Here is a 944403-nt window from a genome sequence, read left to right as displayed (position 1 = left end):
CTGCCATTGGGTCAAAATTCTGGACCTCCCTCCCTGTGGGTGTAGCTACATCTCATGAATTGCAGAGATTCAAGATGGCACCTTGAGGGCAATTCGGATGGGCAATAAATGCTGGCATAGCCAGCAATGCCAACATCCCATCAATGAATTAACAAGTAAAAACAGACAATACTTAAATCGTAATGTTCAGTGCTGAGCTGATGGGTGCTAAAGTATCTTGGCCTTACAGCACAATGCCCAGTAGATTTTCCAATGGAAAGCATCTGCTGGCCAGTGGGTGAGCTGTAGGAGATGTCGAGCACATTTAAATGGATGGAAAGAAGTTCAGTAAAGGTTGAGGAATGGGATGGGCAATTGATACGGTGGAGGAGGAGTCTACATACAGACAATCACTTCAGAAAGACACCTTTGCAGGCTCCAACTCCTCGCTAAGTTGGCCTGTGAACAATTTTGCAACAGTTTCTCTGAGCGGGTTCAATTTAAAATAGCAATCAGCATCTGATGGCCCACTAGAACCCAGTGGGCAATCTTTAAAAACAAACCCTGCTGGTTTCCAGCAGATGCCTCTCACATTTGCTCAGAAGAGCAGGTTGGAGTGGAAAACAGTGAGAAGGGAACCCAATCTCAGCAGTTAAGTCTCACTGATTGTAAACACCTGAGAATTTTCCAGCCAGTGAGATATTCCAGTTCCGCCAAAGCGGACCCAAGCCTTGGGCCCCCCAGTGGCAGGACAGGCGAGCCATGTGCATTGCCAATGTCAAGCCGTCTCTGCTATGGGAAATCTGCCATGGGAACCTGGAAAATTTCTGCCTCAGTTTGGGTAGGCAAGGCTGAAAATGTCCCTTTTTATTCTCAACTTTTTTAGAAAGCTAGTGAAGTAATTTCAAAAATGCATATTTAGCTTTAGAATGCCAAGACACACAGGTGAAACTGTGGAGCAGCTGTTGATTTTGAAAAAAGTAATACATTTTCTATTTATGGAGCACTGACGTATGTATCTTGAGAAATGTGGAAAATGTAGGAAAACACACTCTCTGGCTCCAGTCTGAGATAATTTAAAAAATGAAGACACCGTTAAATAATTATGACAACAAGACCACAAATATATATTAAAAAATTGATCAGTGGTCTATATTCCATGAGCCGTACAAATTTAACTTGGATTAGTCCTGGTGAATTGTAGGTTTTGGACAAGGTCGTTGATAAACCAAAGTTGTTCTCGTTTCCTTTGCTGTTTCATATCTTTTTCTAACTTCTTTTGGACTATTCAAGATTTGCTTCATATTTTGTGTTGTGTTTTTTTCACCCCCTTTCTGTAGAGTGTTTTGAATTCTTCCTTTCCATTAACCACCATTTGTAAGTTTTACAAATTCAGAACTTATTTCCATCTGTAATCCTGTCCATTGCTTTTGTTTGTTGATGAATTATTTTTGAGCTATTGTATTTTGGAAAAGTGGAACTCATTTTTGTAAATGCTGTAACTTAGTGAAAAGGCAGATGGAAGTGTCAATGTCTTTTTATGTTACCATTACCTTCTAATAAAATTCTGTAACTGCTAGATAATTACAACAATACAAACTTCATTTTCAGTGCTATGTAGGGTTTTTTTTGCAGCAAGACTTTTTTTTTCCATCAAAACTATAATTATTTTAAATCGTGGACTTGGCTTCATTTTTAATTTACATTGATGAACTTGTTCCATACCAACAAGTGATCAGCAAAACTGCTTTATCGTATTCCATTTTCAAAGGATGGAAACATGGGCCAAGTTTGCCAGCAGTGAGGGGTGCAACGGGTTTCCCCGTTGACAGTGGCGCCACCAGGAGATCCTGCCACCAGCCAATAGCGAGCTGGCTCCACCACCACGAAACTTGTGGCGGGTTGCATGAATTTGATTTGATTTTGATTTATTATTGTCACACATATACTGACATCTAATGAAAAGTATTGTTTCTTGTGCCCTACACAGACATAGCATGCCGTTCATAGAGAAGGAAATGAGAGTGCAGAATGTAGAGTTACAGTTATAGCTAGGGTGTAGAGAAAGATCAACTTAATGCAAGGTAGGACCATTCTAAAGTCTGACGGCGCAGGGAAGAAGCTGTTTTTGAGTCGGTTGGTACGTGACCTCAAACTTCTGTATCCTTTTCCCCACAGAAGAAGGTGGAAGAGAGAAGGTCTGGGGTGCGTGGGGTCCTTAATTAAGCTGGCTGCTTTTGCCAAGGCAGCAGTAAGTGTAGACAGAATCAATGGATGGGAGGCTGGTTTGCGTGATGGATTGGGATAATCCTGCCCATTGGAGTTTTCTGTGTGAGGATAGTAATTTATGGATAATGTCAATTCAGAATGTTTTGTTTTGGTTTCTTTCAAAGGGTGGAATTCAATGCCTGCAGGATTTTACCGACCTGCTGAAGTCAATAGAGATTTGAACTGCCTGCCTTAATCTAAAGACTTGCTCCCAAAGCAATGGGGCTGTGAAAGTTCCAGTCATAGAGGCATAGAATGATGCAGCACAGAAGGAAACCATGTTTATGTTGACTCTTTGAAACTTGTAACATGAATAAAGCATAAGTTGCATGTGCAATTCATCTCTTTACTCAACACCCTTAGTTTTTATTTTGTTTTTGATCATCTTATCTAAGGAAAAATATACCAGCCTTGGAGGCAGTTCAGTGAAGGTTAGCTGGTTTGATCTCGGGGCCAGAATTTTCTGGATGTTCATGCTGGCAGGATTTTCTGATTCCACTGGCAGTGCATCTCAGTAAGAAGTCTCAACACCAGATTAAAGTCCAACCAATTTACTTAATGGTAAACTCACAAGCTTTCAGGGTTATGCCCCTTCAGGGTTATGCACCAGGCTTACCTGGTGTTGTGAGACTTATTACTGTGTTTACCCCAGTCCAATGCCGGCATCGCCACATCATGAGTACATCCCAGTTCATGGATGAGCCGGTTGGCGTGGGATGGCTTCAGTGGGAATCCCTATTGATAGTAGCCGGACAAGAGAATCCTGCCACTAGCAAATGGTGCAGTGGAGAAACACAAGGCTGGGAGACTGGAGAATTCTGCCCTGGATATGGAGGGATTTCAATAGGATGGGCCTGTATGCACTGGAGTTTAGAATGAGAGGCAACCTTATTTAGACATATAGGATCCTCAGGGAGACTTGACTACATGGATGCTGAGACATTGAGTGGTACTTTATAACCGCATTTGGGTGCGACACAGTTGTAAAGTGGGATGTAAAGCAATTGGTGCTGATTTTCATGACTGGCGCTATTTATGACACGGATTTCCAGCAAGGCCAGCCTCTCACCAGAAATGGGTAATTAAATAGGATAGGATAAATAAATAGAAATAGGACCCTGTATGTGTAAATAAGGTAGCCTCTCATTCTTCTAAACTCCAGTGCATACAGGCCCATCCTATTAAAATCCCCCCCATATCCAGGGCAGAATTCTCCGGTCTCCCAGCCTTGTGTTTCTCGACTATTTTACATATGATTAGCGAGCCCAGCGCCCAATTGTATGGATTCACCTGCCTTTATGCCCTTGCTGGAAGAGATTCTTGCCAGCGAGGAATAGACATGCTCCTCACAAACAGGTAGCAGTCATATTAGCCTCGCCAGTGGAGCCAGAGGCCAATATAAGGCCCCGCGGGGAGGGTGGGGGTGCTCTTTGGGAACTGCCAGGCTGGCACCTGGGCAATGCCCAGTGGGCTGTGGCAGGGTGGGGCCAGCACCAGGGGGTGGGGATGGTGGGGGGTGGGCTAATGGGGCAGCGGGGCCTTGATTGCTGAGGAGGGGAAGGAAGGGTCCATAATTGCTGGGGGAGGGAAGGAAGGAGTCTGCGATCAGTCTGGACAGCAGAGGCTGCATCTCGGGCCATAGGCCCCCATGATTGCGGGAGGGGGACTTGAGGCAGCCATTCTTGCGTCTACCTAAACAGGCAGGTATGGGCCTTTGAATTCATCTGATGGGCGGCACTCCCTCGGGACTTACTGAATAGGAGCCTTGGCCTAAATTAAATGCTCAATTCCTTCCGATGCTTCTTGAAGGTGAAATTCAACTCGGATCGATGCACAAAGTGATTATGGGTGGATAATTTGTGCATTATGTGCCCTGCTCATCTGTTTCTCCCTGCGTCTGACACCCCCACAGCCACCTCACCAACCAGCCGAACATTCATATGTTTGGATCCAGTGTTTCGAAATGATTTCCCACTATCCCATTCTCAAACATGTAATGAAATGAGCGTCACAAATCTTACAAGGAATTGGACTCATGAAGTGATGCAGGATGATGAGTTTTCCAAGTTCCAGCAGGAATATTGCAGATACATCACTGATCCATAACTAAGTCTTTTACACCAAGGAGCAAAATAATTGACCAAGATTTCACATGCTGGTCTATGTAGCAGCAATTTTGTTTTCAGGAGATGTACGTGATGCTGACAAACATGATGCGCTTAACAAAATATCTGCAAAATGTCAGCAGATTAGTTAACTGTAAAGTTCTATTTATAGAGTAGGGTGATAAGATCATTTGCTGACAGTTAAACACACACCTTACAAGAATTTTTAAATGGGTTTACTTGATGCTGGCATCATGCACTACTGATGCTGAATATATGCAAACTTCTGAGAGACAATTCCAGCGAAATAGTGAATTCTCAATTGACATTTACAAAACCTCATGAAGTACATTCCCTTGGGCTGCTTGTTTTTTGTGGAGTGATTGCCATATTTGGATTAAATTCCTGTCTGCTCTATTTTGAGAGATCTGAGAACTTTTAAGAGACATGCAGACCATTCTCTTGGCTCTGAAGAACGAAGTGTTCTGTGTTGCCCTTGACTACGAGGCATGAATGGAATGTTGATGCATATTTTATAGTATTAAGATCTCATCAAATGTTTCACAGCTCCTAAGGGGTCACATTTCTCCTTCACAACTTCCCCTCTCCTGAAGAAGCTGCATTTTCCCAGGTGTTTCGCAGACTTTATTATTGATGTTCAATGCATCAAATTGTTTCTGTTTGAACTGTGTCAATTCATTGCTTTTTTTTTTAAACATGTGCGTTCGGAAGTTGCATAGAAACATTGTCAAGGTAAAACAAATTGAGCTTTACCATGGGAGCAGTGAAACAAGACTGATATAGATGACAATTCCCATGCATCCATGGGCTGCAATTCAGCTCGTGCCAGGAATGGTCTAAAATGGGCAACATGCCAGGAATATATGCTCAAAGTCAACAGCAAATTGGGTCTTGGTTTCCTTTCCATTAAACCAACTAGCTGCAAGAAGGCTTGGGTAACTGACCTAGCTCCAATGTCAAGACAACTTTGATGACGCTATGCTCTTAACTTTTCCAAATGCACACTACTGGTTGCTGAAATGATGACTGCCACAGACACACCCAAAGTATCTTGGAAATACATAGCAGGTGAAGTATTTCAAGGCAAGGCTGCCAGCCATTGAGAGAGATTTATTGAGAGTTACAAAAAGCGGCATCAACAAAGTCTTCAACAAAGGAATCAGGCCGAAGGCTGCTCTCTTTCCCTCCCTCTCTTTTGGAAGAAGGATGCCAACTGGTTCCAGAAGCCTACCAAAATCTCGTAATAATTGCAAAATCTTCTACATCTGATCGCATCCAAGAAACCAACTAACCTAAACTGGCGGCAACATTTAATGCCCACAGTTCAAGGGCAATCAAAGGACATGTAACTGTATCTTCTTTAACTTTTTAAATTGAACTTTAACTCACCTTTTTTCTGTCACCTATGTATGTGCGTGCGTCCGAATCATTGCACAAGGTCCGAAGGCTTAATGTCGTATTTTTATTATTTTTCTTGGCTTGAGTTGTTACCCAAGAAAACCTTTTCAGATTGGCTTCTTATTGTTCACAGCTTAACTAATTAAATCCATTCCGATTCGGAAGAGGCACATCCTCAAGATAAAGAAACTTAAACCTTGGTAGTGACCAATTGAGGAGGTAGAATAGAGGGGAACCAGTTCACCCTTTCTCACCTGACAGAAGAGTTGGGAATGCAGAAAGTAATTTGTCTCCTGGAAAGCAATTTAAAAACTGCAAGTGGTTTTCTTTCGTCTGTACGTCCACATTTGATAATGTTTTCACTGAAGAGGACCCCATGCACCTTGGACATTCTCCTTTCCACCTCCTTCCATTGGGGAAAAGATACAAAAGTCTGAGATCATGTACCAACCAACTTGAACAGCTTCTTCCCTGCTGCCATCAGACTTTTGAATGGACCTACCTTGCAGTAAGTTGATTTTCCTCTGCATCCTCGCTATGAATGTAACAGTGCATTCTGCACTCTCTTTTTTCCTTCTCTATGAACGGTATGCTTTGTCTGTTTAGCCCGCAAGAGACAATACTTTTCACTGTATACTAATACATGACAATACTAAATCAAATCAAAATGAAGAAGATGCGATAACTGACAAGAAGTTAAGGGCACTGTCCTTGGAAGAATTAAAAGATTAGCTGGATACGTGGAGGTGGAGTTCTGCCTGAAAGCAGAAACACAGACATGTTAAATGAGTGTTGAAAGAGCTAGGGGTGAGATCTTGAATGAGATAAAGTAGCAGCAGGGAAATTAAGATTGAAACTGGAATGTGAGGAAAGGGAAAAAGAGGCATGGGAATGTAAGGTGGAGAGGGAATTCCAGAAAGGAATGGGATTTGAATGAAAACTGTTTGAGCCAAGGAGAAAGAATCCCACCATGCTCACTGATAACATGCTCAATGAGGAAACTCACCCGAGATCAGACATGGGTGCTGAGGTATTCAAGTCTGTCCATTTGATCTCTAAGTTTGCTTATGAAAAGATGGACGACTCCTCCTCCTCCATCTCTTTTGAAAGGCTGAGTGGCCAGCCCAACATGGATCCCTGCTGTTGCAGTGTAAGCTGATAGGAAATACTGAGGAGGTTTCCTCCCTGTTGCCTGAGGAAAATGCAACAAGCTATGAGGCAGCAAAAAGCTCTGTTTTTAGTGCATACCAGTTGATGCTGGAGGTACACTATCAGAAATTCTGTGCCCTCAGGAAACAACCTGATCAGATGCACCAGGAATTAGAATGGCTCATTTTTGACCAGTGGGTACGGGCTTCCTATGAAAACCTTGGTGAAATAAATCAAGAGTTCAAACTCTCCACACCCTTCCCTATAGGAACTCATTTACAGGAACATGCAGTAATGGGGAGGTGTTTTGCCTGTTTATTTTTGAAAATATGATTCCCAACTGACTGGAAATATTGTAGTTCGAACTGAGACAGACGAGAACTGCTTAAAAAAATGTAAGGCTGCATTCCAAAGTGAAGGTGAAAAGTAGACAAATCACCCTCTGGGAAATGTAAAAAGAGACAGCTCCTGTAATCCAGGCACCCATCAAAATTTGTAGCTGTCAAAGATAGGGACATTCAAAATAGCAAGTACTGGATCTTGAAACAATGTTTGTTACAGACAGGCGCATCCAAAATCTTTCAGAAAACCACAAATGGGCAACATATTTCAAGGCAAAGCTGCCAGCCCTATGAGAGAGATTGCAATTGATAAAGGCAATGTCAAGAAAGTCTTCAGCAGAGGAAACAAGCTGAGGGCAACTCCATCATAAACCTCCCAGCAAAGTGAGATCTCATAAAAATTGCATCGTCTTCTGCATCTGACCACATTCAAGAAACCAGTAAACCTGAATCCACCACAGCATTTAAAATCCGTGCCTCAAAGATAATCCAACATACCACCATATAAACATACAAAGAAGGAACAGAAGGAGGTCATTCAGCCATTTAAGGATCTTGTATATTTTAATCAAGTCACCCCCTGCTCTTCCAAATTGCAGTGGATACGAGCCTAACCTGTCCAACCTTTCCTCATTGGACAACCTGCCCATTCCTGGTATTAGTTTGCTGAACTATTTCCAACACATTTACATCCTTCCTTAAATAAGGTGACAAATATTGTACACATCAGAGGACACTTAACTGTACATTATGTTATTGCTTTCTCATTGGTCTATTCTTCATATTTCTGATAAGTGTGTGTATATGTGGGTATGTGCGTGTGCATGTGTGTGTGTGTATATGAGCTGAATGCTCAATGTTGCACTTTTGTCATGTTTTTCAGGTTTAGTGGTTTATAAATTTGCCCCTTCTTTGACTCAAGAAAATCTTGTTGATTGGCTCCTTATTGTCCACAGCTTAGCTGGTTAAACATATTCGGATTTGGAAGAGGCACATCCTCATGAAAAATAAAACTTTAATCTTTGCTGTGACCAATTGAGAAGGAGAGGTTGTTGAACAGACGGGAGCCTGTTCACCCCTTCTCACCTGGTCATGATGCTGGCCCACAACACCTTTTACATGGATGGTTTGATGACAAAGGAAAAAGGTGGCCCACACCTCACAGTTCTTTCAGTTATTCACAGACTCCTCAAAGTACTTGTATTGCCTCATCCTTTCACTCAGGGCAGCATGGTGGCATAGTGGTTAGCACTGCTGCCTCATCCGGGGCAGGGACCTGGGTTCGATTCCCAGCTTGGGTCACTGTGTGGAGTTTGCACATTCTCTCTGTGCCTGCCCAGTGGGTCTCTGCTGGGTGCTCCAGCTTCCTACAACAGTCCAAAGATGTGCCGGTTAGGTGGCTTGGCCATGATAAATTGCCCCTTAGTGTCAGGGGGACTCGCTGGGGCAAATGCATGGGGTTGTGGAGATAGGGCCTGGGTGGGATTGTGTTCATGCAGACTCGATGGGCTGAATGGCCTCCTTCTGATTCATTATGGAATGTTAGCCATTCTATCAAAGACCCCTTCCGGTATATGTTAATAGAACTTGTTATTATGGCACGAATGTTACTTACCACTGGTCAGCCCTAGCACTTGATGCCTTATCATGCCATTGGGACATTTCCACAATTAATTAGGGTTAACCCTAACCCAGATACATATTTTTAAGATAGTTCATTATGAGAGTAAAAGATTAAGTTCCTCCACACACACAATAACAAATGAGATGGAAAGCCATTAAATTTTATTGAAGGCTAAACTTGAAATCATGGTTAAGGCATCCTAACAGAGAGAAGATTGTCCAGAAAGAATCGGCATTTCACAAAGACAGATGTACAGATAAAGATACCACCATTTGGCAAAAAAAGATGAATGCTTAAGGAGGCCAGAATTTTATGTTGTTGGGGAATAGGTACACGTCCTATCTGGAAGCATGCAGAATCACACAAGGTATCCACGTGCGTCCCAACATCATCATGCCCTTGTGTGGTATTTCAGTCGATGTACGCCAGCTGGATGTACGCCCTCTGAGAATCAAGAAGCTAATTTAAATTAATGAAGCAGCAACTGACCTGGATTTCGGGTTGGTGGGCAGGCCACTGAGTAAAATGGCATTTATATTTTAGCTACAACATTCCATCCCAGAATGGGATGACAGTCAGAGCTCAAATACAATCTAGGGACTGAGGTCCGTGTAGGATTGGGCTGACGAGGCACTGGTGGCATAGTTTTCCCACTGATACGTTTTCTTTGATAGCTCCCTCAGGCAGATCTGCAACGGTTGTTCCTCTGAGGGAGCACATTTGAACTGCCAGCCCGCGCTCTCCAGTTTCTTGGTGCCCACTGTCTTTGGCAGCCTTTCACAGCGCATTTCACATGGGATGGCTGTTAATTGGCCATCCAGCGTAATATCACGTTAATAACTTGGGACAGGGCGGGTTTTACATTCACTCCCGTCTATGCCAACTTCAGATGTGGCCTGAATGGAGAATTCAGGCCCTAGAAATTGACCTTTATCATACTGGGATAGAAATGTTTTGCTGCAATTGTGCAGGGTGTTGGTGAGGCCACACCTGGGGCATTGTGTACAGTTTTGGTGTCCTTATCTGAGGAAGGATGTCCTTGCTATAGATGGAGTAGAGTGAAAGTTTACCAGGCTGATTCCTGGAATGACAAGTCTGACATATGAGGAGAGACAAAGTTAGTTTGGATTATATTCATTGGAATTTAGTGGAATTTATATCTCATAGAAACTTATAAAATTCTAACAGGGTTGATCCAGAAAGAATGTTCCCAAGGGTGGGGGAGCCCAGAACTAGAGGTCATTGTTTGAGGATAAGAGGTAAACATTTTCAAACTGAGGTGGGGAAAAATTTCTTCACCCAGAGGGCAGTGATTGTGTGGAATTCACAACCACAGAGCATAGTTGAGGCCATAACATTGTCTGATTTCAAGAAGAAACTAGATATAGCTCCAGGGACTAAAGGGATCAACAGATATGAGGGGGAAGAAGGGATCAGGATATTGAATTCGATGATCAACCATGATCAAAATGAATGGCAGAGCAGGCTGAAAGGGCCAAATGGCCTTCTCCTGCTTCTAGTTTCTATGTTTTTATATTAGCATACAAGTTTTTTTGTACTTGCATGACATGTCTCTTTCTTGTCATTGAATGTGTTCATCTATTCAAAATTAAAAGGTTCATTCCTCTGTTGAAATGGTGGGAAGGAGATGTTTCAGTGATTTTACTCCAATGCTGCAAGCAGGCTCAATGGCTTGCTTCTCAGCCACAGTGACTCTGTGGGCAGGATCCTGTGCCCTCTCCTGTGATAAGCTTGGCAGAGGTATTTTAACAGGTGGGAGGCTGGTGGGTGGAGACCCTTCCATTTTTCTGCCTCCACCCTGATTAAAACTATGGTGGGAAGGCCTCTCAATGGCCTATCCACACTGTCTCTTCACCCCACCCCAAACCCCTCTCGCCCCCTCCCCACCAACTCCCCACCAATTGAGGCCCTTTAGGTGGGCAGCTAAGGTCCACTTATTGGCCTCAGCCCACTCCCACCACCGCTGGTATTAAACCCAGGATGGGCACAGTGTTTGCTATGAAGGAAACAAAGCAAGTAAACCATGGCGGGTTTATTTATTCATTTGGATGTGGGTGCTGCTGGATAGGCCAGCATTTATTGCTCATCCCTAATTGTTTGCAAGCTTCCAGCATGGCGACTGGAGGAAAGTTTTCTTGTTCAAAGGCACTCTGTTTCTGATTGATGCACCCAGCATTGTGCCTCATGGCAGTGAAAGCCATGCCCTTGCTGCCCAACCTCCTCCTCTTCCCTCATAGCCCCCACCCTGCAACCCTGTTTCCTGCCATCACCCACCTGGATCTCGGTTCTTCTTTTATCTGACCGCAACCACTGGCGCTCTTGGCAGGCAGGACTTCTACCCTGGGATTCTCTAATCCAGTGGGAAAACCTGCCGCTGGACTGTTCAGTGTCTGTGTGGCACAGGATGTGGCTGAGGCCCCTGTCATCTTCACAAGATTCCACTCTGTGGTCAGAAAATTACTAACTCGCCCGCCATGGGAATTGCAACAGGTGAAAAACAAACCATGGAAAAGTCTGTTGACCTTGGGTAGGATTTTATGGTTTTGGGACGATCAAGGCCATAAAATCCTGCCCTATGTCGCTTATGCTTTTCGCAGTAACTTCATTGCAGTATTAATTTACTTAGAATCATACAGTGCAGAAGGAGGCCATTCGGTCCATCAGGTCTACACCAACCACAATCCCAGGCCCTATCCCCATACATTCACCCCAAGTCCCCCTCACGCTAATGGGCAATTTATCATCGCCAAACAACCTAAATCGCACACCTTTGGACTGTGGGAGGAAACCAGAACACCCAGAGGAGATAAACGCAGACACAGGGAGAATGTCTGCCTGGAGTTTGCACAGTGACCCAAGCTGGGAATTGAACCCGGGTCCCTGGCGCTCTGAGGCAGCAGTGCTAACCACTGTGCCATGATGCTGCCCCAGCTTGTGATTGATAAATAAGTCAATGAATTAAAAAGGGACAGGAATAGGCCATTCAGCTCATCAAGCTTTTCCACCACTAAATTAGATCATGACTGAATCAGGTCTCATTTCCCCAACTTGATATCTCTTAAATTCATAACAATGAAATCTCTTGATTTCAATTTCCATCAACCTAGCCCTCACAATGTTTTGAAGGAAGAGATTTCCACTTCCCTTCATGCAAGGTAATTTAAAGCCAGCAAAGAGACTCTCTTCTGACAAATTAAACTGTTTATTGTAAAATATTAGTATTGCATGAAGACTAATATTCTCCACCTAGTACACCACAAAGTAAAGACCTTTTTAAAATCATCTGAGTCCTGCAGCTTAAAAAAAAATGAATAAAATAGTCACTGTCCTACTTTATACTTGGGGTGACACACTGGTTAGCATTGCTGCCTCACAGCGCTAGGGGCTTGGGTTCAATTCCCAGCTTAGGTTACTGTCTGTGCAGAGTCTGCACCTTCTCCCCTGGCTGCGTGGGTTTAAGAACATAAGAACATAAGAACATAAGAAATAGGAGCAGGAGTAGGCCATCTAGCCCTTCGAGCCTGCCCCGCCATTCAATAAGATCATGGCTGATCTGTCGTGGCTCAGTTCCACTTTCCCGCCCTCTCCCCATAACCCTTAATCCCCTCTCTTATCAAGAACCCATCAACCTGCTTCTTAAAAATATTTAGCGAGGCAGCCTCCACCACTTCAACGGGCAGAGAATTCCAGAGATTCACCACCCTTTGAGTGAAGAAGTTCCTCCTCAACTCCGTTCTAAACCGCCTCCCCTTTATCTTGAGGCTGTGCCCCCTAGTCCTACTGTCTTTTTTGAGCGGGAAGAGTCTCTCCACCTCTATCCTATCCATCCCATTCATCATCTTATACGTCTCAATGAGATCTCCCCTCATTCTTCTAAACTCTAACGAGTACAAGCCTAGTTTATTCAGCCTCTCCTCATAGCTCAATCCCCTCAACTCCGGTATCAGCCTAGTAAACCTCCTCTGCACTCCCTCCAGGGCCAAAATATCCTTGCGCAGGTGCGGCGCCCAAAACTGCACACAGTACTCCAGCTGCGGCCTCACCAATGCCCTATACAGCTGCAGCAAGACCTCCCTACTTTTATATTCAATCCCCCTCGCTATGAAGGCCAGCATCCCATTCGCCTTCCTGACCACCTGCTGCACCTGCCAGCTGGGTTTTTGCGACTCATGCACAAGGACCCCGAGGTCCCTCTGCACCGTCGCCTGCTGCAGTTTCCTCCGGGTTTCCTCCGGGTGCTCCAGTTTCCTACCACAGTCTGAGAGACATACTGGTTAGATGCAGAGGCCGTGCTAAATTCTCCCTCAGTGTACCCGAACAGGTGCCGGGGTGTGGCGAGTTGGGTATTTTCACAGTAACTTCATTGCAGTGTTAACGTGAGCCTTCTTGTGGCACTAATAAATAAACTTTAAAACTTAAACTCGAATCAATCGAAGATTGGTCTTTCATCAGGACTTGAAAACTGCATGCCGAACAAAGTAAAGCAGACCCAATATCAGCCGCAGTATCCTGGTACCATAATGTTTTGGAACAGGATGGCAGTGTCATGTGTCAGTGGAAATGTGAGCTCTTTGCCCCAAGGTTAACCTTCGTAGTTTCTTGTAATGTACTGCAGCCATCGTATGATACAACTGAGAAGGAGTCCATTCGGCCCCTTGTGCCTGCTGCAGCTCTTTCATAGAGCTTTCCAATCGGTGCCACACCACCTGCTCTTTCTCTACATTCCTGCAGCTTTTTCCCCTTCCAATATCTGTCTCCACATTTCCAGCTGCTCAGCCAGTGAATTCAAAAATTGCAACAGAGCCATCTACTGGAGAAATGCGAAGGGTGAGTGTTACACACTCTGCACAAGTGACAATACTGATAAGAAAGAACAAGCTGAGTTATACTGGCTGTTGGAACAGGGATTTTCTGTCCTTTTTTTTTGGCGTACAAAATCTTGCAAGAGGTTAAAATCACATTTAAGTGATGTAGCACGGTGCAATCGCACCCCCCCCAACACTGCTCCATCCCTTCAGCAGTAATAGGAAACTCAAGAACATTATAATAATGTTTAAGTTTATTTATTAATGTCACAAGTAGGCTTACGTTAACACTGCAATGAAGTCACTATGAAAATCCTCTAGTCGCCACACTCCAGCACCTGATTGGGTACACTGAGGGAGAATTTAGCATGGCCGATGCACCCTAACCAGCACATCTTTCGGACTGTGGGAGGAAACCGGAGCGTCCGGAGGAAGCCCACGCAGACACAGGGAGAACGTGCTGACTCCGCACAGACTGTGACCCAAGCTGGGAATTGAACCCAGGTCCCTAGTGCTGTGAAGCAGCAGTGCTAACCACTGTGACACCACCTCAGGCCTCTATGCATGAATCAGCCCCCACATAAGAAAGTCCATTCACGTCGGTGTGAGGGCAGTTCAGCATGAATTACAACTAGTCTGCCATGGCATGCACCTGGTGAGCAGAAATCCCAGAGGAGTTCAGATTCGTGGGTGGCATGGTAGCACAGTGGTCAGCACTGCTGCTTCACAGCTCCAGGGACCTGGGTTCAATTCCCAGCTCAGGCCATTGTCTGTGTGGAGTTTGCACATTCTCCTCGTGTCTGCGTGGGTTTCCTCCCACAGTCCAAAGATGTGTGGGTTAGGTTGATTGGCCATGCTAAAGTTGCCCCTTAGTGTCCTGAGATGGGTAGGTTAGAGGGATTAATGGGTAAGTGTGTAGGGATATGGGGATAGGGCCTGGGTGGGATTGTGATCGGTGCAGACTCGGTGGGCTGAAGGGCCTCTTCCTGCACTGTAGGGTTCTATAATTCTTCTATGATAAGTGGAGTGCTGAAAGTAAGAAGGCAAATGGTATTTTGGCTTTCATAGCAAAAGAATTTGAGTATAGGAATAGGGATGTTTTACTGCAATTGTATAGGACATTGTTGAGGCCACATCTGGAGTACTGTGTACAGTTTTGGTGTCCTTATCTGAAGAGGGATTTCCTTGTTGTAGAGGGAGTACAGCAAAGGTTTACCAGGCTGAATTCTGGTTTGGCAGATCTGTCATATGAGGAGATTGGTTAGGATTGTATTTGTTAGAGTTCAGAAGAGTGAGAGGGGATCTCATAGAAACATCTAAAATTCTAACAGGATTAGGCAGGGTAGATTCAAAAAGAATATTCCTGATAGTGGGGGCTTACAGAATTAGGGGTCATAGTTTGAGAATGGGGAGGGTAAACCTTTTAGGGTTGAAGTGAAGAGAAATTTCTTCACCCGGTGATGTGGAGATGCTGCTGTTGGACTGGGGTAGGCACAGTAAGCATTCTCATAATACCAGGTTAAAGTCCAACAGGTTTATTTGATAGCACAAGCTTTTAGTAAGCTCTGGTGAAGGGGTTGATGAACGAGCAGCACTCTGAAAGCTCGTACTCCCAAATAAACTGCTGGACTTTAACCTGGTGTTGTGAGACTTCTTACTGTTTGGAATTCAACTCTGCAAAAAGTAGTTGAGGCCAAAACACTGTGTGATTTCAAGAAGAAAGTAGATATAGTTCTTGGGGTTAAAGAGATCGAGGGAAAAGGGGGAAAGTGGGATCAGGGTTTTGAATTTGACAATCAGCCATGATCATAATGAATGGCAGAGCGGGCTCGAAAGGCTAAATGGCCTACTGCTTTTATTTTTTATGTGTATATATTTCTATGTATGTACATATGTGCAGAAGTGATAAATGTCATGCACTTTTTTTTCTGGCAAATCTTGACATTCTCTTAGTCCATTTTGAAAAATGCAATGACTGATGTATAAAAGCATGAACTGCTAAAGAATTGGTGATATACAAGAATGCAGAATGGGCAGGTTGTCATGTTGGAAAGGGTCATCATGACTTTGTTCGCTGTGTTATATTTCATGTCATCCACTTGCCTGATTAAAAGCAAAAGGCTGCAGTTTGTAACAGCTAACAATGATGAACTCACAAGTTCAAAAGGACCCAATTGTCACTCACATGCTGAAGGTGAACGCGTTGACAAGCATAGGCAGCAATCCAAGAAAATCAGTAACCTTACCCTTCAATCTGCTACAGCAGTGAAAGCAGAATGACAAATGCCTATGCTTTGTGAGGTTGAATGTATCTAAAAGACACAGAGCTGAAATTCAGATAACTGCTCTCCAGTTGTTGGGGGCGATTCTCCCAAAAAAAATTCCAACTGTCGAATTTGCGTGTAAACTGGATTAAATCACACCGGATATTTTCAGTAGGGTTTTCAAATTGAATCTCCCACACTCTGTGCACTGCAAAGTGCCTCAGTGTGAATCATGTGAAAAATCTGGAGTATTCCCGCTAGAGAGGCCAGCAGCATAGCACTGAGTGGGCCACTGCCCGTGTGCTGATCTATCAGCACCAAGATTGGCGTATGTGCCATAGCCCTGCACTGCCGGCCTCCTGGCCACTGGCCAGCTCAACCGCTGGTCAGCCCTGCGACCCACGCATCACTGCCTCACTGGCTCTCCCACGGCCTGATTGCTGGCCCGCTGGATGTCATGATGTGGAGATGCCGGTGTCCAGGTCTTGACCCACCCGCCGCCACCCTCCCTCCCCAATGGCAGTCTCAATCTCCTGACTCTCCCCCACACTCCCACCACCACTGACAGCCATGATCACCCCTCTACCCCCCCCCCCCACTCTCCTTCCCATTTCCAGCTCCAATCGCCAGCCTCCCTCCCTCTGTTTCTGCCTTGTCCAGAGTGGTGGCGGGAACATATCCCCCCCAACCAATCTCCCCACCCTCAGAGACCCCACCTCCTTGGCACTGCCCGATGCCCAGTGGGCAGTGCCAAGATGCTCCTGAGCATTGGCACTTTTCCCCTTGGGCAGTGCCAGGGGGCCAGGCTGGCACTGCCAAGCTAGCAATGCCCAAGGAACATCCACCTCCACTTGCCCCTAACCCTCTGGGGGTGGGGGGAGGGGGGGGTGGCTCGATGGTCCTCCTTCACTGCAGTGGGGTCAGGCTGCCAGCTTCCCGCAAGTAGGAACTGTTGTAAACCCTGCTGGAGTGAAATAATCCTGGTAATGGGGCATGAGGCTAGCAGACCCGGAGATTTTCCAGACCTGCTAAAGAAATGCAAATTTTGTTACAATGATCATTTAAATAAATTATACAGCTCCATGTCGATTTTTAGTGTGGAGCTTATGGCACCAGAACTCTGGCAGCTGGAGACTAGTGAAGGCTGTGGTGCCCAGCAGCTAAACAGCCTTCACTTGAGTCTCTGGCCCATAGCGCTGCTAAAGCAGCACAGTGGCCTGGGAGAAACACCCCTATTGTTTCCACAGATTTGTATTCATTACTTAATCATAGAACCCCTACAGTCAGACAGAGGCCATTCGGCCCACCATGCCTGCACCGGCAACAATCCCACCCAGGCCTTATCCCTATAACCCCATGTATTCACCCTAACTAATCTTCCTGACACAAAGGGGCAATTTAGCATGGCCAATCCACCTAACCTGTACATCTTTGGGCTGTGGGAGGAAACCGGAGCACGTGGAGGAAACCCACGCAGACATAGAGAGAATATGCGAACTCCACACAGACAGTGGGGTTCCTGGCGAGTGAGGCAACAGCGCTAATCACTGTGCCACTGTGCTGCCCAAAACAACACTTGAGATATGTCTGCTCTATATTAATTTACTGTCCCCTTAAATGCTCGGCATCCCCAGGGGACTAATATTGAATTCCAGACTTTTATTAATTTAATGGATTTGAACCCACGTCACCAGAACGTTCTCCTGTCTCTCTGGTTTACTAATGTAGTGACATTGCCACTAGGTCAGCGTCTCCCCTGTGTATAGGGAAAATTGTACAGAGTGAATGACTGGAGTATTGATGGTGGGTTCATTCTCATGTTATTCATCAGCAGTAGCAAATGGTTTTTTGATTACAGCATTGTGCAGGAATAAATTTTTAAAAATTGAGGTTTTTATGGAGGCAGGCTTTTTATAGGATCTGTGATAGCTTTCTCTTACTTGCTAGTTTCTTCTGTGGAACACTCTCTTCTTTAGAATACAGTAGATTCATCATTTCGTTATTTCAGCCACGTTCAGGTTAAGTTCCATTATTGTGTCGGCACGGTGGCACAGTGGTTAGCACTGCTGCCTCACAGTACCAGGGACCTAGATTTGATTCCCTGTGTCTGTGTGGATTTCCTTCCCATTTTCCTCCCACAGTCCAAAAGACGTGCTGGTTAGCTGCATTGGCCAATTCTCCCTGCGTGTACCCAAACAGGTGTATGGTGACTAGGGGATTTTCAAAGTAACTTCATTGCAATATTAATATTAGCCTACTTGTGACACTAATAAATACACTTTAAAGTTTAAAGAAGCAAAATGAGAGAAAAAAAAGCAATAAACTATAAGGAAACCAAGATAATGGGACAAAAACTGGAGAAACTCAGCAGGTCTGGCAACATCTGTGGAGAGAGAACAGAGCCAATGTTTTGTCTCGATGACCCTTCATCAGAGCTGAATGCAATGAAAAATATCTGCATCCACATCTTGCCTGGTCATGTCGCTGACAGGTTCCCTGGGTCGGATGTCAACCTGACTGACAGACTTGGCTTCCAGTCAGGTTGGGAAAGCTGGATAAGAGGCTGTAGGAGAAGAGAGTTCTAATGCCTGTCCTGGAAGGAGGGCCCAATCCCTGACTCCGGCGATATGGGCTGCGGTGGAGCTCGGGAGCCTGGAGGTGCAGTGGGAGGTCGGAGTAAGGGTAAAGCAGTTGGAGATTGGGTGCCTGAGGGGCTGAACACCGAAGAGCTGAGGGATCAGGACTTGTGGGAGGTTGGCAGAAGGAACAATTGGAGACCGAGAAGTGGGAGAAAGGTCAGAGGCCTGGGGCAGGAGGGAAGGGAGATAGATGCCTACATCTCAGAGGTCTGAGTGATAACTGATGGCCTCTGTGGTGGTGGAATTGTGGAGATTGGAGGCCCCTGAGTGGGGTGAGATTGAGGTCATAAGAGGGTTAAGGTCTGGATCAGGATATCTGCTCGTTGAGAATAGATGAGGCAGATAAGCTGGCATCCAGCAACTCGATGGAAAGGCATTTGACTCCTGGATCCTGCAGCAGCTACACCGACTGGTCATTCATAATTAAACTAGAAATGGTGGAGAAAAATGAAGCGTATTGTAATATTCAAATTATCAACCCAGTAATTGGGTGCAGATTAGCTGCCCACCTTTCCATCCCACCGTCATTAAAACCCAAAGTGGGTCAGGGTTCAGATTTTTAACAATTAACTGTATCCCAAATCCACTGACATTTCTGGAGTTAAATCTTCTTCTAGTGTCCCAGTTGTAAGTTCTGCAAAGTTTATTTAATCAGCCAGTTAAGCCTGGATTCACAGCAACATCAGCCTTCCTGATTTGCCTGAGTTATCTCTTTTAGGACAGTACATTTTGTACAGCATTACTCACCGATTTAAAATGCCTGGTGGCTTGTAATCTGTCCTCCCTTTACAAAGGATCGCATTTCGCTAATGTTGAAAATCAGCCAGCGACCTGTTGAAACCCTGTGGTACACAGCGTCCAATCTAATATAGAAGCCCGATTTACAATCCTTAGAACTGGCAAAATGGCCAGTTGCGGAGACTCGATGGGCTGGAGATTTGTTTCCTCTGGTGGGGGAGACTGGAACTTAAGGGACACAATTTAGGAATAAAAGGTCTCTATTTCAGTATGAAGATGAGTCATAGAGGTTTACAGCATGGAAATAGGCCCTTTTGCCTAACTTGTACATGCTGCCTTTTTTTTCTACCATTAAGCTAACCCCAATTGCCCTCATTGGGCTCAAATCCCTCTATACCCATCTTACCTATGTAACTGTCTAAATGCTTTTTAAAATACAAAATTGTACCCACCTCTCCTACTGGCTTCGGCAGCTTGTTCCAGACACTCGCCATCCTCCGTGTGCAAAAACAAGGAGATGTTTTTTTCCCTCAGAGGGTGATTAGTCTGTGGAATTTTCTTCCTCAGACAGCAGTGGAGATTAGGGTCCAGTTTATTAAAGGCTGAGTTGGATAGGTGTTTAATCAACAGGAGAGTCAAGGGTTATGGAGGTAAGACAGACAAGGAGAGTTGAGACCACAATCAGATCAGCCATGAACTTATGTAATGGGAGAGCAAGTGAGAACCGTCAGATGGTCTACCTGTGATCCTAAGTCATATTTTCCTATGTTCGTGTGTGTAAAGGTTCAGATTTTGAGAGAGAGTCTTGTGTTAACACTTCAGATGCTTCATTTGAAACCTTGTATTCATAGAATAGTAGATTCATAGAATCCCTACAGTACAGAAGGAGGCCATTCAGCCCATTGAGTCTGTACTGATCACAGTCCAACCCAGGCCCTATTCCCATAACCCTCATTTACCCTGCTAATCCCCCGATATTGAATCAATTTTAGCATGGCCAATCAATCTATCTCACGCATCCTTGGACCGTGGGAAGAAACAGGAGCACCTGGAGGAAACCCACGCAGATACCAGGAGAAAGTGCAAACTCCACAGAGACAGTGACCCGAGGCTGGAATTGAACCTAGGTCCCCAGTGCTGTGAGACAGCTGTGCTAACCACTGCGCTGCTCAAAATCTAATTTAGTCTCTACCTGCTGCTGGAATGAGATTTGAACCCACATCCCCAGAGCATGATCCTGGGTCTCTTGATTACTCGTAGGGTGACATTACCGCTTTGCTATCATCTCCCCCCTATACCTTAGCTTGTATTTTTAGTTGAGTCATATGTTGGGTAAAACGTGTCCTCCTGCTGTTTCTGAGTAATAGAATTGATAAGAAATCTTTAGCACTGGATTGATTAATGTAGTACACCACTATATGGAATTGCCTATCATAATCAACCGGATGCAGCAAGTGGCAGGTTGTCAAAGTTGATAGTTATAATTGAATTCCACTATATTTGCATTTATACAATAGAAACAAATGGCTTTGAGATGTAATAACCTGGAAAGATAGACAGATGTACTGTAATGAAATACCGCTCATCCATCAATCAGGACAATGTTCCGCAAATTTAACTGATTAATGCAGCAGCATTGAATTAGATTGCCCACCTTCTGCCCCTGTTGAAGTAAAGAGAGTGTCTAAACAAGAGAGCATCAAAAATTATAACATTTCACAGAAATTCCACAAATTTACTGAAATATTCTACAAGAGCGGGGGAGGATGAGAGGCAGCTTAATAGAGGTTTATAAGATGATGAGGTGGATAGATTGAGGGGACGTGCAGAGACTATTTCCTCGGGTGGGTGTGGCTGTTACTAGGGGGCATAACTTTAAGGTTCGTGGTGGGAGATATAGGAGGGATGTCCGAGGTAGATCCTTCACTCAGAGTTGTTGTGGTGTGGAATGCACTGCCTGCTGTGATAGTGGAGTCGGGCACTTGAGGAACTTTCAAGCAGTTATTGTATAAGCACATGGAGCACTCCAGAATGATAGGGAGTGGGATAGCTTGATCTTGGGTTCAGACATAGCTTGGCAAACATTGAGGGCCAAAGGGCCTGTACTGTGCTGTACTGTTCTATGTTCTATTTTTTCCAGTCTCCAGCTTGAGTACTACCACATGGGGGAGCTATTGGCACTAACAGCCACTGCTTTAAATCTCTTTACATTTGCATGCCCCTATTTTCTGTGCAATCACAGTTACAGAGTGTTGTCATATATCCCCAGGGCGTCATCGGATTTTGCACCCATGGTGGTTTACAGTGGTTCAAGAAGGCAGCTCATATCACCGTCTCAAGGAGTAAAATTCCGGCCTAACCACCGGCTCCCACATCTCCTGAATCAATAGAAATAAAGTGTCCAGACTCCTGAAACTGATGTTGGTTTCACAACTTACTTTATATTCACTATACTTAAACAAATGTACTTTTGCTGACCAGGGTCACACTGCCAACATGAATGACATTTATCCATTCTGCAAGTAGGAAGAGTGATTTGATTTGATGTATTATTGTCACATGTATTGGAAGACAGTGAAAAGTATCATTTTTTTTGTGCACTATACAGACAAAACACACCATCTATCAGGTCCGTTCATTCCTTTGAACAGAGGAGGAGACAGCACTATGTACGATTTTTAAAATGAATTTCTTTTATTGAACAAAACTTAAAATTAACATTACAGAAGTGAAAAGAAACAGCAAGCTTCAAGTCAGTCCCTGTACTGTACTGGACAGGATCTTGAAAACAAACTAAACACTGGAAACACAATTACTAACTATATTTTAATTCTTATCTTATTATTGTGAGTGTCCTTTGTAATCTGTCTCTGTCTAGTGAAAACAAGTCTTGCAGCTGTTGTTATCAAAACTTATTTTGCTTACTGTGTACTCTTCGGAATGCTGTCAATTTTCAGCTAACCCAGCATGCCTTCTAAGTTTTAAAATGTGGTCAAGTGTTAGATAATCCCTACGGTCCAGCATTTAAATGTAATTGCATAGGCGGAAATATCATAAAATGAAGTCTTTGCACGGATGAAGTTTCTGCATAGACTGAAGTAAGCAGGGCTAAACATACATAGTATCTCTCATCATTCATAGAGTCATGATGTGGAGATGCCGGCGTTGGACTGGGGTAAATACAGGAAGAAGTCTCACACAACACCAGGTTAAAGTCCAACAGGTTTATTTGGTAGCAAAAGACATTAGCTTGTGGAGCGCTGCCCCTTTGTCAGGTAAGTGGGAGTTCTGTTCACAAACAGGGCATATAAAGACTCCAACTCAAGTTAGAAAATAATGGTTGGAATGTGAGTCTTTACAGGTAGTCAAGTCTTAAAAGTTACAGACAATGTGAGTGGAGGGCGGGTTAAGCGCAGGTTAAAGAGATGTGTATTGTCTCCAGACAAGACAGTTAGTGAGATTTTGCAAGCCCAGGCGAGTCGTCGGGGATTGCAGATAATGTGACATGAACCCAAGATCCCGATTGAGGCCGTCTACAGATAGTGTGACATGAACCCAAAATCCTGGAAACAACACACATCTCTTTAACCTGTGCTTAACCCTCTCTCCACTTATATTGTCTGTACCTTTTAAGACTTGATTACCGACTCGCATTCTAACCAGTATTTTGTAAATGGAGTTTGTGTCTTTATATGCCCTGTTTGTGAACAGAACACATACTCACCTGACGAAGGAGGAGCGCTTCGAAAGATGGTGGTTTTTGCTACCAAATAAACCTGTTGGATTTTAACCTGGTGTCATAGCCATAGAACATTACAGCATAGAAACAGGCTTTTTGACCCTTCTTGGCAGTGCTGAACCATTTTTCTGCAGAGTCCCATTGACCTGCATCTGGGTCATATCCCTCCACACCCCTCTCATCCATGTACCTGTCCAAGTTTTTCTTAAATTAAATGTTGTGAGACTTCTTACTCCATTCATAGAGTACACAGGGAAGATGGAAAGGAGAAGGTGCCGAATATAGTGTTGGTGGGTGGGGGAGGGATAAGGAATGGTTGAGGGGGTGGTAGTGAGGAGGATCACAGGTGACAGGGGGTAATTAATATTGTCAACGGGCAACTAATTTTCAGTTTATGTTGAAAATGGACCTTTTTTTTACCCATCCCAGGGCTGTCGACTTTTAGTATCAGGATTCAGTGTTAGTAGTCAACATTCCTTGCAGTATCACCACAAGTAAAAGCACATAAGCTCGGAAACTCCTCTGCCATTTCACTGTATGAGCATTTACCATGTTTGGATGAAACATGAGGCTGCAGCTGGAGTACTGTGTGCAGTTTTGTTCGCTGCACTTACGCAAGGATATTTTGGCCTTGGAGGGAGTGCAGAGGAGGTTTACTAAGCTGATACCGGAGTTGAGGGGGTTGAGCTATGAGGAGAGGCTGAATAAACTAGGCTTGTACTCGTTAGAGTTTAGAAGAATGAGGGGAGATCTCATTGAGACATATAAGATGAAGAATGGGATGGATAGGATAGAGGTGGAGAGACTCTTCCCGCTCAGAAAGGACAGTAGGACTAGGGGGCACAGCCTCAAGATAAAGAGGGGGCGGTTTAGAACGGAGTTGAGGAGGAACTTCTTCACTCAAAGGGCCGTGAATCTCTGGAATTCTCTGCCCGTTGAAGTGGTGGAGGCTGCCTCGCTAAATATTTTTAAGACGCGGGTTGATGGGTTTTTGATAAGCGAGGGGATTAAGGGTTATGGGGAGAGGGCGGGAATGTGGAACTGAGCCACGACAGATCAGCCATGATCTTATTGAATGGCGGGGCAGGCTCGAGGGGCTAGATGGCCTACTCCTGCTCCTATTTCTTATGTTCTTATGTTCTTATGCTCGCCTTTTAGCTTGATGGAGCTATTAAGCCATTCATTTTGTATGCAGAGACATTGAATGGAAATGCAGTCAGTGTTTATATGGCAGTTCCATAGCTATAGTCTCAGCTGAAACATACTTCCTTTTCAGCCTGTGGTACGGAACACTGCTTCAAAGTAGCGTTTAATCAGTGGAAGAAATTATCATTTGCATCCACAAAGCGTCACCACAGATGCTGTGTCAGACCTGCTGAGATTTCCCAGCATTTTCTGTTGTCGGACCAATGTTTGAACGTTCTTCCTACACCAATTTGGCTAAGCAGTGATGATATTTGATGTTCCCCAAACATTGCAGCCTGGATTTTGTGGTAGTAATGATGGCCAAACCATCAACATTTGTCGCATTACTCTGATGAAACTGACGGCAGCTTCAGGGGTCTTTCATTGCCATTCATTCAGGAATTGCGGGTGCTGCTGGTTAGGCCAGCACTTATTCCTTGAGGATGTGGTGGTGAGCTGCCTTCTTGAACTGCTGCAGTCCTTGTGGTGTAGGTGCGCCCATTGTGCTATTAGGGAGGGAGTTCCGGGATCTTGACCCAGTGATAGTGAAGGAACAGCACTATATTTCCGAGTGAGGACGGTGTGTGGTTTGGAGGGGAACTTCCAAGTTGTGATGTTTTCATATGACTGCTGCCCTTGTCCTTCGAGATGGTAGCAGGCATTTGTTCAAGAGATATTTTCTGGAATTCTCAGACCTCACCCACAGCTGGGTTTTTCTGACCCCGTTGCGGTGAATGGAGATTGAACTGAGCACCAAAATTCTCTGTTCCTATTGGCAAGAGCGATGGGATTGTGAGACCAAAGAATTCTGGCCACTGTCGAAGGAACCGTGTGAGTTCCTGTAGTGCATCTTTTAGATGATGCACACTGTCTGTCACTATCACTGTTGGATGAAGTGCATGTTTATTGAAGGTGTAGCCATCAAGTGTGCTGCTTTGTCCTGCATGATGTCAAGCTTCTTGAGTGTTGTTGGAGCTGCACCCACCCAGGCAAATGGAGAAAATTCCATTACACTTCTAACTTATGTCTTGTATATGGTGAGCAAGCTTTGGGGAGTCAGGAGGTGAGTTACTTATCACAGGATTCCTAATCTCTGACCTGCTGTTGTTGCTACAGTATTTATACCACCAATCTAGTTCAGTTTCTAGTTAATAGTAGAATCACCACCCCACCCCGTGACACACACACACACACACACACACACACACACACACACACACACACACACACACACACACACACACACACACACACACACACACACGTGCGCGCGTACATGATGGTGAGATCATCTCTTACTGGAGATGGTCATTGTCTGGTACTTGTGTAATGCAAATGTTACTTCCCATTTGTCAGCCCAAACCTGGATATTGTCCAGGTCTTGCTACATTTGAACATGAACTGCTTCAGTATCTGATGCATCAAGAATAGTATTGAGCCTTGTGCAGTGCCGATGAACATCGCCATTTCTGACCTTATGATAGGAGGAAGGTCATTGATGAAACAACTGAAGATTGTTGTGCCTAAGACCTTGAGGAACTCCTGCAGTGATGTCCTGGAGCTGAGATAAATGTTGTTTTGATTTCAAGGGCAGTTACTCTCACCTTACCTCTGGAGTTCAGCATTTTTGTCCGTGGTGTCAAAATACTCTTCTCTGGAACTGAAGACTGCGAACTTCCCCTGATCCCCTTTTGTTTTTCCATTTCCTTGGTTTGTCCCATACAATCCCATCCACCTCCCCCACAGGGTATTCTGTCCCATGTTTTACACTTTTGCTTCCATTGAACACTGACCTTTGCTGTCCTTCTAATGCATTCTGCAATCATTCCCTTATGCCACTATTAGCACTTCTTCAATCCTTAATCCCACCATTAATACCCACTTTGTCTAGTGTTATGACATCTCCATCAATCTCTCATTAGCTCTGACCTATCCCTGACCTATTTTGCCCAACCACCTCTGCACCCTTTCTAGTTATACAATGCATTTCTTTTCTATCTCTCTTCAGTTCCGAACAAGAGTCATAAAGACTCTTATGTCAGTGCAAAGATGTGCGGGTTAGGTTGATTGGCCATGCTAAATCACCCCTTAGCGTCCCAGGAAGCATAGGTTAGAGGGATTAGTGGGGTAAGTATGTGGGGTGATGGGGATAGGGCTTAGGTGGGATTATTGTCAGGACAGACTTGATGGGCCAAATGGCCTCCTTCTGCACAGTAGGGTGCCTATGATTCAAAATGTCATCTTTCTCATAGATGCTGCTGAGTTTGTCTCATTCTTTCTGTTTTTATGCATAGTACATGATACATTTAAAAAACACAACATTATTGAGAAAACATTTGAAACTTTTATCAGAAAAAGAAGATTAGAAAGTCTGCATACCTTTTAGCATGTCAAAACTGTGAAAAGTACAGGGATAATAATGACCAATTTGACATGCATGTTCATGTCACACATCTGTCAAAACCTGTAATAATGCAAAGTGACATTTCAGGAGATGTAGAGATTGCTCTCTCAATGCTGAACAGGTGCAATGTCTGCAGAGCACAATAAACACTGAAGTGCTAGGATTTCCTGCCAACTTTCTCCAATAATCATGCAGAGGACTCTTTTGGATGGTCAGGACAAGGAAAATCAAAAGCACTTAAGGTTTATAAGTAGCAGCACCAGTAAAGAGGCAGGTACACTCAAAACCATCAGCAGACAAACAACCCTGTTTATTGTTCTACAATCAATGGACCACGATTTCTATCTGAACACATTCAGATGATTTGTGGTAGGATTTTGATGTTATTTATGCTTACCACAAATCAAGATTCACTGTAATTTAACAGTTTTCTCCCTGTATTTGATTTTGTATCACTTTATGGCAGCAGTATCACATGACTTGGAGATGCTGACATTGGACTGGGATAAGTATGGTAAGAAGTCTCACAACACCAGGTTAAAGTCCAAAAGGTTTATTTGGTAGCACAAGCTTTTGGAGTCTTGCTTCTTCAGTTGGGTGAAGGATTGGGTTCACAAACAGGGCATATATAGATACAAACTAAATTTACAAGATAATGGTTAGATTGCGAGTCTTTACAGGTAATCAAGTCTTAAAGGTACAGACAATGTGAGTGGAGATAGCATTAAGCACAGGTTAAAGAGATGTGTATTGTCTCCAGCCAGGACAATTAGTGAGATTTTGCAAGCCCAGGCAAGTCGTGGGGGTTACAGATAGTGTGATATGAACCCAAGATCCAGTTGAGGCTGTCCTCATGTGCAGAACTCCAAAGCTCAAGGCTTTGTCAAAGCTTTGACAAAGGGTCATCTGGACTCGAAACGTCAGCTCTTTTCTCTCCTTACAGATGCTGCCAGACCTGCTGAGATTTTCTAGCATTTTCTCTTTTAGTTTCAGATTCCAGCATCCACAGTCATTTGTTTTTATCCAGGTTCAATTCCAGGCTTGGGTCATTCTGTGTGGAGTTTGCATGTTCTCCCAATGTCAGTGTGTGTTTCCCCAGGGTGTTCCAGTTTCCTCCCGCAGTTCAAAAGATGTGCTGGTCGGGTGCATTAGCCATGCTAAATTCTCCCTCGGTGTACCCAAACAGGTGCTGGAATGTGGCATCTCGGGGGTTTTCACAGTAACTTTATTACAGTGTTAACATAAGTCTACTTGTAACACTAATAAATAAAACTTTAAAAAGTGCATAAGGACACTGAGACTTAAAGGGGTGATTCTGCAATATGCATTCCTGCTAAGCAAGCCTCTGAGCTGGCAACCTCCACTTGCAAATTACCATCTAGATATGAGCCTATGTGTGACCCTAACCTATGAATTCCAAACAGTAATCCATGGTTAATTTTATAAATGATGTGCAGATGCTATCGTTGGACTGGGGTGGGCAGAGTAAGAAGTCTCACAGTACCAGGTTAAAGTCCAACAGGTTTATTTGGAATCACGAGCTTTTGGAGTGCTGTTCCTTCATCACTCAGTCTCTTCATTCACCTGATGAAGGAGCAGAGCTCCGAAACCTTGTGATTCCAAATACATCTGTTGGACTTTAACCTGGTGTTGTGAGACTTCTTACTAATTTTACAAATTCACAAAGAATGGAGGGGAGTTCTTTTTCTCTCCCTTTGTAACGCAGTTTGTTTGCCTAAGGTACATTTTGTTGGCAGTTGACCTTCTTGGAGAGGGGTGGGTGGAGGGGGAGGGGGTGGCGGTGGTGGATAGGTGTTCTTTGTGTTTGTTTATAAGTGTGTTCATTATTTATTTCCACGTGGGCGCACAGAAGAAACATTTCCCTGTAACGTCCAAGTGGACCAGAGGTGTAGCAGTAGGTAGAACTCAAAGCCTGTGGAGTAAACCTTGCCACTATAAACAATGGAGATGAGGATGAGGATGTCTCAATGGGGAAAAATAGCAGCAAAATCAATTAAAACTCAGATGTGTTCACTTCAACACTTCTGTGCAATGGTTTCCAGCAGCGCTGGAGGAAACAAAAGCATGTTTTTTTTAAAAATAAAGGTCGATTATTGAAGAAGGGAGTTGCTGCCACAGAGTAACTCTGTTCTCCCAGGGTCGGAACTATTATGCCAGGCAGTGGTTTGGGTGGAGGAGATATGTTGTCGGACAGGAAGCGGTCGGTGCCTGTTTAGCTGTTACTCCGGCTGCCGGTGTGTTTGTATCCCGGGAGGGGACGGAAGTGGTGCTGAAGCAGCGGGGAGGGTTTGCAGAGTCTGCGGGGCTGCGCTCATTCACTCACTGAGCAGCATCTTGTGTTGACCTGGAGTTAGTGAGAGGAGGAAACTGGCCCCTTAAACAACTGCGTTTCCCACCCAGCTGCTCCCATTTCATATTGCAGGTTGGCCTGGCCTTGTACAATATAGTTACCCCCCTGTGTGAACCTGTACCGGTGGAGTTTAATTCCATTGCTTTGTATAAGGGGGAAAAAAAAACCCTAACACTAAATATGGCAACAAATAAGGTTATGAATAAGTTTATTTTAAGTTAATTTATTTATTTGTGTCACAAGTAGGATCGCATTAACACTGTAAGTGAAGTCGCTGTGAAAATCTGCTAGTCGCCACAGTCTGGTGCCTGTTCGGGAACGTTGAGGGAAAATTTAGCACCCAACCAGCATACCTTTCGGACTGTGGGAGGAAACCAGAGGAGGAAACCCATGCAAACACGGGGAGAACGTGCAGACTCCACACAGGCGATGACCCAAGCTGGGAATTGAACCCGGGTCCCTGGCGCCGTAAGGCATCAGTGCTGACCACTGTGTCACCCAGATCCGTCGGGAGTAATGATCGCTTTTTAAATTACTTTGTTTTGGAAGTACTGTGGATGAATTTTTTTGAATTGGACTGCTTCAGATTCATTGAGGGTGTGGAGAGTCTGCAGAAGGATCTAGATAGGCTGGGCGAATGGGCCAGGAACTGGCAAATGGAATTTAATGTTGGCAAGTGCGAGGTGGTCCACTTTGGTAGGAATAATGGTAGGAAGGATTATTACTTACGTGGAGAAAAACTGCAGCAGGCGACAGTGCAGAGGGACCTCGGGGTCCTTGTGCATGAGTCACAAAAACCCAGCCTGCAGGTACAGCAGGTGGTCAGGAAGGCTAATGGGATGCTGGCCTTCATAGCGAGGGGGATTGAATATAAAAGTAGGGAGGTCTTGCTGCGGCTGTATAGGGCATTGGTGAGACCGCAGCTGGAGTACTGTGTGCAGTTTTGGGTGCCGTACTTACGCAAGGATATTTTGGCCTTGGAGGGAGTGCAGAGGAGGTTTACTAGGCTGATGCCGGAGTTGGAAGGGGTTGAGCTATGAGGAGTGGCTGAATAAACTAGGCTTGTACTCGTTAGAGTTTAGAAGAACGAGGGGAGATCTCATTGAGACGTATAAGATGATGAATGGGATGGATAGGATAGAGGTGGAGAGGCTCTTCCCGCTCAGAAAGGACAGTAGGATTAGGGGGCACAGCCTCAAGATAAAGGGGGGGCAGTTTAGAACGGAGTTGAGGAGGAACTTCTTCACTCAAAGGGTGGTGAATCTCTGGAATTCTCTGCCCGTTGAGGTGGTGGAGGCTGCCTCGCTAAATATTTTTAAGACGCGGGTTGATGGGTTTTTGATAAGAGAGGGGATTAAGGGTTATGGGGAGAGGGCGGGAATGTGGAACTGAGCCACAACAGATCAGCCATGATCTTATTGAATGGCGGGGCAGGCTCGAAGGGCCAGATGGCCTACTCCTGCTCCTTGTTCTTATGTTCTTATTAGATTTGTTTCTCCCCGTTATTTGAATGATGTGAGGGATTTTAAAAAATGTATTAAAATGAAACTTTCTTCAGCTTCAGCGTTAATTAAGACTGTGGACTTCCCTTGCCCAGATTATGCTGACAAATTATGACAAATTCTGAATGTCCAGCCTGTTTGTTGGACATGTCCTGGCTGCCTGAGCCACAGCAATCTGGCTGATAAGAACTCGGGCAATGTAGCTGATTGTTTTTTTTTGTTCATTTCTTAACTCCCTCTGTTTTATTCGCTTTGAATTGGTTTGAATCTCTTTGAATTTCAGATGACGAGTTTTTGAAGTGCTTCTTTTAGCACCGTTGCTGCATCGTGGATTAAATTGTAAATCGGTGCAGCAAGGTCAGCTGCAAGGTATCATCTGCTCGGCAAAACCGACTGTGACCAATGGAGCTCCACAAAGGCAACAAAATTGGATGCTTTTGTGGTTTGGGTTTTAGGAATTGTCTTCATTAGTGTGAAACTTCCTGCCCTTCACAGACAGATGCAATGATTAGAGGAATAAGTATGCAAGTGACAACAGTCCTTTCAAGTTGCTTGATCACATAAGTAATCTCAGCAAGTTGATAAGCTTCTGTTTGAATTATGTTGCCATTAGAGAGTAATTCTCAATATGTAACTTTTGGCCAAAGTGTGAGGTTTGATTTGAGGGCTAAGTTATTTGCATATCCGAACAAAAATACCTGCCTTACTTTATTGATGGATGATTTTTGCTCAAGCGTAGAGGAATTGATTGTGATATTTTAGTAATCTGACAAGCCCCATCACATGTAAAGATACTCAGAATGTTGTCCTTTGAAGCCATTAATGTGAATAATGTCTTACAGTCACACTTTGCATTTATAAAGTTATTCTCACATATCTTGTGCTTCATGAGGCAGTAAGATGGATGCCAAAGCAGGAATTTGAAGATGGGTAGGAAATGGTCTAATCAAAGAACATTGTTGCAGCGCTAAGCTTTTAGGGGTTGCTTTAAAGCCAAAGGGAGGGAGCCATTGACAATGATTTAGGAAGAGAATTTCAGCAGCAATAGAAGAAATGTCAGACTGGAAAAAGAAATCAGCCTGTGATAGTACCTCGGAGAGAGTGGGGGGTGGGGACAAACAGTCATCCAATTGGAGGAACAAATGATGCGGGCAAGGATCTTGAATCAGTGCACATTTTCCAAGCAGATAGGAGAAAAGCCGTTAAATGATTTGACGATGTGGCATAAAGAGCTATTAACTAGAGAGAGGCAGTGGATCTGGAGAGGATAGGTATGAATAAAGGTTTCAGCAGCAGTGGGGGGGTAGGATTGCTGTAAAGGAAGGAAGGAATTGTGAAGATAGAAAATTTACCTCAAAATAAGGCCAATGTAAAGTAGCAATAACTTAAGTTGTAACTGTAACGATCAGTATTAAATGCTCTGAGTGCTGGTGTTATTATGCCATGTAACCATAGTCTGTGTAAAATCCTCTTGGAAAATTAGGTACATATGTTGGTTATTAATGCAACATCAAACTGAATTTTTCTCTCTTGCTCTTTGGAACACAGGGGCATGGCAACGGTGGAAATGGATCAAGAACTAGCCAAAAAGCTGTTCTTTGAAGGAGGCACTCTTGTCATAATTGGTGTCCCTGAAGGCACTGAATTTGGCATTGATTATAACTGTTGGCAAGTAGGCCCCAAATTTAAAGGAGTGAAGATGATCCCACCAGGAATCCACTTTATGCATTGCAGCGCTGTGAATAGCAACAGGCTAACGGGGCCACGCACGGGTTGTTTCTTTCATGTTAAGCAGAGGGACATTCTTGTGAAGCGATGGGACAAGAAGGAAGAAGAAATAGTTCTAGTTGAGGTCTCGGAAGAAGAGAGAGAGCGGATAAGAGAGAATCTGACTGATCTGGACAAATGTTTGGGGCCATATCCATACGATACAATGAAAAGATGGGTCTCGTTGACCAATCTCATTACAGACCCCTTGATTCAGAGGCTGCAACCTGAAAGTGGGAAAATCTGTGCATTTTCTGAAGTGCAGCCAGAGCTTGCGATGCCCCACACAAAGGACCGAGCAGAACAGAACCTATTGCCCTATGACACACTATGCAAGAGCTATGAAGAAGGTTTGGCCAGGCTGCCCAAGATGAAGGTTAAGGCTGGCACAGAGATCAGGTTCACAACCATCCCAAAACAGAAATATCCAAACGGGGCATCTCCAGCTGAAATTACTAAATATAGTATGGACTTTAGCTATGCTCTGGATACTGTAATAAACCAGCGGTACCCTTCAAACCCAAATGATATATTAGGTTAGTATGTTATAAATTGTGTGAGCTGTTTGTAAAGATGCTGTGATTTGCAATTGAAAGTAATGTGAAGTCTGAAAAGATTTTAAAATAGTCTTTGTTGAGGTGGACCTGGTACTGTCCTGGGAACAATGGGTTAACTGGTCTCTTTCCATGCTCTATGATTCTACATTGAAGATATTCCAACATAAAACATACTCAGTAAAATGGCAGAAAGGTAGATCTTTTGTCTTCTGGGGCTTGGGTATAAATCAAGTCTGGACTGAGAGAATGAATGAATCAAATCTCTTCTCTGTGCCTGCTGCAGGGATCTGCAACCTGTGCAGGCAGGTTCAACTATGGTGTTCAAGAGGGACTGGATTATTTGAAATTAAAGAATATGCAGAGCTGGGGTAAGAAGGCAGGAGAGCAGTTTAAAGTTTATTTATTAGTGTCACAAGTAAGCTTACATGAAGACTTCAATGAAGTTACTGTGAAATCCCCTAGTTGCCACACCCTGGTGCCTATTTGGTTTCACTGAGGGTGAATTTAGCATGGCCAAGGCACCCAACCAGCACGTCTTTCGGACTGTGTAAGGAAACCTATGCAGACACGGAGAGAACTTGCAGATTCTGCACAGATAGTGACCCAACCTGGGAATTGAACCCAGGTCCCTGGCACTGTGAGGCAGCAATGCTGACCACTGTGCCCCCATGCCGCCCCACTCTGAGTAGCACTTGGTGAATTGCTCTTTCGGAGAAAGCAGCACAGACTGTTCAAACATCCGCCTCCTAACACCATCCTATGTTTCCAAACGTTATTTATTTGTTTCTCATGCTATCAACTTTCATTTTATTCACGTGCAGGTGAATTGCAGTTTTCTTTTGTCTGTTTCCTAATTGGAAATGTCTACGATGCATTTGAGCACTGGAAAGATCTCCTTCGTCTCCTCTGTCACTCTGAGGAGGCTGTGACCAAACGAAAGGATCTCTATTCTGCTCTCATCTCAATCCTCTATCATCAACTTAATGAAATTCCTGCAGACTTTTTTGTGGATATTGTCTCCAAGGATAACTTCCTAACAACAACATTGCAGGTAATTTTTCTGAGTCATATTATACGAAGTACAACACTATTAAAACATTAAAATGCACGTTGGAAGTGCTTGCTTTTTAGTTTTAAGGGGTGTGTGCATTTTGACCAAAAATCACAGTCTGTAAAGCAGAATTATTGGGCGTTAAATTGTGAATATATCTGTGTTGTCAAACTTATCCAGTAGTCTATTGGACAAATCATGAAGTATTTGCCTGTTGTTCACGTTTGTGTTCTGTAAATACAAATCCTGTGACAGTGCATCAGTGGTGTTTTAATCTACTTGCAGTAAGGAAATCAATTACACTTTCAAGACTCAGTGGTTCACTTCCACATCTGTATCTAGGTATTTTTTATTTATACATCACAGTGCTGCTTGAGCCATTGTATGTATGTATAAGCAGACCTCCTTCCCTTCGAGCAAAAGTGGCAGTGAATCCATCACTATCTTCTTGTGTCCTGCTTCTTGAACCCAGCATGAAACCTTATCCGGAAATTTATCTTTTTGTTTGGACTGATTGAAGAGGCCAGTGAAAACAGTAGTTGTAGGAGCAGCTCTGAAGTTCAATTACTAATGTAAGCTAAGTAATAAAGAACTGTCCTCTAATTGCATTGTCAAATGAAATATTTAACCTTACTGCTGATTGATTACCATTTGCTATTACCTCCATCACTCAAGGTAGATGGAGGACGAATGATTTTGTCCATTCATTAGTCTGTTCATCTGTAAACAATCTATCTCAAAAAATAATAGATGAATTTCCATCACAGTTGGCAGACCGATAGGCATGGAAGAACTGATCAGTTTTTGATGAAGATGAGTCGGTATCCTAGAATACTTTGTTAGGATCCATTAACATTAGATGATGAAGTGAATTGACTTCTTGTTAACGATATTGTGGTTTGTTTTTGCTGATTGCTTTAAAATGTCATGGATTGTGCCAGCTGCTACGGTGGAATTTGCCACAGCTGTCAGCATTTGAGCAGAGTTTTCAGAACAGCTTGTTGGATGTGGATTGGCTTGAAGTCTCCTCAGCAGGATGGCAGCTCTTCGTAAACATACTTTTTTCAGCCGTGTATCAACCAAGAAGGGAAAAGCCTCAAGGACGAGCTGCATAATGATAGTATTGGGTGGCGTGGTGGCACAATAGTTAGCACTGCTGCCTCACAGCATCAGGGGACCTGGGTTTGATTCCCACCTTGGGTCACTGCCTATGTGGAGTCTGCACATTTTCCCCACATCTGCGTGGGTTTCCTCTGGGCGCTCTGGTTTCCTCCCGCAGTCCGAAAGACGTGCTTGCTAAGTGCATTGGCCGTGCTAAATTCTCCCTCAGTGTACCCGAACAGGCGCTGGAGTGTGCGACTGGGGGATTTTCACAGTAACTTCATTGCAGTGTTAATGTAAGCTTACCTGTGACACTGATAAATAAACTTTAAACTGAAAACTTTAAACTATGTGGTGATGGTATGCACCCTGCTCAGTGCCCTCTTTACTAGTGCACTCCGTATTTGGCAGAGTAGATTGCTCACTTTTGGAGCTGAAGGCCAGATATTACTGACTGCTGTGGTAGTGTTGCTTGTTTGTTCATGTTGTAAGCATTTCAGGCTGATGCTAGACCTTTTTATAATAGAAGATGCCTCTCTTGATCAGTTTTTATGACTATTATGGCCAGTACAAGGGTGTCTTTTCCAGTCCAGACGAACAGGTCCATCTGGAGTTGACAGGCTGTTGCTTTTCATGTTTCTGAAGTTGCCACTTCAAATCATCAGTATGTTGATTTACATAGACTAACACCATTATACATTCTTCATCGCCAAGGCAAATATCGAGACCTGCTGAGTTTGTCCAGATTTTATTTATTTCAGAATTCCAGCATTCCGCAGCATTTTGCTTTTATTTGATGCTAAATCGTTTGAGATTGGACTTGAGGGTGTCACTGTATTTCCATCCCATCCTGTCCTGATCTGTCTGACTGCACAGGTTCCATTTTGGCAATCTGGAAATTCCCATGGCAGTCAGCATGGTTGTGCTTTTCGCAGCCTGGCCTCAATGTTGTGGACTCATTGCACTCGAGGATCTTAGTTGGTAATTGTGGCCTGCCGCTTGATACATATAATTAACTTACGGGGTTGGAACTCTGTCTTAAGCAATTGCTGAATGTCACTATAATAACATGCCCAGTCCTCTGATCCACGTAGAACAGTAGCAACATCAACTGTCTTGTACACTTTAAACTTTTAGTTTGATCATTTGCTGATTCCAGACATGCTTTTTCTGAGCAGGCGTTCCTGATACCACTTTATCTTTGAATGCATCATCTGATACCACGTCACATAGATGGGTGAATATTGCAGTAATTCAAGCTTTACATCGGCTGCAATGAAACTAACTTGTTTTACAAGTTTCTAATCTGCAGTAAATATGATTTCAAGCTATAATTCAATGTGCTGTGAACCGGAAATATTGTTGGACTTCTTTTAACCGAAATATTTTAAGTACCAAATATTTAATTTTCAATGGATTTGTTCTGTAATCTAAGCTTCAGTTTTTGTTAGCTATTTCGTGTTCCATTATGCTGATTAGTTTATGTTTACATGCTTAAATTGGTGTGAACAAATTACCAAAAGCTTTGTCATTTCATTTTAAATGCTGCTATTGTACGTTTCAAAAGAGCTTCTTATTCGGTGCAGTGGTGTGTGTTAAGTTGCTTTCACAGATGAATTTCTACATATTGATTTATTGTTGGAACATCATGGCATTAGCTGCTGAAGAAATAGTCTATCGATTAGCAAGAGCAAATCTGACTTGTCACAGGGATAGACCATAATCCTTTTGCAACCTAATACCAGGATCAAGTGCTTCGACTGGCTGGTAGTGGAACTAAGAGAACCAGAAAAGACTCTTGCTTATCTGGCTCTGTTTTCATAGCCGTGTCTATAGCAGTGCTTTCATACTTAAGGATTAAATAAAGAATTAACGTGGAAATGTAATTTGATTGTTGTAAGAAAGGGCTTCAAATAAAAGTCTGTAATTACAATGGAGGCAGTGTTAGCTGCTGATCGAACAATGCCAGATTAATCTTAACCTTATATTAAGTTGATCTTTCTCTGCACCCTGGCAATGACTGTAACACTATATTCTGCACTCTTTCTCCCCTATGTTCTCAGTGAACAATATGCTTTGTATTGCGCGCAAGAAACAATACTTTCACTGTATATTGATACGTGACAATAATAAATCAAAAATATTTATGTTCCATAAGCTATTGTGCATCTTCTGTTGTAGAAATTATATGTTATTGCACAATTTCAGTCTGTCCCTTTTCTGACACGCATCAGATATTACACTCAAATTTGTGTCATAATTCAAAAAAAAATTTGTTGATAAACTCTCTAGGGAATTCTGCAGTCTGAAATTGTGATGTTTTCTGTTGAAGCCATTTTCATTGGCTTGCATTTGCACCAAACGGATGCAAAATACCTTGTGTTAAAACTATATAATTTTCAAAGATAAAAAATCTAACATGGTACAGATTTGTAACCATATTTCAGTAATATTCCATGCAATTTTCTTCAAAATTGTACCTTCTGACCTAGGGCCACAAAGAAGACCTTAACGGGCAGCATGGTGGTACAGTGGTTAGCACTGCTACCTCACAGCAGTTTGATTCCCACCTTGGGACATTATGTGGAGTTTTCACATTCTCTGTGTGTCTGCATGGATTTCCTCTGGGTGCTCCGGTTTCCACCCAGTTTAAAGATGTGCGGATTAGGTGGATTGGCCATGCTAAATTGCCCCTTAGTGTGAGGGGGACTAGCTAGGGTAAATGCATGGGGATAGGGAGATAGGGCCTGGATGGGATTGTGATCGGTGCAGACCTGATGGGCTGATTGGCCTCCTTTCACACTGTAGGATTCTATATGTACACATCAAAACAGAAACTGAATTCCCCCAAGTATGTCTTAATGGATTCAGTTGGAGACAGTTCCTCCCCCTCATAAATCTATGCTGTCTTTCTCTTAGTGTTTCATTATTTCTTCCATTAAAATATTTTCCTAAATATTTTACCTGAACTGGAATCAGAGTTAGGGATCTAGTTTTCCCTGCTTATCTACGTACCTCTCTTTTTATACATTGGTTGCTGTTTTTTCTTAGTAATATCCGCTCTTGCATATGAAGGATTAACATAGACTTTCAACCAACCTTCATTAATTTTTTTTCTTACTCTGATCTATTTTTGGCACCATTCTCAGATTACGAGTACACGCTGACCGATTTACAAAATTAATATGGTCAGAATGTACTGGTTAAACACTATTTTGAACCATGCAAACATGCTATAAATGAAACTATATGCTTAACACAGTTATGTTTAAACAGTTGTGATTTTCAAACAGCGCTAGTGTTTTGCAGCTGAATTTTGTGATACAGAAATAAGGATTTAAAGTTATCCACATTGCATTAACCATTTTGGGTATTCCGCTTTGTATAAAGCTTCATTTGTGTTTTTCTTTCTTTCCTGTAACCCTTTCTCTCCCTCCCTTTTGCTCTGGTTCTGATAAATTTCTCATGAAATTTCCCAGGGTCAGTGAATGAACCTTATTTGCAAGTTGGTGACTTAAGTTTGGAGAGACTTTAGAAATGCATTTTAGCACCTCCTGTTGGTTAGAATATGCAACTACAAATATTAGAAGACATGTTTTCATAGCGTTGCCATTCCAAATGTTCAGATAGGCAGTTTACTATATTTATTAGTCACAAGTAGGCTTATATTATCTCTGCAGACACTGGGGGCACGTGCAGACTCCGCATAGACACTGACCCAAGCCAGAGAATTGAACCCGGGTCCCTGGAGCTGTGAGGCAGCAGTGCTAACCACTGTGCCACCATGCCGCCTAGTTGGATACCATTATTGACTGAGAAGCATCTCAAAACATAATGTTAACACATAAGATGTTTTAATCTATTAGTTTTTTTAGCTGTTTAGCTGTTGAGTTGTTGGGATCTGGAACACTACCTGATGAGGTGGTGGAAGCTGATTTCCATAAGTAATTTTTAAAGGGTGCTAGATTGGCATTTGAGTATGAGGGTCTTTTTTGGGACCAAGCGGAACTGCCCTTTTAAGGAACCATCACAGGCATGATGGACTGACTGGCTGCCTTCTGTTCTCTTAGATTTCTGTTTGCAATATTCTGAATCTGACCAGATCTATTTCTTCATCCTATATTAACCCAGCATGTTTGAAGTGAGGGCAGCAGTGGATAGACGTGAATGAGTTGAAGTTGATTTGAGTCACACATTTGAGTTATTTGGGGTTGTGGAAAGAGCTTCACCACTCAGCATTACCACTTGAGGGGGAGTACAACTTTGTGGTTGGATAAAGTATTTCCTCTGTACTGTTTTAGGGAAAGTTTGTTAATAAGAAGTGTAAAAGCCTAAAGATTCCGAGATTAAAAATGTTTGCCATGATCCTGCTAATTAGGCTTTGAACTTTATTTTTGAAAACAAACTTAGATTTTGAATTATTCCTCTATTGTATTTCTTCCTCTGTATTGTGTGTCTTAAGTTTGTTTGTTTTTTTGTGTTAAACACTAGGAGTTCTTCTCTTACGCCTGTGGCCCAGGGGTGGACAAAGCTCTGCAGAAGCGGGTGGAAAAATTTAAAGCTCATTTAACCAAAAAGTTCAAGTGGGATTTTGATGAAGAACCTGACGATTGTGCCCCTGTGATGGTCGAGTTACCTGAAGGAGTGACACTGGACTGATTTAATCAATTAAAGGAACTGATTGATTTGTGAGCTTGTAAAACCTTTTCAGCTGTTTGGTAAATGCCTAACTTTTGTGTATAACAACTTATAAACTGCATAAGAAAAGGCAGCAAGCTGGCTTACGTTTTAAATTTAATTGTAAAATCTTTACAGTTCTGTATCGCCAGTATAAATTTGATGGGTTGATTTTTTTTTGGACAATTCTTTTAGCAAGTTGGCATCAATATTCTTCAGTATTCTAACTATCTTAAAAAGCATGGAGTACTTGCTGCTCAAATGAAATATAATGTTCAAAAGCTGCACCTCATACTTTTGTAAATCACTTTTCCTTAATCGGTTAATTTTAATTTTTTAGGTTCCATTTTATCTGTAAGAATGTTACATTCAGTACCATTCATCAAGCCTACGAGTTTTTTTATTGTTGATTCCAGTTTATAAGTTAACATAAATTTGCATTTTTTTGTTCATCAACGGAACCTAAAGCTGTGTTTTTTTTTCTCAGCATTATTCAAAATGTTTGTAGAGGCTAAGCAACAGCAGTAGAAAGACCTCTCCACAAATATCTGTTTATTAAATTGTTATGATAATTATTTTTGCAAGTATTAGTTTTCAATAATTGGTGCATTCAGTAGAATCATAGTCTCCCTACAGTTCAAAAGGAGACCGTTCAGCCCATCAAGTCTGCACCCCGAGCACAATCCCACCCAGGCCCTATCCCCGTAGCCCTACATATTTACACTGCTAATCTCTCTGACGCTAACGGGCAAGCCACCTAGCCCTGCATATCTTTGAACTGTGGGAGGAAACAGAGCATTGGGAGGAAACCTACACTGACACGGAGAGAATGTGCAGCTTCTGCACAGACAGTGATCTAAGCTGGGAATTGAACTCAGGTCCCTGACACTGCGAGGCAGCAGTGCCATCCACTATTCCACCATGCCGGTAGATATGTTGCGGCACATGTTACTGAGCAGAATGTTTGCAAGCTTCTTCAGACTGAGATCTGTTGATTGTAACCACTTTATTCAGTTGAGCTGTCATCTGTGTGTCTTGTCTTGCATTTCATATTGGTCATATGCATATCTATTTGTTCCATTTCTGATCCAGTTGGTGGTTTGTACTCCCCGTAATCAACTTGTGCGGCTAAATTTAACTGTGTTCAAGGTGTTTCTTCAACTTGAACATCTCTAAAAGTACTCTTGTATGGGCACTTGCATAAACTCGTTGATAGTATTGGAGAGTTCAACTTTCTTCTTGGAGTTGCAGAGATACAGGAGAGCAGATATATCCCTGCTGTTACCTGAATTCAGAATAAAGCAAATTAGTTTTCAGCTCTTCAATGTGTGGAACAGATTTGCATTATCTCTTTTCCATTACAGTTATTATTGAAGGGGACAAGAGATGCTTGTGAATAGGGATTATATGAAAAACTTTTCTGAATTTATGCAATGGCCTAGTTAATGTAACTGGTGGAAAATCATTAGGAATGTGACAACATCTTGATAGAGTCTCCAGCGAATATTGTCATTTACTCGACAAGTAGGCGTCCCATCAGGAGTCATCACTCATCTGTCAGTTCTTGGAAGGATGTGTCTTAATGTGTAAAACTTGGCAGATTTATCTTTGTGACAGCTGCAGATGCCTTCTTAATGTAATAGGCAACAGAATAGGGAACCAGCTCCTTCAGACTGCTTGTAAGCTTTTCATTGGGTCCTGCTACAGGGATGCAAGTCTGTGGCAACATCACCATAGCTTTATGTATCAACATTTGGTGATTGTAATCTTGGTCTTCCATGGGTTTCCATTTGACACAGCATGTCTTTGATAGACAGTCCAAACCGAATAAGTACTCATGCAGAAAAAGAATGAGCTTTGTCACTGAGCAGTGACAACTTATTGAATCGTCAGGGCTTAGTATTCATTGTGCTTTTTTTGTGAGAAGGTTGTCGCAAATTGCTGCAGATCGGGTTTCAGGTCAACAAATAGTTTCAATGAGTAAGTTGGTGAGTTTTTTTATTCATTTTGTGAGCATTGCTGGCTGGGCCATCATCTATTGCCCATTCCTTGACTGCCCTCCATTTTAGAAAGCATTTTGTGAGTTAGCCACATTGCGGTGGCTCTGGAGTCCCATGTAGGCCAGGCCAGGTATGGATGGTAGATTTCCTTCCCTAAAGGACGTTAGTGAACCAGATGGGTTTTTACAACTGCCAACAATGGTTTCATGGTCATCAGTAGATTTGTTTTAATTCCAAATTTTATTGAATTCAAATTTCACCATCTGCCATGGTGGGATTTGAATCCTGGCTCCCAAATCTAGCCCTGGGTGTCCGGATTTCTAGTCCAATCACATTACCACTGTGCTACCATCTCCCCAGAATGATTCCTTAATTTTTCTTTTTTGAGGGAAAGCATCATAAAGATTCCTTTATATTTTAGCCCAGGAATCTCAGAATAATTCCTTGCACTCTGCTGAGATGTAGTGCAGCTTCAGAAAAGGTAGCACAGAAGCTTTTCATTTGGGTCTGATGGCGCGAGTGAATCATCATGTCTCTGCTTTTGTAAGTTGCAGTCATTGCTGTCTGAGAAAGATGATGGAAATGAGCATAAACATACAGGAAAAGCGTAAACAAGGAGGGCAAGAAAGAGAACTGCATTTCCATTGTGTTTTATTCTACTTGTCTTATTAAAATATTCCCTTGTTTATATTACAACATTTAAACTCAGTAGATGACAATTCCCATTGATTTTTTTTTCCCCAGACCTTTCTGTTACATGTTGCTTCAGCGAATCTTGCATTCAATGAAAGTAAAAGCTTTACATCTTGCATCTATTTTCTACCTTTCATCCTCTTTCTGGATACTATACCCAACCTCACCTCTTAATTTCCTTTCCCATCTGTGTTTATGATTCAAAAGACCACACTTTCATTGCTTTCTTCATTGTTTACCAACTCCTCCCCCCACCCCCCCAAAAAAAAATCAGTTGTAGCTATTTCAGGAGCTTATTTTGAAAAACAAATCTCTTGCCTCATGGTAGAATTGGCAAGCTTCAGGAGGCCCTGGATCCATAATACTATTTCAGAATAATTTACTGGTATCTTCCATCTCGGGTGATTGTCTTGCTTTCCAGAATCCACTAAACACCTAATTAAAGAATTTCAAGGATCAGTTTCCACGACCACCTCTGTGAAATTCTATGGTCCCTCATTCTCGGGATAAAACAAAACTTCCAGATGTGCAAATTCACTCCCAGCTTCCTCAGTTACAGATGTGTTGCCTAGTTTCAACAGCCACCATTACCTGTGAGGTCTTGTCTTGTCATCCAAGTCTTCAATCTTAGAGATCTCAATCAGATCCTCCCTCTGTTCTTCCAGCAAGTGCAACCCCAAAGCCTAACTGCTATTTAACACAGAGGTACACAAAATCTTGATTATCTTAATCACAGTAGTACTTAACAATAGTACTAAATATTCAAAACCTTCAAACTTCAAGAAGAACATGTTAAGAACCTACAATTGACTTGAGGTGGTATTGACAGACCTGCTAGTTGTTTGAATTTGTGCTCTCCAATATTTTATTGGAAGTGCTAACCAAATTGTAATGAGTTCATACAGCAAAAGCTTGTATTTATACTGCACCTTTGACGTAACAAAATGTGCAAAGGTGTTTCAAGGGTTTTATGAAGCAAAATATGTAACTGAGCTACCTAGATGGATATGAGGGTAGGTGGAGAGACTTAGGGAGTGAATTCCAGAGCTTAGGGGCCCACCATTGGTGAAAGGATTAAAACTGGCCTGCTCCAGTGCCAGAATTAGAGGAGAGTGGAGAACGAAGGGTTGTGAGATTGAAGGAGACCACACAGCTAAAGGAGAGATGAGGTAATCGAGGGTTTTGAAAAGCAAAGATGAGAATTTGGCAGTTAAGGCGTTGCTTAACTATAAGCCAATGCAGGTCTGCAAGCAAAAGGGTGAAAGGCAAATAGGACTTAGTGCAAGTTAGCACGTGACAGCAGGGTTTTGGGTGATGTCAATTTGTGGAGGATAGAATGTAGGAGACCAGCCTGGAGCGCGTTAGAGTCGTGAAGCCCAGAAGTAGCGAAGGCATTGCTGAGGGGAACAGCAGCAGATGACCTCAGGCAGGTGCAGATTTGGCGATATTATGGAGGTAGAAACAGACACCCTTAATGATTGGAAGCTCATCCTGGGATCATATTGACACTGAGGTTGAGAACAGTCTGGTGCGTTGTCAGAAGTTGCCAGGGTGGAGAAATTGAGATGATGGCTAGGGAATGGAGTTTGTGATGGGCAGCATAGCTTATCATCTTATGGAAATTTTTGGTCATCTAAGGTGGATGTTGAACAAGCTGTCTGATGACACAGAGACAGTGAAGGGGCCAAGAGGCCGTACAAGAGCGGAGGCAGACATCTTGGATAAGTATATTGGCCTACCGTACGTTTAATATTAGATGATTTAATTTTAAGGGGAGTTAGTTAGCTCAGTTGGCTACATGCTAGCATATTGTTGAGAAATACAGTGGCGATACAGTGCAGTGTGTCCTCTATTCTGGCTGAGATAAACTTGGGAGTAGCCTGTTTGCCCTTCTCCTGAGAATGGAAGGCAATGGCAAACCACTGCTGACAACAGCTGCAAAGTAAAGCACTCAAAATGACAGTGAGCCACAGACCTGCCATCGGGCATGGAATGGAATAATTTCAAGGTGATGATGAGTGTGTAAGATGTATTCTGCTAGTTTAATCTGAAACGCTGGATGTCATACAATCCTGAATCATTCTCCCGCATCCTAGCTCCAACATTGGCACATGTTTTCAAATCAGCAGACATGGCCATGGTAAAGCAAAGTTAAATTATAGTTAGTTTGAAGAGAAAAGAGGTGAACTGTAAATAAATTTTGCAGTTTGAGTATGAAAATGCTTTCCAAACACAGATGAGGAAAATGAGCAGCTGATCCTTCTAGAGCTTGTTCCAAAATGATGGAGTGCTGACATTTGTTCAAACTCTCACACTTGGCAAAAATGGGCATGTGATCTGGAAAAGGGCGCTAATCCATCTTCACTAACATACTGATCTAGGATTTGTGCATCTGTTCGGTTTTAGAGATGTTTTAATTTTCTTCTGGTTGAAAGCTGTGAATGTTTAAGCCCCAATTTTTCACATTCACTAACACCCCTGCAAATTTGTGTACTTGATGACGAAATAATTTTTTCTTCAGTTTGCACCAATTGGGATTCACTGGTTTAAAATTTTACTGTGTATCTGATGTGTCTGACAATATCCCAATAGCTAGTCTGAGTTTGCCATAATGCTATATTTTAAACATTGACTTGTAGGGGTCATACGTTTTAAACTAGTCTGACAGTCAGGCAATCAAGTAAAAGGACTGAACTCCAGATGTCAGGCAATTCAAAACTTTTTTTGCTAATTTGCTGAAGACATTAAAGAATTGTATAACAGTTGCTTTAATGAGATGAATGTAGGGCTTGCATTGAAGGTAGGCCCTTAAAAAAGTTTCAGGTGCTGCCGCTTAAAAAGTTACGAATGGACTATGAAAATATTCTCGTGAAATGCTTTCACGTGTAACACAATTACAATGCTGCCTATACAATTACTTTGCGTATTCTAGTTTAAGCTTTAGGAACTTGAAATTTTGAATTGGATACAATACTTTGAGAAACTAACCAGTTTGGAGACTGCATTACCTCAAAAATAATGGGGCCCCATCATGCAACATTATTGAATCATAAAAACCCTGCAATGCAGAAAGAACCACCTGGCCCATCGAGTCTGCACCGACCACAATCCCCACCCAGGCCCTATCCCCATATCCCAACACATTTACCCACTAATCCCTCGAATCTACACCTCTCAGGCCGCTAAGGGGCAATTTTAGCATAGCCAATCAACCTAACCTGCACATCTTTAGACTGTGGGAGGAAACCCACGCAGACACGAGGAGAATGTGCAAACTCCACACAGACAGTGACCCAAGCCGGGAATCAAACCCAGGTCCGTGGAGCTGCGAAGCAGCAGTGCTAACCACTGTGCTACCGTGCAGCCCAAAGTCTGTCTAAGGCTCAATACCGGCACGAGATGGGTTCTTGATAAGAGAGGGGATTAAGGGTTATGGGGAGAGGGCGGGAAAGTGGAACTGAGCCACGACAGATCAGCCATGATCTTATTGAATGGCGGGGCAGGCTCGAAGGGCTAGATGGCCTACTCCTGCTCCTATTTCTTATGTTCTTATGAGACCGATAAGTCAACAAGTACTGTAAGGGAAAGTTGAAAAGAACTTTGAAGGGTGAGTTTAAGGCCTGTGGAATATTAATTCAATCACGACTATTATGAGAGCATCTGCGCTGATCATTTATAATTTACTAACTTGAAATTAGCTTTTCAGAACAAAAATGAAGAATTCAACATTATAGATCATTTTCTCTCTCTCCATTTTGGACACTCCATTTCCTAGCCACTGACTCCGTCCCTCTCTTTAACTAGTGCCTGAGGCTAAGCCAGATTGTGTGCATCATTGGTGTTTTTTTGATTCTATGACAAGAGTCTGACCACAACCACATCATCACTGAGACCACCTATCTCCATACTAACACTGTCCAACTCAGTCCATCTGCTGCTACAGGCCTCACTGCATGCCTCTGTTACCTCTAGACTTGACCATTCCAGTATATTCTTGACTGGCCTCCAATCCTCAGAGATCATCCAAAATTTTGCTGCTGCCCATCTCCTGTTGTGTCCAGGTTTGTTCACCCATCACCCCTGTGCTCACTGATATGCCATGGTAACCAGTTGAGCGACACTTTGGTTCTCATCTTCGTTTTCAAATCCCGAAAGTAAAATACTGATGAATATATGCCAATTAGTTTGAATTTGTGTGCTCATTGTACAGTCAGGAAATGGGCAGGCGCACACACACACACACACACACTCTGAAAGTCCTGGATTCAACCTGATCCCGGTGGAAGGAAAATAAGAACAATAACAGATGTGATTCCCTACAGTGAAGAAGGAGAAAACTGGCAAATCAAGCTCATCCCAATACCAGCATGGCTCAAAAGAGAACAGGAAATAAACCTGAAGCATGTTTTTCTTTTGTTTGAAGTTGAGTGGATTGAACCCAAATGGTGTTGAATGGGGATGGAAGAGCAATAAGAGAAGTTTAATGTACTTGAGGAAAGCTTTGTGCAACAGCAGAACGTTGTTGTGAACATGTCCTTAGTACATTCCATTCGGTGTGAGTAAAATTTTTCAGTATAATGGGCAAAAGATTGTGAAGATTATGAGTTGGCAGTTCTCATAGTGGCAGTCAAATTGTTGATGCACCACCATGTTGCACAAAGCTGTGTCGCCGGTGTGCTAAATCATAAAATCTTCCCTGTGAATGAGAGTTATACGTTCTTATGTTGGACATATATTGAGAAGTTGTATTTATTCTGTTAAGAGAGGTGCATTGTAAAAATGCAGTCTAATTATTATGGAAATTGGGTTATTGCTGGATGGATTTCTTTTGAGATGAATGTCAACCACACTGTATTACTATGTAAATTTCCCACTCAGGATATGAGAAAGCGAAAGGGACATTTTATTCCTTCCTCTTGTCTACTGCAGGTGGGCAAACCAAATTCTGACATACGATGGTTCAGCTATCGGATTCTGTAGAATCTATATAAAGTAAGAGTTGCAAGATATCTAGGTTGTCTGTTCATGCACAGTTAAATTGGAAATACGGAAGTTGCTGTTACAGTTTCCTATTCCTCCACAGGGTGCACTGTGAGATTCTGCAGATGGAAATTTTTACAAATCACTTGAATTATTGGGAAATTACACTTTTAATGCTCTAATCTTATTTTGAAACTTCTCTGAAAGATGTATATCTTTGTGAAATGAAATGTACCTGATTTATAATTGTGTAATTGGTTCTAATTACTGATGATGAACAACCTCTCTGGCCCTGAAAAACTAATTTTTATATTTGTGAAATGCCAGATTTCTCCATAATCATCCCCTCTGCTTCTCATGGCTCTCCAGATCCTTCCTCTTCACTATTTCTTATCTCTCTGGTTCCTCCTCACTTTCTGTGCTATGACATCACTCTTCACTATTTCTTCTCTCCTTCATTGCTGAGATTCTCCTTTCCCTCTTTCCTCTTTCTCCTTCTCTTTCACTCCTCATCTCCCCTTGCAAATCTACCCCATCCTCTCAACCCCGCAATCATGTTAAAGCTACTAACCTCCTTTCCATTCCCCATATTGGTTCTATTATCTTTCCATGCTATAACACAGAATTAACTTAAAAGTACCTTTGGTTTTGACTTCCTGTTTTTTATATTCTTTCATGGGATGTGGGCATCACTAGCAATGCCAACATTTTGTTGCCCATTCCTAATTTCCCTGATGGTGCCATAGAATACACACAGTGCAAAGGGAGGCCATCCGGCCTATTGACTCTGCACCAACTCTCTGAAAGTCGACCTTACTTTGGCCCACAGCCCCCCTCCCACTCCCATCCCCGTAACCTCGCACACAAACTATTAATCCACCTAATCTACACATTTTTGGACACTAAGGGGCAAATTAGCATGGCCAATCCACCTAATCTGCACATCTTTCAACTTTGGGAGGAAACTGGTACACCCAGAGGAAACTCTGCGAGAGCATGGAAAGAGACCTAGATGGTCACCCAAGATCAGAATTAAACCCAGGTCCTTGGTGCTGTGACGCAACAGTGCCAACCACAATGCTGCCCCTAAGGTGATAAGGTGGTGGTTAGCTGAATTTGAACTGCTGCAGTCCATCTGCTGAAGGCACATCTACAGGATAGCATAGAACTTCCAGGATTTTGATTCAGCAGTAGAAACAAGAGCTATCAGGATGGTGTATAGGTTGGAGTTCTTCCTGTCTGTTGCCCTCACCCTTTTTAGTGACAGAGGTTGTGGGTTTAGAATGTTGTTGACAAAGGAGCCTCGGAGAATTGCTACAGTGCATCCTGTAAGTGGTATGCACTGCATTTATGATGGAGTGAGCAGTTGTTTGTGGATAGGATGTCTTTTGCTTATTCAGGGAATTACTGTGTGTGACACGGCCCCTTTAAGAAGACATTTACGTGATCATTCCGTGACATCACCGGGGAAGCCGCAGCCTGCTGTCAGCGGTGGATTAGAAGCTGTACAGCGCACATCTAAAATAATCCTGCCTGCTGTTTGTTTTTAATTAAAACTTGTGTGGACCTCCTGAATGAAACTGATCTCTGTGTTCCCCAGCCACAGACTACTCAACAATGCCAATCAACTGGGCTATTTTGTTCCAGCTGGTGTTGAGCTTTTTGAGTGTTGTTGGAGCTTTACTTATCTGGGCAAATGAAGAGTTTTCCATCACCCTTTTGACTTGTGCTTTGTGTCATGTGAATTAGGCATTTTTTTAAAAAAAACATGCAGCTTACAGCTTCAGTGATGTCATTGGGGGGTGGAGCTAACCTGTCGCCCTGAGGTGATAGGGCTTTCAGTTTCTATTGTGGCAGCCAGGCAATAGTGGTTTCTTTTCCTTAAGGCTTTCAGTTTTGTTTTGGGAAGCAGTTTAGCAGCAAGCTAAGAAGCAGTTTCTTTCTCTCCCTGTTTGTTTCCTCTTTGTTTGGTTTTGCCTTTAAGAAGCTGTATTTTGGGAAACAGATTTAACTACAATCTTTTCTGAGTTTCTTCTTCACAAGGGATTTTCAGCATTCGATCCAGGAGGTTGGATTCCTGTAACAAGTGGGCATTAACCTATGCTGTACTGTGTTTATTTGGAGGGTTTTGTGTATTAGATGCTGGCTTTGTTTGGAACATGTGATGTGGAGATGCTGGCGTTAGACTGGGGTGGTCAAGTAAGTAGTCTTACAACACCAGGTTAAAGTCCAACAGGTTTATTTGGTAGCACAAGCTTTTGGAGCACTGCCTCTTCATCAGGTGAATCCCATCAGGTTGACTCACCTGATGAAGGGTCAGCGCTCCAAAAGCTTGTGCTACCGAATAAACCTATTGGACTTCAGTGTGGTGCTGTGAGACTCCTTGTTTGGAACACGTTAGAGATATTTCCTGAAGAGTTATTTATTATTGTGGTTGTTGTGTTTCTTGTTTGTAATTGTTAAAAGTTCTTGCTAATTGTCTTACTATACATGTCAACAATATTCTTAATTCAACTTTGTTTGTGATAGAAGTTCTTCGTGGGTCAGTTGAGACACATCTGAAGTGAAGCCTCTCATGTTCATCCTAGCCAGATTCAACGTAAAACATTACAAGTCAGATGAACTTCATAGAACACCTTGAAGTATCCAACCTGACTTGTAACACTTGTAGATGGTGAACAGGAATAGAAAGTCAGGAGGTGAGTTACTCCTCTCAGAATTTTTAACCTCTGACCTGCTCTTATGGCCATTGTATCTATATGGCTGGTCCAGTTCAGTCTCCGGTTAATGGGAAATCTCAGGATGTTGATACTGAGGGAATTCAGTGGTGGTTAATGCCATTGTATGTCAAGCCATGGTGATTAGATTCTCTATTGTTGGAGATTGTTATTTTTGGCATCTGTCTGGCGCAAGTGTTACTTGCCACTTACCAGCACAAGTGTGAATGTTGTCCAGGTCTTGCTGAATATGGGCACACACTGCTTCAGTATCTGCTCAGTTGCAAATGGAGCTGCACATTGTGCAACTGTCAGCCAACATCCCCACTTCTGATCTTGGAAAGGAGGGAAGGTCACTGTTGAAGCATTTTCTGATGGTTGGGCTAAGTGCACTAACTTAAGGAACCACTGTCGCAATGACCTGAGACTGAGATGATTGGCCTCCAACAACTGTGACCATTTTCCTTTGTACTACTTCAACCAATGGAAAGGTCTGCTGATTCCATTGACTTCAATTTTGCTGGGATCCCTTGGTGCCGCATTTGGTCAAATGCTGCACTGATGTCAAGGACAGTCACCTCTTGAGTTCAGCTCTTTTATCCAAGGCTGTAAGGAGGTGAGGAGGCTGAGTGACCCTGGCAGAACCCAAGCTAAGCATCGATGAACCGTGTGTTGCCATGTAAGAGGCTCTAGATAATTTTGTCAAACTCATCTCCCATTGCTTTGCTGGTGATCAAGAGGGGGCTGATGGAGTTGGTAATTGGCTGGATTAGATAATTGCTGTTTGTTGTGGACAACTGGACAATCTTCCATATTGTCAGGTAACTGCCTTTGTTGATTAGGGATGTGATCAGTTCTGGAGCACAAATCTTCAATACTATTGCACGGTTGTTGTCAGGGCCTATAGCCTTTTCAGTATGCAGAGCCTTCAGCCATTTTTGGATATAACATGGATTGAATCATAGTGACTGAAGACTGGCATCTGTGATCCTGGGGATCTCAGGAGGAGCCTGAGGTAGATTACCCATTCAGCATTTCTGGTTAAGGATGGCTGTAAATGTATCAGGCTTGCTTTTTGCACTATTGTGTTAGGAGCTGTGGGAACAGTTTTGGAAAAATTGGTCAATGTATGTCCAAAGCAAGGACAAGGAACTGAAGAATCCATAGACGTGATGTCTGTAAAAAAAAGTTAGAGGGCCACCCATCCAGAAGCTAATGGAAGGGTCCCCATAAACTTTGGAGAAAGCTGAAACACTGGAGAAGGAAAGTAAAGGTCAGAAGACTGAGGCATTTGCCTCTGGAAAAGTAAATGAACCTTCAATATTGTTAGAAAGCAAAAAGTAAAAGTGAGTTCATGTTATGTGTGTTTGTGAGCCACAGTGTTAGACTTTGTTTAGTTCTTATCTTCAGGAAAGTCTGTTTCCTTATTTGTTTAAAAGCATGAAATTGTCTGGCCTAATTCTGTCAGTTAATTATTGGATATTTGGATTTCTCCTTTAAACATTAACAGTCCCTAACAGGATTGTAACAATCTGCATTTTTTTTTGCCTGTTTTAAGGCCACATTTGTAATGGTAACTGCAGCATAAACTTGCCATACTATAATTGCAAATGGAGGTGACGCAGCCACACCACTGATGAGAAGGTATAATTACAGTGATACCGTGGCAGTTTTCAATTACAAATGTGGGCATAGAATTTATAATGGAAATAAACGCATTTTAGCATGAATGACCTTATAAAATAGATATTAATGCAGGTGACACTGATAAGCCAGTATTTATGGTCTGTTCTGAATTATTCCAAGGGCATGCAGTTGATGGAACATAAGAAATGCTATTGAACCATTCTGTTTATACTTGCATGCCTTGGCCTAATTATTCTTCATCCCTTAAACTCATTTAACCTGAAGGCCACGCTTTCTCCCTTGTGAGAGTGACTAGTCAGTTATTAACTGTGTGCACTTTCTGTCTACAAAATCTTACTTTCTGTTGTTATATTTTTGCTTTTTTTTCTACGTTTCAAAAACACTCATTTGTAATGCTGCAGGTCTAATCTTGTCCCCGTGGTGGCGCTGTAGCCACTCTATTTTCTAGCTCTCATCCCCTCAACCTGTACTGCAGAAAAATCCCTACGCTCCATTCATCGTGTTGCTTCTTGTCTCCCAAATTGGCATAAATGATGCTATTCATCTTTAACTAATATATAATCAAAGCATTATATACACTGTAGGGCAGAAGGTGAGATTTAAAAATTGGGACTGAATGACGATCTGCACACCATGGCCCAAATATCTTCTGCTGGTGAGCCCTATTTCCCTGCTCACTACAACTGGTCTTGACATCTTGTGCGCAACTTCATAAACAGCAACTTAACATACTAAATGTCTCGTGCATTCTTTGTGTTCGATGAACGCTGCCTTTATTTTTTGCAATACTTCAGCCACCGCATTTCACCGAATCCACTGGCTCAGAGAGGCATTGAGTCATTGTGGTTCGATAGAAGGCTATTCAGCCCATTAAATCCATGCTGGCTTTTTATAGAGTAATCAGGTCAGTCCCATTTCCCTCTTCTATCCTGGTAATGCTGCACAATTATCTCCCTCAAGCGGCCATTCACTTCCTTTTCAAATCATTAATCATTTCTGGTACTACCACCCTCCTAGGCAGCAAATGCCAGGTCATTACCATTCTCTGCTTTTAAAAAAAAATCTGCCAAACATCCCCCCCTGCAATTTGAATCTCTTGCCCAAAACCTGTGTCTTTTAGTACCGTATTGCTAATGGGAACAGGTTTACTTTGCGTACCTGATCTAAACGTGTCATCATCTTGCATAGCTCTATTAAATAGGTAGTATAGTGGCACTATGATTAGCATTGCTGTCTCACAGCGCCAGGAACTAGGATTCAATTCCAGCCTTAGGTCAGTGTCTGTGCAGAGCTTGCACGTTCTCCGTGCGTCTGTGCGGGTTTCTTCCACAGTCCAAAAGATGTGCTGATTAGGTGCATTGGCCCTGTTACATTCTCCCTCAGTGTACCTGAACAGGTGCCAGAGTGTGGTGGCTAGGGGATTATCACAGTAGCTTCATTGCAATGTTAATGGTAAGCTTATTTATGACAATAATAAATAAACTTAAACTTGAATCAATCTTTTATGCTCCAAGAAGAATAACCTCGAGTTTCATCTTGTAATTAAAATTCATCATCCTTGGAACTATTTAAGAAAAAATAATTTGCAGAATGTGGGTGTTGCTGTCTGGGTCAGCATTTATTGCCCATCCCTAATTGCCCTTGAACTGATTGGCTTGCTAGGGCATTTTGGGGTCCATCACATTGCAGTGCTGTGGATGTAAGGTCAGGTGTAGGCCAGATCCAGATAAGGATGTGCAGATTTCTCCCCAGAGGAGAACCAGATGGGTTTTCTTTTTATTGTCACCATTAGACTGTCAATTCCAGATTTTTATTCAATCCAAATTCCATTATCCACCCTGGAGCCCAGAGCATCATTCTGGGTCTTTGGGTTACTTGTCCAATGACAACCACCACCTCACAATTACACCTCTCAAGAAAGTGCTGAAGGCACAGCTACTGCAAATGGCTTTGAACAATCTGCTTGAAGGCCCCTCTTGAGGCAGTAAGGTGAGGCGGCGAAGGAACCTGCTGCCATCCAAGATGTGGCAGGCAGCAGGAGTGTCCACTGTGTCAGGCCACATCATTGAAACGGTAGCCTCTTCCTGGGAGTGCCACGGCCTCTCTTTGGCTGGCATCAAGAAGATGCTGTTGACTGCTGGCTACGATATGCCATGGATCAACTTGCGGGTAAACCAGGCAGTGCTGAACCTGATTAGCAGCGGATCCCTGCTGCAGACAGCAGGTACCAGGGCCTGGGGTTCTCTAGGGTTCATTTAGGATCAACCAGCAGCACTTGGAGAGTCACAGCCACCTAACCACCACACTGGCTCCTAACCTCAAGCCCAGTGGGGGTGCTGGCAGCGGTGAAGAGCAGCCATGAGGCTCTAGTGCCAAGACGAAGAGGAGCCTGGCCTGGATGAAGAAGAAACCAGGAGGAGGAAGCCGGAGGAAGGGAGCCGATGGCAGGCAGGTGGAGGAAGGGAGCCAATGGCAGGCAGATGGACGAAAGGCACCAAAGCAGCCAGCGTCTGGAGGTTGGGCAGGCGGCTCTGGAAGGCAGACAAGGAGCTGGTGCCAGGGAGTGATGTAGCCACCGGGCAGGGAGTTGACGTTGAGGCGGCAGCAACTGAGAGAGAAACATAGGGAACAACTGGGCGGCAAAGGGGCAAAATATTGAAGGATGAAAACTAAACACTAAAGAAAACCCCAGTACACACTTCAGAACTGTCATTAAAAATATATTTTTCTCTCCCTATCCCTTCTGTCAAAATGCATCATCTCTGTATGAAATTCCATCTGCCACTTATTTGTCCATTCTGCTAGCCTATCTGTTTTATTGCAATCGATTTGTATCATCCTCAGTGTCTGCCAAATCTTCAAATTTAATAACATTGGCAACATTTAAAATGTTTTATTCCAAATGTCTATTTCAAAAAAAGTGGTCCTGACATTGAACTTTGGGGATCACTATCTACTGTAATTGAGTCTGAAACAACCATTTACCACAACGCACTGTTTTCTGTCCTTAAACCAATCTTTATCGAAGCTGACACTGACCCTCCGATTCCATGCACCCCAATTTTGTTAATCAGTTTTTAATGTGAAGTTTGGATGCTTAAAATCCAAATGGATAACATTTATTGTATTCCCTTCATCAAACTTAGATACTTTATCAAGAAATTCATTTATGACATTGGTCATCATATTACATAATGACATTAGCCAAGAATGATCTGTCTTTTACAAAACCACATTGGTTTCTCCTTAATTAATTCTAACTTCTCCAAGTGCATGTGGTCTCCTTTCCTGACTATTGTTTCCAAAATCTTACCCACTACTGATGTTAAAATAAGCAGCCTGGAGTTACCAGGAATGTCCCTCCATCCTTTCATTAATCAAGGTGTCACAATTTCCACTCTTCAATACCCTGTATCCTCCCCCAATAACAATGCAAAAATGGAAGGTAATGACAAGCCTTTCAACTATCACCACTCCCACTTCCTGAGCTGCAAGCCATCCAGACTTGGTGACTTATCCACTCGCAGCACAGCCAGCCTTTTCATGATATCCTGCAATTTTTCTGCCATCTCTACTTCAACTGATATTTATCAACATGTTCTTCCTCAATAAACACTGATACAAAATATTCATTCGCCTGAATCTTTAGGATGGCAGTGGCCCAACCCTTGCCACTCAAAGTCAGTGAGTAACATGTCCCCCGTCGACTCTGACAAGCCCGCTACTATTTCAAGCTCTAACAACTGTTGATTGGCAAGAATCGGGGCTTACGTTTTCATTTGGACAGAAGACCTTCCTTGGAGAACTTCTGGTTGATCAGGTTGGTTAGTATCTCAGTCGTCCCTCCAGCACTGGGGAGGTTTGGGTGGGTGAATTACGAAGGGGGGGGGCATTTGGAGTCCAGGCATTAGGCTAGAACTGGTGAGGTGGAGAAGAAGGGCCTTGAGTGTCACTGACATGGTCAGGATTTTATCTCCTCCCCAGTTGCCCTTGAGATGGTGGTAATGGGTCACCTTCTTGAACTGCTGCAGTCCATCTGGTATAGTTTAGTTTTTTAGCTTATTTATTAATGTCACAAGTAGGCTTACATTAGCACTGCAATAAAGTTACTGTGAAAATTTTCACATTAATCCCCTCGTCGCCACACTCTGACACCTGTTTGGGTATGCTAAGGGAGAATTTAGCATGGCCAATGCATCTAACCAGCGCATCTTTCGGACTGTGGAATGAAACGTGGAGTTTGTATGGTCCCCCGGAACTTTAGCTGAGTTTTTGGATTGATAGTCAAGCGATAATGCTACCAGGCCATCTTCTCTCCATTTTCTCAACCAAGATTATGACATTGACAAATAGTTTAATTCTTTTAGACAAAATAGGGAAATTTTCTACTAACTCATCTTTTTGAGCAGAAATGCAATATTGTTCAATGATGTTAAAGGTGGTTACAGACTTGAGTGGTGGTGTGTCATGTGCAATATTGAGAGGAACCCTGATCAACTGATAAAACAATTTTAGAAAAACATTTCTTCCCTTTACTTAAGTTCATTTTTTTTCTCATTTCTGTTCATTTTAAATATATATATTATTTGCTTAAACATTATAAGTGGATGAAATTGGAAAATCAGTGAGGGAAAGGGAATTTATTATACCTGTGTCTTTACTAATATTCACCTCTTTGCTACAATAATTTCTCCAAGTCTTCAAATCAGAATTCACTGTTTAAAGAAGAAAGATATGGAAAATGTGAAAGATAACAATTCATTGTAGCAGTTTGAATTTTAAATGGGGCTAAGACTGAGTTTAAACATGTCACCAGACAGAGACTGCTATATTTAGATGCATCGTTTCCGTTTATCACTCCTGTTACAGCGTCATCAAGCATATTAGATTTATTTTTCTGAGGGTTATGCACCTCGTTCATTAAACTTAATATCTGGTGACCCTGTGAATCATAGAATTCCTACAGTGCAGAAGGAGGCTATTTGGTTCATTGGGCCTGCACCAACAACAGTCCTACCTAGGCCCTTTTCCCTTAACCTCTTATATTTACCCTGCTTGACCATTTGACACTAAGAGGCAATTTAGCATGGCCAATCAACCTAACCTACACATCTTTGGACAGTGGAAAGGAACCAGGACGAAACCCATGCAGACACGGCGGGAACATGCAAAATCCCCACAGACAGTGACTCAAGGCCCGAAATGAACCCGAGTCTCTGGCACTGTGAGGCAGCAGTGCTAACCACTGTGCCACCATGCAATCATCATGGAGATTACTCCAAGGTCTGGAAAGTGGTTTAATCTCTAGGTATGTACTCGAGAGCTTCCACATTGGGTGAACTGTATGAGCCCCCTGAAAAATGAAGGATTACCCAAGAAAGTCAGATTCTCGAGTCATATAATTAAGAATATATTAGAATAGTAACTTGTATGTATCCATTCATTTTGCGTTCATCCATCTATCCGCCTCTGTGTTATACACAAACATTCACAATCAATGCTGAAAGTGAAGGGATGTTGATACTGAGGCATCCTACACTGGCAAGATTACAAAGATCAGTAGCACTGTGATTTCTGTAGCCTTGAGGTGCTATTGAATATGCGTAGGCATGTATGTGCTGACTTCAGATAGACTTTGAGGATAATTGGCTTCCGATTGCGGGATCAAATATAAGCCGTTATTAATTTGTTATTGAGACCAATGTCATATGGCGAGAATAAGAAGTTAATCTTGAAGACAAAATTAATTGTATTATAAATCAGGGCAGACAAAATACAGATTTGCTGGTATTAACTTGCTGTGGAAGGATATGCAAGTAGTGTGAAGCTTTTCAAGGAATTACTGATGCTTGAACACAGCACGTTGTTAACCCCATGCTGGTTGGATTTTTGTTTATGTAGAAAATGTTATTGATTTGCAGCAGTAATCAACTATGTGCAAGCATAATACATTTTAATTCCTTTTGTCTTCCAAGTATTAAGCAAATGAAGTATTATGCTTATAATTCAAAAACAACATGTGGATAGAACCAGACTATTCTTTACAATGCCCTGTAGCAAAATTCCCTTCACAGCCTATATTGAGATCATTAGTATTCTAGTACCCTTGATTTCAGTGAACACATTTGTATTGCACGTGTTGCTATTACCATCATGTCAAGAATCAAGATTAGAAAGCACTCTTTCCTACACCCTCCTACGTATAATAAACCCCTGAAGTAGCTTGTTGACTCAACTTTAGATGGTACTTTTGAAGAGTAAATGGATCACTAATTGATTAGAAACGGAATCAAGATTTATAGGTTTATTTTCACAGGGAGGTTGGGGGATGAAATCATTTACCTGGAAGCAAGGAATTTTGAGATGATGTGCAAGGAAGTGCTAACAGGATAATCACACATGGAGTTGACATAATAGCATTTTAATACTTTTCGTTCTTATTTAATATTGTTATAATTCAGGTCAGAAACTCCCAAAGTGTTTTATGAAGTCTGCCTGGATCATAAGTTTGAATTTGACTAGGGTGAGCATGAGATATTTCACTTCAATGGTTTGGTATAGTTCAAGTGACCCACTAAGGAGCTTTTATCAAACAAAGTTTATGTAAGTACACAGTTAACACATATAGAAAGAAAATTAGCAGTGACTTTTACTAATTACAAGCAAGAAAAAGATCATGATATTGTATAACCCTTAATGAATATAAGAAATGTCCCTATCAAACCAATCCCATAAACAAAACCCTTTCCACAGGTTTAACACAGTAAAGACTAATGCTCACGTGATTCTGGAATTTAGTCCTTTGGTTGAATGCTGCAGTTGATGAATGGGATGGATAGGATAGAGGTGGAGAGACTCTTCCCGCTCAAAAAAGACAGTAGGACTAGGGGGCACAGCCTCAAGATAAAAGGGGGGCGGTTTAGAACGGAGTTGAGGAGGAACTTCTTCACTCAAAGGGTGGTGAATCTCTGGAATTCTCTGCCCGTTGAAGTGGTGGAGGCTGCCTCGCTAAATATTGTTAAGACGCGGGTTGCTGGGTTTTTGATAAGAGAGGGGATTAAGGGTTATGGGGAGAAAGCGGGAAAGTGGAACTGAGCAGCGACAGATCAGCCATGATCTTATTGAATGGCGGGGCAGTCTCGAAGGGCTAGATGGCCTACTCCTGCTCCTATTTCTTATGTTCTTATGTTCCCTTGAGGCACACACTGATAAGCTTGGAGTCAGAACAGCTTCCCAAAATTCCAGGGAGAATCCAATCAAGCCACCCACAACAGTAGATTTTCTACTCAGTCACCCATTTTACCATCCTTCTTTCTCACTTCTATTTTTCTACTTCATTCCAACTCTCCTTCTTGCCCCCTCCCTTTTCCTCCCCCCAGGCAGACCCTTAACCATCTGTACATCTGTATCTCTGATCACTTAATGGACACTTTTAGCAACTTCTCAGCCTTCTGTACACTCGTTTACATTCCTATTGTCCCACCCTCCCACCCCACTGCAACCCCGCCCTCCCCACGCCTATAGCAAAAATCTCTTAGCTCTGATGAAGGATCATCTAGACGAGAAATGTTGGTTCTAGTCTCTCTCCACAAATGCTGTCAGACCTGCTGAGATTTTCTGTCTTTTGTGAGAAAGTATAAACTATTTGACTAAGCTAAACTAATTTAAAAAAAAGTTAATCAATGTTAAGATGAAAAATAAAGCCATTCAGCTATAGTGTACTTCACTCTCTCACTCTCGAGGAAACCGGACAAAGATGGGATTCTTTAGCCACGTTCGCCCCAAAACCAGAAAATCCCACCGGAGGTCAATGGCATGATTCCCAGCCCACCTGCTCCCTGATACAATTCCCATGGTTGGTGGAACGGGAAAATCCCACCCCAAAGTCCCTTGGGCCAGACTACCACTTTGCCCGCCACAGAATCAGAGTGGGTGAGGGTTCGACAACAGAAATCTCCTTTGACTTCAGGCGAGGATTTCCAGCCTTGCCTGAGTGACCCTGTAAAATCCCACCCTTGGAATTTCAGACAAGGCCTTTATTATGAACTATTGTACAAGCTGTCCCCACTGCTCCCACCAGTGGCATAGCAGTGAAAACAGGAAACATAAACACGGATACTAAAAGTTTCTATCTGCGTATAAAGAGGAAGAGGCTAGCTAAAGAAAATGTTGGCCCTTTAGAGGACAATACTGTTGAGTATTAATGGGGAACACAGATGGTGGAGGCACTAAAACAATACTCTGCTTTAGTCTTCATTGTAGAGAATAATGAAAATTTGCAAAAAGCTATCATTAATGCAGACGAGCTTAGTGCAATGATCATCACCAGGGAGAAGATATTGAATAAACTAACGAGATTAAAGGCAGAGTAGTTCCAGGACCTACTGGTCTACACCCTGATGAATTAAAGGAGGTAGTAGCAGAGATAATGAACGCATTGGTTGGGATATTTAAAAATTCCTTGGACTCTGGTGAGGTCCCGGTGAATTGGAAACACACTAATGTGATGCCCTTATTCAAAAAGGGAGAGAGGCAAAAAGTAGGAGACTGTAGGCTGGTTAGCTTGACTTCTGTGGTGGGGAAGTTGCTGGAGTCAATCATTCAGGAAGAGACGAATGAACATTTGGAAAGACAAACCTCAATCCATCATTGTCAGCATGGTTTTATGAAGGGTGAGTCATGTTTGACAAACTTACTTGAGTTCTTTGAGGACGTAACCAGTAAGGTGGATATTGGGAAACCTGTAGATGTGGCCTATCTGGACTTCCAGAATGTGTTTGGCAAGATGCCGCATAAAATACTGATCCTGAAGGTGAGATCGGAGGGGATTGGGAGTAGAATACTGGATTGGATTGGATTGAGGATTGGCCGATTAACAAAAAGGAGAGAATTAGGATAAATGGGTCCTTCTCTGGCGAAATGTAACAAGCAGGGTGCCACGGGGGTCAGTCTTTGGACTTCAACTATTTGCAATCGATACAAATGACCTGCAAACAGGGACAGAGTGTAACATAGCAAAGTTTGGGGATAATACTAAAATATGTGGAAAAGCAGGCAATGAAGAGGGTATTAAGATGTTATAGTTGGGTATAGATAGGCGAGGAGAATGGGCCAAAATTTGGCAGATGGAGTTTAATGTGGATAAGTGTGAGATTGTCCATTTTGGCAGAAAAAAATAGGCAAATTATTACCTAAATGGAAAGCAGATTCAAAATGCATCCAGGCAGAGGGACCTGGGTGTCTATGTTCATGAATCACAAAGTCGGTATGCAGGTGCAGCATGTAATAATAAAGGTAAATGCATAGAGTCTGGAATATAAAAGTAGAGAAGTGTTGTTGCAATTGTGTAGGGTGTTGGAAAGACCACATCTGGAGTATTATGTCCAGTTTTGGTCTCCTTATTTGAGGAAGGATGTGGTGGCATTGGAGGCAGTTCAGAGGAGGTTCTCTAGATTGATTTCAGGGACAATAGGGTTAACGAATGAGGAGAAATTAAACAGTTTGGGTTTGTATTCACTGGAGTTTAGAAGGATGAGAGGGGATCTGATCAAGGTGTATAAAATTTTAAAAGGGATTGATAAAGTAAACGTAGACCAAATATTCCCCCCTATGGGGCAATCTAGAGCAAGAGGTCACAGGTATAGGTTGAGAGATGATAGATTTAAAACTGAGGTGAGGAAGAACTACTACTTGCAGAGGGTGGTGAATTTGTGAGGATCATTGCCCCATAGCATGGAGGAGTCAGACTATTGTATGGTTTCAAGAAGGGGATAGATATAGTTCTGATTTTAAAAAAATGGATAAGGAGATATGGGGAACAGGTGGAGAGGTAGATTTGCGACCAGGGAGAGATCAGCCATGATTGATTGAATGGCGGAGTTGGCTCGAATGGCTGGATTTGCCTGTTTCTGCTCATAATTTCTATGTTCCTATGTAACCTGATACAAGAATTATATTGACAGTTATAGTTAAGATCTAGTTACAAGAATTTAGATTAGCATATACCAGTTAGAAATGTACATTTGCACAGAAGTTATCTATATCCACTCGCAACTAACAATTGGGATTGCATAATGTATAATGTAAGGGTATAGTTGTCCAATTAGAACTTGTGCATATCTGCTTAATTATAATATCACCAAGCACATATTTCTTTCTATTTATTGATCACCTTCCAGATGCAATTATGATCGACATATTTCCAACCAGTGGTATATCAACCCCTCATGTCTTCCCATGTTCATTATCCCTTGTTAGAACAGATACTAACAAGCTGTAACTGTGCAGAACTCAATGGAGGCCTTGTGTGTATGCTGTGTGACTGAGGCCTTCCTTGTAACTAGGAGTTTTATGGTCCTTGACGCTTAACTGGATCTGATTTAATCATGACCTATGGTTTTCTTATAGCTTTCCCTGTGTGACTGAGTTTAGCAGCTTGCAGTTTTTGTGATTTTTTTTAACCTCGTGTGACCATTAACTCTTTCAACGAAGAAGTGTGATAAGTTCAGTTTGAAGTAGGTTTTATTCCATTATACCACTGGTCATTACAGAGGCCGAATCTATTTCACCACTGTCCCAGACTTCTATTCCACAGGATGAACTAACAGGTAAAGGGGAAGAGAAGCCATTACGTTGTAAAGAGAAAGGCTGCAAAGGTTAAAAATAAACTCTTTGACATTAATTGAGAATTGATGTGTACATGGTTGAGATTTAATAAAATCGATTGCAGCTATTAAGCCTATCACTGATGGCCCTTGTTGAGGCTGTGGCTATGAGTTACTTTAGCAATTAATGCTTTTCTCCAAGCTCATTTTACTCTGGGAAAAAAATCACAGGCATATCACATCCCTTTATATTGGGGAGGTAAAATATGAATGTGCACAGGCTGTTTGATTCTAGAGGTGCAGACAAATAGGAAGCTTCTAAATTTCATTCAATTTGTCATGGGATCCAGGTGTCATCCATCATGCCTTTGCAGAAATATAGATCTCATCCATCATTGGAGATTTATTAGTTATAGTTTTACAATTTGCCTTGTTGAGGTTTGAAGAGATAATGCAGTACCATTGCTACTACATCTGATCTATGCAGTATGGTCTGGTGCTGCCTTGCAACTGTGCTGTAGCCAAAGTGTGTATCTGGAAGCAGCTGTACAGCTACAAAAGGTCGTGAATGTAGCCCAATCCATCACACAAACCAGCCTCCCATCCATTGACTCTGTCTACACTTCCCGCTGCCTCGGCAAAACAGTCAGCGTAACGAAGGACCCCACATACCCTGGATATTCTCTCTTCTACCTTCTTCCGTCGGGAAAAAGATACAAAAGTCTGAGGTCATGTACCAACTGACTCGAGAACAGTTTCTTCCCTGCTGCTGTCAGACTTTTGAATGGACCTATCTTGCATTAAGTTGATCTTTCTCTACACCATGGCTATGACTGTAACACTATATTCTGCACTCTCTCGTTTCCTTCTCTATGGACGGTATGCTTTGTATAGCGTGTGAGAAACAATAGCTTGTCACATGTATTAGCACACAGTGAAATCATAAATCAAATCAGATCGATTGGCACTGTGTTTGGCAAATGATATTTAACTTAGAAAAGTAATGTTACACACGTGGCTACATCCAATGCTAAGTAAATGTTCACCTTTTAGGGATGAGAGTTGAAGCCAGTGGTGAACACGGATACTGTAGTGCATCATTCCCAAAAGATTACAATCACTACAAGGGGGGTGGTAGGTTGCTTTCACAGGACAACTCAATTCAAAACAACACACACTATTTTCTCTTTGTATGAGATCTTGGTTTAGATTTGGACTTAATTTAGATTATTTTATCCTGTTTTGGTCCCTTCACATGGTAGAAGATATTGGAACTTTTTAAAAAAAAGACACCGAGGAAGACCACAAGAGCATTTAAAATGCCTCAGCTATCCAGGTAGGCTTGAGAGCTGGATTGTGTACTTAAGAAAAGAGTAGATTTGGATACTTGGATCACATTTTAAAGAAAAATCAAGGGACTCTGTATTTACATGAACAACTTAGTTCAGTAATTTGGGTTTTGGGTGAACAGTGGTCAGGTTTACAACACACCGAATGTTAGAATTAGATTGATTCTAAGTGGTTCTTCTTGTCCCAGAGAATAGTAGATCTTAGTATGGGTTGTGAAGTACAGAATGAAGTGAATGTGCAGAAGGCACAAAAGGCGGATGCAAACAGTTTACAGAGAGATATTGATAGGTTATGTAAGTGAGCAAAAGTTGGCAAATGGAGTATAATGTAGGAAAACTGAAGTTGTTCAGTTTAGAAGGGAGAATGAAAGAACAGAGTATTATTTAAATTGAGAAAAATTGCAGAAAGCTGCAACATGAAGGGACTTGGGGGCACAATGCACAGAAAGTTAGCACACATTTGTAGCAGGTAATTGGGAAGGCTAATGAAATGTTGGCCCTTATTTCAGGGGGTTGGAGTATAAGAGTAGGGAAGTCTTGCTGCAACTGTACTGATACTGGTAAAACTACACCTGGAGTACTGTGAACAATTTAAGGAAATATTATTTCACTGGAGGCAGTTCAAAGAAGGTTCATTAGGATGGTCCCTGATTTGGAGAGACTATCTTCTGAGGAAAGTTTAAACAGGTTGGGACCCTACTCATCAGAATTTAGAAGAATGAGAGGTGATCTCATTTAAGTACATAAGATTCTTAAGAGGCTTGACAGGGCAAATGCTGAGAGGGTGTTTCCCCTCATGGGAGGGTCTAGGACCAGACCGAGATGAGAAGGAATTTCTTCTCTCAGAGTAAAGCTGCGGGGCAGAGTCCTTGTGCACATTTCAGGCTGAGATAGATTTTTGATGAAGAAAAAAACCAAATGTTATGAGGAAAGGGCAGAAAAGTGGATGGAAGATCAGCCATGATACTATTGAATGGTGGAGCAGGCTCAAGGAGTCAAATGACTTACTTCTGTTCTTATTTCTTATGATCTTCTGATCAGCAGTGAATGCAGATTTGCAGTGCAACTTCAGGATAGAGCTGGAGCTGTTTCTGGTTGGGGAGTTGGTCACTTTTGTACAAGAGATAGGTAACCCAAAAGACAAGGTTGATGTGGTCTCTCAGACTAGTTATCATCACCGCATAGATAGATTTTTTTCAGGTAGTTGAATGGGTTTTATTTACTTTTCTGGTTCTCTAGATTACACACCAACAAATGGGTACAGAATATCTATATTATGAAGCATGAGGCACCATGGTTGCATGAGACAGGCTAATAATTTTATTCATCCTTTCTTGTTCAACAGACTCATACTTTTCTATCAACTAAAGAAGGAAGAGATCCATGTTTCTATGGCGAGGAAAAAGCATTTGTTGACTATCTCATTAAAACACATTGGAATAGAATAAGTCCCTTTTGTTATGCCACCAATCACATAAACATACGCCTGAGCACATCATACTGCATTAAATGCTACCTAGGATTGGCAATGTTAGGTCTGGAAAAATAGATGAGACCAGATGAACAGCATTTGTTGGGTCTTAATTATTGGTTGATGGGTGGGCAATCATTTAATGTCAGTCTGCTTTCTTTTATAGACTGATAGTTTGACAGGAACAGACCTTAAATTAAAAGTACAGTTGAAAAGAGAGACTAATAGTCATTGATTATTTTTAGAAATCTATGAGGTATAAATTTTTGGCACCTTGTTTTGGTTATAAAGTGGGTATATCCAAATATGAAGGTCTGAAGCCTTCCTGGCATTGGGTAGGTCGACCCTTTGCCTTCCTATTTAATCTACATATTAACATGGATTTTACTGTACTAGTAATGGTATGGCTATCAGCACTCTGTTTGTACAGGTTAAACTTATAGAAACTACTGTTATTCTCACATGTTGAGTTGAATGTGAAAATCTGTAAGTTACTATCTGTAATGTCTTGTTCCGCTGTAGACTGCAATGTTTTAGGGTGGGATTTTCTGGCCACATTCGCCCCAAAACTGGAAAGTCCCGCCCAGGTTCAACCGACGTTTCTATGATTTGCCCCTCGCCTACTACAATTCCCACGGTGGATGGAATGGAAAAGATTTGTCCCTTAGCTTTTGATGATGGAATTTGCAGAGAGATCTCTATAATGTTATGAATTTAGATTAATTACCCATTATTCTTCCAAGAAAGAAAAATGAAAATCTTGGGATATGTTCAGTCAGGAATAATTTTTAGTTTTTAACAATGCAATTAATACCTGAAGTACCTCTTTGGCACTGAAAGAATAATTTTCCAAGTATGGAATCGCATTCTCTTAGAAAAAAATTAAGCTGCATTTTTGCTAAAAATATGTTTTCTGTTTTCCTTATTCTTGTCTCCCCCTTGATCCCATGGGAGCATCATAATCCCTATTTCACTTCCTTTATAATGATTGAAATGTCATTTATATATTCCGTTCTTTTATTTCTTGCTTTGTATTCTGCATGTCTCAGTGAAGACTCATCAGTCTGATTAGTTGAACAGCTTCCTGATGCTTGACTTACTCACAAGCACCACACATCTTCTGGCCTTCACATTTGATTGGATGCCTGAAAGCTAGAAATCTCCGCTGACAAGCCCATAAAAAGTCTCCAGGAAATTGTGTTACAGATAGAGAGAGGGAAACTGAACTTTTTTCTCTCTCAGTTAAGCAGAAATGTTTTTGAGCTATATTTAGAGTGGATCACGGCGCGATTCCCCAAACCCTCACTTTGTGTGATCTAAGTTAAAAATAACGTGCAGCAAACCCATATTATGAATAACGCAAGTTAGGCGATTCACATTCATACCTAGTGGGCAGGGGAGGTGGGGGGGAGTGCAGTGTTTAAAACTTCAGACCCATATACAGTATGGGGCAATAGAAAAGATGATATGCAACAATGGGCAACAACTGTGGGCAGCATGGCAGCACAGTGGTTAGCACTGCTGCCTCACAGCGCCAGAGACCCAGGTTCAATTCTGGCCTTGGGTCACCGTCTGTGTGGAGCTTGCACATCCTCTGGGTACTCTGGTTTCCTCCCACACTCTAAAGATGTGCAGGTTAAGTGGATTGGCCAATTGCCCCTAGTATCTGGGTATTAGTGGGTAAATATGTGGAATTATGGGAATTGGGTCTGGATGGGATTGTGATCGGTGCAGAATCGATGGGCCGAATGGCTTCCTTCTGCAATGTAGAGGTTCTATTAACAATAAAAGATTCATAAGAACATAAGAACATAAGAAATAGGAGCAGGAGTAGGCCATCTAGCCCTTCAAGCCTGCCCCGCCATTTAATAAGATCATGGCTGATCTGTTGTGGCTCAGTTCCACCTTCCCGCCCTCTCCCCATAACCCTTAATCCCCTCTCTTATCAAAAACCCATCAACCCGCGTCTTAAAAATATTTAGCGAGGCAGCCTCCACCACTTCAACGGGCAGAGAATTCCAGAGATTTACCACCCTTTGAGTGAAGAAGTTCCTCCTCAACTCTGTTCTAAACCGCCCCCCCTTTATCTTGAGGCTGTGTCCCCTAGTCCTACTGTCTTTTTTGAGCGGGAAGAGTCTCTCCACCTCTATCCTATCCATCCCATTCATCATCTTATACGTCTCAATGAGATCTCCCCTCATTCTTCTAAACTCTAACGAGTACAAGCCTAGTTTATTCAGCCTCTCCTCATAGCTCAACCCCCTCAATTCCGGTATCAGCCTAGTAAACCTCCTCTGCACTCCCTCCAAGGCCAAAATATCTTTGCGCAGGTGCAGCACCCAAAACTGCACGCAGTACTCCAGCTGCGGCCTCACCAATGCCCAATACAGCTGCAGCAAGACCTCCCTACTTTTATATTCAATCCCCCTCGCTATGAAGGCCAGCATCCAATTAGCCTTCCTGACCACCTGCTGCACCTGCAAGCTGGGTTTTTGCGACTCATGCACAAGGACCCCGAGGTCCCTCTGCACCGTTGCCTGCTGCAGCTTTTTGCCACGTAAGTAATAGTCCTTCCTACCATTCTTCCTACCAAAGTGGACGACCTCACACTTGCCAACATTAAATTCCAATGAAGGGATTTTTTTCTTCATGCTGAAGATCAGTCTAGACAGGTTTCTGGTGGAGACAGGAACACAAGTGTCCTTCAAAGGAATGATGCACAATGGTGTTTCTGTACTCAGACTGCTTGTCAGGCAATGATCAGAGACTTTTATAATCAAGCAGACTTCGAGGAGTTGTGAGATGGTGGCCAACTGTTTGGTTCACTGGGAGATCCACTGGAGTTCTTTCTGGTTGATGTTACACCAGCAAACTGAGCTGTGAGGCTAGAAAGGTGGTATTAAAATGGTCCAGAAGGCTAGAAACATGAGGCCATGTGATGTGACCCATTAATGAGTTAATTTCAGCCTTGCAAATAGTTTCTGTGTTTCTGGTCAAAATCCATTGTTGCCTCTAGCAGTGGAATGGTGGCTGTTAATATTTCTTTAGGTATAAGTGTCTTTGCCTTTGTCATCATCAACTGGATGGAATCAGTTCATCTGTTAGTCCCCTGGTTTCGTGATTACAATGTGGCCTTACAATAGGGTGTAAGATTCCAAAAGAGTACAACTCTTTTGTTTTATAATTTCTGTTGGCAGTTCCCAGAATATTGCGAACTTGTGAGTCGTGTGAGCTGCAGCAGTAGAAGTGCATTTTAAAAATAGCAAAATAGAACCAAGTTTTGATACAACATGTTTTGATTTATTTCATGTCTCATTAACATAACAAGTACGTGAGGTGAATGGCAACATCTGTTCTTTTGCTGCTCTCCGCAAAATCCAGGCCGATGCTTCCATTCACTACTTGTGTCAAACAATCCATTCAAACACTGATCGCAAAAGGATATTTGCAAATGTGATCACCTTTCATCCCTGTTTCTAGAGATAAGGCTCTTCCATTCTGTAGCAGAGCCTGAAATGAAGTAGCTTAGTTACAGATTTATCTCTCCCTAATGGATCTCACTTGTTGTAAATCTGTACGGTTGGACTTTTACTTGCTCCTTTTCACCAGTGTACGTTGAAATGGTCCCAAATGAAATAAATAACCCTCGCAGAGCTCTTAAGATGCTGCATAACATTCACATGCAACAAAGTATTCTCAACGCAATCATTCTTGTTATGTAGGTTAACATAGCAGGCACTCTGAGAGCAGTACTGTCCCATAAACAATATTGAAAAGTGTGATCACTTAATCTATTTTTAATGGTGTTAGCTAATGGAGGGATTTTGCTTTGGCCACTGGGAGATCACTCTGTTCTTTAGATAATGCCTTGAGATCTTTAAAGTTAACCTGAACATACTTTAATGTCTCACCTGAAGGAGAAATCGTGAACAATCCAGCCACCACAATCATAGTTGATTGACTGAAACGCCCATCAGTTCTTTCATTCAGATCTCTGATTACTTAAAAAAAACAATTATTCTTATTGTCCCAAGAGCTTTCAGAGAAAAGTGGGTCAGTAAAGGATATTTTAACCACCTGTGAGACAAAGTCATGGCGGCATAGTGATTATCACTGTTGCCTCACAGCACGAGGGACCCAAATTCAATTCCAGCCTTGGGTGACTGTGTGGAGTTTGCACATTCTCCCTGTGTCTGCATGGGTTTCGTCCAGGTGTTCCAGTTTCCTCCCACACTCCAAAGATGTGCAGATTAGGTTGATTGGCCATGTTAAATTGTCCCTGAGTGTCTGAAGGATTGGCAGGGTAAATATGTGGGGTTATAGGAAATAGGCCCTGAGTGGGATTGTTGTTGGTGCAGGCTCAATCGGCCAAATGACCTCCTGCACTGTTGGGATTCTATGATTCTCTGATATGCTGCAAATGAATTACCACCGTTACCCTGCCTCACAAGTGGATTAGCAGCCAGATTGCAGAAATAGGGTGGCATGGTGGCACAGTGGTTAGCACTGCTGCCTCACAGCGCCAGTGATCAGAGTTCAATTCCGGCTTTGGGTCACTGTGTGGAGTTTGCATGTTCTAGAACATAGAACATAGAACATAGAACATTACAGCGCAGAACAGGCCCTTCGGCCCACGATGTTGCGCCGACCAGTTACAAAAACAATGACCCACTAGCCTATACCAATCCCATTTCGTCCATAAACCTATCCAGAGATCTCTTAAACGCCCCCAAACTAGACGCATTTACAACTGCAGCAGGCAGGGCATTCCAATCCCTCACCACCCGCTGGGTAAAGAACCTACCCCTGACATCCGTCCTGTAGCTACCCCCCCTTAATTTAAAGCCATGCCCCCTCGTGCTAGCTTTCTCCATCCGAGGAAAAAGGCTATCACTATCCACCCTATCTAAACCTCTAATCATCTTATATGTTTCAATAAGATCCCCTCTTAGCCGCCTTCTTTCCAACGAAAACAACCCTAGATCCCTCAGTCTCTCCTCATAGGACCTCCCCTCCATACCAGGCAACATCCTAGTAAACCTCCTCTGCACCCTCTCCAACGCCTCCACATCCTTCTTGTAATGCGGGGACCAGAACTGCACACAGTACTCCAAGTGCGGCCGCACTAGAGTAGTGTACAGTTGCAACATTACACTGCGACTCCTAAATTCAATCCCCCTACCAATAAACGCCAAGACACCGTACGCCTTCTTGACAACCTTATCTACTTGATTCCCAACTTTCAGGGATCTATGTACACACACACCTAGATCCCTCTGTTCATCCACACTATTCAAAGTCCTCCCGTTAGCCCTATACTCGACACATCTGTTGCTCCTACCAAAGTGAATTACCTCACACTTCTCCGCATTAAATTCCATCCGCCACCTCTCGGCCCAGCTCTGCAACCTATCTAAGTCTCCCTGCAGACTATGACACCCTTCCTCACAATCTACCACACCTCCAATTTTGGTGTCATCAGCAAATTTACTAATCCACCCAACTATACCCTCATCCAGATCATTAATAAAAATTACAAACAACAGTGGCCCCAAAACAGATCCCTGAGGCACACCACTCGTAACTGCACTCCATGATGAATATTTACCATCCACCACCACCCTCTGTCTCCTATCTGATAGCCAATTCCTGATCCAACTTCCTAGATTACCCACAATCCCATACATCTGCATTTTCTGCAGAAGCCTACCATGGTGAACCTTATCGAACGCCTTACTAAAATCCATGTATACCACGTCAACTGCCTTACCCCCATCCACCTCTTTGGTCACCTTCTCAAAAAACTCAATAAGGTTAGTAAGGCACGACCTACCCGCTACAAAACCATGCTGACTATTTCTAATCAATTCATTACACTCCAAATAACTATAAATCCTATCCCTAATAATTTTTTCTAAAACCTTGCCCACAACAGAAGTAAGACTCACTGGTCTATAATTCCCGGCAAAGTCTCTGTTCCCCTTCTTAAACAATGGGACAACATTCGCTATCCTCCAATCCTCCGGGACTACACCAGAGACCAATGACGACCTGAAGATCTGAGCCAGAGGCTCTGCAATCACCTCTCTAGCCTCCCAGAGAATCCTAGGGTAGATCCCATCCGGACCAGGGGACTTATCTATTTTCAGCCCCTCAAGAATTTCCAGCACATCCTCTTTATCAACCGTAATACTGTCTATTTTACACCCCTGCAACCCAATGTCCTCCTCAGCTATATTCATGTCCCCCTGCGTGAACACCGAAGAGAAATATTGGTTCAATACTTCTCCAATCTCCTCCGGTTCCACACACAACTTCCCCCTGCTGTCTGTAACTGGCCCTAATCTTGCCCTGACCAACCTTCTGTTCTTGACATACCTATAGAACGCCTTAGGATTCTCCTTAATCCTATCAGCCAAAGTCTTCTCATGTCCTCTTTTAGCCCTTCTCAACTCACTCTTCAACTCCCTCCTAGCCAATCTAAAGCTTTCTAGTGCACTATCTGAGCCCTCCAATCTCATCCGAACATAAGCCTCCTTTTTCTTTTTAACCATCGACTCAACTCTTTTAGTGCACCACGGTTCCCTAGATCTACCAAATCCACCATGCCTGACAGGGACATACCTATCAAGGACTCGCAGTAGCTGCTCCTTGAAAAAACTCCACATTTCAGACGTTCCCAGTCCCTGTAATCCCCTAATCCAATCCATGCTTCCTAATTCACTCCTGATAGCCTCATAATCGCCCTTACCCCAGCTAAAATTGCTGACCCGAGGTTCATGCCTATCTCTTCCCATCACTAAGGTGAACGTAACCGAATTGTGGTCACTATCACCAAAATGCACACCAACTTCCAAGTCTAGCACCTGGTCTGGCTCATTTCCCAGCACCAAATCCAATATAGCCTCACCTCTAGTTGGCCTGTCTACATACTGAGACAAAAAACCTTCCTGCACGCTTTGTACAAACACTGACCCCTCTAGCGAGCTAGAACTATAGCAACTCCAATCAATATTCGTAAAGTTAAAGTCCCCCATAACAATTACCCTATTACTTTCACTCCTAACCAGGATTGTCTCCGCAATCCTTTCCTCAACCTCTCTAGAACTTTTAGGAGGTCTATAAAAGACTCCCAACAGGGTGACCTCTCCTCGTGTTTGTGTCAGTTTCCTCCGGTGTTCCGGTTTAGATCACATAGAATCCCTGCAGTGCAGAAAGAGGCCATTCAGCCCATCGAGTCTGCACCGACCACAAACCCACCCTAACACTACATATTTAATCTCTAATCCTCTTGACACTGGGGTCAATTTAGCACAGCCAATCCACCTAAGCTGCATATCTTTGGACTGTGGAAGGAAACACATGCAAACACAGGGAGAATGTGCAAACTCCACACAGACAGTGACCCAAGGCTGGAATTGAATCTGGGTCCCTGGTGCTGTGAAGCAGCAGTACTAACCACACTGCCGCCCATTTCCTCCCAGGTTGGATGGATTGGCCATGCTAAATTGCCCCTTAGTGTCAGGAGGATTGGCAGGGTAAATTTGTGGGGTTATAGGGATAGGGCCTGGATGGGATTGTTGTTGGTGCAGGTTCGATGGGCAGAATGGCTTCCTTCTGCACTGCAGTGATTCTGTGATATGTTGCAAATGAATGGCCGCCTTTATCCTGCCTCACAAGTGGAATAACAGCCACATTGCACGGATAACTAATAACATAATCACTGCTATCTTTACATAGGCTGTATTAAAATGTTCCACGGAATTTGCAAATAGATGCTGATCAGTAAGTACAAATTAGGGGCTGTTATGATGGCTATGGGGAGGATCAACAGATTACCCTGTGGGCCTCGTTGAATAAGCGGTCCCTTAGTAAGGGAATGGAGGCGCATCCAATAGGGAAAACTAGCTAACTCCATTCAAGTCAGCCGTGATAGACTCGGGACCAATCTGTACTGTGTAGCCATTGCACGCCATTCAGATCTCACTATACATAAAAGGGCGAGTGGTGACGGAAGACTGGCCTCAGTAAGATTATCACAGCGGCAAACTTAACATCATGGTTGCACAGTTAATCTTTCATGGGTCTTTTTAAAAGCAGGTACAAAGTATCGAATAGTTGCAATGGTTTATGAAAGGAATTCCAGAGATCCTGGAGTGGCTGAAAGCATGGGGTCTGATGTTGAAGTGGAGGGAGCAGTATACAGGTAGGATTATAGACAGGGACATCTGGGTGCTATAGATTCTAGATAATTGTGTTGTTCCAATCAGCTTGTGGACAGCACAGTGGCACAGCGCCTGTGTGGAGGTTGCACGTTCTCCCCATGTCTGCATGTGTTTCCTCCAAGTGCTCCAGTTTTCTCCCACAGTCCAAAGATTTAAAAGTTTATTTATTAGTGTCACAAGTAGGCCCACATTAATACTGCAATGAAGCCATTGTGAAAATCCCCTAGTCACCACACTCTGGTACTGAGAGAGAATTCAGCATGGTCAATGCACGTGAACAGCACATCTTTTGGACTGTGGGAGGAAACCGGAGCATCTGGAGGAAACCCACACTGACATGGGGAGAATGTGCAGACTCTGCTCAGACTGTGACCCAAGCTGGGAATCGAAGCTGGGTCCTTGGCGTTGTGAGGCAGCAGTGTGCCACAGTGCCATAGTGTGTCTGTACCACAGTGCTGTCCTATGCAGGTTAGGCTGATTGGCCATGCTAAACTGCCCCTTAGTGTCCCAAGGCCCATTTGCTCAGAGAAACACCTTCACACACCCAGATTCTACATGTATACCATCTGCTGTTTGCCAGTTAGATCTATGAGGTGGGATTTTATGACCTTGCTCAACTGGAGACAGGAAAATCCTGCCTGAGGTCAATGGACTTTCCCATTGTCTGTCCCTCGCCCACTCCAATTCCTGTGGCGGGTGGGGTGGTAGAATTCTGATGATGATGTCTGAATCCTACCTTAGAGTGTGAACTCAGCTAGTTTATTCCTCTCCACTCTAGGGACATTGATCAATTGTGGAAGCTCTACTGCTTGCTTGAAAGGTTTTAGTGCTTTAGTATTTTGTGTGGGCGATGATGGTATAGTGATAATGTCACCTGACTGGCCATCCAGAGCCCGAGATCAAAGCTCCTGAGGTGAGGGTTCAAATCCCACCAAAACAGATGGCAAAATTTACATTCAATAAATTAATTTTAAAAAATGGCATTGAAAGGAAATCTCAAGCAATGGTTAGCACTGCTGCCTCGCAGCACCGGAGACCTGGGTTCAATTCCCAGCTTGGATCACTGTCTGTGTGGAGTTTGCACGTTCTCCCCGTGTCTGAATGGGTTTCCTCCGGGTGCTTCAGTTTCCTCCCACAGGCCAAAGGTGTGCTGGTTAGGTGGATTAGCTATACTAAATTGCCCCTTAGTGTCAGTGGGACTAGCTAGGGTAAATGCATGGGGTTATGGGGATAGGACCTGGGTGGGATTGTGGTTGATGCAGACTCGATGGGCTGAACAGCCCACTTCTGCACTGTAGGATTCTATGATTCTAAAACTACTGTTGATTTGTAAAAACCCATCTCATTCACTCCTGCCCTGTAGGGTGAGGAATCTGCCTTGTGGGTGATTGCAGGCGTACCAGTGATGTGGCTGCCTCTGAAATGGATGAAAATCTCCAAAGTTCAAGGGCAATTGGAAATAAAAGAAGCAAAAGAATACTTACAACTCCCTCATCCACTGTTACTGCACAATAACTGTTAAATATTTATACCCAAATCTCAAAAGTCTCAAAAGATTCTGCGAAGTTCAAAGGCAAATTAGTTTTGCAAAAGCAAAATATCGAACACTTCGACGGGCTTTTAAGATTTTGCGGGATTCAGACCTCCTGGGGCTCAGTTTCAAACAGAAGATAGTACTTGAGCAGGAATGTGTGCTTGAGGGAGGGGCTGAAAGGCATTGGGCCGGAGGAAATAGCTGCTGAATAGCCAAACAGACTAGCAAGGTCCCAGGTTTGACTCCAGTTTGTGCTGAATCATAAGATCTTGTGGAATAAACTAACAGGGGAATACCCTAGATCATTACTATTGACTTCTATGATAAACCTTTCCTTGGTGAACTTTAAAATGATTTTTTCCCAGTTAATCATCCCTCCTCTAAAATCAGCAGAAGATTCTAATCAACCTTCTTTAATCTGTGTTTCCCTGCCATATTCCTAACATCCTCAATAAAAAATATAAGTCTTTCTTTCTCTCTTCCTCTCCGTCAGGTTCAAACTTTCCATGTCTCTTTCAGATGATTGCATTTGTCTCCCTCCGTAAAGGATGTGACCTTATTTCTCATGTTTGCTTTTTAAGTTAGCTCTAGCACCGTGGTAACACTGTTGTACCTGAGTCAGTGGATTTTGAGTTCCAGTACAGCTATAGAGATTTGAGCTCAAAATTCAAGTTAGCCCTGCAGTGCGGCACTGAGGGAGGGGAGTGCTGCACTATTGTACAACTGCATCATCTTTTGGATGAAATGAAAACCCCCCTTAGGTGCATGTAAAAGGACTAGTGAACTTGTGCATGACCAGTCAGCCGGATGAGGTTCAGCCAGAGTGAGGGTATTGGAAATTTGAAAGAGCGGAGATTAGGTGCTGAGAGGAAAGGACCTTCTGGAGGAGTGGAGAGGTGGACCTCGGGGGAGACTCAAAGTAGAAAGAAAGCGAACCGTGACACCACAGCTAGCAGGTAAGTGATTGGCTGGTGACTGGTGAGTCATTTTTCTTTTCTTTCTAAATCATAGAATCCCTACAGTACAGAAACAGGCCATTCGAGTCCGCACCGACCACAATTCCACCCAGGCCCTACCCCCGTATCCCTACATATTTACCTACTGATCCCTCTAACCTACGCATCTCAGGACACTGAGGGCAATTTCTTAGAATGGCCAATCAACCTAACCTGCACATCTTTGGACTGTGGGAGGAAACTGGAGCACTCGGAGGTAACTCACGCAGACACGAGGAGAATGTGCAAACTCCACACAGACAGTGACCCAAGCCGGGAATCGAACCCAGGTCTCTGGAGCTGTGAAGCAGCAGTGCTAACCACAGTGCTATGGTGTACTTTAATGATTCTATGATTTTCCTTTCTCTCAGTTGTTTTTCTCTTGGCATTGTAGTTGTTGTTGTTGAGTTAACTTAAGGGTTAAGTTAACTAGACATTGGTAAGGAGTGACTTGTGCTAGCAGGATTGGCCAGTGGTGTGGAAGACAAAGAAAATGGATAAGAACACAAAAATGTGACTAAGGAAAGTCAATTTTATGCACAAAATATCTTTACTAAATAGGGAATATAAAATTCAACAAGCACTATCTTTAACGATGTTAAGACTGAAACATTTGACTAAAATAACTAGGATGAAGAAGTCTTGTTTCAAAAAAAAGTTTTGCTAGTGAGACAAATGTTATTTAACCTTAAATGCAACTTAATATCACTGTCCCAGATATGACGTCTCCATGGTTACTTGTTCACCACATTGTGTATGCAGCTTTTTGTTAAACTTGCGTTGATGCTGATGATGAATCAATTCCTGTTAATTGATTATTGCAAATTAACTCCAATACAAAACATGTTTGCATAATGTGCAATTTTAAGGATCATGATTTTATTCAGCTTTAACATAGAAACAGCACCATGGCATAGAATCTACAGTGCAGAAGGAGTCATTTGGCCCATCAAGCCTGCACTGACAACAATCACACCCCGGTTCCATTCCCATAACCTCACATATTTGCCCTCCTAGTCTCTCTGACACCCAGTGGCAATTTATCATGGCCAATCATCCCAACTCACACATCTTTTGAGTGTGGGAGGAAACCGGAGCATCTGGAGGAAACCCATGCAGACACAGGGAAAACATGCAAACTCCACACAGACAGTGACTTGACTCCAGAATCGAACCTGGATCCCTGGAACTGTGAGGCAGCATTTTGACACCGTGCCACCCAGAAAATATGTTTTCTGATTGCTCTTCCTGGAGCCTGTGATGGACTTAGATAGCCTGTTCGTCACCGTCTCAGAGCAGAATATTTACTAAATTAGACCAGCAACAATGTTCTCACTAAGTGTTCATAATAAACTAGAGTTTTATTCTTGACAAGAGAATGAGGTAGTAGAGGTAAGTTGCTCAAAGTTGTTCAAGTGTTTAGTGGCTCTGAGTCCACAGTACGGAACTCAGTTCTAATTTCTGATTAGTTTGCTCAAAAACAGATAAAGCTGCTTTTTTGCCCCAGTGTTTGATGTTCACAGAATATAGTGCTGTGATGAAATGGGCTTTGCGTCAAAGGATGTTGTACTTGTTACAGTTTTTAAAGGAAAGTATCTGTGGATTACACACACGGCAAGGTGACAGATGCCTAGAATGAAAACCATATGTAATTGGATGGGTCCCATCTGGAAGCCTTCAGTGACTAGATTCTAAAGTACTATTTCTGAAAAAGAATTTCTAATTCATTGGTTTGAACTTCGTGTACATTTGCAGGATATGATTCCTTCTGAAATGTTGACAAGAAAGAACCAACGGAGAAAGGAACTGTGATGAAGGAACAATTAGTCGACCTGATGTTTTATGTCTGTGTCAAGGCACAACAAAACATTTTCCATTCTGAATTTCATAAACTCAACCTATTTTTCTCTCAGTATAACCGTCAGAACATGCTATGGTATGACACATTTTAGAAGGCTAGCTTCATTTATTAATTATTGTTCATCATCATCTCAGAGCAGAATATTTACTAAATCAGATCAGCACAATGTTCTCACTAAGTGCTCATAATAAACTAGAGTTTTATTCTTGACAAGAGAATGAGGTGGTAGAGGTAAGTTGTTCGAGTTTATAGTGGCTCTGAGTCCACAGCACAGAACTCAATTCTAATTTCTGATTAGTTTGCTCAAAAAGAGATAAAGCTGCTTCTTTACTAAAACACTTGGCTAGATTGTATTCTCCAAAAGCACTGAAAAGGGATCTTTTTGACCTCGAATGCATAGATCGATATCTTTGGATTCAATTACATTTGTCTCTTCTCCTCTCTCAGAGGAACATGCATTTTGTGCTGTGACTCTAGAAGGGTTATTAAGGCAAGGCTGGAATTAATGTGGCTAATAAATTATATATCTTACAGAGCCAGTGCACTTTCCATGTTATCCAATGCGTTTTTAGCGACGTTAGTGACATTCTGTTCTTTTGATTTACCTTGCGTCCTTTGTCAACTCAACAATTTGATTGAAGAGCTTATATATGTGACTTAGTTATAACTTGCTAACTCTTTTATTGCTGGAAAAAAAAGTTATATGAGTTGACAAGTTCTGCTGCTGTAGAAGATTGAATGTATGGCAGGATTTCAGAATGTGTTTGCTGGTATTGACACTGCCACATGCCAAATGAACAAATTATACGTATTTTTTCAGAACTTCATGTTCCTTTTGATTATTTATAGTAATAACAGTACTTCCTCAGTGCTGCTTCTGATCCTAATGGAATGTACGTGTTTCCTCTGAATATAAACAACAATATTGGCCCGGGAATTGCCACAGCAGGGCAATAACGGTATTGTTGTTAGTTAGACTTGGCCATTTAATTGTGATTATATATCATGTCGCAATTCCTGGAGGTGTGAAATGGAAATGATGTTGCACGCACTGAGCCTTTCTCGAAGTTGACCAACAAAAAGGCTCTTCAGTTTTTGTGTTGTTATAATCATATAAACAGTAATTGCTCATAACTGCATGTGTAAACACATTGTGGGTTCACTTATTTAGATTAGCCATGTTAGAGTACTTATACATGGAGAGAAACCTTGAAGACATCAGCCCCAGAGGTGTGTGTGTGTGTGTGTGTGTGTGTGTGTGTGTGTGTGTGTGTGTGTGTGTGTGTGTGTGTGCTCAAAGGCGAAAGTGAAACTAGGACTGGATCGCATGATACACTTCCCTTCAAGTGATGCCATACTGGTATACCTGAAATACATATTACAAAAGTCAGGTAACATAAAATAGGAAAGATGTACCCTCAATTCAGTCAGGAGTGTTATAGAGAGAAGAGAGATGAAATGTGTGAATGTTTTGTCACTTTCACTCACTCATGGGATGTGGATGTCAAGGTCAACATTTATTGCCCAAATCAAGTTGCCCTTCAGAATGTGGTGAACCATTGCAGTTTGTGATGATGCTGTGCTATTCTGATATATTTTGTGTGTAAGGTAGGGTTACTTTAAGAGTTCTGTTACAAGTGTCCAGTAGACATGCACCAGAAGCTGAGAATGCAGGCTAATAACTGATTTGAGCTGTTGTTTTGTAGAGTTAATGGACTTTATTTTAAAGTTCTCCTAGGATTTTAGACTAGGTATGCAGAGTCATGTGAGTTTTGATTGGGTTGATTGACGGGGTAGAGCCCTGTGATTAATGGGAGGAGGTAAGCTTATAGGACAGCCCAGTTTCATTTTCATTTTTAAATACAAGTGGTTGCTGCCTGGACTTGCTAGAAGAAACAGGTATTTCCCTCTTTTTTTCCCTCTCTCTCTCTCCAGAAGTATTCAGAATGTTCTAGGACTGTTAACCTAAATCATATTAAATATGCCAGTGTTTTGCTAACTAACTATAAAGAGGTGTTTAAGCCTATAAGGGAAATTTTGCTTGATTGGAACTCAGTGATGGACTAACAGTTTAAGAATTGAATCTTATCATGTTTAAGTATTGTTCAATTGTTAAAAATTAGGCTAATACATTTGTTATAGTTCAACTATGTTGTTAAATAAAATTTGTTTTGATAAAAGCTCCCTGACTTGTCAGTAGAACTGTGGCTGGAGTCAAACATCCTATCCTCACATTAATGCCAAAATAGAAAAATCGTTGGGTCTAGTCTTGGCTTTACAATATATGTAGGGGTTTCTGATCTGTACCCTAACAAGCCTACCTTATGAGGATACTCCCACAGTGTTATTTGGGAAAGAATTTAGGGTTTTGACACAGTGTCAATAAAAGAACTGTGCTATATTTCTGAGTTAAGATGGAACTGTAGTTGGTCAGATTGTATTTGGTCTGCTATTTGATGACAGGACATACCTGGGCAACTTTCCACATTGCCAGGTACATGCCAGTGTTGTAGCTGTACTGGCTCAGAACATGACTGAATCTGGCACAAAAGTCTTTAGTACTATTGCTGGAACGTTGTCTGGGAAGTTAGCCTTTCATGTGCCCAGTGCCTTCAGCCATTTCTTTATCATGTGGAATGAATTGAATTGGCTAAATAGTGGCAGTTATGATGCTTTGGACCTCAGAGCAAAGATGGATTGTTCATTAAGCCTGCAGTGGTTCAAGAAGTGGATGTGCCGGCGTTGGACTGGGGTAAACACAGTAAAAAGTCTGACAACACCTGGTTTTAGTCCAACTGATTTATTTGATAGTAAACGTGCAAGCTTTCGGGTTAGTCCCTTCGTCAGGTGCATGGAGAGTTCTGGCCTGACGAAGGGACTAACCCGAAAGCTTGTGCGTTTACTGTCAAATAAATCGGTTGGACTAAAACCAGGTGTTGTCAGACTTTTTGCTGTGGTTCAAGAAGGCAGCTCACCACTCCAGCTTCTCAAGGGAAATTAGGGATGGGCAATAAATGCTGGCTTTGACAATGATACCCCCATCCTATGAAAGAATTAAAAGAAAATTTCTGTTGAAAATGGCTTCAACCATGTCCTTTGCACTGATGTGCTGGTTGCCCCCAGCATTGAGGATGAAGATACACGTGGAGCCTCCTCCTCATGTTAGTGGTTTAATTGTTCACTACCATTCACAACTGGATGTGGAACACTGCATTGCTCAGATCTGATTTGTTGGCTGTGGGATCACTTAACTCTAGCTAGCACATGCTGTTTACACTGCTGGCCATGAAACTAGACCTTTGTTGTTGCTTCACCAGGTTGGTACCTCATTTCTAAGTATTTCTGGTGCTGTTCCTGGCTTGCCTACAGTGTACATTGAACCAGGGTTGATCCCCAGCCTGGTGGTGACGGGAGAATGGGGGAAATGCTTGCCCATGAAGTTATAGATTGTGTCTGAGCACAATTCTGCTGCTGCTGATGGCCCTCAGTGCCGAATGGGTGCCCAGATGTGAATTATTACATCTGTTTGAAATCTACCTCATTTAGCATGGTGGTAGTGCCACACAACATGATGGCATGATGAAGGACACCCCCCGCCCCTCCTCAAACCCCCCCCAATGTGAAGACAGACAGGATTTTGTAGCCACAAGTGGTCATTTCTATTGATACTGTTATGGACAGATGCATGTCCAACAGATGGACTGGTGAAGACAAGATAAAGTAAGTTTTCCCTTCTTATTGGTTCCCTTAGCATTTTCTTCAGAGCTAATCTCGCAGCAATGCCCTTTAGAATTTGGACAGCTTGGTCATTAAGCCATTCTTGACAATGGACTATGAAGCCCTCCAACCAGTGTACATTATGTCCTCTTGCCATCCCTAGTACTTCTTCCAACTGGTGTCCGATGTGGAAGAGTGTTGATTCATCAGCTGATGGAGGGTGATACGTAGCAATAACCAAGAGGTTTCCCTGCCCACGTTTGTCTTGATGACACGTGGGATTTTATGGGTCCTGGAGTCAATGTTGACGATTCTCAACTTCCTCTCAATTGCACACTGGTGAGTCAGTTCTGTCAGGGGGAGCAGACAGAACCAGGGATGGTGAGGTGATGATGGGGGTATCTGGGAGATTGGCTGTAAGGTATAACTCTGTGAATATGAATGTATCAGGCTGTTGCGTGACTGGTTTGTGAGACTAGAATCTCTCTTTGATAGTTAAAAATCTGTCTGAAGCCAGACCTAATTAAATATGTGTGAACCTTAATTGGCACTAAGACAGACTCTTATGTTATTTTCGGCAAGACCTAACTTTATGTGGCATGTTTGGTTTGAAAAGAACTGCAGCTTCATGCTGTTCAGTGCATGTTGTTGTGATGCCATTTTCTGTGAGGTTGATGGTGAATTGATGACCCATGAAGCAGTGTCTCTTGCACAGCATGTCTGTGTTTAAATGTGCAACTGTCTTGCACCTGAAATTGTTCTGCCATTCATGCAGTAATGGAAAACACTACTAAACTTATCATTATACTGGCAGCAAGTTCTAGCCCTAAAATCTGTCCAGTTGCTCTCCTGATTTCTAATTGTACATGTCTGTTGTCTAGGTTTATGACTTGGCAAGAAGACCCGACAGTGCAGAAAGAGGCCATTGGGCCCATTGGATTTGTACCTATCCTCCAAAAGACCCAACACACCCAGGCCCTCCCCTCTGCCCTACAGCCCTGCGATTTACCGTGGCTAATCCATCTAACCTAAGCATCTTTAGGCACTAAGTGGGAAATTACCATGCCCAATCCACCTGAACATCTGAGCATCTTTGGACTGTAGGATGCAACTTGATTTGCATTTCATTTTGCAAATGTAGCTATTTCCTGTGTGTAGGAGCTGATAAAACAAAAAGCTGGTATGAACCTTCACAATTTACTTTTATATCCTGTCTAACACACTGGATTGAATTCATAAATTTATTTTTAATGGCGGGGGGACGGTGATTTCGATGTATCCAATTATTCTCTGTGAATCTTGAATAACATGTTAATGCAACAAGTGAGGGTTCCTTGAGCATTTTTTTAACTCATCCATTTTCTGTGTTTGGCACAGTGAAATGGAAGTGGTCTTGGAAAGCGGAGGAAGTTTCATAACTGTTAGGAAAACAAAGGCAGTCTTAAGGGATTTATATTTGTACGGGTAGATATTTGATTCTGGACTCAGGACACACATGAAATAATAATTATTTTCCCTGGGCTCTTTATCCTATAAATCTTTCTTTTCTCTATCTCTCTTTTACCCTTTGATTGTACAGGGAGCTATGTGTCGACCCCCACCCCACCTCCTGCACTTTCAGTGTGTGCAAATAAGCTAACCCTTTGAGTGCATCTACTATAAGTTTGCTATGGAGATATTAATAGAAAATTGTATCACATCAATGCTCATAAAGGGCAAAGCAAATCATAGAATCATAGAAACCCTAAATGCAGAGAGAGGCCATCTGGCCCATCGAGTCTGCACCCACACAATCCCACCCAGGCCCTACCCTCATATCCCTAAACATTTACCCACTAATCCCTCTAACCTATGCAAGTCAGGACACTCAGCAATTTTAACATGGCCAATCAACCTAAGCTGCACATCCTTGGATTGTAGGATGAAACCGGAGCACCTGGAGGAAACCAACACAGACACAAAGAGAATGTGCAAACTCCACACAGACAATGCCCAAGCCAGGAATCGAACTCAGGTCATTGGAGCTGTGTTACCGTGCTCCCCAGTTTATTTACTAGTCACAAATCAAAACACTTTTCTGTTTATGGATAGATGGTGAGAGGAGGGACCAGAGCTGTTTAAATTACTTGTCCATAACACACCATTAAAATCGCCCACCATATAGATTTTCCTCTCTTCTGTAGCCATGGTATTGACATGCTCAGTACGTTGATAAGGTGACTTGCATAATGTTGTTGATGGGGGTTTTGGTGGTATTTTGAAGTTTGAGGAAAGTGGCTGTTATTCTCCTGTTGGTCATTTGTCTGTCCCAGTGCAAAGTGGATGTCACCAGTACCTTGGGCGCTGTGCAGCTCCCATGAAGGCTGGACTGAGACGTTTCACTGGCAGTAGAATTGTGAGTGGGGTTGAAAACTGTGGAACTATTAAGAGACAGCCCCACTCCTGAGTTGATGACAAGAGATGGTCATTGATAACGCAATTTAAAATTGTTGAGCTAAGATGCTGCGCTGAGAAAGCTTGGCAATATCTTGGGACTGTGACGATTGGCCTTCTGCAGCCAGAATAATTGGTGATATATTGGCTATGACTGCAGCCACTGGATGATTTGCTTCTTGCCTCTTCATTATCCACAAATTGGAAAATATGGTGATATACACAATCAACTAAGTTAAAGGCAGTTACTTTAGCCTTCTTGGGTGGCATGGTGGTTAGCACTATTGCCTCATAGTGCCAGAGACCTGGGTTCAATTCCCAGTCTGGGTCACTATGTGTGGAGTCTGCACGTTCTCCCTGTGCCTGCGTGGCTTTCCTTATGTGCTTCGGTTTCCTCCCACAGTACAAATGACATGCTGGTTAGATGAATCGTCATGCTAAATTCTTCCTCAGTGTATCCAAACAGACACCAGAGTATGGCGACTGGGGTATTTTCACAGTAACTTCATTGCCGCATTAATGTAAGCCTACTTGTGACACTGACAAATAAACTTTAAAACTCCCTTTCACTTGGTTCTGCCCATGTTTGGATCAAAGCTGAGGAGAACCAAATGTTTCTGCTTAAATTCAAAGTGAATAAAGTAAGAAGTAAAGTTTATTTATTAGTCACAAGTAAGGCTTACATTAACACTGCAGTGAAGTACTGCAAAATTCCCCTAATCTCACACTTAGGCACCTGTTCAGGTCAATGCATCTAACCAACATGTCTTTCAGACTGTGGGAGGAAACCAGAGCACCCGGAGGAAACTCACGTAGACACAGAGAATGTGCAGACTCCACACAAGCCAGGAATCGAACCCGGGTCCCTGGCGCTGTGAGGCAGCACTGCTAACCACTGTGTCACTGTGCCGCCCAATGTTGATTATTATTTATCTGGGGGACTTGAGCTTTGCTGGCTTGGCCAGCATTTATCGCCCATCCCTAGTCGCCCAAGAGTAGTGGAGAGTCAACCATATTGCTGTGGCTCTGGTGTCACATGTAAGCCAGACCAGGTAAGGGCTGCAGGTTTCCTTCCCAAAAGGACATTAGAACATAGAACATAGAACACTACAGCACAAACAGGCCCTTCGGCCCACAAGTTGCGCCGACCACATCACCTACCAACCTACAGACCTATCTATAACCCTCAATCTCATTAAACCCCATATACTCATCCAGAAGTCTTTTAAAAGACCCCAGCGAGTTCGCCTCCACCACCACTGACGGCAGCCGATTCCATTCACTCACCACCCTCTGAGTGAAAAACTTACCCCTAACATCACTTCTGAACCTCCCTCCCCGCACCTTAAATCTGTGTCCTCTCGTAGCGACCATTTCAAACCGGGGAAATAGCCTCTGAGAGTCCACCCTATCTATTCCTCTCAACATTTTGTAAACTTCTATCAGGTCGCCTCTCAACCTTCGTCTCTCCAGGGAAAAGAGTCCCAGCTCCCTCAACCTAACTTCATAAGGCATGCCTCCCAGTCCAGGCAACATCCTTGTAAATCTCCTCTGCACCCTTTCAATAGCTTCTACATCTTTCCTATAGTGAGGCGACCAGAACTGCGCACAATACTCCAAATGAGGCCTGACAAGGGTCTTATAAAGTTCCAGCATTACCTCCCGACTCCTAAACTCAATCCCTCGATTAATGAAGGCCAGTACACCATACGCCTTCTTGACCACCTCCTCCACCTGCGAGGCCGATTTAAGAGTCCTGTGGACCCGGACCCCAAGATCCTTCTGCTCCTCAACACTACTCAGACTTCTGCCCTTAATAGTGTACTCGTTCATCCCGTTGGTTCTGCCAAAATGGACGACAACACATTTATCCGCGTTGAAGTCCATCTGCCACTTCTCCGCCCAGTCCTGCATCCTATCTATGTCCTGCTGCAACTTTTGCCATCCTTCCAGATCATCCACAACACCACCGACCTTCGTGTCATCAGCGAACTTACTTACCCATCCCTCCACTTCCTCATCCAGGTCATTTATGAAAATGACAAACAACAAGGGTCCCAGAACAGATCCTTGAGGCACTCCGCTGGTGACTGACCTCCATTCAGAAAAAGCCCCATCCACAACCACTCTCTGCCTTCTGCAGGCAAGCCAGTTCTGGATCCACAAGGCCAAAGGCCCTTGGATCCCATGCCCTCTCACCTTCTCAAGAAGTCTTGCATGGGGGACCTTATCAAACGCCTTGCTGAAGTCCATGTACACTACGTCCACGGCACTTCCTTCGTCAATGTGTTCAGTCACATTATCGAAGAACTCAACTAGGCTTGTAAGGCACGACCTGCCCTTGACAAATCCATGCTGACTATTCCTGATCATGTCAAACCTCTCCAAATGTTCGTAAATCTTGTCCCTCAGAAGCCTCTCCATCAGCTTACCAACCACTGAGGTCAGACTCACCGGTCGGTAATTTCCCGGGCTATCTCTGTTCCCTTTCTTAAAAATAGGAACTACATCCGCAATCCTCCAATCCTCTGGAACCTCTCCCGTCTCCATTGACGACGCAAAGATCATCGCCAGGGGCTCTGCAATCTCTTCCCTCGCCTCCCACAGTATCCTGGGGTACATCCCATCTGGTCCCGGCGACTTATCTACCTTGATAGAATTCAAAAGTTCCAACACATCCTCCTCCTTAATATTCACGTACTCAATCCTTTCCATCTGCTGCAAATCCATAACAAAATCTCCCAGATCGGCTTCCACCGTGAATACTGAGGCGAAGTACTCGTTAAGCACCTCCGCCATTTCTTCTGGTTCCACACAAACCTTTCCCCCCTCACCTTTTATCGGTCCTATCCCTTCTCTTCTTATCCTTTTACCTTTCACATATTTATAGAAGGCCTTGGGATTCTCCTTAATCTTACTCGCCAAGGTCTTCTCATGACCCCTTCTGGCTCTCCTAATTTCCCTTTTAAGTTCCCTCCTACAGTCCTTATACTCCTCAAGATCTTTAACATCTCCTAATTCCCTGAACCTCTTGTACACCTTCCTTTTCTTCCTGACTAGGTTCAACACATCCTTTGTGCACCACGGTTCCCTCGACCCACCAAACCCCCCTCGTCTCATCGGAACGTTGTCATTCAGAGCTCTAGACACACATTCCTTGAATATCTGCCACCTTCCTTCGGTACTTTTCCCTAAGAACGCCTCCTTCCAGTTTATTTGTCCAAGTAACTTCCTGACTTCTTCGTATCTCCCCTTACCCCAGACAAACGCCTTCCTAGCCTGCCTGATCCTATCTCGTTCCAACGCAATTGTGAAGGAGATAGAATTATGGTCACCATATCCAAGATGCTCTCCTACCGAAAGATCCATCACCTGCCCTGGTTCATTCGCCAGTACCAGGTCAAGTACAGCCTCTCCCCTCGTAGGCTTGTCCACATACTGCGTCAGGAAACCCTCCTGAACACACCTAACAAACTCCTCCCCATCTATACCCCTTACCCTAGGGATATTCCAGTCGATGTTTGGGAAATTGAAGTCTCCCATCACGACAACTCTGTTATTAAAACATCTCTCCAGAATCTGTTTCCCTATTTGCACTTCAACTTCCCTGTCACTATTGGGCGGCCTATAGATTACACCCAGCAAAGTTTTTGACCCTTTGCTGTTCCTAACTTCCACCCACAGAGATTCTGTAGACAATCCCTCCACGACATCCTCTTTCTCTGTAGCCATGACACTATCCCTGATCAACAGTGCCACGCCACCACCCCTTCTGCCACCCTCCCTGTCCTTCCTGAAGCACCTGAAGCCTGGCACCTGAAGTACCCAGTCCTGTCCCTGAGACATCCAAGTCTCCGTAATGGCCACCACATCACAATCCCAAACAGCTATCCACGCCCTAAGCTCATCTACCTTATTCACTATACTCCTTGCATTAAAATATATACACTTCAGCCCCTCAGTCTGGGCATTTCCCATCTCCACCACCTGTCTAACCTCCCTCGCATACTGCCTGCGGTCCTCCCCTACCTGGGAGCGAACCTCCTCCGTCCCAGTTTCCCCAACACAGTTCCCTCCCCCCATCCTTTCTAGTTTAAAGTCCCCCCGGTAGCCTTAGCCAGTCTTCCCGCCAAGATACTAGTCCCCCTGGTATTTAAGTGCCACCCGTCCCTACTATAGAGGTCCCACCTACCCCTAAAGAGGTCCCAGTGATCTAGGACTAAAGAGGTCCCAGTGATCTAGGATGGGTTTTTCCCAACAATCAACAATGGGGGTTGATGAGCACGTTACCTGCGAGTAGTGTAACCTGATGTTGCCATTGAAGATCTCTCAGAATGTCCCACACATTCAATGAGTTACTTTTTGGATTGCAGATACAATTGCTTAGTCAGCATGTGTGGCAATCATTTAATGCACAGCAAAATACTGAAGCAATTTTAAAACAGAGGTGAGGCCCTGATTGGATTAACATCAACCTCTGCTCTTTTTAACTACTGTAAATGTTATATTTGAATGAATGTAAGCAAGCATTAAGTTTCGTACACAATGTGACATAACTGCCAGAAGGTGCAATGGTATGTGTACTGTCACCATAAATATAATGAATTATTTTCACAGCAGGCAGTCAAAATTGAGTACGTTATTGATTCTGACTTGCCCCAGCCCCACAGCAATCAAGAAAATGCACAATGTACAATGACCTCATGGTACCTCAGAAAGCTAACATTTATTTTGAATAAATCACTTCATCCAACCCTTTTAAAGTATTAGTTGGAACCACTGACCTGATTGAACATTTATAACACCTTCCAGCTACTTTTAAATGTGTTTCTAATCCTTTCCTTTCCAACCTTTTTTATTGTTTTCACTATTTATTGAGCAAACATATGGGAGAAATAAAAGATTTCATTTGTGTAATTAATGAGAATTCAATGCCATGAACATATATACTTAGCTCAGTTCAGTCCAGAAATGGCACTTGGGGTCCTGTAAATGGGCCTGCCGCCAAACTTGGAGCCACTCTGACTGTCCCGTGGTAGGCCCAGGAAATAACAGCGGCGCTATCAACTTGTCCGTAGGCCATTCAGAAACTAACCCTATTTATGTGGAACCTCTTACCGTCTTCCTAAGAAAAATTGCCAATTAGAGATTAATTGAGGGCTGTTCTTGTGCTTGTACCTTACAGAAACTGTATTGAAACAGCCAACATTTACATTATCAGGATTCCTTTAGTGCCAGGAAAAGGAACTTTAATACCATCTGACTGATGTCAATTCATATTTGCATTGAGGGAGGAAAAGGGCAACATGTTTCTCCCACGCATCACTGATGTGTGTAACATTTCAAGATTTCGCAGGTTATTATGATTAGTATATGCATGTCTTTACTTAAAACCGATAACAAGTTAATGAAGTGTTGGAACTTTCTCAGTTGATAGTATTGCAGTAATTTAAGCTGTTTTTAGTGTCATAAGATTGTCTGGCCCTGATAAAAGAGCTATTTATCCCCAATGGAATGAGATTTAAAAAAAAATCCTGATAAAGATGATGGTCATTGGCATCTGGAATTTGTTTTTTAAACAATCAATCAATATCCTGATTTGATTTGGTTTGATTTATTATTGTCACATGTATTGGTATACAGTGAAAAGTATTGTTTCTTGCATGCTATACAAAGCATACCATTCATAGAGAAGGAAAGGAGAGGGTGCAGAATGTAGTGTTACAGTCATAGCTAGGGTGTAGAGAAAGATCAACTTAATGCGAGGTACGTCCATTCAAAAGTCTGATGGCAGCAGGGAAGAAGCTGTTCTCGAGTTGGTTGGTACGTGACCTCAGATTTTTCCCGATGGAAGAAATTGGAAGAGAGAATGTCCGGGGTGCATGGAGTCCTTAATTATGCTGGTGCTTTGCCGAGGCAACAGGAAGTGTAGACAGAATCAATGGGTGGGAGGTTGGTTCGCGTGATGGATTGGGCTGTATTCATGACCATTTGCAGTTTATTCTCCAGTAGAATATTATTCTCTAATAGAATATTCTCTTGCAAGACTTCCTCCCACAATTTTCCCTTCATACAACTTTTGCTCCCGGGGGATGTTGCAGGTTGGAAGATAGTTCTTGGTTATGCAACAGAATGACATTTTTCACAATTTTGAAACTGTCACAGATTATTAAAAACTTGCCAGTCTTAATTCCATCAGTAATATCAATGGCTCATTGAAGTTTACGAATGCACAATTCACAGCTGCAAATGCAATTTATGTAATTCTTATTGTGCTTTTGACAGATTTTGAAAGTTCAGCCTTGTTCCTATTCTTCCATTGTCAAGGTGTGATTGATGATTGAATAAGTAATTACTAGTTACAAAAACAAAATGAATTTTTGAAACTTCTTGTGTTAAGTGCAAGGAATAGCTTTATCCATATAGTCTATTATCCATTGACTGTTGCAATAAATTTAAGAGATATTTAAGTACATAAATTTCAGTATATTATTAAGTTACATCAAATCCTCTGCAAAGTGTTTCCCAGCTGTGCGCTGCTTTGCTACAAAGATCTTCAGCTTATAAAGATACAGTTTTATCTCCATTATAAGATCCATTACTTCTCTTCCCTGCAATACATTCTTTGAAAGGTGATTTAATCGTAGTACTAAGAAATCTCTCATCACCAGGTTAAAGTCCAACAGGCTTATTTGGAATCACGAGCTTTTGAAGCGCTGATGAAGAAGAGTGCTCCAAAAGCTTGTGATTCCAAATAAACCTATTGGTCTTTAACCTGGTGTTGTGAGACTTCTTGCTGTCCCCACCCCAGTCCATCTCCATTAATCTTACCCGATTTGTTTTTCAAATCATGTAAATTTCATCAAGTTATGCAGTTCTATGTTTAAAGTTTGCGTATTCATGTCACAAGTAGGCTTACATTAACATTGCAATGAAGTTACTGTCAAAATCCCCTCGTCCCTACACTCCGTTGCATGTTTGGGTACACTGAGGAAGAATTTAGCACGGTCAGTGCACCTAACCAGCATGTCTTCCGGACTGTGGGAGGAAACCGGAGAGAACCCGCACAGACACAGGGAGAACGTGCAGACTCCACACACAGACAGTGACTCGAGCGGGAATTGAACTCAGGCCCCTGGCACTTTGAAGCAGCAGTGCTGATCACTGTGCCACTCCTGTGCATGATAAAATGAAGAATGCTAGCTTTGTATTTTAGTGTTTTTTTCAGTCCTTTTGTGTTTCAGTTATATTTTAGCTTTTCAGACCAGTAAATGAGCCTGAACTCTCTGTGTCATAGATACATTTTTGAGGAAGGCATTGTCATGGTGTATGATGATATGATATGTGCCTGCGTGGATTATGATATAAAAGTGCTCGGTGGAGCAAGCAACATTGGACCAGAGACTGGCACGGCCCATGGTGTGATGTATGCCATCATGAGGTAAGAGACTCTCAGAGAACAGTCTAGAAACAATACTCTGTCAGTGGCTATTGCTATGCATGACCATACCTTGGAACTGTAAATAGTTAAAGCCTACCAATAATGGTGTTTATGTTCGAACACACAAATCTCCAGATCTCATCAATGCTATATGACCACAGCAACACAACGTACCGATATTATGACATGCTGTAATTGCACTAGTTGCTGCTGATATGCTGTTGCAGTATTAGAGAGAGGATGGCAGGTTGGTTAGCATTGCTGCCTCACAGAACCAGGAACCCTGGTTCGATTCCAGCCATGGGTGACTGTTTGTGTGGAGTTTGCACATTTTCCCCATGTCTGTGTGAATAGGTGCTCTGGTTTCCTCCCACAGTCCAAAAATGTACAGGTTAGGTGTCCCTTAGTATCCCAAGGTGTGTAGGTTAGGAGGATCAGTGGGCTAATATATAGGGACTAGGTGGGATGCACTATCGGAGAGTTGGTGCAAGCTTAATGGGCTGAATAGCCTCCCTTAACATTGTAGGATTCTATGATTCTAGAGTCTAGTTTCATTGGGAGTAATGGAGGGGGTTTTTAGTCAATACAGATAGTTGAAAAGTTCATAACAGGGTGATATATATCTCCATGTGTAAACCATTATTAGCTGCATTGGTGCCGATGACCTGGTTAGGGTTGGCACAGTGCTTAGCACTACTGCTTCACAGCACCAGGGACCCAGGTTCAATCCCTGACTGTGTGGAGTCTGCACATTCTGCACGTGTCTGCATGGGTTTCCTTTGGGTGCTGTGGTTTCCTCCCACAGCCTTAAAGACATGCTGGTCAGGTGAATTGACCATGCTAAATTCTCGTTCAGTGTACCCAAGCAGGTGCTGGTATGTGGCGACTAGGGGATTTTCACAGTAACTCCACTGCAGTGTTAATGTAAGCCTACTTGTGACACTAGATAAATACATTTTAAACTATAGATACAAGTGTGCCTATGACCTGGTAATTACTAGTGCAGGATTTCCCATTTCCACCATATTACAGCCTAATGGGCCATGGGTCTTTATTGAGAAAGTGATGGTAAGGAATCTCGTGGGGAGACAATGCAGAACTGCCAGTTCCAAGAATGGAAATTTTATGGCTCAGTGGGTAGCACCACTGCTCTGATCTGGAAATTCCAGATTTAGGTCCCATTCCAGGACTTGTCAGTGAGGGAAGGGGCATTCATGATATGTTTCAAACAGGTTGATAATCAGCCTGCCTCTGACATGGGGCAGGGAGTGGAAATAAGTGAAGGCATGAAAGTGTTCCACAAGCAAACTCCTTGAGTTGAGTGTGTTCAGAAAGGTGGCAGGAGGGTGTGGTGGAGGAAATGTCATGATTATGCAATATAATTTGAAACATTAATGAGGATGAAAGAGAATGAAGATTAAAAGTCTTCAGTAATTCTCCAAAGATAATTCTTCACAGCGCTGGAGCTGAAGTACCCTTTCTTATTTAAAGCATGTGTTCTTCTTATATTGTAATTGCCACATTTAATAAATTGTGTTTGTGTTTTCAATTATAAAGCCACTCTTTAGGGAATGCCACATAAGCTATTATAAACTGTATATTATTTGTGATCAGTTGTATACTTCTCTTAGACAGCTCCTCGGGAGCAAGATGATTTGCTGGCACTCCAGTTCAACGGATTCTGAGATGACTGGTAAGTCCTATGCCATGTTCAGGGCAGGTGGTGCTAAAAGCATGGAACTGAAGAGATGTTAGGAGGGTTGTGTCCTCCCTTTGGTACCTCAACTTCATCTCTACCTGCTTTCAACAAAATGTCTCAAGGTATTTGGCACTTTCTGGAATAAACTTTCTCCATTTTGGCTGGTCACAAACCAGGGATGCTTGGACATCTTTAAACCATTCATCCTTGGAGGCTTTTGTCACTTCCAAGTGCTTTAGAAGCCTAGTTTCAAGCCAACTAATAACATATCCTGGCCAGCAGTGCTGGTTTTGACTGATTAGTTCCTTGATGCTGGGAATATTGGTTTAAGAACATAAGAACATAAGGAGTGGGGAGGGGGTTCAAACAACAGGAAACTCCATGCAAGACTTCCCCCATGCAAGACTTATTGAGAAAGTGAAGGGGCATGGGATCCAAGGGGACGTTGCTTTGTGGATCCAGAACTGGCTTGCCCGCAGAAGGCAGAGAATGGTTCTGGATGGGTCTTTTTCTGCATGAAGATCAGTCAACAGTGGAGGGCCCCAGGGATCTGTTCTGGGACCCTTGCTGTTTGTGATTTTTATAAATGAGGAAGTGGAGGGATGGATTGGTAAGTTTGCCGATGGCATGAAGATTGGAGGTGTTGTGGATAGTTTGGAGGGATGTCAGAAGTTGCAGCGAGACATAGATAGGATGCAAGATTGGGCGGAGAAGTGGCAGATCAACTTCAACCTGGATGAATGTGTTGTGATCCATTTTGGCAGGTCAAATGGGATGAAGGAATATTATATTAAGGGTAAGACTCTTAGCAGTGTGGAAGATCAGAAGGATCTTGGAGTCCGGGTTCGTAGGCCTCTCAAATCGGCTTCGCAGATAGAGGATGTGGTTAAGAAGGCATATAGTGTACTGGCCTTCATAAATTGAGGAATTGAGTTTAGGAGTCGGGAGATAATGCTGCCGCTTTATAAGACCCTGATCAGACTCCACTTGGAGTGCTGTTCTCAGTTCTGGTCACCTCATTACAGGGGTGCGGAAGCCATTGAAAGGATGCAGAGGAGATTTACAAGGATATTGCCTGGATTGGGTGGCCTGTCTTATGAGGATAGGTTGAGAGAGCTCGGTCTTTTCTCCTTGGAGAGACGAAGGATGAGAGGTGACCTGATAGAGGTATATAAGATGTTGAGAGGTATTGATCGGGTGGACTCTCAGAGGCTTTTTCCCAGGCATGAAATGGCTGCCACAAGAGGACACAGGGTTAAGGGGCTGGGGAGTAGGTACAGAGGAGATGTCAGGGTAAGTTTTTCACTCAGAGGGCAGTGGGTGAGTGGAATTGGCTGCCGTCGGTGGTAGTGGAGGTAAATTCGATAGGGTCTTTTAAGAGACTTCTGGATGAGTACACGGGATTTAATAGGATTGAGGGTTATAGGTAAGCCTAGTAGGTAGAGATATGATTGGCGCAACTTGTGGGCCGAAGAGCCTGTATGTGCCATAGTTTTGTTATGATTCTATAAAACTTTGTTGACAGCAGTGGGACTGGAAGATCCTGCCACTGGCTAATGGCAGGCTTCTCTACCACTGCAAAACACGCCAATGCGGAGGGTGGAAAATCCCCCCTAATGTCTTTGCAGTGAGACCAGTGACAGAAAAGTGATAAAAACAGAAGGTGCTGATTAAACTCAGAAGATCTGGCAGCATCTGTGGAGAGACAAGCAGAGTTAACATTTTGAATGCATATGACCCTTCTACAGAGCTTCCATATAAAGTGATGTTCACATCAATTCAATACTTTCTAAAGAGTTTTGTCTGCGAGAATTTCAATAGTGTACCTTATGGAGGAGCAGGGAATCACTGACACTAACTCCTGGATTTCCACATTTAATATCAGTTTCACAGCCCCAGTGATGGCAAACACTGAAAATCTAGGCCATTATATTACTGGACCTCATATAACATTTTTCAGAGTTCATGTCCTATGGAGATGGCAGTCAAGTGAGTTGTTGAGAAGGTGCTGTGACATTAACGCTTCAGTAGAAATTGAGCAATAGCAATCCATCATAAAATCAAGCCAAGGGCTGAAGGAAGAGAGTAAATACTCAATGTGGGGAGGACACCAATCAAAGAATCAGCAAGAATTTTCAAGGTAAAATGTATTAATGTTCAAATAGTTTACTAATTCATAAATAGTGATGAAATGTAAGGATAACATATAAAATGTTTTGGGGTAAATGAAACAATTGTGGCTGCTTGATAGAAATGCACCATGTGGTTCCGTTATGACTCAGGACAGTATGATACCAATCTTAATTTCATGTTATTTCTGTGACACTATCTCCTGTGATAGATGGGCAATAGCTCATTCCTTCATATTCACCCTTGGGAATGCTTCAAGATAACGTTTGTCCTTCTCTTCCTGAGACCTTGCTGGGAATGGAGAGAATGATTTGGTGATTTACCTTGCAATTCTTAACATTTTGATGTGGGAAAGAATCTGATTTTCTCTCACTTGTTTCCCAAGCAAATCTAATGAGTTAAGGAAACAAATTCTTGAAACACATGAAGATCTGGTGCTTGCGGGAATTATTTTACTCTGTGTTCTTTGCTTATTGATAATCTTTGGAAGGGTTTATAAATCCTTTCCATCTGCTGTGTTTCATAAGTTTGTCTCTAAATCCCAGTTTCAAAATTTGTAAAGTTGTCATTTTTATGCTGCTCATTTTAGCGTAAGTGAATGTTCCAGCTGATTATATTTGCAAAATCATTGTGGCTTGCCCTTCAGAAATGGCTGCAATAGAGTAACTGAGTTTGCATATCAATCATATATGAATTCCCTACAGGAATAGAGAAAAGAAGCTTCTCCTATTCATCGGCAATATATTCCTGCAAGCAACAGGATTGGTTTTAATGTCTGCGTCAGTTAGTAAACCAATCACAGATTCAAGGATAGCTCCATGACTTGGAAGAGGATATATTGCACAAGCATTTTTCTTTCAAGACTTACCGATGATGTTTCATCAAATAACTGGTTTCCCACAGCACTATTACCGACAAGTGTCTAGCAAAGGCCTTTAGTATTGAATATTGCAAGACTTTGAACGTTGGAAGTCACTTGTTGTAAACAATGTTCTAGAACTATGTAACCCTAAATAATTTGTGTTCTAATTGTTCCAGTCTTTAAATTTAAGGTAAGTTTATTTATTAGTGTCTGACATTGATATCCCCTAGTCGACACACTTTGGCGCCTGTTCGAGTGCACTGAGGAAGAATTTAACATGGCCAGTGTACCTAACCGGCACGCCTTTCGGACTGTGGGAGGAAACTGGAGGACCCAGAGGAAACACACACAGACAATGGGAGAACGTGCATACTCCACATAGACAATGAACCGAGGCTGGAATCGAACCCAGATCTCTGGTGCAGTGAGGCAGCGGTGCTAACACTGTGCCACCAGGTTGCCCAATTTGGAATAATTCTTGAAGGAACGTCTAGACCTCATTTCTTATATGTTTACATGTCTGGCAAATACAGATTAAGGTACAAATACATCTTCAATTGCATCCAGTCCAATTCATTCCAGTTTATTATATTACCTCATGACATCAGACTAGTGCAGCATTTCATTGCTGGTGTGAAACATTTAATTAGAATGTCCCAGCAATAGCAAATTGTTCATTTTAATACATTTGTCTCAGTAAGAAAAACGTAATTAATTTTAAAATATTTTGCCCAATGGGAATGGTTAAATATGTGTTTCACTGTTATCTAAGTAGTGGCTTTTGCATTTTGTGCTTGTCATGCCTGATGAAGCTTAGTTTAATAGAAGTAGCAATGCTGCAGGCACCTCAACATAATATTTCTCTCAGTGATTTAGGTACTATTTGCCTGCACAGTTGACAGGCTTCTTCCATAACCATTAGTGACGCAGGAAGGTGGAAGACACATGCAGGTACATCCGAAATTATAGCAGCTAACCTGCCCTGATGAAAGTCAGAGTGTGGTACAGTGTGAGATGTAATTCCCTGCACAGCAAGTAAGTGAACATTGAATGATTGAAATCATTTGTGACATGATTGCACACGAGGAGATTTTCGCCATATGAAAAGGTGCGCCTGAGTGGTCCAGCAGCCTAAACAATTCAGTGCTCAATCCTTAATCAGATGGTACAAAGTCTGAGTGAGCAGGCTTATTCAATCACTTCACAGATAACTAAATACAGCTGTGAAGGTGCTGATGACCCTGCCGTTGCAAATCCCTCACCTACCAATGAAAGCAGTTGTGCACTTACCAATGGGTAAGGAAAAATAAGTGACTGTTTTGTTATTGGAGAGTGAAGAGAATTGAAAAATGGTATGTGCTATCATGGAGTAATTTTTGAATTGCTCTCTGTTGTTCACTCATTAGCACCTTTCAATCCTCTGAGTCCCTTGGATGAGAAATATTCTTCAGCTAAAAATGTTGGAAAGCTCGGCAGGACAAAAAGCGTCTGTACAGACAGAAACAGAGTTAAGGGCCAGAATTTTACGGCACTGGCATTGGAGCAGGCGAGGCTCGCAGAGCAGAATTCTCCGTTGGCCTGGGGCAGGATTTTACAAACCTTGCTCGAGCAGGGTCGCAGAATACTGGCAAATGTTTCAAGTCCGGTATGACTCTTCTTCAGCTAAAATGGCATTGTGTGTGACATAACTATGGTGGCAGTCTATTAGACATGTTTGACAAGTAGACTAAAAATACGATTAGGCAATTAGTAAGCAGAGTAATAGTGAAACACAGTTACCCTGTGCCCAGTTGAAGTGTTGAAGGCAGCAGATGAATTTTGTGCAACCTGTTCATGTCAATGATTGTGCCATGCAACCCAATGTTAAATGTATTGCAGACTGGCTGCTCACTCAGCAGGGTGCATAAGATATTTCAGATAACTGAAAAAATGCTGCAGTCTATTGCAACTTGTAGACACACAGTGTATGAACTCCAAGGTGCCCCAAAACATAGGTATCTTCGGAGAATATGAACCAATGCACTCTTTGTGGGACTGCAGTATGCAACACCTTTTACCCCTGGTCCCTGATGGTACGGGAGAGGACTCTGAAACAGCGAGACGTCCACTGGGGGTAGGCGAGGGCAACAGTTAGTGAAAGTATGCAACAGCAACTCATATGGGAAACCCCTCCACGCTGTGCTGAAGAGCACAGAGGGCATTTCCACGAGATGGTTCAGGTCAGAATAGAAGACAATAAGATATAGGACCATTCAATTAGATGATAGCTGATCTAATAATCCTCAATTCCCCTTGCCCACCTTTTCTCCATAACTCTTCATTCCTTTAATAAGACCATAAGTGGGTTCTGGGGCTCAGGCTTTCGAGAGACAGTTCAGACCTTGGGAGCAAAGAGCATAGGTGTGCACATGGCTAGAACAATGTATAACTAGCATCCAATTCTCAAAGACAGCTAACCTCTTAAGGGGAGATGCATTCAGGCTGCAGTAACTGTTAATGAAAGTCTTTGTTGTCACAATTTTCCCCGACTGCACGCTTCAGGCACAGGCACGCCTATCCTACCGCCCTTATAATCATACTGCTTTGCATGGGCTTTGCCAGAACTGGCTTGACGGTGATTTTTGGGTGTCTATGACACTAGTACAAAGGGGTCAAATTTTGTGGCAGTGATCTATTTCTGAAATCAAAAATTTGGAGGATTCACAAAAGAGTAAACAAAATGTGTTTTACTTTTTAACATGTTTCCCAGTAGAATAGATGAACTTAAGCGTGTTTAGGTAATGTAAGTGGGGTGGGGCGAAAGAGAGAGGGACATAACATGGAGAAGAAGATAGTGGAAGAGCAGATTGAAGTGTTTTTAATTTTAATTTTACAGGGCTCACATGACAGCAATTGTTATTTCAGGCACTTACATAGATTTATTGCTGTAATATTTTGTTCCTCTCACCACGTTTTTGCTGAAGCTTAGTCATTGGATACAAATTTATCTGAAGCTGATTGAATTCTAAGGCTAAAATTGCTAGTTTAATTGCTAAATCTGTGGCCAATCTCAAGACTGCAATTGATATAATTCTGAAATTGATTTCTTCTATTTGTGCAAATTAAATCATATGCTTGATATATTAGTGTAATATTACATAATTTTGTTCATAAGATTGTGTGGTTCTTAATCTATGATATTTAATCCAAGAATTAAATGGATCCCAGTCATTGAGGGAAATTATGTAGGACAACCCAAGAGCTAAATTAGGCAGCACATACTAAAACAATGCCTACTAAAATTCTCAATCATTATGTCTACACCTATAGTGTCACCTTTCCTGACTGTAGCATGAACACTGGAATAGGTTCCAAGCAATCAGAAGAAGGGGGAATCTTTGAAGTAAATACACCCGAACAGCAGTGAACTGCAAAGAAAAACGATCTGTCAGAACAATTGTTTTGCCACTGGTACACATCATTGAATTTAAACAGCACTCAATAACTTTCTCGAGACTGAGGGGGAAATTTTCCCATCCTGCCCGCTGTGGGAATCATCATGGGTGGGGGACAGACTGTGCAAAGTGGTTAGCACTGCTGCCTTGCAGTGCCAGAGACCCAGGTTCAATTCCACCACAAGTGACTGTCTGTGTGGAGTTTGCACATTCTCCCCATGTCTGCGTGGGTTTCCTCCGGATGCTCTGGTTTCCTCCCACAGTCCAAAGGTGTGTGGGTCAGGTTGATTGGTCATGGGAAATTACTTCATTCTGGTCTTGGGGGCGAGCTTGGCCAAATATCCCGCCCTAATGTCTCTGGAACAGGCGCGTATGTTAACCACTGAAAATGGATTTTCTTTCAAAAATGGAAGGAATAAAATTTTGAAAAGGACACAATCGAACCTGATGAGTACAGTTCATCCAGCGAGATGACAGAGAAGCATCAGAAAAGGATGGTATGGTAACAATGCTAAAGGCTTAAGATAAGAGAAGGATAAGGGGGGGATAGTTTGCTTTCGTTGTCACATAAGATGTCAGTTGTGAATTTGAAAGGAGGTATTTGGTACTGTGGCAGGAAGGGGAATCCTGACCGGAGTCATCCAGAAGTGGAGTTCTGGGAGAAGAACATGGGACGTAATGACACTTCCAAGGGCTGGAATCTTACCACCGTTCATGCCAGCAGGATTTTCCCAACCTGTCACAGTGAACGGAGATTTGGCTGGCTGCCAATTTCTCCAACTTTGCTTCAATGGGAGTGTGGTAGGTAAGATTGGGCCCAAGGACTTTGGAAGATGAAAGGAAGTTGGATCCACTGGAAGCAGTTTGTGAGAAGATTTTTTTTTAAAGAAATGAGTGATGGCGAAGAGGGAGCACCATCAACAATATCAATTGGAAAGAAGCCCAGAGGGTGGGGGGATGGGGAGCAGGGTGGTCAACAGTGGGAATAGGACTGAGAGAGAAGGAAGTGGGTCATGTAGACAAGATGAGCATCAGGGTGATTAGAGTAAAATTGGAGAAAGATGAGTTCCAGGCTGGCGATGGGAGAGAATTTTGGAAGAAGTTTGGTCAGGTTGGGCTAGTGGAAGAGAACATGGAAAATAGGATCAGGAGTAAACAGTTGCAGAGGCAGCTGATTTGATATTTCTGATCTTAGTAACAACAAAGTCCTCACATTTAATGTTGGAGGTGAGTATGAAGGAAACAAATGAGTGAGGAGTGTGACTACTCGAGTGAAATAGAATCGTTGAAAGGATACCAACTGCAGGCAGCCATGAGGCCAGCAATACAAGTGCAGCAAGGTGGCATATAAACTGACATAAGGGCACAGAAATTGGCCTAAAAGCAAGGTATGTTGGGATTACTTCAGTCCAAACATACAGAGACTAGTCTACCTGGAGAGAAGCTCATTGCAAGATTCAAGCTCTGACAATGGAAAACCAGAGATGCACCAGAACACATAAGCACGTGTAAAAGGGAAGTTATTACATTTCCTGACAACCACAAGATATATGAGGCAGACATGCATCAGTGAAACAACAGACTTGATGCATATTAGAAGCTGAAACTGGGCGAGAGTGAGAGAGGATGCCCCACATTGCTTGTTCTTGTGGCTCTAACCTCTTCCTCTGCTTGTTTGTCGTATCTGTTTGTTACCTTTCCCAATGCCTCTGCGCTCACTCTTCCTCACAATGTTCCCTGTTAACTTTGTTTTTAACATTTCTGTGTTTTTCTTCCCTAATCCCGATTTTCACTTTCCTCCACGGGGTCTGTAAATCCTTTTATTCCAGCTATCGCTGCCCACAACACACTATCTCAGAACAGTTGACTGGTGCGTTACTTGAATTAGCTGCTATCCCAGTCTCAAGATGACTGAAGATGGAACTATTACGCCGGAGAGGTAACAAAAAAAAACCTGACTCTATGGCAGTGATAACGTGATAAAGGAAAGGAACCTACACTGCAATAGTGAGTTTTCCAACAAAGAATGGATGTGTTCCAATTAAGAACTAGGTCTGGAAGTTGAGGCAAATATCTGAGTGATCAACTATGAACCACTAAGCAACAAATCAAATAATTTTAGAATACTTACAGTGCAGAAGGAGGCCATATGGCTCATTGAGTCTACGCCAACAACAATCCGACATAGGCCCTATTCCTGAAACCACACGTATTTACCCCACTAATCCTCCTGACACTAAGGGGTGTAATGACTTTAATCAGACAATTGAGGTGGGTTTGTTAGAATATGAACTTCCTGATTAAGGGCCAAATTGGTGGGTCAATCAGGGAGCCTCTTGCTTTGTATTTAACCAGGCGTATCAGTTCCTCTGGGGCTCCACCAACTGAAAGCACTCTGTGTGCTATTGTCACATGTGTAAATAAAGGAAATTTGGTGAAGGGACTTCTGCCTGTGAGGCAGAATTGACCTTATTACAAGGGCCAGTTAGCAAAGCCAATCCACCTTACCTGCACATCTCTGGCGTGTGATAGGAAACCTGAGCATCGGGAGGAAATCCACGCAGACATGGTGAGAACGTACAAACTCCACACAGAAACCTAAAGCCAGAATTGCACCCAGAACCTTGGAATTAGGAGACAGCAATGCTAACCACTGTGCCATTGTGCCACCCTTAAACAATACTGAAAAGATAAATTGTAGCTACATCAAACTTCAACTAAACATTGGGAACATCCTATGACCAGAGCATGTGGACTTTAAACCAATCTTGGCTAAAATTATAATTGTACTCAAAAACATGAAGTCATAGAATCGTACAATGCAGAAGGAAGCCATTCGGCCCATCAAGTAGGCACCAATCACAATCCCACCCAGCCCCTATCCCCATAACCCTATGCATTTGCTCGTCTTCCTGACACGAAGGGGCAAGTTAGCATGGCCAATCCACATAACCCACACATCTTTGGACTGTGGGAGGAAACTGGAGCACCCGCAGACACGGGGAGAACGTGCAGACTCCACACAGACAGTGAGTCAAGCCAGGGAACTGAATCCAGGTCACTGGCGATGTGAGGCAGCAGTGCTAACCACTGTACCACCTGCAATATTGACAGTTGTCTATGCACTGCTGATTATTCACCTTTCATTAAAAAATCAGTCACACTTGCATTTGAAGAAAAGATGTTAGCAACCGTTTTGGGCATGTCCTCACTTTTTACAGACAGTGGGTAGGGTTCGTTAGTGTTGTTTTAAACAAAAAGAGGCTTTTCTGTGATCTATGAATCAATGCTTAAAACACCTGCAGGTTTGCTCGGAGTCATTATCTAAAACGCTTGAAGATTTGCCATTCATGCTTTCTGGAACAGTCTTGAATTAAAATCTCCTCACTTGGAATTTTACCAACTCTATGTCTTTGTCCCAGAAATAATATTGCCACTTCATCGAGCTCTTTTATTCCTTAACTACTCTATTCTGTAGAGGTTTGGACAAATAAAATTTGATGGTTCATCTCCCTTCAAACCTGGGGGGAAATTGCACCATGAGCAAACCAGGTGCCACTTATCTAATATCGGAGTTAATCTGCATTCGCAACTTGGCGCTGCTGACATTTCCCACAAGCACTTTGGAGTTCTGTCTCTGTGAACAGAGATTAGTTCTTTTCCAAAAAGAGAGAGAAAAAAAGCGCTCATCATAAGCATGTGAATCACAGGGGATGCGGTTAAACTGTAAACCGGTCCCTTGAAAGAAAATTAGACTTTGAGAAGGTACCAACTCAGATGAACGAAAGTAATGACTAAAATGTACCTTGTCCTTGGTGGGCCTTATTAACATATAACAGCCTCGTGACAAATGTATATGGACGGGGTCAATGTCTGGTCAGGAATCTTACTGGTAACAGATGGTTACTCTTCCATGGAATTTGGAGACAACTTCATTAAGAGCCCAGGTGTAATGTGTTTGGTCATTTCAGTGAATAGAAGTCTAAAGACCAGAGCCAAGGCTTGTTGACAATTAACTCACCCTGAGGAAATGTTCTAATCAGTTAATCTCAATTAGTCAAAAGGCAATTATTCCAAAATTAATGAATTTGGTAAAGTTGGACAAAGAAAGAGAGGATTCTACTTTAGTTTTTATTTGGTTTATAGAATACCTGAGTGTGTTTTAATAAGTGCTCTTTTGTTGTTCTGATTTGATTTATTATTGTCACGTGTATTAGTGTACAGTGAAAAGTATTGTTTCTTGCCTGCTATACAGACAAAGCATAATATTCATTGAAAAGGAAAGGAGAGGGCGCAGAATATGGTGTTAGTCCAGTTGCTATGTATGTATCAAATAGCTTTAATAATTAACTTATTTTTGAACAATATTTTCCAAATGTTGGAAAGCTGTGAACCATTTAGCATAGAGATTTAGGAGCATGTACAAAAACTGCTTTTTGAAAAGTTAATTGACACATTCACTAAGTAATTAAAAGGGTCAATAAAATGTTAATCTTCACTTCATGGGAGGCTGAAATACAAAGGGGTGGTAAGTAGCACAGTGGTTAGCACTGCTGCCTCACAGCACCAAGGACCAGGGTTCGATTCCCAGCTTGGGTCACTGTGTGGAGTTTGCATGTTCTCCCTATGTCTGCATTGGTTTCCTCTGGTTTCCTCCCAAAGATGCGTGGGTTAGGTGGATTGGACCATGCTAAATTGCGTCTTATTGTAGAAGGGACTAGGTAGGGGTAAAGGCATGGGCTTATGGGGATAGGGCTTAGGGTGGGATTGTCGTCAGTGCAGGCTTGATGGGCCAAATGGCCTCCTTCTGCACTGTGGGGATTCTATGATTCTAGGTACAGAGCTCTGGGTTAGCCCACACCTGGAATGCTGCTTTCAGCTCTGTGCACCGCACTATGGGAAGCATACTTTGACATTGGGATTGCCACAGTGCAGATTCACAAGTCATGAGGGTTGAAAAGGTTCAATTGACGACATGTTGCGTACAGCAGGCATGGATTCCTTTGATCAAAAGGTGACTTAATTGAATTTTTTTCAGAGATGATTAAAGGATTTGATAGGATACGTTCCCTCTGGTGGAGAAGACCAGAGCAAATTAGAACTAGGATATTTAGGGGTAATGTCAGGAAGCACTTGCCACACCAAGTGTAGTAGAAATCTGGAACACTCCCCCATCCCAAAAGCTTGTTGAAATTAAGTCAATTAGAAGTTTAAAAACTGAGATAGATAGAAGTTTCTGCCTTAAGGGGAGTGGAAATGAATGGATAAATGGAGTTAAGATACAGATCAGTTATAACCTAACTAAATAGTAGATCATACTCAAGGGGCTGAATGGCCTAATTCTGTTTCTATGTTCTACGTTCCTAGGAGGATACTATGATTCTCTGTATCTAATTAATGCCCTGCTGTTGTAATCTTGAATTAAACTACTGTGCACCGCTCTAATAATTAGGTTGATAGTGATATTTTGCTTGTAATGGTCATTTTTTAAAAATGTGAATGTGTTTCCTATCATTTCAGACTGAAATTAAACAATAATTATATACAGCCGTTCAGTACTGCCAATAGCATTAGGTTCCAAACTACAGTCAGATAGCAGTAAGTTTGCCGATGGAAAGCTCAAAAACCATGTTGGATCATATTGGACTAGTTCAAAACCTTTTGAACCCATTTATTATTTTTAATGTGGAGGCAATGGCCTAGTGATACTATTGCTTGACTACTAATACAGAAACTCAACTAATTTTCTGGGGACCCGGGTTCGAATCCCACCATGGCAGGTAGTGGAATTCGAATTCAATAAAAAATATCTGGAATTAAGAATGTACTGATGACCATGAATCCATTGTCCATTGTCGGAAAAACCCATCTGTTTCACTAATGACCTTTGGGGAAGGAAATCTTCCTTACCTGGTCTGGCCTACATGTGACTCCAGAACCACAGCAATGTGGTTGACTTCTCAACTGCCCTTGGGCAACTAGGGATGGGCAATAAATGTTGGCCAGCCAGCGACGCCCATGCCCCATGAATGAATTAAAAAATTGCATCGTCCCAATTATCCGGTAACATCAGTTTGACCTGTTTCCATATGCAAAACACGTAATGTCTGTGGCTAATTGGTACACTGTCAGGTTGATTAGGGAATGTTTACATAATTAAAGCGACAGAATTGACAGTTAAACAAGGGAACATCAATATTCATTATAGTAGACGGGAAAAGTGAAATTTGTTCTAAATATGTAATTGCATCTGATCAGTTCTTGATAACTTTGAAGGGTTAACTGATGTCTCAAGGAAAGGTAACCTGCGTTTTTCTGTCATTGCGTAGAATCTTTGCATTTTAATCCAATAGGTTATGTGTTGATTTGAAGAAAGCTAAATTTGCTTCTCCATATTGCCTCATTGTCAGGATTCTGTAATTTCTTTATCATTTTTGGTTTGAATTAATGTTCTAATGGTTCCAAATGCACACATGGAAAGTGCATATATATTCTCCCTTTTTAATACAGCACCCATCAGATAATGGAGTGAGTAAAAAGAATGAACTTCAACCAATGGTAGAACTTTCTGGGTGAGAATATATGAGGATACGTGAACTCTTGGGAAATGATGAATAGATACATTAGCTTGATGACAGATGGCAAATGCTAACAGCATTACCATCCTGCAAATGAACTACGACAAGACACTGAATAAATGTCAACATCATCAATCAAAGGAGCTGATAACTAATATGCCAATAAACAAGCTATCCACTTTTATGAAGTTGTCGTCATGCCTTTATGGACCTTGTATATTTTGCAAGGGGACAGATCACCCCCACATTATTGGATAACTGGCACTGTTAAATAAAATCATAAAAGATTTCCAACAGATTGAACATAGCCTTTGAGCTGCTCTGCTTAGGTCTAACTGTCAACAAACTTATGGACTCTACAAATGCGATGAGGAATTAGAAGCATAGAATCTCTACAGATCTCATTGAGACATATAAGATGATGAATGGGATGGATAGGATAGAGGTGGAGAGGCTCTTCTCACTCAGAAAGGACAGTAGGACTAGAGGGCACAGCCTCAAGATAAAGGGGGGGCAGTTTAGAACAGAGTTGAGGAGGAACTTCTTCACTCAAAGGGTGGTGAATCTCTGGAATTCTCTGCCCGTTGAAGTGGTGGAGGCTGCCTCGCTAAATATATTTAAGACGCGGGTTGATAGGTTTTTGATATGCAAGGGGATTAAGGGTTATGGGGAGAGGGCGGGAAAGTGGAACTGAGACAGATCAGCCATGATCTTATTGAATGGCGGGGCAGGCTCAAGGGGCTAGATGGCCTACTCCTGCTCCTATTTCTTATGTTCTTATGTACAGAAAGAGGCCATCTGGCCCATCAAGTCTGCACCAACCACAATCCCAGTCAGACCCTATTCCCATAAATCTCATTTACCCTGCTAATTCTCCTGACATTACGGTCAATCTAGCATAGCCAATCAACCTATCGCATGCACCTTTGGACTGTGGGAGGAAACAGAGCACCTGGAGGAAACCCACACAGGTTGCGAGCCAAGGCCAGAATTGAACCCGGGTCCCTGGAGCTGCGAGGCAGCAGCGCGAACTACTGTGCCATTGTGCCGCCCCAAGAAGTCAAAGTGATAATTTAATGTTTAACTATTATCATTTAGGTAAATATGTACACCATTACTGTCTGTTTTGCAGGCAGAAAAATGATGCTAAATATGAAGGAGCGATAATTGAATGTAATTTACCTCATAGAAATCAGAACAATTTATCATTTTGCAATGAAACCAATTTTTGAATTCAGTTTATTTGTTTTTTAACAAGCAACATGAACAAAGCCTCCACCAAAAACTACAACAACACTTACAAAATTTCTAAATGAAATTAGAAGAGGAGTGAAATGGCAATTGATAACATGTCAAAAGGGTGGCACAGTGGTATTATCACTGGGCTGGTAATCCAGAGATCCAGGGTAATGCTTGGGGAACAAGCTTTAAATCCCACCACAACAGATGGTGGAATTACAATCCAATAAAAATCTGGAATTAAACTCGGAATTAGAAGCCTGCTGTCCATATGTCTCTAGATCCACAGCAATGTAGTTGACCTTAAACTGCAACACTGAAATGACCTAGCAAGATGCTTAGTTGTATCAAAACATGAAGAACAAATAAAACCAGACAGACCACCCAATCCTTCTTACAAACATCTGGGGGCTTGTGCCAGTATTGGGAGAGCTGGCTTATCAAGGTAGTATTTGACCATTTGTGGCATTATGGAGCCAATGGGAATCAGAGGGAAAACTCCCCACTGCTTGGATTCATACCTGGCTCAAAAGAAGATGTTTGTTGTAGTTCAAGGTCAATCATCTCAGCTCCAGGATATCACTGCAAATTAGTGTTAGCTGCTTCATCAATATCCTTTCTTCAATCATAAGGTCTGAAGTGAGGATGTTCACTGATGATTGCACAATTTTCAGCACCATTCATGATGCCTTGGATATTGTCCAAGAGCAACAAGTGTTGCATAATATCCAGTCTTGGGCTGACAAGTGGCAATTAACATTGGCATCACACAAGTGCCAGACAATACCCATCTCCAACAAGAGAGAATCGAACCATTACTCCTTGACATTCAATGGTATTAAGATTGCTGAATCCCCCACTATTAACACCTTTGAAGTTACTAGTGATCAGAAACTGAACTGGACTAGCCATATAAAACATTGTGGCTACAACAGCAGGTCAGAAGCTAAGAATCATGTGTGAGTAACTTACTTCCTGACTTCCCAAAGCCTGTCTACCATCTGCAAGGCACATGTCAGGAGTGTGATAGAATACTCTCCACTTGCCTGGTGAGTGCAGCTTCAACAACACTCCTGATACATAAGAACATAAGAACATAAGAAATAGGAGCAGGAGTAGGCCATCCAGCCCTTCGAGCCTGCCCCGCCATTCAATAAGATCATGGCTGATCTGTCGCTGCTCAGTTCCACTTTCCTGCCCTCTCCCCATAACCCTTAATCCCCTCTCCTATCAAAAACCCATCAACCCGCGTCTTAAAAATATTTAGCGAGGCAGCCTCCACCACTTCAACGGGCAGAGAATTCCAGAGATTCACCACCCTTTGAGTGAAGAAGTTCCTCCTCAACTCCGTTCTAAACCGCCCCCCTTTTATCTTGAGGCTGTGCCCCCTAGTCCTACTGTCCTTTCTGAGCGGGAAGAGTCTCTCCACCTCTATCCTATCCATCCCATTCATCATCTTATACGTCTCAATGAGATCTCCTCTCATTCTTCTAAACTCTAACGAGTACAAGCCCAGTTTATTCAGCCTCTCCTCATAGCTCAACCCCCTCAACTCCGGTATCAGCTTAGTAAACCTCCTCTGCACTCCCTCCAAGGCCAAAATATCTTTGCGCAGGTGCGGCGCCCAAAAATGCACACAGTATTCCCTGCAGGACAAAGCAGCCCGCTTGATTGGTAACCATCCACAAACATTCACTCCCTCCAATACCAACACACAGTGGCAGCAGTATATACCATCTACAAGATGCACTGCAGGAACTTACCAAGGCTCTTCAGACAGTAGCTCCTAAACAAACATATAATCTAGAAGGACAAGGGCAGTAGTCATTTGCGAATGCCACCATTTCGAATTGCAGATCATCCACCGTCCTGATTTAGAGTCATAGCAATTTACAACATGGAAACAGGGCCTTCGGCCCAACTTGCCCACGCTGCCTTTCTTTTTTAAAGCTAATCCCAATTGCCTACATTTGGCCCATATCCCTCTATACTCATCGCACCCATGTAACTATCTAACTGCTTTTTAAAAGACAAAATTGTACCCACCTCTATTACTACCTCTGGCAGCTTTTTCCCCACACTCACCACCCTCTGTGTGAAAAAATTGCCCCTCTGGACACTTTTGTTTCTCTCCCCTCTCACCTTAAACCTTTGCCCTCTAGTTTTAGACTCCCCTACCTTTGAGAAAATATATTGACTATCTAGCTGACCTGTGCTCCTCATTATCGCTATAAGGTCACCCCCCATCCTCCTACGCTCCAGAGAAAAAAGTCTCAGTTTATCCAGCCTCTCCTTATAACTCAATCCATCAAGTCCTTATTAGCATCCTAATAAATCTTTTCTGCACTCTTTCTAGTTTAATAATATCCTTTCTAAAATAGGGTGACCAGAATTGCACACAGTATTCCAAGTGTGGCCTTACCAATGTCTTGTACAACTTCAACAAGACGTCCCAACACCTGCATTCAATGTTCTGACCAATGAAACCAAGCATGCTGAATGCCTTCTTCACCATTCTGTCCACCTGTGACTCCACTTTCAAGGAGCGATGAGCATGTACCCCTAGATCTCTTTGTTCTGTAACTCTCTCCAGTGCCCTACCATTAACTGAGTAAGTCCTGCCCTGGTTCAATCCAAAATGCATCACCTTGCATTTGTCTAAATTAAACTCCATCTGCCATTTGTCAGCCCACTGGCCCAATTGATCAACATCCCATTTCAGTTGGAGATAACTTTCTTCACTGTCCACTATGCCACCAATCTTACTGTCATCTGCAAACTTACTAACCATGCTTCCTATATTCTCATCCAAATCATTAATATAAATGACAAATAACAGTGGACTCATCACTGATCCCTGAAGCACACCACTGGGAATATATCACTGCTTCTTCACTGTCACTGGATCGAAATCCTTGAACTCCCTCACTAACAGCACTGTGGGTGTACCTACAGAACAAGAATGCAGCGGTTCAAGAAGGCAGCTCACCACCACTCTTTCAAAGGAAATTAGGGATGGGGCAATAAATAAATGTTGGCCTAGCCAGAGGTGCCCACATCCTGTAAATGAGTTTTAAATAAGTAACAAGGGCACCATTTGCAAATCCCACCCTTTCTCACTATCCTGAGAGGCACTGCATTGCAGTGGCAATTCGATTTTCATTCGCAATTCGTAGGGGGGAGCTATACAATAAATGGCAGAACCATCAGGAGTATAGACACACAGAGGGACCTGGGCGTGCAAATCCACAGATCCTTAAAGGTGGCAGCACAGGCGGAGAGGGTGGTGAAGAAGGCATATGGCATGCTTGCCTTTATTGGACGGGGCATAGAGTATAAAAGTTGGCATATGGTGTTGCAGCTATATAGAATGTTGGTTAGGCCACATTTGGAATACCATGTCCAGTTCTGGTCGCCACAGTACCAGAAGGAGGCTTTGGAGAGAGTACAGAAAAGATTTACCAGGATGTTGCCTGGTATGGAGGGTCTTAGCTATGAGGAGAGATTAGGTAAACTGGGGTTGTTCTTCCTGGAAAGACGGAGGATGAGGTGCGACCTAATAGAGGTGTATAAAATTATGAAGGGCATAGATAGGGTGAAGAGTGGGAAGCTTTTTCCCAGGTTGGAGGTAACGAACACAAGTGGTCACAAGTTCAAGGTGAGGGGGGCAAGGTTCAGCACAGATGTCAGGGGGAGGTATTTTGCACAGAAGGTGGTGGGGGCCTGGAATGCACTGCCAAGCAAGGTGGTTAAGGTGGACACACTGGGATTGTTTAAGACTTATCTAGATAGCCACATGAACAGACTGGGAATGGAGGGATACAAACGAATGGTCTAGTTGGGCGCATGAGCGGCACAGCCTTGGCAGGCCGAAGGGCCTGTTCCTGTGCTGTATTGTTCTTTGTTCTTTGTAATTCACTGGCAGCTCTTGTTTAAGACACAAGGCTTAATAGTGGAGTACCTTGCCTTGTATAAATTGAGATTTTGTGCCCTGCATTCAGAATCCCCAGATTTCTAGGCCACAGGGTTTTTGTAATTGTAAAAATATGACTAAATGCTTCAAATGGAAAAAGTTGTTAAAACATTAGGCACAGTCATTACAAGTGTAAGCTTTCTGGTTGCCATTAACATTAAAAACTGGATCGTCCGTGTTTACAGCTTTCAGCACACTGATTTTGAACATAGAATGAACATGGAATCCCTACAGTGCAGAAACAGACCTTATGATTGAAGAAAGAATATTGATGAAGCTGCTGATGTTCACTTGCAGTGATATCCTTTCGGCTCATTGAGTCTGCACCGATTCTCCAACAGGGCATCTTTCCCAGACCCTGTCCCCCTAACCTCAAGTATTTACCCTGTTAATCCCCCTAACCTACACATGTTTGAACACTAAGGAGCAATTTAGCATGGCCAATCCACCTACTCTATACATCTTTGGACTGTGGGAGGAAACCAGAATATCCGGAGGAAACCCACGCAGGCACAAGGAGAATGTGCAAACTCCACACAGACAATTACAAAAGGCTGGAATTGAACTGCATCCTTGGTACTGTGAAGCAGCATTGCTAAGCACTGTGCCGATTTTAATAATTAATACACGGATTTAACAATGGTTGAATGCTTTAATGTCCACTTGGTGATTATTTACAATTAAGTAACAGATTGGATTAATTTGTATACAGTTGCACCAGTAACATAAATTCAACAGTTGATTGTGATAAGTTGTCCATTTTCTCTTACAGTGGCCACTTTGAGCAACCTTAATTAACTTTCGGTGTGTAGTGGAGCCTATAATTGAGAGAAGGCAAAATTTATGTTTGTGGAAACCCATTTCCTTTCGGAAATCAAGCTAGTTATTATCTCCTGAATCTTGCTCATGATGGTGCTAACTTCTTCTTTCAGCCGAGTTTGACATAGACTTGAATTATTGGGAAGTGCAGCTTGCAGCATCTTGATTATTGTAATTCTTTTCCACTCCACTGCTGCTGATTATATCAGAGAAGTAAATGTTAAGTCTGGTGACTCAGTTCGGTCAGGCCTTTAAACATGTTCAGTTCTGAACTTGACAAGAGGGCAGATATTCATAAAATATGTGTCCCTGAGAAGAAACATCACCTGAGAGCATCAAGCAGAGACACTATATCGGGCAGCATGGGGGCATAGTGGTTAGCACTGCTGCCTCACAGCACCAGGGACCTGGGTTCAATTCTCGGCTTGGATCACTGACTACGTGGAGTCTGCACATTTTCCCAGTGTCTGCGTGGGTTTCCCTTGGGTGCTCTGGTTTCCTCCCACATTCGGAAAGATGTGCTGGTTAGGTGTGTTGGTCATGCTAAATTCTCCTTCAGTGTACCTGAACAGGCACCAGAGTATGGCGACAGGGGGATTTTCACAGTAACTTCATTGCAGTATTAATGTAAGCCTACTTGTGACACTAATAAATAAACCTATATCGGATTTCACTGCCAAAATTTCAAACCCTACTCTGAGTAATTGCAATTTACATTTTCTGATTTGATCCGATGTATTTGCCAAGGGAAAAAGCGAAAGGGCAAGAAGCACTGCTGTCTCGCAGTCAATCAAAATGGAAAATTCCTTCCTTCCCATGGCTAAAAAAGCAATCCAGACTCAATCCAATAGATCAGTAAGAGGAAATTGAGAGACTGGTGAATCGGATGATAGATGATATAACTGAGTCCAGTCACAGGCCATGAGCATCCCCATTTATCCTAATAAAGTTAAACCATGGCAACTGCAAGATTTGCATTCATCATGGGAAAATGAATCAAGAGAAACACGTATTTATTATCGACAATGGTCCATTCTCATTTTGGGCAGCTAACACTGGGAATGATATTTTCAATTATTCTTTGCTTCCTATTAATATGGGAGAATTTAATACTTGAAAATTTCCACGACACTTGTACTCCGACCATGAACATGAATATGTTGATTGAGCAATAGAATATTTTAATATAAAAACCAAAGTATAAAACACAGAAGTGATGAGTATTTAAAGAATTTGAACTCAGCTGTTATGCATTTTTTCACTTACAATCATTTGTATCAGAAATGATCAGGAAAAACAAACTCCAGCATAATTTTTGATATTGTGTTAGATTTATGGCGTAAGATTTTTTTTATTCATAAGAACATAAGAACATAAGAAATAGGAGCAGGAGTAGGCCATCTAGCCCTTCGAGCCTGCCCCGCCATTCAATAAGATCATGGCTGATCTGTCGTGGCTCAGTTCCACTTTCCCGCCCTCTCCCCATAACCCTCAATCCCTTCTCTTATCATTCATGGGACATGGTCATCGCTGACTGGTCAGCATTTATTGCCCATCCTTTGTTGCCCAAGGGCAGTTGAGAATCAACCACATGTAGGCTAGATCAGGTAAGGACGGCAGATTTCCTTCTTTAAAGGATATTATTGAACCAGATGTGTTTCTCTGACAACAAACAATGGTTTCATGGTTGTCAGTAGATTCTTAATTCTAGATATTTTTTCCTTATTGAATTCAAATTCCACCATCTACTATGGTGGGATTTGAACCTGGATCCCCAGAATGTTAACTGAGTTTCTGGATTAATAGTCTAGCGATAATACTAATAGGCCATCACCTCCCCTTTTAGGGTATGCACAGTAGGAAATCTCACAAGGCCAGATTAAAGTCCAAGAGGTTTATTTGATAGCATGAGCTTTCGGAGCACTGCCCTTTGTCAGGTGAGTGGCACTTGGCTCTCCTGATGAAGGAGCAGCGCTCTGAAAGACGGTGCTACCAAATAAATCTGTTGGACTTTAAGCTGGCGTTGTGGGACTTCTTGCTGTGCCTACCCCAGTCCAACGCCGGCATCTCCACATCATGGTTTTGTCATACCAGAGATCATTTGAACATACTCAGTTTTTTGGGCAAACAGGAATATTATACTCAAAAAGCCATGATGTAGAGATGCCGGTGTTGGACTGGGGTAAACACAATAAGAAGTCTTTTGTTGTGGGGGGGTGGGGTGCTTCTTGGCCACGTTTACTGATTTTTCCAGATCCTTTTCCAACTGAGTTTGAATCTTTAAACTGCTATGATGGGATTTGAACCTATGGTTCTCTAATTACTGGTCCAGTCACATCATCTCTGGACTTTTGGATCCAGTTTGAACCTATGACCTTCTCTAAGAATAAACGTGCTAAAAATCTAAACTAAGCTGTTCAAGCTTTAGAAGAATATGTTATCTATTAATTAGATTGGTTTTGCCTGAATAAAAATGATTTGATTTTCTGCTAATCTGTTTGTGCATGGTTTTCCTTTAATTTCCCTGTAAAACATTGCATCGCTGAAACTATGTAAAGCGCATTTCTGTTTCCAGTCTCCTGTATTTGTATCTATTGTGGCCGGCAATTTTCCATGTACAAATCATTTCCTTCATGTATTTGTTTGGAGTTTACCAGAATGATTTAAAATGCAAAAAATTGTTTTCATTCTAACACACAGTGAGATACTGGTTGTTGTTGAATAAGGTGATTAATTACTTTGCACTTGACATTTGAAATTCGACACAAACTGATATTTCATAATCGTGTATCATTTGAAAGTTTCTGCAACAAATTAATTGGACAGAAATAGATAAATACCACGTGTCATCTTGGCTCAGCTGATAACATAGAATCATATCACAGAATCCCTACGGTGCAGAAGGAAGCCTTTTTGCCCATCGAGCCTGCACTTAGAACAATCCCACTCAGGCCCTATCCCCGTAACCCCACACATATGCCCTGCTAATTCTCCTGACACTAAGGGGAAATTTAAGCATGGACAAACCACCTAACCTGCACATCCTTGGGCTGTGGGAGGAAACCCACATGGGCACGGGGAGAATGTGCAAACTTCACATAGGCAGTCACCCAAGGCCGGAATTGAACCCAGGTCCCTGACTCTGTGAGGCAGCAATGCTAACCACTGTGCCACAATGCCATCCATATGTTGTAGATTTAAGCTTCAGCTTCATGTGGACTGACCAGAATGCAGTCATGGAGGGGTGCTGCATTGTTGTAAGTGTTGTTTTCCAAATGCAATGTTAAAGTAACGTTTGCACGTTGAGGTGGGACCCAGTTGTGTGTAAATCTCCAGCTACATTTGCCTTCACGAAGAATTGCCTACAGTTCCAAAGTGATTCACTGCTCATGAAGTACTTTAGAAAATGATAATGCTATACAAGTTCTTCCTTAATCACTGGATGAACTAAAATAAATACTTAAACCATAATTAGAAGCCTAAGTATGATTATACCTTAGCCATGAACAACTGGCCGTCTCAACATGCATTTCAAGCATGTAACCAATATCAAAGTACCCATGCTACTAAATTATTTCAACGCAGTTGATGTGATTCTGAAAATTCACTTAAACAAATTGAGAAATAGAGAAACATTTCAGTTAAAAATCTGAAAGGAGTAAGGGATCTGAAACATTCAGCATTCAGGAGGTGTCAGACAACTTGTCCAGAATTTAATGTAGGCAGTGGGGATGGGGGTTCTTTCTCTTCGGCTTGAGAGCCAAAAATAGCCCCACACCACCTCTTTTCATAAAGGCCTACCCAGGAAGTAAAACTACGTAGCAGCTCAGAATCACAAACCCCGGGGCTAAAAGACTTGCCCATAGAGAGCTGCCAGCAAATCCGAGAATAGCAACTCTTCTTGCTCTACAGCACTCCCAGGGAGATAGTGGCTGCTGCTGGTAATGCACCCACCTAAAGTCCAGAATCTCTGCTAGAGGACGCAGGCCACAGACGAGAAGCAGATCACAAAGCGAGATATTGGGAGGCAGCAAGGGCATAGGGGTAGCTCTCACTGGGAACTCTCTTCCTGAAAGGTCCCTCAATCAGTCACTGGGTGCCTTCAAAAGAGGGACTCTCTTGGAAGTCCGCAAGCAATCTTAATAGATTTTGCTTTCCTGCTTTCCCTATGGCGAGTTCCATGGCCATTGCCAGTGATGGATGATGCTCATAAGTGTGCAATAACTGTCCACTTAAGGGCCTCAACTGGTGGAGGGCTGGGAAGACTGTCCATGAACTTTGCTGCCCTGGGCTTAATCACGGGCAGAGATGGGAATGTTCAATACCCATCCTGGAGGCAAAACGGTGGCACAGTGGTTAGCACTGCTACCTCACAGTGCCAGGGATCTGGGTTCAATTCCCAGCTTGGGTCACTGTCTGTGTGGAGTTTACACATTCTCCCCCGTATCTACATGGGCATCCTCCGGGTGCTCTGGTTTCCTCCCTCAATCAGGGAGGTGCTGGTTAGGTGCACTGGCCATGCTAAATTCTCCCTCAGTGTACACGAACAGACGCTGGAGTGTGGCGACTAGGGGATTCTCACAGTACTCCATTGCAGTGTTAACGTAAGACTCCTTGTGACTAATAAATAAACTTTAAATGCTGCCTGCCACAAAACTCACAACTGGGGAGGGAATTAAGTACTTCCCTTATCTTAGTGAGCTGTTTGAATAATGCATTTTTCCTTCTATTATTGGACCCAAAGTAGATCAAATTATTCTTCTCATTCCTGTTTGTTGAACTTTGTTGAATGCAACTTTGGGAACTATGGCGGCTTTTACTGAATATTTGTGACTCCACTGTTGAGCAATTAATTATATGTGAAATCCTTTTTGGTATTCCTGAGGTGCACACAGCACTATAACAGTATATCCTTTCTTTTTTACTTCCTCATTTCCCATCTTTGTAAAAAAAAAACCTGTCTCCATCTTTTTAGTAAATCTGGTTATGCCTGAGCTGATCAAAGATTGCAACATTATTGGAAAGTTTACAATGAGAGGAAGAACTGTTGAGATGCCTTCACTTTGAAAGAACTTTCAAATGCATTGAAGATATTGTGGCATGGCTACTCCGTATGAAAACTGTCCTAGCAGATTTGTCTGAGCAACTATAAAGTAGAAACTGAGTGCTGGACCACAATGATTGTCCCAACAATGACTTTGAAGAGTTTGTATTTTCGCCAACAAGGAAACAATCTGGCACTGTGCAATATACTTAAATTTAAAGAAATGAGGATTGAATTACCATTATATTGAACTCAAATACACTGGAACTTGATCATCCCCTGATGGTTGACTACCTTTCTTTTACAAATAGGCTATTTATTGCTTTAATCGTGGTAGTACAGAACTTGAGTATTGCTCGAAAAAAGAAACATGCTTTCAAAGTTTTCCATTTTGCACTCATCAGGACAGACACAAGAACGCCAAATTTCAAAGGCAGCGATCGCTAATACTGCATGAATAAAGGGTGCTGGTTGGTTGGAAATTGACTCTGGTTTAGGGTGAGAAAGAAGAGGTATAAAACGGTTCAGAGGAGTAATTTTTTCCAACAGAGGGTGGTGAATGTCTGGAACAAGCTGCCAGAGGTAGTAGTAGAGGCGAGTACAATTTTGTCTTTTAAAAAGCATTTTGACTGTGACATAGGTAAAGATGGGGAATAGTGGGATATGGACCAAATGCCAGCAATTGGGACTAGCTTAGGGGTTTAAATAAAAGAGCGGCATGGACAAGTTGGGACAAAGAGCCTGTTTCCATGTTGTAAACCTCTTTGACTATGATTGGTGGAGGTGTTACATGGAGAATGCACCAGGGAACCATTGTTCTCCCAAACTCTTGCTTAATTCAATAAAGAAGGAATGCATGGACATTTTCCATTTACCTGCAGAGGGTAGGTTCCCATCTATGAATATATTTAGCTTCTAGCAAGAATATAAGAGCCACATTGCGAACTCGACTGACACTCCTAACTGGTTGTTACTATAATTCTTAACAACTCCAGAACGTTCATCAATGCTGACCAACCACAGAGTAAGAAGTCTCACAATACCAGATTAAAGTCCAATAGGTTTATTTGGAATCACGAGCTTTCGGAGTGCTGCTTCCTCATCGGGTGAGTGAAGGAGCAGCGCTCTGAAAGCTCGTGAATCCAAATAAACCTGTTGGACTTCAATCTGGTGTTGTGAGACTTCTTACTGTGCCCACCCCAGTCCAACACTGGCACCTCCACATCATAATCACAGAGTCACATCTAAAGTTCAACACTATGGCCGGAACTCTACCACCTCACGCGCCAGGGAATCAGAGCAAGCGAGGGTCCGACAACGGAAATCTCCATCGATCTTGCGATCACGCAAGTGAGGCCATAAAATCTCACCCTATGTTCTGAGTGTTAAAACATGGACAGATCAGTTCTCTGTCTATTGTGAACAGCTGAAGGGACTTGCTGTTTGATACAATCTACCACGATCAGTGAAATTGTTTGATGTTGAATGGCCAATATAATTCATCAATTTATTGCCGATAAATTAGATTGCTAAGCAGGAATATTCACTGAGCTTTGATTTTAATAACTCAAATAACAAAGATTGTTAAATCACAATATGTTGCCCAGCAATAGACTCAGAAAGCGAACAACCGACCACATTAGGTTTACAGTGTCTCAACTGTTTAATCAAGCAGCAGGCACGAAGGTCAGACGCCATAGTGGTATAAAATTTGCATGATTTTGACTAAAACAAAGATCATGGCCAGGATTTTCCGGTTGTTCATGACCCGCAGCTGCAAGCGTAGGTGAAGAATTTGGCTCCCAGTCAAATCTCCATTCACTGAAGTGGGATGGGAGAATCCCAGTGTCGAGAACGGCCAAAAAATTCCAGCCCTCATTTTTGATGCGTTTGTGTTGGATGTGTAAGTGACATGAAGGGAAATGATCGGTGGCTTCCACTCCAAGTATTTCCGAAAGGGTCAAATCCTGAAGGAAACCATAAGGAGCGAGGTCTTTCTGCCCCGCTGCACTGTTCGAGTAGCGTAGCGGGGTGGGAAATTTCAGCGGGAGGCTAAAAACGAGAATCGCATCTGGCGTCTAGCCGGTCGCGATCCTCCCAGGCTATTTTTATTGGCGCAGTCAGTCTCGCGCCCTTCCCGGGGTTGACAGATCAGGGCACATGACTAGCAGGCTACAGCTAGCTTCCCCGGCGAGCTTAGGTGCAAAACTCCTGCCTACCAAAACAATTGTTAAAGAGTGAAACACACCGGTTTTCAGGCTTTTCTGACACTCCGGCTGGAACCTGACCACCGTTCACGCCGGCAGGATTTTCCCATCCCCCCCTCAGTGAACGAAGACTTGGCTGGCCCCCAGATTCTCCAACTTCACTGAAACAAGAGATGGAGTGAACTGCAGGTAAGATCACCCCTTTAGAGTTTTGGAGGGAAAATTCCACACAAGGTATTGGTCACTGGCTATTAGTTATTAATTCAATCCTATGTAATAGTATCCATTTGGAATCCTGAATATTCTTTGTTGGTCTAGATAATCTCAATCTCAGCATGCTTTCTTCCCCATAAACTACAACTGCTTCTTATTCTTTCAGATCACTAATATGATTTGCGTACACAGTCCGACTTCCTCACAGCACTGCGGCTGTACCTGGACGAGATGGATGGCAGCAGTTCAATTAAGCAGCACTTTATCAAGGGCAAATAGGGATAAGCAATTAAATGCTGGCCTTGCCAGTGGTGCCCAAATCCCATGGCTGAATAAAGAAAACAGTTCCAAGCCATAAGTAGATTGGAGCACGTACAAAGCTCATCCAGCTTGCAATAAATCTACTCCACCCAGGTGATAGAATGATCAGAATGATATAGTGATCGGCTCGGTGGCACAATGGTTAGCACTGCTACCTCACAGTGCCAGGGGCTCAGGTTCGATTCTCAGCTTGGGTCACTGTCTCTGTGGAGCTTGTACGTTCTCCCCGTGTCTGCGTGGGTATCCTCTGGGTGCTCCGTTTTCCTCCCACAATCCAAAGATGTGCGGGTTAGGTTAATTGGCTGTGCTAAATTGACCCTAGTTTCGGGGGAGAAGCAGGATAAATATGTGGGATTACAGGGATAGAGTGGGATTGTTATAGGTGCAGGCTCAATGGGCCGAATTGCCTTGTTCTGTACTATAGGGATTCTATGAATGATAACAGTACAGAACAAGGCCATTTGGTTCATTATGCCAGGTTCTATTCAAATAATTCCATTCTTCTTCTTTTTCTTCGTAGACCTTTTCATTTTTCCAAAGATCTGAGCCAAAATATTGTGCAGATAAAAAGAAAGCTTTGACTATTGAGAATTAATTTAAATTTATAAGTTAGCAGAGCTATAACTATAATCTACTGTTCTGGCTCATTAGTTCACACATCAGGAAATATAGCAGTACTGATCTTAACACTGTGCCAAATTCACAAGTTAAAATATTGTTTTTCACAGTAACATTTACAAATGTATGTCCCTGTAGCAATTCATAAAATATAAGAACCATCACTTCTGGCCTAACCAATATGACACTGAATCATTTCCACCAGAGCCACATAGCTCATAAATGGAGAGGGAGTATTTTGGAGGTGACAGGGTTTTTGGCTGGAGAACTGGTGCAAGAGCCCAAATGTCTCTTCAGGGGAAACCCACCAAATTATGAGTCAATCAGGCAACTAACAGACCACTCGTAGGCCTTCTACAGCATCAGGACTACAGGGGCAGGAGGTCCCACCCACTGGGAGCTGCCAGCCAATCAGAGGCCTGCTACATCACACAGGAAGTTGCAGCTGCTGCTGGAGTGACACCTAATGGAGGCCCAAGATTATGGAGTGACTCAAACCAGAGTAAATGATGCTAGGAAGGGATTTGAAGGTTGGGTGTTGTGGGGGGCACCAAGTGCAAGGAGATGGCTCTTGATGAGCCCATACCCTTCCTGATGCTGGGTTTCACTGTCAGGCATTGAGTACCTTATAATGAAGAACCATTGGAGCAGCAGTTGGCCATTCAGCCCTTTGAGCCTGCTCCACCATTCGTTGTGATCATGGCTGATCATCCAACTCAGTAACCTGTTCCCGCTTTCCCCTATATCCATTGATCCCTTTAGCCCAAGAGCTATCTCCACCTCCTTTATAAAAACTAACAATGATTTGGCCTCAGCAGCTTTCTATGGTAAAGAATCCCACAGGCTCACCACTCTCTGAGTGAAGAAATATCTCTTCATCTCAGTCCTAAATAGTAAGAAGTCTCAGAACACCAGCTTAAAGTCCAACAGGTGTATTTGGTGTCATGAGCTTTCAAAGTGCTGCTCCTTCATCAGGTGAGTCACATTTATTTGAATCCAACTTTTTGTCATGTATTCCATGGTCTAGATCTTGCTGGTGTGGAGCTCTCTCGCAGTGTCAATATTGTTTTGCTTTTATACCTCTATCCTTCAGCTCAGAGACTGGAAATTACTGGGATAATGGCATTTGGCCCCTTCTAGAACCTTGAATAGTGGAACCAGCACAATACCACCTCATCCATGAGAGTTAAGGATTTGAGGAAGAATGATTAAGACAGAAGGTGAATTAGACAGTTAACATGGACATGGAGTGAACTGAAGAGAGGGAAAGAAGGATTGGATTAAAAACAAAGTGGAAAGGAAATATTGGAGAAGATTTGAAATTCATGCAGAAATGAGACCAATTAGTTTAAATTGTTGCCTTTCTGAATTGGGAAAAAATAATTGGCATAAATTAACAATCATCATGTAATTAAAATGGCACTTGTGCTCTTAAGCACCAGCCCTAACTTTCTGGACAATTAATGTGCAAGCAGTAACTGCTTCAAAATAATGGGCAAGTTAAGTTCACTAAAACTACAGGAAACAAACGATGAGGCAGTGTAAATCAACCTGCAGTTTCTGGACATTTATAACTCCCACCATAGCTCAAGCCCCTAAATTTGCTGGCTAATTTGTGCATTGATAGAATTGTGAGTGATAAACATAACTTTATTTTCATAGTATAATTTGGCCAATTCTACTTAAAAGATCTGCAAGTTTTCTTTTCATTCAAAAAATAAAGAAAATTGCAGCACAAGAACAGGCCCTTTGGTCCTCCAAGCCTGTACTGACCATGTTGCCCGACTTAACTAAAACCCCCTACCCTTCCAGGGACCATATCCCTCTATTCCCATCCTAGTCATGTATTTGTCAAGACACCCCTTAAGTAACCATCATATCCACTTCCACTGTCTCTCTCAGCAGCGAGTTCCAGGCACCCATTCATTGCCTCTTAAATGCCAGCACATTCAAGGTCTTTTTTTGTTGCCTTTTCTCATAGCTGAATTAACTGCAGCATAATAATTAGCACTGCTGCCTCAGGGCCAGAGACCCAGGTTCGATTCCTGTCTTGGGTCATTGAGTGTGTTCCCTCCGGGTGCTCCGGTTTCTTCCCAAAGTCTGAAAGACGTGCTAGTTAAGTGTATTGGCCATGCTAAATTCTCCCTCAGTGTACCTGAACAGGCACTGGAGCGTGGCAACTAGGGGATTTTCACAGTAACTTCATTTCACTGTTAATGTAAGCCTACTTGTGATGAATAAATAAACTTCAACATTAGGAATCCACCTTGTGAGCTTTCTCTGAACCACTTTCAAGGCTCAGGCGATCCCTTGGTTCTCTGATAAACCAGAATTAATGTTGCCTGACCAGCGCATAACATGGCTTCAGGAAAATGGCTTAAGATTTCACTCTCAAACCTGAAGTCTGCTCTACTATCTCAGCCACACAGGGAAAATCAGAATGTGAAGCATGTCACTGTCCAGCAGCAACTACCCTCTTCCTCCACCACTGATCTTTATGTTGGTTGGGGTAGACTAAAGTTTGGGGAGATTACAGCTTTCTGTTTTGAAGATCTTTCATATTGGTGCTTCTAGCATATGCAAGCAGTCATTGCCTCCTCAGCTTTTATTTTCTGTTCTTAATGGCTGAAGAATCAACACGCTGAATTTGCACAATTTCTCTCTCATTTCCCAGTGTGTATTGGGAGCTTCAAAGTGAAAAATCTCCACATTCATTGCCAAGTGTCACCTCTCACTGACAATAAATCTTGTATGAATGCAGCTCCACTTTGGTGTTGATAGTATTATTTTCTAGCATGTTTTAAACATGGGTTAATTTTCTGCTTTCCACTTTCCCCCCAAAAGCCTATTTTTGTCATCATAAAAGTTACAGCTGAGCCTGGGAAGTGAGGGAACACACTGGCAGCTGTCAGTTTGCCCCGCATCTCCTCGCAGATCTGGAAGCAAGTCGCCTGGCTGGCTTCTCAATTATAGAATGCTGTCGAGCTCAGGGAGGCAAAATAAATTGAGAGTAAAACGGGTAAAAGCAATTAAAAGTTCCAGTGTGGCCTTTAGTAGAGTTGCGGGGAGATTTATTTCCTGGTGCAGGATTTTATCAGCCACACGAAGCATAGTCTGGCCCGTTAATGTTGCAGACTGTATTTAAGAAAGTGATAATTTGGGGACGTTCATACCTGGAGCACATTATTTCAGCAAAATTTATACATTTTCCACATGATTTATCTTGCCATTTGCTTTTGTGTGTATTGCAGTTGGTAAAAATGAATAGTTTTATTGTGCTGCCTCAGGGAATTCAGCAGCTACCAAGATGTAAAATTAGTGCTGCCCAATTAACTCAGTATAAATGCATGCCTGTCTTTACCTTTTATGCCTCAATCTACAAAAGTCTGTTCCAGTTACCAATTAGTACTACGTAGTTTACCTGCAGTAGGCTTCCTTAGGGTGAAGCATTTTGGTTAAGTTATCGCCGGTGCTAACATTCATAATTGCGACATTTTGTAATCCAATAATCAAGCTATTAAATGATGCAGTCATTGGGGGTAATGAGGTACATGCAATTCAATCCTCATAACTGGGACTGTTTTTCTATCTCGATCCAATACTTCAGCATTGACAACAACATAATTTATTGTAGTGCGATGTGATTGCCATTTGGACATTAACCTTTGGTGAATTTTAATTGTATAAAATGACTTGTGCTAAATTAGATGTAAAATATTAATGAGGCAGCCCATTCTACAGATTTGCAGCTGCAATAATCAATTTGGTTAAATCATTTAAAAATAGTATTATATATTTAAGTTCCACTTCAAATCACAAAAGACAAAGCATAATTCAAAGTTGTTGCTGTGTGAAATCCAGAATACATCATGCGAATGCTTAATATTTACCTAGACCTTGGAAATACATTGATTCATTGAATACAGAATGGATGTTGATTGTATATTAGTTGTGTTTAATTGTATGCAGGTGGTGAGCATTCACTGTGGATTCACTTAAACCCCTATAAACATACATGCAATGAAAATATAAGCTTTCGACTAAGACCCGGCATCAAATCAACCCAAGATGGTCTCCAGTGCCTCACCTCGTCAGCTTGGATCTTGTTTGTCTCCCTTGTGGGGACCTTGAGTTGGATTTTGAATTTGTTTCTTGGAGCAAGCAAGGAATAAATTTGAGTTTGCCCGATCCGTTTTGAGTAATGACTTTGTTACGTAAAGGATGGAGTAAAACATTTTTAAAATTGGAACATAGGTAAGCTATTCAGACCTTTGCATTTGCTCTGCCATACAATGAGATCACCAACTGATCTGACTGTGACCCTAATTCCACTTTCGTACCTGTTACCTTTAACTTCCCTGTATATCAAAGATCTGTGCACTGCAGAGATCCAAGTCAGGAATCTCATTAAAAACTCGGTGGGGGGAGGGGACTATTCACGCCAGAGTATGACAGTTCTGGAAGTCTGTGCATGCGCAGTTGTCCTGATCTATCAGGCTCCCCGATTGCTGGCCAGCCCGGAACAGCCGCAGTGCTGTCCCTCCAGCACCCCCCATGGCCCGATCACGGCCCCAAGCAACAATTCCTGGGCCAGCCTTGATCCCGCTCGGTCACTCCCAGAGCACCTAATGTACAGCAGACCACCCCATTTGCTGCCCTCCCTCCATTCCAGAACGATCCCCATGCAGAATGGCAGCGGAACCTCCCCTCCCTCACTGATCATCCCTAGGTCCTGCCCACAATAGACCCCACCCCCTTGGCACTGCCTGATGCCCGGAGTACTTCATTCTGGCGGGGTCTGCCACTAGTTCCCTGACTGTGGGGAGTTAGTCTGAACCCAGCGAAATGAAGCACTCCTGGTGGGGTGGGAGATAAACCAGGTCCTGAAAGGTCCAGGTAACGAGCTAATAAACGTATTTCAAATACACGCATAAAAAATTTAAACCTGCCTTCCCACCGGTTTCCAGAGTGGTCAGACTGGCGACTGTTTGCTCTCTTTAGGAGATGCTCTTGCATTCCCGGCGCAAAAGCAAATCCCTGTTCAAGACCGAGAAGCGCATCTCCCACTGTGACCCGACAGAAAAGTTGCAGGTTCCATTGGGACAATCACGGCCATCATTTCAGCAGCTACCTGATGAAATCATTCAATAAGATCTCCTTTCACTCTTCTAAACTCCAATGAACATAGGTCCAATCTGCTCAACCTTTCATCACAAGACAATCCCTTCATTTCAAGAATTAACCTGGTGAACCCTGTCAGAACTACCTTTATTAAAATACACCCCCTCCTTTATACAATACCACCAAAACTTTATATAGTTAAGAGTTTGCTGAATAATATTGTAGAAGTTTTTAAGTTGGTCTAGACATTCTAATTGAGTTTAATACTAGTCCGGAGTTATACTGCTGCTGATATAGACTCAAAAGTGATCTGAAATGTGTGAAATTCTAAATAACTTGTCTCTGGTGCACTTCAATGTCGTATCAGGGTCAAGTTTTGTTGGCGTTTCTTCTGTTGATTCATACATGAAGCTACCTTGATTTGATGCATTAAGAGATCACATTATCTTTATTTGAATTGCAGGATGTTAATGAAGCTGGATTCTAGCCAAGCTTTGCCTGAACGTTTTGATGCTAGTCTCTAATTAAAATGTACTGGAAATGGCAAAATCTAATTTAAGTCACACAACTTGCTGAGACGATAGTGCTGGAAACAAAATGATTAGAGTCAAGTTTTAGGAGTTTTAATTATAATGCAAAAAAAGGTTCTGCAATCAACAATTTGTTTTTCTCCTGTTGTTCTGTGTGCAAATTCAAAGCAAGAAAATAAATTCAGTATTCTAATACTGCTGTAAGACAAAAGCATTGAAAATAGGAGCAGGGACAGGCCATTCAGCCCTTCAAGCCTGTTACACCAATCATTATGACCATTGCTGATCATACAACTGTTCCCGCTTTCCTCCCCATATCCTTTGATCACTTTAGTCCCAAGCAATATGTCTAACTCCATCTTGAAAACACACAGGGCAGGATTTTCTGATCGTGCTTGCCCCCAAGACCAGAAAATCCCACCTGAGGTCAACGGACCTTTGCATGATCTGGCCCCACCAACTTCAATTCTGTGGTGGACAGGACAGGAAAATTCCATCCGCAATGTTTTGGCTTCCTGTGGTAGAGTATTCCACAGGCTAACCACTCTTTGGGTGAAGAAATTTCTGTTTATCTCCGTCTCCCTATTCCATATCCTCAGACTATGACCCCTGGTTCTGGACTCCCACAGAGAACAACCTTCCTACATCCTTCCTATCTAGTCCTATTACAATTTTATAGGTTTCTATGAGATCCCTCTCATTATTCTAACGGAAGATTCTCACAGAAACAGATGTCACAGTAAAGTGCATTCACACATTATAATACCAATATGTTTCTGAACCTTAAAAGATCCTGAGTTGTTGAATGAAAAGTCATCATGAGAAACGTGCTTAAATCATAGCAAGGTCATTCAAAGTATTATGGATAAAGTAGACATGGACTGGATGCTTCTGCTGGTGGGGCATTCTAGGATGAGAGGTCATAGCCTTAGGATAAGGGGCAGCAAATTTAAAACAGAGCTGAGGAGAAACTATTTCTCCCAGAGGATAGTGAATCTGTGGAATTCTCTACCCAGAGTGCGGGGACAGTGAGTAAATTTAAGGAGGAGTTGGATGGATTTTTAATTGGTAATGGGTTGAGAGGTTATGGGGAGAAGGCAGGAAAATGGGGATGAGGAGCCATGACTGAATGGCGGAGCAGATTCGATGGGCCAAATGGACTAATCCTGCTCTTATATCTTATGAACTTATAAAGTAGTAGCATTATACTAATATCATATTTGATTATTCCCTTAAAAGAGGCAGTTAATACCAGAGCAAGTATTAGAAACATCTATCTTTTTTTTGTCATTTGGAACTAAACTCCTGCATTCTGCCTTAACTTTATTTGTGTTTTATATTTATATAGCAAATGAGGTGTTCTGTGAAGGCTAAGGATTATGGACTGGAAGATAATTATGGCAAGGTCTCATTTTCAGAAGGTTTATTTGCTGATATCATTTTCACCATTCAGATGTGTTGATTGAGTGCAAAATAAAGTTTTATTTTGCAAATGCAAAAAAATTTGTGAAGAAACGTCTTGTGTTGAATTTTAGGGAAGGCTTGTTGTTGATGATTTTTGTGCTATAATTCTACTATCCGAGACAAATGATCGGGTCAGAAGCAAAAAATGTTCATTCTGACCGTGAATAGAAGCAATTATTTGAAGTGATAGAATTCTAACATTTGCATGACTAGAATATTTTTACCAAATTTTTAGAATCTTTTTTTTTCAAGTGGGTTGTAAGCCATCTTGTTCTGCGTATTTCAGTGAAGTGCCACTTGTGGAAAACATTTTTGCATTAAGGACTATATAAATATTTATGAATTTTAAATTCAGACCCAAAACCGCTGCAAATTACGACGGCAGGGATATTCCGAACCTTCTGCACCCTTCCCACCTCATCCCCAAGGTGGGCCTTCTGGCAGCGAGCCATGAAGAAAAAGCCTTGGACTTCGGCAGGACTGGAAAATCCCACTGCTGGCCAATGGCGGTCCACCTCTACCACTGGAAAACCTGCCATGGTGAGTGTTGGGTGAAGGGGAAGTGTTATAAATTACGTCAGAGAATTTACCCATAGAAAATAAGTTGGTTTGCTTAGGATTGTAGAATTGTACAGCAATTTGAGAAGGCCATTCAGCCCATCATGCCTGTGCCAGCCTTTTGAAAAGGCTTCGAATTAGTCCCATTCCCTTGTTCCTACCCCATATCCTAAAACCTTTCACCTTTTGTTCAGTACTGATGTATATAATGGAAATACAATATTTATGTCACCTAGGTTGATTATGTTATCGTGTTTGTATATAGTAAACCAAAGCAAGCAGTGTTCGTCTTTGTTGCATACTCGTCGGAAGAGGACTGCCCTAATGTGTATGCCATACTCAAGGACCACTTTTGAAATGGAATTACATTTAAAGCATCTTTCTGTTTTAGCTAATTGAAGCTGCATACGAAGGTTTTACTCTGCGGTAAATAAGTATTTGTATAAAAATATTCAGTGGAGTACAAGCTCATTTTCAGATTTTTTTTGTCCTTGTGGAGGGCACATTTATCAGATGAGAACTGAAATGAGATAGCATTACTGCAATTTATTTTAGTAAAAGCAGATGTGTAAAAGGATCAGATTCAAGAATTGACAGATTACACTTAGGGCGAGTACAGCCTGAAACACCCGCCCTAAGACTGGAAAATCCCACTCAAGTTCAACGGAACTTTGTTTATTCCTGCCTGGCCTGCTATAACTCCTGTGGAAAAGAGGAAAATTCCACCCTAATAGTGCAATGATCCAGTATTGTCTCTTTGGTGGTAGTGGCATTTTCATAATAGTATGTATTTAGCACTGTCAAGTTGTACTGCATCACATGCACCTTCCATCTGTACATGCGTCAGACACCTAAAGATTGCTCAGCAGACTTCAGATTATAACTTAAAATTGGCCTCAAAATTTCTAGCAATGCAAGATGTGTGCTATACTGCACTATTTTTTAATTCATTCGTGGGACATGGTCTTCACTGGTTGGCTATCATTTATTGCCCATCCCTAGTTGCCCGAGGGCAGTTGAGAGTCAACTGCACTGCTGTGACTCTGGAGTCGCACGTAGGCCACTCCAAGTAAGGATGGCAGATTTCCTTCCCTAAAGGGCATTGGCGAACCATGTGGGTTTTTCCTGACAATTGACAATGGTTTCATGGTCATCAGTAGATTCTTAATTCCAGATTTTTTAAAATTGAATTTAAATTCCACCATCTGCCCTGGTAGGATTTGAACCTGGCTCCCCTGAGCTTCTAGATTAATAGTCTAGCGATAATACCACTAGGCTGTTACCTCCTCCATTTTGGAGATAATAAAGTGATATGGGTGAATGAAATAGATTACAGATTGTTAAGTGGTGCTTGATTTGATTTGTTAATAACAATTGTTACTTTTTGATAGCACTGATATATTAACTTAAATCCACCAAATGAGTATTGTTTACTTAACCATGTTTAAACCCTTAAAATTTTGGCTCATCCTTTCTCTTTGACTGCATTTACTGCCGGTTTTCTCTCCTCTTTCTGTCTCAAATATATTTTGACTGCTTCTTATGTAATGTTCACAGCCAAAACTCACTCTTGGTTATCTTGCTCAAGTAGCTGTCTTCCTGCACATGTACAGAGATATTATGTTGACAAGCTGTTTAATCGTAAGGACATTAAAAACTAACCTCAATCTCATTCTTACCTGTTGTGCAAAAACGTGCACTCCATTCAGATATTGTTGGAAAGCCAGGGCTAACATCCTCCATCATGCTTGGACCAGCTGAGCATTTACATTGCTCTAGCTGTGAATAACTAAGTTAATATAGAACACAAACCTGGGACCTGCTTGAACTATCTATCCAGTAATTTGTGTATTAACTAAATGAATAAGCATACAAAGCACGCTGTGTTCTCAGAACCACATCAGATTGTATTGGGAAGAATGCAGTTAGTGATTTCAAGCTGTCTCCAAAGTGGGGGAGGTGATGGCCTAGTGGTATTATCGCTAGACCATTAATCCAGAAACTCAGGGGATCAGAGTTCGAATCCTGCCAGGGCAGATGGTGGAATTTAAATTCAAATGTAAAAAAAACTGGAATTAAGAATGTGCTGCTGACCATGAAACCATTGTCAGAAAAGCCCTTCTGGTTCACTAATGCCCTTTAGGGAAGGAAATCTGCTATCTTTACTTGGTCTGGCCTACATGCGACTTCAGAGCCACAGCAGTGTGGTTGACTTTCAACTGCCCTCAGGTAACTAGGGATGGGCAATAAATGATGGCCAGCCAGTGAAACCCATGTCCCACAAATGAATTTAAAAAAAAAGTGCAGTATAGCACACATCTTGCATTGCTAGAAATTATGAGGCCACTTTAAAGATGAATAATTTGACGAATCTGTATTTGGTCCTCTAAAAATCTAAATGTGACCAGCTAACAAAGCTTTTCAACAAAAGTCACTAAGGTATGCTATTGTTCTTGTAATAAAATGGATTTTATTCAATTACAAATATGCCACATTTAGTTTTCAGGCCACGTATAATTTTAAAAATTCTTTCACATGATGTGGACATTGCTGGCTAGGCCAGCATTTGTTGTTCGTTCCGAATTACCCTCGAGAAGGTGGCAGTGAGCTGCCTTCTTGAACTGCTGCAGTCCATTTGCTGCAGGTACATCCATGGTGCTGTTTGGAAGTGAGTTCCAGCGTTTGACCCAGCGTCAGTGAAGGAATGGTGATGTAGTTCCAAGTCCAGATGGTGTGCAGCTTGGAAGGGAACCCGTAACGGGTGATGTTTCCATGTATCTGTCCCATGTGAAAAGCATGTTCAATACAAGAACTGGAAAAACCAGATAGAACTCCAATCCTGTTATTGCATTCTGATTACAATATTCATCTTGCTACCACTCCATTTTCACATGCAAATAGGGAGGTCAAGAAATTAAAGGTTATTAACTTAGTGTTGGTTTTCTGTCCATTCTATATTACAAAGTAAAAAAATACATCACACATTAGCGAGACATCTTTCTTCGTTTAACCAAGTTATTTTCACCTCTGGGGGAAAAAAAAATTCCCTTTAACATAACCTGACTAAATTCACAGCCTTCTGCTTTTTTAAAAAATAGCCTGACCACACTGTTGTTGGTTTATAGTCAAAATGGCTAATCACCCCTCCCAATCTAAAAGCAGAGTTCAGCAACCTAACTTGGCAAAAGTTCTTGTTGCATTGAAATGAAAATGGGATGCAGCGAAGGTTTACCAGGCTGATTATGGGGATGGCAGGACTGATGTATGGGGAGAGATTGACTAGGTTAGGATTGTTCTTGCTGGAGTTCAGACGAATGAGGGGGGAATCTCATGGAGAATTATAAAATTCTAACTAGACTAGACAGGGTAGATGCAGGGAGGATGTTCCCAATGGTGGGGGAGTCCAGAACCAGAGGTCACATTCTGAGGATTTGGGATAGACCATTTAGGACAGAGGTGAGGAGACTTTTTTTAAAGAGTGGTGAGCCTGTAGAATTCATTACCACGGGAAGTAGTTGATGCCAAAATGTTGAATGTACTTAAGAGGCGGCTAGATATAGCACTTGGGGGGTGAATGGGATCAAAGGTTATGGGGAGAAAGCAGGATTAGGCTATTGAGTTGGACGATCAGCCATAATTGTGATGAATGACGCAACAGGTTCGAAGGGCCAAATGGCCTCCTCCTGCTCCTGTCTTCTATGGTTGGTGCAGTAGCAAATAACTGGTAACAAGAAGTGATAATGATCACTCGAATGTCAAACTGTCTGTCGCTGCATACAGTGTACTGAATCAGGTATCACATCTTAATTTACACCTTGCAGCCCTGCTAACTACAGATTTAACCTATAAAGAGCTACCTTTGGCCCGATTGAACTATCTTTAGCATATATTACACTAAAGTCTCCATCAAGCAACTTTAACAGAAAACATGATGGGGAGCAGCCGTGCCTTAATCGAGCTTGCAAAAAAATGTAAGATTGTTTGACAAGAAACAATTCAAGAAAAAAGTACAGAAATGACCTTGGCAATGAAATAGTTTGCCTTAAGAACTACGCCTGCTTTAGCCCTGCAAGTCATCCTTATTCCTTTTGTTGCTAAGTACTGTAAGGTAGTTACCCAATCCTGTGTGTCTTAGAGCAGAAATCTATGAATAAGCTACAAACCCTGACAAACTGAACACTGAGGCGAACCAATCAAAGGAAAACAGAGGAAAATGTATTTGATGACAATATTCTGTTGCTATGACAACAATCGATTTCCGTGCTCTCATTAAAGTGCATTTGCTTCAGGTGAAACATTTTAAAATAAGGATAAATTGCATACGACTGCAGATATTGAAAACATGAAGGAAAGATCTGAAACACAGAATTTGTTTTCTCTGCAGACACTGACAGACAAACTTAAACCTTGGGCCTTATCTTTCTTCAGAAGAGTTCTGATGAAAATATTGTACATCAGTTGAAAAACAATTGTATGGTTCATTATGCACGTATATTGCCTTTATATTGCAATAGACATGGCACTGTAGTGTTAAGCTCACTGGTCTAATATTCTAGAGGTCTGGGCTAATGCCCTGGGGACATGGGTTCAAATCCCACCATGGCAACTGGTGGAACTTAAATTCATTTAATTTAAAAACAATCTGGACTTGAAAGCTGGGGCACGATTTTCTGGCCACACTTGCCCCAATCTCAGGTCACTGTCTGTGTGGAGTTTGCACATTCTCCCCATGTCTGCATGGGTTTCCTCTGGGTCCTCCAGTTTCCTCCCACAGTCCAAAAATGTGCGGAATAGGTGTATTAGCCATGGCAAGTTGTCCTTTAGTGTCGGGGGATTAGTGGGGTGAAGACGTGGGGTTACAGCAATTGAGCCTGGGTGGATTGTTGTCAGTGCAGGTTTGATGGACTGAATGGCCTCCTTCTGCACTGTGGGGATTCTATAGACGTCAACGGGCATTTGCATGGTCCATCCCCCTGCTCCCTATGATTCCCGTGGCAGGCGGGATGAGAAAATTCCACCCTCCTAGTCTCAGTACAAATCCAGCTTGTTCATTCATATCCTTGAGGGAAGGAAATCTGCCACTGTAACCCGGTCTGGCCTATTGTGAGCCCTTTGTCACACAGCAGTCTGGTTGCCTCTGAAATGGCCTAGTAAGTCACTCAGTTCAAGGGCAATTAGGTATGGGCAACAAATGCAGGTCTTGCCAGTGATACCCACATCCCATGGAACAGTAAGTAAATAAAAAGTTGGGATACATACAGCAAATTTCCTCATCAATTAGAAGAAAACCAAAGTGCGAAACGGTCCAACCCACTTTATCCCCATGTCATCATGGATGCTGAAAGAAACATATTTAAATAATTTAGATGTGGAAATGGCTCTTGGACACGATTTTTAAATTTTCTGCTGGTCAATGTGATCAATTTTCACTACCTGTTCAAGCTCCATGCAGACTGCTAAGTTGATATCGGATAATTGCCCTGTGGTATAAAGCGAGTACCTGATGTTATACTGCCTAATCAGCTGACCAGCATTTTATATATAAGGTAATCTTATACATTTATGAGTCACCTTAGGCAGATTTTGCACGCGTGCAGATTGTTAATAAATCTGTAACGAGTGGGATCATTAGTATATTTTTAAAAGGTTCAAAAATCCTGGAAAAGGCATGCCTAACATTAAAAAAAATCATTAGGGGATGATTGAATATTATTAATGGCCTTTGAGTACTGTGGATAATCTGCTATCTTTCCTGGCACACAGCAGGATGTTATGAATATATTGAGCAGATTTAAATCTGTATGTTACCAGGTTTCTAGACATTCTGTTTGTACATGAAGTGAAAAATAGCTTCAGGAAGCTCGAGTAATGGTAAGTGGTGTTTTCTCCAATTTTCAAAGCTACGGTATCTATAAAAAGTTTGAGCATCTGTCACACTTCAGATATGAGACATGAAAAAATATCAAAAATATATTAATGAAAAGGAATGGTGGCACAGTGATAATTGTACTGTACTGGTGACAGAGAGGCCTTGGACTGATGCTTCAGAGAAATTCCACTATGGCAGCTGGGGGTGGGGGGAGGAATTTAAATTATATCAATCACTAAGGCTGGAATAAAATCAGTAATAATGATCATAAATATACCAGAGTTTCAGAATGACCAGTCTGGTTCACTGATGGTACAATGGCACAGTGGTTAGCTTCACAATACTAGGGACCCAGGTCCAATTCCCAGCTTGGGTCACTGTCAGTGTGGACATTCTCCTTGTGCCTATGTGGGTTTCCTCCGAGCGCTCCGGTTTCCTCCCACAGTCCAAAGATGTGCAGATTAGGTGAATTGGTCATGCTAAATTCTCCCTCAGTGTAACCAAATAGGCACCGGAGTGTGGTGACTAAGTGATTTTCGCAGTAGTTTCATTGCAGTATGAATGTAAGTCTACTTGTGACTAATAAATAAACTTTAATGTCCTTTAAGGGAGTAAATCCACTGTACCTTTCCAATCTTCCCAGCTAAACTACAATAATGTGGTTGACTCTTACCTGCCTTCTGAAGTGACCTATTCAGCCACTCACTGTTATCAAACCACTGCAGAGAGGTCAAATAAGAATGAAACCAGGTGGACCACCCAACATCAACCTAGACATTGGAAACAACACTCTGCTCAGTTGATTCTTCAGACTGCTCCTAGAATCAGAGAAACCCTACAGTGCGGAGGGAGGCCATTTGGCCCATCGAGCATGCACCAACAACTATCCGTACATATTTACCGTGCTAATCCTCACCGACAGGCTTGTGTCAAAATTGGGAGAGCTGTCCCACAGACCAGTCAAATGACAATCTGATGTAATCATAATAACGGAATCATAGCTTATAGCCCACATCGCACACTCTTCCATCATCATTCCTGGGTATGTCTTGTTCTGCCACGGGACACACCCGACAGAAGGTTGTGGCACAAAGGTCAGGAGTAGCCCTGAGAGTCCTCAACATTGACTCTGGATCCCATGAATTCTCATATTGGTCAAATATTGATGAGGAAACTTCCTGCTGATTACTACCTGCCCCCCTTCCTCAGCCAATGAACCAGTATTCCTCCACGTTGAACAGCACTTAGATAAAGCACGGATGGAGTAACTTGTAATATAATCTGGGTGGGGAAACTTCAGTGTCCGTGTCTGAGTGGCTCAGGTAGCATGACTGCTGACCCAACTGCATGGATACTGAAGGAAATATCTGCTAGACTGAGCCCGCAGCAGATGGTGAAGGGAAGCAACAAGAAGGAAGAATTTACTTGACTATATCCTAATCAATCTATCTACCGCAGAATAGTACTGATAGGAGTGACCATTACACAGTCTTCATGGAGACAAAGTTCTGCCTTTAAACTTTGGAGTTTCTCTACCATGTTGTGGGGCACCAACACCATATTAAATGGAATAGATTCAGAACTAATTGAGCAGCTCCAAACTAGGCTTCGTTGACAGCACCTTCCAAACCTGTGACCTCTACTGCCATGAAGGACAAAGGCAGCAGGGGCATGGGAACACCACCACCCTTTGCAAATTTCCCTCCAAGTCACTCACCATCATGTCATGGAAGTTATATCACAGTTCCTCGACTATCACTGGGTCAAAATCCTGGAATGCCCTTCTGAAAAGAACCATAAGCATACATGGCCTGCAATGGTTCAAGGAGACATCTCACTACTTCTCCAGTGACAGGCAACAGAATGTTGGCCCAGCCAGTGATGCCCACATCCCCAGACCAAATGACAAAAAATGAAACAAAGCAAGAGATTTTGGCCATGTATTCTGACTCGGAGGTAAAATTTGCAAATAGCTTCATAACTGCAAGCCCTACAGCAATTAATTTCTAATTGGCTTTGGGTTGTGTTTACTTGAGCAATTAACATTGTTATTTACAGAGCTTGGGCATCATCTAATTCTGTCCTGATCAAGCTGTGTTGTCTGACTTGCCTTGAGAAATAAAAAGAAGATCTGGTCCTTTTTTTCTGAAACTTTTAACGGAAAAAAACTTGAGATTGACTGAACATCTGCCTGAATTGGCCAGATCTGGTGTCCATTAAGTAAAATACTCAGTTCTGATCTGCTTTATATATATGCATGCATGGTTCCTGCTCTGACAAAGACCGCAAGAAACTACAAAGGGTTGTGAACATAGCCCAATCCATCATGGAAACCAGTCGCCCGTCTATTGACTCTGTCTAGACTTCCCGCTGCCTCGGAAAAGCAGCCAGTGTAATCAAGGACCCCACGCACCCTGAACATACTCTCTTCTGCCTTCTTCCATCGGGAAAAAAGATACAAAAGTCTGAGGTCACGTACCAACAGACTCAAGAACAGCTTCTTCCCTGCTACCATCGGATTTTTGAATGGATCTACCTTTTATATTAAGCTGATCTTTCTCTACACCCTAGCTATGACTGCAACACTACATACTCTGTACCCTCTCCTTTCCTTCTCTTCTATGTAGTCTGCGAGCAGTATGCTATGTACAGCACGTGAGAAGCAATACATTTGATCCCAATACATGTGACAATAATAAATCAAATGTCAAAGGTCAAGAGCGTGGCAGATTATGGTGAAGGAAGACTCCAGGTGAAAGCTAAATTTCCCTTGCCCAGTAGAATTGAGCTGATTAGGGTCAGATTCAGGGATCAAGAAGTTACACAGATAGACGTATTGCCTACTCTCCCCGGCTGCACATTTCTGCCAATCACTCCTCCTTCTGAATTGCGGATTCACTGAGCATAATGATGTGCAATGTGCTGATATTTCCTCTGGCATGCTCCAATTCTCTCTTTAATGTTTCAGCAGCTGCTTGAAATTCTAATTTAGAGACAGATTGGAAAATGCTTTTTTAAATTTTGGGCTGTGTTTGAAGTATCTTCTCCGATGTTCTTCCCTCCCTGAGTGATGCACTAAGGCAGACTTTAGTCTGTTTCCATAGCTAGTTACTCCCAGAACAGGTCGCTGATCTGTCACCGAGGGTTTATAGCTTGAGGGGTGCTGCTCCATATCAAGCTTGACTGACCAGGAGACTCTCCCACTCTTACTGCCAACCATTGTTATGTGGCAAGAATTTGCAGATTGACACTCGACCTGTTTGGGCGTACCATGGACGCAGTGTTTGGAATGTGAATGTTTAATTGTATTCCTGGTGTTTAAAAATAAGCATTCACCATTGGAAGATTATTTATTGTGGATTGTTTGTTCTGGATCAGTCATGACAGAAGCAGCGGACTCAGTGGGGGCAAAATATTAAAGAGTACGCAAAAATTGATGTGCAGTTGATGGAGCTTGCCTGCATCAAGGGTCGAAGGATTTGGGTCAGATTCAGGGTTTGGGTTTTATTTAAAAGCTGTTGGCACCATCCTGTTACCTGGCAAGTGCTGCAGCCTGCTTCTTCTGGGAAGGCATAAACTTGGCTTGCTTCCACAGTGAACCAGCTGCTGGTTGGGTCTAGGGGAAAGAGGGAAGCAATCTCAGGATTGGCTGTGAACGAGCATGGGTTCACACTCCTGCTTGTTCCTCATAATTACAATGAGACTCACCCAACCTGCAATGGCTGGGATATACATAGGTGAGTCGCCACTGAGGTCTTCCTCCCGATTCACTTTTTCTTTATTAGTACATGGGATGTGGGCGTCATTGGATGGGCCAGCAATTGTTGACCATCCCTGAGGGCATTTGAGAGCCAACTGCATTGCTGTGGATCTGGAGTCATATCTAGGTCAAAGTAGGTAAGGACAACAGATTTCCTTCTCTGAAGGACATTCATGAATTGGTTATTTTTTACAATGGTTTCATGATCATCTTTAGACTTTTAATTCCTGATTTTTTTTTAAATTAAATTCAGATTTCTCCATCTGCCGTGATGGGATTCGAACCCCGGTCCCCAGAGCATTAATTAGCCTGGGTTACTGGCTTCCTAGTCCAGCGACAATGCACCACATCGCTGCCTCCCCCATCTTCAGCAGAGCTAAGCCCATGATTGGCCTGTTACAAGTGCTACATGCCAAATTGGCTTGTTTCTCTCTAATCCCTATATTTTCTGTTCTTATTTACAGCATCCACAGTATTTGCCCCCAGTCTCTGGTTTACTGGCTGCCCTTGCCACCTCTGCCAGATCCCGTTCACTTGAACTTCTGACTCAACTTACGCTAAAACCATTTGGGAGTCCCATTTCTGTGGCAATGCTTGGCGGGTTAAGAGCTTGTGTGGTTTAATATTATCAGGGCTTTCACTGTCAGTGAAGGTTTTTCCTGCCAATTTACAAATATCTATGGATAGTGAAAGGGAATGGTTGATTACACCCTTCGCTGAAGACAGTGCAGAGTGATGTGGAGATATATATCTCAGCTCTCCTGGTGAGATCATTACTTTACTGAAGGGGTACCAATACCACTATACAGAAATGTTTCGCAAGATTTCTGCAAAGCTTTAAAGAAAATATGATGAGTAAAGTGTGCTCCTCAAGGGTGAACCACTGTATCTAACAAGTACTCAATGAAATATCTTGGCAGTCACTTGGCTGAGGGCTACTGGAAATACATTCCAATCACAGGATTTTATACTTCAAGCAGTGCAATGTGAAATAAAGTATAGTGGGAAGATCAAAAGGAATCAGAACTGGGTAAGCTAACTGTGGTCACCAGTCATGTCATGGAACATTTACTAAGCAATAATGGTGGAGCTTGTTCTGCTGACTTTAGGTCTGTGTAGAAATAATTTCTGAGCCACGTGTTGCAAAGGTATATGCAGTCAATGCACAACGTACAATTTGCATTGTCAATGGTAGTTACGTTGCCCATGCACAATTTATTTTTCTTTGCAACTAGCACAGTTATCATGGATAACTGTACGCACAGTGATTAGCACTACTGCCTCACATACCAGGGTCCCGGGTTCAACTCCAGCCTCGGGTCGCTATCTATGTGGAGTTTGCACATTCTCCGTGTATCTGTGTGGGTTTCCTTCAGGTGCTCCGGTTTTCTCCCACACACCAAAGATGTGCGGGTTAGATTGATTGGCCATGCTAAATTGACTGTTAGTGTCAGGGGGATTTTCAGGGTATATACTTGGGCTTACGGGAATAGGACTTGACTTGGGTGGGATTGTGGTTGGTGCAGACTCGATGGACCAAGTGGCCTCCTTCTGCACTGTAGGGATTCTATATATGAAAGGAGTGACTGGTGTATTAGTTACCATTGCTACGTTTTGCTTGTTTTCCGACTGAGAAGCAACGGGAGTATCACATGTTGTACAATATCACTAAATTACTACTTTTCACAAAATGTGAAAGGACCTTGCTGTCCACAATTAGATTATTATTCCCCCTTATCTGTGCCCTGCAGCTTCAGGCCCACTAACTCCACCTGTAGGGATATCTGCTTCTGGACTGGTGCTTTTAACCACTGATAAGGGTTGGGGGTAGTGTTATGAAGGAAGTGGTGCAGCTCTGGCTTGTCCCACAATGCTGTTACTGACATCTCAGATTTACAATTACAGCTGAGTGGCTAATATTGCAATGCTGTCTCGACCGATCCCTGCCAACAAAGTGGCTGAATGTAGTCTTGTGCGGGAATGAAGCTGAGGATCACACGTACTAGCTGCTAGCCTCCAGGTGCAATTCCTTCCTCCAGGTTTATTGTGTCAACTAGTAAGTTTTGAAGATTTACAGTTTTTTTTAAAGCCAAAAGAATGTGTCTGTTTATGTGATTGCTTATCCTTAAGTGCGAGATCCTTCAAAACATTTCCAAAATAGCTTGTCAGAAGCCTTTTTACGAGCTACTGATGTACTGTTGCCCATTCTTCTCCCTGGCAAGTTTCTGTTATCGAACTGCAAATATGGGTGAGGTGTTACTAAATTATCATTTGGCTGACTAGGAGAGTTTCAATGTAACTTCAGTGCAACATTAATGTTAGCCTACCTGTGAGAATGATAAATAAACTTCTAAAACCACTGTCATTGTGTGCACAGCCATATTCCAATTGAGTACATCCAATTTGGGAAAGGATTTCCTTTCATTGGGTACCAAAACCTGATACTGAAGTAAGCTCCTCATTGGTGTGTACTTTGTATTGCATCTGTGCTAAAGGGTATTGAATGCATCGGATGCTAGATGTCAAACGGCGGAACATTTGGTCTGGTTCTGTGAACACTGTACAGGGGAGGTGGTGGTGTAGTGGCATTGTCGCTGGACTAGTGATCCAAAGTTCCAGGGTAATGCTCTGGGGACCCGGGTTCAAATCTCACCATAGCAAATGATGAAATTTGAATTCAAGAAAAATCTGGAATTAGAAGTCTAATGATGACCATGAAACCATTGCAGATTGTCAGGGGAAAAAAAACCATCTGGTTCACTGATGCCTTCAGGGAAGGAAATCTGTCGTTTTTACTGCTCTGGCCGATTTGTGACCCCAGAGCCAAAGCAATATGGTTGCCTTTTAAATGCCCTCGGGGATGGGCAATAAATGCTGGTGAAATAAAAGCCAGTGATGGCCACTTCCCACAAACAAACAAGTATAAAAAAATGCAAAGATAATTATTCTGCAACACCATTTGAAAAATGGCTGCAAGGCTTGCCAAACAACTCAATCTCTTGTGTGAATAGTGTAAACCATCCTCATTTACAAACATGCAATCCATATTGTAAAACGCAGTAAGGCAAAATTACACAGAGTGACTGGCAGTGTGTGCATTTGAAATTTATCACCTCACCATTTGAACAGATGTTTGAGCCTATTTAAGGCTATTTATAAATGACACTCATCAAGTAGAAGCAGCAAATGTTGATGGTGATATATTCAGCATCAGTTCTGGTTTACATTCTGTTTTCCTGCATTGCTTTATTTCAGTACATCTCATCTAAGAAATAAATCTGCATTTCACCCCATACTCGCGATGAGTGTTTTCCACGTACTTGCAACCTTGTTGGACTCGTTTGCAGACAAACATTTTGAAGTGGTTGGATGAGTGGCTGACAGCCTAAAGGGGCAGCATGGTGGCACAGTGGTTAGCACTGCTGCCTCACAACGCTAGAGATCCAGGTTCAATTCCTGGCTTGGGTCAATGTCTGTGTGGAATTTGCACATTCTCTCTGTGTCAGTGTGGGTTTCCTTCAGGTGCTCCGGTTTCCTCCCAAAGGTGTGTGGGTTAGGTTGATTGGTCATGCTAAATTGCCTCTTTAGTGTCAGGAGGACAAGTTAGGGTAAATGCATGAGATTGAGGACAGGCCTGGCTGGGATTGTGGTCGGTGCAGATTCAATGGGCCAAATGGCCACCTCCTGCACTGTAGGATTCGATGATTTTAATCCTTTCCTAGGGTGCATAAATGCCTGGCTGGCAAACATTTATTGCCCATTCCTAGTTGCCCTTGGATGGCAGCTGAGGGTCTGGAGCCACATGTAGGCCAGACCAGGTAAGGATGGCAGATTTCCTTCCCCAGAGGACATTCGTGAACTAGATGGGTTTTTCCGACAATCAACAATGATTTTATGGTCATCAGGAGATTCTTAATTGCAGATAATTTTTATTAATTTCAAATTCCACCATCTGCTATGGTGCTATTCGAACAAAGTTCCCCAGAACATTGGCTGAGTTTCTGGATTAATAGTCTAGTGATAATACCATTAGGCCATCGCCTCCCCTTCTGGTGGAATGACGAGCTCCACATGCATTAATATGTGAGAGATATTGTGCATAACATTATTGTAAAGAAAAGAAGATATAGGGTGAAATTTTTCCAGCAGCGTCCCCTAATCCTCTTTCAGAAGCTGTCACTGGAGGCTGCGGAGAGAGTCGTGACCGACACCCAGGTCAGTGTGCACCATGGAGTGGGGAGCCACAAAACATTGATTCTTATAACCTCAGTTGAAATCTGCCTAGATACATGTTCCTCCCTTGCACCATGTGTCTCCTTTGGGGTAGTCTCCTGTAAGTGAGGCTGGATCATCAGGAGTCATCCTCCCGCCCCCATGGCCCTGCTGAGACCCCCGTCAACACCCCGGAGGAAAGCTCCAAGGAATCTTCGGAGGACAGCACTGTGGCACCGTGATTAGCACTACTGCCTATTGCGCCAGGGCCCGGGTTCAGTTCTGGCCTTGGGTAACTAATCTATGTGCACTTTGCACATTCTTTCTGTGTCTGCTTGGGTTTCCTCTGGATGTTCGGGAGGAAATACTATATTCTGCATCCTCTCCTTTCCTTCTCCCCTAAGTACTCTATGAATGGTATGCTTTGTCTGGATGACACACAAGAAATAACACTTTTCACTGTATACCAATACATGTGACCATAATAAATCAAATCAAATACTTAAATTAATCTCACTCCTGTCCATAACAAGATAAAAGCGCTGGTGTCAATTGAAACACCTTTACTCATTGCCAGCACATACCCAATGGGATGAATGGCATGCTGTGATGAGTCATAGACATTAATGGCTTCCATCCCTTCACAATAAACATGAATAGTCTAGATTCGCAATGCTATTTATAACGTGCAAATGATTATCAAAATCTGTTTGAATAATTTCATTGGAAAAGAAGTCTATGATCCATAAAACAGACATGTTTAGTCTTTCCATACCTTTTGAAAATATTATCCTTGCATACATATATTAATAACACTAAATTAACAATAACGATTTCACTAATCCATTAAGTTCATTTAATTGCATGTAATATGTATAGTGGCATTGCGGTATTACTGCTGGACTCGAGATCCAGGGTTCAAATCCCACCGTAGCAGATGGTGAAATTTGAACTGAATAATAATCAGGAATTAAAAAAAGATAGTGGTGACCATGAAACAATCGTTGATTGTCGTAAAAATCCATCTGGTTCACTAATGTCCTTTGGTAAAGGAAATCTGCCATCCTTACCCGGTCTGGTCTACATGTGACTCCAGAGCCACAGCAATGTGGTTGACTCTTAAATGCCCTCTAGGATGGGCAATAAGTGCTGGTCCAGACAGCGATGCCCACATCCCATGAATGAATTAAAAACAAAAGTTGTCACAATCTGTTTGAGCAAATTCAGTGAGTTTGTAGATTTGTGGTGAAAGAACAATGGAATAATTGAATTGCTTTTTCAAAGCGCAGCAACAGGCATAATGGACCAACTGGCCACCTCTGAATGTGGCTCATCTTTTCGTAGAATCCCTGCAGTGCAGGAGGAGACCATTTGGCCCATTCAGTCTGCACCAACCACAATCCCACTCAGACCCTATCCCCATAATCCCACTTATCTATCCTGCTAGTCTCCCTGACTCAAAGGAAGAATTTGCCACGGCCAGTCAACTTAATGCACGCATCTTTGGAATGAGAGGACACCAGAACAACCAGGAGAATCCCACACAGACACAGAGAGAATGTTTGTGTGGAATTTCCACAACGACCCAAGACTGGAATTGAACCTGGGCCCCTGGCACTGGAAGGCAGCAGTGCTAACCACTGTGCCACCATGCCGCCACATTTTCTTTTAGATCTCAGACAATCACTAAACACGTTTTTAAGAATTCGACAATAATTGAGAGTAGTGTTATTTGTGCAATGTGGGTAAATGTCATGTTTTTCTGATTCTTCCTGGACTGTCAATTGTAACTGTGCTTTCCCTGACTTGGAACATATTTTTAAATATTAATCTTTGATAGCAGTGTACCAGAAAGCAGACATTCCTGGCTTGAGAAATCGTAGAGAAAATGTTGATTCGTTAGCACTGAAACTACATACAGATTTGTTGGATTCGTGAAGTTGTTATGCATTTCATTTTGTTGAAATTGTTATATTTACATGTGATATAGATAACCACCAGGTCCATTTCAGTTACTTAGTGAAGAAGTGTTGTCATAATCCAACAAGAAGCCTCATTTCATTTTTCACTGCTTCCAGTTGTGCAGTCTACACAATGCAGCTCCTCATTCTCAGCATTACTATTCTGGCATTGATAGTGGAATTATATTAGAAATATGCCAACCTGGCTACTGGATACAGAATTCTTCCTGAAGGAACTGTAGAAATCCCATAGAATGAATTTTCCATATGAATTGGGGCTTAACTGATGGAATTGATTGAATTTTCAGAGACGGCTAAATTCATACTTTATTCTTGGTATCGCATAGAGGCTAAGTCGAGTAATAATAAATCAGTAGGGTGCACAAGAAAGGATGTAAGTGACTGAGAAATCTGTGTAGAGTTGCAATTTCAGTGCAGGTGAGGTATATAAAAATTGGCGATGCATGTAAATGAAGATATGTTTTTCATTTAAACTGAACAATCTCACCAAATAAAACAAAGCAAAATAATGTGGATGCCAGAGATTGGAAATAAAACAGGAAATGCTTAAATACTGATTCCCTTTCTCCACAGATATTGCTGGGTTTGCCAAGGGATTTCATTTCTTTTTGTTCCCATTACGTTGAAACAAAAACAATGTTGTTGGCTCGCCATGCTGGAGGCGGGGAAAATAGCCACAGTGGTGATCGGGGAGGGAGGAGGTGATGTCCAGAGCAGCATGGGGTGAGGGGGGGAGGTCGGTGGATTGGGTGGGGGTGTGAGGCCAGGTGCGTTGGTTGGGTGGGGTGGGGGGGTGTTGGTGAAACATCATCCACAGTATACTGGGAGATCGTGGCGCCTGCGTAATATCATCCTTAGAGCTCAGCAGCCACCTTCTTAGGCAAGCTGAGTCTCACACCCCCCTTCCCGCCCTCATTGGCGAGATTCACGTTACAGTTTCTGTATCACAGAGAGTGCCGTAAATTCCCATTACTTACCTCGCTAAGAAAACTGGCAAGAAAACTTATCACTTTCTCACCCGTTCAACACTTGGGGCATGGCCGTTCACGCCATGCCCCCATCTCGCTGTAGTGAAGTCGGAGAATTTGGGGGCCAGCCAAATCTCCGTTCACTGCATCAAGATGGGAAAATCCAGCAGGTGTGAATGGACGTAATATTCCAACAACTTATTTTTTTTTTGAGAAAGTTCTGCCCAATGAACCATAACTATCAAATAATATGCACCAGAACCTCCATTATTCAGTTTGCTTCTTTCTGTTTAAATATTGTATGCCTGGCTTTGTATGCACACAGTAACCTACAGGCAAAGTATTTTGCTTATAACTTTTAAGGTGTGTATTTGCCCAAACGATGCATTCAGCTGCTTGCCACTGATATTGAAACATAGAAACTAGAAGCAGGAGTAGGCCATTTGGCCCTTCTAGCCTGTTCATGTTGATCATGGCTGATCATCAAATTCAATATCCTGATTCCCTTTTTCCCCCCGAATCCCTTGATCCCTTTAAGCCATGTAGAGCTATATTTAATTTCTTCTTGAAATCAAACAACTTTTTAGCCTCAACTACATTCTGGTAGTGAATTCCAGACATTCACCACTTTCTGGATGAAGAAATTACTCCTCATCTCAGTCCTAAAAAGTTTACCCCTTATCCTCAAATTATGATGTCCAGTTCAGGACTCCTCATCTTTGAGAGCATTCTTTCTGAATCTACCCTGTCTAACCCTGTCAGAATTTTATAAGTTTCCATGAGATCCCCTGACCTCGAAGAAGATTGCCCACAATGGTTGAGTGAACTCTGGGCATGGTTTTCCCCCTTTCCAGATGGCTTTAAATCTGGCACCAAGTCAAGGGATGCCTTGGCATGCAGCAGCACTGACATCAGCAACTAAGTCAGCAGCCTCTCTTGAACATGTTGACATGTTCCGACATCAAATCCAGAAATGAAAATCACTATCCTTTTAAGTTTTTTTAATTTAAAATGTCAGCAGATTGGTGATGATTGGATTAAGATAGAAGCTAAAACAAAGTTTATTTTAAAAATTCATTCATGGGACATGGGCATCTCTGGCTGGCCAACATTTATTGCCTATCCCTAGTTGTCCTTGGAGAGTAGTTGAGAATCAACCACATTGCTGTGGCTCTAGAGGCCAAGTAAGAACAACAGATTTCCTTCCCTAAAGGCCATTAGTGACCCAGATAGGATTTTTCCCGACAATTGGCAATGGTTTCATGATCATCAGAAGCTTCTTAATTACAGATTTTTTTAAAATTGAATTTAAATTCCACCTTCTGCTGTGGCTGGATTTGAGCCCGGATCCCTGGAACATTAGCTGAATTTCTGGATTTGTAGTCTAGTGATAATACCACTAGGCCACCCCTTAAACTTTATTGAAATATATTGAAAAATATGTTGATGTTTGGTGTCACGTTGAAGAAATCTGACATTCCACAAATGTAGAGTTATCTGCTTCAGGCTAGTGGGATTGGCTGGCAGTAATTATGAGCGTGGTAGACCACCAAAAGCCCTGTTACACCTCATTCAAAAAGATGGAATTTTTCAAACATTTTTTTACAGTGGGACTATGAACACAAGAATGAAAGTTCTTGTGAATTCACAAGATTTCCCATTGATTGTAGTTTGATGGGTGGGGAGAGGGGAGGGGCAGGAGGATGAGCATCCTCTAGAGAAGCTTAGAATCATGGGCAGCAACTTTCCAATCTCTGCATTGTTCTGCGCAGGTATGGACTCCAGATGGTGCTGATAGTACCAATGGAGTAATGACCACATATGCTGGCAGTTTGACCATTATTGCTGTGAAATAAGAGTGTTGGTCTAATTATGCAACCAGATGCTATGGGTATATGTTTGCTTATAAAAAGAGATGATCAAGTTTTGATTTACTATCATTGGCAAATCAATTTCAGTAGTTAATCTTTCACATGGCAGAGCTGAATATTCATTACTTTAATAATTAATATTGGAATTGCGTGCATGATGTTGAGAGAAAAGTAAAGCACTACGTTCCGCGAACAGTACATTGTGATTTGAAGTGCCATAAATCTAGACCTACCAATAGGATTTTGATGGCTATCGGGCTAGTGGTAACCAGGCCACTATACTTTCCACAGGATATAAAACAATATGCATTATTAATAAAATAAATGGACACTCTTTGAAAACAGGCTCAAGGTTTCAAACTGTTCATAATTATAATGGTTGCACTTACACTCACTGTCAGAGCCAGGAGAAAGACTTCAAAAGAATTTTGCAATCCAACTGTTTTTGCAGAACAAACCTACTGTATTTAATATCAAAGAGTAGTGACAATGTGATAACTTATGTATTCTCTTCATGACAGTGTGTTCTAGTTTATCCCAATATAACCTGACTATTGTATGGTTCTGAAAATGCACAACATCAACTCATTATATCTGTGGCTGACTCACTAAGTGGTGAGCTGGAGAAGCATTGCAGAAACACAGCCGGTTGATTTTCACGTCTCCAGGTCAGGAAACAGCCCTGCAAACATTTATACTTTATTTGTTGATTCTCTCCCAAATGCCACTTTCACTCGTATCATCAGCAAGGATCCACCTCCATGATTTTCAATCTCTCCTTCCAATGTCAGGGAGCCAGCACTGCACCCATACTGACAGAAAACAGGAAGAATCAAAGTGAAACAGTGCTCAGGTGGCCTGCAAAAAGACTGTAATCCAAAAGAGGGGGTCCAATTGGGCAGGACAGGCCAAAACAAATAATGAGTTCCTAAAACCAGGAAGTTGGACTGAAATGGTTTCCAGGAGGAAGTTCAGTTTGAGGGAAAAGGATAGGAATCTGATACAGATCTTGTGAAGTAAAGATAAAAGTAAAGAACAGATAAATAAAATTAAAGTGAGAAAGCTGCAGGGAATAGACTTGGTGCAAAGTTGGTTGGAGAGAAGACTGAAGAACCAATAAGGCAGCCTAAGATTGATAACTCCATGCTGTGGGCTGCAAAGCCAAAAGGTACTTTTTGGAGCATGACTGAGTAGCTCACAGTGTGGATGGAAGGTGAAGTTTGAATGTATGTGGAGATCCAGGGGAAAGGAACATTGGAAGGAGAGATTGAAAACCTGGAGGTGGATCCTTGATGAAGACATCTGAATGAGAGCATTATTTTGGAGAGAATTCCAAGACAGGTTCTTCAAGTGTGGAGATTAGAAACCTCCATGAGGATGACAGAGTTTCAGTCAAATCAGTTGACTCATAGTGTAACATATGTCTGCAGGGGGTGGGTTGGGGAGAGCAGAAGTGGTGTTGGTGTGAAATCCATAGACTCTGTTGGTTGCATCTGTAACATGAAGTGTGATGTGTCCAACCATAGTTTGCCTTTTAGTTTACATGTACCACAAAGTTATTTTGAATATTAGAGTTTAAGTTAGTAAATTGTGTTGCCTTTACAAAATTGTATGTACCTTTGTGTAGGGGTGAAGGAGTAGTGTAATTTGACTTGTTTAATTGATTGTATTGAAATCATTCCAACCTTTTTTGTCCAGTTGAATATAATTCATTTTCCTTATTTCATAGAATCCTACAGTGCAGAAGGAAGCCATTCAGCCTATCAAATCTGTGCCAACCACAATCCCACCCAGACCCTATTCCCATAACACCATGCATTTAGCCTAGCTCATCCCCCTGACACTAAGGAGTAATTTCGCAAGGCCAATCCACCTAATCCACACACGTTTTGACTGTAGGAGGAAACCAGAGCACTCAGAGGAAACCCACACAGACACAAGGAGAATGTGCAAACTCCACGCAGACAGTGACCCAAGTCGGGAGTTGAACCCCAGGTCCCTGGCGCTGTGATACAGCAGTGCTAACCACTGTGTCACCTTGCCGTTTTGTGTTAAAAGTACACTCGCAGACACCTGTGAATGTGCTCAGTAACTGCCCTCCATGGATTGTGACAAAGAACTTAGGGTCCATCAAGTTCCCACTCTGGGATCATCTGGCTTGTCCAGTAGTAACATCAACTGGGATCGTAACATGGTTACTTAAACATAGCGCCCTTGGTTGACTAGCATGTGTGAAACCATAAACCAAAAAAAAAGACAATTCCTTCAAGAGGGGAAGGAGAAAAAATTTGGTAAGAAAAATAATGGACTTATTGAGAACTGTGTTTACGTGGATTTGAGGATATATTGAGTTTTTGCCTGAGCTACGTACTTCTCGAATGCGTAGATATCAGTGTTAAAGCATTTGTTTTCTCACATAATTAGGAGGTACCAGCCACTGTAAGGTTGAGGTAGATGAAATTTGTGGAGAAAGGCTTGCGGTAGAAATATTAATCTCTCACAGAAATGTTAAAATACCTTCAAAGCCAAACATATTACAAATGTGACTCTGGGCAAATCACCTGCGCTGAATGGAAATTCTTTAAACTTCAATATATGTGCGCATGAGTTTGCGAGGTAAAGCCAGAATAACATTTAAGATTTATCAGATTGAATGGTTAAGTCCATGCTTAAAATCAATTTTTTTTCTCATTGAAATTGTCTGCTGCAGGCCGGAGCCATAAAGATCTTATAATTTGTATCAAAAAGTAAATTAGTTGTCCAAAATGAACAGCTTAAACCATTTCACTATTGGAAATGGAGAGATTATTTTCATTCAGCCTTGTGGGAACTGAAAATGAAGTGAATGACATTTCACCAAAATAAGACATGACTAATAATATTCATGTTCAGCATTTGGAAGCATTTGAACTTTGCATTTGGAACACCAATTGCCAAATACAAGTTTTGAGAACTGGGCATGTAGGAAGGGTGAGTAAAGAAGTCTTCTGACCATCAGGGATTGCAATCATTCCCATTCTAAGGGACTCTTCTCCCTTGTCTGGTGAATAACCTAGGAAGGTAGATTACCTCCTCACCGAAACCTTAAAGATGTTTCTGATGGAACAGAAATGTCGGTAAAAATACAAAGGATTTATCCGAACGTGTCCAGGAGAAGCACCTGCTGTAAAAATTATATTGAAGCAGTGGCAATGACCTGAAATTATTGAAATCACAATTGAGTAAAATGCTTAATCGAAAGAGGAAGTGCTATTTCTTGAATCTCAATTCAGCTTCATTGGAACAGTACAGGAGGCTGAGACAAGAGATTTCGGATCATATTTGTAGACTCAACAAAGGTGTTCTGCAGAACAATCACCTCATCTGTGTTGGTCTCTCCTATGCAGAAGAGACTGCATCATGAGCTGTGAATACAATGTATAAATTAATGTGGACGGAAGTGATTTGTGTGCTAGAAAAGAGGGAAGGGAGAAAGCAAATTTTCAGGTGTTAGATCTTTTGCACCAGCAGAGGAAGGTGCCAAGAAAAGGGGTGAGAGCATGTTGGGGGTAGTGGAAGAGTAGACCATCGCGCTGTGGGGGGAACAGGTCCTTAAGCATGTTGAAGGGTGGATGAGGGGCTAAAGTGCTTGGTGGTGTCAACTGCTAGAGGTGTTGGAAATGGAGGAAGATGACCCATTGACTGTGGAGGTTAGTTGGGGTGGATGTTGAGAACAAGTGGGGTCCTTTCATAGAGAGTGAGAAGAGATGGGGACAGATGTATGGGAAATGGAGAAGACACAGTCAAGGGCCATGTCTAACATGACAGAGGGAAATTCTGAATTGATGGAAAATAAAGACATATTGGAATCTTTGGTGTGGAAGGTGGTATCATCCAGAGATGAAACAGGGAATCTGCGAGAATGAAATAAATCAGTTATAGGATGTAGGGTGAAAGAAAGTATAATGAAGGTAGTTGCGTCTCATGGAGATATCGGCTGGAACTTTCCATGGGTTCCCCAGCAGCGTGGGGTGGAGTCATTGGGACATCCCATTGACAGCGATGGGACCAGAAGATTCCACCATCAGTCAATGGTGGCCACCTCCTGCTGCAAGAAACACACCAAAGGCAGATCAGGGAATCCTGCTCACTGTTTAATAATCTATTGGCAAGAATAGAGTTAGACAAGTTAAAGTGTCAGAGAGGACAATGTGAATTGAAGGCAGGATAGAAATTGAAAACAAAGTTGATTAAATTTTCCAGTTGAGAATAAAGGAACTGGCAGTAATCAATAGGCCAGCAAAAACAGTGAGAGAAAGAACATGAATAGAAGTGGAACAAATAATGCTCCATGTTTCCCACAAGACGGCAGCAATAACTAGGACCCATCGGGATTTCCATAGCAATATATTTTATTTGAAGGGAATGAGTGGAAACAAAGGAGAAATTGTTAAATGTGAGAACATGCAGCCAGGTGGAGGAGGTTGGGAATGAGAAGAGGCAGGTTGGATCTCCAATCGATGTAGATGCAGAGGGCTGACAGGCTATGTTGAAGTTGGACTGACGTACAGAGAAAGTTAACATCCATAAAAAGCAATGGTAATGCCTTTGAATGCCAAAGGGTGATGGTTAGATTCTCCCTCTTGTTGGAGATAGTCAGTCATTGCTTGGCACTTGTGTAATGCCATGCCAAGACACTGGAACTGCTAAAGTAAAAAGAGACTGAACAAGGGAAGAAAGGAAAAGTTGAGACAGGAAGAAATAACTCTAAATCTTAAAGTCTGCAGCAAATGATCTACTCAGCTGTCCTATTTTGGATCGTGGGAAGTGGGCTGCGGCGGATTGTGCTCCAATTGAGTCTCTTGCTGTTTCATTCCAGAACTGCCCCACTCACCTGATGAAGGAGCAGCGTTCGTGATACAAAATGAATCTGTTGGACTTTAACCTGGTGTTGTGAGACTTTTACTGTGCCCACCCCAGTCCAACACTGACATCTCGCATCATGGCTATTCCAGAGTTGAATCAGCTGACTCATGTTGGACAAAGAATCCTACTTTAAATCCATGCTGGCTATTGCTTATGGTCCTTCTGGTTTACGGATGAGCATTTTGACCAACCTACAAAAGCTTCTCCACGTCAAATGTTGAGCTAACCAGCCCAATGATTGTTAAGCTTCTAAAAGAATGCCTTACGTGAAATGTCAATCCGCCGCAGTGCTCACCTTTCACAATGAGAATGAAAGCGCTGTGTTGCAGATGTGTTGGAAATGTAAATGTCACCTTAGATTTCAGTGAAGAAAATAGGGGAAGGGAAAGAACTTGCCATAAATTGCTAAGGATGTGAAGTGTGAATCAATTTTACAGTTGTCATTTAGGAAATAACAACGAGGAGCATTAGAACGAGATGTTGGTTGCTTTTTCCAAACATCTAACACATTAAGAGGACTGAGACAAAAGTACAGCTTTGCAGAAGTAAGGCATTCATTCAAATTTCATTTATGTTCCTGAGCATTTAGGAGTGATAAGCTCCATGGAATTAAGTCACCATTGAAATGCTTAATGCTTCAACACAAAATAGCAATGACATTAGCTGTGTTCTTTATCATTGGGAAACTCACTTTATAGCTTTACTGAGGAATATGCTATGGGGTATGATTAAGAATAGTCATCATCTTCAAGTTTGTACACATTTTGATTTGTGGTAATGATTCAGCTTCATGATTGCTAAATTCTCAGTCCTAATTTTTATTTTGATATTTATAAAGTGCTTTATCAATGACCTTCCAATTCCCATGAAGTCAGAAGTGGAGATGTTTGCTGCTGATTGCACAATATTCAGGATCATTTGTGATTCCTCAGACCCTGAAGCAATCCATACCCAAATGCAGCAAGACCTAACGATATCCAGGCTTGAGTTGACAAGTGGCAAATAACATTCATATCACACAAGTGCCAGGCAATGACCAGCTCCAACAAAAGAGATTCTAACCATCACCCTTTAGCATTCAATGGCATTACATCACTGAATTGTCCCACTATCAATAATTTGGGGAGTTACCATTGACCAGAAACTGCACTGGGCTAGCCATATAAATATTGTGACTACAAAAACTGGTCAGAGGCGAGGAATGCTGCAGGGAGTAACTCCCCAAAGCCTGCCCACAGTCTGCAAGGCACAACTTAAGAGTGTGATGGAATGGTCTCCATTGCCTGGATGAGTAAAATTCCAACATCACTCAAGAAGCTCAACAACATCCCGGACAAAGCAACCCATTTGACTGGCACCCTATCCACAAATATCCACTCCCTCCTGCACCACAGCTCAGTAGAAGCTGTGTGTACCATCTATAAGATCCCCTGCAGGAAGCTCATCAAGGATCCTTCAACGCCTTAGAAACCACCTTCTACAACCGCTACCATCTGGAAGGACAAAGGCAGCAGACGCATGGGAATATTACCACCTGAAAGTTCCCCTCCAAGCCACTCACCATCCTGAATAGGGAATATATTGCCATCTCTTCACTGTTGCTGGGCCTGAATCCTGGCTGCCTCCCTAACAGCACTGTGGATGTACCTACACATCTCATAGTCTGCAGAAGTTCAAAAAGGCAGCTCACTACAAACTTCTCAATGGTAATTAGGGGTGGACAATAAATGCTGCTCTAGCCAGCAATGTCCATTTCCATTGAATGAATGGTAATATGCTAAAAGTTTATGTATTTTTAATCAGAATGTCCCTGACTCCTGCAAACAGCAAAGATCAAGGTTTTTTTTTATCTACAAAGGATAACAATTGCAAAGTTCTTGCAATATAATAAATATGGAAAATAATGGAAGTACATATCAGGTCTATTGATGTTTGAAAATAGAGGAACATGATAATGGAGTGTGTGTAGGCACTGCGTTCATTCTGAAATGCTGATTTGTCTTCCTTTTCAGATGCATGCAGTCATTGTTGTTTTCTTATCAGCAATTTATGTCCAGAGTTTAATGTTCAACATCTTGTTGTTGTACCACATTACTTGCATTAATGCAATGTATTAGAACATAAGAAATAGGAGCAGGGAAATATTTATATGATCCTTGAACCTTCACTCAATACCATTATCGCCAGTTTTTGATTAGATTTATTATTGTCACGCGTATTAGTATTAGTGAGAAGTAGTGTTTTCAGTGCGCTGTACAGACAAAGCATACTATTCATAGCGAAGGAAAGGAGAGAGTGCAGTCATATCTAGGGTGTAGAGAAAGATCAACTTAATGCGAGATAAGTCCATTCAAAAGTCTGACGGCAGCAGGGAAGAAACTGTTCTTGAGTCAGTGGGTATGTGATTTCAGACTTTTGTATCTTCTTCCTGATGGAAGAAGGTGGAAAAGATTATGTCCAGGGAGTCCTTAATTGGCTGCTTCGCTGAGGCAGCGGTAAGTGTAGACAGTCAATGGATGGGAGGCTGGTGGTTTGAATGATGGATTGGACTACACTTATGATCTTTTGTGGTTTCTTGTGGTCTTCCCACAGGCTGCCAATAACTCTTCATTCCCTAAGATTTCAAAACTCTTTCTCGCTCAGTTTTCAACATATTTGACGATGGAGTGGAGCATTCCCAGCATTCTGGAGTCGAGAATCCCAAAGATACACAATTATGAGTGAAGAAGCTTTTCCTCATCTCAATTCAAAATAACTGACCTAAATAATCTTTATCCTGAAACTGTGCTCCCATTTGCTAGACTCCCCAGCCAAGGGAAAACAACCTCTGTAACTCCCCTCTCAAACCATTTCAAAATCCTGCTGGGTTCACTTCACAATGTTCTAAACTGCAGAGAGTCCAGGACCAATTTACTCAGCCTCTCATCGTAGGACAACCCTCAGTTCCAACAAACCATTCTAATGAACCTTTGCTGTACTGCCTTCAAGGTAACCTTATCCTTCCTTAGAAATGGAAATCAAAACTGCGCACAGCACTCTGGTTGTGGTCTCACCAAGACTCTGAGGAGTATTAATTGGCTGGTGGCAGGACTTCTGCCCCTAGCATGAGAGGAAGCCCTGCCTGGGAGATCTGCCAGTCAATTTGATTGACCACAGCTCTGTAATCCTAGCAGCCAACCAGGAGAGGTGGCCATTGCTGGGATTACAAATGCTCCCACTAGTTTAAAGTTTATTTATGATTGTTTCAAGCGGGCTTATATTAACACTGCAATGAAGTTACTGTGAAAAATCCACTAGCCACCACATTCCGGTGCCTGCTCGGATACACTGAGGGAGAATTTAGCATTGCTAATGCACCTAACCAGCATGTATTTCAGAGTGTGGGAGGAAACTGGAGCACCCGAGGAAACCCACAAAGACATGAAGAGAGCATGCAGACTCCGATAGACAGTGACCCAAGCTGGGAATTGAACCCGGGTCCCTGGCACTGTGAGACAGCAGTGCTGACCATTGTGCCACCAAAGGCCACAAGCCAAGATAAATCTTTTACCTTCCAAACAATCTTTTGCTTCTGTGGCACACACAAATAATTTATACCTCTGATGGGGATAATAACCCTTTTCCTGGACTTACTGGTTCTTCAAGGAACCTAGTGTTTAAGAAGTTACTTTTAACTTTGTTCTGGGAAAACAACATGAATAATTGAAATCTCCTCAGTTTTCACTCCAATTTGGGAGTATTTTCTAAGATGAGGTGAGCCAAACTGACTCCTCCACAAAAAATCAAAGTAGCCATTATAATCCAAGATGTAAATACCTTTAATCAAAAATCTTTGCAACCCAATAATATTTCCCCTTTCAATGCTAATTGCCCCAGTTCTGTTCGAATTCACTTATCTCAGGTTTGTTTACCAGTCTCTCAATCCAAGGTTTTTCCTATTTATCTTACAGTCACTTCAACCACCAACCTAAAAGTTATATTCTTAAAAAAAATGATTAGTGAAATTCAATTTAAACAAAGCCTATTATTTGGTGTTGTGAATATATTTAAGCATCATGTTTTGAATTTGAGTACATTGCTTTCAACATAAAATGGTATTAAATTATATTATAAACACCTTTTCTAGAGAATCATTGACTATGAGATCACTAATTATGTCTGCCTGTTGACACAATACTAGACCTAAAACAGGTTTGTCCCTGACTGGTTCCACAGCGTGCTGCTCTAGGAGGCTGTTGTGAAGGCAGCATTCTTCAAAGTTATTCTTTCAACTGCATTTGTTAATTTGATTTGTATAGTCTATATAAAGATTGAAGTCCCCCATGAATATTACATTGTAGCTTGTAACAGAGGCAATGATTTCTTCCTTAATGCTGTGTCTCTACAGTATGGATGTACTTTTTCATACAACCTGTCATGTGTTTTGTGATAGCGGCCTGCCATTGGCTGGTGGTGGGATCTTCTGGTCCCACCATTGTCAATGGGATTTCCCACTGTATCTCTCACCACTGGGGCGTGTCGGGGCTCATTGTTGGTGGGACCAGAAGTTCCTGCTAGTTTAAACAGCTGCAAAATTCCAGCTAATAATTGCAATGAAGGGCCCTATAAACTACTCCTACCAGTGTTTCCTGATGCTTCTTATTCTTAATTTTATTCAGACTGATTGTATTTCTTAACATTCAAAGCAAAGATCCTTTCTTACCGCTATCTAAACAGGAACGTTTATCCTCAGGATTATCCTTCCTTCATTTCTATTCAGCAGTTCCTTTTTGAAATGTGGTGTACCCAGGAATATGCTTTTGCCAACCTTGGTTATCCTGTAACAATGGCAATCAGATTTAAATTATTTAAACCATAGAAACCCCTATAGTGCAGAAGGAGGCCATTTGGCTATCCAGTTTGCACTGACAACAATCCCATCCAGGCCCTGTTCTCTTAACTCCACATATTAACCCCACTAATCCCTCTAACTAACGCATCCTGGGACACTAAGGGGCGATTTAGCATGACCTAACCTGCACATCTTTTGACGGTGGGAGGAAACTGGAACATCTGGAGGAAACTGGAACAGCCAGAGGAAATCCATGCAGAAGTGGAGAGAATGTGCAAACTCCACACAGACAGTGAACAGTGACCCAAGCCAGGAATTGAACCCAGGTCCCTGGAGCTGTGAGGCAGCAGTGCTAACCACTGCGCTGCCCATCTATTTGTACTGTCAGTTTATCTATATTCTACATGCAATCAAATAAAGAGCCTTTTCATTTCATTTTAATCAAGTTTTCCTTGTAAGGACCTTATTCACTGATGCAGAGTTACTGCTTAAACTTTGTGTCTCTTACTGTCCAATTCTATTTGTCTCTATGTATTGTTCTATAACCTTGACTTTTCACTTTACATTTCTAAATATCCCTTCACTTGGCCTCTACCAATACTTTTTTAGTTTCAAGCACTATCCACAGCCCTAGTTAAACAAGTTAACAGCACTTTGATTCCAGCTCAGTTTAAAGGAATCCATCCCAACAGAAGAGCATCCTCATTCCTCTGTACTGGCATGAGGATTCCATGAATCCAAGGCTGTTGTTCCCCACACTGCTCTTTGAACCATTCATAATATCCTCTCAGTGCAGAAGGGGACCATTCGGCCCATCCAGTCTGCACTGACTGTAAGGAGCACCTTATCCAGGCCCCATTCCCCTAATCCCACATATTTGCCCCACTAATCCCCCTAACCTACACACCTTCAGACACTAATGGGCAATTTAGCATGGCCAATCCACTTAACTTGCACATCTTTGGACTGTGGGAGGAAACTGGAGCCCCCACCCCCTCCCCCCACAGACAGAACCCATGCATATATGAGAAGAATGTGTAAACTCAACACAGTCAATCACCCAATGCAGGAATTGAACCTGGATCCCTGGTGCTGCGAGGCAGCAGTGTTAACCACTGTGCTGCCCTATTCCTTTAATTGTCTAACTCCTTGCTTGACCCAGTGGCAACCAGTGTGTGGATTAGATGACCTTTCAAGGTTCTGCATTTTAATATGGACCATAACTCCTCAAGCTTCCTCAGCAGAACACCATTCCTAGTTCTACCTATGTTGTTGGTTCCTATATAGACCATGACAACAAGCTCTTTCCTCAAGTTCATCTCCAACTGTGAGAAGATGTCCTGAACCCTGGCACCAGGCAGACATCAAGCCATCGGAGCTGTGACCTCGGCTGCAGAGAACAGTATCTACTCTCCCTGATTACTGTTTTAAATGCTTTCATCACTTCAAGGGTGGAGAACATTTTGTAAGAATGTTTTTAAAAGACGCTGTCCTTTAAAGAGTTCATAGAATCAAAGAATCCCGGCAGTACAAGAAGTGGCCATTTGGCCCATCAGGTCTCCACTGACAACAGTCCCACCCAGACCCTACCCACTTAATCCCACGTATTTACCCTGCTAATCTCCTTGACGCTAAGGGGCAATTTAGCATGGCCAATCCACCTGATCGGCATGTCTTTGGACTGTGGGAGGAAACTGAAGCACCCAGAGGAAACCCACACAGACATGGGGAGAAAAGATTCATAAAGAAGATATCAGTTCCTGAAGTCTAAAGCAAATAGTGGATGGGAGTTGCTCCAAAGTCAATATGTGTCCTGAAATTGACCAAGCTTTTCTCAAAGTCTGCCTGAAAAATGAATGCAGTCATCATCAATCATTTCTCAGATCAGTGCTGAGAAACCACTTGTATAACTTGAGCTCCGTTCCAGGAAGTACCCTATTATCCTTTTCCCTTCAACTTTTACCGAATCATAGAATCTCTGCAGTGCAGAAGGGGGACATGTAGTCCATTGAATCTGTACTGACCACAATCCCATCTAGGCCTATCCTCATAACCCCATGCATTGATCCTAGATAGTTCCCCTGACACTAAGGGGCAATTTATCATAGCCACCTTTGGACTGTGGAAGGAAACTGGTGTGCCCGGAGGAAACTCACGCAGACACAGGGAGAATGTGCAAACTCCAGACAGACGCAGTCACCCATGTCTGGAATTGAACCCAGATCCGTGAAGTTGTGAGGCAGCAGTGCTAACCACTGCGCCACCATGCCGCCCCTATGTGGCAAAATTCCTCTTATTTATTTATTTATTGGTATATTTGTGTGCAAGTTAGGTTATTTAGGATGTGTAATTATTATACTTTCAGATTTCATACTGTACATTAATATGCTTTATCTTTCTACTTGGCAAGTCTGGTTTTATAGTAAACTGTTGCTTATTGAAAAAAACTTAGGCACTGAGTGATGACTCTGAGATTGATAGGTGAAGCACATATTTGGCCGCATAACTAGCTAGAAAACCATTTAAATATATGTTGTGACCTGTGGAGTAATGGACTTAGAGACAGACAGTGCACTCCTCCTATTTCAATCGTAACACCACACTGACCCCAATCATTTTCACATTCCTTTTCACTTCTCCGTTTGATTGGATTCCTGCATCAAGTTGCTATGTTCTGTTTGCAGTCTTTGTTCTAATCCAGACAGTCAGGCCGGAATTCTCCCATCTTGCCCGGCAGTGGAATTTTAAGGGGTGGGTTGCAGAGAATGTGAAACGCCGTTGACAGTTGGGTGGGAATTTCCAGCTATTAGACCAGCGCGGCTGGAGAATTCCACCCTTGGTCAAAATCAAGATCAGCTAACCTGTTTGACTCTGTCACATCGTCCCATCCTTATTAGAGTCATGGAGGTTTACAGCATGGAAACAGGCCCTTCAGCCCAACTTATCCATGCCACCCCTTTTTCTTAAACCCCTAAGCTAGTCCCAATTGCCCATGTTTGGACCATATCCCTCTATACTCATCTTACCCATGTAACTGTCTAAATGCTTTTTAAAAGACAAAATTGTACTCACCTCTACTACTGCCTCTGGCAGCTTGTTCCAAACATTCACCACGTTCTGTGTGAAAAAATTGCGCCTTTGGACCCTTTTATATCTCTCCCCTCTCACTTTAAACCTATGCCCTCTAATTTTGGGAAAAGATATTGACTAGCTAGCTGATCTATGCCCCTTATTATTTTATAGACCTGTATAAGATAATTCCCAAGCCTCCTATGCTTCAGAGAAAGAAGTCCCAGTCTGTCTAGCCTCTCCTTATAACTCAAACTTATTGATTGAATCTGAAGTGTTACTTAACCTAAGCAGTTCAACTGACCTATAGAAGGAAGAGTCCAGGTAACTCTCTCCTTCATTGATTCCCTGCAATGACTTCAACTCAGCCTCGAGCTCAGCAACTTTGAACCAAAAACCGCAGACACTTATTGCAGATAGGGTTTCCAGGATTGCAACATTCTCCACAAACTCCCACATTCCAGTCCAAATAAATATATTTCAGAAGGGCTAATAGAAAGACTTATTTGTATAACAAGAATATCCAGCTGTTTGGCATTACGTTTGAAAATCTATATTCTTCATAACACATGAGTGACAGGTCATTCCTGGCAAACTTCACTTATTGGGTTAGTAACATATAGGTCCCAAATTTACCTAATTACAAAGAAATATTGAGCCTATTAAATAACAAAATTAAGCAGATGGAAAAAAAATCAGAAAAGTGTTGTCAGTTACACATGGGTGCTTGACTGAACTGCAAATGAAACACAAAGCTTCCCAATCTTGTACGATCTTCTATCTCTGAATTCATTAGCAGCCTGAGCTGGTTATAGGCAATGCACTGTTACACGGCACTGAATAATCTGATAGAGGCTGCCTTTTGATATCAGAGTTATTAATTGCAGACTTATTTCAAAGATACCAGAACACAAACGAGGATGGCATTAAGCTACTCCTTTCCCCGTCGCTCATCAATATCGAATGTGAAAAACACACTCTTGTCTTCCTCGATTTGTGCAGATTGAAGAAGGATAACAATTACATGGTTTTATTTGCTAATTGGCCTTCCCTCAAGGTCACAGCAAGTTTTCAAATTCTTTGGTTCAGCAAATTTACTTTATCTAATAAATCGTAGCCAGATTATATTCTTCAGGCATCTTTACTAGTTACGCTTTGCATTCGCATGGCTGAGAAGCAAATAGAGCTGCAGATGGGCATCTGATGATGCAGATTAACAATACTAGAAGCCAGACATTTTTCTGCCACTTATTCCGATTGTTGCTTGTCTTCTGTGGGCAAAAGGACCAAGATGAAGGGGGGAGAGCCAGATCAAGAGGCCTGTTCTTTAAATACTGCCTCATTATTCTCAGGGTTTTCTAATTAAGGCATGGCCGGCCCTGTATCTGTAGAAGGTGTAGACGCATTGGAACCATGTATCTGGAGTTTCAATACCTGGAAATTTGCAGCTTAATGTTTCGTCCTTAGGCAGTTACAGGTTTCCATGGTTGTCTGGATTATAGAACATGTCTCTCTCTCTTCACACTCCCTTTAGTGTGACCTGTTTGTTTCTCACCTTGGAATGTGGCCTTGATTTTTTTTTTAAACAGCTTGCTCTACCTCAGTTCAAATTGAAAATTTCAGTCTGTTGAAGGATCATGGGGTGAGATTCTCTGACTTCCCAGCCGCGTGTATCCTGCTGGCAGGGAATTCCTGCTGATGTCACCTCACACCAGCGGGAAACCCACAGGTGGGGGTGTGCTGCTGGTGGATATTTTGGCCCTGGAGGGAGTGCAGAGGAGGTTTACTAGGCTGATACCGGAGTTGAGGGGATTGAGCTATGAGGAGAGGCTGAATAAACTAGGCTTGTACTCGTTAGAGTTTAGAAGAATGAGGGGAGATCTCATTGAGACGTATAAGATGATGAATGGGATGGATAGGATAGAGGTGGAGAGACTCTTCCCGCTCAAAAAAGACAGTAGGACTAGGGGGCACAGCCTCAAGATAAAGGGGAGGCGGTTTAGAACGGAGTTGAGGAGGAACTTCTTCACTCAAAGGGTGGTGAATCTCTGGAATTCTCTGCCCGTTGAAGTGGTGGAGGCTGCCTCGCTAAATATTTTTAAGAAGCGGGTTGATGGGTTCTTGATAAGAGAGGGGATTAAGGGTTATGGGGAGAGGGCGGGAAAGTGGAACTGAGCCACAACAGATCAGCCATGATCTTATTGAATGGCGGGGCAGGCTCGAAGGGCTAGATGGCCTACTCCTGCTCCTATTTCTTATGTTCTTATGTTCTTATGACTGGGGAATCCCGCTGGCATGAACAGCCAGACAATCCTGGCCCAAATTTACAAAAATAAAGGAACATAACCTTGTGACACCAGACATGGGATAAATGAATCTTCCAATAACTTTGAAGAGGTAATGAAGTCATTTGGCATGTATAAGAACTAATAACATTTTGGAGCAAGCAAAATTTAACAAGAGTCCCAATTTTAACAGCGGTCCACCAGTGCTGGTGATCTCAATTGCCCTCGTACTTTGCAGAGGCAGTTGTTCCAGCTCTTTAGCAAGCAGCAGAAAATAGTCTTTGCTGATTAGAACAGCCAAACCTTCAGAAGAGCATCAAGATACTTAAGACATAAGATACAGAGGAGAAGGAGCAGCAGCAAAAGGTGCAGCCTGAACTTCAGAGTCAATTAATTGCTGTCACAGAACCAGGAAAACATTTGGCAATTAAGTTGGAGCTTCAAGCTCACACACACAATACTGAGGTTGATCCTGGAACAGCAGAGAAGCGACCACCAATTCACTAAGACAAAGCACAAGAAGGCACAAATACACATAGACTCATGGAACCCCCTACAGTGCAGAAGGAGGTCATTTGGCCCATCGAGTCTGCACCGACCAGCTCCTATCCCCATAACACCACATATTTGTCCTGTTAATCCCTTTAAACAACACATTCTAAGACAATAAGGGGCAATTTAGCATGGCCAATGCACCTAACCCCCACATCTTTGGACTGTGGGAGGAAACCCACGCGGACACGGGGAAAACGGGCAAACTCCACACAGTGACTCACGCCGGGAATTGAACCCAGAGCTTTGGCGCTGTGAGTGCTAACTACTGTGACACTGTACCACCCCATGAAGAAACAGAGCATAGCTTTAGATGCCAAACTGCAGACTGAGATCAAAAATTACAGAAATTGGGAAAGAAAAAGAGAGAGAGGACTCAAGCAGTTGATCCCAAATTCTAGACTTGAATTCAAAACCTTGCAGCATTTGACTGAACTAAAAAACACATAGGTGTTACTAACAATGTAAATTTTTAAAAAAATCTATGTTATGAAATAGCTGGGTACACTATGTCTCTAACTTTCATAAACAACTGGCAGCTGTGACCATGTTTATTATAACTTTGCTTGCCTTGTACTTTCAAAGAATGTGTCTAAAACTCAGAATTCCAAGCTGAGTTTCATAATGTGCCAAGTTAGCGCAAGTTAGCTTTAAAGCATAGAATAATTAGTTACATAGGCAGAAATACCTTTAAAATGAAATCATTTAACTAATGCGAACCATACAGAGGATCCCACAAAGAACATATAAAAATAAGGGGGGGGTAATATAAGTCCCAGGAAGAACCTGGCAGACCCTACCAAAAAAGAAAACCTGAATTCTTTCAATGACTGAACAGAGCGAACATTCTGTCTGGATAGAGAGTGATAAGCCCATGGTATCCGACCAAGGAAGACAGATTGTCGATAAAGGAAAATGCAACATGAAGGATTGCAAGAAATGAACCAGTTGACACTCGAGTATTTGAAACACCAAGTGCTGTGCTGTTAATCACAGACCAACAATATCAGTTGAAGGCAGGAGAGACCACCACACCTCCAAACTTAACTGAATCAAACCTATTGGGTTCATAAAGGCTCCAGACCATCTGAACTTGTAAAGTCAGTGACTTGGGGTGGGATGGGAGAAAGGGTAGCATATAAATATTATTGTAAATACGCTCAGATAAAGGTTTGTGGGATTATGGTGTTCAGTACTTTAAGTGTTAATGAAGTACCAGGAGAAACAGTCCCACGCACATTATAACATAGAGAGTCACATAGCAATAGTATAGTGGTGAATCTGGTAGAAGTTGGCATGAAGGTAGCACCTCATCAGAACTATATCCTGTATATATGTATGTATCAATGTGTCATTAATAAACATTTAGGGGATGATTCACTCATCCCACTGGAACTCAAAGGAATGCCACTTTGCGCACTCCCAGCTGGGCGTCATGGCCTCTGCGAGTCTCCAGCAAGTGGATTTTCAGCACTGTTTGCGCCGCACCAGAAATCAGCAGAGAGCTGCATAAATTATGGTAATCTTCATCACTCTATATTTAAATATCATTAGCAGGCCTGGGCTGAAATCTCCGCACCTGCTTGCATCTCCCCCCCCACCCCTCCGTCAAAATGGTTCACTCCAATAGTGATCTGGTAGACTGACCCTGCTGGATTGGCCCTTCAGAGGGTTGGGCCTGCGAGGTGCCTCCCTGTGCATTGTCAGTCTGGTAGTGCCAGCTTGGGTCTTGGCACTGCCCAAGGGGCAAAGTGTCAATTCCCAGGGGGACACCTTGGCATATGTATAAAATGCTTTATGGTTTTCCTTAATTCTGTTTGCAAAGGACTTTTCATGACCTTATTAGCCTCCTAACTCCTTCCTTAAGTTCCTTCCTATGTTCTTTATATTCTTCAAGGGCTTCATGTGTCCTAAGCCTTTTAGACCTTGTGAATGCTTCCTTTTTCTATTTGATAAGGCTCATAATATCCCTCGTTATCAAGGGTTCCTGATACTTGCCACAACTATCCTTCATCCTCACAGGTACATGCCGGTTCTGAATTCTAATCAACTGTCATTTGAAAAACTCCCATATGCCGGATGTTGATTTACCCTCAAACAGCCTCCCCCAATCTACATTCTCCAGATCTTGCCTAATGTTGTTGTAGTTAGTCTTCCCCCAATTTAACTTCTTCACCCGAGGACTGCTCTTGTCCTTATCAACAAGTACCTTAAAACTTGGAATTATGATCACTATTCCTGAAATGCTCTCCTGCTGAAACTTTGATCACCTGGCCATGCTCATTCACCAATACCAAGTCTAATATGACTCCTTGCTGAGTTGGGCTATTTACCTACTGTTCCAAGAAACCCTGCTGGAATCCCCATCCAAGCCCCGAGCAGTAAGTGAGTTCCAGTTAATATAGGGAAAGTTTAAACTCACCCACCAGAACAACCCTGTTGTTTTTGCATCTTTCCAAAATCTGTCTGCATATCTGCTCCTCTATCTCCCTTTGGCTGTTGGGAGGCCTGTAATTAATCCCCAGCATTGTGACTGCACCCTTCCTATTCTTGAGCTCCATCCATATTGCCTCGATGCCTGAACCCTCCGAGGTGTCCTCCCTCAGTACAGTAATATTCTCCTTAACCAGTAATGCAACTCCCCCACCCCTTTTACATCCCCCTCTATCCTGCCTGAAACATCTAAATGTATCGAAAAATCTAATGTAGTTAAAGGTGGAATCACAGAAAGTATCCTCGTATGATTCTACGCTTCTTTTACAGGATGTGCTGTTGAAGACCCCCCTCCCCCAGGTTACAATCAATGACTGAGCCAACATGAACTTGCCTGTTTACTCTATTAAACTCACTCTAACAATCTTTGAAAAGTTACACTTGTTAAGTGAGGTGTAACCCAATTTTTAACAACATTCAAAGTTCATAATTACTGCTAAAAACCATTCTGTCCCTGAGAATCTAATTTTATGTCTGTGCAGTGTTAAAATTCTGCATTTATGATAAAATTCAGATAATTTTAAAACAATTTTATTTTAAGTTTGTCAAGGTGTTGCAACTGTGATATTCCAACTTTTACATTGATTCAATGCCTGTTCCGCAATTACTTCACTTTGCTCTCTGTAAAATGTAATTAAAATTGAAGAATCTTTGATATATTTTACTTCCTGGTTTGCTGTCTGTGAGACTATTTTACTATGATTGGCTGCTTCCCCTGCATGATGATAATATTCTTGCTTGCTGTCTGGAGATCCTTGTGACTTAGCTCCAGAATCAAACTAATATCAGGAAAGGGGAAATCCATGCCACAGAGATCTGTGAGCAGCTTTGTGCAAAGTCAGCAACAAACTCCATTGATGCACCAATGACCTGGATTTTACATGATGTGGAGGTGCCAGTGTTGGACTGGGGTGGGCACAGTAAGAAGCCTTACAACTCCAGGTTAAAGTCCAACAGATTTATTTGGAATCACAAGCTTTCAGAGTGCTGGTCCTTCCTCAGGTGAGTAGAGATTTGGGTCCACAAACACAGCATATGTAGACAGAGACGCAATTGCAAGATAATGGTTGGAATGCATGCCTTCACAGGTAATCAAATCTTTATAAGTATAGACAATGTGAGTGGAGAGAGGGATAATCACAGGTTAAAGAGATGCAAAATATCTGAAGTCAGGACAGTTAGTAGGATTTTGCAAGCCCAGGCCAAATGATAGGCCTTACATATAATGTGACATGAACCCAAGATCCCAATTGAGGCCATCTTCATGCGTGTGGAACTTGGCTTTCAGTTTCTGCTTGGTGATTCTGCGTTGTCGTGTGTCTTGAAGGCCACTTTGGAGAACACTTACCCGAAGATCAGAGGTGAATGCCCTTAACTGCTGAAGTGTTCCCCAACAGGAAGGGAACACTCCTGCCTGGTGATTTTTGCACAGTGTCCATTCATCTGTTGTTGTAGTTTCTGCATGGTCTCCCCAATGTACCATGCCTCGGCAGATCTTTCCCTGCAGCATATGAGTCAGACAACGTTTGCCGAGTCACATGAGTATGTACCATCTACCAGGTGGATGGTGTTCTCATGTGAGATGATGGCATCCGTGTCAATGATCTGACACATCATGGAGAGGTTGCTGTGGCAGGGTTGTGTGATGTTGTGGTCACTGCTCTCCTGAAGGCTGGGTAGTTTGCTGTGAACAATGATCTGTTTGAGGTTGTGTGGTTGTTTGAAGGCAAGTAGGGGGGGGTATGGGGATGGCCAAGCAGAAACCAATTGCCAAGTTCCGCATGCATGAGGGTGGCCTCAACCAGGATCTTGGGTTCATCACGCTACATGTAACCACCACCATTTGGCCTGGGCTTGCAAAGTCCTGGCTTGAGACAATTCACACCTCTTTAATATGGGATTGTCCCTCTCTCCACTCACACTGTCTGTACCTGTAAAGATTTGATTACCTGTAAAGACTCACATTCTAACCATTATCTTGCAATTGAGTCTCTGTCTATATATGCCGCGTTTGTGGTCCCAACTCTCTCTTCACCTGAAGAAGGAGCAACGCTCTGAACGCTTGTGATTCCAAATAAACCTGTTGTGAGTCCTCCTGGATTTTACAGGCATTCATTTAAAGGATTGTTTTTTGATTAAGTGTGAAATAAATTGAACCACATCAATCTCTTGCAATGTCAATTTCAATATTGTGAATATCCAAAATGCATTGAGCTATTGATGCACAAGGATTCCTTTATTAACTCTGATTGTACTTGCAGGTGAATAACCCAGAAACATAAGGGTTGGCACAACAGTGAACTGAGTTTCAAAGAAAGGTTAAAGTATTATGAAAAGAAACAATTGCTGAGCAAAACTAAAGAAATGGCGCAGCAATAAATTGTTAATTTAAACACGAGTACTTCATAAAAATGAGGGTCAGTGTATGTGTGTGGGTCAGGCTCAGGGTGCTCCCTCATTCACTATGAGTGGGTATGTAAGAGAGTAACCTCAGATTGGGTGTAATGCAGACACACACTCACTCATTCATACACACTTGGTAGAATGTTCCCATCCTGCCCATCACAGGAATCGTAGCAGGCACGGACAGACCATGCAAAGGCCCGCTGACCTCGGCCGGGATTTTCCAGTCTAGGGTTGAGCATGGCTGGAAAATCCTGCACACGCACGTATGCACACATGCACGCCGCAGTTGGAATACTGTGTGCAGTTCTGGTCACCTCACTATAGAAAGGATGTGATTGCACAGGAGGGGGTACAGAGGAGATTCAGAAGATGTTGCCGGAGATGGAGAATTTAAGCAATGTGGAGAAACAGGACAGGCTTGGATTGCATTCTTTGGGGCAGAGAAGGCTAAGGGGGGACATGATTGAGGTATATAAAATTATGAGGAGTTTGGATAGAGTGAATCGGAAGGAGCTGCTCCTCTTTGTTGAGGGATCAATCACGAGGGGATAGAGATTTAAGGTGAGGGACCGGAGATTCAGAGGGGATTTGAGAAAAAGATTTTTCAGTCAGTGGGTGGTGAGAATCTGGAGTGCACTGTCTCGGAATGTGTGGAGGCTAGAAATTTTACACCTTTTAAAAATATCTCTAGAGAATGTCAATATATCAAAGGAGGAAGTGTTAAGTATCCTAAATTGCATTAAGGTAGACAAGTCCCCAGGGCCCGATTTGATCTATCTGAGGTTAATGTGGGAGGCAAGGGAAGAACTAGCTGGGGCTTTAATAGATATCTTCACATCACCTTTGACCACAGGCAAGGTTCCAGAGAACTGGAGAATAGTCGATGTTTTTCCCTTGTTTAAGAAAGGAAGCAGGGATAATCCAGGAAATTATTGGCTGGTGAGCCTGACTTCAGTGATGGGGAAGCTTTTGAAGATGACACTGAGGACAGCATATATGCACATTTGGAAGAAAATGGACCAGTTAGCGACAGGCAGCATGGTTCTGTAGGGGGAAGGTCATATTTCACAAGCTTGATTGAGTTTTTTGGAAAGGTGACAAAGATAATTGATGAGTGAAAGGCTGTGAATACAGTTTACATGGGTTTTAGTAAGGCATTTGACAAGGTTCCATACAGCAGACTGGTACAAAAACTAAAATCACATGGGATTCGGGGTGGGCTGGTTTGATGGATACGTAACTGGCTTGGATAAGAAGACAGAAAGTAGTAGTGGAAGGTTGTATTTCAGAATGGAGATCAATGTAGCTAGTTATATTCCACAGGAATCAATGCTGGGACCTTTGTTGTTTGTCATATATGTAAATGATCTGGAAGAAAATGTGGGTGGTCTGATTAGTAAGTTTGAGGATTACATGAAAATTAAGGAACTACTGATAGTGTTGGGGATCGTCAGAGGATACAACAGGATATTGATAGATTGGAGACTTGAGCGCAGAAATGGCAGATGGAGTTTAATCTGGACAAATGTGAGGTGATGTATTTTGAAGGATCAAATTTAGGTGTGAATTAAACTGTAAATGGCAGAACCCTTAGGAACATTAACATACGGAAGGATCTGGGCATGCAGATCTATAATTCCCTAAAAGTGACAACATAGGAGGCCAAGGTGATTAAGAAAGCATATGGTATGCATCCTTTTAACAGCCAGGGCATTGAGTACAACAGTTGGGAAATCATGTTGCAGCTACATAAGACATTGGTTAGGCTCCATTTGGAGAATTGCATGCTTCAAGTTTTGGACAGTGTGCAAAGGAGGTTCACCAGGATGTTGCCTGGTCTCGGGAATGTTGGCTAATGAGATGTTGAATAAACTAGGAATATTTTTACTAAAAGATGGAGGCTGAGGGGAGATAGACGTCTACAAAATTAAGACAGACGTAACCAGGATGCATAGTCAAAGGCCTTTTCCAAAGGTGGAAGTGTCAATTACCAGGGGACACAGGTTCAAGGTGAGAGCGGGAAAGTTTAAGGGAGATGTGTGGGTGCCTCGATCACACTGCCAGAGGAGATGGTGGGAGCAGGCACATTAGCGACATTTAAGAGGCAGTGGGATGGGTACATGAATAGGGAGGAATTAGAGGGTATGGTCTGAGTAAAGGCAGAAGGTTTTTTTGGGCATCATGATTGGCACAGGCGTATGAGCACTTGAAATGTCATAACATTCAAGGGTATAGAACAAGTGTTGGGAAATGGGATTAGCACGACTTTCATGGTGGTTATTGTTGATGCAGAGTCAATGGGCCAAAGGATCTTTTCAGCTCTGTATGTCTGTATGACTGTCTGACCCACACATGCACTTTGCCTCAGAATGCCAAGGATCCTGATCCAATTCTGGCCGTGGGTGACTATCTGTGTGGAAGTTTACACATTCTTCCCGTGTCTGCATGGGTTTCCTCCGGCTGCTCCAGTTTCCTCCCAGAGTCCTAAGACGTGTGGGTTAGGTTGATTGGCCATGCTAAAACCACCCTTAGTGTCAGGGGGATTAGTAGGCTATATAAATGAGGTTATGGGGATAGGGCTTGGGTGGGATTATGTTGGTGCAGGCTCGATGGGTCGAATAGCCTCCATCTGTACTGTAGGGATTCTAGAATGATGTGGATGTGCTGGATCTTGGGTTCACGTCGCACTATCTGTAACCCCCGTGACTTGCCTGGGTTTGCAAAACCTCACTCACTGTGCTGTCTGGAGACAATACACGTCTCTTTAACCTGTGATCAGTGCTCCTTCCACACACATTGTCGGCCACTTTAAGACTTGAACAGCAGGTTAGGTGTAAAGATTCGCATTCTAATCAGTAATCTCTAAACTGTCTGTGCTTTATATGCTCTGTCCGAGGCCAGAACTCTCCATTCACCTGACGAAGAGGGAGTCCCCTCGAAAGCTTGTGAGTTTACTATCAAATAAATCGGTTGGACTAAAACCTGGTGTTGTCAGACTTTTGACTGGGATTCTAGAATGACAGAGTTGACATGTTAGATTAACATTCAAAATAATGCCTTTACCCCAAGTTGGATGAAGTAGAAAACGCAATAGTATGAATCTGTGTAGCTTTTAACACAAGTCCGTGAAACAGGGAAGAAGCTATGTAAAAATAGAGAGATTGATAGATGTATGGCTAATGAGATGTATAAAACAGCTTTCTGTTCTGAGCCTGAAGGTGGCAGTCCCTTCTTTTCCTCTTATGCAAAGCTTTCTTCACATCCTGTTCGAACTGTCTCTCCGCACAGACTTCCAGCCGTGACTTTGAACTTTCACATTACAAATTAACTATCCCGCTTTCTTCAGGCAGACGTTGCATGAAAATGAACTAGAACAATAAAGCCAGCTTTATCGAGAATAATAAGATCACTTCCTGTGCACCATGGACCAATCACAAACAACGCTACCAGATCTGTATTCAACCCCGTGCTTCTGTGGGCGCTGCACATCACAGTGCGGCATGTGATAATGCCAGCTCTCCAGTCACGCTAATACTCCTGCATTTTGATAACTCATCCTTTTTGTAGCGACACTTTGTCGCGTTTTGAAATAAAAATTGGCAAACTGAAAAGTTTACCAAACCCCTTCTCCCCACAATGTGATACAAACGTAAACTACAGTTGACACAATTTTGTAGCTTAGTGTCCAGCACTGTTTAGTAAGGACCGGGACATATGCAGGTATAAATTCGATATCAGCAATTCAAGGAAGGTCTTCAGAGGGAATAATGAAAGGATGTTCAGAGGCACCTCACCAAAGTAACAGCAGATGGCCACGAACCCCTCTGTGGAAAAGCAGACATGCTGTCCAGAGTTACCACATGTGTTAATGATTAATTTACTGTATACTAAATCTCACAGCTAGAGGTGAGAAGGAATCAAATCTCTGGATGGCTTGTAACTGTAAAAGTAAAAATATTGTAATTACTTTTTTTTTATTTCCTGCACTGTGGGAAACTCTTATTTAGTATTAATTTTCATGCAGATGATCGGAAGCGTGTGTAATACGCTGACTTCATTAGTGAGAGCTGAATTCAGCCCTCGCTCCGACAGATGGGATGAGTCTCCACTCCAATTTGTGTCATTTGTCCCATTTGAGATGTGTTTTGGCAGTCTTAGTCCAGTCCCCTGTGGGCAAGAGTCTACAGCAGAATAAGGCATTTGGAATCCATGATTGCACAAAACTTCTTCCGGTGCAATGAATTATCAGCAAGAGTTTAACAAGAGGAGCAGCTATAAAAATAATGAAAAGTACTCAGGCTTAATTACGCCAGCTTTTAGTGGGATTGGTTGATTTGATAAATGCCAACATGTTAAGCTTAATTTGAGTTAGGCTTTATGAAAGATGAGCTGGATGGAAGAGGTAGATTTAAGCAGGTTACATGGCTTGGTCTGTGACTGTAGCAGAGTGGATATAAGCATCAAATGATCAAATACAGCAAGTGTTGACTTTGAAGAATGTTTTCCTCACAGAGTGGCATAAATTTTAAGCAAAAGCAGTTACTGTTGACTTATTTAAAGTAATTACTGTAGCTGGGAGAGAAAGGGATAATTTTATTAAGAGGTGGGGCTTTGAAGAGTCTTATAGTCTGTGTTTTACTGCCAGCAGAAACCGTCTAGGTGATCACAAATTCTAATAAGGGGTGATGGGATACATCCTCAAATAAATTTAACTTCATTCTGCTTCTAGATATCAAGGCTGGAATTTTACTGCCCCCACCCCCCGCCCCCCCCCCTTCCGGGAATTGGAGTGGAGCATGGGAAGGCCCATTGAACCTCGGGCTGGATTTTTGCAGTTTCAGGAACAGCAACACCGTAAAATCCCACCCCAAGTGTAGGCAACACCAACGCTTTGTTGGTTGAGTGCCTGATGTAAAAGGGAGACAAGTCAAGTGGGCTTTCAGGGATAGATTAATTGAGTTCTGAGAGACTTGTGCCTTCCATGGCAGCTTGTTGCTGACGTCTGCTTTTTCCTGGAATAAGGTCTCCATCCTAGCGGACCAGGTGGATGTGCATAGCCATGTATTTGACAATGTGCCTGTCTCTGGATGGCAACCCTCTCCTCACCCTGTCCAACTCCCTACAAGTCTACTTCTTGTATATTGATTGTATTTATTTATATGCAGGTGGGCACTAATTGGGAGTCAGTCATTCTTCTTATTAAGAGGAACAGACTGAAACAGGTTATTTTTGGATTAGGAGGTGCATTTCTTAAGGCATAGCTCTGTGAATATATGATTGAAGTAGTGTGTAAAGTTTGGCCCCAGTTCTATCCTTGGCCACCTAGCTATCTGGAGTTTAATAGTCCCTGCCTCTGCCTGACATTATGTGCACTCCACGCCTGCAAGCAGAGAAGGCACGGAGTTATGAGTGTTAAAGATGGCTTGGCTGAATAGGAGGGAAGGTCAGCTTTTGTGAAAGGTTGTGTGAGACATTGGTACAACGGAGCAATAGGATGAGGGTGAGTGCTGGCTGCTCAGATGGTGACATGAGAGAACATGAGGTTTTGCGCCTAACATTGCAGTGGCACTCACTCACCACCCCCCTGCCCAGGTCAGATCCATTTGGTACATCATCGCCAAGTTCAGGGGACTACATTTTAGCTCCTGACTTCCTTGGCCACTTCAGTGGGCAGGATGTTGCACCGCCATTTGCAATAGGCAGCAATGGAATGGCGGGGGGCAAAATATCACAGAGGCCAAGAAAAGGGGGTTTACAACTGTGAGATTTCCCACAGCGAATGTACCCAGTCTCGTCCATTGACATGATGCAGCTCCCACCAAGAAAGGGGGAAACCCATTTGCAGTCATTAATACATCATTAGCGGACAGTCCTGCTGTAACCTACCCTGACACTTAATAATTTGCTCCCAGCTTCAGGACATCAAGCCAGCAGGTTTTACAACAGCTTTTTCAAAACAGGACCCTGGCGACCTCGCTTCTGGAGGGGAGTTCAGAGGTAAGCGACCATGGAATTCAGGCAGAGCGTCCGTGGAGATATCTCATGAGAGCAGGCAGGTACAAATAGGGTGCAAAAAAATGAGGTTTAATACATTGACTAAGGTGCTTACATCCTTACATTTGTGCTAGTATGTATAATTCCCCAATAACACCAATGCCCACTATCTGTAGCTGCATCCCTTCAATTAGAAATAATTAATAATTTGATAGATCCAGAGTGTGATCTCACCTGCCATCCCTTGTTGCCAGGAAACTCAGAATTGGGATGCTAATATCCTGGCATTAGTTATACCCCATTCCAGTGTTTCCAGCCTTTTAGTCGTCTCGCCGTTTTGCCAGGGAGTAAATAAAATTCCACCTATTATTTCCCCTTTACTTGGCTAGAACTGAACTGTTACCTTTCAATACCCTCCCAGCACTTACCATTTACTTATCACAACCTTGCTGCTCACATTTGAGGAAGTTACACCTTGGTTCCTGCTTGTTCTGTGATGAAATCATAGAAATAGAAATCATAGGACCCTACACTGCAGAAAGAGGCCCTTTGGCCCATCGAGTCTGCACCGAACACAATCCCACCCAGGCCCTACCCCCATATCCCTACATATTATACCCACTAATCCCGCTAACCTATGCATCCCTGGATAGTAAGGGGCAATTTCTTAGCATAGCCAACCAACCTAACCCGCACATCTTTGGACTGTGGGAGGAAACCAGAGTACCTGGAGGAAACCCACGCAGACACAAGGAGAATGTGCAAAGTCCACGCAGACAGTCACCTGAGCCGGTAATTGAAACAGCAGTGCTAACCACTGTGCTACCGTGAAGAACCAAATTCTGTCAAAGGAGACAGTCTCCTTTGGCCCTATTTGGCTGCCTCTCTGGTTGTAGGGCCTTGAGTTGTCCCTCAACATCTGGAAACAGGTGGCTGCTGTACTTGCCTGCCTGCTTCACCATGATGTGAGAAGACAGCTCCCCATGGAGCCCATTTACCCTCCCGAGACTGTTCCTAAGGAAACCTGAGAGAGCAGATGAGTCATCTGGCTAAGTCGTGGACAGGAAATCCGACACAGCTGCTGGTATCTGAGCCTTCAGCTGTCCTCTGGGTCACTGTGACCTGGTTCTCGTGGTTGGTGGTCAAGCGCAATAATCAGCCTTAAGACTCCAAGTATTTCTGTTCATCCTCCAGTCACTGCAGTCCATGAAGATCCAGTTGCATTTCTGACCTTGTTCCCTGTTCTGAAGGTGCAGAAAGAGTACTTTCTGACCTGATCTTTCCACACAATTTTACTTTAACGAGAGGACCACCAACCTCCTTAAAGGTAATATAAATGGAGACTCTGATGTAGGTTAAGGCCACCATCATTGCTTTTTCCAAATTATCCTTGCTCCCTTCGGTCCAAGTGGCACAGATGTGAAAGGGTATGTGGGCAACTGGTGTACAATCCTTCCCCAGATCTGGCTGGACCACTTAAAATATTAGCAGGTCCAGTGTAAACTTCTTTCAAAGCTTTGCTGCCCGTAACTCAGAATTCCCTACTGTTCAGAAGGAGGCCATTCTGCCCATTGAGCTGGCACTCTCAACAATCCCACCCAGGCCTAATCCCACATATTTACCCTGATAATCCCCCTCACGCTAAGGGGCAATTTAGCACAGCCAATCCACCTAGCTCACACACCTTTGGAATGTGGGAGGAAACTGGAGCACCCAGAGGAAACCCACACAGACACTGAGAGAATGTGCAAACTCCACACAGACTGTCACCTGAGGCCGGAATTGAACTCTGGTGTTGTGAGGCAGCAGTGCTAAACACTGTGCCACCGTAAGTCTCATTCCCCTTCCACCTCTGCGCTTGCTAGCTGATATTGGCTCCCAGTCAACCACTGCCTTGTTTTTAAGATTCTCATCCTTGTCTTCAAATCCCTCGCTCCTCACTTCCACTGAAATCTCCAGCAGCCCCATTGGTGGGAATCTACCATCTCGCTCGAACGAGACTGGAAATTCCTGCCTGAGGTCAACGGATATTTCTGTTATCCGCCCCTCACCTGCTTCGATTCTGTGGTGAGCAAAGTGGCAGAATTCTGGTGTATATGTCTGTGCTCCCCTAATTCTGGCCTCTTGTGCCCGCCTTCCCAAATTAAATCACATCGCCACCAGTACCCTTGCCTATGTTGCTGATATACATTGTGAAACGTCAACATTCTCTCTCAAGACAGAATTCTTAAACAAAAACACTGTTGAAAGCATTGTTGGTAAGGTTATTGTGTGAACGCTTAATATGCTCATATCAAAATCCTCACTCACTTATTAAATAAATGGACGTAGCCATGCATTCATTTCAAAATATTATAGAAGAAGGGAAAAAAATATATAGATGACTCTAATAAGATTGCTGACAATTGCTATCTCTGCAGAGGAGGAATTACTCAGTGAAACAGTGTAACAAACTGCACCAAGGGGGAGCGAAATAGATTATGAAGGATGGAGATAGATAGATAAATAGATTTGATTTTATCTGGAGATTGGAAAGTTGCTTTGATTTTTAGCTCATCAAAGCTGGCGAGTAAATTGCCTCAGGCCAGCTGACAAGTGGCATTTTCTAGCTGCGATCCTGCCCCAATTAAAATTTCCTGGGCTGCTGCTGTTTCTTTGTAGTTGTAGTCCGCTATCCTGAATTTCAACAGGAAATTGCGGTCCATATTTGTACCACCACATCTGACAGGAGATCCAAGGATATGGCCGCCCTTGGAGATTTACAAAACCTTCTGCTTTTGACTTCTACCATCATCAATGATGCGCCCACCGATGGATTTGAACAAAATAAAAACAAATGTCAAAGTCCCAGAAAATAACTAATTCATCTTAAATTATCTATCTACAGGAAGAGACCCTGTAGAGCCTTTGTCATTTAATTGCGCTGGCACAGAGTAGGCTTTTAAAAGGTATATATTCTTAAAATCTTTTGGTTTCTTCTTTACACAAAAGGTATTTCTATTCTTAAAATTGGAAGGATGTGCAGGGTAGGTGAATTGGCCATGCTAAATTGGCCCTTAGTGTCAGGGAAATTAGGAGTGCAAATACGTGGGGTAAGAGGAATAGAATCTGGGTAGGGTTGTTGTCAGTGCAGGCTTGATGGGCCAAATGGCCTCTTTCTGCACTGTAGGGATTCTGTGATTCTATAGAATTGAAATGAGTGTGCGCCAATTCTGCCAGTTTGTAAGCTGAGATGCACCGTACAAGTTTTCTTCAGTCTCTTTGGGTTGTCACTTTTACCAAGCTTTTGGGAACAGTATGCAATATTATTGCTTAGATTTTTGACACATCATTTCCATGGCTAAATTTTATGGGCCACCAAAAGGTGGGAAAACAGACATGTGGGTCTGTACATTAGGGGACTAGGACTCAAACCCCACCCTGGGTGGAGCTTGTCTGGGCAATCTTGCCCAGAAGAAAGGCATGTTTGTTTAGTACCACTGAGCTTGTGGTCTTTATTAGTCTTCCACATCAGACCTCACACATCTTAGAGAGCAGCCCATCAGCGGTATGCCCATCTCGGGTCCACCTTGCCCCACTCCCTGCACTGTTTTGCAGGTTACCAAGGTAATGTTGGGTGAGTCGTCCACTCATGGCCCAATTGAGGCCCTTAACTTGGTTATTTTTTCCATAATTAAGGGCCCCATCCCACCACCACCCTGATATAAAGGGCAGCAGGAGAAAACATTGCTCAACGTGTGGTTTAAGAGGCAAATCCCAGGAAATTCTTAGAAGCAAGCAGTATGAGCCAAAGGCAGCCTGCATGCTGCAGTAAATGTATACCCAGTGGGACAGCAAAAATCTTTTTTAAAAGCCTTTTATAATTGCCTTTTTAAAGTAGCATTGCAATGAACTATAACGTGCCTATTTGTAACAAAGCAACATGCATAAATGTATTTCAGGTTTATCCATAACAATTGTGTGACTGCTTTTATAGTATTGTTCCCAGTTTCCATTTAGCTTCATGCTTAGCAAAATGCTAACATGCTGATCAATTCTTCCTTACAGATCCATTCACCAGCAGAAACATATTGCCTCTGTATAGCTCATTTACTATAAAAATCCCAATGCACTTTATTGTGGCGTGGTGGCATAATGGTTAGCACTGCTGCCTCACAGTGCCAGGGGACTTGGGTTTGGTGCTTGGCTTGGGTCATTGTTTGCACAGGGTCTGCACATTCTCCCCTTGTCTACGAGGGTTTCCTGCAGGTGCCCTGGTTTCCTCCCACAGTCTGAAAGACATGCTGGTTAGGTGCATTGGCCATGCTAAATTCTCCGAACAGCTGTGGTGACTCGGGGATTTTCACAGTAGCTTCATGGATTTTCACAGTAGCGTCATTGCAGTGTTAATGTAAGGCGATGTGTGACTAATAGGCAAACTTTACTTTACTTTAAACAAGTAAGAGAAATAGAACTAAATATTTGTGACCTATTTTAACGTAACTCATTTTCAACACTAAGTAAATTCTTTTTGTGAAAAACTCCGTTTGCTTAAAGAAATGCAATGCTCTCTCTATCCCCTCTATTCCTGAAGGAATTACGTGGCCCTGGAAATTTAAATTTACTATAAGAACAGTTTGCAATGAATTCCTTGGATCAGATTCTTGAATTTCAGAGCATTTAAAGAATACACAAAAGTATAGGTTAGTGAGATACCCGTTTCAATAATTAACATATAATTTAAGTGTTAAGATTTGAAATGGATATAATTAAAATGTTACAAGACTGAAAACAGTCATTAATTTTATGCTGTACAAATCTAATTGCCCTTTATAGTGTTTTTCTTTCCATTGCTTAATAGGCAAAAGCTTGGATTTTAACAGGAGTCAAATTGCCTTACTCCTGGAAAATATTAAATGGTGTATTAAATTTCAAAATTATTAGCAATAATTTTGCCACGTAACTGATATTTACTGTAATCCCCTAAAATATACTGAACCATACCTGGTGCTAACTGTGTGGACTTTCAGTATGGACTGTCACAAAGATGTGAGTTACATCTACCAATTGGAAGATTATTACAGTCCCCAACAACATTGTGTTTTTTCTTTCATTCAGTTGGCATAATTAAACAAATCTAAATGGGTTTAGATCTAATTTGAGCTATTATTATGATTTTTTTTGTGAATAAATAGAAGCCAGAAAATCCTACAATGCAGAAGGAGATTATTCAGCCCATTGAGTTTGCACTGACCGCAATCCCACCCAGACCTTGTCCCCATAACCCCATGCATTTATCCTAGCTAGTCCCCCTGCAAACAATGACCCAAGCTAGTCCCCCTGACACAAAGAGGACATTTAGCATAGCCAAACCACCTGATCCACACTGCACATCTTTGGACTGTGGAAGGAAACCGGAGAACCCAGAAGAAACGCACGCAGTGACCCAAGCCAGGAATCAAACCTGGGTGCTGACTACTGTGCCGCCTCTAAATAAGGTGGTTTCATTGTCATGTCTCACCAAGGACAATCTCAAATGATAAAATGTCATCATATTTCAAGCGTTGACTCAATTCCAGCACACCTGCATCTGAATCAATTGATCGTGTGTTTAGGACTTGGATACATGGGGGTGGGGGAGGCGGGGTGGGGATCTTTCCCATCCCATCTGCCACGGGAATTGTAGCAGGCGGGGGGAGTGGACAATTCAAAGATCTGTTTATCCTAGGCAGGATTTTCCGGTTTTGGGTTGAGGCATTGCCGGAAACTCCTGCCTCTTTCCTTGCCTGATACTTCAACAAAGTACTGAAAGAGTGTTGTGTTTCTATCTGTCTTAGAAATTTCACACTCCTTGGTAATATAAACAAGATGCAACATGACACTGTTATTGTCTTAACATCACATAATTTCATATATATATATATACAAATATAATATATATTATAACTGTTATGGTATTGGAGTCACATCTCTGAAGTTGTAAGTACACATTCCACCTTGGCCAATATTGAAATTGAACTTAATCTTCACTTCACTTTCACTTAACCACTTGCACCTATTCAGGGTTACGTGGAGTCAGAGCCTACCCCAATAGACACTAGGCAATCGGCAGGATAGACCCAGGATGGAATGCCAGTCCATCATAGGCACACACTTACACTAATACACACAGACAAACTGAGGGGCAATTTAGAATGGCTAATTTAACTAACCTGTGTTTCTTTGGATGAAGGAAAACCGGAACACCCAGCAAAAACCCAAGCAGTCACGGGGAGAACATACAAATTCCACACCGATTGACATCCGAGACCAAAATTGAACCAGGGTTCCTGGAGCTGTGAGGTAGCAGTGTTAATCACTGTGCCACCATGCCGCCCAAATTTAATTAATCTGGTAATTTGTGGGCTAGCCTGAAAAAATGACTCTGATTAAGAGACAAATGTTGTTAATGCATTTCATGGAAAAGAATCTGTCACCTGTAGCAATTCTGCTCTATACTTTTAAGACCTTCTGAAGTGGCCTAGCAAGCAAGAAACAAAATCAAATCATGAGAAACAAATCTATTGCTATCTTTTCAGGTGACCTTGCAAGCACTATCCACATCCAGGAAACAAATTTTCTAAAATACATTGTCACGAACAAACAAAGTGTTTGTTTTTAAGCCATTCTTTTGCAAAGATCTCCCATAAGAGAGCATATTATGTTGTTATATATTTGAATGCTTGATAAAGTATGGTGGATGACCCAGACAGGAGCTTCCAACTACATGTTCACATGCTCATGGTGCAAAGAGCACCACCCTTTGCCAGCACCTCAATAATATTGCCCAATTCCATGTCTGCCTCAGCTCATCTACTCTTGGATCTCTCATCTATGCCTTTGTTACATCCAGACTTGACTTTTAAACTTAAAAGTGCAATGGTTTGTGTTATTTATATTACTATTCATTGTGAAATCACTAAGGCAGATAAAAACAAAATGTGCTTTCAGTACTTTACTGGAGTATCAGGTCAGAATATATGTGTTGAAGTCCTAAACCCGTGACCAGTTCATTCAGAATCATATGCGCTGCAATTAAGTCAAGATAACACTTGAAGTGTGATGGGTGGGATCCTACCAGTAGAAGGTAGAAGTGACTATGATACAATTGAATTTTACATATGGTTTGGAGGAGAGAGAATAGGTCCAAGACTATTATTTTAAACTAAATTAAGGACAATTGTGAGATTGTCTCATCGGCAAATTTAGCAATCATACCTTTGGTCCCTTCATCCAAATCATTTATATAAACTGTAAAATATTGAAGCTCTGGCACTGATCGCTGTGGCATACTCCTCATTACACTTGCCAAATGGAAAAACATGATTTCTTTTCCTCTTTGCTTCCTGTTTAGCTCGCCAACGTTCTTTTAGCTCACCTCCACCTTCTCCAGGCCAATTAGGGACGGACAACAAGTGCAAGCATTTTGGGATGTGGTAAAGCTCTATTCAAATGCCAGTTTGCTCTCCATGCCCTCTGCCATCAACTTCTTAGTGTTAGCTGTGAGGAAATCAAGTCTAGAGTCACCCATGGCCTCTTTATTTATCTCACAGAGATACATTGGCATTGGCACTGGAACAACTCATCTGTTTCCCTGTAAGGCAAATTTGTTACTTGAAGTAGAGAGATCAAAGAATGAGAATTAAAAATAGATGGCGTTCTGTACTTAAAAAAAACTGTTTGATGGTAATCACATTCTATGCACTACTGGATGAATGCATGTAGCTCAGATTAAAAGATGGCCCCAACCTTCACTGGAGCTTGAAGTTCAACCTTTTATTCCTCAGTTGCAGAATTTTACCTTTCTCTTTTCACAGTAACCAGCATGGTGCTTAACTGCCTGGAGTACTGGGAAATAAAACAAGCACCAGAAAAACATCTTACTGAAAAGGGGCGTACAATGTTTGCTAACCTATTTGGTTAGCATGAGTCCCTGGTTGTCAGGAATGCCATCCCTTTAATGGATTTAGTTAAGCAATGCCTTTAAAGAGACGCTCACTTCAGGGAACCAGGGTAATCAGGAAGCTTCTGAATGCATGAGGTAAACTGCTTAAAAAGAAATAACAAAGAGTGCTTCTGTGTAAGCAAATTTGTGAAAAACAACCTCAGCAATTCTGCTTTTCTTAGTTTTGACATTTAAAAAATTCAACCCTTTGTCCCACGAGATTCGATGACAAAATCAACCAAATTAGGTTAAGAGTTTAGGAGCATTGTCAACATCATCTAAGGGGGAAAGGTGGTGGGGCCCCTTCACAAAATGATTGTGTTTCTCACCTAAGACTTCTAAGTATCAGTGATTAATGTTTTCTTAGATCATCCTTCTGACAGTCCCAGCTTACTGATGCCGTACACAGTTCATGAATATGCATGAGGGCCCTAAAGGTAGATGTGAAGTGGAGGCAGTGATTCATGTCCTTCTTGACGCACACATTTAACAGTCCAATGCAGCAAAGAAATGAGCATCTCTCCAGAGTATTTTCATACTAACAGATTAAACTCCGATAGAAAGAATTTTTCTTTTGTCTTACATGAATGATAAGCACAGCAAAATGAAGAATTGTGCCACGTACAGTGATTGTAGTGATCCTTCCTCCGTCAGACAATAACATAACTGATGAGAAAGCAGAAATGAACAAGCATTTATGGGGCGGGATGACGGTGGGGGAGGATACTGATTTAGTGATGCAAATCAACAGCGTACCAAAAATCTTGAAGGTAATTTAGATCTTGTCAGCTTTTTATTTCCCAGGCGGACAATTGTTAGAATCATCACATGCGATGCTATAAAATAAGCTCACTCTCAAATAGCACATATAAATATTACTTGCAGGGAAATTCTGTCTTATCTTCATCCCTTTCCTTCATGAAACTGTTGTTGCACAAACGTGACTAATTTTATTATGTTTCCCCAAATCCTCAAAGTGGTTAATTAATGTTTTTCTTATTGTTTTTCTTGAAGAACATGGTCAAGGAATTGTTTCAATTACTAGCTTTTAACTGTAGAAATATAGAAACTTGTCTGAAACAGACATCATAAATTTGAAAGGGTTTTTAAAATCTGGGCAGCTGTTGGTTTTAGCTGATTGTTGGATCAATTCAGAGTTCAGATGGTGTAAATGACAGGGTTTGAATGGTTTGTGAATGTCAACAGAATGCCCAAGTTAATCACACCAACAATGATAGGTTAGGATTCACAACAGCCATACCTCACTCCAGCTCAGATTATGTACGTTTAGGGACAAGGTTTTGTCACACCAGTGGCGATGGGCTGGGTGATGGTTGGGGCAGCAAAATGCCAGTCGATAGCTTTCAGTGGCAAGTAAGATGTATTTACACCGCCAGCGAATATTCCCAGAGATACTGGCTGGAAGTGGGGAGACCGGGCTTTAAGGCAGTGGTAGGCAGTTGTGCTGTTAAACTGGCAAATTGTTTTATTATTTCATGGGATGTGGGTGTCACACGCTAAGCCAGCATTTGCTACCCCTCCTTAATTGCCCTTGAGAATGTGGTGGTGAGCCACCCACTTGCAATCCATGTGGTGTAGGTACACCCTTAATGCTGTTAGGGATAGTGTTCCAGAATTTTGACCCAAAGATACTGAGGGAACAGTGATATATTTCCATGTCAGGGTGGTGTGTGGGTTGGAGGGGAACTGACAGTTGTTGGTGTTCCCATGCATCTGCTGCCCTTGTACTTAGGGGTGGTAGAAATTGAAAGTTTGGAAGATGCTGCTGAAGGAGCCTTGGTGAACTGCTGCTATGTGTCTTGTAAGTGGTGTTGCAGCTGTGCATTGGTAATGGGGGGAATGAATCTTTGTAGTGGATGGAATGCCAATTAAGTGGACTCTTTGTCCTGGAGAGGGGAACCGGTGGATGTGGTGTTTTTAGATTTCCAAAAGGCGTTTGATAAGGTGCCTCATAAAAGTTTGCTACAGATTGCTACAGGTTGTTAGGGTGCACGGAGTTGGGGGTAAGGTGTTAGCATGGATAGAGGATTGGCTGTCTAATACGAAGCAGAGAGTTGGTATCAATGGGTGCTATTCTGATTGGCGGTTGGTGACTAGTGGAGTGCCCCAGGGATCGGTGCTGGGGCCACAGCTATTTACCATTTATATAGATGATCTGGAGGAGGGGGCTGAGTGTAGAGTGATGAAATTTTGCTGATGACACAAAGATGAGTGGAAAAGCAAATTGCGTGGAGGGTGTGGAAAGTCTGCAGAGGGATCTGGATAGGCTGAGCGACTGGGTGAGGACCTGGCAGATGGAGTATAATGTTGGCAAGTGTGAGGTTATCCACTTTGGCAGAAATAATAGTAGGAGGGATTATTACTTAAAAGGCGAAAAGCTGCAGCATGCTACAGTGCAGAGGGACCTGGGGGTCCTTGTGCACGAGTCGCAAAAACCCAGTCTGCAGGTGCAGCAGGTGATCAAGAAGGCGAATGGAGTGTTGGCCTTTATAGTGAGGGGGATAGAATATAAAAGTAGAGAGATCTTGCTGCAACTATACAGGGTACTGGTGAGGCCGCAGCTGGAGTACTGTGTGCGGTTTTGGTTGCCGCACTTGAGGAAGGATATATTGGCCTTGGAGGGAGTGCAGAGGAGGTTCACTAGGCTGATAGCGGAGATAAGGGGGTTGGACTATGAAGAGAGACTAAATAGGGTCTATACTCGTTGGAGTTTCGAAGAATGAGGAGGGATTTTATAGAGACGTATAAGATAATGAAGGGGATGGATAGGGTAGAGGTAGAGAGATTCTTCCCATTTAGAAAGGATAGCAGGACTAGAGGGCACAGCCTCAAGATAAGCGGTGGTTGCGGGGGGGCGGTGCGCAGTTTAGATCGGAGTTGAGGAGGAACTTCTTCACTCAAAGGGTGGTGAATCTCTGGAATTCTTTGCCTGTTGAAGTGGTGGAGGCTACCTCGCTAAATATATTTAAGTTATGGGTAGATAGGTTTTTGATAGACAGGGGAATTAAGGGTTATGGAGAGAGAGTGGGAAAGTGGAACTGATCCACTTCAGCTCAGCCATGATCTTACTGAATGGTGAGGCAGGCTCGAAGGGCTAGATGGCCTACTCCTGCTCCTATTTCTTATGTTCTTATGGATGATATCAAGCTTCTTTAGTGTTGTTAGAGCTGCATTCAGGGAGAATATTCCAATACATTCCAGACTTGTGCCTTGTAGATGTTGGACAGGCTTTGGGGAGTTTGGAGGTGAGTTACTCTCAACAGAATTCCCTGACTCTGAATTGATCTTACAGCCACAGTATTTATAAGACTGGTCAAATTCAGTTTCTGGTCAGTGGTAACTCCCAGGCAGAGGGATGCAATGATGGTAATGCCAGTGAATGACAATGATTAACAATGATTTTACAATGGATTCACAATTTTGCAAGGGGCTTGCAAAAGCAAGGGAGGCCTGGTGGCACAGTGGTTAGCACTGCTGTCTCACAGTATCAGAGACCAGGATTCAATTCCAACCTTGGGTCACTGTCTGTATGAATTTTGCATGTTCTCCCTGTGTCTGTGTGGGTATCCTCCAGATACTCTGGTTTCTTCCGACACGCCAAAGATGTGCAGCTTAGGTGGATTTGTCACATTATATTGCCCCTGAGTATCGGGGGGATTAGTGAGGTAAATATGTGGGGTTCTGGGGATAGGGCCTAGGTGGGAGTATTGTTGGCTCAGGTATAGGTTTGATGGGCCAAATGGCCTCTTTCTGCAGTGTAGGGATTCTATTATTCTAAGAACTTCAGGGACCCACCATCTATCAGCAGGTGGATGCTGACCAGAAGGTCAGCCTTTTCTGTAGTTGGTAGCCATTGCGAGAGGTAGAGTGGCATTATAGAGAAGGTGAGAGAGAGAGAGAAAACCATGGCAGCGCAATATCTGGAGGTTGGTTGAAGTTGGAGAGTACAGCAGAGAGATTCGGACTGAGGGCCCTCTCTAACTCCCAAATTATGTTTGCAGAGTAACAGGGGTGAGAGGTTTTGAGAAGTAACTATTGGCAATTTACAATGGATCTCATTCAATCGTGGGATTTGAAACTTCTACTTCTTCACCTTCAGGGATGGATAATGGGTGCCTTAGGCCACCCACTGAAGAGACAACCCTCTCTACCTGTGCTGATCGCCAGCACAGATATAAAGGAGACATAGGGTGACTGTCCGACAGCAAGTTGAGCAAACTCTGAGCATACCAAAGGGTTTCTGAGAGTACAGTTCTGATGGCTTAATAGATCTGATGGAGGCCTATGTCCCATGAAGTGTCTCACACTTGGTGATGGTCTGCTATGCTCCACACAATCTGATGCTGCAAAGTGATGTAACTTTGGACAATGAGGCAATCACACAGAGTGATGTTTCTTCTGACAATGAAGATTTGGAAGGGGCTGCTGATTCGGCAGACCACAATGATAGGCACCCAAGGGACCTCTGGCAAAGCACAATGGAATACATACAAGATAGGCTCACTGATCCAGCCATGTTTCTCATCAGCTTTCCTTGGATGCCCATGTAGGTAAATAAATCTTCCACACTTGCTTGGCCTCTGTCCATCTTCCAGGCACACCAGCTTTAAGGCTTCCCTCACTATGTACTCCTGTGCTTGCCTTTTCAGTTGTTTGCCTGCTGATTTTTAAATATTGCATCTGCCTGACATGACTGGGTACTTACACCTCGCTATATCGCCCAGCAACTAGCTCCCACCCTTTCTGATCTTCCTGATTAGATGGTCCTGACAATGTTACTGTTTCACTTCTGCTGTCACTCGCACAACCATGTCACCCGCTTTACATCCCAAGGTTGGGTTTCTCGGTCATTGCTAGGAAAATCTTCCACTTGGTATTCTTCAATGTTTTAATCTTCAATTTTTATCCTTTCCTTTTTTTTGCCCACTCAATCTTGCCACCTGGCCTCACCTCACAGTGAGTAGAGCGAAAACAGCTGATTTTAACTCAGGGCAGGAAATGGCTGCAGGGAACAGAGTGAGTGGATGTCCCTTGACATTGCCAGCATGAGACCCAGTTGATTCTAACTCCCAGGCCTCATTTCTTACATGGCCATGTCGGAACACAGGCAGCCTGTGTATTTTCATGGAACAATGTCCAGGTTAGGGCCTATCTGAGGTGTGAGTGCACTTTATATAATGAAGTTGCTCTCTGCTTTGGGTTCCTGGTCAAGTTGTGCTGGATAGAATTCCTCTACTGATAATGAGTTGTGCTTTTGATAAGAACAGGAAAATGGAATTCGAGTTGGTGGCCCTGATTGATGAGTTAGTACATGTGTGTTGGGCTGAATAGCCTCCCTCTCTGCTTCAATTTCAATTGGTCTGTAAGAGGGAGAGGACATTTGAAATAAAAGCAAAAATCCCCAGAGAACATTTTACTGAACAAAGTGTGGTTTACATAATATGAACGATTCATTTTGATTTGATTTGATTTATTATTGTCATATATACAGTACCGTTCATAGAACAGGAAATGAGGAATGCAGAATGTAATCTTCCAGTCATAACTAGGGTGTAGAGAAAGATCAATTTAATGCGAGGTAGGTCCATTCAAAAGTCTGACAGCAGCAGGAAAGAAACTGTTCTTGAGTCAGTTGGTACAAGATCTCAGACTTTCGGATCTTTTTCCCGACGGAAGAAGGTGGTAGAAAGAATGTCCAGGGTGCATGAGGGTCCTTAAATATGCTGTCTGCTTTGCCGAGGCAGCGGGACGGAGTCAATGGATGGGAGGTTGGTTTGATTGATGGATTGGGCTACATTCATGACCTTTTGTAGCTCCTTGCAGAAAATTTGTATTTTAATGCTGAGCAAGTAACATTTGTGAGACAAGAGACAACTAAAAGTTGCCTGGATCATTCAAAGAAGAATACTGAGTTTGTTTACAAGACCATCACTGCAAATTCATAGAAGAACGCCTTATAATTGATGGCCAGGATTTTCTTTTATATGTGTATCTTTTATTATCTATTATTTTCGAGCTATGTTTATGGTGTTCAATTATACAAACTTGAATGCTTTGTGATGTGATAGAATACATTTCCTTTTCAAACCTCCAAGTCTCAATTAATCATAGCTGCAACTCAAGTGTTTGGTTCTGCTACCTGCAGCCTCTAACTATCAGAATTCAATAGCAACTCAAACAATTTCAAGTGTCACACTTCTTAAATCATGTTGCATTTCACGCTGGTGCTGATTTTCTTTAAAACTAAACAATGCTTTGCCAAATTTCCCAAGAGATAAAATCTGATTTTCTTTTTATATGTATTGTTCCCAACCAGTAAAAAATAAGACAGCCTCACTAACAGCTTTGGGATTTCCCATTATGGAAATCTGGTAGATGTGTAGTATGTTTTCTTCCCCTGCTCTGCCCTCTCTATTTCTATCCTTTCTTTCTCTCTCAATCTGCCTCATCTGGTGGCACAGTGGTTAGCACTGCTGCCTCACAGTGCCGGGGACCAGGGTTCGATTCCTGGCTCGAGTCACTGTCTATATAGAGTCTGCATGTTCTCCCCATGTCTGTGTGGGTTTCCTCCGGGTGCTCCAGCTCCTCCCACAGACTGAAAGATGTGCTGGTTAGATGTATTGGCAATGCTGAATTTCCCTTCAGTGTAGCTGAACATAGGGGTTCTCACAGTAACTTCATTGCAGGGTTAATGTAAGCCTCCTTGTGACACTAATAAATAAATCTTTACTTTTCAAACCTCCCTCAAAGTGTTTGTTCCTCTCCTTTGTTTATCCGCATAAATTTTTCTGCCTGGTTTTTCTTTCTGTTCTCTACTTTCTGTGTGTACGCCCTGTTTTAAATTGCTTATTTTCAGTTGATTTCTGTTTTAATGTTGTAAAACAGGTAAGTAAATGCTACATAATACCTATAATTAGCTGTAGCTTGGGGAAGACCACAGAAAATCTTTGTTTACTGCCGTGGAAAGATTGCGTTGTGATTTCTCTACATCTGTTGATCCATGCCATCGTAATTGTGATCTGAAGTGTGAAAACAAAACCTTTCAAATGAAAATGGGACAATAGAACAATTGTTCAAATTCAAACATGCTTGCCATTAGTCAGAACATGTCAAAGATCCGACGGAAAACGGCAGCTCCATATGCAAAATATGTAACTACGTGCAAGCTTCAAAGAGGAATGAGTCGCTCAGATGTTTAGTTGTACACGGACAGTTAATTCGCTTTAGTGAATGCTCCCAAAGGGTGAGAATTTACTAAATATAGGAACAATTCTGCAAGTCAGTGCCCTCAGTGGCAAGGCAGCGCATCTTGGGAGATAGTGGGTTTGGAAGCCTTGACTGTCCATCCGTTAAAATGAACGGAGAGGAAATCACAAACCACATACCCACAATATCCTGAAATGTACATCCCGCAGTGCCATTCCCCATTGGAGGCGTTAGATCGTGAAATCATCCTTAAATTTACAAAGAGCACGCGAACTGCTATTGTCACAAGACATTATAGGAAATCACCATGCCTTTACTGATCAATTTATTTAATCATCTCAGTACTAACCGTTACAATAAAAAAAACCTTATCATTTAGAAGACATTTCCAATGTCAGTGTCCTGACCACGGTGCCGAGTGAAAAGTGCTGTATTATTTTTGCACATCTTCCTTGCGTTTCATGCATTGAGTTTGCAGATAGATGGAGCTGAAAGACAAGTACACAGGGAAATGACTCAATACCATCGATTTAACTTGGCCCAGAGCTCCTGATTCAATCCTCCCCTTAGACTAAAAATCCGAAGCAGAGATGCAAATTCTCCTGCAGCAACAGCGATGCATTTTTCTCCTTTCATGTGAAGCCACTTTTGAGATTTCCCCCTGTGTATATATAGATTCGTGGAGCGCACAGCCAAAGTGAGCAGTATATCAGAAATCATTGTCTACATTTGAGACCGAGTTAGACAGGTGGTAGCTGAAACAAAGAGGAACACATAGGAGCGTGGTAAACAGATATGGGAACAGAATGGACACTTGTGATTGAGGTTCATGTGGAGAGGAAAAACACGAGGATCAGCTGGTGTTGTCTTGTAATTACTATCAAATATGAGGAGCTCTATAGCATGTAAAGTGTGAGTGTAATTCTCACAATTAAAGAGGGTCACATTCAACATGCACATAAAACCTAGTAATTCTTACGTACAGCGAGATCCATCTCTAGAGGTGAATTCAGGCAGCAGCTGATAAGATAATTGAATTTACGGATCAATATATTAGAAAGTAGCAGCGTCTGATATGGACAGCGGATCCCCAGTGTATACTGCAGCATTGAGCGGCATTGCAGCAGGTAATTAAGAAAGCAAAAGGAAATTTTATTCTTCATTGCTAAAGGGATGGAGTTTAAGAACAGCAAAGTTATGTTGCAGCAGTATAAGGTGCTGGTGAGGCCACGCCTGGAGTACTGTGTACAGGCCTCCTTACTTCAGAAAGAATATACTGGAGGGGGTGCAGGAGAAATTCACTAGGTTGATTCTGGAGTTGACAGGGTTGGTTTATGAGGAGAAACTTGAGTAAACTGGGACTATGCACTATGGAATTTAGAAGAGTGAGGGGGGATCTTATAGAAACATATAAAATTATGAAAGGAGTAGATAAGAGAGAAGCAGGAAGTTTATTTCCACTGGCGGGTGAAACCAGAATTAGGGGGCATAGCCTTAAAATAAGGGGGAGCAGATTTAGGACTGAGTTGAGGAGGAACTTCTTCACCCAAAGGGTTGTGAATCTGTGGAATTCCCTGCCCAGTGAATCAGTTGAGGCTACCTCATTGAATGTTTTTAAGGCAACGATAGATGGATTTTTGAACAGTAAAGGAATTAAGAGTTATGGTGAGTGGGTGGATAAGTGGTGCTAAGTCCACGAAAACATCAGCTGTGATCTTATTGAATGGTGAAGCAGGATTGAGGTGTCAAATGGCCTACTCCTGCTTATGATTCTTATGTTCTTATTTATGATTAACTGGCCAGTCTCTCCCCTCTGCTGATCTGCTCAAGGTGCTTGTGTTTATATTTTACTTTTTTTGTTGTTTTGCACATTGATTGCTCTCAGTCTCAATCATTTCCATTCTGAATGGAACACCATTCAACTGCTTAATATGCTGGTGAGCATGCAGTAGCAATGCTCAGCAGAGCAATCATCAAATGATCCTCAGGATCCTTCACAGCTGACTAGTTGGGGCCAGTAAAATAAAATTAGATTCTCATTAGTAATGCCATTACCCATTCACATGCTAGAATGAGCAAATTAATTGCTACAACTGCACAAATACTCTCTCCACCGTGGGGGAGCTTCTGTTGAAACAATCGCCACAAATGTACTGTTACAATATCTGAGCAGGGAACATGAGAGTTGGGAGAAAGATGAATTCTTTCAAAGGTCCTCCCTTCCACTTATCCACAGTAGCTTCAGTGAAAATGCTAGGGAAACACTGGCAAAGCTTGGCATTCAAGTAGCTTTTCTGAGGTTCCTGCAGCTCTTCCAGGAGAAAGAAGAATAAGGAACAGGCTGCAATGGATTTTCTTCAAACTGTGATGTGGAAAAGTGCTTCCACTATTACTTTTATATAATGGGAAAAGATTATAATAGGGTATATTTCTGGTTATCGGCTCAATGGAAAATGGAGAACTGGAAAAAGCCACGAAGAATCCCAACCTCCCTTTCATGCCAAGTATTTTACCCAGGCCTTCTCGCCACCTAATCACTGTAAGCCCATACATTTACCATGGCTAATACATCTAACCTGCACATCTTGGAACACTAAAGGGCAATTTGGCATGTCCAATCCACTTAACCTGCACATCTTTGGAGTGTGGGAGGAAACCAGAGCAGCCAGAGGAAACCAGGCAAACACAGGGAGAATGTGCAAACTCCTCACAATCCCCCAAGGCTGGAATTGAACCCAGGTCCTTGGAGCTGTGAGGCAGCAGTGTTAACCATTGTGCCACCATGCCACCCTGCCAGCTGTGCGATTGTTTTAATTTACAGGCAGCCGACAATTCCTGAAATCTAAGTGGTCGGTTCTTCCAAATTGGAGATGCCTTTTCTGGGATACAGAAAGGCGATATATGTTTAAATAAAGGATCCTGAAATTTTCAAAGTAATTAGTTTGATTAAGAAACAGTATTCTCCCATTTTGAGATGGGGATGGGATTTTCTGGTCACACTCGCCCCAGTGCTGGAAAATCCCACCTGAAGTCAACGGACATTTGCAATGGTCTGTGTCCCACCTGCTACGATTCCCACTCTCGGGCTGGGATTTTCTGATCTTGTTCACCCCCATCACCATTGCCAGTGAGAATAAAGGATTCGGCACTCGGCCAAAACTCCATTCACTGCAGCGGAGCCAGAGAATTCCAATCATGGGCGAGGTCAGAGAATCCCAGCCTAAACATCCTGAAGGGGGCAGGAACGTGGAGTCTGGGATTGGACATCCCAGTCCAATGCCGGCACTAATCCACGTTATTGAAAATATATATTATGCGCTTATTCATTTTTCTAAATTTAATCATTTAAATATTGCTGAAAAAGTCATTTTATCAACATTTTCCATCTTGCACTCATGAGATGAAAAGCTTCGACAAAATATATTTTTTTTCAGCAATGCTTAAGTAGTACTACCAAACAACTATTAATATTTTAAACTTATAACATGCTCTGACATAACACTCCCACTGTCAGACGGGAAGGAACTTGCAAAGGCATTGGATAAATTACTGTTGAAAAGCAATTCCCAGACTGTGATTTTTATTTTATCATTGCAGACATAGCACTGAGAACTAATAGCAAGGCTGGAATAGAAAATATTAGGTGTTTGGGACCAACACATCTGAAATGTGTGGCGGGTCTATTAATAGCATCAGACAATGAGTTGCACATGTTGATCAGTTGAAGGCACAATGGGTATAAAGCAAACAGTTTGTTTACTCAGCAGATTTACTCATGCACAATATCAAACTGTCTGTCTTACAGAGCCAATTTAAAAAGAGGCTGCAGGAATGATAGCAAACAAAAAAACTCATTACTGAAACTACTGCAACACCTCCCAATAAAAGCAGGATTAACTCTTCAGAATGCAGAGTGATTACATTATCCAAATTTGAAGAGTGGTGATCATCAATGGGTGCCACTCTACTCTGTTTTTGCACAGTGCTGGAGCTCCGCACTCCTGGCTAGGACCTCCAAACCAGGCCTCTGCAGAAATGTGGAGCATATCTGTTCTCGGAGTACTTCGTAGTGTAAGGCTGTCAGGGGAAGCCAAGCCACATCCTCATTTTACAGCATTCAGTAATACACTAGAAAGCTCTGGGATACTTAAACAGCTTTTAAATAGGGCTGTGAGGAAGTGAGGTCAGGCAAGTCGGAGGGTGAGTGGGGGTTGAGGTCAGGGAGGAGTCAGGGTTGAATGCTCAGGGGATGTATGATGGCACAGTGGGTAGCACTGCTACCACACAGCGCCAGGGACCCAGGTTCGATTCCAGCCTCGGGTCACTGTCTGTGTGGAGTTTGGACGTTCTCCCCGTGTCCGCGTGGATTTCCTCCAGTTGTTCCGGTTTCCTCCCACACTCCAAAGATGTGCGGGTTAGGTGGATTGGCCACGCTGAATTGTCCCTTAGTGTCGAGGGGGGACTAGCAGGGCAACTATGTGGGGTTACGGAATCGGGCCTGGGTGGGATTGTGGTCGGTGCAGGCTCGATGGGACAAGTTTTCTTTCAGTACTGTAGGGATGCTATGATGTCACAACTTCATCTTCGTCCTGACTGTGAATAGCCGTGTCATTAAATGCAACCTTAAAATATGTGAGCAGAAATAATTTTGGGAAGTCGGGGGGAGAGAGGGGGCTGGTCAGTGGAGTGTTCCGAGGGGGGTAGTATACTCTTCCAAGAGTTAGACATGGTTTTTTCCCAGTCCAAGTCTGACTCTAACTCAGAGTTCTGGCTGGAATGTTACGGCTGTTCACATCAGCGGGATTTTTCCTCCTGCTGCAGTGAACGGAGGTTTGGCTAGGCGCCAGATTCTCCGACTTCTCTGAAGTGGGAGCGTGGCATGAACGACTGATAAGATTGTGCCCAGAGACTTTTTTTTTGGATGATGCCAGGGAAGAGGGGAATTACCCATCAGAAGTTAAACTTCTCAGGCAATTCCCACAGCATTCTTGTGTTGTGCCCTCCAAGGCATCCCATAATGCATCTTCTGGGGTACAACTGGTCTCCAACCATCCAGAGACCAGAAGTTCTGCACCATTCTTTCTTCAGCATAATGTAACAAGAGGGAGAATATTGACAATATTAATCACGTGACTAAAATCAATCCTTGTTGCTGGCAGCAGTGTGGTATCCAAGCATGATTCCTGGGGGAAATTATCCAATCATTCCCATTCTGGAATATGCATAGTCATGTCACTAAATGTAGCCTGAAAATATGTGAGAATAATCTCGGGTAAGAAACTCAGAAATGTGGCAGTGCTGAAGTTCATTCGAGTGTGATGCTAGTCCAGAGGGGTAGTTCCCTTGTTGAGGATGAGGGCTGGGATTTTCAGTTGGGTTCAGGAGAATGCACAGGTGTGATTTGAAAATTGCTATCCCAGAGGATAACATTGAATCAGGCTTCCTCCATAATGTGGCACAATTTTCGAAGGAAGGATGGAAAGAGGGAAGAGGGAATCGGCTCATGTCCAATTAACAGCCCATTACGCTCTTCAAAGAACTCGATAATGGGCTGGGCTGGAGGAAATAAGAAGGTAATTTTCCAAGTTCAGATCACCAAATCCGAATATTTAGTGTGCAGCTGTTGGGTTCAAAGGAGGTGGAAGTTAAAATTTTCTTCTGACGTGGAAAGGTTTTGGGAGCTGGGGCCTTTTGCACCAGATCGTAGAGTCATAGAATCCCTACAGTGCAGAAGGAGGTTATTTGGCCCATCGAATCTGCATTGACCACAATCAACCCCCACTGCGCGCCCCCCCCACCCCCGCCACCGGGCCCTATTCCCGTAACCCCACATAATTACTCTGCTAATCCTCTGACACTCGGGGCAATTTAGCATGGCCAGTCAACTGAATTTTTGAACTGTGGGAGGAAACCAGAGCACCCAGAGGAAACCCACGCAGAGACGGGGAGAAGGTGCAGACTCCATGCAGACAGTGACCCGAGGCTGGAAAGGAACTTGGGTCCAATGTGTTGTGAGGCTGCAGTGCTAACCACTGTGCCGCCCCATGTACATTGTCTCCCATTTGACCTTTTACCCACTTCTTTGCACAGCGAGGCTGCTCATCCTCGGAGGTGTTGCCTGCTCTCTTCTGAAAGACAGTGACGTATCCTGCCATGGCTGCCATCTGCCCCAAGCTGCTCATTCAGCAGGCAACCCCTTCCTCCTGGTTATGCCTGGCACCGCTAATTGGATACTGAGCATATGGCCAGCTCAGTGAGACCATTTACATTTAAAGGTAGCATTGCAGCCCAGAAATGATTCCTGAACCTGATTTGAAAAATCAAACCTACTGTCTTTCAGATGAAAGGATCGAGGGAGACACAATGTGGTTTGAATCAACAGAGGCTTCATTGCCAATAAGAATAATACTTACAACAAGATCAGACTGGAGTACAATGTGACTGCTGTATTCAACTCCCTGGCTCCAACTGCAAATCCCCCCTCGACCCACAGCCCTGCCGATCTTGCCATGACAATCCAGAGGGTCTGGACTGATCATGTGGCCCTGGGGAAATGCCGCCTCCACAGCCCCTTAAAAGGCCACATTGCTACAAAGGTAGATGTAAACATTTCCTTGGCACTATTCGAAAAGAGTACAATGCTCGCTCACATCCTGGCCAACAATCCTCTTTCACCCAGGACCATCAAGTGAAGTGATCTGGTTATTCATTCGTTTGCTGTTTATGGGATCTTGCAATGCTATAATTTTATTTGCAAATGTCATTGAAAATAGTTGAAATGATCAATAAAGTGTATTAACTAACAGTGCAGAATTGATGGGCCAATAAAGTGTATACACTTATAAAGTTTATAAAAATGATGAGCTACAGGTTCTGGCTTGTTCGAAGCAATGGGAGGCTTCCTATGCCATTGGTAGCTGAGCACTTTGATAGAAAATCAGGATGGCTGCGCAGTTTTTAATGTTTGCCTTAAAGAAATGAAACCTGTTCATAGTGCTTCATGAATAATCAAAAGGGAAACATTAAATATGAAAGGTCAGTTTAAAATTGGTTCTCTTGTGTTATATTTTGCCAGGTTTTGCTTCTGAAAAATGATGGATTAACAGTTTTCTAATTTTACATATTTTTAGATTACCGCATCATTAACATCATTTTGAAATGTCCACGACGGTGCAGGGGGACCTCGGGGTCCTTGTGCATGAGTCGCAAAAACCCAGCTTGCAGGTGCAGCAGGTGGTCAGGAAGGCGAATGGGATGCTGGCCTTCATCGCGAGGGGGATTGAATATAAAAGTAGGGAGGTCTTGCTGCGGCTGTATAGGGCATTGGTGAGGCCGCAGCTGGAGTACTGTGTGCAGTTTTGGGCGCCGTACTTACACAAGGATATTTTGGCCTTGGAGGGAGTGCAGAGGAGGTTTACTAGGCTGATGCCAGAGTTGAGGGGGTTGAGCTATGAGGAGAGGCTGAATAAATTAGGCTTGTACTCGTTAGAGTTTAGAAGAATGAGGGGAGATCTCATTGAGACATATAAGATGATGAATGGGATGGATAGGATAGAGGTGGAGAGACTCTTCCCGCTCAGAAAGGATAGTAGGACTAGGGGGCACAGCCTCAAGATAAAGGGGGGCGGTTTAGAACGGAGTTGAGGAGGAACTTCTTCACTCAAAGGGTGGTGAATCTCTGGAATTCTCTGCCCGTTGAAGTGGTGGAGGCTACCTCACTAAATATTTTTAAGACGCGGGTTGATGGGTTTTTGATAAGCGAGGGGATTAAGGGTTATGGGGAGAGGGCGGGAATGTGGAGCTGAGCCAAGACAGATCAGCCATGATCTTATTGAATGGCGGGGCAGGCTCGAAGGGCTAGTTGGCCTACTCCTGCTCCTATTTCTTATGTTCTTATGATATTACATTTAATGTTCGGTATTAGACAAACAACAGGAACTTGCACTGCTGTTATGCCTGCTACAGATCAAAGATGTGTGGGTTAGGTTGATTGGCCATGCTAAATTGACCTTGGTTTTCAGAGGGAATAGCAAGGTAAATATGTGGGGTTATGGAGATGGGGTGGGATTGTTGTCAGTGCTGGCTTGATGGGCCAAAAGACCTCCTTCTGTACTGTAGGGATTCTATGGACACAGAAATGCAGTGCTTCAGGTGAGGTTATGTACTGAGGTGATGAGCCAAAGAATGTCATATTAGTAGCAGGGATGTTCAATTGAAGATGATTGGACCGAGGACACTGCCCTGAAGAACTTCTGAAGCGATCCCTGAAGCTGAGATGATTACTCTGTAACAACCATCTTCCTTTCTGCTTGGTACGACTCTGACCAGCAGAGTGCTTTCTCCCTGATTCCCACTGACTCCAGCTTTACTGGGGCTCTTCATTGCCACACGCGGTTAAATGTTGCCTTGATGTCAAGGGCAGTCACTCTCACCTCACTTTTGAAGTTCAGCTGTTTTGCCTGTGCTTGAACCCAAGGCTGTAGTGAGGTCAAAAGCTGAGTGGCCCTGGCAGAATCCAAAGTCAGCATCAGTGAGCAGGTCATTGCTAAGCAAGTGCCGCTTGATAGCACTGTTGATGACCCCTTCCACCACTATACTGGTCATCGAGAGCAGACTGCTGGAGCAGTAATTAGCAGGAGTGGATCTGTCCTGCTTTTTGTGTACAGGACATAAACAGGCAATGTTCCCCTTTGCTGGCTGGATGCGTTATCCTGTATTGGATCAGCTTGGCAAGATGTGTGCCAAGTTCTAGCATACAAGTCTTCAAGAGTATTGCCAGAATATTGTCAGTGCCTTTAGCCTTTGCAGTAACCAGTGCTTTCAACCATGTTTGGTATTATGTGGAGCAAATCAAATTGGCTAAAACAAGTGGTTGCGATGCCTGGGGACTGTCAGAGGGGGCTGAGATGGATCATCCACTCAGCACTTCTGGCTGAAGATTGTTGCAAATGTTTTAGCCATATCTTTTGCACTGAGGTGCTGGGATCCCCCATCTGTGAGGATGGGGGCATCTTGGGCATAGCAGGACGGGTGGAAGTTGGAGAAGTCAAGAATTATAGATACAAGTGGCTAATTTAATTCTGAGGCATTGGTGGATGTAGGGCAGCAAGGACAGGAATGACGAATCCACAGGACCTGGTGCAGAATAGAATAGAACTGCAGAGTGTTGGATGAGCAAAAGGTATGGATGATGAAGAATGGCCAGGTGGAGTCTAAAGACCTGGATAAGTTTATTAACAGGAGCTGGGCTGAGGTGGGGACAGACTATGTGATATCACAGAACTGATATAAAGCAGTCTTTTCAATGGGGGAGAAAAGGATTGGAAGTTTGTGTTATGGTCAAAATGGATGCCCAGGCTGCAAACAGTTTGACTTAGTCCAAAATGGTGCCAGAGCAAGGGATTAAATCAAAAGAAAGGTCATAGAGTTTCTGATAGGGCTGCAGAAGATGGCTCCAGTCCCTCCAGATTTTAAATGGGGCTGGATGTCAGAGATGCAGTCTAATGAAAAGGAGCAATGGAGGAATCAAGTCAAGTTATGGAGGGGTAGAGTTAGCTGAGCATATTTTTGAGAGCTAATTCTGTGCTTTTGGATGACGTCTCCAAACACAGCATGCAGATAAGGGAATGGAGAGGGCCAAGGGTTAATTCTAGAGTCCCCCAGTGATCTATACAGGGGTGGGAACAGAAGCCATTGCCGGAAATGCTCTGTCTGTGATTCCATTGGTAAGAATGGAAGCAACTAAATTCAATAGAGGATGGAAAAGACACATTGTGGGAGCAGAGTGCAGTTGGCTGAATGATGTGTGGCCAACTGAAGAAGAAAGAGAAGGAACAAAATGCCATCATGGAGGTTGCCATTTGTGATGTTGTTTATGATGATTTGTGGTATGGCAGGGTGGAAACCTGATTGGGGAACTTTTGAAAGAAAGCTGGGGGAAAGATAAGCATGGATTTGGGAAACAAAAACATGTCCAGCGACTTTAGAAATGAAGGAGATGTTTGAGAAGGGTGGTGAGATAGAAGGTGAGATTATTAGAGAACGGATTGATGATGCACTTTAGGCAGAGAAAAGCACCATACCTGAGGAAAGGAACCATTTGCATTATCATCTAGCTTGTGGGCCAGGATGGTAAATTGAGTGAACAGCAAATTAATGGTAACCAAGGAGGAAAGGGACTAGAAACTAAAAAGAAAGGAACATAGAAGGTAGGAGCAGGAGGAGGCCATTCATTACTATCATGGCTGATCATCCAACTCAATAGCTGATTCCTGCTTTCTCCCCATAACCTTTGATCCCATTCGCCCCACAAAGAAGAGTCACAACATGCTCATGTGGGATTCTTTTCTCAACCTTGGTGTCAAAGATTCATTTATTTTCCCATGTTAAAGATAAGAAAATTGATTTTTTTTCAGTGGATATCTCTCGCCATTCTCACTGCAGAAGATGCTAACACTCCTTTGGTATAAAACTGTTCTTGTTCAATTGTGGAGTTTCTTAAATTATACATCACAGATAAATTACAGTTTCTGTAACTAGAGACCTGAAATAATATAATGCCAAAGAGTTGCAGCTATTGTTTTTTTTCCCAGGTGATTGCTCTTGTATCCTTGGCTTGGTTTTATTTTTCTGTGACTGTATTGTGTAAGCTCTCTGCAACTCTGTGCTCGGATTAATTTGAACGGTTTTGCATGAGATTCAGCGATTAAACCAAAAGGAAAAAAGTGCCGAGGCAAACTCAGCAGCTTTGGCAGCAAAAAGAAGTCGAGTTAGTGTTTCAAACCTGCAGTATTCTTCTTTGGAGCTGATTCAGGGTTGTTAAACTTGCTCATTCATAGCTGATGGGTGCACCTTCTAAACCAAAGACTTTGGTGTGAAGAATTTGTTGAAAATATGTATGATGCAAGATTGCAAGAAATGTGCTGGGCAAAAATAGGCCACTTGGCCCACCTGGTAAAGATTTATGTTCTATACCAGCTTCCTTTCACCCCTTCCAGCTGGCCTTTTGATTTATTTCTCCCTCCTGTGTTTATCTAGCTTCTGCTTGAGTGTATTTATTATATTCACCTGAGCTGCTAGTGTACTAGTGAGTTCCACTCTCATAGTTAAAACTTTTGGAATTATTAGTGCTTACCATGACATCTTTGAATTCCTTTACTGTTTTATTAATTTGTTTTTGTTTTTCATGCGCTTTGCTACTTGGCAATTAGATGCAGTGAAAGATGACAGATGATCCAATTGTGATCATTGAATAGAACCATAGAATCCCCACAGTGCAGAAGAGGCCATGCAGCCCATCGAATCTGCACTGCTCTCTGACAGAATTTACAGGATTTTGCTGCCTCGCTGGAGCGAGACCGGAAATTCCGTCTGAGGTCAACGAATACTTCCAATGTTTGCTCCTCGCCTGCTCCGATTCTATCGCAGCATACTGGCACAGTGGTTAGCAATGCTGTCTCACAGCACCAGGATCCCGGGTGTGATTTCTGGCTTGAGTCACCATCAGTGTGAAGTTTGCACGTTCTCCCTGCGTCTGCCTGGGTTTCCTCCCGGTGCTCTGGTTTCCTCCCACAATCTGAAAGATGTGCTGCTTAGTGAATTGTCCCGAACAGGCAACGGAGTGTGGCAACCGGAGGAATTTCACAGTAACTTCATTGCAATGTTAATGTCAGCCTTACTAGTGACTGATAATCATTAACTTTAAAATTCCAGCCAGTATCTTACCTCTTTCTCTCTCTTTTGCCAATATCCCTTAATACCCACCTTTCCCTTGGCTAATCTATCTAACCTAGGGGGCAATTTAGCATGGCCAATCTACCTAACTTACACATCTGTGGACATGCTTTTTAACGCTGTGTTGCATTAATAGTAATGCGGGTTTTTTTGCGAATCCTGAGCTTACTGTCAAGGAAATTCAGATCTGATTTGTTTTGAAAACTCCTGCTACAATTTTACCAAAAATTGTGTTCTCTTTACCTAAACATGAATATTTTACTTTGCTTACTCAGCACTACACTTAAAGCTTTGAGGTTCCAACTTTAATACACCATTTGTCACATTTGTATGGAGTCAAATGGATGTTCACTTGTCCTAGAAATAAAAGGTTTGTTCAGGCTGGTTACATAATTGTATAATAATGAAGATATGTTTGCCATAAATAATTTCATTGCACCAGGAACTAGCTGATTTATCACTAATTTTTCAAATAGAAAATAATCAATTGTTGCCATGACAGTACACAATTCAGTGTAACTTGAAATGTGTTGCATCACTTGCTTTAAATTGTCAGCCTGAAACCGAGTATCCTCTGTTTCTGAACTGAATGAGAGTGGGATTTGTACATTTCTGTTGGGGTCTGGAGTAAGCTGACAAAGTAACAGGATACTAGGGAGGAGGGTGATTTCCCTGGACAATATTTTTACATCATTGGTTGCTACATCCCCTAATGTGGATAGAGTCCATTGCCAGTATGCGGCATGGTGGCACAGTGGTTAGCACTGCTGCCTCACAGTGCCAGGGATCCATTTCGATTCTTGGCTTGTGTCACTGTCTGTGTTGCATGTTCTTCCTGTGTCTGCGTGGGTTTCCTCCGGGTGCTCCGGTTTCCTCCCACAGTCCAAAAGATGTGCTGGTTAGGTGCACTGGCCATGCTAAATTTTCTTTCAGTGTACCCGAACAGGCGCCAGAGTATGCTGACTGGGGGGATTTTCACAATAACTTCATTGCAGTGTTAATGCAAAACTACATGTGACATTAATAAATAAAATTAAAGGAACCTAAAAGCCATGAATGTGGTACACAGTTCCATTGCTACATCCAATGATCACACTCGAAGCACCACCCTACGTGATTCCACAAAAAAGAAAGACAGGACCCATACTCGGGCAATGCCCCAGTGTGGTCACGGGACAGATGTGAAAGGTCCAAAGTGTATTGCACCTATCCTGGCCTCAGGATGCTGGTATTTTATGGGCCAGATTGTGTTCTGATTTGATCTGCACTGCAGACCTGATTACAGACAGGGGTTTGTCCCTGGAAATGAAGGTGGAAATGAAAAGTGGCTGCAGGTGTGGTTATGAACATCAGAGTTTGCTGATACAGACCTGAAGCACAGAGACTCATAGAAGGTTCTGCAGGCCATACTGCACCTGGGAAGCATTTGGGTGACATGGGGAACCTGAAGTGGGGGGGCTGGGAATGTGAACATCACAGAATTGTTACAGCGCAGGAGGCCATTTGGCCAATTGTGGCTGCACCAACTTTCCAAATGAGCATCATGACATAATGCCAGTCCTCCATACCCCTGCTGATTACTTCTATTCCAGTAGTCACCTAATGTGCTCTTGGACCCTTCAACTGAACCTGCCAATGCCACACTTCCAGGCAGCGCATTCAAGACCCCAGACATTTGCTGTGTGGAAAAAGTCCATGGAACATGAATCCGATGGAGCTCTTGTTCTGTATCTGTGTAGGTGCAGAAGTTCAGCCTGTCTGTAAAGACCTGAAGATCTGCAGTAATATAAAATAACAGGTCTTCACTCCTATTTATAAAAGCAAAATATTGCCAATTCTGAAACCAATTCTTCAGGTTCAAACACAGGAAATAGCAGGGGAGCAAAAATAGAAAATGCTGGAAAATCTCAGCAGGTCTGACAACACAGATACAGAACAAGAGCTCCATCAGATTCATGTTCCATGGACTTTTTCACACGGCAAATATCTGGGGTTTCAAATGCACTGCCTGGAACTGTGGCGTTGGCAAGTTCAGTTGAAGGGTCCAGGCGCACATTAGATGATTACTGGAATAGAATCTGGATGACCCTTCGTCAGACTCGAAACGTTGTCTCTATTCTCTCCCCATAGATGTTGAGATTTTCCAGCATTTTCTGATTTTGCATCACTCCTACTTGCTGTGCTTTGAACTTGAGGAATAAGTACTCCCCAGGCACACGCACTAAGAACATCAGTCACTGTACAATTTTCTGACTGGCAACACTCGGATAAATATTCATTTCTGGGCAGCTGAGGGGTGGTGCATTCCAGTTCTTTGCTCCTGCAGTGAGTGAACAGACCACAGCCATTTGAAACCTAGGCTTGTTTTATTGAGAACCGGTCAAATAGTATCCCAGTGTAACTCACTGGATTCAGAAGCTGCCCGGCCATTCATAGGTTCTGAGGGGCATTTTGGGGCTCCATCATTTAGAACTGCATTCGAATGATTAGGACGTGATTGAATGGTCCTCAAATGAGGAAGGAAATTGGACCCAGATAATTTTCTGATACCTACTAATCAGAAACAAATCACACCCACACTTAAGCATTTGAAATTCTTCTATAACGAGCTGTAATGCAATTCCATTTAGTGATGAAGAAGTGTTTCTTCTTTAGTTACTGAATGTTCCAGTTAATCATAGCCCTCAGTTCTGATATCCAAATTAAAAATAAACTGAATGTTGTGTGCATTGTCTTCGTATGATTTAAGTTTTGGAAGTTCCCTGCCATGTAACAAACGGATCCTCATCTAATTGGTCTCTCGAGTAGACCGACAGGAAGACTGCTGTGGTTCTTGAGGCTGACATGAATTTGACTTGCCGGCAATCACTTCCAGAACAGAACGTTCAAATCAAAATATTTCAAATGTCCACCCAGATTTTTCTGGCATCTTAAGGGCCTAGCAAAGTGACCATGGGTGGCATGGTTAGCACAGCTGCCTCACAATGCCAGGGACCTAGCTTTCATTCCTGGCTTGGGTCATTGTCTTTGTGGAGTCTGTATATTTTCCACGTGTCTGTGTGGGTTTCCCCCAGGTGCTCAGGTTTTCTCCCATAGTCCGAAAGATTTGCTGGTTAGGTGCATTGACCGTGCTAAATTCTCCCTCGTACCCAAATCGGCGCCTAAGTGTGGCAACTAGGGATTTTCACAGTAACATCATTGCGGTGTTAATATAAGCCTACTTGTGACACGAACAAATAAACTTAAAAAGGAATGGTGGGTAATTATTGAACTACTTAAAGTTTTTTTTTCATTTCGTTGCAAATAAATTTGTGTATTAGCATCTTTCAGTGGAAATGGGGTTTTTACAAAGAGGCACATTCAGGTTCAGTTTGATCTGATTCAAATCAAAGCCATAAAAAGAAATATTTGCAATTATGCAGTTCCTTTCATGAACTCAGGATGTCCCAAAGCACCTTTCAGAAAATGAAATACTTTTGAAATGTAGTCGCTGTTGTCACAGAGTAAATGTGGCAGCCAATTTGTGCACAGCAAGGCTACACAAACAGCAGTGTGATAATTCTCCCTGTTTTATTTTTGAGGTTGATTGAGGGATAAATATTGGCCAGTACAACAGGGAGAGCTCCCCTGATCTTCTTTGAAATAGCTTTATGGGTTTGCTCAAGAACAGAAAGAAGTCTCACGACACTAGGTTAAAGTCCAACCAGTTTATTTGATAGTAAACACACCTGATGAAGGAACAGCATTTCTGAAAGCTTGTGTGGGTTTACTATCAAATAAACTGGTTGGATTTTAACCTGGTGTCATGAGACTTCTTACTGTGTTTACCCCAGTCCAACGCCGGCATCTCCATATCATGACTATGCCCAAGAAAGCAGGCAGCTCATCTGAAAGACTGCATTTCCAACAGTGCACCTCTTCCTCAGAGTTGCATTGGAGTTTCATCCTTAGGTACATGGTGCTCATGTCTCTGGAAAGGGAATTCAGCCCATGAATGTCTTATTCCACATGAGTCCTGGCACATGAACATAAGAGGAGCAGGACTACATTCCTTTCAGCTGGCTCCACCATTTCAGTGGATCATCGCTACCCAGCTTCACGTTCCCATCCTATCCTCCTATCCCTTGATGCCCAAAACTGTTTCAGTCTCAATTTTGAAAATATGCAGTAATTAAGCATACATAGCCCATTGGCATAGAAAATTCTAAAGATTCACCACCCTCTGAGTGAATAAATTTCTTCTCATCTCAGTCTGAAATGGAAAATCTTTTATCTGTAGATCTAAGCTCTCCAGTCAGGGGAGACAGCCTCTCAGCATCTGCCGAGCTCTCTAAGAATTTTCTATGTTTCAACAGAATCACCTCTTGCGCTCCTAACTGTCACAGTATATAGGCTCATTCTCTCCTCCCAGGACACTCTTTTCATCTCAGGAATCAATCTAATGAACCTCCGTAAAGCCACCTCGAAGACAAGCTTGTCCTTTCTTGGGAGACCAGAACTATACATAATACTCAGCGGTATTCAGGGAGACATAAATGTAGCTGTGGAGAACACTGGGTTACAGGGTTGTAAACTGGATAGTGTTGCAGTTGATAAGGAGGATGTGCTAGATACTCTTGAGGGTTTGAAAATAGATAAGCCCCCTGGGCCGGACGGGAATTACCCTAGGATTCTCTGGGACGCAAGAGAGGCGATTGCAGAGCCTCTGGCTCTGATCTTCAGGTTGTCGTTGGTCACAGGTATAGTGCCAGAGGATTGGAGGATAGCGAATGTTGTCCCATTGTTTAAGAAGGGGAACAGAGACTTCCCCGGGAATTATAGACCAGTGAGTCTTACTTCTGTTGTGGGCAAAGTTTTAGAAAAAATTATTAGGGATAGGATTTATAGTTATTTAGAGAGTAATGAATTGATTGGAGATAGTCAGCACGGTTTTGTGAAGGGTAGGTTGTGCCTTACTAACCTTATTGAGTTTTTTGAGAAAGTGACCAAAGAGGTGGATGGGGGTAAGGCAGTTGACGTGGTATATATGGACTTTAATAAGGCGTTTGATAAGGTTCACCATGGAAGGCTTCTGCAGAAAATGCAGATGTATGGGATTGGGGGTGATTTAGTTAATTGGATCAGGAATTGGCTAGCAGATAGGAGACAGAGGGTGGTGGTTGTTGGAAAGTATTCGTCATGGAATTCGGTTACAAGTGGTGTGCCTCAGGGATCTGTTTTGGGGCCACTGCTGTTTGTAATTTTTATAAATGATCTGGATGAGGGTATAGTTGGGTGGATCAGTAAATTTGCTGATGACACCAAAGTCGGAGGAGTGGTAGATAGTGAAGAGGGATGTCATAGTTTACAGAGAGACTTGGACAAGTTGCAGAGCTGGGCCGAGAGGTGGCAGATGGAGTTTAATGCGGAAAAGTGTGAGGTAATTCACTTTGGCAGGAATAACAGATGTGTAGAGTATAGGGCTAACGGTAGGACTCTGAATAGTGTTGATGAACAGAGGGATCTAGGTGTATGTGTACATAGATCCCTGAAAGTTGGGAATCAAGTAGATAAGGTAGTTAGGAAGGCATACGGTGTCTTGGCGTTTATTGGTAGGGGGATTGAATTTAGGAGCTGCAACGTCATGTTGCAACTGTACAAAACTCTGGTGCGTCCGCACTTGGAGTATTGTGTGCAGTTCTGGTCCCCACATTATAGGAAGGATGTGGAGGCATTGGAGAGGGTGCAGAGGAGGTTTACCAGGATGTTGCCTGGTATGGAGGGAAGGCCCTATGAGGAGAGACTGAGGGATTTGGGGTTGTTTTCATTAGAAAGAAGGCAGCTAAGAGGGGACCTTATTGAAACATATAAGATGATTAGAGGTTTAGATAGGGTGGACAGTGATAGCCTTTTTCCTCGGATGGAGAAAGCTAGCACGAGGGGGCATAGCTTTAAATTAAGGGGTGGTAGTTATAGGACAGATGTCAGAGGTAGGTTCTTTACCCAGAGGGTGGTGAGGGATTGGAATGCCCTGCCTGCTGCAGTTGTAGATGCGCCTAGTTTGGGGGCGTTTAAGAGATCCATGGATAGGTTTGTGGATGGAAAGGGATTGGTTTAGGTTAGAGGGTCATTGCTTTTTTAATTGGTCGGCGCAACATCGTTGGCCGAAGGGCCTGTTCTGCGCTGTAATGTTCTATGTGCGGTCTCACCTCAAGACTTATGTAATCACAGTAAGACTTCCTTAATGTTATACTCCAAGCAAGAAGACAATGCTAATTGCTAAAATCACTTGTATTTAATACAGAAATGAAGTGGAAAAGTATATTTTTGTTGTTTTAACAGTACATGACTTTGATGAAGTCCATTATTGTACAATATTGGAGTTACAGTTCCAAGTCACTAATTTTAATTTACTTTGTTCACTACTTTTTGACAATGGAAGTTAATATTTTTCATGAAGTCATTGAATATTACTGAATAGAAGGAGAATATTTGGCCCATTGAGTCTGTCCCAGCTCTTGCAAAGAGCAATCAACTTTGGCTATTTTCCCATGTTTCTCTTGCCAACTATTGTGGTGTCTGTTTCACCAATAATTTCCAGCATCATTTGCACATGAAGCAAAATGTATTTGTGTTATCATAAGCAACTTAGTGCATAGCTATCTCCGTGTAGATACCACAATTTGTGACACTAGTTAATGGATTGGCACAGTTTAGTCCAAAGAAATCAAATAAGTCATGATAAAGCTGGCTATTTTGTTCACGTCTTCACCACAGTGACATTTAGATTTGCTACCCACCAAAAATTATCAAGGTAACAGCACAGGCAACTTTATAATTTTGGAGGTTGGAAGAACCATAAGCAGTTTGCTGAACATTGCACAATATCGATAATGCTGAATGTGGAAAATTAAGTAGCGGCCAGCTGCAAATTTGAAGTAAAATTAATCCCCCCCAAAATGCATCTTGGAAAGCTTTTCACTGAGTTTGGCTTTTGATCCCCTCCCCCCAATAAAAAGCAAAACAGATTCAGATGAGTGCATTTTGGAACTAATTACTAATTCAAAACTTCAGGTAGAATAGTCTTGCTGTGTAATCAACATTGTGGTAGCAAGTTTGCAAAAATCAAGCTGGAAAACCAGGCACAAAAGGCAGCCCAAGTGCACAGCTATTAAATTCAAAGACAAAAAGAAGAGACTTATAGTAAATAATGGTTGGCACTGCTTCCTCACAGTGCCAGGGACCCTATTTCAATTTCCACCTTGGGTGCAGAGTCTGCACGTTCTCCCCATGTCTGTGTGGGTTTCCTCCGGATTCCTCCACAGTCCAAAAGATGTGCTGGTTAGATGCATTAGCCGTGTCACATTCTCTGTCAGTGTATCCGAACAGGCGCCAGAATGTGGTGACCAGGAGATTTTCACAATAACTCCATTACATTAACAGCATTAATGTTAGCCCAGCAGTGACACTAATAAGTAAACTGTAAAAGCTTTATAGACTTTAAACAGAAAGGCTGCAAAATGCTACATTTTAAATCCATTTCATAGGATATACATAGGATAACTGGTATCGGAGGGGGAGCATCCACCACCCAAGAATCCCTGGCACTGTGAGGAAGCAGTGCCAACCATTATTTACTGTAAGTCTCTTCTTTTTGTCTTTGAATTTAATAGCTGTGCACTTGGGCTGCATTTTGTGTTTGGTTTTCCAACTTGATTTTTGTCTTTGCAAACTTGCTACCACAATGTTGATTACACAGCAAGACGATTCTACCTGAAGTTTTGAATTAGTAATTAGTTCCAAAATGCATCACTCATCTGAATCTTTTACTTTTTATTGAGGGGAGGGGATCAAAAGCCAAACTCAACGAAAAAGTTTCCAAGATGCATTTTGGGGGGATTAGTTTTACTTCAAATTTGATTTCTCATCTTAAAAAAGAGTAGAAGAAATTATCATTTCACAAGAAATGTCATGCCTCATAAATCTACCAGTACCATGTAGGTAGATAAATAAATGAGCTGCTGAGAGCTGTCTCATAAATATCATTTACTTAAAGGCATTTCATTATGAAATGTGTGAGGCTTCAAAGCAGATTAGGCTCTTTGGATTACTAGTTAATTAAATAGGTTAATTGAAAGCAGCTTCAGCAAAAGCTAATGTTAACTAGAAGAAGCTCTGGGGCAACAACTGACTAAACCAGAATTTAATTTATTTTCTTTTTTTAGAAAAAAATAACTTTGGGTGGAAAATTATTTGGTTTTTTAAAATAGTTAGGAATATAATATCAATGCAAGAAGATCATTTCACCCAGACTGGGATCCTAGAGTAAAAATGAATAGGCCTCAGGTACGGTTAGATTTATATAATCATCCACACCACGGAATACTGAATATATGGAGTCAACCACTAGTAAAAGCAATTTGTACTGAATTCATTAATCCATTTAATATCTATCTGCTGTAAGAAAAGGATTAAGAAATACAAGGATAGACCTGGAGGACTGAACTTTTTAACCATTCATCCTCAAGATAGAATCCCTGCAGTGTAGAAGGAGGCCATTCGGCCCATTGAGTCTGCACCAATCACAATCCCACTCCACATATTTAGCCTGCTAATCCCTTGACACTAAGGGACAAGTTAGCATGGCCAGTCCATCTCACCTGCACATCTTTGGACTGTGGGAGGAAATCGGAGTACCTGGAAGAAACCCACGCAGACACGGGGAGAATGTACAAACCTTCTCACAGACAGTGACCTGGGGGTGAAATTGAGCCTGGGTCCCTGGCACTGCAAGGCAGCAGTGCCAATGTGGACTTCTGTGAGGTTGCTATTTATTCTCATGCCGAGTTGCCTTAAGAGGTTGGTGGAAGACCACTTTTATGAACTGTTGCTGGTAGACCACCACCATGAAATGTAGCTGAGTGACTTGTTGGGACTATGCAGGGGGTAGATCAGAGCCAACAGCATATTGAACTGGGATGACATAGCCTCCAGACCTACTAAATACAACTTCTCTCCTTCCTTAAAGAACACCGATGAACCAATTGGATTTTGGAGGGCAATTTGACAGCATCATAGTCACTTCTACTGACAACAGCTTTTAAAATAAAAATCAGATTTATTTTTAAAAACTGAACTCAAATTCCCAAAATATCATTTTGGACTCTGAGCCCACATTATGAATCATGAATTCAGGCCTGGCTACTTTTTGAAGTTTTACTACCTGAGTTTGACTTGACTGTGATTTGATAGAAATAGACTTGTAACTTGCAAGACTAAATGGGTTGAAATCACCTTGAACATAAAATTGAAGTATCTCTATTTTCCCTTTAATTAAGGACTTTTTTTTTACCCCAGTTGGTGATACCGCTGGACAGGAAGATTCCAGGATGGAACCCTGGCTCAAAAGATCACAACTTTTACTTTTTGTTAGAAAACATGGAGAAACAGAGTCACAGGGCTACCAATTAGCTTTTTACTAAAAAATCCTGACATGTACTAAACATTAAAAATTTGATTATAATACAATGTTCCTCTATACCCCACCCCCACCCCTTAGGTTCACAAATGTATACAGTTTTCAAAGGTGACACCCCACTCTGAAACCAAATGGCTGATGCCACTCAAACAATCTACTGGAGATTTATTCTCAAATTCCTCCTAGATGATTTTCATATGAACGTTTCAAAACTCCATTTTCAAAAAGTGCCTTAGAATCTCCTTTCAAATAATGTTTTCCAATAGCAAATTGTCAAGGTCTAATCTGACTTCATAATGTGGAGTTTCTGATCTTGTGCTTTAATACGTTGCGACCTGAACTGGACGTAGATCCCTGTTCCTTCACCTTGACAACATCAAACTGAATCTCTTCACCTTTCAACAGTCCCTTCTCAAATGAGCTGCAGCAGTTTGAAAAGAAAGCTCACCACTAACTAGAAATAGGGCAAATTGTGTTGGCCAATAAATGCTAACCTTGCCAGAGAGGTCCATATCCTAGGAATTAATAAAGAAAAAGAAACATCTGGTGAATTCTTGTTGTGTTGACAGTTAACTGTAATTTGTTACCTATTTCCATTAACCCTTTTACTTTTGCTCTCCCATGTACCTAGCCAGCAGTATTCATTCATTTGATTTCAAAATTTCCAGGAAGCTAATTTTCGTCAACTTTATATAGATACAATCTCTGTGATGTTATGAGAAGCGTTTGCTTTAATTGTCTTTTTTGAAAAAATCAGCAGGTAATAAATGCTGGAAATTGGATATTTACCATCTGATAAATATATCCTTGAAATTCTGTCAAAATAGTAGGACTATTCTCCACGATGTCCCAAATAGAAAAAAATGTTGAATGCTATCCTCAGTTGGACTACCTGAAGGAGGTGTTACCCATGGTGAAGAAAGGAATATTGGAGCATGAGTCACGCAGAGCTGTTGATCATTCCAAGTTGCCTTTTATAGAGTTATATTTCTGGAGAGAGAGAGAGAGAGAGGCAGGTCTGCAATTCTTTGTAAACAAACTGAAAACCCTTATAATTTATGTGGATTTATTCTGATTGAGTGTTACATGTTAGTCCTGCTACACTGTCCATCTATTGTCTTTCCTTACCAGCTCATTTAAAAATCTCTCCCCCTCCCTACTCACTTGCTTTGTACATGATTCCATGTGTATGTATGCCTACTATCCCCAATACATTTAGTCAGGCAAATCAGGTTTCATTGATGTATTTATGAGTCATATATTGTTCTTGGTCTGTCTCTTGCTGATGGAATGACCTTTTGGATCAGAGTGTGCGTGCATGTAGAAGGTTTTTTCACACTGCTTCACTGTTGCTTGTCATCTAACCGTTTCCTAGTAACCTTTATAACTTCAGTTGTTTCTATGTTTGGTGCTCTGAATCTTAAAGAAACGCAGTGGATAACAATTTTCAATGAATGCTTTTACGGAGGTTTGGGATCTGTAGCCAGAAGGATAGTTCATAAATCCCAGGAGGTGATAATGCATCTGTACAAGGCTTTAATATGATCACATGTGGGGCACTGTGAACAATTTGATCATCTTAAAACATCAAGGACATCCAGCCACTACTAGCTGTGCAGAAAAGGGCAATCAAACTGAGCTGTAGTTTAAGGTGCTTCAGAATTGAGAGGTGGTTAAAGAGCTTGGCATTGTGTAAGGAGTAGGAATTTTTGGCGATCATGACATGAAAAGATAAATTTGAAACCCAGTGATGTTTTTATTGTTATTAGTTGGTTTCCTGTTGATGGGAACAAGTAATATTGGAAGTTCGTTCATAGTTGGATTGGTTTTAAGCATTTCCATTTGTCAAACTGTCATTTTGTGCTGTTTTTGAACGTGCCAGCAGTACAAGCCTACCTGAGCTGTCTCCAGTACCATATTAAAGATTTGCTGGATCCATCACGAAAGGCCCCTGTGAAACCACTTTGTACCAATTATATGTTCTTTTCAATTTTAAGTCTACAAGTGTTGTTTTCCTTTCATTACTGTAGCCACTGTTGTCAATTTAACACTTAGCATCCCACTGCGCTATGGACACAGTGGTTAGCCCTGCTGCCTCACAGTGCCAGACACCCTGGGTTTGATCCCTGACTTGGGTCGCTGTCTGGGTAGAGTTTGCACATTTTCCCCACGTCGGCGTGGGTTTCCTCCAGTGGCTCCGGTTTCCTCCCACGGTCCAAAGATGTACGGGTTAGGTGCATTGGCTGTGCTAAATTGCCCCTTAGTGTCAAGGAGACTAGTGAGAGTAAATGCATGGGGTTATGGGGATAGGGCATGGGTGGGATTGTGGTTGCTGCAGAATTGACGGGCTGAATGGCCTCCTACACTGTAGAATTCTGCGTCTATATATCGCAGATTATGTAAATGAACATGCATTTTGTATAGGTGGACTGGATACACTGTTTTATTTAATCTAATGGGGTGTATCTTAACAAGTGAAAATGGGTCAAATGTTAATATCTTAAAAATCTGAAATGCAATTTTGCCCTGGATTTACAGGGGGCAGCACACCTGACAACTCAAAGGAGGTGAGGACAGCTTTGGAGAGAAACACATGTACAAAACTGCGTATGGGTCAGGAGCAATGGAAATGTTTCCCCTATCAAGTTAACTGCCATCTGATGTCTCCCCAGTTTAAAGATTCCAAGGATTGGGATCCCCTTTCAGCTGCGCCACCCCTCACTAGTCTCTGAATAGAACCTCCTGTGTAACCCCGTCTTGAGATCAACCCCTTACCTAGAGTCACCACCACCTCCAGAGCTGTGAATTAGATCTACGCACTCCTACAGATACTCTTGGGGCATGTCCCGGAATCTTCCCCATCTAACTGAAAACCGGCCTATTGATCGGACTAACTTCAGATACAGTTAAAATTCTACAGCATGCATAGAAATTCAAATTCCAATCTGTATATCCGCCTATGTACCTCCCAAAAGACCATAAAATAGAAGAGCAGAAATAGGCCATGTCACAGAATACTACAATGCAAAAGAGGCCCTTCGGCCTATCGAGTCTGCACCGACTCATGAAATGCTTTGACTGCCCACCTTATCCCACTTGCATGCTGTGGAATTTTAACTATATCTGAAGTTAGTCCGATCAATAGGCCGGTTTTCAGTTAGGTGGGGAAGATTCTGGAACATGCCGCAAGAGTATGTTGTAGGAGTGGGTAGCGCTAATTCACAGCTCTGGAGTTAGAGTGACTCCAGGTAAGGGGTCGATCGCACTTGGCCCATAGCCTTGAATGTTATGGTGTGCTAAATACTCATCCAGGTACTTTTTAAAGGATGTGAAGCTTCCCATTTTCATCACCCTCCCAGGCAGTGCCTTCCAGACCATCACAACCCGCTGAGTAAAAACATTTTTCCTAAAATCTCCCCTAAACCTCCCATCCCCTTGTAACTGACCCTCCAACTAAGGGGAACAGCTGCTCCTTATCCACTCTGTCCCTGCCCCTCATAATCTTGAATGTCTCAATCAGGTCGCCCCCCCGCTCCCCCCTCGGTCTTTTTTGCTCCAACAAAAACAACCTAAGCCTATCCAACCTCGCTTCATAACTTAAATGTTCCATCCCAGGCAGCATCCTGGTGAATCTCCTCTGCACCCCCTCCAGTGTGTTCACGTCCTTCCTATAATGTGGCGACCAGAATTGCGCACAGTTTTCCAGCTGTGGCCTCGCCAAATTTCTGTACAGCTCCGTCATGACCTCACTGCTTTTGTAATCTATAACCCGATTGATAAAGGCGAGTGTGCCATATGCCTTTTTTACCACATTATTAACCTGCCTTTCCACCTTCCACCTCCATGTGGCCCAATGAGTCTGCTCTGCCATTCAATGAGATCATAACTGATCCGATGTGATAATTCTCAAATCACTTTCTTGCCTTATCCCCATAATCCTTGATCCCCTGATTAAAAACCTGACTCACCTGTTAATATCCAGGTTATTGCGTCTGAATTGTGTCACAGAGCTCGTTGATTCACATTGAGTCATAGAGGTTTACAGCATGGAACCAGGCTCTTCAGCCCAACTTATCCATGCCACCCTTTTATTTAAACCCCTAAGCTAGTCCCAATTGCTCGCATTTGGCTCATATCCCTCTATATGCATCTTATCCATGTAACTGTCTAAATGCTTTTTAAAAGACAAAATTGTATCAGCCTCTACCTCTACCTCTGGCAGCTTGTTCCAGAAACTCACCATCCTCTGTGTAAATAAAAAATTGCTCTTCCAATTTTAGACTTCCCTACCTTTGGGAAAAGATATCAACTGTCTAGCTGATCTATATATGTGTATATATATTATACATATATTACTTTATAGATCTCTATAAGATCACCCCTCAGCCTTCTACGCTTCAGAGAAAAAAGTCCCAGTCAATCCAGCCTCTCCTTATAACGCAAACCATGAAGTGCCAGTAGCATCCTGGTAAATCTTATCTGCACTCTTTTTCTAGTTTAAGGATATCCTTTCTATAATAGGGTGACCAGAACTGTACTCAGTATTCCAAGTGTGGCCTTAACAATGTCTTGTACAACTTCAATACGATGTCCCAACTCCTATAGTCAATGTTCTGACCAATGAAATCAAGGACGCTGAATGCCTTCTTCACCATTTAATGGTTTAAATGGGAAAATACAGGAGAAAAGTATTTCAGCCAGATCTTCAACATGACCAACTTGACCCCCCCCTCCCCCATGATATCTTGGTGACTTTGAGCACCATTAATTGACCATCCTCAGCATACTTTTGCAATCTGTCTTCAAATCCCTACACCTGAGGCTCTTCCTACCTATCTAGCTTCCTCTGTTACTATACTGAAATCCTCTAGCTCCAGTCTATTGTTTTTTGAGTCACCTGGCTGAACTCTTTTTTTCCTGATTTGGACTGATTCCCAATTCTAAAGCATCTTTGGGCATTTATATAATTTAGAGGAACTCCTATATTTTCCCACTTCAATTATTAAAGTAAATTATATAAAGCAGTTATTGTTTTTTCAGCTACTGTGTAAGTACTCGATAGTTGCCTTGGATGTCAGTTTTATGGACACTTTTGTAAGATTGTATCAATTTGCCATTATGATATTGTCTTGAGGGCTGACTGAATGCTCACCATCAGCAGGGGGTTCGCCCATCGGTCTAAAGGCACGAACATGGTATGTAGGTGAAGTTACCCACTGGCAGCATTTGTTGAAAACTTGGTCTATATGTAACTGGCAGGTTCCATGTTGGTTTGACACTGAAGGATGGCACAGTGGCTAACAATGCTGCTTCACAATGCCAGGGACCTGGGTTCAATCCCCGACTTGGGTCACTGTCTCTGTGGAGTTTGCATGTTCTTCCTCCGTATGCGTGGATTTCCCCGAGGTGCTCCGGTTTCCTCCCACAGTCCAAAAGATGTCTAGGTTAGGTGAGTTGGCTATGCTAAATTCTCCCTCGGTGTACCCGAACAGGTGCTGGAATGTGACGAGTCGGGGATTTTCACTGTAACTTCATTGCAATGAGAATGTAAGCCTACTTGTGACTAATAAATAAACTTTAACTTTATGATGCGTCTGGCTCTTTTGTCTAGTTGTGGGCATAGATCAGGCTCCACTGGTAATCTTTTAGCATCCTATTTCCTGTCAGTTTAGGGATGAGATGGAAGTTCATCCATGCCTGTGTGACAAAAGGGACTTCCTTCTCTGACCGTGGCCATCCCTGGGCCATGGAGTCACAGGTCCCAACCAGGCTGCTATAGAGAGGCCAGTTTCATGAAGTTAGCAGCCTCCCCATTGAGTGGGTGTGCAGAGGAGGTGCAGAGGACTTGTGGTGATGCCCTCCATTGGCACAATAATCACCTGAACAATTGAAACTGCGATATGTTGTGGGAGCTGCTGGCTCCAGTTTGATATCTTTGGAAACAGAATTGAGAGCTTGTGATAGGAATTGTGTGGGACGCTGGATCCTAATTGGTAACTTTTGTTACAGTCTGCACTTGAGCAAATCAGCATGCCTAAATTAACTGTAGGCGTTTAACTTAATCGCCTCTTGGTGCTTCACAGAAGCGTGGTGAAAAAGATGGATGCTCAGCCAAAGGAGGCGATTTTAGGAGGAGTTACTAAATACTTGGTCAAAGAGGTGAGACTTTAAGATGGGGCATGAAAAAGAAGAAGGAGGAGCAGTCCATGAGTCAAGAGAGGGGTTTCCGGGGTGCATAGCTTTTGCATGGTGGAAGGCTCACATATTATACATTAATTATAATTTGTTCACACAGTGAAGATGCTGGGCAAATTTGATTGGTTCGCCCTGCCTATCATTGCACAGAGCAAGCTGGTAAAATTGCACAAGAGCTGAGAAATGAGGATCACGCCCCAATTTCTCAGCTCCCGTTATCTTGCCAGAATCGGATTTGTGGCACAGAGAGCCTTTGACCCATTTCTGGTGAGAGGCTGAATAAGTTACTTAAATATATTTAAATGATTATTTGTATGTGTTTATTGAGCCTGGCGCTCAATCGTCCAGGCTCACTTGCCTTTTAACTTTTAGTTTATTAGTGTCACAAGTAGGCTTATATTAACGCTGCAATGAAGTTGTTGTGAAAATCCCTTAGCCGCCACACTCCGACTCCTGTTCGGGACACTGAGGGAGAATTTATCATGGCCAATGTACCTAACCAGCGCGCCTTTTGAACTGTGGGGGAAAACCGGAGCACCTGGAAGAAGCCCACACAGACACGGGGAGACTGTGCAGACTCTGCACAGACAATGACCCAACTCGGGAATCAAACCTGAATCCCTGGTGCTATGAGGCAGCAGTGCTAACCACTGTGTCACTGTGCCTTCATGGCCTCGCCGGGAGAGGTTCTGTCCAGTGAGGAAAACACCTGTTCCCTGTGAATGGGGAACAGTCATGCTGCCCTAGACATTAAAACTGGAGGCCATGGCACTGCAAGCCTGATATCTTGGCACTGCCCACTTGGCAGTGCTGTGGGCAAAGCCTGAAGGGGATGGAACCTATGGGGGTTGGGGACTGAAGGGAATATGCGGTGGAGCTTAGGGGCATGGAGCCTGGAGGGGTTGGGATACACGGAGGCAGGATGTGGTAAGAGTGGAACCTGGAGGATTTGGGAGAGAGTGGGGGCCGCTGCGCACTCTGCATTACATCAGTGGGGACAGAAGAAAGCCCACTGCTGTTCTGCCTGTGATCGGTGGTGGTGGTGGTGGGGGGCGGGGGGGGGGGGGGGGGGGTGGTCCTGCTACCACTTTGCAGCTATGATTGGTGGGACAAGGGAGGTGGGGGCCTCTTGCCACCCTGCCTTGGATCAGTGGAGGATGGGAGTGGGGGCACAATCAGTCTAGTGGCAAGGATGGGAAGGGCTACCTTTTCAGACAGTGTGGGGCTTGTGATTAGGTGTGATCCCTTGCAATTGTCAGGGGGAGAGTGTTTGGTTCAGACTGGCTCTCATAGCAGAGGCCTGATAGCGCTCTTTGTCTCTGTCAGGCCTCTGCTGTTGGAGTTGTTCATGTGCAGACACACAGGTCTGCAGATGAACAATAGCTCCCTCTGCTGCTTGTTGGTGAATTAAGCCCTTACCCCGCTGCCTGTAGTAGCTAGAAACAGTCTAGCCCATTTTTTCATGCATGATATATGTGCAAGATTGGGAGTAAAAACTCACCCAAAAAAAACTATTTTCACACTAGCTGAAGATTTAGAATTTTTCTCATTTAAATTCCACTCAATGTCCCTCCTGAGTCTCTCCTCTTCTAAACTAGTAGATGTCTAAATGCTCTAAATCACATGTTTACTGGGCGTAGATTTGTCCAAGATAGTTTGGAAGAGATCTTACACTAAGGCCAGCAGCTATCTCTAACTTGGTACAAGTGACACTCTAATCTTCCCAATGTGGACAGAGAACATTGTTTAGAGGGTCCATGCAGCTACGTGGTGGATGCAAGGCTTCCACTTTTCACCTGATGCTATCTGCAAAAGGCTTGACTGATTTTGGTGATCAGACCACATCTAAGTAAAATTGTGGAGTTACCATTATTAATCAAACCCTTTAATTAGTTTGTTGGTTGGCAGGAGTCTAGGATGTTCTGTGAGGTTGAGCTAGCAGAGAGAATTGAATGACAGAAGGCGATAATCTTGAGAAATGGAACTTGATTTGTGTGAAAGGAACTCCCTTGCAGAAAAGACACTTACCATCATGTTGCCAAGAGGTAATTTTACCATGTTAGCAGGGAGATAGCAATCTTCTCCAATATCTAACAAGACAGGTAGTTTGTTGTGTTTGCTGCATTGAAAGTAATTTGGCAGAAAGGATCAATGGAATGAAATTCACACATGTAGGTGACCTGTTCTGGCAAAAGTATGGTCCATATGATGAATATGAAAACTTTACATGATATATTACCATTCAGGGTGAGAGATGCCTTATCATGGGGGATTTTCATCCTGTTGTAATTCCGCATTCATCAGATGAAAGGAACAAATCTCTTCCAGCAAGCTGCCCTCAGAAAATAAGATATTGTGAATCTCAATATTGTGTATGGTGTCTTCTGAATGGGCCATATTTTGTTTTGAGACTAGAAAACTGGTGTGCTGTTTAAATTCCTCCCAAGGATGGATCTATTTCTGCAGTATTTTGCATTCTGACTCCCAGGACTGACCCTTCCAACCAATTTACAATGGACAGAACAAATATAACATTGTATCTTCCTCCAGGTATGAGAACTGAAGGGTGTACAATTTGCAAATATTAGTAGAAGTAAAGTGTACTTTTGATGTCTGCTCAGTGACCAATATTGTGCGCTGGTATCTTTAAAGAATTCCTAACCACACCTAGACTAACAAATAACATTGGCATTGCTTTGTGATAGCAATAGAGTTTTTTTGCCCATTCAAATTGCAAAGCAAAGCTCCTCCAGAAGGAATTTCCCTCATCTTAATGGATTCAGGCAAACACTTCAAACATGTATATTTTTAATTACACGTAATATGCCCTTTCAATGCATTTAGCATAGCAACAGAACTACATCAAGGAAAGACTTGGGTGGATGAAAAAGCTACCTATTAGAGTGCAACAAAAATCAGTTAAGTGGAATCAGTACATTCTATTAGACCCTTATTTCCTTAGGAATGCCTTCTGCATTTTAAAAGTTAAACTGAGAATCACCCAGATATGAAATATTCTTTTTAATTTGATGCAAGAACAAACCTTGCCATTTGATCAAAATGCACTCAACTAAAACATATTCACTATGCATGATAGGTAAGCATAGCACACTTGACTAGTTAAAATTAATTAAAAACAAGAGTTTTATTGATTATTATTGAAATCGACTGATGTACAGGCCACTGATACACATAAATATTCAAACTGCACAGGTTAATACTTGGGAGAAAATAAACACTGATAAACAATGATCTGAATAACAACAGGGAAGACCAAAATATGTTTCGGGCTTTCATAATAATTTCAGATAATATCTTTGTAATTTGATTTAAATATCTTTCTCTGAAGGTTTATTTTTTAAATGTCACATATCTGTTCAAGCGACCAATTGGACGCATAATGGGTGGATAGAGATCCTTGCAAAAATGTATGTGCATATGCCCAGTTTTTCCGAACAACTCTTTTTTTTTCCCATTCATTCTGGAAATTGGCTTCTCCCTAGTGTTGTATTGACAGATGCCTGCATGCATTTTGGCGCCATTGCCTGGGAGTGATGTACAAGTGTTATTTGAATCCCTTTTGTTGATTTGTGGCCCTTTCCAACTGTATGGGGTCAGGCTTGTAGGCTTCAAGCAAGAAGCGTGTCTGTGCTAGTCCATTAATTTACTCAAAACGGTTTGGTACATATCATTTTAACATTTTTTTTAAAAAAAAGAATCCTGAAAGTGATGATTCTTGTTGATTCATTTTATCTCTGGCAAAAGAGTTACTGACTCATCACTCCTTAATTACTGCTTGCCATTCAAATTTATGCACCATAGCTATCACCCGTCCTTTCAAAGATTCAGCACAGACCAACAGCATCAAAAAGATAATGTTTCATATGGATTACTGGGGACTGCGGACATGGGGACTTGCTGCTGACAACACTGAAGCATTTGCTGCATAAGGAACAAGAATCTTTACAGTAACTCCATTGCAATGTTAATGTAAGCCTGCTTGTGACACTAGTAAAACAAAATGCAGTTCAAATGCTGTTTACTTTTCCTGGGAAATGGTGTTTTTGTTTATCCATCTATCTGCTCCAGCAGAGCAGAAGATGAGCAAATCCCACAGTGTCAGTAACTTTCAGAAGGTTTCTCTGTATAGTTGTCCCAAGTAGGCTGTTGGATCAGAAGTGTACAAGGCCATTGGGTGGAGGGGAGGTGGCCAGAGAGAGAGAACGCTGTTGTGTGTGTGGGAAAATGTGAATCCCAGTGAGGGAGCGGATCCATGCCTGGTGTTAACAGCAGCCGGCTTTCCTTCTCTCAGTGCTGCATGTATCATTGTGCCCTCAAGAGGTTCTCATTGCCGCAGCATCACTAGCAGCCTCCAGCAGGCTGTGGTGCTTGCAAGAATGTGCTTCCTAACACCGAGCACCACGGAGCTAACAGTTACTTTAATAGAATAATTTTAGAAAATATATATATATATTCAGAATAGGAAAAGCCGCCTTTTGCTTTTGGTCAACCAGATATCAAGGATTAAATGAGCAGGAAATTGGGCCTCATCAGTGATTCATCTTCTCAGAGGTGGTGAGTGCTTATTTTTTCATCCAACTCAATACCGATGATTTTAAAGATCCAAGTGTCGCCGTGTGTTCTTGCAAATACCAGAGCAATGTCCAACTTTTACCATTTAGCCGGATGATCATTCTGCCACGTACAGTTATGCAGCATTCCTGTCTGTGAATCAAATGTTTCATCAGACCAGAATATTCAGCTTCGGAACAAAGACTGGTCCTTAAAGTAATCTGGCTGGCCATTTGTTGACACTTACGCATCAGCAATCCTAATTTTCCGATGGGTCCGGTTTTAAGAGGAAGCTTTGCTGGCCACTTAGTAATGATGAATTAGACATTTCATACGACGTGGTTGTTCTTCGAGGTGATAGCAAAATACTGACGCAAGGAGTAACTATGGCCAGCCAGATATCATAGAATCCCTACAGTGCAGAAGGAGGCTATTCAGCCCATCGAGCCTGCACCCACAGCCATCCCACTCAGCCCCTACCCCTGTAATCCCACACCTTTACCTTGCTAATCCACCTGACACGAAGGGGAAATTTAGCAAGGCCAATCCACTTAACCTGCACATCATAGGAATTAGGAGCGAGAGTAGTCAATTAAGCCCCTCAATATGATCATGGCTGATCTCCATCTCCTCCTAATTCCACTTCCCTGCCTTTTCCCCACAGCCCTTTATCCCGCTTCTGATCAAATATTTATCCATCTCTCTGTTGAATCCATTGATTCTGAATCCACTGCACTCTGGGGCAGTGAGTTCCATAGATTCATCATCTTTTGGATGTCTCTCAACGAAGTTGTAATACATTTAATCATAAGAATGCTGAGATGCTCTGTTTTAAATTGCAGCAGTTCAGAAGCGCCTCTTTTCGTTTATTATGTTTGAATTGGCGAGTCATCCCCCCCCCCAAAAAAAATATAGCGCATCAAATTGCAACTTCTCCTCATGCTCAGAAGTGCGTTCTGAAAGGGGTCTCCTGATAAACATTGTGTACCTGCTGCCGTTGGGCATGGACTCCTGATCCGTGTTTTCCATCGCCACTGACAACCAATCACAGATTTGCATTAGTTTCTTCAGCGGAAAGGTTTTTTTTTAAAACCATCCATTTGTGGATCTACATGTTTTAAGGTTATTGGTTGTTTTATTTCCTAGTCTCTACACGAGTGTAGAAAGGAACAAAATGACCCTTTTGCAAAGACTAAGTTTTTTTTTAACAATAAACGTACGTTTAAATAGATTGTCAGCTATTAAAGATGCGGAGAGGGGGACTTTAAATTTTCGCCACAGAGATTATTGCTTATAAATATTTGAGCTAATGTTAGATCATTTTCATATCCAGGTGTTTGCGTTTGATGGCCAGATGAAACACTGAGCACACAAACGGCTTAACAATTTATCTGTTCGATAAACAACCATCTATTTCAACACTTGCCATGACATTTTAAAAGTTGAACCTATTTCTAATCTTACAGACTGTTGGGGGAAATCATGTTGAGAACCATAACAAACGACACCTGATATTGATTTGTTGTGAACTATAGCTGTCAGAATAAGTCTCATTCAATCATTTAGCCAGATATTTAAATCGACTATAAAGGTAAGTGCGATTTAATTTGGAGGGGAGGGGGGAAATAAAAGGATGAGGCAATGATCTGTTCGCATTCTGAACAACTGGAGTATTTGTTCCGAGTAGTGTTGCGGTCTCTCACAGCCAAATCTGATCGTTCCCTTGACAAGATAACCAAAGACCATTCCCTCGTTTGAAATGTTTTTCATGCACTATCTACATAAACTGGGTTTAATTAACCTTTGAAGATAATTTGTCAGTAATTAACCTACAGTGACATCCCTGCCATTTGATATCTCACAAAATAGGTGAGAAAAAAATTAATAAAAGTAAGATCGTCTGATCTCAGAGCAATTGTACAATTCTCCGCTCTATAATTAGCCGGCAACATTGCTGGAAAAACGGAAGCATGAATGGTAACATGCTCCCTTCCTATCCGTGAAGCAGCCTCATTTATTCGGTTGCATTTCGCTTCCATCCTGGGTCTATTCAGCCCCCTTAACCTAATGGCGAGGAAATTGACTTATTGTTGATAAACACCACCCCGAATTATAGAACAAAATGTTCTGACTTCCACCACCCACAAAAACAAACATAAACCGATACAAGAACAAATCATTGGTGCGAATGTGCGTTCAGTCGGAATCCCCCCCTCTACCCGATTTTCAAAGCATGCTTTCTGTTCCCCCGTGTGGAAAAAGGCTGCTGTCCTGGACTGAACGGTGCTGACACCAGGAAGCTAAAGAGCGATGGAAAGGGTAACCCACAGAACTTCCAGCCTTTTTTTAAAAGAAAATCTGTCACACTGTTGCCACTGCTCTGCAGCTATCACACCCATCGTCTCCTGAATTTTAAGGTGCTTGGGCTTTGCAGTTGGAACACAGTTGCTGTCAGCAGTCTGACTTTCCCTGACGGATGTGGCGATTTCACAGATGTACATCCATCCTCCTGGGTGGATTGTTGTGGCAAATGAAGACTTGAGCACCTCAAGGTCTCTGGACAAACGTCAATAACTGATTACGTCCCGGAAATTGCTATTGAATCCACATTTTAAAAAAAGAATTAAGTTAAACATGAGAATAAGTTTTTAAAAATTGGCATCAAAACCACCAAGCTTTAATATTTTGAACCAGTGATTGCATTGTTCAGCAGTAGCTTGGAATAATAATTGTGGTTTGTTTATTGGACAGAACATTGACTTGTTTTATTTGTTTTAAGTAGTTAATACATTACGAACCAGCGATAGTAATTGTTTACTTGAATAGATGAACATCCCGTTTTTAATGGATCTCAGCTAGCATACTCTGGTGTAAACCAAGCATTGTGCTTTTAGCTTTAAACATAATCATGCAGCCCAGTACAGATCTCATCACAGGATTTCCATCTGAATATCATACTGTTTGTATTGCCGCGGTTTTGCTCTCGTAATCTCATCTCCGTCTTCCTCCTTCAATGACCCCATAACTTCAAAATAAAAAGGTAAATGCAGTATTACTGACAGTACATTGTGTTGATAATATACTTTGCTTCAACTGCATCTTTTAAAATTTTTGTATTGTTAAACGGAAGAATTCTGGAAAAAAACAAGCCTTGACAATTGAATGCAGGAAATAAAATTTAAGTCTCCGAAAAGGCAGTAAATATCAAATATAATGTTCCTTGCATACAAAGGGACATTTTGGCTTGGACCCATTTAAATTACCGTGAAACGGGATGACAAGACATAGGAACACTGGGAGTGTGGCTGTTTTGTGACAGATAATGATGGTTACATTTTGCCAGTCACTCAAAGAACCGCGCGTGATGCTCGTGCAGTAAATAATCTCTGAGGTAATTTGACAATCCCTATTTACATAGGGATGAGCATTTGAATTCAGAGGTAAGTGAATCAGATTTGGGTCAGAACTCTTCTTTGCTCCGGCCACTTCAGGCTCATTTGGAAAATAATGGATCTATTCTCATTCAGATTGTTAATCTGTTTGATGGTTACAATTCCTTCAGCAAAAGAGGGAGGACAGTCGTATGAACACATTTTTATCTTAGCTTCTAGCATTTATGTAGTTGCCTTCTAGGAGTGAAACAATTGGGTCATCTACTTTTTAAAATCCATGCTGGCTGTAAGTGGTTCAGTTAAAGTCAGATTTTAAGTTGTGTTTTTTCAATGCAAATGATGTTGTTTATTTAGATAGCCTAAAGCTTCAGACATTAAAAGTGAAGAGTGAATTTGTTTTACACTATTTCTATATGTGTACCAGACTGGAATACACATCCTTTTGGGGTTCACACTTTTGTTTTAATGTCAGAGCGCAAAGTGCAGGAGGAGGCCATTTAGCCCATTGAGCCTGCAGCGACAATTCCACACAGGCTCTATCCCCATAACCCCAAGTACTTAGCCTGCTGATTCCCCCAGACACTAAGAGGTGACTTACCATGGCCTATCAGTCTAATTCATATATCTTTGGACTGTGGAAGCACCCGGAGGAAACCCTTGCAGACATGGGGAGAACATACAAACTCCTACACAGACAGTCACCCGAGACCAGAACTGAACCTGTGTCCCTCATGCTGTGAGGCCGCAGTGCTAACCACTGTGCCACCATGTCGCCCCAAATTCTGATAATTAGGATGAAGCAAATCTGTCCTTTTTTTTTCCCAGGGAAAGCTTCACATCCTCAGTTAACGCCACCGGAAAAGTGGAAATGATTCCCTGCTTTAGGTGGGTACATTGGCTTTTTTCACCATGGCATGATGGCCAGTGTGATGCAAAATGGTACATCATGCGATGCCTTTCCTGTTACCAACAGCAGCAAGCAGGGCTGTGTATTGACTCCAGCTCTGTTTGCTATATAATTCTCAGCAGGCACCAGTACATTTTCAAATATCTTGATGCAGGACTACACATTCAATTCCAGATGGATAACAACCTCTTTAACTTGCAAAGGCTCAATGCATGCACGAAGGTTTCTGAACAGTTACTGAACAAACTCTTGTTTGTGGATAACTTCACTCTAGAGTGTTTTCAGCAGCTTGTTGATAGCTTGCCTGAGCCTCAGAGCACTTTGACAAATCTGACCTTGTATCAACCCATCCCCGTCCACATATTCTAAGACACCAGCCCCATTCCCCCAAGTCAATATTGACAACACAACCCTCCAGTTAGTACAGAAGTTTTGCTACTCTAGGGGTATCCTCTCCAACAGCACTACGCCAGATGACATAATCAACCATTGCTTGGTAAAAACAGGTTCAGCATTTGGCAAGCTGACTCACTGACTCAGAGTGTTGCATTAATCTCAGAACAAAGAGCAGTTTCTACCAGGCAGTGAGTCATAGAATCCCTACAGTGCAGAAGAGGCCATTTGGTCCATCAAGCCTGCACCAACCACAATCCTACCCAGACCCTATTCCTGTAACTCCACATGTTGACCCTGCTAGTCCCCTTGAAACTAAGGGCCAATTTTCCACGGCCAATCAACCTAACCCACGCATCTTTGGAGTTGTGAGAGGAAACCGGAGCACCCAGAGGGAACCCACGCAGACACGGGGAGAACATGCAAACCCCACACAGACCAGTCATCCGAGGCCGCAATAATCACTTCTATGTGGGTGCAAGCTGTGGACCACCTACCGGCATCACCATAAAACAACTAGAAACACTCCATCCTCACAGTCTGAGATCTATTTGCAATATCAGGTGACATGAAAAAATATCCAATGCCAGCATTCTTGCAAAGTGTTCCGCACCTGGCATCCAACTGGGTCAGTCACGTAGTTCACATGGAGGATGCCTGCATTCCAAAGGCAGTGCTCAACAGCCAGCTGAGCGCTAGAACCGCCACCACAGGATGCCCAAAACTTAGATAGAAAGCCAACCTAGACCCTTACGTGGAAAAACAACCTCGGAAGGACCCAAGAGGAGAAGTTTCTGTCCTTTGAAGAGAACGTAGTAAAATGCCTTTCGTACAACCGAGCACAGCACAGAGCCCATGCCTGTCTCCATCCCTCCAACAACTTCATGTGCCGTATTTGCAATCGGTTATTCAAATTGAAACTTGAGACAGCAGCAGCCGAGATTATAAAGCGATGTTCTACTTTACTTGCTGAACATGAAGCCACAGTAGAATTCATTATCACAAGTAGAGATTTCAAATGAGCTCCTTTTACTTCACTCATTTGGAACATGCAATAATAGGCTTTTGCAAATGTTTACTTTTGAGCACAGTGTAATCAATGGAACTATTAATACCTGCTGATGTATTGTACTTTCTTGTATCTCGATGGAATATATTTTATATATATATGTAGTTATGTATTCAGCAGTACGCTCGAGTATTTCTGAAAAGAGATATGTAGCCAAAGCTCTTGAACTCATCAGAGACAGTCCTTCTTTTCCTTTGTCAAACCTCTTACTTTTGTTATCAGCAACTCTAGAGATTATGTGAAATTTCCCAAGGCCCTGTCAGTGGGTTCAGTGATGGGGGGAGAATTTGGCAGACGTCCAAAACTTGGTTTCATGATGGTATAAATTTCCTGTGGGACCTTCCGCTGGTGCCCACCACAGTAGATTGGGCAACCCGCAAGAGGCCAGTGAGAAACGGATATACATCCTGCCAATGGGTTGCAGATGAAGGCCTGACTGGAATCTTACACTCGCGTCACGCTAGCAGAAAAACAAGCTGGCCCAGAACACATCTGCAACATCATGGCATGGGAAGGCAGGACTCACCTGAACAATGCCTGGGCTGCCTCTGGAGTTTGGAATGGAGACCACCAGCAATCCTGAATCCCAGAACACCACAGCCATGGTGGGGACAACAACTACACGTGGACCTTCCAGCTTCAGTGTCACAGAGAAGACCAGCCTCAGAGTGTTCCTGGAAATCCATCTTTTCCCTCCAATGATGGATCACCAATGTTGGGTGTATTTTCAATATGGCACCCAGATATAAAGGCAGAACCCATGCCATCATTTCTGCCCTGCCACAGAATATGGAACTAAATTCCAGGTGCATATCAAATGCGGTCAGGGCCTAAGGATATGGTGGGATTTCCCACAGTGGGAAACATTCCCATTCCTGGCCTCACCATGGGACTTAGTCACAGATGAGAGAATTCCGCCCAAAATTCCTTATCCCTTTGCCATCTGAATTATTTATCCTGACTCTTTCCTAACCATCAGCCAGCTTTCTTTCTGTACAACATTTCCTCTTATGGTGCATGTCTGAGGTTATCTAATAAACCTCTTGTCTGATACCTTAGCACAGGCCCCCTGAAATCCCGTATACACCATTTGCAGTCTATTTATTTATCCAATCAGTCATTTCTATTAGAAAGCTAGTGGGGGCAATTCTCCCAAAAGAATTCTGAGTGTTGAACTTGCGTAAAAACTGGAATAAATCACGCTGGTTTCTTCAGCGGGATTTTCAAAATGAAACTCCCGTACGCTGTTCGCTGCAGAGTCTTGAGCCAAGACACATCATGACTTGAACAGATTCTTGTCAATTATGTTTTTTCCTTGAAGTTTTTAGTAATTCTGTTTCAAATATGGATTCTAACACTTTCTTCACAATTGACTTCTGACTAACTGGTCCTTTTGTCACTCACTTTATCCTTTCGTGCTTTTGAACAAGGTTGTTTCATTAACTTCTCACCATTCCTATGGCACCATTTCCATAGTTAAGGAGTCACAGCTATCTCCTCTCTCTCTTTTCTCCTGGACTGCATCCCATGAGGGCCCAGTGGCCTCTGTACCTGGAATTTTACTATTGCTCTTAGAATCATTTCTTTTTCTACTGTCAGTTCTAATGAGGGTTCAATGTCTACCTCAGTGCAACTTTAATGTTAATTCCATCATTTATATAAATGAATGCATGACATTTATTTACTCTCACCAGTATGCATTCTTCTGTAAAATTTTGATTTCTTCCTTCCTGTTCAGCCTTGACGCTTCTGAAGTACTTTTATAATTTTAAATCCTATATGTTTATATAAAAGCTTCTATTTAATTTTGTATTATCTGTTAGTCTGTATTTAAATTCCTTTCAGTCCTTCTGATCTCCCCTTTCACTTTTCACTACATTTTCTATAATCTTGTAAAAAAAAATCTTCGAACTTTTCCTCATGATAATCTTTAGTATTGTTGCTCCATCTTCACAATACCCTCTTTAAACCTTCACATTAACTTTAATTGAGTTTGCTACGGAACTTTTATACTTAAATACACCCATTTTTTTGCCTTGAGGATTACGATCTACTGCCTGGTTATAAATTTGAAGATTTCCCACTGCTGCCCAGTTGACTTTTTCTGTAAGAAGTCTCACCTACACCAGGTTAAAGCCTGACAGGTTTATTTGGAATCATGAGCTTTTGGAGTGCTGCTCCTTCATTGGGTGAGTGGTGCTCCTTCATCAGCCCATTCACCTGAGGAAGGAGCAGTGCTCCGAAAGTCCGTGATTCCAAATAAACCTGTTGGACTTTAACCTGATATTGTGAGACTTCTTATTGTGCCCACTCCAATCCAACACCGCCATCTCCATATCATACCTTATTTCTGAACTTTACTGCCTGCTTCAGTTGGGTCAGATCCTCTTTTTTTATCTCTCTGCACTTTGTTGTGGATGCTATTTTGCAAGTATTCTCCAATTTTCACATCAGTTATTTCCACTAACTTCCCTGAACTAAATAAAGAAATGGTTTCCTCTCTTTGATGAACAAGAAATGTGCAGATTGAGAAAGTTGGGTCTTTCTAAAAAGTGTTCCTATTTCAATGACAAGTATTGCTTTTATTCCAGTCAACAACTAGGCAGATGAGTGTAGGTATTAATAGAGAAGGAGGTGCTAGAAGTCTTAAAGTGCAGCAAGATAGGTAAATCCCTGGGACCTGATGAATTCTATCTCAGGACATTGAGGGAGACTAGGGAGGAAATTGTGGATCCCCCAACAGAGATATTTGAATCAACAGCCACAGGTGAGGTGCCTGAAGATTGGAGGGTGGCAAACATTGTGCCTTTGTTTGAGAAGGGCTGCAGGGAAAAGCCTGGGAACTACAGGCGGGTGAGCCTAATGCCTGTATTGGGAAAGTTGACCTTTAGCCTTTCATGCTGAAGCATCTCTGTATCCTCCTCACAGCTCACCCTCCCACCTAACTTTATATCATCTGCCATGCCATATTTGCCACTGGGTATTAATGCTTCTGACATTTTTTAAGATGTTTGGTACATTCACATGCACTCAATCCATTTTTTTTAAGAACATTGACTTTCTTTCCTGGTTTTCTTATTTAATTTGGTGAGATTGTATACGTGTGTACAACAGTGCTTTGCTTTCTCCCTACCTCCTAGCCTGTTTGAAATCTTTCTCCTCTGATAACATTTTCTACAATATTTATTTCAGATAAGCCTTCTGCTTCTAATCCAATAGCTTTATAAACTGGTCTAATTGTTGAGTCGCAACTACAGTTTTTTCAGCTATCTTTAATCAGATGAAATCATTCATATTGAATTAATAAGAATTTTCTTACACCCACATCCACACAGAGGGTAACATTATACTTTTCTTTGACCTCTCACAGAAATGAATGTTTGAATACATTTAGATTAACCTGGGTAAATTCTCAGTATACATCTGGTCCAAATCCACAGAGGAGTAAGAAGACTGAATCCCCCTCGGTTGGACAGAGTAGTAAACTCTGTCTTTGTGGCCCTTACATCTGAAACAGGGAGGAGGGTAGGAAGCTCTCTTTCCTCCATGCATAAACCACACTGCCCACTGTCTGTAAGGCCTGCATCAGTGAAGGTTAATGCCATTCGCTTCAAAGATTGCTAATTAATTGCTAATTAGACTCTCATATTTTGAGTGGGAGGAATGTTACGGGGGATGGACTTTTAGTTCAGGAAGATGCTGAGTTACTGCCACATCATAGGACAGGAGGAAGCTGAGTTGTTTCTGATTTCAGCTAAAATGGGGAAGGAGAGTTGTGAAAGGTTTTTGCACAGTGGACAGGGAAGGTGTGTGTGTGTGTGTGTGTGTGTGTGTGTGTGTGTGTGTGTGTGTGTGTGTGTGTGTGTTGGGGGGGGGGAGGTGGTGGTCAGGTGGAGTGGAAGAGGGGGGATCATGAATGGCAGAGGAGATGGTGGCCTTGCTATATTCTACTGAGGGACAGCTGGGGGAGTAGATAGTGCATTGACCTCAGAAATATTGCTCAACACACACTTTGAATAGATCCGAGGCACAGTATTATTGGTAACCCCCTTTGTGAGAATCCTGTACCCTTGCAGATGAGACAGTTGCCCCAGGCTGAGGAGAAGGTTTTTTTTTGCTGTAAGGGTGCATTGATATGGAACATATCTCCTGACTCTCATTGTGAATAGTTCCATGATGCGATATTATTGGTAACCTGCTTTGTGAGAATCCTGTACTTTTGCAGATGAGACTCTGGCTGAGGAGGATTGTTTGCTTCACAGATGGTACAGTGTTCTATAGTGGAATATTCCATACTGATATAGGTGGCCTATGGTAGAATGAATTCTCCACATTGGTTCTGAGGCATGATCATTTTTCTGTGGTTTGCTTCCATATTTCCAGGGATTCACTAAATGGGAGTTCAGTTGGAGAAGTGGACCTTTTCCACGGCCTTTTATCCATTTCTTTACCTTTGTGCTTCGTTTTCACAGATACTTGACAATTTAGAATCATAGAACCCTACAGTGCAGGGAGAGGCCCTTCGGCTCATCGGGTCTGCACCGACCACAATCCCACCCAGGCCCTACCCCCATTTCCCTACATATTTTACCAACTAATCCCTCTAACCTAAGCATCCTAGTACACTAAGGGGCAATTTCTTAGCATGTCCAATCAACCTAACCCGCACATCTTTGTGGGAGGAAACCGGAGCACCCGGAGAAAACCCACGCAGACACAAGGAGAATGTGCAAACTTCACACAGGCAGTGACCCGAGTCGGGAATCGAACCCAGGCCTCTGGAGCTGTGAAGCTGCAATGCTAACCACTGTGCTACTGTGCTGTGTACCGTTAGTACACATGGTTTTACTTTTTAGAAACATAAAACATTACATCACAGTGCAGGCCCTTCGGCCCTCAGTGTTGTGCCAAGCTATGTCCAATTCCAAGATCAAGCTATCCCCTCCCTATAATTTTGGAGTGCTCCATGTGCCTATCCAATAACCGCTTGAAAGTTCATAAAGTATCCGACTCCAACAGCTCCAGCAACTTTGCCTTGTGCAGCTTGCTTCCTTTTCATCAAGCTTCTTAATATTTTGCTGTCATTGTGTATAATACTTGTAATTAAGGAATGCTCTCTTTGTGACATTAAATGAATGCTTTACTTCATTTTATCAATCCCACATAGGTGAAGCACAAATCCTGATTTGTTTTGCTATTCTGACACTTTGTTTTATTTCGAGACACATGTCTTGGATGTTTCCTTGATCTGCTTGCGTTGGAATTCATGGGGATGAGTTAAGGGATTATCCCAATCTATGGTAAGTGGGTGGGTGGAGGGAAGGGGGTTGTGGATCGATCTGCATGCAGGAGGAAATGTTTCCTGACTGCTCCTGTGAATGGTTTCATGGCACAGTATTATTGGCAACTCCTTGCAGGGGAAACATTAACCGTAAGGCTGAGGGCGAAGATAGTAATATACTCACTGTGGCGTTACATTTACAGCATAACCACAGTCATTTGGAATCTTTGGAATGTTCTCCCTTTTTTAGACTGTCACAGATTTCAGTATACAGAATAGCTGAGCTGTAATTATTTTATGAGGCACTGCAAGGTGCAATATCAATGCAGGGTCTTAGTTTATTTGATCTTAAAGTGATGACCAATGATTATGCAGTGTACTGTTTTCCTTTTTTAAAGTGGACAACTGTGTTCATAGCAGGGTGGGATGGGGAGAGGCATGTAGGCCACCTGTGCAGAAGGAAGGAAAGTGGCATGTTCCCACCATTGTTGAGGGAAGTAAAAGGGTGCACCTCTGCTGTTTGAGTGTGATTAGTTAGATTCATCACACTTGTTACTTTGATATGGGTTCCGTGAAAGCTCAGCATCACTATTTCCAGCCCATGGCTCCTGTACTTTCCTTTAAAGAGGCCAGGTGCTATCAGATCCTCTGGACTGGATGGTGGCAAGTAGATTCTACGATACGTCAGACAGTTATCTTACTGACTCATGTAGATGAACTTCATAAGGATTAGTTCCTGAAAGAAAATAGTGGCCCAGGCAGTAAGTGCCTGCATGTCATCGTTGTGAGCATGTGGACCATCACAGTTGAGCCCAGGCCTAGCTTACCTACTGCTTCCAGACAGATACACTATCCAACAAGCATTACTGCACAGTTAGCAGCAACCTTGGTGGATTTTCCTCTTTCTTAACACACAGATGCTGTGGTCAACACATCCTCCCCAGCAAGACTCTGTTACTTTGCTGGATGCTCTTCTGACTTGAATGGTTTAATTCTGCACTGGACAAATTCTATTTGAACAACCAGTAATTTGATTGTGGGGACTTGTTCTATGTTAGTAACAATTGATACATCTATATTATCAGAGTGTCCAGGAATTAATTTTCATTGAATCCCAGTTATTCTACAGCGTCTTGCCAATGTTGTCCAAATTCCAAGAAAACCAGACTTAAATCCTATCATTGGGATGTCTAGGATTGAGCAAGTACTCAATTTAGGGAAAAAATGCATGCCAGTAAAAAATCCAGCAGTTATTCTGCTGGATTTTTTTACTGACATGCTTTTTTTCCCTATCCCAATGATAGGTTTTATCATTGGGATAGGGAAAAAAAGCATGTCAGTAAAAAAATCCAGCAGAATAACTGCTGGATTTTTTACTGGCATGCATTTTTTCCCTAAATTGAGTACTTGCTCAATCCTAGACATCCCAATGATAGGATTTAAGTCTGGTTTTCTTGGAATTTGGACAACATTGGCAAGACACTATTTATTGCCTAGCTTTAATTGTCTATAGGATGCTCAGTCAACCATGTAGTATGGGATACGACTCGCATGTAAACCAGATAAGGCAATTCCTTTCCTGAGGAGCATTAGTGAGACAGTTGCCCGTTTGTGATAAACTACCACCTTTCTTTGTTACTTTTTGAAGTTGGCCCATGATGACCAGATTTACGGAATTCAGTTTCACAGTTAGTCACAGTGAAATTTGACCTCTCAAACACATCACTAGTCCATTGCCATAATCATCAAGAAGCCACTCACCAGTAATCAGATCCCCGAGAGTCTATTCCATCGGTGAAATAAATTCATAGCCATGGAGTTGTGGCAACTTAACAGCATGCCTTAATTTTCAGCAGCCTTGAATTTAGTTTCATAAATCTCTCAATATTTTGCACCTCCAAATGTAGAGTTCAAGGACCCTTAAACACATGTTTATCACAAGTAAACATATTTATTTTGGAATTACATGCGCCCGGCCATAAATTTTATTTGATCTCACCTGAGGGCACTTAATCATAGTTTGACAGCTGTAGTGCATTACTCAAGTGGTCAATCCTTCCATACAATCTGAAAATCCAGCCTTAAATGTCAACCGCTGAGCTCTTGGCTAATGGTCAAAGCCCTTAATAATTTTAATGGCCCCATACCCTATCCAAAGTCATTGAAACCCATTCCATAAGGAAAAGGCAGCTCCACCCTGTACTGAGAAAATCCCTGTGCTGAGAAAACTTGATGCAGTCCAAGATTCAAACATATACATTTCTAATCAGAGTGGCTTACTGCCCCAACTGCATTGCCTTAATTAATCTGCTGGCTTGTCTGGTGAACAGACACGCTGCCATGCATGTGCTTATTCAATCCCTTTCGTGACTCCTGTTCACATAATTTCTCTGTATTTCTATGTTCAAATTCATTCATTGCATCAAATCAACTACTTGATTTTTTTTTCAGAAGAAGTTGTGGAAATCCAGCATCAAATTGAACAGGAAAAAGATTTGATTCTTACAGTTAAATATTTACAAAATCAATATGAAAGCAATGTGTTACACAGTACACTGGGAAGAATTGGGATTTAATTGTGAAGAGTGGTGTGTTACCGAAGTTTTTCATCTTGTACTCATCAGGACAAACTCAAGGTCACCAAATTTGAAACAATCACAACAATTTCTGGAGAGAAGGGTGCTGATTGGTTGGCAAGCCAACCCTGGCTGAGGTGCTGCCATGGAGAATGGAGCAGGGAAATATAAGCTCTCAAGCTCCTGGGTAACTGAAACAAAATGCACAAGGCTGGAACATATTCCTGTGTTTGCAGGGGCCCATGCTTAGCATGCCTTTGGCTCCATGTTACTTCTTCATGTGTTCCAGATTGGAGGAGAATGAGTAGGGTAAAAGGGCAGGATATTCGCTGGATTTTATAAGCCCTTTTGCTTTCAAACCTGCCAGTAGAGTATAAAATATCATCTGCAAACTTCTTAATCATATCCCCTACATTCAAGGCCAAATCATTGATAGGTACCACAAAGGAGCATGGATCCAGTAATGAGCCTTGTGGAATCCCATTGGAAAGCACATTTCAGTCACAGAATTGATCATCAGTTTTTGCTTTCCACCTCTGTGTGAATTTTGGATGCCACTTTCCCTTGAATCTGATAGATTTTTAGTTTCATACCCAGTCTGCCATGTGGGAACATATCAAAGACCTCCCAAAGACCATATAAGATACAGCAAATGCACTACCCTCATTGACCCTCCTTGTTACCTCGTCAAGAAATTCAATCACGTTAATTGAGCCTGAACTACTTCTAACCAATTGTTGCTGTCTTTGATTAATTTTGACTAACTGGTAAACTCAGTTTCTTCCTTCCCTATCTTTCTTTCTTGAGCAATAGCTTCCACCAGTCATTTGACAACTTGCCTGTAGCCAAGGGGATTGGAAAATGATAGTTTGAGGCCTCTACTATTTCTTCCCTTAACAGCTGAGGATACATTGATCCAAGCTTGGGATTTATCCATTTGCAAAGATGTTAAACCACTTAACACTGTCTCTTCATGTTAATTTCATCTAATATTTCACACTCCTCCTCTCTGATTCCAGTATCTGTATTGTCCCTCTCATTTGCAGGAACAGATGCAGAATATTATTTTAAGAATGACCATGCTATGCCCCTGCACACACTGGATACCCTTATGGTTCTGAACATGTCCTACTCTTTCTGTACTTATCCTCTTGCTCTCAATATTTACTTAAAACGTTTTTGGAATTTCCTTGAATCTGCTTGCCAATATTTTTTGTTGACCTTTTCTTTGTACTGTGGATGGTGGCACAGTGGGTAGCACAGCTGCCTCACAGTACCAGGGACCCAGGTTTGATTCCTGGCTTGGGCCACTGTCTGTGTGGAGTTTGTACATTCTCCCCGTGCCTGCGTGGGTTTCTTCCAGGTCATCCGTTTTCCTCCCACAGTCCAAAGATGTGCAGGTTAGGTGGATTGGCCGTGCTAAATTGTCCATTAGTGACAGGGGCATTAGCAGTGTCAATATATGGGGTTACAGAGATAGGGCCTGGGTGGGATTGTTGTCAGTGCAGGCTTGATGGGCCGAAAGGCCTCCTTCAGCACTGCAGGGATTGTATGATTCTTAATTTCCTTTTACCCCCGGTCCTCCAGGTTTTCTGCAGTTCTGAGCCCTCATTATCTTTCATAAGCTTTCTTTTTTAAAATTCGTTCCTTGACATGCAGGGAGCTCTTGATTCCTTGGTTCCATCAATTTCCTTTAGAGGAACAGACTTGCTCTGAGCCCTCATCATCTCTTTTAGATTGCTGCCCTTTGCTGTGGCACTGATTTACCTTCAAGTTGTTGTTTCCAGCCCACACCAGCTAAATTAGATCTCAGCTTAGTAAATTTAGCTTCTCCCCCACTGAGAACTATTATTCCTGATTTTTTTTTTGTCCTTTTCCAATATACCCTGAAACTGACTGAATTGTAATCACTTCAATTAAACAGCTCCCCAACTGTATCCCATTCACCTACGAGCTTCATTCCCTACAACTAAGTCCAATGCTTCCCCCTCTCTTGTTGATTTTCAGAAGGCGTTTGACAAGGTACCTCACAAGAGGTTATTGCAGAAGGTAAGGGGGCATGGAGTTGGGGGTAGGGTGTTAGCGTGGATAGTGGATTGGTTGTCAAATAGGAGGCAGAGAGTGGGAATTAATGGGTGCTATTCGGATTGGCGGTTGGTGACTAGTGGAGTGCCCCAGGGGTTGGTGCTGGGGCCTCAGCTATTTACCATTTATATAGATGATCTGGAGGAGGGAACCAAGTGTATGGTGTCGAAATTTGCTGATGACACCAAGATTGGTGGAACGGCAAATTGCGCGGAGAGTGTGGAGAGTCTGCAGAAGGATCTAGATAGGCTGGGCGAATGGGCCAGGAACTGGCAAATGGAATTTAATGTTGGCAAGTGCGAGGTGGTCCACTTTGGTAGGAATAATGGTAGGAAGGACTATTACTTACGTGGCGAAAAACTGCAGCAGGCGACGGTGCAGAGGGACCTCGGGGTCCTTGTGCATGAGTCGCAAAAACCCAGCCTGCAGGTGCAGCAGGTGGCCAGGAAGGCTAATGGGATGCTGGCCTTCATAGCGAGGGGGATTGAATATAAAAGTAGGGAGGTCTTGCTGCAGCTGTATAGGGCATTGGTGAGGCCACAGCTGGAGTACTGTGCGCAGTTTTGGTTGCCGCATTTACGCAAGGATATTTTGGCCTTGGACAGAGTGCAGAGGAGGTTTACTAGGCTGATACCGGAGTTGAGGGGGTTGAGCTATGAGGAGAGGCTGAATAAACTAGGCTTGTACTCGTTAGAGTTCAGAAGAATGAGGGGAGATCTCATTGAGACATATAAGGTGATGAATGGGATGGATAGGAGAGAGGTGGAGAGGCTCTTCCCGCTCAGAAAGGACAGTAGGACTAGGGGGCACAGCCTCAAGATAAAGGGGGGGGCAGTTTAGAACGGAGTTGAGGAGGAACTTCTTCACTCAAAGGGTGGTGAATCTCTGGAATTCTCTGCCCGTTGAGGTGGTGGAGGCTGCCTCGCTAAATATTTTTAAGATGCGGTTTGATGGGTTTTTGATAAGCGAGGGGATTAAGGGTTATGGGGAGAGGGCGGGAATGTGGAACTGAGCCACAACAGATCAGCCATGATCTTATTGAATGGCGGGGCAGGCTCGAAGGGCTAGATGGCCTACTCCTGCTCCTATTTCTTATGTTCTTATGTTGGGTTTACTAAGTACTGGTAAAAAAAATTTCTCCTCAATGTATTTCAAGAATTGTGATAGCTCTGTGCCTTTCCAATTCAATCCCAATTAATAGTAGAGTAGACGAAATTCCTTCATCATTATTGCCCTTTTGGTTTTGAAATTCAGAAATTTTGCTTCCATATTTACTCTTCTATCTCCCTCTCATTAGCATCATACCCATTCTTTCACATTATGCATCTGTCTTCAAATCCAATGTTAACCTAGTGGACCTTTAAAAAGGTTGTAAGCCCCTATATAAATAGCACCTTGTCCAACTTCCATCCTGGAGCACGGAGCCGAGACCTATGCCCAAAATCATTCATTCTCATAATATGCTATATTTTGCATCGCTATCAGCAACATTGTTCAAGTCCAACTTTACTGACAACTGCAATACAATTCTCATATATCACATGACAGTACTCATTCACCACTGTCCCTGCTGTGGTTATATATATATACTGACCATCTGTGATCTCTCCGATAGCCAATCTCCAGTCTCAGCAGCAAGTGTTTACCAAAGATGAAATGATTACAATGCCTGGTTGAAAATCAAAGAGAGTTGCTTGGGATGTGTAAACCTAAACGTGAGTAGGAGGTCAACTGTAACTTGGATGGCTGCATGTCCACCTCAGACCCAGACACATTAGGTACCAGACTTTTACCTGGAATGGTCTTGTTGGGACATATATCGGTATAAGCAGGGAGGGCCAGACATAGGAGTTCTAAGCCTCACCCCTCAGTTGGAAACAATGTAGCACTGGGGCAACAATGTAGCAATGTGGGGCAACAATACTGCAGAAGCAAAAACTACTCATTGAAAATTATAAATTATAACGCTTCTTATGGAGAATTCTAAAAATAAGAACGGTGTTAGTGTAGAGATTTTTTTTATTCGTTCGAGGGGCATGGGCATCACTGGCTGGCCAGCATTTATTGCCCATCCCTAGTTGCCCTTGAACTGAGTGGCTTGCCAGGCCATTTCAGAGAGCAGTTGAGGGTCAACCATATTGCTGTGGCTCTGGAGTAATGTGTAGACCAGACCAGGTAAGGTTGGCCAATTTCCTTCCCTAAAGGAAATTAGTGAACCAGATGGGTTTTTTTTTTCCAACAACTTATAATGGTTTCATGGTCACCAGTAGGTTCTTAATTTCAGATATTTTTTAATGAATTCAAATTCCACCATCTGCCGTGATGGGATGCGAATGCAGGTACCCAGAATATTACCTGAGTTGCTGGATCAGTAGTCTAGTGATAATACCACTAGGCCATCGCCTAAGTGATGTATTTTGAATCTAATCTTCTGAGATTTACTTACTTGTGATATGTCACTCTTGTCAGATGTGCGTGCAAATGTCATTTTTCAGCTGGTGTTCTGCAACAAAGTTTTAATATTTCCTGCCCACCTGGCCTATCCCTTTAAAGCCACTGCTGAAATATTCCTCGAGGAGAGATGCTTTAAACAGACAAATGCAAAGAATGGGACATACATGTGAACTGGGCTCAATCAAGGCAATTGTGAAATCTTTAGGGCTACCATTTAAATTCTGTAAAATTAAAGAATGTTGGTCCTGGCAATCGGTGGCTATTCCAATAGCCTTTTGCTGTAACTTGGATGGCTACATGTCCACCTCAGACCCAGACACATTGGGTACCAGACTTTTACCTGGAATGGTCTTGTTGAGACAAACATCGGTATAAGCAGGGAGGGCCAGACATAGGAATTCTAAACCTCACTCCTCAGTTGGAAACAATGTAGCATTGGCTCAAGTACACAAGGCTTCACCAGGCATATCTGAACGCAATTGTTGAGAGTGGGACCCACCTGAAGAGGTCAGGGTCTGGATCTATGAAGATGAGGAAGACTTTTTCAAATTAAGCTTTTAACGTGGTTATGTAAAACATTGGTTTGGTCACATTTGGAAATACTGTGTCCAATTCTGGTTGCCATACTACCAGAAGGATGTGGAGACTTTGGAGGGAGTACAGAATAGGTTTACCAGGATGTTACCTGGTATGGAGCGTATTAGCTCTGAAGAGAGATTGAATAAACTGGGATTGTTCTCCCTGGAAAGACGGGGGCTGAGGGGAGACCTGATAGAAGTTTATAAAATATTGAGGGGCATCGATAAGGTGAACAGTTGGTATCTTTTTCCCAGGGTAGAAATAACAATTACAAGGAGGCACAAGTTCAAGGTCAGGGGGGAAAGGTCCAGTAGAGATATGCGGGGGAAATTTTTTACATAGAGGGTGGTAGATCCTGGAATGCACTACCAAGTGAAGTGTTTGAAGCAGACATGTTAGCAACATTTAAGACTTACCTATATTGACACATGAACAGGCAGGGTATAGAGGGATACAGGCAGTTGGTCTCGATAGGACAATGTGATCGGTGCAGACTTGGTGGGCCGAAGGGCCTGTTTCTGTGCTGTACTGTTCTTTGTTCTTTCAAATTCAGTTGCTTTCTAGATGTGAAAGTGGTTCTCCTTCTTCTCCAGCACATTCCTGGACTTTACGTTGAACTGCTGAAAGATGTTGACTTCCTCATGTTGTCACCCTCATTGGCACTGACAACTGATTTTCCAAATGACTTGATATACTGAATATACTTCAGATGATCCTTTGTATCTGCCTCAACTCAAAGGAAGCAAGTATCTGTGCCATTGTCTTTTCATTTTATTTCCTGTGGTCAAAATATTGTCTCTCAATGCTGCAATCATGAATGGAAGAGAAGGAAGGACGATGAGGAGACTCAGGGGACAGAGCAGGTGAATGTGTGCAGGATGCACAAATTGGAAAATCTGTGAATTAGAAAATCATATCCTTCGTGCAAATTCCTAGATGATTTGAGGGTTCAAATCGAACAACCGTTGTTGCACTGTGTGGGACCTAGCACAACACTTCTAATATATAAATTTTGTCGCGTAAGTAAGCAGAGACAGGAAAAATAACTATCTGGGGTTAAGACAAGTTATCTTCAGATTGCATTATTATGGTACGTTAGCCAGAAAGCAGCTGTAAACGTCTGCAAATCCAATAGCATTTCCAAGATTAATTTCCTGTGCATTCATTATGCTTGATGTCAGATTCTAAAAATGTTAGGGACATTATTAACTATTAGCCATTATGGAATAAACAATTAGCTGTAATTTTCTGTTAATGTAGGACTTTGGGGTAAGAATTATATTTTAATGCATAATGGCCAAAACGATCTTCCAATCATTTAGCGTGATAAAAAGCATAGAACATTGAAAAGAAATTAGGGCAAGATGCAATTAAAATGATGTTGAGCAAATGAATACCTGATGACAGAGCCAGTTAAATTATTCTGACTCCAAAGTAGCTTTCAGAACATCGAAGCTAACGCATTTGTCGAAAGAACTTAGGACTTTTTAAATAATAGACATGTTAATTGTTAATGCTTCACTAATCAGTCTGTGTGGCCCAGGAAAGGAACAGTTTAAACTTTGGTGTTTCATACCTGCAAATAGTTAATTGTTGTTGAAGATTTTTAAAATGTTACATTTTGGCCTGTTAAAATTTCCTTTCTCTCTTTTGTTTCTTTCTCTAAATCCAATCCTTTTTTCCAAACTTTTTTTTATCTTCCTTCCTGAACCTGAGGTGGCTCAAACTCGCCCTCGTCCTCCTCGGTAATGACTGTAAAATAATTCTAGCAGAAACTTCTTCCTGAGAATGACGTGAAATTCTCATAATCTGTGGTAATTTTATCTCAGTAAGCCCATTTGTGTGCGTTAAATAGGATATCCATTTCGCTTTTATCCCAGGCTGAATGTGCAGAAATCAATTTTATTCTCATTCTGCAGGCTTAAAATATAAATGGCCTTATAAGTAAGGTTTTCTTTTGTAATTATTTCCTAATTTTTTTTTCCCTATTCAATGTTCAAGGAGAGATTTTTTTGGAGCTTAAGGTACTGTAGATCTAACCAGCATCCACAGAGAAAAATTACCCTTTTCGTCAAATGATGATCTCTAAGCTACATTAAAATACAACCAGCATTCTTTTCATTGGTATCTCTGAATGGGACCCTTTTGTCTAACCAGGTTTAAATTAGATGCTCGTTTAAGACCATTCAGTTTTCAAATGCCTGTCCAAATGCTCTCTCTTGTATCAGTCTATTCTTTCCCATTAAACTGTGAATGTTTCCACAGGGAGGAAGCAATCCAGAAGAACTGAATTTATGTAACATAGGCACTGGGACTTAGAAAACAAATAAATGCCATGGCAACATACCTTGGCTATGAGAAACGGAATCTTTTATTACCAGATTTGTTTTTTCAGAAGATCGTTCTTATTAATTATTTATCATCTTTTTAATTTTTTTGTTTAGTTTTACTTATTTCAATGTACTGTCTTAGTATTTAGATTATTGTGCCTTTTTTTTGAAGATCACTGCTTGGCACAGTGGTTAACACTGTTGCCTCACAGAGCTAGGGACCCGGGTACAATTCCTGGCTTGGGTCAGTATCTGTGAGAAGTCTGCATGTTCTCCCCATATCTGCGTGGGTTTTGTCTGGGTGCTCCGGTTTCCTCCCACAGTCCAAGAGGCGTGCTGGTTAGGTTCATTGGCCATGCTAAATTCTCCCTCAGGGTAACCGAGCAGGTGCCAGAGAGTGGCGACAAGGAGATTTGCACAGGAACTTCATTGCAGTGTTAATGTAAGCTACTAGTGACACTAATAAGTAAACTTTAAAACCATATAATGGTGTATTAGGCAGAAAAGGTGGTGGCAAATTGTGTAGTGCTGCTGAAAATAGGATATATTATAATGAATCGCTTATTTCAAAATCTCAGAACAGCTTTAATGTTTTCAACAGTCCAGCCTGACGATAACTATAGGTGCATGTTTGATCTATGATGGGCATGTGATGGGTCTGTCGTTTGAAGTGATTTTAGTGGGTTATGAAGCCTGGAATAAGGAGATCTTACTGATATATATTCAGCTTCCAACAGGTTGGTGATGGTTAAATGACCGTCTATCACAGTTTTATCTATGACTGATACTTTGTTCTATGCAGGCATGATCATTTGGACCTAATTAAAAAGCTTTCTCAGAGAAAATTACTTGGAACTATTTTGAGCATCTTTCTTTATCTACCAATTGTAATGTTACAAAAACCCTCAACAAACATAATGTTCTTATCAGGAAATTAGCTTAATGTTGCGTTTTGCTCATTAATTATTAATACTAAATTCCCCAGATTTTATTGAACTTTACACTGAGCTGTATCTGGATTTTGTCTATATTTGATTAACAAGATACCTAGAGGTGTGAAATGTTATTAAATCCTCTGTTTCCTCTTCCACCTCATGAAATTTGCAGAAGTCTAAGGTCAGTGTTGAGGCAAAGGTTAATTACAGTGAGAATAATGTAGGCGGCAGCACCTTGTCACATTGTAAAGGCTGGTAATATGGGGATGCGGACTAACAATCCAGAAAATATGAGTTTATGTCTCACGTTGGCAATTTCAGAATTAGAATTTATTTTGTAAAAGTGAACAAAAAGTTTAAAAGCAAATTACTGCGGATGCTAGAATCTGAAACCAAAAAAGAAAAATGCTGGAAAATCTCAGCAGCATCTGTAAGGAGAAAAGAGCTGACGTTCTGAGTCCAGTTGACCCTTTGTCGAAGCTGTTTACTTTGTAATGAGGACCGTAAAGCTGTCAAACTGGTGTAAAAACAGATCTGGTTCACTAATGTTCTTCAGCAAAGGAAACCTATCACTCTTGTACCTTCTGGCCTATCTTAAAATAAAGTTTATTTATTAATCACAAGTAGGGCTTACACTAACACTGCAGTGAAGTTACTGTGAAATTCCCCTAGTCACTACAATCTGACACCTGTTTGGGTCAATGCACCTAACCAGCACGTCTTTCAGAATGTGGGAGGAAACTGGAGCACCTGGAAGAAACCCATGCAGATATGGGGAGAATGTGCAAACTCCACACAGACAGTGATCCAAGCCAGGAATCAAACCTGGGTCCCTGGCGCTGTGAAGCAGCAGTGCTAACCACGGTGCTACTGTGACTCCAGTCCCATATCAACATGTTTGACTCTTAACTGCTGTCTGAAATGCCTTAGTAAGCCATTTGCGACAAAAAGCAAAATACTGCGGATGCTGGAAATCTGAAATAAAAACAGAAATTTCTGGAAAAACTCACCAGGTCTGGTGGGGTCCGTGGAGAGAGAAACAGAGTTAATGTTTCAAGTCTACATAACTCATCTTCAGAGCTCTGAAACGTTAACTTTGCTTCCCTGACCACAGAAGTTGCCAAACTTGCTGAGATGTTACAGCATGTTCTGTTTCTATTATAGCAAGCTACTCAATTAGCCTACCATCATAATCGTAGAGCAGCTAGGGATGTGCAGTAGATGCCAGTCTTGCTTATGACACCTACATCCTAAAAATACATTTAACAATGTATCTTAAAGTGAGATTGTCTTCATGAAAATGTCTTGTTTTTTTAAGGGAGAGAAGAAAATTCTATGTCACTTTTGATATGATAGCATTAACAAGTAAAGAGGGCACTATACTTCCTCCACACTGAGTTACCTCAGTTTTATTGCAATTGCACAGCTTTTACTTGAAGCTGCTGCCTGCCTGGTGAATGATCTGTGACTATAAATACAAAAGGAATCTTTGTACAATGAGCTTTCATCTCCCTGAGAAGCCTTTAGACCAATCCACAGCTAATAACTTGCTCTGAAAACTCTGCTCACATTTAACTGATCTGACAAATTCTTTCACAGCAGCAGAGATGAGCCACAACCTTCTAAATAAATCAACAGCATCCTCGATGAAACAACTCGCAATGTTCTTAAAAACAAGTCAAGCCATCCTATTCCCAATCGTAACAAGTGCTTTAAAAAGTTCTAGGACCCAGATCTGAATCTTTGTCAAGTACTAATCAGTTCTTTGCTAACCCTACCTGTGTACCAGATCTTATTAAATTCCTTCTGCTGGTTGACATGTAGAATCATAGAATCCCTACAGTGTAGAAGGAGGCCATTGAGCCTGTACCAACCACATCCCACCTAGGCCCTATTCTCGCAACTCCACACCTTTATCCTGCTAATTCCCTGACACTAGAGTCAATTTAACATGGACAATCAAACTAACCCACACATCTTTGGACAGAATTGGGCAGCACTGTCTGATTTGCTTTTTCAATGTGTCTGCTCAAGTGGGAAAAGTGGAGTGTAGCCCTCCTGCAGCGCTGCTGAATACTTCCGCCATATCTTTTGACATTTCGAAAAAACAAGTTGAAGAAGGGAAAGGGTTAATGAATTTTGTACCTAGAATATATCACAAACATAATCCTTCATCATGGCTGATCTTCCCAGGCTTATTGCTCCTGGTGTTAATGTAAATTACTTGTTCATGTCTTTCATTCTTTAACTCTCAAAGAGAAATGGTCAGATGTGAATATACAGACAGATGGTCAGGTGTGAATGTTATTTTGCAGACATTACAAGCCTTGCCTGTTTATGTTGATCACACAAGTAACTTCAAAGATAGAGGTGCTGAAGCAGTTGCAGGCGTTGTAATTGAAGAAGGAAGATCAAAGATTTTGACCGGAATTGGAAGTTTACGTCATACTTGTTACTAAGACTCATGATGTATAAATACCCACTTGTATTTCTGTTCCATGAGAAGTCTGGCATTCCATTCTGAGGAACCAGTTCTCCCAAAGCTCTGGAGTAAAAGCCAGAGCTTTGAAATAAAAGCCGCTGTATTTTGACTCACTAACAATCTCAGATATTTTACCTATAACAAACTGAAGGGGCGGGTCTTATCACATCAAGTTGATGATGCCTGCCCCGCCACCAACTCTTGAAAGGTTGGGGTGCCAACTATATCGGGCATTCCGATTGAATAAAAATAAAAGAAGGAACACCTCATGAAATATCCCTCTTCATCCCACCCCCTCCCCCGATGAAGCTCCCACTGTCTTTGCCAACAGTACCCTTCTGACCATGGAAACCCCTAATAATGCCACCCCCCAATCACTGGAATGTCCCTGGCACTGCCAACAGGCAGTGCCAGGGTACTGCCTGGGAATGACTATCCCCCTTCCCCACCCCTCCAGACTTGTGCCCTCATGCTAACATGAACGGAGAAGTGGGGGGGGGGGGTGTGGGGGTGGTGGACAATCTTATCTGTATTGTAAATTAGAATGTAAATGGAGATCCCAAATTTTAAGGTTAAGTTCCCCGTTATGTCATTGGCAATCAAGCGGGGAAACCTAGCTGGTCTCAAAGCTGTTTTGGGCCTCTGGCCAATTCTCTATCTCCTCTGCCAGCCCTCTCTCCTATAAATGGGGGCAGAAAGTTCCCCCTCTCAACCCCCAACACTATCTTCAGACTAACAAACATGGGCAAAAACATTACTTCTATCCACCTTCTGTGGCAGAGGTTAAAGTGGTCTGTTCATTCATTTTGCCAAGGATTATGTAACTATCCCTGATTCTTTTTCAAGCAAGTATAAAAAGATTTTATCAAACACCTTCTGCATGAAGTCAGTGCTCCTTTAAAACTTTTTCTGTGCTAGTCACCACCCAGCAAGTGCTGATACGATCCCTGGGGCTCCCTGTTCTAATTTCTGAAGGATATTTTTACCAGCTACCCAGATGAAAACAGTGCTATCTTTGCAGCAGAGTACTTTAATTAGTGAACAGCCACAAAAATAACACGGTAGTCCACAAATATAAGGCAATTTAGAAATTTGATGACAATAAACAATCATTGGATCAACAACATGCTGGTAAGGTTGCTTGATGGTGGTGAATTGCCCCTTAGTAGCAGGGGGATTAACAAGGTAAATATGTGGGGTTACAGGGCTAGGGCCTGGGTGGGATTGTTGTCGGGTGCAGTCTTGATGGATCAAATAGCCTCCTTTGGACTGTAGGGATTCTATGACTTCATGAGAAAGCCCTGAGAAATTTGTGGTTCCAAAACTAAATTCCTCAGGAGCGTAATAAACAACGGCAGATTCTGTCTGACTGTGATGAAGATAAATGCTCCCTTCTCATCCTATCTGCAGCCGTCGACAGAGTCACTGCAGCCTCATCTGCCAGCACCTCTCCATTCCTCCAGCATTGTCACGCTCACCTGGTTCCATTCTTATTTATCAATTCATTGCCATGGAAACATCTGCAATGGTTTCTCTTCTTGCTCTTTAATAGCTAGCTCCGGTATCCACCAAAGATCTATAGTTGGCCCCCTCCTGTTTCCCATTCACGTGCAGTCCCTCAGCGAAATCATCCGGAAACACCGCGGGTGGAATTTTTCCGTCCCTTCCGCCACGGGAATCATAGCGGGTGGGGGGTGCGGACCACGCAAAGGTTTGTTGACCGTGGGCGGGATTTTCCGGTTTTGGGGCAAGCATGGCCGGAAAATCCCGCCCAACCTCTCTTTCCACATGTATGCTGATGACACTCAGCATGCCATCTTTCACAAACCCTTCACTCTCTCAAAGTTGTTTGTCAGACATTCAGTGCAGGGTGAGCAGAAATTGCCTCTAACGAAACAAAGCAGTGGACAGAGAATAGAGCCAGCGTTCTGAGTCTAGATGACACTTCATCAGAACTGGAACTTTGTTCAGTTTTGGCGAAGGGTCACCCAGACTCAAAACGTTGGCTCTATTCTCTCCCCACGGATGCTGTCAGACTTGCTGAGATGTTCCAGCATTTTCTGTTTTTGTTTGAGATTCTGGCACCTGCAGTAGTTTGCTTTTGTTTAAGATTCCATTCCCGAGACATCACTCAATTGCTCCCTCTGCTAATCCATTCTGCAGCCATAAAAACATAGAAAATAGGATCAGGAGTAGGCCATTCAGCCCTTTGAACCTACTCTATCACGCATCATGATAGTGGCTGATCATCCAATTCAATAGCCTGATCCCAACTTCCCCCCCATGTCCTTTAATCCCTTCTACCCCAAGGGCTATATCTAACTCCTTCTTGAAAATATACAATGTTTTGTTCTCAACTCCTTTCTATGATAGCAAATTCCACAGGCTAACTACTCTGGGTGAAGAAATTTTATCCTCATCTCCTAAAAGGTTTACCCCAGATTATGACCCCTGGTTCAAGACCCTCCACCATTAGGAACATTCTTCCTGCATCTACCCTGTCTAGTCCTTCATAAGAACATAAGAAATAGGAGCAGGAGTAGGCCATCTAGCCCTGCGAGCCTGCCCTGCCATTCAACAAGATCATGGCTGATCTGAAGTGGATCAGTTCCACTTTCCCGCTTTCTCCCCATAACCCTTAATTCCCTTGTCTATCAGAAATCTATCTACCCGTGACTTAAATATATTCAGCGAGGTAGCCTCCACCACTTCAATGGGCAGAGAATTCCAGAGATTCACCACCCTTTGAGTGAAGAAGTTCCTCCTCAACTCTGATCTAAACTGCCCCCCTGCCCCAAATATAAGTCCTATATATAAATAATTAGTCCTGTTAGAATTTTGTAAGTTTCTATGAGAATCCCCCTCGTTCTTCTGAACTCTAGCGAATATAATCCTAACTGACTCAACCTCTTCTTGGATGTCAGTCCCACCATCACAGGCGGTAAATTTTCACTGCAGTCCCTCTATAGCAAGAACATCTGTCCTCAGATAAGGAGACCAAAATGGCTCACAATACTCCAGGTGTGCCCTCACCAAGGCCTTGTATAAGTGCCAGATGTGAAGTAAGAAACCAGACCCAATATTTTACTGAATGCAGCATTATATAAGTTTGCTTCCTTCCTAACTAACACACGTGTCCTAAAAGTCTATATTCACTCCCTCTAAGTTTCAGTCATTCACCGCAGAGGGAACCGGTGAGGGGGAAAGGGGGGAGCAGGGGAAGACCATCTTGTAAGCCTTCTCATGGGCCTGCCAAGATGGCTATTAATAGGCCCAATTGGTGAAGGTCAAGGGGGTGTCATCTGACCTGCCCGTCAACCACTGCATGTCCATTGGCAGGCTTCAGGTGTTCCGTCACTAGTGGGCTCCATGGGAGCTGGGGTGCATTATCATTCCCAGGAATTATATTTTGGTTTAGTTAGTTATGTTTCCTTTTGCTGTTTTATCCTAGTTACGGTACCCCACCAGGACTGTCAACCCTCTGTAATTGGTTTAATTTATGAATGTTTGTTTCTCAAGAGTCTCTCTTTATGTGTGCTCAAGGTCCTTAATCAATCTATGCTCTTCATCTGATCCTTAACCGTAATAATACAATCAACATAACATTAACAGATTTTTAAAATCAAAATGTAGTAACACTTGAACAGTATTCCAAAACAAATCACAGAAGGTATTTTGAGATTCCTCCCATAGAACTATTGATAAGGATATACGCACCAGACCATTTAAACTAAGCTCTTTGTATGGACTGCCCACGTCAGGGAAATCATTACTGTGCAACTTAATTGATCAATTAAGATCATACGGAGTATCACAGTGATCATCACGTGATTATGTTCACAGAGTTCTTTGCTGATTGGGCTTTTGGGTGTGCTGTTTGTGACCACTGATCATAATTTTAAACATGCCTCTAAACTCATCATTAGCAAATCCTGGCACCCCCCCCCCCCCACCCCCATTCAGAAATTCAGCCAGAAGTTTAGTTGCTGCTCCCATTCCAGTCGCTATCCAGTTTTCCATTCAGCTTCATCAACAATCACCCTTTTGTTTTGACCATGTATTACTGTAAAAAGACTGAATCAATTTACCAAGTCGATAAAAGGTCTCGCACCTTTTAAATCCATGGTTACTTCACTGAAGTCTCATGCCAGTAGAAGACCTGGCAGCATCCTCCCATATTCGTTACATGTTTTGACTAACCTCTTTGAGCTTTTTCTGTGCAACATCACACAAATCTGCATCCTTTAGGAGGACGTTTAATCTGTAACAAGGGTAAGCAAATTGTCTGTCTAACTTGAAGCCAACTTGCTTCCTCTTAATTTTTTATCATTTGATAGCACTGTCACATTCTGATTTGAAATGTCCGGTGTTGTTAACCAGATGCAATAAAATGCTATTTGACTAAACTAGGGCAGCACAGTGGTTAACACTGCTGCCTCACAGCACCGGGGACCTGGGTTCAATTCCAGCTTTAGGTCATTGTCTGTGTGGAGTTTGCACGTTCTCTCTATGTTTGTGTGAGTTTCCTCTGGGTGCGCCGGTTTCCTCCCACACTCCAAAGATATGTGGGTTAGGTTGATTGGCCATGCTAAATTGACCCTAGCAACAGGAGATTACCAGGGTAAATATGCGGGGTTACAGGAATAAGGTGCTGGTGGCATTGTGGTCGGTGCAGTCTCAATGGGCTGAATGGCCTCTTTCTGCACTGTAGGGATTCTATTCTATGCTATGATTCTAAACTGTGATTTACTGACTTCCCAATTGCTTTATTATGTTCCGTGTCCAGTTTCATTTGTGTTTCTCCCTTGGAAGACTTTGTCAACAACATGCATATCTTACTATGGACTATTGGCCAGAGTTTCTGGCCCTTCCTGCTGGCAGGATCGTCTGATCCCACCAAAGGCCACCCCCATCCTTTTTGACACTGCAGAATGTCACTGCTGGAAATAACTGCTTTTCCAGAATTTTTTTAAAGCAACAGACAAATCAAAAGCCAGTTAAGAACAGGGGTCTATCCATATATGACACCCTAGTACAATGCAACAATTGCAATGAGAGCAGTGAATGAAGAATCTCCAGGTTGAATTTCTGTAATCTTTTGTTCAGTCTGTTAAAGTCCATGATATAATTACTCCATGGACTGTCTGTCTGTCTTTCACAATCGAACAAAGTCTGACCATGCCATGTAGACATTTAATATATCATCGTTCTTGTAAATTTTTTCCATGAAGCCTAATACAACATCCAAAGCTTCATCAGTATCCAGCTACTGGGCGTCCAGCTCAAAATATTTTGCTTCTGACTGTACTTTTGTTAGGAAGTGCAATGCCAAAGTCATACCTTGCTTGCTGTTCAGTAAGGACAAAAGCGTCTGGAAACAATGGAAGCACCTAGGGCCGTGATTTCTCTCCCTGAACCTGTTCTCGTCTCTCTATCTCTTGTTCCCCCTTTACGTTAAACCTTAAAAACCTATCTCTTTGATCAACATTTTGATTATTTGCCTAATTATCTCTTTGTGCGACTCTGTTAAATTTTGGTTCTACAACGTGCCTATGAAGCACCTTGGAACCAATGGTGCCTGCCAATTATAGTTTTCAAATTGTGCAATTATTGCATTGTTGTTTTTTAACTGATTTCATGATTGTAAAACATTAGCTGGTAACACATTGCCTTTCAACAAGACCGACATCCTGCATCTTGTGTGAGAGAAAGGGGGAGCTATTGAGTTGGATGATCAGCCGTGATCATGATGAATGGTGGAGCAGGCTCCAAGGGCCGAATGGCCTCCTGCTGCTCCTATTTTCTATGTTTCTACTTCTGTGTTTCTCATAATACTCAGAAGTGCACTTATTTGTCATTTTCTTTATTTATTCATGGGAATGGGCATCACTGGCTGGCCACAGTTTATTGCTCATTCCTAGTTGCCCTTGACTTTGTTGTGATTGATGCAACTGAGTGGTTTGCTAGGCCATTTCAGAGGGCATACCTGTACGTACCTGATAGTTTTAGGTTATGTTGGTCAACTCTGGCCGGAGCTGATAATGGAACTCCGATAATATTGGCAATTTATCGTTAATATAATACACTCTAAAAAGTATGTAGTTGACAGTTTCAGAAATATTTCACACCCATCTAACAAAGGCAGGGTTAGGCAATTTAAACTATTTCATAATTCTGAAATAGAAGGCAGTTTAAACACCTGGGCATTGACAGCTTAATAGGCTGTGCATAATTCTTCCTTTTATTATGTAACAAATGTTAAACCATTGCCAGAGTGAGCATGCTTGCCAAACTGTTTTATTCTGCGGTGTTTCTCGGTGGAATAGATCTGATTAAATGCCAGAGCGTTGTAACTGAACAATATATTTCCAGAGGAAAATCTACGAGGGCTTTCATTGATGCATGTTTTATTTTTCAGTTCAGCATAAGATTCAAGGTTAAAATATGGCACAGCGTTCAATGTTCTAATTCAGTATGCTTGTATAAATGTGAAATGTTACACACTTTGTTGCAATCAGGTTTAAAACCATAGAATCATTGAATCCCTACAGTGCAGAAGGAAGCCATTCAGCCCGTCGAATCTGCACCGACTCTCCAGAAGAGCATCTTACTCAGCCCCAACCCATCCCGTCCCTGTACCCCCACACATTTACCATTGCTAATCCACCTAACCTACACATCTTGGGATTTGAAGAGGCAATTTAGCATGGCCAACCCACCTAACCTGCACACCTTGGGACACAAAGGGGCAATTTAGCTTGGCCAAGCCGCCTAACCTCCACATCTTTGAATTTTGAAAGATAATTGGAGCACCCGAAGGAAACCCACACAGACATGAGGAAATTGTGTGAACTCCGCACAGTCACATCAGTTGATAAAGGAGCAGCACTCCAAAAACACGTGATTCCAAATAAACCTTTTGGGCTTTAACCTGGTGATGTGAAACATCTTACTGTGCCCACCCCAGTCCAACACCAGCATCTTCACATCATGGCTATCATCTTCTTCAAAGGACAGCCTGAATTGCAGACAGCCACACTTTAGCAGCAAAACAATATGTTATGTGTAACGTTATATCATTCTTTTCTCTTTAGAAACAACTTTGCCTGGAATTTTAGTAATAAATGCATTGCATAGAATTTACAGCGCAGGAATAGGCCATTTCACCCAACTGTTATATGCTGAAATTTATGTTTCACACAAGCTGCCTTTCCCTCTACTTCATAATACCCCCATCAGCATATCATTCTACTTCTCCCCCAAGTATCTACCTCATTCCTGAATAATACAATACCGCTTAACCATTCTATCGATGGTAAGTTGAATATAGTCACCACTCTCAGGATGAAGAACACTTTTTCTTAAATTCCATAATGGATTCATTATTGATCGTCTTATGTTTATGGACCCTGTTTTGGACACCCCCCACATAACTGGAAATGTTTTTTTCTGGTTTATTCTATTGGACTCTTTCTTTCTTCATCTTTAAGCCCTCTATCAAGTCACACATCAGCCTTCTCTTTTCTGGAGAAAATAGCCCCAATGTGTTTGGTAATTCTTGATGGTTGCTGCTTCTGGGTTTTGCTCATCTCGTCTTCATATTACAGGGAAGACATAAGTGCTCTGGAGATATTGCAGAGGAGGTTGACAATAATGTTGCCGGGCTAGAAAAGTATAGCTATGGGGAGAGATGGGATAGAATGGGTTATTTTCCTTGGACAAAGAAGGCTGAGGGATAAGTTGATAGAAGTGTACAAAATTATGAGGGGAAGAGATAGAGTGGAAGGATCAATTTGTTTCCCTTGGTGGAGAATTCTAGAACCAGGGGACATAGATTCAAGAAAGATGGTAGTAGGTGTAGGAGGGACATGAGGAAGAACTTTCTTGTGCAAAGTTTGATGGGTATCTGGATTTCGCTGCCTGAGTTGGTGGTGAAAGCGGAGACCCTAAACCCTTTTAACACATACCTGGATTCGCATCTCACGTGTTGTAAACTAGAAGGCTATGGGCTGGGTGCAGGAAGGTGGATTAGAAAGGGCACTTGGGTGTCCTCAGGCTGGTATGGGCAAGGTGGGCTGAATGGCCACCTTGTGTGCTGTAATTTTTCTATGGTTCTAAAACAGAGAGCAATGACAAGATTTTTTTTAAAAAATCCACATGTAAATACATTGTATTTTCCTTGGGTATTCTTCTGATCTCCTGCAGTAACTTCAATGAAAAGCCAAGAGAAAGGTTATAGACGGTTGCACGTGCCATTCCTCTGGCATTTCTACCAATCTTTCACTCAAGCTATGGCAATTGAGAAGGTAATCTCTGCAGGAATTCTAACCTCCACATCCGCCATCTTATTGTGCACAACTGATCACAATCAAAACAAGTCTTTAAAAAAATTGCTTTTGCAGTGATACCACACACCAGTCACTAAACAGCCTTATATCTGTGATAGTTTTAGTGGAAATGTGCACTCAATTCCTGATTGATTGTCATGAGTCTCCAAAGGTGAGATGAATCATTCATGAAAATTACATTATAGTTGGCATTTTAAATGTGTCCTTTTCTCAGGCAGCTCTGCAAATCATCCACATCATCTATTACTGAATTATCAGATGAAAGAACCACAAACAAACGCAATGGAGGTTAATTTGCATGTAGTTCACCCAGTGCTGTGACTCTTCTGAGACGAATGCTGATTGAAGTTTTCATAAATACACAAATTATAGCTGGCACGATAAGTATAACCTCCTGCTATTGTGCCAAAATATACCCAGTCCTGAGGAGCTCAAGGAGCCCACTTTCCATCCTTTTAGTTCAAGTCTTTTCCCCAGCATAGGCTGTCAGAGGCTTGGATTCACCAACTGTGTTTTCAATGGAATTTCCTTCAAAGAAAGTTTCACACAACCCTAGAACCAACGAAACGTTACAGCATAGAAAGAGGCCATTCAACCCATCTTCTTTGTGCTAGCCTGAAGTCTTGGAGCTTGAATCTCTATGTCATCCTACAAATGGTCTTGGAGGTTTAGCTTAGCAGGGGAGTGTAACTATGTCATATACCCTAGACCAACAGAGCAGTCCTTTTCTAGGGGGCTGGGGGGGGGGGGGTCATTCTCTGCGACCAAGCGCTGAGCTTTGGGAGGGACGCACATGGAGCTGTGAGGGAAGGGGGACACCCGCCTAGCTAGCCAGATCAGCCAAATCAACCCTAGTGATCAATGGGGTGTCAGATGTCGCAGCCAGATCGCCCTCAGACCCATGTGCCAACCTGAGGATATCCAAATGTGCTTTCTAATCCCAACTTCTCACACCCAGCATACATAGGGTGACATTGTGGCACAGTGGTTAGCGCTGCTGCTTCACAGTGCCAGGAACCTGGCTTCAATTCTGGCCTCGGATGACTGCCTGATGCAGTTTGCACATTCTCCCCATGTCTGAGTGGGTTTCCTCCGGATGCTCCAGTTTCCTCACGCAGTCCAACGACGTGTGGGTTAGCTTGACTGACCATGCTAAATTACTCTTAGTGGTGGGGGGACTAGCAGGGTAAATATGTAGGATTATGGAATAGGACCTGGGTAGGATTGTTGTCAGGGCAGACTTAGTGGGCTGAATGGCCTCCTTCTGCACTGTAGGGATCTATGATTCATAGCTGTGTAACTTACAGCACTTAAGGTGCAGATCCAAGTATTTTTTAAAAGAGGCTAAGGTCTTTGCCTCTACCACCAACTCGGACAGTGAATTCCAGACTACAGTCTGTGTTTAAGAAAAGAGTTCTTCCTCATCTTCCCTCTACGCATTTTGCCACATATCTTGAACCTATGTCCCCCCTGCTCTGGAACTGTCTGCCAAGGAAGCAGTTAGCTCCTGTCCACTCTAACCCTTCCCCTCATAATTTTGTATACCACAATCAAGTCACCCTCAGGTTTAGTCTAGCAGGGGAGTGTAGCTACATCATATACCCTAGACCAGCAGAGTGGTCCTGTTCTAGGGAGGGGTCATCCTCTGTTCCAAGGAAAATAACCCAGCCTGTCCAGTGTCTCATAGAATCCCTACAATGCAGAAAGAGGCCATTTGGCCCATCATGTCTCTGACAGAACATCTTACCCAAGCCTTATCCCTGTAACCCCATGCATTTACATCGCTAATCCCCCTAACCTACATATCTTCGGACTACAAAGAGTAATTTATTAACCTAACTGCCTATCTTTGGCAGAAAGAACTGGGAGTAACTCTGAGATTGTGATATTTGGGATCCTGCATTTTAATTTATCTCCAAATTTCCCTTAGGTCCCTTCGGTAAGGTAGTTGGTACCAACATGTACCACGACCAATGGCTGTTCACCTTCCCTCCCAGAATGCCTTGCAACACTCCTGGAGCCTGGCACCAGGGAGGCAACATACTGTCCTTGAGTACATATATACAGCCACAGAAGCATCAGTCTGTGCCACTAACTGTTGAATCCTGTATCACTGGAGGCCCACTAGTCCTGGTCCCTCTGAGCAGCAGAGCCACACCTATGGTGCCTTGAACTTGGCTGTGACTGCTTTCCTCTTAGAGGGGGATAATGTAACTAATTTAACACTCTCTCTTCAAAATGGTTAAAATACACTTTGGGGTACTGTGAACCATTTTTGACTCCAGCATATTAAAAGGGCAAAGAAGCACTGAAGTAGATGTAAAATGGATTATTATAATGATAGCAGAACTGAGAGGTTATACTGATGGATAAATATATTGGGGCTCTTTTCTCTAGAAAAGAGAAATCTGAAGATTGACCTGATTATGATGAAAGATTGTGAAAGGTTTGACAGGGGAGATGTAGGGAAGATGTTTCAATTTCTGGGCAAATTAGAATAAGGAGATTTAAATATAAGATTGTCATTCATAAATCCAAGGAGCTCTGGAGAAACTTCTTTAAAAAATCAATGATGAGTATGTGCAAGTTTCTACCAGAAAGCATTTTAATGCTGCCAACTTTTGGAAAATGTACAACTTTGTAATGACACCTGCTGTGCTAATGTCTGCTACTTTCAATGAATCACTGCTGACATGTGGTCAAAATTTTCCAGCTGTTCACGACCCCCGCCACCGCCAGTGAGGTTGGAGAATTAGGTGCTCAGCCAAATCTCCATTCACTGCAGCGGGACTGGAGAATCCCGCTGGCATGATCTGTCAGAGAATTCCATCTATTGAATTTCACAGAATAGAATCCCCACAGTACATAAGGAGGCCATTCCACCCATCGAGCCTGCACCAACCACAATCCCACCCAGGCCCTATATTTACCCTGCTAATCCCCCGGACACTAAGGGACAATTTAGCACAGGCAATCAACCTAACAGCCACACCTTTGGACTGTGAGAGAAAACTGGAGCACCCGGAGGAAACCCTTGCAGACACGGGGAGAACGCGAAAACTCCACACAGATAATGAACCGAAGACGGAATTGAATCCGGGGCCCTGGTGCTGTGAGGCAGCAGTGCTAACCACTGTGCTACCCCAATTTGTCCCCAGTTCCCGATCCTGTGATTGGGGTGAAGTGATGGAACCCTGAGGAACTTTAGGAGGAGGTGTCCTACTCCGAGAGACCCGTCAAAGTATGAGCTGGTAGTGCAACTTGCGAGACAGTTGAATAGGGGAATCTTCAAGTGGTGTCTGTAACTGGAATAATCTGCTGTCACACAATCAGTCACTAATTCCTCAGATTTGCTGAGTTCCATTGATGAGTTTCACTGAATTTATTATACGTTACAGATAAGGTGTTATCTATTTTCTCTCCTTGCTCCATGTAGTAATGTTCAGATGGCAGCAGCTGATCGCAGGCTCCTTGCTTTACAGATGCAGATATATAACACGGATGAAAAGTCATTGATCAACCAAAAACATGGAAAAATTTCAATAATCTGTCTCTCAAATGCTCACAGAAGAAAATGCCATTGCTCTTCAATCTTATATTGGAATATTAATAGATGTTTGCATCATTTAAAGCACACGAATGGTACCCTCTGTTAAGGGAATAGCCACGCAGGTGAGTAGAAGAAAAATATCTCCCAAGATAATTGTGAAGACTCAGCTAATATATGTAGACACGTTTGTAGAGATGATGGCAAGCTCTCTGAGGGATAACTCTGTGACCAATGGATTACAGAAAAAAGAACAAATGTTAAATGAATTACCTTCCATGTATCAGACGACAAACAGTACTAAAGTGTGACTGATAACCTTGGCTGATGGGTCCCTTTCCTCACCTTTCCTCATATCGGAAATGGAATTTTGTCCTTCGTTGCTAGAGAGATGGAGTTTAAAAACAGGACGGTTTAGGTGCAGCTGTATAAGATACTGGTGAGGCCACACCTGGAGTATTGTGTACAGTTTTACAAAGAACAAAGAAAATTATAGTACAGGAGCAGTCCCTTCGGCTCTCCAAGCCTGCACTGACCATGCTGCCCATGTGCACTAAAACCCCCTACCCTTCCGGGGACCATACCCCTCTATTCCCATCCTATTCATGTATTTGTCAAGACACTTCTTAAAAGTCACTACCATATCTGCTTCTACTACCTCCCCTACCCAGCGGGTTCCAGGCACCAACCCTCTGTAAGAAAACTTGCCCTGTACATCTCCTTTAAACCTTGTCCCTCGCATCTTAAGCCTATGCCCCCTAGTAATTGAATCTTTCACCCTGGCAAAAAGCTTCTGACTATCTACTCTGTCCATGCCCCTCATAATCTTGCAGACTTCTATCAAGTCACCCCTCACCCTCCATCCACCCTCTCCTCACTTCTTCAGGTCACTTTATTTGAGAAAGGACATACTGGCACTGCAGAGGAGATTCACAAGTTTAATTATGAGTTGAGAGGGTTGGATTATCAGGAGAGGTTGACTAGACTGGGACTATACTCATTGGAATTCAGAAGAGTGAGGAAGGGATCTTATAGAAACATGCAAGATTATGAAGGGAATAGATAAGACAGAAGCAGAGAAGTTGTTTCCACTGGCAGGTGAAACCCGAACTAGGAGGAGCAGATTTAGGACTGAGTGCAGGAGGAACTTCTTCACGACAAATAAGGTTGTGAATCTGTGGAATTCCCTGCCCAGTAAGGCAGTTGAGGCTACCTCATTGAATGCTTTTAAGGCAAAAATGGATGGATTTTTGAACAGTAAAGGAATTAAGGGTTATGGTGAGTGGGTGGGTAAGTGGAATCCACGACAAGATCAGCCATGATCTTATTGAATGGCAAAGCAAGCTTGAGGGGCCAGATGACCTACTCCTCCTCCTAGTTCTTATAATCTGTTGGTTACAGAATGCAGTGCACACTTAAACTGGAGTGATATTGGGGAGACTTTTTGATGTTTCCTGTTTGACAGATGTTCCCCTGAAATGGTAGGTTTTGAATTGCTGTCACATTCCTGTCAGTAGGGATAGCTATTCCTAAGAGTAGACCATTGGGTAGCCAGAGTATCTGGCTAAACCCAGAAGTAGTCCCTTTTATGTAAGCAATTCTGCTCTTCAGTAAAGAGTTGTGAGTATAACAGCCGCTGTACAGAGGACTTCATTTAAAACCCAACTAGCAGAGCCTGTTGCTGCGCTCTTTCAACAGGCAATCCAAACTGAAAAGGAGCCGGGAGATAAGCTTCTGTTTATTTGCGTGGGGCCAGGAAATAGGAAACAACCTTGGGTGCCACTGAATTGGGGCCGCCCCACTCCAAGAATGTACTCCCCACCTCCCATACCTCCTTCAGAACTCAGAGGGCAATATGATCAGCCAGTATTACAGAGTCTTGTCCCAGGGCACATGCTTTCCACCTACAGTCTATCTGCCTTCAGTTAATCACATGCGTCCCTCAAAATAGAGCAGCAGTCTGACAGATGAATCTACCTCTGAGTCTGCACCTCCCCCCCCAACTATCCCCGCTAGATGTTAATTTAGAGAACTAACATCAAAAGTATCTCAGTTAAGTGTTACTACTTTCCCAAAAACTCAGTGGGGTCCCATATGGGCTTATAAAATGTAGTTTCATTTTGACCTAGAGTTATGCTGCAAACAGATATTGGAGCAGGCTCGAAGGGCTAAATGGCTCCTCCTACTCCTATTTTCTATGTCACTTAGCTAAATACAGTGGGGTTCAGAGATGTGAGGGTTAGGTGGATTGTCCATGTTAAGTTGCCGCTTGGTGTCAGGGGGACTAGCAGGGTAAATGCATGAGGTTATCAAGAAAGGACCTGGGTGGGTCAGAGCAAATTTGATGGGCCAAATGGCTTCCTTCTGCACTGTAGGGATTCTATGGCTCAGATCTGACAAGCACCTTATGATGCCACTTTTCGTTTCAATCTGTAGATAATTTGTGAATTCTTGCAAAATGTATCGAGATCCATTGTCGCTAATGAGTTATTCAGGGTAATCTTGCAAAAATCACACCAAGTCTTTCTATTGCACTCTCAGAGGATGTAGTCTTCACAATGGTGACTTTGGGCCATTTTGAGTGCATGTCTACCATAATAAAAAGCAGTTATCCTTCCAGCTTAATCTATATGAACTCTTTGCCATGACTGTTCTGGCCAATAAGAAGTCTGACAACACCAGGTTTAAGTCCAACCGATTTATCTTCGTCAGGTGAGGGAAACCTCGAAAGCTTGAGAGTTTACTATCAAATAAATCGGTTGGACTTAAACCTGGTGTTGTCAGACTTCTTACTGTGTTTATCCCTGTCCAACGGCAGCATCTCCACATGTCTTCTGGCCAGTCCCATGGCGCTCGTGGTGGTAGGTTTCGAACTTTTGCACAGGGTGAACACATACCTGCTCCCCAATTTTGCTATCAAGCCCTGGCTGTCAGAAATAGCTTCTGGCTGTCTCCTTCATCCCTAACACTCCAGAGTGATCCAGATATCCAATAAAAGATTTGAAAATTTCACATTTATCCTTCCATACTCGTAAGCTGTAATCTTCAGGTGGCTAGAGTGTAGCATTTAAATTTTGAAGATGTCTTTCATTCTTCCAGTAACTAAAATATTATCTAAGTAGCGTGGACTCCTTTTAGCCTGCTTAGAATTTGACCCATAGCACATTGGAACCACACAGATGTGGATGTAATGTTAAATGAAAACCTTTTATATTTGAATAGCCCCATATATCATAATTTTCAAATACTGTTGTGAATCTGGATCCACATTTTAACTGGAGGTAAGCCCTCCTGAAGTCAACTTCAGCCAACACAGCGAATAATTCATCAATTAAAGGCAGAGATTACTGCTTTGCAGAGAGATGTGTACTGAACCATCTCTCTTCATCACGGGTACTATCGACGTGGCCCAATCTACAGGATGGTCTCTGTATGGTCCCCCACCCAGACAGGCAAGGAACCCCTGTAGACCCGACTGGAGCACAAGTACCCTGATTGGGTGTGCACTTGCAGGCACATCACCGGCACTGTCCTTGTGTACGTTAGCGAACTGGATGCCAACCAAATACCTTGGAACTTGATTTTTCATGGAACTTGAAATTTATTTATTTAGAATGTTGATATTTTGTCGAATTTTACTTAGACCTTTCTGCAAGTCATTCCATCTCTTTATCTAAAATAGTTGTTTTAATCAAAATGTCTTTTTAATTAGTAACTCATTTGGGAAAGTAATGCAGTACTAGTGAAGGAGTTGATGCACTTCAGTGACCAATTTGAAGTTTAAATCACAGCTGAGGGAACATGCAAACAGGCTGCTGCATTTGGAACTGAGAAGTACCCAGTCTGCCTCAAATTACCCTGGAAAAGCAATTTGTTTGAACAAATGGGGTTAAGCAGCAGCATGCTGCTGCTATGTAGTGGCTGCATAAGTGGTATTTTCTGTTTACAAGATGTTGCCGTTAGTTCAAAAACATTTTGTCTACCACACCATTGTGCATTGTCCTGTTTGAATTTCAGTGCTGGAGCAATGCCAGGTACGTAGGCTGTATGTCCCAGCAATTTCTAATCAAATTAAGCAACATGTTCCCTTGGTTATTCACAGTAGACAGAGTACAGATTGTGCTTGTAAAACCCCCAAAAATGTCTTGGGTAGATGTGATTCCCTGATTAGGCAGCACTTGCTGAACTATCCTGAGTGTGCCAATAACTACACTAACAACCAATTTAAGGTCAGTCAAGCTTATAACATGGCTCGTTTACGTTTGTTGGAAGTGACATACCTTGCAATGCAGGAACAGATTTTCTACAAACAAAAGGAGTCTGTTCAAGCCCTGTACCTTTTTTGAATTATCCAGGGGCTTGGGGAGCCTATAGTTCACCATTATTTTCTCTATGTTAATGCCTCAGGCAATCAGAATCACCTAGCCAACGAATCAGCACATCTTTTTCTCCTATAATATAAATTGTTATGGTTGTTTTAAATTTGGTATTCTTGTGTTTGTCCCAAAATGTACCAGACCAAAAGCTTTGGCAATGCACCACTCTTCTCAGCAATTTTCAAGTTCTGTCCTACCAAGTGACAAAATGTGTTAAGAAAATGGCCAAGTTGTTACAGTATGTTCTGATGTTACTGTAATCAATTTGTCTGTGTTGGAGTTGAGCGCATTCAACAACTCCTCACATTATTAAATAGGAAGTATTTATGTCAGCACTAAGGGCATATGCTGCTTTCCCAAATGGATACTGTCTTCAAGGTGAGTATTATTGTCTGACCAACTTTATGCAGTGTCATTGGTATACATTTCTTTCCCTGGGAATTAATGGTTGCAATTTAACCTCGTCTTGCCTTCAAAATTGTAAGAGATGTCAGTTATATTCTACAATAAAGGGAAAGCATATTTCTGTTCACCCCTTGGTTGGGAAAAAAAGATGCAAATAAGATCTGTTAGAGCTAACTTTTGATTGTAAGTCAAAACATAATGTGATTGTCTAACACACTCTAGCCTGTGTTTTTGTGTGCTGATCATTGTGCACAGTTGCTGACTTGATTTTATCCTTTTCTTACAGGAGATTGAATTGTGCAAGATCGTTCAAGAATCTTCCCAAAACAATCTGCTTTGTGTGCATTTTTGAGTGAAGTAAGTGGATTTTTAAAATCTGTACGTGCTCAGTTGCTTCAAAATGTTGTATGATTATCTAACTTCTGCTATCATGCAGCACACACTTTTAGGTTAATTTTGCGAAAAGAATTCCATCAGAAGATTACATCTAAAACATTTCTTCACATAACTTCACATACAACGAGTTAACCTGAAGTGGAATGACGATATTTTGTAGGCTAATGCCACAACCATAAAAAACACATTCTATGTGCAATGATGAAATTGACCAGCTAACCGAGAGAAATGGTGTCCCGGAAAATACTTTAGTATGGGACTATTCTTTGAATAATACGATAAAAACTTAAACTTCAACTTGAAAAACAGAACCAGACTTTTGATTTAAATCTCATCCGAAGCACACCACCTCCAGCAACTTTGCTATCTTTCAGCATGCACTTGAGCATAGAATCATAAAACAGAATCCCTACAGTGCAGAAAGAGACCATTCGGCCCATCGAGTATGCACCGACCACAATCCCACCCAGGCTCTGTCTCTATAACCTCACACGTTTAATCTGCTAATCTCTCTGACACTAAGGGACAATTTAGCATGGCCAATTAACCTAACCCGCACATCTTTGGACTGTGGGAGGAAACTGGAGCACCCGGAGGATATGGGGACAATGTACGAACTCCACACAGACCTTGATCCAAGCTAGGAATCGAACCTGGGTCCCTGGCGCTGTGAGGCAGCAATGCTAACCATTGTGCCACTATGTCGTCCTAGCATCTGCCAAGATTGTGTGCTGAGATCTATAGTTTGGGGTTGGATGCACACACACTCAGAAATTAAAACATAACCAACTATGACTCTGAACACACAAAATCTGAACAGATGAGTGTGTTGTGTTGAATAATTGATGGTGCGTGCTGCCTTGTTTGTCCTTTATGACTCAGGAGACCATGGGTTTAATTTACTGAACGTATCCCAAATGTCGCTAAATATGTGTTTTTAGCATTGAGTTTGCATCATGTAACTGCCAGAAAGCAACATTCTGAGGTTAAAATTGCATCCTATATAATTACATCTTAATATTTTTCATGGCTTGTAATCCTCTAATTCATACATGCATGTGAACGATAGCAAATGGTCTGTACAAGTAAATGGGAGTGAGCAATGGTACACAATCTATTGCAGAGTCCATGACATTTAAAGCACACTGGGCTATTATTAAATCAATGAATATGTTCATTTACCTGTAATTTGAAACCCCAGTACAATAAGGCACCCTGAATAGAGGTAATGATGATACAAAATCAGCTGTGCTGCTTCAGAAAATAAGTGGCAAGTAACCCTCTTTTCAATTAAATCTCAAGCAATTTGAAGCTTTCTGCCATTATTACTTTAAATTACCAGTTGAGTCCCTGCATCTAACATTCAGATGGGTATAAATTCCTGGTGTGATCCATGCAACTGAAGTGCGTATCCATAGCAAATCCACACTGCGCAATGTTCAGAAAAAGACTAACAATTTTCCTGTCAATAAGTGAAAATTTGACCTGTTAAATATATAATAACAATCATCGGTGGGTGATTTTCAGTTGGGTTCATAGTTTTGCAAGGCATATGTATGTGTGCACTTCAACTTTTGAAATGCTATTTTTCAGTAGAATAGAATCCCTACAATGCAGAAGGAGGCCGTTCAGCCCATTTAATCTGCACTGACCACAATACCATCCAGGCCCTATTTCCGTAACTCCACATATTTAATCTGCTAATCCCCCTGACACTAGGGTCGACTTAGCATGGCCAATCAACCTAACCCGCACATCTTTAGACTCTGGGAGGAAATTGGAGCACCTGGAGGAAACCCATTCAGACACGGGGAGAATGTGCAAATCCACACTGACACTGATCTGAGGCCGGGAATTGAACCCAGGTCCATTGCACTGTGAGGCAGTAGTGCCAACCACTGTGCCACCATGCCGCCGATTAAAATTGGCTTTGATCATTGTTCCTTTAAATGGGTCAGCATCAAAATGCAAATCATTGTTAACAGTCCGTGAACATAAATTGCATTCGTATATTCCAATATTTCGCTTTCTGCTATCTCCTGTTGCGCAGATAAGACACTTTTAAGTCTTAAGCAGCCACACAATATTCTGCAAATATAGAAGTGTTGTTTATAATCATTTTTTCCTGACGTTACAGGAACTCAAAATTATATTCGACCTCAGAATGAGGGAAAATCACATCAAAGCAATACTTTTGTGTAGCAGATTGTCACATTTCAATTTGTTCCTTGTATACCAGGTCTTGATACATATATATAGATATAATGAAATATGTTTATTTTCAGCACTCTAACATAATCAGATTGCATTCTAGAATAAATTGCTTTACATTATAGACACAGTGTTTGTGCTGCTGTCAACTTTAATCAAACATGATGCCATTTTGGATCAAATTGAATATCACATTGCCGATGTGTTATTTTTGCCTGTTGGGCATCATTAATGAATTTACTCACTTATTCAGAATGAAATGCTGATTTATCCAATAACATTAGAAAATATTGCAACAGGGAGAAAAAAGTCAACCAATTTATTTGAGAATTATTGGCCCAGGAGCTGGGCATCTCATGGCTTGTCCCTTTTTAGACCTTTTTCCTTGTCCTTCAACTCAAAGGTGGTTTTTGCCCTGTTAGCAGGTGGAAATTTGACTTGCTAAATTGGGAAGGCAGTAGCCTAGCGATATTATCACTGAACTAGTAATTCAGAAACCCAGGGTAATGCTATGGGGATAAAAGCAAAATACTGGGATGCAGCTCTGACAAAGGGTCATCTAGAATTGAATTGTTGCCTCTATTCTCTCCCCATAGATGCTGTCAGACCTGCTGAGATTTTCCGGCATTTTCTGTTGCTATTAATGCTCTGGAGACCCAGGTTCAAATCTCTCCATGGCAGATGGTGAAATCTGAAGTCAAATTAAAAACAACCAGGAATTAGAAGTCTAATAATGACCATGATACCATTGTTCATTATTGTAAAAACCCATCTGGTTCACTAATGTCCTTTCGGGAAGGAAATTTGCCAACCTTACTTGCTCTACCCTAAATGTGATTCCAGATCCACAGCAATGTGGTTGACTCTTAAATGCCCTCAGGGATGGGCAACTAAGAACAAAGAAAACTACAGCACAGGAACAGGCTCTTTGGCTCTCCGAGCCTATACCGACCATGCTGCCCGACTAAACTAAAACCCTCTACCCTTCCGGGGTCAAAGCTTCTGTTCCCATCCTATTCATGTATTTGTCAAGACACTCCTTAAAAGTCACAACTGTATCTGCTTCCACTACCTCCCCTGGCAGCAAGTTCCAAGCAGCAACCACCCTCTGTATAAAAAAAAATCTGCCTCATACATCTCCTTTAAACTTTGCCACTTGCATCTTAAACCTGTGCCGTCTAGTAATTGACGCTTCCACCCTGGGATGAAGTTTCCGACTGTCCACTCTGTTCGTGCCTCTTGTAATCTTGTAGACTTCAATCGGGTCACCCCTCAACTTCTGTAGTTCCAGTGAGAAATGAATGACGGCCTAGCCAATATTGCCCACATCCCATGAACAATAAAAGAAATAACATGTATAACAACAATCATCTTTGGGTAACCACAATGTTGCCTGTGCAACCTTTGTGATTGATGGGACCAACAATGAGTTTTGAGGATTGAAAAAAAACAAGAGGACCCAGCTGAATTCATGTCAGAACGTCTACTGAAATAGCAAGGGAAAGAAATGTTTGATTCGAAGAGGAAGTAAGAACAAGGAATATAAATTAAAATTGGAATTTTTTAAATCTCTAAGGAAGTATTTACCACCCATAGTAATGAGACTGAAGTGTTTAAATTGCTCCCTTCCCGGTGAACTGCTCCCTTGATTGGCATTGCATGAACAGTTATTATGTTGTTGAAAAGGTGCTTATGTTGTTAAGTACAAGCCTAACTTTCAGTGGTAAGTTTAATTCTGCTTTGATGTGGGAATTCAGAGAGTGCTTTAATGCAAATGGGCTGGTTGAGTGCGAGCTACTGCTTTTGAGAGACATATGGAAAGTGTGGCAAGTCACAATTTGCATGGTATCTCTTCCTCACCATAGGCTGTGGGATGATTTATGCACCAGTGACGGCGAGTGTTATTCATTGTTTTATTTGTAAATTCTGGGTAATTGTTTCTGTGGTCAGGGAAGATTCATAAATGAACAATTGAATGAAGTTCGATGAAATTGTTTTGCTGCCTAATTTTACGAAGTTCTGGGTCAATGCTCTGAGGGCAAGCGAAAATGTAAGACTATCGCTGAATGCTGAAGTGACAAGAGGCTATTCTGGTTACAGTGACGCAACTTCACGAGAAGGATATTTGCATTCTAAAGGGAACGCTGATGATTTTTCCTCTGAACAGCTCTTAACTTTTCATTACCTCAAGCAAGTCTGAGATTTAAAGTTTTTTTTTAAGTTTATTTATTAGTGCCACAAGTAGGCTTACATTAACACTGCAATGAAGTTACTGTGAAAAATCCCCTCGTTGAGCACTCTGGCACCTGTTCAGGTACGCTGAGGGAGAATTTAGCACAACCAATGCATCTAACCCACACATCTTTCGGACTGTGGGAGGAAATCCACATAGACACAGGAGAACGTGCAAAAACTCCACACAGACAGTGACCCAAGCTGGGAATTGAATGCGGGTCCCTGGTGCTGTGAGGCAGCAGTGCTAACCTCTGTGCCACCGTGCTGCCCCTGCACAGCTCAATTTCTCTCCTGAAACCTTACTCAAATCCCTAACCAAATCACAAGGAAATGTTTGCCACATGATACATTTCACTTCAATTCTCTGCTTTTTACCATTCTTGTTTCTACTTCCTCTGTCATTCGCTCTTATGCTACTTCTCATGCACAATCTGCTGCTCTCTTCTACATTCTCCCACTTTTTTTTTGCTTTTTGTTGCCTCTTGTGCCCTGTCTCACTTATGGATGGAATTTATTCCAGGACATGACAGTCTCACCCACTGGCTAGAAAGCCAGTGAGAGACTCACCATATTAAGTGACAGCCAGGCACTTAATTGGCCAACAGCAAGGACCCCATGGACAGAAATCCACCACACCCCCCCCAACCCCCGAATCCTCCCAAAGTGCTGCTGACCAATCCAAGGCTGGCATCTGTTCATTGCTGAGACTGCCACCAGGGGAGTGGTGACAGCGATTAGCAGTTCACCCACCAGAGGAATCAACAAGGGACCAAGGTACAAGTGAGTACAGATGAGAAAGGGATCAAGGAATGGGGACACTAATTCTCTACTCTAGTGTATCAATTAGTAGCAGGGCAGGAAGGACGTCCACCGGCCTCATCTATGATCAGGGCATAGACGAGAAGGAAGCCAGGTCCCCACCCAACAACCTCTCGCCCTATTAAATGCTCCCTCATGCCTTCCACTTGTGTCAGCAAAGACCACACTTCTGTGTACTGTTCTGTGCGTGCTTTCCCCCTCATGCGCTGTCTTCTGTGACCCTCTCACTCTCACATGTACCATCCTTCTCTTTATGTTCTCTTGTGCTTGCTCTCTTTCGCATGCTCTTCCCTTCCCTCTCTCCCGCCCTCTCATTCTAACATGCTTATCCCTTTTGTGCAATTTATCACATTGCTCTTAATTGGCTCAGTCGATTAAAGAAAATGGAAGAAAGCATCAGTTGGATGTGGAGCTGACGAAGGTGTTGGATTGTATCTCCTTCAGTTCATGTCTGCCTTCAGTTTGCTCCCATTGCCTTTCACACATCTCACAAAGGAAAACTGGGAGCAGGGAATGGCAGACTGACAATCTATTACCACCAGTTTTCTGACCATGTGGTAAAAGTTAAAAACTACCCCTTTATATTAAAGGTTCAAAATGGAATCTAAGCTTGACATGACTAACCAGTTAGTATTTACTTTGATGGCTATAGCTTTATTCCTCAACATTATCATGTGTTCTGTTGCCCAAAACCCAAGACTGATTTAAATTGGCGGTACTCACTTTAACTCCAATGTAACGTTAAAATTACTGGCAACGCAATCATACATTTGAACTTGATAAAACAACATTGATATGATTTCAGATACATATCGATACAATTTCAATTATTTTATTAGAAAAATATAAAGAATAAATATTTAACACATTGTAATGACCTCAACGAAGCCCATGAGGTTGGCACATTGGTTAGCACTGCTGCTTCACAGCACCAGGTACCGTGGTTCAATTCCGACTTTGGGTAACTGTCTATGTGGAGTTTGCACGCTCACCTTGTGTCTGTGTGGGTTTCCTCCAGGATCTCCAGTTTTCTCCCACAGTCCAAAGATGTGAGGGTTAGATTGATTAGCCATGCTAAATTGCTCCCTAATGTCAGGGGGACTAGTAGGACAAATACGTGGGGTTACTGGGATAGAGCTTGGGCGGAACTGTTGTCAGTGCAAGCTTCCACTGATGGCAAAAACAGGAAGGACGATTCTCTGAATGGTGCAGTTTAGGAAAAGGGGAAGTACAATATAACCTGGGTGTCATGGTGGAACAGTCGCTGAATGGCCTCTTTCTGCATTGAAGGCATTCTGTGATTCTATGAGTATGAGCTCCCTATTTGAGGTAATGATTGCTTTCCCAATCAGGGAGTCTCACCTATAGATATATATAGAGCAGTGTCAGGGCTACTGACATTCCTGATTTTGTCTTTGTACCTAAAGCTCTCTCTCTAGGAGTGGAATAGAGTTTGTAAATAAAGGGAATCTGTTGAAGAGATACCAGCCTCTGAGGAGTTATTTCACACAGACAAAATTAAATGTTGGGTACTATTTGGGGTGGCACGGTGGCATTGTGGTTAGCATTGCCTGTGCCAGATTTGATCCCCAGCTTGGGTCACTATCTGAGTGGAGTTTGCACATTCTCCTTATGTCTCGTGGGTTTCCTCCGGACGCTCCAGTTTTCTCCCACAGTGCAAAGATGTGCAGATTAAGTTGATTTGGCCTTAGTGTCAGGGGGATTAGGAAGGTAAATATATGGGCTTGCGGAGATAGGGTCCTGGTGGGATTGTTGTCGGTTCAGGCTCGATGGGCCAAATGGCCACCTCCTGCACTGAGGATTCTACAAAAAATTTACAACTATGTTATTCACGGATATCCAAAATTCTGATCAACGCCATGGGACAAATTATCGTTCTGTCTTAAAGTGCTTCTGTACATTGCCATGGAACCCGAACATGTAACACAGCTATATGTACATTCAGAGGATGAGGAAATTGGGTGTGTGTGTGTTGATACAGTAGCTGCTACTGCTAATGAATTTTTATTGGAGCATTAGTTAAAATTGAATTATGGAGGCACAAATCCACAGTGTGAAAGGCCATGTTGTTGCAGATGTGACATCTGCTGAAGCTCAAATGTTCTCCTGATTGCTGACTAGCTGATGTTTGAGATATATAATTAGAGTCGGCTGGTCCAGAAACTGAATGCGTGCAGAAACTCCACAATCCTGTGACCGTACCTCTTTAAAAATAAAGTAGGGATAAAATCTTACAGGTTTTGGGCAGCTGAATGGAACTGTGTTCAAAATATTGCTCTCTCGATCCTCGTAGTGCTTTTATATGTTTATTTTTATTTCTGACTGCATCCGGCATCATAATGATTTGAATATATTCGGAGGCAGCCAATCATAATAAATGTCACGGCTGAGACTGTGCAATCTTCTGTAACCTGGAAAAACAAAGCAGGAAAACACTGACAAAGCTGATGGCTGGAGATTTGCTGTTAACATTAGATCCAAATATCTGTATATGGTCCATTTCAAAAATCCTGTTGAATTCATATAGAAACCCTACAATGCAGAAAGAGACCATTCAGCCCATCGAGTCTGCATTGACCAAAATCCCACTCAGACCCTATCCCCATAACCCCAAACATTTATTCTAGCCAGTACTCCTGACACCAAGGTTCAATTTAGCATGGCCAATCCACCTAACCCGCACATCTTTGGACTGTGGGAAGAAACCGGAGCACCCGAAGGAAACCCATGCAGTCACGGGGAGAATGTGCAAACTCCACACAGAAGCGACTCAAGCCGGGAATCGAACCCGGGTCCCCCAGTGCTGTGAGGCAGCAGTGCTAACCACTGTGCCGCCCCAAGTTCTTCTCTACAAAACCTACATTTGTCAACTTGATAGGTATTTAGGGCTTAACTGAGCTAATTATTCATTCTCGATGTGTTAACTTGAGGAAATAATGGCCTGAATTTTTTGGAGATGTTGGCGTTGGACTGGGATAAACACAGCAAGAAGTCTCACAACACCAGGTTAAAGTCCAACATGTTAATTTGGTAGCACAAGCCACTAGCTTTCGGAGGGCTGCTCCTAAAAAAAATGTGCAGGTTAGGTTGATTGGCCATGCTAAATTGCCCTTTATTGTCGGGGGGATTAGAAGGGTAAATATGTGGGCTTTTGGCGATAGGGTCCTGGTGGGATTGTTGTCAGTTCAGGTGTGATGGGCCGAATGTCCTCCTCCTGCACTAGGGACACTATGAAAAATTACAGCTACGTTATTCTCGGATATCCAAAATTCTGTGCAATGCCATTGGACAAATGGAGATTAGCTGTTAACCATTGCACCCAGCGCTCCGAAAACTAATGACTTGTGCTATCAAATAAACCTGTTGGACATTAACCTGGTGTTGTGAGACTTCTCACTGGATTTTTTTTTGGACAGTCAGCATTCGTCTCCTGCCTTTTGGACAGGGATACTATCCTTGCCGATTCCAAAATGAGTGTCGATCACCAGCAGGGACTTCCATCCGCACTTGGAAGGAAGTCCTGCTGTGGAGAGCTGCTGCCCAGTTGGGCCAACATCTCTCCAGCTCATCCAGACACAGCACTGCAGTGGTCAGAAGAGGTATTGCAGTGCTGTGACAGACACTAAGTGCAGGGAGCCAGTGTGAATGTAAGTGGCAGTGATTGTGTGGAGGGGAAGGTACTCAATGCTTTTGGGGGGGGGGGACATGGGTGGTTTGGGTATGGGGAATGGGTCACGAAGGGGGTGATTAGGTGTTTGGAAACAGGCCGGGTGAGGGAGGTCCAAGGTTTCTGGTCCGTGAAGGTGCTTCTGATGGAGGCTGCCCATTCTGTCACTACACCCCACTACACCCCACCCCCCCCCTCCCCCCCACCACCACCTCCCTATTTTCCCACCCGAGATCGAGGGTGGGAACTATTTTTATTTGTCACCCTGAGCTATCCGGTGTGCACCAGCCTGAAAATCGAGGCTGGGCGGGAAAAGGCCCTAATGTGGCAATCGAGTGGATCTTGGGGAGGTGGGGTCAGATGAGTTGAAAGGATGGAGTTAGGATGGGTTGGGGTGGGCTCTGTGGTCAGTTAGTGGGTCAGAAAGGTAGTTAGAGGAGGATAGTTGGAGGATACCGTCCAGGAGATGGTCATTATCTGGAGAGCGACAGGGTGATCAGGAGGATGGTTGGGGGGGTGGGGAGGGGGGCAAAGGCATCTGTCGTTTAGTTACCCAGGAGTTAAAAGTTCTTTTCATCCTTCTAACCTCTCCTTTGTTACTATTCTGCTCGGACAGTTGGAATCTCCAATTTGAACTGGATGCTTTCCAATGCAGGATAATTGCTCATCAGAAGTTTGGGATTCCTGGGTGTAGTCCTTGCGTTGGAATCTCTGGAGGTCCCACAGTACATGTTGTGGAATAGCCCCCGGGGATCAGCCTTGCTTGCCCCTGGATATTGGAAGTTCTGAGCCATGGGATAAATGATGAATGTGTGGTTTGTAAAGTGTATACTGTCCACTGTTGTATTGAAATTAATGGTTTCAGTTTGCACATGTCTAACCCACCTCTCCCCACTCCCTCCTACCTATCCCAGTAAAACTTAAAAGCAAAATGCAGTGAGAAGGATAGGTGACAATTTTTCTATGCACATAATTCTTACAGATCTTCAGCTATAAAATGTATGGACGTTTCTTTAAGAGATAAATAATGCTTGGCGTCATAGACCATTTAGTCTGAACCCCTGAAGAGTTCAACCACTTTAATATCACAGATTTTCTTCAAGATTGACTGCATCTGCTACTAAATTGGTCCTATAAAAGTTTGTTATTTTATAGATATTGGCTAGTCTCCAGTGACACTTGTTTTAAGTCATCTGGGGCCTGGAGCATGGCTGTGTGGTCTAATTGCTAAGATGGGGTTGACCTTTAAGGCCAGTGTTGAGATGTTGCCTCTGTCAATATGGTGTATCTCAGCCAACCTGAGGGCGACTAAAGGCTAATAACTGGGCTGTTCCTGTAGATTGGAAGTTGCTTCTAAATGCCAGATCCCTGCACTTGAGAAGAAGTCTGGGTGTAACTGGATGAGAAACGAAAGGGAGGGAATCCTGCTTCATCATTTAAAAGCATTCTACGAAGCTGGTTTTAAATTTGTAACAAAGAGTCATTCTGAAGTATGACATCTTGATTTGCGATGGACTAAATGACCTATTTATCTCTGGAGATTTATATGGTGAGTCGAGATCAGGTGCTGCCTTCAGGGCAGAGAAAGATTAAACAGGAGTAGAAGGAAGAAGGGACATGGACAGAAAAGACAAGGAAGGAGGGAATGAGAAAGGGAGAAGAGTAAACAATTGTAAAGGGGTAGGCAGATGGAATGTAAAGGTTTAAAAGGCATTTTATTAGGGAGATCTTGATAAAGAGTTTTAGTGCTGTTATGGTTCAGGTCAGAAACTCCAAAGTGTTTTACGAAGCCCATCTGGATCATAAGTTTTGCACTTTGAACCTGGCAACGATAACGTCCACCTCGGGTATGATTCAAATAACCCACTAGAGAGCTTTTATCAAATAAAGTTTATTTAAGAATATAGTTCATATGTATGGAAAGAAAGTTAGCAATAACTTTTATTAATCACAAACAAAAACAAAACAACCACAATAATCTGTAACCCTTAACAAATCTGTCTAAAGTGACCCAATCAAAACCAAAACCTTTCATAGGCAAAACCCTTTAAACAAGTTCAACACAGCAAAGTCTAATGTTCACGTGATACTGGAATTGTGCCCTTTGGATGAATTCTGCAGTTCTCTTGATAGACTTTGAACAGTTTGAAGTCATAACAGCTTCCCAGAACAGCAGAGAGAGATTCTGGTCAAGCCACCAACAGCAGGTTTTCTACTCCAGGAAGGCCAGACCTTGTTTTTCAGAGAACCAGCAGCATTTCCAAAGATAACAAGGTGGGAAGAGACAGAGAGAGAGAAACATTTTCAGCTTGCTGTACCTTTGAAAAACGAACCCCTGCAGCACAGAACTGAAAATGTAAGAGTTCCTATTACTTGACCTGCAATCATTCTTCATTAACATCCCTGTTAAAAATAAACAAACCCCCATTTAAGCAGCAATAAAATGACTCTTGTGGACCGCCTGGCAACAATGACATCAGCTAAGGCTCTGAGCTACAGACAAAATTATCTTTTAAAAAACTCTTAAAGGTATACTAACGTCACAATGGGATGGTTGGAACCATATGACAGTAGGGAAATGGGGGTTGGAATGGTGGGCCACTGGAAAATGAAGTGGAGAGTTTCTTTTTCATTACTTAACAGGATAAAAACGGATAGCGAGAGTTTTTATAAATATATAAAAAGGAAGAGGCTGGCTAGGGTGAATGTTGGTCCTTTAGAGGATGAGAAAGGGGACCTAGTGGTAGGGGATGGGGATATGGCTAAGGTATTGAATAACTTTTTTGTTTCTGTCTTCACGGAGGAGGACGTGAATAATTTGCCGGGTGTTAGCGATGGAAAGGTGGTAGGACTGGAGGGTCTTAATAACATTACTGTTACTAGAGAGGCGGTGCTCGACAGACTGGAGGGGCTGATTGTGGACAAGTCCCCAGGACCGGATGGAATGCATCCGAGGGTTCTGAAAGAAATGGCGGAGGTGATAGTGGATGCCTTGGTGGTTATTTTCCAGACATCGCTGGATTCCGGGGAAGTGCCGGATGATTGGAAAACGGCTAATGTTACGCTGTTGTTTAAGAAGGGTGCCAGGCAAAAGGCGGGGAATTATAGGCCGGTTAGCTTAACGTCTGTGGTAGGTAAAATGTTAGAATCCGTCATTAAGGAGGAAATTGTGAGGCACCTTGAAGGGAATTGCTTGATAGAGCAGACGCAGCACGGTTTCATTAAAGGGAAGTCGTGTCTGACAGATTTACTGGAGTTCTATGAGGATGTGTCTAGGGTGGTGGATAGAGGAGAGCCGGTGGATGTGGTCTTTCTAGATTTTCAGAAGGCGTTTGACAAAGTACCTCACAAGAGGTTATTGCAAAAGGTCGAGGGACATGGAGTTGGGGGTAGGGTGTTAGCGTGGATAGAGGATTGGTTGTCAAATAGGAGGCAGAGAGTGGGGGTCAACGGGTGCTATTCGGATTGGTGGATGGTGACTAGTGGAGTGCCCCAGGGGTCGGTGCTGGGGCCTCAGCTTTTTACCATTTATATAGATGATCTGGAGGAGGGAACCGAGTGTAGGGTGTCGAAATTTGCTGATGACACCAAGATTGGGGGAACGGCAAATTGTGCGGAGGGTGTGGAGAGTCTGCAGAAGGATCTAGATAGGCTGGGCGAATGGGCCAGGAAATGGCAAATGGAATTTAATGTTGGCAAGTGTGAGGTGGTCCACTTTGGTAGGAAGAATGGTAGGAAGGACTATTACTTACGTGGCGAAAAACTGCAGCAGGCGACGGTGCAGAGGGACCTCAGGGTCCTTGTGCATGAGTCGCAAAAGGTGCAGCAGGTGGCCAGGAAGGCTAATGGGATGCTGGCCTTCATAGCGAGGGGGATTGAATATAAAAGTAGGGAGGTCTTGCTGCAGCTGTATAGGGCATTGGTGAGGCCGCAGCTGGAGTACTGTGTGCAGTTTTGGGCGCCGCACCTGCGCAAAGATATTTTGGCCTTGGAGGGAGTGCAGAGGAGGTTTACTAGGCTGATACCGGAGTTGAGGGGGTTGAGCTATGAGGAGAGGCTGAATAAACTGGGCTTGTACTCGTTAGAGTTCAGAAGAATGAGGGGAGATCTCATTGAGACGTATAAGATGATGAATGGGATGGATAGGATAGAGGTGGAGAGACTCTTCCCGCTCAAAAAAGACAGTAGGACTAGGGGGCACAGCCTCAAGATAAAAGGGGGGCGGTTTAGAACGGAGTTGAGGAGGAACTTCTTCACTCAAAGGGTGGTGAATCTCTGGAATTCTCTGCCCGTTGAAGTGGTGGAGGCTGCCTCGCTAAATATTTTTAAGACGCGGGTTGATGGGTTTTTGATAAGCGAGGGGATTAAGGGTTATGGGGAGAGGGCGGGAACGTGGAACTGAGCAGCGACAGATCAGCCATGATCTTATTGAATGGCGGGGCAGGCTCGAAGGGCTAGATGGCCTACTCCTGCTCCTATTTCTTATGTTCTTATGTTAGGACAGAACATGGGGAAATAAATAATGATGTCTTGAGGACTGTACGTATAACAGAGAACATGGTACAGGATGTCCTAAAGTGCATCAAAGTAGATAAATCCCCGGAACCTGATGAAGTGTATCCCAGGATGTTGTGGGAGACTAGGAAGGAAATTGTGGGTCCCTTAACAGAGATATTGGAATCATCAACTCAAGCACAGATGAAATGTCTGAAGGTTGGAAGGTGGCAAATGTTGTGCCATTGTTTAAGAGGGCTCCAAGAAAAAGCCTGGGAACTAACGGCCAGTGAGCCTCACATCTGCAGTGAGTAAGTTATTAGAGGGTATTCTAAAGGACAGGATCTACAGTGATTTAGAGAGGCAGGGACTGATTAGGGATAGTCAGCATAGCTTTGTGAGTGGAAAATCATGTCTGACTAATTTGATTGAGTTTTTTGAAGGGGTAACCAAGAAGGTAGATGAAGTAGTGCGGTTGATGTTGTCTACATGGACTTTAGCAAGGCATCACATGGTAGGTAGGTTGTTGCACAAGATTAAATCTCACGGGATCCAGGGTGAAGTAGTCAAATACATACAAAATTGGCTCGATGACAGAAGACAGAGGGTGGTTGTAGAGGGTTGTTTTTCAAACTGGAGGTCTGTGACCAGCAGTGTGCCTCAGGGATTGGAGTTCGCTCGACTGTTATTTATCATTCATATTAATGATTTGGATGAGTATTTAGGAGACATGGTTAGTAAGTTTGCAGATGATACCAAAATTGGTGGCGTAGTGGACAGTGAAGGAGGTTATCTCGGATTGCAACGGGATCTTGATCAATTGGGCCAGTGAGCTGACGAATGGCAAATGGAGTTTAATTTAGGTAAATGCAAGGTAATATATTTTGATAGATTGAACCAGGGCAGGATTTACTCAGTTAATGGTAGGGCGTTGGGGAAGAGTTACAGAACAAAGAGATCTAGATGTTCATAACTCATTGAAAGTGGAGTCACAGGTGAACAGGATGGTGAAGAAGACATTCAGCATAAGAACATAAGAAATAGGAGCAGGAGTAGGCCATCTAGCCCTTCAAGCCTGCCCTGCCATTCAATAAGATCATGGCTATTCTGTCGTGGCTCAGTTCCACATTCCCGCCCTCTCCCCATAACCCTTAATCCCCTCGCTTATCAAAAACCCATCAACCCGCTTCTTAAAAATATTTAGCGAGGCAGCCTCCACCACTTCAACGGGCAGAGAATTCCAGAGATTCACCACCCTTTGAGTGAAGAAGTTGCTCCTCAACTCCGTTCTAAACCGCCCCCCCTTTATCTTGAGGCTGTGCCCCCTAGTCCTACTGTCCTTTCTGAGTGGGAAGAGTCTCTCCACCTCTATCCTATCCATCCCATTCATCATCTTATACGTCTCAATGAGATCTCCCCTCATTCTTCTAAACTCTAACGAGTACAAGCCTAGTTTATTCAGCCTCTCCTCATAGCTCAACCCCCTCAACTCCGGCATCAGCCTAGTAAACCTCCTCTGCACTCCCTCCAAGGCCAAAATATCCTTGCATAAGTGCGGCGACCAAAACTGCACGCAGTACTCCAGCTGCGGCCTCACCAATGCCCTATACAGCTGCAGCAAGACCTCCCTACTTTTATATTCAATCCCCCTCGCTAAGAAGGCCAGCATCCCATTAGCCTTCCTGACTACCCGCTGCACCTGCATGCTGGGTTTTTGCGACTCATGCACAAGGACCCCGAGGTCCCTCTGCACCGTCGCCTGCTGCAGTTTTTCGCCACATAAGTAATAGTCCTTCCTACCATTATTCCTACCAAAGTGGACCACCTCGCACTTGCCAACATTAAATTCCATTTGCATGCTTGGTTTCATTGATCAGAACATTGAATATAGCAGTTGGGACGTCTTGTTGAAGTTGTACAAGACATTGGTAAGTTCACATTTGGAATATTGTGTCTAACTCTGTTCACCCTATTTTGGAAAGGATATTATTAAACTACAGAGAATGCAGAAAAGATTTACTAGGACGCTACCAGGACTTGATGGTTTGAGTTATAAAGGGATAAACTGGGACTTTTTTTTCTGGAGCGTAGAAGGCGTAGTGGTGATTTTATCAAAGTCTACAAAATGATGAGGGGCACAGATCAGCTAGATAATCAATATTTTTTCCCAAAGGTAGGGGAGCCTCAAAAAGAGGGCATAGGTTTAAGGAGAGAGAGGAGAGATACAAAAGTGTCCAGAAGGGCAATTTTTTGACACAGAGGGTGGCCAATTTCTGGAACAAACTGCCAGAGGTAGTAATAGAGGCGGGTAAAATTTTGTCTTTTAAGAAGCATTTAGACAGTTGGATGCTATCGAGGGATATGGGCCAAGTATGGGCAACTGGGACTAGCTTAGTTGTTTAAAAAAAAGGGCGGCATGGACAAGTTGGGCCAAAGAGCCTGTTACCATGCTGTAAACCTCTATTACTCTGCAGAAACTTTATTTTTCAATGATAAATTGTTTTTGTCCAGTTCAGAGGAATTGCCAATCTGTACAGTGCAGACATCCTTTGCACATTAGAGAGGCAGGGAAGATATATACAATGCAGAGATATTGTGGACTGGAATTTACAGAGGCATCATCAGGACTGAAAGCAGGGACAAAATGAGACCCATTTAGCCAGCAGGTCTATTGAGGACAGTGACCTCCCCAGAGGTGTGCAGGTCAGTTATAGGTCCGACAGCCTGAACAGCATCAGCAGCCTCAGGGTCTGGCTGAGCAAATTAGAAGCTGCAGAAATTTGGCTGTGAATGGGCAATTAAAGGTGAGACAATTGGGGTTTTGAAAGTTCATTTTGTAAGTGAATTGGGGTTATTTTGTCTGCAAGAGCAGACACAGAACAAGGTATAGGGAGTCCATATGAATGTGTAGCCTGGTTTCGAGATTGATGTAAGCCAATGATCAGAAATTACCTTATGTGACTGACACGGTGGGACTAGCATGGAAATAAGATGGCAAAGTCAAGGCGGTGGTCGTAATTAAGAGGTGGAGAGTTTACATGAGGGAGGATAAGGGGTCAGTGAATGGAGAGGAGAGAGGGAGAGAGTATGATTTGAGATGGAGGCTGAAATTGCCAAGCGTGAGAAGTTGTTCTGTGCAGCGGCTGCAGGAGGAAAGCAGTGAAGATAACTTATTGAGGAAGTTTTTATCAGACTGTTTTTGGGTGGGTGGAAGGAAATGAGGATTTTAAATTAGAGATGAGATGTATGGAACAAAATGAGATGCTGAAAGGAGGAGAAAGGATCAGAAGAATAAAGAGTCAGGTCAAACTGTAATTTAGTGATAAAAGCTACATCACCACCGTAACAGTCTGGGCCAGCAAATAGTGGAAAGTACATCCAAGCAGGGAGGCTTCATTTAGGGGAAAAATATCATTATTCCTCAACTTCGTTTCGGAATTTAATGTTGGCAAGTGCGAGGTGGTCCACTTTGGCAGGAATAATGGTAGGAAGGACTGTTACTTACGGGGTGAAAAACTGCAGCAGGCGACGGTGAAGAGGGACCTCGGGGTCCTTGTGCATGAGTTGCAAAAACCCAGCCTGCAGGTGCAGCAGGTGGTCAGGAAGGCGAATGGGATGCTGGCCTTCATAGCGAAGGGGATTGAATATAAAAGTAGGGAGGTCTTGCTGCGGCTGTATAGGGCATTGGTGAGGCCGCAGCTGGAGTAGTGTGTGCAGTTTTGGTCGCTGTACTTACGCAAGGATATTTTGGCCTTGGAGGGAGTGCAGAGGAGGTTTACTAGGCTGATACCGGAGTTGAGGGGGTTGAGCTATGAGGAGAGGCTGAATAAACTAGGCTTGTACTCGTTAGAGTTTAGAAGAATGAGGGGAGATCTCATTGAGACATATAAGATGATGAATGGGATGGATAGGATAGAGGTGGAGAGGCTCTTCCCGCTCAGAAAGGACAGTCGGACTAGGGGGCACAGCCTCAAGATAAAGGGGGGGCGGTTTAGAACAGAGTTGAGGAGGAAATTCTTCACTCAAAGGGTGGTGAATCTCTGGAATTCTCTGCCCATTGAGGTGGTGGAGGCTGCCTCGCTAAATATTTTTAAGACACGGGTTGATGGATTTTTGGTAAGCGAGGGGATTAAGGGTTATGGGGAGAGGGCGGGAATGTGGAACTGAGCCACGACAGATCAGCCATGATCTTATTGAATGGCGGGGCAGGCTTGAAGGGCTGGATGGCCTACTCCTGCTCCTATTTCTTATGTTCTTATGTTCTTCAGAGCAAAGCCGAGAGGTAGGTTTTTGAAGAGTATCAGAGATACGTTAATGGAGATATTTTTGTGGCAATGAACTGTCAAGAGATATAATAATGTACTTGGCATTTGCTCAATGAACCAAGTTCTTTGATTTGATTTATTATTGAAGCATACCATACATAGAGAAGGAAAGGCGAGAGCGCAGAACATAATGTTGCTGTCGTAGCTGGGGTGTAGAGAAAGATCAACTTAATACGAGGTAGGTCCATTCAAAAATCTGATGGCAGCAGGAAGGAAGCTGTTCTTGAGTCAGTTGGTAAGTGACCTCAGACTTTTGCATCTGCCCAGTCGTGCTACACCAATTGTAGAAAGATTGTAGCAAAATAGGTGATCACCATAAATCCCAGAAGCCCGCAGAGTTTTGGGAGTTTGTTTCTAGCCAAGAACTGACTGAAGCTGAAAAAACAGCGTGACCAGTGGCTGACACAGACACAGTCCCTCAGCTACAGCATTCAGCGTAAGTTACAGCTTGCTGACTGACCTGCACGAGCTTTTCATCAGATCAACTGGCTGTATACTGAAAATAAGAATATAAATTCCTCGCGTTCAAGTGTAAGAGCTTGACTGTGTATTTTTTCTTCCCCCAGGGAAAATTACATATGCATTTACAGATCTCAGCAAACCCATTTTGAGCATTGTCACAAGAACCATTTTGCACGTTGCTTTTGAAATTCAGGGCACGGCTGCTTTGGACTGGGCACGTAGACGGAGCTCAGTTCTCTGAGCAAGTGCCGAGAGCAGCACGACAGATCTTGGTGGCTGTTGGAGTGCTGTTTGCTCTCAGTGGCGCATAGCTTCAGGCTGTTTGGAGCTGCTCCAACAGAAGCATGCCAATCATTTTTATTTGTGGGTTAAAATATAACTTGGGGAAAGGGAAAGCCAACTTTGCACAGAAATCCAGTGGTCTGATTATTTTGTTAAAGGCAACATTCTGTGGATTAGGTAAATGGAGGGGTAGATTTTCAACTTGCCATCCAAATGTAAAACTAGTGTTGTGACTCCACCAAGTGTTAAAGGAATCATTTGATTTTCATTTTCATTGATTCGAATGAAAATTAAAGTGAAGTGATATTGTCAATGGGCAATGCCTAAAGTATCATGTTGAAAAGCTGCCTTGACAGGTTAAGAGGTTTACCTATCTGCCAATCAAAAATTGTATGAAATAATGGTCAGAAATTTACAGCACACCCCCTCCCCCTTCCCTGAGTAAGAAGTTTTTAAATAATTTTATTTATTAGTGTCACAAATGGTCTAACATTTACACTGCAATGAAGTTACTGTGAAAATCCCCTAGTCGCCACACTCTATTGCATGTTCGAAGGAGAATTCAGCATGGTCAATGCATCTAACCAGCAAGTCTTTGGACTGTAAAGTTTATTTATTAGTCACAAGTAAGGCTTACGTTAACACTGTAGAATTCCCCCAGTCACCACAGTCTGGCACCTGTTCGGGTCAATGCACCTAACCAGCATATCTTCAGATTGTGGGAAGAAACTGGACAAAACCCACATGGACATGGGGAGAAAATGCAGACTTCGCACAGACCGCGACCCAAGTTGAGAATTGAACCTGGGTCCCTGGCGCTGTGAGGCAGCAGTGCTAACCACTGTGCCACCCAACGAGACAATGCAGACTCAATGGGCTGAATGACCCCCTTCTGCACTGTGGGGATTCTGTAGAGGAGAGGGAGGCAAAACCAGGTTCCATTCAGTTGGAGGGTTTACAGACCAAGGTCAGCACACCTCAATATAGTGGGAAACCAGTGTTGGAGAAGACTCAGGTTGAGCTGTGATGTTATGACAGATATTTGACACATGATGCAGCAGCAACTGGAGCCACAATACATTGAACCTCCCTGTCACTGCCATTGGATGTGAAAATAACCATCACACTGAACTTCTAGCCTCATGCTCTTTCCAAGGATCAACAGGAGGCCTGGCTGCTATTTCCCAGTCAGCAGCACACAGACTTAAGGAAGTGACTAATGCCCTGTTTTAGTGTGTGCAAGATTCCTGGGAAGTTGCCACGACGGTTTCAGAAAGAATTTTGCAGCTCCCCAGTCTATTTATCCAGCCACACAGATCTGGGGATGGCTCCTTGGCTAATGAGCCCCTTTGGAACCCACAGTCTGAGGCAGAGTTGATCTACAACAGCAGCCATGAGGAGCCTTATCAATGAGATGAGATGCCTTGGTCTCTAAGATGGAGTTTCCAAATGCTCCAACAAGGGTTTCAAGAATAGTGTTTGTATGCTTCAAGCTGCACAACGTTGTTCAGCAAAGGGGCCTCCACAGTGAGGCCCCGGGGCAGAGCTCCAACCTCTGAGGAGGAAAAGGAATCACATGTACATTCAGGCCATTCCAAAACAGATTTGGGTAATGAGCTGGTCAATGGGAAAGCATGATGTGGATATGCCAGCGTTGGACTGGGGTAAACACTGAGAAGTTTCACAGCACCAGGTTAAAGTCCAATAAGTTTATTTGATAGTAAACCCACTAGCTTTTGGGGTTTGCCCCTTCGTCAGGTGAGTGGAGTGTTCTGGTCACAAACAGAGCGTATAAAGGCACAAACTCAGTTTGCAGAATATTGATTAGAATGCGAGTCTACATTAGCTGTAAAGACTCGCATTCTAATCAGTAATCTGTAAACTGTATGTGCCTTTATATGCTCTGTTTGAGACCAGAAATCTCCACTCACCTGAAGAAGGGGAAAACCCCAAAAGCTAGTGGGTTTACTGTCAAATAAACTGGTTGGACTTTAACCTAGTGTTGTGAGACTTCTGACAATGAGAAAGCAGCAGGGAGACTTGGACATGCTTCCAGGGCTGATACTGTGCTGGATGGGTCTTTGCCAGATGGGACATTTTTCAGAATAGATTTTTTTTAAGATTCTTCAAAATAACAACTGCAATCAGACAGTCCCTGGAGAAATTCCTTCACAAAAAGATCCTTCTAACATGACATCACGGTCTCTGAAGGGACTGCCCATCCCTCACGAGGGAGTGAATCAACATCAATGGGTCACAGTCAAACTGCAGCCACCCTCTCCATCATAAACACGGTCGACAGCGTCTTTCAAACACACAGAATAATAATTTCCTTTCAATCCGGCCCTCTCACATGAATTCCATTGTCCATGAATGAGGCACCAATTCAACCATCAAGCCATTCCCACAATGCAAATAATGGCATACCTTGGACAGGATTTTATGGTTTCTGGGGCCAGCGAAGCCATAAAACGCCATCTGTACACTCCTTTCTGTATGGGGTTTGATGTTGCACTACAGATACAGATATCTCACTCATGATGATTAGACAGCTGCGCTGTAAGAGGTCATTGAGATAACTTGTTACATCCATTCCCAGCATTGATCCTGGTTAAGAACTGGGTGCCATGTGGATCGGTCCTGGCGTGCATATCCCAATGCAAACCACGTCCTGTGACACTGGAAATGACAGTGCAACCACTGCGGTGATGACAATAGACAACCTGTATTAACTGGACAATACATGACCTAATGAGCTGTGCTGCCCCCACCAAGGTCAAGGTGGAGCACTGAATCTCCAGAACCCAATGCTCATGCTTCAGACATACTTGCTGACCAGCATCTGGTCATGGAGTCAGTTCATTAAACCTCCTTTAAAGTCACATTTAGATAGGAACCGAAAGATACAACGTGCATCTTAGTGCTTGACCTTTGACCTCCGGGCTCTACTGTGATAATGTGGATGTGCCGGCGTTGGACTGGGGTAAACACAGTAAAAAGTCTGACAACACCAGGTTTTCGTCCAACCGATTTATTTGATAGTAAACGCACAATCAAATGTACTATCAAATAAATCGGTTGGACTAAAACCTGGTGTTGTCAGACTTTTTACTCTACTGTGATAGAACAGAGCAGGAGGAAACTCTCAAATGCCTCACTAATTGGGTCAGCTCAACATGCCACCCTCAATATTTTTGTCATTTTAATATTTTATCATTCTTTACACACACACACACGCAGACTCCTACGAAGTGCCCCTTCCTTCCCTTCTTGCCTCGGAAGAGCTGGAGGCAGGCTGCTCACTTATCTGTGTCAAGGGTAATGTGGAGCATGGTGGCGGGCCTTGGCATGCAAGCTCCTACTAGAGATCTCCCACAGACTGCGGTCTCTGTATCTCCGCATGGGCAGCCTTGCTCACTGGCACATATGGAGATGGTGGAGCCGGAAACTTTGTGGAAAATGATGGTGCTGAGGAACTCTCAACCTTATCAGAGACTCTTACAGGTTGACCTTCAGATAGGGTGGATGGCACTGGCTGTTTTTGCTGAGCATCTTGCAATCCAGCAACCACTGAGCCAACAGTGTGACTATCCTGTCTGAGGGGGCACAGCTCCTTACGTATTGCATGGATGTCAGTGCTCATACTCTGAGCAGACTGACCCAGGCTGCTGATGGAGGCTTGCACCCTTTTCGGGCTGAGAAGCTGCTCTTGCATCCATTCTGAGTGTTGCTGCATGTGTGTCTCTCCATGGGTTTGGCCAATCTCTCCTGGTCACAGCTCGTGCAGTTGAGCCCTGGGCATAATGTGGAGTCCATGATGGCAATGGACTCCACCATACACACACCAAGAACTCCCAGTGCCTCAGGGACTCTGCCACACATCTGCTCCTGTTTGGACGAGTACCATGCCTCTAAAGGTGACTCCTGGAGCTCCAACTCGTGCCCAGCCAAGTGTCATTGTGACTTTCCACCCTCCTCTGAGCGGGGGCGCTCTGCACAGATGTTTCTGGTTGACAATTCCTCCAGAACACCAATTCCTGCTGTGCCTCTATCTGAATCGGTGGGGTGTGGCCCAGTGTGATGTGTCACTGTGTTCTCAGACAGCATTTCCTCTGCTTGATGTCCAAGGGATGATGTGGACTGGGAATGAGAGCCAGCAGAGCTGGGACTGTGAGATGTTTACATACAGCCCTTCTCATAGTGAATGCACTCTCCAATGCACACCATTGCCTTAACCTTGGCCATGCTGTCTACGTGACTCAACCTCCTCAAGCCAGTGTCCCATTACGCTGAGCAAAATGACAGCATGGCCTCCACCATTACCACCATGAACCAAGGCAATCTCAACACCTCCTTTAACACCCTCTACTGGAGATTTACCATCAACAACAGACATCAGCCCTGGCACCTTGCCGATCTCTGTGGCCACCTGCTACCTGGGGCATATTGTCTTCAGGCAGGCCTTCCCACCCCAGGATGGGCAACCTATTTTATGTTCTTTGCCCTTTAGATCCGCAACCACAACATAATTGTTTAATCGTCCTCACATACAGTGCATGCAGAGATATTGCTCTTCAATACGTCTGCGCATCATACTGCCTATTCACATCTGTTTTGTGTGCGATTAAATGAGCCGCTTGTACATTCCTCTGCTTCAACATTTGAGGTTTATATTTGCTAGATCTCACAATTTATCTGCACTTTGTTGATGTAACCGTTCTTTAGACTGCTGTGTCTGCGTGCTGAGATATTCACCTTGCCAGAACGCAAAAGGTCCCTGAATGTTTTTGGCATGGATCCATGATCTCCTATGTTTGTCGCTAGCGTTCACTGCTGCCACAACCTGAACCCACACCACCTTGGGTGGGGCTTGTGATGACCAGATGGGTAGACGATGCATCTTTGTCTTTGCATTTCCTCTACCAGGACCTCTGGGTTCCAGTCAGAAACATTTGGGGGAGCTGGCCTCATCCCTTCAGACACGGCCGATCTATGCAACATTCTATGAATAAATTAATGAATGAGGTAAGTAGTATGTAAGGTATGTATGAAGGGTCATGAGCAACTCAAACACGTGGCTCCAGTTCACTTCTGCATGCTTGTGTGCACTAACCATTTCCATCATCCTATCTATTAATACCCTTTAATGATGTAGTTGCGAGATTGGTTCTGACGTTCGCTTGGTGTTGCTATCACTCCGAGGTAATATGTTGTGCTCAGGGACAACTGACAGGCTTATTCCATTTTATTAAGATTGTTATGCTGTTCACTGTATAAACGTGCGAGGCTAGGTCAAGCATCCACAGTATGGGAGCATCCAGAGAGATGAGTGGCAATCGGCCAAGTGGATGGGGTAATGAGCATAGCAATGTTGTTCGTTCATCCACTAAGTATATAGCTAGCTTAGTAAATCACCAAGTTATTTAAAGCAAGTAGAGATGGTAAACCAATACTATCTTCTTGGCTGTGCCTTGAGAATCCACTCAGTGGGTTAGTTCAGAGCACATTTGATTCGGAAATATCAATGACAGTTCTCCCATTGGGAATACCCATGATGGGCATCCAGTTTAGGATAATTTAATAGTTGGACATTTATAGCTTTGATAGTATCTCCCAAACTGTAAATGCATTTGGGAGATACAATATATTCATGATGTAAAACTCTGATTGACATCTCCAAGAGGCACATTTTATATACGGCTGAGTCACCTGACGCATGCCTGGCCTGTCTCTGACTCATCACCACTTCCAGGCTCATCCGCATGGAGTCCAATTCCAACCCTTTAAACCCAACAGAAAATCAGACCTGCAGATGGCAATTTTTAAAACTTGGGTCTGCAGAACCAGCTACTCTCCCATCTCTGTGCAACCGACCATAGGTCAAAAATCTGGGCCTATGTCAAAATGAAGTGGTGGCTTTTCTGAACAGAGGAAATGTAAGCGGCCTTCATGAAAGCCAGCTTGGTCTGCCCAAATCTAGCTTGTCTTCCAGTGTAAAGAATCATAGAATCCTACAGTGCAGAAGGAGGCCATTCGGCCCATCAAGTCTGCACTGACCACAATCACACCCAGGCTCTATCCCCATAACTTCATGCGTTAACCCTAACTAGTCCCCCTGACACTAAGGGGCAATTTAGCATGGCCAATCCACCTAACCTGCACATCTTTGGAGTGTGGGAAGAAACTGGAGCATCCAGAGGAAACCCACGTGGACAAAGGGAGAATGTGCAAACTCCACACAGACAGTCAACCGAGAATGGAATTGAACCTGGGTCCCTGGTGCTAACCACTGTGCCACCGTGCCACCCTAGGCTCGTTTGTGACCAAGTGTTGTGGACTGGTACATTCCAAGTTACAGGGCTATGTGCCGGGCAATTTAAGTTTGGGGCAACAAAGTTCAATGAAGGAAGGCCAAGTAGTGACCCCTCGTGCCCCAGTATACTGAGGGGAGAACTCGAAACTGTGTAAAACATCTTAGGCTCTGTGCATCAGGCATTGTCATGGAATGTAATTACATACAGTATTGTAACTATAACCTGTAATGGCAAGTGTAATGAGGTGCCTCATGTACTGTATTGAAAGAAACTGATCTATTTTGCATTTTGTGTTGGCAAATCTCCAGTGTTACGTAATGTACATTTACAAGTCCTGTGAAATAAATTATGTTTTTGTGGTTAAAAAATCAAGCTGTTTAATGGTGCAGGGCAGTTGTATTTATGATGTTACTATGACATTGTGTGGGAATAAGTATAGGGTGGAATTCAATAAAAATTACAAGATCTCAAATGAAAAGAATAAAATCAAAAGCCTGTACTTTCAACTCATTTCACCTTAGTATGAGTTCTTTCAGGAAAAGAATGGTCACGAATAAAGACTTTAATGCAATCATCTTGCAATTGTTACGGAAGTATTTTAATTAAATAACAAAATCATCAGGGCGGCATGGTGGCACAGTGGTTAGCACTGCTGCCTCACAATGCCAGGGTGCCAGGTTTGATTCCGGCCTCAGGCCACTGTCTGTGTGGAGTTGCATTTTCTCCCCGTGTCTGCGTGGGTTTCCTCCGGGTGCTCTGGTTTCCTCCCACAGTCCAAAGATGTGCGGGTTAGGTTGGTTGGCCAGGGTAAAATGACCCTAGTGTCAGGGGGAAATATGTGGGGTTATGGGAATAGGATCTGGGGAGGGTTGTGGTTGGTACAGACTTGATGAGCCAAATGGTCTCCTTCTGTACTGTAGGGATTCTATGATCATTACCTCCTCTCTAACCATGTCTCTACTTTTGCTGCTGAACTATTGTGTGCTCCAATCAGTCGGACACCACTTGATTGAATGCAAAGGCTTGAGAGTCTTCGTGTTTTAACAAAGAAATCAGTTATCCATGAGAAGCCATAGTGAAACACTATCCATTTATGGAGCAACAAGCCAGCTTAATTTAGATAACAATTAGCCTAGTGAGCACAAACAACACTTGTTCCTACATTGGTAGAATATCTAATTGCACAGCACTGATGAAAACTAATTCCTCTTCCCTTACAGTTTTCTACAAATGCCCTTTTGGGACATTAATTTTGCCATCTTTGACCTAATGCCTGCCTTCAGCTGAGATTTTAAGGTGAGGCTGTATTTGCCTATTGAAGGGGCCCCAAAGCATTCCATGGTGCAGTTTGTTGAAGAGCAGGGGATTTTCCAGATGTCCTGCTGCTGCTGTTCTTCCAGCTAACAAAGCTAAAAACAGAATAACTAATCTTAGAAACATACAAAACAGGAGTAGAGCTTTTGATTCTTCAAGCCTGATTCACCATTCAATTAATCATGGCTAAACCTCTATCTCAACACCATTTTCCCATTCTCTTCTCTTGACACCATTTGTGTCTAAAAATCTGACTATTTCTTTCTTAAATATATTCAGTGACTTGGGTTTCACAGTCTTCGGAGGTAGAGAATTCCATAGGTTCACCACCCTCTGAGCGAAGAAATTTCTTTCCTATTCCACCCCTGATCTTCGTGCATCTAATCTGCCTGGTGCTCGGGTCCAGGATATCTCATCTGGGCTGCAGAGGAACTTGGAGTGGGAGGGTAAGAATCCAGTTGTCATGGTCCATGTAAGTGCCAACGACATCAGTAGAACAGGAACAAAGGTTCTGCTAAGGAAAATGAAATTCTAGGAGCTAAATTAAAAAGCAGAACCAACAAGGTGGTAATCTCTGGATTACTACCTGAGCCACGAGCGAATTGGCGCAGGTTCAATAAGACGAAGGAGGTAAATGCATGGCTCAAAGATTGGTGTGGGAGGAATGGGTTTGAATTCATGGGACATTGGCACCAGTATTGGGGAAGAGGGGACCTGTTCAGATGGGATGGTCTTCGTCTGAATCGTGCTGGGACCAGAGTCCTGGCAAATCGTATAATTAAGGCTGTAGGTAGGGCTTTAAACTAAAAGTGGGGGGGAGGGTTCAGTGGTATGGGGAATTACAAAATCAAAGGTAAAGGAAAGAGTACGAGTGCAGGTTAATGATGAGGACGTTCAACTAGTTAAAAGAATCAAGGGCTCAGGAGAGGTTAGTAACGTTTCCAGACCATGTAATAGGACAGAGAGTATAGAAGGTGGCAGGGATGACAAGCACAAGAAGGATGGTGGTCAACGCAGTGCAGGGAGATGATCTGGGGAAGGATAACCGGTTTGCAACAGGTAGGGACAGAGCGTGCAATCAAAAGAATGCACTAACAAATCGGGTCCAGATAAAGGCCAGCATAAAGACACTTTGTTTTGAATGCTACGTGCATTCAGGTAAAGAGAATGAGCTGATGGCACAAATCAGTACAAATAGGTATGATCTAGTAGCCATTACGGAAACACAGTTGCAGGGTGACCGGGACTGGGAACTGAATATCGAGGGGTATCCGACATTTCGGAAGGATAGACGGGAAGGAAAAGGAGGCGGGGTAGCTCTGTTAGTTAAGGACAACATCAGGGCAGTAGTGAGAGACGATACAGGCTCTAAGGAGCAAAATGTGGAATTGATGTGGGTGGAGATAAGGAATAGTAAGGGGAGAAAGTCACTGGTGGGCATGGTCTATAGGCCCCCAAATAATAACTTCGAGATGGGGCGGGCTATAAACAAGCAAATGATGGATGCAAAAATGAAACAGCAATAATCATGGGGGATTTTAACCTGCATATTGATTGGTTGACTCAAGTCGGACGTGGTGGACTTGAGGAAGAGTTCTTAGAATGCTGTTGAGATAGGTTCTGTAACATACTGTTCGAGGAAACTATGAGGGAGCGAGCTATCTTGGATCTGGTCCTGTGTAATGAGACAGGTAAAATTAAAGATCTTCTTGTGAGGGAACCTCTTGGAATGAATGATCGCAATATGGTTGAATTTTTAATACACATGGAGGGTGAGAAAGTAGGTTCTCAAAACAGAGTACTCTGCTTGAACAGGAGGGAGTACGATAGGATGAGGCCAGAATTGGCTAATGTAAAGGAATTGGCTAATGTAATTGGCTAATGCAGACTAGTTGGTAGGATAGCTGAGGAACAGTGGAGGATTTTTAAGGAGATTTTTCTCAGTACTCAGCAAAAATATATTCCGGTCATAAAGAAGGAATATAAGAAAAGGGATAACCAGCCATGGATAACTAAGGAAATAAAGCAGAGTATTAAATTAAAAACCAATGCGTACAGAGTGGCCAAAACTAGTGGGAATTAAAAGATTGGGAAAGCTTTAAAAAACAACAAAGAACTACTAAGAAAGCGATAAAGAAAGGAAAGATAGATTATGAAACTAAACTAGCACAAAATATAAAAACTGATAGTAAAAGTTTTTACAAATATATAAAAAGGAAAAGAGTGGCGAAAGTAAATGTTGGACCCTTAGAAGACGAGAAGGGGGATTTAATAATGGGAAAGGAGGAAATGGCCGAGACCTTAAACAAGTTTTTTGTGTCGGTCTTCACGGTAGAGGACGCAAATAGCTTACCAAAAATTGACAGTTGTGGGACTGTAGTGGGTGAGGACCTTAAAACGATTACTATTACTAAAGAGGTCGTGCTTGGTAGGCTAAGGGGACTAAAGGTAGACAAGTCCCTGGGCCCAGATAGAATGCATCCCAGGGTACTAAAAGAAACGGTAGAAGTAATAGCAGATGCGTTAGTTGCAATTTATCAAAATTCGCTGGACTCTGGAGAGATGCCAGCTGATTTGAAAACAGCTGATGTGACGCCACTGTTTAAAAAAGGTAGACAAAAGGCGGGTAACTATAAGCTGGTTAGCTTAATGTCCGTAGGTGGAAAATGCTGGAATCCATCATTAAAGAAGAAATAGCAGGACACCTGGAAAAGAGTGGCTCAATCAAGCAGATGCAGCATGGATTCATGAAGGGAAAGTTGTGTTTGACGAATTTACTGGATTTTTATGAAGATGTAATGAGTGCAGTTGACAGAGGGGAACCGGTGGATGTGGTGTTTTTAGATTTCCAGAAGGCATTCAATAAGGTGCCTCACAAAAGGTTGCTGCAAAAGATTAAGGTACATGGAGTTGGGGGTAAAGTGTTAGCATGGGTTAAGGATTGGCTATCTAACAGGAAGCAGAGAGTTGGAATTAATGGGTGCTTTTCCAATTAGCAGTTGGTGACTAGTAGTGTGCCACAGGATCGGTGCTGGGGCCTCAACTGTTTACCATATACATAGATGATCTGGAGGAGGGGACCGAGTGTAGGATAACAAAGTTTACGGATGACACAAAGATAAGTGGGAAAGCGAATTGCGCGGAGGGTACGGAAAGTCTGCAGAGAGATTTGGATAGGCTAAGTGAGTGGGCGAGGATCTGACAGATGGAGTATAATGTTGGCAAGTGTGAGGTTATCCACTTTGGAAGGAATGACAGTAAAATGGACTATTATTTAAATCGTGAAAAATTACAACATGCTACTGTGCAGAGGGACCTGGGGGTCCTTGTGCATGAATCGCAAAAACTTAGTTTGCAGGTGCAGAAGGTGATCAAGAAGGCAAATGGAACGTTGGCATTTATCGCAAGGGGGATGGAGTAAAAAAGCAGTGAAGTCTTGCTGCAATCGTACAAGGTACTGGTGAGGCCGCAACTAGAGCGCTGTATGCAATTTTGGTCCTCTTATTTGCAAAAGGAATAATTGGCCTTGGAGGGAGTGCAGAGAAGGCTCACCAGGTTGATACCGGAGATGAGGGGGTTAGCTTATGAGGAGATATTGAGTAGATTGGGCCTGTACTCATTGGAGTTTAGAAGGCTGAGGGGAGATCTTGTAGACACATATGATAGTAAAGGGGCTAGACAGGGTAGAGCCAGAGAGATTATTTCCACTTAGAAAGGAAACAAGAACTAGAGGGCACAGCCTCAAAATAAGGGGGAGTCAACTTAGAGCAGAGTTGAGGAGGAACCTCTTCTCTCAGAGGGTAGTGAATCTTTGGAATTCTCTGCCCATTGAAGCAGTGGAGGCTACTTCATTAAATGTGTTTAATGAAGTCACAGGTAGATAGATTTCTGATCAATAAGGGAACTAAGGGTTATGGGGAGCAGGCAGTTAAGCGGAACTGAACCAGTATCAGATCAGCCATGATCTTATTGAATGGCGGGGCAGGCTCGAGGGGCTAGATGGCCTACTCCTGCTCCTATTTCTTATGTTCTTATGCATTTTGAATATTACTTTAATAGGCAGTTACATACCTTCATAACAATAATTGCACTTTTTAAGCTATTGATTGTTAAATGTGTTTCCTCAGAAGGAACGCTACAAATGCAGACAATAAAAATGTAACAAAATTATTCCAACTTATAAATCAGAGGAAGAGTTCAATAAAGAAGCTTCATTACTTCAAACTTGGGGCCTCACCCTGGGCCACTTTAAGCTCCCCCGCAATTCCCGAAAGGTTCTTATTTATAGTGAGTCAGCTGGTCAGCTGACCATCACATCATACTGTAATCGGTTCTATAGTTTACTGGGTCAGCTGACCCTTGCATCTTGTTACCATTGGTCACATTACATCCAAATCAAAGTTGTCACCAGTTACATTCTAACAAAGTGAAGCATTTTGGAATATTTAAGGAATTTGATATTGTGCCATAAAAACGAGAATTGATCCTTCGAATCTTGTGATGCAGTTCACCAATCACAGTTGGGTCATTTTCATTGTGCAGTCACTTGGTTAGGAACTGTGTACACATTGAGGCAAAGCAATTGTGGTGTGTAGCAATGTCAAAGGGGAGATATAACTGAGTGCCCTAAATCTTTGAAGAGGGAGGTTTCCTCGAGGAGGCCATCATACACTGGTTTGTAGTGGCATTAGATGCAGAGTATTAACTTCACTGCGGTTATGAGGCAGTGGGTTTTAATGAAAATTCTTTACCGTGTAGCAAATGTGGAAATAACATCCTTGTGCTGTCAAGTTTCTGATGATTTGACGCTGGAATTTAAAAGTTTTCCACCAAGCAATGATTTTTCCACACACTTTGTTTCAAGAAAGTGTATTTCATGATCACATTACAAGTCTGATTATTGTAGAAATATGTAGGAATAGTTATCCATAACTAATAAACAGTTCCTATCACAGTGTTGAACAATGTTAGAAAATAATTATGTGCTGCAAGTGTTTGGCTTATTTTGTAGGGAGAATGTTCTTTTAATTCTAAATTCTAAACATGCATTATAAAGTAGTCTGTACAACGAACTGATGACCTCATGTCCTGTGATATGCAAGATTGTAAACTGTAATGTGAATCGTGCAAAAGCAGCCTGTGGGAAACACAAAAACACAGCATGTTAAGATAAAATAATGAGGAGAGGATAATGCTGCTGCACTGTATTGTTTAAAAATAAACAGTTTTCTTCAAAATGTTATATCTATTCACACAACCCCTGTTGCTAGGAGATGCGCTGCCATAGTTCTTAATCCATGCGGCATGCAACACTGGAAGTATTTATTCTACTTGCCCATCCTGTCTTCCTGCTGACCTTCAACATATCACAGCCTTCAACAAATATTCTGCACAGTTTGTCTTCAAAGACAGAATAACCACCATTGATATGATGAAGGCTGCAGCGAAAGGTTGCTAGCAATTCTTCAGGTAGAGAAGAATTTGTGTTTGAACAAATGGTAATGTTCTGTCATTTAGCAAACCACGCAGCATGTTTGGAAAAGGGAATTGGCGTGCGTGGAATTGTTGCCTGAATTACATGTTTTCTCGATTTGTTCCTGCAGTATTTGGATGTTAATTACAGACTGGATTATTGCCCATTCCTATTGAGGCCGATCTGTAGGGTTTCTATATTCTGTCTCTTGTCTCTGTGGTTCTGCCACTCTGTCGCCGTGGTGCTGTTTTTCTCTGTGGCATTCCGTGCGATTGCAGTTGCACAATCTCGGCTTCCCTGCTGCTATGACTTCAATTGAGCCTTTTGTCATTCTTCTCCCTGTGTCAAAAACTAGTCTTCCATCTTTTGCATTGAAATGCGATCAATCTACTGATAAAGATGTAGATGAGTTAATGTACCCCCATCCTCTGACATCAAATCAATATCTGACATTTGCTTCCAGCCTCACTCCTATTTCAAAAGTAACTAAAACGTTACACTTCGCATGAGCAGCAAGTGAAAAATTCCCAGATATATGCCTTTTGTATTTATAGTAATCACCCATATTGTTGTAAATGTTCAGAGCCAGTCTGTTCAAAACAAATACATGAAGTTGTCCAAGATTTCTACAGTTTTTTAAGTCCCAGTACAGACCAAACGCTCAGTATGTTATAGATTGCTAAATACTTGCAGCACTTATATAGAAAATCATAGAATCATAGAAAAACTACAGCACAAACAGGCCCTTCGGCCCACAAGTTGCGCCAATCATATCTCTACCTACTAGGCTTACCTATAACGCTCAATCCTATTAAGTCCCATGTACTCATCCAGAAGTCTCTCAAAAGACCCTATCGAATCTGCCTCTACCTTCACCGATGGCAGCCGATTCCACTCACCCACCAATCAAGGCTAGTTTGTTGCGCACGATTACTAATGCATCTGGTCGCATTCTTAGTAGGGAAAATGGGAAGATTTGGGAGAGGTGTCACATTGTCTGCTGGGCTCAAGAAGAGGATTGTCAGTTAAGGAAGTGCTTTGACACTGGTGGATTCATTACATTGATCTAGGCTCCTTTTGGATGTGGGCATCAAAGACATTGTCAAAGAAATGTTATCTAAACATTACCAGCAGAAAGCAGCCCTGCACTTCTTGATGCTCTCCTCACATACAGAAATTACATGAAACTGTGACAAACTTATGGCAACGCAAACATATCAATGATGCAGCTCAATAATAGATCTCTCTCGAGCATAACTTAAAAAAAAATTAAAAACAAGAATTTTTCAGGACAAGAAAAGGTTAGATCTGCCTTTTAATTATTGCTCAATATTTACATAAGAACATAGGACTTTTGGAGCAGTACACCTGTGAGTACCATATAATCTATAACATAATCGACATTCTATTTTGTATAACGGCTCAAGGCTGGGTAGAAATAGTCTACAATCTCGTGCCTTTACACTGTATACTTTTTTTACCTTTTCAAAAAAAGGACCTAATTACCCCTTAAATAGAAACAGAGACACATAGAAGATAGGGGCAGGAGGAGGAGGCCATTTGGTCCTTCGCGCCTGCTCTGCCACTCGTTAAGATTATGGCTGATCATCCAACTCAATAGCTTAATCCTGCTTTTTCCCCATAACCTTTGATCCCATTTGCCCAAAGTGCTATATACTGCCACCTCTTGCATGCATTCAATGTTTTGGCATCAACTACTTCCTGTGGTGATGAATTCCACAGCCTCACCACTTTTTGAGTGAAGAAGTGTCTCTGCATCTCCGTCCTAAATGGTCGACCCTGAATCCTCAGACTGTGACCCCTGGCTCTGGACTCCCCCACCATCGGAAACATCCTCCCTACACCTATCCTGTCTAGACCTGTTAGAATTTTATAAGTCTCTGTGAGATCCCCCCTCATTCATCTGAACTCCAGCGAAAATGTATGTATCTTCTTCACTTCAATCACCTTAACATATTCCATGAGTGAGTGTTTAATAAGGTTTCTATCTTACTATATTTATACATCCATCCCTAATTATTTTAGATCATCCAGTAATTTTCATAATGTGCACAAATGATCCCAATTATGAATGGAATTGGCAATAATTATAGCAATTACGTGACAATAATTATGATATTTTTGAATAGAAATTGCTTCCGTTTGAAAAATGTTGAAGTTTCAAAAGTGGTACCTGCTTGAGGGAGCAGCAAAAACTGGCTTTTCTGCAAAACTCAGTGTGTAAATTGTTATAAATGGAAGTGTACAGTTGATTTTGAAGTACAATTGTCTCAGCTGTGGTGCCATTCAGTGATTGCTGAATTTGGAAGGAATGTCAAGTGTATTGAGTGACATCACAGCAAATGGTGTGACAACAGTTGGAAGCAAGGACAGTTCTGTCAATGGCGTGATGTTGATTGACACTTCAGCCAGTAAAGACTTCCAAAACGACCAAGCTATTAAGCAAAGGCAAAGCACCAAGATAATTGACACACAATTCCAAACAGCAAACAAATTAGAGTGTAAGTAATTTCACCTCATTTGATTAAATTTGAATAAAGAAGTACGGAGAATTAAAAGCAAAGTTAGGCTGAAATTTTTGACACAAAACATGTTTTGGCAGCGCGTAATCTTATAGGCAAGAACATTAAAGTTTTCCAGGGAATTGTTTTGCGATCTTAAGGTTAAGTTTATTTATTATTGTCACAAGTAGACGTGCATTAACACTGCAATAAAATCACTGAAATTCCCCTAATCACCACACTCCGGCACCTGTGCGGGTACACTGAGGGAGAATTTAGCATGGCTAATGCACTTAACCAGACTCCGCACACACAGTGACCCAAGGTGGGAATCGAGCCCAGGTCTCTGGCACTGTGGGGCAGCAGTGCAGCCCCCTCATTGGACTTGCTATCTTATAATTTGCTAAACATCAAACATCAGCCTGAAAGCAGACCTCAAATTTTCTATAAAAATGAACATTATTCGCAATTTTAAAATAGAATGTTTCTATATTGTTTGCTGTAGACTTTATTTTAGTGAGAATTTGTATTCTGCTCAGCCATGAGAATATCTCTAAGTCAGTTTGAACTCTTCCCCATTATTTTGGTCTAACTGTGTACAAAAATAACAAGAGAGATTGTAACTCATTCAAAACCCATCCTTTTGCAGAGGCAAAATCTGGTATCTTCTGGCTGCAAATCTGACTTTGGTCTCACATTTTTGTGCAAGATAAAGGAACAAGTGAGGAACAAGGTGTTGCATTAATTAAGAGTTGCAGCAACTTTGTGTCATGGTTTAAGGGAGGGGTGTTAGAGAACATACCCTTAAAAAAAAGTATTTGGTCAATATATGGAGATCAAATACAATGGGAAGATCTAAAACATGAGGATGTTGCAAGCATTCATACTCTGGCACCTATTTGGGTACACTGGCCATGCCAAATTCTGCCCAAATGCATCTAACCAGCATTAGACGATGGTAGCCATGATGTGGAGATGCTAACGTTGGACTGTGGTGAGAACAGTAAGAAGTCTCACAACACCATGTTAAAGTCAACAGGTTTATTTGGAAACATGAGCTTTCAGAGTGCTGCTCTTTCGTCAGGTAACCTGTTGGACTTTAACCTGATGTTCTGAGACATCTTATAGCATTCAGACTGTGGGAGGAAACCAGAGCACCTGGAGGAAACCCACACAGACAAGGAGAGAACATGCAGACTCTGCACAGATGGTGACCGAAGCCATGAATTGAACCCAGGTCCCTGGCACCATGAGGCAGCATTGCTAACCATTGTGCCACCTTGCAGCTGCACAATACTATGGGTTAGATAGACAGTGCCATAGTGGTAATGTCACTGGACTAGTAATCCAGAGATTCATGCTAATACTGTGGGGAACTAATGGAATTTCAACCTGGAATTAAAAGTTTGTTTAATGGTGACCTGAATATTATTGTTGTAAAAACTCATTTGGTTCACTAATGCCTGGCTTGGCCTACCTGTGACTCCAGATGTGTATGGGACTCTGGATTACTAGGTCTGACTCCAGATCCACACAATGTGGTTGAGTTTAAGTGCCTTCTGAAATGGCCCCGCAGCCGCTCAATTCCAGGGCAATCTGCGATGGGCAATACATTCTGGTTCAGCCAGTGAAGCTCACATCTCACAAGTGAATTTTTAAAAAAACTCCAATTATGATACTTTTCCCATTCCACTATTCTTTCCTCTATTTGGAAAAAATCCTGCAGGGCCATTCTTAAATGCTCAACGTTTGTTAAGGGAGCAAGTCCTGGTTTTGCCCAGATGGAGGAAAAATTTGATCTGTAAAGCATAGGATGTTGCACTTCACACTTTCAAATGTGGCTGATGCAACAGAGGATCACTCACTCACAGCTCCATCAGTGTGTGCTGCTTCACTGCACTAGAAAGTAGGGCAGTGTCAATTGGGAAACAACAGAGTCAAAGAAAATGCCCATTTGAGTCAGTCGATTGAAGGCACGGTGGTACAGTGGTTAGCACTGCTGCCTCACAGCGCCAGAGACCCAGGTTCAATTCCGGCCTTGGATTGCTGTCTGTGTGGAGTTTGCACGTTCTCCCCGTGTCTGCGTGGGTTTCCCCCAGGTGCTCCGGTTTCCTCCCAGTTTCCAAAGATGCATGGGTTAGGTGGATTAGCCATGCTAAATGGCCCCTTAGTGTCGGGGTATTAGCAGGATAAATACGTGGGGTTATGGCGATAGAGCCTAGGTGGGCTTGTGGTCAGTGTCGACTTGATGGGCCGAACGGTCTCTTTCTGCACTGTCAGGGTTCTATGAAGTTATGATTCTATGATTACCAGGTGATTCCAAGTTCAGATTTGACCCAGAGTTAAGAGAAATGGAAGGAGGTACTCAGACAGGAAGAGTAAGAAGCCAATTGGCTTGAAAGTTGTATGTAGTAAGGAAGGAGAATTAAGTTGTCCGTTTCATTATTTCTTCTCAAATGATGATATTTTTGTTAAAAACATCCGGTGCTGGAGAAACAACCTTTTGAACATACAGGGTGGGATTTTACAGCCACACTCGCCCTGAGACTGGAAAGTCCTGCCCAAGGTCAATGGATGATGATTTCCTCCCCCCACTCTCTCCTGTCCAATCCCAGTGGCAGGTGGGACAGGAAAATTCCACCTGTAAATTCCTCTGGCAGTATTAGTTATATATGTTTTGGTTGCGATTACAGTAAATGCAACTCAATTTATTAAATTTTTGGGCAATTTAGTCATATTGTATTCTGAGAAGTTATGTACATGTATCATTTTACATTTTAATGTAAAAATTGTTTTTTTTTGTCAGTGTGGAGAGAATGTAAATTTTGTTATACTGCCCTCTCTGCTGCCCTCTCTGTTCGGGAGGTGTAAATAAAGTTAATTCAATGCTAGAGGTCTGCAGCTGAGCATTTGTTAGCCTTAGTGCAAAATAACAACATGTACGTTCCAAAATGTTAATATTCAGTTGAGACCAAATGGATGCTACGAAATTTGTTTATTGAAGTTGGCCTACTGGAATATGAACTCCCTGATTAAGGAGTGAATTGATGCACCACTTAGGGAGCCTTTTCCTTGTGTTTAACCAGGAGTGTCAGTTCCTCTGGCACACCCGAAGGTAGACTGCTGACTGATAGCACTCTGTGTACTGCTGTTAGAATTATAACGAAAGGGATTTTGGTGAAGGGACTTCTTCCTCCAAAGACTAATTACAAACAATCATGGAGTGTTTTAACTTCTGTTATGCATCACTTTCCTTTCTATTAACCACTGAATGAAGGCACTGAAAATTAACCCAATGGAAAAACAATTTTATAACGGATTAAGATTATCATTAGCGGACAAGTGAAGCTGTTCAGTTTGCTCCGTGGACTAAATTTATTCTGTAAACAAGTGAGCGGTGGTAATGGAATGTATTACACTTTAACTGTCTGAAGGTGGGCAATCTCTTCCACTTATGTGCATGCCTATTAAGTATCGATAAGGTAAATTTGAGTGCAAGAGTTTTTTTTATTTTGAAGGTTATAGTTTGTAGCCCAATCGCACAAGAATTGGAACACAAAAAGGCCACTTAACCCAGCCAAAAGAGAAGTAAATGCTGACAATCAGAAAGGAAATAGATATTCGAAAAATACACAGCAGTTAAGTAAGTATCCAGGAATGGAAGGGTGGGTTAACATTACAGTGCATGTTTGTGGCCATTCAGCTTGTTGTAATTGAAGTCTACCTCTTGGACCTTTGCTGACCATAAACATTTCTATCTTTGGCCCTTTAATGAATTTTGTTTCATTCTGGCCTTTCCATACTTGTGGAATGTAGCCGGTTTCTTAAAAATTTTATGAGTTCTATATTCACTCTCATCGGTTCTTTATTGACGCTGTAGAGGGCTCAGATGCTCACAATGTTTTAGGTCTTGATGTAAGGCAATTGCCCTGAATCAAATATTCCATATGAAAAAGATAAATTAGTTTTGACTTTGTTTTAAACAATAGGCCTCAGTGTAGTCCCCCACTGGAAAGTGGTTGTATATATTGCTAGGAATTGCCAGAGAAGTGTATCGGCAAAGAGATTTGGCTGTCCATGTACACAACCATTAAAAGCTAGCAGAGGGCAGATGTATAAACTTGAACAGCTCGGTGGCAGAGTGGTTAGCACGCCTGCCTCACAGCGCCGGGGACCCAGGTTCAATTCCAGCCTCAGGTGACTGTCTGTGTGGTGGCTGCACGTTCTCCCCATGTCTGCGTGGGTCTCCTCCGGGTGCTCCGGTTTCCTCCCACAGTCCAAAGATACGCAGGTTAGGTTGATTGGCCATGCTAAATTGCCCTTTCATGTTGGGGAGACTAGCAGGTTAAATAAGTGGGGTTCCAGGGATAGGGCCTGATTGGGATTGTGGTCGGTGCAGGCTCGATTGTCCAAATGGCCTCCTTCTGCGCTGTTGGAGTCTATGATTTTCAAGTGTAGAATGTGTGGAAGTGTTAGTATTGTTGTTTGTTTGTTTGCATAGGTTATTGAGAGTACACAGGATACAGATCTAAGGTTACTATCAGGTCAGCTTTGATTCTATCAAATGGCGGAGCAGGCTCAAAGGGCTAAATGGCCTACTCCTGCTCCTTGTTCGTACTTTGTACCACAGGGTTATCTAACTGAGATATCTAAAACGAAAGGAGATTGATAAAGAGAAACTATTTCCTGTCGCAGGAGCATTAAAACAACATTGAAGTTAAAACCAGGCTATAGAGGAACAAAATTGGGAAACACATCATCGCACAGATGGTGGTAGAAACTTGTTCTCTCTCTTTCCCTGCCTCCTCAATTATTATAGTTTCTGAGTCAATGGAAGCTTTCAAGTCTAAGATGGAATTCATTTTATTAGGTCTGCCACAACAACTCATAGCGAGAGGATTTGAGTATCGGTAAAAGGATGTCTTGCTACAATTGTACAATGCATTGATGAGGCCACAAGTGGAGTATTGTGTGCAATTTTCTGAGGGAGGATGTCCTTGCTATAGAAGGGAGTACATTGAAGGTTTATCAGGCTGATTCCTGGGATGGCAGGCCCACCTTAAGTAGAGAGACTAAGTCAGTTAGGATTATATTCAATGGAATTTAGAAGAGTGGGACGGGATCTCATAGAAACTTATAAAATTCTAACAGGGTTAGACAGGGTAGATTCAGAAAGAATGTTCCCAGTGATGGGGGAATCCAGAACAAGGGGTTATGGTTTGAGGATAAGGGGTAAGCCTTTTAGAGCTGAGGCGAGGAGAAATTTCTTACCCAGAGGGGAAGGGTGGAATTCACTATCACAGAAAATGGTTGAGACCAAAACTTTGTCTGATTTCATGAAGAAATTAGATATAGTTCGAGGAACTAAAGGGATCAAGAGATATGGGGGGCAGGCGGGATGAGGATATTGAATTCGATCAACCATGAACATAACGAATGGTGGAGCAGGCTCGAAAAGGCTGAATGGCCTACTCCTACTTCTAATTTCTGTGCTTCTAAAGTTAAAGTGTATTTATTAGTCACAAGTAAGGCTCACATTTTAACACTGCAACAAAGTTACTGTGAAATTCCCCTAGTCGCCACACTCCAGCGCCTGTTCGGATACACTGAGGGGGAATTTAGCGTGGCCAATGCACCTAACCAGCATGTCTTTCAGACTGTTGGGGGAAACCGGAGCACCAGGAGGAAACCCACACAGACATGGGGAGAATGTACAAAGGCAGTGACCCAAGCCTGGAATCAAACCCAAATCCCTGATGCTGTGAGGCAGTAGTGCTAACCACTGTGCTACTGTGCCACACTACTTGAATAAACCTACTTGAATAAAAGATAACTCAAGAAGTTGAATGATTTACTTCTACTTCTGAGTTGTTCCACAGTAGTGGAAGGCCAATTGTGCAATTACGGGGGAAATGCCATTATATCTTGCGGAGGCTTAAATAATAAAGCACAAAAAAGGATCATTTTTACAATAATGTGAGCATTGACAGCTTGAGCGATGTCATCCTTTCTGAAAAAAGGCAACAACACTTGCTTTTAAAGGCTTTTTATCAAAATATACAGACCCAAATTTTGCAGTCAGTGACAGTTGAACAGCATTGTCATTCATGCTGCTTCTCATTGCCCACAGACTTTTCATAGCCTTTTGAACAGCAAGTTATGGTCTTCAGGTATCTGCAGCAGTGCGACATCTTCTATAGGAGTCTAAGACCTTTAAAATCCAGACAAGAAACTTTGTGGGGGCAATCTTACCTTTTTACCCTGCTAGTCCATGGGTGGAGCAAACCGGTAAGATCGCGTAAGAGGCTGGGGGCTGCAGGGAGTGAGGGGGGTGGGGGGGGGTACGATCAGCCAGAGAGGCCAACAATCACGAGGAGGGGGAGGTTTGACAATATCCTTGGGAGAAGGTGACTGACAGATCTCCTTGTAATATTGCACAGAACAGAGAGATCTGTGCATGTGCGATTGCACCCTCTAGTGTGAGCAGTTGGCTTTCTGTAGAGGAAACAATCCCCCTACTGGCAGGAAACGGATTGTGCATCAATTTTTGTACAAATTAGCTGAAGATGGCATTTTCAAATTTGACCAAAAATCGGATCTGAAACTCTCTAGTTTTCACACTCATTGCGGCACTCAGAATTGTTTTGGTAAGATAGCGCCCTGTATCTTTTCAACCAATCAAATTAAAGACTCTTTGCTGAGCCTAAAGCTCAGTCTAAACCAGGAAGTGTAAGGTAGGATATTTAATTCAGTGTAAAACCATGTAAAAAAGGAGAGAGAAAGTAATAAAGGGTTAAGAGAAATAAAAGTGGCAAAATTTTAGAAGTATAATTTTGTAAAAGGAGCCCCAAGTAGTGAAAATCTGAAAGAATGAGACTTTACATTTCTTTCAAAAGGCAATTTCCAGTGCCAAAAAGGTTATGTGGTTATTATTCAGACTTATTTGCACAATAGAAATTCTCTTAAGTTTGAATAGATAGACCCTAACCTTTAATGACACACTTAGTGGGTATCCATATCTATATGGACCTTCACATCTTGACTTCAATTTCAATGCAAAACCTATCTGTGAGGTAGTGGTAGAACAGGGTAATTTGGACAGCAACTTCTTAATTTTTCTTTTTTAATTGCATATGTTTCTTTTATTTGTGGGATATGGGCATCGCTGGTTGGCCAGCTTTCATTACCTATCCCTAGTTGCCCTTGAACTGACTTGCTTGCTAGGCCATTTCAGAGTCAACCACATTACTGTGGGCCTGGAGTCACATGTAGGCCAGACCAGGTGGTCATGTTGTGGAGTTAGACCAGGTGGGACAGCAGACTTCCTCCCCTAAAGGACATTAGTGAATTAGATGGGTATTTTCTGGCAATGGTTTTGTGGTGATCAGTACATTCTTAATTCCAGAATCCTCTTATTGAATTCAAATTCCACCACCTATTGTGGTGGGATTTGAACCCAGGTCCCCAGAACATTAGCTGAGTTTCTGGATTAATAGTCTAGCGATAATACCACTAGGCCATCGCCTCCCCTGTGTAGGTATCAGAGGTTGCTGTCTGATTTACTCCACACTGACATTGAGCTATTAGCCATAATTATTTTCCAGAAAGGGAGCCCCTCTTTTATCAAAAAGAGGAAAGATGTTTCTCTTTATAATTAGCAACTCGGCTAAGGATATAGTATTCTCGGACGTTGCATTTCAAAGTTGTATGTTAGCATGCAATTAATTGTAGAGAGATCAAGTTCTTTATTGTTCAGATTAATTTTGAACCCTACATTCTTCATAGTCCATGAAGAACAATGGACAACTCCCACTATACCACAGTCCCTTTATGAAGTAGACAAATGACTTCATTTGATTTAAAGATGAAAGCACTGTGGAAGTTATTTTTCCCTTTGGATAATATCACTGTTATTAGGAATTCCGGTCATTATTAATTCTGCCCAAGTCTAGTTGCAAATTTCAATCCTGTCAGTAAATGTGACTTCCTTGGAATCAGTAGTCAGTTGGGAAGATTGTTTTGGTGACATTGCCTTTCCTTTGATTTGATTTATTATTGTCATATGTATTGGGATATTGTGAAAAGTACTGATACCCAGTCAGAGAGCACACGGTCACATTCATGGGATAACTTGCCTTTACGACTATAGATCCACCATTCCCAGTGTCACTTCTATCTGAGATAATTCATCACAGTGACCTCCTGGCCTACAATAAAAACGCCTACAAAATCCTTTCCATTAACTTCTTTAACTGAACATATTAAATGATTCACCCTCGTGCATTCCCGTAATGCCTGTCTTGCAGATGTCTTTGCCTGTTTTATTTCCCCTATGCAGTGCTGTCTGAGTGGCTTGGGCATGGCTGCTGGAAAGCTGTTAGCTTTCATTGGAGAACACTGAAGGTGGCCGTGCAGTACAACTTTAAGCAACACCGGGCTTTGACGATCGGAGTTTGGACTACAGCACCTGGACTTGGGGGGGGCAGCAGTCTTGAATGACCGACTTGAGGGACAAAAGAAGGGGCACTGGTGGAATAGCAGTGGTGGGAGCACAGATGCAGACAACTTGGGATTTGGTGACCATGGCACCACTGCCATGCCATGGAATTGTTGGTCTGTTGTGAGAAGACCCCCTTGTGTGCTGAGATCCATATGCATAATTCAAAAGTATGAGCCTATGTGATAGCATACTTGAATTTCATAACTGCCATTTCAATTCCAAGGACGTTTGGAGTGAAGAAGTGGGAGAGAGAGGGAGGGTTGTAACAGAAGCATTCTATTGTCCCTTTGCAGCTTATACTTCATGGCAGATATCACGATGAGGGTGAGATGGGGGTTAGAAGGGGTATACGGCAATAGCATACAGTCTTCCTGTATGACCTTGACAGCCAATGCTATGAACTTTGTCACAGCCTGATCCATGAGGTGCCTGACTATTGGGCTGAGGGGATGAAGGTGTGCCTGACTCTTGCCATTTCTCCCTTTAAGTGCAGGTAGTCTTATCCTGCTGGGGCATAGGTTAAGTATCATTGATTGTTCTGCATTGTGTTTGGGTGATGTGACAGCTGAATCCTGAAGGCTCATGGGGGCAGTGTGGGGTGGGTCTGAGACTGGCATTTGTGGAAGGTGTGTAAGGTGAGGTGGAGTATCTGAGTGTCAGGCTCGAGTCCCACACTTTTGAAATTGTTTGATATTTGAGTGATGGGAACCTGGTGTTTTAGGCAATGTTAGAGATGGGTGAGTATAAGATGTCCTGCGAAGTGCATTCACTGACCTTTACCACGCATGTGAGATCACTAAATGTCTCCCAGTACTGCTGCAGGTGCCTGGAGGGGGACTTTTGGAGTTGACTTCCATGGATGCCCAATCCCATTTTCTTCTAAACGTTAGCTTTAATGGCTGCTCCCTTCCCCATCCTGGTCACCTCCATAACAAAAGCCTACAGCACTGCATCTGTGAACCTGGTTCCCGCTTTCAATGGTTATGGTCTATTTGCTTCTCTCTAACTGCAGCATTGACAGTCAGCAGCATCCAGCTTTCAGTCAATGCAGCTTTTGCTTAAAAAGGATAGACTGACTTTTAAGAATTGGAAGTTAGCTGGAAAAGTATTGTTAGGTCCTGTGTTCTGCATGGAGTTAGCCAGCAGAGCAGCTCACACTGGGCTACATACAGAAGTCATAGAAAATCAGAGGGAACACAGAGATTGCATGCTGCCTGCCTAATCAGGCATGGGCAGATTGCTTTTGAAAAAGGGTGCCCTAGGTGGCACGGTGACGCAATGATTAGCACTGCTGCCTCACAGTGTCAGGGACCCGGGTTCAATTCTAGCCTCAGTTCACTGTTTGTTTGGTGTTTGCACATTCTCCTCGTGTCTGCGTGGGTTTCCTCCGGGAGCTGCAGTTTCCTCCCAGAGTCCAAAGATGTGCAGGTCAGGTTGATTGGCCATGATAAATTGATTCTAGTGTCAGGGGGATTAGCAGGGTGAATATGTAGGGTTACAGGAATAGGGCCTGGGTGGGATTGTGGTTGGTCAAACACAATGGGCTGAATGGCCTTCCTCTGCGCTGTAGGGATGCTATGAAATCTAAGGCTCTTCGCAATGATGTAACTGTCACGGTGTTATGGTGGGTTAGCATTGCTGCCTCACAGCGCCAGGGACCTGGGTGCGAGTCCACCCTCGGATAGATTGTCTGTGTGGAGTTTGCACATTCTCCTCGTGTCTGTGTGGGTTTCCTCTGGTTTCCTCCCACACTCCAAAGATGTGCACGTTAAGTGGATTGACCATGATAAATTGCCCTTTAGTGTCAGGGTGTTTAGCAGGATAAATATGTGAGGTGATGGGGATAGGGCCTGGCTGGAATTGTTGTCAGTGCGGGCTCAATAGGCCAAATGCTTCCTTCTGCACTGTAGAGATTCTAACATACTATGTATTATGTGGTACAATAAACCTATCCTTTAGAAAACAATAAATTCACCAATAATAATTATCTTTCTCCTTGTTTGGAAAGGGATTAATTATATCACCAACCTTTTCTCATATTCTTCATGCGTTGTTGTTTATCGTTAGCTAAATTCAATTAAGTTTGTCAATATAGTTCTTTAGTAGTTCCTGTCTTGTTAGTCTTAATTTTAATTTGAACTTTCTTAAATGGACCTAACTTTTTGCTGTGATTGTTAGGTCTTCTATTGAAGTTTGCATTTCGGAATGTCTCACTTCACCCAGTAGTTTTTTTTTTCTATGTAACATGTTAACTTTGCAGCAATCCAAGAAATTAAACCCATACAATTGTGAGACAATCAACGTGGATCAATGTTTTGATGAGGCTGGTGGCAATTGCCAGGCTGAATAAATCCCAAAGGGAAACTTGATCAAGCTATCACAACAAGTTGTGTTTTATTGTGAGAAAGTATGTGTACTCAAGTTGGGAGTAAAACTTTCAGTACCACTTTTAGAGATTTCAAATATTAAACTAAAACATTTATTAACAAAGGAAAATGAAACTTAAGCACACCACATTACATTTATAGAATTAAAATTAATCTTACAAACCTTCTTCAAAGGATTTCTACTTAGTTTGATTTGCAAATAAACTACCCTTTTCAGGCGACATTCTCCCTTTATTTTCTTTTTAAAAAAATCCAATAATGTTACTAGAAGGCACCAGCTGTTGGCTTAGTTGAGGTAGTTCACAGGTCTTCTCCTTCCCTCTCGTTTGACAACGGAAATCCAAGGCTTGTAACAAAACCTTGCTTTCTGTAACAAGCAGACATTGGCAGGGGTGGCTAGAAGCAGCTTACTGACAGGCCTAATACTGAACAACACACTCATCAGCATATCAAGTAGCCTTTCTTCCTATGTAGTTTTCAACCCTTCCTTAAAATATGTTTCTTTCTTTCGTCTTTAAATCTATTGTTGTTAATTTTGTTTGGAAGCTACCTTGCCCAGAGTATAAAAATATTTATCTGTTTTTATAGCCACTACTTTCAGGAGAAATAAACATAATGGGTGGGATTTTAGAGCCTTGCTCGTCCCAAAACCATAAAATCCCGCCTGAGGTCAAACGGACCTTTCCATTGTCCGCCCCTCACCTGCTCCGATTCCTGTGGGTTTAATATTTTGGATTGCTGCAAAGTCGACATGTTACATAGAGAAAAAAACTACTGGGTGAATTGAGACAGTAAAATTCCGGCCTATATCTTTATTCATTTATGATCTTTGTCAGTTGTAAATCTCTTTTCATTTCTCTTTGACATTTACTGCTAAACATCCAAATCTTCACTTATTTCTTAATGCAAATTTCTATTCCATGTTGTTTACTTGTATCCCGTCCTAACTTTGCTCATCTCCACTTCAAATGCCTGTACTTCCACGGTGTCCTTTTGATGTTTAAACCTGCAATCTGACTGCCTGCAGTTTAAGTAAATTAGTCACACACGCAAACGTCTGCACAGCCCCCATCAGTCTGCTTCACAGTATCCCACAGTAATATCGGAAAAGTAATGGTACTTTCATCAGTGTGAAATCTACTCACAAAATTAAATTCATTCAGAATATCCAGAATTGTCAATGATAATTTCAGCAGGGGATCCATCAATTTTCAGAGTTTGCTCAGGTTTACCAGTGATATAAGATGTGAATCACGGCTCACCTTAGTACAAAATGCATGTTCAATTTTCCAGTGGCCGGAAAATGGCATTGAGTTGATTTGAAACAGTAAGACGTCTCACAACACCAAGTGCCATGGGAGCATAGTGGTTAGCACTGCTGCCTCACAGTGCCAGGGGCCCAGGTTCGATTCCCAGGTTGGGTTACTGTCTGTGCAAAGTCTGCACGTTCTCCCCGTGTCTGTACGGGTTTCCTACAGGTGGTCCAGTTTCCTCCTACAGTCTGAAAGATATGCTGATTAGGGTGCATTGGCCATGCTGAATTCTCCCTCAGTGTAGCTGAACAGGCACCGGAGTGTGGCAACTCGGGGATTTTCACAGCAACTTCATTGCAGTGTTAATAAAGCCTGATGAAGGAGCAGCGCTCCAAAAGCTCATAATTCCAAATAAGCCTGTTGGACTTTAACCTGGTGTTGCAAGACTTCTTACTGTGCCCACCCCAGTCCAATGTTGCCATCTACACATCATGATTTGAAACAGAACAATTGTACCATCACTTACCTTGCTTGTCAGTACGAATACAAAGAATCTGGCAGGGTGAGAAAGAGATGAGGTGGTGAAGTGGAGTCTGTTGCGTCCAGACAGAACGACTCTGAAAGCATGGTAATGCTCACCAACTTTGAAATTAGCAGCAGCCCATACTTAGAAATGTGCCATCTAGCACAATTTTGAAGAATTCAGTGCTGTTCGTATCTGTGACCATGAAGCAGAGAAATCTGAAGGAATATTAATAAAGGGCATGGATTGGAACGTTTTTCTCAATCTCCATATAAACCGTGTTCACGCCAATCTGTACTCTGTACATTTTTGGGTTGGATCTCCACACGTATGCCAAGAAAGTGTGTATTGTGAAATTAAGAGGAAAGTGCTGAACCACTTTAAATCTGCCTGATATAATTTCACACCTTGTTGAACAAAGCCCAGTTCCCAGCAACACTGCCAGATTCTTTTGCAGCAAAGCTTGATGGCGTGCCAGTTGTTCAATCGGAAAGGCATGCTACCTTACCCTGCAGTAAAACAATCCGTAAAACAAATCAAATGCTCATCTTCTAGGTAAATATTTGGAATTCAGAAGCGGAATTTCTTTCGGCCCTGGGGAACAGGTTGTGAGGGCATAGAATTCAGAGTGAAGGCAGGGTTGGAGAACCTGTTGCCTTCCCCATACATTCTCATCCATTCCAGGGCTGCATGGAAAGGTTGAGGTTGGCCACTCTGTCCATTCACCAGTTGATGCCTCCGCAGTGCCTCATTCTGCCTTTACTTCTGGGCACAGGGGGTCGGCCATTCCTGAATGGACACCCCCTGGTCTTCAGAGGGCATCTCCAACAGCAAGGGCCAGATCCTTGGAAAGATTCTATACCCCATCCACCACTAGCCAGCCCCCCACTCCTTCCCCACCCCCGCCATCCTCAACATTAAGGTCCTCACACAGCCCCTCCCCCACCCGCAGCAACAATTGTGCTCATCAACCTTCAAGCCCCAGCCCCACCCCATCTCCCCCTTGCAGGATCAGCCGTGACTGACTTCAGAGGGCCCAGCTAGCTTATCTGGGTTCTGGAGCCTCCTCCGTTGCTTTGACAAAGGATCACCTGGACTCGAAATGTCAGTTCTTTTCCCTCCTTCCAGACGCTGCCATACCTGCTGAGATTTTCCAGCATTTTCTCTTTTGGGTTGCTCCTCCACTGTTGGTGGTCTTGGCCGGCTGCCATACCAGCAACAGCCACCGCTTCAAGTGGCACTGCTGGGACAGAAGAGCTTCTGGACCTTTGATTGGCTGACAGTACTCTGCACCTCGATCTTCATCCTTAAATGGACGGAAACTCTGAAGTCGTGTTTTTTATTGCTTGACAGCCTTGCAATTATTATGTCAGGGCTCTGGAAATTAGCTGCGGTAGGATTGCCCCCAGCTTTCCGATTAGTGGACTAGGCCATCATCACCTGCAATTAAATTCAGCCCCAACACTATCTAAGCCTTGATGTTCTCGTTAAAATACCCTGTGGTCAGGCCCGAGTTGATTTTGAGAACTCATTTTTTGCGTTAATTCTGAATGAAGGTTTTCTGCTGCAGTTTCTATGTTTGAACAAAGAAGGATAGGGTGGGATTTTACAGCTCTGCCAACGTAAAAATTGGCCCTAAGTCTGTAAGATATGTTGCTTTCCACACTCCTGTAAGACCTCTGGCCTGGATCCCGTCCTTTTGAAAATGTGTGCTTCTGACTTCTCCCTGTCAATTTATCCCAATCCAAGTTCACATTTCCTTCTTCTCATAGAAATGCGATTGTGTTTCTTGTGTCTCTAAAAATGTGACCCATTTTACCCTTAAAACCACTTCCTCACATCTATATTCTTTAAAGTCATGGAAACTGCTGCTTGCTTTCAAACAGTTTGCCATTGTGAATCCACTGTGTGATTTTCAGCGCAGTTGTTTCACTTGTGTCTTCATTTCTTGAAGATCCAGTTCAACGTCATCATGAATCTTTTTTTTCATCCATTCGTGAGACATGGGTGTCTCTGGTTGGCCAACATTTATTGCCCTTCCCTAGTCACCCTTGTTCAGAGGGTAATTGATAATTAGCCACATTGCTGTGGCTCTGGAGTCACATGTAGGCCAGACCGGGTAAGGACGGCAGATTTCTTTCCCTAAAGGACATTAGTGAACCAAATAGGTTTTTTTGACAATCAACGATGGTTTCATGGTCATCAGTTGATTCCTAATTCCAGATACCAAAAGCAAGATGCTGAAAAATCTCAGCAGGGTCTGGTAGCATCTGTAAAGAGAAGAGTTGATATTTCGAATACAGATGACCCAGACTCTTTTCTGTCCTTACAGATGCTGCCAGACCTGCTGAAATTTTCCAGCTTTCTTGCTTTTAGTTTCAGATTTCAACATCCACAGTAATTTGCTTTTCCTTTAATTCAATAAATTATTTTTATTGATTTCGTATTCCACCATCTGACATGGCAGGATTTGAACCCAGGTCCCCAGAACATCAGCTGAGTTTCTGGATTAGTGGTTTAGCAATAATACCACTCGGCTGCCGCCTCCCCAGCACTAGGCCACCACTCGAACCATCTGTTGGTAAGATGAGTATCTGCAAAAACTTTTGAACTTCCCATCACACGGTCACTCACAGGAGTTAGGTCCATGAATATGCAATTTATTGTCAGACCGCTTTCAGTGCTGTAGCTAATGGCTTACTCTGTGACGCAGCTGCCAATGATGCAGAGCCTTTCTCAGTTCCTGTCCTCTCTCGCTTGGTTTCCTTTTCTGTTTCAGTGACCTCTCATCATCAAAACACACCGATTCTTTTACTAATTGCATTTTAAAATTCATGACTGTCTTTTAGATTGGAATCTCTCAGTGAGTAGAACAGTGCAACCATTGAATTATGATGCCTTGCTTTCCTTTGTACCTTCAAACAGGGCAGTGAAAATATTGTTTTAATATTAACATTAATTCAAAGATGTGAGCCCTGAAATTCACACTGTGGGATTATTGCTTACAAGTGACTAATGCCTTTCACCAATTATGCTGCCTATCTCTATTGAGCAGCACTTTAAGCAGATGTTTTATCAGCTGCTTCCTTCTCCTCTCAGCTTCCACCTTGCAGAACCATGTTTCACTGATCAGTTTTTATTTTTCTCAATTTAATCCTGAAGCTTCAGTCTTGCGCAGCGTTAAGTGACTGGCGAGCAATGTTATTGAATGGCTGCTCAGTGCTGATCATCAGTTTATACAACTTATCAGTAAAGTCTAAATCTATCAGCTTCAGCCTCAGAGAACCACGGGATGAAGCTAATAGCTTTGTCCTGATCGGCCATAAAAACCGATCCTCGCACTCAGCAATTGTTCAATAATGCTGCTCGTTTTCATTCTCTTTAAAGACAGGATTCTGTCTTTAACATTTATTTATTAGTGTCACAAGTCGGCTTACATTATCATTGCAATGAAGTTGCTCTGGCACCTGTTTGGGTACACTGAGGGAAAATTTAGCATGGCTGGTGCACCTAACCAGCACGTCTTTCAGACTGTGGGAGGAAATCAGAGCACCCAGAGGGAAACATACACTGGCACAGGGAGAACTCCGCACAGACAGTGACCCAAGCCGGGAATTGAACCCAGGTCCCTGGCGTTGTGGGGCAGCAGTGCTAACCACTGTGCTGCCCCTCTCTTGCCTATCTTCCTGCTGGAGGGAGGGAGGTACTGTCAAAGTAGCCTTGATGTTTTGAAAGAAATATTGGCTAACATTAAATGTACAGGTGATTTCAAATTGAACTTGTGAAATGCTTTTCAATGTATTAATTCTATTGAATAGTATATGATAGTGGAATCAACTCATTGATTCGTGTGTTAGAAAAAACAGTTGCAGTGGGGTGGCACTGCTGCCTCACAGCGTCAGGGACCTGGTTTGGGTCAGTGTCTGTGTAGAGCCTGCACATTCTCCCCATATCTGTGTGGGTTTCCTCTGGGTGCTCCAGTTTCCTCCCACAGTCCAAAAGACATACTGGTTAGGTGCACTAACTGTGCTAAATTCTCCCTTAGTGTACCCGAATAGATGCCAGCGTGTGGCGACCAGGGTATTTTTACAGTAGCTTCATTGCAGTATTAATGTAAGCCTACTTGTGACACTAATAAAAATTAATTTAAAATTTAACTTTAAGACATACTGAAATCTGACTGCATGATTTTTTTGGAGAGGTGATGACAGCAAATTTAACGAGAGAAACAGACAATACTTAAAGGGAGTGAACTGTTAATAGTTTCGACAATGAAAATATTCTGAGGATATTTAATTGTAGAGTTTGTTATTCTTCCCCTTCAAGAACAAAGGGAACCAGAACTAAAACATTACTGTAACAGCGAGGGAAAATAAATGGTTTTCCTTCTAGCACTGATCTTGGGAGTAGCATGTGTCTGGGAATGGTGAGGAACTTGAGGAGAACCCTGAGAAAATAATCACTGACATTGGCAATGAGAAATATGCCTAAGGTATAGTCAGGAACGTCAACGGTGGGGCGGGGGGAGGGGGGGGGGGGGTTCCCAAAATGACGTCTAAAAGTCTCAGGTCATCTGCCCACATGGATGTGACAGTGGTTCATGTGGACAAGTAATGTTTAGATTAACAATGGTATATCTCAATGTCATCTGATGTTGCCATCACTTTCTGTAAACCAAAAAATATGTACATAAAATGTATTCCATAACACTGTCAGCTCAAATTGGTTGAACTAAATTTGAAAAGGTAACTTTTTTAGTTATGCAATCCTACAGACACATCATCCGATCAAGCTTGTGATTGTGAAATGTAATGCTACATTGCAATGGCAATACTAAAACCCTCCAAATATTGCTCCTAGTTTGACAATTTGTAGAATACGAGGCTCTCTTCACTCACTAAATTGCAGCAAGTCTATATGCCCATTGCACCTTTCTTAGTCTTTTAAAGTGGATTTTGTGCTACACAAGTAGCCTTAATAAATGAATTGGCAGATTGCTCCTCAATGTTGATCAAAATAATTCTCACAATACTTTAGAAGACCGAGAACAAATCTAAAACATTATTGCAATCTGCGTTTGTGTTTTACTGGCTTCTAGGCTAAAACTATAAATCAACTTTGGGCTAACATGGACTTAAGATGCCTTCTAAATCTCTTACCACCACTTCCATCGTATCTGTTTTCTGATTGTCTGTGCATTCTTCAAAAGTTGCCATGTTTGTAGGGTTCAAGCTTCATGTGTAATGTATAACCCTGCTATTGAAGTGCATCAGTATCCACTCAAATTGTAAATAGCTATTAGGTTAAATTATTAATATGAGTGTTTGAGATGTGAGATTGGAAAGTGCTTGTGAGTCTTTGGCTGTGGGTCAGAAGCAACATAGCCTGAAAGTGACTGGATACCCTGCTGTTGAAAGGCTGTTTTGGCTCTGTAACAAGGTTTTAAAGTACTTCCATTGAATGTGTAGCACATGGATTAGGTGCTAGGTTACTGCTTATGAAATAAGACCTCCAGATTTTTGCAGAATGACACTAGAAGGAATTAATCTGTCAACGGATGTTTTTAGCTTCTCATATGTAAATTGATGAGGACTTCATTCTAAAATCATCTTCTGGAGTTACCACTTTGGCCATGCTAAATTGTCCTGGGATGTGTAGGTTAGAAAGATTAGTGGCGTAAATATGTGCGGTTACGGGGTAGAGTCGAGGTGAGATTGTTGTTGGTGCAGACTCAATGGGTCTAAAGGCCTCCTTCTGCACTGTAGGGATTCTATGATTCCATGATTCTAAATGGAAAATCGATTGAATTCAGATGATCGTCAAACGGAGTAAATAAGTAATATTTTGTGGCAATGTATACTGGTGGGAGTTGAATGTAGAGTGAGATTCAGATCAGAACATTGAAATATACAACACGAGAGGTGTCTGATGAAAATTTTCATCTCTATTCCATCAGCTTTGGGTATACTTTCATTGTGCCAAGGATTTAAAGTTACAGCACACCATTGTTGAAGAATGTGATCAACTGAAATATTTTCTTTGTATCAATTTCAGGACAGTCCAGTGTATTTTATTTTTGTACCACTAGCCTCTGCTCTTCTTTCGAAGATTTCTGCCAATCACGCACTCAGAACTCAGAAATCCAAACAGTGCTCATTGCCACAATGCACAAAACATATACTAGTTTTTTAAAAATAAAGTTAAAGTTTATTTATTAGTCATGAGTTGGCTTACATTACATTGCAATGAAGGTACTGTGAAAATCCCCTAGTTGCCACAATCCTGCGCCTGTTTGGGTTCACTGAGGGAGAATTTTGCATGGCCAATGCATCTAACCAGCACGTCTTTGGGCTGTGGGAGGAAATGGGAGCACCCAGAGGAAACGCACGCAGATATAGGGAGAACATGCAACTCCACACACAATGACTTAAGCCAGGAATTGAACCCAGGTCCCTGGCACTGTGAGGCAGCAGTGCTACTTGAAACCGTGTGTAGAATTTTAACATGACTGTGTGGATAGGATCAGGTGGCAAGGTGAGGAGTGGTGATGCTCATGAGTTAAAAAATGAAAGGAGGCCAGGAAGCTGGCTTCTGAGTTCTAATCAGAAGAGACAAGGCAGTGGACAGATGTATAATTGGACGTACAGTGCAAGTTTTCCTATTCTTGCAGCGTGGCTGAGTGTTTAACCAACATTTGGAGTTCTCATTTTTCAAATTCTTCCTTGCATTCACATTCTGACAATCGGAGAAAGGTTAAGGCTGCACACAGCAACTGAAATCAGTGAAGAAAATTGGACAACTATAGGTGTCCTGACCTTTGAATTTGGTGTCAAAGTGAACATATATGACTGTGATACAAAGCACATTCTAAATAGTTGAAGATAAGTTTGGGGCCAAGTTGCAGGGAAGGTAGATTGTAGAACAAGAAGATTATTTGTCAACTAAATTAAATACCTAAAATGCTGAAGCAAAAACCATGCCAGCACTTTAGAACCATAGAATCTCTACAGTGCAGAAACAGGCCATTTGGCTCATCAAGTCTGGACCAACTCTCTGGAGGACCATCCCACCCAGGTTCTGTCCGCCACCCTATCCCCGTAACCCTGTGCATTTACCATGGCTGATTCACCAAACCTACACATCTTTGGACACCAAGGGGCAATTTAGCATGGCCAATCCACCTAATTTGCACATCTTTGGACTGTGAGAGGAAACTTGAATATCCAGAAGAAACCCATGTAGACACGGGAGAACATGCAAAGATCACACAGACAGTCACCCAAAGATAGAGTGATTTTATTTAAAGTGCTTTCGTTGGCTGAGAAGTGATTTGGGATGCCCTGAGCAAAGGAAAGACTTTCTTTGATCTCTAACTGCCAACTGTTTGTCATTCAAACTCACATGTCTTCCATGCTATCACTGACCTTTTCTTTTTCCCACGGTCCCTACTTTCACTTACTTAAATCCTAGTATATCTCTATATATGAACATATATGAATTCGGAGCTGGAGTAGCTTCAGCCCCATGAGCCTGCTCCTCCATTCAGTCAGATCATGGTTCATCTGATTGCAATCTTAACTCCATATTCCAGTCTATCCCTTGTTATGGTTCAGGTCAGAAACCTCACAATGTTTTATGGAAGCTGCCTGGATCATAAGTTTTGCACTTTGAATTTGGTTCGCATAAGCATGATATGGTTCATCTTGGGTAAGAATTAAATAACCCACTCAGGAGCTTTTATCAAATAAAGTTTATTTAAGAATATAGTTAACATGTAGGGAAAGAAAATTAAAAATAACTTTTGAAAATTACAAACAAAAATAAAACAACCATAATAATGTATAACCCTTAACAAATATATCTTAAGATGTTCCAATCAAACCAAAAACTTCCATACACAAAACCCTTCAAACAAGTTCAACACAGTAAAGTCTAATGCTCACGTGATACTGGAATTGAGTCCTTTGGATGAATTCTGCGGTTCTCTTGATAGACTCAGAGCAGCTTCCCAGAATGCCAGGGACAGCAGATTTTCTACACCAGAAAGGCAAGACCTTGTTTTCAGGTAAACAGTAGAATTTCCAAATCAAACAGGGAGAGAGAGAGAAAAACACTTCTCTTCTGCTTGCTGTCCCTTCTAAAAACTCAAACCTGGAGCTCTAAACTGAAAATTCCTGTCAACTGACCTGTAATCATTCTTTCTCCTGACAATGCAGAGTCATAAATATCCCAGTTCAAATAAACAAACACCCATTTAAGTAGCAATAAAAGACATCTCCAGGCAAGCCAGCAACCATGATATTAGATAAGGCTGTGAGCATGAATTTTTAAAAAAATCTCTTAAAGGTACACTAATGTCATACCCTGATAATTTTTCACCCCATTCCCATTAATAACCTGTCAAATTTATGCCTTAAAATGTTCAGAGACTCTGCTTCTGTCTCCTTTTAAGGAAGAAAGTTACAAAGACGCACCACCCATGAAGAGAGGAAATTTATCCTCATCTCTGTCCTAAATGGGTGACCCCTTATTTTTAAACAGTGAACCCCAATTCTAGACTCTCACATAAAAATAAACATCCTTTCCATATCCACCCTGGCAGAACCCCTCAATCAAGTTGTCTCTTATTCTTCTAAATGTCATCTGATATGAACGAAACTATAAGACAACTGCCCTTTCCAGGTATTAGACTAATACACCTTCTCTGCACTGCTTCCAACGTATTTACATCCTTCCTTAAATAAGGGGACCAATACTTTACATAGCGTGAGCACAGTGGCACAACGGTTAGCACTGCTGCCTCACAGCACCAGGGACCTGAGTTCAATTTCTGACTTGGGTCACTGTCTGTGTGGAGTTTGCATGTTCTCCCTGTGTCTGCGTGGGTTTCCTCTAGGTGCTCTGTTTCCTCCCACATTCTGAAAGATGTACTGGTTAGGTGCATTGACCCGAACAGGCTCTGGTGTGTGACGACTAGGGGAATTTCATGGTAACTTCATTCCAGTGTTCATGTAAGCCTTACTTGTGGCTAATAAATAAACTTTACAACTTTAACTTTTACTTCAGATGTGGTCTCATCAAAGCTTTGTATAACTGAAGTATAGCTTTTCTACTTTTGTGTTCAATTACCCTCACAATAAATGATTGCACTCTATTAGCTTTCCAAATTACTTGTTGTACATGTAAATTAGTCTTTTTGCCCTTCATGCACTGGGACACCCAGATCCCTCTGCATCTTAGTGCTCCTTCTTAAATATTCCTGCCAAAAGGGGTCCATTTCACATTTTCTCACATTATACTCCATTTGCCAGGTCTTTGCCCACTCACTTTATCTATATCCCTTTGTAACTTCCTTATGCCCTTACTTTACTTAGTTTCCCACCGACCTTTGTATCAACAGCAAATTTATCAACAATGCTTTCTGTCCCTTCATCCAAGTCATTTATGTGAATTGTAAAAGTTGAGGCCCCAGCACTGATCCTTATGGCACACCACTCGTTACATCTTGCCAACCTCAGAATGACTCAGTAATGCCTATTTTCTCTTTCCTGTAAGTGAGCCAAACTTTTATCCAAGTTAAAATATGACCGCCTACGCCATGAGCTTTTCTGCAATAGTCTTTGATGTGACACCTTATCAAATGCCCTCAGGAAATTCTCTCTAACGTTTCTGAATTCTGATGAAAGGCTATCGACCGGAAATGTCGGACAGAATTTTCTCATTTTTCTGCAGAGAGGCGCAGTGGGTGGAGAAAAATGGGGTGGAAGCTGCCAGTCCCAAAGCCACTCAGCGGAAAAAAAAGACAAGAGGCAGGGTCTCATGATGGCACGCTGGCGGGGGAGGCTCTGAATGAACAACTTAGGTTTTTAAAAAGATTGGGATGCCTCTTTTAAAGGGCGTTCTGATCCTAAAAAAAAGAATCACACATCTCTTCCCCAGAACATTACCCCTCCATCCACAAAACCACCCCTCCACATCACCACCATCACCCTGCCTCAGATACTCTCTCCCTCCCCATGGGATGAAGCACATTAAGATGTGTAAAGTAAGGAAATCCTTACACATTGCTGCCGGTTGAAAGATCGCAAACATATCGCTCATGTATTGGACATATGCACTTAATGGGAGACTAGGGCTCACTGCATCAAAAATGCATCTTTTGTGGAAACGAATAAAATAGCTTGTGAGTGTTGGATGTGGAGGGGATTCTAGGGCCATGCCATCCGTTTGGGTATACATGGTGTCATTAAAGCTTGACTGTATGAGTTGTTAAGTTCATAAGTACCTGGGTAGAGGACATCCCAGCAATCCTGCAGGACAATGGCTATCCTGATCAGATCAGTGTTAACTGTGTTGCGCACAAACTCACAAACAGGGTAAAGGTCACCACTTTCAGAGCTGAAAAGTGCTCGGTCTACCTTGGATCACCTGGAGAGGCAAAGTGTCTCAAAAATTTCAACACTAGGTTAAGCAAACCATTTCACGCTGCTGCTGTGCAGCTGAGTGGCATTTTCCACTAACAGGACGTTGCTGTTATCCCCCAGCATTTTAATCAATGTTGTATCTGAATTTCAGCTCTGCTGCAATGCCAGGTCCCCAGGTTGGCTGATTGACAACAGCGTATCCCTTTGTTGTCCAGAATAGGTGACTTGTCTCTGTTTTCAGCAATATTCCAGTTCTGTAATGCCAATCGACTGCTTAAATGCAAGTTTCTTTTGTTTTTGTCTTTTTAATTGCAATGACCCAAATTTGACCAAGCTTGGATTCTGCAGAGTCTGTCGCTTCCCTATCTGCTCAAAGCATTTTCTCCATTGTCCCATAATCATGTTAATTGGCTCAAGTAACCAGAGCCAGGATAAAGTCTGTTTTTTTCATCTTTATTTTATTGTTTGAATTTGCACTGGAAAGGAATAAAGTATTTTCTGTCTGTCTATCTGTCTGCCTGTCTGTCTGTCCCTCTATCTGTCTCTATCTAGCTATCTGTCTATCTATCTATCTGTCTGTCTGTTGTCTTTCTGTCTGTCTGTCTATCTATCTGGCTGTCTGTCTGTTGTCTGTCTGTCTGTCTGTCTATCTCTTTGTCTATCCATCTGTTGCTTTATACATCCATCTATCTCTTTATACACCCATCTATGTCTTTATTTCTCACACATTTGTATCAAGTGCAGACCTGCATACGGCAGGGAAGCCATTGGTGAGTTGAAACCCCGTTTGCAGTTGAAGCCGGCTTTGCTGTGGCTTTTGAACTCAGACATGGCATTAGCATTCCTGTCCATGTTTCTCTGCCAACCCCAGCATGCAGATTTAATGATGACCCACACACTGCCAATGAAAGCTCTCCATTTAAAGGGACCCCAGACGGTGTCAGAATGACTGAAAGAACGTTTGCTTCTGAAACAACTTGAAGGCAAGATGTTGGAAGGTAGACAATGGAATGCTAGCCACCCCAGTTCTCATCGTCTTCCCTGGGTGTCACACTGGAGGTGATGAAAGCTTTGTGTCCAGCCCCTCTGTCCCTGAAGTGGCCGATGGTTGTGGAGAAGGCAGCTGCTGTTGCTGCTCCTTGTGCTGTTGGTGCTGCAGCTTTTAAGTGTGGCTGCTGTTGCATGAGTCCAGGGGACTGTTACAAGACTTGCTCCCATGCTACAATGCAGACTGGCAGTAAGCTTGACATTGACCCTCAAATGTCCTGAATTCAGCCTCTCAGCTTCTCATTGGGATGGGCTGTAAGCCTTGCAATGTCACCTTTCAAAAGCTTCCCAGCATGTTGATTTCATTGCGCTGTTATGTTCTAATTTTGTCGATCCTGGCAAGTTGTTCAGGAAAACCTGGGTAATGGCCGCTAAAGCTGGAATAAATCCGGAGATGATTGCCTTTTTGCATATTCCTTCAACTGACAGCTGCAAGTGTGATCCCCGTGTGCTTGCAAACAAGTCTGGATTAAGCACAGAGCTGGCTAGGAACATGTCAGGTTCCCAGTGCAATGCCACTTTTTCAGGGCTTCATTCCCATGCCAGCACCTGAACCTGTCTTCTCTCAGTTGTTAAAATTCTGATGTATCTCAGCCATCTAATGCGCATAAGATTTAAACTATATCCGTGAGGTGGGAGAGAATATTAAGTTTATTTATTATTGTCACAAGCAGGCTTACATTAAAACTGCAATGAAGTTACTATGAAAATCCCCTAGTTGCCACACTGTTGCCTGTTTGGGTACACTGAGGGGGAATTCAGCATGGCCAAAACAACTAACCAGCGCATCTTTGGACTATGGGAGGAAACCAGAGCATTTGGAGGAAACCCACACAGATACTGGGAAAACATGCAGACTTCACACAGTGACCGAAGCAGGAACAGAAAGTGGGCCCCTGGCGTTATAAGGCAGCAGTGCTAATCACTGTGCTACCCTATACCTGATCAGCAAAGACCTGAATGGGATTGCTGTTGATGCAGGCTCGATGGTCCTTCTGTACTGTAGGGATATTATGATTCGATGATCTTTGTTGATTCCACATCAATTTCCATTTGTCCTAGTTTGCTTTTCTTGCGAGTCAGCTGGAGAAAGTTTCTATGCTGTTTAACGTAAAGGTATCCACACTTGACGACTTGAGTGGGTTGGGAAGTGTTTTGGTATTCACATTAACTGAGCATTTGGATGCAATTTTTTTTTAACTTTGTGGATATGTGAATATTTAAGCTTTTCAAACTGAAGGAAAAATTGAAACATGCAACTTGATCAGTGAATATTTGGAAGTTCTCCTTTATTATAGTTGAAAACCTTGAAGGTTACATTGTCTGATTTTCAAACAATGATACTTATAGCAAGAGGCAGATTATGTTCATTGTAATTTTGCAAGAGAAACTGTATTGCATTTGGAATATGGTGTGCAGTCGCCACATTGACAGAAGGACTTAGATACTTTGTAGAGGGTACCAATAAGGTCGACCAGGACGTTGCCAGGTGCAGATGGTTTTATGAGAAGAGGTTGGATGAGCGCAGATTGTTTTCACCGGACAGACAAAGACTGAGGGGATGACCCGATAGAGGTCTACAAAATTATGAGAGGCATTGATAGGATGGATAGTCAGAGGCTTTTTCCCAGAGTGGAAGAACTGACTACAAGAGGGCATAAGTTTAAGGTGAGAAGTGGTAAATTTTGGGGAGACATGCGGGGAAAGTTTATCACACAGAGGGTGGTGGGTGCCTGGAAGGTGGTGGTGAAAGCAGGCATGTTAGTAACGTTCAAGGCGTATCTTGATAGACAGATAAACGGGAAGCAAACAGAGGGATAGACACGTATAGATACAGGCTTGGTGGGCCTGCTCCTCTGCTGTATTGTTCTTTGTTCATATACTTAGGGAGAAAAAAACGTTATATTGCTCGATTAATCTGTGTTTTTATTTCCAAAGTCTATTCTATGAGTCACACTTCTGATGTGGTTTTATCATCTTGAAGTGAAATGAAATAATGGATCCACTTGATTGGTGCAGTTTTGAACTTCTGCCAAAGTGGAAACCATTACAATAGGATGTACTGACACAGAGTCCTGCTAGCAGCAATGTAGGTCAGAATATTGAAACTATTTGGTGCCAGCACCATTTTTGCATTATCATCTTGGATCATTACAACAGTGCAGAAGGAAGCCACTTGGCCTCCGCCAACCACAATCCCACCCAAGCCCTATCTCCATAACACCATACATTTACCCTAGCTAGTCCCCTCTGACAGTAAGGGGCAATTTATCACAATCAATCCACCTAACCCGCACATCTTTGGATTGTGGGAGAATACCGGAGCGCCTGGAGGAAGCCCACACAGACACAGGGAGAATGTGCAAACTGCACACAGACAGTGACCCAAACCAGGAATCAAACCCAGGTTCCCGGCACTGTGAGGCAGCAGTGCTAACCACGGCACCACATGTGTTTGTTGTTAGCAAAGCTAAGAATGGAGGTTTGTTACTGAGACTCTGGTGTCCTTTTATCAACCAGAGTTTAAGATAAATATTCTGTGAGTTAAGCAGCCAGGGACTGCATACAGCATGATTCTAATGGCCTATTTCTTTATACTGAACAACAGACTCCCGAGATGACAGTGATGTATCGGTAATGAGGCACACTTTTAGATACGTGTATTCAAATGATAATTTTCAAAGCAGTGTTACCATTCAGTTTAGTTAGCTTGATATTTTTAATCGTTGACAAACCAATCACAGGAACCTTGAAGTCACCTTGAAGTTCTAGCATTATAGGGCCTTTGTATTTTTATTAAATACTGTTGTTCAGAATTTTTCAAATCAACATTTCCAAGAAGTTCTATTCAGACTGTCAAAAGAGATTGATTGCAATGAGGCTACTTGGCACAATTTTAGAATTTTTACTGAGCTGTGCTTCTTGAATGAAAATGGACCTGTATCATCCTGTTTTTCCCTAGTCGATGGTGCTTGCACTTAATAAAAGAATTGGAATTCCATTGCCTTACACATTCAGTTATCACTTGTCAAGACTGACTCATGCATGAGTGTGGAACATGCTTTGATTAGTTTCAATTTGAAAGAACATATAACATCTAGATTATGCAGGAGCTGTATGGCATTTTTATATCTCTGAGCATTTGAAAGCAGAGAATCAAGCTTGAATTTAGAAATCTACGGTTATTTCCTGTATTTTACAAGCCTAACAAAGTACAAATCCATGGAATGAACATATATGCCGGAAACCACTGACCTCACTTGCTGCTGAGATTCTCTGGTCCCACTGCAGTGAATGAAGTCTTGGCTGAGCGCCAAATTCTCCGTTCTGGCCGACAGTGGTGACGGGTTGTACGAGATCAGAGAATCCCGCCCACACTCTTTCCTTTGGCTGATCTGAAAATAAACATATACAAATATCGATTGAATTCTTAAATAATTTGGATATTTCAGCCAATCACAATTTCTTGTAAGAAGATAATAGTTCTCTTGAACTAATTTTAGTCATTAAAAAAACAACAGGTGAAAAACCAGCTACCACAAAATCTTTCCAAAAAACAGATGTCAAGTTGAGTGGTCATCTTTTAAATCTAGCTCACAAAATTCTTTTTAAAAAATCTATGACACAATAAAAGTCGACAATTGTGAAACAAAGTCAGCAGCAAGCTACCCAATAAATTTATCAATCTCATCCATCAATACCTCAGACAGAATTTCTCAGCACAATTCCCCTCTCTGAGTTGATGTTGATTTTTGACTTTGATTTATTCTTGTCACATGTATTAACATACAGTGAAAAGTATTGTTTCTTGTGCGCTATGCAGACAAAGCATACCATTCATAGAGAAGGAAATGAGAGAGTGCAGAATGTAGTGTTACAGTCATAGCTAGGGTGTGGAGAAAGATCAACTTAGTGCAAGGTAAGTCCACTCAAAAGCCTGACAGCAGCAGGGAAGAAGCTGTTCTTGAGTTGATTGGTACGTGGCCTCAGACTTTTGTATCTTTCCCCAACAGTCAACTCTCTCAAGGGTCTGGGGGAATTGTGGCATAGTGGTGGTATCACAAGGTAAGCCATATATCCAGAGTACTGCTCTAGGAACACAGGTTCAAATTCCACCAGAGCAGCTGGTGAAATTTAAACTCCATTGTTAAGTCTGGGATTAGAAAGCTAGTCTTTGTAATAGTGATGGTAATGGTTGTAAAAGCTCATCTGATTCACTCACGTCTTTTAGGGAAGGAAATCTGCAGTCCTTGCCTGGTTTGACCTCCATGTCACTCCAGGCCCACAGCAATGTGGTTGACTCTCAAATGACCTAGAAAGCCACTTAGCTGTATCAATCCTACAAAACGAAATGAAACTGGTTCACCTGACATTGATCTAAACACCTGAAATGACAAAGGAAATCCCAGACCTATTGACCCTGCAATGTCCTCTTTGCTAACATCTGGGGACTTGTACCAAAATTGGGAGGGTGGCCTCACAAACTTATTAATCAACAGCTTGACATAGTCATACTCACAAAATCATACCTTTCAGATAATGACACAGACACCATTATTACTATCCATGGGCATGTTCTGTTCCATGGCAGAAGTCCATGGCAGCAAGTCGTATCCAGTCAAGAGGGATTTGCACTGGGAGTTCTCAACATCGACTCTGGACCCCGTGAAATTACACGGGCAAGGAAATCTCCTGCTGATTACCACCTATCAGCTCCCTTCAGCTGCTGAATCAGCTCCATGTTGAACACCACTTAGACAAAGCACTGAGGATGGCAAGGGAACAAAAGATACTCTTGGTGGGAAACTTCAGTGACCATCATCAGGAGTGGCTTGGTAACATCAGTACTGACAGAGCTGCCCAAGTCCGAAAGGACAGAGCTGCGAGACTGGGTATGTGGCAGATGGAGAAGGAAACCAACAAGAGGTAAAAACCTACTTGGCTTTGCCTCACCAATCTCCCCATGGCAGATGCATTTGACCCTAACAGTGTCAGTGTCAGTGACTACTACACAGTCCTTGCAGAAACAAAGTCCAACCTTCATATTGAGAATACCCTCCATGTGGCACTACCATCATGCTAAATGGGACAGATTCCAAACAGATCAACTCAAAACTGGGCACTCGTGAGGCACTTTGGGCCACCTGCAGCAGCAGAATTGTATACAATCACAATCGGTAACCTCATGGCCCAGCATATCCCCCACTCTATCATTAGCATCAAGTGGCGAAGGGATCAACCCTGGTTCAATCAAGAATGCAGGAGAGCATGCCAGGAGCAGCACCAGGCATAACTAAAAATGCCTGGTGAAGCTGCAAGACTGGACTACTTGCATGCCAAATAGCAAAAACAACATGCGGTGGACAGAACTAAGTAATCCCATAAGCAACAGATCTAACAAGTCTGAGCGTTGCATACCTTTCACATCCAGTCATGAATGGTGGTGGACAATTGAACAACTAATTGGAGAAAGATTTTCCACAAGTATCCTTATCATTATTGATGGGGGAGTCCAGCAAATCAGTGCAAAAGTCAAAGGTAAATCATTTGCAACCATCTTCAGCCAGAAGTTTTCTGTCTTGGCCTCCTTCTAAAGACCCTAACATCACAGATGCTGGTCTTCAACCAATACGATTCACTGAAAGTGATGTCCAGAAATGGTAGAAGACGTTGGATGCGCCAAAGACCTGACAATGTTCCACAATCAAAATTCTGGCCTTGTGCTCCAGAATTTGCTGCATCCCTCGCCAAGCTGTTCCAGTTACAACACTGGCATCTACCCAGCAATGTGGAAAACTATCCAGGTATGTCCTGTCCACAAAAAGTAGGACAAATCCAACCCAACCAATATCCATCACCCGCCACATCAGTCTCCTCTCAATCATCAGCATAGTAATGGAAGGGGTTGTCAACAGTTTTGTCAAGCGATACTTACTCAGCAACTTGGGGGAGGTGATGGCCTTGTGGTATTATTGCTAGACTATTAATCCAGAAACTCAGCTAATGTTCTGGGGGAACATGGTGGAATTTGAATTCAATTTTAAAAATCTGGAATTAAGAATCTACTGATGACCATGAAACCATTTTTGATTGTTGGAAAAACCCATCTGGTTCACTTATGTCCCTTAGGGAAGGAAATCTGCCGTCCTTATCCAGTCTGGCCTACAAGTGAGTACAGACCCTCCAAAGGGCAATTAGGGATGGACAATAAATGCTGGGCAGCCAGCAAAACCCATGTCCCACGATTGAATTAAAAAAAAATCTGCTCCCCGATGGTCAGCTTCAGTTCTACAAAGCCACTCAGCTCTTGACCTCATTAAAGCCTTAGACCAAACATGGACAAAAGAGGTGAACTTGGATGAAAGATATGGTTGCAAAATTTTGTGAAGACTCAAAGAAAGGCAGGAAAGTAATTTGTGCACAGGAGATAAGGAAAAGGTAAAGGGACATAGACAGGTTAAGTGAGTGGCCAAAGATCTAGCAAATTTAGTATAATGTGCGAAAATGTGAAATTGTCCATTTTGGCAGGAAGAATTAAGGAGAGAAGTACATTATCTAAATGGTGAGAGATTGCAGAGCTCTGAGTTGCAGAGGTATCTGGGTGGAGCGATTGGACAAACATGGTTTGTACTCTAATAGAAGTTTACCAAATTATGAGAAGCACGGATAGAATGGATAGTCAGAGCCTTTTTTCCCCAAGGTAGAAATATCAATTCCCAGGGGACATAGGTTTACGGTGAAAGGGGGAAAGTTTAAAGGAGATGTGAGAAGCAAGATTTTTACAGAGCGTGATAAGTACCTGGAATACTTTGCCTGAGGAGATGATAGAAGCAGATACAATAACAACATTTAAGAGGCATCTTGACACATACACAAATAGGCAGGGAATGGAGGGATATGAACCACATAGAAGCAAAATGTCTTTAGCTTAGATAAGCGTCAGGTGTCAGCGCAGTCTTAGTAGGCTAAAGGGCCTGTTCCTATTCTGTACTGTTTTTTGTTTTTTTTGTTCTTTGTCCCAGTGCATGAACCACAAAGGATAGTATGCAGGTACAGCATTTAATTAGGAAAACTAACTGTATGTTACCATTTATTATGAGGGGAATTGATCACTGAACTGCTTCAGTTGTACAGAGTACAGTATTGGTCTCCTTATGAAAGGAAGGGTGTATACGCACGAGAAGCAGCTCAGTGAAGGTTTACTGGACTAATACCTGGAATGCAGGAGGTCCACCTTCTTCGATAGTCAGTCAGTGATCTTGGATATCTTTTCAGTATGGCACCTGGACATCAGTTCCATCCTTTATTCCAGCGGGTTGAACCAGATCATTAATAACCTCAGCATCCTCCTTAGTCCTGTGATGAGGTTCTAACCTCTGTACAGGACTTTTTCACCCCACTGCGCTGGTCAAGTAGCGTGTTGGGGCGGGAAATTTGAGTGGGTTTGTCCCTGATTTCTTGCCTCTCGTGATATTGCCAACCCTGTTCTGTTGGCGAAATCAATCTCACGCTCGGGAAGGGCTCAAGGCTGATTTCAGTATTAATGACAAGCTTTGCTTTGCATGTCATTATTGAGCCCGGCACGCAATAGTCCGACCTCATTTACCTTTCCTACCTCACCAGTGGTGGTCCTCACCGGTGAGGGTCACAGATGGTTCCCACAACGGGGACCAGGTACGATGGCCTCACTGGTGGGACTGGAAGTCATTTAAGCCTCCCGGGTGGTTGGGGGCAGGGTCAGTCTGGCAGTGCCAACCTGGCATCCTGGCAATGCCAGCCTGCTCCCCCAACCGCCAACATTGTTTGGCATGTTTTAAGCAATTTAGATCCTAACCTCTGTTGTTTCTTCTGCAAACCCCGCCTTCGATCAGCTCCACTGGGCCCCTGAAGATTGCCTTTAGAATCCATGCCTGTGACTACGTTTCTGGCCACCCCTTCAGTCACCTTCTTAATTGGCTCAGGATTGATGTTCATCCGTATATGCTCCTGTGAAACATCCTGGGGCATTTTTGTTCCACTAAAGGTCTTTCATAAGCGCAAGAAGCTGCTCCTTTTGCATTTTAGGTACAAACTCTTGTTGGGTTGCTCTCTAAATTTCGCCTTTCCAAAACCCCCGGTCCAGCGACCATCTAATGTTTAAGATATAAACTTATATAAAATCAGGCGTTTAACCAGGCCAGATGGAGTCCTCAAAGGATCTGTAAAAGCCTGAAGAAAAACGATGATTCAGTAATTATGGCGTGCTCAACCCAGTGCCTAATTGGCACGATGCACAACACAAACCAGCATTAAATTGACAGTTTTATTCAGAGTGAACACAAGATGGCTGGTGTGGGAAATGGAAAATGTCACATTAGTGCTTTGGGGGTTCTTTTGTGAGGATGCAGCTGAGACACGGATTGGGGCAGAGAAATCTTAGTATGTAACAGGACAAATGTGTGTCCTGGAGTGTTTGAGGTCAACATTGGGTAGTAGAAAAACACTTACCGCAACTAACATCCTTCATCATGATTTTGGGAACAAGAAGAGTTTTAAGAGTTACGTCTCTTAATAAAGCGAAGCAGTTTTACTGCAGCGTGCATTTCAAACACTGTATCCTGGATTGAAGCGATGTGTCACACTGTCAAACATTAGTTGATCAGAAAAATGCATTCAGAAGTGGTTAGTCCTGTTGCCTCACAGTGCCAGGGACCCAGGTTCGATTCCTGACTTGGGGCACTGTTTGTGCGAAGTTTACATGTTCTCCCTGTGTCTGCAAGGGCCCCCTCGGAGTCCTCTGGTTTCCTCCCACAGTCTGAAAGACATGCCAATTAGGTGCATTAACCTGAACAGGCGCCAGAGTGTGGTGACTTGGGGAATTTCATAGTAGCTTCATTGTAGTGTTAATGTAAGCCTTACTTGTGACTAATAAATAAATAAACTTTAAGCATATAGGATAAAAACAGAAAATGCTGGAAATACTCAGCAGGTCAGGCAGCATCTGCTTAATTGAAGATTTCCAGCTGACATTGTATTTTGCTTTTGTATTAGTTTCAGAAAGAAAGTAGCCTGAGTCTGCAGTTCAGTCCCTTGTGGGTTGGCAGTGTCACTGTGGAGACAGGATAGTTTGTATGAATTCCATGGAGGGTTCAGATTTTCAAATTGCTTAAGCAAGAGTAATTCTCAAGCAGTCATGGATGTTTTATTGTTCAAGCTAATTGTAGTTCTTGCCCTGGAAATTTAGACCAAATGAGGACATCTGTTCATGCCACAGTTGGTCACTCACGTGTCTTGCGAAAAATTTGATACATTTGCAAAAGAACTGGCAAATCATTTTCCTACATCATTAATCACTGTTTCTTGAAGTGATCCTTTCTATTATATTGGCAAATATTTTTCTTATTCATTTGTGGGACATAATAAAATCTCTACAGTGCAGAAGGAGGCCATTCGGCCCATCAAGTCTGCACCAAGCGCAATCCCACCCAAGCCCTATCCCCATGTATTTACCCTAGCTAAACCCCTGACACTAAGGGGCAATTTAGCATGGCCAGTCTACCTAACCATCACATCTTTGGGACATGGGCATTGCTGGCTGGGCCAGCAGTCATTGCCCAGCCTTAGTTACTCTTGGAGGGCAATTGAGGGTCAACCACATTGCCGTGCCTCTGGAGGCACATGTAGGCTAGACTGGGTAAGGACGGCAGATTTATTTCCCTAACGGACATTAGTGAACCAGATGGGTTTTACTGACAATTGGCAAAGGTTTCATGGTCACCAGTAGATTCTTAATTCCAGATTTTTAAAATTGAATTCAAATTCTACCAGTACAACAATGATACAGTTTTAATCTCAAATTCTCATAAAATTATTTGCAGTTTTATTAGTGTTACATACAGTTTTATGATATTAGTTCTCAAATGAGAATTTTACCGTCATTATTGTTCTATGCCAGAGAACATTGTGGGGAGATTCAAACCCGGGTCCCCAAAACATTCAGCTCTGACAAAGGGCTCTATTCTCTCTTCGCAGATGCTGTCAGACCTGCTGTGATTTTTCTAGCATTTTTTGCTTTTGCTTCAGATTCCCGCATCTGCAGTATTTTACTTTTATCCCAGAACATTAGTTGAGTTTCTGGATTAATAGTCTGGCGATAATACTGCTTCCCCACTTTGCTGAATTCTGCACAACTGCATGCTGTCAATTCTATTGTCCAAATTCATTTAACACAGAACCTTGACAACTAACTGAGGGAATCAGGTTTGGATTTGACGTCAGGATTCAATGAAAATAAAAATCATGTTCTCGTTCTCTATATCAGCCTCCTGTCCTACTTTCTGCATGTTCGGTGAACAGGAGGTTGCCCTTGTGGTCATAGAATCGTAGAAACCCTACAGTGCAGAAAGAGGCCATCTAGCCCATTGAGTCTGTACCGACCACAATCCCACCCAGGCCCTAATCCCACATCCCTACATATTTTTGCCTGCTAATCCCTCTAACCTATGCATCTCAGGACACCTAAGGGGCAATTTTTTAGCATAGCCAATCACCCTCACCCACACATCTTTGGACTGTGGGACGAAACCGGAGCACCCAGAGGAAACCCACGCAGATACGGGAGAATGTGCAAACTCCACACAGACAGTGACCCAAGCCAGGAATCGAATCCAGGTCTGTCGAGCAGCAGTGCTACCGTGCTGCCCCATGGTTGCCAATGTTGCCATCCTCTTGCACCTTTCCTTCTCCGGCAACACATTCAGGTTACCTTCATTAAAAGGTGAAATTGTAACTGAGGTTGTAAATATCATCAGTTTTCACTGAAACGTAGCGCAACACATTCAAGAAAAATGGAATTCACCCTTTTAGATGCAGCAACCATTGCTGGACTTGGATGGATTATCGCTTCATCAACTGGTCATGCATTACTTGCGCCCACCAGAAATAGTGTATAAATCATCATCTTAACTATCAAGTTCTACAAATTCAAGCCCAATAGGTGACCTTTCAATTATAGCATTTCTACAGTGCAGAAAGAGGCCATTAGGCCCATTGTGTCTACACTGACTCTCCAAAAGAGCATCTTAGCTATTCGGGGTAACCCCACACAATTACCCCAATCGCCCTAACCTACACATCTAGGGAATTTAAAGGGCAATTTAGCACAGCCAATCCATCTAATCTGGGCATCTTTGGACTGTGAGGGGAAACTGGAGCACCCAGAGGACATACACACTGACACAGGAAAATGCACAAATTTCACACAGTCACCCAAGGCTGGAATCGAACCTGTGTCCCAGGCACTGTGAGGCAGCAGTGCTAGCCACTGAGCCACTGTGCCACCCAAGTGTGTGGGTCCTTTCCAGGGTGTATCCAGTTTTGCTTTTAAAATCAGGAATCGAGGCTAAAGTAGCAAGTGGCTGAATTTTGATTTGATTTATTATTGTTACATGTATTGTTGAAAAGTATTGTTTCTTGTGAGCTATCCCGACAAAGCATACTGTTCATAGAGTACATAGGGGAGAAGGAAAGCAGAGTTTGCAGAATACATTATTACAGTCATAGCTAGTGACAGGGCATGGATCTGTCATTATCATTTTAATATTGCTCTATTTCTATTACTTGGTGTCTTTTTGGCAAATATGACCTTGAAAATCTGTAGTGGTGCTCCCTTGGCATTAAATCCAGACTTGGGTGCATCATTGCTCTTCTGCCATCAGCACCACAGATACTTGTGGAGTCGAATGGAAAAACACCAAGGATTGAAGAGGGCGAGACGCATTGGAAACACTTGCAGAAACTGGTCACCCTGGGTGTGCGCTGAATTTTCCCCACCCAAAAACGGGGGAGGGGGATGATGCACTTGAAAAAATAATTTAAAAAAATTATTATTCTCCTCCCACCCTCCACCTTCATCCCAAATTGGAATTGCAGGTTTAAGCTGGGTCCATGTGGTGCAGCAGATGTACCATTTTTACATCATTTTCTAATAGCAGTCTGGGACACTGGGATACCTGACTTAAGGAGCCTCTTCACCTCTTCCCATTGATGGTGTCCAAAGGACCAGCAGAGATTCTTCTCCCACAAAATCATCTTTCAAAATGCTGTTTGAAGTCTAGTTCTTGGCCAAATTTACTGTTGTTAAGGTAGACTATCATTGGACACTGGCCAAGGATTTTGGAGCCTACGCCTGCTTGGTTGCTGAGGTTGTCCTCTTCTTCCCATCCTCTAGGAAGGATCATCTCACTGTAGCCCCTCAGATCCCTCAGCAGGGACTCCTGTTAGTATGGAGTGGGTGGGTGGCAGCTTCCCAGATCCTCTCTCCGTTCTTATGGTAGCTGCAGCATCAGGAATCCGTATGCTGGTGAGCTTCTCCCACTCTTTGTATTGGCCCCTTTAATCAGAAATCCTCCCTTTGACAAAATGGGTACATCATGCTGCCCGCCCTCTCATAATTGGTTGGGGATTGTGGACGTGGGGCAACGGTTGGGAGGGAGGTGTTTACTCTGACTCTCTGAATGAGCATCTTACCCAGGCCCTCTGTTCTATTCTATCCCCTTAATCCTGCATGTTTACCACGGCAATCCTACTAATCTACACATCTTGCAACATTAAAGCGCAACTTAGCATGGCCAACCCACCTAATCCGCAAAGCTTTGGACTGTGGTAGGAAACCAGTGCACCCAGAAGAAACCCACACAGACATGGGGAGAATGTGCAAATTACACACAGTCAACCAAGGCCAGAATTGAACCCAGGTCCCTGGTGCTTTGAGGCAGCAGTGCTAACAACCTTGCCAACTTGCTGCCCTTTACAAATTTGCATGTCATCTTTATGCAGGGATCATTGCTAATCCCTGCATTGTTCCAATTTTAGTGTCAATGCTGCCAAAGCGAGTTACACAAATAAATAATGCAAATAAATAATCCTGACAATTAAAGCATGTACCATGATCTTTGACAAGACACAAGTGGTTTATATTTCATTGTAATTAAAAGTTACAAATTCACATATTTATGGTAAAATTATTACACTTATCTGTATAAGAGTGGCTCATTCATTACCAATATAAATAGGTTTGGAGTGTTGAATTTTGTGAAAGATTATTGAGATCATTCAGAGAGTTATCAAATTCTTTTACCATATCCTGCAGGTTGAAGATTCTGGCTGCCATTACATGGTTCAGCTTTCTATCCAGTTATTGGGAAGCTTCTCTCTCCCAACTTACAATATTCTTCCTGAGGGTCTCAGACTGTTCCTGAATGTTTTATTTTCTCCTTCTTGTCTCCAAAGCCATTTGTCATTTTAACGGTTTGAACATCCACAATGTCAGTTCTGCCACAAGACTTGGGTTCCTTTCTGAGCCTCACTTTCTGTGCTAATTTGATTCCATTAATTTTGTACTTCAGTCACACCTAATGTTTTGCCCAATGTGTAATACTTCACGTTTGGCTGTATTAAATTTCATTTGCCATCTGTCTTCTCATTTGTGGAGCTGCCACCCTAGGAATTTATTATCAAGCCATTTATTTATAGCCAAAGCTTTTACATGTATTGGAGAGGGATTTGGAGCATTTAGGATAGTGTCTTCCTTGCAATGAGATTAGGGAGCACATTATTAAAAATGAATTCAACAAAGAAATGGAAGAGGAGCCAGACAGGCTTCAGAGCAAAAGCCATCTTCTCATCCAAACTTGTGTGCACATTTGTAATATTATTTGAGCAGGAAGCAATGTCAAACATTACCAGGTTGTACCATGGACAGATAGATAGCCCTTTGAAGAATGGGGATTTCACTACGCTCGGGGGTTATTTTTGTCATGGCAGAAGTTTCATAATGGATATTAGTTGCCACTAAATGAATTGCACATCTCATTTCAAGGTTGAGGGGGTCGAACTCCAACTTGTAATCAATGATTTACAGTGAAAAGGCATTTACGTTATTGCTATCAATGAAACTGCTCATTGCCAGCCATGTGTACATTTATTTTTCCACCCATTACACAGCATGGGATCAATGTATACCTTCAAAGCCAGATGAATTTATAAAGTTGACAGTGATTTTGCTTCCACCGCAACATTTGTATTCTATTTGCATCCTACATTAGGTGTTACTGGAGTGTTACTGCTGTTTTGATAGCTCATTAGTCAATCAGTGGTGGGAAGAGATGTGTTTTTTGATCATTTGTTGTAAAGGAGAGACTTGTTGCCTCAAAACCACAGCTGCCTAAGTGAATTTTGCTCTAATGAGTTTCCCATTAGATGCCTTCATAAATGCCTCTCCCTGTCATATTTCCTCTGTAATAAGTCAACAGGAGATTCACTCCTGAAAGGAAGAACTGATTTTGCCAGCCTCACTTGCTCTACCGTGCTACAGATGGGCCTTTTATCCATGAGTGGAAGTTGTCCGAAAAAGGTGGTCAAGTTCAAAGGTCAGGAATGAGATCCACACTTAGAAAGGAAGAGTTTAAATTCCTGGCCAGGAAGTTGGCAGGCCCATGATCTACTTGTCTGCGAGGCTTTCAGGGAGGGAAAGCCAACAATAAACAGCTGAACCTCAGTGAAAACACACAGGGTACTCACCTGCGTGAAACAGATGTGAAGAAGCAACTAGGCAGCTGTTGACAAGTAAAAAATGGGCAGAATGCTTTTGACACTCAGTTCATTTGTTGTGAGGACAGGGAACGGACAGTGGGTCTCATGAAAAGGAGAGAGCCCAGTGTTAAGTATAGTAATTGAGAATTTAATTGTGTTCAGGTAGCAGGCATCACTCGAGTTCTGGTAGATAGCAGACTAAAACTGTAGTTGTTGGGTTAAGAGATGTATGTTTGTAATGTCTATTTCTGCAAATAAAAACTTATAAAAGCATGTAAGTCTTAGGCTCCAGTTCTGTCCTGAGCAGGTTCCAATTCTACCAATAGCTAACTGGTCAGTAACAGTTACAATCCAAAAATGAAAGAATTTAACCACAGCCCCTGAATCTTACCATTAAGAGTATGCTGCCTTTCCTTATTACTCCCACCCATATCACTCACTGATAGCTGCCACCTGTCTGCCCACTCTGCAAAGTTCCCAGTTTTCTGGAAGCCTGTTTGTCTTTTTTCGCAGGTTTCCAAGCTCCCTACTTTGCATCCTTTAACTTATGAGAATTGTTTTCGCTACACCCAAGTCCAAATCATCCATTTTTACCAAGAACAAAAGTGGGCTGGCACAGATCTCTGGTATACCGTTTCCATATCTTCTCCAGTTAATCTGAACAATGTCCATTTAATCTAACTTTGTTCCTGACCATTAACTAATTTTCTACTGCTACCTTTCCTTTTATGCCTCTTATGAGAGACCTTATTGATCACCTTCTCCAATTATATGTAAGTTTTGCATTATTTTTATTCCTTCGACTGGTATCATAACCTTTGAATTTTTAGAGATGTAGCGACAAATTTGTGCCTCAACAAAATATATCAAACATGGTCTTTCTTTAATAAGTTGTTTGCAGCTGGATTTATTAACTCACGTTTTAATTTTTCATTAATTTTGAATCATAGAAATCTTAGAATCATAAAAACAGAAGGTGGCCATTTGGCCCATCGATTCTGCACTGACTATGATCCCACCCAGATCCTATCCCATAACCCCACTTATAAGAACATAAGAAATTGAAGCAGGAGTAGGCCATCTAGCCCCTCGAGCCCGCACCCTGCTAATCCCCTGACACAAAGAGGCAATTTAGCATGACCAGTTAACCTAACCCACACATCTTTGGACTGAGAGAGGAAATCGGAGCACCAAGAGGAAACCCATGCAGACACAGGGAGAATGTGCAAACTCCACACAGACAGTGACCTGACGTAGGAATTGAACCCGAGTCCCTGGCAATGTAAGACAGCAGTGCTAACCACTGTGCCACCATGCTGCCTACTGTGCCACCATGCTGCCAACCTTTGGTTCGGAAGGGACTTACAAGAGTTTGCACACATACCTTTATTAGGTGAAGGTGGAGAGACTTTGATGTCAATCTGTCAAGATAACATTCTTTTCCAAATAAAATGGAATGCAGCAAATTGCTGAAAATATTTTTGCTGAATGGTTTTGAAGAAGATTGCGAGGGGCTAGTATTTCTCATTCATCGCTGCTCCCAATTTGGTTTGGAGCTGTTATAATGGGTGTTATCGGAGCAGAATTGCTGCACTTACAAAAGTAAACTGCACATATTCCCTAACCTGTGAAGCTAGTTCCCTGTGGTTTCCTGCCCTAAAGGAACCTCATACCCTCTAAGATCCTGACAGTCCCAGATCATAACTATGCATTGCACTGCTCTGGATGTAATATTAAAGTTTAAGTTTATTTATTAGTCACAGGTGGTGAAGAAGGTATTCGGTATGCTTGGTTTCATTGGTCAGAACATTGACTAAGGAGTTGGGACGTCTTGTTGAAGTTGTACAAGACAGCAGTAAGGTCACACTTGGAATACTGTGTACAGTTCTGGTCATCCTATTACAGAAAGGATATTATTAAACTAGAAAGAAAGCGAAAAAGATTTACTAGGGTGTTACCAGGACTTGATGGTTTGAGTTATAAGAAGAGACTGGATAGACTGGAATTTTTTTGCTCTGGAGCGTAGAAGGCAGAGGGGTGATCTTATAGAGGTCTAAAATCATGAGGGCCTTAGATCAGCGAGATAGTCAATATATCTTCCCAAAGGTAGGGGAGTCTAGAACTAGAGGGCATAGTTTAAGGTGAGAGGGGAGAGATACAAAGTATCCAGAGGGGCAAGTTTTTCACACAGAGGGTGGTGAGTGTCTCGAACAAGCTGCCAGAGGTAGTAGTAGAGACGAGTACAATTTTGCCTTTTAAAAAACATTTAGACAGTTACATGGGTAAGATGAATGTAGAGGGATATGGGCCAAATATAGGCAATTGAGTCTAGCTTAGGGATTTAAAAGAAAAGAAAGGTGGCATGAACAAGTTGGGTTGAAGGACCTGCTTCCATGCTGTAAACTTTTATGACTCTAAGTAGGCTTACATTCACACTGTAATGTGAAAACCACCTCGTTGCCACACTTCAGTGCCTATTCGGTTACACTGAGGGAGAATTTAGATGGCCAATGCACATAACCAGCACATCTTTGGACTGTGGGAGGAAACCAGAGCACCCAGAGGAAACCCAAGCAGACACAGGGAGAATGTGCAAACTCCACACGGACAGTGACCCAAGCCGGGAATCGAATCCAGGTCAACCACTGTGCCACTACAAGCTGCGGCCTCTGAATTAATTTATAAGTAGCGAAAGCTTTGAGCAATGACAGCAGCCAGTGACCTGATCGTTTAAAACTGCTCAGCCCGTCACAGCAGTGAACGTGATCCCAGTCTGTTTACCCACAATCTGTAACCTGGTCCAGCACTCGCTTTCAGTTCCATTTCACCCATTCTGGCTCCTGTCAGTTGATCTTTTTTGCTCCTTCTCCAGCATCTTTCAAAATGTGTGTCACATTCCAGATAAAAATGCTTGTTAATGTCCCAAACTCCAAGCTGCATAATCCATAAACAGGGTGTCCTTCTGAAATAGGCCCTTCATAATTGATTAACAGATTAATGCAGTGTAGGTATTGATGACGAAAATCACCATCAGAAAGTCAAAACCACTGGCTACTTTAAACCTTCGCTTTGAATTTGTTCTGGCTATTATAAATTCATATGGACAGTTAAGCTCAATCAGCCTCCATTCACATGTGAACAGGAACAATAATATGCAATTTGTCACAAGACAGCATTAATTTAAATATCTGTTAGTCAATTTTGGCAGTAATGTATGTCTAAAATGAGTCCAGTGATGAGATGCAGGCAATGGCACAGCTGTTGAATGACTGTTTTTATTACAGGAGCTATACTCCTATATATTACGCTTAAATTCCAGATGAGAAGTGCTCAACATTGAATAGCGAAAGAGATCATTTCACGTTGGACAGATCAGGGAATCTTAAAATTGATAGGATCCCAGCTTCAGATAATACCTGTTCAAGGCTGATTAAGGAGGTGGGACAGGCACTTTGTGCGCCCTATGCTAGTCCCTTCAGTATTTCAGTGGCGTCTGGATACTTCCTTTGACTGGAAGCTAGCTTATGTAGTTCCTATTTTCAGAAAAGGGGATAAATCAGAATTAAAGAACTGCAGGGTTATCGACCTGGCATTCATTACTGGGAAGACAGGAGAATGGATCATTAGAAATGATCGCTGAGAAATGGGATGGGGCCATTCGAAACACACAACTGGGCTGCTGCTGCAAAAAAATACATGTCTGTCACATTTTTGAGTAAGTCATTAGTGATGAGAGAGAGCCAGTCGACATTAGCTGCTTAAACTTGCAGAACTTGATAAAGTATCTCGCACTAGGGTAACTTCATAAAATAAAATTTTGTGGTATCAGTAAAAATTTGAAATATTTCATATATCTCCAGTCCCACAGCTAAAGAGTTATCGTTAATGGATATACTTCAGCCTAGAGGTATGGTACTCATAATTTTTTCCATATACTGGTCCTTGGCCTCCCATTCTTCATGGACCAGAGTTTTTTGCCCATCAAGTGAGCGCACTTGGCGAACCCGGATGCGGCTGTGAAACGTGTTCCTGGCTGCGATCAGCCCTCGGACCACAATGTCGCACTGACCGGCCAATTAACTGCCATCCAGCATGAAACATGCTCTGTGAAAGGCTGAGTAACTGCCAGAGAGGGAGGGAAGAGAGCTGGTATTGAGAATAGGGAGAGTGCGAGCTGGTATTTCCAATGCGCTGCTTCACGGCACAGCCACTGTGGAGCTGTCTCAGGGAGCTACTGACCCATAAAATATACAAATGGGTGTTAAAACTATGCCGTGAGTATCCAGGCAGCACAATAATACACAGAGCTCAGAGCCCAGGCCCATTTGTTAATTTTATTTGAGCCCTGACTTTTATCCTGTCCTGGATCTAGATTGTAGCTTAAATGTAAAGGCCACTTGGCCAATCAGCCCACCCACCAACAGTAAAGGCAGGCAGGCCGCATAACATCTTGGTCAATTGCTGCTTAATTAATTTCAATTGTCTTCTTGCTTATTGGCAGGCGTGCTTCCTACTCACACATATCCCCACTGACTAAAATATTGCCCGAGGGTGCAATGATGTCGGAATGTGCGTCCAAAGATGTGCTGGTTAGGTGCATTAGCCATCTAAGTTCTCCGTCAGTGTAACCAATGCGCATTCGCATGCGATATTACAGACTCCTGGGTTGGGTGCATGCCCGAACTTTATACTTAAGATTCTGGCCATGGTCTTTATTAATGACCCGGACAATGGTCTTGGGAGTATGCAAGTAAGTTTGCAGGTGACACCAAAGTCTGTACAAGGTTAATTCAAATGGTAAGACCCTCCCACCCCAAAAAAAATTTAAGTGCATTGGAGCGTGCACCACATTATTAAATGGCATTAATTGAGCTAAATGTCATGTCAGTCAGGCCAACGAAGAATACACTTAGATTATAAAAGAGGCCAAGAGGGAAAAATATAGAATCATTGAATCTCTACAGTGCAGAAAGAGGCCATGCAACCCATCAAGTCTTGTTGTATTTCCAATGAGCTGATTCAATGCACAAGTCACTGAAGGTTCATGACCAATGTGGTGAAATGGTAGCTAAATCTAACAAGGCCTTGTGTCATCTTAAACCATTCAATATGTACCAAAGGACACTACTTCACATTGAATGGCTCACTCATCAGATCCTGCCTAGAGTACTGTGCCCAGTTTTGGTTGCCACGCTTGGTGGGTGATGTAATGACCATAAATAAATTCCTGAGGAGAGCCACATAAAACATTCCTAGTTTCTGTGTCAGCAATGGCTCAGCTGGAAGCAAACTTGCCTCCAAATCACAAGGTTCTTGGTTCACCTCCTGCTCCAGGATGTAAGATAAAGGTCAAGGCAGTACTGGGTCTCACTTCCAGAGGTGCTGTCTCTTGGATGAGAGATTAAACTGAGGCCACATCTGCTTGCTCAAACTTAAAAATCTCAAGGTACTATTTTGAAGAGCAAGGGAATTATCCCCAGTGCCGTGACCAATATTTATCCCTCAATGTTCATGATAGAATATAGATTATTTAGTCATTCGCACATTGCTGTTTGTAGGAGCTTGATTATTATTTGCCACATTTTCCCACTTTACAACACTTCAAATGTATTTCATTGGCGGTAAAGTGTTTTGGGATAGTCATGAAAAGTTCTTTGTGAATTCAAGTCTTATTAAAGAAATGCTACTCAGATAGGCTTTAGGATCATGGTCTAATTAGTAAGTTTAGACTTAAACACAGAGTCAACATAGAGGTGACCTGACATAGGTCCATAAAATAATGAATGTGAGAATCGAGTCCCCATTGATAGTTATTTCCAGTTTAACAGATTGGAGAAGGCCAATGGCATGAGTTTAAATTACGTAAACATAAGAATAAACTGGAAGTTAAGCAGTTTTTCCTTTTTCCAGAGAATTGTGAGTCTTTGGAGCACATTGCTGGTTGGATATATTGTGGTAGGGACTGCCTCCCTGCATTTCTTCAAGAGGGAGTTCCTCACCATATCGAAGAGCTGTGGCTTTATCATTAATGCTCGATTCATGTGATCTTTGGGACTGGTTTCAATTAATAGTTTAATGTTTATTTATTACTGTCATAAATAGGCTTACATTAACACTGCAATGAAGTCATTGTGAAAATCCCCTAGTTGCCACACTCCAGCGCCTGTTCGGGTACACTGAGGGAGAATTGCGCATGACCAATGCAGCTAACCAGCATATCATTCAGATTGTGGGTGGAAACCGGAGCACCCTGAGGAAACCCGTGCAGACATGGGGAGAAAATGCAGACTCCCTACAGATAGTGACCCAAGCTGGGTACTGAATACAGATCCCTGGTACTGTGGGTAGCAGTGCTAACCACCGTTCCAACAGAGCAATTTTGCATAGGATTCCCCCCTCCCATATGTCCTGTTTATATCATGTTTCTACAACTCTCCCAGGAGTGTTCGACCATGATGGTCTAGCCATCACGGTTTGTGAGGTGGTGGGGTTTGGGTATTGATGGACCTGCCAGTCTTTTCCTACCCATCACTCCAGATATTTGTATGCATAGATCTAAGCCGTGAATGCATTGGAATTAATATGGGATGTGGATGCAAAAGGAGACTGTTTAACCTATGTTAACTTTTCAGTCCACATGCAGGAAAAGGACATGGTGTCATTCTAAGTGAATCTGTTTGCCAGTGTTCCTTACCTACAGACATGAATTAAACAGTTGGCAATGAGTAATCGCATTTGTGACATTTGACTTAGTTATCTTAAAACATCAAGGTAACTGACATTTCTGAAACTATCCTGTCATCTATTTTGATGTACTGAAATTACAGCAAGTCACTTTTTTTTTATTGACCCATCAGCAGTTATCACATCTGCTACTTTTCTATTATCCACTGAAGACTTTCCAATATGCATGCAAAATAATTCTGCCGAGGTGAATGACGCCACTGCGAAGATGGTAGCAGCGAAACAATGTGCAAGGCAGAAGTGACAAAGGAAATGCAAGTCAGTATGGGCAATGCAAATTGCCTGGCGGATAACATGGTTGCTCAGTGAATTAATTGTTCATTATAACAAGGTTGGGAGGAAAATGTTTCACTCATTTGACCAGCAGCACCTTGGGCTATTTTTTAAGTTTAAATATATTCACTGCTTGATTATCTGTCGAGTGGAAAATCGGAATGTTGGCAGAAATCAGTTTCTCAACTGATGTTTCTCCCAATCTGAACTCTGTGACCTGTGTTTATCTGTCTGCAAACCACAGACAGCATTTTGTATAAAATGATTAATCAATAACTGGAACGTGTTGTAGAATTCCTACAGTGCAGGAAAAGGCCATTCAGCCCATCGAGTCTGCAGTGACCACAATCCCAGCCAGACCCTATTCCTGTAAACCTTCATACTTGCCTTGCTAATTCCCCTGACATGAGGGTTAATTTTGCATGGCCAATCAACCTAACCCATACATCTTTGGAATGTGGGAGGAAACCGGAGCACCCTGAGGAAACCTACGCAGAGACAAGGAGAGTGTGAAAACTCCACACAGTCAGTGACCCGAGGCTAGGAATTGAACCTGGGTCCTTGGCGCTGTGAGGCATTGGTGCTAACAACTGTGCCATCATGCTGTGTCAAATCAAATAGGAATAAAATATGATTTTTGAAGTGAATATAATTTCTGACACCTGCAGAACTACATTAGATTAGGGTTAAAAAAAAGCATTCTCTTCTGCTTTGCCACTTTGAATGGATCAAGAACAAAAGATGGCTCAAAGCACCAAAGAGGTGGATGTTCCATAGAAGTTATCTGACCAAAGATTTATGGATTGAAAATAAGTAGTTCTGTATTATTATTGTAATATTCTGGGTGGTACAATGGAAGAGTAGTTAGCACTGCTGCCTCACAGGGACCTGGGTTCAATTCCAGCCTTGGGTCATGTCAATGTGGAGTCTGCATGTTCTCCCCGTGTCTGTGTGGGTTTCCTCTGGGTGCTGTGGTTTCCTCCCACAGGCCAAAGGTGGGCGAAATAAAAGCAAATTACTGCGGATGCTGGAATCTGAAACCAAAAGAGAAAATGCTAGAAAATCTCAGCAGGTCTGGCAGCAACTGTAAGGAGAGAGAAGAGCTGACATTTTGAGTTCAGATGATCCTTTATCAAAGCGAGTTAAGTTGATTGGCCATGCTCAAATGCCCCTTAGTGTCAGGGAGATTAGCAGGATAAATAAGTGGGGTTATGGGGATAGGGCTTTGGTATTGTTGTCGGTCCAGGCTCAATGGGCTGAGTGGCCTCTTTCCACACTGCATGGATTCTATGATTCTAATTATCATTGTAATTATTCTAATTTTATCTGAGGAGCAGTATGTGATGATGTTTTTAATAAGTGTGTAAATCGTTAGAACAATGTGTGAGCCGCTTGTTCAAGATCTCGGCAAAGTCCACCACTGCTCCTGTGCCAGTGAATATCACAACGCCCCCAATTTTGTTTTTGCTAATGGGCACTTCAAGTTCTGGAAGGAGATCATACTGGCACTGTGCAAAGTAAAATGTCAGATTGTGTTGCAGTAGTGTTCAGGCAATGATGATACGTGATTAGTGTTGATTAATTTCCAAAAGGAAAAAACTAAAACTTATTTTCAGGGTAGCAAAATTTTACATGCTGGATAATTTTTGCAGTACTGGGTAAACACTGACTACCCACATTCTGAGACAGGCCCCTTTCCAAAGTATTTCAATCATGAGAGATTCCACTTCCTTATTACATAGGTATGGGGCTAAATGTGGCATTTTGTTAGTGTCACTGGACAGTAATCCAGAGACTCAGATTAATGTTCAAGGTTTGGGCAATGTCTCTGCAAAGTCTGCCATGAGTTCAAACCCCACCACGGTAGCTGGCAGCAATTACATTCAATTCATTAAAGTCTTGGAATTGAAAGCTAGCCTCAGTCGTGGTGAATATTGTCAAAGAAAACCATTTGGATCATAGAGACATAGAAGATCAGAGCAGGAGGAGGGCCTTTGAGCCAGCTCCGCCATTCATCACGATCATGGCTGATCTTCCAACTCAATAGCCTAATCCCACTTTTCCCCCATAACTTTGATCCCATTCGCCATCACTGATGCCTTCTAGAATTGGAAAATCTGCTATCCTTACCTGACTGCTGCATCCTTACTTTAGCATTGAAGCTTCACAGCGCCAGGTACTCGCGTTCGATTCCCAGCTACTGTCTGTGTCACTGTCACTGGGTCACTGTCTGTGTGGAGTTTGCATGTTCTCCCCATGTCTGCATGGATTTCCTTTGGGTGCTCCGGTTTCCTCCCACACTTTGAAAGCTGTTCTGGTTAGGCGCATTGACCCAAACAAGCACCAGACTGTGGGGACTAGGGGAATTTCACAGTAACTTTGTTGCAGTGTTAATGTAAGCCTTACATGTGTCTAATAAAAAAATTTTACTTTTACTTTTGCTTTACTGACTCCACATCCACAGCAAAGGGAGTGACTCTTACCTGCCCTCTGAAATAGCCAAGGGAAGTTCGGGATGGGCAAGAAATGCCTTGGCAACAACACCACAGCCCATCAGAGAATAAAGAAAAATCTGTGCTGTACACATGAGTAGGCTAGGTATTGTTAAATTCCATGGTGCTAAGCATGACTGGCCATTACAAATTAGTGTGCCTCAACATAACTCGATCTGCAATGAGGGTGATTGGATTGTATCTGTGTGATACCCATACAAAGTTGAATTTGAGCGTAATGGCCACGAAGGTAAGGTTGTGTGTTCGGTGATTAAGCTTACCCCTCAGCTGTTAAACCAAAATTAATTGCTTAATTAGCGCTTATTTTATGCCCCAATAAAATAATCTCAGTTGGCTGTGTGATGAATTGATGAGGGACACATGCGTACCACTAAATGAGAGGAATTGCAACAGCTGGTGTCCCAGCACTGACTCGGTGCATTCAAGGTTTAAAATAAAACTCACCTGAATTGATTTAAAACAATTGAATATAGGAATCTTCTAAAAAAGTCTCTCACAATGTAAAGGTTACAGTCAGAGGACATTGATGTATTTAGTAAGTATGGTCCATCCTGGTTTAGTTTGAGTTATGTTGACTAACCACATAAAACATGAACCACTAGCATGAACCCTGTCTACAAGTTATCCGTATATAAGCAAACATGTTTCATGCAAGTCATTTAGTTAGGAATATTTTTACATCTCTCAGGAATGATTCAAATGGTCGGGCTGAAAATTTATTGCACATGTGTGTGTTTCTTTTTGCAGAACAGTGATTTTTCTCTTTATTGACCTCAGTTTTTTACGAAGTGCAGGTTAACAGAGAAATATAATACCAGTAAGTGATATTACAGTGTCAGTTGAGAAGGAATGAACACAGTTTAATATTTGCATTCTTTAGATGCAGCCGTATCTGATCACAAAATCATTGAATTGTTACAGCACAGAAAGAGGCCAATTGGTCCATTTTATCTGCACTGGCTCTCCAAAAGAGCAAATGACTTAATGCCATTGTCCTGCGTTTCCTTTCCCCCTGCTAAGGTCTATGTAACAAAAAAAAAGACTTGCACTTATGTAGCATCCTTCACAATGACTAAATGTTGCAAAGCACTTAACGCTAATAAGGTACTTTAGAAGTATTCCCTTTGTCGTGCAGAACATGAATAATGCTACAAAAAGAAACATCTTGTCAAAGCTTTTGGACTTGCACTCATTAGGTCATAGGCAAGAATGCCAAATTTCAAAGAGAAAAACAAGATATACCACATAATGAAATAAGTTACCAGTGGTGTACCACAGGGATCAGTGCTGGGTCCTCTGCTATTTGTGATTTTTATCAATGACTTGGAGGAGGGGGCTGAAGGATGGATCAGTAAATTTGCTGATCCAAGATTGGTGGAGTAGTGGATGAGGTGGCAGGTTGTTGTAGGCTGCAAAGAAACATTGAAAGGATGCAGAGCTGGGCCGAAAAGTGGCAGATGGAATGTAACCCTGATAAGTGCGAGGTGATTCGTTTTGGGAGGACAAATTTGAATGTGGATCACAGGGTCAATGGCAGAGTTCTAAGCAATGTAGAGGAACAGAGAGATCTTGGTGTTCATATCTACACATCTCTGAAGGTTGCCACTCAAGTGGATAGAGCCGTGAAGAAGGCCTATCGTGTGTTAGCGTTTATTAACAGGGGGTTTGAGTTTAAGAGCCATGCTGCAATTGTGCAGGACCTTGGTGAGACCACATTTGGAATATTGTGTTCGGTTCTGGTCACCTCACTTTAAGAAGGATGTGGAAGCATTGGAGAGAGTACAGAGGAGATGCTGCCTGGTTTGGAGGATAGATTTTATGAGGAAAGGTTGAGGGAGCTGGGGCTTTTTTCTTTAGAGTGGAGGACGACTTAATAGAGGTTTATAAGATGATGAGGGGGATAGATAGAGTGGACATTCAGAGACTATTTCCTCAGGTGAATGTAGCTGTTACTAGGGGGCATGACTATAAAGTTCATGGCGGGAGATATAGGAGCGATGTCTGAGGTAAGTTTTTACTCATAGAGTGATTGGGGTGTAGAATGGACTGCCTGCTGTGACAGTGGAGTCGGACACTTTAGGGACTTTCAAGCGGATATTGGATAGACACATGGAGCTCACCAGAATGATAGGGAATGGGATAACTTGATCTTGGTTTCAGACAAAGCTCGGCACAACATCAAAGGCCGAAGGGCCTGTACTATGCTGTACTGTTCTATGTTCTAAGTGCTGATTGATTGGGAAGTCAGCTCTTGTTGCTTTGGAGGATAGTCTCTACACTTTGAACCCAGCACGATGGAGGACCTTGATGCTTGTAATTTTGCCTTTCCGTCAATTTCTCATAGTGGACCTCAGATGTCTTTGGTGGAAGCGTTCCTGAACTTTGGTGTAGCAGAACCTGGATTCTGCGCCATACAGCAGAGCGACAAGGACTGTGGCCTGGTAGACTTTGATTTTAGTTTTCAGTTTAATGTTCTGCAGAAATGGTCATGATGGATTTGGCCATCGATCAAGCTGACTTTCTGAATGTGGGAACAGACAGATTGAGTCGCTTCCCTAAATGGAACCAATTGTTGATGCCTGTAGGCATGTTTGTGATAGCTTGAGATGGAAGAGTTGGGGAGGAATCACACTTCATTTTTTTGCTGCTGGTAACTGCAAAGGCGTGGGACATGTCACCACGGACACAAATATGTCCAGCCATGCCATTGTGCGCCAAGCACAAGAGTTTAACAAAATTGTTTGCCCATCCTTAACTAGGAGAGAAAGTACCATTGAGTAGATTGGCTCACACTCTAATACCTACAAACAGCAATAATTCTGTCTAGATCACCCTCATTTGCTTGTCGTGCTGAACCCTGTGGCAGATAATAGAATAGTTTCATCGAATCCCTACAGTAAAGAAGGAGACCATTGGCCCATCAAGCCTGTACTGACCACAATCCCACCCAGGCCCTAAACCACATATTTATCCTGCTAATCCTCCGAAACTAGGGTCAACTTAGCATGGCCAATCAGCCTTATCCGTACATCTTTGGAGTGTGGGAGGAAACCGGAACACCCGGAGGAAACCCACGCAGACACGGGGAGAAAGTGCAAACTCCACACAGACTTTGACCCGAGGCCAGAATCAAACCTGGGACCCTGGCGCTATGAGGCAGCAGTGCTAATCACTGTGCCATCTTGTCACCCACATGTAATGCATAAATTGAAGTGATCTTTATGCAGAAGTTGAGAAAGCAGTTGGACCACTGGGCCTGGTTTGATTTTGTTTGTGCTTCAGAATTGCTATGTGCCTTTGAATTAAGCCAGAAGACAATAACAATAGCAATAACAAATTTGGGTGGATGCATTCAACTTTTGCAATTATATATCCACACAGACAGATTATGATAATAGATTGATAATGAAAAAATAAGTTTATTATAAGTGATATGCATACATGTGTGCATCAACCTTTTTTTAAAGCTATAATTGTTAATTAATAGAGTAAATAATAGAAAATCTCCTAAAATGCCTGAAATGATGCATTTCTGATAACTGGCAAGATCTCTAGGGTTGTGAATTTCCTGCTCTGCTAGATTGAATTTTGTTGGTCTTCTAAACTTCAGATGCGGAGGATAATTTCTTCAATGTGAAATAGAAATAAAAGACTCATTCACTGTCGCTGGATGTTTTCTTAAGTTTTATTTAATAGTGTCACAAGTAGGCTTACACTAACACTGCAATGAAGTTACTTTGAAAACCCCCTAATCGCCACACTCCGGCACCTGTTCGGGTACACTGAGGGAGAATTTAGCAAGGCCAATGCACCTAACAGGCATGTCTTTCGGACTTTAGGAGGAAACCAGAGCGCTTGGAGGAAACCCATGGAGACATGAAGAGAACATGCGGACGCCACACAGTTAGTGACCCAAGCCAGGAATCGAACCCAGGTCCCTGGCAGAGTGAGGCAGTAGTGCTAACCACAGATTAGGAAAATGCTTCTTTCTGTTTGCACACAAGAAAGGGGTGGAGTAATGCAATGTTTCAGGGTCCGTTCGATGGCTGATTTGTTTATTGTTTGTTATAGCTTTTTGTTGTGAACTCAGCTGGAATACTGCCTGAGCCCCATAGCACTAAAGCCATTATTACTTAACAGTGCTGTTCTGTCAAACATTCAAACTCTCACATTGGTAGATATTTGCCAAATTGTCAGTTTAGCAGAACTTAGAGTCAAAGGATTTTAAAGCACAGAAAGAGGCCCTTTGGCCTATAGTATCTGTATGGGCCATTAAACACCTATCTATTCTAATCTTATTTGCCAGCACTTGGACAGTAGTCATGTACGCTGTGGTGCTTCAAGTACTCATCTAAATGCTGCTTAAATGTTGTGAGGGTTTTTGCCTCAGCCACCCTTTTAGACAGCGAGTTCCAGACTCCCACCGCCCCCTGGTTATTGGCCCCTCTAGTCAGAGGAGAGGCTTCTATTTCCCCTCTCTATAGCTCTCATAATTTTATGCACCTCAATCAGTTCCTCCCTCCCCCCCCCCCCCCCCCCCCCCACACCCCCCTTAGCCTCCTCTGCTCTATGGAGAACAACCCTCTCCTAAACAGCCTCTCTTCATACTGAAACATTCCATCCCAGACAACATCCTGGTGAACTTGCCCTGCACTCACATGATGACCAGCCCCATTAGTGGGGACTGGAGCCTCTGTCACTGAGTTGATGATGTGGAGATGCCGGTGTTAGATGGGAGTGGGCACAGTAGGAAGTTTCACATCTGGTTAAAGTCCAAGAGATTTATTTGGTACAAGGAGCTTTTGGATTGCTGTCCCTTCATCAGGTTTGGGAAGTCGAGAGATCCTTGTTTGTGAACTCACTCTCCACTCACCTGATGAAGGAGCAGCTCTCCGAAAGCTCGTGATTCCAAATGAACCTGTTGGATTTTAACCTGGTGTCGTGAGGCTTCTTACTGAGCTAGTGGCCTCAGCATGTGGTGAGATGCTGCTTTGCAGCAAAGCCAGCGAGGCTGAAAATCACCCCTAACAGGAGCCATAACTCATGTCGTTGGCTATTCAGCTCTGTGAAGCAGGCAGTCAATCTGATTCCCAGGCTTTCCCGTGAAAATTCTGCCAGTAGTAGGAATTTGGCGGGAAGCCATCCTGATGCAGCTCCCTACCATTTTCCCAGCTCCCCGTCTCCAAACCTGCCATCATGAGATCGGGAAAAAAATAAGCCCTTAATCTCCATTTTCTTGCAAGCTTAGTTGTGTTGTTTCATATTTGGATATCTTAAATTTCTGCAGGCCAAATTTCATTTTGGAAATTTTGCTCGCAAACTCAAGTGGGGCGGGGAGGGAGAGGTGGCAATCATCAAAAAAATTCGAAGTGCTGAACAAGTGTGAAAATGGCAGAGAATCGCATTGATTTTTTGGGCGAGCTCCCAGTCGCAATCGTACGGCGCTTAGTTAAAGAAAAAAGCCAAGTGTGATTCTCGCCAGCAGGGAGTGGGAGTGGAGCCCATTCTTGCCGGGAAGCCGGCTGCTGAGCTCTAGGGGTGCCATTGCATAGGCGTCCCGATCTCCCAATGCACACTCTCGATAACATTACAAAAGGTGAAAAAAATGGACCTGAATCCAATGTTTCTGCTCTCACCCAATCTTACTAGCTCGTCACACTGATTGGCTGGCAGGATGAGCTGGATGAGGTGCTTCTTGTGATTCAAAATGTCTGCATGTACTTGTAGTTACTGGAAAATAAATTGCTTTTTGATTGATAACTGCATTCATATTCAATGCATCATAAAAATATTTATCAATGCCATCTTTGCTTGTTGATGTTTATATATACATAAATGTCACTGTGGGAGATCCCTTTCTGCCGGCACATAGTATTTTACTGGCACACATGCAGTACACAAAATTTACAGCATATCCCTAAATAATTTTACAACACAGCAAGTGCACTTACTGTGCACAAAACCCATTGCCAAATAGGAGCTGCAATTCTCCCACCCCACTACACTAGTTTTTTAGTGCAGCAGTCAGGTCTACGTGGTGAGTCCAGTTGAGTTTCTGGTCAATAGTAACCCCACAGATGTTGACAATGGGGAATTCAGTGATGGTAACTCCACTGAATGTCACGGGGCCCTGGTTACAGCATCTCATATTGGTGATGGTCATTGCCTGGCATTTGTGTGGCTCAAATGTTACTTGCCGCTTTTCAGCCCAAGCCTGGATACTGTGCAGATCGAGAGCTAGTCATTGCTTAACACTTGCCTGGTGAAAACATTACTTGCTATTTATCACCCCAAGCTTATTGAGCATTGTCCAGGTTTTGCTGCCTGCAGATATGGACTATACCTGTGGAGTTGCAAATTGAATGGAACACTGTGCACCTTCAAGTGAACTGTGCAATCCCCATTCCTGACTTTATGATGGATTGTGTGGCTATTGATGAAGCAGCTGATGATGCTTGGGTTCAGGACACAAGGCTGAGAAACGTCTGCAATGATACCCTGGGATTGATATAATTGGCCTCCAGTGCCACAAATATCTTCCTTTGTGCGTGGCTCAAATCATTGGAGAACATTTCCCTTCATTTCCATTGACTTTAAATTTTACAGCCAGTCAAATGTGCCTTGATGTTAAGGGCCATCAAGCTAGCTTCACCTTCGGAATAATGAGGTTTCATGGTTCTAGCAGAACCCAAACTGAGTATTGGAGAGCGTGGGTTAGCAGGTTATTGATGATGAGCAAATGATATTTGATAGCACAGCTTCCAACACCTTGCTGATGATTGCGATTAGTGTCATGGACAGGAGAGGGGAGAGGGTATATTTGTACTGCCCTGATTCCCTACTCTCTACCCATCCATAAACAGAAAGGTATTTTTCTTATACTGACTTCCCCCTTAATATATTGGAAAGTATATATATATTTTCTCCACCCCTTTGATTTAGAAATGTTCCAATCTTCTATTAATAACTTACAGCAAACTTGAAGTAAGCCAGAATTGAAAAGGTTGGCCCAATTTTACACACGCACACATACATATGAGAGGGGTTTCACAATATTCATCCTTTTTAAACTCACACAATAAATGGGGGAAAAAGGAAGAGGGCTCAGGAGAAGACCACAACAAAATACAAGTATGGGTTTTACATGTGCCCCGAAATCCAGAATCCGAAGTCAACTAGAATGTTTCTCCAAAGGGCTGTTGGCCTATTGTAGAACACCCTTGTCTTTCCAGCGTGAGACTTGCACATCAGGAGAATTTGTTTTGATTTGATTTATTATTGTCACATGTATTAACATGTATTGTTTCTTGCGTGCTATACAGGCAAAGCATAGAGAAGGAAACGAGAGAGTGCAGAATGTAGTGTCATGGCTAGGGTGGAGAGAAAGATCAACTTAATGTGAGGCAAGTCCATTCAAAAGTCTGACAGCAGCAGGGAAGAAGCTGTTCTTGAGTCTGTTGGTTCATGACCTCAGACTTTTATATCTTTTTCCCAATGGAAGAAGGTGGAAGGCATGTAGAATGAATCCATCAGGAAGCATGAGTTCCAAGGTTCCAGCAGTTGGCAGGGTTGATAATGATCTGAGTTCTCCTGCTGCCACCGGTTTGATGGTAGACAGCACAGGCTGTTGCCTGGAGTTCTATTCACATTGGATGTCAGACGGTAACTACTGGAATCCAGTTCCAACAGACAATCTCACAATGCAACTTGGGGGAGGTCATATCACAAAGCTCTTCAACGATGGAGAGACGAAGAGTGAAATCTTGAGGTTTCGTGGGAGTCAGGATTCCTTCTGGTTTTGGATATAGCAGTGTTACTTTAACTGACCCTATTAGTTAAAATCATAGAAATCTTAGAAATCCTACAGTGCAGAAAGAGACCATTTAGCCCATCGAGTCTACGCCGACCACAATCCCACCCAGGCCCTACCTCCATACCCCTACATATTTACCCATTAATCCTTCTAACCTACGCATCTCAGGACGCTAAGGGCAATTTTAGGATGGCCAATCAACCTAACCCACACATCTTTGGAGTGTGGGAGGAAACCGGAGCACCCGGAGGAAACCCACGCAGACAGGAGGAGAACGTGCAAACTCCACACAGACAGTGACCCAAGCCCGGAATCGAACCCCAGGTCCCTGGAGCTGTGAAGCAGCAGTGCTAACCACTGTGCCACCGTGCCGAAAACTGTTGTGTTTGGACTGCTAAAGCTTCGTCCATTAGCATCTTAATGGGAGATTGTATCCTGCAAGGGTCTTCCTTTGTTTGGAGTTAGCTGGACAAGTCTCTGTGGTTGTTGTTACTTTGGAACTGTTGCAAGGCATTAGCTGGAAACATGTCCTTAGTTCAGTAATTTTCCATTTTTAACAGCACAAAAAAATACTGCTTTATAAAATAGTCAGGCTGACATATATATATTTCAAAATTTGCACGTATTGACTGTGGCATTAGACTGATGGGGAAATAATTGCCTGGATTGGATTTGTCCTGCTTTTTATAGGCAGGACATAACTGGGCAATTTTCCACATTGCAGATCACTGTCACAGGATAACATTTATTTTGGAGTACACGTTCTTCAGCAGTGTAGCCAGGATTTGTTGGGGCTGATAGTCTTTGCCGTATCTAATGTGCTCAGCGTTTCTTGATATCATGTGGAGTGAATCGAATTGATAAGGTCTCTTTTATCAGCAAATATTTGACAAGGAGCTTGCAATGTTACAATAACTGCACTGAGTATAACTTGGCTAAAATTGTAACCAAACACATCTGGTTTTGCTGCAACAAAAACAGAAAATGCTGGAGAAACTCAGCAAGGCCTGACAGCATCTGTGGAGAGAAAATGGATGTGGAGATGCTGGCATTGGACTCGGGTAAACACAGTAAGAAGTCTCTCAACACCAGATTAAAGTCCAACAGGTTGATTTGGTAGCAAAAGCCACTAGCTTTCAAAGCACTGCCCTTTCATTAGGTGAATGGGATTTCAGTCAGGACTGAACTCCCACTCACTTGACGAAGGAGCAGCGCTCCGAAAGCTAGTGGCTTTTGCTACCAAATAAACCTGTTGGACTTTAACCTGATGTTGTGAGACATCTTACTGAGAGAGAATAGAGCCAACATTGTGAGGCTGGATGACCCTTCGTCAGAGCTGAAGGCAAAGAAAATCTGACAAGATTTATACTATGGGGGAAAGGAAAGGCTCTAATTGGATAAAGGAAATGTAAATGGTGAAGGTAAGAGCTGAGAAAGGTGTTAAAAGTGTCCATTAAGTGATCGGAATTTGTGAATGGCAGAACAAAGGTACAGCTCACTCCCACCCTCATAGTATAAATCCTGTCTGGTTTCTTTTGCCTTCAGCTCTGACATAGGGTCATCCTGAATCGACAAGTTGGCTCATCTCTCTCTCCCTCTACAGGTGCTGTCAGACCTGCTGAGATTTTCCTGCATTTTCTGGTTTTGTTTCAGTATCCGCAGTATTTTGCCTTTATCCGACTTCGCCACGTTGTACTGTGGGGATTTATCTTCAACGCTCATTGATTTAACCATCTCAAAATGGGAGTCTCATTTATTTACCAAAACCAGGGGTTACATATTTATCCTAGCTGATTAAATAGCTACTGCAAAGTGGCTGGCAGTGCGAAACACCGCACGGTTGAAAAAAATAGGGTGGCATTTAAGGTAAGTCAAAGAGTTGTCATTTAATAATGGCGGACTATGATTTCAATGGCTAACAAATTGTGGAAGGATGATATTGGAAAGAAGCAATTATAGATAGACCTTACTTTGAAAAGAATATGCAAAATAGTGTGATGAGATTTGATTTCAATGCTATAGGTACATACATAGGCCGAGTGTGAAACTGGAGTTAATTGGAAAAGAAACGGCTTATGGTGATATTTTAAAAACAGACTAGAAAGATTGAGAGAGAGAGAGGGAGGGGGAGTAAGTTTGGAAATCTCAGAGAAAAATTTCAAACAACAGGATTTACTTCACACTATGTTCAGCTGTGAGATATGAGAGCTTGCCTCCTTTTTATCTATTAATGTCACAAGTAAGTTTACATCACCATTGCAATGAAGTTACTGTAAAAATCCCCTAATCACCACACTCCGGGTACAATGAGGGAGAATTTTGCATGGCCAATGCACGTAACTAGCGCGTCTTTTGACTGCGGGAGGAAACTGGGGCACTCAGAGGAAACCTATGTGGATTTGGGTAGAACGTGCAGGCTCCACACAGACAGTGATCCGAGGCAGGAATCGAACCCGCGTCCCTGGCTCTGTGAGGCAGCAATGCTAACTACTGTGCCACCCATACTTTAGGAGTTGTTGCACTAAACATGCTTATTGGAAACAACAATAAGAGGCATTAACAAATGAAAAACCATTCATCAATTGTCAAACTGAAGCTGCTAATGGGTTTTCTATTTTAGGTTATATAATCATGTGCACTTTGAGTAGATGAAACCACATTCCTTTGCTGGCTTCGGAATAAAGAAATCTTTTACATGCAAACTGCACAACGAAGTTGTGGGAGATACAGTGGAAGTGGGATTTGAGTTGATTATACTCCCACATTCCATCAATTTCACAGCATCCTTCTGTCATGATAGGTTCTCCGACAGTAAAGTAATTATGGCAGGATAAGACTTCGACTGACGGTGAATGCAACATCATATTCTCATCAAAAATGTACAATACCTCTCTTTCAATGATTCATAGAGCCACGGAATCCCTACAGTACAGAAGGAGGACATTCAGCCCATCGAGTCTGCACCAACCACAATCCCACCCAGGCCCTATTCCCTTAACCCCTTCACATTTACCCTGCTAATCCCCCTGAGAGTAGGGTCAATTTAGCATGGCCAATCAACCTAACCCGCACATCTTTGGACTGTGAGAGGAAACCGGAACACCTGGAAGAAACCCACGCAGACAGTGACCCGAGGCCATAATTGAACCTGGGTCTCTGGTGCTATGAGGCAGTCGTGCTAATCACTGTGTTGCCATGTCATCCCCTTAGGAGGTCCACTGTCTTGTATGGAATGGGGTCAAACATGTTAAGCATTTATCTCCACCAGCTGATTTCAGCCGGGGAAGTGATGAGGCTTCTACAATTAATCTCTACACTCCTCAGTCGGGGGAGGGAAAAAATCGGCAGGATTTTTCTCTCCTGATTACTCTGTAGTGATCACTGTATAGGCTTCAAGTGATAAGATGATGAGGTCCATTTGGGATTCACTGATGATAAACAACACAGTAGGAATGCTCACACATGGGGTGGGATGTTCTGGCCACGTTCGTCCCCAAGACCGGAAAATCCCACCCTAGGTCAACGGGCCTTTGCACGTTCTGTGCCCCGCCTGCTACGATACCTGCTACGGTGGGTGGGACTGGAAAATTCTCTCCATGGTCACTTGGATGAAACTCCAGAGAATGACTAGCCCCTGTGTAACCATTCCTTACTGTAAACATTGCCACCTTGGGGACGGAAGAGCAGAAAATTGGAGAGAGAAAGAAAGAAGGATTGAAGAGGTGAAATGAGTAACATTTGCAACAGAATTAAGAACATTGCAAGATTGCAGACCTATCAGTTTCTGATTGCACCAATACTGTGCCTTTAAGAAATGTATTTGTGTCATGTTTCTTGTGCGAGTTTTTTTTTTAGGAGGCAGGTGTACTTACCTGGTGCTGCTTGAGATGTAACTGTCCGTGTTGATACTGCAGAAGCATAATTGATGCTAATTGCAGGAATTTTTATTTTAATCTCAGCTAACATAGTCCTATTATTTTTATGTTTTCCCCTGGGGTTTTTCCAGAGTAGATCGATTGGCAGGAATGTCATGTGACTTTGGGGGGCTAAGCTCACAGAGAGACACAAGCTCAGTTGCTGCTTGGAATCTTTAGATCTTTTGTCTCTTTCTTTCTCTCTCTGGAGATTAGAGACTGGGACCTGCCAGAATATAGGTCTCTTTTTCTGAAGTTCTGCTGTATGAAGATATATCTTTCTTTAGAGGCTGCTGTATGAGAGTCAGAAGATGGGTGTTTTTCTGTATCTCTGCTCAAAGGAGTTAAAGGGCTGGAAACATAGGACCCACATGAGCTTATCTGTTTTTCTGCTTACTGATTCTGAAGAAGGATATATATCTGTGTGAGTATTGCTTAAGTTGGAACCACAGAGATCGGTAGTGGTTAAGAATTATATCTTGTCATGCTTAAGTATTGAAATTGGCAAATTTTATGTATTTCTTTTTGATATGTTAACTGTGTTGTTAAATAAAGTTTGTTTTAAGAAAAGCTTCTTAGTGGGCTATTAGAATAACACCTGAAGCAAAATACCTTATGCTCGTACGAATACCAAAATAAATAAAAAGTTGGGGTCAAGATTAATGTCGTAATAGACGTTGGAGTTTCTGATCTGGTCCCGACCACTATCAAAGAAGAAGTGGTTGTGAAATCACTAACAGCGGTAGAATGGATTACCTGTAAATTAACCAAAACAATTTAGGAAGGAGAGATTCTGTTAGATTGACCTGAAATGGCACCTGGAGTGGTCAGTGGCAAACTTTGGAGTATGGATTTATAAACTCCCAAACTGGCCTTAACGTTGTTCCAAATGAGGCTCATTTGCCCAAGTTTAAAGCAATCAAGCTAACACCAAGAAATGGCAAAAACAAATTCACTGAAGTATAAGCAATGCTGACCACGTATTAGAGAAATGAGTCAGAAGAATCTGGTCAGTTAAATGTGATTTGGCCACATTATCAGTCGGAACCTTGGAGAGAATAGGAGACTGGTGTACTCCATGAATTGATGCCACAGTAATTAAGTTGAGAGAATTGGATGGGTATCAATAGAACCTACAGTTCATTCACAAAACAGATAGAATGCTGAACTGTGTATCCAACACAGTGATATGTAAGCTCGAGGAAACCACTCTGAAAGATTGCATTTTGAAATCATGTGCAGTCACCCACTGACGCACAAGATAAACATTAAAGAAATAATTTGTATTTATGAAGCAGAAGTTAGAATATCCCAAAGCATGTCACAGCAATGTCATCTGTGAGTAGGAAATGTGTTCTGTTGATATTGGTTGAGAGATAAATGAGAACTCTCTGTTCTTTTTATATAGTACCAAAGGATTTTTTACCTCCACTTGAATAGGTAGCTTCAGTTGAACATTGTATCAGAAAGAGAGAACATCCAATAAAAGAGCCATGCCTCATGGCTACACTGAAATGTTGGCATAGATTTTTATTGTGGGATCCTGACTCTGAAGTGAGACAGCTGCATTGGGCCAAGTAGCACTCAAGTGGCTGAGAGGTGATCCAGAGCACAGATGTGTGACTACAGTCAGAGGACTTTATGGTATGAGGAAATACAAGAGAGATTTGAGCTTAATGCCTTTCAAAGGAAGAATGTGAGAGGATCTTGGTGGTAAGTAATGTAGTAAACACGATTGAACAGGGAAATCTGGGGAGGGGCTTTATGGCCTGTTGGTGCATTTGAAGGTGGGGAGTACTTAAAATAAAATGGGTGGCTATTCCTTGGCCTTCCCGCCCACTCTTGAACTTGCTGCTTTAACATGTTGGGAGGGTAACCCTCACCGTCCTCTCTTTTTGTCCGATTGACACCTCATTCTGCCATGATGCATGTGTCAGAGGAAGGCAGAGTGAAGAAGACCAGACTACTACTTTTGCAATTTATGCAAAAAGGCAGGACCTCTGCCCACCAGGGACACCCCTAAGATCTTAACCTCCCCCTTTGTTTCTTTCCACCTGACCTCCAAACCCTAAGCCTAACCATACCACACCCCCTTTCATCATCCCCACCCTAGGGCCCCTGCTCCCTCCCCAACCAAAAACCCAAAACCCCAAGCATCCCTTAAGTCCAACATCTTCTTGGAGTCGCTTGTAATACCAGCAGTGTCCACTACTATGTTGTGGCACCACTGAGCTGACTCAACTGCTGGTCAATCAGATTAACCAGCAGCCCTCGAGGGCGGTACCTCTTTTCCCTCAGAGATGGAAGTCCCACTCTCACCTTGTTAAGGTCCCCCCCCCCCCTCCCTCCCACAACCAAGGTATTACTGTTGCATGGCAGCCCTTATTAAAGTTGGTCTGCCAAAGTCCCTCTCTTCTACCATGAGGAGTGGGGTGGAGTGAGGGCAAGTAATGTGCAACACCCCCACTGTAAAATTCACCCCCTCACATTAAGCTGTGACAAGTCAGGTGGTTGAAGACAACGTTGAAAATAATGAAAGGTAACATTACAATGAACATGAAAAAGCTTTTCTTTGTCCTTGGGATGTGAGCATCATTGGCAGAGCCAGCAGTTATTGTCCATTCTTAATTGTGCTTGAGAAGCTGGTCATGAGCTGCAGTGCATCTGGTATAGGTGAACCCACTGTGCCTTTAGGAAGGGAGTTCCAGGATTTTGATCCATTGATAGTAAAGGAACGGCAATATAATTCCAAGTCCATTCCGGTGTGGCTGAAAGGGTGCAGGTGGTGGTGTTCCCTTGTGCTGCTATCATTGTCCTTCGAGGTATGAAGGTTAAAAACGCTGATGTTTTGAGCCCAGATGCTTTGACGAAAAGTGTAAAGGTTGTGGGGTTCTCGAGTGTTGTTGGAACTGCACTTATCCAGGCAACTGGAGAGATTTCCATCACATTCCTGACTTGTGCCTTGTGGGTGGCGAACAGGCTTTGGGGAGTTAGGTGGGTTGCTTGCCTCAGGATTTCCAGGCTCTGACCTGCTCTCCAGCCACAGTATTTATAAAGCTGGTCCAGTTATATATCTGGCCAATGATAATCCCACTCCTAGAATGTTGATGATGGGCTATTTGGTGATGGTGTTGCGGTTGAATAGCATGGGAAGGTGGTTTGATTCTTGATGATTGGCATGATTGCTCCCTGACACTTGTTGGCACAACTGCCACATGCCACTTATCAGTCCTAACCTGAGTTGTTGTCCAGGTCTTGCTGTGTGGGGGCTTCAGGGTTGCGAATGCTGGTGACCAATGTGACATCATCAGCAAACATCCTCACTTCCACCCTTCTTTTTCATGGAAGAGAGTGAGTAACGTTTGAAGGACGCTTGCAGGTAGAATGCCAAAAAAGTTGGAATAATTAAAGTGTCCTTTTGAGAACAACATTTTTCTGGCATAATCGAATCTGTTGGTTTCAGATATAATGAAGTACAAACAAGTGATTTATTAGAAAATATTAAAATGTTGTCACAACAAGCATGTTATTTGCCAACTAAAGTTATGACTGTAATTATGAAGGACATTTGTGCATTTTATTTTGTGGTATCGAGTAGTCAAATGTGATAATTGCAGAAGCACACATACTGTGATTTGTCCCCGGTGCAGAAGAACATTATAAATTTGAATCTTCACCTGCAGTGGGCTGTCCATGGTGTTGCAGACTGTCTTGCCAAATAATTCTGTAATTAAACATTGCCTACAGAGTTGCATCTATTATTATATCATGCCAAAAAAAGCAGTGGTTGATTTTTAGCTCAAGTAAATGTAAGAAAATGTGAGGTTTACTTATTCTTTCATGGGATATGGGCTGGCTGGCCACTATTTACTGCCCAAAATAACTTAAAATTAAAGTTTATTTCTTAGTGTCACAAGTAGACTTACATTAACACTGTAATGAAGTTACTGTGAAAGTCCCCTAGTCTCTCTCAGTGTACCTGTTTGAGTACACTGAAAGAGAATTTAGCACGGCCAATGCATCTAACCAGCATGTTTCGGACTGTGGGAGGAAATTGGAGCACTTGGAGGAAACCTACGCAGACACGGAGGAGGATGAGAAGACTCTGCACAGACAGTGACCCAAGCCAGGAATTAAACCCAGGTCCCTGGTTCTGTGAGACAGCGCAAACCACTGTGCCAATATGCTGTCCCCAAACTCATATGGGATAATGTTGGAATAATAATTGGATCTTCTTTGTGCCCATTTTATGGGTGTTAAATAGTTGCAATGGGAGCCAGTTTTGGAGACTGATGCCTTCACTCAACATGTGTCTCTAAAACGATCGATCCAATATTGTGCCAGGTGATTTTATATATGGGATATCAGGCCCCCTCAATGATAGTTGTTGCCACACAGGAGATGAGTCTGCTCTGCTGGCATTCTTCAACTGTCATGTGTGGCTGTCACCAACAACTAGGCACATTTTGAGAAAGATGAGAACAAATCATTGCGAAAATTCAGGTGGGGCAGTGTGTACAAACTGTCTCACCCTTTCACCGCCCTTCCTTATCCCCTCCTGAGCCATTGGCACTGACCTTCATGCCATTGCCAGAGAGACCAAAATTAATTTCTTCAAATAGACAATCTCTCTGCGAAGATGCAACTGGTGCCAGCAGCTCACCCAATTACTGTTTATGAGACCTGAAGCCCTATTTTGTGCCAGTTCCAGTCTGCAAGTTCGGGCACGGATCGCGAACACACCACTGTCTCCGAGTCCTGACTGAACAATATTATATCACATCCTTTCTCCATCCCAGATACATCATTGCCAGCATTGCGACAGGATGACTTTAAAAAAAAATGAACTGTTCTCTGTGCAAAAATAAACGTTGAGTGCTGTGCAGAAAGAGGGGAATGATGAAGCACTGGTACCTAGCCTGAACACCAGATCAGTTTTGTAGGGATGAGTCACACAATTTTACCAGCCTTTCATTCATGCTTTTTATTTACCCAATAAGTAACATGCTCACATCCGCTGATGTTGTAAAACACGGAGCTACAGCTGTCTCTCCTGTGTCATTAATGCAGGTGATCAGGGAAGATATTGCCGAGCGAGGAAGCCCAGAGCTGGGGCTGGAAAGTGTTATTTGTTGCTTTTCTCCGAGAAGCTGCCCTTGAATGCCAGTGACTCATTTACTCTGAGGCAAGAAATAATCAAAATCCGGGACATGGAACGAGTGGAAGCGAGGGACAAATATGGACTTGGTGACATTTCAGGATGATTAATCAGAAAAACTGGCTCTGGCTCCATTCTTATTTGAGCGTGCTCAGTGAAGAGCAGTAAAACAACGGTTCCGACAGAGGAGAAAGGGGTCAAAGGAAGACAGAAGAGCAAATGAAGATCATCAGGCTGATTGGCACTGATATTTATAACTGTTGTCAAGGTAAATCTAATATTCATAAAATAATGACACAGATATGACACTCTTCCACTTCAACTGTTGCTGCCAGGCTGTACTTCAAAGGTTGTGCTTCATTTGCTTTTGAGTTGGAACTGACACATTTCTAAAGCACTTAATGTTTAAAGTGGGCAATTTTACAAGTCTATGAGCCAGTAGGGAGTCTCACTCATCACCAGTGCTCGTCGTAAATGTGGCACACGACAATGGTTAGAGCATGGTACAGTACACTCCTGAATGCCTCGCTTATACTACCGTGAATGAAGTTCCCACATTAAGTCACCCCAAAGTGTAAAATGTATTAAGTTCATTTCAATGAAGTTCTATATGTAGCAATTCAAGAAAATCTGCCTGGCGCGCATATCTATAGAGAAGTTCTGGCATCTTATTTTCCTTATGTTCCCTCATGGTAGGATATGGCTGCCTGGCTGAACAGGTCAAATAGCTACCTGCTGTGTTGTGAGTGACTTTTAGCCTGGATTTTTGCTCTCAAAGCAAGGCCTTAGAGTCAGGAAATCTCCTTCCATGCTGCACCCACCATGGGTAAAAAGAGTCCCAAATGGTGAGATCTTTATGTGGGAGATGGGTGGGGTGCAGGATAGAGTTAGACCCACCACGCCCAGACATCAGTCAGATGTTGCCACAGGGGTTGTCAAATGCTGGTTGAAAGGCCCAAATCATTCTCTGGGACTTCATCCCAGTTGTTTCGTTCAATATTAGATCTTTCAGACCTCATCCCTCAACTTCACACTTATTCTCCATGCCCATATATTCCAACTCATACCCCCCACTCAACCTAATGGCCCCAATGTAAATTTAATACCAACTTATGAACCTGCCACCCTTTGCCCTTATACCCTTCATACCAGTTCATCCAGTATTTACCATGGACTGACCTCAGGAGCCGTGCTGAAATGAAACAAAGTGCTAAATGTCTCTTCACCAAATTAAAAAACACTTATTTTTGAAAGCTCATTTGAAATTTTAATCCCCTCAAGTACTTAATCCCATATAAAAAAAACAAAAAAATTGTTCATAATCTCACCTTAAAGTAACACTTGGAAGTGTCCATCAAACTGTGAACTGACAGTGACAGTATAAGGTTGAAGCCTGAAGCAGTCAAGTGGTAATGATGCTGTAAAGATAGTGCTTAGGGTTTGGTCAACAAACAGTTATTGAAACTGAACACACAGAGGTTTACAGGCATAGGCAGGCTTTTATTGATTTTTAAAGGGCAGGTAATTTAAATAACTTGACAGTTTTACCTTTCCACAGACCTTAACTCCCCAACACAAGCATTTATGTCTCCTCTAAAAGCTTGTAACTCTCATGTTGTGGGATAAAGCCCTCACTCCAGAGAAAAAGGGGTTTTTTGAACTCAGCACTAAATTCAAATCACCCTGCTGAGTTCAGATTTCACTACATGTGAGTCATTCCCTGCCGCATGAAAATGAGGTCTGTTGGAAATAGGGGGTGAGATTTCCAAACCTGGGTCCTCACTATCATTTTCGCGATGGCATTGCATTGTCTCCAGACTCTGTAACAATCTAAACCCTTGATTTAAATAACTCTGTGAGCAAATGGCTACAAAGCTGGAGCTTTGTTCAGTTGACCAACTTTTATTAGGAACCAAGGAAGTGAAGATAGTCATATTACTCAGCTTGTGGGGATAGGGAATTATTAGAATTGGTGGGGTGGGGGGGCGTGGAGGGGCAGTGAGTCGAGACTTCTGTGTCAAGCCCAACCCTGCCCTCATCCCATGTCTACATATATTTTCTATCGGAGGAGACCAGTAATCAGAAGGGAAGAACCTGAGTTGATTTTTGAAAGAAATCTCATCTCGTTCCTTATATCGTGAACATGAAGAATAAATGCTGCATCACTCTCACTACACCTGTCAAAATGAGCTGTCGACACAGACCAGGGTTTGCACTTGGGATGTTTGTCACTAATGTGCCTCCGTTTCATATTGAATAAAACGTCTCTCCATGAAACTATCAGGAAATCTGTTTTGTGCATCTCCAGTATCAAGCACAGTTTGATGAAATAGAGCAATTGTGGTCTATTAGAGTTAACTATATTATTATCCAAAGTGTGAGAATGCCAACGAGGGACAAAAGGTACTTTAGTCATTTAGGTACATTAGTGTAGTTCCGGAAGGACAATGTCACTATTCTGTGATATTGCAGTCCAGTGGGTTACTGGTAATCTAATAATGTCACTGTCCAAAAGAGGAAGAGTCCAAAGGTGTGCAGCTTGGTTGATTGACCATGCTAAATTGCCCCTTACTGTCAGGGGGATTAGCTGGGTAAATATGTGGGGTTGCAACCAGGGATAGGACCTGGGTGGGATTGTTGTTGGTGTAGGCTCGATGGGCCAAATGATCTACTTCTGCTTTGTAGGGATTCTTTGATTCTGTGAACTGGAAACATTTTGTTCATTACAAATGCAAGGTGGATATATAAATTCAGAAGTATCGCCGTACAGTGGGTAGGGTTATATCTGCAAACCTCCCTCCTTCCCATTTACATTCTGCATCATGTTGCGGGGCCAGGCGATAGGGAAGAATGATAGAGAGGTGAAAGATAAAATTAAAGAGCTTTTCATCTCGAGGTAGTTCTTAGATTCCTCCAGCAGCTAATTTCAGGAAAGTTTGAGCTATTTTCTGCTTGAGAGTCAGAGAACATTGAGATATCGCAGGAAAGCATTCGAAAAGTAATTCCAACTATGCAAACCATTAGATGCAAATCTCATCGCTGTGATATAACTGCATGTTCAAGGAAATTGTGAAAATCAATAACTCGTAATGAGCACCACTGCAAAGGAGGCTGGAAGGATAATTTACAGGGAAGTTATCAGCAAGGGGGATCTTTATATTACTTCACCGTTGATGTGGCATATTGTATTCAGACCTTAAGGTGAAAATATTTTCCTCTTCACTTTATATTTATGACGGCTCAGTTAAGAACAGTAGATCCACTTGTCCCGTATAAAAGTTACAAACACAAGATTCATGGTGAGGTTCGATCGCATACTGTCAGAGAGATGGCACCAAGTTCAAAAGATTGATTAAGCAATACAACATTAAGTCGAATTCTCATTAGATTAATCACTGTTAACTTCACAAATCACTCTAACTCTTGTTCTTTGCTTCACAGCAACACAAATATGCCAATAAATCTGTGTCTGTTGAATGAAAAGAGCTGGATAATATAATGCCTGATGATCGAAGAAAATAGCCAGTGTTGGATTTTTAAATTGGCAGAATTTTACAGAGCCTTCAATATTGTCACTGTGTCAATTAATTTTGTCTTGGAAATAATGCATGATATATTTACAAAACACAGTCTTGTTCTCAATATTATCAAAAGATTAGCAAAGGTCAATAATTGTGAATTACCCAACTTAAATATTGGCATTGAAATTAGCATTTGAAATTTGAAATTTGAAATTAGTGTTACAAATGACACTTAAGGGTGTCTTTCAGCCAGAGCACGTTTTATTATGTAAAAGGGAGTGGGTGACGTGTGTTTTGCTGGATTAAAGCTGCGCATTAGTCATCAAAAGTAATATTTCATTAACAAATTTACGAAGACTTTTATCATTAAACTGGCCATTAGAGTATATTACGAATAAGCTCTTATATTGATGACTGTAGTGTTGCTGTGGTCTGGTGCTTGACTGTTTCTGGAGGAACGTAATTCACTGGGGATTGAATAGATGTTGCCAAAATGAACAAAACAAGTGAGGTAATCTATAGTTTTGGTCAAATGGATGATCAGGATGAGATCCAACAAGTACTATTTCGGGGATTCTTGAGGGTCATTGTTTTCATATTCTCCATCGCAACTCAATGGGGGCAGCAGATGGCTCACTTCAGCAAGAAGTGTTTTGCACACTTCACATGATGGATTTCAGGATGCATTTTTCTCACTGGAAGGTACAGTGTAAGGCTTCCAAATCGGGAATGATTACATGAATTCCATTAAAACGCAGCTCAGGTGGACAGTTGGCGTGTGGATAATTGGTTCTGAGCTGACACAATGTAGCACACGCTAATGTATACCATGATGTCACAACATCATAATTATCATTGGAGCTGCTGTTTCCATCTCCCTACCAATCCAGAACCAGTTCTCCAGCCCACTTGACAACGGAGACGCAGGTTGCCATAATATTTGTGTGTTCAAGTTAAACTGATCACATGACCAAGGAGGTTTTGATTCCTCGGAAGTGCTGAACATCCTTGCACAGGTTCCTGCAACTATATTTTGGCATGTCAATGTGATGCGGTCCTCTGAAATTGCAGCTTGTATGTCATTATAATAACTTGGCCAGCACAAATGAAGCAGTATTATTTCATGTGCATAGTTCACATCAGCAAGTTAATGTAGGGAAGGTGTGGGGGTACTTATGAAGCATATCTATTTTGAATTTGTCAGTAAAGGTGATACTGAGTTGCCTCAGTAACACCATCCAAAAGGCAGTTAAGCAAGTGCCCCCTCTTAAGTTGGCACCATGGGTATCATTTAGATCTAAAGTTCTATGAAGTAAAGAAACTATGGGGAGAATTTAACATCTCCCGATCAGCTTGGCTGCTGGGGGCATCTCATCTGGAGGGAGGGAGGCAGAATGGATCTCACTGCTATCCTGTCTCCACCCCAATAAGTCTGCAAGGGGAAGGCCTGTAGATAACCCTCCAGCCCCTGTGCCATTGAGGGTCTTTAGTTGGCAGTTAATGCCCATGGAAGGGCATCATGCCCCTGCCTCTAGTACTAATTCAGAGTGGGCCGAGAGCTTGCCATGTCAAAGCACTAACTAGAAAACCCTCCTGCAGGTTCCTGAGGTTTGGGCAAGGTGGGGCGGGGCGGGGGATCTCCCTCTTTCTGAGGCACTCAGTGCCTGATCAGGGGACCCAGCATTCGAAGCGAGGGGCCTTGCTTGAGAGCCACCCCTCAGCCTTTGCTGGTGACCCCCCACCCTTCCATGCTCCCTCCATTGTGAGCCCCACCCTATCCCCCAAACCCTCCCACCTGGGATCCTCAAGTGGCCTGGGGCTTCAGGTGGCTGCTGTACCAGCAGCAGCCACTGCCTTCCCAATGGCACTGCCGTTCAATTGAGCTGCCTTCCCCTGATTGCCCAACAGCTCTTGGCAGGTAGCAATTAGAGACCCCATTGCATTCCTGACTCTCCCCAATTAAGTCTGGGTGGGTACCATCAGGATTACCTTTCCTGCCCAGGGAGCAATTGAGGCACTTAAGTGACCACATGGGCCTCATCCCATTGCCACCAGTCTGGCGATGGGGTCCCCCATGATCCCTGATCCAGGGGAAGATGAGCGTTATCCCGTTAAGTAACTGAATACCATTAAATTCGATGGTCTTCCCTAAAACAGGTGACAGGGGCCCCCTCCAGCTCTGCTTTTCATTTAGCTACCCCATACTATGCCAATCTCTCCTGTCGCAAAATGCGTCAATTATACAATACCGGGTTTAAACATCTCGCTCTGTCAAGGCACTTGCCTCTTGCAACCACTTAAAGTGCATCAGCCTGAACCACAGCGTTCTGTTTAGCTGTCAGGAGATATGATTCAAACAGTGTGAAGCAGATGGCGTCATCTTTTTCCTCCTCATTTCCTTCCCTTAATTCTATTTAAGAGCTCAGTTAAAATCTGACAAACATTTCCTCACTGGAGAAAAATGGACCGGTGTGACTTTTTGACAAGGCCGTGAACTCGCAGTCCCTGCCTGACTGGCTGTCAGCTGTTCAGTTGCTTTAATTATCAGATTTTTTTGCAATTCTTAGAAATGTTTTGAAAGCATTTGATTCCCATAATAGTGTCGTTTTATCAGAGCAATTTTCCTAAACCCCTGCTGTGTCAATATCAATTAAATGTTGTGGTCAGTGATGAAGCAGTGGACTCATTTTTGACTTAAAGAAAACTGTCCGTAAAGATCGAGTGGTTTCTGTGGCGTGGAGTTTCTCTTTCCCAATGTCGGTTTAAATCTGACGTCATGTCAAGGGGATGCAGCAGCAATGGGGTGGAATTTAACGCTCCCCTGGAAGTGAGCTGGGAAGCATGGGAGCGAAGTAACAGGGGGTGGAAAGGTGTGGGTTGGACACCCCATTGCATTCCTGACTCTCCCCAGTTAAGTCTGGGTGGGTACCATCAGGATTGTCTTTCCTGCTCAGGGACCAATTCAGGCACTTAAGTGACCACATGGGCCTCATCCCATTGCCACCACTGTGGTGGTGGGGGTGTTCACTCCTGGGCAAATATGTCTGGGGAAGGGGTCTCTCCTTTTCCAGAACCTAGAGTCCAATGGGGTGACCTCCCATTAGAAAGAAAAGGACCCTCTGGAAATCATTACTATACCCTGATGCCTTCCCCTGTCCCGCACTCAAATGACAAAATGGTAATCCCATTTCATAGAATCATAGAATTCCTATGGTGCAGAAGGAAGCCATTTTCCCCCTCAAGTCTGCACCAACTCTCTGACAGACCATCTTACCCAGATGCACATCCCTGCTCTAACCCCATGAGCCCACACATTTATCCTGCTTATCCCCATACATTTTGGGATAGTAAGGGGCAATTTCCCATGTCTGATCCCTCTAACCTAAACGGCTGGGGATACAAAGGGGCAATTTAGCAAAGTCAACCCCTTTAACTGACACATCTTGGAACGCTAAAGGGCAACTCAGCATGGCCAATCCCCCTAATCTACACATCTTGGAACACTAAAGAGTAACTTGACATGATCAATCCCCCTAACCGACACATCCTGGAATGCTAAGGGGCAGTTTAGTATAGCCAATCCCCCTAACCAACACATCTTGGAACACTAAAGAGCAACTTAGCATGGGCAGTCCCCTATACCGACACATCTTGGAATACTAAGGGGAACTTAGCATAGCCTATCCCCCTAACCAACACATCTTGGGACACTAAGGGGCAAGTCAGCATGGCCAATCAACTTAACCTGCACATCTTTGGACTCAATCACCTTTGCTGCAGGTGACCCTCACCCTGGCTTTGGTGCAATATCATCAGTGGCCACTGCCCCTGGCGGGGCTATTGGTACTGGAGAGCTGCCAGCTGCCAATCTCTAATTGTCCAGCAGCTCTGAAGGTAGGATGTCTACCCTCACTAGCACATCCCACAGGAGATTGCCTTTGTCGATCCAGGAAGCTCGACTGTAACCACTGGGCTGCTTAATTGGGACTTAATACCAAGGGGCTCCTGAATTGGCTATGGACATGTTGTCGTTTACTGTCCTGCTAGTTAACAAGCTCCCTGTCATGCCCCTTACATTCTGCCCAAACAAGGTAAGTACCCAAATACATTGAAGTATTCTCACAGGCAGCAAATCAAGAAGTTAAAAGCCTTGATTATCACTCGTTTTTAAATTTTCAGAAAATAACGTGTTATGATCGTAGCTGATGCTACTTCTAGACAGTAAGATCCCAGAGAGGAAACCCAGCTCAATAGATCATAACTTTTATTTTTTGTTTAGGAACATAGATGAGCAGAGTCACAGGATTTATCTTTTAACTATAAGAATAAAACATTTATTGAACAACAAAATATTAAGTATAATATACAACTGCTTCATCCTTTACAGATATATAAATAGATTAACAAGGGTAAGAAAAGTTTCAAACTTTATCTTGTACTCTGATGTTCACCGGAAGTACATAGCCCATGTAAACCAATGGGCTAAATGTGGTCAGACACCCCGCTCTCTGAAACCAATTGATAGACACCACCCAATTCAATTTTTGTGGATTTCTCATCACTGTGAGCCAACTGATCTCATTGAAATTCTAACTTTCCAATCTCCATTCTTGAGGAACATCCTTGGAATCTTCTCCCGGTGTTTTCTTCCCAATGGATGCCTTCAACAAGGATCTACATCCAGGATTTCAACCTCTCCTTGATGTATTCCTCCGCCCTGTAACACCAAGCAGCCACATAATCTCTCAGGTATCCAAACTCACCAACAGAACACTACTGCTTTGTAGGTTGTATTAAGGTATCACCAGCATTTTTTGCCTCGAAATGTCTGGTTCTTGCAGCCCTGCCTTGTACTGGGAGCTTCTCTCTGTCTCTGCACCTGACTTCACTGAACAGAGCTTTTTTCCAGATTTTTGGTTTCTGGGACTTGCCTTCTGCCCCTCTGAATTGTCCTGTCTATATTGTTATTTATTGTGAGATCTACTTTCTTCTGGGTTATCTTGTTCAAACTGAACTCGAACTGCTTCTGTTTTTCAGTGTGGGCCTCTGATTGTGAAGCAACAGCTTGTTTTTTTTAAACTACTGTGATTGCTTTTCTGTCCTTAGCCCTAAATTACAATGCAGGCAAAGTTTAAGGAAAAACTAAACTGTGGACGTGCAGGCACCTGTGTTTAACATGAAGCTGAACAAAAATGTTAACTCTTTCTTAGCACACAAATACAGAAACACAAATAAAGCTTGAACTTATATCTTATTCCTAATACACACAATACAAAGGTAAATTATTTGAACTATCTCTATTTCCAAACAGGCGATTGAGTTTTTATGAACTTAGAAGTGTTTTTACAGTAGGATTAACAGCATAGGAGTGGAAGTCTTGGTCAACACATTGTTTTGGTTTGGGATTGCAGCCTGGGAGTGACCTCAATGGTGCACCTGCTTGAAGAGGCTACAATTACAGACAGCAACTTGAGGACTTCCCCATGATTCCGTGTAGCTATGGACTTGAGGGCCAACACCGGCAGTTTCTGCAAACTGAACTGCAACTGTTTCTGCTTTTCAGTGTGATCCCCTGGTTGCTAAGCCACAGCTTTGTTTTTTTTTACCCTTGTAATTGCTTTTTTGTCCTAAACCCTTTAAAGTAATGCTATACTATAGACATGCAGGCACCTGTGTTTAACATGAAGCTGAATTGAGATTCCCAAGTGAATGTCAATTGCATGAGTTGAAAATTAACTAATCAAACCTCTGTCCGCCTGTTAGATGATGGGTGCAACACCTATGTTTTTACAAATAAGAATAAAATTACAAATTTAAGTAGGGAGTAGTAAACTTGAATTGTTTTAAGAAGTCTTGCAAAATGAAATATCACTTCATTTTTTTTCAGGGAGGTAGAATTTCTGCAGGAATTTGCTTGCTTGTCCACTGTAACATTGGCAGATGAAATGTAAGCAGTCTTTCTGGGGTTTCTACATCACGTCAACTAAAGTTGTAGTGGGCCAGCGAGAGAAATTACATGATAATTTATCACCATCCCCCCACCCTGCCCCTGCACCCACTACGTATCACCCCTACTCCTTTATTGGAAATCAATTATTTTGAATGCCTTGCTTCCACAGTGTAAAACATCACAGAAATAACAAATAGTCATAAACCAGTCTTTTTCAATTTCCACTACTTAGTCACAATTTGGAGCATTAGCTTAATGTCTGGAAATGCACTTCCTAATGGCATGACCACAAATGGCTCGCATTCAATACTATATAAAGATATAAAGATTTAATTCTGCTGATGATGTGGTAGAGTGGCACAGCTGCACAGTGGTTAGCACTGCTGCCTCAAAGCGCCAGGCACCCAGGTTCCATTCTGGTGTCAGGTCACCGTCTGTGTGGAGTTTGCCTATTCTCCCCATACCTGCATGGGTTTCCTCCCACAGTCCACAGATGTGTAGGTTTGATTGGCCATGCTAAATTGACCCTATTGTCAGGGGTTAAATATCTGGGGTTATGGGAAGAGCGCATGGGTGGGATTGTTGTCGTTGCAGACTCGATGGGCCACATAGTCGCCTTCTGCACTCTTGAGATTCTATGATTCTCTAATATGTGATGGGACTTGAAAAATGCATGACTTTTGCTATTTTTTGGCCACGTTTCAGTGGCATGAAGGTGACTAGTTGAAGAAGCTTCACTTGAACTGCTGATAATCTTCTGGATTGAATGCAGTGTGGGGTGCTAGCTATGGCTGATAATTGATAACTGGTCGCAAAGGCATGAAATGCTAAGTAACCATATATCTTAAAAGAAATTGTTCTCGTGCTGGAATATTTTCTCTTCATGAAATACTATGAATGGACTACCCAACAAGTGTGGGCCTGTTCACACAGTGGCAAGGTCAGTGTTATGCTTTCTACCTCAACATTGCAATTACAGATCCAAGTATCAGCACTCAGAACCTTTTCACTTTCATTTCGTGGATGCTGGCCAGTCTTCCATGCAGAGCTGTGCAACAACAGGGTGGAAACCAGTTCACACATGCAATAGAATATGCAAAGATATTCTGAGAAAGGTGTGCTATTATTAGACATCAGTCTGTATTTGTCTGCGGAAAGCTGATCTGTATCAATATGCACAGCCTTCTTGGCACCTCATGACCACTTAAAACCCATGGTGTGATTGTGTAACTGTCAATCGATAATGTAGCTGGAACTCTCATCTCATTAATTCGAGCTCTCATTTTAGCCCTCCGTGCTAGAAATGTACAACAGTCACAAAAACCTGTACGTGGTCTTTGCTAACTGTGGGAACAAGCTATCCGCACATGTGTGCGCAAGGCGTATGCAAATCTGACTCTTGGTAAGATGGTATACTATGGTCCAATAAATAGGAAGATATGTTCTGAAGTGATTCTGGCTGCTTGTGTTTCAGATTAATGATTAGATCTTCGCACATTTTCATTTGCACCAAGTAAACTCGATGAAATAAAAGCAAAATATCGGAAATGAAAATGGAAAATAAGCCGTAAATACTTAGCAGGCCAGGAAGCACCTGTGGTGAGAGAAACAGAGTTAATGTTTCAGGTCGATGACCTTTCATCGGAGCTGGGAAAATTTAGAAATGTCATAAGTCTTAAGCAAGTGGATGAGGATGGGAAGCAGAACGAAGGGGATGGTTTGCAACAGAGTGGGTGGCCAGAGAGATTAAATGGCCAAAGAGCCAATGATACAAGGCCAGAACCTAAACTCTGAGTAAAGGTCTCTTTTGATGAAATAATTAAACCAGGGACTGTGATCGGTGCATGCTCAGTGGAGCAAATGGCCTCCTCCTGCATTGGATGGATTCTATGATTCTATAATACTGGCTATTTTAGTTTGGGTATTAGTATTACACTGCATTGCAGCAGCTGATGGTTTTGCAAAAAGAGGTTGAAACGAATTTCTAGAATGGATGGGCGGGATTCTCCAGCTGCACGCTCTCCTTGAGACTGGATAATTCCACCCGAGCTCAATGGACCTGTAAATGGCCCATGAAACTTTCTGTCTGGCCTGATTCCCGCAGGTGGGCAAGCTGACAAATTTCCAGCCAGTGTCTTTGGGAAAATTCTATACAAGGGATACTGAAAACAGGGTTTTGGATCAAATCTTGCCAGGGCAGAGAATCTTGTGGCGTGGAATATTTGTTTGGCTTATTCCTGTGCATTTTGGTTTGAATGTAATTTGTGTCAAAGCTTTCTGGAAATATGAGCTGTTGATGACATGACAAGGACAACAGTGAATGATAGGAGTCAAGCAGTATGGGTGCGAATTTGTGTTAAAACAGATCCAGAAGGAGAAGTGAAGAGAGTGCAAAAATATTACATCAAGTGAGAAAGAAAAAAAGTCAGAAAGGAATAGTAAGGATTTTATTGTTTACGGGACCAGCTGTTGCCTGAACAGGTAACTTGTCAAATGTTCTGTTGGGTGCACTGACACTGGTTCAAAGCATGTGTCTTCAGAGTTGAAATCTAACTGAAATTTCAGTTTTCTGGGTGAAATGAAACCGATTGAAATCAGATAAAGACACAGAACCATCTGAGCTCTCATTATCAGTGTAGGCAGGCTGAAGAAAAGAAAGACTGCATCCAAGAGCTGGCAATAGACAAATACAGCTGCAGCTGTATCTGTTACTGTATCTGTTATCATAATTGATGGACCAGACTCAGCCATGGAGTGCACAGGGTTGCTATTTCAGACAAGGGTAATACTTGTGAATCCATGCCATTAAAACTGTCATGAGCATACCTGAGGAGATTCTGGAGATGTGCACCATTTTGATGAAATCCATGTCACAGTGGTTAGCACTGCTGCCACACAACGCCAGGGACCCGGGTTCAATTCTGACCTTGGATGACTGTGTGTGTGAAGTTTGCACATTCTCCCATGTCTGCGTGGGTTTTCTCCGGGTGCTCCGGTTTCCTCCCCCTCTCCAAAGATATGCAGGCTAGGTTGATTGGCCATGCTAAATTAACTCTGGTGTCAGGGGATTAGCAGGGTAAATATGTGGGATTACGCAAATAGGGCTTGGGTGGGATTGTGGTCAAAGCAGACTCAATGGGCCGAATGGCCTCCTTATGCACTGAAGGGATTCTATATATGCGGAACTCGTGTTGATTAGGAGTTACTGTCAGAGGCAAATTGATGGTTAAATCCTTGACGGAAAGAAGCTGCAACTCTTGCTTGTGGAAGATTAGTGAAAAGGACTTTGTAGCTAAAATTGGTGCCACGTACACTGAATGAGCTGCCTGCAAATTTGCAAGATCTATGTATAACATATATAGTTTATTTGACTGCAATTTGTCTGTTAATTCATATCTAATTTATGTTGATTTTGGTTTAATTGTTAAAGTAAAAGGTGTAAAATATAAAATCTTGTGAATTGGTTTTCTCATTAGGGTCTTTTGGTAAAATTCTGTTCTTTTGTTCTGTTGATCTCCACTGGGATGTTAACAGCAGCGTCAATTAACCAATAAGTCCTGGACATTTACAACTCAAAATGTATTCCTTTTTTTCCCTTGCTGGATAATCTGTGCATTAATAACGTTGTGAACTTGCCATTTTATTTCAGGAGGATTTGATCTAATATGTTAGACTTATTTAGTCTGAGCATGTAATCTGCCATTATATGACCTCTGGGTGACCTCAAAGTTGATTTTCAGCATGTAGTATGAAAGTAAAACTTTGGTCTATTTTATGATTGAATGAGGATATGGCTTTATTTGTTGTACTAAACTATTAAGCATCAAATTCCATTTGTCAAACTTGTGGGGAACATTTTCCAACCCTTCCAGCTGGTAGGATCATCCAGTCCCATTGAAGCCAACTATGCCCTGCAACAAACCCCCTTCTTCCCCATGTCCTCCCCCTGTACAGCAAGTCCCCTGGCAGTGGAATGGGCATGCCATGCAACATGCCGTATACATCGGCAGGACTGGAAGATCTCACCAGCGGATAAGAACAAGCTGCTTCTGCCACCAGAAAATGCTGTGCAGGAGGGTGGGGGGTGGGGGGTGGGGGGTTGGGGGGTGAAATCCCACCCTGTATATTGACTGAAATAATAACTTATCTCTTTAGCCTTTTTAATGGATGACCTGATAGTACAGAACAAATTTGAATCCAGTTTTCTTACTACTCATATCAATTGCACAAACATTACGTTCTGAAATAACGCCTTCCTTTTTGTGTTGTAAAGCAGAATCTTGAGGGAAGTGCACCAGAAAGATAATGCATTATTAAGGAGATGCTTTAAAGTTTTTTATCCATAAGGGTGCGATAATAAAGCATAAAATATCATTTTCGCAATGTGATACTGATGGCTTCCTATATGTTAATGATTGCAAATGATGATCTTCGCAAGGAGTTAATTAAATATCCATTCATTGCAGTCATTAAAGGCCAGAAAATGTGCAGCCTCATGTTACACGCATGTCCTTGATAATGTACTGTAAAAGGCTTCTATATAAGTAACAATCTTATTTTGGTTTCAGAAAATAATTATCACTGCTCAGCCTTGCAGTCACTATGAAAATTTTACTTGACAATTTTATTATACTGGCTCATTCTTAGTCATCTGCAGTGAAGCTGCTGCATTTTCCAGTCTTGGTAACTGTAACTGATTAAACCACCATTTGCACTTCTATCAACAGCAGAATCATCCTCTAACTCTGTTATTACCTTAGTCACTCCAGCTGTGGCCAACAAATTCATCATCTGCTTGAGTCACTGCTTCAACTGGGATCTTACTTTATTTATTGCAAATTATAAGTGTTTTGTATTTAGCATTCAACAGTTCAACTTGTATGCCTATAGCTTGCGTGTATGTCTGTGGTATTCCCTTTTTGATGTGGGTATGCCGGCGTTGGACTGGCGTAAACACAGTAAAAAGTCTGACAACACCAGGTTTTAGTCCAACTGATTTATTTGATATTTATTTGATAATTACCTTTTTACCACAGCTGACAGGTATGATCTAAACATTTATTAGGGGCGTGTTTTCTTTGGGTGGGGGAAGAACTCCAAATCATGCAGTTAGTGCTGAAAGATACAGAAAAACAGAACAGCAGGATTTCAGATAACTAGTAGAAAAAAAGATGAAAAATTAAATGCAAAACAAGTTTATTTTAAGTAAACAAAGATACCATGACAAAGGGTAACTTGGCAATAAATGGATATTTCACAATGGATTGAACTGTTTGATCTGTTTTGTTTTATTTACTAATACATCAAATTTAAAATTGTTACAAGCATGTGAATGTCCAACATCAATTGTCTAAAATAAAAATAGGGAATGCTGGAAATGGTAGTATTCATGCCATGATGATACCCTGCCATTAAGAAATGTATTTTAGTCATGTTTCTGTGCAGGATATTTTTTAGCAGTTCCTTCCATTTTATTGATGCTATTCCTCTATTGTTACTGCAGCAGCATAATTGATATTAATTGCTACAATGTTTGTTTTAACCTGGACTAATGCTGTTCTGTTGTTTTTTAGTGCATTCTCGTGGGATTTTGCAGAGTAAGCATGATTAGGGTGCTTGAAAGGTAGGGTTGTATAATTGGGTGGAGGTAGGTTTACACAGAAAATTCAAGCTGAGATGCTGCTTTTGAGTTGAGAGAGAGTAGTGCCTCATTTTTCCCCTGTCTGAAGTTGGAAAGTGGTATCTGTCAGGAGCTAAGTCCCTTTCTCTGAGAGTTATTTTTGGAAGCTGCAGAGAGAGAGAGAGAAGTATTCTTTTCTGTCTCTGAAATTGGGAGATGGGGAGCATTTCTCTGCAATTTTGCAGTCTAAGGATATACCCTTCTCTAGAAACTGCTGTCAGGATTATTTCAAGAAATAATAAAGGCTGGAAATCTAGTATCGTGTCAGCATACTTTTTTATACTCGCTAATTCTGAAAAAGTGTGTATGTCTTTGGGGGTATTGCTTTAAATTGGAACTATAGAGATTGCTAGCTGTAAAGAATTATACTTTGTCATGTCTAAGTATTTTGGTGGAATTTATGCTCATTCTTTTTGTTATTTTCTAACTGTGTTCTTAAATAAAGTTTGTTTTGATAAAAGGTTCCTAGTGGATCAGTTGAATCATATCTGAAGTTAAACACCCAATGCTCACCTAATACCAAAATAAATAGCTTAGACCCCAGTAATATCTAGGGTCTAGGCTAACTGCATAACATACCTTGAAGTTTCTGCTCTGGTCTTTTACAATGGAGAGAAACAGCGTTCATGTTTCAGGTCGAGGTGCCCTTTCATCAGAACCATTAAAAGAAAAGGCCATGTCATAAGAACATAAGAACATACATAAGAACATAAGAAATAGGAGCAGGAGTAGGCCATCTAGCCCTTCGAGCCTGCCCCGCCATTCAATAAGATCATGGCTGATCTGTTGTGGCTCAGTTCCACTTTCCCGCCCTCTCCCCATAACCCTTAATCCCCTCTCTTATCAAGAACCCATCAACCCGCTTCTTAAAAATATTTAGCGAGGCAGCCTCCACCACTTCAACGGGCAGAGAATTCCAGAGATTCACCACCCTTTGAGTGAAGAAGTTCCTCCTCAACTCCGTTCTAAATCGCCTCCCCTTTATCTTGAGGCTGTGCCCCCTAGTCCTACTGTCTTTTTTGAGCGGGAAGAGTCTCTCCACCTCTATCCTATCCATCCCATTCATCATCTTATACGTCTCAATGAGATCTCCCCTCATTCTTCTAAACTCTAACGAGTACAAGCCTAGTTTATTCAGCCTCTCCTCATAGCTCAATCCCCTCAACTCCGGTATCAGCCTAGTAAACCTCCTCTGCACTCCCTCCAGGGCCAAAATATCCTTGCGCAGGTGCGGCGCCCAAAACTGCACACAGTACTCCAGCTGCGGCCTCACCAATGCCGACCTAATATGTTAACTCTGCTTCTCTACACAGATGCTGCCTGATCTGCTGGGTATTTCCAGCATTTTATTTTTATTTCAGATTTCTAGCATGCCCATAGTATTTTGCTTTTGTATCAATCATCTGAAGGTGTCTAAAGTATATCAATATTGAAATGCCCCAAGGAGTCAGCAGTAAAGGGCAGTAGATAGTGATGTTTGACAAATATAATCAATAACATATAATGAATGGACTGTACATCTAATTACAACAGAGCAAACTACCTGTAAAATGCTCCTTTAATCTACATTCCAATATTTTCTGTTCCTGGTTCTCTCATTAAAAACATAGCCATGTAAACACACCTCAGTGTGACATCTCTTTTGCCTCTCCCCAGTGATAATGTTAACACAATCTGTTGTACCTCTAGAACATAGAACACCACAGCACAAACAGGCCCTTCGGCCCACAAGTTGGGCCAATCATATCCCTACCTACCAGGTCTATCTATAACCCTCAATCCCATTAAATCCCATGTACTCATTCAGAAGTCTCTTAAAAGACCCCAACGAGTTCTAACTGCTAAAACAGAGCAGAAGGATGAACCATCAGTTCAGAGAATAAAGTGTTTTTTGTGGGGGGACAAAATATTATCCTGTACATTAACCCTTTCCATTTTGTGCGTAAATATTTCTACAATTGCTGAATGGGGCTGGATCTTCAGCGCACCCTTCAGGACAGCAGGGAGGCTACAACTGATTGAAAGCCCTTCCAAAAGAGGGAGTACCCTCCTGCACACACACGCACACACCCACATACAGTCACATGAGGGCACACACGAGTGCACACACCACACACACACACACAAACATGCTCACATTCAAGTGCACACCACACGCGCGTGCGCACACGCACACACACACACACACACACACACACACACACAAACCTGTATTTTTTAATAAAATGTTTAAGCAATGGCTGAGAGCACCCCTTGTTGCAGTGCCCCTCCTAGTTATTTACCTCGTAATGCTACCATGTGGTCCTCTGACGCTGGAAAGTCTGTGTTGTATCCCAGCAAGCTCTAGAGCCCACTTGCTGCCCTTAACTGAGCAGGAATCCTCCATGTCAGTAAGGTCTCAACTACTCAAAGTTTTTAACTTTGATCCGATTCCCTCCGGAAGTGGGTATCTGACATAAAAACAAGCGCAGCTCATTTCCTTCTTCCCTTGTGAAAATTCAGTCACTGGTTTCTAAGTGCATTTGCAGTTATCAGCAGCAAACAAGATGTGTCTGCTCAATAGTACAAGCATTCTTTTGCAAACGCTTAACTGCATCATCTGTGTCAGGAAATGGAGAGTTTTAATAAAATTATATTTGTTTTTGTAAGTATTAGAAATAAGGTACAGCTTTAAGTAAGCATAATTTTGTGCTTATAATTTTGGCTGGTAAGAAATGGTGAAGAACTTCAATTTCATTCAGATGCCTGCAATGTATTGAGGTTTTATAATGTTAAAGCAAACCAGCTTTAAAGAAAAACTACATTGTTGCTTAGCAACCAGAGCTACACTGAGACAGCAAGAGCATTTGAGTCAATTGTAAATCTGTGTCAGGTGGAGCTGGACACTGGACAAGGAACTGCAGAGAGCATATTTCCTAAAAGGATAAAGGAATATCTCAAAAACTGGAAAATGGAGACAAAAAAATGTCTCAGGAAGGTAGTTAAGTCAAAGGAACAAAGAGCAGGAGCGTGATTTTCATTCAACCCACTGCATATTCCGCAACAGTGGAGGCTTTGGTTGGCAGCTGGAGATTCCGATTCCACTGTTGTCAATGGAGTTTCCCATTGAATGCATCTCTTGCTGTTGGGAAACCCGCGGTGGTGGTTGGGAGTCTGTAAGACTGGATGATCCCACTGACGTGGCAGACCAGAAAGTTCCAGCCCAGGAATCCGAACAAGGTCTGGGTCAGGGAAATTAAGGTAAAGGGCTCTGAATTAAAGAGACTGCTGCAAGCCAGATTGAAAATCAGCTTGTGAGAAGCCAGATATCTGAGATAATCAGAAGGTTGGTGACCCTTATTGTGGGCCTGTGAAGCAGTGGTGTTCAGCTGGGTAACTGAGAGAGTCTGTGAAAACCAGAATTTGAATGCACATAACAATCCAGGACAGAATACTGAAAGGAGAGATTGAAACCCTGAAGATGGATCATTGGTAAAGCTGTTTGAAAGAAAGTATTGTTTGAGAGGAGATTCCAGGGTGTGTCCTTCAAGAGCAGAGTTTGGACATCCTGGTGTGAAAAACAGAGTTCCAGTGGCTCACAGTGTGATGAGCATCTGGGGACATTTGATGATCCACAGAAGTTGTACTGGGTGGCATCTGTCACTTGCTTTTGGATTGTGGTGTGCCTAACCACATTTCACCTATTGGTTTACATGGACTGTGTACTTCTTAAAGTTTTAAAGTTTAATTATTAGTGTCGCAAGTAGGTTTACATTAACACTGCAATGAAGTTACTCGGGGAAAACCCCCTAGTCACCACACTCCGGCGCCTGTCTGGGTACACTGAGGGAGAATTCAGCATGGCCAATGGAACCTAACCAGCATGTCTTTTGTACTGTGTGAGGAAACCGTAGCAACCAAATGCATGCAGACACAGAAAGAATGTGCAGACTTCGATTTCCGGCCAGTGAAGCCGGGAATCGAACCCGGGTGCTAGCATTGTGAGGCAGCAGTGTTAACCACTGTGCTACTGTACCGCTTTACTTAATGTAATTATTAGCTAGATTTTGTAACTTGCATTATCCATACAAATCTGTGTATATCTATAAAAGTGCAGCTGGGGCGAAGGCGCTCTTCGTTCATCATTTCTAGGTTAAGAAATGCTTTATTCTTTTGTTAAACATTGATTGGCAATCCTGTGATTCCATTAATCCATGTATCTAGACAAAAAAAATAAAAGTTGGGTAGTACATTGGCACAGTGGTTAGCACTGCTGCCTTACAGCGCCAGGGACCACTGTGCCACCATGCTGCCCCCTGTAACCCTGCATTATTCTATGATTAGCAGCTTCAATTGCCTCGATCTATCAGCCTTTCAGACATTGCATTCCAGATCCTAACTGCTCGCTGTATTAAAAAAAAGTTTCCTCATATTGCTTTTATTTAACTAAAAACCCTCTAAGTGGAATTTCAGCATATGTTTCTGTGAATCTAAATTAACTATCACCATAGAGAATGCCACGATCTGCTTAATCTGCAACACTCTAAAATTAATTATTGATCTTAGCTGGCACGGGAACCTGAGAATACTCATAATTTCAGTGTGCAGTTGAATCAGTTGCCAGGAAATTATTTTAAAATAACATAAATTAACATAAAATTCTTTGATAGAGTTAGGTGATGTCTGGAACAAAACTTCTAAAAGCAGTGGGCAGGTTCGGGAAAGCCATGATGTGGAGATGTTGGCCTTGGGCTCGGGTAGGCACAGTGAGAAGTCTCACAACACCAGGTTAAAGTCCAACAGGTTTATTCAGAATCACAAGCTCTCATCGCACTGCTCCTTTATCAGGTGAGCAGGCTCAGTTAAGCAGACTCACCTGATGAAGGAGCAGCGCTCCGAAAGCTCGTGATTCCAAATGAACTGGCTGGACTTCAACCTGGTACTGTAAGACTTTCTTACTGCGCCAGGTTCAGGAAAATAAGCCCAGATCTGCTGCAGACCCAACATCCCAATGGCTATTTCACAGCTCAAAATGAGGCTACTGTACAGGCAGATACAGCTTCTGAATGTGGTGAAGGAATGCTCCTTGACATGTTGCTCACCAGCTGAAATACATGCACTGGAGATCTTGAGAATAAGCCTGTTCAGGCGGTTTTCTTAAAGTTAGATCAATGTCAACACCATCGGCAGAATGTTTTCTTTGCATTTCCCAGTAAACATCGCTGCATCTTAAAAGCAAATTACTGTAGATGCTGGAATCTGAAACCAAAAGAGAAAATGCTGGCATTTTCTTTCTTCATGGATAGAATCATAGAACCCTACAGTGCAGAAAGAGGCTGTTCAGCCCATCGAGTCTGCACCGAACACAATCCCACCCAGGCCCTGCCCTCATATCCCTACATATTTTACCCACTAATCCCTCTAACCTACGCATCCCTGGACACGAAGGGGCAATTTCTTAGCAAAGCCAATCAACCTAACCCGCACATCTTTGGACTGTGGGAGGAAACCGAAGTACCCGGAAGAAACCCACGCAGACACGAGGAGAATGTGCAAACTCCACACAGACAGTGACCCAAGCCGAGAATCGAACCCAGGACCCTGGAGCTGTGAAGCAGCAGTGCTAACCACTGTGCTACCGTGCCACCCACAATTTTATTTTTCATGTCTTTCTTTATTATTCCATTCTTTCCCCTTATTTTATTCTACCTTTCCTTACCTTTTCTCCCCCTTTGCTTCCCCTATTTCTCAATTTTACCTCTTTCCCACCCATCCCCCTCTCCCCCCACATCCACATCTGTCACAACTTACCCTCTGATTCCTCTACTGTTTGGCCATTCACACCTTCTATTCTCGATGGACTGCCATTAGCAGCCTTTCCCCTTTTTGTTTGTGTCTGTGACTCAGCTTTTATTCCCTCATCCTGCAGCATAAATATCTCCCGCTTTCTATGCCTTTGAAGCTCTGACAAAGGGTCATCTGGGACTTGAAACGTCAGCTCTTTTCTCTCCTTACAGATGCTGCCAGATCTGCTGAGATTTTTCCAACATTTTCTCTTTTGGTTGCTGCATCTTGCCCTGCTGGTTTTTTTTCTGCAAATTCTGGCATTATTTCCTTAGTTTATTTTTGTTACCAGCAACTTTCTTGAGAATTCATGACTGCGTGTAAGGGCACTGCTGAAAGTATTACGCGTCACCGCCAGTGTCTAAATGTGGAGTTTGCAAATGCGTAAGAGGAGTTTCTGAGAAGCCGTAACATGTAGTGATCCATGAGGCATTCTGCTCACAACTGGTGTGACCCCAGGATGCCATTTGCACCAGCTCTACTTGTATCTCTAACAGTTGAAGGTGATCCATCTATGCATCCTAAACTTCACAAGACTGATTGCCACATCACTGCACCATCTGCAGACAACACCTGGATCGTGGATGGTGGTTCTTATTCAGCAGAAGGATACCACAACATGAAGTTCTCATTATATTGGCTCCTTCCAAGTTACTTCAAGGGCATATACCACGCAGGGCAGGTTTCTGTGCATACCTTGTGTCAAATATTTAAAAGATACTGGCCTGAATCTTCCGAGGAGTGGCAGTTGCCATCGGATTGTCACATGCCTCCCACTTTTCTGTGTCGTGCCAGAACTTGGCTTTTCTGGTTGGAACTTCTGATGTCAGCTCTTCCAGAAATGCCTAAAATGGAACTGCTTCTCCGTAGCGATGGATCACCGTGGGGAAGACCAGCCACGACCCCGTTTTTACAACTCTAATTGCTGTATTCTGCAAAGTGCTAACTCACATTCTGAGAAACTGGGGCATCTAAACAGCCTTTAATTGTGTTAGTCGATGTGTGTTTAATGAATAAGTGACAAGAGCTGATGAGGCAAGTGGGTAAGATGGTGGCAGGTGGGTGAGGGAAATGGATAAAGAGTAGGGTGCAAGATGGGTGAGGTGGTAGGGAGGTGGGTAGGTAGGGTGTCAAGTGAGTAGGAATTGGTAGCGTTGCAGATGGATAGGATGACAGGGTGGCATGTGGGTAGGGTATGAAGAGTATGTGCAGTCGGGTCAACAGAGGAATTGGGGGTAGTTGAGTGGTGAGGTAAAGGCAGGTAAAAGTGGCGGGAGTCGAGGAATGGGTGAGGTTGGATCAAGTCCAGTTGAGGGGAGACAAGGGGGTTGTGAATAGGTTGTGGAGAGTCAGGTTGTCCGGAGAAAGTTGGGTGGTAAAATTGGGAAAGGAGGGAGTTGGGGGAGAGGGTCAAGGGATTAGTTAGGGGATTGAGGAAATATCAGAGGGGGGGTCAGTTGTCCAATTAGCCAAGAGTTCAACTAAAGTTTTTCTGTCGAACATTTCCTGGGTAACTATCCAGGTAGGTAAAGTCTGGTTGCAGGCATTTTCAGAAGGTCCCAGGGAATAGGAAAACATATTGAAAAAATTCAGATTTGTCAGGTAGTTCCCACAGAGTCAGCATGTTGTATTTCTGAAGGGTTCCTATCCTCAGAGGAGATGCCTGATCTCCAATGTTTTGGAGACTGGTAGATCTGCGTCACTATATTTGTGAAGAGTAACAACTTTATTGAAGTTTGTTGGATTTCTGACCACACAATCAACGGGTCAGAATGAGACCATTTGGTAATTATTGCCAGTTCTCTGAAAGAGTGACCAACCAGCTCCACTCACCTGCTTTTTCCCATGGCCCTGTTGTTACGTGTTTGCCAGTTTGATTTTCATCCTCTATCTCCTTAAGCAATGCAGAGATGACTGCAGTTCTAAATCCAAACATTTTATTTACGGAACTGTATGACATCTCAGAGCTTTGAGATATGTACACACATGGGACTGCATTGTATTTCCTCCTGCTGGATGCGTTACTGCCAGGGGGCATTAAAATAGGGAGGGTGCTCCCCCTATCATCTCCCTGTTCACCTCTGAGTTCATTCCCACAAGACAGGGTGAGGGGCAGCCCCACCTCTGCCCTGCCATATTTTAATAAGTAATCAAGGGTTAATTAGGTTTCCTATCAACAGCTCTAATACATTGCTCATGCGCTATGCAGTTGGTATGATGTTGAGATGCGTTTGACTTGGGTAAGCACAGTAAGAAGTCTCACAACACCAGGTTAAAGTCCAACAGGTTTATTTGGTAGCACAAGCTTTCGGAGCGTTGCCCCTTTTTTATGAGGAAGAGTGTTGTGAAATTTCCTACTGTGGGCAAGTTTAGACAGCCCAATTTTAATCAAAAATCTTCCTTTGCCTCTGGGGTAGAATGGGATGGGGTGTGAAAGTGGGGAGAGGGGGTGAGCTGTCCATATCTCTGTAATATTCTGCCCATGATTTCTGCAGGAGCCCCAGATTCTTTCTGGAACTTTCTCAGATTTATCAGCTCTCTGGCTCCACTTACAGGCTTAAGCAACCAAGCAAGTGTACAAGGGTCAGTGAACAAATGCACACAGAACCATAGAAAATTTACCATAGAAGGAGTCCATTCGGGAATCTGAATCCCTCCCAGCTACACCATCTCTCCAGTCATGTGTTAATTTGGTCTAACCTCTTATTCCTGCTCTCACTAGGATGTAGAACTAGGAGTAATCCTGAGATTACTACATTTGAGGTTCTGCATTTTAATTTATCTCCTAACTTCCTGTACCCAGTTAGTAGGTCCTCACCCCGATATTCTTGGTACCAATGTGTACCACAATCACTGGCTGTTCACCTTCCTTCCCCAGAATGCCCTACAGCCACTCGCTAACATCCTGGACCCTGGCACCAGGGAGGCAACATACCATCCTTGATTCACATTTGCGGCCACAGACCCTAATTATTAAATCCCCTATCACTGTCGCCCTGCCACTCATTTTTCTCCCACCACTCTGAGCAGCAGAGCCACCCAAGCTGTGGACTTGGCTGTGGCTGTTTTTCCCCTGTTTCCACCCCCCACCCCGCCCAAAGTAGTATATCTGTTTGACGGGGGAATGATCACATGCACTATCTTTCTGAGTCTTTTACTGCTCCTGATGTTCTGGTCTGAAAAACAACTGTTTACTTCTATCGCTGGCTCTCTGTCTCTCTGCCTGCTCAATCCCATGGGCTTCAAGTTGCCCCTAACGTGACTAGTTACGGACCTGTGAGAGCAGTTCCTGGGCTGGTTTTTGTTACCCTCTAAGCCCTGCCTGCTAAGCTCATTGAGCATGCCTTCCAGTGCTTACAACCTATTCAATTTATCCGAAAGATTCTGCCTGGGTAATTAAACCAAGCATCTGAGATGCACAAGACCAATGAATAGAGACCAGACAACCCCATTTTTGTTGGTTTCATCAAATCACGGCTGTTCGTTATGTCTACTTAACAAACTAGCGAGTTCAGTAAAGCTGCTAAAGAAGCAAAATATTTGTCTGCTAAGTATTCCCAGTGACGCAACAGCAAGAGATCGAATATCTGTACCTAGAAACATTTTTCATTTCTGCTGCATAAAGTATTCATTTGTTTTAAAGTTTATTTATTACTGCCACATTACCTTACATTAACACTGCAGTGAAGTTACTGCAAAAATTGCTTAGTCGCCACGTGCAGCGCCCGTCAGGTACACTGAGGGAGAATTTAGCATGGCCAGCGCACCTAACCTGCACATCTTTCGGACTGTGAGAGGAAACTAGAGCACCCAGAGGTAACCTACACAGACACAGGGAGAACGTGCAAACTCCGCACAGACAGTGACCCAAGCTGGGAATTGCCACCAAACCGGAATGCAAACTTGTAAAATAAATTTAGAACGGAGTTGAGGAGGAACTTCTTCACTCAAAGGGTGGTGAATCTCTGGAATTCTCTGCCCGTTGAAGTGGTGGAGGCTGCCTCGCTAAATATTTTTAAGACGCGGGTTGATGGGTTTTTGATAGGAGAGGGGATTAAGGGTTATGGGGAGAGGGCGGGAAAGTGGAACTGAGCAGCGACAGATCAGCCATGATCTTATTGAATGGCGGGGCAGGCTCGAAGGGCTGGATGGCCTACTCCTGCTCCAATTTCTTATGTTCTTATGTTCTTAAATACTTGCGTTTGTAAAGTGACAGATTTGTTCCAAAGTGCTTGACGTGATGCAATGATTTATGGGGGTGACTCTCCCATCCCACCGCGTTAATATTTTAGTGTGGTGGGCTGGGAGGATCACGTGTTGGCCAATTCGTGGGACTCGCGCATGCGTTCCCGACACGCACGTATCTCCCAGCGTCAGGTATCCGACGCAGTCGGGACCACGCTGGAAACCAGCAGGAACAATCAAGTAAGTGATTTAAGTCTTATCTAATGTTATTTAAGTGTGATTATCGTCCTGGGGCTGAAGTCTCCGGGCCTGATAGCACCTTCCACCCAGCCAGTACAATTTCACTCCAGCGGGGTTTAGAGTAACTCCCCACTTTTGGGAACTAGTGAGACAACCCTGCTGGAGTGAAGGGGAGGCAATCGGGGTCCCTCAGATGTTCAGGCAGTGGAGGGGATGGTGCCTGCAAGACATGGGCAACCTGGCACTGCTCAAGAGGCAAAGTGCCCATGTCTCGGGTGCACTTTGGCACTGCCCATCGGGCATGGGGCAGTGCTAAGGGGGCAAGGCCTACTGGGGTGGAGTCTTGGGGCAGGGCCTGCTGGGGCGAGGGGCGATCAGTGGGGGTGGTGGATACCGCTGCCTACCGCTGTGCATCAGGATCGATCGAGGCTGGACGGAGACCAGTGATCAGGTGGGCTGGGGGGGGAGGTGGTCTGCCAGGGGTGAGTCTGCTGGGGGCGGGGGTATCTGCTGATGGGGATCTGGCACTCGGGAGTGATCTGTCTGCGGGGGTCGGGGGCGGGGTGATCATCACTGCAGGGGTGGAGATTGGAGACTGGAGCTCTCCTGAATGGAAAGGGGGATCGGGGCTGACCCAGGAATGGTCGTGGGGGCCACGATCGGGTGTCGGGGGGGGGGCAGCACTGCGAGGGTCCCAAGCTGGCCAGCAAACGGGAGACTGATAGTTTGGAGCCACTGCACATGCGCAGAGTCCTGGAACTGTCAGACTCTGGTGCGAATTGGCCCCACCTCCCAAGTTTTTAATGATATTTGCGATTGTAACCTCTGCATTGTACAGAGTGTGGGAGATTCTAGTGTGAACTCCCACTGAAAAAAAACAGCGTGATTTACATCAGTTTTCCCACAAAATCAGCACTTCAAACTGTTTTGGGAGAATCGCCCCCTATGTTTCTCAAAAATACTCCAAAGCAATTGATTTGCATTATATTGTCAATACATGGGTAGGAGTAGTTTCCTTGAAACAACCTGTGCCGTAACTTCAGCTTATAGTTACTACCACAATTAAATTACATCCTGAACAGTCAGCTCCCCCTTTACTGCTGTTGCCCAAGCCTCCTGTGAGGGAGACAAGAATGTCTTGAAATGATTTGTAAAGATCTGACCATTTTAACACATTTTTAAAATTAATTATTAGACCACTAACAAAGCAGGATTGCTCTCGGCCAGAACTCTCCAGCTGGTCTCGCCCCGCTGCCAGCGAGAACGGGGAATTTGGTGCTCAGCCAAATCTCCATTCACGCGGCGGGATGGGCGATTCCCGTTGCGGAGAATCTGGCCCACAATTTGCTGGTGCTATTTGGAACTATGTATGGTTTAAAAAAAAACAAATGTTAAGATTGATTGGTTGTATATCCTAAATTTCGGGAAATAAGTACTATTTTCCCTGACTCGAGTAATCTTGTTTGGCTTTGCCCCATGTGCATTGCTACATGTGCCATGTATCAGTGAACTGTGAAATTAAAGCTTTCACAGGAGCAGCAACAGCTGCCAAATGAATTCACGTTATCAGGATTAAAGAGATTTTATTGAGACATTTTGCATTGATAAATATCGCAAGTATCCAAAGTCATCCGAAATGCTGCATAAAATGTTCACCTCCAATTATCAAAATCATCAATTTAGCATTAAAAAAAGATATAATTTCTTCACACAGGTTTTCTGTGACATTGAAAGCGGTGCAGTTAGTTGCATCTTATTTCTGTGCAGGATCACTGCATTTAATGCAATGCATTTAATGCAATGATCCCTCTCCAAGACTGACCTACATTCCAGGGATATTTTTGGAGGACATGTGGGTTACGCCAGTGGTTAAATTGGGCCAAAGTTCCAGTGCAACACTTAAGCATAAATGTCATCGGGCCAGCTTTCATCTTCAGGCCAAAGACTAGTGCAAATTCCGATCAAAGGGTAAAAATATTTCCCATTTCACAGTAACTGGTTCACACTTGCATGGTGGCACAGCGGTTAGCACTGCTGCCTCACAGCGCCAGCCACCCAAGTTTGATTCCTGGCTTGGGCCACTGTCTGTATGGAGTTTGCACATTCTCCCCGTGTCTGTGTGGGTTTCCTCCAGGTGCTCCGGTTTCCTCCCACAGTCCAAAAGACGTGCTGGTTAGGTGCATTGACTATGCTAAATTCTCCCTCAGTGTACCCGACCAGTCATCGGAGTGTGGCGACTAGGGGATTTTACAGCAACTTTATTGTAGTGTTAATGTAAGCCGACTTGTGACACTAATAAATAAACTTAAAAAAACTTAGCTACTGTTTGAGAGTCATGTTATCTTGGGAAGAACACTTTTTGTTGTACAAAAACACAGACTCTAAAGTCCATTGTTCACTTCAACACTAGATTATACAGTTAGCGTACCTCAAATCCTGAGAACTACCTGAGAACTGGTTGCATCCAAAAAGTGGACATTTTGTCCCTGTGCTCCAGTGAACCTAGACCCCACCCACCACAGTACAAATGTATTGAATTCACCCAGGAAGAAGTTTGGCAACTAGGGAATTTTCACAGTGGTTGCGTTGCAGTGTTAATGAATGTCTATTTGTCGCTAATAAATAAATTTAAACACTCGTGGGTCTAGAGGGTGTAAAACAGTGTGAACGTCAAAGTTAAAGGCGGGAAGGCAATCAAAGGGACCTTCACAATAGTTGGAAGTGGGGGCAAGTAATTAGGAAGCCTCTGGGGAGGCTCAGAAGACATACAAAGCTTGTGTTATGATTAGAGAGTAGATACTTGAGAGGTAGCAGGCACGGTGAAGGGAAAGTCAACCTTTGATAAAGGCATAATTCCTCAGATAAGCTTCAATTCAAAAGAAGGCTTGGTGCACATTCAGAAGTGAAGGTGCCCTTAATGTGGCTGGGCGCTCCAAAACGTGGACTATGTCACTCTCAATTCCACTTTTAATTATTTGTGTAACAATTCTGACTGTCCTTGCACTTGAAGTGGCAAGAACAGTGTATTATAAGAAGTGGTACTTGTCAGCAAATTCAGTGTCAAAGAAAATCTAACTATTTTAAATAGAAGCGACATTCTCACACACAATTCGGGATTTGTTAAAAGGGTAAAATCCTGATGAGTGCATTTTTGGTTAAGTATATTTGTGTTGGGAATAGCAATAGCTGAGTAACTTCAGAGATCTGATCGCCATAATGTGAAATCTTTGATTTGATTTGCATGTATATGTCAGATGTATTGGGATACATTGGAAAATATTGTTTCTTACATACTACACAGGCAAAACATAATATACATAGAGAAGGAAAAGAGGGGGTGCAAAATATAATGTTATAGTTAGGGTGTAGAGAAAGATCAGCTTAATATAAGCTAGGTCCATTCAAAAGTCCCTTGATGGCAGCAGGGTAAAAGCTGTTCTTGAGTCGGTTGGTACGTGATCTTAGACTGTTATACTGTTTTCCTGATGGAAGAAGTTGGAAGGGAGTATTTCCAGGGTGCATGGAGTCCTTGATTCTGATGGCTGCTATTCTGAGGCAGCGGGAAGTGTAAATGAAGTCTACATTTCAGGGACGGCATGATGGCACAGTGGTTAGCGCCATGGATCCATGTTTGATTCCTGGCTTGGGTCACCGTCTGTGTGGCATTTGCACTTTCTCCCCAGGTCTGAGTGGGTTTCCTGCGGGTGCTCCAGTTTCCTCCCAGTCAGAAAGATGTGCTGGTTAGGTGCATTGACCCGAATAGGTGCCAAAGTGTGGCGACTAGGGGAATTTTATGGTAGTTTCATTGCAATGTTAATATAAACCTACTCGTGACTAATAGATAAACTTTTTAAAGACAATGGACCTACATTTCTGCAATGCTGTAAATAAATGAATATCAGAATTTAGATTTTCCTGTCAATTAAATTGACCTGCCTCATAAACAGATCCCCACCAGTATCAAACAGGGGAGTTTTACTGTTATTTCCTCTCTAATTAGTTCTGTATTAGAAAGCTTCTTTGTGCTTCCATTCAATTACAACTCCACAGATGCCTCCTATTAAATCCTGCTCTAAACATGTGTAGTGCAATCAGAAGGGAGCGAGTTAATTTAGTCTCTTCTTACCTCTGCCGCAAATCAGGATATGGTCTGAACAGCATCAATTTGCCAGCGGTGCGCAACCCTTTTAGGCCGAGCAAACTGGGAGGTCAGCAGGGACGCAAATCAGGCGGTTTATTTCATGCTTGTATAAATCCATTCACTTTTCAAGATGGTTTTGATTTGACATTGTGAAGGGAAAATCTGTTGTTTGAATCAATCTATTCAGAGTGTTGAAGCTATGAACCTAGCAGAAGCCCAACACCAAATCTCTGGCAGATTCATTCTGACTGTGAGTATTGTTTTCAAACACCTGCAGATCTCGGAGACAGCGGCATCTACGAATGAATTGCAACCAGACCACAAAGAATGTTTATTGACGTGACATCTGAATAATAGCATCCTACACAAGGTAGGCCGTATGACTTAATTCAGTCTTTGATTCTTCTTAACAGTTTACAATATCATGGATAATAGAAGAACGGTATTAGCAGAATGAACGGATATAATATTGGTCAATAAATGGCACTAGTTGAATACATCATTGTGAATATCCAAGAATATTTTAGCTTTGTGCTATTTGAAAATAGCACAACTTAGTTTCATTTCATTGACATTTAAGAAAAAAAAATAGAAGGCGAAGTATAACTGTTTCACAACCCAATTTCATATGATTGGCATCAAGGAACATTTTTACTTATTGGGGGCTAATGTCCAAGCTCCCCCGCCCCCCCACCCTTGGCGTTTCATGGTGGTGGGAGGTAACCCGCTGATGGTGGGACCTTCTGGTCCTGCCACTATCAATGGTATTTCCCATTGAATCCACCCCACGCCACTGGGAAACCTGTCAGCGGGACTGGAAGATCCGGCTGGAGAATTCTGGGCGGTATTTTCCGGCGTGCGGTCAGAAAAGCATTTCAAGGTTGAGTGTTCTTCCGCAGCTGCGGCACCTCGCTGTCAGCTGCATTGTCAAGCTTCAAGTCCAACTTCTGAAGCAATTACGTCCACTCAAGCAACACCGTTTCCTGAGAGTGCCAGTGCTTGCTCCTGCAGTGTTAACAGGACGCGGACTTCAAAATCAAACGAGTGTTATGGGGCTGCAGAAACATTGGCAGACTGGGCAGACTTAAAAATTCTCTGGCAATAGGCAGGCATGGATCACTCACTAAGGCTAGTCTCGGAGCACCCAGCATTATAGCTATATAAGCATTGAACATTAACACTGATGATCCAAGCAAACTGCCGAGACTGGGAGTACAGGCTGGGCTAATTTAGCTAGCGTTTGTGTTGAGAGCACAGAAAGCAATTGTGTGGCCAAAACTGTCATGTGTGGGGTGGATGTGGGTGGAGTTTTGGTTAAGTATCAAACAAACAGAAGACTGGGCATCCATTTGGTGGCCAGAACTCTCCTGGAGCTTTTTATCACTTGAAAGATTCCAGTTCTGTGTCGGGGCATCATTCAAATATAGCACCTGGATTACTGGAGCTCGAAGGTTACAGCGAGGTAGGCAAATTAGAGGCTGCCCCACCAGCAATCTGACATTACACCTGTGCCTGCTCACTTTTTTTACAAAGTGCTATACACAATGGTGAAAAACATACCAACAAACAAAGAACAAAGAAAATTACAGCACAGGAACAGGCCCTTCGTCCCTCCAAGCCTGTACCAACCATGTTGCCTGACTTAATTAAAACTCCCTATGCTTCTGGGGACCATATCCCTCTATTCCCATCTCTTTCATGTATTTGTCAAGACACCCCTTAAAAGTCACTATTGTATCCACTTCCACTACCTCCCCCAGCAACAAGTTCCAAGCACCCACCACTCTCACCAGTGGCACTGGCGGGTTCTACACCACTTTCCCCGCCTGGTGTTGGACATTGCCAATTTCTGGAATGATTCCACCCATTGGAGGTTGTATTTTAGAGGGTAATTACTTGCAGTCTCCATCAGTAAGATCTATAGCCTGCTGGATCACTTGCTCATGAATTGCCAGCGGTAATAAAATTAGCCCTCAGCGCCTTTGCCTCAGGATTATTCTAGGAGGTACAAGGAGCTTTCCCTGCACCTCTCATTTTGCTGTTCCTTAGTGTATTAAATAGTTCAATAATCAATAGCAGAATAGTGTAGATGTCATTACAGCAAAGTGTCGCAATTCTAAACCAAAGTGGATGGGTTGCCCATTTCTGGCACAATAGGGTGGGCCACCCGGCTATCGGATGTATGAGGTCCAACACGTAGGGTGGGGTTTTCCAGCCGCACTTGTTCCAAAGCCGGAAAACCCCACCCATGGTCAACAGATTTTTGCATGGCCTGTGGCCAGCCCGCTACGATTCCCGTGGCAGGCAAGACAGGAAAGTTCCATCCCAGCCGCATCCTGATAATGTCAGGTAGGCTTCCCACATCAGACTCAGCCTCCAGCCCACCTGCCCACAGCCACACTAGCACCCCCACCCATCTCCCTGAAACTTACTGCCAGATAGCATTTCTGCTTTTGAGACAGTGTGAAGCAATTTCAGTTTATTTCTAACTCTGATTTTGTGTGGTTTAATCAGCAATTCTAGTCCAAACGGCCACTGGAGTTGAAAACAGAAATGAGGCATTAACTTTCTCAGAGATAAAGGCAAAATACTGCGAACGCTGGAATCTGAAGCAAAAGCAGAAAATGTTGGAAAGTCTCAACAGGTCTGACAGCACCTGTGGAGAGAGAATAGAGTCAACGTTTTGATCCTGAATGATCCTTCAGAGGACGGAGGGTCATCCAGACTTGAAACATTGGGCCCTGTTTTACCATTTTGATTGTAAGTACTGGGCGGACTTGAAACTGGAACTGTTTCAGATCTGATTTTTAGACTCATTCTCAGGCACTCCCATACACACTCTGCCTGAAAAAAGTATCAGCAATTCCGAATTGCACTGCATAAGTGGGACTTAATGAGTCTGAAACCCTGCAACCTCCAATTGGTGCCTCCACTGCGCATGCGCAGAAAAAACAATGATAAAATGCAGCTCCCCTGCCACATCATACCTAGGCCGGGTAATGCCTCCCCCTAGCCCCCACAGACATTGCCCCACCCCCACAACATTACTAACCCCCTTATCCCTCACCCCTTCCCATCACCCAGAACGATCGCAGGCCCCTTCCCCTTTGCCCTCTACCAATCTCAGGCAGAATGGCAGTGGAACTATGCCATCCCCCCCTTTCTCCCTCATTGATCTCAGGCAGAGTGGCAGCAGACTCCACCTCCCCCCCCCACCACATGGATCTCAAGCAGAGAACTGGCGGATCCACCTCCCCACCCTCACCAACCTCAAGCAGAGAACCATTGGATACTCGGCACTTACCTCCTCACTAACTGGAACATGCGTCCAAATTGGACTTTCGTAGAGCATGTCTGTTTCACGCTGATTCTGGATGGGCAAACAAGGTGGTAAAGGGGGACGTACCCATAACTAGGAAGTGCAGCCCATTATGTCAATTTAAGTGCATGCAAATGCATTAAAGTAGTCATTGTGCCCATTTTGGGCACAGTCCTGATCATGGCCATTTTCGGGCTTTAGTAAAAGGGGAACCGGTGTGGAGACAGTGTGGATCATGCTACTCAACTCACGCCTGACTTTACCAATTTTCTGCGCCCGAAAATGGGCGCAACTTGATGGTAAAATCGGGCCCATTGGCTCTATTCTCTCTCCACAGATACTGTCAGAGCTGCTGAGATTTTCCAGCATTTTCTGCTTTTGCATTAGCTTTCTGGGCCTTTGCTCCAGTGTGATTGAACTTTGACTTAATCCAGGTTGCATGTTCATCATGACTGTCACATTGGTACAAGATATTGCACCAGCACTAAATTGTAAGTGCATCAGAAATTAACACAAGGTGACAGCTTAGAAACATTAAAGACTTTAATTACATTTTTCATTTCATTTGCTGAGTAAAATTTTGCATTCTTAAGCAAAGTGGAAGGAGAGGATTCTGACCCTACACTGGTACAAATAGGCACGAAGGATATAAAATACTAGTGAACGAATGTGTAGTCCACTTGTCTGAAGTTCTTTTCCCTAATGTTTTGATGTTAGTGTTACTTGGTTGAAAACAAATGATAACTAGGAGAACAACTAGGTTGATTCCGGAGTTGAGAGGGTTGACTTACGAGGAGAGATTGAGTAGACTGGGGTTATACTCATTGGAATTCAGAAGAATGAGGGGAGATCTTATAGAAACATATAAGATTATGAAGGAAATAGATAAGAAGGAAGGAGGGAAGTTGTTTCCATTGGTGGGTGAAACTAGAACTGGGGGCAAAGCCTCAAAATAAGGGGAAGCAGATTTAGGACTGAGTTGAAGAGGAACTTCTTCACACAAAGGGTTGTGAATCTGTGGAATTCCCTGCCCAGTGAAGCAGTTGAGGCTGCCTCATTGAATGTTTATAAGGCAAGGATAGAGAAATATTTGAACAGTAAAGAAATTAAGGGTTATGGTGATCGGGAGGGTAAGCGAGTGGGCGAGTCCATGAGAAGGTCAGCCATAATCTTATTGAATGATGGAGCAGGATCGAGGGCCAGATGGCCTACCCCTGCTCCTAGTTCTTATATTCTTATAACATTATGGAGACAAATGTGATGAACATTCATTCAAAACAGGGCAGTTTTGTTACCCAGCATGTTGTTTATCACTGTGTTAAATACTCTGAAAAGTAAGAAAATAGTCAAATGCGGTCTCACAATCCTTCTGCCCACCCCATCCATAATTTCACTTTGAGCTCACTGAGCTTGCTTATCAGAGAATGAAAACATGTTGTGATCTGTAGATTATTTCAATCCTCTTCATCAGCAGCCAAAATATGTGACCCCTATGCCTGGGAGAAATACAATTGATCCAATATCATGCACAGCTTTTACATAGACCTTTGGGTTCTTTGCTAGGGATCTGTTTGATCTAAGCAACAAGAGTTCTCCATATTCTACCCGCCTCCTCCCGCAATGAAAGACAAATTGTATAATAAAAAAGTAGTACCCATCCAGGGGAAGAATTTCAGTACAGGATGTGAAGCTGTACGTGTGTTTACCAACTTAATCAGAAGCCCAGCCCATCACTTTGGGTTGCACGGTGGCACAATCTTTAGCACTGCTGCCTCATAGCGCCAGGGACATGGATTCAATTCTGTGTGGAGTTTGCACATTCTCCCCATGTCGGCGTGGGTTTCCTGCAGCTACTCCAGCTTCCTGCCACGAAGATGTGCAGGTTAGGTGGATTGGCCATGCTAAATTGCCCCTCAGGGGGATTAGCAGGATAATTACATGGGATTACGGGGATGGGGCCTGGGTGGGATCATTGTCAGTGCAGGCTTGATGGGCCGAATGGCCTCCTTCTGCACTGTAGGGATTCCATCCTATAAAAATTTTAAGTGTCATTTGCATAGCATAATTTTTACTTTGAGATTGACATTGTCATCACTATCTTTAATGATTGTTTCCCTTATTCCTTTGCAGTCAGAGCAGTTTGTGCAGCTTTCCCTTGCACTTGAGAATTCTTTCCAACATTGCTGCCCACACATTAAACCACTGAAGAAGTATAAACATGAGACACAAGTGGTAGATACATACTAAAGGCTTTCCCTGGGCATGCTTGGAGTTTCTTTTAACTGATCTCAAGTGGCAAGTTATTGTAATTTATGAAGGATATATAAGTATCAAGATAATTAAGTAATATGGTTTTTTACTGAGATTTGACATTAAGGAACATTATACTGCTTTTATTGCAGGTCATGATAGTTATTGCCAGCCCTCATCATCTGCATTAGTATTTGTGTTTAGATTCATTGCACATTTAACACAGCTGAAAGATGTGCATTATCTGCTATCATCAACATAATTGCTTTATGAAATTAATTTTTTAAATCCTTAAATGAAAAAAATTGTTAACTACAAGATCTCATTTTAATTTTAACAAAAAGCACAATCTTTGAAGGCACTATTTCTTCTGCTAACCCTCGGCTATAGAGAGAAAAACGGAATTATAGTGATTAAATGTCTTACAGTATGATCGAAAAGCGATTGCGTGGCAGAATATTGCTATGATCAACTGAGGGCAGAATGAGGGCTTCTCTTTTCAAACTCCTCAGTTGGCTGCAACAGGGTTTTTTAAAAGGATGCGCTTGTCAATTCAGTGAGAGTTTAACTGTTTATGTGCCACGACTGTAAAAGACACAGACTGGCAGGTTTTCTATATTTTTGTAAAGAAAATAGTACTCATTTTACTTGGTCTCAGAAAAATAATAAAAACTCTAACTATCTCATATGCACACACACACACACACACACACACACACACACACACACACACACACAAAATAGATTACAAAGTGGGAAGATAGCTTACATGATGATTTAAGTTATATGGATCTCATAGGTTAATGATACGGGTGAATCCAGGCTGAACTCAGTGGTTCCTGAGGAGTCAGCACCAAGGAGTTAAAGTGATGGTCTATTATTTTTTTCTTCTGAAGACAGTAGTTGCTGGGCTGATTTCTTTAAAACATCTCTACGTGCAGCACATGTGATAGTCAAACAACAAACAGGGCTCAAACCTGCAATCGGATGGGGAGAAAGGTAGGGAGGCCCACATACAGGTCTTGCCACGTCAGCCTCTTCTTTGCTTCTATCTGATCTGGAGAATGCAGTTTCTTAAAATACAAGAAGGTTTGCTGACTTGTATTCATAACTGACCAATGACCCAAGTATGGTCATGGCTGGTGGATCCAAAAGGTATGGTTTCAACTTGATTAGATAATGGGTGGGTGAATCCCCATCTCTCCAGCCAGAGCCCTTTGTCTGAACTAATTTGGTCCAATCCTACAGCTCTTCATGCCAGCAGAATCTTTTGGTCCCTCTGATAGTTCACCACCACCTTGTGTTTCCCAGCAGCATGGGGTGAGATCAGTGGGAAATCCCATTGACAGCAGGGTACTGTCTCCTGCCAAGAAAAACACCATAGGGAAGTCAGAGAATCCCAGCAATTACGTCTAATGCCTGTTATCCACCCAGCTGAGTGTTGTCCTGCGAATCGCTCAGGAGATGTGTTCACTTACATTCTTCTCAGATGATTATATTTGGTCGATTCCTGCAAACAGGTTGGCTCCACTGAATGTCTGTGGAATTTGTCATGATGTGGAGTTGCTGGCATTGGACTGGGATAAACACAGTAAGAAGCCTCACAACACAAGATTAAAGTCCAACAGGTTTATTTGGTAGCAAATGCCACTAGCTTTCGGGGCTCTGCCTCTTTGTCAGGTGAGTGGGGAGTTCTGATCACAAACAAGGCATATGAAGGCACACACTCAGTTTGTACAATACTGATTAGAATGTGAGTCTTTACAGCTAATCAAGTCTTAAAGGTGCAGATAATGTGAGTGGAGATAACGTTAAGCATAGGTTAAAGAGATGTGTATTGTCTGGTAATTCTGAGAGCAGACATTCCTTCAGGATAAGGTTACATTGAAGATAATGTGTGCTGTGTTGATATGCTGGAATATGGATGGGAAAGCATATGAGCGGTTGAATGAAGAAAGAATAGCAGGAAAAATTTATGGTCACCCTGAAATCAGGAAATGCAGCTTCACTCATGGACAGTGAAGAAAGTTATCTCCAATTGCAACAGGATCTTGATCAATCGGACCAGTGGGCTGACAAATGGCAGATGGAGTTTAATTTAATAAATGTGAGATGATGCGTTTTGGTAGATTGAACTAGGGCAGAACTTATTCAGTTAATGGTAAGGCATTGGGGAGAGTTACAGAACAAAGTGATCCACGGGTACATATTCATAGGTCCTTGAAAGTGGAGTCACAGGTGGACAGAGTGGTGAAGACGGCATTCGGCATGCTTGGTTTCATCAGTCAGAACATTGAATACAGGAGTTGTGACATCTTGTTGAAGTTGTACAAGACATTGGTAAGGCCACACTTGGAATATTGTGTACAGTTCTGGTCACCCTATTTATAGAAAAAATATTATTAAACTAGAAAGAGTGCAGAAAAGATTTACTAGGATGCTGCCAGGATTTGATGGTTTGAGTTATAAGGAGAGGCTGGATAGACTGGGACTTTTCTCACTGGAGCATAGGAGGCTGAGGGGTGATTTTATAGAGGTCTATAAAATAATGAGGGGCACAGATCAGCTAGATAGTCAATATCTTTTCCCAGAGGTAGGGGAATCTAAAACTAGAGGGCATAGATTTAAGGTGAGAGGGGAGAGATACAAAAGTGCCCAGAGGGGCTATTTTTTCACACAGTGGGTGTTGAGTGTCTGGAACAAGCTGTCAGAGGCAGTAGTAGAAGCGGGTATAAGTTTGCCTTTTAAAAAGCATTTAGATAGTTACATGGATAAAATTGGTACAGAGGGATATGGGCTAAATGTGGGCAATTGGGATTAGTTTATGGATTTTAAAAAAGAAAGGGCGACATGGACAAGTTGGGCCGCAGGGCCTGTTTCAATGCTGTAAACCTCTGTGACTCTATGATTCACGTTCATCATCACCAGGCCTATGCAAAGTGGTTAGAAGGTTAAAATTAAGGAGCAGGGCCTATCTTTTCTATCAGTTGTTGTCTGTCAGCACTGAGTGCAATCAGGGAAACTATATTGAGATAGTGGGAATGAGAAGAAGAAATAAAGAATGTGACTGAAAAGTTCACCTTGCATCTCAGCTTCTGTGTAAGTAAATGCTCAAAGCATCTTACAGCCTAATTGGTGTTAAAAAGTTAGTTTGTGGGTTTACCATTAAAAATAGTGATGTGACAAGAGTTTCAGTTAGAACTGAAGGCACTCTGAGAAATATGTGTGGTTTAGAAAGAGCTGTTTTGTGAGTGCCCAGTCTGCATCCTCATTCTTGCTTTGATTTTCTTTGTGGCCTGTGTAATATGTCCATTTCTTCGGTATTATGCTAAAGAAAAAGGGGTCAATCTTACCTTGACAGACCTCCTCAATCTATTGATTGCTTTTTGTTTTCATCTGTTCCCGTATTTTTGTAATTGTTGGATCGAGTATTGAGTGCCGCGCTGGCTGTGTGGAGCCCCTGTGCTGACCGAATCCTGGGAACTCAAACAAAACAAACAACCTTGCATTGTTGGATTCCATCCACAAGCTTCTCCAAAGCAGCATCGTATGCCCAACACAAACCAAGGTGTCCCATTAAATAGCAGCTGCAGCTTGGTGCAGGCTGGGAGCTCACCCAGCATAATTAATTAGAAGTTTGCAAAATTCAATGAGGTTGGCTCAGTGTGGATTTTGGCAAGCAGAAAACTCCTCTCTAATCCGGCAATTGAAATGACGAGACCGGGAAAGTTATTCCATCGTGAGCAGTTTCTCCCAGATAAGCTCGATGGATAAGGAAAATGATTTAACCCTTTCCATGGCCATTCAGAATGAAATTCCAAATTTCCAAAGTAGCCAAGGGATAGAAATGTGAACCGCTATTAACTGAAGGGCACTGTCAGTGTGCACTCAAAGTAACAGATGTTTTCAGTAACTTGGCTCTCTCATTGAACATCAAGCCCAATGTCCCGAAGGCAGGTACCCAACCAAGTTGCTAAACATAGCTTAGTCCCTGATCACATTGAACAGTCTCTCAGCTCTTTCTCGCTCTTTAAGACTGTGACGTCTCTTCAGGGCCCAGTGTATTTCTTCACAAGTGCCCTTCACACAACCTCTTGCCCATTACACAGTCTCAATTTAACTCAAGCATATGCAATTCAATTTTTAGCCCCTGTGTCTAGTTGGTCTCTATGAATAAGTCTATATTGGATTTAAGCAAATTACTGTGGATGCTGGAATCTGAAACCAAAAGAGAAATCCAAGCTTTGACAAAGGGTCATCCGGACACGAAACGTCAGCTCTTTTCTCTCCTTACAGATGCTGCCAGACCTGCTGAGGTTTTCCAGCATTTTCTCTCTTTGGGTTCTATATTGGATATGTAGACCGTCAGAATTGCTAATCTTGTGAACATTTTTGCAGATTTTGAGGTTTAGACTACATTGGGAATTGACAATTGGGTCCAGCTATAAATACTAACTGTACATTCAACAATAGTTACAGTGGGATAATTTGAATACCGTTGAACAAAGAAATGATGCCAATATTACAGTCACTAACGTTGCATGCTGTATGAATAAGAGAAGGTCAAAGGGATGTACACATCATCTGTGGTTTACTAGGAAGGTTAAAGACAGTGTCCGACTTAAAGAAAAATCATATAATTGTGCAAAGACTGGTGGAAGGTCAGAAGTTTGGACAAAATACAAGGAACAAGAATGACTAAAAATTAATGAGGAAAAGGTTAGGGTACCTTGAGAGAAAGGCAGCCAGAAATATAAAAACAGATAGTGAATGTTTCTATAGATACTTTAAAAAGAAACAAGTTAACAAAGTGACCATTGATCCTATCGAAAGCGTGTCTGGAGAATTGATAATGGAAAACAAAGAAATGACAAATGAATTGGACAGATTTTGCATCTGTCCCCACCAGTACTGCACCTGGGGTTCGTTCTCTTTCCTCTAGTGTCCATCTGGACAGGACTGCACTGTAGGACTCATGCAACCTCTGCAACAAAGGTTCGAAGCTTGACTGGGGTCAAGTGTGAGGCAAGGCCCGGGAAGGGGATGAATGGTTGGGGAAGTGGTCTGATGAAGACTAGGGGAGCAATGTGGAGAGAGGATGTGCAAGGAGGGGTGTAAGGGCGAGAGCTCACAATGGCATATAGAGGGGCAAGGAGGCGAAGAAAAAGATTAACAATGGGAAGCTAATGCACCCTCTTCTTTCCTTCTCGATGAACGGTATGTTTTGCCTGTATAGTGCGCAAGAAACACTGTATCCCAATACATGTGATAATAATAAATCAAATCAAATCAGATCAAGACTGAGAGGAGGAAAGTTGGATCCTGACAAGGCTGCATGAAAAGTTCACAAACAGGGGGGTCAAAAGGAAACCACATTGTTTACTGGAGGGGAATGCATGAAGACTCCAGATGTGGTGGACAGAGTTCCAAGTGGGATATGGGCTCAGGGCAAGGGTGGTTAAACCAAGGAACAAACTTTTTCCTCAGGGTTGCTGACATGGTCTATTGAAGACAGGTGGACTGGAGAGGGTGATGTGAGTGTGCAGGACTGGTGTCTCAATATGGCACCAGGACCTTCAAACCTGCCAGTTGACGGTGAGAGGATTAATCAGCAGACAGTTTGCCAGGAGATTCAGAGAGGAGCTAATGAGATTCCAAGAATGGAGTTAGATGCTGCCAGCCACCGTATTTATTCTCAAAATGGGTGAATTCTGCCCCAAAGATTACTGGGGAAAATGAATGCTCATGGTACAGTGGGTAACTTATTGCTATTAATGGAAGATTAGCTGCCTAACAGGAAGCAGAGAGTAGGCACAAATGGATCTTTTTCATTTTGACATGATGTAATGATTAGAGTGCCACAGTTAGCGGAGTTGTAACCTCAACTGTTGACAATTTATATAAATGGTTTGAATGATGGAATGGCTCGGATGGTTACCAAATTTAGTTTTGCCACGAAGATAAATAGGACAGTAAACGGTGAAAAAGACATAAGGATGTCCTTTAATGTTCTGGGGACACAGATTTGAATCCTGCCGCGGCAGATGGTGGAATTTGAATTCAGTAAAAAATACCTGGAATTAAGAATCTACTGATGACCATGAGAGCATAGGTGATTGTCGTAAAAATCCATTTGGCTCACTAACATCCTTCAGGAAGGGATATCTGCCATCCTTATCTGCTCTGGTCTATATGTGACTCCAGAGCCACAGCAATGTGTTTGATTCTCAACCGCCCTGAAGCAACAAGGGATGGGCAAGAAAATGCTGGGCAACCAGCAATGCTCATGTCCCATGAACAAATAAAAAAAAAGGAGGCTTCAAAAATATAGTGGTTAAGAGAGTGGCAAAGATTGGGCAAATGGAGTATAACATGGGAAAATGTGAAATTGTCCATTTTGGCAGGAAGAGTAAAAGAGAAGCATATTATCTAAATGGTGAGAGATTGCAGAGGAACCTGGGTATCTTGGTGCATGAATCACAAAAGGCTGTTAGTGTATAGGTAAAGCAAGTGATTAGGAAAGCTGATTTATTATGAGGGAAATGGAATACAGAAGTAGGGATCTTATACCTCAGTTATATAGAACACTATTGAGAATGTGCACAGTAATGGTCACATTATTTAAGGTGGGATGTAAATGCACAGGAAGCATTTCGGAGCAGGTTTACCAGAATAATACCTGGAATGGATGGGTTGTCTTATGAGGAAACATTGGACAGCTTAGATTTGTATCTGCTGGACTGTAGAAGAGAAGGAGATGAAACATACAAGATAGTGAGGGATCTTGACTGGGTGGATGTGGAGAGGATGTTCCCTCTTGTGGGAGATTCTAGAACTAGGGTTTACTGTTTAAAAAATAAGGGATCGCACATTTAAAGTGGAGATGAGGCAAAAGATTTTCTCTCAGAGGGTCTTGGGTCTTTGGACCTATCCCTGAAATGACAATGAAAGCCGTGTCTTTGAATATTTTCAAGGCAGAGGTGGTCGGATTCATGCCAAGCGAGGATGTGATAGATTATTGGTGGGATTGACTCAGTAATGTAGATTTGAGATCACTGTCAGATCAGCCACCATCTTATTAAATAGCAAAGCAGGCTCGAGGGCCCGAATGGTCTGCTCCTTGTTTGGATGTTTGTATATATTCAAGCAGTGGCAGATTAACTACCACCCGGATCCCTAGACTGAGCTTTGGCAGGGCCCCCTGACCTTGCCCCCTGCCCCGTCCCACCCTTCGTTGAATAGAATGAAGTGACGTTAAGTGACATTAGATAACTTATATCATTGTACTATGTATAATGTACTACATGTATAATATCATAAAGTTATAAGAATCAATTACAGCCCTTTCATTCAATTATTTTTCATTTTTTTTACATTTGTACTTTAAAAGCTTCCGTGTTTTTTGCTTTACAAAAGTGTCGATAAATCAACAGATCGAAGCATATCTGATTCAATGTGCAAGAGTGCCAGATGACTAAGTTTCTCATCGCTCATTGTTGAGCGCATATAGATTTTGATCCTCTTCAGTGCCAAAAATGAACGCTGACCTGAACAGTTAGTGATCATTAAGGACAGATAAATTCTAAAGCACATGTATGTATTTGGATACACCTCGTACAGTCGATCTCTTGCCAGAGCTCGATACATCCCAGTGACAGTGACATCATCGTCGGATTGTCCTTGGGCCCCATCGGGCCCCCCTCCATTCCAGGCCCCGAAGCTTAAGCCTACTCAGCTTAATGGTTAATCCGCCACTGTATTTAAGTAACGATCAGGATCTCTTTGATGAGCTCTTGTCTTAATTTATCCTTCTCTTCATCCTGTTCACAAAACCCTGAACATCTTTAGTATATTCTCAACAACTGTTCCCTTTACTTGGCTGCTATGTAGGCATAAGAGGTATCAGTTCTGTGGTGAGACAGCCTGCATCCAATCTGCTTCAGTGTGCAACAAGCTAACTGGGATGTTTTTCTATGTAAAAGCCACTACGTAGATGCAATCTGCTGTTGGTGGACATCATAATGGCCTGAGTTGGTTAGGTCTGCAGGATTCTTCTGGAAGTGTTTCCTGATGTACATAATATTTGACTCAGCAATGGTGTGGAAAGTTACCTTCTCCTGTATTGTGCATTGCGTGTCTGCTGAGCCAATGCCCTGGGGTGCTGAATCCTGCCATCCTTCTCTGGTACTCTTAGTCAGCACATTTACAGATAAAGTGGAGAATCTTTTCAGTTCTGGGCACTAATCTGCTGGATTCCAACAGTATGCTTACCGCTCAAAAATCAACGGGCAACCTTTCTGTAGAAGAGCAATTTGAAAAGAAAATCCGATAAACTGATGCGGCAAATCATTAAATATTGCAGCATCAAGTAATTTTCTCAATGGCACACACTCATTCTGAAATAGAATTACGCAACCCACCATATGGGTTGTTGCGTACGAATAAGATCAACATATCGGCTGAAAGATAAAACACGGTTAGTAAAATATTTAAATGAAGACCCCATGCGTATGGTAGATGAATATAACGTTTGTGATTTTGATCTACTCCTATTGCTGACACATTGAAGGAACTTATCATAAGAAAGGACATATTAAAAGGCCTATCCACTAGTTAAAGGTTAATTGCTTGCTTGCCTCTTAGATTGTCGGTTAACTTCTGGATGATCTTTGATTTAACTGATTTAAAAAACTTAAGGCCTGAATTTTTTGCCCATCAGGCACACGTACTCAGCGAGCTTGGAAGTGAGAGCAAAACCAGCGAGCTGCTGACCCATATAAAATAAATTGCTCTGGAGAATCTATGCAGAGAGTGTGTAGACAGCACAACCAAGTGCAAACTTCAGTCCCCAGGCAAACTTTCACATTTGTTTTTTTAGCTCTGACTTTTCATCCCGCTCTGGGCCTAGGTTGTACTAAAACGTAGAAGTCACCTGGCCAATTGACATCCCCGCCAACCGTAAAAGCAGATGGGCCACTTAAAATTGCATTCCATTGGCCCCTTTAATGGGCTAAGTTGCTTGCTTCCGACTCTTGCGCACAACCCCCAACTGAAAACCTGCTCATGCGCGCAATAGCGTCAGGAAATCCAACATCTTCTCTCGCGATCTGTGCCCTGCAGACTCCTAATCATGAAGCCAGCATCTTTTTGAACAGGAAGCGATTTCACTTGGAATGACAAACAGAACGTTGCCCAGGTTTGTACCTGGTCTCCTGGCAACAATTAAGATACATTTATCCTGAATGTACAGCCCTCTCTGCCACCTTTGTTCCACCCAATTGTTCAGGCAAGGCCTAACCCCTTCACAGTTGGCTCATCACTCCTTTTACAAGTTTGGGAACAGCTGCACTGATGGTCTACAATATGGGCTATGCTGCTCCCAGAAAGCTTCATTCAGTAGACAATTGACATAGTCAAGGAATGCTTCTACAGCTATGGCCATTTGAGAGAAACTTTGCACTTCAGCCCTAAAAGATTAGCCAGATTTGCAGTGGTTTGCTGCATAGTTCAAAACTTGGCTATCTTGAAGAACCAGTCCTTGCTGGAAGAGGAGGAGAAGCAGGAGCAGGAGGAGTGACAATGACCAGGAAAGCCATTAGTCACTATAGACCTCGGAAACCAAACCATTCAAGTGTGCTTCACATAAACCAACACTCCCATCCTCAAAATACCAACAATCCTACAGTGCTTCAAACTCAGTAGTGAGAGAGACATCAACTAAGACATAGTGGTGAGTGTGAGAGCCTGAAAATAAGGAGGTGCAGTAATGGTTGTAGGAGAGAGGAGAAATGGGAGAGATAAGTATTGAACATAGTGAGGCTGGGAGTGTGAGAGCACTGTTGACATTTTTGGTGTTGACTTTGAATCTCTTGAATCTTTGCAACCAGGTGCTGGAGATAGATTGACCTCCTCTCCAATTTCTTTCCAGTGTCAGAGGAGATATTGCTTGGTGTGATTGCTGCCACTTGGAGTAGGTGAGGTGGGCTGGGGAGACCAGGTCTCCCTCTTCCTATCCACCACCTGCACCAGGGCCTTCGATGCAGCATCATAGAACCTGGGTGTCCTGCCTGGGCCTTTTTCAGTTGTTATACCAGCATGGTGACACAGTGGTTAGCACTACTGCCTCACAGCTCTAGGGATCTGGGTTCGATTCCTGCCTTCGGTCACTTTCTGTGTGGAGTTTGCACATTCTCACCATGTCTGCATGGGTTTCCTCTGGCTGCTCCGGTTTCCTCCCACAGTTCAAAGACGTGTGGGTTAGGTTGATTGGCCATGCTAAATTGTCCCTTAGTGTCCTGGGTTTAAAGATTAGAGGGATTAGCTGGGTAAATGCATGGGGCTGTGGGGATAGGGTCTGGAGTGGGATTATTGTCGGTGCAGACTCAATGGGCCTATTGGCTTCTTTTTGCACTGTAGGGTTTCTATGATATAGCCCTTTGAAATTTTCTGTCTTAAATTCAGAAAAGTACATTCTACAGACGTAAATATCATGGTATCAGCTTTTGACATATTCTCTGCATGTGTCATGGATTTTCATAGTTGAGTCTAGACTTGCAAAGAAACTGTTGTTTATCCTCTACAATTGTGATCAGTTTAATTGTTAAAACAATAAAGGTCCTTAAATGAATTGTGTGGGGTTCTTTTTAATCAGCCAGGTTCTGATGACTTTGCAAGTCTGGTTTATTCTCTGGTTATGAGGCCATCTGAATTCTATCCGTTGAATAACAGCCAAAGTTCCCCACAAGGTATTTGTAATTTCATATAATGTATTCCATTGGGGATATAAACCTGTCAACCTCTGAACAAGAATGACTTGAGGCAATTTAAGCAGCCAATGAATTCAATAAAAATGTCCGCATACAGGGCGGCACGGTGGCACAGTGATTAGCATTGTTGCCTGGGACCTGGGTTTGATTCCCGGCTTGATACACTGTAAGCACATTCTCCCTGTGTCTGCCTGGGTTTCCTCCAGGTGCTCCCACAGTCCACAGATGTGTGGGTTAGGTGGATTGGCCATGTTAAATTGCCCCTTAGTGTCAAAGGGACTAGCCAGGCAAAATACATGGAGCTATGGGGATTGGATCTGGGTAGGATTGTGGTTGGTGCAGACTTGATGGGCCGAATAGGCTCTTTCTGCACTGTAGGATTCTGTGATTCCATGGAGTCTGTAGAATGTTGTACAAAAGGGCCTGGAGCAAATAGTGTATCTTTAAGTGTATCAGAGCAGAAGTGGGTTTGAAAAAAATAATTTAAATGTTTTCTATTAAAAGATCGAGACTAAAGTGTAGTAACATGTTTGCATATAATGGGCGGGAACGTTTAAATCACAAGATAGGTGCCAAGGCACTTGAAATGAAGTTTGTCCTGAAGAAAAATCATATGTTAAAACTGCTTCTTCACTATAAATATCCTGTTTATCAGTTTGAGTGAAGTTTACAGTGTGTTGGCAATGACACATCAGAGGTTGTGATGATAATCTTAAAATGATGAGAATTCAGCTGACAAATTCAATTTTGCCTTAGGCCAAAGTATCTTACGATCTTGGAATACTTTTAAGAGTTGTGGATCTTGCTTCAAACCAACGTTTTGAAACTAACGTTTACCCTTTTTCAGATTCAATTTTCAGTTGCCAGGGGATCATGCTCCCAAGGCTTCTGCGGTCATGATTTGACCAGCAACGAAACTGCACCAAGCAATTTGGCAATAAATGTGCGGCAGATAATTTGAAAAACAGCCATATTGTGCTAGTTAGTCTGGTGCACGTCATGTGATTTGACAAAGAATGTTATCTCACCGCCCAAGGGTAAAACTGGCATGTGGATCAGGCTTCAATCGAGAGAAAACAATGGAAAAAGAACATGGGCATTATCCATAATGGGAAGCCAATCTACAATGCCAGCTTACTACCCTGCAATAATTTGAAAATCCACCCAGCTTGTCTGAGGTGCAAGGTTGAATTTAAGACTTAAGTGCACATCTAACCAGGCATTCCATACGCATGAGCATTGTTGGAAATGTTGTACTTCAGATGACCTGTTAAACAAAATTGGACCTGCTGGTTCCAATGGGTCAGATGGATATTGACAATCTGACATATTTTGAGCCGTGAGAAGCAGATTGCGTAAAGAGCTACATTGAAGGGATTCTTTGCGCTTTAGAATGAAGATGTCACTTCCAAGACATGCTTCCAACTTTTATTGTTCATGATTCCTTAAATTGACAGTTCAAATGACCTTGACCAAGTCTGTTGGGGCCATAGTTTCCGGACAGGTAGAGGAAGCAGATTAGCAGAACTGATAGACACCAAAATTGCATTAGAATCTCAGGTGCACAGTTGACTCCATATTTAAATATGTAAATGAGGTCTCCAGCTGTTTCTGGTGAAAGTGTTGGCCAGCTGCCTAAATTGAAGCCTTCCCAAAAATCGCATAGGGAAAGCTTCCAGAAGTAATTTGGTTATTGATTGCTGAAACATTTTTTTTTGTCTTGCGACCGCCTCATTTATGCCAAGAAACAAGAGTGTGAGTGAGACAGAAACTGGCCCCATAGCTTCTATGAGAGGAGCCTCCCTCAGCTCTGTTGATGGTTAATGAGTGTTAGTGCTGTTTTACAAGGAGCAATGGATGCACTGTTTTGTAAGGACGATAAATCACTGTTGTGCAAAACAGGATTATATTGCTTTACAGTTTTTAACCAGGATCAGTCACAGGCCATGTTCCAGTTTTGTTTTACACCATCTAGTCAAGTGACAAGTTGGAGACAGTATAATCAATGTTTTGTTTGGAAGGGGAGGGACAGACACACACTACCACTGTGATTTTGCACCCATGTTTGCCACGAGTGCAAATGGCAAACTGGGCACGAAATCTCACAATTTCCCTGGCAAGAATCTTGCTTTCCGATTTCCCTTGTCCCTCTATCAGTGGCATAAAGAGGTCCCTGGCCAGGAATGTTCAGGAACCTCATTTCAATCAATTTTTTAATATAAATTAACGGGTTTCCTTGTCATATCACCCCTCACATTTGGAACTCCTCCCTCGCCAACATGGCCCTTAGGTCCGTGGGCTCTGGACCACCCTCCCCTCCACTGGGAAACCATCACTGCCCACAGAATTACCTCCAATGATGCTTCAGAGAATCATGTGGGAGCCATCCCCACCTCCGTCCTCCATTAGTTTGGTTCGAACAAGGGTGCAGAAAAACAGAAAACCTGTTCCAACCGATATAAAAGCAAAATAATGCGGATGCTGGAATCTGAAACGAAAACAGAAAATGCTGGGAAATCTCAGCAGGTCTGACAGCATCTGTGGAGAGAGAATAGAGCCAATGTTTAGAGTCTAGATGACCCTTTGTCAGAGAGGAGGGTCATCTAGACTCAAGACGTTGGCTCCATTCGCCCCTCCCCACAGATGCTGTCACACCTGCTGAGATTTTCCAGCATTTTCTGTTTTTGTTCCATTCCAACTAATGGCAGGCCACTGCAAAGCACACCACAGCGGAGGGGGAGGAAGGAGGGGGATGTTGTGTTTTGAACAGTCAGGTACAGATCAGGATCTCGTCCGTTTACTCCAGTTGAACAGGAAACCCAGAAGCAAGATACCCATGCCAACGCTGAGTTATAAAGCCATGGCAAAGCCCACTCCACAATCATTCGGGTTCGCTACAGGCTGCTGGCTCCCTCCGCTGCGGGCGCGCCCCAAGGTTAAAATGTCGACCTATTTGAGCAGAGCTTTAACCTTTGCGTAGAAAGCTCGCAGTTAATATGTACATAACTTAAATTTACTGCCAATTATGGAGAGTCTTGCTGAATGGACCAATGCTTTCCTCCTGCCTGTTAAAATGACGAAGTATTCTGCATGCAGCTCATGTCTGCTGCAGGGCGTCGCACTTGGTCTGCCTCAGCTGAAATAGCAAACACAAAATGGCCATCAAGTAATGTGACAGCAGCTGATTATCAGTCCCCTGCCAGTTGAACCAACCAGCAGATCATCTGAAAGTCCTTTGAGCATGTTGTTTGAATCAAGGCAGACTGAACAGCTATATCTGCTTCAGACTTTGACAATTCATATATTTGTGGAGAAGAATACGAGAAATCCTTTCTGTCATGGGTAAGTCCTGTTCGGCTAACGTAGATCTTTTTTTTAAAAATCAGCTTTTATGCTTAATCGTCACTTCTTTTCTCTATTTAGTTCAAACAAAATGGCATGTTTCCAAAAGTGACTGACACACATATTTGGGATATTGATATTTTGTTTTCAAAGAAAATTTGGCTGGCAAGTGTGATAGAGTGTGGAAGAGGTTTCTAGAATTTGAAAACAATTCATCCAGCTAGGAGACCAATTTCTGTGTGTGAAATGAACTGCAATGTACCTGCCTTAGTAGAAACCAGGGAGCAAAGTTCCTATTGTCATTAGTGTTAATGTTGAAATCAGGGAGAATGAAACAAAAAGTTAATTCCTGTTCGTGTATTAACTTGCTCATTAGAATTAGTAATAGAAGCAATTTGACCCGTTGGCTGACTCCCATTTTAATTTCATTTGTTGCTCTCACGGGTACAGAAAGAAAATAAAAGAAGACTCTCCCAAATCAGTGGCATAATATTGTGGAACGTTCCTGCAGTCATCGTAAACTCATGTGTAAACATATCAACTAACAATCAGAAAAGCAATATTAGGCTATTTTTCCAGAATATTTTGGGGCGGCACAGTGGCACAGTGGTTAGTGCTGCTGCCTCACAGCGCCAAGGACCTTGGTTCAGTTCTGGCTTTAGGTGGCTGTCCGTGTGGAGTTTGCACTGGATGCCCTGGTTTCCTCCCACAGTCCAAAGATGTGCAGGTTAGGTAGATTGGCCATGCTAACTTGCCCCTTATTGTCAGGGTAACTAGCAGGGTTAATACAGTGGGTTATGGGGATGGGACCTGGGTGCAGGCTGGATGGGCCAAATGGCCTCTTTCTGCACTGTAGGGATTCTATGATTGTATTTTACATTGAGTCATCCTATAAGCTTAGCTCATTTTGAGATAGTAGAGCATACGCTAAATGCCATGTTTATAATCTGAGAGAATTGGAATATGGAGCCTTTGAATTCTCATAGAATTCTTCACAACATTGGCTGTCTTCATTCCCAGTAAGCAGAAAACTCAAGTCGCACCAACCTGATGAGCTGTGGACAAAGCTCTTTCAGGAGTGGTGGTGAAAATGAGGAATGAACTGTGCGCAAACACCCAAAAGACTCATCAAGTCACAGTGCAAATGGATTAAGCAGGTTTGAAGAATGGAAGTTTAAGTTTAAATAGTTACTGCCTTAGCTTTCTCTGCACCTTTGTGAGTCAGGGAAAAACTTGGTGCAAGTGTTTTTTTCCAGATATGACATAAATGAGTAAGAGTCCATGATAGGGAAAGTTTAAAAGTTTGCTTATTTGTGTCACCAGTAGGTTTACATTAACACTGCAATGAAGTTACTGTGAAAATCCCCCAGTCGCCATACTCCTGTGCCTGTTCGGGTACACTGAGGGAGAATTTAGCATGGCCAATGCACCTAATCAGCATTCAGACTGTGAGAGGAAACTGGAGCACCCGGAGGAAACCCACGCAGACACAGGGAGAATGTGCAGACTCCACACGGACAAGCCGGGGATCGAACCTGGCTCCCTAGTGTTGTAAGACAGCAGAGCTAACCACTGTGCACAGTGCCACCCTAATGATGAAGAAGTGCATTCACGTGACCAAATCTTTGCACTGTTTCTTTTCCATTCTCTCACAATTGTTTGAAGAAACTAAATGGTAAATTAGATGGACTATAAATTCTAAACTGATCTCCTCATATTGAACTCGAAACGTTAACTTGGTTTCTCTCACCTCAGATGCTGCCAGACCTGCTGAGTGTTTCCAACACTTTGTTTTTATAGTTCCAGCATTTTGCTTTTAAGTTAGAAGCCAACTTGGTATGCGTTCAAACAAAGAAACTGGCAAAAAAATTGTAATCCGAAAAGAAGTTTACTATTTAACAAAGGAAATTGAATGAAAGGGAAAAATTGTGCACCATTTCATTGGGCCAACATTGTAGGGGCACATATTGCCAGCTGAGCATTCACAGAAGTGCACATTGGTGGAATAGATTCACCCACTTATAACTCAACATGGTGGCATAGAGCTTAAGGTGGCATTAGAGTGGCACGGTGACATAGTGGTTAGCACGGTTGACCCATGGCACCAGGGTCCCAGATTCAAATCCTGGTTTACATCACTGTCTGTGGTAGGGTAGGGTAAATGCATGGGGTTATGGGGATAGGGCATGGGAGGGATTGTGGTCGATCGATGGCCCAAATGGCCTCTTTCTGCACTGTAGAATTCTATGAGCACCATTTAGTTATGTGCTGCATTATGGGCAGAGGGAGCCTTTTCCCACATTATCTAGAAATAATTTGCAAGCTAGGTTTCTTATTATGTCCAGCTGGGGATCCACAATGGTGCGTATTGCCACTGGGATTGACTCAACCCCTTTTAATAAGGGTATATGTGTGGGGTGTGACTGTTATCATTGGATTTTCATTTGCTGAGCATGGGGGAATCTAGAGCCAGTCTCTCCTCAACATGGGTTCACTCACGTAACTCAGAGAAATAGGCACAGACTCCCTTTTCCTCTTCCCCCCCACAGGTGGAAACTTGTTCCTGTAAACTTAAGAATAATGCTCCAATATTTTCTCCAGTTTGTAAAAGCCGCTCTCACTTACAAATAGAGCATGCACTTCATTGTAACTGGATTCCAACATTAACAAGAGGAAATTGATCGTATGGCCCTGTGAGAAGCAGCTCCATTTTCTTCAGTTTTGGTTTAAGATTGCAAGCATGTAAGTTGCAAAGTAGCCAAGGATGAATCCAAAACACACTTGCTGTTTGAGCAGAGATTTAAAATAACACATGGATAGTTGTTGATAAACTGATAAATTTATGTGCACATTAATCAAATCAGCTGTCATTTTTAAGGCTTATTTATTAGTGTCATAATTACACTTACATTGACACTGCAATGAAGTTACTGTGGAAATCCCCTAGTTACCGCACTCTGTGCCTGTTCGGGTACATTGGCCATGTTAAATTCTCCCTCAATGTACCTAACCAGCAAGTCTTTCGCACTATGGGGGGGTAATGGGAACACCCGCAGATGTGGGAAGAGCATGCAGACTCCTTACAGGCAGTGACCCAAACTGGGAATTGAACCCGGATCCCTGGTGCCATGAGGCAGCAGTGCTAACCACTGTGCCACCATGGTGCCCATTCATTGGCTTTGTAGCCTCTGTTATACCAGCAATCTGTGCACATTTCTTTTTCTTATTCTTATCAGTCTTTTCCACCTCCTTCCTCTACCGATACTGCTGGATTTTTGCTGGGCTTTAGTTTCAGAGATGCTAAATTGCCCTCCAATATGTCACCCCAATGGCCATTATGCGAGCTTTGTCTGTGAGTATTAGCAAACTATAGAGCTACAGGATGTGTCGCTGCCAATCCTGATCTCACTCAATATTGTGATGAAAGAACCCTGATTGCTGGAACGCACATATGGAACTATGGAAACCTGTGACTGGGTAGGATGCCAGAACAGTTTTTTTTTCTTAATCTTTGTTCTCAATGAAAAGTAGAATCAAATTTGCATCTGTTGTTTTATTGGTCTCTTGTTAAGGAAAGATGATGAATGTGTTAACCTCTATTCCTTCAAAGTGAAGCACTTTATGTCAGTTCACCCAAGTAGCCAATATCATTTAGCATACATCAGTAAATCTCATATTTGGGACAAGACCAATTTTACATGTGCACTTAAAACAAAATTCTGCTGATGCAGGACATCAGAAATAAAAGCAAAAAATGCTGGGAAAACATAACCTTTCTGGCGACATTTGTGGAGAGAGAAGCAAAGTCACTGTTTTGAGTTGAATATGACTTCTTCAGAACCCATTTTTTTCACGTTTACATTTTTAGATCAAATAAGACAAAGGTTATCCTTAGCATCGCCTCTGAGTCAGAAGGTTGAGGGTTCAAGTCCCACACAAGGACTAGGGCATAATAATTTATCACTCCCATGTTGCACTGTTAGAGGTGCCAGATTAATCCTTTCAGATGAAATGTTAGTAAGAAGTCTGACAACACCAGGTTTAAGTCCAACCAATTTACTTAATAGTAAACTCACGACAAGAACTCACTCCACATCATGAAATGTTAAACCAGGGCCCTGTCCATGCTCTCAGGTAGTTGTAAAGGATCCTATGGCACTATTTTTGAAGAAAAATCTGGGGATTTATCCCCAGTATCCTGGCCAATATTTATCTCTCAATTAACATCACAGAAGCAAATTATCTAGTCAGTGTCACATTGTTGTTCGTGGGAGCTTCCCTTGTGCAAATAGGCTGATGCACAACGATGACTACACTTGCACTGGTTATAAAGCACTTTAATATGTCCTGCAGTCATAAAGTCACAATAGGATTTCTTTTGATTATTCAGTCGTGGAGCATGGATGCTGGTGGCTGGCCAGTGTTTATTGCTCATCCTTTGCTGTTGCCCGAGGGCAGTTGAGAGTCAACTACATTGCTGCGGCTCTGGAGTCACATGTAGGCCAGACCAGGTAGAGATGGCAGATTTCCTTCCCTGAAGGACATTAGTGAACCAGATGGGTTTTTCCAGTAATTGACAATGGTTTCACAGCCATCAGTAGATTCTCTATTCCAGATTTTTTAATTGAATTCGAATTCCACCATCTGCCATGGCGGGATTTGAACCCGAATCTCCAGAACATTAGCTGAGTTTGTGGATTAATAGTCTAATGATAATACCACTAGGTCATAGCCTGCCCTACACATGTCTTTGTAGTGTTCAAATGTTCTGTATTAGATTATGTGAGTCTGATTACTAATGATGACCATTTGATTAGTTAAGCTCGGGTGTGGACTCAGAGAAAAATAAACTGAGAAGTTGATGGAAGTATGGAATGGACAATTTAAAGTACTGTGAATTAAAACCTGTTATGCACATTTAAACCAGTGTCATCTCTACATAGATCTGAGGCATATGAAATACAACAGTCTTCCTTTTCTTTTATCATGAAAATGTCTCTCTGTCACTGCTATTCTCTGACAATATAAGCAAGCATCCAAAAGCCACAACAGTTGAGTCTGGTAATGCTGTTTCTAATACTGCCAAGTCCTCAGGGTCAATTCTTAAATCTTTTGTTTATTACTTTCTTGAACTGACATTTGTTGCCCTTGAAATTATAAACCAAGTCTCCTTTTATCTCCACTCCTATTATTGCAAAGATTCATGCTTGTTATCATGTCTCTATTGCTATTACTGCTTTCTCCACTGTATAAGCATTTTAGAACAGGATGTGTTGTGTAGAAATATTTTGGCCTAGGTTTTAGTGAGGAACTGAAAGCAGTTTCACACTGCACATAATTGGGTAGAAACAGGAGGTTTGTTGGCCAGCAAATAATTTGAAAGTCAGGACACTAACTAAGCAAAAGTTTTCAAGTATATTTATTAGCCACAAGTAGGCTTACGTTCACACTGTAATGAAATTACTGTGAAAATTCCCTAGTCACCAGACTCCACCACCTGTTTAACATGGCCAATGCGCTTAACCTGCACGTCTTTGGACTGCGGGAGGAAAACAGAGCACCCAGAGGAAACCCACGTAGATACAGGGAAAACATGCAAACTCCCATGCAGCCAGTGACCCAAACCAGGAATCAAACCCAAGCCCTTGGTGCTGTGAAGCAGCAGTGCTAACCACTGTGCCACCGTGCCATGTTGGGTTGCAGATACATCGCTGAAATTCACAAGCCCCTTTCTAAATCAGCATACTCAAGATAATGTCCAAGTCAAGGTCTGCATGTTCGGTTGAACAGAAAGTTGAACATATTTGACTCAAAATGGATGCATTCCTTCTGTACCTGCAGTAGGCAAAGTCACTAGGACGTGTGTGGGAAAGCGAAAGTAAGGAACAGCATTGATTAATTCTATTGAGTGAATAATGTATTTTGGAAAGCTGCCGAGAAAGATTTCACCCTCTGGCACTGAGCAGTGATGGTAATGTCCCTACTCATTCATAGAAGATGACTCCTGTGAGTCCTCCTCAGTATTTGTGTGCCAGTTCCTTGCTTATTTCCTGTGTATTCAGGGTAATGGATGCAGCACTGATAAAATCCAATTCCTTTACGGTAACAGTTCTAATAGTTTAAAGAATCATTTGGATTTCTTCATTGGATGTTGACTTTTCTGACATTCTCCTGTCCTTGCAGCCCACCCCCACCTACCCCTTCCCCACCACCCTTCCCATTCCAAGCCTTCTCCCTGTCTTGAACAAGGTGCCTCATTGTTGGGTTACCATTCCAAAGACACTGGACAGCCTCTGATAACTTGCGCCGGTTGTCATTATTCAAATGTGAGCCTTGAAGCTAAATTAGAAAATTAGAATGGGTCTTTTGACTCGGGGAACCATTGGAGCCAACTTCTGTCCCCATTGCTTCTTGCTGCAGCTGTTTATTGTCCCCCACATCAGGCTTAAGTAATAGGGCGAATTATTGATTTATAAAATTGATTGACTATATTTCTGACTGCTCTACTAATGCCCAACTGAAGGCTAAAGGTATCATAGAAAGCATTCATTCTGGTTGTATCACACTTAGTATGGCGCCTGCTCTGCCCAAGACCACAAGGAACTACAAAAGGTTGTGAATGTAGCCCAGTCCATCACATTAATCAGCCTCCCATTCATTGGTTCTGTCTACACTTCCCACTGCCTCGGCAAAGCAGCCAACGTAACTAAGGACCCCGTGCACCCCGAACATTCTCTCTTCCACCTTCTTCCTTCGGGAACAGGATACAAAATTCTGAGGTCATGTACCAACAGACTCAAGACTAGCTTCTTCCCTGCTGCAGTCAGACTTTTGAATGGACTTACCTTGCATTAAGTTGATCTTTCTCTACATCCTAGTTATGACTATAACACTATATTTTGCACTCTCTCATTTCCTTCTCTATGAATGGTATGTTTTGTCTGTTTGGCGCACAAGAAACAATACTTTTCACTGTATGTTACTACATGTGACAATAATGAATCAAATCAAATCAAAAATAAATATGCCATAAATTTGTGACTGATTTTGAGCACTGCCAGACTTCATGCTAATATTCCAAGATGCAAGTAAAGCATTTCAGTGGATATGAATCATTGTTCCTTACCTTTTTAGGAGAATAAAATTAATTTGAACAGAACTGTGAATAGTGTTGACATACATGGTAAGTTTGATGTTTTGAAACAGCTGGTTATTTAGAACAACCTTTTCCATGGGGTGTTCACTCTCGCATAAATTACTCTTTAAACCAAGCTAGCAGATGGAAATTAGTAACTCCCCCAAGACAAGCTCAACTGGTAATTATACAGACAGTAAAGCAAATCACTTAGAAATATCTGAGACGAAGGAGCTTGATAAACTTATATAAAACCCAACAAATTTGAATCTACCTTCAAGTAAAAGCATTTTCCTTTCCTGTTTTTTGCTTTTAAAATAAGATATGCTAATACTCGTGTAGTATTAGGATTTATCGGTAATACTAGACTTTATTGGTACTTTCAAGGTCTATTAGGCCGCACAGCGGTTAGCATTGCTGTTTCACAGTGCCAGAGGCCCGGGTTCAAATCCCGGCTTAGGTCTTTGTGTGGAGTTTGCATGTTCTTCCCGTGTCTGTGTGGGTTTCCTCTGGGTGCTCTGCTTTCTTCCCATAGTCCAAAGATGTGTGAGATTGGTCGTGCTAAATTAACCCTAGTGTAAGGGGGATTAGCAGGGTAAATGTGAAGGGGTTATGGGAATAGAACCTGGGTGGTTGGTGCAGACTCAATAGGCCAAATGGTCTCCTTCTGCACTGCAGACTCTATGGGCCCTATTTTACCATTTTGATTCTAAGCCCTGGGCGGACTTGAAATTGGGAATGTTTCAGATCTGATTTTTAGACCAGTTCTGAAGTGCCTCCATACGCACTCTGCCAGAAAAGAAATCAGCAATTCCGAATCACTCTGCAGAAGCCTGTGGGTGGGGTTTAACGCCCAAAATCTTGCAGCTCCAATCGATGCCTCCAACTGCGCATGTGCAGAAAAAAAAAATGAATGAATGCCGCTCCCTTGCCACATTACTCCTGGATTGGATAATGTCTGCCCTGGCCCCCACAACATTACTGACCACTTATTCCCTTCACACCCAGACTGATCGCGGGCCCCTCCCCCCTACTGATCTCAGTGGCAGTGGACTCACCACCCCCTTCCCCCACCGATCACAAGCAGAGAGCCACCTGACCCACCCTCCCCCTCTGCCACTCCACTGATCTCAAGCAGAGAGCCGTTGGACGCTCGGCACTTACCCCCTCACTGATGGAGCGCCCAAATCGGACTTATATGGAGCATGTCTGTTTCACGCTGATTCTGGATTGGCAAATGTGGCAGTAAAGGGGGAAATACTGGTAAGATTGGGCGTTTAGCCCATTAAGTCAATTTAAATGCATGCACTTCACCAAGTTTTCATGCCCAAAAATGGATGCAGTGCGATGGTAAAATCAGGCCCTATGACTCTATTAATAGGAGTAAGGTTCATTAGCATTTGTTAAGGTTTATTAGCAGTAGCAAGGTTATTCACTAAAAGATAGAGGAATGGTAGGACTGCTCCTACCTCGTGTACTGTGTGGCAACACCACAATGCTTTGCACGTCTTGGATAAGCATTTGTGCAGAACGTGTTGTCAGCTGCAGCAGCTTGGGCTCCGGGATTCAGAAGTTGAGCGACAGTTAATGCTGTGGTACATCTATGAGCATTGTGGATAGCGCATTGATTGATGTGATCAGCTCACAGCATAGGAGCACGCAGAGATGGAGGGAGCAGGTCACCATCAGACAGTCAAGTAGAAGCAGGCAGGTGATGCAGGAGTCCTCTTGAGTGCATCCCACTCTCCCAACCTGGAATACTGGTCAGAATGATGGTTCATCGGGAAGTGCAGCTGGAGCCAAGTCCATGAGCACAATGAGTGGCTCAACCTTAGGAGTGGAGGGTGGGTTACGGTTAGGGTGGTGGTGATCCTGGAACACCACGAAAGTGGATCCGAGTGCATCTGCAAGTGGACCTTTCAGACTCAGTATCCTGAAGGGGGTCCATCTTCCAGCCTCTCAAAGTTCCTAGAGATTGTTCTTATGTTCTTATGTTTTCAGGCAGGCCATCTTCTTTCTTCAATAGTGGATCAGTGATATTGGGCATCTTTGCAATAAGGTGTCCAGATACAAGAACAGACTATATAACATCCAGGCCTGCCCTTCCACTGAAAACAGTATAAAATACATGGGTGCATAATTAATATGGTCAGGGTTGGAGGATTGATAGGAAGCACAGTCAGAATAAATGGATCACTTTCAGGTTGGCAAGCTATTAAATAGTAGGGCACCACAGGGAGCAGTGCTCGGGCCCCGACTATTTACAATCTATATTACTGACTTGAATAAAAGGACTGACTGCATTGTAGTCAAGTTTGCCAATGGTACAAGGATAGATAGGAAAACAATTTGTCAGGAGGACACAAAGGGCAGGATTTTCCAGCCCCATTTGCCCCAAAACTGGAAAATCCTACCTGAGGTCAATGGACCTTTGCATGGTCCACATCCCCACCCCTACAATTCCCACGGTGGGCAGGATGGGAAAAATCCTCCGCAAAAACACTGGAAAGGGATATTGATCAGTTAAGGGAGTGGGCAAAAAATTTGCAGATGGAGTAAGATGTGGAAAAATGTATCCACTTTGGCAGGAAGAATAGAAAAGCAGAATATTTCAATGGAAAGAGACTGCAGAATGCAGTGTCAGGGGAATCTGGATATTCTGTACATGTATCACAAATAATAATACTTAATGTGGATAAAAGGAAGATATTGCATTTGCTTCTAAGTAAATAAAAAACATTTTGATTGAAATATGAATGGTCCAAATTCAATGTAAGTGAAATTAGGAGAGGATTTGGGGGCTTTTGAATATGTCTCTGCATTATGATCTGATTAATTCTTAAGAAAATATAAAGGCACACTGCCAAATGCATGGACTACAAGTGCAATGATATTCAATTAGCTTTCCATATTCATAATGAGATTGGTACATTAAATCCTGGTGGTCAAATCCTCCAAAGATCTTTGATGCATTAGGCCATTGTGCTGTGAAAATGGTCACTTACGAATCAGTGATTGGCTAGAATGTTCTGGTCCCATCAAAGTGGATGAGGCAGGCACAATTCAAGCTGCATTCACTTCAGCGGGACTGGAAGATCCCGCTGGCAGGAGAGGCCGAAAAACTCCAGCCTCACCTTTATTCCAATGAATCATCAGAGGAGACATGAGAAGTTGGCCACTGCCAACCAAGAGAAGCTGGTGCATCATATTGAGCTGCATTTGCATTGCAGCACAGTGAAAATTCTTTCAAAATTAGGAAGTCCCATCGATGGGCGCCATGGACAAGTTGGGCTGAAGGGCCTGTTTCCATGCTGTAAACGTCTGTGACACTAAGTCATGATTTCTGTAAGGGCTACATTATCACAAACTTGTGCATTGAACAATCTGGTGCAGAGACTCCTGACCATTCTTAAGGAATGTTCTTTTTATTTCAGTTGTAGAAGACAGTTTCAGTCCTCAGACTGAGGCATAAGAACAATCTGATGTTTTTGTGTCGATCAGGCTACATTTTTGGGGTTGCGTGCGTAATCGTGTACATGCAAAGAAGGTCTTTTTTTTCTTTTTGTGAGAAGGGAGAAGCTTGGAGCAGTACGTTAGTGCCCAATGGTTTGCCATAGTCATTTGACTTCTGCTGTCATCGTTTGTGGATAACAGCTTGAGAGCAGAAGCCATTTTGTCCAGTGCTTGGAAGCACTGCCAATAAAAACTGATATCTTCTCATCAAACTTCATTTCGCTGGAAACCATTGACTGCAGGTTGCAGAATTTCTCTGTGTTGTGCAGTTCAGTGTTGTGCGCTGCTTTGTGTTGACCACCGTGAGTCATTGTCACTGAGCTTTGGAGGTTGATCTTTTTCTACAGCAGTTGAAAAGGCACGTAGAATTGACATCATCAGTAAACAGGTGTTCACACATCACTGCATCATTTACTCTTAGCCTGGGGGTTGAGCAGTCTTCCATCAGATCTCATTCATGGTAATGGATAAACTTCAAACAGCCACTCGGTCAAGAAGGAGACCAGAACGCAATCTTCATTCAGTTTAGATTTATTTGCAAAGTGAAACATTACAAGAATAATTCTACATCCTACCCTGGTCAATAAGTATCTTGCTGTACGCGCTCAAAAATGAATGCCCTCATCTCTTTATTCTTATCCTTAATTTATATAATAAGCAGAGGTCTCTCTTTTCTTTAAATTAAACTTAGCAATGTCGCAACAATATCCCAAAACAATCTAAAGAAGGGAAAAATGATTTCCCATGTTCCACATATGAAGTATTACATTATGAGAAACCCTTCTTCTTGCACCACCAGTAATCTCTTGGTAAAAGCATTTCTTTTTGTCCAATAATTCATGACTGGCATCCACCCATTGAATCTTGGCAATTTCCTTTTTGTCCCCAGCAAGGTCTCTTAATCTATCTTCACTTATACTTTGTGTCAAGTGAATGCAATCCCATAAAGATAGCATATAACATTCAGCGGGCACACTGTTCTCACTTCACTTCATATTAATGTTTTCCTAAAGTTTTTGACTAATAGAATCCCATATCCACTGCTTCCACAAGAGCCAGTGTTTACACACCTAATGTAATTTTAATGGCTCTTTTTTTTTAGCTTCCGACCTAAGCTGAAGACGAACATTTCCCATTTTCACTGACCGAAAGTATCATGAAACCCGCTTCAGCTGAATACCGATTGGAAAGACAAGCTGCAAAGGTGTGTTGGTTTGAGGAGTGTTGAGGAGAATGCTGGGAATGTCAGAATGCAGGTGTTAGCGCCAGAAAGCATTCTGTCATTCACTGTACCCTTGAGTCTCTCGGCGCGCTGTTTCTAGATTCGAGGGGCCGCACTCCTACTTTTTTCCTCCTCAGCCCCTGCATGGTTTGAGAAGCTGGCTTCCTCCTCCCATCCTTGGGGGAACAAAAAAACCTCACCTTCAGTCCCTCAATTAGGAGGCCAAGACCCTGGGAGCAACCTTCCCAAGCCACTTTGTTTCCTGTGCCTCCGGAATCAATGTACAGGTCAATCATTCTATTGAGAGGTTTGGCACCCTATCCCACCCACCATTCATTCGCCAGGAAACCCGAAAGTGACAGCTAGTGCAGCGACTGAGCTCCCAGCTGCTGTCCCCACCCCCTCCCCCCCCACCAAATCCCCTTCTTTCCTGTCCCCTCTCTGTGAGGACGTCTGTAGCGATAAAATTCTGCCCAACCTTTCATCAGAACAGAGTTAATGATCATCCTGGATTTGCTTTGGTCAAAGGCACCTACCTGGATGACAGATGCTGAGCGCGCAAATAGAGGTTTTTGTTTCAAAACACTGTAAACAATAAGAGATGAAGTCAAGGGATTGGAGAGAGTGCAAAAACCTCCAAACAACCTAACCCTTCAAACACCATCTGCCCCACATATGGCTGTGTCTGCAGAACGCATTTTGGGACTAGCTGCTATCTTACAACCCGTCAAATTGGAGAAGAAGTAAGTCATCCTTGGTCCTGGGGGGGAAGTGGGAGGGGGCGCTGCCTCAGAAGGAAGAGAAAAAATAAGCAGTTTGTCATCTGGCATCAGTTAATTGACTCACAACCATTACTACTCTGACCCCAGCTCTCAGATAGACCATCTTCCTATGAAGAGAGGGTTAATAAAGCTAGAAAGACTACTAACGGTGAATAAAGGCTGCAACATCAGTCCGATTCTTCCTTAGAAATGCAGCGATGCCAAAGGACTGACAAAATATACGTTATAAATAGTCATTGAGTTGCTGTTCCAAGTAGACAAAAAAGGATCTGTTTTACAGATGACAGATTTTAAATCTGGCGTAGGAAGATCAAAATTCTCCCCATGGCAGAAAGGTTTAATTAAAGTAGAAAATCACAATTTTAAAATCTAATTAATTCACTCCTTAATAATTGACTAATTATTGGCCAAAAGGCGATTAACTTGTCATCCATCCCATTGTCATTTGTAGAGCCATGCTCCCACGTTCACCATGTTATCAGGTGACTCTTGACTCTATTTCAAAGCAATTCATAGAATCCCTACAATGCAGAAGGAAGCCATTTGGCCCATTGAACCTGCACCAACAACAATCCCACCCATGCCCTATCCATGTAACCCTGCATATTTACCCCACTAATCCCCCTGACACTAAGGGCCAATTTTGCTTGGCCAATCTACTTAATCTGCACATCTTCGGAGCATGGGAGGAAACAGGAGCACCCGAAGGAAACCCACGCAGACACAGGGAGAACGTGCAGATTCTATTTAGACAGTCACCCGAGGCTGGAATTGAACCCGGGTCCCTAGCACTGTGAGGCAGCAGTGCTAACCACTCTGCCACATTCCTTATATATGAAGTGGCATGAGATGCTGCTATGAGATGTGATCATAGCATTATAGGAAGTACTGCACAGAATGTAGTACAGAGTGTACCAGTGATAAAGCATAATATTAATTTACTTTGTTGCCCTGAATAGAAAACTGTTGCTCATTTAATTGGATAATTTTCCAAACTAAATCTAAAAACCCAGATAAGCGGTACTAATTTAAAGAACATTCATTGCTGCTTGTTGAACTGCATTGGTCAAGATTTTAAAATTTTCATCCATTATTTTAATTCCTGTATTATTCTTCCCTATCTCTGTAAACTCTTCCAGCTCCACAACCTTCCAAGATATCCATGCTCCTCCTGTTGTGGACTCTTATCAATGCCTGAGTTTAAATATGTAGTTGCTGAGTGGAAAAAGTTATGGAAATTTCCCTAGAAAATGGCACAATGCTGTATTGGTTATTTCCTCCTCAATGTGCTTTCAAAATGTGAGGTTAATATGTGCTGTAGAATCAAAAGTCAGAAACTAGAAGCAGAAGTAGGCCATTTGGTCCTTTGAGCCTGTTCCACCATTCATTTTGACTATGGGTGATAATTAAATTCAAAATCCTGAACCCTCTTTGCCCCATATCCCTGGCACCCTTTAGCCCCATGAGCTATATCTAATTCCTTCTTGAAATCACACAATGGTTTGGCCTCAACTACTTTCTGTGGTAGTGAATTCGCTCTCTGGGCAAAGAAATTTCTCCTCACGTCAGTCCTAAAAGGTTTATCCCTCATCCTCAAACTATGACCCCTGGTTCTAGACTCCCACATCATCAGGAACGTTCTTTCTGAATCTACCCTGTCTAATCTTGTTAGAATCTTTGCTGAGCATCATAAGAAGTCTCACAAGACCAGATTAAAGTCCAACAGGTTTATTTGGTGGCAAAAACCACTAGCTTTTGGAACACTGCTCCTTCACCAGGTAAGTGGGAGTTCTGTTCACGAAGAGGGCATTTAAAACACAAACTCAATTTAATTGAGTTTGTGTACAGAGCTCTAACTTACTTGACGACGGAGCAGCACTCCAAAAGCTAGTGGCTTTTGTTATCAATTAAACCTGTTGGACTTTAAACTGGTCTTGTGAGACTTCTTACTGTGCTTACCCCAGACCAACACCAACATCTCCACATCATTGCTGAGCACCCTCAGTCTTTGCCGTTCGTAGGTCTCCAGCATCCGCAGTATTTTGCTTTTGTGTCAGAAGCCAATACATGTGTTTGTTTAATTGATGTTTTGTGAAAATGAAACAGAGTCAAGAGATCTTTAAAGAAAAAGATGTGTGATTCAATGTTGGGACAGCTACTGAGGAAGCATAGTCATCAGCAGTTGTTAGTGTTTCTGTTTAATTGTAGAGACTATTAATTGTAGAGTAGTAACAGAGAAATTGCAGAGGGTAAGGTGTCACGCCTGTGGTAAACTGGCACTTCAAATGACACTTCAAAGAAGTGGGTTAAAATGCATCACCTAGGTAACAAAGAGGAAGCTGTTTGTGCCAGTTCCAATCTGTCAACGAGTGGTTGCAAAGTGAAAGTGTGCTTTATTTCCCCGTCACAATATACATTTCTGACAGATATACATTTTTGAAAAAAGCTGCAGGATTCAATTTCGTGCAGAAAAATAATGATGCTGCTATTTAGAAGAGAGAGCAGGGACTGAGAAGCTCATAGAATCCCTACAGTACAGAAGGAGGCCATTCAGCCCATGGAGCCTGCCTTAGCAACAATCCCACCCAGGGATTGGGATACTCATAACCCCACCTAATTACTCTGTTAATCTCTCTGACACCAAGGGACAATTTAGCATGACCAAGCCAGCTAACCCACATATCTTTGGAGTGTGGGAGGAACCCAGAGCATCAGGTGGGAACCCACATAGACATGGGGAGAACTTGCAAACTCCACACTGACAGTCACCAAAGACTGGAATTGAACCCAGGTCTCTGGCGCTGTGAGACAGCAGTGCTAACCATTGTGCCACCATGTGGCCCCAAAATGACATTAGTGAACCAGATGGGCTTGACAGCAATGATTTGTGGTCATCCTTGGACTTTTAATTCAAAATTAGTTTTGAATTCCAATTTCATCACTTGCCATGATGGGATTCGAGTCCAGGTCACCAGAGTGGTCTCTGGTTCTCTGGTCACTAGTCCAATGACAAAACTACTACACTATCAATTCTTCAGTTTTTTAAAGGAAATTTCTTCTTTTATTTCTCACTTATTTATTATTACTGTCACAAGTAGGCTTGCATTAACATGCAATGAAGCTACTGTGAAAATCCCCTAGTTGCTACACTCCAGGTACACTGAGGGAGAATTTAACTTGGCCAATGCATCCAACCTGCACGAGTTTCAGTGCCAGGGACCTGGGTTCAATTCTGGCCTTGGTTGACTGTCAGTGTGGAGTTTGCATGTTCGGAGATGGGAAGAGGCCCTTAATTGGCCACTTGAGCAGCTCAATTGGGTTCTAGGCGAGCAAGTAACTGACACTTTTGGCAAAATGGCATAATAGTGGAATGACCTTGGGCATGCCACCAGATGCACTCCCACTCCACTATGCCAGCCTTTCCTCTGCCCAGCCTGTCCCCAAAGGGTTTGCATCCAGGGCTTACAGGCCTTGGATGCAAACATTGGAGCATACTGAATTCCTGTATATTCAGAATCCAGGAATGCAGCTCCTGAGCTCACATATATTTGCTTGAGCATCACTCAGTATTGGAGCTGCCGGTTCAACACAGGAGTGCACTGAAAAACAAGAGTGTGTGAAATTAGGCAATTTAACAAGGAAGCAGGACATTTATCTGGCCTTGCAATATAATGTAAATGAAATGTGAGCAAGGCGCTAGAACGTCACGCATTGCGATGTGGAAAATTATGAATTAGATGTGGGATGCTATGAAGGTCAGAGCTTTATATGCTAAGAAAAGACACGCAGACCCACAGGACTATGTAAAGGAAAGACAGTGTGAGATTTAAGTTTTAGTTTAAATGAAAGTTCCTTCCTAGCCAGGCATTTTATTGAAGAGGTATATCATTGACCGTCAAGTGTAGAAAATGTTGGCACATAAGTGAACTGAACCGGAAATGCAGTGTGAGGTAACCCACAGGACCAATGCAGTTGAAGTGCTTGCTGCAAATAGCCAGCACCATGATTTTATGTTGTGCTAGTTGATCATAGACCGCTTTCTTTGAGGTTTTTGTTTCAAAATTTATTGATTAGTGACACAAGTAGGCTGACACGAACACTGCAGTAAGTTACTGTGAAAACAGTAACTACACTAGTCGCTACACTCCAGCGCCTGTTCGGGTACAACTGAGGGAGAATTTAGCATGGCCAATCCACCTAACCAGCACACCTTTCAGATTGTAGGAGGAAATCGGAACACCCAGAGGAAACGCACACAGACACAGGGAGAATGTTCAGACTCTGCACAGACAGTGACCCAAGCCGGGAATAGAACCTGGGTGCCTGACGCTGTGAAGCAGCAGCGCTAACCACCGTACCGCCATGACGTCATTAGTGGCGAGCCGCCTGATTTTGCAACTGACTGCAAAATCCAGGTCAATACATTCTAAAATTCTTTCAGGATTTGCTGGTGGAAGATGTTCTATTTCACGAAATGGATATTATTTTGACTGAAATTTGAGCAAAAAAAAAAGATTCTCAAACCTAGCCCAATCTTGGAAGCAGTTTGTACCCAGGTCACCAATTGCACCTCTCGCGGAAACATATCTTCATTTGGAAGGATGCAAAACCAGCTTTAATGCCATCTAGACCCCCAATAACATGTTGTATGCCTTCCAGGAATTTAAACAATTCACTGTCCATGTACAGAAGCGTTGAATTGAGTGATGCTTGATTTAAGACTCTGATGCTTGCTATGGAGAAAGTGATGAAAAGTGCAAGGACTCCAGTTGGGAAAAAGTGCTGGATTTGCTCTAGAATAAACTTCTCCATTGTTGAGGCAGCTCCAGGACTACACTCAATGGGAAATCAATTGAATTAATGAGAATTTTGACCCTTCTGCTATTTGTATCACTATAAAAACCCTTGCAAAAAAGTTCTACGTTTTTTGAATGTGGTAGAACTGTGTTTCCAATTTTTTAATTACTGATCAACACCGCTACTGGCCTCAAGAATATAATTTGATATGTATCAATGTCGGGGACGATTTTGAGTCCACGCTCTCCATTTGCGGGAATGGCAGCGTGTACTCAGAATCTGGAAAGTGTGGTTTGTGCCAGCGAGTTTCCGAGTTCTGATTTTACTGGCCCCTCTCTGGGATGAACCATGCCGCAGGACCACAGAAAGCTCATTTTAATACATTGACATGTCATTAGCAAGCACTGTCTCCAGGACTTACCCCTCACTGGACATACAGTGGGCACCAGCATGTTGATATACCGGTGCCATGGACAATAGGTTCTTCCAGACACCGGGGTCTCAAAGCAATGTATAGTCCCTGGGGGAGAGGGACATGGCCAGGCAGTGGTCTGGCAGTGACCCTGGCACTGCCCCTTGGCATGGGTCAGAACTCCAGATTGGCACCATGCCACCCTGGCAGTGTCAAAACAGTGCCAGAGGGCTGGCCCCATTGGGAACCTCATAGGGGAAGTGGGGGAGGGGGGGATTCATTCAGATTTGGGAGGAGCAAGTGGGTGCTGGTGATGGCCATTGCTGGGGTGAGGGATTGGGTGCAGGCTTCGACTGTGGCTTTGAGGGGGTGGGGAGACAACACGATCTCTGTACAACCGTGTTTAGGCTCTCACACACACACACACACACACACACACACAGCGTGAAACAAGCCCCCTTAAATTTTTTTGACACAGTGTGTTAAGATCTGGAGGAAACTGACCAGTTTCTCTGGAGAGAAACAGGGTGGTTTTCTTGCAAAAACAACACTGCCATTTTTGGTGATAGTTCCATCCATGAAATTTCTCCGTAATAATCGATCCAGCATTTTTAAAAAAATAAATGTGCTTACCTTTATTTTGGCTTCTTAATCCAGTCGTAATTATTTATTTCATGAAGTGAAGATTTTAAGTAATAGTGAAGGATATAAGGTGCTTTTAATTTCCTGATTATGTGAATTGTTTGAGATATGCTGGCTATAATTACTGTTGGTGAGATCAGAGGATAAGCCCTTCTCATAGAATCCCAAGAAGGAGGCCATTTGGCCCATCGAGCATGAACCAGCAGCAATCCCACCCAGGCCTGATCGCAAACCACCTAACTTGAACATCTTTGGAGAGTGGGAGGAAACCGGAGCACCCAGCAGAACCCATGCAGACACAGGGAGAACGTGCAAACTTAACACAGACAGTGACCCAAGCTGCGAATTGAACCTGTGTCTCTGGCACTGTGAGGCAGCAGTATTAGCCACCATGCTGTCTCCTGAATGTATGACAATTCATCACATATATTCATATAACTATAATTCTTGCTGTATGTCTCAGATTAAGAGCCATTGTAACTAAATATATAATCCTATAGGCAGGCTAATTTATTCAGAGCTCAGAACTGGCATAAAAGATTTCCTATTCATAAAAAGGCTTTTAGTGTGGCCGAAGAAACTCTTAACTAAATGGTTTCTGCCTCTTCATCACTGCTTCTGATGTAATGTTGGCTTACAGTCCCAATATCTGATCCATGGCAAAGCCATTTAGTGAAATGAATGGTTTACATGACACCAGAACTGAGTTAGAAAGAGCATTCTATCAAGAGTCAATAGAATTAAACCTTGAACCATTGATCTGTCCACATCTCTGCATCATTTGATTAGAATTCACTTAGATGGATTATAGCAATGGAGTTAGCTCCTCATGTTTTTAGCTGGGTCTGATACATCCTCTACAGTTTGCATCAGGATCGATGAGCCCTCCATGTACAGTACCAGACCTGATGAACCTTCTGACCTATTCTACCAGGTATACCTGATATATCGTCCATGTATTGCATCAGGTTTTATGTACTTCCCCCATGCTATAGAATCATAGAACCCCTAAAGAGCAGAAGAGGCCATCCCCGACAAAGCATGTTAGCCAGGCCCTCTCTGCCCCATCCCGATAACCCCACCCATTTACCATGGCCAATCCATATAACCTACACATCTTGGGATATTAAGGGACAATTTGGTATTGCCAATCCACCTAACCTGTACATCTTTGGACAATGGGAGGAAACCGGAGCATCTGGAGGAAACCCAGGGGGAGAATGCTCCAACTCCACACAGTCACTTAAGGGCAGAATTGAACCCAGGTCTCTGGATCTGTGAAGCAGCAGTGCTGCCACTATGCCACCCCAGTCATGTTGGGTCTGACAAGGCCTGTTATGTACTGTGGCGAGCTTGATGAACCCTCCATATAATTCGATATATCTCTCTTTGTATCTTACTTGGCCTTACTTCCCCTTACATTCATCTAATCGGGTTTCTACTTCATGCTTTTCACAACCATCTCTCCCACACGTACCTCCCACAAGCAACACTGCCTCAGTGATTCCATTTAATTTGCTGATGCTTACACTTGTAAAAATGAGATGTAATAAACCACAAACCATTTTAAATACCTGGAAGTGAGTAATGTTTATGGGGATATTCCTGTGGAAAGTAAATGGTTCCCTTTAGCAAACTCTTCTAATTAACTGAGCTAACTGTTTGACAAAGTGAGTGAGTATTTCTTCTAAACTCTCATAGCAATTAATAGCATGCCAGGTTAAAATGAAGCAATTAATTCATGTCCACAATTGCTTTTTCTTATTTACGTATGATATGTTGGGTTCACTGTTATCAAGCTTCTTCCAACTGAGATTATTTGCTGCGAGCCACCCACACAATCTTTTCCTATATCCAGAATCATTACATCAAGCAAAGATTATCTGATCAAACATGCTTTCTTATTTGATTAATTTATTCCCTATGGTTGTTATGATCTTGGCTCAGGTTTTATTTATCTTTTGGAAATCCAAAATTCAGGTATTTACAAAATGAATGAAGCCACAAGGTTCAAGCTTTGAACCAGGAGAGCTTTTACTGCACATTAAAGTCAAAGGACATTAATACTAATAATTATATTATACATTTAATTAGGCAGTTACATTAAAGATATTGGGCCGTAACTTCTTTGGAGTGGCAATCAGCATTCTTTGCCCCCCCACTCTCCCATCCCCCTCTTGATCCAACAGAAGGGACTCTTCAGTTGTATGCAATAAAATAAAACAAGACTTACTCCAACTTATAAATCAATGAGAAAGGTTTAATAAAAAAACTTAATTACCCCAACACTTGAGGCCTCACCCTGGGCCATTCCAAGCTCCCACAAGCTCCAACAGCTTCTTATTTATACTGAGTCAGCTGACCACCACATCATTTTTGTCATTGGTTACATAGTTTACTGGGTCAGCTGACCTTTGCAGCATATTACCATTGGTCACACTACAACAGATCCAATGTTATAATTGGTTACATTCTAACAAACCCCCCCTCCCCCCGCACCGCCGCGTTACAATCCAACAATGGGGAACTTGGAAATTATGGCTCATTAAACGCAGAAGTACCCACTCTCAAAAACAACTGTCTAAAAGCTGGAGTCATCCGAAAACCAAAAATTTTTAGAATGTGTCATGCATCCTTTTCCTTTTCCTATTTTCCTCAATTAAAATTAGCTAAGCTGGACAACTCAACTGCAGGCCACTTGTTATGCCCTTTGCATGCTGGTCTAATGCTCCAAGTGACCCTTGACCCCAGTCAATTTAGATTGGCAAGAATCACCCATTGCTCACAGTGCTAACTTAAAATCTGGCTAAATCCAAAATCTGGCACGGTATCGGTTCTGAGACTGTTGGGTTTGAGAGAATGTACCCATTCAATGACACTGATACTCTAAATGGACTTTTTAATTCAACTTTGCTTCTACATCCATTTGACACCCTCCCTCCCCCAATAAGACAAATTCACATACTTATTAGAAATTGGAAGGTTAATCAATTTGTCCAAATACTTTTAGGTTCAGATTTCTTGGGCCTTTTACTTTCTTCCAGCAAGGTTCTCCCTTCAAATTTCTACCAACCTTCCAAAAGGTGTTGACTCCCAATTCAACATAGGCATCACTACCATCTTAAGTATAGCCACTAAGATAAGTGTAGCCATCAGCTCTCCTGGTTCTCATGCTCTTTAACTCCTGAGCTTTATATTTAAGAACTCTCCCTCTCTTTCTCCCTTGTCTATCCTTGCAGTCCAACTCACCGTTAGTTAAGTTCTTTAGTTACAAAGAGTTTTAAGCCCTGTTAACCACTACATAGAATTTCAGCTGACTTCTGCTGGAAAGAGATCATCACCGTAGCCAGTTGTTCCAGGCAACTTGGCCACATAATCAGTTAGTGGAAGCAAACCTCTTCACCAGAAATCATCTTCCGGACAAACCTAGCTCTTAAAGGGACCATCAGCCTGATGGTTTCCCAAAAACATATGGGTCATCACACCATTGAGCAGTTGATCAATTTGAATTATTTAGGAGCTTTATCTCCATTTGTCGTAAGATGCTTTAAACAAAAAGGCAGCTTAACATGATTTAGAGCATGATTTGAATGCATTCTGCCTCACAAACCTTTCCCTAAGAGAAATGTAATACGATTCCTAACATCTATCTACTTCACCATTAAAAGTTAAACTATGTAATTTTTTTCCCAGCAATATGTATTTTGAAGTTGCAGTTGTTTTCTGATGCTTAAAAGCCTAATGGAGGTTACTCATATTAAATGCGGGAAGAGATTTACTTTTCTAGCAGCTAAGCAGAAACATAGAAACAGCTTAATGAGCCAGTATCAAGATCCACAATAGATGATTCAGTTAGAGACATAAACTGCCAACAATATCAAAATAAGTAATTAACTGCTTTAACTCAGTTTTGTAGCTATAAAAACAGGATTATTACTGCATATCAACAAAATTTATTTTCATAACCTACAGAAAACAAATCAGCAAAAATGAAAAGAATTCAGTGCATCAAAATGTTCATATTTTACAATAACTGATGTGTCGTGGAAGAGCTTATATATCGGATAGGCAGATAGATCTGCAGGATTCTGATTAACAGAGTTCAAATTAAGCAGGTTGATACCTGTTGATACACTGGACAGGATTTTATGGCCTTGCTCGTCTGAAAACGTAAAACCCCACCCGTGGTTGATGGACTTTTCCATTGTCCACCTCTCGCCCACCTCGATTCTCCTAGCGGATAGGGTGGTAAATTTCCAGCCACCATCTTTGGGCGGCATGCTGGAACAGTGGTTAGCACTGCTGCCTCATAGCGTCAGGGACCCAAGTTCAATTCTGGGCTCAGGTCGCTGTCTGTACAGAGTTTGCACATTCTCCCTGTGTCTGCATGGGTTTCCTCCGGGTGCTCCGATTTTCTCCCACACTCCAAAGATGTGCAGGTTAGGTTGATTGGACATGCTAAACTGCCCCTTAGTGTCAAGTGGGCTAGCAGCGTGAATAGATGGGGTTAAGGGGATAGGGCCCAGGAGGGATTGCGGTTGGTAAAGACTCGCTGGGTTCCTTCTGCACTGTAGGGATTCTGTGAATTCTATCTTGGATCACTGATCACAGAAGATACTCACAGAAGATACAGAGCCTACCAAAGGAATTTAAGCTAGGTTTAAGAAGGGTCATAGAGTGTTGTCAACTCACTTAGCTGAGTATGGAATGGCCACAACATCACAATGACAACGAAAAATTTCTACTGAAAGTCCTTGCTTGACGGATGGTAATGTATTGTTATGGGCAGCATGGCGTCATAATAGTTGCCACTGCTGCCTTACAGAGCCAGAGACCCAGGTTCACTTCCAGCTTTGGGTGACTTTGCACATTCACCCCATATCTGCGTGGATCTCCTCCTGGTGCTCTGGTTTCCTCAAACAGTCCAAAGGTGCATAAGTTAGGTGGATTGGCCATGGTAAATTACGCCTTGGTGTCCCAAAATGTATAGGTTAGAGGATTAGTGGGGGGAAATGCATGCGATTACAGGGATAGAAAAAAGGTGGGTCAGTGCAGACTCAGAGGGCCAAATGGCCTCCTTCTGCACTGTAGTGAGTCTGTGAAAGCTGAATCATCAAGAAGAGTGACAAGACTTGAATAAGAGCACATGAAATTAAAGGGTTCTGATAGATATTACATACCGGGTGGCCAAGCAAACGAACGAATGATTGGTCAAGAATGTGGTGTTGAGGAACTTGGTTGAGACAGTGATAGGAAGGAAGCTCACATACTTTGGACAGATGTTGTGAACAGGTAATACAGAGCAAAACGCCTAGAAAACATGCAAAAGGAGACCAAAGATGGCATGGATTGGTAATACCAGAACATGGACTGGTATTCCTTTGAAACAGGTAGAGAGAACAGCGGAGAAAGGTTGTCCATTGTGCAGCCACAAGGATGGATGAAATGACAAAGAACAAATGCCAGAAAGTCAACAAGTTCTAATGGAAGTAATCCTCATATAACCTTCCTTACATTTCTAGAAAAAAATGACATGGTAAGAATAGGTAAGAGAAAACTTAAACAAAATGATCCTACTCAGAAAAGATTTAAAAATTCTATTTGGAATTTTTTTTTTACATATGTAGTACCTATCACTCCCTGAAAATGTCATAAAGTCCTTTGCAATTAGTGGGTTACTTTTGAATCATAGTCATTTATTTTGTCGGTAACCATGGCAGCGAGCTTGCTTGCACCACAATGTACTAGAATGATCGATCAGATAGATAGTCAGAAGCTTTTTCCCAGGGTGGAAGAGTCAATTACTAGGGGGCATAGGCTTAAGGTGTAAGGGACAAGGTTTAAAGGAGATGTACAAGATCTTTTACACAAAGAATGATGGGTGTCCGGAACTCACTGCCGGGGAGGTAGTGGAAGCAGATATGATAGTGACTTTTAAGGGGCATCTGGACACATACATGAATAGAATGGGAATAGAGCGATATGATCCCTGGAAGGGTCGGGAATTTTAGTTCACACAGGCAGCATGGTCAGTGCAGGTTTGGAGGGCCGAATGGCCTGTTCCTGTGCTGTAATTTTCTTTACTCTCTGATCACAAAATCTATTCTTTTGCCCCCTTGTTCTAATTTTAATTAGATCTTGGGGTGAGTGTCTGTCCCTGGCTAGGTCACCCGTTTATTTCCTCTTCCTAATTACCCTTGAGAAAGGTACATTGTTGAACCACTGCAGCCCTTGTGGTATAGGTACACCCATGGTGCTGTTAGAAAGAAAGTTCCAGGATATTGACCCGACGCTGATATAATTCCAGGTCAAGATAGGGTGTGACTCGGAGGGCGATCTGCAGGTAGTGGTATTCCCAGGAATCTGCTTTGTTTTTCTAGGCAATAGAGCCTCAGGTTTGGGAGCTGGGATTGCACTGCAACAAATCATTAATGAGTTGTTGCAGTGCATCTCGGAGTGGTGCAGGGAGTGAATATTTACAGTGGTTCAGGAGATGATAAACAAGTGGCTGCTTTATCCTAAGTGTCAAGCTTCAAGTATTGTTGGAGCTGTACCCATCAAACAAGTGGAAATATTCCATCACACTCCCTAATTTGTGCCTTATAAATGGTGGAAAAGTTTTAGGAAGGCAGTTTCTAGATCTACTCCTGTAGCTACAGTGTTTTTGTGACTGGTCCAGTTATGTTTCTAGCAAATGGTGCTCAAATCCAGAAAGCTAGATGATGGATAGCACTGAGGCCAATATTTAAGTATTTTTAGCACTTACTTACAGAGATGCCCATTACTAACATGTGATGGCATGGTGGTTAGCACTGCTGCCTCATAGTGCCAGGGTCACATGTTCAATTGCACCCTTGGGTGACTGTCAATGTGGAGATTTCACATTGCCTCCACATGTCTGTGTGGGTTTCCTCCGGCTGCTTCGGTTTCCTCCTACAATCCAAAGATATGCAGGTTAGGTGGATTGGCCATGCTAAATTTTCCCTTGGTGTCCCAAAATGGTTAGGTTAGGATTATTAGTGGGGTTAATACCTGGGGCTACGGGGATAGGGACTTGGTAAGATGCTCTGTCAGAGAGTCAGTGGATTGAATGGCCTCCTTCTGCACTGTAGGTATTCCGTTCTATTCTAATCTGTTCAATCAGCTCAATAAAACGGACATTCTGTCTGTTTCTGTTTGTAAGTGACATTAGTTAATTCCCTAGTTAATGCCCATTGCCTGAATATAATTAAATACAATTAACATATCATTAACAAATGATGACCCCAGGATATTGATGGTTGAGAAGGGTCAGTGATGACATTACTGCTCAATGTCGAGGGGCAGTAGTTAGATTCTCTCTTGTTGGAGATGCTCATTGCCTGGCACTGTGTGCACAGATGGCACTTGCCACTTACCAGCCCAAGCTTGAATGTTATCAAGGTCTTGCTGCATGTGGGCATGGACTGTTTTGTTATCTGAGCAGCTCCAAATGGAACTGAACACTGTGCCATCGTTTCAACTTCTGACCCATAATGAAAGCAAGGTCATTGATGAAGCAGCTGAAGATGGTTGAACTTAGGACACTACCCTGAAGAATTCCTGCAGTGATGCCCTAAGCATGAGATGATTGATCTCCAATAACCACAGCCACCTTCCTTTGTACTTGGGTATGACAACAAGCAGTGGAGAGTTTTCTGTCTGATTCAAATTCACTTCAGTTTAATCAGAGTACCTCGTTGCAACGTTTAGTCAAATGCTGCTTTGATGTCAAGATCAGTCATTCTCACCTCGTGTCTGGTATTCAGCTCTTTTGCCTATATTTGTAGTAAGGTTATAATAAGGTTTCAAGCTGTGTGCTTTGGCATAACCCAAACTGTGCATTGGTTACCATCCTGGTGGTGCCCATCTGTGCCAAGGGGCATGCCAGGGACCATTGTCAGGGTACTATCTAGCCACGTCCCTCTTCCCCAAGGGCTATACTTATTTTTATGCTGCTGGGGAGAACCCACAAAAGGTCCACATCCGTGTGATCCTGTTGTAAACTATGCCAACGTGAGATTGCATCAGCACAGTGTCAATATGCCAGGGGGTGGGGGATCAATATCTGGTGAGGAGGTGGATTAATAACATTTAAATGTATTGGGGCGGCACGGTAGCATAGTGGTTAGCACTGCTGTCTCACAGCGCCAGGGACCCAGGTTTGATTCTTGCCTTGGGCCACTATCTGTGTGGAGATTGCATATTCTTCCCGTGTCTGCATGGAAATTCCCCTGGGTGCGCCAGTTTTCTCCCACAGTCCAAAAATGTGTGGGTTAGGTGGATTGGCCGTGCTAAATTCCCCCTTAGTGTCAGAGGCACTAACTAGGATAAATGCATGGGGTTATGTGGATAGAGCCTGGGTAGGATTGTGGTCAGTGCAGAACTCAATGGCCTCCTCCTGTACTATAGAATTCTGTGATTCTATGAAATCAGTGTAAAGTACGTTCACATCCATGATGGGCGTGAACCTGATGATGTCACTGGCGAGAGAGGAATAAGATCTGAGATCACGTTCTCGCCAGTGAGAACTGCGACTTCCGGATCTTGAGGCCCCGCCGGAATTTGCATGGATGGTGAGCGCGGGCTCAAGATTGCCCCTCGTGACATGAAGCACCTTGAGCAGCGGTGACTGACTAATAGAATGTGCTGTTTAATTTTTCTACAGGCGCAAAAGTAATTGATTGCTTTCCTTGGACTTCTCCCAATTTCAAACATTGATTAATAGATTTTACTTTTCAATTATATTTTGTTTCCAGTAGTAAATTGTAATTTTAAGGTGTGCTGCCACATTAAAGTAAGGATTCGCCTCACTGGCACTGATAAACTGAATGAAATGGCTCACACAAAAACAGAAAATGCTGGAGAACCTCAGCAGGTCTGACAGCATCTGTGGAGAGAGAATAGAGCAAATGTTGCCATATACTTTTATTCCATTCCTTTTGTGTAAATGTGATCTTATTTTTATCAATTTTTATAACTTTTCATTCTTGCTTCTATTTTTCCACTTCCAAATCTCACTCTCCATCTTGCCTCCTACCCAGCCCCATGCACACCACCCCCCCCCAGGCCAACTGCCACATTCCTCAGGCAGTGCCTTAACAATCTGTACCTCTGAACTGCTGTTCGCACATTATGATTAGTCAATGGAAGCTTTCAGTACCTGTCTCAGTCTTCATCATCACCATTTACATTTCCTCAGTCGATTAACGGCCACCCCACTCCACTCCCCCCCCCCACCCCATAGTATAAATCTTTTCTGATTTCCTTTGCTTTCAGCTCTGAGGAAGGATCATCCAGACTTGAAACAATGGCTCTATCCTCTCTCCACAGATGCCCACAGAACTGCTGAGTTTCCCCAGCATTTTCTGTTTTTGCTTCAGGTTCCAGCATCCGCAGTGTTTTGCTTTTATCTGAATGAAATGGCTGCTATGTCATTCAAAATGGCCACCTATCCTAATCTGTCCTATCCTTTCTACTAATGATGTGGAGTTACCAGTGTTGGACTGGGATAGGCACAGTAAGTAGTCTCACAACACTACTCAGCACTCACCAGATGAAGGAGTGGCACTCTCAAAGCTTGTGTTACCAAATAAACCTGTTGGACTTTAACCTGGTGTTGTGGGACTTCTTATTGTGCCTATCCACTAATGTTAGCCAGCTATTTAGATCCAAATGCCATGACCGATGAGACTTCAAGTAAGTGCATAACATGTCAGGATTGGAATAGCAGAAAGCAAATCTCTCAATTTCCTCCAATAAGTACCGATATTCTGAAGAGTCCTAATGTTCGAACTATCTATTGCTTGCATTAATAGTTTTCATGTTAACATAAGGATCTTGTAGACTTAATGAAAATGAGTCAGATTTTTCCACCTTTGGTTTGCTTGGTTGTAAGGCCTTTGCCAACAGGAGCAGCAATAATTTACTAGACTCTGAATAAATTTAAATTGTATCAATCATACCAGTTTCTTCCCTTATTTTGCATGTGTGTTTGTTCTCATTAAATGAGGCACCACTTGACACTTTGTGATTGCAGATTTCCAGTGTATTCTTTGTCAGACCTCTCGGGCTACGCCCTCAGGGACCAATTTAAAATGCCTTGTGATAGAACTAAGCTGTGTACCTAACTCTGGGTGAACGTATTTCTGAAGGCTTCATCACATGACTTTGCCCATAACTGCACTGCCCCATGCTCCCACAGTTCATCACCTGCACGTCCAGCTTCACGGTGCACCAACTTCCCACAATAGTTGGAAAACAAACGGACTGGCTACCCATTACGAAAGATTCTTGACTCAGTCTAATGGCCTTTTTCCCCCGTCACTAATATTTTTAGGACTAACAAGCAAAACTGTTCAAAGAAATATTTCAAAAATATAACTTTTTGATGGTACTTCTGCATGAAAACAGCATCACACCATCTGCCTCACTGTTATGATGTGCTAAGTATTGCGAAGTTTCTGTATTTGCGTGGCAGATACAGACTAAAATAACCACAAAATGTTAAATCTTGACTGTCCGTTCTGTGTCCCCTCTTACAGACACAGTAATGTTAATTAGTACCAAAGAATGTCTTCCGCACTGAATTTTAACTATTGCTAATATGGAGCCTCATTCTTTGAGGCTTCATTTGTTGGAGATTTTAAAACTGTAAAATTTGGCATATACACTGTTGTCAACATTTTCTTTCTTCCTCTCTGTGTATTCGTTCTTTAGTGCTCTTTCTTAATTGTTTTGATGTTTAATTTGGTCATTCTATTGAAGCTTTACATCTTGTACTCATCAGGATAGATGTAGAAATACCAAATTTCAAAGGGAGCAGAGATTTAAACTGCATGAGAAAATAGTGCTAATTGGTTGGTGTGATAACCCTCGGGACTTCTATGAGGAATCAGTGATTGATCTCCCTGTAGGACTTGCTGAATACAAGTTTCCTGGTGATTTCTAATTACCTCATACAGAGCCCTTTATAAAACAGGTTCATTATTGTTTTGTTGTCCTGGTTGGGACCTATTTGTGTTCACCACAGGCTTGTGATTTTGCTTTACTTTATTTTGTGTAATAAAGGACTGTTCCCTTACAGCTGACTCCTGGCGTTGTTATAGTTGGCAAATCATCTCTGGTCGAGACAGTGCCATGGTACATGCTCCAGGGAACTATTGTCCCCTGGACATGTTCTTTTTGTTTGCAGAAGACTGGTCCTGCATATGACAGCAGTAAGCAGAAGTGAGCCTGACTGGTGATCCTAAATTGGTTGTTAGTGGAACTCTTAATTGTTCAGCAAATGCTATGGAATCACATCTAACATTAGACATTGTGTTCTGAGTTTTGCAAACACAGGCTGGTTGAGTATGGTCAGTACTCTGTCTATTACAAATACTGAAGCCACGTGGTCTAAATCTATTCTGTTTAGGCTTGACCAATAAGGGTCAACTTTGAATTAATTTTCAGCTTGCACTGTTCAGGACAAATGCAAGAAAGATTCTGACTCATTCTTTTATACTTGTGATGACTTCAATCACTCCTTTCTTATGCAACATGAAGTGTTGTTCCCTTTGAAATCTTATTATGTATGCTTGGGATCTTTATCCTCAATAGTTCACAATGCGAGCGTTGCAATAAGTCTGCAGAGGCAGATGTCCCTTCACCAAAATCCCTTTATTTGCAACTCTAACAGCAGTACATAGAGTGCTATCAGTTAGCAGTCTATTTCCAAGGAGATACCTTCTATGCCAGAGGAAATTTCACTCCTGGTTAAGTACAAGGCAAAGACTCACTGATTGATTGGCCTGACAATTGGACCCTTAATCAGGGAATTCATTTTCCAATAGGCCAACCTCAATGATCTGATTGAAGACATTACAATTGTAAAAGAATGAGCCAGAATCTTTCTTGTATCTGTCTTGACTCGTGCAAAATGAAAATTGATGTAATTACATTCACATTTGACAGCATGTCCCTTTTCTCAAGGGGATATAAGAACCCATAAAGGTGGTATCTCCTTCTCAATGTCAACTTGCACATCTAAAACTGCTGGGCTTCCTGTAGTGAACAGACCTGTCCCTGTGCAGGTAAGAAACGGAGGATGCTGGGATGAGGCTCTAGGTTGGCCACTTAGTGATGTCAGTAGGCCCAAGGGTAGGTGGGGTCTCTGACAGCTCCCTCAACCCATCCTGTAACATTTCAGACAGGAAAGCAGTGCCGGGAAGGTCACCAGTTGGATTTTACTTGCCACCCTGCTTTGAAACCTCCTGGTGTGAATATTATAAGATCCTGCAGCTCCTGCCCACTTAGGCAGCTACTCCCCAATATCCCTACTCTTTCCCTTTTAGTTGCGATTGATAAATCAGCACAATCTGGCGAGTAAATGTGAGCCTTTTGGTAACTTATTACCTTTAATTTCACCCTCAGTGATGTCTTTACTCACAACCATGAGAGAAGAGGTGCCGTAGATATTATATATTGTCACATTTGTTGTGGTAAATTATTTTAATAAATGTATAACTTACAACATGGAATTAAAGTCAAGATTAAGGCATTTCCAAGCGACCGTTTTTGATTTTATTCTCCGAGAGCATGAATAACCGTGTTCTCTGTTGGGACACGAGACAATTATCATAATCAATTTAAACAAAAAAAAAACAGCAAGTTAAACAGTGGTTAATAAATTTTAGTAGTGCAGCAGAAAGAAAGGTAAAACAGAAACTACTTTCCACTGAAGCAAAAAGAGGGAGAAATAACATTATGCCAAGTCAGTCTCAATGTGATTCATGTTAACTGTCTTTCCTATTATTTAAACTGTGACTATGACTGAGCTTTTTAAATCAATTCTCTCACACTAACAAGCAGTCAAATTGTGTCTTTCGTGCTTTAACATGAAATGTTACAACAGCCCGAGCATAACTTTTGTAAATAAGCTGATCGATGTGACTAGAGCGGGATTTTCCAGTCCCCTCCCACTGGCGAGAAATTCTGATCCCACCGAAACTGATTCCTGGTGGCCGATCCCCCACTGGCAGGGCGGACAAAAGCACATTCGCTTCAGTGGCAAGACTGGAAGATCCCACCAGTGTCCAACATGTTGCTGCATCTACCATGGGAAGACCTACTGCCAGACAGGGGGAGAGGGGTGGGAAGAAGTGGTGGCGGGGGGGAGTGGAATGAATCAACTATTGCACTTAAGCAGCATCCAGTCGATATACAAACAAAGCTGTTTCACGTGGTTATTCAGATACATATTAGGAATGGGAATCTTGCATATTCTCTGCCTGAGATGGTTCTGGATGCTCCATCATTGACTGTACTTAGGGCTGAGAAAGACATATTTTTAGTCACTGCCCAGAAGGGAAATTCAGACCAGTATTTTTATTTCCCTGCTCTGCTGGTGTTCCATTTTAAAGTATACAACACCAGTTCAGACTAGTATTTTTATTTCTCCATTTTATTCACAGATCACAGAATCCCCACAGTGCAGAGGGAGGCCATTCAGCCCATTGTTGTCAGCACCAACAACAATCCCACCCAGGTCCTATCCCTGTAATCACGCTGCTAATTCCCCCATGCTAATAGGCAATTTGGCATGGCCAACCAACCTAACCATTGGACTGTAGGGGGAAACTGGAGCGCCTGGAGGAAACCCATGCAGATACAGTGAGGTTGTTCAAACTCTGCAGAGACAGTCATCCAAGGCCAGAATTGAACCTGGGTCCCTGGTGCTGTGAGGCAGCAGTGCTATCCACTCTATCACTCTGTCATCCTGCCATCCTGGTGTGCCGTTTTAAAGTATACAAGACCAGTTCAGACCAGAATTCTTATTTCTCCATTTTATTGTCTTTTCTTCCTGGGTGAAAAAAAGTAATGGGGAGCAGGCAGGAAAGTTGAGCTGAGGCATAAGGCCAGCTCTGATTGTAATGAATGACAAGCAGACTCACGGGGTCGAATGGTCTGCTCCTGCTCCTGTTTCCTATGTAGCTATGACTCGACAAAAACAAATTAGCTAAAAAAAAAGGAAGTCATATCGCAGTTTAAGTAATAGGAAAGATAGTTAACACAAATCACATTGAGACCAACGATTTAGCACAAGCATTGGCATAATGTTATTTCTCCCTCTTTTCATTTAAGTTTTACCCTTCTTTCTGCTAACAGCCTGATCATCATTCAGATACGAAAAATGAGAGATCAGAAAATGTTCTGAACTTCTGTCCATGTACTTCTCTACTGAAAGAAAATCTGTTTCGGTGCAGATTACTGACAGTAAATACAATTCCTCTACCCCTCTAGGGGTAGAATTTCATATATGTACATTGAATTTCATGTATTTAATAGCGTAGGGACTATAGTATCCAACTAACAACCCTGAGGTTATGGGGTGAATGTTATTCAGAACAAAGATTTAAAGAATTTAAAATTAATTTCTGCTGCCCAAATTGGCCATTTGGATACTAACTCTTCCTCCCATAATTTGTGGCATAATGCATTCCAAAAATTGGCTCTAGACTGTTAAGAACATAAGAAATAGGAGCAGGAGTAGGTCATTTCTTCCCTTGAGCCTGTACTGCTATTTAATAACATCATAACTGAATCCGATAATGACCTTAACTTCACTGCCTGGGCTCCCCTGTCAGGCCCACTCAGAATCTTATTCATTTCACTAAGCTCACCTCTCATTCTTCCAAACTCCAATGAGTGTGGGCCCAACTTGCTCAGCCAGGGACCCGGGCTCGATTCCCTGCTTCAGTCACTGTCGGTGCACAGTCAGCACGTTCTCCCCTGTCTGCATGGGTTTCATGCTCTGGTTTGCTCCCACAGACCGAAAGACATTCTGGTTGGGTGCATTGGCCGTGCTAAATTCTCCCTCAGTGTACCCAAATAGGTGCCAGAGTGTGGCGACTAGGGGATTTTCACAGTATCTTCATTGCAGTGTTAATGTAAGCCTTCTTGTGACACGAATAAATAAACTTTTTAAACTTTTAAACTTTCCTCATAAGTCAACCCCTTAATCCCAGGAATCATCTTTGTGTGCCTTCTCGAACTACCTGCAAGCAAATGTTCCCTCCTTAAATAAGATGACCCATGTGTGCAATAACCAAGTTGGTCATACCAAAGCTTCAAACAGTTATAGTAAGACTTCCTTAATTTTATACTCCATCCCCATAGCAGTAGAAGCTAACGTAACATTTGCCTTCCTACACTTGCTGTACCTGAATGCCACTGTTTTGTAATTCATGTCCATTAACACCCAAATCCCTCTGTGGCACAGAATTCTGCAATCTTTCTCCATTTAAGTAAGATGCTGCTTTTTTAATTTTTCTTGCCAAAGTGGGCAGCTTCACCTTTCCCACATCTGCCAAATACTTGACCATTCAATAAATCCATCCAAATCTATTTGCAAACTCGTCCATCCTACCTATCATGTAGTCAGCAAATTTGGCCACTATACACTTGGTTCCTTCAGCTAAGTCATTAACATAGGTGGTAAATTGTTAAGGCTCCAGTACTGTGGCACTCCACTAGTTACAATTTACCAACCTGAAAAGCTCCTCCTCATCATGACTCCCTGTTTCCTCCCTGTTTCCTATTACTTGACCAATCCTTTATCTATACTGATGTAGAAACCCCTCATCATGAGCTCCTATGTTGTGTAATAGCATTTTTGTGTTGCACCTTATCGAATGCCTTTAGAGATCCAAATACCTTGATCTGCTGGTTCTCCTTCATCCACCCTGCTTTATACATCCTCAAGAAACTCAAATGAATTTGTCAAGCACAATTTCATCATTACCTCATGTTGACTCTGTAAGCAATTCACACTCCTCGTTCCCTTTACTGGCGGTCCTTGACTTTAGGATTTTATGAAGAACAAAATCACACAGACACATGGTTTGGCTCAGCCACAAATTTGTTTATTAAAATACTTCTGACGCCCTAATATAGGAGCTCTAAACAAGTGTAAATGACACCACAAAGCACTTAGTTGTAAGCCCACTTTAAATCCCTCCATGGTTTAGCTGTGTTCAGAAACACATAATACTGAAAACCAGAGATAAAACCCCACATTTCTGCCCAAAAAATTCCTGAATTCAACTCAACTCCCCTCTGACCACCGCCCCCCCCCACTCAGGATTTTGTTATCAACCTTAAATGATCTCTAAACCTCAGCCTTAAAACCCCTAACTTACGACCCTCCACACGGTTGGGGTTTGACCTGTTTATTTGCAGTATTCTTGTCTGTGGGTTTTAGAATTTTTATATTTCGTGAAGTCCAGTTAGAAAGTATTCTGATTTAACAACTCTGCTTGATGATTTTCTAATTTTTCTGCTACTATTTCCTTAAAAATAGATTTGAATGACAGACATGCACTAGATGATAGCTTCCTGCTTTCTGTCACCCTTTCTTGAATGGGGGCTTCACAATTGCCCTTTACCGATCTGCGAGGGCCTTTCCAGAACCTAGGAAATTTTATCGGATTGTAACCAAAGCTTCAACTATCCCTACAGTCACTTCTTTTAAAACCCTATGATGCATGGCCAGGGGACATCAGCAATTCGCTCCATTGTTTTTGCTAGTACTTTTTCTCTTCTGATAGTGATTGCATGAAGTTCCTCTCTCCCTTTACCCCTTGATTGTCTCCTATTCTTGAGATTGCCTTTGTGTCTTCTACCATGAAGAAGAGCACAAGATATTTGTTTATCATCTCTGCAATTTCCTTGTTTCCCATTATTAGTTCTCCATTCTCATCCTCTAAGTTACTTTAGCTACTCTCTTCCTTTTTATGTACTTGTAAAAGCTCATATTATCTGTTTTTATATTACTTGCTAATTAGCTTTTATGTACAAATTTCCTCCTCTTTATTGTTTCTTTCACCAAATTTTCCCAACTTACTGGCCCATCATTAATCTTTGCAGCATTGTACATTTTTCCCCAACATAAGAAATAGGAGCAAGAGTAGGCCATCTGGCCCCTCGCGCCTGCTCTATCATTCAATAAGATCATGGCTGATCTTTTCATAGACTCAGCTCCACTTACCCACCCAATTCAATTTAATACTGTCCTTCACTCTTTCAGTTTCGTACAGTTTTTTTTTAACTTGCTTGGCTAATCTGAGCTACTTCAAGGTGAACCATGCGCCACCATGGCAGCCTGCGCCTTGGGGAAAAATTAATTGTGGGCTCTGGCATTGGCCGTGAGGTGAGAGTGGGGAAGCTGGGTGGAGTGACTGGATTTGACTGGTTATAAGCACTGTGGGCATTGTGGACTTTTCTCCTCGCTTGGCAGAGGTTTTGTGACCACGCTTACTTTTGTTGGTGGCCACAGGACCCATCTCTGCCCCACTCATCAGCAACAAATGCTGCAGCAGAGCCTTTCAACAGGAGTTTGGTCCGTCATTAATTTATTTCAGGGGTTGATGTTTTGGGCATCTGCCCATGATATCTAAATTCTGCCCTCTATGAATTTAGCACCCTGTGCAGATGGCGAACAGACCCTGCTTCTAAATTGCAATGCCCTGTACCAGAAGAATGGCACAGTGCATAACAGTTTCCACCCCCATGTGTGGGATTTTACAGCCTCACTTGACACGAGATCAGAAAATCCCGCCAGAGGTCCACAGACCTGCCCATTGTCTACCCCACGCCCACTCTGATTCCCATGGCTGGTGAGGGTGGTAGAATTTCAAACATTACCAGGCCAGGTTGCGAAATTGAACTAAAGTAGGTGAACCAAGACCCTTTCTCTCAGTGGTAAATTTTTCAAAGGACAGTCTCACTAAGGCTTCTAGAAACTTGCTTATTTGACTTCAGCCGATTACTATTCTTCCTTTTGCTATGTTTGGTGTGTCTCTAAATTCTCGGCCTGATGAAATATTGTATTTGATCTTGATTTATTGCAGGGAGAATTACCTCATGCCATTGTTTCTTTGTCGTCCTTTTACAAAAGCAGTTGTCAAATGATAACCTGAGGGGAGGATAAATAATTTAACGAGCCTCTTACTGGCTAATGCTCAGCCAATATTAACATTGAACAAATGTTTAAAATATTTCTCCATGGCGTGGGCCACCTATGATGCAGAAGACAAATTTATGGTCATTTGGCAAGCAGCCAATGTGAAATAAAAATGGCTGAAATCATTTGTGGCTACAAATGAGCTTATCTGTGTCGGGATTGTTTTGCTTATTTGTTCGTGCCCTTGTGGCTTTGGCATCAAACGCTCTGACCCACAACAAGTGTCAAATTTCGCAAGGCTCTTCCCTTGGCCTGTTGCTGCTCCAGCATCTCAGTAGAAAGACTCAATAAAATGCAGACAAATCACATCAGCAACTAACAGGGCAGTGACTGTGGAACAATGTGAATCAAACTGAATGGAAAATCACTCATACCTGGGACTTTCCGCTTGGTCTTTGTGTCGTTCATTAAAACACCAAGTTAACCTTTGACACCAGCCAGTTGTGGGATGAAAAAGAAAATAAAAATGTTAAGGTTTTGCCACACAATGACACACTGGTGTGGACGAATCTAAATTGCCCCAGTGTGAATGATCAGACCATGGCCTTCACGGGAAATCAATTCTCTTTTTTTTGAAACACAAGAAAGCGATTCTCAAGATATAAAGCTCTGACTTTCCCTGTTGATGAACACAGTTATTTTCTCGCCAGGCTTTCGAGCCCTGTGCATTCTGATAACCTGAGAGAATGCCAGCAGTGCAGAGTCGCATTCTGCTGCTGCAGATGGCTCAGGCTTGTTTCTATGGGAACAATTGTACGAGCAGCGGATAGCAACAGCGGCAAACCCCCTCAATACATGGCATCCCATGTCACACCTATGCTGGGCAATGTGACAGGCAACTCAAACCATTGTGAAATATCTTTGAATCAGGAGTATATCAGAATCAGAATGAAGCTCGTACAGATCAAGTAGGCGTGGGTAAGAATGCCAGCCGTTGTTTTATTTCACACGGCTCGCAATTCACAGATCACGAGCTGAAACGTCTTAATTATTTTCTTTTAATATTAGTGCAGCATAAACTCAAATGTAAGAAAGGAATGCTTGATGGAACTATTTCCATAATCATAAATGACTCATGCTTTCTTCAGGAGAATTAAGGGCTCTTTATTATTTGGGTATAGTCAGCACCTGTCATAGGATTGAAAATTAACTATTTTAACAGATTGAAGGGTGTTTGTAGGGCTTCGTTTGTGGACTCTGTTTCCAGTTGAAACACCAATTTGACAAAATACAGGTGGAAAATGAGATTGCGAACATTAATTTCCCAATCAGTGTTTCGCTTCTGGGTGACACTTCTTCACTCACCTCCTTTCCAATAGGTACTGACTCCTCAGTTACGAGTCCCTGGGTACCTGTTACTGTCCAGCATCTCATCCAAGTCAGTGCACGTTCAGAGTGATTTTGGTGGCCATCTTTAATGTTGGTGCACAGCAATGGCAACACACTCGGTAGGACACAAGGAACGAAAGAAAGGGTTATGATGGTAGCTGACACTACCAATTCCCACATGCGGGACAGCTGCTGAATGCCAATACTTCAGGTGCGTGTTAATTGGTGTGATTACATACAAACAGGGTAAACTATATAACTGTAAATGTCAAGCAGCACACATGGAGATAAAAAATGTCGGGTATTTGGATATTTCCAGCTAGGTTTGGGAACTGTACCTGTACTTGTTAAGTGCAGCCACCATTCTTGTACAGGCAAGGAGCAACAGCTAGTTACACTCAGCAAGATCCCACAAACACGCAGTTTTAGTGATGTTAGTTGAGGTAGGGTGTTGGTCCAGCACATGAGCAACATTCCCCAGCTTTTCCCAGAATTGAATTGTTTGCACACACTTCAACCGACAGACAAGACTTTGTTTCAATATTTAATTCCATACATGGCACCTCTGATAGTTCAAAACATCCTCAGTTGTTCGCTGGAGTTAGAAAGATTAAACGTGTTGGGTGGTCCTTGATGCAGAAATCCCACGTCCGTTTCTGACATATTCAGTTCTTGACGTGGAGATACCGGCGTTGGACTGGGGTAACCACAGTAAGAAGTCTCACAATACCAGATTAAAGTCCAACAGGTTTATTTGGTAGCAAAAGCCACTAGTTTTCAGAGCACTGCCCCTTCATCAGGTGAGTGGGAGTTCTATTCACAAACGGGGCATATAAAGACACAAACTCAATTTACAAAATTATTTGTAAATAATAATAGTAAATGGGAAATGGTTTAATCCAACTAGCCAAATAGTATCTGAACACTTCTCCAGGGAAAGTGTCAGGTTACCCTGCTTATTCATAGAATCCCTACAGTACAGAAGGAGGCCATTCGGCCCATCAAGCCTGCACTGACAACAAATCAACCCTATCCCCATAACCCCATATATTTACCCTGCTAATCCCCCCAAAATTAGGGTAAATTTAGCGTAGCCAATCAACCTAACCTGCGCATCTTTGGATGGTGGAAGGAAACCAGGGCACCCGGAGGAAACCCACGCTGACACGGGGAGAGTTTGCACAGACAGTGACGCATCGAACCTGGGTCTCTAGCGCTGTGATGCAGCAGTGCTGACCACTGTGCCACCATGCTTCCCCATGGCCAGCTGAAGAGAATGGGGAACGCCTGTGCAGCTCAGTACCTTACAAAAGAAATAGAGTGAGAAGGAATAGAGTGAGCTCAACAGCACATCAGCAGAAAGGATAATAGGAGAGAAGAAAAGAAACGATGTAAACAATTAATCAGATGCTTCTCTTATCGATGTGTTAGCATTTGTTTGATCATAATTCAAAGTATCACACTGTAGAATCCCAAATCTAATAAGCATTGAGCAGAAATTTACCCTCTTCTTTGCACAGAGTTCTGCACAGCCAGCTTTTCTCCTCACATTATTCAACACTCTACGTAAAATGAAATTGAGTCCGTCACACTGGCTGGACAGGGCCAGAAAGAAACAGCAACACTGGGAATCCCGAGATTAAGATGCCCTTTTTACAGGGTGCTCAGATCTCTGATTTAAAAGAAACAGGAAATCCCACCACACACATGGACACCACTTGCTCCATTCCCACCCCCACTCATATTGGCGATCCCGTCTCCATGCCCCACAATACTGGGAAATCCCACCCCTCCCTGGATAATGAGAACTCCCATCCTGATAGATGAGGAGAACTCCCTCAATGGGCCACTACTGGTGTCAGAGGGCCAGGCCAGTGCCATGATGCCATGGGTGCTAGGGTGTTACCCAAACATGTGTGTGTGTGTGTGTGTCTCCAAGGGGCTATGCTTGCCCCTGCTGAGTGCCCTTTGCCTGGTTCACATTTTTGAAAAGGAATTGTCAACCTTGCCGATGTGATGTCACACCAAGATGGGAGTTCCAAGTGTAGGGAGATAAGGTGAGGAAGCTTCACTAATGATATTTAAATATATTTAAATGAGGTTCCTGAATTTCCTGGTTGGTGGGGTGGGGCGGGTGGGTGGAATCATAAAACAAGATCTCCCCAGTGAGATTCTTCGTTTTCTAATTCTCATGGGCATTTGCGCTCTTGGGAAACACCGTTGCAAAAATGTCAACTATTACATTCATTTTAAATAACATTATTTTGATTGGATGGTGAGGATTAGTGTGTAGATGAAGGTAGAGCAGTTGATGACATGTACATGGATTTTAGTAAGATGTTTGATAAGGTTCCCCATAGTAGGCTCATGAAGAAAGTAAGGAGTTGTGGAATAGAGGGAAATTTGGCTGACTGGATAAGCAATTGGCTGTCTCATAGAAGACAGGATGGTGGTGGAGGGAAAATTTTCAGACTGGAGGCCAGTTACTACAGTGTACCATAGAGTTCTGCACAGCCAGTGCTGGGTCCTCTGCTGTTTGTGATTTTTATCAATGACTTGCAAGAGGGGGCTGAAGGATGGGTTAGAAAATTTGCTGATGACACCAAGATTGGTGGAGTAGTGGATAAGGTAGGAGCTCTTGTAGGCTGCAATGAGACATTGATAGGATGCAGAGCTGGGCTGAAAAAGTGGCAAATGGATCTTAACCCTGCTATGTGCGAGGTGATTAATTTTGGTAGGACAAACTTGAATGCAGATTACAGGGTCAACGGCAGGGTTCTGAGGATGTGGAGGAACAGAGAGATCTTGGGGTTCATATCCACAGATCTCTGAAGGTTGCCAGTCAAGTGGATAGAGCCATGAAGAAGGCTTATAGTGTGTTAGAGTTTGTTAATAGGGGATTTGAGTTTAAGAGTCGTGGGGTTATGCTGCAACTATATAGGAGCTTGGCGAGACCACATTTGGAATATTGTGAGCAGTTCTGGTCACCTCACTGTAAGAAGGATGTGGAAGCATTGGAGAAATTGCAGAGTAGATTTACCAGGATGCTGCCTGGTTTGGAGGGTAGGTCTTATGAGGAAAGGTTGAGGGAGCTAGGGCTTTTCTCCTTACAGCGGAGGAGGATGAGAGGTGACTTAATAGAAGTTTATAAGATGATGAGGGGGTAGATAAAGTGGATGTTCGGAAACTATTTCCTCAGGTGGACGTAGCTGTTACTAGAAGGCATAACTATAAGGTCCATGGTCAGAGATATAGAAGGGATGTCCGAGGTAGGTTCTTTACTCAGAGTGGCTGGGGTGTGGAACAGACTGCCTGCTGTGATAGTGGAGTCGGACACTTTAGGAACTTTCAAGCGGTTATTGGATAAGCACGTGGAGCACACCAGAATGATAGGGAGTGGGATAGCTTGATCTTGAGTTTGGACATAGCTCAGCACAACATTGAGGGCTGAAGGGCCTGTACCGTGCTGTACTGTTCTATGTTCTATGTCCTATTACTTGTTAATAAATGGTGGCACAGTGATTATCACTGCTGCCTCACAGCACTAGAGACCAGGTTCAATTCTGGCCTCAGGTGACTGTGTGGAATTTGCATGTTCTCCCCGCGTCTGTGTGGGCTTCCTCCGGGCGCTCCGATTTCCTCTCATAGTCCAAAGATGTGCGGGTTAGGTTGATTAGCAATATTAAAGTGACCCTTAGTGTCAGAGAGATTAGGAGGATAAATATATGGGGTTACGGGGATAAGACCTGGATGGGATTGTTGTCTGGGTGCAGGCTCAGTGGGCCAACTGGCCTCTTTCTGCACTGCAGGGATTCTATGATTCTCTGAAACCAGCAGAACTGTAGCATTGCTCATGCTGACTCACAGGATGTAAGGTTTTGTAACAATGGCATATCATCACTAAATTGTGTAGTGGAAAGTGTGGCAAGAAATGAAAGTGACATTTATGAGTTGTGCATACTATGAATCACCTTTAATATATTATTTCAAAAAAGACATGTGTGATGGCAGTTTTGGAATCCAAAATGCAGCAGTTACAAATCCCTGATTATTTCTATGGCTCTGGTGAAAGCTTAACTTGAAGCTGAAAATGATCTCAAACCTCAATAAGGTGTCATCTTCATAATGACAAACACTTTTCCCACTTGTTTGTAATAATGGATGATTGTATTGAGTTTTGTGAATTTAATGAACTTGTAAACTGAAACTCTAATGATCACATTTCAGTCATTAACACTAATTAAGCCATTTTATTGTGACAGCTTTGGAGCGAATTGAAATCCAAAGGTCATCTGATAAATAACAGCTGCTCCCTCAGTAGACAGGAACGTGGTTTCTTCAGGTCAATAAACTGGGCCTTACTGTTCAAAATCCATACTTGAAAGATAACATTTTGTGAGCTTTTAGCCTGTTTGCAGTTTAGGATAATCATCACAAGAGATACTTTGTTCAGTAATATGGTACTTCTAAATATAAAGAGAGATACCATACGCTTCATTCTCCTTACTTCCCACTGCCATTTAACATTCCTCACTTGCCTGGCCATTGACAGCCTCAGATTCAATTTTGGAAAAATATAACTGTGGGGAAACAAATGAGTATGTTCCAAGAATGTTTCTGGGATACTTATCCATGCACTTATTGCTTACAAAGCATACATGGGAACAGAGCTACTGCAGTTACATCGAATTATATATAATATTTGTAATAACCATGTTCGTTTGGGACAATTAGTGCAAAATGTGAACTAGATTCCTGATGCTGCTGGGCATTTTGCCGCTATGGTATTGCACGGGGATGTATGTTGAGGTTCTGATAGACTGGTTATTTATCCAGCGAGAAATCCTAATGAAATACGAAGGAAATATAAAGAAATGGTGCAATCTTGACTCGCTTCTCTGTTATGATAATGAGCTGTTGCTTGAAAAGAATTAAAAGAGAGCTCCAGGGATCAACTGAAATTACAAATAATTATTTTGTTCACGGTTGCACTATTTTCATTAAGTTTGATTTTTTTTCTTAAGACCACATATTGTGTGTTTTTTTTCAATTCCGCACGCATGTCTGATTTCTGTCAAGCCTGCTTCCTGCGTCTGAGATATCAGGTGACCTGCTCCAGCCTTTGATTTTTTTTTTACCAGTCTGCAAATAGCCACCGGGCGCAATGCGGGAGCAGCCTAGTTGTTGGCTTTCATTCTGATTTTCCTATTCCTCTCAGGGGGAGGCTCCAATCACAGCCCAAGGCTTTCCTCTCTGTGCTTCCACTCGATCTGCATGACTGGAAGCTATTTTTAAAATGCACAACAAAACAGGGTGGGGGGTAAATATAACATTTGCCGTGAATGCGAAGTGTTTACGTTTTCTTAATAATAGGCATAAAAGATTCAGCCACTGTAATGACTTTAATCAGGCCATTGAAGTTGGCCTATTGGAATACAAAGTCCCTGATTAAGGGGCCAACTGATAGTTGTCCATGATGAGTTACAGGATGGCACTAGCCGTCATAGGCTTAAATTCAAACATTGGACTTGATGTCCCAAAGCCTTTAAGTTCCCTGACATTGTCTAACTTCTTGCCACTGGCCCAAGTTGAAAGCGAGATATTAAAAAGTATTCTCCAATCTTGCAGAAATAATAAAAACAAATAGTTTTCAGATGCAGCTGGAGGGTAGTTTTAACACCATTTCAATTTGACTTATCCTTTCTCATTTTAAACAAGAAGGCTTACATCAATGCTGCTCACATGTAACTCATTGGTTTATTGTTGTGGTCAGTTGTCTGCAGCCTCGGAAGGTGAGTTGTGGCCAACTTGCAATGCACACCAGCAGTCCGCAATGGTGCTTTGTCATTTGTACCGTTGTATTTAAATGACATGTTTATTGTTGGTATTGTTGGCTATTGTCTTTATAATTTGTAATCGTGAGATGGCATTTTTGAAAGTGAAATGTATCTTTGTATTTGTATAACTGTTTTGATAAATAGAAAGTGTGGGGCCAATTGTTGGGCCAATCAAGGAGACTTTACTTTGTATTAAACCGAGAGTGTCAGTTCCTCTGCCACCTCTGAAGGTCATGATGTGGAGATGCCGGCGTTGGACTGGGGTAAACACAGTAAGAAGTCTCACAGCACCAGGTTGAAGGGACAGCTGACTGATAGCACTCTGTATACTGCTGTTGGAATTGTAAATAAAGGGATTCTTGTGAACATGTTACAGCCACTTATAAATATTGATTTACCATAAAGAGCTTAAAATCGTACAAAATCCAATGTGTCAGTAAATATCCTGCTGATGCCATAGTTTGATTAAGTCATTTGAGGCACCGCTTTAACTGAATACCTTATATGCGAAATAAAACTGGGAGTTGCCGATCAACAATCCATATCCATCTGACCATTCAATCCATGCAGTACTAGAGGTCAAGTACCTCAAATCCAGGATGGAGACAGATTTTGCAACTTGTCAGAAAAAAAAACAGAATTCCTTAATTCAAACCAGAATTCCTTAATTCAGTGAATGTGGAACACAGGAAAACAAACTGATATAATTGCGGAGCACTTTAGGTTAATGGTCCTGTCACTGCTGATATTAATTCACTTCTCAAGCATTGGATTTAATAACTCTCTCATGCCTCCCTTATTTCCCTACATCTGTGCAACTTGTTTAAAATGAAAAGTATAAGTCAAATTGAAATAGTGTTAAAACTACCCTCTAGCTGTAACTGAAAACTATCCGTTTTTATTATTCATGCAAGATTGGATAATACTTATCTCGCTTTCAACTTGGGCCAGTGGAAAGAAGTTAGACAATGTTAGGGAACTTAAAGGCTTTGGGGCATCAAGTCCAATGTTTGAATTGAAGCCTGTGGGCTTCTATTTGGGTGACTTCAATGGCATCTAAACTCAACATAGAGTCCCTGTTCTGTGGCAAGAATAGGCATGTGTCCTAATCCCAAGCACAAAACATCGCCAAATATTCCACCTCATTGGATCCTGCAAGCGTCCTTAGTTCTTCCTGGGTGAATGCAACACATTTGTACTGAGGTGGGTGGGGTCTAGGTTCACTGGAGCATAGGGACAAAAAGTCCAGTTTTTGGATGCAACCAGTTCTCAAGTAGCAAAACTTAATTGTATAGTTTTGAAATGAACAACAGACTTTAGAGTCTGTGTTTTTGGTGCAACAAAAAGTGTTCTTCCCAAGATAATACAACTCTCAAACAGTAGCTGAGTTTTTTTTAAGGCTATTTACTAGTGAAACAAATAGGCTTACATTAACACTGCAATGACGTTGCTGTGAAAATGCCCCAGTCGCCACTCTCCGGCGTCTGTTCGGGTACACTGAGGGAGAATTTAGCATGGCTTCCTGCAACATTTCATCCAGAGTCCACTGAACGTCCCGCAGGAAAGAAAAGCAGCCAAGGCAAGGGTGCACTGGAGTTTGCCAGCCCATGTTACAGACAGGATGATTTGTGAAGCCATGGTGTATTTTGTCTTAACTCCAGTGTATAACATGGCTCCACTGTGAGGCTGGAGGGAAGGTGTTATTTCAGACTGGTATCAATATTCGGCTGGGACTAGAAGTGTGTGTGTGAGTTGGTCTGAATCTGCAGTAACGCTCAATGTTCCTTCCCTGTTCTCGGGGTAACGGTATTCAGCCTGTCCAAATAACCTGAATGTGAAACTCAGCGAGCCTGAGCTACATTCAAATTGGATAAGTTTCAAATGGGTACTGTCTGACGTGGGCTGTGGTGAATGAGAGGAGGAAAATTGGCCCTGTAATATTTCAAAAAATTGACTTCTTTGGCATGGCACACAGTGGTTAGCACTGCTGTCTCATAGTGCCAGAGGCCTGGGTCACTGTCTGCATGGGAGTTTGCACATTCTCTCTGTGTCTGTGTCAGTTCCTTCGAGGTCCTCCAGTTTTCTCCCACAGTTCAAATATGTCTGGGTTAAGTCAATTGGTTGTGCTAAATTGCCCCTTTGTGTCTGGCGAACTAGCAGAGTAAATACCGGAGGTTATAGGGATAGGGCCTAGGTGGGATTGGTGTCATTGCAAGCTTGATGGGCCAAGTGGCCTCATCCTGCACTGTAGGGATTCAATGATTCCATACTATTCTATTCTAAGATCTCTGGTTGATGTTATGTTACCAATGTAAGGTCAAGTCATTCAAGATGTTGACTAGGCGATGTCATTTATTGGGTGGTGACACATAAAAGTGAGGTCCCTTCTACCCTTGCAGCACAATTCCAGAGAAGATCCAGGAAGGTCTAGCCAATATTTATCCCTCAACCACGTTTTAACATACAGTGAAAAGTAATGGAGTAATGGAGATCTGGAAGGAGGAGAAATTCCAACCTCGTGTAACAGTCCCAATATGTACATGGTATCTGTAAATAGAGAGTAACAGTTTTTACAAACTACAGGTTTGATCAGCTTATTTTGAGTGAATCAAGATGTCCCGAAGAGCGCTGTGTGAACGCTGAACATATGACAAAATAGTTTGTCCGTGTCCTGAGATTCATTAATGTGCCAGTGATCTTCTTCTCCAATACCATCCCTGGATGCTTGCCTCTTGACCACCTTCCACCTCTGGTGCTGCTTGAAACCTCTATTGTTAACCAGTGAGAAGCCTCCTTTATCACATCTCTTGTCTTAATCCTGAGGTTACAGAAATATTGGGTCTGTGAGACCCACAGGTATTCCACAACTTCTGAAAAAGAGAGTTAGTGACATAAGAATTTTGCCTTTTTTTATTAGTCACAAGTAAGGCTTACATTAACACTGCAATGAAGTTACTGTGAAATGCCCATAGTCACCACACTCCAGCACCTGTTTGGGTTAGTACACCTAGCCAGCACCTCTTTCAGACTGTGTGAAGAAACCAGAGCACCTGGAGGAAACCTACGCAGACACGGGGAGAAACATGCAAATTCCAAACAGGCAGTGACCCAAGCCAGGAATCAAACCCAGGTCCCTGGTGCTGTGAGGCAGGATTGCTAACCACTGTGCCACCGTGCCAGCCAGCAGAGTAGTGCAGCAGGCTCCCATTACTTGCCCACTATGGATCCAACTTGTACAGTCCATTTGTGGCCTTCTATATTAGGTGTATAACACTCAGTGATGGTTATGAGTTTATCACCCAGATTACACATAGTAGCATCAAGTGGTCATTTCTCTCCTTCCATCGGGAAAAGGATACAAAAGTCTGAGGTCACGTACAAACCGACTCGAGAACAGCTTCTTCCCTGCTGCCGTCAGACTTTTGAGTGAACCTATCTTGCATTAAGTTGATCTTTCTCTACACGCTAGCTATGACTGTAACACTACATTCTGCACTCTCGTTTCCTTCTGTATGAACTTGTCTGTATAACGCGCAAGGAATAATACTTTTCACTGTATGTTAATACATGTGACAATAATAAATCAAATCAAATCAAATTCTGCGATTGTTGGCCAGAGGATTTCTGAATCTATTGCACATTCTCCAAAACGTCAAAAATGATGAGAAGGAAGACAGCACTTTTCAGCTATAATAATAGCTGCAAGTACTGAGTAGGTCTGCCAAAACAGAGCTAACTTTAAAACTGGTCTGATTTCCAGAATCCGCAGGATTTTCCTTTAGCACTTTTCAGCTGTTTCCCTGACCTTGGTAGCTTGCCCTTTCTTGGCTGGTAGAGACTTGGGGATTTTACAAGTAGTTCCCAATCTTAAAAATGTTCCATTAACAACTTACATAGTCTGTTAAGCTCAGACTATGTAAATTTTGATCATTTTTTGAGAGACAGCATCCAAACAGGAACCAGAAAAGAAAACATTTTGTTTTAATATGATTCAATTTTATAGTCTAAAAATCCCAATATGTTGCACTTCACACAAACCTTGAGGTTTCATGGAGTGGGAAGGCTTTTTGAGATTGTGTCATGAGATACAGAAAGTTATTTTTCATTATGAACATCAACTTTGAAACTAACTAATATTTTGAAATTACTTGTATTATCTTGTGCTTGGGTAGCACAGTGGTTAGCATCGCTGTTTCACAGCTCAAGGGACCTGGGTTTGATTCCCAGCTTGGGTCACTGTCTATGCGGAGTTTGCACTTTCTCCCTGTGTCTGCGTGGGTTTCCTCTGGGTGCTCCGGTTCCCTACCATCCAAAGATGTGCAGGTTAGGTGAATTGGCCATGCTAAGTTGCCCCTTAGTATCCCAGGATAGGGCCTGGGTGGGATTGTGGTCAGTGCAGACTCGATAGGACGAATGGCCACTTTCTGCACTGTAGGATTTCTATGCTCCTAACTCAAGGAAATGTTGTGGATTATTTTGAAAAGAACAATATCTAGTTACTTAACTTACTTTTGTTTAATAAGGTAAACTGATAGGGATTTCTGATCCCAGAAAGAAGATGGTGGGTTTGATTCTCAAAGGTTTTCTAATGCTTCAACTTGATGATTTCCTTAGTTGTCATTTGTTGTCAGGGCAATTGGAATGTCACCAGAGGCAAAGTCATTCATCTTGAGGTGCAGAACCAGCTACTGAACAATTGGTAGTATGTTATTCACATTTCTGTACAATAGTGGAATAGCTTTGACTGCTACAATGGAGAGGTCTTAGACAATCCCCACTGTGCAGAAGGAGGCCATTCAGCCCATCATATCTACACCGACTACAATTCCACCCAAGCTCTATCCCCATAACCCCAAGCATTTACCCTAACTAGTCCCCCTGACACTTAAGGGGATTAACATGTCCAATCCACCAAACCCACATATCTTTGGACTGTGGGAGGAAACCCAAGCAACCAGAGGAAAACCCACAGAGACACAGGGAGAATGTGCAACCTCCACACACCAACAGTGACCCAAGTCGGGAATCAAAACCAGGCCCCTGACACTGTGAGGCGGCAGTGTCACCGTGCCCTCTTTCGGTGCTCTACAACTATCCTCATGAGAATTTGGCTCAGATGGGTAACATTCTTACCTTTGTGTCAGATGGGTTGTGGGCTCATAGAAAGTTGAAAACAAAACCATACCTTGGATGGCCTTTTCTGTGTCCAACTATATTCTCACAGTATTGCTCTGGCAGGGATACTGCAGTGGTTTTCTTCGCATTGACCTCAATTCAAATTGCAGTCAGGTCCCACAGGCAGCATTGAACCATGATCTGCATACTTGAAGAAGCCTCATCAACTTTAGATGGATGTTTTCACTGCTTGCTTGAGAGATCAGGTAAAAATGATGGATAGCAAGATTCAGGCGAGACATTGGTAGGTAAATCACCTGCTTGAGTTTAACTGCTGAAGTGCAGAGTTTCCCTGTTGAAGGTAGGAGTAGGGCTAAAATCCAACCCTTGTGTTCCAAGTGATGATGAGTTCCATTACTGGGCTACGGTGGATATTATGGGAGTTGGAGGAACTAATAACCATGAACGTAGGAATATAGTGAGGCAAGATAAAAATCACCATAGTCCCAAATGACCATAGGCTGCTGTCTCCTTTGAGGGGGGAGAGCTGATTAGTGGTAACTTAACCTGAGGATCAAGGCAGTGGGCAAGGTTGAGAAGGTGGGCATTCATGAATTAACCTCGGCAGTACAGAAATTGAACCCGTGCCATTGGCAACACTCACCATTAGGAGCCAGCAGTGCAACCAACTGAGCTAAATGGGCCCACTAATGTATGCACTTTATCTCTGATACTGTACATGGAGTTTAAACGTGACATGATGGAGCAAACTGATTCAAGTTGGGTAAAGTTAAATGTAGACCAATGTTGTGCCCTTAATCAATTAATTTACTTTGGGGATTGTTAAATCAATGAATAGTTATGAATATCAACACAACTTAGAAAACTATAAGTGCAACATTTCATTTTAGTACACAAAAACAGCGCAGACTAGTCGATAGATTCAAGTTGTGGGTTTCTGTGTTGTCAGCAATGACTAACCACTCCATATGTGTACAGGCTGCAAACACAACATTATTTGGCAGTAGCTATCACACCAGCCAGAATAACTTCTTTGTAGATTTGGTTACTTTGAGGTTAATTTATTAATTAATCGTATTGTCTCTTTTGATTCATCTTCTGAAGCTGAACTAATCACCCCTTATGAGATATTACACCATGACCCCTCTGTCTTTTTGACTTACTGCTCTATCTCACTGTCCAACATCTTTGAATGTGCTGTTACTTCCCAGACCTCTTGTGTATCATTCCCATGGCCCCGTGTTTGAATTGCTTAAATCAGGGTCGGAATTTTCCAGCCGCTCACAGCCCACTGCCACTGCGAGCAAGGATGGAGAAAGTGGTGGTCAGCCAAGTCTCCATTCACTGCAGTGGGACCGCATGAATGGCCAGAGAATTGCCACACAGTTTTCTACCCTTATCACAGCAATAAAGTGGTCCTTATTAAAGTCACAAGTGACATGCTATGGGACTGTGGCAGTGCTGCGTCTTCCCTTCTAAAATATTTTTGACCACTCTACTGCCTTTGACTTAGTCGACTGCACGGATCTCCTCCTGTCCAGTTCAGTGTTATAACCCACACTTCCTCCTACTCTTACATAACCAGTTGTATTCAGAACAATGGCTCCTTTTCCCACTATTGGCCTGGCCATTTTGCAAGTGGCAGGGGATCTGATGTCAGAGACTTAAGAATGGGTGCCATGAGTGGTGGTTGTGTGTGTGTGCGGGGCGGGGGGCTTGCCAACATCACTGTAGTGGGTGGCAGGACCCAGGGCCTTACTTTGCGTGTGGCAACCAATTAAGTGGCTGCTGCAGAGTGAGCCTCTGTGCCAATCAGGGGGTTTTCAACTTGTTGCAATTTGAGGCACTTCGGAGGGAATGGCAGCCACTGTTCATGCTGCATTTGTAGAAAGATTGGGTGTGCACCCTCACAATTTAAGTAGGGGTGTCAGGGCTGGCTGGGCAGGCCCCAGCAATATGTGGAATGGTGCTAAGTGTTGGTGGGGGCTGGTGACATTAAAGCTCGGTGGAGGGTTGGCTAAGACTACACAAGAGGTTCTCCCCTGGAGCCTGCTGGGAGACTGCAAAGGCTTTTCTGGCTGTCTCCCCATGTGGTAGAGGACTCCACTATCTCTCTTTCTCCCCCCTCCCCCCTGCACTCCACCATCTGCTAACTGCTGGCAAAATATCAGTAGACGAGTGACAAGGGTGTGGTGAGCAGAATGCCACCTTTCTGTACCTGGCAAAAAGGTCTGGTGACAGGAAGTATCAGGCATGCCACACTTACTCCTTCGCATGTCATAGACAGCCTTGAAGGAACTGACATTTCCTCCAGTTAAACATTTGGAAGACCAAACCCATCGTTACCAGCTCCCACTGCAGACTCTGTACCCATGTCATCAACTCCATTCCACTCACTGGCTACCATTTTGGGTTGGATTAGCCTGTTTGCAGCCTCCACACTGCATTTAACTCCAAGCTGAACATCCATCTCCATATACTGTTCATCTCAATGACCCTTCATTCTCCTTGGTGAATTACATCACCCTTATCTTGCTTCAGCCCAACTACTGCTGAAACTTGAATCTTGCCTTTGTCACCTCCTAACTTAATTATTCCACTGTTCTGCTGAACCTCAATACTCTCTGAACTTAAGCTCATCCAAATTCTACCATCTGTACAGTTTCTAGTGTTAATCCCACTTGCCCATCAACACCTAAGGTGACTACTTTATTGACTCCCATTTTCCTGAAGCCTCCAAGTTAAAATTCTCGTATTTAGTTTGTGATGTGGTCCCTCTTATCATTGGAACCTACTCTTGATCAACCTGCATGGCACCTTTCAGAGGCACAGTGGATAGCACTGCTGCCTCACAGCGCCAGGGACCCCAGTTTAATTCCCAGCTTGGGTCAGTGTCGGTGCAGAGTCTGCATGTTCTCCCCATGTCTGCGTGGGTTTCTTCCGGGTGCTCCAGTTTCCTTCCACAGTCTGAAAGATGTGTTCATTAGGTGCATTGGCCATGCTAAATTCTCCCTCAATATACCCTGAACAAGCGCCAGAGAGTGGCGACTTGGGGATTTTCACAGTAACTTCATTGCAGTGTTCGTGTAAGTCTATTTGTGACAATAATAAATAAAGTTAAACTTAGTATCCTCTTCTTTAAATCGGCATCACAAAGGTTTTTCCACATTAAAGTCACCGGAAAGTACAAGTTATTGTTAATTTGAGAATCAGTGTGTGTTTTGGTGCAGTGCGCCTGTCCCATTTTCTCCAGACCTGGTCCTACAGTAAGAAGTCTGACAACACCAGGTTTAAGTCCAACCGATTTATTTGATAGTAAACTCGCAAGCTTTCGGGGTTTGCCCCTTCGTCAGGCGAATGGAGAGTTCCTACTGGCCAGATTCATCCCTGCATCTGCTCGCAAAACTTGCTAAAATAGTGACTCACTCGTTTAAAAAAAAAAGCAGCTGAAGAAAAAATGAACCAATGTCAAAAATACCTTGTCGCTGTTCTCAGCAAAGAGAAGTATGCAGGTCATTTTACGCCGATATGGCCACTTCAGATCATTGGAAGTTTCATCTGTATCAAATCTTTCTCCGAGTTCTTATTTGCGCAACATTCATTAAATTTATTCAGCTGAAAAGCAGTGTTGGAATTGAGTGCTTAGAAAATACATATCTAAAGATTAGTACTGAACACAGTCACCACAGATGATGGATGAAAGACAAATCAAAGTGGTTTTGGCTCTTTTGTAGGAGGTAAGGAAGTGTGGCTCTGTGTTACAGAATTAATCAGAACGACGGGTTCATCTTCTAATCTCAAGAGCGGCCGAACTGTTGGTGTGGGATTCAGTCTTCTGAGCGCTGCTAGTCATTGTGAATGCGGTGTACGTTTTTCAAACCCGCCGTCCCAAGAAACTAAAGTCAATAAGACTCACCGCCCGAGCTGCAGAGCAGCCTCTGGGAGGAATTGGTTTGCACCGCACACACTTCCAGGTGTCACATGAGCACAAAGCATGGCAGGCTTTGACCCCAGTGCTAAGGCAGGGCACCAAAACAAGAAGAGAGAACACTGGAAAATCTCAGCAGGTCTGGCAGCATATGTAAGGAGAGAAAGCAGGCTTAACGTTTCCAGTCCTTTTGACTCTTTGTCAAAACTGTGTTAGTCTCTAACATATACCTGTTAACAGTTGAAGAACCCCATTGCAGAAATAAGCCTGTATAGAGCAGACATTGACAGTACCCATTCAGAATTCTTCAGTGCACCCATTACCGGCCAATGAAAAGTAAATTAATTTTTACTTAAAAATAAATCCATTCCATTGAGCCAAGAGGAGCAAGAGTGTATCTCTGATTCTTCAGAATTTATAGGGGAGGTGATAGCCTAGTGGTATTATTGCTAGACTGTTAATCCAGGAACTCAGCTAATGTTCCAGGGACCTGGGTTCGAATCCCACTATGGCAAGTGGTCGAATTTGAATTCAGTAAAAAAATCTGGAATTAAATGACTTCTGAAATCATTGTCAATTGTCAGAAAAAAATCATCTGGTTCACTAATGTCGTTTTGGGAAGGAAAGCTGCCATCCTTACCTGCTATACATGTGACTCCAGAGCTACAGCAATATGGTTGACTCTCAACTGTCCTCTGAACAAGGGCAGCTAGGGGTGGGCAATAAATGCTGGCCATCCAGCGAGGCCCATGTCCCATGAATGAGTAAAAAAGAAAATTCTGATTGTTCTTCCTCCTCTATTGACCCATTCCAATATCCCAATCCCAGGACTTACTTAGTGATGAGGCAGGCAATCTGACTGTGATCTCATTGGGTGAGCAGCCTGTGGGGGTGAGATTCATGTCCGTGTGTCCTGATAAGGCCTGAGGACCAATTTCCATCAATCCCCAGGTCTGTTAGTTAGGGTACGTTTTGCTCATGAACCTCTGAGTGTGGGCCCAACTCAGGCCCAGACCAAAATCAATTCCTTTTGGAAGCATAAACATAGGGATTTCAAGGCCTTACTCATCCCGAAATGGTAAAATCCCGCCTGAGGTCAACGGGCCTTCCCATTGTTTGTCTCTTGCCTGGTCTGATTGCCATGGTGGGCGGAATGGTAAAATTCCAGCCAAAGATCCTATGCAGTGCTGCCTCCTCCTTCACCATTGAATGGCGGAGCAGAACCTGGGGAGCGGGTGTTAAGGCCAGCGCTATGGGGGAACTGAAGCTACATTTGCAGCTGGAGAATTTTGCCTTAATTATCCATCTCCTGTTGTTTTTTCTCCCTCAAGCTGTTGGCTCAGTCACTCCTGTAAATCAACTTAATGATGTCATGATCACGCAATGTTTAAAAATAGGAAAGCAGAAATAATTATAAAGCTGTTGAAGAGGACATATATTTTATCACCAGTGGGAGATCAGTCAATTTACAAAGTGACATTTCCATCATGATGACATTATACTCAAGTGACCCAGTGAGGTTTTTATGAGGTGCTTTGGCATAAACCTATCTTGATATTGGAAGAAGTAAACAAAACTTATTTGTCAAAAGCTTTTTTTTAACTGGGTTTAGTAATAGTAATTCTTTAATACCAGTCTTAGCTCCAAAAAAAACTATATAATTTCTGTATCCTTGTATTGAAGCAATGTACTTTGCCCATCTGAATGCAAAAGCGTAGAATATTCATACAACATTCAATTCGTCCTTTCAGCTAAACGTTTCTGCATCAGAGTTTATTTAATCTCAGAGATATGAGTGACAGCAGGTCACTGTGAAGGTTATTTCGACGTACACATCAAGTTAAACTGCAGGTCTCGTCTATCAATATAACCTACATTTTCGAACACTGATCGATCGTATTTAAGTGACGCCAATCCAATGTCCCATTGTAACTAGAATTCCTATATTCTGTGGACTATCTGTCCAATTTTATCTATATTTCTCCGATCTATTTTGTAAGCAGCTTCAGCCAGCTCCTTTTAATAATGAATGGAATGAGAAAAGGCTAGTCAGTTGATTTAGGAAAACCATAGGAAATAAATGACAGCAGTAACACATTTATGTAACACTGTTAATTTAATGAAAGCTACCAAGATGCTTTTTACAGGAGAGAAATGGAACAAGGGATGGAGGATTTAAAGTAAGCTGAAGGCACAGTTTAGAAAAAGATAGCTCAGGTGAAAAAGCACAAAGCTGAGAAGTTCAGGAAGCAGTTGCTCAGGATGAAATGAAAATCTTTAAGATCCCTGCCACCAAGCGAGGAAAATTATGATGGGGTGAAATACAAAAGTCCAGCATCAGATGGGACATAGATGGGATGCAATCTGTGGTGTTATGGTTTCTTTAGATGTCTCAGTGATGAGATATTGAGACTTGTGTGTTTAACACGAATCATTGATTGTTCATCTTTAACTATGTACAGATCCCAGTTTTTTTTATTCATTCATGGGACTTTTTTTTAAATTCATTTGCGGGACATAGGTGTCGCTGGCTGGGCCAGCATTTATTGCCATCCCTAGTTGCCCAAGAGCAGTTGAGAGTCAACCACATTGCTGTAGCTCTGGAGTCACATGTAGGCCAGACCAGGTAAGGACAGCAGATTTCCCTTTTGAAGGGTCATCTAGACTCAAAACATCAACTGTTTTCTCTCCGTACAGATGCTGCCAGACCAGGTGAGATTTTCTAGCATTTTCTCTTTTGGTTTCAGATTCCAGCATCCACAGTAATTTATTTTTGAGCTCATTGGACTGCTGCCTTTATATCTATCTAAATGCAGTGATTGTTCTGCTTTCCAGATTTAAGCTTCCTAATTCTTAAATAGTTGTTTGGCAGTACAGGACTTACTTGTTGTGGGAAAAATAGATGTGATGTCAAAGCTTTTCATCTTGCACAGAACAGTTTCCAAGAGTACTAATTGTAAAGAGAATGACAATTCGTACTACATGTATAGAGAGTGCTGATTGGTTTGCAAGTTGACTCTGATTAGTCGAGGCATTGCCTTGGAGAATGCACCAGGGAACAGTTAACTGCCAAGCTTTGGTTCAAATTCAAACTGGGCAGGTAGACTGTGATTAGTCAAGGCATCGCCATGGGGAATAAGCCAGGGAATGGCTGCCACCATTGTTTAGTTGTGAAAGGTGCAATGTGTGGACTTGTTCCTCCTGTCTGCAAAGGACACGGCCCTTTGTGTGAATATATGCAGCTTCTACCATGTATACGTAAGCCACACTGCAAGCCTGGCTGATAATACTAAATTGGTATTCAGTGTAAGTTTTACACATTTGAAGTTGTTTAGCAAGTACTGTCCAACTGTGGAATCTTATCTAATGTTGGACCCTGTGACCAGGATTTTCCAGTTCCACTATGGTGGCATCCTCAGTGGGAGATTCAGCAGCCTAGCCAAAAGTTCATTGACTTTCAGCCAGACCAGTCTCAATGGCAGGTGGCCCTATGTTTTGAGCTTTGTAAGCACAGGCTAATTGGGCACAGTTTGGACTTTGTCTGTTGCAAACAGCCATCAGTGTTGATGTTATTCTCCTGATGAGTGCAAGATGGAAATCTTCAACTGCATGTCTCGTTTTTTTCAGCAATACATACGTTCCTAATTCTTGTTTTGCAAAGGGGTTTTAATTCTCAAAATTAACAGTCATGTGTTTGCTGTTGTTTGTTTAAGTATAAAACCACTCGGGAATCACTTGTTTGTCCTTTGAGGGCTGTTGTCAGCTTAACGAGCCTCTGCAGTGGTTTTCTTGATGCTAAACAAGTCTTCTGAGCACATAAAATATTCAGCATAATATGAACAAATTTGTTGAGTAAAAGTAATGATAGAAAAAGGGGTGATTTTTACTTGACACCCACCTCATGTTCCAATGTAGAAGTGTGACTCACAGTCAATTAAAACAAAAACTGCCTATCCATTGGTTGCCCGATATGATATAAATGATAATATGATGATACGGTGCCTTTAAGAAATGTGTTTTTGATCATGTTTCTCTGCAGGATGTTTTGTCGGCACCATGTTGTCTGTAGCTAGTGCCCATTTTTGTTACTGAAGCAGTATAGTTGACATCACATTGATTTTAATCTGAACTAATGCAGTGTTATGTGATCTTAATGTTCCCTTGGGATGGCAGAGTAGAGCTTGATTGGGGTGATTGACAGCACATATTATGTGACTAAGGAGAGCTGTTTTTCACAGGGAATTCCAGTTTTAGTTTCATTTTCAGAAACTGCTTGAGAAAATCAGCACTGTTTTACTCTCCCTGGTGCCTGAAGACTGGAACTCATCAGGGATTAGGTTTACATCTCTGACGTTTGGCTGTTTTGAGGATATATTTTTAAATAAAAACTGCTGGCTTAGATTTCTATCCATTGGTGTTAAAAAGCTGAAAATCCAGTATCATGAGAACATACTTGTTTTTGTGCTGAGCCTGAGGAAGGATGTATGTCTGTGGGATGTTGCTTTATCTTGGAACAACAAAGATAACTAACTCTTAAGAGTTATAATATGCCATGTTTAAATGTTGTAATTGGTAAAAGTTATACTAATTCTTTATGTTACATTCCAACCATGTTGTTAAAAAAAACTTTGTTTGATAAAAGCTTCCTCATGGGTCACTTGAATCATACCTAGAATGAAGCATCTTATACTCACTATTGTCAAAGTCAAGTGTAAAACTTAGGATCTCGGTTAACTTCACAAGACACTTTGGAGTCTTTGGCATGGGTCTTAACAATGAACACATTCTGATTTGGAACAAAATAAGCACATTGAATGCTTTGGTTCATTCCAGTATTAAATGCAGGGATTGGAAAAAAAGAGGTATATAATAAATAATGCAGAAGAAATCCACAAATAATACAGAAAGTACAGAAGGAAAGTGAATGTGAGATAAGGAAGTTGTCATGTTTTAGGACTTCTTGACTTTTCACACAAAGGTTTTTGATTTGATTTATTATTGTCACATGTATTGGTATACAGTGCAAAGTATTGTTTCTTGCGCGCTATACAGACAAAGCATATTGTGCGTAGAGAAGAAAAGGAGAGTGTGCAGATTGTAGTGTAACAGTCATAGCTAAGTGGTAGAGAAAGATCAACTTAATATAGGTTCATTCAAAAGTCTGATGGCAGCAGGGAAGAAGTTATTTTTGAGTTGGTACATGTCCTCAGACTTTTGTATCTTTTTCTTGACAGAAGAAGGTGGCAGAGAGTATGTTCAGTCCTTAATTATGCTGGCTGCTTTTCCAAGACAGTGGGAAGCGTGAACAGTGTCAACCGATGGGAGGATGGTTTGTGTGGTGGAGTGGGCTTTGTTCGCAACCCTTTTGTAGTTTCTTACGGCCTTGGGCAGAGCAGGAACCATACCAAGCTGTGAAACAACCAGAAAGAATGCTTTCTATGTTGCATCTGTAAAAGTTGGTGAGAGTGGTAGTGGTTATGCTAAATTTCCTTCGTCTCCTCAGAAAGTAGAGGCACTGCGAGGCTTTTTTAACTATACTATCAGCATGGAGGGACCAGGATAGGTTATTGGTGATATGGACACCTAAAAAAATGAAGCTCGTGACCATTTCTACTTTGTCCCCATTGAGGTAGTCAGAGACATGTCCCCCACAATGCTTCCTGAAATCAATGATTTTTGTTGAGGGAGTGATTATTGTCCTCACAGCTGTTCACCAGATTCCCTATCTCTTTCCTATAACCTGTGTCACCATTGCATTTGGAGAAGGCAAATTATAATCACACAACTTAAAATGTGATTATCTGCAGTTATGATGCTAATTGAAGTTGTTATAAATTGCAATCATAAGTAATTCACCTGACATGTCTCAGCAATTAGAAAATGCCTATCTTTCAGTCTGTTGCAAAGTTTTTAATTCCTTTTCATGGTTGTGTCGAAGCAGTGGATCATTTGTCAAAGTAGAGATGAGCATTCAAATGTGAGAGTCAATGTGCACCATTTGTGAGAATGTTAGAGTGCAGGAGAGAACAACAGGGAGGCAGTGGCCTAATGGTATTATCACTAGACTATTAATATAAAAGCTCAGCTAACATTCTGGGGACTCTGGTTCAAATCCCGCCATGACAGATGGTGGAATTTGAATTCAATAATACAATATCTGGAGTTAAGAATCTACTGATGACCATTGTTGATTGTCAGAAAATGCCATCTGGCACACAAATGACCTTTAGGGAAGGAAATCTGCCATCCTTACCTGGCCTGGCCTACATGTGACTCCAGAGCCACAGCAACATGGGTGGTACCGTGGTACAGTGGTTAGCACTGCTAATTCACAGCTCCAGGGACCTGGGTTTGATTCACAGCTTGAGTCATTGTCTGTGCGGAGTCTGCGTGCTCTCCCTGTGTCTGCATGGGTTTCCTCCAGGTGCTTCAGTTTCCTCCAAAAGACGTGCTGGTTAGGTGCATAGGCCATGCTAAAATTCGCCCTCAGTGGACCCGAACAGGCGACAGAGTCTGGCGACTCGGGGATTTTCACAGTAACTTCATTGCAGTGTTATTGTAAGCCTACTTGTGATACGAATAAATCAACTTTAAAAAGAGAGTTTGATGAAGCATAAATATGTGATTGTACAGTTCGGATCACAAGTGTTACATTATTGTGCAGTCAACTCTCTCAAAAGCAAGATGCTCAGCTCACTTTTAGTCGGGACTGACTCACAGATTCCTATATGAGAAGGTTACATGAACAAAGACTGGCAAGCAGCTTTGGGAGGGTAACAGTACATACAAGAGGGGAAAGGATAATACAGGAATGATTAGGACCACTTATAACATAAAAGGAACCAGCTTGGAAGGGAAGGAGTAGGATTGATGCTTAATATGCATTTTGCCTGAATTTACACAGAGGAAAGTGGAAACAGAATTGCAAAGTACCTAAAGTGGTTTTGAAGAGCCATTACTGGAGATGGATGTTCAAACCACATTAAATGTGCATTAAAAAGTTAATGATATTGAAAGTAAAGGAGCCCTGAGGCTATGCATCATGGAATATGGAGGAAAATGTGTAAGTCATAATGGATTGATCATAATTTTCCAAAAATCTTTGTAAGTAACTACAGTACAAAGCAGGAGTGGGTGGCAAATATTATTCAAAAAAGAGGAAAACACGAAACTAGTTAGCCTTCTTTATGCAAGGGAATATTCCAAGAGTTTATTTTGTGAAATCATGCAGCCAATGTTAAGGCTTGCCTGCCCACGCCACAGAGCAAGAATGAATGGCTGGGTGCGCTGACCTCAGTGGTTTCCTATCATGTGTGCCTTGCTGTAAGCATATATTCGTAAAATCAAACATCAAAATCAATTGTAAATAATGCATTTATGTAACCTGAGATCTGGGAAATCAGGGACAGACTGGTAAAGAACAGGATTTGCTTGATTAAGTTGCTGCACTTTATTGAAGAAGTGACAATATGCATACAGAAGAATCTGTGATTGGGTGCAGGCTTGGAGAGATTAAATGATTAAAAGGGCTCATATAATCGGAGAAACCCGACAGTGCAGAAAGAGGTCATTCGATCCATTGAGTCTGCACCAACAACAGGGAGGCATGGTAGCACAGTCATTAGCACTGCTGCTTCACAGCTCCAGGGACCTGGGTTCGATTCCCGGCTCGGGTCACTGTCTGTGTGGAGTTTGCACATTCTCCTCGTGTCTGCGGGGGTTTCCTCTGGGTGCTCCGGTTTCCTCCCACAGTCCAAACATGTGCGGGTTAGGTTGATTGGACGTGCTAAAATTGCCCGTTAGTGTCCTGGGATGTGTAGGTTGGAGGGGTTAGCGGGTAAATGTGTAGGGATATGAGATAGGGCCTAGGTGAGATTGTGGCCGGTGCAGAGTTGATGGGCCAAAGGGCCTGTTTCTGCACTGTAGGGTTCGATGTTCTAACAGAGCATCCTACCCAGGCCATGTACCCTTAAGCCCCGCTTTTATTCGCATATTTACCCCGTTAATCCTCCTAACCTACATATTTTGGGACACTATGGGGATGCTGTCCATTTATTTTCCAGGCTTGCAGCCACATCCCAGGAATTGGTGTTGTGATTTTTTTTTTTAAATTTCCGATGCATGCAAATGATTTGGATAGGCAGGAGAGGAATGACATCAAGGTCTGCGAATATCAACTTTGGGGACATGGTAAACTGCGAAGCAGAGTGAAGAAGGTAAAACACAAGCAGGGAAGTAGGGATGGACAGTCTCAGTATGGTGGCAAAGTGGCGATGGTGTTGGAACACCGATCGTGAGACTAAACGTAAATGTGATAAATCTTCGAATCCCACTCCGGGCAGTCCCAACATGTGGAGGCTAAAGCTCTGACTCTGAATTCTAACTTGACTTCCCGCTGCAATTTTTTTAAATTTGATTTTGTTTTCTAATTCATTCACCGGTTGTGGGCGTCACTGGCTAGGCCAGCATTTGTGGCCATTCCCTAATCACCCTTGGTGAGTTGCCTTCTTGAATATGACTGAAGAGCTTGCTAGGTCACTTCAAAAAGGTATTTCAGTGCAACTGGAATCTTAAATAAACCAGACTGGATAATGATGGCAGACCTTGTCCCTTGAAGGACAACAGTGAACCAGATGGATTTGTGTGAAAGTATACTAATTACATAGTCACAACTGCTGATGCCGCCTTTTTATTCCAGATTTTTTTTTTAATTTACTGACTTTGAAGTCCTAATTTTTTGGGTGGGAATTGAACCCAGATTGCATAAAATCATAGAATCTGTACAGCACAGAAGGAGGCCATTTGGCCCATTGAGTCTGCACAAGACAACAATCCCACCCAGATCCTATCCTTGAAATCCCACATAATCACCCTGCTAATCCCCCTGACACTAAGGGGCAATTTGGCATAACCTAACCAGCAGATCGCCACATCATCAGCCCAGTAACATAAACATTACATTTCCTTTCTTTGTGTTCGGCGGGTGTGAGGTGCCATTCCCCTATTGTATGGATTGTGAATGGTATAAAGGTGGTTATGGTCCTGGAACGAGCATTCATGCCATGGCCTGTTGGACTCTTACTCTGCTCACAACTTCTTCCACTATTTTAAGCTGCTTGCCAGGTGAAGTGTGTGTGACGACACGTAAACAACAATCAAGACCCTATTTTTTCCTGCTGTTGTGGATTCAAAGCAGTGCAACTTCTCCCAGCTGGCATTCACCTCTCAGCCAGCATCACCTACAGCATATTAATAAAGGGAGTTGGTGGTGTAGAGGTATTATCACCAGACTAGTAATCTAGAGAGACAAGGTAATGCTCTGAGGACCAGGGTTCTAGTGGTAGATGGTGAAATTTGAATTCAACAAAAAAAAGTCTAAAGATGACCTTGAAATCATTGTCAATTGTTGTAAAAACCTGTCTGGTTCATGTCCTTTAGGGAATGAAATCTGCTGACTTTACTGCATCTGGCTACAGGTGACTCCAGACCCACAGCAATGTGGTTTACTCTCAGATTTCCTCTGAGTTGGAGGGCAGTTAAGGGTGGGCTCAGTGAGTGACACCGACATCCCATATATGAATTCAAACAAAAGATTATGGGACAGCACAATGGTTAACACTGCTGCCTTACAGAACCAGGGACCCGGGTTTGATTCCTGGCTTGGGTCACTGTGTGGAGTTTGCACATTCTCCCTGTGCCTGCGTGGGTTTCCTCTGGGTGCTCTTGTCCCACCCCCTCTGCCCCAATTCAAAGATGTGCGGTTGATTGGGCATTCTAAACTGCCCCTCAATATCAGGATAAATTGGCAGGGTTTATATGGGGTTAGGGGGAAAGGACCTGGGTGGGATTGTTGTTGGTGCAGGCTCAATGGCCTTCTTCCGCCCTGTAAGGATTCTATGGTGCTATGATTATCTTGCATTTTGTAGAACCCTCCTGTACCCAACTTTGCTGCAGATTTTTTTAACCTACAAAGCATACCATACATAGAGTACAAAGGGGAGATGGAAAGGAGAGGGTGCAGAATTTAGTGCTACAATCACAGCTAGGGTGTAGACAAAGATCAGCTTAATATATGCAGGTCCATTCAAAAGTCTGATGGCAACAGGGAAGAAGCTGTTCTTGAGTCAGTTGGTATGTGAGCTCAGACTTTTGTCGTCGTTTTCCTGATGGAAGAACGTGGAAAAGAATATGACCGGGCCATGTGGGGTCCTTGATTGTACTGGCTGCTTTTCTGAGGCAGCGGGAAGTGACAGCTGGTTTGCATGATGGACTGGGCTCTGTTCAAAACCTTTTGTAGTTTCTTGTGGTCTTGGACAGAGCAGGGGCCACACCAAGCTGTGATATGTCTGGAAAGGATGCTTTCTATGGTGCATCTGTAAAAATTGGTGAAAGTCATAGCAGATGTGCCAAATTTCCTTAGCCTCCTGAGAAAGTAGAGGTGTTGGTGGGCTTTCTTAACTATAGTGTCAGAGAGGAGGGATCAAGAAAGGTTGTGGGGATGTGGGCACCTAGTTACTTGAAGGTCTCAACCATTTCTACTTCATCACCATTGATGTAAACAGGGGCATGTCCTCCAGTACTCTTCCTGAAGTTGATGACTATCTCCTTCATTTTATTGTTTTTGAGGGAGAGATTATTGTTGCTGGACCATTTCACCAGATTCTCTATCTCATCCCTGTTCCCCATCTCATCACTATTTGTGATCCGACCCACTCCAGTGGTGTCATCAGCAAACTTGAAAATTGAGTTGGAGGGGAATTTGTCCATACAGGCGGAAGTGTATAAGGAGCCTAGTAAGGTGCTGAGGACATGGCCTTGCGGGGCACCGGTGTTCAGGATAATTGTGGAGGAGGTGTGATTGCGTATCCTTGCTGATTGCAGTCAGTGGGTTCGGAAGCCTAGGATCGAGTCACAGAAGGAGCAGCCAAGCCCTAGGCTATGGAGTTTGGAGATGAATTTTGTGGGGATAATGGTGTTGAAGGCTGAGCTGTACTCAATAAATAGGAGTCTGACATAAGTCTCCTTGTTATCCAGATGTTCCAGGGTTGAGTGTAGGGCAGAGAATTAGCGTCTGCTGTGGACCTGTTGCGGCGATAGATGAACTGTATGGATCCAGGCAATCTGGGAGACTGGAGTTGATGCGTGCCGTGACTAACCTTTCAAAGGACTTCATAATGATGGATGTCAGAGCCACAGGGCAGTAGACATTACGGCACGCTGCCTGGCTTTTATTTGGTACCGGGATGGTAATACCAATTTTGTAATGGTACTACTACAAAGTTTAAAGAATGCACTTTGTTATTCTCTAGTCTCTCACGCTGCCCCACATATTTGTGGGGCTAACAGCTGCATTGGTTTAAATTCTCTTGCTGCAACGCAAGTATGCAAATAACCCAGTTTTCATTACTTCAACTAGAGTTTAGACTGCAGAATGTAACATCTGTCTAATCTCAGCTACCTGTCATCAAAATCAAAAAATTATTGAATTAAGACAATTATAGACAAAAGAATGATTCTATAGCTATCATAAGGTATGCAGAGAATTTGCAGAAAGGATCACTAAAGATAAGGGATCCATTTTGATAGAATCATAGAATGCCCTACAGTACAGAAAGAGGTCATTTGGCCCATCGAGTCTGTGCCAACCACAATCCCACACAGGTCCTATTCCCATAACCGCACACATTTACCCTGCTAATCCCCCTGGCACTAGGGCCAACTTAGCATGGCCAATCAACTTAACCCACCCATCTTGGGAGGAAACCGGAGCACCCGGAGGAAACCCACGCAGCCACAGGGAGAATCTGCAAACTCCGCACAGACAGTGACCTGAGGCTGGAATTGAACCTGGGACCCTGGTGCTGTGAGGCAGCAGTGCTAACCCACTGTGCCACCTGCCAGCGATTTCAGCATAAATTCCAACAGCAGTTCCCCAGCTGTTTATGCCCCACCATTGCTGCCAACAGAGACGGAGAATTTGGCATTCAGCCAAATCTCCGTTAACTGCAGCAGAACTAGAGGATCCTGACTGTGAGTGAGATTGGAGAATCCAGCTCTCCTTGTTTGGTTACATTAAACAGATAAGCCTTCCCCCCACCTACGCTGCAGCTTTCAATAAACATGTTGTCGCTTATAAATGTGACATCTGCAGCTCTAGACTCTGGCACATTGTCCCTGGATTGAAGCTCAAAATAATGGTCTAGCTGCCAGGGAGCCCTGACTCCAAGGTCCAGGACTTGCAAAAAGCCAGCATTTTGAGCTAAAATATCAAAAAAAAAATCTAAATCTCCGAATCAGAGAAACTCTGACAAAAAACACAGAAAAAGTCAGGTGTGTAACCACAGCTAATGATTTTCTCATGAATTTTGCAATTCTTTGCCATGTTATTTCCAACATCACGTTCTCGGCATCACAAGAAAGCGAGAGGGCAAAAAACATTATGGATTTCCTAAAACTGCACTCCAGTTATGCATTATAGAAGAACAGACCCTCAAGAATGCCAGGGCCTTTATCATTTCGAACAACCTGAAGTATTTTCAAAAAAACAACCTTGCTATATCATGGAATTCTTCTGTTATCTTGGGAGACTTGTACAAATCTTACTCCTTCACAGCGAAATCGTGGTTTGCAATATTACAAAGTAACCTATTTCCAGACAAAGGAGAAATTGCCCTTTGCTTAAACTCCCGGGGTTTAGAAAGCTAATTGAATGTTGCCAAAACTGTTTTTGTCAAATTTCCCATCATACAAAGTCTAAATCAGGAATGTTAAATTGTAAAAGGTTACCCCTGTGATGTACCGCTGAGTAGATTTGATAACTAAGGAATAGGGAATAAACCTGGATACAAAACAGGAAATGGAAAGTCATGGGTTTTAATAGTTACTCAGACTGGCAGAACACATGAGAGCACACAGTTAGGAGCAGGAGTAGGCCATTCAACTCTTTAAACCTGCTATGTCATTCGATAAGAGCCTAGCGAATCCGATCGTAACCTCAATTCCACTTTCCTTTCTCACCCTGCCATAACCCTTGACTCCCTTATCAGTCAAAAAATTAATATAATTCAACTTCAAGCATAATCACTGATGCAGCTCCTCAGGGGAAGAAAATTCCACGGACTAGCAAACCTCAGAGAAAAAGTGGCTGCGATTCTCCCAAAAGCGCTGAATTGGCGGGAAAACTGTTCTAGATCCCGACCGTTTTGTCAGTTCAGCCTCTGATCCGAATCTCCGCACTCTGTGCACTGCGGAGGCCCCAGTCGTGAATATCATTAAATACGCAGTGAGGGGCAGGGCCAATTCGTGCCGGAGTTTGACTGTTCTGGAACTCTGTGCGCCTGCGCAGTGGTCCCAATCAGTCAGACTCCCCATTTGCTGGCCATCTCAGTCGCTGGCTAGCCCAGGACCTCTGCAGTGCTCCCCTCCAGCATCCACCCCCCGCTCTCCCCCCCCCCCCCCCACCCCTCCCCACAGCCCAATTGCGGCTCCCACAACTATTCCCAGGCCAGTCCTACCCTCCCCCCGTGCCGGAACACCCCGCTACATCAGCAGTGACGATCCATCCACCTCCCCGCTGATCACCCCTGGGAGGTAGCCCCCACCTACCCCCGGCATCAGCAGACCACCCCTCCCCACCCCTCAGCCTGCCCCAATCGCTGCCTTCCCTCCATCCCGGACTGACCTCGTCTGCAGAGTGGCAGCGCGACCCTGCACCCCTACCAATCACCTCTAGGCCCCGCCTACAATAGGCCCTGCCCCCTGGCACTACTTGATGCCTGGGGGCAGTGCCAAGGTGCCCCTTGGGCATGGGCACTTTGTCTCTTGGGCACTGCCAGGGAGCACAGGCTGGCACTGCCAGGGTGCCTATGCCCAGGGGGCACCATTCCCCACCTCCCCGACCCTGCGGGGGTGCCGGTTACCCCCCTTCCATTCTGGTGGGGTCTCCCGCTAGTTCCCTGAAAGTGGGGAGCTAGTCTGAACTCCGCCAGAATGGAGTACTCCTGACGGGGTGGGAGATTCAATCGGGACCCGAAAGTTCCTGGCAATTAGATTTAAGATATAATTAAAAATACATTTAAAAAAGAGTCAATTGACTTAACTGCCTTCCCACCGGTTTCCAGCATGGTCTGACTGGAGACTGTTCGCCGGGTCTGGGAGATGCGTATGTGTTCCCGGCACAAGGCCACTGATGCGCATCTCCCACCGCAACCCGCCAAAAAAGTTGAGGGTGGCAAAGGGAGAATCGTGGCCAATGTCTCCATACTTCAGTCATAAAGGGGAGACCACCTAATCTTCAAATGGGGTCACTTGGTTCTGGACTTCCTTAAAAGGGGAAATATTCGCTCTGTATCCACCCTGTCATGTCTCTTCAGGATCTTATATGTCTCAGAAAGATCACCTCTCAACCTTCTAAGCTGCAATGGGTATAAACCCAAGCTGCTGAAACTTGCCTCATAATATAAACACTTCACCCCAGGAATCAGCACTGTGCGAATATCTACACCACAAGCTGTAGGGGGAGGAACTTCTTCACTCAAAGGGTGGTGAGTCTCTGGAATTCTCTGCCCATTGAAGTGGTGGAGGCTACCTCGCTGAATATATGTAAGTCACGGGTAGATAGATTTCTGATAGACAAGGGAACTAAGGGTTATGGGGAGGAAGCGGGAAAGTGGAACTGATCCACTTCAGATCAGCCATGATCTTATTGAATGGCGGGGCAGGCTCGACGGGCCAGATGACCTACTCCTGCTCCTAGTTCTTATGTTCTTATGTTCTTACAAAGTAATGGTTCAAGAAGGCATCTCACCAACACCTTCTCAAGGGCAATTAGGGATGGGCAATAAAAGGGCTGGCCTAGCCAGTAACATGCACATCCCATAAGAAATTTAAAAACTATTTTTGGATTACGTAATATTGTAGGCTATAGATAAACAGTGATAAACTCATAAAATGCATGGAAATATTAACACGTTTGCAGAATCAGCGTGTAAATGGCAAACCAATTTTAATATAGGGAGGTATGAGGTGATGCATTTTTGAGAGGTAGAATAAAGAGGTCACCTACTTCTTAGAAAATAATAGTCTAAATAAGGTAAGGGCACATGAAGGTACAGATTTGCGATCTTTAACAGTAGCAATGAGATTTAATATTACCACAAATAGTGTAAATAAAGCCCTGCCATTCATTTCATTCAGAAAAGAATTCAAAAGCGGCAAAGATATATTAAGCATAAACAGAATCCTTGGTTGGACCATATGGTGAGTACTGTGAACAGTGCTCCTCAACATATTGCAAATAGGATACAAAAATACTGAAAAAAGTACAAAAAAATTTTACAAAGAAGATACCAGAACAGAGAGGATAAAAATATCAAGGAAGACTGAACAAGCCGAGGCTATTTTCTCAAGGTAAAAAGATGACAAAGAGGTGAGTTAATCATGTGCTTTAAAGTTATGGAGGCCTTGATATGTTGCAGTAGAGATGATGGGCAAGATCAAGTAGCCCCATTCACCTGGGGAGCAAATCCCGTTATGGTGACAAAGCCTATCCTGGTCCCTCCACGCAAAAGTTAAAGCCCACCAATGCCTCTATTTTCTCAGGAGACTAAGGAAATCCAGCATGTCCGCTACGACTCTCACCAATTTTTACAGGCGCACCAGAGAAAGCATCCTTTCCAGATGTATCACAGCTTGGTATGGCTCCTACTCAAGCGAGGGGCATGCACACGGCGGGTCGTGCGTGGGCTGCTCTTGGAAGTCCAGGAGTGGCCTAGTACTTCATGTCGGTGTGTGTGCTTGATCCTGGACCGATAGACGGGCGCCACAACAGCTCAGTGACTAGCACTGCTAGCTGTGCAGATACATGGATTTGGGCCTGTGTCTGTGGGAGTTTGCGCATTCTCCCTGTGGTTGCGTGGGTTTCCTCCGGGCGCTCCGGTTTCCTCCCACACCCCAAAGATGTGCTCTTAGGCTAATCGGTTTCCACCAAATTGACACTATTTCTTCCCTGAATCTGACTGAGTAGGGTCCCATTCGTAGACATGCAGGGTAAAATAGGTGTAGGGTGATGCGGCGGCACGGGCTCGTTGGGCCGAAGGGCCTGTTTCCCGTGCTGGGTTGTTCTTTGTTCTTTGTTCTACTCCATCCAAGACAGCAAGAAACTACAAAGGGTGGTAAACGTAGCCCAGTCCATCACTGAAACCAACCTCTCACCCATTGACTCTGTCTACATATCCCGCTGCCTCAGAAAAGCAGCCAGCATCATCAAGGACCCCACACACCCCAGACATTCTCTCTACTACCTTCTTCTGTCAGGAAGAAGATACAAAAGTCTGAGAACATGTACCTACCGACTTGAGAGTGAAACCTCACAATGTGATTTCCAGAGCATTCATTGATGAGACCAACACTAACCAAAGCTGTATCAGTGATTGTGAAAGGTGGGCATTAGATAGAGTTGAGTAATACTGATTAAAGTGAGATTTATCTAAAGTGACAAGCTTCTTCCAACAGTTTCTTCGCTTGCTACCAGCAGACTTTTGAAAGGACCTACCTTATATTAAGTTGATCTTTCTCTACATCCTAGCTGTGACTGTAACAATATGTTGTGCCTCTCTCCTTTCCTTCTCCCCTATGCATCCTATGAATGATATGCTTTGTCTGTATAGCACGCAAAAGACAATACTTTTTGCTATATTCCAATACATGTGATAATAATAAATCTAATCAAAAAATCAAATCAAAATCTCATGGGAAAATCAAAGTAACTTGAGATCTAACTGGGTGAGTGGGTTAGATAAGAGTCTGATAAGAATTATTTTACGTACATTTTAATATCATGAACTGCTTTACACCATAGCATCCGGTCACATTGAACCTTCCCCCCAGCAGTGTGACATCATGCTGGTGTGAATTACTACTGGTTTTTGAAAACAGTAACCAGTTCCGATGACCGAGCTGGGGCATGGAGGTGCCTGGAGACCTAGATTGGGGTTCTCTTTATAGATGGCCCTGCTAGAAAATGTCATCTCAAACCTTATGCTGTGTCTCTGGACAGAAAATCTTGAACTCAGTACTTCATGGAGCAGTTGAGGCAAATAACACAGATGCCATTCTGAGAGAAAATGTGCTTGGGATCGGAAGAAATCGATGGAGTTGGATTTTCCAGCCATGCTCGCCCCAGGGCCGGAAAATCACAGCCGAGGTCAAAGGACCTTTGCACGGTCTGTGTCCAGCCCGTTATGATTCCTGTGGCAGGCGGGACAGGAAAATTCCGCCCATGGAGTCAGTCAAAGTAGGTTCCAGCCTTGGCAACATATGGACTATGAGTATCAGTATAGGCCTTAAATTTGAACGGATCAATAGCATAAATACATGCTGTATAAGCTCTATCTATATTAGAAGCAGCACGGTGGTACAAAGGTTATCACTGCTTCCTCACAGTGCCAGGGACCTGGCTTCAATTCCGGCCTCGGGTCACTGTCTGTGTGGAGTTTGCACATTCTCTCCATGTCTGGGTGGGTTTCCTCCAGGTGCTCAGGTTTTCTCCCGCACTCTAAAGATGTGTGGGTTATGTTGTTTGGCCATGCTAAATTGACCCTAGTGTCAGGGGATTAGCAGGGTAAATATGTGGGGTTATGGAAATAGGGTCTGGGTGGGATTATGGTCGATGGGCTGAATGGGTTTTTCCTATACTGTAGGGATTCTCTGATTCTATGATAATTCCATGCATCTCTTTGGAATAATTCTTAAATTAGTTTAGCTGTAGCTTGCTATTCTGAGAGAGAATCCGTGAGAGTTAAAGAGGAGCTGAGCAAGCACGTGAACTTCCCCGTTCCTCCCATGCAGTGTGAAGTGTTTTGCCTCCTTGCAGTATTTACCTGGTGACCTTGTTAAAACTTGAAGCTTGAATTATTGAGAATCACTAGTGTGAAACACTCCATTACTCACTGTGTGACAATGAGCCAGCACAATTGGCCCTGCCGTGCATCTGTGTGCACTCTAGCCATGGTTTTTAAGCTGTGTTAGTTGGTCATGGTAAAAAGTCTGACAACACCAGGTTTTAGTCCAACCGATTTATTTGATAATACTCACAAGCTTTTGAGGGGACTGCCTCTTCGTCAGGTGAATGGAGAATTCTGGCCTCAGACAGAGCATATAAAGCACAGACAGTTTAGAGATTACTGATTAAAATGCGAATCCTTACACCTAACCTGCTGTTCAAGACCTGAAGTGGCTGACAATGTGAGTGGAAGGAGCACTGATCACAGTTTAAAGAGGTGTGTATTGTCTCCAGACAGTTGCAAACCCAGGCAAGTCACGGGGGTTACAGGTAGTGCGACATGAACCCAAGATCCCTGTTGAGACCGTCCTCATGTGTGTGGAACTTGGCTATCAGTCTCTGTTCAGCGACTCTGCGTTGTCGTGTGTCGTGAAGGCCGCCTTGGAGAATGCTTACCCGAAGGTCAGAGGCTGAATGCCCGTGACCACTGAAGTGTTCACCAACAGGAAGGGAACAGTCTTGCCTGGTGATTGTCGAGCGATGTTCATTCATCCGTTGTCGTAGCGTCTGCATGGTCTCATTGTCTACCTGATACGTTGCAAGAAAGGATGTCCCGAAGCATGGTACATTGGGGAGACCATGCAGACGCTACGACAACGGATGAATGAACATCGCTCGACAATCACCAGGCAAGACTGTTCCCTTCCTGTTGGCGAACACTTCAGTGGTCACGGGCATTCAGCCTCTGACCTTCGGGTAAGCATTCTCCAAGGCGGCCTTCACGACACACGACAACGCAGAGTCGCTGAACAGAGACTGATAGCCAAGTTCCACACACATGAGGACGGTCTCAACAGGGATCTTGGGTTCATGTCGCACTATCTGTAACCCCTGTGACTTGCCTGGGTTTGCAAAACCTCACTTGCTGTACTGTCTGGAGACAATACACATCTCTGTAACCTGTGATCAGTGCTCCTTCCACTCACATTATCAGCCACTTCAGGTGTTGAACAGCAGGTTAAGTGTAAGGATTCGTATTTTAATCAGTAATCTCTAAACTATCTGTGCTTTATATGCCCTGTCTGAGGCCAGAACTCTCCATTCACCTGACGAAGAGGCAGTCCCCTCGAAAGCTTGTGAGTATATTATCAAATAAATCGGTTGGACTAAAACCTGGTGTTGTCAGACTTTTTACTGTGTTTACGCCAGTCCGACGCCGGCATTCCCACATCATTAGTTGGTCATGGACAGGGGGCTTCCCTGAACATCTTACCCACGCGTATTCTCTTCAGAGAATTTGCTGTCCTCAAGCAGGTCAGTGACATTTGTGCTGGCTTCCGTAATCATCATACGCCATCGTCAATCGCATCGTAACAGCACAGCTCTAGATTCATTTCAGCTGCTTAAACACCGCAGTGCAGTAGCCATCCTGCACTTCCTCGATCTCTGCCATCTGTGCATTTTCATTTCTTTTGGTGTCTTTTGGATTTAAAGCGCCATCTGTGTTTGCATAAGAGCAAATCCTCTATATATAGAGGAACTATTTCTGTCAATATGTACCATCTCATCATCCAGTGACCTCGCCCTCTCTTCAGTTTGAAGTTTATTTATTATTGTCATTAGTAGGCTCACATTAACAATGCAATGAAGTTAGTGTGAAAATCCCCTCGTCGCCACACTCCTGGCACCTGTTCAGGTACACTGATGGAAAACTTTGTGTAGCCCAATCCATCTAACCAGCACATCTTTCAGAATGTGGGAGGAAACCGGACCACCTGGAGGAAACCCACACAGACATGGGGAGAACGTGCAAACTCCACACGAATAGTGACCCACACCGGGAATTGAACCCAGGTCCCTGCCGCTGTGAGGCAGCGATGCTAACCATCTGTGCTACCATGCCGTCTACAGATATTGTATGTAATAATGCTAATCATTGCTTGATCCATAGGATGCACAATTTTGCATTGAAGCATTAACAGCTTGATATAACAACTTTTTCTAATAGTATTGACACATCACTTGGTGTTATATCAAATTTTGTTGCCAGTTCACCATTAAAAACAGAAAATACTGGAAATACACAGAGGATCATGGAACATCGTTTTTTATTTCAGACTCCAGCATCCACTATTTTTTGCTTTTGGAGTTGTGTGGTTCTCCACTTCTGCAGTGAAGCTTGTCACTTTAGATAAATTTCACTTTAATCAGTGTTACCCAACTCTACCTACTGCCCACCTTTCACACTCACTGACACAGCTTTGGTGAGTGTCGGTCTCACCAACAAATGCTCTGGAAACCACATCTCAAGTGATCCGTGTGGCGGTTACAGTCATGTGGGTGACATGGTGCACAGTGGTTGGCACTGCTGCCTCACCATGCCAGGGACCCAGGTTCAATTTGGGCTTTGAATGTCTGTCTGTGTGGAGTTTGCATGTTCTCCCTGTGTCTGCTTGGCTTTCCTCCGGGTGCTCCCCTTTCCTCCCACAGTCCAAAGATGTGGAAGTTAGGCGGATTACTAGGGTGAATATTTGGAGATTAGGGAGATAGGGCCTGGTAAGATGCTTGTTGGAGAGTCGGTACAGACTCAATGGGCTAAATGGCCTCCTTCTGCACTGTCGGGATTCTATGTATTGCAGGTACCCTTTCTCTCCTATCATCGGGAACTATCCTATGTGTAGTGGTGGTGTAGTAAGGCCATGTGTTGCAGCTGTACTATCACTGCAACCTGCTGATATCTGTGAGTTGATCCATGTTTAAAGATCACAGTGCACCAGCATTAAATGAGTTGCCTTGTCAAGGCAATAAAGAACAGCACAGATAGTGAACTTTTATTCAAACCCGCATACTTTTCAGTACCAAGAACTTTATTCCAATTTTAAACCGTGCTCACACATTTTTACATTATTAATAATTAAATGATTTTACAATAACTTATTTTTTTATTTCACATTTGCTTTGAGATATTGGCATCATAAATAATGAGATTTGCATTTCAAGTTGTGGGTTCAAGTCCGACTCCACTTGATATGACATGGTAATGCTATTGAATGAGAAAGAGATGCAGAAGGCCAGAACTGGAGATGAAGTAATCAACAATAACCTTGTGAATATACTGAAAGAACTTCATCATCATTTCTTTAAAATCAGAGATTTGTTCATGTTGGTACTGCTGGCTCTCAGTGCCAGCGACCCAGGTTCAGTTCTAGCCTTGGCTGGCTGTCTGTGTAAAGTTTGTATGTTATCCCCGTCTCTGAGTGGGTTTCCTCAGGGTGCTGCAGTTTCCTCCCATAGTCCAAAGATGTGTGGGTTAGGTGGATTGGCCATGCTAAATTGCCCGTTTAGTGTCAAAGATTAAAAGGGTAAATATGAGGGGTTAAGGGTTTAGGGCCTGGGTGGGATTGTTGCCAACGCAGGCTCAATGGCCAAAATGGCCTCCTTTTGCACTGTAGGGATCCAATGATTCTATGTTGTATCGGTCCTGAATATTACCTAGGTCAGAAGTGGAATGCTCGTTGATGATTTCACAGTATTCAGTACCCTTCACAACTCCTCAGTTACTGAAGCAGTCCTGCCAATATATTGCAAGACCTAGACAACATTCAGGCTTGGCAGACAAGTGACAATTGACATTGGTGCCACACAAATGCCAGGCAATGACTAACTCCAACAGGAGAGGATTTAATGATCTCTCCTTGACATTCAATAGCATTATCATTGCTGAACCCTCCCCCGTCCCCCCACTGTCAATATCTGAGGGAGGGGAGGGGGGATTACCATTTACGAAAATCTGGACTGGATTAGCCATCTAAATTCTGTGACTACAAGGGCAGGTCAGAGGCTGTGAATTCTGAGGGGAGTAAATCATCTCTTGACTCCTCAAAGCCTGTCTAACATCTACAAAGCACAAGTCAGGGGTGTGATGGATTGCTCTCCACTTGTCTGGATGCATGTGTCTCCAACAACATTCAAAGCTCGACACTACTCAGAACACAAAGGTCTGCTTGATTGGCACCCCATCCACCAATGTAAGCATTCACTCCCTCCATCACCGATGCTTGGTGGCAGCAGTGCATACCAGATGCAGTGTAGCAATCATCAAGCCTCCTTCAATGGTAACTTCAAAACCTGTGACATCCAGCATCTGGAAGGACAAGCAAGGGAAGCAGACTTAGGGGAACACTTCCATCTGCATGTTCCCCTTCAAGCCACACACCATCCTGACTTGAAAATACATTGCTATTTCTTCACTGTTGCAGGGTCAAAATCCTGGAACTCCCTTCCCAGCACTGCTGTGCGCATACCTGCCCAGATGGACTGCAATGGCTCATGCAGGTTACTCAACACCAAGGACGAGTTGGGCACCAAATGCTGGCCTTGCCAGCGATGCCAGCAGAATTTTTAAAAATGTACATTTGTTGGTACATATTGTGAAGGCTCTACCACTGTTTTAAAACGTTCAGATCTTGTACTTAAGAGATCTTTCAATCCCTGGAACTCTTGGTGGGGCTTGTACGCTCACAGAATAGGCGAACATCTGCAACACATTTCTCCTGCTTTGTTCATGTCTACCCCATCTGAACATTTCTCATGGGCAATGCAGTATGTGAGAATAAATTTGGGAATTATCCTTTTATCTTGGTGCTTAGGGAAGCTTGTGGTTTATAGTTTATTGGAATCAAGACTTAGCTTTAAGCATAAAATGAAAGAACTTTGAAACTGAAATCCTAAAACCTTAATGCTCACCCCTTCTGCTCAGTATTTATGAGAATATTTATCACATAATGTTTGAATGTTTTTGAAGATTACGCTACCTGCCTGGAAATAAATACAGTGCCATTATTTTTGGAACAAGTGGAATGGAATGAGATCCCTTTCATCGCTCAGTTCTATTGTAAACACTTTTAAAGTTAGCCGTTGGAAGCATTTTTGAAGTCACACAATTAGGCATTAATGCATTTGTTTTCCGTACAGAATTATTTTGAGAAAACTGATTCCCACCAGAGCATTTGAAGCTCAGAGGAGTTAAAAAGCAGATTTGCTGGCAATGTAAAAATTTCACTGAATTATTGTAAAATTATTCTTCCAGGAATTCCTTGTACATTTTATAATCATTCTGACAAAATGCCTAATCCAGAAAGGAGACAAAATTATTTCATTGCAAGCATGAGTGATTAAACTTCTGTATTCACTGAAAGCCAACTTCTTGCAGTCTTTAGACATGCTTCGAATGAAGAAGGATTATGACGATAACGCATCTGAAATAACACATTGGGATACTATCGTACAACTGATTAGTTCATCCGAAGGTCCCCTCTCCACTATTTTAGCAGAGACACTTATTCTAAAGCAAAAAATTTCACATCAGCAGATCAGACATTTACAGCGTAATATAGGACCTAAAAATAATACAAAATAGGATTTTTTTTGTGAATTGTGGTTTAGAAAGTTGACTCCCAATCTCTAACTCCCTTTTTGAATAGTGGGCTTACATTAGCTCCCCTCCAATCTGTAGGAACCAGTCCAGAGTGCAAACTTTTGAAAATTTTGGAAAATAACCACCTATGCATCTACTATTTCCAGGGCCACTTCCTTAAATCCTCTGCAATGAAGATCATTAGACACTGGAGATTTATCCACCATCAATTTTCCCATAACCATTTCTCTACCACTGCTGATTTCCTTCAGCTCCTCACTAAAACTTGTTCCCCTCAGAACTTCTGGTACATCATTCATGTCTTCCTTTGTGAAGACAGAAGCAAGTACGAATTTAGTTCCTCACCCATTTCTTTGTTCCCCATTATGAATTCTCCCGTTTCTGACAGTAACAGCTAATAATTATCTTTAAAACAATATTGAAGACAGTGAACAGAGTGACATGCAACCTTACGCATCTGCATGTGTTGACATCTGCTGGTTATAATCAAGGACGTTAATTTTGTACTGCAGAGAGTCTCCAGTAGAGGTTATGTCTTTTCACTGTAACCTTTTTCTTTCACAGTAAATGGAAGAGTAGGTTGTCACATTAAATGACTTCCACAGATTGGCTGAAATTGGCACTTTCTGTGCACCCAAAGGCAATAGCAGACATTGCATTGTGGAGGTTTCTTTAAATTTCAACTACGATAAACTTTTTTTAATTTCAAAAAGAAACAACAGTGTTAGGTTTGGATAATACAGATCCTTAATTAGAAAATATTGAATTTTCACACCAAAATTATGGTAGCTAAATTTGCAGGTGACACAAAGATTGTTAGTAACGTATGTAGCGAAAAGGACATAAGGAGCTGCAGATGGATATAAATAGTTTGAATAAGTGGGCAAAAATTAGGCAGGTGGAGTATAATGTGGGAAAATATGAAGTTGTTAACTCTGGCAGCAAAAATAAAAAACCAGAGTGTTACTTAAATGGAGAACTCTGCAGAATTCCAAGGCGCAGAGGGATCTAGGTGTTCTTGTGCATGAGTCATATAAAGTTAGCATGCAGGTACAGTCAGCAATTAAGACTAATGGAATGTTGTATTTTATTATGAGAGGAACCAACAAATAAGTAAGGATGCTACGCTTTGGTTATACGAGGCATTGATGGGACCACATTTTGAATATTGTGTACAGTTTTGGTCCCCGTATTTAAGGAAGGATGTAAATGCATTGGAGATGATGCAGAGGAGGTTTGTTAGATTGATACCTGGAATGAGTGGGTTGCCTTAAGGCGATAGGTTGTACGGTCTGATCCTGTTTCCACTCGAGTTTAGAAAAGGGGTGACTTGATTGAAGTATATAAGATCCTGAACGATCTTGGCATGGTGGACATGGAAAGAATCACTGGAATTTTACGGCCCTCCCGCCATGAGAATCAGAGCGGGCAAAGAGCGGACAATGGGAAGGTCCGTTGATCTCGGGTGGGATTTTACAGCTTCGGGACGAGTGAGGCTATAAAATCCCATCCAATGGTTCCGCTTATGGGTGAGTCCACATGGTTTTAAAATTGGGAGTCAGCCTCTTAAAACGGAGAAGAGGAGAATTTTTTTCTCTCAGGGGGTTGTGTGACTCTGGAACTCTCTGACTGAGAAGATAGTGGAGGCAGGGTCATTGAATGTTTTGACGATGGAGATAGATAGATTTTTGTTCGGCAAAGGAATGAAAGGTTATTGTGGCTTGATGGAAATGTGGAATTTGAAATACAAACGGGCCAACTATGATTTTATTCAATGGGGGGGTAGGCTCGAGGGGCCCAATGGCCTACTTCTGCCCCTATTTCAAATAATTATATGTAATGCATCAGGGTATTTTGAATCCCTGCCCCCCTCAACCCCATGGAAATTGATGAGTTTTATTCAAGTGGTAAGTTAAAATTATAAAAATCTGAAACAAGATCCCATCCTACGTCAAAAGCACCTACTTCTAATTTTAACAGAGACAGGACAAGAGGCGGACAACCAGGATGTAGATCACCTTTCAAGGAGATATGTACCTCCATTTTAACTTTTTTTTTAGATTTTTACCAACCTCAGCAAACCTGATAGGTAAAAGGACACAGAGAAATGGATTCGGTCATCAGGTAATTGTATTTACAGCACAGCTTGTGGGCCAGAAATAGCAGGACCATTTCCTCTCCGCACAACAAGCCACCCTGCATACACCTGTGATGTATCTGACCTGCCCCTTTGTGGTTGAACCTTCCCGAGCAGCATTATGAACCCTCTGACAGTAAGCTCTTCCCTCTAACCATTATCTACTGTGAAGAATGGGGTTCACTGCAGCCTTCCACTTTGGACTGAATTTGCATGTTAATTGTTTAATAGTACTCACCGATGGCACAGTGGTTAGCACTGAGGCCTCACAGCACCAGGGACCCGGGTTCAGTTCCGCCCTCAGGTCACTATCTGTGGGGAGTGTGCACATTCTCCTTGTGTCTGCGTGGATTTCCTCCGGGTGCTCTGGTTTCCTCCCACAGTTCAAAGATGTGGGGGTTAGGTTGATCAGCCATGCTAAATTACTCCTTAGTGTTGGGGGGATTAGCAGGGTAAATGCGTGTGGCAACAGAGATGGGGCCTAAGTGGCATTGTTATCAATGCAAGTTCGATGGGCCAAATGGCCTCCTGCTGTATTGTAGGGATTCTATGATTCTACATAAAAGGGATACAGGTGGCACTAGGTGTTGGGTGTGTGTATGTGGAGTTATACAGGAGAATAAAGTGAGTTTGTGAAAAAGCTGAACTTGCTTTATTTTTTATTACTGTACTGCAAGTGAGAGACTTAGCATCTTCAAACACTGCTCCCACCACCCCCCCTACCTTGGCAGTGACCACCATCTCCATCATTTATATTCCATCCTACCTCCCTAGTTTAACTCCCAAACAGCGGTGTCTCTCTGCCTCCCGACTTTCTCTTGCGTTACACGCTGCAGGCTTTCTGCACCACAGGCATTCAATCTAACAATCAGATCGTCTGTCAATTGAGAAATCTGGAGAGAACCTTAAAGAGACATCTTGCTGTTAAAACCCACAGGCCATTCAAAATACACATACGTCAGGGTTTTCAGATTTTAACTTATTCCCCCAAATCCCCACCGTGCTCCGCACATGCAGAGATATCGAGGCCAATGTGTACAACAAATCCTTATGATTTTACATAATATTGTGTAAATTATGAGACGCTACGAATGTATATTACCTTAAAAATTACACAGTGAAATATTGCTCGTACATTTCCCATTTGAAAACAATCTACATGTTTTTATATATTTAAAGTGTTGCATGTGCCTTGCAGGTTCTCCTCATTAATCTTAGTTCCTGTGCCAATGCCTTTCTGCCACAAGCAAATTAGAGCTAAAGAGATAGAAACCTATGAAACAAAACAAAACCTGGCAGAAAACTGCTGGTTCAAGATGTACAAAAACTTTGTAAAGTAATTAACTCGACTCCCACAGGCAAGCCTCCCCCCCACCTGAATGGCCAGCCCTGTTTGCCCTCTCCCCTCCCACAGCCAGTGATCCTAATGCAAAGTGGCAGCAGTCCCAACCACCACCCCACCGCCCCACCCCCCCCGATTGTCCCCAAAAGGCACTGCCACCTTCCCCCGTAGGCTCTTGGGCAGTGTCAGTTTGCCCTTTGGGCGGTGCCAGGGGGCCAGGTTGGCACTGTCAGATTGGCAGTGCCCAAGAGACAAACCCCTGCCCTTACCCTGAACTTCCAGGGGGGGATTCAATGCTCTCTCTTCCCTCCAGTGGGGTCAGGCTGCCTGTTCCCTGTTAATGAGGAGCAGGAATAAACCTCATTGGAAGGAACTCCTGGTAGGGGGCAGACATTAGCAGGCCTGGAGAATTCAGTCCTGGGCCTGCTAATCAAATGGAAATGCTGATTTCCATATTGAAATCAGCTCAGCGCCAATTTCCGGCCCGGAGCTGATGCTATTGAAAAACTTGGTCCCGGACACGTGCGGAGGCCGTGGTGCCCAGTGGGAATCCCGCGAAACGGCCCCTGCTGATATCTCCCGGCTCGATATGCTACTCGAGCAGCACAGTGGGTTGGGAGAATCGCCCCCATTTTGTCAAAACTTTTCATGTTGCACTTATCAGGACAGGTACAAGAATACCAAATTTCAAAGGGAGCAGCAACTTACACAGCGCTGAAATTCATATATCACATTAGTCATTTGTGTGGTGGACCAAACAACTTTTTGATTCAAGGGCAGCATTCTGTCTGTAGAAAATATCACTCTGTTTCTATTACTTAGGAACAGTGTCAAATGGCTAGCCTCACCTATTCAAATCAGATGAGCTGATTGATCGTTCCATATCACACATATTCACAGATGGGCCAAAGGCTGTATCTCAAACCTGAAAAATGCCCAGTCCATTTCAAGTTCCCCAGGGAGGATAAGGTCTCTCAAAAATGGGAATTAGAAAAGCTCGCAAGATAACGCCTGGCGTTAGATATGGCTCCACGATTGGACAGCACTTGCTGAACAATCCCGTGGTACAAAAATTGCACTCTTAACCAGCTGGAGATTGTGAGCTGGGCTTGCAATATGACTCTCTCATGTTTGCCAGAAGCTACATTTATGCACACTTTTTAAGGGGTGCCTGCCTCAATTTTAGCACATTTTTAGCATCCTCAGCAGGCAAAGAAAATGTCCAAATAAAGCATCTTTTTTGAATGAAACAAAAATATAGGGATAGAAGTTCCCTGGTGCATTTTCCATGGCAATACTTGGACAAATTAGAATCGATTTGCCAACCAATTAGCAAACTTCCCTCATGATATGAATGGTTTCTCCCTTTGAAATTTGCATCTATTCTGATGAGTGCAAGATAAAAGCCTCAACAGCATGCCAGTAATTTTCCAGTAATACTCAAATTCTTTACTATCAAGCAGATATTTGTAAACAAATTTTGTTTTAAAAGTCAACCATTTGAATCCATCAATATCACTTTTGGAAGTTATTTTAACCAATGCATTTTTCAGGAAAACTGGAGTTTAAAAACTTAGCATATTATTACATTTTCTATCCCACAATGGCGAATTTCAAAAATCTATTTCTCATTCAGGCATATGAAATTTAAGCTCATAACATCTGGAAATATGAAAAGAAACTTAGCGGTAGATCCAGATTAACACATGTTTTGCAATTATATCAGAAGAGAAAGGTTAGTCAAGGGTAATGGCAATGGCATAAGGAAATTGCAGACTTGTTGAATGATTACTTTGTGTAAGCCTTTGCTGACATTCCAGTGAAGCTCATTAAAGACTGAAGCTCGCTATAGTTAAAATATGAAAAAAATAGCATTAGTGAAAAGACACAAAAGACTGACTAATCTCCAGGACCTGGTGGCTTCCACCCCAAAGTTTAAAGGGCACAAGGAAATTGCAAATACTAAAGTCAGAATCTTCCAACATTCCCACAATTCTGGAATTAAGACCATGAGACATAGGAGCAGAATAGGCCATTTGGTGCATCAAATCTGCTCCACCACTCAGTGAGATTCTAACTGATCTGATGTGATAATCCTCAATTCCACTTTCCTGCCTTATTCCCATAACCCTTGATTTATTTACCGATTAAAAACCTGTCTATCGCAGCCTTGAACATACTTACCGACCCAGCCTCCACAGCTCTCTGCAGAAAAGATTCCCACAGATTCACAAAGAGAAATTCCTCCTCATCTCTATCTTAAATGGGTCACCCTCACTCTAAGATTGTGTCCTCTGGCCCTAGACTCTCCCACAAGGGGAAACAACCTCTCAGCATCTGCCCTGTCAGACCCCACTGAGAATCACATATGTCTCAATAAAGTCACCTTTCATCCTTCTAAACGCCAAGGAATACAGATTTAATTTCCTCAACCTCATAAGAAAATCCCTCCATGTCTAGGATTAACTTAGTGAACCTTGTCTGGATTGTCTCTAATTCTAGGATAAGGGGAACAAAACTGTTCACAGTGTTACAGTTGTGGCCAAACTAGTGCCTTGTATAGTTGTAGACGACCTCCCTGTTTTTATACTCCATTTGCTTTGAAATAAAGGCCAACATTTCTTTACCTGCTGAGCATGCATGCAATTTTTTTTGATTCATGCACAAGGACCTTCAAGTCTCTCTGTGCCTCAGCTTTCTGCAGTCTTTCTCCCCTCACATACCTATTTAGATTGGATAACTGCAAATGTAACTTTAAAAGGTAGCCAGAGATCAGGAAATGATAAACCAATTAATCTCTAACATCTGTCATGCATCAGTTGTTGGAAGTCATAATTATGCTCAAAGATTGGATTTTCATGTCATTGAGTGAGCCTGGAGAGCTTTTAAAATGGCAGGAGGGGCCCAATTCCAGGATTCCTGCCTTCATTCCCATTCTGCTTGACCGGCAGCTTGCAGAGGTAGGACTTTGTCACCTTGGCCCCAAAGCCTAGGTAAGGTCAGACACTGGCAACATAGCACTTAATTCAACCAGGCCTCCCCCACTGAAGCAATGCTGGTCTCCTGCTGGTTCTCTAACCAGAGGACAGGACCCCCATTTAGAACACTAAATCCAGCTCAGTGCCATTCACGCTGATGAGGTACGTGTTGAATCAGAGGAAATAAATACAGCAAAATATAAAGGGCGTGATCTTACCGCTCGTTCACGCCATGCTCCCACTGCAGCAAAGTCAGAGAATTTGGCGGCCAGCCAAATCACTGTTAACTGAGTCAGGATGGGAAAATCCTAAATGTTGGGTGCAGAATTCTCCCAAAAAAATTTGCCAGAAAACTAGAGTGATTCATGCTGGTTTTTTCAGTGGGAGTTCAGAGAAGAATCTCACACTCTATGCACTGCAGAGGACATCAGCATGAATATCAATAAATTTGGAGCCTATCCCCGCTGGAGAGGCGCAAATCAGTGCGCTGAGCGGGCTACTGCGCATACACCGAGCTGTCACTGCCGAGATCGGTGCATGCATGGTAGTCCCACACTGATGGCCTCCCAGTTGCTGGCCAGCTCGATCATCGGCCAGCCCCGTGAACCCCGCAATGCCAGCTCCCCCCTCCCGTGGTCGAATTGCTGGCCCACCCAACCATCTCCGCCCCTACCAATTTTACCCCCCCCCGTAGTGCTAACCCCTCCCCTCCTTGCAGGCTGACCACACGCCCCCTCCCGACTGCCTCTCCCCACCCCCACAGCCTGCCCCAATCACTGACCTCCCTGCTTCCCCCACCGATCGCTATGCAGAGTGGTAGCAGGAACCCCAACCCCCACCAATCGCCCCTAGGCTCTGCCCAATGGATGTCGAGTACCAGGGTACAAATGCCCCCCACTGCCTGACCCTCTGGAGGGCCCCCTCCACTCCAGTGGGTTTGGGCCACTACACCCCTGAAAGTGGGAGCCACTGTAATCCCCACTGGAGTGAAATATTCTGGTGGAGTGGGAGATGCTCGCGGGCCAGGAGACTTCAGTTGTGGGCCCACTCATTGTATTAAAATTATATTACTGTAAATGATGACAAGCCGGCCATTGAGGTTGGACTATGAACTCCCTGATTAAAGGTCCAGTTGATGGGCCAATCAGGGAGTTCTTGCCTTGTACTTAACCGGAGTGTCAGTTCCTCTGACACCCCTGGAGGTAGAGTGCTAACTGCTAGCACTCTGTGTACTGCTGTTAGAGTTTGTAAATAGAGGAATTTTGGTGAAGGAACTTCTGCCTCTGAAGATTTATTACATTTACAATGACAATGTGAATGATCTTTCCGCATCCCTGCCGATTTCCAGCACTGGGAGATGCAAGAGGGGTGCGAATGCTCGTACAAACCCTGCGAATCAGTTAACGCTGGAATCTAAAGGCCTGCTGCGCTAATTTTTTAGCACAGCGGGATGGGAGAATCGCAGCCTCGGTATTAATATTGAAATCTCGAGCCCCTGCGCTCAAACCTGGGCAGGGAGTTGTGTCTTTTGCAGCCTCCTTAAAATCTCCTGGGCAATCCTTGGAAATCCATCTCCAAGGGACGCCTGACTCACTGCTTTAGATTTCTAGGATAACGGCTGATGATTAAGAGCCTTTTTTCCTCTTTTTAGAAAACATGTAGGCTTTCACAGTTATTTCGTTTATAGCAATAGAGAAGAACTGACTTTCTCATCTCCTATTCTTGACCTGTAGCAAAGTCATGATGACTGTAATCAGTCTACTGTCCACGCATTTCAGTCAGCATTCATAGAGCTGTGCTAAATTCCAGTCCTCCATTCTGTAGCTATATGAGTGGGCAATGTAACCATGGCTTCCCACTTGCATTGCTGTAGAAATCACAGTGCTTTGGCGTGTGCTGTGTTGTGACAATGTAGGAACTTAAAGTGTTCCCAGGAAGTTCTGGCAAGTTGAATTCTAAATGCTGTGCTGGAATCATTACGCACATAGGAATAGGCAGCGCATTTTCCTGGAAAATGGTAACTTAATTGATGCAATGACTATGCTCACAACAGGAAGGTTTCAGCAGTGAAAATGGTATAATTACCATCTGAATGCTGTGCTTGGGATTTGTGTTAAATTGTAACACAGAAATTGCAATCACTTTATCCGTGTGAAAGTATCAGAGAGGCTTCCTAATACAGTTGAAAATACTGAGTGACTGCTTCTTAATGTTCAATGCGTAAGTGCACTTCTGTTCATTAAGCTTTCCAGAAGCCAGAAAAGGATTAAGGACATGCAGCAGCGGCACTCGGGAAGTGATGCCTTGGGAGGAATGAGCCTCAGAGCTCCAGGGATCCAGGTTTGTTTCCCAGCTTGGGTCACTGTCTGTGCAGAATCTGCATGTTCCCCCCGTGACTGTGTGGCTTTCCTCTGGGTGCTCCAGTTTCCTCCCACAGTCTGAAAGACGTGCTGGTTAGGTGCATTGGCCATGCTAAATTCTCCCTCAGTGTACATGAACAAGTGCCAGAGTGTGGTGACTAGGGAATTTTCACAGTAACTTCACTGCAGTGTAAGCCTACTTCTGACACTAATAAATAAACGTGAACGTATTCCAATCTTTCTTTCAGAGAATTGGATGTAGTTGTATTTTCTTATATATTCAGCTGTCACGGTGATGTATGATTCTTAAGTGTACCTATGGGAATAAACACTAGAGTCAAAAATGAGAAAAGAAAATCTGAAAAATGAAACCTAACAGATGAGGGTACTTGTTTGATGAAAGAGAGGAGATTAGTAATATTAGCAAACAAGTGAGACACAATCAAGGGATCATTTCCATAGTCATCATTCAGTATGGAATGGCTTCTGTGTTCATGCATATTTTGTTGAAGTTGATTTTGAGCGGATTAAATTCTGCCCAGAAAAATCCAGTTCTGATGTGGCATAGAATTAGGAATACTGAGCAGGCAACATGGGAATGTGTTACTATCCCATTGCTGTACAAAATGACGTGACACCATAGAATCCTACAGTGCAGAAGGAAACCATTTGGCTGATTGAGTCCACACCCACCACAATCCCATCCAGGCCCTAACCCCATAACCCCATTCATTTACCCTAGCTAGTCCCCCTGACACTAAGGGGCAATTTAGCTTGGCCATTCCACCTAACCTGCACATCTTTGGACTGTGGGAGCAAACCGGAGCACCTGAAGGAAACCCCCATGGAGACACAGGGAGAATGTGCAAACTCCACACAGACAGTGACCCAAGCCAGGAATCGAGCCCAGGACCCTGGCGCTATGAGGCAGCAGTGCTAATCACTGTGCCACCCTGCTGCCCCACACCAAGTGCTTTCACTGGAGTAAGCATTACAGGGAACATAGCCCTTTTAGACTTTGAAATTGTGGTGTCCTTGTTCTTTGGTGCTGTTGTAATATTTCTTGTGGTCGTTGTGCTGTGCCTGAGAAAGATATGCCATTCTGCATAACCTGGATTCATACTTCTTGCAGCTTTGTGTATTTAACATTTCAGAGTATTTGACTTAATCTTTCTGTTATTTGTAAGTGTCTGTCAGCAAGGTGAGAGAAAATTCTGGAATTCGTGCATGCATTAGAATGAATAACATAAATAAAAAGCAAAGCAAAGCTTCATACCTGACAGAGATTTAATCATTTTCTGGGCAGAATCTTGCCGAAACTTAAGTGCAATTCAAACATTAGTTTATGACTGTGATGATTGGCTGAGAACGAGAACTATTATTTCACCATTGTTTCTTCAGTGCATACTGAAATCAAAGACATTTTTTGGATATATGCTGATTTTATTCCTGTATTTATTGGCATAATTTCAAACTAGTTATAAATTAACTCTTTTTTTCATAGGCAAGAGGAAATCTTTAGTTTTCAAACGTTGGTCTTTCCGTGATTCAATTGCTGCTTGGTGGATAAGAAATAGCTCACCTAAAAAGTTTATTTATTTGTTGGTGTCATAAGTAGACTTACATTAACACAGCAATAGAAACATAGAAAGATAGGAGCAGGAGGAGGATATTTGGCCCTTCAAGCCTGCTCCACCATTCATTATGATCACAGCTGATCGTCCAACTCAATAGCCCAATCCTGCTATTTCCCCATAATCGCTGATCCCATTCACCCTAAATGCACTATCCAGCCACTTCTTGAATACATTCAATGTTTTGGCATCCTGTGGTAATGAATTCCATAGGTTACTGAGGTTAATGTCAAAATTTCCTAATTTTTATCTGTTCGGGAACACTGAGGGAGAATTTAGCATGGCCAATGAACCCAGCCAGCACATCTTTCAGACTGTAGGAGGAAACCAAAGCACCTGGAGGAAATCCATGCCAACACGGGGAAAATGTGCTGATTCCACCATAGGCAGTGACCCAAGTCAGGAATTGAACCCGGGTCCCTGGCGCTGTGAGGCAGCAGTGCTAACCACTGTGCCACCACACCAATTCTGACATATCCTGAGCACCCAGAGGAAACCCATGCAGGCACAGGGAGAACATGCAGACTCCGCACAGACAAGCTGGGAATTGAACCCGGGTTGCTGGCACTGTCAGCAGCAGTGCCTGCCACCGTGCCACCCTCTGATAAAGCGATCAGTTTTTACTTCCGCCACTTTGCGCGAACAGACTTGGAAAAAGAACTGTCGGTAGCTTTGCCACCTTGATCCCACTGACAAACAGCCTGTACTGGCATTTTGAAAGGGCCATCTGCTGCGTTCCCAATTTACCCACCTATTTCAGGAGGTAGGTTCCTTTTAACATATAAATCTGCTCAGGAGTACAGGTAATGGATCTGAAGAGTCCTAGCCAAGATATGCTTGGATTATTTTCTTGTGGCCCAGGGGAGCAAGGGTCTGTACAGGAAAATATTTAACGTGGCGTTTGATAATTGAAAGTACATCAAACCTAATTTTATTTTGACTGCATTAATTGAATAAAAATATGCCAAACCATTCTACAACAACAACAATTTTATTTTCACAGTGCAATTAGAATGTCCGGTATAATTGAGTGTTAGCATTATGGTAAAACGTCCCAAGATACCTCACAGGAGCATTAACAAACACAATTTAACAGTCAGCCACCTGAGGTGTTTCGACAAATGACCAGAGGTAGGTTTTAAGGAATGCCTTTGGAGGAGGAAAGAGAGGTCAGGAGGCAGAGAGACAGCATCCAGTGGTGGAGTGATTGAAACTGGAATGTGCAAGAGTTTGGGGTTGGGGGAGCGCCGAGATTTTAGTGTGTCGTGGGATTGGAAGAGATAACAGATTTAAGTGGGATGGATTTAAAAACAAGGAGTATATAAAAATGGAAACATTGCTTAACTGGGACCTATGCAAGTTGGCTAGCTAGCGACATAGTGGACATGGGCAATATTGGATGACTCAAGTTGATGGAGGGTAGAATATGGGAATCTGGTCAAAAATACCTAGGAACAGTCAAGTCTAGAGACACACGATGCAGAAATGAGAGATGTTTTTATTTGTCATCACAGAACTTGCATTGGCAGAAACCTGACTGAATTATATATGGATTCCTTCAGACTATCATTTTATGTGAGAGAAAAGCAGAGCACGTAGTTACACATGCTGGGCAAGTTAACAGAGGATCTAGTCATTTATAAGCTTGCAACAGAAAAAGTACTGTGAAAGTTTTGTATAAAAAAATCTAGCTGCACCATTAATGTCCTCCAGAAACATTGTTTCACAATATGACCTTTTCGGGGAATTTTTCGTTAAGGGGAAGTCGTGTCTGACGAATTTATTGGAGTTCTATGAGGATGTGTCTAGGGCGGTGGATAGAGGAGAGCCGGTGGATGTGGTGCTTCTTGATTTTCAGAAGGCGTTTGACAAGGTACCTCACAAGAGGTTATTACAGAAGGTCAGGGGACATGGAGTTGGGGGTAGGGTGTTAGCGTGGATAGAGGACTGGTTGTCAAATAGGAGGCAGAGTGTGGGGGTCAACGGGTGCTATTCAGATTGGCGGATGGTGACTAGTGGAGTGCCCCAGGGGTCGGTGCTGGGGCCTCAGCTATTTACCATTTATATAGATGATCTGGAGGAGGGAACCGAGTGTATGGTGTCGAAATTTGCTGATGACACCAAGATTGGTGGAACGGCAAATTGTGTGAAGGGTGTGGAGAGTCTGCAGAAGGATCTAGATAGGCTGGGCGAATGGGCCAGGAACTGGCAAATGGAATTTAATGTTGGCAAATGTGAGGTTGTCCACTTTGGTAGGAATAATGGTAGGAAGGACTATTACTTACGTGGCGAAAAACTGCAGCATGCGACAGTGCAGAGGGACCTCGGGGTCCTTGTGCATGAGTCGCAAAAACCCAGCCTGCAGGTGCAGCAGGTGGTCAGGAAGGTGAATGGGATGCTGGCCTTCATAGCGAGGGGGATTGAATATAAAAGTAGGGAGGTCTTGCTGCAGCTGTATAGGGCACTGGTGAGGCCGCAGCTGGAGTACTGTGTGCAGTTTTGGTCGCCGCACTTACGCAAGGATATTTTAGCCTTGGAGGGAGTGCAGAGGAGGTTTACTGGGCTGATACTGCAGTTGAGGGGGTTGAACTATGAGGAGAGGCTGAATAAACTAGGCTTGTACTCGTTAGAGTTTAGAAGAATGAGGGGAGATCTCATTGAGACGTATAAGATGATGAATGGGATGGATAGGATAGAGGTGGAGAGGCTCTTCCTGCTCAGAAAGGACAGTAGGACTAGGGGGCACAGCCTCAAGATAAAGGGGGGTCGGTTTAGAACGGAGTTGAGGAGGAACTTCTTCACTCAAAGGGTGGTGAATCTCTGGAATTCTCTGCCCATTGAAGTGGTGGAGGCTGCCTCGCTAAATATATTTAAGACGCGGGTTGATAGGTTTTTGATAGGCAAGGGGATTAAGGGTTATGGGGAGAAAGTGGGAAAGTGGAACTGAGCCACGACAGATCAGCCATGATCTTACTGAATGGCGGGGCAGGCTCGAAGGGCTAGATGGCCTACTCCTGCTCCTATTTCTTATGTTCTTATGTTCTTATGATCTCAAAAATGGATGGGTTGTTTTAAAAATTGGAGTCCCAATACTTACTTTGCCCACTTCCAGCATTAATGGAGGTGAGATGGATTCTCCCGGGAGGCGGGTATCAAGTTAAATACAATGAGGGTGTGTGCATCATATCTATCCACAATTTTATTCTGGCCAGCTATATTCATTGAATTTCAGGAAAACAACCTCCTCCCATTTCTCTTAACTGCTGAAATATTCCAAGTTGAATATCAGTTGAAAAAAACAGAGGATGCAATTTTTCTGCCCCATGGCAGATCGAGTAGAATAATGGCGCAGGAAATTTCATTGGGATGCTAAAATTGGGGACATGGTAGCAAAGTTCATAGAATCCTACAGTGCAAAAGGAAGCCATTCGGTCCATCGAGTTTGCACCGACTACAATCCCATCCAGACCCAATCCCCATAACCCCATGCATTTACCCTAGTTAGTCCCTCTGACACTAAGGGGCAATTTATCATAGCCAATACACCTAAATCGCACGTCTTTGAACTGTGGGAGGAAACCAGAACACCCAGTGGAAACACACACAGACACAGGGAGAACATGCAAACTCCACGCAGACAGTGACCCAAGCTGGGAATTGAACTCGGGACCCTGGCACTGTGAGGCAGCAGTGCTAACCACTGCGTCACCGTGCCATCTGTGGGGATCTTCATTTCAGTAATTGTTAAATCCATATTTGACTCAGAAACATCAGGTGTGGAAGTGACTCTTTGAAATGATGGAAAGTGCTTGAACCAGAACTTTCAAGCCTCATTACATCAAGCAGTGTTTTTTTTTGAGACAACCTCTTTCTGTCTGTCATTGTGTTATATAATACCAGCTCCATTTAAATTTGTACATTGAACAACTGCATTGCTGTGTGATTGAGAAAAGAGGTTGCGATGTTTCCAGCGGCTTACATTGCCAATATTGCTTGAATATTTCAAACCTTCAGCAATGAAAGTAAATTGACCGAATTTTTCTGCTTGACTTGCAAGACTTACTAAGTTGTAATGTATTTTGTTGAACGTGAGGAGTTATAAGATAGAATGATTATGTGTTGGGATTTTATCTTTAATTCAAGGTAAAATGGAGTAGTGAGAAGGGTCACATGATTGGCTTTGAATCCTGCCCAATAGCAAGTCTGCGTAGCCAGGTTACCGTGGAGATAGGGGCACCAAGGTTGAGCAAGGTGTGAAGTTATTATACCTAAAAACAAAGGCAAGAGCAGCTAAGCAGACTTTCTGGTTGGGACTTTCTGCCCACCCTCGCCCCAAGGCCGGAGGTTCCCTCCTGAGGTCAACAGATAAAGCATGGTGACAGGATGGACAGAAAAGTTCTGTCCTCGGTCTCTGAGATTTAGATAGAGAGAGAGAAAAAGAGCTTTTGCAGAGAGACAAAAGGATGCAGCGAGTATGTTAAGCAGAGAGGTAAATTTGGCCTTTCTGTGGAATACCGGGCAGAATGCTGGATGGAACAAGATCTCTAGTTGAAGAGATGCATCTTGCGACAATCTAAAGACTCTGGAAGAATGGTCCTGATGTGGCCAGGGGAAGGAATTGCTGAATGGGCCTTATTACTGGTCATTTCATGAAACTGGGGGGAGCACTCTTTTGACGGTCATTTATTGAAACAGCAAGAAGTGAAACCATTGGACACTGAGAGTGATTTTGGACCAGTTCCTGTAAAAACTGCAGTTCCACAGAGAATGGGTGACATATAAGTCTGATATGGATTTTTAATTTGTGTTAAAAATTAGAGGAATAGATCTTTGCTGCAGTTTAGACCTATTAAAGAGTGTTTAGTCAATGTTGTTTTTAGGTTGTTTGTAACAGTAATAGTCTTAAAACCGGAAATACTCTCGTGTAATTCCTTAATTGTTCACTGGGAATTCAAATATATTTTTAAAAGTTATCACTCTGCATGAGGATTGTCACAACATTTTTTTTTGGAAGCTGGGTGTCTGACACGTAGAAACTCATCATTATCTTCAAGAGTCTCTGGTTCAAGCCAATGAGAAATTCACTTGTAAGATTTCTGATTGCCTAACATGCAATGCTCAAATCTCCTTTGTAGTAACACATGCCGTTTACCTAAATCCAGAGCATTGGATTTAGTGCTGTCTGGCAAGCCACATTTTATAAAGCCACAAAGTATTCACGAGTAATGCTCAAGCCGATCCAACTAAATCCACACAGCTTACTTTTACCGGAAGAAAGAACCAATAAGTCTTCCATTGCTTCTGAAGTTCGGACCACCCTGGCTCAGTAAAGCTTTGGCTAGTCTAATTGGGAAGTGTTCCAGCTCCCACCGAGTTTTTATGTCTTCACATTCCACGAGTGAGTGGGCCTAATCGATCAATTGTCAACAGTACCTTAGAATACTGTCTGTTTTAACTCTGGAATTTTCAATTTGGAAGGTTAGCTTCCAGTGCTTAGCATGGCACCTTAACAAACTTCCATAGGAACAGGAGGATATCATTCAGCTCTTCAAGCCTCTTCCACCATGCAATGTGATCTATATCTAGAAACCTGCGTTTGTCCTATATCCTTCAATATATTTAACTAGAACAAAAATCTACCTATCTCAGTTTTAAAATTAGCACAGGCATGGCATCTTAAATGATGCCGACCTCTCTTACCCTAAGCAATATTGTGACTAGTTGGTTGCTAGACAACTGAGAAGAGTAGGTTTTAGCGCATACTACATGAACAGTCAATGTATCCCATTGAATAGTCTTACTGAGTGTGTGAGCTTCAGTGACACAACTCAGTTAGGGCAGATATTTTAGAACTGGGAAGATCGAGGCTTTTGGCTTGTTTGATTCCAGGCTAGACAGTTATTCATCAAAAGCAAAATACTGCGACTGTTGGAAATCTGAAATAAAGATAGAAAATGGTGGAAATACCCAGCAGGTCAGAGAGTATCTGTAGAGAGGGGTGCGTGCTGGAATTCCACCGCCTCGCCCTCCATGGAATCAGAGCAGGTGAGGGGCAGACAACGGAAATGTCTCGGGCGAGAATTTTTGGCCTCGCTTGAGCGATTCAGATCCGTAGAGGGGTAGCATGGCAGTACAATGGTTAGCACTGCTGTCTCGCAGCACCAGAGACCCAGGTTCAATTCCGGCCTCGGGACTGTCTGTGTGGAGTTTACACGTTCTCCGTATGTCTGCGTCGGCTTCCTCTGGGTGCACCAGTTTCCTCCCACAATCTGAAAAACGTGCTGGTTAGGTGCACTGACCATGCTAAATTCTCCCTCAGTGTACCCTACAGGCGCTGGAGTGTGGCGACTAGGGGATTTTCACAGCAACTTCATTGCAGTGTTAATGTAAGCCTACTTGTGACTAATAAATAAACTTTAACTTTTAGTCTTTCACTAGAACAGATGAAGTGAGTCATCGACAGTATAAAGAACTTCAAACAATGCTTATAACTGCAGAGCACAAAACAGAACACAGGATAATCAGACCATTGACCTGGGGATACTGGATTGACTATTTTCATGTGTCGTTTTGTTCTTTTTGTTGCCAGTCGATAGTTCTCAACACTGGTGAGTTCCCAATGACACTGCAATGCCCTTTGTCCGCTTTTCAAGCTTTGCACTTTTTAGTGCATTGATACACACCTCGCCATGAATGGACATTCTCAGTTCTTTCTGAAGATCGATCCATACAGGAAATTAACACAAAATGTTAATTCAGGCTAATTGAAAAATTGAGATGAAAGAATGCTCATTCTTTCTTCAAAGTGAGCTTTAAAAATGCTGTGTACAAAAAAGCCATTTTAGTTAGCTGTCCCTTAATGTACTTCAAACAGAACTGCCATTAGGATATCTGCAGACTCGGGCTAAATCTATGCAGATTGGTGTTACAGCTACCGTTAGCTGTCTAAAATTGTCATTGATATTCTGACTGTACTCCAAGGGAGATATACCCCATCTCCAAGAAGGTCAACTGTTCAGTTAAAAAGCTTTCCTTAACTGGAGCTGAGATCTACATTTCAGGAACGATATTCAAGTTTCTATTTGTGCTACATCCCTGACTCAAACCTATCATTTACCACAGTAGAAATGATCAGCAGAAACATGCCTTGATTTACAAAGTAGTTCACATTTTCAGTCTCTTGTAAAGCCTCATAAGCCGCCTTGTCAGCTGTCAAAATGAGACAGCTTCCCAGTACATTTTTTTCTTTTACTCTGGACATAAATTCATACTCCAGTGGCTTTACAATAGCCAATCTCGAGGTTAGACAAGTTGAAGGTTAGACTGCAATAACTAACCGCTGCTTTGCATTGCAGTAAAAGTCAGAACTTGTTGTAGTACAGTATTCATACTTTTCCATGTAATGGGGACAAAATTGGCTATATGTTACTGCTGCCTTTATTTTTAATAAGAACTCATCATTACAAAGGGTAACATATTCTATAAGTGGCAGAATTGCACTGTCCTAGAATTGATAGTTGAGCTAGTTGATTTTCCTGACCCTCTTCATTTCCAAGTGCCTCACTTACCTGCCTGCTACGCAAAACCTTTTTTTAAAAACAAATGCACTGCATTGCACAACGCTGAACATTCTTCAGCTGTGCAGCCATCATCGATAGGTTGTTACCTAGTATTGCCCAAGTGTTCGAACTGGACATCAGCTAGGACAGAAGCAAGGAATAGCAAATACTGCAACCTGTCCACTGTCAGCAGCCTCTGTTATATTCCCAAGTGCTACTGGTTTTTCTGCATAACAGTTAGTTCTTGTTTTGCCATTTCAGGAGTAATAACAAATGTAGCGAAGCATAATTGAAAGTGTTCATCAAATAAATAGAATGCTGCTATATAGATAATGCAATAACTCAGGCTATAACAGAAATCAATTGCATGTCATCAGAATTTCGTATGAACGGGATTTGTTATTTTCACACATAAAGGTAGGGAAGTTCCGATCAATATTCAACCAATGTCTTTTAAAGAACAGATCATTTGGTGGCACGGTGGCATAGTGGTTAGCACTGCTGCCTCACAGCGCCAGGGACCTGGGTTCAATTCTAGCCTCGGGTCACTGTCCGCGTGGAGACTGCACGTTCTCAGTGTGTCTGTGTGGGTTTCCTCCAGGTGCTCCAGTTTCCTCCCACAGTCCAAAGATGTGCAGGTTAGGTTGATTGGCCTTGATAAATTGACTCTAGTGTCAGGAGGATTAGCAGAGTAAATATATGAGATTACAAGAGTGGGGCCTGGGTGGGATTATGGTCGGTGTAGACTTGGTGGGCTGAATGGCTTCCTTCTGCACCATAGGGATTCTATTATTCACTTGGCCATTATTAATTTGCTGTTTGTGGAATCTTAGTGTGCAGGAACTGACAGTTGCATTTCTTAGAATGATTACACCTCAAAAGTACTTTGTTGTCTGGATGACCCTATGGTCATGGAAGGCTACATAAACATATGTGTCTGTGTACATGTGCTTGCATAGATATGCACACAAATAACCAAGCATAGTATCAGGGCGACTGAGCAAAAATCAACTTAATGAATTGCGAGGAATAAATTCTTCAATGTTTGGAATCATACCTAGCCCAAAAGAAGATGGTTATGGTTGTTGGGGGTCAATTATTTCGGTCGCAGGATATCAGTGCAGGAGTTCTTCACTGTAGTATTCTAGGGCCAACACCTTCAGCTGCTTCACAATGATCTTCCCTCCATCTGAATGTTAAAAGTGAGAATGTGCAACCATCAGTAAACAACGTTCAGCACCATTCAGAGTCCTCAGATACTTAAACAGCCCATGTCCACATGTAGCAAGACCTGGACAATATTCAGGCTTGGGCTGATATGTGACAAATGGCATTCTTGCCACATTAGTGCCAGGCAACGACCATCTCCAATGAGAGAGAATCTAACCATTTCCTCGCGATATTCAATGACATTACCATTACTGAATCCCCCACTATCAGCGCACTGAGTACTAGCATTGTGCAGAAACTGAACCAGCCATATACGTTCTGTGGTTGAAACAGCAGGTAAAAGGTTGGAAATTTTGCAACAAGTAACTCTCCCCCTGACTCCTCAGAGTCTATCCACCATCAAGGCACTAGTCAGGAGTGCGATGGAATCATCTCCACTTGCCTGAATCAAAGGCAAAGCAGCCCATTTGATCAGCAGCCCATCCACCACCACCAATGCACAATATGTACCATTCGCAAGATTCATTGCAGAAGTTCACCAAGGCTGTTTTGATGGCACATTCCAATTCTGTGACCTCTGCAACCTTGAAGAGCAACAGCAACAGATGCATGGGAATAACACACCCTACAAGTTCCCCTCTAAGTCACATGTCATCCTGCCTTGGGACTATATCACTTGTTTCTTTGCTGTCACTGGGTAGAAATCCTGGAGTTTCCTCCCTAACTACACTATGGTGTAACTACACCATGAGGATTGCAACATGGACTCTATAAAGCATCTCAACAGCACCTCTCAGGGGCAGCTATGGAGGTTAATAAATGCTGGCCTTGTTAGTAATATCCTAGTCAGTAATATTGGGGTGACACAGTGGCACAGTGGTTACTATTGGTGCCTCACAGTGCCAGGGATCCAAATTCGATTCCCACCTCGGGGGGATTGTCTGTGCAGAGTCTGCATGTTCTCCCTGTGTCTAGGTGGGTTTTCTCTGGTTTCCTCCCACAATCTGAAAGATGTGCTGGTTAGGTGTATTGGGCCATGCTAAATTCTCCCTCAGTGTCCCCAAACAGGCACCAGAGTGTGGCGACAATGGGATTTTCACAGAAACTTCATTGCAGTGTTAATGTAAGCCTACTTGTCAAACTAATAAATAAACTAAAAAAACACATGCAATGAATGAACTTTTTAAAAGATTATGTCATGAATATTAGTGAATGAATGCTTATGTTTGGTTAGTTTTACTGCAGCCTAACAATTTCATTAAAATAATGGACCGAGGGATTTCGTGTTTGTGAGTAGTTTTGCTTTATATTGTCCAAGACATAATTTCAGGGTTGCAACGTTCAGTGAAACCTCAGTTGGTATGGCAATGCAGCAGCTGCTTTTGTTTCCAACCCTCTGGAACATTCTCTGTGACTGTCGCATTCAACACAAGGGGACCCTGGACTGTCACTGCAACAATATGCTTGCTCTCATCGGGTGGCTCTCCTGTGTTCAATTAGCAATATTCAAGTATAATATGTGTCACTGGCCTATGTTTAAACATGGATAAATAAAGTTTAACTCCCCATTGAACAACAGGAACTTGTTAAAGCATCTTTATATTTTTGAAAGCTTTTAAGAAAAGGAAGTCAATGCTGGAAATCATCCATCACTGAGAATCACGATTGAATTTATAGCGTTGAATGTAGGCCAGTCCAACGCAAACAACTAAGTTTCTGAGGCATGTTAAATGGGACAATTTAAAGACTAGAATTTGGTTCCCCTAAAGGGAACGTTTCAGCAAAAAGAATGATATTAGTCCTGTTTTTTGAAAAACAAAAGCACAATTTGGTACAGAAATTGTGTAGCTGGCCAAAAGAGAGATATGGAGTTAATGTCCTTTAAAAGAGGAAATCTGCTGTCCTTATCTGGTCTGGCCAACATGTGACTCCAGATCCACAGCAATGTGGCTGACTCTCAGTAGCCCTTTGGCAATTAGGGATGGGCAATAAATGCTGGCCAGCCAGCGACGCCCATGTCCCACGAATGAATAAAAAAAAATTTCAGGTAAACATTGAAGACTTTGTATGTGCATGTCCCAGATTGGATTTGGGAAGGACAGTGTTTCAGTCATTATACTTGCAAATATTTCATGCTACATAGTGACAAAATGTTAATTCCCAGCTATGTTTCCAAATCAGCCAAAAAAAATCTCAATCCTGAAATAGTTTTAGAACAGAAACTTAAGTTGTGCCTCAGCATTTTTTAAGTTAACCACACGTTAAAGAGTTAAGCAAGTTTGATTTTAAAATTAAAATGTTAATATTATGACTGCCCAGCATAAATTTGCATTATTACTTTGTTATTTACTTTGCAGGTCTTTGACCTCACTTGGCATCAAGTGCCTGTTCTGTCAACCTATTCAGTTTGATGTGCTTTTGGAAGTACTGCAGTTCTACATTGAAGACTTCTGACAGAGTAACCCAGTGTAGCCACCAGAAAAACGCGCTACCAGTTGTTGGTACTCGTCAGGTGAGTGCAAATGAGCTCCCTTACCTGCATAACCAACCACATCACCATTATAAACAGATTTCTTCTCCCCCCCGCCCACCAAGCAACGTTTAGGTACAGACGTGCATAGGTGATGATGAGAAAATGAAACAAGTGCTTTAGTGCTGCTCCACTGAGTTTGGTCTGCTTCTGAGCCTCGAGGAATGACTTACAGGTACACAGAGTGAGATGTGACAAAAAAGCCGTTGATATCATTCTTAATAAAAATCTTTCTGGAGCTATGCTGCATAGTTTGTGGAGACCAGTCATGATTCATGCTGAGTTCCTGTTGTGCCCAAGGGTCGGAGAATCCCGGGAACAGGGAGCATCTGGCTTGAAATTGACTATGCATATTTAAATGTGTTAATTTGGTTCCCGGCCAGAGAGGGCCAGAATCAGATTATAATTAGGCACGCGTGTTGGGAGAATCCCAAAGGTGTTTCTCACTGCTATTAAATGCGCCCATCCCCTCCCCCAGGATTCTTTGACCTGTGATAATACTGTGCCTTTAAGAACCGTATTTGTTTCATGTTTCTTCTGAAGGGATTGTTTTATATTTCATCTCTCATAATAATGCCAAAATGTTTCCAGCTGGCAGCCCACCTGCTGATTCTGCAGAAGAATTAATAACTCCTAATTATTGGAGTGTTTGTTTTAATCTAGGCTAATGCATTATTGATACTTTTAGAGTTGTTCCTGGGATTCAGAGTAGGGTTAGGTTAGACTGACTGACAAGAGAATCATGTTTGTGGGTGGAGCTAGGCATACAGAGAAAGAAAACAATAAGCAGGCAGTTTCAGCTTGAATTTGAAAAGAGCAATAGTTTCTTTCTCTCTCTCTCTTTATTTGGAAATTTAAGTCTGTGGACCTGCTAGAAAATAAGTGTCCCTCTCTAGAGGTCTGCAAAAGGAAAAAATGTTTTCTCCCTCTCTTTCTAACACTGGAGTCCTGCTGTGTAAAAATAGATTTTCCTCTGGAGACTACTATCTAAGAGTCAGAAGATGGGTGTCTCTCTGTATCTCTGTCTGAGGGGTTACCGGGCTGTTGGACTGGGAATTCACATAAGCCTGTGTGTCTTGCTAATTGATGAGTTTATGTGTATGGGGATATTGCTTAAATTGGAATTAAAAGAAATAGTTAACAATTCAGAATTATACCTTATCTTGCTTAAGTCTTTCAAGTTTTGTTATATTTCAACTATGTTGCAAAATAGCATTTGTTTTTAATAAAAACTTCCAAATAGGTCAACAGAATCATACCTCGAGTGGTATGCTCACACTCATGCCAAAATCAGAAATAGTTGGGAAGTAGGTTAACTTCACAATAAACAATGGAGTTTCTTATCCTGACCAGACCCCACACAGCCCCAATGTGAGCAGCGCCAGGTGCAATGCTGGCAAAAAATCCTGCCCTGTAAATCTGACTGGAATATCTTTTCCTAAAGTAGTATTCCAAAGAGTTCCATTTAAAGCCCATTAATCTCCCCCTTTCCTGACTATTCCTGAACTATCCTGTACCAATCAAGAAACTTGGAAGGTATTGCTGGAACTCAGTGCTCTATAAATCTGACCTGCTTGCATGTTTCTTGGGTGCAGTGCACATCATGGTCATTGTGTATTTATGATTCTCATATTGATTGACCACATTATGAAGAACCATTAACTCCTCACTTACACAATGATACTGTCCACAGAAACAACTCAATTTTACCCAGTTTCTCTTCAGCTGAAATCCTTATGTGGCTCCATACCTGAGAAATTAAATAGGCAATTACACTTCATTGAGGTGCAAAGAATCCACTAAACAACCAGTTTCTGCCTGAAATAGCCAACGTGTTTAACACTGCAAGGGGCAGCTTTATCATCAACAATAATGATAATGGCAAATGGATTGTGCTATTTGCCAATTTCAAAGTGGGTGGCTTAAATTGTGGCTGTATGTTAAATGATAGCTAAACTATTTTGTGATTTTTGTTGATAAACAAACTATCAGGAACCCCTAAAGTTGTTTGGTACGCTCTGTCATGCTGTCAAAGCATAACAGGGTGAATGATCAAACAACATTTGTTAAAATGAAGCTAGTCTTCACAGTGGCACAATGGTTAGCACTGCTGCCTCATAGGGACTCGGCCTTGGGTGCGGAGTTTGCAAGTTCTCCCTGTGCCTAAGTGGGTTTCTTCAAGGTGTTCTGTTTTCCTCCCACAATCCAAAGACGTGTAGGTTAGCTTGATTAGCCATGCTAAGTTGCCCCTTAGAATCAGGGGGATTAGTTTGATAAATGCGTGGGGTTGCAGGGATGGGATTGTTGTCGGTGTGGGCTCAGTGGGCCAAATGGCCTCATTCTGCACTGTAGGGATTCTATCATTCTTACCAACCATTTAACCAAATGAGGGGTGACAGATGTGATGGTTGTACAAAAGGAGTCAAGCTCAGTTCAATTATAAGAGTATTCAGCTCTGAGTATGTGACATGAGGCTGATGAGACAAACAATATCTGGTAAACTAGACATGGAGAACAGAGCCCTGAAGTTTGCATGCCCAGAGGAGCAGGGTGAAGCAAAATACACATCTGAGAGATTATAATAAATGGAAGTTACTTTATTTTACTCTAACAGCAAAAATGGATTTCAACACAGATAGTGGACAATTTTGCCTGTGTCCCTTAATAGATTTAACCTATGTTAATCTCAGAATTTGCCACAGTCAAACAATGGGAAAGTAAAGAAAATAGTTGATAAATAGTTGATTAGGATGTGAAAAGGGTGATTTACCGGTACCATGAGCAGCACCACGAGTAGCACTGTTGCCTCTCAGTTCCAGGGACACGGTTTCGATTGCCGGCTTGGGTCACTGTCTGTGCAGGATTTACACATTCTCCCCATGTCTACGTGGGTTTCCACTGTGCTCCAGTTTCCTCCCACAGTCTGAAAGATGTGCTGGTTAGGTGCATTGGCCATGCTAAATTCTCCCTCAGCGTACTCAAACAGGCAACGGAGTGTGGCAACTAGGAAATTTTCGCAATAACTTCATTGCAGTGTTAATGTAAGCCTACTTGTGACGCTACTTTAAAGTGATATAGATGCTGAAAAAATGGTCAAATAATGGACTGTAGGGTCCGTGGCTTGGTTTCCACATTGAAAAGTATTTGATTCTCCCTTTGGCTAGCTTGTGATCTAATCTGTATTAGCAAGATTCCACTATATTTGTGCATGACTTGGGTCTAACTAGGAGAGGTTTGTTCAAAAACACTATTTATTTACACAACATTCATAATAATCTTCCAGGTAAACGCAGTTTTCTCATGCACATGCTAATCTTTCTTTCTTCTTAATCTCTTATACATGACTGCTGGAGCTACTGTCATATCATACTACACATCACGATCTCATTCCCAGAAATAATAACACTGTAGTTTCTTTCTGGGCATCAGAATTTTTACACATTGTGCCAGACAGGACTTTGAGAGTTAGGATGCTGGAAATGAGGATCTGTCAGTGAACCTTTATCCTGCCATGGAGCTCTCTCACTTCTGACCGGCCAATTATCACTCGATTCTGCCAGCGTGAGTAATGACCAGCAATGATGTTTCACCAGTCAGAAGTGAAACACGCTGTTGGCAAAACAAAAACGCTCCATCACCACTTTCAAATACGGTTGAGGGCTGGTTCTATCACAAGGGATTTGTCCTTTAAAATAGGTCTAACTGAGCCATCTTATCTTGCCTGTTCCATCCCTCTGGGTTCAATTATAACAACATATGGATCTGTCCTGTACAAAAAAAAGCCAAGTTATTTCAAAGGTTCAAAATGAAATTCAAGCCATTTTTGATACAAAGTGAAAATCAATTTATTGGGTGGAAAGAACGCAGTTATCGGAATAGTAATAATTATACAGACAGCAGGGTGGCACAATGGTTAGCACTGCTGCCTCACAGTACCAAGGACCCGAGTTCGACTCCTGGCTTGGGTCACTGTCTGTGTGTGTGGAGTTTGCACATTGTCCCCATGTCTGCGTGGGTTTCCTCCCACATTCCAAAAATGTGCAGGTTGGGTGGATTGGCTGTGCTAAATTGCCCCTTAGTGTCAGGGGAACTTGCTGGGGTAAATGCATGGGATTAGGGCCTGGGTGGGATTATGGTTGGTGCAGATTTGATGAGCCGAATGGCCTCCTTCTGCACTGTAGGGATTCTATGATTCTATAACCTGCTACCGAGGAACTGAGTAAGACAGATGTCTTAGGTAAGTGAATCTTGGCAAAGTACGATTGGGGATCCGGACGTGAAGTATTTAGGACATGAGTTTCCAATTAGTTCAAGAGCTTCAATGTCTAAACAGCTACCTTTAAGCAAAACACTTTGTAATTTCAGCGTTCTTTATTTTAACCTTATTTTGAGTGACTTTCATGTTGAACTCAATTGTCATACATAAGGATAACTGAGTGTTGTGGGCCTAAGTGATAGATGTAGCAGTGCATCTTGTTGACAGCTTGTCTTCAATGTATATCCTGCTTCACATACCAGCTGCAGCCCTGACATCGCCTGCACGCTCCTCATTAAAGGAACATCGGTTCCAGTTTAATGCCGAAAAACACAAGGGTCATGGTGTCCGGTTAGAAAGCAGTTAAAAGCTTTCAAGCTGCTTTTTACACCAAGTCACAAAACGAAATCAATTCAACCTGACAAAAACAGGCTGACTTTCCAAAGGTCGGGTGAGATTGTCCAGCCCCGCTCGCCTGAAAGCCAGAGAATCCCACCTGACTTCAATGGACTTTTACATAATCCCCCCCCCCCCCCCCACCCCCCCACAATCCACAAGATGGGAGAATTCCAATCGAATCCACCACGTTGAACGCATCTTTAAAATGTGATCATTTCAAGAAGTTCTGTGCTTTTACTGATGTCCACTAATGCAGAAAAGGGCCCGTGCATGCAAGTATTTTCTTTGTGCATTTATTCAGTGGAAAGTGTTCAAAACAATTGCCTTGCGTTGTTCAGTGCAGGGGCACAACAGACTGAAAAAACCTGAGAACATCTGCAGGAATGTTTTAGCATACACAGAGTTCAATAATGGAGAAAGTTCAAAGTAGTGGATGAATTCAAGGAAATATTCTATTTTGGCCAATGGGTTATTTTTGGTAAATGCCATTTTAAAGTGTAGAATCTGTCTGAGAGCACGAGTTATAAAATGTAAAGCAAAATAAGCAAGAACTTAATTATATTGGGGCAGATTTTCCTTTTCATCTCCTGGACGGTACTCGAGGGAAGATTGACTGTGCATTCTGGAACTCGCCAATGTTTTATTCTATTCGTTCTGGACAATCAACTCTGACAGATTACTGATGAGGTGGTAGAAACATGAACTATCCCATGATGTGCTGTGATTAATAACTCATTCACAGTCCAGAGCTTGAGCATCAGCATGAAACCAAAACATAATAACAGTGCTGAACTTAAACTATAGAATATCTGTGAAAGCCCAGACTCCATAGAAGAGAGAGATGCCTTCCTCAGATCCTGGAGCCAGACTCAGGCTATACTTAGGTGATAATTGTAATGTCAATAATTTGCACAAGCATTATAAGTATAGTCTATATGTATTCATTACACTGTGAAGCTAGGAGGTAGTGCTGTATTAGTACTTGCATACATGAACAGCGTGTTGCTCCCCTGGTGGGAATTTTACTATATAAATACAGAAAAAGCTGGAAAAACCTCAGCAGGTCTGACAGCATCTGCGGAGAGAGAATACAGCCAAGGTTTTGAATCAGGATGACTGAAAGGCTGTATTCTCTCTCCACAGGTGCTGCCAGGTCTCACTGACACATAGAATCCCTACAATGCAGAAGGAGGCCATTTGGCCCATCGAGTCTGCACTGACCACAATTCCACCCAGGCCCTATTCCCGTAACCCCCTCGTTTACCCTGCTAATCCCTCTGACACTAGGGTTAATTTAGTATGGTCAATCAACCTAACCCACACACCTTTGGACTGTGGGAGGAAGCTGGGGCACCCGGAGGAACCCATGCAGACACAGGGAGAATGTGGCAAGCTCCACACTGACAGTGACCCGAGGCCAGAATTGAACCTGGGTCCCTAGTGCTAACCACTGTGCCGCCATGCCACCCATGAAACCTGCTGAGATTTTCCAGCATTTTCTGTTTTTATACCAGATTCCAGCATCTGCAGTGTTTTGCTTTTTAAAAATGGGCGTTTTATGATGTTGGGAGACGGTAAATTTTTTAAGCTACCTGGGAGATTGAATGGTCCTCTTCAGCACTTCATTATCACAACCCCACTTTTAGGAGTGCGGTTATATTTCATTCACTGCCAAGCCCAAGTGACATGAGATGGTCTCCTACAGGATGTTGCCATGTAATATAGCCTTGTTTTTTTCATCAGACCTGCCTGTGATATTAGGTTGTTACTTTAATGACAACTTGTTTATAATGCACATCAATGCCTGAAAGTCATTGCCATAAATTGGAGAGTTCAGACAATTAAATCACTTGGTTAGATGTGTGGGTCATCCATTAACCATACCTCCTGCTGAAAGCTGCTAATTTTCCTTGTAACTGTTTTTTTTTTCTTACCTGCCAACTGGTCTTCTTTGTGAGAGTTCCTGAGGATAATTTTTATCAGCTTCTACATTGCACAGCATCGTTCTGGTGCTGTTTAAGGCTCCAATCGTTTGAACAAAAATGCTACTCATCTTTTTTCCCACCCAATCAAATTGTTTTCCAGCTTAGAAAATATCCTCTTACAGCCAATGACATAATAATGTTATCAACACACAGTGAAGTCAGATTTAATAATTGACACAGCTTCCTGTAAAACACATAGTTGATTTGGTTGACAATATTTGAGGTAATAAATAACCCATTGCCTAACTTTATTATATTTTTCATAAACAAGTCTCCAATAGGTACAGCATTTCTTATGTAGGCACATTTAACATAAGAGTCAAAACATTAAATCCATTTAAATACTAAGACTGTGGATTCTGACAGAAGCTTTCTTTATGCTTTGTGGTTAATTAATTTGTAGCTAATAAAATTTCATTTGGAGATACACCTTTGCAATCCAGCTGTTCACAAAGATGATGTCAGCTTGGTATTTGAATCATAGAACCTCTACAGTGCAGAAGCAGGCCATTCAGCCCCTTGAGCCTGCACTTTGATTTGATTTATTATTGTCACATGTGTTAACAGACAGTGAAAAGTGTTGTTTCTTGTGCTGTATACAGACAAAGTCTATAATGGAGGAAATGAGAGGGTGCAGAATGTAGTGTTACAGTCATAGCTAAGGTTTAGAGAAACATCAACTTACTGCGAAGTAGGTCCATTCAAAAATCTGATGGCAGCAGGGAAGAAGCTTTTCTTGAGACGGTTGGTACGTGACCTCAGACTTTTGTATCTTTTTTCCGACAGAAGAAGGTGGAAGAGAGAACATCCAGAATGTGTGGGGTCCTTCATTATATTGGCTGCTCTGCCGAGGCAGCAGGAAATGTAGACAGAGTCAATGGATGGGAGGCTGGTTTGTGTGATGGATTGGGCTACCTTCATGACCTTTTGTAGTTCCTTGCAATCTTGGGCAGAGCAGGAACTATACCAAGCTGTGATACAACCAGAAAGAATGCTTCCTATGGTGCATCTGTAAAAGTTGGTGAGAGTTGTAGCTGACATGCCAAAGTTTCTTTAGTCTTCTGAGAAAGTAGAAAAGTTGGTGGGCTTTCTTAACTATAGTGTCAGCATGGGGGGAACAGGACAGGTTGTTAGTGATCCGGACACCTAAAAACTTGAAGCTAACAACAATCCTACGCCATACCTATCCCTTTAAGTCCACATATTTATCCTACTAATCCCCTTGCAACAAAGGAGCAATTTAACATGTGGACTGTGGAAGGAAGCCAGAGCAACCAGGGGAAATCCACACAGACATGGGAAGAACATGCAAACTCCCACAGATAGTCACCTGAGGCCAGAATTGAACCTGGGTCCCTGGTGCTGTGAGGTAGTAGTGTTAATTACTGCGCCACCATGTCACCTGTATCCAGGAATGATATTGCACACTGACGTTGCTAAATGTATCGAGTGGAGTTTTTGCAAATATCAACCTATATTCAAATCTTACCCACTGCAAATTATTCCTTAGTCTAATCCCTTCACTGTGAAGTGTTGAAAGCCTACTGTGTATGTACATCATCCTCAATATTACTCTCATCTTCAGAACTGACATTTTTTTCTGCACTTTTCGAAGGGCCTTTAAAATTAAGTGGAGAAAAATGATAGGGAAACTAAAATCTGCCCCGTTGGCTGATGTGAGAGTGAAATGAAGGGTGAGTGCGCTGATGTTCCCATCCTATTTGCAACCATTTATCTTTTTCTAATATAATAGGGTTACTGACAGATTATGTAAAGAAATAAGCCATTTTGTCACTAAAAACCATAATTTCCCTCTAAGTTGGTGCTGTGGTTTATTTGAGGTTTTGAACTGATAATGTGAACAGTGCAGCATTTCCTCAGGAAATATTTCATTGAACATAGCAGTGCCCTCTTATGGCATTGAAACCTATAATCCTGAAGTCCCACCTTATTGCCTTCTGCAAATAGGAAGATAGTGAATGAAATGCACTTTATTCTACAATTAATGTTTCATCCTTGCAATTTTTAACCACAAATCAGCAAAATAATTGATACTGTCTATGGATTACAAAAACATTTCTGAACTGCCAAATAGCTTCAGTTATATATTTGATACCAGTAAAGGCACAAGTGCCATTGGATATGAAAATTAAATATCATGTTAGCATTATACATCAACATATCTCCACTTTTGATTAGTCAGTGCTCTGTTATCAACTTTTCCATGAAGCAGGTCTCTTTAAGTTATTAAAAAGACCCCATTGAAGAAGCCCATGTGTGAAAAAATATCAATTTATTTCAGTGAAATGGATGTATTGGAGTAAAATAGAGTAAATGCACCCCTTGCAACATACTCATCCTGTTGTGTATACCCCTGTGGACTGAGAGGCGTAAAGAGTCACAAGGTAGGCTCGAATGCTGGGAATTGTTTATTGAAGGTGTGCACTCATTCATAGCCTGGTCTAAGACTACACAACAGGGTCTCCCACTGGGCAGAGCTAATAGCTGTGGGTCCCCTGACCCATACGCTTAAAAGGGCAGTTCATACCCCAAACCCCAACATACTAGGGGAAGACCATGCAAAGGTCTGTTGACCTCAGGTGGGATCTTGAGTGGGGCTGGAAAACTGCACCCTATATATCACGCATGGATTAACATTTAAAATCTCTTTAAAGGCAAACCATAAGTTATATTTTGTTTAGAAAAGTATTTGTCAGAACCTGTGTTCTGCAGAGAGGTGGTAATTATTGTTTCCAGTGTTGTGAAGTAGATAACACTGCTGGAATAGCTGCTTTACCCTATGTCTTACTGGAGTGTTTGAAAGAGAATTGGAATATTGTTGTCATTACAGAGCTCCAGTAGGACAGTTTTGCTGAGGTTCATTCATGCCTGTTTGTGGCCTTTGCCTGCACCCTGATAGAATCAGTTGTATGTGGATTGGCAATGTAAACAGAGTGGTTGAGTTTCTCTGTTCTGATATTCATAAACTGTTGTCCCATTCCCATGGAGATGGAACCTATCCCCTCTGAGTCAGTGATGCATTTGAAACCTGTATCACCTGATGGAAGTTGGCATTATTGAAGTGAGCACATCAGTGTACTCCAGGCAGTATGTTTTAGACTGGCAACAGTAAACTCATAAATATCTCCTGTGTAATAAAGAACATAACAATAGGGCAAGCTGGAATTTCCAACCTCAGCGCCACGGGTCCCATTTCAGCAGATGCAACAAGTCAACCAAAGGTCTATTGACTTATAGAATCATAGAATTCCTACAGTGCAGAAGGGGGCCATTTGGCCCATCAAGCCTGCACTCCTACCCATGCCCTATCCCCTTAACCCCACCTATTTACTCTGCTAGTCCTCATGACATTAAGGGGTAATTTAGCATGGCCAATCAACCCAGCCCGCATATCTTTGGCGTGTGGGAGGGAACTGGAGTACCTGGAGGAAACCCACACAGACACGGGAGAATGTGCAAATTCCACACAGACAGTCACCCAGAGGCTGGGTCCTTGGCACGGTGAGGCAGCAGCACTAACCACTGTGCCACTGTGCCGTCCACTTTGGCAGTACTGGAAGATTCTGCCAGTAGGAGGGACTGGAAAATCTCCACAGAGTACTGTCCTGCATTGCATAAGAGTGAGGAAGAATCTGCACCAAGAGACATGATGAGTTTTGCGATGATACACTTGCCTCAGATAATAGGTCAAAATGAATTATTGAATTGTATTGAATTAGCACCTAACATTCTGTTCCGTTGCAGTCCTTGATCTTTTTTATAGCTGGAATTCAAAGAAAATAGTTGGAGCAATTTTCTTAGCAGGGGCAAGTTAATAAAGCTGTTAACTTTCTTGACAGTCAGAGTTTTACTGCAGTCATTTATGAACGTATGAAAACAAATAGTATCCAAAACCCTGGGCAGCAGAATCTCACTGCTCTTTCACAATGGGCAAGATGTTCTGGCTTTTCACACTGATGGGATTTTCCAGTCCTGCCAAAGTCTGTGGACGTTTAAATGGCTCGCTGCATCTACCGTAAGGAAACATGCTGAATCAGAGCTGGAAAATCCCAGCTAGTGTACATTTGGCATCGGAGAATAAAGTTTTGAAATTGTTTTACTTTGAAGAAAGAGGTGTAAAATGACATTTATAGTCATGGGGGAGTGGGGATCATATTGGATTGTCCCACTAATCGATCAGCATGGTGTGCTGATAAGATCAGGCGAGAGACGAAAAATTGGTTCTAAAAATCGTGACCTTACCGGCATTGTTTTACCAACGAAATAGGCTTTGCGCCCATATAGAAGGAACCCGGCACGTGGAGCGATTGGCAGCGGATTCCAATGTCCATTGGAATTAGTGTTGGTGGGGAGTGTTTAAGTCACGGGTAGATAGATTTCTGATCAATAAGGGAATTAAGGGTTATGGGGAATAGACGGGAAAGTGGAACTGACCCACTTCAGGTCAGCCATGATCTTATTGAATGGCGGGGCAGGCTCAAAGGGCTAGATGGCCTATTCCTGCTCCTATTTCTTATGTTCTTATGAGTGAAAAGAGATCTCCCAGCACACAGTGTACATATGTGTACAGTAGCCTAGGAGATCGGGGTGCATGCGCAATGGCACCTCTAGAGTTCAGCAGTTGACTTCCCGGCATGAGTTGGCTTCGCCCCCTCCCCCTGCTGGCAAGAATTGCATTGTGACTTTTTTTTATGACTAAGTGCCATAAGATTGCATTTTTCAACTTACTGAAGAAACGAGTCTGAAACTTTCGCATTTTCTCACTCATTCATCACTGAGAATATTTTTGGTAACATTGCTCCCCATGTAATTTAATGGTATGGTTTCTATTACTGGGGCAGTGTCCTTACAAAAAGAAGTAAAATTATTGCCTTAATGTTAACATAGATGTGGAATTATAAGGTTCAAATATGGCTCACAATTATTCCAATGAATTGTATGTATCTTAAATACTTTGAATATATGCCACATTTTAGCATTTCATGTTTTTGGGCTCTGATCTTTGGTTCAGTACATGAAACAGAATATTGTATAATTATAGCTTCATTAGTTTGCTCCATATCCACATGAATAGGACTGGCTAATTAAGCATCTTTTTAATGGTATCATTTGGGACATGTAGAAAGAGAACCAGCTGAAAAAAGAAAAATCTTTTGTGATGTGGGAGCATTTTTTTTTGCTTCTAGTTCTAATTCCCAATTTAATGCATGTACAAAGTCAAAAACACGTTAATGTAGAGCTCAATTTTCCATCAATTCTCTCAAATATACAGTTAGGAGCCTAGAAGCTTCGTTCTTTGCTATTCTGTAGCATTCAAGTTTCAATCAAAGCAACTGCCGCAAAATGTAGAAATCCTCCTAATCCGCAAATGCAGATTTGTGAATCGCCACTGCCAACATACAGTATATTTCAGCATTGATATGGATCAAGGTGTCAGGTATTAATGCAGTACTGCCAAGCTGCAATCTCATCTAGCAAGGTGCAAGAGGCTGAACGGATAGTAATTGTCAAGGTTAAATTTGTCATTCGTTTTTTTGGCTAGGACATAACTACTACTTTTTTCCAGGAGTATCATCCTTACAGAAGATCCATTATTCTCTTGGAATGAATGGAGCCTGCTGGTGTGGGCACGGTTAAGGTGGTGGGGTGTGTGTGCCAGGAGAGTCGGACATATCCGACAAACAAAAACATATGAACGAAGAGCAAGAAAAGATCACTTGGCCCCTCGAGTTTGCTCCGCCATTTGATGAGATCATGGTTCCTTTGACCCAGTTGTCAGTCAAGGATCAATCCAACTCACCCCTAAGAATATTCAATGATCCAGCCTCCACTGCATTCTGGGGAAGAGAATTCCACTGACTAAAGACTCTGTGAGAGAAAATATTACACTTCGTCTCTTTCTTAAATAGGAGACCCTCTATTTTTGAACTCTGCTCCCTAGTTCCTGACTGTGATTTTCTGGCCTCCTCTCTTTGGTGGGTTTTCCCATGGAGGACGTGGCTCACTTTTGGCTGCCAGTGGGATATTCCAGTCCTGCCGAAGCCACTTGGTGTTGCTCACCGGTCATGCCACCAGGAAACCTGCAATGGAGGATCGCCTTCAGTGGGACTGGAAGAACCCACCAGCAGCGTGGGCAGGAGAGGTCCCTCCCACCTCAATATTTCCATAACACACTCCATCTGCCACATTTTTCTTCAATCACTTATCTAGGTTGCTCATTATTTCTTCAAAGAACTCTAATAAATTAATCAAACGTTATCTCCCTTTCACAAAAACACGTTAATTCTGCTTCATTGCATTAAAATTTTCTAATTGCCCTCCTAGAACCTCTTCAACAGTAGATTTCAGCATTTTCCCTCTGACAGAATGTAGGCTATTGGCCTGTAATCTCTTGCTTTCTGTCTCCTTCCTTTCCTGAATTGAAGGCTGGGATTTTTCACTTCTGTCCACATCGGGCAGGTTCAGCGACAGGAGTGGAACATATTGCAAAAAGGTCAAAGTCACATTTTATGTCTAACTAGAAGCAGGAAAGGATTTTTCCTCCTGTCTCCTCCAACCCTCCCCCATCTTTAAATTCCTTAGTTATCCATGAATAATGCACCCTTCTCATAGAGTCTTTATTTCTTTCCTACGGGAATATATTTTTGCTGAATTTTATGAAATATCTTAATAATATCTTTCCATGCATCTCTACAGACTTATCCCTTAAGCTGGTTTCCTGGTTCACTTTTGTCAGCTCTGTCTTCATACACTATAAATTATACTTACTTTAGTTTAAACCACTAGTCTTTGACCCACTCCTCTCTCCCTCAAATTCGATGCAAAATTCAATCATGTTGCTACTACTTGGGATGCCTTTACTGCAAAGTCATTAATTCATCCAATCCTATTACACATTACCAGGTTGGCTTTTGAATGTGATGGTCTAATATACTCTGCCAAAAACATTCCGTGAACTCATCTCCCTGGCTGCCTTTGCCAATCTGATTTGTCCAATCTATATGTAGATTAAAATCATCCATGATTATTGCCATAATTTTCTTACAAGTCCCTCTACACCCTAGCTATGACTGTACACTACACTCTGCACTCTCTCATTTCCTTCTCTATCTATGGTACGCTTAGTCTGTATAGCGCGCAAGAAACAATATTTTTCACTGTATGTTAGTACATGTGACAATAATAAATCAAATCAAATCAAATCATTCTTTCTTCCTGTATACCCTATCCTTCAGTGTAGTCATTGTTAGGGGACCTATAAACTGTTTCCTCAAGGGATTTTTATATTTGCTATTTCTTATCTTTATACAAACTGATTTAACATTGTGATCTTAAAATCGTCCCTCACTACTGTGCTAATGTCATCCTTAATTATGTCACCTTCTTTTCTTAGCTTTCTGTCCTCCTGAAACATTAAGTAACCTTGAATATTCAGGTTCCATCCATTGTAATCTTGCATCTGTCACTATGAGGTCTATCAGATCATACATATTTATTTCTATTAGAGCTGACAGAATGATTTGTTCTGTTATGAATGCAATGCACAGTCAGCTACAAAGCCTCTAGTTCTGTCATTTTTACCATCTTTGCAACCTCTGCCGGCGCATTCTTAAGTTTGTACAGTCTGACCTTTCCTGCCATGTTCTGATTTTCATTACCTACAGTGCTATCTTGCTGTCTTGTCTTGTCGTCTCCCGGGAAAACTGTCTGAGATTTAGGATGGCGTGTTGGTGGGATGTCAATTAGGCTCAATCATGAGCAACCTAAAGCCAATTACCCCTGTGCAGTGAAAGGGCGGGTGCCAAACTTGCCAACCTTGGAAGCGCAAAGTCTCATCTGCGTGTCCATGGGCAGTTTTCCACTTGAAACTGGCAGTGGTATTGCTGCCAGAGGCTGAAGAGGCCACCAAAACTCAAATAAAGATGGTGTTGGTGTAGAGCAAATTATTAATTTAGGCAACAAGGACAAACTTACAGCATACTCAGAAGCTGGATAGAAATTCTTTCAGTGTTAAAAATTATCCAATTGATCTGTGATCCAGAACTGTGAAGGTAGATAGATTTTAACTCTATTGCAAATGGGTGTTAGACTAGTGTCAGCAGCTTCTGCTTCACTTGAAAAGAAGGATATTTTTGAACGTGTATTCTTTAATTTATTTGTCCATGGGCTGTGATCTTGGCTGGCTCACCCCACATTTATTGCACATCCATAATTGCCCTTGAGACAGCAGCGGTGAGCCACTTTGTTGAACTGTTGCAGTCCATGGTGGTGTTGGAACACCCACAGTTCCATGATTTTGATCCAGCGACAGCAAGGGAACAGCAATATATTTCCGAGTCGGAATGGGATGTGACTTGAAAGGGGATTTGCAGGTGCTGCGTACCCATGCATCTACTGCCCTGATCCTTCTAGATTGGTTTGGAAGGTGCTGTCAAAGCAGACTTGATTAACTTGCTGTGGTGCATCTTGTAGAGGACGCACACTGCTGCCACTATGCATCAGTGGTGAAGCAAATGAATGTTTAAGGTGGTGGACAGGCTGCCAATAAAGCAGGCTGCTTTAGCCTGGATGGTGTTCAGCTTCTTGAGTGTTGCTGAAGCTACATTCATCCAGCCAAATGGAGAGCATTAGATCACATTGCTGACTTGTGCCTTGTAGATGGTCAACAGGGAGTCAGGAGTGGAGTTACTCCCCATCGAATTCCCAGTCTCTAACCTGTCCTTGTAGCCACGGTATTTATATAGCTATTCCGGTTCAGTTTCAGATCATTGGTAACCGCCAGGGTGTTGACAGGGACGATTCAGGGATGGGAATGTCATTGTCAAGGGGAGATGGTTAGATTCTCTCTTGTTGGAGATGATCATTGCCTGACACTTGTGTGGTGCAAATGTTACTTGCCACTTATCAGCCCAAGCCTCAATATTGTCCAGACTGTGCTACAAGTAGACATAGACTGCTCCGGTATCTGAGGAATCACAAATGGTGCTAAACAGTGTGATCATCAATGAACATCCCCAACTCTGACCTTGTGATGGAAGGAAGATTGTTGATGAAGCAGCTGAAGGTGGTCGGGCCAAGGACACTACCCTGAGGAACTCTTGCAGCAATGTCCCGGGACTGAACTGATTGACCTCCGACCACCACAGCCATCTTCCTCAGTGCTAGGAATGACTTCAATCAGTGAGAAGCCATCCCCCTGATTCCACTGGAATCACTTCTTGGTGCCGCACTCAGTCAACTGATGCTTTGATAATAACGGCAGTCACTCTCATCTCACATTTTCAGCAGGATTTTCCAGCCACGCTCACCCCAAGACCGGAATATCCTGCCCAAGGTCAACAAACCTTTGCATGCTTCGCGCTATGATTCCCATGGCAGGCAGCACACAAAACTTCTGCCCTTTGCGTTCAGCTCTTTTGGGCATGAGGTCAGGAGCTGAGTGGCCCTGGTGGAACCCAAACTGATCGTTGTTGTATAATGATTTTAACAAATTGGTTTATGTAATTCTAAAGGTGTTTTTTAAAGCCCTGCAATGGTGCATTGACCAGGATTTCAATCGCTTCAGATCAAAGACTTTGGCCAGAATTTTTGCTCTTCTGTTGGGAAAATTTCCAACCCCACAAAGCCAACTGGAGAGAAAATGTCCCGGATGTTCTCATTTTCATTCCAGGGTGGATGGGTTTTAATGGGAGTCTGGTCTGCCATCATGGAGGGAGTTAGGAGGTAGCCCCAGGGGCAGTTGAGTGTGGAAGTAGGCTGTGTGAAAGGCCTGATTCATTGCTCCAAGATTTATAAGGAAAATAATAAAAACACAGCCCTCTAGCCCTCACCCTTCAGAACATTCCAATCTCCCTCACACATTCTTCATGCCCCTTTCATGCCAATTCATTACGCCTCATGTCTCTCCATCCATCCCCTCTATGGCCATTCATACATGCATGCCAACCTATGGTCCTTCATAGCCCCCATGCCAATCTACCTACCCCCAAGGCCTTTCCTGTCCACTATGTAATCATGTGCCACTCTCACAGCGCCTTAAGCCTTTATACTCACTATGCTATTTAGTGCCGACTCATGCCAATCCACCCTACCTGCATCAACCACCTTTTGCCTTTACACCCTCCATATTAACTCATCCATTATCCACCATGGGTAGACCTCAGAGCCCATACTGAGATTAAATAAAATAAAGTTGTGTCTATTGCAGAGTTTACTTTTAAAAACCCATCCAATACAATTAAATTTGCAATTAGTTCTATATTACGAAATGACTACATTCTTCAACTACTTAATCCCGTATAAAAGCAAAGATTTCATTCAAGTACTTAATCCTTTATGAAAACACATTTATTCCATTGGCCCAGACAAATACTTTGGCCAGAATTTTCCAGCTGTTCACACCAGTGGAATCTTCTGGTCTTGCCCATGGCACATTCCTGCCATGGGTTTCCCAGCAGCAAGGGGTGCATTCATTGGGAAATCCCACTAACAATAATGGGACCAAAAGATCCTGCCACTGGCTAATCTTGGGCTACATCCACCACGTGGAATGTTGTGTGGAAAATCCTGTCTTTTATAACCATTTGGAGCTGAGAATCAAACTGTGAACTGACAGACACCCCAACATAATAAAGATAGGTTATAAAATCAGTCATACAACACTGAGCCTCAGGCATATCAGTAGAAATTGCAAGAATGTTTAAAAGAATGAACAGGAGGTTTAAATGACTTAGAAACTTGATAATTCTATGAAGTCCATCCAATTTTTATGCACATTCTTGTCTACTTTTACCTCTCCCTACGGGTACCTTACCCAAATGGATAACTACACCTAATCAAAAGGGGATCCTGGACCCATCCGAAAGGGTACCCTATCTCAACAAATAATTCCGGCATCTTTAGATCTTTCCCTCAAAGATCTGGAGCCCACGAGTTGTGTTTTGGACAGTTCATTCATGAGAATTGTATCTGTTTGCAGGCAGCTGCATCTTTCAATATGCAAACTACAACCTGCCCCTGCTTCTACCTGCCCCCCTGGCAAAAATGGTGGGTGCCTGATTGGGGGGATGGAACTTCCGGGATCAGGGCTCCAGTGCCATTTTCACGAAGCCAAAGATCCTTTCCACCTCTGAGAAAATTCAGATTTTATACTCATTGGGTGGGATTTACCACACAACTCGCCGCGCACTTCGCGGTGGCGGAAGGTAGCCCTCCATTGGCCAGCAGTATGAGAAGCGTGGGTCCTGCCATTGCCAATGGGGTTTCCCATTGACTGCACCCCTCGCTGCTGTGAAACCCACAGTGAGGGTGTACCCGCAGCGGGATTGGAAGATCCCGCTGACGTGAATGGTCTGAAAGTCCCAACCATTATGTACAAATAATTAGATGCAGTAGCCCGCATGTCGTAGAATCATAGAAACCCTACAGTGCAGAAAGAGGCCATTTGACCCATCGAGTCTGCACCGACCACAATCCCACCCAGACCCTACCCCCATATCCCTACATATTTACCCACTCATCCCTCTAACCTATGCATCTCCGAACACTAAGGGGCAATCTTAGCATGGCCAATCAACCTAACCTGCACATCTTTGGACTGTCGGAGGAAACCAGAGGAAACCCACGCAGACACGAGGAGAATGTGCAAACTGCACACAGACAGTGACCCAAGCCGGGAATCGAACCCAGGTCCCTGGAGCTGTGAAGTAGCAGTGCTAACCGCGCCGCCCAGGTACATTGCCGTAACAGCCTCCCGTGGTGGTGAAACCTCAGAAAGAATTTGACTGCTAATTAAACAATTACTGATTTGGTCTTGCCTCAGTGCAAACGCGAATTGGGTTCCTTATTAAAAATTAACTGCTGACGGATGCTTGTGCCATTGCTGGCACATTTCTGTTCGATAAGATACTTCGGGAACACAGTGTACCAGAAAACAGCTGTCAGCCTTCAGTTCTGGAGCAAAGCAGATTATTAACAGCTTGTTTTTTTTGACCCTTCACCAATTGGCCATGTTTGCAGTTGTTGACATTTCATCAAACTGCAGCTACTCCAACTTGGGTGACCAAACATCCGAAGAGTGCTGATTTTTGCCGAATATTTGTGAAGAATACCTTGCAACGATTAGAGACTTAAAAATGACCGATGCCGTGTTCTTAAATGGAAATTGCAGATCGTCATAACCATCTGGTCACAGTATGGCTGAAGCTTTTTTTTTGCAGATTTACTGTAGTCTCCATCTGCTCTTCGGCAAGCAAGCTTACAGTGCTGCTGCCCAAGACTATAATGAACCAAGTCACAAAGGAATATTTCAGATGGAACCTACGTGAAGGTAGAAAATACTGTCATGTCACTCACATAACGTTCGGCATACTTAATTCCAAATCCATCCCCCAGTGGTCTTCTGTTCTCAGCTGTATAAATAATGTCTTATTAAAATTGTAGCTCTTTGATAACATATCAACAGATTTTAATAATTGACACTATGTTTGAAGATATCTTCTTCCATGGATCCGAACCTTTCTGGGATTACTCATTTGTATTTCAATGAAATTTGGAAAATCAGTTCTAATTTTCAGGTCTTTCTCCAGTACATTTACTACCCTAAAAATGTTCACAAGTAAATTTACAGCGCGCATACTATACAATGTTGAAGTAGATTCAATGGATGGTTAATGAATTGCTCCTCTTGCTTATCCAAAACAGGTATTAAATGCCATCTCTTGGCCGGAATGTTACCGCACCACCCACCACAGGAATCGGAGCGGGCGAGGGGCAGATCGGGCAGGATCTTACAGTTTCTGGACGAGCGAAGCCGTAAAATCCCGCCCATGGTCTTTGTTTCGTGTAGGAGGAAGAGTAAGATTTGTTTTAGTGAGTGGCAAGGTGGCAAGCACTGCTGCCTCACAGCTCCAGGCAGTTCAATTCCAGCCTTGGGTGACTGTCTGTGTGGAGTTTGCACGTACTCCCCATGTCAGTGTGGGTTTCCTCTGGGTGTTTGGGTTTCCGCCCACAGTCCAAAGATGTGCCGGTTGGATGGACTGGCCATACTAAATTGCCCCTTAGTGTCCAAAGCTGTGTAGGTTAGATGGATTAGCAAGGTAAACGTGTGGGCTATGGGGGAGAGGGACTTTGTAAGATACTCTTTCAGAATCGGTGCAGATTTGATGGGCCAAATGGCCTTTTCTGCACTGTAGGGATCTATGAGTTGGCCTTAAGTGTCCTTAAAACAAAATCTGCTGAATAATGTCCCGAGCTGAAATTGGTGGGACAAAAATCTCAGTGCAGTTTGTGACTCTCTCACAGAAGTAAGACTTAATATCCCTGAATAGTCCCATCTGGAAAAGCAGGACAGGGAGAAAATACTGACCTGGAAGTTTAATCAGAATCGGGTCAGATTCTGTCAGTGCAAATCAGCAGCTACTTTCAAACCCAGCCTGCTGTGGTTCAACTCTAAATCACTGCCACCTGGACCACCTCATTTATTTTCAACAAAAAGCCACTTCAGAAATGTTTCTCCAGAATTACCTCTGCAGCAGACGGGGCTTTCATCCTCACAGACTGAACAGATACTCGGTTTTATATTAAAGTGAATCATGTGTGGCCGGCTTGGTTATTAGATGTTCACTTTCTCCAAACTCTTAATCATCATGAGATTGACTTCCAGTAATACTGGATATTCATTCTGCAAACGATATGGTTTTCTTTTGTCGGTTTCTCGGCAGCCCAGTTGATAGAATCTCCCATCTCTAAGAGGTAAAACGATCGTTCAGTTCATCCGCCACTGAAGTCAACGTCCTTCCTCACAGCTGAGCCCCAGGGCAGCATTGCTGCTGAAGGTCACAGAGGTTGTTGCCTTCACTTCTCGTCACGATTATAGACAAGGGATTACAACAGGGGAGGAATAAAGGAGCAGTAATATCATTGAATGGATTTCTTTGTGGCCTCGTGACCTAAGCGACGTTTTTTTGAAGGGTCATCAATTTAATGACTGTCTGTCAATCAGCAGAAATCTATATTTTCACCTCTTAGCAATTTCTTTTTTTTTTCCTATTCTTTTATAGGGGATGTGGGCATCAGTAGCTGGGACAGTGTTTGTTGCCCACCCCTAATTGCCCTTGCACTGATGACTTGCCAAACCATTTTGGAGGGCATTTAAGAGTCAACCACATTGTTGTGGTTCTGGAGTCACATGTCAGCCAGTCCAGGTGAGAATTCCTTCCCTAAAGGACGTTAGGGAACCAGATGGGTTTTTACAACGATCAACAGTGGTTTCACGGTTCATATTTTTATTGCATTCAAATTTCACCATCTGTCATGGTGGGATTCATCCCCAGAACATTACCCTGGGCCTCTGGATTACTACTGCAGTGGCAATGCCACTCCGACACCGCCTCCCTTCAGTGTTAATGTGGCACCGTTCGATGCACTCTCTACCCATGAGTCACAAGGTTAGGGGTTCCATGTCCCTAATGTGCTTGACTCTTAAATACCCTCCAAAATGGTTTGACACACAAGTCAAGACTGACATTCCAGTGCAGTGTGATTGCTGCACAGTCAGAGGTGCTGACCTTTCAGTGAAATGCCAAACCGTGGTCCCATTTGCTGGCTTAGGTGGGTGCAAAACACCCCACAGTACTATTTCACGTAAGAATGGGAGGGTCATTTATGATGTCCGGCCAAATTTCATTCCTCAATCAGCATTACAGAAACAGATTATCTGGTCATTATCACACTGCTGCTTGTCAGAAGTTGCTGTGTACAAATTGACTGCCCTGTTACATAAATTACAATAGTGTCTATACCTCAAAAAGGAAGTGCTTCATTGGCTGTAAAGTGCTTTGAGCCATCCTGGTCATGAATAAAGCTATACAATTGCAAGTCTTTCTCCCCTCCAGCCCCAACCTCTTGACCTACTTTAAACTAAAACTTTAAAAGCCTTCAATGTCTGACCCCATCTATGTGCCGGGGCTGTGAGTATTGGCAGATTATCCAACCTTCTGAGGATGGGAATAAGTCAGAGGAAAGTAGGATAATTGTTCTTTGAATACTTAGATCTACTTAGGAGCCTTCAAGCTTGCTCTGCCTTTCAATAGGATCAAGACTGATCTGGTTGTGGTCTCAATTCCACTTTCCTGTCCACCCTGCTTAACCCTTGACTCCCTTGTCTACCAAAAATCTATCTAGTTCGCCTTGAATAGATACAAAGGGCCAGCTTCCACTATTTTCTGGGCAAAAGAATTCCACAAACCCTTTTGTGAGAAAAAAAATTCCTCATCTTCATCTTAAAATGAAGACCACTTATTCTTAAACTGTGTCACCCAGATCTACCCTTCCCCACAAGAGGAAATATCAACCCAGTATCCACCTCTCAAGTCCTCTCAGAATCTTATCTTTCAATAAATCATCTAATTCTTCTAAACTCCAATGGGTATTGGCCCATCCTGTTCACCCTCACTTAAGCCCTTCATTTCAGGAACGAGTCAAGCGAACCTTCTCTGACCTGCTTCTAATGCATTTATATCATTTTTTTTCAAGTAAGGAGACCAACACTGTACACAGTACTCCAAAAGTGGTGTCACAAATATCCTATACAGCTGCAGTAAAGCTTCCATTCCCTTTGCAATAAACATCAACATTCTGTGTGCCTTTCTCATCACTTGCTCTATCAATTTCCTAACATTTAGTGATTCATGTACCAGTCAGATCCCTGCAGACCACAGCATTCTTCAACCTCTTTCCAATTAAACGGTATACCTTTTTTTGAATCTTCCTGTCAAAGTGAACAAGTTCACGTTTTCCGACACTGTGTTCCATCTGCCAAATGTTTGTCCAGTCACTTACACTATTTATATCCCTTTGCAGATTCTCTACGTTCTCTTGATAGCTTACTTCCCTATTTACCTCATTGTCATCTACAAATTTACCTACCATTACCATTTGGTCCCTGCACCAAGTCATTGATACAGATTGTAAGATAGCATTGATCACTGAGGCACAGCACTGGGTACAGCTTTCCAAACTGTGAAAAAAACAATTTATCTCTACTTTCTGTTTGCTGTTAGCTAACCAATCTTTTAGTCATACTGATAACTTAATCCCTTTACCATGAGTTCTTACTTTGTGGAGAAAGCTTTGATGTGGCACCTCATCAAATGCCTTTTGGAAATCCCTACATGCAGGTCCCCCTTTATCCACCTTTCTTGTCACTTGCTCAAATAAATTAGTTAAATACAATTTTCCTTTCACAAAACCACGCTGAGTCTGCATGATCTCATAATGCAGTTCGAAGTATCCTGCTGTAACCTCCCTAATAATGGATCCTAGCAATTTTCCTACGACAGATGTTAGGCCAACTGCCTATAGTTTCCTGTCTCCTTCCTTTCCTGAATAAAGGTGGTACATTTTGTATTTTCTAATATGCTGGGACCCTTCCAGGATCTAAGGAATTTTGGGTGATAACCTATGTATCTATGACCTCAGCAGACACTTAGACCCTAGGATACAGGCCATTTGGTCCTGGGAACTTGTCCAGCCATTAGCCCTAATAGCTTGCCCAGTATCTTTTACCTGGTGACAGTGACTTTCAAAGTTCCTCCTTCCCTTTCACTTCTCAATTTTCAGTTATCTTTGGGAAACTTTCTAAGCCTTCTTTGGTTAAGTCAACTGCAAAATATCTGATCAACGCCTCCACTTTTTCCTTGTTTTCAACTGTCAATTCCTCAAACTCTCTTTCCAAAGGATCAAGTTATTAGTTTCCTGTTACAATATGCCTAAAAACTGTCACTGTCTGTTTTTATATTACTAGCTAGCTTTATCTCTTACTTTTTTCTCCCGTTTTTTTGTTATTCTTTGCTGGTTCTTAAAATGTGGTTTAAAATGTGGCTAAAACCTGGTGTTGTCAGACTTTTTACTGTGTTTACCCCAGTCCAACACCAGCATATCCACACCTTAAAATGTGCCCATTCTTCAAATTTACCACTAATCTTCACAGATTTAGACACCGTTTATTTCGATTTAATATAATCACTGACTTCCTCTTTTAGCCACGGATAATGCAGCCTTCGAAGGGGTCACCTGAAGAAGAGACAGTACTCCGAAAGCTAGTAGCTTTTGCTACCAAATAAACCTGGTGGACTTTAATCTGGTGTTGTGAGATTTCTTGTTGTGTTTACCCCAGTCCAACACTGGCATTTCCACATCATTGCACGTTACCAGATCTAGAGCAGCCTGACTTTAGAATGTAATACTCTAATAAATTGTCATGGATACACTTTTTTCCAGGCTACCTTTGTTAATCGGATTCACCTAATCAACATGTAGGTTAAAGTCATCCATAATTATTGCAATGCCTTTCTTACGTGTCTCATTTATTTCTTCCTCTATACTCTGCCGTCCAATGAAACTACTGTTAGGGAGTCCATACTTGTCCCACAAATGAACTCTTACCTTTCCTACTTTTTATCTCCATCAAAACTGATCCTTGACTCTGTGAGTTAGGGTAATCTCTCACTACTGCACTAATGAATTCCTTAATTAACAGAGACCATCTTTTCACAGCTTCCTGTGTGCTTCAACTGACAGGTCCCCCCGAAATGTAGGATTAGTGAATGCTCCACCGTAACCACTGTTTCTTCAGAAGAAACTCTTCAAAATGAAAATATAACAAAACTTACTCCAACTGATAAATCAAAGAAAGGGTTTAATAAAGAAACATCATTACTCCAAATCTGGGGCCTCGCCCTGAGCCACACCAAACTCTCCACAATTCCACATTGTTCCTTATTTATAGTGAATCAGCTGGTCAGCTGACTATTACATCACTCTGTAATTGGTTCCATGGTTTACTGGGTCAGCTGACCCTTACAGCTTTTTCCCATTGGCCACATTACATCCAACACAACATTGTCACTGGTTACATTCTAACAATCACTATCTGAACAAAAATTGAAAAGGCCACGTAAATCAGGTGAAGCCTTAACATGACTAGGATCTGCTTACTCTACACTTATTGGGTGCTATTTAAAATTCAGCCTGTTGCAGCGGGAACAATGCTGACCACATTCACCTACGCGTAGGGGAAGAACCACATTGGTTCTCCACTGCAATTCCAAAACCTCCCTCAATTAAGTCGGAGGGTGGAAGGGTCTGATGCAGCATTTTCAGCTGCTGCTGGTGGGATACAAAATAGGGTCATCAAGGGGCTGAAATAACTCCTCAAAGGCTGGTGTCCCTTCACCAGATTGCCTTTATTTACCAACTCAATTCCACTCGGAAGAGTGCTTCAGGTACAAAGTCAGAATCCAAAGTGTGAGTAATCCTGACACTTCTCAAGATATATATAAGAAAGACTCGCTGATAGGACAGGCAATCATTATCTCAATCAGGGAGCTCATACTGGAAGAGGCCAATCTCATGGGGGTCATTACACGAGCCAATTGACACCATTATCCCTCAGCGCACCACAGATCAGTAGTGGCTCAAGGATTAAGTGCAAAGCCTTCCACATCTCCTAATACCGTTGCAAACCTTGTTTACTGTTGCCTTTCCAGAAAAGGGTCCCCTCACTGTCAGATATTCTGTATCCAATTGAGGAACCCAGAATCAGAAAGGGGGCTGGTGAAAGTTGTGCTCCTTTTTGTCAAGGGCAGGTCGTGCCTTACGAGCCTAGTTGAGTTCTTCAAAAATGTGACTGAACACATTGACGAAGGAAGTGCAGTGGACGTGGTGTACATGGACTTCAGCAAGGTGTTTGATAAGGTCCCCCATGCAAGACTTCTTGAGAAGGTGAGAGGGCATGGGATCCAAGGGGCTTTGGCCTTGTGGATCCAGAACTGGCTTGCCTGCAGAAGGCAGAGAGTGGTTGTGGGTGGGTCTTTTTCTGCATGGAGGTCAGTCACCAGTGGAGTGCCCCAGGGATCTGTTCTAGGACCCTTGCTGTTTGTCATTTTCATAAATGACCTAGATGAGGAAGTGGAGGGATGGGTTAGTAAGTTCGCTGATGACACGAAGGTCGGTGGTGTTGTGGATGGTCTGGAAGGATGTCAGAAGTTGCAGCAGGACATAAATAGGATGCAGGACTGGGCGGAGAAGTGGCAGATGGACTTCAATGCGGATAAATGTGTAGACGTCCATTTTGGCAGAACCAATGGGATGATCGAGTACACTATCAAGGGCAAGAGTCGTAGTAGCGTTGAAGAGCAGAAGGATCTTGGGGTCCGGGTCCACAGGACAGTTAAATTGGCCTCGCAGGTGGAGGATGTGGTCAGGAAGGCGTATGGTGTACTGGCCTTCATTAATCGAGGGATTGAGTTTAGGAATCGGGAGGTAATGCTGCAACTTTATAAGACCCTTATCAGGCCTCACTTGGAGTACTGTGTGCAGTCCTGGTTGCCTCACTATAGGAAGGATGTAGAAGCTATTGAAAGGGTACAGAGGAGATTTACAAGGATGTTGCCTGGACTGGGAGGCATGCCTTATGAAGTTAGGTTGAGGGAGCTGGGACTCTTTTCCCTGGAGAGACGAAGGTTGAGAGGCGACCTGATAGAAGTTTATAAAATGTTGAGAAGAGTAGATAGGGTGGATTCTCAGAGGCTATTTCCCTGGGTTGAAATGGTCGCTACGAGAGGACACAGATTTAAGGTGTGGGGAGGAAAGTACAGAAGTGATGTTAGGGGTAAGTTTTTCACTCAGAGGGCGGTGAGTGAATGGAATCGGCTGCCATCAGTGGCGGTGGAGGTGAACTCGCTGGGGTCTTTTAAAAGACTTCTGGATGAGTATATGGGATTTAATGGGATTGGGGGTTATAGATAGGTCTGTGGATTGGTAGGTGTTGATGTGATCGGTGCAACTCGTGGGCCGAAGGGCCTGTTTGTGCTGTAGTGTTCTATGTTCTATGTTCCCTTGTCTCCAGCCTTCCCCTATAAGCCCTACCCCATGATCCCCATCCTACCTTCACTCACCTTTGACCTGGGGTCCCTCGGCAATCTTTGGGATTGCATTGCTGGCGCCAGTCACCACTTCCAGAGGCACTGACGTCAGTGAGGAGATGCCAGCCTCTGAATCCCAGGGATGACTCGACGATGGCAAATTAAATGCCTGAATTCACTGTAAAACATTTTGGCATGTCCTGAAGCTGTGAAATACAATGCTTAGACCTTCTTTCAAACAAATATTTTCTCCAAGCAAATGAGGTCAGCGCACATTCATAGAATCATAAGAACCCTAGGGTATAGAAGCAGACCATTTGGCTCATCAAGTCTACACTGACTGTCCAATAGAGCATCCTATCCACATAATCCCTAACCTACACATCTCGGGACACAAAGAAGCAATTTAGCGTGGCCAATCCATCTAACCTGCACATTTTTGAACTGTGGAAGGAAACCGGAACATCCAGAGGAAACCCACGCAGAAACAGGGAGATTATTAATTCATATTGTTTTGCATACGAAACAAGTTAAACATTGCTATGGAAACGTCTCCGGAGTTAAGAATCTGGACTTAACAGGCACTAAAGTAAACTTGAAGCAAATCAAGAAGACTGATACACTGTCAGGAGGTAAATTAAAGAGAAAGAGAGAGGGCTAACTGATAAATGTTACAAATAAGTGTGAAAGGATTAAAGGATTAACTGAGTGATTGCAGCAGAGTGGCCACATGCTAATCTATTGCCAGAGATGATAAGGTAATTTGCACTTAGACTAAATGCAGTTTAAGGAGATTTAAGAGTATTGCGTTAACGCCAAACACTTACACCAATGGTTAGGTTTTGTCGTGAATAGTGAAGCATTTGGCTGTATGAGCATCTTAGCCTTTGTGCTCTGAACTATATGGAATTCAACCATGGAAAATTCCATATCAGCATACTGTGAAAGATGTCTGTTAATGTTTTCACTGTATGATATGCCCGTGAATTTACCACCACATTGTGAATTGTCTGTTCTCTTCCATACCTATGTTTATTCCTCTTGTCAACTGGGGATGGAAAGGGCAAGGCTTCATCTGTGGAAGAATGTGAGACAAAAGACAAAATTTGTTCAAAAGAAAAGTGCACGTCACTTATCACAGTGAATGTTTCTTCGCACCTTACACAATGATACTATTGATCACATTAACTTGTCTGCGCCTGTGCAGTTCACCCAGTTGATATAAGAGTAACTGACGGGGAATAAACAACCTCGGGTTACCATTGATAAAATCCTGAGCAAACAAATAGATGGAGATTACAAGTGATAACGGAGAAGGTAAATCAGAATGGTTTGGAACAAAATTCACTGGCAATCAGTAAAGAGAAAAGAGTTTCCAAAAATGACCTTGGAGTGAATAATATGAATGCAAAACAATATTCTTTAGGTGGCTGGTGTAATAAATCAGATGACTAAAATAATGCAAAGATTAAGTAAAGGTATTTAACAACATTAAATACTAAACAACAGTAATCAAGCTGATGATAATAAGAATGCTTATAATCTCTCCAAATTTAAAATACTCTGTGCTTTTCCTTCAATCCAATTATTTTTATCAGGCTAATCATAACTTCCTGCTAATAAGCTAAAGTTATGCCTTTCAAGTGCCTGAATGGCTAGCTAACTGGTTAGCTGGCACCATGAAATGTTATTTCAGCTATACAATGCATGTAACTATAGGAGACTGAAAGGCATTGAACATGTAAAGCTTAGGGCTGACTCTTCCGATTCCTGTCTCTGTGGGACCGGTGACAAAGTTGTAAAAAAAAAGCCAAAGCAACTACCAGACTCACTCCCACCTTTGAGTAATCTTGCTGGAAGCAGGGTCAATGCAGCCGAGGCTGCCCAGCTGTCAGGGGCATGGGGGCCAGTTAGGCCCATTGCCGTTAATGATCCATTCATGGTTGTCTTCTCCACAGGGGACAGACAACTGGAGTCTGCTGGCTTGTGTACCCTCAAAGCTTCTTACTGATCATCTCAGCACAGTCCCACTCAGGTGTGACAACCGCAAGCCATCCTATTGAGCTGTCCCCTCTCATAATTATGGCTTGACATTCCAGCACTGCAAGGGAATGCTCCATTTTGAGGTACCCTCGCTGTCTCTGTCTGCCTCAGCTTCACCAACCTCCGCCAGTGGGACTGTTGGCTGGACATGGTTGCAGCATCCTATGGTGCCTCCTGTTTCCATGGTCCCCTGCCATCCTAAATTGGGCAGGGATCCCAGAGGATCAAGAGGCCCACTCTGGGAATATCGTGACCAACTTCCCACCACAGCCACTTCTGTATTCTTAAACCAGGATCGCAATGAAACCGGGAAAATTCAGCCCTTCATTTGGCAATCTATGGCAAATAAGGTGACACAGCTGCAATAGTCCAGATGACACGGTGGCACAGTGATTAGCACTACTGCTTGACAGCGCCAGGGACCAGGTTCAATTTCCGGCTTAGGTCACTGTCTTTGTGGAGTTTGCACGTTCTGCCTGTGTGGGTGAAGAGATGAAATATATACCATGACTGATGGGATATCCTGGCTTGTGACCAACCAAAATGGAGAAGGCTCATTTGGGAAGGCGCCAAACACATTAATAGACTTTGCCAGGGGCATGTAGGGGCGGAGTTGAGGCTTCAGAGCGAGCACATGAATCTCCAATCCACTCATCTATCCAGGCCTTCAGCACCACCTGCCCCACATGTGGCAGTCTGCAGATTACACAATGGACTGACCTCAAGCCAAGTGAAAGCAAGTCATCCTTGATCCCAAGGGACTGTCTCAGAAAAAGGAAGATAGGCCAGTGAGACTTAGTGCATGCTAGGACACAGAAGATGACCTCAATTTTGTGGATTGTAAAACATGAGAAGTCAGCCAGGAATTTGCTGGAATAGGCCATTCTGAAGGTAACAAAGGCATAATTGAGGGTTTCTGAAACAGATGAATTTCAGGCAGAGGCAAATGTTACAAAGGTGGAAATAAACAATGTTGACAATAGAACAAACAAGTGGTCAGAAGCTCATCTCAGATTAGGTTTGTCGCTAAAGACGCAAATTGTCTGGTCCAGCCTCAGACAGTTGCCAGAGAAGATTGGTGATTAGGGAAAGGAGCTTGTAACCAGGACCAAAGTCCATGGCTTCGGTGTTTACAATACTGGAGGAATTTTCCGCTCATTCGCTACAGAATGTCAGACTAACAATTTGATAGGATAGAGATAGTGAAAGGGTCATGAGTGCTCAGGTGAGTCTGGGTGTTGTCATGTGGAAAATGACAGCTTTGTCAAGGAACAATGTATAGATGAGAAATCAAAAAAACGAAACAGAATTCAGAAAGAAAAGAATAGAGCCTTGGGGAGCACCAAAAGTAATGGTACAGGAGCAAGAATGGAAGCTCTTGCAGGTGGCTATTGTTATAATCTCTGCAGGGACTGATAACTTTTATAACAGATTCCAGCTTCCAGTTACTTGTTGAAAAAATGCCAAGAACCTTTGCTGTAACAAATAACTAAGACCATGATTGACAAGATATTATTTGCTTTCAGTCAGTGACTTAATACTTTAAACTACATCACCTTTTATACTCATCACAAATTGCAATCTCGACACAATTTCAGTCCTTATAGCAAACAGCCTACAGTCGTTCCCAGCCTCCAATGGATTCCAGTATCCCCATGTCACAGAGTATTAACTTCAAGTAATCCTCTCCAGGTGCTCTCTTCAAGCCTCGGAGATTTCCTTAAATCGATCACCGGCAGTAAGTCTGTTTCAATGGGCAGAATTTAACCATTATTTGGCAGAGTGGCACAGCAGGCGGAAAAACAGGGGGAGACCCAAGAGGGGCTTCTACGGTATATTGTGAACCTCTTGGTGAAAAAAGAAATAGGGGGTGGGTCGTGCCAGCAACTTGCTTTCTAAAAGATCAGGAGGATGCACCAAGTTAAAAAAAATAGAAACACCCCCCACAATATTGAGGCCCTTTCCCACAGACAGGGAGCCTTTTCCACACAACTCCTTACACACAACCTCCCACCATGGAACCCACCCGGCAGTGCCCCACTCCCCCGTGGGGGTTGTACTCGCTATGCGCCTCTGGCAGGTTCTACTCACCAGTCGCATGCCGTGGGGGACCTGTAGTGATTCCTGTCGGCGTGTAATTAATGTGGGGGCTAACAGGTGTAAAGGCCTGATGATGATGATGTTTAAATGTATTCAAATGGGAATCCTGATGTTCAAAGCTGGGATACCCGTTATGTCATTGGTACAGGGTGGGGATAATTGATTGGGGAATTGTCATTTTGGGACTCCTGCGGGATTTTTTTTGCCCTTGCCGCCATTCCCACTCCCCTGAAATCCTGAGGTGATATGTCTCTTCTAACGGGAGACCGTCCCCCTCCTGCACCCGCCTGTGGTGGTTTGTAAAGGCAAGTGGCCTCGTCTCTCTGCTGACAACATAAATCTGTGTCTGTCTGTGATATGCATTGATTTTAGGGAAGCCTGCAGTCTGATCACAAAAATAGCTTCCTCTGCCACCTTCGCCATGGCAACCTAAAGCATATCAACCCTGCATCCAGTGGAAATGCTGATTAGCTATTCTTGACCTCAGGTCTCTTTAACCTTTGATGTAAATGGACAGTTCACAGCACAACTGTTTGCAGCACAACCAGATATCAACAGCATTGTTCCAGGGCCTTGGAAGATTCAGGGTCTATCAACTGTGAATTCAGAGACAGCTGCCATCATCTCCAAATATAAGTACCTTGCACATTCATCCCAGTAAAGTAATCAAAGCTTTTTGCTGAGCTCCAAACATCAAACCTCACAGGCTTACTGTCAGGCAAACTTCAGAACAGATTAACTATCCTAATTTTAAAGATATGCTCCCAAGACATCATAATCTTAAAGACCTCACAATTGTAACATTACCATTCGGCTGGGTAAGAATCGACATAGTGGCACAGTGGTTAGCACTGCTGCCTCACAGTGCTCGGGACCCAGGTTTGATTCCCTGCTTGGGTCACTACCTGTGTGGAGTCAGCATGTTCTCCCCATGTCTGCGTGGGTTTCCTCCGAGTGCTGTTTTCCTCCCACAGTCTGAAAGGTGTACTGGTTAGACGCGTTGGCTGTGCTAAATTCTCCCTCAGTGTACCCGAACAGACGCCGGAGAGTGGCAACTTGGGGATTTTCACTGTAACTTCACTGCAGTGTTCATATAAGCCCACTTGTGACGCTAATAAACTAAACTTGTAAGTAATTATGCAAGTTCAGTCCCGCAAAGCTCAAAGGGGAACATTGGCAACACTTGATGCGATGGTCAGGTCAGGGCGGAAGAGGAGGGATATTTTACCTTTGTCACAGTCTTGTAGGGTGTGATTTGTAACTGATAAGGGCTGCCTCAGAATTGTGGCAGGAGAAGAACCTGAGTGGAATGATTCAGCATGGAATTTCGAGAATTGGTTTCGGGAGGTGACAGCAAGTCTCTCAAGGGCTTGAGAGAAAAGGTAAATTAGCGATGGGACACTTTTGAATGTACCCAACTGAGGCATTGGTTTTTTGAGAAGTGAGATAGTGGCACATTTGTTTAAGTTTCAAGTTTATTTACTAATGTCACAAGCAAGCTTGCATTAACACTGCAATGAAGCTACAGTGAAAATCCCCTAGTCACCACACTCTGGTGCCTGTTCAGGTACACTGAGAGAGAATTTCACGTAGACAATGCCCCTAACCAACATATCTTTTGGACCGCGGGAGGAAACTGGAGCACCCAGAGGAAACACACGCAGACACAGGGAGAATGTGCAGAGTCCGCATACGCAGTGACCCTAGCCAGGAATTAAACCCAGGTCCCTGGCGCTGTGAGGTAGCAGTGCTATCCACCGGTTGCAATAACGGAAGAGAGGGAATTGTTAACGGCATTAACTAGCATGGGAGCCAGGCAGGGAAGTTGTGAGGTTCGGGGAAATAGGGCTGAGAGAAGGTTTTATTCATAACAATCAGTGAAAGATAGCACAGATTTCTGCCCAAGAGTTGTTTAACAAGTTTAATTGATCTTAGAACTTGATTTCTGCAAAAAGTATTTTCTGCAAAAAGGAGTATAAGGACTGTAGGAGGGAACTTAAAAGGGAAATTAGGAGAGCCAGAAGGGGTCATGAGAAGACCTTGGCGAGTAAGATTAAGGAGAATCCCAAGGCCTTCTATAAATATGTGAAAGGTAAAAGGATAAGAAGAGAAGGGATAGGACCTATAAAAGGTGAGGGGGGAAAGGTTTGTGTGGAACCAGAAGAAATGGCGGAGGTGCTTAACGAGTACTTCGCCTCAGTATTCACAGTGGAAGCCGATCTGGGAGATTTTGTTATGGATTTGCAGCAGATGGAAAGGATTGAGTACGTGAATATTAAGGAGGAGGATGTGTTGGAACTTTTGAATTCTATCAAGGTAGATAAGTCGCCGGGACCAGATGGGATGTACCCCAGGATACTGTGGGAGGCGAGGGAAGAGATTGCAGAGCCCCTGGCGATGATCTTTGCGTCGTCAATGGAGACGGGAGAGGTTCCAGAGGATTGGAGGATTGCGGATGTAGTTCCTATTTTTAAGAAAGGGAACAGAGATAGCCCGGGAAATTACCGACCGGTGAGTCTGACCTCAGTGGTTGGTAAGCTGATGGAGAGGCTTCTGAGGGACAAGATTTACGAACATTTGGAGAGGTTTGACATGATCAGGAATAGTCAGCATGGATTTGTCAAGGGCAGGTCGTGCCTTACAAGCCTAGTTGAGTTCTTCGATAATGTGACTGAACACATTGACGAAGGAAGTGCCGTGGACGTAGTGTACATGGACTTCAGCAAGGCGTTTGATAAGGTCCCCCATGCAAGACTTCTTGAGAAGGTGAGAGGGCATGGGATCCAAGGGCCTTTGGCCTTGTGGATCCAGAACTGGCTTGCCTGCAGAAGGCAGAGAGTGGTTGTGGATGGGGCTTTTTCTGAATGGAGGTCAGTCACCAGCGGAGTGCCTCAAGGATCTGTTCTGGGACCCTTGTTGTTTGTCATTTTCATAAATGACCTGGATGAGGAAGTGGAGGGATGGGTAAGTAAGTTCGCTGATGACACGAAGGTCGGTGGTGTTGTGGATGATCTGGAAGGATGGCAAAAGTTGCAGCAGGACATAGATAGGATGCAGGACTGGACGGAGAAGTGGCAGATGGACTTCAACGCGGATAAATGTGTTGTCGTCCATTTTGGCAGAACCAACGGGATGAACGAGTACACTATTAAGGACAGAAGTCTGAGTAGTGTTGAGGAGCAGAAGGATCTTGGGGTCCGGGTCCACAGGACTCTTAAATCGGCCTCGCAGGTGGAGGAGGTGGTCAAGAAGGCGTATGGTGTACTGGCCTTCATTAATCGAGGGATTGAGTTTAGGAGTCGGGAGGTAATGCTGGAACTTTATAAGACCCTTGTCAGGCCTCATTTGGAGTATTGTGCGCAGTTCTGGTCGCCTCACTATAGGAAAGATGTAGAAGCTATTGAAAGGGTGCAGAGGAGATTTACAAGGATGTTGCCTGGACTGGGAGGCATGCCTTATGAAGTTAGGTTGAGGGAGCTGGGACTCTTTTCCCTGGAGAGACGAAGGTTGAGAGGCGACCTGATAGAAGTTTACAAAATGTTGAGAGGAATAGATAGGGTGGACTCTCAGAGGCTATTTCCCCGGTTTGAAATGGTCGCTACGAGAGGACACAGATTTAAGGTGCGGGGAGGGAGGTTCAGAAGTGATGTTAGGGGTAAGTTTTTCACTCAGAGGGTGGTGAGTGAATGGAATCGGCTGCCGTCAGTGGTGGTGGAGGCGAACTCGCTGGGGTCTTTTAAAAGACTTCTGGATGAGTATATGGGGTTTAATGAGATTGAGGGTTATAGATAGGTCTGTAGGTTGGTAGGTGATGTGGTCGGCGCAACTTGTGGGCCGAAGGGCCTGTTTGTGCTGTAGTGTTCTATGTTCTATGTTCTATCACATTTTCTTTTAAAAAGAGACGTTAAATTACTGATCGTGATTGGGCAAAACTGCCGGTTGTATATCTGCTTGGTGTAATGCCCTTATTGAATTAAGCAATAACAGAAAGCAGACCCCATACAGATTAAGAAATCTTAGATACAATGGAAGTCTAAATTGGAGGAGCAGGAAAAAATAGGAGCAGACTGATGCAGGCGCACAAAGAGGAAGGCTTATTAAGGGAGTGTAATTATGTGTATTTGACGCACAGAGACAATCTCTTAGCATTGCCTTGCACTATATTTGCCCCCATGGATTTGCTTCATTTGATTTAGTGGATTTTATGAGCATGAAAATGAGGCATAGCATGAGATTTAATTGCTCTCTTGCAACTCTTTGCAGCAGCAATCACTCCCAGGTTAGCTATCATCCAGAGTTTGTATTGGACTCTTGTGTTGCAGCCAGTTTTCTTAATGTGTGATTTGTATTCTAGTAGGTTTGCACTGTGCTTCAAACTCATTCTTCCCAGGATTGCTGCATTGAAGATTTTGCAGTTGTGCTGCTGGAGAATAATAAAGTATGTGGTAATAATGTTCGTTGTGACAGCTGCACTATCAAACTACCTGGTACTTTGGACCTTTGCTAAGGAATTTAATGTTCCCTTTTTTAGAATCCATAGAATCATAGAATCCCTATAGTGCAGAAGGAGGCCATTTGGCCCATTGAGTCTGCACTGACCATAATCCCACCCATGTTGTATTCCCGTAACCCCTCATATTTACCCTGCATGGCCAATCAACCTAACCCGCACATTTTTGGACTGCGGAAGGAAACAGGAATTGTGTCTGGATATCGAACACTGAACAACTACTTGACCCATTGGTGTTTCCCATCTTTGTTTCTGCAATTAACTTTTTATTAACATCAATTTAATGCAAGGAATTGAGGGATTTGGACCCGGGCAGGCGCAGAGGACTAGTTTAATTTGGTATCATGTTCGGCACAACATTTTGGGCCAAAAGGCCCATTCCTGTGCTGTACTGTTCCATGTTCTGTATTCAAACATATTATGAAATATCAGATTGGGATATCACAGAGAGGACACAGCATAACCTGGCAAAAAAGTCTGCCAAGATGTTTACACATATTATGTATGATTTTATAACATATCAGTCATTGAAGGAACTAAATAATGTAGATCAGACACCATACCAAATCACCTTCCACCAAGGCAGGAAGAGTCCACAGAATCAGACTCTGCAATTTTGAGAATTAGTTGAGTTTGGAAGTGGGTTTTTGATGACATAGATTGCCATGCATTTTGTTAATGACAAATAAGCTGATAGTCACACATTCTGCATCATTGATCTGGTCAATCAGATAAGCAAGCACGCTCACCCGTTGAAAATTGCAAACACGGTTTGCTTCCATCTTGGTTCCTGAAGCATCCCTCAAGTAAAGCAATCCCAGAAAATTGGGCGTGTGTGTGTGTGTATGTGTGTGTGTATGTATGTTTGTGTGTGTGTATGTATGTTTGTGTGTGTGTGTGTATATATGTTTGTATGTTTGTGTTGGGGAGGGGAGATGGCAGTTAGGGGGAAGGTGAACCCACAGCAGTGCTCAGTTAGGATCAAGAGCCACATTTTATCAGTGGCAGACATCGCTATTAAGGCTAAGGACAACCATCCTCCTCCAAGAGTTACCGGCGCTTCAAATATCAGTTGCGTCGTCCCAGTTGATATCAGCTTTCTCAGCACAGAGCAAAGCGCACAGACTTTGGAAAACTCAGTTACAAGATGGACAAGGTTTTACCAGTAACACAGTGGTACAGTGGTTCGCACTGTTGTCTCACAGTGACAGGGACCCAGGTTTGATTCCCAGCTTGGGTCACTGGCAGCGCAGAGTCTGCTCATTTCCCCGCATCTGCGTGGGTTTCCTCTGGGTGCTCCGGTTTCCTCCCACAGTCCAAAAGACCTGTTAGTTAGGTGCATTGGACACGCTAAATTCTCCCTCTGTGCACCCGAATAGGCACCAAAGTGTGGAGACTTGGGGATTTTCACTGTAACTTCATTACAGTGTTAATGTAAGCCTACTTGTGACCCTAATAAATAAACAACCTCGGCATGAACATAAAACAAATGGCAGTTTGTAACGATGGGTGGGATTTTCTGGCCCTTTCCACCAGTGGGACCTTCCCGTCCTGCCAAGGTTGCGCTCCCTGAGGAAGACCGCCCAGACACGGGGAGAACGTGCAAACTCCACACAGGCAGTGACCAGAGGCCAGAATTGTGAGGCAGCAGTGGTAACCATTGTGCCACCTTGCTGCCCTAATAAACTGAAGGAAGGACATTTGTGAGCCAGATGGGTTTTACAACAATCGACTCTGGGTTGACAGTCATCGTTAAACTTTTAATTCCTGATTTTTGATTGAATTGAAATTCCATCATCTACCATGGTGGGATTTGAACCAGAGTCCCCAGAGCATGACTTTGGGTTTCTGAATTATTGGTCCAATGACAATACCACTACGCCAACAACTCCTTTTGTTTTTGAAGAGAATTTGAAGTTCTGTAATATTTCCGAGCCAAATCATGCTTTTTCAGTTTCAACCCTCTATTTTTAGATGCATTAACACGTTAATTTCAAAATCTGGTGTAATTTCAGAGCAACTTGACATCTTAGCTCACCTTAATTTAGGCCGGAATTAAACACTGCTCAGGCTAATCTATGTTTGATAAGAAAAAAAGATTTGCTTCCAAGAGAGGCACATTAAAGGAATGGGATTGTGAGGTTGCAGGGAGCAAGATGAATTCAGAATCGCCTGGAAGATAGAAAGATGCACTTATGTTTTCAAATTAGTGCCACATCTTACATTCTTCAAGTCAACCTCCTGGCTTCAAATGGGTGAGGTCTTGAAGCCCTGGCTGAAAGGTATACGTGAGAAAATTCTAACTTGTCCTTTAATATAAACTTGATAGCGCTGCCATCTGATCAGCAGTGCTGTCAAGAGAACATTACAGGCTTCCAGATGACAGCAGAATGAAATTGTCTGTCACAGTATAGTTGGCATTTTTGATATTTTCTGAAGTTATGAAAATAAAGGGCACTCAATAGCATTGGAACAACTATTATTATTACTTTATTGATATAGACTTTCTGAAATGCATCAGTGATAAAGCTGTGAAGGTTATGCTTATCGAGTGAATTGCGATCCAAATTCAAAACCGGAATCTGTTTTAAGTGTTACGGCCACTTTAATTGTTCTCACTGAGGTAATGTTTGCATTCCTTCTGACCTACAACCTACATTTGTATAGTGTCTTTACCTGAGAACAGTATCCCAAAGTGCATCACAAAGGAGCAGTCAGAGAAAAGTCACAATGAATATATTGGGCCCGATTTTACCATCATTACCATTTCGGGTGCGAAAGCTTGGTAAAGTCGGTCGTGAGGTGAGTAGCGCGATCCGCACCCGCCTCCGCACCGATTCTCCCTTTACCAAGACCCGAAAAATGGCTGTGATTGGGACTGTGCCAAAATAGACATGACGGCCATTTAAATGTATTTGCATGCATTTAAATTGACTTAATGGGCTGCACGCTCAACTTTACCGGTGCTTCCCCCTTTACCACCACGTTTGCCCATCCAGAATCTGTGCAAAATAGGCTCCACAAAAGTCCAATTCGGGCGCACCAGTTAGTGAGGAGGTAAGTGTGGAGCGTCTGATGGCTCTCTGCTTGAAATTGGTGGTGAGGGGTGAGGGGGGTGTGGGGTGGGAAGGTGGGTCCGACGGCTCTCCACTTGTGATTGGTGGGGGGGGGGAGAAGGGGAGGTCCACTGCCACTCTGCCTGTGATCAGTGAGGGGAAGGGGGGTTCGCTACCTCTCTGGATTCTCTGATCTCGTTTGCCCTTCTACCGCTGCCCACTGCCAGCGGGAATGGAGAATTTGGAGCTCAGCCAAAAGTTCATTCAATGCAGCAGGACTGGAGAATCCCATTGTTGAGGTTGGAAAATTCCAGCTCTCGTGTTTGATGGGAATAGAAAATGATGTATTTGAATTTCCCATTGTTTAACTGATAAAATTATTGCTTATTCAAGGGTGGATATTGGGTAAACAGTATGACAGTGTAGAAGCAGTGGAGGGTTGGGGAGAGATAGTGGAGGGTGGAGCTTTTTTTGATTTATTTATGGGATGACTAGGCCAACATTTATTGCCCATCCTAATTGCCCTTAAGAAAATGGTAATGAGCTGCCTTCATAAACCGCTGCAGTCCCTGTGATGTAGGTGCGCCCACAGTGCTGTTAGGGAGAGAGTTCCCGCTGGCTGTTGTCAGTGTAGCTATCCAGGCTGACATCTGAGAGTAGAAGTTGTGTTAGTTAGTGACAAAAAATTTGTATTTTTCCACTAATTCCATTGACTGCAATGAAACTGAATATATGGCACTACATATATTCATATGTTTACTAGGCTGACGCCGGAGTCGAGGGGGTTGAGCTATGAGGAGAGGCTGAATAAACTAGGCTTGTACTCGTTAGAGTTTAGAAGAATGAGGGGAGATCTCATTGAGACGTATAAGATGTTGAATGGGATGGATAGGATAGAGGTGGAGAGGCTCTTCCCGCTCAGAAAGGACAGTAGGACTAGAGGGCACAGCCTCAGGATGAAGAGGGGGCAGTTTAGAACGGAGTTGAGGAGGAACTTCTTCACTCAAAGGGTGGTGAATCTCTGGAATTCTCTGCCCGTTGAAGTGGTGGAGGCTGCCTCGTTCAATATTTTTAAGACGCGGGTTGATAGGTTTTTGATAGGCAAGGGGATTAAGGGTTATGGGGAGAGGGCGGGAATGTGCAACTGAGCCACGACAGATCGGCCATGATCTTATTGAATGGCGGGGCAGGCTCGAGGGGCTGGATGGCCTACTCCTGCTCCTATTTCTTATGTTCATATGTTACTCTTATGTTCATATAACAGGCAGCCAATCCGATACTGCCTATTTTGCACCACCCATTTCTACCCCAAAGCCCTCAGATAATGGTAGCATGTAGATGAGGAGAAGGCTAAGGATCGATCTCAAGAATTATCAGAGGAAACAATACAGTGACAGGAGTAACAGCTATTACTGGGGATGCATACAAAACATAGTAATATGAATGGAACCAAACAAAGGCAGAACATCAGAGAAGAGGTGTTGGAAGAACTGTGTTACATCCATGCTCGGGCTATGGGTAAAATAAGCACAGATTTGGAAGGTGACAACACGTTCAAGGACTTTGCAAGGGGGGAAAAGTTTATAATTTGGGTGGTGGGTGGGAAAGACAGGGAGAGGTCAAGAGAGAGTGTCACAGGCTTTGATGTCAGCCTTTTAATTGATCACAATTTTACCCTTCGAGTAACCAGACAAGTGACAGAGTTTCCCTAAGTAGCTATCGCAAGGACGCTGGGAAGCTACAGTTCACATTCCTGTAGATAGCCTGAATAGCGTATTCCAAGATACAAAGGCAATTAAAGTTTTCAAAATCGATTACAAGTAATTAGCATAAACCAATCACAATCACTTCATGCTTGCTTCATTGTAATATCCAATCAGTGTTAAAGTGCAACAGTACAACTTGTTTCTGTATCTGTGGACCACTCCCATTTCCCAAGTTATGGATGTCTGATTTATGTGCTTTGCCAGATTAGTGTCCTTGGTGTCTGTCTGTGAAGGCTCTTATAACAAAACCTTTGTTTTTCAGCCTGTGTGATTTTTAAACTCGTGTGACTATTAACCCTTTCAGAGGAGGAGATTGTGACAGCTGTTCTAAAAAGGAGGGAGACAGTCCTTAAGAGACCTTGGTTTGCAATGATTGGGATCCACCAATCCTGCTCACTCTTGAACAATTTCAATTGAATTGTCAAGTATCAGAATCCTTCTATATTCAAGCTAGAAGTAATTTTCCAAATTAGGGGCTCCTTGATTCAAAACATTAAAGTAAAATTGTGAACTAAGCATCCATTCTTGATTTTACAGAATCCTGTCAGTGTAGGAGCAGTGGAGGGGACACAATACCAAGCTGCTGACAACTTTTCATCTCCTCAGTACATGTCCTGAGTCTCGCTTTTTGTGCATCCTGCAGAGATTTTAAAAACTAAATCTGCCAGAATCTGCAAGGATCTTGCTGTAGACTATTTGTTCTTAATGAGAAACATCTTAGTTGAAGATATTTTCGGTTCATACACGACGCCAGTGAAGAGCAGCTCTACAATTATATCAATATCAAGAGCGGTTTCTCTCTTTCAAAGGGCAAATGGTTCTTGCCTTACACACTGTTAAAATTCTGTTTGAAAACATAGATGATTCGCAGTGCATTTAAATTCACACTTCCAAATCTTTCTATTCATCCTGATTTGTAGCTTCAGAAATGTAGGACAATCATCACAAAATAATAGATGGAAGTGTGTTCTAGCCAATTGTATTGTGCCATGCATGTAAGTGAAGTATAATTTTAGTTTTGCTCACCAACAAATAGGACTAATAATTTCCAAAATTCAACTATGTGTTTTTTTTATTGATTTAATTGGGGATATAAGTGACTGTAATAATTTACCTCAGCTGTGTCCTGTTCCTTGAATCTTATTGATTATCTTCAATGGACCATGAAGAAAATGTTTAAAGTTTTTTATTACTCACAAGTCGGCTTACACTAACACTGCAATGAAGTTAATGTGAAAATCCCCTAGTCGCCACACTCCAGTGCCTGTTTGGATACACTGAGGGAGAATTTAGCATGGCCAGTGCACCTAACCAGCACATCTTTCACACTGTGGGAGGAAACTGGAGGAAACCCACGCAGACATGGGGAGAACATGCAGACTCCACACAGACAGTGATCCGAGGCGGGAATCAAACCTAAGTCCTTGGTGCTGTGAGGCAGCAGTGCTAACCACTGTGATACCGTGCTACCCTGTTACAAATATTATATAGTGTTATGATTTTCAATCCAGATCTCTGATTGACATTTCAGCCACTTCATCGGGAAAAAATCTAGAATTATCAAGTGGTGATAAATATATATCCATTTCTGCATAGGGCATCAGTCCATCAAGATGCCATGTCATTCCAGCACAGCTGCCTCACAGTGCCAGTCACCTGTGTTCAATTCCAGCCTCAGGTCACTGTCTGTGTGTGAATGTTTGCACGCATTCGCCTTGTGTCTGCATGAGTTTCCTCCGGGTGCTCCAGTTTCCTCCCACATTCCAAAGATGTGTGGGTTAGGGTGACTGGGCGTGATCAATTGCCCCTTAGTGTCAGGGGAACCACTAGAATAAATATGTGGAATTACAGAAATAGGGCCTGGGTAGGATTGTTGTTGGTGCAGTTCAACGGGCCAAATGGCCTCCTTCTGCACTGTAGGGATTCTATGATTCTAAGTTTATGAGGACTAAGGCATTTGTTTTGAATTGACAGAGAATTGTACAAAAAGGACTGGAAAGGACCATTGCGTCCTTTCAAGCCTTTCCCATCTCAATACAGCTTTAGCACTGACCCACAACGCAATCTGCAGAAAGCTAGAAGGAAAACAATCGCAAGCAATTCAGGAAAAACTCGGGGAAACTCCTCCACGATTCAATGGACCAGGTTTGTTCAACCTGTTCATGTCACATTTCAATTGTTTTGTCCCTCAAGCGGCTGATGAACAAATTTTGAAAGGATTAGGTTTGGTGCAACATTGAACATGAATTTCAAAAAAATGTTGAAGTTTGAAGAAAAGCAACAGCTAGCTGAGCAAAAATGAAGCAATGTCAAAGCATTAAATTTATACTTTTTTAAATTAGTAATTAATAAAGATGGCCATTTGAGAGTCAAACTGTGCTCCTGTGGCCCTTTCTCTTTGCTCTCTCTCCCCACTTGGTAGTTACTCTCTCTCCCTGGCCAGTCATCGAGGAGAGTATGTGACTACTTACCACGGAGAGACAGTGACTACCGAGTGGAGAGAGACCAACTGGGAGTGGGCCAGATGAACACAATTTGACCCTCAAATGGTCTCTGTTAATTACTCATTTTTAAAATAATCAATTTATTGCTCTGACATTGCTTTATTTATGCTCAGTAAGTTGTTTCTTTCCTTGAAGCATCTATCTTTGCTCTCTAAAACTCACAAGTAATCCTATAAACAGCAAACACAGGAGAGAAATGGCCTCTGACTAGAGGACAGGAACTTACTCACTTACTCCCAGGTGGTTTAAACATGGGCTCCGTGGGTCAGCTAGAAATGTGTAGTAACCCACAGCCTGCAGGACAGACAAGACTGCCCTAAACCAATCAATTGAGATGAGTGTAGAAAGTCATCACAGCTGATACTTCTATCTACCTAGTGACTTATCCTTAAGGAAATATAATCCCACCTTATCCATCACCTTAAGCTCCACAAGTCTCTGTAAATCTTTCTTGCCTCTCTGCCTCTCATCCTTTAAGTAGTTTCTTAAAACCCACCTCTTTGACTAAGCTTCTGTCATTGTCCTATTGTACTCACGTCACAAGAAATGGGAGCATGACAAGGCAATATGGTCCGTCAGGCCTGCTCCATCATTCAATAAAATCATGGCTGATTTGATGATGGCCTCAACTCCAGTTTTCTGCCTGTCCACACAACGCTTGACTCCTTTGTCAATCAAAATCCTGTCTAATTCAGCTATGATTATATTGAATACCCCAGCCTCCACTTCTCTCTGTCGGAAATAGTTCTAAAATCTAATAACCCTCTGAGGGAAGAAATTCTCTTTATCTCTATCCTAGGTGAGAGAACCCTTATTTTTAAACTGCGCACCCTCGTTCTAGATTCCCCCATGAGGGCAAACATCCTTTCAGCATCTACCCTATCAAGTTGCCTCCGAATCTTATATATTTCAGTAAGATCACCTCTTATTCTTCTGAACTCTGATGAGTATAGGCTGCCCCATTCAACATTTTCACATAAACCAAATCCTTCATCAGGGAAATCAGCTTGTTGAACCCTCAGTGCAAGTTCTGTGGTTTAATATTGTCCTATGCTCGGTTTGTCTGGTTCATTGACCCTTGGTTGGCACTGCTGCCTCACAGTGCCAGGGATCTGGGTGCAATTCCCAGCTTGGGTCACTGTCTGCGGAGTCTGCACGTTCTCCCCGTGTCTGTGAGGTTTTCCTCCGGACGCTCCAGTTTCCTCCCACCGTCTGAAAGATGTGCTGGATAGGTCCATTGGCCATGCTAAGTTCTCCCTCAGTGTACCCGAACATGCGTCAGAATGTGGCGACTAGGAGATTTTTATCATAACTTTTTTTTATTAGTGTCACATGTAGGCTTATATTAACACCCAATGCACCTGACCAGCACATCATTTGGACTATGGGAGGAAACCAGAGCTCCTGGAAGAGACTCATGCAGACACAGGGAGAACATGCAGACTCTGCACAGACAGTGACCCCAGCTGGAAATTGAACCCAGGTTCCTGGCGCTGTGAGGCAGCAGTGCTAACCACTGTGCCACAATGCTGCCCACTGCAGTGTTAATGTAAGCCTATTTGTGACACCAATGAATAAACTTTAAACTTTGCAGACACGTTTAATTGCTTAAGCCTGTGGGTGGAACTAGAGAATTAAACACTGACACCAGACTGGGAACGTTCCCAAAAGGATCTAGTTTCTAGCAAAGATTTGTGTTGAAAATCCTGAAAGTTCTGAGGTGTTTTGAAGTATGGTAAATAAAGGGCGAAACTCTCCCAAGTGCTTACAGCCAAGTTCAATGGTGGACAGGGGGGATAGTATATGGTGGGAAGCCCAAAAACCGGTTACACACCAGCATGAATTGACAGCAGAATCTTCTGCTGGCGCCCACCGTGATAACGAGCTATATGCTGTCCAGGCCAGCCCCACCACAGCATGAAACACCTGGGTGCATTATTAATGAGATCAGGGCTAGAAGATTTGGAATGTTTTCCTAACGCCCTCTGCAGTGGGAAGCACTCCACATTCCCTCCCCTGTTAATCCGTATTGAACTTCAAGTCCATGAATGTCTGTGCACGCACAGAAGTATTTTATTATTTTACTTAGACTTATTTGATTGCAATAAAAACTCTTTTACTTGTTAAAACTCAAAGATATCAGTCTGATTGTTTCTTTAATGATAACAGTTAAACTGAATTGGACAATTTGAAGAGGCGGAAAAGAGGGGAGCCATCCTCTCCTCATCACCTGGTTGTGGCAGAACTGTATTTCATTTATTGTCATTATCAGGAGCTTCCTGGTTCATCAGCAACATCGTGGATGAAGAATTAGGGGGTGACTTAGTCTGGGCTTTTCCTGTTTTACCATTGTAATTTTGGGGAGAACAGGTTTACATGCATAAATTGGGTTTGCACCAAATTTCAAATGAAATTGTGGTGGCAGAGTAGAAACCTCAAGGAAAGTACATTTGGAAGATAGAGATTACATAGGAAAAATATGGAGCAAGAGAACGCAGTGTGCAATTGGCAAAGATGGACTGCTCTTTCTGAGTTACTAACCATGTTACTCAGCTAACGTTTTAATCATTACCAATTAAACAGTCAGGGTCTCTGTGATCTTATGGGAAACTTACTTAAGAGTGATCATGCATCCTTTGCCCCATCTCTCCCACAACTTTCTGTTTAAATTTCTTAAATTAGCTTCTACTTCTGCAGCAGGACTACTCAGAGTCACAAAAACAGAATCTGCCATTGTGACTGTGATACATTATCTCCCCTTGATTTCTCAATCGTCTATGACATAGAATACTTTTTAATTCTTTGCTGTGCCTAGTTCCGGTTCCAATTCAGCCTTAGCCATTTGATATGTGTTCCTGCGAATTATTCGAAACCTTGGGCAGGTTCTTAGTGAATAATTGAATTAAACGCTTGCATAAATATTTATGATTAGTTCCTTAGATCCAAAGTAAATGGATCAATCTGCACTAAAATTGGGGCGGCATGTCCAGTTCCCAGTTAATTTAAAATGCAATTGTTTAAAGGGCAAATAACGAGTAGAAGTGCAGCAAAACTAATTATCAGAAGAAAGTGAAAATATGGGATACAAATGAATGCATTCTATGACCATTCAATAAAATTGATTGAATCCATTCAACAGTTTGTAGCCTGAAGAAGATTTATAACAACCTGCAATCGAATCTTTATCTTGCATTGAAATGAAAGGACATTTTACTTGCAGCCAGACTATTTTTGTATGGCTTATGCTATCTTGCATTACCATTATCAACTTTGCATTCATGCCAAGGCTTATGCAGCTTTGGCCTCTGAAGCTCTAATGAGGGGAACTGTAAGAGCAGAACATGCTCTAAGAAGTGTTTTCTCTTGACTTGGAGCTAGTGACTCGAAACATTAACATCAACTGAAAGCTAGGCTTAATGGAGGAAACAAGTGAAATGGAAACACCACACCGAGATGTCTCATAGCTAATGACTAGTATCGAGATCAAGATATGTAATCATGCAATGTGAAACAGAAAAAAATGTGAAAAATGAATCGCAAAGTGAATACTAACCGTGTTAGTCATCCAACATTTTAATCATTGTCAATTAAATAATCAGGGTCTTTGTGATCTTACAGGAACCTCAGGAGTGACCGTTCACCCTTTTCCAATCTCTCTTGCAACTTCCTGTTTAAATCTCTTAAATTAGGCTTCTACTTCTACAGCAGGAGTGCAACTGCCCTAATCAACACTACAAAGAACATAAACTGCCACTGCGATTGTGATACATTATCTCTGCCTGATTTCTCAAGAGTCTATGACACGCTCATCAATATTCTCCTCCACTATTCATTATGGTTTGTTTACTCTTGCACGATTCCATTCTTCCCTATCTGATCATAATCAGAGCATCTTTAACAGCACATTTTCTTCTCACGCCCTTACTTCTTAAGTTCCTCAAGGATCTTTCCTTGGTCCATTCCATTCCCCTTCATTGATTCAGAAAAAGCTACATTGTTTACACACTTGGCCTCCTGATAAACCCCAAACTGCATTTCCCCATGCTTTAGAATTCCCTCTTTAAAATTCTTTGCCTCTTCACTCCCTTTTCTCTCTAAAGATGCTCCTTAAACCTCATCTTTTGGTCCCCTTCTAATATCTCTTCCTTTTGGATGAGAAACCACTTTTGGCTTATGATTCAGTGAAGTATTTTGCAATGTTGGATAGAGAATCAAACCTGAGCCAAGTTTTGACGTTTTTTTTAATTTGATTTATTTTTGTCACATGCATTAACATACAGTGAAAAGTATTGTTTCTTGCGCACTATGCAGACAGAGCATACCATTCATAGAAAAGGAAACAAGAGAGTGCAGAATGTAATGTTATCTTCATAGCTAGTGTGTAAGATCAACTTAATGCAAGATAAGTCCATTCAAAAGTCAGACAGCAGCAGGGAAGAAGCTGTTCTTGAGTCGGTTGGTATGTGACCTCAGACTTCGATATCTTTTTCCTGACAGAAGAAGGTGGAAGAGGGAATGTCCAGGGTGCATGGAGTCCTTAACTTTGCTGGTTGCTTTGCCGAGGCAGCGGGAAGTGTAGACAGAGTCAATGGATGGGAGGCTGGTTTTCGGACTGGACTCCTCAAAACTCCCTGCCAATGATATCAGATTGTCTGGCAAGACTTCCAATGCCCTCAGCTTGCCTACTCGTCAGTGTTCTCCTATAGGCCAGCACATCAAAGTCCTTACCTGACTCCCCTGTAAAAGAAACTGACTGTGACCTTACTCTGTAGGTAGCTGGCAAGCAAACAACCTTTCCCAACTAAAATCAAAGTTAAATACTGCAGATGCTGGAAATCTGAAATAAAAATAGAAAACGCTGGGAAAACTCAACATTTGTGAAGGAAGAAACCGAGTCAGTGTTTTGAGTTTGTGGCACTCTTTGTCAGAGCTAAAGAGAGGTAGAAATGTGGTGGATTTTATACTGTTGAAGAGGATGAAGTGAAATAGAAGGTCAGAGATATAGGTGGGAGCTTGGGAAAGATTTAATAAAGATATTATGGACAAACGACAAAGGGAGCATTAATGTTAGCATTAAAGACTAAAGAAGTTGCTAATAACGGCATAAAGGCCAGTTAGCAGAAGAAGGTTCAGCGCTCTCTGAAAGTCAAAGCATAAGAACAAATACAGAGTGGCCCTGTGGGGAGAGGGGTTTGGGGATTTTTTTTTGAATGATCAAAATACAGGACAGAGTTCATTGTTTGAAATTGTGGAACTCAATATCAAGTCCAGAAGACTGTAAAGGGCCTAATTGGAAGATTAGTCTGGCTTGCAGCCCACTCTTGCCTCACCATGTGGTGATCCCAACCCTATACTCCCTTACAAGGTACCCACTAATGCCTGGATCTGAGGTGATGGCAGTGAGGGTGCTTCTTCGCTAGAGGTGTGGTGAAACCATCGTCCTTCTTTATGGGGCTGGTGATGGCTGACTAGGTACTAGTTCTTAGATACCTGAAGTGTCAAATCAAAAGACAAAACTTGGGGTAACAAAAGTGAGTTGGGTGTGAGGTAAGTGTTCCATAACCACACTGTCTACAACTTACACTTCAAGTGAGATAGCAGGATGAGAGTGAGGTGGGATTTGAGAAAGAGCCATAAGGAAGGTAAATATCATCACCTTCCATGTTCTCAATGATGTAGTATCTTCTGTTGCAGCCAGCCAACAGATTCTGGACACAGTTTGCTCCAGCAAGTTTGGATGAAACAACTTGTCTGTTCCCTGCCAGAGGTTACAGACCACCTTGCCTTGGAGGGAAGAGCGACATTGTGTATGTTACAGTGGTGTTAGCTGATGTGCTTGCATTGCTGAATAACTAAAGGTATGTGGAAGCTGTGAGAGGTGGGTGAGAATCTGGAATCGGTGGGAAATATGTGAAGGTGTGTGGAGCAACTGGATGTTCAGCCTATGGATGCGTGAATGAGGTGAGGTATATTGAACAACATGGAAGGCTGGTGGTACAATCGTTGGCGGATAACGTCTGAAAACGTTGACCACCTGCATCAGTTCATTAAGTTTTTGCAGTACAAATATCCAAGTTGTCAGACCAGATTTTGGAAATTCACTCCCTTCTTCCATTCCCTTCTCTGGCCATTCCTTGAGGGCTTTCTGACCCCTAGCAGAAACATGGCTTCTCTCCTTCTTGACAAGAGCCTTCAGCACCACATGCGAGCACCAAGGAATGCTCTCTCTCTCTCTTGTCTGTTGTTCCGTTTGGCTTCCTTCTCCTTATGTCCATTTGCACCAGAGACAGTCCCAGTAGTAGTTTCTGTGTAATGAGTGTAGTTCCTCTATAAGAAAGACAGGCTGCCTTTCAGAAGCACAGGTTAACTAACGCATGTGCAAGCCATGCATGCAGCCGTTACCCTGTTGAGCATTCACCCAGCCAACAGCATGTTTGCACACTGCCTGCCTGAACAGGATTGAGAGTGGACTGATTGCAAATCATGAACCTCATGCCCGAAAATGGGAGCAATCCAATTTTTAGTCCATTATCTCTGTGTGAGAGGTTTTATATCAAGTTGTTGTTGAATTTCCTTTGAGAAACAGTGTAAAAGGGGCCATTTAGTGTCTTCCAGTTTTTATTTGGACGTACAGGTCAGAGTGATCTGTAATGGCAGCTAATCCAATATCATCTCTTTGTAGCTCTGCTGATTAAGGATAGTATCAAGGTGGTAGCAAGGGATGATATCGGAGCCAAAGAGCAGAACGTGGAATCGTTGTGGGTGGAGATTAGGAACAGCAAAGGGAGGAAGACGCTGGTGGGTGTCGTCTATAGGCCCCCGAATAATGATCTGGAGGTGGGGCAGGCTGTTAACGCGCAAATAAGTGCGGCGTGCAGGAATGGGACGACAGTAGTTATGGGAGATTTCAATCTGCATATTGATTGGTCGACCCATGTTGGACGTGGGGGGCTCGAGGAGGAGTTCTTGGAATGCTGCCGGGATAATTTCCTTGAACAGTGTGTGTTGGAGCCGACGAGGGAGCGAGCTATCTTGGATCTGGTGCTATGTAATGAGGCGGGTAGAATTAGGGACCTTGCGGTGAAGGATCCTCTTGGAGAGAGTGATCATTGTATGGTGGAGTTTCTGGTGCAGATGGAGGAGGAGAAAGTGGGTTCCCGGACACGCGTCCTTTGTTTGAATAGAGGGGAGTACGGTAGGATGAGAGAAGAATTGGCAAATGTGGACTGGGGGAGTGCGTTGGAAGGTAGGTCTGCTGAGGAGCAGTGGAGGATCTTTAAGGAGATCTTTCTTGGTGCTCAGCAGAAATTTATTCCGATGGTTAAAAAGGACAGTAGGAAGAGAGGTAATAAGCCGTGGATAACGAAGGAGGTGAAGGAAAGTGTTAAATTAAAAGCGGAGGAATTTAGAGTAGCTAAGAGCAGTGGGCGAGAAGAGGATTGGGAAAGGTTTAAATGTCAACAAAGATTGACAAAGAAGTTGATAAAGGAGGGTAGGAGAAGCTATGAGGCTGGGCTAGCACTTAATATAAAAAAGGATAGCAAGAGTTTTTATAAATATATAAAAAGGAAGAGGCTGGCTAGGGTGAACGTTGGTCCTTTAGAGGATGAGAAAGGGGAGCTAGTGGTAGGGGATGGGGATATGGCTAAGGTCTTGAATAACTTTTTTGTTTCTGTCTTCACGGAGGAGGACGTGAATAATTTGCCGGGTGTTAGAGATGGAAAGGTGGTAGGAATGGAGGGTCTTAATGACATTACTGTTACTAGAGAGGTGGTGCTCGACAGACTGGAGGGGCTGATTGTGGACAAGTCCCCAGGACCGGATGGAATGCATCCGAGGGTTCTGAAAGAAATGGCGGAGGTTATAGTGGATGCCTTGGTGGTTATTTTCCAGACGTCGCTGGATTCCGGGGAAGTGCCGGAAGATTGGAAAACGGCTAATGTTACGCCGTTGTTTAAGAAGGGTGCCAGGCAAAAGGCGGGGAATTATAGGCCGGTTAGTTTAACGTCTGTGGTAGGTAAAATGTTAGAATCCGTCATTAAGGAGGAAATTGCGAGGCATCTTGAAGGGAATTGCTTGATAGGGCGGACGCAACACGGTTTCATTAAAGGGAAGTCGTGTCTGACAAATTTACTGGAGTTCTATGAGGATGTGTCTAGGGCAGTGGATAGAGGAGAGCCGGTGGATGTGGTCTTTCTGGATTTTCAGAAGGCGTTTGACAAGGTACCTCACAAGAGGTTATTGCAGAAGGTCAGGGGACATGGAGTTGGGGGTAGGGTGTTAGCGTGGATAGAGGATTGGTTGTCAAATAGGAGGCTGAGAGTGGGGGTCAATGGGTGCTATTCAGATTGGCGGTTGGTGACTAGTGGGGTGCCCCAGGGGTCGGTGCTGGGGCCTCAGCTATTTACCATTTATATAGATGATCTGGAGGAGGGAACCGAGTGCAGGGTGTCGAAATTTGCTGATGACACCAAGATTGGGGGAAAGGCAAATTGTGCGGAGGGTGTGGAGAGTCTGCAGAAGGATCTAGATAGGCTGGGCGAATGGGCCAGGAAATGGCAAATGGAATTTAATGTTGGCAAGTGTGAGGTGGTCCACTTTGGTAGGAAGAATGGTAGGAAGGACTATTACTTACGTGGCGAAAAACTGCAGCAGGCGACGGTGCAGAGGGACCTCGGGGTCCTTGTGCATGAGTCGCAAAAACCCAGCTTGCAGGTGCAGCAGGTGGTCAGGAAGGCAAATGGGATGCTGGCCTTCATAGCGAGGGGGATTGAATATAAAAGTAGGGAGGTCTTGCTGCAGCTGTATAGGGCATTGGTGAGGCCGCAGCTGGAGTACTGTGTGCAGTTTTGGGCGCCGCACCTGCGCAAGGATATTTTGGCCCTGGAGGGAGTGCAGAGGAGGTTTACTAGGCTGATACCGGAGTTGAGGGGATTGAGCTATGAGGAGAGGCTGAATAAACTAGGCTTGTACTCGTTAGAGTTTAGAAGAATGAGGGGAGATCTCATTGAGACGTATAAGATGATGAATGGGATGGATAGGATAGAGGTGGAGAGACTCTTCCCGCTCAAAAAAGACAGTAGGACTAGGGGGCACAGCCTCAAGATAAAGGGGAGGCGGTTTAGAACGGAGTTGAGGAGGAACTTCTTCACTCAAAGGGTGGTGAATCTCTGGAATTCTCTGCCCGTTGAAGTGGTGGAGGCTGCCTCGCTAAATATTTTTAAGAAGCGGGTTGATGGGTTCTTGATAAGAGAGGGGATTAAGGGTTATGGGGAGAGGGCGGGAAAGTGGAACTGAGCCACAACAGATCAGCCATGATCTTATTGAATGGCGGGGCAGGCTCGAAGGGCTAGATGGCCTACTCCTGCTCCTATTTCTTATGTTCTTATGACACTAATGAACAAAGTCAAAACCATGCTCATTGTATCCTGAGTGAATTACGTTTGCTTTGTACTTGGCTACACTGACATTGATGGAAACAAGTACGTTGCAACCTTCAACGGCCCTCCTCCAGGCTACTGTCACTGGCCATTCTTTGGTCATTATTTATAAGGAAGGCCACTTCTGTTGTCCATGATTTAGTAGCTTCTCAGGTAGTTGAGATGGCTTCATTGTCAAACAGCGGGCATGGATTGACTTGCACTGTGAACTCTTCCAAAATACAGTCAAATCCTGCTGTTGGTGACCTCTCTGCCATGAATTTGTTTACCTGCACAAATCTTAGAATTCCTACAGTGCAGAAGGAGGCCATTTGGCCCATCAAGCCTGCACCAACAACAATTCCCCCCCAGACCCCATCCCCATAACCTCATGTATTTACCCTGCTAATCCCCCTGAGGCTAAGGGTCAATTTAGCATGGCCAACCAATCTAACCCGCACATCTTTAGACTGTGGGAGGAAACCCATGCAGAGACAGGGAGAACGTGCAAACCCCACACAGACAGTTACCCGAGCCAGAATCGAACCTAGGTCCCTGGCACTGTGAGGCAGCAGTGCTAACCACAGTGGCACCGTGCCACAAATATACTTATAGATGTAATTGCAGTCAGTGGCCCCAAAACGTCACTCACCCATGAGTTAGAATGTTGAACTCTCACCTTCCCCACGTCATTCCCACTCCCATGTAGAAAGCGGGTACTGCGCATGTGCCAACTCTGCACGTGTGCAAGTTTGCCATTTGCAATTTGATGCTTGGCAAGAATTTGTGGGAACGGAACCCCTGTGAAAGGTGAGAATCAGCTTTATTCTCCATTCTTATGACTGTGAATAACAGCAGCTGAAACATGCTATTATCTAGTGCCTTAAACATAGCAAAACATCACAAGATGCTCCAGAGGCATTAAGATATTTTGCCAAAGAAGAGAAGACGAGTTGGCGTGATTAAAGCTTACATAGTGGGCCAAAGCATCTGGTCTACAGATGTGCATCAGGACCTTATGGAAGTCCTAATGCACAGAGTTCCATGGGAACTTGCCAGGAAGTTTGGAATTCCAATGGGAAATACCCCTGTGAGTTTACTATCAAATAAATCGGTTGGACCGAAACCTGGTGTTGTCAGACTTTTTACTGTGTTTATCCCAGTCCAACGCCGGCATATCCACATCATAAATACCCCTGTTCCCAGGGACCCTCTGCGAATGTCTCTGAGTTAAGAGTCAGAGACTTCAGACAGCTCCACACCACCTACCTGGATGGTTACACCAGTGGTTGACATCTGGGTAACTAACACAGCTGACAGCTTCCCACTGCCCCCCACCCCCCTCGACTTTCTGACCCCATCAACCTGACTACCCTCTGACCTGATTAGCCCACCCAACCTGGCTCAATTATGCCCTCGATCCGACCCAGTGACTATCACCTGACCAAGCTACACTCCGAACTGAACTGATGACCCCACAACCAATCACCCACTCACCCACCTTACCTATCTTAGCCATTCACTCACTAACCCATCCGCTCATCCATTCACCCACGTTCAGAAGTTGGATATTACCATATCACAGGTTGGGTGCAGTGACTGGCAAAGGCTAGATGCCAGAGTTAGAAGATCAGCCCCTCTGTTGTAGGGCTGGAGGAGGATACAGAGATTGATAGGGCCAGATTATGATGGAATTTAAAGACAAGTGCAACAATCTAGGGCTTGAGGTGTCGGGAGACTAGGAGCTACTGTAGCTCAACACAAATGAGATAATAGCTGAAAGGGAGCTGTTGTGGGTTTGGATAAATAGCACCAGTGGCATTCTTTTTATTAATTAGTGTTACAAGTAGGTTTGTATTAACACTGCAATCAAGTTATTGTGAAAACCCCTTGTCGCCACACTTTGGTACCTGCTCGGGTACATTGAGGGAAATTTAGCATGGCCAATGCCCTTAACCAGCATGTTTTCCGGACTGTGGGATGAAATCAGAGCACCCAGAGGAAACCCACGCAGACATGAGGAGAATGTGCAGACTCAGCATCGACAGTCCCCCCAAGCTGAAAATCAAACCCGGGTTCTTGGCGCTGTAAGGCAGCAGTGCTAACCACTGTACCACCGTGCACAGCTAACAGCCATTCAACATCTGGAGGTCTGGGTAGTGAAAATTATTTTGGAGAGTTTTTTTCTCTTTGCTGCTTGCTTCAAGGCAAAGGAAATGTTTGATTTCCTTTATGAAATGTATTTTTGAAATATTAGGTCAACCTTTGCTTCCAGTGTTTCGGGTGCCTGTGGGCTTTTGCTGTGCACCTCTGCTTTGCAGTTTTTTTGGAGACAATTTGTTTTAATGAGTACTCAGATGAAGCCATGCATCATTGACACAGAATCAGGCATGTTAAATATATTCATTACAAGAAGGATGTGTTTGTTTAGTTGTAAATTGAGTTGCAGCATCTTGCAGTAGAATATAGTGGAAAATACAAATTGTCTCAGGGAAATCTTTCCACCATACTGGGTGGCACAGTGGCACAATGGTTGGCATCGCTGCCTCAGGGACCTGGGTTTAATTCCAGGCTTGGGTCACTGCCTGCATGGAGTGTGCATGTTCTCTCCATGTCTGCATGGGTTTCCTCTGTTTCCTCCCACAGTCAGAAAGATGTGGCGTTTAGGTGCATTGGCCATGCTAAATTCTTCTCAGTGTACCCAAAACAGGAGTGTGGCGACTGTGGGATTTTCACAGCAATTTCATTACTGTTAATGTAAGCCTACTTGTGATGCTAATAAATAAACAAAAAAGGTCACAAAATTAGTTTTATGCATTGGAAAAAACTCAAGGCGTGGAATTTTCCGTTCCCTGGATTGTAGCAGGCAGAGTGGGGTGGACCATGCCAAGGTCCATCAACCTCGGCAGGATGTTCCGGTTTTGGGGTTAGTGCGGCTGGCAAATCCCTCCTAAGCATTCTCATTAAAAGATTTGGAATGCTATTGTTGCATAAAATTGAATCTCACGGGATCCAGAGTGAGGTATTGAAATGGGTACAAAGTTGGCTTTCTGGCAGGTGGTTGTAGAGAGTTGTTTTTCAAACTGGAAGCCTGTGACCAGCGGTGTGCCTCAGGGATCAATGCTAGGCCCACTGTTATTTGTCATTTATATTAATGATTTGGATGAGAATATAGGGGGCATGGTTAGTAAGTTTGCAGATGACACCAAGATTGATGGACAATGAGGAAGGTTATCTCCAATTGCGGCGGGATCTTGATCAATTAGGCCAGTGGGCTGATGAATGGCAGATGGAGTTTAATTTAGTCAAATGCGAGGTAATGCATTTTGGTAGATTGAACCAAGGCAGGACTTACTCAGTTAATGGAAGGGCATTGGGGAGAGTTACAGAACAAGGAGATCTAAGGGTATATGTTCATAGCTCCTTGAAAGTGGAGTCACAGATGGACAGAGTGGTGAAGAAGGCATTCGGCATTCTTGGTTTCATTGGTCAGAACATTGAATACAAGAGTTGGGACATCTTGTTGAAGTTGTACAAGACTTTGGTAAGGCCACACTTGGAATACTGTGTGCAATTCTGGTCACCCTATTAGAGAAAGGATGTTATTAAACTAGAAAGAGTGCAGAAAAGATTTACTAGGACGCTACCAGGACTTGATGGATTGAGTTATAAGGAGAGGCTGAATGGACTGGGACTTTTTTTATCTGGAGCGTAGGAGGCTGAGGGGTAACCTTATAGAGGTCAATAAAATAATGAGGGGCACAGATCAGCTAGATAGTGAATATCTTTTCCCAAAGGTAGGGGAGTCTAAAACTAGAGGGCATCTTTAAGGTGAGAGGTTTAAGGTGAGAGGAGAGAGATACAAAAATGTCCAGAGGGGTAATTTTTTCACACAGAGGGTAGTGAGTGTCTAGAGCAAGCTGCCAGAGGTAGTAGTAGAGGCAGGTACAATGTTATCTTTTAAAAAGTATTTAGATAGTTACAAAGGTAAGATGGGTATCGAGGGATATGTGCCAAATGCAGGCAATTGGGATTCGCTTAGGGGTTTTAAAAAATAAGGATGGCATGGACAAGTTGGGCCGAAGGGCCATTTTCCATGCTGTAAACCTCTATGACTCTATTATGATTATGTTATTACAGAATGCTATTACAGTTGTGCCGTAAGTTATGGGTAAGCTGCCTTTTGAAATGCTGTGAAATCAAATCAATTAAAGTAATATCAAATTAATATGACAACATAAGAAGAAGAAAGATTCCAGTTTTAGTACCTGTGGTACAATTTAATACAAACAGTCACATGTGCATCATTATACATGGCTTCACATAGCACATAATGAAGATAGAAAGCAAATTGGAAGGAAGCAGGGTTTCATCTCTGCAGGTTCCCAGCTAAGAGAAAAGTGAGATGAATGAGGGCTTAAAATCCCTTTGATTTTGAAGGTGACCTATTATGTTGGTGAAATTCTACAAGCTGCAATATACAGCGTGCTGAAATATACTGGAGAATCTTTAACTGTCAGCAGCAATGAAAATACTTGGCTAAACTTTACTATCAAAATAGACTGCTGGCACCCAGCATTATATATGCGCTAATGATATAGCAACTTGAAGCCAGGCATAGGCACCAGTATCATTGCTGTCAGAGTTACCCATTCCACTCTTTGCCTCACCATTAACAGCTATTGAATGTCACAAATTTGCTGTATTTGGCTAAAGATGTGAATTAAACTTGCCACACAAAGTTACGTCTTGCCGTTAGATGCTAAAGTACACATTTAATGACAAGAATTTTGCAGCCCTGAGTGAGTGAGCTGGCAGTCACGGCAGCTGTGTAATCTGCCATGCCCATCACGGGCTGGCATTGGGCCACCGGACCAGTTTGAGGCCCTTGAGTTGGGGCATTGTAGTGGAAAATACAAACTTTGCTTTCTGCCATACTGGTTCAAAGAATGTCACAAAAGGTGAAGGGGCTCTTCCCACTCCTGCTGGTATTTTTTACCAATAACAAAAGATGTTCATGGGACATAATGAGGCCTCCAGGTAAGATCTGGCAGCCATTTTCTAGGTTGCAGGGTGGTGGTGGGGGAAATCCCTTCTGTTTGGGCCCTGTTCCCAGACCACCACGCCCCCTGCTGTCATCCCTGCCCTCCTCCGCACCCTCCTCCCCACCCAATAATACCTTCAACCCCGAGTGTTATTCACCCGCTGCCCTCCTGAATCTGGTCCAACAGGCCTCAAGCCAGGGCCTACCAGACAGACCCTGGTGGAAGACCCCAGCCTCTTTTCTCATGCGGCTTCATTGATGATTAGTGTTGGGGACAACGTGTTGACATGAGTGCACACCGCTCTCAGTGATACTGCTGCGATGCAGGAGCTGCCACCCATTCGACTGGAGGTGGACCTTTTCCCCGATCTTCTTTTATTCATTCATGGGATGTAGGCGTCTCTGGCTGTGAACGTTTATTGCCCTTCTCTGAGGGCACTTAAGAGTCAACCACATTGCTGTGAATTTGGAGTCACATGCAGGCCAGAATACAACAAAGAACAAAGAACAAAGAACAACCCAGCACGGGAAACAGGCCCTTCGGCCCAACAAGCCCGCGCCGCCGCATCACCCTGCACCTATTCTACCCTGCGTGTCTACGAATAGAACCCCTGACTTAGCCAGATTCAGGGGAGAATAGTGTCAATTTGGTAAAACCAATCAGCCTAAGAGCACATCTTTGGGGTGTGGGAGGAAACCGGAGCGCCCGGAGGAAACCCACGCAACCACAGGGAGAATGCACAAACTCCCACAGACACAGGCCCAAATCCATGTATCTGCACAGCTAGCAGTGCTAGTCACCGAGCTGTTGCGGCGCCCGTCTACCGGTCCAGGATCAAGCACACACCGACACGAAGTACTAGGCCACTCCCGGAACCTCCAGGAGCAGCCCACGCACGACCCACCGTGTGCATGCCCCTCGTTTGACAACGAGGTGGACCTCCACCTGCGGAGTGAAAAGACAAAAACGTTAATCACAAGCCTGCCTTTCCGGTGTCTCCCGAGGTTCTAACCCTTATTCAATACCCCCTACCATAACCCTCCATCCTCGTTTCACTTATGTGCCTATCTAACTGAACCTTAAACGAGCCCAACGTTCCCGCCTCCACCACCCCACTCGGTAGCGCGTTCCATACCCCCACTGCTCTCTGCGTAAAGAACCTTCCTCTCATATCCAAATTATACCTCTCCCCCCTCACCCTTAAATCATGTCCTCTTGTATTCGTAACCAATCTAGGGAGCAGTCTCTCACTATTGACCCTGTCTATTCCCTTCAGTATCTTATATACCTCTACCATGTCACCCCTCAATCTTCGTCTTTCCAAAGAGAACAGTCCCAGTTTCTCCAACCTTTCCTCGTAACCCAACCCCTCCATGCCAGACAACATCCTGGTAAACCTCCTCTGCACCCTTTCCAGAGCCTCCACGTCCTTCCGGTAGTAAGGTGACCAGAACTGGACGCAGTACTCCAAATGCGGTCTAACCAACGTTCTATACAACTGAAGCATTAGACGGCAGCTTTTAAACTCTATACCTCTTCCTATAAAGGCTAGCATTCCATAAGCCTTCCTGACAACATTCTCCACTTGTGTCACAACCTTCATGGATTTGTGAACCTGCACTCCCAGGTCCCTCTGTGTTTCTATACTCCTAATTTGTCTACCTTTAATCACATAGCTCCTCTCTACATTATTCCTTCCAAAATGCATCACCTCGCATTTGTCAGGATTAAATTCCATCTGCCACCTATCTGCCCAATGCACCAAACTATCTATATCCTGTTGTATCACCTGACAATCCACTTCAGTACCCACCAACCCTGCCATCTTGGTGTCATCAGCAAACTTGCTGATCACACCACCTACGCTCTCTTCCAAGTCATTTATGTAGACTACAAAGAGGAGAGGTCCCAGTACCGAGCCCTGCGGCACACCACTGGTCACTGGCCTCCAGCTGGACAAAGTCCCCTCCACAACTACCCTCTGTCTCCTATTGCCCAGCCAGTTCTCAATCCACCTAGCTACCTGACCCCGTATCCCATGCGCCTTAACCTTTTCTACCAGCCTACCATGAGGGACTTTGTCAAACGCCTTACTGAAATCCATATAGATGACATCAACAGCTTGCCCATCGTCAACCGTTTTTGTCACCTCCTCAAAGAATTCCACCAGATTCGTAAGGCAAGACCTCCCTCTAACAAAGCCATGTTGCGTATCCCTAATCAGATCGCAACGCTCCAAATGCTCATACATCCTACCCCTAAGTACTTTTTCCATTAATTTCCCTACCACTGATGTCAAACTCACCGGTCTATAATTCCCAGGGTTATCCCTACTACCTTTTTTAAACAGCGGTACCACATTTGCCACCCTCCAGTCTTCTGGGACCTCACCTGTGTCCAAAGAAGAGACAAAGATTTGCGCCAGAGGCCCAGCAATTTCATCTTTCACCTCCCTAAGCAACCTGGGATAAATACCATCAGGCCCCGGAGCTTTATCCGTCCTTACGCTACATAAAAGCCCTAGCACTTCCTCCCTCGTAATAGATATTTCCTGCAGCTGATCCTCAGCTCCCTCTAACAGACCGCACAATTCCGAACCCCTCTCCTTCGTGAATACCGACGCAAAGTATTCATTCAGGAGCTCCCCCATTCCCTCCGACTCAATACATAACTCCCCACTTTTGTCCCTAAGAGGACCAATTTTCCCTCTAACTACTCTCTTGCTCCTAATATCGGAATAAAATGCCTTTGGATTCTCCTTAATCCTACCAGCCAAAGCCATTTCATGCCCTCTCTTCTCCCTTCTAATTCCCCTTTTTAGCACCCTCCTACTCTCTCTATATTCCTCCAGCGCACTCTCCGTACCCAGTCGTTTCGACCTAACATACGCCTCCCTCTTCTTCCTGACCAAGTCTTCGATACCCCCTGTAATCCACGGCTCTCTAATCCTACCTTTCCCATCCTTCCTCTTAACCGGAACATACCTCCCCTGCAACCATTTCATTTTGCCTTTAAAAGCCTCCCACTTGCCAACCGTGGACTTGCCAGCTAACAGTCCTTCCCAATCAGTGTCCTGCAGCTCCCTCCTAATCCTGCTATAGCTCGCCTTTCCCCAGTTCAGCACACTCCCGTTCGGCCGGCACTCGTCCCTTTCCATTTTTATCCTAAAGTAGATGGACTTGTGGTCACTATTAGCCACATGTTCGCCTACCTCTACCTCTCCCACCTGCCCCGGCTCATTACCCAACACTAAATCCAGTATAGCCTCTCCCCTAGTCGGACTAGTTACATACTGCTCTAGAGACCCTTCCAAAACACATTTCACAAACTCCTCTCCCTCCGTACCCCCAGCTCTAGGCCCCCTCCAATTCACTCCAGGAAGATTAAAGTCACCCACTACAACCACTCTATTCTTCCTGCACCTGTCCAAAATGCCCCTGCAAATACCTTCCTCCACTGACCTCGGGCTGTTGGGTGGCCTATAGTACACCCCTAGCAATGTAATCTCTCCCTTTTTATTCCTCAACTCCACCCACAGCGACTCAATCCCTATCTCTTCCATATTGTCCTCCCTCTGCACTACTGTGATGTTTTCCTTTACCAACAGTGCCACCCCTCCACCTCTCTTTAACCCTCTTCTGTCACACCTAAAACACTTGTACCCAGGAACATTCAGCTGCCAGTCCTGCCCTTCCCTTAACCACGTCTCTGTTACAGCCACCACATCTAACTGCCTCACACACATCAAGGCCCTAAGCTCATCCGTTTTCCCTGTCACACTCCTAGCATTGAAACAGACACAGTTCAACCCACAAGTGTCCCTTGGAACCTCCCTCTCCTTGATACTTTTCCTTTCACCCGACTCTCTCCCAGCCACCTCCCCACCCCCCCTCCATATTAGTTTAAACCCTTCGTAAACACCCTAGCTAACCTCCCCGCTAAGACATTAGTTCCCCTCCCGTTCAAATTCTCCCCACCCTTCCTGTACAATTGCCCTTCTCTCCTAAACACCTCCCAGTGATCCACAAAAGTAAAGCCCTCTACCCTACACCAATCCCTCAACCATGCGTTCAGCTGCATGATCTCTTCATTCTTTGCCCTGCTTGTACCGGGCAGCAACCCAGAGAGTGCCACCCTGGAGGTCCTACTCTTTAGTTTGGCCCCCAGCTCCCTAAATTGCCTACGTACCTCTACCCTACTGCTCCTTCCTATGTCCCCCTCCCCTACATGTACTATGACCTCAGCCTGTGCCCCCTCCCCTTTCAAAATTCCCTCTACCCTGTCCGTTACGTCCTTTACCCCTGCTCCAGGGAGGCAGACCACCATCCTGGAGTCACGCCTCTGTCCACAGAACCTCCTATCGATACCTCTGACCCCCCCGTCCCCTACCACTATCACCTTACCGGCCCCCTTCTGTCCCTCTAAGTTAGTCTCCCCCTCCTGCCTATCTTTCTGTGCCCCTGTCGACGAACCTTGGGGGGCCTCTGGGGAGGCTGGGGGACCCTGACTGCTCTTCTTCTTCCTCTTTCCCCTCCTCACAGTCGTCCACCCTCCCTTCTCTTCAGCCCTTGAGACCTCCTCCTTCTCATGGTTCCCAGCCATTATCTCCTCGTTCTCCCTGACTAGAAACGCATCTTCCAGCCACCCCTCGAGTTGCCTGACCCGGGCCCTCAAGCGCTGCAGTTCCAAACATTTACTGCAGATGTGGACCTTGGGGACACGTGACACCACCATGAACTCCCACATGTGGCACCTGAAACCAGATTTTTATAATAATTGGCAATGGTTTCATGGTCATCATTAGACTCTTAATTCCAGATTTCATTGAATTCAAATTTCACCATCAGCCATGGTGGGATTCAAACCTGGGTAGCTAGAGCATTGCCCTGTGTCTCTGGATTGCTAGTCCAGTGACAATACCACTACGCCACTGCCTACCCTAAATAAGGATGTAATTCTGCCTTGAACACAACTTATTCGGCAAAAAGTAGTTTGAGCTGAAGTATGCAGAGTCAAGTTGAAACTGATAGCAGATGTTATCAGATGTCTTAAAATGTCAAAATCTTATTCTAAATATCCAAGGTAAAGTGGATGGAAGCCTTTCTTACATAATACAGATAAAACATAGAGATTGGTTCAATGTACTTAATCTCTCAAAGTAATCATCTACAACAGAGAAGTTTCTGAGATGAAGATGTTGACATAACCTTGTACAAGTACAATGGTGTTCCTCGGTAACATTCAATTTCTACAAGTTGCTTGCATGATTGGTGCCACGCAAGCTTTCAATGAGGACCCTTTCACCTAAAGATATTTAATTGCGCCGCACTTTGCTGATGTGTTCTTCAGAACCAGCACTTCACGTTTAATTTGGACAAAATGGATTCCAATAACAGCTCAGATGTTCCCCTACTTGTCTTCCTGTTCGCACTCACACCGTAGCTGCAAGTCACATTTATTTTAAGTTGTTCAGAGTTTTGTCCACGGCACTGACCCCTCAGGATTTTCTTTTGGTAAACTTGATTATTTCTGAAAAGTTAATTTATCTTGTGGATTTTCTCTGTTTTGTTGAACTCCCAAGAGGAATCAGAACCATTTATTTTTTTCGCAAGGTTGCAAGATGGTTATGAGAAAGGCCATTTGGGCCCATCTTAACTTATTATTTAAGATTAGCCTTGCATTTCCCACATTATAGTCTAAAATGGCTAAGTAAGAAGCTTCTAACACAAGCTGTGAAATACACGCAAAACAATCTCAGCGATGACAGCAATTTAAAAGTATGAATAATACTAGCAGAGATGTACCAAACATTTCCAGTAAATTAGTACCTTCATCGCAATATCTTCAAGTCTCCATTCCCTTCATCTGTCTCATGTAATTTCACAGTAACTTCATTGTGGTGTTATTGTAAGCCCATTTGTGACACTAATAAATAGAAAAATTCCCATTTACATCCACCAATCCTTACTTCCCCTCCCCTCCCATGCCTTCCTAAAAACCTATGCCTCCCTGCTCTTCTCGTGCGACTCCCTCAGTTACATCCCCATCCTCTCCCATCCAGTGCCCCCACTCGCCCATCTACCATGCCGTCCCATCCCCTTGCCTTCCCCCAATCCTCCCCACACCCCAATGCCATCCTTTTCTCCCCTCATGTTGTTCATCCTCCCATGTAATTATTGTCCCCCGCCCATGGCTCCTTTCCCCACCTCACATCATGCTTTCATTCACACTTTTTCCCCTGCAGCCCCCCTCCTCGCATGCCATCACCCCTGCCACTGCATTCCACCTCCCATACTAAATCCCCTCTCCAAGTTGTCTGCCTTCTCACACTATGATGCTGTCCACATCCCTCTTCCATTCCTCCAGCTAGGGTAGCTGTCAGGCTCCCTTTAATTTCTGCTGATTTTTTTAAACTTTATTGGACCAGAACATTGCTAAATACTTTCTCAGGCCGTACTTTTGTTCCCATGCCATGCTCCCTATACCATCCCATCTCCATGCACATTTCTATACTTTCTCTGCTCTCTAATCCCTTTCCAGTTCCCCCCCACCCTTCTCTCCTTAGCCAGGGTAGAAACACCCAGGCCCCACCATCACTACCAGTTGCCCCTCTCAACCTGTCGGCACACCTCCTTTTTCCTTCTGTTGGGCTGCCTTCACCTTTTGCTTTTATTTTCTCCCCAGGAACTTGGGCGTGAGATAGAAGGGGGAGGGAAGGGGCAGGGAGAAGGAAAAAAATTCAAAGGGGTAAGTTTGTTACGCTCAGTAGACTTTGTACCCTAATGCTGGAATAAAATGATAAAGTTGACATTTAGCCAGCTGTCATCCCACAGGTTCAAAATTTCACTGGATCAACATCGAACCAATCAGAATAGCCTGGTCTGACAAAAATTAGTATTACTTATTAGTGTACTGTATCACTGTTTGTTGCTATTATTATTATAGATATACACTGCTTTCCTTCTTGTTAGTAAGAGAGTTATTGGAACAACATGGAATATTACATGGCATAGTGTTGCGGATATCAAGAGGGGAATTCTTTGTCCGCTCACACTGTTGGGATTCTCTGGTCCCGCTGGCAGAGTACACCTTCCCCTCCCCACCCTCCCCTGGGTTTGACAGCAGCCTGAGGCATTATCAATGGGAAATTCCATTCGCAAGGACGGGACCGGAGAATCCCGCCACCAGCGAACGGCACGCCACCTCCCACCACTGAGAGAGAAGCGACTGGGAGGCCTGAGAACTCCCCCCACCCCCATCCCAAGTTTCATGTACTTTAGAATATAATTTTTAATTTTAGGAATTAAAGAAAATGGGATAAACACAACTAAAGCAAGCTTGGAACCCATTGTAGTTCAAAAGATGACCCTTGTTTGTTTAAAGAAGTCAGAATCAAAGGGAGATGGCTGTAAGATAAGGTTGGTTTACTTAGCTGAAAAGCAAGAGATGTGGAGCAGAATTTCTCATCCGGCCCGTCACGGGAATCGTAACAGACAGGACACAGATCATGCAAAGGTCTGTTGGCCTTGGGTGGGATTTTCTAGGCTCGGGGCAAGCACAGCGGGAAAATCCCAGCTATGATGTATGTAGGAACAAGGGAAATCCAGAGAGATTCTTTGTTTTTTGCTTTGGGAAGTAGAGCTAAATTAATTTAAAAACATTCAATAAACTCTGAAAAGTTATTAAAATCCCATTCACTTCATCAGATCAAAGAAAAAATTGTAAATGGGGGAATAATTAATCTAAAGATGAGTTTGAGGGCAGCCCGAGGTCATTATTGAGATGAGTGAAGCTTATAGGGAGGTTCTCTAGTTTCAGTATATCTGAGAGCTTGATGAGAAAGTTAGTTGCAGCTTGAGACTTGTGCATTAAGGGAAGATAGCCACAGGAAATGACAGTTAGATTGGCCTGCACTGTAAGCAGAGTAAAGAACTAACATCATTGTTCGCCATGTGGAAAACAGGGTAAGGCTTCATCACTGAATTTTGTGCGGGAACAAAAGCTGAAAGATTGCTTTGTTTGAAATTGGTGAATCTGCAGTGGGCCCTACAGAGTCTTGTGCCAAAGAAAACAAAAAGAAAATTGGCTTGATGCATGGAAATGTAACCAGAATAAGGGACAATAGTTTACACAGTCAAAAGATGGTAAGTATAAGTAGTGCTGAGCTGGAGGTCAGGAGAATTCTCCAAAAGATGGTAACATACTTACGGATGATCCCTACATAAGGAGACAACTTTAAGATTGATGTGTCCTAAAGAGGACTTGGGAGGAATTGAAAGCTAAATCTGAGTGCACAATGTATGTAGTTATAAGCTTTGGTGTTAACATTCTTGTATTTATTTTCTTTAACTTGTTCAATTTACAATAACGTTTGTGTTTTTTAGCCATAATTCTATTGATTAGAATGAGGTGTTCAATTTTTTTTATTTATTCATGGGACAGGAGCATCACTGGCTGGCCAGCATTTATTACCCATCCCTACTTGCCCAAGGATATTTGAGGGTCAACCACATTGCTGTGGCTCTAGAGTCACGTGTAGGCCAAACCAGATTTCCTTCCCTAAAGGACATTTGTGAACCAGATGGGTTTTTTTGGACAATCAGCAATGGTTTCATGGTCATCAGCAGATTTTTAATTCCAGATTTTTAAAAAATTTAATTCAAGTACCACCATCGTGGGATTTGAATCCAGCTCCCCAGAAAATTGGCTGAGTTTCTGGATTAATAGTCTAGCGATAATACCACGAGGCCATTGCCTTGCCTATTGATCATCAACATTTCTCTTGAAATGCCGACGGTCCCTAACCTGTTCGTAACGACAGTCACCCAAACAAAATCCCACTTATGCAATGAAAGCTTTGCTAAAGAGGAGTTCTTCAGGCACTTTTAAAAAATTAAATCCTCTGTCTACGTTATTAAAAGCGAGTGAAATAGCCTTTTGATGTATGATTAAAGAATATCTGGTGTTGATGCTCTAAGCAGCTTCTGCATTTCCATTTCAGTCAGCGAGCAGAAACTTACTTTTTCTTAGGCAGAATAATACTGTACATACCATTATCACAGTATCTGATGCGTCTTCAGAATGTTAAACCGATGGAAATAACACAAAAGCTTGCAAATCAATGCTCTTGATAACGACACAATGTTCCCAGTGCATGTGCTTTATGCTGGATGCTGCGACAGTTTTATGGCTCACTTAGTTGTCATTGCTGTTTGTGCTTCAGGCTAGTTGCTTTGCGCTCAGCAGCTGTATGTATAAGAGAAGACAGGACCATTATACAGTTATTGGAGAAGAACTAGATTTGTGACACCGCACCAAAGGTTGAACTGTCTCAATTGAACTACATCTCAGGAAAGACTTGTTTATACTAATTCCATAGTCATATTTATTCTAAATTGTGAGGGCTTGACTTACTCTTAGTTCACAGACTGATAGGAAAGGATGGAAGAATTTACTTGGAAATAGAATTAGAGTGAATAATTCCGTACTGTTTATAATGGAGCAGAATGGATAGTCATTCTGCAGCACAGGTATAAACAGTGCCTCACACTGCCAGCGACCCAGGTTCAATACTGGCCTTGGGTCACTGTCTGTGTGGAGTTTGCACATTCTCCCCGTACCTGCATGGGTTTTCTCCAGGTGCTCCGGTTTTCTCCCACACTCCAAAGATGTGCAGGTTGGGTTGATTGGCTATGCTAAATTGCCTCTCAGCATCAGGGGGACTAGCAGTGTAAAAACATGAGTTTACAGGGATAGGGCCTGGATGGGATTGTTGTCAGTGCAGGCTTAGTGGGCCAAATGGCCTCCTTCTGCACTGCAGGGATTCTGTGGCTCTGTGATAACAAGAATATGACTCAGAGCAATGATAAAATTCTGTTCCTCTTCTTTCAAAACTGCCCTAGTTTTTTTTGTGCTTACGTCTGACCCAGGGGACCTTAAATAATGGTCGCCTCCAAATACTGTAATGCACACTTCCTTAGCGTCGCTCCCACATCAAGAAAAATATGTGCCTGAGTTTCTGGAACCAGACTTCACCCCACAGCTTCCTGAGTTAGAGGTAAGAGGGTGACTGAGCAAACCAAACCAGCACTTGCAATAGTCGATCTGGTTGTAGTTGCCAGTAGCGTGGTCCATTCAGGACAATAGTGGGAACTTCTAAAACAACCATGACACAGTCTCCTCTCGTCAAGGTTATCAATTATCTCACTATGACTCAATCAAGTAAAACAACATATATATCTCAGATTGTTCAAATTTACAGCCAGGAAAATTTAGATCGATTTATTAAGATGCAAATCTTTGCAAACTTTAGAGTTGAGCGTAGTATGAGCTCAGAAACATCAAAATCATAAATCATTGAAAGCACCTGGTTCAGGGTTACATTTGTTTTGTGAATGGCAAAAATGACCTTTTTAATGGAAATAAATTACTGTTTACTGAACAGCTATTTATGTTCATCAGATATTGGCTTGTTTTGCAAGAGATTGTGCTGCTAATCTTCTTTATATTACAACATGCAGAAATGCTCATGAATACTGGTCAAGAGAATTGATCATAGAACTCCTACAGTGCAGAAATTCGTCCCATCAAGTCTGCACTGAAAACAACCGCAGCCAAGCCCAATCATCCCAGTTTCTCCTGCATTTTGGATAAACGTATTTGCAGCCTTGGAGATTTGTTAACCCTGCTCCATCTTTGGTAGATAAATACGTTAGCTGCAATCTTGTAAACTATTTATGTAGTTTGTAAGACTCCATAATTGAGACCAAACAAAATGGACACTTACGTCGATGATTTCTTATTATTTATCATATTTTTGGACTCTTTAGCTGAACACATTTCTGCAGTTTAAATCAATCACCATGTTCCGATTGTAAATATTTCTTGCACGCCACACATAATCGTAAGGAGTAAAAGGCAATTCAGCCCCTCAAACCTGCTCTGCCATTTAATACAGTCATGGCTGATCTCACCTCAGCCTCAACGCCACTTTCCTGCCCATTTACCAGAGCCCTTCAAACCCTTACTAAGTAAAAATCTCTCCACCTTTCCCTTAAATTTGCTTAAGGTCCCAGCACTTACCGTGCTCTGGGGTGGTGAATTCCGTAGACTCATTACCCTTTGAAGGAAGTAATTCCTCCTCATTTCTGTTTTAAAATTGCCACCCTTTATCCGAAAACTATGACCTCTTGTTCTACATTGCCCCACAAGAGGAAACATTCTGTCCCTGTCTAGTTTGTCCATCCCCACTATCATCTTGTAAATCTCAATGAGATCGCCTCTCATTCTTCCAAACATCAGGGAGCATGGGCCTAATGTGCCTAGTCTCTCAATGTAAGACAAACCCTCATCTCTGGAATCAATCCAGTGATCCTCCACTTAACCGCGTCCAATGCAACTACATCCATCCTTAAGTAAGGGGCAAAAACTGTGCATAATATTCAAAGTGTGGCCTCACTAATGCTTTGCACAGTAGCCGCAATATTTCACTACTTTTCATATTCTATTCATTAAGCAATAAATGCCAAAGCTCCATTTGCTTTCCTTATTACCTGCTGCACCTGTGTACTATTATTCTCCAATTCATGCATGAGGACGCCCAGATCCCTCTGCACTGAAACATTGTGAAGTTTATCTCCGTTTAGATAATAATTTGCCTTTGTATTTTTCCTACCAAAATGATTAACCTCATACTTATAAACGTTAAATTCCGTCTGCCAGATTTTTCCCCATTCACTTAACCTATCCATATCCATTTATAAATTTCTTATTTCTGCAAATTTGGCTATGTTACCTACTATTCCTGTATCCATGTCATGAATAGCGATTGTAAATAATTGGGGTCCGAGGGCTGAACTCTGTGGCACCTCACTAATTACATCTTGCCAACCAGAAAAAAGACACATTTATCCTGACTCTCTGCTTTTTGTTGGTTGCCAATCCTCTATTCAATAAATTGCCCCTAATCCCATGTGAACAAACTAGTGCATTAGCCTGTTTTGTAGCATCTTACCAAATGCTTTCTGGAAGTCCAGAAATTATACATCTTCAGGATCACCATTATCCACCCTATTTATTAATGATCATTGGGATTGAGTCTTCAGAAGAAGATAAACTGAATTGCAGAATGTGATACCAAAGCACTAATGAAAGTTTTGGAGTTAAATGCAATCAAAAGGAATTGAACATGTTGGCCCAGCTTTTTGTCCCATGCTTGGTCAGCAGAGGCAGGAGCAATATTTCATCATGCACTATATATGATGTTGACATTAATTCATGTTGTGGTGAAGGGCAAAGAATGCCAAAGAGATTATTTGGTCTTGGGGTTGGAAAGCTTACCTGAGACCCTGTGGAGCAGGTGGCCATGGAGATTGGCAGGGTACCGGAGCTAATGTCTGTTGTTGATGGTGAATCTCCAGTAAAGGGTGATAAAGGAGGTGTTGAGATTGCCTTGTACATGGTGTAATGATGGAGGTCATGCTGTCACTTTGCTCAGCATAACAGGACATTGGCTTGAGAGGGAATGAGATGGTTGAGTCATATGGACAAGATGGGCAAGGTTAAGGCAATTGCATGCATTGAGAATGCATTCACTGAGAGAAGGACTGTACGTAAACATCTCAGACAGGTCCCAGCTCTGCTGCCTCTCACTCCCAGTCCATGTCATTCCTTGGGAGAAGGAAAAGCTGTCTGAGAACACAGCAACATATCATACCAACCCATACCTCAACAACGAATAAATATTTAAAGCAACCTGGCGCCCTTTCCAAGCACAAGGCTGATTTTGTGAACAGGGCTGGTGACATCGCGAGAGGCAAGAAACCGGGTGCAAGCCTGATCATGGGCCATGCGTAAGTAAGTATTGACATGTCTTTCCCAAGGGGAACATTGAATGACTTTGGATGTTGGTCCTATCTGAGTCAGAATTGGTATATTCAATATTGAAAAGATAGAAACACATATTTATCTTGACCACCAACTATCTATCAACAGTTCCTACAATCTTTTCTTTATTTTAAAGAATCCCAGCTTTTGGTCAATGTCAGAAAAGTGAAACTTATTTACATATTCGTGTAGCAACCATGTCACACTCTGTTTATCAGTGTGACAAGCTAGTAAGATTGTTGCCTATGTCTTTATTTGTGTCATTGTCCACATTGAGGGAATCAATCTGCAATTTGGCTGAGTCAAACTCACTGATGCTGATTCACTCCCTTGTGAGGGATGAGCAGTCCCTTCAGAGACTGTGACATCACATTACAGTCTGTTTCAGAATGGAATGAATTTATATGTGTTTCCTTCTCCCTCTCATCATCTTCTTCGCCAGAGGTTGGATCTCTTTTCAGGACCTCCTTGTGGAGGCCCCTCTGCTGCACAAACACTATTCTTGAATCCCTTACTGGAGCATGTTGGAGAGCTCCATCTTAGAGATCAAGGCATCTGCATCTCATCATTAAAGTGCACATAGCATGCTTAATAGGGCTCCTGGTTGATGGCTGCTATTGTAGTTTAAGTCAGCCTCAGACTGTGGGTTCCTAAAGGGGTTCATTAGCCATGTTCTTCAAGGGTAGCCCTTGCCCCATAGATGTCATCCCTAGATCCGAGTAAGTGGCTGAAACACTTTGGAGAGTTGCAAAATTATTTGTATAAAGTATTCATAGCAGATACTCAGGAATCTTGCACACATTTGAACAAAGGCCTTATTGTGGTCACAAACCACCTGGGCATTCATAGAATCCCTCCAGTGCAGAAGGAGGCCATTTGGCCCATCTAGCCTGAATCAACTCTTTCCCAGTCTTACCCCGTAACCCCATGTATTTACCCCACTAATCTCCCTAACCTATATATCTTGGGGCACTAAGGGCCAATTTACCATGGCCAATCCACCTAACCTGCACATCTTTGGAGTGTGGGAGAAAATCCACGCAGACATGGATAGAATGCGCAAATTCCACACAGACAGTCACCCAAGGCCGGAATTGCACCCGGGTCCCTGACATTGTAGGCAGCAGTGCTAACCACCGTACCACACATTGATCAAGTGAAATGACTTGCAGATCTTGATGGTGTACACATGCTATGTTGCGGCCATTATTGCAATCTGGGTGCAGTCGATGATGTCCCATGCCTGGGGGGAGCCTGCAATCTGGGCAAAGGCTCTGGCTGTCTGAGTCTGAGATTCAAAATCCACAGTGTGGTGATGTACTCCCATCACATGAGCAAAAAGGGCCTTAGTCTCTTTCTTAAGTCAGTGAGCTGCTGACTGGGAAATAGCATGATGTGGAGCTGCCGGCGTTGGACTGGGGTAAACACAGTAAGAAGTCTCACAACACCAGGTTAAAGTCCAACAGGTTTATTTGATAGTAAACCCACATGCTTTCAGAATGCTGTTCTTTCAAAAGGTGAGTGGAGAGTTCTAATCAGAGAAGGGCATATAAAGGCACACACCGGTTACAGAATACTGATTAGAATGTGAGTCTTTACAGCTAACCTGCTATTCAAGTCTTAAAGGTGCAGACAGTGTGAGTGGAGATAGCATTAAGCATAGGTTAAAGAGACAGTAAGTGAGATGTAGCAAGTTCAGGCAAGTGCAGGCCTCAACCGGGATCTTGGGTTCACGTCACACTATCTGTAACCCCATGACTTGCCTGAACTTGCAAAATCTCACTTACTGTCCTGTCTGGAGACAATACACATCTCTTTAACCTATGCTTAATGCTATCTCCACTCACATTATCTGCACCTTAAAGACTTGAATAGCAGGTTAGCTGTAGAGACTCACATTCTAATCAGTATTCTGTAAACTGTGTGTACCTTTATACACCCTTCTCTGATCAGAACTTTCCATACATCTGACGAAGGAACAGCATTTCCGAAAGCTTGTGGCGTTTACTATCAAATAAACCTGTTGGACTTTAACCTGGTGTTGTGAGACTTCTTACTGGGAAATAGCAGCCAGGCCTCCTGTTGATCCCTGGAAAGAGCCTGAGGCTAGAAGTTCAGTGTACCTTCGCAGTCAATGGAAGTGGCGGCAGGGGAATCAATCTATTGTGGCTCCAGTTGCTGCTGCATCATGTGACAAATACCTGTCATAACATCACAGCTCAACCTGAATCTTCTCCAGCACCGGTTTCCCACCATGTTGAGGTGTGCTGACCTCTCCACAGGATAGAACCTGGTTGTTCTCCCCCTCCTCCTCCTCCTTCCTGCTGCTCGAGCCAGTGCCTCTTCCTCTTGAACTGCAGCTCTCCCGCTGGGCTGCAGCTGCTCGCTTGAACTGGCTTCCGCTGCCTCTATGTGAGAGGCTGCCAGGCCGATGGTGGTGAACTAGAGAGGAACATTGGTTAGGACGCCAAGGGACTTTTGTGGTTGTACGAATCTTGTCAATATCTAAATGATGTGCTCAAATTCTGGAGTGGGGTTCGAACCATCTGCCTTCAGATTCAGACAAGTTAAGTGTTGCCAAGCTGAAGTCAGTGATGGTTGGGGAAGTGAGCAGGCGTATTTAGTGTCAGTGGTGTAAGGGTACGTATTTCTTTCTCTTCCCCAGCATCATTGCAGGTGGTCAGATATGGCCTGGACACCTATGAACTGAGATAGATTTACATAGAGCAAAAATAAAAACCTTGACATTTATGCAGACCTAAATGTTGTGGGCACAGAAAATAAACTGGAATTGGAATGAGGTAACATGAATTTTTACTCTTTAAAAAAAAAATCCAGACTCAGGACATGGTGAGCTTATAATTGACATTCTGTCCCCTGCAATGGTAAGTCGATGCAGAGCAGTTCAGTTTCTGTTTCCCCTCAATTCAAGATCAGCATTATAAAGCAGCTCTCCAACTTAATGCATTCTAGCTCTGCGGTTTCACACTCACCATCTTTGTAATAGTTGCAATCACATCGGATGCAAAGATGCTTTTAAAACTCTGTCCACGTAATCTGCTGGACGGCTGGGATAACTATCAAAAGATGAAAAGACTTCTCTGCGCTGAGTGAATGCTCAAACCCAAAACCTCAAAACATTAAAAATTTACCACCCAGAAAATAAAGCTTAAAAGGAGACCCAATGACTTGCGGCCCGCAGTATAACTGCAGGGGTGTACACCGTGTAGCAGCAACCTAAGGAAAATAGTAATCCTGCTTTATTTGAAAAGCAGTTATAGTTTCTGCAATATATTGTGTGACTGTTACGCATTGACTGACCCGTTAAGATTTTGTTCAGCTATGTAAATAACACAGAGATTGAGTCCATTCAGAGTGAAACTGAACCCACAGATAAGGTTTAAAACATGTAAAACTCAGCTCTTACGCATGGTAATCCTTAGTTCTGGCATATTGAATGCCCCCTGATGGAGTTATCAAACTGGAACACTGGTAGCAATCTGTACAAGTTTAATTGAATTGGACGGATCATTTAAAATGAGCCATTAAATTCCAACGAGCTGACGCATTGAAAGAACTGAGATAAAATTTTAAAAAGCGATAACAGGGGCTCTTTTTAAAGCAAAGTCCAACATAAATACAAAACAGTGAGTATGTTACAAGCTGAGACAAAATCCTTAAATATTGTAGACTGGCGCGGAGCACTTAAAATATTTATATTTTGAAAATGCTCGTAATTTCTGGAATTAATCATTTTGTAGGTTATTACATGGAAGTTAACTATTTTAGCATCAAATGTTATAAAAGATATTGGTCATCGGTGAAGATTTGATAGATAATCAGAGAGAGGCATAACAGAGGTTACAAATATTACCATTCATGCAAGCTTCATTTCAGTAAATTATAATTTATTTCTGGTACATTGCTCAACCTGTTCATTGGCAAAGCTTACTTGTTTTAGAAGACAAGCGAGGTGGCACAGTGGCACCGTGGTTAGCACTGCGACCTCACAGCGCCAGGGACCCGGGTTCAATTCCAGCCTCAGTCTATGTGGGGTTTGCACATTCTCCCCACATCTGTGTGGGTTTTCTCTGGATGTTCCAGTTTCCTCCCACACTTCAAAGATGTATGGGCTAGGTTGTTTGGCCATGCTGAATTGCCCCTTAGCGTCAGGGAGATTGGCAGGGTAAACACATGGGTTTATGGGGATAGGGATTGGGTGGGATAGTTGTTGGTGCAGACTCAATGGCCTCCTTCTGCGCTGTAGGGAATCTGTGATTCTATGAAACCCGGTGCATGAGCAAAGGTTTATCATTCTTCTCTTGTTATTTCAAATTAACAATTAATGCTGGCCTTGAAATTGACACCCACACCCCAGGAATGAATTTTTAAAACTCCATGTGGGTATAATTCTGAATATAAGCATGATTTCTTTTGCATCATTAATCTTTGTTGTTGGATGGTTCTCCCTGATCATATTTTGATTGTCGTTAGAAGAATCTTGAGGGAGTAGCTTGTCAGGAGGAATATAGTCAGTTATTTATATGACCTGGCTAATATGTATTTTAGCTATTGGCCTGGAGTGTCTGTCTCTTTCAAATTCAAGGATTTCTCTCCATTTGGCCAAATTCTGGCAATCTACCCTACTGCTTAAATAGTCAGAGGTAAATCTGCACAGCCCTGTCTAAATGGGAAATACAGTCAAAATTTACAGTGAACTGCAGCAACAATCTCTGCAGAAACTGACCTACTTACTTGCTGGAGTTTTTATTGCGCAGTAGCTCAGATTTTGAATGTTTCGTGGAAGAAAACTCTGTTTATTCACATGGCCAATATCATAGAATCTGTACAGTGCAGAAGCAGGCCATTCAGCCCTTCGAGTCTGCACTGACATTAAGCACACCCAAACCCAATCCCTGTCACCCTACATATTTAACCTGCTAGTCACCCTAACACAATTTAGCATGACCAATCAACCTAACCCACATACCTTTGGACTGTGGGAGGAAATCGGAGCACCCAGAGGAAACCCACGCAGATATGGGGAAAATGTACAAACTTCACACAGACAGTGATCCAGGGCCGGAATTGAATCCAAGTCCCTGGCGCTATGAAGTAGCAGTGCTAAGCACTGTGCCACTATGACATTTCCATATGACCAGCAGCTCATAGTTCCTCGCATAAGGGTGCTCCCATGTATCCTTTTGAGCCTGCAAGCACATAAAGAGAAGCAATATTTTGAGAACTGCACTGTTGTCAATTGTGCATTATTTTAATCCGTATGCGTAGCATGTTTCAAACAAGTGATTGGCATTAAAGATTAAAAGGATGATGAGAGACATGAAACAATATCTGAAGGAGAATGAGAATTTCCAGGAACATAGCTGTTATGAAGCAGAGATTCTGAGAATCCTTTGTCTTGAAGGATCACCTACTATCTTGATAGCACCCCTCAAGCTACCAGTTCAAGTATTGGCTGATTTTATTTTCAGCTGTATATTTCTTTGCCCACATATTTGGATTTTAATTCAGCTTGATCAGAAAATGTTCAATAGAAGCATTTTCAACTGGATTTCAGGATATATTCTCTGTAGGTTGTTTGAAAATGAATGTATAATGCATAAATGCATAAATGTTACATTTATAAATGCATAATTTTATGAACAAAAGACATGTTCTCTAATGGTTATATCAATGAATTTCTGAACCTATTTTTTTTCATGGAAACTGTTCTGGTGTACATTTCCTCAATTTTTATGTTTTTTATTTGCATGATGGAAGTCATTTTTTTGGAAGCATCTTTCCTTTCTCTTGCTCAAGATATAACATGCACCATCACAGCCAATAATGGAGAGTCAGCTTCCAGGTCTCTACCAAGGCTGAAAGTGCTGGAAAATCTCAGCAGGTCTGACAGCATCTGTGGGGAGAGAAGATTGCCAACGTTCTGAGTCTCGATGACCCTTCGTCAGAGCTCTTTTATCTACCAAGGCTGCCTTGGAGCCTAATGCTGAGACATGGACAAGCACATGACTGGATGATTCATCGCGATTTTGAAGGATGACAGAGGATCTCATAGAAACTTATAAAATTCTAACAGGATTGGGTAGGATGAAGTCAGAATGAATGTTCCCAATGGTTGGGGAGTCCAGAACTAGGGGTCAAAGTTTGAGGATAAGGGGTAAACCTTTTAGAATTGAGATGAGGAGAAATGTCTTCATCCAGAGGATGGTGAATCTGTGGAATTCACTACCACAGAATGTAGTTGAGGCCAAAACATTGTGTGATTTCAAAAAGAATCAGATATAGCTGTTGGGGCTAAAGGGATCAAGAGATATGGGAGGATGGGGGGAATCAGGGTATTGGATTAGTGATCAGCCATGATCAAAATGAGTGACAGAGCAGCTTCAAAGGGCCAAATGGCCTACTCCTGCTTCTCTTTTCTATCATACCTTTGAGTTTTCTCTCACTACCTGTAGAAACACTAAGCTTTCCCCAGTGGCAACTGAACAGGGAACAGATGGGGGTGGGGATTTGAAAAACCAAGGGGGGATGAGCAGATTGGCCAGTTTGGGATTAATTGTATCGTGATTCACCAATCATTCATTTTTAAAATACCATCGCCAACAGCAACAGTCGTGATTTAAGTGCCTGCACTGCAAAATGATGAAGCCAACGTTGCAGAGATAGCTGGAACCAAAGAGGCAGGTTTCATGTGGTGCCTTTAGAGGCTACTACCGCCTTGGGCTGTCAGTCAACAGAGGGGCAAACTCTCTGCAAAAGGTAAAGCTGCCTGCAAAACCTAACTATGTACCTACCAGTGTGCTTTTTGTTTTCTGCTGGTCTGGAGTCCACCCCTCATGAGAGACATAGTTACTTAAGCATTACGGCACCCCTTCAGATAATGATGTGCAGTATACAATAGAAACCCATTCAAAATCAGCACGTGGTGTTAAACTTGAATTTCTTTAAATCGACTTCCTTGACAGAACCGGTGTCAAATTAGACAGCCTATTGCTTGAGGAAAGAAATTACAAAGCACATACTTATGAAAGATGCATAAGCACAAAAAAAATGCAAATATAGTCAAGCACCAAGTAAATAGTGCAAATCCCATTAGTCAATCAAATTAGGATTTTTCCAGGTTTCACCCATCTGAATCCAATTAACATGACTCGTCCATGCAATGCTCATCCCTGCAAAATGTATGATGCCTTTTAAACATCGTGCCCACATGAAAAATGTTTATATTCTGTGACAGAGATGTGTGAAAGAAGTTTTACATGAATGACTCATTTACCACATTCTCACCATCATTTAGAAGTAATTTATCTAGCATAAAATGTGTATATTTTATGGACAGTTGTGGCAATATAGAGTTGCTTCTGAACTTACTAATTAATGAATATATCCCACCGTGTGCAGTGTACCAGCAACCACTGAAAATTGCAATTTCTCCACTAAACCTCACTTAACTGCCTCTGTTGCATATAACTATTTCAAATTGGATATCATTTTATTTGCATTTATACTGTAGCAATATCAAAATAGATGGTCAGAAAGCACAGAGAACAGTTATGTCTGGAAGCTTCTTGTGGACTGATTGCTGTATGTTTGTTAAACCAATGATCACTAAAAGAAAGCCTGTAAAGGTGATATTCCAGCAACCAGTCAGAGCTCTGAAGAAGAGTCAATGGGGAGAGTAACCAGTATAATTTGCTTTTTTAACAAAAGTTGTCCACCTCATTGTAATTCAAGCTATCTACTAACATGTAAATTTTTAAAAAGGAGCAGAGGCCAGGATAGGCTATGCAATAAAAATAAAATGCTACTGGTGCTGAATATAAATGCAGAAAGTGCTGGTTTAACTCAGTAAGCCTGGCAGCATCTCTGGCAAGAGAAACAGAGTTAACGTTGCAAGTCCAGAGGCTATGTGTTGGGACTGCTGTCAACGGGAGTTTGTGGACAGTGAGACTATCCAGGATTCCTACATCACATGCCTCTGCCTTAAGTCACTCCAGGGGCGGCACAGTGGTTAGCACAGCTGCCTCACAGCACCCAGGAACCCAGGTTTGATTCCTGGCTCGGGTCACTGTCTGTGTGGAGTTTGCACGTTCTCTCCATGTCTGCATGGGTCTCGTGAGGGTGCTCCCACATTCTGAATAGACGTGCTAGTCAGGTGCATTGACCCAAACAGGTACTGGAGTGTGGCCACTAGGGGAATTTCATAGTAACTTCACTGCAGTGTTAATGTAAGCCTTACCTGTGACTAATAAATAAGCTTTACCTTTAGCTCACTCATTGAGCTGAATGCAAGTTAGAACTAGAGGGGAGTAATTTCAGCAGAATTTAATCCAGGACACAGTCCCTGAGCCTAATATCTGCTCACCCGCATCCTTCCTCTCTCCCTCCCTCACTTCTGGCCTGGCATCCAGTGAAGGTCTTACGCTCCGGGTGGGTGTGGTACCAACACCGCCTCTCTTATGGCCCTGCTATTCAATCGAGCTGTTAGCCTCTGATTGACTGGCAGCTCTCAGTACGTGGGTTTTTCACACCCAGAGTCCTTAATCCCTGAGTAGGCCCATTGATGACCTGTCATCGCTGGCGTGGAACAAGATACAGTGGGCCTTCCTGAAAAGAGAGACTCTTGCCAACTCTCCAGCTGGCAAATGAGACCTCCTTCCCCCATCCCCTCCACAAGATTCCACAGTATCTATCATTGAACAGGAGAACTGGAGGCAGGAATATATTGCAGGGAACCAAGAATAATCAGGATTACGGCCACAAAACTATTAGAACTGGAAATTAAACTCTGCAGGTTAAAACACGTTTAGAAAAGAGATTCTGGGAGTAGGTGGAGGTGGAATGGTGTAGTGGTAAAGAATAATGCTGCTAGCAGTAAGGCTGAAGTAGAATCCATGTGGATACAGATAAGGGATTGAAAAAAGGATCCAAATATGGTAATGTACTAACCACCCAGGAGATGGAGGAAGGAATGTGCCAGCGTGTTAGGGGAATGCGTAACAAACAGGGCCAAATCTTCTGAGGAGTGGCAATCACTGATGGATTGCCATTCTACTCCTACTCTTTTGCTCAATACTGGAACTCTGCAGTTCTGTCTGGGACTTCTAATCTCAGCTTCCCAAGAAACGCAGAGCTTACTGAATGGAAACTGCTTCTTCATAGTGCTGGATCTTCAGGGGAAGACACGCCACATTCCCATTTTACAGCACTAGCTGCCTTATTCTGATAAGTGAAGTATTTAAATGCCCTAATGCTTCTTTTGAAATGATACAGACAGCAGATAAATGGGTAAGGGAGTAGGCTGGGTAAAGGGGTAGACAGGTCAGATAATGGGTAGGGTGGGTAAGATAAGGGGGTAGGGTGGGTGAGATAAGTATATGGGGTCACTAAGGTAAATTGTTAAGGGGTGGACTGGGTAAGCTAAGAGGATGTGATGGATAAGGGGCTGGGTGGGTAAGGTAAGATTCAAAGTTTATTTATTCATGTCACAAATAGATAAGGGGTTGAGTGAATAAGATAAGGGGGTATGGTGGGTAAGAGGGTTTGGTGGATAAGGGGCTGGGTGGGTAAGGTAAGGGGTTATGGTGGATAAGGCATTGGGTAGGTAAGGTAAGGGGATATAGTAGGTAAGGGGTAGGTGAGTAAGGTAATGGAATACGGTGGGTAAGGGGAAATGGTGGATAAGGGTTTGGGTGGGTAAGGTACTGGGGTATGGTGGGTAAGGGGGTATGGTGGATAAGGGGCTGGCTGGGTAAGGTAATGGGGTATGGTGGGTAAGGGGGTATGGTGGATAAGAGGCTGGCTGGGTAAGGTAATGGGGTATGGTGGGTAAGGGGGTATGGTGGATAAGGGGCTGGCTGAGTAAGGTAATGGGGTATGGTGGGTAAGGGGGTATGGTGGATAAGGGGCTGGCTGGGTAAGGTAATGGGGTATGGTGGGTAAGGGGGTATGGTGGATAAGGGGCTGGCTGGGTAAGGTAATGGGGTATGGTGGGTAAGGGGGTATGGTGGATAAGGGGCTGGCTGGGTAAGGTAATGGGGTATGGTGGGTAAGGGGGTATGGTGGATAAGGGGCTGGCTGGGTAAGGTAATGGGGTATGGTGGGTAAGGGGGTATGGTGGATAAGGGACTGGGTGGGTAAGACAAGGGGTTATGGTGGGTAAGGGGTATGGTAGATAAGGGGTTGGATGGGTAAGATGAGGGGGTATGGTGGGTAAGAGATATGGAGGATAAGGGGTTGGATGGGTAAAGTAAGGGTGTATGGTAGGTAAGGGTAGGTGAGTAAGGAAAGGAAAGTGGATGCGTAATGGGGTAGGATGGGTGGGGTAAGGGCTTATTGTGGGCAAGATAAGGGTGTAGGGTGAGTAAGGGGATGGGCAGCTGAATAGGATAGTGAGGTCAGTGAGGTCGAGATGGGGGATTGGGGAGACGGTAGGGAATTTAGGTGTTCAGGATAGTTGGACGGTGAGGTCAGATCACTTCAGGTCAGGAGGAGTCAGGCTATTGGGGGAAGTTGGGAGGGGCTCAGGAGGAGTCAGGTAGTAGGGTTGTGTAAGGACAGGCTGGGTAAGATCAGGCTGGGAACAATCAGTGGGAAATCAAAGGGGCGGGGAGGGTGTCAGGAGATGGGATTGGGTAGGAAAGGTTGGATCAGGCTAAGTCAGGGACTCAAAGGAAGAGTCGGCAAGGTGGGGGGGGGCAGTCAGTGCGGTATGATCAGGGGGATAGTTGTATTGCTACACAGGAGTTAGACTAGGAATTTTCTGTCTAACTTTTGCTGAATAGGACAGTCGACACTGAGGAGAACAGCATCAAATTACAAAAAGACATTAATAAACTTGCAAAATGGACAGATAATTGACAAATAAATTTCAATGTTCGCAGGTGTGACATTTTTCATTTTGGTAAGAAAATTAAGGAGCTTATCTCTGGAAAATAAGAATCTAAATGGGGTTGCAGAGCATAGAGAAATGACAGCATGAATCCTCCACACATTGAAATTTGCTCTGCAGTTCAATAGGTCATAATAAAAACAAACCAAGCCCTGGGATTTGTTTCAAGAAGAATAGAATTGATAAATAGAGAAGCTAAACTCGTCTCAAACCTTTACTTTTATTAAGTCATGGGATATGAGCATCACAAATAAGGCCAGTATTTATTGCCTTCCCATAATTGCCCTGGGGAAGGTGGTGCTGAGCCGTCCTCCTGAATCACCACAGCTTCTGTGGTGCAGATACACCCACAGTCCTGCTGGTGAGGGAGTTCCAGCATTTTATCCAAAGGATTATGGAGGAGTGGCAGTGCAATTCGGGATGATGCGCTGCTCTGAGGGCATGTACCTGCTACCCTTCAAGGTGGTAGAGGGAGCAGGTTTGGAGGGTGCAATCAGTGAGTTGCTGTGGAGCATCTTATAGATGGTGCATTGTGCAGCTATATTGTGTCAGTGGTGGAGGGGGTGGATACTGAAGATAAAGCTGATGAAGCAGGCCAGAGAGTTCCAATCTTCTTGAGTGTTGCTGTAAGTCTTCCATCGCACTTCTGACTTGTGTTTTGAGAATGGTGGAAAGGCTATAGGGAGTCAGGTGGTGAGTCACTCACTGCTTGATACGCAGTTTCTGTCCTGCTTTAGTAGGCAGACTATTTATATGGCATGTCTAGTTAAGCTTCTGATCAACGATGACCGCTGGGCGATTCAGCGATGGTAATGTTTCAAGGGAAAACGCATTTTTGTTTTGTGAATGTTACTTGCCACCTATGAGCCCAAGCCTGAATGTTGTTCACCTTGCTTCACACGTGTGGGATTTTTGCCCCTCTGCCCTGCAGTGTGCTTTGCGGGGTTCTGTTGTTCACATCATCTGCCACTGGGAATCCGCCATTATCTTTCCGACTGGAAAATTTTGGCCATGGCATTCTGTGTACAGTTCTAGTCCCCATATTATAAACTGGATATAGAGAGACTGGAAAGGGTGCAAAAAAAATCCATGAAGATGATCCCAGAACTGTTCCTATCAGGATAAGTTGAACAGGCTGTGTCTTTTCTCTCGAAAAGAGAAAACTTGAGTGGTAATCAAGGATTTTTGACACATTGAAAGGTTTTGATAGAAAAAATGTTTTCATTGATGGAGAAGAGCAAAATGAGATTCCTTCAATATAAGTTAGTCACTAAGAAATCCAGTAAGTAATTCAGAAGGAATTTCTTTAGCCAGAGAGGGGCGGGAATGAGGAACTTGCTACCACAGAGAGTAATTAAGGTGAAAAGTGTAGATGCAATTAAGACAAAGCTAGATAAGCATGAGGGAGAAGGGAATAGAGGGTTGAGCTGATTGATTTAGATGGGAAAGGATGGGAGAAGGCCCAATTGAAGCACAAATATCCTCACAAACTGATGACCTGTTTCTGCACAATGTGCATTTTATATAATTCACAAATTTTTGCTGTTACATTTAGTCAGTCCTTGTGGCTAAGGAGTTTAAATAGGATAATTCCCTCTCTGAGTTTACTTAGCATGTTACATAGATGCCAAGTTCCTCCAGCCTTGTTTCATCCCTAACCTGAAGACACCTGATTGATGCTGAAGTTCAATCTTTTCTGGGTGACTGTTCTTCGTCTGTGAGCCTGTCAGCAGATCATTCAAATGTGGGTGTGATAGTATAATTACATAAACAGTTTTTATTCTAATGCTAGACGTAGGAATTTAGAGTGGAAATATAAAAATAAAAACAGTGTGCGACTATACAATGTGTTCTCAATCATGTATCAATCTTTTCAGCTGGTCTTGACTTCCCATGTCAAACATTGTAGACTAGTACTGACCAGTATATTCTTCCCCTCTGTAAACTGTTGCCAGCAGGGTTCAGTGTTAATTGTAAGCAGGCCAACCTGTCACATGTGTAATTGCCTGCCATGCCTTATGCTATAACCCGCTTTTCACAGCTCACTGCATGGAGGTCACATGTTGGCTGTTGCAAAACTCTGTGACTGCTCAGTTTACTGAATGAAAAAGCTTGATGTATGTCCGTTTGCATTTATAAGCTAAGGCTGTATATATATTTGAGTCCAGTCCAAATTGTGCCCTCTACGGTCCTTGGCAAAACACAGCTATCAGCAAAAGATTAAATCTAAAGCAGAGATGAGAATACGGGGACAATGAGAGAGGTAGGACGGTGGGGATGAGAGGCAAGGGTAAAGGAAGTAGTATGGCAGGATGGCTGACATCTAGGGTGGATCAATGTAGTTCATGGAAGAGGAGAAGGGATGAAAGGCAATGGGAGGAATTGAAAAAGAAGGGAGATGGGAGATGAGAAAGGAGTGAAGGTGAGGAAGGAATGGGAGCGTAAGAGGGTAAGGAGGGAAATAGAGATAGACATTTGATGAGAGAAACGGGAATAGGCAAGATGAGGGAAGATGGGAAAGGATTGGGAGGAAGGGAAGAGGGAGAAGCAGGGAGGAAAAGGGGAAGATGAAGCAAGAGCCAAATATTTGCCAGCTGTGAGCTGTGATTGGCTAGCTGTTAATGAGCCAACCCCCACCTCCCCCCCACCCACCTTTCCAACTGCAGATCTGACGTTCAACAGTTGTTTGGATATCAGCCTTGGCCGGATACCCAATCTCTCTCCTGCCACTTGACTGGCTTGTTTCACTGATCTCATTTCCCACCCCTGATAGCTACAGGCAATACCTCCCCCCACCCCACAACCCCCCACTCCCCACCCCTGCCCCACAACCCCCCACCCCCACCCCCCACCCCTCCCCTCCCCTCCTCACCACCACAAGAGCGCATTATTTTCCACAGCTGATTTGGCTAACCTTTCTCTCTGTTTCTATTGCTGTCCTTTGCCCTACACGGTTTGCACCTCCCGAAAATACAAATGAACAATGTCACTGTTAAACAATAAATAAACTACTTTCGAATGAATACAATAAATCAGCTCTCACAATGTCCGTTCTTCCCCATCCTCCACCCTTCCCCATTCTTTCCTTCTTCCTTCATCTTTGGCCTTCCTCTGGATGCCATCTCCACTTCAACAATTCATTCTCTTTTTGTTTTTCATGCCCTTAGCTCTCCTCTCTTACAATATTCTATCATACTCCTGTTCCCTCCCTCCAGGTTGAAATCCTGATTGCTCTCATCCTTTTAACATTATAATACTATAATTAAGAAAACCCACCAACACCTCTACTTTCTCAGGAGACTAAGGAAATTTGGCATGTTTGCTACAGCTCTCAACAACTTTTACAAATGCATCATAAAAAGCATTCTTTCTAGTTGTAATACAGCTTGGTATGGCTCCTGCTCTGTCCAAGACTGCAAGAAACTACAAAGGATCGTGGACGAAGCCTGATCCATCATTCAAACCAGCTTCCCACCCACTGACCCTGTTTGCGCTTCCCGCTGCCTTGGAAAAGCAGCCAGCGTAATTAAAGACTCCATGCACTCCTGATGTACTCTGTTCCAAAAGATAGAAAAGTCTGAGGACACATACCAACCAACTCAAGAATAGTTCCTTCCTTGCTACCATCAGACATTTGAATGGATCTACTTCATATTAAATGGATCTTTCTCTACATCCTAGCTATGACTGTAACACTACATTCTGCACTCTCTCCTTTCCTTCTCTATGAACGGTCGGTATAGCGTGCAATAAACAATACTTTTCACTATATACTAATACACGTGACAATAATAAATCAAATCAAATCAAAAACATTTTTCAGTAAAGCTCAAACCATCTTGTTTCTTCCCCCTCTACCCCAATCTCCAACCATTCTCTTCTTCCTTACTTCAACCTCTAGTTATTTTCCCCCTTGAATCTAGTGGCCCAAATCTCCTTCCTTAAGAGCCTCCAAAATCCTCTTTACTTTTCACCTCTTCCAACAGTACTTTCCTCCTTTGGCCGTTTTGCTCTTCCCTTGGCCCTCGTTCAACTTTTTATTGTACTCCAGCCTTGCTTGACCCAAAAACTTTACTTGATTTGATTCACTATGCACAGCGCTATTGGTGATTAGCTGCTTTAGGAGCTATCACCCCCCCAGTGCTCCATACATAAATATATGCTGTATTTATTTATTTTTGGACTGTCATTTAGCCAGAAGCAAACTTACATAAGTACATAATTAATAAACGATATGAAACAAATGAATGTTCATGCTCACTCTCCTGCCTCTATATGATAAACCTAGGGTATTTTTCCAAAGTTGCATAAAACACAAAAATAAAGCGATCCCAGGAACTGCAGTGTCATTGCTCTTGCCCTAGTTTCTCTGCATGCTCAGCTCAGTTACGTACAAAATGACCCATCTTCTGACATAAAACAACATTCCTTGGTTTTGAAAAACAGATCTAAGCCTGTGGCCTAGATTATTTGTTACCCTGACAGGGAACGATACTGCAGAGAGGAGCAGTAGCAAAGAGAAAGATAGTCAGACCAGTAAAAACATATGTTGCACCCAAAAAAGTGTCAATGTCATAAAATTTAGATGCTATTGAAGGAGAAAATCAAACATTTTAATCTTGAAGGGACAGTTTGGATCATTTGCTTCATGAATTGTGATTTTCATTCCATTTGACCCAAACTCCTGCACAGCAGCTACGAGATATTGAGAAAGAGCACGCATTATGGGTTTTGTCCTGACGTAAAAACTCCTACAGCATTGACGGGCACGACCATTTTCCACAGATGGCATTTAATACCTCACGGGCAACAAACGCAGAGCTGACAAAGAACAGGGTAAGGATTCAGGTTAAACTTTAACCATACCACATGGTGTTGAACACACAGATTTATGGATGTTGTTAATATGAAAAGACATGATTTTCACAATCAGTACTCGTAGAATCAGAGAATCCCTACAGAAGAGGCCATTTGACCCATCGAACCTGCATTGACTCACTGACAAGAATATTTTACCCAGGCCTTCTTCCCCCACCCTGTCCCTGTAACCCCACACACATACCACGGCTAATCCACCTCATCTATACACCTTAGGACACTAAGGGGCAATAAAGCATGGCCAATCTGCAAAACCCACATATCTTTGGACTGTGGGAGGAAACTGGAGCACACAGAGGAAACCCACGCAGACACTGGCAGAATGGGCAAGCTCCACAAGGCCAGAATCGAGCCCAGAACCCTGGCACTGTGAGACAGCAGTGCTAGCCACCATGCTGCCCGACTAATAAAACAATTTAATCATATTTCAGTGCACACATTAGAAGTAGTCAGTAAGTTTGTATCTGCTATATCGACACAATTAGGTCAATGATTTACCTATTTTTCACTGTACAGGTTTGAAGTACTATCACTTGAACTCAACTAATTTAAAAATGTCAGAATAAAATTTGTCAAATTAAATTTTTGAGAACCAAAAGGGAAAATCCTGGAAAATCTCAGCCAGTCTGGCAGCATCTGTAAGGAGAGAAAAGAGCTGACATTTCGAGTCCAGATGACCTTTTCTCAAAGCTCGAAACGTCAGCTCTTTTCTCTCCTTACAGATGCTGCCAGACCTGCTGAGATTTTCATTTTGATTTCAGATTGCAGCATTCTACGTAATTTGTTTTTATTGCTTAAAGTTTTGAGAAATTGCAGATTGAAACTTAGCCAAAAATAGGGCCTTAAGTATCTTAAGTTAGCACTAGCAAATCTACAGTAAAGATCCAAAAATCTTAATAAATATTTCCATGGTTACCTGGCATACCAATCAGTAACAGTTCCTTATTAACTTGTAAGCCATTCAGTGTCAATATGTATTGTTAATGGGTAAACTATCAGTAGGAGGTTTATTGTTAACTAATATGCCAATTAGTAGCAGTTCTGTAATTAATCTATTAACTGTTCAATAGCAGTTGATGTCATAGCATTTCAGATTTTTTAACCCTTTTTCTGCATGGAGAGGAATGAGTTGTGTTTGGACGCTGTTTAAATGAATTTGCATAAGTTTAATAAAGCCACAGGCTTCAGTCATTAAAACCAGGAAGGGGAAGGGAAAGTTGATGTTAATGTACCTACTATCCATACCATCATTCATATTGCTATGTCCTAAAACTTGATTTGATGGTCATTGGAGGTTGGAAAGGAATTTCCCAGAATTATGCTTCAACTGAAACAAAAACAATACGTGTTGGAAATAGTAAGCAAGTCTTGTCCTGGAGAGAGAAGTAGACTTCACTTTTCTAGTCAAATATGACTCTCATGTATTCTAAGCTGAGTTGTTCCTCTCCCAGGAGATGACAAAGTCAAGGGAGGCTCTGATGTGTTCTGAGGAATTGCTTGTAGACAGGAAATTTTCATCGATAAAAGTTGAAAACATGAAGCACTCTTTAATAACTTGGAAGGACACCCTCAGCTTTGCAAGTCATATGAGGGAACTTAGATGGGATAGACAGTCTTCATTCAAGAAATAACTTAAGGAAATGAAAGTTACTGATTATAAAGTTTTGGAGTTAAATTTGGTATTTGGACCTCCAAACACCCCCGTCTCATTACTCACTTAACATTTGTTCTGCCAGCAGATCTAGTTTGATGGGATCTTGGGCTACAAATTGTGACCACAAAGTGTTGCAGCATCCATGAGGGAGATCGAGGCCCCTGCAGGCCTCTACTTTCTGGACTCCATCTTCATCATGGACTCCTCCTCCACGAGGCATTGCTGCCTCACCTCTGGCATACTTTCCTTTGCCACCCCAGACTCTGCCTACGCCCCAGACTTCTCTCCCCCCACCAGAGACCCCTCTTCCACACAGCTGCACCCACTGACTGGTGATCTAACGTACCAGTCTTGTCCTGATGGTGCGAGAAGACCAATTTCTTATGGTCTTCTTGCGCATAAGTTTTGTCAAAGTTTTTGTGGTAACAATTTCTAGTCCACGATCGTAACAGTAGACCTTCTGGCAGCACAAATGAAAAAGAATGATAGGAACTTAAATTATAGCATCATAATAATGCTGCATTCACAACCAGTTGATTAGACTAAATGAGCTTAATGGGCCTTGTCTTATTCTGTAGTATCTCTGCTCTGATGATCTTCCAATTAATGTTAACCATAATGCTTCCTTGAAATGTTGTTTGTTTCAGAGCTGTTATCACGGTTGTTCTCACTAAATAGGTTACTCTGTAACAGACGTGAGACGTGCATTGGCTAGGAAAACCTGGCAAAGGATACTTGAGGGGTTGCCAGTGGATAGGCAACGGCAGACATTTAAAGAACATACAGATGAACATCACAACAACTGTACATCCCTGTCTGGTGTAAGAGTAAAATGGGGAAGATGGCTTACCCCTAGCTAACAAGGGAAATCAGGGATAGTGTTAAAGCCAAAGAGGAGGTGTATAAATTGGCCAGAGAAAGTAGCAAAACTGAGGATTGGGAGAAATTTAAAATCCGGAAATTTAAATTTGGAAGGGGAAGACAGAATACGAGAGTAGGCTTTCAGAAAACATAAAAATTGGCTACAAATGCTTCTGTAGATCGGTGTAGAGAAAAAAAGCTGCTGAAGACAAATGTAGTTTCCCTTACAGTTAGAATTGGGTGAATTCACAGTTCATAACAAAGAGATGGCAAACCAGCTGAACAAATACTTCAGACCCAAAAGAAAAAATGCTAAAAAAACTCAGCAGGTCTGGCAGCATCTGTAAGGAGAGAAAAGTGCTGACGTTTTGAGTCCAGATGACCCTTTGTCGAAGCTAAAAGGCATAGAAAGTGGGAGATATTTATACTGCAGGGGGAGGGAATGAAACATGAGTCATTGACAAAAAAACCAGGGGAAAAGACTGCTAATAGCTGTCCACAGAGAGAATAAAGGGTTTGAATGGCCAAGCGGCAGAGAAGCTGTAAGTTTTGACAGATGATGAGGATGTTTAGGGGGGTGGGGCAACGGGCGAGGTTGGTGGAAGATAGAACAGAGATAGAATGTAGAAAAGGGGAAGTGGAGGTATAGGAGGTATAAAATCATGATGGGACTGGACAGGCTAGATGTGGAATGTTGAATGGTGGTGTAGGCTCGAAGGGCTGAATGGCCTGCTCCTGCACCTATTTTCTATGTTTCTAAATTGGGATCTTATCATTTTAATGTGTTTCAACCTAAGGCAAGAAATTTCAGCTCTGCTCGTAATGTGGGGCAGATCCTTCCACTTCCGTCAGCACAGGAATCGTTGGGGGGGACAAGGAAGCAAGAGTCAAAAGAAATCAGGCCTGAAATTTCCAGTGGTCCACATTGTCGGGATTTTCTGGTCCCGTCGGCGGTGCACCTGCACCGTGGGTTTCTCAGCAGCGAGGGTGGCGGTTCGTTCAGTGGGAAACCCCGCTGACAACACTGGGGCCAAAAGATTCCAGTGTCGGTCAAAGGCAGGCTGCCTCCACACGGAAAACCACCTGGTAGGGGGGGTGGAAAATTCTACCCTCAATTTCCCAGCAGCAGAACTTTAGTTTGCAATCTTGTTCCTGTTATTTTCCTAGCAGCTTAAAGATGGATTCCAAGGAGCTATGTTGGGAACCCCATTTGTGTCTCTTGAATGTTCATTAAAAGTCCAATATGCTGGAATCTTGTACCCCTTCCAAATGTAGAGCCCCACCAGTCAGAATTTGGAACATTTAATTTCACGACTACATATGTGGCATGTACCTGGTGAGATAGACTTGTTCCTCTTGTTGGAAGCCATGATGTGGAGTTGCTGGTGTTAGACTGGGGTAGGCACAGTAAGTAGTCTCCCAACACCAGGTTAAAGTCCAACAGGTTTATTTGGTAGCACGAGCTTTCGGAGTGCTGCTCCTTCATCAGGTGAGTTGTTGGAAGCCAGTAGATGTAGCTTTTCCCTTCCCTTCTCACCATCACTGAGAGATATCAGCTGCCGGTAACACATACTGTGCCAAGGCTGGTCACAGGGGAGGGTGGGAGACCAAGTGAGGACTGGAGGATTGGGGAGTTGGGAGGGAGCCAAAGAGCAGAAGGAAGAGTGAATGGCAGTCCAGGTGCTGTTTAATACACCCAGACAGTGGAGCTGATGAGGTTCAATGTGCCCCTTGTGGATGCTTAATTAATGAGCTGTACAGCTACTTTCCAGCAGAAATCAGTCCTACTTCTCCCACCGCTGAACCTAGTTTCCAGAACAAAATATTCTGCCCATGAACATAGAATGAAACTGCATTTCTGAGTTAATATTGAGGGTAGAGAAATATTCTGCCACGAGTTTCACTGACACAATAAAAACGTCACGCTGCAACTAATTAGTACATAAAGGATAATACCTTCTGTACAACACTTGTTTGTCAGTCTGGATTTATCAATTTCCGTTCATCAGATGATAAAAAGTTAATACCTTTTGTCAGGCTTACTTTTCAATAACATACACAGCCTCACAAGCACTGAGATCTATCATTGTCAGATAGCAAGAGAACCACAGGCTGTCACAAATTGTCTGAATATAACTCTGTCTTTTAGAGCGCTTTAAGTGTCAGCCCGTGCCAATATTATTGCTCATCAACCCATACTGTGTTAAAAGGAGGTTGCATCTGGAGCTGGCTAATCCCTTCCCTTATTTTCCATAGTCGGTTCACATAATCAACTTCATGGGAATGTGTCTGACACAATGGGCTGGATTTAATGGGGTTGTAACCTGCCAGCGGGATCCCTGTATCTCCTCTTTTGTGGGGAAAACCTGCCAAACTGAGTGTCCATCAGTGACGCTTAACTGGATAGTGGTGGGCCATGGAATCCTACCTGTCGAGAATTGCCAGCCAGCAGCTATACTGAAGGGCAGCACCAGTGGGGAGGCGGGGGCTGCTGCGGGTAAAACACCCACCCAGTTGTCATCGAATCCCAGGCCGCGGGTGAGTGATGGCAAGAAGGAGGTTATGGGCTGGGGGTCACAGCAGATGGCAGGGCGTGGGCCCTCAGTGGGCCCTCCCACCCTCCCGTTGCTGGGTCCCTCAATCCGGCAGAGTGCTTTTGAGTAAGTGACCCCACCGCCCCCACCCTGAGAGCCTGCAAGCGACCCCTTGGATTTGTTTGTTGTGCTTGCCAGGTGGTGAGCCCCTCCCTCCCACCCACTGTCTCTACCCCACCCGCTTCTGGGTAGCTGAAGCCTTTAAGTGGGCCATGAATTCCCCACTTGAAGGTCTTAATTGGCATGGGATGGGGATGGACATTTATGGGCTTCCTGCCATAGACTTAATTGGAGTGGAGGTGGGGAGGCAGCAGGGCCAACATCAGAAATGGTTGACACTAGCTTTATTTATCCAGTGTCTGTTGAAAACAGGACCACTAGAACTGTTCTGAGCTGTTTTAAAACCTCTCTACATCGGCCTTAACACCCCAACCCCACACTGCTCGGCCTAAAGCCCAACCCTATGCCCACCTGTAGACCTGACCCAACCCCCGAGGCCTGACTCCCCCGCCTCCCCCACACTCACACACAGGACCAACCAAGTGAATGCTGGGAAAAAAAGAGGATATGGCCTCCTTCACTTCAACTCTGCTATACTTCGATGCTGGGCTCCATTGCACTACCTGGATCTTGCTTGGTGTGAGTGAGAAGGTTGGGCAAAAGAAAACTTGAAGTTACTAATTGGGCACGGAATGACAATCCAAAACTGGTTGCCACACCAAGGCAGTTCAGGCCGTCAAATTATTTTAAAGAGAGAAATATTTCTAAAACACTAACAGAATGACATACCATTCTCCATAAAAAATGGATTCTGGCTTGAACAACATGTGACTGTTGACTAAGTATCCCATGATGGATGTTGGTTTGATTATACACTGTTCTATCAGATAATTGTTCTGGGAGATAACCATCTCTGAAAACCACTGCTTGCATGGTCAGACAGAAACTTGGCTGTTTCGGGGGTATTGTGGTACAGTGAAACTTGGCTGTTTCGGAGGTTTTGTGGTGCAGTGGGTTATGTCCCTGTGTCTGGGCTAGAAACTCTGGTTTTGAGTCCCACTTTGGGACTTGATGGTTCGTAATATGTCCAAACAAGCAGATTTACAAACTGTTCCAGAAATAATTAAGTAGCTATGGAAACAAACGGAAGTCAGGCTTAGCGCATTACTAGGTGCAGGCAGAGAATTAGTATGTGGATGTTTACTGCAGGATTTTTTAAAGAAACAGGCCCTTTGGCCCAAAGACAAACCACCCAACTATTTTAATCCCATTTTCCAGCACCTGGCCAATAGCCTTGTACATCTTGGTATCACAAATACACATCTAAATACTTTTCATATGTTATGAGGATCTCTGGTCTCACCACCTTTTAGGTGAAACGTTCTCCTCATATCCCCTCTAATCCTCCTGCCCCTTATTTTAAGTCAATGCCCCCTGGTCATTCATTCCTCCACCGGGGGGAAAGTTTCTTCCTATCTGTCCCTCAGAATTTTATATATCTCAATTGTGCACCCTCCCCACTCAGTCTCCTCTGCTCCGAGGCAAACACCCCCAGTCTGTCCAATCTCTCTTCATAACTAAAACTCTCCAGTTTAAGTGAAATCCTGATAAATCTCCTCTGCATCCTCTCCAATGCTATCACATCCTTGCTGTAATGTGGAATCCTGAACAGCACAGACAAAACAAAACACAAATTACTATTTTGCTGAACACCTTTATGCTGTTAGGAATGGGTTAGTAGACCTTCCAGTTAAGTCCTAATTTGATGTCACTAATTCATTAGAAGTCACTGTTATATAAAGAAGCCACAGTTGACAGTATTTGTGGGGAATTTTATGTGGAGCTGGATCAAAAAAAAGGGTAATTTATGAAGAAGCAGAACTTGTGTCTCCTTTACAGCAATCGAGAGGCTCAAACAAAGGCTGCCTGCAACTTTCAAGGAACTGGTGTAGATAGGATGGGCTGAGTGACCTCCTTCTAAAATCCAATAAAATGTGACCTTCAGCTCCCTTTCCCTGGTGCTTTTTGTGTCTTGGTTCCTCTGCGATCTCTGTTTTTGGCTTATTACGTTGTTCCTGGGTGGCGTGGTGACACAGGTTAGCACTGCTGCTTCACCTTGCCAAGGACCCAGATTCAATTCCAGCCTTGGGTGACTCTGTGGAGTTTGTGCCTTCTCCCTGTGTCTGTGTGGGTTTTCTCTGGGTGGTCCTGTTTCTTCCCACAGTCCAAGGATGTGTGGGTTAGGTGGATTGGCCAAGCTAAATTGCCCCTTAGTATTAGGGGGATTAGCAGGGTAAATATGTGGGGTTCCAGGGATACGATCTGGGTGGGATTGTTGTGGGTGCAAGTTCAATGGTCAATGGCTTCCTTCTTTGCACTATAGTGGTTCCATGATTTGTATTCCAGAAGCAGGATTGTACCTTTCTCATCTTAATATTGACTTGAAAATGTTCAGACCTCAATTTAAAACCTTCCTTTGAGAAGGATGGTGATGTGGAATAGACCTGTCAGCATGAGCGGGGATGTAATGTGGATTAGTGCTTGGGGGAGTTTCCCTTTCATAAGATCCTGTACTGACAAGGGAGACTGTGGGTGGGATTTTATGGCCTCTCGTCCTGAAACTACAAAATCCCTCCCAAGGTCAACGGACATTCCTTTTGTCCACCCCTATTCCTGGAGTGAGCGGGCGATAAAATTCTGGCATATGTCTTTGATCTGCTTTGATTCTTCCTCCTCCGGTTTTTACATCTCTGAGGTTTGCTCACTTCCGTTTCCATAACAGGTTTGTTTACCTCACACTGCCTCACATCTCCACACATTCCTTGTTTCCTTTTATTACTTTCTCATCGCTTCCGATTATCTGACATCATCTCAGCATCTAACCACCTTCTGGTTACCTTTTAAAACAAGGACAGGACATTCTGTTTGTCTCATGTATGCATTTTCCTTTTTGCCCCTTTTGTTCTTTTCCCCTAGGTCTTTTTTTTTCAGTTTATGATAAAAGGGGTTTCGCCATTCTCCGTGTAGTTGCCAGCTGATACATCAGTTCTGCATTTGCAGCTTTTCTTACCTTTGTTTTAGATTTCCAGCATTTGCAAGGTTTTATTCCATCAGAATACACAGCAGCAACTGGACAATCAGTGGAACACTTTATAAGCCCATAACCTATCTCCGAGTGACAGCACGTTTTACTGCATTCGTTCTAGCTGCGGCAGCTAGTGCAGCATGACGTTGTCCTGGTTATTTGAATAGCAGTGATTCATAAATTCTAACAGTGTTAGAACCACCCTTGGGAATGATAAAAGGCCTTGAGTCACTGAGATGGTTCGATATGTCTGCCAGCAATTTCAATAGCCACCTAGATTATAGATTTCTACTTGGATTTAACACTTACAAAGCTGTACATCAGCCCGCACCAAGCTTCAGCTGTGATATCTCCCTATCCTGGTCTCATTGGTTCCCCTCGTTACTCAGCCCCCCGCATTGCTCTGGAGCCGCCAGAGATAAAAGATTAGTCTCCTGGACAGTGCTGCGACCAGCCCTGCAAAGTCATGAAGGATATTAAAAAGAAATGTGTGTTGTATTTCGTTTTCTTTTATGTTTTAGAATAGATCATAGAATTCCTACGTTCGGCCCATTGGGTTGCACTGACTCTCCAACAGAATATCCTACCTACATTCTATCCAGGTAGCCTCATGTATTTACTGTGCTAATCCACCTAACTTGCACATCTTGGGACACCAAGGAACAATTTACTGTGGCCAATCCACCTAATCTGCACATTTTTGGACTCTGGATAGAAACTCGAGCACCCAGGGGAAACCCACTCAGACACGGGGAGGACATGCAAACTCCACACATAGTCACCCAAGGCTGGAATTGAACCTGGGTCCCTGGCACTGTGAAGCAGCAGTGTTAATCACTGTGCCACCCAAACCAAGATGTTAGGTAGGTTCTGTGTTTTTATCCAATCAGAAAGCTGCTCTTTCTTCAACCACAGTATTGGACATTGAATAGGAGGCCGACTGAAGGTCACATGATGAAATGTCCAGGAAACTGTCCAATCAAAGTTGGCAACCCAATCTAAGCCTTTGGCCAGTGACTCAATTGTGGCCAAGTGCAGCCCTGTGTCGTTCAGTCTCCAGCCGCACATATCAGTGCTCCATAGACTGCTCACCTCCCTCCACATGGATCTTTACCCAGCGGGCACAGAATTCCCAGTTCTCTTTGCAGAGTCTCAAGGTGAGTTATTAGCCCACGACCACCATGGGCTGCTGAAACAAGGCAGGGGCCAGCATGTTCACCACACTCAGGAAAACTGGGCAACAGTAGACCCTGACAGCCCGTAAATAATTTCCCAGTGTGCTCTGCCACTATGCGCAACGGAAGCCAATATAAACAAGAGACCGCAGAGTTTAGAGTGAGGCCAATGTAAATAAATATCCAATTTAAAATGCTTTAAACACAGAACTTAGAACCCAGCTAATATTAAAAAGTAAAATTACCCCAGACCATTTGAAATAAGAGCAAGTGTATTTTTCCTGTCACACTCATCTAGATTGGGCTAATATATTAATAAATATGATTTAAAAAACTGTTTGGATCAGTTACTCTAAATTCTTCAGAATCAGGACTGACTTCCAAGAAAATAAATGTTTTCTTGCAAACTGTTACCACATCTCCAACACCCCATTCCTCTCTGAAGTCCTTAAGCCTGTTGCCTCTGAAATTGGTGGGCTTTATTTTCCTGTATGGATCAATGAAATCAGATTTCATGCTGCCAACGCATTGAGGCCAAAGAACTTATTCTTGTCCCCTGCTTCTTCCTCTGCCTTGGGGACATGAGGGTCAGATTCCACATTCAGGCGACAGCCAGTTCTAACTCTGCGCCATCCCTCTCAATCCCTCTGCAATCTCTGTGCTGTCAGACTGCTCATTCAACATCGATTTCCATCATTATTATGACTGCCTGAGTTGCCTCCCACCTGCGATAGTCCCTGTAAACCTCAGCTCACTTGAAATTCTGTTGCTTGCATCCTGTCTCACTTCTTTTCACCCTTTTCCACGCACTTGGTGCAACAACAGACTAAGTTAAAAATTTTCAATCATCGAGATTTTCCAGCCATTCCTGCCACAGGTTCCCCGGTAGCGGAGGGTGCGAACAATGGGAAAACCCTCACGCTGAGAGCGGCAAGATCAGAAAATCCCATTCCCGGCAAATGATAGGTCACTTTAGCTGCTGTGAAACACGCCGGGAGTGGAAAACCCCATCCAACGTGTTAAAGTCCCTTCAAGATTTTGAAAAGCTCCTATCGCTCTGCCAGGCCAACCAAAACCCTAAGATTGCTCCATTCCTCTGATTATGGCCTTGTGCATGCCTCTTCCATTCGCAGCAGGCTCCACACTCTGAAATTCACTCCTGATTCCCTCTGACCTTCCAAACTCCCTCTCCTCTTAACATAAGAACATATGAAATAGGAGCAGGAGTAGGCCATCTAGCCCATCGAGCCTGCCCCGCCATTCAATAAGATCATGGCTGATCTGAAGGGGATCAGTTCCACTTCCCTGCCTGCTCCCCATAATCCTTAATTCCCTTATCGATCAGAAATCTATCTACCTGTGGCTTAAATATATTCAATGAGGCAGCCTCCACCACTTCAATGGGCAGAGAATTCCAGAGATTCACCACCCTTTGAGTGAAGAAGTTCCTCCTCAACTCTGTTCTAAACTGCCCTCCCCCTTATTTTGAGGCTGTGACCTCTAGTTCTGGTTTCCTTTCTAAGCGGGAAGAATCTCTCTACCTCTACCCTATCTAGCCCCTTCATTATCTTGTAAGTCTCTATAAGATCCCCCCTTAGCCTTCTGAGCGCCAACGAGTACAGACCCAGTCTATTTAATCTCTCCTCATAAGCTAAATCCCTCATCTCCGGTATCAGCCTGGTGAACCTTCTCTGTACTCCCTCCAAGGCCAATATACCCTTTTGCAAATAGTTTTAGCTTTCACAAATAACACCCTTCTTTAAGTGCGCATCAGTGACCGGGCCCAGAATCTTCTGGCCCTGCCGTGGCAGAGATACAGTGAGCCTTCAACTGTCTGTTGACTTTGGCAGGAACAGAAGATCCTGCTGACAGGAATCACCTGGTTCGGTGTCCATTTTTGCCTGTTTAAACTCCTGTAAAGCACCTTGAGACATTTAGCTCCCTCAAAGGCCGTATATAAATATAAGCACTTATATTTATGGACAGCACGGTGGCACAGTGGTTAGCATTGCTGCCTCACAGTGCCAGGGATTCGGGTTCAATTCCAGTCTCAGGTGACTGTCTGTGTGAAGATTGCACATTCTCCCCGTGTCTGCGTGGGTTTCCTCCAGGTGCTCCGGTTTCTCCTCACAATCCAAAGATAGGCGAGTTAGGTTGGTTGGCTGTGCTAAATTGACCCTAAGTGTCAGGGGGATTAGCAGGGTAAATGTGTGGTGTTATAGGAATAGGGCCTGGGTGGGATTGTGCTCGATACTGGCTCGATGGGCCAAATGACCTCCTCCTCTACTGTAGGGATTCTATGATTCTAAGTTGTTGTGAAATGTTTTGTATATTTTAGATACTTTAAATGATTCACTCATATGTTGAGGACAATTCACTGAACTTGCACTACTGGCTGGGTGCCTCACTTATCAGGATGACAAGGTGTTCATTTGGTTGCAGACTCCGAGCTTTGCTGATCATTCATTTTAAAATTATGTGCAGTGCGTTCCTGAATTATTAAACCATGCTGTTCATGGGCAAGGCTTTCTACCAGTGCTACAGATTCAGAAATTTGCTCCATTATTTTTTAAACTTGAGCATCATCAATAAATCCAGTCACCATTTCTTCTTGAACTGCATGAAAGTTTAACTGCAAGCTGGTTGGAAAAAAAACTCTACGGCAGTTCCCTAATGTCTTCTAGCCTATAAAACAAAATTCCATTTGTTATTGTTGGTTGCCACTTTGAATGCTGAATTTTTTTTTTAGAAATATCTGAGAATGATCTTATTGTGAGTTACTTTAACATCTTCAATGATCATCTTCATAGAATCTCTCCAGTGTATGAGGAGGCCATTTGGCCCATCAAGTAGACACCGACCACAATCCCACCCAACCTTTATCCTCATCACCCCATGAATTTACCCTAGTTAGTCCTGACACTAAGGGGCAATTTAGCATGGCCAACCCACCTAACCTGCGCACCTTTGAAACTTCGGAGGAAACTGGAGCATCCAGAGGAAGCCCATGCAGACACGAGGAGAATGTACCAACTCCACACAGACGGTGACCTAAACCAGGAATCAAATCTGGGTCCCTAGTGCTGTGAGGCAGCAGTGCTAACCTCTGTGTCACTGCTCTGTACAAAGAAAGTCAAAATCGATTTCCAACATTCACCACGTATGAAATTTGAGGGGATTTTGGGGAGACTGCCAGGTTTTGGAGATAGATGGATAGGTTTTTGATTGATAAGCGGATCAGGGGTTGTGGAGAAAAGGCAGGGGATGAGAAAAAAATCAGCCATGATTGAATGGCAGAGCAGACTCGATGGGCCGACTGGCCTAATTCTGCTCCTATGTGTTTTGGTCTCATGGAGCAAATGGGGTGCAAAATAGAGAGATGGAACAGAATATTGTTTGAGAAGGAGCATGCCCCCACCATTTTCCCTCCCTGCACTGGCCTGTAAAGAGAGGAGCTAACACTGATTAACAATCAGAAAACACTGATGAGGAACATTGCCATTCCCCATGGACGTTGTTCCATTGAATGAGATAGTGCGCAGCATTTTTGAGGATTCATGAGTGAAGGTTGAACCAAATTGTAAGGTATGAATCTGTCATTGGTGATGATCTGTATGTGAGCTGACCCAAAAGTACTTTATTTTTATGCACAAGGTGAAAGTCTTCTGTTTTCTGATGATGTCACCAGAGTCTCGTTATAAAGCCCATTCACTTTGCAACATGACTAATGAGCTCTTTCAGATGACATATTAAATGGAAGACCTGCTTGCTCCTTTAGATAGATGCGAAAGATTCCAAGGCATTAATCAAAAAAGAGCCAGCATGCCTTGGCCAATATTTATACCGCAACCAACATTACAACCAACAGATTATCTGGTTACTTCTCTCATTGCTGTTTGTGGGATCTATTAACCTAATTCAGCTAAGTAAATGCCCACAAAGGGGAGCACAGTGGCAAAGTGGTTAGCACTGCTGCCTCACAGCACCAGGGATCCGGGTTCGATTCCCGGCTTGGGTCACTGTGTGCGCAGAGTCTGCACATTCTCCCCCTATCTGCATGGGTTTCCTCCGGATGCCCCGGTTTCCTCCCACAGTCCAAAAGATGTGCTGGTTAGGTGCATTGGTCATGCTAAATTCTCCCTCAGTGTACCTGAACAGGCGCCGGAGTGTGGTGACTAGGGGATTTTTGCAGTAACTTCATTGCAGCGTTATTGTAAGCCTACTTGTAACACTAATAAATAAACTTGAAACACATCAGAAGGACTCACTGTTGCATGGGAAGACTGCCAGATGAATCTTCGGTTCTCTGGGGAGGGGAGGGGGTGTTCCTTGATGGGCACTCCAAAGGCCAAGTATAGGTTCCCAGTGGGAATGGCTGCTTCTGGATTTAACTGGCCATTGCTGCACAATGACACTCACTGACTCCATCCCATGAATCTGCTTGTCTGCCTCTGACTTTCCCAAAGACACTTAAAAGTCCTTGAGGGTGGCTTGGCATTGACGCCTCATCATCCTGAAGATGCAACCTCAGCAATGGCCGCTACTAATAGTGACATTGCTATGACTGCCAGATTGGTAGCCCTCTGGCTCACAGGTTCTGAGAATGGGCCGCTGCCCTCAATTCACTTGCTATTTGGCCCCTGTTGGCAAAAATGGTACTCCAGAGTCCTGCCAACCACTGGAGTGGGCTCAACTTTTCAAGTTTGCTGATGGCACCACCGTAGTGGGTCGGATCTCAAACAATGATGAGATGGAGTGTAGGAAAGAGATAGAGAATTTGGTGAACTGTTGCGACTACAATATTCTCTCCCTCAATGTCAGTAAAACGAGGAAGGTAGATATTGTCTTCAGGAAGCATCGTAGAGATTTTGCCCCTGTCTATATTAATGGGGACCAAGTAGAAATGGTCAAGAGTTTCAAGATTTTAGGTATCCAGATAGCCAACAACCTGTCCTGGTCCCTCCATGCCACCACTATAGTTAAGAAAGCCCATCAACACCTCTAGTTTCTCAAAAGACTAAGGAAATTTGGCATATCAACTACGACTCTCGCCAACATTTACAGATGCACCACAGAAAGCATTCTTTCTTATTGTATCACAGCTTGGTATCTGCCCAAGACCGCAAGAAACTAAAAAAGGTTGTGAACAAAGCCCAATCCATCACTCAAACTAGCCTTCCATCCATTGATTCTGTCTACATTTCCTGCTGCCTAAGAAAAGCAGCCAGCATAATCAAGGACCCCACGCACACCAGACATTCTCTCTTCTACCTTATTCCATCGGGAAAAAGATACTGAAATCTCAGGACACACACCAGTCGATTCAAAATAGCTTCTTCCCTGCTGCCATCAAACTTTTAAGTGGACCTACTTTGCATTAAGTTGATCTTTCTCAACACCCTAGCTATGACTGTAATCTACATTCTGCAATCTCTCCTTTCCTTCTCTATGAATGGTATGCTTCGTCTGTATAGTGCACAAGAAACAATAATTTTATTGAATACTAATACATGCAACAATAATAAATCAAATCAAATTTCCACTTCCAGCCCAAATGCCAGGACTTCTTTATCAGTAATTTCTTTGTCAAGTGGATAATGACGTAGTTGATTTTGAAACCAGGGTCCTGAATCTCAATAAAGGTAACTATGATAGTATGAGGCATGAATTGGCCATGATGGACTGGGAAACATTACTTAAAAGAAAGCCAGTGGACAAACAATGGTATTGATAAAATGAATAGGTGAACCCCAGAAGTTGTTTATTCCTGTTTGGCTCAAGAGTGGCCAAACCATGGCTTATAAAGGAAATTAAAAATAGTATCAGATTCAAGGAAGAAGCATACAAATTGGTAAGTGAAAACAACAGGCCAGAGGATGGGGAGCAGTTTAAAATTCAGCAAAGGAGGACCAAGGGATTGATTAAGAAGGGAAAAATAGAGTATGGAAGGTAACTAGCAGGGAATATAAAATCTGACTGTAAAGGTTTCTATAGTTATGTAAAATGAAAATTTGCATAAAATTAAATTCGTACTTTCCTTCATCTTCACAAAGGAAGACATGAATAGCATACCAGAAGTTCTGAGAGAAACATGTTTTAGTGAGAAGCCAAAGCAGATCAGCATTATAGAGAGATGGTTCAGGGGAAATTGACGGGATTGAACGTGGCTAGATCCCAGGTCTTGATAATCTTTATCCCAGGGAAATAGTCCTGGAAATAGCAGATCCAGTCGTGGTTATTTCCAAAATTGGACTCTGGAATAGTTCCTACAAATTGGAAGTTAATGTAAGCCCGCTATTCAAAAAGGGAAATAAAGAGAAAACAGGGAACTAGACCAGTGAAACCAATGTTGGTACTGACTAAGTTGTTGGAATCTATTATCAAGGATTTCATATCTCGGCATTTGGAAGGCAGTGGTATAATCAGACAAAGTCAGCACGGATTTACAGGAGGGAATTGTTTGCAATGTAACTCGTAAAGGTGACCGAGGAGAACCAATGGATACAGTTTATTTAGACTTTCAGAAGGCTTTCAACCAGGTCTCATATAACAGAGTACTATGTAAAGTTAAAGCACATAGGATTGCAGGTAATGTCTTGAGATGGATAGAAAGCTGGTTAGCGGATAAGAAGCAAAGTGTTAGCATAAATAGGTCTTTTTCTGATAGGCAGTCAGTGACTAGTGGGATTCCACAGGGATCTGTGCTAGAACTCCAACCGTTTATATATATTAATGATTTGGAAGAGAGAACTGAATGTATTATCTCCAAATCTGCAGATGATACAAAGTTAGATGGGAAGATGAGCTGTGAGGAGGCTGCAGAGATGCTTCAGCATTATTTGGATAGGCTAAGTGCATAGGCATGTGCATGGCAAATGCAGTACATTGGTAGCAGTAATAGGAAGGCAGGTTATTTATTACTTGAATGGTCGTAAATCGAGAGATGTGGATACTCAACAAGACCTTTGAGTCCTCGTGCATCAGTTGCTGAAAGTAAGCATGAGGGTACGGCAGGCAGTAAAGAAGGCAAATGGTATGTTGGTATTCATAACGAGAGGATTTAGGTATAGGGATCAGGATGTTTTGCTCTAATTGCATAGGCCATTGGTGAGGCCACACCTGGAGTATAGTGTGCAGTTTGGGTGTCCTTATCTGAGGAAGGATGTCCTTGCCATAGAGGGAGTACAGCAAAGATTTACCAGGCTGATTCCTGAGGTGGCAGGTCTGTCATATGAGGAGCGACTGAGTCAGCTGGGAATTTATTCACTGGAGTTTAGAAGATTGAGAGGGGGTCTCATAGGAACTTATAAAATTCTAACAGGGTTATTCAGGATAGATACAGAAAGAATGTTCCCAATGGTGGGGGAGTGCAGAACAGAGATCATAGTTTGAGGATAAGGGGTAAACCTTTTAGAACTGAGTTCAGGAGAAATTTCTTCACCCAGAGGGTGGTGAATGTATGGAATTCACTGCCATAGAAAGTACTTGAGGCCAAAATGTTATCTGATTTCAAGAAGAAATCAGTTATAGCTCTTGGGGCTAAAGGGATCAAGGGATATGGGGGGAAAGGAGGAAAAATCAGGATATTGAATTTGATGATCAGCCATGATCAAAATGAATGGTGGAGCAGGCTGAATGGCCTGCTCCTGCTTCTAGTTTCTATGCAAAGAAATTTTAGCCCATTATGTTGGTGTGACTCCAACTGGAATAAATACATTGCAGTAAAGTTGCACTGTAATATCTGGCAGTGTTTGTACTGTTTCGTTGAGTTCTTTCAAATGTTGGTGCTACACTTTTAGAAACAAAGACAAGAGTAGGTCCAGTGTTGTGTAACATTGGGTACATTGGTCACCTCAGTGTATGAACATGACTGTTGTTAACCATACTTGATGATTATTTAATCATCAAAAAATTCTCTATCCCAATACTCCTGTTGTCGTAAAGAACTTATTACAACTGACAACAGTAACTTACAAAACAGCTGCAATTCAATTAAGTCAAAGATTTTTTTTGCATGCAAAATTGTGTTCCTAAATAAAGAAGGCAGTTAATATTCATGCACACTTCTGCCTGTGTAACAATGCCTTGCTTTAGACTAGCTCATTCAAACCTTTGCTGCTAACAAAGTCAAAAATCACAAATCTGAAAACTTCTTTTGCATTCATTGGAAGGCATCTGGAAACATTTTTTTTCCCCGCTTAATACACAGAGCACTCACCTCCAATACCAATGGGGCTGCTGCGTTATTGTTATCTGCTGGCAGAAGAAATGGAAAACAAATGAAATTTGCTGGGTAAATCAGGGCATTTACTTGGCGAATTTCAATCTATTAAATTTTCAATATGCATATCTGGAATAAATTATTTGAAATAGATTGTTTGGGAATGTTGCCAACTGGGTACTTAAACTTGATGTTCCGTGGTGGGATTTCCGAAGTTTGCTTTGTATCATATTAACAGCATGGGCCACGCTCAATACTGATCCCCACAGGGATCCATCTGGACAATAAAGGCATAATTTGCTTCGTCTTTTCAGTTTAGGTGAAACAGCAACTATTGAGATCAGCTGTTTTTGTTACAGTGGCAATCACTGGCAAGAAATAAAGCACATCAATGGACAGCGATGCATCCTAATCATCTTCCGACCTCCCTTTCACACTTGATGCAAACCGTCATCTTAGATATGTAGACATTGGCCTTTCTGCAGTGCCGTTTCCACTCTCAATTGAAAGTAGCATTTTTTGTAATGAATATCAGCAGGGACATTTCCTTTCTGTGGCCTCATGTCTTCACATAAACCCATTCTTTGGAAACAGGGTTTTTTTTTAAATCATACATTGTGCAGAGGAACTAAAGTCCCCAATTATTGTTCTTCAGACTGGGGTGCCAGAATGCTTGCAATGCATTTTTGGAATTGTTGACCAGCACAGGTTTTCTCTGAAGCACTTTGAGTGTCCAAAGTAACGGAATATAATTCTCCAGCTGCACAGTCAAATAAAAGTAATTTGCGCACTTAAGAGACAATGGGCAGCATGGTGGCACAGTAGTTAGCCCTGCAACCTCAGAGCACAGGAACCCAGGTTCAATTACGGTCTTGGCAGACTGTCAGTATGGAGATTGCATGTTCTCCCCATGTCTCTGTGGGTTTCCTCCTGGTGTAGTAGTCCAATTATGTGCAGGTTAGGTGACTTGGCCATGATAAATTGCCCCTTAGTGTCCCAAGATGTTTAGGGTTGTGTATGGATTAGCCATGCAAATTTGTCCATTAATATCCCAAGATGTGTAGGCCCAGGAGACTTGTGGGGTAAATCTGTGGGGTTAGAGGGATAGGGCGGGGGTGGGGGGGTATGTGGGTTTACAGGGATAGGGCAGGAGGTGAGCCTGGTTAAGATGCCCTGTCAGAGAGTTAGTGCAGACTTGATGGGCCGAATGGCCTCCTTCTGCACTGTAGGGATTCTATGACTGTAATGGTGCTTGTCCAGCATGTGCAATAATTGCTGAATCTACTGGATGGTATTATTGGCATAGCAGAAACCAGCATCCTCACGAGAAGAAGTCAATTGGTATAAATGAGATTTACAATGTTATCCTGTCCCCCACAGTTTCCAAGGCAGGAATAATAGCGTGTGGGATTACAGTGGCATTTTCTCACAACATGAGTTGCTAACTGAGCTGAGATGCTGAGCAAAGCCCAGGCTTTCGTCAGCAGGACAGAAGAAATAATTTGGAGAAGGTGACACCAGACAATCTAATGCATCACCTCCCGATAGCTGGTTACAGTGCAGGAGTAGCACAGGCCTGGGAGCATATTTGGACAGCAATGCAACAGCCAGGCAGATACTGCCCAGGCCTTGTTCCAGGTTAGATACCCCACAGCCACACAAAAAATATTTAATGTCACAGTGCATTAAACAGACTGGGTGCACACTGCAATAACATGTTAGGAACTTTGCCTGGGAGTAGACCCTTTCCACACTGCCTGTCGATGATAGAGTACACTGCTTGAGGAAATCAAAAGAGAGAGGCAAGTAAATGCAATAAAACTTACAGTAAAACTCTTCCCAACTTTTAATAATATAGTCATTGTTAGCGAGACTAAGTCGGTTAGCATTATAATCATTGCAGTTTAGAAGAGTGACAAGGGATCTCATAGAAACTTATAAAATTCGAACAGGGTTAGACAGGGTAGATTCAGAAATAATGTTCCCAATGGCAGGAGAGTCCAGAACTAGGTTTGAGGATAAGGAATAAACCTTTTAGAACTGAGGTGAGGAGAAATTTCTTCACCCAGTGGGTGGTGAATGTATGGAATTCACTGCTAGAGAAATTAGTGAGGTCCAATGCTGTGTGATTTCAAGAAGAAATTAGACATAGCCCTTGGGGCTAAAGGGATCAAGGGATATGGGGGTGGGGGGGGGGGGGGGGGAAGGGTGGATCAGGATATCGAATTTGATGATCAGCTATGATCATAATGAATGGCGGAGCAGGCTCGAAGGGCTGGATGACCTACTCCTGTTTCGATGTTTCTAAATTGCTGTTACTTGGGCAACTCTGAATTCTCTGTTTCAGCATCAGCTCTGCTGGCCTCTGTAGTTATTTTGGTTACCTGATGAAGGAGCAGCGCTCCAAAAGCTAGTGGCTTGTGCTACCAAATAAACCTGTTGGACTTTAACCTGGTGTTGTGCGACTTCTTACTGCTTTACCCCAGTCCAACACCAGCATCTCCACATCACGGCTATTTCAGTTTGACATAGGAACAGCTTCGGTGCATTCGCTGTTAATCCGGAATAAAGTTCTTGTCCTGGGTGTTGCGCGTCACTTTGGAGGGGACCCTGTGCCTGATATTCATGTGCTCTAGGGCTGAGACAGGGAGCCGGAAGGTCAAGCCACATGAGGAGTATTACCATTGGGAATGTGTCCATACGGCTGCAGATATTTTGACACACAGGGCTGCGCTCATCCACTATGATGTAGGTCCTGCCATCACAGTCGAAGGTAGAACTCACCCCCTGCTTTTGCCCAGCAGCAAGCTCCTGGTGCAGCACTACACCAATGGTTACCAATTAATAGGCCATCGCTGGGATGCTGTACAAAGCTGCAGGCCCGATCACAGAACTCAGTTGTCTAGCCAGCTCCACCGTTAAGAGGTGGTCACTGCTGAAGCTGCTGGAGGAAGGAGAATGCACTTCAAATGTGAGACGCTCTCAAAGGCAAAGTAAGTTTATTTCCTTACTGTGCTAGGGCCAGGCACTGGGTCTGCACAGGAGGACGCCTTCAGGCTACAGCAGAGTTGGTGTTTGCTGGCCGAGGGAATTTATGGGTTAAATTAATGTTTTAATTTTTACCTGAAGCTCAGGGCGGCATTTTCCGGCCAGATGAACTAAAAGCTGCAGTTTAGGTTGGAAGAGGATGAGCTTCAGGCCAGCTTTAAAACAGGGCTGATATCCGCTCTGTTTGCTGCTGCAACTCATTAATTAGATAATTGGCTTCAAGAGGCGAGATTCAGTTGAGTATAAAATTAGGCTATCTTAACATCCTGCCTTTGTCTACGCTGGAGTGTATGTTTGGACTGCAGCAGAGTGTGACATTTGGATTGTACATAGGTTTAAGGTAAGAGGGGAGAGAACAAAAGGGTCCAAAGGTACAATTTTTTCATACAGAGAGTGTTGAGTGTCTAGAATGAGCTGCCAGAGGCAGTAATGGAGGCAGATACAATTTTGTCTATTAAAAAGAATTTAGACAGTTACATGGGTAAGATACGTATAGAGGGATATAGGCCAAATGCAAGGAATAGTTTAGTGGTTAAAACTGGGCGACATGGACAAGTTGGGCCGTAGGGTCTGTTTCCATGCTATAAACCTCTATGACTTTATGACTCAGGGACTTCAGTGAGGAGGGAGCCAAGTGATCCTTTTCTTTTCTACCTTTCCTCAGAAAGTAAAATGTCTCATAACACCACATTAAAATCCAACAGGTTTATTTGGTATCACAAGCTTTCAGAGTGCTGCTTCTTCATCAAGTGAGTGCAGAGTTCGGTTCACAAACAGGGCATATAGAGACATGCACCTGTAAAGACTTGAATACCTGCAAAGATACGCATTCCGACCATTATCTTGCAATTGAGTCTGTGTCTATATATGCCCTAATTGTGAACCCAACTCTCCACTCACCTGCTGAAGGAGCAGTGCTCCGAAAGCTCGTGATACCAAATAAACCTGTTGAACTTTAATCTGGTGCTGTCAGACTTCTTACTATGCCCGCTCCAGTCCAACACCAGCATCTCCAATCATTTCCTCAGAAAGAACAGCAAGCTTGGAAAGTAGAATCTGGTGGGTATTTCTACTGTCCTTCACGTACCCTGAGCTAGAGGAAGTAAAAGTAAAAGGGGTTATTTAAGGGTGATTCATGCCAGGGATCCTTTTGTGTGACGTGGGGAGTCAGGGACACTTCCAGTATCCAGGGTGGCTACATGCACAGCAAGTGTCTTCACCTTCAGCTACACAGACTCCTTGTTTCAGAGCCAGAGCTGAGGCTGGAGTCACTGTGGAGCATCCGTAAGGATGAGAGATACTGCTAGGAAAGTAACTTCTCAGGGGAATGCAGCAAGGAACAGGTCCGTGCCACCACGAGTGGCTCAGTTGCACAAGAGTTGGAGAAAAAGGGGCAGGAGAGAAATATTGATGGGGGATTTTTTTCATAAGGGAAACAGGTAGACTATTCTGTGGCTGCAGACATGACACCAGGAAGGCATTTTGTCTCCCTGGTGCCAAGGTCAAGGATGTGGCTACAGGACATTATGAGGAGTGAAAAGCCAGATGTTATGCTCCATATTGGTAGCAGTGATGTAGGTAAGAAGAGGGATGAAGTCCTGAAAGCCAAATATTGCAAGCTAGGGAACAAATTAAAAAACAGGATCTCAAAGATAGTAATCACAATATTACTTCCAGTGCCACCTGCTAACGAGAGCAGGAATAGGAGAATGGACCAAATGAGTGTTTGTTGGGAGGGATTTGGGTTGCTGAGGCTTTGGGATTGTTGAAGATGGGACCTGAACAAGCTGGATTGGTTGCACTCCAGCAGCACCCCTGGACCAATATCCTCACGGAGGTATTTGCTCATGTGGTTGGGAGGGTCTAAATTAGATTGGCAAGTGGATGGCAGTCTCAGCTGGGAGACACAAGAGAGGGAGACAAAGATAGAAATGAGGGACAGAAAAGTAGAAAGCAATAGTGGAAGGCAGAGAAAAAAGGGGCTAGCAATAAATAGGACCAGAGTACAAAGAAAAGTGGAAAAATGTTAAAAACACAAATCTAAAGGCACTGTACCTATGGTGAGACCACACCTGAAGTGTTGTATGCAGTGTTGTCCCCCTAGTTAAGAAAGGATGTACTTGATAAAGAGGGAGTACAGCAAAGGTTCACCACACTGATTCCTGGGATGACAGGACTCAGCCTGTAGGGTCTGTGGTTTAGAAGAATGAGAGGGGATGTCATTAAAATGTGTAAGATTTGGATAGGACTGGATATGGGGATGTTGTTTCCATTGGCTGGCGTTCAGAACAAGGGATCACACTCTCAGCATAAGGGATAGGCCATTTGAGATTGAGATGAGGAGAAACCCTTTCACTCAGATGGTGCTGGATCTGTGGAGTTCTCTACCACGGGAGACTTTGGTGGTCAAGTCACTAAATGTATTTAAGAAAGACATGGATAGATTCTTAGCTTTAAAGACGTCAAGGGGAATTGGGGAAAAAGCGGAACTATGGTGTTGAGAGAATCAGCCATGATCATATTGAATGCTGGAGCAGACTCAAGGGTCCGAATGGCCTACTCTGCTTCTATGTTCTGTGATTCTATATGAGCAGGCAGTGTTGATTGGGGCACATTCCAGACCTGGACCTGTAGCCACAGGGGCAATCTTTGCCACAAGGGGGAGCCTCTGTGGGCTATGGAGCTATTATAAACGAGAACCCTCAGCCCACAAATCCCCTGGGACCCCCTAGGGCTTACCTGGCAGCAACTCCTCTCAATGCTGGCAAAATGCTGATGGGCATGGGAAACAGCCCTTAATTGAGTCCCTAACTGGCACAGTTTGCTGCCAGTGGACAGCTGTGCCACTGAGGTTCCTGCTTTGGGGGCAAGGAGAAACGGACACCTCTCCAGATGCTACCATTTTACAAACCCTACCCCTCTCCCAAACGCTGGTAAATTTCTGCCTATTGTGTTACTGGTGTGGCACCCTCCCTATGCACCTTAAAAGCTGGAGCATCAATCCAAGAAGTGCCTTTACAGTTATCTTGCCTGAACTGTTGCCATCATAGAAAAGATCTGCAGAATGAAATGGGCAGGTTACCCAAGGAGCCAGGTACATCAGAGTCACATGAACATGTCTAAAAAGCTGTGCATTAACGGTTTACACTTCCTCAGAAGGTAATCGCAGACCTTCGACAACTGTGGCAATCGGACAGCCCCAAGCCTCCTCCAAAACTGGCAAGGCTTTTCCCATGACACAATAAACAAAATGCTGGAGAAACTCAGCAGGTCTGACAGCATCTGTGGAGAGAGACAAGTGCCAACGTTTCAAGTCTGTCTGACCCCTCGTCAGAATGAGTCAGAGCATCGTCAGCCAGCTTTGACAAAGAATCATCCAGACTTGAAACATTGGCTCTCTTCTCTCTCGATGTAGAGATGCCGGCGTTGGACTGGTGTAAACACAGTAAAAAGTCTCACAACACCAGGTTTAAGTCCAACCAGTTTATTTGACAGTAATTTTCTGATGACACCAAGATTGGGGAACGGCAAATTGTGCGGAGGGTGTGGAGAGTCTGCAGAAGGATTTAGATAGGCTGGGCGAATGGGCCAGGAAATGGCAAATGGAATTTAATGTTGGCAAGTGTGAGGTGGTCCACTTTGGTAGGAAAAATGGTAGGAAGGACTATTACTTACGAGGCGAAAAACTGCAGCAGGCGACGGTGCAGAGGGACCTCGGGGTCCTTGTGCATGAGTCGCAAAAACCCAGCTTGCAGGTGCAGCAGGTGGTCAGGAAGGCGAATGGGATGCTGGCCTTCATAGCGAGGGGGATTGAATATAAAAGTAGGGAGGTCTTGCTGCAGCTGTATAGGGCATTGGTGAGGCCGCAACTGGAGTACTGTGTGCATTTTTGGGCGCCGCACCTGCGCAAAGATATTTTGGCCTTGGAGGGAGTGCAGAGGAGGTTTACTAGGCTGATACCGGAGTTGAGGGGGTTGAGCTATGAGGAGAGGCTGAATAAACTGGGCTTGTACTCGTTAGAGTTTAGAAGAATGAGAGGAGATCTCATTGAGACGTATAAGATGATGAATGGGATGGATAGGATAGAGATGGAAAGACTCTTCCCGCTCAAAAAAGACAATAGGACTAGGGGGCACAGCCTCAAGATAAAAGGGGGGCGGTTTAGAACGGAGTTGAGGAGGAACTTCTTCACTCAAAGGGTGTTGAATCTCTGGAATTCTCTGCCCGTTGAAGTGGTGGAGGCTGCCTCGCTAAATATTTTTAAGACGTGGGTTGATGGGTTTTTGATAGGAGAGGGGATTAAGGGTTATGGGGAGAGGGCGGGAAAGTGGAACTGAGCAGCGACAGATCAGCCATGATCTTATTGAATGGCGGGGCAGGCTCGAAGGGCTGGATGGCCTACTCCTGCTCCTATTTCTTATGTTCTTATGTTCTTAATCCCACAAGCTTCCGGAAACAGTGTTCCTTCATCAGGTGTGTGGAGGGTGACGAAGGAACGTTGTTTCTGAAAGCTTGTGGGATTACTATCAAATAAACTGGTTGGACTTAAACCTGGTGTTGTGAGACTTAGTAAGAAGTCTTGACAGTAAAAGTAAAAAGTAAAAAGTCTTGGTAAAAAGTCCCAAAGCATGGTACATTGGGGAGACCATGCAGACGCTGTGACAATGGACGAATGAACATCGCTCGACAATCACCATGCAAGACTGTTCCCTTCCTGTTGGCGAACACTTCAGTGGTCACGGGCATTCAGCCTCTGACCTTCGGGTAAGCATTCTCCAAGGCGGCCTTCACGATACACAACAGTGCAGAGTCGCTGAGCAGAGACTGATAGCCAAGTTCCACACACATGAGGACGGTCTCAACAGAAATCTTGGGTTCATGTCGCATTATCTGTAACCCCCGTGACTTGCCTGGGTTTGCAAAACCTCACTTACTATACTGTCTGGAGACAATGCACATCTCTTTAACCTGTGATCAGTGCTCCTTCCACACACATTGTCGGCCACTTTAAGACTTGAACAGCAGGTTAGGTGTAAAGATTCGCATTCTAATCAGTAATCTGTAAACTATCTGTGCTTTATATGCTCTGTCTGAGGCCAGAACTCTCCATTCACCTGACGAAGGGGCTATCCCGAAAGCTAGTGAATTTACTATCAAATAAATCGGTTGGACTGAAACCTGGTGTTGTCAGACTTTTTACTGTGTTTACCCCAGTCCAACGCTGGCATATCCACGTTGTGAGACTTCTTACTCTCTTCTCTCTCCACAGATGCTGTCAGACCTGCTGAGTTTCTCCTGCATTTTCTGTTTTCGCTGCAGCTTCCAGCATCTGCAGTACTTTGCCTTTTCCCATGACAATTGGCCTGAAGCAAATTCATTCATTTCGAAGTAGCCCTGTTTTTATTGAGATCTGAAAACCAAACTAACTGTTCTGAAAGATGAAGGTCACCTTCCTTTTTTTCAGAGTTGGTGTTTTCTCGGGAGTGCAGGCTCTCAGTAACACAGCCCACGTGGCCATATGGGTTCAGTTACACACCAGGGCTTTCGATTATGTAACCTAGGAGAACTTATAGTGTGGCAAGAATTTGAAAGTTGGTTGAATTCAGCACGTGGATCTACAAACTGGCTGACGAAACAGTGAGAACAGTTGGGGGTTGCTAAGGTATTCCAAGCAACATTCACACAAAATTTATTTTTAATGACTTCATGTGAGGCCAGTCAGCGTGTGAGGTGTGCAGGCGGGTGGATGCAGAGGGGTGGCGGATGCAAGGATTAAAGTTTAAAGTTTATTTATTAGTGTCACAAGTATGTTTAAGTTTACTAAGTTTCAAGTTTATTTATTCGTGTCACAGGTAGGCTTACATTAATACCGCAATGAAGTTACAGTGGAAATCCCCTCACTCTGGTGTCTGTTGGGGTATACTGAGCGAGAATTTAGCATGGCCAATGCTCCTAACCAGCACATCTATCTGACTATGGAAGGAAACTAGAGTACCCGGAGGAAACCCAGGCAGACATGGGGAGAACGTGCAGGCTCTACACAGACAGTGACCCAACCTGGGTATCGAACCCAAGTCCTTGGTACAGTGAGGCAGCAGTGCTAGCCACTGTGCCAACGTCCCGCCCACAGTAGGCTAACGTTAACACTGCAATGAAGTTACTGTGAAAAATCCCCTAGTTGCCACATTCCGGCACCTGTTCAGTTACACTGAGGGAGAATTTAACATGTCTTTCAGATGTTGATGGCGTGCTGAAGTGGTGACAGTGGGGTTTGGTGGGCAGGAACCTATAATTAAGGAGGCTGTAGTGGATTTAGTTAATGACTTTTACTGGACAAAATTCTAAGGTAGGCAGCACTGGGAAGAATTGATGGCCAAATCTTTAGCTTCATGTCTAACTGAAATCTGGAGTTGAAGTCAGAAACTGAGGGAAGTTTCTTAAGTTTGACAAGCTAGTTAAAGATTTATTTGTTATTAAAGAAAATTGAACCCGCTGAGGGAACAGTGCCGTGTGTTTTGTTATTTTCCAGGTTACGAGACGCACAATGAAATCAATTGAAATGCACTAGGCCTTATTCTGTTTGTTCAGGAACTAAATTAAAATAAAGCACTGCTGCCTCACAGTGCCAGGGACCCGGGTTCAATTCTGGCCTTGGGCGACTGCCTGTGTGAAGTTTGCATGTTCTCCTTGTGTCTGTATGGGTTTCCTCAGAGTGCTCCGGTTCCCTCCCATAGTCCAAAGATGTGCAGGTTAGGTGAATTGGCCGTGCTAAATTGCCCCTTAGTGTCCAAAAATGTGTAGATTGGGAGAAATGGGGAAACAGCAGCGGGTGGGTCTGGGTAAAACACTCTGTTAGAGAGTCGGTGCAGACTCGAAGGGCATCCTTCTGCACTGTAGGGAATTCAATGATTCTAAGTCAATATTTTGCCTTACAATTCATTTTGTTTCACATGATGTGTTTAACAGTATGCCAGCATCCCTGATCCGAATCCCGAGCCCTCCATATCTGCTAAGAAAGCAGTGGGAGAGGACAATATCGCATTGCACAGTGGAGAAGAGTGGGGGGTGGTGACAACAACTAGCAGGAAAAACCGCAAATGACTTTCAAAATGTGTGACCGGCATACAAGAGTAGGAGAACAAATTTAAAATTCCAGCTCTCTGGCCTTCTCACACAGGGGCTTTCATTAGTGCAGTCGGAATGCCATGTTCTGCTTTTTTTTTCATTCATTGTCTTGCACCAGGAGAGAAAATTAGACAATATGTTTGAAGTTTGGCTTCCCAATACAGATGAACGTGGCAGGAAGTCACTTAAGTAATGAGTTTTTTTTTTAGAGAACTAACGTGCACTTCACAATTAAATCAAATTTTTCTTCACCTCGGTGGAATTCAAGCATTCCATCGACCTTGAGAAACAATTCCTCTTCTTGAATTAACATATGTTGCTGAATGTTAACATGTACTTTGCTTCCCTGAGTACAGCACAATGTCTGTGATCCAGCACTCACTTCTCTATTAACCAGAATTCTGAGATCAGGTCCATTTCTGATTGTGGGAGGACTGTGGCAGATGATTGGCAATGTCAAACTCACCGAGAGTTTTATTGGCAACTTGACCACGCTCCCTCCTCTGCCTCACACTGTTCTGCCACACCGCTGTACTATGAGTGCACTCCTGCACCTCTCAAGACCTCAGCTGGAACTTTCTGATTAGATGAACCACCTAACATCTTAGTTTGGGCAGCAGGGTGGCACAGGGGTTAGCACTGCTGCCGCACTGCACCCACAGAGCTGCGTTCGATTCGGGCTTTGGGTGACCTGTCAGTGTGGAGTTTGCACATTCTCCCCGTGTCTGCGTGGGTTTCCTCCCATACTCCAAAGATGGTGTGGAGATGCTGACATTGGACTGGGGCTGGCACAGTAAGAAGTCTCACAACACCAGGTTAAAGTCCAACAGGTTTATTTGGAATCACGAGCTTTTGGAGCACTGCTCCCTCACCTGATGAAGGAGTATCACTCTGAAAGCTTATGATTCCAAATAAACCTGTTGGACTTTAACCTGGTGTTGCGAAACTTCCTACTCCAAAGATTAGGTTAGGTGGATTGGCCATGTTAAATTGTCCCTCAGTATCCCAATATGTGTAGCTTAAATGGATTAGCCATGGTAAGTGTGTGGAGTTACGGAACAGGGCAAGGTGGGGGGTGGAAGTGGATAAGATGCTCTTCTGGAGCATGGGTGCAGACTCAATGGGCCGAATGGCTTCCTTCTGCATTGTAAGGATTCTGTGGGCATTCTTAGAATTGTAGAATCCCTACAGTGCAGAACGAGTCCATTCAGCCTATTTGAGCCTGCACTGACAACAATCCCAACCAGGCCCCATCCCCGTAACCCCAAGCATTTACTCAGCTCATTCCCTCGACACTAAGGGCCCGATTTTACCATTGTGCGTTTTCGGGTGTGAAAACGTGGTAAAGTCGGGTGTGAGGCCATTAATGCAATCCGCACCTGCGCCTGCACATCAGCACAGATGGCCACTTCAGCAAAACCCGGGAATGGCGATGATTCGATTTGCACCCAAAATGGGCGCAACGGCGATTTAAAGGCATTTGCATGCATTTAAATTGAATTAATGAACTGCCCGCCCAACTTCATCAGCATTTCCCCCTTTAGCACCATGTTTGCCAATCCGGAACCGTGCCGTAACGGACCTGCTGAATAAAAGTCTGAATCGGGCGCTCCAGCTGCTGAAGAGCGTGTTCCGAGCTTCCAACGGCTCTCTGACTCGGGGGGGGGTGGTCAGATCATTTCCTGGTTGAGGGGGGAGGGGAGTGAGGCCAGATCATTGTCTGGTTAGGGGGTGGGGGAGGAGGAAGAGGTGGGTCAGATGTATCTCTGGTGGGGGGGTGGAGGAGGGCTGATTATTGTCTGGTGGGGAGGGAGGAGGAGGTGGGTCAGATGTTCCTGGGGAGGGCATGGGAAGTGAGGCCAGACCATTCTCTGTGGGGAGGCGGGGGGAATGAGTGAGGCTAGATGTGTGTGGGTATTGGGGAGGGGCAGATAAGGGGGACAGTGATGTGTGTAGGTAATAAGAACATAAGAACATAAGAAATAGGAGCAGGAGTAGGCCATCTGGCCCTTCGAGCCTGCCCCGCCGTTCAATAAGATCATGGCTGATCTGTCGTGGCTCAGTTCCACTTTCCCGCCCTCTCCCCATAACCCTTAATCCCCTCTCTTATCAAAAACCCATCAACCCGCTTCTTAAAAATATTTAGCGAGGCAGCCTCCACCACTTCAACGGGCAGAGAATTCCAGAGATTCACCACCCTTTGAGTGAAGAAGTTCCTCCTCAACTCCGTTCTGAACCGCCCCCCCTCTATCTTGAGGCTGTGCCCCCTAGTCCTACTGTCTTTTTTGAGCGGGAAGAGTCTTTCCACCTCTATCCTATCCATCCCATTCATCATCTTATACGTCTCAATGAGATCTCCCCTCATTCTTCTAAACTCTAACGAGTACAAGCCTAGTTTATTCAGCCTCTCCTCATAGCTCAACCCCCTCAACTCCGGTATCAGCCTAGTAAACCTCCTCTGCACTCCCTCCAAGGCCAAAATATCCTTGCGCAGGTGCGGCGCCCAAAACTGCACACAGTACTCCAGCTGCGGCCTCACCAATGCCCTATACAGCTGCAGCAAGACCTCCCTACTTTTATATTCAATCCCCCTCGCTATGAAGGCCAGCATCCCATTCGCCTTCCTGACCACCTGCTGCACCTGCAGGCTGGGTTTTTGCGACTCATGCACAAGGACCCCGAGGTCCCTCTGCACCGTCGCCTGCTGCAGTTTTTCGCCACGTAAGTAATAGTCCTTCCTACCATTCTTCCTACCAAAGTGGACCACCTCACACTTGCCAACATTAAATTCCATTTGCCATTTCCTGGCCCATTCGCCCAGCCTATCTAGATCCTTCTGCAGACTCTCCACACCCTCCGCACAATTTGCCTTTCCCCCAATCTTGGTGTCATCAGCAAATTTCGACACCCTACACTCGGTTCCCTCCTCCAGATCATCTATATAAATGGTAAATAGCTGAGGCCCCAGCACCGACCCCTGGGGCACCCCACTAGTCACCAACCGCCAATCCGAATAGCACCCATTGACCCCCACTCTCTGCCTCCTATTTGACAAACCAATCCTAATGGGAGGGGTGGGTGGATAAGGGAGACAGTGATGTGTGTGGGTGGGTGGGGGGGGTGGATAAGGGGGACAGTGATGTGTGTGGGTGGGTGGGGGGGGTGGATAAGGGGGACAGTGATGTGTGTGGATGGGTGTGGGGGTGGATAAGGGGGACAGTGATGTGTGTGGGTGGGGGGGTGGATAAGGGGGACAGTGATGTGTGTGGGTGGGTGGGGGGGTGGATAAGGAGGACAGTGATGTGTGTGGGTAGTGGGGGGGTGGATAAGGGGGTCAGTGATGTGTGTGGGTAGTGGGGGGTGTGGATAAGGGGGACAGTGATGTGTGTGGGTGGGTGTGGGGGTGGATAAGGGGGACAGTGATGTGTGTGGGTAGTGGGGTGTGTGGATAAGGGGGACAGTGATGTGTGTGGGTAGTGGGGGGTGTGGATAAGGGGGACAGTGATGTGTGTGGGTAGTGGGGGGGTGGATAAGGGGGACAGTGATGTGTGTGGGTAGTGGGGGGGGTGGATAAGGGGGACAGTGATGTGTGTGGGTAGTGGGGTGTGTGGATAAGGGAGACAGTGATGTGTGTGGGTAGTGGGGGCGTGGATAAGGGGGACAGTGATGTGTGTGGGTAGTGGGGTGTGTGGATAAGGGGGACAGTGATGTGTGTGGGTAGTGGGGTGTGTGGATAAGGGGGACAGTGATGTGTGTGGGTGGGTGTGGGGGTGGATAAGGGGGACAGTGATGTGTGTGGGTAGTGGGGGTGTGGATAAGGGAGACAGTGATGTGTGTGGGTAGTGGGGGCGTGGATAAGGGGGACAGTGATGTGTGTGGGTGGGTGTGGGGGTGGATAAGGGGGACAGTGATGTGTGTGGGTGGGGGGGGTGTGTGGATAAGGGAGACAGTGATGTGTGTGGGTAGTGGGGGCGTGGATAAGGGGGACAGTGATGTGTGTGGGTGGGTGTGGGGGTGGATAAGGGGGACAGTGATGTGTGTGGGTGTGGGGGTGGATAAGGGGGACAGTGATGTGTGTGGGTGTGGGGGTGGATAAGGGGGACAGTGATGTGTGTGGGTGTGGGGGTGGATAAGGGGGACAGTGATGTGTGTGGGTGTGGGGGTGGATAAGGAGGACAGTGATGTGTGTGGGTAGTGGGGGTGTGTGGATAAGAGGGACAGTGATGTGTGTGGGTGTGGGGGTGGATAAGGGGGACAGTGATATGTGTGGGTGTGGGGGTGGATAAGGGGGACAGTGATGTGTGTGGGTGGGTGTGGGGGTGGATAAGGGGGACAGTGATGTGTGTGGGTGTGGGGGTGGATAAGGGGGACAGTGATGTGTGTGGGTGGGTGTGGGGGTGGATAAGGGGGACAGTGATGTGTGTGGGTGTGGGGGTGGATAAGGGGGACAGTGATGTGTGTGGGTGGGTGTGGGGGTGGATAAGGGGGACAGTGATGTGTGTGTGTGGGTGTGGGGGTGGATAAGGGGGACAGTGATGTGTGAGTGCACCATCGCTCCCGGGCTGCTTTCTCTGCTTTCCGCGGCTCGGGAGCAATCTGAAACGGGTGCGCTTTTTCAAATCTTTTTCCAACTGTGTGTGCGCAGTTCAGAGCTCTGATCATTCCAGCAGCGCTAAGCCCTGCCCACAGCACGAATGGGACTGGAGATAGCTGAATGTGCAGGAGGGGGGGGGGGCGCCTGAAAGGAGATTTCTAAATTGGATCTGCATTACGCACAGATTCAGCATTTAGAATGAAAATGGTAAAATTGGGCCCTAAGGGACAATTTAGCATGGCCAACCAGTAGATTTGATTAATTGGCACCGCCTGGTGTCGGAACTTGCCGGATAACAGAGATTTCCCTTTCGTGTGCCGTACTATTTCCACGTTGCCTTGTTCAGCATTTGCCTTGCTTTGGGAAACTCATTTTTATAGCTAATCATAATAAAAAACAAAGAAAATGAATGAACCTCAAGAAGCAGAGGGAAAAAGATATCTGATTTTGTAATGGTTTTGCCAGTGGATTATTGACTTGCTTTCTTTGTGTGGTTTCCTTTCCTCGCAGACGCCCATCTGGAAACTGGAATCTGTCCTTGAGATTTGAGGCATGGTAATTGGACACACACGGCCATGAAGGGGCTAGGAGGCAACCGAAGCCGTCACCTTTCTGACAACTGCGAACCTACAAATGACCAAATGTATCCAGGCTCGACCCCAGAAAGGAATCCCTATCTGCTCAGTCCAGCGGACTCGTATCAGCTGGACCATAACCGCTTCCCGGTTTCCAGTGCCATCCAGGCAGACTGCCTCCTCCCCCTAAACAACCAGATCGCCAGCAGTACCTTCCCCAGGATCCACTACAACTCGCACTTTGACCTGCAGGATGACTGCGGCTTCACCCCGAACACTTCCGCCAGCAAAATCAACCGCATCCCCGCGAACCTGCTGGACCAGTTTGAGAAGCAGCTGCCAATTCACAGGGATGGGTTCCACACTCTGCAGTTCCAGAGGGGCGACAACAAGCACCGGAGCGAGAGTCCAGGTCGGATCCGCCACCTCATGCACTCGGTGCAAAAGCTCTTTGCGAAATCGCAATCCCTCGAGGCCACCGGCAAAGGAAGCATGAACGGGAGCAAGTACGGCTCCGAGGACTCCAAGCAGGGCAAGAGAAGCAAGAGCAAGGACCGGAAGTTGGAATCGAAACGCAGAACAAGAACAAACATTTCCGGCTGGTGGAGTTCCGATGATAACCTGGATAGTGACAACTGCAACTACAGGAATCCGATGAGCTTAATGACACTTGGGAGACGCACTGACCACGGACCCACCAAGTATTTCATGAATGCATATAACACAATCAGTGAACACACCCTTAAAGCCTCAAAGAGCAATAATGACTTGAAATGTTCACCATGTGTGAACATACCAATAAACGCTGACTCAAAATACATAAAGAGGGGTTCCTGGTCCACACTAACCCTAAGCCAGACTCGAGAAGTTTGCCAAAAATCATCCGCAACTATGGACAAAGCACTATTGAAATCCAAGTCATATCATCATGATCTTGCTTCCCAGTACTTGAAGGTAGGTGGCGTGTCTTGAATGTTACTGCGTTTCAGATATTCCGTAAGCAAAGCCCCGTGATATCTTTTATTCATCATCATAAAATTCAAATTGCAGCTTTACAACTTTTAGCTGTACTTTACACCATATTATACCTTTCAATTACATTTCCCTTGGGACCCAGGAGGTGCCACAAATGTTAATTTAAAGGCTGTTGAGCAACATCCCACTTTTAAAGTGCACCTTTCATCTGACAAATGTATGGTATAATCAGCAAAAATGGCACTCAGAACAATTCACAGCAGGGTGCTTTCAGTGGTTTGATATTGCAATTTAGCAGAATTTGTTTAACGTTCCATAATTCCTCAAACATAACAGCAAACCAGCCACATTTATTCCAGGTAATCGACCATTCAGTGGCAGTTTAAACATTCATTAGAAACTTGCAAAAGTAAAATTAACATAACAGAATTACAACGAGTAACAATGTTTCCTCTGAAATCACTTTTTAATTATTGTAATTCAATATCCTACACATCAGTGACAGTGGAAATGGCCCTGTGTGGAAATTTCCATCCCGCCGTCCCATAACCCCTCAGAATACCTTCTTTTTCAATGGGTTAGCACTGCGGCCTCACAGCGCCAGGGACCCAAGTTCGATTCCCAGCTTGAGTCACTGTCTGTGAGCAGTCTGCACGTTCTCTCTGCGTGGGTTTCCTCCAGGTGCTCCAGTTTCCTCCCACACTCTGAAAGATGTGCTGGCTGGGTGCATTGGCCATGCTAAATACTCCCTCAGTCTCGCCGAACAGGCGCTGGAGTGTGACGACTGGGGGATTTTCACAGTAACTTCATTGCAGTGTTAATGCAAGCCTATTTCACCCTAATAAATAAACTGTAACTTTATCCTACACACCAGTGAAAGTGGAAGTGGTTCTGCGTGGAAATTTCCACCCCTCCACCCCACAACCTCCCAAACAACCTTTCTTAATAGGTTTTCCCCACTCCTTCCAAATGAAGGCATTGCCTCCTTGATGGTATAATGTCAGTTCAAAGTGTAGGGGCTCTCTTACAAAGGTCAAGTCTTCCTCTATCCAGAGTAAACTTTGGGCTGAATTCATGCGAGTGTTTAAAGTGTTGAGATGTAATGACTGCGCGGCTTCCCGTCGGGATTTTGGGTTTACGATTTACAGCACTCTGGCCAGAGTGTAGCAATTTATGTGTAATCACCACTTTTATATAAAAGGTTCCCTTTGGAGTTGATGCTGAGATTGTGCAGATTGTGTGATTACGGAATCTCAGCCTTCGACTCCGTAGGTTTCACTTCTGAATTTAAACACTGCTGGAATCTGGTGATAATGGATAAACTTCCCATTTCACAAATTGCCCACTTTTCCCAGACGCTGATTTCAGACGATCTGCAAGTGCCAGTTGCGTGTTCGTTCCCAAAGTGAAAATTACTGCCTCAGCGTCTGTGAGCATCTGCATTCCGTAGGATTGCCAACTCTGTTTGGACATGATTATGTTTGGGTCTAATTATAAACTAATAAAAGACCAGAGGTAGGTTGGTAGAATTCAAACAGGAATGGCTTAGTTAACATCTTATCAGTTGCACAGTCAGTCCAAGACTGACATCCCTGGAACTTGTTCCCCAGGACATGTGACCCACTCTCTTTAAGGGGCATAACACCCCAACTACATACATAACAGATACCTTCCCCCTGGGGGTCTTATTGCGAGACATTTGACCACATGTCATATGTTTACAGTTGCAAACGATACTGAATTTATCTTCTAAAGATCGGATTTCCTACATTTGAAAGTCTTTGCTGCTGGATTTACAACAGCAGCTGTCCCATGGATGTTCTGTCCCATGAGCAAGCTAAGAAAATACACAGGTGTGACATCCATATTGTGGTGCATATGTTATAATTAAAAGTGAATGATTTCACATGGATACAACGTAATTTGGTCACTGACGTTTTCAGACTTTTGTGTGTTTTCTGCAGATTGTTGACTTAGCTTAATGAATGAATATTTATAACATTTGTCAGTCACTTCACGACATATAATTTCAGTAAATGCAGAGGATAAGACAAGGCTGTAATTATTTGCCTCTTTTTCCATTTTACCTTTTTATTCCACTGAAAAATAAGACTTTATGTGGGTAAAAAGAGGAAAAAGGCCCAAGGATGCAGATTCACAAATTTACATTTAAATTTCATCAAATTATGCAACCGTAGATGGTTATAGGAACTTGCAGTTGGATAGGAGGATTCACTGGTCATGGTCTATATAGATACTAATGACATAAGGAGACCTAAGAAAGAAGTTCTGCTGAAAGAGTGTGAGCCATTAGGAGCTAAATTAAACAGCAGAACCTCAAAGGTAATAATCTCTGGGATTACTATCTGAGCATTGAGCAAATTGGCATAGGGTAAATCAGCTTGGAGAGTTAAATATGCGTCTCAAAGATTGGTGTGGGAGAATTGAGTTTTGATTCAAGGAGCACTGGCACGAGTACTGGGGAAAGTAGGAGCTATAACATTGGGATGGTCCTCACCTGAGTAACACTGCGATCAGTGTCCTGGTGAGTCGTACAACTAGGGTGATAGAGAGTGCTTTAAACTGAATTGTCATGAGATCTAATTTGGGAAGATGTCATACCTTAAATAGAGACGACATGACAAAGGAGGGTGATGGGAATAAGGGAAATGATGGTCAGAGTGTGGCAGGAAGGGACAGAGAGTACAAACCTAAAAATGCACCAGCAGATAAGATTAGAGGTTACAAAAATAGTGAGACGATAGAACTAAAAGCTCTGTACCTGAACACAGGTAACACTTGCAACAAAACAGACAAATTGACAGCACATAGAAATAGATATGTATAATCTGATGATCATTACAAAAACATGGCAGCAAGATGACGAAGACTGGGACCTAATATTTAAGTGTCTATGACATTTAGGAAGGAGAAGACATGAGGAAAAGGTGGACAGCTAGTTCTGTTAATTAAGGATGACAATACAGAGAGATGAAACTAATTCTGGAGATCCAGATGTAGAATCAGTTTGGGTAGAGAAAAGGAACAATAAAGGTAAGAAGTCTCTTGTGGGAGTGGTTATAGGCTGCGCAGCAGTAATCACACTGCAGGAGGGTATATACAGGAAGGAATAATGTGGGAAAATGGTGTGACAATAATCATAAATGATTTTAATCTACAAATAGATTGGACAAATCAGATTGGCAAAGGTAGCCTAGATAATGAGTCCATAGAGTGTTTCAGGGACAGTTTCTTAGAGCAGCATGTTTTAGCATCAACCGGACAACTGGCTATACCGGATCTGGTAACACGCAATGAGAAAGGATTAATTAATGACTTTGCATAAAAACACCCTTCAGTTGCAGTGATCTTAATAGGATTGAACTTCATATTAAGTTTGAGGGAGAGAGAAGTGGATCTGAGATGAATGTTTTAAACTTAAATAAGGACAATTATGAGGCCGTCAGGAGAGAGCTGATTGAAGGTAACTGTGAAATTTGCATAAGGTTAAGTCAATACTCAGAAAAGATACATACAGTCAGAAAGAAAGACTCTAAGGAAGAACATGTTCATGGCTAACTCAAGAACTTCAAGATAGTATAAATTTGAAGGAAAAGGCATACAATTCTGCAATATTGAGTGGCAGGTCAAAAGATTAGACAGAATATAAAAAACAGTAATGAATGGCTAAAAGATTAATCAGGAGAGAACATTAGAGAACGAGAAAAGGTAGATAGAAATATAAAAACGGATGGTAAAAGTACCTGCAGGTATGTAAAAGGGAAAAGAATAGATCACATGAGTGTTGGTCCTTTGGAAAGTATTGGAAAATAAGGAAATGGCGGATGAATTGAATAGATACATGGCATCTGTCTTCACTGTAGAGGAGACAAGTAACATCCCAGAAATAATTGTGAACCAGGAAGTGAAAGGGGGGAACTTAAAACAATTACAATCAGCAGGGAAAGGATACTGAGGAAATCACTAGCCAAGTCCCCAGGTCGTGATGGACTTCATCCTGGACTCATAACAGAAATGGCTGCTCAGAAAGTAGATGCTTTGGTTTAATTTACCAAAATTTCCTAGATTTTGAAAAGGTCCCATCAGATTACAAAATGGGAAATAAGACTTCCTTATTCAAAAAAGGAGAGAGACCAAAAGCAGCAAACAGACAAACTGGCTTAATAATTTATAGATAATTTATTTAAATTAAATGTAAATCTATTTTGCATTGATTTAATGAGCCTACGCTGTTTTCGTCCAAGCTCACTTGTCACTGTGGCCTCGTTGGGAGAGGTTCTGTGCAGTGAGGTAAGCATCACAGCTAGTCCCCAGCAACTGGGACCAGTCCTAATGGCCTCGCTGATAGAACTGGAAGCCATTGAGACACCCCACTGGGGGAAGTTAGAGGCAAGGGCGCGCTCCGGCGGGGCATAGGTCTGACCGGTGATCATGGGGTGAGGAAGGAGGTGGGGAGTTCGTGGAGGTAGAGTGGTCTGGGACGATGAGGGGAGGGGGCATGATAGACATAAGAACATAAGAAATAGGAGCAGGAGTAGGCCATCTAGCCCTTCGGGCCTGCCCCGCCATTCAATAAGATCATGGCTGATCTGTCGTGGCTCAGTTCCACTTTCCCGCCCTCTCCCCATAACCCTTAATCCCCTCTCTTATCAAAAACCCATCAACCCGTGTCTTAAAAATATTTAGCGAGGCAGCCTCCACCACTTCAACAGGCAGAGAATTCCAGAGATTCACCACCCTTTGAGTGAAGAAGTTCCTCCTCAACTCCGTTCTAAACCGCCCCCCCTTTATCTTGAGGCTGTGCCCCCTAGTCCTACTGTCTTTTTTGGGCCAGAAGAGTCTCTCCACCTCTATCCTATCCATCCCATTCATCATCTTATATGTCTCAATGAGATCTCCCCTCATTCTTCTAAACTCTAACGAGTACAAGTCTAGTTTATTCAGCCTCTCCTCATAGCTCAACCCCCTCAACTCCAGTATCAGCCTAGTAAACCTCCTCTGCACTCCCTCCAAGGCCAAAATATCTTTGCGCAGGTGCGGCGCCCAAAACTGCACACAGTACTCCAGCTGCAGCCTCACCAATGCCCTATACAGCTGCAGCAAGACCTCCCTACTTTTATATTCAATCCCCCTCGCTATGAAGGCCAGCATCCCATTCACCTTCCTGACCACCTGCTGCACCTGCAAGCTGGGTTTTTGCGACTCATACACAAGGACCCCGAGGTCCCTCTGCACTGTCGCCTGCTGCAGTTTTTCGCCACGTAAGTAATAGTCCTTCCTACCATTATTCCTACCAAAGTGGACCACCTCACACTTGCCAACATTAAGTTCCATTTGCCATTTCCTGGCCCATTCGCCCAGCCTATCTAGATCCTTCTGCAGACTCTCCACACCCTCCGCGCAATTTGCCTTTCCACCAATCTTGGTGTCATCAGCAAATTTCGACACCCTACACTCGGTTCCCTCCTCCAGATCACCTATATAAATGGTAAAAAGCTGAGGCCCCAGCACCGACCCCTGGGGCACTCCACTAGTCACCATCCGCCAATCCAAATAGCACCCGTTGACCCCCACTCTCTGCCTCCTATTTGACAACCAATCCTCTATCCACACTAACACCCTACCCCCAACTCCATGTCCCCCAACCTTCTGCAATAACCTCTTGTGAGGTACTTTGTCAAACGCCTTCTGAAAATCCAGAAAGACCACATCCACCGGCTCTCCTCTATCCGCTGCCCTAGACACATCCTCATAGAACTCCAGTAAATTTGTCAGACACGACTTCCCTTTAATGAAACCGTGCTGCGTCTGCTCTATCAAGCAATTCCTTTCAAGATGCCTCGCAATTTCCTCCTTAATGACGGATTCTAACATTTTACCTACCACAGACGTTAAACTAACCGGCCTATAATTCCCCGCCTTTTGCCTGGCACCCTTCTTAAACAACGGCGTAACATTAGCCGTTTTCCAATCTTCCGGCACTTCCCCGGAATCCAGCGACGTCTGGAAAATAACCACCAAGGCATCCACTATCACCTCCGCCATTTCTTTCAGAACCCTCGGATGCATTCCATCCGGTCCTGGGAACTTGTCCACAATCAGCCTCTCCAGTCTGTCGAGCACCACCTCTCTAGTAACAGTTATGTCATTGAGACCCTCCAGTCCTACCACCTTTCCATCGCTAACACCCGGCAAATTATTCACGTCCTCCTCTGTGAAGACAGAAACAGAAAAGTTATTCAAGACCTCAGCCATATCCCCATCCCCTACCACTAGGTCCCCTTTCTCATCCTCTAAAGGACCAACGTTCACCCTAGCCAGCCTCTTCCTTTTTATATATTTATAAAAACTCTTGCTATCCTTTTTTATATTAAGCGCTAGCCCAGCTTCATAGTTTCTCCTACCCTTCTTTATCAACTTCTTTGTCAATCTTTGTTGATATTTAAACCTCTCCCAATCCTCTTCTCGCCCACTACTCTTAGCTGCTCTAAATTCCTCCACTTTTAATTTAACACTTTCCTTCACCTCCTTCGTTATCCACGGCTTATTACCTCTCCTCCTACGGTCCTTTTTGACCATCGGAATAAATTTCTGCTGAGCACCAAGAAAGATCTCCTTAAAGGTCCTCCACTGCTCCTCAGCAGACCCTCCCTCCAACGCGCTCCCCCAGTCAACATTCGCCAATTCTTCTCTCATCCTACCGTACTCCCCTCTATTCAAACAAAGTACGCGTGTCCAGGAACCCACTTTCTCCTCCTCCATCTGCACCAGAAACTCCACCATACAATGATCACTCTCTCCAAGAGGATCCTTCACCGCAAGGTCCCTAATTCTACCTGCCTCATTACATAGCACCAGATCCAAGATAGCTCGCTCCCTCGTCGGCTCCAACACACACTGTTCAAGGAAATTATCCCGGCAGCATTCCAAGAACTCCTCCTCGAGCCCACCTCGTCCAACATGGGTCGACCAATCAATATGCAGATTGAAATCCCCCATAACTACGGCCGTCCCATTCCTGCACGCCGCACTTATTTGCGCGTTAACAGCCCGCCCCACCTCCAGATCATTATTCGGGGGCCTATAGACGACACCCACCAGCGTCTTCCTCCCTTTGCTGTTCCTAATCTCCACCCACAACGATTCCACTTTCTGCTCCTTGGCTCCAATATCATCCCTTGCTACCACCTTGATGCTATCCTTAATCAGCAGAGCTACGCCACCCCCCCCCTTTCCTCCTGCCTATCCTTCCTAAACACTTGATAGCCCTGTACATTCAGCTCCCAGTCCCTGTGACCATGGTCCCTGGCAGTAGCTGGGGGGCAGGGTAGTGGGTTGCTGTGTGTGAGGCTGGCTGAGAGCAGCAGAAGCTGAGTGACAGGTCTGATGCTGGAGGCATGCACATGTGCAGTTGTGCTGTCCACTGCCCTCAGCCAGTGTTCGGGTGATTTAAGCCCTGCTATCTCCTCCCCTCCCCCCCCCCAACTCCCACCCCCTTTACACTTCAGGCGAGAGACAGTTTTTGAGGATTTTTTTGTCTAAATGCCTAAGACCTTGTTTTAACTAATAGGACAATGCCACAAAATTTCAGGTTTTTTAAAGCAAACAAACTTAATGATATAAACAATAAATAAAACAAGCACTATTAAGTTAACAATAGTGTTTGTAATTGTATGTGTTATGCACTCAAGTTTACTTCCTATTTCATCCAACATTATCTTATAAGACACATCAATCTTAAAGGTATTGGGCACTCTATAAGAAACTCCAGGATGTTACAGTCCTCCACGGAATTCTTCGCAGCTCTAGCTATTCCCCCTCTTTACCCCCTCTTGACTGTGGACGCCCCAGTCTCTTGTTTTGGTTACTTTTCAAGTACGTCTAAGATAATATGCTGACTTGTTTCTTTTTCAATTAGGCATAACCACACCTACTATACATCTTCAAAACACAAACTGAGATTAACCCTACCCATTTTCCACATGGTCAGTGATGAAATTAGTGTTTTTTCACTGCTTACAGTAGAGGTCTAACTGCCATTAAATTATGCTACCTTCTCTCAGTGAGCTGCAAATCACATGAGGTCCAAACTGCAAACACCCAGATAAATTGAAATCCAGAGCTTCCCTCATCTCTACCCATCTCCATGAAAATGCAGCCTGCTCTACTATCCCCAAACTGACCTTTTAAGCTATCTATCCTTCAATTTACAACTCCTACAGCTAAGTTAGTCCACCAGCTATTTTATCACTCAATCTTTTCTAACTCTATTAAAAAACAGGTTATTTTATGAACCTCATTTCTTTAGGTGTTCTGCATTCATGAAAGCCAAGCCTTTTAGTTACCTTACCTTTGCAACAATAATCTCCCCAGAACTAAACATTGCCTCTAAAGTATTAACACAAGTCATAAACTTTAAATTTAGAACATCTCTCCACCCAGAAAAATGTAAACACATCAGTAGAATACTGCAACTTACAATATTTTATATATCTTAAAAATTATCCTGAGCATGCAATACATGCAACAATCAACACCTTCTCCCCCACCCCCTCAACCATTGTCCAGTGAAATTCACAGGTCCATCAGGGCGACATGGTGGTACAGTGGTTAGCACTGCTGCCTCACAGTGCCAGAGTCATAGGTTCAATTCCTGGCTTGGGTCACTGAGTGTATAGAGTTAGCACATTCTTCCCATGTCTGCGTGGATTTACTCCGGTTGCTCCGGTTTCCTGTCACACTTCAAAGATGCGCAGGTTACGTGGATTGGCCATGCTAAATTGCCCCTTAGTGTCAGGGGGACTAGCTAGGATAAATGCATGGGGTTATGGGGATAGAGCCTGGGTGGGATTGTGGTCAGTGCAGACTCAATGGGCTGAATGGCCTCCTTCTGCACTGTCGGATTCCATGATTCTATCAGCACTCTGCTGAGTTCCATGTCCAGCTTAAGCTGAAAAAATTACAACTTACAATGTTTTCTTAAAGTTTTCTTATTACAATAATTATAGCCCAAATGTGTATGCGCAACAGGAAATTCCACATTGTTGTGTACAGGCAAATTTTTAAGCTCACTTTTAAAACAAACTGTTTAGATGTTGCAACTTCTGAATTTTTTTTTCCCTATCACTAGTCTCGTCTTTAAAGTTCACAAAGAAGGCCGCAGGGAGTCCGTAGTTAAGTTGTCTCTTTCTTCTCTCTTTCTTCTTTAGCTCCAGGCATATTTTTTTTTAAGTTCATTTTCCAGGAACAAAGCATTTTAAATTCTCTTTTCCAGACAACAACTCACAACGGCTTCTTTTTGTGATTAACAACTAATTTCTTCGTTAATCAGAATCCTCTTTCAAGAAGGTCATTAAGATATTTTTATATCCAAGTAGAAAAGATTTGATATTTTTTGGTTTATGTTGTTAATGGGTAATTTAGCATCATTGCCAACAACAGACCCCTTTAGTAGAGCACAGTTTGGTCCAATCTTTATTGTTGATTAATGTGGCCTGGCTGAGATCCCAAATTGATATTATGAGAACACCTGTATCCCAGATAAAATATTGTTTGATTGACAGCTCAAGCTCTCTGATCATAGAGTCATAGAATCCCTACAGTGCCATTTGGCCCATTGAGTCTGCACTGACCCTCTGAAGAGCCTCCCACACAGGTCCACCCCTCTGCTCTGTTCCCACAACACAGTACATCCACCATAGCTAATCCACCTAACCTACACACCAAGGGGCAATTTAACATGGACAATCCACCTAACCTTGCACATCTTTGGACTGTGGAAGGAAACCAGAAAATTCGGGGGAAACCCATGCAGGCACAGGGAGAAAGTGCAAACTTCACACAGATAATCTCCCGAGGCTGGAATTGAACCCAGGTCCCTGGTGCAGTGAGGCAGAAATGCTAACCACTGTGCCACCAAGCCACTCAAAGTGAGATATTATGTGGGTTAGTATTTTCATCCAATCATGAAGCTCCAGTGTTGTAATGTGGGTGTTGAGTGTTCAGGTTTCAAGATGTACCGGAGCATACTGATAGTGAGTGGCACTGTGGTACTGGAGGACAATGGGAGGCAGAGAATGAGGTAAGGCTGCCAATAAAACTACTCCATGACAATGCAGCCCGATCTGAGATATCCCTAGACTTTTTAAGCTACCTAACCTTCATTTATAATTTCTACAGCTAATTCAGCCCACCTGCTATTTTATAGCCCCATTTCTGCCATTTTAACTCTGCGCTCAATTTCACAATATTTGTTTACACGAGTTAAGTGGTTTCAAGGATGTGCACATTGTTGATTTTGAAATTTCAAAGGGCTTGGATGATTGACATTTCTATTATCTTGTAGTCCAGACATTTTTCAACAATAGGAGAAAGTTATTATTGCATTACCTTTTTTTCAAAACTTTGTTTTACCCAGGACACTGTACATTATGGGAATCAGTGGTTTTAGAAATTATACAGTGGGCTAACATGCATGGTAATGTCATAACTTGGTACGGAGGGCATGAGGGATTTTAGAAAGAGTGATATGGGGGCATGAGTGACCTGAGGAGGTGGGTGAAAAGACAAGAGCTTGGCATCTGGGGCATGAGAGGCCTGAGGGGATGTGTAGAAGGGTGGAACTTGGGAGAGGAGGAATGAAGGGCCTGAGGGTTAGGTGGAAGGGCAAAGCTTGGCATAGGGGGCACAAGCACAACCTTTCAAACTTATCTTTTAAAAGCTCCCTGCATGCGCACTAGTGTTCATAAGTCCCCTGAGTAGCCATGAGCCGCACCTCCTTAAAAACTTGACCCAACTCCAAGCAATTTGCACAGAGACCAGAAATACCAATCTCTGCAATGGAGCCAGCCGTGCCCACGGTGCTGGATGTGGTCTTTTGACAAGAACCAACCCTTGCAGAAAAACCCGCAGCCTGGGAATGGGGTTGGGAATCCTGGAATCAGGACCCACCTTTCATTGTAAAGTATTCCTGAGTCAAGCCAGCTCAGTAGAAAGAAACAGGCCGCACTTACGCAGTAATAAATTTCTATGCTGCCTTGGATCCAGCTATCAGGACACGATGAACAGTCGCACCAACCAACTCCTCAAAATATTCCAGACCGATGCATTGCAGGAGCGACTGTGTGATATTCCATTCAGGAATTTCCAATTCTCATTGGCAGCTTGTGACCATTTATTCACAACTTTGAGTCCCAAAGGGTTGTGAATCTGTGGAATTCACTACCCCAAAGTGCAGTGGATGCTGGGATAGTGAGTAAATTTGAGGAGGAATTAGATTTTTAATTGGTAATGGGTTGAAAGATTTTGGGGAGAAGACAGGAAAATGGAGATGAGGTGCATATCAGCTATGATTGAATGGTGGAGTGGACTGGATGGGCTGAATGGCCTAATTCTGCTCCTATATCTTGTTAGAATGTAACCGATGACAACTTTGATTGGATGTAATGTGACCAATGGGAACAAGATGTAAGGATCAGCTGATCCAGTAAAACATGGAACCAATCGCAGAGTGACGTCAGCTAACCAGCTGATTCACTATAAATAAGGAACAGTATAGAATTGTGGGGAGCTTGGAGTGGCCCAGGGCAAGACCCCACGTTTGGAGTAATGATGTTTTTTTATTAAACCCTTTCTTTGATTTAAAAGTTGGAGTAAGTTTTGTTGTATTTTCATTAATTGCATTTTGAAGAGTTCCTTCTGAAGAAACATATCTTATGAATTTAAGAATTTATGAGTTAAAAAAAAAAGAACAAAGAACAACCCAGCACGGGAAACAGGCCCTTCGGCCCAACGAGCCCGCGCCGCCGCATCGCCCTACACCTATTCTACCCTGCATGTCTACAAAAATAGAGTTATTTATTTCGAGCCAAGGAAATTTGGGCTGTATGGGTATGATACCATTTCAGCCAGTGAATGTTGAATTTCAAAGCTGCCATTTTCAGAGCAGAATCATCGAATCCCAACAGAGGAGAAACAGGCCATTCGGCCCATTGAGTCTGCACCGACAACAATCCAACTCAGACCCTATCCCCATAACCCTGCCAGTCCCCCTGACACTAAGGGGCAATTTAGTACGGCCAATCAACCTAAGCAGCACATCTTTGGACTGTGGCAGGAAACCGGAACAGCCGGAGGAAACCCACGCAGACACAGGGAGAAGATGTAAACTCTACACAGACAAGTTACCCTGGACTAGAATTGAACTTGGGTCCCCGGCACCATGAGGCAGCAGTGCTAACCACTATGTCACCGGGCCGCCCTTTAGTCAACCTCAAGGGGAAGCTCTCTTGTCAATAAAACTTTCATGGCAATTAAACAGACCGTTCTAACAAATTGCTGTAAAGGCTTTGTACAGTGGATATTTTCTTTCCTAGTATCCTTGTTACAGACAATCTGCTCTATCCTCCCAGGTGACTGCACGACATGTACATGAGGGTGTAATTTCTGTTTATTTGAGCGAAAAGACAGCCACCTTAAGAATTCTTGGGTGTCTCGTCTGTACCCCCAAATACCCCAACCCTTCCCGACCACTGATCCCTTACTTTAACAAGCCTGCAATCCAATGGAGTAAGGGCATAAGAAAAAGTCAGTGGCAGGTTTTTGTGTTGGAGGTGGAAATCGGAAGATGGGATTAATCTGCAATCCTGATCCTGTCTTGAGACTGCTGGCAGGCAAGGTTTTCCGGGGTCCAGGCCCCCAGTATCCTGGAGACAAGCTGCCACTGGAGGAGGCAGGCCTAAGGTGGAAATGGAGGTGGGTCAAGTCCAGAACAGGCAGGTTAAATGGCCCACATGCATTTCTAAAATACTCTTAGCCTGGTGCATCCGAGGCAATCAATGGCTCATCTATCTAACACTGAACATTTTAAGCTTCCCGTTCACCCCTTTGAGGGACCTACTCTCAGTTTTATTAAGGGAACTCGCAAGCCCTATTATAACTGTCAGATGTTACTGAATAGCCCATAAAAATCCCTCAATGCACAAACCGACTCTTCAGACCAACTGCGTAAACAAAGTTGAGCACTTGTAAAATGATTAGGTGACTGAACGGCAGCCAAGAGCTCATGAAACTCTCGAAGTAAACAAACAAACTTCAGAATCGTTATCTTAACAGATGTCTATACTGAATAGATAAAAGCAGCAGGAAAAGATGAACCATTAAGACTTGGTTATAATACCAGGCAAGCTTTTCAATAGTGTGAAATATACTCTACCTTTTTATCCATGTTAAATTTTTGGCCATCTTAAATTCTCCCTCAGTGTACCCAAATAAGCGCCGGAGTGTGGCAACTAGGGGATTTTCACAATAACTTCATTACTATGTGAATTACTACTACAACGTGAATTAGTTACTATTTATAACTGATAAGTAAATGAATATTTTCCATTGGGTGAGTTTTTTTTAACTCACCAGAAGACTTCTTCACATTTACATTATTGGTCCTTTCCTTGACAGTTTGCCAGTTGATGGAAGCAACAAGTTGGTAAATATATTGTTCAAAGGACAGTTACATCTTCCACTCACAGCAATAACTCACTTAAATAAACATCGATACAACTCGTGACCCATTATTCACTGGTGAACTGTAAATGAGACAAAACCATCTTACTTTTCTTTTAAACACTTCCTGCTTACAATCAATGCTTCATGCCTCCATGCAACCATGTAAAAACAGCTGTTCTAAAGGTGTTAAGAAGACAAAGTCTGACCAGCTCCATGAAAATTAAAAGTCTTATCTGGGGCTACCTCTGACTTGCCTGGTAGGAGCAGGTGGGTCCAGGGCCTACCCCCTCACCCAAACTTGCAAAAGTGGCTGAGGCAAAAACAGGGGCAGGACTTAACAGGTGGCTGTTTTTTCCGATCGCATCTCTTTTTGGGTTCAGTCAGGTGGCACGATGGCACAATGGTTAGCACTGCTGCCTCACAGTGCCAGGGACCTAAGCCCAATTCCACCCATGGATGACTGTCTTTGTGGAGTTTGCACGTTCTCCAGTATCTGCGTGGGTTTCCTCCGGGTGCTCCGGTTTCTTCCCACCATCAAAAGTTGTGCAGGTTCGGTTGATCAGCCATGCTAAATTGCCCCTTACTGTCCCAAGATATGTTGGCGAGGTGGATTAACAGGGTAAACACTTGAGGTTATATGAATAGAATCTGGATGGGATGCTCTGTCAGAGGGTTGGTGCAGACTCAATGGGAGGGATTTTCCAGCCACTCTCACTCAAATCCTGCCCGAGATCAACGGACCTTTGCATGGTCCGCCCAGCGCCTGCTACGATTCCCGTGGTGGGGGGAGATGGGAAAATTCCACCCGATGGGCCGAATGACCTCTTTCTGCAGTGTAGGGATTCTATGATTTCTGTGAGAACCCAGCTCCAGGGATGAGAAACATTGCTCATATTCATGATTTCCAAAATGAAAATAAGTTCTATAGCGCCATGCCAACCAAATGTCAATCCCAATATTATGTTACGTAAAGGTGACTCTGCATCTGTTTATGAACTTACGTTAAAAAGTCAGATTTCGGTTCCAACTGAATCTACATTTTTAAAGTAAAATGGCAGTACTGTTCCAATTTTTCCCCGAAACAAATAAAACATGGCAACCCTACTGCCGACCTGTTCTCTCAAACAATCCTGTGGGTGCTGGCAAATCAGCAATAGTAAAAAAAGTAAGGGACCCAACCTGGGACTTCTACAAACATTTCCATCTGCATCACTGTGTTCGTAACTGAATAAATTAACAAGCTGTTCGAGCTGAAACATTCATTTCGAAATTAGGTTAAATGCCCAAATGGAAAAGGAACCATGGTTTTAGGATTTTAAGATTTTTTTGATGTAAAACAGTGATATTTCCTGCTTGCGCACCCTATACCTTCTTTCCAAAATCACGAAATTAAAAGCAACTTAAAATGCTGAAAAAAACAATGTGGTTGTTCTATTGGGAGAAAAAATATTGATTACATACAAAGCTTTTGCAAAATTTATACAAATAACCTGAATTGTTCTTTCGAATTAATAGCAAGGTTTCTGCAATTTTGTAATGCACAATATACAGGCTGATTTAGAAGTTTATTTGCGCTCTAAGGGTCATTCACTACAAATTGCTGGATGATTTGTGCAGCTCCAGAATTCACCTTGATAAAACACCACTTCCCATCAGTCTCCTTATGTGATTCCAGAAATTGTTACACTTTCACTGATTGAGGAAATTAGATTCATTGTAGAAAGTTAGAGCTGTTACTAAACAACCCAAAGACCCTTTGAGGCAATTTTTTCCATTCTTCCTGAATGTTCTTATTTCCACTCCCCATTTCCTTTGCTATCTTAAAACAAAGGAAACTTCTGCTTTAAAGTAAAACTCAATTTAAAAAAGTGATAGCTACATCTCAAATACTGCACAGCACCATGGTGTTTGAGGAATGGTTGAGGACTCTGGGTAAGTACTTGTTGGAGTTCAGAATGAGGGGGGAATCTTATTGAAATTTACAGGCTACTGCAAGGCCTGGATAGCGTGGATGTGGAGAGGATGTTTCCACTAGTAGGAAAAACTAGAACCAGAGGGCGCAACCTCAGGCTAAAGGGACGATCCTTTAAAACAGAGATGAAAATCATAGAAACCCTACACTGCAGAAAGAGGACCTTTGGCCCATTAGGTCTGCACCGACTACGATCCCACCCAGGCCCTACCCCATATCCCTACACATTTACTCACTAATCCCTCTAACCTACGCATTCCAGGACACTGAGGGGCAATTTTAGCATAGCCAATCAACCTAACCCGCACATCTTTAGATTGTGGGAGGAAACCGGAGCAAACCCACGCAGACATGAGGAGAATGTGCAAACTCCACACAGACAGTGACCTGAGCCGAGAATCGAACCCAGGTCCCTGGAGCTGTGAAGCAGCAGTGCTAACTACTGTGCTACCGTGCCACCCTGCGGTGAGGAGGAATTTCTTCAGCCAGAGTGTGGTGAATCTGTGGAACACGTTGCCACAGAAGGCTGAGGAGGCCAGGTCATTGAGTGTCTTTAAGACAGAGATAGATTCTTGATTAATAAGGGGATTAGGGTTTATGGGGAAAAGGCAGGAGAAAGGGGATGAGAAAAGTCTCAACCATGATTGAATGGTGGAGCAGACTCAATGGGCCGAGTGGCCTAATCCTGCTCCTATGTCTTATGGGTCTTATGGTCTTCACTAAGCAGGCAGTACAGGCAAAAGAAAGAAAGGCTCACATTTGTATCATTCGCTTTCCAACCACTGGACAACTTTTTAAAAATTAATGTGGGCATCGCTGGCTGGATCCATCCAAGGTGCCCAGGAGAAGGTGAGCATTCTTCCTAAACTGCTGCAGTCCATATGGTGTAGGTACACCCACAATGCCACTCGTGCTCCCCACCACCAATCCCCCCCCTCCCCGCCCCCGTTACTGGTGCTGAGGAAACAAGGCCTTATTATTTACAAATCACTACAAATTGCTGGATGATTTGTGTAGCTCCAAGATTCACTTTGATAAAACACCACTTCCCATCAATCCCCTCATGAGATTCAAGAAATTGTTACACTTCCAAGAACCAAATTAGATTCCTTTTGAAAGTTAGAGCTGTAACTAAACAACACAAAGACCCTTTTAATGGTACGGACTATGATCCTGTAATAAATGCTACTCAGTCACTTTGGCCACCAGCACCTGAGCCCTGATCCGAACAACCGTTTCCTCAGCAATCTCACTTGCATCCGTCCAGAGGAAGCTGGGGCTAGCAACCATCCAGCAGCCCACCACCAACCTCCCCAACACCCGTCAACCACCTGGTTCACCCGCAACATCTAAAAGGCCTGTATCCTTCCTGGGCAAGATAGTAAAAAGCTTTATACCAATAACTGCCACATACTGTTACCCATTAAAGGCATACTAGGCTCTGAGCCCCGTCTTCTCTCCACTGGCCCCCACCTCCACGTGCCCACCTCCACTCTAGTATCACCTAGGGATGTATAAGGAATTGCAAAGGTTTTGGTAAAATCGGGGTTCAATTGCCTGTTTAACAACATTAATTGCCTCTCAATTAAGAGTCGTAGCATACGCATGTGGTTTGCCATGCACCAGTTGTAAAATTCCAGCCCAACATGATGATGTTGAGGGCTCAACCTGATACCATCCCATGCAGTTTTATGGCACCCTTGTTTGCATTGCAGTCTGCCTCTGCGCCCTAAAATCCCAGCCACCGTTTCCTAATCCTTAAATTGAGTAGATAAAGGAACCACACTGTTTTTCCTATCATTCACCGATACTCAGAAGCTCCATTGTCCTCACCACACAGTTATTAATTCATAAATCCCAGCCCATCACATTGAAAAAAATATGAAATGCAAAAAAACCAAGGTGAGGCAAATTTATCTAAATAATGCGCATGCCATCAGATGTCCCACTCCAACAAATTCAGGGTCAGGACTGGAGTAGAGAGATTACTGTGCTGAATCCTGGTTTTCTAGTATGCTCATATTGCAAATCCTCTTTTTGACAGCAGGCCTCGCCATCATTAAACCTCTTCATATGTGAATGAATTAAATCCTCGGCTTTTCTCTTATTCATGGAGAGTATTTACTGTGATGCAATGCTCAAATTGTCTACGTTTCAATCCAGTAGGTTCATAGCATGGGTTTAAAGCAGGAATTGAAAGTACTACTTCAAGATTATGATAATACAGAACACACAAAGAGCCAAAATTTCCTTCCTTACTTACCCACACACACTTTATGGACAGTGTTGTTATGGCAATTAAAACATAAAAGCAATGATCAGTGACCAACAATTTCGGAAACATGTCTACACCGTAGCTATGAATGTAACACACTTCTGCACTCTTCTCTTTCCTTCTCTATGAATGGTATGCTTTGGTGGCATAGCATGCAAGCAACAATACTTTTCACTATATACTAATACATTTGACAATAATAAATCAAAACAAATGTCAACTTATAGATTGGGATATAGGGGCAGCGTGGTGACATAGTGGTTAGCACTGCTGCCTTACAATACCAGGGAGCCAGGTTCAATTTCAGCCTTTGGTGACTGTCTGTGTGGATTTGTACATTCTTCCTGTGTCTGCATGGGTTTCCTCCAGGTTCTCCAGTTTCCTCGCACATTCCAAAGATGTGCAAATTAGGTGGATTGGCCATGATAAATTGCCCCTTTGCGTCTCAAGATGTGTCGTTTAGGGGGATTAGCAAGGTAAATGTGTGGGGTTATGGGGATAGAGCTGGGTGGGCCTGAGTAAGGTGCTCTGTCACAGAAATTCAATGCACCAAATGGCTTCCTTCTGCGCTGTAGGAGCTCTATGGTTCTATATTGTGAACTAACCTGTACAGCTGCCTGTACAAATCATGAAGTTCTTTGTTCAAATTCACTCAAAGGGAACTAGCTGACTTGGTTTATTCGCTGCCATTCTGTTCCTTAGAAATCCACAGATCCAAATCATCATCGCTGGGCACAGAATGGTTGCCAAGTTATATAAGTGTTTCAGAAAACAATCCTTGGAATTCCTTGAATTAGGGGAAGGAGGAAGTGCACAATGAGAATCAAATAGGCTGTGAGGATCTCAGATTCAGAAATTTTCAGTAGTAATTCCCCATTTTGTGGATTTGTTTTTAATTCCCTCAGTGAACATTGGGGAATGATAAAACACACAAAAGTCAATTGATCATTTAATTCTCAATTTCTCCTTGTTCAGCTGCGGTTACCCAGTGTAGAATGTAGTCCTCCTCATGCTTTTTCCATGAGGAGTTTTGGCTACATACTGGCAAGGTGCTGGCGCCAATGGCTGATGGAGAATCTCACCCCCATTGTTCCCAACCTGCAATGGATCAGCTCACTTGGTCTCGTCATCAATGCTCCTTCTGTGGCGAACAAGTCCTGAAGTGCAACATAAACCTGGAGCTTCTTACTCTACCCACTGCACCACAAGATCTCTGCAATTATCAGTTTAGCAGTCTGCAATTAAATATTGTATCCCACAGCAACTTTGACAATGCCCATTACCCCCTCATCCCTGGTACCAATCTAGCAAATCTCCACTGCGCCCTGCCCAAAGCCTTGATATGGACTAGAATCATAGAATCCATACAGTGCAGAAAGAAGCCATTCGACCCATCGAGTCTGCACTGACAATAGTCCCACCAGACCCTATTCCCGTAACCCCATACATTAACCCTGCTAATCCCCCTGACACTAAGGAGCAATTTAGCATGGCCAATCAACCTAACCCATGCATCTTTGCTTTGGAGTGTGGGAAGAAACTGGAGCACCCGGAGGAAACCCACACAGACACAGGGAGACTGTGCAAACTCCACAGAGACAGTGACCTAAGGCTAGAATTGAACCCAGGTCCCTGGCGCTGTGAGGCAGCAGTGCTAATCACTATGCCACTATGCCGCCCGTAGTGTGATGCCCAGAATTGGACATAGTACTCCAACTGAGGCCTAGCTTCTGATTTATCAAGCTTTAGCACAATCTTCCTATTAGCCTCTAAACCAAGTATTCCATAATTGCACACAAGAATAATAAAACTGGAGCCCAATGATGGGCAAGAGGAGAATCTGTTCTTTTACTGGCTCTGCTATGATTTATTTTCTCAAACCACCCCCACCCACCCTGCCCAACCACCCAAACTCGAAACCCTGCCTGGTGCTGCGAATTATGTTTCACACTTGAGATAACACATACGATATGTGAGCAATGGGTCCTTCACAAATGTATTTGTATATAGGCGAATTACAAGTTTATTTGCATGCAGTAACTATTATTAACGATTTGTAAAAGAAACCAAGTCTGCGTGGGTTTCCTCCAGGTGCCCCAGATGTCCAAAGCTGTGCAGGTTAGGTTGATTGGCCATGCTAAATTCTCCCTTGCTGTCAGGGAGATTAGTAGAGTAAGTACTAGGGGTTATGGAGACAGGGCCTGAGTGGGATTGTTGTTAGTGCAGACTCAATGGACCAAATGGCCTTCTTTTGCACTGTAAGGATTCTATGATTCAAAGCCCAAATGACTGTATTTTGATACTTAGAAATATTAAATCCCGTGCAGAGCTCTCTTTAAGGCTTCAGCTTCAGTTCCTTAATCCACAAAGAAATGAGCAGAGAGCCAGATTACTTTGTTATAATCTCAGTTTTAAGCTGTTCCATTCTAGCAGCAGCTATGACGAGGGAGAAGATGACAAAGTCTTGCAGAAAACAGCACTTAAATAACACTTGATCATTTGCCTGCTACATTGCGGCACTTGGACGAACACAGTCAGCTGGAGTCACAGTTCATTGAACATTCTGTCGTGTTAGTTGGCCATTTGTTTTGGCTCTCTGCAAGCACAAAAGAAGGTCACTTGGGTGCATGAGTTGCATGGTACATTTGGGTTGATGTGTACTGACTTTTTTTCCCCCTTACTCCATGGAGGCAGCATAAACAGTGCATGGGAGCCACTTGATCAACTGAGCGGAATAAATTCTCTGAATTAAACTGAGGATACTTGTCTCCAGATGGTGCTTTGTAAATAAAACATCAAGTCCTATTTCCTTTCTAACAATATGCTTCAGTGACCTATATTTAATTTTTGCTGATACAATTACCTGACATTAAGCATTTTCATTTTAAACAGCAGATTAGTAAGTCCCCTTTGAAAATGCATAATTCCTGCATCAAGCCTAGCTTAAACTACAAGATATGTTACAGAAGCATTGTTAATAATAAAGAATTTTAAAAGCATTCATGATCAAAAACTTGATTTCTTTAATGCTCCACTTTGCCTGACTTTTCTGCAATCTTGAGATGTATTATAAGAAGAAAGAAATTATATTTCTCTAGCACTTTTCACATGCAGAGGAATATCCAAAGCACTTCAGAACCAATGAAGTGCTTTTGAAGTGTAGTCACTGTCGTAATGTAGGAAAATACCGAGAATAATTTGAGTAAAACAAGGTTACAATAAAAAGCAGCGCAGTTAATGACCAACTAAACTTTTTCTTGCAGTGATTTAGTGCAGAGGTAATTGCTGGTTGGAACTCTTGTTGGAAAAGTCTAGCAGAGAAGATAGGACCCCATTTTAATGTCTCAAACAATAGATGGCAACTCTGACAGTGCAGCAATCCTTCAGCTCTCCACTAATTGAAAGAGTTACCATCAATATTGAGGACCTGGTATTGGAATGCAGTTTTGGTGGGCCGTAGGGCCTGTTCCTGTGCTTTATTGTTCAGTTCAACTGACACCACTAGCAAGGTGAGCTTATCAGATGCCAGTGGCATCCTTTTTGAAATGGGCTTAGCTAGTTCCAGGTGTGAAATGAGTCTGTTAATAGTTCCGTAGGCATAACCAGTTCCAATGTTTCTCCTCTTTTTTAATTGTAAAGGGTCTCTACAATGAAGTATGAGGTTCCAAAAGCTGAGCAAAACTTACTTTGTCCTCATAACTTTTGGGGTTAGTTCACAGACAAAGGGCCAACACTGTGGTCAGATGACTTATAGCAGCCATCTTTTTCAGTTCAGCAGGGAATCCATTTTTGAAAATAGCAATAAGAATAAAGTTTTGAATATATGGTGATGGGGTTCTTCCCGTGCCATTGGAACTCAACACATTATTGTCACTGCTTCCTACATCCTCATAATGGACATTCGTTCCTGCCCAGCACTGATCATGATCCTTGAACCACTCCCATACATATACAAACGTCCGATAGAAGCAGAGGATAAATCTTCCAACAAAACCCCCACATCCTGACCCCTGAAAGAGCATTATAGCCCTCCCATCACCAATTCACTGAGCGACATCTTGGCCCTGCAGTGATTTGGACTGAGCATCTTTTTAGTCTCTCAGTGGCACTGACATTGCGTACAGTTCTGGTCGCCGCATTATAAGAAAGATGCGGAAGCATTGGAAAGGGTGCAGAGGAGGTTTACCAGGATGTTGCCTGGTATGGTGGGAAGGTCTTATGAGGAAAGGCTGAGGGACTTGAGGTTGCTTTCGTTAGAGAAAAGAAGGTTAAGAGGTGAGCTGATTGAGGCATACAAGATGATCAGAGAGTTAGATAGGGTGGACAGTGAGAGCCTTTTTCCTTGGATGGTGATGGCTAACATGAGGGGGCATAGCTTTAAATTGAGGGGTGATGATTATAGGACGGATGTCAGAGGTAGGTTCTTTACTCGGAGGGTAGTAAGGGCGTGGAATGCCCTGCCTGCAGCAGTTGTGGACTCGCCAACTTTAAGGGCATTCAAATGGTCATTGGATAGACGTATGGATAATATTGGAATAGTTTACATTAGAGGGTCAATAGATTGGTTCCACTGGTCGGTGCAACATCGAGGGCCAAAGGGCCTGTACTGCGCTTTATGTTCTATGTTCTCCCACTTACATTCCCTGGGTGTGATCTTACCTGCTGTTCAAGCCATGTTGCCACTACAGCGAGGTCGTAGAATTTGGCAGCCAGCCAATTCTCTGTTCATTGCAGTGAGGTGAGAAAATCCTGCTGGCGTGAATGGTGAAAAGATTCTGGCCACCATCTTTATTCCTTCTTCACTTCATCCTCTCGTGTTCTATTTTCCCTCTTTCCCTTCTATCCTTTCCCCCTCTTCATTCTCCTTCACCCCTTCCTGATACCATTTCCTTTCCCACATTTTGACTCCCTCTCTTTCTCCTCTCTCACGTACGCGTGCGAGTTGCTGTTCTTTCTCCTTCCTCCCTGAGCCTCTCTGTCTTCCCCCTACACCATTCACAAGGAAATCAGCTAAGTTTTCTTTTGCCTAGTGCTCTGCTTTCACCGTGTAAATGTTTTATCTTCCCTTTTGTAGGTTAAATGGGGAATAAGTTTAATGTTATGAATCAGTCAGGTATTTATGCTTGTTGAACCATTAATAGCTGAGGCCAATATGAGAATACCTTTCTTCTCTCTCACCATTGAATATGATGCATTTAATACAACCCGCTTGAGGAAGCGAAGATAATTTAAATTGCAGTAATTTATAGATTAATGAGCTTGTTCCTCATAAAAGTCAGCCCAATGGTACAGGAAGCACATGTTGATTTGAATTCATGGCAATCAGCTAATATGGGTGAGGGGGCCCTGGTAAGAGGCTGGCCTCAGTCTAAAGCCAGTCAGAGAGGGGTTTTTTTTCCCAATTACTTCCCTTTGGATTTGGTGGAGTTTCCTTTCAACTCACCGTGTAGCAGCGACAAGATGTTTTTTAGTGTGGAATTTCAGGTGGAAACGATTTCTGCCTCTGGAAGGCAGGTTTCTTGGTTCTTTGCTGGCTCGCTTGCCATTGGCCTCATTTGTGTATATCACAGTGAGATTCAGTGATGAGACAGCTCCAAGTTTCCAGGATTTGGACCGCAGCTTCATTATTCAGGGTGAATTACACTGAGTACTTTGAGATCCACCAGCTGATCAAAGTGAAAATAAGACACACAAGAGCCTGGTGATCTTCAAATAGGGACGACACGGTGATTAGCACTGCTGCTTTACAGCGCCGGGAACCCGGGTTCAATTTCCTGCTTGGGTCACTGTCTGTGTGGCGTTTGCACGTTCTCCCCCTGTCTGCGTGTGTTTCCTCTGGGCACTCCAGTTTCTTCCCACAATCTGAAAGACGTGCTGGTCAGCTGCACAGGCACCAGAGTCTGGTGACTGGGGAATTTCACAGTAACTTCATTGCAGTGTTAATGTAAGCCTTACTTGTGACAAATAAATAATCAACTTTATCATTAAAAAATAAAATATGACCCCTGTGTTAATTCCTCAAGGTTTTATTTATATTCCATCTGTACTTGCATCTCTGTTTCTCACAGGGTCAGATCTACCCTCCCCCCACATCCTCCACAAACCCCCCCCCCAAACTACCATTCCACTGTCCCCTATTCTCAATCAGAGCATCTCATGGGGTTCTTTCATTCTACACGCTCATCTTCATTTGTGAGAAATTGTACCCAAGGATTGGGTGTGAGAGACTCGGGCTCTCAGTGCATGTCATCACTGACACCTATATTGGAAATAGCAGGAAAATACGGCAGTAAGCAAGCTGCTACCTCATCACTGAATCCCAGAATCTTCACAGTGCAGACAGAGGCAATTCGGTCCATCAAGTACTAGCTCCCTGTAAGAGCGTTCTACTTCATCCCACTCTCCTGCCTCATCTCTATAACCTTGTACATTCTTTCTTTTCTCCTCCCCTCTCATCCTTCTATATTCAACCTGATTCTGCTTTGTATTTTCTACTTTTTGCATACACGCAGTTCTTCCTTCTGATCTTCGCCTCTATCTCTCTTTGTCAACCAGGGTGCTCAGGATTTACTTACCTGTAAGATTTCCCCCCCTACCTCTGCCAACCCCATAAACTGCAATGGTGGCCAAGAATATAAGAAGTATGAGCAGGAGTAGGCCATCTAGCCCCTCGAGCCTGCCCCGTCATTCAATAAGATCATGGCTGATCTGTAGCGGTTCGGTTCCAATTACCCGCCTGCTCCCCATAACCCTTAATTCCCTTTTTGGTCCAAAATCTATCTATCTGTGACTTAAACACATTTAATGAGGTAGCCTCCACTGCTTCAACGGGCAGAGGATTCCAAAGATTCACTACCCTCTGGGAGAAGAAGTTCCTACTCAACTCTGTTCTAAATTGACTCCCCCTTATTTTGAGGCTGTGCCCTCTAGTTCTTGTTTCCATTCTAAGTGGAAATAATCTCTCTGCTTCTACCCTGTCTAGTCCCTTCATTGTCTTATAAATCTATATAAGATCTCCCCTCAGCCTGAACTCCAACGAGTCCAGGCCCAGTCTACTCAATCTCTCCTCATAAGCTAACACGCTCATCTCCGGAATCAACCTGCTAAGGGAAGGAGCTGGGCCTTGTTGGAGCTGGGCCTTTCTCCTCATCATTATCACAGCTACCATGAGAAGGTTGTATCTGGGTGTGAATTGCTTTGAGATATCCTGAATGTGAAAGAGGACCTTTCCAAAGAATTCTCATCTTCCATTACATGCCAAATAACCTACATTTGAAAGGCTCTGAAGACTTCATTGGGTTTGGTTTCAGCCCTTCCCAGTGCTCCAGCCCCTTTGAAGAGCTCACTTGATGTTATGGTGCTGAACTGACAGTTCCAGTGCAGCATCACAGGATTCTCCACCTATTCAATGGTGGGCTCCCACATGACGATACAGATCCCGTCAGGAGCCCAGATCAGGACTGGGTGCGTTCAGAGGGCTAGTTAGAAGTCTGAATATTAGAGTTCTTCACATTTAAATAGTCTGTTCTTTCTTACTTTAATCTTCAAAGAAATTTGTAATGAGATGATCATGAACAACTTCAAAGAGAGTTGTTACTTTAAATTAAGAAATTATCAATTTGCAAACATCACAAAGTGCTACACAAAATAACTACAAGTGCTCTTGCAAAGTTATTGATCATCTGTCTTTACTGATCTGTTGCTCAATTTGAAGCCTCCTAAAAGTGTATTTCTAAACAAATAAAAAGCTCAGTCGTTTGGTTCAATGCTTTACTATGCATTTTAAAATGAATTATCAATGATAACTGTCACAAACTAATTACATCTTCCCAATTATTTCTTCCAGCCTGACCTTTGCATGTAGGATCTGTGATTCTATAATTTAGTTAAATTGCTTTGATCTGTATTATTCTTCTCTGAATTTATCATCTGCCAGTTATGGTTTAGTACAGAATCTATCTTTAACTGCAGGCCATCTATGCGGGGAAGTTAAATTGTGCAATAGTCAGCATGGATTCTGTAATTTTCTGTTTGTCACTGCCGCATGCCAGTGGCAGCAGCAAACAAGATGAATCCATAATCTTTCCGAATTGACATCCAGGAGCATCTTGCAAATCTGGCTGTGCAAACAAAAACACTGGCGGTCTTGTGCAAAAGTAAAATGAGACTGTCGAGGGGACGACTGTGCGGAATACAGTTAGCAATGTGTTGCAAGGCTGTCATGCATTGTACGGTTAAGATGATACCCTTTAACGAGGTGTGTGTGACCCAAGGGATTTACCAACATTAAATCACTCTGAGACCTGTACCGTCTTGAGATGAAATAGTGGACAGAAATTCCTGTATTTGATTAATATTATATGACAAGTAACAGCAGTTTGTCACCATTTGACAAGTAGTAATGTCAAGGCTTATTTCGTAGGATGATATAACTTGTGGCCCTTCCGACTCAATGGCGAGTCGCAGTTACGACACACTGACAATAGTGCACTCTGGTCGACAATCACACCAGACGTAGATCCGTAGCGCTAGTCTTTCATTACTTTTAGGAGGAATCTGACTTGGAGGCAATCAGTAATAATCTTACAGATGGATAACTTTGCATCATCATTCCAGCACATACACCAAGGGTCTGAACCTTTGGCCCCTCTCGTGTGGAGCAACAACGCATATCATCAGTCGGGTAAAACTGGCCTGCCTTTTGACAGGCAGCAGACAAGTGGGAACACTCCTACCTGAAATTCCCCTTCAAGTGGTTAGCACTGTTGTCTCACAGTGCCAGCGAGCCGGGTTCAATTCCAGCCTCGGGTGATTATCTGTGAGGAGTTTTCAGTTTCCTCCCTCACTCCAAAGATGGGCAGGTTAGGTTGATGGGCCATGCAAAATTGCCAGAGGGATTAGCAGGATAAATATATGCGATTAGAGGGATGGATAGGGCCTGGGTGAGAATGTCGTCACTGGTGGTGGTGGAATGGTGGGAATGATTCAAGTTCCTTACCATCTTGACTTCAAAAAGTTATTGGCATTCCTTCGCTGTCACTGGGTCAAAATTCTGGAACTCCCTCCTAAAATAACACTATGGGTATACCTACACCACAGGGACTGCAGTGATTCGAGAAGGCAGTTCACCACCATCTTCTCAAAGGGCAGTCAGGGATAGGTGATAAATGATGATCTAGCCAGTGATGTACGTGTCCCATGCATGAATAAAACAAATATAGCATTGTAAAATGGGAATTTGAATACAATATAGATTTTCCTTGTTACTTCCACTTTTAAGTAAGTGGCAAAACTTCAACAGCAGTGCCATGTTTTTATGGTTCTTCTTGAAATATGCAGCAAATGACAGCAAACAATATACGATTGCCTAGCAAAACAATAAAACATGAAGGAAATGCTGATTTATTTATATAACCACTGCATAAAAATGTTCAGTTTTGCTGCTGTGCTTTTATACCAGTTACACTTGGTAAGGAATGGAAGAGGTTTATGCTTCACGCTAATAACGACAACACGGCTGCCTTACATCTTGTGTCTTTCTGACGTCAGAAGCCATTGAGTTTTCATGGGAAATTAGAATAAGGAGCTAGAGACACAAATTGGCTTCTGGGTCTAATTTCGAATCTTCTGTGACACCGCTCATTACAGCCAATCTGCCACTCCACATCAATTTCTGTCACATCTTTGCCCAGTCACCTATCTTTAACCACTCAACTCCTTTGTGACTCAGTTTGCATTACTTTTGGATGCTGTTGCATTCTGACTCCATTTCAGCTTAGAAAAGAATTGACCTTCAATGTCCTGTTACAAATGAATTAGAATGTTATACAACAGATACAAGGGCGGGATTTTCCAGCCATGCTCACACCAAAGCCGGAAATATCCCACCCAAGGGCAACGGGTCTTTGCGTGTCCCGCCTGTTACAATTCGCATGGCGGGTGTGACGGGAAAATTCCACCAAAAATGTTCTGTCAATTCTTACCAAATAAATCACTGGCTTCTTAGTTACGTGGACGATCCCACTGTAAATTCACGCTGGCGTGAAACCGATTCCTTCCATATTCTTCCACCGTGCCTGCCATCAAACACACCAGTGGGACTGTCATGACTCAGGAGCCAGCTGTGAAGGAACATTGCTTTATTGCACAAAGCGAAATTAGAACAAAACCACAAGCCTATGGTGAACGCATGCAAATGCCAACCAGGATATTACAACAATGGACCCGCTCAGGGGCCTGCTTTATAAAGGGCTCATGATACAAGTCCCACCTGGTAAGGTAATTACCAATTATCCAGGAACTCTTACACTATGAGTCCTGCAGGCAAATCAACCAGGGATTCCCCAGGTAGGTTGTGGGGCTAATCACAAGTGGTTGGGGAGGATTCTGCCCCATAACTGACATTAGGTTAGGTAACAGAGCCAAAATAAGTAGGACATTTTAAGTCATTCTAAGAGTGTAAATGTCATAGTTAATTCCGCTGAAAAGCAACTTACCATATTATACACCTCACTTTTATAAGCTATCGTACACCTCACTCTTCCCCTCTCCCCTCCACAAAAAATACAACAATTCTAGTCTAATTGAACTTGACAAGTGGCATGTACCTGAACTGCACTGAGCTTGTTGTCAGACAGCTGAAAATGTTCAATATTTTCTGTCACTGACCTGCATTTCTTGCTGATTTATGAGCTGAACAGCTTCTATCATCTGAATGTACGTGATTGTGCATTCATAATGGGACGACTGTCAGAGAAACCCTTCAGCATTCAGTAAATCAAATAAATATCCCTTCACAGTTAAGTTTCAAAGACTGTGTGAGGCTTTTTGCAAAATCTGTCAAATAAATGAGTTGAGGTTCTGGGATGAAAAGAATTGAATGAAAAATTGAGGGAACTGTCAAAAATTTTGCTGGAAAAGTTAACAGAGCTTTTCATAGCACTTTCATAATGCAAAACTAAATTCATTTTATACTTTCGCGTTCAGTTTAACCTTGAAACTTCTTTTTGGCAAAAGAATTTTAATCGCCTTGATCCGTGTTTATTTGACATGGTGCATCTTACATTTACCAGTGCATCTTGTAATCTATCTAAGGATGAAGGCTAGATTGTTATTGTCGCTGATATTATGGGCTACAGTGCATAGTGGTTGGATTATAAGAGCTTACTTTGGCAGCAATGATTCTGTTAATTCCTTTAGGAATTTTTGAAGTGTTGGTGGTAAGCCCACTCTTTGATTCTCTGTTTCTTTTTCCTATTGGCTTGACTTCTCGACCAGACACTCTCGGTCTTCTGCAGATCTTATAGGTTTTGCCCATGCAGGTCAGACAGTTGCTGATGCTGAGCCAGTGTCTCTCTGTTAGTCTGAGGGCACAACCTCCGGCTAAAGGGACGATCCTTTAAAACAAAGATGAAGAGGAATTTCTTCAGCCAGAGAGTGATGAATCTGTGGAACTCTTTGCCACAGAAGGCTGAGGAGGCCAGGTCATTGAGTGTCTTTAAAACTGAGATGGATAGGTTCTTGATTAATAAGGGGATCAGGGGTTATGGGGAAAAGGCAGGAGAATGGGGATGAGAAAAATATCAGCCATGATTGAATGGCAGAGCACACTTGCTGGGCTGAGTGGCCTAATTCTGCTCCCATGTCTTATGGCCGGGGAAAATGGCCTCCTGCTCAGTGGGCGGCCTATTTTGTTCCACTCTGTCAGCCTTTCTTTTAGGTCTTGAGCTGTCCCTTGCTCTTCTTCATCACTGTCTTCACTGTGCGATGGTACAAGTCCCTGTCATTAATCTGATTTTCCCTTTCTAGAATCTCTGCAGTGCAGAAGAAGCCATTCGGCCCATTGAGTCTGCACTGATTCTTTGACAGAGTACCTTACCCAGGCCCTCTGGCATGGCCAATCCACCCGACCTGCATATCTTTGGACGGTGGGAGGAAACCAGGGAACCCAGAGGAAACCCATGCAGATACAGGGAGAATGTGCAAAGTCAACCCTGACAGTTACCAAGGCGGGAATTGAACCTGGGTTCCTGGCGCTGTGAGGCAGCAGTGCTAACCGCTGTGCTTGAATTTTTATCATCATTTTAATTTCATATTCAGCTGATGCTATTATAATGTTTTCTTAAAGTAAATAATAGCATTGATGGCAAGGCAGAAGGAAATGTCTATTTCAGTTCATAGGGAATATTATTTCATTTTTTGATACATCCATCTGCCCAGAGAAGCAAAACAATTGCTATCCTGTAGAAAAAAACACTCTGATCCAAAATGTGATCTCATTTATTCATTCCTGTTACTACAGTAATGACTTAGGCACCTGGATGCAACATCGGAGGAAGATTTCTCCTGCTTTGCCAAATGGAGAGGTAAACATAAATCACACAGGGAAATCCCAGTCATTTTATTTGGTGTAGCGGCTGCATCATTCTAAAATGAAAAAGCAATCAACCTTGGTGATCCTTTCAGTCTCATATCATTGCGTGCACTGTCTGGTCCTCTAACACTTGGGACTGAATTGCCCATAAAAACATAAGATGTGGGAACAGAAGTAGGCCACTCAGCCCATTGAGTCTTTTACATCATTCAATGAGATGATTGATTGGGATTGATAGTTTTCAACTCTGCCTTCCTGCCTTACCCCCATAACCTTTGATATCAGTATTGATTATAAATGTTTATTTCAGCCGTGAACATATTTAATGATCCAATTTCTATAGCCCTCTGCAGACACCCACTGATTCACTACCCTCTGAGAAGCAATTCCTCCTCATCTCTGTCTCTATGGGGTCCCTCTGGTTCTCAACTCTCTCACAAGGGGAAACAACCTCACAGTATCTATCCTGTGAAGCCCCCTGTGAATCCTATACCCTCAATGAGGTCACCTCTCATTCTTCTAAACTCCAATGAATATAGACCTAACCTACTCAACCTCTCCTGATAAGAAAATCCCTCCATGCCCAGGATCAACTTAGTGAACCTTCCCTGGACTGCCTTCAAAGCCAATATATCTTTCCTTAGATAAGCGGACCAGAACTAATCACAGTATTCCAGACATGATCTAACTGTTGCCTTGTACAGTTTTAACAAGATTTTCCTACTTCTAATCTGTGTACATTCTACAGAGGGGCACATAAAATGGGGTGAGAACCCATCCTACCACCTCTCTGATCACTTCCAATTTCACCCCCATAATAGGAGACACTGTCCTCCTTAGACTTGGCTTCCCTTCCTTCATACCCGCTCCCTTCCTTAACCTACCCCATGCCCCCAACTGCTCCTCTTCCTCACACATCCACACCTTCCTTCACAAGACCCTGGACTTACCTGGTTCAGGGACCCTAGACTTGGGCTCCTGTCTTCAGCTGCAATTCCAGCAGCTGCCACTCACACCTTCCTGGTATTGCCAAGACCGATGGCGCTGCCAGTCAATCAGATTTGCCAGCAGCCCCGGAGGGTCCATTGTGGCTGTGGTTTTGGGAGGGGCGGGAGTATGTGGTTACAGGGGATGCATGTCCCCCACTCCACACCTCATAGAATCATAGAACCCTACAGTGCAGAAAGAGACCCTTTGGCCCATCGAGTCCGCACAGACCACAATCCCACCCAGGCCCTACCCCCATATCCCTACATATTATACCCACTAATCCCTCTAACCTACACATCCCTAGACACTAAGGGGCAATTTCTTAGCATGGCCTATCAACCTAACCCGCACATCTTTGGACTGTGGGAGGAAACCGGAGTACCCGGAGGAAACCCACGCAGACACGAGGAGAATGTGCAAACATCTCACAAACAGTGACCCGAGCCGGGAATCGAACCCAGGACTCTGAAGCTGTGAAGCAGCAGTGCTAACCACTGTGCTGCCTCAGCTCCTGTATTATTCCTGAATAATACCTCCTGTATTATTCTGCCCTAGCTTCCTCCTCATCTCTTACCATTCAGCAGCCATTTGTTTATACACTATGCTCCTGCTCCCTGAAATCTTCAGCCAGATTTCCTCGACCCTGCCACCACTCCCTCTATGAATCCTCTCAGCCATTCTCTTCACCAATGCCTTTGGTTTCCCTATCCTTGCTGGTATACCCCAATTCCCTTTCTCCGGGCTTTTATCACAATGTCCTTTGATGTATTATGTCTGCAAAGTCCTTTTATAAGTGAAGAGTCAGTCCTATGTAGTGAAAGTTGCTGTTGCTCCCTTAACACTATTAGTTGGTCCTTTGAATAACCAATAGCTATGTTACATTGATGACCATAGAACCATAGAACCCTACAGTGCAGAAAGAGGCCCTTCGGCCCATCAAGTCTACACCAAACACAATCCCACCCAGGCCCTACCCCTGTATCCCTACGTATTATACCCACTAATCCCTCTAACCTACGCATCCCTGGACACTAAAGGGCAATTTCTTAGCATGGCCAATCAACCTAACCCGCACATCTTTGGACTGTGGGAGGAGACCGGAGTACCCGGAGGAAACCCACGCAGACACGAGGAGAATGTGCAAAGTCCACGCAGACAGTGATCCGAGCCGGGAATTGAACCCAGGACCCTGGAGCTGTGAAGCAGCAGTGCTAACCACTGTGCTACTGTGCCACCCATGACATTATCGTGATACTAATTAACTGCCCTAAACAAGCTGTAATGAAATTTACAGTTGTTAACACTGCTTATTAACTTTTATGTCACATAAATGCAAAGGATAAGTTGGTAAAGGTGCTACCAAGTGAACCTCTAGTGTTTGTGGTGTCTGAAATACTCTCTGCTTCCTTTGGGCTCTTCCCCTGAATGCAAATAACCTGAGTTGTGCGTTTATGTAGCTCACAAATTTCATACCTGACCGATATATGACTTAACGTGCTAACCTTGTCCTTTCATATCAGGGCTGGTTCACAGTGCAGTTTGCGAACCTCGCTGGAGTGCACAAGGAATTTGTTTGTAAAGGTGGACTGGTTAGAATACCAGCCTGATCTCTCCAACATAGCATCAAGCTCCCAGCAGTGTATAAAGGCCCCTAAACCTTGCTCCCCTTAGATCACCTCCACCAACCCATGCCATGTCCGTGCCCCCCATGTACCTTCCCTAGCCACTCACCATGTATGCTCGATGTACAGTCCTCAGATTCCATTTAATATCAGCAGAAAATATTTATTATTCCTTAGAAAAAACATCTAATAAATGCCTTCATATCATTGATATTGATAAAAAAAACATTCTGCCATGTGAAAAATCTTGTAGTATGTGTAATCCTGTTTGTGATCAGAACTCCCACTCACCTGATGAAGGGGCAGACCCCAAATGCTAGTGGTGTTTACTACCAAATAAACCTATGAGACTTTAACCTGGTGTTGTGAGACTTCTTACTGTGTTTACCCCAGTCCAACGCTAGCATCTCCACATCATAATCAATATATGAAGCAGATGTTTAGAATTTTTTTAATGTGGAGATTTTTTTTCAAGGGTGAAAATCAAGACTTTTTTTTAATTAGCCAGAGCTATTTAAATCACAGTAAAAAAGATGACAGTGCAGGTTGTCAGGATATGTTGTAAATGTTTTACTGCATTATGGCCCCTTTGTTCTTAAATCACTGTGATGCATGTGAATAAATACACAAGGCTGGCCAATGTGAGAGTCAAATTACTTCGAAAGGACAGATCCCTATGACATATCATTGCATTAAAAACATGACCACGTTACAATACATCGATTAGTGAAATGTGAACGTGTGAAAACGCTTTAGACTGAGCTTTCAGAATGTTAAGGATTCCTCAGCGGGCTTTCCATTTTCTTCACAAAGTCTCAAACCTGGCGTGCTTGTAAAGGGCTTCCAAAACCCCCCACCACCAGACAAAAACGTTGTGCGGGAGGAAATTTGATACTTGTCTCCCATTTCCAATGTGGAACCTGACAGGGGTGGTGGTGGGTGCTGATATGCACACGAGGCAAAAAAAAAAGCCACACGGAAAACAGCAGGGGGCAGCCAGGAACACAGAGGAAAAGTGGATTCCCTCCAAAAACACACTGCGGCCAGCCCCTTGCACACCGAAACACACCTCCCCACTCCGGCAAAAATTCAACCCCATCCCGTGTTTTATATTTGGTCTCAATAAGCTCTCATCGCATTTACAATACCTGTTATACTTGAGCCTGCTGGCCTATAGCTGTGAAATGTAGATTTTTCAAATCACTTTACATTTTGAAGGGTCTGTCCTTGATTTATAGATCAGTGAAGGTAGCGATGTGGGCTGGATCATTGCACAAATATTTTCATACTATTTGTCACCACATTGTACAAAGATGTACGATGTTAGCCTGCTATATATCTCTTACTTTATACAGTATGAGAATCAATACATATAAGTCACTACCCCGCACTGATTTGCAGCAAAAAATACAAATGTGCGCAATGTATTCTGAGTGTCATGTTATATTCAAGATGAAATGTATTTTCCTGCTGTTTGAATTCCGTGTGTATGAAAATATTGCATTTTTTACATGTGATGGATAGTGTGAAATCTGTGGACATTTGACCAGCTTGATTCATTGAAGTGGTGGAGGCTACCTCGTTGAATATGTCTAAGTCACAGGTAGATAGATTTCTGATCGATAAGGGAATTACGGATTGTAGGGAGAAAGCGGGTAAGTGGAACTGATCCACTTCAGATCAGCCGTGATCTTATTGAATGGCGGGGCAGGCTCGAGGGGCTAGATGGCCTACTCCTGCTCCTATTTCTTATGTTCTTATGTTTTGCCAGCTCTGAATTCATTTTATGGAGACAATTTGTAGCCAGTAAATAGTTCTCCTGCATTTTGGTATTTGTATGGCTTGAATCTTTCACCCGTCAGGCCTGTAAACTCGGTGAGCTTAGAAGTGGGTGCAAAGTACGCTTCGCCATCGTACTGTCACACTAGCTAGCCAATGAGTGGACAGCCAGTGTGAAGCGCACGCTCTGACAGGTTGAGCAGGGAAGGTAAGAAGAAGGCAGGCTCCGAGAGAGGTGACGTTGCATGCAGGCGTTTCCAGCCAGTTCCCTGAAGGCTGAGAGCTACCTCAGGGAGTTGCAGTATTGTTCCGATGACATTTGTATCAAAACAGTGCTGCAAACTCTTTCTATCATGCAGGACCAATCAACTGGCAGGGTAGCACATAGCACCTCAACCCTCAAAGATTTTAACATAAGCACTGGGAGCAGGAGTAGGTGGTTCAGGCCCTCGGGCCTGCTCTGCCATTCAATATGATTATGGCTGATCCAATCTTGGCCTTATCTTCACCCTCCTACCTGCTCCCCAGAACCCATCACCCAGATACTAATTAAAAATCTATCTACCTCTTCCTTAAACTTATTTAGTGTTTCAGCATCCACTGCACTCCAGATAGAGATTTCCACAGATTCATGACCCTTAGAGTGAAGTAATTCCTCCTCATTTCTGTTTTAAATCTGCCACTCCTTAGCCAAAAATTGTAGTCTCTTATTCTAGAATGTCCAGCAAGAGAAATCACCTCCTCTGCGTCTAACCTGTCAATCCCCTTTAGCATCTTATATACTACAATAAGATCTTACATTGTTCTAAACTCCAGTGAATATAGACCTCAACTCTTCAGAAGGCAAGTCTTTAATTTTATTTCATCATGGACGTCTTATCGCACCCTGGATCGGGAATGGTAATAAGAGATGAGTACTGTCTGGCTGACCATGTAAAATTAATTTTTAATGGGCTTAATTGCCTTTGCAATTGCGGGCAAATGTGCTTCCAACTCATGCGTGCAACCGCCAACCAAAATATTGTGCACGGACGCCATGATGTCAGGACACATGCCTGGTGTCTTCTCGCACAATTTCATGCGCGTTTGAGTTGGGTGGCACTCATTCGAGCTCAATAAAATTCTAGTTTGCATTATGATATAAATGAATATAATTCTAAGTTAGTCTGACCATGACAAAATAGTTTCATTACTAAAATAATGAGAAGAAAACTGTTGAGGAGTGTATGCTGGTGTAACAAGTCTGTGGAGGCAAAAGTCCCTTCACCAGAATCCCTTTATTTATAACTCTAACAACAGTACACAGTGCTATCAGTTTGCAGTCAGTCTCTGGGGGTGGCAGAGGAACTGACACTCCCGATTAAGTTCAAGACAAAGACTCCCTGATTGGCCCATCAATTCGATTCTTAATCAGGGAGTTCATTCTCCAATAGGCCAACCTCAATGGCCTGATTGAAGTCATTACAACTGGTTGATCCACTGCTCCAGTTTTCTAATTAGCAATGAAAATGGAAATCTACCCAGCACCTCCAGACCTTCTTCCCATGCTTAATCTGCTGAAATAGTTGCAACGTCCTAACTTGAGTACATAACGCAAGGCCATCGCAGCTCCAAACGACATTTATCTGATTGGTGGTTCACAGACCCAGCTTGAAATGTAGATATCAATGCAAAAAATGGGAGCAATCAATACTAGGTTCTGCCTTTCCTTGTGCATACCCCTAGCTCCCTTAGGCTTCAGCTCTCAGATCAGAAGGAATATTTCAGCAACCATGAGATACATTTGTTTATGTATATCCTTTACATTGCTGTCCTACACATCTTTGGGATTTATTTGACAGTACATTGCTCACCAAAACTTCAGTTTATCTATGGGACAAAGCTTCCGGGTTCCAAATCATCAGAGACATGCTGTATGACTAAAGATACATGTTGGGACTATGTGCAAGTCCTGAAGCACAAACCTATGCGAGAATTGCCCAGAAAGTTTAAACTCCTGATAACAATTGCCCTTGTTCCCGGGATCCTGCATTGAATGGCTCCAGCTCGGAGCTAGAGTCGGAGACTTTGGAAAGATCCATGGTATTTACCTGAATAGTTAGATCAGGGAATGTTAGACAGAATAAAACCTAGTCGAACTACACAGTTGACTTCCTAGACTACCTGCCCCTGACCCCACAACCTACTGATCCAGAACCCATTCACCCATCTCAGCTACCTACCGCCTCATCCACCCACCTACCAACTCCACCCTGACCAACTCAAACACCTACCACCTCACCTACTGACTCAATACAAATGAACCTAATTGCCCACTCACCTACTCACACACTAACTCATCCATTCACTAACATCCAAAGACTGGACTTTAATGGCAGCTTGTGCATCCTGTTCCTTCCTCCCCCCTCTACTCTGATGAAGTTCCTTGAGTGACGATGCATTGAGTGTTTCCCTGAAACTGGGATCAGGAAGTCCTGGAGAAAGTATGCAGCAGTTTCAAGTCAGGGAATTCATGAGCACAGATGCAACCTGACCATCATTGCCTCTGCGTGTAAGACCTGAACCCATGTTACAAAGACATTCCAAATTATAGGTTTATTGCCAGTAATATGGTATTTATAAAAATTTCCTTCTCCTAAATCCTTATTTAATTAATGTAAGCAATATGGGTGAATTTTAAAAATGAATGCTTCAGTTTACTTTATTATTGTATGTGAATATAATAACCATTATAATTCATGATGACTGTTTTTGTTCAAAGGCACATTAGTGAGCTTTGCATAACTAATGATACCTCATTTTCCTGCCTGAGAAAATGGAAATAAGTAGAATACACAACTATGATAATAAGTTATCACTGATTAATCCTTAATCTCCTTTAACATGGTTAATAAAGACTGCGTGAGTGCTGCGAAGAAAGTGAAGCCGTCTACTTCAGTGAAAACAAGAGACATTAACACCTCCATATTTATGTTTGATAAAAAGCCTGTCGCGCTTCCATGAGTCAGTGAACTCCCTGGGTGTAACTCAACATGATACCGTAGCAATGGTCATTTACCAGTAGCTTTGGTGTTATGATGTTGCCAAAGATAAGCACACTGTTTGTCTTACGAGCTTTGGTCTCTATCTCAAGGGACAGATGCCTCCTCTTCCATAACCATCTTCACTGTATTGCTGGCAAGTTGGAAAGTACCGATGTATATAACATTGATGTCATTTTTTTCAGCGGCATCTTGATGATTAACTTAACAGTTAAAACCATAAATTGGGGCGGGACAGTGGTTAGCACTGCTGTCTCGGAGTGCCAGGACCGGAGTTCAATTCTGGCTTGTGTCACTGCCTGTGTGGGTTCCTCCCACAATCCAAAGATGTGCGGGTTAGGTTGATTGGCCATGCTAAATGACCTTGGTGTCAGGGGGATTAACAGGGTAAACATGTGGAGTTAGGGGAATAGGACCTGGGTGGAATTGTGGTCAGTGCAGACTTGATGGGCCGAATGATCTCCTTCTGCACTTACAGATTCTATGATTCTTGGAAATTATCAAGTTAGAAATTACTAAAATAATTGGCAATGATCCTTCAAATTCCCAGGGAAAACATGATCCACAATAGCTTTTAACCTCATTAAATGGGTAAGCATGAACAATGGAACTCTATCTGATCCAGACAAGTGTTGGATTGGCTGGCATACAAATATATAAGCTGTGACTGCAAATCTGATAGAAATGCCAATACACATCTGAATTCATCCAATACATATCCAGCCTTCTGTGTAATATCTGTGTTCAGGGCACTTTTTCCCCATATGAAATATATCCAACATTCACCGAGCTACATGGACATAACAAAACAGAAACAGGCCATTTGGGCCAACCAGACCACATTGCTGTTTATCTTTAACATGAGCAAAAGCCTTAATCCTGAGCGCCACATGAGGAGTCTCGCATCTGATTGACTTCCGTTTTTTCACAGACTGGGCTGATGCTGAGCATTTCCCGATTTTTCTGTTGTTGTTCCTAACTGCCCTGTTCCCACAGCCCTTTATTCTCCTTTGCTTCAATCATCGGATGAATCTGTTCTTTACGAGTTAACTGTGCCAGTTTACTAAAGCGGGTAGTGCAGTCCATGGCCTCACAAAGCCTCTGTATTAAAAATGTTCCACCTGCTGGCTGCCATAGGTCATTTTTAGTGTTATGTCAGTGATACTATTGTCAACCCGCAGAAACATTCTGTTTGTATACTCTGTCTTACCTCTTCAGAGTGTTAAAGACATCAATGAAATCATCCTGTAAAGTGTCCTGACCCAATCTTTTAAGTCTCTGTATTTGTGATGCCTCTTATTGAGGCAGAATCAGAGTGAATCATTGCTGCACTCTGACTATTGTCTCCAAATGTTTCCCATACAGTAGAGTCCATACTGTACATAACTTAAAGATTTATAACTACAGTCAAGATTTTCCAGCCCCTCCACAGCATGGTTTCCGGCAGTGGAGGTAGCTCACCATTGGTCACCAGCGGGATCTTCCTGTCCTGTCGGTGTCTAGGGCATTTTGCATGGCTCGCCCATCCCGCCATTGGGGAATCCATTGTGTGGGGGGGTCACCTTCGGTGAGACTGGAAGATCCCGCCGGAAGAGCTGGAAAATCCTGCCCTGCATCTTCACTGTTATTTCTATGGACGGAGGTTTGCCATTTGTTGGAAAAGTGGGCTGGGAAAGTAGAGGATAGCCCGCCAGCTGCCAGGTTTTCCTGGTGTATTTTTATACATTTTGCCTGCCCCAGCAGCAACACAGGTTTTTAAATGAGGCCGCCTCAATGCAATTGAATAAAAATGGAACCTTCCCTCGTTACCACTCACACAACCCCACTCCACTACGGTATTCTTTCACCCCACCCCATCCCCCAGTTCCCCAACATGGAACTCCTCCAGCACTTCGCTTGCAAAACTCTGTCCCCCAGTCTAATACAAAGGAACACCCACCCCACTTTGCAACACCTATCCTAATATTGCTCCTGCCCAAGCATGACCCTCTCCCCCGGGTGCTGTGCTCATCTATGTATCTCCGGCATTCTCTGCTTGCCAGATGTGCGTCATGTGGGACCTGTCATGATTCATGCTGGTATGCCCTCAAGCTGACATGAAGGACAAATTAACGTGGGAGCACTACCAGGAATAAAGTCCTGATAATGATATTTAAATTGATGCAACTGGGAATCCCGACATTTTTGAGTTGATGTGATTTGATTTATTATTGTCACATGTATCAGTATCGAGTGAAGAGTTTTTTCTTGCATGCTATACAGACAAAGCATACTGTACATAGAGAGGGAAAGGAGAGGGTGCAGAATATAGTGTTACAATCAAATCTCGGGCATAGAGAAACGTCAACTTAACACAAGGTAGATCCATTCAAACGTCTGATGGCAACAGGGAAGAAGCTGCTCTTGGTGAGGGCAGGGATAATCGATTGGTGATATCCCAGCAGCATAAATCCAGCTTGATTCTCCACCCCCTGCCTGGTCTCACCCCTGAAAATGGGAGTGGAAAATCCCCCTTCTCCCCACCCCATGACTGTTGCACTAAGAGGTCTCACAACACCTGGTTAAAGTCCAACAGGTTTATTTGGTAGCACAAGCCACTACTTTTGGAACGCTACTCCTTCATCAGGTAAGTGGGAGTTCTGTTCACAAAGAAGGCATATAAAGACACAAACTCAATTTACAAAATAATGGTTGGAATGCGAGTCTTTACAGGTAATCGAGCCTTAAAGGTACAGACAATGTGAGTGGAGAGAGGCTTAAGCATAGGTTAAAAAGATGTGTATTGTCTCCAGCCAGGACTGTTAGTGAGACTTTGCAAGCCCAGGCAAGTCATGGGGATTACAGATAGTGTGACATGAACCTTCAGTGGTCATGGACATCCGGCCTCTGATCTTCAGGTAAGCATTCTCCAAGGCGGCCTTCACGACACACACAGTTGCTGACCAAAGACTGATAGCCAAGTTCCGTACACATGAGGATGGCCTCAACTGGGATCTTGGGTTCATGTCACACTATCTCTAACCCCCGTGACTTGCCTGGGCTTGCAAAATCTCACTAAATGTCTTGTGCTACCAAATAAACCTGTTGGACTTTGACCTGGTGGTGAGAGACTTCTTACTCTGTTTACCCCAGTCCAACGTTGGCATCTCCACATCTTTTGCTCTAAGACCCATTATTCCACTGTCATTTTATGACTTTATCTACTTAAATGATTGTTCCTAGACATTCAAACATAATCCCCCCTCCAAAAAAAAACTCTCTTGCCTTTCACCATTCCAAGTATATATTTCATTTTACCAAAATGTGCCAAACCATATTTACGAACATTGAATTCCATTCTATTTCTTACCCATTCTACTCTATTAACAACATCCTCTTGGAGTTTCCTTCAGTCTTCAGAACTGTTTTAGTATCTGAAAATGTGGGCACCACTCCCTTGAGGCCTAAACCTGAATCACTGCTATACATGGTGAACAGAAGAAATGCCAGAATGAAACACCCCAATCGACTTCTAGTGACATTGAGAAACTGCCTCTAGTTCCTGCTCTTCCCCTTTTAACCACTCGCTCTGGGCACTTCTACAATTGTGCATTGAAGGCGAGGGCCATCGCCCAGCCGAGTTATGAGTAACAGAACAGGCCAGATGGATGAGCTATGCATGGGCGAGCAGTTCTGGAGCAGTATCTGTCGTAGCATAAGGTTCAAGGTCCAAACAGATAGGAACAGTAATGAGTTTGAAAAACAACGAGATGAGGAGACGTGACATGGAAAGACAAATTTTACGCAGAATTGCTGGTCGGCAGTAGGATGGAGTTTTTTTTAAAGATTTTATCGTAAACCTACTATTTAAAGCCTAATTATAAACCCTTAATCTTCAACAGTATCCAATTCTGCAAAGTGTAATCCAGAGGGAGGAGAAGAGATTTTTTTTAGTGCTGTCAGGGGGAGTAGAGATGTTCCTCCCACTTCCACAAGATTAAAATTCAGGGCAGTTTTGTAGCATTTCTTTTCAATGGTCTCCAGTGGTCAGAAAAATACAGGTCTGAAATTGAGACATGCGTGGCACAAACATTCTCTCTCTCATAATGAAAACAGACTGAAATTTGAAACACGCAAATCATCTGATGATGAATTTCATAACCAGTTTGTAGATGAGCTCCTCTCCAGGCTGAACAGGGAATCTTGCATTTTCAAGGCTTTTTTTGTAATATTAAGGCTTGGGTGTTGATTGACAGTAGAAGACACAACTCACATACATATGGGCAGCACAGTGGCACATTGGCAGCACGGTGGCATAGTGATTAGCACTGCTGCCTCCCAACGCCAGGGAACTGGGTTTGATTCACGGCTTGCTTCACGGTCTGTGTGATGTCTGCACGTTTCCCGTGTCTGTATGGGTTTCGGCCGGGTGCTCCGGTTTCCTCCCACAGTCCAGAAGATGTGCTGATTAGATGCATTGGCTAAGTTCTCCCTCAGTATACCTGAACGGGTGCTGGAATGTGGCGACTAGGGGATTTCACAGTAATTCATTGCAGTGTTAATGTAAGCCTACTTGAACACTAATAAATAAAATTTAATAACTTAAATACCTAAACTGGAGGGTAAACCAAGAGCTAATAAGATTGAGGGAATTAAGGTTATTAATATCTGCAGAGTAAAAGTACTGGGGAAACTTGAGGAACTAAAATCTAACAAATCCCTAGGACCTGATTGCCTACATCATTAGATTCTAAAAGAGATAGCTGCAGAGATAGTACATGTGCTGGTTATGCTTTTCCAAATTTTCCTATATTCTAGGATATTTCCCAATGGATTGAAAGTTATCAAATCTAATATTGCTATTCAAGAAAGGAAGGAAATGGAAAAATGCAGTACAGGCAAATTAGTCTGATGACAATCTTTGGGATACTAAAGACAATTAACAATGTACTTAAAACAATATGATCAGACAAAATCAGCATTGTTTTATGAAAGGGAAATCATGCTTGACAAATTAGGGTATTTTATAAATGCAACTTGAGTAGATAAAAAGAACCAGTTGATGTAGTGTACTTGGATTTCCTAAATAAGGTGCCACACAAAAGGACAATCGTCAAGATAAGAGTTCATGAATATATTAGCGTGGATAGAGAATTGGTTAATTGACAGGAATCAAACAGCAAGGATAAATGGGACACTTCCAAGTTGGCAGTCTATGACAAGTGGAATTCTGCTAGAATCAGTGCTGGGGCTTCAACTATTTACGATCTATATTAATAACTTAGACAGCTAGACAGAGAACAGTGTATCTATGTTTTCTGATGATAAAAAGGCATGTGGGAATGAAAGCTGTGAGTAGAACACATAGAGATTGCAAAGAGAGAATAGGCAGGTCAAGTGAATGGACGAGAATATTGAACTATATTATGGAAAAATGTGAGATTATTCATTTTGGCAAAAAGAATAAAAAGCAAAATATTTTTTAAAAGGCATGAAACTTGTAATCTTTATGCTTAGAGAGACTTGAATGTACGTGTGCATTGAACACAAAATGTTAGTACGCAGATACAACAAACCATCCATAATGTAAGTGGCATATTGACTTTTACTTCAATAGGACTGGGACGATAGATTTCTTGCCGCAATTGCAAAGGGCTTTGATGAGATGACACCTGGAATACTGTATGCAGTTTTGGTCCCCATATTAAAAGCAGGATGTACTTGCAGTGGAGGTAGGGCAACGAATGTTCACTAGATTGGACCCTGGGATGAAGATATTCTATGATGAGATAAGTTGGGTCCATGTTCTCTGGAGTTTAGAAGAATGAGAGATAATGAATGGGAGAGGGGTGGCACCATGGCAGAATGGATAGCGTTGCTGCACCAGTGACCCAGGTTCAATACTTTTCCCTTTCAGCTTCGATCTTGAGCCTTATTGTATCCATCCAGCACAAAGCAGCCCGTTTGATTGGCACAACATCTATAAATATCCACTCCCTCCCGCATCGGAGTTCAGTAGCAGCAGTGTGTATTATCTACAAGATACACAGCAGCAATTCACTAAAGATCCTTAGAAAGCACCTTCCAAACCCACAACCGCTTCCATCTATCAATGCACTGAGGCAGGTCTGTTGCACAGCCCGACTCCACATACAACAGCCTATGCACCTGTTCCAGGGTTGCCCACCATGACTCCCATTTTCACCCACTGCACTCTACATGCCCCATTCCTCCCTGATCAAAAATACAACCTTCTGGGGCAGTTCCTTCCAGGTCAGAATTGTGGATCCTGGAAATTCAGGCCATGATTTGAGAATTAGTCTTGAAGGTCATTAATTTGGGGTTCTTTCAAAGTTCTAGCCATTAAAGGGGACATTCTGTGCCACAAATGGAATCTCACTGTTGCACAATTAAACTCCATAGCATCACAGTTGATCTTGATGTTATGGAAGCCCAGAGGTACTGTAAATGGTGACCTACATCTCCACTGGCTTGGCAGCAGCCCCCTCATGCCTGGTGACTCACCACATGCAGATCCTGACTCTACACTAGCCTCTGAAGTACAAAGTTTCAGTATTTGAGATGTTGGCTTTGAGTGTCAGGAATAGTGATGGTGTTTCTTCCTCAGATATCTGCTCTTGTCCACATGCCTCATGGCACAGCACCTTGGTCTAGCTGACTAATCGGTGGGCCCTAGATACCTGAAAGCATAAAAGCAAAAGGAAAGATTTAGGGGCATTTGGAAGAGGAATAGGCAGGGATATACCATCATTCTGGATGATATCGATGATGGTCCCGGTGGTTGCTGACAGAATGATTCATAGCATTTTTGCCTCCAAGGAGCCCACGAGATGCCTGTCCCTTGTCAGTGCTCTGCTGTCTCTTAATATTACTGTGCATGCGGGAGTGAAGAGTGCCAGTAAGTGTTAGGTCTTTGAACATCTGAAAGAATGTGGAACATGGCTATGAGGCTTGCAGCATTGCTAAGTGTGTGAGCTTGAGTTAGAGCAGATGGTTATAGATGAGAACATGGTTAGAGGGGTAGGGGAGTTGGTGCGTTGAGCAGCAAGTTGGTGTGTGGCTGGGAGCTAGCATTCGAAGATGGATCCACTGACCTGAGTATCTACGAGAGGTCATTGAACTTTTTTGCAGCACTGCAGCCAGCTCCTCAAGGCAGACTCCTTAAGTTGACCTTGGTAACTATCTGTTTCCATTCTCTTTGTGGTGTAGCTCTTGAGGGCCTCTTAGTCCTTTCAGAAACATGGTTGGGCGGGGGGCTGATATTACTGAAATAATTCTAAGTGCTGAACGAGTGTGAACACAGAGAGTTTTAGGCCCATTTCTTCGGCGAGAGAAAAATTCAAATCTTATGACACTTGGTGAAGAAAATGAGGCAAAGTGTGATTCTCGCCATGAGAGAGAGAGGATGGAGTCTGTTCACACCGGGAAGCTGGCTGCCGACTGCTAGAGGGTGCTATCGTGCAAGCGCCATCATTCCCCCACTACACTATGTACAAGACTACATATTGCATTGGGATAGTGTCACCGCCCTGAATATCACCTGCCCAACTGCCCTTCGATCATCCCACCCCATCCCCCCCCCCCACCTCCCCCAGATCATGGTCCCCCTCGATTGCAAACCCCCCCCCCCCCACAACCCCCCAATGGACTAGTGTGACAATTTAGTAGGATCACCCCTATAGTGTCTCTCACCCTTTTCAAATCCTAGGCCAACTAAGGAGGGACCCTCATTTCTGGTCCACCCTTCGCAAACATCTTTGGAGACAGTTTTACCACTTGAAGACAGAGCGTACCCATCCACCTTTTATAAGAAATACGAGTTGTCTTTAAGAAGGGCAAGCCAGCTTTAATTCTTGTTAGCTATGCACACACCTGGAGCCACTGCTGAGCATGAAGCCAGTCAGCAGTGTGTTTAACACTGGGGGCTGCGTGCTGCAGCCATGGAGATGAGGAGACAACAAAACGTTTCCAGGCCAACATCACCTTGAGCAGACACAGGGGTGATCATGCATCACTCTCCCCCGTGCTAGAAAACTGGCGTTATTTAATCTTTCGCACATAATCTCAAAATATTCAGGAGGGTAAAATGATAGAACATTGGTATGCATTAAAAAAAAGCAAAAAAAACTAATTTATTTTTGCAGGATGTGACAAATGATTTTAGCTATTAATATTCCAAATCAACTGCACGGAATAGAGGCATGTGTGATCCCAGATTTGCTCAATTTTTTCAATGACTCTTTGGCACTAGAATGAGTTTTGTGCGTGGTCTGCAAATGAGGATAAATTCAATTTACACAGGTCTTTGGACTGTAAGATTTACACGGCTGATTCCGGGGATGGCGGGACGGATGTATGAGGAAAGATTGACTGGGTTAAAATTGTTTCCGCTGGAGTTCAGATGAATGAGGGAGGATCTCTTAGAGACTTATAAAATTCTAACAGGACTAGGATTGTTGGAAGAATGTTCCCAATGGTGAGGGGGTCCAGAACCAGATGTCACAGTCTGAGGGTGCACGGTAGACCAGTTAAGAAGGCGATGAGGAGACATTTCTTCACCCACAGAGTGGTAAGCCTGTGGAATTCATTACCACAGGAAGTAATTGATGCCAAAACATTGAATGTATTCAAGAGACAGCTGGATATAAAACTTGGGCAAACGGGATCGAAGGGAGAAAGCAGGATTAGGCTTTTAATTGGATGATCAGCAGGATCAAAAGGCTGAGTGGCCTCCTGCTGCTCCTATCTTCTCTGTTTCTATGCAGTGGCTGTGTCACCATTTTTAGTCAGGTCCAAAATATCTAATTGTGTGCGTGTGTGCGAGACAAAGCTGCTGGGGGGCTCGTTTTCATATATTAATATGTCAGGCCATCACATTGTGCAAGGGGTGTCCAAATGCTCTGAGTCGCCCCCTGAATGCACCAAGATTAATTCACAACAAGGTGGCGCCAACATCGGCTTATATTGATGGAAGCACTTTAGTGTGCAGTCTGCCATTTGGAGAAAGGTGTCTGCTGCAGTCATGAACGAGGTTCTGAAGCAGAGGTTTTGAGTTAAGCCTATTCAGAGATAAAGGGAAAACATTGAGCTGGCTGTAGAGTAATAGCAGGGGTATAGGAAAAAGTAAAATAGCTCTTTCAAAGAGCTGGCACAGAAATAATGGGCCAAAGGGCCTCTTTGGGCGCTGTTTGATTGTGTGACTCACATTTATAGGAAATGTAGTTTTGTAGTCTACATAGTTTGCAAATTCATTAGTTAATAATGATTTCCTTCACAAGTTATATGCAAAATTTCTTAAGAGAAATTATAGCCTGAAAATTGCCCTTAATTGGTGAAGTTATCAGCAATTAATAATGTTTTTAAACTACAAGCTGAACACTGTAGATATCTATAGATAAGCTTAAGGCGTTTTTTTGTGCACAGTATGGCAGTAGCATCCTAGGATATTGCTGGTCCCTTAAAGCCCTGAAGACTGATGAAGTGAAAGGAAAAGATTTTGATGGCTTATTTACACATCTGAAGCTTAAAACTTGTCTTTCATCCCAAAAATAAGCAGCTTACGTAACGTCAAGGATTTCAGTGTCACTGACTGCATTGGTATGGTGGCACAGTGGTTTGCACTGCTGCCTCACAGTGCCGGGGACCTGGGTTCAGTTCCAGGTGACTGCCTGTGTGGGGTTTGCACGCTCTCCCTGTGTCCATGTGGGTTTCCTCCGGGTGCTCCAGTTACCTCCCACACTCTAAAGATGTGCAGGTTAGGTGGATTGGCCTTGCTGAATTGCTGAGACGTGAGGGTTAGATGGATTGACCATGGGAAATGCATATGGTTATGAGAATCGGGCAGGAGTGGAGGGCCAGGGTAAGATACTCTTGGCAGACTCTTGGTGCAGACTCAATGGGCTGAATGGTCCCTCTGTACTGTAGGGATACTGTGAATCATATGATGCAATAAAGTAGACTTAATTAATAATATAATAATAAAAATAAATAACATAAAATAATAATAAAGATTGGTAAATATGATCGGAAACTCAAAATTAAATAGAACATAGAACACTACAGCACAAACAGGCCCTTCGGCCCACGTGTTGCGCCGATCACATCCATACCTACCAGGCCATAGAACTATCTGTAACTCCCAATCCCATTAAATCCCATATACTCATCCACAAGTCTTTTAAAAGACCCCAGCAAGTTCGCCTCTACCGCCACTGACGGCAGCCGATTCCACTCACTCACCACCCTCTGAGTGAAAAACTTACCCCTAACACCTCTGTACTTGCTTCCCAGCACCTTAAACCTGTGTTCTGTCATAGCGACCATTTCAGCCCCAGGAAATAGCCTCCAAGAATCCACCCTATCCATTCCTCTCAACATTTTATAAACCTCTATCAGGTCGCCTCTCAACCTTCGTCTCTCCAGGGAGAAGAGACCTAGCTCCCTCAACCTAAATAAAGCAACATGATTCTCACTTTACATTGCTTACACTGGGGAGACAGGGATGTAGTGTGATGTCACTGGACCAATGATCCAGAAGCCCAAGTTAATGACAGCTATCATCAATTGTATTGGAAACCCATCTGGTTTACCAACGTCCTTTTGGGAAGGAAATCTGCAGCCTTACCCGGTCTGGCCTGCATGAGGCTACTGCAGATCCACAGCAATGTGGTTGACCCTTAAACCACCCTCTGAAATGGTCTGGTGAGCCACTCATTTCAAAGATGGGTAACAAATGCTGGCCTTGCCAGAGGCACCCATATACCAGGATAGAGTAAAACAATTGTTTTGTTCTGGCTCACTGTTATCATGATAGCCTTCCGAGAGGAACAGTGGTTGTAATGTATGATAACTATCGTGATGAATGGTTCCCCAGTTGCATGATGCCACATGACAGGGCCAACAATATGTTTTAATTCTGTGATAAAAGCAAGTTCAAACCACCGGTATATTTTATGATGGTGCATAAGTAATTACCTTAGCACAGCACCCTGCTAATAGTCTTTCACTAGCATTGGAATAAATGAAGTGGAAAAGCTTTCAGTCTAATAAAGGTTACTCCGTCTCGAGCAGGTCCCTCTCCATGACGACTGGAATAGCACCCTTTCCCGTGGAAAAGTGGGAGAAATTCCCTGTCGGCGAATGCGCAGCGGCAGCTACATCAAGGCGATGGGAGATGACGACAGCGAGGACTCTGAAATGAGCCCCAAGCCATCCCCAAAGACTGCAGCAAGACGTCAAAGCTATCTCAAGGCCACACAACAATCACTCAGTGAGCAGATCAGTCAGCGGAAGTAAGTTTTCCTGCTCATTTCTTCTATACGTCCTGCTGTTTTGTTGCAGAAAAGGCATTGCTACTACTTGATGCGAGACGATGTTTGATTACCATGACATTCATATTTCTTTTGGAAATCATTATGAAGTAGTTTTTGTAATCCAGGATTTGGGAACCACTGTGCTCGGTTCAAGAAATCAAATGCTAATAACAACAAAATAATCTTGTTTTAAGAAAATATGTTTAGTTGAAGAAGATACTCTTTATTCAGATGTCCTTTCATAGCGGAACTCAGGGTTTGGCAGTCCAAATAAATCAAATAGCTGTCCTTTCCATCAAGAAATTTCAGTTGGAAATTAGCTCAGAAATAGAGAATTAAAGGGACATCTTTCTTAAATGTCACATCCTGCTGACCATTCAAAATGTTGACATGTTTCAGCGGACGATAGATTGTGCTATTTCTACTGTGACAACCGTAACATTGATTTAAAAAAACACAGTGCAGCTAGGATTCATGACCCAGGAAAACACTTTGAAATGTGTGATATGATGCGATAATGTAAGTTGCTGCCATAGTACTTCAATATTTTGGCACCAAATGACAATAAAGAGGGATGACGATCTGGTTACACACAAACACACACATTCTCAAACTCATACACATTCTCTCTTTCACGCAAGCACACACATTCTCTCACCCACTCACGTCTCTCTCACACTAACACACACATTCTCTCACCCACACTCCTCTCTCTCACACTAAGACACACATTCTCTCTTTCACTCAAACACACATTCTCTCACCCACACACCTCTCACACTAACACACACATTCTCTCGCACACATACACACATTCTGTCTTTCACACAAGCACACACATCTCACAGACACATTTTCTTTCTCACAATCGCACACATTTATACATACACCTCTCTCTCAAACTAACACACATTCACTGTTTCACACAAATACATACATTCTCTCACGCTCACATTGTCTCTTTCACACAAACACACACACAGACACACTCCCTCTTTCACACAAACATACACATTTCAAACACACATTCTCACTCGCACACAAATACACATTATCACACACATTCTCTCTTTCACACAAACACACATCTCACGCACACATTCTCTCTCACACAGATTCTCTCACACAAACACACACATAAGAACATAAGAAATAGGAGCAGGAGTAGGCCATCTAGCCCTTCGAGCCTGCCCCGCCATTCAATAAGATCACGGCTGATCTGTCGCTGCTCAGTTCCACTTTCCCGCTTTCTCCCTATAACCCTTAATCCCCTCTCTTATCAAAAACCCATCAACCCGTGTCTTAAAAATATTTAGCGAGGCAGCCTCCACCACTTCAACGGGCAGAGAATTCCAGAGATTCACCACCCTTTGAGTGAAGAAGTTCCTCCTCAACTCCGTTCTAAACCGCCCCCCTTTTATCTTGAGGCTGTGCCCCCTAGTCCTACTGTCTTTTTTGAGCGGGAAGAGTCTCTCCACCTCTATCCTGTCCATCCCATTCATCATCTTATACGTCTCAATGAGATCTCCCCTCATTCTTCTAAACTCTAACGAGTACAAGCCCAGTTTATTCAGCCTCTCCTCATAGCTCAACCCCCTCAACTCCGGTATCAGCCTAGTAAACCTCCTCTGCACTCCCTCCAAGGCCAAAATATCTTTGCGCAGGTGCGGCGCCCAAAACTGCACACAGTACTCCAGCTGCGGCCTCACCAATGCCCTATACAGCTGCAGCAAGACCTCCCTACTTTTATATTCAATCCCCCTCGCTATGAAGGCCAGCATCCCATTAGCCTTCCTGACCACCTGCTGCACCTGCAAGCTGCATCTCACACACATTCTCTGTCTCTCTCTCTCACACACACACACACACACTCACACACATTCTCTCTCTCACACAAGCACACATGCCCTCTCTTTCTCTCACATATACACACTCACACGCACACATCCCCTTTCTCACACACACATTTTCTCTCTCACAAACAGTCTCTCACACACACACACACACATTCACACACACTCACGATTGCACCCTTTCTCTCTCACACATTCTTTTTCACACACATGCTCTCTCACACATACATGTACACTCTCTCATCTCACACACATACTCTCCCTTTCACACACTCTCTCACACACACACTCTCAGACATTTCCTTTCATACACCCACACTTTCTCACATATTATCTTTCACACACACACACACACACACACATATCCTTTCTCTCTCACTCATTCTTTTTCACACACATACTCTCTTTCACACGTACATGTACACTCTTTTATCTCACACACATACCCTCCATTTCACACACATCTTTATCTCACACACGCACTCTTTCTCTCTCGCACACACTCTTTCTCTCACGCACACACACTCTCTATCACAGACACACTCTCGCAGACACACTCTCTCTCGCGCACACACACACATTCACAAGCACTTACACTCTCCAGCACACAATTTGTTAAAATGGTTCATTGCAACATTCCTGTTAATGAAAATGCAATGGATTAAATTATTTACTCAATACCCTCTGCCTTTCATTACTAACTCAAAGGACAAAGGAGCAGTTACCTTAAAATTGTTTTTTCCTCTTGCACTAACCTACTGATATTTAATTTGTATCACAAAAACATGGAAGTAATGCACAGTTCCAACAATATGCCTTTTTTGTATGACCAGTAACCGTTGGTCATGTGTGCTCAGACCAGAGGTAAGCTGCTTTGTCCTGAGCTATTTTCTTGTCAGTTTTTGTCAGTGGTGGTTTATCTTTGCCTTCCATGCTCAGGGGTAGGCCCCAAGCCTGCCTCATGGAATCATAGAATCCCTACAGGCAGAAAGAGGCCATTTAGCCCATCGAGTCTGCACCGACCACAATCCCACCCGGGCCCTACCCCCATATCCCAACATATTTTCCCCGCTAATCTCTCTAACCTAGACATCTCAGGACACTAAGCCGCAATTTTTAACACGACCAATCAACCTAACCTGCACATCTTTGGACTGTGGGAGGAAACCTACGCAGACATGAGGAGAATGTGCAAACTCCACACAAACAGTGATCCAAACTGGGAATCGAACCCAGGTCCCTGAAGCTGTGAAGCAGCAGTGCTAACCACTGTGCTACCGCGCCACCTCAGCCAAAAGGCGAATTGAACCCATGCAGTTTGCGTTATTCAGAGCTACACACTAGCCATTTAGACAACTGAACTAACCAGCCTCTCATTATCAGCAGTGTGCAGTACCAATGGTGCCACTTGATACCCACAACCTTTTTCCAAACCCGTCAAACAAATCAATGCAGTTAAACCTCACAAAATAACACTGTCATTGAATGGTAAAACAATTCATAAGTGGTCAAAAATGTCACAACAAGAAAAGAGCTTTATGCTTCAATGCCTTCTTCAAGAGTGGACAGTTGCAGATTTACAGCAACATTTACGCCACCAGGACTCCAACATCAACATTTTAAAAGTATCGATAGCAGTCATGATGTGGAGATGCCAGTATTGCACTGGGGTGGACTAGATGAGAGATCACACAAAACCAAGTTATAGTCCAACAGGTTTATTTAAAATCACAAGCTTTCAAAGTGTTGCTTCTTCATCAGGTGAAAAGTAATACTTCTTATTTATCACAAGTAGGCTTACATTAACACTGCAATGAAGTTACTATGAAAATCCCCTTGTCGCCAACTCCGGCACCTGTTCAGGCTCAGTGAGGGAGAATTTAGCATGGCCAATGCACCTAACTAGTATGTCTTTCGGATTGTGGGAGGAAACCAGAGCACCCGGAGGAAATCTACGCACACACAGGGAGAACGTGCAGACTCCGCATAGACAGTGACCCAAGCTGGGACTCAGACCTGGGTCCCTGGCACTGTGATGCAGCAGTGCGAACCACTGTGCTATCGTGCTGCCCTCAGCCAATGAAGTCAGCAGTTTTCTGAAGGCGTGTGATTTCAAGTAAATCTGTTGGACTATAACTTGATGTCATGTGACCTCTCAATATTTTAAAACAAGTCGACTCATTTGAAGTGACACTTTAAATTACGCAGCCCAAGAATTGTCGAACTGGATAGGAGCAATATCAAGCTTTAGAGTGACATCACCTTTGTGAATATGGTTTTGAAATTTATTGCACTTATCCCACAACTGCAGTGGCCAAACTCACTTTCAAACATTACACCAGTTCCCTGTGATGTCATCATAAGATTTGCAAGGATTTAAACAATTTTTGAATTCCATCCTTAAAATTCCAAAGCCAATGCTCAGAATGGACCGGGCAAACATGAATCCATTCCTTGCTGGCTCCAAAAACCAAATTCAAATTCCAATTGAATCCAATTCATGGTCACCAGAACAGAGACAAACAAGATTTGATTTGATTTATTATTGTCACATGTGTTGGGATACAGTGAAAGTATTGTTTCTTGCGCGCTATACAGACAAAGCAAACCATTCATAGGGTACAGAGGGGAGAGGCAAAGGAGAGCGTGCAGAATGTAGTGTTACAATCACAGCTAGGGTGTAGAAAAAGATCAACTTAATGTAAAGTAGATCCATTCAAAAGCCTGATGGCAGCAGGAAGAAGCTGTTCTTGAGTCAGTTGGTGTGTGACCTCAAACTTTTGTGTCTCTTTCCCAATGGGAGAAAGTGGAAGAGAATGTATCAGGGTGCGTAGGGTCCTTGATTATGTTAACTACTTTTCTGAGGTAGCAGGAAGTGTAGACGGTGTCATTGGATGGGAGGTTGGTTTGCGAATGATCCAAGCTGACCAGATAAGACATTGCATCTCGTCTTGGGCTTGATCCAACCGAAGCTTGATCTTGGCCAAAATTGGCAAGGTTTGTGTTTCAATTTTGTAAATGTAGGTTGTCCATGAAAGCGGAACCAAGAGGATTGGCCACCTGTTCAACAGTTGCTAAATATCCTCAGTGCTGGCTTGTATAAAATGTTAGGGGAGCAGGATTCAAGTGGAGGCTTTCCTTCGGGTGCTCTGATTTCCATCCACACTCCAAAGATGTGCGGGTTAGGTTGATTGGCCATGCTTGGTGTCAGGGGGATTAGTAGGGTAAATAACTGGGGTTATGGGGATAGGGCCTGAGTGGGATTGTTGTCAGTGCAGGCTTGATGGGCCAAATGGCCTCCTTCTGCACTGCAGGGATTCTATGATTCTATAAATCCAGACATCAAATCCATATAAGGGGTATAGCCATGCTGACACACACTCTGTTAACCTGAAGTGCTTGTCTTGTGCCAACAGATAGATTTTAAGAAGCTAAGTCATGAAATTGTGCTACACTGTGGAATACTTGTGTGAGCTCCTCAGCAAGTCCTGTTGCAGAGGACACAGCTGGGGCACCATACGACTGATCATTTCAAAATTTGTTGTTGCTGCTGCTCATTGCTGCCCCCAGCAGGAGATGTGCTGTCATGGTATGTCACGCTGATCTGTCTTGCACCATCCTCACACATACATTGTAGCTGGTCTATAACGTCCGTCATCTGACTATGCCTGAATTGACCCCACTTTCTACTGCCCTCCACTATACTCTCCAAATGCAATCTCTGCAATATTGCACCTCTGATTGAACAGCCAGAATACTGATGTTTCCTTTTCTGACATTTTATTTTTTTAAGAGTTCTTTTCATCCTTGGAATTTCAGTGGTACTTTGGTCTGTGTGGAATTTTTAACATAAGTCCGAGCATCCACATTTCAAAGAGCTCTATTTTCTTCCACAGATCTTTATTTATTGTCCGGGTTTCAAAAACGCACAGAAAAGTGTAAGGAGCTGTTGTGGGCAACCTACAGCTAAGGGACCACATTTGATTTGATTTATTATTGTCACATGTATTAACATACAGTGAAAAGTTTGTTTCTTGTGCACTATGCAGACAAAACATACTGTTCATAGAGAAGGAAATGAGAGAGTGCAGAATGAAATGTTTTCAGTCACAGCAAGGGTGTAGAGAAAGATCAATTTAGTGCGAGGTACATCCATTCAAAAGTCTGATGGCAGCAGGGAAGAAGCTGTTCTTGATTTGGTTGTTATGTTTCCTCAGACTTTTGTATCTTTTTCCCGATGGAAGAGAGTTGAAGAGAGTATGTCCGGGGTGTGTGGGGTCCTTGATTACGCTGGCTGCTTATCCAAGGCAGTGGGAAGCATAGACAGTGTCGATGGGTGGGGAGGCTGGTTTGAGTGTTCGACTGGGCTTCATTTATGACCCTTTGCAGTTTATTGTGGTCTTGGACAGAGCAGGAGCCATACCAAGCTGTGAACAGGATGCTTTCTATGGTGCATCTGTAGAAGTTGGTGAGAGTTGTAGCAAACATGCCAAATTTTCTTAGTCTCCTGAGAAAGTAGAGGTGTTGGTGGGCTTTCCTAACTATAGCATCCACGTGGAGGGACCAAGACATGTTGTTGGTGATCTGGACACCAAAAAACTTGAAGCTCTCGACCCTTTCTACTTTGTCCCCATTGATGGAGGCAGGGACATGCCCTCCACTACGCTTCCTGAAGTCAAGACTATCTCCTCTGTTTTATTGATATTTAGGGAGAGATTATTGTTGTTGCACTAGTTCACCAGATTCTCTGTCTCTTTCCTGTACTCTGTCTCATCATTGTTTGAGATCCGACCCACAACAGTTGTGTCAACAGCAAACTTGAAAATTGAGTTGGAAGAGAATTCTGTCATACAGTCAGAGGTGTATAAGGAGTAAAGTAATGTGCTGAAAGCGCAGCCTTGTGGACTACCAATGTTGAGGATAATCATGGAGGAGATGTTGATGCCTATCCTTACTGACTGCAGTCATTTGTCTTAAATAGACAAACTTAGCTACTTGTTCCAGTGTGACACAATCCACTTTAATCTTCACCCTAGTTTCATCTAATCTATTCCTTCTAACTACCATTGTTCTTGTTTTTGGTGTTCATACTCAATCCATATTCTAAGCTTCCAGGTTTTAAGTTGATATTTTGTGGGGCCTGTTTTGATATTGCGAGCAGCGCGTGTCATCAGCCTCCCACAAGTTTGTAATGTTCTTGCTTTCAATTTGTTACAACATGGCAGAAATATTTTGGGCGGGATTTTCCGGCAGCATCCGCAGCAAGTTTTCTGACATCAGAGGCGGCTCATCTTTGGCTTCTGGTGGGATCTTACGGTCCCACCAATGTCTACGGCTGTTTGCGTGGCTCATCCATCCCACTTCCGGGCAACCCATCGTTGGGGGAGGGGAGGGTTACCATCAACGGAACTGGAATATCCCAGTGGCGGGAAGGGCCTAAAAGGGTGTTGAACTGAGGTCCTCTCAGGATTATAGATTCCCTAGGGCAAAAGGAGACTATTCAGCCCATCGAGTCTGCACAGCATCCCACCCAGTCCCTAACCCCAGATATTTACCCCGCTAATCCCCCGACAAGAAGGGAGAATTTAGCATAGCCAACCCACCTAACTTGCACATCTTTGGACTGTGGGGGGAAACTGCAGCACCCAGAGGAAACCCACTCAGACACGGGGAGAACATGAAAACAGACACTCACCCAAGTTGACTCCATGCCACTGTTTCGAAAGAGTTATCCAAAGTGTGCTGGCCAAAATTCATTCCTCAATCAACATCATAAGGACACATTATGTTGTGTAAAAATTGGCTGCTGTATTCTTACATTACAGAATTGGCCATACTTCATTGGCTGTGAAACACTTTGGGGACATCTTTGAGGCATCTCGATAAATACAAGCCTTTCTTTTCAATTGTATTTGAGAAAGCCTGAATTTTAACACAAGTCTTTTACATCACACGGCAGATCTGACAGGAAGAGAAACCAGGACATGATTGCTTGGCAATCCAATAGAAAACCGCCTTGAATAGGACAATGTCAAGCTTAGGTCAATCTTAATTAGTTACATCCCACAGACCAGAAAATCATGCCTCGCAGCTCCTTTGCAAATCAGTGGCTGGCCACTAAGAAACTGCAGAGGACACCCTGGAGCGTAGATAGGAATGCCTCGCTCATTTATTTTAAGAGCCTATAAAGTCCTGGTATTGATGAAACCATTTGAATAGCCTAACCCTCATTATCGACTGGGCACCAATACAGCAACCACATCAATAGGATGTTTCTGATTCATTCACAAAACAAAGCAATGTAGAACTTACAATTTAACACTCGGGGCCAATTGTTGTCTCTGATTATGGCCAATACGGACAATAGGATTCCTAGAGTGCAAAAAAAGGCTTCTTGGCCCATCAGGTCTGCACTGATTCTCCGAAAGAGCATTCCACCCAAGCCCTCCACCCTGTCCCCATAACTTCACATATTTACCATGACCAATCTGCCCAACGTACACTTTGTGGGACACTGAGGGGCAATTTAGCATGACCAATCCACCTAACTCTTTAGAGCATGGGAAGAAACCGGAGTATCTGGAGGGAAGCCACACAGACATGGGAAGAACGTGCAAACTCCACACGGCCACCCAAAGCCAAAATTGAACCTGTATTTCTGGTGCTGTGAGGCAGCTGTGCTAACCACTGTGCCACCATGCTATTTGTACCCCATGCACTATCGTAAAAATGCCAATGTAGAATAAATACTGGTAAGCTGAACCGACACTCCACAACCTAGTATTCCATATTTCCAAATGTGGGTGATTGATGGTTTCAGACAGTTTCAGCCTTTATGTAATAGAATTCTTTATTTCCATTCAGGAAAACGCAACACAGCAAGGTCACACTTTCTAGATTAAGAGCATGCTTTTAGCCGCCAAGGTGACAAAATTACAAAACTTTAATGCTACTGAATATCATGCAAATTTAATGTATTTCTGGCATTTTGTTTCACTCTGAACCAGAGCCTATAGCTGGATCTTGAATGAAATTGAGAATGTTGCTCCTGTCATAGACCTGCCAGTTCATTTGATATGTTGATCACTCTTTTGGTGGATATTTTCCTGTTATTTGTCCTGAATTGACTTCTCCGTTTTGTCCTCTTCTGCCATTGACCTAGCTCACCTTAAAGTAGTGCTTGGGATTTAATTTATTTGTACCTATAAATTGCCTTAGTAAATCTATAAATTCACCGTTGCCTTCTTTTAAAGAAGACACTTCTTTTTGTTAATTTATCATCTTCTTTGGTCAATTTACCAGTTTAAAAAACAAAATCAGGAATTGATTTTATAATTCAGCTGGCCTAAGCCCTCTAGCCTGTAAGTCAACTGCAATGACAGACACAATAACAAGTATCCATCACTGTCAAACAGGCGAAGAAGCAGAGTCAGGCTGCAGGTGAGTGACTATTGTGCAGCTGTGTGAACTCAAGCTGCCAACGTTTAAAATGCTGGTAGCTGAGGAAGCTAATAAGAGCATTACGCCTACTTGCTTTCTAATTATGATCTTTCCTTGGCCCCCTTCAACTTCTCAACTGTGTGCTGCCCCTTATTGGCATCATCTGAATGCACAGTTTTACTTTTGCACAGGCACAGCAGAGAATAACCTGCAATGTTTTCTCTTCCTCCTCCTGCACCATTACATCTGGAGACCCGCCACCCAAGGATCTATCCTCGACCCCTCCCTTTACATCTCCCATCTACACACTTCCCCCCTCAGCAGCATCAAGAAAGTCCACCAACTTTCTCAGTAGGCTAAGGAAATTTGGCATGTCCGCTACGACTCTCTCCAACTTTTACAGATGCACCACAGAAAGCATTCTCTCTGGTTGTACCAGAGTCTGGTATGGCTCCTGCTCTGCCCAAGACCACAAGAAATGACAAAAGGCTGTGAATGTAGCCCAATCCATCACGTAAACCAGCCTCCCATCCTTGACTCTGTCTACACTTGCCGCAGCCTCGGCAAAGCAACCAGCATAATTAAGGACCCCACACACCCCGGATAGTCTCTCTTCCACGTTATTTTGTTAGGAAAAAATACAAAAGACTGAGGTCACGTACCAACTGACTCAAGAATAGCTTCTTCCCTGCTGCCATCAGAATTTTGAATGGATCTACCTTGCACTAAGATGATCTTTCTCTACACCCTAGCTAGGACTGTAACACTACATTCTGCACTCTCTTGTTTCTTTCTCTATGAATGGTATGCTTTGTCTGTATAGCATGCAAGAAACAATACTTTTCACTGTATGTTAAAACGTGACAGTAATAAGGATACAGATCAAGTTCCGTGTCTGCACTGAAGACACTCACCTTGATCATAGAATCCCTATAGTGTAGACAGAGGCCATCTTATTACTATCCATCTTGACCACCACTCGCCCACTCTGCACCATCATGTTGTTTGTCCACCATCCAATATTGGATTAGCAGGGATATCCTCCAACTAAATATTAGAAAGACTGCTCCAAACTCTTATTCCCTGACCATTTCCAGCCCTCTCCCTGACAACTCTCTGAAGCTGAGCCAGACCATTCTCAATATCCATGCTGTGCTTGACCTTTGAGATTAAATTGCCATCACATGACCACTCCATCACCAAGACTGTCTACTGCCTCCTCTGTAATGTCTCTCAGCTCTGGCCCCCACTTGGCGCTGAGGCCCTCATCACTGCCTCTGCTATCCCTGGTTTTTTTAAACTGTTCTGTTGGCCAGCCTCCCACCCACCTTCCAACCTAATAGACGTCAGTCCATCCAGAAATCTGCTCTGCATATTCCAGCTCGCACCAAATCTTGCTCAGCCAACTCCCCTGTGCTTTCTAACCTTCATGAGCTCCCAATTAGACAGTTGCCCCATTTACAATCCTTGTTTTCAAATTAGACCCCCCCCCACAACCACCACAGCGCTTCTCCATCTCCCCAGTGGCCTTGATCCACCATATCTTTATAATCTCTGCCCACCCCATGAGCCTTCAAATTCCCTGTGATTCTCCCATTCTGGCACCTTGCGCATCCTCAATTTCAATCATCTGTGGCAAATGTGTGTGGATCTTGGATGGCAGTGTAGAGTTCACACTTTCTCCCCTTATCTGCGTGAGTTTCCTCTGGGTGTTCCAGTTTCTCACACAATCCTATGGGTTAGGTTGATTTTTTCCATGCTAAAATTGACCCCGAGTGTCAGGGGGATTAGCAGGGTAAATGTCTGGGGTTACAGGAATAGGGCCTGGGTGGGATTGTGGTCAGTACAGACTCAATGGACCGAATGGCCTCCTTCTATCCTGTAGGGATTCTATGTACTTAGCTCCTTTGGCTGGAAGCTCTGAAACTCCCTCTCTAAACCTTTCTGCCTTTCTCCATTAAGATGTCCTTTAAAGGCTACCTATTTTGTTGCGTTAAATGTCCTATATAAATGCAAGTCATTGTTAGTTTCCATTTTCTCAAGAGGTATTATAATGTGATTATTTTCTCATCAGCTAGTTGGAAATATTATTTGACAGCGTATTTTTCCGAACACTTTTCTGTTGAGCAGCGGAAGTCTACAGCAAAGTTCCTTATTGCAATATATGTACGGTGGCACAGTGATTAGCACTGGTGCCTCACAGCGCCAGGGACCTGCATTCGATTCCCGGCTTGGGTCACTGTCTGTGTGGAGTCTGCATGTTCTCCCCATGTCTTACTGGGTTTCCTCTGGGTGCCTCTCACAGTCCCAAAGATGTGCTGGTTAGGTGCATTGGCCATGCTAAATTCTCCTTCAGTGTACCTGAACAGGCACCAGAGTATGAGGACTCATGGATTTTTACAGTAACTTCATCGCAGTGTTGTCACAGAATCCCAACAGTGAAGAAGGAGGCCATTCAGCCCGTCGGGTCCGCAACGACCACAATCCCACCCAGGTGGGCTATTCCCATAACCCACATATTTACCCTGCTAATCCCCTGCCACTAGGGTCAATGTAGCATTGCCAATCAACTTAACCTGCACATCTTTGGATTATGGGAAGAAACCAGAGCACCTATAGGAAACCCATGCAGACATGGGGCGAATGTGCAAACTCCACGCAGACAGTGACCCTGAGGCCAGAATTGAACCTGGCTCCCTGGTGCTGTGAGGCAGCAGTGCTAACCACTGTGCCACCATACCGCCGCACTGTAAGCTTACCTCTGACACTAATACTTAAACATATACATCGGTCAGCATAAGATTTATATGTCACTGGGTTTGAAAAACAAATAACTGGACATTAATAACAATGGAGCTGTGTAATCATTGTCCAGACCATAGGAGATGTTGCCACCTGCTGGTTGATACATTTCTAACAAGCAACCTGTCTTCATTCGCTTGTAGGTTTCTACCTTTACAGTACATTAGGTCAGATCTTGCTGTAACTGGGCATCTAACAGCACCTGCCATTTGTTAGACTTATCCTTGTACCCTTCAGCTCAAAGCATTTTTCCCCCAAATTTGCCAAAAGGGCAGGAAACAGGACATCCAGGACTGGAGTGATCAGGGCAACAAACAGGGGATCTCAATTCAAAGGGATGAATTAAATGGTTGTGTCAAACCAGGTAAAAAAAAGAAATAAAGAAGGAAAAAGAAAGTTTGGACTCAGAGGAAAAAAAAAGTCATTTTTTAAAACTTTAAACCCGATATTTTAAAATCTCGAACAACAGGTGCATTAGCACAAATTGTGAACTTAAAAGGTACTTGCGATTTATATTAACAAGATTAAACCTTCTATAGTGAATTTAGTTTGTATCTACCAAGTAAATACTGCAACTTCGCACTTCAGAGCAATGTTAAGGCAGTGGGTAAGAAGCAGTTTTCTCAAAGCTAAAAACAAACTGGTACAAAGATAGTATTTTCCCCCAGGATCCTGAACCCTGCTGTTAGGCTCATTATGTACCAGCATTGTGTAGGAAACCAAGAGTTTCACCAAGACAGGGGTCAGAGGATGGGCATAATGCCATCCAATTAAGTTAGTGGGCAGGCTCTGAAAGCTGGATGTCCAACAAGAGAGAGGCCTTCCGGCTTGGAAAGAGAGAGAAGCTAGTTGCAATGGAAGGTACGAGAGGGCATTACAAAGTGGAGGCAACCTCTCTCCGAATTTGTAAATTTAAGTTAGAAAATGGCTTTTGCAGATGGGTTGGGTTTGCACTGATGGGTTTGGGGAGAGGGGTGGTGGGGAATGGCAGGGGAGCATGTCTACAGGGCAGCCTGCTGCTGCTACAGAGGGCACTTAGGCCTCCAAGCAAATAAATCAGTCATCGTCATCCCCCCCAGTGTCTGCGAGCACCTGGAGATCAACTGGAAAATCCCAGTTAACTGGTTCGATTAGCCTTAAGTGGCCATTTCGCTTCCACAAAATGATCTCTGGGTGGGATGGACTGGGGGACTGGCATGCTGGCCAGGGGAGCTATTTTTGAGTCTGCTCACCTCTGCTCTCAGCCCCAGCACAGCCTAAGAATCAAACCCCAAATTTAACCACACATTTACTCCTAGCCTGAAGTTACTGCTCCTTTTAATCATAAGTGATAGTGAATGCCATGAACCTCCCTGTTATTTTGACAGGTGTGATGATACTGTCATTTTGAGAAAAAATGTATATCATGTTTATTGTAAGGGGTATGTTTAAAAGCTAGCCCTGTTTTACAAGGTGCCAGTTTGTCTAAGAAAACTTGCAGCTCTATGCTGAGAGTCTAGGATAATCTTAGTTAATGGGGTGCTAGTCTAGAACAAAGAATGAACAAAGAAAAGTACAGCATAGGAACAGGCCCTTCGACCCTCCAAGCCCATGCCAATCTTGGTGCCCAAACTAAACCAAAAAAAAACTTCTGCCCTTACTCAGACTGTATCCCTCAATTCCCTCCCTATTCATGTACCTATCCAGATGCCTCTAAATGTTGCTAATGTACCTCTTCCACCACCTCCTCATGTAGCACATTCCAGGTATGCACGACTCTTGTTGCGAAAAATTTCTCCCACACATCTCCCTTAACCTTTTTCCCTCTCACCTCAAACCTGTGCCCCCTTGTAATTGACACTTCCACTCCAGTGGGAAAAAAAGCATCTGAGTATCCACCCTGTCTACGCCTCTCATAATTTTGTAGACCTCTTATCAGCTTTCCCCTCAACCTCTGTCTTTCCAGTGAAAACAATCCTAGTTTATTCAGCCTCTCCTCATAATCAATGTACTTAAGACCAGGCAACATCCTGGTGAACCTTCTTTGCACTCTCTCCAAAGATTCCACGTCCTTCTGGTAGTGTGGTGACCAGAACAGCACGCAATACTCCAAATGTGGCCTAACCAAGGTTTTATATAGCAGCAACATGATTTCCTAATTCTTGTACTCAGTGCCCCGGCCAATAAAGGCAAGCATACAAACATAGAACATTACAAGACAGTACAGGCCCTTCAGCCCTCAATGTTGTGCCGAGCTATGTCCAATGCCAACATCAAGCTATCCCCTCCCTATAATTCTGGAGTGCTCCATGCATTCCATATGTCTTCTTAATTACCTTGGCAGCTGTGTTGCCACTTTTAGGGAACTGTGGATCTGCCATCCAGATCCCTTGTATTCCTAAGGGTTCTGCCATTTACAGTATAATTCACTCCTAAATTTGATCCACCAAAATTGCATCACCTCACATCTGTCCAGATTAAACTCCATCTGCCATTTCAGTGCCCAAGTCTCCAATCTATCTATATCCTGTTGTATCTTCTGCCAGTTCCCACTGTCAGCAACTCCACCAATCTTTGTGTCATCTGCAAACTTACTAATCAGACCACCCATATTTTCCTCCAGATCATTTATACATGCTACAAAGAATAGAGGTCCCAGGACTGATCCCTGTGGAACACAACTATCTACAGATCTCCATTCTGAAAAACACTCTTCCACCACTACTCTCTGTTTTCTATGGCCAAGCAGTTGTGTATCCCTCTAGCCAGCCCATCCCGAATCCCATGTGATTTTGGTTTTTCTACCAGTCTGCCATGTGGGACCTTGTCAAACGCCTTACTGGAGTCAATATAAACTGTATCCACAGTCCTTCACTCGGCAATTATCTTTGCCACCTCTTCAAAAAACTCAATTAAGTTGGTGAGACATGACCTTCCCCATGTAAAACCATGCTGCCTGTCCTAATTGTCAATTTTCTTCCAAATGTGCGTATGTCCTGTCCCTCAGTATCATCTCCAAAAGCTTCCGCACCACCAACATCAGGCTCCCCGGCCTATAATTTCCTGGATTATCCCTGCTTCCTTTCTTGGGGTGGCACAGTGGTTAGCACTGCTGCCTTCACAGCGCCAGGGACCCGGGTTTGATTCCCAGCTTGGTCCACTGTGTGTGTGGAATTTGCATATTCTCCCCGTATCTGCATGGGTTTCCTCTGGATGCTCCGGTTTCCTCCCACAATCCAAAAACCACGCCAGTTCGGTGCATTGACCTCAACAAGAGCTGGACTGTGACGACTAGGGGAATTTCACAGCACTCTCATTGTAGTGTTAATGTAATTACTTGAGACAAATAAATAAAATTTTACTTTAAACAAGGGAACAACTATGGCTATTCTCCAGTCTTCTTGAAGGTGAAAAAGGATGTGGCGATGTGTTTAATCTGAATTATTGCTTTTGTGTTTACCTGGGTTTTCCCTTGAGATTTCAGAGGGGGCATTTTAATTAGGTTGACTGACGGACACAGACAATGGGCAAAGCTAAGCTTGCAGGAGAGAGTTTTTCTTTAAACAGTTACTGCCAGGTTCTAAAAGAAGCAAGAGCTGTCTTTCTGACTCTTTCTCTCTGGAGGTTACTGTTTGGAGCTGTCAAGAGGCAGGTGTCTCTCACGCTCTTTCCAGAGGTATTCAGAAAGTGCAAGGACTGTTAGCAAGTACAAACAGGTAGGCCTGTTGCTTTGAAGAGGAGTTTAAGTCTGTAAGAGGAATATTGCTTGAATTGGAATGGATAGAGATAGGTTAGCAGATAGCAATTTTATCTGGCATGTTTAAGCATTGTTCATTGTTGGTAAATGTTAAGCTAATTCATTTGTTGTAATTAAATTGTATGGTTGAATATTGTTTACTTTGATAAATGCTTCCTAGTATATCAATAGAATCACATCTAGAGCGAAATGGCAGCACGGTGGCACAGAGATTAGCAATGCTGCTTCACAGCACCAGGGACCTGGGTTCCATTCTGGCCTTGGGTAACTGTCTATTTGGAGTTTACATGTTCTCCCAGTGAGTTTTCTCTGGGTGCTCTGTTTTTTCCTACAATTCCTTACAGGAACTGTAGGAGGAGTAGGCAAAAAGGAAAAGGAGATAAGGGACACGATCACTACATTAGTAAGAGAGCATCTTAGATTGAAGATTCAAGATTTAGGGTGGAACTCTCCCAAAAAAATTCTAAGTGTCTATTCATGTGAAAACTGGAGTAATTCAGGCTGGTTTTTTTTCCACTGGAAGTTCAGAAAAGAATCTTCCACATTCTGTGCACTGCAGAGGTCATGAGTGTGAGTATCATTAAACCTCAGGGAGTGGGACTTATCCCTGCTGTAGAGGCTGAGATCAGTGCGCTGAACAGGCTACTCCGCATGTGCTGATCTGTGCCAAAATTGGTGCATACGCAACGGCCCTGCACTGATGGCCTCCCAATTACTGGCCATCTTGATCGCTGACCAGCCGCGTGACCCCCCCCCCCCTTCCATGCCCTTCCACCCTTCCGTGGCCCTATCGTTCCCAGGCCCAGCCCCCACCTCCCCTTCCCAGCCTGCCGTGTTCTCCAGCTCCCCACTACTGATTCCTCCAGCCGATAGTAAATTGCCTTGCAGTCCCAACACCCCCTCCCTCTCCGTGGTGCCGTTCCCCCCCCTCAGCAGGCTGACCGCCCCCTGGGCTGACCCTCACCAGCCCACCCTGAACGCTGCCCTCTCTCACCGATCCTTATGCAGAGTGGCAGCCCGACTCCACCGATCACCTCCCTAGGCCCCGCCCCATATGCCCCATTCCCTTGGCACTGCCCCATGCCCAATGGGCAGTGCCAAAGTGCCCGCTGGGGGCAGCGGGATGGGAGAATCACAGCCGTAGAATCAGTTTGGGTGATGCAAAGAAACAGTAAGGGAAGCAATCATTGGTGGGAGGTGTTGATAGGCTGCCAGACTGTAGTGATAATGTTGAGCACGATACAAGTCAGGAAATTAGACATGCATGTAACACAATGATAATGGGTGATTTCAGTTTACACATAGAGTGGGTTAACCAAATCAGCATTACTACTGGAGTGTGTTTCTGGAACAGTAAGGTGAGGAGGCAACTAGAGATCAGGATGTGTTGGATTTAGTGTTGTGAAATGAGGAAGGGCTAATTAATATCTTTTCTGTAAAGGAGCCCTTGGGAAATATTGATCACACAATGATAGAATTGAGCATTAAGTTTGAATGCAATGGCGTTCAGTCTGAAACTAGGATCTTAAATCTGAAGAAATTACTTTATGAAGGTATGAGGGGGCAAGTTGGCTGTGGTGGATTGAGAAAATACACCAAAAGATTTGATGGTAGACAGGCAATGGCTAGTATTTAAAGAAATGCTACGTGGTCTTCATTCCTCTAAGGTACAAATACCCAAGAGAAAGGTAAATCAACTGTGGTTATCTGAATAATTTAAAGATTGTATTACATTGAAGGAAAGTGGCTTATAAGGAAGCCAGGAAAAATGGTAAGCCATGAGGGTAGGGAGCAATTTAGAACCCAATAAAAGAGGACCATGAAGTTTATTAAGAAAGGGAAAAGAGGATATGAATGCAAATTAGCAAGGAACGTAAAGGTAAACTGTAAAAGTTCCTTTACGAAAAGGAAATAATTGGTTTGGACAAATGTGGGTTCATTACAGGTGAGTAGAGGAGAATTTGTAGTAAGGACAGAGAAATGGTGGAAAAACTAAACGGTTAATTTGCATCTGTCTTCACAGAAGAGGGTACAGAAAATCTCCCAAAAATACTGGACAACCAAGGAACTTGTGAAATTGAGGAACTAAAGAAATAAGTATTAGTATAGTAAAGTAGTGTATAGTACTTGAAAATTTAACCTAGATTGAAGGTTGATAAGTCTCCTGGACCAGATGAGCTACATCCCAGAATTTTGAGGAGGTGGCTTGTGAGATAATTGATGCATTGGTTGATATCTTTCAAAATTATACAGATTCTAGAATGGTTCCTGCAAACTGGAAAGTAGCAAAAATGGCTATTTAAGAAGGGAGAGAGAGGGAGAATGGAGAACTACAGACCTGTCAGTTTGATGCCAGTAGCAGGGAAAGTGCTAGCATCGATTATAAAGAATGTGATAACTGGACATTTAGAAAAGAATATAAAATTGGACAGAGTCAACATAGATTTATGAAAGGGAAATCTTGGGTTCCTTGTTCATGAGCCACTAAAAGTTAGCGTGTAGGTGCAGCAAGCAACTAGGAAGGCAAATGGTATGTTGACCTTCATGTAAGTTCAGCCTCACGACACTTGGAATGCTGTCTTAAAACTGTTCTAAAGCTGTCTTGACTAAAGGTCAAAAAACACAATGGCCCATAACTTCCTGGTTCCCCAGCATTGGATTTGGGGAGTACCTCTCAGAAATTTCCAGGTGAACGTTTATCCAGCAATTGTCCGGAAGCGTTAACTTCCCCTGGACAATTGCGCTGTACGAGCAACCATCTGACAAAGTGATTTAAATTGCTAACTTTGGATCATTCTGCTAGTTATACCAATAGTTAATCTGAAAGTTAGAGGAAATAGCAACACTTCTAATTTCAGCGCACTTTAAAGAGCCAAACCGAGTCTCATATCAGTCCCGACTTGCCCCACCAACCTGACCAGACAAGTTCACCCCCCACCACAGCCTGAACGATCACCTCTAGAATGATTCAGCCTCACGAACCTCACAACATGACCTATATCCTTTGATGTTTGACCCCACCTCATGGCTGCCTCCTTTGCCACGTCCATCCCATCTCTGAATGTCCAGCATCCCCCACACCCAATGTCTGACCCCACCTACCAACTCACTTCCCCCATTGTCCAACTCCCCTGACCCACACACCCCCATGTTGAACTCCAGCTCACAATGTCCATTCCCTCCTAAACCATGTCCGACTCCCTTGCCTCCCCAGCCCCCAGCCATGTCCAAATCCCTCTCCAGCCACATCCAACTATTCCTCCCCGCACCATGTTGGACTGCCATCTCCTGATGTCAAAGCACCTTCCTATTCGTCAGAGCCCAGCCCCACTGCAGTCTGAAACTTCCCCTGAAGTCTGACTCTCCCCCTGCCGATGTTTAACTCCCCCCAACTCCCTGCTATCTGACTACCTTCCCACCCCTCCATTGTCTGAACCCTCACCCCTAACATCCCATTCCATTACCTTGGTCATTTAGCTCCTCCCTGGCCTGGTATTTTCAATGGAACTTTTAAACTCACCTGCTTTATGGCACCTAGTGCTGTAAAAGGGGGCACGCCCTCCTTCGTGCCACTCCTTTTACACTATGCAGTGGGGCTGGCAGTGAGCTTTGGTGCCCGAGTCACAGCCAGCCTGAGTCAGAAGCGACAAGTAAGGCGGGCAGTTTAGAATTCAAGTGCAGATAAGTCGGTATAGATTGGCAATTCGATGTTGATTGCCACTCTAAGGAAGTTGCGGGCCAACAACTTAGAGCTGAGTCTACTTTGATTCTTTCTTGATAACTAAATTCAATACATGTTTTATTTATATATGCAAATTATTGCTTTTCCCATCGACACTTGGCAATTTGCCAAGTATGTGGTTTAGAAATGCCAAATTTTCATTGCGCGGCTCCCTGTACATTTTATTTCGGGCAATTTCTTTTAAAAAGCCTCTTCAGGTTAAAAGAGAAAGGGCTGCCAAGCCTTCCCATGGCACAGTTCAAGCAACAACGCGGTTCACTTGATTCCCTGGCCTCGGCTGCTCCCTCAGCACACACCACAAAGAAGTCATTGTTTGATCATTCACTCAGCCTCTTTATGGGACCTCGCTTTGTGCGAATTGTGTTTGCCTAGCTAATGACAGCAGCTTTACTTCAAAAATAATTAATTGGATTGGGAATAAGTTTGGGATATTTGAAGATTTGACAAGGTACTAGAGAACGTAAGCTTCTTTCTAATTTATTCGGACAACCCCCGAGCCCTTGGCTGGGGTTTGTGCTGGAGGAAAGAGAGAGAGAGATTCTGTGCAATATGGGGAGCGTCGATATGAGGATGTGGGCAATGAAGCCAGCGAGGACTATTTTCCCTCACCTGTCTTCCCATCTGGCAATCCTTGGTACTATTCACAGTTCCATGGCCACAGTGGGAAAGGGCAGCTGATTCATATTTGAATTCCAGCTTTGATGGCCACACAAACCAAGGTATTAAAAGTACTTTTACAGAGTAGAGCAATTAATATTGACATTAGAGGGGGCCTGCCATCCATTACCAAGGACTTTATTTGCATCTCACCTGTTAAGGATTTAGTCATTGTTGAATTGGTAAAAGGATGCCTAAGAGGACTAGAGACAAAAATCACTATTACTCCCGCCTCAGTTACTCCTACCATTGGAATACCCTCCTAGGGTGGTAGGTGGCACAATGGTTAGTATTGTTGCCTCACAGCGCCTGGGACCTGGGTTCAATTTGGCCTTAGGTGCCTGTGTAGAGTTCACATGTTTTCCCCATCTCTGCATGGGTTTCCTGTGGGTGTTCCTGTTTCCTCCCACAGTCCACAAATGTGTAGATTAGGTGGATTGGCCGTGCTAAATTGCCACTTAGTGTCCAAAGATGTGTAAATTAGGCGGATTGGCTATGCTAAATTGCTCCTTAGTGTCTAAAGCTGTGTAGATTATGAGGATTAGCCATGATAAATGCATGGGGTTGCAGGGATAGGGCATTGGTGAGGGCGTGTGTGGGATGTTCTTTTGGAGAGTTGATCAGACTCAGTGGGTCGAATGGCCTCTTTTCGTATTGTAGGAATTCTATGGCTCTAAAGGTATTGTTCTTCAGGTTAAACCTAAAAATGCAGAGCAAAACATATGCTTCAATTGGTTACTGTGGCAGTAGCTTTCTTAAAGAGGTATTGGAATTACTAAAACCGTATTTCTCTTTAGCTATGGACAGACTTAATTGTCTAAAAACATATCAGATTATTTGTGTATGCCATTAAGGGAAATACAGATCTTTCCTCTTCACAAACAGACAAAAACACTGATTTTTTTTGTAGAGTTCCTCTTAGTTCACTGCAGCACTAACAGATCACAAATATTTCTTTGGAATAAAACAAACTCTCTTTGTAAGGTGGCATATTACAATTTCCTGGAACACGCAATGGGCAGTCAAATGAATTTTCTCCCACTGTTGACTGCTGTGCTGTCCCTGTTACAGATAGGATGACAGAATCTGCACTCTCCCTGGGTTGCAATAACACAAGATGCCACCGAAAATTGTTAAAGTAAAAAATCGCACCAAGTGGTTTCTCTTCCTCTTCATAAAAAGTGTCATATTAAAATCAGGAAATGCAGCAGAAGGAATTTGAACAAACTCAGAGCTTTTATATTTTATTAAGCGATGCTAAAAGTACATCTTTTGCACCTCACCAATGTTAATGAAGCTGGTTGCCTTCTGGTGGGTTTAAGTTGAATAATTGAGCGGAGCCTTCCTTCAGTGAGGCCACTGCTTTATTCTATTACAGAGAGGATGACAGAGTCTGCACTGTTACAAGGCACAATCAAGGGTTACTGTAACCTGGTAAGGGCAGAGCCTTTCATCACGAGCCTCATGTCATTTAGGAAGGTATTGATCTAATTTGGGTTAATGTCTATGAGTAAATAATACAGACAGGTTTACAGTATGATGCATTGTATTCTGATCATTAGAAGTCCCATTCTCTAATCTCATCTCAACATTAGTGTGTTGCTAACTTGGCCTCTCAACTGTTATATTCTGCATCATGTTGAAAACATTTTTAGCATTAGTAAGTATGGGGGTAAGGCTGTTTCAAGAAGTTGGCAGCTTGTCAACAGGGTGGTTGGTGTCTGTTTTAATTATTGGTTCAGGGAATCTTATAGCTCTTATGAAAATCGGGGACCCGCAAATATAACACTGGACCACTACCATCGTTTCCAATGGTCGTTTTATATGATTTGTTGTGACAATAAGGTCACTTTGATGTTAAATGTGACATTAAAATTTAAGAAGAGACCAGCAGATGGAAGGATATTTTTCACTGTGCCAACCAGAGCCAAATCTTCACAAGCTGGTGGTTTGGCAACAGATAATTTTTCCATCCGGCATAAAGAAATTGATAGGCTGGCCAGAAGCCACTGAGTTTCATGACATGCTTTAATGATACTACTTATCCACTGGCACCAATCTGTTTCATTGGGTCAAGTCTGAATACACATTGGCAAGTGCATAATTGGGCATCACTTTATATCACCTGGCTTCTTCTCACAGAACTAGTGTTATCACACATGAACATAAACCACAATCATATATCAGACATTCTGGGCATATGTGTATTATATGTAACACCTTTGATGTGCCCATGCCCAATTTGTGCCCACCTCAGCGTTCAGCAACTGAGACACCTGTTGTTGCTGAAGAGAAGCAGCCAAAGCCCCCAGTCTTGTTAATCTGCTTTGCATTTCATTTATCTGACCCCCTCCCCCACCATGGCCACCCACTCCTCAGACTCTGCCAGCAAATTAACAATCATTGTCCTTCCTCACAACCAAGGTCCTAGCCATCCATGTTCTTATTGTCAATAGTTACATTAACATCCTAGTTTTCAATAGGTGGGCTCATGGAGTGATACCTTGTCCCTTTGTGTCAGGTTGTACTTTCCCACCAACTGCTAAGATACAGGTCCACAGTGTTACGGGTAATGTATTAGCATGGAAAGAGGATTGGTTAACTAACAGAAAGCAAAGAGTAAGGGTAAATGGGTGTTTTTCTGATTGGCAATCAGTGAATAGTAGTGTGCCTCAAGGATCAGTGTTGGGACCACAACTGTTTACGATTTACATAGATGATTTGGAGTTGGGGACCGAGTGTAGTGTGTCAAAATTCACAGATGATATGAAGATGGGTGGAAGAGCAAAGTGTGCATAGGACGCTGAAAGTCAGCAAAAGGATATAGATAATCTAAGTGAGGGTCTGGCAGATGGAGTACGCTGTTGGTAAATGTGAGGTCATCCATTTTGGTAGGAATAACAGCAAAATGGACTATTATTTAAATGGTAAAAAATTGCAGCATGCTGCTATGCAGAGGGACCTGGGTGTCCTTGTGTAGGAATCTCAAGGAGTTGGCTTGTAGCTGCAGCAGATAATTAAGAAGGCAAATGGAATTTTGTCCTTTATTGCTAGTCTTGGTCTCCTTACTTGAAAAAGGATGTACTGGCACTGGAGGGGTGCAAAGGAGATTCACTAGATTAATTCTGGAGTTGAGAGGGTTGGCTTATGAGGAGAGACTGAGTAGAGGGGCTATACTCATTGGAATTCACAAGAATGAGGGGAGATCATAGAAACATATAAGATTATGAAGGGAATAGACAAGATAGAAGCAGGGAAGTTGTTTCCACTGGTGGGTGAAACTAAAACTAGGGGGCATTGACTCAAAGTAAAGGGAAGCAGATTAGGACTGAGTTGAGGAGGAATTTCTTCACACAAAGGGTTGTAAATCTATAGAATTCCCTGCCCAGTGAAGCAGTTGGGGTTACCTCATTGAATGGTTTTAAGGATAAATAAATTTTTGAACAGTAAAGGAATTGAGGATTATGGTGAGTGGGTGGGTAAGTGGAGCTGAGACCATGAAAAGATCAGCCATGATCTTATTGAATGGCGGAGCAGGCTCAAGGGGGAACTAGGCATATCTGAGTTCCCAGTTCTTATGCTCCACCCAAAGAGAGTTAATGGTCCTCATCACTTTGTCAAATATCAAACTCCTAATCCTAGGGTACCTCCCCTTCCTTAAAGCACCACTTACCTCTCCCTTAAAATGCTTTCTCCCCCACTGAAGATATTAGCAAGATTTCTTCCTTCCTTTCCTCTCAGCATCTGAACTGAACATCCCCTCATTTTGGTCATTTTAATTTCCAACTTAACTCACCCTGCATTCTCTCCTATGATTCACTGCCCTTTTGTCTTATCTAAACCTTTCCCTTCAGATAAACACCTCTATCTAGATTTGTAGCCACACCTCTGTAATAAATCTTCAGAGGCAGAAGTCCCTTCATCAAAATTCCTTTATTTACAATTCCAACAGGAATACACAGAGTGCTATCAACCAGCAGTCTACTTTCAGGATTGTCAGATGAACTGACACTCCCAGTTAATTACAAGGAAAAGATTGCCTGATTGGCCCATCAATTGACATCTTAATCAGGGAGTTCATATTCCAATAGACCAACCTCAATGGCCTGATTGAAGTCATTACACCCTTTGACCTTACCAACTCATGTGGCCTCTCCACTGAAATGTATTCAATCACAGGCAAGGCAACCTCCAACAACCTTCTTCTATTCTTCAGCATTCACAAATCCCTTCCCACTCCCTTCTGTACCCACCTCCAAAAGAGATCATCTCCAGGCTGACTACAATTACACATCCATGCGATCAATTTTTTGCTCTTTAGCCCTCCACCTGCCACAATGGTTGAGCAGCTATTAACTTGTTCAATTGTTTTAGTCATTTTTGATACTCTTGTCCCAACGAGAAAATATATTCAGTCGTGTTCTGGTCCAGCCTCCTCTGAGGTATTCCGCTCAAAAAAGACAGTAGGACTAGGGGGCACAGCCTCAAGATAAAGGGGAGGCGGTTTAGAACGGAGTTGAGGAGGAACTTCTTCACTCAAAGGGTGGTGAATCTCTGGAATTCTCTGCCCGTTGAAGTGGTGGAGGCTGCCTCGCTAAATATTTTTAAGAAGCGGGTTGATGGGTTCTTGATAAGAGAGGGGATTAAGGGTTATGGGGAGAGGGCGGGAAAGTGGAACTGAGCCACGACAGATCAGCCATGATCTTATTGAATGGCGGGGCAGGCTCGAAGGGCTAGATGGCCTACTCCTGCTCCTATTTCTTATATTCTTATGTTCTTATGTTTATTCCCTTACACCCAAGAGGCATGAACAACTGTTTTGGCCATCCATCACCAAAGTTAGTTGGATTGGCACGGTAAATATGTGAGGTTATGGGAATAGGGCCCGGATGGGATTGTGGGTGCTGCAGACTCGTTGGGCTGAATGGCCTCTTTCTGCACTGCAGTGATTCTATGAATATAATTAAAGGGCTTCCTCTCAATATGTTCCTGCCTCACTGACTATCCATACCTTCCTTTGGCTTGACATCGACTTCTACCTTTTTGAAACACCCTGGATAATTATTCTCTGTTAAAGGTGCTATACAAATGCACATTTTTATTTGTGTTTACTGGTATTGATGGCATTTTGAGCTCCGGAAAAAGGAAATCTGCAGGACTACTGTAAAGGCACAATATCATTGGCACCAATTGGAAGTGATTCCAAGAGGTTTCACATCAGCAAGTAAGTGTACCGGCAGCATGTAGAGTTTAGGGTTTTGAGGCATAGGTTCAAGGTGAGGAGCAGGAGGTTTAAGGGAGATGTGAGGAAAATCTTCTTTACCCAGGGGATGGTGACGTTGTGGAATATGCTGCCTGGGAGGGTGGTAGAAGCGGGATGCCTCACATCCTTTAAAAAGTACCAGGATGAGCACTTGGCACATCATAACCTTCAAAGCTTTGGGCCAAGTGCTTGCAGATGGGACTAGGTGGGAGTTCAGGTGTCTCTAATGTGTCGGTGCAGACTCGATGGGCCGATGGGCCTCTTCTGCACTGTATGATTCTATGAAATCCTTCTAATTAAAATCGCTAAGTTCCAAATTCTTAACTTTTAGTACTGGAATCCTCAATTGTAGCTCACTTAACAAGGTATAAATAACTGTTATTTATAAATCAATTACAATTTATTAACAAAATTTTACAAATGCTGAACAAAAAACCATGAAGACACGATGGAAGTTCCTCATTCCTCAGGTTCCGAGGTTTCCTTGAGATTTGCCAACACAGCTGATGTCTTCCTTTTCGGTTTTTAAAAAGTTATTTTATGGAGTGTGGGCGTCACTAAGATGGTGGTGAACTACCTTCCTGCACACCCACACTGCTGTTAGGGATGGAGTTCCAGGATTTTATCCCAGCGGCAGTGAAGGAACAGTGATATATTTCCGAGTCAGGGTGGTGAGTGACTTGGAGAGGAACCTTCAGGTGGTGATGTTCCAAGGCATCTGCTGGTCTAAGATTTTGGTAGTTGTAAATTTGAGAAGTGCTGCTTAAGGAAACTTGGTGAGTTCCTGCAGGACATCTTGTAGATGGTACATATGGCTGCCATTGTTCTTTGGTGGTGGAGGGATTGAATGTTTGTGGAATTGGTCCGAAAGGCCAAGGAAAGGGATAAAATGGGGGCGGGGGTTGACCATGAGAAAGAGAGAGTGTCTCTAATGGGCCAAGGAGACCAACACTAGCCCACGCACCTAAGGCTGCCAGGCTTTCTGAGTGGGATGGGCCTCTCCCCACTGCAAGAGTGAGATGAGGTTATTAATTAGCCAGTTAAGGGGCTGGCCACCCCACTAAGCACTACCTTTCTTAAACTTCAAATCACAAACCATTCCTCTTTTTCTATTAGCTCAGCCAAAAACACACTTCACAGATATACTTTACACTGTTCTTTAAGGAAACACTCAGTTCTTCTGGAACCAGTCCAAGGTCATTCTTACCCCAAGGATTTAGTTCTGTTATTTTCCTTTCTCAGCCTTTTAATCTCAGAGCTGTCTTTCACAATGAGATTTTACCCTACAGATTTTTACCCTTGCACAGGCTAGTTGAATCTTACAACTTCGATTTAATTCCTCATGAATTTCCATCTTTCTAATCCAAGCACGAGTTCCCACTTACATTCCAGCCTTGTAAACCACAGGGATTTTCAGCATTTAGCTGCTCCCCCTCTCTTGGACTCTGGCTGACTGTCTGTGGTGTGAGTTTTTCAGGATATTTTACACATTCCTTCCCTGTCAAGGACTATGTCTAAGACAGAAAGAAACCTTTCTGCCTTGTAGAGAAATCAGTGACTAGGGGGCATTGATTTAAGGTAAGGGGCAAGAGCTTTAGATGGAGAAACTTTTTCACCCAGGAAATGATGGGAGCCTGGAACTCACTGCCTGAAAGGGTGGGACAGCAGAGACCCTCATAACATTTAAGAAGTATTTCATTGTGCACCAAGGCACATAAGACTATGGGTCAAGTGCTGAGAAATGGGCTCAGAATAGTTAAGTGGTTTGGCTTTGACTAGCACGGATGTAATGGGCCAATGGGCCTTTTTCTGTGCTGTGTACCTCTGTGACTGTATGACAATGTGAATCATCTGGGTCTTGTATCCAGTAGATTTTGTTAAGAACCCTGCTTATATTAAATGGAAGAGTATCCCAAGACCCAAGAATGGTAACTTGGAGCACCAGTTCTTCATGGTACATATTTTCAATTTTGGTGTAATGTGAGGAAAGTTATGCAAACTAGAAAGTAACAGTTGAGTCCTGTTGCAGTCATTTAATAAAGAATATTACTAACTCAAAAAAACACACAAAACAAGAAATGAGTGCACTTAATGACAATAATAGATAAATACACATATTATGAGATTTTCCAGTCGAGGTCAATGGATCTTTTAAGTGGTGCTCTGAATTTTCTGTTCCGCTCACTATGATTTCCACAGTGGGCAGGAGTGGAGAATTTACCCCACGCAGCATCTCATGGAATTAACCCTTGTCCCCAAGTAGCTATGTTTCCTGAGCTCCGAGAAATGACCCTTTTCCTAAACGTCATCCAATATTATCTAACTCTGTGAACTAAATCCAACATATAGTTACCACCCAAACATTCTCTTCCAGTCTGCAGAACCCTTTCTTCAGTTCAGCAAGGTGTTTCTTCTTTTTGAGAGTTGTTTTAAAAGCAAATGTTAGGAACAGCTTGTTTTCAAAAGGATCTGTTTCTCTATCTAGGTGTCATTATGAAGTAGCTGCCCGTTTCCTTGTGTACTCAGTTATCCTGCTTTGGCTATACATTTCTCTCCTTTTATAATATCTTATCCAAATAAACCCATGAATCAGGCTTTTAGCCTATAGGTGCAAATGATTTCCTCATCTCTTCTACAGTTCCAGAACCTATTTCTATATATCATTGCTCCCCCCCCACCCCCCCCCCCCAGGTAAACATTTGTTTTCCGACTGCTTAGTAGGAATCTTAGTTAGGCTGCATTTGGAATACAGTGTTCAATCCTGGTCGCCACACTGCCAGAAGGATGTGGAGGCTTTGGAGAGGGTACAGAAAAGATTTACCAGGATGTTGCCTGGTCTGGAGAGCATTAGCTCTGAGGAGAGGTTGGAGAAACTTTGTTTGTTCTCACTGGAACGACGGAGGTTGAGGAGCGACCTGATAGAAGTCTACAAGGTTATGAGGGGCCTGGACAGAGTGGACAGTGGAAGAGTCAATTATTAGGGGGCATAGATTTAAGGTGCGCGGGACAAGGTTTAAAGGAGATGTACGACACAAGTTTTTTTACACAGAGAGTGGTGGGTGCCTTGAACCAGTGCTGGGGGAGATAGTGGAAGCAGATACGATAGTGACCTTTAAGAGGTGTATTAACAAATACATGAACAGAATGGGAATAGAGGGATAGAGGTGGAGAGACTCTTCCCGCTCAAAAAAGACAGTAGGACTAGGGGGCACAGCCTCAAGATAAAAGGGGGGCGGTTTAGAACGGAGTTGAGGAGGAACTTCTTCACTCAAAGGGTGGTGAATCTCTGGAATTCTCTGCCCGTTGAAGTGGTGGAGGCTGCCTCGCTAAATATTTTTAAGACGCGGGTTGATGGGTTTTTGATAAGAGAGGGGATTAAGGGTTATGGGGAGAAAGCGGGAAAGTGGAACTGAGCAGCGACAGATCAGCCATGATCTTATTGAATGGCGGGGCAGGCTCGAAGGGCTAGATGGCCTACTCCTGCTCCTATTTCTTATGTTCTTATGTTATATGGTCCCCAGAAGGGTAGGGGATCTTAGTTCATTGGACAACATGGTTGGTGCAGGCTTGGAGGGCGGAAGGGCATGTTCCTGTGCTGTAATTTTCTTTGTTCTTTGCTCTGCTAACTCACATATCAAAAACACCTCTTGAGACAGCTGCACTCATCGGTTTCACTTATTTCCAATTCTTTATTTTAATCCCAAATTTATTTTTAATCTTCATTTTACTCAATTCCTGAATCTTCCTTTTTCTGCAGTATCTTGACAAAATGCTGATCAGTGATACTTGAGACTTATTTTTTTGTCTTGAAAGTAAATAGACAATTCAAAACACAAGTGGTTGCAAATTCGATATTCTCCACACTTTGCTGGGACTTTGGAGGCTCAGTCTATCCACTGACACATGCTGCTGTAAACACCACCTTCCCAGTGGAACAATCTGGCCGCTCTTTAATCTCTAGCAGATAAATCTTGCAGGCTTGTTGTCAGGCAGACTTCAGAATCAAGTCTGCCTGACAACTTCCCATGACTCCTTTCATTTGACTTTGAATTAAAGACACCGTCCCAAACATCTTACAAACGTCACAATTGTAACAATATCGAAAATCATCTAGTTGAGATCAGTGAAACCACTCTGAATGAGGAGTCACAGAACTGAAACATTGAATGGAACTTTTTAGCTCTTTACATCAGCAGGATCTTCCAGTCCCGCTGATGTGGATGGAGATTTCAGTGGCTTGTCAACCCGGCTGCGGGGAAACCCGTGGTGGGCCGGCTGGGAAATTCCAGCCATTATCTCTGTTTCTCTCCACAGGTACTGCCGTAACCTGCAGAACATTTCCAGCATTTTCTGTTTTAATCAACCCTTGATCAAAAAGTGGGCTTTTCCGACTGAAAATTCCACCACGAGGACCTTTCCACTGTCCGCCCCTCGCCCACTACGATTCCTGTGGCTGAGTGGAACGGAAAAATTTGCCCCTAGGACTTTCAGTGGCAGGGTTTGTTATGTAAAATAGTGCATTCAGGGTTGGACCAGCAACATATTTCTCCCTTTGCCTTTGACCTCACCGCCGCAATCATCCCTTGCATTAATTATCTCGGCCTCTCCCATCCTATCAACAACCTCAGTAAGTAGGAAGCCTTTGACAACACAGTGTCTGCAAGTCATGATTCAGAATGAAAGAATCCCAGTATCTCACATCAATCACATCCATAACCTTCCTAAACTCTGAATGTGAGCATCATTGACATTAAAAGGATTTTCTTACTCAGGGCCCCTCAACTGATATTCACAAAGTCAGTAATTTTACTTAAAGAGGTGTCATTCCTGGTGAAGTGTGTTTATCTTAATTTGACAGAGAGGGAATCAGTGCTGTGTTTGCATTGTGGTGAGATTGCTTGCAAAGTTAGATATTAATTCTTCGCGTTGTCAATTTGTAAATGAAGTGTGCAGCCTATAAATGCGCAAATGAATGCATTAGATAAAAGCATTCATGCACTGAGTGGAGATTACCACCAGGGGTCATGGAACAATGAGAAGCAAATATTCCCACCTTCCAGGTGTGGATTATTTCAATGACATGACATTTATCTGCTGTTTGTTTGCAGCAGAGTTCCCCTGATTTGGGTATTGGTTGGCATTCCAGTTGCAGAAACACAGAAGTAACGCCCATTTACACTCTACATGTGAGCCTAAGTTCTGTTTTGCAAGATAGCTTGTTTTACTTGAGAAGATGTGAACACTGGGGCTGAAATTTTATTGCCCTGCCCACCACGGGAATCGGAGCGGGCGAGGGGCGGACAATGGAAAGGTCCACTGACCTCGGGTGGGATTTTACAGTTTCAGGACGAGCAAGACTGTAAAATCCCGCCCATGGTGTAGGTACGGGATGGACCAGAAGGTTCCCCCAAGCCTGCCTCACCATTCAATACGATCATGGTCATCTTCTGCCTTAACTGCACTTTCCTTCCTGCTCCCCATATTCAGCACGGTAGCACAGTGGTTAGCACTGCTGCTTCACAATGTCAGGGACCTGGGTTTGATTCCCGGATTGGGTCACTGTCTGTGTGGAGTTTGCACATTCTCCCTGTGTCTGCATGGGCTCCCTCTGGGTGCTCTGGTTTCCTTCCACATTCTGAAAGACGTGCTGGTTAGGTGCATTGACCCGAACAGGTGCTGGACTGTGGTGACTAGGGGAATTTCACAGTAACTTCGTTGCAGTGTCAATGTAAGCCTTACTTGTGACTAATAAATAAACTTTAAAACTTTATATTCCTTAATTCCCTGAAAAACCAAAACTCTATCCATTCCAGCCTTGAAGATATTCAACGATGGAGAATCCACAATCCTCTGGGGTTGCAAAGATTCACAACCATCTTGAGTGAAGAAATTTCTCCTCGTTCCTATCCTGAATGAGTGCCCCACTCTCCTGAGACTGTGACCCCGTAGCCTATATTCACAATGAACCTCTGTGTCTACCCCCTCAATTCCCCTCAGAATCAGGAGTATTTAAACTAGATTACCTCTCATTCTTCTAAACTCCAGAGAGTATAAGCCCAATGTACTCAGCATCTCATCATTGGGCAGCCCTCTCTCATCCCACAAACCAATTCAGTAAATCTTTACTCAACAATTGCTAATGCAAGTGGATCCTTCCATAAATATGGAGACTGTTTGGGTTTTGAAATGTAATCATTATTACTTGTTCCTACTGGCTTGGCATGGTCATGGGATCTTTGCCATGAGAGACACCCTGCAGCCAACCATGATTAACATTAGAACATAAGAACATAAGAAATAGGAGCAGGAGTAGGCCACCTAGCCCTTCGAGCCTGCCCCGCCATTCAATAAGATCATGGCTGATCTGTCGTGGCTCAGTTCCACATTCCCGCCCTCTCCCCATAACCCTTAATCCCCTCACTTATCAAAAACCCATCAACCCGCGTCTTAAAAATATTTAGCGAGGCAGCCTCCACCACTTCAACGGGCAGAGAATTCCAGAGATTCACCACCCTTTGAGTGAAGAAATTCCTCCTCAACTCTGTTCTAAACCACCCCCACTTTATCTTGAGGCTGTGCCCCCTAGTCCTACTGTCCTTTCTGAGCGGGAAGAGTCTCTCCATCTCTATCCTATCCATCCCATTCATCATCTTATATGTCTCAATGAGACCTCCCCTCATTCTTCTAAACTCTAACGAGTACAAGCCTAGTTTATTCAGCCTCTCCTCATAGCTCAACCCCCTCAACTCCGGTATCAGCCTAGTAAACCTCCTCTGCACTCCCTCCAAGGCCAAAATATCCTTGCGTAAGTGCGGCGACCAAAACTTGATTTACTTCAATAGGGAAACCCCACCCAGAAAGACTGTTAAGCTTTGAGCTCAAAACAGAGACCAAAACTGCACACCAAAGCCCTAGACAATTGTAGCAACACTTCCTTGTCCTTGTACTTTAATCCTCTTGCAGCTAAAACCGACGTGCATTTACCTTCCTAATTCATTGTTGTAATCTCAGGGCAATTTTGTGTTCCTTATACAAGTTCAACCAAGTCGCTCTGTACAATAATACTTAAAATTTTCATGTTTTTTTAAGAACACATTCAGCTCTTCTGTTCTTACACTTCCCAACATTGTTCTTACACTTCCTTACACTCCCCAACATTGTACTCCTTCCGCCTGCTTGTTTGTACTCTCGTAACCTGTCTATATTTCTTTGCAGCCGCTTTGTGTCCTCCTCACAGCTCACATTCCCACTTGGCATTGCATTATCAGCAAACTTGGATAGATTACCTTTGGTCTCATTGTCTATGTCGTTAATATCGTTGGTAAATAGCTGAGTCCCTAGCTCTGATCCACACACCAATACTTACAGACTGGCAACTTGACAATGCCCACTTCATCCCCACTCTGCTATTTGTCCATTAACCTATTCTTCATCTGCACCAATATATTCCTCCCAACTCCCAAAACGTGAGCCCTTATCTTGAGTCTTAACTTTTTAGTATTGACTTTTTGAGGCATTATTGAAAGCATTTTGGAATTCTAAGTATATCACATATACAGTTTCTTCTTTATCTACCTTATTAGTTACAATAAAATTGTCAAACATAATTTCCCTTTTGGAAAACTATGTTGTGTCTGCTGGTAATACCTGTCCAAAATCTGCAAGGCCCAAGCCAGGTATGGAATTGTTGCCTGGATGGGCACAGCTCCAACACACTCAAGACATTTGACGCCATCCAGGACAAAGCAGCTGGCTTGAGTGGCACCCTATCCGCAAACAATCACTCACTCCTTTACCAATGCACAGGAGCCATAGTACGTATCATCTACAAAGTGCACGGCAGGAGCACAGCAAGGCCCCTTGGACAGTACCTTCCAAACCCACGATCACTGCCATCTAAAAGGACAAAGGCAGCAGATGCATGCACACACCACTACCTGGAAGTCCCCCTCCAAATCACTCATCATTCTGATATGGAAACGTATCACTGTTCTTTCCCTGTCGATGACTCAAAATCTTGAAACTGCCTCTGTAACAGCACTGTGGGTGTACCTACAGTTCAGTGACTGTAGCAATTCAGGGAGGCAGCTTCTCGAGGGCAATTAAGGATGGGCAATAAATGCCAGCTTAGCAAGTGACACACACGACCCTTGAATGAATAATTTATTTTTAATATCCTGATGACTGACTTTAGGCTAACTGGTCTGCAGTTCCCTGTTTTCTCTTTCATGGATGGTGATGTTATATTTGCTAACTTCCAATCCTCTATGACCATCCTCAGATGCTAAGCAATTTTGGAAAATCCTCTTTCTCTGCACCTATCTCTTTTCAAACCCTAGGATGTAGGCCATTGTCTCCTGGGCATTTGCTGGCCAGGATAATCTTTCCTCTGCTAGTATTTAATTGCATTTAATTGCTCCTTGGTTGCACTTCATTTCTGGCATGTGATTTGTATCTTCTACCGTGAAGACAGACGTAAAGGCCAAAGTATTTGTTTGATGTTTCTATCATTTCCTCATTCCACATGATAGGTTTTCCTCTCTCCATCTCTAAGAGACCATCATCTGCTACACTCCTTTTTACATATTCATAAAAGTTGTTACTGGCTGTTTTTATATTCCAGACCACTTTAATCTCATCTTCTGTTTCATTTCCCTCTTTGATTGCCCTTTGTTTAGCCGGGAACTTCCAGCGCTTCACACCAGTGGGATCTTCCAGTTCTGCCAATGTGAATTTTGATTTCAATGGCTCGCTGGCCCTGGTGCCCCCAAGGTGTGGGGTAGGGCCGGGACAAGGGAGCTGGAAAATTCCAATTTGGCTTCTAAAACTATCCAAATCCTCATGCTTATTACCATTTTTATTAAAAATTCATTAATTTATTAAAAAATGTATTTCTATTAAAAATACAATGGTGTAACCCTCTCTTTTAATCAAATACTATCCTTTAACTTTCCTAATAAGTCATGGCTAGCTGTTTGTTGATGAGATTTTGTTCCTTAATGCAATGTATTTTTTTTAATCATTTTGAATCATTTCTTGAAATATTTAATTCCCAGCATACCTGTTAGTCTTTTTAACCTATCAATCTTAGCCAGCAACACCCTCCTACCTGCATAGTAGCATTGTTGAAGTTTAAGGTACTAGTTTTGGACTGAGTGTGCCATTTTATTTGTATTCTTTCATGGAATGTGGGCATCGCTCTTGAGAAGGGTGGTGGTGGTGAGCTGCCTTCTTGAATCTCTGCCATCCATGGGGTGCAGGTACACCTGCCATGCTGTTAGGGAGGGAGTTCCAGGATTTTGAACCAACATCAGACTTAATATGGAATTCGATTGTATTACGATCATTTTTTTTCCCCCAGGGAATCTTTCGCTTTGAGATTACTAATTATTCCTGATTCATTACACGATAGTAGTCCTGAAATATCTTTCTCCCTAGTTGCTTCCACAATATATTGTTCGTGGAAGCTGTCACAATTGCATTCTGCAAACTCATCTGCCAAACTACCCTGTCCCATTTGATTTATCCAGTCCATATGAAGATTAAAGTTCCCCACCGCTATTAGATTGCTTTTGCTATGAGCTTCAGTTATTCCTTCCTGCATGCTCTATCCAATACAACAATAGTAGAACGACTGTTAGAGAGCCAGTTTTGCACTCCCACTAGCGTACTTCAGGTAGTGAGGCAGAAAGTCTTGTGAAGAGTTAGCTAATGCTGAGAACCAGTTCCACAAGCAGCGGTGGTGGCACAGTGACTACTTTTACTTGCTATTGTGGACAGTGAAATTAACAAGTCAGTTATGTGGGCAGCACAGTGGCACAGTAGTTAGCACTGCTGCCTCACAGCGTTCGGGACCCAGGTTCGATTCCTGGCTGTCTGTGTGGAGTTTGCACATTCTCCCACTGTCTGCGTGGGTTTCCCTGGGATGTTCCACTTTCCTCCCACACTCCAAACATGTGCAGGTCAGTTGAATTGGCCATGCTAATTTGCCCCTTTGTGTCAGGGGGACTAGCTAGGGTAAATACATGGGGTTATAGGGATAGGGTGGGATTGTGGCCGGTGCAGATTAGATGTTCCAAATGGCCTCCTTCTGCACTGTAGGATCCTATGATTCTATAGCTAAAGGTGAAGGCCAGTAATGCCCACAGCTTTTGTGTGTTATTCCAGAAAATATCCCTGTACAGCAAGTAGAACTGGGAACATAAGTCAACGTTTCCCTTCCCAAACCTGGGGGAATGCTATTTGTAGCCTCCCCCACTCACTCTACAAGAAAATAGTAAATTTAGTGGAGATCAAGGATTGGAAATTCTAACCAATTTGAGGGTTAATCCCATTTAGGACTTGTGCAATCTAGCCACCTCCAGAGAGCGCTGAGCAACTGCTTGCGTGATCTAATGTGTTAAATTGCTCGAAAATATTCCAACCAATTGAAATAAGAAAATGTAAATTTGTTCGCAGTTCAACATGCTAAGTGAGTGTCACAGCCAGCAGTAACATATCGCCACCCATGAGGCCAACTATGATTCACATCTTCAGCTTTCGAGTGCAGATTTAGTCCTGTGTAAGAGTTTTCATCTATTCTCACAAGTGGCAATGACATTCACCGACTGAAAATGGTAAAACTGGAGAGGCCACTGTGGAGAATGTAGTTCTGACACGGATCGATGTTGTCCAAGGACATACCCGGGCCACTGCTTTCTAAATTTTCTTTCAAGACTGCATTAATGATGTTACTCAGTCTTGCTGAAATACATCCAAAATAATAAGAAACATCAACACCTACTCGAAAAGGGAAAGCAAATGTTGCACCATTTAAAAATAATAAAATCTGTGATATCAATTAACACTGGACCAAAGATTGCAATGTGAGCCTAGCATTCAAATAACATCTCAAAATAGCTCTGACTTTATTCCTACAGTGTAATGCTGTCTGACTCTTCATTACATTCAAGTTCACAACTCATCAGTGGCACAGTGGTCAGCACTGTTGCTTCACAGTGCCAGGATCCCGGGTTTGATTCCGATCTTGGGTGACTGTCTGTCTGGGGTCTGCATGTTCTCCCCATGTCTGCGTGGGTTTCCTCCAGGTGCTCTGCTTTCCTCCCACAGTCCAAAGGTGTGCGGGTTAGGTTGATTGTCCATGCAAAATTTCCCCTTCATAGAACATAGAACATAGAACATTACAGAGCAGAACAGGCCCTTCGGCCCACGATGTTGCGCCGACCAGTTACAAAAACAATGACCCACTAGCCTATACCAATCCCTTTTCGTCCATAAACCTATCCACAGATCTCTTAAACGCCCCCAAACTAGGCGCATTTACAACTGCAGCAGGCAGGGCATTCCAATCCCTCACCACCCGCTGGGTAAAGAACCTACCCCTGACATCCGTCCTGTAGCTACCCCCCCTTAATTTAAAGCCATGCCCCCTCGTGCTAGCTTTCTCCATCCGAGGAAAAAGGCTATCACTATCCACCCTATCTAAACCTCTAATCATCTTATATGTTTCAATAAGATCCCCTCTTAGCCGCCTTCTTTCCAACGAAAACAACCCTAAATCCCTCAGTCTCTCCTCATAGGACCTCCCCACCATACCAGGCAACATCCTAGTAAACCTCCTCTGCACCGTCTCCAAAGCCTCCACATCCTTCTTGTAATGTGGGGACCAGAACTGCACACAGTACTCCAAGTGCGGCCGCACCAGAGTAGTGTACAGTTGCAACATGACGCTGTGACTCCTAAATTCAATCCCCCTGCCAATAAACGCCAAGACACCGTACGCCTTCTTGACAACCTTATCTACTTGATTCCCAACTTTCAGGGATCTATGTACACATACACCTAGATCCCTCTGTTCATCCACACTATTCAAAGTCCTCCCGTTAGCTCTATACTCAACACATCTGTTGCTCCTACCAAAGTGATGTCATGGATTAGAGCAGAGTAAATACACGGGGATGGGGCTTATGGGATTGTTGTTGGTGCTGGGTTTATTTTTTTAAAATTAATGTCACAAGTAGGCTTACATTAACATTGCAATGAAGTTACTGTGAAAACGTCCTAGTCGCCACACTCCGGAGACTGTTTGGGTACATTGAGAGAGAATTTAGCATGACCAATGCACCTAACTAGTTCGTCTTTCAGTTGACGGGCTGAATGGCCTCCCCCTGCACTGTAGGGATTCTATGATTCAATTAAGTCATCTAGATAAATAGCCAATATTTATCCCTCAACTTATTTTCCATGATTCTTCCTTTTGGCCACAAGGTTAGGATTGTTTTTGCTGGAGTTCAGACAAATGAGGGGAGGATCTCCTTGAGACTTATAAAATTCTAACAGGACTAGACAGGGTAGATGCAGAGAGGATGTTCCCAATGATGGGAACGTTCAGAACCAGGGGTCACAGTCTGGGGATTCGGGGAGTACCAAGGGGGGAGAGCCAGAAGGCCAATTGGGGATGGGGCTTGTGGGGCGGCGTGGGGAGATCGGTGGGGGTGAGGGTCTCTCACTATCTCTGCAGTCAGCAGTGACAGAGGGAGGGAGGAGAGCGATTGGGGATGGTGGGGGCTTGGCCTGCTGGGGGGGGCTCGGAGGTGCGAGGGGGTGGTCGGGACTGCGGAGGGGGCATGTGATTGTGAGCAGGAGATCAGGGCAGTCGGGATGGTTGGGGGGGGGTTGTGGGGGGGAGTATTGAGGCAGACCAGTGGGGGGTGTCGATGTTGGCACAGAGAGATCCGGGAGGCCAGCAATCGGGGTGTGGGGGATCCGTATGGCAGCGATGCAGGGTCACGGAGCTGGCCAGTAATCAGGAGGCCAACAATGCAGGACTACTGAACGTGTGCCGATCTCTGCTTTGAAAGACTGGCACATGCGCAGCGGCCCCCTCAGCACCATGCTGCCAGCCTCTCAGGCAGGAATAGATCCTGCCCCCTTGATTTTAATAGGGAATCCTGCCAGGGCACTGTGTGATGCACAGAGTGTGGGTGAGTCGTTGTGTGAAAACCCCACGAACAAATAGCGGGATTTATTCTAGTTTTTACACGAATTCGGCACTTAGAACATTTCGGGAAAATCCCAGCCACAGTTCCCCTCAAAAATCTAAAATTAGGCACAGCCTTGAGTTCTGTCTGAATTCTATCCTCCGGTTCATAAGCAGATGCAATTATTGGAATTGTGGCTGCGGTTATGTCAGCATTTCCTGAATTAATGATTTAAGTAGGCCATTCAGTAAGTCTGTTGGCAGTAATTAATTTTCTCTGTTTATTTTCTTCCTTTCTGAAGCCTTCATTTCAGTCATTTACAGATCTGTGGAAATGGAACACAATTAGATTAACAAAACATTCCCTGCTATTATCGCTTCATCTGATGCCTCTCAGTATTGCATTCTGCATATTCTTCGATCTGTAACAAATCTGTTACTAGAAACCACCGCGCACAGTCTATGATGCTGCAGCATAGAATTGTGTCTGTCAGGAAGAGAAAGTGGCACTTATTGTAAATGCATTTTTGCAGATCAAATTGATGATCTTGGCAGTTTTAATTATCGCAGTTATTTTGTTACCTCTATTTTAGGCTTTTTATTTAAATTATAATCAAAGAAAATGAATTCTTCTTTAACAGCTGTTATCCGGTTGCTTTGAAAAGCCACAGTGATGAGCTTTTATAAAGCTACCACTGGGCATTTAGCAGGGGGGGGGCCCCATGGCACAGTGGCAAGCACTGCTGCCTCACAGTGCTAGGGACCCAGGTTCGATTCCTGGCTTGGGTCACTGTCTGTGTGAAGTCTGCACATTTTCTCCGTGTCTGTGTTGGTTTCCTCCGGGTGCTCTGGTTTCCTCCCACAGTCCAAAAATGTGCAGGTTAAATGCATTGATCATGATAAATCCTTGTTCAGTGTATCCGAACAGGTGGCAGAGTGTGGCAACTAGGGGATTTTCACAGTAATCTCATTGCAGTGTGAATGTAAGCCTACTTGTAACTAATAAATAAACTTTAAATGCTTATAGGAAAACTGCTGGCCTCAGGCAATGTATGTTTAATACAATGGACACTCTTTGGACTCGTGCCAAACAACTTAATGTTTTCATTTCTCGCTTGTATAATAAATAAGAATAACAGGTTTTAAAGTGAATGCTCATCGCTTGCTGACAACAAACACTGAGGGCAGAATTTTCCGATCCCGCCCACCATGGGAATTGTAGTAGGCGGGACACAGACCATGCAAAGGTCTGTTGACCTTGAGCGGGATTTTCCAGTTTTGGAATAAGTACAGCTGGAAAATCCCACCCTAAATGTTCATCAACTGTTAACACACTGCTTCCTTCTAGCAAACATGAATGGAAAGTTTCTTCAGATCAGCTCATTATTGCTGTTGTAGAATTATATTACAAAACAAAAATAAGCCATTTGACTCATGCTTCTCCCCCATGGATGCCCTGATTCCATGCACCCATCTTGTTCCAATATCCCTGTGTCTTTTCCCCCTTCTTCTACCATCTAACCCTATCCTTACATGTTGATATGGCCCTAACTTTCCTCAAGACCATCTCTGTTCAAAGAGACCATGCACCTTTAACTCTGTTTCATCCTGTTGACAATAACTTAGTATCAAGAATAGCATATAACTGTCGTGTATGTTGAAGGTGAATGATCATCATGTTACTGTGCTTGACAGGTTATTACTGAGAGGAATTGAAATTCTGGAGGGAGGCAGTGGCATAATGGCATTATCATTGGATTAGTAATCCAGTGATCCAGGGTAATGGACATTCTCGTTCGAATCCCATGAGCGAGTGTCGAAATTTGAATTTAATAAAAACCTGGAATTAAAAGTCAAACAATGACTATGTAACCAATGTCGTTTTTGTAAAAAAAATCCACCTGGTTCACTATTGTTCTTTAGAGACAGAAATCTATTGTCCTTATCTGTCTGGCCTGCAGTGACTTCAGACCCATAGCAATGTAGTTGTCTCTTAAATGCCCTCCGCAATGGCTTAGCAGGGCAATTAGAGATAGGCAATAAGTGCTGGCCCAGCCAGCAATGCCCACATCCCATAAAGATAAAAATGTCTCTGCTTTGAGGCACTGTCTGGGAGCTGCACTTTGAAGTGAAGCAGTGTGACACACACTTGTCAAACATGTCTGTAAAATAACGTCACGATAGAAACAATAATTTTCTCTTTTTCACAAAGCATATGTAGGTGAGGTATTCTGCTGTCCTTGAATAGAGTTGAGCCTCTAACTGGAAATAACCAGTAACTTTGAGATGATGATATATATGTGCCCTTTGCTATTAGCTGAGCCATAAATAGTGCCATGTCTTACGTTTGATCTATTAGAGTGTGTTGAATTATACACTGCAGAAATTGACTGCCATCAACAGTTTGATTCCATACTCGTAACCTACAATATCCACTATTTTTGTCTCTGTAATGAAGAGACTGGTATTTTTAACCAACAACATAAAGAACCAAAATGCACAAGAAAAGAGTTGCAAAATTTCCACATTAAACTCATCCAGGGTCAGAGAACAAAATCGTGGGTCTTGGTACTTATCCCTTTTCCAGGCCCCTTATTTCCTCCCCTCCTCCCATCCTTCCACCTGCTACTTAACCATCCCCCTCAGTAATGCATAATATTTTTGCCCCTTTCAAGATTCACCAATCAATTCACCCATCACAGAAAGTTCCCAGCAAATCATAACAGCCACTGTTGGTATCTGGTTACAAATATCTTCTGATTACATATGCAGCATGGGTCATTAATTTTAAAAGCAGCAACAATACAATGCAGTGTTAGTTTGTGCACATCGTGTAGGTGATCCCACTGCAACTATTAAACCAAGAGTACAAATTTCTTAGCCTATGCCATTCACCCCCATCCTCCTGAAGATGCTCATTTCCTCTGCCTCCCTCAGCTTCATCTGTGATGAATCTATCTCAAGTAAAACCTTTACCCTCTCCCACTGAGATTGAAATGCTCCAATCTTCTCCCTTTGCTGCAATCGCCTATCATATTTCCTTCACTAAATCAAACTTCCCCACGCATTCTCTCCTGTCTTATACCTTAAACTGTGCCTTTTTCTAATTTCTCTTACATCAACCCTTATCTCCAAGCTTATCTTGTCCACGAGGCACCATGTATCCTTGACTCACCTGGCCAGCTGACATTTGGAATGGTTTCTTTTCCATGTTCATCACAGGGCCCGGGACCTGGGTTCACTTCCAGCCTGGGGTTTGTACTTTCTCCCCTTGTCTGCACGGGTTTGCTCCAGATTCCTCCAACAATACAGAGAGGTGCAGGTTAGGTTGATTGGTCATGCTAAATTCACCCTGGTATCAGGGGGGATTAGCAGGGTAAATGTGTGGGGTTATGGGAATAGGGCCTGGGTAGGATTGTGGTTGGTACAAACTCGATGGGATGAATGGTCTCCTTCTCTATTGTAGAAATTCTATGATTGTAACACCACCAGGCCATCACCTCCATTATGTGTGCTGTATGAATGCAGAGAGTTGATTAATTTTCACCAACTGTCCAAATCCAAAGTTTATTACAAGTGCAAAGGTTTTGTGTTTGGATGTTGTAGGTAATCTGTTTACCATAATTTCATGTGATGTTTATTTTGTACGGGCATTTTGTTTGAAGTTGAACTGCAGTCCCACTTCTATTTAGAGCTGATGTTGTCATAATTTCCACGAACCTTTAGATCACAGTTCATTAAGGGATCATTTGCTGGTTTCCCATTTCACGCAGGATATCTGGCCCTCATTTACTTGCAAATCTAAACTGTAATTTTACAGACACAATGATTGACTCATCTAGATCAAAGGGTTCCTGTAACTTAATTTCTTTCCCTGTAAACGGAATTGCTGATTGCGCTTTTTTCAGCGTGTAGGCCCACTCACTTTTTTTCGGTCCGGCTCATGCTTATGGCTAACTGCCTGCTTTCTTTTACAATGTAACTTCCCACTTTCATTGAGGATTTGTGATGTTATTCCTCCACTTCGCAAATTTAACGGCCATCTCCATTACCTAGACATTTATAGATTATTTCAAATGCAAATTATTTCAAATGCACAGAACATTTCCATTAATCATGAGAGATTTAATTTCCCAAAGCAGTGAAACATTAAGTTAATGAACGATAAGCAAGCTTGGATTGCCAAATCCGTGACAGAATGCATTCTTCATTTTTACTGGCTTGTGGAATCCAATCCCAGAGCTCATGTTTGAGGTTGTCGCATTCTGGGTTCCCCTTTATCAAATGTCCATTGGCCTAATTTGCAGAGCTGTGCTTAGCAGCAGTCCTCTCCCATCCATGAAAGATTGCTAACATAACTTTTGGCAGATCTACCCTCTCCATGCAGTTAAAATGCTGCTACAAGACACCCCTCCACTCAATATGGATGGCGTGGTGACACAGCGGCTAGCACTGCTTCTTCACAGCATCAGGAACCCGGGTTCAATTCCCAGCTTGGGTCACTGTCCGTGCAGAGTCTGCATATTCTCCCTCTGTCTACATGAGTTTCCTTCAGGTGCTCCGGTTTCCTCCCACAGTCCAAAAGACGTGTTGATTAGGTCTATTGACCATGCTAAATTCTTCCTCAGCAGTAGTTAGCAGTACTAACCACTGTGCCACCGTACCGACTATTATTTGTTTCATTGTTAAATTTATTACATTATGGAAACAGCAATGCTCTTCCAAGATTTCACTTTCACAACATACACAATTTTGATTAAGCCTATACTTGTCATTAAACTGGAAGTTGAAACTTATTGCTGGATGCATTGATGAGAACGTAGCAGTACTGTACCTTTTACACGTACCAGCTGGGTACCACTCTGCCACAAGAATTGAGAAGGGGACAGACCTGTCTGCCAGGTGCCCAGGCTATTGGTCATATCCAAAAACCCAGGCCAGGACAAGGGTAAAATGGGACGGAGATGGGGCTGGGGACGGGAACGGGGGGAATGGAGAGGTGGTGGGGAATGATCTTAACGTGCTTCCGATAGGGTCAGAGACCCACCACTGACCCAACAACAGCCTGCATGCCTAAAGCTGCCGGGCTACCCGTGTGTCCATTCCCTGCCACTGGTAAAATACCCATGGAACAGGATGAGGCTTTTAAATAGCCATTCATTGGCCACTTAAGAGCATCAACAGGTCAAAGGGTGGCAAGGTAATCCACTGGATTCTGAGTCTCCCCCACTCCTGCCTTCAAACCCTACCAGCAGAGGAGTGTAAAATCCACTCCATTCAAAGTGAAAAGTACTGCAGGTCATTGGTGTTCTTTTCTGTAGCTGTACTGTAATTTGCAAAAATATTCATTTCAGTCTTGAAGTATTTTTGCTCCACAATTTTGTGAAGTGGATGTGCTGTATGTTGCTTGAATCAGAATGTAAACATAATGTTGCTGATGTTTGGGTATTGAGATAATTGTACAACTCTGAATATGTACAAAATGGCATAATCTGTGCCTTATGTGTGATCCTAATGCCTTCTAAACACATCTGTTTGAATCAACATTTGCAGTACTAAGTTGCCTGAAAAATAACTATTTAACTGTTTGTTTTTGTTAAGTTCCAATAACATACATACATTTGAACTCTGATGCTTTAGATTAAGATAAAGGGGAGTAGGAAATGATAGCATTGTCCAGAAACACCAGCATGGATTAGTTGGGCTATATGGTCTATTTCTGTGATGCAGTGTGTTCTACCCAATTTAGGGCAGCATGGTGAAGCAGTGGTTAGCAGTGCTGCCTAATAGTGCCAGGGACCAGGTTCAATTCTGGCCTTGGGTGACTGCCTGTGTGGAGTTTACACGTTCTCCCCGGACAGAATTTTCCCATGAGAATCGTAGCGGGCAAGGGAAAGGCCCGTTGACCTCGGACAGGATTTTCCGGTTTCAGGGAGAGCGTGGCTGGAAAATCCCATCCTATATGTCTGCGTGGATTACCTCCAGGCACTCGGATTACCTCCCAGAGTCCAAAGAAGTGCAGGTTAGGTGGATTGTCCATGCTAAATTATGCCTTAGTATCCCAAGATGTGCAGTTAAGGGGATTAGTGGAGTAAATGCGTGGGGTTACAGAAATAGGGCAGGGAGGGGGGCCTGGGTAAGATGCTGTGTCAGAGAATTGGTACAGGCACGATGGGCTGAATGGCCTCCTTCGGCACTGTAGGAATTCGGAGATTCTATGATAATTACCAAAATATCTCACTTTTAAAAAAAGATTTAAAAATGTGGATTGGTGTATTGAATGCAAAGGTGCTTTAGTGAACGATCTTCATTATTCCACATTATCCAGCCACAGCTATCTCGCATCCGTGAGTGAATCTATCCACAGGAGCCTCGATTGTCTGGATACCGTGGAACTGAACTCACCCGGCTTTCATGGATGGAATGAGGACTACATGGGAAGCTCAGACACCCTCAAGTCCAACCCTATCAACCAGGTGTGTATAGTTTTCATCTTTTGACATAGACAGTTGCCCTTTTTGGGACTGTCAGTCACTGAATATCTTAAAACAAACTCAAGCGACAAGAATAATCAACTGATTTTCTGGTTAGTTATTGAGATTTTCTAGAAGCCACCATCTCGGAGGTTATGCTGTTGCAAAGATGTGGAAGTCAGAGAAGGGAGAGCATCTTTATTCAATAGAATTAATTAGTAATGTGTCTCACAGCCAGTAGTTACATGTTTTATGACTGGATCCTGAAAATTAAATGAATGTTTTCCTTAATTAATGTAGGTATATATATTAAATAGGTATTATGATAATGGGTGAATGACATGGTTACTTAAATAAATCAATATTTAGCATTCTGAAGCATTTTATGTTCAGACTTCTGTCTAAAATATCCCTAAATGGCAAACAATATTTGTTTTTGATACAAATAAGTACAACACGGTGGCACAGTGCTTAGCACAGGTGCCTCATAGTGCTAGGAACCCGGGTTCAGTTCCAGCCTTGGATGACTGTCTGTGCGGAGTTTGCACATTCTCCCCGTGTCTGTGTGGGTTCCCCCCGGGTGCCCCCTTTTCCTCCCACAGCCCAAAGATATACAGGTTAGGAGGGTTGCCCATGCTAAATCACCTCCGTAGTGTCCAAAGATGTGTAGGTTAGGGAGATTAGCAGTGTACACACATGGGTATAGGGCTTGAGTCAGATGCTCTTTCGGAGAGTCATTGCAGACCCGATGGGCTGAATGGCCTCCTTCTGTCCTGTGGGAGTCCAACAATGAATAGCAGCCACAGAACCAAACTATAATACATGAAAAATCATTTGAAATTTGGCTATTAAAAATTATATTGGTCATGCTTTCAAAATCGAGATGTAAATTGTATTTTCAGGAAAATTCAGGAAAAATGTGGAAGCATTTGCGTTTTATGTTTTCTGTGATGCTTCTTGAAATAAAACAAATTCCAGTTACTTCCACTGTGCTGAAACTAAATATTTCCCATCATAAGAATTCTATTTTTAAATTCTCAGGAATTTTATTCGAACAGTCAGCAAGCTCTGGTGCATTGCTTGAATAGCCTCCAGTGCAATAGTCATGGGAGCGCTTGCTGAAACATTGCAGTAAGGCCTTTATTCCTGTTTGATTTCATTTGATTGAATATTGTCACATGTATTACATGTTTTACAGTGAAAAGTGTTGTTTCCTGCACATTGTACAGACAAAGCATCCCGTTTATAGAGAGGGAAAGGACAGAATGCAGAATATAGTGTTGCAATCATAGCTAGGGTGTAGGGAAAGATCAACTTAGTGTGAGGTAGGTCCATTCAAAAGCCTGATGGCAACAGCGAAGAAGCTGCTCTTGAGTTTGTTGGTATGTGACCTCTGACTTTTGTATCCTTTTCCCGACGGAAGAAGGTGGAAGAGTCTGGGATACGTCTAATCTGAACTGTCCCTGCCTGATAACAGTAAAATGAGCACTATGAGGAAGTTTTATATATTGGTCAGCAGTGAATGTTTGAGGGGACAGTGCATAGTTCTCTTATTTGCAATTAAACTGAGCTGCGAGTGCCTGGTTGAGTGATATATAGTGAGCACAAGATTCAAAGTGGGACTTGAGAAAATCTAAATTGAGTTGGTTAAGTATTGATTAATAAATATGCAGGATTAATGCAGTTAGTAACTGTTGAAAAATCATTACCATAAATGCATTCATGTTTGTGATGTGGGATGATGGGAGGAGAGGCGACATTTTAACCTGCTAGGCAAGCGGGTGTAAGCGTGTGGGAGCTTAAAGAAGTCAGAAATGCATTGGGAACCTGCCAATGTCCGCATTTAACTTGTCTGCATTTGCTATTCTGGCTGGATTCCCACAGATAAAGGGAGTTACAGACAGCAGCCATGTGGTGTCCTCAGATCAACCAGGAGTATTCATAAATCAAAAGGGATTCCACCATTAATGTTTTGGAAGATTATCATGCATGTCAACGGCATGAGACCCAGGGAGCCACCATAAACACTTTCTTCTATATCAGCCAAGTCTGTCGCAAACATTCGCCCCTCAGAACAGAATAGAACCACCCTGCGAAGACAAGGGCTACACTCTAAAGACATGTCTGATTCAACGAAGGGGAGTCCTACCATTTATGCACAGAAAACATACAAATAGAGTCCCATGAGCACAGCAGTGATCACTGAGCAACCTCCCTCCTCATTGCTGTGCAAAAGTTGCAATTCAGAAGTCTGGGTTATCCTTCAGAATACACCAGTAAGGAGGACTGGAATGATAGTGGTCTGCTGCACCTTGCAAGACACAATGCAACAGAGAGGACTGGAGCTACATGAGGAGGGAGGTGATGATTGCTCTGCATCTTCAGAGGAGGAAGAGGAGGAGGAGAATGAGAAAGAGTCTATTACAGCCATAATGTCTGCAACCTGGCTGCCAATGAATGATAGGTTCATTCAACTGCTCTGAGATACTTGCACACAATTTGTCACACAAATTCTGGACCCTGGACCCATTGTGCCCACATCCCCCTCCCCCACGTTCCCCACTCCTCCCCAATACAACAGTCCCACAGTCAGCATTCCATTTCTGCCACAGACACCGATAGTTCATCTTCGATTCCTGTCATACCATTTTCTTCAAGGCTGAAGGCCATTTAGAATCATAGAATCCCTACACCGACTGCACCAACAACAATCCCACGCAGGCCGTATTTACGCTGCTCATCCCCCCTTGACACTGAGGGAGAACTTAGCATGGCCTGACAACCTAGCCTGCACATGTTTGGCCTGTGGGAGGAAACCAGAGGAAACCCCACGCAGACACAGGGAGAACGTGCAAACTCCGCATAGACAGTGACCCAAGCCGGGAATCGAACCTGGGTCTCTGGCGCTGTGAGGCAGCAGTGAGCAACAACGAGAATGACTGGACAATGGAATGTTGAGATTAAAGTTGATGATGCATGAATATTTATATTGAAGAACTGACATCCAACCACCTCCACCAGGAAGGGGCGGTGTTGGGGGTGCTTTCGACCTCCCAGCAGGGAACACTATGACTCTGTGTTTCCACTGACAGCATAACTCAGGTTTCATTTGACCAACTTTAACCATACATTCCAAGAAAGAATAGACAAATTTATGTCATAAATCTTTGACTTTGTATCATATTTAATGGTTTTTTTTCTCATTATGTACATGAAACTAACAAACTATGTTCTGAGACACCACAAGGGAAAGTGATAGGGAACGTGTAAAGCCAGGGAAGACAAAGTAACTAGAAAGTGAAAGGCAGCAAATAGAGAAAGGACAGATGAAGAGGCTCAAATGGGAAAGCAAGAAGTTGCCAGAGAATAACAAGATACAGGAAGAGCTGGTGCAGCAAGTAAGAAACCACAGACTCTTGCAGGAAGCTTTCATTTATGATCATCTTCATAATTATAAGTCAGATCCATAGTATGATAGTGACAGCATGTTAGAGGTTTGTCAATATTGTGATGCCACAAATTGGAAAAGCAAGCCACCCTCGATGTGTTGCACAAGTGTTAAAAGTACGATTGGCGCCCTTAATTGACCCACCTGACCCACTGAGTGTTCCTCTGATGAGAACAACAAAATCAAAAACTTCTTGAACAGCTTCAAAAAATACAACAACAGAGTGTGGGATCACATAGAAACCGCTCTATCTTGACTCAAAGTGGAAGAACCCGTAATGTGACATATCATGAACTATTGAATGTTTCAACAGACACTGAGTTCAGGCAGTGACATGAGAATGTAGAGAGTGATACTACAGACATTGGCCAGGATTCTCCGAGTCTGTTTTCCCCAACTAGGAATCCCAATGTCCCATTGAATCGAGCAAGAAGGTCAAATTGGGATTCTTGCTGGGCGTTCATCCCAGCCCAATGCTCCCCCTGGCCCCCGCTACTGTGGAAATCAGGTTCTTGCCCATAGAGGGTGAGAATGTGGTCACGGGTCATTTAAATAAATTTTAATGCCATTAGCAGACTTGATGTAAATTCAGTAGGCTCCTGCATTTCTCCCCTTCACCAGCCAGATGTCCCATGGGCACCTATTACACCTGGTCCATAGAAGTATGGATCTAGTGCTATGGGCTCTGAAGGGGGTGCAAGGAATGAACCACAGTTTCCAATTGTGCCCATGTTTCCCTCTGCCACTGCTTGGGGGGGCGGGGGTGTGTGTGTGTGTGTGTGTGTGTGTGTGTGTGTTCCTCTCAGCCCATGCCCACCCAACCTCAGGTCCCTTGAGGAAACTGCACCCTCCCCCTCCAAGTCTGGCAGCGGCAGAGGGGCACACGGGCAGGATTCACTCATGCGCCCCCCCCTCCCCCTTAGAGTCCAAGGCACCAGGTCAGGGTGTCACTGCCAGTGCCAACTTTGCACTGCCAAGGATCCAGGTCCTGAAGGGAGACCTGAGAGGGAGGGAACAGCTGCTGAGAGGACCCAGTCTCAGATTGTCTCTCTTCTTGGGGGGTGGGGAGGAATTCACTGTCATGCCAATTGGAGAAGGGGGGGCATTCGTTCTTACAGTGGTTGGGGGGGGGGGTGGCGTGGGTGTGAGATTGCCCCTCTGTGCTGAAGGACTGTGGTGCTCCCCTTGTGAGAGGGGGGGGGGGTCACCATGTCCATTGTGGGGGGAGGGGAGGGGCCTATCTCTCAGCGCTGAGATCGAGGTGCTCTTTGAAAAGGAAGGCCCGATCTCTGTGAAGCCGGTGGAAGAATCCCACCTGACAGGCTCTGCTAACGAGAGCAGGAAAAATTCCGGATTTCCTGCTGGCGAGAACACTTAGAATGCTGATGGGGGAATGATGCCCGTTACCTTTAACACTGATGAAGCACTCAGAGCTTTGCTAAACATTGAGGAAATGGGTGTAGGTAAAGATTTGGAGCTTGAAGATGCCAGGGATGAAGAGAATGATCAGTAAAAATCAGATGGTAAAAATTGCAAATCAAATCAAACAAGAATCAAGCCAAGTAAACCAGATGAACATAAATTCACCATGAAAGCAGAAATGTTTTTGTTAAATAATATTCAATCATTTTGTGTGAATTTAGATATTTGTGTTTCATACTTGTAGGATTAAACTAATTCTGCGAAAGAAGGTGAATTGTTGAATGAAATTTATTGGATATATGAAAATGCTTCATAGAAACATATTCGTTCTCTGATTTTCAGCTTGAGTACCTATTTCATTTTGTCCTTAGGCTAGCCGGGTGAGAGGGCATGGGATCCAAGGGCCTTTGGCCTTGTGGATCCAGAATTGGCTTGCCTGCAGAAGGCAGAGAGTGGTTGTGGATGGGGCTTTTTCTGAATGGAGGTCAGTCACCAGCGGAGTGCCTCAAGGATCTGTTCTGGGACCCTTGTTGTTTGTCATTTTCATAAATGACCTGGATGAGGAAGTGGAGGGATGGGTAAGTAAGTTCGCTGATGACACTAAGGTCGGTGGTGTTGTGGATGGTCTGGAAGGATGGAAAAAGTTGCAGCAGGACATAGATAGGATGCAGGACTGGGCGGAGAAGTGGCAGATGGACTTCAACGCGGATAAATGTGTAGTCGTCCATTTTGGCAGAACCAACGGGATGAACGAGTACACTATCAAGGGCAGAAGTCTGAGTAGTGTTGAAGAGCAGAAGGATCTAGGGGTCCGGGTCCACAGGACTCTTAAATCGGCCTCGCAGGTGGAGGAGGTGGTCAAGAAGGCGTATGGTGTACTGGCCTTCATTAATCGAGGGATTGAGTTTAGGAGTCGGGAGGTAATGCTGCAACTTTATAAGACCCTTGTCAGGCCTCATTTAGAGTATTGTGCGCAGTTCCGGTCGCCTCACTATAGGAAAGATGTAGAAGCTATTGAGAGGGTACAGAGGAGATTTACAAGGATGTTGCCTGGACTGGGAGGCATGCCTTATGAAGTTAGGTTGAGGGAGCTGGGACTCTTTTCCCTGGAGAGACGAAGGTTGAGAGGCGACCTGATAGAAGTTTACAAAATGTTGAGAGGAATAGATAGGGTGGACTCTCAGAGGCTATTTCCCCGGGTTGAAATGGTTGCTACGAGAGGACACAGATTTAAGGTGCAAGGAGGGAAGTTCAGAAGTGATGTTAGGGGTAAGTTTTTCACTCAGAGGGTGGTGAGTGAATGGAATCGGCTGCCGTCAGTGGTGGTGGAGGCGAACTCGCTGGGGTCTTTTAAAAGACTTCTGGATAAGTATATGGGGTTTAATGAGATTGAGGGTTATAGATAGGTCTGTAGGTTGGTAGGTGTTGATGTGATCGGCGCAACTCGTGGGCCGAAGGGCCTGTTTGTGCTGTAGTGTTCTATGTTCTATGTTCTATGTTCTATCTCAGTTTAAAATATTTTGAATCATAATTTTAATTCTTATTTTAACTTATCCCCTCATTCATCCTCTTATTTCCCACACCACAGCACAGGGGCAGCATGGTAGCAAAGTGATCAGGACTGCTTCCTCACAGGAACAGGCACTTGGGTTCGATTCCTGGCTTGGGTCACTGTCTGTACACAATACGTGGGTTCTCCCCATGTCTGCATGGGTTTTCTCTGGGTGCTCCAGTTTTCTCCCACAGCCTGAAAGACGTGCTGGTTAGGTGAGCTGGCCATGCTAAATTCTCCCCCAGTGTACCCGAACAGGTGCTGGAGTGTGGCAACTAGGGGGTTTTCATAGAAATTTCATTGCAGAGTTAATGTAAGCTTATTTGTGACACTAATAAATAGTAAAAAAAGGTCACCAAGCTTGTTGACAATAAAAGTAAAAAACCTTTACACACCCAAATGATTTCCCCTATGAAAATTTTTTTCCCTTCCTTTTCCTATTACTACAATATGGTGCTACCGTTGTTGCTTTGGCAGAGCTAGAGGCAGTTAAGAACATAAGAGCATAAGATATGGGAGCAGAATTAGGCCACTCGGCCCATCGAGTCTCCTCCACCATTCAATAATGGCTGACATTTTTCTCATCCCCATTCTCCTGCCTTTTCCCCATAACCCCTGATCCACTTATTAATCAAGAATCTATCTATCTCTGTCTTAAAGACACACAATAACCTGGCCTCCACAGCCTTCTGCGGCAAAGAGTTCCACAGTTTCACTACTCTCTGGCTGAAGAAATTCCTCCTCATCTCTGTTTTAAAGAATTGTCCCTTTGGTCTGAGATTGTGCCCTCTGGTTCTAGTTTTTCCTACTAGTGGAAACATCCTCTCCATGTCAACTCTATCCAGGCCTCATAGTATCCTGTAAGTTTCAATAAGATCCCCCCTCATCCTTCTAAACTCCAATGAGTTCAGATCCAGGGTCCTCAACCATTCCTCATACGACAAGCTCTTCATTCCAGGGATCATTCTTGTACAAGCTCTTCATACTAGGGATCATTGTTGTTCATTCCTCTGTTCTGACTTCTGAGATACTTGTGGCCTACGTCCTGTGGCATTTGGAACCTCTGATGGTACTACCAAAGACTGACTTACCGGCACAGGGGCAGAGTCAGCTATCAGGATAGGGGATAGAGGGGCACTGACTGGGCGATGGGGGCAGGCAAAGGAGAAGTGTGAATGTTTTGAGCATTGCTATGTGCCCTACCTCATTCTTCCCTTTCATAATCTGCCTGCACTTCCTTGTAGTCAAGAACACTTTGTTATACTTCAGTGAGGCACTGAATTACCAAGTAGAGTCTTTCCTCCACCCTATTTAAACTGACAGACTGAGCGTGCAGGCGTTAATCAGAGCCAGCCTGGTAACTGCTGTGTCTGATGGGGATGGTCACTCTTTCCATGGAGGTAGACACCATTTGATCTGATTTATTATTGTCACATGGATTGGGATAGAGTGAAAACTTTTTGTTTGCATGCTGTACAGGCAAAGCACCCTGTTCACCGAGTACATGGGGAGAAGGAAAGAAGCGAGTGCAGAATGTAGTGTTACAGTCATAGCTAGGGTGCAGAGAAAAATCAACTTAATATAAGGTAGATGCATCCAAAAGTCTGATGGCAGCAGGGAAGAAGCTAATAGAACTTCACACAGTTTCTGCTGCTGCTGAAGAGTAGTCCCCTTTGTCAGTGACCCCCAGGGCTCAGCATCTACATCCATCTGAGCAGAACGGTGAAGACCTCGCTCCCTCTGATAGAGAATCTTCAATGCAGGCCCTGTCTCCAACACCTGCTGCAGTTCACTTGTGGCTCACTATGTGACAGCACTGTTACCTGCCTGGACGCCCCACCGAGGTGTGTATATCTGAGCTGGTGGAGGGTGTGCATGAGCCATGTGTCTGTGCTTCCGTAGACTGCATGACCTCCTCTCAGGATGCTTTGTCCTCTTCCACAAAAGCTCAGGGTGATACTTGAAGACCTTCAGGAGATGAAAGACATCAATTAGAACTGACAAGGTGACAAGATTAAAAGTCAACAAATCAAAATGCAGATCATCATATTTCAGTGGCTGCTGCAATCACATCAATATGAATGAGTGTTGAGTGCCATGCTATTTAGATTTATCACCAGATGCCTGGGAGACCCGACTATCTCCATTAGCTGTGCATTCCAAAATTCAACATCTCCAATATTTCACCCTCCACAAGTCAGGGTGGCTTTGGCTGGAAAGCCTGCCCAGTTCTCTCTCTCCCTCTGGGGTTCTGTATTCTTTCTCTCTCTCTCCCAGTGTTCTCTGTTCACTCTCTCCCCTCAGTGTTCTGTGTTTTCTCTTTCTTCCCCGGTGTTCTGTGTTCACTCTCTCCCCTCCGTGTTCTGTGTTCTCTCTTTCCCCTGGTGTTCTGTGTTTTCTCTCTCTCTGCCCCGGTGTTCTGTGTTCTCTCTCTCCCCTCAGTGTTCTGTGTTTTCTCTTTCTTCCCCCAGTGTTCTGTGTTCTCTCTCTCCCCTCAGTGTTCTGTGTTCTCTCTCTCCCCTGGTGTTCTGTTTTCACTCTCTCCCCTCAGTGTTCTGTGTTCTCTCTTTCCCCTGGTGTTCTGTGTTCTCTCTCTCTCTGCCCCGGTGTTTTGTGTTTTCTCTCTCTCCCCTCGGTGTTCTGTGTTTTGTCTTTCTTCCCCAGTGTTCTCTCTCTCCCCTCAGTGTTCTGTGTTTTCTCTTTCTTCCCCAGTGTTCTCTCTCTCCCCTCAGTGTTCTGTGTTTTCTCTTTCTTCCCCAGTGTTCTCTCTCTCCCCTCGGTGTTCTGTGTTTTCTCTTTCTTCCCCCAGTGTTCTGTGTTCACTCTCTCCCCTCAGTGTTCTGTGTTCTCTCTTTCCCCTGGTGTTCTGTGTTCTCTCTCTCCCCCCCGTGTTCTGTGTTCTCTCTTTCCCCTGGTGTTCTGTGTTTTCTCTTTCTCCCCTCGGTGTTCTGTGTTTTCTCTTTCTTCCCCAGTGTTCTCTCTCTCCCCTCAGTGTTCTGTGTTTTCTCTTTCTTCCCCAGTGTTCTCTCTCTCCCCTCGGTGTTCTGTGTTTTCTCTTTCTTCCCCCAGTGTTCTGTGTTCACTCTCTCCCCTCAGTGTTCTGTGTTCTCTCTTTCCCCTGGTGTTCTGTGTTCTCTCTCTCCCCCCCGTGTTCTGTGTTCTCTCTTTCCCCTGGTGTTCTGTGTTCTCTCTCTCTCTGCCCCAGTGTTTTGTGTTTTCTCTCTCTCTCCCGGTGTTCTGTGTTCTCTCTCTCTCCCCTCCATGTTCTGTGTTTTCTCTTTCTTCCCCAGTGTTCTGTGTTCTCTCTCTCTCTCTGTCCCGGTGTTTTGTGTTCTCTCTCTCTCTCTGCCCCGGTGTTTTGTGTTTTCTCTCTCTCTCTCTCCCGGTGTTCTGTGTTGTCTCTCTCCCCTCGGTGTTCTGTGTTTTCTCTTTCTTCCCTGGTGTTCTGTGTTCTCTCTCTGCCCCAGTGTTCTGTGTTCTCTCTCTTTCCCCCGGTGTTCTGCGTTCTCTCTCTCCCGGTGTTCTGCGTTCTCTCTCTCCCGGTGTTCTGCGTTCTCTCTCTCCCGGTGTTCTGCATTCTCTCCCCCAGTGTTCTGTGTTTTCTCTCTGTCTCCCGGTGTTCTGTGTTCTTTCTCTCCGCCCCGGTGGTCTGTGTTCTCCCTCTCTTTCCTGCTGCTCTCTCTCTCCCCCGGTGTTTGTTCTCTCTGTCTACCCCAGTGTTCTATACTCTCTCTTTCTCCCGCGGTGTTGTGTGTTCTCTCTCTCTCCCCCGGGTGCTCTGCATTCTTTCTCTACCCCGTGTTCTGTGTTCTCTCTCTCTGCCCCGGTGCTCTGTGTTCTCTCTCTCCCCCGGTGTTTTGCGTTATCTCTCTCTCCCCCGATGTTCTGTGTTCCCTCTCTCCCCCAGTGTTCTGTGTTCTCTCTCTCTCTCCTGGTGTTCTGTGTTCTCGCTCTCTCTCTTTCCTGTTGTTCTGTGTTTTCTCTCTCTCTCTACTCCAGTATTCTGTGTTCTCTCTCTACCCCGGAGTCTGTGTTCTCTCTCTTTCCTCCAGTGTTCTGTGTTCTCTCTCTTTCCCCCCGTGTTCTGTGTTCTCTCTCTCTCTCTACCCCGGAGTCTGGGTTCTCTCTCTTTCCCTCGGTGTTCTGTGTTCTCTCTCTTTCCCTCGGTGTTCTGTGTTCTCTCTCTTTCCCTCGGTGTTCTGTGTTCTCTCTCTTTTCCCCGGTGTTTTGTATTCTCTCTCTCTACCCTCAATGTTCTGTGTTCTCTTCCCGGGTGTTCTTTGTTCTCTCTCTCTACCCCAGTGTTCTGTTTTCTCTCTCTCTGCCCCAGTGTTTTGTGTTCCTTGTTTCTCTTCCCTGGTGTTCTGTGTTCTCTCCCTACCTGGGTGCTCTGTGTTCTCTCTCTCTCTTCCCTAGTGTTCTGTGTTCTCTCTCTCTGCCCTGGTGTTCTGTGTTTACTCTTTCTTCCCCGGTATTCTGTGTTCTCTGCTGCTGCACAAATTAAAAACCACAAGTTATGAGTCTGAGAAATGGAATGTGTTGCAAGGATTGGAAAGGTAACATTTATGGAGGATGTCCGAGAGGGATAGATATGAGACAGCAATCAGGTGAGCGGGTGTATCATATGGGGATGTGAGCAGGTGCCTCATGAGAGAGGAGTGGTTGAATCTGTCTTGTGGAATACTGTATAGGAAAAGGCTGGGGATGTCAAAGCTTGGAGGTTATTATATTCCAGTGAACAAGGTGATGAAGGATAAAAGTGGACCCAATCTTTACGCACTTTCATAAGCATTTATTTGCAGGAATACAAATTACAAACACATACCGCCCCCCCCACAGTTCCCGTCTGTTCCTATTTATACTATTCTGAGGTTAAACCAATTAAACTAAATCAAACAATTTGAAGAACAGCTGATCCCATTTATAGATTCACAGGAAATTCACCAGATAATGCTCATCACCTGCATATAATTAAATTCAATTAAAATATAGTTAACAAAGGTTAGGGTCTACAAAAGGTATGCCACTCACCTGCCCTGAGGAGGTCATTGATCTCTTGCAGAATTGGATTTATAAGCGAGGGGCCCATATTCCTGTCACTGACCCCCTCAGCCACCCAAATGGTCCTCCAGCTTCAAGAAAACTGAATTAGGCAGGAAGTCTGTCTCTATGTCAAATAAGGAGGCACCTTTGTGAAAATCCCAGCGCAGTGACTATTTCCCCATGGTGGCAGGTTTGGGACCCAGAAACAGTCCCAACTCCATTTCCCTACTTGCCACGCATACAGAGAATTCAGAGTCCAGTTGGACTGGATTGCATACATTTCCAGGAGCTACTGATTAACTCATATTAGAACCATAGCATGCTTACAGTGCAGGAGGAGGCCATTCAGCCCATCGAGTCTGCACCAACAAAAATCTCACCCAGGACCTCTCCCTCATAACCCCACATATTTACCCTGCCAATCCCACTAAGTCTAAGAGGCAACTGGGCATGGCCAGTCAACCTAACCGGCTCATCCTTGGGCTGCGGGAGGAAACCGGAGCACCCAAAGGAAACCTACGCAGACATGGGAAGAATGTGCAAACTCAACACAAACAATTACCTGAAGCCAGATTTGAATCTGGATCCCTGGCGCTGTGAGGCAGCAGTGCTAACCATTGTGTCATCCGCTGTGGCAGGACTGGAAGATTCTGCCAACATTATAAGGGGAGAACCTCTAAGTACCCCTTAGAAGGCAAATGATGACAGGCTCCACAGTGGGAGGATAGGTGCCACAATGAGATCTTGAGAAGTTTCGGACCCATGAGATTGTATGTGGCAAGATTTTGTTTTCAATGTAGCGAACAATGAGAAAAGGCTAAAACAGGTATTCCGACGGTATAGATTTAAAACAGTTGAACAGTTCTGTATGGTCATAGTTAAATATTTCATTCAGTATACTAAGTTGGGAATTTTGTTTCTCAGAAGCTATGTTAGTTTGCCAGATGTACCTTCTGGTGTTCAGTGACATTATTCCCTTAAGTGGTTTGAGAATCTTACATTAATGAAAGCTGAATTGTACTGCCCACCACCCAGTCTTTGAAAGCATAACCTGAGGATTGAGTAATGTCATGTCTAATGATTTGAACCAGATACTTGTGTCTTTGAAAGATGCATCCTTTCAATCTTTCAATAGCTTTTAGTTGCCACCTGGTGAGGGAAGTGTTAAGTGTTAAGAATCCTATTGATGTTACCTGCAAGAGTGTCTCAAAACCCTTGAGGATAACTTGAAACATTGGTTCTGAAGGGTGTATATTTGCTTTTAAATAATGTGAGGAACCGTGTACAACCCAGTGAGGAACCAGTCCTGTTGTTGTGTAAATAATGAATAAAAAGTATTGGAAAAACACACAACAAAGACTAATATACACCATGACACTTAAGTATATGAATAACTAAATACAACTTTTTATCTGAAATTACCTCTTGTTTCCAAAATATACCCACATTCCCTGAACTTACTAAGACACCCTGTTTCCCAAACAACATCCACTTTAGTAACTGTATAAGTCAAATCCATCTCAGAGTAATCACACAACACAGCTTTGATGACCAAGTCTGGGAAAATATCTGTTGTGAGTTCAGCGAAGACACAAAAATTGTGTCTTTTAGGGGAGAGTATTTGTAATCTGCTGTTGCTCTAAATGTTAAATGAAACAGGCTTCCAGGGCCCTGATCATAGATGAAACTGGCCTCTCTGAAGAATTTGGCCTATCTGTCTGCCTGTTAGATGGAAAGCTAGACTCTTTCCCCAGAGAGGATGCTAGCAGTTATAATATTCACCTGCTTTGATATCCACCCTGTGGATATGGTTGTCTTTCTCTCAAATTTCTTGCCTTTAGAAGTTATCATGTTGTATAGCCCCACTGATATCTGGTAAACAATGTTTCTGATATGGCAACTGGTACCTCAATATCTCTTGTTACTGGGTAAATCATATCTTGGTATTCCACTAGATGTCTACTAAAATGTTGCTTGTCTGTTATTTTTTGTTTCCATTTCAAGTTCACTGTTAACCTTGTTAACTTCCAAATTCCAAACAAAGGCATGATGCAAAAGATGAATCTGCTCTATTTCAAGTTTAGTTAAGGATATGGAGCACTTACAAATTTCACTTTGCAACAACACTTACTTTTGCACACAATTTTTTTGCCACAGCAAGTGCTGAATGGATGCTAGAAGCAGATGCAATGTAACTTTCAAAAGGAAATCAAGTATTTACTTAAGAAAGAAATTGCACAGCTTTGGGGGAAAGAGATGAGACTAATCGGTTGGTCTATTGAAGAGCAGGCAAAGGCAGAAGGAGCCAAATGACTGTCCTGTGGCTATATGATTACAAGTATATGAATCTAAGAATAAAGATGCTCCACTCCTGTGACTCAGTTGCTCGATTTAAAATTAATTTTCTAGATCTCCTGTCCTGAGTTTCATATCCCTCACATATTCCTAATGTCTGTCTAATGTCTTCCATGCAGTTTCACAGCACTTATTGTTTCTCACTCAAAATCTCCACCCATTGTGTCTGTCCTTTCAAACAACCTCACCAGTTTTAGCTTCTCTTTCCTCTCCAAACTCCTTGGATGAACTGCTGCCTCCAGGAACAATGCTTAGCCCTCCTGAAATTCCCCACTTGAATTCCTGAGGGGGCTCCTCTTATAGCCTCGATATGGCCCGAATCAAATCCATACACATCATTTGTAACTTAGAGGGGAACTTGGAGATGAAGGTCTTACAATGACTTTGCTGGTCTTGTGCATCTCGGAAGTGGAGTTGGAGAGGGAAGGGGCTGCAGTCTAGTAACTAAATCAAACAAATTGCATACACAGTGTGCCAGTGATGGAGTAGGTATGAGTTACTTAGAATTACATCGGCCCAAATTTTCCCTCTGGAGTCAGATGCACAGTGGCAGGAAAATTCCTGACACCCAAAAGCTGACTCGGCACAAACTGCCCAGAACGGCTGAAGTTTTGTTCCTGGCGTGAAGATGCTAATTGGAGGTGGGTTCTTCATCCCCCAGTGCCTGAAATTTATTTTTTAAGAAATGATTGTGCCTAGATTTTTCCATGGCCTTGGTCCTCTCTATTTGGGAAACTACCTCCCTACTGCTATCCTTATCGAACTCTTAGTTCCTGTTCAGTCCAGCATTGGACGCCATCCTATTAGCCACCTAGGCTTTTACATTCCGAAATTACCTGAATAAACTCCCCGGCATCTTCATCTCTCTATCTTAAACTGAATTTCTTTGAGCAAGCTTTTGACCATCCCAATCATATATTATCCTGACACAAGTGTGGCCATGATTTAACTACATTTCTATTGGCTGTACAACTATAACTTGAGATGTCCAGTAACTGAGACTCGGTGATTCTTTCATTGGTCAAGCCATGCTCAATTTCACTTTTCTTTATTGTGTTTGAAGGAGAGAGAAATGGACTTCAACAATCAATATGAAAATATCTGCGAGTCTGTCTTCAGTGAGGTGGACTCGCAGGCAGTGGACGCCCTGGACCTGCCCATACCTGGCTGTTTCCGTTCAAGAAGTCACAGCTACCTACGAGCTATCCAGGCTGGCTGTTCTCAGGATGATGACAACGTATCCGTCCGCTCGGTGTCTCCACCGCCTATAGCAACCACAGTTAGAACCATGCAAACCAACACCAGTAAGTACAGCAATCAACAGTCTAATTTCCACTCTGTAAGCAATGATACTTTGAAGGGTCAGAAATGAGCTGCTCAAATTCAGTTGGCAAAGAAAACATTTTATTGCATCAGAGAGAGATTATTGCATTATGAAAGTCCTTGGTTGTCACATTTACATCCCAATAGTGTAGTGATCCTTCAACAATGAGGTATAGTTTGTAGTAGCCAGCATCACAAAAAAGGTTATACATCATATCCGAGGGTATCCATGGTCTGTTTAATTTATGCTTATATCTTTTAAAAATTAATGAGGTAAGGTTAAAAAAAAGCGATTTTCTATAATGTCTATGTTTTAGTTTCACTGAAAGCGGAAGTTGCACAAATGTTAAGACGCTATTTGCTGTGCCTGAGGGTTAGAATGTTTGTTGTGGACATTCACTTAGTCTGAGTTGAATACGAGATCTGAATATAGTTCTTTACAAAACTCTAGTTACCTAATGCACGCTTGAAGAAAATGCATTTTCACTTTTAATCATTTGTGTCAGTGAAGGAAAGCTGAAGAAAAAAAGCAGTTCTGATTTTGTGGATATAAAAAGCAATTGAAATTTTAAATGCTCCATTCTAATACGGATGGTAAATCACAGCAGATAAAAATGTTACAGTTGTGCATGATGATTTGCCTGCTGTGCTGCCATCGAATGCACCATATCAATTGGGGTTTGGAGATATTTGTTGCAATTCACCGGGTCTTAAGTTTGGTAGTGGATTTAAAAGTATTCAAATAGTGCTGGAGATGGTAGTCACTTATTGCATTGCAAACTACAGCGTTGTAACAATCAATTGTGTGTTCGCATGTAAAATTTGGGACTGATTTTGTGACATAATGTTACATTTTTCATGAAGAAACTGTTTATTTTAATGTTGAAAAAAGTGTTTTAATTTTTTTGTTTGCTCTCCTGAAAGCAGTGATTTAAAATGTTATACATAGTGAGCATTAATATCATTCATTCTGTTTTACTCAAATTCCGTTTAGTTGTGGAACTTTTAATGCTAACCTTGTGAAATTTCCATTTGTATAGGAGAGTAAGCTATTGCTTTTTTTTCTGTTGGACAATATATTTGTAGATTATTTGTTATTAGCAAAAAAAACCAAAAAGTTGTCATGTCATATCACAACAAAAGCTTCATGTTTGAAAGGTGATGGGGTAGTGGCGACGATGGATGATGAATCACGCAAGTTTTCGACCTCACCCAGGCCATCGGACAGAAGCACCAAGTGGATACCAGCTACTTTCCTACAAAGAGATCTGGAATATCATTGGATGTGTCAGCCTGGGCCATTATTTTGATGTCAGCGCTAGTCTGTTTTTTCATTGCCTGAGCACCATTTAAAGATCCAAAAATAATATGAACAAATGTTGATCTTGGCATAACTCCAGCTAAATCTTGTTATCAATTGTGTTATGAAACTGCACTCAACAGTGGAGCATTGGGTTAGCATGCCTGGCCGGTACTCTGGTAGAGCAGCTCACCAGCCTTTTGTGGACCTGCCTGATTTAATTAGGGCAGGTTCTATAACGGACAGGCAATCCACTCTGTCAGATTATTGCCAAGGTGATGAAGACAAAAATCAAACCCACTGTCTTTACCTTTGCGGGACCTGCATCTGAATTGAGCCAGACAGATGGATTAAAGTCTCTTTCTGGAGGTTATAAGCACCTTACGTGAGATTAGTTTGGAAGCACTCAACCAGTTCCTGTTGGACATTGGCCCCACTCCATAAAATTGCTGCAATTGTTCCTTGTTTGCATTAAATAAACAATCTAGGATGGCTGGTGCGGGAAAGGGAACTGTCGCAGTTGAGAGCACATTGCTGGAATAAGGTGAAGGACTGTATTTAGCATCTGATGCATGGATGAGAACGCTTGATGCTGAGAGTGGACTTGCCCAAATACAACACTAATAACCCTTCACCTTGATGATTGGAAAAAACACTAATGGCTCTAAAGATCCAAATTGGACACACTTTGGCATTTGAACCTCAGCCACTGAGCCAAGTGGACTTTCTGTGGTCAGTGAAAAGTCCCTTGATTGCTTGCCAATCTGGGCAGCCTATGGTAATAAAGACTCCAGAAATTAATCAAGGGTGGCACATCTTAGTGGAGCATTGAGGGGCTTTGAATAAAAGATATAATTGCCCCTCATCACCTTCTATAAGGAGATTGTTGCCAAAAATTAGTTCCACAATCTGGACCTGGAATCCAGGTCTCCACTTCTGCTCCTTGGCTGTAGGTACTGAGGGTTTAGATCTCAGCCACCTCCTACCCTAATAGCCTTTGAAGCAGAAGATGGGGGGACCCGTTCCCATAATGGACACAGCTGATTTTCAGCCAATTTGGTGGACTCCCGTTGAAGATTTCCAGGGCCAATTCTTATTACAATCAAGCTATGAAATAAGCATTAATTTACATAAGACCCAACTTACTCACATTTGAGTTGTCCGTAATTTTAAATGATTCATCATACTTATGGGGCAAGGATTGTATTGCACAGTTCAGCATGAATAATGGCTGTGGTTTATAGTGCTAGGAAATACTTTATCAAATAGTCTATATGTGTGGAATTGCATTCCAAAATGTCATCATAAGCAGGAAATAGCCCTCTGAAATTCGCAAAAAAGATGCAACAGCCAGTCCTGTCATTAAGTAGCTGTGTTGACTATGCACTGCTTCTGGTAACAGACGGGATTTACTCACAACAACTTCCATTATTGCAATTGTAATGTGATCAATATTTACTTTTTTGTAAAAGATCTTACTCTGATTACATGTACTCTAAGCACAATAACATTTAGGAATCACTTATTCCTGGGAAGATGGGAGAAGGGAGATCATTGAGAACGAGATCACACTCACCAAGTCAAAGCCAAGAGAAGAAAATGTTGAGTATCCCACTGGAACTTAATTAGTTATACTGAGTTAATTTAAAATGACTGTGTTAGACACGCAACGTATTTGTTAGGATTGTGTTCAAATATATAACTTTGAGATTTATGCATGTTTAATATACCATGAGCTGAGAATAGGATATTTTGATGAAAAGAAGTTTCCGTCTGTACACATACAAGCATATCGTTACTGTGAATATGGTATAGTACTCCTGTGCATGATCTACTTAATGTGAACATCAACATGGCAGAATCGCTAGTACGTAAAGTATGGAGAAAGAATCCTCTCTTAATGTAGAATTTTACTGCTGGAGATGTGAGTGAGGCATGAGGGGTGGAGTGAGTGACAAATTCACGTGTTTCAGCCAACGTGAGGTTGGACCCTTTTAATCTAAGTTTGCCAACTCCGGTTCATCTGGGTATTGGGCAGTTGTGGGACATAACCTCCGCCTCCAACAGCACCGTCTCAGAGTCCTGGCCCATTGGTCACTTTTACAGATCAACACGCATACCGACCAATCAATAGCAGCAGCTATAGTACTGTCCTCCTATAACTTCTCTATCCATTGTACTTCGAGACTGCATTCCATTCTGTGCACAACGTGTCCCGTTTCCTTACAGTCTGGCTAAAGTGAAATGAAGGAAAATAGTACTCTCAATAATGTTTCTCTCAGATTGCTCTCAGCAATGTTTAGGAGGTAGTTTTTTTTTAATTTTGGGAGACACCAGGTCAACTGGGCAGAGCGGAGGTGCGGGGGCGGCAGTGGTGACATCCATTATAACTGTTAGGCCTCATCTGTACCCTAAAACCAAGGCCCTGATTTTACTGGCATGGCCATCTCAAAATTGGGGCAGGAGAGGCTCGCAGAACGGCACTCTCTGTTGGCCTCGGGCGCAACCTTGTGAGCCTCGGGAGGGCATGCCAGTAAAATTCAAAGTCTCTGACCTGTTTCTGCAGGAATTGCTACCTGGCTGATGAGCGGGAGCAAGATTTTGAACAGGGCGAAGCTGAAAACACGATCTCGACGCTAATCCAAGTCACTCGGAAGAGATGGCAAACGGGGTGGGAGCAATACCTGAGACAGAAGGTACTGATTGCTTTGGTACGGTGTCCAAAGCTACACCCTAATCTTCCCCAGCCCACAAACCAGCAGAACGTTACTTTGTTGAGCCTCTTCTGGCCCTGGACTGATCTGCTGTCTGCTTTATCCCATGTGTTGAATACCATACAAGACCTCACATGGTACAAGATTAAAATAGCTTTGGAGCCTGAATGATGGCCAAACGTGAGTTTGACACCAATAGGAAAGTACCCACTCTGCTCCTAACTTAATCGCCAGTACACTCCAATTTCTTTGGACAATGAGCTGGGAGTTAATATCAGGTCATGTGTAATTTTCTGCTTACAAATGTTGAACATTGTCAGTTTAATTTTAGTTTGCAAGAAGTGCAGTACAAGCTAAATGCCTCAAGTATTTCTGCAATTATGTGGTGACGTCCTTAATGAAATGCAATAGAATGTTTGAGTGTGGGTGGTTAACTTGCATAACCAGATATTTAACCGCATACTCTGGAACAAGTCTGAGTCAACGGGATGTCTCAGTTCTATAATCTCCATGTGCCCACACCTTATATGTCCCTGCCAAGTATGACTTGATAATAACCCAAATTCATTCAAAACAAGCTTGTTGTTTTACAATGAAAATAGGAGCTTGAGCTGATAATCTCCTTAATGTTTGAAAAGTCAACACTTTAAAAATAAATGGTGACTGCACTGGTGGCTAAAAACTGTCAATCAGCGATTGCTAACCGTTTCAAGAGTGCAATTAGTCGGAGCAGGAGATAGTTCAGGTGGAATACCTTGTGATAAATTCACTTTGAATGATTTTTATTTCTCAGTTGCTGAAGATCACAGGTTAATATTTATTGCACTTGTGTTACATTCCTTTTGGTATTGCTGACAATGAAATGGTGAGCGCCTGACTAATATAGTGGATAGGGAGTGCAGGCTGAGCTTCCTAAGTATTCATGCTTCAACTTCATCAATCAAAAGACACATCCTGAGAGCTAATTAGTGTGTCAATGGCAGGAGTCTGAGTGATTTCAGCATGTGGTATCATGAGGAGACATTAGGGGGAATTCAGTATTACTGGCAAGCAAACAATTTTTTTGTTCATTCGTGGGACATGGGCGTCGCTAACTGGCTAGTATCTATTGTCCATGCCTAGCTGCCCTTGGAGGGCAGTTAAGAGTCAACCACATTGATGTGGCCCTGGAATTACACGTAGGCCAGACCAGGTAAGGACAGCAGATTTCCTTCCCTAAAGGATATTAATGAACCATATGGGTTTTTCCAACAATCAACAATGGTTTCATGGCCATCAGTAGACCAGATATTTTGTTTTATTGAATTCAAATTCCACCATTTGCCATTGGTGGGATTCAAACCTGGGTCCTCAGAACATTAGCTGAGTTTCTGGATTAATAGCCGAATGATAATATTGCTACGCTATCGCCTCCCCTTAGCAAAAATGGGAACCAAATTCTCCATTAGATTTTATTGGTACCAGCACCATCTCAGTGTTAGTGAGCCACAGTCCCAGCAGTTAAAGCTGGATTATGATCTGGGAAATTTTGACATCCAACTGCCGTTTTCCACTCTTCCAGTTTAAAAAAATATTATCCAAATTTGTTTAAGCTCCATCATCTCACAAAGTCTGTAAGCAAGAGGCTGGTCCAGTAATTGAGAACCTGTTCCTACATTCACATCCAAGGACCATTCAGTCTCCTCAATAACTTTATTGTATGGCGCTGCCAGGCAGCATTGTTTGAGACCCACACTCCATCTCTTTATTTTTTTCATATTCAGTGTCTCAGAGAATCAGATGGCTAAAAGACAGTGGTCGGAGTTTTCCCAGTGTTCACGCCAAGTGGGATTTTCCCATCCCACTGCAGCAAACAGAGATTTGGCTTGTCGCCAAAATCTCTGTCTTCACTGCAGTGGGGGCAAGGCATGAGTGAACTGTAACATCACGCCCAGTGTTATCTGGGGACATGTTAATATCTTAAGACAAAATAGCTTTTTGATAAATGGCAATTTTTTCACCTGTCTGTCTAAATAGTGCAATATATTTACTATATGCCAATTTTCTAACTCCCTCAATTTACCCAAATATCCACACATTCTTTTGTTATGTGATGGACAATCAGTCGTGTACACCTGACAAAAGGCACAGGTGATCTGAAACATGATGGACAAAATACTGTATCTATTTCTGCTTTCCCCAAAGGGAAGTAAGAACAGTCCTTTATTAGGTCTCTCAAAAGCAGTCTAAAGCACGTCAAAGAATTATACCATTATTGCAGTCACTTATTCTGTTGGTGAATAAGATAGCCATTTTGCACGTAAGGTCTCTGATGTAGCAGTGCGATAACCTGTTTCCAAGGTTTTGGTTGAGGAAGGATTGTTGGCCAAGGCACAAGACCTTGACTTCTTCAAATAATGCTGAAGAATTTCTAATATCTGCCTAAAGTGGCTTTGGTTTAATATTGCAGTATAAAAAAGGCAGCAACTCTGGCAGAGCAGTACTCCCTCAGCATTGCACTGAAGTGTTAACATAGTTCTAGCAGTGTGTAGAATGTTGGTGAGATCATATCTGGAATATTGTGTCCACTTTTGGTCTCCTTATTTGAGGAATGATTGGAGGCAGTTCAGAGGATGTTCACCAGATTGATTCAGGAGATGAAATGGTTGACACACAAGGAGAAATTAATTAGTTTGCGCTTGTACTCACTGGAGTTTAGAAAGATGAGAGGGGATCTGATCGAGATACATAAAATTTTAAAAGGGATTGATAAAGTAAATGTAGACCAAATGTTTCCTCTTACGGGACAATCTAGACGAGAGGTCACAAGAATAGGTTGAGAGGTGGTAGATTTAAAACTGAGATAAAGAGGAACTACTTCTTGCAGTGGGTGGTGAATTTGTGGAACTCGCTACCCCGTAGCATGGTGGAGTCTGAATCATTGAGTGATTTCAAGAAGGAGATAGATATATTTTTGATTTAGAAAAATGGATTAAAGGGATACGGGGAACAGATAGGGAGGTAGATTTGAGACCAGGGCGAGATCAGCCATGATCTGATTGAATGGCGAAGCAGACTCGAAGGACCTGAATTTGCCTACTTCTGCTCCTAATTCCTATGTTCTGTCAAAGGGAACTCAGCGATAGTACTGGCAGTCAAGTTGAGATATTTAAACGTGTTAGTACTAAGCAAGTCCACATTGCGGACTGGAGGTAAATGTGATCCACTTCCTTGCAAAAGTAAATTGAATGATACCACTGAGATATTGGAGAGGTTAGAGAATTGATCAGTAGTAATCCATCATTCTTTCCATGCTGCAGTCGGATTCTCATTTAATAGAGCAAATGGATGAGTTCATTGTAAAGAAAGTTGCTATTCATTCCCTTAGGGAAGCTTGTCAATAAGTGTTGATTGGTGTGTAGCAGTTAAGACCTGCATGGATTGCACATCCAACTGAAACTGAAAGCGTTACACTGTAAAATGACATCTGAGTTGAACAATGTCACAGATTACAAGGAGCATGAGATCTGACAGTTTTTATTTTTCTTGTACAATTTACCATGAAATATCATGTTCATTATGGCTGGGCCCCAGGTGTTCTTGTAGCTCTCAGCAATGTTAAACTCTTGAACTAATTTTACAGTTTCTAAATTGGTAGCAGATAGAATGCAATTAATTCATACTTAACAATTCTCATCAGATCTGTGGATGCTCCTTGCTATGGGTTTAATGCTGATTTTTAGAACCATGAGTCACATCAAATCTTTATTTTTAAAGCTGAATAATTGATGAGATACACGGTGGCATTGCCAATTGCATTCCTAATGTACTCCTTAATGTGTTCTGACAGCCCTACCATTCAGGATTCATCATGCCCTTCTCCTCGTGTCATTCATTGACGGTAACCTACTTTTCGTCCCTGTAAATATCTGGCAGATCTGAGATAAAAGATACAAAATAAACCAAGCATGTTTATTACGTTCCCTGGATAAACGTTAGAAAAAGGTTGAGCCAAGAAATTTACCGAGCCATTTACCTTGGAATTTACAGAGGTAGTCTTCCCAAAATTACAATGTTGGATCAGGCGAGGAAGGTTGTGGTGTAACTCGCCAAGTTTGGGGTGTTGTTTTCAAAGGGCGACCCGATCACTAAATTACATCTAAGGCCTCCCAACAAGCATCAGGACCACCCCACTAAGCGTTGGGGTACCCCAACCCTCCCCCCCCCCGAGAAGCATCAGGTCTCTCCCCTGTTTCACCCCTCTCCTCACCCTTTCCCCCCACCACACATAAGGGGACCCCCCCCTTCAATGGAGGAGAGCTATCATCACCCCATGTTCCACCCCCCATCCCCCACTGCCAGAGCCCCTTTGGCACCGCCACTTTTATGTGCTCCTGGTGCTGCCTGCTTGGCAATGCCCACATGACACTGCCCCCCCCCCCCCTTGGCACTGCCAGGGTGCAGGGGAAATGCCCTGCCTTGTTCCTCAGACCTCCGGGGGCCTACAGGCACCTCCAGGTCCATGGCATGGTCGCCACAACTGGTTTTCGTTTTTGAAAACCGGCAGCGATTCACACCACCAGGAGGGAGGACCATGTGATGGGTGGATACTGTGGAGTCAAGCACTTCAGTTATATTATCATTCAGCAGGCACATGAACCGGACCATGTCACCGCTGGGGGAATGGGGGGACGGGGGAAGGTGGATGCAGGGAAAAAACAGCACAGGATCAGGCCCTTCAGCCCTCCAAGCTTGTGTCAATCATGATACCCCAACTAAACTTAAAAAAAACCTTCTGCCTTACTGAGTCCATATCCCGCTATTCTTTCCATATTCATGTACCCAGCCAGATGCCTCTTAAATGTTGCTATTTTCCCGCTTCCACCACCTCCTCCAGCAGTGCCAACTCACTTTTGGCCTCTCGCGAGATTTAGCAGCCATTCCAGGTTGTGTGCCCATGGCTAACGAGGCTGCTAGGTTGACCCCTATATGTTTTAAGATAACATTTCTACAACTTTGTCACTAACTTTCTGAACATTTATTGACATGTTGTCATAGAACAATAGTATTGTCAATATTATTTTTTTTGAATTTTAGTGTTTTACTGCTAATCGAACAAGTGCTGTATCAGTTACGACCAGTTTAGATTAGTTGTGACTCACCTTTGTCACAATTTTAAGGAATGTATTAATCAATATATTTTAAATGGGTTAATCTCTTTGTTGAAGGAGCAGACAGAGGAATGTCTTACAAATGCGGTATAACTTGTTTGTAATCACAATTCTTCATAGATTATTATCCATAATTTCAGAATAAAATATTTTACAAGCCTTTTGGAAACGGGTAAGTGTTAAAATTACAATAAAATAACAATGGCATTATTAAGTTGCACAGGAAAATGATGACACTGTTTTGGCCAGTAATGTTCAATGTCTCAAATACCAAATAAAAATCTAATTATTTTAACTGTGTAAATATAGCATTCGATACCTTTTCTATTTCTTTATACCACCTAACTGCCCGCCTGCTTCCTAACCTGCCGACCTACTCCCTAACCTGCCCACCAGCTTCCTAACCTGCCCACCAGCTCCCTAACCTGCCTGCCTGATCCCTAACCTGTCCTCCTGGTCCATCGATTAAGCAGTACTGCTAACGGTTCTGTCTCTTCAGGTGTTAAACCTCCCTGCTTAAATCTACCATCCTCACCTTCCCCTTACAGAATCTATAATTACAAATCCTATTTCCATAAAGTTCCCCACAGTGCAGAGGGAGGCCATTCAGCCCATCAAGTCTGCACCGATCACAATCCCACCGAGGCCCTACTCGCGTAACCCCACACATTTACCCTGCTAATCCCCTGACACTAGGGTCAATTTAGCGTGGCCAGTCAACCTAACCCACACATGGACTGTGGGAGGAAACAGGAGCACCCAAAGGAAACCAATGCAGACAAAGGGAGAATGTGCAAACTCCGTACGGATAGTGACGTGAGGCTGGAATTGAATTCGGGTCCATGGCGCTGGGAGGAGCAGTGCTAACCACTGTGCTGCCCCAATCTCCAATTCCGATTTCCATCTCCTATTCTTCTGCAAAGTTCCTGAGGTTTCTGTTGCCTCTCGAATCCATGCTCATCTTTCCCAGAACTCCATGTTTGAATCTGGTTTCCATCCTGACACTGTATCAAAATGGCCCTTTCAAAGTTGTGGATGACATCCTAAGCAACTGTAGTAAACGTAAATGATCCTTTCTTGACCTGTCTTCAGCCTTTGGTATGGTTGACCACATGGATCCATCTCCAACTCCTCTCCACTGTTGTCCAGCAAAATTGGACTACTCTCCCTTGGTTCCATTTTTACCTCTCTAATTGTAGCCAGGGTATCACTTGCAATGGCTTCTCCTCCTGTCCCTGCACCATTACCTCAAGAATAGTTCAAGGATCTGGCATTGGCTCCCTCCTATTTCTCATCAACATGCTGCCCCTGAATGACATCAAGCAAGGTGTTAGTTTTTATGTGCACCAACAACCCACAGCTCTACCTCACCATCATCTCTCTTGACTCCTCCACTGTTGCTAAATTAACAGATAGCTTATCCAACATCCATCAGAGCAAAAAGTTCCTCAAGTTAAATATTGGACAGGCTGAAGCCATTGTTTTGGCCTCCACTCTAAGCTCTGTTCCCTGAATACTGACTCCGACCCTCCCCCTGGCAACTGTCTGAGACTACATCTGACTGTTCACAACCTTTGTCTCATATTTAACCCCATGATGAGCTTCTGATCAATATGTGACCATTACTAAGGCTGTCTTTTTCCATCTCCATAATATCGCCCTTGTCTCAGCTCAGTTCCTGCTGAGATTCTCACTCATGCCTTTACACCTCTGGAGCTGACTATTCCAGGGCACTCCTGAGTAGTGTCCTACAGGCTATCATCCATAAATTTGAGGTCACCCAAAACTCTGATGTCCGTTCTTAACTTGTGCCAAGTACTATTCACCTATTACTCTGTGCTCACTTCTCGAGTTGACTCTCAGTTAAGCAACATAAGACCATGATATGTAGGAGCAGACGTCGGCCATTCAGCCCATCCGATCTGCTCCTCCATTCAACAAATCCATGACTATTCTGAAATGATGATCTTCAACCCCACTTTCCTGCCTTAACCCTTGATTCTCTTACTGATTAAAAATCTGTCCATCTCAGCCTTGAACATATTTAATAATCTAGACTCTCCCGATGAAGAATTCCACAGATGCACCGCCATTCACGACCATTTTGGATGGAATGTTGCTAAAATCTGGCAGTGTCAGATTCAGACTGAAAACCTCCCCAGATGCGCAGCCAATTTTCACTCCCTTTGCAGGCTTCGATCCCTTCACCCCCCCCCCCCCCCCCCCCCACCCCCGCCAATTCACAGGCATTGACCCTCCCCCTCCCCCTCACGGGCACCCCCACCACAGATAAGGGGAATCCGCCCCCTTCACTGGGGCTGGTGCTGGGTTGGCCCTGCCGAGGGACACTGCCCGGCCGTGTCCCTCACCATCCAGGGGCTACACTTACCTGTGCGCCCCTGGCATTGTCGTCATGACTGGTTTTTTGTTTTTGAAAACCATCAGTGATTCACGCCAGCGTGGTAGTGGGTGGAGGACTCCCAAAGTAACATCACACCAGCCCAAATCCTGGTTTTGGCCTCTTGTGAGATTTAGCGACCTTTACGCAGTTTGTGCCCGCTGCTAGTGCAGCCACTAAATCATGGCCATTGATTCTAAAATTCTCAGCTATATTTTCTAATCACTCCAGGACTTTGACCATCCCTGCCCATTTAATCTCCTTTCGCTCCACAATCCTTCAATGTATCCGCCCTCATCTAGTTCTCATTCCTTGAGCATCCCTGATTTTAATCTCTCCACCATCGGTGGCTGTGCGTCCAGCTGACTCAGACTCTAACCTCTAGAATACCCCTCCCACACCTTACCGCTTCTTTCTCTCTCACTTTCCTCTTTTAAGACACACTTTAAAACCTATCTGTCCTTTCAAGCATCTGGTCTTCTGACCTCGTATCTCGTTATATGGTTTGGTGTCATATTTTATTTTATAATGCTCTTGTAAATCACCTTGAGGTGTTTTTTTTTGTTACTTTAAAAGCGCTGTGTAAATAAAAGTGGAACCGGACTCAATATTAACTTTCCTAAAGCAATGGGGTACACAGTTGAAAAGGAACATTCACAGAGCTAAGGGGAAAGACTAATTGGATAATTGATTCAAAGAATCAGGAGAGGCACAATGGGCTGAATGGCCTCTTTTTCTGTTGCGTGATTCTGTGAGTGCACACAAATATTTTTATGTGCAGCTTTATGTCACTATGAGGGCATGTGTTTAAGGTCACTTTTAGTGCCAAACGGAGCTGCTTTGTTTATGCTAAATCTCACGGTGATGTATCTTAGATTGCTGTTAACAGGTTTATGCCTACTGATACAGTTTGAAGGCATAAAGGGAACTAAAAAAAAATTATATCAGTTACTACTGAAACCCCATTAGCCCTTCTGTTGCCAGGCAACTTCAGAAGCACCAGTATATGCATGTTTGTGTTGCTGTGGTTATAGACTCATACTGACAGATATCAATGATGTATCTGGTAAGGCTTTTTGCTTTTATGTTACTTTTAGCCGTGTGCTTTGCAAACATTAATGGATTCATTATGGACTAAACTCATTACAATTAGGGTAACATGATATTAAGTAAGCTAAAACAATCAAAGAACTTCAGAGCAGTTTGGTGAGCTTCTTAACAAAAGACTTAAATTGTTGTTGCAGCATGGAGTAGCCACGAGCTAATCATTGGACTAACGCACAAATTGGTAAATACAGAGTTCCATTGTACGGCACGTGGCAGAAACAGAGTTAATATTTTGATATTAATATTTTTGATATTGATATACTTTGGGTTTCTGTTTCAAGTGAATAATCCTAGAGTAGGACCTTTCCTGTGACCTTCAGGATCCCACCTTGGGCTAAATGCAGGTCAGAAGCTTGCATTGAGCGGGCAATAGTCACTCACCTATGATTTTCTTGGAACTGGTAAATCAATAGCCAGAGGCTGCCCTCCAGCTTGAATGCAGCCCAGCGTGATGCCCTTACAGTCCTACAGGTAAGTGAGGGAGTGTCTCTCCAACTTGTTTTAAATCTTAAATTTAAAAAGGCCTTAGTAGCCAAGCCACCGCTGTGCCACTGCGGTGAGGGAATCCTCCCATGGGGCTGTCTGTTTGACTGCGGTTGAAGCCAGGCAGGTGAATGGTACCAACCCCAACCCCCCACAATCCTGGTCTGTTACCGGGATGCTGGTAACTAATTAATTCTGGCCGATTGTAAATTTTAAAACAGCCTAACTTCTACAATGCTCAAGAAAAGTCATTCTGAGATATTGAAGATTGACAAAGTCATTGGACCATTTTATTTACCGCAAGCCTTCAAAGTCTTGCTACTAATGTCTAGGCCTTGAATTCCAGCCAGAGTAATTTTGATGGCAAATGAGGGGTGGAAAATGCAGTGATTTTAATATTTTATTAACAGCATGATGCCCATTTTGAAGCCTATTACCTATTCATGGTGGCAAGTCAATTGAAGAAATGTTATTGGAATCGTTTTAATTTGACCTTCAGACTGCTTTGAAAATAATTAGATTGTTTTAGGTCCATTACATTTTGTTAAAGAGAACTCTGCGAAGGCCAAGCTGTATATCTGTGGCTATCATTATGTCAGAACTGCTGAGCATTTGCTGAAGTTCCACAGAATTAGAATTATGAATATATAGTTGTCTTTAGACAGATTGATAAAGCTGATCCATTAGGTGTATGTACCTTCAGTTTTAATAAAAAACAGTGCCCCGTGAGTATCCTCTGCAGTCTCCTTCAACATTTATTTAACTATTATACAACAATTAATACATCTAAAGCAATCTCAGCACCCAATAAGTAAGTTGTTAGGAGCAGGCTGGCAGAGTATCTATTGTTACAGTGGAGACCAATAACTTCTCAAAGGAGTTTTGAATTTTCCAGTGAGTAGTTCAAAGTATTGCACAAAATTTCATATTTTAAGACTTTTATTGTAACAAACAAACTGATATCAACATTGATTAAACATTACTTGGTAGGCAACAATACACTAAATTAAAGATGAGATGCTCTCCATTAACTTCTTAATGCAACTCCATGCTACTTATATACATCACACTGCACACTCAGCAGAAGTATACGCCTGGATTTTCTGGTCCCAGTCATCAACATGGCTGGTACAGAAAAATTTGGAGAACCCTTGACTTTTAACAGCTCTCTAACTCTTCCTGTCCCACCTATGATGATGCCCACTAGTGTCAGGCCAGAATTTCTTGTCATAGTCTCCTGTACAAAGTCCCAATCTCCTTTTGGCTTTAACAGAATGTCTTTTCCCTGTCCCATCCAGGTAATCTTCCAGTGTCATTTTAAGAGACAGTCCCTTCACTCAGTCTTCTGAGCATAATCAAATGGAATTCCAGTCGCAAGTCACCCTTTGACGGATTCTTGGTCAGTAAATCTCCACGAGCCTCATCTCTTCAAACAGATAATCTGTTCTCACCAACATTTTGTTTGGTGATTAACCAAAAACATCTCTTTCCCTCCGCTGAATGTAGCAGCACCTGTTTTTGTGGCTCTTCCCCAAATCTTTCTGTCTTACTGAAGATGAAAGTCTGCAAGTCTGTGCCTGGCTGCCTCCCCCTTTGTGTTCAGGTATTAAAAGCTTAACCTTATTTTCAATAAGATTTGACCTGGGCCTCGATTCCCTTGCTACCAACTCACATGGGTTTGTCTCTGGTCTAAGTTCACAGTAGGTCACGTCTCCCATTCTATCACATTCTGCCTCACTTAAATTAAAAGAAGACAGCTTAAAACATAGCTGCCTTATAAAATTCAGTGTTTGTAGCGCAGCGCACCAATAATTCCTTAATTAGCAATCGACAGCATGCATCTTGAAAGTGAGATTGTGCAAAACAATTTAATTGATTTCTTAAAAGGAACTCATAGCATCCTACAGTGCAGAAGGAGGCCATTCAGCCCACAGAATCTGCACTGAGCACAATCCCACCCAGATTTTATCCCCGTAACCTCATGCATTTACCCTAGCGAGTCCCCCTGACACTAAAGAGCAATTTAGCATGGCCTATCCACTTAACCCCCACATCTTTGGAGTGTGGGAGGAAACCAGAGCATCTAGAGGGAACCCACATAGACACGGGAGAATGTTCAAACTCCACACAGACAGTGGCCCAAGCCGGGAATCAAACCCGGTCCCTGGTGCTGAGGCAGCTGTGCTAACCACTGTGCTTCTGTGCAGCCCAAACAGATGCTGTTGCTGTGCTGTCATGGAACTTAGCAGCTCCCCATCAGGGGAATTGAACCCAGATCTCCTGCATGATAGGTGGCAATACTAACCTCTGCGCTAACAAGGAAGTTGCTAAATTGTTCCAAGGAATGTAGTAGTTATATTCATTACCATTGATAGATAGTTGAGTCTGTATCCTTTGCGATGTGCAGACTCAAGCAATTTAGTTGAGATTTATAAAATAACAAAGAGACAAGTCCAAACACAGAAAAGCAAAATTTAGCAGTTGGTAGAAATCTCAAATGAACAGACTAGACCATGTTCAGAAAACAAATAATTTCAACTGGATAGGTTAGAGTGGATCAATAACAATACTAACATTTGTGGAGTGCCATTGCCAAAGTAAAATGTCCCATTGTGCTTCACAGGAACTTTATCAAAGATAATTAGATACAGAATCACATAAGGGGTTAATAGAACAGATAATTAAAAGCTTGGTCAAAATGATACGTGGTGAGCAGAAACTAAAAGGAAGAGAGAGGTTTATTTGAGAGAAAATTCCAGTGCTTCCTGCCTATGTAGCTAAAAGCACAATTATCAACATTGGAGCAATGAAAATCAAGGATGTGCAAGAGACCACAATCAAAAGAGTAGATGTTATGCAAGGGCAGAAATAGATTGGCTGTCAGATGATTCACCTTTTCCCAGATAATGATAGAGCTGTAGAACAGGTTGCTGGCTGGTGTGATAAACATTAGATGCATTGTGTATCTTCAGGAGAGAGCTGGACCTGATTTTGGCTGGTGCTGAAATATCTTCTTACAAGAGGTTGGGTCAATGCAGCCTCCTGAATTAGGATCAATCATCTAAAGAGGTCAAAGAGGAATTTCCCAGATTTCTTCCCAATTTGATCCGGGTGTTCCTCTCTCTTTTTTCACTGTTTCCAGGATTCCCAGAGCACCAGGTAAGTATGGAATGCCTTTATTATGATGCAGTCCTATTGTGGAACATTTTGATTTGATTTATTATTGTCACATGTATTGGTATACAGTGAAAAGCATTGTTTCTTGCGTGCTTTATAGACAGAGCGTACCCTTCATACAGTACATGGGGAGAAGGAAAGGAGACGTGCAGAATGTAGTGTTACAGTCACAGCTAGAGTGTAGAGAAAGATCAACTGAATATAAGATAGGTCCATTCAAAAGTCTGATGGCAGAAAGGAAGAAACTGTTCTTGAGTTGGTTGATACGTGTTCTCAGATTTTTGTATCTTCTCCCTGATGGAAGAAGAAGGAAGAGAGTATGTACAAGGTGCATGGGGTCCCTGATTATGCTGGCTGCTTTTTCGAGGTAATGAGATATGTAGATGATGTCAATGGATGGGAGGCTGTTTTGCTTGATGGACTGGGCGACATTCATAACTCTTTGTAGTCGCTTGCAGTCTTGGTCAGAACAAGAACAGTACCAAGCTGTGATATATTCAGAAAAGATGCTTTCGACGATGCATCTGTAAAAATTAGTGAGAGTCATAGTGGAAAGCTGAATTTCCTTAGCCTCCTGTGAAAGTAGAGGCATTGGTAGGCTTTCTTAACTGTAACGCCAATGTGGAGGGACCAGGATAGATTGGTGGTGATCTGGACACCTAGAAACCTAAAACTCCTGACCCTTTCCACTTCATCACAGTTGATGTAGACAGGAGGATGTCTTTCACCAAACTTCCTGAAGTCGATAACTATCTCCTTCGTTTTACTGACATTGAATGAGAGATTGTAGGCGTCACATCATTTCACCAGATTTTCTCCCACTTTCCTGTACTCCCTTGTCATTGTGTGAGATCTGACCCACAATGGTGGTGTCATCAGCAAACTTGACAATAAGTTTGAATGGAATTTGGCCACACAATTATAAGTATGTAAAGAGTATAGTAAGGGTTTGTGGACGCAGCCTTGCGGGCCAGTTTTTCTCTTCCCATCCAACATATTCATATTGAGATTTTCAGAATTTCCAATTGCAAGGCTTTTAATTAAGGTAAATACCATGGGATTTTATAATCAAGCTTGCTACTAGTTAAGAAACCAATCATACAATAGGAAACAAACAATACTTATGAGAAATGCCGTAACAAGCTTAGGGAGGTGTCGAGTAGAGTCCACAGCTTCAGTAATTGGAAGGCTCTTGTTTCTTAACTTGGATTCTGAAAGCTATTGTAAAATGAGCCAATTAAAATTGTTATTAATGGAAAAGTAAAGCGAAGAGTCAAGACTGTGGGAAAGAGCACAGAAGAATTTAGATGAGTTTTGCAAATCAGTAGACGCACAGAATATCGATGGTGTTAATGTTATTATGATAAAAGTTCTACATTGGAGGGATTATAAAAGTAAAATACTGCAGATATTGGCAATCCCAAAATAAAAACAGGAAGTGCTGGAAAAACTCAGCAGCTCTTACAGCGTCTGTGGAGAGGGGGACAGAGGTAATGCTTTAAGTCCAATCTGACTCTTCTTAGGAGTCCTACATTGGAGGAACCTCTCCAGATGATCCAAGAAGGGAAAATAATGTCAATTGTACTGATACTTAGGACAGATTTCACTGCACTGCACTTAATGATACAGTAAAGAAAAACTGATTCCAAATATAAGAAATGAACTATAAAGAAATAGCAGGGAAGCAAACACTTTATAGTCCAGAAAGTAAGCAATTGAAAAGGTAACCTCATCATAATATGTACAGAATTACGAAATGGTACCAATCAAATAAATCTTGATTATTACTTCAAAACATACCAAGAGGTTAACATCAAAGAGAATAGGAATAAACCAATTAACCCCTCAAGTCTGTTCTACCATTCAAGAGATAATGGTTGATCTATGATCCAAGTTCATTTGCACAGCTCTGAACAAAGAACAAAAACAGCCTGGGAAACAGGCCCTTCGGCCCAATGAGCCCACGCTGCCATTTTAACGTTACCAGTCCCCCCCTCCACCCATGACCCTTATCTATTGTTTTATGGCCATCCACATTGAGGGAAACTAATTTAGGGACAATTTATTACTTCCAATCAGCCTAATAGCACATCTTTGGGATGTGGGAGGAAACCAGAGCACCCAGAGAAAACCCACGCAAGCACGGGGAGAATGCGCAAACTCCCACAGATACTGGCCCAAATCCATGTGTCTGCACAGCAAACAGTGATAGTCACTGAGCTGTCGTGTTGCCCAGCATCTGGTCCAGTTTAAGCACACACTAACGACATGAAGCACTAGGCCAATCTCGATCAAGAGCAGCCCAAGTATGACCCATCGCGTGTTTGCCCCTTGTTGGACAACAAGGCAGACCTACTTAAAAATATCTCTTGAGATTTAGAGTTTAAACTTTATTTTTTAGTGTCACAAGTAGGCATACATCAACACCGCAATGAAGTTAATGTGAAAATCCCCTAGTTGCCACAATCCAGTGCCTGTTCAGGTACACCAAGGGAGAATTTAGCTTGGCCAATGCACCTAACCAGCTTATCTTTCAGACTGTGGGAGGAAACTGGAGCAGCCAGAGTAAACCCATGCAGGCACAGGGAGAAGGTGCAGACTCTGCACAGACAGTGATCTAAGACTGGAATCAAACTTGGGTCTCTAGCGCTGTGAGGTAGCAGTGCTAACCACAGTGCCACTGTACTGATGTCTTTGCTTAACAAAAATCTATAAATCTCAGTTTTAAAATTTTGCAATTGATTTAACATCAATTGCGTTTTGCAGTCGAGACTTCCAAAATTCAACCAGCCAATGTATTTAGAAATATTTCCTAATTTCACTCCAAAAAGGTATGGCTCTAAATTTCAAATTATGCCCCAAAGTCTTGGAGTTCCCTGCAAGTAGAAATAATTTATCTCTACCAACCTAATCTGTTCCCCTTACTAAATTGAAGACTTAGATGAAATTACCCATTAAGCTCCTAGATTCTGGGGAATGCTGATAGAGAATATGATGAACGAAAAATTGAGATGCATGTCAGGTGAATTCTTATAGCAAGAAGGGGCCATATATGAAAAGTTGAGAGGATAAGTGAAAAGGAAAATAAGACTGGCAGAGAGAGTAAATGAAAATAGAATGGCAGTTAATGTAGAAGCGATCACAAAAACTAGCTGCAGGGATATAAAACCTGTAAATAATAAATGGGTCGTAAGATGCTGTCAAGGTTCTTGGGTATTGTTGGAGCTGCACTCATTCAGTCAGTGGAAAGCATTTCATCACACCTCTGACTTGTACCTTGTGGGGAGGCTTTGGGGAGTCAGCAGGTGAGTTACAAGCTGCAGGATCCCTAGCCTCTGACCTGCTCTTGTTGCCATTGTATTTATATGGCTAATCCAGTTCAGTTTCTGGTCAATGGTAACACCCAGGGATGTCGATAATGGGGGAATTCAACGATGGTAATGCCATTGAATGTCAAGGAGAGATGGTTTGGCTCTTTCTTGTCAAGGATGGTCATTGTCTGGCACTTGTGTAGCATGAATGTTACTTGACATTTGTCAGGCCAAGGCGTGAAGTAATATTCAACCTCTCCACCATTTCCTTATTTTTACTGATAATATCTCTGTTATTGCTGTTTAAAGAGGTCCCCATTGCCCCTGACCTTTCTAAAAACTAATATAATTGGAAGAAAGGCTTGTGTTGATTTTGAAATCCCTTACCATTTTCCTTTCAAGCTCCCTTTTTGTAATTCTTACTGCTTATCACACTGTACCTTTGCTTGTATTTTGTCAATATCTCATGATCCATGTTGTTTGCATTCCTGTCTGCTTTTTCTTTAACTTTGTTTTCCTTTTGTTGACTCTTACATCTTTAGTTGTCCATTGCTGTTTTTCTACTAAGTAGACCCCTTGACGTTTAGTGGTATAAATGGGTTACATATCACAAATTCTCCTTTAAATACTTCCCACTGATCTATTTCATTTAACCCATTAACAGATTTGGTACAGATTTGCTGAGTTCACTGAGGGTAATCTCTATCTCATCCCATTGGATTTAGCCTGACCTAAATCTAGTATCTTATGAGCTCTTTCACGTTCCTCTTTTCAATCACAATGTTGAACTTGATGATACTATGATTGCTATTAGATAAATGTTCATTAATAGTTAGGCTGTTAAATAAAACTGATTTGAACACGTGTAAATCAAATAAGTCACGTTCCCATACTGAAAGACATGCTGGTTAGGTGCATTGGGCATGCTAAATCCTCCCTCAGTGTACCCGAAAAGGTGCCGGAATGTGGCAACTAAGAGATTTTCATAGTAACTTCATTGCAGTATTAATGTAAGTCTATTTGTGACACTAATAAAAAAAGAGCTAAAATAAATAAACTTGAATAACTGGAAGTTAGTGAAAAATAAGTTTGAAACAAATAGCAGGAAAAGCTTACATTTGCCCTCCAACTTTCCAGAAGGCTTTTGCACTGGTAATTTAAAATCTCTTTTGGCACGGTGTCATCAACAGAGGATCAGAAACCTAAGATCAGGCCAGGCAAGCAATTATATATTTCCTTGACCAGTCAGACTGAAGAATTTTTACTGAGATACACAGAACCTAGAACGAGGAAGTGTTGGTTATGATATGCCAAAACATAGTCAGAAAGTGAAATAGTGTAAAAGAAAAATGGAATTCCAAAAGGGAGATAAAAAATACAAAGAGAATGTTTCAAAATACTTACAAGTTTTAAATTTCCAGCAACACTCAAAATCTGAAGGAATGAAACTCCAGACTTATGAAAGGTAATTTTCAGTGCCAGAGAAATTAGTGTGGCGACAATTAAAACATACTGCACTACTAAAGTTGTACTTGCATTGTACTGGAAACCACAACTTATACTGGCGAACTTAGTGGGTCTCTATTATGTTGGTACAGCAAATACATGCTCTGCTATGTGTTTCATTGGTGAGTTTCTCAGCAACCATCAATTTACTCAGTTCGGTTTTTGTTCAAATTCTCTTACCGTATCAGTCATTAAATCATAAAAAACTTAGAACACGAAAGCCTTTCTTATTCTTAATAGAATCCCTACAGTACAGAATGAGGCCTTTTGGCCCATCAAGCCTGCACTGACAACAATCCCATCCAGGCTCTACCACCGCAACCCCAAGTATTTTACCCACTATTCCCCCTGAAACTAAGTGGCAATTTAGCATGGCCAGTCAATCTAACTCGCGCACCTTTGCACTGTGGGAGGAAACTGAGCACCTGGAGGAAACCCACACAGACATGGAGAGAACGTGCAAACTCCACACAGACAGTGACCCAAGCCAGGAATTGAACCTGGGCCCTTGGAGCTGTAAGGCAACAGTGCCAACCATGCCACCCCAAGTAAATGATACTCTCAGTAACCTATTATATCCAGACCTTGCATTGCACACAGATGCACAGCTAAAACTGGTACACAGTAGAAGTAACTGCAGCAATAGTTTTAGCTGAGATCAATTAAAGCTAAACATGTTGCTAGGTCTATTCTGGAGGGTAATCCAGTCACAACATGCATTATTTGCTATTGCTTTGGAGGAGGACCGTTGCTGTTTGTTATTTTCATCAATAATTTGGCTGTGGTCAGTAATTGAATCATTCTAACTTTGCTAATGATACCAATAAGTCCACAGGGGTCAGTAATTTGTACCAAATCAATAAATTACAGGCTGATTTAAAGAGTTTAAGAGAATATGTCCATGTCTGCCCAATGCTCTTCAATGTGAACAAAAACACAAGCATTGCATTTAGAGTTAGTAAACTGCAGGTGTATTTGTATTGCAGAGAGAGCTGTGAAGGTATCGGGAAATAGATCTGGGTTTGATAGCTGATCAGTCAGTAATGTTGCACAAAGAGTGTGAGGTAGCTAGACTTTTAACTTGCGTTGCTGGGACTGTTCGGTGTCAGAAATAAGGCACTATGCTGTGTCTATATAAAAGTGATGTGCATGTTGTGCTGTATGATCTGTTTTGGATACTGAGACTCTAGGGAAGCTTTGTTGGAAAAGTGCAAAAAAATCATGGAAGTGGGGTGGTATGCTCAAATACTGAACCAAAGGGACAATGGTTTCACGGTTATGACTCTGACTTACTTGTTGCTCCACAGTAGTTAAGTCATCACTGCTTAGAATCATAGAATGATGCAGCACACCAGCGCCAGGTTGGCAGATGGGGACACTGTAAAATTGAGTTCTATGCCATAGACACTGCTCCCAGTGCCTACCTGTCTAACCACATGCCCACTAAGATATCAGGAAGCCTACACACCCATAGACCAAGTGAGGCCTAAGTGGCCAATTAACAGCCACTTAAAAGCTTCTTCCTGTCATGGCTGGTAATTTATCCACAGCAGGGGAAAGTCGACACCAGGTATCCAGCTCAGCACATTTCACTGGTCAGGGTGGTGATTACTACTTTTATGAGCCCTCTGTGTCCATCGGAGGCAAGGTCTTTCTCCCGCAGCGTTCTCCCTCCCACTGCCCTGTCCACATCAACATTGTCCCACCACACACACACACAAACACACACACACACCCCTGTATTCCGAATTCCATTGTGGCACACTTCCCTCTGGGACACTGCAGTAACCATCGCTCCCAATGGCACTGCTGTGTCAAGAGAGCTGTCAGCTATCTTTTTTCTATTTATTACTGCCACATGTAGGCTTACATTAATACTGCAATGAAGTTTCTGTGAAAATCCCCTAGTTGCAACATTCAGTGCCTGTTCAGCTACACTGAGGAAGAATTTAGCATGGCCAATGCACCTAACCAGCACATCTTTCACACTGTGGGAGGAAACTGGATCATCCAGCGGAAAACCACGCCGACACAGGGAGAACGTGCAGACTCCACACAAACAGTGATCCAAGTCGGGACTCGAACCCGGGTCCATTTCACTGTGAGGCAGCAGTGCTAACCACTGTGCCATCGTGCTGTCCATCTGATTGGCTGTCATGTCTCCGAGGCAAAAGACCCTCCTCAAGCCAATTAACGCCTTGCCCCTGACATTTACATTGAACATGGAGACACCGGCTCCAGTACAAAACTCAGCCAAAGGAGCCCATTCTATCATGTGTGTGCTGGCTCTTTGGTAGAGATTTGATAGAGATCAATCCCACTCCCTTGCTTCTTCTCTGCAGCCCTGTGAATTATTTTCTCATCAAGTTTCAACTCTCTTCTGAACGTTAACATTAAATCTGTTTTCACCACACTTTCAGGTAATGCAGTTTAGATTAGTATGACTTGCTGTCTAAAATATAATGTTACCTCTGGTGGAAATTTCACAGTACTGTCAATAATCTTCCGAACCTCCTTAGATGAGGGGCTGTGCCAGAAGACTGGAGAACTGAAAATCTTGCACCCAGCCTAGAAGTGGACCTGTACACTAGACGGGCTAGAAGTGGTGGGAAAGCTCTTTGCAACCATCATCTGGGATGAGATGAATTCACACGGATAAGTGTGGATTAATTAAAGAAAGGCATCATGGATTTGTTAAAAGCAAATCAAGTTTAATCAATAGTGAGGTTGATTAGGATAATGCAGTTGATGTGGTTGACATGGACTTCCAAAAAGTTTTTGATAAAGTGCCACTTCATGGGCTTTCCAACCAAGTCGAAGTCATGGAATAAAATGGTCAGTGAAGGCATGGACACAAAGATGGTTGAATGACAAGAAACAGAATAGAGGTGAACTGTTGTTTTTGAACTGGCCAAAGGTATGCCATGGGTTCCCAAGGCTCTTTGGACTTTTCTTGGTACATACTAATGACTTAGACTTAAGTATACAGAGCACAATTTCAATATATGCAAATGATGCAACACATTATAAACTGTGAGGACAATAGTGAAGACTTCAGGAGGACCCAGAGAGAATGTAGAATGAGCAGATAAATGTCAGATTATATTTTATGTAATGAAGTGTGAACTGATACATTTTTTTAGTAAGAACGAAAAAGGCAATATAAATGAAAAGCTACAATTCAAAAGGAGGTGTATGGCAATAGAAATATCTGGGGGAATTGAAGATGACAAGGTGCCTAAAAAGGCAAAACTTGGGCTTTACAATTAGAAGCATAGAGTACAAAAGAAGGGAAGTTATGATAAACCCAAATGAAACGTTGGTTTAGCCTCAGCTCAAATATTGGATGGAGTTTAATTGGAGTGAGTTTGAAGGTGGGGGTGCCATTTCATCAGGAGGGAGGGTGCAGAACAGGGACTTGCAGACTTACATCCCCCACTGGCCCCCTTCCTCTCCCCGCTACACACACACACATCCAATCAAGAAGAATGGAAGATAGCCTTCCCGCTGCAGGTCAGTTAAGGGCCTCATCTTGCCATTGCTGGTATTCAACCAGTCAGAGGCATGGGTTCATCAACCATGGAGGATCCAAATCATGCTGAAGCATCTCTGTATCCTCCTCACAGGTCACCCTTCCACCCAACTTTGTATCATCTGCAAATTTGGAGATAATACATTCAGTTCCCTCTTCTAAATCATTAATGTATAATGTGCACAGTTGGGATCCTAGCAGAGACCCCTGCGGAACCCCTCTAGTCACTAACTGCCAATCAGAAAAAGACCCATTTATGCCAACTCTTTGCTTCCTACCTGCTAACCAGCTTTTTATCCATCTCAAGACATTACCTGCAATCCCATGTGCTTTAACTTTACATAATCATCTGTTATGTGAGACCTTGTCAAAAGCCTTCTGAAAGTCTAAGTAAACCACATCCCACTGGCTCTCCTTGGTTAACTCTACTAGTTACATCCTTGAAAAATTCCAACAGTTTTGTCGAGCATGATTTCCCTTTTGTAAATCCATGCTGATTTTGTCTGATTATACCACTGCCTTCCAAATGCCGAGTTATGAAGTTCCTGATAATGGACTCTTGCAACTTCCCCGGATACGATTGGCCACCCACGCTGAAGAGTCATTAGTTTTGAGCATTAAACTGTCAGTGATCTTGGATTGACAAAACGAAAAACTCAGCCGGAGTTCCTGCCATCTGATGTGATCTGGTGGTGACCTGCTGGGAAGTGTGCATGTGTGAATATTTGTAATCAATACAGATCACGCATTAAACCTGGCCTATTTGACAAAGTGCTTTCTTGGACTATTTGGCTAAATGCCACACCACACTATACAATTTACTCACTGAGCTATAAAGGAGGCGCTTTGTTTAAGTGTTTCAAAATAACAATTCCTCCTCCCTGTTATTATTGGTGTGCATTTCCCCTTTTGTAATCGAAGTAGGTGGATGACAGATAAAGGATATCTTATGATGGCCTGGGGGAAAAGAGTGACAGCCCAGGTAGTTCCTACAATGAGGTCTGGCAGGCTCGAGAAGGGAAATAGGACTCCAGGCAACTTTCAGAATTTGGAGCTGTGATTCACTATTGCAGCCATGGGAATGCAAGTGATAGGATGTTACAACCTCAGAGTAACTGGGTAGGTTAAGTGACACAAATCAAGTCATGATGTATTATTTATTTTTCCACATGCTGTAGAAAGGAAACAAAATGATCATGCAACTTTTTTGATTACATTTTAAACTTTAGCATCTTCGCACAAAGCTACAATGATTGATTAATTTCAGGGATGATAATGGAAAATGTTCCCATTTGTAAACATGAGAGTGAAGTTACATTTTCAATTTACGTTCATTGCAGATCATCAAAGATTAGAAGTCACATGATCTTCATTGTTGGGCTGAACTTTGCCTCGGGCATCAGGGACCTGATATCAGGAGTCATTTCGAGGTCATGAACCCACTCGAGCAGAGACATTCCCGCTGAATTTTATGGGAGGCAGCCAATTAGGGGCTTTGGAGACTGGAGCTCAGGACACTGTGGGCCACTGCAAGGGAGGTTTGAACCCTCACTCCGTGATCAGTGGGAGCGCTGCTGAGGGTCAAACAGAGGGAGTAGCGGGAAGCACTGCGGGCACCATCAGTAGCAGGGAATGAGTAAAATCTCACTAGATCCATAAGGATTAGGGACATGCACCTCCAGGATATCCTCAGTCAATGGCAAGGCTAGGACACAGTTAGACAGCAGCCTTGCCGTTTTCTGCCAGTAACTATTAAAACTACTTCATAGAATTATAAATCGTTATGGTGCAGAATGAGGCCATTCAGCCTATCCAGTCTGCACTGACAACAATCCCACCCAGGCCCTTTCCCTGTAACCCCAAGTATTTACCATACAAATCCCCCTGACAATAAGGGGCAATTTATGACCAATCAACCTAACCCGCACACCATTTAGACTGTGGGAGGAAACTGGAGCACCCAGAGGAAACCCATGCAGACACGGGGAGAATGTGCAAACTTCACACAGACCGTCACCTCAGGCCGAAATTGAATCCCGGTCTCTGGCTCTGTGAGACGGCAGTGCTAACCACTGTGACACCGCGCCTCACTGTTCTTATACATCCTCCATCCTCCCATTGTGAAGTCATTTCCTCTTTGTTGCCGTGGTGCTGACATAGAAGAAGACCTACATGATGCTGATAAATTTGGAGTGTGGTGTGAGAGTTGATGATGGTTAGTTATTCAGCAACCTTAATCTGCGTCCCTTCACAGGAAGGCTGATTCCTGACATCGTCCTAACAGGGGTAGTGGAAATGTCGTTGGCTTAGTAACCCAGAGACCCTGGCTAAAGTTCTGGATATAGGAATATTAATCTTACCATGGCAGCTGGTGGAGCTTAAATTCAATTAAATTGAATCTCAGTGACCAGGGTAACTATCATTGATTGTTGTAAAAACCCATCTGGTTCACTGTAGGGAAGGAAATCTGCCACCCTACCTCGTCTGTCCTACATGTGATTCCACATTCATCGTAATGTGGTTAACTCTTAACTGTCCTCTAAAATGGCCTAGCAAGTCATATAGTTCAAGGGCAATTAGGGATGGGCAACAAATGCTGGCATTGCCAATGACACACACTTCCTATCAAAAAATGCAGCCTGCTGCGTGTGTGAACTCATTGGCAAACTGACCCAACACCTATTTTCCAGACAACAAATTGAGAAAATATTGGAAAATTACTGAATACTGAGAGGCCTAGGTACAGTGTCCTTGGAGAGGATGTTTCCACTAGTGGGAGAGACTAGAACCTGAGGGAACAGCCTCAGAGTGAAGAGATGCTCCTTTAAAATTGAGCTGAGGAGGAATTTTTTCAATCAGAAGGTGGTAAATCTGTGGAACTCATTGCTAAAGAGAGCTATGGAGGCCAAGTCACTGAGTGTGTTTAAGACAGAGATAGATAGGTTCTTGCTTAATAAGGGGATCAAGTGTTATGGGGAGAAGCCAGGAGAATGGGGATGAGAATCATATCAGCCATGATTGAATGGCGGAGCAGACTCAATGGGCCAAATGGCCTAATTCTGCTCCTATTTTGTGTGGTCTTACGGTCTAAAATCTCAGAAAGACTGACAGTATCTGTGGCGAGAGAACAGAGTTAATTGAGTCTGGATGACTCTTTGTCGGAGCTTGCTCCACCTCCACATTTGTCTCCAAAGGCCTGAGAAAATTTGGCCCATCAACATGTTGCAGCTGTACAAAACTCTGGTGCGGCCGCACTTGGAGTATTGCGTACAGTTCTGGTCGCCGCCTTATAAGAAAGATGTGGAAGTATTGGAAAGGGTGCAGAGGACGTTTATCAAGACGTTGCCTGGTATAGTGGGAAGGTCATACGAGGAAAGGCTGAGGTTGTTTTCGTTAGAGAGAAAAAGGTTACGAGGTGACCTAATTGAGGCACACAAGATGATCAGAGGATTAGATAGGGTGGGCAGTGACAGCCTTTTTCCTCAGATGATGTTGGCTAACACGAGGGGACACAGCTTTAAATTGAGGGGTGATAAATATAGGACGGATGTCAGAGGTAGGTTCTTTACTCAGAGGGTAGTAAGGGTGTGGAATGTCCTGCCTGCAGCAAACTTTAAGGGCATTCAAATGGGCATTGGATAGGCATATGGATAATATTGGAATAGTTTAGGTTAGAGCGTTATGAGATTGGTTCCACTGGTTGGCACAACATCGAGGGCCGAAGGGCCTGTACTGCGCTGTAATGTTCTATGTTCTAAACCTTAAAATCCAGCATTCAAAGCTGCAGTTACATTTGTGCACTACTATCAGGACAAGAAGATTACTTTGTTTCCCATTTCAGAAATGTTATAAACGTGGGCCATTAGGGACGTAATTTGGTCTGCAAATATATTCGCCATACAGGGAATTGTCAAAAGCTGTCTTGTGCAACTTCCTAATCTAATTCAGTGATCTTCAGAGAGGACAAAATGTTCTCTGCTTGACTACATCTTATAAAAGAACTCCATTGTGACTTTGTAATTCCACATTCTGTGATTTTGGAACAGTATGCAAAAAAAAAGATCCACAGTTCTTAAGAGTGTTGAAAGAGGAGTCCAAGAAGATAAGGCATAGATAAGATGAAGTCATTTGGCCCATGAAGGATCAAAGTGGGTTCTCCTGTTCCCATGGCCATGCTCGCCACCCCCATAGTCCAGCCTTCTGATCATACAGTGATCAGAAGAACTTGTGAACAGATACTTCCAGGATAGAGGAAAGCCGATTTTTCCAACACAGGATGTTCTTCAAAGCCTAGATTTTTTTCTATTATTAGTATTAGTAAACACAAATAAATCAATTAATTGAAGAGAACTGAATTAGAATAATATTTTACTCTTCAGATTTCAGAAAAGTAGTGAAAGCTGCCAGAATTAGTCCTGATTATGTATACAGATTCGATTTAAATTAAAATGCGGAATGCATTCATTCCAAAGCAGTTGATATTTTGAGAACGTATAACTGGAAATAAATCAGGTGTAAGAATTATTTAGTCATTCTGATGACCTTTAGGTAAACAATTATAGCGAGAATAACATATGGCTGGCAGTGGGAAGCTTCATCAATTTAAAAATATCGTTTCAACCCTTCCAGTATGTTGCAGCTTTTTAGCTCACACACAATTTTTATTTAACTGTTCCAGTTCGATTGTGCTAAATCTATCCTGTTTGCAGGTTTTCTTGGGGAGTTCCCTGCTCTGGTGTCTCCACTATCCGTTTCTCTAAGGTCGTCAAAGTGTGTGTGTAAATTTCTCATCGGGTGACAAATAATGGGGAAGGTGTTTCACAAAATTCCAATCCCAGCCTTTATCACAATAAACCAGTCATCATAGTCTGTACAGTACTCTACATCCTAATTAATTGTTTAAAAATCTGGAATTAATCATAATGCAGATATTTAACAATACTCATAGAACATTACAGTGCAGTACAGGCCCTTCGGCCCTCGATGTTGCGCCAACCAGTGGAACCAATCTAACGACCCTCTAACATAAACTATTCCAATAGTATCCATACTCCATAAATACAAAATTGTTTTTCAGGGCCAGATCGATTTTTGACCATAGTTATTATTCCGGCTGCTGTTAAAAATCCAGTTACACCTCAGTGAACAGTGCTTAATTGTTCATTGTACATTATGAACTGTTAATAATGTCTTGTTGGCATCAAACGGCCTGGCACTCAGGTCATCCGCAAGTGAGTTGAGAACAAATTTGTATTTATGTGTATTTTTGGGTCAAGCATTCACATTGAAGATGATTAATCTCCAGGTGTATTGCATTCTGCTCCCCAGGAATATCAAATTGGCAGCAGGCAACTACGGATTTCCAAGGGCACCTGACTCAAACAATGGCCGCAGACTTTGTGGTCATCAGCGAAACAGAAGTATTCACTGCTGACCTCAAAAGAAGCTCCAATGAGGGATGAAATGAGCTCTATGGTGAGACTTTCAATCTACAACTGATTGTAATGCAGTTTATTGCAGATTCCCCGTGTGGAATTGCAGTGACGTCACCGAGCTTTTCAAGCAGCCAGTCAAGTTAAAGAATTGTCACAGGCAGCCAACCCGGAAATGTAAAACACTAATAGTTGTAATAAGTGTGTGGAGGCAGAAGTCTCTTCACCAAAATCCCTTTATTTACAATTCCAACAGCAGTACACAGAGTGCTATCAGTCAGCAAGTCTACCTTCGGGAGTGCCAGAGGAACTCACACTCCCAGTTAAGTATAAGGCAAAGACTCCCTGATTGCCCATCAATTGGATCCTTAATCAGGGAGCTCTTTGTCTGTTAAACCAAATAAACAAAATCAAAGTAACTTAAGGACAACTCAAAAGGGGCAGCAGCTCCCTAAGCTGTGGGGAACCACCCGAAACAAAAGACAAAGGGGAAAGGAAATTTAAAACATCAAATTAAAATGTGATTAAAGGGGTCAATAATGCACCCCGGTCTCTGCGGTGCCCAGCAGGCACAGAAGGCTGACCCTTAATCAGGGATTTCAAAGTCCAGTGGGCCAACCTCAATGGTCTGATTGAAGTCATTGCAATAATCAAATCCCTTTTTTAAAAAAATTATAGTGAATGAAGCAGAGATTGGAACATTCATATGGGGTTAATATCATTAACAAATGTGAAACAAAATTAATTGTTTTAAACATCTGTCATTAATCACAATGTAGATATTTAACAATATTCATAAATGCACAATTATTTTTCAGGACCAGATTGATTTTTAACAGTAGTTATTACTCTGGTCGCTGTTAAAAATACCATTACACCTCAGTGAACAATGTTTAATTTTTTATGGGGTTAATAGCAATATAAGAGAGGAAATGGTCAATTAATTTCACTGATTACAGGCTCTGGGAGTGTGGCAAAGCATTGAATGACAGACAACAATGCATAAATCTGTACTCGTGTTAAAGTTGCGGTTAAATTCTGAGGGGGGAGCTTGATGACAGACACTAACAATTTGTCATCATAGAATCCCTACAGTGCATCAAGCCTGTGCCAACAACAATCCCACCCACTCCCGTTCACTGTAACCCTGTGTATTTACTCTGCTAATTCCCTGATACTAAGAGGGCCACGTTAGCATAACCAATCAACCTAACTGCACACTTTTGGAGTATGGGAGGAAACCAGAGCATCCGGAGGAAACCCCCCGCAAACACAGGGAGAACGTGCAAACTCTACACAGTCACCCTACAATTGAACCCGGCGCTGTGAGGCAGCAGTGCTAACCACTGTGCCACCATGCCGTCCCGACAAGAGCCCTGCAAATACTAGTCAATCATAGATCTTATCAATATGCTAACCAAAGACTTGTTTTGGGACCTTAATGCCAGATTCAGCAAAACCAAGTCGAGTAGAGTGATTGGAATTAGCCTAATGCTTCAGTGAGATGAGTAATATGATTGTCATCTTTGATTCATCTGAAAATTTAGCTTGCATCGGCAGCAGCAGTGTAAACTAAAAGCAAAAGCAATAAATAAAGGCAATGGGGCTGCCAGTCAAGTGCTTTTGTCGGGAAGTGAAGAGGGTGTTTCCCTGAATGAAGGTAGAAAACAACAACAGGATTGGTTCCTTCAATATTGCACTGATTATTGTTAATCATCTTATAAAGCCAGGCCATCTGTGTGCCTGATTAATGGACTGAGAGCTGTTTTCAGATTTAGTCTGTGCTAATGTACAATTCAGGAGTAATCACAATAGTGTTGTGAATTGATTGATTTGGGTTAAGTATGTAGCAATGACTTACAAGGATTTCAGAAAGTAAATTACCTGTTCTTAGCTGTCACCTGCCGCAACTTTTTTGATTGGGAAGGAGATGGATTTGTATGGAAGTCCTCCTGCACACTTTATCCGGCTTATAGCTTGTTTATGCTGTTTTCCTGGGATTACAATGTTTTTCGTTGTAACCATGGTAGAAGGGCAGGAGAGCTTAGGGAAATTTCTCCCTGTAAAAATTGATTTCCAGAGAAATACAAGATTGGGAAATATCGGCAACCTGCAACAAACATCACAGCTCCTATCTAGAGCTCATTTCACTTATGGAAAATGAAATTCAAAAGAATTGTCACTGAAAACCTGGAGCAAAGCTATTTATATTTCAGTACAATGATTTACTTATTGCATATTACTTAACATCAGACATATTTTGAAATACAGGATGGCGGGGAGGGGGAGGCGTTGATTAGCTCTGTTGGCTGGATGGCTGGTTTGTTACACGGAGCAACGCCAACAACACTGGTTCAATTTCTGTCCCAGCTGAGATTATTCGTGAAAGCCTGCTTTCTGAACCTTACCCCTCGACTGAGGTGTGGCGCTTCTCAGGTTAAATCACCAGCAGTGAACTAACCCCTCAAAGGGTCATCTGGGACCAAGTCGACTTTACCTTTATTTTGAAATAAATTAAACCATATATTAGAGCACATTATGACCATAGTCTAATTGTAATATAATGTATCTGTCGCTGCTATGATGCAGAAAAGTCAAATGAAATAACTTTTGATGGAAGCCTTCCAGGTAATACCCCAAAATGATAATCAATGTAAGTACAAAACATTTCCTTCCATTACAACAGAAGCATACAATTGATTACTTTTGTAAAAGAGGTTAATGGGCTTGTGTTGATTTAAAACCCAACTTGTAAAATGCTGTTGCAACCCATTGTTCATTCCCTTCTACCTTAGTCTCTTAGAATTGGCATCCCCCGCAGCCCCATCTCGTAATCAGAGCTGGCATTCCATCCCTGCCCCCCCCCAACCACAAACATTCAATGTTGGTACCCCAACCCCCAACATTGCCAGTGGGTAAGGGTTGCCTTTGGAGACACCCACTTTGTGCCTCTACCCAGGTCTCTAAAACATGAGCCCAACTGCCTTCCCCTTTGCTGGGATTTCTCGATCCCTCCCCAACCAAAATGCCCAGACTTATTTTATTTATTCATTAGTCACAAGTAGGCTTACATTAACACTGCAATGAAGTTACTGTGAAAGTCCCTTAGTCGCCACACTCCGGCGTCTGTTCAGGTATACTGAGGGAGAATTTGGCATGGTTTACGCATCTAACCAACAAGTCTTTCGGGCTGGGAGGAGACTGGAGCACCTGGAGAAACCCACACTGACATGGGGAAAATATGTAGACTCTACACAGACAGTGACCCAAGCCAGAAATCGAACCTGGCGCTGTGAGGTAGCAGTGCTAACCACTGTCCCACCTGTACTCAACTTAAAATTGAGTATCTGTGTTCTTCCTGCCAGAGTACTGATGGTAGTCCCATCAGTGGCCACTAGTGTCTTCCTGCACTGCTGGAACTTCAGAGCTACTGGGCAATCAGCTGTCCAGAGCAGGACTGTTGTCCCTGAGGGTTGGAAGCCCCACTCTCAAGTAATTAAAGCCACCCCAGTCATATTATCACTGCGGCAGATGGATTTAAATTTGGCGAAGTGGCAGCTGAGGGGCTATGGGGGAAAGGAATATCTCTCTATGTAAAATTCAGCCCTTGAACTGTGTCAACCAGACCACTGCACGCCTTCAATGAGAGTGAATGTGTGGAACCCACATGTACTGCCCTGGGAACACATTTTCTAATCAACACTTGCATGCTAAGTCTGTAGGAGTCTCTGTTTTGGCACTGTGAGGTAAATTCAAATTATGGTAATCTGCATCTGGGACCAATATTGCATGCTAGAGTCAAACTTTCAAACAGATTTACCCTATTAGCACAGTTACCATTAAACATCTGTTTTCACCCTTTCTCCAGAATACCCCCACATTTGCTCGTTCACCCTCGCTCTAAAACAGATTGCCTTCGCTCCATGAATATTAGTGCAAATTCTCCCGATGTAATTAGCACCACTGCGAGCAAGTTGGTGCTATTTAATTTCGAGTGAAGGCCTTATTTTTGGCTCAACATTAACCTCTTCAGGGAAAAAAATTATGGGAGAAGGTGGTGTTAAAGATTGAGAAACATCTGAAGCACTGGACACGTCACTGAATGTGTCAGTTCAGCAAAAACTCCCAACCACCTGACGAAGGGACAGGCTGTCCCGAAAGCTTGCGGCTTTTCCTACAAATAAACCTGTTTGGACTTTAAACTGGTGTTGTGGGATTACTTTCTGTTTTACCCCAGTCCAACGCCGGCATCTCCACATCGTGAGTTCAGCAACCCTGAGAATGTTATGGGAGAGCACAGCTTAGCCTGAACACTTCAGTGAAGTGTTGAGGAATGCCATTGTGTTGGAATCTTCTGAATGAGGCAGCAAATTAACTTCACAGCCAATGTAAATGAGCCCATGGCACAATATAAATGAAGCAGGAAGTTACCCTACTGTCCTGACCAATATTCATCACTTAACCAATTCTAGTAAAAGAGCTTAATTGGTCATCTCACACATTTGCCAAAGCAAATTGGCTGCTACATTTGCCTAGACAAGGCTTAAAAAGTACCTCGTGGACTGTAGAATAATTGTCCAATGGACATACAAAGTTCTAGATGGCTACAAGTTATTTCTTTCTTACAAGAAAACTGGTTGGCTTTTATAATGAAAAAAATTCAGTCAATGATCCAAGAAATATAACAAATAAATGACAGAGTTAAAAATAAAAAAAAGGTGTAAGACTAGTTTAAATGATAAATATTACAAAACAATAAAAAGAATGACCGTCATCTGGCTTACCAGCAAAGGACGCTGAATAAACAGCTGTAACACCACTAAAATGCTGAAAAAGTCACTACCATCTCCTATCAGATAGCACAATGGTTGGCACTGCTATCTCACAGTGCCAGGGGCCCAGGTTTGATTCCCGGCTGCGGTCACTGTCTGTGCGGAGTCTGCACCTTCTCCCTGTAGCTGCATAGGTTTCCTCTGGATGCTCCAGTTTCCTGCCACAGTCTGAAAGATGCATCGAGCATACTAAATTCTCCCTCAGTGTACCTGAACAGTATGTATTCTCACAATACCAGGTTAAAGTCCAACAGGTTTATTTGCTACCAAATAAACCTATTGGACTTTAACCTAGTGTTGTGAGACTACTTACTGTGCCTACCACAGTCCAACACCGGCAACTCCACAACATGTACCTGAACAGGGGTCAGAGTGTGGCGACTAGGGAGTTGCACAGTGATTTCATTGCAGTGTTACTGTAAGCCTACTTGTGACACTAATGAATAAAAAGAAGTACCGGGAACACCCTGAGCCAACAAAATTTTTGCTCACAGCCACCGTTCTTCATTCATAATGTGACTGGAGTGCAAGGTACCTCAACCATATAAAGCATTTCAAAGCATAAAATGTGGGAACAAAGAAAGATTTAAGGACAGATGGCACATCTTTCCTTTTTCCAACGTTCTCATGCTATTTTCTTTTTTTAGCTTCCAGGCTGTACAATCCTTGTCTCTTTTTTTAGCTATTGACTGTACTTGTTTGGTTCTCTCTTTGTGTACATATGTAATTTATTCCACCAGTGATGCTTCTCCCCAGGAATCAACATGCCACAGGGTTTAACTGGAATAGACCATATGCATAATCTCGGTGCTATGGAAACAGCATTGCCTGCAATCAGATTTTGCATGTTTTCAGTCACTGGAGGGGAGACGCAAATGAGAATCAGGAACTTGATCTGTGATGGTGGCAGCCAATTAAATTCATAAAATGATGCAATCAAAAACAATTCTAAAATTTAAAAGAAAACTTCAGGTGCAAAGGCTGACCTAATTCACCCCAATGGGTAGATTTATAAATTGTCTTTGCTCACATTTCTTCCTTCTCATCTTAAATTATGTGCATTTGAACACGGGCACAAAATGAATAAGTCCTCGACAAAGCAGAATTTCCTCTCTGCGAGAGGATAAGCAGGACAAAATAACAAAAGCAATTATCAGGCAACGTATATACATATTTAATAGCTACAACAGGAAGTTGTATTTATCTTTGATCTGTTCTTTGTCCCTGAGTTCCTGCATGACCTGCATTACTCTATATTTGTGCAAATTGGGATTGCTGCCAGATAATGTGTTCCATAGAGCAGAATAAGGAGATTGGGGTTGTTGCCAGATCCCGGGTTCTATTAGCACAAAATTGGCAGTGATTAAGACTGGATTCTGGGAAAGCAGTGGGGGTAACCTGGTATCAGTCAAATGACAGACCAGACAACTGAACAACAGAATAAACAGAGATATTTACTTGGTGAAGTATTTTGTTTATATATTGATTTCCTACAACTCAAAACGGGAACAGAGGTATGTGGAAAATGGTTTGCATCTTTTTGCTCTTAATTCCGAATAATGATCAGGAAATTCAAGTGTTTAAATCTTAAGGAGTATTGGACAGTCTTTATTTGCATAGAACTCATTTAGTTGAATATTTGAATACTGGAGTGTGCAGCGTTGCTTTTGTAGTGTAGACTCTATAAGGTCATTGTGACAAAACGTACACAATAAATATCTGTAGATGATTAATTTACACAAAGCTTCTCAGTAATTGTGTGAATTTGTGTAATTTTGGAGAGAGAAAAGAATGCACATTTTAAGAATCATGCTTCCTATCTGTTCAAGGTTGCAATTTTTTTTAAAAGATCTCCCTAGTGTGGAGGAACAGCTGGCACACATCGCACCAGTGTAATGCTGTTTAATGCTTCCTACAGTTCCTGCATGCAAAAGAATTGTAGTTAAATTTACCGAATGATTGATGTGGAAAATTATTATGTCCTTTCAGTCAGATATACTAAATGAACCAGATAAATGTGCAGGGAATGTGGATGTGGGTAAGCTTTTGTAATTATTCGATGGATTGGATCAGAAATTCTGGAAGCTTGGTAGAATGAGAAGGTGCCGTATTTCCTGGCAAGGAGTTGCAATTGGAGGCGGAACACGGACCTGCCAGGTTTCCGTTCCATGCATCTGTCGCTGGGAACTGCACAGAAATTGCCTTCCTAAGCTTGCTGCCTTTCCATCCTTCATTGATTTTCAGAGCTTGATGAGGGGTGTTCCAATTCTACTGCCATTACATATCCCTCTTTGCTCCTATTAAACTGAGTGGAACTCATGCCCACTGGATGCAGATATGGGAGGGTAATGGAGAAGTGGAAGTGGGGTTGGGTGATTTCAGGGAGTTAAATCCCCTAAAAGCAACTTTGGGTCAGATTCAGTGAATCTGAATATTGGGGCAGCACAGTGATTAGCACAGCTGCATCACAGCGTGAGGGATCTGGGTTCGATTCCCAGCTTGGGTCGCTGTCTGTGCGGAGTCTGCACGTTCTCCCCATGTCTGCATGAGTTTCCTCCGGGTGCTCCCTCCCACAGTCCAAAAGATGTGCTGTTTAGGTGCATTAGCCATGCTAAATTCTCCCTCAGTGTACCCGAACAAGCACCAGAGTGTGGCAGACGCAGGGGATTTTCACATTAACATCATTGCAGTGTTAATGTAAGCCTACTTGTGACACTAATAACGAAACTTAAATTATGAAGAGCTATAATCGTGGTCAGATGAAAGATTGCTGTTCTAAATGCTTACAACACTATCAGTAAGCACTTATTGTGACTTTCCTACTGTTGACTTCCACACATGCTTACTTGATTGGAGAGACTGTCCTCTTTCTCTCATCATTGAGAGAGCTCACCTCACTGTAGCCCCTCAGAAACCTCAACAGAACGTTCAATTAAAAGTGAAAGAGCAGCCTTCTAGGTCTCCTTCCCATCCCCGCAATTACTGTAGCCACAAAAATCCAAGTACTTGTCAGCCATTGTAACTCATGCTGGTGTCACTTTCTTTTACAGAATAGATACATCATCCTGCCCACCCTGCCTAATTGCAGGGGAACACAGAGGCAGGTTGATAATGCCATGAATCAGTTATAGATCCACGGAAGAAGCCCTTCCTCCACCATTCAAGTGCCTGGCACACATACTTTGTTTGCACTGTTTGACCAGCGATTAAGTCTGCAACGTTCAACCCATGCATTGTTCCTCTTCTTAAACTCCTGAAGGTCCAAGACAGTAAGGAGAAGCCACTTATCTTCACAATTCCTGGTTTTTCTGAGAATAGTTAAGAATTTGGCCCAATTTAACCTTAGGCCAATAATGGCCTTTGACTCTCCTCATCAATGACAAAATGGTATATGTGCTTCTCAGAATGTTGACAGACCCATACAGAATGTTGACAGACCTATACACCAGATAGTAAAATGCTGCTGGCCCTGAGGTTTTGGATGGGGTTAGTGGACTGGCAAAGAATTGTATGGAAGCCAGGCCCACTGTGTAAAATGGTTCTGAATTGTGCAGGGCTCTTCCCAAATCCGTACCATATGCTGGGTTCTTCGATCTCAGCTACTGTTGCAATAGGGCATTTTGTTTCATTTCAGCATGCATAAGCAACTGAGAAATACTAGTTAGTCTTTCTACTCCTATCTAATGAGCTTTTTTCAGAAATATGTGTGTGCGTGTGTGTGTGAATGTTAAATGAGGATGTGACCAAGTTCTGAAACTCTGCTAAACAGCCTACTGTAAATCACTGTCCATGTTTGCACATGAATTTGCAACTGAAAATCTATGCAAGATGAACAGCAATCACAAAGATCAGAAATAATTAAGTCACTTGGCCTGGGAATGGCCAATAGCTTTCAGTGCAAATGAATGTGATGTATATTAGAACAGGAAACAGTAAATGATAGTTATTTGGGTGAGGGATGAAAGGGAACATCTGTGTACAGTCCCTGCTATTATTTACTGCCTGAGAAGAGGAAGGCCAAGATTAGAGAATGTATGGGACCAGGAGGGTGCAGGCAGAGAAAAACCTGGAACAATAGGCCCTAATTGATACTCTTTGATCAGGGGCTGACCAACAATGTGGTGGCGCAGTGGTTAGCCCTGCTGCCTCACAGCACCAGCGACCCAGGTTTGATTCCCAGGTCACTGTCAGTGTGGAGTTTGCATGTTCTTCCTGTGTCTGTGTGCGTTTTCTCCGGGTGCTCCAGTTTCCTCCCAAAATCTGAAAGATGTGCTAGTTAGGTGCATTGATTCGAACAGGTGCCAGAGTGTGGTAACTAATAGAATTTCACAGTAACTTCATTGCAGTGTTAATGTAAGCCTTACTTGTGGCTAATAAATAAATGTTTTTATTGCTTAAATGCCGAAAAATGGGAAAACCTCTGTTTATAATTTACTGCTTGCATTGAGAGGCAATTTATTGTCGGTGTCACTTGCTTTATTTCTTGCGTCATGATGAAGGAAATGGAGCAGATAATATTGACGATAAATACACCGGGGAAGACAGGGAAGTGTGTAACCTGGGCCTACTAGCTTACCACCTGACACCCACACCTGCCGAAAGTAGGTGATAAATTGATTTTGTTAAAAGTCTGCACCTTCCCCCTCTGAGGACCATATGATTTTTGTTTTGACTGGGCAAAAAGTACCCAGCTAAAACCTGTAAATGAAACAAAAACAAAACCCTTAAAATGTTAGAAATCTGAAGTAAGGGAGGATGACAGAAGTAAACAGCAGTGCAGTCAACATCTGTCGAGAGATACAGTAAACAAGTTTACATTTCAGATATTCTTCATATCTGCTATTAACTTGCAGACTTCTTTGCTGGTTGCTTTAGATATGTAAGAATCTCATATTAATTGAATATAGTCAAAAGATGAGGATAAGACTTTTATTTGCTATGTCTGTATTTTTGTTCTTGGTGGTATATTTCAGGTGGCTGTTGGTGGATTTTGAAAGGCCAACTCCCCATCTTCAACACGTATTTGGCTCCTAATGTTGTAATGCACCCTTAAAAATGTACTCTCAAAAGCATTCAGTACAGGTAAATCTCAGACACTTGTAAATAGAGAATTTTGACAAAATATGTAGTAGATTTAACTTAGAAACAAAAGGGTCCTACATTCTGTGTTGTTTCCCTGTTCATTTTTTCCTTTCATTTAATTTTCTTATTGCTCCTCACATAAAAATAGTGAATCAAATTGAGGTATTGTTCCACCGACAATGATGCCTTCTAGTTCCTGTCAAAAATAACATTCATTTATGTATAATGGAACTTTTACACTGAGAGATTAGTTCTGCTGTCGACACTCTTCCGTGTGAAAGATTTGGCAGTGACCAAACATACTCGATCCGTGAAAGGAAAGATTTCTAACTAAATTGGTTAGTTGGGTATCCTTCCAGTGACAGGCACCTTATTGGATACCAGGAAGGTCTTGTTCCAGGAGGCTACAAATGTCAGCAATGATCTGTCGTGAAAATCTGAGAGGGTGATCTTACCTTCTTGTCTTGCCAGTCAGTGGGCGGGGTGACCTGGTAAGATGGGTGAGAGGTGAAAAATTGGGTTTGCACCCAGTTTCTCGCCTCTCGCGATCTTACCGGGCCCAGATTTCTGGCGAGGCTGATCTCAATATTTAAATCAACGTTAATGCTGATTTAATTATTATGGTGAGCCCGGGACACTATGGTCCACTTGCCTCAGTGGCCTCACCGGTGAAAGTCCTCATGGGCGAGGATCATGTATGGTCCCCATCAATGGAGACTTGGGTGGCCTCACTGGTAGGACCGGAGGCCATTTAAGTCCCTCCAGGTGATCGGGTGTGGGGGACAGTGCTCCTTGAGCAGTGCCAGCCTGGCACCCTGGCACCTCCCACCAGGTAGTGCCAAGGGGGCAGGACCTAAGGGGAGGCAGGCTCGGGAGCGGGGAGCTGCACACTCTGCAACCGGGGATTGGCTGTGTTGGGGAGGGAAGCTGCGTAATCCGGGTCAGTGATCAACTGGGCTGGAGGGATGTGACCAGCTAGGCTGGGGGTAGTGCCATTGCCTGAGCTGGGGAGGGGGAGGCAGGTGCAATCAAACGGGATGGGGGGTATTGAGGGGTAGGGGGCCGATACCTGGGAGGAGGGGAGGCGCAGCAATCAGCCAACGGAGCCAGCAATGGTTGGGTGGGGGGGGGGAGTGGAGGAGGAGGCTTGGGCAGACAGGCGGGCAATATCCAAACAGGAGAGATGACTGAAAGATCTCCCTGTTCTTACCCAAGCCCTATCCCATAAACCCATGTATTTACCCTGCTAATCCCCCTAACCAACACATTCTGGGACACCAAGGGCAATTTAGCATGGCTAATCTACCTAACCCACGCATCTTTGGACTGTGGGAGGAAACCAGAACACCCGGGCGAAACCCACACAGACGCAGGAAGAACATGCAAACACCACACAGTCACCCAAAGTGGGGAATTGAACCCAGGTCCCTGGTGCTGTGAGGCAGCAGTGTTAACCACTGTGGTGCCTCTGTGCCACCGTACCATCATGGGAGGCTGAGCTTGTTGTTTACTGGCTGGAAAGACCTTATGGTATTTATGAATATAGTGGAGGGAAATGCAAAGTTGTTGATTACTTTTCTTGTGATGTGGTTCTCTTCAAGTTGAATTTTGCTGATGTTAAATGTGGAGGGTGAAGTTAATTGAGTCAAGAAGCAGAGGCTCACACAGTTTGGTAATTTTCCACTCCAGGTGCAGCCATTGCGATGCCCATTCCAATTATCAGATGCCCCACAGTGTTTTTGTCTATTTGTGTGTTGTATTTTGGCACAAGTTGGGCTGTGCGCCAGCTGGGCAACTGCACACAGGGAGAACTGGTGATGCAATGCATTTCTCCTCAGGTTCCTGCATTACCACAACATAAACATTTGCTGAAGGCATACCAACCGTTAATGACAACATTTAAAATTACATTGGAAACAAAATTCACCCTTACTGACACATTGAACCTGCCCACTTTGCAAGGTTTGGAAATGCTCAAAATTTCAAAAGTTCAAATGGCTAATAAATCATGAACGTGAGCCCAGCGATTGAGGGACTAATATTGACAGGGGTTTTGGCAAGCAGACGGCACGGGTGGATCAGTTAAGAGAAGGACAGTTGTACATTGTTGCTGAATTTCCGAAAATTCTTTGCAGACTAGATTTAATGCTACAGATTCTGAAAGTTCCCAGTTTTGACTGAAGGTGACAGGATCCAAAGATTTCCAATTAAACTTGTAACCTCTGTAAACAAATTGTGATCCCCTCCCCCAACCCCTCCACTACAGTTTAATTTGTAAATCGCGAATCAGAGCTGTCATTATGCAGTTGCTATTGATAATTTTTTTTCATTCGTGGGATATAGGCGTGGCTGGCTGGCCAGCATTTATTGCCCATTAGCAGTTGCCTTTGTTCAGAGAATCAACACATTGCTGTGACTCTGGAGTCACATGCAGGCCAGACCAGGTAAAGACTTCCTTCCCTAAAAGATATTAGTGAACCAAATGGGTTTTTCCAACAACGGCTTTGTGGTCAGCAGTAGATAGTTAATTCCAGATTTTTTTAAAATTTGAATTCAAATTCTGCCATCTGCCGCAGTGGGATTCAAATTCAGGTCCCCAGATCACTAGCTGAGTTTCTGGATTAGTAGTCTAGCGATTATACCACTAGACCATTGCCTCCCCAATTCTTCTACGTCGAGCACCATCATATTACCTGGCGACATTAGTTTGCTAAGTATTACTCAGGGTGTACTATAATATTAACTTGTGAAGTCACAATTTGTTTAGCTGAACTGGGGATTGTAAAAACAAAAAGACAGATTTGTTCAATAGCCTGCACATAATCATATATATTATTTTCCTTGGATAAACCATCTGGTTTGATATTGTTCCATGAAAGTACGTTATTATTTTATACAACTACTCACAGTAAATGAAACAATAGTCTAATTTGCATGATATGTCTAGCCATTTAGCTGTTTACCTGCAGGAAGTAGGAAATATAAGTAGTAAATAATCTGTGGCTAACTCTGGGTGTGCTTTGCCAAAGTTCCTCAGGCTTTGATTGGGAAAGGTTCCAAACTAAAATATTGTTTGCAAGGTATCAGGATGTTTTTACCTGTTGCACTGGTACACTTTGTATGTGGGACAGAACACAAATTTTTATTTGCCTAGTTACAGAGATTAGATTAAGAATTCGATTGTCAGACAAATTGGCGGTGCATATGGAAAAAATTTAAATTAATAGGGATGCACAATCATTGTTATGTTTGAACACAGGAAACACCTCATACAAAAAAAGTATAGCCAATGGTTAGCCACCAGCTGTCCTGACTCTTTTCAGGGATGTGGCACCTTTTACAGTCTCTTTTGTGAGTTTAATTTTCCAAATAAAGCCTGGACAATCATTGTTACCTGCTTAATTGCACAAATTCAACCCCTCCATCTTCTAACTTTCACTCCGCTTTCTCTCTTCCGCTGTCTTCAGCTTCCGTCTTTCCCTCACCCCAGCTTTACCTCTATCTACTGTAAGGTCATTGGAAGTCAGTAGGGTCCACAGTGTGGGTTGGGGAAAAATGCAGACAGTGTCCTTTTAGGAACTATATTACCTAGGATCCCACGAGCATTGTCATCCAACAGGATCCTGACATGCCAACCATGATTAGAGCAATAAACAAAACACTCCCAGGTGGTTCGGTTCTTGGGAGTAACATCCCACAGTGAGATGTCGCACAGGCATTTCTTGCAAATTTCTATTGAGCGCACCCCCAGAGGATTTTGCCTCTTCTGGTGTATGAGTTCCATTGATGCTGATCATTGCCCAGTACCTCTGCAATCTGCCATTCTGCTTCTGTGAGCCGAGACAGTGAATTCTGGCAGATGACCCAACCATCAGGAGATTGCAGCTGAGGCCCAAAATGTTCTTGCCTGGCAGTCTTAGTTTTTCATCGAGTTGACACAATTGTAAGGAGCTTGAAGTCTTCTTTCCAGGTTGAATGCTGTGGAAGCTAATTGTATAGCACCTTTCGCCACCCCAGCTGCACCAACCAACTCACTGTAGATCAAAAGGTGCTTGGCTCAGCTTCATGTTGACAATATCAACTAAACCACGACAGGAAATGAAATCTGTAACTTTGCATCTAATTATTAAAACTAATTTTTAATATATAGTCTGTACATGAATAGAACACAGTGTGTGGTTGTGAAGAGTAGGACAGGTTAGATTTTATAATATTCCATCCTCAGTGTGATGCTGGCCTTCATAGTGAGGGGGATTGAATATAAAAGTAGGGAGGTCTTGCTGCGGCTGTATAGGGCATTGGTGAGGCCGCAGCTGGAGTACTGTGTGCAGTTTTGGTCGCCGTACTTACGCAAGGATATTTTGGCCTTGGAGGGAGTGCAGAGGAGGTTTACTAGGCTGATACTGGAGTTGAGGGGGTTGAGCTATGAGGAGAGGCTGAATAAACTAGGCTTGTACTCATTAGAGTTTAGAAGAATGAGGGGAGATCTCATTGAGACATATAAGATGATGAATTGGATGGATAGGATAGAGGTGGAGAGACTCTTCCCGCTCAGAAAGGACAGTAGGACTAGGGGGCACAGCCTCAAGATAAAGGGGGGGGGCGGTTTAGAACAGAGTTGAGGAGGAACTTCTTCACTCAAAGGGTGGTGAATCTCTGGAATTCTCTGCCCGTTGAGGTGGTGGAGGCTGCCTCGCTAAATATTTTTAAGATGCGGGTTGATGGGTTTTTGATAAGCGAGGGGATTAAGGGTTATGGGGAGAGGGTGGGAATGTGGAACTGAGACACGACAGATCAGCCATGATCTTATTGAATGGCGGGGCAGGCTCGAAGGGCTGGATGGCCTACTCCTGCTCCTATTTCTTATGTTCTTATATGTCACATGCGTATATCATCTCTCAGGTGTGAAGGTCAGCCTGCCTCGTAGGATGATTCTCTCTAAGTTTTGTTTTTAAAGTTTATTTATTAGTGTCACAAGTAGACTTACATTAACATTGGAATGAAGTTACTGTGAAAATCCCCTAGTCGCCACACTCCGGCACCTGTTGGGGTACACTGAGGGAGAATTTAGCATGGCCAATGCACCTAACCAGCACATCTTTTTGGATTGTGGTAGGAAACTGGAGCACCCAGAGGAAACCCACACAGACTCAGGGAGAACTCCTCACGACAGTGACACAAGTTGGGAATTGAAGCAGTGAAGCAGCAGTGCTAACCACTATGCCACCTTATTGTATAATCTGTGTTATTTGGAGTACCTCAGTTCTGCCACATGCATGCTGTTTCTGTGCAATATCCCATTTGACCGCTTTCTTTACCTATTCGGTCAGCTGTGTTGGCTTTGCAATTAGTAATCTCTGAGGCTGTGCAAACTCTAAACTGGAGCTGTGAGCACACATTCTATACCCATGACTTGAGCTCACCCAAACCTCTGCTGCCTTATCCTAACTCACATCAATTCCTACCCACCCTTGTTCTCACTGGCCCATATCAGCTTCTAATCCAAAAGGACCTCAGAGAGTCGTAGAATGGTTCTATCACGATGACTGTAAGAGGCCTTGCAACCCTTCACCCTGTTGAAGGAGCTCTTCAAATACACGTTGTTGTTATCTGTGCAACCTGTACTTTGAACATTGATGTTAGAGGCTCTGCACATATGTGCTACTTCTATTGTAATGCTTGCCTTTGTTATACCTTTTAAACTCAGATATCGGAGTCTGTGCATACATATGCTGCAATCGTGGTAGTGATGTCTCTGTGCTTGAAATCATAGTGCCTGGGGCTCCACACACAGGTGCAATGTCTGCTACATGCTGACTGTGCTTTGTAGTAACTGAGATCCCGTGTACAAGTGCTACGCTTGTGGTTATTTCCCTGGCTTGCGAACTCTGCAATCACAAACACACGGAGCATAGCTTTGGAGAAAAGTCCAATAATTGGCACAGCAGCAAATAATAAATGGGTTGGATAAAAGCAAATGACTGTAGATGCTGAAATCTAAAACAATGAGTTGGGAGACTGGAAAAATCCAGCAGTTCTGTCAGACAGTATCTGTGGAGGGAAACAAGTGACCCTTAAGCTTCAGGTCAGTGAACTTTGGTCAGGACGCAATGGGTCACAATACTGAAAGTTTCCTTTTGATTTATTATTGTTGCATGTATTGGAATACAGTGATTGTTTTTCCTGCGATATACAGTCAAAACATACCATTCATAGTGTACACAGGGCAGGAGAGGGTGCAGAATGTAGTTTTACAGTCAGAGCTAGGGTGTAGAGCAAGACCAATTTAATATGAGGTAGGTCCATTCAAAGGTCTGAAGGCTGCAGAAAGGAGCCATTCTTGAGTGGACTGGTATGTGACCTCAGACTTTTGTATCTTTTTCCTGATGGAAGAAGGTGGAAGAGAATATGTCCGGGGTGCTTGGGGTCCATGATTATGCTGGCTGCTTTTGCAAGTTGGCTTGTATCGAGGGTAGTGATGAGGTGCAAGTTTGCTTGGTTGGAGAGGGTGGGTGCTTGGACAAGGGGGGGTGGGTGAGGTGCAAATTTGCTGGGATGTTTAGAGGGTGGCATGTTGGCACAGTGGTTAGCCCTGCTGCCCCACAGTGCCAGGGACCCAGATTCACTTATAGCTTTTAGTTCTCCCCGTCCTGTGTGGCTTTCCTCCGGGTACTGCGGTTTCCTCCCACAGTCCAAAGATGTGCAGGTTAGGTTGATTGGCTATGCTAAATTGCCCCTTAGCATCAGGAAGACTAGGGAGGGTAAATATGTGGGTTACGGGGATAGGGCCTGGGTGGGATTATTGTCCATGCAATCTTGATGGGCCCAATTTGACTCTTTCTGCACTGTAGGGATTCTGTGATTGCTGGATGGAGGGGGGGTGGGTGCGAGGTGCAGATTTGTTTGGATCAAGAGGTGTTGCATGAGGTGCAGATTGCTGGGATAGATGGGGGGGTTGGGAGTGAGGTGCAGTTTGCTGGGAAGGAGGGGTGGGTCAGTGAGGTGCAGTTTGCTGGGATGGAGGGGTGGGAAACTGAGGTGCAGTTTGCTGGGATGGAGGGGGGGGTCAGCGAGGTGCAGTTTGCTGGGATGGTTGGAGGGGGTTGTGTGAGGTGCAAATTTGCTGGGATTGAAGGGAGTGAGGTCCAAGTGTGCTGAGATGAATGGAGGAGGTGAGTGAAGCGCAAATTTGATGGGTTGGATTGAAGGGTGTGTGTGAGGTGCAAGTTTGCTCGGATGGGGGGAGTGAGGTGCAAGTTTGCAGGGATTGAGGGGAGTGAGATACAAGTTTGCTGGGATTGTGGGGAGTGCGGTGCAAATTTGATGGGTCGGATTGACGGGAGTGTGTGAGATGCAAGTTTGCTCGGATGAGTGGGAGTGAGGTGAAAGTTTGCTGGGATGGAGGCGACACTGCAGGTTGCCTTGACACCCAGCCCGGACACAGTGCACCAACACCACCGGCTCCGCACTCACTCCTGGAGTTGCCAGCCTGGCTCGTGCCGCCGCCCGTGCCGCGCCCTGGTTGGGAGGAGGGGGCGTGGCTTCCCCCACCCTGCGCGTCACTTCCTGCCCGTGTGGGTGAGTGAGTGAGCAGGCGCGGGCGCCATGGCGGGCTCGCGGCGGGGCGGAATTTTGAGTGTAACGGACGCGCTCGAGACGGCGGAGCCCCCCCTGGGAGACGGACAGCGCCGGCAGGTGAGAGCAGAGACCCCCCCCCCCCTCCCCACCAGCCTGTCTCCGCACCGTGTGTGAGGCAGTGAATGGGCCGTTCCGGCCACTCTCTACTCCCCGGCGGCTGCCTCTCTTTGTATCTTTTCTTTTGTGTTTTATTTCAGGGGGAAAAAAATCCGATGCCATCTTTTTTTTAGATACAACTTTTGACATGTCAGTGATGGGCGGCCTCCCCTCCCGGGGTTTAACGGCATCGGCCGCCACCCGCCGGTACACTGCTGGTGGCCCTCCTCCTGAGGTAACCGGCGAGCGGATCCGGGAAAACCGGCTCTCCCCGCCCCCCGGCAATCATCCCGCTGACTGTCCCTGGCCGCCGGCTGTTTGTCTGGAGTTCAGCCTCTCCTCCCCCCTTTAAATCGGGCCAACTTCACACAGGCGGCGGCGGAGAGAGACTTGAAACTAGTGTTGTCAGCTCCCACTTGCCTTGTCTGCATCTCTCTCTGCTCTCGCTTTCTTTCTGTCTTTTTGTCTCTTTCTCTTTGTCTCTCTTTCTCTTTGTGTCTGTCTGTCCCTCCTTTTTTGTCTGTGTCTCTCCTTTTCACTCCCTATCTGTCCCTCCTCTCTTTCCGTCTGTCCCCCCCCCCTTTTTTCTTTTTTTCTCTGTCTGCCCTTCTCCTTTCCTCTCTGTCCCTCCTTTCTCTGTCCCTTGTCTGCCCCTCTCCTTTTCTCTCTCTCTCTGCCTCTTTTTCTTTGTAGCTGCCTGTTGTTTTCCTGACCCACTTTTACGTGGCCAGAATCCTTTCTCTTTTCCCCCATCTCTTCCTTGATCATCCTTTTTTCCCCTCTGAAGTTGTCAGTGAGTGCAAGAACACCCACAAGGTTTGTGTTAATTTTTCAGATTCTTTCTCTCTCTTCCTTCCCCTCCTCCCCGTCGCTCAAAGTTTTGATTCTGCCTAACTGTTTACATGGGGTTTGTTCCCATGTAATTCTTACTGCATGGGAGATTTTTTTTGTTGAATTTACTATATGCATGAAGCACTTATCATAGGCAGCCAGTTGAACACGTAACTGAATCCATTGCCAACATTTTTTTTAACTCTCATGGTTTTCCACCTCTTGATTGTAATGTAGGGTGGTGACTGTGGAAGGGTGGTACTTCAGGACTGTAGAAAAGTCCTTCAGCATTTGTTGTACTTTCCTGTGAACAATGAAGTACAGTGTGTGCAGCAGCCTGAAGTCACGATCCAAACATTTTTGCTGAAATTATAATGTAGCAGTAGGAGTTTCTGGAACTCTTCGTGCTTGCATGTTTTTGTAATATGTTGGTTTCAGTTAGCATTTGGGGATGGTCAAGGTTTGATGTTTACACAGAGGAACATATTCACCACAGATCTTTGCATATTATTTCATTGAAATCCCTCTGATTCTGCACAAGTGTTTCATAACTGATGCATTACAATGTTATGTTCCCCAACTTGATTGCTGCATTTTCAAGAGCCTTTTCTCTTCATCAGACAGCAGAGCATCTTTTAAAGAACTTCCTGTGGTAACGGTGGCAGGAAGAGGGAGAGCATCAGAGCTCAAGGGTGGATGTGGCAAGGCTGACTTGAGTTGAGTAGCAAGTAGTAAACACAGATTAATGTAATCTGTTTCAATGTGGGGGTGAATCTTGCAGTTTGTGCAAAGCTGATTATGTAAATTAGTGAAATTCTTATACTTGCTGAAACAATAGGTTTTGATTGTGGTAATTTGATGAGACAACCAAATACCACAGATAACATTGTGATTCTCAACAAATTTTTAAAAACCTGGCCAGGTCAGCATGTGTCTATCATAGCTTTGACGAAGTTGAACCAATAGAAGTTAATTCTACAAGAGAGTGTACTGTAACGAACAATGCAGTTGTGGTACCTATGGTTGTGAGTACTCTTGTTTAAATATGATAAATTTCTGAATCATTTGCTGAATGAATGCTGTCTGAGCAGTGGTGATGAGACATTTGGTATGAATGCAAGGCTGTCTTGGGCCATTTTGTGAACATTATGGTAAGTGTTCAGTGTTGTTAAAACAACTTTTTTTTAAAGTGATAGCGTGTATTCCCTGTCTATTTGAATCCTTCATCTGAGCATCCTGTAAACCTTCCAGTTTTTTGAACAAAAGCCCAATCAGTTATCAACCAGTACTTCCTGCACTTAACTGAACTTATTCTTGCCTTAAACCTTTTCATGAATAACTCTTCCTCCAGATTAAAACCATTTCTATGGGAACCCACATGTTTCCAGCTAAGCTGGAAAGCCCCATGTTATGTTCCAGTCTTTGTCAAAAGCCCTTGCAATTTTGACTCTGCTGTTTCTTCCCCCTCTAACCTTAAGTTTTATATGCCTTCAGTTTCCCATCCAACCCGCCTCCCTTTCTCATCTATCCAGCTGTAGCCAGAGAATAACGTGTAATGCCTTTTCCTGTTCCTGCATTGTTGCTTCTCTAGACCCCCAAGATCTATTCTTGGCTGACTCCTATTTACCACCTACATGCTGTCCTCAGTGACATCACCTGAAAACACATCAGGTTCCACATGTACACTGTCAACATCCAATTCAAATTTGCATTACCTCTTGATCCTTCTCTGATTTGTCCCATTCCTAGCGATATTCAATGAGCAAAATTTCCTGTGATAAAAGGAAAGATAAGCGAAGCCTCCTGCCACAACCAGTTCCCTCATCCATCTCCATGGTAACTGAGGCTGAAACTGACCATTTGGAACCTTGGGTTTCTTTTTGCTCATTCTTTCATGGGATATGGGTGTTGCTGGCAACACCATTTGTTACCAACCCTTAATTATTCTTGAACTAAGTGATTTGCAAGACCATTGCAGAGGACAGTTGAGTCAACCACGGTGTGGGTCTGGAGTCGCGTGTAGACCAGTCTATGTAAGGATGACAGATCTGAAGATGGCAGGACAGGATAACAGCGTAGTTAAGGCATGTGGGATACTTGTTTTTATCAATCGTGGCATAGATTATAACAGCAGGGAGGTTTTGCCTCACTATAGAAAGGATGTGATGACACTGGAGGGGGTGCAGAGGTGATCTACCAAGATATTGCATGGGATGGAACATTTGAGCTGTGAAGAGAGGCTGGATTGGTTTGGATTGTTTTCTTCAGCAGAGGTGGTGAGGAAGGACCTGATTGACACACAAGATTTAAAGATTATTTATTAATCACAAGTGGGCTTACATTAACACTGTAATGAAGTTACTGTGAAAATCCCCTCGTCACCACACTCTGACACCTATTCAGGTACACTGAATAGTTTAAGGTGAATGACAAGAGGATATAAGGAAAAGGGTGGTGTGCATTTGGAATGGACTGTCTGGGAGGGTAATGGAGGGGGGAAACCTCATAACCATTAAAAAGTATGAGCACTTGAAAGGCCGCAACATTCGAGGCTATGGGTCACGTGCTGGAAAGTTAAAAGTAAAGTTTATTAGCCACAAGCAGGCTTACATTAACACTGCAATGAAGTTACTGTGAAAATCTCCCTAATCGCCACACTCTGGTGCCAGTTTGGGTACACAAATTTAGCATGGCCAGTGCACCTAACCAGCATGTCTTTCAGACCATTGAAGGAAACCAGAGCGCGTGGAGGAAACCCATGTGAACGTGGGGAGAACATGCTAACCACTGTCTTAGTACAGTTTTGTTAGAGCAGATTTGATGGGCTGAAGAGCCTCTGAGACTGTATGACTCTACAGTCAAAATATCAGGGATGTTGGAAACCTGAAATAACAAAAATGACAGAAAAGCTCAGTAGGTGTGGTAACCTTGCAGGTCGCTGACCGGTCATCAGTATTGGAGAAAAATAAGAGTTTTTGAGCCAGTAGAAGGGTTGGAGGAGAATTGAGTGGAGGATTTGAGGGATTAAATAAAAGATTTAATCATGCAGCAGGCGAAGAGATTGGTGATGGATATAGTAAAGAAACAAAGGTTGTGTCTGAATGAGGTGTAACTGGTTACATAACCACCTGAAGGAATAAAGAAACAAGACGAGCAAAACAAAGTGAAAAAACACAGAACAAGATGGAGGTAGCAGTTATGATCTCGAGTTATTGAACTTGATGTTGAGTCCTGAAAACTGTGAAGCACTGAGTCGAAAAATGAAGGCAGCAAGATGGCACAATGGTTAGCACTGCCACCTCAGCGCCAGGGACCCGAGTTTGATTCCTGGGTTGGGTCACTGTCTTTGCAAAGTCTACACGTTCTCCCCATGTCTGCATGGGGTTCCTCCAGGTGCTCCAGTTTCCCCTCAGTCCAAAAGACATGCTGATTAGGTGCATTGGGCATGGTAAATTCTCCCTCTGTATATTGAACTGGCATAGAGTGTGGCTACTACAGGATTTTCACAGTAACTTGTAGTGTTAATGTCAACTTACTTCCGACAAATAAATAAAGCAGCTGCTCCTCAAACTTCATAGGTACACGGACGTCAGCATGGGAGCAAGGAGAATTAAAATTAGTTAGAAGCTTGTCATTTGAACAGAGATGATCAGCAAAGCAATCACCCGGTCTGTTTGGTGGTCTCAGTGCAGAAGAGAGAATGGGAGATCTCCTTCCCTTAGGACATTTGTGAACTAAGTGGGTTTTTACAACAATCAGAGTTTTGTGGTCATCTAACTGAGACGAGCTTTTGATTCCAGATTTTATTGATTGAATTCAATTCTACCACCTGACATAGTGAGATTTGAACCCACGTCCCCGGATCTTTAATTTAGGTCGCTGGATTACTAGTCCGGTGATATTACTATTATGTCGCTTTCGTTCCAATTTCCAACTCAGTTTCTCTGCAATTCCTGAACAAGTGCTAATCATGCAGCATCTTCCTACACACAAGCAAAAAAAAAACTATGGATTCTGGAAATGTGAAATAAAAACAAAATGCTCAGTAGGCATAATAACATCTATGGAGAAAGTTAACATTCAGCTACATGTGCTGCTGCTTGTAAGGATTTTATTCCACTCTCTTCTGGACAGACTTACCATAGGACCCTTGTAATGTGCAGGAGGAAGCCAATCGGTCCATCAAGACAGCACTGGCTCTCTGCAAGAACATCTTACATAAGCTTACCGCCACCCATTTCCACCCCCCCCCCCCCCCCCCCCCCCCCCACCACCACCACCTCAACCCCTCGCATTTACCACAGCTAATTCATCTAATCTACACATCTTGGATCATTAAGGGGCAATTTAGCATGGCCAATCCACCTAACCTGCACATCTTTGGACTGTGGAACAAAGCCGGAGAAAACTCATGCAGACCTGGCAAGAACATGCAAACTCCACGCAGTCACTCGAGGCTGGAATTGAACCCGGGTCCCTGCGCTGAGGCAGCAGTGCTAACCACTGTGCTGCCCTCAACCCACTGTCACTCTTTGGCTTTGTCACAACAACTCTGTCATTGAATATCTCCTGCCTTCCACCTTATGGCAGACCATCCCTCCTTTTCCTAGCCTACCCCCACCCATTTTTACTTAGAGATTACATATCTAACCTTTCCCAGTTATGAACAATAATCAACCTACCTTGTTAACTTTGTGCTCTCTCGACACTGGTTGCCAGATTTCCTGAGCATTTTCTGCTAATATCCTCCAATTTGCCTCTTCCTATATCATAATTCAGAGAAGCAAATATTCCTGTGTAAGATGATTTCTGTATTCTTTTATAATAGTAAGTAGTACTTGCTGTTCATGATGCAGTCCTCCCTGCATTTGGGGAAACTAATGATTAGTTGACAACTGCGTTGAAACTTTTGAATAGTCTGCATGTACCCGTCCAAGTGACCTCTGAATCACCAGTTTCTGCAGATGTTGGCCAGTCCTCTTGTGTGTTCCAGCATTTGCTGTTTTAGCTTCACAGTATTTATTAAATAGTTTCTAGTTCGTTTTAATCTGAAATTATATGGAATGTACTGCAGAATTCAGCCATTTAGCCCAACCAGTGCGTAGTAATGTCTGTTCTCCACTCTGGCCTACCACAAATACTGTTCCTCAGACAGAATATTGAAAACTTGTAAAATATCACTTACAATGTTCAGACTTTATTTTGTAACCCCCAGTGACATGCTGAGTTACACCAGTTATTTCATATCTGAATATCAAATTCCAATCTGTTTGCATGTTAATTTTTATTCAAGCTGTTGTCACATAAGATGTACCAATTGGGTATGAATTCACAATGGTATAAAATCGTGGTCCAATTTTTGTATGTTTTTAAAAGTTCCAATTACTTATTGCTGCTTTTTAATTAAGGCTGTTACTAACCACTGTTAATCCATCTATCACAATTTGAACATGTAACACTAATTTTAGTGGATGGTGTCTGTCGATGTTGGAGGGAGTGACTGTTTATTCCGGTGGATGGGGTGCCAATCAAGTGTCCTGGAAGACATTGAACTTCTTGACTGTTGTTGGAGCTGCACTCATCCAGGCAAGTGGAGAGTATTCCATAAAGTAGATAGTGGATGTGCTTTGAGGAGTCAGGAGGTGAGTTGCTCTCTGTAAAATTCCCAGCTTCTGACCCAGGTCTTGCTATGATATTTATTATATGACTGGCCTGGTTTACTTTCTCGTCAATGGTAAGCCAACCCAGGGTATCGTGTGTGGGGGATTCAGCAATGGTAATGCCATGGAATGTCATGGGGCAGTGGTTGGAATTTCTATTGTTGGAAACAGTCATTATCTGGCGCCTTACACAGCCTTATCCACAATCCTTCGCATTTACCATGGCTAATCCACTTAACCTACACATCTTTGGAAACTATAGGGCAATTTAGCCTGGCCAATCCATCTAACCTGTATAGAAGCAAATTATTGCAGATGCTGGAATCTGAAACCAAAAGAGAAAATGCTGGAAAATCTCAGCAGGTCTGGCAGCATCTGTAAGGAGAGAGAGAAGAGCTGACATTTCAAGTCCAGATGACCCTTTGTCAAAGACACCTAACTTGTGGGAGGAAACTGGAGCACCCCCAGGAAATCCATGAAAAATGTACAAATTCCACACAGGCAGTCACCTGAGGCTGGAATTGAACTCGGTCCCTGGTGCTGGGAGTCAACAGTGTTAACCACAGTGCCACTGTGCTGCCCACGTGTCATTTGCCATTTCAGTCCAAACCTGAATATGGACATGTATTGCTTCAGTATCTGAGAAGTTGTGAATGGTGCTGAACGTTGCAATCATCAGTAAACATCCCACTTTTGATCTTTAGTAGTAAGGTTATTAATGAAGCAGCTATGGATGGCTGGGCTGAAAACATGACCCTGAGGAGCTACTGTAGTGATGACCTGAGACCAAGATGATTGAACTACAAGGCACAAGTAGGAAATGTGTTGGAATACTTTCCATTTGCCTACATGAGTACATTTTCACCCACAGCCAAGAAAAAGCTTGAACAATCTGGGACAAAGCGGCCTGTTCCAGTCGGTCACCAGGAAGGTTCATTCCCACCACCACTGATGTACAGTGGCTGCAGTATTATACATCAAATGCATTTCAACAACTCCTCAAACCTCCTTCCACAGCATCTTCCAAACACACAGTCTCTCGCTACCCAAAAGGACAGCAGGCATATGAGAGCATCACCACTCGCAAGTTCCCTTTCTAGCCACATACCATCCTGACTTGTAACTGCATCATTTCTTCACTGTCGCTGGGCTAAAATATTGGAACTTCCTTCCTCACAACACTCAGTATACATACTCTACAAGGACTGTAGCAGTTCAAGAAGGTCAGCACCTGCTCCAGGGCAATTAGGGATAGGCAATAAATGCTGATATAGTCACTGGTGCCTATGTCCCATGAATGGATACATCTTTAAAAAGGTAAAGTCACCATAGTCCCAGGTGGCCATAAGCTGTTCTCCTCTTGGAGGGGGAGAGCTGACTGCTGGTGATTTGACTTGAGGATCTGTATCCTTCAAGTGAGGAACAAAGTTGAGAAGGCAGGGGCTTCATGAATAGCCTCAGCCAGCACGTGAATTGAACCCGGGCTGTTGGCGTCACTCTGCATCACACGCCAGTTGTCCAATCAATTTTTAAAAAGCTTCTTGATGACAGGCTGTTTAACAGCAGGTTTGAGAAGCCAACATTTGGCTGCTCACTAAAAGCCTATACTCAATGTATGTTGTATTTTAAATGCAATCTTAATCGTGTTATCCATCAGCTGCTTGTTTGAAATCTGTAATTCAGTCTGAATTCTGCATTTATAAATGGATTGAGCTCTGGTTCACGATGACATCAGAATGGCATGAATGATTTCTGGCCCTGTGCCTCACTGCCCACTATCTCTCATCCTTTAAAAGCTTAAACAAAAAGCAGCAGCACTTCTTGAAGTGGCAAATGATATGTAAGAAGTTCTGAGCTTCTAGCTATTCTGATTGCTTGTGGGGCTAATTAATTGCTTGATATGGTATTGAGTTTAACATGTTTGTCCTTTGCAAAAATTTAGCATAGACTGGTGTAGTAAGCAAATGAAGGGGTCTGCTGTAATTGGCCTCTGGTTGGGGCATGTAGAAATCAGCTGTGTTTTTGACTGATGGTTTCTACTTTGTTACTTGCAAGAGAGCATATATAGGGTTGGATAATGGATTGCAGGAAAAGTGAAGCTTTGTCATGGCTAATTGTCCCACAAACAACATAAATGGCCATGTTTCTTTGTTATTTGGCAACTGGATTGGGTTTGCCCTGTTTTTCTCTGCATCAGACATAGCTGGGCAATTTTTTACATTATGTGAATAGATGTAGCTGTACTGGAATAGTTTAATTAGGGCACAACTAGTTCCTGAGCAGAGGACAACAGCCAGGATGATGTTAGGGCCAGTAACGTTTACAGTGTTAACTATTTGTCTTGGAGTCCTATTTTAATTTTTCTACATTTTTTTTAGACAATGTACTTAAGAATTGAGTCTTTACTTTATGTAAGGCATTGCTTTAGTTTTCCGTGATCTGTAATCCCTATTGTGCATCATTATGCTGAATTTCAGGCTAATGTATGTGTGAGTGGTCCCTGATAGTGACCACTAATTACTTTCCTCTAATCCAGAAAGTCTTTTAACCAGTACTATCCCCTTTCTGTCCTTTTAGCCAACGTGTTGTTGCATTTCCTTTATACCATGTACCCTAATACTTTAAGCGAGTCTCCTTGGCCATATTTCATTAAATTCTTCCAAAATCTTCAAAGCAAACATGCGGTATTTCTTCTATCAGAACATTTTCACTTTTTGGTAAATTTGAGATCGCCAGATGTGATTTGCTTCTCATATATTGTGGGATGTTTATTAATCCATCTTTTATTTAGGTTAGTATTTGATATTTAAAAGTGACTCTATCTTGATAAAGACAATGGCAACGGGTTCTCTTAATTTTAAATTACAATATTTTATAATGCTTATCGAGTTTTCTTTTCAATTCTTAATACATATGTCTAAAAATAGATTTTAATCCTGGAGATGTGCTTGAAGTTACAGATCTATTGTATTCATAAATATGGCATTTGTAACTGATCAGTACAAGTTCAAGCCAAAATATGTCTGAGTTTTAAGCCTTGTTCCTTTTCCTATAAATCCTCAGTGATGGTTAAGGCTTTCTAATCATTTGTATGTGGAAGAAAAAGCTATTTGTGGGAGATCATTGTTCTTTGTTAAAGTGATTAGCTTTTTATGAACATCTTACTGGAGATGTTAATGAACTGTACTGAATATAAAAACTATCACAGCAGGGAAGTGACTTGAGCAGATCCTTATGGCAGCTTTACTGTAATTAGAACATAATAGTGCTGGAAGCCTAAGTCCTCTTTCCTATCAGTTTTTGTGATGAAACATAATAGAACTAACCATTTTCATAATGGATATCTTACTCCAGTCAATAGTGAAAGCAACATTTCTAGCTGATGTTCTGCTTAAAAGTCCAGTGAAAATCCAGAATTTAAATCTTTTGCCTCTCTGGTGTGCATCTATTATTGGAATCTTTGGTTCATAATTGTCAGCACCCTATTTGTGCTACAGGTTGCCAATCTCTGTTTCCAGTTTTTCTTAAAATGTTTAAAAGAGCTTTGTACCAGTTAGTTCACTGGACCCTGTAACCATTCTTTCAGGCAGCTTGGCTTTGCTATGGCATTATGTTCGATATCGTGTCAAATGCAGAAAGTCTGAGACCCTCCCCCCACCTCACACTATTACGCTTGGTATCAGATTGGCACCAGAATCCAGAGTTATATCAGCACTTCTTAATCATTGTGAAACAGACTACTTCATGTTGATGCTCATCTGTTGGTCTAATTGTCCTTGTGTAAGCTTCTAGAAAAAATTCTTTGGTGTAGAATTATTAGTTGCTTGGAAAAACGTGGGTTGAGCAGGAAGAGCCAGCACGGATTTCTAAAGGAAAAGTTGTTTAACTAGGTGGTGTTTTTTGATAGAATTGATTAGGGTAACGGTATTAATGTGGTATACATGGACTTCCAAAGACATTTGACAGTGCCACATAAACTTGAAGAGTTATAGCTTGTGGAATAAAGGAGACAGAAGCAATATGAATACAAAATTGGCCGAGTAATAGAACACAGTGGTGGTCAATGGATAGTTTTTGGGTAGGAAGAAAGTTTTTGTAGTGGAGTTCCCTAGTGTGTGTTTTAGGGGCCCTTGCTTTTCCTGGTGTACGTTTATATTCTAGATCTTCGTGTGCACGGGGCAGTTTCAAAGTTTGTGGATGATACAAAACTTGGAAGCATTGTAAAATGAGGATGATAGTTTTGAAATTCAAAGTTGGTGGTCTGGGAGGATGACAGATGAAGTTCATCCCGGAGAAGCGTGAGGGGATGCATTTTGGTTGGAAGAACATAGACAGACAATATAAAATGAAGGATGTAAATCTTAAGGGGATGCAAGAGTAGCAGGATTTGGGTGTATAGGTGCATAGATTACTGAAGCTAGCAGGAAAGGTGGCCGTGTGTGTGTCACTAATGCACGGGGTGCCCAATAGAGAAGGCTACCTATACGTATGGAAGTATGGACTGCTTGCAGGCATATCTACAGCTGCTGTCTGATCTGCAATCCCTTGCAACTATATTGATTGCCATCTTTCCACTTTTTCTCCCAATATTCCTTCTCTCTCTGCTTAGGATACGGAATAGCCCCAAGCATTAAGTGTATTTTAGCTCAGGCTGCAACTTTAAAGCTTGGTACTCACCTCCTGTTCACTTGATCCTGATCCTACCAAGCGTTAGTAAACCGTTTTCTTTCTTGCCCCACTTAACTTGACATTCTAATTGCTTCCGTGATTCTGCTCTGCCACTCAAACATTTGAAATTGAAGGAGATTTGATCCAATTTATTGAGCTTAAATTGGCTTACACAGAAGCCTCCCCAACTGATTGGTTGCAAAGACCTTATCATCACATCACCTCTTGGTTTCATTTCCCACTCCTTTGGCACTTTGTCCTTGTTCCACATCTCTCTCCTCCTTGAAAGTGCTATTGTTTGCAGCATGTTGGGTGTCCCTTGTCCCCTTATCCTGAGACTGGTCTAGGTTCCTTACCCAGAGGAAACAATCGCCAATCAAGCCTGTTTAGAATCTTGGATATGTTTCAGTGAGATCACTTTCATTCTTCTCAACTCCAGAGAATATAGATCCATCAGCCTCTGATTAAATGATGATCCTTTCATACCATGGACAGATCAAGTGCATTTTTGCTGTACTGTCTCCAATACAAGTATATCTTTCCTTCAATATGGAGATTAGTGCATGTGGTACTCCAGATGTGAGCCCTGTTCAATTGTTGGAAGATTTATTTATACTTGTACTCCGGTTCTCTTGCTATTTGCCTTTCTAATTATTTGCTGTACCTGCATGCTAGCTTTATATTCCTTGTATGAGTATACTCTCTGAACAACATTTAGAAGTCTCACGAGTTTAAAAAATATTCCCCTTTTCTATTCTTCTGATCAAAGTGAGTAACCTCATACTTCCCCACATTATGGTGTAACTGCCACTTTGTTGCCTGCTCACAGAGGGCATTAATATGGATTGTAAATAGCTGAGGCCCTAGCACTAATCCTTGTAGCACTAACCACAGCTTGTCAGCTCAAAAATGGCCCACTGTTCCCCCCTTCAACTTGCTTCCAGTCTATTAACCAAACCTCTATGCCAATATATTACCCCCAAAATGGCATTTTGGCATCTTCTTGAAAATCCAAGTATACTAAATCTACCTTTTAAATACAGCCTTAAAAAATTGAATACAACTATCAGACACTCTTCCCTTTTTAAAAACCATGTTGACTTTGCCTGATCATACTATTGAAATGTTCAGTTTTTTTGTATTAATGCATTCCAGCACTTTACTAATATCAGACTAGCAAGCTTATAGTTCCCTGTTTTCTCTCTCCCTTTCCTGAATTGCAATGTTACATTTTCTGATTTGTAATAGAACATAGAAAACTATAGCACAAACAGGCCCTTCGGTCCACCGACCATATCGCTTACCTGCTAGGCTTACCTATAACCCTCAATCCTATTAAGTCCCATGTACTCATCCAGAAGTCACTTAAAAGATCCTATCGAACTTGCCTCCGCCTCCACCGACAGCAGCTGATTCCACTCGCCCACCCTCTGAGTGGAAAAACTTACCCCTGACATCTCCTCTGTACCTACTCCCCATCACCTTAAACCTACGTCCTCTCGTAGCAACCATTTCAGCCCTGGGAAAAAGCCTCCTGAGAATCCACCTGATCAATGCCTCTCAACATCCTATACACCTCTATCAGGTCACCTCTCATCCTTCGTCTCTCCAAGGAGAAAAGACCAAGCTCCCTCAACCTATCCTCATAAGGCATGCCACCCAATCCAAGCAACATCCTTGTAAATCTCCTCTGCACCCTTTCAATAGCTTCCACATCTCTCCTGTAATGAGGTGACCAGAACTGAGCACAGTACTCCAATGGGGTCTGACTAGGGTCTTGTAAAGCTGCAGCATTATCTCCCAACTCCTAAACTCAATCCCTCGATTGATGAAGGCCAGTACACCATACACCACCTTAACCACATCCTCTACCTGCAAAGCTGATTTAAGAGTCCTATGGGCCCGGACCCCAAGGTCCTTCTGATCCTCTACACTGTTAAGAAGCTTACCCAAATTATTATACTCCTTCATCCCATTTGACCTGCCAAAATGGACCACTACACGTTTATCCAGGTTGAAGTCCATCTGCCACTTCTCCGCCCAATCTTGCATCCTATCTATGTCATGCTGCACCTTCTGACTTCCCTCCAAACTATCCACAACACCACCAACCTTCGTGTCATCGGCAAACTTGCCATCCCATTCTTCCATTTCCTCATCTAGGTCATTTATGAAAATTATAAACAGCAAGACTTCCAGAACAGATCCCTGTGGCACTCCACTGGGGACTGACCTCCATGCAGAAAAAGACCCATCTACTGACCACTCTCTGCCTTCTGCGGGCAAGCCGGTTCTGAATCCACAAGGCAACAGTCCCTTGGATCCCATGCCCCCTCTCTTTCTGAAGAAGTCTTGCATGGGGGACCTTATTGAATGCCTTGCTGAAGTCCATATAAACCACATCTACCGCTCTTCCTTCGTCAATGTGTTTAGTCACATTTTCAAAGAACTCAACCAGGCTTGTAAGGCACGATCTACCTTTGACAAAGCCGTGCTGACTACTTTTGACCATACTGTCCATCGGGATCTTCTCCATCAACTTACCAACCACTGAGGTTAGATTCGCTGGTCAGTAATTTCTTAGGCTATCCCTATTCCCTTTCTTAAACATGGGGACCACATCTGCAATCCTCCGGAACCTCTCCCGTCTCCATCGATGACACAGATTATTGCCAGAGGCTCTGCAATCTCTTCCCTTGCCTCCCACAGAAACCTGGAGTACATCCCATCCGGTCCCAGCATCTTATCTAACTTGATGCTATTCAGAAGTTCCAACACATCCTCTTTCTTAATGTCCACATACTCAATCTTTTCAGTGTGCTGCAAGCCTGCAGTACAACCACCTAGATCTTTTTCCACCAGGAATACTGAGGTAAAGTAATCATTAAGCACCTCTGCTATTTCTACCGGTTCTGTACAAACTTTCCCACCTTCACATTTTATAGGTCCTAATCCTTCACATCTCATCCTTTTACTCTTCACATATTTGTAAAACGCCTTAAGGTTCTCCTTAATCTTACCTGCCAAGGCCTTCTCATGACCCCTTCTGGCTCTCCTAATTTCCTTCTTAAGTTCCTTCCTACAAGCTGTATACTCTAGATCCCTAACATCGCCTAGCTCTCTGAACCTATTGTACGCTTTTCTTTTTGAGTAGGTTCGTTACAACTTTCGTGCACCACGGTTCCCGTAACCTACTAAAACTAGTCTCGTCAGAACGTTGTCGTGCAGAGCTCCAGACAAACATTCCTAGAAAATCTGCCACCTTACTTCAGTACTTTTCCCCGAGAATACCTCCTTCCAATTTACTCGTCTAATTTCCTGTCTGATGGCTTCATATTTTCCCTTACTCCAGATAAACACTTTCCTAGCTTGCCTGATCCTATCTCTTTCCAATGCTAGTGTAAAGGAGATAGAATTATGATCACTATCCCCAAGATGCTCTCCCACTGAGAGATCCGACACTTGTCCAGGTTCATTAGCCAGTACCAGATCGAGTACAGCCTCTCTTGTAGGCTTATCCACATACTGTGTCAGGAAGCCCTCCTGAACACACCTAACAAACTCCTCCCTATCCAAACCCCTTACCCAATCGATGTTTGGGAGATTAAAGTCTCCCGTCATGACAACTGTTATTACTACATCTCTCCAGGATCTGTTTCTCTATCTGCTCCTAAACATCCCTGTTACTACTGGGCGACCTATAGAAAGCACCCAGTAAAGTTATCGACCCCTTCCTGTTCTGAAGTTCCACCACAGAGTCCATAGACAATCCCTCCACAACGTCCACCTTCTCAACATCCATGACACTATCCCTGATCAACAGTGCCACTCCCCCACCTCTTTTGCCTGCCTGCCTCCCTCCCTGTCCCTCCTGAAACATCTGAAACCTGGCACCTGAAGTATCCAGTCCTGTCCCTGGGACAACCAAGTCTCTGTAATGGCCACCACATCACAATTCCAAGCAGCGATCCACGCTCTAAGCTCATCCACTTTATTCACTACACTCATGGCATTAAAATAGACACATCTCAAACCTTCAGTCTGAGCGCTCCCCTTCTCCATCACCCGTCTATCCTCCCTCTTACACTGTCTACGATCCTTCTTTATTTGCGAGCTAACCTCCTTGCTCCCGTCACCTCATCTCGATTCCCTCGCCCCAATCTGCAGAAACTGTTCGAGTCTTGTTTTGGAAAATGCCAGCCAGTTCATACATTATTGCTGCAGTTATCTCCTTTAGAACCCTAGAATATAGGCTGTCAGATCCTGGGGATTTGTTAAATTTTAGAAATAAATTTTGCTGGTACTCTTTCTCTAATTTTCTCATTCACATTAGACCCCAGATTACCTGATAAGTTGTTTGTCTTCCATTCTGATGACAGAAACAAAATATTTGCCCTATATCTCGGCTACTTTCTCATTATCCACAAAAATATTTATTTTTTGTTTCTAAGAGGCCAGTGTTTACTTCAGCTACTCGCTTCCTTTTCCTTGTGAAAGCGCTTGCAGTCTGGCTAGTTTATTCTATTCTTTTTTTCACTTTGAGAAGCTTATTGACTTTGTCATTAAATTTAGGACAATCCATTAAGCAGTCACAGCTGCTTTCTCTCTGCCAACTCTTACCCTTTGCCAACAAGCTAAAAATCTGTAGGCTCCCATCTATCTTCGACCTAATCCTATGAATTTCTGTATTTCTCTTGCTCCCTGCAAGCTCATCTTGTTCACAAGACTCCATTCCTACTCCCACCCAACTTTCTTCCCTGGCTCTAGATGACATTTTAAATATTTTCCCCTCCTTGCTTCCTGTCCCATTTCCCTTTTAAACGCAGCCATCATTTTATCTTTTCTCTCCCTCTTCCCCCCGCAACCACCACCAACAGAAGAATTTCAACCATGATGTAACCACTCGGTCCTTGCAAACCACTGTGCCATCAGAAACATCTCTCCCTCGCCAAGGTCATTAAACATGCTGCTACATCCAAAATCTGAGCCCATTCTTCCTGCAAATCCCTATTTGTCTCCAATCTGCTTTTTGCCCTGCCTCAGCTCAACTTCAATGCCTCAATGAAAGTCACATTTGATATCTTATTTGATTGACTTCTCCCCCTCCTTCGATTAAGTAACCATGCCTATTGAAGAGTTTTTCAGAAACTAGGTATCGCTAAAACCAAGACTCATTTTAGATGGTTAACGATATTTATTTGACCAGCGATCACAGGGATAGATAGCATTGGGCAGTCCATCACCCCTCTGAAGAGAAGGCTTTGTGCATTCCAGTACCACTCTGAAGTTACAATACATAGGACAATTATACATTTTCAAGTTCGCGTTTCCTGTTATTTTGAACCAGTCATCGTTAGTACAAATATCAATCATTGTTAACAGTTGTCATATACCTTAGCCCATTACATTTACCCTCTGACATCATGGGATTTCATTAGTCCGTAGAATCTGGATGCTGCTGCATCCCCCTGTTGCTTAGAAACCCCTAACTCTTGGCTATAGAGTTCAAAAGTACTGTTCTCACCAGCGGTAGAGTCAGCCATTAATTTTCTCATGTCTGTGAAGCATTGTCTTGTCAGTACAAATTGAACTGGCTCTATCATACAATGGCTTTGGGAGCCTAAACCATCCATAAATTATGCTGATAAGAATATACACATTCTGTAGTTTCATTTGTTCCAAAGAATGTGTTCATCTCATCCTGTCATCTTCTCATGATCTGGAGAAGCCTGCCTTTGGCTAAAGTGTACAGATTACTTTAAAAATACATTTTGAAATCCAAAATACTTGTTCAATTTTTCTTTAGTTTAGATAAATGTGAGGTGATGCATTTTGGTAGATTAAATCAGGGCAGGACTTACTCAGTTATTGGTAGGGCGTTGGGGAGAGTTATAGAACAAAGAGATCTAGGGGTACAGGTTCACAGCTTTTTGAAAGTGGAGTCTCGGGTGGACAGAGTGGTGAAAAAGGCATTCAGCATGCTTGGTTTCATTGGTCAGAATATTGAATACAGGAGTTGGGATGTCTTGTTGAAGTTGTACAGGACATTGGCAAGGCCACACTTGAAATACTGTGTGCAGTTCTGGTCATATTGTAGAAACGATATTATTAAACTAGAAAGAGTGCAGAAGAGATTTATTAGGATGCTACCAGGACTTGATTGTTGAGTTATAAGGAGAGGCTTGATACACTGGGACTTTTTTCTCTGGAGCGTAGAAGACTGAGGGGTGATCTTATAGAGGTCTATAAAATGAGGGGCATAAATCAGCTCGATAGTCATATCATTTCCCAAAGGTAGGGGAATCTAAAACTAGAGGGCAGAGGTTTAAGGTGAGAAGGGAGAGATACACAAGTGTCCAGAGGGGCAACTTTTTCTCACAGGGTGGTGAGTATCTGGAACAAGATGCCAGAGGTAGCAATAGAGGCAAGTACAATTTTGTCTTCTAAAAAGCATTTAGACAGTTACGTGGGTAAAATGGGTATGGGGGGGATAGAGGCCAAATGTAGGCAATTGGGACTAGCTTAGGGGTTTTTAAAAAAGCACTTTGACAAATTGGGCCGAAGGGCCTGTTTCCATGCTGTAAACCTCTATACTCTATGTAACTGCTCGATTATCCAGTTCTGGGGAAGCCCTTGCTTGGATTCACTCTCAAGTAGCCAATTGTAGCAAGAGTAGCTGCTGCAATGGCTTTCCTTTCTTTCATCCTTCTACCATTACCCCTGGAGTCCCCATGGATCTAACTTTGGCAGGTTAATCCCTATTTGCATGCTACCCTAGTGATGTCATTATATTCTAGACATGCAGCTCTACCTCTCCGACACCCTTTACAACATCTTCACTGCTGTCAGACTGCTAGTCCACCCTCCAGCTTTAACTCGTTTCTTCCAGTTAAACATTCAAAAGGACAAATTCTTGTAAGCCAAAACTTTCTCATTAGTATTCCAGCGCATGCCTAAGCTTGTCTTCCCCTCATACAAACTCCACTACTTGTACTACTGCTCACTTTCCTCCTTGCTTATCTATTTTGGTTTCCTGTTCCCAAACTTTCCCATTTAAAATGCTCATCAATATGTTTCAGTTCCTTCAAAGCATTTCCCTATCTGTATTGCCTCCATCCTGTAAAATTTGATTGTTAGAGTTCAGATGATCGCATCTGCTTAGACTGCAAGGATTTGTATCTCTAAAATCTGTTATAACCTTGCTGTTTCAGCATAAGATTTCAATCCTTTTGTTTAGGCTGCTGGATTGATTTTTTTTTTTAATTATTGTGATATAATGTCCCTCCTTACATGAGCTGAATAACTCACTTCCTGGCTGTGTGATGACTTGTACACAACAGCTGAATACGAGTAAATTCCATTGTTATTGGTCACTGCCAGCACTCTTGTTCAGACACCAAACTTGTTCAAAACATTGGTCAAGTAATGCTTTTAATATAAGTATGGTAGAAATTCAGAACATACAAGAGCATCACAAGTCCATCCGTGGCTGTATGCCTTCTGTGCTTTACACTGTTTTATGATGTCTTGTATATTTATTGAGCTGGAATCCAATTCCTTTTTCTCTTAACATCATTTAAATTATATAAGGTTGCTGTGTGGTTCGTCATTGAGGTTTATGTGATCTTGAGATGTTGCAGAAAAGACACTGTCTTTTACAAGGAACTTGTACATTGAAGGTTCTATCATTTGTTTTATAGGTTACCATGCATCAGCACATCAGCTGGGTGTTGGTACAGTATGTATTTGATTCATTCTACCTGACTATATATTAATTTTATACAAAAATAGTAATGTACATTTGGTGCAAAAACATGCATATGGCAACCTAGAAATTTTCATTTTTCTTGTGCATTATTGTTCTTTGGGTTTAATGCAAACTGGATGGTATCACAACTTGACCTCCTTCGTTGTCCACCCTTAACTATTTCTACACAGCGATTGAGAGCAGGAATCCCAGGTTCTCTTCCTCATCCTCTCCTCTGCAGCTACAAACTGAGCGCTGGGCACATTTATTAAAACAAGAAACTAGAAATCTGAAATCACAGAAGGCTGGAAACACGTGGGTGTGCAAACTTGCTAAAATAGTCTGAAGAATTTGTATCCAAAATACCCGTTCATCCCAGAAATTCTGCCTGATCCATTGAATGTTTCCATTGCTTTCTGTTACTTTATTTTCCAGTATTTTATTTTCTGAGCATCTAAAACAAAGCAGAATTAGAGGAAGGAGGCAACACGTGCACAAAAAAGATAGCCTTTTTTTTTGAAAAACCGTTCGTGGAAAACAGGAAATGGTTAAATGGCAGAAGTAAAACAATGGGAGGCTTGAGAATCTAAGACAAACGTGTAAATAGCTGAAGGATGTGGCAGATAGAGAAGCACAAGAAGCTGGCAAAATGGAGCAGGTTGCAGCAGGTTAGTAGAAGAATAGAGGAGATTGACTTGATGGGTGCAATCCACCTCATCAATTTAGAATCTAGATGCTGGATCACCACCAAGTGGAAAATGTTCCTTCTACTGCCTCTCAAACCTCATCCATCGGTAGCAAGCATTTTATCGTACTAAAATGGTAAACGTTGTATCTAGAATTTGAGTATCCAAAGGATATTTGGAGAAATCGTGCTGTTCTGTAGTATAAGAAGCAGTGTTCGTAAGTGGCATCTACTGCAGTATCATTTAATCATTCTTTAGAGGGAGTCAACATCAATTATGGTTGCTACCTCTCTGCAGACTGACATTTCACTTTAGAAGTTAATACACCACCTTCTATCCTCTGTTCTCCTTTAAACGTACAGTTTTTGGAAACTGACTAGAAATCGTCGTGTCAGGGAAACTGGGCAGCTGGTGTTTTTAACAATAAGCTCTGTAAGGGATATTCTTATTATACACACTTGCTTTGTACTATGCATTTATGCTTCCACAGATGTTAATTTGTGGCCTCAGTAAATGTATTTAATTACAAACTATCCAAAGTTTGGTGTGTCTGTTATCTAGTTTAATTTTAAAACTTAAACAAATGATAAACAATATTGGTGTGACGTTAAATTTTGACCAGGGTTTCTTCTCTTAATGGTTGGTGATCGAGTGTGATGTGTTTCTTTAAAAAAAAATCCAAAAATAAAAATATATAGAAAATGTGCATCTTTGTGTACTTTTGATTTTGACATAAAAATGGTGAAGTTCATTTTTTTTTGGAGGATGTCTTAAAATGTGCACCTACTCGCTGGTGTATGACTACCCAAAATTGCTGCATTTAGATAGGCAGGTGGAATCTTTTCATTGTGCATAGAAGTTTAGTTGCATTTATGGTTTACAGACCAAAAACTGTTTCTGATGTATTGGTTATATTTCTAAAATAATAATTACACATTGATATAGTCAGCGCCAGAGAGTTAAGTAATTGGCCGTGGTGTTTCTCCTGTTTTCTGGCCCATTATAAATCTCTGCAGTGCAATTGTGTACTCAAAGCAGGTGTGGGAATCATAGAATATCTACAGTGCAGAAGAGGCATTTGGCCCATCGAATCTGCACCGACTCTCCAACAGGGTATCTTACCCAGGTCTGCTTCCCTGCCCTATTCTGTAATTGCATATATTTACCATGGTTAATCCATCTAACCTACACATCTTTGGACACTAAAGAGCGATTTAGCATAGCCAATCCACCTTAACTGCTCATCTTTGGACTTGGGAGGGTACTGGAGTACCCAGAAGAAACCTGTGCAGACATGACGAGAACATGCAACCTCCACACAATCATCCAAGGCTGGAATCAAACCCAGGTCCCTGGCGCTGAGCGGGCAGTGCTCCCCATGCCTCTCCCCGCATAATACATAATATTATTCCTGCTTTCAAGATGCACCAGTAGTTCACCCACCAATCAAGTCCCAGTAAAATGATGATGCCCATTGTTAGCATCTATTCTGATTATATATGCAACATGGGCCATTAATATTAAGAAAATCAACAATGTAATGCACAATTATTTTGTATGTGCCCTTAAGATGATCCTATTGCAACTGTTAAATAAATGAGTACAAATTTTACTTTAACACCAATACTAATTTGACAGAAATATTCCATTAACTATATCTAACATTGCACAGATGATGCTGATTTTGGAGATTGCCTTAGCCCTCATTAACATGTTCTGCACATTGCACCAAGGTGACAGAGACAGTAAATTCATGTTTAGGGGAAAGATTCAGTACTTGCAATCCAGATCAACCATACAAGACTTTACCAGTCTCTGGAAGTGAAAGACTTCCTTGGTCCTGCCAGGGTGCACGATATTCAATATAATTTCATACAAACTGGATTCTATTTTATCACTTAATCTTATCGGATAGAAAGATCAAATGATTCCTGAGCAACAAGTGGAATGATTGAACTACAGTGATCTTGGGTGTCTCGGTGCGACATAACCTTTAAGAGGCCAGAGGATAAAAACTGAATGGTTCACCATTATAATGTGTCTTTAATCAGCAAGTCTGAAGACATCTGCTTCTCACTACAACATATTTTCAACATCTATAATGCAATATAACTTTATCACTATTACAATATCTTCTTAAAGCAAGAGAGTACGATAATGGATAACAAGATAAAAGGACAAGATTGAAGTTGATGAAAAGACTCTTGAGAATTATGTGCATTGTAGACCAGGTTAAGTGATTCGCTGTGAGCCCATTAATGCACTCCTGTCCTGGTAATCTCATCGCACAAAGCCTGCTCATAGTAAATTTCCATTTTCAAAAAACAATTCCACCTTCTTCACAAGTCTCATCTAAATTACGTATTAACATGGGTGTTTGGCTTATTCTTACGCCTATCAGCAACTCGGGCCTGTTTGGTAAAACATAGGCAATGTTATCAACTATTACACATTGATACAATGCAGAGGAACTCAGTTGGCTGTAAAAGCAATTTGTGACATCATGGAAGGTGCTGTATAAATGCAGGTTTTGTCTTTCGTTACACCTACATGAAGTAAGCAAAATGACCATAACAGTGGTGAAATTTCAGGCCCAATGCTGATTCAGTTTATTTCTTACAAAAAATAACTGATTTTAGGAAAGTGGTTACAAAGAAATCACTGCATTTACAAAGCAATCCAATTCCTTTGCTCGTACAACCTTACAATTCTGACATCTCTGGTGCCAATCAACAATACATCATAAATTGCATCTGCAACTTTTAAACAAATGACATTATCCCCAGGATTTGTCAATCAAATAGCTGCCATTGACTTTTTGAGCAGCTTTGTAGTTTTCTGACAGGCTTATTAAAAACATCGCAACACAAAGCTGCCCAAATGCTGGAAGCAGCAGCAATTCCTATTCACAGCTACTGTCAATAAAACTAACCCTGAAAGACCTTTTTTAAGCTGGTCTTTTAGACCTGCTATTCAGTTTGGACTCCCATCAACTCTAGCCCCCAGGCCTAGATGTTTGGCACAGTCTGCACTCTAAACATGACCCAAACCAACCAGATCCTGCTTATGATCAGATAAGAGAGGGTAGATTTACTCCCCCATTTTCTTGCCTTTAATTTGACTGTAATGGGTTTTCTTTATTGAAGAGTCAGCTTGCCAATTCAATGAACGTTTAATTGTTGTGACTGTAAAAGGTTTTCAGAATAGTGTCTAAATCAAAATCATAAAGCTCTGCAATGCACTCACATATGAATGCACACAAGTCACAAAGTCAGAGGTTAGATTAAGCAGTTTTTAGAACTCAGAAGTAGCTTCTACACAGATTTGGCAACCTGATACCTTGGATTGTTTCAGATTGGGCCCAGTGGTCTTTCTAAATTCTCTGGCTGAACAATTTAAAGATATTGGACAATTTCTATCTGGTCTCCTCAGCTGCTGTTGGATTGATTCTTAAAACACTGCAGTGTGTGGATGGTCAGATGACAATCAGGGTTCAGTTTGCAGGCTGGATGGAGAGAAAGAATACTCGCTCGGTATTCTGCTGCTTGTTTTCTCTGCTTTTTCTGTTCTCTAACCTAGAGAAAAGCAGTTTCTTAAACACAAAGACCTGGCTTATTACATGATACATTCTCACCAATTGACCAAATACCCAAATATTATCATAAGTTGATATGACTAAGACATGATTAGTTTATTGCTGAATGCCATAATCAGCCAGGGTCCATTGTCCAAAGTTATTGTGTTTGATGTTTGGTTCACACCCAATTGAATACACAGCTGATTGAATGTTTTGCAAATGATTAAGGAGATGGGATCATTCACGTTTTTTGAAGTTAATTGTCTTTGGCTTTTTCTAGGCAGCCTGACTCCAGTTTAATGGCTTTGGATTTTGTAAAGCCCAGATGCAAATGTTCGGCCATTGGAGAAATTGAAATGCAATCTTCAACTAGTGATTTCAGCCCAATTAGTTTATTTTTGGTGTAAAGCCTAGCTTCATCATGTTATGTTAAATAAGCTTATAAATGCAAGTTGTTGCATACACACATGAAGCCTGTGGAATTTCTTTTGTGCATTTCTTCTTTCTAAAATGAATCAAATAACTAAGTTCAGAAGCTTACAGAAACAAATGATACTTTCAAAGCAATTGAAATCTTAATTACTTTTGAATAAGATGTAAAAATTTATGATGTGAAAGTTGGTGTTTACTGCTGTACCAAATTATTTGAAAATTTGGGTGGAGTTGCCAACTATTACTTTGTTTATAAAATATACCCTGTAGAATAATAAGCTTCTGTCAAAGTTTAACGTGATACACCTTCATTTTTTTAGATTTTGAAACAGTGATGGAATATCATCTGGCGTTAGCTCTGTGGTAGCACTCCCCCTTCTGAATCAGAAGGGACTTGAGTGTATATATAGTTCGACCTGACATTTCAGCTCATTACTGAGGTGCATTTGCACTTTGAGGTGCCTTCTTTTCAAAGAAACATTAAAATAAAGCATCAGCTTCTGACATGGCTCCAAAGGATCCTATTGGCACTACTCAAAGAAGAATGGGGTAATTTTCCCAATGTCCTGAACAAAGTCCGGTCTTTTAATTGCTGTTTTTGGAATATTGCTGTCAGGACTACATGCTTTCTAAATTACAACAGTGATTTACCCTTCAGCTATACCTATAAAGTGCTTTGGGAATGTCATTTTCAAACTAATTTTAAATACTGCCAATGCAGTATAAATTATGAACACAGGGGCTTTTTTTTTCACTAGAAATAACAGTGAAGGCTAGAAGTGTTCATCCCTAGTAAGGAGCAAGTTGAACATTAATGTCTGAGCTCTCACATTGTGCAAAGTGGATGTCAGGAAGCTGGTGTGAAAGTTGTTTGGCTGCTCCAGAAGCTTCGTTCCAACACCATCTTACTGAGAGACGTGGTATTCACACATGTTGAAGAATGCAATTTCCAGTACTTTCCACAGACGCACCAAAAAAGTTTGGGGGGTATACCATTCAATTGTAAGTATTTTCAATGTCCCTTAATAGTGGTGAACACTTCTAGTCATCACTGCTATTGCAAAATGTGGTCTGTGCGCAATAAATTTAAAAATGTTCCTGGAATATTGTCGAGGGTCAATTTTTTTTCAGTCGAAATCAATTTTAACATGGGTAAACTGGATTGCTGCCCATTCATTGCATTGTAAAATTCACAGTGAGAGTTGATGTGCTGAAGGATTATTTAATTCATCACCTTATTTTTGCCTGATTTCTCCCCTCATCTAAGCTGCAGGTATTGATTCCTTGCTGGCATTTGGTTCTGAGTCTTGGTCCTGTTCAGAACTTCAATGAAGTCGCTTTCGTCCCTCTGTGAGCCTAGTTGATGGTTTCAGTGCTGTTTATTTGTTTGGGGTGGCGAGATAACAGGATTTAGTAATTGCACAATTGAGTGTGTTGCTGTCCACGTTGCACATGTATTTCTTCCACCAGGAGTTGTTGAATAGCCCTCAGGAAAAGAGACAGTGATTTTGCTTCCCCTCCGTGGCACTACAGAGCCAAGACCAATTGATAGCACTCTTGTCATACCCATTTGTGATCAACGAATGGATCATCAACTGGGGATTGCAACAGTTACTCGATCTACTTGCTAAACCATTGATTACATTCCTTAGTAGTCACGTATATCGTTTTGCATGCATTTTGTGTTCATCCAAGTGCCTTTGGTCAGTGGTATTCGTTTGGAGACATATTTTTCCCATCAGTACACAAATACAAGGGACAGATGCACAGAAGTGGAAAATTAGAAGACAAGGATGGGTAAATTTAGGTTTTACAATCCTGACAATTAGTGAAATGAATTGAGTGGCTTCCAGCTGCCATTTCTTCCTCTCCTGTTCCACATTTGAATTGATGCTTCTTTGTAATTTTAAATGCAGATTTAGGCTAGAAGTAATTTGAGATAGTGGCACTGGTACCTAAGGAATGGTTTGAATAGTGAGGTGCACCCTCAGAATGAACTTGTCACATGTCAGCCTTGAAAGTATGTATTGAATGTTGCAGAATATAGCATGTTCTTATCAGAAAGAAGAATTTTAGAACAAGATACCATTTAAGTTTGCCTTCCACAAAGCATATTTGCAAAGGCCTTCGATCCATTGTAAAGTTCTTGTTTAGATCAAATGTGTTGTATGCTATGGAGTTGAATTTCTACAGAGAAAACTGAAAATATACTTCAGAAAAAAATGAATTCAAATTAGAAGAGGTTAGATTTGTTGCTGTCTATCTCTCTTCGTTGTGTTAAGCCCAGACCTTTAGTGTTTGGAATCTGTATGCCACAAAAACCAAGAGTGCTGCGATCAAGTCGGATGTGAAGGGATGTCCATGTGCCTGTGAGGTTGACTCCATAATTTGCTGCAGAGAACTTGAACCAGTGATGATTTCTCGTACCAGGCCAAGGGATATTGGTGCACATTTCCAAATTATTCCACGCCTGGAAACAGCTGCCTAAAAAATTTTCGTTTTGCACACAGATAAAAACCCGGCCACAAACTTTGTGCTGAAGAGGAACTATTCTGAGTCTACTGGTAAGATATACTGTGTTTGTGATGTACGATGTAATACGTACGAGAGCTTCAGAACCAACTTATTCTTGGCTGCAAGAATGCAGCAGGTGCATCATCTGATGATTGGGCTTTTGAATGTGAAAAATATGTTGCTTTGTAAATTTAAAAAAATCAAGTTTCCTTGTCCTTTTTTGTATCCAACACTCTTTTCCGTCTTAACTGTTTCTTTGATTTCTTCCAATTTCTGCTATCTGTGTTGTCTTTATTTCATTGACTGTCCTTGCTGACTTTGTATTTTCTTCATTGATGCCCTGTTTACACTGGAGGCTTTATTCCAGTGCAAATTGTGCCAAAAATGTTTCCAGTGTGAAATGGGCCGTAGCAGCACAGCTGTGGTGTAGCACATAATTTTCAACTAGAATGTTGGCAGTGTTGATGTTCTCTCACTGCAGTAATGGAATACCTATCCAATTGGCCCATTATGTATCTTGGAAACTTGCATTTGCATCATGATGCAGGCACATAATGCAAATTTTGTTTCCTGGGCTACTCTGCTTGTGCATGCACCCTGTATTGTATTGTGCTGCTATGATGCGATAAGGAAATAGTTCTGCTTTTTTGCCTGGAGAAAATTGATACAATTTAATAAATGCAGCTTCAGCAGCAAAGTGTTCTGCAGCAAGTCAATCCTAAATGTGTTTATGGCATTTCATTTGGTGTACTTTTGGACACTGTTTCGTGTATAGAGTCATTTACACTGACTAGTTTCAGCCTACTGTCTGCCTGCTCAGGAAGCTGAGCACAGTTACGTGCAGTTGAAGCAGAAACATAAAGGTTATCCATACTTTAACATTTCCTACCCAAAATGTCCAAAAAGGTGGCATTTGCATTGGAAGAAGAAATATTTTTCTGAAGTGTTTGGTTGGAGGAAGCATTAAAACTAGTCTGTCTGCCTCATCTATGTGCAAGTGCGCTAGTTCACTAAGTTTGTTTATGAACTGTACGTATACATAACTATGTTATCCATATGTATAATTTGATTCCAGTTTCACTAAGTGTTTCAACGGCAGTAGAGGACATCCTATTGTGTGTACTTCCTGTATCTGCAATAACTGATGTATTGAAATCGGCTAAATATTTTCCAAAACCGCTTGTTTTCTTGTTGGGATAATTGTTATATGTTTAGTAAATGCAATTCAGTGTTGCACATGCACTGTAAAACATCTTGGATTTTTATTTTAAGACTAATTGAATTTTATGGTGTAGTTGCATTTTTAGTTTCATCATTAAATCTTAGTCTAGTAGCTTGCTTTGTGTTTTTCCAAAAAAATGTTTGTTCAACATCTACTTTGATTTCAAACTGATAACTGCTCTCAGTGTAACTGGTTGTACTGTCAGTCAGAATTTCAAAATGAAATTATTTTTGCCATTCCTGTCACCATCCAATTTAAGTCAAAAGAAATTCATGCTTGGAAGGTCACAAACTTGCTGTTATTTCTAAAATTGTGCAGAAGCCTCAAGAATTGTTGATACATAATCTGTAAGTATTTACCATCACAATCTAAATGTATACATGTACTTAATTGCATATCGTGGCCACTAATCTTGGACCCAGCCAGCAGTTAAATAGAATTAAATGGGAATTAACGTTTTGTAATGTATTTATCTTTGTATTGAGTGCTGTTAGTTGAGCCATTCTGGATTACAGCCACTAAATTAAGTACAGGAGCATGCCTCTCAATTTTAAGAACCTATTTCAATTGACCTATAGCATATGCAGCTTTTTGATGGCAGAGAATTGTATATTTCGTCTACACTTCATTTCAAAAAGTTCCTCCTGTTTACACAATTCAGTGGTCTAGCTCCAATTTTAAGATATTTCCTTATGTTCTCGATTTCCCCATCGGAAAACAGCATATCTGTATCTTAACCACTTAATCACTTAACCACGTCATCACTTAACCATACGAATAGAATTGAGCCAGCTCCAGATCAGGCAAGTCTAGTCATTTCAGTCCAGAATCCCAACTTCTGTTTAAATGCATTATGTATGGGAGGTGGTAATGTAAGGCGAAGTTACTGGAGGAATAATCCAGACTAATGCACTGGGGACATTGGTTCAAATCCCACCATGCCAGCTGGTGAAAATTTAGATTCAATTAATAAATGGAGTTAAAAGCTAATCTTGTGCGACCATAAAACCATTTTTGATTGTCATTAACACTCATCTGATTCACTAATACCCTTTCGGGAAGTAAATCAGACCAGGCTAGGATGGCAGATCTACACGTGTCTCCAGATGGACAGCAATGTGGCAGGCTGCCTGGTTGTGTCAAACTGACACAAAGTTTAAAAAGAATGAACAGGACAAACCACCCAGCATCAACACGTGCACCGGAAGTGACAGCAGCACACCCTGCCCTCCGGATCCTGCAGAGTCCTCCATACCAACATCTGGGAGCTTGTGCCAAAATTGAGAGCTGTACCAGACACTAGTCAAGCAACAGCCTGATATATACACGGCATCATGTCTTAATGCTGTGGATTTCACTGTCCACCAACACGTCAGGCCCACCAGAGGTGGTGGCACACTGGTATACAATTGGAGGAGAGTTGCCCTGGGAGTCCTCAGTTCCAGGACATGGCTGCAGGAGTTTTTGAGGGTAGTGACATAGGCCCAACCATCAACTGTCCCCTCACTGACTCACCTCTTCCATAAGGGTGAAAGTGGGAATTCTCTTGGAGGATGGTACAATGTTCACCATTCTCAACTCCTCAGACACCAAAGCAGTCCATGTCCATATCCAGTAAGACCTGGACAATATTGGGGCTTGGGATGACAAGTAGCAAGTAACACCCATGCCACACAAATGCCAGGCATTGACTATCTGCAACAAGGCAAAATCTAATAATCTCTAGTGACATTCAGTGGTATTACCATTGCTGAATCCTCACACTGTCAACATTCTAGAAGGTTCCCATTGACCAGAAAGCAGCCAATAAATAGTGCCTACAAGAACAAGTCAGAGGCTGGGAATTCTGCAGTAAGTAACTTGCCTTTTGACTCCCGAAATCCTGTCCACCATTTACAAGGTACAAATCAAAACTGTGGTGGAATATTTTCCACTTGCCTAGATGAGTGCAGCTCCATATGCACTCAAAATTCAATACCATTCAGAGTAAGCCTGCTTGATTGGCACCCATCCACCACAATAAACAACACACTCCGTCATCGCATAGTTGCAGCAGCGTGTGCTGCAATTACTCACCAAGGTTCCTTCAACGCCACCTTCCAAACCTGTGACCTCTACCACCTGGAAGTGCAAGGACAGCAGAAGTAGGTGGTGTTCTCATGCAAGTCCTCCTCAAAGCCAGCTCCTGACTTGGAGCTGTATTACCATTCCTTCACTATCACTGGTTCAAAATCCAGGAGCTCCCTTCCTAAGCGCACTGTGATGTTCCTACCACATGGGCTACAGTGCTTCAAGAAGACACCACACCACTTTCTCAAGGGCAGTTAGGAATGGACAGTAAGTGCTGGCCTTTCCAGTGACACCCACATCCCATGATCAAAGATTAAAAAAAAACTTCCAATGAAGTTGAGGTTTCCTGATAGGTTCAGGTCAGTCTATTGGTCAGACCATTTATTCCCCAGGTCTTAGCTGTGTTGTGGAATTAGCTTTTTCCGTGAGCTGAGAAGACAACCAGTTGTATGCCCATTATTTTGTGGAGGTTTTTGTTTGAGGAGTTGTGCAATGAGGAAACAAGGCAGTATCTTGCCAAGTATCCCTGGAAGCTGCAGTCAGGTGCTCCGTATATTCATGTAAATTATAAACTACAATGGAATTGAAAATGTGTGAATACAGCACTTAAAGAATCACTTGCAATTGTAGCTTTGTATTTTATACTTGGGTATACTTCTGGCTATGCGTGTAAATACACCATTACCAAGTTTGCTTGCCTTGCTAAGGTCCTCAATGAAGTGGCCGTCCACTTAATTCCGGTCAGCCCTTTTAATGATACAGTAATTTTATTATATTGATATGCAGGTATTACCCAAGTAAGTAATTGCGCTCTTTGTATTGAGCTAGATCAGCCAGATTTGAAGCAAAACAAGTTCTCTAACTTTCATGTGCCTTAAATTTGGTGGTGACCTTATTTTAGTAACAAGATTTTATTGGTAATTAAATTTAATTGACATTGATTTTGTGGTGATTTGCAGCTATGGTTTTGCTAGCTGTGCTTTGGTTTACAGTACTTGAAATTTCTCACCTGACACTTTCAACAGGATTATTTTCTCATCTGTTGATTTACATACAGACCATCTGTATACAAAGAGAGCACTCCTTCACCCTGAGGGGTGCAGCTGATATTAATGAATTTGCATCAAGGTCATACCCGTAGCATTGATCTAGTCTATAAAACAAAGACCTGTATGTGAGTTAATACAGTAAATGTATTTATTAATGAAAGTATGATCAATCTTAAGTATAGTAGCTGCCAAACTGATTAAGTGATTTCTGCTGTTATCAGTTTCATTCTTGCTCACTTATATAACTCGTGTTCATCATGCCAAGGCGACTGATGCTTCATACAAGTTGTAATGTCCCTGAAAGCTGTTAGTCAAGATTTTTTCAAACATCCACAACAACCTGTTTATCCTGGAAGCTCAACTTTGAAATTGTAGGAACAGGAGGCTAATTAACCACTTAATCTAGCTGACTGGCAGACCTATATCTCAATACCATTTATTTGCATTTTCTTCTTATGCCTAAAAAAACTATTGATTTTGGCCTTAAAATTTTAGGTTGACTTAGAACCCACAGCCTATTAGTAAGATTTCCAGAATTCCACCACTCTTTCTATGGAAAGGAAATCCTTGATTCATACTTAAATGGCCTAGCTCTAATTTTAAGATTGTTCATCCCCGTTCTGGATTTTCTACCAGTGGAAATAGAACGGTTACAGAAACTGTCAAGGTCCTTGATTATTTTAAATCACCTCTAATCCATATAAACTTGTGGGGATACTAGCCAAATTCATGGTGTATTCCTTTCATCACAATTTTAAGTTCTTTTAGGCCTGGTCTTATTCTTGTGAATCTGCACTATACACCCTCTAATATGTCCTGAGGTTCAGCCCAAAATTGAACACTTCTGATCAAATCTCTGAAAATTGAGTAACACTTGCTGAAAGCAGGCATTAGGAGGCTACAAAGCATTAGACATAGGCAAGGATCAGGCAAATGGATTATAATGTGGGGAAAATGTGAAATTGTGCATTTTGGCAAGGAAAATGAAAAAAGCACTTCATCTAAACAGTGAGAGATTCCAGAGCTCTTGAGATGCAAAAAGATATGGATGCCCCAGTGCATGAATCACAGTTAGTATGCAGGTACAGAAAGTAATTAAAGTGAGCAGCATTATATTGTTTATTGCAAGGGGAATTGAATGCAGAAGTATGGAAGTTATTCTTCAGTTATACAGGGCATTGGTGAGACCACATTTGCAGTACTGTGCAAGGTATTTCCTTTTTTTAATGTATTGGAAGCAGTTCAGAGAAAGTTTACCAGGCTAATACTGGAATGGATCTTAAGAACCCTTCATCAAAGGGTGATGGAAGCTGAATCCTTGAATGTTTTTAAGGGAGAGGTAGATTCTTGATAAGCAAGGGGGTAAAAGTTTATCAAGGATAGACAGGAATGTGGAATTGAGGTTACAATCAGATCTGCTATGATCTTATTGAATTGCAAAGCAGGCTCCAAGGGCTGAATGGCCTACTTCCATTTTCTATGTATCATATGCTCACTTTAGAATTCCACTCCCCCCCTTTTCCTTGCAGAAAAGGCATTAGGTTTTCTTTTGTACCTGTCTACTATCTGTTACTCGTTGTACATTGATGCCCCAAATCCATTTGCTCTTTCAAAGATTTTAGTCTCTCCACAGTAAAAGAATACTTATCTTTTTCTCTGCAAATTGTGTAACCTCATTGAATTCCATCTGCCACTCCTTTTTGCTTATTTACTTGTCCTTTATAGCTTCCTATCTACTCAACTTAGTGTACCTCCTAACATATCATTTGGCCATCTACAAAGCTTAGTACCTCCTGATATGGTGCCATCTGCAATCTTGGATGTACAATTCTCATCCACGTTAGTATGTTGTGAAGAACTGAGTCTCCAATATTTTTATCTAGGGAACACCACTTTTCACATTCTGCTAGTAAAATAATGTTCCATTTGTCTCTTGCCTCTTAACCAATCACCAATCCATCTGCTACAGTTACTTCTAATTCTGTCCAGTTTGTTCCAGTATAAATCAAAATATGCTGTTGTACCAAAGTATAGAAATGGAATATGAAAACATGGCATTCCCCAGAAGAAAAATTACTTTTTAGCAAATTAGAAAATTTAATTATAAAATTATAAAATTTTATGTTAAATTTTCTTTGTTTTTCCCTCTTTTCCATCCTCTAGTGTCATCGTGTATAACCACTTATAAGAAGACCCCTCCACCAGTTCCACCGCGAACCACATCTAAACCATTTATTTCAGTTACAGTCCAGAGCAGCACAGAATCGGCACAAGACACATACCTCGACAATCAGGACCACAAGAGTGATCTAAACAGTCAGTCTGGTCTCAGCAATTCTTCAGATAGTTTGGATAGTGCCAGGGCTTTGAATACTACTAAAACAGGAAGCGTCAGTGCTCCAGTTCGTGAACAGTTAGACAACCAAAACCAACACCGAAATGCTACAGTGACAACTGAGAAAGGACCACTCAGTACTGAGGACCCAAAGGTGGAACCTCCTCCAAAAAGGAAGCTCTCTTCTATAGGCATACAGGTAATTTTCATCAGATATTTTGCAGATTAAAAATGTGTTACAGGATATTCAGTCAATTCAGACTTGCGCAGTTTTCCAGCAGACTACTGCCTTGCGGGGTCTTAATGCCAATTGAAAGATTTAACTGAGATATTAAAACTCTTATTTGTGTGAAAAACCAGTTACTGAAGTTCAGATTCTAATTGTCGACGATGAGAAGCAAATACAAGGACAAGTAGTGTTTTCATAGGGTGAAGACGGTATTGTCACTGCACCTTGTTGATCAAGAACTATTTTTTCAGCATGTTGCAAATAAGTTTGGATTTAGTTAACAATGTGCTGTTCTGTTTTTATAAGAATGCAGCAGTGCCAACAGTATGAATGGTTTTAAATTTTTATCAATATAAAAATGGCAGTTCCATTCAGTGGACTTACCAAGAACATTCAGCTCCTATTCGGAGACAAAGCAGTCTCCTCATAAGCTTGAATTTATCTAAGGGCATTATAATCCCAGCTTGCCTCAACTTCAAATTGCATTCCTGGCTTATCCTGAACTGTGACTGCTCCAATTACCACTTTGACTTTTGCCAGTTCCCAGAAATTTTAGAGTATTGTGTCCCAAACTTATTCCAAGAACACATTGTATTCCATGATAGGATCATATTTTTAGTTTCTCTAACTTAATGGCTTATTAGCAAATTATTTCATGCATTTTAATAATGCTTTTTGAAAATACATGATTACTTTCATTTGTTTAGCTGATACTGCCTTTCACAAATTAGTATGCCTTGACAGTGTGATCATATTTGCAGGGTTTTCTGGATACGTTAGGTAACTTCATAATTCCTTAAGCTTGTAATCAATTTGTTTTATACGCTGTTTTGTTGCTATTCATAAAATGACCTTTTTTGCTGTACTTCAAAATTAGAGGGTTTCTAAAATCTTACTATTTTTAGAATTATTGTTTTGTCTTGTATTTCTTTTTGTACTCAAAACAATGCACTAACAGTAGGAAATGTGGGTGGGCCATTGTTTAACAGCTTTCATCTTCAGAGACACTGATCAGTCTGTGTTGTCCCAATCATTTTCCTTTATCCTCATCACCCCAATTTTTCGACTAGACTCTAAGGACTTTTTTATGTAGCTCAAAAAAAACTGTCAATAGCAATTGTCCTGTATATCCTAGAAGAAGCCCTTCAACTTTTTCCTCCAATAATTCCATATCCCCCTGTGACAGTCCAAATATTTCCCCCCTACACTTTAGCTTTACAATTCTATGCCTCCAGCAAGCAAGATTGGGAGTGTGCTTTCTCTTGTGTGCAATCATATTGAGTTGGTGATACTTCATTCATTGTGTCATATTCGTTAGTCAGCATTGTGTGCGCAATTGATAATTGCATTTTTTTAAGTTTCTAAAACCTGCCATTCTAACAGGTGTTCCTACCAAAAGTTACAGCAGTACATTTTTCTGTGAAGTTCAAACATACGTAAAGCAAGAGAAATCTGTAGCCTTCTCAACTGTTAGTGCATTAATTTGTGCTGGAAATTAGGAAACATTCTTTGCCAGTTAGTTCAGTACTGACCAGTGGTCATAATTGTATAAAGATGGCTATACTAGTTCAGCACTATACCTAAGAGGACTATTGTAGTCAATTCCTAATATAAGACTTATCAGATTTATGAGACTAATTTTGGTGTGATTCGTTGAAAGCCACGTTAAATTGTTTTAATATTTTGAATAGAATTGCAAGAGGAAATGGAATAAACAACTGCCAAATATTATCATTGACTTGTAGAGATTTCTTTCTTTTTAGGTTGACTGTTCCCAGAACGTAACTAAGGAACAAGATTCTCAACTTGTCAACAAATTCCAGTCTATTGGAATACAAGTGGAAGACGAGTGGCAGTGAGTGTAACTAATTCAACCAAATGAATAGATTTAATCTATTTTTAAAACTTCATTTCTGCATGCCCCACCCATTTGATTAACGTTCATACATACTGTAACTGGGAATATTCAATGCTTGCCTCTCTTTTAAACAAGTTCATTTTTTTATACTCCTAGGATAGTGAGCATTAACTTTATTTATGCAGCAAGGTCTCAAAAGACTTCAAGCATTATAACCAAAGTATGACACCATAGGCAGCCAAAACTTTGGTCAAAGAAGCAAATTTTAAGGAGTGTGTTAAAGGAGGAAGGCAATGTGAAAAGTTGTAGGGTGGGTACTTGAACCCCAGCAACTGAAAGCACAGCCACCAATAGTGGAGCGATGGAAACTGGGAATGCACAATAGGCCAGATTTAGAGGAACATGGATAACTTGTAGGGTTGTGGAACTTGAGATTATGGAGAGGCCTCAGAGGGATTTGAAAACAAAGGTGAGAATGTTTAAATCAAGGTGCTGCTTGACCAGAAGCCAATGGATAGTAAGCACAGAAATGAAAGGGGAATAGTTCTTGCGGCAAGTTGAGATGAGCAACAGAGGTTTTGAGCAAAATTGAGGGTAGAATGGAGGTGACTATCCAGGAGTGCACTCGAATACTCATGTCTGTAGGTAGCAAAGACATAAGGATTTCAACAGCGCCTGAGCTGAAGCAAAGTCAGGTGATGTTGCAAAGGTGGAAATGACAGTTTTAACGATGACCCACATATAGGATGCTCACATCAAGGTTAAATGTGACACCAAGGTTACAAGTAGGCTGGCTTAATCTCAGATGCCAGGTGAACTTGCTTTTTAGGGATTTTCATTGTAACGTGCGTTATATTAGGATGGATTGAAAACAGACATTGCAAATATTGACTCACTACCTTGTTCCATAAATAGTACCTAGATATTTTCAAGAGATTGAATAGTGTTATTGGTCTGTGGGCAGCGAGTTGCTGAAAGTGTTCCATGCCTTGAAAGGAAGGTAAGATTCTGAGGCAATAGACAAACTCTGAAAGTTGCAGATGATTATTTGAGTATTTCTCCCCTTCTAGCTTCAGCCAGCTTTCAGATAGCACGAGCAAAAACAAAACATGTAAAGATAAAAATCTGAAGAGATAATAAACAATCAAAAGGAGGACTGTTTTAAATTGCCAGTCAATTCCATTGTGTTTTTTTTCCCAAAACTGTTAACTGAAAACTTCTGATTGCATTTGTATACCATAATTCCGAGCAACATCAAGGAGGTGTTAGGATGCTGAAATTCACCATAATCAGTCAATCAGAAAGGTCTAAATTGAGATATCTTGCCTTCATTGGGGTAATAGATCACTCCTGCAACTTATGTCAAACAACCTGACAATAATATCAATCAAAGCTATCATTGATTTCAATTTGGTATATTTTGTTGAAAATACGCATGTCTTGATATTGAGTGCACTCATAACAAGCCTACCTTTTGCCTGCTAATGAATACTAACACAAGGTGATCTGACTATTTTGGCGAGGCACTACAGTTTGGATATCACCTTTTATGGAATCGTAGAATATTTATCTTTTACATATAAATAGGATATTATCTCAAGTTGGGGACGTGTGTGGATAAAAGATATAATTTACAGTTTTTCTCAAGTATCTTTTGTTAATGTGTAGAGGAAAAATTATCATGTTAATAAAAGCTCATAAGTCCACCGCCAACAAAAACTATGTGTATGTGTTAGAGTCTGACAAAGTAAATCCAGCAATGGAAATTTAGTGCAGTGGCCACTTCTGTTGCGGGGGGGGCGGGGTGGGGGGTGCAAAATACTGTTAGAGTATGGATCAGAAACCCCAAGGTACATTGAGGTTAGACTTGATCCTAATTATTTGCTATTTTTGGCATTAATGTAAGGTGTTTCATTCCGGATGGGAAGCTTTTACCAAAACAAACTTCATTTAACAGTACAGTTTAACTGTAGCAAATTAATTAGCTTAACATTTATCAATTGAACCATACTTAAACATGACAAGATGCAGTTTTTAACTGCTGACCTATCCCCGAGTTCCAATTCAAGCAATATTCTTCTTACAGACTTCAACTCCTCTTTTTAAAATCAGTTATCAAACCCTCAGGCTTATGTGTTTCTACTTGTTATCGTTCAGAGTTTTTTCAACACCTTTGGGGGGAGGGAGAGAGAGAGAGAGTCTACTGCAAGCTTAACTGTGCCTATTGATACATGACTCTGGCCCATAATCAACCTAATCAAAACATTACTCTGAAACTCCAAGGGAAGTCTAACTAAACACACATGCATTAACTTTGTTTAGACAAACACACTGTTGACTAAAATCAGTCATTACCCTGCATTCTCAGATTTGAACTGCCTGTTGCCCAGATAAATTGTCACTGTGTAAAACACTGAATTTTAAACATACCTCTTACAAGAAACAAGATATAAATACAATTCTTAAAGTCACAGTATCACAAAATAGAGAATTCCTCTTGAAGGTGCATAGAATCCCTACAGTGCAAGAGGTCATTTGGCCCATAAATGCTGTACTGACAACAATCCTACCCAGCCCTTTCCCTGTAACCCCATGTATTCACTGCTAATCCCCTGACACTAAATGGCAATTTTAGCGTGGCCATTCAGCCTAACCTGCACATCTTCGGACTGTGGGAGGAAACCCACATAGACATGGGGAGAATGTATAAACTCCACAAGGCAGTGACCCGAGTGTGAGACTGCAGTGCTAACCATTTGCCACCATGTTGCATAGGTTGCTGAATCTACCAGCTTTTAAGAAGCCTTTGCCCTGTCCTGACAGCTTGGGGCTGTACATGCCGCCTTCACTCATAAATGAGAGTCCCATTGCCCATTTCAATTCTTCCATCAAGGAATATTTTGGATTGTTATTTTTGTTTTGCATTTTAACCTGTGTAATTGCTTTCTTTTTTTGCTCAAATGACTAAGTGTGCAGTTCAAAATGGGTCCACTGTGAAATGAAATGGAAGGTTACATGATCAAATGGCAGTGCTTGCGAGAGCAGATTACTGACCTGCTCAGAATATATATAGAACAAAGAACAACACAGCATGGGAAACAGGCCCTTTGGCCCAACGAGCCCGCGCCGCCACCTTAACAATGTGTTTTTCCTCCTCCACCCTTGACCCATGCCTACGCTTATGGCACCCCCATTGGAAACCAGATTAGGGGAAGAATCGTTTAGGGACAGTTTGTTACACCAGCCAGCCTAAGAGCACATCTTTGGGGTGTGGGAGGAAACCGGAGCACCCGGATGAAACCCACGCAACCACAGGGAGAATGTGCAAACTGCCAGAGACACTGGCCTAAATCCATGTATCTGCACAGCTAACAGTGATAGTCATTGAGCTGTTGTGGTGCCCATCTGCTGGTCCAGTTTTAAGCATACACAAATGACGTGAAGTACTAGGCTACTCGAAACATCCAAGAGCAGCCCACGCACAACCCACCGTGTGCATGCCCCTCATTAGACAACAAGGTGGACCGACGCACCTGCGGAGTAAAAGAGAAAAACATCAACACGTAACAGTTGATTTCCATAGTATAAACATGGCAACAACCTGTTTGATGTGAAAGTTGAACTTCTTTCTAAATGAGGGAGACTAGCAAGGATGTATTTTTCAATGTTTCAAGGAGTGTTATTTGCATTTTAAAGAAAAAATGTTAACTTTTATCTGTAGTCAGTTAGGATCTGTGCATAATTTCTACTGCAATGATAAAGTAATTGCTTTATATTTTTGTGGAATAGTGTTTCACGGACGTTATATACTTTATGACGCATTTGCTTGCGATTGGCTTGCATTGCATTTTGCAGTTGATTCACTTGAAAGGAGGACCAAATTAATTCTAAACATTGTCTTGGTATTTAAAACAGCCTAAGCCGCTCCAGCAGCATGACGTCAAAACAGGAAACTGACTCTGATACACAGGAATGCAGTAATTCTACTGCTGGATTCCAGGACAAAAGCAATCAGCTCTCGGATTCAACTCAGCATCACAGCACCTCGAACCCTGAACCTGCAGTACGGCAACATACAAAAAGCTCGCAGACAAAAAATAAAGCTTTTGCTTATGGTGATAACTTAGATCCAGCCCTTGATCCATCCTCTTTACCGCCACCAGAGCCATGGTTAGAATCTACTAACAATCTTCCTGTTGAACCAGTACATGCTACTTCATGTCGTCGGGATGGTTACTGGTTCTTGAAACTGTTGCAAGCAGAGAAAGAAAGAATGGAAGGATGGTGTCATCAAATGGAGAAAGAAACCAAAGAAAATAACCTATCTGAAGAAGGTACATTGACAAGAAAATGATACTTAGCTTCCAAGTATTAATATTGTTAGAAATTACTAAATTAAATAAAAATGGTTATATAGTCTTGACATAACCCCATTTTACAGCCCAAATTTTTTAAAGTTGCCTTTGAAGTTGAATTCTAATATTTATTAACTGAATATATTTAAATAGCAAAATATTAATTATCAGCAAGATAAGAGGTGGTTTTGAAATGATTCTGGACATCAGTGAGTGGATGCAGTTTCTAACCAAGCTATTCTATTAGAAGAACACATCATTAAAAAGATATCATTTGCCATATTTCACAATCAAAATTAAGATCTTTATTGAGTGCATGAGACCAAAATGCTTCCATTATTTTTTTAACGACCAGCAATGCTGTATCTTGGGGTTCTAGGGTTGGAACATGAGATTCAGGAAGGCTAAGGCATGTCCTGCGTTGAATTTTGATAACTCCGTTAAATTGGTAACCCTTCTTCCCCTCAAGCAATTTTACCATGTCTAGTTATATTTCATGATGGAACTGAACGTGAAGTAAGGAAATATAATGCACCAGACTTGCATATCTTGAGTGGGAATAAAGATATGCTCAGTTTTAAGTGGTATGCTTCAAGTAATCAAAATTTAAGTGATTTTCCTGATGCTTTTCTAACCCACTCCAGCACAGTACATAGCTATGTGATGAAGAAAGTCTGAGGTTTGATATGTACTGAGTTAATCACAGTTTAACCACCGAAAGAAGTACGGTAACTGGCTTCAACGCTGAGCGAAAGAGAAACATAAACCAGAATTTCACTGCTGATCAATAACCCTAGCTTTCCACTTTTGCTCCCAAAGAAATAACACTATTGGGCATTGAGTTTGAGTTTAGCTGTGATATCCCCCGGTAAGTAAAAAGTTGTATGACACTCTCGACAGCACAAAGCTACATGATGCAGATGAAGGACATCTGAGGTTTGATCTGTACTGAATTAATCACAACTTGGCCACCAAAAGTACTATGGCCTCAACCCTGAGTGAAAGGGTAGGCTATAAACTCTGTTTTATATCTCTTTACAGCTTCTTTGTGTCTTCCTTACAGCTTACATTTCCATCTAGTTTTGTGTCATAAGAAACTTGAACAAAATAATTGAGAATAACGTATCTGCCATTAATATAGATGAATCCCCAGTTACATTGTCCTTGAGAAGGCGGTGGTGAGCTGCCTTCTTGAACTATTGCAGCCCATTTTGCTGTAGGTATACCCACAGTGAAAGGGAGTTCCAGGGTTTGTTGTCATCTGGATCTTGAACATATTTTTGAATTAATTGATTGGTTTTCTAATCTAATGCTATCAGTAAATTGGCATTAAAATAGCACCAGTTCGAACATCTGTGAACATATTTGACCCCTTTTGGTAGGAGTTCTGTGATTTTGCACACCTCAGTGTGAAACAGCAAAACTCCTTTTGGTCTTTTCATCAGGTTGCTTAACACTGGTCACAGAAATAACAAGTCTGTCTGAAAATTTTCAGACAATGTAGCATTGTGGTATTTTTCTGCAGGTATAAAATTGTTACAAGCAACTTTTATTATTGGAATTTTCTTTCTACTTAAATTTTTCTTTCAAATGCAGTCATACAATATTTGCTTCTATTAGTCTGGCATAACAAAAATATGGAAGTTATTCATCCTAGTTCACATTTAAGATTATATGTAATAATGTTAACATATCATTTCAATAAAACAATTATTTACTTTGTTACTGTCAGTGCAAACGTATGGTGGTTCCCACAGTAAAGATCAAAATTATTAACATATATACCTGCACTGTAAATTTCTGGTTCTTCATTCTGGTATCCTACTGCCCACAGCCAGAATTTGGATTTGAAAGAAATCAACACTAGTATACTGAGGTGACTGCATGCTAGATTCTATCTCCACTGCTAAAACTTGGACATTCTTCGTAGCTGATACTAATGTTCTTAATTTAGACTATTTTCAAAAATTTGCATATATTTGAGTTGAACTGCACAAGTGGCAAGAAAATAGTTTACGGATCGTATTAGTTTGGTACCAGTACTGTTTGTTGATTTATTTGCTGTTTGTTTTTCACCACTATTACACTATACTACTAAGCACTCTCAGGTTCAGATTACTTACAACTGTGTTCACTTTCTCTAGAAGGAACCTGGATCATTGTCACCCCAACTACCCTTGAGTAGGTGATGTCTTCAGGTCTAAGCATAGGGCTGAAGGAATGAAGAGTATTTCTGGAACTACTCCATAGCTGTTCTCATCCTCTAACACATTGCAGGAAGTGACAGGAAGATGTTTAGTATTTTAATGTACATTTGAAAAGAACATAACAGGAAGCTATGTAGAATGGAAGGTAGGTAGAACAGCACAATTTGCTGACTCGTCTTCAGATGTTGAAGGGAAAAAGTAGAAAACTTCAAGTGAGGGAGTTGCATTTTGCTACAGCTATGTAACTCAAGGAAATAATTTTAATTCATTTTAACTTGCCCATTATTTTCATGCCTGATCTTTCAGATTTATTTTATTCTTTATTCATTGTCCAGGATAAAATTATTTCAGTATGGTTCAGCATGTAGTAGATCCTGCACATGGGAAATGCTCATTTGTTTTTTCTTTAGTCCTAGGAAAAATCCGGAGTGCAGTAGGAAGTGCACAGCTTTTGATGTCTCAGAAATTACAGCAGTTCCATGGTCTCTGCGAACAAAATCTGGTATATACATCTTGCCTGTCAGAAACAAGTTAATAGTGATTTATTAGCATGCATTTTAAGCAGTAGGTTAGAATACAGAATGACTTGTCATTTGCATTCAGAAGCAATAACAGACTTAAATAACGTAGGATCGTTCTTCATAGGTTTTTGCATTGTCTCAGGTTAATTCCACACTCATCATCATGGCATACAAGCAAAAAAAATTTTGTTTCCTTATTGTATTAACTAATCTCAGCCGAGGATTGGGGAGGGGAGAGAATTTCTGCCTCATTACGTTGAGGAAAGGGGTTAAATCAGCAGAGATTCCCACAGTAACTTGTCATTCAGTGAAACCTGCTGCAAAGTAAGTGCATGTATCCTGAGCTTCAGTAGGAACATAACGTACAAAAACATGGAAGTTCTGTGAAACCTGTATAAAACACTGGTTCAATCTCAACTGGGGGACTGTATGTAGTTCTGGACACCACACTTTAGAAAGGATATGAATGCATTAGCAAAGGTTCAAGAAAGATTTACAAAAAATGGTTCCAGGGGTTGGAGAAGTTTGGACTATTCTCTATGGAGAAAAAGTTAAAAAGGGATTTGAAAGAATCAAAATCATGAGTCTGGGCAGAATGTATATGGAAAACATCTTCCAATTGGTGGAAGAATTGAAGACCAGGGGAGACAAATTTAAGGTAATTGGCAAAAAAAGCAGTGACGACGTGGGGGGGGGGAAAGCCTTTTCACACAGCAAGTGTTTTGGACCTGGAATGCACTGCCTTGGTATGTTTGGAGGCAGTTTTGATAGGCTGTTTGTGCAGAGCATGAGGAGAGCATTTCCAGGATGTGTACTTACAGTAATATTGTCAATATTAGATGCCATCTGTGTGCATTAAAACAAATGAGTTGGCTTCTCTCAAACTAATCGTCTAGTTTGTTACCTATTTATAGGCCTGTAGTGTCCTTAACCAATTGCAAGTTCTTATAACTAATCCTATCATTTATCAACTGGCCCCTTTGTAAGCATGCTTCTGCCAATTTGATAAATGATGAAGACATGATATCTTAATTTCAGAAAATGAGATTCTCAGCTTCCGATGTGACAAATTGAATTTAGTTTAAGAACACTTTTTTTGATAAAACTCAGTAAACAAATATTTTGACTAGAAACTCCCTGCACGAAGCCTTAATGCAGTGGATCCAAAAATCTAATTCAGAGCATGATCCCATCATTGATTGGGAACTGTGATGAATTGTTACTGGCATATTCTTTTTTCCTATGTGCTACAGAGCTATCTGAAATTTTACAGTGGAATTCTCACTATAATGGCACTTGTGGTGTTCCTGGCAATGTGCAGCTTTAAGTATTGAATTTTAACATTGGAAATTCCATTGGAAATGCTTACGTTGCAGGTTCCAATCCAGATCTGCATTGCAGTTTTTATAGATCCAAATTCCTGTTGCTGACCAGAAAGCTGTAGGGAACAGTTTGGGCAGATGTGCAATGAGTGACTAATTTAATGCTGCCATTGCCTTCCATAGACCTTGATTAGAAAGTGGGCCATCTCAGCGTTGAATCTGAATCTGTCGTTGGGAATGTTGACATTGAGCCTGTAATTAATATAAAGTTACAGGTACAGAAAATAGTTGGGGTGATGATTCTAATTCTTCTGACCACTGCCTGTTTGTTCTGGCATGAAGAGCTGTTCTAGAATCCAACACCTTTTCCTGTTCTGCATAAATGTATTATGAAATTAACATACAATATTTAACACTTAGTAAGTTGAACAAGTGCCCGAAAGAATCCATTTAGTTGGTGTTAAGAAACAATGAAGGAGTTAGTTCACTACTTGGTATATTTTATAGGCTACCATATATTGGGAAGGAGGTAGAGAACAAATTTGTAAAGAAATTAATGAGGTGCAAGAACGATAAAGTAATGATAATGAAGGATGGGCTGAATGGCCTCCTATGCTGTACTACTCCATGATTCTATGGCATACTCTGATACTGAGACAGGCTTACTATTCCCAGTTCAAAGACACTTGCAACCAATGGATAGACTTTCTGAGCAAAAGGAGTACTGAGACTGTTGAACTATACTACACATTGCTATAGTAAAGGATCTCTCTGCATCTTTGCATCTTTATTTCCTCTGTGCAATGCCTTTTCTATAGTAACAGCCTTTCTGTGACTGAGTTCCAAGTATATTAAGTGATCCCCTACAGGACATTCTACTTAATACGTCAATCAAACGGAGCTTCCTCCTGCCTTAATACCTGTGGCTAGATCTCTCGTCTTCTAGAATAGCCCTATTTGGGAATGTTTGTGGCATTTTGAGAATGAATTAAGGTAGATCTTTGGTTGCATTGATTTCTCATTGTTTCATGTTTCTGACCTGTACTGGGTTATTCCTCAGTGTATATTCTGTTAATGTGGTGTATTACACATTGAAACTATAGCAATTTTAATTCAAAAACTGGATGCCAATTCTGTGGAGGATTGCTGTGTCATTAGGACAAATTTTTTTTAATGATAAAGTTGTCCATGAGTCAAAGATTGCTTAATTTGAAGAGAGAAATGTTATTCCAAGAGGTTTCGTACTGAATTCATATGCAGAGTGGATAAGACCTTCAAATAGTGCTGCATCAGTGCTCAGTAGACAAATTCAGTAACTGACCTGGCCCTGAGGGAGATGACGTCAGATTCCCTGATTTATTCCTGACTTTCTTGATTCATGGAAATAGTAAGATTGCTATAGCCAACCTCAAATATTAAAATTAAAAATGCAATGGTTGCTAAATCAACCACATCTTGTAACAAAACATTCCATACTCTGACAAACGACTGCAAAGAAATTTCTCCTAACCTCTCCCTACTCTAATAGTTTTAAATTTGCAACCATGACCACTGGCTATTGAGGGGAAAATCAGCTTTGACTTCACTTGAATGCTGTAGTCTCTTCTGCTGCTGAACTGCAAGTGTGTATATATGCTGAGAACAGACCTGACTCGAATGCAAAACCAGTCTGAATCAAATTCTCTTATACCCTTACTAAGGCATGTGACATAGCCCATTGGGACAAGATTTGGAAAAACTGCTCATAACACTGCAGCATTAGTCAGGGAAGGGAGAATGAAATTAGTCAAAAGGGGAGAGGAGCAACCACTCACTTCATAATTTTGACTGTCATTTGTGCTGTTTGTGCTTTTGTAGAACCAAAATGCAAACCCACGACCGACTGCACAAGATTTGGCTGGCTTTTGGGATATGCTGCAACTTTCCATCGAAGACATTAGCTTGAAGTTTGATGAACTTTATCATCTTAAAACAAATGACTGGCAACTAGCTGAAATACAAGAAAAGAAGGTATGTTCTAGTTAATTTGGTGAATGAGAACTAATGGAAGACTGGAATATTTGTGTGAAGAAATACTCTATGGCGAGGTATAAATAAACAGTTTTATAATGTGTTTTAATGGATGTAAAGAACTGCAAATGAAAACATATACTAGTTTACCTTGGTCTATATGTTCTTCTAATTTCAGGGTGGGTGTTTCCTGAAACTTGTGGTTTGTCTTGAAATTGGCTTAATTTACACTAAATGACTGCACATTTTTGGTGTTGTGTAACTATCCCATTGCAAATCATGAAAAGATGGAACTTTCATATGGTACCAATAAGCATTTGCCAACAAAGCACACTGTTGACTTGCGGAAACCATACTGTAAAATCACAGAATTCTTATTTTAGATTGCATTGAGGTTCTGTTTTATGCTCTGAATACAAGTGATTGGCTTGTCAACTAGTAATTAAAAAGAGCCATGTCCTTTTCATTACTAGATGTCAGGCCTAAGTAACCAATCATCATTTTAAAGAAGAGTTGGATAGTTATCCCTGGTGTCCTGGTTAATATTTATCCTTCAATCAACATTACTAACAGAATATCTGGTGATTATCATGTTCTGTTTGCAGAAGCATGATGTGTAAATAAATTCTCATTTCTTGCATTACAACAATGACTACAGCAAAACACTTGAGATGTTCTGAGATTGTGAGAAGTGCTTTCGAAATGCAAGGCTTTCTTTCCTTGACTAGCCACTGGCTGGATACTTGTGTACTGGCAAAATAGTTTCTATCTAAAGTTTTTAAATCTCTCCATTTGGTTTCCCTTTCTGCATTTTTAACCTTGCCTGCTTTTGTGCAAATAGGATGAATCTGGTTTCCAGAGGCATGTTAAAATATCCACTGAATAATTATTTTTGGCAATATAGCTAATCAAATCGTCACAATGAATCAATCCCATCCCCCTGATTTTTATACAAGTTTTGCATTCCTTTGAAAGACAATATATTCATAACAGTAAATGCAGCATCTGTGGAAGAGAGAATATTTTAGGCCAATCAAAGCATCAACTGGAAATTTTTCCAGCATTTGCTGTTTTATTGCAATACTCGAACTTGAAATACCTCAAAGCGTGGACATTAGTTATATCCAGTACTGGAAGAGCATAAATTCCCTCCAGTTAAATATTGTGAAGACTGAAGCCATTGTTTTCAATGCCTGTTCCAAAGTCTGTTGCCTAGCTACCAATTCCATCTCTCTCCCTGGCAACAGTCTAAGATTAAGGTCAGAATTTACACGCAGATGAGGCTCTCTGGACCTTTTGAAAGTGGCTCCAGCGGTCTGAATTCAATAGTCCTACCCTCAAACCCAAATTCCACCATTCCCAAAGGGCGAGCAACGGATTTGTTAAAGTTCAGTTTCCTTCAGTCTCTGATTTTTTTGTGAAGAGGGATTGAATAATGTGTGCACAATAAATCCGGTATAAGAAAACCTAAATTATGTTTTTACAGTGCCAGTACACTGAGGTATTTTTTGCCCAGCCTGCCTCCATGCCAGCAGTCCAAATGTTGGCCCAAACACTTTTCCTCTTTCCCGACACAACGGGCATGCCTTCAATTTCATGTGCGCACACACAAAACCCACCTCCCAAACCACCAGAACTTTCCTTAAGTTTGGTTTATGGATGCAGGAATCGTCCTGACTATTGTCCTGCTAACTGCTCCTAACCTGAGTGGAAATTCGGGCCTAAGTGTGCAACCTTGTTACCATACTTGATTCCAAGATTAACTGCCCATTTCCACCTCCATAACATTCAACTTCATCATATCTCAGCTGCCGGAAACCACATTCTGTACCATAGCTTCAGAACAAAATGAAGTGAGACACCTAGAGGAAAATGTATCTTCCTGCACTCAGGTCAGGGCCTAACACTGGATTTGTCCTGACATCTGTTAATTGACCATTCAAGCAAAACTGGAACCATTTTATGACAATGTTAAACTTTTATTCTCAGTAATCATAAATGATGACACAAATCAATTTGTGCCAATTATGAAATGCCATTCCTCTGGCTATCTTCTCCAGTTTTGCTGGGGAAACTGTATGAGTAGTAGCAAAGTGTGTTTCACAACCTAGACTTACCTGGTGATGGCACTGTTCATTTTCTGCCTTTTCCTCTGGAATTGGCAATGCTGTCATCTATACTAGAGAAAGGGTGAGGATGCAGGGACTCTAAAGTGCATTTGGAAACCATTTTGGTTCGGCTTGCTGTTTCAGTTTTCCTTGGCACAATCTTTTATGTTGCAAAATTGCTGCTGATTTGTTTGCTTCTGATACAAGCTGAGTCTAATAGAGTTGAGAGAAATGATACAAAAGTCCTGGTAAACCTTTTGGTATGTGCCTACTACAGCAAAGTGAGCTAGATTTGGATAATAGCACTTATTCTTTGTGTTTTCTCCACACCCCCCCTCCCCCCAACCAAGGAAGAGAAAAAGCTGCCCCCTCCTGTGCCAAAGAAACCAGCAAAGGCTAAGACTCCTTTAAATCGTGAGAAATTAACCGATTCAGCAGACAAGCAACGCCAGGAAGCTCGCAAGCGATTGATGGCAGCTAAGCGGGCTGCATCTGTACGACAGAACTCTGCAACAGAGAGCGCAGATAGTATTGAGATATATGTTCCTGAAGCACAGACCCGACTGTGAATTGGAGTAGATCTTTTGTATACATTTTGGGCTAACTTTAAAACTTCAGCAGTCTGTGCTATTCTACAAGCAACGTTTAGCATCAAGTAATACAATACAATGCAATGTTTATTAGTATATATGGCATTGCTATTCAACAGCAGACTATTAAAATCCTTTCTTTCTAAATGTTAAATCTGATCTCATCAGTGCGTATATTGGTTGCCATGCTTCTCTACCATTTGCATGGCTATGTCTTATCCATCACAGTCAGTTTTTCTGTACAGTAAACAGATTGCTTTGTGTATCATTCACGCCTCAATAGCAAATGGTGTTTTCTCTAGTGTATACAGGAAAAGGACTTGAAAAAGTACTTCAACAATTCTTCATTAATTTAACTGTTGAAAATTTGAAGGAAGATGAAGTTTCTTTGAATAACAAACCGGAGCTCAATTTTATTGGGCTGTCGCTACTTTTGTTCTACAGAATGTGTTCAAGTAGTTCATCTGCAGAAATGATAGCTTTTCAGAATATGCTTCCATTGGCTCTGTAAATTTGGAGTGCTGCTGTAAAATGCAAAACCCCTCTACCATTCAGTAGAGCAAAGCAATAGAGCATTTCAATGTTCTCACATTTTTTCAAAATGTACAGAAGTGACAAAAGAAATTGTTCAGAACCATAAATCATTTTATGAAAGAAGCACATGAAACAAAAAGGGTTTTATCCACACCAATCTGGTAATAACCTTTTAAAATGTGTTCTTGGATTTTGCAGCCAAAATTTTAAAGTATTTGTCTCATTTGTTATGGTTACTTCCTGAATCTAGTAGTAGCTTAAAGTGGTTGTTTATATGTAGATAACTAGTTAAGATTTTAAGCATTCAAATGAAGATAAATTATGGAGAGAACCATTAAGTGTTTTGATTGACTTAAGAATCCTGTTAGGTGCAAGTGTCCTGTTCAAAAAAAGTTGGTGAACATTCATAAAATGTGAAAGAAGCACTACCTAATAGCTTTTGTCCAAATATACTTTCTATTGTGTAGTAGTTGCCATTATTTCATCTCTGTGTTGCACAGTGTCGTGTTTAGAAGATTGCCAAATGTTTGTCAACCATGATCTCATTCTGTTTCTTTCAATGGCTTTTAACAGAAGAAATGATTACTTTTTGAACATTCAAAATGCCATTACTTAAACATTAAACCCACGAGCAAATGATTTTTATTTTCAAAGATTCACTATTTAAAACCTTGTTTGGTTATGATGCAACTATGGTAAATCTGTATTTGTTGCTTTGAATGATTACTCATGCTTTTTTTTCCATCTGAGGAATTGATTATCTGCACTTGTGCCCAAGTTTAAATGCATTAGGAGAAGATCACGTTTTACTAGAGATGGATGAGATTTGTTACTCATCACTGAACTATCATTGGTGGACTGTTTTTTTTAAAAAACAATATTTTCCATAAAGATATGTCTGAAGGCAAAGTTGCCTTCTAGCTTGAGTTTCATTGTGATGGTCTTTCTTTTATAAGAGTGATGGTACTTTCAGATAAAATATACATCCATAGAATATCATAGTTTTACACAGATAATGCTCACTATAATTTTCTATCTATTAAAGAAATCCCCAGAGTGCTGTATCTAGCTCTGTGACTGACTCAGATGTCTCTAACCTCAAGACAATTGTTGCATCAAATCTCAATAACATTCCTCATCTCTGCTCTTTTAATTTTCAAGCCCTTATATTACCCAACTTATATGAACCTATAATAGCGAAGAAGGAACTAAACAGCTGGCGATTTTTCTGGAATTGAAGAATACCAAAGGAGCAACTCTTAATCATTTTAGAACAGCATTTTACTGTTACTAGGATGCTTCACATTACACAATACACGGCTGTAAATGAAAATGATTAAATCTTAATCATTCCTAATTTACTTAACTATATTGTCAAGATATTTTTCTTGGTCTGCTTTAATTGTATTTAATTGAAGTGTGTGATACTCAAACATTGTGCATCATAAGTAAAAGATCACAATGATTGTAAATCACACATCTTCACTTAAACAACTAAAAACTAGATGAACTTTTCGTAAAGGCTTTGGCAAATGAGATTGTGGATACTGGATAATGTTAGCTGAGACATTTCCTTGTACCTTATTATTTTTACTTCTACCAAGAATAATGAGATGAAAGTCTAGTCTGTGTTACCATTGAGGGTTCTAAGAGAAATGTATGGCTGGTTTTATGAAAATTCATCTTAAATTTACATGAACAAGATGACGATGATTGACAAGGAAATTGTGAAATAATATATAATCTTTTGTTTCTTACTGCTGGCCATCAGGAAGTACTAAGGAAAGAAGATTGCACATTGAAGGAGTTGAAGTATTTTTTTAAGGTTTGGGTTCTTGCATACTATTAGGACCAAGTAAAAGGAACAACACTATCTCTCTGATCTGGAATTGCCTGATGCTGCAATTGAATTACAAAGTTTGAACGTCTTTAATCCTCAGCACCAATATGCCTGAACTTGAACACAAAAGGTTTGCAAAGTTTATAGTTGCCTCTTAAGTATCACAGTTTTAGTGGATCTGCAAAAAGAGTAAAGGTAATCAAACTGCACTTCAATTTGCCATCATTTGCCTGTGATGCCAGCAATCCCTATAATTGATATTTTTAAAGTAATAAGCTATTTGACACATGCAGTCCTATTAAATAAATTTATGCCACAAAGATGCCTCCAATCAGATACTCAGTCAAAATATGAACAACAGGTGTTACCAAGTCTGGACACTGTCCTGATTTGCTTCCTATTTTTCAATGTTTAGATTCAATGCAAGCAAAAAAATGATTCCAAGTTATCTCAGTCTTTGTGTTAGTTACCATTGTACGTTCAGCATAAGCACTTTACTTTAAAATGACAATCATTGCTACAAATACAACATCATTGTAATGCAATCAAGTCAGCATTGTCAAACCTAGGCAGTTCACAACTTTTTTTGAAGTGTTCTGCTGTACATTTTTAACAAGATGCACAGTAAGGACTTTTCACAAGCATAAGGGCTAACTGATGAATTGCTCTAAATATGTTTTTATGAAAGTGTTTGTAAATAATACTGCTGATAAACGCTGTGTATTAGATGCCAGAGGACCAGAATCTGCAACACACTTTAATGTTTCAATACTGAATATCACATTACTTAAATTTATATACTTCAAACTGTAAGAGCATGATGTAGGCATTCCCAGAGAAAGGTATAATTTTGATTTTTTTATCAACAGCTGAGAAGCAAAATTTCTGTACCATGGTAAAATTTCTATAAAACATATGGTCCATAGAAATCTGATTTTTAGCATAGGCTGCAATTTTTATTTTGCTACATTAATGATCTGTTACCAGGTTAGTTGCCACATAACAGTTCATTCTCCAGCAGTTAATCTTACAAATTTCTGCTTTGCTGAGTTTCTGTTTGTGGCCAATTAGAGATGCAAATTAATTATCTGTAATGCATGCAGAATCAACTCCTCAATACAGTTTGATGAGAAGTAATCAGTCAGATCTGATCAATGTATGAATTTATCTCCCTATGTGAACACTTTTGGTGGGGAATATAGTGGGTGTTAGAACTGATGCACCTTGATTAGGATTTGTTCAAACTGATGCTGCTCTTGTACAAATTCCTGGGGTTAGAAAATCATGGTGTACCTGGATTTTTCAATGAGACATCTAATGGTTAGTGTGTACGTTTAAATAAAAACTTTCACTGATTAGTTCAGTGTTGGCATTTACTCATTGCTGAAAAATTGACATCCCCTTCATGAATTAGGAAATGGATGTCATTAAATTCACCCCAGTGCAACAAATTGTAATCTTTAAAAGTGATTTCCCCTCCATCCTTAACTAGCAATCTCCACAAGTAATCACATTGGATAAGATAGTGATTGAATCAATTTTAACAACTACAATTAGAGTATTTGAGTGATATAAATGTGGTAAACATTACTATATTAATAGAGTTGTGAACTCTTGTATAACGCTGCAGTTTCTCAGCAATGTGCGTAACAAACATTTAATAGATACCATGATTATAGATTGCCATTCGAAATGTTCAATCTATTTCCAATTAGTTGTACACCAATTTAACTAATTTTTGATTTTAATCAAATAATTACAATTTGATTACCATATTTTGAGTAAAGTTTTATATTCTGTACCCACAATACATGAAATTCTACTGGAAACCTTTTTATAAAAATTATTTGTTCTTCTGTGGCATTGCTCATGAACAAAAATAAAAAAAACATTGTGTATCATCTCTCTTCACATAATCTACTTGGTTTACCCTAATTCTTTTGTCTATTCCTATTGTCTATTTCTGAACTTGGTCTCCATTTTTCTGTTAAGATAGCTTTGACCCATCTTTTGTATCACCTCTGTCTCCTATAAGTCAGTCATATCTCTTCTGTTAGTATCTATGCTCGTGTGGTATCATTTGTTTCAAAGATTCTGCATGCACATTACTGGTGCCTACCACACGTACTAAGGTATTATGATGACTGAAGCCATCAACTTTGATCCCTGCTGCTAACTTCGTGTCCTTTGCTACCAATACCATTCCTTCCGTTTAATTCAACCCGAGATGAACTTATAACTTTGTTCCCCTCTCTCTCTCTTCCTCAAATTGTTTGTCCCCCTGTCAGTTGTTGAACCCTTTATTCATGCGTTGATTTCCAGGGTTCTCAGCTGTATTCCTATTTTTCTATGCTCCCTGCTGTGGATTATCCAAAGCTTGTCTGTAGTTTGTCCTGAACGAGGTTTTTTGACCTATTCATCTATCGTTGGCGCTCTCAACAATTACAATTTAAAATAACATCTCTAACCCTGCTCCCCACTCCAGTTTACAAACCTCGCTTCTTTGCAGAATTCTGTTTTGTCCTTGATGTGTTGTATAATCCTCCCCTTTCTCCTTTGGAATTTTTGCCTTAAATCTTTTTCACCTTCCTCTACTGTTCAGTCCCATCCTCCACGCTCTTCCCAGTCAGTCAATTGAAAAGTAAAATGATTCAGATGGACGACTATGATTCAGGTGGACGATTCTTGACTGCCAAACAGACTTTTCCATAAATCTTCAGGGATTTTTTTAAAAAAACGCGATCATGCTTCCTCTCCCACGCTGCTCGCAGCAGTGCCCTGGAGATTAAATTTTAATGCTGGGAAGTTCGAGAGCAATCCTGAATTGTGAGTAACCTTTTGGAAGGACACAGCCAGAAACTTATCCCTTGCTGCACTTTTATGCACAAACGCTTGCGTTCCTGAATCTGTGCCTTTTGTGCCTAACTACAGAGAGAAGAGCATTGAATATCTAAGTTATTGTTCATTACAATTCGGTTTGTATCTTTTTGAGGAGAGTGGTTCCGTTTTTGGTTCATCTCTCCACCCCGTTCCCTAAGAAAAGCAAATGTTTACTGTACAATGGACAATTTTTAAACATAAAATTGGGTTGGGGGGGGTAGAATTCTCCAAGTTTGTGGATGCTACAAAATTTGATTGGATTATTGACTGACTGCTGGAACTAGAAATTGCTAATACCGTACTAGAAATCATTCGCCCTTCATTTGGTGGTGTTTGAGTCCACAGTTCAGGCCTTACATCTAACAATAAGGGTAATTCCCTCAATAAGTAAATGCTCATCGCAGTTTATTCATTCCAGAAGTGGAAAGCTTCAATAACAGTTCGTGCCAGGTAAGGAACAAAATTTTGCAGCCTGTGCTTTCTTGCTTCAAGAGTTTGTGCACAGCACCGTCTGCAGTTCAATGGCTGGCCTTTCACCATTGGTGTCGGCGTCTCACTCAATTCCTGGAGCAGAGGTAGAGCGCAGATATATAAATGCCTCCAGGCACTCGACCAACCACTGTGAGATTCACCGTCAACTCCAGGTAGAACTATATTGTGACACTGGAATTAAAGAGATGGGACGCTCGTATAAATTTATGTTCGAAGGCTTCTGATTGGTTTTTGTACTTGATTGCCAGTGTTTCTAATTGCAGGAAAGTTGTATCTCAACTTGGAATATTGAGTCTGAGCTGTATTTTTGTCTTGAACGCAGGCTGTTCATTTTCTAAAGAATTACATTGTCGCAGAATCATTGCATCACAGATTGAGACTATTCGATCCACTGGGTGAGATTTTTACAAGCACGCTCATCCCGAAACTAAAAACGCACCCGGGGTCTGTGTGGGTTTTTTTTCCTGGTGCTCCGGTTTCCTCCCACAGTTATGAAAGATGTGCTGGTTAGGTGTATTGGCCATGCTGAATTCTCCCTCAGTGTATTCGCTGGAGTGTGGCGACTAAGGTATTTTCACAATAGCTTCATTGCAGCGTTAATGTAAACCTACTTGTGACACTAATAAACAAACTTAAAAACAGAAACTTGCTTTTTCACTTCCCTCTGATCCTGCTATATTCGGCCTGGTTCTCCATTGCATCGTCCACGTGACTTCTGTCATAAACATACTTTTTCTTCTTTGCCTTAATCTCTGGAGCGCTGAATTTGTTAGTCCTGCCTTTCCCCTTGATTGCTTGGTCTTTATCTGCTACAGGACTAGTGAAAAAGGCATGGTTTGAAGAACAATTAGTCAATTCAGGTTGCAACATCAATCAATATAGAAAGCATATGTTGAGTCCTGAAGTGAAAATTTGGATTTTTAGAGTGGGGCACTTGATGAGGAAAAATGACTTAATAAGTATCTCATGGTACACATATGTAAGCTGAAACTATGGGGTGATTCTCCCAGCCTGATGTGCTGGTAGCTAGAGTGTCCTGGACCAGGAGAGTCCAGTGGAAGCTGTTTCGTGGGCTACCCATTGGCTGCCACAGCCGCCGCACATCGCTGGGAGACGGATTTCGGGCGCTGTCAACTCTGTGCTTGAAATTGGCATGGAACTGCATAATTTATTTAAATATCAATTTGAGTACAATTTTAATATCATTAATAGGCTTGGGACTGAAGTCTCTGGGCCCGCTTGCCGCTCCCACCTGGAGTATTTCATTCCAGCAGGGTTTAGCATAGCTCTCCACTTGAGGAGTTGGCGGCCTGATCCTGCTGGAGTGAGGGAGGGCAATCGAAGCTCTCCAAAGGGTTGGGCATGTGGGGTGGGGGTGGGGGGGGGGGGGTGCCCCTAAGCATTGCCACCTTAGTGCCAACCTGTATTCCTTTGCACTGCCTAAAGGGCAAAGTGCCAATGCCAAGGGGCACCTTGGCACTGCCCAGCTGGCATCAGTCAGTGTATGGCAACAGGGCTTCTGAGGTGATCAGTGGGGTTCTTGCTGCCACGCTGGTGAGATTAGTGACAGAGGGAGGGAAATCCATGATCGGAGCTGTCCATTGGGGTGGAGGTCAACCTGCTGGCGATTGGCGCTCTGAGGAAGGGGGAACTTTGAGGTGGGCTGAGGGGCATGAGGAGGATCGTGGGGCTGGCCAGCTGTTGGGAGGCCGGTAGTGTGGGGCTCCTAGGCATGTGTCGATCTTGGCGCTGACAATCAGCGCACGTGCAGTGGCCCACTCAGCACTATTACCAGCCTCTCCAACAGGAATAAGTCTCGCCCCTGAATTTCAGCGATTCGTTTTGAAACTTCTGCTGAAAACCCAATAGGATTTACTCCAGTTTTTACACAAATTCGACACTCAGAATTTTTTACAGCAGAATTGCAACCCTCCCGTTCCCCCCCAACCCATATCTTTCCAACTCTGGCATTTCAATAAGAGACTTCAAAATCAGCAAGATATTCTGCCATTTCTGTTTTATTGTCATTTCAAAAGCAGCATGTTTCTTACATTAGGTTCTCAAAGTGAAGTGTAAACAATTTAAACATACAGATTAATACCCGGGTTTAATTCTGGTCTTAGTTGATTGTTTGTATGGAGTTTATACATTCTCCCTGCATTTGTGTGGGTTTCCTTTGCATGCTCTGGCTTCCTCCCACACTCGAAAGATGTGTAGGTTTGGCGGTTGGCCATGCTGAATTGCCCTTTAGTGGACCAAGGTATGCAGGTTAGCAGGATTATCTGGACACAGCGTGGAGCTATGGGGCTAGGGCCTGGCTGGGATGATCAGTCAGAAAGTTGGTGCAGACCCAATGGGCCGAATGGCCTCCTTTTGCAATGTAGGAGTTCTATAATATGGATGTACAGTATATGAACATGCTCAGCAGGTTGCTCCGCTGTAACATTTTGTCACCTAGCTAGCTTGTGACCTGGACCCTTAAAATTCAATGTCACAGAATCCCTACAGTACAGAAGGCCATTTGGTCTATCAAATCTGTATCAACCACAATTTCACCCAGACCCTATTCCCGTAACCCTCATTTACCCTGCAAATCCCCGACACTAGGATCAATTTAGCATTGCCAATCAACCTAACCCACATAGCTTTGTCATGCAGAAACATAATGTATAAATCTTCGTGGCGGCACAGTGGTCAGCACTGCTGCCTTACAGCACCAGAGACCTGGGTTCGATTCCCAGCTTGGGTTGCTATTTGTGTGGACAAAGAACAAAAACAGCCTGGGAAACAGGCCCTTCGACCCAATGAGCCCGCACCGCCATTTTAACACTACCAGTTCCCCCCCCTCCACCCATGACCCCCATCTATTGTTTTATGGCCATCCACATTGAAGGAAACTAATTTAGGGACAATTTATTACTGCCAGTCAGCCTAATAGCACATCTTTGGGGTGTGGGAGGAAACTGGAGCACCCAGAGAAAACCCACACAAACACAGGGAGACTGCGCAAACTCCCACAGACAGTGGCCCAAATCCATGTATCTGCACAGCAAACAGTGATAGTCACTGAACTGTCATCTTGCCCAGCATCTGGTCCAGTTTAAGCACACACTAATGACATGAAGCACTAGGCCAATCTCGAACAATCAAGAGCAGCCCAAGTACAACCAATCGCGTGTATGCCCCTTGTTGGACAACAAGGCGGACCAACTTAAAACCTGTGAATGAAAAGAGAAAAAACACCATTATCATACCATATTCATTTACCTTATCAGGGACGCCCCAATGCTAATGAACCTTATTTAAAACAATCTCCTATATCCACCCATCTCCAACCCACTCATGTGCCTAAGTTACTCTTAAACAACTCCAGCGTGCTTGCCTCCACCACCTTATTTGGCAGAGCATTCCATACCCCCACTACCCTCTGTGTGAAAAACCTCCTCTAATATCTGTGTTACACCTCTCCCCCCCTCACCATTCTGCACATTCTCCCCGTGTCTGTGTGGATTTCCGCCTGCTGCTCCGATTGCCTCCCACACTCCAAAGATGTGCGAATTAGGTGGATTGGCCATGAGACGTTGTCCATTAACATCAGGGGGACTCACAGGGTCAATATATGGGGTTACGGGGATAAGGTTTGGGTGGGATCATTGTTGGTGCAGGCTCGATAGGCCGAATGACTTCATTCTGCGCTACAGGGATTCTATGATTGTACCACCTGAAAGACTGTGTAAATGACGCGTTGTTTATGACAATATACTGATTCATCGAGAAAGAGAAGGTGTTTGCAGTAAATGCACTTGGTATCTGTGGATTTACTCAGTCAATTACTGTGTATGTGCAGTGAATGGTACACAGCCATGATGAAATATAATGAGAACAAAATAGGCTGTACTTTTTTCCTAAAAGTCAATACATCGACTCTACCCTGTCACCTAGTGTTACGCTGAAATCTAACCTAGATTAATGGGGAGATCGGCCGTGACTCTCTTTAGCTGGATGGGTCCTACATGAAATTAACTTGGATAGTATCAGCTCAGATTCTGTTTGGCATGCAGAAACGACATAAATTGTCCTTTTTAAGGCTCTAATTACCAAACCTAAAATCAAGATATTGATTGGTCTGACTAAAACTCGTTGCTGAGGCAAAGTAAAGGGGGTTTTAAATTAAAAAAACAAAGCTGCAAGGAATAGTCTGGCAGCATAGAACGCAATGTGAAGATGCCGACGTTGGACTGGGGTAAACACAGTAAGAAGTTCACAACACCAGGTTAAAGTCCAACCGGTCTTTAAACTGGCATAGAATACCACAAATCATCGAATCCCTACAGGGCAGAAGGAGAACCTTCAATTAACAATACCACCCAGGCCTTATCCCCAAAACCCCACATATTTACTCTGCTAATCCCCTGACAATGAGGGACAATTTAACATGGCTAATCAACCAAAACTGCACCTCTTTTGGACAGTGAGGGGAAACTGGAGCACCCGGAAGAAACCCATGCAGACACAGGAAGAACGTGCAAACTCCACAAGGTGGAAAAGGATAGGAGAGGAGATCATTAAGTAATGGTCTGCTGGCAATGACCTTCAAAGGATACTGATTGTCAAACTGTCATGAGGGAGTTGGTAGTTTCGCTGTTCAAGGGAAGAGTGAATTAGAGTAGGAGTTAGCGTTGATTTAACACCCCGAATACTGGCAGGTGGAACAGAAGATATGATGATGCATTTAGAGTTTAGAAGGGGAAAGACTAGGATGAGAGGCCATAGTCTTAGGATGGGGGGGGTAGTAAATTTAAAACAGAGTTGAGTAGTAACTACTTCTCCCAAAGGGTTGTGAATTTGTGGAATTCGCTACCCCAAAGTGTGGTGGATGCTGGGACAGTGAGTAAATTTAAGGAGGAGTTAGGCAGATTTTTAATTGGTAATGGGTTGAAGCGTTATGAGGAAAAAGCAGGATAATGGGGGCGAGGAGCATATCAGTCATGATCAAATGGTGGAGCGGACTCCATGGGCGGAATGGCCTAATTCTGCTCCTACATCTTATGAACGTCTGTCATATGGCAGGTGAAATGTATGACGAAGTGTAAAGTGGCTGATTTTGATGGGAAGAATGAGGAGAGGCATTTTTAACCTAGATAGTGCAATTTTAAAGAGGGAATGTACACAAATCTTTAAAGTTGGCAAGTTGAGAAGACTGTTGAAAAAGTGTATAAAGTTTGCCAGAAATTCCAAAAGCTAGCAAGTCATGCTAAGTTGTTATAAATCGCTTAAGCTCAGTTGGAACACCATGTTCAGTTTTCAGCACTTTGGATGTCACGGTCTGAGAGTTAGTGCAGAATGGTCACCAGAATGGTGCTGGAGATGTTAGGCTTTGGCCATAGGGAGATAGTGGAGAAGTTGGATTTGTTCTCCTTAAAGTAGTGAACGTTAAGAGAAGATTGAATGGAGGTGTTTTAAAAAAAAAGGGTACAATAGAGTCAATAAGGAGAAACTATTCCCAGTGGTTGAAAGCTCAGTCACTAGAAGACACAGATTTAAGGTGACTGGAGAAAGAATCAAAAGCAACAAGAGGAATTTATATCTTTTTAACAAAAATGTGATCTGAATTCACTGCTTGCCAGTGGTGGAAGCAGATTCAATGGTAAGTTTCAAAAAGAAATTAGATCAAAACTTGAATGTGAAAAGTTTACAGGGCTATGGGGAATGGGACTAACTAAATAATTCCATCAAAGAGCCACACTGCTTGATAGGCTGAATGGCCTCTTTCAATGTTGTATGATTCTACAATGAGAGGAGCAGAGGTGATATTAAAACGGGAAGAATAAAGAGAGGCTTTGCGCAGAGAGAACTTGGTGCTGTAGCTGAGGATTGGAATGCACACCAGAAACAAATAATTTCTTGTATCACAGTCAAAAGTTAGAGAAACAGGTGTTACATTGGTGATTCTTGATATTAAAGTAGTATTCAAGTCCTTGCATTTTGTCTTTGAATTAAGAACCATCAATGGGAATAACAGTATTTGGCATAAAGGAAGAACAGAACCTGTGACAATTGCAAAAATGGAAATGATGTTGAATTCAGGTAGGTCTAAAAGGCTGATGGTTTCCCAAGCATGGAGATTTTAGGCTTGAATTGGTGATAAAGGTGATCCAGTGGGTACATTCCTGGAATATTAAAACAGCTTATTATTAGACACACCAAAGACACAAGGTGATATGTTTTAATGGAGGGATGGCCTTACAGAATCATGGTTGGTTGTTGTGCCTTGTTTTTCAGTATGCACTTTGGATTAAAAAAGCATTGGGAGGAAAATTAGCCCACTAATCTAAAATAATTAACATCAAATGCTTTAAGTAGAAAATTGTTTCATTCCCAAATGCATTACTTCTAATGATTAAGTAAATATGTTTAGCATGTTTTAAACTAAAACTTCCTTTCGTAAAGTACAAATCTTGAATTAACAGCTAAGTCCATTGGCATGTTACGTAATCTTTTAATTGGACACGTTATTCATTGTAGTGCTTTTCAATATTTCAGGATAAAATTGTGCACAAAAAGTGTTCTTTATGAGGTGAAAAATCAGTTTGATGATTTTTCAACAACTGTTCTATACTATTATCCTGCTGGCTGTGTTGCAATTATATCTCCTGGTGGCTTAACATGGCTTCCGGTACGAAGTTCAAGCAGTTGTATTTAACTTTTTTTAGTACAGCACTGCATTTTATTGGACCTCAGTGTGCATCCAATACTAAAATGTAACTAGGCTTTATTAAGCAGAGCTGTCAGCATTGGACAAATATTGAGAATGACATTTACAATCAAAAAGAATGGAAAAATAATTGTATTTAATAATCCTTGAGCTGTGTTTCTTATTGCTCGACTTTAAACACCTGTAACCTTTTAAACCAAAATATGAGGCAACTTGATGGGTCTGATTAAATGACATTCTGCACTCAATGGCCACAAATAAATAACTTGTCCGTGCATCTCAATTATTAACTTTGGTAAATAGTCCTTACCATTATTGGAGAATGAGAAGAGGAAAATTGTAATAGAGTAGAAGTTTAAGTCCCATGTTGTCACAAACCTGACTCCATTATGTTGTTTTGCTGTATCACGTGTGGAATAGCAAAGGAAGCTCCATCCCTTTGCTCAACTGGAAAGTCGATGCAGACCCGATGGGCTGAATGGCCTCCTTACGCTCTGTAGGAATTCTATGATCCTGTCACAGATAGGATTGTTTGTGTATGAGGGGTGATCTTTTTCTTACCTTTGGAGCCTGTGTAACAATTCAGCAGCAAGCTTTTTGTGAGTTTAATCCATCCTTAAACAAAAGTGCGTCATTTTCCTGAATACCTGTGAACGTTACTGGTTCATTAGCCATTTGCTTGAGACCGCCTGAAGCTCAAAATGCCAAAGTTCACATGATTTGCAGTGTCCACTTTAACGATCTATGTATGTCCAATTTTAAAAGTATCGACTACAAACCTCGTAAAGTACTGGGACATGACAATAAGGAAGGGCTTGAGCAGGTAATCGTTTGCGAACACTTTGAATGTTGTGCAGAATGGATCCTTACCCAAGGAAAATGGTTAAAAACCAATCCAGCCACACAAACCAGTACCTAGCTTGCATCTTTCCTAGTTTGCAAAAACCGCAGCAATGAATTGGAATCGTGCGTGCCTCGCCGATGACAAATAATCCAGCATAGACAACAAAGAAAAACAAAGTACAGCACAGGAACAGGCCCTTCATCCCTCCAAGCCCGTGCTGATCATGATGCCCTAACTAAACTATAAAAAAACTTCTGCCTTTACTCAGTCTATATCCATCTATTCCCTCCCTATTCATGTACCCATCCAGACGCCTTTTAAATTTTGCTAATGTGCCTGCTTCCACCATTTCTGCTATCGTGTTCCAAGCATCCACCACTATTTGCATGAAAAACTTACGTTGCACATCTCTCTTAAACTTTCCCCCTCTCACCTTGAATCTGTGTCCCCTTGTAATTGACACTTCCACCCTAGGAAAAAGCCTCTGACTATCCACCCCATAATTTTGTAGACCTCTATTAGGTCTCCCCTCAGCCTCTGTCTTTCCAGTGAAAACAATCCTAGTTTATTCAGCCTCTCCTCATAGTCAACACCCTCAAGAACAGGCAACATCCTGGTGAACCTTCTTTGCACTCTCTTCAAAGCTTCCACATCCTTCTGGTAGTATGGTGACCGGAACTACATGCAATACTCCAAATGCTGCCTAACCAAGGTTTTGTATACCTGCAACATGATTTGCCAACTGTTGTACTCAGTGCTCTCACCGATGAAGGCAAGCATACCACATGCCTTCTTAATTACTTTGGCCACCTGTGTTGCCACTTCTAGGGAACTGTGGACGTGCACACCCAGATCCCGCTGCATGTTAATATTCCTAAGGATTCTGCTATTTACAGTATAATTCACACTTAAATTTGATCTTCCAAAATGCATCACCTCGCGTTTGTTCGGATGAAAGTATCTGTTAAGGGATGAAGCAAAACATTTCATTTTTTTTAAAACATCTTTGAGGTGAGGCCACTAAGGTGAAAACCTGTGATAGGATGGGCTGGAGCAAGGAAAACTGTGTTCGTGTGGGCTTCCTCCTAGTCCAAAGATGTGAAGGTTAGGTGGATTGTCCACACTAAATTGCCCCTTAGTGTCCCACGATGTGTAGGTTAGATGGATTAGCCATGGGAAATGTGTGGAGTTAAGGGGATAGAGCAGAGATTGGGACCTGGTAAGATATCCTACCAGAGACTCGGTACAGATTCAACAGACTGAATGGCCTCTTCTGCATTGTAGTGACACTATGAAAAGCATTACGGTTGTGCATTTGCAGTGTTGGATTCAAATTGTCTGGGTATACACAAGGCATCAGTTTGTAATAATGACGTGTGTTTCTTAATTTGACAATTTTAAAACATTTTGATGGAAGCCCACAGGACACAAGACCCAACCTTTTATAGGCTAACTTTCCCAAATATACAGTCCCTGTGATTTGCCGTTCATTTAATTACCATGCAAAGTTACAGGAAACAAAGCTGGAACTTCCTAAAATGTGTTTCCAGGAGGCAACAACATTGCAAAGCCAGATCTTTCATGCCATGTGTTAGAAATCTATACTTAAAAATCAGACCGCCTTGTCTCAAAACTGACAAACCATTTTTTTACTCACTTATGGGACACGGGTGTTGATGGCTGGCCAGTGTTTATTGCCCATCCCGAGTTGCCGGAAGGCATTTGAGAGTCAACCACATTGCTGTGGCTCTGGAATCCCATGTAGGCCAGACCAGGTAAGGACGGCAGATTTCCTTCCCTGAAGGACATTAGTGAACCAGATGGGTTTTTCCGACAATTAACAATGACTTCATGGTCATCAGATTTGTAATTCCAAATATTTGTTATTGAATTCAAATTCCATCATCCGCTGTGGCAAGATTGTAACCCAGGTTCCCATAACATTAGCTGAGTTTCTGGATTAACAGTCTAGCTCCCAGCTACCACCCCAAGCCAGGAATTGAACCCAGTTCCCTGGCACTCTGAGGTAGCAGTGCTAACCATTGTGCCACCATGTCTTCCCTCCCACGTCTTCAAAAGGACTGAACTGTTTATATTTTTCTTAAAACAAAGTTAATTCCTTAAACTGAACTGTAACAAGTATCATTAGGCCATAGTCTCCCCAGAACCTGCAGCAGCCAAAGGGGGAAGAAATCATATAATAGAAAGATAAAGAGAATTGGTTCATTATTTATAAAATGACCTTTATAAATAATAAATTGTAGAAATTATAAAATTAGCACTACATTGACAAGTTTTCAATTGCTGTAAAAAGAAAATGATTGATAACTGCTCCAGCACTCTCAGTCACTGCTGGTGGAGCTTTGTTACAAAACACATATCTAGTCTATAAATTCACCCCACTCCTAACTTTTATTAGCCAAAACGTGCATCAAATAATTATTGCTGATCCATTAGTTCTCTGACTTGGCAAAAAGTCAACACTCTTTCTTTTAACTATAATCTTTACAGACTAACGAGTGACCATTGGGAATCTTGTCCTTCAACACACGCAGACTTTAAAACTTGCAAAAGCAATTTGTTGCCTCAGCCATTACTTCCTGCTGTGGGATTTAAAGCATAAATGTCTGTCAGATGGTTTAAATGCTGCTAACTGCTGCCATGACATCATTTGTAAGCAGAGCCTGAACCTACCAAAGCATGTCCATTACTCCATTGAGCATGTATGTTGGTTAAATGACAGCTGCATCAGGATTCCACATCACTATATTTCAGCTGCCAGGCTGCAGAGAGGTTACGCTGATAAAACATTTAAACAATCAAATTACACTGAAAGCCTGGTGACCAGTTTACACTTGTAGTTAGCAATACCCTTGGATTCTCTTCTTTCATAGAATCCTTACAGTGCAGGCCATTCAGCCCATTGAGCTTGCACCGACATCAATTCCATCCTATTCCCATAACCCCACATATTTACCCTGCTCATTCCCCCCAAAACTAGTATCAATTTAGCATAGCCAATCAACTTAACCTGCACATCTTTGGACTGTGGGAGGAAACTGGAGCACAGACATAGGGAGGAAACCCACACAGACACAGATATAGAGAGAAAGTGCAAACTCCATACAGTGAGCCAAGCGCAGGAATTGAACCTGGGTCCCTGCCGCTGTGAGGCAGCAATGCTAACCACTGTGCCATCGTGCCTTCTCTCCCACTCCTTCAAAAGGACTGGATTGTTTACATTTTCTTAATAATGTATTAATGCTTTAAAATGGATTGTAACAAAACCTGATTGAATATGTACAATTACAAATCTCAACATTTTTATTTTTGGTCTAAAATAAGTTTCATTTATGTGAGCATTGTTTTATTTCTCCAGTCAGTAACAGAAAGGTATTAATCCAAAGGGAATAATAGGTTTGTTACAGTCCCGCTCACATTATTGGAGATGTCAGCTTTCATAAGGAAAAAAATGGTTTCAAAAAATGTGTAAAATGAATTTGTCAAATCTTATTTGAGCTACATTCCTATCATTCATAAATGCCAGCTACCGACAAGGAAAGTTTAATGTTCAAAATGTGTTACCATGTGTAATTTCTTTATGAATACTGTAGTTAAATATTGAAGATGAACTATATATGAGTAAATGCTGTCAAAACTGTTGAAAGATTTTCAATTATACCATTGCATCTCACTTCCTTTGTCCACTATCTTTACACAGAAGTTTTTGTTTTAAAAAAAAGGTCTTGTGCAAACACAGTAGTAAAGGGCAACACGGTGGTTAGCACTGCTGCTTCACAGTACCAGACAGCTGGGTTCAATTCCCGGCTTGGGTCACTGTGTGGAGTCTGCACATTCTCCCTGTGTCTGCGTGGGTTTCCCCTGGGTGCTCCGGTTTCCTCCCACAGTCTGAAAGACGTGCTGGTTAAGTGCATTGACCCGAACAGGGCTGGAGTGTGGCGACTAGGGAAATTTCACAGTAATGTTATTGCAGTGTTAATGTAAGGTGACAATTAAATAAAAGATTAAAATGGGCATATTTTCTTAGTTGGGGGTTATGTCTGCAACATTGTCACTAGAATTTCAGTAATGTGGTACAGCTAGAAAGCACAGCTCTCAAACTACATCCATTTGAAGTGAAAATGATTAGGGATATAATGACAAATGTTGGAGTGAGGTTGGTTTATGCCAGCAAATGCAAAAGAACTGGCAGTGAATCAGCAGCTAATTTTCCACCATCCCTAACCTTTTTTCCACTAAAGTTCAACAGAGTGATTATTCTTTTGGAGACTGAGCTTTGCCCAAGTAAATGGAAAATAAAAACTGCATGGCAAACAAGAAATCAGCAGCCAATTTATCAAATATAGTACAGTACTGCTGAAGTAAATCAAGTTAATCCACTCCTTTGTCTTTCAAATTGGGTTGTTCCAGGGCAGAACATTTTCAGCTGTACGACGCAAATAATTTTTTATTACTGGTGATGACCGCAAAAGCAACAAAGTAAAGCTCCTTTCATACTGAGGTTCCCAATGCATGCAGCTTGTAGGCTCTAACCTGAAGGGAAAACACAGTCAGATTAAGACAATCTACCAAGAAGGCCTAACAGATCTTCCTTGTGTATTGTGTGCCATTTTAGTATCCTTATCTGAAGAAGGATGTCCTAGCTACAGAGGGAATGCAGTCAAGGTTTACCAGGATGGCGGGTCTGTCATACGAGAGACTTAAATCGGTTAGGGTTATACTCATTGCAGTTTAGAAGAGTGAGAGGGTGTCTCGTTAAAAAAAAACTTACTAAATTTGAACAGGGTAGGTTCAGAAAGAACGTTCTGAGGTGAGGAGAAATTTCTTCACCCAGAGAGGGTGGTGAATGTGTGGAATTCACTACCACAAAAAGTAGTTGAGGCCAGAACATTTCAAGAGGAAATTAGATATAGCTCTTGGGGCTAAATCAAGGGATATGGGAGGAAGGCGGGGGGGATCAGGATATTGAATATGATCAGCCATGATCAAAATGAATGGCATAGCAAGCTAGAAGGGCCGACTGTTTAAGTCTAATTTTTATTTTAGTAAACCGGCATCAATTCACCAAAGAAGTCTGATGAAAACACTTAAGTATTCGCATAAGGTGAGCAGTTCAGCCCTGGTGACTCACAGGGAAATTACCAGATCAGTTGACGCAAACTGTATGACTCAACCACAAATGAAGTCATGCCAGGAGCTTCTGTCCATCATAGTCTGTGTGGTTATTAGTTCAAGAACTTAGACCATACATCAAAAAAAACTGAATATTCTGTTACAGATTTAATGTTAAAATAATTACAGAACTCAAAATTATCAAACGTCAAGAATTTTATTAGAGTGGTATTAAAAAAAATTCACAGATGTGATCAATGTTCCTGTAAGACAAAAGAATGGAGTTGAAAGAACTCCCTTTAAATATTGCACAGATTGAAATTGAAGACTTGAATAGTTGGGTGGTCCCTTCAAATAACAAAAAAAACAACCACCGTCATAAGGCACATTTGCATTTATCTCACTTATATACATGATCTGCAAAAGCCCCTTTTTGCATTAACACTGAACCAAATCGTTTAAAGCTTCCAACACAAGTAGCATTTATTTAAACTCCATTGTAGAACCCCAGGTACAGAGTTTGGTCATGTATAAGATTTACAATAAAAGGGCTGATGTGTGAAACAGCTACAAAGAACAAAAGTAAATGGTCTGAACTCAGATCCGTGCGTTAGCCAAATGCAGTTTGCAGGGATGGTCTGTCTGAAAGACAGCTGGTTTCAGTTCCGATCTCACATTGTACCACTGCCACACACTGGAAGCAAGCAGTATTTTGGTTATTTCAGGGTCATCATTTTCTAAACCATACGCTTCTTTATTTCTCCCCCCACCCTCCACCCCCCCCAACACTACACTTACTTATGTAACCATCCTGAATGTCATCTACCAAATAAGTTTTAGAATCCAAAAAACTTATGTGTATCCCAGCCTATCAGATAATGATCTTAGCACTACTGTTTAAAAAGGAAGTTTCACATCACCTTTAACAATGTACTACATTTTTTTAAAAAAATTAAAAAAACAGATAGCTACATTCACAGATAGAACTAACAAAGAGAAATTAGTTTACCTTTTAATAGTTCTGTACTCAAGTTACAAATGAATACTTCAGAGCTAATGTCACATCGCTATATCAATCTATTGGAGTAGTGATTAGAGGAAGTTCCACTTTTATCTTATAATTTGCCTCTAACAGAACCACAATTTAAAGTTACAATTCTTCAGCTCAGTAGTAAAGATCCATTATATACAAATGAAAAAATATTCTCCTAATATCTTATGATTGAGATACTTTTGCACATATTGAGGACTAAAGAATGTGCAAGAGAATTTCCTGCTCTGGTCATCCACACTACTTTGGGTTATCTTGACACTGCACTTTTGTTTTGTACTCGATACATCTGTTTCAATGACAGCAGCGTCACTTAATCAAAACAACTATAAGACCAAATCTTCAAACAAGACACATTGGTCAGTCAACATAAAACCTGAACGAATTAGGTAATCTTCAGTTTCTTGAAGTACGATTATAGCTCACTTATATTTGCAGTCAAAAGTACAGAATGCTAATAATGCTTACTATGTTGCAGTCCCAGAACCTACAGTTTGCAGAGTGCAAAGCTACAATGGAGCTTCTGAGAATACTACTTAAAATAATTATTGCAACCCTCCAAATCAAGGGTCTACAATCAACTGGACAGCCGCGGGAGATTAACCTCGAGTTCAAGTGGACAGACCTTTCAAACTATTTCCCCAGCTAGAAGAAATGCAATCTGAAAATCATTTCTCCAAGGCGGATTTTAAGTAACGCGCTACTGCCCATTCACAGACTAGAACCGGCCGCAAGATTTCTCAGATATCTAAACTTCCACCCCCGTTCATCGTATTCCTTGACGCGTCGTGTTTTTAAGACGAAATCTTGATATTCTGTTTCTGAGATTCCAGTTCGGCTGCCCGCTGGAGTGCAACATCCACCAGCAACTGAAACCCACTGAAGTCCTGATGGAGCTCTGGTGGAGTGGGAGGTGGTGTGTTGAACAGCCCGTTGTTTGGGCTGGTTGAATCTGTGCACGTCACCAAAGTGGTGGGGTTGTCAGTGTTAAACAGGGGTCGAACTAACTCTTGGTCAATCAGTTTTGAGGTTTTCTTACTGTCGTCACCAGAGTCTGGGCAGAAGAGTAAAGGCATGTCTTTAACCACCGACGCTGTTGCGTGGCAGATGACAGAAGGCCGAACAGATGCAGACAAAAGACTGGAGCTTGGAGCTGAAGTGGAATTCTCCGGCGGGCTTGGTCCACCTACACCTCGAGATGGGTTTAACTCAGAGGACTTGCTCTTGCGAGAAATGGTGAATTTAAGAGGGTCTTTGCCATCCTTTCGCAGCATGTCTGGTAACAATCTTCTCCTCGCATTGATGAACCAGTTGGAGACCTTAAAGGCAAGGGTAAGCAGTTATTTAACACTCCAGCAAAAAAAAATCATTAATACTCAAGAAAAAAGAATTCCACCAACAATATGAACAGTTCAAAATTAGATTTTTATACGCTGTAAAATCCTGCTAGTTGGAAACCCTCTGATAACCCCACAAGTTTCTGTAACCTAACACCACATGAATTAACGTAGCATTCTTTTCTAAACATTCTTTGTCGAGTTGAGCCATCTCAAAACCTTCACTCCCTTAATTTAGTCCCGCACATGCAGGAACAGAGGTTGCTCACTTCTCTCACTTCAGCTTTGAGTTAGAGAACTCATCCAAAGACTAACTATCACGATAGGAGTTCCTAATTATGTGGTGTCCGCGGTACGAGTTCAAAAGGCCAACGTTTAAAGTCGATCTGTTTTGAGGCCTGTGGTGACGGACGCAGTGCCATCCTTCGCCAGCCTGATTTCCTTTTCCCTTCGTGTGCCCTTCTAGTTTGTACTCCCTGTTGGTTCAAAACTGCTGAATCTCGAAAGCGGCACTAGCAATTCTATTTGCCGGTGGAATCAGCTCCTGTATCAGCGCGTTTGGGTGAGGGACCGCACGGGAGATTAGGAAGCTCCATTTACAAAAGGGAGTTGCGAGATTCGAATTTTAAAAAAAGGGGGGGGGGGCAGAAATTCTGAAGAGTGGAACAGCAACTCGAGAATGCTCGAGTCCCCATTTGCCGCAGCCGGCAGGACAAAGCCTTTGTAAACAAGCACTGATGTGAAAGCAGCTTGCCTGCCCCAGAACACATGACAGCATGGGCGCGTACTACACACTGATCAAGTTGTGTAACTTGAAACCAGTGCAGAAGGAGTTGCTGCTACGGTCCTTCGAATGTGCACTGAGCAAGTTAAATGTGTTGCACAAAGCGTACTCAGTTAGTGGTGGGGGGGGGAGGGTGGTAATGACTAGAGTAGGCATTTGTAAGGAATCTAAGGCACAAACAGGCCAGGCAGAATGAGTGAAAACTGAATGCAAGACCATGCCTGAAGTTTACAAGCAATCCAAGACACCAAATTATAGACTCGAGGCTGTGCCACAGAATTTAGACATTCTGAAGTGACTTGAGCAAATGAATCTTTTCTTTGGTTCTATTTTTGGCCAGCCTCATCGAGTTTCTTTAAGATAACCTTTTTGTTTTGCTCGAACATTCTTTCATCATTTTGTAAGTTTATCATTTCATTACAGAGAATCCTTATGCGCCTTGAACACCCAACTTCTGAACATTTGGAAGCCAAACCAAAAATAAAAACATGAGATATTATGCTCGAAACTTAGAAATCAAGAGAGGGATTTGGGTTTTTTTTTAAAAAAATGCAATTAGAAGGAATGGATATACATCAAAGATAAGCAGCAGTGGTTGTGGGGGGGGCTGAATAGTGGGGGTTTTGTTTGCCTTCAGGGGCACCATTTTAGCTGTTTTCAGATTGTCCCTTCGAGTTAAGATTCCGGGAGTAGTATTCCAATGTTTATGCTGTCAAATCTGTTTCCACGGCAGACGCGCAGATCCAAACTGGGCAACCAATCTGCCGCTGGGCTACAGAGAGCTGATCTGGCATTCGAAACCAGGTCCTGGAATCCAAATTGAAATGTCGAAGCAACCAAAGTGATTCGAGTTTGCCTGCCAAGACTGGATTGCTTGGCCCTAGTTGCCAATCAGAAACTTTACGGGGGGGGGGGGTCCAGGCTTTGGTCGCCACTTTGATTTAACACATGGAAAAGCCTTTCCTTTCTTGTTAAAGCTCCAGTTCCAGGCACTCAAAAAAAAAACAAAGATTTAACCATTGTGTTGTGTTGAGCAAAGCAGTACTTAAATCCACTGAATCAAGAGCCAAAGGAAGCTCTACCCCATCACTACCCGTTAAGCGATTTGACACACAGGCAAAGAAAACCTCACGTTAAGCACGGTAACGCACATCTGAATCCTGACTATCAAACCGGCCGCTGTTTGAAACGTTGACTTTGATTTCATTCCCCGCAAGCTTGCGGGGGGTTCCTCTCACTTTCCAGTCCACCAGCATGAGGCACAATTAACAGTATTGATTACGGTCAGCGCTGGAATTAAGAGGGAAATTTAACACCAAATCTATGCATTCAGTGGGCCGAGCCTTTTGAAAGCAGCACTTCCTGCTGTCGAAACAGCCCCTTTTAACCGTGGGACACATTCGTCAACAAAAGAGAACAAAACAAAATGGCTTCAATGGACTAGTTGAAGTCTCCCTCCATCTTGCACCCCCCGCCCCTCCCCCAATCTCCCACAAGTGTTCTTTTAAACTTACGGCTGAAGAAAGTAGTCACTTTCAAATTCTGGTTCCTAGAATCATAGAAACCCTACAGTGCAGAAAGAGGCCATTTGGCCCATGGAGTCTGCACCGACCACAATCCCACCCAGCCCCTATTCCCATAATCCCACATATTTACCTTGCTAATCCCCCTGACACTAAGGGGCAATTTAGCATGGCCAATCAATCTCACCCGCACATCTCTGGAGTGTGGGAGGAAGCCGCTACAAACCCACACACGCGCACACACACACGGTGATCCAAGCCAGGAATCGAACCCAGGTCCCTGGCGCTGTGAGGTAGCAGTGCCAACCACTGTGCCGCCCCTGGAGTGGAGTCCCTTTAGGCGTTTGGTATTCAAGCAAACACCTTCTGACAAATAAGAACATAAGAACATAAGAAATAGGAGCAGGAGTAGGCCATCTAGCCCTTCGAGCCTGCCCCGCCATTCAATAAGATCATGGCTGATCTGTCGTGGCTCAGTTCCACTTTCCCGCCCTCTCCCCATAACCCTTAATCCCCTCTCTTATCAAGAACCCATCAACCCGCTTCTTAAAAATATTTAGCGAGGCAGCCTCCACCACTTCAACGGGCAGAGAATTCCAGAGATTCACCACCCTTTGAGTGAAGAAGTTCCTCCTCAACTCCGTTCTAAACCGCCTCCCCTTTATCTTGAGGCTGTGCCCCCTAGTCCTACTGTCTTTTTTGAGCGGGAAGAGTCTCTCCACCTCTATCCTATCCATCCCATTCATCATCTTATACGTCCTGGAACAATCCTGGAACCAACCAGATAGGGGTCTGGGCTTTAACTTTTCTCCCTCGGGAAATTTGGAGGGTTGAGAGGGTGGGAGGCGATTCAGACACTCAGCAAATCTGGTCCTCTTTAACACTATCAATAAAATCAAAAAGGGCTGGAAATACTTAGTGGGTCTGGCAGCATCTGTGGAGAGAAAGACAGCTTTGAGTCAAATATGGCTTCTTTTAAAGCCTGTATTTGGCTCCAAATTTTGGCTGGAATGTTACAACCGTTCACTCCGGAGAAATTTTCCCATCCCACTGAAGCAGATGGAAATTTAGCTGGCCGTCAAATTCTCCAACTTTGCTGCAGCGGGTGTGGGGTGCGAACTGCTGGTAAGATCACACCCATTAACTCTGCTTTCTCTCTTCCCAGACACTGCCAGCACTTTGGTCAGATTTCCAGCATCCGTAGCATTTTGCTTTCACCTCCTAAAACCGTACCCAGTCTACCGCCATTCTGATCACTTTAGGTGACAGTATCAAGAACTCCGAGGTCAGGCAAAGCAGGTTTGGAGTGCAGGGTAAATGCTGACCTCTTCCTTCCCAACAATACGCCTTACTGGAGCAACAACGACCTGCAATAACACGGTGGATGTAACGTAGTAAAGTTTCTCATTGTACTTCAGAGGCCTGCACACAGTCAGCCAAACTAGGGGGATACTAGGAGAGTTGACCTTGGTCAAAAAGGTAGGTTTTGAAGGGTATGGGTGGGGGAGTGACCACCCACACCTTAGGGCTGAGCTGCCAACAGTAGACATTGGAAGGGAGGATCAGTATGCTATTTTCCCATATCCTTAATTTGAGTCTGAGTCAGAGTCAGATTTTTTATTAGATACAAAATTGGGGACAGTTCAGTTCTTGCAAGCCACATGCTTTAGGTAACACAATAAGAAAACTAATTTCACATGCGATCTCTGCAATCGACAGACTGAGAAGACTTTCAACCCACTGGGTTTGAATCCAGAGGTGGCGAGCTACCATCTAACCTATGAGGCCAACCGCCCTCTTTCAAAAATCCACTTTCTAAGCAACATTCAGAGTGGGGAAGTGGTTTTGTTTCTAATTCAGTCTACACACCGGAGAGGTTTCATCTGCTTTCTGACAGGCAGGTATTAATACGTGCATTCTTTCTCACTGAGTCCCCTTGCCCAACCCTTTGGTTTCACAATGGAAGGAAATGTGATAAGGTAAAACCTGCCAACAGTGCTAAGTGAGAGGGTGAACGAAAGGCAGGTGTACATTTTCTTTGTTTCGTAAGTCTAGCAGCTGGATCCTGGCAGCCTTTTTATATTTGCAAACAAAAAACAGAAAATGCTGGAAAGACTCGGCAAGTCAAGCATCACCTCCAGAAAAAAGGAAAGATGAATGTTGACATATATTCAATAATCAGAAGGGAAAAAATACAGGGCTGTAGGGAAAGAGCATTCGATCAATTGGATAGCTCTACCAAAGGGTTGCCATATATACGATGGGCTGAGTGGTCTCTTTCTGTACTGTGTCATTCTATAATTCAATGATTTGTTAAGTGTAGCCTTCACCAGAAATGCCCTAGTTTTGACAAAGGGCTGAAATGTCAACAGTTTTCTTTTGTACAGTTGTTATCCATCTTGCCAACGCAGCCAGCATTTACAGAATGGGCTACAGCACAGAAGAAAACTTTTCAGCCAATCAAATATACATCAACAATCTGTAACAGCAATCCAGTTAGTCCAACTTCCCTGCCCTTGCAGCAAAGCAGAGGCCTGCAAATGTACTCCACTCAGGTGTTTATCCAATTCCCTTTTGTAGGCCAGGATTTAGTTCATTTATTAGTGTCATAAGTAGGCTTACATTAACACTGCAATGAAGTTACTGTGAAAATCCCCTGGTCGCCACACTCCAGTGCCTGTTCAGGTACACTAAGGGAGAATTTAGCACAGTCAATCCACCTTACCAGCACGTCTTTCGGACTGTGGGAGGAATCCGGAGCAACCAACGCAGACAAGAAGCGAATGTGCAGAGTCCACACAGATTGTGACCCAAGCCAGGAATCGAATCCAGGTCCCTGGCGCCGTGAGGCAGTGGTGCTAACCACTGTGCCACTCTTAATTAAATCTCCTTCCACCACCCTTTCAAGCAGTCACCTTTGATCCTTTCACTAACCGCTTTGTGTTTTTTCATTCTTGAAATTTCCATCAAAACAGTTTCTTTCTATCTACCCTGTCCACAGCCCTCATGATTTTGAGCCCCCGCTATCAACCCCTCCCAACATTCTCTTCTCATTGCATCCCAACAGAGATTGGCGTCAACACTACATAGAGCAAAGGTTGAAACTTAGGCCTTGCTGGTTCATGTACCTACCTCATCAGTGAGAGCTAATGAAAGGGTTTGGAATGTTTATACATAATCCTGGTGTCTCCAATCCACCCACATAACTGATGTTTCTCATCACTGGAACCATATTGGCACATCTATCCTCTATCCTTCCTGCTGCCTCAGATCCTCCCTCAACTGTGGTGCCCAGAACGGGATACAATCCATTTTGATCGAGGTTTTCTTTTACTAAAGTTACAAAATTGAACTTTTTTTTATAGAATAGATTCCTATAACATAGGAGGCCATTTGGCCCATTGAGTCTGCACCAACACTCCAAAAGAACATCTTACCCAGGTCCACCAACCCGCAACGCCACGCATTCACCATGGCCAATCCACCTAATCTGCACATCTTTAGGCTATGGGAGGAAACCGGAGCACCCGAAAGAAATCCATGCAGATATGGGGAGAACGTGCAAACTCTACACGAGCAGTCACCCAATTAAACCTGGGTACCTGGCGCTGTGAGGCAGCAGTGCTAATCTCTGTGCCACCATGCCACCCATACACAAAATTTCAGATTTCAAACAGGTAGTATCGCTACTAGAATCTGGCTGTTTATTTTGGTTTCATCTCTGGCTAGAACTAATTCCAGTGGCACGGATATGGCACTTTGCTCAGTGCTAAACGATAGATGTCAACTATCAAGCATCTCTGATTAACCACAAACAATGCAAATAAATCTCGCCCAAAGCAGTTAACTACGATTATCAAGGAAGTGAAAATGATCAACTCTGAAACGAGCCCCAAGGAATCCCTGCCCTACATCTAACCACCTCACTGTTCCTCCTTTAGGACAGTTAAAACCACTCTCTTTCACCCAATAGGCACAATCTTATTGCCCGCGTGAACAGCCCCAAGATTCTCCGCAATATCTCCTTATATGACTCGATTTCATACTTTGCATTAATAGTTTCCCATGGAGTTCCACAAGACATTACATTTACAAAGAACAAAGAACAACCCAGCATGGGAAACAGGCCCTTCGGCCCAACGAGCCCGCGCCGCCATCTTAACAAAGCTTTTTCCTACACCTACCTTGACCCGTGTGTATGCGTATGGTACCCCCATTGGAAACCAGATTCAGATGTATATAGTGCCTTTAATATAATGCAAATTGTTGTTGTTTCCAAGTTGATCCTTTGGTTAGAATCATTTTAATTTCCAGCATCTGTATTATTTTGCTTCTATCCTTTAAAGTGAATGAGACGATTGAAAAAACACCACTGAGTATAGTGAGAACTGTAGGAATACAGGTCAGTTTTTAAAAAAAAAATGCTTACAGTGCAGGAGGTCATTCGGCCCATCGAGTCTGCACTGACAATCTGAAAGAGCATCCCATCCAGGCCCTATGCCGATAACCCCATGCATTTGGCCCACTGGTTCGCCCCTAACCTGCACATCTTAGGACACTAAGGGACAACTTAGCATCACCAACCCACTTAACCGGCACACCTTTGGACAGTGGGAAGAAACCAGAACACCAAGGAGAAAACCCACGCAGACATGGGGAGAACTTCACACAGGCAGTCACCCAAGGCTCGGATTGAACCCGGGTCCCTGGCCCTGTGAGGCAGCAATGCACAGTTGTAAATTTAAGTTAATATGAAAATTTAGAAAGGAACCATTCTGTGATTCAACATTCTATGTCGTTTGAAGTGATCCCAGGCAGAGGATTTTCAAATGGATCATGAACAAGCCGGGGACACCCTTTCCGGATCATTATCGGGTGACAGGACAAGACTCAATGGTAATGCACCCCACAGTAGAACAGCCTGCTAACAGTCACTGTCTAGAGCAACACAAACTTGGGCAATAGGGGCCAAGTAGGAAAGCACAAACTATTTTAAGCTACCCAAGTTGTCCCAAGTGCGTGGGATGGAACAGTTCACAAAGTCAGTCATGTTGCACTTGTGTGGGGATTCCCTACAGTTACTTATACCCTCCCAGTGGACCGCTCAAATTCTGAAAGACAGAAGGGGGTGACTCAAAAGGAAACAGTGCTGTCATTCCAGAAAGCATATTTTTAATGAGAATATACACAGAAACAAGGACTAAGTCAACCAGTGTGAAAATCCAATGGTTATGTGTGTCTTCCCCTCCCCCCAAAAGGTCACACCGAGTGACAAATATTTGGGCCATATAACTGCTGTAAGGGTCCAATAAAATCTCCAGATTTCTGTCTCAGAAAAATTCTCCATCAGTACATTCTAGAAAGAATGTGCTGCAGGTTATCCTGCCTTAAGCTGCAGGGATCTTTTTACTCCTACAATCCACTTCTTTTTTAAAAAGACCCTTTTTGTTCTATTTAAATTGGTGTCATCTTTATGAATAACTATGAACAAACCTGCTGAAAACAGACCATCTTTGACAGACAAGAATCAACTTTAGTTCCCAGCCACGTAAACAATGGATTCGGAGTCGGCCTAATCCAGAGTGAGGCCCGAGTGGAGCCAGCCTCCATTTAGCATTTTCAGGTGAGCCCAAACTAAAGATCACCCCAATCCATCATAAAACTCTAGAAATTTATGTCTGAACTGCTGCATTTGAGGAGATTTCAGTACTGCGTGCACTTTTGCTATATCTTTCAGACACTGAAATTGAGTGGAAGTCTGACACGATTGACCTTTTGTGGCGTGGCGTGGTGGCTGAATTTGCCATTTTAAATGCGCTCAGAACAGGGAATGGACACTTCGAGGGCAGGATTTGAGAAGCGAGTGGATTTTAGGAACTGCAGGGTAAACAGGATGTGGATTCACCTCTGACGTCTACTTCCCTGCAGCCTACTTTTTGTCTGAAGTAATCCATCACAGGGACACAGATGCATAGCAGGCTGCAGTGTGTGTGTGTGTGTGTGTGTGTGTGTGTGTGTGTGTGCGCGCACACAGCAATATATGTCAAAAGAACAGACCCATCTGGACAGCAGAACAGCCACCCTGCTGAGATCCTGCAATCACACTTTTTTTTATATAACCAGGTTCTTTGAAAAGTGGCTCCGAGGATTTGCTGTTTCTCCTTCCCATTGGTGCAACTGTCCTTTTATGTTTAGTGCTGTTTTAGCAATATAGGAGGAGAGGAAAAGATGAGACTACCAACAGTTAACCTGCATCGAGTCCCTTGTGAAAATTTAGAAATTTTCTTAATTTCTACACCTCTAGCTTGAGGCACATTGCCTTAATTCTGTGCATTGGTTAAAAAAAGTTTGCACAAAATGGTTTAAAATAAGGTGGCGCCGGAGCGAGGTGACCTTTTACAAGTTGTCCCCAGCAGACCCTCTAATTCCATTCATTACTGCCGTTATACGCTGTTAAAATTGAACTCCAACTCTTCTAAACTTTTTAATAATGGTCTTTTTAAGTCAACACTACATTCTGCACCCTCTCCTTTCCTTCTCCCCAGTGCGCTCTATGAATGGTATGTTTTGTCTGTACAGCGCACAAAAATCAATGCTTTTCACTGTACCCCAATACAATAATAAAGATCAGAAAGTTTCCTCTTTCCCATATCTGTTGAAGATAATTTTCAATTCTGTGCCAATGCTTACAGGTCTCCAGCAACTTAGCAATAAACGATATTTTTCCATCGCATGTAACCTGATGATAGTACTGACATGCAAACTCAATCATGGGAACATGGAGGGGGTACAATGCCACCGAGGCCATCTCTGTCTTAAGCCAACAGCCCCAGATGTGCACTTTCCAGAGGTAATCACTGGGATAGCAATCAGTAAGTGGAAACCCCAGCTGACTTTCTCACCCCTCCTTAGGTTTGGAGTCATTGAGACCTATCTTACTTTGTGACACTGCATCCCAACAGAGATTCATGTCGACTCTACATCGAGCAAAACTGAAGCTTAGGCCTTGTGGTTCATGTGCCTATCTCATCAGTGAGAGCTAATAAAAGGGCTTTAAAATGTTTATGCATAAACTACAGCGAGCCACGTATACTCAATTTATTTCTCCGCTGTGTTTTTTTTAAGCAAACTTCAGAAGAGCAGAGATAAATCAAAATCACAGCCACTATTGCCATGCCCTTGCATAAAGTCCATGGAAAGGACGAATTCTTTTTAAGCCACATAAGTTTTGATCTTTGGTTCATGTATGTTTAGAAGCAAATCTTTGCAGCACTATCACATATGGAGGTATTTAAAAAAGGTAACCACAATGATAAAGTCAGTTCTATATCCTGAATCCAATGGTAGATTTTCCAACAAAAGGCAGTGTAAACCAAGTGTTGCGAAGCTAGGCTTAACACAAGGTATTTGCTCTTGTCTGAGGTGCAAATGCTTACCCCAACCCCCACCCCCCCATTAAATTGTCTCTTTCCTGCCACAACCTAGATTGCAGTGACTTTGTTGTAACTTTAAAACTTTGTGACTTTGTTGTAACTTCCACGTTTTGCATTTGTAGAACAGATAAATAGGGAAGAAAAGCAAATCAATACTAATTTCAAGTTGCACATAGATCATTAGGACTATGGGGACAAAGAGATCACATGACTCAGCAACATAGTAACAATGAACAGGGCATATGTTTGAGAACAGTGGGAAATGAAAACTAAAACTGACACTCTTAAAAAGTCAATTTTTATGCTCCATTTAAAATTTTGGATTACGCCGGCTGTAAAACCAACAACATATTTTGTTGCTGCAAGGGTGGTTGGCAAGAAAATCTAGAAGACAGTCTTGCATTGATACAGTGCCCATAGCCTCTTAAGTACTGAAGTGTAGGAAACTCATCAGCCAAAATGTGTACAGCAAACTCCCCAACGAAAACAACGAAATGAATGACCAGATCACCTGGTTTTTTAAGTTTTAGATGAAGGATAATGTTGGTCTTTGACATAAAGAACTCCTTTCAATAAAGCCCAGAGGCCTTTCACAACAACCTGAGATGGCAGATGTGGCATCGGTTTCACAAAATGGCATCCTACTGGTTTTATTAACTAGCCTTCCTCAGCTCTCTCAACCTGTATACAACTTTTGACACAGCTGACCACACTATCCTGCTGCAACACCATCCCTGTATGGTGCAGTCGGGTGAGCCTGCCTTCGACTGGTTCCACTCTTATTTATTCAGATAAGCTCGATAAATATCAATACTGTTATCTCTGGCATCCCTCCCTCTCCATCCACATGCTACACTCGGGTGACAACAGAACATCAGGTTTCATGTATGTGGATGGCACCGAGCTCTCCCTAACCACCACTGCTTCACCGTTCCCGACTTGTCGCACTAATTGTCTTGACGTCCATTATTAATGGAGCAGAAACTTCCTCCAACTAAGTACAGGAACGACCACAGCCTTTGTTTGTCAGTGCCACTAACTAAATTCCCTTTGCATCTATTCCATTCCTCTCCCTGGCCATTGCCTCGAGGCTCAACAGGTGGGGTTTTATGGCCTCGCTCATCCCAAAACTGTAGAATTCCACCCACAGTCAAAAGACCTTTCCACTATCCATCCCGTCGCCCACTCCGATTCCTGTGGTGGGCAGGGTGGTAAAAATTCCAGCCAACTAGTCCATTCAGAACAGAACCTTAGTGCTGAATTAGCCTTGAGATGAGCTTCAACTCACTAATCATTGCACCACCAAGGTCTCTGCAACACAACCTCCTCATCAAAGCTCAACTGATGCTGGAATTCTCACTGACATCTCAGTTAACTCTATCTCGGGCTATTTCAATGCTCTGCTGGCAGCCCTTCCACCTTCTCCTATTCTCTGTAAACTTGAGCAGATCCAAACTGCCTCCATCCTAACCCACACCAAATTTTGTTTATCCACCATCCCTGTGCTCTCTGACTTACATTGATCCCAGACCAACAGTGCCTCAATTTTTAAATTCTCATCCTTATTTTCCATGTCCCTCCATCACCTCGCCTCCACTTCAGTAACCTTTTCCAGCCCCACAACCTTCAGAAATCTCTGCGCTCCTCTACGTGTGGCCTCTTGTTCACTCTCAACTTTAACTGCTCCAGCCACTATTAGCAGCCATGCCTTCAGCTGTCTTGCCCCAAGCTCAGAAATTCCATCCCTACCCTCTCCATGTGTCTACCTGCTTTTATGATCCTGCTAAAAACCTCCCCCTTCCTATTTCTTTTTCTCCTTTATGTGTCCCAGTGTCAAATTTAGTTTCTTTACCATCCCACAATGCGTGGGATGCTTCGCTCGCTATGTGCTGTATAAATCTAACTTTTTGTTACTATCTTATCAGAATGACACCACCTCTGACAGTGCAGGATTCCCACAATATTGCACAGAAATAGCAACCTAGATAACGGAGTCTTCAGAATGGGCTTGGGGGGGGGTGGTATTGTCACTGAACAAGTAATCCTGAGACTGTGAGTAATGCTCTGGGAACCAGGTTCAAATCCCACCATAGCAGATGGTGGGATTTGTATTCAGTCAATATCTGGAATTAAAAAAAAATCGAAACCATTGTTGACAGTAAATCAGATTTTTTTTTGATGACAATGTTCTTTTCAGAAGAAAATCTGCTAAACTCACCTGGTCTGCCAACATGAGATTCATTGGAGTTTAAAAGAGTGAGAGGGTAACTCATATAAACTTATGAAATTCTAACAAGACTAGACAGGGTAGATTGAGAAACAGTCTTCCTGATGGTAGGGGAATCCAGAACTAGGGATTAGTTTAAGGATAAGGGTAAACCTTTTAGGGCTGGAGGTGAGGAGAAATTTCTTCATCCAGAAAGGAGTGAATTGTGGAATTCACTACCACAGAAAGTAGAAGAAATTAGATATAGCTCTTGGGGCTAAAGGAATCAAGGGATATGGAGGGAAGATGGGATCAGGATACTGAATTTGATGATCAGCCACGATCAAAATGAATGGCGGAGTAGGCTCAAAGGGCTGAATGGCCTACTCCTGTTTCTATTTTCCATGTTTCTATGATTCTCTTAAATGTCCTCTGAAATGGCCTAGCAAGCCACTTAGTTCAAGAGCAATTAGGGACTGGCCCAGCCAGCGACGCCCATGACTCAGAGGTGCGACTGATACCACTGGCATTAGGTGCCAGCAGGAACATAGTAGTGCTACACTTTAAACAATGGCTACGACATTAATGGAGGCAAAATAATGACTTCCTTTCACAAGAACACCAGCTGATCTGAGACATGGATAAAGGTTCTTCTGGAACACAAATGTGGAGTTGCTAAGACACAGTCATGTTTAAACTTGCTTGTCCATTTTAAGACACTGCTCTGATACTGCTTGGGGTGAACTGGTCTAAAGAGACACATCCTGAGGGTAATTTTCTGCTGTTTGACAGCCACACGTAAATTCCCAGCTCCTGCTGGTCAAGGAAAGATAGGGTATCAAGGTCAGAGAAACGGCTGCCACACTTGCTTCTTTCTCTCTTCCCCCGCCGCCCCCAGTCCCAATATGCTAAAAGCACTTGTCTGAAGCGTGTCTGGCACAAAATAGACCCAAGATCACGTCTTTTGATAAAATATAAACGTTTGAATACATAATTCACTTCAATGCCTTGAGACACACACACACGATTTCAAAGCAAGACTATTAAGAGCGTAGAAGTCATTTACTCAGCCTATCTGAAAATACTGGGGCAGATTAACAAGGACGACTCCGCTTACAACAGCATCAATTGTGTAACTGGCATCATCACGAAAAGGCAAACTGATCCACTGGTTTAAAGGTCAGCGTTTTGTTGCTTTGCAACTCAATAAAAGGCAGCAATCTACTATTTTAAAATCAAACATCCACCCGGCATTTACTACATGCGCAGTCATTTTTGTTTACATACTTTAGAGATGTGACCAGTGGAAAGTTGGGCTTGGTGGAAATGAATCCCTTTGTAACCAGGACATGTGGTGAATGTAACCTGAATGTGAAGGCTTAGTTCTTCATTAATTACAAGGAAATACTAGATACCCTAACCCAAACATCTGCCGCTCACAACTCATTTACTCAGGGAGTCAGCCTTCGATTACAGAATGAAAAAAATACTTGATTTGCATTCACTCTGGCTCTTGGAATCTGCACATGCTAGGCATACTGCAGGAGTTAGATGCAGTGGCTTTTCACTGTACATACTGTGTTTTTTTTTGAAAGGAGGTGGAAAAGATGCTTGTTAATCTGCAAACTAAAGTACGAAAAAGACAATCGCCCCACTGAGTCCACTCTTCAGTCCCTGGTTCAATGTAATTAAATACTCTGGTAATGCTTGTCAAGGGGTGACTAAGGGGTGATTAACTCACAACTCCATGAGCAAAACGGACTCTGAACACGTTTAGGCGACCAAACATTCAAATTTAAAATGTTGTTTTGTGAAGGGACTTTATATCTAGAAACTTAATCACTTTTCCAGACAACTGAAGCTCACAGCAAACAAAATCAAAAGGAGTTACTTGTCCTAACTCCTATGAGACAGATGAGGCCACAGGCAACAAACACTGACAGGAAATGGGTTTCGTAACAAAGTTCCAGACCAAGATGGGTATGTCGACTGAGTTGATATTTTGACCACTGCACGCTAACTGTCAGAAACATCATGGGGTATGAACCGCTTGCTTTTATCCCCTACTTTTTAGTCCAATAGTTATAAACATGCTTCCAAACGAGTTTAAAGATCTATTTTACTGCTTTAGTCTGTAATAAAATGTCCATTAAGTCTCAGTCACAGCTTTCTGTAAAGTTAATAGGACCACATGAAAGAAAAAAAAGGCTTGGATCGATTGCAAGAAATCACAAAAAGCTATGGCCATGCGACAGAGCTCCATGTAGGAACTGGTTGGTTTCGCTTTTGCTAACAACTTCAACAATCAGCTGTATGTCCCCAAAATACCCCAACACAGTCACACTCTGTGGCTGGAACTAAGCCAGGACCATACTACAATACCTCCCTTTAAGAGAAACTCATGTTAGAAAACACTCAAGTGAATGAACTCCAATCCATGCCACATTAACATATTTAAAAACTACCACCGCTTCAAAAAAAAACCACCTACATTTACAGCATGATTGGAACAAAAGAGAAACATTCCAAGTTACTTTTCAGAGGGATAAAAGGAAAAACGGACTCCAAGCTAAAGGAGAAGTCATTAAAAGGAAAGAAAATCCTGAGTCAAAGAGGAGATTTTAACATGATCTACAAGTGAGGTGCAAAGTAGATAATGGGGTGGGGGTGGGGGTGGGGGTGGGGGTGGATCTCAAAGGCTGAAGATTTGTCAATGGTGGCATAAAGGAGGAGGTTACACCCCTAAGTTGAGAAGTCTTTTTAAAATTAAAATTTCTCCCTCATCGCATGCATGTGAGCACAAAACAAAGGCGAGAACAGACAGCAATACACAATAACACTCATCCTCTTAACAGAACTAACTATGGGGAAATATTTAAAATAAAAGGGCTAAAGAAACCTTCCCTCACTGGTAAGACAATTAATTAAGCAAGCTTTAGGTTGCAAATTTTTTCATGATGCACTGTGTTTGAAATATTTAAACTAACCCCTTCCCCAGCCAACATGTCCTTCAGGGCACAGGGTCATACAGCAGGGGTGTCCAAACTGTTACCCTTGAGACTCAGAGTCTGACTCTTGAAGGCCAAGTAACCTAATGCCATCTGCATTCCAATTTCTTATTTGCCCTACTTGAATTTCATGGAGTGACTGGATTGTAAAAGGGACGGTTTTAACCACTTTTTACCCTGTGGACAAATAACTCCAAAACCATAACATTGACATTTGTTGGTTTCAACTTCTCTTGAGCTATATGTGAATTAGGTAAACCTGGATCTAAACTTTTTAAATGTAATCTCTAAAGGTACTGACATATTTCAAACAACCCCAGCAAATCCTAACATGCAGTGCTCTTAATGCACTTTAATCTCTAATACTCTCCATTCTCTTTAAAACTTCTACCCATCTTCCACCCACCCCCATAATTGGATTCTCCTGTGTGGCATGTCATCCATGACAGACATGCTGTTTCCAGGCCTCCCTCTCTCTCCAGGCCTCTCTAAAACTGACTGCCAGTGAGATACACAAGAGCAAACTGAGGATCACACTCGTCTTGACTTTGCCTCCATGGCACAGGCGAGGTCAGGAACTCTCAAATGGAACCAGGCAGACTTTTGAATGGACCGACCTTATATTAAGTTGATCTTTGTCTACACCCTAGTTCTGACTGTAACATTATATTCTGCACCCTCTCCTTTCCTTCTCCCCCACGTATACTATGTATGGTATGCTTTGTCTGCAAGGAACAACACTTCTCACTGCATCCCAATACATGTGACAATAATAAATCAAATCAAAGCATCCAAACTCCTACTACTGCTCTGCTAATTTAGTGAAACCTAAATTGGACACAAGACCTCCCCAGAGCGTGGCGACTTCTTGCAAGCTTACCCTCTAATTCTTTCACTCTCACTCTATGTATTTAAAACTAACTCTTTTAAACTCTAGAACACACCCTAGCTGTGACTGTAACACTACATTCTGCACCCTCTCCTCCACGAACGGTATGCTTTGTCTGTATAGTGCTCAAGAAACAATACTTTTCACTGTATAATACATGTGACAATAATAAATCATATCAAAGACTGCAACACTACATTTTGCAGCCTCTCCTTTCTTTAGGAACGGTATGCTTTGTCTATATAGCACAAGAAACAATACCTTTCACTCTATACCAATAGATGTGACAATAAATCAAATCAAAGACTGCAACACCAAATCCTCCACCCTCTCCTTTCCTTTTCTACGAACGGTATATTTTCTATAAACGTGCAAGAAACAATACTTTTCACTGTATAGTGACAACAATAAATCAAATCAAAATCAGACAGACAAGACACAATCAGGCTGCAAAGGCGATGAATTAACATTGAAACAAGTCAAGGACACACTGAATAACGTCCCCTTCCTTACCTGCAATACTGTTAGATTCGCCTGTCCGGACAGGCTGAGCTTCTCCTGCTCGGATGGGTAAGCATTGAGTCGGTGCTCGTACAGCCAGTCCCGCAGGATCTTCACCGACTCTTTGGAAAAGATCACATGTCGTTTCCTCTTCTTGGAGTGGGCCATGTCGGAGGACAGGCTGCTGCTGCTGCCGCCGTCCTCCTCTCCCGTCTCGCTGTCTGACATGGCCATGTCCCCTGGTCTCCTCTGGCTACTGGTGAAGGCTGCAGAGAGAGAGAGAGACACACACACACACACACACACACACAGAGGGGGAGAGGGAGGGAAGCAACGCCAACAGCGTTAGTTACCAGGCATTACTCACACATCACAAAACTGCAACACAAAAGCCACTCGGGCAGATCACAGCCTAAACCCCATTTAAAAGCAGAAAATAGCGGGGGAGGAAAAACAAGTTTAGAAGTTGCTGGTAAAGGAGGGGAGCGGAACGAAATCCCTCACTTGTACCACAAGTTTCTCCTTTCACAAAAGGAAAAGAAACCTTTTAGAAGCATGCTCCTTTATTTGCCCAAAGGGGTTGGGGGGGGGAAAAAAATCTGCAATTAACTCTAAAAAGGGAGCAAACATCCCTGCAAAAACTAAATTTTCAACAATAAAACATACAGATTTTTAAAACAAATCTAGCTAAGTGGGTGGTGGGAGAACAGACAATAAAAAAAAACTTAGGAACAAACTTTGCCGCCATTGACAAGTGGCTGAATACTGTCCCTTTTGTTGATGTGAAACAGGAACTTGCAAGGGTATTCCCAGCTCAAACTAAACCCCCCCCCCCCCATCTGTCAGACCAACATTCCCAAGAGGAAGTTGGACAAATTTAAAATAAACTTTTTTTTTGTTGGTTGGGGAGTGGGGGAGAGAAACGTCTGCAAAAGAAAAACCAAAAATAAAGAAAGTTTCACCATTTCACCTCGTGTGAAGAAATCCCAGTTTCTGTTTTAGTGAACTAACTCCCAGCGCTCTCTCTCTCTCTCCCTCCCTCCACACACACACACACAGACTGTTTTGTTTCTAATACACACTAAATAAGATTTGGGGACGCGTGCTTCCAAACACAACAAAAGGAGCTGAACACGTCGACTCCAGAAAGATGCCATGCTTTCTTATCCCTCTGTCTTTTTTTTTAAAAAAAAGAGAAGCCAGGGACATCTAGAGAGAACCATTCCGCATAACAAGGCCACTCACTCATTCACACAGATGAGGACTTCATGCATTTCCCCTTTCCCAATCACATACACACAAAAAAGATTCAAACGCTTCTCTACCAGATTCACAGCCAGGCTGGAGGAAGAGAGAGAGGGAAACAATAAATAATTCCAAAGCAGCTAGCAACAAAAAAAAGAGGGAAAAATAAACAGCTAACAGCAACCCCCCAGCTCTGCCCTATTGTTCAGGACGCCAGCGCTTTGACAATGTGCCAGTTACACTGCAGCAAGGTCACACCTAAACTTACCTTTCTTTGCCGCTTTCATCCTCTCCCACTTTCTTTTTAGTGTTTCCGTCGGACGATGGAGTTTGGATTTTGTAGCTTCATATAAAAAGTGTAAAAGGGGGAGGAGAGGGTCAGGGGAGGAGGGGGGTTTTGGAGAGAGCACGTTGCGTCTGTCTGTGTGTGTCTAGTGTGTGTGGAGCGCTGCTGCTGCTGCTCCACTCGTCTCTCTCCTGCGAGGACAGCGTGGCGCAGTTAAACAAAGCTCTCTCTCTCTCTACCTGCTGCTGATCCTGATTGCAATGCTGCTGACTTCCCCCCCCTCCTCCTGACAACTCCTGACAGCTCACCCCGGAAACGACCTGACACTGACGTCAGCTGAAATCACAACTTGCACTGGAGCTGAAGCAATGTGACACACACTTACTCATTCACTCTGTCTCTCACACACACTTAATCATTCACTCTGTCTCTCACACACACTCAGTCGTTCTCACACAAACACACTCACTCTGTCTCACACACACACTCACGCTCAGTCTATCTCACACAAACACATCCATTCTGTCTCTCACACAAACATTCTGTCCTCTCACACTGTCTCACACACTCTCCCTCACACACAGCCTCACTCTGTCTCACACATAAACATTAAGCCACACTCTGCCTTGCACACATACACACACAGCCTTCTATTCTGCCTTACACACATATGCACGTAGCCTCAGTGTCTCCCTCACACACACACACTCACTGTCTCACTCACACACTCACTCTGTCTCCCTCACATTCACACATACTCATTCACTCTATCTCACACATTCTGTCTCCCTCACATTCAGACACACTCACTCATTTACTCTCTGTCTCTCTCACGCACACTACTCACTCACTTTATCTTTGTCTCACACACACTGTCTCTCACACACACTCTAAAACTCTGTCTCACACACACTCACTGTCTCACACACACACTCACTCCTTCACTCTATCTCTCTCACACACATTCACTCACTCTGTCTCTCTCTCTCACACACACACACACAGCCTCATTCACTCTGTCTCACACACACACTCATTCTGTCTTTCTTACACACACACTTACTCATTTATTCTATCTTTCACACATACTCACTGTGTGTCTCTCTCTCAGATACGCACATTCACTCATTCTGTCTCACACACAGGGCTCCAGAGCTGTCACAACTTCCACACCATTCCCATCACAGCAGCAGCAATCATTTACAACCATTATTAAATTGTGTGTTTGTCAACTTGTGCATCTTTTGGATTGATTGTGAAAAAGCCTTTTTATGAAGGGGTGGGAGGAAGCAGAGGGCTTGTTATGCAGACCAAATATCAGAGATATGTCTAATTCATAACTAAACAAATGAAATATGTGCATTTGAAAGGAGCAAAGTCTTCATTTTAAAAAATGTTTGCCCTGATTGCCAAATTCACATGATGCATCATATATTTCCAAACAATAATGTAGAAAAGGCTTGTTGATGAATATTTAATGTGTTATGCTTAATAACGTGTGATATTTCCAAAATCGAGCACTTAAAATAAAGGGGGTTAGCGCCATGTTAATGGATTTGATATGTTCTGTTGTCAGTAATCATGTCTAGGTTTATATTGCTGGAGTATTTTTCTCATATGATGTTATTTTACTAAATAAAGTAAAATAATGGGTGACCTTTTTCTCTCCCCAACAATGGACATTTTTTTTGTTTGATGTTCTTTCAGCTAAAATGTATGGTATTTTTAAAAATATATACAATATATGTGTCCTGCAGCAAATAAGCTTCAAGGCCTCCTGCAGTGTCACAGATTCCACACTACTAACAGTTGTGTGACTTTGGCCTGAGGATGATCAACGTGCTACATATTCTTTTTCTTTTAGTTTCCTCACACCTGCGCACCCTCCACCTCCCCTTCTTCTTCTTGGAGCGCAGCTGAGATTTCAGTGATTTGTGTGTTGAACATCCATCCCCACTTCTATAGCACTTTTTGAAGTTTTACTCATTATTGTCACAAGTAGGCTTACCTTAACACTGCAATGAAGTTACTGTGAAAATCCCCTAGTCGCCACACTCTGGCACCTGCTCGGGTACACTGAAGGAGAATTTAGCACGGCCAATGCATCTAAGCAGCACATCTTTCAGACTGTGAGAGGAAACTTGGAGGAAACCCATGTCGACAGAGGAAGAATGTGCAGGCTCCACACAGACAGTGACCCAAGCCGAGAATCAAACTTAGGTCCCTGGCAATGTGAGGCAGCAGTGCTAACCACTGTACCACCACCCTGTTGTGTTGGAGAGTACAAATGCTCTGGACAGAGCCGGAACAGCCGACTTCTGCACCTCATTTGTGTTGATATTATGCTACCATGACTTAAGGCTGGACATCCCGGCCTGTCTCTGGCAATTTTGGCAGAATTATGGTGAGTGGGAAGGTAAATAGAGCAGCAATGTACTTTGCTGGGCCCTCATCGATTTTAAAGCTCTCTGCATTTCTGCCGGATGTGATGAGTAGCTTTCTTTATTTCTGTCCATATAAAGGCTGTAAGAAGTCTGACAACACCAGGTTTAAGTCCAACCGATTTACTTGTTAGTAAACTCGCAAGCTTTCAGGGTTTGCCCCTTCTGCAGAACTTTCCATTCGCCTGACGAAGGGGCAAACCCCGAAAGCTTGCGAATTTACTATCAAATAAATCGGTTGGACTTAAACCTGGTGTTGTCAGACTTCTTACTGTGTTTACCCCAGTCCAACGCCGGCATCTCCACATCATATAAAGGCTGACTCAAATCCGTTATCAAATGCAATTTTCATTATTTGCACTATAACAATGCTGGGTGTCAGGAAGGGCTTTTGCCCAGATGTATCTGGCTTTGCTATGAGTGGGAGAGGGACTGGGTGAAGTTAAAATGATTCAGAAGCTGATGCATGATAATTTTTTCAAGATTTTCCCAGTCACCACAGTGAGGAATCACTGGAAGTCAATGTTACAGGAGACTTTGCTCCCTTCATCTCACAACTGGGAGTATGGCTTTAGCCATTTGCGGTCCTTAACTCCCTCCCTAAACCTTTTACACATCTCCAGCTCTCTGCTGCTTGGAGACGCTCCTTAAAACCTACCTACTTGAGCAAGGAAATGTCTCATCTGGTTCAAAATCTTTGTCTGATTCTGCTTCTTCAAAAGACTTTGGGATGTTTTACCTAGAGATGCCATGTTAACTGCAAGGTCACCATTGCAGACGTCAGATCGGCTTTCTTGAAAGTTAACTCATGGAAAGTGACTGGCCCAGATGGGATACCTGGGCAAGCACTCAGATCTGACGCAGACCAGCTGGCTAGGGGATATTTGCAGATATTTTTAATCTCTCCTTGCAGCGATCTGAGGCCCCTATCTGCTTCATGAAGATGGCTATCATCCCTGTACCAAAGAAAAGCCAGTCAGTGTGCCTTAATGACTATCAATCAGTGGCTCTGACCTCCATCATTATAAGTGCTTCAAAAGTTAATCATGGCACGCATCACCTCAGGTATCCCAGGATGCCTGGATCCACTACAGTTTGCTTATCGCCACAACGGATCCACAGTAGGTACCATCTCCATGGCGCCACACTCAATCCTTGAACGCCCAGATAACAAGGATGCCTATGTTGGACTCCTATTTATTGATTAGAGTTCAGCCTTCAACAGCATTATCCCAACAAAACTCAACTCCAAGCAGTATGGCCTAGGGCTCCGGCGAATGGATCCTAGACTTCCTAACCCACAGGCCGCAAACAGTAAGGAAAGGCAACAACACCTCCTCCACAATTATCCTCAACACTGATGTCCCTAAGGCTGTGTCCTCAGCCCCTTACTACACTTCTTATACATTAATGACTGTGTGGCCAAATTCCACTCCAACTCCATTTCCAGGTTTGCTGATGACTATAGTGGATTGGATCTCAAACAATGATGAGCCAGAGTACAGGAAAGAGATAGAAAATCTGGTGAAATGGTACAACAACGATATTCCCCTAGTTGATACAGTGCAGCGTCTGTCGGGGTCAGTGCATCTAACCAACACATCTTTTAGAACGTGAGAGGAGACTGGAGTACCCAGAGGAAACCCACGCAGACAAGGGGGGAATGTGCAAACTCCACACAGACAGTGACCCAAGCTAGGAATTGAACCCTGGTCCCTGGCGCTATGAAGCAGAGTGCTAACCACTGTGCTACCGTGCCGCCCCTCGCTCATTGTTACTCGTTACCACTCATTTAAAAGTGACACCAAGGCCAGAAACCAAGCCAGACTCAAGGGTACATCTTTGTCGTGAGTGGAAATGTGCCCCCAGATTTCTAAGCGGAGTGTATGTGTCTTTTATGTTAAATATAACTTTTAGACAGTAAAACATGCATTTTTAGGATTTTGTCCCTAGGTTCAGAATTTTTCACATTAACTGTTACATTCTCTCTATTTAAGCTACGGGAAAAACTATTGAAACACAAAGAGAAAAATGGCAAGATCAGTGTATGCCTGGCATATTTTATACCTATTTCGTGTAACAGAGGCAGAGGTTACAAGGAGAAAGAACTGACAATGTAAATGACTTCACATCTCCATTAATAACACATACTCCATAATTTTTACCTTTATGAACCTGAAGGGTGTAATCATGAGACTAATGTATTAATGAGGTGGGATAATGAGACCTGATTTGCCTATGCAAATTGGGTTAATTGCAAAATCATCTTGCTGCCTGTTACTCAAAACCTACAATTCCTATATTTGGAATGCACTGAGGGCGTGGATAATGTTCAGGGAATGGTGTACTTCAATAAATTAGATTTCAGTCTTACATAAGCTGGTGATAATTAAATATATTATTTATGCATTATGTCAAAGTATGTTTTAATCCCCTGTTGTTCACTGACATCATTTTTTGTCCCTTTTCTACATCAGAAATGATAGCAACATAAATTGCTCAAGATTGGAACCTTATTTTGCGATATGTTCATCACTCAAGACCATCATCATTTTTCTATTTTGGTTGTTAATCAAGAATCTTAGCATTTGTTTTCATATTTTGAACATTTCATATTTATTGCATTACCAATGCTGATTTGGACTTTAGGAGATGTGCATGTAAATACAGAAACATTTATTTTTCATTTTTTTCCATGATCTGACTGCAAGTACCCTATTGAGGCAGTACGGTGGCACAGTGGTTAGCACTGCTGTCTCACAGCCTAGGGATCCAGCTTCGATTTCCAGCTGGTGTCACTGTCTGTGCGGAGTCTGCCCGTTCTCCCTGTGTCCGGATGGGTTTCCTCTGGGTGCTCCGGTTTCCTCCCACAGTCCAAAAGATGTGCTGGTTAGGTGCATTGCCCATGCTAAATTCTCCCTCAGTGTACCTGAACAGGCACCGGAATGTGGCGACCAGGAGATTTTCACAGTAACTTCATTGCGGTGTTAATGTAAGCCTATTTGAAACACTAATAAATAAACTGTTTGTGAAGCAGCCAGTAGATTTCACAGGCCAGGTTCTTTGGGTGTCATGCTGAGATGAAGGGTAACTACTCCTGAGAGAGGGTGGTGAATTTATGGAACTTGCTGCCCCATAGTGTAGGGGAGTCTGAATCATTAAATGGTTTGAAGAAGGAAATAGATATAATTTCTGATTTTAAAAATGGGTTAAAGGGGGAACAGGTAGGGAGGGAGGTGGATTTGAGACCAGGAAGATATCAGCCATGATCTGACTGAATGGCAGAACAAGCTTAAAGGGCTGAATTACCAACTTCTGCTCTTAGTTCCTGTGTTTCGATTACTGCTATATAAAAGAATGGGAGAGTCTGCCTCCCATCTTTATTAACTTTTCTACCAGTATTAGAGAACCCACCTGAGGCAGCCCTACCTGAACACAATTCAATCAGGTTTAATATGTTAGGATTTGAGCTTCAGCTATAATTCTGGATCAATTCAACAAGCAGAAACCAGGAGAGGTGGGGAAACAAGAAACCTGCTATCTTCAAATCTTCCTTCGTTTCCTTTTCCTTTGCCTTTTCACTTAATGAAGAGATCTGAGGTGACAAAAGCTTGTATCAACCTAAGATCTTATCACCGTAACTTTATGTGACAGCTTCAGGAGTCAGTCCACGAGTAATTATCCAATAGCCTTCTCTAGGTCGGTTCAAGTGGCCTTCTATTGAGTTGTAAAAATATTTGCATACAACTTTGATTTTTGCATACAATTGCATCATTTGGCAATTCTCATTTAAACAGTTGCTCATCAGTTGTTTGGTTCCCATTTCCTTTTCAATTGCAGTATCTTCTGTCAAGATCATAAAACACAATAGACATTGTTTAGATAGAATTCACTACATTCCAAAACATCTCTGGTGTTTGACTAATCAGGATCTTTGCTTTGAAACTGTGGCTTTCAAAGTTTTCTATTTGTAGAGAACACCTGCACCTACTGGACATATGCATCCTAACTTGGAGGTAATTGTATGGTTAATTAAATGTTCGAAACCTGAAATAAGGCTAGAAAAGATAATATCTGTGACAGGGAAATGGTATTGAGATTTCAGATCAAAATCCTTGGCCAGAGTTCTTTGACCATTCACACTCTGCCACCAGTGAGAACTTGGCCCACAGCCCAATCTCCATTCACTGCGGCAGGACTGGAGAACCCCAGCTGTGGGCAAGGTTGGAGAATTTGGCCTCTTAACAGAATCCTTGGCTGGAGTTTTACCGTCAGGCTGTGGGTCCCATCACTGGGAACAAATATGGGGTACCAAGGCTGCACAAGTGAATGGCAGGACCATAGAAGAGGTTTGAAGAGTGGTGACCAATTAAGAGGCCAATGGGACTGTCCTTCGAACAAGAATGTCAACCTGCCTCTCCAAGCAGTCAGACCAATTAGAGAGTTGGTAGCTCTGCACCTCAACAACCCCACCAAAGAAAGTGGCCCCTGGTGAGGCTGCGGGGGAAGGAAAGGGTTGAAGAGACCTCAAAAGGCTGGAAGGATTTTTTTTTAAGTGTGCTGGGCTCAGGTGAACAGACCCTAGGGTGAAACCCCTGGCACAGCTGCATGGACAGCCATTGCCAGCAGGGGGCTGTCTTTGTGGGAAAAGAAGAAAGGAAGATGTCACCCCCAGGGAGGCTCTTGGAGGCTGCCTCCGTGAAGCTGGCAGATTCTTGATGTAACATGCATCAGATAGGCGAGTAAAATTGCTGGCTTATTTCTGAGCAAATATCCTGCATTAAAAATGTTCATCCGCTTTCTCTCATTAAAGGTCTGTGTATTTTCAGCATTTTTCCTTTTATTCCAAATCGGTGATACAGTGGTGAGCACTGCTGCCTCACAGTGCCAGGGACCCAAGTTCAATTCCTGGCTTGGGTCACTGTCTGTGGGAAGTTTGCAAGTTCTCCCCATATCGGCATGGGTTTCTCCATGTTTCCTCCCACAGTCTGAAAGGCGTGCTGGTTAGATGCATTGACCCGAACAGGAGCCGGATTGTGGCGACTAGGGAAATTTCACAGTAACTTCATTGCAATGTTAATGTATGCTCTACTTATGACTAATAAATAAACATTAACTTCCGTGTCTTCTTTACAGAAAACATTTTATTACTGTATATACACCAATATAATAATACGTGACTCATCACAACATAATAAGAAGTAAGTAACCAATGCTGGTGATAGTTCTCCAGGGTTTTAAATTCTAATGTAATTCTCTGGCCATTCACGCCTTGTCACCGCTGCCAGCGAGAACTGGGATTTTGGCACTCAGCCAAATATCTTTTCACTGCAATGGAACTGGAGAATCCCAGCTGCGGGCGAGGTCAGAGAATCCGGCCCAATATTTCTATTCTATTAAAGGAAATCGGGAGACAGTCCTCTTGGTTATAAACTTCAGCTGTGCAGAACATAATTGCATGTGTTTCATTAAAACTAGTTTGAGTGTATGTTGTTTTGCTCTGTTGCATTATTGACGGTAAAACAACTTGCCTGGTCCTCAATCAATGATTAAGCAAAGCGTGCATTTGGACATTTGGAAACATTTGGAAGTTGTGAAGTGCTAATTGCTACCGTGATGTGAAAATCTCAGTCAGCACCTTTACCAATTTAAAATATGAAGCCACTAATTTCCAGTTTTCTCCCAATTTCCAGTTGCTGCTGACTCAGGCTACACATTGGCAGTTCCTCTGTACTTGGTCCAAACGACCATTCTTTCTACTCGAGTGCCTAGACAGTGAGAATTAAGTGGTTATTCGGTTCAGGAAGGGGGAGGTCTCACAACCATGTGCATTTTCCAGCAGCATTGTTGAAAGAAGACAAGGACATCGTCGGTCATTTGTTTTACATTTCTCCCTTTTGCAGGTGGCATGTCTGCTACAACAATTGATTTGCTTCCTTAAGAACATAAGAACATAAGAAATAGGAGCAGGAGTAGGCCATCTAGCCCCTTGAGCCTGCCCCGCCACTCAATAAGATCATGGCTGATCTGTCGTGGCTCAGTTCCACATTCCCGCCCTCTCCCCATAACCCTTAATCCTCTCTCTTATCAAAAACCCATCAACCCGCGTCTTAAAAATTTTGAGCGAGGCAGCCTCCACCACTTCAACGGGCAGAGAATTCCAGAGATTCACCACCCTTTGAGTGAAGAACTTCCTCCTCAACTCCGTTCTAAACCGCCCCCCTTTATCTTGAGGCTGTGCCCCCTAGTCCTACTGTCCTTTCTGAGCGGGAAGAGCCTCTCCACCTCTATCCTATCCATCCCATTCAACATCTTATACGTCTCAATGAGATCTCCCCTCATTCTTCTAAACTCTAACGAGTACAAGCCTAGTTTATTCAGCCTCTCCTCATAGTTCAACCCCCTCAACTCCGGAATCAGCCTAGTAAACCTCCTCTGCACTCCCTCCAAGGCCAAAATATCCTTGCGTAAGTGCGGCAACCAAAACTGCACACAGTACTCCAGCTGCGGCCTCACCAGTGCCCTATACAGCTGCAGCAAGACCTCCCTACTTTTATATTCAATCCCCCTCGCTGTGAAGGCCAGCATCCCATTCGCCTTCCTGACCACCTGCTGCACCTGCAGGCTGGGTTTTTGCGACTCATGCACAAGGACCCCGAGGTCCCTCTGCACCGTCGCCTGCTGCAGTTTTTCGCCACGTAAGTAATAGTCCTTCCTACCATTATTCCTACCAAAGTGGACAACCTCACATTTGCCCACATTAAATTCCATTTGCCATTTCCTGGCCCATTCGCCCAGCCTATCTAGATCCTTCTGCAGACTCTCCACACCCTCCGCACAATTTGCCGTTCCACCAATCTTGGTGTCATCAGCAAATTTCGACACCATACACTCGGTTCCCTCCTCCAGATCATCTATATAAATGGTAAATAGCTGAGGCCCCAGCACCGACCCCTGGGGCACTCCACTAGTCACCAACCGCCAATCCGAATAGCACCCATTGACCCCCACTCTCTGCCTCCTATTTGACAGCCAATCCTCTATCCAGGCTAACACCCTACCCCCAACTCCATGCCCCCTGACCTTCTGTAATAACCTCTTGTGAGACACCTTGTCAAACACCTTCTGAAAATCAAGAAACACCACATCCACCAGCTCTCCTCTATCCACCGCCCTAGACACATCCTCATGGAACTCCAATAAATTCATCAGACACGACTTCCCCTTAACGAAACCGTGCTGCGTTTAAGGAAATGTTGGCACTGGCACAAGATGACAAGCTGTAGCCTGGTGCCCCTCTGGCATTTGCAGATCAGTGGCAATATGGTAATGAAGTCCAGCTTTGCAAAATGGCTTCCCATGAGCAGGTTGAGGTGACTGGTGAATGGTCAGTCACTGATCATTAAACTTATTTCATTATTATTTCTAAATTTGTTCATGAGGTGAGGGCTTTGCTGCTAAGCCAGTATTTATTATTTATTTCTAATTGCTCTATGCCCTTGTTCAGAGTGTACCTAAGAGTCAACCACATTGCTTTGGAGCTAGATTCACAAGTAGGCCAGACCAGGTAACGACAACAGTTCTGAAACAGAAAATGCTGGAAATTCTCAGCAGGTCTAGCACCATCTGTAAAGAGAAAAAAAGAGCTGACGTTTCGAGTCCTTTGTTGACAAAGAATCACCTGGACTTGAAAAGTCAGCTCTTTTCTTTCCTTCCAGATGCTGCCAGACTTCTGAGATTTTCTAGCATTTTCTCTTTCGGTCTTAGATTCCAGCATCCGCAGTAATTTGCTTTTATCCAAAGGACAACAGATTTCCTTCCCGAAAGTTTTTAAGAAAAGTTTATTTACTAGTATCACAAGTAGGCTTACATTAACACTGCAATCAAGTGAAAATCCCCTAGCTGCCACAATCCGGCGCCTATTCAGGTACACTGAGGGCGAATTTAACATGGCCAATGCGCCTAACCAGCACGTCTTTCGGACTGGGGGATGAAATTGGAGCACCCGGAGGAAACCCATGCAGACTCCACACAGATAGCGACCCAAGCTGGTAATCGAACCCCGGTCCCTGGCGATGTGAGGCAGCAGTGCTACCCACTGTGCCACCATGCCACCACATTAGTGTTCCATCAGATGTGTTTTTACAACAAAAGGGCAATGATTTTATAATTACAATCAGACTTCAAATCCCAGATTGTAATTGGATTTCAATTTCACCAAATGTGGTGGCAGGATTTGAACCAGGGTCCCCAGAGCATTACCCTGGGTCTCTAGAGTGCCAGTCCAGCAACAATACCACCTCTCAATAAATTTATCTCAAATAAAAATGCAAAATACTTCAGGATTTCTCCCTCATCTAAAACACAAGTTCTATGGCAACTGTTTGAGCTCAATTATGGACAGTGAAGTCTACTGTGGTCAGTTCTCAGCTAATGAAGAATGTACATTCATCTGCAGACAACTGCAAAAAGGAAAGTGAACATCATGAAGGTATACTATATACACTGGTGTAAAAATGAACACTGTTATACACACTACTAATAGCGTAGAAATGGTGTAAAACTTCTTTGATAGTAAATGCTTTGGTTTCAAATGTAAATTGCCTCTCTTCACCCCTCCCCCTCTCAAATCTTTCCCTCTTGATGGCTCTCACTGAGACCTGATAATCTTCTGTCAAAGTGGCTATTCTTCGTGTGTGAGCCAAACAACAGTGCTTGTTTGCAGGCACTTTGACTTTACGCTTTAGAGTTGAGTCTGCATCTGACATTCACATGTAAATTTTTCAAGCTTGGGCTCGCAGAGAAGGAATTTGGGCTGGTCCTTCTCCTCTTTAAACTGAGGATAAAAGGTATTGCTTTACTCAACACCATGCTGCCACGAGTTAACTTGACTCAGAATCACAGAATTGTTACGGTGCAGACGGAGACCATTGGGCCCATCCTGTCCGCACCTGTCCTCCAAGTGAACACTTAAATTTGTTTATTAGTGTCACAAGTAGGCTTACAGTAACACTGCAATGAGGTTACTGTGAAAATCCCCTAATTCCGGCACCTGTTTGGGTACACTGGAGGAGAAGTTAGCATGGTCAGTGCACCTAACCAGCACTTCTTTTGGATTGTGGGAGGAAACCGGAGCACCCAAAGGATACCCACACAGACACATGCAGAACGTGCAGACTCCACACTGACAGTGACCCAAGCCAGGAATCGAATCCGGGTCCCTGGTGCTGTGAGGCAGCAGTGCTAATCACTGTGCCACCTTAGGTGTAGTGCAATCTAATAACAATCTTAAAAATGCTCAAAATTTATGGAGGTAAGGGATTGCGTTATATTCCACTTGTCAAAAGACTTTTCATTCTTCTAGAATGTGATATCTTATCTGCTGGAAATAGATTGTCCTGTAACTTTTTGCAAAAGCCTTGAGGTCTGAAAAATTGGTGTTCGCTCCTGTTCAATAAGATGTGGAAGATTTTCCTGTCTATGGATTCTGTGCTCACAGTGAAAAAGGCTTGCCTGTAGAAAAACAGAAATCAGCTTCAACCCAGTGAGTCATCATCTGCCCCCTAAGGGAATGCATTTTCACATGGTGAAAGCAATATATACAATGAGGCATGCTTTACCTCAGCAGTGCGGTTTTATATCAAACGCAATGTGGCAACCTAGATTGAGCAGAGTAGAAATTAGACCTCGTTGTACCTATTTTACAAACAATTGTATCAAGTTAGGCCTGGGATAGAGTTCCTGTGACCAGAGTGTATTTAACCCTTCATTGACAGTAACAAATTCAACAAAGTCAATCCCACCTAGACGAAAGAAATGCTTCATTTTGCCACAAACCTAACCACCCTGAAGATAAAAAAATCAGTGATGTCATTAGAATTTCAGAATACCAAGCACACAAAATTTCCATGTGATATCCACTTGCACTGTGAAGGATTTGAACTGAAGTTAATTTATTAGTCATAAGTAAAGCTTACCTTGACACTGCAATGAAGTTACTGTTCAGGTCGATGCACCTAACCAGCACGTCTTTCAGAATGTGGGAGGAAACTGGAGCACCCAGAAGAAACCCACGCAGACACGGGGAGAACGTACGACTCCGCAAAGACAATGACCCAAGCCAGGAACCGAACCCAGGTCCCTGTCACTGTGAAGCAGGAGTGCTAACCACCATACCACCGCGCTGCCCTAAACTGTGCAGGAGTACAATTGTAGAGTTGAATGGACAGGGAAAGAGAGTTACAAACTCTATTGGTTAAGCACTGGTGGTTACAGATCTGCGGTTATTCGTGGGATAATTTGAGGTTCTTGCGATATCACACATGAAACATTGACACAATAGCTAACCTGGGTTCTGGCAGCCTAATTTTGGTATTCGTGTTGTTAAGTTGCATTCTGTGGCCGGTATGCCACGCTCCTGAAACGTACATTTAAACAACAATAAGAAAACAGCTCAACAATTTAGTGGTACCAGTGGCAAGAGCCCTTTAACTTGTAGCTCATTGGGTAGAATCACAAACAAGGAAGCGGATGCTTTTTTCTAAATTCAGAGAAACACAAAAAATGAGTTAAGCCAAGCTAGCAGGACTTACGTGCAATTGAGAGGCATCTGAAACTGATTATAAGGAAAAATACCTCTGATGACAAGGTTTGTTTTAGTGCTATATAATAACCTCGCATTATAGTGTAAAAGCTACATAAGCCTGAAACCAGCAATCTCCGAAAAGTTCAGCCATCAACAATTTAGATTTAAAGCACTTTGCACGTGGCTAAATATCCAAGTCACTTCACAACCGGGCTCAGACCAGAGCAGCAGTAAGGATGACTTGGAAAGTGGCTAATAAATTTGGGTGCTCTGACAAAGGGTCATCCAGACTCGAAACGTTGGCTCTACTCTTTCTCCACAGATGCTGTCAGACCTGCTGAGATTTTCCAGCATTATTTCTGTTTTTGTTGCACTAAAATTTTAATTTGATTTTGTTTATTATTGTCCTACATATTGGGATACAGTAAAAAGTATTGTTTCTTGTGCACTATACAAAGCATACCGTTCATAGAGGAGAGGGTGCAGAATGTAGTGTTACAGTCATAACTAGGGTGTAGAGAAAGATCAACTTAGTGCAAGGTAAGTCCATTCAAAGGTCTGATAGCAGCATGGAAGAAGCTGGTCTTGAGCCGGTTGGTGTGTAATCTCAGACTTGTAAAAGTAGTAGGTCTACAGAGACTTAAGGAAGATGGGTAATCTTAGAATCATCACAGTGCAGAAGGAGATCATCCAGTCCATCGAGTCTACACCGACAATAATCTCAACCAGGCCCTTGTCCCATAGCCCCATATTTATTTATTTATTTGTGTACAAGTAGTCTTACATTCACACTGCAATGAAGTTCCTGTGAAAATCTCCTAGTCACCACATTCTGGTGCCTGTTTGGGTACACTGACAGAGAATTTAGCATGGCCAATTCACCCTAACCTGCACATCTTTAGACTGGGGGAGGAAATTGAAGCATTGAGACGAAACACACACAGACACGGGGAGAATGTGCAAACCCCACACAGTCACGCGAGGCTAGAATTGAACCCAGGTTCCTGGCGCTCTGAGGCTAACTACTGTGCCACCATGCCACCCTTTTAGAAGAGAAGATTTAGAAGGGAGCTCCAGAGTATCACAACTGGATAGTTGGAGGGGAGGGGGGTGACCTCTACAGGGAGGGAAAAAGGGAGAAAGGAAAGAACGCTCAGTAAATGACAGCAGAGGATGCAGACTTTGACACATGCCTGAGGGATCTTGCAGCGATAGGGATGAGAAGCAAAGCTGCAGGTGCATTTGAAAATAAAGATTAATATTTTTGCACTGGGGATCCAATGGAACACGAGGTTGGGGAATGATCCAGCATGAGATATTGCATGAGTTAAGATGGTGTGTGTGAGTTCCAAACATGTTGACACTTATGTAAAGTGAAGCAAGTAGAGACATTAAATGTTGTGAGTAATATATGAAAGTGGAACATATCTGCTCCATATTCACTGTAATTCAATAAAATCTACTATAGGCACAGTGACACAGCAGTTAGCATTGCTGCCTCACTGTGCCAGGGACCCGGGTTCAATTCCAACCTTGGGTGACTGTCATGTGGAGTTTGTACATTATCTGTGTCTGCGTAGGTTTCCTCTGGATGCTCTGGTTTCCCCTTACAGTTCAAGGATGCGCAGGTCAGTTAGATTGGCCATGCTAAATTAGTCCTTAGTGTCCCAAAATGAGTAGGTTAGATGGATTTGCCATCGTAAATGTGAAGGGTCAGGGAGAGGGCCTGGGTAAGGTACTCTCTCAGAAAGTCAGTGCAGACTGGATGGGCTGAATGGCCTCCTTCTACACTGCAGGGATTCTATAATTTTATAAGCTCACTGCTTCCCACACCTGCCTTGACTACACAGTTGTATCCTCTGTCACATCTGTTCTTCCATATCACTGTTTCCAATAGTCTTTCTTTTTCTCAACTGAGGAATCCCCTTCATTGTGGTCAACAGGGCCCTTGACCATGTCCATTCCATCTCCTGCAGTCCTGCTTTCTCTCCCTCTCTCCCAGAACCACAATAGGATTTCCCTTCTTCCCACATTCCATCCTCCTCCATCTCCAGCATGCTGCCAACATCAAGCACCACTTACTCCCCCCTTCAATTTCAGCTTTCTGAAGGGACTGTCTCCTTCACGATACCCTGGTCCACTTTTCAACTCATCACCGACAATCGCTGCACTTTTCTGCACAGAGGTAGGAGATGCAACATGTGTCTTTTTCGTCCGCCCCTTCGACCAGGTCCAGGGCACCAAACGCTCTTCCCACAGGCACGATGGCATTGTGGATAGCACTTCCGCCTCACAGGGCCAGGGACCCAAGTTCGATTCCAGCCTTGGGTGACAGGATAAGATGCTCTGTCGGAGAAGCGGTGCAGGCACCGATGGGCCAAACAGCCTGTTTCTGCACTGTAGGAATTTAAGATCCTGTGACAAAACTCTGGTTGTGAAATTGCAAGGTATTTGTTTGTTACATGTAACTCTAAATAAATATAAAAATGTACAAAGATTGGCTCCGGTTCTGACACTTGTCATTTTAATTCTTCTTCTCACTCCTACTGTGATCTCAGTCTCTTATACTGTTCCAATGCAGCTTTCTTGGAGCTCAAAGAGCAACACTTCTTCCAATTAGACACCTTAAGACCTGCCAGATCTAACCTCTGCAAACCATTGTTTTAGGACAGCAACAGTTGCAATGATACCTGCTGTCCCATCTGGACCTCCATTGTTTCCTTCCTTGCTGTCTTACCATTTACTTTTGCCTTGCATCATTGTCCCTTCTGTCATTTAATCTCTCGCCCCTTCCACTCAATTATACAATTGCCTCTTTGTTCTCTCCCTTCGCCCACATTTCTCCTCCCCCTGCAGTTGCTCGAAACCGACATATTTCCGACTTTCCCCGGCTCTGACAAAAGGCAAACATACCCCTTAATTTTCCAGTCCCACCCGCCACGGGAATCGTAGCTGGCGGGACATGACCATGCAAAGGTCCATCAACCTCGGGTGAGACTTTTTGGTCTCGGGGGTGAGTGCGACTGGAAAATCCTGCCCGTTTTACACTCCACAGATGCTGCCTGGCCTGCTGAGTATTTCCACCCATTTTTTCATGTCCCTATTGTACTCTTTGCTCTGCTGGTTTAATAGAAACATAGAGCCATTTAGAATGACAAAATATCTGAATGCTATTTATCTTGGAAAACATTTATGTGTGACTCGATGATTTTCTGGGTATGTACAGATTGTTGTTAACATGGTGTGAATCCCTGCTGTGAACACCAGTGCTATAAGGAGTAGCAGATGATGAAACAGACCTATGCGAGGCAAGGTAGGAGACTATATATAGGGTAATGGTGTTAAATGTATACAGAATCAATAGCAGGAGCGGCTAATGAAAATGGAACCTTCAAGGAAAGCATGATTGAAATGTTCCTTAGTGAGACAGATTGCAGTGGAATGCAGGTCTGGGAAGGCAAAAGAATCCAGAGCTCAGACAGAGGAGATTGATTTCAGACTGAGTGAACTGAAGAGGCCAAATAGACAGCCTTATTCACGTTTTAATTGTGTTCCTTCAAATTGCTATAAAGACAACAGGCTGGTTTCAATTGCCCCTCCCCCCACCCATTTGTCAAGGGCAGCACTTCCAGCTGAAGGGGCCACCAATCCTCAAACACAGTTTAGGAGCGAACACATCAATTATGTCTTAAAAAAAACATTTCAAACCTCACTCAGCAAGATCGCCCAACTAGTAGCTGAGCACACAGATCTGGAATGCCCTGGGGTTTTACCCCCAGTCTTCATAGACCCCCCCCCCCTCCACTACAGAAGGAGGCCATCTGGCCCATCGAATCTGTATCGGCCACAATCCCACCCAGGCCCTATCCCCGTAACCGCACACATTTACCCTGCTAATCCCCCCTGCTACAAGGGTCAATTTAGCACAGCTAATCAACCTAACCCCCACATCTTTGGGGTGTGGGAGGAAACCAGAGCACCCAGGGGAAACCCACGCAGAGACAGGGAGAAAGTGCAAACTCCACACAGACAGTGACCCAAGCCAGAATCAAACCTGGGTCCCTGGCGCTGTGAGGCAGCAATGCTAACCACTGTGTCACTGTATCGCAATTATGTCTTACAAAAAACATTTCAAACCTCACTGATGGTTCAGCAAGATTGCCCAATGAGTATCTGAACACACAGACCTGGAATGTCTCAGGTCTTACCCTCAATCTTAACTGTGTTGGCCGATCTCCGACTGGGTGAACCAGTTTGCTTCAGTGTTCAGATGGATTTAAGTGTTTAGAATCCTCAAAGTATGCAAACAGGTGGTCAACAGGGGATCAGATTTGACTGTGGCGCCCCCATGGTCATATCATTCACCAACAGTCACTGAGTTTCACACAGGACCAAAAATGGACAACCTAGGCGTGATACCACAGGGCAATATCTTGCCCATATCCCAACAAGGCCTCAAAATGTTCAGCAGAGAAAATTGATGGCCAGAAAAAAATGTTTTAGTTACCAAGCCTGCCAAAAAAAACCTGAAGGAAGTATTGCTCTGAACAGATTACTTTAAATTAAACACTACTTTAATTAAATGTTCTCTTTCTCCAGATATGTTATTGTCCTGTTTACAGTCTAGTCTGACGTTCATTCACCTGCAATGTGTGTCAAATTAAGAATTCCCCCAACTAAAGACAGGTACAGTATTTGTGACTGTGTATAACCAGTGACAGTGACGTGGCAGTGCTTTTTCCATCTCTCTTGATTCCACACATTTGAATCAATGGAAATAAAAATCAGGAGAGATTTAAAATGGGCTGCTGCTTCACTACCATTTCACAGAATCATAGACACCTTACAGTGCAGAACGAGGCCATTGAGCCCATCAGTCCTGCACCGACAACAATCCCACCCTATCCCTGTAACCCCAAATATTTACCCTCCTAGTCTTTCTGATACCAAGGGGCACAGCCAATCAACCTAACCCATGCACCTTTGGAGTGTGGGAGGAAACCGGACCACCCGGAGGAAACCTACACAGACACGGAGAGAAAGCACAAACTCCACACAGACAGTGACCCGAGGCCAGAATCGAACCCAGGTCCCTGGCGTTGTGAGGCTGCAGTGCTAACCACTGTGCCACCGTGCTACCCACATGCTTTGCCATATCACACAAAATACCTCAAAAGTTAAAAATGAAAGCAGCGAAAATAAAGAATAAAGAATAAAGAATAAAGAATAAAGAAAATTACAGCACAGGAACAAGCCCTTCGGCCCTCCAAACCTGCACCAACCATGCTGCCCAACTGAACTAAAGCCCCCTACCCTTCCAGGAACCATACCCTCCATTCCCATCCTATTCATGTATTTGTCAAGACGCCCCTTAAAAGTCACTATCGTATCTGCTTCCACAACCTCCCTTGGCAGCGAGTTCCAGGCCCCAGCATCCTCTACGTAAAAAACTTGCCTCGTCCATCTCATTGAAACCTTGCCCCCTGCACCTTAAACCTATGCTCCCTAAAACTGGCACTTCCATCCTGGGAAAAAGCTTCTGACTATCCATTCTGTCCATGCCCCCATAATCTTGTAGACTTCTATTGCTAGATTATTAATCCAGAAACTCAGCAAATTTTCTGGGGACATGGGTCCGAATCTCGCCACAGCAGATGGTAGAATCTGAATTCAATAAAAAAAAGTCTGGAATTAAGAATCTACTGATGACCACAAAACCATTATCGATTGTTAGAAAAACCCATCTAATTCACTAATGTCCTTTAGGGAAGGAAATCCGCTGTCCTTACCCAGTCCGGCCCACGTGTGACTCCAGACTCACAGCAATATGGTTGACTCTCAACTGCCCTCTCACAGTGCCAACCAAGCCACTCAGTTCATATAATAATATAATAATAAATATATATATAAATATATAAATATATATAGTAATATAATAATAATAAACTAATAAGTTTACTTATTAGTCACATGTAAGGTTTACATTAACATTGCAGTGAAGTTACTGTGAAATTCCCCTAGTTGCCACATTCTGGCACCTGTTTGGGTCAATGCACCTAACCAGCACATCTTTCAGACAGTGGGAGGAAATCAGAGCATCCAGAGGAAACCCATGCAGACACGGGGAAAATGTGCAGACTCCACACAGACAATGACCCCAAGCCGGGAATCAAACCCAGGTCCCTGGAACTGTGAGGCAGCAGAGCTAACCACTGTGCCACCATGCTGCCCCAAACTTAGCAATCTCAGATTGTCTAAGCTTCATGTTTGGAGTTAAGAGGTTTCCTTTAAAGTAATGGAGGTTGGGAAGGAGTGGGGGAGGGGGGGCATGTGGGAGGTGGTACTCAAATGGAGACCCCCTGAAGCATGCATGGACTTGGGCCCTCACATCTACAGAATTGAGATCACTAATCTGATGGCAGGCTGATACAACGGTACTTTCATTTCTGCGGCTGACTGTTTGTGCTGGATTGTTAAACCACCCACAAAAAGAAAGGAAGGCTTGGAATTTTATGTACTCATTGTGATGTGGGCATGCATAGCAACCTGTTTACACATCATAAAATCCTAAGAACAACAAAGTGGACGGCCAATTAATCTGTTTTGGTCACATTGATCCAGGAATGAATGTTGGCTGAGAAACCAAAACTCTTTACACTTAGAATACAATAATGTAAGAATAGGAGCTGGAGTAGGCCTTTTGGTCCCTTGAGACTATGTGACCTTTCAATCTCAGCTACACACCTTTCCACACTATCCTTATATTCCTTGATGTATTTAGTGTCCAAAAATCTGTTGATCTTTGACTCAAGAACTGAATATCTATGTCTGATACTGTATAAAATTCCAAAGGTCCTTCAAGTGAAGAAATTTCTCTGGGATTTCAGTATTAATTGGCCAACCTTTAATTTGAAAACTGTGACCCTAATTCTAGGCTGTGGCCTCCAATTCCACATTCAGGGAAAGCATCCTTCTATTCTGTCAAGCCCCTTAAGAAATTTATATATTTCAATTAGAATAGAATCATAGAATTCCTGCAGGGCAGAAGGAGGCCATTTGGCCCATTGAGTCTGCACCAACCACAATCCCACCTTATTTCTCTAACCCTACATATTTATCCTGCTAATCCCCCAACACTGGGGTCAATTTATCATGGCCAATCAATCTAACCCGCATATCTGTGGAGGAAACTAGAGCACCCAAGGGAAACCCACGTAGACACGGGAAGAGTCAGCAATTTCCATACAGTCACCCAAGACTGGAATTGAACCACAGTCCCTGGTGCTGTGAGGCAGCAGTGCTAACCACTGTGCTACCCCATGCCATCATCCTGCCCCATCATCTCTCACACTCCTAAACTCTAGTGAATGTAAGCCTAGTCATACTTAATCGCTCCTCACAGGACAATCCCCTCATCCTAGGAATCAGTCTAGTGGGAGGAATGGGTTTGAATTTATGGGGCATTGGCACCAGTATTGGGGTAGGTGGGACTTGTTCGGGCGGGATGGGGTTGGTCTGAATCGTGCTGGGACCAGAATGCTGGCGAATCGAGTAAAGAGAACTGTAGACAGGGCTTTAAACTAATTAGGGGGGGGGGAGGGTGCGAGGGTAGGTGATGTTAGGAGGTCTACAGTTAAGGATAGGGTACAGGTAAGGGAAGAGGCTGAGGATGTCCCAAGTGGTGGCGTTACGGCAAATAGGGTCCAGAAGAAGGCTGGGATGAAAGCGCTTTATCTGAATGCACGAAGCATTCGGAATAAAGTGGATGAGCTGGTGGCGCAGATCGACACAAATGGATACGATCTGGTGGCCATTACAGAGACGTGGCTGCAAGGTGACAGGGACTGGGAGATGAATGTACAGGGCTATCAAGTGTTTAGGAAGGATAGGCAGGAGGAAAGAGGGGGTGGCGTAGCTCTGCTGATTAAGGACAGCATCAAGGTGGTAGCAAGGGATGATATCGGAGCCAAAGAGCAGAACGTGGAATCGTTGTGGGTGGAGATTAGGAACAGCAAAGGGAGGAAGACGCTGGTGGGTGTCGTCTATAGGCCCCCGAATAATGATCTGGAGGTGGGGCGGGCTGTTAACGCGCAAATAAGTGCGGCGTGCAGGAATGGGACGGCAGTAGTTATGGGGGATTTCAATCTGCATATTGATTGGTCGACCCATGTTGGACGAGGTGGGCTCGAGGAGGAGTTCTTGGAATGCTGCCGGGATAGTTTCCTGGAACAGTGTGTGTTGGAGCCGACGAGGGAGCGAGCTATCTTGGATCTGGTGCTATGTAATGAGGCGGGTAGAATTAGGGACCTTGAGGTGAAGGATCCTCTTGGAGAGAGTGATCATTGTATGGTGGAGTTTCTGTTGCAGATGGAGGAGGAGAAAGTGGGTTCCCGGACACGTGTCCTTTGTTTGAATAGAGGGGAGTATGGTAGGATGAGAGAAGAATTGGCGAATGTGGACTGGGGGAGTGCGTTGGAAGGTAGGTCTGCTGAGGAGCAGTGGAGGATCTTTAAGGAGATCTTTCTTGGTGCTCAGCAGAAATTTATTCCGATGGTTAAAAAGGACAGTAGGAAGAGAGGTAATAAGCCGTGGATAACGAAGGAGGTGAAGGAAAGTGTTAAATTAAAAGCGGAGGAATTTAGAGTAGCTAAGAGCAGTGGGCGAGAAGAGGATTGGGAAAGGTTTAAATGTCAACAAAGATTGACAAAAAAGTTGATAAAGGAGGGTAGAAGAAGCTATGAAGCTGGGCTAGCACTTAATATAAAAAAGGATAGCAAGAGTTTTTATAAATATATAAAAAGGAAGAGGCTGGCTAGGGTGAACGTTGGTCCCTTAGCGGATGAGAAAGGGGACCTAGTGGTAGGGGATGGGGATATGGCTAAGGTCTTAAATAACTTTTTTGTTTCTGTCTTCACGGAGGAGGACGTGAATAATTTGCCGGGTGTTAGCGATGGAAAGGTGGTAGGACTGGAGGGTCTTAATGACATTACTGTTACTAGAGAGGTGGTGCGCGACAGACTGGAGGGGCTGATTGTGGACAAGTCCCCAGGACCGGATGGAATGCATCCGAGGGTTCTGAAAGAAATGGCGGAGGTGATAGTGGATGCCTTGGTGGTTATTTTCCAGACGTCGCTGGATTCCGGGGAAGTGCCGGAGGATTGGAAAACGGCTAATGTTACGCCGTTGTTTAAGAAGGGTGCCAGGCAAAAGGCGGGGAATTACAGGCCGGTTAGTTTAACGTCTGTGGTAGGTAAAATGTTAGAATCCGTCATTAAGGAGGAAATTGCGAGGCATCTTGAAGGGAATTGCTTGATAGGGCAGACGCAACACGGTTTCATTAAAGGGAAGTCGTGTCTGACCAATTTACTGGAGTTCTATGAGGATGTGTCTAGGGCGGTGGATAGAGGAGAGCCGGTGGATGTGGTCTTTCTGGATTTTCAGAAGGCGTTTGATAAGGTACCTCACAAGAGGTTACTGCAGAAGGTCAGAGGACATGGAGTTGGGGGTAGGGTGTTAGCGTGGATAGAGGATTGGTTGTCAAATAGGAGGCAGAGAGTGGGGGTCAATGGGTGCTATTCGGATTGGCGGTTGGTGACTAGTGGGGTGCCCCAGGGGTCGGTGCTGGGGCCTCAGCTATTTACCATTTATATAGATGATCTGGAGGAGGGAACCGAGTGTAGGGTGTCGAAATTTGCTGATGACACCAAGATTGGGGGAAAGGCAAATTGTGCGGAGGGTGTGGAGAGTCTGCAGAAGGATCTAGATAGGCTGGGCGAATGGGCCAGGAAATGGCAAATGGAATTTAATGTTGGCAAGTGTGAGGTGGTCCACTTTGGTAGGAAGAATGGTAGGAAGGACTATTACTTACGTGGCGAAAAACTGCAGCAGGCGACGGTGCAGAGGGACCTCGGGGTCCTTGTGCATGAGTCGCAAAAACCCAGCCTGCAGGTGCAGCAGGTGGTCAGGAAGGCGAATGGGATGCTGGCCTTCATAGCGAGGGGGATTGAATATAAAAGTAGGGAGGTCTTGCTGCAGCTGTATAGGGCATTGGTGAGGCCGCAGCTGGAGTACTGTGTGCAGTTTTGGGCGCCGCACCTGCGCAAGGATATTTTGGCCTTGGAGGGAGTGCAGAGGAGGTTTACTAGGCTGATACCGGAGTTGAGGGGGTTGAGCTATGAGGAGAGGCTGAATAAACTAGGCTTGTACTCGTTAGAGTTTAGAAGAATGAGGGGAGATCTCATTGAGACGTATAAGATGATGAATGGGATGGATAGGATAGAGGTGGAAAGACTCTTCCCGCTCAAAAAAGACAGTAGGACTAGGGGGCACAGCCTCAAGATAAAGGGGGGGCAGTTCAGAACGGAGTTGAGGAGGAACTTCTTCACTCAAAGGGTGGTGAATCTCTGGAATTCTCTGCCCGTTGAAGTGGTGGAGGCTGCCTCGCTAAATATTTTTAAGAAGCGGGTTGATGGGTTTTTGATAAGAGAGGGGATTAAGGGTTATGGGGAGAGGGCGGGAAAGTGGAACTGAGCCACGACAGATCAGCCATGATCTTATTGAATGGCGGGGCAGGCTCGAAGGGCCAGTTGGCCTACTCCTGCTCCTATTTCTTATGTTCTTATGTTCTTATGAACACTTATTGCATTCCCTCTGAGGCAAGTAAATTGGTAAGGAAACCAAAACTGTAAATAATACTCTGGGTTGTGACTTCTATAAATTGCAGCAAATGCAGAATTAAGTATTGCTGTAAAAAGAGACACGCCAAAGCTTTTTGTCTTACACTCATCAGGGCACTTTGCAAGAAAATCAATATAAAACAGTTTATACTGTATGGGATGAGAAAGTGCTGATTGATTGGCAAGTGGATTCTAATTGGTAGTGCCATGGAGAATGCACCAATTAATGGTGACTCATAGTTAACTGCCCAGCTTTGTTTGAAATTTAAACTAGGCAGCTTGACCTTGATTGGTCAAAATATTGCCCTGAGGAATGAGGCAGCGAATAGCTGAAACAGGCGCAATGTGCATATGTGATCTTTCTGCCTCCAAGTACTTGGTAACCAATCAGCATTTTCTTCTCATACAGCATGAATTGTTGTTTTCTCCTTCATATTGATATTCTTGCAAAATGTCCTGATGAGTGCAAGACAAGAAGCTTTGACATGTCTCGCAATACCTTTGCCGAAATCTTGCTCCTGGTTACATCGGCAGGATCTTACGGTTCTAGGCAGCAGAGTAGCACAGTGCTATGGACCTGGGTTCAACTCTGGCATGGAGAAACTGACGTTGGACTGGGATAAACACAGTGAGAAGTCTCACAACACCAAGTTAAAGTCCAACCAGTTTATTTGGTAGCAAAAGCCACTAGCTTTCGAAGTGCTGCTCCTTCGTCAGATGAGTGGGTGTTCTGTTCACAAACAGGGCATATAAAGACACAAACCCAATTTGCAGAATAATGATTGGAATGCGAATCTTTACAGCTGATCAAGTCTTAAAGGTACAGACAATGTTTGTGTCTTCATATGCCCTGTTTGTGAACAGATCTCCCACTCACCTGATGAAGGAGCAGCACTCCGAAAGTTAGTGGCGTTTCCTACCAAATAAACCTGTTGGAATTTAACCTGGTGTTGTGAGACTTCTTACTGTGTTCAATTCTGGTCTCAGGGCACTGTCTATGTGGAGGTTGCATGTTCTCCCTGCACCTGCGTGGGTTTCTTCCGAGTGCTCTGGTTTCCTCCCGCAGTGCAAAGATGTGGTGGGTAAGGTCAAATGGACATGTTAAATCGCTCCTTACTGGCAGGGGGATTAGCTGGGTAAACATGTAGGATTAAGGGGATAGGGCCTGGGTGGGATTGTTGTTGGTGCCAGCGCAATGGGCTGAATGGCCTCCTTCTGCACTGAAGGGATTCTATGATTCTGGCAAAGGCACACAGTGGCCTTGGGTTTCCCGGTGGTGAGGGGTGTGTTCAACAGGAAACCCCATTGACCTTGGCAGGACCATAAGATCCTGCCGCCAGTGGGCAGCACGCCTCCTCCTGCTGTTGGAAGACATGCCACAGAGAGGGAGGAACACCTTAACCTTAAATTTCAATCTCTTTGTATTAACAACTCCCTTAAGTATAGGTTAGAGGGATTAGTGAATAAATGTGTAGGGATATGGGGGTACGGTCTGGGTGGGATGGTGGTCAGTGCAGACTCGATGGGCTGAATGGCCTCTTTCTGTACTGTAGGGATTCTAGGTCTATGTCTAAGTCTCAGAACAAAGAAAATTACAGCACAGGAACAGGCCCTTCGGCCCTCCAAGCCTGCACCGACCACGTACCATTTACTTTCCTAATTATTTGGTGTACGTAGATGTGAACTTACTTTGCTTGGTGTACAAGGGCACCAGATCCCTTTAAAGGCTGAATATGAATATTTCTCAGCCTGTCAACATTTCCCCCCATTGTAGTCATCTGCCACATTCTTGCCCTTCAAATAATTTTATGGAAGTTCAAACCATTTGCTGTAAGTGTGGATGTTAAACAGATGCCACCAGTGCTCAGTGTTGCAGTGAAGCATGTTTTTGGATTAAATTCTGCAGCGTATCGGTGGAGGCAGATTTTTCCTGTCTGCAGTCAGCTACACCCCTCTACTGCAAAACAACCTTGAAGGAGTGGAGGCCAGCTTTGCCACTTCATCTGAACTGAAACGGGGAACGCCGAGGGTTAAGGCACTCTAACAGAAGTGCAGCCAAAGGCAGGTGGGCGGATCTTTCTCTGTCTGTTGTACTCCATTGTGTAAACAAGCCTGCATTCCAGGAAGTGTCATAAATCCATTTAAATTTGGGTCTTTGATTCTGTCGTTAGGTTTTGGCTGCCTCTTGAAATGAAGTGAGCGCAGGGAGCTTAGTGTCACATATTTTGCAGTCTAACCTCCTGTACGAGCACTGGAGCCTAAGGCGCTGACAACAACCATCTCCCATGTGAAATGTTAAAGGGTGGGTGGGGAGGGAGGGGGCGGGGGAGTAGAGAGCTGCCAGGATCCAGTTTCAGGAGAATGATGGAATCATTGTCCAGAAACAGATTCATAGGAGCTGCTGTTTTAAGTACAAAAACACTTTAACACTTAAAGGGGCACTGTGATCAACACTTTTGTGACTAGACAAGGACAAGAACCAAAGGCTTGTCTGCTTTTGTTGTCTTGGTTGTGTCATTTGCAAGTGACAGGATGATGCAGCTCAGCAGTTTCTGTTTTTGCACCTTGTATTTATAAGTAAATCAAAAAAGGTTTGCCAAACAGTGTTGAATGAAGCAAGCACACAAAGGATAAAGGGACCATGCATTTTTGACTTTGTTGTAATGCCTGGATTCAAGGTCACTCTTTGTCAAGGAGCAGAAACAACAAAATGTTTACTGTGTTTGACCCTAGCCTCTTGGCTCTGAGGGACATTCGAAATTCTAATGAACTGAAATAGTAAGGTTGGTGAACCTTCTGTGTTTTACAGTTTTTTTTTAAAGATAGAACCTAATGGGGCAGGTGGTATGGTGGCTCAGTGGTTAGCACTGCTGCCTCACCTGGCCAGGGACACAGGTTCAATTCAGGCCTCGGGTCACCACTGCCTGTGTGGAGTTTACATGTTCTTTTTCAAAATATAATGTATTTATTAATCACAAGTAATGCTGACATTAACACTGCAATGAATTTATTGTGAAATTTCCCTAGTTGCCACACTTTGGCGCCTGTTCGGGTCAATGTACCTAACCCATGTCTGCATGGGATTTCCTCCAGGTGCTCTAGTTTCCTCAGTCCAAAGATGTGCGGGTTAGGCCATGATGTGTTAGGGGATGAGCAGGGTAAGTATGTGGGATTACAGTAATAGGACCTGGGTGGGATTGTGGTTGGTGCAGGCTTGATGGGCTGAATGGCCTCCTTCTGCGCTGTAGGGATTCTATGAATATTAAAAACAAATGCATTGTCAGGGCCAGACTTATAACATACCTCGTGTCTGTCAAAAGAACACTCATTCCACAGCCAGACCAGTAACTTCCTACTCTGGCCTCACACAGCTGTGAAGGGTTTGAGATATATGTTTCACTCCAAAATAGAATCTGTACCAAATTATTTCAGAATATCATGGAAGAGAATCTCTCATGTTAATCTGCCCTGAAGGGAGACACAGCTCAATCACGGTGAATCTCTGGAGTCAGATTAGCATCACAAATTATTCTCCCACTCTCAAATTTAATCGAACACCAAACCACTGGGGTTCGGAACTGGTTGAATAAAGCACTTGGCCTTACCAGAGATGGTTCGGGAATGTGTAGTCCCAGTTGACAGTGAAGTCACTTCACATCATATCAGGATGACCTGCATTTAATGCAATCTTCAGGCCAGGCTGAGCTGTACACTGAAATTGCCTGGTGTCATTCATCCGCTGAGGGAGATTAAATAACCACCACGTAGCGGTGACGTTCTATTCAAGTAAAAATTGATGAAAACAGACATGTTGGATATTTGATAGCAGCCTGACATGGAATTTTTGCTATTACCAAAGTCAAACGGAGGACAACTTTAACCTGAAGTACTATCAATATAAACAGCTAGATCATTCCTTTTACCCGTTAGTTCTGCCAGCTATTGAACCTCTTGGGTACCACAGGCAAATCTGCTGTTATCTCGTGTCCACATGTACACCTCCAGCAGGAGTGGTTGGGAATTAATCAGAAAAGGATCACTTTCTTTTTAATCAATGGGACATAGGCATAGCTGGCTGGCCATCATATATTGCCCATCCCTATCTGCCCTTACTCAGAGAGCAATTGAGAGTCAACCACTGTGGCTCTGGAGTCACATGTAAGTCAGACCAGGTAAGAACTGCAAATTTCCTTTCCTAGAGGACAGTAGTGAACCAGATGGTTTTTCCTGATAATTGATAATGATTTCATTGTCATCAGCAAATTCTTATTTCCAGATGTAATTTATTGAGTTCAAATTCTACCGTCTGCTGTGAAACCCAGGCCTCCAGAACTTCAGCTGGGTTTCTGAATTAATAGTCTAGTGATAATACCACTAGGCCATTGCCTTCTCCCTTCCACCTTCTTAATGCAGGGCTAGGGTAGGATTTCTAAGTTCACGTGTAGCATCCTGATGACTGAGGTCAACTAACTCAGCACAGACCAGGTTGACGTTTATGTTCTTCATTGAAAAGAAAATGTGACCTTGGCAGAATGCCAAGATGACAATGCAGAATGTAAGTATGAGTTAAAGATTTGTCAGGAATGGATCTTGTGATCAACATAAGCTCATTTGATACAAACCTCCAAACCTGTGGCAAAACAGACTCTGTATGAATTGACACTCATGCTCAATGCCAGGTGACAACAAATTGGAATGTCACATCATAATAAAACCGCTGATCTACTGATTATGCATTCTTGGACCTCCTTCACTTTGTAAGACTGGTGATTCTTTAAATCAGCTGTTTCCACTTATCACATTTCAAGCATTATTGTGGGGCCTGAACTCTCATCAGAGCTAATGCTGGTTTGCTTTGTGGGTACATGCAGTGTGACACTGAGTTTTACAACTGGGACAGGTCCGAAATTTGTTTGTTTTATATGTTGAGTTAGTGAGGTAGAAGCTACTATTGCCGTCATTCCCCTTAGTTCAGAATAGAATAGAAATCCTACGTGCAGAAGGAGGCCATTTGGCCCATCGAGCCCACACTGACAGCAATCCCACCCAGGGCCTAACCCCGTAAACCCTCATATTTACCCTGCAAATCCCCCTGAAGCTAAGAGGCAATTTACCATGTGCAATCAACCTAACCAGCACGTCTTTTGGACTGTGGGAGGAAACCGGAGCTCCCGGAGGAAACCCATGCAGACACAGGAAGAACGTGCAAACTCCACACAGACAGTCACTCGAGGCTGGAATCGAACCTGGGTCCCTGGCGCCATGAACCACTGTGCGACTGTGCCGCCCCCAGACTGGAAGAAAAATAATCAGCAAATTCCTATTCCCGATCACTTTCCAAATACTGTTTGTGAAGGCCTATGTGCTTTGGGGGAGAAAGACCCCCATGTTTTATATCGGGGTGATGGCCCCTTTAAGAGCAGAGCGTTCCTGAAAGATATATTGTAAAAAGCAGCTTGCTTTCAGTAATTAATCATGTGACCAATCTACTTATTACGCCTTGCCTCATTACGACCCTCACTCAGGCCCCATCCCCTTTGCACTGTCTTGGCACCGTGGCAGTGTCCAACTGACACTGTCAGTGTGTCAGGTTGGCACTGCCAGGTGGGCATGGCTAGATGGATACTGGAAATAGGATGAGAAAACTTTCAGCTGTCTTCAGTACTGACGAAGAGTCATCCAGACTCAAAACGTTCACTCTGTTCTCTCTCCACAGTAGCTGTCAGACCGGTCAGATTTTCCAGCATTCCTGTTTTCATTACCCCCAGCTCTAAATTTGTTGTTTAAGTTTAAGTTTATTTATTAAAATCCCAAGTAAGCTTACATTAACACTGCAATTTAGTTACTGTGAAAATCCCCTACTAGCCACACTCCAGCGCCTGTTCGAGTACGCTGAGGGAGCATTTAGCATGGCCGATGCACCTAACCAGCACGTCTTTCGGACTATGGGAGGAAACCGAATCACCCGGAGAAAACCCACACAGACACAGGGAGAACTCCGTACAGGCAGTTAACCATGCTGGGAATTGAACCTGGGTCCCTGGTGCTGTGAGGCAGCAGTGAACAAAGGAAAAAGAGCAAAGGAAAGTACAGTACAGGAACAGGCCCTTCAGCCCTCCAAGGCTGCACCGATCATGATGACTGCCTAAACTAAAACCATATGCACTTACAGAGTCCGTATGCTTCCATTCCCAACCTATTCATGCATTCATCTAATTGCTCCTTAAATGCCGCTATCATACCTGCTCCCACCACCTCCCCAGGCAAAATGTTCCAGACATTCACCATCCTATGTGTAAAAAACTTGGCTCCTATCCCAGGTGTGCCATGGTGGCACACTGGTTATCACTCCAGATGGTGAATGTTTGTACTTGCTACTCCAAGTGCTCCCGGTACTGTTACAGGTCCTTTTGGCTAGAGCACACGGCGAGCTTCTTTTTGAAGTTGTTTTCTCCACAACCTTTGATTATTTTTCGGTTCCTCCGGTGGCTATGACTGTTGTTTGGCAACCCTCCAGCTTTCATACAGTGATTATTTCAATTGTTTATTCTTCTGTTGTGTATCTACAACACTGTCTGACTTTCGTCCACTTTGTTTATCTTTTAGAGTGGCTGCAAGTGTGGTCCGACCGCCTTGTTGCCAGTTTTCTATGTGGTTGTTTTAAGAGATAGACTGCAGGCCTCAAAGGGTTTCAAACATGAAGAGCTTCATTGAAAGGATGTTAACACTACAGGCTGTTTAGATAGACAACCCATATGCCCATGCAATGGCCGATGAAGTGCCCCATTCCACTACAAAGCTGCTAGGAAGAAACACTGGAATGCCGGAGTTGAGGGGGTTGAGCTATGAGGAGAGGCTGAATAAACTAGGCTTGTACTCGTTAGAGTTTAGAAGAATGAGGGGAGATCTCACTGAGACGTATAAGATGATGAATGGGATGGATAGGATAGAGGTGGAGAGACTCTTCCTGCTCAGAAAGGATAGTAGGACTAGGGGGCATAGCCTCAAGATAAAGGGGGGGCGGTTTAGAACAGAGTTGAGGAGGAACTTCTTCACTCAAAGGGTGGTGAATCTCTGGAATTCTTTGCCCGTTGAAGTGGTGGAGGCTGCCTCGCTAAATATTTTTAAGACGCGGGTTGATGGGTTTTTGATGAGAGAGGGGATTAAGGGTTATGGGGAGAGGGCGGGAATGTGGAACTGAGCCACGACAGATCAGCCATGATCTTATTGAATGGCGGGGCAGGCTCGAAGGGCTAGTTGGCCTACTCCTGCTCCTATTTCTTATGTTCTTATGTTCTTACATGAATTCCACTGAAGAATGCTATTGGTGAGTTGGACCTCTTGGGTATCCAAGTTGAGGAGACTGTGAGATCATAAATGTCCAACTCCGGACTTAAAGGACATTAGAACCAGACGAATACTGACCTGAACTGGCTATGCGTCAGACAGTAAGAAGTCTCACAACACCAGGTTAAAGTCCAACAGGTTTATTTGGTAGCACAAGCCACTAGCTTTCAGAACGCTGCTCCTTCATCAGGTGAGTGGGATTTCAATTCACAAACAGGGCAAATAAAGACACAAACTTAATTTACAAAATAATGGTTGGAATGCGAGTCTTTACAGGTAATCGAGTCTTAAAGATACAGACAATGTGAGTGGAGAGAGGGTTAAGCACAGATTAAAGAGATGTGTGTTGTCTCCCACCAGGACAGTTAGTGAGATTTTGCAAGCCCAGGCAAGTTGTGCGAGTTACAGATAGTGTGACAAGAATAGTGTGAACCCTTGCTTCAGATAGTGTGACTCGCATTCCAACCATTATTTTGTAAATTAAGTTTGCGTCTTTATATGCCCTGTTTGTGAATTGAAATCCCAGTCATCTGATGAAAGATCAGCGCTCCAAAAGCTTGTGGCTTGTGCTACCAAATAAACCTGTTGGACTTTAACTTGGTGTTATGAGACTTCTTACTCTGTTTACCCCAGTTCAACGCCTGAACCTCCACATCATATGCTTCAGACACCAGTGATGCCTGTAGTGATCATTGAGTCCACAGCTGGAGGATAGTTATAGGAGATTTCAAGAGACAATCTTACTGGAAGTAAGCAGAAGGCCAAAGAAATCTCGCCCCCAGATGAATCTTCAAAACAGTACTCAGACCAAGTGGTTAATCTTCCAATTTCCGAAAAGAATCTGACTTGAGTTTTGAAGGTGTTAATCAAATGGGTGTAGTAGGAAATTTGAGTTGGGGAAGTTCAGTTTAAAGTATAGGTTACTGTGTTAATTATACTTTTAACATATTTAATGTAGCTAATGCAAGATAGAGTGTAGTTACAAATATTCACTTTTATACTTTTTTGTACTAAATTTCTTTTGATGAATACTTGGGTTTTTGGATTTCTAAACAAACAATAATAAAAACCTCTACTGCGATCATAACATGTTACTTAAAAGTATGTGAGTGAATGTTAGGGGAGGATGGAATCTGGTTTCATTGTGTTCTCCTGCTCCATAGCTGATTAGTTTTTTGAGATTTGGGATGAAATTGGTTTTGGACAGAAGTGCATCAACAGCCCATTTGGTCATTAGCTTAAATGGGGGCAGGTACGATAGCACAGTGGTTAACACTGCTGCCTCACAATGCCAGCGACCTGGGTTCAATTCCAGCCTCAGGCGACTGTCTTGTGGAGTTTATACGTTCTCCCCATGTGGGTTTCGTCCAGGTGCTCTGGTTTCCTCCCACTGTCAAAAGACGTGCAGATTAGGCTTGGCCATGCTAAATTGCCCCTTAGTGTCCCAAGATGTGTAGGTCAGGGGGATTAGTGGGTTAAACATGTGGGGGGAGAGGCCGGCTGTGGGACTGGGTAAAATGCTCAGTTGGTGCAGATTCGGCCAAACCGCCTCCTTCTGCACTGTAGGGATTCTATGATTCCAAATGGAAAGCATTGTAAAACAGCCTCTCAGTTTGTTATTGTACGTTTCATGCAGCTGAACAAGACCAGCTTATTCCCTTCACTCTATTTGTTCACACACGAAGAATGGTCAACTGTGCAACGGTTCATAGAGACCTTGGAACTCTACCTCAGGATTGGTTGACACTTTCACAGGAAGAGCTGATAAAGATAGCAGACATTTTACTTCCTCACCAGTTTTCTCCATCCTTAGAGATGGACAACTTTCTGGGGCAAAGTATTAGGGAGGGTATTTTTATCTGTTTTTCTACACTCCTCTTCAAGTTGTTATGATTCATTTGGGAGCCATCAAGGTGAATGTTATCAGACACTCATTGGGGTGTGGAAAGGGATTATAGATAGAGGTGATAATGTCCCCCCTCCCCCTCAACATTTAATCACATAAACTTCCAGGAAGGTTTCTAGCTAGCAGCAAGAGTAGGTGCCCTGAACAATTTTCTGTTCTCAAGTTCTCGGGACAAATATCCCTTGACTGCAGTTTTGGTTGAAAAAAGCAAACTTAGTGCCAGGATGGACCCTGGTCTGCGTGCTGTAGTCTTTTAATGGGTAACCTGATTGAGTTATTGGAAGAGACAAAAGAAATGTTCATGTATGTTAGTAACTTGCAGTCATGTGGGAGCGGATTGTCATTTTGAGAGTTACCAACTCTTCTGATTTTCCAGGAGTGTCTCAGACTTGAAGGTAGATCTCCTGGGCAGGACTGTGAGTGATCCTGGAGATAATAGGAAGTAATGGCAGTGTCAGTGGAGTGATAAGAGAAGAGTGAGCTTTGACAAGTAGGCATAGAAACCAATAGGGAGTAATTGGGAGGGGATGGGGGCGTCAGAGTGGGTGTTGCTATTAACAGATTAAGCTGTAGTGGGGGCAATGATTGCTGTTTGTACTTTTGGCTACAGCATCAACCATAAGTCATCTTTTGTCTTTTCTCTTCTCACGCCTACTGTCTATGAGGCAGACTAATTATGTACTTTAATCTTTTTCCATCGCTTGTTTGTTCTGGAACAGGCCACTAGTCTGTGGTCAAAGGCTATTGTTTGAGGAACACCGCTCCACGTCAAACATGTTAACCAGGAAAGACTGCTCTTACTGCCTGCTATAGGCATTTGGGAAGGATGATCAATCTGTTTGACTGCAAGCTCATCAGCCAACAGGTCCTGGAGTGAGACTTGAACCAGGGGCTTTTGCCACAGAGGCAGGAATGCCACCCACTGTGCCACTAAAAACACAGTAAGAAGTCTCACAACACCAGGTTTAAGTCCAACCAGTTTATTTGATAGTAATCCCACAAGCTTCCGGAAACGGTGTTCCTTCGTCAAGTGTGTGGAAGGTTAAGGAACACCATTTCCGGAAGCTTGTGGGATTACTATCAAATAAACTGGTTGGACTTAAACGTGGTGTTGTGAGACTTCTTACTGTGTTTACCCCAGTCCAATGCCGGCATCTCCATATCACCACTAAAAACACCATTTAGATAAATACTTGTCTTAATTTTATCATTCCAATCAGTCCTTTTATCCGTTCACTGGCTTCTTGCCCAGCAACCCATCAGGAATGACGTCCATGAATTGTGTGTTTTGGATTTTCAGCAGTGACTCCCTGCGTCGACTGTTCTGGATTTCCCTGTACTACCTGAAGGTTCTTGGGTCTTGAAACCGTCAGTTCCCAGCTTCTGCTGGAGTTTAAAGTGCCAATACTCAAATAAACTTCCTTTGGGTGGGAACAGGTTTGGACACCATGCATTCAGGAATTGACTTGGAACTTAGGCATGTTCACGATGCTTTTAAAATGGCAACTCTGACTGCTGCTGACTTTAAAACTTTTTAAAAACTCATTCTGGCTCACACTGCGAGGTCTTCTGCCCCTCCACTCTGGCTTTTGGAGCAGGACTTCCTTGAGATTCAATGGGATCCTCTGCTGCAGTGTGGGGATTTATTTCTGTCTTCTGCTTCTGTCCTGTTCTGGAGCTTTTCTCTGGTGCTTTCCTCCTGCACCTTCATTTCTGGTGCCTTTCATCTGGTCAGAATGCTATTTTACCAATCTTCCAGATTTTAAATGCCATACATATCGGCATAACCGGAGGATCCCGCTAGCAGCTAATGGTCATCGGAAAATCTTGCCCTGAGAGTTTATAGATCTAAGCTAGGAGATGATACTTGTTTCTACACACATCCAAGTCTACACCCTAGACTGAGGTCATATGTTCCTTTAAACCACACTGTGGCTGTTGCTGTACCCAGTGCCACGTTAACCCTTTCTATGCCAGACCCTTGTATTACAATTTTGAGGACTGACTAATTGGGAATCACCGCTGATCTTTCTTCTTCTCTCTGAATATCCATATGTTTTCTTTGTGATTTTTCACTGAGGTAGTGGATGAAAATAGGATTCAAATCCATACCCTTCATTTCCCAGTGCTTGCGTGTATTTATGTACGGCAGACTTGCCAACCCTTCTGGAGTGCAGATGCTGCCTGGCTTGCCGAATGTTTTGAGTATTTTCTACCTTTGAAGTTTTCGAGAATTGACCACCTTTGATTTCTCAGAGCAGTGGGAAAGTAGAGAGCTCATCTTTCAGGGTGCCGGTTGTTTAGGGAATGTTCCTCTCAGGGTGCTGGAGGGTGACAGTGCGAGTTCCATTTTCATTCAACTCAGCTTGAGTTGACAGCTCAATAACCAGGGGCAAAGGAGAACTATTTCATGGGGACACTCGGGGGGATTTGTTGGTTTCCAGTTCGGTCTGCAGTGAGAATAAAAACATTCTTTCAGTTCAGAAATAGCAAAGACGCTCAATGATAGGCGACCAAACCTTTATATAGAGTCATGGAGTTTACAGCATGGAAACTGACCCTTCGGCCCAACTTGTCCACACCACCCTTTTTTTAACCACTAAGCTAGTCCTAATTGTCCGTGTTTGGCCCATATCCCCCTATGCCCATCTTACCCATGTAACTGTCCAAATAAGAACATAAGAACATAAGAACATAAGAAATAGGAGCAGGAGTAGGCCATCTGGCCCTTCGAGCCTGCCCCGCCATTCAATAAGATCATGGCTGATCTGTCGTGGCTCAGTTCCACTTTCCTGCCCTCTCCCCATAACCCTTAATCCCCTCTCTTATCAAAAACCCATCAACCCGCTTCTTAAAAATATTTAGCGAGGCAGCCTCCACCACTTCAACGGGCAGAGAATTCCAGAGATTCACCACCCTTTGAGTGAAGAAGTTCCTCCTCAACTCCGTTCTGAACCGCCCCCCCTTTATCTTGAGGCTGTGCCCCCTAGTCCTACTGTCTTTTTTGAGCGGGAAGAGTCTTTCCACCTCTATCCTATCCATCCCATTCATCATCTTATACGTCTCAATGAGATCTCCCCTCATTCTTCTAAACTCTAACGGAGAGTGGGGGTCAATGGGTGCTATTCGGATTGGCGGTTGGTGACTAGTGGGGTGCCCCAGGGGTCGGTGCTGGGGCCTCAGCTATTTACCATTTATATAGATGATCTGGAGGAGGGAACCGAGTGTAGGGTGTCGAAATTTGCTGATGACACCAAGATTGGGGGAAAGGCAAATTGTGCGGAGGGTGTGGAGAGTCTGCAGAAGGATCTAGATAGGCTGGGCGAATGGGCCAGGAAATGGCAAATGGAATTTAATGTTGGCAAGTGTGAGGTGGTCCACTTTGGTAGGAAGAATGGTAGGAAGGACTATTACTTACGTGGCGAAAAACTGCAGCAGGAGACGGTGCAGAGGGACCTCGGGGTCCTTGTGCATGAGTCGCAAAAACCCAGCCTGCAAGTGCAGCAGGTGGTCAGGAAGGCGAATGGGATGCTGGCCTTCATAGCGAGGGGGATTGAATATAAAAGTAGGGAGGTCTTGCTGCAGCTGTATAGGGCATTGGTGAGGCCGCAGCTGGAGTACTGTGTGCAGTTTTGGGCGCCGCACCTGCGCAAGGATATTTTGGCCCTGGAGGGAGTGCAGAGGAGGTTTACTAGGCTGATACCGGAGTTGAGGGGGTTGCGCCTCTGCTCAGCAGAAATTTATTCCGATGGTTAAAAAGGACAGTAGGAAGAGAGGTAATAAGCCGTGGATAACGAAGGAGGTGAAGGAAAGTGTTAAATTAAAAGCGGAGGAATTTAGAGTAGCTAAGAGCAGTGGGCGAGAAGAGGATTGGGAAAGGTTTAAATGTCAACAAAGATTGACAAAAAAGTTGATAAAGGAGGGTAGAAGAAGCTATGAAGCTGGGCTAGCGCTTAATATAAAAAAGGATAGCAAGATAAAAGACAAAATTGTACCCACCTCTACTACTACCTCTGGCGGTTTGTTCCAGACGCTCACCTGTGTGAAAAAAACTGCCCTCGGGACCCTTTTGTATCTCTCCCCTGTCACTTAAACCTATGCCCTCTAGCTTTAGACTCCACTACCTTTGGGAAAAGGTGTTAACTATCTACCTTATCTATGCCCCTCATTATTTTATAGACCTCTATCAGATCACCCTGAAGTCTCTTACGCTCCAGGGAAAAAAGTCCCAGTCTAGCCATCGTCTCCTTATAACTGATCTGATAAATGGAATAACATATTTGCACTGTCAGACAAGAGCACCTGATTAATCTTTCAGGATTATAGAGGCATATGAATTAGGAGTAGGAATAGGACACTTGAGTCTGTTCTGCCATTCAATAAGATCATGGCTGATATGATAGTAACCTCAAATCCACATTGTTGCCTACTTCCGATAATCTTTCACCTCCTTGCTTATCAAGGATCTATCTCCCTCTGACTTAAAAACATTTGAAGACTCTGCTTCCACTGCCTTTTTAAGGAATAAAAAAGACGCATAACCCTTGTAGAGGGAAAGAGTGCCCTTATCTCATCACTGTCTTATATTGAGCTGGAGCTGTAAATGTGGTTGTTCCAAAGCTTTTTGTATGCTGACTGTTTAATTTGGACTGCAGGAAACTTGCAGCAGTGAGGCAGCTTTCTCATTTTCAACTTTACAACATCTGGCTGGCACATCTCAACCGCGGATTTGCAGATCCTTAAAAAAAATTGTGCCTATGGGAGTTGAATTGAATAAGCCAAAAATGGGTGCGGAAATGGCTGTCTGCGATTAATCTCCAACCATTCAACACAAGAGATCCGTGCTGCCTGCAGATTCCCATGATTGCTGTGTGTGGCCAATGCCACTGAGCTCTCCATTGGCTGCACAGTTTAACCGGGTGGCCATTATCTCCTTCTAGTCGGAGTTATTTAAAGGTAGTCTGTCCCGCAAAGTGAAGGCCTATTATGGCTGTTCTAAGTGACATCAGGAAGTGAATGGAGCTCGAAAAGTTTCAGTCAAGGTTAATCTGAATTTGACGGAGAGAGTGCACTGAGGTTTTTTGCTAATACACACTCCGAAGAGAAGAAGGAATGACACCTATGGCTTGAGTCATCTGTTCAGAAGGCAGCAGGAGCAAATTGTGGAGGACAGTGCCAGGAGTGTACCTCCAGGATCATGGATCTCATCCAGGAAAAACATTAATGATATGACACAAGTTATTAAGGTGTGTGAGTGCTATTCTCAAAGGGCATATCCTGCCAACTGCACCATTGACCTTATCAATTCACTTTGCCCTCATCACCAACCTATCAACAATTTCTATCAATCAGTACACACCCATTCAACTCACATGGTTTTCCTCACCCTTACACACTTAGCACAGTTGCAGGCCTCATATCCATAACTCATAATTCACATGGCAACTATTCAATATCACAGCCACATTACCCACAGTCACACTTGACTCTGTCTTTTGCTGGATGATGTAGTGTCTAACAGGAGGCAGCAACAAGAGATGAGAGGACAAGTGCATCTGCATGCTTTAACCCTGTGGAGGAGACCATGCTGGCCATGATCAATGCAGTGCTGGAAGCATAATTTAGAAACATCTGTAATCTTGAACTCCTCCCACACTCTTGCCTGTGTCCTAACTCTCACCATGCCAGTACTAAGTTAATCAAAATGGACTCCTAGTTAAGAAATGCACCATTTTAAAATTCTCTTCCTCGTTTGCAAATCTTCCCCTGGCTTCATCCTCACTATTTCTGTACTCTCTTCCAGCCCCACAATCACTCGAGATCTATGCTTTCCTCTATTTCTTGCCCCTTAGGCATCCTTGATTTTACTTGCTCCATTATTAGTTTTATTTGCTCCAAATTTGATTTTATTTACTCCATTATTAGTTATATTTGCTCCAATATTGGTGGCTATAGCTTCAGTTGTGAGGTCTTAAAAACGCTGGAGTTTCCTCTCTCCACCTCTCAATTTCTGTTAAGAGTTCCCTTAAAAACCACCCTCTTGACCATTCTTGACCATTTGTTCATTTGCCCTAACAGCTCATTTTGTGACATAATGTCAAGTTTTGTTTGCTATCGTTCCTGTGCGGAGCCTTGTGATATTTTATTTCATTAATGGCACTATACAAGTTTTGAGTTGTTGGACTCTGCACACCTAATCCTCCTCTTCTTCACTTCTCTCTTCTCCTTCCCCCTCCCTCAACCCACACTATCTTCTGAATCATCAGCTACAAATGGTGTGAACGTGTACTTTCTTCTCTCTCCTCACCACAACCCAATCCTTGTCCCTTTTTCATTTCAGATACTCAAGGATTGGAACTTCTCCAGTCACAGAAGAGAGCGATGGTGAAGAGGCAACACTACTCGATCTTACGCTTGTAGCTACCAGCTCTGAGCCTGTGATACCACACACTTTAGAATAGTGCGTGAACACAAACAACTGCTTTGAAGGAATGAAACCTCTTTCTGTTGATGGATATGGCCGAGTTTAGATGAAGACCATGCAGGATAGTGTGTGCACAGTCCCTGGGGACTTGGGTTCAAATCCCGCCAAGGCAAATGGTGGAATTTGAATTGAATAAAAATATCTGGTATTAAAAATCTACTGATGACCATGAAACCATCTGGTTCAGTAATATCCTTCATCAACCATCCTTACTTGGTCTGGCTTATATGTGACTCCAGAGCCCCGGTAATCTGGTTGACTCTTACCTTGGTCTCTGAAATGGCCCAGCAAGCCACTCAGTTCAAGAGCAAGTAGGGATGGGCAAAAAATGCTGGTCAGTCAGCAACACCCGTGTCCCACGAATGAATTAAAAAAAAGTCAAAAGCAACCTGCACCATTTGGGAAGCAATAGGTGGTCTTTTCTTCTTTTTCCCAGTAATGTTCAATCCCCAAAGGAAAATCCCCACGAGGCCCACCTATGTTTCATAGAATCATAGATACCTACAGTGCAAAAGGAGGTCTGTCGGCTCATTGAGTCAGCACCGATCACAATCCCACCAGGCCCAATTCCCTGTAATCCCATGCATTTACCTTAGCATGGCCAATCCACCTAACCCTAACCCCCGGAGCATCCGGAAGAAACTCATGCAGACACAGGGAGATAATGCAGACTCCACACAGTGAACCCGGATCCCTGGCACTGTGAGGCAGCAGTGCTAACCACTGTGCCACCCATTTGGAAGAACAATATGCTAACTGACACCCAAAGTACTTACCAGCTCAATTGCTTCACGTAGAGTACTAATGTTAGTCTTTGAAATACATGTACAATTGTACCAGCGGTTAAAAGAAATAGAGTAACTATCTTGTAAGTACGTTATGGCCTCATTAAATAGCACTGGTTGGCGTGGTGGTGTTTACACCATTTAACATTTTAGTTTTGTTTGTTTATTAGTGTCACAAGTAGGCATACATTAACACTGCAAAGAAGTTACTTTGAAAATCCCTTATTTGTTACACTCCGTTGCCTTTTTGGGTACACTGAGGGAGAATTTAGCATGGCCAATGGATCCAACAAGCACTTCTTTTAGAGCGTGGGAGGAAAGCGGAGCACCCGGAGGAAACCCACACAGACACGGGGAGAATGTGCAAACTCCACACACTCAGTGACCCAAGTTGGAATTGTAACTGGGTCTCTGGTGCTGTGAGGCAGCAGTGCCAACCACCGTGCCACCCCAATCTGAGTTCAATTGTGCAAGGAAGATTATGAAAGCTAGAATATGAAGTTGCACTCTGACTCACTAATGTACATGCTGCCCACAGTGGTTAGGCATGAGCCTACAAGCCACTTTCCCAGAATAGAAAGTGAGCAGTGTGCAATCAGAAAGGTGCACACCCATCCCAATCCTCATTGTTGTGTCTTAGCTAGCTGTGTACAGCCAAAATAAAGGAGGCAGTGCCTGTTCCGTTTATTCCCCTGTTGAATCTGCTGGGCTATACAAGAGCCAGATTTAGCATCATTAATGATGGACATTGGCTCCTAGGATCAAAGCTGAAATTAAAATGGCACCGGTTTGAAAGCAGCTTTATAAAGGGATTGATATTTGTAGCTTTTTCAACTGATTGACTATTGGGTGAACAACCAAAGAATTGCAAGAACAAGGGTTTTCTGTGCAGCACAGAAAACATTTAAAACTTTCTGTGAAAATAACATGAAACAACTTTTCATTATTATGGACACACAATGTTTATTGATGTGCACACATAGCTTACAACAAAGAATAAAGGCCATCTTGTGTAACGTCGCCAAACTGAAAGCTATCAGCTGAACTCCAGGTCAAGGATAAGATGGGCCATTTAGACGTGTACTTCCAGCATTGTAATTTCAATTCACTCAGCCTAATATCCAACTGCATTTTGAACTTCCTTTAATGCATTTATATCCACTATTTCACCCGGTGCATTATTCAAAATGTCTATTTCCCTTTCAGTAAAGATATATTAAAGAATTTAAAGAAACTCTCAGTAAGAAAACTGGTCTGACTTACCTTGCAGCAGTATTATAGATTCAGCACATCTCTCCAGTTTAGTACTTTGTTTAATTCCGAGATAGTCCCTTAAACATGACCCCTGGACACTAATCCTCATAACTGTACCTTCACATCCTGATCTCAATTAACTTTCTCAAATGCATGCCTGTTCTTTTAGAAATAGGTGGATAAGGACAGGAATATGAAGCTGCAATTGAAGTTTATACCAGTGTACAATAAAGACCCAACACTAATCTGTCTTGACTGCAATCATTTTAATCCTTCCAGGTTGGCAGAAACTGGGTTGGCAAGTAGTTAAAATTGGCTGGAAGGCTGACCTGTCAACATTCTGATCCCTTCACACAGCCTATGATTTTCGCTCTTCTGTAAAGGTGGTGGGAACCACTGGAGTTAAGAATCATAGAGTCACAGAGATTTACAGCATGGAAACAGGCCCTTTGGCCCAACTTGTCCATTCTACCCAGTTTTTACCACTGAGCTAGTCGCAATTGCCCGCATTTGGTCCATATCCCTCTATACCCACCTTACCCACATAATTGTCTCAATGCTTTTTAAAAGACAATTATACTTACCTCTACTACTACCACTGGCAGCTCATTCCAGACACCATCCTCTGTGTGAAGAAAGTGCCCCTCTGGACCCTTTTGTATCTCTCCCCTCTCACCTTAAACCTATGCCCTCTAATTTTAAACTTCCCAACCTTTGGGAAAAGATGTCGACGATCTATCTACCTTATCTATGCCCCTCATTATTTTATAGACCTCTACAAGATCACCCCTAAGCCTCCTACGTTCCAGGGAAAAAAGTCCCAGTCTATCCAGCCTCTCCTTATAACTCTCCCTGTGCCTGTGCGCGCTCTGGATCCTGTGGGTGCTCTGGATCCTGTGGGTGCTCTGGTTTCCTCCCACAATGCAAAGATGCGCCGGTTAGGTGGATTGGCTATGCTAAATTGCCCCCTAGTGTCTAATGATGTGTAAGTTAGGTGGATTGGCTGTGCTGCACATCACTGGACAGTAGGGGGCATTCTTTAAGTATTTACATTGAGCCCCAATGGCAACATCGAGACTCGAGCACTATTTTAACCAGCCTCATAAGTGAGGAAGCCATTGTATGTTTTCTGGAAGGGAGGGCTGGGATTTAGAAGATGCTTTTCAACTTATTATTTAACTTGTCTTGTGGGGGCTAGGGAAGAGGAGGCCTCTCCAGAGGACACAGGCTGCTCCCTCCATCCTGAACACTATATCCTTCTGAAACTCCCTCCACGCAACTTACATGAGTACTGGCAACAGAGTCTTCAGTCTGAGTTGGCAGCTTCTTCCCTTTTGCTGTTGGTTGCCCAAGTGAGGTTGAGCAGGTGAAGCCTGTGAGTTCGAAATCACCTGGGCCTTATGCTATCATGGTGTTTGCCATTTTCCTCATCCTTCAACTGCATAATTCCAACCCCAGGTTAAAATCAGGGTATTACGCTCTGCTGTACTGATTCTCCTGGTGATATTCTACAGTATTTCATTTTTAAAATTGCCTTGGTGATAAGCACATTATTATTTCCACAATGTGCATAGATGCAGCACACTGTATTTGCACCGAGCTTGAGGGGGATTGGGGAAGCAGTCACTGGCTCTGCAAACCCAACCTTTAAAAATGGCTACCAACAGTAGTGGGATTTCTGTTCCTGAAGGATCCCTGGATTGGAAGTTGGGTCCGTTCCCCCAGAAGGATTCTAAAGGCTGCTGAGTGCAGAGGCAGGGTAGATGGTAAACCTATCTTTGTGGTCCGGCACTTTAAATTGTTTAAAATAAATTAAAACTAGAAAAGTCCTCTTGCTGTCACCCCCACATAATCCATATGCCCCACCTGGTTCATCATAGAAGGAGGCCATTCGGCCCATCGGGTCTGCACCAATAACAATCCCACCTAGGCCCATTCCCTGTATTTGCCCTGCTAATTTTTCTAACCTACGCATCCCAGGACACTAAGGGGTAATTCAGTATGGCCAATCAACCTAACCTGCACATCTTTGGACTGTGGGAGGAAACCCACGCGGACACGAGGAGAACATGCAAAACTCCATACATAGTGACCCAAGCTGGGGAATCGAACCCAGGTTTCTGGAGCTATGAGGCAGAGTGCTAACCACTGTCATCTTAGGAAAGGGAATCTGCCATCTTTACCCGGTCTGGCCTACAAGTGACTCTAGACCCACAGCAATGTGGTTGACTCTTAACTGCCCTCCAGGATGGGCAATAAATGCTGGTCCAGCCAGCAACGCCCCCATCCCATGAATGAATAAAATAAAAACCATCACAACAAGCCTCTCCATCATGGTGAGAATGGTGGATGTGGCTGAACATTGTAAGTCCTAACCACCCTCCCGCACCCCCACCCTCCGCCTCAGCACAGTTATTCTCATTTTTATGGGGGAGGGGCACATTTTGAGTATGAGAGTCACATGACCCAAGCCTTTGGCTCTCAGAACAGTTTGGACATTATGGTGGGATTTTCTGTCAGCAGTTGCCCCAAAGCCGGAAAATCTCTCCCAAGGTCAACGCACCTTTGCATGGTCTGTGTCCGGCCTGCTACAATTTCAATGATGGGTGGGACAGGAAAATTCCACCCAATATTTTTGGCTTCATAGGCAGAGGTTTAACATCAACTTGGAAGGATTCTAGCCCTCAGGCTGAGCAAGCAGTCGGTTACCATCTCTCAACTCCACAAAACCTGCTTGAATTTAAACATCTCTGAGCAATGCCTGCCAAACTGTCTATGCATAGAAAGCCGTTATTCATTTCAAGGATTTTCGTGTTGTCATCTCCAATCAGAGACTTTAGCGTTTCATAAACATAGGAGCAGATTTAGGCCAATCTGCCCATCGAATCTGCTCTGCCATTCGATCATGGCTGATGTGCTCCTCATCCCCATTTTTTTTGCCTTCTCCCTGTAACCCTTCAACCCATTACCAACTAAAAATCTGTCTAACTCCTCCTTAAATTTATTCAGTGTCCCAGCATCCACCGCACATTGGCACTGAACTCTACCACGAAGGAAACACTCTCTGGACTTTGGAAATCTTGTGAAGTAATTTCATTTCTATATTTTTTGTACTGTTACTATCCATAGTGAAACTTTTTTCCCCTATTGCAGCCCCCACCACCCACTTTACTGTGTGTGTGTGTGTGTGTGTGTGTGTGTGTGTGTGTGTGTGTGTGTGTGTGTGTGTGTGTGTGGTAGAAAGGGAAGTTACGAATACCTTCCTGCTGAGTTTTGAATGTGAAATAAACCAAACTTCTGAGCTAATACTAACACAAGTTTGCTGCAAGTTATTAGTAAATTGGATCACACAATACGCCTACTTCAAAAGATAATTCAAAGAACCTTCTGTTAACGGACAGCTGGTGAGAAGAAAGATGTACTGTTTGTCTGTCTCTCTCCTGTTCATAACACTTGTCTGTTTTTTAATATGATTCTGCTTCTGGTTTTGAGACCAGCTATTCAGAGGAATGTGGGAAGACCCAAATAACACAAGGTCCCAGCAAATATTAGTTATGGGTAACACCATAACAAAATGATAATTAAATGGATCCATTCATGATCACCCCATTGTGAAATTACAGAATACAGAGCCACCTCAAGTGTACTGGGGCCTTTATTTAAGTCACATAATACTCAGAAAAAGTACAAAGTCCATATAAAACCTAAGTACCAAATCCTGTTTTCCATACAGTTATTCTCTTGTTCCTGCTTTTCACTATAAAAGATTTGCTTCTAGCATTTTTTCCTCTGTTCCTTGCAGGAGTGTCCATTATTATCACAATCAATTTCAATGCAATGTATATCTAAAAGTGACTGGAATGCTCATCATCTTTTTGGGTTGTTTTCATCCTATTTGAATGGCCACATTTTCCAACATTCATACAAAGTGATACTAGCCTCAAAACATCATACAAAACGTCTGGGAGACAAAAGTTGCTGCTAAGAGTAAATGGATTGCGTCAGTGGCGAACGGTGCGCGCTGCAAGTGAAATGTCGTGAAATTAGAAGCAGATACAATACATCATTTTAATCGTCCTTATCCTTGGCACCATGCTTCAGAATGCGGGTGAATTCCACATAGTTGAAGTTGCTTTTCTTGTCAATCGGCGCTTCCCTGAAAAGCTCATCAACTTCCTCATCTGTGAACCTGTCTCCCATAGTGGTCAGCAGCTCTCGGAGGTGGTCCTCATGGATGAAGCCTACAGGAAATTGAACTTGTTTATATAGTGCAGTTTCATTTTTTTTGTTCAGCTTTTGGACGTCACAATATTCTTAATTACAGAAAACTATTTTGCTTGATTCATGTGAAAATGCGTGGGGGGTTGGGGGGGGGGACAGGAGATGGTGGTGGTGGGAAGAGGAGGGATGGTGGTCTAGTGGTATTGTCACTAAGTAATCCAGAGATCAAGCCTAATGCTCTGGGACACTTTTTCTTATCCATTCATAGGACATGGGTGTCGCTGGCTGGTCAGCATCTCAGAACAAAGAAAATTGCAGCACAGGAACAGACCCTCCAGCCATCTAAGCCTGCAAAGACCATGCTGCCCGACTTAACTAAAATCCCTTACCCTTCCGGGGACCATATCCCTCCGTTCCCATTCATGTATTTGTCAAGACACCCCTTAAAAGTCACTATTGTATCCGCTTCCACTACCTCCCCCGGCAACATGTTCCAGGCACCCACCACCCTCCATGTAAAAAATCTGCCTCGTACATCTACTTTAAACCTTGTTCCTTGCACCTTAAACCTGTGCCCCCTAGTAATTGACTCTTCCACCCTGGGAAAAAGCTTCTGACCATCCACTCTGTTCATGCTTCTCAGAATCTTGTAGACTTCTATCAGGAGGTAGAATTTATTGCCCATCCCCAGTTACCTGAGGGCAGTTGAGAGTCAACCACATTGCTGCGATTCTAGAATCACATGTAGGCCAGACCAGGTAAGGATCTTTTCCCTAAAGGACCTCGGTGGACCAGATGGGTTTTTCCATCAATTGGCAATGGTCATCAGTAGATTCTTAATTCCAGGTTTTTTTTAATTGAATTCAAATTCCACCATCTGCTGTGGTGGGATTTGAACCCAGGTCCCAGAACATTAGCTGAGTTTCTGGATTAAGAGATTACTGATAAAACCACTAGGTATCACATGGCAGTTGGTGGAATTTGAATTCAATAAACAAAATCAGGAATTGAAAGCTAGTCTCGGAATTGTGACCAAGAAACTAACAATATTAAGAAAAGCCAGGTTCGCTGGTGCCCTTTCCAGAAGGAAATCTGCTGTCCTTACCTGATCTGGCCCACTTGTAACACCAAATCCACAGCAATCTGGTTGATATGGTGCACAGTGGTTAGGACTGCTGCCTCACAATGCCAGGGTCCCGGGTTCAACTACAGGCTTGGCTGACTGTGTGGAGTTTGCGCATTCTCCCCATGTTATAGAAATCATAGAACCCTACAGTGCAGAAAGAGGCCCTTCGGCCTATCGAGTCTGCACCGAACACAATCCCACCCAGGCCCCAACCCCATATCCCTACATATTATACTTACTAATCCCTCTAACCTACGCATCCCTGGACACAAAGGGGCAATTTCTTAGCATGGTCAATCAACCTAACCCGCACATCTTTGGACTGTGGGAGCAAACTGGAGCACCCAGAGGAAACCCATGCAGACACGAGGAGAACGTGCAAACTCCACACAGACGGTGACCCGAGCCGGGAATCGAACCCAGGACCCTGGAGCTGTGAAGCAGCAGTGCTAACCACTGTGCTACCATGCCGCCCAAAAGAACCATGTCTGCATGGGTTTCTTCCGGGTGCTCCAGTTTCCTCACACAGTCAAAAGATTAGGTGGAATAGCCATGGTAAATTGTCCCTTAGTTCAAGATGTGTAGGTTAGATGACAAGTGTGTGAGGTTAGGGGGATAGAGCAGGGGAGAGGGTCTGGATAAGATACTCTATCAGAGAGCTGGTGCAGATTTGGTGGGTCAAATGGCCTCCTTTTGCACTGTAGGAATTTAATAATTCTATGACCCTTAACTACCCTCTGAAAATGCCTAGCAAACCATTCAATTTAAGGGCAATTAGGTAAGGATACCAAATCCCAGCTTTGGCAGTGATGCCACTTCCCAATAAAGAAATAAAAAAACCTCAAAGTTCAGTCAGTGTTGTGGCATAGCATTAGATCATGCCTATTTCAGCAAACAGGTTACTGCAATGCAGGCATGTGTTAATCTTCAAGTCACACAATCAAGGACAAGTGATTTTAAAGAGGTTTAGATCCTCAACATGCTTTACTCACTCAACTAGACAGAGGGAGAGACAGAGAGGTCTCCAAAATGCTCCAGGTGTACAAGCGACAAGTTATTTCCCTCCCCTCTCATGGCCAATTTTCCTGTTTTCAGTTCTTTCCTCATAAATTCCTCGCTGCTGTAAAGTTCTTCGGGTACCTTGTTCAGATGACCCTATTCTTGTGTGACTCTTTGTAGTGTCAATAGATTAATCAGCTGTGAAGGGTATGATAGCTGAAGCCCCAATCTGTTCCTCACTATCTCCTCTCATCAGCCCACAAGCTGCACTTCCTTCAAATACGAACAGGACCAAGCTATTGCTCCCGTTTCCTAATTCAGGCTAATTGTACTTCCTCGCTGCCTTTCTAGCAGAAATCAGGTCAGTCAGCAGAGTGGAAATCAAACTTCAGATTGTGTCTCAGCTGTTCACTTCATAACCTCACTGAATCATTGGGACGGCAATCAAATGAATAATTCATCTGGGCAAATATATTTTCCTGAGAATAAATTAAAATGGCATATTGTGGATACTGCTTTGTCTGAATTGGTCCATTTACAATGCAAGTACAGTACCCCAAAACCAGCACCCTTGGGATTGAAACAGATTTTAGACGTTCCTGGATTCTGCTTAAAATAATCCATTTTGTTACCATGCAATAGGTTCCCTCACATGGTTCACATCCAGTTTTCCTGCAACCTTCAATCAGCAGTTTGTGGCTGGCTTTCTTATATTTTGAGGGCATGTTGCCAATGAGAATCAAAAGCAATGATACATTCCTGGTTGTTATATCTAAGCTGGAACGTATCCAGACTGGGAGTCGACCTGCACGGTGCCCGACCCAATGCACCATTTCTAAAATGCTGGGCTATTCAAATTGTTTTACTCATCGATTTATTATTTTCTTTGTGGGCATTCACTGGGGCAAGCATTCATCAAGCAGGCAGGAAGCAGTGTGCAGTGGTTCAAACAATAACATTCTCCATTACAAAAATGGACATTGCCAGCTTTCAAGTAGCTGGATTCGAGGTGCTGGTATTTATTTATTATTGTCACAAGTAAGCTTACATTAACACTGCAATGAAGTTCATAGAATCCCAACAGTGCAGAAGGAGGCCATTCGGCCCATTGAGTCTGCACCAACCACAATCCCCACTGGACTCTATCCCCTAACCCCACATATTTACCTCAGTAATCCCTCTAACCTAAACATCCCTAGACATTAAGGGGCAACTTATCATGGCCAGTGCACCTAACCAGCATGTCTTTTGGGCTGTGGGAGAAATCTGCAGCATCCGGAGGAAATCCACACAGACAGGGGGAGAACATGCAGTATCCAAAATAGACAGTGACCCAAATCAGGAATTGAACACAGGTCCCTGGCACTGTGAGGCAGCAATGCTAACCACACAACCCAACAATGTGGAAGTTTCCCAGGTATGTCCTGTCCACAAAAAGGACAAATCCAACCTGGCCAATTATCGCCCCCTTCAGTCCACTTTCGATCATCAGTAAGGATATTGAAGGTATCACTGATAGTGAAATCAGTTTGAGATTTTGTGCTGCAAAAATTGGATTACAAAAGTGAACGCACTTCAGAGAAATATTTATTCGGCTTTAGAATGATTTGAGATGTTATGAGGTAGTGATAGGCACCACATAAATGCACGTTCTTTATTTCATTTCAGTTGAAACAACTTTATGAATACTCCCTTCTCGTATCAGAAAAGCAGCCTGTACTCCTCGACTGTGTTAATACACATTCTCTTTTCAGGGCTGATGATGTGACCATAGTTCTGAGCTTACAAATGCACTACTCCTTTCACTTTTTCCTATGATTCACAGATTGTTGGTACAATGTTTCTTCCTACTGAATGTAACCTCAACAGACAAAACAAAGCAGCAGCAGAACTAGGTGATGCATATTTAGTTGCACAGAAAACAAGGGGCTGTACTGCTTTTACTCAATCCTGTTTATGTAGAAATACATTACCGGCTGAATAGCACAGCACGTGGGATCATCCATATAATTCTTGTGGGGATACAGGTCGGAACTCTACCACCTCGCCCGCCATGGAATCGGCGCGGGCGAGGGTCCGACAAGGGAAATCTCCATGGACATCAGGTGGGAAATTCTGGTCTCACCAGAACGAGGCTGTAAAATCCCAACCATTGTCCTGACTTCATATTGAGGATACCCGCCACGGGTTGTGTGGCACTGCCACCATGCTAAATGGGATAGATTTTGAACAGATCTAGTAACTCAAAGCTGGGCATTCATAAGATGCTATCGGCAGCAGCATAATTGAATTCAACCACTGGCTGTAGCCTCATGGCCCAGCACATCCCTCACTATACCATTGCCACCAATTCAGGGATCATCCCTGGTTCAATGGATGGTGCAGGAGGGAATATCAGGAGTAGCACCAGGCATACCTAAAAATGAAGTGTCAAGCTGGCGAAGCTGTGACAATTTGCATACCAAAGAGCAGAAGCAGCATGCGATAGCCAGAGCTAAGCAACCCCACAATCAGCAGATCAAAGTTCTACAGTCCTGCCACATCCAATCATGAATGTTGGTGGACAATTAAACAACCAATGGAGGAGGAGGCTCCACAAATAACCCCATCCTTAATAACAGGGGAGCCCAGCGCATCCATGCCAAAGATGAGTCAGTTGCAACAATCTCCAGCCAGAAGCATCAAGTGGATAATCCATCTCAACCAAGGTCCTCAGCATCATGGATGCCTGTCTTCAGCCAATTCAATTCACTCCATATGATATTAAGAACTGACTGAAGGCACTGGATACTGGACCCTGACAACATTCCAGCAATAGTACTCAAGCTGTTCCAATACAGCTACGACACTGGCGTCTAACCAGCAAGGTGGAAAATTTCCCAGGAACATCCTGTTCACAAAAAGCAGGATGGATCCAACCTGGTCAATTCTGTCTCCTTTTGATCATTTAGTAAAGTTATTGAAAGTGTCATCGATAGTGCAATCAAGCATCACCTACTCAGCAATATCCTGCTCATTGATGCTCAGTTTGGGTTTCACCAGGGCCACTCAGCTCTTGACCTCATTACAGTTTTGGTCCAAACATGGAAAAGAGAGCTCAGTTGAAGAGGTGAGGCGAGAGTGACAGCCCTTGACATCAAGTCAGCATTTGACCGAGTGTGTCATTAAAGAACCCAAGCAAAACTGGATTCAATGGGAATCAATGGGAAAACACTCCACTGTCATAACTAGCACAAAGGAATATGATTGTGATTGTTGGTGATCAGTCATCTCAGTCCCAGGACATCACCACAAGAGTTCCTCAGGGTAATGCCCTCGCTCAAACGTCTTCAGCTGCTTCATCAATGACTTTTCTTCCATCACAAGGTCAGAACTGGGGATGTTCACTGATAACTGCACAATGTTGAGAAGGAATCCATCTCCAAATGTAGCAAGAACCAGACGATGTCCAGACTTGGGCCGACAAGTATCAAGTTACACTCATGCCACAGACGTGCCAGGAAATGACCATCCCCAACAACAAAAACAAAGAATCTAACCATCATGTCTCAATTTTAATGGCATTACCATCATCACAAGTAACTTCTGGGGGGGTGGGCGGGGTGGTGATTATTGATCAATAACTGAACTGGATGAGTCACATAAATACTGTAGCTACAAGAGCTTGATAGGCACTCTACCCACTACTTTCATCACTCATTCCCTCCACCACTGATACACAGTAGCAGCCGTGTGCACAATCAACAATATGCATTGCAGCAACTCACTAAGACTCCTTCAACAGCCCCTTCCAAACCCATGACCTCTATAATCTAGAAGGTCAAAAGGCAGCACATGCAAAGGAACACCACCACCTGCACATCTGCTTCAAGCCATCCTGATTTGGAACTAAATCGCCGTCCCTTCACTTTCACTGGGTCAAAATTCTGAATTCTCCTTCCTGACAGCATTGTGGGTGTACCTACACAATATGGAATGCAATGGTTCAAGAAGGTGACTCATCACCACCTTTTCAAGGACAACTAAGGATTGGCAGTAAATGCTGGTCTAGTCAGCAACATCTACATGCCCTGTAAGAATTAAAATTGGATGAATGGGGATACACCACAATTAAATTAATAATATCCAAACCATTAGAATTTTAAAATCTGAATGATTTGGATGATAGCAACACTTCCACAAAACAGCAAATTTTTATGCATTTATATTCAGCTGTAGTCTTTAATTATTTTTGATAAGGATTCCCAAATATGTTAACACCCTCTGAAGAATCCCATGCAAATATTAAGATAAACTTTCCAATGATGATGTGCGCTATAAAGTAAAAAACAGACTGCAGAAGAAAATACCAGTAGACAATGACTTCTGGGGTAGGTTAAAAACAGAGAGTAGGAGTGATAGAAATTTGGTGATTTTCTATAGAGACCAGGGAGCCCATGCCATACACTTGTGTTAGAAGTAGGGTAAGCAAAAGTGTATTAGTAATTCCACATTTTCTGAACAATTCAGTTAATGCACGTAATTTGTGCATCTAGGAGCACAGTTCAGGAGGCTTAAATAAATAACTCAATCACAAAGGATACCATATTGAATTAATCTACGGTAACATTGCAGGTTTAATTCAATAGGTTTTCAGACAATCTGTGTCTCCAGTGCGCAGCTCTAAAAATCAGTTACTTGATTGCCAGTTCATTGCCACAGTAAACACAGCTTCCAAACCTTTTAACTAGTAAGGTATTATTTTTAAACATCTGTAAAGAGTGTATGACTCGATCTCAAACAGGAAATACACAAGGTCTGGTAATTTTCTAGAAGCTGAGAATGGAAAAGTGGTGTGAAGGTCCTGCTGAACACAGTGGGTTAGCACTGCTGCCTTACAGCGTCAGGGACCTGAGTTCGATTCCTGGTTTGGGTCACTGTCTGTGTGAAGTCTGCACATCCTCCTTGTCTCTGTGTGGGTTTCCTCCCACAGTCCGAAAGGCGTGCTGCTTAGGTGCATTGGCCATGCTAAATTCTCCCTCAGTGTACCCAAACAGGCACTGAAGTGTGGCGACTTGGCGATTTGCACAGCAACTTCATTGCAGTGTTAATGCAAGCCTACTTGTGACACTAATAAATAAGCATTAAACTTTATCATCATTTCTTCTGCCATTTCAAATGGCAGCCAGCTAATTTGACAACCTGGCCAGTGGATGGATTCATTCTTCGGAATGGTCGCTGGCAAATGAAAATGGGGCAAAGTTTGCAATTAGGTATGGAGCAAATGAGGTTCTGGAGGGAGGAGGTTGACAAACAGTGTTGAGGGTGACCATATGTCGTCAAATGGGGCTCCTGGCCCTCAAGAAGTGCTGGAAAATGCAATAATCTTGTGGAGACGCAGCTCCTACTTTCACTTAATTGTCAGGTTTCCCAACCCATGAGAAACACTCGCGACAGTAGTGAATTTTACATCAGACTCCCAAATGCACTGTGGCAACCCAATTTAAATACGCTAATAAAATGTGCTGTCTTTTTATGTGAGACATAAGGATACCCAATAACTGCTACCATAATGAAGGTGGGCATGGTATGTTAGTCACGCACTTTCCCGTGCTCAAGTCTTTAGCTGCACCTCCCACCCTCTTTTGTCTACACTGGGCAAATTAAATCAAGGGCATCTTGTGGGGACTTTCCAGCATTTAGTCATCATTGTAATTATGCATAGCTGCTGAATCATGTCGACACGATGTAGCAGAATTCAGGGAGGCAATTAATTTGGAGTATCGTCGAACTGGGGTGAATAACTCAACAGCTTTCAATGCAGTGACATTCAGTCCTAACCTACTGGGTTATTATTAAAAGATATGTATGAAGCAAGTTTTTTGTTTATACAGAGGATGATGGGTGCCTGGAACTTGCTGCCAGGGGGAGGTAGTGGAAGCGAATACGATAATGACTTTTAAGGGACTTTACATGAATAGGATGGGAATAGAAGGATATGGTCCCTGGAAGGGTAGGTGGGTTTTCAGTTCAGATGGGCAGCATGGTCGGTGCAGGCTTGGAGGGCTGAAGGGCCTGTTCCTGTGTTGTAATTTTCTCTGTTCTCTTTGTATTCTGACAGTCACAGTTTTGTGGAACTGAAGCAATTTCTCGTATCAGCTAAGCTTGAGACATGGTGAATCTAGCAAATGTCATAACGTCATAATGCGATATGAGTAAAATGTTATACAGCTGAACGGACTTAAAATACAACCTGAACATTAATCAAATTGTGTGCAATCCGCTGTCAGCCCTGTGATGCTTGCTAATCCAAATCTGTCAGAACTGCTGGCAGTACTGGGCGTCTTTCTCTTTGTGCTTTTAGCTTAGATTCCGGAGATTACTGCCTCTTATTAAAAGCTGTTTACCTGTTCCTTCTTCATCGAAGCAAGCAAAAGCATTTCGAATGACGTCTTCTGGATCCGTGCCGTTTAGTTTCTCACCAAACATGGTCAGGAACATGGTGAAGTTAATGGGCCCAGGAGCTTCATTCATCATCCCTTCCAGGTACTCGTCTGTGGGGTTTTTTCCTGTTCACAAGGGTTCAAAGTTGAAAGTGAGCTGCCTACATCGTTTCACAGAATGTCCTGTACAATAGAGAGTAGCTGATTATGTAGTGACTGAGTCATTCTTAAGAGGCTTTGCAGCATTATTGGTGAAAAATATGCAGCTTAATGTAGCAAAACAGTCTTTTTATCTTTAAAAACAAACATTAACATTTGAGGAAAAAAATATATTTGTCTCACGTGATTGTATATTTTATACTTCATTGAAGTGGTTGTGATTCACACCAAAATAAATATATTTGATCTTTAAGTTTCACTATTTTATACAATGATAAGGCGTGTTGTACAAACACGTGCAAGGAGAATTTTGAACGACTGGTTATACTTTATGCTCATATTCTGGAGTTTAAGAACATAAAGTTCTTTTTTTTAAAAGAAAAGTTATTGTATGTAAAAGATTGACTAATAAAAACGTGGGCCATAATTCCTCTGGATATTTTTAGTAGACATTTTATGGTGTTACCAAGAGAAGCCAACATGTCGTGCAGATCTTCCTTGTCAATGAAGCCATCACGGTTTTGGTCTATCATGTTGAAAGCTTCTTTGAACTCCTGGATCTGAGACTGATCAAACATTGCGAACACATTGGAAGTTGCACGCTGAGGGCGCTTCTTTGCGGTCTTTGCCTTTGCTCTTTTGCTGGACATGTTGATGTCTTAGTAGCCTAAATAAAGAGGGCACAAGTTAAAAGCTCTATTTTAAGAAATGCACCACAAGTAGCAGACAGGCTGCAAGACACATCTGATTCATGCTTTAGCAAGTCTGGGCCTGTTCGGCAGAGAGAGGAGAGCTGATTTGTGAATGCCACTGAGTCACTGAACCCATAAAAGGAGTTAAACATGCTCATATCTTTTTTCTCAGCACCGTTCCCCGGAAGGTAATTACTAGGATTAATCTCTTAATTAGGGAAATGCTCCAAAACCTACGACATGGATTAGGTGAAACTCGCCACATTAAAATCAGGACATTGCAAAATACCATAAATAGCTTTTGATTTCCCTCAGAAACTAAAGGTTTTGCTGAAGGTAGTGAAGCAGTTTCATTTCAGATTCATTGCTAAGCTCTTGAGCTGGCAAAGAAAAATGCTCCCTTTTTTAAGAGAAAACCTTTTTGCAGCTAAGTCGGTCACCGACTGATTTCGGAAAACTGAACACATGGCAAAATATTTGTAGTCATGATGTGGGTATGCCGGCGTTGGACTGGCGTAAACACAGTAAAAAGTCTGACAACACCAGGTTTTAGTCCAACCTATTTATTTGATAATATACTCACAAGCTTTCGGGGTCGACCTTCGTCACCTGACGAAGGGACTAACCCCGAAAGCTTGTGAGTATATTATCAAATAAATAGGTTGGACTAAAACCTGGTGTTGTCAGACTTTTTAAAATATTTGTAGTCAGAGTACCTTAAAAAAACATTTTAGTTGTCACCTTTGCCCCAGCATAACTGAACTGCAGATATGTGATTCCAGTCAAAAGGTTAATTTATTTCCTGGCATTTTGTTAGCATAGTTTAAACAGATTACAATATGAATGAGTACAAGCAAATCCTGAGAATTATCGAATCCCAATGGTGTTTGAAGAGGCCATTTGGCCCATCGAGCCTGCACCAACAACAATCCCACCCAGGCCCTATCCCTGTGACCCCAGATATTTACCTTGCTAATCCCCCGCTAAGGGGCAATTTAGCATGGCCAATCAATCAGCCCAACCTGCACATCTTTGGACTGTGGAAGGAAACTAGAGCACCCGGAGGAAACCCACGCAGACACAAAGAGAACATGCAAAATCCGTACACAGTTACTCTAGGCCGGAATTGAACCTGGGTCCTTGGCGCTTGAGGTAGCCGTGCTAACCATTGTGCCACTATGCCATCCCCTTCTGAGGACTAATGTTACATTACCAGAACGTTCTATGCTCCATTTTTACAATTTGAAGATATTAGAATTTACTCAACTGTCTTTATCTACTTCATCACCAGAATTTGTAGAGTTTTATAATAACCATTAGTGCCTGAAATTCCATGCCACAGCTGCACTATTCCTCTATAATCAGTTTCATAGAATCTCTACAGTGCAGGAGGCGGCCATTCGGCCCACTGACTCTGCACCGACCACAATCCCACCCAAGCCCTATCCCCATAACTCCATACATTTACCCTAGCTAGTCTCCCTGACACTAAGGGGCAATTTATTATGGCCAATCCACCTAACCTGACATCTTTGAACTGTGGGAGGAAACCAGAGCATCCAGAGGAAATCTGTGCAGACACGGGGAGAACGTGCAGACTCCACACAGTTTCCCGTAGTCTTTAATAGTCACAAGAGACACATTTAGTTGTGCACTTGTGCTTCCTGGGTTGCCCTGAGCTGAGGTCTGTGAGTGATACATCCCGGTGGGGTTCCAGATTTGATCCCTAGGTTCTGCTTAGTTTGCTGATGTCAGCTGGAACAGCGGAAGATGCCCCACAGCTGGCTGAAGCACCCCTGGCCGAGGGAGGGGAGGGTTCTCCTGCGCTTCTAGATTGTAAGGGTGATATCTAGCTGCTGGCATTGCATCAGATGAAGACAGGAACAGGTCTGACTCCTTGTAAAGCCTCCCTGCTGCTGTCAATTAGCCTGCTGTTGCATGCCCTCATTATGCATGCATGAAAGGCATTGTAGGTGAGGCACTGAAAGGTGACGACTGCCTCTGGAATTGAATGCTAGGAAGGAGTTTAACACATGCAGTAGAGGAAGGGAAAATAAGAAAATGGAAGGGGGCAAAGTAAAACATTTATAACAAGAGGATTGGTATCCACTTTTGCGTCAAGTTTGTTAAAATTCATGTCCATTTATTAAAGTCCAGTTGCTTTTTCTTCTGGAGTTGGTCTGCTGAGGAAATTTTATAATTTTTTTTAAATAACAACCCACAGGAAATAGAACAGTTCAGACACTTCATATAATTTGGTTCTGCTTTTAATTAGTTGTTGTTTGAAGGCACAGGAAAGAAGCAAGATTTGGGCTGTATTACGCCAACCAGCCCTTCAACGCTCAAGTGCTTTGGTACTTTGAAACTCTCTTCAAACTGATTCCGAATAGTGGTTATGGAGGGAACCCATTTCACTTGGTGCTGATCTGTAATTTTATTGCAAAATATGCTCTTCACCCAACTCTCCAGAGGAAAAAATGTAATGATTCTGTGCTTTGTATGTTCCTCTTTCTTTTCTTCTGAAAGTAGTGACCGTACTGAAATGTGGTCCAACCTTCATCTATCCTTTACTATCCCTCACTTGTACCTCTGGACCATGTATTAGCAAACTATATGTTGAGATGCCAATCCAGATAAGCTTAATCCTTCTTACACAAGTGCAGTCAAAGTAGGAGCTATCCAAAGATAGGGTACTTCGGTCCTTTGTTTGAAAGTCTATTTATTAGTGTCACAGGTAGGGTTTCATTAATGCTGCAATGAAGTTACTGTGAAAATCTCCCAGTCGCCACACTACGGTGACAGTTCAACTACACTGAGGGGGAATTTAGCATGGCAAGTGCACCTAACCAGCATGTCTTTTGGACTGTGGAAGGAAATCGCAGCACCCATAGGAAACCCACACAGACATGAGAAGAATGTGCAAACTCCGTACAGACAGTGACCCAAACATGGAATCGAACCCGGGTCCCTGGTGCGGTGAGGAGACAGTGCTAACCACTGTGCTGCCGTGCCACTCCCCCCTTCACTCTAAGTTTGGGCATTGTGGTCACTCCCCAACAGTACGCCTTGGACTTGGGACTCCCTGATCTGTGTAGGCCAAAAGCAGTTAGAGAACTGATAAACACAGCTTTGAGCCCATTTCGGTCAGTTATACGAGCTTCCTGAGTCTGCTGTTAAATTTCTATATACTGTTAATTGAAATTTACAACCCCCGCTCCTCCCTTTAAAGCTGTTCAAAATGCAAAAGGGGAACATTCATTGTGAATGTCAAGTGAGGCAACAGCTCCGGAGCCTGAGTATGAGGTCCATTTTTAATCATACTCAATTGCACATTTCATTAACAGTAATTTGTTTCAAATGAAATTGCCGGGATTATTTATTACAGCATTAGTTTCACTGCAATCTACAGCTGTCTCCCATTATAAGAGACTTCGAAAGAGTAGCTTCTTTCTTGTCATGAAGAATCGAACGTTAATCAGCTATCTCTGTGCCAGAAAGAAAAAGACGGTCAGAAAGAAAGAAAAAGAGAAAGAAAGAAACCCTTGTTCACCCAATTTATCTTCATTGTTCGTGATTGAAGGCGTCCATTACAAACTGAAATAAAAAAATTAACCAGAATGTAGCTGAATTCTGAAATACCCAAACTGGACAAGTCGGATTTCAAATGTTCTGCTCACAATGACACTTGCCAAATTAAATTAAGCATCAACTTTTACAATAACAAAAAACTATGAAGTTATTACCAAAAATTCCAATTTTTTTTCTAAATTTAGTATAAACACGCTCTGAATTCCCCTGACAGTTTGGTGGGTACCACATGATCTAGTACTTAGATATACTCATATTTAATGCCTGGTCTACGCTGGGCAAGTTGATCTGAATGAGAATGGCAGAAGAATGTTTCAATTAGTCTCAATATCACTTGGCTAAGGAGGAGGAAAAATAAAACCAAAATTGGGCACAATTTCTGCTCCAAGTCATTCATTCACTGCTGGAAGTGTACTTGTGCAGAAATCAGGCAAAAACAACATCAGATCTGGCTGTGATGCACCCTGTAGTTGGATATCCTGACGACTATCAGTGTTTGATCTCACATGTGAAGAACTACCACTCAAGCAAGCTATCAGTGAGCACTTGGTGCAGGTGAAACCACATCTGAAAAAAGGCGGCAAGGCCTTCATTGGCAAACCACAAACTGATTCAGAAAAACAGTCTTGTTATTTTGTGCACGCTCCTGTGCAAAGTCATCATCAGGATACAACTCCTTAGGAATTACTATAATCCCGCAAGCAACTAATCCTACTGCAAAATAATATGTTCCAGCGTTTTGTTATTGTTTCAGATTGTGGCTTGCTGTGATCACAACATTCTATACAATAAGTAATTAACTACATTCTCTTATCCTCCAGCCAAATTGGAACATTTTTTTACCAAATATGTCATAGAATCATCGAATGTTTACAGCACAGAAGGAGACCATTCAGTCCATCAAATCTATTTCAATGTCCGTCACAATATACCATGTAATGATGGGAAATATTCACACCAAAATCAGCTGGTTATATGCTTTCATTTGTAACAATAGGGCAGAATTTAATGTTCCCCTGGAAGGGAGTGGAGGGACCTCATTATGGGACAGGGAGGCCCAGGGTGAAAACACTATTGTCTTCCTGACTCTCCTCAATTAAGTTCAGGGCAGGAAGAGTCGAAGATAGTCTTTCTGCCTGAAGATTATATGAGGAATTTAATTTTCTCCAACAGCAATCTTCAACCACAGACTTCCTTGCAGTACTAGCAGTGGCCACTGCTCCCAGTGGCACTGCCAGCACCAGAGCATTGCTAAGGTGGGACACTGCCCCACATCGGAAAAAATGTGGTGGGAAATTTCCCCTTGTGGAGCTGGGAACCTCAGTGGTAGCCAACGGGCTGTCTAATTGGGAATAAATGTCGATGACACTCTTGGAAGTTGCTGCTGAGTGAATACCACTGGCTCTCCAACCAGTGCACACATCCAAAGCCTCAACCGTTAAATTCCTCTCATATAGTTTCTTTACATCCTGCAAGTGTGAACTTTTTTACTGCTTTTATGCTTTGACATTTCCATTTCAATTCTGCTCAGCTTCCAATTATATGGTCAAAATGAAAACTTTCCAATGGTGCAATGATGATTGGCAATGAGATGTCTGATGGTGGCATTGCTCTCATATGTCAGCTGTGTATCCGAACCCAGATTTTTGACTTTATTGGAATGAAACAGACACTGAAGGCTGGCACAGGATGAATGAATCTTGATTGTTGCCAAAAAATGTTCCTCAGAGGAAAAGATGTTTTTCAGAAGTTGTTTGCATCTACAGAATCATAGAATCCCTACAGTGTAGAAGGAGACCATTTAGCCCATTGAGACTGCACCAACAAAAATTTCACCCATGCCCTATCCCTGTAACTCCATGTATTAACCCTGCTAATGCCCCTGACATGAAGGGGCAATTTATCATGGTTAATCAAGCTAACCCACACATCTTTGGAGTGTGGGAGGAAACGGGAATCCCACACAGACATGGGGAGAATGTGCAAACTCAACGTGGACAGTCACCTGAGGCTGGAATTGAACCCACATCCCGGGTGCTGTGATGCAGCAGTGCTAGTCACTGTGTCGCCCAGATACGTCAACTTCAGTTACTTGATTTATTTAAGCATCTAACCTTTACTGGAGCTGTGCCCAGATGTAGTTACATCTGCACATTCTTACATTGTTGATAAGTGTTACATAAGGAATCGTTCGGAAGCATTCCTTGAAACAGCTTCTCCAACTATAGTTCTTAAGTTGCAGTACTGGTTGCCTGAAAAACCGCAACAGCTGTGATAATGGTGTTAGATTATTAGTTTCCATTAATATATTTAAATCTTCAAAACTAGAAAATCATCTCGTGGTAAATAAAATAGTTAATTATCTTAAATCATTTCCTTCTATTTAATCCATCCACCAAAGTGCCACAATATTGTATACAAATACCCAGGTGCCACTGCTGGTGGTCATTATTAGAAGACTTCATATAGGATCATAGTATCTACACAGTGTCAAAGAAGACCATTTGGCCCACCCATCAACTCTGCATTGACCACAATCCCACTCAAGCTCCATCTCCATAACCCCACATATTTCTCCTCCTAATCTCCCTGATACTACGGGACAATTTAGCATGGCCAATCCACCTAACCCGCACATCATTGGAATGTGGGAGGAAACCGGAGCACTTGGAGGAAACCCACGCAGACACGGGGAGAATGTGCAGACTCCACACAGACAGTGACCCAAGCCGGGAATCAAATCCAGGTCCCTGGAGCTGTGACGCAGCAGTGCTCAGCACTGTGCCATCGTGCCGTCCACAACAAATTTTGGCAAAGAGCTGTGCTTGAAACATTAACACGCTTTATTGATGCTGCCTGACTTAGAACCATATAATCCCTACAGTGCAGGAGGATGCCATTTGGCCCACCAAGTATACACCAACCACAATCCCATCCAGACCCTATTCCCATAACCCCACGTATTTATCCTGCTAACCCCCTAACACTAAGGGTCAATTTAGCATGGCCAATCAATCTAACCCACACACCTTTGGACTGTGGGAGGAAAACCCATACAGACACGGGAGAATGTGCAAAACTCCACACAAACAGTAATGTCAGCAAAACGAGCAGATTTTCTATAAAATTCAATGTCAGTAAAACGAAGGAGACAGTCATCGACTTCAGGAAACATGGAAGCAGTCGAGAGCTCTGGGTTCTCGGGGTTCAGTCCACCAAACGGTCCTGGTCCCTCTACGCCCACCAATGCCTCTACTTACACAGGTGGCTAAAGTGATTCGGCATGTCTGCTATAACTCTCACCAAATTTTACAGATGCACCATAGAAAGCACTCTTTCTGGTTGTAACACAGCTAGGTATGGCTCCTACTCTGCCCAAGACTGCAAGCAACGACAAAGGGTTGCAACCAGCCGACATTGTTCAGGAACGGGAACCTTTGTCCTCCTCTTTAATTCAATATCAGCATCTTCCTTGTTATCCAGGCTGAGATGAACTAATTTAACACTTCCATGGCCTGCCTAGCTGAGTTTTTCAATGACTAACTCATTGAGCCATGATGAGACCAGGCATTAATCATTTAAACTTCTGCTGCCAGAAAGCACAATTCTGATCTTCTGTTTATGAACCCTGTGCTTAAAGGAACATTTGGATCATTATTTGGACACACTGTAGGGATTCTATGATTCTGTAGATGCAAATAACTTCTGAAAAACATCTTTTCCTCCGAGGAACATTTCTTGGCAACAATCAAGATTCATTCATCCTGTGCCAGCCTTCAGTGTCTGTTTCATTCTAATGAAGTCAAAAACCTGGGTTCGGATACATAGCTGACATATGAGAGCAATGCCACCATCAGACATCTCTTTGCCAATCATCACTACGCCATTGGAATATTTTCATTTTGACCATGTGATTGGAAACTGAGCAGAATTGACTTAAAGCAATAACCCCCCCATTTTTACATTCTGCTGCTATGAGAAATCTTTCTTTTCTTTGTGACTTATAACACTCTAGTTTATTAAAATAGGTCATTCATACACCACAGGCCATTCATACTTGTATGGTCAAGATGACTGAGAGTAGTTAATGAACAAAATAAAATCATGCATTTGTAAAGACCAGAATATTTATACCTTACCATAGGTGAACTTATAACAACCGTTGTAACTATCACTGGTGTTGCCGAAAGTGGTTTATTTACTCTTTCCTGGAAAGGTCCCAGCATGTGCTGTCCCTGAAGCAAACAATGTACCCAGTTCCAACATACCTCATATTACAATATTAAACCATAGCAAGAGTCAAGTGGATAATTATGGATTATGTAACATAGGAACACTGGATCAGGAGTAGGCTATTTGTCCCCTCAAGCCTGCTCAGTATTTTAACTGGATCGTGGCTGACCTTCTACCTCAAGAACATCTTCCTACACTATTCCCCTATACTTTGGAGGTATCTAAAAATCGATTGACCCCTGCTTTGAAAATATTCAATGACCCACTTCCTTCTGGGTAGAGCATTCCAAAGATCTACCACCTCCCAACTGAAGAAATTCCTCCTTTTCTAGGCCCTAAATGGGCATTCACCTATCCTGAATGGTGGTACTGGACCACCATCCAGGCGACACATCCTTCCTGCATTTACCCCGTTGAGCCCTGTAAAGATTTTTTACACATTAACAAGATTACCTCTCATTCTTCTAAACTCCAGAGAATGGGGGCCCAGTTTCCTCAATCTCGCCCGACAAGACTATCCGGCCAACCCAGGGATTAGTATGGTTAATCTTTGTTGTGCTTCCTCTGGCCAATATATCTTTTCTCAAGTAAGGAGACCAAAACTGCACACAAGAGTCAATCAAGACTCTGTATAATTACAGCAAGACTTCCTTCCTCCTGTCCTCAATTTTTTGTGCAATTAAGGCTACCATATGATTTGCCTGCCTAATTGCTTGCTGCACCCACATGTTAGCTTTTAGTGATTCATGAACAAAAGGTTTCCTTTTGTTCATCAACACTTCCCAGTCTCTCCCCACTTATGAAATACTCTGCATTTCTGTTCTTCCTACCAAAGTGGATAACTTCACATTCTCTTGCATTGTATGCCATCCCATCAAGCTCTTGCTACTCAAATGAAAAAAGAACAAGCTACATATCTTAACTGATGCCAATTTGTGTCACCACAAAATTTGGGAAATCTGAATTGATACATGAGCAACAACAATAATTCACATTAATATAACTGTGCAACCACCAAATATGGGCAAAAGAGTGGGGAATGTATAAGGGATGGAGTTGAAAGAACACAGTGTTCTCAGGGGTTATAATGCTGGAGCAGATTATTGAGATATGGATGGCGGAAACTGAATGATCTGAATACACATATTGGAAGCGTTTATGAATCAAGAGTCAATGTAGATTAACAAGCACTGGGGTAGCAAGCAAGTCAGAGTCGGTCTTGTTTGAGAGTTTTATATGAGCTGATGGACGGTGGAGAATAATAGGCCGGTAAAGGATTGACTGAAACCTTCAGATCTCCAGGTGACAAAGACTCATGTGAAAATTTTGGTAACAGTTGGCTCAAGGCAGAAACAGATTTGGGTGATGTTATAGAATTGGGAGAACCTGGCCTTTGAAATGGAGAAATTGTAGGATCAGAGTCTCAGATTAGGGTCAAATAAAATGCTAAAATTAAAGACAGCCAAGCTCAATCTGAGATAATCCCTGGTAAGAAAATTGCATCAGCACATCTTTTGGACTGTGGGAGGATACCAGGGCAACTGGAGGAAACCCACGCAGACATGGGGAGGACATGTAGACTCCCCACAGACAGTGACCCAAGCCAGGAATCAAACTCAGGTCCCTGGTGCTGAGAGGCAGCGGTAAATGCTACAAAATGTCTTGTGCTGTAGGGTTTGCATGGACATCAGGATTGGTTTGGCTTAATATCCTGGCGATGCTCATTAGCTTCGCACATTGGGAATGGTCACTTAGGTAAAGTACTTGAGATGGCTGACATCTGTAGCTTAGCACCGTTGAGTGCTTTCAAAGGGAAGAAAATTTGACTTCTGAGGAAAGGTCATCAATTTGGAAGGTTAACTCTGTCTCTGTTTCCATGGACGCTGCCTAAACTGTTGAGTGTTGATGGCATTTTCTGTTTGGATTTCAGATTTCCAGCATCCACAATATTTTGCTCTCGTAGAAAAATATGGGAGTTTGGAAGGAAAGAAGACTGTGGTGCGACATCTTTCCAGTTATATGTGGAATCTTTTAAATTGCAGAACATTGAAGTCTAATTGCTCTGAAGCAACAATCATGTCCATCATGTAAGTTGTTGTTGTTGTTATTCTGATGGAAGCATTTGAAACCAAATCCCACTTACTCCATTTTGTGCAGCCAGCATTCTCATCTGAATCTTTGCTCAGATCGCCATGTAGGAATGAAGTTAGCATGGTTTTAAATCAGATCCAGAAAAGTTTTTAGACTTATTTGGCACTTTGAAACCTTGTTTATCCAGTTTGCAAACCGTCCCGGTCATGTTTACCCACGAGTTCACAGTTCAGTTAACAAGCTAGCCATTCTTTGCAATTAAGTCTTTATGCTGCTTGGAAGCTCAGGAATGCAAGCAATAGTCTCTGGCTTTAAACTGATTACCAGACCGGTGCCTCGAGATAACATTGCTGTAATCATTGTCAAATGTGCAGTTTTTTTTTTATATATCCAGAAGAATGTAGTGATTACTGACTGCATGGAGAAGACTCATGGGATTACATACTAAGGTTTTCCAGTATTTAAACAGTAGAGGTTGACAACATGTCAAAGACCATTAATAATCTTTAGTTATTTTTCCCTGCAGCCTTCAAAAGTCAATAAACATCTTGTCAACAATGGAGGGAGGATCTTTTGGTAATAGTTTCTAGCATGGTCAGAAATGTGTTAACAATTTTGCTTTAAGAGAAATCTTCCTTTTGTAGTCAACATGTAAAGAGAGGAAATCTTCTCCAAAACAAATAGATTACGATAGACTGAAAAGCAGATGTTAATAACCAATAGCTTTGATATGAATTAATGTACAGTTTATACCGGCGAACAGTTGTAAAAGATGTTCAAACTTCTCAATCATGTGTCCGTCTAAACCTTGGGCAAAAGCAATCAATGGTTTTCTAAGCATTTTTAAACTGTGAATCAATTATCTAACGGTGTAGCAAAAACATTTAACTTCTGCCATTTTATTTCTCTATCCAGCTCTCTATATGTATCTTTGCTGCTGTGTCCTTTTCTTAGGCTATGAGCTGTCCTGTGAAGTTAACTTTGGTATTGCTTCATCTAAAGTTGCATTTTTGGCAAACTGACACAAGAAGAGTATAGTTCCTAAAGTTAAACATTCTCCCGATTCACTACAATGGCAATAAAGTCTTATGTGCTAATAATTTACAACTGTATGCATAGATTCTATACATATATATATAAATCTTACCTCTATTCAAAAAGGATGAGAAATACAGAATTTTCTTCAGTATAAAGTGTCAGAGCCAAGCCAGTATTTGCTCTGCCTAAGCTGATGTACAGGTCATGTGTTCACACCATCCAATGTCTAGTGACAGCTGTTTAAGTTCCCTCCCCTCCCATTCCAGGCATTTGTCCATACAAGGCAATAAAATGCTGACTGGATTGCTGCCAATAGCTTGTTGTACAATGGATTTTGGCATATTAGCACAAGGAAATCCACACAAACAGATAAGATGCCTTATATAGTTGAAACTATTCAGTGAGGCACATGTAACGTAGAAATGTACCACAGAGACAGTTATGTTTCACAGACTAATACAATACCAACATATCTTATTTGCTTTAAAAGGATATGGTATGGTTATAAAAGCAAACTAACGTGTGGATTCTGGATATCTGAAATAAATACTGGCATCCTTGTCACATCTCCAGTCACTTATGTTTTGATGTTGCCATCTTATGTACCACTTATTCCAATGCATCTTCCTTTCCCTCACCCAAGGATTCTTCTCCACCATGGCTGACGTGGCTCTCAACTGGTTCAGTCCCTATTCCCACATTTCTACTCTAATCTCTTCCCCTCCCTCCCAGATCCACAACAGGATTCACCCTTTATTATATCAGCCTTGGCATTCAGTGGATCAGTATTTCCAGAATTTTGTCATCATCAAACTCACCTTCCTTCCTCTTTTCCTTTCCCACCAGGGCACCACATTGGCACAGTCTGGTTCCAACTGTTGGTGTGGAGTTTACACATTCTCCCCGTGTCTACATGGGTTTCCTCCAGGTGCTTCAGTTTTCTCCCACATGTGCAGGTTAGGTGGATTGGCTCTGCTAAATTGCCCCCTTAAGTGTCCCAAGATGTGTAAGTTAGGAGAATTAGCCATAGTAAACGCACAGGGTTACAGGGATAAGACAGAGGAGAGAGCCCGAGTTGTTCTTCGGAGAGTCAGTGCAGACTCAATGGGTCGATAGGCCTCCTTCTGCACTGTAGGGATTCTATGGTTCAGCATTCTGAAGGGACCGTTCCCTCTGCAACACCCTAATCCATTAGAAACACAGAAAAACTACAGCACAATACAGGCCCTTCAGCCCACAAAGTTGTGCTGAACATGTCCCTACATTAGAGATTTGCTTTTATAACTATACCATTCCTCAATTACTTCCCCTTCCCATATGAACACAGGAGATGCAACACTTACCCCTGGGGCGGCACAGTAGTAGCATTGCTGCCTCACAGTGCTAGGGACCCAGGTTCAATTCCCAGCTTGGTTCACTGTCTGTGCAGAATCTTCATGTTCTCCCCATGTTTGCGTGAGTTTCCTCCCACAATCCAAAATATGTACTGGCTAGGTGCATTGGCCATGCTAAATTCTCTCTTAATGTACTCAAACAGGTATTGGAGTGTGGCGGCTAGGGGATTTTCACAGTAGCTTAATTGCAGTGTTAATTTAAGCCACCTTGTGACTAATAAATAAAGTTAACGTTTTATCTCCCCATTTTGCATCAGTAGTAAGGCCCATGGTCCTTTCCTCATGATTCCATGTCTTATTAAAACTATAATAAGTAGCAAAAACCTTTCCTTTTCCATTTCAAAATAAATTAAGTGAATTGGAAATATTAAGTGGATCACTGATGACTGAACCTGTGAATGAATGCTGAAAAGCTGAACTAAATTCTCTTTGCATGAAAAAAGGCACTAAAACATTATTCTGTGTAAGTGTGAAAATACTTGCGATCAAAAAGCCAGGTAAAATATTTTATAAAGATTAAAAAGTACTTTATGTATGAGATGATAAGGAAGGTACGAGTATACTGTCCTCTGACCTCCGGAGTAGTTGCATCATATTCAGAGTGATGCAATAGAAATACATCCTCACATCATTACAGAGAAGGTAAGTAAAACACAATAACATGCCACTTAGCTGTAATAATGTGGCTCTTTAAGAAGAGGGCATTTTCCGAGGGTCATGTCATTGGTGAGGACCTTATGGATCGTCCCGGCTGGCAGCTGAGCCAATTGGTTGGAGTGTGCGTATCGAGGAGGGATTCGCAGTTGGAGCCCAGAGAGTCAAGTAGAGCAGTCACATTGTAATTCTGTCTGACCTTGTATATATATTATTCTTTATTTGGCAATAAAGCCTATTGTTGATTCAAGCTACAATGAGTTGCCCTTGATCTATTACATGCATCTATTTTCCAATGATCACATTTGCTAGTTTGTCAGCCCGCTCTGCGTGTTTTCTACACATCAACTTCCTGATTAGCAAGGAAATTCACAATTAAAATAAAGAAAGAGCGAAAGGAAATTAGTAAACTTTGCAGGTCTGCTGTGCACATGGTAGGTATGTTTTTGTCTCTCTCCCTGGTTCATACTTTATGATAGGGCTATGGCAATTTAAGTAGCAATACAGACAGCACATTTTGATTTCAATATCTGGTGTTGGGTTAACATGGAGTTAATGTCAGAAATGCAACCGACTGGATTCTTCTCGAGGTTGGAATTAACTATTCTGTTGGATAGTTAATTCCAACCTCAGTGGTTCCTGACTTTTTCCTTTATGCGGACCACTAGATTGTCATCAAAAGATTTTGCAGGCAACATTTTAAAACTTTTTTTTACGTTGCTTATGGCTCATGAGAGTAAAATGTATATATCAATGGGGTATTAAAAATGCAGCAATTCTAATAGCTCATGATGCAAGCACAAATTCATTGCACTTGTCACGGCACATTTACCTGCTATAGACCTACCAGTGGAAACAGACAATGCTTATCTAAGGAGAAGGCTGATACTGTTTTGCAGACGTCAAATGCTGGAGATCAGGTTGCAGGGATGACAGCCCCAATTAGAGATCTAGTTCAATGTTAAGTTTATTTCCACATTTCATCTTCAATATAACAAGCCCTGAAAATCCAGTTTCACAAAGGCAGGTGATGGGTAAAGGCATCAGAAACTTTACTGCCTTGTCAGATGGTTCAGGGTACCCTGAAGCAAGTTTAAGCCAAATATTGTCGGTCAGGTACTTCTGAGAAAAATCCAGCTGTAAAGCTGTAAATCCAGCTGTGGGCAGCACAGTGGCACAGTGGTCAGCACTACTGCCTCACAGCGCCAGGGACCCGGTTTCGATTCCCACCTTGGGTCACCGTTTGTGTGGAGTATGCACATTCTCCCTGTGTCTGCATGGGTTTCCTCCAGATGCTCCGGTTTATATAAGAACATAAGAAATAGGAGCAGGAGTAGGCCATCTAGCCCTTTGAACCTGCCCCGCCATTCAATAAGATCATGGCTGATCTGTCGTGGCTCAGTTCCACATTCCCGCCCTCTCCCCATAACCCTTAATCCCCTCGCTTATCAAAAACCCATCAACCCGCGTCTTAAAAATATTTAGCGAGGCAGCCTCCACCACCTCAACGGGCAGAGAATTCCAGAGATTCACCACCCTTTGAGTGAAGAAGTTCCTCCTCAACTCTGTTCTAAACCGCCCCCCCCCCCTTTATCTTGAGGCTGTGCCCCCTAGACCTACTGTCCTTTCTGAGCGGGAAGAGTCTCTCCACCTCTATCCTATCCATCCCATTCATCACCTTATACGTCTCAGTGAGATCTCCCCTCATTCTTCTAAACTCTAACGAGTACAAGCCTAGTTTATTCAGCCTCTCCTCATAGCTCAACCCCCTCAACTCCGGTATCAGCCTAGTAAACCTCCTCTGCACTCCCTCCAAGGCCAAAATATCCTTGCGTAAGTACGGCGACCAAAACTGCACACAGTACTCCAGCTGCGGCCTCACCAATGCCCTATACAGCCGCAGCAAGACCTCCCTACTTTTATATTCAATCCCCCTCGCTATGAAGGCCAGCATCCCATTTGCCTTCCTGACCACCTGCAGGCTGGGTTTTTGCGACTCATGCACAAGGACCCCGAGGTCCCTCTGCACCTCCCATACTCCAAAGATGTGCAGATTAGGCGGATTGGCCATGCTAAATTGCCTCATAATATCAGGGGGACTAGCTAGGGTAAATGCATGGGGTTATGGGGATAGGCCTGGGTGGGACGGTGTTTGGTGCAGACTCAATGGGCCAAATGGCCTCCTTCTGCACTGTAGGATTCTACGATTCTGTGAATTGTCACAGGACAGTTCCATAAAGCTGTTTTGCTCCCACGAGGTCAGGCATGCGGGAAGGTCATCATTCATTTGGTTTGATTTATTATTGTCATATGTATTAACATACAGTGAAAAGTAATGTTCCTTGCGTATTATACAGACAAGACATACTGTTCATAGAGAAGGAAATGAGAGAGTGCAGAAAGTAGTGTTACAGTCATAACTAGGGTGTAGAGAAAGATCAACTTAATGCGAGGTAGGTCCATTCAAAAGTCTGACAGCAGCTGGGAAGAAGCAAGGCTCGCAAAGGGACTTTGTTGAACTTTAAACTTTGTGTCGGTAACAGGAAAATACTCCCAATGCTCTTTTCAAATTTTGCCGGTGCTCTCTGATATCATGGTTCACACTAGTTGGAAGCTGCATTTGATCTGTATCTGACAGATTGGCAAATGAATTGTAATTTGGCTGCTCAAGTCAATCGGCCCACATCTCTATTTTGCTGATCATCATTTATATTTTGTCCTGCACATGAAAAACTGACACTATGTTTGCCTGAAGGGCTCAGATTGTAAGTGATAAAAAACGTCTACCATATAAGCTCATTTGACAAGCCACTGAAAAGCGCTATGACAGTTCAAACTGAGTTAAGTAAACAAAAGCACTTCATCATGCAACTCAAAAAGACACAAGAATGCCTTTCCTCAGGAGAACCATTGGACCCTGGTATGCAGAAATATGCAGAAAGTCGATGATGATCACTGCCCACCTCACCAAATAGAGCTGGAAATATTTGCAAATTCAGCGGAAAGGCCTTGCTAAAATTAACGGCTTAACCCACTTCTTGCAAAATGGTCATGAGATCAGCAAGCATTTTCTTTGCAGCTAACATCTCCCTCTGGATGTTGCAGTGAATGGATGTTGCTAACGGAGCCACTGCTTTTATGCTTGTAACAATGCCACTGTGTTGGCCCAAACTCCACTAACTCCCTACATATTTTGATCAATCAATTCGATTGCAAATCATAGAATCCCTGCAGTATAGAAGTAGGCCATTTTGGGCCATCGAGCCTGCAGCGATCACAATCCCATCTAGGTCTTATCCCTTAACCCAAAGTATTTGTCCTGTAGACCCCCTGACACTAAGGGGCTATTTATTAGCATGGCCAATCAACCTAACCTGCACACATCTTTGGAGTAATGTAACATTGATTACGATACATACGAGGTACACGCAATAATATATTTTTCCCATCAACCACCTGCAGTACTCTCGCAGATCAACAGTGGTCTGCGAACCACAGGTTGGGAACCACTGCTCGATCTGACTCATGTTACATCTAACCAGGCTTAATGGGTAATATTGGGCCTGGAAAGTGGGAAAACGTTTAATTATTTACCATTGATATCTATGACCTCTCGATCTCATACATTCAGAATAATCACAGCTCTTACCTAAAAGCTACTTTTTGTTTATATTCATTGACGGAAACCGATATATTTTGGTAATTCACCTCTCCCATTTCCCCTTCAAACAGGATGCGTTCACAGATGACCATCTGTTAAATAACCTCTAATTCAGACAACTGAGAGAGCATGTGCTATTCAAACTTTTTGTAACCAAAATGTTGGCAGTTCTTAAATTGCATTTCTTAATCTTTGGATTGTGAATGAGAAGTTATGTCTGGTGCTAACTCCTCAGGATATGTTTTGGTTGCAAGGGCCATCAATAAAGTCTTTCAGCAGTGATACTTCCTTTTTTAAATCAAAGTTTATCATGATTATTTACATGCTGTATTGATCTTGACTTTTAAAGATTTCCATTGGCTGAGGAAAATGTTTTATAGTCAGTTTGTTGATCAACCAAGAAACTTCTTTATGAGGAAAATAGTGAGAATGTGGAACTTGCCACCATTGAAATGAATAGATTAGGGCAGCATGATGGCACAGTGGTTAGCACTATTGCCTCACAGGGTCCTGGCCTCAAGTGACTGCCTGTGTGGAGTTTGCACATTCCCCAAAGATGTGCGAGTTAGATTGATTGGCCATGCTAAATGGTCCTTTAGTGTCAGGGGGACTTGCAGGGTAAATACATGGGGTTACAGGCATAGGGCCTGGGTGGGGTTGTTGTCGGTGCAGGCTGAATGGCCTCCTTCTTCACTGTAGGGATTCTATGAGGAGAAACAAGATGGCATATGAGGGAGAAGATATGGTTATGCTGATAGAGTTAAATGGGAAGGGTGAGAGAGGGCTCAAGCAGAGCATAAATGCTGACAAGGAGTAATTGGGTCAAATAGCAAATTACTGGGCTGTGTATCTTAAGTACATCCTAAGTATGCAATCAGATGCCAATTTTGATTATACAAATCATATGTTAGTAGGATACCAACACACTGACATGAAAAGTTTCTGAATTTCCAAATTGCTCATTTCCAAATTTGGAAGAATTTAAATTAAAATATAAATTATGCTTACTTTATGTGCAGGGTTAATAGTACAATATTAAAGCTGATAACAGACAAGTTTTTAATTATAATATATTAAGTTCAAACTCACATTGGACTGAAAGGTTTAAAAATACCAGTTAAGGGAATATGAATTTCTCTTCCCCTGTGCG

General features: G+C 42.9%; 4 protein-coding genes across 9 annotated transcripts in view; 2 read left to right on the top strand and 2 right to left on the bottom strand.

Moving 5' to 3' along the window:
* Positions 1-28918: 28918 nt before the first annotated feature.
* aar2 (AAR2 splicing factor) lies at positions 28919-41008 on the top strand. Of its 2 annotated transcripts, none has more exons than XM_080204776.1 (4): positions 28919-29123; positions 32102-32856; positions 33699-33928; positions 39521-41008. In XM_080204776.1, the coding sequence occupies exons 2-4, from the start codon at positions 32106-32108 to the stop codon at positions 39686-39688; spliced, it is 1149 nt and encodes a 382-aa protein (XP_080060902.1). In that variant the 5' UTR covers positions 28919-29123; positions 32102-32105; the 3' UTR covers positions 39689-41008. The 2 variants fall into 2 exon arrangements, with proteins under 2 accessions (XP_080060902.1, XP_080060903.1); XM_080204777.1 differs by lacking the exon at positions 28919-29123 and adding an exon at positions 29153-29564.
* A 179356-nt stretch (positions 41009-220364) lies between these two features.
* dlgap4b (discs, large (Drosophila) homolog-associated protein 4b) lies at positions 220365-834696 on the top strand. Of its 4 annotated transcripts, XM_080204774.1 has the most exons (15): positions 220365-220530; positions 261973-262043; positions 391159-391251; positions 508289-508443; positions 627032-628050; positions 676718-676938; positions 721760-721907; positions 736788-737028; positions 810917-810970; positions 817425-817795; positions 819589-819680; positions 823599-824017; positions 826656-826747; positions 829946-830098; positions 832557-834696. In XM_080204774.1, exons 5-15 carry the CDS (start codon positions 627097-627099, stop codon positions 832773-832775), a joined length of 2964 nt encoding a protein of 987 aa, XP_080060900.1. In that variant the 5' UTR covers positions 220365-220530; positions 261973-262043; positions 391159-391251; positions 508289-508443; positions 627032-627096; the 3' UTR covers positions 832776-834696. The 4 variants fall into 4 exon arrangements, with proteins under 4 accessions (XP_080060900.1, XP_080060897.1, XP_080060898.1 ...); XM_080204771.1 differs by lacking the exon at positions 810917-810970 and having other exon boundaries at positions 220366-220530; XM_080204772.1 differs by lacking the exons at positions 220365-220530; positions 261973-262043; positions 391159-391251; ... (4 more) ...; positions 736788-737028; positions 810917-810970 and adding an exon at positions 791131-791222.
* Positions 834697-851432: 16736 nt separating this feature from the next.
* Positions 851433-871766, bottom strand: LOC145353866 (homeobox protein TGIF2-like). Its single transcript, XM_080204770.1, has 3 exons — positions 871480-871766; positions 869979-870232; positions 851433-853604 (listed from the first exon to the last, which is right to left on the bottom strand). Exons 1-3 carry the CDS (start codon positions 871496-871498, stop codon positions 853080-853082), a joined length of 798 nt encoding a protein of 265 aa, XP_080060896.1. The 5' UTR covers positions 871499-871766; the 3' UTR covers positions 851433-853079.
* A 44848-nt stretch (positions 871767-916614) lies between these two features.
* Positions 916615-944403, bottom strand: part of LOC145353865 (myosin regulatory light polypeptide 9) — a 28769-nt gene continuing 980 nt past the window's right edge. The window contains exons 1-4 of one of the 2 annotated variants that reach the window (XM_080204768.1): positions 937654-937778; positions 926369-926569; positions 925708-925869; positions 916615-917216 (exon numbers count right to left, since the gene is read on the bottom strand). In XM_080204768.1, the coding sequence (XP_080060894.1) occupies positions 917044-917216; positions 925708-925869; positions 926369-926552 (519 nt within the window). In that variant the 5' untranslated portion in view covers positions 926553-926569; positions 937654-937778 and the 3' untranslated portion in view covers positions 916615-917043. Of the gene's footprint in view, positions 917217-925707; positions 925870-926368; positions 926570-937653; positions 937779-944403 lie in introns of those variants that run through there. The other variant, XM_080204769.1, reaches the window with a different exon arrangement.

The sequence above is a fragment of the Carcharhinus amblyrhynchos genome, chromosome 16 (assembly GCF_965287045.1).
Source record: "Carcharhinus amblyrhynchos chromosome 16, sCarAmb.v2.hapA, whole genome shotgun sequence".
Lineage (NCBI taxonomy): Eukaryota > Metazoa > Chordata > Chondrichthyes > Carcharhiniformes > Carcharhinidae > Carcharhinus > Carcharhinus amblyrhynchos.
The sequence above is the reverse complement of the archived record's forward strand: the minus strand, read 5'-3'. Positions and strand labels throughout refer to the sequence as shown.

What these genes read in the sequence shown, in the direction of transcription:
- aar2 (XM_080204776.1), top strand. Translation starts at nt 32,106, where the DNA reads ATGGCAACGGTGGAAATGGATCAAGAACTAGCCAAAAAGCTGTTCTTT. An exon ending in AAACCCAAATGATATATTAG is followed by an intron (nt 32,857 to 33,698) that starts GTTAGTATGTTA and finishes ATTCACGTGCAG; the next exon opens with GTGAATTGCAGTTTTCTTTT. An exon ending in TCCTAACAACAACATTGCAG is followed by an intron (nt 33,929 to 39,520) that starts GTAATTTTTCTG and finishes GTTAAACACTAG; the next exon opens with GAGTTCTTCTCTTACGCCTG.
- dlgap4b (XM_080204774.1), top strand. Translation starts at nt 627,097, where the DNA reads ATGAAGGGGCTAGGAGGCAACCGAAGCCGTCACCTTTCTGACAACTGC. An exon ending in CAAGTGGAAGACGAGTGGCA is followed by an intron (nt 819,681 to 823,598) that starts GTGAGTGTAACT and finishes TATTTAAAACAG; the next exon opens with CCTAAGCCGCTCCAGCAGCA. An exon ending in AAATAACCTATCTGAAGAAG is followed by an intron (nt 824,018 to 826,655) that starts GTACATTGACAA and finishes TTTTTTCTTTAG; the next exon opens with TCCTAGGAAAAATCCGGAGT.
- LOC145353866 (XM_080204770.1), bottom strand. An exon ending in CGAATCTAACAGTATTGCAG is followed by an intron (nt 853,605 to 869,978) that starts GTAAGGAAGGGG and finishes CTTGCCTTTAAG; the next exon opens with GTCTCCAACTGGTTCATCAA.